Source organism: Orcinus orca, chromosome 1 (assembly GCF_937001465.1).
Source record: "Orcinus orca chromosome 1, mOrcOrc1.1, whole genome shotgun sequence".
In the NCBI taxonomy this organism is placed as follows: Eukaryota; Metazoa; Chordata; class Mammalia; order Artiodactyla; family Delphinidae; genus Orcinus; species Orcinus orca.
This window is the reverse complement of record NC_064559.1, coordinates 45425857-46365834: the sequence shown is the minus strand read 5'-3', so window position 1 is coordinate 46365834 and position 939978 is coordinate 45425857. Positions and strand designations below refer to the sequence as shown.

Here is a 939978-nt window from a genome sequence, read left to right as displayed (position 1 = left end):
ATATCAGTCATTTTATTTGTTTATTGTGGACAGTAAGAAATCAGTTTTTACTTTGAAATTAAAGACACTCACTTTTGTCTTTAAATTTTTTAAATTATATTGCTTATTTTTTTGATAATGTCTTAGGCTAACTTGGCAATTTCTAGAGTTTTATTAATGAAAAATTATTAGATTTACTGCCTCTCTCCTGTTGGGTATAAAAGGAATGGTATCTAATTATACTCTAATTTCCCACTTTTTTTTTACTTTTAATTGTTTATTTTTTCCATTCAAAAATTGAGCTATAACTCACATAGGCTTAACCCTTTTAAAGTGTACAATTCAGTAGTTTTTAGTATACTAACTTTCTTTTTAGATAGCATCTAGGGTCACCTTTTTAAAGGGCAGATTTCTACACTGCAGTTCTTCCAGTTTACAAATGAATGGCTTTTCTGTTCTTGAAGCACAGAGCCCAGCACAGTGCCTGGCAATTTATTGGTCCTCAACAGACATTTACTGAGTGAATGAAAGAATTGAAATGTCTGCCTTTGGTTACTGAGCTGCCCTTGAACAAGCTTAGAAATGAAAAGCTTTGAAGGATTTCAACATCCCCTTGAACATCATGATTGGCTGCTGCGGATTCTTCATCTTGCCCGCTTTTTGCGAACCACACTGGCAAACAGAGCACAGAATAAGGTTACTACCCTCACTCAAGTGACATTCAAATCTGGGTGTTGAAAAGGTCCTAGAGTTAAATGGCACGGATGTCACTCATGTTTCTTTAGTCATATTTCTATTATACATCTCTTTACAGGCTTTAAAGAATTTATTTGCCATTAAAGATATATCTGATCATGGAACTTGAGCCTGAAGAAAAGCCAGGCAACTTTCAGTGTAGGGTCTACCAATCCACTTTGAGAATGTGTATGTGCATATGCAGTTGCTTGCTTCTTCCTCTCCCGGGAGCTCTCTTGAGACAGAGCCCTGGGACAATGGGGTCTTCAGTGTTTGCTGAAGATAGATCAAGGCCTATGGAATTCAGTTTATAGTGTATAATGCATGAGGAATACAGCTGCCCTGAAAGAAGAAAATATTTTGTATTTTGAATAGTTTTGATATGTTGGATTTATTTATTTATTTATTTATGGCTGCATTGGGTCTTCGCTGCTGCACGCGGGCTTTCTCTAGTTGCGGCGAGCTGGGGCTACTCTTCATTGTGGTGCGCAGGCTTCTCATTGCGGTGGCTTCTCTTGTTGCGGAGCACGGGCTCTAAGTTCGCGGGCTTCAGTAGTTTTGTGGAATGTGGGCTCAGTAGTTGTGGCTCGCGGGCTTAGTTGCTCCACGGCATGTGGGATCTTCCCAGATCAGGGCTCCAACCTGTGTCCCCGGTATTGGTAGGCAGATTCTTCTTCTTCTTTTTTTTTTTTTTTGTGGTATGCGGGCCTCTCACTGTTGTGGCCTCTCCCCTTGCGGAGCACAGGCTCTGGACGCGCAGGCTCAGCGGACATGGCTCACGGGCCCAGCCACTCCACGGCATGTGGGATCCTCCCGGACCGGGGCACGAACCCGTGTCCCCTACATCGGCAGGCGGACTCCCAACCACTGAGCCACCAGGGAAGCCCCGGCAGGCAGATTCTTAACCACTGTGTCACCATGGAAGTCCCCGTTGGATTTATTTTTTTTGTTTGTTTTCATCAGCTTACTTTTAAAGCCAAATCATGAGTCTATATTGAAAATTTGTGTGGTTTAAAAAGCGTTTCCTGAAGGAAAGCTGTATCAACTATCGATAGGGACTTTCCGTTTTCTTATTCATGTCAAGTTCAACACAGTAAACAAGTTCTACTGAAGCGAAGATGCACATAGAACTTTCCTCTTACAGATAAGTCCCTTTAGGACAGCCTAGCAGGGTGTTAGCTCTTCACTCCCTCTGCAGGGGTAAGTGTTCTGTGAGCTACTGCAGCCCCCAGCTGAGCCACAGCAGATGTTGGGGCCCCTCATGAATCAAAGCACACAGGTATAATCCTGACCCTGAGGGAGCAGTACCTCTATAGGAAATCATTATGCTTCTAATCAATTCAAATTAATTGATTCAATTTTACAGTTTAAAATTTGCATTTATACTAGTCAAGCAAAGGATCCTTTATGAAACACTAATTCTAGGGCTTCCTCACCTCTTGCCTGGCTTGTCATTGTGTCCTAACTGGTGTATCTGCCTCTTTTCTCAGAGCAGTTGAATACTGATTAGAATTGCCAGATAAAATACAGAATGCCAAATTAAATGTAAATTCCAGAAAAACAAAAGAAATTGTTAGTATAAATTTGTCCCAAAATATTTAGTATATTTTGCCCCCAAATATTACATAGGATGACTGTAATATATGATGGAATGACTTATCATGCAATCTTCAAAAAATTCTTTCCACCTATCAGTGCTGACCACTTCCAAATCTCAGTACCCAGCCTCATCATGTGCTCTAAACCAGCAGTTCCCAACCTTTTCGGACCCAGGGACCGGTTTCGTGGAAGACAATTTTTCCATGGATGGTGGGTGGGGCATGGTTCAGGCAGTAATGCGAGCGATGGGGGAGCGGCAGATGAAGCTTCGCTCGCCCGCTGCTCACCTCCTGCTACCAGCCGGGGACTGGTACCGGTCCGTGGCCCGAGAGTTGGGGACCCCTGCTCTAAACTGAGTATCTTCATTGTGATGGCTTGCAGACAAGTTGAAATCTAAACTCATTATCTTCCCTATCCATGTTCTCAATTTCAACAGTGTTGCCACCATCCATCTAGCTCCTAAACTGCCCTGGACCATTCCCTTTGCTCCAGTCACACTGGCCTCCTGGTTACTCCTCTAGGTTGGCCAAGTTCTCTCCTATCTCAGGATGTTTGCACTTGCTAGTTTCTGTACCTGGAACACCTCCCACCTCCAATATTTACATGGCACTCTCATTTCTACCAATTTTATCAAATGACACCTTATCAGTGAGACCTTCTCTGATCACCTTATTTAAAATTGCGTCCCCAACTCTGACAATCCTTATTTTCTTCTCTGCTTTATATTAATTAATTTTGCTTATCTATCTCTCTCTACTAGGAGGTAAGCTTTTTATGATAGGGATTTTTTTCACTGCTAAATTCCCAGCACCTGCAATAGTGCTTGGTTTGTAGCAGGTGCTCAATAAATTTATTTGCTAAATAAATGAATAAGTCAATACATACATCTATATATCCACTTTCAAACCTCATTGTCTTCTTGCAGGAGAAGATGCCTGTTCTGTGCATCAGTGTACCCACCTTATTGCCTGGCACATAGTAGAGATTCAAAAAGTGATTTTTTTAAATTAAGTTCATTTAAGTTGGGAGTGGTAACAATGGAGAGGGAATAGTGTGTGTCACTTTAAGAATATTTATGTTTTCATTCATCGTGTTTATAACCCTGACATTACTACTGTGTACACAATCCTTAAAAGAGAAAACTACCAGTCATTGTATTCACTTGTTTACTGGAACGAAAGTTTGGCTTACACTGTTTGTAAACACTAAAAAATTGGAGGGACATATATGGGAGCATTGTGGGAAAAGAATTTTGTTGGTTTCAAAGTAGTGACACTTTCCTGCACACAGTTCCCATTTTTGCTTTAATCATAATCAAATAGAATATAGGTCCACAGTTCTTTATTGAAAACCTTTAGGAAGCTGGGTTCAGGATTCAGACTTTTCACCCCAGGTTTTAGAAGGTAGAATGTGCTTCCTTATTCATTACATAGTCAGCAGTCTCGGGCAGACTTGACCAACCATGTCAATACTTCTGCAGAGAGAAGTCTGAATAATCACGCTGGGTAGGATATGGACCATTAACAGCCCACATAAGTTCCATTCAGGTTTTTCCACAATAATAAGTTTGACGCCCAAAGCATGGGAAAAGTTGGTTTTCAGAGATTTTGAGTTGTTCTCCTCGCCTGGGGGTGTTATTGTTGCTGGGTGGTAACACTCAAGTGTTGCATGACCCAGAAGGCTTTTGACTTTAGGAAAGTTCCTGTTCCTGTTCCGAGTTCCAACCCCAATGACGGAACAAATGATACATGATTCTGATTGAATGACAACTCAGTGTCACCCAATAAATCGATCATTTAATTTTGAATGATTTAAAATATAAATAATTCAAGCAAATAGATGCAAGAAGGAAAATGTCCTTTTCTATTCAATATCCCAGAACCATGACTAAAAGAACATGGTCACATCATTAGTTGTGCAGAAATCAGCGTTTTCATTTATTGCTTCTAGTTTGAAGTCCTTAAGGCAGAGTTTCTCAAAGTTTAAGTGTTTAGACTCTACAGCAGGGGTCGGCAAACTTTTTCCTGCTAAAGGGACAGATAACAGATATTTTCGACTTTGCACATCGCATGTCTTGTCCGCATGTGAGTGTGTTATTTTCTATACCTCCCCTGCCCCACCACCTCCATTTTCTGCCCAGAGAAAACTGCCTGACCCTGGAATTGTCAACATGTTAGGATAAAGCCGTCAAAGAAAAATCTTGTTGGCATTTGGCATTTGGATTTATATTTTGTAGGAGTTACCCTTGATCACATAACCACTCTTTTCACTCTAATGGATGACAACCAAATCATTTCTTGCTGTCAGAAAACAGCTTCTCAATGAAAAGGCACTCCTGGGAAGAGGTTCACCTCCAGAAGGAGATGGCCCCGATAAAGACCGTGCCGTCAGCAAGGGGCTGGGTGATGTCATATCCTGCCTCCTGGGTTCTAGATGTCCTTCTCTAGGACACTGTTTAGGTATCCCTTGTTGGATCCATAGCATCTAACGAAACAAAATTCTGATTTTTCACTTATTCAAAGTTAACTGCCAGCCTGGGATATTTCTGTTAAAGGGTACTTTTAAAAATAGGGAATATTTCTGTTAAATAAATAAAATACTACTTAGAGTAGCTAACATTGTGCTATCCACTGTATTAAAGCACTTTACATCAGTTCTTCAGGGTAATCCTCACCACAACCTTGTGAAACAAGTATTATTAAGAAACCAAGGCTTAGAGCAAATGACTTCTCCAAGGTCACCCAGTTAGTGTCAACTGAGCTTCTAACCCAGATCTTATAGAGTCAACCTTATACACTTAAGTATTATAGAATATGGCCTCATAAATATATATAATTTTTTGCATGAGAAGAAGAAAGGCCTATTGGTTATGCCTTGATTTTTTTTTGTAGATGATCTTACCATGAGGAATATTTAAAAACTGGCTTTGCAATATAGTGCAATTGATGCCATTCTTTTTGTCTGAGGAATGATGGATGCCATGACCTTTTCCTTTTTTAAGGATACTGACTCTTCTTTGTAGCATAATCTTCTAGCAGGTTGTTGTTGATTTTTTTTAAATGTGGCTTCTAAAAAATTAGCTTGAATTTTTGTCACAAAGATTTTGTTTCTAAGAGAAAGTTAAAACCTTTCTGACATTTTTTCTATCCTAAGCCATTAAGACAGTTTTAATAAGGTTTGAACCGTCCGTAATATTCATGAAAAGTGGTGAAGAAATAGAAAACAATTAAGTTGTTAATTTAGTACCTATGATTAAAGGCTTTACATTTCTTTTTTTAAAAATTTATTTATATTATTTATTTTATTTTTGACTGGGTTGGGTTTTTGTTGCTGCATGCAGGCTTTGTCTAGGTGCGGCGAGCGGGGGCTACTCTTTGTTGCGGTGCGCGGGCTTCTCATTGCGGTGTCTCCTCTTGTTGCGGAGCACGGGCTCTAGGCGCGTGGGCTTCAGTAGTTGTGGCTCGAGGGCTCTAGAGCATAGACTCAGTAGTTGTGGCGCATGGGCTTATGTGGGATCTTCCCTGACCAGGGCTCAAACCCGTATCTCCTGCATTGGCAGGTGGATTCTTAACCACTGCGCCACCAGGGAAGCCCTGGCTTTACATTTCTTTTCCCCTAGGTTTTCTGTAGCTAAAGTAGAGAAGCGACAATAGTACTAATTATTTTAAGCTCATTGAAATCTTTAAGAGCCTATATTTTATCGTTAGTGCATGGGCTAAAGGCTGTTTTTCTCATTATAGGGTTGAAGACTGACTGACCCTAGAATAGAAAAGTAATAAACATCCCCTTGGAGACTTTCTCCCGAGAGAGGAGGTAAGAAGCTGCCTTGTAAAGGTAATACCCTTTATTTTCTCCAATAAATACCCTGTTGGAGAAAGTAATGAAAGAGAAAGAAAGAACAACTATGCTCCTTTTGCCTTTTGTACCTAATACAGGGGATTCCAGGTATCAGAACCAACAGAAAGTATTTTCCAGACAAGCTTCCTTTTGCAGAGGCAACTATTTTAAGTTCTGCTGCTAATTTCTGTTTCTTGATTTACCAGTTCTGGGCCATATGTACTGACTTCTTGCTGTAAAGGATGAGAAGAATTCTCATAGAACCTTCTGTCTAAATTACTGTCTTTTGTCTCCTGATATTTGTTACCTCTAGCATCATATTCAGTTCTAGAGGTTGCCTGTAATGACTAGACAATATAGATGGCCTCTGTTTTCTGACTGACTTTTAGATATACCTATTGACTCCTTTCCTATGAAAGTTGAGGAAATTAGCACAGGTATTCATTTTCTACTTTTTTCCTCCCAATTTTCCTTAGTTATGTTTTTATTTTTAAATGGCTATGGTTTATAACTTGCTTCATTGCCTTATCAGCCCCTGATTGCCCTCAGGATAAAGTCCTAATTCTCTACTATAGTGAATAAAATCCTTAACCACCTGGTCCCATCCTATCTCCTAATCTGCAGTACAGGAGTTCTCACTGTCCTCAAGGTACCATAGCTTTTTCTCTCTCTGGGACTTTGCACATTTTATTAACTCTATCTCTGGAATTCCAACTCCTTTTCTTTCTGGCAAATTTCTGCTCATGCTTCAAGGGTCCCATGGACCCTTTCATAGAAGCCTTCCTGCCTCCCGTTTTCTGGGGTGGTCAATCCCATGGGTCCCCATAGCTCTCTTCCTATCTCCATTCCAGCACTTTTATATTGAACTATGCTTTTGGGTGTATGCATCTGCTTCCTCTTCTTGAATATGAACATTAGATGTGTGCATTCCATTTCTGTGTCTCTGGCCTCCAGTGTAGTTTCCTCACACAGAATGAATGAATGAATACACAGAAAAGAAAACGTTTTAACCCCAAAACAAATACATTTGGGATATTTTTTCTTTCCTAAACCAATTTGATTCAGCAAAGTTTTCAGTGGTCCTTTCCTGGTCTGGTTTATATTTTTCTTTACTTTGAATACCTTGTCTACCTCCTTGGGGTGGGAATAATTGAAGGAGAAAATAATTTCTGCCTGTATTGCTGGTAAATGCATTGCTATGCTGAGCTCAAAAGTGAGGAAGGAAAAGAGAAACATACACCAGAACATGACTTTTTATCAACATATACCATTTTAGAAATTTAAGTCACAGAACAAAGGGAGGATAAAATTACTTTGAAAGGATGTTTGTTATCAAGGGCTCTAAATAAAAATAATTTGTCTTTCATTCTTACTTTTTTTCTTATACTAAGTCAGTTGAAAAAAAAATCACTCAATATGCATTTGAGAAGAGAATCAATTCCCAAAAGTGTTATTTATTTAAAACAATCCCTTAGAAACTACTACAAATGCATGATCTATTTTGAGTAAACACAGAATGTGGCCACAGGTTCAGTTGAATTGGCACAATTTCAGTTCTCTGTTGACTAAAATCAGGCCACATGTTGATCCTCATACACTTGTTAGATTTCTGTTATGCTCTTAACTCTTACTGATGTAAAACCGATTAAGGCCAGTGGTGAAAAGATGCTAATGAACTGAGTACCCAGATATAATTGTAGTTCTCTGTGTCCTGAAACAGTGTGATTTATTTTTTAAAGAAAGGTATTTAAGCAATACATGAACATACACCAGTAAATTATAACACAGATAATTCTGGGAGCCTGTCTTCCATCATTCTGATGCCACACTCATACACCTACTTTTCTTTTTTTGCTAAATTTATTACTTTTACTTGTGTTAAATAGATTTTCTGTTTCAGTAATATAAAATATATTATTACTATACAATATTTACAACTCCCAGGATATCAGATTAGCATTTACAGTAGCTCTCGTCAATTAAAGTTCAATAATGAGTTTTGGTTCTTCAGTATCTAATTTATTAATCAATACTTTAGGTTTTAAAAAATCTATTTAGAATATGTAAAATCCTGAAGTTGGTTGGGGGATTCCAGTGTAATTAATTCACTAAGGAATACTTCATCTAAGTCACACTGCAGTGGAAAAGGAGAAATAAACATGATTTCTCAATGTGAATATTCACTAACAATTTAGATAATTTTATACCCAATTTATAAGAATCACAATACTAAAGGTATAATGGGATGAGTACAGCCAGAACCCGGGACTCATCCACGTCCCAGTTTGCCACACCTCACTGGTTAGAACTTGGAAATACTAGTGTTTGCACTCACACATCAAGGCTTGTTCTAGGGAAAGAAATGAACACCATGTTTCAGATTAATCTGATTTTACCAACTTTTATACATTTGAACAAAACAATCAAATCAGGAGTCAGGGAAACTGAAAGAAGCTGAGTTGAGGAGAAATAAACCAGGAACAGAGCTGAGAGTCCTGACTTGGAGTCTCTTCTCTACTCTGAAGCTGATGAAAATGAATGACTTGCCTGGGTCATGGTTTTCACTTCTAAAGAATCAGGAAATAGTCAGAAAATCTTTATGGTTCTTCACTGTTCAAATACCCTATGCTCCAGTGAGTCTACAATGATCAGGAAAGCAGACTAAGATATCAAGAGAAATTAGAAACAGAAGATCGACCGCAAACTCAGGCAAGAGGAGAAGAACCCTTGTTTTAAAGATTAGGTTTATACTTAGGCCATTTAAGGGAAACTGGCCTATAAATTCACTTAGGAACAAATACTGGTCTGTCCTTTGGGCATTTTTTAAACTGCAGGCCTATTATGAAGGTAAGTTATGACCAGCTAAGTGTGCCTATATAATCAAATCATCTTTGTATAAGTAAGGATGAAGGAGATGCCAGTTTATTACATCATGAGTCATTAAGTAAGTGACTTAAGCTATGTCAATAGCTTGTGTAACAAGAAAAAAATCCACCGTTATTAAATAATAGGGAAAGATTTGTATCACATAATTTAAAAGTCAGGATCAAACTTTGTTGTGGCACATAGTATAGACTACCGGCTCATTACTTCATGATCACATCTCACTGTAATAAGATTATTAGCAATATTTTTTCCTTTTATTTTTATTTCTAGTATATATTAAGTCTTCATGTTTGGGGCAGTTCTTAAATCTAGACCAGTCTAAAACATAGTAAAAAGTTCCATTCTGTCAAGCTAGTCATTATTCATTCTCCAACTGAATCTTAAAAGAAATCTATCTTTTAACTTCATCCTCAGTAACCAGGGTAAGGAGGTTAATCATATAAAAGATGTAAGGTCAAATCACTTGTTTTTTCAGAATCACCAAGTGAAATCCATCCCTGAATGGATGCATCAAGTTGTAGCTTGCATTTACCAAAATGTTGAAAGAGTACCTCTTCATATTTGTTGAAAGAGTGCCTCTTCATATTGAAGAGTACCTCTTCAATCATTTATTCAATTTGTACTATGTTCCAATTGTACCAAACATTTACATAAATTATCCTATTTAACCCTCACAATAATTTAGGGGGTAAATATCATTATCCACATTTTACAGATGAGGGAACTATGTTTAAGGAAATTGGATGTCAAAGTGGCAAAGCCAGGCTTTGAAGTCACTTCTCTTAACCTCTCTGGAAGTGGAAGGGTGACAGATGGAAGGTGAGTAGTTATTAAATTCAGAAGAATAAGAACTTGCTTGTTCTAGTAAAATCAGGAAAAGTGAAATTCTACTTACTTGGTGACGCTTTGGAATATCCATCAGGCACTCAGTAAAACATAGTGTTCGACAACTGATGCCAATCCTGGCATTCAACAGGATTATTATCAAAGATGAGAAGAGTTTGGTTGTGATAGCAATTGTGTTAAGTAAGCAGAAAAAGTGTTATTATCCTTGTTTTACAAAGGAGCAAACAGAAGCTCAATGGGTAAATAATTTACAGAAGGTCATGCAGCCAGTAAGGAATGAAGCCCAGACATATAGCTCTTCCAGAACTAAATGCAGTATTCTTTCCACAGTGCCACACAACCTTCCCAAGATGGTGCTCTGTTTAATTCAGGGAGGGCTTTACCCCCTTTACTTGTGGCTTACCACGACTGTCTTGGACTTTCCCCCAATCCCAAATATTCTGTTAAGTTATATATTTGTGACCTTGAATATAGCCTTGAACTAGATGCAGCACCACTCTACTGCCTGGAGGAGATGAGCTGAACACTCTGACCCACAGAACCTGGAAATAACGAAGTGTTTAGACACGGTGAGGTAGTGATGTTATTAGTGCTTCAATATGACAGAGGGAAATGATCACTCACAGTGAGCCCTTGAGCCTAGAACAGGCTTGGCATTTGGAAAGAACACTGTAAGTGTTTGCTTAATAAGTGATTGCATAAACACAACCATAGGGACCACTGCTTGTTTAGCTGCTGGTCTCCAGGTTAGGGAGTATGAATCCCAAAGGATATACCATATGATCCACTAGGATATGGGATGAAAATATTAAAATTTATACAAAAAGTTTTTATATCATCTTTTAAAAATTTTCTATTTTGTTTTATAATGTATAGGATATTTAGCATCATGGTACATGTAAATAATTTATGAATAAAAGTATAAATATACAAACATTAGGATTACATTATACAATAGGTTTTATTGATGGGGTACATAATTTTTTAAAAGTTGGAAACTTCTGGTTAAGATCAATTCAGCTGCTTTGCCTTCTGTGAGCTCCATAAGGGTTTCAAAACATCTTTTGCTGTGATTCTCAAATTTTAGGGGGCATAGGAATCACTTGGGCTGCTTGTTTAAAAAGCACACTACATGGTTCCAGACCCCGATATACTGACTCAGTAGATCTGTGGCAGGATCCAAGAATCTGAATTTTTTACAAACAACCAAGTAATTCTGCTGCAAGTGGTCTCAGGGGAAACACTCCCTCACAAGGCTGCAGTAAACTGGAGCATCTCCCCCTTCTCCCACCATCACTTTTCAGATACCTTGATTCAGTTTTGAGAACCAAAGGCATAAAGGTTCTCCTAGGTTCTCCTAGCCTATTGGTTATGAGCTTAATGCCTTGAAGAAAAAATATGATGGTCATAATAATAATTTTAAAATCAGCTACCATTTATTGAACACCCACTTAGTATAGACTTTTTCTAATTATCACAGTAATCCTATAGGGTTGCTATCATCAGCCTCATGATAGAAGAGGAAATGGGTCTTAGCAAGGTTAAATAAGTTACCCAAGATTTTCCATTAATTTTTCTGAGGCTCAGAAGAAGAAACTTTCTGTATAATTTCCCAACAATCCATTGTCCCACTCATGTGTGGGAGGATTAGGTTTATAATCTTGATCTCTTTCTGCATTCAGATTCACATGACTCAAAGGTTGCTAAGAATCATATTTCTGGTTACCTTGTTGCCAGCCACTACCTTGTCTTTGTTCACAATGAGCTTGGAAAGTCCAGAGGTGGCTTATCTATACTCTACTGTAATAATCTACCCACAAACAAAGGTTAATTAAAGATAGACGACTCTTTTAAATACAAATACTCTGAAATATTTACGTAAAATTACCCTTCTCATGCCCTCAACTGCCATCTTTGAAATGGAAGGTTTGGGCCAAACACATGCTCAAATCCTTCTATCCCAAATGTTAAAAAAGGATAATTTACCACTGCTTTCAGCAATGTGTAACAGTCATTTATTTAAGACTTCTCCTGGTTTCAGTGCCAGAGCTATCTCCCACCTTCCACATCTTCCGACATGGACTCATCTGCTTCCCACGTTAAAGCAAGTTAGTCACTCTTGTGAAGTCCACACTACTGCCAACTATAGTGGCTGTTACAGGCATGAAGAAACGAAGCAACTTAGTAGTACCAAGACTGTATAAACTCAAAAACCCATTTCCAAAAGCCACGTTAATTACAGTCCTACTTCCTCTCTTAGACCACTTACTTTGAGAGAAGCTATCTGTCTTGTCATGTCACTCAAGCAGGCCCACAGACAGGTTGAAGGCAAAATGGAAGGAACTGAGGCCTCCAGCCAGTTGCCATGTGAATGAGCCATCTTGAGCCAATGGTGCACCATCTTGGAAGTAGACCCTTGAGCCCCAGTCAAGCCTTAAGGTGACTGCAGTCCTGGCAGACACTTTGACTGCAAGCTAATGAGAGACCATAGGAGAAAACCACCCAGCTAAGCCACTTCCAGATTCCTGACCCTCAGAAATTATGTATGATAATAAATATTTTTTTTAAGCTTAAACACACACACACACACACACACACACACACACACAGACAGCAGCAACACTCCTAGGACGTGCCTCTGAAATAGAGTGCCTAGATCACCCCCTTAGAGATTTATCCTGGAAGGGAGTCTGGCCTGAACACCAAAACAATGTTTTATAATTGTGTTTTGTTGATTCCTCTTCCTATATCGTCAACCTCCAAATGGTTATCAAGAATTAACATACCCCTCCCTTCTCACTGCATTCCTGGATCTAATCAGGAGGGGAGTGGTAAGTGTTGGGCCAGCTGTGGGTCTGGTCATGAACCATAAACTCATCAAGTGTTGGCCTGTCACTCTGACCAGGATCATTCTGACCTTGAACTATTCACCAAGCTTATGCTTAAGTGGGCTACAGCTACATGCACTCTACCCACAATAAAGACATTGTGACCACTGACCTCCGGGCTGTAGGAGCTTCTTAGAGTCTGCAAGAAACACTGGCCTTGTGGTCTTTTGGTGTGACATTCAAGCTACTGGGCCATTGTCTGTATTCTACTCTGTGAGATTCCTAGGAATTAATACAAACAAGTGTCAGAGATGAACTGTGTATTTCATATGGTCTCAAAAAGAAACGAGGGGGATTCTACTTATTCAAGCAAGGAATTTGTGAATCTTTGGACCCTATTGATACCTCTTCGTGACCGTAAATAAGACCAGTAAGTTCTTTGGCTGGGGCAGCATGCCAATGTAATAAGATAAAGATCAGCCTTGTTTCTACTTGCTCATATGGGCCTGGGGGCATATCCTCACCACAGAGTTCATTCTCCCACTTCAAAGAGAATTCTTTTGTGATGAAGTGATGCATTTAGAACTTAATGAAACTAAACTATGCCAGTATATAAGGATGGTTGGAAAGACTGTTTTTAAACTTCCTTGTCTGTTTTGCAAATCATAGGTTTTTAGTTTGAAATGTATACTGTGCGCATGAAATGGCCCAGATACAATATAGTAGTCTTTTTGATGGAGAATTCTTTTTCTATTTTACTGTCCTTCATTTTATGCAATTTGCATTGAGTTTCAACAATATGAGCATTTAGTGATTCATTATCTTTTAATTTCATAAACAAAAGTCAGAGTTTGAAATAACATCTGTTGTTTTTAGATTTTAATGGTTATTTTTCTTTTTGCCATAAAACTTTCTTAATTGCTAGAACTGGATCTTAGAGGAGCCGTGCTGCCTTCCCTTATCACATCATTGACACCCATCTACGCCATTCCAAACAGGTGCATTCTGCCACTAGCTAGCTATGGGATACTGGGCCTCAATTTCCCCAACTTTATATTGGAAGCCCTGGACTACATGGTGTTAAAGTTGCTTTCCCATGATAATATTGTGTAAATCAAAACAAAAATTTTTTAAGAAAAACTTGTGACAAATTAACCTTTATTTTTAGTTATAAAATTTAGGTAGAATAAAAATAGTCTGGCCCAAGATACTTCCCAATACACTTCCAACATTTTCTTTGATTATTTGTATCTTTTCAGAGAAGTCAGCCTTTTCTTTTACCCTCCGGATCTCCCTCTCTCTAAGTATGTTCCTTGGTTGAACAAATTTTGGATAAGCAGTTGAAAAAAAAGAACACTATAGCACTGCAATCAGTTTACTACAGTAGTTTCTAACCTGACTGTGGCCATCAGATGTGGACTGTGGGGAGAGCAGAAGTGAGTAATTGGATATACATAGTCATTCTCTGTTCATCAAATATCTTCCCCCTCCTTTGAAAATGTGACATTGTGAATCCTATTCTAGTTTGCTGTCCTAATCATCAGCGGTTACAAACAGACCACCTACAGACTTTCTGTGGCTTAGAGAGATATCTCCCTTATCCTCCACATTCTAGAAGGGCCAACCATCTCAGTTTTCCTGGGACTCTCTCTGTTTTAGCACTGAAAGACCCATGCCCTAGGAAACACCTTGGTCCTGGACCAACCAAGGATGATTGATCACCCTATTAAAAATGTTGATGCAAGAGTTTTTTGTTCTTTTTGTGTTTTTTTTTGTTTGTTTGTTTTGTTTTGTTTTTGTGGTACACGGGCCTCTCACCACCGTGGCCGCGGAGCACAGGCTCCGGACGCGCAGGCTCAGTGGCCATGGCTCACGGGCCCAGCCGCTCCGCGGCACGCGGGATCCTCCCGGACCGGGGCACGAACCCGCGTCCCCTGCATCGGCAGGCGGACTCCCAACCACTGCGCCACAAGGGAAGCCCTTTTGTTCTTTTTTTGAAATTTTTGAATTAGTTGTCAAGATTTAAATATCAGATGATTTCACAGAAAAATCCTGATTTCTGGCTTCTCTTTAAAAAATGAAATATCTGGCACTACTGGGCCCTCTTTCACAGCAACAATCAGCAGGAGCGGAAATAACTGCTGCCCCAATAGACAAGGCATGTTATTTGCAGGGTCCCACAGGCCCTGCCACTCCATAGGACTCCCCCAGAGTGAGGGTGAACACCAGATACTCATCAATGCCCTCAGGCTGTTGTTTTTCCTATGGTAAAGTGGAAAGTGAAATAGTTCCTATATCTATATCTCTATCAGAAGGGGCAAAAAATGAAAGATCTACCAATAGGAGAAAACATATTTTTGGGTGTGAATATTCCTATCTGTTAATAGACCTGACCCTCCACACCTGGTACACAGCCCACTGGCCCCTCCAGGCATTGAAGTCCTGGTACACATAACGGGTTCTGTCATTTATAGTGGATGGCTGGTTAGTACCTTGACTCAGGAATTTGGCAGTGTTGGCCAATGTGCCAAAACTACTAGTATCCCAAAACATTATTAAACTATGTCTTAAATGCTTGATCCTTCCTGACAGGAGCTCAATTTCTGTCATTGCTTCTGCCTTATGTAAAAATCAGATAACCCTTATTTTCCTCTCCAGGGATTTCTTGAGTTTCAGCCTCTCTAATTAACTTCTGGGCTTCATTAATCTTGAAGTCATCAAGGACGCTAAGCAAACACATGTAACCTAGGGCAGGTAGTCAATTTTAATATTCTCTCACATGGGAATATTTATAAAATGGCCATCTCCGACATTTAAAAAAAAATGGCAATCTTCACATTCTTGTCTGTGTTTGCAGGAAGTTAATCCTCATCTATAAATCCTGAATAAGCAACCAGCTGGAGGATGTAGAGATTCTCAGCTCCATACAGGCAGGGATGGTGCCCTTTTTTTGGACTCATTATTTTAATTCCAGAAAACAGTACACGCCTAGCCCATAGGGAGTCCTTGAGTAGCGTTAACTGAATAAATGAATGAATGAGTGAGTGAATAACTAAATGTTACAGGAGAAAGAGTAAGCTCTGAAGTTGAGAGGACTTGAGGTCAAATCCCAATTTCTAACCCCAGCTCTGCCTCTTACGAGCCATTTCTCTGAGCTTCAGAGAATACCTGTACCTCATAGGGAAGCTATGAGGCTTAAAAGAGAGAATGTTCCATGTCTAGCACACAGAAGGTACTCAAAAAAGAGTAGCTATTTAAAAAGTCCTTTGCAAAGGATATTGGAGAGAAAGAATGGAAGAAATCCTTAAGCTATTTTAAGCATGAAGTACTTAAAAGGAAGAATTTAAAAGTTGTAGAGAGTTTTGCATTTCCTAAATTTGATAAAATCGCATTCTTAAAAGTACATTCTAATATTTTGTTTTTCTCTATCTCTATATTTTTAGTTGAGCAGGGGCTCCCCGATTATTTCATATCGATTCTATTTAAAGTTAGATTTTAAGTGTGTAAAACAGATAAACCAACAGCATCTATAATTGCAATGAACTTTTTAAATATTGAAAAGCATGCAAATGTAAGGTTAAGAATAAAAAGACTGAATTTTATCCTTGCAAAAAATGAATTAAGTAAAATACATATACACACTGCATTATGTGACCTGATGTAAGTGTAGACAGTATATTTTATGAAAATAGATTCATTCAAATAAATAACCTTTCATAGATTTCAAATAATAAAAATGAAATCTAGTAATGAATTTCTTTCTTACCAGTACAAATCTGAGATTCTGTCCAATTTAAGCCTTTCCAAAGACTTGAGTTTGAACACTGCCCTAAGTTGGAAATAAATGTACATGGCCAGCTATGAACAACGGTGCTCAGGCTGACGGATCTTACACTTTTCTTGTAGGGCTATAGGGGATAAACAGTTCCACTATGCAGGAGAGCTCAGCTCATGGCTTTATTGAGCTTAGTTTGCTGGGACTGATCTTTAGGAGTGGTGACAACTATTCATCATATGCTGTTGCATCTCTGAGAAAAAGTAATCATTTCCTGAAATTGTATGAATGCTACCCATCAGTACTGTGTATAAGAGACTCTTGACTACTTGATTTGTATTTGGGGCAAACATTTTGCCTTGCAGATATGACGTTGAAGATTCATTTGGTTTTTTTTTAATCTCTTATCTCTCCATCCTGTCTTACCATCACACTTGCATATGGTAAACTGGCCCTCCACATTCATTCTAATCTCCTTCCAATATGCCTGCCTGTGCTGCAGAGACTGGAAAGCTAAAAGCCACATCTTCCCAGAAGCCTTTTTTTTTTTTTTTTTTTTTTGCCGGTACGCGGGCCTCCAACTGTTGTGGCCTCTCCCGTTGCGGAGCACAGGCTCCGGACGCGCAGGCTCAGCGGCCATGGCTCACGGGGCCCAGCCGCTCCGCGGCACGTGGGATCTTCCCGGACCGGGGCGCGAACCCGTGTCCCCTGTATCGGCAGGCGGACTCTCAACCACTGCGCCACCAGGGAAGCCCCCACTGTTTTCATTTGAATTTGTTCCATTAATCAGAAGTACTGCCACGAGAGCTGGAAGATCAAGCTCGCTGGAGGGCAAGCTTCGCTGTTTTGCTCTTGTTTGCCGGCCAACACTGGCACGGTGGTATCTGGTTTTCCTGGGGGTGGTTTTCTGGTCTTGACAGCTCCTGAAGAGTGCTGACCTCCTTCTCACGCTAGCTTCCTGATCCTGATGGCAGTGGTCTGGTCTCAGAGCCAGCAGCTGGAACCTCAGCTTCCGGTTCAGCTAGAGGTTTCCTGATTGAAGAGCATTCTCTCCCTTGGTGGGACAGTCAATGTGTGGCTTTCAAAGTGGTCCATGAGAGCTCAATGTGGAGGCCTTCTTCAGCCTTCTCAATGATTCTGTGAGCCACACAATTAATGCTGTAATTAAGCCCTTTCAGCTTGAACTAGCTAAAGTGGATTCTCTTCTTTGCAACCGAACCTTGACAGACACAACCTTTAATTCCTAACCATTGAAATCTCTTCCACTCTGAAATCGACTAGGAGGTAGGCTTATTTGTTCAATCAGTACACAAACTTGGGCCTGGAACTGTTCTAGACAGTGGGGTTGCCATGATAAATAAACATATAATGTCAAGCGCTCAGAGAACATTCATTTAAGAGGGCAAGACAGAAACTCGCCATGGAAACAAATAAGCTCATGTCAGAGACGGATGTAATGAAGAAACGAAATCAGAGTAAATGATAGAGAGTAACTCTGGCAGGCAGGGAGGGCCATGTTGGATAGTGTGATCAGGGAGGAAGGCCTCTTCGAACAAGTGACATGTAGTGACCTGAGTAAAAAGCTGGGATCTGCCATGTGATGACCTGTGGTTAGAACTTTACAGGAGCGGGGGCTAAAAGAAAGAGGCGGAAAGGTGAGAATGAGCTCAGGATGTACAAGAGGCAGAAAAAAGGCCTGTGTGACTAGAGCGTAATGAGCTCAGAGGAACAAAGGTAGGAGTCCATTTCATTTATTCACTCATTAAATATTTCTTGAGCACTTACTATGCACCAGGCTCTGTTCTGGGTGCTTGCACTACAGCAGTGAATGATAGAGACAAAAAATTCCTGTTCTCCTGGAGGATATACGCTGGTGGTGGGGAAGAGAGGAACAATAAATAAATAAATAGGTAAAACACATATTAGATCATGGTTCTAGGGGATGACTTTGGCCCTCAGGGGACATTTGGCAGTGTCTGGAGCTATTTTTGGTTGTCACACTGGGGAGGAGGAGGTGGGTTTTTAGTATTTAGAGTGTAGAAGGTAGCAACATCCCTACATTGCTAAACATCCTGCACTGCCCAGGGCAATCCCTGCAAACAAAGAAATATCCCCAAATGTCAATCATGCCAAAGTCAAGAAACCCTGTATTAGATGATAAAAGTTATAGAGAAAAAGAAGAGAAAGATGATAGGGAATACCAGGGGCGGGGCATAGGAGGGCAGGAAGCTGTTTAGGGAAGAACGCAGTAGGAATATGACATTTGAACAAAAACCAGAAGGAGGCAGGGAATGAGTCATGTGGATATCTACCGGAAGAACATTGTAGGACAGGGAATAGCAAATGCAAAGGCCTCAGGAATGAGCATGTTTGGCAAGACCCAGGAGAGCAAGATCAATGTGGCAAGGGCAGAGTGAGCAAAAGGGAGAGGAGCAGAGATAAAAATGACAAGGTTACAAGGGCCCTGAGTTTTGGCTTGCGCTCTGAGTGATCAGGAATCAATTACTAACTCAGATCAATTACGGAGGTTTGGTCAGACATAATTTCTGACTTCATTTTTTTTTTTTTTTTTTTGCGGTACACGGGCCGCTCACCGTTGTGGCCTTTCCCGTTGCGGAGCACAGGCTCCGGACGCGCAGGCTCAGTGGCCATGGCTCACGGGCCCAGCCGCTCCGCGGCATATGGGATCTTCCCGGACCGGGGCACGAACCTGTGTCCCTTGCATCGGCAGGCGAACTCTCAACCACTGCGCCACCAGGGAAGCCCTGACTTCATTTTTAAAGGGACCACTCTGGCTGTTGTTTGGGAAATGAGTCATTAAAGAATGAGGACAGAAAGCAGGGAGACTAATTAGGTGGCATTGAGTGGATGGTGAGAGCAAGAGAGGCAGTGAGGATGACAACCAAGCTTCTGGCGTGAGCAAGTGGAAGGTCTGAGTTGCGCTGCACGGAGATGGGGAGAACAATGGGGGAAGCAGTTTGGAAGGCAGTGGAGATCAGGCATTCCATGTTGGACCTGCTGAGTTTGAGACATCTACTAGAAATCCAAATGGAGATGTCACAGACTGCAGAATATGAGTCTGGGGTTTAGGAGAGAAGTCTGGGCTAAATATATAAATTCATTAAAGTCAGCAGTAGGTGGTATCAGGACTTCCCTGGTGGCACAGTGGTTAAGAATCCACCTGCCAATGCAGGGAACACGGGTTCGAACCCTGGCCCGGGAAGATCCCACATGCCACGGAGCAACTAAGCCCGTGTGCCACAACTACTGAAGCCTGCGCACTCTAGGGCCCGCGTGCCGCAGCTACTGAGGCCGTGTGCTGCAACTACTGAAGCCTGAGTGCCTGGAGCCTGTGGTCCGCAACAAGAGAAGCCACCGCAATGAGAAGCCCACGCAACGCAACGAAGAGTAGCCCCCGCTCACTGCAACTAGAGAAAGCCTGTGCGCAGCAACGAAGACCCAACGCAGACAAAAAATAAATAAAATTTTTTTTAAAATCTGAAAATTAAAAAAAAAACACAACAGATGATATCTAAAGCCACAGGTGTAAAACTCACTAAGAAGTGTGTCTCAGGACTCGAAAGCTAAGCAGGGTAGGTCCAGAATGTGTAGAATATTTATCAAACTGCTGAAAATATATAGCCAAATACTTTGCTAGAAAAGACCAGTTATAATTATAAATCGGAAACCTGCTTATAAAATGTATTACTGCTGTTTAACCTTCATATGTTCATCTTTCACATTAATTCTCAAGAGTTGATAATTATTACTACAAATTCCTTAAGGAAAGGCTAAAAATAAGGTATTTAAAGTAATGGTATCATGGATTACTGGGATTGTTTAAAGAATTCCATAATTGGACCATAAACATCATCTAATCTGAATCCAAGATATTAGAGATGACAAAATTGAGGCCCCACATGGCCAGGGCATAGACTAGTGGGACTTCAGTGTCATTTGCCCAAAGTCACATGGCAAATCAGGGGCGTAGCCAGAATAGGAAGCTTAATCTTTTATTTCTTATGTTGATGCTCTTTCCACTTTATCACGCTGAGAAATCAACTCAAAACAAAAAACTCTTCTGAGATAATGATTTCAGTTGGGGGAGAATTTTGATTTGTTTACAAATATTTGATATCCACAAAACTCATCCTATAGACAGCCTGTAGCATAAAGCAATGCACCTCTGTATCTGCAGAAGAATAAGAATCCATCCTGTGCACTAAATGCAAGGATGAAACACCAAGGGAAGGTAAAATAAGCAACTGACCCTGGTGCTCTAGCAGCTAGGAGGAAGGTAAGCAAGTGAGTCAACGTGGTGATGTAACTTGGTTAGCCCAAGATTTTGTTCTTACCCTGTAATAAACAAGCCAACGTTGAAAAAAGCCGCTATTTATCCCTGATGAAATATCCCATGGGTATTGTTGGTGCAACAGTAATAGGAGGGAAAGTGATTCTGTGCTTTGCCTGCAGGGAACAAGAACTAATCTCTTTTGATCCCTGTCTCAAAGCACACCCGCAAATATACTTGTTTATTTCTGTGGAATGAAGAAAGGTGCTGAGGATTGCCAGGGCTGCACTATACACAAAGGAACAGAAACATCAGAAGGGGAAGTGAGCTGGCCCTGTCATCTTGTGAGTCAGTGGTGGAAGAGGCTGCATTCTATCCTGTGGTTTAGCCACTGGACTATATGCCTCCTCTGTGCGTGGTAAGCAAACCTGGAGAGACAGAGCAGATCTGGGTCTGGTCGAGCCCAGGGTAGGGGGAGAGGAACAAGAGAGCTTACATTCAGGCAGGGAGTGACACGTATGGCACAACCAGGAAATGCAAATCAAAAAATCTCAGACCTCAGACCTCTGCTGTTCCCGTATGCCAAGGTTTTCCCTCTTAGAGAGCATTTGTGTTCTATATGACAAAGTCTGGGTTGCTTGCCTTTTTGCTTATTCCTTTTTAAAATGTTCTGAATAAAAGTACCTTTAACAATATCTCCTTTGGATATTTTTTTCAAAGTGGATATGGTTTAAGATTGCTTTCTGGAACTCTATTTACTTCCTTTCTTCTGTTCAGTATAAGATTACTCCAGGGACAGGAAATATGGTTTAGTAGGAATGTTCTGTTGAAACAGAGAACTACTAACATCATCTTTGAAAAATCAAAGAGTACAATAATCTAAATTCCCAAAGCAAGTCCTTTAATGGAAAGTTCCCCACTGTTGCCTTCTGGGAAGTAGGGTCCTTAAGCAAGAGACCTGAATCTTATTGAATTATTTTCCCATGTGGTAGAACTTTGCTTATATTCTAGGCCATTCTGGAAAAGTCTTTCCAAATTCTACTCACAACTTAAGGCCAAGCTCACAAACAATCTCTTTGCTTAAAGTTCCCTGATTATTCCTCCCAGGCAGTGTGTGTGTGTGTGTGTGTGTGTGTGTGTGTGTGTGTGTGTGTTGTGTTTACATTCCTCCCTTAGACTGAAATATCCTTAAGGCTAACCCAGGGGCTTCCTTGGTGGTGCACTGGTTGAGAGTCCGCCTGCCGATGCAGGGGACACGGGTTCGTGCCCCGGTCTGGGAAGATCCCACGTGCCGTGGAACAGCTGGGCCTGTGAGCCATGGCCGCTGAGCCTGCGCATCCGGAGCCTGTGCTCCGCAGCGGGAGAGGCCACGACAGTGAGAGGTCCGCATACTGCAAAATAAAAAAAAAAAAAAAAAGCTAACCCAGGATTCTAGTCTGTATCACTCAATCCTATACTCTCTCTATAGTACCCAACAGAGCACTTTTGTATAAAAATAGAGGAATCTCAAATAATTATAGCTAGAAATAAACGGTTACTTGGCTACCACGTTGAAGGGAATGTTCCTAGAAGATTATAGATAAGTGCGGGGCTATGTAAAAAGTCCTAGAAAGGTTACTACGTAAATGTGTATTTAAGTGCATTCCATGTCATTGCAGGTGTGTAGGCAGAAAGTGGATAATAAAACTTAAGAGATGCTGTAGAGGAATTTATATAGCAGGTAAGGAGGTAAATCAGATGACCTCTAAAACTTTTTCCAACTGTAAATTTCAAAATGACTTTTTAGAAGGTTTTGCCTTAGGTGAATAATCTTGTTGCACTGTTGCCCCCAAGGACACTGCCCCTATAGCAGGCAACTCTAGAAGCTGTTTTTCCAAACCACCTGATTAAAACACCTCAGTTTACAGCTTCTAAGGAATGCATCATAGAGGCCTCCTAACCTTGATGTAATCCCACCTTCACTTTACTTAGGGATCATGGAGGCCCATGGTTCAGGAAGTCCACAGAGCAGTTAGAACCTGGACTCTTAACTCTCAACCCCAGATTCAGAAGTTCAAGTTTGAGTGCCCGTTTTGTACTCACTTGTTCTGTGTGTTTGATCTCTCCAAGCCTAAGCCAGATCCAGAAGAGAGTCTGAGAATGATTATTCGAATAGTCATCATTGTTGCTCTTTCTTCTCTGTGTCATCAGTGGGGAACACTGAATGGACTTCGGGGTACTGCCATTCTTTCCCAATAATTTTAAGTGCCAGATTAATGCCACAGAAAAAAAAAAGTGTCAGAAAAGTTGAAAACATGCCCCTTGAACATGCCATACTTCCTGATCATTGATGTTCCTCGAGGTAGCATCATCACTCTCTGAAGCACAGGAACAAAACACTGCTGAAGCAGACTATGCCTAACACTATCTAGAGTAAGTGGGATTTCAGGCACCACTGGGTTTGGAGACTAAGTTGGGAAGAATGTTTCATTGTTGTCTGTCCGTCTCTCTGCCTGCCTATGTATGTATGTATGTATGTATCTATCATGTATCTATCTTCTAATCACAAAATATATCATAATAATGCTAGTTCCTATGTGTTGTAAATGCAAATTTATGTAGAGCAAACAGTTGAAGGGATGAAAATTAACCAGGACCTAAAGACAACTATGTTATAATATGGTAAGCTGTTTCTCTATTCTAATTGTTCTACTATCGATACTTTAAAAGAAAGATGGATAAAGCAAAAAATACCATAACAGACCTGTCACATGTTTCTTTTTTACCAATCTGCTTCACAAAATAAATCTTTTTGTGCGATTAATACAACTTTCCCAAGCTAGAGACTATTCTTATCAATATAAGGGTAAATACCCGTATATTAAACTCTAAAGTATCACAAATTACTTAAAGTAATTCCACCTAATTGAAAAACAAGTTCTCCATTTTAAAATGATCTGTGATGTTTTCAAGAGCTTCTTTGCCCTCCCTGAGGAAATATGGGCTGTCTGGGGATCTGTGGAAGTATCAATATTTACAATGCAAAATAATCAAACCATCTCCTACGGTAAACAACCCAACAAATGACAGCAAAACCATTACTGCTTCAGCTTCTAAAAAGACTTCTCCATGGTATCACTGTCAGGCTCAGGAAGATAGTGTGTTGATTCATTGCTTGTATATGAATATATTGGATAATGTATATCCTAACAGTGTTGTAATGAATCCAGTAAAAAGGCTCAAACCTCTGTTTTAAGGACTAAAAATATTTATTTATTTGTTTGTTTACTACATATTTCCAAATCCTTCCTGATTTCCTTGTAAATATCACATTTAGGTTTCTGTAGCCTAGCGCATGTCGGTTACACATTAAATAGTTGTTAGATTGAATTAAATCAAATGCCCACCAAATCTGGTTAATCAAACACTGAATTCACTCTTCTGCTGACCAGAAAAGAAAGAATTGAGGCATCTCACCCCAGCTGCTATAAATCTGGTGTGTTTATACAGGGACAAGTGTTCAGAATCAGATTAGTTACAGGGAGCGCCATAATTTATTGTGAGGCTATAAACAAGGAATCATATCCCTTCCTTTTCCTGCTGAAAATCACTGACCAGGGTATGGAAAAATCCCAAGCCCAGCACCTCTGCTTTTTTTTTTTTTTTTAAATCAGTCCTGCTGGCGTCTTGGCAGACCAATTTGGAAACCATGATTAATCCCCTGGTAAACAGAAAATAAGCTCTGGAGCCAGGAGAAGCCAAACCTGAGTCACTCTCTGGAGACTCTACCCTCAGCCAATCTAACTCTACCACCTCCTCCCTCCAGGAGCTGGCGATTTTCAGCAAACAGAAAGGCCTTTCTGTGGTGACAGAGGAGCCCAGCGAAGCCGAGACTAAAACGTCACTGTAAGTGACTGACCACAAGCTGGTGTAACCCAGATACATGCAGGGGTTACCGTGTCCTAGATTATTCAAATGAAATTGGCTAGACCCCCAGGCTACATGAAACGGAAAACTCAATATCCTTCGCTATTTCTCCAGGGATTGGGGGGAAGGAAGACAATGTACCTAGATTTTTCTTTGTCACCTACGGCTCTTAGTTTGGTCTGTGATCATCTTGCCAGTGCATGAAAGCTACCCTTGCTGTTGCCCCTTGTTGGACATAGCCCTGCTCTCTGCACTCATTTTATGTACTTCCCCAAATACCCCTGACTCAAGACTCTGGGTGTTAACTACTTTTATGGAAGAGTCAAGGCAATGGAGAAAATTTACCTGGAAGCACCAAATATAAGAAGATGTGGTACATATATACAATAGAATGTTACTCAGCCATTAAAAAGGGTGAAATAATGACATTTGCAGCAATGTGGATGGACTCGGAGATGATCATACTAAGTGAAGTAAGTCAGACAGAGAAAGACAAATATCATATGATATCACTTATATGTGGAATCTAAAAAAATGTTACAGGGACTTCCCCGGTGGTCCAGTGGTTAATACTTCACACTTCCACTGCAGGGGGCACAGGTTTGATCTCTGGTCCAGGAACTAAGATTCCACATGCCGTGTGGCGTGACCAAAACAATAAAATAAAATAATAAATAAATAAACAATAAAACAAATGAACTTATTTACCAAAAAAAAAAAAAGGAAAAATTAAATATCCTTGTTCTTAAAAGCCTTCCTCCATCCTGTGGCCCCAGAAATTTCTTACCCATTGTCCTTTCCTCAAGCACTGGCCTCCTCTGGCTCTGCCCTCCCCTATTTCTCCAGCTAAGCCCCTCTCCCAAATTCCTGCCACTTTATCATGTAAATGTTGCTTTGATTTCCCTGTTTCCTTGCAAACAGTAGCCTCACCTTATACTCTCAAAATATTTTCCTAAACAAACACACCCCTTTTCCTAAGAGGAACTTTATGCCAGGTGTTCATATAGTACATTTACACACACCTACACTCATAGATGAGCACATGCGCGCGCACACACACACACACCTATGACTGTCAGAAAACACTTGCACAGACAGAGCTGTAAGTTCTCAGGAGCTGTGTCCATAGGACTGGAACAGAAAAATTGGAGAGAATGGGAGGATTTTCAAGTTGTGGGTTTTTTGTTTTTGTTTTTTTTTTAACATATGAGTACTGCTTCTCCCTTACTTTTCTAGGGTACAGTGGTCACTAGAAATATTAAAGATTCTCACTGCTGTTTAACTGTCTGAAACCAGGTGGCACCAAGAAGCCCAGCTTCTATTCCTCAGGACACATCCATGGTGCTTCTGGTAGCTCAGGTGATCCCTTTCTCCCCGTGGGTTTCACAGGCTGCTTCAGTCTCTACTCTCTGGTTCATTCTCTCTGCACGGCACACCACCACACACACCCTTTGCCACCTAGAATGCTCTGAACCAGATCTATTCTTCCAAGTTGATTTTGTATGAAGTCACCCAGATTGTGGCATTTGATCTTATTCTTTTCTTCTCCTTACTCATTTCATTTACGTAGACATTTCCTCCCTAATAGAGACGTAAATTCTCTTGAGTGCAAGGACTGTGTCTGGCCCTTTCTTTGTGTTCCCCACATTGACTAGCACAGTTCAAGACATGCGATAGATGCTCAGCAACTGCCTACTGGGTTGAATTAAACAGATCACAGGACCTCTGAACCCCAGTGCAATTATCCATAGCATAATTAACCACACACACTAATACACCTTCTTGAGGGCAGCTAAGAAAACTTGGATCCCTGGAAATGACGTCGTACAGCAGATTTGGGTAGTTTCTAATCTCAAATCCAATATCTACCTTTTTTGTAACCTTGGGCCAGTCATTTAACTTTTCTAAGCATCATTTTTTAAATCTTTAAAATAAGAAAAATAAAAACACCTACCCTGCTCAGCTCACATAGCAGTTGTAAGGATTAAATGGGAATATATACATATGAAAGTGATCTGAGAAGCACTGTGCACAAGACAAATTATTATGACTATTAAGATGTCCCAGATATCTTAAAAAGAGCTTGAATATTTTAGCAAGTAGCATAGATTATCGATTAAAAGTCTTCTCATATTTATTATGAAGCATTTTCCTATAAATAAACGCCACTATTATTTTCCAAGAACATTTTCTTATCCATAAAGGAAGATGTATGACAGCTCTCTAACCTATGCAAATCTTAGCCATAAGCAAAGTATCTCTCATTTTTTCTCTTCTACGCAAGATAATTTGTTTCATTTCCTGCAGGATTAGCTATCATAGGAAAATCAAGGTATATAAAAGCCACCTTTGATGCTAATATTATGAAAATGATTACACTTTAACACTCAATGGTAAACTATGTTAGGAAAATGCTTTTAGATGTGGCAAATTTTACTTAGCACAAAAGACTATTTTTAGAGTTAAATAATAGCAGGCATATTTTTTTATTATAACAATCTAATGAATTTTTAGGTGCTTTAGCCTATAATTCTTCTTTATTTCAGTGTATATTAGTTTCCTGTGGCAGCTCTAACAAATTACCACAAACTTGACGACTTAAAACAACAGTTGCAGAGAACAGATGTTTGAAATCAGTTTCATTGGGCTGAAATCAAGGTATCAGCCAGGCCACCCTGCACTCCTTCCACCGGTTCTGAGGGAGAATCCATTCCTTGCCTCTTCCAGCTTCTGTGTAGTTGTCAGCACTCCCTGGCTCAAGGCTGCATCACTTGAATCTCTGCCTCGTGGTCATGTTTCTCCTCCTATTCTGGGTTCCAGGGATTAGAACAAGAATATCTTTGGGTGATATTTTCGGCCTACCACGTGGTAGTGCTCAATCATTTATCAGAATCACCTGGGAGGTTTGTTAAACCACAGAGTGCTGGCGCCCACTCCCAGAGTTTCTGATTCAGTAAGTCTGGAGTGGGATCCAAGATTTTGAACTATTAGCAAATGCCCAGGTGATGCTGGTGCTGCTGGTGTCAAGCTCACATTTTAAGAACCACTAACTTACGTTATCCAATGCTTTAAAAATTACATTCATGTCACTTTTCCCACCTCAATGTTTTTATCAACTTTTTTTTTTTTTTTTTTTTTTCTGTACGCGGGCCTCTCACTGTTGTGGCCTCTCCCGTTGCGGAGCACAGGCTCCGGACGCGCAGGCTCAGCGGCCATGGCTCACGGGCCCAGCTGCTCTGCGGCATGTGGGATCCTCCCGGACCCGGGCACGAACCCGTATCCCCTGAATCGGCAGGCGGACTCTCAACCACTGCGCCACCAGGGAAGCCCCTTTATCAACTTTTTATATGTCTTTTGTGCATGTTGACAGAAACAGTGCAACTGACACTTTTTTCTCCTGTAGATTCTGCCGTGCTTTCTTCTCTGTATTAGAGCTCTGCAGTTAGACATTTCTAGAGATCAAAATGTTTCTTCTATGGACTCATTTGATGCTCCCGTTGGTTTCAGCAAGAGAAAGTATAGGTTTTATTTTAGCCTGGCATTCAAGGGCCTCCAAAATATGACTTTAAATCATGCCTACAGTCCACAGCCAGATTCTTTGCAGCTCCCCAAACACCCTCTGAACATTTGTCCCAAGTAGGAGACTTCCACACTCTGTGGTTCCTGCCTTTCTGGCAGTTTCATTATATGAGCTTATATGGTTGCCATTTTTGCCTACTCTGCTTCAAGTCAGATTCTGTCTCCTGTAGTCAAGAGTCCCGACTAATAACCTACGTGAAGGGTATGACTCATAATCCTTTAGTAACTCTTGTAAGAAAAGTGGCACCTCCATTGTCCTGATGAGAATTTCTAACCCCCTGTGTATATTAGACCATGCACTTGAAGACATGGGTATAATGGAAAATTATATATAACTCATTGTTATGAACCCAAGGCAGTAGAAAAAGAAAAACAGAAGAATCCAACTCTTTCTCTTCAGGAGAAATTTTCACAGGAATCTTGGTGTGGGAGTCCAATCTTCTTAGTAGTACTTTTGATAGTTCAAAAAGGTAAAGCCCAGAAAGGTCAAATTGCTCACTTCTCTCATTAAAAATAGCTAATGGAAGGGGAAGGACATGTAAATAAATTAAAAATAAAATGTATGGGTACAGTGGTAGAAGTATACACACAATACGCCAGTGGGGCACAAAGAAGGAGTGGGTATTTCTACCTAGAAGCAAGAGAGAGAAAGGACTCGAAAATGACTTTAGGGAGGTGGCAACTCTTGAACCCAGCTCCCCGGGACAAAGAGTGCCTTACAATGTCTGCTGTTTCTAGTCTTCTACTCATTTGCATAAAAATCATACAGCATTAGGTCAACAAGGATTTGTAAGATACCTATATATATGAGGTGCAAGTTAAATAAGGTAAGGATTCTTTTCTCAAGAAGCTCACAGAATGACACAAAAATCTCCTCCACTTTTAAAGTACAACATGGTTAGAAGATAAAATGATATGCTGCTTAGGATATTTTTCCAAAAAAAAAAAGTGGGGGACAGGAAGTGGGTGGAGGAATAGATGAAACAAGTCTTGCCATGGGATAGAAATGGTTGAAATTAGGTATGATTGCTTTGCAGTGTGATGACTTGGCTAGGCTTAGCTACATTTCCCAGAATTCTATTCCCTCTATATTTCCGGTTAGGGTGGGCCATAAGAGACCTTCTTGTTTGGAATTTGGGGACTGGAAGTAAAGCTGCAGCCATTTTTTTTTTTTTTTTTTTAGCGGTACGCGGGCCTCTCACTGTTGTGGCCCCTCCCGCTGCGGAGCACAGGTTCCCGAAGTGCAGGCTCAGCGGCCATGGCTCACGGGCCCAGCCGCTCCGCGGCATGTGGGATCTTCCCAGACCGGGGCACGAACCCGTGTCCCCCTCATCGGCAGGCGGACTCTCAACCACTGCGCCACCAGGGAAGCCCTGCAGCCATTTTTATAACCATGCATATTGTCTTTATCTGTTGGTTCACCAGATTGGCATGAGACAGGCCTGAAACTGCTCCACCTACTTCTGGAACTTGCTTCAGCCTCTCCAACTCCACAGCAAGGTAAGTGTGCCTAGCACTGTGATGGAGGGCCCTGACTTCTGTAAGACAGCCACAAACCAGGGTCTAAGGCAAGATGAATTTCAGTCTGTCCTCGAAGTTGCCAACTCCAGCATGTTCTTCCTGTCTCCCACTTTATACTCATCTTCCCCTCCTGACTGCCTGCCCTGTGCACTTCAAATTCCATCAATCGATTCAAGGGCAACAGCCTTACAGCGACTGTTAAACCAAGTTCCACAAAGGCACAATTGTATACGTACAAGCATACACACATATATGTATATTTAGACACACACACACACATTCACACATGTCCTAGTAGTTCCACTTAACTTTTTGAACACTGACTGATACAGTGGGTGATGGGTACATTGTACTCTTTATATTATTTTCAATTTTTTGGATATGTTTGAAATTTTTCCCATTAGTACTTTATTTTAAATTCACTATGGAAGAGTTTGGCAATAGAGTCTGTATAAGATGCTATGGAATCACCTGAGGGGAGCCATCTCCAGCATATGAGGGAGGAGCAGAAGTTTCCTCCTCACAGCCAATCTCTCCCTTTGCTTCCCCACCTCCCTTTTGTGCTCCTTCCTCCTAAATGCAGGTCACTTTAATCCTCTTAATCCTTCTTCCTAAGCATCCGCCCCCAAATTTCAACCAGGCTACGGCATAATCCTTCTTTTTGTTTGTTTTTTTCGGTACGCGGGGCTGTCACTGTTGTGGCCCCTCCCGCTGCGGAGCACAGGCTCCGGACGCGCAGACTCAGCGGCCATGGCTCACGGGCCCAGCCGCTCCGCGGCATGTGGGATCCTCCTGGACCGGGGCACAAACCCGTGTCCTCTGCATCGGCAGGCGGACTCTCAACCACTGCGCCACCAGGGAAGCCCCATAATTCTTAATTCTCTATAAATATATCTGTCCTGTTTCTGGATTTCCAAACTCTTGTTTCCACCTACATGTTAGATGTCTCCTTATTCATGGACAACCAACATCTAAACAGTAACATTACTTTTCAAAACTAAAAGCTAATCCTTCCAACTTCCAATTTCTCTTGGTGATTCATTCCTCGTCCCTGAGCCCCAAATCCAGGGTTATCTTGGACACCACCTCTCTTCCACCCAATCTTTCGCCATATCCTGTCAATTTACTTCCACAGATCTGCATTCTAGGGCATCACAAAAGTTTCTCTTCTCTTTATTATCTTATCCATCTGGTCATTCTTGTATTCATTCCACAATGGTTTTCCAAGCATCTTTTAATATAGAAAATCTTGAGATGGATTGAAGGAAGAAATACATCCTTATCCTTTATCATTGCTTAAAAACTTACAGCCTCTCCCATTACTTACAGAATAAAACCCATGCTGTTAGTCTTTAAGGTCATCTAAAATCTGGCCCTGTGTGTGGGAGATGTGACTGCTGCTGGGGTGATGAAACTTTCAAAGAGGCTTTGGGGAAGGACTGTTTTCAGAGTAAGAGCCTCCTTAGAAGTCAGGCTAGGAGAATCTCTGTCTTCCCGTGCCTTTCTTTCTTTTTTCTTTTTTTAAATAATTTATATTTTTGGTTGTGTTGGGTCTTCATTGCTGCGCACGGGCTTTCTCTAGTTGTGGCAAGTGGGGGTTCATTGCGGCGCGCGGGCTTCTCATTGCGGTGGCTTCTCTTGTTGCGGAGCACGGGCTCTAGGTGTGCAGGCTTGAGTAGTTGTGGCACGCGGGCTTCAGTAGTTGTGGCTCACGGTCTTAGTTGCTCCACGGTATGTGGGAACTTCCCGGCCCAGGGCTCGAACCCATGTCCCCTGCATTGGCAGGCGGGTTCTTAACCACTGTGCCACCAAGGAAGCCCCTTCCAGCGCCATTCTGAATCTGGCTGGGAGTTAAGAGAGCACAGCTTTTAATTTCTTCCTATGTTAAAAAAACAAAACAAAACAAACAAAAACCTGTGATTATACAAATGATATGTGTTCTTTTTTTTTCTAATTTCAAAACTACAGAGAAGCAAAAAGAATAAAATAACAATGACCTCTAATACCACCACCCAGAAACACCTAACCACTTTTCATATTTTGGTGTGCCTTCTTAAAGAATATTTTAGTTTTAATTTATAAACTTTGGATAACACTGTACATACTGTTTTCTAATCTTCATATTTCATTTAACAATATATTGTGAGCAACTTTCCATGTCAATAAATAAATTTCTGCATCTATCATTTTTGAAGGCAGTACGCTATTATCTTGTATGGATATAACAATTTATGTACACGCTTCCCTTTTTGGGGACATTTAGGTTATTTCTAATCTTTCTCTACAACAAAAAAATTTGCAATAAGTATCCTTATAGATGAATCTTTTTCTGCATCCTCATTGTTCTCTTTAGAACAAACTCCCAAAAGTAAAATTCCTGAGTCAAAGGGAATGTATATTTTTAAGGGTTTTGATATAAGACCATATATTTTTCTGAGGATCATTGGGAAAACTTGTATAGGATTTCAGCAATATGCCAATGGTATGAGTCTAAATGTGGCAGAACTACACCTAAAGTTGCCCTTAATCACCCACCTTCTGAGGATATTAGAACTCTGGGGTGCTAGTAGGTTAATTACTTTTTTAGTACAATATATATTAACCTGATAGTTTGAAAGACAACAGTTTAATTTATATGTAGATAATGTACATTAGAAGAATTTATTCATCATTTTATAGTATTATTTAATTTGCTCCAGGGTTTGTTTCTTTGGATAGACATTTGGGTTGCTATTGTTATTTTTCAATATAGACATTTTCTGTTTTAGCACAAGACAGTAATGAGTTTGTTAATGAGATGGCATGACAGAAAACTTCCACTCTACCCTTCTATAACAATAGAACTCAGCCACCCACCTAAGAGCTATGTTTCCCACTTTTCTTGCACCTAGGTGTGGCCATGTGACAAGTTTTTGGCCAATGATAAGTAAGCTGAAGGGATGTACGCCCTCCCCTCTACCCTCCTCAACTTCCCACTGGTTGGAATGCAGACATGGCAGTAGCTGCTGCAGGAGCAGTCATATTAGACCACTAGATGGAAACTTCACGTTGAGGGTGGCGGAGCAGCTAGATAGAAAAACCTAGTCCCTCGCAGCGTGAAACTGCTAAGTCTGCCGCAGTCTACTTAAGCTTGACTATTCTGTGAGAAAGAAAGAAACTTCTATCTCATTTAAGACTGTTATTTTGACCTTTGTTTCAGGAGCTAACACAGAGGGAAGATTTGGGGAGCTTGGCCATTTATTTTCACTGGCCACTAATAAAATAGTCCCAGTGGCAGATTAAAATTGTAACAGAGACTTTTTTAGGTTAAAGGACAAAGAATATGTTGACAGTCAAGTAAATCGAAGCCAAGATATGTTACCATAGAAATATGTGCAAACTCTTTCAACATCTAATGAGCTTTTTCTTTGAGTCAAAAGTCCAGTTACGTAGGGCTTCCCTGGTGGCGCAGTGGTTGGGAGTCTGCCTGCCGATGCAGGGGACACGGGTTCGTGCCCCGGTCTGGGAGGATCCCATTTCCCGCGGAGCGGCTGGGCCCGTGAGCCACGGCCGCTGAGCCTGCGCGTCCAGAGCCTGTGCTCTGCAACGGGAGAGGCCACAGCAGTGAGAGGCCCGCGTACCGCTAAAACAACAACAACAACAGCAACAAAAATCCAGTTACGTAAAAGGAATGATTAGGCTTATTGTCTTTTGGTCTTGCTTCCACACTATATAAAAAGTTAGACTCAATGACTTTGCTTTAATTTTTTTTTTTTAACCTTTGTGATTATATAGATTTCTTCCTTGATGTTCAGGGATTTTATAAAGATGAAAAAAAAGATGAATAAAGCTTCAAATTATAAAAATTAACTCCATGTAAATTGCATATAAATACATGCGAACACCACTGTTTTATAAATTATAACTGTACTTACATATTACCTTCCTAAAATGATCTAGATATCACCAAGTAAACAATAAATTTTACATTACCTAGTAAATACATGAAGTTGATTATTTCTATATCCACTTTAGAGGTAAGGAACATGAGAAGAAAGAAGCAATTATGTCACAGACGAGTTTCGTGAAGACCCAAGAGACTTACTGTAAGTCTTATACTGTGTATGTGTGTGTGTATCCATATATACGTCTCCAGTACCCATTTCTTTCTTCCGAGTAGCACCCAGATTTCCTCTTGTGCAAAAGCTCACTGAGCAGTGACCATCCTATAAATCCGGATGCGTGCCTCCATGGAAGTTGAGAAGACCAGATCCTTCCTGGCCCCTCCGCTCACCCCAGCCAAGGGGCAGGCACATGAAGAATCAGCCAGACAGTTGCTTTCCCATGGGTTTTTGAAACTTGAGTGACACAAGGAAACAGCAATGGCTCTGACCACAGGAAGTTTTCCAGCCTGTTTCCAAGCCCTGCTCTGCAATACCACATCAGTTCTGAGCACACCATCAGCACCACCAAACCCTTTGCTCCAATAAATACGCTTTAGCTTCACTTGGCCAGGTCACTTTTTGTTAGCAGCATCCAAGGGACTCTCACTGCCACAGAATCTCTTACCACCATAGGACCTAACCTCTCTTTCCCTAGCGAATAAGCTTTGTTTAAAACCTAAATGGACAAAGCAAATCTATGTAAAATCATGTTTCAAAGTTTTACAGGGTACAAACGTAGTTTTTTGTTGGCTACAACTTGAGAATTCAGCATATGGGTTTTAGCGTTCTCCCTTTTCATTCTAAGATGTAAATATTTTCTATCTGAAAATTTAACCATATACTTCAAAACTTAGGTAATTTTTTAATATCCTTGAATTATTCCGTTTTTATATACTAATTTACATCTTGTGAATTAATCTGTTCCTTAAAAATAATTAGTAAATACCATGATAGAGCTTCTGTCTCATATTTTATCTGTTCCACACAGAGAACCATAAACTAAGTTGGTAGCCAACTTAGTTGTTAAAACAAGTAACTCATCACTCCTAATGGACACAATTATTTGCCTCTGCTTTGCACAACTTTCCATTTTAAGCATCAGACAAGCAGAAAAGACTGGTGGCTAAGCAACAGCTTTCCTGTCAACGACCAGAAATAGAATATATAGAAGGCTAATTTATAACATATTATATACATATGTAATATATAAAATTAAAGAGAAACCCAGCCCCACAGTCTGGCTGTTCACCCAGAATGCTTGTCTTGAGTATTGAATTCATAATGACAGCGTGTGAATTCCGAATACATTTGATCCATGAATTCTAAAGTAACTATATCATCTTGTGTCTTCCTCATTACTGAAAAACCAGCAAGTAATATAGAAACCAGAGTTTTGAAGCAGATTTCCTTAGAAGAACTATTGGTGGAGTGTACACTTAGGTTTTGTTGAACCAAGTCATTGCTAATGTAGCATTCACATTTCTGTTGCAGTACTGCTCTCTTGGTTAAAACCACACATTTGATGCCCTAGGAGGACATACCCCAAGTAGTTAGTAGTGAACACCATGGGGAAATGACCGTTTGCTTTTTCCTCTGTATTCCTTACATTGAAAATTAAAATTGCTAGTAGTTGCTGGACGTTTATGAGGTGCTGGACACTGTTCTAAGATCATGTGTGTTTAGTCACATTAGCATTCTCCACTTGGCAGATAAGGAAAGAATCTCAGAGAAGTTGTGTAACTTGCTCAGAGTTATGCATACAGAGAGCAACAGAGAGCTGGGATTTGAACCCAAGCAGTGAAGCTCCAGGTCTTCACTACTTCACTAGTTTTCCTTTTATAAGTGTGTTTATAAATATACAAAGAAATAATCCCAGAACCAAATATGCATTATTATATATTAGGGAGCAGTGTGAAGTGTGAGGAATCTTAGATTTGTAGAAAAATGTAGATTGTATCCACTTCCTTATTTCCTTAGTCTCTGTGCTTAAGTTTCTTCTCCACCATTCTGCTGAAACTGCTTTCAGGAAAGTCTCCAATGAATTACAATTTGCCACATTTCCTTTCTCAAGGAATATGATATTTGACACTATTGTCTACTTCCTCCTGGACCTTCTCTTCTTTTTAGCTTCCATGATGTTGCCATTGAAAAGTTTTCTGCTGCTCCTCCCCTTTCTTCACCTGTTCCTTAAATATTGATATCCAATATTCCATACTTAGTCCTTTTTCCTTTTAGTACTATAAGAAATTATGATTTGGTTATAAATAGGAACCAAATCATGCATGCCCATAGCAGACATTGCTATTTGATTTGGGCAGTTTTCTCTGATCCCCGATGCTATCTTAGAATTCTCAAAAATGCTTCAGGCAACAATCAAATGATCAGAGTTTGCAGATGAGAAGAAACTTTTTTCCCACACCTGTTTTACATCCCCATCTTGGAAGAGCTCATCTGTAATCATGACTTTAAATTCCAAAAATCCTGGGGCTTATTCATTAGTGTTTTCAGAACCTTGCATAGTGCCTGCAGAGCATGGTTTAGGTTGGATAAATATTTGAAGCACAGATGTTAAAATGTTTGATGAACTAATGATATCTAAGTATGTCCTGACATGTCTTGGGTGCTTGAATATAATTAAAATTGAAATGTAGTGGTCTTAGAGTATATACAACATAGTGACAATATTACAATGAGGTATGTACATTTTTTAAAAAAATTATTTATTTATTTTTGGCTGCGTTGGGTCTTCGTTTCTGTGCGAGGGCTTTCTCTAGTTGCGGCGAGCAGGGGCCACTCTTCATCGCGGTGCGCGGGCCTCTCACTATCGCGGCCTTTCTTGTTGCGGAGCACAGGCTCCAGACGCGCAGGCTCAGTAGTTGGGGCTCACGGGCCTACTTGCTCCGCGGCATGTGGGATCCTCCCAGACCAGGGCTCGGACCCGTGTCCCCTGAATTAGCAGGCAGATTCTCAACCACCGCGCCGCCAGGGAAGCCCCGAGGTATGTACATTTTGAGAAATTTTATTTCTGGACAAAACTTACTTTCGGTACGCGGGCCTCTCACTGTTGTGGCCCCTCCCGCTGCGGAGCACAGGCTCCGGAAGCGCAGGCTCAGCGGCCGTGGCTCACGGGCCCAGCCGCTCCGCGGCATGTGGGATCTTCCCGGACTGGAGTACGAACCCGTGTCCCCAGCATCGGCAGGCGTACTCTCAACCACTGCGCCACCAGGGAAGCCCCAAAACTTACTTTTTATATAAGACTTTATAATTATTTTCACATAAGTAAACTTAACATCTGCTCAATAATAAGAAACACCCAAGGGAACTGTGGAAGTTTCATTTGGGGTTTGAGGAGTTGGTAGCAAGCTAATCCAGTGGGATATTGTCCTCAAAATTATAAAATGCAATTCAACGGCCAGTGAGAATAAAATGCGTTTTCTGTTTATTCCTAGCCAAGGTTAAAGTGGTAGCGTATAATTCTGCAGTGTACTTTGTAACCTTTTGAAAGAATTATACATCCTCAGTAATCAGGGTTGCAGCCTGATATTTTTTCCGAAAATTAATAAAGTAAATAAATCTCTAAAATGTTTACTACAATGATGCTTCCAATAAAACATGTTTATAGAAGTAGAATAAAGTGTTGTAAACTTTGAGCCTGATTTTTCTCCTTCCTCATTGTTTCATGTTTAGATTGATCTACAAAGGAGAATTATTATACAACTGGGAAGTATTTTCGACTGAGGTAATACTGCCTAAAATTTATTTATTTATATACCACTTTTGCCATTTTTTCTGTATTCTTATAAAAGCACAATAGTACCTAGCATATAGTGCTAAATAAATGTTAGCAGTTATAATTGTGTATTATCAAAGATGCTTGGCTTATGTTGAGGGTGAGAAGTGTACATTTTTCAAGGCATGTAATAATGTGGTTCAAAGTGTGACCTATCAGCTCATATAGCATTTATACTAGTGCACATTCAATTTCAGGGTGTAACCAGAAAACAGCAGCACAGAGGTGGTGTAGAGCCCAGGACAGGAGGGCCAGCTTGTTTATAATGTATCAATTTTCTCATGCAGGTATTGGCAAACTTTTTCTGTAACAGGCCCTTTGGTAAACATTTGGGGCTTTTTGGCCATATGGTTTTTGTTGCAACTGCTCAACTTTGCTGTTGCAATGCAAAAGCAACCACAGATAATACATAAATGAATGGATGTACCTGTGTGCCAGTAAAATTTTTTTTAAAAAGTGGTGTGCTGGATTTGTCCCAGGGATCATAGTTTGTAGACCCCCTACGCCAGTGGTGTGGTTTTCGTGCTCAATTAGTTTTCTTAACTCTGCAAATTCTTTTTTCATTGTTTCATCCACTGTGTGTGTGTGCGTGTGTGTGTTTGTGTGTGTGTGTGTGTGTTTGCCATTGCTATGTGTTTCATTTTTATGTCGCTCATTTTTAATGTGGACTGAACTTCAATTTGCTCTGTTGCAGGTAAATTCTTCTGGACACTTTCCACCTTATCTGAGATTTGTTTCTCTTCCATTCAGTATGTAGTATAGGCTACATATTGAGATGGGAGCTACATGCAGTCTTTACTGGAAGACCTGAGCTCTGTACTTTGATCTGAGATTACGTTAAATATTCTATAACAAAGAGCAATCAAACTAGTTGGGAGTATATTTTATTTTTGGACAGATTCTCTCAGGCTTTTGTTCATTTTTCCATTCTTCATGAAGCCCTGGAAAATGGTAAAGTCTGGAGTATTAACTCCTCCTGACATTGCCAATGCACTCCTTTATTTCACTTATCTCCAATTTATTTTTTGGGGGTGGTGGTGTTAGTAATTTTCTGGATTTGTTTGACTCAAAATGTTAATTCAATATTGTTTCTGATAAGTGGGAATAGGATTAATAGATATTCTCAATCTCTTTTATTTATTTCTTATTTTTTTAGATGCCTCTTTTCAAAGTTTATGGCATTAAGCTTAGACTCTTTCCTTGAATGGTAACTAAGGACTTTTTTTTCTTCATCCTATTCACATTGCTTGTTTGCCTGTTTTGTCTGTGAGCAGAATAGTATGGTGGTTAAAGATACAAGCTCTGGGTTTAGACTGCTTGGGACCATATCTGAGGCCTACCAATTACTAGTTAAAACCTGTGCTTCAGTTTCTACATCTGTAAAATGGGATAATAATAGTATTTTTTCATAAATGCATTATACTATTGAATGAGGTATTATGTATAAAGTTCTAAGAATAATGCCTGGCACATATTAAATACTATTCAAATTGTAAATATTATTGATATATGTTTTTGATTTTTGTTTTCTCAGATATTGGGATAGGTGATTTTGCTATTTGGTTCATTCTGCCATGTTGACCTTCAGCTGTACTATTTTTGAAGCTCTATAGTCATTCTTTATTAGAAATTAAACCTAAAAACTTACAACAAACTCTATTATAATCACTTATGGACAGTTTAAGAAGAAAGAAAAGGGGGCATTTAATATGCTTAATAAATAAGTAAATATGAAAGAGTTAGCCTTGCAGCTCTGTTTACAAATGAAATTGATTCATTTTCAGCTTCGTGTAGACTTGATTTATTCTGCCAGCCTGGCTCATATATGACTTGACTCACTTCAGAGCATACACTTTCTACTTTGTTTTGTCTGGTTGTCTCAAAGCAAGCCTCTTCCAAATCCCCTTTCCTGACCTTATCTTTTGGCCACAAATGCCTTTTCTTATCTCCTGCCACCTGGAATGATGTTGGTTCCACTCTTTCCATTATTTCCCCGTAAAGGAATCTTTTGTACTCCTGGCTCTAAATGGCAGAGACATTGGTTATTGCTTGCTTATGTTTTCACCCAGAGTTTTAGGTACAGACTTTGTCCTTCATTTAATTTGAATGTGGGGTTTAGGGTGAAAGGATTCTATCCAAATCCAGGATACTGGTTCCTTAGAAATCTCTTAACTTATAAAAATTAATGGAATTTTTTCAACTGATTGCACTGGGACTCAGGTATAGATAGGCCTAGTTTTGTATAGCTTCTTTACAATTCCTACCACCATGTCCTCTTACAGTATGAGTTTTTCAAATCTTGGAATTATATTGTAGCAAAATGGAAATAAACAATTATGTTCAATAAAAGCAGCATCACTGGATGGGATGCACAGTTAAATTAATTTTTTGATAAAGTGAAGATCAGCTAGAAACCCATTTTATCTCTATCTTTCTCTCCAACCTTAATATTGAACATGCAAAGATTAGCTTGACTTGGCGCTGACCCTAGGACTTAATCTGAAAATCAAAGTATACCTTTGATAATAGTTTGTTTTTGTTTTCTTCTAAAAATAGATGTTTTTCCATGAAAGAAAGTTTGTTTCTTGAGTTCTGGTTAATTGAGGGTTTGATATTTTTCTCTTAGCTCTTGTTTATATGCTACCATAGAACGAGGTGTGACCATAATATTTGGTCAGTCTGAGTTACTGTGGCTCATGACGTCAGTTACATAAGTCCAGGTCTAATATTTCCAAGTTTCTGTGTAGCCAGTCTACATGAGAACCACATGATGAACCAGATCTTTTAGTCATGTCTAGTTCTACCATATTCATATGAATATGACAAGAAAGGAAAGAATGGTAGCATACTTCTTCAAACCAATTAGGCAACATTTCAAGTATTCAGATTAATTCTGAAAATAATATAACAGACCCCTGGGTTACTGCTGTCCATTGAGGACTTCTAAATCCTCAAAAAAGTAAGTGTAAAAGGTGAAGGTATCTCCCTCCCCTTCATACTCTTCCTTTCCCTCTCTCCTTAGAGGTCATTGTACTGAAGATGGCGTATGCATCCCTTATTTAATGCTGTGTAAAAAAATTACCCCTAAAACTTAGTGATGTAAAACAACAACCCGTTATTATTGCTCGTGAGTCTGCAGGTCAGCTGAATAGTTTTACTGATATAAGGTAGGCTGGGCTGATCCGACCTAGGATTGCTCATGTGTCTATGGTCAATTGGCAGGTCAACTGGGTTCTGGTTTGTCTTACTACAGCCTTACTCATCTGTCGAGTGGCTAGCTGATTGTAGGCTGGGGTAATGGGGTTGACTGGGCCATGTGGTGTTCATCACTCAGCAGACTAGCCCAGGCTTGTTCACTGGACACTAGCAGTGTTCTGAGAGGGAGAGGAGAATGGAAGTGTGTTCGGCCTCTGGCAAAACATTGCTTTCAGTGTATTCTGCGGGTGAAAATGAGCGTCACAAAGACATGAGATTCAAGGGGTGGGCAAATAGACTTCACTTCTTGGTGGAAGGAGTGGTAAAGTCACATTGTAAAAGAGTGGATTTCTAGGAGGGGTGGGAAATTATGGCCATTTTTGTGATCCACTGCAAATCATATGTATTTTTTCTATGTATGTAAATGTGTTTATATTTATAAATAATATTTCCTATTGTTATAAAATTAGCATAATTAATATCCTATTCAATATAGGGCTTTACACATTAAAAAAATTCATAATTATTATATGTTTTTGAAATTTACTGTATCGATGAATTTAATGCATCACAACTTATCTATACCTTCTCTTGTGGATGGACACAAATTATTTCCCATTATTTTTTGTAATCACAAGCAAAGCTGCAATGAACATGCTTGTACACAATTTAGTGTGCATATATGAGAGTTTCTCTAGGTTCATTTCTGGGAAATGGGTGGATTGGGTTGTGCAATACATACATTTTCAACTTTACTAGATATTGTCAAACTCTTGTCCAAAGTAGTTAGACCTGTTTACACACCCCATCAGGGAGTAGAACACCCCATCAGGGAGTAGTTTCATTTCTCCTACATTCTTATGAATTACACTTTGTGTTATTAGACTTATTTTTATATTTTGTGGAGCCAGTTGGAGAGTATTATCATTTAAATTGCATATTCAGTTAGCAAGGTTGAACATATTTCATATGTATACTGGCCAGATAAATTTCCTCTTCTGTGAATTAATTGTCTGCTCATATATTCCAACATTTAAATTTTATTTTAAATACTAAAAGTATTTCCATTGAGTTATTTGTCTTTTTTTATTATTTACAGTTAAAATGCATATTAATACTGGAAACCAGTCCTTTTTCAATTATATGTATCATCTTTTAGATTGTGGCACTTACTTTAACTTGGTTTATTGTGTCTTCTATTATACAGATGCTTTTGAATAGTAGTATAGTCAAATATTTCAATATTTTCATGGTTTATGGTTTTTTTAATCTTGTTTATAAAAACTTTTCCTACCAGGATGCCATAAGTATATTTTTCTGTATTTTCTTTTAAAGTTTAAAAGTTTTTCTTTTTGTTTAGTTTCTTAATCCCTCTGGAATCTACTTTATGCATGATGTAAAATAGGGATTTAATTTTATCTTTTTCCAAATAGAAAACCAGTTGTCCTGGCACAAGTTATTAAATACACAGTCTTTTCTTTCTCAATGATTTGTGTTGCTAATGTGTCATATCTCAAGTTCCTATGTAGACATAGATTTATTTCTGGGCCCTTTATTCTTTTCGGTTGGTCTTATTTTTCCATCTCTGTACCACTGATATGCCCTTTTAATGACTGTAGCTTTACAGTAAGTTTCATATTTGGTAGGGGTAATATCCTTTCTCATTCTCCTTCAAAACTGTTTGGCTCTTCATGGCCCTTTGCTCTTTCATATTAAGTTTAGGAGCAGCTTATCAAGTTAAAGGTGGAAAATTCCATGCAACAAAAAAAAAACAGAACAAGGTAAGGGAGATTGAGAGTGCAGGGGGAAATTTATACTGTTAATTAGGGTGATGAAGATAGGCCTCATTGAGAAAGAAGAGTTTGAGGGAAGACATATAGGAGATAAAGAATTTAGCCAGTTTTCTGGGGGAAGAGTCTTGCAGGCAGAAGGAACAGTCATTGCTAAGGTTCTGAGCCAAATATGTCTGAGAAAGAGGAAGGAGGCCAGTGAGACTGAAGCAGAGTGAACAAGGGGGAAAGTAGTAGAGTTAAGGCCAGAGTGCTTATGGGGGCCAGTAAGCCACTGTAAAGATATTGGCTTTTGTTTTGTGTGTGATGGGAAGTCATTGCAGGGTTTTGAGTAGAGTTGTGACATAGTCTGACTTAAATTTTAAAAGAATCACTCTGGCTCCTGTGTTGAGAATAGAATGCAGGGAGTAAGTATAAGAGTAGGAGACCAGCCTGCTTAAAGATGATGGAGGAATAAGACGTGGAGACCCCCTTCCTCCCCACAAATACATCAGAAATACATCTGCATGTGTAACAACTCCTACAGAACACCTACTGAACGCTGGCAGAAGACCTCAGACTTCCCAAAAGGCAAGAAACTCCCCACGTACCTAGGTAGCGCAAAAGAAAAAAGAAAAAACAGAGACAAAAGAATAGGGACGGGACCTGCACCTCTGGGAGGGAGCTGTGAAGGAAGAAAGGTTGCCACACACTAGGAAGCCCCTTCACGGGCGGAGACTGTGGGTGGCGGAGGGGGAAACTTCGGAGCCGCTGAGGAGAGCGCAGCAACAGGGGTGCGGAGGGCAAAGCGGAGAGATTCCCGCACAGAGGATCGGTGCCAACCAGCACTCACCAGCCCGAGAGGCTTGTCTGCTTACCCGCCGGTACGGGCAGGGGCTGGGAGCTGAGGCTCAGGCTTTGGTCGGATTGCAGGGAGAGGACTGGGGTTGGCGGCGTGAACACAGCCTGAAGGGGTTAATGCACCACGGCTAGCCGGGAGGGAGTCTGGGAAAAAGTCTGGACCTGCCTAAGAGGCAAAAGACCATTGTTTCGGGGAGCACTAGGAGAGGGGATTCAGAGCACCACCTAAAGGAGCTCCAGAGACGCAGCTATCAGCGCAGACCCCAGAGACGGGCATGAGACGCTAAGGCTGCCGCTGCCGCCACCCAGAAGCCTGTGTGCGAGCACAGGTCACTATCCACACCTCCCCTCCCGGGAGCCTGTGCAGCCCGCCACTGCCAGGGTCCCGGGATCCAGGGACAACTTCCCCGGGATAACACACGGCGCGCCTCAGGCTGGTGCAACATCACACTGGCCTCTGCCGTCACAGGCTCGCGCCACATCCGTACCCCTCTCTCCCCGCGGCCTGAGTGAGCCAGAGCCCCTGAATCAGCTGCCCCTTTAACCCCGTCCTGTCTGAGCGAAGAACAGACGCCTTCAGGCGACCTACACACAGAGGTGGGGCCAAATCCAAAGCTGAACCTCAGGAGCTGTGCGAACAAAGAAGAGAAAGGGAACTCTCTCCCAGCAGCCTCAGGAGCAGTGGATTAAATCTCCACAATCAACTTGATGTACCCTGCATCTGTGGAATACCCGAATAGACAACAAATCATCCCAAAATTGAGGCAGTGGACTTTGGGAGTAACTGTAGACTTAGGGTTTGCTTTCGGCATCTAATTTGTTTCTGGTTTTATGCTTATCTTAGTTTAGTATTTAGAGCTTATTATCATTGGTAGATTTGTTTATTGATTTGGTTGCGCTCTTCCTCCTTTTTAAAAAATATATATATATATTTCCCTTTTTCTCTTTTTGTGAATGTGTATGTGTATGCTTCTTTGTGTGATTTTTGTCTGTATAGCTTTGCTTTTAACATTTGTCCTAGGGTTCTGTCTGTCCTTTTTTTTTTTTTTAGTATAGTTTATAGCGCTTGTTATCATTGGTGGATTTGCTTTTTGGTTTGGTTGCTCTCTACTTTCTTTCTTTTTTTCTTTTTTAAAATTACTTTTTAATTTTTTTATTTTTAATAATTATTTTTTATTTTAATAACTTATATATTTTTCTTTCTTTCTTTCCTTTTTCTCCCTTTTCTTCTGAGCTAGGTGACTGACATGATCTTGGTGCTCTGGCCAGGGGTCAGGCCTGTGGCTCTGAGGTGGGAGAGCCAAATTCAGGACATTGATCCACCAGAGACCTCGTGGCTCCACGTAACATTAAGTGGCGAAAGCTCTTCCAGAGATGTCTGTCTCAATGCTAAGACCCAGCTCCACTCAATGACCAGCAAACTACAGTGCTGGACACCCTGTGCCAAACAACTAGCAAGACAGGAACACAACACCACCTATTAGCAGAGAGGCTGCCTAAAGTCATAATAAGGTCAGAGACACTCCAAAACACACCACTGGACGTGGCCCTGCCCACCAGAAAGACAAGATCCAGGCTCATCCACCAGAACACAGGCACCAGTCCCCTCCACCAGGAAGTTTACACAACCCACTGAACCAACCTTACCCCTGCAGACAGACACCAAAAACAACAGAAACTATGAACGTGCAGCCGGTGAAAAGGAGACCCCAAACACAGTAAGTTAAGCAAAATGAGAGGACAGAGAAACACACGGCAGATGAAGGAGCAACGTAAAAACGCACCAGACCAAACAAATGAAGAGGAAATAGGCAGTCTACCTGAAAAAGAATTCAGAGTAATGATAGTAAAGATGATCCAAAATCTTGGAAACAGAATGGAGAAAATGCAAACGTTAAACGTTTAACAAGGACCTAGAAGAACTAAAGAGCAAACAAACAATGATGAACAGCACAATAAATGAAATTAAAAACTCTTTACAAGGAATCAATAGCAGAATAACTGAGGCAGAAGAACAGTTAAGTGACCTGGAAGATAAAATAGTGGAAATAACTACTGCGGAGCAGAATAAAGAAAAAAGAATGAAAAGAATTGAGGACAGTCTCAGAGACCTCTGGGACAACATTAAATGCACCAACATTCAAATAATATGGGTCCCAGAAGATGAAGAGAAAAAGAAAGGACCTGAGAAAATATTTGAAGAGATTATAGTTGAAAGCTTCCCTAATATGGGAAAGGAAATAGTTAATCAAGTCCAGGAAGCACAGAGAGTCCCATACAGGATAAATCCAAGGAGAAACACGCCAAGACCATATTAATCAAACTATCAGAAATTAAATACAAAGAAAATATTAAAAGCAGCAAGAGAAAAACAACAAATAACGTACAAGGGAATCCCCATAAGTTACTGCTGAAAGATCAGACAACAGCTGATCTTTCACCAGTAACTCAGCACGCCAGAAGGGAGTGGCAGGACATTTAAAGTGATGAGGGCTTCCCTGGTGGTGCAGTGGTTGAGAGTCCGCCTGCCAATGCAGGGGACACGGGTTCATGCCCCGGTCTGGGAAGATCCCACATGCCGCGGAGCAGCTGGGCCCGTGAGCCATGGCCGCTAAGCCTGTGTGTCTGGAGCCTGTGCTCCGCAACGGGAGAGGCCACTACAGTGAGAGGCCCGTGTACCACAAAAAAAAAAAAAAAAAAAAAAAAAAAAATCTATAAAGTGATGAAAGGGAAAAACCTACAACCAAGATTACTCTACCCAGCAAGGATCTCATTCAGATTTGACAGAGAAATTAAAACCTTTACAGAGAAGCAAAAGCTAAGAGAATTCAACACCACCAAACCAGCTTTACAACAAATGCTAAAGGACCTTCTCTAGGTAGAAAACACAAGAGAAGGAAAAGACCTACAGTAACAAACCCAAAACAATTAAGAAAATGGTAATAGGAACATACATATTGATAATTACCTTAAATGTAAATGGATTAAATACTCCAACCAAAAGACACAGACTGGCTGAATGGATACAAACACAAATCACGTATATATGCTGTCTACAAGGGACCCACTTCAGACCTAGGGACACATACAGACTGAAAGCGAGGGTCTGGAAAAAGACATTCCATGCAAATGGAAATCAAAAGAAAGCTGGAGTAGCAATTCTTGTATCAGACAAAATAGACTTTAAAATAAAGACTACTACAAGAGACAAAGAAGGACACTACATAATGATCAAGGGATCAATCCAAGAAGAAGATATAACAATTGTAAATATTTATGCACCCAACATAGGAGCACCTGCATACATAAGGCAAATGCTAACAGCCATAAAAGGGGAAATCAACAGTAACACAATCATAGTAGGGGACTTTAACATCCCACTTTCACCAATGGACTGATCATCCAAAATAAAAATAAATAAGGAAACACAAGCTTTAAATGATACATTAAACAAGATGGACTTAATTGATATTTATAGGACAGTCCATCCAAAAACAACAGAATACACTTTCTTCTCAAGTGCCCATGGAACATTCTCCAGGATAGATCATATCTTGGGTCACAAATCAAGCCTTGGTAAATTTAAGAAAATTGAAATCATTATCAAGTATCTTTTCTGACCACAACGCTATGAGATTAGGTATCAATTACAGGAAAAAAATCTGTAAAAAATACAAACACATGGAGGCTAAATAATACACTACTTAATAACCAAGAGATCACTGAAAAAATCAAAGAGGAAATCAAAAAAATACCTAGAAACAAATGACAGTGAAAACACGATGACCCAAACCTATGGGATGCAGTAAAAGCAGTTCTAAGAAGGGAGTTTATAGCAATATACCTACCTCAAGAAACAAGAAACATCTCAAGTAAACAACCTAACTTTACACCTAAAGCAATTACAGAAAGAGGAACCAAAAACCCCCAGAGTTAGCAGAAGGAAAGAAATCATAAAGATCAGATCAGAAATAAATGAAAAAGAAATGAAGGAAACAATAGCAAAGATCAATAAAACTAAAAGCTGGTTCTTTGAGAAGTTAAACAAAATTGATAAACCATTAGCCAGACTCTTTAAGAAAAAAAGGGAGAAGACTCAAATCAATAGAATTAGAAATGAAAAAGGAGAAGTAACAACTGACACTGCAGAAATACAAAGGATCATGAGAGACTACTACAAGCAACTGTATGCCAATAAAATGGACAACATGGAAGAAATGGACAAATTCTTGGAAAAGCACAACCTTCCGAGACTGAACCAGAAAGAAATAGAAAATATAAACAGACCAATCACAAGCACTGAAATTGAGACTGTGATTAAAAATCTTCCAACAAACGAAATCCCAGGACCAGATGGCTTCACAGGCGAACTCTATCAAACATTTAGAGAAGAGCTAATGCCTATCCTTCTCAAACTCTTCCAAAATATAGCAGAGGGAGGAACACTCCCAAACTCATTCTATGAGGCCATCATTTTCACAAAGAAAGAAAGCTACAGGCCAATATCACTGATGAACATAGATGCAAAAATCCTCAACAAAATAATAGCAAACAGAATCCAACAGCATGTTAAAAGGATCATACGCCATGATCAAGTGGGGTTTATCCCAGGAATGCAAGGATTATTCAGTATATGCAAATCAATCAATGTGATACACCATATTAACAAATTGAAGGAGAAAAACCATATGATCATCTCAATAGATGCAGAAAAAGCTTTCGACAAAATTCAACACCCATTTAGGATAAAAACCCTCCAGAAAATAGGCATAGAGGGAACTTACCTCAACATAATAAAGGTCATATATGACAAACCCACAGCCAACATCATTCTCAATGGTGAAAAACTGAAAGCATTTCCACTAAGATCAGGAACAGGACAAGGCTGCCCACTCTCACCACTATTATTCAACATAGTTTTGGAAGTTTTAGCCACAGCAATCAGAGAAGAAAAAGAAATAGAAAGAATCCAAATCGGAAAAGAAGTAAAGCTGTCACTGTTTACAGATGACATGATACTATACATAGAGGACCCTGAAGGTGCTACCAGAAAACTACTAGAGCTAATCAATGAATTTGGTAAAGTAGCAGGATACAAAATTAATGCACAAAATCTCTTGCATTCATATATGCTAATGATGAAAAATCTGAAAGAAAAATTAATGCAACCCTCCCATTTACCATTGCAACAAAAAGAATAAAATACGTAGCAATAAACTTACCTAAGGAGACAAAAGACCTGTATGCAGAAAACTATCAGACACTGATGAAAGAAATTAAAGATGATACAAACAGTTGGAGAGATTACCATGTTCTTGGATTGGAAAAATCAACATTTTGAAAATGACTATACTACCCAAAGCAATCTACAGATTCAATACAATCTCTATCAAACTACCAATGGCATTTTTCACAGAACTGGAACAAAAAATTTCATAATTTGTATGGAAACACAAAAGACCCCAAATAGCCAAAGCAATCTTGAGAAAGAAAAATGGAGCTGGAGGAATCAGGCTCCCAGACTTCAGACTATACTACAAAGCTACAGTAATCAAGACAGTCTGGTACTGGCACAGAAACAGAAATATAGATCAATGAAACAGGATAGAAAGCCCAGAGATAAACCCATGCACATATGGCCACCTTATTTTTGATAAAGGAGGCAAGAATATACAATGGAGAAAAGACAGCCTCTTCAAAAAGTGGTGCTGGGAAAACTGGACAGCTACATGTAAAAGAATGAAATTAGAACACTCCCTAACACCATACACAAAAATAAACTTAAAATGGATTGAAGACCTAAATGTAAGGCCAGACACTATAAAACTCTTAGTGGAAAACATTGGCAGAACACTCTATGACATAAATCACAGCAAGATCCTTTTTGACCCACCTCATAGAGAATTGGAAATAAAAACAAAGGTAAATGGGACCTAATGCAACTTAAAAGTTTTTGAACAGCAAAGGAAACACAAACAAGATGGAAAGACAAGCCTCAGAATGGGAGAAAATATTTGCAAATGAAGTAACTGTCAAAGGATTAATCTCCAAAATTACAAGCAACTCATGCAGCTCAATAACAAAAAAACAAACAACCCAATCCATAAATGGGCAGAAGCCGTCAATAGACATTTCTCCAAAGAAGATATACAGATTGCCAACAAACACATGAAAGAATGCTCAACATCACTAATCATTAGAGAAATGCAAATCAAAACTACAATGAGGTATCACCTCACACCCGTCAGAATGGTTGTCATCAAAAAATCTAGAAACAATAAATGCTGGAAAGGGTGTGGAGAAAAGGGAACCCTCTTGCACTGTTGGAGGGAATGTAAATTGATATAGCCACTATGGAGAACAGTATGGAGGTTCCTTAAAAATCTAAAAATAGAATTACCATACGACCCAGCAATCCCACTACTGGGCATATACCCTGAGAAAACCATAATTCAAAAATCAGGTACCACAATGTTCGCTGCAGCTCTATTTACAATAGCCAGCACATGGAAGCAACCTAAGTGTCCATCGACAGATGAATGGAAAAAGAAGATGTGGCACATATATACAATGGCATATTACTCAGCCATAAAAAGAAAGGAAATTGAGTTATTTGTCGTGAGGTGGATGGACCTAGAGTCTGTCATACAGAGTGAAGTAAGTCAGAAAGAGAGAAACGAATACCGTATGCTAACACAGATATATGGAATCTTAAAAAAAAAAGTGGTTCTGAAGAACCTCAGGGCAGGACAGGAATAAAGATGCAGATGTAGAGAATGGACTTGAGGACACAGGGAAGGGGAAGGGGAAGGGGAAGCTGGGACGAAGTTAGAGAGTGGCATGGACATATATACACTACCAAATGTAAAATCGATAGCTAGTGGGAAGCAGCCGCATAGCACAGGGAGATCAGCTCAGTGCTTTGTGACCACCTAGAGGGGTGGGATAGGGAGGGTGGGAGGGAGACGCAAGAGGGAGGAGATAAGGGGATGTATGTATATGTATAGCTGATTCAGTTTTTTATAAAGCAGAAACTAACACACCATTGTAAAGCAATTATACTCCAATAAAGATGTTAAGAAAAATATAAAAAATTGGGAGACCAGTAATGGGGTTATTGCAGTAATCCCGGTGAGAGATGTTGTGGCTTGGACCCAGGTAGTAGCAGTATAGGTATGAGAAATAGCTGGATTCTGGATCTATTTTACAGGTAGAGTCAACAGGATTTCTTGATGGATTGGGTGTTCGGGTGTAAAGACAGATAGGAGTCAAGGATGACTCCAGGGGTTTTGACTTGAGCAACTGGAATAAAGAATTGCTATTAACTGGTCAGGGAAGACTGTGGGAGGCGCAATTTTAGGGGAAGATCAAAAATCGGTTTGGGGCATGCTGAGTTTGGGATGTCTATCAGACGTCTAGGAGGAGATGAGTCTGGAGTTCAGGGGAGAGGTTCAGGGTGGGGATATAGATTTGGGAAAAATTAGTATATGTCTGGTATTTAAAATGTGGAGACCAGATGAGATCATCTAGGAAGTGAGTATAAAGACAAGTGGTTCAAAGACTGAGCTCCTTGCTAAGTCAAAGAAACACATACAAGGGACCTTTTGGGGGAAATGGAAATGTTCTAAAACTGTATTGCAATGGTGTGGTCGCGTGACTTTGTAAATTTACTAAAAATCATTGAACCGTACACTTAAAACATGAAGTTTGTGGTATGTTCCTTATGCCTCAGTTTAACAGCCTTATTCATATACATTTAAAAAAAGAACTCAAAGAGATGAGAAGGCACTAGTAAAGGCTATTTGAGGAGTGACCAATGTTAAGGGAAAAAAGCCAGGAAATTACGGGGTTCTGGCAAACAACTCAGTATGACTTTCATTCTTTCTGTTTGTCCTTCCTTGTATCATTTCTCTACTGTATTTTTCACAGCTAAAGTTGGATAAAAGAAGTGGAAAGTGGTGTTACTTGCATTTGCTTGAATATATTCTTAATATATTAATATATTATTAATCCAGGTTCACGTCCCTGTTCTGCCAGCTTGAATTCTCCCAGACTAAAGGAACTGATAAATATTGGAGAATAGGGGTAATGAGAAGGGGAAAAGGTGACTTCACACAGAAGAATCTTTGCTTAGGTGAGCTCTGCAGGTATATAAACAACAGTGGAGAAAGGGGTCATCCGGATGGGAGTCCTGGAGCCCTGGGCATCCTCCATAGTGGTGGTGGCATCTTTGTAAACAGAGAAGCAAAGTTCATAACAGTTTAAAATGACATTAAACAAATGTCGAAAATTCTGTGGCAATGGCTTTTCCTGCTTTTATATGAAGCCTAAGACATGTGGGTCATGCTTTGTGGCTTTGGGAACTGATAGAGTAAGAGACACTGGCAGATGCCTATCTTCTCATATAAGGGCTCCGGTAGCATTATGCAAAGTAGTGTAGGGTTTAGTCATCATCCCATGGAACACTTTGCTTTATTTAAAGGGTGTGATGTGTTGCAAGATGCATGAAGTCACTTCTTAGAGGTGTACTTAATACGGGAGGATTAAAGAGAAGCAAATACAGTTCTGAGGATCAGAAGAATAACTTGTGAGCAAGCACATATTTTAATTTTTTTCTCCATGCTCAGAATTTGTGTAAAATTTTGTAAAAGTTTTCAGAAATTATGTAAAAATCTAAGGCCCAAATAGGGAAACTGAAAAATGAACTCAGTATATTGAAATATAAAAATTAGGAGGTGAGGAAGTAACCTATCATAGGTGGCAAATTAAATCGGAACAAATTCATGCCAGACTTTTACTTTTATTTTTACATCTTTATTGGAGTATAATTGCTTTACAATAGTGTGCTAGTTTCTGCTTTCTAACAAAGTGAATCAGTTATACATATACATATGTTCCCATATCTCTTCCCTCTTGCATCTCCCTCCCTCCAACCCTCCCTATCCCACCCCTCCAGGCGGGTACAAAGCACTGAGCTGATCTCCCTGTGCTATGCGGCTGCTTCCCACTAGCTATCTACCTTACGTTTGGTAGTGTATATATGTCCATGCCTCTCTCTCGCTTTGTCACAGCTTACCCTTCTACCTCCCCATATCCTCAAGTCCATTCTCTAGTAGGTCTGTGTCTTTATTCCTGTCTTACCCCTAGGTTCTTCATGACATTTTTTTTTCTTAAATTCCATATATATGTGTTAGCATAGGGTATTTGTCTTTCTCTTTCTGACTTACTTCACTCTGTATGACAGACTCTAGGTCTTATCCACCTCATTACAAATAGCTCAATTTCGTTTCTTTTTATGGCTGAGTAATATTCCATTGTATATATGTGCCACATCTTCTTTATCCATTCATCCGATGATGGACACTTAGGTTGTTTCCATCTCTGGCATGCCAGCCTTTTATATCTTCTAGATAATGTGAATCAATATGTTTCTTGAGGATGAAAATAAATGAGCTAAAGATCTCGAGTGAGATACTTGTATTTTGATAGATTGGAGTTTGGAGCATTTCACTTTCACTGCTCCATTAGCATGGGAGATAATACTTGTTTTAGCACATCTCATCCAAGAAGCTCAAGACTAATATAAGTGGATTATTTTGGTTAGAAAGAAACCATTTTTTTCCGCTAATAAACAATGGTTTATTAGATGTGGCTAATCCACAAATCACAGAAACCTTTTAAAATTACTTTGAACATATTGCCATTTCATTTCAACTGGTGAAGGGGACCTGCCCTCCGGAAGGAGGAGGAAAGCTGGTCCATTGGCCTCTCAGGCAGGGTCTGCTAGGGCTGGGGGTGGGCAGAAAGGAGCTGGAGGGATTAAAATGCTCGTTTCTGATAGCATGGTGGTAGTTGAAGAGAGCGGGCTCCCTCTGAAGCATGGTGATTGCGCTCCTGTTCCTGCAGCCATGGGAGAAGGAACAAAGTGGCCTCCGGGAGATGTGGCTGCTTTGTTTCCTGAAGGAACAGTGCTTCTAGTGGCACTTGACTCATAAGTGAATTTCTCTTCTATGCCAAGCCGTAGGGACAATAAATAAACTGTCCTGTTGAGTAGGCGCCTCCTGACCACGGGTGAGTCGCCTGAGACGGTCAGTGGGATCAGGCAGCATGGAGTAGCCGGGTGGATGCAGGTAGCCATTTGCTCACCCATCCATTTAAAATGTAAAATCAGGGCTTCCCTGGTGGCGCAGTGGTTGAGAGTCCGCCTGCGCATGCCGGGGACACGGGTTCGTGCCCCGGTCCGGGAGGATCCCACATGCCGCGGAGCGGCTGGGCCCGTGAGCCATGGCCGCTGAGCCTGCGCGTCCGGAGCCTGTGCTCCGCAACGGGAGAGGCCACAACAGTGAGAGGCCCGCGTACCGCAAAAAAAAAAAAAGTTCCATTGAGCATCATCTAGGTGCCAGGAATGGTAGTATGGTAGTAGGTGCTAAAATATAATAATGAGCTAAGTAGACATGGATCCTGCCTCTGTTAGTTTAGTAAACTAGTATAGAATTAGAACCTGCGCTAAGTACACTGTAAAGAAAAGGCAGGGGAGTCTGCGAGAGAGCACGATGGGGTGTGGGGAGGCAGGAGCTGAGGTAGTAGGGTGGTCAGGGGTATGAAAGGGAAGAGAAAGGGGGCAGCGAAATGGCCTTGTGGCCTTGCCCAGTTTTCCAGGAGGTGTGAGGCCTGCCCTGAAGGAGCGAGAGGCCAAGCGGAAGGGCCACTTCTGAGAGTGGAAGCTCACCTGGGTGAGCAGCAGAAGGAGCGTGGGGGTGGGGGTGGGGTGATGGTGGCAGGGATGGGGGTGAAACAAGGTCTTCAGAACAAAGCTAAGGCACAAATGCATCATGCACGGGGGAGGAGGGAGTGCTGCCTTCCGTGCAGCCTAGTGCATGTTAAAAAAAGAAAAAAAGCAGTTACCTGCTTATTTGTAGGCAAAAAACCCTTAACACAGTGCAGCAGTCCCACCTTGTCCACGGTTTTGCTTTCTGCACTTTCAGTTGCCCACGGTCAACTTCGGCCCAAAAATATTACGTGGAAAATTCCAGAAATAAACAATTCATAAGTTGTAAATTGCACACTGTTGTGAGTAGCGCAATGAACTTTCTCACTGTTTTCTTCATCCCACCCAGGATGTGAATCGTCCCTTTGTCCAGCGTATCCCACCCGTTTAGTTACCTAGTAGCTGTCTCTGTTTTCAGATCGACTGTCTCCATAGAACAGTGCTTGTGTTCAAGTAACCTTCATTTTACTTAACAATGGCCCCAAAGCACAAGTGATGCTGACAGTTTGGATACGCCAAAGAGAAACTGTAAAGTGCTTCCTTCAAGTGAAAAAATGAAAGTCCAGCTAGAAATGAATCCCAGTGTCTCTCTCCCTGGGCAGGGCTGGGTGAACCCAGATACGCTCTTATTCTTGTGCTATCATCTTCTTTAAGTCGTCACGAACCACCATCCTTCAGTTAGCCAGTTTACATTTACCATCAAAACAACCAAATACTTGGCATCATGGCTCTGTCAGGAAGTTTTAAAAGGTCAAAAGTGAGCCATGACTTGAAATCATTTAAGGAAGAGGAATAAAAAGTTAATGAACGAGAAAGACCCCAGAAGGACATCCTCCATATTCATGATGGTCTTACTTTTTGTTCCTCATTTAATTCCACATGTTTTTATTTCTGAAACAAACTTCTAAGATTTTCTTAACATTGTCTTTTTTACTTTAACTATCCACCCCCTTTTTAAACTTCCTTCCCAATTTTAATTGACTGCTATTTTTATTTATGCCTTTGGACTGCAAAACTCAATTGGGATGTTTTCTTCTTTATTATTTGAATATTGTACTGTGCTTCCATGTGTGTCTTATATTTTCTCTCCTATTTTTCATGATTTGCCTCAAATCCCCTTGATACCTCAAGCCATTCAGGACCCTCACTCACACACTTTTCTTCCTTTTTACTTTTTGAATTACCGAATGACGTTTCACCACCTACTCCTTCTCCCTCCTCCACAGGTGGTTGTGATACCAGAGTAGAGCTCTCCATTATGGACTTCGAAGACTTCATCAGTGCTTGAGTGGCTGCTCTCCTGAGGGGCAGTGGCCATCTTGTGCACTTCTCTTATTACTAAGAGACAGGGTGAGGCCACAGTCTTCTTCATATTTTATTGACAGATAAATTGAAGTGATAAAGGTTAAATAGCTTTCCCAGGAACAAACAATGGGTCAATGATAAATGTTTTGCCAATTATCTCTCCATTAGAAGTTGGTCCATTTACAATATTCTTCTTCCATAATACGTCTCATATAAACATAATAAATACTCTTCTAAACAGAAATGACAGCTTTGTAAAGATCCAAATGCAGGCTCTTGGAAGGGTTCCCTGTTTCTCTGCCCTCTAGTCTTCCGAAGCACCCTCTTTTTCTCAACCGGCTCAGATGTTCAACCCAACTGCTATCCAGCCCAATCTTCCTTCTAAGCTGAGATCCTGTGACCTACTTCTCCTCCCCTTTAACAAAGCAAGTATCAGAGGTTAGAGTTTTCCAAAGATTACTGAGCACTTAATTTGTTCCTACATGCTTTGCTTAAGGTCTCTGCTATTATCTCCAGTTTACACACGTTTAATACCATATATTTAAGGCCTGATTCAATCCCTGGAACTGTATCTCTTGGTTCTCCATGTTCAAACGTACAGAATCTCATAGAATATGTCTTTCAGTTAACGTGTTTCCAGTTTAGATGTCTTGACTGTTCTGATGGTGAAATCAGTGTGGTTCTATCTGGACACTGGGTATTTATGTGTGGCAAGATGGGAGTGTTGCCTAAGGATTGGATGAGGCCTTCTCTCCAAACATCTCTGGATGGTTCATTGCAGTAAATCATCTTCCTTTCACCCCAGGAAGGATCACAAAGAAATTTCCCTTCTGTGTTCACAACACTGGATCTATTTCTGCTGCATGGCATGAGGTGGTTTTACAAACTTAAAAATAGCTTCTTCTGTTTTTTCCCATTCTTCTGTTACTCCACCCCTCTGCTCTTCTTATCCTTGTTTCTTCTCTTAGCAAGTTATTGTATTTGCTGAAGGATATAGAAGTCCCATGATGGGTGAGGGGAAGGAGATGGGACTGTAAATGGGAAACACAGCTGCAAAATAGAGGGAGGTGAGGACAATGCTTTTCTCTAATTAGAAAAACAAAACTGTTTCAAGTTTTCAGTGATCATATGGCCGTGCTTATTAGTCATCATCACAACACAAATAATAGTTAACAAAGTGCCATGTACTTTTACATGTGTTAAATCCTATACGATATTTAAGACATGTTCTTCCTTTTTTTTTACGTTCACTTTACAGGTGAAAAAAAGGTTTAGAGTTTGTACAGGTTGCCCAAGGCTACACAGGCAATAAATAGTGCAGCAAGTTTCAAACCCAGGTCAGGATGACACCCAAGCCCACATTGTGCTGCTTCTCTGCATTCAAAGGTAGTGTGAGAGGTCCATTGGGAAGAACTGGTTGCTATAAAATAAAACGTATATAATAAAATCACAAAATCTGGGCAACCTGATATGTTGCTGTATAAATGTAAATGGAAGCACACACAAATGGTTCTAATTAGTATCACTCTTATGCAGTCAAATCAATTTTTTACTGTTTCTTCCCTCATTTTGCTAGTTTTCACAGATCTCCAACCACTTTTCCCAGATGCCTGGAAGGTCATTTCCTATCTTCCAGTGATATGCATGTAATGACGACATCAAAGGCTGTCTCTGTTTGGGAGGTCCCGGGTGTTGCCAGGTAGTTCCTAGTTCATCTTTTCCAAGATCAAACTGTAAATAACTATTATCTCAATCCGAATGTATTAGTTTTTCATGCTACCAGAATTTTATAGTGCAGTGATGCAGTGATTGAGAGGTTGAGATTTGGCATTTCATAGGCCATTGTTTGCAGTTCTCTCTCTGCCATTTCTCTAGTTCTGTGACCTTGACTATATGCTTTCTAAATTTCAGTTTTTCTCTCTTTAAAAGGGATATAACAAGAGTACTTAATGTGGTTATTAGGATTAAATGAGCCAAAGCTGAAAAGCGCCTAGTACAATCCTTGATGTAATAAACACCCAAAAAATGTTAGCTGTTACTATTAAGAGTAAAATACTAGTCTCATACTTTATTATGCAGTGAGAGAAGGCAAGAAATGCCTGAATGAATCCTCTGAATTGTGTAATATTAATTTAGATTTTTTTTCAGGGGCAATATTATGTTCTCTAAATCCTATAATGTAATAGGAAGTATCCATTTTGAATGGATCCTTCTGAATTAGGAGATTGAAAATATTAGTGAACAGCTTTCAGATGGATTCAGTTCGTTTTGTTTTCCCTCATTTCTTTTAAATTTTATTTCTATTTATTTTTCCCAGTTTTATTGATGCATAATTGACAAATAAAATAGTATATATTTAAAGTATACAACATGATTTTTTATAACTGTATATTCACTTTATTTTTTTTCAGGTTAAGATTTAGTTGACAAATAAAATTGTAAGATATTTAAAGTGCACATCAGGATTATCTGATATACATTGTGAAATAATTACCACAATCAGGTTTATTAACACCTCGTCACGTCACATAGTTACCATTTTTTTGTGTGTGTAATGAGAATGCTTAAGATTTATTCTCTTAGCAAATTTCAAGTACACAATACAGTATTATTAACTATAGTCACCATGCTGTACGTTACATCCCCAGAATTTATTCACCTTATAACTGAAGGCTTGTACCCTTTGACAGCATCTTTCCATTTTCCCCACCCCTCTGGTAACTAATGTTCTACTCTCTGTTTCTATGAGTTCAAAAAAAAATTTTTTTTTAGAGTGCACATATAAGTGAGAGCATACGGTATTTGACTTTCTCTGTCTTATTTCGCTTAGCATAATGTCCCCTAGGTGTATCCATGTTATTGCAAATGACAAGATTTCTTACTTTCTTATGGCTGAGTAATATTACATCTTATGTATATATGTTTGTATATAGAGATAAATCTCTCTATATACATGTATATCACATTTTCTTTAGCTGTTCGTCTTTTGATGGACATTTAGGTTGTTTCCATATGTTGTCTGTTGTGAATAGTGCTGCAGTGACTGTCTGAGTGCAGGTATTTCTTTGAGATGCTGATTTTATTTCCTTTGGATGTATACCAGAGATGGAATTGCTGGATCGTATGGTAGTTTTTATATTTTTAATTTGTTGAGGAACTGTCCTACTGTTTTCCATAATGACTGTACCAATTTGCATTCTCATAAACAGAGCACAATTTTTTGGTGTGTGTGTCAAGTATTTTCATGTGAATGTAAGAGGATTTCAAACTCAGTTTTTAAATCTGACTGAGCACTGCTGTTTCTTCCCAGAGTTTAGGGTTAACATGAGGAGAAACTGTATTTTCTATTCTGGATAGTTTTTTTTTTTTTGGAGATGTTTCCAGGACTTGTTTCTGTGTTTCAGAGACAGCCACAAATGTTGTCTTTGTACCCTTACAAACCAGCAGACGTCATTTCCCAGGCCATCTCTAAACAGGGACCTGGTGGACAATTTTGATGAACAGCTAAGCTCAAGTTATTTATGAGGCATGTGGAAATATGCATGAAGCTTTAAGGATGCTGCAGAAGGCACTTAAAACACAAGACTTGAATGTCTAATGCAATGAGAAGGCTGTGCTTTAAGCAGAAAAGGGAAATCTCTCTTCAAAATTGCACTAATTATTTTCAGTGTTCTTTTAATTTTACTATCCCAGACACTTAAAGTCTGTAAGCTCTGCCAGTCTCATACCTGAAAAGAGTTGCTATAGGGATATTTGTGTCTGGTAAAAGATCATAGGCATATCTTGAGATTAATTGGCAGCAGGGCATAACTCATGATAAATTCTTTTGAGATGTTCGTTCAGAATTGCATTGATTATCTTAAAGTTGTTTTTTTACAGGAACATGGGCAAAAGTACTCTGTAAACTGTAAAGTTATGAATAACTCTTACAATAAACAATATGAGGGCCTTTTAGCCTTAAATAAATGATTAAACTTATTCTGAATAATCTTAAGGAGAGTGCATAAGACTAATGAGAGAGAAAACCTAGCATGGCAGAGAGAGGAACTCTAATTATCAGAGATGTTTTGGGGGAGCCGTGGGCTTTCTTGGGAACTAGTGAGTTTGCAATCACTGAGCATGTTCAAGTGTAACCTGTGTCTCTACTTGTCACGGGTGTTACAGAGAATGTTGACGAGACCAGCGACTTTCATTCTTACTCTCTTACAAGGGTATAGTGGAGTTCTCCAGAAGCTACAAGATCTGCAATTTCACAAGTGATTAAATGCAGAAGTAGATATAAGAATCCAGCTGTCTTCCACTAAAGTAGACATAAAAAAGATTTGTAAAGTTGTAAAATGATGCCATTCTTCTAACTAAACAATTTTTGTTTGGGAAAATTGTTATTTTTCCCAAAAATGTTATTTATGTTAACATGTATTATATTTATTAACGTTATTTTTAATGAATTAATACACAACTATTTTTAACACTTCTCACTTTTTATTTCTAATAAGGTAAATATAAAGAGTTATAATTCATATACACACCCGTTGTCTGAGATCCTCATACTTGTTATCTGTTGCCATGTTACAGATCATCCCCAAACTTAATGGCTTAAAAACAACAAATATTGATTGTCTCACAGTTTCTGTTGGTCTGGAATTCAGGAGCAGCTCAGCTGGGGAATTCTGAGTCTCACGAGGTTGCAGGCAAGACCACAGCTGCCGTCATTGGAAGGCTTAACTGGGGCTGGAGGATCTGCTCCCAGGAAGGCTCACTCACTGGCTGTGGGCAAGAGGCCTCAGTGCCTTTTGTTATGAATCCTCACAACATCATAGATGGCTTCCTCAGAATGATGGTCCAAGGTGGAGAGAATACAATGGAGGGCACGGTGTCTTTTGTGAGCCAGCCTCAGAAGTCAAACTTTATCATTTGCCACCTTCTCTTCATTAGAAATGATTAAGTACAGCCCACATCCAAGGGGAAGTGCATTAGGTTCCATTGATGGGATGAGTATCAGAGAATTTGTGGACATATTTTAAAACCAGAACTGTCCTCTTTAAGGACCCCTGGACTGGATGATCTTAAAGGGTATTTTTAACCCCAAGTTTCCCTGAGGAAGGGAAATGAGGTAAATGTTTAGGTCAGAATAAAGATCCAATCCAAGAGGCCCTCTTGAAAGGATTTCCCTTCTTACCTACCTGGCAAATTGCCATAATTCTTTAAAACTAAATTTGGAAATTACTTCCTTCTGAAAATACTTAGGCCTCTTTCTCTGTACTATCTCTGTGCCTATGTATATGTCTGATATTATGCTTTTCACACTGTACTGCAATTATGTTGTTTCTTATTCTCTTTTCTTATTGGACAGTGAGATTTGGAGGTCAGGGATGTTATCCTATTTCTTTCTTTCTCCAGTATCTAGCACTGTGTCATACTTACTCATCTTCTGAAGTCACATTTACTCTATGTTTGTTTATTTATTCTTTCCTAACTGTTCCATCTTCAGTGCCCTATACTGTGTTAGGCGTTGGGACAAGATTCCTGTTCTTATGGTATATTTTACTAGGAAGACAGACAATAAATAAGTAAACAAACAAACAAGATAGTTTCAGAAAGCGACCCATGCTATGAAGAAAATAAATGCAGACTTAACTATGTGGGTTGCATGGAACGGGGGTTACTTTAGGTGGGGTGGTCAGGGCACACTATAAGTCTACATGTCTGGCCTTCAGTGGCCCGGCCTTGTGTCTGAAACTGGGATGGACCCAAGTCCCCCAGCATGGGAAAGAAGTGGACAGACCTCAGAGTTCTGGGTGTAGGGCCTTAGGACATTCAGAAAATGTCAAATGCAAGGTTCCAATGTAAAAGCAAGAAACAGATCTGAGGTGAAGAATCTGTAGGGTTAGTGTGGCCAGAAGGGGCACATCTGTCACTTGCCTCTGGGCATACCTACAGACTGAGAGAGAGTAAGCAAGGTTGCCTGGGCAGAAATGTGAACACTGTGGAGGCTGCAAATCATCCGGGGTCACATAGAGCCCACAGTAAGTAGTGGAGTTGAGCCTCAAACCCAGGCCATGGGCTCAATACAATTACATTCTTGCTGTCTCCACTAAACTCCGGGAACTTAATGGAGGGCTATGAGACTTGCCTATGTTAGAGGATCAGAGAGTACAGGTGGTGGTGTCATTGCAGTGTGTGTGGGACATGGAAATGCAAGGCAAGGCGATGAGTATGGGAGTGCAGAGCTCACTCTAGCCTTTTGTGCTCGCACTAGTCCCATCCCTTCAGGCCAGGTACCCTCGTGTTCTTTTCCTCCCCTGTCCAAACCTGCTCTCAGGGAAAATTCCCTAGTCCAGGAAATGTTCAGCTGGTGCATAATACAGGTGTGGTCCAGCAGGTTTCTGCACAGCAGACATGCTCAGTTCCCAGAATCTCCTGGGGGAAAGATTCTGAAGATTTCTCGTGACTTTGAAAATATTTTCAAAATGAAGTGTTAATATCCTAGAAACAAGCAATTAACAAAGTAACAAACAAAAAACCCTCCAAATCCTCAAATGTTGGCTCTTCCGTGAAACCTCCCCTGGGTGGTCAACTTTCTCTCCTTTTTGTGGCCATAGCATTTTGTATGTGCCTCTTTTCAAGCCCTTCTCGTATTTTAAGCAATTAATTGTTTACAGGTCTGTCTCTTTTGAGGGCAGGGACTGCCATTTATTCACTTTTGGTATATTTTACTTGGGTAAATAAAGGAAAAGGGGAAAAAGGAATCTAAAGCCATGCGCACAAAGGTGCCATGGGCTGGTGTCTGCTTGAGACATTGCCCCTTCCCCCAGACGATATCAGTGTACTGCCACAGGAGGCCGGTTAGCTGAATGATGGCATATCTTTCTTACAAAGAATCCCTAATAAGGGAAATGCTTATGTTATAATGTTAAGTAATAATAGAGCCAATTGAATTGAATGTTATGTATAATAATGCGTAGGAGGAAGATCTGGAAGGAAATGATCCAAAATGTTGAAATCATAATCGCTAATTGGTAGCATTGTTTATGATTTTATTTTCACCTCTCTAATTTTATGTGTTATCTGAAGTTTCTAGAATAAGTATGTATTAATATATGTGAGATAAGGAAATTTGGTCTCCCCCCGCAAATATCTCTCAGGAAAGAGGGAGTCTCTTTACATCCTAGTCCTTCCAGTGTCCTTTGCATTATGGAATGCTCTCTCTGACATTTTTTGATCCACAAAGTACTATCTGGGGAAGACACATTAGTTTTAAATGACCTCAAGAAATCATAAAATTTTAGATGATTATGGTGACCTTCTAAATAAAAAAAAAGAGAGCAAAGACACTTAACATGAATTTAATGAATTCTTCCCTAGGGATAAGATCCCTAAATTGCAAGCCTTGGATGTCACTGTAAGTCAGCTTTCTGGAGGTCCCTTTACAAAGCAATAATGTAAGTGATTACACTGTTAAGATTATGAATATACACTTGTAGGATAAATGGAAAAACAACTGTCAGTATTTTGTGAATAGGTACTTGTGGCTTGATATAAAAATTCCAATGGCAGCATCATAGTTAAAAAACACACACACGGGCTTCCCTGGTGGCGCAGAGGTTGAGAGTCCGCCTGCCGATGCAGGGGACGCGGGTTTGTGCCCCGGTCCGGGAAGATCCCACATGCCGCAGAGCGGCTGGGCCCGTGAGCCATGGCCGCTGAGCCTGCGCGTCCGGAGCCTGTGCTCCGCAACGGGAGAGGCCACAACAGTGAGAGGCCCGCGTACCGCAAAACAAAACAAACCAAAAAAAATACACACACATACACAACAGATTAGATGAAAGAGAAGATTATGTCTGGAAAACTGTCAGTTGACTCACAAGTATCTCTCATGATATGGAGGACACTTGCCACTAAAGACACATATAGCAACTTTGAATCAAATACCTTAATGGATGGAAGAGTAGGAGAAAAAATACTTCTAAATTGAATGTTATTTTATATAATATGATTTTAAATATGTACACTTAATTATATTAATAAGTTGAACATTGAAATTAGATATATAACTATTTCATCTATATCCCTAAAGGCTTATATTCAAGTTAGTCAAAACCATTAAACTTTTTTTTTCTCTTTGGGAAAGTGACCTTATGTTAGGGCCACTTTCTATTCCTGTATACTTTTTAATAAGAGAAAAATCAAGAGCACAAACTTGTTATCCCTTCCAGGGACTCGTAAAAGTTAACAGGCATTTATGCTCTTATGTAAGTAGTTAAACTTTAACGGTGAGATCCCAGTCATTAGCTGGTGGATGGGGAAGATATTTAGGGGAGGCAGATGGGTCTCACTGCCCTCAGAATTGCACAAGGCAGGACATTGACTTGAACCTGAGTGAGGCTGGCTTTGCAGGGGAAGTTTCCACCAGGAGAAACTTCTTGGAGGAGTGACTTTGGAGCTCACTCTACGAGTAGATGGAGGACATATTAGGAAGAAAGGAATATAAAGGTATGTGTTAGTGATCTACTGCTGCATTACCAACCCCCCCAAAACCTAAGTGCCTAAAACAACACCCATTTATTTATCACTGTTCTTTGGCTTGGCAATCTGGGCAGAGCTCAGCTGGGACCGCTCAGCTCTATCTGTTGGCACCTGTTGGTGGTTTAGTTGGTCATGGAGGGCCTCATTCTCAGCTCACAGTCTGGGGCCTGGGTAAATGATCCTGTAATGGCTGGACTGCTGGGTCTCTTTCCCCGTGTGGTCTTTTTCATCCTCACAGATGGTCTTGTTCACATGGCAGCAGTGTCCAAAGAGCATGAAAGCAGAGGCTTCAGGGCTTCTAGAAGCCAAGGCTTGGAAGTCATAGGATTTCACTTGTGCCACAAACTATTCGTCAGAGCAAGTCACAAAGTCAGCTCAGATTCAAGGCAGTGGGGAAATAGTTTCCACTATTTAGTTTTGATGGGAGTTGCTGTAAAGAATTTGTGGCCATATTTAACTTATTGTAGGGCATCATATGGGGAGAGAACAGCTTCTAGAAGGGAATAGAGGCTGGTTGGACCCCTCATAGTTTTGGTGGTACAACATATAGTAAGGGAGATCTTTAACCACAGGTACATTAAAAAAATAATCTGTACTAATCTGAGTCAAATTAATGCCTCCCAGACCATTTTATTTGGAATTTATCCTTGGTTGTATTCATGTTTTTCACATATCTACAAATGAATAACCTTATTGACTCAATAAATAGAAAGCATCATAGTCACATATAAAGGGGCTCAACTGAGATTTTAGAAGACTTCAAACTCAAGCTTAATGTCAGTGAAACATAAACCATTTGATAGATTATGGAACTAGGTTCAGCAGAAAAATAGGCAAGGTTCTGGCTTCATTTCTGTTCCAGGAAAGGGCATAGTACCTAGTTGTGGATGGATCTTGGTCCCAAACTGGAGGTCACAGCCAGAGAAAAGTGTTCCACATCATCCTGATTATTTCATTCAGAGCGTCTAGAGAAGGAACAAGAAAGAGCCTGGCCTCTGCACTCTATTTCACTATCATTTAACTTTCCGAGGCTCTACTTGGAAGCATATATCCACCACTCCTCGTCTCTTTCTCCCACTCCTGATTCACCTTTGTAATGCTTCTTTAAACCATTTCCCAGAAAATAGTTGAATCAGTTACACTGTTTTACATCATATGCTTTAATTATAATCCAAAAAGCAGGAAATGGAAAGTATTGGCATACAGCTAATTATCAGATAAAAAGGAATGTTTCTTCAAATGTGGTGAGTAGAATAGCATGTCATCTCCTGTCAATTAACTATGAATGTGCCCATTCCAGCACTTTTGAAAAGAATCCCTCAAGAAAACTGAGAAATACATTTTTAATGGAGTCACCTGTGCCTCTAGGCCTTGAGAACTTTAACAAGGATCACTCCATGAAAAAGTTGCTATAGGCATGTATAATAAATTAAACATGAATTTTAAATTATTCACTGAGTCTTCCTAAGGGATTGAGATGCTGTAGGGATAATGAGAATGCAATGTTAATAAGCAATCAGTAGTAGATTTTAAAAGGGGCTGAAAAAGAAGGGTCCATCTAAATTTCACCTTTGCTGAAAAATGAGCTCAAAGGATAACTTCAAATTAGTAGTACTGATTAATGTAAACTTGCAATGCAAGGCATTACTATTTTTAAGTACTAGTGCAATTTCATTGGTTCATATTTTTACATGTTTAATCATGTAAAACAATGTAGCAATAGAGCTGAGGGAGAAAATAATAAATAATAATAATAATGATAGATGCTACTTATGAGTTACTTTGATTGGACTTTTTTGTAAATTATCCCCAGGTTGTATAGGAGACAACTGAGTATAGAGAGATTAAATAGCTTGCCGATGGTCATTGAACTAGGATTTGAACACTGGCTTTTGTGACTGTTCCTTGTGTTTCCTTCCAACTACGCTATTCTACCCAAATCCTATTGCCTCCTGAAGGTGGATTGATGAAGAGAAGTAGCTAAGGGCTCTGGTGTCAGAGTTCTTAGTTCAACTACCATCTCTTCCTCTTACTAGCTGTGTGACCTTGGATAGTTTCTTCCTATTTAAAATAGAGAAAATAATGTAAGGGTTAAGTGGGAAAATGTATACAAAGCAATTAACCCAATGCCTGCTATTCAGTAAGAGTTCAATATGGGGTATTGTTACTGTTACTGAAAGTAAACAAAAGGGAAAAAGAATGGTGTGGTTGCCTTTGATGACAAACAGCCCCAAAGCAGTGCCATATGTTCTTGTTGGGTGTGGGAGAGCAGCAGACTGCTCACTCTGTTGACTCGTCAAGCCTGGGTGATCCCAGCCTGTCTCACTCATGGTTTACTGTCCAAAGTCCCCTAATGCATCTGACTGGATGGTGCTCGCTCCCATCCTGCACCATCTGGTGACAACGAAGGAGATGCCTCAGCTCCCTTTGGGTAGTGCATGCAAGTTCATGGTCAGGATAGTTTCTTTTTCTTTTCTTTTTTATCTCAGGTCCTCCTCCTGGAGCTGAGCCAGCAGGGAACTCTCCAACAGGTTTCTCCTTTTTGAAACATCTCTTCCATCCCTGAGCTGCTAGGGCTTTTCCCTTTAAAGGAAACCTGATTTAACATTCCTAGCTAAATTGAAGAACATTCTGTGGCTTTTTGAAATTTCTTTCTGAAGATGGGAGGAGAGTGTGATGGGTTGAACTGTGTGCTTTCAAAATTCATATATTGAAGCCCTAACCTCAAAATGTAACTGTATTTGGATAAAGAGCCTTTAAAGAGGTAATTAAGGCAAAATGAAGTCATATGAGTGAGCCCTAATGCAATATGACTGGTGTTTTTATAAGAAGAGGAAGTTAGGATGGAGAGATGACCATGTGAGGACACAATGAGAAGGTGACTATCTGTAAGCCAAGATCTCAAGAAAACAAACCTGCCAAGTGTTGGACTTCCAGCTCCCAGAATTGTGAGAGAATTAATTTCTGTGTAAGTCACCCAGGCTGTGGTGTTCTGCAATACAGCTCTGGCAGATGAATACAGGTAGAATGGTCTTCAGGTGGTCCTGAAGCAGGATATACTGCCTCAAGTGCTCTCTGGTGAAGCCTGAGTTAGAGGAAGAGCCTTCACTGACAAGTCACTGAGGGTCTCAGTTTGTGAGGGGCAGTGGTGGAGGGATAAGAGTGCTGGGAACTTTGAAGTCACCCTCTTGAGAGGGTCTTCCATCTTAAATAGCTTTCTCCACAGATCTGAACTTATTAGCAATTTATATGGAAGTCTCTTTTTTCATATCTTAAAATTTTATTTGTCAATTATAATTCAATAAATCTGGGGAAAAAAAGAATTACATTTACAAAAGGAAAGAACTAGTAAGGCAAGCAGATCTAAAAACTCGGATTGCCTCATGGCTGGCATGCAGTCCTGGGGCCAGGTGTCCTTGTCCCAGGGTCAGGCACGTCTTATTTTTTTCTTTTTGGCTGCATTGCATCTTTGTTGCACGCAGGCTTTCTCTAGTTGTGGCAAGTGGGGGCTACTCTTCGTTGCGGTGCGCAGGCTTCTCATTGCGGTGGCTTCTCTTGTTGCAGAGCACGGGCTCTAGGCGCATGGGCTTCAGTAGTTGCAGCATGCGGGCTCAGTAGTTGCGGCATGTGGGCCGTAGAGCACTCAGGCTTCAGTAGTTGCAGCATGTGGGCTCAGTATTTGTGGCTCGCAGGCTCTAGAGCACAGGCTTAGTAGTTGTGGTGCATGGGCTTAGTTGCTCCGCAGCTTATGGGATCTTCCTGGACCAGGGCTCAAACCTGTATCCCCTGCAATGGCAGGCAGATTCTTAACCACTGCAACACCAGGGAAGTCCCAGGGTCAGGCAAGTCTTGAAGCCCTTTTTTTTAGTTCAGCAAGCTCATGATAAAATAAGAATGCAATAGATCACTGGGATACTATTGATAGACTATGGATGAGGGATGTGGATTTTGGAGAAGGGTTCCAGGAAAGGGGTAGTGAAGGAGAAGATGCAAAGGCACAGATCATCAAGTCCTTTCCCTCCCAGCTCTGCCCAGAGCTAACCCTTCTGACTGGGTTTACAGAAAGAACGGTGGAGTTTTGTTTCTTCCTTGGTACATCATTCCAGGATAGTGAGGCTCTCTGGGCTGGGGGCACAAGGCTGTGGTGATTGCTTCATGGTCAATGGTTGAGATGGCTGTCCTTCAAGAACCTTCTTTTGACCTTGTAGATGCTGCAACATTTTGATCAGAAATTTCTGCTTTAAGTGTAAGGGATGTAGTACAATTGAGGAAAGAAGTATGGAGAACAATCAAAACAAAACACTCTGGCCCCAGTTCAGTAAAGCAGAACACATTCCTTCCTCCTGCCCTCCACCAAAGTGTTTAACTTTTCCCTTTTTGTTCTTACTTCTGATTCTAGTGTGGTATAGTTTATAACTTTGATATTTTTATTTGTCATCATTTTGCCTTAAACATGGACACAAAGAAGACTTCAACAGCAGTAAACAGTAGTTTGTGGAAATGCTTTTGTGTTTGAAGTTTGATTAAATTTGTCCTTCAATAAGATTTCTGCTCCTACCCACACTCTCTCTCCTTCCTTCCCTGAAATCTTCCCCCCAACACTGCAGCCCATCCTCACACCCTCAGGATGTTAGCAGGTTTAAAGGAAAAGGATTTACTTTTTTAATGAGACTGCTGAAGACTGAAAAAAGCCTTTAAGACTCTGCAAAATGAATTACTAAGTATATAATTTCTGACCACTAGGGCAAATTTTGTGAGGCAGGAGACCATTCCAAAGTTTCCAGTAGGTTAGTCTCTATACTTAATGAGAGTTTTGTGTGTGAGATGTAAAATTATGAGCTGTTACTTGTCTTTTTTTTTGCATATTTTAAATTGTATACCATGAATAATCAGTTTCCTAACATGTATATTCACACTCAACCTTATAGCAAAAACAAAAAACAAAAAACCAATCCTGTACCTATTAGAAAGAAAATTATCTCTTTGAGTATTTATAGCATTATTTAAAATGGATGTATATTATTTCATTTTATATACCATACTTTATTTAACCAACCCCCATTTCTGGACATTTCAGTTGCCCTCATTGTCTTTGCCATTATGCTTGTAGCACCCACAGCTGTGACTTCATGGGGTGTTAGCTTCATTCAGGTAAAGGGGAAAAGCATGAGTCTAGTTTACAGATGGCTCTGCTGACGCCAGCTGGACATGGAGTGCTGAGGTGCCAGCAGAGCCACATGCCCTGGAGGTTGGAGGTGGGAAATCCTCCCCACGGGCAGCACTTTGAGCAGTCCACCTTGTGATCTATTTTGTCTGGAAGGAGAGAAGACCTGAGGACTGACGGCAAGGAGGTTTAGGAAGAGTCAGGTGGATGATGCTCTTGAACTTGTGCCCCACATGAATGCTGTCCAAAGAGGATCTACTCCAAAGGCGACTCTCCATAAAAGGGTGGACATGGTGAGCTGCTCTATGGATGTCACTCAGCCTTGTCTCCAGCTATACCTGTGCTTGCCCAGTGTTTTGTGAACAAAGTCAGAGTAAGAGCTGGAGGCTGTGAATACCTGCAACAACAAAATTTCGCCTTACAAAGACTGACTTGGTCATTGGCCCCTTTGAGTGTCAGGTTTTCTAAGCAATGTCCAATCCGGAACATTTCATATGGTGCCATAGGCTAAGTGAGGCATGGAGGGATTAACCACCTGTTTGGGTCATTTCTGACCTAGCAGCACCAGTTGTGGAATACTGAACTACCAGGACCTGTATCACTTTTTGGAAACAATATCAGGGCTCAGTGAATGGGGTGGCTTGGCTTTCTACAAGGATTTATCTGTTGTCCTGATTAACTCTGCTCCAGAGAGCCATCCTCAAAGCACTAGAGCACTCTGAAGAATCCATGGGGGGTTCCAACACCATTCTGTAGGTATTCTGCACTAAGTGAACTGGTGACAACCTTTGACTGGTAGGACTAAGAGATGAGTTTTCACCATCATTTCGTGTGGGTTTGTATTCACTCTTATCTAGATCCAGCCTTGTAGGAATGACCATGTCTTGCTATAGAGCATGGGAGACTGACTGTAATAATGTCTTAGGGTTTGCATATGCTTTTCTTCAAAGAGCAGGCTTGGAGGGCAGAGAATCAGTTGGTTCCTATGGAAGGCTTTGCTTGTTTTCTAATACACCCGGTACAATACTGGTTCCCTTGCACAATACTGACTTGTTAATCCAGGAGATGGTTACATATTCTGTGGCTTAAATTTTTTATTGTAGTAAAATACATATACCATAAAATTTACCATTTTAACAATTTCTAAGTGTACAGTTCTGTGGCATTAAGTCCATGGCTTTTTGCCTCTAAACTTGAGCCCACCTTTCCTTTCTATGGAAGCTTCATTCTCTCCAATGCCATGACCATGTTTCCTTTATGCCAAGATGCCATTAATTGTAAAACAAGCCACTATATTAATACCAACATTTCATTAAAAATTATTCCTGGAAAGTTTCCTTGAATGTCAGTTATAAACCACATTCCTATTTCAGAAGAATTAATACGTATAAAATGCACATGACAGAATTGAGGAAAGGTGTAGGTTCTCTGTGTTCTGTGGCAATGACAGGAGTTAAAAAAAAAATGTTTCTGAGGGGAGAGACACTTTCTCTATGGCATCCATGAGGATCAAACTGGAAACCCATAGCTTACTGGGCAGTCACAGGAAAACCATGACACTGCCAGTGCAGGGGACCTCTGAAATAAAAGGAATGTTTAGGTTTGTGGAGAATAACAGGCTGTCATGACAATCTCAGAAAAAACTTTATTGAAGACTAAATAACCACTACCACAGGAAAGGTTTTCATACTTATTGAGCATCTACCTTCTGCCGAGAACTTTACATACATTTCTTACTTTACCCGCAGTGCAATCTTGGGAGGTAGGTTTGATATTTTACAGAGGAAGATAAGCAGGCTCAGACTGTTTAAATAATTTCCAAGATCTGATGCCTGGCAAGTGGTGGAACTGGGGTTTGACATTTGGATTGTATGACTCTAGTACCTGCGTCCCTCTCCTTCATACCAGTTACTTACTGGGCTCTAGCCACTCTGTAACATGATAGAAACAACGGAATTCCCTAGTCTCCTTCTAGGCTTGCGGTTTTAATATGATCTTCTGCTTTAAACCCCCATGGTGGCCATTCCTATAGAATCATTTGTTGACTGATCATGTGCTACTTTGTGATGGGTTTCTATTTTGACCCATATCTAAAACTTTGTTATTTATTTAACATTTTATATATTTTTGTCCTTTCTCTCTCATAGATTGTAAACCCTGAGAGGACACTGATTTGACTGTTGTATCTCCCACAGCATTTTACAAATATTGGTGGTCAGTTACTACCTATTGATTTGATTTTAATGAATATTAGGGAGACATTTTCTGATATAGTTGATCTGAAATAAACGTCATTGTCAAGATCATTTAAGGCATTAAGGTGTGGTTCATGGGACTTCTGACAATTCTTACACCCACAATGTCAGAGATTCAGGGAGATTGATGAGGGAATAAATGGAATTTTAAAATTTGAGAATAGCTTTTTTGTTAAGGATTTCTAGAAAATATTTGCACTACTTTCAATCTTTGCTGTTAAAATCCCTGTAGATTTTGATCAGCGTTTTCATTATATTCGTATTTTGTCCTCAATCAGATTATTGTCCACTTTCACCAGGGAAACTTCCCTTACCAAACAGGCAACCTTATTATTATTGTTTTACCTCTGAGCCTTACCTTTTTGAATATTTCAGAAAACTAATACTGAAAATTTTTCATGCTGAAATATCTATCAAGATCAAAGCAGGGCAGGAAAACATAAGCTAATTTTATTCAGAAGGTCCTATTCCCTCTTGGCCTTGCCGATTGTTTCCTGCTTAGGACACTTCCCCTGAGAGGGTGACACTGGACAGCAGCCTTGAGAGTCAGTGAGAATGGTCTCAATGAACAAGAGAAGAGATAAACAAACTCTCTTTCACTTCATGGTAGTACTTATTTTTCATTGGAAAATATGCATAATTCAAACTACTACAATTCCCATTCTTATGCCAAATGTAATCCTGGAGGAGACTACTGCTGGCATGAGGTCTGGAGTTTGTACTGCCTCAAAGCCAGTAGCTTGTTTTTCCATCTGGGCTAAGTACAGAGTTTGCAAGCTTTTTTTTCTGACTTATTCTCTGGTAAATTCCAGCCTTGGGCTACTATAGGATATATGCAAGGTTTTGCCCCAAGAGCTGGAAATGTACTATGGCCCTTGTTTAAAAATGTTTTGTTACTGGAAGTACAAGTAGTTCTTCTGAGGTTTGTGTGGCCACCTCAGGCTTGTGGGTTCAGTTCAGAGTTTCGATTTAGCTCTACAAGATTTTATGGCTTGGCTACCTGAGTGGCTGGCTGTCGCACTATTCCTTCCTCCAAGCTGGGAAGATCTGCTGGAGTACTTGTCTAAAGATTTCCACATTTTGCTGTGGAATAGTCATGGTGATGGCTCAAGTGTTCTTGGAGGGTGTTCATATCTGGAAGGCCCCTATCTGGTCTGACACTTCTCCAGTGGTTGGCTTTTCCTGATGGGGAGGTGTTTAAGTACTCCATCTTAAGAATGTACTATCAGTTGCACTGAATTGATTTATGTGGGTTTTCTCAAAGTTTGGAGCCTGTGTTTGTTTCCTGTTGCTGCAGCAACAAATTCCACAAGGGTAAAACTCTGAAAATTTATTTTCTGGTGTTCTAGAGTTCAGAAGATCAAAAGAAGTCTTAAGAGGCTAAAATCTAGGTGTTAGCAGTCCTGGTTCTTTCTGGAGGCTTCGGGGAGAATCTGTTCCTTATCACTTCCACTTCTAGAGTACCCAGGCAGTCCCTGGATGTATCACTTCAAATTCTGCTTTCAGGGTTACCCTGCCTTTTCCTCTACTGTAGACAAATTCTCTCTGCCTTCCTACTACAAGGACTCTGATTACATTTAGGGCCCACTGGTAATCCAGAATAATCTCTCCATCTCATGATCCTTAATCACATCTGCAAAGTTGCTTTTGCCATATATATATAATGCTCTGGGGAACTGGACGTGGACATCTTGGCGGAGGTGGGGGTGGGTGGAGGAGAGGGCACTAGTCAGCCTACCACAGAGCCTGATGCATCTGAATTTGAATCCTGGCTTGAACAATGTTAAACTTTCTAAAGCTTAGATTGCTAATGTCTAAATGTGATAATAATGCTTATCTCTTACTAGGTTGATGTAAGATTTTGATGAGTAAAGTAAGTAAAGCATCAAGGACCCCATAGGCTTTTGGTTAATGTTAGTTTTTTTTTTCCTGTCTCCTCTTATAATATCTGAAAAATTAAAGATTTCAGTTTGAAGGCAAATGAGTCTTTCAGCTTTATAATTATTGTAGCACAAATAAAAAATACTAAAAATACTTCTGCTGAAGTGATTGTCACACAGACAAAACACTGGTTAATACCCAGTTAGGGATCCAAGTCAGCATGAAACTATAATGTAATGCAACAGAGAATGTATTATTGTGTTTAGAGATGTACATATCATAATATGAATGGAATTAGAAGCTTTCAACTTAAATATCGAGGATTTTCTCCTTTCAATGTCTACTCTGCTTTCTTTCCACAAATCAGACCACTTTGTGTCTGGGGGAAGGGGAGTGAGAGGGGAAGGCATATCATTCTTCAAATGCTATTATGGTTTTTATTTTGGCATGGAATAAATCAAAGCAATGATAATTTGTTTAACAAATATTAATTGAGCATCTCTGTTAGACAGTGGTCAAGATGTTTGTAACATAAAGATGAAAAGCCATGATTTCTACCTTTAAATGGTTTATAATCTAATGGAGAGACAGAAAATAGATAACTCTAATAAATTAGAAAGAATTATAATTGGTAATAATGGAAGCACTGGGGATGAAGTACTTAAGTCTGCTGGAAGAATTGGGTAAGATGTGGAGGACAGGTGGTCATTCTTGAGCCAACTCTTGAGGGAGGGAAGGCATTTTCCAGATGAATATGGGGATAGAGTAATCTAGGCAATGGAAGCTGTATCTGAAAGTGTATGAAGGACCATAATAATACATGCTCACAGAACCGTCACTAGCTTAATGTGGTACGGGCAGATAGGTGTAGAAATTTATCTTGAGAAACAAATATCCCTGACATTGAATTCAAGGATGAATTCAGGTTCATTTTGTATAGGTAAACCTGGATAACCTAATATTCATTTACTCAACAAATATTTGTTGGGCAGCTACAGTATGTAGGAGAGAGTGCTCTGGGCATACAAATTTTAGAGGACTCCATTCTTGCCCTCCAAGTCCTTAGAGTCTAGTATAAGAGCTTGTGATCAATGTGTTCAAACTAGAAATTTGAAGAGTTTGCAGTTAAATGCAAGTGGATGTTTCTTGGGCTAAACCTTTATGAAAATTGAAAGCCTTGAAAACTGGAGTTAAAACAGAACTTAAAGCCCATTTATTTTATTATCCAATGGCAGTAGCGATGACTGGCTCTTTTGAACATTTTCATTCCCCTTTCAGAGTGAGGAGTAGTTACTGGGCGGTGGCTTCTTGGAAGTGACCAAGGACTGCATTTCCCAATTCTTCTTACATTTCAGTGGAGACATATGACTAGCTTTCACTATTGGAATCTGGCGCACATAACTTGTTGGCTGAGGTGGTTAAGAAGCAGGTGCTTTTTCCATCTTCTCTTTCCTCGCTCATCTCTGGCTGGATTTACAAAAACAAAAAACAAAAAAACATACAAAACAAAAAACGCTGTATGTTTCTGAGGATGGTGTTGGTAGAGACACAAGACAGAACTTGGTCCTTGAATCACCACTTCAAGGAAAGCTACCAGTTGACTAGAAACACTCTCATTGATTAATACAGGAGTGAGACATAATATTATATTGTTCAAAGCTACTAAAAGTTTGGTATTTATTTGTTTCAGCAACTTGTATTACCCAAGTTATCACAATAAGGGTTCTCTTATGCAACATACCACGATTCCTGGGATTGGGTCTTCATCGTATCATGGAGGGCCAATGATTTTATTTGACAAATCTAATTGTTAGACATAGCTCCCTTTTATTAAGATAAAATCTGATTAAATTCTGTCTTTTTAGCCATTATTTCTGTAGCAAGGCCAGGTAAGAAAATGTGCATGTGTTTGTGGTATGAAGGGGCTTCCTTATTCCATCATTGTAGAGGGAAGAGGCAAGTTTCAGAGGCCAAGTCTAGGTGGTAAGCATGTTAACTGGAAAGGGATTTAAGAAAAAAAATCCAGCTGAAGACAGTGTGGTCAGAGGCAGAGATGGTCTTGAGAAGGGCTATCTAGAAGCTCAAAGTGAGCCTATGAGCCTGTGAAGGTCAAGAAGACCCTCTCGTGATAAACACCATGAGGACTGAGAGTTCAGAATCTAAATCCAATCTTAGGCGTGAGGGGCTAGATGTATCTTTCCATGGATGGTGGTGGGGAGCTTGTTCCCTAAAGGAATAAGAGTAGATGAGACAGGAGCAAGAGAAAATAATTTACCCTTCTCTTTATGTCCTTCATGAGTTTTATCTTTTCCAACCTAAGCAAACTCTTCTTTCTCATGTTTTTCTTATAGACTTTATAAAATTATTTTAACTTTCTTCTGGATTTATTTTACGTATGTGCAGAATTAAATACTGTACTTCACATGTAGCCAGTTTATTGCAGAGGTCAGTGAGAAGATTATTCTAATATCTGAATGTTATGTGCATGGTAGAGTGTTAGGAGGCTGGGCTTTGAAATGAAATAAGTTGGGTTTGACTTCCCAGTTTGACTTACAAACTTGATGCTTTTGGGTAAAATACTTCTTTGAGCCTCAATTTTTGCATTTATAAAAGAAAAAATAATACTGTATCATATGACTATTGCCATGTTAACAAACCACTCAAAACTTAATGTCTAAAACAATAACCACATATTATTTCTCAAGAGACCATGGGAGGGTTGGTTGAACTTGGCTGGACTCTCTTATATATCTGGACTCAGTAGATTGACTGATCTAGAATGACTTCAGCTGTGATGACTTAAATGGTCTCTTATTTTCTAGCAAGCTGGTCTACACTTGCTCATATGGTGACTAGCAGGGTTCCAAGATGAGGAGAATGGCAGCACACAAGGCCTTGTGAGACCTGGTTCAGAGCTGGCATGATGTTACTTTGGTTGCATTCTTCTGGCCAAAGAAAATCCAGCAAAAATTCGGGGGGTGAAGATTCCATTGCTTGATGGGGCAGAGAGGGAATGGGAAAGGAAGGAAGAGGTACAAAGTGACATTGCGATGGATGTGGATAGAGGGAAGCCACTGAAGCCAATAATGCAACCAATCTACCACAAATACCTTCCTCCAAGAGATTTAATCAAGGGTAAACAAAATATACGTATAAACTACCTAGCACCAAGTAGACAATCAATAAATTCTAGTTTTTCCCCTTTTATTCCTCTCCTTTACTTCTTTTCTGTTAATGAAGTCTGAAAGTTTATTAGTCTTCTTAGCTGCTACGTTATTATTCTGGGACTTGAAATAAATCCCAAACTAATTTTTTTGGGTATGAATCTGTCTCTCACCTTCTATATTTATATAACATGTTATATTTTCTGGTCCTTAATTTAAGGTTTAAAACTTATCTTTAAGTAAATTAAAATTTATTATGTGCATGGTAATGGTCCATATATTGTGCAAAGTGTTGTACATAATAGTGTGGTGATTAGGGGCACCCACTCAGGAAACAGACTTCCTGGTCTTGAATCCTGGCTGTGCCACTCAGTAGCTCTCTGACCTTGGGCAAGTTAACTAACCTATTTGTTGTAGAGTGGGAATAATAATAGTATATTTTATCATATAATTGTGAGAATAAAATGATTTGATATTTTTGAAGCTCTTAGAATGGTGCTTGGCACATAGGAAACTCTATATGAGTAAATAGTTAAATAAATGAGTGAATAAACCAATCTCTTCTTTCACCTTCAGTTTATCACAGTTTAACACTGTGAGATCACAGTTTAGTGTGATCTCAACTCTACAGCTCAAGACATTGTTGAGTGATTTTAGCACTTCCCCACTGAACACATAGGAAACTTATATAAATAGTTATTAAATAAATGAATAAAAAATCCCTAACTTCCAAGATATTGCAGCAATACACTGTGTTGAAGGCATATGACCACAAGATATTGCTGACTGATTCAAGGCTCTTCTCCCCAAGCCCTGTGTGCCTTTAGAATTCCTCTCAATACAGTATTCCAACAGCTTTTACAAATTATTCCAAGCAGATACCCAAGAAGCAAACTATTTTTCCTACTTTGTCTTCTGGGTTGCTCTGACCCTGCATTCTAACTTGTCAAGATGCTTTTGAGTCTTGATTCCTTTGTTTTTTCCTATTATCTCCCGGTCTGATTCATCCACAGATTTGAAAATTGTGTTATCTTATTTTTTGGTAAAAATATTTAAAGATTACCATTAAACAAACTTTGTTGCACCCAGTGAGGAACCACTTTCCATGTTGGCACAATTGTGTCTTAACTATCTTGGGTGTTTGGATTATCCAGCAAATTTATAATCCACACATGTTAACTTTCATCATTTTATCTACACGGATATTATGAGAAACTCCAGCTGTTTGCAGAAATCTGTTTACATGGTGTCCATTGCACTTTTTAGCTCACCAACCTAGCAGTTCTATCAATAAAAACAGTGAAGTTGGTTTGAAATCACCTAATTAATAGTAAAATTTTCTATTAATTATTAGTAATCACAGTCCAGTTTTTCACAAAAACATGTTTAAGATTTTTCTCTACATGTTTGTCAGGGAGTGGTCTATATTTTACAGACTAATCTTTTTCTTCTAGTTATTCTTTTTCAATTGATTAGAATATTTGGACAGTATATTTTTCCTTTAAAATAGCTTCAAAATTACTATAGTTATACATATGCATTGTAATAAATACAGATAATATTAAGAGGCAAAACAAAACTTAAAAATATCACTATATATAATGGAATATTATTATATATAATATTTATAATAATATATAATATTATATATATATATTTGAATATTATTCAGCCATTAAAAGAAGGAAATCCTGCCATTTGTGACGACATGGATGAACCTTGAGGGTATTATGCTAAGTGAAGTAAGTTAGACAGAGAAAGAAAAGTACTGTACGATCTCACTTATATGTAGAATCTAATAAAACCAAACTTATAGAAACAGAAGATTGGTGGTTGCCAGGGACTGGGGGGTGGGGGATACAGGGAGATGTTTGTCAAAGGGTACAAACTTTTAGTTATAAGATGAATAAGTCCTGAGGATGTAATGTACAGCATGGTGACTATAGTTAATAATACTGTATTGTGTACTTGAAAGTTGTTAAGAGAGTAGAGCTTAAATGTTCTCAACACACACACACACACACACACGTAACTATGTGAGGTGATGGGTATGTTAACTAACCTTTTTGTGATACTCGTTTTACAATGTATATTTGTATAAGATCATCACCTTGTATACCTTAAACTTACATGATGTTCTATGTCAAATATATTTCAATAAAGCTAGGGAAAAAAATCACCCAAATTTCTACTATCCCGAGTAAACTGCTATTAATATAATGGTGTTTCCTCTTCCCTTCCCTTCCCTTCCCCTCCCTTCCCTTCTCTTCCCTTCCCTTCCTCCTTTTATGGAAAAATGCTATCCATACGGTTTCTTAGCTTTTTTTTCACTTAACAATCAATTATTAACATATTCCTATGTTATTAAATATTCTTCCACAGCATCATTTTTGATGGTTGCATACAGCTTTGTTGTATGAAAGTAACATAATTTAATTAGCAATCCTCTATTTTGGGGCACTTGTTTTCAATATTTTATATTATAAATATTGTCATTTTGAACATTTTTGTGGATAAAATTTTGTGTACAATCATGATTATTTTATTAGAATATATTACAAAAAGTAGATTTGTTGAGTCAAAGGATTCATCATTTTTAGCTTTTTAATAAATTTGTCAAACTCCCCTCTCCCTCCCAAAATATTGTTGCTGTTTGTATCACACTGTTGTCTGTTCTGGGCATTAACATTAACATTTTATTTAGTGATTTTGATAGGTACAAAGTTATCTAAGTGCTTTAATTTGCACTTATTTGAGTAATAGTGAGGTTTGACTTAAAAAATAACTATTGGCCCTTTAAATTTTCTCTTTTGTGAATTTCCTACTTATTTCCTTTGTCTGCTTTTCCATTACTGTAATCAGTTTTTCCTATTTATTTGTACGTGTGCTTTATATTTTAGTGTCAGTGACTCCTTGTCTGTCATGCATGTTACCAAGCTTTTGTTCAGTTTGCCATTTGTCTTTAATTTTGATTTTGTTGATATACGTACAATTTAAAATTGTATGTAGCCAAATCTTGCTACAACTTGAAAAAATTGTCTTTGGTATTATCTTCCAGTAATTTTGTATTGATATAATTAGATATTTAAACCTTCCAGAACTGATTTTTTGTGTATTACTGAAGCCAAGACCTCACTGGATTGGTTTCTTATTCCCGTCCTTCCACATTTATGTCAGTGAGAGCAGTCACGCTCAGGGCCAGGAGGCTGAGTTGGAAATACCATCGTTCTAACTAGTGTGGCATCCACAGTGTACATATCAGTGAAGCCAGAGGAACATTCTGATAGAATTTGTGTTTGCTCTGATCTCATCTTATTTTCTTCTGCATTTTCATCATCATTGTTTATTTTTTCAGTTGAGATAACCACTTCCTTCCCTTTTTTCGGAAGTTCACTTTAGTGAGCTCAATGGGTGCTACAAACTGGCTAAATCTAGTTAAAAAAATCTAGCTGGGCCCACAGGCATTCTTTTCTATTATAAAGGCCTTTATATTTTTATTATTTTAGCTCAACAGCATTTTTTTTTTTGCTTATTAATATTAGTTTATGGGAAATAGGCAATTACACAAAATACAGGATTGGAACCAAAATTTGTTTTCAAAATGTGAGTTTTGAGACTTGGAGGATTTCATTCGAAACTCTTATTTATATAATTACAAAAAAATTCATGTTTCAGGAAAACATACTTAATTTTAACATTATCACAAAGTTAGACAGTCAAGTATTTCAAGGGGAAACAAAACAGAAGCAGTGTTTACAAATTTAGACTACATGAGACATTGTGGAGACTCTTTTGTTAGTCAACAACACAATACATAATTTTACACACTACACTTCAAAAATGATGCATCTGTGAACAATATGATAAAGGTCATAATGTTGAAGACTTTAAATTCAAGGTTGGTAGAGTTGAAGACTAAATTCAAGGTCAAAGTCATACTAACAGACTTTAAATTCAAGGTTGTTGTGATGAAAACTCTAAATTCAAGGACAGATTGTCTAAGAAAGGACAAACAACTAGCATTCAAGCTATTTAGTCAGTTAGTTCCCTGTGAGTACAAAATATATAGGAATCACTAAATGCATTAGCCTAATTACAAATTCTGTTCATTTCTAAATAACTTATAAGTCTTTTCACAGAATCATTGTCACATATTTTCTATCCTTGTGTAGGTATTTCTGCCTCATTTTAAATCTTTATTCAAAACAATTCTCTCCCATTTCCATATCTGTATAAGTATAAAATATTTTTAAACAAAGAAATGTCTGTTCTAGAAATTTCTAGAGAACTATTTTCCCACTAGAGAAAAAAAAGATTCCCATTTCCTCCTCTACCTCAAAAACACAAAGCAAACCCAAACAATCCAATTCCTAAAGTAGTATCTCATAGAACCCAGGGCCTGGCACGATATTTCATGCTAGTTTTCCTGCTATAAGCTGAGAACAATTTGATTATTTACATTATTGAGAAATTTGTTCAACAGGCTGGATTCATCCCAGGGCTTCCATCAGCAGAGGCTTGCTTAAAAAAAGGCGAGAGCAGTGGCATCTTTGAATGGGAGCATCAAAGACTCTCCTCCGTCTCTCCTCCTAGTATTCTTCATCAGATTCATCCCTATCTGCCAAATGGTCATAATCGTCTACTTCCTCCTCCTCCTCTTCTTTCTCTTGCATCTCTTCATGTTTATTAGGACCCATTTCCAATCGAGCTATAGACACCCTGAGTGTCGGAAAAGGTGACATTAAAGATCTTGTCTTTAAAGTAAAAAAAAAAAAAAAACAAAGGAAGATATAATATCCTTCCATACAGCGTGATGTTATATATGAATATACAACTTGTGTATTCATATACCCAGCCTGGACTGATGATTGGCAATTTACCAACAACTCCAGGTCCTTGAACTTCTTCCTCATTACCTTTATTTTTAAATTTTTTTTTTAAAGATTTTTTTGATGTGGGCCATTTTTAAAGTCTTTATTGAATTTGTTACACTACTGCTTCTGTTTTATGTTTTTGGTTTTTTGGCTGCAAGGCATATGGGATCCTAGCTCCCTGACCGGGGTTCGAACCTGCACCCCCTGCACTGGAAGGCGAAGTCTTAACCACTGGACTGCCAGGAAAGTCCCTTCACATTACCTTTAGCATTTGTTATTCTCCGGTAGCGACTGTCTAACTGACAAGCCTTCTCAGGAAGTGCGTCTTTTGACATTTCAGTCCTGATTTGGTATGTGAAGAAATAGTGGGGTGGGTATACAGAGCTGAGTTCCTGCAGAAACGATGTGGAAACTGAAACTGTCATTGCTACACACTCCGGATCATACACATATCTGAAAATTTGGTCTCTGATGATAGGGAAGCCACCTGATACAACATTGTTGACATAAGAAGTAAACCAGTCAGTAAAAGTAGCACCTATGATAAACATGTCAGTAGCAGCTGGACTCTGAGCCGTTTGGTCAGACATTTGGTAGTGAGGTAGGAGATAGATGGGCCCTTGGGCTGGACAGCTGGTGTTTGTCAAGTGGAGTAAAACTGAAGCTTTGTTCTCACGCAGACGCTCCAAGGACAAAGCTAGTGGCAGAAGCTGAGCTCTGCTGAAGTAAAGAGATAAGATGACCACTCCTGAGATCAAGGAAAACTTCCCTGTCTGCACGTGAGCAGGAAGCCTCCTTGGGGGTCAAAAAGGGAGGGGATGCCACCCCATAATAAGTGTGGACATACCCCCCCACAGGCCTCTGGGGTGGGATCCATCTTAGCAAAAAGTTGTGCATGCATGTTGGGGAGGGTCCTAGGGCAGGTCAGGTGTGAAGATAGAAATAAGAAAATTGGCCAAAGGTAAACAAAAACCCGGAAGGGCTGTCCCATATAAGTGATTTAAATCACCTCTTTATTGTGCTACTCATTTAGGATGCCCATACTCTTTCTCTCTGGGTGTGTATTTCTGCCTTGCTTCTGACTTAAATAAGCAAACTGCTTCTCTGTGTGCTCACCCACATATTATGCTGTATCTCTAATAATAAACTTTGTACCTGTTTTTACAATTTTTGCCTCCTTGAAATATTCTTGCTTTCAAACAGGGGAAAGAGCCAGGGCCACTTTGCTGCTAGCCTCTAGTGCCTGGTGGTCTAGCGGCTAGGATTCCTGGTTTTCAACTCAGGCGACCCACGTTCAATTCCTGGGCAGAGAACTAAGATCTCTCTTCAGGACCACTCATTGCTCTCTCTCCAAGATCAGTAGAAAACTTCATTTTTGTTTCAGCCCTTCCACTGCTATGTACCGACTCAAACCAGTATGTATGCAAAAAGTTAAAGGGAGAAAATATTTCAGTCCCTGTCTCTGCTGGAAGCCTCCAGCAGCTGTATAGATGTCTAACAAATCCTCAGAAAGATAGGATTAGACAGCACCATGCTTCCCAACAACCCAGGAACCACTAACTTCTGCCCATTGTGGATATGATAGTAACATCGATAATCATCTGGAAGTTTGAAGCCCATCTGAGCTTCTGCAGCATCTAGGTCTTCCTCTTAAGCACTCTCTTTCAGAGAGAAAACCATCTGGACATCTGGGTTACAAATATTTCTTGAGATCATCCCAGGCCTTTGTAATAGCAGCATAATGGTCACTATGTCTTCCTATATCAGAAAAGTATCTGTGAAGAGGGATTTCCAACACTGGTTCTTCTGTGTTTTCTCTTCCTCAGGTATCAGCCAGTAGTTTTTGCAATGTCTTCTCCACAGCGACTCATGACTTGATAGCTGACTAAGTCTTTAACTGACATAGCAACAATTGGTTAGGTCTCGGTAGTCCAAGAAGGATAAGATGAGGAGCAGGGGATCGGTGGGCAGTGATTCCAGGGTCAGGGGTGCTGACTGGTCTCCATGGCCGCCATCTTGCCCGGCCCCTTGCAGGCCTGGCTCCACGCCCCCGCCCCAGACCCCGCAGCCACCACCCGCCTCCACGGCATTTGTAAGCTGTGCATTCTATCCATGATGGGTATCAGATGGAGGTAGCTCGTCATTAGCTCCAAAGCCCTAGAAATCTTTTTGTCTCTAAAGAGGCAACATATAAGTGAATACTGTTGTGAATACCCAAGTGAATCCGTAAGCAATTGTGATATGATGGAATCTGCCACTGATTCCTGATATAAAATTATGCAAGGGAAAGGAACTAACATTTATTGGGAACCAGATACTGTATGTACATTTACATAATTAAGTCCAAACTACAGTTTTGCCGAGGTTACATATTAGCAATCTGATTTTCAGAAGAAAAAATTGAAGCTAAGGGATTAATCAATTTGCCTAGAGTCACGTAGCTGGTACAAGGTGGAGCTGACATTGAAATAGAGCTCTTAAAACATTTAGGCCACTGAGGATCATGCCTGCCTTTATCGGTAATCAACTGAACTCTTGGCTCAAGCATATACCTTAAATGCCAAGATCAAGTAGCAAATAGATGTGGTATTGAATAATCTACGTCTATGTCCTCTGAGGTACCCAAAGTTAGAACATAGTTATTTTGTGGTCCCTTCCTCTGTACCTAGTTCAATGATGGTCAGTAAGTCTCAGGAATCTGACTGCTCCCATACTTCTTTCTTATGTAGTCTCAGAATTTCTGATAAAAAGGAGTTAATACTTACTAGCCACAGATTTATAGTTCCAGAACCACTGACTTAGATCATCTAGTAATCTTTTAATTTTTAACACACATACTACTCTAGTGGGAAAAAAAATTGACCTTACCAAAATTCATTGCAAGACATACTTCTTAGACAAGACAGTAATGAGGCAATGTCTGGTTCCTGTTAAAAGTGAAAAATAAATGATTCATAACCCAAACAAAAGTACAGACTTTATCGTAAACATCATTACCCAATGCATTGTCAGTAGAACATGCTATGAGAAATATGAAATGAGACCTTTCTTTATACCTTAATTTAATTTAGTCGTCACTTGAATCCTTCCTGACAGTTTAGAATCCAACCTATTTTAAAGTGGCTAGAGAAGGAGAGATACATACTCACAACTGGAAAGAGTTGCCATATTTAACCAAAGTTCACACCAGGAAGGGACCAGTGTGTTGTTTGTTTTGTTCATAGTTATATAGTTTTGTCTCCATAGACGTTTGAATTTCATGCTCAGAATTAAAAGTAGTAAAGTGCCAACAAACATCAGTGTTTCTGAGAAGGCTATGTAAGATTTCAAATCTAAATGTTGCAAACATTATTCCTTTCTTCCTTGTCTGCCTTAATCTGTTTTCCCTTCCTGTGGAAACTAGCTTTTGTTTTGAAATCTGACATACCCATAGATTGTTGCAAAGGAAAACAGGAGAAAACAAATATTGTTTTAAAATATTGCTTATATGCCTGAGTATAATGTGTTTATTATTTTTAAGCCAAGCATTTGTTTTACTTGTTTGGAAAAATAAACTCTGTGCCACAGTGCATTGCCTGCTAGTATTTTATAGAGCCGTGTATGGCTGGTCAGTTATTTTGGGGGGTGATGGGTGGAGGATAAGAATCTCTTGGAAAAAACATATATAGGGTAGCATAAAATGAAATTTACTTATCAGTAAGAGTCTGAGGGGCAGCCTGACGTAATGGAAAAAATCCTGGATTCAGACAGAGTCAGAAGATCTGTGTAAATGAGAGGTGGTTGTGTTGGATTTCACTTTGAAATATTCTGTGACAGGAAATGGACTTGGGAGAGGAAGGAAGAGGGACTTCCGGAACTTCAGAGTGGGACCGTGAACATTAAACGGAAAGGATAGCTCTGGACAAGCCTGTGTGATGTCCTGTCCTGTGGAAAGACTATTACTTGGGGAGAACTGGGCATGTGAATGAACCTGAGGATGTGACCTTGGAACCCTGTCTGGTTTTGGTGGGGAGTATGCTTGGTTAAGTGCAACCTAATTTCTTCCTAGAATCATCCTTGCTTGTCTCTTTAAAGCTATGAGGCCAGTCAGGGATCTATACTCTGCTGGTGGAAGTGACTGGAACCAGAGACTCAGGTGACATCACCTGGGAAATAAATGTAGGTTGAGAAAAGGAGAAAATCCAAGTTTTCTCCTGAAATCCAAAGTTCAGAGATTAAGTAGAAACAGAGGAGCTCAAGAGTGAAAAAAAAAAAGTCCGGTGAGGTAAGAAGAAAATTAGGAGAGTGGGTGACACTAAGGCCAAGAGAGGAAAGTGTTTCAGGAAGTAGGAGTTGGTCAATAAAGCTACATGTTGCTAAAAGTCTCAGTAAGATGGAGGCTCAGGTGTGTCCATTAGGTTTGGCAACATCAGGTTATCGGTGACCTGACTAGAAAATGGAAGAATCAGAAGCTTGACTGGAGTGATCAAGCTGAGATTGGGAGGTAAGAAAGTGGAGACAGGAGGTATAGTTACTCTTCTGAGGTTTTTGCTGTATAGAGAAAGAAAGAAATGTGGTGAAAATTAGAGGGTACTTTGGGTCAAGGGAGGGTGATTTTTAAGACCAGGTAAACTAGATCAGATGAGACGGATTCAGAGGAGTGGAAAAAATGGATGATGCAGGAGAGAGAAGGCAAAACTGCAAGGTAATGAGAAGATGTGGATCAGGAGATCCCAGTGGAGCAGGTGGGCTTTTTTCTTTTAGAAGAATAGACACAACTAAGTAATGTCAGGAAGGAAGGTAGAAAGAATAGGTACAGAAGGAAGTAGGTAAACAGAAAGTCAAGGGAACACCATTTAAATTGCTTCTTATTTCTCAGGAAAATATGAGGTAGGGTCAAGGGCTAAGGTGATGTTTGAAGAGAGAGGAGGAAGTATGTAATAGTTGTCTACGAGAGTTGGAAAGCAATGTACTGGGGAAGTGTAAGTAGAGTACATGTCGGGAAGTATCAGGTACCCATTTGTGACTCTGAGTCATGAATTTATTTTGGAACTAATTAGGGGTATTAAATAGTTTTCTTTTCTTTTTTTTGTGTGTGTGTTAGTTTCTGCTTTATAACAAAGCGAATTAGCTATACATATACGTATATCCCCATATCTCTTGCATCTCCCTCCCTCCCACCCTCCCTATCCCACCCCTGTAGGTGATCACAAAGCATGGAGCTGATCTCCCTGTGCTATGCAGCTGCTTCCCACTAGCTATTGATTTTACATTTAGTAGTGTATATATGTCCATGCCACTCTCTCACTTTGTCCCAGCTTACCCTTCCCCCTCCCCCTGTCCTCAAGTCCATTCTCTAGTAGATCTGCATCTTTATTCCTGTCCTGCCCCTAGGTTCTTCATAACCTTTTTTTCTTTTTTAGATTCCATATATATGTGTTAGCATACGGTATTTGTTTCTCTCTTTCTGACTTACTTCACTCTGTATGAAGGACTCTAGGTCCATCCACTTCACTACAAATAACTCAATTTCATTTCTTTTTATGGCTGAGTAATATGCCATTGTATATATGTGCCACATCTTCTTTATCCATTCATCTGTCGATGGACACTTAGGTTGCTTCCATGTCCTGGCTATTGTAAATAGAGCTGCAATGAACATTGGGGTACATGAGTGTTTTTGAATTATGGTTTTCTCAGGGTATATGCCCAGTAGTGGGATTGCTGGGTGGTAAGGTAGTTCTATTTTTAGCTTTTTAAGGAACCTCCATACTGTTCTCCATAGTGGCTGTATCAATTTACATTCCCTCCAACAGTGCAAGAGGGTTCCCTTTTCTCCACACCCTCTCCAATGGCATTTTTCACAGAACTAGAACAAAAAATTTCACAATTTGTATGGAAACACAAAAGACCCCAAATAGCCAAAGCAATCTTGAGAAAGAAAAACGGAGCTGGAGGAATCAGGCTCCCTGACTTCAGACTATACTACAAAGCTACAGTAATCTAGATAGTCTGGTACTGGCACAAAAACAGAAATATAGATCAATGGAACAGGATAGAAAGCCCAGAGATAAACCCATGCACATATGGTCACCTTATTTTTGATAAAGGAGGCAAGAATATACAATGGAGAAAAGACAGCCTCTTCAGTAAATGGTGCTGGGAAAACTGGACAGCTACATGTAAAAGAATGAAATTAGAACACTCCCTAACACCATACACATAAATGGTTTTCTCTATCAAACTTCAGTTTCTAGAATATGGCCAGAGTTGAGTTGAAGCAGATTTGATGTTCCAAGCAAGTAAGAAGGAAGGAGAGGGGGGAGAGTGATTTTCTGGGCATGGAAGATAATGAGGACATGAAGGGTGATGAGCTGAGAAAAAAGTCATTGGTAAGTGGGGGAGTGATCAGGACATTGATATATGTGCTCTCTAAGGAAGTGGAAGTGAGCGAATTGTAGGCCTATGGTATGGGCTTCAAACAAGCTGGGTATTTTTTTTTTTTCTTTTTTGCGGTATGCGGGCCTCTCACTGTTGTGGCCTCTCCCGTTGCGGAGCACAGGCTCCGGAAGCGCAGGCTCAGCGGCCATGGCTCACGGGCCCAGCCGCTCCGCGGCATGTGGGATCTTCCCAGACCGGGGCACAAACCCGTGTCCCCTGCATCGGCAGGCGGACTCTCAACCACTGCGCCACCAGGGAAGCCCACAAGCTGGGTATTTTAAAGAAAAAAAGGGCAAATGAAAGCTTTGAAAGTAGCACTGGGAGCTAGGAGGACACCAACCAGCATCTGAAGTTCATGGGCTGTAAAGAAAAAAGCAAACTCTGCTTTTGTCCTTAGGAAGAATAAGATTTCAATTAGAGAAAGAAGGTGAAGGAACCATTCAGAGAAAGGGAAGACAGACAGGGGGTTCCATATGGCCCAGTGAAGAAGAGGGTAGAGAAGAATGGAGAGGGTGGACATAGGACTATGGGATCCAGACTGGAGGGCAATGGGTGGATGAATGATAGGACATTAGAGTTCTGAGAGTGGTTGAACAGAAAGTGATATAAGGCATGAGAGTTTAGTCTTGATGGCCTCTTAATGGAAGGCCCAGCAGTTCAGATCTGTCTCATAATATAACCATAAGGAACAGGGAACTGTGGACAAAAGATACTGTACAGGCTTCCTTGGGTTTCTGGACTCTCTTGGGGTTATTACTACTAACTAGCTGCATGCTCTAGTTTTGCATGGGCAAGTTCTTGTCTGGCTCTCACTTTATTCATGTACAAAGTGAGTCACTTCCCAGGACTCATGTGCTGTTTTCATTTCCTGAAATGGCCCTTACTTTGTTGCCAGGCTGTTGAAATCCTAACCGTTCTTTAAGAATCCTCTCAGAAGCCATCTCTACCATTAGGCTTTTCTCAGTTTCATCACCCATTTCAACCAGATGTGAGCTTTATGTTCTCAGAATCACCGTAACACTGTCTGAACCATCCCAATGGCAGATATCAGTCTTCCAAATAATACAGTTATTTGTGTTTATCTCTCATCCTTGTCAAAAACTCCATGAGATAGGAAATGCAATACATTCTTTTTGCTCAAGTAGATGCTCAGTAAGTGACTTTCGAATGTAGTCACTTACTGAGTCAGTAAAGCATACTTCTGGAGGACACAACAGTATTGAAGTAACAGAGACTGTTAGAAAGAAAAAGTCAAAAATACCTTGTATGATACTTCAAATTTGCATGGGACATTTCGGTAAGTAGAAAATGCAAATTTACTAGGTCTAAGAGTTGTTTGTATGCCTCTTGCACAAACTTGAAGCAATTACAGATACAGTAAAGCTATTAATAGAGGCTTAAGGAATCCTGTCATGTTAAATGGAAAATAACAGAGGAAGAAAGGAGGAGGTGAAAATTCATATATTTAAAGACTATTGGAAATACAAGGAAAGCTAACTGAAAGAAATAATATAATTCCTAGGCTTTAAAAAATGCCAAGGTAGAATTTGTACTAATACAAATTAGTGAAGAATTTCTCTAGGCTACTGGTTGCCTAAAAATGTATCTGTATTGGGAAGCGTATTAGTTATTGGTCTGTGAAATTGCATGAAATGATTTGGAATGTGATGTTGCTTTGTCTGTTAAGCAGAGTATTTTTTAAAAAAATATTTACAGGCTACATTCTAAAAATTGAAATATAATTGACAGTTAAAAATAGTATATGTGGGCTTCCCTGGTGGCGCAGTGGTTGAGAGTCCGCCTGCGGATGCAGGGGACACGGGTTCGTGCCCTGGGCCGGGAAGATCCCACATGCCGCAGAGCGGCTGGGCCGGTGAACCATGGCCGCTGAGCCTGCGCGTCCGGAGCCTGTGCTCCGCAACGGGAGAGGCCAGACCCGCGTACCGCAAAAAAAAAAAAAAAAAAAAAAAAATAGTATATGTTTAAGGCATACAGTTTGATGATTTAATGTACATCGCTAAATAATCACTGTAATCAAGCTAATAACATGTCCACTGATACAGGCTACCTTTGAACCAAGGCCAAATCTATCCTGTTTTGGGGGGCTGGGTGTGGAATTCATTAGACTTAATACTGACAAAAATAGGGTGGGACTATGTAATTTTTTATACAATTTTTAAAGGTTACACTCCATTTACAGTTATTACAAAATAGTGTAAATGGATTATTTTAGTAGCTGTATTTTTTGAATCCAGAGTTGAGTCACATGATCTGACAAAAAAAAGAATGTACTTATTGGGACTAATGGGACATAATGTTGGAAACTGGACATGTTGGGAAATTCCAGAAGTTTATGTTGTGTAACAATTCCACCACCATCACTACCACCACCACCACCACCACCACCACCAAAAATAGTAACAAAAATTTTCTGAGCCCTTACTGTGTGTCAGTCTCTATTCTTCTTTACATGTTGTACCAGTTACAGTTCAACCAGAGACACAGAACTAATAGGAGATATAATATATATTAAGAGATTTATTTTGAGGAATTGCCATATGCGATCATGGGGGGTCCATAGGCTGGGTTGTTAGGAAGGACAGACAAGCTGGAACTCTTGGGTGTGAGCTGAAGCTGCATTCTACAAACAGAATTTCCTCCTTCTCCGAGGTGACGCAGGTCTGCTGGTAAGGCCTTTCAACTGATTAAATCCGGCCCATTCAGATAATCGAGGATAATCTCCCTTTCTTAAAATTACTTGGTTATGGACTTTCATCACATCTACAAAATGACCTTCAGAGTAACATTTAGATTAATGTTTGCTTGAATAACTGGACACTGTAGCCCAGCTAAATTGATAGATAAAACATGTATTATCTGATTTAACCCTCAAAAGAATTCCTCTGAAGCAATTCACACGAATGACAAATCTTGGAGCAAGGGTTTGAACCCAGGGATTGATATAGGGCCCGGGGATTATACACCATGCTGGAGTGCATTGTGGGAGAGAAGCTAAAGCCATACATAGTTTCTCCTCTGAAACATCTCTTGGGACAGGCCCCTTGTATTTCCTAGAGAGCAATCAATCCCTTTTAACTAGGATTGGTGACTGCTGTCAGGCTGTCACATGGAGGATATTATTCAACACCCAAGTTATAGTAATAAAAAGAACTTAAACTCATTAGCTCCCTGGAAAATTGCTTCGTTCCCTTAGTTTCGTTCAAAGGGTACAAGGGAAACCAAGCAGTTTGTCTTTGTCATCCTGTTTGCCCCTCGATACATTTTACTAAGACCACGAATGTAAAAATTGGTATTGAGACGGGTATTAAGCTTAAGTTAAAATTTAGGTGATGACTATAGAGGGTTTATTTTAATCTAAATCTTTCTTAGCTATAATAAGAAAGAGCAGACCATCTGGTAGAAAGAGTAGAATGAGATGGAAATGCAACAGAACTGTGAACAGAAAGGGCAATCCAGTAACTGAACTGTAGATGGGGGTGGATCGGCATGTTGTGGTGACTGTCTCTGCTTGAGCCTCTGGGGGTCCTGGTGGAGAGGCTAAGATTGGCTGGTGTCAGGGTGGACCCTTCAAAACCCATAGGTAGGTTTTGGAAAGTACTGTTGGTTTCCAGCCCAGTGTCCTGCTGAGGCTGGGATCTATGATCCCTGGGCTTTCCTGTGACCACACTCTTTCTCTCTTCCAGATTCCCTACTGATTGGATTTTACCTCTCAGGAAGTGCATTCTCCTTCAGGGCCTCAGTTAGATGCTCTGACAAACAACAAGGGCAACAAAAACACAAACACTTTGCTCCTGTGTCTGTGACAGACTCTGCATGCCTTACTTTGATTGCAAGCTTTCTTGAACACTGCTCTTCCTAAAAGGGAAGAACTATGTGAGTAGGCAGAATATTGACCCCCAAAGATAGCAGATCCTAACCTCTGGAACCTGTAAATGTTACCATAGATGGAAAAAGGGTCTTTGAAGATGTGATTAAATAAAAGATCTTGAAATGTGAGATTATTCTGTATTATCTAGCTGGGCCTTAACTCCAATCAGAAGTGTCCTTATAAGAGAGAAGGAGATGTGGCACAGAGAAGGAGAGGGTAGTGTGAACACAGAAATGCACGGGAGTGATGCAGCCACAAGCCAAGGAATGCCAGCAGCCACGGGGAGCTGGACAGGCAAGAACAGATTCTCCTCTAGAATCTCTGGAGGGCTCTAGGGAAGATTGTGCTCAAGCGATACTAATTTTGGACTTCTGGCCTCCAGAACTGTGAGAGACTAAGTTTCTGTTGTTTTAAACTGCCAAGCTTGTGGTATTTTGTTACAGCAACCACAGGAAACTAATACAGCATCCTAACTTTTCCTTCAGATGACTCCTAATATCTCATCATCTCCATTAAGTCCTCTGTGAAAAAATAAAGAATCCTAATAACGATTCTACACCTCATCCAGTGCTCTATTTACTTGATCTTCAGGAGAAAACTCAAATGTTTATTGGTTTGTTGTATTTATTCTTGGTTTGTTATAAGCTAAAGAATGGAAGGGAATTTTTCATTCACTTTGTGAAATAGCCAACATAATGCTCTATAGACACTGTTTTAATGATAAGAACATGTAGACGACTTTAAAAGAGAAAGAATTATGAGAATAATGATGTTTGGCCTTCAAATCAATACCTGGAAAAGGCCATCTGTCTCTTTCTTTTCTTATTGTTGCTACTGATTCCTGGCTGTGTTACTTATGCTGATGGAAAGGCTTCTATTGTTCATCAATTATTACAGCTCTTTTAGCTTAATGGCTTACTTAGTATTACAATTCTCTGTATTAAATGCCTTGAATCAGTTTTTAGGCCAGTGACCCAATGGTAATAACAATAGTAACAACAACAATGATAATGTAAAAGCGGGCTTTATACTATTTTATGTCACTTACCACAATAACCCATAAAGGAAGTAGATGAGAAAACTGAGGTTCAAAGCATTTAAGTGACTTATCCAAGGTCAGAGCTAGTTAAGGGCAGAGCTGTATGCTTAACAATGACATGATGCAGCTTTTTAATCTTAAATCGTTCAGTCTCATTCAATAATGATCACAAATCAGTATCCCAGATACAGCTCAGGCACTTCAACTCACTCCACCTTGGACAATGGTCCCCCCAGCCCCTCTTTCCACTCCCCACTTTCCAGAAAGGCTGGGACAGCCATCTCTGAGACCTAAATCAGGTTCCAGGCATGAGGTCTAGGGAGTCTTGGGAATATGATATAATTTGTAGCAACTGGTCCAGTCCTCTCCTCACCCTCCTTTTCTCAACTCTGCTTAAGCCTCTTTCCCTGAGGATTTGCATGTATCAGTGTACATTATGATCCCGCTTGGATTATTGTACAGCAGAATTAAGAGCTAGAAGTTCTTAAAAATATTTAGTTCAACCACCTCCTTTGACAGATGAGAAAAACCACATTAAAAAAAATACAGAAGACTTTAAGAGAAACGAATTATGAGAATAAAAAGTTAAAAAATAAAAAGACAACTCTCCTCTTTCATTAGAATGGATTTCGGATTAGAATGGCCTGCTTGTCCAGTTGCTAAAGTAAGTTAAAGTGGCAAATGTAAAGTAAGCAAGGTTATTCTATGACATTCAGAGTTTTCTGATTATCGTACAATCTTTTTTTTGCAGATCAATGCGTTTTAGCATTTTATTACAACATTTACAGTGTACTTAGATCCTTTAATTATCCAGCTTATCTTAAACTCTTAGACATGCTTTAAGGATACAGATCTTTGGAACAGCTAATCTGAATACCAATGATTTGGTTAGGGTCTTAATTCCTAGAGAAGATAGGTTCATTTGAATTTCCAATTTAGGATATAATTTCATCTTGTTTTGTTTAAAATGTCTTAATTGGTAAAATTTGTGATAATTTGGCTTTTCTGTACTCCCAAATTAAAGAATTTATAAGAGAAGGAAAAGTCAAAGAGATGTGTTCAATATATGAGACAATATTAAAACTCAGTTCATTTTAACAGCAACATTGAGAATTTATAGTATCAGCAAATAACACTTTATTTTTCTCAAATCTGGATTTGATAGATGACGTGGCCACATCTGTTACCCTGCATGAGCACCCCTAACATCAATTCTGTCTTACAGGAAGGGGGCCACAGATTTACTGTACATTTAGAGTGGCTTTATTATGTGTACAGAAAGTTTTACGTAAAAGGATGTTTTACGTCCTTTATAAAGGATGTTTATTTCCTGCAAATGCTAGGAAATTGCCCAAGTGCTCATTAATAAGGGACTGGTTAATATAATATGAATCTATAAAATGGAACATTCCATTAAAAATGCAGTAGCTATATATATGTATATATGTATCTGTGTATATATATGTATATATATATTATACATATAGGTGGTGTAATCCTCAAGACATATTTTTAAGTGAGAAATGAAAGAGAAAAGTCTATACAGAACACTGCTATTTGTGTTTTTAATTAAAAATTTACTTTTCATTTTGAAATAATTTTATATTTACGAACAGTTGCAAAAATGACATGAGAATTCCTTTTTAATCCTTCACCTAGTTTACCCCAAAGTTAACACCTTACATGACTGTGGTACAATGATCAAAACTAGGAAATGATCGCTGATGCAATTCTATTAACGAATCTGCAGACTTTTTGCAATTTTTTTCATTTCTTCCACTACTGTCCTTTAGGGTACTTTGATCTGGGGCAGCATCTCCAGTTCATCAGTCTTTGCCTTTCATGACCTTGATCCTTTTGAAGAGCATTCATCACATATTTTGTAGAGTGTTCCTCGGATGGGTCTTTCTAATGTTTTCTTGTGATTTGACTCAGGTTACAATTTTTTTTTGGCCAGAGTATTGTAGAAGTGGTGTTGTGTACTTCACTGTTCATATCTGGAGACACCTCTCATTGCTGGAGATGTCAACTTGATCACTTGGTTAAGGTGGTGTCTTCCAGAGTTCTCCATGGTCAAATTATTATATTTTCCTCTTTTATTAATAAGTATCTTATGGGGAGTTAATTGGAGACTGTGTGAATATCCTGTTATTTATCATACTTTTTGTCTACTAATTTGCCCAGCCATTAATGATTTTTGCCTGAAACAATTGTTACTGTGATGTTTCCATTTGTGTTTTTAAAAGTGACATACACACCTACGCCTGTGTCTACATAAAATATCTTGGGAACGATATATCAGAAACTGCAAAAAGTGATTAGCTTTGGGGAAGAGGGCAGCTAGACAGCCAACTCAGGGAGATGTTTCACCATGGAACCTTTTATGCAGTGTGAATTTACCAGGTTCATATCTTATGATTTGGGGAGGGATAGTGGTAGGATCAAATTTGTTGATTTAAAAAGTAAAATTATCTTTTCTAGTGACACAAGAATACTGTTTGCTATCAAATTAATTTATGATAAAAATTACTGGGAGAGAAGAGAAGTGAAATTCTACTTAACAAAAAGGATTTTGCTATTTTCTTAAATACAAATTAGAGACTGTTTCCTAATGTTATCTGAAATCATAACTACTTGGGTTTGTGATCCAGAACTGTAGCTAGCTGGTAAATTTTATCCCTAAAATATAAACAGCATTAACATTTCACTTATTGAAACCTGTGATAGATTTTTAAACTAGGTCTGTATTGTATAATCGTCTTTTGGTATAAATATTAATTCTAAAGAAACATCAGTTCAGCAACAGAATATGGCACTCCTACTATTGAGAGAAGCCATGCTGAGCAAGCGTATTAGAATTTTATTTGTAACGCTCTGATATTTTTCTTTTCACAAATAAGAAAAAAATGCTTTAAAAATTCCACGTCTTACATTAACTATGATTTCTTATCACAATCATTATTCTAAGAGAAGTTTTGGAACCGTTCAGAAAATTTTAGAAACACTGACTCTTCTTGAACTTTGCTGGTCAAATACGCGATGTCTATGCTACTTGTATAACTGATGGAATACCAGCCTTCCCAGTTTGTGAGCAAAATGGGTCACATTTATCTTTGTAACATGGATGTCTATGCCTCTCTTCAACAGAGGGCTCCTCCTCCTTTTTTTTTTTTTTTTTTTTTGCGGTACGTGGGCCTCTCACTGTTGTGGCCCCTCCCGCTGCGGAGCACAGGCTCCGGACGCGCAGGCTCGGCGGCCATGGCTCACGGGCCCAGCCGCTCCGCGGCATGTGGGATCTTCCCGGACCGGGGCACAAACCCGTGTCCCCTGCGTCGGCAGGCGGACTCTCAACCACTGCGCCACCAGGGAAGCCCGAGGGCTCCTCCTTTAACATGTGAAAGTAAGTAGGAGGCTTGGTCTTACATATTTCTTGAGTTATCCGCACAGAAGTCTTTTCAATGCCTTATGTGATTTCCCACCATTCCAAGTTCCTCCATGATCCCCAATGGTGATACTGTTGACTCTTGTTCTGTTCTGTTTCTCTCTTGTCATCCCTGGCTGTGATGATGCTCATCTCACTAAAACCACTAGAGAGCCATGAGGGGAAAGTGTGTGTGTGTGTGGGGGGGAAAGTGTGTGAGTGTGTGTGTGTGTGCGCGCACAGTTACTTTGTTTCTTTAACCTTCCTGAGACTTGTGTAATCGTTAAAACAGCACTGTCAAATAGCTGTTTCTGCAGTGATGGGTATGTTCTATACAACTGGCACTGCCTGATACGGTAGTCACTAACCATGTGTGACTAATGAACACTTGAACTGTAGCTAGTGCAACTGGGAAAATAAAATTTTAACTTCGTTTAATTTTATTAAGATTTAAGTGGTCGCACGTGACTAGTGGTTACTGTAGTGGACAGCACAAATTGAAAGCATGGTTTCTGCAATCTGATTGTTGCCAGCTGTGTGATCTTGGGTCAGCCTAATTTTTCTCAGCTGTTGGATGGAGGTAATTATGTACCTACTTCATAGGCTTGGTCTGAGGATTAAATGGTACGTGTGGAGCACAATGCTTGCTTTATGAAAAGAGATCAATAATACTTAGCTGCTGTTTATTATACAGATTACCATGGCTCCAATCCTTATTTGCAGGAGTGTTTCATCTTTTTTGAAGATTACCTGCTCTAAGTACTTGTAAGGTTCCCTTTGATGCACAGCGTGGCCAGGAATTAATGCTTTTAATGCTTCTTCGCTACCACCTTGCCGCTGGGGTTGGGAAAGGAAGTTAGTGAATGTTTCTTAGTGAACTGACACACCTGCAGGTCGTGAAACCTCATTTGCTTCCATGGTTCCCTCTGACCCTAATGTGTCCATGGTGAGAAAAAGGTCATATTCCCCTTCAATATTAGGCCCAGTCAGAAGAATCCCCAAACAAGGGTATTGGGGCCCCAAATGAGCACTTTAATACAACAGCTCTTTCAGTTTATACAGAGACACTTTTCTCCTCTATATAAGATATAGAGGACAACTTTTGACAAGTTCTGGTAGCGGATGCATACTGTGTCCATGCCACTATGCCCAAGGACTAGGAAACCCTCAACCACCATGGTGAATTTACACTTGGGATGTCTGTTCTTCTGTCTTCACACTGATGCCCTAACATCCCTGGGGGTAAGCCCTGTGACTTTCAACGGAGTGAATATGGGTCCTAGGCTTTTTACTCCCATGAGACTTCTCATCTCTCAGTAATTTAGAGCAAAATGGATTAAGTGGGAGGAGAGACTGCACCTAACTCTACCTGGTAGCATCTGAGGCCCAAATGCAAATGGCTCTACTGGGGAAAGATGATGAGCCTCAGAGCCTTCACGTCCTCTAATGTTTGACCTTTCCTGTCTTAGTCCCTGAGAAACTTAGCCCCATTCTTTTGTGATTCCTTCCACTAAGCAGTGAACTTTCCTAAACAGTTACCAAAATAGGAGGGTATTCATCTCACAGTAAATTCTTCTTAACTTAGGGGTTTATTGATATCTGAATAGATTTTAAGGCAGTCCTAGAGAGAGTATTTGCTTTACAGGATAATTGTGAAATATTAAATATGAATTCACTGTGCTAGCAATAGGAATTCTGTCTGTTCAAAAGAGGGAGGTATATGTTTCAGTCACTTTTTAAAAAAAGTGGTGGTGGTATGTTTCCACCTATTGGTTTTTGAGGCTTTTCTCTCCAAATGCTTGCTTGAACAAAGAAATAATCAGTAGCTATTCTTGTGTATAGAAGGATAAAAAAGTCAATCCTTTGTGATATGCAATAGGGAGAAGTATTTTGAAAATGCATTTTATCTATAACACAATGAATATATAATGACAGTGATTCCCTGATTTTAAGCCTATGGGTTATGTGTGCATTAAACACTATTTCAACAATAAAGTAAGAAGTTCAAGAAAATTCTGTTTGTAAAAGACCCATAATAATACAAAAGTGAGGGCTGCTGAAGGAAAAATAATATAAAACATCCTTTCACACTCATTTACTTTGTAATTATTAGTTAATGATCCCATATTTCTTGGATTGACTTTCTTTTTTCGGGGGGGGGAGTTAAAAGAAATTTTATTTATTTTTTAATTAATGTTTATTGTGGTATGGTTGCTTTACAATGTTGTGTTAGCCTCCACTGCACAACAAAATGAATCAGCCATACACATACAGATATCCCCTCCCTTTTGGACTTCCCTCCCATTTAGGTTACCACAGTGCATTAGGTAGAGTTCCCTGTGCTATAAAGTATGTTCCCATCAGTTGTCTATATTATACATAGTATCAATAATGTATATGTGTCAATCCCAGTCTCCCAATTCCTCCCTCCCTACCCTTTTCCCCCTTTGTATCCCTTGGTATATTCTGTGTCTCTGTTTCTCCTTTGCAAATAAGATAATCTATACCATTTTTCTAGATTCCACATATATGCGTTATTATACGATATTTGCTTTTCTCTTTCTGATTTACTTCACTCTGTTTGATAGTCTCTAGGTCCATACACGTTTCTACAAATGGCCTAATTTTGTTCCTTTTTATGGCTGAGTAATATTCCATTGTATATATGTACCACATCTTCTTTATCTATTACCCTGTTGATGGACCTTTAGGTTGCTTCCCTGTCCTGGCTATTGTAAATAGTGCTGCTGTGAACATGGGGGTGCATGTTTCTTTTTGAATTATGGTATTCTCTGGGTATATGCCCAGTAGTGGGATGGTTGGGTCATACAGTAGTTCTATTTTTAGATTTTTAAGGAACCTCCATATTGTTCTCCATAGTGGCTGTATCAATTTACATTCCCACCAACAGTGTATGAGTGTTCCCTTTTCTTCACACCCTGTCCAGCATTTATTGTTTGTAGATTTTTTGATGATGGCCATTTGGACTGGGTGAGGTGATACCTCATTGTAGTTTTGATTTGCATTTCTCTAATAATTAGTGATGTTGAGCATCTTTTCATGTGTTCGTTGGCCATCAGTATGTCTTCTTTGGAGAAATGTCTATTTAGATCTTCTGCCCATTTTTTGATTGGGTTGTTTGTTTTTTAGATATTGAGCTGCATGAGCTGCTTGTATATTTTGGAGATTAGTCCTTTGTCAGTTGCTTTGTTTGCAAATATTTTCAACCATTCTGAGGGTTGTCTTTTCGTCTTGCTTATGGTTTCCTTTGTTGTGCAAAAGCTTCTAAGTTTAATTAGGTCCCATTTGTTTATTTTTATTTTCATTACTCTAGGAGGTCAATCAAAAAAGATATTTCTGAGATTTATGTCAAAGAGTGATTGGCCTATGTTTTCCTCTGAGAGTTTTATAGTGTCTGGTCTTACATTTAGGTCTTTAATCCATTTGGGGTTTATTTTTGCGTATGGTGTTAGGGAATGTTCTAATATCATTCTTTTACATGTAGCTGTCCAGTTTTCCTATCTCCACTTATTGAAGAGGCTGTCTTTTCTCCATTGTGTATTCTTGTTGTTTTTGTTGTTGTTGTTTTGAGGTATGCGGGCCTCTCACTGTTGTGGCCTCTCCCGTTGCGGAGCACAGGCTCCGGACGCACAGGCTCAGCGGCCATGGTTCACAGGCCCAGCCGCTCCGCGGCATGTGGGATCTTCCCGGACCGGGGCACGAACCCGTGTCCCCTGCATCGGCAGGTGGTTTCTCAACCACTGTGCCACCAGGGAAGCCCCCATTGTATATTCTTGCCTCCTTTGTCATAGATTAGGTGACCATAGGTGCATGGGTTTGGATTGACTTTCTTTTGAAATTTCCTTTATGTATTTTTTATGTTTTGATTTCATGTGTAGTATTCATAATTCTTGGGTATATGAGGAGGACATTTTATGAATAAAAGTTAATAGTACTGTTTCAAGTGAGAAGAACTATTAAAATTTTTTAAAACTATTAAAACAATATTGTTGAATCAAAAAGTGCCTTTAATTACAGAGGAATATATGGTCAAAGCCAGAATATGGATGGTAGAATATTTACTTTTACAAACCTACTGAAACCTGGGGATTATTATTTTTTTCTCTACTTCTATTCTAGGACTCCAATTAATATATATTTTACATATCTCTATATTCTTCCACAGGTTACTGAGGTTCTGTTCATTCATTCTTTCTTTTTTTTTAAGGCTGTTTATTTATTTAGTAATCAGGAGATTATCGAACAAAAGTTTAATAACATGTGTACATGGGAGAGACCCCGGAAAAGCCCTCCCCTTAAATAGAAGCCCTCACCTGAAATACCGTCCTCAGCTAAAGACATAAGAGGATGTTGAGGGTAGGGAGTCAGTTATGGAAGGCTACCAGGAAAAGCACAGTAATTATGATTAGCTGACATAACATTCAGAAAGTTGAAGCCCCTGACGTATGACAACATTGTGTTCATTGTATTGCAAAGACACTGGTCTTCGTTGCAGTAGTTGTCAAGCTCAAAAGCAAAATTAGCAATATCAATTTTGTCTGCTATTCTAATGGAATATATGGTTCCATGTGAGTGAATTTTCTATGTAAGTGAAGCACTGATATTTTCTTTAATGAGATTATAAGCTCCTTGAGGACAGAGACCAAGAATTATTTATTTAAAGTATATTTCCTAATGTAAGAACTACAGTATTAGGCACAAGCACTTAAAGAATACATCTTTTGATTTCTACATAATTTAGTTTTCACAGCCTCATTGAAAGGAGCAGGGTGGGTCGGAGGAATCCTCCATGCACGCTCTGGAACACTTATTTGTTTAGGTGCTTTCATCCTCTCCCAGACACTTAGCCTTCTGTTTAGCTCACCTCCGTATCCTTGACAACGATCATGCGCCAGGTCAGTGACCCCCCACGGTGTCAAATAGCTTGACCTGATGACTTTGGAGTTACATTCTCTGAGTCTGTGTTTTCACTTTGCTAATTGCTAGTTGACTGACCTTTTGCTAATTATTTTCCTTGAGTCTCAGTTTCTTCATCTGTAAAGCTGGGAAACTGATGCAAAGTTGTTATGAGACTTGCATAGAGAGATTCATGTATGTGCACTTAACCCAGTGTCTGACATACAATAGGCACCAATAAATGTCTCCTCCCTTCCCTTCCCCTTCCCTTCCCTTCCCTTCCCTTCCCTCCCCTCCCCTCCCCTCCCCTCCCCTCCCCTCCCCTCCCCTATTTCTCTGCAGGGTGGATATTCTTTTCCCTTGTTTTATAGATGAAGTAATTGAGGTATAAAGAAAGATATGTGACTTACCAAAGTTCACTTTTATATTTAGGAAAAGCACCAGAATTAGACTCTAGCTCCCGATCTCCTAGTCATGTTTCTGCTATTAGATCATGCCGCCTTGTGTTTGTTTAACAAAGTCCATAGATTGGATTTGGGGGCTCAAGACCACATGAAGAAATAGATAACAAATTTCAAACAAAAAGACAATGAGAATTTTATTAACTTATAGCAATGTTTCTTCATTGTAGACTCAGTAAAAGGCTCTAAGTTTAGTCTTATGTCAGGTTTGAGTTGAATGTGGCAAAGTTACTGCCTTAAGAAATCTACAGGTGGTAGAAATAAAAAGACAGGAATCCAAAGGATGATAATCCAATGCAATGCATCATAAGAGCCTCATGAGCCCTGTATAGCACTAAGGGAATTCAGAGAGGTGGGAAGGGTCTTCTAGAAGGTAGCATGTTTGGGCAAGTGTAATGATCCCCTCTCCATCATCGTGGGTGGGGTTGAAGAGGACTCCAGTACTACTCATTTTCAAGTTCTTCTGCCAGTGCTACTTATTCCATGTTTTACATACTGTCATCATAGAAAACACCTGGATTTGGGTTCAAAGAACCCAGAACTCCTTATAAAAGCAGTTGTGCAAATATTTTTGTTGCCTTATCTCTATGTGGAACAGCTGTCCTGGAAAGTATTGCATTTGCTTCCCACATTTAATTAGTCACTAATGACCAATATGGGCTATAAATGAGTTCTTGGCCTTTGTTGATGATTCAGGTCAAGCATGGCAGATGGTTCCTTATGCTGAATTCTCCAACAAGCATCTATTACAAGAAGGTGGATGCCTCAAGTTCAATAGAACAGCCAAGAGAAAACAGTTTGCAGATGGCCAGCATTCCTGGCATGGGGGTATTTCACCACAAAGTTCAGCCTTCCTTTCAAAGCTGGCCTTCCTTTCTGCTTTCTTCCTACTCCTTCCTTCCTTGCTGCCTCCTTCCTTCCTTCTTTTTCGTTGATTTTTTTCTTTATTTCTTGTGTTCCTACCCAAGAGGAGTATACCAAAGAAACAGAGACTATGGTTTCACACCAGGTGGAATTGACAATAAATTTAAGGAGGCAAAAACCTGAAACATAAAATGATTTGTGGATAGAGATAAGTGTAGGGTGAGGAAGCCCAACCCATATTCTTAAAGGCGGAGAGAACTCACAGTAAGTAAGTGATCCATTTGAGGCGGGGTTTGCCAGGAAAGTTTCTTGAAGCCAGTTTGCTTACTTTCTTTCCTACTTGCTCTAAAGCAAGTCATTTCAGGTTCTAGTCATTTGATTCCACATGCATTTAGTTCTTTATCCACATCATCAGCATATCTACATTTGGGGGGCTTATCATCCAACCCAAGCTGACGGATGCCTAGTGTTCTTATCTCGTTTCCTGCTGTTTATATAGTGTTCAAACTTAAGGCCAATTTATGATCAGTCTTTTTATTCTCCATATATTCTTACATGGGTCTGACTACAGCTTCCCGTGGGATTACAATAGTGATGTACAGGTGACGGTGATAACAAGAGGGCTTGTTTTGAGCACGATTTGATTCCATACTCCAAATTAAAACTTCCTATTGGCTAAACATTGCCAGGGAAATCTTTGGTGGTACAAAGGCAAAGAACAAATGTTTGCTGAGGACATGCTATGCTAGATATGGTGCTGTGTATTTTAGACAAATCCATTCAATTATTACTCACAATAACTTCAGTTTACAAAGGAAGGAACTGAGGTTTACAGAGATAAGTCTACTTGCTTAAGATCGTACAACTCGTATATGTTGGAGCTAGAATTCAAACTTAGGTCTCTCTCACTCCCAAATCCATACCTTTTGCACTATGCTAAAAAGCTTCCCTAATATAGGGCTTGTAAAGGGTTCCCAGATACTTGGGAATGCAACAGAATCCCAGATATGCCACTGCCTCCAAAGCCACTGTCACTGCCCTGGTGGGAAGAACTGGAATCAAGGGCTCGTGGGTGCTCCAGGAAATGCTGTGGAAACTGAGTGATGTGAGTGAAGATGGCTAGGGAGAGGAAGATGACTAGTGTAAAAGATGTTCCTCTATCATCAGTTTTATGTTCAGCTGTGAACACTCTGCCGTAAAGAAGGTCTGTGTTTCCAATGTTACGGCTCTGTAGTTCCACTCACCCTGCCTACTGTTCATAGCTTTTTGGGGAGAGTACCAGTGTTGCCTCTATAGGGTCTAGGTGGTGTCATTCACCTTATAGATCCAGAACCAATGTCCCCTCTGATTGTCTTAGGGCAGGGACCAGTCATCTGATTCAGTCTCAGTCAACTATTTATGGTGTCTTATTCCTTCAAGGATCTCATTGCCTTTTTTGGCATCCCACCTTGGACAAAGCCAATGCAGTCTGTCCCATTAGCTTTTATAACTTTAAATCTCTGTGGAAATACTTAGTAATTTTAGTTCCTTTTCCTCAGGAGGCTTTGGGTTCTTTATATAAATTGTACACGTAATTTCCAGAAACCTCCATACCCACTTCTCAATGGTATAAGAGAGGGGTGGCTCGCCCTCATCTGTTAAGTATTGGAGCTTGGTCTTTAGTTCACTCAAAATGTGATTTCTGTTTAATCTCATAAGGAGAGTAACCAAATACATGCTCCTTTCTAAATGAGACGACAGTACTCTCTGTGGCCTGGTACTTCTCAAGCTCAGCCCCAGTTTGATATGGCCTAACTTCCTCATTCTGTTACCATCCATGAACCAAAGCTGACTGGAGGTCAAAGAAAGGCAATAGCAGGAAAGCCTATCTAGAACAAGACACAGACATACAGGGACTGAAGGAGGGAAGTGCATGAGTGGTGGATGGGGGAAGGGAAGTGAGGGAGTGAATTTTTAATAGAGAAGGGTTTTGACTTTGAGGCAGCTTCTTCCTTGTGACAGGGACAGATTTGAAGTGAATGAAGCTTAAACTTCAAGCCTCTCACTTGCATGAGACTCTTCCAAGGCCCTGGGAGAGATTCTATAAATTTTTGTCTATAATTTTATGCTTTTTTTTTAAAAAAAGGAAATTCCCTTCCCTCACATTGTATAAGCTTCAGACTCCACAAAGCCTGGTTTCGTTCCTGCTCTTTTAGAACGGTTCTGGCTAACACAGAGACCAATCCTAGCTTGACTAGTCGAGAATTAAGACTGCATTGGTAATTATACACCCTGGCTGAAGGGGCTGCTTAGCGGGAAGAGGTAAGTTGGAACTTCTGGCAGCCCATTTTGTTTGGGCCAGGGATGCTAAGTAAGTTTCATTTCAAGTGTCAACCTCAGTCACAGTCATGGTAGTGGTTCTGTTGAGAAGGGTTCTGAAGCCAGGTTCATGAGAGGCAAGAAGTGATGGCCACTATGGAGACCTACCCAGTACTAGCCCTGATGTGGGTTGGACTCCATCTCCCTGGTCCAAGTGGGAAGCTGCAGTGTTACAAATATGGCTGGAAAAAATACAGAGCAAAGGGATGTCTTTTTCTGTGGTGTCTTTCAGAAAACACAAAACAATTCTTTTTATCTGGCTTCATGAATCATACAAAATGTTAGGACACCTGGCAAAGAAAGAGTCTTCCTAAGACATGTACTGAGCCTGGCTAATGGCTGTCCCTTGAAAGCAGAGCCGGATGCTGAACAGAAAGTGGGCTAGTGCCTCCGAGTATTTTCTCTGTCATGAGTCTGCACATCACACAGAGACTTAGTGGTCATTTTCCATATGTGGAGTGAGGATGTCAAATGCTGTATTCTGGGCTTAACACATTCAAAGCATCAAAAATCATGGTTCATTAAACAGTTAATAGGTTACAGCAGATTTATACCATGCACTTTTCCTAAATAGTGTGTGTCATGGGTTGAATCATGTACCCTTCCCCCCAGCCCCCACCATCCATTCAATATCTCAGACTATGACTGTGTTTGGAGAGATGGGCTTTAGAGAATTAATTAAATAAAAATGAGGTCATTAGGGTGGGCCCCAATCCAATATGACTGGTGTCCTTATAAAAAGAGAAGATTAGGACACATATACGCATAGAGGAAGAGTGCCATGTGAACATGAAGATGGCCCTCTACAAGCCAAGGAGAGAGGCCTCAGAAGAAATCAAACCTGCACCCTGATCTGAGATTCCTAGCCTCCAGAGCAATTAGAAGTAAATTTGTGTTGCTTAAGTCACCCAATCTCTGATACTTCGTTGTAGCAGCCCTAGACAACTATCACGGTGTGTTTGCAACGTTCCTTTGGGATTTTGTTCTTTTCCATATACTGTGAAATTTCACATATTTTTATGTTTTCTGTTGTATTCATGTTTATTGAAAAGTTCTCTCCTCATTTTTTCCTTTTTTTTTTTTTTCTTTGACCATGCAAGCTCTGGGCAGAACATTTAACAGTGGTGATTTTTGCCACAAGCTAGACTGACTTGATGATATTTCTATTTAGACTGCCAGCAAGATTTATTGAGAAGCTGGTGAAAAGGAGGACAATTCACATTAATTTCACTGAAATGTACTGGAAGATGTAAATAACCCTTGGTTTGAAAATCTGGTTAGCAGTCCTGCCAGTCCAGAAAAATGTTGCTGGAGAGAAAATAGCAGAGAAGATTATAAAAGTACAGGCTTATCACAAAAGAGGCTGTTTTGATCTATATTTTGAATAACATGGTTGAGGTTAGTAATATGTTTATTTCAGAAACAAGATGATGAATTTCTATAATCAAGATTATGAATTTCTGTAATTATTTGGTGTGTATCATAATCACCTGTAGAGTCAGCAAATGATGTGCACTGTAGCCCTCAAAGGCTGAGATCACAGGGAAAAAAACACATCTTGATTTGCCATAATTCATTAACCAGAGTTCATTTGCAGTCTGCTCTTAGGAGAAAAATGTGCAACAAAAAACAAACATGCAAGGCATTTGAAAACAAATAATCAAATTTCTAGAGTGTAGAAATTCAGGCCAATCATATATCATGTACATCTATATCTAAATGTTTATTTAATATGAATTATTGGCTATTGGCAAGAATTAGGTAGAATACTGAAGTAATGCAAATCTTCAGTCATCGAAAACTGAGTTAATTTATTTTTGTTCATTTTACAGCATTTACTAAGGCAAGGAAGTAAGCTGGTTATATTAAGAAGGCATTTTCCATAGCAAGGGTAAAAACAAATGAGCTTTCCTATTTACTTGTCATCTAAGCAAGAACTTCAAAGAATAAACATCAGCCTTTAGAAACAGAGGTATATTGTGTTTCCAGTTTCACTAGCAAGAGCCCTTTCATACTAGTCACTCACATATAAATGTTGACTTGTTGGCTTTCAAAACTTTCTGATATTTTTTATTAAAGACAATAGATTTTTTTAAAAAGGGTTTTCTAAGGAAATTTGACTGTCAACCCCTGGCACTCATCTGCCAGAACTGCTAGGTGGGCAGCCATCTGCAAGGAGTCTTTCACCGCGGATGCTGTAAACCCCTGGTATGAGCCTCCATCCTCTCTTGCCTGGACCACTGCAGTAGCTTCCTATGGAGTCTACCGCACCTTAATCCTCTGTAGTCTGTGCTCAACACAACAACCAGTGTGATAATTTAAAATATGTGTGTCACAAATGCTGGAGAGGGTGTGGAGAAAAGGGAACCCTCTTGCACTGTTGGTGGGAATGTAAATTGATACAGCCACTATGGAGAACAGTATGGAGGTTCCTTAACAAACTAAAAATAGAATTACCATATGATCCAGCAATCCCACTCCTGGGCATATACCCAGAGAAAACCATAATTCAAAAAGACACATGCACCCCAGTGTTCATTGCAGCACTATTTACAATAGCCAGGTCATGGAAGCAACCTAAATGCCCATCGACAGACGAATGGATAAAGAAGATGTGGTACATATATACAATGGAATATAACTCAACCATAAAAAGGAACGAAATTGGGTCATTTGTAAAGACGTGGATAGATCTAGAGACTATTGTACAGAGTGAAGTAAGTCAGAAAGAGAAAAGCAAATGTCGTATATTAACGAATATATGTGGAATCTAGAAAAATGGCACAGATGGACCAGTTTGCAAGGCATAAATAGAGACACAGATGTAGAGAACAAACATATGGACACCAAGGGGGTAAAGTGGAGGGGGTGGTGGTGGTGGTGTAATGAATTGGGAGATTGGGATTGACACGTACACACTGATGTGTATAAAATGGATGACTAATAAGAACCTGCTGTATAAAAACTAATAAATTAATTTTAAAAAATAAAATAAAATATGTGTGTCATTTCATGGTTCTCCTTAGTTCAAACCCTCTATGACTTTTGATCTGTTTCAGAGTAAAAACCAAAGTCCTGACAATGGCCTCTATGGCCCTCCATGATTTGCCCTGTCCCTCTGTCCCTTCTGTCACTGGCTTGACTTGTCCTGCTTATCCCCTCTGCTCTAGCGGTGCTGACCTCTTTGCTATTTCTTAATCCTGCCAAGCCCATTCCCTCTGTCTGGAATGTTCTTTCTGCAGTTGTTTACATGACTCCTTCCTCCACACCTTTGGGTTTTTGCTCATGTCACTCTCTCAGAGAGACTTTTCTCTTGCTTTAAAACTGCCAGCCCTCCACAGCAGCACTTCCCATTCCCTGGCCCTGATTTGTTTTTCTCTATCAGTCTTATCACCTATGATTTAGTCTCTACTTGTTTGTTTTATTGTCCTTCTTCCTCCACTAGGATAAAAACTCTGTGAAGGCAAGGATTTTAGTCTGTTTTGTTCACTGCCTAGAATCCTGTTTGGCCCATAGGAGAGCCAATAAATATTAGTTTAAGGAATGAATGACTGATGAGGACTTTCCCCAGTAACTTATTTACTTATTTGTCAAAGGCGCCAGCAAGAGAACTCAGAAAGAAACTAAATGAAATTCTAACAGTGGGTTAGGGCTCAATGAAATGGAATGAAATAGAGGGAAATAGCAAAGCATTTTGTCTAGTGCCATCTTGCATTCTGCGGGATTTGACAATAACATAAAAAAGCAAAAAGAGATAGACTGATATTTCCATAATAACATCTCTTTCTATATACTAAGACCATAAAAGAAACAAGTAGGCTCCAAAACATTCTCTTTCAAGATAATAATATTTCTTTCATTCTTTCTTCCTATTTGTTTTTTGTTTGTTTGCCTAATCACATAAATTATAAAAATTAATGACAGAGATGGGCCATTTTCCAGAGGTTTGACAAGTGAAAAATCCACTGATGCATTTTTTCTTGTTGCCGTTGAACAGATTTTCAAATGAAGAAGTTTAACTACTTGAGTTTTATCATGCAGGCATCTGCTAATTACAGCTGTTCCTACGAACTGGATTGGAATATACTTTTTTCCTTTCTCCTCAAATTAAAACCTGACATAAAAATAGCCATTGCTAATTTGAGGATGATAATTTCAGCATTTTGGCTCCCAGTTATTTAGCATCTTACAGAAAAGCACTTGCTGACTGCTCACTGGCAAAGATAAGTGAAGCCTTTAACCAATGTAAAATGATGGGATAAGATGTACATGTGCTCTCAAAGTAGTAACCTACTTCCTGGGTGAGGACAACTTTCAAAATAGATGTTAAGTACCAAAATATATGATTTCCCCTTCAGATAGTGATATAGAAGTCCTGTGTTTCCTCATAGTGTATATCCTACCAGTTCTAGCATCTATCAAAAGCCTGGCTTGGAGAAGTAATGTTTAAAGACATCTAGGGGAAAGGAAGTAAAAGGCAGTGAGTATCTGTGCATTAATAATTTTTTCTCCATGACACAAAACACAATTTCTTACCAGTTGTGTTTCCCTTTTTGCTATGGCTGCCAGGAAGCTCCAAGTCATGTTTATTAATAATTTTAGTAACAAAGTGAGCACTTGGGGCTAGCATATTTGCTTCTTCCAGGTATTCATGGCCTCCAGATATTTGTGCTTTTTCATTTACCTTGCATTATTGTGTATGCCTATGGTGAGCACCTTCACATTGATTTGTAAAATATATGGATTATAAAAGAAACAGAACCTTATTTTAGTCCTAAATGGCTTCTTTGTCCTCCTTTCCCCTTTCTTCCTACCCCAATGCCAGCAGCCTGATAAAAAGTTGACATAATGAAAAATAATAAATTACTTTGTTTAGATTGCATTATGGTCTAGGCCTATGTAACTAACAGCACTGACAATATCTAGAGGCCTTCTATTAATAACTGAATTGTTGTATTGGTTTACTTAATTATGATGAAACAACCAAACTGAAGTTTCTGCAGTCTGGAGGGAATTATTAAAACATAAATAAGAATTATTAAAACATAAATAAAACAATGTCAGCAAATTGCAGTGTGACTATGATCCTGTGTTCTCATGTCTGTGAATAAGAGGATCAAATGCTGGGAAGTGAGCTCAATGGGCTTGTTAGAGGGGCTTGTCTGTTTTAGCAAGTTTATCCCCAGTGTCTGAAACATAGTACAGGCTCAAGGAATATTTGTTGAATGACATTGAATGAATATAATTTACCATATATGATGTTATAGAAACTGTACGTATGAGATGAAGCCTCATTCAGTTGTATTTCTAAGTGGAACATAGCCTGAGTGGTGATGGGAGGGAGGAAATAATGGAGAAATTTCTCCCTAGAACCCACATAGTTACAATTTTGGTGTTCTTCTTGCCTTGGATAGATCTAGATTTCCATTTGGTGTTATTTTTCCTCTGCCCAAAGGATTTCCTTTAACATTTCTTGTAGGGAAGTTTTGCTGTAGATAAATTCTTTCAGCTTTTGTATGTCTCAATAAATCTTCATTTCTGAAGGCTATTTTTACTGAATATAGAATTCTAGGTTGACAGATTTTTGTCTTTCAGTGCTTTTTAGATGTTGCCCCATTGTCTCTTGGTTTTGCTGTTTACAACAAGAAGTCTGCTGTCATTTTTATCTTTGGTCCTCTGTACTTAATGTCTTTTCACTGGTTTCTTTGAAAGATTTTCTCTTTATCATTGGTTTTAGGCGATTTGATAATGATGTGACTTGGCGTAGTTTTATTTATACTTCTTGTACTTGGAGTTTTTTTGAGCTTCTGGATATTTTTGTATTTCTATAAATATTCTTGAGATTTGTTCTGGGATTCAGTTAAGTTACTTGGAAACAGTTTGATCCTTTTAGTCTTGTTTTTGGGTTTTGCTAGGTGGGAGCAGAACAGTCTTTTGTCTAGGGCAGATTTTGCACCACTACACAGGACAAATTCTTCTGATCACTCAGTCCGATGTCTCATTAATTATGTGTTTTTCCACTCTAGCTGGTGGGAACAGGAACTATTTCTGGCTCTGTCTGAGCTCTGGGAATTATTCTTTCTAATCCTTTTGGGCAGTTGTTTCCCAAACCTTCGATAGTTTTCTCACACACGTGCTGATCATTACTCAGCTGAAGACTCAAGGGTGACCCTTTGCAGATCAGAGCTCTCTCTGGTATATTACCCTGCAAATTCTAGCTTCTTTAGCCTTCCTAAACTCCCAGCTCCAGCTCTTTAACTCAGGCAAATTGTGGGTCCCAGCTGGAAGGGTCTAATCCTCCTCCATGTGTTTCTCACATCCACTCATCAGGCTAACCTGAGCATGATCTCATGGTTAAGGCCAAGGAGCATGGTTGGAAAGAGAGCAAGCTAACTGGACAAAGAAAATTACATGAGTGAGCCCAGAATCAAGAGATGAAAAACTGAAGGACTGTTACTGCAATGAGTCTGCATAACCAGCTTTATGGCCCTTGATGCATGTTGTCAACTTATTCTTTAGAGAGAATATACAATGTTACCAGCAATTATATGTATATCTGTTTTTATATGGTCTATTCATCTTTGAGTTTTACATATTGATTTATCTTTTCAGTTCTTGGTCATATACTTGATTTTTCTTCTTGAGGAAACTGGTTATGAGTCATTTACATCATATGACTCTTCTCTTGTTTATGAATATATATATAGTATAATTTCTTTATTGATTAGCCTTGCAAATAATCATCTAAACTCCAGAAATATTGATTAATGTAAATTTTTTCTCTCTCAGTCAATGGAATTATATGAACACTTTAGGAGATATAACCAATACTAGCCTTTATTTTGATGGGAAATTTCCATAAGAACAGTTTACTTAGAGACGAGTGTGACTGAGAAACAATATGGAAGTTAGAAATGGATTTAAAAGCAAAGACGTTTAGAAATGCAAGGACTAGATGTTATCTAGTACAATGTCCTCTTTATAAAGATATGTACAAATAAGAAAACTGGGGCATAGAGCAGTTTAGTTACTTGTCCAAAATGAAAAACCTATTAGTGATGCAGGGTCTGGTACACAACAGGTATGTAATAAGAATTTTTTGAGTGAATAAATAAAATACAAGACTGGAATTTATGTCTCCTGTGTTTGGTACTCTTAATTATATGATCAATGTCTCTAGGATTGAAAACTCGCCTCAGCTACAGGACAGAGAGAAGCAAACTGGATCCATTTAGGGAAGCACAAACTTTCAGGGTATTAAAAAAAATTTCCTCAGTAAGAGATTGTGATGGCTTTCTACAAACATCCAAGTAGTAGATGTCTTACTGTTCTCCAGAGGTGTGTGGGCCAATGAGTGAAGATGTGAATGAGGGAGGATGTCACACCCTCATGTTAGCAAAGGTGATACCAATGAGGCAGCTCCCCAAAGCCTTGGGAATGTGGAGACTTAGACTAGATTAGGGGAAAATAGTCTAAGACAGTGGTACAGTTCAGGTCTGATAAATTCAGCTGTGTGAATAATGAATAGATAGAATGCAAAAAAAGTATATCCATTCCCAATGTCAGGATGTAAGTATCGTATGGAATTTGGTCTATTTTAACTTTATGTTGCTTTTAATGCCTAGGATGTCAGCTCATCAGGAATGTCTAGTAAAGTTTATCTTTTTGTAAATTACCTCTTTATCAAGTGAAGTATTAGAACTTTTACTAAATGACTAATCTGGTACCAGGTACAAGCCTGAGGGTATTAACAGTGTTTCAACATAAAGCAATGAAAAAGACAATCCTCAGTTGTTAACTACTGGTTTCCCACAGATCAAGAAAGCTAATAACTCAGCACAGCCATTTAGGCTCCTGGGGACAGGATGAGATAGGGTGAGGGACTGGACAGGTGGTGGTTATGCAGGAATGAATGGCCCAGCCCCCCAAGAACTAGACTAAATCTCCCGCAGTCTTGTTTAGTAAGAATTTTATGGTCGACTGACTTGAAAAATGTTTTCCATGGTCTGTTGGTGTTAATTATCAACAGGTATTGCTGGGTATTTGCAGCTGGCCCTGGCAGGAGTGCTCCGGAGAGAACTAAGACGCAACAGGCCTGGAAATTTGGCAACTGTGGTGATAAGGGAGATAGAAACTCATAGATGTGATTTGCATTTTTTAGTCCACAACAATTAAGATTGACAGGATTTTTGTATAAAGTTTATAAAGTCATGAAGAAGCATACACAATGGTGAGCTCTCCAAGGGCAGGAGTGCCTTGGTCTTTTTTCCACCTGAAGACTTTGCATTCAGTATTTCCTCTGCCTGGAATGTGCATGCTTGCCTCTCGGTATTCAGGTCTTAGCTAAATGCCACCTTCTCAGAGAGGCCTTCCTTGATAACCCAGTCTAAACTAATTTCCCCTATACCCATCCACTTCACTTTCTCACACATCATTCTGCCTGCTTGTCTTCACGGTATTCATCATTATCTGCAATTAAATGCTTTTGTGTTGATTGTATGTCCTATGCTGGTGTTTAAGTACCAGGAGAGAAATAATACTGTCTGTCTTGGTTGCCGTGATATCCCAGAGCTCACTAAATGTTTGTTGAGTAATTGAATGGAGCAAGCATAGCTTATTCAGTGAGTCATAAAATCACGTCAGAAGTAGAGTATATATCCATCAACAACCCAATCAAAAAATGGGCAGAAGACCTAAGTTGACTCTTCTCCAAAGAAGATATACAGATGGCCAAGAGGCACATGAAAAGCTGCTCAACATCACTAATTATTAGAGAAATGCAAATCAAAACTACAATGAGGTATCCCCTCACACCAGTTAGAATGGGCACCATCAGAAAATCTACAAGCAACAACTGCTGGAGAGGGTGTAGAGAAAAGGGAACCCTTTTGCACTGTTGTGGGAATGTAATTTGATACAGCCACTATGGAGAACAGTATGGAGGTTCCTTAAAAAACTAAAATAGAATTACCATATGACCCAGCAATCCCACTACTGGGCATATACCCTGAGAAAACCATAATTCAAAAAGACACATGCACCCCAATGTTCATTGCAGCACTGTTTACAATAACCAGGACATGGAAGCAACCTGAATGTCCATCAACAGACAAGTGGATAAAGGAGATGTGGTACATATATACAATGGAATATTACTCAGCCATAAAAAGGAATGTAATTGGGTCAGTTTTACAGACGTGGACAGACCTAGAGACTGTCATACAGAGTGAAGTAAATCAGAAAGAGAAAAACAAATATCGTATATTAATGCATATATGTGGAATCTGGAAAAATGGTACAGATGAACCTGTTTGCAAGGCAGAAATAGAGACACAGATATAGAGAACAAATGTATGGACACCAATGGGGGAAAGTGGGGGTTATGATGAATTGGGAGATTGGGATTGACATATATACACTAATATGTATAAAATAGATAACTAATAAGAACCTGCTGTTTAGTACAGGAAACTCCACTTTGCTGTACAGTAGAAACTAACACAGCATTGTAAAATAACTATACCCTAATTAAAGAGAAAAAAAAAGAACTTTGGGTACAAAAAGTCAATGTTTTTTGATGATGGTAATAGGTAGGATTGACTATATAATTTATCATCAACCAGCAAAGCTTTGAAAATTGAACAGGTTTTAAAAATATAATATGACTATGAAATTTAAAAAAAAGTAGAGGGTATGTCTGGACACTAAAAGTGAGTTTTCATGTTCATTAGAGATATTATAGAACATCTATAAGAGTTTCTACCTTGGTAATATTAGTTGGTTCACAAAGGCATGAAATATTAGTGAATGATAGATCCAGTAAAGTTCATTAAAAGACGGTAAGGATTGTGGCATGCAGCTGTAGATGGTTTTTTTAAAACATATCTTTATTTATTTATTTTTGGCCACACCATACAGCTTGCAGGATCTTAGTTCCCCAGCCAGGGATCAAACCCATGCCCCCTGCAGTGGAAGTACAGAGTCCTAACCACTGGACTACCAGGGAATTCCCTGTAGATGTCTTTTACAAAATGTCCTTTGTTTTTTCCTGTCAGAAAGCAGAATACTGTACAGAGTGGTTTGTGGTATGATCCAGAATAATGTTTTTAAATTTTTCTGTATCACATCTTTATTGGAGACCCCAGAGAGAGAGCACGTCTCTCAGTTAGAGATGGGATAAGGCAGGAGGAGACTTTGGGATATGACATGGAGGGATTTCTTTTCTACCTGAGAATCTACCTAATTGTGGTGACGCCTTGGGGCTCTGATCAAGCAACATTTATATGACATTAGACAATGTAAAGAAGAGAAAGAGGAGGGGGAGAAGGAGAAGAAAACAGGCTGTGATTTCACAAGGGTTAATTTCACCTGAAAACACACTTTGTACAAAACCGAAAATAGACACTCTATGTGGTCTGAGGTTTGAGCAAAGAATCAAGGAAATTTGACAAGTGCTGACTTTTGGACCCATACACTGCCCGAATTTGAACCCTGACTCATAACCTTTCTGAGCCTCAGTTTCCTCACCTGTAAAATGGGGATAGTAATAGTAGCCACCTTCTAATTTTGTCATGAATGTTAAATGAGTCAATACAGTGGAAGTGCTTAGAATGGAATGGGGCCTGACACATAAATGTTAGTGTTTTGCTTTTTTACATAGAAGGAGCCAAGTAGCCAGTTACATAGGAATTGGTGGTAGAGGAGTCAAGTGTTTAATGGCACAGAAAAGGGTATTAGGAAAGAGAGTTAAGGGGAAAACAGAATAGGACTAGAGTTATTGTTCAAGAAGCCTGAGGAAGCTAACAGAGGAGGCTGAAAAACAGGTCAATTTTCAGACTGTGGAACCGCAGTTTTGGGTGGTTGGAAGCTAAAAAGCCTTTGTGCATGAGATTATCATGGACCCAGGAGAGCCACATGGACCTGAGTACTGGAAGTGGGATTGTAGAATGCCTACTTGGCAATACACAGTGGTTTATCCAAGCTTAGCTAAAGCTTTTATCCTCTCAAGCATCTATGTGCTTCCCTGTTTAGGACACCATGTTGGTATTTAAGACTCAGAGTCAACAGCACTGAGCTATAGGATCAGATAGGCATCAAACACTTGGAGGCAGATAAAAACACACGTTCTGGCAGTACCTGGATTATTTGCCTCAAAGCCAAATGAAGTTGCAAGCAGCTTTACTAATTACAGGGTGGGAAACTCTAGAAGTTTTCTAAAGAGCAGGGAGTGGTAAATGGAAAATAATACCACAGTAGTCATAATGACTAATTATAAGGTCTAAATGTCATTGAAATGACATTGAATGTCATACTTTTTATTTAGCAAGTTGGATTATGGCTTCATTTTACTGTATTTAAAACAGTTCAGGTTTAATGGTGTTCTCAGTTCCCTAATTTTGTTTCCTCTATAATGTCTGAAGTTTCTCAACTGCAGATTTTCTTACCATAGAGGCATTCAGAGACTGGGGCAGCACTACTATGCTACAGTAGAGATGGATACTCAGTGGGTAAGCTGAGAGGATTCTCAGAATAGCAGGGATTTAAGTTGGGTCTTAAGAAAGAAAAGAAACTAGCATTTATTGCATGCTAAGTGCTTAACACCTAAGCATACCAGGAACTTTATACATATCTCAGCCCTCACAATAACACTATGTATTAGGGGGGATTATCCTCATTTTACAGTGGAGAAACTGGGGGTCAGAGATATTAAGTGACTTAATAAGGTGATATTGTCAGCGTTTGAATCAGAGATGTCTAATTCCAGAATCCGTGTTCTTCCTTCTGTACATCTCCCTTCTGTTACTTTCACGAATGAATACGATGAGAGGGGTGGGCAGAGATTTGTGGTGGGAGAGGAAGGAAAGGGAGACATGGAAACAGCAATCGACATAGAACAATTTGATTAAATGAATAGAAGTAGAAAAACTCATTCCTTCACAAATCTAAGTGAACTCTTATATTATGTGCGAGACACTTGTGTAAAAAAGTTAGTTGATTAATGAGCTAGAGAACATCTGGGGGACATTGGCTGTATGGCTAGAGGGCAACCCGTGAGAGGATGGGAGACTGTTTAGGTAACTGTGGCCTGGAAAGGTAGGGGAGAAGGAAAACTTGGAGGGCTTTGGGAGTGCAAAGAACTTAGCTGTGTCCTGGGTTGCTTTTGGAATTGACTTGGTCTTCTCTTGCTTTTCTGATCATAGGCAACCAGGGGTCACATGAGCTTCTCTGGGTTATTGTGGGTAATCTTGAACCCTGTAAATTTAAACTAGGATTGACCCGTACTTTGAAGGTAGATGGGTAGGTGAGTGGGAGTTGATGAAGTTCGGAGTTGACAGAGTTTGTGATTCTCTCTCTCTGTCTCTTTTTTTTAAATCATTTTGGGTCTTATGACCAACTGAATTACTCACTAAGTTCTTGATAGAAAAATAAGTGGTTTTAAAATGGTTTTCAGGAGAGCAGTTGAAGAATGGTAGTAACCTCATTATTTTGCTGTAAGCACTGTGGATGTCCCTTTTAACAGTCTAATGTTAGATGATAGATATTCTTCTTTGCTTCTCCTGAATCTACTGTACTCTTCCTACTTTTATTATAGCAATCATCACAGTTTAGCAAAATTATTACATATTTGTCTTCACCACTAGATTGAGATTGTTAGTGTGTAAAGGCAAGGTGAGTTTAATTGCCTCTGTCCCAGTTCAGTGCTTGGAAGCTAGTAGGTGCTTAATATGAGTTTGTTGAGTTAATTTAAAAAATTACAAACTTCTCAGAGACAGTTTGGTGATAATAGTGAGTAGTGCAGGACTGCCTAAGCTTCCACTATAAGTAAGTCCGCTGTAAATCCTAAGTGGCAAGATGTGCACCTTGTTGTATCAGGCAAACGCGAATTATCACCTGTGGTACCCTGATTGTGCTAGATAGTCCCCAAATGTGGAAAGGTGTTTGAGGCTTATCTTTTAATCAGTACTAGCATGCTGGTATGATAGTATCATTTTTCATTTTTAGTGGAATTTTCCACTTAATGAAAGGACACCTATGAGCCTTGGAATGGGTGTTCTCACCACTGGGCAGCTCACACAGGGAACTGGCACTTGTCTTGAGCTATATGCACCCACAGCTTTGTAAACCACTGAACTGAATAAATGCACAAAATCCTCTGATGCTGCCTTAGGAACATAATCTTTCTCAAAGTTCAGGTTGTTTTTGTTTCTGTCTCAAAAATCTTATCTAAGGGAGTCAGCTACATGTATCCTTTTATTATAAAATATACTAGAAATTTTGCTTCTAATTTCTGGACAAAAGTCTTTTGGAAACGTACTGCCCCTTACCCCAAGTATGCCTTTCTTTTCAACTGGTAATTGAAAAGAATCCTCCTTTCTTCTGTGGAAATTTAGGGGTACTGGAGATTTAGGTGTTAGCAGCGTCTCAGCAAAGAGGATAAATATTTGACCCAAAGTCGGAATCATTATTGACGTAAAAATGGTTTTAGTGTCATGCTGACCCAACTATTTTGACTCGTAGACCAAAGTTATTGTGTTGATAGAGTAGAAACCACTTAGGTAATTTCTCATCATAGTGGACCGCTACATAGATCCATTGGAAGTGACACTAAAAAAATTGAGTCTTTTCCATCTCCCCCTTTTGAGAATAGTCAAGAACTTCGATGACTAGGTAGCTTTGGGTGGTGACTTTGTTCTTCTTTGCTTACTTAAACCATGTTACTAAACAATAAATAGCAAGCACTGGCTCTTGTCAAGTACTGTGCCAGGAAGAAAGACACAGACCATCAGAAGCTGCTTGTAAGGAACCACTTGCAATCTAGCTGAGGAGAAAGGGCATTCGAAACAGTACACATATTACAAGCATTGCCAAGGCACATAAGGGATGTTCGAAAACAGGAAAGAGCTATGTAAATGTAAGCTTTTAAGGCAAGACATGATGAATTGCCAAGTTGTGCTTTGAAGGATGAGGTGGACGAAGGACAGGGTAGGAAGGATATTCCCATGTGGCCTTTGGTGAGGAGACAGAAAAGCACAGTGTGACTGTGCTTAGAAAAGTGGTCAGTTTTCCTGTTTTACATAAAGCAAAGGTCTTATACAGAGAAATGTCCTCCGAATATTAATCTGTCAGCTCAGGGACTTCACATATGCAGTCACCTCTCCTTTAGAGCCATCCCCTTACCTTTTCCCATGTTTCCATCTGGCTAGACTTTCTCATCTTCGGATTCCATCTTAGACCTCACTTTCTCTCACCAGTATTCTTGAACTGTAAACCAACACTACCTCCCTTTAAATTTCAAACATCTTTTCTCCTCAACTAGACTGTAACTTCCAGTGTTAGGCCATGTGTCCCCAGAGCCCTGAATATAAGTCTCTTTGCATTATAATTGACTGTTTACTCGTCTCAGTGCTCACGAAGGCTCTAAGCAGACTGAGGGCGACATCAAGTGTATGTTCTTGACTGTTTATGGTCCTAGACTAAGCACAGAGTCTCACACCGGCTAAGGGCCCATAACTTGCTGTCAAGTACATTCAGTGAAGAACAAAGAATTCAACAGACTCAGCACACTGAAGGGGTAAATATTACCAGTATAAAGAGAATGAAAGGTCTTTCTCTCTTCAGAAACTTTGAGAAAATGTTTGTCAAGGGCCTGGGGATTAGGGGAATGTGGGGTAGGAGAACAGGGAAGAGAAGTGATTAGAAGGTAAGAGTGTGAGGGTCAGGAAGGAGAAAGGATATTGTGTTATAACCTGGTTCCTAGTCACTTACCTTCTTAACAGTTTCATTCGGATGATAGCTCATTTTGTATCAGTCATCTCCCAGCCATCAGTTGCCTTGATTTAAATTATATTGAATGTCTAATACTCAAAGCATATTTATATCTTGTTATTTCTTGCAGTTGAATTTCCTTCCCTCTCTTCCTTTCATCCATTGACTCTCATTCACTGGTTAACTCATCTGAAGAATATTTGAGGAGGTACTTTATGCTAAGCTCATAAAAACTTTGGTAACTGGATATATCTTGTGAAACACAGTAATCCAAGTTTACATGCTTAATTTTTTTTCTCTTTGCAATTTAAGCCCAAGCAATTGTTTTCATCCGTTTGGGTTTTCTTACCAGGATGTAAGGATTTAGATGGAAAATCCTGGCTGCCGTGACTATATTAGTAATGTAATCTGAGTCAGGCCCTTCAAAGTTTTCTATACAAGGTTACAGGGTAATTTTTTTTTCATTTTGGTCAAATTCTCCCCTACCCCTATCTTCTTCAGCTGTTACCAGGGAGTAAATGGCTGAGAACTCCAAGTACAAAAGATAGCTTTCACACTGCACTAATCCTTAACAATCTTTAAACAGGAAGAGTAAAGGCAAAGTGAAAAAAGGAACTTTTTCTTACCCTCGTCATTTTCCAGTTCTATCTTAGATAGAGACAAGAAAAGATTTTTACTCTGAAATCTCAGCCATCTCAGAGGCTTCCCTTAGCATTCAGTGATATACAGCGAGTGTGTAGGGCTGCCGCCAAACCCCCTGGGTGTCTGAGTTGGTGTTACGTGCAAGGCTGAACAACCATTCCCAATTCAGTGTCTGTAATGGTATCAGTTTGCTCTTTCCTGTGTCCACTGATAAACCTCAATAAATGATACTAAAGGTTATAATAGTGATGGACCTTGTTGTAGAACTGTATTATAATCTGGGACCTAGGAAGCCACTGGCAAAATCCAGTTAGTGACTACTGGGTGGTAGTCAGTGTTTCAAATTACCAGAAAAATCAAGTTGGCACAATTCAAAATAGTGGATTACCTGTTAAGTACAAGCACATTTTAATGGAAAGAAACCTGGAGAGAGATGTTTAAGACGATCAAGACATGCTTAATATATTTCCCATGGTCCTTCCTGATCTGGCCCTGGAACACTCTCTCTCATTTTGTTCCGGCTAGTTCCACTGTCTTTAGGTCTCAGTTTATGAACAATTTCTGCTGAGAAGTCTTCCCTGACTCTCTTGTGTATAGGTTCACTGCTTGTCATGCTCACGTCTACTATAATACTAAATGCATTCCTTCTCTCTTCCCTCCCTCCCTCTCTTCCCTTCCCTTCCCTTCCTCTCTCCCTTCCTTCCTTCCTTGCTTCTTTCCTTTTCCTCTTTTACCTCCTTCTTTTCTCCTTCCTTATAGAATCATCCATCCTGTTGAGAAGAATCTATTAACCTGGTTCTGGTTAGGACGATACTGGTGAGAGCAGTCATGCCAATTAATTTTTTCCTACTCCTTCTAGAGGAACTCAGGATCCACTGGGATTCTTTGCTATACTTTCTGAAATATGTTAATACATGATTCTCTTGGCCATTTAAGAAATATTGTACAAAAAAGTTTTTTGAGTATGTACAGATTTCATAAATCAATAAAGTATAAATATACTATTGCTCTAAATATAATATGAATGCATATTAATCTAGTTTTCTTCTTTTAACTCCTGCTGGAGAAAACCTTCTAATGGCCAAGTAAATTGGCCTTTTTTAAGGTATTCATCCCATTTGACCACTTCGTGGTAGTCTTTGGTCTCAAGTTGACCTTCCTATCTAGTCTGCTTTCCTGGTTCTCTTATTAATTCTAACAACAGTAGTTTGTTTGTTTCCTTCATTGCCCCTCTTCTTCCATCCACACTTTGAATGCTATATCAGCTAGGATTGTGTTTGGCTGTACATACTGAAAAACCTTACAACAGTGCTTAAATTGATTCAAATTTATTTGTTATCAAGTGATAATACATGGGAATTTATTTGCTATTAATACATCCTGGGGCAGCTCTTTTCCATCTGCTTTAATTTTTTAAACCTCTCACAAATATAACATATAGAGAAAAGTGTATAAAATATAAATATGCCTGTTATCAAATCATACAATGAACACCTGTGTAACATCACCAAAGTCAAGAAATAAAACGTTGTCAGTATCCCCCAGAGACATCCCATGTAACCCATTCCAATTCCTACCCCCTTTCTCCACCCCAAAGATCAACTCTCTCCTAATTTTTGTGGTAGGTGCTTCCTTATATTTCCTTACAGTTCTACAGTGCTAAAACGGTATTATTTCTAAGTATACCAACTATAGTTGAGCTTTGCCCATTTCTGGCTCTTTTATATAAAAGCCATACAAAAATGTGTTTTTGTGAGTTTGGTTTCTTTTGTTCAACATTTAGTTGTAAAATTCATTCATATTGTTATATGTGGTATTCATTGCTAGATGAATTCTATTGCATGAGTATGCCCAAACTGATTAGTCTGCTTTTGATGAATATTTGGGTAGTTTCTTATTGTTGAGTATTATGAGTAGAGCTGATATGAATGTTCTCATCTGTCTCCCAAGGTGCATTTCTTTAGATATGCACAGAGGAGTTGAATTGTTGGGCTTCATTTTTTTTGGAAATAGAAGTTCTCTTCAGTGATGTGACAGAACCGGGTAGAGCTCACTCAGCACGACCCACAGAGTCACCTCCCAAATGGATTTTGTCTCAGAGCAGAAGAGTCAAAGTGAGGCTGACCCACATGTAGGTGGGGTTGCAGTTGTCTGGCTCATTTAGTTGTTGAGAAAAGCAGCTGATCAGGAAGTGAGGGAGGGGGGTTAGTTAGATGCTAGTGAAGGAATCCCTCTATCTCTCGGGCATGTTGGGGATTGAAGGAGAGGCTCAGGATCGGCTCTATTTGGAGACCTCTTAGTGGTTTACCCAGGACTACGTAAGCCTCGGTGGTATATTAGAATCAGAAATTTGGGCAGGTGGTCCTGGAAAACTTTTCTCAGAAGGTGACATTTGAAGAGAAACCTTAATCATTTTGGGGAAGAACATTCCAGTGAGAGAAGAGCATTTACAAGGCCCTGAAGAGAGGACACTGTTGGAGATGTTAAGGAAACACAAGATGGCCCGTGAGGCTGGAGCACAGTGGGCAGGAGGGAAGAGGGGCAAGGCTGGAGCAAGATGGGGGAGGTAGACCAGAGGCAGGGCTTGTAGGACTGTGGCCCGCACAAGGGAGTTAGTGGACCTCAGTGTGAGGGAAGGAGTATTAAGTTGGGCAGTGAACCAATCTGATTCATCTTTCAAAGAGATTACTCTGGCTGGATTGCAGCGTTGGCAGGAGTGGCAGCTGGGAAACCCGTGGGAGGCTATTTCTCAGGGAGAGATGAAAGTGGCTTGAACTAGAGGGTAGTGGTGAAGGGATGGGTTAGAGCTGGAAAAACTGAAGGCAGAAAAGTTGACTGTGTTTCTGTGGCTTGAACAATCAAGTGGAAGACAGTATCATGAACTGAGACAGGGAGGGCAAGGCTAGGAATCATTTGGGGCAAGGGGAAGGGGAGGCAGTTGTAGCAAAAAAAAGTTCTGTATTGACTGTGTCAAGTTTGAGAGGCCTGTTAGGTATTTCAAGGAAGCATTCAGATACATGAATTCGGAGCTGAGACGAGTGTTCCTTACAAACTGTGAGCAAATCTTTATACCTTTGGGCCCTATCACATGGCCTGGTACATGGTAGGCACTCAATACATGTTCAGTGAATGAATTTATTTAAAAAATATACATGGAACCCTTACCCTGGGCCAGGCACTGTTCTAGGAGCTGAGAATATAGCAGTGAACAAAAATTCCTATCTCCCTAGAACTTAAAATGAATAAATGCATGCATGCATGCACACACGAATAAATAAATGAATGAATAAATGAATGAAATGTATATCCAGGTAATAAAGTGTTTCTTATTTGATTTTTTATCTCTGTCTTAAAAACATCTTTGAAAATATTAATTAAGAATGGAACTCTCCAGCAGGATTAATTATAAGCATCATGTCTAGAGAGACTCACTGATAATAACCTGTTTTGCTTTCTCTTTCTCTTTTTAACGTGGTTTTCTCTACCTTTATGTGCCTGAGACCTGTGTATCGGTCGGTGGTACAGTAATTGTGGTAGATGGGTGTTATTTACAGTTGCTTCGGAGTCGATTTCTAATTTTCCCTTGAAAAATGTTATTTACAGGCACCCTGTTTTTGCTTGCAGGTGTGAAATGGCTCTGTGACACATGAAGCAGAAGCAAAACGTCACTTCCGAGGTTTGTGATAAAATTTCTTGTTAGATTCTTCAGGTAGAGCGAGAGGCCTTTCTCATGGCTGTGACACCCTGTGCTGCCGAGGCAGAGAAGCTGAAGGGAAAACTCGGGTGCTTTCGTGGGGAGTGCCTGTGGTCTCACCACTGTGCTAAATAGAGTTCCAAGAAGTTTGGTGTTAGTTAATATTTTGTAAATGGACTTAGCGTCTTCTGAGCTTTCGGGAGTTTGTAACTTAGAACAACCTGCAGTGATTCTTTTTGCCCAGTGAGGTATTCATTAAATAATACAAGTAATTAATTCCCATAAAACATCTTTATATATTTGGATTCTTATATATTAAATATCATGTTAATTCCCAGAACGGATTATTCAGTTTTCTACACTAAGCCCTACTCTACATGATGTCAAAAACTGTTTGTTTGTTTGTTTTGGACCCTGGTTTTCATTGATAACAAAGGAATATAAGTAGCAGGTGAGGTTTTGCCTCATCAACAAAGTGGATATTTCTTAGAAAGTTCATTTTCAATCAGGATTTCCCTTTTTGATTGCCTTAATCAAGGAAAAGATAGCCTCTCTAAATGAAATACCCCAATCTCACCAGAATTAGAAAAGGCAAATACCTAAAATTAAATTTCCAAAGGGCTGAACTTAAAGAGTGTTGAAACATTTACATATTAAGGGATGTGTTCCTTCTTCTATATTATGTGCTTGCAAGAGAATTGATAGTTGCTGATTTGGGAGAGCTTGAAAAGAACCTTCATGAATGTATGTTTTATGATTTAATATATGCTCTCTGCTTTTTTTGCTTCCTGTCCAGTGTATTCCCTTTTGAATCTTGGGACTCCCCATACCAAGTCTTCTCCAGATTAAGATTAGGAAGCTGGTTCAGAGGCATCAGAGTCTACAGAGAGAACTCTGCTGGTGCAGCGAGCATCCTTGCCTTCTTCCAGTGCACTACACAGTGGACAGGAAAAGATGAGCTTTCAAACGTGGGTAGGTTATGAAGCGCATGTAGTCCATGCTAAAGATTTTGATTCACTTCCTGTAGGTGATGGCAAGTAGTCGGAGGATTTTAGTGGAGGAAGAAGAGAATCATGTTCGTCTTTTAGAATGTGACTGGTGGCGGTGGGGAATATGATGGTGAATGGCATGAATCTGGGAGCAGGAAACCCATTAGGAAGCCACTGCAGGGGATGGCTATTTTCCACTTCCGCCCCAGCTTTGTGTTGAGTGTTCTCTGGACATAGGCCTAAGCCTAAGCCTCTGGTTCTAGCCACTAGTTTGGAGTGCAGAGAAGCTGCAACAGTTGGCAGAAATAAAGATTATTCATCATCTGCCCTCTTTCCTGCAGCCCTGGTCCCATTTCCCCTCATGGATAGTACGAAGAAAATCTTCACTGGTGTTGCCTTTCTCTGTATTCTTTCTACGATTGGTTATCTTCCACCATTACAAAGTTTCGAGCCTTAAAAAAAAAATCAGCAGAATTGGAAAATCTCACTTTGGGAGACGGCCTGGTCCTTCACAACTTGTTCCTCCAAGCAAACTTGATTTGTTTGTTAAAATAGGCGTGAAGAAACTCTTCTGTGAAGCTGCCTTTGCAATCTGACGTGTACTAAAAGCTGTGTGTTTCAGGAACTTGGCTGTGATCCTCCAACAGGTGAAACTCCCCAATCCCCGCCCCCCCCCCCCCCGCCCCCCGCCCCACCTTGCGCTGGCTCTTGGTGCCATCGCGGCTTCCTGGGGAGGGCTTTGAGGGGCGGGGTCGGTACGTGAGGTGTTGAGTCTTCCCTGGGGTCAGCTGGCTCTTTCCTCGGGTTGAAAAAGAAATGAAATTCTTGGTGTGTGCATTTCTTAAGCATATGCATTTCTTAAGCATGTCTCTATCACTGGGGATTTGTCTTCCTATTTTAGGACTGAGTCTCATTTCAGTGTAAGTGTGAGGCAGGAGAGAATATTTCAAGCCAGATTTCCTCCCTAATTGTTGCTTCAAGTAAAAGGAAAATTGGGCTGGGTGTCTAGAGAGCTAAGTTTTAAATGTACTCCATTACTAATTTAAATAAAAATGAAATAACATTTTGTAGTACATAATTTTTTCTGCTAATTCTTGCAGCTGACTTCATTTATTTGATTTCTCCTTTGATTTTAATATAGAGATGTATCTCAGAAAATCTTCCCATCAGCCTATCCATATCCGTCTACTTTTCTTTCCACACTATGTCTCTAGCTTGAATGTCCTCAAGCTTTCGTTGACTAATTAAAAGAAAATGGCTTGAGATCCCATCTCATCCACTGAAAAGAACTCCAGAACTGTTCCACATCTCTGAGAGGACGGAAGGTGGGTATATTAGTGAGTCTACCTTACAGCCAATAGTCTACATAAATGATGTAATGGAGAATGCTCCCGAATTTGGATGCAGATTGCCTTGGATTGAATCCCAATTCTGCTGCTTCCTCTGTGACTTTGGTCAAGTTACTTAACTTCTCTGCTCCTCAGTTTCCTCACCTTAAAAATAAAATAGTTATTGTCTCCACCTCATGGGTTTGTTTTGAGGGTTAAATGAGTCAATAACTTATAGGGTTGTTAGGAAGACTGAGTAAATTAATATATATAAAATACTTAGCACGGTGCCTGACCCATAGTGAGCATTATACAGCTGTTTATTATTATTTCATGGCTCATTTTTCCTTTGCTCACTGGCTGCTACCCACATGCTATTGCTGCCATGCCCTTTTGCACACAGTTTTGCCTCATGCCAGGCACCAGCCTTCTTCCTTCACTCTTCTGAAGGCATTGCACGAATAAGGCTGCCGTGAGTAATACTAACACTTAATAATCATAGCTAACACTTACTGAGTGTTCACCTATGCCAGCACTCTTATTAGAACTTAACATCTACTAGCTCATTTAATTCTCATACCAACTCTGTGAGATAAATGTGATCATTTCCCTCAATTTACAGATGAGGAAATTGAGGCACTAATCAGTTAAATAACTTGTCCAAGGTTACACAGTTGGTAAAGAGTGAAGCTAGATTTTCGGACATCATTTACTTACCATTCTCCTGGCCCTTGTATATATAGGGAAGTATCTGGTTTTTTTCTTCTTCTTCTTGTGAATGATATCCTTAGAGTGTACTCCTTTGACAGGTCAAATTCCTCATCAGCAATAAATGGGGGGGGGGGTGGGTTGCAGGAGGAGAGGGAGGGAGTCTCAGTATGTAATGGTGAGCCTAAGGAAATATCTGGAGTATACTGAGAACCAAGTGTGTGCTGCCGTTGTATGAAGCCCTCGACATCATTTTCTTAGGGAATTCTCATGGCCACACTCACTTTCTATTATGGTCATTTACATAGTTTTAGGAAGGCAGGGACTTGCCTTCAGGTTACACATTGCTCATGAGTTGTTAAGACAAATTTGAACCCAGGTCTCTCTGGCCCCAGAACATCACAGGGCATCTTTTCACCGTACCATCCTACCTTCCTCAGAGTTGACCAGAGCGTTTATGCCTTCAAGCATTTGATGCTGTGTGACTTTTCTTTTGGCAGTCCTCTTCCCCTCTTTTTTAAATCTCGCTGATTTAGCTTTTCTTTTCAACAGCTCAATCATATGAACAAATATTTGAGTGTCTATGTCGTTAACATTAAGTAGGAGTAGTTAAATGGATTAAGGATGCTTTTTGAAATATTTAACCTTATCACCCCAAGGAGCTATAAATGTAATGCCAGTAAGTATCATTAAGCTTTGTTCATCTCAGTAACAGCTGGTGTTATAGTATTATGAAATGTTAAAGCACAGTTTCTGCCCTTGAGATGGTCACCTTGGGTGGGAGGAGTGTATGTGTGTGTGTTGCGTGCAAGTACCATTTCTCATGAAGTTCTCCCATCAGGACCCTCTCTAGGTCTACTCAAAGCAGCCACCCTGTCGAACTGCTTTGCCTGCTGTCCTAGATTATTCTGGGAATGTGTTTTAAGGATTTGTGTCAGACAATTAAGACAGTCCAGTAGGCTTGAATTTTTTTGTTTTTGCCTGGCTGAACAGCTTAATTGCAAGGCAGTCATCGGATGCATGTTCATATCACTGGTGGTGGGATGTTACTGGAGAACTCTGGATTGGCTACCGTTAAGCCATGTACACTCACCTGTTGGGTTTCTAGAACTTGCTGGTTGACAAAATGGTCAGCTTCCAGAAAATGATGGATTATAGTCAAGACTTCCATGTTAATGTGCTCTAAAGGTGACTTTCTTTAAGCTTTTTGATTAATATACTGAAAAACAGTGTCCAGATAAAGCACTGTGTAACAAATTACTGCAGAATTTGTGGCTTAAAAAATCTCCATTTATTATCTTGGTGCTGCAGTTCAGAAGTCTGAGCAGGCTTGACTGGGTTCTGAGCTCAGTGTCTCACAAGGCTGAAATCAAGGTATCATGAGAGATTGTACATGAGAAATATTTTCGATTCTCTGAGCTGCAGATTATATGACCATTTTAAGGACTATCTCATATGACTTGATACTTACACCAGACAATTAACTATAGAGATTTGAGAGGGTGAACATTTTAGTATTCCATTTAATTTGGTACAACCGGGCTTCAGTATTTTTTTAAATTGCAGTATAGTTGAGTTACAATGCTGTGACAATCTCTGCGGTACAGCAAAGTGACTCAGTTATACACATACAGACATTCTTTTTTTATATTCTTTTCCATTATGGTTTATCACAGGATGTTGAATGTAGTTCCCTGTGCTATACATTAGGACCTTGTTGTTTATCCATTCTAAATGTAATAGTTTGCATCTACCAGCTCCAAACTCCCAGTCCGTCCTCCCCACCTGCCCCCTGGCAACCACAAGTCTGTTCTCTATGTCTATGAGTCTGTTTCTGTTTTGTAGGTAGGTTCATTTTTGCCATATTTTAGATTCCACATATAAGTGATATCATATGTTATTTGTCTTTCTCTTTCTGACTTACTTCACTTAGTATGATAATCTCTAGCTGCATCCATGTTGCTGCAAATGGCATTATTTTGTTCTTTTTTATGGCTGAGTAGTATTCCATTGTATATACGTACCACATCTTCTTTATCCATTAATCTGTCGATGGACATTTAGGTTGTTTCTATGTTTTGGTTATTGTGAATAGTGCTGCTATGAACATAGGGGTACATGTATCTTTTAGAATGATAGTTTTGTCTGGGTATATTGGGCTTCAGTATTTATTCAAGCAACATAACTTTTTCTCTTAATCAACCATTGACCATCTTTTTCCCTGACTAAAACACTGTATCGGCAGTCAGCATATCCAAGTTAGGCTTTTAGTTGTGCCACTTGAACAAATCATTTTTCTGTCTCTATTTCTTCCTCCTAAGATGATATTAATGCTACTGTTTACTCCTTAAGTATATTTCATCTTGCAAAACCTGTGATCAGCAGATGCCCAGCAGGAGGTATACAGCTTCTTGATCCCACTTTCTGCTGAAGCCAGTGTTCATCTCAGATGTTCATACTGGGAGAAGTAACCTCTTTGTGAGATGGCTGCACATGCTTCATCCCTCTGTCCCATTAGTCCCTTGGTTACCTGGTGCAAGAACATGTAACATTTGTATTGTACTTTACAGTTCACAAGGAGGACATGACCCGTTCCGTATCTGCAATGGACTGAATGTTTATGTCTGTCCCAAATTTATGTGTTGAAATCTAATCCCCAAGGCGATGGTATCAGGTGGAGGGGGCCTTTGGGAGGTGATTAGATCATGAGAGAGAACCCTCATGAATGGGATTAGTGCCATTATAAACGAGACCTCAGAGAGATCCCTAGCCCCTTCCAGTGTATGAGGTTACAGTGAGAAGGCAGCCGTCAATGAGAAAACAGGTTCTCACCAGACACAAATCTGCCGGAGACACGGTCTTGGACTTCCCAGTCTCCAGAATTGTGAGGAATTCTGTGAGCCACCCTGTCTGTGGTATCCTGTTATAGAAGCCCAAATGAAATGAGTGTCTTATTTGATTCTTTCCATAATTCTGTGAGGTAGATATTATTATGACTTCTGTTTTACAGGTGGAGTGAGTAAGGTTCAGGAAATTAAATGACTTATTCAACTTCACATAAGAAACAGAGCCAGGACTGGCACTTAAGTTTCTGACTTCAAATCCAGTGCTATTTCCACCTCACCTCAGCTTAGCAATGAGAGCTGCATGTAAAAAACTTTCAGATATGAGGAATGACTTCAATATTTGGTCGTTCTTTATTTCTTGTGCTGTTTCAACTCTAATTTTTGGCTCTTTTGATTTTTTTTCTCAAAAGTATTTTCCCAGAATCCAAATCAGCATATTGGCGTCGTCCTGCATGACTATTAGTATCGTCCTGGGGCACAGCCACGCGTGGTATGGAAGAAAGTAACTGAGAACAAAGGATTATTTATAATGTTGCCTCAAGGTCAAAAGGAGTTGTACCGTTTCCATATTGGCCTCAAATGTTTATAATTTACATGTTTTAATTCAAGTCTAAAAGGGTGGGTATTTTATTGTAGGAGATTCTCAGGTATATGGAGATCTCTAAGATTTATGTCTTTGAGACTCTGAGAATCCCCTTCACAGAACAATTAACATAAGAACTTATATACAAAATTTTCTGTACAAATCAAGAAATTTATTCATCCTTAGCATTGTTTCTTAATCCCATTCCTAATGCAATTATTCATGTATCCATTAATTCTAGAGATAGTCAATTGAGTAGCAATGTGTAATAGTGGATAGGAGGTAGGATTCTGAGGTCAGGCTGTCTGCGTTGAAACCCAAATGCTGCCATTTATTTGCTGGGTGACCTTGGCTATTAACTTAATCTCTCTGTGCCTTATCTATAAAATGGGCATGTAATAGAACCTACCACTTAGGGTTGCTGTGAAGATTGATGAATTATTAAAGGTAAAACACTTGGAACCATGACTGCCTGTGCAGGTAGGACTTCTCAAAGAGCCCTCAAAGATGTCCTGCCCTAATCCCCAGAGCCTGTGACCATGATGAAGCATCGCTGCCACAATCGTGTTATCCAGGCACCATTGACCTTAGACAGGAAGATGATCTGGTGGACCTAATCTAATCACACAGGCCCCTTCAAAAGCAGAGAGCTTTCTCCAGCTGATGGCAGAAGAGGAAGTCGGGGAGATTCCAAGTGTGAGGAGAACTTAATGTGCCATTGGCAACATTGACAACGGAGCAGCCCAACTGAGAAGGAATGTGGGCATCCTTAAGGAGTTAATAGAGACCCTGGGCTGACAGCCAGCAAGAAACTGGGGACCTCAGTCCTGCAGCTGCAGAGACTAAGTTCAGCCAACAACAGGAATGAGCTTAGAAGTGGATTCTTCCCAGAACCTCCCAATAAGAGCTCAGCTGACTGATATCTTGACCTCAGCCTTATGAGATGCTATGCGGAGAACCCAGTCAAGCACGCCTGGACTTCTGAACTACAGAACTGTGAGATAATGGACGGGTGCTTTTAGCCACTAGGCTTGTGGTAGATGGTTATGCAACAATAGAAAACTAATAGAGTTACATAGAAGTGCTTAATAAATATTAGCTCTCATTATTACATTTATTATTAGACATCTTCAGTGAAGGATGGGAAAACAATGTTGAACAAGAGATGGTGCAGGTCCTCAAGGAGTTTATAGTCAAGAAGATAAACCATTTCATTTTTTTCTGACACCCAGGCTCTTTGAAGATCAATCGCTATTGCATCTTGTACATATTTCTTCTTACTTTCCTTGCTTTGGTTCACTTTTATCATATTCATTTTTTTAGTTTTTTTCATTTTTAGCCAGTAGCTAGACTATGTTTAGCCACCAGCAGCAACTGTTTGCCGTGAGGGAATTGGGACCAGGATTTATTGTTGTCTCCTGTGCATAACCATTAGGGGGTCTGGGAAGCTCCTAGGCTTGTGCTCAAATATTGTAAGTCATACCACGGGGACAGCTGTTTCTAACAAAGGATCTATATAATCCTTTATCTCTAGAATCTACCACCTGGTGTTCTCATCAGCCCTGAGCACAGAACAATTCCCAGTTTAATCAAACTGGAATACAAAAGGAGCAGTGGGGGCCACACTGTGAGATCCCCTTGAAGTTGTTCCAAGGGAAAGGGACCTTTTGTTACAGAGACACCTCATTTTAGAGTTCAGTGACCTGTGACACTTCCCCAGCTGGCAGCTCAGTAGGGACCCTCTGATACCTTCCTGCACTCAAAAGCCACTTTTGGTGGGCAGAACAATGAAAGGATCATTAAGGGCTACTTGGTGGGAGGGCGGTGGGGGAAGAATGAGAACAATAATGGAACAGTGGTATTAAGGAATATGCCTGCAGTGATTTTATGATTTTTATTCAAATGTGAGCTGTCTTCAGTTTCTGAGTCTTTGCTTTATGATAAGTTTGGTGGGTGTTTGTGTATATTTACTACAGGTAACGAGGATAGTATCATTGGACTTTTTTTTAACACTCATTTTAAAGGTCTTTGAATTGGAGCTAGGGTGGAAAGGGCGAACCCATTTGCTGCGTGGACTAATTTTGAAGCACCCAGTCCCCTTCCTGAACTGGAATCTTGTTCCTTCCTACTGAGGTTTTTCAGAAAAAAGACATGAACAATTCCCAGAGCCATTTCGATATCAAAATACATTTTATAGAAACCTCAAGTTGTAAAGCTGGGAAGCATCTGAGTCATTTGGTCTCACCCAGCCAATGCAGGCGGGAGTCCCCATGACCACATCCCCAGGGGAGATCATGCAAGTGTTTGAACAGCAAGGCAGTCTGAAGAACAGGAGCTTGGGGGCAGGCAGAGCTGTTTCATTCTATTACTTCGTGGCTCTGTGATCCTGAGCCAGATATTTGGCTTCCCTAAGCCTCAGTTTTCTTATCGATAAGGGGGATAATCGTATTTAACCTTCAGCCTAATTGTGGTGATAAAAATAAACAATGTAAAGCAACTCCTAGTAATTTCCGTCTAACAATAGTTTTAAAATTTCCATGGTTTAAGTTATTACAGGAAGTGACTTTGGCAAACCTAGGTCTAGTCTGGAGAGGCTGGAGGTTAGGGAAGAGGGAGGGGGTGTTAGGTGAAGTCCCTGAACTCCAGACCCTTATGTCCAACTACCTTTTTGATATTTCCTGACAGGGCTCTAATAGGCTTTTCAGACTTAATATATTCAAAACCAAGATCCTATTCTTTTTTTTCCTCACACTTCCTCCTTGTCTTTACATCTCAATAAATGGCAACTCCATCTCTCCTTCTAGCAGTAGTGATCAAAAACTTTGATGACATCCTTGATTCCCTCTCTTTCTCTTGCCCATTCAATCTGTCAGGAAATTCTATTGACTCTACCTTCAAAATATGTCTAGAATCCAACTACTTTACATGACCTCCACTGTTTCTGAATTTGGTCCAAGTCATCAGCATTTTTCAACGCAGGAGTCAGAGTGATTCTGCAAAAATGTGTCAGACTAAATCACTCTTTGGCTCAGAACTCTCCGACGGGCTCCCCTGTCGTTAACTAAAAGTCAAAGACATTATAATGGCCTACAGCACCTGTGTGTGTCTGTCAACTGTCACTAGTCCATGAGGAGATTAGGAGGTTGTGCCAGAGTGTAAACCAACTATGTCCCTGTTTAATTGGTTTTGGGATTCTCTTTTGAGAGAGTCTTTTAAGACCCCTGTCTTGTTCTGTTCTTAGTTATGCTGGTCTACTTATTGTTAGACCCTAACTCATAACTCAATGTGTAAGGCTGAAGGAAGCTCTGATGTCCCTGGCAGGCAGAGAGCATGCAGTGCTGGAGGGGTGAGCTCCTACACTCCCTTATCTCTAGTTGTTTCTCTTTGATTCCTCCTTTTCTATAAAGAAGAATCCTGCACTCAGATCCCAATTGTCTAGAAAAATTTCTCTGAAATATGTTTACTAATCTTGTTACCATGTGTCAGGCACTGTGGTAATAGCTGGGTACACCCTCATGAACAAGATGGCCTTGACCTCATGGAGCTTAAGGTCTACCGCAGCACAGCCCAATAGAGATATAATGTGTGCACATGTTGTGACTTACAATTGTCTAATAGCTACATTAAAAAAGATAAAAAGCAGGTAAAATAAATTTTAAAAATATATTTCACTTAGCTCAATGTATCTAAAATACCATCATGCCAACATAACCAACATAAAAATTATTCATGTGATAGTTTACATTTTTTTTTATTGTACTAAGTCTTCAAAACTTGCTATGTATTTTATGCTTACAGCACATCTCAATTTAGACTCACCACATGTTAAATGCTCAGCAGCCTCATATGGCTGGTGGCTACTGGACTGGGCAATGCGGGTTTACTGACACCAGATACATAATCACACAAGTAAATATTTGGATTACAGTGGTAATACGCACTTGGGAAGAGCTTGGGAATGCTAAAGGTGAGACTTGAGGGATGAGTTGGAGTTAGCCAGGTGTGAAGGAAGATAAGAGTACTCCAGGCAAAGGCAATGGTCTGTGTGACAACTTTGAGTTGAGTGAACAGGAGGCCAGCATTCTGAAATTTGTGAGTGAGGGGGGAAATGATGGCACGAAGAACAGAAAGAGAGAAATCATCCAGAAGAAATCTATTTTTAGAGAAAAGATAAATGTGATTTTAAGATGTTGACTTTTGGGTGAAAAAAATAGAGATGTGGGATAGGAAAATGGGAGAAAGGAAAGACCAGAGATTTAGCCTTTAGAGTTGGTGGAGCTGGCAAGTTACCTCTTTTGTCAAAGTCCTAATGTCTGGACTTCTTTTCTGGGGCCGCTTGTAGGTGGGCTGGAGACCACAGCCGGGAGGGAGTGGGGTAAGTTGGTGAAATAGATCAGGAGGGGGAAGAGAGAGAGAATGAACATGAAGTGTATCCTAGAGAGGGCCAAAGGTCATGAAGGGAGATTAACTCAGTGATGAAGTCTTAGGGCCAATGGGAAAAGGAATGAAAGTTTAAATCAAAGGGATGAATGCCTGGGAGAGGTGGAATGGAATGGGGGAGCAGAAATAAGAAGAGGGGGGTTAAGTCAGCTGGTAAAAAGTGATTGGTGGACAGTCGCTCTCTTCAGGTGGCGGCCAGCAGCTTAAATGGGTGGTGGGTGAGCCAGGTTTAAAAGAGAGGTAAAAGGTCCGGTACACACTTTAAACAACTATCATGTTACCAATACTTCTGCACACTGCCAGTTGCAGAGGAAGTGACCCAGAGTCTGAAGACAGGCCCTGGAAAATGGGCTGATCCTTCTAAGGGCCATAGCAAGCTTCTATGCCTGGAGAGAAAGCTTACTTGTTTGGGCGCTGTGGAAACCTGCCCCAACTGTTACCTCCCATGCTCTTATAATCTGGCAAGCAAGGTGTGGTGCTCTCAGCAAATCTGAAAGAGATGGCAGTGCTGAAAACTGGTGCTTATCTCTCAGATGGTGAAGCCTCTCTTCCACCCATCACCAGGAGAGGAGGCAGGGCATTCCTACATCACTAGGCCTTGGGTCAAAACCCACACATTTTAAAGCTCGAACTCCATCATGATTCGCTCAAAGCTTGCTGCATCTGTGCTGAGATCACCCGAAGAAGTCTGATTCCTAGGCTCCCGGAGTTTGTGTTTTCCACCCTGTCACCTGGAATGCTGAAACAGTAAAGAGTTCTCTTGGCTGCGTGAGAGAATGCAACATTTGGTAAGATGGGCAATGAGCCTGTTTGAAGACCCAGTCATGAGCTGGGCACCGACTGCAAATGCTGCAATTAAAAACAAAACAGAATAAAACCATCCTACGGACCAGATGCCTTTTAGCAGGAAAAAACTGTGCTCTGTTAAAATAATGTGATGATGCTCGTCTTTGGAGGTGATCCTGGCTTTCAAGGACAGACGTTTTCTCAATGATGTTTGTGGAAATGTTACTGTCTACTCTCTAGGTCTTAGCTCTGACAGTATTCTCTCCTCATGATTCCTCAAAGTTAAGGATGATAGGTGCATGAATATGAAGGGTAGCAATGTATGGGATAGAGATCATTTCCAAGACTGGGAGAGCCATTTTTAATCTAGGCTTGTCAAAATAACTGTGTGTCTATATTTACTGATCATGCTGATTAAATAATGATTAAGGGCTGTGTTAAATCATTCTGGAACCATACAGACCTCAACAATTTTGAGTAAATTAAAAGAAAACATGCCTAGGTCTTTGATTATAAGCCATTCTCTTGGATGACAGTGCATTCAGGTCTTTTGTGGAGGAGAAGAGGGAAAGAAAGGATAGGTGGCTGAGGAGGTGAGGGGCTGAATGGGACCAGATGGCTCAGGGCTTGGAGGTCATGACAAGGAGTTTGGGTTTTATTCTAAGAGTAATAAGAAGCTAGGGGAGTGTTTCACACAAGGAATATTCACAAGATCTGATTTGTGTTTTTAGAAGCTTACACTGGCTTCCTTGGGGTGCAGCCATATTGGATCTAGGGGGAGAGTGAAGTTCCCATTCTAATTCTGCTCATGTAGCTGCTGAAAGGCCTGATTCCCAAGGGATGTGGCAACAAAGAGAAACAACTCAGAGGCAGGAAAAGAGCAGGCCATGCAGAGGGGAGATGCACAGCTCATCTTTGTCGGCTGATTTTAGTGAAAATTTCCTTTATTACCGAGGGACATTTCAGGGTACGTACAGATTACATGCCAACCTTCTTATCCTCCTTTGTTTGGAGTCAGTTAACAATTAAGAAGCCCCTCGTTTTGCCCCTCTGCCTTGGCTAAAGGAAGCCAGGGCATACTCTGGTAACCCCTCTGCATAAGTCTGTGTAACTGAATTCTTCTGTTTCATCCTGACTCTCGCCCTCCAGAGCTGGACTGGACTTATTCAGCTGATGTCTTTCTCTCTCTTTGCTTCTGAGGTTTCTGGAGAAGCAAAGTCCGTTTCAGTCTGGGGGCAGACTTATCTCTGTAGTTGCTGTCTGGGGTGGCTTTTCTTGAAGCTGCATGAATCCCCAGGCAGTGAGCAATCTCTGGATTTTGTCCTTGGCCCTTGCCAGGCACCCTCCCCACTTTTTTTTTTCCACAGGCCCCTGGCTCCCTGGCCTGCTCTGCTCAGCTGAGACTTCTGTCTCTATCCACACAATCTCTTCTCTAGTGAAGCCTTGGCTCCTGGATCCAGTCTGCTTTCCTCAGACACAGGTTAGCATGCCCCTTCCCGTCATTTTTCACATCTTGAGCCCTGGCTCCTGATAAATGTGGAACAAACCTGTTTTCATGTCATATCCCAGGCCTCTATGCAATAAATTTTACAACACTAATATTTTGAAAATTCAACTCAGTTATTTTAAAGGTCGTTTCCGTGGAGTCTTATTAACCAGATTTCTTTTAAAGTTTTTTTGTTATATTTTTATTTCAAAAAATTTACCCTCCATATACAATTTTCTAAGCATCTAAACCCCTCAAATTGTTTAATCTCTCTCTCTAAATATCTACTGTTTTTCTTAATGAATATTGTGATATATATATATGTACATATATCTAAGATCAAATGGCTTTTATAAAAAGCACTCAGAATATTCTTAAGTGTACATTTTGAACTTTAAATTGAAATGTGTCAGATCTTTTTACTTTAGTAATTACAGTTAAAAGTAATTTTAGCTCTAATATTTAAAGAAGTAGACCCTAATAATTACATCCCTTTGTACATTAGTAAAAACTGATATTCCCATTACAGAACAAAGGTTCATTGGAATTGCCTCTTTGCCCAGCATTCTGGCTGGTTGCAAGTACATGAGGAAGGATTAAGGTAGTGAGGTGAGGTCTGTTCCTTAAGTTTTCCACGAACGCAGACTTAATGGGCTGGTAGGGGAAGAAACCGCATTTGCCTTGGAAATTGTTTGGGTCAAGCTTTTGGGAACTATAAGGCCTTCTCAGAACTTAGTGAGGGTAATTCAATGATCATTCTTGGATCTTTTGTTTTTCCAGTTATAAATTCTCTTGTGGCTTAATTATATATGAAAATGTAAACAGAGAAGGGTCATTAAGCAGCCTATAATGAGGTCAAAGTGCCTGTGGATTCTCCACCTGCCTTTTGTTGGATTACATATTAATATTTCCTGGTAATGGACAATAAACTAGGTGTTCGTAACCGTTTAGGACTCAAACAGAAAAGTGTTTGCATAAAATCCAATATTCATTGGCTTCAAAGTGGGCTCATATGAACATCTCCCTCCTGTCTTCCCTGACTTAGAAAAGCAGGTGCCTTTACAGTGGTCCAACCCAGAGTCTTTGTGGAATTCTACGTCTGCACTCTTTGCTTCACCTTGACCTATGGCTTTTTACAATTTATGCATCAATGGAGCTTATTATGGGAGTCTTTTCTTTTTAAAAAATTGAGAACAAAGGGAATACAGTTTAGAGATATAATCCTTTTTTCTCTCTATTAATATTCCTCCCATCTGTCACTGTTTCCATCAAGATGATTTTTTCAAATTATAGGAGCATTCCACGTTCACTGTGAAACATTAGAAAATACAGACTAGCGAAAGGAAAAAAGAGTTACCTCAAATTCTACCATGCAGAGGTGACCAGTTTGGTTTATAACAATGTCCTCATTAGGGGTGCATTGGGGTGCACACCTGTTTCCATGAACTGTTCATGGGGGTGCTGTCTACTGTGGATCTATGTATGAAAGTTACTATTACTAGAACCAGGAGAGACAAACTGTTCTTGAGACTAAGTATAACAGGATAATGAGGAAGTGGTAATACTACAGCGTCATGTGCAACCAGAGCCAAAGAAAGGTGGCATTGATTGCATGTTTGCCATCCTGTGGAACCACTTGCCTGTGTGAGGACAGAAGAGGTCCCTGTCAGGGCAGTAAATGGTTTATAGCTCAGACAGACTCGGACTGATTGCAGCATGATACACTGAATAACATGGGACTACTCTGGCGTTGCTTTTCTTCTTTAAAAAGTCTTTGAATTCTTTTAAGCAACTGACTTCATTTATATAAAAAAATATCAATTGAAACAACTCTGAGCTCTACTACTACTTATTAAATTAGCAAAAAATTAGTAACAATGGCAAAATCCAGTGCTAGTGGAAGAATACGGTTGTATGTTGCTAGTGACATTTCAAGTGCTCCAGGGATTCTGGAGTACATTATCTTCAATTATCATAAGAGCAATAAAACTGATTTTGTGCCCTTTCACTCAGTTATCACCCGTGTTATGAGATAGAGGTCAAGGAAATAATAATAAAAAAAGGAAGCCATTTATATAAAAAATGTTATAGGTTAAATTATGGGTAATCAGGAAAATCATTGTCAAGAGACTCTCCTATTTGTATCATTTTCAGAAATGTGTTTCATCCATTTAGGGGAGCTCTTCTAAGTATTGTAGTCTTTGAGTGGTGACTGAGCCCAGGGCTGTAGGAGAGAAACTTCTCGATTAAGTGGAAGGACACAATTGGTGACTTTCTGCACAGAAAAGCCTGCTTGTGGATTCCCTTTACTCCTGCCAAATTTTCCCAATATATACACTAATGTTGATTGCTAACGTAACAGAATGCAGAATTAACAGGGATCTTAGAGGACATCTTATTTAACTCATTAACTGAGACAAGTACCTCCTCTAAGTACATGGGCAGATGTCTGCTCATTGTTTCAACTCACTACGTCTTGGGACAATTTGTTGGAAGCTCTATTATTTAGGAAGTTCTTCCTTATGTTGAAACAAAATCAACCTACTTGCAACTTCTACCTGTTAATTCCACTTCAGTCTTCTAAAGACATGTAGAATAAATCCGATTTCCTTTTAAGTCTTTTTTTTTTTTTCTCCCCATGCTGAAAATAGTTGTTTTAGACTTTGCTCAGATGTTCAACATATGGTTATTTTTCTCTGGAAAGATACCAATTTGTTGATGTTCTCCTTAAAGCACTGCAGAAGGAAATGACTGCAATACCCTGTGTGTAGTCTAAACATTGCAGAGAAGGCCTAGTAGGATTGTTCATTCTTGACACCACATTTTTATGAATATTAAGACCTCATTAACTTTTACTCATGCATTTACCCATATTCTGTGTGTATACAGCTAAAAGCTATTAATATCTTCATTTATGTGGTTGTTTGGGATCTCCTCTATTCTGTAGAATTGCTTACTTGAATCTAAGTGCAGTTCTTCATCAAAATATATATATATATATATATTTTTAAAGAAGATGTTGGAGGTAGGAGTTTATTAATTAATTAATTAATTTTTGCTGTGTTGGGTCTTCGTTTCTGTGCGAGGGCTTTCTCTAGTTGCGGCGAGCGGGGGCCACTCTTCATCGCAGTGTGTGGGCCTCTCACTATCACGGCCTCTCTTGTTGCGGAGCACAGGCTCCAGATCCGCAGGCTCAGTAGTGTGGCTCACGGGCCTAGTTGCTCCGCGGCATGTGGGATCTTCCCAGACCAGGGCTCGAACCTGTGTCCCCTGCATTGGCAGGCAGACTCTCAACCACTGCGCCAACAGGGAAGCCCAAAATATATAAATATTTTGATGAGGAGTAATTTAGAGACAGTAACAAGCACTAATCTGCATTTTTGCCTATATAAATGCCCATCTAACCACCACCCAGAACAACATATAGAAATTCTCCAGCACCTCAGAAGAGTCTCTCATGGCCCCTCACAGTCAACAGCTCCCCACATGTAACCATTATTCTGACCTCTGTAACTGTAGATTAATTTTGCCTGTTTGAACTTCATATAAATGGAATTGCGGGATTCCAGTTCTCACACTGGTGTCTGTGAGATTTATTCATATTGTTGAGTAAAGCTGAAATTTACTCTTTTTTTATTGCTACGTTGCATTCTGTAGTATGAATTATACCACAATTTATGTATCTATTCAACAGTTTGTCTTTTTTGAATAAAGCAACCATGACAATTCTAGTACATGTCTTTTGGAAGATACAAGTACTCACATCTGTTGGTTATATATTCAGGTGTAGAATTGATGAGTCATGGGGTATATATACGTTTTGCTTAGTATATGCTAAGTTTTGTTTGGTATACACTGACAAACAATTTCCAAAATGGTTGTACTGGTTTATATTCTCACTAGTAATGTATACAGTTTCAGTTCTTCATGTCTTTTCCAGCACTCATTATTGCAAGTTCTTTTAATTTTAGCCATTTTAAAGAGGTGGATGGTGTTATCTAATTGTTGTTTTATTTTGCATTTCCCTGACGACTGGTTATCTGTATAATTTTCATGTAAAATTAATTGCATGATTCAGCTCGCTTGAATTCATTTTGGATTGCTATTTCATTATCCCAGAAATTCGCTATTCCACCTAGCTTCTTGTTATCCACTCATTTTAGTTATGTCATTTATCCTCCAAGTCCCCATAATACAGCGATGTGTACAGAATATGGCATCGAACCCCTCTAAGTTGATATCAATGTTTTGACTGGTATCCTCGGGTAGGCCCTTCAACCAATTATGAAATCAGCCTAACTGTATGATTATCAGCCAACATTTCACCATGTTCTCAATAAAATTATCTAGAAATATTGAAATTCAGATCCTCTTATGCCTATAGAATTCTTCTTATCTATCAGTCTAGTTGGTATTCCTATTGAAACATGAAGTAAGTTTAAGTTGGTATTCTTTGTGAATCCAGAATGGCTCCTATTAATCATTTCGTCCCTCTCTGTGAGCTTACAAATTATCCTGTTGATTTCCTAATGATATATCTTCCACTTCATAAATGTAAGACAGCATTTTCAACTTCTTACTTAAAACAAAAGTATGGTTCATGATGGTCTCCTTGTTTCATTCAATTGCCATGTTTAAGTTGAGTTTCTTTTTTATAAATTGAATCCTGCCTTAATGATTTTAAGATAGCTCATTAGTTGACAAGTACATAATCAGTACGTTTTTCTTGGAGGATGGGAATTAAGAAGTATTTCACAAAGTAAGTAATCATTCATTAATTTATCTCTAAACTTGAATTTCTAATTATCTGATTTTCCTAATCCCGTATATACTAAAGTACTGCTTTACTTTTGCAAATGGGCAGAATGATAGAAAAGATGGATAGTGGGAAAGATTTTTTTTAGGAAAGAAGATAATTCAAAACTTAAAACCACTTTAGATCATTTAATGAAATTATCTTGGTCTATTAACTGGATCTCAGTGAGATTAAAGAGATCGTCAACTTTTAAAGTGAGAATCTGGTCTAGCCTTGAGAAATATAGAAGCAATAATAGAAATAACCAATTTATATTATAGGGCTACATTTGCTTGTTATATTTCTTTGTGATTTAAGCAAGGAAAGTAAAGATTTAATGGAAAATATTCAATTAGCTAGAGCAGATGCCTTAATTGATTAGAGAGTTCTTGGCCACTACAACCCCCAATTAGCTTTGTCTTTTATGCTTCTCACTATATTGTAATAAAATGAATCAAAGAGAAAATAGAGGTTATCTAGTTCAGTGTTTAAAATTTACCCATGAGGAAAGTAAGACCCAATGAAACTAAATGATTTGCTTAAATTTTACCACTCAAGTAGTGGTTGAAGAAGCAGATGGACAATGTTTCTGCTCTCACGAAGATCACATTTTAGTTGGAAGGGGACCTGGAAGAAGCAAAACACAAACACTAGAACAGAGTGGATGGTGGTAAGTTTTAGACAGAGAGACTGGGATACATCACATTGTGTGGCCAGATCTTTCTCAATTTAGTTCTCTTTCTGCTTTACCAAAATTCTTCTTGAATGACTGTTTCAAAGAAATAGAAGAGATAAATGACACAGTACTTTGCATGTGTATTGAAAGTCAAAAATACAAATTTATTTTCTTTCGATTAACATATCCCCATTTGTGTGGGTTTTTTTGCACGGGGGAGTCTTATTATTGTTATTGAAGTATAGTTGTTTGCAATATTGTTAGTTTCAGGTGTACAGCACAGTGATTCAGTTTTTTTTTTTTGTAGATTATATTCCATTTTAGGTTATTACAGGATATTGGGTATAATTCCCTGTTCTACACAGTAAATCCTTGTTGCTCCCCTTGTTTTTTAAGAAATACAAATTCAGAAAATATTTCCAGAATGAAGATATATGTAAATGAAAAATATACTCAAGGAGCTCAGAAAGTCCAGCAGTGTTTCTTAGGGCAAATGAATCATATAGTTTCATCTTTGAAACTATTTTTTCCAACATATTGATTAAAATCTTCCCAGAGGGGTTTGATGAAATGGTATGACTAATGACTAATCTAGAAATTATTCCAATAGCTTTTCTAAGGAAGATTCGAAAAATACTCTTAGAGGCCTCCTCAAATCCTAGTCAGTGTATACTTTATCTAATTTGGCTGTCCTTCAGCTTTCCTGCTAACAAACAGGGAAGACATTTAGCGTCAAGAGCTACATTAAACTTCAGGGAGATTTTTAAAAAATATCTGAGATAGGATCCTAGCCCTCAGGGCTGCCATACTCTAATTAAAGAGATAACAGTACCAGGTGGTTAGTGTGTTGAGCAAGTGGTACAGATAAGAGGTTTGATGGATATGCAGAGGAGGGAGAAATGCCTTTCTGCAGGAGGAAGGCTTCCTGGGAGAAGTTATGAGTTGGAATGGACTTTGAAGGATGCATGCTTTGAAAAAGAGAATGCTGTAATTATAGCAGCACTTGTGAAAGCTTTCCCAAATAAAGCTTCTGCAGGGACTGGGGCAGGGATTATTGTTGTTCCCCAGTGACATAGATCAAAAAAGTCCATTTGTGATGAACAAGGCTGGGTGGTTGGAAGAGGTGAATAGGGTAGGGTAGAGCAAAGGAGGAGGTGAAGGATGACTTTGCAGTCTGAGTCTGGGTGACAGATGGCTTCATTCATATGACTGAGAAGTTCTGAAGGGAGAGCAGGTTTGGAGGTAAGGTCATATTTAATGTTAGCAGCAAATCTGACTCAAAATGTCTGTCAGATAGTAGGAGTGAAGGACTGGGCTAAGAGTAAGGTGCTGGTAGTGTTGAGGAATCACCTATGTGAGTACTGGTCAATGAGAAGGGGGGATGTGGGCACTCTAAAGTGAAACATTGACCAAGAGCCATTGATGCCTTCCACTGGGGCATTTCTGATTGATCTCCTAGAGTTAAATGATTCCTTGGAAGCTTAAGGGAGCTGACAGTTATTGACCCAGTACTCACCTCACTCAATACTCGATGTTAATGACAGCAAATGGGGCAATCTATATTAGTACCCACATAGTCCTACTCCTGCTTATTGATAGAATGAAATATATATGCTATATGCCAAGTATCTATCTCATATCCTTTGTGATCTAGACCAGGGCGTATTGAAGGTGGAAGGAGGCACAATTCAGTCATGCCAGGACAACACGTGTAAACCAGGACTGCCCCAGGCAAAGCAGTAAGTACGGGCAGCCTACATACTGAGGAATTATAGCATAATTACAAAAAAGCATAAGGTAAAAAAGAGCAATTTTTAATGTTTTATTAGCTAAGTAACCCTGAATAACCACTCAACCACTCTAAACCTTCGTTTTCTCATCTGTAAAATTTAAAATACAGTAAGTCCCCTACATAAGAAAGAGTTCTGTTCCAAGAGCTCATTCCTAAGTCCAATCTGTTTGTAAGTCCAACAAAGTTAGCCTACGTACCCAACTAACACAATCAGCTGTATAGTACTGTAATAGGTTCATAACACTTTTCACACAAATAACACATAAACAAACACAAAAAATAAAGAAAGCATTTTTAATCTTGCAGTACAGTACCTTGAAAAGTACAGTAGTACCAGCTACATCACCACTGCTTTTATGCTTGCTTCCAGACATTCTGGGTTTGAAATAAAGACACTGAACTACTGTACTCTATATGGTATAGTGCACAAAGGCACAACCACTTGTAGAGGATGCACGCACCTGATAATGTACGCAGACACTTGAACTAACATGATTGGACTTGCGAACACATGTTCGCATCTTTGAAAGTTCGCAACTTGAAGGTTCTTATGTAGGGGACTTACTTAATACCCTTGTCCCTCTACAGTTCTTTTCAACACAGCATGCAGGGTGATCCTTCCAATACGTACACTAGTTCTGAGTACATGGATGAAAGCAGAGAGACCAGTTAGAAAACTGTTGCAATAATCCAGGTCAGAGGTGATTTTAGTTTGGACTGGAATGGTAGTAATGAAAGTTGTGAGAAGAGGTTAGATTCCAGATATAACTTGAAGAAAGAACCTACAAGAATTTTTGCTGAGAGAATGAGGGATGTTAAGGAAGAATATAAGTTTTTTGGCCTAAGTAACTGAAAGAATAAAATTACTATTCATGAGGCTGGGAAAACTGTGAGTGGAATAGATTTTGGAGGAAGATCAAGAGTTCAACTTTGGAAATTTTAAGTTTGAGATGTCAATTAAATATCCAAATAGAGGCGTTGAGTAGGATATTGAAGTCTGTAGTCTAGGAGAGAGTTTGAGCTGGAGATATACATTTGGAAGTCACAAGATGACATACACAAGTATATGATGGTCCAAGAGAAGGTCCAAGGTCTGAGCCCTGCGCATTCTGACTAAAAGAGAAGGTAAAAGAGAAGGAAGGAAATACCAAAGCATGTTGAAAAGGAGCAGCCAGAGTGGTAGGAGGAAAACCAAACAAACATGTCTTGGGAGAAATCAGAGGAATATTTGTTAATGGGAAGGGGATTATCAGCTCATATGAGCAGTCATCTGCTGATAGATCAAGTCAGATGAGGACTTAAAATTGATCATTGGATTTAGCAACATGGAGGTCATTGGGGAGTGGTGGGGTCAAAAGCCTGAAGTGGAAGGGTTTAAGAGAGGAAGGGAGGAAAGAAATTGGAGACAACAAACCTAGACAACTCTTTTAAGAAGATTTTCTCTAACAGCGAGAAGAGAAATGATGTAATAGTCGGAAGGGAAAGGGAAAGGAAGAGCACTTTTTCTGCCAAGACGGACAATGATCAAGTAGAAAGAAAAATGGAAAATATATCAGTGAGGAATGAAATTTGTGGAAAATAGAGTTAGTATGCAAATGGAAGGGGATGGTCTTTGCTTGTCTAGTAATAAGAGCACATGGCAGCAGATAGATGTGGGGTTGATGTGGAAAGAGGTCAAGTCCCTGGTTTGTTCTGAGTGTGAGTCTGGTCATTCCTCAAGTGAGCTAATGTCTGCCCCGTGGCTTTGTGGGAGAGAGTTGTGTGTCCACTGTGGACCTTTGAATAAGGCTCACTAAAGTGTAGTATATTAATATGAGTTTGGTGCTTTCAGTGTGTGAGACATTGGAAGTCTAGGGTTTTATCTCAGTTCCATGTGAATTTCCCAAAGTGAAGTTATTTCTCTGAACTTCATTTTCTTCATCTGAAGGGGAGAGAGAGAGAGAGAGAGAGAGAGAGCGAACGCAGGAGGGAGGGAGGGAGGCAGAGAGCACTTTTCTTCTTCTCTTTCTTTGTTCAGAAGCATTTATTACTTCTTAATCCTATGCTTCCCTCATTCTGCTTCATTAAATTCTCCCACCCTCTCTCTTTAAATTCCCCTTGTTCAGAAGGCAAAGTTAAACCACTCTTGAAAAATTTCCTTTTTGTTTGGTGGCAATGTACTTTTGTTACTGTCCAATGACACTTTGCATTGGAGTAGCATTTTTATGGCTCACAAGTACTGTCTTATAAGTTATATCATGTTTATGGTCAAGAAAGTATCTGTTTAACATTTAACATATTGTGATTTGGGGAAACAGGTTAATTGACTAGCTAGTAAGTGGTAGACCTGGGCCAGAAATCAAGGTATTTCTCTAATAGTAAAGTGACTACCTCTCACAGTATTAAATTGCAATGTTAGAATGGACGCTTATACTTGAATGTAAAATACAAAGAAACTAAATAAAGAAAATATTCAAAATATATTCCACCATTTCTTTCTTGTTAAAAAAATTAACTTTCTTTTTTTAAAATTAATTTTTATTGGAGTATAGTTGATGTACAATGTTGTGTTAGTTTCTGCTGTACAGCAAAGTGAATCAGTTATACATATACATATATCCACTCTTTTTAAGATTCTATTCCCATATAGGTCATTACAGAGTATTGAGTAGAGTTCCCTGTGCTATACAGTAGTTTCTCATTAGTTACCTATTTTATTTATAGTAGCATCTATATGTGAATCCCAATCTCCCAATTTATCCCTCCTCCTCTTTCCCCCTTGGTAACCGTAAATTTGTTTTCTACATCTGTGACTCTATTTCTGTTTTGTAAATAGGTTCGTTTGTATCCTTTTTTTAGATTCCACATATAAGCGATATCATATGATGTTTATCTTTCTCTGTCTGACCTACTTCACTGAGTAGGACAAGGTCTAGGTCCATCCATGTTGCTGCAAATGGCAACAAATTATTTTCTTTATACAAATAATAGAAGCGTATATCCTTGTTTTAAAGAATTCTGACAGTACAGACAAAGCAAGTCCCCATTTACTTACCCCAGTCTCACTGCCCTTCATGGAGGTGACTACTGTTAGTTTGTATGTATCTCTCTCTTTTAAAAAGTGGCCTCTGGTGTTGTTTTATCTGGTTTGAAAAGTAGTATGTTATTATAAGAAAAAAGAAGAAAAAAAATCAACAACTCATTATCTCACTAAACAGAGATAAATATTTTAGTGTATTTCCTACTAGTTTTTTATCTATGCAAATATTTATAGTCATGCATATTTTACATAATTGTAATTTTAGTGCATGTACAGTTGCCCCGCTTTTAAAAAGTTTTAACATTATAAAATGGACATTTTCCCATATTGCTAATAATTTTTTGGAAACATCTCGTTTTGTTTTTTTTTTAATCTTATTTATTTATTTATTTTTGGCTGTGTTGGGTCTTCATTGCTGTGCATGGGCTTTCTCTAGTTATGTCGAGCGGGGGCTACTCTTCGTTGCTGTGCGCAGGCTTCTCATTGCGGTGGCTTCTCTTGTTGCGGAGCACAGGCTCTAGGCATGCACGGGCTTCAGTAGTTGTGGCGCACGGGCTTAGTTGCTCCGTGGCATGTGGGATCTTCCCGGACCAGGGATTGAACCCGTGTCTCCTGCATTGGCAGGCTGATTCTTAACCACTGCGCCACCAGGGAAGTCCCAAACACCTAGTTTTTAATGGCAGCATATTTCTTTAGTTAGGTGTGGTCCCATAATTTAACTATTTACTATAATATTGGAAGTTTCCAATATTTTTGCAATTATAAATACTGTTGAGATAAATTATCTCCTTTATAAGGTGAGAATGTTTCTTTTTCTCCCTAATAATATGCATCTTCATTTATGGTCCCTACTGAGTGTTTTTGTAGGAAGAGAGACCAGGTACCATGGTAATTATTGATTCTCATTGTCTGGGTAAGTGCCTCACATCTACTGAGGCACTTATATCAAAACAATAATAGTGGGGACAATAATAATGAACATGCATCTTTGGTTACTCATTAATGCCATCTGCTCAGTAAACCATTAATGAGCTTACACTTTGACTTGTGAAAAGTGTTTTTAATTACACTTTTTTTTTTTTCTCTTTCTGCTGTTTGATTCTACCAGACTGCTGGATCCTTTGAACATGCTGTCTATTGTTTGGAGTAACAGATGAGCTCTCTGGTTTTACGCTGACATAAACATGATGGTAGAAAAACGACGATTAAAAACAAATATCCCTCTAAGCTTTGGATGTTGCACTGAATATAGGATGAGTGTTTGGGGTTAGAAGTTCCTACAGTCTATTTGATTAATAAACAAAGCACAAAACTTTTCAGTAATAATCACTCGATGATTACAAATAACACAAAAACATAAAAATGATGAACCTAAATAGTAATCAAATAAATTAACTACAAAAATTAGATAACCTTTTAAACCTATGAAATTAGCAAAGATTATTTATTTATTTATTTTTGGCTGCGTTGGGTCTTCGTTGCTGTGCGAGAGCTTTCTCTAGTTGCGGCGAGCGGGGGCCACTCTTCATCGCGGTGCGCGGGCCTCTCACTATCGCGGCCTCTCTCGTTGCGGAGCACAGGCTCCAGATGCGCAGGCTCAGTAGTTGTGGCTCACGGGCCCGCTCGCTCTGCGGCATGTGGGATCTTCCCAGACCAGGGCTCGAACCCGTGTCCCCTGCATTGGCAGGCAGATTCTCAACCACTGCACCACCAGGGAAGCCCGGCAAAGATTTTTTAAATGAAACATCCAATTTTGTCGGGATATAGAGGAATAAGCATTCGTGGAAAGCTTTTTGGCCAGTGAGGATGTAGATTGATTCCATTTGGTCAATTTGGAAATAAATATTAATGCCTTAAAATATGTATTCTATTTGAGCCAGTGTTTATACTTACAGAAATGTATCCTAAAGAAATAATTATTACTGTGGGATTCTGGTAAAGATTAGTGACAAAAAATGTTCAGCAAGTTTTATACTAAGAAATAAAGAGAAACAGTCTCAACATTAATTTATTCAGTCAATATGTATTTATTGAATCCTGTTATCTGCCAAATTCCATCATTCCTCAGAATCTTTGGGTTCAGTGGTGAACAAGGCATGGTTTCTCTTATCAAATACCTGTAACTCAGTAGGCACATCCATTCAATGAAATGCTAGGCACCCATTTAAAAATTATGCTGTAGACGTTTGCTTCAGTGAAGATGGAGTAACAGGGTTTAGATTTACCGTACTGTGTTAAACAACAAAATACGAGAGAAATTATACAAAGTAATGATATTCAGGCATTGGACAACAGACAGTGTAGGACTGTAATCTCTGAGAAAAAGGAAGTTTTTAAAAAAGAATACTAAGATTGCATCAGATTACTACCTAGAGGAGGTTTAGGGGAGGTGGATGTCTCTGCTAGCCTTGCTTAATTGAAGAGACAGAGATCAGAGTTTAGGGAAATCAAGGCTGCTAGAATTTTCAGAGTGGAGTACTCAGGAGGAAGAACTCCATAAAGAGAGAGCTTCTTAGATTTCTAGAGGGATCCCCTTGAGTCTTTGACTGAGTGCTGATCTGTACACATGTGAAAGGAAGTTATCTGGACCTAAGGAAATAACTGCTAGAAGGAATGGGTAGAAAATATCTGGATCAGACAAAGTTAGGAAATATTCATGTTTCCAATAGCCAGAGTACAAAGATTTTATGGAGTACAATCCTTAGAAAGTAATCACTTTATTAGTGCAAATGAATTGGCCTTAGACTAAAGGCTACTCTGGATCTGCCCTAACAAAGCTTAAAAGCAAGACTCAAAACATACAGCTGATTGCTAATAACTTCACTGCACACCAGAACAAAATCCACTGCGGTTTACAGAGTTCAACAACCAACGATGTAAAATTCACTCTTTCTGGCCATCAATCAAAAATTATCAGGTGTGCAAAGAAGTAGGAACATATAACCCGTAGTCAGGAGAAAAATCAGTCAATAGAAAGAGAATCAAAAATGACAGAGATGTAGAAAGTAGCAAGAAAAGGACATCGAAACAGGTATTATAAATGTATTTGACATGTTCAAAAAGGTAGAGGAAAACATGATGATGATCGACATCGAAGATATAGAGAAAGACCTAAATGGGACTTTCAGAGCTGGAAAATAAGATATCAGAAACAAGTACATTGGGTGAGATTAACAGCAGATTAGATACTGCCAAAGAAGAGATCAATTTGAAGATATAGCAATAGAAGCATTCCAAAATGGAGCAAAGATATTAAAATTTTTTTAAAGGAACAGAGCATCAGTGATGTGTGAACCAATATAATGCAGTCTATCACATGTGTTATTAGAAACATAGGTCCTAAAAAAAGAGGTGGACAGAACAGAAAAAAGAATTTCTGGAAACAATGGGCAAAATTTGGGGAGTTGATTGTTTGCAAAGGGAAAGAAGGTAATTTTTTGGATGATGGAAATATTTTATATCATAATTTTGGTGGTGGTTACACAATTTTATTCCTATTTCAAAACTCATTAAATTATACTTAAAATTGGTAAATTTTACTGCAAATCTATCTTTCTAAAAATCATGGTCCTCTTCCCAGAAATGACGTGGAGAATCATGAAATGATGATGGAAGAGGTAGTAAGGTTAAGAAAAAAGCTTATAAGTTTACATTACATTTTGTTTTTGAAAAAATGCAGAAAAAGGCTGAAGAGATATATAACAAAATATTAGCCCTACAGTTTGCTGTGTAATAGGAAAACTTTTTTAAGTAAATTATTTTTTCTTCTTTTTACTCATGTTTAGTTTCAATTTTTAATTTTTTCCCAATCAAGAACATGTATTATTAATGTACAAAAAAAGAAATTGCCAGTTTTTTGAGTTCAAGAAACCTGGGAGTTTGGGCAATGGTCAGAACAGGCACCTGCCAATGACTCCTGGGAGAAAGGAAAATATAAATAGTGTCCTTCCGAAATGTAAAAGACAGCAGCGTCTTTGTAGTACATCTATTCCACAAATTAGTTGAGTATGATAATCCTGCATATGGCTGTATAAAAGAATGCTTTTTTGTAATGTGTTTTAGAAAAACAATTCGACCAGTGAAATCTGAAAAGAGAATTTATTGGCTCTTATAACTGAAAAAGCTGGATCTAGGTTTTCAAGTATCAAGGCTTTTCTTCTATCTCCACAGCTTTTAGCTGTTTTCTTTTTTGATGACTTTATTCTTTAGCTTCCAGATAGCCTTGATAGGTATAAGTTCATATTGTTGAGTCCATGTACAGTTTTCATTTCTGCCGACATTGCTACATTGCTCATGAACTTTATCAGCAAACACTGGAGTGGCAGTTGGAGGACAGTGTGGCCTGTCATCTGGTGCAGTCCCTCCGTGGGGTCTTTTGGTGGCCATTCATATGAGCCACAGATATTCTCACAATCTGAGTCCATTCAGAGAGTTACATACCTTTCTCCAAACCTCACCTTCAATCCTGCAATGTCATTCCTTCCAAAAATTTGAACATCTGACATTAGCGCATTCCAATAAATCTGTATAGATTTATCCTCAAGCCATCAGTATTTATAGGCATACCGGACTAAGAGACCTCAAGTTTCTACTCACAGTGGGGTTTCGTTTCTTCGTTGTCCCTCAGGGGCAATGCCTCTAGAACAGCAAGTACAGTTAGAGATGCTTCTTGATTAAGCTTAGGGTAATCCACAGTTATTCTGTAAGACCCATCTTCCTGATACACTGATCAAAAGGTAAGGTAAATGGAGATGTGATAAGAATCACGACCTCTGCATCTTTCAAGTCTTTGATGGTGGAACTAGCCTTTGTGATAGCAGTGGGAGTTCAAAGAGTTTTTACTTGTCCGTTTCTATCGTAATACTCCACAGTTCAAGAGACTAATGTGTAGATTCTGCGCAATTCTGGGTATACCTACTCAAGCTACACACTCAGAACTGGGGATATGATCACATAGTAGGTTTATGGCCACCCTGGGCCTGTGAATAGGTGGGTTTATCTGTATGATGATCTCTAACTATAAATGGTGTACCACAGGATGGGTCTCCGGGAATTAGCACATTTTGAAGCCAATGTCAATAAAGATTCAAAGGACCGGGTATTTCCCTCTCCAATGCATAGTTATCTTGTCAAATGATCATGCTTCCCACAGTTTTCATAGGAAAAGTTAGAAGGGGGATGTATAATACCTGCTTTCATGTGCTTGTAGGTTTCTTCCTCAAAAGTGCCTTGCTTTCCTTCCAGGTCTATGAAATGACTCCAATCAGAGAACTGGATGAGGAGAGTGGCTGTTATAGTAGCTCAAATCAGCCCTTTGTTAGCCAGACCTAAAGATTTTAGTTATATAAACCAAGTAGGACCTTAGTGGGCTACCCACTGTTTCAACCTGAGGGGACCCACAATTAACTAGCCACCAAAAAGGGTCATAATTGAATGTCAGACAGTTCTGCCCATTAGGTTATCTTGCATTTGTGTACCTTGCATTTAATCATTAAATACCAATACTCAGCCTCTGTGACCCCAGAATCCTGGTATTTTTCAATAAAATCAGTGGAGCCCATTTCCAATGCCACATTTCTAGCTCATAGACAATAACTAGGTGAGGTCATATGAGACCTTCAAGCAAGGCAAGGACAGTTTTATTAAAAGGAGGATTTGAGGCTTTTCCCACTGGTAATAGACTACTCAGCTCAATGTAGGCAGTCATCTGAATCTTCCCATATGTCCTTATTTCAAATCTTGGGGCTCTAGTCTTTTATTATTGCTGCCCTTAGTTTCACCTAAGATATTTGCCTAGGCTGTAAATTATACTTAACGAACATTGTAAATTGGCAACAGCTAAGATCAATCTTTAAGTTTGTTTTGGGGCTATTACAGGCCTGCAGGAGCAAGAGGGAGGAGACTCATATAGGACCATTGTAGAAATCCCCTGATTATTGGTCTGTATTTTTAGCTTTGAAAATTTTAGCTTCTCTTTCTTTAAGCTATCAAATGTCCTTGCATTTCTTCAGTCCTTTTATACAGTGGTTATATGCTATTGGGTCTCCCCAAACCTGGCTTCAATGAGTTCTTCATTCCAGCTGACCACCATTTGCCCTTGGCTGCCATGGGCTACCAGAGTTTCAGCCATTTACACCAACTGTGTTTTTATTCTTTTTAGCTACAATCAGGTCAGATGATAGGTTCCAGATTGCCCCTGTTTCATTAGGCATCTGTTGCTTGTACCTCATACCTGATACAGATACCTGCTCATTTAAATTCCGTGATAGGCAGAACAGTGCCTCCAAAGATGCCCCTGTCCTAATGCCTGGAACCTGTGAATGTGTTAAGTTACATGGCAAAGAAGAATTAAGGGTGCAGATGGAATTAATGTTGAAAATCGGCTGAATTTAAAATAGGGAGACTAGCCTGGATTATCCAGGTGGACCCAATGTAATCACAAGGGTCTTTAAAAGTGGAAGAGGGCGGTAGAAGAAGGGAGAGTCAGAGGAAGACGTGTCAAGGGAAGAATAGTCAGAGAGATGCAATGTTGCTGGCTTTAAAAGTGGAAGAAAGATGCCTCTGAAAGCTGGGAAAAGCAGAGAAATGGGCTCTTCTCTGGAGCCTCCGGAAAGAAATGCAGCCCTGCTGATACCTTGATTTTAGGACTTCTGACTTCTAGAACTGTAAGAGAATAATTTTGTGTTAAACTACAAAGTTTGTGGTACCTTATTGTAGTAGCACTAGAAAACTAAAGCAGATTCTTAGTTTCAAGCACAAGAAACTAAATGGCTTTTAAGTAGAAGAGATTTATTGAAAGAGTTTTATCAGACAGCTCTCAGAATCTCCGGGAAGGGCTGGAGCACAAGCTGCAGAGGCTCCCTGTCCGAAGCCATACCACAGTCTTCCCGAGGACATGATTCACTGAACTGTTGCAGTCGCCTTAGGGGCATAGCCAGTGAGCTTGCACTGTTGATAGAAACGCAGGACGCTAGGTATCAAACGCTGTTGCTAGAACTTCAGCCTCTCTCTGGAAACTGAATGTATGAGTAGATGCTATTATGCATCATCCTCTCTAGAGGATATAGGTTTTGTGCAGTCTCCACTTTGGGTTATTAACGTCGAATCAGAACCTGGAATCTAGATGTATGACTGGCTTGGCTTGGCTTTTATGCTGGCACCATAGCTGCAAGGGATTTTGAGAAAGTGAATATCTGGCATAGTTGACGTTTCTGCTCTGCTTCCAAGGTGGTGGATTCCTCACATAAGAAGGCGATTCAGCTGCTGGTTACCCTAAAGAATGACTAATGTCTACCACAGCATTTACAATCCTAGAAGAGGAGAGATTTTGTCTCCCAGGGTCTGTTTCAATCTCTGAGAAAGATTGTGATTGGCCTTGCTTGGGTCCTTTGCTGACCCCTGTAACAAATTATTGTTTAAGATGAGTAGGAGGTTCACTGATAAGCTGGTTTTGGTGGGGATCCTTGACTGACAGCCCTTTATGGAAAGATGTAGGTACCCAAAGGAAAAGTGGTTCAGTTATCAGACGAAAGGAAAAAGGAAAAAAACATTGTGATAAAAAGAGCTTATGACTGTAGCTAGACCCATTTGAGTTAAATCCCAGCTATACTGCTTGCTGGTTTGCAAAGTCCAATTTACTCAAATGTACCTGCATTCTACCAGAGGAGTTGAGTCCTGATTCTGGTGCCAGGTTGCCTGGTGTGTGTCCAGGCTCTGTCACTGCTAACTGGGTGATTTTTGTGTTTCAACGTCCTCATTTTTAGAATGGGTATAAGAATAGTACTTCATAGAATAGTTGTGATTAATACATGAGTTAATAAATGAGCTTAGAATAGTGCCTGGTACATAATAATTGCCATTATTTATTATTATTATATTTTAGGACAACTCAGACACACAAAGAAAGGAACTTAAAATTATTTTTATATAACTAATCTAGTTTTCAAACTGTTATTTCTGCTAATGGGGGTGGGGTGTGGGTGTGGAGGGGAACTGAAAATTGCTGTTAAGAGGTAATTTAAATAGCATCTTTTAGATACAAAAGCAATAAGTTTAAAACTCAAACTCCTTATGAAACTGTCTCCCTTCTCTCATGGGGTCTCACCCCCCTCTCCTTTCCTTCCCTAATGTGAACTGGGTGCAGGAAGAAAATGTAGATCATCATGGCACTCGGGCGGTCTCCTGTATCTTCTCAGATGCCCATCTGACTGGTGTGGCTGGTCAGATCTTGTCCCTGGAATCTTGAGCTGGTGGCCATTGAAGTTTGGCTGGCCCTGCCTTGTTTTTGACATCAAACTGTTATCTTCCCCCGAAGAATTTGGGTCCTGCCATAGCCTCCGTATACAAAGTCCCTGCTCATTGTGGCCTTTCTTCCAGACTGTAGGCTGCTTGGCTTCAATTTTCCTGGAATGCCCAGAATTTCCATCTGTTTTATCTCTAAATGTTATGGTACGAGTTATCACCCTCTACCATTCCTACACTGTTAACCCTGCACCCTGTTGAAAATAACATGTAAAATGCTAGTCTTCTTTAAGGAGTTTGCTTTTTTTTTTTTAGGCTATTCTTTTGAGAAATGAGGATTAAGTTCTTCTGTACTTGGATTAATTGGGTGTTTCTATTCCCACTTGCATCTCCTCCCCACGATTTTGACTCTTAGAGGATAGTCAGGATGCCTGAATCTGAACTTCTTCCTTTTTTTTTTTTCCTCACTCTCTCCTGTCATCTCCAGCTCCCCCAATGACAAAGATTTCTTTTTCTCCTTCTTCTGAGCGTTGTATCATATCCTGAGTGCTTTCTGGCTTTGTTTCCCTGCTTTATCTTTCAGGTCTGGTTCTTAGGATTTCAAGGAATGCCTTTTGAGTTTGCAAAATCCCACTTCTTCTCAACAGAACCTAGTGATCAAAACTAAAAATGGAACTAGAAAAGTATAATTTGCAAGTTGAAACTGAACAATAACTTTATTTCTCCTGCGAAAGTGTTAACTGCTCTTGATTTTACTGGGTAAGGAGCAACAAGGAAATATACCAGTTTAATATTTAAAAAATATTATCCTTGTTCCACCAGCTATGATAACAAGCTATTCTTATTTTATGTAAATAGACTTGTTTAAATGAAGCCAGGAAATAATGCTTACCTTTATGCCTAAGTATTGGAGTTGCTTAGCAATATGCTGAAGCTCTATACCATTCATTCATTCATTCACTCAACAAATATAGATTGATAGCCTATTATATGCCAGGACTTGCTTTAAGTGTTCCACAATTTCCTTTTTAGAGTTTAGGCCAAATAAGTGACATTGCTTTTAACAGTGAAATTTTCTACAAAGCACCCCCAGATTCTTCAGTAAGTTGGGTATGGCCCAAGATGGATCACGTATATACCAAATCCACCAGTTAACAAATAATAATTTTTCAGTATAGTGTCCCAGTTCAATGAGGTTAAATTGCTTCTTTTGTTTTTTTTTTTTTTGCGATACACGGGCCTCTCACTGCTGTGGCCTCTCCCGTTGTGGAGCGCAGGCTCCGGACGTGCAGGCTCAGCGGCCATGGCTCACGGGCCCAGCCGCTCCGCGGCATATGGGATCTTCCCGGACCGGGGCACGAACCCGTGTCCCCTGCATTGGCAGGCGGACTCTCAACCACTGCGCCACCAGGGAAGCCCTAAATTGCTTCTTTTGACCCCACTCAGTATTAGCTAAGTATGGGATGAATGATCAAGTTGTTGGGAGTGGCACTGCAGATCTTTCTGTCTGACCAAACCCAGCCCAGCGCTATTGCCAGGTTCATGGATCTCCTGTTGGTTTCCTTCTTCTTTTCACCCAACCCTGGCCCTGAGCTCTGACATTGGCCATGGCAGCAGAGGAGGGTTAATGGCAGTGATGAGTTATACTGAATCCAAGGAGAAGGCCCTTAGCTCACTGAATCTTTGGAATGGGAAGCCTGTGGTAAAATTGATGTCTATTACTGAGGAGCAAAAGGCAGTGTTGCAAGTAGCAGAGTCCTGACTATGTCTTTTTGACCCTCTGTTTTCTATTTTTATGTAAACATGGTATGATTAGACTTTAAATCGTGAGAAGCTCATGGAGAAAGCAGGTAATTGGAAACATTTTGGTTATACTGTACGTATCATGTATAGATTATATTTACCATACCTAGTTAATGAGATAATAGGTAAAGCTATAGGTAAGTTTACTATAAAAGTAAACTTCTATAACTTTATACCAGTTCTCAGTAATGATAAAAATATAACCAATTTTCCAGAGATCATTTGACTCTTTTTGTACATGTCAAGTATATTTTAAAGTGTTTTGCTATAAGTGAAATGGCAATTTTTCATGTGCAAAAGCAGCTTTTAGAAAGATAGGAATAGATATGTCAAGATAAAACTGAAGCTGCTTGCCCATGCAGGAAAATGTCATATGTAGTCAGATTGGCTTGTAAGTGCAAAAGCTTCTTATAACTCTTGAATCCTCTGAAACGTGTTTTTTCCCCGTGTGCTAAGGAAACTCACGTAGGTAGCTCACCAGTTGTGATATGCCTACTATGAGGACTATTTCCTTGGAAAATGATCTCAAGTTACCTATGCTTCTGGGACTAAGTCAAATGCCTGAGAAATTTTTTGGAACCAAGACTGAGATATTTTCCAGTCTTTGAGCTGATTCTGTGTAGCATATGTGTTCCTAAAAAGCTGCCTTAAACTATGTATTTGTCAATAATTTCACTGCACTAAGGAATCTTATTATTTAGAGGAACTCCCAAGCAAGTATCCAGAACAAAAATCATCTTGTGCTCTAATCACAACCTAATCTAGCTGTTTTATGACTTTTTTAAAAAGCAGGACATACCTGGTTTATATTTCACATATTTAAAATAAGGTTTTGAAAATACTAGATTTGTATTTATTAATGTATAAAGTACACGGATGTTAACAGTACAGTTTGATGGGTTTTGACAGATGTACGCACCTAGGTGACGAACATCCCAATAAAGATGTAGAACATTTCCACAACTTGTAAAATTTCCTTATGTGCCTTTGCAGTCAATCTCCTTCCTCCCTCCCAACCATTGTTCTAATTTTTATTACCTCAGTTTAGTTTAGCTTCCTCTTGAACTTTCTATAAATGGAATACTCTCCTGCATCTGGATTCTTTTGCTCAAAATGTTTTTGAGATTTATTCATGTTGTTATGGGTATTAGTAGTTCATTCTTTTTTATTGCTCTGGAGCATTCCAGTTAGTGATTATGCCACAATTTGTTTAACCATACTTCTATTGATGGCCATTTTAGTGTCCAGTTTTCAGCTTATGAATAAAGCTGCTATGAACATTCTTAAAAAGTCTTTGTGTGGAAATGTTTTCATTGGTCCTGGGTAAATTCTTAGGAGTGGAATTATTGGGTCATAGAGTAGGGATATGTATAATTTACAAAGAACTGAAAACTGATTTTCTGAGGTGGTTGTTGCATTTTTCTCTCCCACCAGTAATGTGAGAGTTCCAATTGTTTCACATCCTTTTAAATATTTATATTGTCAGTTTTTTGCTGTTTGCGTGGTAGTTCTCATTGTGATTCTAATTCGAATTTCCCTGATGACTAATGATGAATATTTTTTCATGTGATTCTTGGCCATTTATGTCTTGTGTTTCCTCTTTTTTATAAGTATATTTTCAAGTTTTACCTATTTAAAAAAATTGGATCATCTTTATTATTAATTTGTGGTAGTTCTTTATATATTTTGGATATAGGTTCTTTATCAGATACATGGGTCACAAATATTGTCTCCGTTTCTGCATTTTTTATTCACTTTCTTAATATGCTTTTGGGACACATAATATGTTTTTAATTTTGATGAAGTCCAATTGATTGCTTTTTATTTATGGTTAGAACTTTAAAAAATCTTATCGACAAATTCTTTTTCCATCCAAGATCATAAAGATAGTCTCTTAAATTTTCTTCTGGAAGCTTTATAGTTTTAAGTTTTATGACCAATCTCTAATTTTTTGTATGGCCTGAAATGGAAGTTCAGACTATGACTTTCTGTGCATGGATATATATTTTTTTCTGGCACCATTTGTTGAAAAGACATTCTTCCCCCATTCAATTGCATTGACACCTTTTGTCAACAGTTTTCCATTTAGCATGGATCTATTTTTGGACTCTATTCTACTCCTCTGATCTATTTGAATATCTGTACATTAATATTATACCACCTTAGTTACTGTAACTTATAGTAAATCTTGAAATTGGGTAGCGTATGTACTTTAATTTTGTTTTTCTTTTTAAAGATTGTTTTGACTATGTTCAGTCGTTCTCATTTTCATATAAACTTTTAGAAATAGTCTTTTAATTTCTATTTTTAAAAAGCCTTGTAGGGTTTTTAAGGTGATTACTTTATTTACTTTTTATTTATTTTCTTTTTTTATTGAGTTATAGTAGATTTACAATGTTGTGTTAATTTCTGCTGTACAGCAAAGTGATTCAGTTATACATATATATATATATATATATATATACACATTCTTTTTTAATATTCTTTTCCATAATGGTTTATCATAGGATAGTTCCCTGTGCTATACAGTAGGACCTTGTTGTTATCCAATCTATATATAAAAGCTTACATCTGCTAACCCCATCCTCCCACTCCATCCCTCCCCCAACCCCCTCCCCTTAGCAATCACCAGTCTATTCTCTATGTCCATGATTCTGTTTCTGTTTCATAGATAGGTTCATTTGTGTCATATTTTAGATTCCACGTATAAGTGATATCATATGGTATTTGTCTTTCCGACTTACTTCACTTAGTGTGATAATCTCTAGTTGCATCCATGTTGCTGCAAATGACATTATTTTGTTCCTTTTTATGGCTGAGTAGTATTCCATTGTATATATGTACCACATCTTCTTTACTGACTGTTATTACTTTAAATCCAGAGATAAATTTGGGAAAAAAATGCCATATTAACAAACTCGAGTCTTACAAACACATGAACATTACGTATCTCTTTTTATTTAGGTCTTTAAGTTCTCTCAGCAATATTTTAGTTATCACTATAGAAGTCTTTCACATCTTTACTAAATTTACTCCTAAATTATTTTATGATATTATAAATGGCAGTAAAATTTTTAAATTTTTGTTTGCTTCTAGTACATAGAAATAACTGATTTTGTTACATGGGCCTTGTATCCTGAAATCTTGCAAAACCGTTTATTGGTTATATTAGCTTCTTTATAGATTTCTTAGGATTTTCTATGTACAAAATCATATCATCTACAAATAAAGACAATTATAAATTTTCTTTTCTGACATTTATGCCTTTAATTTTTTTCTTGCCATATTGCACTAAGACTTCCAGTTCAAAGTTAAATAGAAGAGCCATTATTAGGAGAAATTGTTTCTGATCTTAGGACAAGTATGTTAGTCTTTCACCACTAAGTATAATGCTAGCTGTGTTTTTTATAGATGCCCTGCAAAATAATATTATATTATCTGCCACCAATTCCACACACAAAACTCTTAAAACCCTTGTAATCTCCTGAGTTATAGGGATGATGGAAACATCTTTTGTTCTAATATTTGCTCTTTGACACCGGTTCCTGACACGGAGTTCCTAAATCCCTTGGAATTTCCTGGATGATAGGAGCTTCTTTTGCTCTAATTAAGTGACGCTTGGTGGGCTCATTATCATCTGGATAATCATCCAGGTAACTTCAGGATGTGTCACCAGAAAGACCAAGCCATGATTAGAAGCTTGGAACTTTTAGGCCTCCCCTCCAATCCTCTGAGAAGGGGAGAGGGGTTAGAGATTGAATTAATAATCCATTATGCCTACATGATGAAGCCTTTACAAAAATAAAGTGCAGTGTTTGGAGAACTTCCACATGCCAGGAGAGTGGTACATCCCAACTCCACAGGGACAGATTACTCTGAGGAAGTTTCTAGACCTCACCCTATTTACCTGTTCATCTGTATACTTTATCATATCCTTTATTATATGAACTGGTAAATGTTAGTGAGTGTTTCTCTGAGGTTTGTGAGCCATTCTAGAAAATCAGTCCTGAGGAGGAGGTCATGGGAACCCCCACTTTAGAGCTGGTCAATTAAAGGTACAGGAGTTCTGGAAGTTGCATTTGGCATTTGAAGTGAGTGCAGTCTGTGAGGCTGAGACCTTACTTGTGGGATCTAACATTAACTCCAGGTAGATAGTATCAGAATTGAATTGTAGGACACCTAACTGGTATCAGAGAATTGGTCAGTGTGGGAGAAAAACTCCACACATTTGGTGTCAGGGTGTTGGTGAGGGCAGAGGAAAGAAAATAGTAGTTTACTTCTATGCCCTTTATTAGATTTAGGACACCGCCTTTCTATTCCTAGCTTTCCAAATTAACGAATTTGAATTTTGTCATATGTTTATGCTTTTACTGAGATGCTGTTATGGTGAACTACACTGAATGACTAATCTAGCATTCACAAGAAAGCCTATTGGTTATGATACATTATACTCTTTATATATTACTAGATTTGATTTACTAATATTTTGCTAAGAATTTTTGGGGAATTTCCTGGAGGTCCAGTGGTCAGGGTTCAGTGCTTTCACTGCCGGGGCCAGGTTCAGGCCCTGATCAGGGCACTAAGATCTTTCAAGCTGCACAGCATGACACCACCGCGCCCCCCAAAAAAGAATTTTTGCGTTTATATTCAAAAGTTATTAGTATGTACTTGTCAGGTCTTAGTATCAGGTTTATTCTGGCCTCAAAAAACACATTGGGGGCTTCCCTGGTGGCGCAGTGGTTGAGAGTCCGCCTGCCGATGCAGGGGATACGGGTTCGTGCCCCGGTCCGGGAAAATCCCACATGCCGCGGAGCGGCTGGGCCCGTGAGCCATGGCCGCTGAGCCTGCGCGTCCGGAGCCTGTGCTCCGCAACGGGAGAGGCCACAACAGTGAGAGGCCCGCGTACCGCAAAAAAAAAAAAAAAAAAAAAACACATTGGCATATTTCTTACTCTTTTATTTTCTGAGTTTGTATAAAATTAGTAGTAGTTCTTCCTTAAATGTTTGATAGAAATCACCAATGAAACCATCTAAGCCTTGAGGTTTCTTTTTGGGAAAGTTTAAATGTTCCCACGCACAAAGTTAAATGTCTTGAAGAGGTATAGGACTATTCAAATTATTTCTATTGGTATCAGTTTTCGTAATTTGTGTTTTCAATCAATTTTTTTCATGTCATCTAAGTTGGAAAATTTATTGGCATAAAGTTTTTCATGATTTTCCCTTATTAATCTCTTAAGGTCTATAAAGTCTGTATCAATGTCCTTATTCCATTCCTGATATGGTATTTTGTGGGGTTTATTTCCTGGTCAGTCTTCACAGGATTTATCACTTAAAAAAAAAATCTTTTCAAAGATCTAGCTTTTGACTTTAAAATTTTATCTATTGCTTATCATTTCATTATTTTACATTCTTTTATATTTTCTTTTTGCTACTTTGAGTTTAATTACCTTGTTTTTTCCAGCTTCTTTAAGTAGAAGCTTACATCATTATTTTAAAATGTTTTTTCTTTTCTAATATAAGCATTCAAAGCTAGAAATTTCCCTCTAAGAACAATATAGCTACATCTCACAAATTTTGACTTCATAAATGTTTTGCTTGAGATATTTTCTAATTTACCTTTAAATCGCATCTTTGACTTATGGATTATTTTTAGACATAGTTTTGGTAATTTCCAGATTCTGTGGTTTTTCTACTGATAACTGATTTCTAATTTAATTCTGTTGCAGTCAGAGAAATACTGACTAAATTCTTTGAAATTTTTGAGATTTGATTTATGCCCCATCATATAGGCCCTCTAGACATTTGTTCCATGTGCATTTGAAAAAATATTTTGTGCAGTTGTTGTTGTGTTTTATAAAAATCAAGTAGAACTAGTTGGTTGATAGCGTTGGTTAAATCTTCAATATCCTTATTGATCTTCCCTATTTGATAGGGATCTTCCCGGACCGGGGCATGAACCCGTGTCCCCTGCATCGGCAGGCAGACTCTCAACCACTGCGCCACCAGGGAAGCCCCTGGAAACATTTTTGATCTTTGTCTCCAGCAAGCTAGAAGAGGTATTATTTTACCTGAAAGAGATTAAAACTGAAAAAGTATTTTCAGGTGGTGTCAGCTTGCTAAGAATTGTAGAGTTTATTTTTCTTCCATTGTCTTTATTTTCAATATTTTTACACAGTAGAGGAATTCTATGGCATTTTGATTTGGAAAGTTTAAGATTCACTGGTCTGGGATTCTAGCCTGGGAGTCAGGAGGATGGTATTTTTTTGTTTGAAATTCCAAATATCTGACTTAAGGCAAGTCTTCTAAAAGCTATCCCTGCCTCTTCCTGCCAAAACAAAGGTAGTGTTGCTTATCATAACCTAAAACTCATGGAATTTTGTAATTGGATATGACCTTAGAGATTACCTGCTCCTACCTGGTAATTTTATGTATGAGGAGACTGGGACTTTGAGAGGCTGAGTGATTTACCTAAACAACATTCAACATTCAGCATGTTCATAGAAGAGCTGGAATTTGAACCTTAGACTCCTGTTACCAGTCTAGTGTGTTTTTTACTCAAATGCGGTGACTTTAGAGAATATTTAGAAAGACTCCAAGATTCCAAAATAATGAGTCTATACAAAATTTGACTAATAAGAGTTAAAGGATTTAAAATATTTTAAAAATGCTGTTACCTGAATTTCAAAGAGCAGTGTTTATCTTCCATAGCTGAGTTCAAATTTAAGCAATCATGTCAGAAGAGCCCCATAAATCCTTGTCAAGTACCAAATAATCTGATTTAAAGGAGGTATCATTTTCCTCTTTATTTTTGGCATAATATCAATTTGTATAGCTTTTAAAGATTACAAATGTTTCATTTGATCCTCACAAATAGCACTATAAAAATAATAGCTAGTATTTACTGATTGCTTACTATGTGCCAGGAACTCTTCTAAGAGCTTTATATCTATTAACTTTGTCCTTAAAACAGCCCTAGTGGGCTTCCCTGGTGGCGCAGTGGTTGAGAGTCCACCTGCCGATGCAGGGGACACGGGTTTGTGCCCCGGTCCGGGAAGATCCCACATGCCGCCGAGCGGCTGGGCCCGTGAGCCATGGCCGCTGAGCCTACGCGTCCGGAGACTGTGCTCCGCAAAGGGAGAGGCCACAGTAGTGAGAGGCAGGCGTACCGCAAAAAAAAAAAAAAAAGAAAAAAATGGTACAGCCACTTTGGAAGACAATTTGACATTTTCTTACAGAACTAAATATACTCTTACCATACAACCCACCAGTTGCATTCCTTGGTATTTATCCAAAGGAGATGAAAACTTACGTCCACACAAAAACCTGCGTGTTATAGCACCTTTATTCACAATTGCTAAAACTTGGAAGTAACCAAGATGTCTTTCAGTAGGTGAATGGATAAATAAACTGAGGTACACCCAGACAATAGAATATTATTCCGTGCTAAAAGAAATATGCTATCAAGCCATGAAAAGGCAAGGAAGAAACTTAAATGCATATTACTAAGTGAAAGAAGCCGATCTGAAAAGGCTACATACTGTATGATTCCAACAATATGACATTCTGGAAAAGACAAAACTATGGACACAGGAAAAAGATCAGTGGTTCCTAGGGGAAGGGCTGAATAGGTGAAGCACAGAGGATTTTTAGGGCAGTGAAAATACTTTGTATGATACTGTAATTATGGATACATGTCATCATACATTTGTCCAAACATGTAGAATGTGCAGCAACAAAGAGAACTGTAATGTAAACTATGGACTTTGGGTGATTATGGTGTGTCAATGTAGGTTCATCAGTTGTAACAAATGTACCACTCTAGTGGTGGATATTGATGATGGGAGAGGCTGTGCATGTGAGGGGAAAGGCAGTGTATGGGAAATCTCCCTACCTTCCTCTCAACTTTGCTGAAAATCTAAAATTGCTCCAGAAAGCCTAAAAAAATACCAGTTATAAGTGGAACTAAATGACCCATTGGATGTAATATAGATGGAAAAAAATGAGTCTGGGGGATGGAACTAGGTGAAAGAGATTTGCAGGTGGAGATAATGAGTTCAGTTTTGTATTTTATACTATTTATTTATTGAGCACTTACCATGAGCCAGGTACTGATTTTTCCCATCCTATAGATGTGAAACTGAAGCTTAGATAAGAGTCTGCAACCAAAGTCTTATTACAAGCAAGAGACAGAGCTGGGACTTGAATCCAGCTCAATTTCTTATCATCCTGCCATACTGCCTGTGAGATGCTTGTGAGACCATCCAGCATAAAATAAGTCTGGAATCCAGGATTAGGTATGAATGTGGCCATTGAGTTGATGAACTGAAAAGAAGACAAAGGAGATGACTTGCCACTTTGGGTGAATTTAGGTGAGAGAGACACTTCATGACAGAGAAGGCAAGAGGCAAGGAAGTATGCCAACAAAATTGGTGTACAGGCCCAGGAATGTGTTAGTCATCTGTTATGGGTGAGTTGTTATCCATCTCTAATCAGGTGACCCACACTGACACAAGAGTAATGGATAGGAATGTCTTATTTATAGTTGCCCATAGATAGCAGCTGCCTTATACATGTTGAACCTTTCATCGTCCTCCAAACCATCTTCTTTTTTGCGGATAATGCTGTAGAAAAATACTTGAATCTGGACAAGTACTCACTGTGCACCAGTGCTGTATGGAAAAAACAACATCAGAGTTCTGGTCTGCTGAAAGCTCAGACCCTAACCCCAGCTGGGACCAGGGCTCTGTAGCCTTGACCTTAAGATGAATAAAATAAAATGTGAAAATAAAGAATGCATCTTTTATCTGGTTATGTTCTGTTACTTTAAAATAGTTTAGTCTTGAATGTCAGTGAAGCCCCATGACTTTTTCAGCCTCCCACCTCCCATTAAACTAACCCAAAGATAGTTTTCTTCATTTCTCTGTGCTGTTGTCATCTTATACAGAGTTTCAAGACAGTCAGAAGCAGCATCCAAATCATATGTTTTCATCTATCCTATTTTTAAAGAAAATTTTTATATCCAAAAGCATGTGAATTTTATTTCCAAGAAACAACCTGAAATGATAACTTCAACCTTCTTTCTGCTTTTCTTCTTGAGAAGAGCTGCCTTGGATCAGAGAGTCCTAGGTTTCATTGTAGTTCTGTCAGGGAATAGCAGTGTAACAATGGCCAAGATATTCAGATACACTGATCCTTAATTTCCTCATCTGTGAAGTGAGGATAGCACCAATGCTTTAGACTGAAGATGCAATGAGATGTATCTTCCATGTCTAGCATGTTTCCTGGTCTACAGTAGGCATCCAATACATGCTTGTCTCTCTTGTCTTTTCTCCCTCTCTTTATAACTTATACTTCTCTTTCTTTTCCTCCTGCTGAAAGGGAGAGAACTGGGGACAGTCATTTTGTGTCTGGATAGGTCTTCAGTAGAGCGTGGGAAAATTTTCCTTTGATTCTGCCTCTTACATATTTTCTTTGCGCTCCATTGCAGCCTGCCCTGGCCTCAAGCCTCCTGGTTTGAGGTTGTGCTCTACTGGGCCATTTGCTTATTTCTCTCAAATCCTCCTTTCGTTGCTTCACCATTCCCCTACTTTTTAGAGCAGCCTCAAGGGTTAGTACATCTAAGAAGGTAAAAACAATAAATAAGGACAGATAAAGGGGTGGGATAAAATTGTCCTTTGAAACCCTCTACCGCAATTCTGCATATGTCTAGAATCTAGGAGGTACACGGGTATATCGCAGTCTTTGCCTGGCAAAGTAGTTCTGTAGAATGGAAATCTTCAGCCTTTTCTGTGCTGAGGCAAACACCTGAATGACATTCTCGTGCTTGACATACTTCACCTTGGAGGCAGAGGTGAGATGGGTTGCAGGTTATGGACAACTCTTAGAGCCTCTCACTGTATTTTTCCGTATGCGCCTCAGTTTCTCTCCCGTAGAAGAAATGCAAGTGAATTTGAGAGGATTATGGACACAGCCTTTAATCAATCCTTGTGTATAAAAAAAGTGAATCAAATCCTCTTCACTGTTTAGTACTTTTTATTAAAAAGTTTACTGGCCCCTCATTCACAACTGATTGTACCCTGGGCCTCAAAACTGCAGTTGGTTGGTTGCAAATTGCTGCCTTAGAAAGATCTGTTAATCATCTATAAAATCAGATGGTCCAGTCTGGTGGTTTCTGAGGTTGCTTTGAGCTTTAACATTTTATGTTTTGCTCACATTGTGCCACAAAGTCCCAGATCTTACTGGTAATAGATGGCAAGGGTGCTTCTGAAAGACCTGGTGCTGTGGGTTGAGTTGTGTCCCCCAGAATATATGTTCAAGTCCCCAGGTACATGTGAATGTAATCTTACTTAGAAATAGTGTTTTTTCAGATGTAGCCAAGTTAAGATGAGGTCATACAGGGTTGGGGTAGAAGCTAATTCAGTGCCTGGTGTCCTTGTAAGAAGAGGGAAACTTGGACTTGGACACAGACAGGGAGAGAACATCATATGATAGTGGGAGCAGGGATTGGAGTGAGGCAGCTGCAATCCAAGGAGGACCAAGCGTTGCTGGTCACCTCCAGAAGCTAGGAGAGAGGCCTAGAACAGATTCTCTCTCAGAGCCTCCAGAAGGAACCAACCCTACTGACACCTTAATTTCAGACTTCGAGCTCCCAGAGCAGTGAGGCAATACATCTCTGCTGTTTAGGCCACCCAGTTTGTTGTAATTTGTTATGACAGCTCCAGGAAACGGATACACCTGACAAACTTCAGCTTTGGCCGATCCTGACCAATGTTTAAAGTTTGGCATTCTGTCGTCCCTGTCACGTGCCCTGTGACTGGACACATCTCCAGCGGGCACGTGCACGAGGCGTGCAAGTGGACTGTGGACCTGCTTCTCCTGGCCTCTCCCCACAGGGAGCCTGCAGTCTGTCTGGTCTTTCTAAGGTATTTGTTTTTCAGTTTACCCTGGATTCTCTTGACCAGCTCCTGCCTCCTTCTGAGAGGGTGACTTCAAACCTAGACTAGAACTGAGAAGAGATTTTAGAAAGCAATTCTTGGCTTCCGTTAGCTGATGTAATTTTAATTTATACTTTTCATGTCAGGGTGATCACCAGGAAATTTTTTTAAAAAAGGCATTATCTGATAATCTCATGACAGTGTCATTTTATGCTGATGGGGTAATTTGTCCCTTTAGAGAGAGCTATTTCTTGAGTAATTATTTTGGGTACCAAGTGACAGGCTCAGACTATTTTAGGCCTCTGTGGCCTTGTCTCATGACATGCACTTACCTTGAGGATAACGCGGGTGGCAGGTCTTACCCGTGACTCACTCCTCATCCAGCAGTTCGCTGCACTATTCATGTCTTTAGCAGATAGAAGCATATGACAAGGAAGCCTTGGAAGATTTGCTGCCAATGCGATTTTTATGTAAGACTGGCATGAAAGATTGTTCTTGTGCCTTACTAAGCATCTTTTCACTCAGACTAGACTTCTTGGTGACAGCCCAGGAAATTCACTAGATGTGAAGAAATGTGTGATAGCCAAGTACTACATTTGATAGTTTTATAAAAGTTTTCCAATTTGAAGCTGCCTCACTTACACTAATATGGGTTTATATAAAGTTATCTTCATTTATGCTTCCTAAAATGTATGCTTAACTAGCTATATTAACTTGTACTCAAAAGAGTAAAGAGATATAGACTATTTCAATTTATTTTTAAATATTTAGAAAAACCCTTCCAACACTTACAAAATACAACACATTTCAGGGTGATGACATATGCATTAAAAAAATGTTCAAATCTGCCAACTGCTACCTTGTCCCCTCCTTCACCTAAAGTGACCAACATTAAAGAGTCTTTGTGTATCCCGTCTCACCTTTCCATGGCCTGGGTTGTCATTACAGCTTTTCCACAGATTCTCTGTTTCAGATCCACAGCTAAAGTGCCAAGGTTTTTCAGTGCTTAAGAGATGGAAATGCTATTTTAGTAATATTGCTTTTTGAACATACAAAGCTCTGTGAAGATGAGGGTGAAATGTCCATTGCCTATTGTGCCCAAAAAGGGTATGAATATTCAGACTTATAATTCTTATTATTTACCTTTTGTATATGAAGAAACTGAGATTCGGATAGGGTCAACGACTTGCTCTCAAATATTTAAAATGACAGCAAAACAGGAAGATCTCCCTGTTACAAAGGCCCACTGATTTCATATCAAGAGTTTTAGAATCTGCTCTTACAAAAATACTGAGACAAAATCATAGAGTGTAATGCAATCCTACTAATTAAAGGATTTAAAATTTTGGGGCCTATCTACAATTTAATTACTTTACTGGCTATGAGCTACAAACCTTTTAGCTCCTTAGTGGTTTTTAAAATGTGAAGAAAACCTCAAGTCAAAGAGCCCAAAGCAAAACACACTGTTTTTTCCTGATAATGACATTTTCCAGACGTGATTTTTCCTGCTGTCAGAGTGTGATAAAAGGCTTGGGTTTATAACTTGACCTAAGCCTTACCTTGGTCTTGCCCAGCAGAAATATGTGTTTCACTAAATTAACAACGGATCTTAAGGCAAAAAGTCAAGCTAATCCCCAAAGTCAGTATTTTGTCCCTATAATCTGCAGATGTATAAGGACCACAGAAATCAGTTTAACGTAATTTTCCCATTTTTCTCTGTTCAGCTTCTGAGATGCCAACTGTTATTTTCAGTTTGTCTCGGGATTTCATCTTTCAGAACTGTCAAGAATTTTAGTGGCTACAAGGAGAGACCCTGAAGATACAGTTTATTGATTTATTACTGCATTCATATAAAACACTAGTGGACTTTTGAATACCAGGAAATATAAGAATGATCTTTCTTACATTCAAAAAATGAGAATTTGTGTATGATGAAAATAGTACCAAATATTAATATGGTACTTTTCAGCTCAAACAGTGCTTTCATTTCATTCCTGCAGTAACCCTATATATCAGATAGCTGAGTTGTTGAGCTACAGTGACACCCAACACACACGCTTACACACACACACAAACATATATACACACAGACATACACATATATGTTCGGTTTTCTCTCACATAAAAAATACCCCAACACTACCATCTCCTCAAACTGTAACCCCCACCTCACAGTTGATTAATTTCTAAAATTCTTGAAAAGGTAAAAAATATTCCCATGACTGTCTTCAACTCCCTACTACTACTCCATTAAGTCTATTTAATCTTTACCATTATAGAAAGCTTTTAGTTGTGAATGACTTTCTTAGTGCCAAATCCAGTGGATTTTTCTCTGTATTTATCATCCAAAGCTCTCTGTAGTTTTGCATTCTATTGATCAACTCCATGTTTTCTCTGTCTAGGCTTTTAAGTGTTCCTCACCATGGCTTCTGTTACAATGCCGTTTTCTTCCCAATTCTATGGCCAGGCCCTCTCTGAGGTCTTTGCTGGTTCCTCTTTCTTTTCTTCTGGAAAATGTGTACATTCCCTAAGGTTGTGCCTGTGACCCTCTTTTCTTTCAGGCTCTCCCCTCTCAGCCTCAGGCCCCCCTGAGCAATGATTTTACCTGTTTCTGTTCATCGTCCTCCCCCACTTTCTACAACAGCCATCGTGTTGCACCCTGACCCCTTCCCTCTCAGCTGATGGTCATGACCCTCCTATAATGAGAGAGCAGGGCTGGGAAAGCTGGATGTGAATCCCTTTGGCTTTCTGTCCGCAGCAAGCTGACCTCCACATGTATGCACGCTTACATCCTCTCCTCCAGCTTATGAGGAAGAGATTGCCTCTTCCTGCTCAAGACCAATCCTTACTCACAATCCTACCCGCTCTGTCCTTTCTGGGAACAGAATCTTGTTCTATGGATTATTTCCTCTCTCTCTCTGTCTCTGACATTTTCAACCTCTTCCTCTTTATGTTTGGAGCCCATACACATGTTCATGTCTCTCCAGTCCTTAGAAGTGCCTGCCTTGACCCAGGGCCCTCTCTAACTACCAACCTATCTTTCTCTCTCCCAGCAGGGCCAAGCATCAATGAGTAGAGTCTAGATGTCCCTCTCTTTCCGCTCCTTTAACTCTTTCTTCAATTCAGTGTTTAATGTCAGCCCTCTGCTTTTACCGAGGTTTTCAGGGACATTTAATTGGCTCATGTCACCAGGGTAACTTAATTTCTCAGCAGCAGTTGACACTGCCCACTACACCCCCCTTTTCAACACTTTGCCCTCTTGGTTTCCATGAAGCCACTCTCTCCTGTTCTTTGATTATTCTTTGTTTCTTCTGAGCTCTCCTTCTTCTTTCTTATTCTTCAAATTGTTTCTCTTTTCCTTTTCCACCGCCTTTGGTCTTCCTCCTCCCCCCTTTTTTTCTTTTCCCCCATTGATGCTCTCCTTTGGGCTACAAGTTTAAGTCCCATTTTTACTCCGTGGTACAAATGACAGACATCATTCACATGCCGGACACTTCCGATCGGAGTGTCTGTGTCACTGGCCTCAATGTCTTCTTTCCTGCTCATCAGTAACACATGTTAGAAGGCAGGTGAATGAGAGTGGTTATCAAGATCACCTTGCATCCATTTTAATTTCTGGGGGAAGAAAAAGTAAATAATTTGCAAACTTCAGTACTTTAACCTTTACTAGTGATAGATTACTGGAAACACACCTCACAATTCATTGGAACACATTAGTGTATCATGACAACTTGATTGGGAAAGGCTGCTACGTTAGGTGTTCAAATGATTGTTGAATTGATTTGGATTTAATATTAATGATCTTAGAGTTACTTCCTGGAGAATTTGAAACCAAAAAAATTATTTCCCCCCAAAAGACTCATTAACTTATCTACCTATTTATCTTACCAAAAGGTAAAATTCTTATTCTGGGAGCATACTGGATTGGAGCAGCCCTGTTCTCAAATTCTTCAAATTGAGCAGTGAGAAAAAATCATTCTGGGGGGTCTTAATGGTTTTATGTATTCAAGAGTCCTATATTACAAAGAACAGTTTCTAAGGGAACTAAGATATCATTCAGGTATTAAAGAGACCCCTTTTTCTGGAACCTGCAAAGAATGAACTGAATGGAATGGCACATATTACCTTGAGGTGCTCTGATAAGTTACAATATCTGAAAACTTGGATAGGAAAAGATTAGAGATGGATGTGAATCAGGGCAGCTTAAGTCCTGAAATACTACATATCTTCTCAGAGTGGCTTTAAAGATAACTTTGTACTTCATGACTTCAGTGATTCTAAAATCTGAATGGAGAGATAATATTCTCTAGATATTTATAGCAAGCATATTTTTTATGTTTATTTTTATAATAATTTGAAGTAAATACTCCAGTCACAGTGGGCTATTAAATCTGCTTTGCTGTTAATAATTAAGGCTCTGAAGGCCAAAACTTAACCTAAAAATTTACATTGACCCAGTTCATGTTTACTAATATTACCTTTTTTCCCTCTAGCTGTCCCTACCTACTTCTATTTTTAGCTTATTTCGGTAGAAGTATGCAACAACCCTCCTATAGCAAGCCCACCAATTTACTTCAACAACATTAGATTAGAAGCTTTGTAAAAGGTGGGAACCATGCCTTATACTTCTATTCAAGCGCTTTATACACAATTGACATGTAATAATTTTAAAAAGTTTTGTCATATCAGTAAGTAAAACGTTTGTAGGAAATATAGATTTCTTTGAAAGAAAAATCATTTATTATCCCATGAAGCAGAGATAATTACTATCAACAGTTTAAGTGTGAACCAAAGGGTGGCAAACTTGTTGTATAAACAAATAGTAAATATTTGAGGCACATTGGACCTTGCATTCTCTATCCCAACCACTCAACTCTGCTGTTGTGGCGTGAAAGCAGAGGTAGGCAATAGAAGACAAGAAAATCCATAGACAGTGTTTGTAACTGTGTTCCTATAAAACTTTATTTGCAGAAACAGGCTGGTTGGATTTGGCCTGCAGGCTATAGTTTGCTGACCTCTGTATACACTATCCTTTAAGCCCATATATATGTAATATGTATAATAATGTATATGTAACATATAACATATATATATGTATGTATATGGTGGTTTTTAAAAATGACATCATAAAGAGATGACTAGATATCCTTTCAAATCTTGGAGCCTCTGGGGATTGTCTGTCCTATAGAGCATGGATATTAATTGCCCCAAAGGGGGAAAATATTGGTTCTTTAGGGGTGGGAAAAAAACCCTTAGCTCTTACGATATTTGTGGCTCTCCAAAGTTCAACTCTACCCAACAAAATCTTATTTTTTAATATTTAATTTGGGGGAGGAGAGAGTTAGGTAAAAATGTCTAAAAAGTCTCCTTAGGAAGATAACAATGAAAAAAAAGTATTGAGCGACATTGTTATATGAATCTTTGTCTTTGATTAGGATATTTTTCAAGTCTATAGTTTTTAAGATAACTGACAAATTATTACAAATGCAAATAATTCTTGTCTATAGACTTGCAAATGAGTTTTGTACAGTGGAGAGACCATTCCCACTACTCATCACTAGGAAAAAGCCAGTTTTGTGTCCATTTGTAAATTTATCTCCATGTTCATTCACCCTATGTAAATTTGTGGTTCTCTAATTTCTCCTTTGAATTGGTTGAAACACTTGCCTAGTTCCCTCATTTTATAATAATGAGTTAAATAAAAATCTTTGACAAGTGTATATTTTATATCTTATGAGAGTCATGGTTTCACCTTTTCAAAAAGATACAATTAACAATTTCCATTGGTTTGTAACAGTTCTTTTGCACTTGACAGTATATAAAAAATCTTTCCATATCATTACATATTTTAAAGATTGTCAATATTCAATTAAATGAGCATGTTTTAAAAATGATCTTTTATTGTTGGAAAACAATGAATTATCACTTTATGAACAAGCATAGCTTCCTCTCATAAACATGCAGAATATGGAAAGTCATAAAGTGTGTCAAAAGCCTGTTGTTTAATTTTTTGGGCATACTGCTTGTTTGCTTTCAGTTCCATGTTGACTTTTTCGAGGACGTGGGCCAGTGGACATAGAGGCCAAGCTATTTTCATGGCTCTATTTGTTGACAGAAGGTTGCATGTGTCGCTCCTATGAATCTCAGATCATTCTGGGGAAAGCACTGTGCCCTGGCCCTGTCAGAGGTACACACGAGATGCAGGACACTGAGTACGCTCCGATGCTTTACTTGGCTCAAAGTACCTAGTCAAGATTCTGGTTTGGCTTGCAATTTATTTCAGGAACATGGAAAGGCCACTGTTTTTCTGGGCTTTATGTTACATTGCCAACTCTGAACCTCTTTACCCTCTTACTGCACAGACCCTAATTTCTAGCTCCCATATAAATTTTTATATTCTTTAAAAAGTTTAAAATTTAATCCAAAATTGTAGAAATGGATCTTCTCAGATTTTTATCTATCCTGTTTAACTCTTGTTAAGGTTGCCTCCCTCGGACCCTCCCTCTCTCTCTCTCCCTCAGCTTCTCTCCCTCTTTACAGTTGCCAGGTGAGTGGGTAGCAAGTGCCAATTCTCAGAATAATGTTTTTAACTTCCTTTTAGGAAACCAAATAAATAAATGTTTTAAACACAGAGGGGAAGGCAAAGATAAGATAAAGTCAATTTTACGAAGTGGATACTAGTTACACGATCGGAGTAGTGAGATGGAGGTCACCTCATCCAACATCCTATAAAACAAGCCACTGTTATACATCTGCAGCAGTGGTATAGCTAATCTATTAATGTTGTTTTATCATTGCTAGAAAAAATATAAAATGCAGCACTTTCAAGATCAACCAGCACTTTATAAAATGGTGCCAAATTATATCAAGGCAAGAAAGATGATCTCTGATTTTTAAACTGAGGATCTCTGATTTTAAAACTTCTAAGTTTTGCCTTTTGGTAAAATCCATTTAACATTTCAGGATGCAGTCCTTTGGTAAATGTCTGCAATTCCTTTAGTAATCTTTCTGCCTACAACAACATCTAAATTAAGGACTTACTCTTTTTATATGATAATGGGTTTTATCTTTATTATATAATTGCATCTTGAAAATTCATAACAAAATGGTGGCAATTTCAATTAAAAAATGAGCAAAAGAACTAACCACCCTAAAGTCAAAATGCATATTACAAGAATATGCAACCTCACTAACAACACAACTGCCAATTAAAATGTGGGCGTGTGTTTTAACACCTTAACCATTTTTAGGTGTACAGTTCAGTGGCATAAAATACCTTCACATTATTGTGCAACCATCACTATCATCCGTCTCCAGAAGTTTTCATTGTGTCCTCAGCCCCTGGCAATCACCATTCTACTTTCTGTCTCAATGAATTTGACTACTCTAGGTAATTCATATGAGTGAAATCATACATATTTGTCCTTTTGTGACAGGAATATTTTACTTAGCATTATGGTCTTAAGGTTCATCTGTGTGGTAGTATGTGTCAGAATTTCCCTCCTTTTTAAGACTGAATACTATTCCATTGTATGTACTACCTTTTGCTTATTCATTCATCTGTTGATAAACACCTGAGTTACTTTCACCCTTTGGCTGTTGTGAATAATACTGCTATAAACATGGGTGTACAAAAACTTATTCAAGTCACTGATTTCAATTGTTTTGAATATATACTCAAAAGTGGAATTTCTGGATGATATGGTAATTCTACTTCCAATTTTTTGATGAACTGCTGTGCTGTTTCCTGTACTGGCTGCACCATTTTACGTTCTCACTAAGAGCACATTGAGTTCCAGTTTCTCTACATCCTTGCCAACACTCGCTATTTTCTATTTTTTGGATAGTAGCTGTCTTAATGGGCGTAAGGTGGTATCTCAATGTGGTTTTAATTTGCATTTCCCTAATGATTAATGATGTAGAGCATCTTCCCATGCACTTATTGGGCATTTGAATCTCTTCTTTCTATTCAAGTCCTTGGCCATTTTTAAATCAGATTGCTTGACTTTCTGTTGTTGAGTTTAAGCACTTGCATTTGTATGTACATGTGGAAGATTAAGTTCAAAGAACTGAATTTTTTTCACACAATAGCCAGATAAATCCTTGGGATAGTTTAGAGAATTACCCAGTTGATGACTGGGAGAACTCCCTTGAAGATATAAAAATAATACATGTTTTTTGTTCAAAGATAAGATTCATTTATTTCCAGTGAGATCACCCATCTATAAAATTCATCTATCATCAACCAAAACAAGATCAGCCACTTAAAAATATATAGGTTAATTTATAACACTTTTATGAATATGACTAGGTAATAGTTGACTGAAATAATTCTGAAACACATCAGGTAAGTATCACCAGATGTCAAATGAAAGGCTAGTCCTTGAGTGTTAAAGGGATGAGACCTCTCAGTAATTTCAGCAAAGAGTCTTTCTGAGGATGGTTTGTTAGTGTCCAAGTGAGGAATGCTAAAAGTGCCGGCTTCTCCTTAAGTTGCGGAAAAGAAGTTTGAGGATGGGGTACCAGGAATCTGAGCAGGCTTCACGGTGACCCTAGAGGCCAAACAGTTTGGCTTTAAGCACAGGAGCTTAACTCATTGCTTTAAATCGAAGCTCCTCTCCATCATTCAAAGTCCACTATATTCTGGTCTCACCTTGCTCACCCAGCCTAATTTCTCATTCTCTTTCCAACGTATTCTCCCCAAGCAGGCTAGCCTCCTCTTCATCCCAAACACCGTCTTGTGGCAGGTGTTTATCTCAGGGCACGAGGTCTGCAAATAATGTGACTGTTTTTCTAACAGCTTGACTTCCATTTCAAGCCATTTTTCTGAAGGGCTATGAAAACTCATTTTCATTAAAATCATAGTTTTCCGGGTTTCCCTGGTGGCGCAGTGGTTGACAGTCCGCCTGCCAATGCAGGGGATGCGGGTTCGTGCCCTGGTCCGGGAAAATCCCACATGCCGCGGAGCGGCTGGGCCCGTGAGCCATGGCCACTGAGCCTGCGCGTCCGGAGCCTGTGCTCCGCAACGGGAGAGGCCACAACAGTGAGAGGCCCGCGTACCAAAAAAAAAAAAAAATCATAGTTTTCCTCTATAAAAATCCGAGGGGCTTAAGGTGAGCCAAGGTATCAAGTAGGGAGCCTATATTTCCTTGGAGTCCTTGGACCAGTATTTCTTTGTCTCCCTCCCTCCTCTGAGCCCAGAGAATAATTTTCTGGATCTACGGTGGAGACAATTTGCTCTCACTCATTCCAGTTCTTTTCTCCCTGGCCTAGTCCCTTCTCTATTAAGAGCTTAAACTTTTTTTTTTTTAAACATCTTTATTGGAGTATAATTGCTCTACAATGGTGTGTTAGTTTCTGCTTTATAACAAAGTGAATCAGCCATACATACACATACATCCCAATATCTCATCCCTCTTGCGTCTTCCTCCCACCCTCCCTATCCCACCCCTCTAGGTGGTCACAAATCACCGAGCTGATCTCCCTGTGCTATGTGGCTGCTTCCCACTAGCGATCTATTTTACATTTGGTAGTGTATATATGTCCATGCCACTTTCTCACTTCGTCCCAGCTTACCCTTCCCCCTCCCTGTGTCCTCAAGTCCATTCTCTAGTAGGTCTGCATCTTTATTCCTGCCCTGCCCCTAGGTTCTTCAGAATCTTTTCTTTTTTTTAGATTCCATATATATGTGTTAGCATATGGTATTTGTTTTTCTCTTTCTGACTTACTTCACTTTGTATGACAGTCTCTATCTAGGTCCATCCATCTCACTACAAATAACTCAATTTTGTTTCTTTTTATGGCTGAGTAATATTCCATTTGTATATATGTACCACATCTTCTTTATCCATTCATCTGTCAATGGACCCTTAGGTTGCTTCCATGTCCTGGCTATTGTAAATAGAGAAGAGCCTGAACTTTTGAAAGTCAAAAAACCAGAAGGAAACTCCTTTCTCTTTGTTGCTACATACTTTTCCCAAGGCAAGGCACATAGAGCAGCCCTGCTGACTGTATGGGGGAAAAGATGAAGAGAGTGGGGGGAATGAAACACTGGGGGAAAAATAATCAGTTAATATACAAAAATTTATCTCACTATACTAACTTAAACGCTTTTACGTTTGCTCAGGTGGTTCTTGCTTAGAACATTCTTCCCTCCTCCTTTATCCCTCTCCTGCTGTACTTTTCCCTCAAGCTTTGGCTTAAGTCTTCCCTCTTCAATGTATTCTCCTTTACCACTGCTCTTATAATTTATGTCGCATGAATTAATATTGAATGTCTTATAATTGCTGTAGGACTGAAAGAAAAGTCACCTAGTCCAAGCCCTCATTTCAGGCTAGAATTTCTAAGATATCCAAGTGTTTGTTTAAGCCAGTAGTTCTCAATGTGATTCCCCTGACCAGCAGCATCAAGTGAGAACTTGTTAAAAATGCAAATTCTCAAGCCTCTTTGTAGATCTACTGAATCAAACCCTGAGGTCAGGTCCAGAATCTGTGTTTTAACAAGCCATCCAGAGGATTCTGTTACTTACTCTGGTTTGAGAAGCACTGATTTAACCTATGTTAGCCGGTGGAAGGAGACACTTGTTAGTAGAAGCGATTTCAATATTTGAATGCCTATTGAATGTACTTGAATACCTCTAATGGGTGGTATTGATGGGGCACTCATAACTTATAAAGCATCTTTGGAAAACTGATTTACGTTGGTCTGAAATCTAAATCTGATGTCTTATACCCATCGCTCAGATTTAGCTTCCTGGAGTCGCAGGGAAGAAATCAAATCTCCCTTCCACGTGACAGTCTTTAAAATATCTCAGTATTGCTATCATTTGCCTCTCTCTGCTCCTCTCTTATCCAGTGGCATGACTTTTGAGTCCTTTACTGTCTTGCTTGCACACAGCTGAACACAGTCTTATTTGTTTACCGTCATCTTCGATGAGCTCTGCACAGAGCTGAACCCTGCTGTTCAAGGTCAGACAAGCTAGAGGAGAGTGGCTGTCAGTTTCTCGCTTCTAGGAATTATACTCACATTAATGTGAGCTAATACGGCCTTAGCTGGTTTTTTGGTGGCCACAGTGTTAATTCGTACAAAGCATATTGTTAACTGAAATTCTTTGCTGTTCTTCACTTCTTCTTTTAGAATTGCTTCCAGACCCCACTTTATGAATCACACAAAAGAAACTCATTTTATAATGGTGGCAACACTTTTTTTTTTTTAATCCAAATTGGAATTCTTCCTGTTGATACCCATCTGAGCCCCTAGGTACATATTCCAAATACCTTTTGGTTGTATATACATATACTCTCACTGAAGGTAGTACTTGGCAGAAATTCCAGTAAAGACTTTTCAAAGAGCTTTCCAACAATGGCAATGTCCTTGGGAGGTACAGGTAACACGTAATTGGACATATACATTTGTCTGTTTGCTTCTTATGGTGACTTTGCCTCACATGTTTGTTGCATCAAATATCCACCCTAATGTAAGAAAGCACAAAAAGAGATTTGACCTCATAAAACGGAACCCAGATGTTTGTAGATCAAAGTAATGACACTCCTTAAAATGTTAGTAAGTAAAATATATTCAGTAAATAGTGTAAAATGTACTCAAATTGACAAGACTAACAATTCAGCCATTAAGTGAGAAGGGCATGAGCTTATTTATTCAACAAAATATATAGAGCTCCTTATGTATAATGCGTAGGAAGAACCGATATATATTCGACTCCTGGAATATACCAGTCATTTTATGTGGAATCCCCATGAAGTAGAACGTGATTATCCGGTTTTACAGTAGAGAACTGAGACTCTGAGGGGATAAGTTGTCCAAGGTCACAAAACAAGTAGCAAAACAGGTACTTGAACCCAGGCCTTCAGGATCCAAATCCTGCTCCCTTTCTACTATATTATACGAGGAATATGAAGAACCAAAAGATATAGTTTCTGTACCCAAGAAGCTCAAGGTACTTCATAGAAAAATAAGTAAATATGGATTTTTAATTCTCTTTACAAATCAAAGAAAGCTAAGTTAAAATTTAAAATTAGTTAATTGAATAAAAAATAATTTTAAAACGGCAATGTTTAATTTTGGCAAGAGCTGAGTAAAATCAAAACTTTTCCTACAACTTGGTTAAAATTTACTTTGAAAGAAATTTAGCAATCTAGATCAAGAACGATAAAAGTATGTATACCCTCTTTTATACCCTTTATTATTAATCCATTTCTGGGACTTTAGTCTAAGACAGTATTCTAAATGTTGAAAAATGGCACAAAGTTATTACTGGCGGAGTTGGAAAGAACACTTCTGTGTTTCCCCTTTACCCTCACACTGCTACCATGTGCACAATACTTCACTTCTGACACCGGGTGTGTGGGTTTTCCACACATCAAGTAATTCTCCATGACACCAACTGGATTGCCTAAGATTCCCTTTAATTCTGACTCTATTTGCCTGGAGTTAGTGTCCGATCCCACAAGTTAAAGACTCAGGCCCCCAAGACTGCCCCCAACTTCAGATGCCAATCGCAAGTCCCAGGCTGTCATGCATACTTTTCATCAATTAGCTATAAATCAGGGTTTCCACAACCCTCTTCTCTTGGGTTTGATAGTTTACTTAGCATGGCTCACAGAACTCAGGGAAACATGTTTACTGGTTTATTTTAAAGGATATAATACAGGATATGAGTGAGCAGCCAGATGAAGAGATACATAGGACAGGGTTTGGAAGGGTTCGGAGGCCAGGATACTCTGTCCCCATGGAGTTGAGGCGTGCCACCCTCCCAACATGTAGATGTATTCACCCAGAAGTTCTCTGAACTCCACACTTTGGGGATTTTTATCGAGGATTCATCACCTAAGCGTGATAGATCATTAACTCTATCTCCAGTCCCTCTCCATTATCTGCAGAGGGGGTGGGGCTGAAAGTTCCAAGCTTCTAATCATGGCTTGGTCTTTCTGGTGATCAGTCCCCATTCTGAAACCATCCAGGAACCCACCAAGAGTCATCTCATTAGAACAAAAACACTCCTGTCACCCGGGAAATTCCAGGCAATTAGGAGCTTCGTGTCAGGAATCAGGGTCAAAGACCAAATATTGGAACACCGAGATTCTTTTAGTGCTCATGTCACTTAGGAAATTACAAGGGTTTTAGGAGTTCTGTGCCAAAAATTGGGGGCAGGGATGATTATATGTACTTTATCTATATTACATTAGCAGCAGTAATTTTAAAAACAGGAAAAAATAGAAACAACCTATATATCCAATTTATTACCTAAATGTTTGGGTTAAACAGTTTGGTCTGTCTGTGGAATATTATGCAACCATTAAAATAATGATTATAAAGACTATGTAGCATTATAAAAGCATGCCAATACTAAACAAATACACATTTGGGTATACAGTATATCAAATACTTATGATTTATGTTATAAGAAAGATATAGCATAAAGATGAAGAAAATACATGAAATACTGATGTATTGCAGTGGAATAGTTTTAAAATGTTCTTTTGTTTCAAATTTTTTATTAATTTTATGATGAAGGGAAAAAAATCTCCAAACTTTCCTGGCATTGTCTGCTGTTGCAAGACAAAATACACTCTTTTTTTTTTTTTTAACTTGTGCTTTAGTTCCAGTAGAACTAAGTTTTTGGAAACTAGCTTTGTTTATTAAATTGTAATCAGATATTCCTAGCTCAATCTTCAATAGTTCTAATAAGGGAAATACAACACATTTGACACTTAAGTGTAACTGTCACAACTTCTCCATTCATTGTGAATCTGTACAATTAAAAATTTGAAGACATTATGGCTCCTAGGATTAGTGGTTGAGATTGGGGGTGCAAGGTCAGTCTCTTGGCTTCCAAGGAAAGTACTTCCTTTCATTGTGCCCTGAGTGTGTCTACACTGTGAGATGGAGAAGAGGATTTAGAGCTTGCTATCGAGATATGAATTCTCGTTGGCTCTGGCAAGGCTGTTGGGGCTTCCTTACATATTTCTGAAAGAAATATTTTGAAAGGGGAATGGTTCCTTAGTTCTGCTGCGGCCTCAGCTTGGGACTTGGTGACTCTCTGGCTGTCACAGCAAGGGGGGGAGGTGAGCCAGCACAGATAGCTGGACAAGAGTTGGAGCTCACATCAGATGTAGGCAGGCATGAGCCCAAGGCCTAGGGAAGGAATAAGTAGGATGTGGGGTTGGTGGGGGATTGGGTACTGGGAATAGTATAGGGAGGAGCTGGGAACGAAGGCAAGGCCAGGGTAGAGTTCCATCCAGAGATGGAGCTGGCTCACAGCAAGAGTCAGTGCTCATGGGACCAAAGGGTGGACATAGGCTTGAACATTCAGCCTTAACAAAGAAAGCAAAGGCAAGAAACAGGAGCCACAGAAGAAGCTGGGCTGAAGCCAGAAGGAATCTGGTGTTGTAAATGGGAGCAAGGAAAGGGTGGAATTCTGGGGGAGACTCTTTCCAACTCCAGCTGCCTGTTATTATGGCTCACACGTTCCAGGCACAGAGAATTCAGCGTCCAGAGTGCCCTGAAGGAACTCGACAGCTTATAACCAAATGCCATGCAGGTTTCTGGATAAGGTGTCCCAACTAGCATCCTCCTTAAGACACCACCACTGCTCCAGTGTCTGTAGCCTGGACTCAAAAGATCATTTGACTGCTGGGAAGCCCTTTCTCTCAAGAACTATGGCTTACTGAGAAAACAGGATCTCTGCCATAACTGCCCAGATAAGCAATACAGAGTTCAAATACTTCTAATGCTATTGGTAAAGTATTTGCCATTTCAAACTATCAGGGATAGATTCTCCAATCTTTACAGATGATTTTTAATCCTGGAGGATATATGTGCACAGACACACATCTCATTCCTCATTTAGATATTTACAATATGTATACAGTTGACCCTTGAACAATGTGGTGGTTAGGAGTGCCAACCCTCCGTGCAGCTGAAAATTCATGTATAACTTTTTTTTTTGTTACTTACAAGTATTTTATTTGAGTAAAACCATTATAATGGCCATTAAAATGATGTGAAATACAGTGATCACTCTGAAAGGAAGTTACAGCATCACTGGATTTACAGAAGAGGAAGCAGCAAAGGTGCACATTTGGAGGTGAACATAACATTGTAAAATCAACCCACATTAAATACCATAAAAGTAACTACAAAATGCAGCATTATTTACATATGATTGAAAAGGAAGGGAACATTTCAGAGTTAAACTTTTGTATAATGCATGAATTTTGACCTGGTATGTTTAAGTTAGCAAAAAACCTTAGAGTTTGTATAAAATTATTGTGTGCCTTAATCCCACCTACCACTAGATCAAGACATTGAAACTGAGAATGATTCCTTCCTGATTTTACAGCTTTATTCTTGATATCCCTCTAAAAAGAGACCAGAACGATTGTGAAGAAGATTCATACCTACAGAGTAATTACAAAGTACCACAGTCACATAATAACAAAAGCCAAACGAAATATACTACAACTGTTTTCCTTTCAACTACTACTATGTCACAAGTAAGCACAGTTGTGCATTTAGGAGTTGATTGTACTACTTCTGTAAAATATTAGGAATGAGCACATCTGAGTATAGGGATACTTACTTACCTTACAAAGTAAAAGCAAGCATTTTCTATGTAAAATCTTTATTTCTGTGTAAAACAAAGAACTCCTGAAAGTCAAACAAGGAAAAAATTCACAACATTCAAAGCACTATTAACTCATGAAATAAAGAAGAATCTGAGGTAGAAGTCAAGCGATATAATCCACAACCTTTTTAGGGGAGTATTTATTGATATTTCCAGCAGCCATCATATCTCTCCAGTAAGATCTAATTTTAAAAATGTCTCAAGTTCCAAAAAGTCAGTCCACTCTCTACAATCAGATGTAAAACTATGACCAACAGAAAACACAACATAAACTTTTGTCATATTAACAGAGTAAATGGTTTTACTAAAAACTGCTGACATCTCTATCAGTAGTAGCCATAGGGAGGCCGTTGGTTGTGACCATAGTGTCCATATTGATGGGGGTAGTAAGGTTCTTGTCTGTGCTGCGGGTAATTGTTACCCCAGGATCGTCCATGCCACTGATTGGATCGATTGTCGCTTGGCCACCCCCGTCTGCTATCCCTACCTCTGAACTGTCTGTTATCTTGCAACCGATTGCCTCTCTTTCTTTGGTTCCCACCAGCTCTGCTATTCCATTCCTCAACAATTGGAGGGGACTCAGGAGGGCGTTTCAGGTATTCCTGGTACTCTTTGTCATCTGTGAATCTACTGACAAACATCTCTTCAAAATTTGGAACAGCTTCAGAAGTGTCAGTCATTCTGAAATTCCCAGGGATCTGAGGCAGCTGTACTATTTAATGTTTAGATTGTTTAGATCTCCGGCCCAGAGCACCATCACAGGATCTCCAGACCCCTTCAGCTCTCCAAGGTAACAGGGCCACTTTCATGTATAACTTTAATGTCAGCCCTCTGTATCTGCGGTCAGCATCTGCACATTCAACCAACCAGGGATCATGTAGTACTGTAGTACATATTTATTGAAAATATAAGTGGACCTATGTGGTTCAAACCCATGCTGTTCAAGGGTAAACTGTTTGTATATATGTTTGTATAAATATATTTATATATCTATATCTACATATATATGTATACACACATATATTTATATTGCCTATCTTCTTTTTTGGTTTGAAAAAGTATTTTATTTTTTATTGAAATATATTTGACAGATAACATTGTGCACATTTAAGGTGTACAAGATGTTGATATGATACATTTGTATATTCTTATATGATGGCCACTGTAGAGATAGTTAGCACCTCTATCATGTCACATAATTATGATTTTTTTTTGTGGTGGGAATAATTAAGATCTAGTCTCCTAGTGAGTTTGCTGATTATAATACAATAGTGTCTATATTCACTATACTCTGCATTAGATCTCTATGACTTATTTATCTACTAGTTGCAAGTTTGTCCCTTTGATCAACACCTCTTCTATTCCCGCCACACCCCAGCCCCTGGCAATCACCATTCTACTCTCTTTTTCTATAAGTTCAGCTTTTCTACATTGCACATGTCAGTGATATTGTACAGTTTTTATCTTTCTCTAACTTTTCTCACTTAGCATAATGTCGTCAGGTTCCATTCATGTTGTTGCAAATGGTAGGATCTCCTTCTTTCTCATGGCTGAATTTTCTGCCTATCTATCTATCTCGAATCTTCTTTAACCACTCGCCTACCTTTTTCTCTTAAAATTTGCTTATAAAATATGACGCCTCTGGATTAAGGTCACCTTGACAATTTTTCTACTCTATACGTGTCTTTCAGCTTGTCACTGGATTTAACATAGACTAGAACATGGCGTGTCTCATGGAAAGTTTTCATAGGCTCTGCCATTCTATGGTCTCAGCCAATACTGTACTGAACTGTTGGTGGGAAAACAAAGCAAGGTGTCTAACAATCCAGGCAACCAAACAGCTCATAGACAGTGGCAAGTGGGGCCCATTACGTGTGACTTTCTGCTCTAAGTCCTCTCTGCCACTAAGAAGTTCTTGAGCTTCAGAGTCACTGACTGAGTCTTGACAAAGGCTCTCCTTGACCAAACCTTAGTTAGGCTCCTTTGAACCCTTTAGGCCTTGACCTTGGTGTCTGTCCTTTTTGGGCCAGCATCAATCAGTCACAGCAAGAATCTTGCTAAGTTGGTTTAAAGAGGGCCCCCTACCCTTGATATCTGGTCATCCTCAATATAGAAAAGTCCACATTCCCCAGCATCCCCCAGGTGATATATGATCACCTTGGCTTGCCTTCAGCAAGAGTTCTATCAAGTCGCTTTAGGCAGAAATCCCCCTCACCCTTGTAGATAATGTAAGTAATCCTTTCCGTAATTTTCCACCCCCTGACCTCCACCCTTGACTAGAAATCCCCACTTGTGCATGCTGTTTTGGAATTGAGCCCAGTTCTATACTGAGATCTCTTTCCCCCTATTGTAACTGTTTCTGAAAAAAATATAATTTTACCACTACAATTACCATCTAGCTCCGACTCTAACAGTCTTAGGTTTAAAAATTTCTGCCACAGTTGCCTTTTAAGCCCCTTGGTTGACATTTTGTTTGTGCAGAATTCTGTAAATTAAGACGATATAGGCATGAGTTACAGAATCACATAGACCTGTTTTGAATCACAGCCCTTTCATCTGCTAGCTGAGTGACATTTTGCAGAATACTTTATCCACTGCACCTCAATTTTCTTATTTGAAAAGTGGGCATAACCATACTGATCTAATAAGATCATGAGGAATAAATGAAGTAACACTTGCAAAAATGCTTAGGACAGAATAGTAACAAAATAAATGATATTATTATCATTGTGGTGGGATTACCCAATGAGAAGAAACATTGGAATGTTTTATAGCAAGAATAACTGCTATTTAAAAGTGTTCCTTTTTTCATATTCTTTTCCATTATGGTTTATTACAGGATATTAAATATAGTTCCTTGTGCTATACAATATAGTTTATCCATTCTATATATAATACTTTGCATCTGCTAGTCCCCAAAAAAGTGTGTTTCTGGTTTTGGAAATATCAGGTCAGCTTGGACCAGACCTTCTTTTTCTGGAAAGAACCACTTAATGGCTTTTCTCTGAATTGTGGATATTTAGTAACAAGCTTACTTGTTTATGTAGCAATATGAAAATGCTTACCTTATTATCAACAAAAAAAATATACAATTGAGTATACAGTAGAACCAAATACTTATGATTCATGTTATAGGAAAGACATAGTATAAAGATGAAGCAAATATATGAAATGCAGATGTATTACAGTGGTGGAATAGGATTTTATTTGGTCAGACAATGTCAACCCCTCTCTGTGTTCTTGGTAGATAGGGATTGCTGGTTGGTGTATGTGGGGTGGGAAGAGGGAAGGCATATTTACATGGGGTGCCAAGAAACTTTTAGAAATCAAAGGGATTGAGATCCTCATCTCTTCCCTTTTGAGGTTCAATATTGTTAGGACATCTCTGACCTCATGGACCGAGGTGTTTCCAGTTGAAGTCATTGACCAGGAAAGGAGACCAGGTTTCTTCTGCCCAAGAAGGAAGTCGCTATGAAGAAGGGGAGGGTTTAGGCTTGTAACACATGTCCCAAATAAGGTCCTAGATGGTGATGGGGAAGACTGGGTTGGTGTTGCTCATCTAACCCTCAGAAAAACTCTACAAGGCGGGACGTGGTGTTTATCCCTGTTTTTCATTACAAAACTTAGAGACGTTAAGAAATTTGCCCAAAGTAAGAGTGCCAGGAGGTAACTAAGAGCTGAGACTTGAACTTGTCTGTCTCTAGGATTCTTGCATCTCACCACTATACTCTGTGTCCTATCTGAGACCTTTATATGGTTTTTCTCCTCCTCAGTTGACAAAACAAAGAAATGCTAGTTGGAGTTGAGGATTAAGACAAATACTCCAGTGAGAAAGGTACTGGTAATTAGAGAAAGAGAACCCAAAAGGGCTTTGAGGTTTCCTGGCCTCCTGCAAGAGGGTAATGATTATGTGATGTAATCCACATTCTTGCCTGACTTCTGGAAATAAGAAAAACAAGAATTTTCAAGATGATTGCCTAAGATTGAAGGTCATTCTGTGGCCATATTTAGTTGTTGGTTTTTTTCCTATGAAAACTTGATCTTTCCGGACCTTAATGATCTCATCAGTAAAATAAGAGGGTTGTACTAAGTCATTGTTTAAGGTACTTTTCATGCTTTAATGTTTGTGAGTGCCCGAATTTATAAGCTTTTTCTGGTATTTAACCTTTGGCCTTAGCCTCTTTAGCACTATGATCAAAACTGATAGACTCAAAGTTTATGTGACAGGTAAGGAAGCCAGGACAAAGGACTTAAGGAAGGTTATGAAGCAGGGAGTCTGGCAGCAAAAGGTTTCACAGCTATGTATTAAATGGAGTTGAAAGGAAAGAATTCAGGATCTCAGAAACTAGTGGATAAAGCAGAAAAGGTTGAAGTTCAGGAAAGGCTTTCAGAGGGATTACATAGAGAAATGGATAAGATTTGGTTGTGCCTTAGATGTTAGCAGGCTGCAATTAGATTGGCCAGTGTGAGTTAGAGGAAAGGATTAGCCATCACAGGGGTGTGAGTAACAGATTGCTGTGCAGCTTCCCTATCTCACAGCTCCAGCCCCAATCTCTTGGAAGATGGCGTAGCTACTGACAACATCACCAATAACTCTACTCGCAACTACACAAAGCTTTCTTAGTCTTAGTTCAGGTGAACCAAAGAATAGATACCAACTGAGTAAATGAAATGTTAAAAAAAAAAGTCATGAAACCACAGTTGGGAGCAGTCTTGCTCTGATCTGTTTGAGAGAGTAACCACTTTCTTGTCCTCCTCTTCCTTCCTTCTTTCTTCTCATCTTCCTTCTTTTGCCTCATCTATCCACTTCTTTCTCCTTCCTTTCTCTGCAGCTCCTTTCCCTCACCTCTTATTCTTTCCTCCCCCACTCCCAGCACTTACAACACCATGTTTAAAAGTCCATGCTGGGCATTGTGGCCAACGCAAGATAAAGGAGACATAGTTCCATTTTCTCACGTTGCTCTCAAGCAACAAGAGAGACAGACACAGACAAAGAATGCAGTAAACCAAATTTGTAAAAATCATCTCTTGGGTTTCTTTCCCTCACCTCGACCTTGTCTGTACAGACCCATTCCAAATCTGCTAAAGTTCTCTCCATCCTCCTCCCTTCTAAAGCTTGTTCTAAGGATTAGATGACTAATGGCTAATGATTTCCCCTAAGCTAGGAGACAAAATTCTCCTAAGGTTCATTGTGTCGTTTCAAGCAAATTCCAGACACATGACCAGTCACTAGCTGGGGCTTCTTTCTCTTTTTATTAAAACAGATACACAGAGTGTTTTAAAAAATAAGTTTCAGCATTTGGTCTTTTTATTGAGTAATGGTAGTATTTCCAGGACTTTACTGAATGCTTACCATGTGCTAGGTACTTAACATTATTTCTAATCCTTGTATTATCACTCCGCTGCTAACATCAATTCATAGATGGATAACTCAGAGAGGTTAAGTGACTAGTCTGATGTAAAACAGATGGAAGTGGAATTAGAACATAAATCTAACTCGAAAACCCAAGCTCTTTTCACTACCTCTGTGCTTTAATGACAAAGGGGGTTGCATACAATCTTTTTACTCCTCTTCAGAAGAATTCTGCTTTCAAGTACTGTTTTTTGTTTATTTTGTTTTTGTCTTATTTCTTAAACTTACTCATGAGGTAAGGCATGTGTTAAAGTTAGGCTACTAGCTTTGAAATACAATTGGATTCCTTCTAGGTTATACGAGTATCTGATCTGTTTTTGTTATCAATTGTAGACTCTACTATGATATTCAATTAAAATTTTTAATAGTTAGAAAAAGTACCAGAGTGGCATAATTTTTTAAAGTTAAGACTCTAAAAGTCTTATTTCTCCAAAGAAGATATACAGATTGCCAACAAACACATGAAAGGATGCTCAACATCACTAATCATTAGAGAAATGCAAATCAAAACTACATTGAGGTATCACCTCACACCAGTCAGAATGGCCATCATCAAAAAATCTACAAACAGTAAATGCTGGAGAGTGTGTGGAGAAAAGGAAACCCTCTTGCACTATTGGTGGGAATGTGAATTGATACAATCACTATGGAGAACAGTATGGAGGTTCCTCAAAAAATTAAAAATAAAACTACCATATGACCCAGCAATCCCTCTACTGGGCATATACCCTGAGAAAACTATAATTCAAAAAGAGTCATGTACCACAATGTTCATTGCAGCACTATTTACAATAGCCAGGACATTGAAGTTTCCACACTTAGGACAACCTAAATGTCCACTGACAGATGAATGGATAAAGAAGATGTGGTACATATATACAATGGAATATTACTCAGCCATGAAAAGAAATGAAATTGAGTTATTTGTAGCAAGGTGGATGGACCTAGAGACTGTCATACAGAGTGAAGTAAGTCAGAAAGAGAAAAACAAATACCGTATGCTAACACATATATATGGAATCTAAAAAAAATGGTTCTGAAGAACCTAGGGGCAGGACAGGAATAAAGACAAAGACCTACTAGAGAATGGACTTGAGGACCTGGGGAGGGGGAAGGGTAAGCTGGGACAAAGTGAGAGTGGCATGGACATATATACACTACCAAATGTAAAATAGCTAGTGGGAAGCAGCCGCATAACACAGGGAGATCAGCTCGGTGCTTTGTGACCATCTAGAGGGGTGGGATAGGGAGGGTGGGAGGGAGATGCAAGAGAGAGGAGATACGGAGATGTATGTATATGTATAGCTGATTCACTTTGTTATATAGCAGAAACTAACACACCATTGTAAAGCAATTATACTACAATAAAGATGTTAAAGAAAAAGACTTTAAAAGTCTTAAATTTAATGCTTATTTATAAAAACACATGTAGTTTTATACATTAATGTTCGTTATGCAAAACACATGTGGACTTACAGGCATTAACAAAAGCCGAAGGAAATCGTAAGTCTTCTTACTGCTTGTGTCATATACAACTTTAATGTATATTCACTTGATTTATAGAAGTTGCCAGAAAAAAAATCTCACTTTGATATTGTACAGCTTAAAAATAACATTATGAATTCTATAACAAATTTAGTTCAAAAGACTGTAAGAGAAACCTAATGGATTATTAATTTTTTGTATCTTGGCATTGATTATATCATTCCTACTGTATTAATATTAATTTTCATTGAGAATATTTTGCCAGTACGCTTCTGTTACAACATAATAATCAATAGGGGAAAATGTAGCATTGATCTGAGATCAGTTGTAATAGATTGTGACATTAATTTGTGCTCATCCTATCATGAATTTGTATCAAATTGAACTGATGCTGGTCATGTCCATAATACAATAGAATTTCATGCCATGTCTATATGCTGCCTAGATAATAGAGGCAGTGTTTAAACAGCAGTTCCTTTAACCCCTCTGGGTGTCAATGCTTTCATCTGTAGGTACAGATTATATTGCATCAAAAGAGTGAATGGCACATTGCTAACATTTCGTGTGGGTTTACTATTATAACCTATGAACCCTATTTTAGGAGTGAGAATGCTATTAGTAATGTTGCCTGTAACAACTGTTAAAGCTTGAAGCTAAACAACCTGAAGCTAAACCCACCAGTAGTCAGAGATATTAAACTCGTTTAAATGTGGACCTAATACAGCTTACAATCCATGAGAGAGGTTTGGAGAGGACTTTGACCATGTTTGAGGGGTGGGATCTTCTAACAGGGGAGAGCAGGGAACAACATTCTGATGTCAGTCATCAGTTAAGCTCTTAATTTTCCGGGTTTTCCGAACTGTGCGTCCAGGGCATGGTCCAGAAGAAGCTTCAGTGCCCCATCCAAATAAGCTTTAAAAATATTGCATAACCTACTCTCTTCTTGGAGATTCACAGTATTCATTTACGTAGCAAAGGCTTAGAGGTATGCAAAAATGAATCCTGTTTTTACTTAATTCCACCTCACTTTTCTCAAACTAATTTGTTAATGGAACCCTTTAAAAACATACCACCTTTAAATAGTCTGTATAATTAGTCCTCCATGGAATACATCTAGAGAAATGCTGATTCATAGAAAACTCAAAACTCGGCTGCTTTTCCCTTTTTAAAATTTAGGAGTTTAAGGGACTTCCCTGGTGGCGCAGTGGTTAAGGATCCGCCTGCCAGTGCAGGGGACAGGGGTTCGAGCCCTGGTCCCGGAAGATCCCACATGTTGTGGAGCACCTAATCCCATGCACTACAACTACTGAGCCTGCATTCTAGAGCCTGCGAGCCACAACTACTGAGCCCACGTGCCACAACTACAGAAGCCTGTGTGCCTAGAGCCTGTGCTTTGCAACAAGAGAAGCCAACACAATGAGAAGTCTGAGCACCACAACGAAGACTAGCCCCCACTTGCTGCAACTAGAGAAAGCCCATGCACAGTAGAGAAGACCCAACGCAGCCAAAAAAAAAAAAATTAATTAAAAAAATAAATAAAATTCATGCATTTAAGACAAATTGTGCTGACAAATAGCTTCTCCAGTTTACCTTTTCATACATATTTAGTTGTAACAAAAACTTCACCATGTGGTAGGTAGTGAATTCATAAAACCCAGGTGAGGAGATCAGAAGCCATGTATCTATACATGCCAGATGGGTCTCTATTTAATTACTTTTTTTATTTTTTGGTGACTTCCTTCTTCCTTCCCTCCCTCCTTCCCTCTTTCTTTCTTTCCTTCCTTCCTCCCCTCCTTTCTTCTCTCTCTCTCTTTCTTTCTTTTCTTTCAGTTTATTGAGATATAATTGACATACAGCCCTGTATATGTTTAAGGTGTACAGCGTAATGATTTGACTTACATACATCATGAAATGAATATCACGATAAGTTTAGTGAACATCTATCATCTCGTATAAATACAAAATTAAAGAAATAGAAAAAATTTTTTTCCTTGTGATGAGAACTCAGGATTTACTCTCTTAACAACTTTCAAATATAACATACAGCAGTGTTCATTGTATTTATTATGTTGTACATCACATCCCTAGTACTTATTTATCTTATAACTGGGTGTTTGTACCTTTCATGCAGTTCCCCCTCTCCTGACCCCCTGCCTCTGGTAACCACAAATCTGATCTCTTTTTCTCTGAGTTTTCTTGTTTGTTTTGAAGTATACTTGACCTACAATGCTATCTTAGTTCCTGTTATACAACATAGTGATTCAATATTTCTATACATTACAAAATGATCACTGTGATCATTCTAGTTACCATCTGTCACCATACAATGTTTTTTTCATTATTGACTATATTCCCCATGCTGTACATTTCATCCCTGTGGGTCATGTGTTTTAAAACTGGAAGTTTGTACCTCAATCTCTGTCACCTATTTCTTCCCTCCCCCCACTCCCTTCTCCTCTGGCAACCATCTGTTGTTTTTTGGTTTTGTTTTGTTTTTTTCCTGTAGCTACAACTCTGTTTCTGTTGTGTTGTTTATTCACTTGTTTTTTAGATTCCACATATAAGTGAAATCATACAGTATTTGTCTTTCTTTGTCTGACTTATTTCATTTAATATGATACCCTCTGGGTCTAGCCATGTTGTCACAAATGGCAAGATTTCATTATTTTTTATGGTTGAGTAATATTACATTCTATAGATATACCACATATTCTTTATCCATTCGTCTATTAGTGGGGGCAATTAGGTTGCTTCCATATCTTGGCTATTGTAAATAATGCTGCAATGAACATTGGGGTGCATATACCTTTTCCAACTAGTGTTTTTGTCTTTTTTCAGATAAATACCCAGGAGTAGAATTGCTAGTAGTTCTATTTTAACTTTTTGAGGCATATCCATACTATTTTCCATAGATGCTGCACCAATTTACATTCCCACCAACAGTGCACAAGGATTCCCTTTTCTCCACATCCTTGCCATCGCTTGCTATTTGCTGTCTTTTTATTAATAGCCATTCTGACAGGTGTGAGGTGATATCTCATTGTGGTTTTGATTTTCATTTCCCTGATGATTAGTGATGTTGAACGTCTTTTTGTATGCCTGTTGGCCATCTGTATGTTTTCCTTGGAAAAATGTCTATTCACATCCTCTGCCCATTTTTAATTGGGTTGGTATTTTTTTGTTGTTCTTTTTGTTTGTTTGTTTTGTTTTTTGTTGATGTTGAGTTGTATGAATTCTTTCTGTATTTTTGATATTAACCCCTTATTGAACATATTGTTTGCAAATATCTTCTCCCATTCAGTAGACAGGCTTTCTGTTTCATTGAGTTTCCTTTTCTGTGCAAAGCTTTTTAGTTTGACGTAGTCCCATTTGTTTTTTTTTTTTTGTTTTTTGCTTTTGTTTCCCTTGCCTGAAGAGACAGATCCAAAAAATTATTACTAACACTGATGTCAAAGACCTTACTGCCTATGTTTTCTTCTAGCAGTTTTATAGTTTCAGGTCTTAAATTCAAAATGGATTAAAGACTTAAATGTATTTTTGTGCATAGTGTGAGAGAACAGTCCAGTTTGATTCTTTTGAAAGTAGTTGTCTGGTTTTCCCAACATCATTTAGTGAAGAGGCTGTCTTTTTCCCATTGTATATTCTTGTCTCCTTTTTCATAGATTAATTTCCCATATAAGTTTGGGTTTATTTCTGGGCTCTCTAATCTGTTCTGTTGATCTATTTATCTGTTTTTGTGCCAATACCATGCTGTTTTGATACTGTACCTTTGTAGTATAATTTTAAATCAGGGAATGTGACACCTCCATTTTTGTTCTTCTTTCTCAAGATTGTTTTGGCTATTCATGCTTTTTTGTGGTTCCATACACATTTTAGAATTATTTGTTCTAGTTCTGTGAAAAATGCCGTTAGTATTTTGGTAGGGATTGCTTTGAATTTGTAGATTGCCTTGGGTAGCATGGTCTTTTTAACAATATTAATTCTTCCGATCCATGAACATGGAATATCTTTCCATCTCTTTGTGCCATCTTCAATTTCTTTCATCAGTGTCTAAGAGTTTTCTGAGTACAGATATTTACCTCCTTAGTTAGATTTATTTCTATGTATTTTATTCTTTTTGATGTGATGGTAAATAGGATTGTTTTCTTAATTTCTCTTTCTGATAATTTGTTGTTAGTGTATAGAAATGCAAGATTTCTGTATGTTAATTTTGTATCCTGCAACTTTACAGAATTCATTAATGAGCTCTAGTGGGGTTTTTTTTTTTGGTGACATCTTTAGGATTTTCTATGTATAGTATCATGTCATCTGCAAATAGTGACAGTTTTACTCCTTCCTCTCCCATTTGGATTCCTTTTATTTCTTTTCCTTGTCTGATTGCTATGGCTAGGATTTCCAATACTATACTGAATAAAAGTGGCAAGAGTGATCATCCTTGTCTTGTTTCTGATCTTAGAAGAAATGCTTCAGCTTTTCACCTTTGAGTGTGATGTTAGTCATGGGATTGTCATATATAGCCTTTGTTATGTTGAAGTATATTCCCTCTATACCCATATATATATATATATATATATATAAAGTATATATATATATAAATATATATGTTAATATATATATGTATGTTAAGTTTATCTGGTCTAGTATGTCATTTAAGGTTAGTGTTTTCTTATTGATTTTCTGTCTGGATGATCTATCCATTGATTTAAGTGGGCTGTTAAAGTCCCCTACTATTATTGTGTTACTGTCAATTTCTCCCTTTATGTCTATTAATCTTTGCTTTATGTATTTAGGCACTTCTATGTTGGGTGCATATATATTTACAATTGTTGTAACTTCTTCTTGGATTGATCCTTTGATCATTATGTAATGTCCTTCTTTGTCTTTTGTTACAATCTATGTTTTAAAGTCTATTTTGTCTGATATAAGTATTGCTAACCTGGCTTTCTTTTCATTTCCATTTACATGGAATAACTTTTTCCATCCCTTCACTTTCAGTTTGTTTGTGTCTTTAGATCTGATGTGAGTCTCTTGTAGAGTCATGTGTGTGTGTGTGTGTGTGTGTGTGTGTGTGTATAGTTATTTTAAGTTACTGATCTCTTAGGTTCAAACACATTTTAACAACTCTGCATTCCCCCCAACGCACATTTCCTGTTTTTAACATCATATTTTACATCTTTTTGTTTGTGTATCCCTTAACTACTTCTTGTGGTTATATATAGTTTTACTACTTTTGTCTTTTAACCTTTCTACTAGCTTTATATGTGGTTGATTTACTACCTTTACTGTATATTTGCCTTTACTAATGAGTTTTTCCCTTAATAATTTTTATATTTCTAGTTGTGGCCTTTCCTTTTTTCTTAGGAAGTCCATTTAACATTTCTTGTAAAGCTGGTTTAGTGATCCTGAACTCTTTTATCAATAGCTTTTGCTTGTCTGTGAAATTTTTGTTCTTTCCATCAAGTATGAGTGAAAGACTGCCAGGTAGTCTTTGTTGTGGGTTCTTCCCGTTCATCACTTTAAATATATAGTACCACTCCCTTATGAACTGCAAAGTTTTTGCAGAAATGTCAGCTAATAGCTTTATAGGAGTTCCTTGTATGTAACTTGTTGCTTTTCCCTTTCTGCTTTTAAGCGTCTCTCCTTATCTTTATTTTTTTCCATTTTAATTACAGTGTGTCTTGATGTGGTCCTCTTTCAGTTGATCCTGTTTAGGACTATTCCAGCTCATGGATCCATTCTTCTATATTGTCTTATCTCCTGTTGATTCCTTCTAGTGTATATTCTCTTTCCATTATTGCATTCTTCATCTCTGTTTGTAACTTCTTTATATTTTCTAACTCTTTGTTAAAAACTTCTAACTTCTCACTCTGTTCTTTCAATCTTCTCCTGAGTTCTCTGAGCATCTTTACCTTGAACTCTTTATTGGGTCAATCACTTATGTGCACTTCACTTAGTTCTGGGATTTTATCTTGTTCCTTTGTTTGGAATATATTCTCCTGTTAACTCATTTCACCTAATTTGCTATTTTTATTTCTATGTATTTGGTAGGTTGGTTATGTTTCCCAGCCTTGGAGATATATCTCCCAGGAGATATCCTATGCATCCCAGCAGTGCACTACTTTCTGGCCAGCAGAGCTACATGCTCTAGGGATGCCCCCTATGTGGGCAGTGTGGGTCCTTCTTTTGTGGTGGACTGAGTACTATGGGTGGTCTGGTAGGTGTGACTGGCTCCCGGTCCGTTTGGTTGCCAGGCCTTGTCTTGTGCAGAGTCTTTTGGCCACCGGTGGGTAGGGCCAGGTCACTAGGCTGTTGGCTGCAGAGCTCTGGGGGCCCCAGGGATAGTGCTGGCTCACTGGTGGGTGGACCCAGGTTCCAGGGTAGGTGGTTTCAGGACTGGGATTCCTGGATCTAGTGTCACCTTACATGTGAGTGGAGCCAGTTCCTGACATGGCTGGCTGTGTGGTCCAGGGTGTCTTCCTACTGGTGATTGGGACCAAATCCCAGGGCAGCTGACTGAGGAGCTTAAGGTGTTCCAGAGCTGGTGCTGGCTTACTGGTGGGTGGGCTGAGTCCTAACATGACAGGCTACAAGGCCCAGGGGATTCTGAGGCTGATGCCCACCCACCGGTGGCTGAGGCTGCTCTTGGGGTAGTGCTAACCCACTGGGGGCTAAGCTGGGTCTTATGGTTTCTGGGTGCAGAGCTCTGGGATTCCCAAGGCTATTGCCAGTGCACTGGTGTGCAGCGCCAGATCCTGGGCCCTCTGGGGAACAAGGTTGTGTCCCAGGGTGGCAGTGGGCTCAGGTAGTCTAAGGCAGCTAGCCTGCTGGTGTGTGGGGGGCTGTGTCCCTGACTGGCTAGTTGCTTGGCCTGAGGCATACAAGTCCTGGTGTCAATAGGCTGGTGGATAGGACTGGGTTCAGTGCTAATAGGCTAGAGGGAGGATTCCAAGATTGTGCTAGCCAGCACCAGTGTCCTCATGGTAAAACCAGCTCCCCCCACATGGCTACCACCAGTGTCTCTGTTCCCAGAGTGAGTGCCAGGTGCCTCCTGCTTCCCTGAGAGGCTCTCCAAGATCAGCAGATCATTCTGACCCAGACTCCTTTCAAATTACTGCTTCTGTCCTGGGTCCTGGAGTGTGTGAGATTTTGTGTGCACCCTTTAAGAGTGGAGTCTCTATTTCCCAAATCCCTCTGGTTCTCCCAAAAGTAAGCCCTGCTGGCCAAACAGAGCCAAACATTCTGGGGAGCTCATCTTCCCCATGCAGGCTGTCTTGGCTGGGGAGCCCGATGCGGGGCTCAGACCTCTCACTTCTTGTGGAGAACCTCTGCAGTTGTAATTATCCTCCCATATGTTGGCTGCCCACCTGGGGGTATGTGTCTTGACTATACCTCCTCTCCGCCCTTACACTTGTCTTACTGTGGTTCCTTCTTTATATCTTTAGTTGTAAGAGATCTTTTCTGCTAGTCTTCTCATCTTTCTCATCAATAGTTGTTCTATAAATAGTTGTAATTTTGGTGTATCTATGGGAGGAGGTGATCTCAGGGTCTTTCTACTCCACCATCTTGGCCACTCACCACTAACTGATTTTTCAGAAAAACATTTTAAGACCCTATAACTATGTTTATATCCTCATTCCAATTTCTTGAGGACAATAGAGACGAATCTGGGGAAAATTACCACAGGGGAAAAAACACATGTTACACCTGGACAAATTTGTATCCAGTAATCTAGGCTTTGGTGTTACTAAGTCGTGTTCAATAATTATTTAGCACTTTGTGCTCACAGTGGTAGGTATGCTCTGGAAACACATAACTGTCATGCACTTTATAATGTATGTTTTAAAAGTAATTCTTCTGGGCTTCCCTGGTGGCACAGTGGTTGAGAGTCCACCTGCCAATGCAGGGGACGCGGGTTCGTGCCCCGGTCCGGGAAGATCCCACATGCCGCGGAGCGGCTGGGCCCGTGAGCCATGGCCGCTGAGCCTGCGCGTCCCACAACGGGAGAGGCCACAACAGTGAGAGACCTGCGTACCACAAAAAAAAAGTAATTCTTTTTCCATATTATATTAGTTATCTATTGCTGCATAATAAATTACCCCCAAATTTAGCACCAGAAACAACAACCACTTATTATCCTTACATTGTGGGGGTCTAGGCTGCAGCCCAGGTGCTGACAGGAACTGCAGTTATCTTGAGGCTCGACAAGGGGAGAATCTGCTTTCAAGCTCACCCATGTGGTTGTTGTCAGGATTTAGTTCTTTGTGAGCTGCTGGACTGAAGGCCTCTGTTGCTGACTGGATGTTAGCTGGAGGTCTCCCTCTGTCCATTGCCACATGTGCCTTTCCATAGGGCAACTCACAGTATAGTAGCTGGCTTTCATCAGCTGAGCAAGTAAAAGAACAAGAGAGGGTGTGCAAGATAGAAGCCAGAGTCCTTTTGAAACTTCATCTCAGAAGTGACATCCTATCACTTTTGTCACATTTTGTTTGTTAGAAGCACGTCACTAGATCCAGTCCACACTCAGGGGAGGGAATTATATCAGGACATGAATACCAGGAAGTGGGGATCATTAAGAGCCATTTTAGAAGCTGTCTATCACACACATTAAAAATTTGTGGCATGAGGGTGTTGTTCCACTAAATGGTTCTGGTACTTAAGGATATGTTGATGTTAGTCTGATTCAGAGATTATAGGTTCATGCATTAAAATCCAATAAAATATTGAATGATGAGATGGAGAAATTTGTACTTACCTCAATTCCCTTCCAGATAAATACAGAACACTGTATTTACTTGGAAAGAATGTCTTGGTAATCTCTGGTTAGGTGGAAAAAGAGGTCTGGAAGGCAAGGATCAGTACTTTGTGTCAGGTTGACGCCACAGAGTGGAGTTCAGAGTTCACAGCTGTGGAACTGACTGGGCTCTGAGCAGAGTCAATTAGATCTAGACATCTGAAAGACAGATGCTGACGCTGACATCTGAGTTACACTTGTTTGCAATGTGGAGAGTTAAAAATAACCTTGGAACTTTAGGTTTTTATTTAGACCTGTTGATTAAAGTACAAACTTGAATTACTTATCTATTGCTGAGAAACAAATTGCCCCCAAATCTAGCAGCTTAAAACAACAAACGTTTTAACCCATAGTATCTGTGGGTCTGAATTTGAGAGTGACTTAGCTAGATGGCTCTGGCTCAGGGTGTCTCATGAGGTTTGACTCAAGATGTCCGCAGGAGCTGCAGTCATCTGAAGGCATGACTGGGACTGGAGGATCTTCCAGGATGGCTTGCTTACACGACTGTTGGCAGGAGTTCCTCACCAAGTAGACCTCTCCACAGCACTGCTTGAGTATCCTCATGACATGTCATCTGGCTTCTCCCAGAATGAGTGACCCAAGGCAAAGAAAAAGGAGGAAGCCACAACATCTTTTATGATCTAGTTGAGGAAAATATACACTGTCACTTTTGCTATATGCTGTGCACTAGATGTGAGTCATTAACTCCAGTCCACACTCAAGGGGATGGAAATTAAGCTTTCCTTCTTAAAGAAAGGAGTATCAAAGAATTTGTGGACATATTTTAAAACCATCACAATACTCTAGATGTTTTTCTTAGCAAAACAAACCATCAAAAACAAGGCAAAACCAAATGAACTTCCTAAATATAAATAGCCCTTGTTATTCATTAGACGAATGCATTTAAGAAAAAATTTACCTATGTCTCCTTTCATTAACAAATTATTCACAAATATTCAAAATGAATACATGTCTGAGAGTCTGAATTTCAGGATATTATATTTGAAAGTCGTTTATCCAAAGAACAAACTTTACCTTACCAACTCTGAAAAAATTGAGGAAAGGACACTAAGATAAAACTTCTAATTCAGCAGTGTTTATAACAAATAGTTAGCTTTTAAGAATTAAATGAATCCGGGCTTCCCTGGTGGCACAGTTAAGAATCTGCCTGCCAATGCAGGGGACACAGTTTTGAGCCCTGGCCCGGGCAGATCCCACATACCGCAGAGCAACTAAGCCTGTGCTCTAGAGCCCGTGAGCCACAACTACTGAAGCCCGCACACCTAGAGACCGTGCTCTGCAACAAGAGAAGCCACCGCAGTGAGAAGCCTGAGCAGTGCAACGAAGAGTAGCCCCCGCTCGCTGTAACTAGAGAAAGCCTGTGCGCAACAACGAAGACCCAGCGCAGCCAAAAATAAATTAAATAAATAAATTTAATTTAAAAAAGAATTAAATGAATCAAAGTGACTTACAATATGATATCTTAGCGGTCTAGATCCCAAAACTTTTTTTCAATTGCAAAGCATCACTCTTTTGCCACAGAGTATGTAAGAATCGCTACAAATAAACAGACGTAGCAAAAAAAGCAAATACAAATCCCAAACAGAATTTACAGTAATCTACTATCCCACTGTTTTTCAGGAGTTCCTAGCCTGGAGGTTGATCTTTTTGCCCTTTCTCTCAATTCCTAAGATGGAGCACAAAGGCCGAATGAATAAGGAACGCTAGGAAATGCTAAATAACTTTGGCATTAAGACGCTTCCTTTCTTATAGGGTCAACCTCTGTTAGGACTGCTTCTGAATTCCTAGGTTGTCTTAAATTTGGGACACCTTCCCAGATGGGGGAGTGCGTATCTTGCACAGAAAGCTTCTTTTCTTCATCCAAGCACTTTTGAAGACATCTCCTACCCCCAGAGAGATTTGGAAATGTGGAGAGATGTTTTTGGTTATCACCATTGACTAGGAGCTGTTCTTGGCTTTTAGTGGTAATATGTTCCTTACCATTAAAGGATAATCTCACAGCACAAATAATTGTCTGGCCTCAAGTGCCAATAGTGCCTCCAGTTAGGAAACATTTCCTTCTCCTCCCTCGAGTTCTACATCTAGTTTAGGTTGTAAACTCTGGGAAAGAAGGGATGTGGACCCTGTTCATCGCCCTAACCTCAGTGCCTAAAAGAGTACTTTACATGTAGTAAGTGCTCAATAAATATTTGTTGAATGATGTGCCACCCATGATTGATTGATGGACAATAAGACAGTTATAACAAAAACCTGCTGACCAAAGTTCAATTTCCTTAGGCCTTAAATTGAATGACCTGGTGTTGGGATCCTGGAAACACCTGCTTTTCAAGTAAAGTTCTTTTAGAGCTTTGTGTATGTCAGCTTGGAGTATGTCATTTTGGGGGATGGTTACCCTGTGTGCCATAGTTTACTGGGAATCTGTCCATCCATGTTGCTGCAAATGGCATTATTTCACTATTTTTTATGGCTGAGTACTATTCCATTGTGTAATGGAATAATCTCAGAGGGCTGTGAGGAATCATGGATTTAATTTTATTTTGAGCCTCTGTATTTACGGGAAGTTGAAATACAATGCATACTTTATTTGGTAACAGTTTAACACCAAATTTATGAAGATATTAACTTGAAATCATGGTTCCCTAGATTTCCTGGAAAAGTTGGGAAATCTTTTAATTAAGCTTTCTAGTGATGGGGTGTTTTCAGTCTGTAAAGTGTGATATTCAAGGTTAAAAGGGGTAAAACAGGTTGTGAGGCTTTGGGTAGGTATAACTCTTCCTTCCAGTAAGACTTTCCAAAAAGCAAATTGGCTGTAAATGTTGGACTATGTTTCCTAAAAATAAACAAAAATTTATCAATTATCAGAAATATTGTTTACATGTAATTTATATTGTATAGAAACTACATTAAAAGATTTTCTCCTCAATATTTCAAAGAAAAAATTTCCTGTTTACTTCATTTGTCCTTTCTCTTCTTTTTTCTCAATGTTAATTTTCATACTATATGAAAATTGCTCCCTTGATTAGCATTTAAATTCTCTTCTCTGGGGATGTCTTCGTTTTGCATTTCTAGCTATTTATACCATCAAGGAACAACTTTTTTTTTTTAAAAAAAAGCATTAACTTTATCGCAGAAGAAATATTTACAAATTATTTGTTCTTGTGGCATTTAGTGTTTGTTTCACCTTCACCTCCTTCTGTATTTATAGTATATTCACGCATTGAGTATTTAACATTCCTTCATGATTCCACAACAGAACTTCTTTCCCCCCAGACATCTAATTACTGTTTTCTGTCACAACAGCATATTTTTTTGTGGCATAAAATTGCATCCTTTTTTTTGTACTGAAAGCAGTGTTTTAACTGGGGGGAGTTGACAGACTCTGTGGACCTATCGTCAAGGCTGGGTTCAGAGCAGCTATTTCCATAACAGTCCCTGATGAATTCTAGCTTCTGATTTCTTTTTATATATAATAACAAGACCCTTGGAAAATAATGATAGCCAAATAAAGAAAACCACTCCTCTACAGAATCACTGGTGTCCTGGGAGTGATTGCCATAGGCTGATATTTGTCTGGTTAAATTGCTTTTACCAGTGCACACAGCAGCAAATCTCATCAGAATCTGTTCTCCTAGGCATTGCTCCTCCCTCTTGATTTGTAGAATTGTTCCCTTTCAGTAACTATTTTGATGTTCTGAAGCAAGCTCGATTAACAGTGCTTTAGTTTTGAGTTGGGGATAGTTGAGGCGTGTTAACACAGGTGTGTGTGGTTGCGTTGTTCTGCCCTTTCCTTTCCTCTGAAACCACCTTTTGGAAGTAAATCTTACATGGGGAGAGGATTCGGAGGAGGAAGGTGCATTCACAGTGTATTTATGTTTTAACCAAAAAAATGTTTCAAGGCAGAACCTGTGGTGGGATAACAGAGGATGATTCTGAGAAATGGCTTGTGGGACAGCCTTGAGTTGGAAGATGTTCTTGCTGAGATGGCCATGGTGTATCTGTGCAATACTTTCTTTTTTTAATTGAAGTATAGTTGATTTACAATGTATTAATTTCTGGTGTACAGGAAAGTGATTCAGGTTTTTTTGTTGTTTTTTTTGTTTTGTTTTGTTTTTGTGGTACGCAGGCCTCTCACTGTTGTGGCCTCTCCCGTTGCGGAGCACAGGGCTCCAGACGCACAGGCTCAGTGGCCATGGCTCACGGGCCCAGCCGCTCCGTGGCATGTGGGATCTTCCCGGACCGGGGCACGAACCTGCGTCCCCTGCATTGGCAGGTGGACTCTCAACCACTGCGCCACCAGGGAAGCCCTGGACCTTGTTTTTTTTATCGATTTCATATATGGTAGTTAGTATCTGCTAATCCCAAACTTCTAATTTATCCCTCCCCCACCCCCTTTTCCCCTTTGGTAACCATAAGTTTGTTTTCTATGTCTATAATTCTGTTTCCGTTTTGTAAATAAGTTCATTTGTATCATATTTTAGATTCCACGTATAAGTGATATCATATGGTATTTGTCTTTCTGGCTACTTCACTTAGTATGATAATCTCTAGGTCCATCCATGTTGCTGCAAATGGCATTATTTCACTATTTTTTATGGCTGAGTACTATTCCATTGTGTAAATATACCACATCTTCTTTATCCATTCATCTGTCGATGGACATTTAGGTTGCTCCCATGTGTTACTGTAAATTGTGCTGCTATGAGTGCTGGGTGCATGTATATTTTCAACTTATATTTTTCTCTGGATATATGCCCAGAAGTGGGATTACTGGATCATATGGCAACTCTATTTTTAGTTTGAGGAACCCCCATACTGTTTTCCATAGTGGTTGCACCAGCCTACATTCCCACCAACAGTGTAGATGGGTTCCCTTTTCTCCACACCCTCTCCAGCATTTATCTGTAGACTTTTTAATGACGGCCATTTTGACAGGAGTGAGGTAATACCTCATTGTAGTTTTGATTTGCATTTCTCTAATAATCAGTGATGTCAGACATCTTTTCATGTGCCTATTGGCCATTTGTATGTCTTCTTTGAATAAATATCTATTTAAGTCTTCTTCCCATTTTTTGAATGGGTTGTTTTTTTTTATTATTGAGTTGTATCAGCTGTTTGCATATTTTGGAAATTAAGCCCTGTCAGTCACATCATTTGCAAATATTTTCTCCCAGTCTGTAGGTTGTCTTTTCATTTTGTTTATGGTTTCCTTTGCTGTGCAAAAGCTTATAAGTTTGATTAGGTCCCATTTGTTTATTTTTGCTTTTATTTGTATTACCTTGGGAGACTGACCTAAGAAAACATTGTTATGATTTATGTCAGAGAATCATTTGCCTATGTTCTCATCTAGGAGTTTTATGGTGTCATGTCTTATATTTAAGTCTTTAAGCCATTTTGAGTTTATTTTTGTGTCTAGTATGAGGGAGTGTTCTAACTTCATCGATTTACATGTAGCTGTCCAGCTTTCCCAACACCACTTGCTGAAGAGATGGTTTTTTCCTCCATTGTCTAGTCTTGCCTCCTTTGTTGAAGATTAACTGACTGTAGGCGAGTGGTTTATTTCTGGGCTCTATATTCTGTTCATTGATCCATATGTCTGTTTTTGTGCCAAGCTGTCTTCATTACTGTGGCTTTGCAGTATTGTCTGAGGTGTGGGAGGGTTATGCCTCCAACTTTGTTCTTTTTCCTTAGGACTGCTTTGACAATCCTGCGTCTTTCATGGTTCTGTATAAATTTTAGGACTAGGTGTTCTAGTTCTGTGAAAAGTGTCATGGGTAAATTGATAGGGATTAAACCTGTAGATTGCTTTGGCTAGTATGGCCATTTTAACCACATTAATTCTTCCAATCACAGAGCATGGGATATCTTTCCATTTCTTTAAATCATCTTCAGTTTCCTTTATCAATGTTTTATAGGTCTCAGTGTATAAGCCTTTCACCTCCTTGGTCAGGTTTCTTCCTAAGTATTTTCTTATTTTGATGTGATTTTAAAAGGGATTTTTTTTTTTTACTTTCCCTTTCTGATATTTCATTGTTAGTATAAAGAAATGCAACAGATTTTTTTGTATCCTGCTACCTGTGTGCAATTCTTGATAAAGGCTTTTTCTGATTTTATAGGAGAAAAAACAGCACTAAGCAAAATTAAACATCTAGATTCCTATCCCTTCCTATCACTGAGGCTTGGGAAATGGGAAATATGGGAGTTGTTCTAATTTTTTTCTCTTAGAGTTATTTCAGAAACAAAGATTAGAGTGAACTCCTCTCTTGCCTGCTCTCTGAGTGGCTTTGGGTACAAAGTTTCAGTTATGCAAGATGAATAAGTCCTAGAGATCTACTGTACAGCACTGTGTCTATAGTTAACAATACTGTATTGTACACATAAAAATTTGCTAAGAGGGTCGATTTTGTATTAATTGTTCTTATCCACACATATAAAACATAACAAATAAGATGTTGGGAGGAAACTTTTGGAGGTGATGGATAGGTTTCTGGCATAGATTGTAGTTATGGTTTCATGGTTTTGTATTTATCTCTAAACACACCAACTTGTATACATTAAATATGTACAGCTTTTTGTGTGTCAATCATACCTCAATAAAATGGTTAAAGAAAAAGAAGTGGGCGTGGGATTTGAATTTGGACCTTCTGTGTGTTTGCTGGTCTTTTTGCTATCCCCAGCTACCCCTCTTATCGTGGCTAATTCACTAGGAGTGAAACGGCAGAGAAGGTGTCCCTCTGTTACAGGAATTTTTTAGAAAAGACAAGTCCTGATCTATCTTATACCTTCAAGTATGTCAGGTATAGCAGGTGAGTCTTCTGAGATTTATGGAGGGTGGGTGTGCCAGGGTTCTAACGGTTCAGGGTGGGAGGGAAGGGAGCCTTAATTCTCTCACAGTACTGCATAAACATGGATATTGTCTTGATCATATTAGTATTCTAACCAGTTACTAAAAGCCCTCCTGAGGCTTTGGTGGCTTTGAGTGAGGGTTCTTTTTGTCCTGTACCAAGGAAGACATACCTCTCTGTAGAAATTTGGGTCAAAGTTCTAGTTCTCAAATCATGGCTTCTGGATAGGTGCTTCAGGGGTCCTGTGAACATTTGATTCATTTATTATTTCCATATTTACCCTAACCATTATATTAGTAAGAGTAAATAACGCTAGCTGCCGTAACAACGTTCCAAACCTTACTTGCCTAACAGTTAAAGTTTATTACTTGCTATTCCAAATCTAGTAAAATGTCCCTGGTCTGCAAGTGGCCTTCTACATGGTCCTCAAGGAGCCCAGCCTCCTTCCACTTTGGGGCCTCATCCTCTTCTCTGGACCCTCAGAGTCCTTTCTAGCCAGCAGGCTGCTGAGGAAAGGGTTGGAGGGTTGCCTGTGGCAAGTTTGCAGGGGCGGGGTCTGGGAGTGGTGTGGATCAGCTCCGTTCACATTTCACTAGGTAGATCTCACAGAAATGGCTCCAGAGGAGGCTGGCAAATGTGGTTGTGCTGTATACCCAGAAAGAGAAGGAAGAAGAGATGACTTTTGCTAAGAACACACCATAATCATTAAGAAAAAAATCTTTTAGGGCTTCCCTTGTGGCGCAGTGGTTGAGAGTCCGCCTGCCGATGCAGGGGACACGCGTTCGTGCCCCGGTCCGGGAAGATCCCACATGCCGCGGAGCAGCTGGGCCCGTGAGCCATGGCCGCTGAGCCTACACGTTCGGAGCCTGTGCTCCGCAATGGGAGAGGCCACAGCAGTGAGAGGCCCGCGTACCGCAAAAAAAAAAAAAACAAAAAACTTTTAACTCTTTGGAGACCACAGCTTCTTAAAACATTGCCAGTGTTAACTTGTTTTAGTGAAGACTTTGAGAGGAAACTTCATTTGCTCTGTTTAATGATAGAATGCCCTAAAGTTGCCAAAAAAATAAAAGAAAAAAGAAAAAAAGCTGTTACAAAAACATCCTCACCATCGGCAGCAATTTATCTGTGGGAGTCACTGTCATCACTCTCAAAAGTAGATACAAAGAAATACGAAAAAAAATTAGATTCTAGAACTGATATGTCTGCAAGTCATCTCTAAATCCAGATCACGTTCGCCCAGAAAACTTCCTTGCTCTTAGTGACTAAATTTATAGCGTTGGAGAGAAATGTGATCTTATAAATTTATGTCAGTGAAATATTTCTCTCATCTGTTCTAGGTATATTGAGGTTGTATGAAAGAGTTATCTTTTTAAAAAGGGTTCCTTTGCTTAACAAATTAAAGACAGTGCTGTGTAGTCTCTTCCAGCTCTAACATTTATACTGTCTATTTTTATATGCCATTGAAAGGAAGACTAACTCTTGATTGTATATAAATGGTTCAATGCAAATTACTAAAGTTGTTTTCCTTAATAGGAAAGTTAAGTTACACTAGAGAAACTCTCACACAGTGTGCTTCCCCAACTTGTCTTAAATCAACTATTTCTAGAAAATCCTAGTGGCTTGAAATCTCCAGAGGTACCTACCAGCTAATAGTTGCCACCATTTATTTGAAATTTTACAACTGAAATAGGCTTTTGCTTGTTGAGAACCACCCTCACCTCTCTTGCCTTGACTGTAATGTCAAGTCAGGGATCTGTTAAATTAAAGAGCCACAGACCTGCCAAACACCAGCATTGCTTCTCTCTGCCCTTAGATTTCTTCTGGATTAGGTTTGGATATCTGCTTTGGGACTTCTGGCCCTCCCACTGCCCCTTTAGTGGAGTAGCCCTCTGCCTACCTCACTCAGGGGCTGCCCTGGGTCTGAAATATACAGGCAGGCAACTCAGCCGTAAATTAGATGTTGCTGAGGCTGGTGGTGCTGTGGCTTTTGTTTTCAGGGTTGCAGTTTGAGGCGAAGGTCGTAATTCCTGTTCCCATGACGGCTGGCAGCAGCCACAGTGTTGCTAAGGGAGCAGCCACAGACCAGACTGAGATGGGAGAAATGAACTCAGGTGACCCTGCCTGCCTGACACAGATGAAGCCGTTTGGAGCTGTGCCTCCACTGGGGAGTCCTTGCAGAGGGCCAGGCTCTCCTAGATCTACTGTTCCCCTCTGCTGGACAGGCATAGGCGTCCTAGATGCATAGCGAGGACTTTTGAAGAACAGAGCGTTAGCCTTACAGAACTGAGCTCTGAGGAGGTCGAGACCACACAACTTATTCCCAATTTCACCTGCATGCAATTAGCCAGTGACTGTGATTTGCTCGGCTTGACTCCTGCTTGTACTGAAACTGGTCGCATCTGTAAAATCTGCTAGGTTTGGATTGCACTTGATCTGGTACACTTGCAAAAATTACCACTTTGGGTTTGAAAGCAGATGTGTTTAGATGAGAGACAAGAGAAGACAAAGTGGTTTCTGGATGCTGAAAAGGGCCTTGGCAGCTCTGAAATGATGTTTCCATTCAGGGCTGGCTGTGTATGTCAAAGCAGATGCAGGAAAGTCCCTTAAAATTTCCCTTAAAATTACTATTATTTCAATAACATTAAACAAATAAATGAAATGCAAAAAAATTACTATTATTTCTATTACTATTAGTCTTTAATGAGCATAACAGTGTGGAGCTGGGACAGTGACCCTCAGACGCCTGTCTTCTTTAGCCACCAAGTGTGTCCTTTATATCCCCTGCATCACTCCACAGGTTAGCCTTTCCATAATTTCTCATTTTCCCTCCTGTTTATTTTCGGTCTTTTTTTTGACCCACACGTCTGGAAAGAATGACAAACTTGAAATGCCACAGGAGAAAAAGAAACATAAAGCTATGGAATACATGTTTTATATACTCCTTGGAGAAAATATAGAAAATTCAGATAAGAAAAAAAGGAAAATTAAACCACCCTGTTTGTTTCTCTAGATCTATCCTTCTCCATGCTGCGGTGTGCCTGGGTGGCTGACCTGCATCCAAAGGCCCCCCTTGCTTTCTGACTTCCCCTTGGGTTTTGCCAGTGTGAGTGAGGTTGGGTTATTTATTTCCTCCCTGTGGGGTTGCTAACTTTATTTATGATCCTGTGTATGGGCAACAGATTTAGTATAATTCTGTATATGCAGCTTTATATCTCTTTCCCCCCATAATTACTTATGAGAGTGATCCCCTACTAGTAAAATCTTCCATACCCTAAATCATGATTTTTATTGGCTATATTTTTTTCCACTGTATGGGTATAACTTGAATTTATTTTAGAATTCCAGAGCAGTTTTATGATCTATCTTCTTTTTATTCCCTCAAACTTAGTCACTCCCTATTTCTTATGTGTGTTCATTTCACAGTTTCACTTACCAAAATAGAAGATTTGACTAGATCAGTGTGTCACCACCATTTCAAGGACACCCTTTTCAGGCACAATCTTAAGCCAAGTTTCCTCATGGATAATTAAGCCTATTTCTGTTCAATCTTCACTCACCTCAGTGGTTAAGTGACTTCTCCAAGGTCGCATTCTAGTCAATTGCAGAGCTGCAACCTGAACCCATGACTGCTGTCTCTAAATCCAGGGCTTACCTACTCCACTATGTTATGTTTACCAATTTATAAAACGCAAACTCTACCTCTAACCGTGGACATCACAGTTATAAGTTAAGGAAGAAAGCTCAATTAAAAAAAAAAATGTGTGGTTCTAAAGAAATGAGCTATCAAGCCATGCAAAGACATGGAGGAATCTTAAATGCATATTTCTAAGTGAAAGAAGCCAATCTGCAAAGGCTACACACTGTATGATTCCAGCTATATGACATTTTGGGGGAAGGCAAAACTGTGGAGACAGTAAAAGGATCAGTGGTTGCCAGGGGTTGGGAGAGATGAATAGGTGGACAGGGGATTTTAGAGCAGTGAAACTCTTCTGTATGATACTACAGTGGTACATACGTATCATTATACATTTGTCCAAACCCATAGAACGTATACCACCAAGAGTGAACTGTATGTAAACTATGGACATTGGGTGATGATGCTGTGTCAGTTCAGGTCCATCAGTGGTAACGTATGTATCACTCTGTTGTTATCACTCTGTTGTTAGATGGTGATGGCAAATGCGTATGTGTAGGGGGAAGGGGTATAGGGAAATCTCTCTCTCTTTTTTTCCTCTAAAAACCTAAAACTGCTCTAAAAAGTAAAGTCTATTTTTAAAAATGTGTTGTTCTTTTAAAATAGGCATAGTATTAGGTTTTAGTGTCAACAGATTTGCCGTGTCTGACTCGTTTTCCTTTAAGGAAAACGACCAGATTTCCCCTTTTATCACAAATGTCTGCAGTAAATTGACGTTCCTATCTCTGGGGCTTTCCCCACTGGCAACCAGTTTTCCTATTGTTATTTTAAAGCAGTTTCAGCACTGGTGTCCTATATTCAGGTAATGTGGACACACGATCAATTATAAAATATATCTAGTTTTAAGGATGTTTTCCTGCTGGGGAGTTTCATACCCGAGTCTTATAGTGAAGATATAAGAGATCATTTTTATCTAAAGCCTTGGAGATTTAGAGGAATAAACTAGAAGCTTAACTTGGGACTTTCAAAATCCTAAAGTCTATTCAGGCATCCATCAGACATGACAGGATGATTATATTACCTCCAGAATTAGATGTAGGACTATATGTATGTTGGATGGAATTAATCTGACTCTCAATTCCAATGTACACTAAGTATATCTTTTCTCCAATATATCAACAAGTATGCAAACTTAAAAAAGTCAGAACTCTGAAATGCTTATGCATTAATTTCTCTTTGTTGAAACAGTTTAAGGAAATATTCTTTGTTAGAAAGGATCATAATGAACATATGTGGATAGGTTGCCCTGTTGGTTGCTTAAAAACTCACAATTGAGACCATAATGTAAACAAGAGTCTCTATGTGCACATTTTCTGAGACTGGGTGTGTTAAGAAATGCATAAAGGATCAGTGACTAATTTGCAAGGTGTGAGTCCTATTGTGTATATTGACTATTTGTACTTCTAGAGTCCCCTTTCTGTTGATCAGGGATTATGGCAATTATGTTTTGGAAATTTGATCACCTCCTGGTTTTAAAATCAGGTTTCCCTGGGCACAGAGTTTTGTTTTTTCCCTTCGTCTTTTGAGATAGATTCATAGGCAGCTCTTGTATTTACATGAAAGGGGGAGGAGAGAGATGAAGATGTGATCAAATTGAATTATCCGAAAATCATTTCTATTTGGATTTAGAATTCATTGTTTTTTTATTTTTAATAAAGTTATTTATTTATATTTGGCTACATTGGGTCTTCATTGCTGCATGTGGGCTTTCTCTAGTTGCAGCGAGTGGGGGCTTCTCATTGCAGTTTCTTCTCTTGCTGTGGAGCAGGGGCTCTAGGTGAGCAGACTTCAGTAGTTGTGGCTCTTGGGCTCAGTAGTTGTGGCTCGCGGGCCTAGAGAGCAGGCTCAGTAGTTGTGGCACATGGGCTTAGTTGCTCCGCAGCATGTGGGATCTTCCCGGACCAGGGATCGAACCCGTGTCCCTTGCATTGGCAGGCGGATTCTTAACCACTGCGCCACCAGGGAAGTCCAAGAATTCATTGTTTATTTTTAGATAGAAGATATACTGTCTTACCTCATTTTCCTTGGGCCAATTTAAGAATTATATTACATAAGCATACAGTGGTAAAAGGCAGCAGAGGCATTTTTGAAGCATGCAGGGTGAGGAGAATGAGATTTAAATGTTATGGCTATTGCCATATTGCTCATACATGCTTAGATAATTCAGTTCTGTAATTTTTGCTCACAGTGCTGTCTTTTTTACCAGTCGTATATTAGATAAGGAATAAAATAAACAAGATTCCATTTCTGCCATCAATTTCCTATGTGCTCAGTGTAGACTGGGAGTGACCAACTATACTTGTTTGCCTGGGACTGAGAGGTTTCCAAGGATGTAAGGTTTTCAGTTTTAAAACTAGGAAAAGTCATTCACTTTAGCTCAAGGGAGTAACTGTGGATAGGGGGTGGATGCGTTCTCCCGGTGACCTAGGCCAGGTGTATAGTGCGAGGTAGAGAACGCTGGGGACAGTGAGCAAAAATAGTGGTTAAGGAAGGGACTAGAGCAGAGTTAAGTAGAGAGGCTGAAGTTAACAGCCAAGCCAAAGTTTTAGGGAGTGAGGGGCGTCCTTGTGTAGAGCCAAAAGAAATGAGAACAAGCTACGCCCATTCTAGGTGCGTAATGAGGATTGCTCCCCCCAGGAATTACAGCGGAGCTGGCTTCTATCCCGGTCTTCTCATTTGATTCCTTCTGCTGCAGGGATGGGCGTGTCCAGACACTTAACAAAGCCAGCAGAGGAAGCCAGCACTGTCCTTTAGGGCAGTAGGCTGTCTCCATCCTATCCAAGGGATAAAGTAAATATTTCATCCTAATAATGAACTCTAGTTTCTTATTTTCATTTTTAAAAAGTGCTGAGTATTTTATGATTGTACAGGAGAACTGAGTGGTATTATGTGACACTCCAAAATGCATTCCCTAAAAGTTAACCTCCCATGGATGAGGTGGTCTGGCTGATGATGGTGGCCTGTGATTTTGCTGTACTCTTTCTCCATGAGGAGAAGAGAGGCTCAGACTCCTTTCTGGGTCTGCATGGGTAGGATTCCTGTCCAGCCCCAATGTAGTGCGCTTGCCTCTTTCCATCTGTGGGGAGGAGATGTGTTGCCCTAACCCGTGGTACTTTTTCTCAGCATACTATATTAACGAATTCAGAAACTTTAAAAGTGGGAATATTTGAATGCAGAGAAAATAGGAGGAGGGAAAGAATGATGAGTCCAGGAGTGACTCCACAAAAATATATGCTGCGAGGTTCTGCGTGATGGACAAACAAAGGCCACAAGTCTCTGTGCCCAGAGAGAAATACAGTCTATTATATGAGTCAGTGTTCATAAAAAATGAAGAGAAGTACAACACTTGTTTGTACCAAAGCAAGAGGGCATTTTTTTCCAGGGGCTCTTCTTAGGGAGAACACTTTGAAATATAATGGATAACATTCTCAATAGTATCTTGATAGGAATTTCATAGATGTGTTTCCCATAGTGTTCCTCAAATAAAGGCTAATGGTGTCATTCCACAGTTCAATTTAACAAAATTCCTATCTTAAATTTTTTTACAGAACAAAGTGAACTGTAGATATATATGCATTTTAAACCTAAAATAAATAAAATTCATCAAAATAGGGAAAGAACTAAATGAGACCATCTAGATATGAAGATCTCTACTGGCTTGGATCACTCCAAAGATAGATTTTAGAGTGTGCAGAGGAATGTCTGGATTTTCTATCCTTCAGGCAGTGCTCCATAATGATGTTTCCCGAGCAAGCATTTGAGGTACTGAAAGCAATGAGTTTGATGAGATTCTGCCTGACAAATACCTCCTGGAATGCACACTCCTCTGTGGCCAATTATGTCTAGAACCCATCAAACAGAATTCCTCAGGCAAATGTTGAGAATTCATATATGGATGCCACCTGAGTAGACGCCTTTTATGGGCCAAGGAGGGGTTGTGACAGTGCCAAAGCTCTCCTTACAATTCTGGTTCTGTTCCAACACATGGCTGAATGGAAGGGCTCTAACATTCTATATCTGTAGAGCAGTATGTTAAGAATGTAAGTATGTAAGAACGTTTATGTAAGCTCTCAGTCATGGAGAACTGAGGTCCTTTTATGGGTAGGCCTCAGATAAATCTCTTTGGCTTCATTTTGACACTGTTCTCAAAACTGTCTTAGAATGGTACCTGGAATCTCTGCTTTTCAGAACTCTCTCTTTCTTTTCTTTTTTTTCCTCCCTCCTTTCTTATCTCCCTCCCTGTCTCCTTCCCTCCATCCATTCTTCCTTCCTGCCTCCCCAACCCCTTCTCCTTAATTCATATCTAAATCCAAAGACTCAGAGCTTGAAAGCAAAATTCTATTTGTCTTCTCCACCTGCTTCTCAGCCTGTCAGGGGACCCACAGCTCCAATTTCTCAAAGAGTTTCCACTACTTTCCTTAGGGAAATTTTTTTTTAATTTATTTATTTAATTTATTTACTTTTGGCTGCATTGGGCCTTCGTTGCTGAACGCAGGCTTTCTCTAGTTGTGGCGAGCGGGGGCTACTCTTTGTTGTGGTGCGCGGGCTTCTCACTGCCGTGGCTTCTCTTGTTGCAGAGCATGGGATCTAGGCGTGCAGGCTTCAGTAGTTGTGGCACGCGGGCTTAGTTGCTCCGTGATGTGGGATCTTCCCAGACCAGGGCTCGAACCCTTGTCCCCTGCATTGGCAGGTGGATTCTTAACCACTGCGCCACCAGGGAAGTCCTCCTTAGTTAAATTTTGACCCATATTTTCACACAGTTGTTTCTTAATAAACACGTAGGAACACAAACATAACTGTTTATATAATTTATTTCAGTCCAGTTACTCTGATTCTAGATAGCCTGAAGACATCCCCAAATTCAGAATGGTTTGGGAGTGAAGTAAACTGTGTTATTATATTCTGTCTTTGACAGGTTTCAGAAGGAGAATTGGACAGTATAGGAGTTATATGCTCTTGTTAGTAACTTTATGTCGGGATGCTAATCACATTGTATGCAATCTCCTATTGATTTTTCTAATGTTTTTTATAATCCTTACAAGCTGTATATTTCCATTTTATTGGTGAAAAATTGATATATGGGAAAATATTTTTAGTTTGGGAGTTTTCCAGAGTTAGAGATTTTTTTAATCTTATGAGCTATGAGACATTTTCTTTACATTGCAATTTTTCAGTAACTGTTTTAGTGATACTCCCTATTCTGTGTCTAAATTTGTTAAGAGACATACTCTTAAGAGCACTGTTGACCAGATTTCTGGCGTTCTACTGATAACCTTGAAGCTGACCTCTTTTCTGTTACAGAATTTCCATTTGGCAGTTAATACAGCCGAAATGTCATTTTCCATATCAACAGAGTCTTTCACTTCTTTGGCATTTCTAGCTACTATTTTTTTTTAAATGATGTCTTTGGGGTAGATCCATTTATTCTGGATCTTAAATATCAAGGTTTCAACATTTGTCCTTTTAGAGACTGTGTCACGAGGCTGAACTCTAATACTTGAAAACGGTTAGCGTTAAATACTTTACAACTGTTTGGATAGTTTATCACCTGCTCTGCTTCCAGCTGGTTCTAAACATTCAGGTATTTAGTACCTGACTCTGCATCAAAATGTTCTGAAATATTTTAGTAACTAAACAAACCGTGCAATGAGGCAGAGGTTCAAACAACTAGCTTGTGTTATGGTTGTCAAGGAAACCATTTCCTTATATAATGTTTGACAGCAGCCCTGTTTTTTTGTTTTTTGGTTTTTTTGTTGTTGTTGTTTTGTTTTGTTTTAATACTATAAAATCAAAACTTATCTAGTAGTGTGGAGAAGTAAGTGTACAATGAAATGAGCCACAAGCCAACTGGAAGTGACAAGAATGTACTAGATGCAAAATGCTAGATATTAATTGATATATTGTTTGTTTGATAATATAACTATGAAATTCAAGAGGGATAATATGTTGAAAGTGTGGTAGAAGGGGAGTGGGAGTAAAATGTCCTCGTTGAAAGAAGTTCAAGGTCCCACTATGTTCTCAAAATATACTGTGTGCATTTTTAGGGGAAGCGTTTCATTTAATGAACAGGTGATCCCATCTTTGCCAAACACAAATTCAAGGGATGGAATTTTAAACAGATTTGATTACATAATTAGTTGGAGATTTGAATGCATTGCTCAGGGATAGACTAGACTGCTAGAGGCTACAGGGGCTGCAGGAAATGGAGAGCCTATATTGGGGATTTGTCCAGTTTATGCTGGGTTTTGCTTTAAAGGGAAAGAGAGAGTTGTGGAACACAGTGATGCTAAAACTCCTTATAGGAAAAAAAAAGATCCTAGAATGTTGATAATGGATGAAGTATATTTTTAAAGCCTTGTCTCAAGACCTATACATGTAAAACAAGACCCTAAAGGGAAGAAGATGGTGCTGGTTTGGACACTGTAGTTTTTGATTCTGCAATGTTGGGTTCGCATGTATAAATTGTCAGCATAAAGTGTGACAAGATGATAAGAAAGGTGAATTGTAAAGTGAATGACTTTACAGAGACAAGGAGTACGTTGAGCCTCATTTGAAGCTATTCAACCTATGAAAAGGAGTATATTATTTAAGAGATATCTGATTTGAAATGTTGAGAGTCAGATGAAAGTCCAATTGGAAGAGACAATTTCTGAATAGATTCTGATGTCTAGAAGAAATTGTTTCTTGATTGAGCAATGTCTTTCCTTATTTTATAAGCTAATTATACTATGTATGTACATTTAAAAATTAATTTATACCTCTCCCCTCCTTTATCTTTGATGTATAAAAGTAACTGCAGCATATGATACAGTAAAACACTCACTCTTTTTTCTTTGCAACTTGCCACAAAGGAAATGTTTGGATGACTTAAGATGTCCAAAGATAAAGCTGGCTCATAATTGCTTGTGGCCTCACATTTAAGTATATTTTATTTCTAAAAGACTGTGAAATACTTATCTCACTGCCCAACACACTGTTTTCATAAGTCGTTTCGTACAAAAGAATAGGAAAAGAAAACAATGAATATATTTTAAGGACATGATAACTGACCTAATAAAGGAGAATGCTTAGAAGCAAGTTAATGGTAATGAACTGGAGGAGGAGAATAAGGTGTCATGGAATTAGCTTCAGATCCCTGTGGCATTTTAGTTTGTATAAAAAGGTCCTAACCTAGTGCTTAACATGTAGGTGATTAATATTTCCTCTACTATTACCATACCTCCTAGCACGGCCAACCATAATTTTCAGATTTCTTGTCTTTCATATTCTCTTAGAGTTTCCATTTTTCAATTAGTCAATCTAGAAGCATGAGTATGGGGAAAAATGGTGAAATGTATGAAAATCATATATGAACTTCAGTTAAAAGGAAAGGAGGGCATGCATTTAAAGGGCTATCACATAGAAGGAGAATTTAACCTATTCTCTGTGGCTTTCATAGACGGAACTAGGATCAGTGGGCAGAAGATATATCAAAGTAGACATTAAGTTCTCAGAGTTGCTAAAAATGGACTAGGCTGCTTTAATATGCGGAGGACTCACCATTATTGGAGGAATACTTTACTTATTACCTACCCTGTCTTTGGGTCTCACTTTGTGGGGGGGGCCCTTGAGGGTTTTCACTATGTCAACTATCTCCTTTCTCTCGAATAGCTTTTCCCCTTAGACTAGAATTTCTTATGTCTCTCCCTTTACCAGGCTCTTCTCCTAATTTCCTTACCATCCATTCATTCCATCTAAGTGAGAAACAGGTATCCAATCCTATTGGTTTGATGTCCTCACTGTCTCTGAGTCTGCCCTCTTCTTTCTATTCCACTCTCCCTCCATCATAGATCCTGTCTCCCCCTTGAGATGTGAGCTCCTTGAGGGCATGTGTTGCCTTTTATTTTTTTGTCCCTCGTTAGTGAGCATAAGAGCTGGGTGCTCAGTAAATGTACACTGAATGAATACATGACTGTCAGTAACTTACTTTGAAGCCACTTTTGCTTTGAGTGGCACATTGGCCTATTTATTCAGTAAATATTTTTGAGCATCAGCTATGTGCATTGGTGATATATGAATGAATAAGACATAGTAATTTTCCCTGAAAAGATCATGGTCCAGTTGGGAGGAAGGTATGTGAACAAAACTTGATTTTGCTCAGGCAATGTTATAAAAAGAAATATATACCCGATCAACTTAATTGGATCTCCAGAATATCAGATTCCTACCACTTTGCAGGGACCCCACAGCTAGCTTAGGCAGGTGATTTTTGAGAAGCCGGGGTCAGGGTTTGGGTTTCATGGGGCTGAAGATAGCTCCTCCCAGAGGTAACAGAGGACATCGATATTTTAGAGGCTGAACTAAGCAAGTTTAGGAGGGCAAGCCATTGTTCCATAGTTTTGACTCTACCAGTCTCTTCTTGCTAGGGACTATCTTCCCTTAGGCTAAAGATTCTCATGTTTTTAGTTTTCTTCTTGGGCCTCATCTGCTCCACATCAAACCCTGTTCCACATTGGTTAACCATCAAACTGGTCACTTCTTAGAATTAGAGTGCACATATAGTTACAGAGCTTTTGAGTTTTCAGTCTGCAATTGTTTAAAGTTCAGGCTTTCTGCTTGGCTTCACCGTTATGGTCCGCCAGTCATTTATTTTCCTATTTACAATTTTACGAATCCAAGCAAATGTACGAAATGTTAGACATGGGAGGCTCCTCCAATGTTATATATTCTGTTAACCGGTTCATTGGAAATGCTTGTAAATGCCTACTCCTTCCCTCTACCAAAAATGCTAGTCAAAGTTTTTTCTGAAGCTTTAATGAGAGTGGTTTTATAGACATCCTGGATTTAAGAAGGAAAAGAAAACACATTCTTGGCTGAAGTGTATCTTGGAAGACTTTCCCTTATTACTGCGATACCCTTCTCTCTCTACTTATTCTGGTCTCTAACTTCTAAATATTCTCAGGCGATAGTCCTCCTGCAACAAAATGTGATTTTGTTATCTTATCTGTTTCATGCTCCTCCCACATAAATAGGATGGATATTACGATTTTAATACCAGAAGAGGAGAAATATAGGAACCGTGTATATGTGCATATACATATGTGCACATACATATATAAATATGCATACATATGTGTGTATACACGTGAAACAGAAAAGTCAAGGGATAAATGTCAGAAGAGCAAATAAAACAAATAGAGAAATAAACTTGGTCTTCATTTGTGACCTCAGGTTTTCCCTTCCTTTCTTTTTGTCTCCAATTTCCCTCCGTTTAATCTTTACTTGTCCTGACATTTGGAATGGCAGATATCTGAAATGAGCTTTGTCTCATGAACCCTGATTCCCAGCTCTGCAGTCTGTGACCAACGCCGTGTGGGCAGCTGGCGACCTGTGACACACCTAAGCCATGTGATGCTATCACATCACAGTCAACTGAGGAACAGGTGAAGTCTAAAGTCTGTGACTGGAATCATGAAAGACACCCTCAGGTTACTTTCCAAAAGCATTTGACTTTTCAAGAAATGTCTGTATTCTGATTTTATGATCTAGCCAGTTACTCATTCACCAAAAATGTTATATGCCGGTGAGGCAAAACTTACTTTATCAAGTTATTCCACTGCTGCCTCATAATGATGGAGGGTAGGGTGGGGTGGTATGAGAAACCACAAAATAACATGTGTTCAACTCTTTCCAGCTCATTTAAAAGTTCCAATTAGTCTAAGAGGCATTTGTTTTGGTTCTTACTTTCCAACTCTTAAAATCTTCTATCCAGTGCCTATACTAATTTGGTGTTTCTCTTCCATCTTTCCCTTTCAATCAGAATTAAACAATTAAATTCTATCATTTATTGTTCATCCTCTGCATATCAGCCTCATTATCTCTAGTGCTTTCTGGATTCACAGGAACGGATGTGCCCTTGAGAAAACACCACCTTCAAACCTTGGGTTCATGAAAGGCTTAAATCCAGAACTTATTTAGACCTCTCTGGCTTAAGATCACATGGATTTTTCCTCAGTAGTTCATTCCAGAGTTGGATAGTAAAGAATTACATGCTTTAGACAATGTAATATGGCCAACTCCAGATTATTAAGAAAAAAGATTTTGGCATAGATAATCTCAAATTTAAAATATGTCAACTTGTATAATGAAAATTAGGCAGAACATTTAAGTCAGGCACAAACTAATCATCTTTCTAAGCTTATCCAGCGCTCTCTGCCAACTCTTGATTATGTTGAAGTTGCTGATCTGTTTTTCAGATTCTCTCGGGGGGTCTCTTAAGGTCGTGGTCTGTTCTAGGATTCAGGTTTCTATGCTTCAACAGAACGCCCAATTCCAGGCTGCTACTTCTAAAGAGGGTAAGGAAGAAGATCCCCCCCCAGTCCCCCGAATCGTGAGAACCTGGTGTAGGCTAGCTCTACCTTGGGTCAGATTAAGTGGCAGCTAAACTACCTGTTTTTGGAAACCTCCCTGAAAGCACCACCTTCCCTTGGTCTGAAAATCTTCTCTACTGTATTCTATGAGAAGACTACTGTCTCCAGAAGACCATTGTGAAAACAGCTGAAGGAGGACCAGGGCTTATCATTGATATATGATATATACTGAGTTCCTGGCTCAGGGCTTGTATATATTTGTCCAATGGATGGATATTCCTTGTAGGAGAGGAAAGGTCCTCACTAAGTTTATCTGATTAGCTAAGTAATGTGTATAGATAGTGTTTGTGACCAAAGAGAGTATGACTAGAGGAAGACATTCATGATAGGCACATGGTAATGAGATGGAGGGGTTGTGCTGCACATCTGCATACAGATGCTGAGAACCCCACTAGGAATACTGAATCAGGATTTCTGGAGAATAGGGCCTAGGAATATGCATTCCCCCACCCTCCCACCCCCAGACTCCACAGAATATTTAGACACAGCCACCGTTGGGAATTATTCCAGCAAAAGTAAGTTTCCTAGAACAGGCTTGAATGTAGTGCTCTTGGGGTATGTGGAGAGACAATGAATGCTTATTGACTGACGGGTTGAATGAATGAATTAATCAGGGACTACCTAGAACTTGAGTTCTTAATTATAGTTACAGCCTTGCTGCCCCCATCGCATTCAAGCCCGGATGCCAGGTCCTCAGCTGTGAGCTGGAGCATCAGGAGAAGACAGGAAGAGCAAGGAGGAGACAAGCAGAAGATGTCAACTGAAATAGCATCTTGGGATGTTTTGGGTTCCCCCTCCTCCCAAAAAAGAGGCAGATTGACATCCCATCTCCCCAGCTGGCTGATGGCATGTGCATAACTGAAAGTGATTAACGGCTTCTTACCAGGATCAGCCTCAGAGCAGGAAAGCTGATGATAAAATGGTGCATGTGACAGAAATGTGTCCTTGCAGGACCCCCAGAGGAGCTCCAAATCAGATCAGCTGTCCTTCACTAATCAAAAGTTGACGGTAGCTCACTCCTCTATTTGGAATGAGTCTAGCCTTCCATCATTACGGCTGAACGGCAGGTTCATGAATAAGGTTTTAGCATGAAACTGAGTTACACGCTTGTTATTGTAATCTCAGCCTGTGAAATGCAATGTCTTAAAGGCTGAATCAAGCTCATGGTCTGCAGTCCCACATTTAGAGTGTGTTAGCGCCTTCTCCTTTATTCTTGGATTGCTTTCCTCTTTCTTCCAATGCAGAATGTGACTGGTGCCCAGTGAGTGTGCCCTTATGCGTTCAGCTGGAATCTCCAACGATAAGCCAGGACTGGGAATGGTCCTCAAGGAAGAAGCACTGGCAGAGGGGAGAACTTGAGATCCGTGCCATTTAGTTGAGCACTGTGGAAGCGCTCTGCTGCACAGAAATTCATGGAGACATATTATTAACCCCACTTTACAGATGAAGAAACTGAGATTCCAAGATGCTGAGAAAGTTGCCTAAATTTACATAGGCAATAATGTAGGGGAGTAATCAGTAGAGGGTGAGAGGTAGAGGAGCAGAGGGGAAGGCACAAAAGAAGAGAGGGTGCGAAAGGTCAGTCATAAAGCAAGGGATGTTGAAAAGAATGAGGAGAAGAAGGGTTAAATGGGTGCAGGGGTTTTTTGGTTTCATTTTGGGGTTTTTGGGGGGTGTTTTTTGTTTGTTTGTTTTACTCTACCCTATTCACCTGGAGTTCAGTTATAAATCATCTGAAGTTTTGATCAGTTACCTCTACACTCATTGCTGGTTTACAGTCTTGTCTCTAAATAACACAGCCCCAGAAGCCCAGTAGGGGAAATTCTTTAGGTAGAGCTAGCTAAGGTCTGTGCCACATCAAACACACGTAGAATGAGATCCGACCAGGGGACCAGACATTCTCTACTGCTGGTATCAAGTCAACGTGCACTCAGTCTGGATAAAGCTGTTCCCTGACCCAGCACCTCCCTCTTATACGCTCACCAGTCAAGAATCACGCACATTCCAGGAACCATGTGTCTGTGACCTCCTCAGCCTGTCATTGCCCTGTGTCCCTTGCTTCTCACTGCAGCAAGTTGGACCCTGAGTCACATCACGTGAGGCAGTCAGAAAAAATGTTCTGTTTGACAAACGTTCCTGCCACATACTCTGCATGCTCTGCTATAGATAAAAGAAATGTGACAGGAAAGTACTCAAAATAGAAATGATCTATTTCTTCCTGGATTTTCTTGTACAGGTTGAACACTAAAAGTAACTTTAAAATAGCTGCACTTCTTATACACCTGGACTGAGATTTACTACCTATTAAATAATCTTCAGCCATTAAGAATGTGGTGCTACACCTGTGAAATTTTAAAACTGAACAAGTCTAATAATTTCAGAAGACTAATAGTTATGCAAACATTAGAGGGGATTAGAGTTTGTTTCTGGTACCTTTACAACTCCCCGGAAAGTAAATATTAAAACTGTGTTTTCAAGTAGGGACCTTGTTTTCACTAACCAGGTCCTTAAAGAGAGCATCAGGGAGCTGACTGTACATTTAATGAAAGTCTGTGAATTGCCATAGCTTGTATTTCTAGAGAAATGTTTGTCATCTGGGACCACAATCATGACAAGAGACCAATATGTGTCTTAAGGTCCCAACCTTTGAATTTAACTGCATTATGATTATATTTTTTCTTTGGCAGTAGGGAAGAAAGACTCAGAAATATCTCTTCTAAGAATGACAGTTTGTATTGTGCTTTTTAAAAAAATCATGCTCGTATTGTTGTTCATAACAATGTTCTCTGCCTATCTTCTCAAAGCTGTCATCAACCCTGGAAGCTACCTGCTTTGATGAACACCAGTTAAGAGGGAAACTAGGTCAGAATTTAGACTGGGGATTGTGAAAAGCACAGCAAAAGCTGTGTAACTCGAGAAACGCTAAATAAAATTAATCCTCTATAAATAATGGCTTGCAAATATACCTGGTAGTGAAATACTATAGTTGCTCTATGAGAGCATTTGAAATAGACTTTTTTTTTTTATCTTCCTGGTCTCTAGCCCTTTATCCTTCTGAATTATTAGTGTCACTTGAAACCTTACTAGAATGTCTGTCTGCTCTCTGTAGGAATTGGTTCTCCAAAGTAATCAAATAAACTCTCTTAACTAGAAGAAGCTGGTTAACCATTATGTGGATAGAACATTGTAACCAAAATGGGACAGCTCCTACCTGTCCACCAATGTCTGCCACCAGTAGGCCTCTGCCTTTTGACTACGACTTCCTATCCATAAATGGAGTTAGATTTCCGTTTCACAAGGATTACCTTGGCTGCAGTGTAGAGAATAGAGGCAAGACTGAAGGAAGGAGGACCACTTGATCGTCATAGTCTTGACAAAGGACAGAGGTGACCTGGACAGTGCAGCAGTAGTAGGGAATGGAGAGATGTAGGGAGGCCAATAACAGGATTTAGTGGCAGACACTATGTGGGTGATCAGGGACGAGATAAATCCTTATGATGCTGAGCCCAGATTCTCACGGGAAAAGATGTGAGAAGCATGAAGTGCAGGGATTTTCTGGAGCTTGGAACCAATTGTCACTTGAATTCTGTGTTTGATCTTTTCTTTTTTGGACTTGAAACTCCAGGAGGATAGAAATCATGCAGTGTACTTTCTCCCTACCCAATTGGTATCATGAAAGAAATCACAGAAAAACTGGGTTTGAGTCACAGTTTTGCAATTCAGTAAATTTGAGATATCAGGCAAAATACTTAATGTCTAATCAGAGCCCACTTCAGGCCCCAGGAAGACAACAGTGAACAAGAATGAAATCTTTTACTTTTATGAGCTCTAGCTGAGAAGACAGACAATAAGCAAATAAATAGAAAACTAGATAATTACAAATTGTGATAAGTGCTATGAAGGAAATAAAAAAGGATCCTGAGATAGAGCTAAAGAATGAGAATTGGTCAGTCACTAAAGGGCTGGCGGAAAGGCATTACAAGCAGAAGGGACACGAGTGCAAAGCCTGCCAATTGGAAAGAGCTTGGTGGGTCAAGTAACAGGCAGTCACGGAGGCAGGCCTTGTAGGCTAAGAGGAGATTACATTTTATTCTAAGAGCGAGAGAAACCATTAGTGCATTTTAAGCAAGGCAATCAACATGTCCAGATTTACATTTTTATAGTGTCATTCTGGCTGCTAAGTGGAGAATGAGTTGGAGAGGGAGAAAGTAAAGAGATCAGCTAGGAGACTATTACAGTTGTCCAGGAAGGATAAAAGTAGCTCAAATAATAATAAGTAATGGGTCTATAGCACTTACACTCTTTTTAGAAATTTTTTTCATAGATGATTTTGGGTAAGTTTTGGATAAAAAAACACTGAAAATATTTTACTTAATTTATAAATTTCCATCACTTTATTATAAAAATACAGAAAACATGAAAAAAAATTACAGAGTGTTACACTATATACCTACCTCAAAGATTCTAGGGCTTCCCTGGTGGCACTGGTTGAGAGTCCGCCTGCCGATGCAGGGGACGCGGGTTCATGCCCCGGTCTGGGAAGATCCCACATGCCGCAGAGCAGCTGGGCCCGTGAGCCATGGCCGCTGAGCCTGCGCGTCCGGAGCCTGTGCTCCGCAACGGGAGACACCACAACAGTGAGAGGCCCGCGTATCGCAAAAAAAATAATAATAATAAGATTCTAAAATAACCATTTACTATTCTCGCTTTGTCACATGTCTGTTCCTCTAATCATCCCTCTATCAGGCCATCTTATTTTTTTGATGCATTTCAAAGTAAGTGCAGGTATCAATACACAACCCATAAACACTGCAGCATGAATAAGCTTAACTAGGAATCTAAATTTTTTATGATTCTTTTTTTCTTTTGTGATGAAACATACATATTTGTAATGCACAAATATAAATGTACTATTCGACACATTTGCCAAATACATATAGCAGTGTATGCCCTATTTTCTCTCCTTTTGGCATCTCAGTGACACTTTATGAGACTTTTGATATTATTCCACAGGTCCCTGAGGCTCTGTAAACTTTTTTCAATCGTTTTTCTCTCTGTTATTCAGGTTGGATAACCTATTGATCTATCTTCAAATGCACTTTGCTTTGTCATCTTCAATCTGCTATTAATCTCATTCAGTGATTTTAAAATTTTTTTAGCGTTTTATTTTTCAGTTCAAGAACTCTTTTGATATTTTGTTACGGTTTATGTTTCTCTGCCAAATTTTCCTGCTCTTTTATTCATTATGTATTTTTCTTTGTAATATTATGCATAATTGTAATAGCTGCTTCAAAATCCTTGTCTACTAATTTGAACATCTGCATCATTTTAGGGTTATTCTCCATTGATTGCCTTTCCTTTTGAATTTGGTTTGTATTTTTCCGTTTCTTTGTATGTAAAGTAATTTTGGATTGTCTCCTGGACATTTGGTTAATATTTTGTGTAGTCTCTGGATTCTGTTAATTTCTTCGGAAGAGTGTTGATTTTTTTTCAACTTAAGTAAAATAAAAACAAGTGCTACCTGGTCCTAACCTAAAAACTCCAGTTTCTTTTGTAAGCAGTCTACATATGTTGACTGATTAATTTTCACAACCTACCAATCCTATAAGATAGGCCATTTTGTAGATGAGGAACCTGAGGCACAGAGAAGTTAGGTAACTTGCCCTTACAACTAGTAAGTGGAGGAGCTCCAGAGTCTGACCTTCCAATACTTCTTAAAGTGGGGTGGTAGCAATGGATACAGAAATAGGTGCACAGATCTGAAAATTATTAAGAAGTTAGAGGACTTCCCTGGTGGCTCTGTGGTTAAGAATCCATCTGCCAATGCAGGGGACATGGGTTCAAGCCCTGGTCCAGGAAGATCCCACATGCCGCAGAGCAACTAAGCCCATGCGCCCCAACTACTGAGCCTGCTCTCTAGAGATCTGCGAGCCACAACTACTGAGCCCACACTCAGCAATGAAAACCCAATGCAACCAAATAAATTTAAAAAAAGAAAAAAAGGGCTTCCCTGGTGGCGCAGTGGTTGAGAGTCTGCCTGCCGATGCAGGGGACACGGGTTCGTGCCCCGGTCCAGGAGGATCCCGCATGCCGCGGAGCGGCTGGGCCCGCGAGCCATGGCCGCTGAGCCTGTGCATCCGGGGCCTGTGCTCCGCAGCGGGAGGGGCCACAACAGTGAGAGACCCGCGTACTGCAAAAAAAAAAAAAAAGAAAAAAAAAAAGAAGTTAGAGTCTCTCCAAGACTTGGAGAGATTAGGTATGAGAGAGTGATGGAAAGAGAAGAATCTAAGAGCGTTCTGGACTTTTGGCTTGAGCAATGGATAAATGGTGATAAAACTTACTGATGTAATGAAAACTGGAGGAATACCTAGATTCCATTGTTGTTGTGAGGGGTATAGTATTTTAGATTTGTTGAGTTTGAAATTTTATTAGACATTCCAATAGAGTTGTCTAGTAGGCATTTGAGAATATGAGTCTGGAGTTTGGGAGTGGGTTGATTAGGGCTGTAGATACAACTTTGGTAATTGTCAGCACATGGGTATCCTTTAAAGTCACTGGACTGGGCTTCCCTGGTGGCGCAGTGGTTGAGAGTCCGCCTGCCGATGCAGGGGACACGGGTTCGTGCCCCGGTCCAGGAAGATCCCACATGCTGCGGAGCGGCTGGGCCCGTGAACCATGGCCGCTGAGCCTGCGCGTCCGGAGCCTGTGCTCCGCAACAGGAGAGGCCACAACAGTGAGAGGCCCGCGTACCGCAAAAAAATAATAATAATAAAAAAAAAAAATAAATAAATAAATAAAGTCACTGGACTGAATGAGGTAAATAAGGCAAAAGTATAGCTAGAGAAGAGAAGATGGCTGGGGGAAAATTCCCAAGGCACTTAAACACTAAGAAACTGGGAAGAATTTGGCAAAAGAAACTAAGAAAGAGGAGCTAGTAATTCTGAAGGAAATCCAGGAGAACGTAGTGTCCTGGAAGCCAGGAGAAGAGAAAGTTTTCAGAAGAAAGATGTGGTAACATGCATGAAGTACTGCTGGAATGTTTAGAAAAGATGAGGACAGAGAAGTGTCTATTGGATTTATCAAAATGGAGGTCAATAGAGTAAAAAGGTCGGACATATTGGAGTGGGTTGAAGAGTCAATAGTTGAATGAGAAAGTGGAGATAGCAAGTTCTGAATCATTAGTTAATAGGTTTGTAGTGAGTCGAGATCAGGGGAATGAGGCAGAATATTTTATGTAGGCGGGACTGATACAGTAGACCCAGAGACATTTATCAACATTAATCATTAACCAAATACCTGATTTAGCCAATTCACTGGATTGTTTTGAAAATCAGATGATTTCTGCAGAACTCCTCTGTAGACTGTGAACTACTTCAAGAAAATTTTTAGGAGTATTTTTTTTAGGCTTTGTAATTTCTGTGGGTTTTCTTTTTATCTTATATAGCACGTACCTGTTGATCAAGGTCCACATTGATTTAACTTCTTTTGTGTTGTGTTACATAAAAATTGATGTTTAATGAATGCCTTTTCTAAACCATTCCCTTTGAAGCTTTGACTAGTTATTTTATTCCTCTGGATTTCAGTTTTCCCATTTTGAAAAATAGATGATAAACGATGAAGAAATATATTCCTTGTCAGAGATGTCTGAACATATTGCTGAGTGGAATAAGGGTTCAAAAAATAACATATAGTGTATAATTCTGTTTTTGAAAAACTATATACATACATCAATGTATTTATCTCATCAATTAATTTATTTCATATATCAATGTCTGGAAATATTTTTAACAGAATAACAAAATGGAATTGTGTTTATCAAAATTTAACAATATGAAATAGTAAAATGAAGAGAGTAAAGAAAACAGAACTGTGCAAACATAGATAATAATATTTTATTTCATAAGGTAGGACAAATTTTATCATTTGTAAAGGGATAAGTATCAAAATCAAGATGGCTTATATGGAGTGAAATCCAGCTCAGTTTATTTGAGCCTGAGTACATCAAGGACCATATTAATTCTGAACTTTCTACTGTTCCTATGTGAAGAAAAGAATCAGCCTGAATCCAGGTGTCTTTTGATCCTTCCTGAAACTTTCCCGTTTTCTATATGCCCATCCTTCAAAAGAACCTGCCTTCATCTATGTTTGCTAATAGTACCAGCTCCGCTTCCTGACCCATTTCTATCAGTGACTTCTCTCAGTTCCGGCTTTGAATATTTTGTCAGCTGAATCCTACAGCCTTCCTTTTATTCTGTGCTTTATCGAGAGTATGCTGAGTCCCAGCTCAGTGTCAGTTTTGGAACACAGACTTCCTGCCTGGCTCTGTAGGACAAATGCTACTGTGCCAGGTTTTTTTGTTTTGTTTTGTCTTTTGTGGCTTTCTTCCATTGTATCTGCAGTGGCCAATGGTAAGCATCATGTTCTGGTGCCCCCTGATGCAGTCTGCCACTTGCCCAACTGTACCTTGGCTTACATCCCTGTGTTCCAATGTTTTTGTGATTGTTCTTTTTGGATTAGAAGTACCTTATAGAAAATTGGTAACTCTGTTTATTTTTGACTACTGGGAAAAGAGTCATAAGAGCCTCAATCCAAAAAAAAAAATACATCTTGTAATTTTTTCAGTGGTTTTCTTTGTTTTTAAAGGTTATCTGAAGGTGAAGAAGTTGAAGGACATTTTCTTGGGCTGTTTACTCTGCCTTAGGTGCCTTTTCTTCTCCTTTCCCCTCATCTAGTGCAGTTCTAACTTCAAGGTCCAGTTGCAATCTCAGCCACTCCATGAAGACTCACCACCCCTGCCTGAGGGATCTGCCCTTTCTCTGTGTTCTGGTAACACACACTGTCTACACTAGTGTTTACAGACTTAACGTGTGCTGCCTGTCTGTCAAGTATAAGCTTTGTCTTCCCAATTAGACTATCAGCTTTGTCTTTCCCTCGCTGATTCTAAGTACAGGCTCTGGAGTAAGAGTGCCTGGACTCCTGGCTGCATCACTGGTTAGCGGTATGACCTTGTTCAAACCATTTACCATCTCTATGCCTTGGGTGCCTTCATTGTTCAATGTGTTAATAGTATCTATCTTTTAAGGTTGTTGGGAGAGTTAAATGAAATTATACATGTAACATGTTTATATAGTGCTTGGCACATAGCTAGTCTTCAATAATTGTTATATTTGTATGGTTTTTGTTATTTAACTCCTGAGATTAAAAGAACTGGAGAAACAGTTGTGAAAGAGGCATTATTCTACAGAAATGGTTTCTGCCATAGTCGAGGTTAAATTCTAAACCTTAGTAACTAATTACTCAATTATTTATTTAAATACTTACTCTTTTAATAAGTACAGGGTGCTCTGAGCACCCTGGAGGGTTTGGGAAAGTTCCCCTGAGGAAGTGATAAATGAATTTAGATATGGAAAAGGAATAAGTGTGAACCAGGTGAATGTAAGGAAGAATATTCCAGGCAAAAGGAACAGCATGTGTGGGGACTCTGAACTGGAGGAAAGCATGGAGTATGTGAAGAACTGAAAGAAGGCCAGCGCGGCTAGAACACAGTGGTCGAATGAGGAACTGGCTTTTATGTCTTGTCATTTTCCTGGTATCTTGTGCCTATATACTGAAGAGCTCAATTAATACTTGTTAATGGCATAGTCTACATGGGTAAAGCTGGTTCATCTAATTCTTTTAAGCATCACATGAAAGTGGTTTTCTGGGTAAGTGGTGCATCAGTAAGGGTCCAGTCAGGAAAATAGAAACCACATTAGACATTTCAGCAGTGAGAATTTAAAAGATGAGTTGGTTACACAGGCACTGGAGAAATGAGTAGGACGAGGGAACACCAGAGTAAGAGAGGGAGTGACTATAAGAAGCCACTACATCTCCAGACCAGAATCTTAAACTTCATCTTTATTGCCTCTCTCTCCCACATCCAGCCTCTCACAAAGTCCTATCTTTATAGCCCAGAGGAGCTAGAACTCAGAACCACGTGTGTGAGGGGGTGAGGGTGGAGGCAGAGGGGCTCTCTGGGTGCTGTCAGCAGGTGCTGGTACCTTCAGGCGCTTGGAAAAGCTAGGAAGACTTCTCAGTTGGTGCTGGTACCTATACCTCTAAGAATGAATCGTTCACGTTAGTTCTAAGATTACTGAGATAAAGCAGGACACTGAGGCCATATGCCCATCCCAGGGTGGAGCGCCATTGCTAAGACAACAGTGATAGAACAGGAAGAGAGCAGAAAGGAGCTTACCTTCTAGGCTCCCTCTAGCGGCCACTATTGGTGGAAAATGATAGGGGATCAGCAGGCAAAGCAGAAATGTGATTTGCAGAATCCTAGACCCAGCATCAAATAGCGTAGTGTAGAAGGGTGGATGTCAATTTTTATCTAGATAAGAACAAAGGAGGTGAGCATTGATAATCGGACATCAAGGGTGACATGGTTTTGCTTTGGATAGCATCTGAATCTCTAATTTCTGACCTTTAGCATATAGCAAGTTATTTTGAAAGACTGAAGAAAAAAATATTCCATTAACTCTTTCTTTGGAAGTAATGAAGATGAATTCCTCTGCTAATGCAGAAACATAGAGAAAACATCTTTTAACTTTATGCCTTCAGTCTCTGAAGAGGAAATGTATGTGTATATGTATGCATATATATGTATACATATGTATATCTATACATATACATATGTATGTAATACATATACACACATTCATATTTAAGTATATGACATTTAAGTGTATTTTTTAAATTATTGAAAAAGAACAAGATCTCATTTCGGGGCTTAAAGCTATTGGAAACTAGCACACACCTTCATTAAAATACTGAAGGTGGGGCTTCCCTGGTGGTGCAGTGGTTGAGAGTCCACCTGCCAATGCAGGGGACACGGGTTCGTGCCCTGGTCCGGGAAGATCCCACATGGCACGGAGCGGCCAGGCCCGTGAGCCATGGCCGCTGAGCCTGCGCGTCCGGAGCCTGTGCTCCGCAATGGGAGAGGCCACAGCAGTGAGAGGCCCGTGTACCACAAAAAAAAAAAAAAAAAAAAAAAATACTGAAGGTGATTACACAGGTTGGTTTCAGATACCAAAAGGTCTTGCCATCTATCAGATCTCTTGCTTATGTACTCTGGGGAAATCTCTGCTTCCCCACTTTTCCCTTGGTGGTTGATTGTAGAATCCCTGGGATTTGGAGAATCACATGTGCCTTTTCTCCCAGTCTCTGACCTAGGCTTAATTAAAACAGTTAGGCTGATGAAGCTGAGCAGGTACCACCTAGAGACCTTTTTATTACTCCCCCTACCCCGAGCCCCATGGTGTGGAATATTTTGTCACCTAAACCACGAACAATAGGTTAGCAGTAATTTCTCAATATTTGTGAATAACAATATTCTTAAAAGTTAACCACTGTTTTGATACTAAGTTGACTGAATTCAACTTAGCAAATGGATGTTTTAGTCATCCCAAGCAGTTCTAACAAAGACTAAAAGGTGATGTTCATTGGATACTTTGGAATATTAAAAATAATGATTCGATTGCCCAATACTACTTTGAAGTACCTTAAAATGCACAGTTTCAGGTATAATTAATTTTTTTCATGTGTCCTGTATTAAAAGATGTGTTTGCATGGAAGGTCTATTTAATGCAAAAGTGTGACTTTTGATCAATTCCTCTTGGTCAATGACAATAATTGAATTCAGTACTCTAGTTCCTTTATTTCAACTCCTATATTTCTGTAGAGTTAGTGAAATAAGTACTTAAACTGGTGTGGAAAGAATGAGCTTTCCACTTAAAAGGGGCATTGAAATGATATTTATCATTCAAATTGACTCATCCATCTCAAACATTCATTTCCTGAAAATAATCCCTTGGTGTTGTTTGTATGATAACTGAAACCTTATTATTTTATTTCACATACTTTCCCTGTTCTGATTTTCAGCATTAGAAAGCAATAATAACCTTGGTGAAAGATAATTCCTGTAGATCATTATTCCATGGCCAGTTTTAGCTGGACATTCATCCCTCAGTAATGCCACATACTTTGATTTTGTTGCTTAAATCAACACAAACCAGAATTACTGGCAGTCACAGAGATCTGATAATTCAGTGTTCAACTGTAAAACAAAATGCAGCTTTTATCAGAAACACAAAATACAATAAACAGATAAATATATTTATTTCTCAAAAATATGGTCTTGTTATAGGTTCCTGAAAAATTTCCCAGATATCAATTTTTTAAAATAAGGTATGCATTATTTATATGTTTGTTTCTCTGCTGGTAACAATATTTATGCGAGAAACAGGAAAAAAACCCATGGTGCAAACATAACATAAATCTTTGATGGGGTTTAGACCTCTTTCCATCTTTAATCTGCATGACATTTGCTGCCTCTTTACAGGATCAATTATGGGTTTGAAAGACCAGTCATCAAAAGTTACCTCATTTATTCTGGATGCTTTGCTTTCTGTTAGAATATATGGCCAAAAAGTGCTGGCTAGTGCCTTATGTTATACAGTTGCATACTTTGATATTAGTGTGTAAAAATGTAACTTATTAACGTAGTGAAGTATGAACATTGGCCTGAATTATGAAACATCATTATTATTTTTAAAGTAAGTACCAAATTGAAAACCACTTTAAAGTATGTTAATAAAAACCTAGGTACATTTCTGTACCTTTGTTGATGATCCTTAGCTGTTGTCCATCCAACCTCAGCTCTAGTCTATTTCTAGTCTAGGAAGGAGCTGCTCCTCCTTAACTTGGCCAAAGACCTTTCTGGGGCTTTCCCACTGTACTGAGCTTTTTAGTAGCTTCACTGGCTTCACTTATATTTCTGCTACAAGATTTAACTTCCTTACAGATGCAGTCTTCCGTTTGTCTTTAGCTTCCTCACTTAACACTACTTAGTTTTCTTTTTATCTAATTCCATGTATCAGTCTCTTACTTTCTCCTTAATGGGGTAGAAAATTGTCCTCCAGATTTACAAGGCTATTGTTGATGGAGAGAAATTACAGATATGATGTACCTTTCCCAGGCAGCAGCACACCTAAGTTGACAATCACATTTCTCCCCTCAGCTACATGAAGACTTACTAGTTTCATTTGCCTCTTTTTTTAATCATTTATTAAGTGCTTATTAGTGTATTAAATATTTACATGCATCATCTTATTTAATTCTCCAGTAATCTGTTTCAGTTGGTATCATTGTTATCCCCATTTTATAGGTGAGGAGGCAGAGGCTTACCTACTACTAGCAGATATATCTCAACCTATTCTTTTTCTTTTCTTTAACATCTTTATTGGAGTATAATTGCTTTACAATGGTGTGTTAGTTTCTGCTTTATAACAAAGTGAATCAGCTGTACATATACATATATCCCCATATCTCTTCCCTCTTGCATCTCCCTCCCTCCCACCCTCCCTATCCCACCCCTCTAGGTGGTCACAAAGCACCGAGCTGATCTCCCTGTGCTACGTGGCTGCTTCCCACTAGCTATCTATTTTACATTTGGTAGTGTATATATGTCCTGGGGCAAAGTGAGAGAGTGACATGGACATATATACATTTGCCTCTTCTTAAAGAAAACTACTCTGAGCTTCCTTTCTCCTTTCTTGATAAATTGCTTAGTTGAGTGTCTGTAAAATGAAATGTACATCACATCAATCCCATAGCAACCCTCATACACAAGATTTAATATGTTTTCCTTCTGGTCTTACTGAGACCATATATTCTAAGTTAACTAGCTAAGTAATATCAGAGTGTAACTTTTAAAACCACTTTGAAACTCTTCCAGAGAGCCAACAAAAGATACAAAGTGGTTTTAAGACAAACTCAAATATTGGGGAAAATATAACTATGTGTAATGGTAGTCTTGGTGGCTAGATTAAGGCAGCTCCTCCCAATAGTCCTTGGTAGGCAGAGTTGATCTTTGGGGAAGAGGTAGGAATATTTGCATAGGAGCCAAGGAAATTTATGGGACCAAAGAATCAAGAACCTGACCCCCTCTCTTCTGAGTTTCAATGTTATTAGAATATCTTCAGTAGACAGAGTTGATGCTAACTGAACTCTGCCAGCAGGAAGGACTCCAAACGTTCCTAAGAAATGTGCAAAAAATTGTGGTGTTCCAATTTTAACACCAAGGTTGCATGTTGGTGGCGCATATCCACAAAATGTACAAAATGTGGATATGGTAGAAGCTACTCTTAGCCAAGCCAGAAACATGCTAGGGGTTGTATTTAGATGCAATGACTGAAAATTTGATTATGAACTAAAAGAACTGCAGCAAGAGCCAGCAAAGAAATCATTACAAGTGGACAAGCATCCTGTGGGCATCCAGTTCTCAGTAGTTAAGTGATGGGGCTGGTACTGAACAATTACACTAGTGGTTTTGTTAGACCTCCTCGTTCTCTCCATGTGATATTTGGAAGTAGGACTAGCCACTTTGGGCTAAATAAGTAAACTGAGTAAGTAAACTTGGGTAGTTCAGAACTAGTAGTGCTTCCTAAAGGGAAATACTGGGATTCTTGCTGATGAAATAATTAGTTGGTATTATAAAGGAGATATATTTACCTTTGCATTCCAAGCTTGGAAAAGAAGGTCGTATTAGTAATGTATATTTGAAATGTTAAGATAGTCAAAATTTATTCTGAACTTCAAAAGAATTTGTCCTACATTATGAAATTTTTCATATTTGTTATAGTAAACATATTTTTGCAAAGGTATTGTCTCTCCCTTCAAAATTTGTTTATTAATGGCCCTGATTTATCTTTATCTCAACTCTTGCTTCACCTCCCATGGAGTACGGCAAAGTGCCTCATGCAAAATAGGTACTAAATTACCCAACTCAATATTAAATTATAGAATGAAAGAAGACATTTGGAACACCCAGAATATTTTAAATACTGAAAGGTTCACACATATTTAAGAGCAATATTTGTTTTATTCAAGAAAATAAATTTTGGGCCCTGAACCAAGATGGCGGAGTAGAAGGACATGCTCTCACTCCCTCTTGCGAGAACACCAGAATCATGGCTAGCTGCTGGACAGTCATCGACAGGAAGACACTGGAACTTACCAAAAAAGATACCCCACATCCAAAGACAAAGGAGAAGCAAAAATGAGATGGTAGGAGGGGTGCAATCACAGTAAAATCAAATCCCATAACTGCTGGGTGGGTGACTCACAGACTGGAGAACGCTTATACCATAGAAGTCCACCCACTGGAGTGAAGGTTCTGAGCCCCATGTCAGGCTTCCCAACCTGGGGGTCTGGCAACGGGAGGAGGAATTCCTAGAGAATCAGACTTTGAAGCCTAGTGGGATTTGATTGCAGGACTTCGACAGGACTGGGGGAAAGAGAGACTCCACTCTTGGAGGGCACACACAAAGTAGTGTGCACATGGGGACCCAGGGTAAGGAGCAGTGACCCCAGGGGAGACTGAACCAGACCTACCTGCTAGGGTTGGAGGGTCTCCTGCAGAGGCAGGGGGTGGCTGTGACTCACCGTGGGGACAAGGACGCTGGCAGCAGAAGTTCTGGGAAGTACTCCTTGGCGTGAGCCCTCCCAGAGTCCACCGTTAGCCCCAAGAAAGAGCCTGGGTAGGCTCCAGTGTTGGGTTGCTTCAGGCCAAACAACCAACAGGGAGGGAACCCAGCCACACCCATCAGCAGTCAAGTGGATTAAAGTTTTACTGAGCTCTGCCCACCAGAGCAAAACACAGCTCTACCCACCAGCAGTCCCTCCCATCAGGAAACTTGCACAAGCCTCTTAGATAGCCTCATCCACAAGAGGCCAGACAGCAGAAGCAAGAAGAACTACAATCCTGAAGCCTGTGGAACAAAAACCACATTCACACAAAGAGAGAGAAGATGAAAAGGCAGAGAGCTATGTACCAGATGAAGGAACAAGATAAAACCCCAGAAAAACAATGAAATGAAGTGGAGATAGGCAACCTTCCAGAAAAAGAAGTCAGAGTAATGATAGTGAAGATGATCCAGGACCTCTGAAAAAGAATGGAGACAAAGATCGAGAAGATGCAAGAAATGTTTAACAAAGACCTAGAAGAATTAAAGAACAAACAAACAGAGATGAACAATACAGTAACTAAAATGAAAACTACACTAGAAGGAATCCATAGCAGAATAACTGAGTCAGAAGAACGGATAAGTGACCTGGAAGACAGAATGGTGGAATTCACTGCTGCAGAACAGAAGAAAGAAAAAAGAAAAGAAATGAAGACAGCCTAAGAGACCTCTGGGACAACATTAAACACAACAACATTCACATAATAGGGGTCCCAGAAGGAGAAGAAAGAAAGAACCAGACAAAATATTTGAAGAGATTATAGTCAAAAACTTCCCTAACATGGGAAAGGAAATAGTCACCTAAGTCCAGGAAGCTCAGAGAGTCCCATACAGGATAAACCCAAGGAGAAACATGCAGAGACACATAGTAATCAAATTGGCAAAAATTAAAGACAAAGAAAAATTAGTGAAAGCAGCAAGGGAAAAACGACAGATAACATAAAAAGGAACTCCCATAAGGTTAACAGCTGATTTCTCAGCAGAAACTCTACAAGCCAGAAGGGAGTGACATGATATACTTAAAGTGATGAAAGGGAAGAACCTACAAGCAAAATTACTCTACCCAGCAAGGATCTCATTCAGATTCAATGGAGAAATCAGAAGCTTTACAGACACACAAAAGCCAAGAGAATTCAGCACCACCAAACCAGTTCTACAACAAATGTTAAATGAACTTTTCTAAGTGGGAAACACAACAGAAGAAGGGACCTAAAAAAACAAACCCAAAACAATTAAGAAAGTGGTCATAGGAACATACATATCGATAATTACCTTAAACATGAATGGATTAAACGCTCCAAACAAAAGACACAGGCTAGCTGAATGGATACAAAAACAAGACCCATATATATGCTGTCTACAGGAGACCCATTTCAGACCTAGGGACACATACAGACTGAAGGTGGGAGGATGGAAATAGATATTCCATGCAAATGGAAATCAAAAGAAAGCTGGAGTAGCTATAGTCATATCAGAAAAAATAGACTTTAAAATAAAGAATGTTACAAGAGACAAGGAAGGACACTACATAATGATTAAGGGATCAATCCAAGAAGAAGATATAACAATTATAAATATATATGCACCCAACATAGGAGCACCTCAATACATAAGGCAACTGCTAACAGCTATAAAAGAGGAAATCAACAGTAAGACAATAATAGTGGGGGACTTTAGCACCTCACTTACACCAATGGACAAATCATCCAAAATAAAAATAAATAAGGAACAGAAGCTTTACGTGACACAATAGACAGATAGATGTCATTGATATTTTTAGGACATTCCATCCAAAAACAGCAGATTACACTTACTTCTCAATTGCTCATGGAACATTCTCCAGGAGAGATCATATCTTGGGTCACAAATCAAGCCTTGGTAAATTTAAGAAAATTGAAATCATATCAAGTATCTTTTTGACTACAATGCTATGAGAGTAGATTACTCTCAATTACTGGAAAAAAAATCTTTAAAAAACAAACACATGGAGGCTAAATGATGCACTACTAAATAACGAAGAGATCACTGAAAAAATCAAAGAGAAACAGATGACAATGAAAACACAATGACCCAAAACCTATGGGATGAAGCAAAAGCAGTTCTAAGAGGGAAGTTTATAGCAATAAAATCCTACCTCAAGAAACAAGAAACATCTCAAATAAACAATCTAACCTTAAACCTAAAGGAAAGAGAAAGAAGAACAAACAAAACCCAAAGTTAGCAGAAGGAAAGAAATCATAAAGATCAGAGGTGAAATAAATGAAATAGAAACAAAGAAAACAATAGCAAAGATCAATAAAACTAAAAGCTGGTTCTTTGAGAAGATAAGTAAAATTGATAAGCCATTAGCCAGACTCATCAAGAAAAAGAGGGAGAGGACTCAAATAAATAAAATTAGAAATGAAAAAGGAAAAGTTACAACAGACACCGCAGAAATACAAAGCATCCTAAGAGACTACTACAAGCAACTCTATGCCAATAAAATGAACAACGTGGAAGAAATGGACAAATTCTTAGAAAGGTATCACATTCCAAGACTGAACCAGGAAGAAACAGAAAATATGAACAGACCAATCACAAGTAATGAAATTGAAACTGTGATTAAAAATATTCTGACAAACAAAAGTCCAGGACCAGATGGCTTCACAGGTGAAGTCTATCAAACATTTAGAGAAGAGATAACACCCATCCTTCTCAAACTCTTCCAAAAAATTGCAGAGGAAGGAACACTCCCAAACTCATTCTATGAGGCCACCATCACCCTGATACCAAGACCACACAGAGTTACTACAAAAGAAGAAAATTACAGGCCAATATCACTGATGAATATAGATGCAACAATCCTCAACAAAATACAAACAGAATCCAACAACACATTAAAAGGATCATACACCCTGATCAAGTGGGATTTATCCCAGGGATGCAAGGATTCTTCAATATATGCAAATCAATCAATGTGATACACCATATTAACAAATTGAAGAATAAAAGCCATATGATCATCTCAATAGATGCAGAAAAAGCTTTTGACAAAATTCAACACCTATTTATGATAAAAACTCTCCAGAAAGTGGGCATAGAGGGAACCTACCTCAACAAAATAAAGGCTATATATGACAAAACCACAGTAAACATCATTCTCAATGGTGAAAAACTGAAAGCATTTCCTCGAAGATCAGGAATAAGACAAGGATGTCCACTCTCGCCACTATTATTCAACATAGTTTTGGAAGTTCTAGCCATGGCAATCAGAGAAGAAAAAGAAATAAAAGGCATACAAATTGGAAAAGAAGAAGTAAAACTGTCACTGTTTGCAGATGACATGATACTATACATAGAGAATCCTGAAGATGCCACCAGAAAACTGCTAGAGCTAATCAGTGAATTTGGTAAAGTTGCAGGATACAAAATTAATGCACAGAAATCTCTTGCATTCCTATACACTAATGATGAAAAATCTGAAAGAGTAATTACGGAAACACTCCCATTTACCATTGCAACAAAAAGAATAAAATACCTAGGAAGAAACCTACCTAGGGAGACAAAAGACCTGTATGCAGAAAACTATAAGACACTGATGAAAGAAATTAAAGATGATACCAACAGATGGAGAGATATACCATTTTCTTGGATTGGAAGAATCAACATTGTGAAAATGACTATACTACCCAAAGCCATCTACAGATTCAATGCAATCCCTATCAAATTACCAATGGCATTTTTTACTGAACTAAGGCAAAAAATCTTAAAATTTGTATGGAGACACAAAAGACCCCAAAGAGCCAAAGCAGTCTTGAGGGAAAAAAAACGGAGCTGGAGGAATCAGGCTGCCTGACTTCAGACTATACTACAAAGCTACAGTAATGAAGACAAAATGGTACTGGCACAAAAACAGAAATATAGATCAATGGAACAGGATAGACAGCCCAGAGATAAACCCACACACCTATGGTCAACTAATCTATGACAAAGGAGGCAAGGATGTACAATGGAGAAAAGACAGTCTCTTCAATAAGTGGTGCTGGGAAAACTGGACAGCTACATGTAAAAGAATGAAATTACAAGTGATATTTTATAGTGGGAACAGAATAAAGAAAATGTAGCTCCCTAACACCATACACAAAAATAAACTCAAAATGATTAGAGACCTAAATTCAAGACCAGACACTATAAAACTCTTAGAGGAAAACATAGGAAGAGCACTGTTTGACATAAATCACAGCAAGATCTTTTTTGATCCACCTCCTAGAGTAATGGAAATAAAAACAAAAATAAACAAATGGGACCTAATGAAACTTCAGAGCTTTTGCACAGGAAAGGAAACCATAAACAATATGAAAAGTCAACCCTCAGAATGGGAGAAAATATCTGCAAACAATTCAATGGACAAAGGATTAATCTCCAAAATATATAAAGAGCTCATGCTGCTCAATATTAAAAAAACAAAAACCCAATCCAAAAATGGGCAGAAGACCTAAATCGACATTTCTCCAAAGAAGACATACAGATGGCCAAGAAGTACGTGAAAAGCTGCTCAACATCACTAATTATTAGAGAAATGCAAATCAAAACTACAATGAAGTATCACCTCACACCAGTTAGAATGGGCGTCATTAGAAAATCTACAAACAACAAATGCTGGAGATGGTGTGGAGAAAAGGGAACCCTCTTGCAGTGTTGGTGGGAATGTATATTGATAGAGCCACTATGGAGACCAGTATGGAGGTTCCTTAAAAAACTAAAAATAGAATTACCATATGATCCAGCAATCCCACTACTGGGCATATACCCAGAGAAACCATAATTCAAAAATACACATGCACCCCAATGTTCATTGCAGGAATATATAAAATAGCCAGGTTCTGGAAGCAAGCTAAATGCCCATCGACAGACGAATGGATAAAGAAGATGTGGTACATATATACAATGGAATATTACTCAGCCATAAAAAGGAATGAAATTGGGTCATTTTGGGGACGTGGATGGATCTAGAGACTGTCATACAGAGTGAAGTAAGTCACAAAGAGAAAAACAAATATCGTATATTAATGCATGTATGTGGAACCTAGAAAAATGGTACAGATGAACCGGTTTGCAGGGCAGAAATTAAGACACAGACATAGAGAACAAATGTGTGGACACCAAGGGGGGAAAGCAGCAGGGGAGTGGTGGTGGTGGTGTGATGAATTGGGCGATTGGGATTGACATTTACGCACTGATGTCTATAAAATTGATGACTAATTATAATCTGTATAAAAAAATAAAATAAAATTCAAAAAAAAGAAAATAAATTTTTTATAATTAAAGTTTAAAATAATGGTTATGATGTTCTAATATACAGAGAAATTATTTGAGGATATATGTCTAAGTGAAAAGAAGAATTAGCTCTCAGCTGTGTAGCCAGAAATTCTGATTTATGTTTGGAGTTTGTTGTTATATGTTTGGGGGAAGTCTTTTTATCTCAGTTCTTTAATTTTTTTGTCAGTTCTGTGTGTCTTTATATATTTATATGTGTATTAAGTATATACAATAGATTTATTCTCAATATTTGACTTTTAAAAGTTTACATGCTGGGCTTCCCCAGTGGCTCAGTGGTTGAGAGTCCACTTGCCGATGCAGGGGATGCGGGTTCGTGCCCTGGTCCGGGAATATCCCACATGCCGCCGAGCGGCTGGGCCCGTGAGCCATGGCCGCTGAGCCTGAGCGTCCAGAGCCTGTTCTCCACAACGGGAGAGGCCACAACAGTGAAAAGCCCACGTACCACAAAAAAAAAAAAGTTTACATGCCATGCCACTCTCTTAAAAAGTCCGTATCCTGTTTGTAATGATTAATTTTATGTGGCAACTTAGCTAGGTCATAGTACCCAGATATTTAGCCAAATATTATTGTGGATATTTCTGTGAGGCTGTTTTTGGATGAGATTAACATCTAAATTGGTGGGATTTGACTGAAGTAGATTGTCTTTCATAGTGGTCATCTATGAACGATGAAGCGGGTTCCCGCTAGCCACTGAATCTGCTGGCAACCTGATCTTGGACTTCCAGCCACCAGAACTGTGAGTAATGAATTTCTGTTATTTAAATGTTACCCAGTCTATGGTATTCTGTTATAGCAGCCCAAGTAGACTATGATAGTATGTAAGTGAAAATGTGAAACTTCCAGCAAGTGTACATAAAAGGTGGGGTCACATCCTTCTTCCCTTCTCTTTCTAAAAATGGTTGGAGACTTCTTGGACAAAGAGGTGAATTTGGGAATGAAAGCCTAGTTCTTGACATTGTAGAGCTCCAAACCAGCCCTGAACTATCTATCTCTGGATTTTTACATAAAGAAGAAATAATCTCTTAATTTTTTGATGCCACTGTTTTTATTGGGTGTTCTATTTCTTGCAGTGCAATATAATCCAAGTTGATACATGATTATTAGGGATTTGGATGTTGATGTTCGTATTTTGCTCTCAAAGTGATATTATACTTAATTTTGTAATTTGGGATTCTCTCTTGAAGATCTCAGCCTTTAGAGTGGGACACACTGTTCTAGCCGATGGAACAGAAAGTTAATGTGTAGTATTGGCTAAATTTCTAATCTTGTTATTTAAGTTTCTTCATCCACACTGTAAGAAAATAGAAACAGGTATGAAAGAGTTGGTAATTATTTGACTTACCACTTCTGAACAAAAGTAAGTTTCCTTTCAAATTATATCTGTCCCATACCATCTTTCAGATTGAAGAGTTTCTCTGGCTCATTTAGATTTTGTGTTTTCACTCTCCTGGGGAGATATAATATTGGTTTCACTTGGATTCAGTTAGAGTTAAATTTAAACTCACTGTGCCTAAAGTCTTTCTTTGGGGCCATTTTTTTTGAAGCAGACTAGGACATATTTATTTAGTGCATAGGTAGAGGGGAAGTGTAAGTAACAAATGGTTGTATCCTCTACTTCTTTTTCTTAATTAATTTTTATTGGAGTACAGTTGCTTTACAATGTTGTGATAGTTTCTGCTGTACAGCAAAGTGAATCAGCTATATGTATACATATATCCCCTCTTTTTTTGGATTTCCTTCCCATTTTGGTCACCAAACAGCATTGAGTAGAGTTCTCTGTGCTATACAGTAGGTTCTCATTAGTTATCTATTTTATACTCAGTAGTGTATATATGTCAAACCCAATCTCTCATTTCATCCCACCACCCTCTTCCCCCCCCTTGGTATCCATGTTTGTTCTCTACATCTGTGTCTCTATTTCTGGTTTGCAAATAAGTTCATCTGTATCATATTCCTAGATTCCACATATAAGAGATATTATATATTTCTTTTTCTCTTTCTGACTTACTTCACTCTGTATGACAGTCTCTAGATCCATCCGCATCTCAACAAATGACCCAATATCGTTCCTTTTTATGGCTGAGTAGTATTCCATTGTATATATATGCCACATCTTCTTTATCCATTTCTCTGTCAGTGGACACTTAGGTTGCTTCCATGTCATGGCTATTGTAAATAAAGCTGCAGTGAACATTGTGGTGTGTGTGTCTTTTTGAATTATGGTTTTCTCAGAGTATATGCCCAATAGTGGGATTGCTGGGTCATACGGTAGTTCTATTTTTAGTTTTTTGAGGAACCTCCATACTCTTCTCCATAGTGGCTCTATCAATATACATTCCCACCAACAGTGCAAGAGGGTTCCCTTTTCTCCATACCCTCTCCAGCCTTTACTGTTTGTAGATTTTTTGATGATGGCCATTCTGACCAGTGTTAAGTGATATTTCACTGTAGTTTTGATTTGCATTTCTCTAATAATTAATGATATTGAGCAACTTTTTATGTGTTTGTTAGCCATCTGTATGTCTTCTTTGGAGAAATGTCTATTTAGGACTTCTGCCCATTTTTTGATTGGGCTGTTTGTCTTTTCTGATATTGAGCTGCATTAGCTGTTCTTATATTTTGGAGATTAATCCCTTGTCAGCTGTTTTGTTTGCAAATATTATCTCCCATTCTGAGGGTTGTCTAGTCTTGTTTATGCTTTCCTTTGCTGTGCAAAAGCTTTTAAGTTTCATTAGGTCCCATTTGTTTATTTTTATTTTCATTATTCTAGGAGGTAGGTTAAAAAAGATCTTGCTGTGATTTATGTCAAAGAATGTTCTGCCTATGTCTTCCTCTAAGAATTTTATAGTGTCTGGCCTTACATTTAGAGTCTTTAATCCATTTTGAGTTTATTTCTGTGTATGGCATCAGGGAGTGTTCTAATTTCATTCTTTTACATGTAGTGTCCAGTTTTCCCATCACCACTTATTGAAGAGACTATCTTTTCTCCATTGTATTTTCTTGCCTCCTTTGTCATGGATTAGGTGACTGTAGGTGCATGGGTTTATCTCTGGGCTTTCTATTCTGTTCCATTGATCTGTATTTCTGTTTTTGTGCCAGTACCATACTGTCTTGATTACTGTAGCTTTGTAGTATAGTCTGAAGTCAGGCAGCCTGATTCCTCATTTCAAGAAGGAAGGAAGGAAGGAATCTTCCTTCTCAAGATTGCTTTGGCTATACAGGGTCTTGTGTGTTTCCATACAAATTGTGAAATTTTATTGTTCTAGTTCTGTGAAAAATGCCATTGGTAGTTTGATAGGGATTGCATTGAATCTGTAGATTGCTTTGGGTAGTATAGTCATTTTCACAATGTTGATTCTTCCTATCCAAAACATGGTATATCTCTCCATCTGTTTGTATCATCTTTAATTTCTTTATCAGTGTCTTATACTTTTCTGCATACAGGTCTTTTGTCTCCCTAGGTAGGTTTCTTCCTAGGTATTTTATTCTTTTCGTTGCAGTGGTAAATGGGAGTGTTTCCTTAATTGCTCTTTCAGATTTTTCATCATTAGTGTATAGGAATGCAAGAGATTTCTGTGCATTAATTTTGTATCCTGCAACTTTACCAGATTCATTGATTAGCTCTAGTAGTTTTCTGGTGGCATCTTTAGGATTCTCTGTGTATGGTATCATGTCATCTGCAAACAGTGACAGTTTTACTTCTTCTTTTCCAATTTGTATTCCTTTTATTTCTTTTTCTTCTCTGATTGCCATGGCTAGGACTTCCAGAACTATGTTGAATAATAGTGGCGAGAGTGGACATCCTTGTCTTGTTCCTGATCTTCGAGGAAATGCTTTCAGTTTTTCACCATTGAGAATTATGTTTGCTGTGGGTTTGTTGTATGTGACCTTTAATATGTTGAGGTAGGTTCCCTCTATGCCCACTTTCTGGAGAGTTTGTAGCATAGATGGGTGTTGAATTTTGCCAAAAGCTTTTTCTGCATCTATTGAGTTGATCATATGGTTTTTATTCTCAGTTTGTTAATATGGTGTATCACAGTGATTGATTTGCATATATTGAAGAATTATTGCATCCCTGTGATAAATCCCACTTGATCATGGGGTATGATCCTTTTAATATTTTTTGGATTCTGTTTGCTAGTATTTTTTGAGGGTTTTTGTATCTATGTTCATCAGTGATATTGTCCTGTAATTTTCTTTTTTTGTGATATCTTTGCCTGTTTTTGGTATCAGGGTGATGGTGGCCTCATAGAATGAGCCTGGGAGTATTCCTCCCTTTGCAATTTTTGGAAAGAGTTTGAGAAGGATAGGTTTTAGCTCTTCTCTAAATGTTTGATTAGAATTCACCTGTGAAGCCATGTGGTCCCGGACTTTTGTTTGTCGGAATATTTTTAATCACTGTTTCACTTTTATTACTTGTGATTGTTCTGTTCATATTTTCTATTTCTTCCTGGTTCAGTCTTGGAAGTTGTACTTTTCTAAGAATTTGTCCATATCTCTCAGGTTGTCCATTTTATTGGCATAGAGTTGTTTGTAGTAGTCTCTTATGATGCTTTGTATTTCTGTGGGGTTCATTGTAGCTTCTCCTTCTTCATTTCTAATTTTATTGATTTGAGTCCTCTCTATTTCTTGATGAGTCTGGCTAAAGTTTTGTCAATTTTGTTCATCTTCTCAAAGAATCAGCTTGTAGTTTCATTGATCTTTGCTATTGTTTTCTGAGTTTCTATTTCATTTATTTCTGCTCTGATCTTTATGATTTCTTTCCTTCTACTAACCTTGGGTTTTGTTTGTTCTTCTTTCTCTAGTTGCTTTAGCTGTAAAGTTAGGTTGTTTGAGATTTTTCTTGTTTCTTGAAGTAGGATTATATTTCTATAAACTTCCCTCTTAGAACTTCTTTTGCTGCCTGCCATAGGTTTTGTGTCATCGTGTTTTCATTGGCATTTGTTTCTAGGTATTTTTTTACTTTCTCTGTGATTTCTTCAGTGGTGCATTGGTTGTTTAGTAGCATATTGTTTAGCCTCCATGTGTTTGTGTTTTTTACAGTTTTCTTCCTGTAATTGATTTCTATTCTCATAGCGCTGTGGTCAGAAAAGATGCTTGGTATGATTTCAATACTCTTAAATTTACCAAGGCTTGATTTGTGCCCAAGATGTGATCTATCCTGAAGAATGTTCTGTGTGCACTTGAGAAAAAGTGTATTCTGCTGCTTTCAGGTGGACTGTCCTATAAATATCAATTAAGTCTCTCTGGTCTAATGTATCATTTAAGGCTTGTGTTTCCTTATTAATTTTCTGTCTGGATAATCTGTCCATTGGTATAAGTGGAGTGTTAAAGTCCCCCACTATTATTGTGTTACTTTCGATTTCTCCTTTTATAGCTGTTAGTATTTGACTTATATATTGAGGTGCTCCTATGTTGGGTGCATAAATATTTATAATTGTGATATCTTCTTCTTGGATTGATCCCTTGATCATCATGTAGTGTCACTCTTTGTCTCTTGTAATTGTATTTTCTTTAATAAATTTATTTATTATTTATTTATTTATCTTGGCTGCATTGCTTCTTTGTTGCTATGCGTAAGCTTTCTCTAGTTGCAGCGAGCAGGGGCTAGTCTTCATTGTGGTGCACAGGGGCCATTCTTCGTTGTGGCCCGCAGGTTCCTCATAGTGGTGCCTTCTCTTGTTGTGGAGTATGGGCTCTAGGCACATGGGCTTCAGTAGTTGTGGCACATAGGCTCAGTAGTTGTGGCTTATGGGCTCTAGAGCGCAGGCTCATTAGTTGTAGCACACGGGATTAGTTGCTCCGCGGCATGCGGGATCTTCCCAGACCAGGGATTGAACCTGTGTCTCCTGCTTGGCAGGCAGATTCCCAACCACTGTGCCACCAGGGAAGTCCCTGTAATAGTCTTTATTTTAAAGTCTATTTTGTCTGGTATGAGTATTTCTACTCCAGCTTTCTTTTGATTTCCATTTGCATGGAATATCTTTTTCCATCCCCTCACTTTCAGTCTGTATGTGTCCCTAGCTCTGAAGTGGGTCTCTTGCAGACAGCATATGTACGGATCTTGTTCTTGTATCCATTCAGCCAGTCTGTGTCTTTGGTCGGAGCATTTAATCCATTTACATTTAAGGTAATTATCGATATGTATGTTCCTATTACCATCTTCTTAATTGTTTTGGATTTGTTTTTGTAGGTCTTTTTCTTCTTTTGTGTTTTCCACCTCGAGAAGTTCCTTTAGCATTTGTTGTAAAGCTGGTTTGATGGTGCTGAATTCTCTTAGCTTTTGCTTGTCTGGAAAGCTTTTGATTTCTCCATTGTATCTAAATGAGATCCTTGCTGGGTAGAGTAATCTTGGTTGTAGGTTTTTTCCTTTCATCACTTTAAAGATATCCTGCCACTCCCTTCTGGCCTGCAGAGTTTCTGCTGAAAAGTCTTTTGATAACCTTATGGAGATTCCCTTGTATGTTATTTGTTGCTTTTCCCTTGCTACTTTTAATATTTTTTCTTTGTATTTAATTTTTGTTAGTTTGATTAATATGTGTCTCAGCATGTTTCTCCTTGGGTTTACCCTGTATGGGACTCTCTGTGCTCCCTGAACTTGGATGACTGTTTCCTTTCCCATATTAGGGAAGTTTTTGACTATACTCTCTTCAAATATTTTCTCAGACCCTTTCTTTTTGTCTTCTTCTTCTGGGACCCCTATAATTTGAATGTTGGTGTGTTTAATGTTGTCCCAGAAGTCTCTGAGACTATCCTAATTTCTTGTCATTCTTTTTTCTCTATTCTGCTCCACAGCAGTTATTTCCACCATTCTATCTTCCAGCTCACTTATCCGTTCTTCTGCCTCAATTATTCTGCTATTGATTCCTTCTAGTGTATTTTTCATTTCAGTTATTGTGTTGTTCATCACTGTTTGTTTGTTCTTTAGTTCTTCCAGATCCTTGTTAAACAGTTCTTGTATCTTCTCGATCCATGCCTCCATTCTATTTTCGAGATCTTGGATCATCTTTACTATCATTACTCTGAATTTTTTTCAGGTAGAGTGCCTTTTTCCTCTTCATTTATTTGGTCTGTAGGTTTTTACCTTGCTCCTTCATCTACAACATATTTCTCTGTCTTCTTATTTTGTCTAACTTACTGTGTTTGTGGTCAACTTTCTGCAGGCTGCAGGGTCATAGTTCCTCTTGGTTCTGGTGTCTGCCCCCTGGTGGATTAGGTTGGTGGATTAGGTTGGATTAGGAGCTTGTGTAGGCTTCCTGGTGGGAGGGACTGGTGCCTGCACTCTGGTGGGTGGAGCTGAGTCTTGTCCCTCTGATGGGCAGGGACACGTCAGGTGGTGTGTTTTGGGGTGTCTGTGAGCTTAGAACAACTTTAGGCAGACTGTCTGCTGACAGGTGGGGCTGTGTTCCTGTCTTGCTGGTTGTTTGGCAGGAGGCATACAGCACTGGAGCCTGTAGGTAGTTGAGTGGAGCCAGGTCCTGGTGTTGAGATGGAGACCTCTGGGAGAGCTCATGCTGCTAAATATTCCCTGGGCCTGGGATTTCTCTGGTGGTCCAGAGAATTCTAGTCCTGGACTTGGCACTGCCACCCCGGAAGCTCAGGCCTGACCCCAGGCTGGGAACTAAAACTCTGCAAGCTGGGTGACATGGTAAAAAAAAAAAAAAAAGGAAAAAAAAGGGAAAGAAAACAGACAAAACCCAAGACAAATAGCAAAAACAGAAACAAACAAACAGAAAGAGAAAAGAAAACAAAGAAAACCCAAGACAAATGGTGAAAGCAAAACCAAACAAAAACAGTGACAGACAAAAAGAAACAAACAAAACAAAAAACAAGAGAACAGCCAAACAACCAAAAGAACACCAAAATGAAAACAAACAATAAAAACAAAACTTAATAAAAACAAAACAAAGCAAAAAGCAGAAAGCAAACTAAAGAAAAGCAAACAGAACATAAAACAAACACACAAAAACTATCAAAAATATATGAAAACAAAACAAAGAATAAAAACAAAAGCAAGAAAAAAAACAACAAAATAGTAAAGTAAAAATAGAAAAATTAAAAGTACATTAGGGCTTCCCTGGTGGCACAGTGGTTGAGAGTCCACCTGCCAATGCAGGGGACACAGGTTTGTGCCCCGGTCCAGGAGGATCCCACGTGCCGCAGAGCGGCTGGGCCCGTGAGCCATGGCCATTGATCCTGCATGTCCAGAGCCTGTGCTCCACAACGGGAGAGGCCAGAACAGTGAGAGGCCCGCATACCACACACACACAAAAAAAGTATATTAAAAAATTTAAAGAAAAAAATAAATTAAAAATTAAAAAAATAAAAACAACAGAACAAAACAAAACCAAAAAATAATAGTAATAACAATTTTTTCCTGGGGCCACAGCTATCAGTGTCTTTGCCCACACAGTGAGACACAGCCAACACCTGCCTCCCCTGGAGGCCCTCCAATACCTCTAGGTGGGTCTCTGCACCTGCTGTGGGCACTGCGGGGGCAGTTCAGACTCTGACCTGGCCCAACTCCTGCATGCACTTGCCTCCAAAGTCCACAGCTGCTAAAGCTAGACCAGTCTCCGTTGTGAGAGTACTCATTGTCTATTCAGATATTCCACAGATGCAGAGTTTAACCAAGCCATCATGCGGATTTAAACCGAGGCTTGTGCAGCTTCATGAAGAGATTTCCCTTTCTCTTCCTTATTCGCACTGCCCCTGGTGCTCAGCTTTGGTTTTGGCCCCAACTCTGCATGTGGGCCACCCTCAGGCATCTGTTCCCCACCCAGGTGGGAGGGGGTGAAAGCAGCAGCTGATTGGGGCACCCTTATTTACTCAGGCCAGGGAGGGATAAGGCAGCCATAGCTGGGACATGTGCAAAGTGCCTGCAGCAGCAGAGACCAGCAGGAATTTGCAACAGACCGGGTGCGCTGTGCGCTCTCCCAGGGACATTGGCCCCAGATCGTGGGACCCTTGGCAGTGGCAGGCCACACAGGCCCCTGGGAAGGTGGGGGCAGTGATCTGTGCTTGCTCACAGGACCCTCCGTGGCAGTGGTGGCAGCAGTGGCAGCAGTAATGATCTGCACGTGCCTCTGGGGTCTGAGATAGTAGTCGTGGCTCATGCCTGCCCCTGGAGCTCGTGTAGGTGGTGCCCTGCTGCCTGTGAGCGCACAGAGAAAGAAGTTCCTATGGTGGGCCTGCCCCTCTCCTTGCCCACCTCCCACCAATGGTCCCTTGCCTCTTTGGCAGGTCCAGGCTTCTTCCCAGACTCCCTCAGGTGTGGTGCACTACACCCTAGCTCCCTCAGGCTGTCTTCACGCAGCCAATCCTGGTCCTCTCCCCAGCATCTCATCTCCAAAGCCCAAGCCTCAGTACCCAGCCCCCACCTGCCCTAGCGGGTGAGAGGACAAGTGTCTTAGACTGGGGTGTGCCTGTCGGCACCGACCCTCTGTGCAGGTCTCTCTCCACTTTGCCCTCTGCACACCTGTTGCTGTACTCTCCTCTGGGGCTCTGAAGCTCCCCCTCTGTCCCCACCAGTGGGGGGACTTCCCAGTGTGCAGAAACATTTCCTGCTTCACAGCTCCTTCCCTGAGGTGCAGGTCCCCTCCCGATTCCTTTCTCTCTCTTTTTTTCTTTTATCTTTTGCCCTACCTAGTTACATGGAGATTTTCTTGCCCTTTTGCAAGTCTGAGATCTTCTGCCAAAGTTCAATAGATGTTCTGTGAGAGTCGTTCCATATGTAGATGTATTTTTGATGTATCTGTGGGGAGAAGGTGAGCTCCACGTCCGACTCCTCTGCCATCTTGATCTCCTGACGTTTCTTCTTTTTCTTTTTTTTTTCTTTTTTTTTTGCAATTTTCCCCCCAAACATCCATGAGCCTGGTAACCAAACAGTAAAGGCTAGATGTGGATTGGATGCCCCAAAGTTGCTTGAGTTAATTGCTTCAGATGCTTTCTGCTTGTTTCTGGCATACTTTGGCTCTTACTGGACTTAAGCATTGTCTTTACAACTTTGGTACTGCCACTGGCCCTTTGGATTAGATGTCCATAATTGATTTTTATGTCATTTAATTATTAATTTACCCTAGATAATATTTAGCTTATTTTTACTTTCTACCATTCATATTCTGAGTTGACTTGACTAAAAATTTCCCCTCCCCTGGTTGTTCATGAAGCAGGAATAGCCAATCTGGGAAGCAGGGAGGAAGTTGGAAATATGGGGAAGGTTGGCCATTTTGTCACAAGTTTCATCTTTTCCTTTGAGAGAAGATTCATAGCTTTCATCAGATGAGGGGACATTGAAAGATAAATACGACTTTGGTGTCTATTTGGGGGATGGAATTGAAGAGGCAGTATTTCAGAGAGTAATAATGGTTAAGTGGTAATTATAACAGACTGGATGAGAGATAATAAAAGCCTAAATTTAAGCACTAGCAATGATGATGGAGAGAAAATAAATTTAAAGGACTATTCAGGGCATACAGATAAAAAAATTAGAGATCAGATGTATTGTGAAGGGAACATCAAAAAATCTAGAATGACACCCCCCCCCCGCATTTGTAGCTTGAGAAACCACTGTGTGATGGTCCATTTCCTGAAATGACAGAAGAGATGAACAAGAGTAAATTTGGAGGAAGGTGATAAATTTATCTTGGGAGCCTCTTAGTTTGAGAGCCTCTGAGCCATCTAGATGGAAATGCCTGGCAGGCATTTGAAAATACCAACCAGCAGATCAAGACAGAAATAGGGATGGTAGAGATGGAAGTGGAAACCCCCAGCTGCTGAAGCCAGGAAAATGGACAAGATCACTGAGGGAGAACACAGGCCGAGAAGAGATGAATTCTTAATCAAGGATGGAGTCACAGAGAACACCGAATCATGAAGAAACAGAAGAGAGTTCTGAAAGAAAAAGTGAGAAAGAGTGGTGAGAAGGGATGGAAAAATTACAAAGGAAAAAAAGAAACTGTTGTAATTTACTATCATTTCAGGAAAATAGGTTAAGCAACTGTGGCAGACACACTGCTCTGTGTTCAAAAATCTGTTCCCACCCCGCCACACCCTAGGTTCCAGGAAGACTACATTTTCCAGTCCCCCACTGCATCCAAGTGAGACCAAGAGATTGAACACTGGCCAATGAAAAGAAGGTAGAGGCGGAAGGAACGACGTAGTCTACTTCCAAGCCAGGTCCCTAAGACATTGCAGGTGGTCTGTGTGCATCTCTCTCTTACCTATCCATGTGAGCAGATGGAGGAGTCATACGAGAGAGCTTCCTGATCAGAAATATTTATATCAGACTTTGCTTGAATGGGAAATAGACCTTTATTGTGTTAACCTATTAAGATTTTGAGGTTATTTATTATAGCACTCAACACACTTTGATTGATAAGACAATTTAAAAAATATTTTAAATAAAGGTATGTCATTTTAAGTTATACTTTTGGTATTGCTGACACACTTTAAAAACACAGCCATCCTAACAATATGCATTTTTCAAGATACTTTATTTACTGTCTTTTAGCAAGAATATAAGTTTCAGGATCATTGGAATGGCATCACATCTTAAATTTATGTTTAAAACAGACTAATAACAGATGGAGGAGCAAAAGGTTAATACGTGCATACACTCAACCATCTTGTCCTGATCATGTTATAGCCTGTTGAGAACACAAGCAAGCCTTTTCTCAACCACCCTCCTGGGGCTATCCAAACCCTTAGAGGGTAGGGCCTAAAATCCCAAATGTCAGGGACTCATGACATTCCATGTGATTTCTGTAGATGGAATGTCTAAGCAATGGTTTACTACCATAGCAGAAGCCTCCTGGTCCCAGGATTATGATAATATGTACCTGAGTGGAGAAAGTAACAAGAGCATACAAGGAACCTCTTCCAAGTCAGTCTTCTGAACTAATAGAAAAGGCCTCAAAGGCAGCCTGAGGAACTATGAGCTCCTCAGGGATTGTGTTCAAGAAAATGAATTCAACCACAAAAAAAAAATGTAGACAACAAAATTAATAACTTCCGGATTATAACCCAAAGTATAAAATGGGTCCATACTCGTATAAAAAATTAAAAAAATGGGAGGAAGAGACAAATCTCCCATAACAAGAATTCCAAATAATTTATGTAGGTACTACCCCTTCAAGGAGGAGGAGTAGAACTCTCCACCCCTTAAGTGCGGACTGCGCTTAGTGGCTTGCTCGCAAAGAGTACAGAAAGGAAAGGGGAAAATAACTCTACAGTGGAGAAACCTGGCAAACACTGCCTTCGCCAGGTGAGTAACACCATCAGCACTGAGTCATGTCGACAGCCTGTACCCTTGATGTGATGTGATAAGAATGACACTTTACCTCTGTGGTCTTCCTTCCCAAACCGGTAACCCCAAGGAAATCTTGAGAAAAACATCAGACAAAACCAAAGTGATAGATATTCTACAAGATATCTGAGCAATACTCAAAACTGTCAAGGTCATCAAAAACAAGGAAAGTCTGAGAAACTGTCACAGCCAAGAGGAGCCTAAGGAGACATGACAACTAAATGCAATGTATCCTGCATGGGATCCTGGAACAGGTGAAGGCCATCGCAGAAAAACTAGTGACATTCTAATAAAGCATGGTTTAGTTAATAATGATGTATCCGTATTGGTTCATCAGTTGTGATGAATATATCACAGCGATCTAAGATGTTAAAAGGGGAAACGGGATGTGGGTTACGTGCACACTCTCTGTACTATTTTGTAACTATTCTATAAAGCTAAAACTATTCTAACATAAAAAGTGTTTTTTTTAAAGGAATCTAGAAATAAATTATTTATTTCTTTTTTTAACTTTTTATTTTATCTTGGAGTATAGTTGATTAACAATGTTGTGTTAGTTTCAGGTGTACAGCAAAATGATTCAGTTATACATATACATGTATCTATTCGTTTTCAAATTCTTTTCCCATTTAGGTTGTTACATAATACTGAGCAGAGTTCCCTGTGCTATACAGTAGGTCCTTGTTGGTTATCCATTTTAAATACAGCAGTGTGTACATGTCAATTCCAAACTCCCTGACTATCCCTTCCCCCCGACCCTACCCCCTGGTAACCATAAGTTCATTCTCTAAGTCTATGAGTCTGTTTCTGTTTTGTAAATAAGTTCATTTGTATCGTTTCTTTTTAGATTCCACATATAAGTGATATCATACAATCTTTCTTTGTCTGATTTACTTCACTCACTATGACAATCTCTAGGTCCATCCATGATTCAAATGGTGTTAGAAATAAATCATTTATTTCTTGAAGAAGAAATCTAAACATACAATTCACAGCAAAATTGACCACAACCTTCTCTACTTCTCCAGCTCTCTGAAACTCACTGATGGACACTCTCCCCGAATCTATATTCATCCCTCATCTCCATCTGTCTCCCTGGTCACTTTCCTGCTTATAATTCCTTCTTTAAGCTCCATCTTCCTTAATACAAGATATTCCTTATCAGACAGAGCCCAGTGGAAATTTAGTTTGTCCTGTTACTACTCTTGGAGAAATTAGGTGATCTGGCTCTTGTCCTCTGCACTCCTTCTCGTCTTTGCTTCAGTTCTGGTAGAGGGCTGGGGTGAGCTATGGTCGTCTTGATCATTCTCATTCCCATTATATGCACAGCTGACATTAATAAATTAGCAAATTAAGGGGGGAAAGGCAAGTCTCTGTTTTAGAAAAGCTACTGCAAAGTTACTGAAGGAGGAAGTAAAATGGACCCTTAACTACCATGCTTTTCATATTTACCCCCCCAATATCATATATTTAATAAGAGTCACTGACTATTAAACTTCAAGGGAATTCAGTAAATATCCAATTCTATATTCTCAAGTTGCAAATTAGAAAAATAAGGGCCAGATGGCCTCAGTGGCCACCTCAGCATAATACAGTTAATGACCAGAGGATCCATGACTATTCATCTCTTCTTCCTTGCTTCTTTCATGTTCTTCAAACGCCAAGTTCAAATTTTTGTCACAATGCAGGAGAGCTACAGGCTTTGATATGGTAATTCTTCTTTCTTCTCAAGCAAGAAACATGGAAAGAAATAAAATAGCAAATGAATATACTAAAAGGATCAGACTAACCAAATACTATGTTATACTCTCTTTGATTTAAGGACATATCTAGAGATATGTGTCCAATAAAAGAGTTTGAATGAGGAGCAGGTCAACCTGTTTGATCAGCCAGCTGCCACTGCCTTCTAGCTCTTGGTGTTCAGACGCGTGGGGCTTCTCAGCCCCATCTCTTAGGTACGTTCCTCATTAAATACACGGCAACCATTGTTCTCCTTAAACCTTTGAGAGCTTCAGAAAGCTAACAACTTGTTTAATTACTCCTGTCTTTATCATTTTCTTCAGTAGTCATTCACTCATTTGTTCTGGTATGTGTTTGTTCATCTCCAAGTTTCCAGACACTGAGCAAGGTGCTAGAAATACAAACACAAAAAGGCATCATCCCTGAAGTCCAGGTGCATAGTATCTACTAATTTAAGTGTTGGTGAAAAGAGTCAGACAGTGTTTCACATCAAATCTACAGAATTTTTAATTTGCTATGCTCATTAATTAGTGAACATTATTTCATGACATATTAGGTAAAGACGTGAATGGTGTCTGTAGTAAAAACAAGCAAAGAAATTCTTAAAAACCAAAGGGTTCAAGAAAAGAAATCTAAATTGTACACTGTTTCTTTATTTTTATTTTAAGTGTGAATGTGTATACATATATATGTGTACACAACATATTTCAATTTCTATACATCAATCAACAAAAATTCAATATTGGAATGATGTTGAAACATTATTCTGCCAATAATTATAAGTGTATCAAATCCTCTGTTTCTCTAGCTCTCTGACATCCATATTATCCAATAATGCTTTCAATACTTTGTATGTTCTTTATGCAACCATAGGATACCAGGGCTATCTCAAGGGCTAAATCAAGCACAAACAATTTAGCCCCTATTTACAATAGAAATCAAGACATATTTTCTCACTCAGTTACACAAAAGTATGGGATTGAGTACACAGCCCAGGTTGTAGAAGGAGTTATTAAAGAATGAAGTTATTTTACTAACTTTACTTATGCAGAGTATAACTGTAATGCCTTGTCATAGATGCTCTCTCAAAACTCATTTCTTTAGTTTACTACCTATTGACTTTTCTCTGAAAATCCGGTGTCACTGCAGGAATTATAAATAGTAGCTCTGTTTGGCACAGTCTCTGAGACTAAATATTTTTATTGTCCCACAAAATAAGAAATACTTCAAAATAATATTACATAATTCCCACAGCTAATCAGTTGGTCCTGATGCCACACTCTGTTCACGGTTGCTTTCGAAAATTACAATTTCTTGCATAGTCTTTTGTGCTAATGATTCAGTCAAGGCATAATGACAACTAGTTTATTTATTATCAGTCACTATTCAGAGGAAGAGGCAGAAAAAAATGCTGCAGCAGCTTTCCAAACGAGCTCATTGCCTGAGATCTAAGACACATTCTATGAGAAACTCTTCACAAGAATAAAAATAACAATAGCTTTAAGAGTAGCTAACACTATGACATTTACTTTTCAAGCATCATCTTTTCTCAGCCTCAAAAAAAACCTATGAAGCAAATATAATTATAATCCTCATTTTATAGATGAGGATTTTGAAGGTCTGCGAGAGAACTTGCTTAAGCTCACACACCTTATAAATGGTGGGGCTGAAATTAAACCCAAAACATGCTGCTCTTGGAGTAACTTTTAATAATTTTATCTTTCAAAAAGTATTGTGTAAACAAAAAAACAAAAGATACTGTTTAGTTTTGGAGCAAGTGTCTAGATTAGTCATACTTCCAAAGATGAGTTACAGATTAGAGCTACTCGTTGACATATGCCCTAAGTTCTATTTTCAATTCTGCCATTGATCATGATATATGTAACATATGTGCACATACACATACATATCACATCATTTACCAAGCTTTTATCTTAATATTTTAAGTTTCAAGCTGTGACTCTTCTATGTGCTAAGCTTTCCTGTTTTCCTGATTTTGTTCAGGATCTTCTCTTTACTTGGAACATTTTTTTCTTCCTTCTTTACCTAGTTAATGCCTTCTAAAACCTCCAGGTTTGATCAGTTACCTCACCTGATCCCCATAAGCAGTATTTCAAACTTTCACCACTGTCTACTGAACCCTCAGCCTTTGTTAGTTTCTAATTGCTGCTACAACAAATTACCACAAACTCGGTGACTTAAAACAACACAAATGCAATATCTTGCAGTTCTGGAGGTCAGAAGTCTAAAAATAAGTCTTACTTGGTTAAAATCAAGGTATCAACAAGGTTGTATTTCTTCTGGAGGTTCTAGGGGAGAATATGCCTCTTTGCCTTTTCCAACTTCCAGAGACCACCTACATTCCTTGGCTTGTGTCCCTTCCTTCATTTTCAAAGCTAACAGTATAGCATCTTCAAATCTCTCTGTGATTCTGACCCTCCTGCCTCCCTCGTATAAGGACCCTGTGACTTCATTGAGCACACCTAGGTAATCCACGATAATCTCTCCATTTTAGTCAGCTGATTAACAACCTTAATTCTATATGCTGTCTTAATTCCTCCTTGCCTTGTAAAATAACATTTTCATAGGTTTTAGGGATTAAGACATGGGTATTTTTTTATCTCAAGGTCATATCTGTACTCTAATGTTCAGAGCAGCATTATTCGCAATAGCCATGGTATGGAAACAACCTAAGTGTCACTAATGGGTGAATGGATAAAGAATAGATAATGAATACCATTAGCTTTAAAAGAGAAGAAAATCATGTCATTTGTGACAACATGGAGGAAACTGGGAGGTATTATACTAAGCAAAATAAGCCAGACAGAGAAAAAAAATACTGCATGGTATCACTTAGTGCAGAATGTTAAAAAAAAAAAAAAGTCAAACACGTAGAAACAGAGTAAAAAAGTGGTTGCAAGAAGCTGGAGGGTGGGGGAAATAGGGAGAGGCTGGTAAAAAGAGTACAAACTTTCAGTTACAAGATGAATAAGGTCTGAGGATCTAATGCATAACATGGTGACTATAGTTGATAATCTGTACTGTACAACTGAAATTTGCTAAGAGAGTAGATCTTAAATGTTCTCATTTAAAAAAAGTAAATAATGAATGTGTTAATTAATTCAATGGTGGAAATTCTTTCACAATATATGCATATATCAAATCATCACATTGTGCACTTTAAATATCTTAATTGTATTTGTCATTTATACCTCCATAAATCTGGGGGCGGGGGGGGTGGGGAAGAAAAGAAACCTCCGTTGATCCTATGACCTTCTCCAGTCACTGTCCTGTCATTCCCTTCTCGAAAGACAGTTAACATTTAGGCTTCATTTGATCGTAAATAGTCTATTTTAGGACTCTCTATTCTGTTCCATTAATATATATATGTCTATTCTTACACCAATATCATACTCTCTTTATCATTACACCCTTAGAATAAGTCCTGAAGTCAGGTAGTGAAATCCTCTAACATTTTCCTGTGTAAAATTGCTTTAGCTGTTTTATATTTTCTATCCTTTGCATTTAAATATAAATTCTAGAGTCATCTTGTCAATTTCTGCCCCAAAAAACACACAAAAAGCAAAAAAAAAACCAAAAACCTGAGATTTTGATTAGGATTGCAATGAATCTGCAGATAAATTTGGAAAGAATTGACATCTTAACGATATTTAGTCTTCTAACCCATAAACATGGTAGCCTTCATTTATGTAGTCTTTAAATTTCTCTCAGCAATGTTTTATAATGTTAAATATACAGTCCTTGCATATATTTTGTTAAATTAATCCCTAAATATTTCATATTTTAGATGTTTTGCAAACGGTACTACATTTAATATTAATTTCCAATAGTTTCTAATATATAGATATGTTTGATTTTTGTATACTTACCTTGAGTACAGTGACCTTGCTAAACTCAGTTATTGTTTCTAGTATCTACTTTTGTAGATTCTTTAGGATTTTTCACATTGTTCCTGCTAGCTGCTGTTAGACAGTTATACTTCTTTCTTTCCAAGCTGTATGGCTTTTCTTTTTCTTGCATTATTATATTAAGAATTCTAGTACAATGCTATATAAAAGTGAAAAAGGGGACATCTTTGTCTTGTTCTCAAACTTAGGCAGAAAGCATTTAGTCTTTCACCAGTAAGTATAATGTTGTTCTTCACAGTGCAGTTTGTTCCATAATGTTAAGTGTTTCCACAGATACCCTTTATTAGATTGAAGAAATTCCTTCCTGTTCCTAGTTTGCTGAGATTAAAAAATATCGAACAGGTATGAAATTGTTCAGATGCTTTTACTACATCTATTGAGATAATCATATATTTTTAATTTTAGTTTATTAATATGGTAGGTTGAATTATTTTTGAATATTAAATCAACCTTAGACTTCTGGTAAAACCCATGTAGTCATGACATATTACCTTTTTATGTATTTCTTAATTCAATTTGTTAAAATATTAATCATGAAGGATATTGGTCTTTTAATTTTCTTTTCTTGTAACATGTATCTGGTTTTGGTATCAGAGTAATGTTAGCCTCATAAAATGAGTAAGAAAGTGCTCCCTCCTTTTCTGTTTCAAGAAGAGTTTGTATATTGTTTGTATTATTTCTTCTTTAAATTTTTTATGACGTTCACCAGTGAATCCAACTAGCTCTTGTATTTTTAACTATGAATTTCATTTCCTTATTACATAAAGGACTATTCAGAGTAAATATTTTTGTTATTGTTGTTAAATGAGTGTTGGTAATTTGTGCCTTTTAAGGAATTTGGTCATTTGGTCTAATTTGTAGATTTTTTGTGCATAAAATTATTTATGATATTTCCTTATTGCTCTTTAATGTGTGTAGGAGTTGTAGTGATGACCCTTTCATTCCTGATGTTCCTCATTTATATCATCTCCCTTCTTTTCCTGCTTGGTCTGGCTAGAAGTTTATCAGTTGTATATCCGTACAGTTCTTAAAGGTCATTTATTTTCTTTATTGTTTTGCTTTCTAGTTAATTGAATTCTTTTTTATTATTTATTCCTTATTTTAGGTTTAATTTGATTTTTTTAACTGTTCTTTTAGAGTGGAAGTTTAGATAATTAATTTTGGAACTTCTTTTCTAATTCAAACATTTAAGGCTATAAATTTCCCTTTAAGAACTATTTTACCCGTATTCTACAGGTTTTGACATGTATTTTCATTTTTAGTCAAATCAAACCATTTTATAATTTCTGTTGTGATTTTTCCTCTATCATTGGGTTATGTAGTAAGTGTTGTTTAATTTTCCAGTATTTGGGGGATATCCTAGCCATATGTTTGTTGCTGATTTCAAACGTGATCAAGGAAAAAATTTTTATGTATTTTCTCTTTAACTTATTTGGACTTGGTCAATATTGGTGAATGTTCTGTGTACATTTAAAAAGAATATGTATTCTGTGGTTATTGCTTTCTTAATATTTTGACTCATTTTATCTCTTCACGTATCATTTTGCATATTTTCTGTTGCTTTTCCCTCTAGTTTACTAATATTTTCTTTTTCAGAATTCAATCTGCTGCTGATCTCATCCAGTATATATTATTTTCAGATATTGTATTTTTTCATCTCTAGGTGTTCATTTGAGACTTTCAGTAATTTATTTCATTTGTCTTCTCATCATGTCGAGTTTTCCTCTATCTTCTTAAGCAAATTGAATATATCTATAATAGCCTTTTAAACATCCTTGTCTGCTAATTCCATCATCTGTCATTTCTGGGTCTATTTCTATGAAGTGAGTTTTCTCCTGATTATAGGTCATATATTTCTGCTGCTTTGTATGCCAGGTAATTTTTGTTTAGATGCTAGACATAGTTCATTTTAAGGAGTTGGTTACTAGATTTTGTTGTATTCCTTTAAATAGTGTCAGATTTTATTCTCACATGCAGTAAAGTTAGTTTTAAATAATTAGAACTTTTCAGCACTTTCTTTTAAGGTTTGTTAGGGTACTGACAGAATAACCTGTGGTCTAGGGCTAATTTAGCTTCACTAGTGAGACAATACCCTTCTGAGGACTCTATTAAATGCCCTGTGTATTACAAAGTTTTTCCACTTTGGACTGTGGAACATAAACTATTTCCAGCCTTTACGAGTTCTGGGAATTGTTCAGTCTATTGCTTTCTGAAACATCTTTCCTTTGCCTTGTGTATTTTCCTCTAATGCAGAGTTTCTTATCTGTGGCACTATTGACATTTTAGACATGATTATTTCTTGTTGTTGGGGATGTCTTGTACATTGCAGGAAGTTTTTCAGCATTCCTGGCCTCTACCTACTAGGTGCCAATATCATTCCCCCAGTTATAAAAATCAAAATCGTCTCTAGACATTGCCAAATTTCCCCTGGGAGACAAAATTGTCCCCCGTTGAGAACCACTGCTCTAGCATATTCACAAATCATTCCTTAGCCAAATACTCTCTGCAATTAACCAGAGTTCTTTTCTCATGTAACTCCCTCCTTTCTCATAATCTGCCCTATAAATTTTAACTACTTTTGTCTCCCCAGATTCAGGTCTCTCGCTCCTCAACTCAAAAAACTCTCTGGGTCTATTTGACTTCTCTCTCTCTCTCTCTCTCTGGAAAGCCACTGAAAGACAGAGTGAAGCTTTTTTGTAGTTCTGTGTGACAACAATTAGAGTTTGGAGCCATAAGGAATATACCAGGTACCCAGGTGAAAAACCTAGAGGATGTGGGTAATAGTAGAATGAGCTTAAATACAGCTTTGAGTTGGCATAGTTTCTAGTTGGATTATGATCAGTACCACTCTATTAGCCTAGTAGAGAGAAAGTGAAATGTTTCTGGAAGAAGATGATATCATCTGGAACAGTCATAATTTTCACATAAAAAGTTCAGTATTCAATCCAAAAATACTAGACACATCAAAAGACAAAACCACATGACTAAAATTCAAGAGAAAAATTAAAAATCTAAACATATCTACATGTGATTCAGATGTTAAAGTTAGCTGACCTGTACTTTAAATAACTATTATTAATATATAAAAATATAGATTTAATGTTAGAGAATAATACAAAATGATTGAAATCCATCAAAAATAAAGTGGAAATTATAAAATTGAAAAGTACAGTATCTGAAATTAATAACTAATTTCATGGGTTTTAAAGGAAGCTAGACCAGTAGCAGACAAATCAATAGTAAATATTCAAACTAATGACCACAGACAGGATAAAAAATACAGACCTCCAGATTCAGTGGGACTCAGTGAAAATGTCTAAAATTTTATAATCTATGTGTAATTGGAGTCCCAGAAGAAGGGGAGAGAGAATTAGGCAAAAACAGTATTTAAAGAGATCGTGACTGAGAATTATCTCATATTGGTGAAAGAAATTAAAGCACAGATTTAAAAAAGTCAAAATAGACTTTAAAGAAAGAAACATCAGGGCTTCCCTGGTGGCGCAGCGGTTGGGAATCTGCCTGCCAGTGCAGGGGACATGGGTTCAAGCCCTGGTCCGGGAAGATTCCACATGCCCCGGAGCAACTAAGCCCGGGTGCCACAACTACTGAGCCTGCGCTCTAGAGCTTGCGAGCCACAACTACTGAGTCCACGAGCCACAACTACTGCAGCCCGCGCGCCTAGAACCATGCTCCACAACAAGAGAAGCCATAGCAATGAGAAGCCCACGCACCGCAACGAAGAGTAGCCCCCGCTTGCCAACGAAGAGAAAGCCCGCACACAGCAATAAAGACCCAACACAGCCAAATATAAAAAAAAAATAATAAATAAATAAATAAATTTAAAAAAAAAAAAAAAAGAAAGAAACATCATTAAGGATAAAGAGGATAATTACATAAAGACAAAAGGTTTAATTTAGCACTTGTGAAACTTGTATACACCTAATAAAATGGCCTCAAAACACATAAAGTGAAAATTGTCAGAACTGTAGAAAGAAATTAACAAAATAGATCGTCATGTGAAAGATCTTAACATATCTCTTAGGAATTTGTAGACTGAGTAGACCAAATGATCAGAATATATACACATATAAGATTTGAACAACATGAATTAATAAGTGCAACCAAATAACATAGAAAAGTGTACCCCAGAATTAGAGAATATATACTCTTCTCAAGCACACAAAAATATTTAGGAAAATTGACCACACACTAGGTCATAAAGCAATTCTTCCTTTCTTTCCTCTTTCCTTCTTTATTTCTTTATTTTTTAGTTGAAGAATAATTGACCTACAACACTGTTAGTTTCAGGTGCACAGCACAGTGATTCGATATTTCTATACATTGCAAAATGATCATAATGCTAAGTATAGTAACCATCTGTCACTGTACAAGGTAATTACAATGTTATTGACTATATTCCCCATGCTGTACATTTCATTCCCATGATTCATTTATTTTGTAACTGGAAGTTTGTACCTATTAATCTCCCTCACCTATTTCACTCAGCCTTCTAATCCCTTCTGACAACCATCTGTTTGTTCTCTGTATCTATGACTCTGTTTCTGTTTTGTTATGTTTGCTCATTTGTTTTGTTTTTTAGATTTCACATACAAGTGAAATCATATGGTATTTGTGTTTCTCTAACTATTTCACTTAGTATAATACCCTCTAGTTCCATCCATCTTGTAACAAATTACAAGATTTTATTCCTTTTTATGACTGAGTAATATGCCATTGCACAAGATCTTTATGGAGAATGTTTTAAAACTCTATTAAAAGATATAAAGGAAAATGTTACTAAATAGAATAGATCATGTTCATTTCTGGAGAGATACAAGATTTTAAAGATGCCAACTGCCATCAATTAGGTATATAATCAATGTATTTTTCATAAATTTTCTGATAGGATTTTTGGCACCTTTGACAAATTGCTTTAAAATTATATGGAAAAATAAAGGTATGTGAAAAGATAAATTTGTAAAAAAAAAGAGAAAAGAGGGAGATACTTTCTTTATCAGATATGAGCAATCAATAATAAAAAGTGAGGTCTGTCACAGGAACATTAACTATGCCAATGAAAGAGAAAGGGAATTAAGAACATCTCATTTATGACTGAGAAATTGGCATATGCTAGAGGTGGTCTCTCCGAAACATGGAAAAGGAGATGAATTATTAGTAGATGGAATTGGGAAAAATTATTTCACTGGGTAGAGAAAAATAAATATGGAGCCCTAATTCATACTCTACATAAAAATAAAGTTTGAATGGACTGAAGACCTAAAAAGTGAGAGGTAATGTTATAAAATTTATAAAGAAAATATAGAAGATATCTTTGTGACTTAGGGTTGAAATGTCTTATCTCAACCAGATAAAAAGGGAAAAACATGAATTTGCCTATAGCACAATTAGGATTTCTGTTCTGCAAAATTGAGATAGGTGACTGACTGGGGACAATTGCAATGTCTAAGAATGATAAAGGATTATTATCTAGAGTTTATAAGGAATAACTGCAAACCAAAGGGGAAGAGACAGACACACAGTAGAAAAGGGGGAAAAGAATATGAATTAGCAAGTCTCAGAAGAGGAAACGCCAGTGGTTAACAAGTCAGTGTCAGTAGTAATTAGATAAATGAGAATTACAATTAAAAATTCCTAATTTATATACATCAAATTGGCAAAAAGTAGAAGGTTAGATGATGCCAAATGTTGGTGAGAATAGAAACACTTAAAACTCCCCAAGGAAGTATAGATTGACATGGCCATTGGAAAAGCAATCTGGCAGCACGGAGGGAGATTTGATTCATATATATTATTTGAGCCAAAATTTATGTTTCTATGTATTTACTCCATAGAAACCTATTAAGGGTTATATGTTAGAATATTCACCTCATCCTTGATTGTGTTAGCAGGCTGCCAATAGTCTGTTACTAGAACATAGATAAAGGATCCATTGGAAGCATACACTGGAGCACTCCACTGCACTGCAGTCAGAATTAATGACTTAGATATACATACAGCCACATGGATACATCTAGAAGCTCAACGTGAAGTGAAAAAAAGGAAGAAACAGAATTTAAGCTATGGCATATTACCATTTATATAAATTAAAATACATAGAGACACAAAATTATATTATGATTATATAAGCCAACTCTGATTGTCATAACAAAATACCACAGAATGCATGACTTAAATAATAGAAATACATTTTCTCAGAGTTTTAGAGACTGCAAGTCTACGATCAGGGTGCCAGCATGGTTGGGTTCTGGTGAGAGCTCTCTTGCTGGCTTGCAGATGGCTGCTGTCTCACATGGGAGGGAGTGAGGAAGCGGGGGAGGGAGGGGGAGAGAGAGAGACAGAGACAGAGAGGGACAGAGAGAGAGGATATCTTCCTCTTATAAGGCTACAGTCCTATTGGATCAGGGCTCCACACTAATAACTTCATTCATCCTTAATTACTTCCTAAAGACGCTATCTCCAGATACAGTCACATTTGGAATTAGGCCTTCAACATATGAATTTGGGGAGGGACATAATTCATTCCACAGCATTCCACCATAAGCCCCCCCTAAATTCATGTCCTTATCCATGCAAAACACAGTTATTCCACCCTAATAGCCCCCAAAGTCTTAACTCATTCAAGCATCGACTCTAAACTCGAAAGTTTTATCTAAATGTCATTGAAGTCAGGTATGTTTGAGATTTGAAGTATGATTCATCCTGAGACAAAATTCCCTCCAGCTGTGAACTGTAAAACCAGACATGTTATGTGCTTCCAAAATACAATGGTAGGCAGGTATAGGATGGATATTCCTGTTCCAAAAGGAAGACATCAGAAGGAAGGAAGGGATGAGAGATCTCAAGCAAGTCCAAAACCTAGCAAGGCAAATACTCTTTGATCTTAATTCTCAAAAATAATCCTCTTTCATTCAATACTTTGCGAGGTCCCCACCTCTGAGGCATAAATGGGGTCATGTTGACCCCCTGAACCTGGAAAGATGGTCCTACTCTTTGAAATGGAGGAAACAGTCTTGCCCCTGAACCTGTGGTAGGAGTGACAGTGACACAATTTGGTACACAGCAATGATTTTTTAGAGATACATACGTAACTGACACATATTAAACAAAGTAGAGTGGGTGTCTGTATAACAGGCAGGAAAATGAGGATGTGAATAGGGGATGAAGAGAAACAAATGTTAAACGAGGATGAGACCTTTCATGAAGCTGTGATAGTAGCATGCAATGAACAGAGAAATAGGATTACTCCATCTTTGTGCACTTGAGAGACAAAGAGGAAAAAATGAATCTAGCTTCCCTCTTTTTCACCTTGTACCTGAATAAGTAGTTACAGCTCATAAGAATTCTCCTTGTTTGACCTTCTGCCATGGAAACTGAGAAAACAACTCCTATGAAATGTTGATGACTTGGCTGGATTTTGACTTTTCCAGATGAGCCTCAGAAACAAGTAAATTTATTTATGGTAAGAAAGAACATCAAAATGTTGATTATTCCAAAAGGAAAAAGAGGCAAAGGGGAGATTCTGGCAACAACTCATTTGGTTATTTGGCAGGAAGTGGTAAAAGCAGTGGGGAAGGGAGAGTAGGGTTTCCATCTGTTGACTGGTTCCTTAGGGTTCTTCTTGCTCTGCATTAAGTCTGTCAGAGGCATATTTAGGTTCTAGTCTCATTGCCGGCCAGGGGTGTCTTATCCTGCCTTACAGTCCTGAGCCTTGGAATGTATCAGTACCACATTAAGCGCTCAGGCGACAACTGACCAGAGCAATTTTCCAAGAAGCCTTAGCCCTGCCAGAAAATACTACAGCTGCAGCATCTGAGCCAGTGTGGGTGGCCTCTAGGATGCCAGAAGACAAGTTTGAATACTCTAGTTTCAAAATAAATGGCCATCTCTGTTGAATTCTAGGCTGGCATCTAGAGTGTATAAATTCTTCTAAAAACAACGAAAAATATCTGTGCTTCTGTTGGCTGGATGGAATTATGTGTGAAAAGTTCTCAGCACAATAATAAAAACTTTTCATACTTTTTTTTTTCCAGATGTAAGGTTCTAATCTTTTATTAATGCTTGGACTTCTAATTTTAGCATTCTAGACTAAGCTCACCATATTTGGGGATTCAGTCTTTTCAATGGCTCTCCTACAATGTGAAAATCTCTTCTTTGTTGGGTCTGAGGAATAAGTTGTATCTTTGTTTCTCATTCTGAGATTAGGACATACTGATTTATTTCTGTGGCTCACAGGGGATTTAGTGTTTATTTCTTTTTTTAATTGCCAGTAAGAGACTAAGCATAAACTGTTTGTTAACTTCTAACAAGAACCATAATGAAGAAGCATTAAACAAGAAGTTTAATAGCATGATATTACTTAGCAGCCATACTTATTTGTGTTTGGGGGCATATAAATGAATGTAAATATTGTTTGCTGAGAAATAAACAATGATACAGAAAAAATAATGAAGTTCCGGACAAGGCACTTTTTCTCCAAAAATCAAATTATAAATTTTCCATGCAGTTTTCTTCGCAGACTGAGAATCATGTGCCAGCCTTTTAGATTTGTGAGCTAACTCTTTAATCTCCTTGCTCCTGAAAAGGAGTTAGAAAACTGTGTGGTAACTGAACCAAGGGTTTGGATGCAACTTGAGCTTCCAATTTTTGCTTGGATTTGAGAATTACAGCAAATTCAGAAAATAAAATGGAGACAATAGAACTGGTTTCAGAAGGAATATGATATGTTTGATTTGGGGCACGTGTAGCTTAAGATGCCTGTAGAATCTTTAGGTGTCATTGTAACTGAGCCAGAGCAACTGGCTGAACAGGATAGAAATGTCGGATAGAATTTCTATTTGGGGAGTCATTGATATTGAGCTATTATTATATGTCAAAGAGTACTGCACATTTATTCATTCATTTTACAGGTGAGGAAACCAACGTCAGAAAGGTTGAATAAACTGAGGTTCCAGAGCTAAGTAAAAGGCAAGCTGGGATTCAAACCCAAACAGTTATTGAGATGTTGTATGGTTATCAATGACCTTGTTGGAACAAAAGAAATCCTAGAGGGACGGAACATATAGAAAGGACTGAATGTTTTTTAGAGTCTACCAACTTATACTTTCTATGGGTATGGAAGCAGTTAATAAGTTTGGAGCCATGGTATGACACGGTTTCAGTTGAAGAGGTATTTTATTGAGCTACTAGAAGAACAAATCTGACTAGTTAAGAAGTATAAGGGCTCCAATATGAATTCCATGCAGTGGGTAATCTTGAAATGCATTATTGGAGAAATTTCCTAAATCAGATTGCTGGGATGATGAAGGTAATTCTGCAACATGAACAATAATGCTTTCTCCATGCTGTTGATAACATTTGTGAGAAATGCACCTTCAACAATCTCACGGGTTCATCAAATTTCCGGATTTAGGTGAATCAGTTTTGGGGCCACACCAGCCCTTTAAATACCTTGGACAAATGGATCCTTCTGTGACAGGTCAACAAATGTCACTTTTCCCATTGCCAGATTTTAGTAGAAATATTTTAAATACCTTGGAGTCTGATATCTCACTTCTACCTCTATATCTTGCAGACCTCCTTCTGCCCACACTAGGGACAGGAAACAAACCTCTGCTCCTCAGACTTTCAGTGTTGTTATTTTAGTTTCCCATTCCTTGGCACCCATGCCAATTCATTTTATGAGAACTGGCTGTACAGTGTCAGTGAGAACTTGATGAGGACCTATATTTGAGCCAATAAATTTTCAAGAGCACTGAAGTTTAGTATTCTCCATTTTGCTTGTTTTCAGATGGGATAGAGACCTCTCACCATCTGAATCCTAGGCAGCAGCCTGGGCAATATTGAGCATTTCAGTGCCAAGCTAAATAAACAAAAGATCTATTTAGATACTATATCTGTTCCAGTTTTAGGAGGAATTGTTACCAATTGTTTTCAATGGTTCTTTATGTTTCTATTGCTGGTAATTATTACTTTTTGCTTACAGACATCTTAATCGTTTCTGCCAGGGATTTGAGAATGAATAGGTCTTCTTAATAATATTTCTTAATGAAATGATACATAAGTAAAAGCCCAATTTAAATCACTGACACGTACAGTAATAGAAACTAAAACTATCAAGATAATAACAGAAATCAAAAGGCACAAAAGCCCCTGGCCTATGTAGCTGAAAAACTCTAGTTTAGTAGTTTCTAATGGATTCACGGTTCTTCAAGTTTATGCTTTTTTTGACCTCATGTTTAATATTTCTACTTCAGTTTTTAATTAAAACAAAAGAATACATACAAAATAAAAAAGCATATTTTAAAGTGGAATAGGAAGAGGTGACTTCTGAAGTGGAATCGGTATTTATCAATTAAGGGCTACGTGGGAAATTCAAGAGTTGGGAATTTAGTAGAGAAATGTACTGTATTCTTGCCAAAATTATGAAGTAGTGATATTGTCTCACTTGCATTCCCTGTAGTTCCTCAAGACAGGTATCCATCCATCCATCCATCCATCCATCCATTATTTTCCAAAACACAGTTATTGTGGGCCTAGTGTATTTCAGGTACTGTTTGAGTGCTGAGAATACAAAGACACAGATTCTTCCCTGCAGGGGGAAGGCAACTGAACCAAAAATTACAGAACAGTATTCTTTAGCTGCCCAGAGTCCCTTGTTTCAAGGTCAGATCCAGGTCTGACTCCCCAGGATAGTAAACCAGGACCTGGATCTTTCCTTTTTGTTCCTATTAACGCTATTTATAAAAGATAAATGATTTTTCTCTCATACGGAACATAAAACTCATTATCTCAAGAGGTGTCACAAGCTAAAAATATAAACAAACTACCCAAAACAAAAAGATTAAAATAAATTCTTGGCTGATAGCTACAATTGACTCCAAATGGAAACTAGGATACCTCTAACTTCTGAAAGTGATGACAAGAACAACCATGTTCTTCCATGTTCCTTTGGAACCACTGTCACCAAGAAAATATGGGGTAGTATGGAAAGGGATGAGAGAAAGAAATAAATGAAGAGTTTCAAGTATAGTTCAACATGCTGGGCTTCCATACTGGGAAACTTAATTGACTTTTTTTTCCAGTTGCGATCTGGGGGCACTTTGAAATTACCATGTCCTTTTTTCTGGAGAGAAAATTATACAAAAAAGAAAATAACAATTTTGAGAAAAATTGGAAGATGGCCTAACTATTGTCTGAATGATACATAGACTTGAGTAATCTCTTAATTAGAGTCTTTATTGCCTCAAGGAAGGGAAACAAAATCTGAACTAAAGGATGAACAAAGGCATGTATTTTAACTGATAAATCTAAATGCAAAATGATAACAACAACATAACCTTTAAAAGATTGCTTCCTTTTAAGGCCGTAAGCTTCATAGTTGGTTGAATATGTGTCCTCTGTTGGTGTACAGCTATGCCATCTTTCCCAGACACATAGACCTCCCAGCACCAGGGTGTACATTCCATCTGACTAGATTGAAAGTGCTAATGGAGGGCTTCCCTGGTGGTGCAGTGGTTGAGAGTCCGCCTGCTGATGCAGGGGACACGGGTTCGTGCCCTGGTCCGGGAAGATCCCACATGCCGCGGAGCGGCTGGGCCTGTGAGCCATGGCCGCTGGGCCTGCGCGTCCGGAGCCTGTGCTCCGCAACGGGAGAGGCCACAACAGTGAGAGGCCCGCGTACCACACACACACAAAAAAAATTAAATTAAATAAATAAAGTGCTAATGGATAAAGCTTCTGGATTTTGGACCTGGCAGGCTATTTTTCATGTTTCCTGATAAAACATTGAAAAACACCTCCAAAGTCTTCCAAAATAGGACATGTGGTAGATGCATTCAATTTTCCACTACACTGCAACCACGATATAATATGATTAGCCATGGCACTGGAGATTGGTTTAATACCATCCCATCCTCTAGCCAATGATATTTTAAAAAAATAAACTTTATGTCCAAACAATTATAAAACTCATGACATGAGACCTATGGATATGATAGTGAAGTCCCAGTGAATTAAGAGTCACTGTGTAATTCCTAAGATTTAAAAAGGGAACTTTTTCCTCTGTGGAGTATAAGAGTACACAATTTGTGGATATGGGCAAACTAATGGATTTAGCAGTTTGCCTTTTTTCCCTTGGTCAAAAATTACTCAAGTTCTGAGTGGAAATAAGAGGCGTCAGCTGTCTCGAGTCCCTGAAACACTGCACATGGCAGCTTCATAACCAGCATAATATATGCATAGCATAGTAGCTTAATGAGCTATCCTGGTTTCCAAATGTTATGTGGGATGCTCAGATAACAAAATACTGTCCAAAATACTGTCCTTTTGGCTTTAATATTTTCTGGACCAGATAAATGTCAGGGTGAACAGGAGAATCAGAATGAAACAAACTTGCATTTCTGCCAAATAGTGAATCAATAATTGTTTGGAAAGAAACCTTTGAAGGCTATTGATTAAAGAGCCAGTAGGGGAACAATGATGTACCACTCATTACACAAATATTTTACCAAACTCTTAAGGGGGCTTCTCAGCCCAGATTCTTCTCCTTTCAGACAAGGCCACCATTTGGGCTTCATTGCACAGTGTTTAATCTCTGTCCTTGAAGTTCACAAATTAACTTGCTCTGTGAATTCCTCCCTGTGACAGCCTCTGGCTGTGTTTTTACTGCCTCAACAGCCACTGGCAGGCAGCTTGTCTCCCACATTCACTACAAAGTAAACAGGAATTTGGTCCCAGGGTAATCAGCTGCTCTCAGCTTAAGAATGTGAGTTATTCATGAGCACAGTGGGCTTGCTTCTGCTTCACCTAGACTGTTTTCACGAGGGAGCACAAGGACAAAAAGAGCTGTGAAGGTTCTGAATCTTGAGGATTATTCTTTGCAAACATGTGATAACCTGTGTTTATTTTCCCCAACATTTGCTAAGCTTCCCCCACCTCTTCTACCATCTTTCATCTCATGGCGATTACCAGAAATTTACCAAGAAAAAGGCCATGAAATGACATATTTCTTTCAGAAATGTAACTGACGCAATAACCACATCTGGGTGTGTTGTTATTTTGGAGAAACAATTTGTTTACACAACTTTTAAAATTAAATCTTCATGAGAACATTGGGGTGAATGCCACCTGAATTTGTGAGCACCTAGATTAATGATAATTCAAAAAAACTAAGAAAGCAATGTAGAAAAAACTTACGGTTTCAAGGATAGGTGTATATATCCTTTGAAATTTGAGTTGGTGAATACTAGACTTAAAGTCTACCCAAAATTAAGAGATTTAAACAAAATTTAAAAAGACAAAAAGAGTTACTCATTTATCACAGTTGGAAGAAGGTAAGAGTTCTAGACTCCTCTAAGATAAGGCCCTTAAAAAGCTTTATTATCTTATCTGAAAGGTGCATACTTTAACACTGGATACCATGCTTTCTAAATTCCGCCATGAATGACACTACAAACAAGACTCTAGTATTTGATATTATAGCCCTAAAGTCTGCTTAGCAGAGACACTAACAATTGTTTGAGGAAAAAGAAAATTTTTAATTCCTTCAGTTTACTCAGAGTCATGCAATGAATGTACAAAAAACAGAATATTAAATATATTATGCACCCTGATTTATTTAAATATTCATTATTATTTGCTGAAAACTTGAATGGAAAGATTTTGTGGTTTTGGAATGTAATTTATAAGAGTATCAATTCCTTCATATTTCAGTTCCCTATCACTGTGTGGTACCATTTCTGTCTTTCTTGGTGATGAGTCTGCCTTTTGATGAGCACTTGCAAATCGTGCAGAAACTTCTGAAACAGACACATGTAGATTTGCAAAGATCTATTTTTATTAGATGTGTGAGATATAATATTAGTTAACTTCAGCATGCCACCTGTAGCTTTTAAACCCAGTATATTCCAAAGATCAAACACTTGCATTCCAGGCACTGGAGCTGTAAAGTTGAATGACGTATGATTTTTGCCCTTAAGGAGTCTTCAGTCCAGCGGAGAATCTCAAAACACAAGCATTAATGATAAAATATAAGTGTAATAAAGAGGAATGTGATCAACTGCCATGGAAATACTGATGAAAAAGCAGTTCATCCTGAAAGGGAGATTGGTGAAGGCGAGTCTTGCAGAGACAGTGATATCTGAGCTTGGCCTTGAAGCGTGTATTGGAGAAGGTGGAGGAGAGACTGGGGAGGGTGCTTCAGGAAGGGGTGCAGCATGGACAGAGGTGTGCAGTGTGAACTTCCGGGTAACGGTGAGAGGAGAGTGGCTGAGGCAAGAGGTCTCCTGTGTGAAGGGTGTCTGTGTACACATGATATAGTTTCAACGTCCTTCTGTAGGCAGGAATCTTCGAAGTCAGTAGCAATAATCAGGTCCAGATGCCATCTGGGGTTTTACATGTGAAGAATCTAAGCATTTGTTAAATGCTTATAAAGCATATACCCATCTGATTTGTATATTTGGATGTGGACTATTGCCACAGTGTTACCAATCTTATTCCTTAAAGATTGAGAAAATTCTTTGTAACTAAAACACTCTGCCTTGGGATATATGGAGAGCAGGAAAAAGCTAACCAGGCTTACAATGTATTTCACTACTACCAGCTTGAGTAAGATTCACCTTCTCTCTTCAGAGCAGCTGCAGGGGCATCAGAAGACCCAGATGTGAGTTCCAGGGTCTTATTGCAGCTGCCAAGCCAGCTATGCTCTCTTTGGCAAACGACTTGACTTCTTTAAGTCTCAATTGCTTTATCTATAAAATGGCAGCGTGGGCGGGGGGAGGGAGATGATTATACCTACTTTTCCCAGAGCCTTATGAAATTAAATGAAATTAAATGATCTAATAGAAGCAAATTTTTTTGAAACCATGAAGTATCACAAAAGTTATGGGGTTATAGTTATACTATCAAAAGCAGAAGTCCTACTGATTATAATCGTACCAGTAATGACAATTATTTAGTAAGGATTTGTTTTGTGCCAGTATTGTTCTAGTTTCTTTACCTGTGTGATCTCATTTAATCCTTATAGCCATCCTATAAGGGAGGTTTTCAGAGAGAAGGAAACTGGTTTTGGCGAGGTTAAGAATTGGTGAGCAATAGAGCCAGAAGCCAGACCCATGCCTTCCTGACTACAAGCCTAGACTCTGTTTTTTGTTTTTTGTTTTTTGTTTGCGGTACGCGGGCCTCTCACTGTTGTGGCCTCTCCCGTTGCAGAGCACAGGCTCCGGACGCGCAGGCTCAGCGGCCATGGCTCACGGGCCCAGCCGCTCCGCGGCATGTGGGATCTTCCCGGACCGGGGCACGAACCCGTGTCCCCTGCATCGGCAGGCAGACTCCCAAACACTGTGCCACCAGGGAAGCCCAAGCCTAGACTCCTCCGTCAGTCTTTGCAAAATTTTTGCTTCTTCCTTTAAAGTCTAGGCAACTGACAAGAGATCAGCAACAAATGATAATTTCAGAGTTACTAGGCTAAAGTTTATCAGTGTTTCTTCTTACTATCTGAATTAGAAATCTAGAGATGGAAATAAAAAATGTGATCCCTTGCCCTTTATTCCAGATAAGAACACGAGCTCTTATTGTTGACTACAAACATAATATGCTGTGAGTTTTTGTTGCCAAAATACAACTCAAGGAAGAATATAACATGGGAGTCAAGTTTTCAGGGAGGCAAAAACATACAAGTTTTAAAGTTATGTTCTCCATTTTTTTTTTTGGTCCTTTAAAGACAACGTTGCTCAAGAATAGTGGAGCACACAGAGAACCTGGGATGCTCTTTCCAATCCCCTATAGCAAAATCTGAAGATCCATCTTCCCTTAAAGAGTGAGTAAAAAGTTTGTCACTTTCAGATCCATGAGGAAACTAAAAAAGGTACAGCTATCATTCCACAATGTTGCTGAGCATTCAAAGATGTTATATAGATTGAGTTTTTACTCCAAGAGTGGTGAAGCTTTAAAAAGGGCTGGAATATAATGTTATATATTTGATATAGATACATTAGAAACCCTGGCTTGGTTTAATTAGCAGGGTTCAGTGAAACCCAGTATCTGTTCTTTGTTGATGCAAGGCTTGTTGCATCTCCTGGACATTATCTCAGTGGCTTCTAACTCATCTTTCTCTAAATGGGTGTTGGTACTCTAGCAATGACCCTGGGGACTGGAACAGACTCAGGTCTCAACCGTCCATGGTCTCTGCTCCTGGCAGTAGATGGCAGAATTGAGCTTGGCTTTTGTGATTCTTTCTTACATGTCCTCATTGGTGAAGTTGAAGTCGTCTCAAGCTACTCCCTAAAATAACTTTATTTTTTAATCAAAAGAAATTCAATTTGTCTCTTTTAGTCTACTGGAATCTCATATATCGCATACTGTATAATGCCTTTAAAAAAAAGCTTATAGTAACTCTGGGGCATCTCTACCTCATTGAGAGTTTATCTACTCTAAAAGGGATACCACCTTCATTGCTGTCCTTTTTCTTCTATCTAATTTAATCAAAATTTTCTATTTACTTCCCATTCTTTTAGTAAATCTTAAAATCAACATTATATTATTTTCTTCATGTCCTTCAAGTCACTCAAACAACTCGACCAGTCTTAAGACTCTAAGAACTTCTGCCTCCATAGCATGTGAGAACTAAAGCATACTCTATCAAAGGAAGCAGAATCCTCTTTGGATGTAAGTGTGGGTTTTGAGAAAGCTAGTGTTGCAAAGAACTGATGACTTGAAGCCAAGGAGAGACCCTGAGGACAAACTATAGGAGTTGAGTGAGGAAGAATAAATGGAACTTTGTGAAAACAGGAATCTGAAAGCAGGACATTATGGTCAAGGGTGAGAGTGCCACGGAAAAAGCCAGAAGTCATTTGACTCAATTTTGTTAGGAAAGGCTGGAATGCAGAAAATAAATATTTTAGAAAATCTTCCTTTGGGGTAGTAGAGGGAAGTGACCAAAAACTGTGTGTCCTGCAAGAGCAAAAACCAGCTGAAAGAATACCTCCATGAGAACTTCTTGAGACCACAAGGGGTTTTGCTGGGCTTAATAATCAATGTAAATTCTAGAGAGACTGTGTAAGAGGATACTTACTATTTACTTTAACAATTAGTAGAATTAACAGAAGGCTCTTAAATTGGTGTAGGGGTAAAACAATGGGTAGAAATAAACTGCAAAAGACCTATCTTGAATCAAACTAAAATAAACAGTCAATTGGTTTAGTTATACCTATATAGGTAATATACACCCTATATTTCTTCATGCCAGTAGAAAATATGAGCTTTGCCGTTTATCTGTCTGATGAAACATTATATGGAAAACCCCATGTGGGAAGGGTACTTGGGGAAGCAAATAGGTGTAAGGCCCAGGTATCAAGGTGGGGATAGTCAAAGAACTAGAAAACTTTTGTTATAAGACTGTGCAAGGCCTATTTCTTCACAAAACTTAATATGACAAAATCCAAGATTATCACTTGGATTATTCCATTGCCTTCCTTCTCTTCCTTTCTTCCTTCCTCTCTCTCTTTCTTTCTCTAACAAAAAAAAAAAGAAAGGAAGGAAAAAAGAGAATAAAGGCTGTGAGAAAGAGAATGTTAGGTCCATGAACACTATTTTAAATGCCATTTCTTAGTATCAGTTTCCCATGTTAATTGACTAGCCTGTCATTGGCAAGGGAATAATAGTCATTTTCCTAAACCTAAATTTAACAATACCTGATAACTCAGTACTTGCTGACAGGAACCAAAGTAAACAAGAGATGCCCATAGCTCTGTTGCTATTTCTACCCTACTGAATTCATTCGGATATGGAGGAAGAATGTGATGTGATTGGAAAAGAATTTGTTCCTCAATGAGAGGTTAATCCATGATCTGTGATTTTTAATCCTCTGAATAAAGCCTATAAAATAATTTGGAAATAATAAATGTTAGAAAAGGAAAAAATTGATCTAAGTTAAGGGGTACCCCACTATTTCTTTTAGAGAGAGAAAAATCAGTACAGATATGTTTTCTTGGAGCCCTGAAAAATTAGTTCAGGGTTCTCAATCTTTGCTGCCCATTAGAGTTACCTGGAAAGTTTTTAAAAGATATTGATGCATGGGCATATTTAATCCATCCAGGGGAAGGCCTAGGCAGTACATTTTTCTGAGCTCCGAAAGTGATTCTGAGTTGGGAGTCATTTGTGGCTGGAGTGAAGGATACTTGTTAAAGTATGGCACAAGATGAGATTGGAGAGAAACTTGTGCATCAGGTTAGGAAATCTGTATTTATCCTACAGATAATGGGCAGTGATTGAGGGTACTATAGGCAGAGAATAGCCGTAGTTTTGTGAGTTTCTGAAGATCGTTACCCTTTTGGTGGTGTGGATAATGAATGGATTGGCATTGGGAGCACTGGGGAGCAGGCTTCAAGGGTTGCCCTCATATTCTATGATCTTGAGATTTGCATGTTTGCCCTCATTCCAGCAAATTTTTAAAATTTAATTTAATTTTTAAAAAATTTTTATTAGAGTAGAGTTGATTTACAATGTTGTGTTAGTTTCAGGTGTACAGCAAACTGTTATCAGTTATACATATACCTATATCCACTCTTTTTTAGATTCTTTTCCCATGTAGGTCATTGCAGAGTATTGAGTAGAGGTCCCTGTGCTATACAGTAGGTCATTATTAGTTACCTATTTTGTATATATTAGTATGTATTTGTCAATCCCAATCTCCCAATTATTCCCCCTCCCCCTACTTTCCCCTGGTAACCATGTTTGTTTTCTATATCTGTGACTCTATTTCTGTTTTGTAAATAAATTCATTTATACTATTTTTTAGAATCCACATATAACTGATATCACATGATATTCGTCTATACCCCGTCTGACTTATTTCACTCAGTATGACAATCTCTAGGTCCATCCATGTTGCTGCAAATGACATTATTTTGTTCTTTTTTTCTTTTTTTTTTTTTTTTGCGGTACGCGGGCCTCTCACTGTTGTGGCCTCTCCTGTTGTGGAGCACAGGCTCCGGACGTGCAGGCTCAGCAGCCATGAGAGATGCCCATAGCTCTGTTGCTATTTCTACCGCTCTGCGGCACGTGGGATCTTCCCAGACCGGGGCACGAACCCGTGTCCCCTGCATCGGCAGGCGGACTCTCAACCACTGTGCCACCAGGGACGCCCTATTTTGTTCTTTTTATGGCTGAGTAATATTCCATTGTATATGTATATATATATATACCACATGTTTTTAAATTTTTGATTCTGTTTTCTTTTTCAAATTCAGTCAGTCTTGTTAACATGCCCTCATGTGGTAGCTCCTTGGATGATGCTTTTGTTCTAGTCAAGACTTTCTCCAGATTATGCTTTTAAAGTTGTTCCCTAAAAATCAACAATTGTTAGATAATAAACTTAAAGGCTTAAGTCTCTAAGCGTTTTTAGTTTTGAATATATAGACTTAGGTTACTCCTTTGGAAACATGTTTCTCTTTCAAACAGCCTGGAATTGTGGATTCCTCTTGAGAAAAAAAGACATAATTTTCATTTTACTATTAGGAAATTTATGGCTCATAAATTGGAGAATCAAACAGCATTGATTTGAACAAACACAAGTTGAAATGAGAATCACCTTTAAAAAAATTATTATTTTCCATTTTCTTAATTTAAGCCTCAAGAGACTCTTCATTGTCTGGACCAGGGACTTCCTTAAGGAGTACTGATTTAGTAGTGGTTTAATGCATATGCCAAAAAAAATTATAAAAGCCTTTGAAGTGTGCAAAAATATTACTAGGTATTTTTTTCAATAGAATGCTGTGCTTTGTCTTAGTGTATGCTCCAGAGTTATCTGATTCTTTAAGGGTCTGTGTCTTTCCTTGTCTTTGACTTTTTTACAACTCCGTAATTGGAAGAAAGCTGATAGCAATGTGAATAATTTCCATCTGCCCTGTAAAAGAGTCATGTTTGGAATCTATAATGTATTTCAGCAGTCCTAATCACCTATTGTGTCAGACATCCCCAAAACCACTCTCAGGCTTGGTGATTCACTAGAAGGACTTACAGGACCCAGAAAAAAACCCTTATATTCATGGTTATGGTTTGTTATAGTGAATGACTACAGATGAGAATCAGCAAAAGGAAAGAGTGGATAGGGCAGAGTCCAGGACAAACTAGGCACAAACTTCTAGGGCTTTCAACCTGGGAAGCTCAGCTAAGCCTTAGAGTCCAGGATTTTTACTGAGGATCAGTTATGTAGGCATGTAGTATGCAAGTGACTGATATTAGCTACACCATCTCCATGCCCCAGAGTTCAGACTAATGCAGTGCGGTCCAAAGCCTCAGACGGGAAAAACCATTCTTAGCAGGCAGGATATTCCAAGGACTCAGAGGTCATCTCCCAGGTGTCAGCAGAAAACCAGTCCTTTCTTTGGAATGTGCGGGGTTAAGTAACCAAACCTGCTGAGTCAATCCTTTCCTGGTCATACCACACATACATACTAAAGAAACGTGTGTGTGTGTTATGTGTGTGTGTGTGTTCTTTAGATTCCCCATTGAACTGGCTGTTGTTGTTGACTTCACCTTACTAGTTAGTTCCCTCATTAGTGGGCTAAATAAAGTCTGTGATGCATTTATGTTTACATTAATTGTCGTAATTTTACCCTTTAAAATTAATCCTTTAACAAATACGTGAGCATAAAAATCACTAATGTTTTTGTTTTTGCTTGCATGTTTTGTCTTCCTCCCTCCCTCCCTCCCTTCCTTCCTTTCTTCCCTCCTTCTTTCCTTCCATTCATCCTTCCATCCTCCTTCCTTCCTCTTCCTTTCTTTTCCCCTCTTCCTCTTTCTCCATAAATGTACGTATATATGCCAGTAGGAACATATGGAAACACTGAAACTTAGTATAAGCCCTATTTCACATTTTCCTGACCAACATGAGAAGTTACCTGTCACTAATCAATCACTCTGCACATCTATACTGAATTATAGTTTAGAGAGGACCTTCATAGATGCTGCCTCATCTGTCTTTCCCTCCATCCTATTGTGGCAGGCAGGTATTAGGTCTCATTTTTCAGAAAATGAGACTGAGCTCAGAGTTACAAGGTGACTTGTCCAAAGTTTCATTACTGATAAATGGCTTGACTTTTGCTTACAGATCTAGAATCACGTACATAACAGCCCACTGGTTTCTACTTGAATGTGTTGCAGGCAACACAGACTTAATGTGCAGAACTGAAACTTTCATCTTACTCTGTTCCCTTCCTCAATTTCTTCCTGCTCCAGTTTTGAATCATTCAGTAAATCCAAGCCTGGTAGCATTCCTGACTCCCCCTTCCTTTTTTCTCATGTCTCGTATCCAACTTATCACCAAATCCTCTGGATTATGACTTTAAAACATATCTCCAATCTATCCTTTTCTTTCCATCTCTACTGTGTCCACTCTAGTTTGACACCAGGTCCTCTTGCCTTTAATCCTATTTCCACATGCCATCCAGAGTGATCATTCATTAAAAATAACTTTCATGGGCTTCCCTGGTTGAGAGTCCGCCTGCAGATGCAGGGGACACGGGTTCGTGCCCCGGTCCGGGAAGATCCCACATGCCCCGGAGCGGCTGGGCCCGTGAGCCAGGGCCACTGAGCCTCCGCGTCCGGAGCCTGTGCTCCGCAACGGGAGAGGCCACAACAGAGGCCCGCGTACCGAAAAAAAAAAAAAAAAAAAAAAAACTTTCATTATTGTACTTAAAATCCTTCAATGCCACAATAACTTACTTTCTAGCATGTCCACAAGTCTCTGTATGATCTGGACCTGTTTGCTTCTCCAGCCTCCATGCTGCTTCTTGCCAACCACGTTCTAGCCCCATGAACCTCTCTGTGGCTCAGACATGCCAAACTTGTTCTGCTTTAGAGCGTTCACTATGTTGTTTTCTCTGATACCCTTCCCCCAGCTCTTTATTGCTCAGTTGCCTGGCTAACTCACGCACATCCTTTAGTTTAAATGTCACGTGCTCCAGAGAAGCTTTCCCTAAACCCTCCAATTCAGTGTATGTAAGTCCTCCTGCATTTTCTAATTATACCCTGTTCTTTTCCTTCTGGTACTTATCATAATTGTAATAAATATGGTTTTTCATGTCCTGCTAGCTCACAAAGGCAATGATTATGTCTGTTTCACTATACCCCAGCAACTACAGAGTCAGAAAAGGGTTTGGCATACAGTAGGCACTTAATACATGTTTTGTGACAGAACGAAAGCAAAGCAAATCCCAGAACCAAAGCTTCTAATTCTGAATCAGGGACTTTTCCCTGATGCTACATTGCCTCTGTTGGGAGCCCTCTTCACATTTTTACAATATCCTTTTCAGTTTCACGCCTACAAATTTATTTTTTCATTACCCAAGTAAAACATGATTAATTCTTTTATTATTAATTTTTTAAATTAATTTTTATTGGAGTATAGTTGCTTTACAATGTTGTGTTAGTTTCTACTGTACAGCAAAATGAATCAGCTATACTTACACATTTATCCCCTCTTTTTGGATTTCCTTCCCTTTTAGGTTATCACAGTGCATGAGTTCACTGTGCTATACAGCATGTTCTCATTAGTTGTCTATTGTATACAGAGTATCAATAGTGTATATGTGTCAATCCCAATCTCCCACTTCCTCCCACCCACCCCCCCTTCCCCCTTGGTATCCATACATTTGTTCTCTATGTCTGTATATCGTTAGTTTTTTTCAAGTGTTGCATTAAAGGTTTGAAAATACTGTGCCCTGAGGGGTGGTTAAGTCAGTGAAAGGAATCTGAGGCTCTTATTCTTAAGGCATTAAATCCTACTCCATATTGGCCATTTCTATTCTCCATATCAGCTCCCCAGCTCATTCTGTTTGCTTCTTTTATTGCCTCAATCAAGTCTATACTTTTCAAAGACCTGCCAGTTGGCCTTTCCACCAGGATCCACACAACTCAACTTTCTTCTTTTCAAATTACTTTTGAGGTTGAAGGGAACTATTTTTTTCCTCTAACCCATGTTGCATTACATAATTTAGAAACATGAGTGATGCAGAGAGTAGCTCACCATGTGGAGAAGCCACTCGGTAGTAGTCAGAGCTACACTTACTGAAGCGAGGCTGTGGAGCACATGAGGCACACACCATTTCCAACCCTCACAATAGCCTTGGAATAGAGGTACTATTCTTTCCATTTGTGTTAGTTATCTATTGCTGTGTAACACCCCCCCCAAAAAAAAACCTGTAGAAGCTTAAAACAACACATGTTTATTTAATCCATAGTTTCTGTGGGTCAGAGATGCAGGCTTAGCTCGGCCCTATGCTTCAGGGTCCCTCACAAAGCTGCGCTCAAGGAGTTGGCTGACGTTGTAGCCATCCAAGGATCAGCCAGGGGAGGGTGTACTCCCACACTTCCAGGAGATCGTGTTTCTACCTCACATGGCTGTTGACAGGCCTCAGATCTTCACTGGCTATTGATCCTAACAGAGGGAGAAAGGAGAGAGGAAGACGGAATATGAATATGGGAGCACCTAACCTTGCAACTGATATCTGATCGCTTTTGCTATATGCTATATTCTAGTCATTAGATGCAATACACTAGGTTCAACCAACCCATAAAGGGAGGGGACTACACAAGGGTGTGAATACCAGGAGGCCATCACTGGGAGCTATCTTAGAGCCTGCCTATCGTACCATTGTACAGAAAGAAAGAAAAGAGACACAGATAAATTAATTAATGATGCGACTGGGATTCACACCCAAGTCTGTCTGATTCTGAATCCACATTCTTTCCACCACATTTTGTAGTTTTATGATGTTCAACAAATGATTGTTGCTGAAATGATTCTAACATCACAAACCGGTGCCCTAAAATAACGAGGTATTTTCCACACCCATAGACTAAACTACTAATCTTGGCCATTCCTTTAACAATAGCCTACAATTGTTCTGAAAAATGTCTGATTAGATCATCAGTATAGTAGAAAATCATGTGCAGCAATGCAGAGAGTGCAACCTAAAAGCACTGGGCTGTGACATGCCTGAAAGACATATCTAATTACTACTGTAAAATCATAGGAATGTTGGTGCGGCTTCTATCTAGATAAATGGTAATTTAGTGAAAGAGTTATTGGCCCAAGTATTCAAGTAGCTAATGATTCCACAAGTTCCTGCTTGGTGGGAGATAAATCTACTAGAGAATGTCTCCTAGAAGATTATTTCTTTTATTTCCATTTTCTTCTGTTCAATTTTTGAGTACTCTTCATTGTGCATTTTCTGTACCCCAAGTTTGGAGATAACTAATAAAGAAAACTCACTCTTGCATAATTCCTTCTTACTTTAAAAAAAAATCTTTATTAGATTCACTCAGGTAGACAAAAGGTCAATTTGGGGGGACTTCCCTGGTGGTGCAGTGGTTAAGACTCCATGCTCCCAATGCAGGGGGTCTGGGTTCAATCCCTGGTCGGGGAACTAAGATCCCACGTCCTGCAACTAAACCCATGTGCCGCAACTACTGAGCTCATGTGTCGTAGAGCCCACCACAACTAGAGAAGCCCTCGTGCCACAATGAAGAACCAGTGCAGCCAAAATAAAAATAAATAAGTAAATAAATTTATAAAAAAATAAAACTATGTGCATGTATACCTTACACATATATACATAAATATTAGACAAAGGTCAGAAAGAATAAAGTAGTAAGGGTGATTATCTAAAAATACATGAATCAATAAAAGCTTTTGGGTGCTGACCACCAGAGGGAACATGGAATGACAGGCAACCTTATCACCACCCCTCCTCTGTCCTGAACTTTTGTTTCTCTAACATTCTGCCTCTACACTCCCAGAGGCTCTGAGATGCAGGAGTTGCCAGGCTCTTCTTCCCAGAAGTATTTATGGCTTGAACTCCAGATATTAATAGACTTTAAATCTTGGGCGTTTCCTGGTGGTCCAGTGGTTAGGACTTGGTGCTTTCACTGCTGTGGCCCAGGTTCAATTCCTAGTCAGTCAGGGAACTAAGATACTGCAAGCTGCATGGCCAAAAAAAAAAAGACTTTAAATCCTAACTGTAAAGGTTATTCTTCATATCATAAAGCTAGTCCATAGCTGTAGATTTATGCCTGGCTATAAGAAGGACTTGCTGAAACAAAATGGACATGATATTGTTTAATGTCAACTACATGGTCTCTAATTGTCTTGTAAATTTAAGCATTTTTTCATTTTTTAGGATCTAGGGATAAGAATCTTAGTAAATTGACATTTTGTATGTATACTTTTTCCTAACTCTTTTAGAATAAAAATGCAGCTTGGTCCTCATAATAACCCTTCAAAATTCTCCTCTCAGTGTCAAACTGCAAAGAACTAGCTCTTATCAGATCCACTGAATGGTCTCTAGATTATAGAAAGAGAAGAAAGGGCAAGGATTCCATGCTAATCTCCTATTCAGATCTCATCTGGAAGAGATAGCTTAAGTGTAAGTGAAAAGAAAATTAGTGCCTTTTTTTCTGATAAGTGTCAAAGTACATGAACTCTTTGTTAGCAATAAAGACCAGGGAAACAAGATAACCATCACCAGCTTGATGGCAGGTAACAGCCCTGTGTAATTTGGCTTTCTTTGAATTTTCTTTTTACCTAACCGCTTTAAAAAGCACTCCGGCAACTGTGCAACTGAATTGCCAGTGCCTTTTTATCTTGGATGAGAATGACTTCGTCTGATTCACGTGACAGTCAGGAATAATGAAGGAACACGCTAAGCATACTTAACTCCCATGAGAGCACTTTACCAAATAGCTCTACAGGTCATGATTAAGTTGGGGCAAGAGAACATCTTTTCTTTCTCTGCTCAGTGATACATTCAGTGGTATATGAGGTACGGTTGTATTATGGGCAGTGGGGCTTGTAGAATTCTCAGTATTGGCCCTAATATAATTTAATCACCAAAAGTACAGAACTCCCTTACTGACTAGAGTTCTTAAAAGACCCAAGCAATTCTGGAAGAACTGGTGTCTGGTCTATCCATCTGAAGGCACACATACATGTTGATGAGTGAATGAGAAGCACAGGTATTGTGTTAGTATTATGTTTACATCCCTCACTGAAACTACCCTAATGGCATCAAAGAATTTTAGAACCGGAAGGGAGTTTAGACATATAGTCAAAAATGGTCATGTTCATAAATAGATCATCTAATTAATCCCAGAGTGTTTAGGTGAGCCTGTCAGTCTGCTGATTAATGGTAGAGCCCAGTTGGACTCAGTAGGATTCTTAGTTACTGGTAGTGAAGCAAACTTTGAATGATTTAGGCAGAAAAGAAATTTATCTAGAAGATATTGAGTGGTTCACAACATCTCCAGGAAGGCTGGAGAACCAGAATCAGAAGAGGTTGGGAGGAGGGGATGCTGGGCAGTGGACAGTATCACATTTCCCAAGCAGCCCTGCAAGGTTGTGCCGCAGCTGTGGCTGACCTCTGGACCTGCGTGGTATATCATGCTGGTGGCACTGCCTCCCTTGGAAACTGGATTTCAGTTGGGGTTCATCTGCCACCAACATGGTAGAACCTCCAGGGTCTCAACTTGTCAGGGTCACAGCTCGTCAGGGTCATGATGTCCCAGTTTGAAATGTGATTGGGGGATTGTGTTTACCAGGGGCTTGGGGAAGTGAGTATCTAGCTTTATACAAAGGGACTCATATAAAGCTTTAAATATATGAGGGAGGTTTAGACGATTGGAGACCAAAAAACTGACAATGTCCACTATATCAGATGTCTTGTGTTACAGTTCACCAGAGCATATTAAGGTCCACTCCATAGTCTTATAATAGTTAATTCAGTACAATTTATGGAACAGTTAGAGTGTCCTGAGCCTACAACCATGAATTAGGCAATTTCTGTCTTTCAGGGTTTCACAGGTAGTCAGACCTGTACGGTCATAAATTACAGTGTAGTAGGAAGAATATATTAATGCAGTGTCTTAGTCTGTTCCAGTTGCTATAACAGAATACCCTAAACTGGGTGGCTTGTACAACAAACATTTATTCTTCACAGTTCTTAAGGCTGGGAAATCCAAGATCAAGATGCAGGGTCTGCTTCCATGTTCATAGACAGCATCTTCTCACTGTGTCCTCACAAGGCAGGAGGGGACTAGGAACTCTGGAGTCTCTTTTGTAAGGGCAATAATCCCATTCATGAAGGCTCCACTCAATATCTCCCAAAGGCTCTACCTCCTAAAATCATCATATTGGGGGTTAGAATTTAACAGATGTATTTGGCAGGGGACACACGCATTCAGTCTATAGCATACAGGTATGAGCAAAATGTCTCAAGAAAAGAACTTCTCCCTAATCTAGTAAATAGACAATATTCTTCCTTTTATCCAAGAAATTAAGTAATTCTAAATAATTTTGCAGGTTAAAATAAATTATATATATCTGCTATAATTATATTTGTCTGCTTGGTGGTAGTTTAGAAGTTCTTCTGACTAAAAGCACTCAGAGAGACAGATTATGTTGTATCCTTATTGGAAGTAAATTTCTTATTTTTTCTCTACACAGAACAAACTTCACTACTTTTTTTTTTCTCTTCTTGTCCAATGAACATTTAAAAAATCAAAATACTGGCTTGTACTGAATTTTAATTGGTTTCAAAATATTATAAATTTCACTTTATTTTCATTTTGAAATTCAATAATAAAGCTCAAAAGCAAATTTTATTTCTTTGCTTTTCTATACAAAAAGGTATACGTAATAAAGTTTTCATCAGTTGTGGTCTTTGCTCAGACATTCTTATTCGAAACAGTTTAGAAATAAGATCAGATGTGTTTTTAATACACAGAAAGGAAAACCATTTTATTTACTCAAGACTGACACATGAGAAAATTGTGAAGGGAAGTTTGTTTTCAGGGTCACTGCTCCTGTCCCCGCCATCCCCATGCCCTTGGAAAGCTTTTTTCTCCCACCAGTGCTTCTCCCCAGTGCCCTGTGTCCTGAACTTGACCACGGTTCCAGGGGTTTCTCTCCTACACAGAGGTCGCTGCTGTTGCTACCTTTTTTTTTTTTTTAACATCTTTATTGGAGTATAACTGCTTTACAATGGTGTGTCAGTTTCTGCTTTATAACAAAGTGAATCAGCTATATGTATACATATATCCCCATATCTCTTCCCACTTGCATCTCCCTCCCACCCTCCCTATCCCACCCCTCTAGGTGGTCACAAAGCACCGAGCTGATCTCCCTGTGCTATGTGGCTGCTTCCCACTAACTAGCTATTTTACATTTGGTAGTGTATATATGTCCATGCTACTATTTGTAGTGAGGTGGATGGACCTAGAGTCTGTCATACAGAGTGAAGTAAGTCAGAAAGAGAAAAACAAATACCGTATGCTAACACATATATATGGAATCTAAAAAAAAAAAATGGTTCTGATGAACCTAGTTTCAGGACCAGTATAAAGACGCAGACAGAGAATGGGCTTGAGGACACGGGGAGGGGGAAGGGTAAGCCACTACCATTGTTTTTACTTAACAAATTCCATATTTTCTGTTCTGAATTGGGCTTAAGGTGGTATTTTGCTGAGCTGATTAAACATACTAATTTTGTAATGAATGGAAAGCGTGGCAGAGGGGCACTTCTTAAAGTAATTACGCTCAATATTCTTTCTTCTGCCTTCTGATAATAACAGTTACCGCTTACTGAATGTTTTTGACAGACTGCCAGAACCTTTAAAAATTCTTACACCAACCTCTATGGAAAAATAGTATCATTGTGTTGCCATTGTACAGAATCATGAATGTTACATGACTCCTTTAAAATCACACTGTTGTTGCTGGGTTTTCAGTCTAGATCAGTATGAAATCAAAGCAATATATTTCCTTTAAAGGGTAATATTCTGAGAACTGTTTTGCTTTTCCTCAAATTCAAGGTTATTTATAATAAACTTTTCAATGTCTGTATATTCTTTTTTCTTTCCTTGAGTTTTAAGTATCCCCTGTTTCATTTTTTTTCAGTAGAACTCTTTCTATTCAGTTGCTTCTTGTCTGTAATTCCTTCCCTAGTTATATGTAATAGTAAATGATGAGCCAAATTTGAAGTAGCCATTGGCAGATCAATCTAGTTTTTGTAAATATACAGGGGCCCACGTGTCTGGGATGCCAAAAAAATCCCCCAAACAGCAAAAAAATCCTGGCCTTTGCAATAAGTACTAAGAAGGTAGGCTGTGTATCAGTTTCCCAGGGCTGCCGTAACAAATTACTACGAACTGGGTGGCTTAGAACAACAGATATTAATTCTCTCAGAATTCTGGAGGCTAGAGGTTTGAAATCGAGATGTCCCCAGGGCTGTGCTCCCTCTGAGGGCTCTAGGGGAGAATCCTTCCTTGCTTCTTCCTAGCTTCTGGGGGGTGCAGGCAATCCTTGGTCTTCCTTGGCTTGCAGGTACATCACTGCAATCTCTGCCTCCATTGTCGCATAGCCCTGTGTGGGTCTGTCATTGTGTCTCTTCTCCTTATAAGGACATGAGTCACATTGGATTAAGGGCCCACCCTACTCTAGTAGGACCTCTTTTATTTTTTTAAATAAATTTATTTATTTATTTATTTTTGGCTGCGTTGGGTCTTTGCTGCTGTGCACGGGCTTTCTCTAGTTGCGGCGAGTGGGGGCTACTTTTCATTGTGCTGCGCAGGCTTCTCATTGCTGTGGCTTCTCTTGTTGCAGAGCACGGGCTCTAGGCGTGTGGGCTTCAGTAGTTGTGGCTCGTGGACTCTAGAGCGCAGGCTCAGTAGTTGTGGCACACGGGCTTAGTTGCTCCACGGCATGTGGGATCTTCCCAGGCCAGGGATCAAACCTGTGTCCCCTGCATTGGCAGGCGGATTCTTAACCACTGCGCCACCAGGGACGTCCCTAGGACCTCATTTTAACTTAACTAATTACATCTGCAATGACATATGTTTTCAAATAAGTTCTGAGGTTCTGGAGGTAACAATTTCACTGTCTTTTGAGAAGGACACAAGTCAGCCCGTACCAGGCTGTAACATTTAAGCTAACATTAATTTTCCTTCTCATTATTTCTTAGGGGTTTGAGTTTGTGCTGCCATTACTTAAAAAAAAAAAAGCCATAAAATATAATTATCTTTATATTGGAAGAAATAAGCAAACACTTGAAAAAATATTTCATTAGCATCTACTTGTGCCTGGAGCTAGGTATTGTGGAGGAAGATACAAGAGAAAAAAATTGTTTCAATATCACATAACAACTGGTTAGAGATGCAGATTCTCAGGGTCCACCCCGGACCTAAAGAATCAGAATCTGCATTTTAGCAAGTGTCCCAGGCTGCAACAAAGATCAAAACCACCAGAGCGTTGACTCCAGAGCAATGATTCTTAAACTTGGTTGCACAGTAGAATCATCTGGGAATCTTCAGAAAAATCCCTATGCCCAGGATACACCCCATACAAATTGAATAGAGATTTCTGGGACTGAGATCTAGGTGACAGCAGTAAAAATAAAAACAAGTCCATGTGATTCCAGTGTACAGCCATAATGTTGCTTCTCAAACTCTCAAGCACATACAAAGCACCTGGGGCTCTGGCTAAAATGCAGATTCTGATTCATTAGGGCTGAGGTGGAGCCTGAGAATCTGCATTTCCAGTCAGTTCCCAGGTGATGTTGACGTAATTTTATATCTCTTGTATCTTCTGCAATGTTTAGCTCCAGGCACAAGTAGATGCTAATTAAACAAATAAATTCTTTGAAAGGCAAAATTGTCCAAATATAGAATTAGTAAATATTTCAGATATGAAGGAAGAAAGAGTCTTCAGCAATGTTTAATTTGTAAGTACTTCAAAGGGATTTTTTTTCCCCCCTCAAACTTGAAGAAGGCAAAAACACTTCAAACAAGATGTCTTTTGTTTTCTCAGGATTCTCTATGAGAAAATAGTCTCAGTAAGAGATAACAGCTTGGGTTGTTTTCCTGTTCCTCTTACACAGTTGCTTCAAGTTTCATTATTAGGTTCCCTGGGTACAACACTGAGATATCTTTCCCAGAGTGTATTAAGTTCCTGTGGAGTGATTATTTCATTTTGACCCATGTACACAGACCAGTGGTTTGATAAATAATAGATCACCCAAAACTCTTTATTAAGGTTCATGCCACTAACGGATTTTTTTCTGTTGCATAGGAAATACATCCCAGATTTGTCAGAGAGAGATTTTTGGGGTTAAAAGCTGTATGATTTCTCAGTTCCTGATCAAAGTTTAAAGCATTTGACTCAATTAAAAACAATACTTCTCTAAAACAGAATCCATTGCAAGATAATCTCAGACTTTGGTGTGATAAATTTGTTTTTAGATATTCTAGAAATGAGTATAAAACTATAAAGCTCTGTAGATATGATTCATTCTTGCTTCCCTCCTTCTCACTGCTTCAAACCTCTAGTCTCTTCTTCTTCTTGTCTTTTTTTTATCCTCTTTTTAAAGGTGCTTCTTTACCTCTGCCTTAAATCAAGGATTGTGTGATTCATATAGTTTCACAGGAGATTCAAACTACACACAATAATAATCTACTCAGCCCCGTGTGCTCAAATTCACTTCCTGCTTAGCACTTGGTTCAGTGCTTCCTCCCTCTCCCGCCTCCATCTATGCCCCGCTTCATCCCACAGGCATTCCTCCAAATTATTCTGTTTGTCTAGGTACTGACGTTCTATCTGTTCTAGGTGCTGAGCATAGGGCTAAGGATACTGTGATGAATAAATCACACCATTCCCTGAAACCTTTCTGATTTTTTCCTTTTGCTGAATTCCTCATGTACTTTAAGTACAATGTCATTTCGGATTAAATTGTTCTGTAATTTTTTTTCCTGTGAGTTATTTTTGAATTGCTAAGTAGATCAAAGGCTTGTTGAAGGTTTTGCATTGTTAATATTCACAAAGAAAATGCATACCTGGACGGCTGAAGAGTCTCTGGAAAATGATAGGAGATACCCGTCCTAACTTTTAGGGTCATGGAAAGCTAATTGGAGGAGACAACATTTAAAGCTGAGTAGGATGAGAGGTAGCTCAGCCTATGTCTCTCACATACAGGGGCTAATACAAAATAGCATCATTACCTGTCAAATTGTGCTATAGTCACAAAATTCTATAAAGTAAGAGTTGGCTGGTCTTCCCAAAGACTTTACAGGCTAACAAAGTGCTACGAGATAGATGAGAGATGGGTGAGAATTGGAGCGGTATCTATGGCAGAGATGGCCTTAAATTGTGGGCTGACTTAGAGAGCCAGAGAGGAGGGTAGTAACGCTTCAGGCTGGGAATGCAGCCTGAACAAAGGTCCAGTGGTTGGTAGTCGTGCTCTATGGGCCTGATGAGAATAGGGATTTCTTCTCAAAGGTAAAGGGGAGGCAAATTTGCCCAATGATACATTGGGATGGCTGAAACAGGACCACAAACCAACTATCCATTTCCTAGAACACAAAATTAGTTATTATGCCCAAATATCCATTTTCTTGCATCACTGAAAATGCTTTCTTCACCTTTTCATTATTTCTTATTAATAATCACGCAGCACTGACATCATTTATATTCAAATTTGCAGCTTAATAGACCAAGTAAGTTGTACAGAGAACAATGAAGTGATATACTGAAATAACAGTGATCTTATCTTTATCTACCTCATCATCTATTTGGGTCTCAGAAATGTTATAAATCATGAACATTTTATTACTCTTATTCTTTCTTTTATCTACTATTTAAGTTCTTTTTATGTTTCAAGCACCGTGGTGATTTACAGATTGTAAGATAAAATGGATTTCTTAATGTCTAGCATCCCTTCCCTCTTCTTCCAAAAATCATTATTTTTTTCTGTTTGGAAACCAACCTTTCCTCGTTCTAACTCCTTGCATCCACACCACTGCCCGTAGGCTTTGTGGTGGTAGTGGTCATGGCCTGGCTGAGCCCATGGTGACTGGTTACAAGTGGGCATGGATCCCAAGGTGGACTGAGCCATGCCAGGACCTAAGCTTTTACTGGAGTTTTTAGGAAGAGCTGCTCTCCTTCTGGTGGGGTCATTAGGTGTAAGCGCCATTTAACCTGGAACTGACCAGGAGCACCTGCTACAATGAGAAGAGCCCCTACCTGACATGACAGTGAGGTTAACACACATGAAAGCAGACCCAAGAGGTGAAGAGGGAGCAACAGCATCCTCAAGACATGAAATTCTGAAGCCTGCCATTCCTGAAGGGAGTATTCTGTTGGGCCTCTCTATTCCGTGGCCCAAGAAATTCCTATTTGTCCTTATTAAGCTAGTTTGAGTTGGGCTTTTGTTCTTGGCCACCGGAACAGGCACAGACCTTACAATTTTTTTTCTTTTTTATTAAAAAATCTCCTGTTCTTAAACACCAATATCTCCAAGGATGCGTGCTGGTGAAATAACGTGAGTAAATTTAAAATAGAATCGCTTGGGCTTCCCTGGTGGCGCAGTGGTTGAGAGTCCGCCTGCCGATGCAGGGGACACGGGTTCGTGCCCCGGTCCGGGAGGATCCCACATGCCGCGGAGCGGCTGGGCCCGTGAGCCATGGCCGCTGGGGCTGTGCGTCCGGAGCCTGTGCTCCGCAACGGGAGAGGCCACAGCAGTGAGAAGCCCACATATCGCAAAAGAAAAAAAAAAAAAAAAAATAGAATCGCTCTCTACCTGCCCCCATATTTTGGGAGCCTCCCTTTAAAGAAAAATATATTTAGTATGGCAACTTAGCAAAGTGTTAGATTGTCCACGGGAAAGCGAGTCCATGAGAGTGCTTACTTTGTTTTGAATAAGGCCTGTAATAGGACAAGAACAGCTGTGGGGTGTTGGAGAGCTGTTTGGGGGTGCCCTGCCTGGCTGCCAGAATTCTCCCAGTCTTCACAGGGGGGATCACAGGCTTTAGGCACTCTCCCAACCCAAGCTGCAACCAACAAAGCATCCTGGCTCTTCTCATTTGCAGCTGGTAAGCAAGTTCTTTTCACCGCCAGGTGGGAAGCCTTCTGGTACAAAAAAGAGTTTTGCTTAATTATAGTCAGGCTTGAACTTGATGAAATGGCCCCCTCCGGTGGTTAGAGAAGCTGCTGTATGCTCCTCCTTCAAGAAGCTGCCTTCAGGTAGGAGACATAAAATGAACCTTAGAGGACTTACGTGTAGAGTCCGCTGTCCCCTCATATTTACTGTGTTGGTAAAAACTGTACAGACTAGCCTGCAGTGATAACAGTACAACTTAGAGGGCATCGTTTAAGAAATCACAGTTTGAATGACTTCTAAATACTAGGATGGAGCTTCTTATATTCTGGAAGGGTTAATTTCACACTCCTTTGCAAGGGGAGGCTCATGAAATAAGTTTTTTCAGGAGTATATATTAAATTAAAAAAAAAACCCTAACATGGTAGATTAATTTATCTATGTTTAGTCTCTGTCCTTTAGAAGGGTAAGATTAAAATGGAGGTACTATATTAGAAGATCCAAAGAAATGCAGGCTTCTTGTAGTCCTTGAACATTTGGTCTAAATACTTCCTGGCTTGTTTTTAAATCAGCTGATATGAATGACAGGTTATAAATAATCAGAGAAACAGAGTGCCCTGCACTAGAGAGAGATGACCTTTGTGTTCCCTGAACATCTGTTCTAGTGTTCTCTAGGGAATGCCACCTGAAATTAGAAAGAATAGAGCTTATTATGATATTAAGAATAATTCTGCTTTTCTTTCTTAAATTTCATGGGACTTAAAGTGATTCTACAGTTATTAAAATGAACCTTTTAAATATTTTCAGAAATATTTTAACTTTTCATTTTGCTGTTGGATTGGTAGGCCCAACTCCTATAAAATTACTTATTTAGTTTGAAAAATAACTTTGTAGATGTCACTGCAATGTTGAACTCTTGATCTTTAAATCCCTTTCTGGTTCTAAAATTTTGATAAACATGTATTGTTAATGGGAGAGAGACCACTCACACCAAATAGGTAATGATGATTCCTCTTTTTGAAATGTTCCTGATTCCCCTTGTATTTCTGTCCCCTCTTTTTCTGCTGCCTCTTCATCTTTAGCAAGTGCCTTAAACATTGTTCACCTTAGTGCCCTGCCTGTCCTTGATTCTCTTCTTAATATATTCACCTTCTCCCTGGACAATTTCATCCAACCTCATGGCTCTACTTAACTACCCACACATTACGGTTTCCTAAATTAGTATTGCTATCAAAACTCCGGAACTCAGCCCTGACCTCCGGACTTATGCATAATACGGACTGCCAAACATCTACCTGAATGTCCCATAGGGACTCAAATTTAATATATATAGTAATTTAATATAGTAAAACTGAACTTAATCTAGTTCCTCCCAGAACCTAGTTTGAGTTCATTTCATGGCACCAAAACCTGGGAAACATGGCAGAATCTCTTCTGTCCCTCTCTTTCCTCAACCAATCATTTACCTTATGCTAGATTATCTACTTCTTTGATGTCTCTGGTATTTGTCTTCTCCTTACTACTCCCACTGATGTTGCTCATTTAGGCACTTGCCATCTCTTACCTGAACTATTGTAAGAGATTCCACTTTCAACTCAACCTATGCATTGTAGCTAGAGTTACTTTTCCAAAATGCAAACTAAGTCATGTTTCTCTCCTTTGAACACCCTTCAGGGGTTTCCATTTCATAAGCATAAACTTAAATTCCTCAGAGTAACATACATGATCCTCCACATCTGGCTAAGGACTACCTTTCTGTATCTGTTGTCTATTGCCACAACAATGCTATGTAACAAACAACCGCAAAATCTCAGAAACATACTTAGGAAACTTTTATTGCTATCTTGTCAGGGCTGGTATGCTGGGTAGCTCTCTTGATTTTGGCTGGAATTGCTCTTGTGTCTGGGGGTTGGCTGGCCTTGGCTGGTCTAGGACAGACTTAGCTGGAGAAACTGGGACAGCTTGGCTGGGACTGTGTCCCTCATCCTCCGGCAGGCTAGCCTGGGCATGGTTTATGGGGACCACAGAGGTGCAAAAGAAAGCGTAATCAGAAACAAACAAGGTTTTTTGAGGTCTAGGCTCAGAATCGGTATGCTCTCATATCTGCTAAATTTTATTGACCAACGGAGGTCATAAGACTGGCCCAGATCAGGGTTCGGGAAACAGATTCCATCTGTTTAATGAGAGGAATTACAAAGTCATTTGGTAACAGGCTTGAATACAGGGTGGGGGGAGGTGAAGAGGGGAGAATCGGAGCTTTCATTGTATTCTCCATCTTTATCTTCACTAGTCTATATCTCTACTCTGGCTGTGCTGTAGAGAATGGATGACAGTCTCCTAAATATGTTCAGCTCTTTGCACTTCTGTTTTGTTTAGCTCCTGCATATATTAAAAAAAAAACAACAGAGCACAGTGAAAAAAAGAAAAATTAAAAGAACATAAAATTTTAAAAAGGATGTCAAAATAAAGAAATCAGTGGAAAAGTTGGAAGATAAAATTGAGGCTTATCCTGGAATGGAGAATAAAGAGAGAAAAATAAAAAGGGACAATAGGAAAAGAATTATAAGAAGATCAGAGTCAATCTAGAATATTCAATATCTGATTAACAAGGGATCCAAATAAGAGAAGGACATTATCAAAAGTATGAGAAAATGCAGATGCCCAGTGTTTATCACTGGAAAGCTCTGATTCAGAAGGTCAGTAGGTTGGATTAATGAATTAATTTTGTACCTTTCTTCCAGCTCCTTTGAAGCACTAGGTATGAACCACAGACAAAGCAGAATTCTAGAACTGATGAATTATTAGCAGTTGTTTAATTTGAAAATGTGGAGGCTGATTGTGGGAAGATGCCATAAGGATGGGGATAACTATGATTAAAACTTATTTTGAAAGTAGAAAATAGCTACACATTAGTGTTCGGTGATTACAGGAAGTGGAAACAATGCAGCTGCTAAATGAGTCCCTTAAATATTGACATGATTGATTCTGGTGTGACTTGTTTAGTAGGAAGTGGGAGGGGAAGCAAAAATAGACCAAAGCAAACATTTGCTCAAGATAAATGAAGAGAAATACATCCTCTCTGTGCTCCTCCACCCCTGTGAAAACATGGCCATAAGCTTATGACAAGTTTTTTCCTTACGTTTCTATTGTTATCATTTATAACAATATAGTAATTTATATACTGTATTTATATACTAATATACTAATTATATTATTTCTAAGTCATGGTTGTGATGTAGCACATTCTAATGACTTATTTGTGCTTGTCTGTCTGACCAAATGCTAGATAAATACTTTATGTTTACATTGTCACAACTCTTCAGGGATGAAGGTTACTGCTTTCCTTCATCAGAGACTGGAGAGAAGTATTCAACAGTAGAGTCTTTTTTAAGATTATTTTTAAAATGCAATTTCAAGGGATCTCATATTTTTTTAAATCTCATCTACTTTGTAAAAAAATTTTATTGAAGTATAGTTGATTTACAATGTTGTGTTTAATTTCTGGTGTACAGCAAAGTGATTCAGTTATATATATATACTTTTTCATATTCTTTTCCATTATGGTTTATCACAGGATATTGAATACAGTTCATCCCAAACTCCCAATTCTTCCCTCCCCACCATTCTCCCCCTTGGCAACCACAAGTCTGTTCTCTATATTTGTGAGTCTGTTTTTATTTTGTAGATATGTTCATTCGTGTTGTATTTTAGATTCCACATATAAATGATATGATATGGTATTTGTCTTTCTCTTTCTGACTTACTTCACTTAGTATGATAATCTCTAGTTACAACCATGTTGCTGCAAATGGCATTATTTCATTCTTTTTTATGGCTGAGTAATATTCCACTGTATATAGGTACCAAACCTTCTGTATCCATTCATCTGTTGATGGACATTTTGGTTGTTTCCATGTCTTGGCTATTGTAAATAGTGCTTCTGTGAACATAGGGGTGCATGTATCTTTTCGAATTATAGTTTTGTCTGGGTGTATGGCCAGGAGTGGGATTACTGGGTCATATGGTAATTCTATTTTTATCTTTTTAAGGAAACTCTATACTGTTTTCCACAGTGGCTGCACCAATTTACATTCCCACCAACAGGGTTCAAGGTATCCCATTTTAAAGGTTATGGAACTATGTACAGATTACTACAAAGTTAGTGGAAGAAACTGAGGCAACCACTTAGGTGATTCTGAACAGATATTGTTTTTCTGAAATTTCAGATTATTGAGGCAAATTCAGCAAAATCTGACATAGTTGGATGATGGCTTAGTTCTCCACTGTGCCTTTATGTGTAATGCAGGCACCTGGAGAATTTAAATCCCCTGCAGAGACATCTCAAAACAAAGGAATGGAGAGCATACAAAAGAAGTTTCTTTTGTCTCTCTTTTAATGAATGAGAAAAATGTGCTACAACAATTAACTCACTCAGGCTATATGGAGTGTTAAGCAAAAGATTTTTCCATGTAAAGTAAATTAATTCATTATATCCCATCTCTACTGATTGAGAAAACATTTCTAGAGACAGGTGGAATTGGTATAAGTATGTTGAGAAAGGTCTATTCTTATTGTATTTGTCTATCCTTACTGTGCTGAATAGATGCATTTAGAATTAGATTGATTTTTTTCAAAAAATTAAAATTATAGGCATTTATTGAGTGAAATAAAAATTCTTATTCTCTATTTGACCTTCTATTTTATTCTTTATTTAGACTGCACTTTTCATTTAAAACTATGTACCTAAAAATGAACTATGTATTGGTGGTAGTGTTAATACTTCTATCAAAGTTTACAGTGGTAAGAAAATATATTCTATAATAAATATATTGAGTAATAAATTTTGAGAATATATTGGAAATGCTGTCCTAATATAAATCCTGAAACTTAAGCAAAATTTCTTGCAAGCAATTGCTGTAGTAAAGCAAAATATTAATTGCCCATGTCATAAAGTTGTACTCTAGGTCATCAGAAAACTTCTTCAGGTAGATTTATTTAGCAACATCCTACCATAGCTATTCAAATGTGAAAGATTACTATGCTCTTCCAAAGATTCTTCTCATGTTTATTAACAATAACAGTTATATGAATTAAGCCTGGACCAATAATAAGCCAATTACAGAAAGAGCCCACCAGTAGAATTCAGCAAGAACTCTGCTATGCAAGTGTACTTGAACATATTTTTATTTTTTTAGAGCCTATTTAAAAATTTTTTAAGTATTATGAATTCTGATTAACTTTGACAAGTCATAGTCCCCATATCTTTCTAAATAGATTTAATACAATACTCTTGAGCAATAAACTTGAAGCAAAAAGATAAGGAATAATAGTTCTTTGGGATAATAGAGACCAGCATATATGTATTCCCTGGATTTCAGAAATCATCAAAGACAGGCTAACATTTCTTTTTACTCCTTAACTTCTTTCCCTACAAGATCTGTAAAAACAAATAAAATGAATGATTTTTTATTCTGTATAAATTTTAATAATTGTGCATTTTTAAGGCTCTATTTTTTCCTACCATCACCATACTTTCTTACCTTTTCCTTCTGCTTTACTATAGTCCGAAATTGCAATGAAAAACCTGTCTCAATGAAAAACACCAATTCCAAAAATACCACAATTCCAATACATGGTATTGGAAGCCATGTGGCAGAAGCAGAAAGAGAGTGAGGTTTATTAACATATTAACAAATATATTATCCACATATGGTTAGTAACTTTAAAAACATTGTCTGATTTAATCTTTGCAACCGACCTATGAGGAAAGAGTGAATTTCTCCATTTCATAGATGAGAAAACTGAGACTCAAAGACTTTACATAAATTTCCCAACATTACATTGCAAGTAAGCAACAGAATTGTCACTGGGAGCCCAAATTGCATGATTCCAAAGTCCATGCTCTTTTTATTCTACCACCTAGACCTTGGGGTCAAAACAAAATAATGCCAAACCAAGTCAGTTAGAGCAGTGTTGCTCATAGCCTGTCTGTGAACTGTTTGTACCCATCTGCAGTGAGGTAAGGAGTTTGCACCAGAATGTAAATCTACACACTGCTTCCTTCGTCAAGAAACTCTTGCCTTGACAGCAAATGTCAGCTGAACTAAATAATGTGCTTAATGAGGTAGTTGATTTGTTTTCTGGAACAAGCCCCTTATCACAGACCCATAACACATAGTTTGGGAGCGGCAGGACTACACTTTGAGTAACACATCTCAAAGAAGAAACCGTGACTGCAGTGAACTAACCAGGGTCACCACTGAGCCCCTTTGAGGGTGGAATCAATTCGGTTGCATGACTTGCACCTACCTAGTTTATTACATTGTTATCCATAGCAGAAATCAAAGTACATACGCTAAAGAAGTTCAACATTTCCTATGCAAGGAGAGGGAAATGGTTCTGACATATAGACAGAATCCTGGCTTAAACCCTGGCACTTTCTGGAGCTGTGGTCTGAAGGAAAAAGCAGAGTTCATGTTTGAATTACTGGAACTTTGGCAATTGGATGGACTGGGGAAGGTGTGTCATAGTGAGGTTAATAGCATAGGCCTAGAAACTAGACAAATTTGGTTTGAATTTTAAAAGGGTCTACTTTAAAGGGCTGCTGTGAATAATGAAGAATGCTTACCACAGCCTGGCATGCAGTGCTCAATAAATGGCACCTCTATTATTACGGTCAGCTTTCCAAGGAAGATACGTAAGTGAAGTAATTTGAGCATCTTATTCACAGTACATGAAATGCCATCTTAAATTGTAATTTCTTCACATCTTAAAGCCTTTTAATCTTCCAAAAGCAAATTTAAAATGCAAATATTCTAGACATCTTATTATCTTTGGCTAGTAGGAATAGAGGTCAGTTTAATTTTCTACTATGTATTTGGCAAATATTCAAAATGACATTCATAATATCTTTCTGGAAAGGACACATCTTAGGTAAACTCTTAGGAATTAGCTTCTGTCACAGTGTTTCCCAAATTGTGTTTTTTAAAAAAATATAAATTTATTTATTTATTTTTGGCTGTGTTGTGCCTTCGTTGCTGCACACGGGCTTTTCTCTAGTTGTGGCAAGTGGGAGCTACCCTTCGTTGCGGTGCGCAGGCTTCTCACTGTGGTGGCTTCTCTTGTTGTGGAGCACAGGCTCTAAGCTCACGGGCTTCAGTAGTTGTGGCTCGTGGGCTCAGTAACTGTGGCTCACAGGCTCTAGAGTGCAGGCTCAGTAGTTGTGACTCATGGGCTTAGTTGCTCCGAGGCATGTGGGATTCTCCCAGACCAGGGATCAAACCCATGTCCCCTGAATTGGCAGGTGGATTCTTAACCACTGTACCAGCAGGGAAGTCCCCCAAATTGTGTTTTATTTTATTATAGTGTCTGTGACATATACTTTGTTTTAGAAAACAACAAAAATGATGTATTAAAGTTGGGATATGAATATCTGGAGATAATAAAGGCTGGGAAAAGTTTATTTAACCTAGAACTTCCAAACCTAATTTGATCAGAGACCACTTTGGTAAGGCAACATCTATTCCTATGCCATGGAACACATTTTGGTTTAAGACCACATAGTGGCTTAAGAGATTTTCTTTCCAAACAATAGTTAACTGGGAAATCCAGACTTTTTAGGAACAGGACATAGCCTAGGCACTTGGAACAAGGGGACATGAGCGGGGGTCCTAAAAGGAGAGGTGGGAGGATGACAGTGACCTCTGTCCTACAGGCAAAGAGCAGAGAAGAGAGATTCATGAGATTTTTGTCTATCTCTAGTTTATTCACATATTAGCCACTGACCCATGCTTATTACCTCTAAGTCGGTTAACTTATCTGGTGTTTAATTTTCTTTCAGGAACTCTAGACTATCCCAAAGGTCAATAAAAATATTTGATAAAAAGCACTTTAGTAATTTTTCTATAGTTCGAAGATTGTTACTTATAGTTCAAAGTCTCTGTCTAGTCTCTGAATTAATGTTAAATTTTTTTTAAATAATGGGGGTTATTTTAGATGGACAGATCAATTCATGATTTCATTGCCTCCTCTCTTATGCCCACTCATTCAAACTGAATGACTCTCTAAACAATGGAAGAACTAGAGGATGCCTTATGCTCAGTGGCTAACTGGAATTACTCCATAAACCAACAATTGTATTTCACTAATGTGCTCACTGTTGACTCAGGTTATCATGGTCTTAGGGAGGGATTAACGTATTTTCACAAAACTAGGCCTGGATGTCAGGTGGTCAACTTTTGTTACGAGATGAGCTGTAGAGGATTCAGAAGCTTATGGACTTAATAGTCATAAAGTGAGTTGGCTGACAAAGGTGGAGAAGAAAAAGAGAGCTCTAGAGGGCATTACTAACCTCTGAATAATAGGTATGCGTATCACTGGACTTTTAGAAGTAGCAGGTGGTCATGAGTCACTGTGTTTAAACTTGCCCACTTTTCTGTTACATAAGGGAGATGTTTTGGTAAAGTACATGTTATATTGAAAAATAGCTCTTCATCCATTATAGCAATTCCGATGATACTGCTTTGGATATAAATTATATCGATATTGTTTGTAGGCAAATTTAATACTGGTACTATAGCAATTGTATTTCCACTTAACAACTTGGGTTTTATCCCTCCTTTTAATTCCTGGGGATGAAAAACACTTTCTATAAAATTAAAGTCTTTTTTCTTCTTCAGACAGCATGATTATACAGAACATGAGGTCTCTTTTATACCAAGTAGGAAGTGCTTTAAGCTTGTTGGATGATGACATGTCAGCAGTTATTTTTTATGAACTTCTCAAGAATTTTAAATAGATTTGAATTAAAATTCTTTAATAATTTTCATTTAATATTTATTATTTGGAACTGCAGTCAGCCTGGAGAAATAAAATCTTCACTCTGATAATTTCATCTTTCTAATTTAATACATATTTGTTATCTTCAGATCTCCAAGAGAATGACCATACCTTTCCTTGGTAAAATGTCATAGGGATTAGATACCTTAATGGTAGAGTTTAGAGAAGGTGGTAGCTATTATTCAGTGCTAAAAGGTGTATAGTTCACAATCAGAGAATTCAGATTCCCTATGATTTTCTAAGAAGTACTGCTCAATTTAGCAAAATTGTCACAGCTTTCCAATTATAATTCTTTTCTTGTTAGGTGTTAAACTGTATTTAGACTTTTATGGCTGAACAAGACAATGATTTCAAGTGGCAAAGAGGTAAGTGATGAACACACTTACTTAGTTAAATGAAAACAAAGATGTTTAAAAATGGAAAATCCAACTACCTAAGACAAAATAAGGTCTGAGGAAGCTCTAAGGTCTCGGAAGCAAAGGAAATCTCCATCTTTTAAAAAATTCCAAAGACTTGCTTTTAAGCTAAGCTTTTAAGTTAAGAATAAAGGCCAAATGCAAAACTGAAAACAAAAAGCCTATTTTGAAATGTTTAAGAAAATATGTGGAAAAATATCTTTCAATCTGCATACTGGTTTGGAATTTTAATGTGAAACATGTATTTCTAAATATGCAGTTTTGGAAGGGAGGACGTGCAGTGGACTAGAATTTTCTAGAGCACAGACTTGGACTTTGAGGAATGGAAGGCCTGTATTCTTGTCCTGGTTTTCCCTCCATGAATTTTGTCACTATGTACACATCATGTCAACTGTGTGGCCTTGGCTTCTTCACTTGTAAAGTGACAGGATGGTATTGACTATTTCATTCATCTTTAAGACCATTTTCACTCTATTATTTAAAAATTCTATGGGAATTTTTCTTTTGGCTAGTTTTTCTCTAGATACTATTTTTCTCTAGATACTATTTTTCTGATCATAGCTCCTTGGAGATCTAATATTTTTGCACTTAAAAATAATATATGGGGGCTTCCCTGGTGGCGCAGTGGTTGAGAGTCCGCCTGCCGATGCAGGGGACACAGGTTCATGCCCCGGTCCAGGAAGATCCCACATGCCACAGAGCGGCTAGGCCCGTGAGCCATGGCCGCTGAGCCTGCGCGTCCGGAGCCTGTGCTCCGCAACGGGAGAGGCCACAGCAGTGAGAGGCCTGCGTACCGCAAAAAAAAAAAAAAAATAATAATAATAATAATATATGGTATCCTTTCAATTGTCTGAAGAAACATAAAGGTTTATTGCAACTTTAGGAAGCCTCATTTTTTTTTTTTTTTTTTTTGTGATACGAGGGCCTCTCACTGCTGTGGCCTCTCCCGTTGCGGAGCACAGGCTCCGGACGCGCAGGCTCAGCAGCCATGGCTCACGGGCCCAGCCGCTCCGCGGCATGTGGGATCTTCCTGGACCGGGGCACGAACCGGTGTCCCCTGCATCGGCAGGCGGACTCTCAACCACTGCGCCACCAGGGAAGTCCCCTCATTTTTAATAATGCTGAAAATTTGAGGAATTGAATATCAGGCTAGATCATGAACTGGAGCTTTCCAACATTTTGCTCTTTGGAAAGTTGTATCACTAAAGCATTTGTGTGATGACATTTCAGGCAACATGCCTAAAATCCTTAGAGAATAACAGAAGTGAAAAGGAATAAAGTAACTTCAAATCCCCACCATCCATCCCAATAAACATCTTATATTTCCAGAGGTTCCCACAAACTGTTTCATAGATACAGGCCTTGATCTCATCATCATTCCAGGAAAAAACAAAATGTACGTGAAATAGCTTTGCGACTTAATCATGACTCCTGAGTTGGTGCTTGCGTTAGGGAAGCCCAAGTGTGAAAAGACAATGAGGATTTCCTTCTATTCAGCAGGACAAATCAGTTTATAGAGTCAATCCATTGACGGGGAAGAGAAAACAAGCCTCCTTGACCCTGATTGAACTTCCTCAGACGTCTCCCCTCTAGGGGTGAGGGGCATCTAGCTGACAGATTCCCAGCAACACAGCCAGGGACGGAAGCGGCAGCTCCACGAGCCCAGTGGAACAGCTCCGGGAAGGACCACGTGCACACACCCAAGTTGGCAAGGCGACGAGTGGGAAGATCATACGTGCTGCCGAGCATCAAGTGACCTTGCCGTCCCTCTAGGCTTCCTCCTCTATTGCATAACATCCTAACAAGGCTTCAACAAGAACCAAACAGCACTTATTTAGCTGTGAACTGTAAAACCACTGCAGCAATTTCTCCACTGGCAAAAGGAAATGATGGTTAGTCAATTTTTACTCGGCCTGTGGTACAGAGAGAATTATTACACAGCCAGATGAAAATCGCAGTTGATTGTTTCTGAATCAGGTCTTTTGCTATGACTTCCCTGAAAGTATCCAACTTGATTGCTCAGCTTCATTCCCTTTCTTTTTTGGTTTATAACATTCAAAAAGATTTTTATGTTCGGGGAGAGTCAGGAGGAACAGGAGGGGAAATAGGGTAATAGAAAGAAGAAAAGGAGCTAGATTATCTATAAACTGGCCAACCAGGACAGAAGTTGATAAGAATTACTGGTTTAAAAAAGTACTCCTCATGGATCAGACCAATTAAGTCAGTGTTAAAAGCAAGACAGTCATATTTATTACGTTACTCAGCAAATGTTTATTGAATGCTGTTTGTTTGCTACAACCTGGAGGGGAAATTGTGTCCAAGACCCTTTCCCTCTTTTCTGAACAGGTCCAACACCTCACTTGGCCTCCCCTTGGGTTCAGCCACCAGAAAGACTCCCTGTCCCTGCCACACACTCTCCCCATGTCCTGCTGCCTCTGTACATCTTCCCAGGCTGGTGTCCTAAACTCCACTGGCTCTTCTTTTCAGTTCACTGACCCTTTGCTCCTGACTCTGGTTTTGGGTCCCATTCTTGTCTTCCATAATTTCCTTAAACTTGATGACTAGATTAACAACCCTGAAATACATTCTTCTTAAAACCCTGTTTTTCCTTTCTGTAACATTCTCTCACTTGTACTCATGAAGGATCTTCTCTACCACGAATGTAATAGCACCCTGGCTGCTATGGACTGAATTCTGTTTCCCAAAATTCATCTGTTGAAGCTCTAATCCCTCGGTGTGATAGTATTTGAAGAGGGGACCTTTGGGTAAATAGGTTTAGATGAGGTCATGAGGGTGGGGCCCTCATTATGGAATTAGTACCTTTATAAAAAGAGACAAGAGAGCTTTTTCTCCCCCCACCCTGACCGGCATACACTGAGGAAAGACCATGTGAAGGCACAGCAAGAGGGTAGCCATCTACAACCCAAGGAGAGAGATCTCACCAGACACCAACCCTGCTGGAACATTGATCTTGGAATTCCATCTCCAGATCTGTGAGAAATAAATTCCTGTTGTTTAAGCCACCCAATCTGTGGTATTTTGCTTTGGCAGCCCAAGCTGAATAAGACACTGGCACAGTGCTTGTCACACATTAGACACTTAATGTATATTTGTTGAATAAATTAATGAGTACTATTCCTGGGTCCTGAGCCATAGATTCAATTACCCTCTGCTTTCACCCTGCAGCAACCGGCTCACTCCCAGACTTATTTGCCACACCCTCCTAACTGTGGAATTCTAGCTGAACCAAGGCCCTGTCTCCTCTTACTTAAGAGAGGAGGTCAGACCTCTGCTCTCCCAATAGCATAAACAGAACATTCCTGACTTACTGCCATCACTTGGCTCTGTTAAATAGCTTAATATTCCCCATGTATCAGAATCAGGTAAATGTTAGCCTCTGACCACCAATATTTGTGGCAATCATTCTGGACCCTCTTCCACTTTCTAACCTACACTCATTTCTGTCTTTCCTCCATTTTCCACATAGCAGTTCCATCTCCAGGTACCATTTTAATCTGATCCCTTGATTCTAGGGCATTTCTGATCTCTGATTCCTGATTTATGGCTCCCTCTTGTGGATGTTGGCTTGGGTTTGCCCCATCAGTTTTATCTAGCCAGAACTGGCTCTTATCCACCCCATTCCTGAGAGGAGGAGTTCAAATAACGACAATATTATAACATATGAATATGCTGTAATAGAAATATGACTAAGGTACATTAGACATTAGGAAGGCCTAAGTCTGTCTGGGAGAGTCAGTTTAGGCTACACAGAATTATGAATTGTGAAGGAAAAGTAGGACTTTTCCAAGCAGACAAGAGGAAATGATGGTTAGATCATAGGCACAATACACTTTGGTAATCAGGCAGATGGGACTAGGAAAAAGGGAGAGTCCAAGATAGAGTTCAAGCCAGGTTTCTGGCATCAGCACCTGCGTGCCATCCTCCATATTGGAGAATTAATTGGTGGGCATTTCTCTTGGTTTAATAAAATATTTCTTCATAGATAATGGAAATTGATGTTATAATTACTATGCTGAAATATTTTAAACACATACTAGAATATATAAAGGTATTTATATTTGGATAATTAGTCAAAACATATTTTTGGCTATCATTATTAAAGGAGTTTCTCTAAAGTCTTTTATCTGGATACAACTTTGGTACGTTCTTAGACTAATAACCATATGTATGTATATTCTTCTATAACATAGGCTTTTACTATTCGACTCTGCTTCATTACTCCAAACTGATGAGATTCATTCACCTACTCATTCAATAAGAATGCATTCAGCTTCCTTGGGGTGCGTGCCCTGTGTGATCCTATGATAGTGAAGATCGCAATACATTGGCTACAGGTGTACCGGAAATTTTGCAACAGCAGTCCTAGCTTATGTTTTGTTATACCCCATGGCTCATTAATAGCTCTTGCAAAATATATTTTATCTTAAATTGATGGAATTAAATGTGTGGAAGACTATTTCTAGCTGTCAGACTGAGCCACCACTGAGCAAGATTTTCACAGGTTCTGAAATATTGACACACTTCAAGCACTAAACAAAGTTAAGGTAAAAGAATAAAGTGAGTTAAGTATATATTCCTTGAGAATTACGCTTTATGTGATGTGAATTTTTCTTGACAGATGATTTGGTTTTACTCAAAGAAGGGTAAGTAACCTCCCAAGGAGAGAGGACGATCTCAAAACTAGAGTGATTTATCCATCTTACCTTATCATAAAGTGGATTTTATTATTTATATTTAATTTGGGATTGGGAGAGATTGAGTAGAGACTCATATCACCTACCCCTTACTGAAATCTGTTGGGGCTTAGCAAGTTTCATATTATTAGTAGAATAAATAACATACATATATATTTTGTCTTTTAATTATTTTAGGAAGGAAATAAACCCTGGGGGAAAGACCAAAGTTGTTTTTATCCTTAGCTAACTTATCTTTATTAAAGAGGACTAGAAACTATTTTAAATAACAAAGCATCTTATATTGTTTATCAATATGGTACATAAAATGAGCAAACAGAAATGCTAATTATTGCTATAGGGATACTAAGGTTTTTTTTGTTTCAACTAGACCCCGGCGAAAGGACCAACAATGAGAAAATAATTATGTGCGCATGCATGCACACATATGCACAGACACCCCTGCATCTTCCCCCAGTCTTTCATGGAGACCCCAAAGGAAAACAATCAATAATAGGGAGTATATGGTCCCCAGCACCATGTCTCTCACACAATGGGGGACTCAATAAATGTGTGTTGAGTCAATGGAATCACATATGCCAGATAATTTTACTTAGGACAGAAGACAGCTACCAAGTTTTGGTTCCTTAAAACCAGTGTCACGTGCATTGAAATCTGATTTTTATTCTTTGGTTTTTCACTTGCAGAGATGATGTCTAGTGTCTATTTTTTCTGCCAGGCCTGTAATTGAAGCTGATGAAAGAATGACTAGACAGACACAGACAATCCTTGCCCTCAAGCAGCTGACTGTCTTGGGGAGGGGGATGCAGATAGTCATAAAATGGTGTAATGATGAGGTGAGCTAAGGGGCTAGGAGAGCAAAAGGGGTCCTTGGGTTTCAGGAGTGGAGCTGGGATTGGGACTCCAGGGAAGGCTTGTTGGAGGACAGGAAGTCCAATATACCCTTACTTTTTTTTCTTCCTTTTAAAGAATCTTTGTATAATGTAAATTTTCAAACCTATACAAATGTAGGGAGATAATTTAACAGTTATCTACAAATGGCCAGTTTTTTAATATTCATACTCTCTTCACTCCTTCTAATCCCTCACTGGACCACTTTGAATCCAGTTTCAGACCTCATATTGCTTTATTTGTAAGTATTTTAGCATGTATTTTTAAAAGATAAGGATTCTTCAATATAGTGAAAATGACTATACTACCCAAAGCAGTATACAGATTCAATGCGATCCCTATCAAATTACCAATGGCATTTTTCACAGAACTAGAACACACACACAAAAAAAATCTTAAAATTTGTATGGAGACACAAAAGACCCTGAATAGCCAAAACAATCTTGAGAAGGAAAAACGGAACTGAAGGAATCAGTTTCCCTGACTTCAGACTATACTACAAAGCTACAGTCATCAAAACAGTATGGTACTGGCACAAAAATAGAAATATAGATCAATGGAACAGGATAGAAAGCCCAGAAATAAACCCACACATCTATGGTCAATTAATCTAAGACAAAGCAGGCAAGACTATACAATGGAGAAAAGACAATTTCTTCAATAAATGGTGCTGGGAAAACTGGACAGCTACCTGTAAAAAAATGAAATTAGAGCATTCTTTAACACCATACACAAAAATAAACTCAGAATGGATTAAAGACCTAAATGTAAGACTGGATACTATAAAACTCTTAGAGGAAAACATAGGCAGAATACTCTTTGTCATAAATCGCAACAATATCTTTTCAATCCATCTCCTAGAGTAATGGAAATAAAAACAAAAATAAACAAATGGGACTGAAAAGCTTTTGCACAGCAAAGGAAACCATAAACAAAACAAAAAGACAATCCACAGAATGGGAGAAAATATTTGCAAACAATGCAACAAACAGGGATTAATCTCCGAAATTTACTAACAGCTCGTGCAGCTCGATATAAAAAAAAAAATCCAATCAAAAAATGGGCGGAAGATCTAAATAGACATTTCTCCAAAGAAGACACACAGAGGGCCAAAAAGCACATGAAAAGATGCTGAACATCACTAAATATTAGAGAAATGCAAATCAAAACTACAATGAGGTATTGCCGCACACGAGTCAGAATGGCCATAATCAAACAAAAATGTATAAACAATAAATGCTGGAGAGGGTGTGGAGAAAAGTGTACCCTCCTACACTCTTGGTAGGAATGTAAATTGGTGCAGCCACTATGAAGAACATTATGGAGATTCCTTAAGAAACTAAAAATAGAACTACCATATGATCCAGCAATCCCACTCCTGGGCATATATCTGGAGAAAAACATGGTTCGAAAGGATACATGCAACTCAGTGTTCACTGCAGCACTGTTTACAATAGCCAAAACATGGAAGCAACCTAAATGTCCATTGATAGATGAATGAATAAAGAAGATGTGGTCCATATATACAATGGAATATTACTCAGTCATTAAAAAGAATGAAATAGAGACTTCCCTGGTGGCACAGTGGTTAAAACTCTGTGCTCCCAATGCAAGGGGCCGGGGTTCAATCCCTGGTCAGGGAACTAGATCCCACATGCATGCCGCAACTAAGAGTTCACATGTCACAACTAAGAAGCCCCTCATGCCGCAACCAAGGAGCCCAAGTGCCGCAACTAAGAAGCTGGCAAGCCATAACTAAGAAGCTGGCAATCCACAACTAAGGAGCACGCCTGCTAACCAAGGAGCCCAAGAGCCACAACTAAGAAGCCGGCAAGCTGCAACTAAGAAGCCTGCCTGCCACAACTAAGGAGCCCACCTGCCGCAACTAAGGAGCCCACCTGCAGCAACTAAGGAGCCTACTTGCAGCAACTAAGGAGCCCACCTGCTGCAACTAAGACACGGTGCAACCAAATTAATTAATATATTTTTTAAAAAAGAATGAAATTATGCCATTTGCAGCAACATGGTTGGACCTGGGGATCCATACTAAGTGAAGTAAGTCACACAAAGAAAGACAGATATCACATGATTTTGCTTATATGCGGAATCTAAAAAAATGATACAAATGAACTTATTCACAAAACATAAACAGACTCACAGTCTTAGAGAACAAACTTATGGTTACAGGTGGGGTGGGGATGGATTGGGAGTTTGGGATTAACATGTACACACTGCTATATTTAAAACAGATAACCAAGAAGGACCTACTGTATAGCACAGGGAACTCTGCTCAATATTCTGTAATAACCTAAATGGGAAAAGAATTTGAAAAAGAATAGATACATATATAACTGAATCGCTTTGCTGTACACCTGAAAGTAACGCAACGTTAATCAACTATACTCCAATATAAAACAAAAATTTTTAAAAATTTATAGTGCACCTTGGAAACAGTATATATGATTTCTATAAGAGCATAAAGAGCTTGTAAGGACTTGAGATGGTATATACAAAAGAACATTTCTCTATATGGGATCCCTGGAACAGTGCAGAATTTTTCTCTATTTCAAGGGGAAAATATTAGTGAAATTTATATTTGCAGATATAAGAAAAAAATTAAACACATCAATAGCACAGAAGGATGATATTCAAAGTGTGTATACTGATACAGAGGCAGCATTTACCAACTAACTACCACATGTATGCTCTTTTCAATAAGTGGGTTTTGCTATATATCTTGTCATAATTTCAAATTTTTCTGTAATGATATTTAATATTTCTAAGTTTTTAAACAGTTTAAGATATATGTGTATCTATTGCCAAAAAATAAGTGTGTACATTTAATTTGCTTTATTATGCAGGAAAATACTATTAAATGATAAATGAAAAACAAAACAAAAAAGATAAGGATTCTTATTTTATTAAAAAAACAAAATGACAATGCTATTATCTCACCTAAAAATTAATAATAATTATATTTTCAAATGTCCAGTCAGTTTCAAATTTCCTCTATTGTCTCATGATTTTTTAAGATGGCATGCTTGATGAAACTAAGAGCTGGTTCTTTAAAAGATATACAAAATTGATAAACCTTTAGCTAGAGTCACCAAAAAAAAAGAAAAAGAGAAAGGTCTCAAATAAAATCAGAAAGGAAAAAGGAGATGTTACAACAATACCACAGAAATACAAAGGATCATAAGAGACTACAATGGACAATTATATGCCAACAAATTGGAAAGCCTATAAGAAATTGATAAATTCCTAGAAGCATACAACTTACCAAGACTGAATCATAATGAAATAGAAAGTCTTAAGAGACTGATTACTAGCAAGGAAATTGAATCAGTAATCAAAAAACTTCCAACAAATACAAGTCCAGGACCAGGTGGCTTCAATGGTGAATTATACCAAACATTTAAATAAGAATTAATACCAATCCTTTTCAAATTCTTTCAAAAAATAGATGGGGGGAGGGACTCTTCCAAACACATTATAGGAGGCCAGCAAATCCAGAGAAGGACACTGCAAGAAAAAAAATTATAGGTCAAGATCACTGATGAACATAGATGCAAAAATCCTCAGGAAAATATTAACAAACTGTATTCAACAACACATTAAAAGGATCATACATTGTGATCAAGTGGGATTTATTCCAGGGATACAAGGATAGTTCAATATCCACAAATCAGTCTATGTGATATACCACAATAACAAAATGAAGAATAAAAATCATATAACCATCTCAATAGATGCAGAAAAACCTTTTGACAAAATTCAACATCCACTTATGGTAAAAACTCCAAACAAAACAGGTATAGAGGTAATGTACTGCAACATAAGAAAGGCCGTAGATGACAAGCCCACAGCTAACATTATGCTCAATGATGGATCTGACATCAAAAGCATAGGCAACAAAAGCAAAATTAAACAAGTGGGACTATAGCACTGATAAGGGGCTAATATTCAAAATACAGAAAGAACTCATATAACTCAATAGCTGAAAAACAAACAATCTGATTTAAAATGATCTGAATAGACATTTTTCCAAAGAAGACATATAGATAGCCACAGATATATAAAACATGCTCGACTTCGTTAATCATCAGGGAAATGCAAATCAAAACCACAGTGAGATATCACTGCACACCTGTCAGAATGGCTGTTATCAAAAAGACAAGCAATAACAAGTGTTGTTGGAGAAAAGGGAACCCTTGTGCGCTCTTGGTGGGAATGTAAATTGGAGCAGCTACTATGGAAAACAGAGGTTCCTCAAAAAGTTAAAAATAGAATTACCATATGATCCAGCAATTCCACTCCTCTATATGTATCTGAAGAAAACAAAAACAATAACTTGAAAAGATATATGTGCCCGTGTTCACTACAGCGTTGTTTACAATAGCCAAAATATGGAATCAACCTAAATGTCCATCAATAGATGAATAAATAAAGAAAATGTATATATATACACAATGGAATATTATTCAGCCATTAAAAAAATGAAATCTTGACATTTCCAACAACCTGAATGGACATTGAGGACATTATTGTAAGTGAAATAAGTCAGAGAAAAACAAATACCATTGGATCTCGCTTGCATGTGGCATCTGAAAACAACAATGACAACAACAACAGCAGCAACAAATGAATAAACAAAAACCAAGCTCATAGACAAAGAGAACAGGTTGGTAGTTGCCAGAGGCGGGGAGTGAGGGGTGGGAGAAATGGATGAACTATTATTTTTAGTTTAAATACATTATATAAAAAACAAAACAGAACAAAGATGGCATGCTTGAAACAAGATTCAAATGGGATCCACACACTGTGTTGTGTTGAGTTCGGAGTGTGTTTGAATGGCATAAAGAAGTAGCCAAGATAATATGTGACTTATGCAGGACTTTTCTGTGTGCTTTGTTCACTGTTTTGTAATCGTTCTTGTAGTTGTTCACCGTTTTGGTCACTCTGTGCCTAGAACAGTGCTTACCCATAATAGCTTCTCAACAAATATTTATTGTATAAGTGGACGAATGAAAGAATGGGTAGGGAAGCATTTCAAGCTGAGGGAGCAGCAATGAGTGTGAAGGTCTGAAGCCCTGTGAGATCACAGTGCATGTGGGGAACTATCCATTTTATGTATGGCTGGAGCTTAGAATTGGGGTAACGATAGGAAATGTGGCTGAACCAAAGTAGGGGCCGGATCATGCAGTGCTAAGCAGAGTGGTTAGAAACTTTTGGAGGACTTTCAGGAGGGGAGGGGCATGATCAGATTTGCATTTTGGAAAGGTTGTGATTTCCAGCTCTGCCTGAGGGATCAGTAGATAGATCCTTCCAGATGGTGTCACATTCAAGACCACACCAATCTAGCAATGAAAATTATTTAAAGGGAACCTAATATTTATTGCAATGTCCCAAGAAAATTTCCTGGGGAGATTCATCATAGGGAATCTCTTCAAATGTTCTCTCCTAAGTCTCTCTCCTGCTAAAATTTCTCTCATGCCCTGCGTTCACACAGGCTGTCTTCGATCTTTCATCTCTTAGCCTTTTCTCATCTATTTTGCTTTCCCATCCTCTAATATAAATCCAGGTGGACGCCAGGCCTCTCCTGTTCCCCCCGAGCCCAGCAGGCCAGATGGACATATCCTCAGCCGGATGGGAGCAGAGAGACGGTTATACAGTAATGTCTTTTCTCTGTCATTCTTACATGACACAAACTTTTCTAGGTTCTTCAACACCTATTTGGGTGACGATGAGACTCTGACTAATGCTTATTTCCCAAAAGACTGAAAATCCTAATTATTATATATAAAATTGTTCTCTCCTGTTTCACCAGAACACAGCTCTGCCACATAATAGAATATTCCAACATCAGTGCCTTCAAGTGTGTACAGTTACTTGGAATGTCGCTGTTCAAGTCTCAGAATTTTGCCTGGATGCCCCCCATGTGGTGAGAGGCACCCTAGGGCTCTTTCTTGAAGGAAGCTGCTCAGCAGGAGGGGTGGCAGGCTGGGGAGGCGTCAGGCAGGAAGCTATGAGCAGACTCCCAAGAAGCTGTTTTCTGGGAGGATTCAGATTTTAGAAATGCGTAAAAGTGCATCCTCCTAGTATCAAACTTGTTTCTGGGGACTGGATTGTTTTGGATAAAATTTAGAGTTGTTAGCGGCAAAATAGCGATTATCTATTCTGGGCCAGTTACTTTATATTTGTGTAAGTATTTTATAGTCTCCTAATTTGTGTAGTAGGAATGAAACCTTGATACTTATTTTAGAGTAAGTATTTTAGAGTTTAGTTTAGAGTTTATTTAGAGTAAGTATTTTAGAGTATTTTAGAGTTTTATTTAAGCAACATGGGCTTCTTAGAAGAAATTTTTATAGATCAATTATGAGGTTTTTTTTTTTCTTTTCTATGCAGCTGCTGCCATCTTTGCTTTTATTGGATTTCTTTTAAAAGCCTATTTTGAAACATGCTTATTTTGAAAACCTTTGGGAGAACTCACGTATTTTAAAATTCTTAATATCACTGTGAAAGACACCAAAAATATCCTCTGATGAACTGCTACAAGGAAGGTTTCCTTACATTTTGAATTAGCACGAACTTGAATCGCTTCAATAGGATATATTATCAAAACAACTATTTGCAAACTTACTGAAATTTAATGGATTTTTCTCACACAAATATTCAAAGAAACAGATGGGTAAAGTACCAAACTTAGAGTTTTAAAAATGGTTACATTCCAATAAAATAAAAGAGATCATGAGTTTTACTGCTTGCTTTCCACTATGAAAAAAGTCCTTTTTCCTCTTTAAAAAGATATCAGTGCTCAAACTATTCTTAGCGATTGCTTCTTAAATTTAGGTTAATCCATGACACAATTCATAAGGAAAGAATAAGAGGTGAAACAGACCAATCATAAGCCCTGTTGACATGTTTAGCAATTCTGACAACGAAGTAGAAATTCAAGTGCGTTAATAAATTGTTAGCCTCACTATTGATTTCAGCTATTGTGTAGTTTCTCTCACAGTTTCACAGAGGATGAAAAGTACCCTGTATGAAGTTAGTGGCAAAATGGATGCTAGAACATCACGCCCTCCATCTCTCAGAGCAGTGCTTTCTCTTTCTTTTTTATATTATGTTTCCACGTGCTCTTCCTTGTTTTTGAAACGAGTACTTAAAATATATATGGATTTTTTAGTTTTGAAAGGGTCAGATAATGAAGGGACTTGTAGGACATGTTAAAGGAAGTTGTATCTTAAAGGTGTTGGGGAATTACTGATCACATTTGAATTTTAGAAAGTTTTATCTTCCAAACCTAATTATTCTTCACTTGCATAATTTATGCCATCTCTCAATAACTATATCTCCTTACTTGTATATTATGTAGTAAATATATTTTTCTATTATCTAGTAATATAAGTGATAGGCTTGTTAATTATATCATGTGGAAATTGGTTCAGAGGTTCCTACACTTAGATTTTAGACATACTTGTAGCATATGTGTATACTTATGTCTTTGAAGTTCTTTCTTCCACCGAGAAGGAAATAAATCGCAGAATGGTATATAGCTTCTGGCAAGAATACCATTTCAACTGCACTCTTTTGTGTGTGTGTATACAAGAATCTTTTTTCCTGAATCTGGTATAAATTGTGATTCCTTACAATGGGATTTATTTTTATAGAAAGCTCAACTTGTCTTGGAAACTACCATTAACAGCAATAAAAGCTAAGGCCAAATACTGATGCACAGTATTTCAATGGCAAGCACTCTATCTTCCCAGCTTTCAGTAAAATTCTACATAATCTGTTGAATAATGTTGTTACTGAAGATGATGGGAAGATGATGGAGAATCGTGGTCAGATACTGGACTTTCCTGAGTAATTAAGAGGTTTCACATGGACCTTATAAGTTAACAATAGGTCATATCAGCCTTCTTCCATCTTTTCCACTTTGGATTGTGTTCAAATTGGCAAGCCCTAGGGAAAGATGATCTTATTAATTAATCCTTAATCACTTGTTTGATCTGATCAAATCAATGTAAATCTGAAACTCCTAGAGCTACCTAGAATAAAACCAGCAATGTGCTGAGGACTTTATGTACACGCTCTTCAGTGACATAGAAACACATATATTGTATTCAATGCATGGGACAAAGAGAAGATTCTATAGCAAATATTAAACATTGGATCCATGTTCATTATACGGGCATCAAAACTGAAGGATTCTTCACCTGGGATATTACTGGCATTTGGGCAGCACAATTCTTTGTTGTGTGGGAGGCCCCCCAAAGGCAAGAGATTTAGCATCTCTGGCCCCAGACCACAAAATGTCCATAACACCCATGGGTCAACAATGTGACCTTCCCACCTACATTCCCAAATGCCCGGTAGAGGGGTGGTTCCATCCCATGTGGAGACAAGATTATAACCATCCTCCCTGTACTCAAACCTAACTGTAAAAAGAATTCCAGAGGAAAGATCACAACCTTTTTGTCAGAGGCAAAATTCCTGATCAACCTACTTGACTGACCTCATGAATGGAGCTCTTCAGGCCACTGAACGGGTGAGGAAGGCTGAGGGTTATGTGCAATCTACTCCTTTCCCTCCCATTAGCTAGAGACTCAGCAGTGCATCCATATAGGGTGGTAACATAGCTGCCGTAGAGCAGTGGTTCCTAAACTGTAGCAAGCTAGGAATCACCTGGAGTGTTTATTACAGTGTAGATTTAGATCTAGTACATTTGAGCCAGGGTTCAGGACCTGAATTTTACAGAATCACTGCATATAAATGTGGTACAAGTTGCTACCTTTTCTTTTCTTTTCTTTCTTTCTTTATCTATTTTTAAGCTTTTATTGAAGTATAGTTGATTTACAGTCCATGATGTGTTAGTTTCTGGTGTATAGCAAAGTAATTCATATATATATATATATATATATATATATATATATAGTAGGACCTTGCTGTTTATCTATTTTATATATAGTAGTTTGTATCTGTTAATCCCAAACTCCTAATTTATCCCTCCCCCACCCCCTTTCCCCTTTGTTAATCATAAATTTGTTTTCTATGTCTGCGAGTCTGTTTGTTTTGTAAATAAGTTCATTTGTATCATATTTTACCCTTCACATATAAGTGATATAATATGGTATTTGTCTTTCTGGCTTACTTCACTTAATATGATAATCTCTAGGTTCACCCATGTTGCTGCATATGGCATTATTTCATTCCTTTTTATGGCTGAGTAGTATTCCATCATTCATATATATATATATATATATATATATATATATATATATATTCCACATCTTCTGTATCCATTCTCTCTACGCTTTTTATATATACTTCCTTAGAAGATTTCAACTCCAGGAAGAATCTTACAGACCAACTGGCAATAAAACTCCCTATAATAACAGCATGTAGGGGATGGGAAAGGTTCTTAGTAGAGGTTGAGGGCTATATTAGAGGAAGAGAAAGCGGTAGTCTTGACTTTCACATGTAAGTCAAGTGGGTCAGGGCGCAGACTTATCTGAAGGGAGAAGAAATAAACAGCCTGGTCCCATGGGAGTGGCCACTTTATGAGCCCTCTGTATCACCCTCACCAGAGAGGAACCATGTAGAAATTTATGAGGTTGCCTTCAGCACACACATGGATGGAAATGGAGAAGTAGTGACCTCCTGAGCTATGGTGGACAGGAAGGCTATGTTCATGGACATATCCCTCTGCCTTTACTGGGATCATTTCCAATAATAAAGGGTCTGATTAGAAAATGTGTTACTGGGATTTATCTTCACTCTTGACTGTTATTCTATAGGGGGAAGATATTGTGTAAAACCAGTTTAAAATGGCAGCCTACTACCTGTGGCAACCTCCCATAGCTTCTCATTTACAAGGCTGGCCCCAGGCAAACTTGAGGAAGGAGGTAAAGTTTGTCCCTAGTGTCCCATCCCCTCTTTCCCAACCTACTTCAGCACCCCTTCCTCTTTCGCCATCTCAGGTCTACTAAAGCAGACCCTTGGTCCTGTTTTTCCAGAGGCTCACCCTCAGCTAGTTGCTATCTAATCCTCACTGGTCGCTTAACCAGAAAACAAATTAAAATTGTGCATTCAAGTAGTTCCTGAAAAATGATAAGTCTTTAACCACACGAAAGATGAAATGCAAATGGTGAGGTCAGGCACCAAGGTGATGGGCCTTTTGGGCAATCTATTGAATAGCCCTGAAATACAATGGAATATCACTCATAAGGCTGGTTACGTGACAGTGTGAATTAGAACTTCACTATATCATGTCAGAGTATTAGAAGGGATTTTGAACAATCATGGGGTCCCTCCATAAGCTTTTAGGCACATCTATACTTTGACCCCCAGGAGAAAGGACATTTTTTTCTTCTTTGCGCAAATTTCCACTAAAGAAGGTTATAGTGAATACTTTCTCACCACGAAGTCCAATCTACCATCACTTCTCTCACTGGACTGTAACTGCCCTAAACATCACTGACTCCTGCCGCAGCTACCCCTTTGCCATCTGTTCCCCCCTCCTCATCCTATCCCCACATAGCTGGTAATCTGTTTGGTACACGGAAGCCCAAGTGACCTTTTAAAAATGCTAATTAGATCATGCCAATTCCCTGCTTAAAACCGTTTTGTGGCTTCCCTCTGTTGCTAGGATGAAGACCTGCATGGCCTACAAGGCCCTTCATAATCGTGACTTACTCTGTCTCTCGTCCTAACTCTCACCTCCAGCCTCTCTAGTCTCCTTTCGTATCTCCTTGCACAGGCTGTAATAGCTCCTGTAGGCTTTCATCTGTGCTTCCCCAGCCCCACTGTCACTGTGTTATTTTAACTCATATTTATGGTCCATTGCAGCTATCACTGTTTCTCTTTATTAATATATTGTGTGCTTATTTGATTATTGTCCGTTTTCCCAACTGGACTATAAGCTCCATGGGACGAGGACTTGGGTCTCTTTTACTCATAAGTACATTCCCAGATATTCCCACAGAGAGAGACCATAGTTAGTTCACAATGAATATATGCCTAATAGATGAATGAACTATTTCTTTTGTCTACCAACCAGCTCATGCTTTGGATTGAACCCATTTTTAATCATTGGAAGAGATGGAGAACTGCTGATCATTTTCCTCTAGTTCTCCCTTTGTTTTGGGATGTAATAGACTATTACTCTGGTGGAAATGCACAGATGCCTCATTAAGATGGAGACTAGGCAGTACAAATTAATTCTAATGTCACTAGAGTGGTTTATTAACATATGTTGTTAATTTCCTTCATTTTCTTCAATTTGTTAATTATCCCCTTGTGTTCAAACTCTAATTTGGTAACTGGAGAGGGTTAACTCCACTACTTAAGAGTTTAGGGCTCCCAGACATTTTCCATATTAGAAAAAAAATTCTTTTTGGGCGGGGGAGGTGTAAACAGCAGGGTAGAGAAATACAGCAGCAAGAGACAGAATAAAAAAGTAAATGGCAGAATGAGTTTTAAGATGGCAATAAGAAATGAGAATTAAAAATAGGTTTCCAGAACGAACCAGGGATCTTATGAGAGATTTTATTTGAAAGGAGAAATGTTTTTCTTCAGATTATATCAATCTCTTTTTATTTAATCTGAATCCAAAACAAACACATATTGTATCCTGACCAAAGTTTCCCCTGTATTAGATCTCAGAGATTATTGCCTACAAGTGAACTGTTTTTTTGTTTGTTTTTACTAATTGTGTCTAACTTTTAAAATAAAAATAACCGTTTATAGAGTACTATGTGCCAGACACCTTACATACAGTATCTCATTTGGTTCTCAGAGGCAGATATGATTATTAAACCTCATTTTACAGATAAGGAACGTATGGGTCAGGGAGGTTAAGCAATTTGCCTGCACTCACAGTTTTGGACAGATTCCAGATTCAAATCCCAAGTGTGACTGGTTCTAAACTCTGTGCTCCTGTTTTGTCTCACTTCCTCTTCAAAATGAGATCTCAACATTTGCTAAGGTTTAAGTTTTCCCCATTTGTCACAGGTAAAATCACTCAGAGCAGTGGTTTTCCAAGCGGGATCCTCAGATCAGAAGAATCAGAGTCACCTGGTTAGAAGTGCAAATTCTCTGACCCCATCCCAGGCCTACTGAATCAGTGACTGGGATGGGGATGGGATGAACCTAGTGATTTGCATGTTAACCAGCCCTTCATGCGACTCTGTTGCACACGATGGTTGAGAACCAGTGCCTGGAGGAATTAAGAACTGAGCAGCCCTTTGAGCTCGCTAAGGTTATAACTGATCATAAACATTATAGCCCACACATCACACTCCCTTCCCAGACACCACTGCTGGAGAATGTTTCTCACTCTTTCAGGTTGCCCAGGGAAGCAGCCAAAGCTGAAAACCTACAGATTTTGTTTGGGTTTGAAATGGTGTCACATAAACTTACACTTGGTTAAGTAAACAGGCAACATTTGAACAAAATTTTACTTGAATGTTGTGGTGGATTGCAAAAGGTCATTGTTCTTTTCGGTTAACATGTTCATGTTTCTGCATTTCTGCATTCCTTCAGAACAGGAAGCGGAAGTTCTAAATACTACCATGAAACCTGCTCTTGGTATTTCCGGACTGGCTGAGACCAGAAAGTAGCGGAAGAGACAAACCTTTCTTGTTAGAGTTCCAATTTGATTTCCAAATCAAGGTGCACAGGATCAAAGGCCTTTTAAGTACAGATCAGCATTCCAAACTTTGATGCTTATCTAAATAAACAGCTTGGGACTCTGTGCTACTAGTTGTAACATAGGTGACTGAGATAAAGAGATAAATCAGCCCTAAGGAATGAGGGGGAAATTCCTCGAGCTTGTGGTTGCCTTCCTTATTAATTTTTTAAGTGTAGGTGATCAAAACCTATAATAAATTGAAGAGTAAAAGTCTTAGAACCTGAGTGAACTAGGAGGAAAAACAATTTCCACAAATTGGTTCTTTCATTATGATAAAAAGTGGCAGAAGATCTTTAAGGAGCTACCCTGCCAAGAATTTTAGCTGCTGTTGAGACTGGTTAATTTACTTCTGTTATATAATCTCTAACATAAGTTAAGGCATATGGAAGTAGAAGGAACAGAGTAAAAAAGATCATACCATGTTTTCTATTTATTATTTAGCTTAGATTTTTGCTTTTAGTCTTTTGTTTGTTTGTTTTTATAGGGAAGAATAATTGTTCATACTGCAAGAAACCAAAGGAAATTTAGATTATTTTTAAAATAATGAGACTTCTAGATGAGTAAACTTGGAAGATAATCTCTGAATCAAACAAGTGCATTTGGTGTATAATTTTGGAAACTGATAAAACCCACTCATCTAAAAAGAAGGTGAGGGGCTTCCCTGGTGGCTCAGTGGTTAAGAATCTGCCTGCCAATGCAGAGGACACGGGTTTGAGCCCCAGTCTGGGAAGATCCCACATGCCATGGAGCAACTAAGCCCAGGCACCACAGCTACTGAGCCTGCGCTACAGAGCCCATGAGCCACAACTACTGAGCCCATGAACCACAACTACTGAAGCCCGTGCCCCTAGAGCCTGTGTTCTGCCACAAAAAGAAGCCAGTGCAATGAGAAGCCTATGCACCTCAACAAAGGGTAGCCCCCGCTCACCGCAACTAGAGAAAGCCCGTGCACAGCAACAAAGACCCAACGCAGCCAAAAATAAATAAATAAAAATAAATAAATTTATTTAAAAAATAAAAAGAAGCTGAGGGTTTTCTGCTGTCACCAGGGCTTCACTTGGTAAGTCGGTCCCACTACCACATGAAAATGAAATAAAACTAGAGGGATCTTTGAGTCATACTCTTGGTTTAGAATCTTCAGAATCATTCGTCTAGCACTGCTATCTGTCAAGGTAAAGGGATTTCGTTATTCAATACCAGCCATAAAATGTCTGGACTAAAATAATCACATTAACCCCTTGTTATATGTGCTCATGATCAAGTGATAAAACAATGGTGTTCTCCCTACTTTAGACCTAAACTTGACATTTCTAAACAATATCTCCACTTTGCCACCTGAAATTGTGTTGCTTAGAGCTTCCTGAAATACTTGCATGCCATGTATATTTCCAATCTATACAAAACAACAGTGAAACATAAGCAATGTTTTCCTTTAGCTTAAAATATTTTAAGTCAATTTCTGACAGAATCTGAGAACACGCACCACTCTGATCTTAGGTGAGAAATTCTGGATTCTAAGCTGAACCCTGCTGTGAACACTAATCTTTGCTTTAGATCTCCACCTTGTGGTTAGATGTTTAAAATGTAAATCCCTTTGGATTTTATGATCCTGGTTTACAGATTCTTTTTAAAAGGAAGTCAGAAAGGACGTTGTCTGAAGATAAGCTAAATGAGATGACATTGTCTGAAAATAACTGAGACTTATGATTGGGTATTTAGAAATTTATAATTCAGATTTAGTTTACTCCAGCATGAGTTTTTCCTCTGAAGGACATATTTGTCTCTTCTGGTTCAACTACCTTGAGAAATTAATTTTAAGTTGAAGAGACATTCAGAGATCAGTTTTTGTGTTGGGGCTGGTAGAGAAGGAACCCATAAGAGACACCTCATTATTAGTATCTTCCTTTGCCTTCAATAAACTCCAATGGGTAGATTATAACAGTTCCAGAGTTTACAACCTCCGAATTCTGGGGGAAAATGTACAAAATACTCAAACGTGGTTTAACGTGGTCCGAGAAAGCAGACAAGTGACAACTAGGAATACTGTGATATCATTTTCTAGGTTTCTTCGTTACCATTACAGAAAAGCTGTATGGCTTTCACCTGCTGTACAGCATGGCTCTGTGCAGCTTACAGACCAGGGAGTTCCAGCATGAAGTCCTGCTAAGGGTAGACCTGATGTGCTGGGATCAAGATTAGAGCTCTTTGGATTTCCATGAGATTTGACTTACAGAATGTGATTAACAAGATACAATATTTTACGATACTTATTTGTTTATATATCATCCTTGACTCCTATCTTTTTGTCAGAATCTAATAGCAAATGGTGACTCTACCTGAAAATCATATCCAGAATCTAATAACCTTTCATTACTTCCATTGTTCATTGCAACCAGACATCCTATTAGAACATAAGTCAAATTCCCATCACGCCTCTGCTTAGAATCCTTCCATGACTCCCTTTCACTCAGAGGAAAAGCCCCAGTCCTCACAGTGGCCTTCAGGACTCACACTACCTGGCTGGTGTTACCTCTCCAACCTCACGTCCTCTGACTGTCACCTGCCATCCTTCTGCTGCAGCTACACAGTGGCCTCCTCGGCGGTCTGGGCACAGAAAAGGCTTTGCATTACTGCCCTGTCTGCCTGGAGTGCTCTCCCTCCAGACACCCACGAGGTGTGCTCCCTCCCTCTTCAGCATTACTTAAAATTCATGTTTCTTTCCTGGCTACCCTATTTAAAATTGCAACACTCCCCATGCATCTCCAATCCCACTTCACTGCTTTATTTTACTTTCTTAGTCTTATTATGTATTGTACTTATTTATCTCATGTATTGTCCATCTCCTCCACTAGAATGTAAGCACCATGAGTAGAGATTCTGATTATTTTGTCAGCTTTTGTATTCCCGGTGCTCACAACAGTTACTGGATCCAGGGGGGTAACAGTAGGTATTTCCCGAATGAATGGCTGTCTCACCCATTGGTCTTTAGTTCCTTGGGTCCGCATCTTGTTTGTTTGCATCCTGGCACCCAGCACAGTGCCCAGCACTTCGATTTTTAATGCCTGTTTGGTGGGTAAATGAATGACTGTTGAGGTAACTTCCTGAGAGCTCTCAACTTATTGAACATATAAACATGGAATGATTGTATTTTTTCTTATTACTGATTCCAAATGATCTCTGTTGCACTGCCCCTTAAAAACATCTTGGCCAATTTCCTATTATTCTTGTCGATCTAATTATTGGGTCAGTCTTTGAGTAACTACAACTGTTCTTTTGAAAACTTCATTTTTAAAACTTTAAAGTTTTTCTCCTCCCCTTTCCCTGACACTGTTTACCTGCTGAAAACCAAGCTATGTGGACTGTCTTACATACTTTCTTCTTTCTCTTCCCTTTGGAACTTCCTTCTCGCTTCTCATCAGACCCTGGACTCCCACAGGTGCCCACTGCAGAAACTTAGCAGGAAGGGAGCGGAAGCTTTGCTACCCTGATTGGTGACAGATTCATGGTTTACAGCACTGTTACTCAGACTTTCACATGTAGATTTAACTCCTACTGGTCTTGATAAAAAGCAGATCCTGATTCAGAAAGTTGAGCGTGGGGCCTGAGACTCTGCATTGCTAATAACTCCCAGGTGATACTCAGACTGTCTATCAGAAGTCACATGTATTATGTATGACTGATTCACTTTGTTATAAAGCAGAAACTAGCACACCATTGTGAAGCGGTTATACCCCAATAAGGATGTTAAAAAAAAAAAAAAAAAAAGTCACATGTAAGTAGCAAGGCATAGAGGAGTCCTCTGCTCATTCCACTTTACCTTGTTTCTGCCTAATGCTGGAAGCCTCTGTTGATATGGTGGTCTCTGCATAGGGACTATTGGTGGCTTTTAGGGGTCACAGTTTAGCTTCTTTTGGGCCCCTTCATTGCTGCCAGGAGGAAAAGTTCTAAACTCTTTTCTACATTGGGCTGCCTAGGCAGGTCCCAGGGCTTCTACCCCTTTGCTAATCTCTGGGTACCTTCTTACGGAGCCAAGGAATGAGAGGGGTGATAGTACATATCCTCTAAGGGCCCTGGGGAACTGGGATTGGGTAGGGGTCACCCCATCTTCCTCCTAGACATGTCACAGAAGAGTCCCATCAAACCTTGCAGATGTAGCCTCCTTCTGGGATCTCCTAACATGGGAACAGATGTTAAGCGACCCTTCCTTCATGCCCAGATTGAGGAGACTGTAAAGGCAGACATGGTACAGGGGCCACTTCTCTGACAATGCGTTGCCTCCATCCTGAGGATAGTCTCACCAAGCTTGGCTCCTGTGCTGAGATGCATGTGGACCCGTGGACTCTGTAGCCCAGTGTGGATCCAGCCAGGAAATGATGCCCCTTTCTGCAGGCACCTGCTGTCCTTTAGGGATTTTCTCAGTGCTTTCCTCATTTGCCTTCTGGAAGAAAAACCTCCCTCTACCTCCCCACTGGAAAGTGGGGGAATAGTCCCCTTCCCCCAGACGCTTGACCCTCAGAACCATGGGCAATGGCCTCTTCTCTCAGTCTTCTTCTTATAGGACCTGGCAAGGCCCCATCCTATGGACTTTGCCTCCATTTGGGGCCCTTCCTTTTCTCCTTATTTCTCTCTGGCTTCAGCCTGGGCTCAAAATGTTAAACTTGGGAAGATGATAAAGGGCCCTTCCCAAGCAAGGAGCCAGGGATGGGTAGGAGTGATGGTCCATCCTCCTTGGTCCCTGCTCCAGGGATGAAGCAACACTCCCCCCGCCCCCACCTCTCACAAAGTGGGCTTTTCCTCTTCTTTCTCCACACCAGAGATGTGAGTTCTGCCCTTCTATCTCCAACTCAGTCTCACCTGACAAAGACCCCCCCCTGCCCTGGCTCAAATTCAAATCTTGACCACCACCATCATCCCATATTCATCATTTCTGCATCTCTCCAGCCGGGCTCCCCATCTGCAGTCTCACCCCCAAGATTTTGCACAGGTCAAGGCCAGTTATGTTCTATTCTTAAACCTTCCCCTTACCCAAATTTAAAATCAAGCCTAGACTTCAAACCTGCTTGTAGGGCTGTGCATGTCCTAGTCTACCCTCTCTCCCTTTGGGGCCTCCACGACACTCTATCAACAGAAGGCTCTGCACAAGAGAAAACTGAATATATAGATGAATTTTAAAAATTATGATGGAGTTTGATAGTGGTAGGGCTGACCCTAGATGCTGGCAGTTCTAGGAACTTGAAATGTGGAAGTGTGAAGTGCCTTTTACCCTCAGCTCTGGACTTGAGACTTAAATTCTATTGTGGGGTGATGGGAAAAACAACATTCCATATCCTAGTACAGTTGAATGAATGAATTGAAACAACCCAAGTCTCTCTCCTTCCATTTCCCCTCCTCTCCCAGGGGTGAGCCAGTAGATACAGCTTGTATAGGTAGGAAGCTAGGGTAGAAATGAAGATGAGAGGCTCCAGAGCTTTATGGTAATCTGTTAACGAGGAATGTGATGTGGTGGAGAAAGCACAAACTTGAGGTCAAAAATACGTGCAGCCCTGTCATTTGAGGGCTCTGCAACTGTGGGCAAGTCACTGAACTTCCTTGACCTTGTTTCCTGGTCTGATAAATTAGGGAAATAATGTTTACTTTTGTGGTTGTTAAATTATATATATAAATATTAAATTCAATGCTCATATACTCAATAATCTCAGATCCATAGTGAAGACTCAATAAGAGGTAGATATTCAATGGACTGTAATACTACTGTTTTCACCCTGTTTTTATGACTTTGAAGGCTTATTTTATCCTCAAAATCTAAGTGTCCTTTGGACACAATGCATTGAAGAGAGATGTTTTTCCCCTTCCAAACAGTAATAAGCTCTATACTAGTTGAAGAGTGGTAAATTGGAGGGAGGTATGTTATTACATAGAAATTAGTGTACAGTAACTAAAGCTGAAATGTTACCAGTGTTAACCTTAGAATAATTTACTACTTTAGATGATGGTCACAACAAACTTTTATAAATGAATCTGTAAAATTTGGCAGTTAAAGTGAATTTCATGTTTTTTGAAATGTTAGGCATGATGCTTAAAATTTAAAAGTTGAAGCTCAAATTGACTTCTAAAAGTCCATACTGTTCATATTTTTCAGGGCTTATGAACAGTAACATACCATTTGAATTAATATTCATACTGACATTGTAGAGACATTTTAGAGGCTATTTCAGATGAAGAGACTTTACAGTTTGCTAAGGAAACTTCCTTCAACAACTGTAGTTTAATCGTAATCCTCTGTAATTGTCATTCTGTCTTATTGTTGATGAAAATATTTTTACTACTTTTAATACAATAAAAAGCCTTGGACAGAGATGTAGTATTTTCCATTTGGAGGGTAATAAAATATTACAATTATTACTAATCTTTACACACTCATGAGAGAATTATTGTGAAATCCAAAATTTAATTTCAGTTATAGACAGGATATCTTGATGTTACAAGTGAGTTACTCTGAATCAAAAAGGGCATACACAGCTTTGAAGATAAATTTTTAAAAATAATTATGCAAAATTTTTCCTTCAGCTATGAAGGCTTACCAAATCATGGCTGCAACAGTAAAAATAAATGCTACTCATCGAGTAAAACTGCATAGTAGTTACTGTATCAGGCATTTTAAATACACTTAGCCACTTAGCCTTCAAAATATATGCTCTAAGTAGTATCTGTGTCCCAATTTTACAGATAAGGAAACTGAGGCTTTGCGAGTTTACGTGATTCGCCCAAAGTTACACAACTTGTGAGCATCAAAGCTAGGATTCATGCCCCTAAAGCCTCTTTGTAGGGCCAATAAATGAAAAATGTAGGTTTGATCTAGCTACCCTTGCAACTAGCTAGATATCTGTAAATTGGGTGGATAATGAAAAGTAGTGCTGGAAGAAAGATCTGGTCTGCGTCCTCATTTTACAGAGGCAAAGTGACATGCCCAAGGCCAGACAACTAGTTCTTGGCAAAGCTCTGATTGGAACCCTTAAAACTTGCTTCTTTTGGTGTTCTTTTCCACTCCGTTTCCTTAGACAAAACAAGATAGCAGCGTGAGTAGATCCATTAGAGGACACTGTCCTTTTCTCCTTAAGTGAGCTGAGGCTATGCAAGTTTTCTGGCGATTACTTTCCTCAAATTACTTTAGGAATGTCTTATGTAATGTGTCCTCTTGAAAGTTGTCTGTAAGTCACGAAATGAATTTGGATGGAGTCTTAAAATTCCATTAGGCCCACTCATTCATCCTTGGATAAGGAAATCCTATCCAAGTGAGATGAATAGGTTCCTCTAAGGTCACACACCGCCAGTAGTACCAAGGCGTTGCTCATTCTACAGCACTGCTTTAAGCATTTGTATTGAGAAAGAGAGAAAAAATAAAGGAAGGAAGAAAAAGAAAAGTTTAGAGTCCTGGGGAGTTTTGCTCCTAAAAGGTCTTATTATGAATTGTTTTGTACAGTGGAGAATCCTTCTGTGAAGAGAATAATTCTCCCCATTTGTATCTTTTCTGTTTTTCTTATTTTAAGTTTATTGAATTCACTGTATACCTCAACTTTTGTCCATGGAAACATGGATCGTTAGACTCAATTATTCATACAAATTTAAATTCAAGTCTGGATCGTCCACATCTTTCTTTCTTCTAAACCTTGGGTATGTGAACCTATGATAATTTACATGGCTTAAAGTAGTCATAAACTGAGGAGAAAGTTGGCTCCAAGTTTTGCCAAATGGTTTCTGTGTTGATGAACGTTACATATTAACAAGGTGCAAAACAGCTTAAACCAACAAGCCCACTCCTTCACAGTCTGGCGTGGTTCGTTCTCTTCCTTTGGCAGGAAAACTGGAATGAAACTGTATTTTGTATGTGCGAAGCTGGCCAGACATTGTGAGTATGTGGTAACATGAGCCTTATCTTTCAGACCATTACTAAAGATTGGAATAAGCAAGAAAGGGAAGCCAATCGCAATTGCTACAGTGATCTTGAATTCATTGCAAATACAGTTGTATGAGACCTTAGAACCTCTGCCAGCTTATGTTGCTGTGGCGAGTGGCTGCCCTGCTTGATCATGCCAATGGCCTGAACACAGGAATGCCCAGCTATAGGAAAATATGCAGAAAAACTCTGAATTGATTTAACAGATGAACTAGAAAATGATAATTCACGTTGCCAAATAATCTCTCATTATGTAAAAGATGATGGTAATTACTTTCCTAATAAGCTTTCTTGAGGCTGCTAACATAATTTTTAGAAAATTAAAGCCATGACTCACATGCAAATATAAAATGAATGCATGTCAAAGATTTAATTTACTCATTTATTAATGAGGGAATTGGGAAGATGTTAAGACTCGTTCAAAGAGCAGTTGAGGACTTAGATTCTTACAGGCAATTTAATAAAAGAATGTTAGGATATGATTGCTGGATACCCAAAAAACTGGTTAATATCCTACTGGGCAATAACCATGACCTTTGGGATTATTTGTTCCACATAACAGACATTATTTGCATCTTTACCAGACAAAAATCTGTAAGTTTCATAGTAACATCACTAAGTCTAGGACCTTTAATCAGTAAATAGTAAATTAAACAATGACATCCCCTAGATATCGCTGGGTGGGTCTTCAACAAAAATGATCCTGACAAGACTTACCATCTACTTTTTTTCCCTTTTTCCAGTGTTGGATACTTTTCCTTAACAAGGCATTTAATTTTAAACAATCAATTGTATATTTTTAGTAATATAGACATTATATAAATATGTGTATAACTATGTGGGAAAGTACTTTGAGGAAGCCTTGAGATGGGGCAGCATAGACTGTAGGCCCCCTTGGATTTACTACTAACTATCAAATCCTTACTGTGTACCAGGTATCACATTAGGTGTTTTATTAGAACCATGTCTAATTCTCAGATAATGACCCTAAAAAATAACTCTTTTATAATATTAAATAACTTACTTGAGGTTACACAGTTAGTGAATACGACTCATAGTCTAAACCCTCAGTTATTGGGCTCCAATAAAGCTTGTGCTTTAGGGAGGTTACCCTATACTCTGCCACTTCTCACCGTATCATTATGGGTGTAAGGATCTTGAAATTTTACACATTTAATTTTAAGCACAAATATGGACTCTCAATCCTTTCCTCAGTATGAAACCTAGAACTGATATTTAATGGAGATTTATTGATTGCTAGCCAGGGTGCAAGTGCTTTGCCCTGGTTGTCTAATTATCCCAACAGCTCCATGAGGGTAATTAAAAAGTACCCTTACTTTACAGTTCAAGGCAAAACACAATGATATTTAATTAACTCACCATTTGCTCTAGTTTTACAATCTCCAGTTGTCTTATGGCATAATGTAGCTGTAAAATAGAGCCTCTTTCCCTCTCAGAGTGTATAATCCAGGAGATACTGTGTAAATGTAAGAAAATATTCGGCTTCCCTGGTGGCACAGTGGTTGAGAGGTCCGCCTGCCAATGCAGGGGACACAGGTTCGTGCCCCGGTCCGGGAGGATCCCACATGCCGCGGAGCAGCTAGGCCCGTGAGCCATGGCCACTGAGCCTGCGCGTCCGGGGCCTGTGCTCCGCAATGGGAGAGGCCACAACAGTGAGAGGCCCGCGTACCGCAAAAACAAAAACAAAGTACTGACATTTATAAAACTGCAAATACTGAACAGAAACATAGATTAAACAGAGATATAAATCATGTGCCATTAGTAGCTTTCCTAAAGCTCTGTGAACATTTCATAGAGAAAAATATGTCAGTGGTACCTTCTACCTTTTGGAAAATCATGAGCTTGCTCTATTATGGTGGTACAGAGACTAGTTCAATAATTTGGACTTTCTTACTCCTGGTCCTCAATTCAGAAAGTAGAGTTATATACCCTGACATTCTTTCTTTATATTTCTTTATTTCAAAAAAATCTCAAGGCAGGAGATTTCTTGGCAGGACACAAGGTTTGAGAAGCACAAATTTGTCGTATCCATATTTTATTTTTTACTTTTATTGTAGCTAATAATCCCAAATGGCTTTCATGGGGTTAACTTATTACGATTCCCTTCTTATCCCTCGTCAGAAGAGAATGTTGGAACTGATGGGTAGAGATATGTGGACACCTATGGTATTTTGGGAAGCTGAGCACATCTGATTTTAAATCTATGGGTTTTAAACGAATTCACGTGTTAAATAGTTTGACCTTTCTAACCCCTTAACTGCATGAAAATTTTGCTGGATGGATACATTGAGAATCTCAAAATCAGGAGAGATCTTTCAAGATCATCACGTCCAAATTCTCTTTCAATGAAGATATCTGTTTCACAACATCCTTGCCGTATAATTGTCTAATAATAGGGAATTGTCTGTACCTCCTTGGGCTCTCAGTGATTCATCATGTATTAGATTTCTAGGGCTGCCATAACAAATTACCACAAACTAGGTGGCTTAAAACAATAGAAATTTATTCTCTCACAGTTCTGGAGGTTACAAGTCTGAAATCAAGGTATCGGCAAAGCCATGTTCCCTCCAAAACCTTTAGGGGAGGATCCTTCCTTGTTTCTTCCCACTTCTAGTAGCTCCAGATGTTTCTTATTGTGGCAGCATAACTCCAGTCTCTGCCTGTCTGTATCAGTCTCTTCACATGGCTGTCTTCCCCTCTTATAAGGACACCAGTCATATTGGATTAAGGGCCCACCCTCATGACCTCAACTTAATTTTGTTACATGTGCAAAGACCCTATTTCCAAATAGGTTTAGGACTTCAATGTATTTTTGGCAGGGGTGGGGGTAGGGTTGGGGGGAGGGTGTTATATTTCAATCCATAATCCATAGTGTATCTGAAAGAGCTAAATGAGTACCCTGGGTAGGTCCCATTACTTGTGCTTCTGTTCTTGGCTTCTTGGCTAAGAATCTTCCACATCTATTCAGTCCTGAAGCCTAGCCCATCATTCTTTCCTTGTGACCACCTACCTGCCTGACCTGGCTCTTCAGAAAGATTCCAGACCGTCACGGATCAGACTCACCCCTGAACCAGTCTTAACTCAGCCATTCCAGGAAGCTTGTTCTATTTTTGTATAGGTTAAATTGTTAAGAGTTCTTTTTTATATTTGGTCCTAATTCTTTTCTTTTTTCTGTAGTAACACACAAAACAATATATCTATTTGAAAAAATAATGCCATGTTTTACAATGAGAAGTCTGCAACCTGGAAGAAGGCCGTCACCTGACGGTGCTGGCACCCTGATCTCAGACGTCCAGCCTCCAGAACTGTGAACCGTAAATTTCTGTTGTCTATTTTAAAAAGTCATAATTTTATATCACTGTAATTTACAAAGAGATTTTATGTTATCACATTAAACCTCAAGAAGAATTTCTTAGAGATTAACAAAATGAGTTGTCCATGGTCACACAACCTTTGAGCTGCAAAACTTGGACTCCCCTGAAAGTCATCTGACTCCAGGGCTAGTTCGTTATATTGTGCCTTAATTATTGTAGTCCTCTTCCTTACAATGCTCTTTTAAATATTTGACCAAAAATTTACATCTCCTACTTTCAGGTAATCCCATTCTCACTTATATTCCCCAGACCAACCTTTGTAAAAATTCTCCAGGAGACATATGAGAATGTTCTTGGCAGCACTATTCACAATAGCAAAAACCTGGGACAGCCTAACAGCCCCACTGACAGGAAAGTGGATGATCAACTTTGTATATTCATTCAATGGAATATTATTTAGCAGTAGAAATTATTGAACAGGAACAATAAGGATGGATATTACAAATGTAATATTAAGTGAAAAAGTTCTAAAAGAATATATTAAATATGATATCTTTTTTATAAAGTAAAAATCAATTAAAATTAAAAATATATTTTAAGCTTACTTGCAGATGAGATCTAATTAATATAAAATGAAAAGAAGGGATGCATAAACACAGGGTACAGATGGTGGTTACTTTGAGTGTGACAGGGAAATGCAGTGATGGTGACCACATTCTGGTATCCAGTTACTGTTGCTGAGTAACAAACAACACAAAAGTTAGTGTCACAAAACTACCATTTAATAATGTTCACAGATTCTATAGATCAGCAACTTGAATAAGAAACAATGGGGATATCTTGTGTTTGCTCCATGATGTCTGAGCCTCAACTGAGAAGATTGAAGGATGGGACTGACTTTCTTGGCAGTTGGGAGCTGGAATTATCTGGTGATGTCTAGCTGTTGATGCTGGCTAATGGCTGGACCACATATATGTGGTCACTCCACATGGATTCTCAGTGTGGACTAATTGAGCTTCTTCACAGCATGTTGACTGGATCCCCGGAGCAAGCATCCTAAGGGAGAAAACAGAAGTGCGTGATAGTTTTATGATTTATGCTAGTTGCATAGTGTCACATTTGCCAGACTTTACTGGTCAAGGTCATTACAGTGGTCCTACCAGGTTCAAGAGGAAGGTATGGGGGCTATCTATGTGGCCATCTGCCAGAGATATATCCTTGTGGCCTCCGTCAGATGTGGAAGTAACTTATTGCTAAGGTTCTTATTTTCTTTTGGGGCAGTGATTCATGGGATCGTGCTACATTATTAAAAGTAGGCAAGGAAACAATGAAACATAAAAATAAATCATTAAGAACCTTCATGGACTGGTGATGAGAATGTGTCTTAAAGTATTATGGTTACCATACTTTGGTGCACTGCAGTCCAGTAAAACAGATGCAAACAAACCTGAAGGCTACTATTTATCTACCTCATTTGGATGCCCCAATTTTCTTAGATTTTTCCCATCTGATGTGTCTTTAGAGCTTCTCACCATCTTGGTCATTCTCTTCTCAATGCTCTCCAGTTAGTCGGCATTTCTCTTAAAGTGTCACACCAGAGGGCAAACCTGGCTTCTGTCTAATGCAGGATACAGTGGACTATTCGCTCTTATGTTCTGTATAGAAGACTTCTATTATTACTCAATTTTACATTAACTTTTTAGTAGCCATCTCACATCATTGGCTCATACTGATCCGTGGTCATTTGAAACCTTTGTTATTATGTTTTCATACCATAACTACCATACCATATTTTTCTTACCGTTGAGTCCAGACTCCCTCCTCTTACATGTTAAAATTGTTTTCGTGAATCTAAAAAGTCATTTACATTTCTCTTTGTTAAAATTTCAAACAGATGGATTTCAGTCCATTTTTCAGATCTTTGAGATAAAGTAGAATCACCATTCTGTTATCTAGTTTATTAACTTTCCTCATTCATTTTGTAATGTTCACAAATTTGATTAGCATGCTGATTATGTTTTTTTTTTTTTTTTTTTTTTTTTTTTTTTTTTGCGGTACGCGGGCCTCTCACTGTTGTGGCCTCTCCCGTTGCGGAGCACAGGTTCCGGACGCGCAGGCTCAGCGGCCATGGCTCACGGGCCCAGCCGCTCCGCGGCATGTGGGATCCTCCCGGACCGGGGCACGAACCTGTGTCCCCTGCATCGGCAGGCGGACTCTCAAGCACTGAGCCACCAGGGAAGCCCGCTGATTATGTTTTGATCCAAGTTGATCAGGACATGGCAAAGAATAAGATCCTGGTGGATTTAGCCTGGCATGATTTGTTTTTAGTGAATCGAGGCTCTCTTTCTAAGGGGTCACAATTCATCTACATATATCTCACTTCAAGAGGAGGTAGATGTTATATTTGCCAGCCTGTGGTTTTCAGAATCTGTTTGAGTTTGCCATTCATTCATTCATTCATTCGTTCATTCATTCATGTATTCTTTCATGTTACAGATGCTGTACTAGGTGCTGACAATAAAAAAGTAAATAAGATGTAGCCTTTCACTTCAAAGACCTTATACGTTTGTTTCTCCTGTTCCCCATTCCTTTGAAAATCAGGGATTTGCCTATCTTTGGTCCTCTGGCACAGCTCCATCATTTCTTTAAAAGTGCTGACTGTGGGATCAGATTTATGAACGTTATATTAAAACAAGGATAGGATAAGAGGGCAGGAAATTGCTACCTTACTCAGGCAAGTCTTTGTGGAGGAGGTAGGATTTCAGGAAGTCTTAAAACAGTTGATGACTTTTGTTTGCATATTGACTTAATTTTGTTAGATTGACATAATATAGAAATATAGTCGAACTCAGGACTAATTATTAACTTGTCCTGAACCAGATTGTAAATATGAACATTTTTTACTACTGTTGGAATAAATCTTAGAGTGTGAGGACTAGCATGCATCTCACACTAAAACTAGTTTTCTTTTTAAAAAAGTTACATTATTAAGTTTCCCACTTAGAGTTTTATTTTGGTATTCTGTATGTGCATATGCGGGCTAGGCTAAAAATCTTCTGGAAACAGTACCCCGGGCACCGAAGAAACAAAGTTTACAATTTAATGTAGAATCAGCTTTTTCTCTTCAAAGTAGTAACTTTTTACTGCCTGGTTGTACTCCATTATTGTGCTAATAAATCTATAGAGTTAAGAAATTGAGATTTTACTAGAAGTGAGCCAAGTATAACTTTCCCCCGAAACTATGTGCTAGAATTGTCACTTCATTACTAACATGGACTTCATCTTACCATTCAATTATTCTTTTCAACGAAAAGTTTGACCATTATGCTGTGTTTATGTGTGTGCATTTTGCTGCTGTTTCCTTACTTGTCCATTCTTTTCCTGTACCGAACAGTTTCTTTTTTCAGAGAGGAAGAGGGGAAAAACAATAAAGATTTTCTCAGTTCCCTTTTTTTAGTGCTATTCTTTCTCTTCTCAAAGACTCAAATTTTGGCCAAATTGAAGGTGGTGAGAAACATTGGATTTGAGATGGCTTTAGTGACAGAGTGGTTTTTTTTAGGGCTTCTTAAAAGCAATCAATATTGAGAGAAAGGCAACAGAAGTAACTTAAAGAAGGTGGAAATGGCAAGGCGGTAGAAATCGTTGTCACATATTCAAGGATATTTGTTCAATTATTATGTCAGTCAGTCCTGGGCTGACTCCTCTGCCCCCAGAGAAAGTCTACTCTTAATGTCATTTTTTCCCTGTTTTGGGGGGGAAAGAGGGTGAGGGGAAGTGGGCAGCGGAAGCAGGGCCAGGGAGGAATGTTGAAGAAAGATGGGGAAAGAATAGCGGTGTGGGTGGGATGCCTCGTATATCAGTAGGAACTTAAATGAGATTTCTTATTGGATTCCGAGTTTGAAGGCAACTGGGGGAATACATGTTTGGCCAATACCGTATCATGTTTTGGTGTTGGGCATACTTAGGCAAATTCAGAACTTCTGTGATCTTTTCTATTCTATGATAGAGAAGCAAGATGGACGATGACTTTGGACTGGCTGCTTCAGTTGACAAATGGGAAAGTAAGCAGAGGAAAACGGTGAATATTGGCAAATTATAATCTGTTGATTTATAAATGATTATTTATTAAAATTGGTTATGTACTTTCTTTCCGGATGTAGCATGAGCTTGTAAACCTGAAAGATGACCTTTGCCTTCCAGAAATCCTCTTCCAGAAGTTTTTACATACACTTCTTGTTAATATGTTGACTAAGGTAAAATTATGGTAGAAAAGTTTCTATTTTATAACCTACTCTTTACAAGTAATTCATCATCTATTGCCTATTAACAAATAACTATTTGTACTTAAATTTCCTTTCCTATGTTTGTCCCTACTTTATTTAGTCTTTAGCTTACCCCCAGAAGTCTCCCATTGCTGATTGAAGTTTTAAGATGAGAAAGAAGTATTATTTTATTTCCACTGAAAATTAATATAAAGGGGTACCTCTCTACAGTCAATCTTCTTTATTCCTTTTCTGAATAACAGATCCATCTGAAAATCTGTTGAAAGTATGAGCTTTCTCTTCATCAAAATATGCAAATCCAAATTTGTATACAGTTTTAGGGGGATCCAATTCCCTTAAAGGTACAGGTATCCCAGTTGAATATACTTTGTTTGGGATGTAGGACAGCAAGGGTAAGAATGAATTATACTGTTGAGGTCTAGGCATGGAGATAGGTTTGATACAGGAAAAGTGGCAGGAAGGTGTTACACATCTTTACACAGAATATTTCTTGATGGTGTGGGACCGTCTTTAATTAAAATACTATGAGAACAGCTGGCCACCAGCTAGCACTGGCAACACAAGAATGTCAATAAATCCATCATAGAAGAAAACTGAAGGCACAGCTGTTTCAAATGGAGACTCTGAGTCTGTAGCCCTACAGACAAGAGCTTCAACTTTTCCATTCTGCTCACACTTGCTGTAGCATCTTTAATGTTGAAAATAAGCTGAGAACTTCCCCAGAATTTTTAAAAAATACCACCAACGGCATTTAGCCTTTGTAAAACGCTGGAAAAGTAGTTAATTCCAAACAACTCACCACATATCTTGTTGTGAGTTACCAAGAAAACAAAAACAAACAAACAAACAAAAAAATGAGCTCCAGGACTCATGATTCGGGTGTCTCCCTTAACTAGGAGATCACAGTCCCACTGGCAGCTGGAAAAGGCTGGGTTCCAGGATGCAATGCCCAAAGTGGAGGGCAGGGAGCGCTGGCGAGCATGTAATGGCAACTGCTCGGGAGTTGCAGTCGAGTCAGAACATGAAGCAGTGCATCCCAGGTGGGTCAGGAATGATCCCTGAACAAGTCAGAACACATGGTTTCTGGTTTTATTCCCCATATTTGGCAGCCCCCTTTTTTCTCCTCCCAGTTTCCTTAGCTTTAAAACGGAGACTAATGTGAAACTGAAGTGCGAGAGTATAGATTAAAGTGTTTTGGAATCTGTAATTTTCTCTACTTTTACTTAATTGGAAAATGACGGTAAGTAAAATAAATTTCCTTAGTGCCTTTTCCAATGTAGGTAGCCTCTTTTGATGTTGGTAGAAGCCCTAAAGCAGGCAAAACATGGGAGATTATGTATACATCTTATTGCTGGTGGGGAAAAGAAAGGTTTGCAAATTAAATAGTGTAACTATAGCACATTTTCTTTCTTCTCTTCTCAAGATGTATCTGAGCTAAATGTTCTGTGATACTGATTAAAAAGAAAAAAAATGACAATTTATCTAAAAGGAAAAGGAAGAGAGCTACGTTTTTGAATGCTCATTATGTGCCAGATACTTTACATACTTTATCTCATCTAATCTCTAAAGCAGCGCAAGAAGAAATATGTTTCTTATTTACAGATGAGAAAGCTGCAGCACAGAGAAGTTAGGTGAATTTCCTACCACACAGCTGAGTATCAAAGCTAGGATTTAAATCCAAGCGTGTTCAACTCCAAAGCATGTGTTCTTCCTACACACCATACCGGATTCTACCCGAAGCATATTGTTGAGAAACAAGGCTTAATTTGATTAAACGTAATAAATGTAATTGACCAATTCACTTATCTATTCAACAAGCCTGCCTTAAATATGTATTAACTATAGGACACTGTGATAAGTACTAGAAATACAGAGATGAAATTGAGTGCTTGCTCACAACCAAAGCTTCTTGTATCCAACTATACTCACTAAAAAAGAGAAATTCATTGAAAATGTTGGAATCAACTTCCAAGTATGATTCAAATCTTTTTCACTAACAAGGAGCTTCTATGTCATAATGCCTCTCAACTTATTAACATAGGATCATCTAAAACTGAGAGTTGATACAAATATCTTGAGATAGTTACGTCCCCAGATCTCATGCTGCATCTGAAGGAGCGAATTCATACACCTCGATGGTGAAAAGAGAGGCATAATTGTCTGTCACGTGGACTGACAAAGCCTTCTCAAATGTCAGAGCTACCTAAGTTCTCAGGAAACTGGAGAGTCTTTGCTTATTAGGTTCAGGTTCAATAAGATGAGATGAAGATATCCCTGAACCGCTATGCTGTGAGATAATGTCTTCACATGATGTGGATAGCACTATATTTTTTAAAGTATTTATTTTGGTTGGTGCTGACTATGCTTATCATCATTGCCTAGACATTTTGGACTTTGTTTCAGAAGGAATTCCAAGCATTACTTATAAGAAGCAAACTCTAATCTTTTAATGTCAAAATGTATCCCCAAAGAGTGAGGAATAAGGTAAAATGGCAAAACAAACACAATTCTTTTTACTTGAGGAATCTGCCAGCAGAGGGCAATATTAGTTTTCACACTTTCCTAATGCCTCTACTGATCCTAAACCATTAAGTATAAAATAGCTATTTAGTAGAAATCTTAGGCAAATAAGGCTAGTAACGTACTAGTAGCAAAGATCAGGCAACTGTTAATTATCAAAATCTTAACATCTCTGATAAGAGTTAAGTTTATTTATCTTGCCATGAAAACTCTAGATATTGGCTGATTATAATGTGGCTGGAGGGTTGCCATCTCTTTATGGTATTTCTCTAGTGTCTAGCATATAGAAGTTTCTCAATGACTATACATACTATACATTGAATGACTTATGAATAGATAATGCTGACCAAATATATCCATGTGTGGGTTAGGGTAGAGACTGAGGGTAGGGTGAAAACTTCCCACACTGCCTTCTCATTGAGAATGTAATCTTTTTTTTTTTTTTGAGAATGTAATCATTTTTGTGCATGGTTTCTCTAAATGTTTCTGGTAGCACCTTGGAAAGTAGTTTCTGGCCATTTTGAAAATTTTAGGGTAACCTTAAATCAACTAGCTCTGCGTTAGTAGAAGACAAACACAGTTGCTGAATTTTCCATGGAAGCGTTCTGAGTTTTACTTTATTGGTAAAGATATTTGGCTAGATTGGATTTGTGAAGAGCAAGCTTTGGAAATTAAACTATTGTTGATCAATTTCTGGTTGAACTAAATGAGCAGCTTCATAAGAACTAAAGTCAGAAAGAGTGAAACTGTGACTTTTTTTAGGATGAATTTAGTTGAGAGATACAAATTGTAAGTCATATGTTTGCTGGATATGTTTGTATCTTATTTTGTCAATTTTGGTGTGCAGTTATTTTATTATTATTATTTTGTTCTTTATATAAGTTGATAGCAGCAATGTTGGTAGTTTGAATTAGTTGGAGTAACACCATTTTTTTTTCAACATCTCTTAAATATGGTTCTAATTTTATACTCAGTTTCGGCATATAGCTAAATATTTAGCATTAAAGAATGCTCTTTGGGGATGACTGAATGAGTTTTCATGCTTCTAATAACTCATTGTACATTTGTGTTTAGAAAATCAACCCTAAGCCGTAAACTACAAGCCCAGTGGGAAGAAACCCTTGTCTGTACAATCTTAATGTTCAGTTCCTTGGCCAGCCTGTAAGTCACAGCAAAAGAAAATGTTTTAAATGTAGTACAGAAAATCCTCTATCAAGATATCTGGGATTAGCTGCAGTGTGAGTGGAAGGATTTTGCTGAAATTTGTCCATCAAATCTCAGCAGAGTTCTCCCACTAGAGTCATTTATGGTAGAACTTGCTTTGCCTTTGCACAGGTTCTTTCCCAGGTTAACGCAGGTCAGGTTCTATAGATAGTAACATACCTGATCTATCATTAATAAGGCATTCGTTTAAGCAGTTTTTCCAGGGAAGGGTTTAGGTTTATGCTGATCTAGGCGCACTCTTGTCTCACATTGACTAATGACTGTAAGGCAACAAGCTTGTATGGGGCTAGAGCTTGTCACCAAATATCGTCAAACTAAATGATACACATGCTAATGACTTTGGATTCATTAGCAAGCTGTTCTGATTGAAATAGCAGTTGCAATTTCTTATAGATAGGATTTTTTTTTTCTGAAGAAAAGATAATCATGAATGTCTTCCACCCTTAATGTTTCAGTAACTAACACTATAGCCTTGCTTAAGTGGCAGTGATTTGCCATATGGCAATGAGCAACGGAAGTATTTTTGCTTTAGGGTACATTTTTCAATGCTTATTTATGCTATATAATGCCTTTAGTCTGATTTCCAATAGGCCCAGTAGAATTTCTTTCAGATGTTCTGTCTTTTAAGTGCAAGGCAGTATTCTGCTTGATAAAATACACTCATGAATTACCATGAGTTATTTAATTCACTTCATTGTATGGACGACAAACGACTAATAAAAATTACTTGTATTTTTTGATGCTATCATATTCATGCCTCATTAAAAATGGTTTTGGGGCTACTTTTGCTATTTATTTATTTATTTTATTTTATAAATAACCTTTTATTTTACAACAGTTTTAGATTTATAGAAAAGTTGTGAAGGTAGAACAGAAAGTTTCCATAAACCCCATATCCAGTTTCCCCTATTGTTAATATCTTTCATGGGTATGGTACATTTGTTGCAACCAGTGAATCAATATTAACTAAATATTAATTAAACTCCACCATACTGTATTCATATTTGCTAGGTTTTTTAACCTAATGCTCCTTGTTTGTTCCAGGATCCCATCCAGGATACCAAATTGCACATTAGACTTCTCTAGTCTATAACAAGAAGTCTTGGGGGGATTCTTGGAAGGAAAATGACAGATGCTATTCTCATCACATCATATCAAGAATACATACTGTCAACACGATTTATCATTGTTGATGTTAATTAACCTTGATCACCTGGTGGAGTTAATGTTGGCTAGATTTCTCCTCTGTAAAATTATTTTCCCCCTTTCTTTACTTTATTTTTGAGGAGTAAGTTACCACATTTAAGGGGTGGGTATTTATCTTCCATCTCCTTGAGGCTGGCGTTTCTACATGTATTATTTGGAATTCTTCTGCATGGGAGAAGAATCCCTTATTTATTTATTTATCCAATCATTTGTATCCTCCTAGACTGAAGGATATTTATTTTATACTTTGGGTTATAATTTAATATTATGTTTTGTTGTTCAAATTGTTCCAGCTTAGACACTGGGAGTTTTTTCAGTTGGCTTCTGTGTCCCTCTGACATATCCTGTTTGTGTGTGTGTGTGTGTGTGTGTGTGTGTGTGTGTGTGTGTGTGTGTACCTTTTTTGTTTTGTCTTGCATTGCCTTCATTTATGGCCCAATAAGATGCTCTAAGCTCATCTTATATATTTCCTGTTCCAGCCTTAGAATCAGCCATTTCTCCAAGGAGCTCTGGTTCCTTTTACTGGAAATTGCCACTAGAAACCAAGATTTAGGCACTAAGTGTGTTCATTGCTATTGGTATATCATTGCTTTTAGGTCTTCTCAGCTGACAGAGCAAGGAAATGCATGTGTGTATATTAACACCTGTGTGAGATACATGTGTGTATATACACATCTCTATAAATATTTTTATGTGTATCTATCTGCATCTGTATGAAGTCAAACTGTGATTCATTTTGATGTCTCCAACTCTAATCTGTCACCACAGTATCACTTTAGCCTTGTTTTTAATTAAAACTTTTCAAAAAAAATATTGATTTTAAACTAAGTGTAGGCTGGAAATAAAAAGGAAAGAGAGAAGATTAATTCTTATGATATATTTCCTTATTTCTTCAGAGGAACCTGGAATTATTTATCATATTTTGATTAATATGATTTGAATAGGATTAAGGTATTAAAAAAAAGTAAAGGCAGAAAACCTGGATCTGGGTAATTATTATTGAAGCCAACACCTTTACGCTTTCATGACTTTACAGAGAGAAAAAAATATTTGGAAGGCTGTGACCAGCTGTAGTACTTCTGAAAACAGAACAAGAAGAAAGAGGCTTAACTTATATTAGAAGAAATGTAAGGAGAAATATTCTGATAAAGAGAGTTACTGAATGTTGGAATGTAAGATAAGAAGTTAGAATTTCTTCCTCTGTTTGAAATTAGGACAGATTCCCAGCTGTCTAAAATAGTAGGTGTTTTCTGATTTTCATAGCTCTTTTCCTCCCTGAATTCTAGGACTCTTTACATCCATAATCAAAGCCTTAGCCTAGGAAAATCCCTATTTTGGAGACATGGAAGGGAGGTCTGCAAGAAGAGAAGAAAGGATGTTTCATCCCTAAAAATATATCATAGTTAGAATAAAAGTGAAAACAGAAAATGGGTTATATCTACCATCTGAACTGTATTCTAATACCTTTTCATATTCTTTCAGTATCAGGTAAATCCATGTTAGAACATTGATCTTTCCCTTTCCATAAAAATAGATGTTTTATGGATGTTTCTAATAAACAGATACGTAGCTAAATAAAATATTCACAGCTTCATACTATTCCTTTTTTTTTCTCCAAAGCTACATCCTGCTAAATTGTCCTCACTTCTGCAACTCTTTGATTAGGTATCTAGAGTTAAGTAAAGATAGATTCACGTAAGCAAGATGAATTAAATAAATATTTTGGCCTTAAAATGAATAACTTTCTCTGCAGAACACTTATTTTTCCTAGAAATGTCAGGTTCAGGCTAATAATGAAATTATTTTGCATGGTGGTAATGGAGTGTATTGGAAAGAGTCCTAAAAGATCAGGGTTTAACTCCTATCTGTACCATGTACAACCAATGTGATCTTGGGCAAATTGCGTGCCATTCTTAGTTTAGTTTGAATATCTCTGAAATGGTTATAGAAATATTTATCTTAATGCTGAAGGGGGTGTGGAGAAAAGGGAACCCTCTTGCACTGTTGGTGGGAATGTAAATTGATACAGCCACTATGGAGAACAGTATGGAGGTTCCTTAAAAAACTAAAAATAGAATTACCATACGACCCAGCAATCTCACTACTGGGCATATACCCTGAGAAAACCATAATTCAAAAAGAGTCATGTACCAAAATGTTCATAGCAGCTCTATTTGCAATAGCCAGGACATGGAAGCAACCTAAGTGTCCATCATCGGATGAATGGATAAAGAAGATGTGGCACATATATACAATGGAATATTACTCAGCCATAAAAAGAAATGAAATTGAGATATTTGTAGTGAGGTGGATGGACCTAGAGTCTGTCATACAGAGTGAAGTAAGTCAGAAAGAGAAAAACAAATACAGTATGCTAACACATATATATGGAATCTAAGGGGGAAAAAAAGGTCATGAAGAACCTAGGGGTGAAATGGGAATGAAGACACAGACCTACTAGAGAATGGACTTGAGGATATGGGGAGGGGGAAGGGTAAGCTGTGACAAAGTGAGAGAGTGGCATGGACATATATACACTACCAAACGTAAAATAGATGGCTAGTGGGAAGCAGCCACATAGCACAGGGAGATCAGCTTGGTGGTTTGTGACCGCCTAGAGGGGTGGGATAGGGAGGGTGGGAGGGAGGGAGACGCAAGAGGGAAGAGATATGGGGACATATGTATATGCATAACTGATTCACTTTGTTTTAAAGCAGAAACTAACACACCATTGTAAAGTAATTATACTCCAATAGAGATGTTAAAAAACAAAAAAAAGAAATATTTATCTTACAAGATTATTGTGAATATTGAATGTATTCATTTTACCTATGTGCCAGGAACATGGTTAAATTACCCCTTAAATGGCAGTGGTTATTATTACTGCTGTCATTATTATTAATCATTATGAATTTAGCAATTCATTAAAGAAACATTATTGAATTTCTACTGCATGTTGGGCACAATGTGTTTATAAAATTGACTCAAATACAGCCCTTATTCTCAAGGAATTCATGGCATCATGGGAAAAATATAAAATTAGTTTGAATTGATAAATCATGAGAGAGAAAGCTCAAAAGTAGGCTTAGGGGTAGGAAAAGCTCCTTCAAAGACAGAGACTGCTTCGTGGATAGTAGACAAAGCAAAAGAAATCAAGACTGTAGTATCTTTTTTTTTCTCTGAAAAGGCCAATATAGTATGTTTATTATATTATTAATAAAACTTTGAAATATACTATAAAGTAATTATATACTTCAAAGTTCGGTTATTAAAATTTTCAATTTTACTGTAAAATAATAGGGAAAATGTGGACTGAAGGCAAAAGGAAGAGAATAAAAGTGAAGAGAAGGATGAGCTGTGAGAACCAGGTCAGATGACCTAACCTCTTTGTGTGAATTTCATCTTCAATTTCCTCTTCTGTGAAATGGGGATCATTATGTTAGCTACCTCACAGTTTTGGAATGAGAATTGAAGATGATTAACTGGGTTCATACATAAAAAATAGTTAAAATAGTGCCTGGTAAGTCCTCAATAAATATTAGCTAGTACATTTGGTGAGATAGAAAAAAGTGATAATTACAGGTCCAAAATATACTTCCAACCTTACTTCAAAATTTTGTAAGACCTTGGACAAGTCACTGTCTGGGACTCAGTTTTCTCTCTGTAAACTGAAGGCCCTGGAGTAGAAAAATGATCTCTAAAATCTTTTCCAGCATTTGAATTGGGATAAAGGAGCGGAAAAGACTGGGTGTGTGAATATTGCCCTGACTTTACGGGGACAGCATCCACCTGTGAAAGAGGATGGAGGTTTGAGAAGACATCTGGAGAGAGGTCATTGAGGCTAAATGTTAATTTCTTCCATTCTTTTCAGAAAGGGAAGCTGAGGCATTCTTTGTTCAAGCCTCTCTTCTCCATTAAGCATTCACTTAAGCTTTCAAAACTTCCCCCCAAGTAGTCTGAGGATAGCTTGTAGGTCTCTTGGTCTTTATTTTAGGAGGGGGTGGGTAGCTGTGGTCCTTATGAAGAGCTCACAATTGAAATGCAAACCAGAATCATGAGTCCTAGAGAGCTAGGGCAGCGGCTGAGCCAAAAGTGGGGCTCCCTTTGGATGACACGTGTTCTTTCTTCCTCAGGCAGCGTACTTCCCATTCCATTACAGACAACAGGAGTTTTGCCTATATAAGGAATAGAAGACTTGGCCCCCGTGCTTTTCCCTCTTCTGGCTGTCTCCTTGGCTGACCACAGGCTTTGTGGCTCCATTAAAAAAGTTAGAGTGTTCCATTCTCCAAAGCACACCATGACAGAGTTATTCTGTTCTTTCTTCTCTCGACATTCGTACCAAAGGAGAATAAGAATGTAAACATCTGTTTTATATAAGCCAATTCCTGACTTATAACTTGATTAGTATAAGAGAATATTTGATGTGATTAATTTTCCAGTTACAACATGATGGCTTTCTGTCCTTTTATTGCCTTCTTAAGAGAGACAAGAAAAAATAATCAAACTTTTATTTTTTTTTAAGTTTCATAGCGGTGCCAAGTACAACCATTATGGTCGGTGTAGAAGTACTCTACTTTTAATTTAGTTGTAATAGCACGTTACTTACCCTGTAGAAATGTGCTAAGTAAACATAAAATAATCCTGGGCCTCATTACATAGAGAACTAGACATTTTAGGAAAGATCATTGAGGATAATGTCAAACCATCTAGTGATTTGCAGGAGGCATTTTACAATAAAGCAGTGTATGGACACACTACTTACAGCAATCGTCTTGAGAACTCACTCTTTTCAGGCAATGTTTTTCTGAGCTAGGCTTTATCAGGCCTAGTGTGATAAATGCTTCCAATTAGGTGATTTCTTGAAATACTTAACCAGTGAGCAGTGTCTGATCTTCTCGAGGGCAGGTCAAAGAATTTCAAGGGAGAAAACTGAATTGAAGAGAAGATTTTAGTGTTGACGTTGCTGTAAATGTGCTAGACTACTTTTTAAAACACATCACCTTTTCATATTCTCCCCCTAAAATATAACAAAGATGAGAATCTATGTAACGAGACTTTTGAGAGCTAATTTGGTGATTGTTAGCATGAAACTGGAGATGTTCTGTAAACTACTACATGTCACTGCAAAGCCTGCATTGTGTATTAATTTCCAAGAGGAGCTACTCCCTTCTCTACTCCTATTCCCTACCTCCTAGGATCTTCTAGGACATCCTGGAGGTTATCTAGGATAGTGTCTAGGGTAGACCAAGGAAGGATGGGTATCAGCTACCATTAAACTTACTGTTTTCCTCTCATCCTTTTCTCTGTCCATAGAGAATTTAAAGGGTGTTTCTGACTTGTGCTTGTTTGGAATAACCTATGCAGATCTTTTACAAAAAGCAATAGAAAATTACCACATGCTTTTTTTTTTTTAATTAATTAATTTATTTTTGGCTACGTTGGGTCTTCGTTGCTGCACGCAGACTTTCTCTAGTTGCGGCCAGCGGGGGCTACTCTTCATTTGCAGTGCACGGGCTTCTCATTGTGGTGGCTTCTCTTGTTGAGGAGCACGGGCTCTAGGCACGCGGGCTCAGTAGTTGTGGCTCGCAGGCTCAGTAGTTGTGGCTCGCAGCCTCTAGCGCACAGGCTCAGTAGTTGTGGTGCACAGGCTTCATTGCTCCGCGGCCTGTGGGATCTTCCCGGACCAGGGCTCGAACCCTTGTCCCTTGCATTGGCAGGCGGATTCTTAACCACTGTGCCACCAGGGAAGTCCCTACCACATACTTTTGATAATTTTTTTTGAAAAGTAAAACTGTCTTTATTTGCAAACAACATAATCATATATATAGGAAGTCCTAAGAATCTGCCTGAAAAACCACATCTTATTAAACTAATAACAAATTCAACAAGATCATAGTATTCAAAGTCAATATATTAAAAAGCAATGGCATTTAAAAAAGTTTATTTTATATTGGAGTATAGTTGATTTACAATGTTGTGTTAGTTTCAGGTATACAGCAAAGTGGTTCAGTTATACATATGCATATATCTATTCTTTTTCAGATTCTTTTCCCATTTAGTTATTATAGAATATTGAGTAGAGCTCCCTGCGCTATACAGTAGGTCCTTGTTGATTATCTATTTTATATATAGTAGTGTGTATATGTTAATCCCAGACTCCTAACGTATTAACAGTTTCTCCTTGTCTTATCCATTGCTATTATTTTAGTTTGTAACTTGGAGCCTGGGGGCAGCAGTGCAAAGCAGTGAAGAGCATGGGCTTGGGAATCAGCTTGCCTGGGTCCAAATCCTGATCCTGCTGCTCGCTAGTAATGACCTTAGGCAAACTGCATAAACGTGCCAAGTCTCAGTTTTGCTAGATGAAGGATGTTGTTAATATTATGACTGCAGCCTACTCCTATTTTTGTCTTTTTCCCCAACTTACTTCCCTTATTCCACTCATTGATTTTGCTGAAGTATTCATCTTCTTGCTCTTCAGCTTACATTCCTTCAGTGTCTTTTCTTGTCTTCAGGATATAATCAAGCTCCAACCAACTTCACGCAGGTGCAACCCGACAGCCTCTTGAGCATCTTGTCTCAGGTGTCTCGTGTGCCTCTCTTGTCTCTGTCCTGGGCTTTTCTATTGACACCTTGGGGCAGGATGCCAAGGAAACCAGATCAGCGCCCATATAAGTGGGACCCAAAAGTTTGGGGTGTTTTTAGCCTTTTGGGGTAAGCCTTTGACCAATGAGGATGCTTGCCGATAGTAGGTACTTTGCCCTTTTACCTCATTCACTGCTCTTTCGCCTTCACAGTCTTGAGGCACCTAACATAAGGGTTTTCAGTCAGTTCCACAGGACCCAGTAACTAGTAGCTCACAGCAGAGGCCAACTTGATAATGCACTTTTATACTGCCTCCCCCTTCTCGGCTGCTTCATTCCCCTTATCCGTCATGCCTGCACCCTGGAATCACACCCCAGCCCTTCATTTCTGGCTCTGCTTTCTGGGGAACTTCAGCTAAGACCATCAGAGAATGTTACAGCTGGAACAAATTTTAGAAATTGTTTAGTATGACCTGCTGTGAGTGACAGAACTGAAACAATTAGTGGCTGAGGAGACTAGATTCATAAACTAGTCTTCCTTCCAACATCATAGAGACTGTTTTTAATAACACAAGCAGGAAAAAGGCTGGGATATATTGTTATTTCTGGGCAGTACTTTGACTTAAGCGTCAACGTCTTTTTTGCCCAACCCTTCCTACCCCTGTCCTGGGCCATGCCCTCTTCCTAACCCAATTACTTTCTCCCATTTTACATTCTTGGTGTTCTCAGCTGACTGCCTGCCAAAATCTACTTTCAGGGACTCATTTATTTTAAAGTGTAAATAAGATTTCTGTCCACAGGGCTACTCTGTCCCCAGAGATCTGCATTTCAACAAAGATCAAATTTTATTGAAAAGGAGTGGGAGAGCCCATGTATGTCTCTCACGTGTTCCAAATCATAGTTATCAATTATATGAGACTGAAGTGGAGAGATGCACTGGGATTACGGAAGTTAATGTGTATTTCTACATATATATATATGTAAGTAGAAACGCCTTTTGAGACATTAAATATTCCTTTTCTTTGTCACCCGTCTTTCCCTGTCATGGTACCTTCCGGACCTTAAACATTAAGTTCTTAAGTGTTACCACCCACTTAGATATCAGGATGTTAGTGAAGCTACAAAAGATCTTCTATAAATAAACAAAAAGCCTCCCTAGTTATCTGTCCCTTCCAAAGCATTGTGTCCTCAATGCATATACACATAGCTTCAAACTTTCAATGCTGTAACTTCAAATAAATATGATGGTAATAATAATACCAAACTTTACTGAGTATTTATTGTGCCACGTGCATTGTAAGCATGTTTTTCATTTTACTCTCAGGCAAAAAAGGACAATGATTCCACAGAGATGGGAAACAAATGAAGCAAGTCCTATAACTGTCCCAGTTTACCATCTTCAGAGAGATTTTGCAGGCCATGGTGTGTGGAGGTGGAACCAAGGTGGAGGGGGTCCCCCTTGTATATTCAGCTGAGTACTGACCAGCATGTGCTTGTGAGGAAAGAGCCACTTGAAGGAATAAAGGTGACAGTGCCCACACTCACACAGGGATGGGGATAGGTCTGTCCCCACCTGCCGGATTGGAAAACCTCATGATCAAAGAGCATTGGGTAGAGTACTCAGAAGGGTTTTTTTCCCAGCAATGGGGAATTCGTTCTAGACTGAATACTGTTTTGGTCTGACCTAATAAATTTTAAAAGTGAGTCTCAAAAGGATCAAACTCTTTCCAAATAACTTTACTCTGTCCCAGAACAGAGCTCAAGAATATTTATAAAAATACAAAAATATCTAGTATAAATTCATAATGTAAAGGCAAAATTCATAATGTCTGACATCCAATCAAAGAATATGAAGCCTGAAAGGAAGCAAGAAAATATAACCTATAATAAGGAGAAACACTGATTAATTGAAGCTGTAATAGAACTGGTACAGATGTCAGAATTACCAGTCAAGGACATAAAAAGTTATTATAACTGTCTTCTAGATATTCATGCACTTAAAATGAGACAGGGGAGATATTAAAAAAAAAAAAAGAGATCCAAATAGAAATTCTAGAGATAAAAACTGCAATGTCTGAGATTTAGAGTACACTGGATGGGACAATTGGCAGAATAAACAGTGGAGAAGAAAAGATTAGTGAACTTGAAGAAATAACTATGAAAACTATCAAAAAATGAAACACAATGAGAAAAGAAAATACTAATTTAAAAAACTGAGCAGAGCATCAGTTGACTATGCAACAATTTGAAGTGGCCTCATATGTGTGAATTGGGGTCTGCAAAGGAAAGGAGGTAAATATATTTGAAGAAATAATGGCCAAAAATGTACAAATTTGATGAAAACCATACACTTACAGATGCAAGAATCTTGACAATCTGCAAGCACAAGAAATATGAGGGGAACCACATCAAGGCACACCATAATCAAATGGTTCGAAATCAGTGATAATGAGAAAACTATTAAAAGCATCAAGAGACAAAAAATGTGGTTCATATAAAAGGACAAAAATAAATATGAGAGACATTTCTCAACTGGAAGCAATGCAAGCAAGAAGACAGTGGAGTGACATCTTTAAGGTACTGAAAGGAAAATGAAAACCTGCCAACCTAGAATCCTCTATCCAACAAAACAAACAAACAGACAAACAACCCCAAAGCCCAAACAAAACAAAACCCAAAAACCTTCAGAAACAAAGGTGAAATAAAGAATTTTTTGAACACACAAAAGTGAAAGAACTCATCACCAGCAGAACTGCACTACAGGAAGTATTAAAGCAAATCCTTCAGAGAGAAGGAAAATGACATCAGATGAAAACCTGGGTTTACACAAAGAGATGAACAGCATCAGAAATGGTAACTACCTGGGTAAATATATTAATTTTAGAATTAATTAAATCTTTTAAAAAGATAATTGACTACTTTAAAAATTACATTAATATAGTGTGGGATTTAAAATACAGTAATGTAAAATAAAATGGATGACTAACCAAAAATGTTGGGAGGAAAGTAATGGAAGTATATTATTCTGAGGTTAAGTGGTATAATATTACTTGAAGGAAGACTGTGATAAAGATATATACTATAAACACTATAGCAACCACTAAAATAAAATAAGAGTTATAGCTAATAAGCTAGCAATAAATATAAAATGGAATCATAAAAAATATTCAGTACACCTAAAAGAAGTCAGAAAAACAGGAAAAAAGAAACAAAGAAGAGATGGGACATAAAGAAAACAAATAGCTAGATGGTACATTTCAACCCAACCATATCCATAATCACATTCAATGTAAATAGTCTAATAGCCCAATAAAAGGCTGAGATTGTTTGCATGAAAAAAGCAAGACCTAATTGTAAGGTGACTACAAGAAGCACACTTTAATATAAACACACAAATAGTTTAAAAGTGACGGGATGGAAAATGATATATCATGCTAACGCTAATCAAAAGAAAGCTGGAGTGCTATATTAATATCAGACAAAGCATATTCCACAGCAAATAATATTACCAGGGATAATGAATGTAACTTCATAATGATAAAAATGTCAGTCAAGAGGACATAATAATCCTAAGTGTTTATGCCTCTAATTACAGGCTTCAAAATGCATGAAGCAAAACCTCATAGAACTACAAGAAGAAATAGACAAATCCACAATTATAGTCATAGATTTAAATTCCACTCACAGTAACTGATAGAACAAGAAGGCAGAAATCAGTAAGGATACAGAATGTTCTATCAACACTATGAAACTTGACCTCATTGACATTTATGGAGCATTCCACCAAATAACATTCTTTTCAAGTATGCACGGAACAATTACCAAGATAGATCATTGAATCCTTATTAGGTAGGTACTGTCATTATTTCCATTTACAGCTGAATCAACGAAGGCATAAAGAAATAGGTAACTTGCTGAAGATACACAGTTATTAAGTGTCACAGCTGGGTGCTGAATGCAGATTATCTGACCCAGAAGCCTTAATCACCAGGCTCTACCACCTCCCTTGAACACCTGGAACAGCTCAGGTCTCAGTGAAATCTCCAGGATTTAGAATGCAATCCCTCTTAGATAAACAAAGGAGTAGGTTACTCAAATAGCATTTTCTAAATACTATTTAGAAAGGAAGAACGTTCCCCCTTTCCTCTCATATTCCCACTCATTCCAAATGGCCAGGCTGCTTCCTTTAAATGACGTGACTTATAGGTATCATACACTCAGGGTCCAGAGTCCCTGGGTCTGAAAGAGAAGACAGTTGCAGACTATAAAAGGCTCAGGGGAGCTGGCTTTTCCTCAGGCGACCTCCGTGTTGGATGGGTGGTCTAACACACATTCCAACTCAGATCAAGATGCCTGCTGGCCCCTCTTTAAATGCCAGGATCCAGACCACAGCTCCTTTTGCAGGATGTGAATATGTTTTTATTAAAAAGAGGCAAGGAATCCTTAGCTTATGGTTGACTTTCTTTGTCCCCCTTCTTATCTCTGTTATTAGTACCAAAATGTGTATAATAATTACAACACGGAAAAACTTTGTAATGTTTTACAGGGCGAGGTTTCCTTACTTATTAGCGAGAAAACGCCATAGAAGGGAACACCTTTTCAATGGATCTTTGGCTGAGACTTGGCACATGGGTGTTCTATGGAAGGAAGTGTGAAATGAGGATATTATTCTGCCTCATTATGCTGAGGGGAGGGTTCATATTGCTCAGCAAACATGAATCTTGATAGTGAAATTTAAAAAAATTAACTTTTCTCTTCAGTATGATCTCTCTCCCCCTCCCCCCCGCACCCCCTTCCTTTCCCTCTCTCCCTCTTCATCCTTTGCACTGAGCTGCCACCCTGTATTCCACATCCAGCTGCTTTCCCTTCTACCATCTTTCCTAACTACAATCAGTGACTACCCAGTTCCAGCTGTCTTTCTCTCATTTCCCTCAACAGCCCTTTTCCCCTTCCTCCCGTTTCTGGCCCATCCAGCTCTGTCCTCCCTCCCTTCCCCAAAGCTCTACAGTCCCTGAGGAGATCAAAGAGTGAGAATGTGGCTTCGGCCCAGCCGGGAGAACTTTCCAGCTCCCCCTCCCGGCTGGGCTGAGTTGCGGGCTGAGAGCGGGAGGCTGGGCTGGGGAGGGGGGGAGGTCTTGGCTTCTTGGTGGGGGAGGGGAATTATGATAGAGGTGTCTGAAGCAGCGTTGTGCATCGTAGAAAAATACAATTCCCTTAGTGCTGGTTAGCGTGGTGTCCCTCGGTTCGGGTTCTTGCCACACATTCTTGAAAGCCATTGTTTACCTTGGGGTTTGGGAAGTGAGAAACAACGAGGGCGGGTGCGGAGGGGATACTGGGAGCGCTTCCCAGGTACTGAATTGACCCGAGAATCAGTGGAGAGAAGTCGTCCTCCAGCAGCTGGGGGCGCCCAAGAGCAAAGGAGGCGGGGGGCGTCCACCGGCCAATCAGGAGGCGAGGCCGAGCCCGGCTTCCCTTCCCCTCCCAGCTCCCGGGCTGGAGGCGCGCAGTGGAAAGTTGGGAGCCGCGACGGCTGGCCCGGCGGAGCGCGGCGCGGCGGCGGCGGCGGCGGCGGCGGCGGCAACGGCAACGGCGGCGGCGGCGGCAAGGGCAGCGGACTCTGTGCGGCGCCGCTGGCTCGGAACGGCCCCCGGGGCATGGGCCGGGCGCGCCGCCCGCACTCAGCCACACGCCGCCCGGGCCGCGGGCACTCGGCTGTCCCGGAGGAGGCTGCGTCTGGAGAAAAGCTGCCGCATCTCTGCCCGCCCGGCCCCTGCAGGGTTTCGGGTTTGGTGCTTGTCCCCATTTGATTCTCAGCGCCCAGTTTTTTGCGAGTTCAAAGAGGTTTCGGGAGTCGAATGAATTGCCCCGAGAAGAAACCCGCTGCCTGTTGTTGAGGAGGACTCAGCACAGTGCTTAGGCACTCAGGAAAAAAAAAAAAGGAAAGAAAGACAAAATGATTTCCTGGGATATTGTCCGCACAGTATTCCTGTTCACTCTTCTTTATACTTCCCAGGCTCAGGAAGCAAGACCCCAGTCAGAGATCAGGGCTGAGGAAATTCCCGAGGGGGCCTCCACGTTGGCTTTTGTGTTTGATGTGACGGGTTCCATGTATGATGATTTAGTTCAGGTTATCGAGGGGGCTTCCAAAATTTTGGAGACGTCTTTGAAAAGACCTAAGAGACCTCTTTTCAACTTTGCTTTGGTGCCTTTCCATGATCCAGGTAAGGGAAATATTTATTCTTTGTTATTCCTTACGATTACATTGTTTCTTATGCTGTGAAATTTTGTGTGAGTTTCAGAACAATTTTTAAAAAATGTGTAGCTGAATACAGTTGTAACAAAGAATTGCTCGCCTGTATCTGGGTTTGCTTTCTGATACCTAAAGTCTCAGCCATGGAGGTGGCTTGTTTAGGGTGATTGTACGGTGGTACCCAAACCTGGAAATGTGGAATTATGAAAATCAGAACCAGAGCAACGACATCAAAAGCAGTTAATTAACTTAAAAATTAACTTAAAAATTTTAGAACTCAAGTGTTTAATTAAGGCAGATTGGGACATGGGTATTCAGCAGCAATACTTTAAGAGCTAACATCCAGCTTGAGAGCGTACTCAAGATAACTCTCAAGTAGGGGGGAGAAAAACCTGTAGTGTGAGACACAAGGAAGCTTGTTAAGCAGTGATTACTAATGAACTGAAGAGATGAAAATAAGAAGAAGCCATTCATTTCTTAATTGAATCTATTCAAATTCTTTGCACCAGATCATCCTTAGTTAGGTTCACAGATGGTAATAAATGTTATGTCCGTGTCTCATCCAGTAGAAATGCTTGAAATTTGGTATGGCGGTGCTCTTTAAAGGTAGTTGAAGCACAATCACTTTACTTTTTGCCCTAAAGCCATGGGTTTCAGCTGCTCCACTGGAATTTGATCCTCTTTACTTTTTTGTTTCTCTTTAAAGTGGCACCTTTCTACGAGGCTCATAGGAGCCTTCATTGTCATTGCTGAGGGTAGCACTGCCGGGGGAGCCCTGGGGTTGGCTGTCTATAACATCCACCTGAGTTTCATTAGCACAAGTGGCTGCCCAGTTGAAGAAATAAAGCAGTGGTTTCTTAAAAGTCCTCCCCCACTGTTCTCCCACATTTCTATTGAAATCTGTCTCTGCACTGGAAGACCTTGACACAACCTCTTCACAATGAGAGTTTGATACTGAGAATCTCAGATTCTTTCCTCGTGCATTTGACAAGCATATATGAGTTCAAATCATTGCTGGGTATTAAATGTGGCAGGTTTCAGCTATTAAAAAAATTGGCAGGGGGAGGAATTTAGAGGGAAATAGAACTCTGGGATTTTTGTTTGTTGTTGTTCTTTAAGTGATGAAAACCATAACCTATCCTAGTCTTCCGGGATATACATATATCTTAGTAATTTCTACGTTGATCAAACGTGATATGTTCTTTATATTTGAATGAAGAATTGAACGATCATTTACTGTGTTAGCTGCCTCCGTGAGATACCTCGTGTGTTATAATGTTTTAATTTATTAAATGTCAAGATGCCAATTGTGATGTGGTCCAAGACTTTTGCTATTTTGGAATAGGCTAAATATGTTTCTTCTATAGGGATGAATCTGAAATAAGCTAAAAAAAAGTAAAAAATCTTTTCTCTAACACCACAATTTGCTTTCCTCCAAAAAACTGTTACGAAATGATGTTGCTGTAAGCAGAAGACAAAAATTGCCTCTAGTCATAAATGGAAACTAGATCACCATCATATTTTGATACGATATGAAAAATTATTGTAATAAATTGTAGTGTGCCGCCTTCCAGTTGTTACCAAATGGGCAAGTTTGTTGTAGTTGACTTTCCTATACTTTGGCAATCATGATTCAAAGTAGGGAAAGGTGGTATGCTAATAACAAATGGCTAAGAAATTATAGCTATTTTGAGTTAAATAATATGAGAAAATGATTAACTTAAATTGGTTCCATAAAATTAATTGTATGTATAATTCAGCAAAAATGATTAATTCTAGTTCCATTGTGATTCAAAGTAGAGAGGCTAAGACCAAAGTGTTTTTGAAGATAAAGAGGGAAATAAAACATACTAATAACCTTTAATTAAGTTCACTAACTCACTGTAGTGGATTGTAATATTATCTTTGTGTGTCATTTTCTGTTTGTGTGTGTGTACAGTCATCAAGAGTTTCTGATTCCCTTGTACTTCTGGTTGGTTATCAGCTTGTGCTCGCCAGTGGACAGAAAGGGCCTTGAATGGAGTTTTGCTGGCTTACTGAGTGACATTAGAAAAGTCTATCTACCTTTTTGTATCTGTTATCTCAACTATAAAATGGCAGAATTGAATCTGAACATCGCTAAGGTCATGTCCAACTGTAACGTTTTACGACTGTTTTACGTGTGGTGGTTTTTCACAGTCCCTGACACAACTGACAGGCAAAGAAAAGGTGTGTGTAATTTAATGTAATTATATGAATCACCTCGACTACTTATAGCTTTTCAAAATCCTTGGACATCTGCTTTTGCATTTAGCTAGATGAAATAATGGGTAAGATCTGGGCTGTAGTCTCAGGCATTTGACAAAGACCTTCAAGCCTTTACAGATGATTGTTTGGACCTCTGCGTTATGGTTTGGAGCAAGGTGTGTGTTTTCAGGTGGGGGTAAAAATGAAAATACATGGAAAATACAGACATACAAGAGCAATAAGTCTAACAAGTTGACAAGGAGGTGATAAAATCATTCAGAAAATGTGTATGTAGGAAGCTATTGTTAGAGGGGCAGCAGCATAACCCATGGTAGGAGGAAGTACCAGAGAGGACCAGGGTCATGGCAAGCCAAGTCAACTTTTTGATGCTACCTCTGCTTAAGATGGGTTTTTCACTTCTAGAATCACATTTAATCATTAATTTTTAACAGCTTTATTGAGATATAATTCCCTTACCATACAATCATTCATTTAAAATGTACAATTCTGTGGTTTATAGTATATTCAGAGATATATACATGCAACCATCACCTCAGTCAAGTTTGGAACATTTTCCTCACTGCACAGAGAAGCCCTGTGCCTTTTAGTTATCAGTCCTCTACCCCTCCCCTCCGCCGCCACGTGTCATCCTCCTCCCAGCCTTAAGCAACTACTAATTTACTTCTTGTCTCTGTGGATTTTCCTCTTCTGGACTTTCATATGAATGGAATCATATGAATCGTATAATATGTGGTCTTTTTTGACTGGCTTCTTTAACTTTAGCATAATGTTTTTAAGGTTCATCCATGTTGTAGCATAAATCAGTACTTTATTAATTTTTATGGCCAAATAATATTCCATTTTATAGATATACCACATTTTGTTTATCTTTTAATCTATGATGTATATTTGGGTTGTTTCCACTTTCTGGCTAGTATGAATAATGCTTCTATTAATATAAACATTTGTGTGCATTTTTCTGTGTGAACATATGTGATATTGTGATTTGTAATATGAAATAAATATTTGGGCTTTGTCACCTTTTCTGGCAAGGAGCTCTTAAAACCCTTGAAATTTCCTAAGTGATGAGATCCGTAAAGGTATCTTCTGTTATGTTAATGAGGTAACTTTTGAACCCCACTGAAGAATGGGGGCTCATTGCCAGGAGACTCATCCCTGTGATTAGAGCATTGGAACTTTCAGTCCCACCCCTAACCTCTGGAGAATGTTCTGTGTGTACTTAAAAAGAATGTGTATTTTGCTGTTTTGGGATAGAATGTTCTATAATAGTCTATTATATCCATCTGGTCTAATGTGTCATTTAAGGCCAACTTTTTCTTATTGATTTTCTGTCTGGATGATCTATTTATTGACGCAAGTGGTATGTTTCAGTCCCCTAATATTATTGTATTACTGTCAATTTGTCCCTTTATATCTGTTAATATTTATGTATTTAGGTATGCCTGTGTTGGGTGCATACTACAAGTATTATAATCCTCTTATTGGATTGATCCCTTTGTCATTATGTAATACTCTTCTTTGTTTCCTGTTAGTCTTTGTTTTAAAGCTATTTTGTCTGATATGCATATTGCTACTCCAACAATTCTTTTTGTTTCTTTTTGCATGGAATGTCTTTTTTAATTCCTTTACTTTTAGTATGTGTGTTTTAGACCTGAAGTGAGTGAGTCTCTTGCAGGCAGTGTATATATAGGTCTTTTTTAATTAAAATCCATTCAGCTGCCCTGTGTCTTTTGATTGGAGCATTTAGTCCATTTACATTTAGAATAATTATTCATAGGAATAATTATAATTCATAGAATAATAATTATTATTATTGCAGTTTTGTTAATTGTTTTCTGGTTGTTTTTGTAGTTGTCCTCTGTTCCTTTCTTTTGTTCTCTTCCCTTGTGATTTGATGACTTGTTTTTAGTGCTGTGTTTGTATTTCTTTCTCTTTATTTTTTGTGTATTTGGTATAGGTTTTGTGTTTGTCATTACCATGAGGTTCATGTATAACAACCTACGTATATAGGAGGCTATTTTAAGTTGATGGTCATTTAAGTTCAAGTACATTCTAAAAGCACTACATTTTTACTTCCCCACCCTCAATGTTTTATGCTTTTGATGTCATATTTACATCTTTTTATTTTGTGTATTGCTTAACTGATTATTTTAGATATCAATGATTTTACTATTTTTGTCTTTTAACCTTCATGCTAGTTTTATAGGTGGTTGAACCACTACCTTTGGTATGTTTGCCTTTACAAGTGAGATTTTCTGTTTCATAATTTGTTTGGTTTGGTTTAGTTTGGTTATGGGCTTTTCTTTTCTATTTAAAGAGGTCCCTTTAATACTTTTTTTTTGTAAGGCCAGTTTAGTGGTGATGAACTCCTTTAGCTTTTTCTTTTATGGGAAACTCTTTATATCTCCTTCATTTATGAGTGATAACCTTACCAGGTAGAGTATTCTTGGTTGTAAGCTTTTTCTTTCAGCACTTTTAATATATTGTGCCAGTTTCTTCTGGCCTGTACAGTTTCTGCTGAAAATTAGCTGATGGTCTTATGGGGGTTCCCTAGTATGTAACTAAGTGTTTTTCTCTTGCTGCTTTTAAGATTCTCTCTTTAACCTTTGATTCTCTCTCTAACCTTTAACCTTTAACCTTAAGGTTAACCGTTAACCTTAAGATTCTCTCTTTAACCTTCAACCTTTGTTGAAGCTTTGTTGAAGCTCACTGAGTTCATCCATTCTTCTTCCAAGTTCGTTAAGCTTATTTATGGCTATTACTTACTTTAAACTATTTATCTGGTAAGTTGCTATCTCTGTTTTGTTTAGTTCTTTTCTGAGATTTTTATCTCATTCTTTTATTTGGAAGGTATCCCTTTGTCTTCTCCTTTTGCCTAACTCTTTGTGTTTGTTTCTATATATGAAGTATATCAGCTGTGTCTCCTGGTCTTGAAAGAGTGGCCTTATATTAGAAGGTGTCTTGTGGGACGCAGTGGCACAGTCTCCCTGGTCATCAGAGCCAGGTGCAGAAGAGGATGGTATATCTTGGGTAAAGTTGGTAGTTGGAAGTTTTGAGAAATAGTTGGATTCTATGTATATTTTGGAGATTCAACCAAAAGGATTTAATGACGAACTAGATGTGAGAGAAAAGTAACAGAAGATAAGAGAGATTCTGAGGATTTGTCTTGAGTGAGTAGAAGCATAGCATAGCGATTTACTGAGATGGAGAACAAGCATGAAGTAGGTTTGAGAAAGAGTGGGAGACTGAGGCTATTATTTTGGGGTATGTTTAAGTTTGAGATGCCTTTGTTACCCAAGTGGAGATATTACAAAGGCAGTTAGATATATAAGATTAGAATTCAAGGGGACAGGTCTGGGTCAGATACATAAATTTGGGATCCAGAGGCACATATAGGATGGTAATCAGGGCTCTGAGGCTAGGTAGGACCACTAAAGGACCGATTTAATGAAGAATTAATAAAGGTCTAAGGACTCAGCCTTGGAATACTCCAATGTTTAGCAGTCAGAGATGATGATAAAAGAACAGAGTAGCCTGAGAAACTGAAGATTGAAGAGTATAACTAGAAATCAAGAGAGGAAAGCTTTCCAAGGAAGAAGCACTAATTGGTTAGTTAAGAAGAGGACCGAGAATTGGCTAATCTATTTAGCAACGTGGAAATCATTGATGTCTCAACAAGAAACGATGGGAGTGAAAGCCTGTTTGGAGAGAATTTAAAATAGAATGGGAGTAGAGGAATTGGAAATCTTTGGAATTATATTGCTGTTTCCAGCTACTGGAAAGGTTGTTTTGTTCATGAAGCTAATAGAACAAATATAAAATAGAACAAAATAGAAACTAGTTTTGATAAATGATTCAACCAGTATTTTACAAAATGCCCATGTGATGTAGTAGAAAGAATGTCCAATTTGGAACAAATTTGTGTTCTCTTCCTTATTCTTGTCATTTAAGCAAATCGTTTAACCTTGCCAGACTTGTTTCTTTATCTATAAAATCAGTGCATTGGTAGATTATTACTGAAGTCCATGGTTTTAATGATCATAATATAGTGAAAGATAAGGGACTGCAAAGAGACTCAAAGTGACAAGGACTTGATTCACTGGGAGAAATAGCAGCATTACATGTCTCTGCGCTTAAAAGTTTCATTGTAATAAAACTTCTGAGCCCTCAGTGACTTTGTATGTTTCTCCAGGACCTACAAAGTGTTAAAAAAAACCTCTAGGACTTCTTTTATGAAAAGATTCTCTTAGAATATTTTTCTGAGCAATAGAATAGAAAGATTTTTACTAGGAAAGTATTGCACATTCAGACCTTGAAAACCTATACCAATTTATATGAACTAAACTTCAAGTTGAATGTTTTCAGTTTCAGTATATATAGAAAAAGGAGCCAAGAAGCTATTAGTCTCCCTTTGCCTCTGGCACATCCTACAGGAAAAGGGTTTTCATGAGGAAATGGACTGGTCTTTTAAGTCAAAGAGAAATCTAACTAAAAGAAATGAACTAAAATTTAAGAGTGAGAGATTTTGGTTAGACAATGATAATGATAACTTTGTTTCCTAGGATGATAGACTATTTTAACCTGAGAGTGTAGATCCCATGTCACTGGTTGTTTTCTGAGGATATGGAGACGTTTTGCTCTGCACAATGAAAACTTCAAAGTGTAGGAATCAAATTTTTTTTTTTTTTAATGGGAGGAGGAGCCAATGTAATGGCTAGTTTTTATGGGAAAGAAGAAACTTTACATCACATTTTGAGTGAGTTAGTGCAGGGGCTCAGTGGGCCAGCTGGTAGGGCACCAGCTTGTAATGGGTTCCACTGGGCCTCGCCTTTGTGCAGCCAGAACCAGATGACAGACAGCACTGTTGCCTTCTTCACGGATGCAGCCCACTATCTGCTTATTGGTGATGGAGGGGACTCAATTAGGGTCTTCCTTGGTACCTGAGGCTGCCTTTGGGGCGAGCATATTGTACGGGTCCAGTCCCTTGTGTGAAGCCGGCATGACCTCCCTCTCCAGCCCAGATGCCTGCTCATCATCAGTAGGAACACCACCTCCAGATGCCATAGAGGGCACCATGGAGACTCCGTTGGGACCGCGGGCCGTCAGGGCCTGCATGGCCAGCGCTTCAGCTCTGCGGAGTAAACTTGAAGCCATCGCGCCAGCTACCAGCATTTGGAATCGAATTTTGATATATCAAATATGTTAAGTTTGTTAGGGATGCTTCTATTTTGAAAAATCGTCTATGACTCCCACAGGATGAAGGTTTTTTTTTTTTCCCCTATTAGGTTGAGGACAGCCTTTTAATTGATGGATAGTAAATCAGAATTTGGTTTTGCTTATAGCTTGTCTCTTACCAGGCAAATAATAACCATTCTCAAGGATGTTTATGACTGCTTATCTCTATTTATAGGTAATAAACTCCCTGTTTGTCAAGGACTGTGCTAGGTGCTTTTGATTCAAAGATAATGAGGTATAGCTTACAAGAAGTTAACAGTCTTTGGGGAGAAAGGCAAGAGAAATAACAGTATTATATGCTGTGAAACATTTTATAGTGGGGAAAACAGCATGGGGAATTGTGTGAGCTGAGAGCATGTCCCTGATCCCGAATTCAGGAGGGTGATGGTCAGCAAAGGTTTTCTGGAAGAAGTGTTACCTGGAGAAAGTGCATGAGTAAAAGCAGTTTAATCAAAAATATTAAGGAGTTTGGATTTCATCCTGAAAGCTTTTGGGAGGCTGAAAGGATTGTAAGTGAAAAGTGACATGATTGGGTTTTCATTTTAGATCTTTATGTCTTGGATGGATTGGAGTAAGGCAGTCCTGAGAGCTGAGAGCTGAAATCTGAGGCCATCATAGCAATTCAGGGAGGAAAATTGAGGGGACTTGGGCATAGGAAGAAGGGTATGGATTTCTGAGCTATTAATAAAGTCCAAAAGACTGGACTTGGCCCTTAGAACATGGAAAAAAGGGAAATATGATTGCCTTCTGTAGATTAAAATATGAAATTGGCATACAATGAAAGAAAAGATATGTAAAGTTAGCTTTAAGATGCACTGTTACTCTCAGGGTGGCAGTCTTTGTTATAAGTTCCTTATACATTAACTTGTCCAAAATAAAGTCTCAACCAAAAGTATGAGAGGTCAGCAATGAAAAAAGAGTCACAGAAACAGACTTAGACATTGTACAACCAAGTTCCTTTTAAAAAGAATTGTGGCATAATTGACATATAATATTAGTTTCAGGTGTACAACATAACGATTTGGTATTTGTCTGTGTTGTGATATGGTCACCACGATAAGTCAAGATCTGTGATCATACATGTTAGAAACTTTTTTTCTGTGATGAGAACTTTTAAGATTTAATCTCTTAGCCTCGCTCAAATATACAGTACAGTATTGACTGTAGTCACTATGCTCTACAGTACAATCCCATGACTTACTTATTTTATAATTGGAAGTTTGTACCTTTTGACCCTCTTCTCTCATTTTGCCCACCCCACCCTTTGCCCCGACAACCATCAGTCTTTTCTCTGTATCTATTAGTTTTTTTGTTTGTTTGTTTTATTTTATTTATTTTTGGCTGTGTTGGGGCTACATTGCTGCCCGTGGGCTTTCTCTAGTTGCGGTGTGCGAGGGCTGCTCTTCGTTGCTGTGCGTGGGCTTCTCACTGCAGTGGCTTCTCTTGTTGCGGAGCACATGCTGTAGGCAGGCGGGCTCAGTAGCTGTGACATGCGGGCTCAATAGCATGGGCTCAGTAGTTGTGCCTTGCGGGCTCTAGAGAGCAGGCTCAGTAGTTGTGGCGCATGGCCTTAGTTGCTCTGCAGCATGTGGGATCTTCCCGGACCAGGGCTCAAAGCCATGTCTCCTGCATTGGCAGACAGATTCTTAACCACTGTGCCACCAGGGAAGCCCTGTATCCATTAGTTTTTAAAAAAATTTTTTTAGACTCCACATATAAGTGAGAACATACTGTATTTGTCTTTCTCTATCTGATTTATTTCACTTAGCATAAAACCCTCAAGGTCCATCCATGTTGTAGCAAATGGCAAGATTTCCATTTTTTTTATGACTGAATAATATTCCTCTGTGTGTGTGTGTGTGTATGTGTGTGTGTGTGTGTGTGTGTGTGTATATGTATGCATGCCACATTTTCTTTTTCCATTCATCCATTAACAGACACTTAGGTTGCTTCCATATCTTGGCTATTGTAAATAATGCTGCAGTGAACATGGGGGTTCATATATCTTTCTGTGTTGGTGTTTTTGTTTTCTTTTGATAAATACCCAGAAGTGGGATTGCTGGATCATATATATGGTAGCTTTAGTTTTAATTTTTTGAGGAACCTCCATACTGTTCTCCATAGTGACTGCACCCATTTATATTCCCACCAACAGTGCACAAAGGTTCCCTTTCTCCATATCCTCACCAACGCTTCTTATTTCTTGCCTTTTTGATAGTAGACATTCTGACAGGTGTGAAGTGATATCTCATTGTGGGTTTGATTTGCATTTCCCTGGTGATTAGTGATGTTGAGTACTTTTCATTTACCTGTTGACCATCTGCATGTCTTTGAAAAGATGTCTCTTCAGATCCTCTGCCCATTTTTAAATCAGATATATATATTTTTGCCAAGTTCTATCTGCGGTTTGGAGTGTTAGTTCATTCTACACTTAAATAACTAGTCCATCATGAGCAATGTTCCAACTGTGGTGATAGACTGTTTATCTTTATAAATATGTAATGATGTTATTACATATTTGGATCATACTATTAACTCTCCTTATTTTGGTTCCATTCTCACCAAACAGCCTCCAAATAATTTAACCTCATGAACTTTACTTATGGTGAGAGAATGCTCTGGTCAGACTGGCATATACCTCAGATTCACAGACAGTTATATTCCTCGTTGGTAACTCACATTTTGGCATACCAGTTTTATACATCTGCCTCTGTTGTTTAAAGTATTCTGACAGTGTCAAGTTAAAGTTTCTGAGTTTGCAAGTCTGAGAGCCAGATCTTGGTTGATGGTAAATTTATGAAAGTAAATGTCTCCCTGTGTGAATCTGTTTGGCTGGCCTGTCAGTCTCCAGGTTCCACCCCTCAGCATTTCCAGCTGTCACTGTTAGTGTGAATAGTGCCAGGTAACTGTCCTCTCCACTTGAAACTTATATAGGTGATAGCTGAAGCCATCGGAATGAACGAGATCATCTAAAGAGAGTATGTAGACTGAGAAAAGAAGGAAGACGGGCAAGAACTATGGTGAACACAAGCATTTAAAAGAAGGGACATGCATAAAAGATTCTGCAAAGGAGAGTCCAGGTAAATAGGAAGAGAAACAGGAAGGAGCAGGGTTTGGAAATCTAAAAAGTTGTTAGTTTAAAGCAGGAGAAGTTGTCAACTCTATCCATTTAAAAAGTTACTGAAAATAAAGGCTTTTAACCAAAAGATTAAAATAAAATAGACAGTTTCATTGGAGTTGTGGAGTCAGGAGGCTGAAATGACAGGTAAGAAAATGGAGCTAATGAATGCAGTGTGGTTCTGTCATGAAACATAACATTGTGGTTTAAAGCATAGGCTCTGGAGTCTGATGCCTGGGTTGGAAGACTGGCTCCACCAATTACTTGTTGTGTGATTGTAACTTCTTTGTGCTTCACTTTCAGTAATTGGGGATAGTATTACTACTCTATAAGGTTGATGTGAGGAGTGAAATACTAGATGTCCAAAACTTAGCACAATCCCTTTCACACAGTAAATTCTCAATAATCATTAGTAATTGGGATTTAGAGTTGAGAAAGGACATTTTTTAAGGTGGGAGAGAGGATAAATATTTAAATGCTGCTAGAAAAGTCAGTAGAATAGAAGAGATAAAATATGCCAAAGGGAGAACAGATACTTTATAAAACCAGGACTTTGAGGAAGTAAGAGGAGATAGAATGCAAAGTAGAAGGATTGGCTGTTGGCACGAGAAGACCTTTGGTTGAGTGTAATAGGAGAGAAGCAGACCATTGATAGGTATAGTCATGGACAAGGTGGTAGTTGAGGATGCAGGATGTTGGGTGACTTCCTGTCTGATGGACTCTTTTTCTCAAACAGAAAGGAGGGTCCTTTGTTGAGAGGAGGGAAGTGGCAGAACGGTAAGTAAGGGATTGTAGAAAAATGGTGGAGTTTTGGAGGTAGAAGTTACCTGTGGACACAGAGACAGTTTTCCAGGATGAGTTGTGGTTCAGAAGATGAATTTGTGATGCTTGAATACTGCCTACCTTTGTGATTTTCTCCAGTAGCTCTCGGCAGCCTGGGTATAATTGCTGAGTTTAATCACTTGTTTGACCTAGGACTGGGATTTCGTTGAGCAGTTGTGGCTAAAGAACTAAGATATGGTTGAGAAGAATGTTGATAAGAGAGAGACTGAAGTGACAGATCATAGAGTCAAATCTGGATGTGCTGGACTGACAAGAGTTGAGATTTTGCATGTGAAGGACAATATAACAAAGAATTTGGGATTCATTGGTAAGAATGGCCAGAGTGATTGATCATAGAATTCAGCTTGAGTAGAAATGAAGATTGTGGGATTGAAATCAAGGAACTTGAGTCTGCAGTGTTGAACATGTGTGTTAAAGTAACCTGGATAATAACAGCTTAAAATGCTGAGGAAGCCAGTGAGTCAGGCATCACATTTTTATTTAATAAGGATTCATTGAGATGTCTTCAGATGGGAGATGACAATGATGAAGAAGGTTAGAGGGTGTCAGGTGGCACACACCTCAGAATGGCATGTTGAAGAATGAGCAGACTCCACTGGGGAGGGCTGTAGGGGAGGTGGCGTCATCTATGGAGAACCTTGTTTCAGCTAAAGTGGGGATTAGATGTGGAATGCCTGTGAGAAGATAGTTTGGAAGGCCACAGGATTTGTGAGGAGATAGGATGTGAATGAATGGGTCAGGAGAGAGGAAACAGGATGAGAGGAAAAGGGAAGAGGAATGATTTGCATTTGCGGCAGTGATCGCACATGATGGTGATGTAAAGCGGGGCAGGATATGCTGTTTGCAAAGTCTGAGACTTGGCTATAAATTTAAGATACCAGTTCAGGCCCTGGGAGAGTTGGAGCCTGATGAAGTCATCTGTTGCAGACAGCATGGCTGGAAGGGACTCCTGAGGGAACACTTCAGCTCACACATCTTAGTGACACAGGCTTAGTAGCATCATTTTTATTTCTAATAATAACAGCTACCATTTTATTTTTTTGAGTCATTACTATGGACCGACACGGAACTAGGTACATTGTGTGGCTCACAAAAAACCTAACTGGTCGATGTTAAATTTATTTTATGTAGGAGGCAACTGAGGCTTATATGAACTCTCACATTATGTACAAAATTTCCTGAAAAAGAATAGCTTTCTACAGGTTATTTTTTGGCACCTTCTTCTGTTTTGAGAAATGTGTGAAATTGAGAAGATGTGCCCAGGAAGGCATGGCAACGGGAACACCGTGTTAGTTTGTGAGGGCTGCCATAACAAAGTCCCACACACTGGGTAGCTTAAACAACAGAAATTTATTGTCTCACAGTTCTGGGGGCTAGAAAGCTGAAATCAAGAAGTTGGCAGGGCTGTTTCCTTCTGAGGGCTGTAGGGGAGAATCTGTTTCATGCCTCTCTCCTGGCTTCTGGTGCTTTGCTCACGATCATTGGTGTTCCTTGGCTTGTACAGGCGCAGATCTCTGTCTTCATGTTCACAGGGTGGTCTCCCTGTGTGCTGTGTCAGTTTTTCCTTTTTGATAAGGACACCAGTCATATTGAATTATTAGCTCACCCAACCCCAGTATCTTAACCTCATCTTAACTAACTATATCTGAAACATCCTAATTTCTAAAAAAAAAAAAAAGGTCACATTCCAGGGTGCTGGGAGATAGGACTTTAATGTATGAATTTTAGGGAGGACACAATTCAGCCCATATTAAGACCATCCAGTGATTAACACCGAATAAAACAAAACTCTTTTAACTCTTTTGCTATAGACTCAGTTCATGCTGTAAGTTTCTAATAAAAATGTTTGCATCAGGGAGTATCATGGGCTCTAAGCTCTGAGCTCTCTTTGGATAGGAACAGGGTTCCCAGTGGGAGTTACAGAGAGAGGTATTAATATGTTTAGGATGCTATTTAAGTCCTTGAAATAATTTGACTTAAAAAAATGATGAATTTTACTCTTAAATCACTTAATACTTTAGAGCATTTACTCTTAAAACTTTTTTTTTTGCTCTTAAAACATTTAATAAAGCTTTATTTGATTTTTTTTCTTTTGGAGATATTGAGACATTTTTTTGAAATGGGGGAAATTATACAGAAGCTAGGAATTCTGGGAATTATGTGTGTGTTCCAAAATATTTTGGGTTTGTATACCTATGGATTTCTTTTCTAGGAAACTTCAAAGACACAAATTGGAGCAATTTTTCCATTAGCACTAAATCTCTGAGAGGTTCCCTTTAAGCATTGTTTTATTCTTAGGTGGGAGGAATTCCTGGAAGTTCCCAGGCTGGAAGTCACTCTGTTTGTCATCGAAAATGCTTCAGGGCAACTCAGTAGCTGTTCTGGCCTAGATCAACTGGGAGAGGCTGGTTAAATGAGACTGATGGTTGATGGGGAAGAGGTAAATACATGAGATGAATATTTAATATTTCTCTTTCTTTCTTTTTCTTTTTTACCAAGTAGAAGGTCCAGAAAATACATAATTTCATTAAGCAGTAGAGAACAAAATTCTAAAAAGATACTGTACTACTTGGAATATTAATTTTTTAGATTCAAAGTGAAACCTGTTTTGCTTTTTGTTTAGTTCATTATTTCCACTTCAGAGTCCTTTGCTGGAGCACACAGAAAACCTCATTTCTATTGTTTCATATTCCCCAGAGGGTCTTCCGTGCTTTTCTTAGGTGAACTTGTTCACTAAGCCCTTGGGTCAGGTGATCCCGCTTGTGCCTTGAAGTTTTCTCCTAAGCCACACCCTATGTTGGAGTGTCTCTCTGTGTGCCAGACATTTTCTCTTCTGTAATTAAAAGATTTTTTCAAAATTTCACCTCTTCCAAGGAATTTTTCTGGAGTATTGGAAAAGTGTCATTCAATATGCAACCTATCAACTGTACCTTATATGGACTTAATTTGTTCCTTTGATAACTTCACTTGTTTTTTTCCCCCTTCTACCTTATAACAGATATCAAGATATTTTTTTCCATTCTTTCTTAAATTATTTACCCTCTTTAGTAGTTTTCTTCAGGAATTGTATATAAGTAGGTGTTGGTTCACAACCTCAGGAGTTCCCAGGAGAAATTTGAACCCCCCGGTATATACAGAGGGCAAGGAGAGACCAAAGAAGGAGGAAGACCACTCTAGATTCATAAGTGGCAGTTTTAATAAGAAAAGGCACTTACATACGAGACTTGTCTTGGGTAGCTACAAGATGAGTTGATTTCTACATCCACCAACTGGAGTTTATGTGGAGCCCTTAACGGGGTTCAGTCATGTATACAGTACAGAATGATCTCAAAAACACATTAGTCTCTCAAGGCTTTGCCCCTGAAGTAGCTCCTAATTTGGTAACAGTGGTCTGAACAAACATACATTCTAAGGAGAGAAGGGGGTGAGGAGTCTCCAGCTCAAGGTCTCGTCCTCTCAGTGACCTCCTCCAATAATAGGAAATCCTTTTGGTCTTTTTTATTTTTTTTTGAGGGTCTATAGCAACTTAATTTTTGATTAGTAGGTAGGTAGAATTCTGTACCTAACTTAGCCCATTGAAGATATTTTATTGTTTTCTGACTTGTTGATGAGAAGTCTTCTCTCGGTTTGTCATTCCTTTTTAGGTAAGCTGTCTTTTCTTTCTGGTTATTTTAAGATTGATCTCTTTTGCCTTTCTGTTTCTGCAGTTCTTTATTGTCTAAGCTTGGATTTGCTATTATTTTTCCTGCTTGGAACCTGGTTTGCCACCCCAACCTGAGGACTTTAGTTTGTATTCATTTCTGGACAGTTCTTATCTTTCAAATATTTCTCTCTTTATTCTGTAATATCCCCTTCAAAAAAATCTTATTAAGTACATTTTGGATCTTCTCATTTGATTCTCCAAGCCTCTTTATCTTTCTTTCTTTCATAGTTTCCTTTTTTTTCTCTCGTTGCTACATTCTGTATAATTTTCTCAAATCTTTCGTAAGTTCTCTTCAACTCTTTCTAATCTACTCTTTTTTTTTTTTTTTTTTGCGGTACGCGGGCCTCTCACTGTTGTGGCCTCTCCCGTTGTGGAGCACAGGCTCCGGACGCGCAGGCTCAGTGGCCATGGCTTATGGGCCCGGCTGCTCTGCGGCATGTGGGATCTTCCCGGACCGGGGCACGAACCCATGTCCCCTGCATCGGCAGGCGGACTCTCAACCACTGCGTCACCAGGGAAGCTCCTAATCTACTCTTTAAGTCAGCATTGAGTTTTCAACTTCAATAACCATAGTTGTTTTTTTTTTTCCAGAAGTTTCATTTGGTTCTTTTTCAAATCTGCCTATTTTGTGTTGTATGCTCTTCAATATTACAGTCTCTTTAATATTGTTGTATTATTTCTACCTCTTAGAGTGGTGCAGATTCTTCCAACTGTTTGGTCTGCTGACTCTCCCTCATTGTGGTTTGTTTCCTTGTGTGGTTGCTGATTGTTGACTGTGAGTGCATCCTTAGCAGGGAGTCTAGCGTACCCTGGATTGTGTACTTACTAGTGTTTCTACAGAGTGGTTTTGCATTTGGTTTTGTTGAGGTGCTAAAATTAGCTTGTGGGCAGATTTTCTTTGGCTTTGGGTTCCTGCACTATGCAGTTAGTACAATTCCTACTAAACCCTTCTATGTTTCTTGCTTAGGGTTTCAATTTAGCCTCAGAAGATTTATTTCCCAATTATATACCTGAATAGATAGTAAACTTTCTTGCCAATTTTCTAGGTTAGTGTGAGGAATTTTTCCTGATCACTGTTTCACTGATAGGACTTGGCTTTAAATAGGGTACTCTGAAAACTGTACTCAGTGGGCATTAAAATCTTAGCAGCCAAGCCCTGTATCAGGATCTGACACCCTCTTTTGCTGACATGGTGACAACTGAAGCTTACTTCTGGTTTGAGTTCCTTTTTTATTTTAGGTACTTGGGAGATTTCCCTTTATTTTTATTATTTGAGCTTGGCTTTTTATTACAAAGGAAATTTTATGTTTTATCCAGCACTTCTGTTTTGTAGGGTGAGTGTCTTCCTCGTCAACTCAGTCTGCCATGTTGTTGAAAGGTCACTTCTCATATCTTCATACTTTTCCTTCTGTATTCTTTTCCTGTATCCAATTTTCTCCCATTAAAAAAGTTTCATTTATAGTAAAATATCTGCCTACAAGGAAAACTCTAGGCCCAGGTGATTGCTCAGAGAGCTTTATCAGGTATTCAAGGAAAAATAATCACAATTCTACGAAACCACTTCATGGAAAAAAAAAAAAAAGGGAACACTTTCCTTGAGGCTGGCATAACCCTGGTACCAATATCTGATAAGGCTAATACAAGAAAGAAAAATTATAGGTCAGGGCTTCCCTGGTGGCGCAGTGGTTGAGAGTCCGCCTGCCGATGCAGGGGACGTGGGTTCGTGCCCCAGGCCGGGAAGATCCCACATGCCGCGGAGCGGCTGGGCCCGTGAGCCATGGCCACTGAGCCTGCGTGTCCGGAGGCTGTGCTCGGCAATGGGAGAGGCCACAACAGTGAGAGGCCTGCATACCGCAAAAAAAAAAAAAAAAAAAAAAATTATAGGTCAACTTCCCTCATAAATCCAGATGCAAAAATTAATATTAACAAATCCATCCAGCAATATATAAAGAGGGACATATGTAATGACCAGGTTGTTTTAATCCCAAGGCTAAGAAGATTAGTTGAACACTAGAAAATAAATAGTAATTTATCATATTAGTAAAAGGAGAAAAATAATATGATCATCTCAGTAGATGCATTCAATATAATTATATATCCATTATCAAATAAGGAAACAAACAACTCTTAGAAAACTAGGAATATACAATAACTCCTTTAATCTAAAAGAAAAATAATCCTCTTCAGAATACACTAAAGTTATCATCATGTTTGATGATTAAACTAAAATTTTTCCCATTGAAATTGCAACCAAGATAAAGATGGCAGTAAAGGAAGTTTAACTCTAGTGTATCCATACCAATGACTCAGTTTTTATTTCCAGTGTTATTTCTTTGTGCCCTCTCTTTCTTCATGATCAGTTTGTCTGTTTCAAGAAAATGGCCTCTGGTTTTTTGATCATCTCTATTTTTTTGTTTTCTACTTTATTAATTTGTTGCCCTATTTTTATTGTTTCTTAGCTTCCACTTTCCTTAGTTTTGTTCTGTTGTTTCTTTTTAACTTTGAAATTTATATGTTTATTTTTACCTATCTTATTCATAATACAGACATTTAAGGCTTTTAACTTTAATTCATACTTTTTTTCTATTTAAAAAATTGTAAAGACTGCTTTTGTGAATGAGCCAGTTTGGTCAGTTATTATTTTCTAAATATTTTGAGTGTGTTTGAAAAACAGTATTCTCTGCTTATTGGATATGTGATTCTTTATATATAATTTAGATAAGTTTGTTAATTGTATTATTTAGAGAGACAGTATAACATAGTGGTTAAGAACATAGGTTCTGGGGTAGACTGCCTGGGTTTCAAGCCTGGCTCTGCTACTTATTAGCTCTGTGAACTTGGGCATAACCTCTCTATGTTCAGTTTCTTCATCTGTAAAATATGCATAATAATAGTACCCTTTCATAGAATTATTTTCAGGGTTAAATTAATTAATATGTAAAGTGTTTATAATAGTGCCTGGCACATATTAAGTGCTACAGAATATGTCTAAGATCCTGTTGTTCAAATCTGTACTTCTAATTATTTTTATTTGCTTGCCCTATACATTTGTGATAGCGGTATATGGAAATCACACACTATCATCTGTTTTTTTCTTCTTGTACTTTGGCCAGTCTTTACTCTCTTTGTTGTAATGTTATAATGTTGTGTGCATATAAAATTATTTACCTGGTGGATTTATCCATTTTGTTATTACATAGTAGTATCCTTCTTAATCCAGGACCTCTACCTGATCTAGTTCCCTCTGTGGAGATTAGAAAAAGCCACATCCTGTGGGTCAGGTAGCTTGGCCGAAGGCTAACTCAGCAGGTTGTCCAGGGTGGTTTGGAGATGTGTAGGCCAAACAGCATCAGGATTGGCCAAAACCTGGAAGGCTGTCTTTCACTGGTTTTCCAGTGGAGGCTGCTGCTAAGCCTCAGGGTGCAGTGCTAGGGGAAGGCTCTAGAACTTACCCTTGGCCACTGTGAGACCATCATGTGCTGCTTGGACATTCCTGTATGAGGCTGGGAAACCTAGAGTGAAAAGTCTCAAGTGTCACCTTATCAGCTGGCTGAGGAGATCACAGCTGCTCTGTAAACCATGTCTGGGGTTCAGGAACGGGCTGAGGACTGGCAGGCCGGGGCAGCCATACCTGATGAGAATCACAGGAGACTGGGAACCCCATTATTCTCTCTGGGGCTGGTGAGGTTCCAGAGAGATGGGAATAGGAGCAAAGGGGCTCCCCATGAGTGGAGCAGAGGAGAACCAAATTTCTTGTCTCCTGTGCAGCACTCAGAAAACCTGGGCTCTTCTAGAAAATCACATCCATAGGATGGACAGAAAATGCTCACAAATGGAGTTTTGGCAGTGGAAGTCAGTAAGTGTGGATGGCTGGGGAGGTGGAGCTGGAGAGATGCTTTAAGCCGAGAGTTTTACAGGACATCATGGTGAAATTCTGGGAGAAGAGAGAGTTGTTAAAGGCTGTAACCAGTTCAGTTTCTTACTATTCCCCTGTGAACATTCTCCAGTCACACTGAGGAACACTGATGTTTCCTGTGCATACCTTTACTTACCTTGTGTCTTTACTGATGCCTTTTCACAGCCCCAGAGAGATACTAGGTCAAAAAAGGACACAGGTTTTGAGTCAGATGGACCTGGATTTGAAACTGTTCTCTGCTAGTCATGGGACCTTGGACAATTTACCTAACATATTTCTCCCTTAATTTTATCTCAGAAAAAAAAAGGGAGGGGTTATAATATCTACCTCTGCAATTGTTGTGAGCATTAAATGAAGTAATTGATATAAAGTGCCTAGACATAGCAGATGACCAATAAACATGAATTCCTTTCCACTTTTCTTTCTCTACCTTTTTCTCTACCAGCATTCTAAATGGTCAAGTCAGTCAATTTTACACACCACACACACACACACACACACACACACACACACACACACACACACACACACACACACACACACTCTTATTCAACATGTTTTGCTCTAACTTCAAAATACAGCCTGGACCTGTCCATTTCTCTCAGTCGCCACTACTGTCAACTGTTACCAGCATCTCTCTTAACTTTGTAATAGCTTTCCACCTGGTCTCCGTGCTGTCAGTCTTGCCTCCATCCACACAAAAGCCATGGTAGTCTTTTTAACAATGGAAATAAATCACATTTCAACAGCTTCCTACAGATTTTAAGTAAAATGTAAATTCCTTCTGGTAAATTCCTTCACCTAGGAAGCCCTATGTGATCTGCCACCTGAGTACCTCTCTGCACTCTTTTTCAATTTCTTTCTTACGAATGCTCTGTCATGCTCAGCCCATTCTCATTTCAAGGCCTTTACACTTCCTATTCTTTCTGCCAAGAATATTTTCTTTTCTTTTCTTTTTTTTTAATAAATGTATTTATTTATTTTTGGCTGCGTTGGGTCTTTGTTGCTGCATGCGGGCTTTCTCTGGCTGTGGCGAGCGGGGGCTACTCTTTGTTGCGGTGTGCGTGCTTTTCATTTGCAGTGGCTTCTCTTGTTGCAGAGCACCAGCTCTAGGCATGCGGGCTTCAGTGGTTGTGACTCGCGGGCTCTAGAGTGCAGCCTCAGTAGTTGTGGACACGGGCTTAGTTGCTCCACGGCATGTGGGATCTTCCCGGACCAGGGCTTGAACCTGTGTCCCCTGAATTGGCAGGCGGATTCTTAACCACTGCGCCACCAGGGAAGTCCCTGCCAAGAATATTTTTAATTCTCAGCTCAAATGCTAAAAATTCAGAGAGATTTTTATTGACTACATTACCCGAAGTTGCCTCCTATTGCCTGAAATTGCTTTCCATCAGACTACCCTATTTCAATATTCAAAAACAATTGTCATTGTCTAAACTTATTTATATATGTATAAATCTGTATGCATGTTTATTATTTTCTTCTTTGAAAGTTTGTTTCATCTGTCTCGATGACGGATGTGTTTCTTGACTCCTTAAAATAGTATCAGGTATATGGGAAAATGCCACAATGTATTTGCTTAATGCATAATGAATGAATTAATATCATTTCCTTCATGAAGCCTTTTCAGACTACTCCCACCAAAGGTAATTCTTTCTTCGTTTGAGTCTTTATTATATTTCATTTGCATTTCTCACTATATTTATCACAAATTCTGTATTTTGGTTATTTGTGGATGTTATCCTGTATCCTCTACTAGACCATAGAGTGCTGGAGGGCAGAACTGGAGGGAAAGCATTCAATAAATATTGGTTGAATTGATGAATCAATTACAAACAAATCATCCTTATTTAAAATACTGATAGAAGAGGCAGTCCTGAAAATGGCTATAGCCTCTCTCACTACCACTTCTCAATATTCTTTGACAACTGTGGCATTTGGACTGTAACTAGGCTTGTTGGAAGATATATAGTTCACCCTTGAATAACTGCGGGGGTTAATCCACTTATAATTTATGGTTAGCCCTGGCCTTCATTATCTGCAGTTCCTCTTCATCCCCGGATTCAGCCAACCATGGGCAGTGTAGTACTGTAGTATTTACTATTGAAAAATATCAGCGGATAAGTGGACTTGCACAGTTCAAACCAGCATTGTTCAAGGGTCAACTGTATACATTGTCTAGGAATGCTCTATACATGCCTCTGCCTTTTCTCAGCCCTATTAGGTTGGTACAATTCATTCATTCTTTATTCACTGATACACAGCATTTCAAGCAAACCACCAGTTTATGGCTTTATTTCCTGTTTTTCTTTTAATTTTATAGCTGTTCTGCTTTTGAAGCCAGTGGGTTATGGTTTCCATACTTGATGACATGATTTAAAAAACTTTTCCATTGTCTTCCTCCTCCTCCTTTTTCTTTTTCTCCTCCTCTTCCTGTTACTTCCCCCTGACTTATTCTTTTTTTTTTTTCCCTCCTGGCTTCATTGTCTTACTCCTTCTCCTTTTTTAAAAATTAATTTTTGACTGAACAGTTAGAGAACCAACATTTGTTAGGCATCTTCATATGTTATTTATGAAGTAGCTGTTATTTCTGTCATTGTGTAAGTGAAGATCAGAGAGGTTAAAGAGCTTGATCAAGATGTCCTCAAGTAGTGGGGGAGGGATTCAAATCCAGGTATTTCTACTTCCAAAGTCAGGACTGTAGACTAACCCAAAAGTGTTCCTTGGAAGTGTATTAATAGGCAAAAGAGAACGGAAACATTAGTGAAGGCCATGGTTGGAGGTTTAAGAGCGCAAATTACATCTATTCCTGACAGGCTACAGCTCTATTGGAAGAAAAATGCATACATTTAAACAGAGCTTGACCAGAGCCTGCTTTTTGTACTGTCTATGATTATAAACACTTGAGAGTGTTGTCCTTTCCCCTTATTTCCTTCCTGCTGTATGAACACATTTTTACTGTTTTAACGTAGCAGAAATGTGAGTGTGCTGTACAGACGAGGAGAATTGTGGAGGGAGCAGGTCTATGGCTGTTGAACTTTGATTCCCTCTCTGCCTTTCCTGGGATGTTCCTTGAATATTAAGACCAGAGCGTTATAATGCATTTGTTATTCTATTAGACTCTATACTGACCGAAAAATGAAGGGTCATAAGGAGAGACAGTCCTTTTAGATCTGTTCTACATATATTTAGAAAGATTTAATAGAAATAATACACTTCAAAAGAGGTGATTTTAGCAGCTGTCCTTCAAGATCATGATGGTACCGTTTTTGTTGGTGAAGAGCAAAACTGGAAACTGCTTTAATTTCAAATGCTTCAGTATTGTTTTAACCTAAATTTAAATCGACTAATTTATGAACTTTTAAAGGCATAGAATATGATTTATCCATCTTTACATCTCTATCCTTTATTTTAATACACAACAGTATAGTAGGAATTCAATACATGTTTTTGAATGAACAGATGAAATACCATTGTTTTAGTGCCCTTGATATGGACTTGTATATAACCTTGTAGTATTGTCCCATGATTTTGTTAGCATGAAACATTTTCTGTTACATGTCACGGACAATAGGATGGTGTTATGAATTTGGAAGATCTTAAACATTACAACTAATAAAACACAGAAGAGTAAACTGATACTGAATGTATTGGGTCAAGTCATTATTAACACCTATTGTCATTGTACCATAATAATGAGAAAGTAACAAATAATAGAATTCCAACTGATATTAGAACAGATAATTTTTCCTTTTTTTTTTTTTTTTTTTTTGCGGTACGCGGACCTCTCACTGTTGTGGCCTCTCCCGTTGTGGAGCACAGGCTCCGGACGCGCAGGCTCAGCGGCCATGGCTCACAGGCCCAGCCGCTTCGCGGCATGTGGGATCCTCCCGGACCAGGGCACAAACCCGTGTCCCCTGCATCGGCAGGCGGACTCCCAACCACTGCGCCACCAGGGAAGCCCAATTTTTCTTCTCTTTAAAGCCACCTAGTTAGTGAACAAAGTTACAGTTGTGGGTGTTATATTGTCAATTTCCTCAGTTCCTGGTGGGGATAGGATATAGACTAAATGTGAGGAAATGCTCCTTCAGGTGGTGACCCAGAGCAGGGTATTTCTTATGCACAGCTAGGATACCAAGTCCTGTAAATAGTCCAGGAAACAAACCAAGTGCAAACACTCAGCAAGTCTAAGGATCAACTAGTGTAGTCCAGATTCCAAAACATCAAGTTAGAGTATTCCAACGGTCAGTCCAATGGCTGACCCAAGTCCAAAAGCCTCAAAGGTAATGCACAGTGGAACTTGGTGTGAGAGAAGTTGAGAAGTCATTCTAGAGCAGTTGAACCCCTCTAGTTTGTTAGTGGGGGACATGGGCTTGTAGGGATACAGTGACAGTTCCCTAAATGGAAGATTGGACTCATGACTTGGAGATAGAGTCACTGTCTGACAATAATTCACTTATTCGTTGAATCATTAAATGTTTTTGAGTGCCTATTCTATGCCTTATACAATAGTTAGTGCTTAGAATGCAATAAATGAGTCAGACAAGATCCTTTCTCTTACAGAGCTTATAATGTTTGGAAGATCATGCTGTAAGAATAAGAATTATAATAATATAATTACATATAATATAATAACATATTATAATTATAATATATTGTAATTATATCACAATATATTATAATATACAATTACAATATAATATATATAATATATATTATATATATTATATATATATTATATATATATTATATATAATAGGATGTGGGAAATCCAGATTTTGTGGCAGTAACACTCATGGCTAATGCTTACTGAATAGTTACTGTGCATCAGGTACTGTTCTTAGTGCTTTACATGCGTTGACAGATTTAATCCTCACAAAATAACGATATTGTTTATATTTCGTGTATGAGGAAACAGAGGCCCAGAGAAGTGATGTTTTCCTGCCCTGGGCCTCATAACTAGTAAATGGTAGATCTGAGATTTGAAATCCACGATTCATCTCCAGGATCCAAGCTCCTAGTACGTATACTCTCCTACCCCCCCGCCCCCCCCCCACGGCCTATTCATTTTTCCAGTCTTCAGTGGAAGGTGGTGGGACTGGGACAAGGAACCAGGAGACGTTCCCCCAGTCTGGGACATTGCAGTTAGACTTGGCTGAAGGGTTGGAGATATAGCTGGGGAGAAAGGCTGATGGCACAGGGCAGAGGGGAAGCATGTTCAAGACTCAGAGGCGAAAAGGAGATGGTGAAATTGGAGAGCAGTCAGTCAGTCAAGGTGAGTGGTAGAGCTGTTCTTGTTGGCTGATGTGTGAGCTTCAACATGAAGTTAGTAGGTTCATGGGGAGAGACTTTTGACTGTAGACACATAAAAACTAAGGAAGAACATGACCGGGAGAGTAAGATGGTCAAGTGAAGTCTTAGGAGAGAGATACTTGACTATTAATAAGATCATAAGTCTTACATAATTAATCTTAAAAATGCTAAATTTAAGTGTTAGCATGAGAGAAAAAATAGTGATAAATATGAAGGCATGTCTTAAAACAATATCCACCTTTACAATTGACTGTGTACAAAGGATAATTTCCTGGCCTGGTACCCTATTTAAACAGGCTCATAATAGGTGTTTCAGTTTTACCAGTTTTAGGGGACCAGAAGAACTTCCATGTAGAATACTCTGCCTGATTTGTACTCTAGGAAAAAAAGAGGGGAAGAGTATTTTAGAACAACGATTTCCTTTTTCTAGGGGAAGACTTAACATTCTACCCTGCATTGCAATTCTGTTTGGAAAGGAATAACTGACATTATTATTTTTTCGAAGGGGGTTTCCGTGAGCAGTTTTATATGTCTCTGCACTTTAAAACAAATTATTGGGTTTTTTTTTTTATAATGAAGTTCCAGTTTCTCCAGGAAAGATTTGCAGATGTTATGTAGGACTTTATTTACAGACGGCTGAGCACACGTGGCGTTTCTGAGCGCACATCTTCTGGGTACTTGTAACTTGTGTTAAGGTGCTCATATTTAGCTTGGACGCTGCGGTTATTAAAGCAAAGTGAATGAAGTTTTTGCTTGTTTTTTTTTAGGTTAATCCTGAAACTTTAGTTCCCATAGTCATGGTTCCTAGCAAATAAGAAAACTGGGGAAGCTACAAGTTGTATCAGTCTGTCATTCACTCATCAGAGGAGAAGTATATTTTATCCCTCCTAGTGATGAAATCAGGCAGAGAGACTAACAGGACAGGACAGATGGATTTCAGCAGAATTGACCGTAGCATAAGATAGGTAATGAAATGAATTCATTTTGACACTAGTTCTGATAATAAAAGTGTCAACAATAACTTAAAGGAAAAACGCCCCAAGGACCTGAATTGAAAGCTTTTAGTGTAGAAGAGATTTGATGTTGGTTAAGACCACTAGATCCCAGTTGTTTGAATACTGGGGATGTTTATGCAAAACTTTTAAAGACTTTTACAGTGGTTTTTGTTTTTCCACCTGTTATTGTCCACCTCCTTCTTGTCTTCCTCAAATGATGCAAGTTTCTTCTTTGGTTAACTTATTTTTATCCCTTTATTTATGCTTAAAGCTGTTATAGCCCAAAGGTTAAGGAACAGGGCTAGGGGCATGAGAAGAACAGAGGAGATCTGTCCTCTGGGGAGGTTATCTAGAAAAGGGTAGCATTGAGACTGGAAGTACCTAGGCCCCCAAAACCCAGGGACACTGGTAAATTGATCATGCCTGGAGCGATTCCATGTTCTGCAACAAAATGTGAGGGAGAGCTGATACCAGACATGGTATCAGAAACCTGAGAACTAGTACTGGGACAGCTAGAAACAGGCCGACAACCACAGAGATGAACTTAGGCCTGAGGGAAAATTCCAAGGGTGAAGTGTGGAGTCAAGAGTTGGCTGGAATTACAGAGACACAAAGGCACATTCCCAAAATGAGGATTTAGCTGCTGAAAGGATCCATTTGAGGGAGGATCAGAACAATCTAGCTGAACGTAGAGACACAAAAAAGATTTTGTATAAAATGATACCCTTTACTGTTGCTCTCTCCTCCCCTGGCTGGAACCTGGCTCTTTATGTTAATTAACTTTTGGAACAAGCTAGTGGCTGCTCTTCAAGGAACTTTATAGTATCTCTTCCTAAATGCTCAATAAAAATAAAGAGCAGCATCACATTTTAATGCAGGCTCTGTCTTCTATTATATACTGTAGAAGAAAAGGAAAGGAACTTACATTTCATGATAAATACTCTGCCAAGTGCTCACATGCATTGTCTCATTGAACTCTCACAATTTTGGCTTGATGTAAGTTCTTTGTATTTTACAATTTTACATTTTACAGATGAGAAGGGTAAAGCTATGAGAGATTACTTAATTCACCTGGTCACCTGTTCTCTCTGTTGGACAATTAGTCATGCTCTAAGTTTTATGTGCTGTAATGTTTGTAACATTTTTTATTTTATAATTTAGAGTTCAAATGATATGACAGTCTCACACAATTGAGGAATACCTGAACAAAAATGTTTATGCAAGTCGTTTATTCAGGTCAGGAAGAGAAAATATATTCTAGGACCCAGGAGCTGGATGCTAACCCTGTGATGGGGTCCATGAGAAAAGGTCCAGTCAGTTTCCTAAATGGAGAACAAATGTATATCATTAAGAATGGCTCACAACTCTTAACTTCTTGAAACAGCTGGTGGAATCCCATAAAATGAATTCAAGAAAGATAAGTATATACGAACATATATACCGTATATATGTACATATAATGTGTTAGTGGACGTTTTGAGGTGAGAAACCTACATTTTCTGCTTTGCATGGTGAAGTGGAGAATGAGGGAGAATAAAAGTGTACATGTAACGTTTCAACATTTCAAATAGGTTCAGTGAAGATTTTCATAATAAACTCATAGATGATGGATCCACAACCAGTATTTCTGTAAGAAGTTAGGGCTGTTATGGTTAATATTTCAAGATGGTGTTTTTAAAGGAACTCCCACAGTTTGTATAGAATTATTATCTGATGCCATTTCTAGAAAGAGTTGCAATGTTGTTTTCATCCTTATTAATGTTTGCTGTGCTCTTCATGTTTGTCTTATGGATTTTCTTTTGAATATCACTCTCTCAGGCAGTCTTCAAAAATTATCCCTTTTATCATATTTCCTGACTGATGGATCTAATAGTAATATCAAAGCAGATAGTGTAAATATACACTTAGTAGAACTTCACCCCTGTCATGGGGTCAGTTTTTTCCTATTCCCATTCATGAAGGTCCTGCTATACTTATTGCTGACGGCCTCCAATGTTCTTAACATGTGTGAAGCACATGACATGAGAGCTCAGATATATCTGAATAGGGTCTGTATAAAAAGAGAAATTATTGGATATAATGGAATTTAATCACAGTATTTAATTTTAATGAGAACAAATTGAGCAAAAACATCAAATGTTTTTAAGCTTACAGTGGTATTTAGACATGGTGTGTGCTTCATTTCCAGGCCTTTCTTAGTGCATCTTCCCCATTCATAGTCACTGCTTTGGAGATAGCCCTCTGCAGCCTCATTTTATTCCGCTCACCCTCTCATTGTGCTGCACCGCAGCTGATTGGACCAGGGAGGGTGACCTGGTCCAACGGCAGCAAGTTCATGGATTGTGATGTGGCATGGCGGCAAATGATAATTTGACTAGTCAGATTCTCTCTTGGGAATTTAAACTGGGAAAAATGGACAGAATTAAGTATGTAATTAAGTATAATTAAGAGCTAAGTATACAGTAGTCATTAATAAACTCAAAAGATTGGCAATAGAGAAGTCATAAAGTAGACAGTCATGAAGGGGGATAGTGACTACTAGTCTGTGAGTGTCATGTAAACTAAAGTTGCAAGGAAACTATGCTAGAATATTTTTAAAGACATGCAGGAGGGAGGGAGTCGGGAGCAAGAGCAACTTCACAAAAGAAAATAAGATTGGACATAGGTAAAAAAGAGAATAAAGACTGAAATATGATGTAATTAAAATAGGTGAGTGTTGGGACTTCCCTGGTGGTGCAGTGGTTGAGAGTCCACCTGCCGATGCAGGGGACGCGGGTTCGTGCCCCAGTCCGGGAGGATCCCACATGCCGCGGAGCGTCTGGGCCGGTGAGCCATGGCCGCTGAGCCTGTGCGTCCGGAGCCTGTGCTCCGTAACGGGAGAGGCCACAACAGTGAGAGGCCCGGGTACTGCAAAAAAAAAAAAAAATAGGTAAGTGTTAATGATATTAGTAATAGCTGATATTACCAAGTGCTTGCTAAATACTGGCACTATTCTAAGCATTTTACATCCTTCGTTTCATTTAATCTTCTCAACAAACCCTTTGAGGTAAGTACTACCAGTTTCCTTATTACAGGTGAGGAATCTTAGTCACCGAGACAGGAAACAAGCGTGGAGAAGGTGAGAAAATATGTCTAAATTCACAGGTGTAGTAGAGGGGCAACTAGGATTGGGATCTAAGCAGTGAAGCTCCAGAGCTTTCCTGCAATAGGGTTGTGAAAGGGTGGTCTCTGGACTAGCAACATCAGCGTCACCTAGGAATTCAGTAGAAATGCAAATTCTCAGGCCCTACTTCAGAATCCCTGCAGGTGGGACACAGCAATCTGTGTTCTTAACAACCTTCCAGGCAATTCTGAGTCTTTCTAAAGTTTGAGAACCTCTGACTCGGAGTGAAGGCTCACAGTCTCCTACTGTTTTCAGTTCTTCCCATCTCGACACATCGTAAAAAGCTTCTCTTTCTGTGGTTTGGATTGTTCAGTTACTCCTGGGGTCCTATGCACCGGTATCCTTATATAAGATATATATATATACACACACACACACTTCAGACACGTAGAATACGTTTGCTTTAATGGGGCTTATTAAATCTAGGGAGGGTTCTATTTCTGGAAACATAGTGGGCTAGGATACTCAGACCAATGCTTCCACTGAAAACAGTTAAAAAACCTGGGATGAACACATATATAATTTTAAAAGCATCAGAAAGCTAAAAAATAGTAAGGAATTACCTGGCTAAAATCTTAGAGGAAAATGACAACCCAGAAAGGTAAGTGGAACACTGAAGCCACTTCTGCTTGAGGACATGGGCAGGGATTATTCTAGGTTGCAAAACCTGGTCGCTTTGAGCCCAGCGCCCACCTGTGATAGGGAGTCAAAGGGGAAACCTCTCTGCATAAAGCTGAGATCCCAAGGCTATCCCCTCAGGATAAGGGTGAGCCAGAGGTCAAGACTCCCTGCCCCCCCACCTTTAGTGCTGAGTAGAAGATGGCACAAAAATCAAACCAAAATGAAATAAATCATCGAGAAGTTACAGCCAAACCCTTATGTTCTCAAGGATGTGCTGCTTAAATACACCTCACCTAGGAATTTTCAAGAATGCTAGGTGTGGATTTGGTTTAAGGTGGTCCTGAACTGGTTGTGCCCTGTGTGTACCTGGTAGAAGCAAATGAAGCTCCTAGGCTCCCAGGAATTCCCAGACATATTGGGTCGGCCAAAAAGTTCGTTTGGGTTTTTCTGTAAGATGTTGTGGAAAACCCGAATGAACTTTTGGCCAACCCAATAGTTCCATGAGTGAAATGGGAAAATCACAGTAAAATTTAATCAAGCACTCATGGAAGCCAGGCATCAAGGATAAGAACAAGCAGGAACAACCAGCTGCCAAAACAGACACACAAGAATGTAAGGTTTTCGAATTGTCAGAGTATAAGACACAGTCCTATCTTTAAAGCAGTAAGATGAACTTGAAAATATTTTAAGGAAATAGGAAACTGCAAGCCTAGCAGATTTGAGGGGAAAAAATAGAATTTAGAGAAAAGAAAAGAATGGTAAAAAGAAAATTAAACCAAGGGACTGATAACAAAGGATTAAACTACACTATTTTATACTCTGAATAACCTTCTATATTTTTGATAAGAGTAGATTTTGTGAGATCTTATATTTTATGTGGTTAACTTTTGATTTAAATTTATTTGAAATTAATGAATAAATGACATTTTTAATGTTTAAATTCTAACTCATCAATACATAAAGATAATTCAAAGTGCATTAAACTTACATTAAATCTGTATTTCAGTTTCTACATTCAACTGAAGTATAGATAATGATATAGATGTATGAGTGACCTCTCCAATACATTAAACAATGGCCTAAATTGGTCTTAATTATCTGAATATATCATGAACACTTGTGGATTCTGAGACCAAATATTTAAGTTAAATGGTGTCAGTCTCCATTTTATTTAACAACTTGAGTATAAATAACTTTGGAAGAAAGGCAGATATGACTATAGGGTCAGTATATAAGCATGCAAGTGGAAAGTTTCTGGGTTCCACTAGCATGCAAGTGATTCAGCAGTTAACACAATCTGTGTTCCCCAGAGAATAATTTCAATTTTCAGGACTGGTAAAACTTATAATTGAGGCTTAGTGTATGGAAAGGATAGAACCACCATTTTCTAACTGTGAGTAAATGTATCTACAAATGTTGGATGTGTAATATCCAATTCATCCCTAGAGATGCTAATTATTCTTTAATAATGTAATGAGGTGAAACATACTGTGTGCCAGCAGGCGTAATAGATCATGTTTCATATCACTCATTTAAATCAGAGCATTAATTTTCATTGCAAGATAGAGTCAGTGATAGAAACTGAGGCAAACTATGGGGAAAATAAAGTTTAGCAAGTACAAACAATAAGCCACACAATTGGCTCTTAAAATCCTGATCTCATTTACTTGCAGCCAGACTTGTTGAAAGATGGCTATCAGAAGAAAAACAAAAATCCCCTCTGTGGTGCAATAGTAATGTTAATAGCTCTTAGCAAGGAAAAAACATAAAGTTCAAGTTAAATGCCATAAAAGATAATTCTTTTGAATGCAACATGAAGCCAGTGGGGAGGGGGGCCATAGTTTCCACTTTGGTATTATTATTCCTCAACTTTCATTTACTGAACACCCGTCATGTCAAGATATAAAGGAAGAAGTAGACTTTGTCCAGAAAGCTTACAATATGTATAACCCAGAGCCAGGGATGAATCTCATAGGTGAGAGTAAGTTGGCATCTTACATTTAATGAATGTTTTGATTTGTATTCCATCTTTCTCCTCCTCTGTCTACCTCAGTCACAGATTAGAAGAGAGGCTGGAAAAAGTAAGACCTTTCAGAGGAGATGGCTGATTTTTTTTTTGACAGGAAAGCACATGTAGAAATGAGTAGATGAAAGTGGCTTAGTCCACTGTCACGACCTCTGAGAAGAGAAAAAGCAGGAAAGTAGGTAGGTCAATGCTGAGAATGGTGGGATCAAGAGTGCACCATTCTTAGGCTGCATCTGCCGTTTGAATGAATGAGTAAACAAACAAAGTAAAGGCTTTGGGTTTTAGTTCTATAAATTGACACAAAATTTAGTATATCTAAGTCTTTTAAGAAATTAGGACATTAATCATATACTCTCAAGGTGAAAATAGCCAGTATGGTTTAATGAAAAAAGCATAGGCTCTGGAATCAGAAGGACATGAAGACATGAATTAACCAGTTTTCTCATAGAAAAGATGAAAGGAGATATAATTTGTAAAATATCTGGCACACAGCAGGTTATAATCCTAAAAGGATTAGAAAAGGATTTGTTTCTATATTAGATGACATTTGTATGAACTAGGATAATTTTTTTTGCAGATCCAAGTATCTATTCTTTTTTGATTCTTTCCCATTTAGGTTGTTAGAGTAGGATAATCTTACATATTTGATTCTTGAGGGAAATTTTTACATAATACTTCCTGTGATATCATTGTGGCTAAGAACACCCTGTCCAAATACTTTGGGAATGAGGAGAATTTTTGCATTGAACTATAGGAATTTATAATATGTGCTAGATGAAAGGATATCATAATTGAAGAGAACTGAAGAGAAACCTTTACCCTATCCTCTAAATAGAAAAGTAGCAAGGTAAAGAAGAGGAGGCTTGGTTGTTAAGGAATGGACGAGCAGCTGTATTAGTTAGCTTTTGCTGTGTGACAAATTATCCCCAAACTTAAATGATTTTTAAACAATAATCATTTACTAAAGTTCACAGTTCTGTGGGCCAGCAGTTTTGGCTGAACTCAGCTGGGTAGTTCTTCTGTTCTTGGCTGGCTTCATTGATGTATTTTTGATAAGCTGCTTAGTCCGCTAGGGCCTGGATGATTTCCAGGTTCTAGGATGATTTCAGCTGGGATGGTTTGCTCTGCTCCTTGTGGTCTTCCATCATCCAGGATGCTAGCTTAGGGTTCATCCAAGGGAATGAGGGGTTCCAGGAGACTGAGGGGAAGTGTGCAAAGTCTACTGTTTGAACTGGCACACCATTACTTCTACCATATTCTATTGGCCCAAAGCAAATAACAAAGCCAGTCTAGATTAGGGGTGGGGGAAATAGACACTGCCTTCTGGTGGGAGGTACAGTCACATTGCAGAGGGCATGCATGTAGATAGTTGTGGCCAGTTTTGCAAACTGCTACAGCAGGGAAGTGAGTTCTAGTAGATTTTATGATGAGAACAAAAGATCTTGAGGAGGACCTATAAGAGACTGATTTCACGAAACCCAACAATTTTCCCAACAGTGGTGGTTAGAAAGGCCTAGAAGGGTGATGCAGAACTTGATGGGAACTCTGGGAAGGATACTGAAGAGAGGTGCAAATGGGGATTTAAATTTTTTCAGAGAGAATATATGTTTAACGTGTTCTATAGATAAAAGAAATTCACTTCAGAGAGAAAAGAAATTATTCATGTTAAACTTTAAGTTAGAGAAAATGTTGAAGTCAGTGGTTGGGTAATTGCAATATAGAGACAGTCAGGTGGAGTGTATCAGAGTTAAAAAAGAAGAGAAAGGGAACACAGAAAAAAAAATCCAGATCCTATCCAAAAATATAAATATGACATACAGCTATCTATGATTTTTTTTCCTGTAGAAATGTGGTACTTTTGTTTTATAAGGCAATAAGTTCCATTTTAGGATACCCAGATGCAAACAGGAATTTCTGAGAAATCTGATCTTTTTACCCTTGTAAACAGGATGAGTGAGGGTGGAGTGCGGAGAAGTGGTGTCTCTTCAGCCCTACAAACTGCCTCTAGTTCTGGCAGTGGGGGAACACCCTTTTTCAGAATTTATACTCTCTATGTGCCCATCACTAATATGCAGTTGCTTCCACCATGGAGCAGTCATTTAGCAGTAACTCTCACTCTATTCTAGCTGATTAAGCAGGAAACAAAAATACAAGGGACATTTAAGGGCAGGGACCTTATTAAGGCAGTGTTTATGGTCACCAGACTGTTAGTTAAAGACAATAGGATCATGCCACACCCAGCCCAGCGCAGGCCATCTTATTAGCTCTTGCCTCTATCTTGGTGCCTGTGGCAGTTTTATATTATTAGGGACAAGAGCTGGATCCTGGGCTATTCCTGACAAACAGGGTTAAATAGAAATTTAAGGGACAGAGAGAACAGGGCCACATTATAGCATTATTTTACAAATCTCACTTGGAATGTAAGATGAACTGCCGTATTTGAGAATTCTGACTCCTGGGCACCATGGTCCACAGGCTAACACAGTTAAGGTTCTCTGCAGAGAAGAGAAGCAGTCAGTAAGGTTTGGCAGATAATCACAGGTGCTTCCTCACCCTGACCAGGCAGGGTAGGTGTCCAGGCTGGGGCTTTCATCAGGGTGCCAGAGCGGCTAATTTTAGATTTTTTTTGTGAAACCTCATAAACTTCTGTCCGCTAATTCATATTCTTTGCGACACTGCTGATGAAGCTTATGACTGCAGTTCTGAGTTGAATTCCAAGCTCTTGGGACTTTCCAAGAAGTGAGATCAAACTGGCCAGGGCCTCCAACAGGCTATGTAGATCTTTCTCAGTGGCATTCCACCCAAATTGCGTTGGCCTTTCTGAACATGGGTGTTCTGTGCTGCTTGTGCTTGAAGGTGTGTGTAAGTGGATGAAATTTATTTGTGACACAGCCTCTGTGGTTCTCTTGCCGACTTGAAATTAAACTTTTGAAAAGTAACATAACCACAGTATAGAAAGCTTAGAAGATAATGAAAATATAAAGTTTAGAAATTGCTACATTCTGGTATAGCCATTGTCTTTTCTGATATATTTAGGTAGAGCCTTTACACACATGATTTTTTTATCAATATAATTGTGACTGGGACATAAGTATCAGGTGTCTTAAGCACTTCCTCATGTTTTCACATAGATGCTACATAGTCTTCAGAGCTAATTTAATTGAAAGAATGTAAAAAGATGTAATCAGTCTTTTACGGGGGATGTGTAGGTCACTTCTGTTTTTTCTTTTTTATAAACAAAGGTGCTTACAGACTTCCTTCTGGGTTTTTTATTATTTGCCTGGCAAAGATTCCCAAAGCAGAACCTCTGTGACAAAGAGAAGTCACATCTTTATGACTCGACACATATTGCCCCATTGCTTTTCCCGTCTATAGGCCTTTATAAATTCTGTTCTTGTTATTTATCTTCTACTCAGGCATCTTGCGTACTAAGAAACATAACAACAGACCAAAAGCAGTGATGCCTCTCTTAGTGACTCTCCCCAGATAGTCTCTGTTTACCCTGACTCCTTTGCTTTGTTCTCAGTTTCTACTTTGGTTTGGATTAAAAACACCAACAGCAACAATAACAAAACTCAAAAAAAAACTTCCTTATCTTTTGGAAATGTGGCTTTTGCTTAATTTCTTTAGTTCAGCATCTCTTGGGGCCCAAGGACACTTGTATTCGAGCCCCTGTTCTCAGAGACCCCATTCAGACCCTGTTCATCATTGAGGGTGAAGTATGAGAAGGGATTTGGGTAGTCTGTGGGAATGCACACGTGTAGAAGACTCTCTGAATCATGCAAAGACTTGGAAATTATCATCCCTCTTAACACTTCAATGATTTTATAGGTGATTTTGCCGTATTTTTATTTGTCACACTGATTTTCACTTTTTGACTTGTTATTTAATTATTTAACAGGTATTTATTAGCATTTTATATGGTATATATGTTTTTCAGATTATTTGGCTTACTATTAGAGAAAACGTATTTCAACTGACTGGTTAGACTTAGTCCCTGAGACTTATAATAACTTTGGGCAAATACATTGAAGTCAGTTCATTTGAGTTCCTTCATTTCAAAATCTCTGCATTTAGACCTGTTTCGTTACGTTCTAGGCACTGTGCCAGAAATTGTTGTTATAAATAGAGATAATACCTCACCTTTAGTAGCCCTGATCTAGCTGGGCAGATGAATAAAGCTATAATATGATGTGTTAAGTGCTCAATCAGAATTATATTTTTAATAAGTACTATGGGGATACAGCTGCGAGAGTAATTAATTTTCTCATGGGGAGAGTAGAAGTTACCAAAAAAGAAATAATGCATGAGAATTGTGAAGGACTTGAAGACAGATTAGGAAGTGAGGGTGGAGAGGTCATTCCAGACAGAAGGACTGACACAAACAAATCACTGATATATCAAATGTCTGGTTTGAGGAACACTACATAATCTGGAGTGGTACAGAATAAGGTAAGTGGAGGTGCTGGAGTTGAGACTGCAGCACTGGGCAATGGATAAATCATTGCGGGCCTTGTATAATAGGCTAAAGACTTTCAATTTGGTTTTGTGGGTAATGAGGAAGAGTCATCAAATGGTTTTAAGTTGAAGGTTGATTTGACCAGATTTATCCTTTAGATGATAACTATCAAAGCTGTAGGAAAGCCTAGGAGGCAGGAAACCTAGTAAGGAGGTGACCACTGAGATATGTAGGTGACATGGAGAAATGAGAACAGATCCACAAGAAGCTTCATCATCAGTATTGATAAGAACTGTTAACCACTGGATATGGGAAATAAGGAAGGTATAAAGATGATGCTAGAGTTCTTAGTTTGGGCCGTTGTTCTCATTTTGGGCCATTGAGTATCTAGATAGTGGTATGTTAATCAGTATCAGAAATTCAGGAGGAGAAATATATTTTGGACATGAGAAGTAGAAAACAAGTTTGTTTTTGGACATTGCAGTGGCCACTATTGGTTGCCTAGTCAACTTTAATTTCCTATCTCCTTTCTTAAGAGATGACCCTTCCAGTACTTGTGTTCTAAGGATATATCATGGTTAGTCTAAGCCAGGAGTTCTCAGACAGTGGTTATTTTGCCTCCCAGGGGATATTTGGCAATGTCTGAAGACATTTTTGGTTGTCAAGAGTGGCAAATTCTATTGGCATGTAGTGGGTAGAGGCCATGGATGCTGCTAAACATTCTACAATGCATAGAATAGCCCCCTACAGGAAAGAATTATCTGGCCCTAAATGTCAATAGTTCCAAGGTTGAGAAACCCTGGTCTAAACTAAGTATGGTACTCTCATTCCATTTGCCAGTGATTGGTTTAGAAATAAACATGGATCTCTTTCAGTGGGACTTTTGTAATGTTTTTCTCTTAGGGAAGTGAAACGCTTCATTTGTGGATGATGTTATGTTTGAATATTACACCTAGAATTGTTGCATTCATCTTGCCATCAGCTTGAGGATAAAGCCAATGCAGAGGAGGGCAGGGCCAAAAAAAAAAAAGGGCAGAGAAAAGGATTCAGAGCCTTGATGTATATCTCAGCAGTACCTGTAGCCTGCTCTACCTCATGGGGCTGTAAATTTGCTTATGGTCTAAGATAGAATGAGTAGAAGTTTCCTACTACCTGTAAGCTAAAGCATCCTGATACTGCCATGTTGGGTTGCTTGTGGATGATTCAGAATGGTAGTGTTAAAATGTGATATTAGAGTTAGGGAAAAGGTTAAGCCTGGAGTTAGAGCTGTGAAAGATTTCACATAAGGGTGATAGGCACAGTCATGGAGCTGATACTCGAATCCAAGCAGGGCTTGGAGAGCAAGAAGGAAAGCCAATAAGGGTAGAATCTTAAATTGTGAGTCTGAGAGGAGGAAGATTTAGTAAAAGAGTTGCTGAAAGGAGTCAGGAAAGCTAAGTGCCAAACCTAATGAGAGATACAGTGTTATAGAGACCACTTGACATTTTCTGAAAAGTTGTGCTTTTTGTTCCATACTGTGGAAGAATTACTGGGATGCAGGTGCTCAGCCAGAAACTACATTTCCCAGACCCCTCTAACCTCAAGAAAGTCCAATGGGAGAGAATTTGTTATTCACAGTTTGGGGGAGTTTTGAGTGCATATCCCAGGCAGGTGAGAAAAAAGGCTATGGAGTGGAAGCAAAACACTGATAAAAGAAATGGAAGATGTGATTGATAGCTTTGGAAGAGATGTGAAAAGTTGCATGTGAGTTCACTTGAAGGAGTGTATACCTTTGGAAAAGAAGCATCACTAACAGTAGTTGGTCTCCTGCAGGAGGGAAGGTGGGAAGAATGGATACAATGTAAATCAAAGGGAGGGCAATTGAGGGGGTTCTTGGCTAAAGTCATAGATTTTTTTTTTTTTTTTTTTTTTCTGACAGTTGTCCACTGGGAATGAGGAGGGCAGAAGCAGGGAGTCTAGTGCTTGAAGTGAGTGATAAAGATTTGGAATAGCTACTTGTAGGCAGCAGAAAACGGAGCAGAGGAGAAATAAATTAATGGATTGTTGAGCAGCTGAAGTTGAATCTAATAAATTTGTGATGGATCCAATTAGCATATTTATGTGATTCCCCTTGGCAATGCTCAGTGACTCTTGAAAGGAAACAGTTGTATTAATCCAAACCTGGAGATTGGAAGGAGGGGTAGAATAGAAGGTAAAATGGCAAAGTAATAATTGTAAATGCTGGTAGGAAAGTTGCTGGTATTATTGAGCATCAATCACATTGTCAGTAGAAACACATTCAGATAAATTCTGATTCTTAGGGTATTAAAGAACACAGTGGGAATTATGAATGGTTAGAATGCATCATTAGGCATCAAGTGATCTCTCAGGGATGAGGTTTCGGGGGTGGTTGTAGGGCTTGAACATTTATTTAAAATGACAACAGGATAAAGTGTAATTGAAGGCAACAGATCATGTCTTGGATGTCCTGTTTCACAAATTAATAACGTTTTAAAATAGAAATGGATTTACCAAAATTCACCCACTTTGTAGATAAAGAATGTGAGCTTCAGAGATGCCAAGGGCAGATGCCCAAGGTCAGGTAGCTTTTAATGACTAAACAGATTATAACCTGGATACCTTTGTTTTCAGCTGAATATGCTCTTCCGGGAGCAGTTCTGGAGTAGATAAAAGAAAGATACTTTTCTTCAGTATCTTTCAGATTCTTCAGTTGAACAAATATTCCAAATGCCTCAGTTGCTCTGCAGAATTGTTTTGAAAACATTTCTCTGCCATACTGTAGAAGTTCTAGAAGGCTAGTCACATCTCTAGAGGCTGGCTCCCATGGTCTGGGAAGGGTAAGCTTTGCAGGGAATCTGGATGAAAGCCAGGTGAGGCATTTGCTTAGGAGTCAAGTAACAGGGTGGCAAAAAGTCACTGGAGGGAAACAAAAGGGGATTTGATGTAACTAATTGATTAGGAATGTAGCCTGAAGCATGTGAATTGGGGGAGACCTTCACAGTCCACTGGCGAAGTATGTGCTTTCTAATCAAGAGGTTAGTGTTCATGTGAGTCCTGTTTCTCTTTTGAAAGGGGTTTATTCATTGGAGAAGTTATTGGGAACATGTGTTTATTAGGCTGGGCTGGTGAAAGCCTTAACATTGTTGAAAGAGATCAGCTGTGTTCCTCAACCTCTGCTGTGCCCTACAGTAATTGACAAGCTTGTAGGAACAGGATGGAGAGAGAAGGTGTGTTTTTCCTGCAGGTTTTATTGACTGCTCTATATGTTGAAATGCAATGCTGTAAAGTTGGGGTTTGTTTTTTAAAGTGACCCAAATCACGGCTCAGAGCATATGGTTTACTAAGTGATCAGCCATTGGTATTTCCTGTTTATATTTATTATTAGGTCTAGTTTATTTTCATATTTAAATTCTTTGTAAACTCTAATTTTCTTTTTAGAGTTGTTTATGAACCTTAAAATGGTCTCTTTTGTGTATTTAATAATTGGAGAGCTGAGCTGTCTTTCTGCATTTTAATTAGATAGTTTGTTTTTAGGGGCCATATGCTTTCTTCACTATTTCAGTGGAATGAATGTCTGTTGTTGTCATTGAATTTTCCCACATTTGGGCAAGTGAGGAACATGCCCTTGAGGAGGTGATTAACTTTCAGTATCAGTAATAATTGTATGTTTTTCTCTCTGTTTCTCCCTCCCTCTCTCCCTCCCTCCCTCCCTCCCTCTCTCTCGCGCTCTCTCTCTCTCTCTCTCTCCCCCCCTTTTTCCCTCCTTGCCTCAACTCCTTCCTTTCTTCCTTCCTTCCTCACTCAGTGAACATAGCCATGCTATAATGTGGAGTAAATACAAGTAAATACAAATCTCTTTTTAAACAATTACATTCTCATAGCTTCCTTTTTCTCTGATTAAAAAAATCTCACTAAGGATGAAGCTCATTTCATTAGGTCTCTGCCGGGGGTAAATAGTTTTGAAAGCTTGGTAAAATAAATAAGATTATTTTGAGAGTGAGAAAAATACATAAGCTTTTAGCATCCACAAATACTTCACTTATTCTAGGATGACAGTGTGATTACATCAAAATGCTTAATATGAATGGCACGTCTTCTGGTTGCCTATTTAGAATGCTTGCTTTTCTTTTATCTTGTTCCAGGTGGAATACTCACTTTTTGTAAGACTTTACAGATTTTATTTCAGTAATTTCTGTTTTCATTTGGTGAACCCCACTTTGTTGTATTATTGTTTATTGTCAAAAATAGGGTCTGCACTGCCTTTGAAAGTATGGTTTGTGCATAGCCAGTTAAAAAATAAGTACAAGAGAGAATGCAGTCATACTGCTTGTTTACTCTTTTGACTTACCATTCAAGTGTAAATATGAAATCAGTAGGTCAATACAGGAAAATATTATTATAGCCTTATTTTGCATAATTTTCAGTACTCAGGAATTGCTTTAAGTTCCAGTGCCTTTTCCCATCCCTCATTTCTACTTTTTCCCGTTGGATAGATAAGGGCGTAGAGAGGTGGGGATGAAGAGAAGAGTATACAGGTTGGTTTCTTGCTGTCTCCTCTCCTGCCTCTGTTCTACGACATCAACTCAGAGCAATTCATCTTCTGATATCTCAAAGTAGGCAGGAGACTATTGGTTGTGTTCAATAACTTACTCTATAATCTTATAGTTATATTATAAAAGCTTATTCAAATTCAGATGTTTGACACAGTGTTAAAGTGGGATTCCAGTATACACAATTCTGGTGTAATATGCCATTTACAACTTATTCATGTTAGATGCAGGCAACTCCATCAGCCTCTAATTGATTGTGATATGGCCTTGTTCAATTCTCTTGTCTTCACCCTATTTGAGGCCTGTTTGTCATGCCCTTTACTACTCTTCTGGGACTGGATACATTGAGTCTTCAATATGCTTTTCTTTAACAGCGTGAGGATGGAGGATAGTAGAACTTGCAAGGGACTGGCTGGCTATGGTGATTGGTGGACCAATCTCTGTTTGCCTAAAGGCCAATGAAAATACATGGGCTAGAGTTTCCTCCACCTATTTGGGAGAACTTTTTTATTTTGGGGGGTTTCAGACCTTTCTCCAGTTCGTGAAGCGACAACTCTGGGTTTTGGCCATAGCCTGTTAATTCAGAGAGGTGTCAGGACTTCTATAGGGACCTCTGTGTGTTTCTTTCTGAAGCATCTCCCGTCCCCTCAGAAAATCATCTTATTTTCCCTTTTATTTTTCCTTCTGCCAATCCCTCTTTACTGATGGAAATTTAGTGGGTTGGTTTTGATAGTTCTCATTGGACAACTCAGTGGAAATTTCTGAACCTGTGAGACCCTGTGGTGGTAGGGAGGCTTTGTTCATTGTGAGGGGTTTTCTATATCTTTTTCCTGGGCTGTCTACCTATCCCCTCAGCAGCTGCTTTTATTCATTTATTTTGGATTAAAAAAACAATTATAGTATAATTTACATACAGTAAAATGTACACATCTTAAGATTATGGTTTGATGAGTTTGACGGATGTTTACACCATGTAACCTTTAGGGCAATCAAGGTAGTGAACTTTTCCATTTCCCCAGAATGTTCCCTTATGCTCCTCTGCCAGCCATCCTACCATTTTTCTCATAACTGTCGTCATGGATTAGTTTTGCATATAAGTGAAGTCAAAAGAATATGTATTCATTTGTGACTGACTTCTTGCACTCAATTTAGTGTTTTTCATGATTCAGTTTCTTTTTGCATGTATGAATTCCTTTTTCATGACTAAGTAATATTCAGTTATATGATTATACCACAATTTATTTATTCATTCTTATGTTGATGGACATTTGGGTTGCTTCTAGTTTTTGAGTATTATGAATATTTTTGTATAAGTCCTTTTGTGGACATATGTTTTCATTTCTCTTGAATAAGTATCTGGAAATGCATTGTTTGGTCTAGGATTGCTTAAGCTGCTTCTTTAAAAAAAATAATTGGAGATATTAGTGGAAAACTTGGGAATTTGTCACTGCTTACTGCTCTGGTGTATGTAGAATGTGGTTTAGGATGACTAAGCTACTTTCTAGAATCTTTACTTTTTCTCTCCTCTGGCAATGTTTCCTTTTTAAAATTTTTTTTTAAATTGAAGTACAGTTGAATTACAATGTTGTGTTAGTTTCTGCTGTACAGCAAAGTGATTCAGTTATACATATATATATTCTTTTTCATATTCTTTTCCATTATGGTTTATCACAGGATATTGAATATAGCTCCCTGTGCTATACAGTAAGACCTTGTTGTTTATCCATCCTATATATAATAGTTTGCATCTGCTAATCCCAAACTCCCAATCCTTCCCTTCCCCACCCTCCTCCCCCTTGGCAACCACAAGTCTGTTCTCCATATCTGTGAGTCTGTTTCTGTTTCATAGATATGTTCATTTGTGTTGTATTTTAGATTCCACATACAAGTGATTTCATATGGTGTTTGTCTTTCTCTTTCTGACTTAGTTCACTTAGTATGATAATCTCTAGGTCCATCCATGTAGCTGCAAATGGCATTATTTCATTCTTTTTTATGACTGACTAATATTCCATTGTATATATGTACCACATTTTCTTTATCCATTCATCTGTTGATGGACATTTAGGTTGTTTCCATGTCTTGGCTATTGTAAATAGTGCTGCTATGAATGTAGAATTTTAGTTTTGTCTGGATATATGCCCAGGAGTGGGATTGCTGGATAATACAGCAACTCTATTTTTAGTTTTTTGAGGAACCTCCATACTATTTTCCATAGTGACTGCACCAATTTACATTCCCATCAACAGTGTACGAGGGTTCCTTTTTCTCCACATCCTTGCCAACATTTGTTGTTTGTGTTCTTTTTGATGATAGCCATTCTGACAGGTGTGAGGTGATATCTCACTGTGGTTTTGATTTGCATTTCTCTGTTAATTAGCGATGATTAATATCTTTTCATGTGCCTATTGGCCATCTGTATGTCTTCTTTGGAGAAAGTCTATTTAGGTCTTCTGCCCTTTTTTTTTTTTGCGGTACGCAGGCCTCTCACTGCTGCAGCCTCTCCCTTTGCAGAGCACAGGCTCCGGACGCGCAGGCCCAGCAGCCTTGGCTCACAGGCCCAGCAGCTCCACGGCATGTGGGATCCTCCCGGACTGGGGCACGAACCCGTGTCCCCTGCATCGGCAGGTGGACTCCCAACCACTGCGCCACTAGGGAAGCCCTGTGAGCTGTTTTTATACTTTGGAAATTAAGCCCTTGTCGGCTGCATCATTTGCAAATATTTCCTCTCAGTCCATAGGTTGTCTTTTCCTTTTGTTTATGGTTTCTTTTGGTGTGCAAAAGCTTTTAAGTTTCATTAGGTCCCATTTGTTTATTTTTGCTTTTATTTCTATTGCCTTGGGAGACTGACCTAAGAAAACATTGGCTGGACATGCTTCTTAAAAAGAAAGTGGCATTAAGATTGTGCCTCCTACTTTATTTGATTGCTGTGATAAATTTCTTGGTTAGTTTTAGCCTATTTTTTTTCTTTCATTTATTAGGCTTGTGGGAAGGATGATTCTGTGATCTGGCTTCAAACTGCTAGTTTTCCTTAGAAGTCCAATGTATAGCAGACAAAATATTGAAAATTGCTCAACTAATTCAGAGTTCTCCTTTCCATGCATTATATATATTTCTCAAAGCAGATATATATATTTTAAAAGTGAATTTGACTTTATTCTTCCATCTCCCCTCAGAAGTCCAGTAAATCCATTTTGATGGCCAAATAGGGAAAATAGTTTTTCAGCAACAACAAATGTAATGGGATTCAGTTTGTGGCTGATAGGAGACTTTCTGTCCTTAAAAATCAAACACTTCATTAACATGAACAAATCCGAGGACAATTCTGAGAAAGATTCATCTTCTTCAGTGGGATGTTTTAAAACACATGGGTAATTCTCTTCACTTGCAGGATTTTAAGTCATTCTATTGTGAATGTACTTGCCTTTGAAATAGCATTGCCTCTTGGATAGATGACTGTTCTATACACTGGATGACCTTGTGCCTAGTCCTGTCTCCACTTATCAGCTGTTGTTGGCAAGTGACAGTTTTTTCTGTGATTGAAATCCTCCATCAGTAAAATGCTATGTGTGTATCTCAGGGAGTCCCATGCCAATAAACACAGAGATGTCTGTAAGACATTTTGAGATATTTTCGAAGAAAAATGCGTTTGTGACAATGTTGTTATTTATCTGGCTCCGAGGAGGCCTCTTCTGGTTTTCAAATTGAAGGCCCAGAAATCATTTTCCCTAACATGAGGTTTTCCATGGAAATGCAGAAAACCGTTATTTGGAACTTGAATTTATGTGATACGTATTCTTCCATGTTCTCTCTGCATGCCTGTTACTTTGTATTTAGCCTGATTTTTTCCCTATTAACATTGATTATCCTTTTTTTTTTTCTGTCATTTATTTCTTTGTAGGGCACTCACTGTTTGGCCAATAAGAAGTAATCCTAATTTTGTTTTAAGATGAAAATGCACATAGGCAAAGGGAGGCTGGGCTTTGTATTAAAAGTGGTGTCTTGGCTCCCTTTGCCTCATCTGGGATTCTCTTGCATCTTGGCTTTCTTTGACTTCCTTGGAAATCTGTTCTACCACTCAGTCTGATTCCAGCAGTTGTGATGTAGCGTTGTGCAAATCTTTGCTAGCTGTAAATACCCTCTTAAAGATGTATTCAACCACAGGTTTTGATCTGCAAATTATTAATGCTAAAACTATTTGAAGAAGGACACATTTCCAGATACCAAGCCAACATGAAGCTTTCATATAAATCAAATATGGCAGAACCAAATTAAAACTATTGAATTTTTCCCAGTCTCTAGGTTTGGGTCATTGTGATGGCCTAATTTCCCATTTGTGGTTAGCATCAGTGTATCCTATACTATGTGTCACCCCAATGCTGCATCTGGCCAACGTGCATAGGGAGCCCTTTTTCCTCCAGGCTTGGCTTGTTGTAAGTTAAACATGGAATGAAGGGACATGCTTTTTTGACTTGCCTCTGGCAATATGAGATGACTTTGCTTTTCAGTGTTTTCTCTTTCTCTTCCTCTTCCTCTTTTTAATGTAATTTCACAAGTTAAAATACACTTCTTTAAAGTTGAACCTATGCGGTGAATGTGTGCATGTGTGTGTGGTTGGGTGTCATATGTAAGTTTTCTTGATAACAGATTTGCCTAGGAGGCAGATAGAAAAGATATACTTTCTGAGGTACCCCCTCTATCAGATATGAGAGGAATTAGGTTAAGAGTAGGCTTGAAGGTAGCAAGAGAATGCCCTTTTCAGAAGCTGCTGTAAACTTCACCTTGGTTTGGTTTCTTACTCTGGGCTGGAAGGGTGGGAATCAGCAGGCATGTGCGTGCCACACCGGATTAGAGTCTGGAGAGACTGGCAGAAGCACGCCCAGGGCCCAGGGACACCGCTTGACCAAAGCACATGGTATGCTAATATTGTAAGATCAGCTGCCATGTAAAGCCTCAGAAATCCCGAACACTTCCATTGCCATTTTTCAGCTCTCCTTGGCAAGTCCTTTTCTCTCTGTGACTGAAATCCTTAGCAAAATGGTAGAATATATTTTATCTGCATATCTCAGGGCAGAAGGAACAAATGCTGGAGAAGAGATAAGGAAGGAAACTAACACCCATTGGGCTAACATGCCTTTTCTCTTTTAATTCTATGAGATTGTTTGTTTCTTTATACCAAATTACAGGTTAATAAGGCAAAGCTCTGAGAAGCCAGGTGACTTATTGAAGGCCAGATAGTAGGTAAATGGTAGCTAGAATTCAGGCCCAAGTATTTGGATTCAGAGTGTATGTTTGGACTAATATATACTAAACCTTTCTCCCCCTTGCTCACCCCCAAGTACTGATATCCAAAGTAGCAAGTCTGTCCATATTAAACATCAGCTTAGCTTGCTCTCTCCTAAAGGCCATAACCCAGTGAATTACATTAAATTAAGTTTAGGCTGACGGTTTGGTAGGTTTGAAATGTATGATATTGCCTTTTATTTTGATTTTTTTGTTCTTGATAGACTTTATGGACTATTGCAAAGTTTTGGCATTTCTCTAATGCCAACAGACAGAAAGAGGACATAGCTTCATCTATGCATTTACTCAAATGCCATGATAAAATACCCATTTCAACACATCTGTACATACATATGTAAGGCACTGTGCCCAGCCTTCCCCTCCCCTTTCTCCTTCTCCAAAAAAAAAAAGAAAAGAAAAGGAAAAAGAAAAAAAGAGAGAGACAGTGTAAATGTAAATTAATATTACATTAGAATACATGATAGTTTCTTTTTATTTTTGTGGAACATGTAAAACATGGGAAACCTAAAAGAAAAGATTTAGTATTGACAGATAAATGCACAGATCAGCTTTTTAAATAATAGATGTTTTAGCTTATGCTAGTGGTTTGGTTGGAGTTATGCATATTGTTTAAATTAGTCCCATAGCCTAGGAGGGGGCTTTTGCAGGAAGCCATTGTAATTTTCATCCCTTTAGACACTGGTATTTTCATGAGCTGAAGTTAAGTGTCTCAAGGGATAATGGAATATCAGTAAAACATTTCCTGAGCTCTCTTGAATTGTACATTGGTATGCCCAAGTCTCCTCTCAGAAGAACAGAGCTTTTGTTTCGTTTTGTGAAAAAATGTTGCCCCCAGATGCAGTTCTTTTAATGGATATTAAAAAATATATTCAGAAAAAAAATAGTTCAAGTAATGTAGTCAGTAAAAATGTTCCATACTTAGTTTTAAGAAATCATGGGGATTTGATTATTTATTATTTGCCTTTTTATACCTACATAATAAAGCAACAAATTCAAAGTATTTGCTTAACCTAAGGTTTTCTGAAATATTATGAAATAAAGCTTTATAGGCATTTTGAGATAGAGAAATAAAACCCTTTAACTACACTTGTTTTTATTAGAAATTCCCAAAGACTTGTAAGTTACTTTTATAAAATTAAAATTCACGTATAGTATTTGATATGAATAAAGCAATAAAAAGCCATCAGAAACACTGGCACCTTACTGGATATTAATGTGACTTGAAAGGCATTTATTTTATGTTCTTAGCTTCAGCAGCTGGGTGGATGGGTTTTCTGTTAGTTAACAGAATGAACAAGGGTGTGTGAGAAAAGAGTTAGCTCTTTGGGTCTTAAGTTTGACGTGGTTTGTGGTGCCCTCTCTAGTAATCACAGAGACACTGGCAATAGCTACAGGGAGGGTTAACAGGACATGGCATCCAGACCTCAGCATAGGTCAGGTTGCGTTTTGAAATCATCGTACTCTCACTATGACATGATAAAGCATGCCTGATTACATTAATTAGGAAGCATGTCATATACGCTGATTACTTTGTGCAACAGAAATACTGTAAATGTTACACACCACAGAAATATTGTAAATTTTAACTCAATTATGCCGCCAATTGTGGTGGCAATCTAAAGAATGGCATATGACCTGGCTGTTTTCTCTACCATGTTTCTGAGTGGAGACCATTTCTATGATTGTGGCCTTGTGATTATACTCGATGTACCTCGTGATGTTCTTTTAATATTTTCTATGACTTTGTCCTGGCTATTGGTGGAGGCAATTTTATTTGCTATCTCTTAGCTCCTGTGGGCTCAGGAAGAGTCTCTGTTCCAGGGTCAGAGATAATCTCTGAGTTTACAGCTTGCTGGTATAGTCTTTAATGCTATGTTTTTTCTTTTTCTTTTTTTTTTGGTCCCATCTCTAGGCTCTACCTGCTAAGAACTATAGAATCTGCCTGAGTCTTTCTGTTTGAGAGATCTTCAATACTTGAATATTTGTCAGATCTATATTTCCTAGAAAAATATCTGTTCTAGTTCCATTCCTCTGAGACACTGTTCTTCAGTCAGTTTTGATGGGCTCTTGCAAACAGTTTCTCCTATCATTTGTGAAACACACACACACGCACACCATATCCTAGTCTCCTGATCAAAACAACAATAAGAACAAAAATTTGCAGCTACAGTGCAACAGCGCTCTCAAACTGCTACTTTAATATCATGCATTCCTTCATTGTCACATTTATTGAAAGCACATTTTAAATCTACTTGAAACTTCCACTTCCTAATCACCCCTTCCTGTATTCCTTGTAAAAAAAAGCTACTATTCTCCAGCGGTCGCCAACAACATGCTTGCTGCCAAAGCAAACAGTGATTTGGTCAGTCTCGTTCTCCTTGCCTTTTTTGTAGACTGTGATGCTACTGACCGTCAGTCCTTTCTAACACACTGCCTTTTGTGCTTGGCTTTCAAACCACAGCTTTATCCTGACTCGTGGAAGGAGCAGGGCTTTGTGATCGGGTAGACTTGGTGGGAACCTCAGACTTGGTGTGATCCCCATTGTGCTAACCAAAAAATGCCCCACACTTTTCCAAATCTCTTCTGCAGAGGTGATACTGCCCTGGGTTGAGGGGAAATGGGAGGTTATGGTTAGCTTTTTCTTCAGAGAGTCCTTCACATTGCACACGAGCCCTTACTCACTTATTTCTTTTGAGAGACTAGCGTGGTATGTAAGGTCCAGTGTCATTTATTTCTATTACCTCTGTCACAAAATGTGCACTTATCATCCTATTCATACTTTTCCAAACTTATTTTTTTCTTCACTTCCAAGCCTCTATCTTTTTTTTTTTTTTTTTTTTTTTGCGGTACGCGGACCTCTCACTGTTGTGGCCTCTCCCGTTGCGGGGGTCCGGACGCGCAGGCTCAGCGGCCATGGCTCACGGGCCCAGCCGCTCCGCGGCATGTGGGATCTTCCCGGACTGGGGCACGAACCCGTGTCCCCTGCATCGGCAGGCGGACTCTCAACCGCTGCACCACCAGGGAAGCCCCAAGCCTTTATCTTAATTAATGTGAAATTGTTGTGCTTGAGAAGCTCCTACTCATACTTTGGAATCATGCTACTCATACCAAGACCTAACCTCCTTGACCTGTAGATATAGGAGCTGCCTCCTGTGAGCGCCCTTTACCACCTGCAGAGCATTTGTCCTACTGAAATCCACAGCCTGTTTTCACGTCCATCTCTCTCAATACACTCAAGGACAGAGACTTTATCTTGTTCATGCCTAGTATACTCTCTGGCATATTGTAGACCCCCAGTAAATATTTACTGTTATGTGAATAAAACAAAAAGAAAAGTATAATGAGATTCAGAAAAATTTTTAGGTGGAAAGAGCTTATATTAACTGGTTATTAACATTGTAGAGTGAGATGGGCTATGTTAAAACTTGGAATGTGGAGGGAAATTTTAATGCTCTTATCGTGACAATGAGAGTGAGTTAACAAAGAATAAACAGACTTTGAAGTAGCATCTGCTCCCATCTGAGCTTAGAAAGAATGTCTTTATGGTAAACTTATTTTTATTCAAGTCATTTTCAAAAACCCCAGTGCAAGACTGAAAAAACTATAAAGCTGAAATCAGAAACATGAAGGATTGTGATTATTCAGAAAGATTTCAAAAGATCAGAGTTGGGAAAGGAAGAAGAGTTAGGGTCCCTCATAACAAGAGTAAGTTAAAAAAAAGCAATGAGCTGTACCTCTTTAATGTACCGTGTCCCCTGCATCGGCAGGCGGACTCTCAACCACTGCGCCACCAGGGAAGCCCCTTCAACACCTTTTTTAATGGTTTTGTCTAGATAAGTTCAGGTTGTCACAAGTTAGCAATTTATGTCAGTTCTAGCATGGCTCTGATAGATTTTACAATTCTTGACATAGCGGTACTGTATGAGTTTCCTATTGTTGCTGTAACAGATTACCACAAATTTAGTGGCTTAAAACAATACTTATTATGTTACAGTTCTGGAGGACAGAAATCCAAATATCAAGGTAACAGCAGGGCTGTGTTTATTCTGGAGGTTCTATGGGAGAATCCATTTCCTCGTCTTTTCCAGCTTTTAGAGGCCACTTGCCCCTTGCCTCACTCCAACTTTCCTTCCATAGTCATATCTCCTCCTTTGACTCTGACCTCCTTGCCTCCCTCTTGTAAGAGCTCTGGGGAATACATAGGGCCTACCTGAAAAATCTAGGATAATCTCCCCATCTCTAGATCCTTAATCATGTCTGCAAAGTCCCTTTTGCCATGCAAGGTAACATATTTTCAGGTTCTGAGGATTAGGATATGGACATCTTTAGGGGACCGTTATTCTATCACAGATGCCTTAAAATAAAAGTGTCTAAATCATTAAGAATTATTTTAACTAACATTTAAAATGCTGAGTAATATCAGAAGATGATTGATATCAAATATTGAAACTGGAAATTTTCAAAACAGGGAATGGTGAAGCATTTTAAGAATCATTTCGGTTTTAGAGGGGGCATTTTTCAAATAATATGTGCCTCTAAGAAGATTCTTATGTACTCCACATGGAGGTTAAGGGTTGCATTCCCTTACCCTCCCCTCCGTTAAGAATCACTACGTGTAATGAGAGATACTACTAATTGGAGTGTCTTGTGCAGATGAACCGTATACTGACCTCAAAAATGGTTCAGAACCAGTTAATTCAATTTTTAGGAACTATCAGAAGATTGAGCCATTAACTGTATTTAGGTAAGTAATATCCATGTATTCCAAATGCTAATAATTTCTGACTTTAATGGTGTTAATTTACCACCGCCAATGTTGTTATTTGATTTCTGTAAAACTTCTTAATAAGTAGACAGCCCCGGGGAATGTTATGATTGCCTTAATTATTCCAGGGTTTAGTCTTTGTTTGATAGATCCTCCTGCCATTTTTGGTTTCTCTTTCTAAAAGGAGAAAACTTTAAAAAATCTTGTTGAAAATAGTAGGGGTATTCTAACAAGTCTGAAATGCAGCCACAGTCTCAGGCCCAAATTACGTATTTAGCTATGTCTTAACGGAATGTATGGGGGCATTAATTTTTAAAAAGTGTTGTAATAACAATGCCAAGATAATGACTTTTGTAAGTAAAATGGAAGTCATGTCACTATATTTAGAGTAGGAATTGTTAGATTAGAGCCTTAGCTTTTGGAGTATTAATCAGTTTGGAAATTGTTTCCATTCTCCATTGAGATTCACTGTCTATTTCTGGAAGCAGCTAGAAATCTTTGCTTACTATTGAAGGAACAATGTATGTGTGTGTTGCATTAGAAAGAAGTGAGTATACCTTAATAGTATACGACACACTGGACTTTACAAAAAAGTCACACAGCTGAGTGTCAAATAGTAGGGTTTTAAAGGTAGGAGGGGTCATAGTTGAACTTGTGAAATTTCTTTCCCATAGTTATTGGCCACAAGCTGACAGAAGCTATAGGGCCTTTGACTTACTTAGAACATTTGGTTGCCAACCCAAATATTTCAGTCTCTTAACTGTCCAAGAAATGTACATTTTTATCTTGTTACTTCATATAATCACTGAATTCTAAAATAATAAGTTACAGAATCGTTTCAAAATATTTTCCCAAGAGAAACCCTCTTATCCCCTGAGGAGCTGCATGTTGAGTTGGTTGTATTACAAATAATCAATTTCTGACTGTTGAAATAACCTTGTAGTAACATAAGGTAAAGTAAAAGTAAATAAGGTAAAGTAAAAGTAAAATAAGGTAAAGTAAAAGTAAAATAACCTTGTAGTACTAAATTTGGTGCCCTCATGCCAAAGACTCAGCTCGTGAAAGCCGTGACAAGCATTTGGGTGACAAATTCTACTTTACGGTTCTTCGCAGGAATTTATTGAGTGTGAGGATCTTGCCTCGTTGCTTAAAGTTCTCAGAAAAAGATGAGATCTCTGTTTACATTGATAAGGTCATGAAGAGGAGCATGTCCAGCATATGAAAAATAAGAATTTTCTCACCTCTTTAATCCTAGAAAACAGCTCCTTAAAGAACCAAGGTCTTGGAGTCTCCCTTTTAAATTGCAACACTGATTTCTTTTTCTTCTGATTTTAAAAGATACAGTTATTAGCTCCGGTGAGGGTGAAGGACTGTGTCTTGTTTCTTGTGGTATCCCGAGGTCTTGCACCCAATAAGCACTCGCTAGATATCTGTTGATTGACTAAGAGAATAATGTTAGTGGTGTTTCCATAGTTATGTCAGCTTATTTTTAACTACGTGTTAGAAATCATCCAATCATCTGTTTGGTCTTTAACATTTTCAAGCTCCTTCTCTGTTAAGTATGACTTTATGTTATGTTATATTATATTAATTTTACAGGTTGTTTTGAAGATTAGTGATAAGCACCTAATACATAGTAGATACTTATTAAATGGTAGGAAATATTATTATAAATAATTATAAATGGAATAAGTGCAACTTTGTTTCATGATTATATTGTGTTGCAGATGAATTAGATCTTCAGTAAAAATTTCCATGCCTCAAAATAATTGAATTAACCATATCTAATTTATGAATTGTTATACTGCTTATGAATTGTTTATGTTAAAGAGAAAATAAATGCCTACTATTGAAAATATGTTAGGCCATGTATGAGACGTATCTGATAATATCTCTTCTATTTTTGTGAAAAATAAAGCATTTAAAAAATATATAGATTGATATGGCAGGACTTCCCTGGTGGTTAAGAATCTGCCTGCCAATGCAGGGGACACGGGTTTGACCCCTGGTCTGGGAAGATCCCACATGCCGTGGAGCAACTGGCCCGTGCGCCACAACTACTGAGCCTGCGCTCTAGAGCCCGTGAGCCACAAGTACTGAACTTGTGCACCTAGAGTCCGTGCTCCGCAACAAGAGAAGCCACCGCAGTGAGAAGCCCGGGTACCACAGCAAAGAGTAGCCCCCGCTCACCACAACTAGAGAAAGCCCACATGTAGCAATGAAGACCCAACACAGCCAAAAATTAAAAACAAAAAAAAAAGATTTATATGGCAGCTAAGGAAGTAAACTACATTACACAAAGCAAAAGATGAGCTGGTTTCAGCACATTTAAAAATAAAACAGAGCAACAACTACATGAAAACAAACAAGCACAGTAGCATAGCACATGGTGTAATACCAGTTACACAGGAAACACTTATTGTTTTCAGTTGAATTGAGTAGAACAACAATTCCTTCCTGAACAAAAATCATATACTGCAATTATGAAAATCCTGCCTGGTTAGAGTTTGGTCAGTAATTCAGAATGATTCATGTTAGTGATGAGTGCTGAAACAGAAAAAAGTCAATTGGCTAAGATATAATCACTTGTGTGCTAAGAAAAAGAAATGTTCTGGAAAAGTAACAGCCAAAATGACTGGATACATTTGTCTTCCATTTCTTGCTGATCTCCAACAACTGCAGGTTGTTCTGATGGTTCAGTGCTGTGAGGTTCTAGTTTGGTCACGTATTCTTTTATTCAACAAATATTCTTTCCACAATGTCTTAGGCACTCACTTGGCACTGGGATGGTTGAGAAACAAAAAACCAGATGCAGCCCTTTCCTCCTTTGGCTAACAGTCTTGTGGAATGATAGAAATTGATTAAATAGTCAAATTAAGCAGCTGAAAATGCAACTTGGAGAGTATGATGTAGTTGGGGGATTCAGGCAAGGCTTCCCCGAGGTAAGGAAGACAGAAATAAATGCCAAGGAGGAATAGGAGTTAACCAGAGAAAAGGGTAGAGGGAAGAACGCTCTAGGGTAGGGACACAGAGGGAAGGTCCTATGGAATAAGAGTGAGCAGGTGAGTAAGAAAATAAAAAGTGTGGAGAGGATTAGGGATTGTTGGAGGAATAGGTGGAAGCCAGTCCATGCCGGGACAACAAAGTCCACGTTTAGGGATTGCAACTTTATCCTATGAGCCGTAGGAGGTCATTGGAAAGGTTTAATTGGTAGATGATATAATTAGATTTATGTCTCAGAAAAATCACTATGGCTCCCTATGAGGAACGGATGAGAGAGAAGTTCATAGCGAATTATGAAAGCACCGGTCAGGGCTCTTTCTATAGTCTAGGTCCTCTAAGAGATAAAAGATGGTAGAGCTAGGACTAAGGTTGTGGTTGAGGAGATTTGGAAAAGTCGAAAGATTCAAGAGGTATTTAGTAGGTAAAATGGTCAGGGTTTGGTGATGGTTTAGGTAATGGAGGAGTGAGGCTGGGGGGATGAGTAATGATAAATCCGAAGGTTTTATTGTGCAACTGGATGAACGTAGGTACTTTTCTGGAAGAGGACCAGATGGGAGGGTAGAGATAAAATGGTAAGTTTTTCTTTTATATATTGAACTATATGTAACTTAAAGACATTTTAGTTAAATGTACATTTGTGAGTCACTGTTGGCCTAGGTTTTAATTGGAGTCACTGGCACGGATGAGATCGTCTAGGGAAAAGTATCGATGAGATGGCCTATGAATGAGACCTTAGGAACTGCAAAATCGTTATTGGCCAGGTGAGGAAGAATGAACGTGCAGCTGAGAGACCCAGAATCAATGATAAAAGAGGAGGGAGAAAATCAGGACAGTGTGATGTCAGGGTCACCAAGGATAGAGAGTATTTCAAGCATTGCCAAATGCCGTTGAGAGATCTTGCAAGATATGGACTGAGAAGTGCTTATTTGGTTGTGAGGAGAGCCACTGGTAACTTCACCCAGAGCTGTTTTGGTGACGTGCTGGAGGAAGAAGCTGAATTTGGCTAAAGTTGAGGCTTCAGAGGGAGGTGAAGAAATGGTGAGCATAGACAAATACTTTGATAAATTTGCCTACAGAAGGGAAGAGGAATATAGGGTGGCAGTGGAGGAGAATGAGGGGAACAGGAGGTGCTTTTTTGGTTTAAATTGGAGAATTTGAAAGTTCAAAAGCTAATGGGAAAGAGGGATGGCTTAGATATATACAGCAGAAAATCTAATAATCCAAAAAATAAGACTCCTACTGCATATTTACAATTAGTTTTTTCCCTTATTAATCAGAATCTGATTGCTTATTTGCACCAGAAAAGCTGTCCTTTTTGTTAAATGCCTCCACTAAAATTAGCAGAACCAAACCAAGAAAACAAGGAGGAAATGCCTTTGAGGAGTAAAAATGGTGAGATAAGAAAGAAAAGGAAAGATAAATTCCTCTAAACTTACTTTAACCTTCATAAAAACCTTTAAATATGTCTACTTTAACCTTTTTATAATTATAAATTAGTTTTATTATAAACACTCACCATAGTAACTTAAGTCGATAAATGTTTATCTGTGGAATTCAGGCAATATCTGGTCATTTAAGCTGAAAGATCCATCTTTTTTTTTCAATAGCCATTTTTTTCCAGTCAGTTTTACCTTCCAGAAGGAGATGAAAAACAAATCTCTAACAGCACATGTTCTCCCAACATTTAAAGAATAAGACAAAAAAAAATGAGGTGAAAAAGTTACTTTTGATAGTTGGTACCTGCTTAGAAAGAAGGAAGTAGAGTTAAGTATAATTCTAGTTGTTTTAAAATTTCCTTATACTTCAGACATTGCTTTTCATGCCAAATTTAAAAAAAATTATGTTAAAACCTTCTTATTTTCTCCTATAGTGCCCTTTAACTAGTTGTGTAAACTTAGGTAAGTCCCTTTAATTTTGTCATCTCTAAAACAAAAGGATTGGAAGAGAAGACATCCAAGTTTCCTTCCTGATCCAGGATTCCAGGATTCAGTAAACTTTAGTCACTGCTTTTTGGCTGTCACTTGTTTTCCTCAGAATAAGTCTTCTTGGATCCTTTAGTTATCTGTCAACAAAAATAAATTCTTTATTTCTGAAATAGCCCTCTTAAAGCTCCAGATGTGTAAATTGGCACAGAAAACGGAGGGCATTTTTATCCATCGCTCACCACACTTCCTATATCAGCTGGTTTACAGAGTGTTTACAAGTCAGTGTGTTTTTTATGTTCATTTGAAAATTGAGAGAAATGGCTGAAGAGTGCACAACGTATACTCCATGCTTTCAAGATAAATTTTTGGTAATCAAAGAATGATTGTGGTCATTTCAAAAGGGAGTAACAATAATTATACATAGAGCATCACAAAAATAGCACTAACAAACCCTTTTTTGGTATAACATCTGCTTACTGAAATATTGACTACTTTGCACATTTTAACTGCAGTCTTCATGGTTTTGGTGTCTATTGAGTGGTTGTCTGTTTGCTTGACAGTCTTCTGGAATGCATATTACCTAAATGCAAATGATTAGACCTTTTTCTTCTAAATACAGTATCTCGAGAGTGCTTCACTGAGTAATTAAAGAAAAAGAAAGCCCAGTTTACCTCAAACTTATAGTATAACTTCACCTCTTGCAAAATCTCAGGATTGGCCATGGAACCCCACAACCCAAAGTCCTTATGAAATTTTGTTGTACTTGTGCATTAAAAAAAAAAAAAAACTTTTATGACTTTCAACTCAAAGCTTTCATGTACTTGAAGATGGGTTCTTTTACCACCAAACAGATCTCCTATCCCCACTTCTACCCATTACCTCATTATTTGTTATTCTTACCTCTGGGACATGTCAAATGTGTCCTCACTTTGACCTGATTCTGCGGAAATTCTTATTTATGTCTTAATTGTTTCCTGTCCTGACTGTAGCAGTTCCTCTTCCTAAATCCTTGCTCTCTAAACTTCAGAGGGGTCTTAGAATGTTATGACAAGACTAAAGATTCCTGCTTTTGGAAAAAATGTGCATTTTATTGAAATAATGTCTGTTGACCTAATGATTTAAAAAAATTTTTTTTAATACTATTGACCTGCTTTGATTATTTGGTTAGAAAATGGATGAGACTGGCATTTGGAAGGAAGAGCATATCTGACACATTCTATTGGAAACTGTATCCTGAATCATTTCAATTAGATTTTTAGTGGAGAAAAATGATTATGATGGTAGATTTTTCCTTAAATTTGTGGTAGACTTTTATTCAAAGTTTACTTACCTAGCCTTAGACTGGGAGGATGAGAAAAGTATGAGAAAAACAATTCACATTTCTTCCATTCCAAACACATTAAATATATAGACACAAAAGTTATAACTATAGTAGAATTTGTAGTATTTTGTCTTATATATCCAAAGTATTTTTATTTATTTTTGAATTTATCTTCTTATACAGCAGGTTCTTATTAGTCATTCACTTTATACACGTCAGTGTATACATGTCAATCCCAACCTCCCATTTCATCACACCACCATTCCCACCCCTCCCCTGCCACTTTCCCCCCTTGGTGTCCATACGTTTGTGCTCTACATCTGTGTCTCAATTTCGGCCCTGCAAACCGGGTCATCTGTACCATTTTTCTAGGTTCCACATATATGTGTTAATATGTAATATTTGTTTTGCTCTTTCTGACTTACTACACTCTGTATGACAGTCGGTAGATCCATCCACGTCTCTACAGATGACCCAGTTTCGTTCCTTTTTATGGCTGAGTAATATTCCATTGCATATATGTACCGCATCTTCTTTATCCATTCATCTGTCGATGGGCATTTAGGTTGCTTCCATGACCTGGCTATTGTAAATAGTGCTGCAATGAACATTGGGCTGCATGTGTCTTTTTCAATTATGGTTTTCTCTGGGTATATGCCCAGTAGTGGGATTGCTGGGTCGTTTGTTAATTCTATTTTAGTTTTTTAAGGAACCTCCATACTGTTCTCCATAGTGGCTGTATCAATTTACATTCCCACCAACAGTGCAAGAGGGTTCCCTTTTCTCCACACCCTCTCCAGCATTTGTTGCTTGTAGATTTTCTGATGATGCCCATTCTAACTGGTGTGAGGGGATACCTCATTGTAGTTTTGATCTGCATTTCTCTCATAATTAGTGATGTTGAGCAGCTTTTCATGTGCTTCTTGGCCATCTGTATGTCCTCTTTGGAGAAATGTCTATTTAGGTCTCCCACCCATTTTTGGATTGGGTTGTTTGTTTTTTTAATATTGAGCTGCATGAGCTGTTTATATATTTTAGAGATTAATCCTTTGTCCATTGATTTGTTTGCAAATATTTTTTCCCATTCTGAGGGTTGTCTTTTCATCTTGTTTGTAGTATCCTTTGCTTTGCAAAAGCTTTTAAGTTTCATTAAGTCCCATTTGTTTATTTTTGTTTTTATTTCCATTACTCTAGGAGGTGGATCATAAAAGATCGTGCTGTGATTTTTGTCAAAGAGTGTTCTTCCTATGTTTTCCTCTAAGGGTTTTATAGTGTCTTACATTTAGGTCTCGAATCCATTTTGAGTATATTTTTGTGTATGGTGTTAGGGAATGTTCTAATTTCATTCTTTTACATGTAGCTGTCCAGTTTTCCCAGCACCACTTATTGAAGAGACTGTCTTTCCTCCACTGTATATCCTTGCCTCCTTTGTCATAGATTAGTTGACCATAGGTGCGTGGGTTTATCTCTGGGCTTTCTATCCTTTTCCATTGATCTGTATTTCTGTTTTTGTGCCAGTACCATATTGTCTTGATTACTATAGCTTTGTAGTATAGTCAGAAGTCAGGAAGTCTGATTCCTCCAGCTCTGTTTTTTCCCTCAAGACTGCTTTGGCTATTTGGCGTCTTTTGCATCTCCATACAAATTTTAAGAGTTTTTGTTCTAGTTCTGTAAAAAACGACATTGGTAATTTGATAGGAATTACATTGAATATGTAGATTGCTTTGGGTAGTATAGTCATTTTCACAATATTGATTCTTCCAATCCAAGAACGTGGTATATCTCTCCATATATTGGTATCATCTTTAAGTTCTTTCATCAGTGTCTTATAGTTTTCTGCATACAGGTCTTTTGTCTCCCTTGGTAGGTTTATTCCTAGGTATTTTATTCTTTTTGTTGCAGTGGTAAATGGGAGTGTTTCCTTAATTTCTCTTTCACATTTTTCATCATTAGTGTATAGGAATGCAAGAGATTTCTGTGCATTAATTTTGTATCCTGCAACTTTACCAAATTCATTGATTAGCTCTAGTAGTTTTCTGGTGGCATCTTTAGGATTCTCTATGTATAGTATCATGTCATCTGCAAACAGTGACAGTTTTACTTCTTCTTTTCCAATTTGTATTCCTTTTATTTCTTTTTCTTCTCTGATTGTCGTGACTAGGACTTCCAAAACTATGTTGAGTAATAGTGGTGAGAGTGGACATCCTTGTCTTTTTCCTGATGTTAGAGGAAATGCTTTCAGTTTTTCACCATTGGGAATGATGTTTGCTGTGGGTTTGTCATATATGACCCTTACTATGTTGAGGTAGGTTCCCTCTGTGCCCACTTTCTGGAGAGTTTTTATCATAGGTGGGTGTTGAATTTTGTCAGAAGCTTTTTCTGCATTTATTGAGATGATCATATGGTTTTTATTCTTCAATTTGTTAATATGGTGTATCACATTGATTGATTTGCATATATTGAAGAATCCTTGCATCCCTGGGATAAATCCCACTTGATCAGGGTGTATGGTCCTTTTAATGTGTTGTTGGATTCTGTTTGCTAGTATTTTGTTGAGGATTTTTGCATCTATGTTCATCAGTGATATTGGTCTGTAATTTTCTTTTTTTGTAGTATCTTTGTATGGTTTTGGTATCAGAGTGATGGTGCCCTCATAGAATAAGTTTGGGAATGTTCCTTCCTCTGCAGTTTTTTAGAAGAGTTTGAGTGGGATAGGTGTTAGCTCTTCTCTAAATGTTTGATAGAATTCACCTGTGAAGCCATCTGGTTCTGGACTTTTGTTCGTTGGAAGATTTTTAATCACAGTTTCAACTTCCTTACTTGTGATTTGTCTGTTCATATTTTCTGTTTCTTCCTGGTTCAGTCTTGGAAGGTTATACCTTTCTAAGAACTTGTCCATTTCTCCAGGTTGTCCATTTTATTGGCATAGAGTTGCTTGTAGTAGTCGCTTAGTATGCTTTGTATTTCTGCAGTGTCTGTTCTAACTTCTGCTTTTTCGTTTCTAATTTTATTGATTTGAGTCCTCTCCCTCTTTTTCTTGATGAGTCTGTGTAATGGTTTATCAATTTTGTTTATCTTCTCAAAGAACCAGCTTTTAGTTTTATTGATCTTTGCTATTGTTTTCTTTGTTTCTATTTCATTTATTTCTGCTCTGATCTTTTTGATTTCTTTCCTTCTGCTAACTTTGGGTTTTGTTTGTTCTTCTTTCTCTAGTTCCTTTAGGTGTAAGGTTAGATTGTTTATTTGAGATTTTTCTTGTTTCTTGAGGTAGGATTGTATAGCTATAAATTTCCCTCTTAGAACCGCTTTTGCTGCATCCTATAGGTTTTGGATCATCGTGTTTTCATTGTCATTTGTCTCTGGGTATTTTTTGATTTCCTCTTTGATTTCTTCAGTGATCTCTTGGTTATTTAGTAACTTATTGTTTAGCCTCCATGTGTTTGTGTTTTTTACATTTTTTCCCCTGTAATTCATTTCTAATCTCATAGTGTTGTGGTCAGAAAAGATGCTTGATATGATTTCAGTTTTCCTAAATTTGCTGAGGGTTGATTTGTGACCCAAGATGTGATCTATCCTGGAGCATGTTTCATGCACACTTGAGAAGAAAGTGTAATCTGCTGTTTTTGGATGTTATGTCCTATAAATATCAATTAAATCTATCTGGTCTATTGTGTGATTTAACACTTCTGTTTCCTTATTTATTTTCATTTTGGATGATCTGTCCATTGGCGTAACTGAGGTGTTGAAGTCCCCCACTATTATTGTGTTACTGTCGATTTCCTCTTTTAGAGCTGTTAGCAGTTGCCTTATGTATTTAGGTGCTCCTATGTTGGGTGCATGTATATTTATAATTGTTATATCTTCTTCTTGGATTGATCTCTCGATCATTATATAACGTCCTTCCTTGTCTCTTGTAACATTCTTTATTTTAAAGTCTATTTTATCTGATATGAGTATTGCTACTCCAGCTTTCTTTTGATTTCCATTTGTGTGGAATATCTTTTTCCATCTGCTCACTTTCAGTCTTTATGTGTCCCTAAGTCTGAAGTGGGTCTCTTGTAGACACCATGTATATGGGTCTTGTTTTTGTATCCATTCAGCAAGCCTGTGTCTTTTGGTTGGAGCATTTAATCCATTCACGTTTAAGGTAATTATCGATATGTATGTTCCTATGACCATTTTCTTAATTGTTTTGGGTTTGGTTTTGTAGGTCCTTTTCTTCTCTTGTGTTTCCCAGTTAGAGAAGTTCCTTTAGCATTTGTTGTGGAGCTGGTTTGGTGGTGCTGAACTCTCTTAGCTTTTGCTTGTCTGTAAAGCTTTTGATTTCTCCGTCGAATCTGAATGAGATCCTTGCCGGGTAGAGTAATCTTGGTTCTGGTTCTTCCCTCTCATCACTGTAAGTATATCATGCCACTCCCTTCTGGCTTGTAGATTTTCTGCTGAGAAATCAGCTGTTAACCTTGTGAGAGTTCCCTTGTATGTTATTTGTCATTTTTCCCTTGCTGCTTTCAATAATTTTTCTTTGTCTTTAATTTTTGCCAATATCATTACTGTGTGTCTTGGCATGTTTCTCCTTAGGTTTATCCTGTATGGGACTCTCCGCATTCCTGGACTTTGGTGGCTATTTCCTTTCCCATGTTAGGGAAGTTGTTGACTATAATCTCTTCAAATATTTTCTCGGGTCCTTTCTCTCTCTCTTTACCTTCTGGGACCTCTATAATGCGAATGTTGTTGCTTTTAATGTTGTCCCAGAGTTCTTTTAGGTGATCTTCATTTCTTTTCATTCTTTTTTCTTTATTCTGTTCCACAGCAGTGAATTCCATCATTCTGTCTTCCAGGTCACTTATCCGTTCTTCTGCCTCAGTTATTCTGCTATTGATTCCTTCTAGTGTATTTTTCATTTCAGTGATTGTGTTGTTTATCTCTGTTTGTTTGTTAATTGTTCTAGGTCTTTGTTAAACGTTTCTTGCATCTTCTTGATCTTTGCCTCCATTGTTTTTCCGAGGTCCTGGATCATCTTCACTATCATTATTCTGAATTCTTTTTCTGGAACGTTGCCTGCCTCCCCTTCATTTAGTTGTTTTTCTGGGCTTTTTTCTTGTTCCTTCATCTGGTACATAGCCCTTTGCCTTTTCATCTTGTCTGTCTTTTCGTGAATATGGTTTTTGTTCCACAGGCTGCAGGATTGTAGTTCTTCTTGCTTCTCCCTCTGTCCTCTGGTGGATGAGGCTATGTAAGAGGCTTGTGCAAGTTTCCTGATGGGAGGGACTGGTGGTGGGTAGAGCTGGCTGTTGCTCTGGTGGGCAGAGCTCAGTAAAGCTTTAATCCACTTGACTGCTGATGAGTGGGGCTGGGTTCCCTCCCTGTTGGTTGTTTGGCCTGAGGCGACCCAACACTGGAGTGTACCTGGGCTCTTTGTTGGGGTTAATGGCAGTCTCTGGGAGGGCTCACACCAAGGAGTACTTCCCAATACTTATGCTGCCAGTGTCGTTGTCCCCAGGGTGAGCCACAGCCACCCCCCACCTCTGCAGGAGACCCTCCAACACCAGCGGGTAGGTCTATTCAGTCTCCTTTGGGGTCACTGCTGTTTCCCTTGGGTCCTGATGCAGACACTGCTTTGTGTGTGCCCTCCAAGATTGGAGTCTTTGTTTCCCCCAGTCCTATCGAAGTCCTGCAATCCAGTCCTACCAGCGCTCCAAGTCTGATTCTCTGGGAATTCCTCCTCCCGTTGCTGGACCCCCAGATTGGGAAGCCTGACCTGGGGTTCAGAACCCTCACTCCAGTGGGTGGACTTCTGTGGTATAATTGTTCTCCAGTTTGTAAGTCACCCACCCAGCAGTATGGCATTTGATTTTATTGTGATTGCGCCCCTCCTACCATCTCATTGTGGCTTCTGTTTTGTCTTTGGATGTGGGGTATCTTTTTTGGTGAGTTCCAGTGTCTTCCTGTCGATGATTGTTCAGCAGTTAGTTGCGATTCTGGTGTTCTTGCAAGAGGGAGTGAGAGCACGTCCTTCTACTCCGCCATCTTGAACCAATCTCCAGTATTTTTAAAATTCGTAATCCGACCCCTCACATATGCCTATAAAGTGGAGAACTAAGAGTTTTGTACTCCCCCATTCCACAATGATCAAGTGGAGAGGCTAATGTTAAATTGTTTACTTCTGGAATAGTAAAAATATCATGGATATCTAATAACATCTAGTTAAAATTGTTAGTTTTTGTGTGTGTGAAATGAAAGTAAATATCAAATTTGATTGACTCTTCCTAACTTTAGTGAGAGTTATTGTTGAGTTTTTGTCACACGTCATTATTAATAAAGATCAAAAAAGGAACGTGAGTATTTTATCTTTAGTGAAACTTATTTTTGTAAAAAAAATATTTAAACCTTTTGATCTTTTGGTGAAATTATTCTGGGAAAGCAGGATTTTGCTGTGGCACATGTGGTATTTCTTTCTTTCTCTCCCTTTCTTTGTTTCAATCTCTGTCTCTGTCTCTTTAGCACATACGGCTAACTCTCATCCATGGAGTACAAAATTACTTCTGAAGATTTTTGTCGGCTCTGCCTTCTTCCCGAAATGCTACAGTGTTTGTACAGCCAGCTCTTTAGTTGATCTTGGTGCAGGCAAATATATGCTTTACGAATTACGACTGGGTGCCACATTCATGATTGTGTCATGGCTCATTTAACATGAAAAAAATTTATTGCTGAAAAAATGAAGAGCTGACTGTAGAGTGAATCTAAGCATAAACAAACTTAACATAATGATAATAATAGGTAAATTTTGTGTGAGCTTGGCACATACTAATGATCACTCTTGTAAATGCTTTCATTTATTAACTCATTTCAATGTACAATGATTCTACAGAGTAGTTTTATTATTTGGCAGGTAAGGAAACTGGCACTAAGAGGTTAAATGCTTGGTAAGCTAAGAAGAGACAGAAATGAGTTTTGAACACTGTCTAACTGTAGAGTCCACATTCTTAAACATTTGGCTTTACCACCTCTGATAACTTGAGAGTGCTTTTCTCAGATGTACATACTATGTTTCTGAGGCCTAACAGAAGTTTCGTTCGGCAATAGTTACCAAGCATCTCTCATGTCCATTGGCATTGCTTCTTGCTTCATTTACCTATACAAACTGTCTTGCTTCTTAGAGCGTTTTAAAGTTTCAGAGTTTGAAAATTAAGTATAATCCACTACGAAGATTTGTATTCATGATCACTGTGTTTTGGTTGTGTTTATGCTATTTGACATGGCTTAATGCAGGCAATCTGTTGAGAAGGTTGAATTAATTAGTCTTGTTATGAGAGGCCTTCCCTTCTTATTTCCTGTCTTGTAAATTTTTCCCGTAACATTTCATTGATGAAACAGTTGGGGTTTTTCCTCACTGAATGAAAATACTTAAAATTATGCATTTGACTTTGAAATAACTTTAATTTCACTAGAATTTATAACAGCAGTTAGTAAGAGGATGGATGTTTGTTTGAGCTACTTATATGTTGAAGATTGTAAAATAAATGAAACAGGTTTTCTGTTAAAGTCCTTGTCCCAACTACCTAGGAACATTCAAAAACCTTGAATGATATGAAAAATTTTAATACTTTAGTGTGATTGTTTCCTGTGGAAGATTATACAGTCCCTGCAAAATAAACAGTGGCATTTTGGTACTGAAGAATCAATGTTCAGACTTTTTTCCACCTTCCCAATCCTCTACCCAGTAGTTGCATGCAATATTATGGCTTGTACACATTCTGCACAGTTCACAAACAAGAAAATAGATTGCTTCTTAAAACATGAAGAATAAATATGGTTGAGAGCAGCAAATTAGCACATTAGCATGCACTTGCATGCAAACATGCACAAACATGTTCATGCATATGCACACATGCTTATGTACACTCACATACACACTCACACACAGATTCAAACACATGCTCATGCACACTCAAATACATATGTACAGTAACATACAAATACACGCATACATGTGCATACACACATATGCCTGTGCATGCTCATATATACACTCACAAATATACACATGTGCACATAGATACTCACATACACACATATGTACTCATGCTCATATACACACATATTTGAAAGTAAGACTAGTTGTGGCCAAAGGGCTGTTCTTGGATGACTGTGTTTTGGTATAAGGATTCAAAAACTCCCTTAAAATAAGCTTTCCAACATTATTTATAATTTGTGAGAATGAGCCTTGCATTCCTGTCTTTAGTATCACTTCCTTCATATTTATGAATTTTATATTTCTTTACATTGGATTCTTTCTGCAAAGATTCTTTTATGACAAGAAGTCTTCTTTTTTTCTCTTGTAGTTGAAAGATAAGAGATAACAAATTAGATTGTACAACTCTTCCAGTTTTCTAAAGAGTAAACATCTTGAAACGTTATTATGTTCAGAAACAATTGACAGAAAATTTCTCCTTTAGAAATATTTAAGACATGGACTTTTCTGATCTAATTTTTGGGTGTAGAGAGACAGTTCTGGTTTATATTGAAATTTCCAAATAACTGAATAATTACTTAAAACCCATCAAATTATCTCTAATTTGCCTTTGTTATTGCATGTGGTATGGACTACTTATTAAATTTTTGAATGGGTTATGATGCTTTCTACAAGATTTTGTGGGAATAAGCCTACAGCTGCATTTCATATTTCAATCTTTGCAACTTGATCAACTGTGTGAAATAATGGAATCCTTCAAAGTACCTTCTACTTTCTCTACTTCTCAGGCATCTGAATGACATAAGAGGTTAACTGTTCCATTTTTCTTGGCAGATCAGTATTTCTGTCTTTGACTGTTAATGATGTGATGGCATCCAACATGGATCTTTGGGCAACTCTTACAAGAGTCAAGAGTATTCAGAAGGGAAATAGCAACAGGCAGTACGTAATAGATTAGCTCTTTGGAATGGAAAGCTATTAATTTATTCCAGACCACTTGTTCAAGGTTACTTTACCCACCCTCCTATTTTCTGATCCAGAGCCAAAGGTTTCAAATGGTAATTACCTTTTTGTCAAATTACATTTTGACTTACCTTATGATAGCCCTTGGTATAGAATTTTTCTCCCAAAGGCCATATAAGCACTGTATTAACATCTCCTTCATTCCTAACATATGTCTAAAAATAAGATAGATGCCAAGTTTATTCCTTCACAGTAGTAAAAACCCCATTTTACAGACAGGGCTGGACCATAAGGCCATTTTCTGGAACATAGACTTTGGCAGTTTTCTCTAAGAATTTTAATTTTGAAATACTTTCTTTTAATAAGCTTTATTAATAAGAATATTTGAGATACTCATGATTAATAAAATATGTTCTTACTCCATTAACAATTGTATATATACACACACACACAATCATATGTATGTACATATTTGCACATGTGATTATATATATATATCACTAGAAATTCCTAGTGTGTACACACACACACACACACACATACACACACACACACACACACACACACACACACACACAGTGTCAGGTATTCCTGAAATGCCTACTATGCATCTTGTACTTGGTTGATGAACATAGGAAGATAATGTTGATGAAAAGGTGATCCTTGCCCTGGTAGAGTTAACATTTCTGGAAATAATATTAAGTAGGATCTTGACACACTTCCTGATATATGGATGTTGGGATCAGCCAGGTATGAAGTACTCCAAAAGCATTTAGATCTTGTCTATACTTATCAGATTTAGTAAACTACTTTCAGTCATTAATCACCACTTTGAAAGGCTTAAGATACTTTCCAAAGCAATTCAAACTCCTACCACTACCCACTAGAAACTTCAAAATGTTTGTTGCAGAATGTAGCCTGTCTTTATAGTATTATTTTCCTCCTTGGTATAAATTTTTATTTTGTATTCTGGAATTCCTTTGGCCCTAGTTATCGTAAGTCTTATCTAGTGAGGAGATTGGAGGTGAGGAAATAAATTCTTGAAGAGGCAAGGCAAGCTCATCACGGAAGCTCTTTTTTAGGGATTATTGGTAATTGCAAAGTAATCTTTTGACACTTGGGTTGTAGCATTGCAAAGCACAGGAGAGTCAGACTCCTTCGAGTTTTCATCACACTCTTAAGTGGAATGAAGGGGAAGACATATTTTGCAGTTAAATTATTCAACTTAGTTCACTTTAATCTGTCATTTTTTCCATTGATTAATAAGCTCTTAGGATCTCAGTAGGGGAACTGCATTATAACTGAATTTAGAAAGTTTTCCTTAATGATTGGGGCAATTTTGCACACAGAGTTTGGGAAGAGATAGACAAGTGAAACTTATTCAATATAATCAGTGACTATTTTAAGTCTAAAAGGAAAAAACAAATATTTGACCTGATAAAAAGATTCAGGGGCATCACAGTAATGACTGAAAGTAAAACTCGAGTGTAAGAAAACCTGCATCAGTGTTTTACTTGTTGAGTATTTTTTTCTGATTTGACAGTGAGTACTTAAATACAGGTAGTTTTGCATGTTATATAAATGTGAACCCAAACTGCTGTGTGTAGTAAAATGAAATATTTCATCCCACAATCTATTTATGAACAACTTTCAGTATGTTCCTAGAGAGTGACACTTGAATAAATACTTAGTGTGTTTGTGTGTATCTGTATGTGTGTGCGTACAACATGGGAAGACCATGAATTCTTCTCATAATTGATTAAAATTTATAAAGTGCATGGAGAATAAGTTAAAGTTGAACAAAGAAATATTGATCAGAAAATACCAAATGTATAATCTCAGTAATGGCAAATTGATAAATTCCGTTTTTCAAAGTTTAGCTGGGTGGTGGTTTAAGAAAAAAATATTCAGACATTTCAACATTGTTTGCTTATGGAAAACATTTGCAATTCTGTTAGCAAAGAAGAGTGTCAAAAATCTAAACGTTTTTCCCTCAACATCTGCATTTGCTTATTAAAAAACACCCCACACCCCCAATCTCTCAAACAAGTTAAGTTTGTCACAAAATGTTTTTAAATGTCATGAAAGTCAGTCTCACATTTTTTGTGCATCTGTGAGTTTTAGTTTATTTGCTTATTTCATTTGAGTTTTTGTTTATTTCATTTCCATGTATTCTTACATTTAGGACTTACAATAGAATTTTGAAAAAAATGCTTAAAGAAAGTAATCATTTGGGGTCTAGGTCTGAGGGACAGGGTAGATTCTCTTATATGGGCTCCACAAAGAACTATGTATGTCCCCCTCCAAGGTGCTTCATCAACTGAATTCCACACATTTACGGAGGGCCATGAATATGCCATTCTCCACATATCAGTCTGCTTAAAACAGGGAAATAGGATTTTGGTAGAAACGTGTGAGTGTCTGTTGATATAACTTATTTTTCTCATGGATCTGATTTTTAAGCTAGGGGACTAAAAAGAAAGGCAATGTGATCTCACTCACTCTGAAAAAAATAAATGTATATATGAACACGTATGCAGATGCCTTCATTGAATTGTTTTAACTAAAAGATTGAAAGAAAATACTGAACATACTAAACTAACCTATTAGAACTTCCTTCTTGACATTATTTTTCCATACTTTTCTTTTAAATACTTGCTCGATATTTTAAGATTGCCTCAGTTAATGAGATGAAGTAGTTTCTAGGGCATTTCCTTAAGAATTGTGATGTTAGAGAAAACTAGAGACACATTTAATAACGTTTACAAAGGTCATTTATTTTCAATTTAAGGTAGCTCCTGTCAGAGCTCTAGAATACTCAGCTTTTGGTAACCCATCAGCTAATCTCTAGGTAGTATACAGTTGTTTCAGATAGTCAACTTTAAAAAATTTATATCTGCTTAATAGTATGTTGGTATTTTTAGGGCAAGATAGAAGCGATGATATCAAGGAGTAGTTGGTGGGTCGGCTGATTGCAGCTGTGTCCTCTCAAATTATTTGGCTGATTTTTTCTCAGTCAATATCTTTCCACTGAAATATTGATTTTAGTATTATATTTGACTGAAAAACATACACTCACACACTCAAACCAATGGAAAACACTTATAGAAGAAATTGGATCATCATAAGAGCTAGCTGACCTGGACAAATGAATCTAATTTTGACAAAAAAAAAAAAAAAAAAAAAAAAAAACTGCGTTGCCATATTCAGCTCCCAGAAAAATTAAAGTGATTTTTTATTTGAAATGCCTTTTAGCTTTTTCACATTCTCTGGTTATCTATGGGTGTTAACAACATATAATATTGAAATCTAAGAAATGAAAATTATACTTATGATCTGCTTCCCATCACAGAGCCCACTTTGTGAATTTTTAAAGGTAAATATTTAGTGCAGACATTAGGCTTTTGAAATAGTTTTTATATTTGTACATAAAGTAAGAAGAATTGAGGGAAAGTATTGAAAATGTTTTTTGGCAATTTTGTTATTCGCGAAATTGCTTCCTAGCTCTTAATTATCCCAATATGAACACTTTCATGTACATACACACACATGCCTTCATTGTGCATCATGCTAAATGAGATGGGACTGAGTCCTAAGTTTTTTTTAATCTAAGAGGAAATATATAGCACAAAATTATAAGATTTCCAAATTTTCAATACTGTACTTTCACAGAGATAACAATTATGAGTTTTCTCTACACAGTGTGCATGGGTACACTTTTGACATGCTTTCCTCATGAGAGCATTTTGTGATGATTTCCTCACTGCATCTGATTGAAGTGATAGCGACAACCTGAACTACACCATAAAGTCCAGGTCTGCCTTGTTTCTTCCTGCTTCCCAGAATCTAATGTGGAGCTTGGCTCTTTATATGTAGATGCTCAATTAATATTTGTGAGTGAATGAATCAATGGATACTTAATTATGTAACTTTTGTTCATTTATTAAAATTGAAACTTGGGTACATGGAAACAGGGTAAAAGTTTAATTACTGAGATTTTATTTGACCACCTAGTTAAAATGTGAAAATATAAGCCAGAACAGAAACTTAGTACAGGAGCAGAGTAATTTCTATTTAATTTTACTTTTGGACACATTTTAAGCAAATCAAATCCTAATTATTCTTGTAAGATGTACTACTGTAGGAGGGTTTAGGCCAGTTTTGAATAAACGTAAATTTAGGTAGATTAGTCTACAATAGTTTTTTAACTTGGATCTAAAAGTACCTGTAGGTGGCTCTGTATTCCAGTGCTGAATAACAAACAGACCCTTCTAGACTCATGTGGTAGGACCAGAATCCTGGTCAATAATTTTATAAGGGATTATGTATATCATGGTTTGATGTGCACATCTTAAATTCTATATATATATATATATATATATATATATATATATATATATATGATAATTTGGAGTTTAATAGAAAAATGTTTTTACTCCTTTTCATTGTTGGATTTGAACCATGAGTTTGCTATCATGAAAGCAGTCATAATTTTGCTATATTACATTTGATCTATCTTCAATGTATACTAACAAAATACACATACCAGAAGTAACTGCAAAGCCAAGTATGGACTGATCATGAAGAAAGATGAGTGATAGAGAAGCTATAGTGGAGTTTTAGATGTTAGTTCATGTAAGCATGTTTGGCTTACATCACTTCTACGTTTATGGCATCTTGTTATTCACTGCTTAAGGCACTGCATATTTTTTTTTCTGAATGACAAACTGGAATTCTAAAAAGTAAAACAGAACAGTCAAGTTTAACCTCTAACTGGGAGAGAAATAGAACCTGACAACTTGAAAATGGAAAAGGCCTTCCTTCAAATTTGAGTCTTGTTTTCTTCCCTTAAACCAGTAATTGTATAAGCTGTCTTTTTGAAGCAGTTGTTGATAAGTCTCTGACTTAAACGTTTATTCTTCTGCCTTAAATACATGATGTTTTTCTGGAACACTTACATACTATAAAATTGAAAATTAGTGCTACAAACAAGGATGAGGGAATATTTCCCAATGTGTACTGGTTTTCACAATACAGTGAATTTTAATAGACAGTTAAAGTTGGTTTCTGAGAAATTACTCTCAGTCCTACCTGGGTATAGTTGAAGATGAACATCTGTTTTTATGCTTCTTTTTTTATTTAAACAATCTATTCAATAGAAGGCAAATTTGGTGCTTGACGATATTTAATCAGTTAGCTCCTGGGGACTCACTTAGCAGCGAAGGCATCTATTTTATCTTTCGTACTCATTGTTTCTCAGGAGGTTATCTTTTAACTATATTGTTATACTTAGTATTTTTTGAATATTATTGTATAATTAGCATAATTTAGGGGTTGTGGAGGGTAAAAAAATCAGGATCTTTTGAAAAAGATCTTGGTAAAAAAGAGAAAAGTGAACAATGTCATTAGTTTGTCAAGAAAAACATGCTTAAAACCAATGGCAAATGCAGAAGCTTTATATCTGAGTAATTTTACATTTATAATGATAGTTGGATTACTCAGAAATACTAACTAGGTAATTTGAAGCACAGTATCCTAAGAATGATCTAATTAACTTTTGAAACATTGTTCAACATGGACCGTAAGGAAATTAAGTAGGATGATAAATTTGTCAAGTCCTAAGTTTGAGATTTTCTAAGTAAAAAGTGGGTGTGTCAGTTGTTTCCAAACTGAATAAGTTATTCTTAAGTGCCTATAGTCAACTAGTTTTCTTATAAATGGGTACCGTGTTTTATCATCCATACTTCCGAGAGCTGTGCTTACACATTGAAGGTACTCCAGGAAGATTAGTGAATGAAAGAATGTGTTTATTCTAAATAGGAATTTGCAAATCTTTGCTTTCATTATTTAGATTATTTGGTGTGGAGGTAATTTTGCTATAGTGTTAAAAGCATCAAATCAAGCAGTTTAGTGTGCTCGGTAGCAAGTTAGTAACAATGTCATGCAAGTATTTGTTTCCTCTGACTTTGAAAATGCATGTACACTAATCCATGAAAGTAAATATAACTGATAGTAATGCCATTAGGCTTCATCAACCTGGTTGTCTATGAAAACAACCCTTCAGTTTTGAGACTATTGCTGTTTTCACAGATTGTCACTTCTCACATTTGGCCACCTAAGACTTGCAGATGGTTGGAATTCCTTGCTAAAAGATTTACTGTTTTATATTGCTGAACACCATTTTGGTTTGTTTATTATAATTTCAGATGCTGCTGTATACTCCATTTCTTGGTGATAATGCTATTTTTTTAGGAATATTTTACCCATGAGACTATGTAATGAATGTACTCAGGGGTCAGAATCCAGGCAAGAATTCATGGACTAAGTTTGACATGTGGAAAAATTGGGACCGGTAGAGTGGAAAGTCTTTTGCCTTAACCAAAAAAATTCCATTTTGTTTCCCTTTTAAGGAAGGGCATCTAGCATGGTTATGGGATGGTGTCACTGTCTAGTCAGACTGGAAGGTTAAGGGACCCAAAAAATAATAAATTATAGGCAGTTACTAACTCAGATTCATCAATCCATGTGCTAAGCTGACTTTGTAAAGTGGTCAGTAATATCTCCTTCTACCACTTTAATGTTTGAAAAGCAGTCTTGTATATTGACGGATGCTTGTAGTATGTTTAATGGATAGGGGTTTCCCAGAATCTTAGAACCATAGCTTGATCGCAGCTTTTAAATCTCTTAAACAGTGCTCATCCCACTGTGACTTCCCAATATACATTCAGCTTATTGGTTGTAGGAAAAGAGATCGAAACAATTTATCTCTACTATGCCCATAGCAGAGGAAGTTTTAGATAACAATGGATGATGTTTGTATGATAATGTCAGCTGTATCTGATTAGCAATAAAGGCACATTGGAACATAACATGGAAAACCCCGTGGTCAGTATTGGGTAACATTCTAGCAGCGAGAGTGACTCAGTACCAATGCCCCAGTGTTGGGGATGAGGCATTTAAGTACATCTTGTCTTAAGATTTTAGGAATGTCAGATGTTGCTAGGGTTAGTGCCTGGAATCGGATACATCCATGGGTCTAGCTGAGGGGAAGCCAGGAGACAGAGAGAAGTAGAAGGTGGCAAGGGCCTCATCTTTGACTCTCATATGGCTTGATGGCTGACTGCAGGATGTCCTTTTTTTTTTAGAATATATCTTTATTGCAGGATGTTCTTGATGCTGTGGCCTGGACCTCTTTCTAGTCTACTGCTTAGACCTCCCTCTATCCGCCAATGGAAGCTCCATGAGGGCAGGGGTTGCAGATTGTTTATTTTTCCCCTCCCACCTATGTATCTTCAGTGTCTAGAACAGAGCCTGGTACACAGTAGGAGCTCAGTAAATATTTGTGAAAATATCGAATAAGAGAGTTTGCCAAGAGACGACTCTGTGCAAAGTGATTTCGTAGGTGTGACAGGAGAAATAAAGATGAATGAAAAACTCTGCCTTTCTCAGCCAGCCCAGAGCCTAGCAGGGAAGACATGTGCATATAAGACAACACAGAATATCCCTGAGGGTTCACAGTGGTGAGTGAAGTCTCTGGAACTTCAGGAGTAGAACTGCAGGGCTCCCCGGGAGTAAGAGACATTCTGCTTGGTCCTCAGAGATAGGTTGGCAGCAAGAGGCAGCAGTGGAAAGGGTGCACCCAGGCTGATGGCACAGTTGGAGCAAAGACGGGTGGAAGCATCAGAGCATGATTGCAGAGCAATAAGCAGAGAGGTTGGACCCAGGGTAGGACAAGTAAGAGGACAAGGTAGGAGAGAAAGCTGAAGGGGAAGGCCGGGGCCAGATGATGGAGGGCTGGCAAAGCTATGATAAAGAAGTTCACACTTTAGGCAGTGAAGATTTTACTTAGAATTAGAGAATGTAAGGGTAAGGGTCAGTTCTCAAATCCTGAAGGTCACTAGCCACAGTTTATACCTCTTGGCATATTACACAGTTTCAGAAAATTGTTTAGATTGTTTCAGATTTAAATTCACTAAAGCCTATGCATTATATCTAATATAATCATTGTAAAGTGGCCCAAGAAGTAAGTCTACATCCAGATTTGAAACATAGGGAAGGAAGATTGAGAAAAGCCTGAAAATCATCGCTCTGTGTGGAGCACAAAAAGCTCTTTTGGCTCATAAAAGCTCGGGAGTTAGAAGACAATGGAACCAAGCTTAAATACTTTTAGTCCCTTGCAGCTACTATTTTTTCTCTAATATTAGTGGTTTTACCTGTGTTGTTTTCTTTGGTCCTCTTGCCACCACCAGTCCGTCTCCTGCATGTGGCTAAACCCAACCCTTTCATCAAAACTCGGATCATTTGTTATTTCTTCTGTGCTTCTCCCGAAACCTTCCTTCAGCTTACCCACATCTATGAGGCAAATGGACCCACGTCTGCACCTGAATGTATCCTCTCCTCATATTTCTTTCACTGCACAGTAATCATCTTTGATTTCAAGAATGGATCAATTAATCATTCTCTCATTCCAAGCCTTGAAGTTGATCCCTGAAGTTGATTTGATCCTTGAGGTTGATTATCTAAATTGCCCTTAAGTATTTCGAATGACTGATTGAAATATCATCTTATACCAGTTTTAGTTACAGGCATACCTTGGTGATATTGTGGGTTCAGTTCCAGACCACCGCAATAAAGCAAGTGACGTGAATTTTTTGGTTTCCCAGTGCATATAAAAGTTATGTTTACACTGTACTGTAGTCTATTAAGTGTGCAGTAGCATTATGACTAAAAATGTACATACCTTAATCAAAAAATACGTCATTGCTAAAAAACGCTAACCGTGATTTGAGCCTTCAGTGAGTCAGTCTTTTTGCTGGTGGAGGATCTTGCCTCAGTGTTGATTAGGATGGTGGATGCTGAACGTTGAAGGTAGCTGTGGCAATTTTTAAAAATAAGACAATAATAAAGTTTGCTGCATCAATTGACTCTTCCTTTCACTTGAACTCTTAGAGGCCCTTGTAAGGTTATTAATTGACCTAATTTAAATATCGTGTCTCAGGGAATAGGGAGGCCTGAGGAGAGGGAGAGAGACAGGGTAACGGCCGGTCAGTGGAGCAGTCAGAACACACAACATCACTGAGCCTGGTTTGTGGCACCCCCAAAGCAATTACAATAGTAACATCAAAGATCACTGATCACAGATCACCATGACAAATATAATAATAATGAAAAAGTTTGAAATATTGTGAGAATTACCAAAATGTGACACAGAGACACAAAGTGAGTAAGTGCTGTTGGGTAAATGGCATCAATAGACTTGCTGGACCCAGGTTGCCACAGACCTTCAATTTGTAAAAAAAAACACAGTATCTGTGAAGTGCAATAAAGTGAAGCGCAATAAACCGAGGTATGCACATACTAGAAAATTCCTCATTATATTGCGCTGTTTATCTGTTTCTATTACTGTTGATTTAAATTCTTTTCATTCTAAATGACATGGCTATAAGAGTTTGAAGATGATTTTCCTGTTACTAAATATTTATATGAAATGGTTTCCAGATTAAGACGTCTTGTAACCTTATAGCCCTTCTCTGGATATACTTTAATTGGTCACTTTCCTGTCTTAAAATATGGAGTGGCATACAGTTCTCCAAAGGTGAATTGGGTAGAACTGAGTGCAGTGAATTCTTACCTTCCTTGATATTATACAACACCTTTATTAACCCTAAGATTTTTAGCTTTTTTGTTAGTGATTTCACATTCTTGAATGATACAAAGCTTGCAACTGGCTAAAGTCTAAATATATTTTTCATAACAATTGAAATGGTATGTGCCCAATAACTGTGGTTTTGGATGAGTAAATGAATGGCACCAGCTAACACCATTCTGTACTTTGAAAACACATGTATTGATAGAATGTAAAACTCATCCTAACTAAATCCCATCTTTAAAAACCTTCCATACACCTGAAACTAATACGATGTTTTATGTCAATTACATCTCAATTTAAAAAATAAAAACCCAAAGCAAAACCTTTCACTTGGGCTGAAATTGCCATCCCATTGAACATGAATAATTTAAGAAATTTTACCAGTTTTTTTTTTTTTTTTTTCCTGAAATCAAGCTGTGTTATGCAGTTCCTTGATCTATCACTACGGAAACCATGTTTTAAAAAGGAACTGCTGCTAGTTTGATATATTTTGGTTTTTATTCACATGCAGCTACATCTTTTTCTAAGTATTCATGGCCATTTTAGACATTTTCTTGAATTTAAAATTAAATTTACCAGTCCATATATGCTTCTCAGTATTTGTCATTCTTCTGAAAAAACAATTTTTCCTATTTGTCATTTTCTGTTACATTTTCTTATGTCCATGAATTCTGAGTTATTACATCAATCTGCACCCTTGTGTATGGCCTTTAAGAAACTAAAATGTAGTTTAGTCAGAAATTGGAGAAAAATATCTTATTTAAATTGATTGATTATTCTCTTTCTGTCTTCTCAGTGATTTCGTATGTACTTCTCTGATTACAATGGCTTTACAAAAATACCTCCATATAATCATTCTTCTTAAATATTTTATTTAAAAAAATATTCTTTTGTTGTTTGGAAAGAATTGGAGAAAGAAGCAATCTTATAAGAAATTGCCCCAAATATTTAAAAACAAGAGAAATCCAGAATAGATCAAGGAAGTATATTGAACCACTGATGTTTTCTCAATGGACATACTCAATAAAACAATTCAATATTATGAACCCCAACCAAGATTCTGAAATGTAGTTTTATTTTCCTTTTACTAACAATGTATCATGCCATATAGCCTGTTAAACATATGTAGTAAAGCACAAGACAAGAAAATAAAAACTCAGAGAAGGAGCAGGAAGTAGGTAAAGGAAGTAGCAGAAAGGAAAAATGCACAATGAAGTATGATAAAAGGGTACAAGCTGCAGCCCATTAGCCAAATGTATTTGAGTCATCAGAGGTACTTTGTGGGAAGTATTGATAGAATATATAATACTTCAGTGCTTTATAGCAATATTTTCTGGTTGTGAAGTGCTTGTGATAAACTATAGGTGAAATGGATTGTCTATTGCCTTGAGCTGGGTAAAGATTCTTGCTCAGGTAGAGATTAGCACACTGATTTTTATATATAGATTTTTTTATATAGACATTTTCCTTTTCTAGTTCTGATCATCAGCTTTCAAACTTTTAAAAACAAGCATCCTTACTGATAAAAATGTTGAGTATATAACTGTAATAATATACATATTAATTTATAAACCACATGCATGTACTATTGTTCTTATAAATTATGTTAACTGAAAAACACTCCAGAAAATATAAATGTTTGAGATAATTAAACATAAGCAGAGATTTCTTGCATACAGATATTCTTATGCACCCTTTGGGATATGTGTACCTCACTGTAGAGACCACCAGTGTAAAGGATTGCATTCTCTGGCATAATTTAACTGAAGATAAGTACATTGAGAGGCATTCTGAGGTTAGCTTCAAGTTTCATTTTCTCTCTTTTAAATTTATAGTAACTGTATGTCATTAGGTATTTGACATATGTTTGATCTAAGAGAAATGAATTTTCTTATGGCCAGAAAGGTGTAGGAAACTCATATTCTGTCATGTATTAGTAAAAAATGAATAGTTGTAATAAACAAGCTTAAGGGTAGCATACTGTAATCCCTACTGAGTTGCAGACAGCGGTGGGCAATTTGTCTCCCCAGAGTCGATATATGTAATTCTTGCAACCAAACCAACTTTTTAGAATGTAATTCATTTATCAGTTTTGTAAGAGTCTGGTGACAATCATATTCTGTGTGTGTGTGTGTGTGCGTGTGCGTGCGCCTGACAAGTAAGTTTCAGCCCTGGTGTGGCTCAGCATTTTCAGCTTTTCTGAGAGCTGTGAGGCCAGTCTGATTGTATCTTATTTTCTGAGCCTAGGAAGATGCTTAGCAGGGCCTGCCCATGGTCCCCTTCTGCTTGGCCAAATTGGGGAGGGCTCAGGAAAGCCAAGGAGGAGGCTAGGCAACTGGGGAGTAGTTGAGCAGGCAGAGATGATTCTGTGGGGATGAGGGATAGTATGTCCTGGCTTGGGATATGAAATTATTACCTGCTGATTGCTTTGCTGTATATTAAGCTTTATGTTTTTTTCTCCATGTGCCAGGAAAGTAGAGCTTCAAACATATCAGAACTAGTATTCTAGCTTCTGCTTGCTTGGTCAGCATTTTCTTATTAACCTGAAGGACTTGATAGTGTTCAGTGTAAATTAAATCAAACCCTTCCTTACACAACTGCATTAACGTACTTGATTAAGTCCATTAGAATATCTAGGAGTGCTTTCCTGCAGCCAATAAGTGTTTTAAACTAAAGGGTTAGGTTCAAAAAAAAAAATCTATCTTAGGTTAACGTTAGAAATTAGCCTGTTGGCGAATCTGTTCCAGTGGCAAAGATTCAATGGTATATTGGTTGCCCGGCAAGAGTTAATACATCTAAAATAAATAACATTTTAACTGAAGATATGGGCTTCCTCATTTATGATTTCATAATTTTAAGAATTGGTAGTGTTTTTCTTGATGGAAAATGTCCGTGTAGTGGGCAGGAATTATCCCATTTAGCAGGTAATACTTCAGATTCAAGATTTTTCATTTGTTTGCTTATGAAACTAAATATGTTCCTTATAGAAAAGTTGGAGACTATAAAAGTATAGAGAACAACAAAATCAGCAAAATTCTAACAATCTCACTGTTAAAATTTGGCATATTTCATTTGTCTCCTGTCTTTCTCTCCCCTCCCTTCACTGTTCTCTTTCCTTTTTGTTTCAGTTGGAGAGTATATGGGATATTTATTTTGTATTGTACTTTCCCCTCCGCAACACATACACGATGAGTATTTCCAGAAGGAATTAACATTACTCTAAAACATTATTTAAAATATTACATATGGATCATCACTTATTTCATTATCTTCTGTTGGACATTAAAATATTTTTTCTCCTTAAAAAACGAGTGATTAGAAAAATTTTTTGGAAACAATCTGTTCTTGTGTTGAGACATTTTATGGGAAAAGGTAGTTCATTTTCTTTTATTCCATAGTCAATATCAAAATTAAAAATCTTCATATTGACATTTTCACAAGCTTCCTGTCATATCTAAGGCAAACATGGATAGTATGAAAGAGTGGGCAACAAAAAAATGCTCTTAGAAATTTAAAGTGTAAATGATGTTTAATGCTAATTTCATAGCTCTAAGTATTGATAGGTATTTTTGTTGTTGTTGTTGCTTCAGTTGACTACAACTTTGATGTTGCCTCATTTTACTACAGATTTCTGGCAAAGGTGCTTATTTTTTAGGTTAAAGTTAGTCATGAACTTCCCAGGTGCCATCTCTTGGCTTTGTGGTTTTGGCAAAATCCAACTCAGGTCTGTCTAGCAGTTCACAGGACTGAATGCCAGAAGATTAGAATTGAAGTAAAATATCCCATTCTAGAAAAATAAACTACCTAAAGGACCTGTGTGTGTTTCCTTAAGTCTTTTTATTTCTAAATTAAGAATTGAAATTTAAACAAGAAGCAGCATTTTCAATTTAGAATTAAAGCAATCTAGACTCCTAGAAACAAGTAATTAAATTACCTCGTTGATAGTGCAGTCAAGTATGTTATTGTATTTTTATTGCTTTATAATATCTTACTTCGTCTATTTTTTTTATTACAAACATATGTGAGCTAGAACTAACAGCAAGTAGGTTTTTGTTTGTTTATTTAAATCACCATAAACAACATTCTATGGGGGAACTGACAGCATATCTTTGATAGAAATGGAAGGAGATGTAAAACTTTCCTGTCCTCAGCTGTGTGACTTAGATGATGACAGTGATATTATCATTAACTCATGGGTCCTGAGTGCTGGGCCTTATGCTTTGGTGTGTTTTATCCTCTCAACAACCCCAATTCTAAAGATGAGGAATCTGAGGCTAAAGGAGTTTAAGTAAATTGCTCAAGGTCATGCAGCTAGTAAGTGGTTGAGCAGGATTAGAGCACAGGCTGTCTCTCCTTCAAACTCCACGTGCGTAACTGCTAGGCTTATTGACCCAGGTGAAAGAGATACTCTCTAGACTCCTGTGGCTTTGTTTGCACTAAACTTATCTTACACAGTCTTATTTGCACTTACTTGGTTCATTTTTTTCTTCCTACTAAATTGTAGACTTTTCAGGATCAGGGGTTGAAAAAACTGAGAATACTCAAATTGTATAACCCAATAAAATTTACCCTCTCTGCAGGGTACACAGTGCCTTCCAATAGAATGGCTTTTTAATAAGCCATGCTAATAGGTGTGAGGTGATATCTCATTGTGTTTTGATTTGCATTTCCCTGATGATTAGTGATGTTGAGCGTCTTTTCATGTGTCTGTTGGCCATCTGTATGTCTTCTTCAGAAAGTGTCTATTCAGATATTCTTCCCAGTTTTTAATAATTGCTTTTTTTTTTTTTTTGCTATTGAGTTGTATGAGTTCTTTCTATATTTTGAATATTAGCTCTGTATCAGATATTTATTTTTGCTTTTGGTATCAGATCCAAAAAATCATTGCCAAGAATTATGTCAAGGAGATTATCATCTTTGCTTTCTTCTAGGAATTGTGGTTTCAGGTCTTATGTTCAAGTCTTTGTTTTAAATTAGTTTTTGTATACAGTGTAAGATAGTGGTCCAGTTTCATTTTATTTGTATGTGGTTGTCCAGTTTTCTCAACGTCATTTATTGAAGAGACTCTCCCCTTTCCATTGTATATTCTTGGCTCCTTTGTTGTAAATTACTTGACCATATAAGCATAGGTTTATTTCTGGGTTCTCTCTTCCATTGATCTATATGTCTGTTTTTGTGCCAGTATCATACTGTTTTATTTATTTCTTTAAAAAATTTTTTTCAAGCAGATCTTTTTTTTTAAAGATTTTTTTTGACATGGACCATTCTTTTAAAGTCTTCATTGAACTTCTTACAATATTGCTTCTGTTTTATGTTTTGGTTTTTTGGCCGCAAGGCATGTGGGATCTTAGCTCCCTGACCAGGGATCAAACCTGCACCTCCTGCATTGGAAGGCAAAGTTTTAATCACTGGACTGCCAGGGAAGTCCCACCGTACTGTTTTAATTACTATAGCTTTGTAATATGACTTGAAGTCAAGGAGTGTGATGTCTCCAGCTTTCTTCTTCTTCTTCAGATTGCTTTGGCTGTTTATGTTTTTTGTGTGTATCCATACAAATTATAGGATTGTTTGTTCTATTTCAGTGAATGACACTGGAATTTTATTAGGGATTTGCATTGAATCTGTATATTACTTTGGGTAGTATGGACATTTTAACAGTATCAGTATTTCTGATCCATGAGCACAAAATACCTTTCTGTTTATTTTTGTCATCTCCAATTTCTTTCATTACTATCTGGTAGTTTTCAATCTACAAGTCTTTCATCTCCTTGGTTAAATTTATTCCTAAGTATTTTATCTCTTTGATGCAATTGTAAATGAGATTTAAAAACAATTTCTCTTCTGATAATTTGTTATTAGTGTAAATAAGAAACACAACAGATTTTTTGCAAGTTGATTTTGTATCCTGCAACTTCACTGATTTGTTTATGAGTTCCAGCAGGTTTTTGATAGAGTCTTTAGGGTTTTCTGTATATAATATAATGTCATCTGCAAATAATGAAAGCTTTACTTCTTCCTTTCCATTTTGGATACCTTTTATTTCCTTTTCTTGCCTAATTACTCTGCCTGGAACTTTCATTACTATGTTGAATAAAAGTGGTGGGAGTGGGCATCCTTGTCTTGTTCCTGATTTTAGAGGAAAAGCTTTCAGCTTCTCACCATTGAGTATGATGTTAGTTGTGGACTCGTCATAAATGGCCTTTATTATGTTGAGGTACGTTCCTCTATACCCGCTTTGTTGAGCGCTTTTAGTTATAAATAGCTGTTGAATTTTGTCAAATGCTTTTTCTGTATCTATTGTGGTGATTACGTGACTATGTGATTATTATCCTTCATTTTGTTAATGTGGTATATCATACTGACTGATTTGCAGGTGTTGAATCATCCTTGCATCTCTAAAATAAATACCACTTGATCATGGTGTATAATCCTTTTAATGTATTGTTTAATTTGTTTTGCTAACATTTTGTTGAGATTTTTGCATCTGTGTTCAACAGAGATACTGGCCTGTAATTTTCTTTTTTGTGTCATTCTTGTCTGGCTAGGGAATTAGGGTAATGCTGGCCTTGTAAAATGTGTTTGGAAGAGTTTCCTCCTCTTCTGTTTTTTGGAAGAATTTGAGAAGGATTGGTATTTATTTTTCTTTGAATGTTTGGTAGAAGTCACCAGTGAAGCTGTCTGGTCCTGGACTTTTGTTTGTTGGGAGGTTTTTGATTACTGATTCAATCTCTTTGCTGGTAATCAGTCTGTTAAGATTTTCTATTTCATCATGATTCAGTCTTGATAGGTTGTATGTTTCCAGGAATTTATCCATTTCTTCTAGGTTGCCCAGTGCATTGGCATATAATTGTTTGTAATTGTCTTTTATGATCCTTTGTAGTTGCATGATACCAATTGTAATATCTCCTCTTTCATTTCTGATTTTATTTGAGTCCTCACACTTTTTTCTTAGTCTACCTAAATAAACACTTATCAATTTTGTTTTTTTTTTGTTTCAAAGAACCAACTCTTAGTTTAATTGATCTTTTCTATGTTCTTTTAAGTCTTTATTTCTTTTATTTCTGCTCTAATCTTTGTTATTTCCTTCCTTCTACTAACTTTGGGCTTTGTTGTTTTTGTAGTGCCTTGAGTTGTAAAGTTAGGCTGTTTATTTGAAATTTTTCTTGTTTCTTGAGGTGACATTTATTGCCATGAACTTCTCTCTTAGAGCTGCTTTTACTGTAACCCGTAAATTTTGGTATGTTACATTTCCATTTTCATTCTTTTTAAGGCATTTTTTTGATTTCGTTTTTGATTTCTTCTTTGACCCATTGGTTGTTTATTAGCATGTTGTTTTATCTCCACATATTTGTGAATTTTCCAGTTTTCCTCAAGTAATTAATTTCTAGTTTCATACCATTGATATGATTTCAATCCTCTTAAGAATCTTAAGACTTGTTTTGTGACCTAGCATGTGATCTGTTTTGGAAAATGTTCTATGTGCACTTGAGAAGGAAGTGGATTCTGTTGCGTTTGGATGGTATGTTTTGTAGATATCTGTTAATTTCATCTGGTCTAACATGTCATTTAAGGCTGATGTTTCTTTATTGATTTTTGTCTCAAAAATCTACCCATTGATGTAAGCAGGCTATTAAAGTTCTCTACAGTTATTGTATTTACAAATGTTACAGCTTTTTCTTGGATTGGCTCCTTTATCATTATGTAACACCTGTTTTTGTCTCTTATTACAGTCTTTGTTTTAAGGTTTATTTTGTCTGATAAAAGTATAGATATTCCAGCTTTCTCTTGGTGTCCATTTGCATGGAATATCTTTTTTATCCCTTCACTTTTTACCTTTGTAGGTCCTTACAGCTAAAGTGTGTCTCTTGTAGGCAGCATATGGATGAGTCAACTTGGGTCTGTAACAGTCTATTTTTTTTTTTTTTTTTTACAGTTTCTTTTTTTTTTTTTTCATTTTAACATCTTTATTGGAGTATAATTGCTTTACAATGGTATGTTAGTTTCAGCTTCACAACAAAGTGAATCAGTTATATATATACATATGTTCCCATATCTCTTCCCTCTTGCGTCTCCCTCCCTCCCACCCTCCCTATCCCACCCCTCCAGGCGGTCACAAAGCACCGAGCTGATCTCCCTGTGCTATGCGGCTGCTTCCCACTAGCTATCTACCTTACGTTTGGTAGTGTATATATGTCCATGCCTCTCTCTCGCTTTGTCACTGTAACAGTCTATTTTAAGTTGATAGCAACTTAAGTTTGTTATCATTCATTGTAATATCATAATATGATGATATATAATTATTATTATATTAGATCAGTGCAGCAGAATGGAGAAACAAGAACTTGTTCATAATGTTATTCAGATTCAGTAAATACTTATTGACAATCTACTATGTGTTAGAAACTATGCTAGCCAGTTTACACAGGTATTAGCCACACAGGAACACCGAGGAGAGGTATTTCCAAGTCTATTTTATACACACAGGCACTGAAGTTTAGAGGTTAAGTAACTTGCCCAGATTCACACCATTAATAGTGTAGAACTGGTATAAAAACTCAAGTCTTTTGTTTTTTGTTTCTTTTTGCGGTAAGCGGGCCTCTCACTGTTGGGGTCTCTCCCGTTGTGGAGCACAAGCTCCGGACGCGCAGGCTCAGTGGCCATGGCTTACGGGCCTAGCCACTCCGCGGCATGTGGGATCTTCCTGGACCGGGGCACGAACCCATGTCCCCTGCATCAGCAGGCGGACTCTCAGCCACTGTGCCACCAGGGAAGCCCCAAAAACTCAAGTCTTAATTTGAAACACAGTGCTCTTCTATTGTGTCTTCTTCAGTGCTATATTTAGAGGATATCAATGAAAAATTTTAAATAAAACATTATTTTGAAAGAAGGGAAGATTTGTGCAGTACTTTCTTTGTTTTGAATGGCAAGAAAAGTATGGTAGCAATTGCTAATTTCTGTCTGTAACTGTTTGAAATAGTGAATGTGTCTGTAGTTTTCATACGTGTAGCAAGTTTAAAACGTTCATGAAGTAATTTTATCAATTATGTCCAAAATGAAGCATTTGTAATTTACTCTCAAATTGTCACCTGAATGCTCGCCTGTTTATTATTTATGTTTATTCAAAGTTTACTTTTTAGGTAGGGGTATATCAACATTCTTAATCTTTGTCAAATCCATTGGCAGGCACTTTTATAGTAGTGTTTGGTCAGTTGCTTAGGGGACAAAACCAAACAGCATATTGGTTGTGTTATGTTGGGCTTTGTGGTTTTACAGTTTAGGAAGTCCAGTCCTTGTTCAATAGCATGCAACCATTTACGTTCTAAAATTTTTCCTCCTATATGTAACCAGTGGTTTAAAAAAGTATTTGGAGGAGACTAAAGAAATTTAATTTCCAGAACAAGGAAATAATGCCATAATCTAATCAATCTGAACTCCTTTGTTTCCACAACAATTAAACATGTAAAAATTATCTTTAGAGAAAAAGAATTTATTTGTGTGTGGTTTGGAGTAAAGAATGTGGGCTTTAGAGTCAGATAGATCCAGGTTGAAATCTGGGCTCCGCTATTCATTTGTAAAATGAAGATAATAATACCTCATTTGCAGGGCTGTTTTAAGGACTACAGAATAAAATAAATATATGTGTATGCCCAGTGCCAGATACAAAGCAGATGGCTATTATTATTTCTTAGTACTTCTGACTCAATTCCTAACCATATAAAATGGGTGGATTTTGAGAATGTTCAATTTTTTTTTAAATTTTTATTTATTTATTTTTGGCTGCATTGGGTCTTTGTTGCTGCATGTGGGCTTTCTCTAGTTGTGGCGAGTGGGGGCTGCTCTTCGTTGCAGTGCACGGGCTTCTCATTGCGGTGGCTTCTCTTGTTGCAGAGCACAGGCTCTAGGTGCACAGGCTTCAGTAGTTGTGTCACATGGGCTCAGTAGTTGTGACTCTCGGGCTCTAGAGCACAGGCTCAGTAGTTGTGACGCAGGGGCTTAGTTGCTCTGCAGCCCGTGGGATCTTCCTGGACTAAGGCTCGAACCCGTGTCCCCTGCATTGGCAGGCGGATTCTTAACCACTGTGCCACCAGGGAAGTCCAAGAATGTTCAATTGTTAAGACTAAAAATTAAAGAATTTAGGATTGGACCTCTGATTTGAATGTGGTAGTTTACAATCACATTATTCCATCCTCTTCGCAGAAATTATCCAAAACCAGAAGGTGAAAGAGAAACAAAAATGTAAAGAACCATTTTTGGTGAAACTAGGAGACTACTAAAACCCCAGATACCCCCCAAAATGAATTTCTACCCAAAGCTATGGACACTGTACAGTAGGATGTGGAAATGGAACAGAATGGAGACAGAATGCAGCCGATGATCTGGAAGAGGACCATTTTTGAAGAAGGGGGACACATACTGAGGTGCAACGCTTGACCTCCGTTTTTATAACAGCGCATATGGGGTGAACCAGCAGATAGCAAGGGCTTTCTCAGACCCTTTGGTTTGGTTTGGTTCTCAGCAGTGAAGATGGGTTAATCATAAGAAAATACAGGGAATAGTTCAGCAAACAGGCAGTTTCTGTTGCAATGGAGAAAAGAATGCTGAGTTAAGAAAACTGCCATGTCCATTGGCTGAGGAAATGTAAAGAGCAAATAAATATACAAACAAAATCCTTTATCAGGAGAGAAAGTGCTATTATCCTGGAACATGTCCCTGGTTCCTTCCCTACATGAATCTCCAGCAAACAGCTGGTACAGAAAAAAAGTACCAGTGTTACTACTATGATACAAAAAAGAACCAGCCCAAGATTTTTTTTAAAGAAAATCACAAGGAAGATATGAGGAAGTGAAGAGGAAAACCAAAAGCTAGATAAGGAAAGATCATGAGAAAACAAAACCAAAGAAAACAATGTAGCCATGAAAGAGACAAAAATTGTTCTTGAACATTGTGCCATAAATTTAAAAATAAAGCAAAACAAAACCTTAAGGAAATAAATGTCTCTCTGTAGGGTTAGTGCTACTGAAAAATACAAGAACTCAGAAAAGAGATGGTAGGTGAATAGTGAGGAGGCTCAAGAAAGAAATAGAAGAGTGAAATAAAACCATCACAGAAATAAAGGTAAAGTTGGCAGGAAAATAAGAACACTGCTGAAACATAGCAAAAATCTAGAGGATGGATGTGAGAAAAGTGAGCAAGAGGAAACAAATATAAAAAGAGTTCAAAAAGATTAGAGATAAAATGATAGCTATAGAATACAGGCAAAGGAAGTCAATCATGCATATTACTGGAGTTGCTAATAAATAAAACAGAAATTATGTGACAAAATAAAAGATATAAATTAAATGAACTTCCATAAATTAAAAGAGACTTGCATTTACATGTTAAAAAACATTATCAAGCCCAATGGAAGTTGCCCCAGAGCCATCCATGTAAAAACATCCACATTAAATTGCTTAACATTGAAGATAGTGAAAGAATCCTTTGGGTGGCCAAGAAAAAAGTCACTTGTAGAAGGAAAAGATTAATGTGACCTTAAGCTGTTCTATAACACGTTCAGTGCTAGAGAGTGGAGCAACATCTACAGAATCTTCAGATAAAGAGTGTGACTCAAGAATTTTATAGCCAGCCAAATTGTTGTTAAAGTACAAAAGCAATAGTAAACAATTTTGAACATGCGCAACTCAGGGAATATTGTTCCCATGAAATGTCTTCAGGAATTTTTAAGATGTCTGAAAAAAACTACAGCAAAAGTACTAGCCAGGAGCACTAGATCCACGTAACTCTTTAACAGTAGAGCAAATATGGGGATTAGAGCAACAAAATAGACTATAATGTTAGTTGTGCTGACAGTAGAAATAATAAACCTTACAAAAGTGGGACAGTAGAGGGAAAGAGAATGGCAGGTAAAATAAGTACGTGTATTTCAAATGCAAATTAAAAGCTAGCTAGGGTCATGATCTGGACGATATAAGGAAAGTTTTACTTTAAGTCAAATTAACCTAAAATGAAATAAAAAGAACACTCTATAATGTTAAACAAGATAAAATAATACTTTATAAAGGGTTGAAGCATTCATAGTGAAGATATAACAGTGAAATATATCTATGTACCATTCATAAAACAAAGTAATGTTAAGGGAAGAAATATAAGCAGTTTAGAATGAGGAGCCTTGATTTTCTTCCATAGTTCATGACAGACCAAGTGGCCCAAACTATGTAAATCTATAAGACCTAGTTAATATAATTAATAAGATGGATCTAATTGATGTATAAAACTATGTTTTCTTAAAACAGAGAATATGTCTTCTTCCCAAGTGAGCATGGAATGTTAACAAAAATGAAACATTTGCAGTACTACAAGGAAAATTGCACTAATAATAATACAATAAAACTAGAAATTAATAAGAGAATAAAATTTAAAACAATTCATCAAATTAGAAAATCTTTGTCTCAAAGTCATGTCAAAAAGGAAATCCAGGGCTTCCCTGGTGGCGCAGTGGTTGAGAGTCCGCCTGCCGATGCAGGGGATGCGGGTTCGTGCCCCGGTCCGGGAAGATCCCACATGCCGCGGAACGGCTGGGCCTGTGAGCCATGGCCGCTGAGCCTGTGTGTCCCGAGCCTGTGTCCACAACGGGAGAGGCCACAACAGTGAGAGGCCCGCGTACCACCAAAAAAAAAAAAAAAAGGAAATCCAAACTAAAATTGTTAAAATATAGAAAATAAGTATAATAAAAATGCAGCCTATCAGTATCTATGATATATAGATAAATAACTCCCAGAAGAAAAAGTATACATTTGCTACTTTGAGTAGTAAGTTAGGAAGCTGGAAGAAAACAACAAAATCAATCTATGCAAAGTAAGATGATACAATTAAAAAACATAAAAGCAGAAATAAATGAATTAGATAAGAGATGAATAGAAGTAGATTTTCTTTGGGAAAACTAAAATATTAGCTAATGAAATTACTAAAAATGTAGAGGGCAAAAATACATAATGTAAGAAAGGATAATAGGGAAAATACCTCAAAATGCAGCAAATTTAAGCCTTAAGAGATTTTGTTTTCTAAACTCTAGATGAGTAATTTGAAAAACTGCATAAAGTGGTTAAAGTGGTTAAATTATCTCAAGATAGATAATTTACTAAAAGACTCCAAAATATGTAGAAAATAAAGACAGACATATTAAGTTGGGGGGGGTGAGGAGGATGGAGAAATATATAGTACCCCCATCAACAAAAGCACTAGATCCTGATGATTTCACAAGGGAATTCTACCAAACCCTTTAAAACCTAATGTCAGTGATATTTAAACTATTTCAGGGAACAGGAAAAGGAAATTTATCAATTTTTAAAATAATATGAGCATGATATTCACATTAAAATTTAATAAAGGTTCCAATTAAAAGAAAACTTTACATCATTGGTATTCATGCAAATAACTACACAAAAATCCTAAATAAAATGTTAACAGAATCTAGCACACATTAAAAGAATAAAACATCCTGATTAAGGGGGTTTATTTCAGGGATATAATAATGGTTCAATAAAAGGAAATCTATTAACATTACATTTAAGGAGAAAAGCACATGATTATATTCATACACATGAAAGCAACAAAATTTAATGTTTATAATTAACACCAAAAAGAAAAATCTCTAATGTAATTGTGACTAGATAATATTTTCTTAATATGATAACATATGTATATTTAATCCCAAATCCAGTATCATACATAATGTGGAAAGACTAGAAATATTTTTGCTAATTTTAATTTTTTTTTTTTTTTTTTTTTTTGCGGTACGCGGGCCCCTCACTGCTGTGGCCTCCCCCGCCGCGGAGCCCAGGCTCCGGACACGCAGGCTCAGTGGCCACGGCTCACGGGCCCAGCCGCTCCGCGGCACGCCGGATCCTCCCAGACCGGGGCACGAACCCACGCCCCGGTAGGCGGACTCCCAACCACTGCACCACCAGGGAAGCCCTCTTGCTAATTTTAGAAACGGACAATGATGTTCCTTATCACAGCTATTATTTAACATTGTTCTGGAGTACTAACCAATTCAATTGGAGGAAGAAATTAGAGATATAAAAATAGAAAATCATTTGCAGCTTATATGATTGTATATCTGGAAAACCAAAAGAATCAGCTGAAAATTCTTACAAAGAGTAAAAAAAGATCTAAACAGTGGTAAAAAATAAATTAATATACAAAATTAGTAGCTTTTCGATATGCAAAGTTACAGACATTTAGAAGAGGTAATGGAAGGAAGACCCCTGATTTTCGACATCAAAGAGAATACATGAAATAGCAATAAACTTAAGAAATATGCAAACTTCTGTATGGAAAAAACCCTATAAAAAGCTTCTAATATTCCCAAAAGAATACTTTAATAATTGGAATAATACACCATGGAAAATCTCAGCATCTTGTCAGTTTCTCCTAATTCATTCTATAAATTTATGTGACATACACAAAAATACCTACAGGATGTTTTTGGACCTAGATAGGCTGATCTTAAATTGTTATAGAAAATATATAAGCACCAATAGCTAGGAAAATTCAGCAAAAGGAGAGTGATGATGTGGAAATTAGCCCCACCTGAGATTAAAACATATTATGCCTCAGTTTGTAAGACAATTTGGTTCTGGGCATGAAGCAAAAGATCAATGGGAAAAAACGTAGAATACATACATGAATTGTAGTGGCATGTAATATCAGTAGGGAAAAATTGATTTTTCAATAAATAATGATGAGCCAACAGGGTAGCCATCTGGAAGAGAAGTGGATCCATACTTCATAGCTTACACCCGCAGAAACTTCAAATGGACCATAGATGTAAATCTAAAACATAAACCTTAAAAGGACTAGAAGACATCATGGGAGACCTCTATATAACTTCAGCATGAAGAAAGTTTTCCCAACTATGATAAAAACCAAGAACCATAGGGAAAAGAGTAGTAAATTTTATTACTACATAAAAGAAAACTATTTCTACATGACCAAAATTGCCACACGAGACATCAAGGTAGAAAAAACTTCACAACTCTTGTCACAGACAAAACCTAATTTACTTAATATAAACACCTTTCATAGATTGACACAAAAAGAGCAACAGCCCAGTATAAAAATGGACAAAGATTATGGACATTCGTTTTGCACAAAGGAAATGAAAGAGGTCTTCCTTGATGCTGTACTATTAAGCAGCCCCTCTGCCCATTATTTGTCCCATAGCCTGCTTATTTCCATCACAACACTTATTCCAACCTGTTGCTATTTTTTTTCCTCTTTGCTTGTTTACTTGTTTTATTGTCCATTTTCTCTCTCATACTGTGAAATCCACGGGGAAGGAGATCACGTCTGTGTCCTCCACAGTTGGTTCCCTTGCACTAAGAATAGTGCACTTCACAATTCTGTTCTATGCTAGTCTGTTGTATTCCATCTCAGAAATATGCCTTCTAAACTTTCTTCCTTATGACCTGTGCCAAACATATTCCGCTTTTTTACAGTAAACTTGATAGGTGAGTTGAGATTTACAGAATTAAAACATCACAAATTCACAAAGCAATTGGGCTGCAATATGAACTGTTTTACCAGGCTTCCGGTGGTCAGCTTCAGGCATGGGGTATGATTACCTAGTAGGGACTGAAAGATGATTTATTGAATTAAAAAGTTTTGGAAGAAGAGTGTTTGCCAGAAGAGAGCTTAAATTTTTGTCCATTTATTCTTGTCAGAGTGTATGCTTTATTAATAACTTCTTTAGAGTCTTGAATTCAATTTCAATTTCTTTGAATTTTCTTTGCTTAATTCATCCACCTAACTTTATTGCTTTAATGATCATGATGAAATTCATAGGCACCATTAGAGATAATGTATGAATGACATCGTTTCTATTAATGTTCACTATTTCTTTAATTTTTAGGATTAAATGCCATAGTTTTAAGAGATTTTGTAATGCTTAGTATTTTTTTCTTAAATATTTTTCAGATAGCCATACTGTTTTCTGATTTTCCAGATATCACACTTTTCATTTCCTTAATTATTACTTCTTTGCCTCTTGTAAATTTGGTCATTTATTATCTGTTTCTATTGTGGGCATTTACTTATTATAAACACATGCATATATACATACATATGTTTATATTTTCTCTGTTTTGCAAATTAAATTACAGATTTCTGAAGATACTGCAATTTATAGTGACTTTTAAAGTAATACTTGTATATATTGTTCAAAATTGTTGTCTAAGTCTTTCTGTAACTTTACCATCGTCACACAGTGAAGGTCACTGTCCAAATGATGGAGATTCAAAATATCACAGTTGCTGTCATCAGAGAAGTTATAATCTAGCTATGGAGACTGAATATGGAGTTAAATGAATCTATTGCTGCATGGAAAATTATTCCAAATCTTAGTGTTGTAACATAACAAACAGTTATTAAATCATACTTTTTGGGAGTCAGGAATCCCAGTAAAATGTAGCTGGGTCCCCTGATTCAGGGTCTCCCACAAGTCTACAATTAAGGTACTGAGTCTGTGGTCATTGCATGGCTTGACTGGAGAAGGTCCACTTTGTTACTCACATGGCTGTTGTCAGGATTGAGTTACTTGCTGGCTGTTGGCCAGGGGATGCCCTCTGTCCTTGCCACGTGAACCCCTCCATAGGATAATAGGGAAGCTTATATGGGTAATTTCCATCAGAGAGCAAGAGAGTACATGCAAGACAGAAGCCATAGTCTCTTTGCAACCTAATCCCAGTGGTGGGTGACATCCCATCACTTCTGCCCTGTTCTTTTCATTAGAAGCAAGTTATTAGGTTCACCCATTCTTAAGGAGAGGCGATTACACAAGGGTGTGAGTATCAGGTAGTGGGGGTCATTGGAGGCCATTTTAGAGGACATTTACCACATTGGGTAAATACTTAACAGTTGAGATATGTCATTAAAAGAATTCAGAGGAGTGACCTCTAAGGATTGAAACACTCAGGAATTTGTTCCAAAAAAGTTGGGACCTGAATTAAATCTTAAAGAAAAGTTTGATGAGGGAGAGAACAGTCTCTTATATAGAAAAAATATAAACAAAGGTGTAGAGGTGGACATTTTTCTACATTACTTTGGGAAGAGTGAATAGAAAATAGAACTTGACAGTAGTATTTTCTTATATTAATTAGCAACCCTAAATCAGATACCTGTTTTCTCTTTTTGATAAATGCTGTTCTTATCTCAGTCCTGTTTGGGGATTAATATTTTTAAGTATCAGAGAAGTGGAAATTAAAGATCAAACATATTTTTGAAATTCTTGATCATGTAACTTCAGATTCTGAGATCTGATTTAATGACAAGTATGAGAAATGTTGTTTTGTTATCTCCAAAGGCCAGCAAGAGTTTTATTTGTCTAAAAGTTTGACATTTTTCATCTGATGCAAGGTAAAAATAAGATTTTTTTAGGAGGCATGGCTTGATAAGAATGTACCTTACTTAAAAAAAAAACAACACACCTTACTTAACTAATGCGATTTGAGTTGGAAATTCAAATTCATTAAATCATCTTAAGCAGTGATAAGCACAAGAAAAGTATCATGTTTTTCTAAACTCCAAGACTGAATTTGTTCCTTATATTATAGTAGATTTTTATATAACCAATCATAGTACATAACATAATGTATTTTACATTGTCATGAAAGTTACTGGCAGTAGCAGCAGTAGCAATAGCAGAGTTAGCGTGTTTAATCCATTCCAAGCATTGCATCATGCATGCTATCCTGATTAAACTCTCACGACAACACAGTGGTGTAGCTATGATTATTTCCCCCACTTTATAGATGGGGAAACTGAAAGTCATTGAGATTTAGGAACTGGATAAAAATTAAAAACAAAACCAAAAAACTATTATGTGGCAGAGCCTTGCTTCTAACCCAGGTAGTTTTGATTCCAGTGCCTGAGCTCTTAAGAAAGACAACCGACTGACTCTTAGGTCAAACATTTAGTAAATGAGGGCCATGTGAGTGGACAGTTTCCCAAATCCAATGTCACTTTTCATCTAGACTATGTAGATTTTCTGGTGGTGTCTGGATCAGCACCCATCTAAGCACTATTATTAATCAGTTTGGTTGGGAATTTCACTTGGCCAAATCTCCCTCTCAGTGTCTCTGCTAATTTTTATTAATGGATATCTGTAAAACATATTAATTATTTTGGTTTGAGGAATGTAGTACAAAAAGGAAACAACTCCTGCCTTTTGCAGTTCAAGTTTTAAAGAGAAGGCTTGATATAATTGGTTAATAGGAATGTTCTTCAGAGTAAAATAGGGAAGCATGGGAGCTTGGAGCAGAGGTATTGAAACCCTGAATGGTAAGAAAGGACTGATCACTGTGATACAAGAGAAATGCCACAGAGTGTCTCTTGTCCTTGATGTGGATATGTGCCACAGCCTCTTGGTATCTATGGGGACATCCCTCTCCTTGCTAATGCAGTAGTGCGCTGGTGATGTGGGAGGAGAAGTGAGGTGGCTCCTATGTGGATGCTTTCCTCTTACCAGGTACGGGCACGATGCACGGGTTTGTCTTGAGTTGAAAATGCCTTTGGAGTCTATTCACAATGGCACATAGTAAATTAACTTCATTCCTTTAGACTATAGTAACTTCCAAATCTGGGATGCTTTTAGTTACCAACTAAGATGAATACTCTGGGGGCTTCCCTGGTGGCGCAGTGGTTGAGAGTCCGCCTGCCGATGCAGGGGATACGGGCTCGTGACCCGGTCCGGGAAGATCCCACATGCCGCGGAGTGGCTGGGCCAGTGAGCCATGGCCGCTGGGCCTGCGCGTCCGGAACCTGTGCTCCGCAGCGGGAGAGGCCACAACAGTGAGAGGCCCGTGTACCGCAAAAAGAAAAAAAAAAAAAAGATGAATACTCTGAACTTCTTCCCAGCAGGAGAGGTATTTAAATTTAAAATGCATATTCACAGTGATGATTTGGTTTCATGTTCAATATTTACAATTATACTGGGTATTTCCTATTTCCCATATTTTTTCTATGAAGAGAAAAAAAGCAAAACAGAAGACACACATGTGTATATGAACACACGTCATTGCAAGAGTGTGTAGAGAAAAAAGTCAGTAATAAGCAGAAGAGAAACAAAATGTGACTGTGATTGAGCTTCCGTGTTACAAGTGTGGAGAGTGTTTTATTTCATCCAATCAAAAGGAATTCTTTGTATATTCAATAAAGACTAACAGTAGGAAGATGACATTGTCAAGAGTTGGGCATTTGAAGAAAGCTGGAAGCTGGAAGTGAGAAGATTAGAAAAGAATACCATATCCAGACAATGACTGTTCTGGTTAGATTCTAAATAGTTAAAATATTTTGCCTCACAACATTAACAGATAATGTCTCAAATCAATGCTTTTCTTGTTATGTTGCCCGATGCTGAAAAATATTTTTGCCTCTTTTCTCCAGTGACCAATTTAAACCAATTAAGAACCACAGTCAGCCAGAATTTATGAACAAAACCTCATACTTGTCTGTGATCAAGTGAAATTCTTCTCTTTCTCCTTAAATTACAAGTACAAATAATTTGAAAAATTTGAAGAAAGAAAAAAAGTAATCATCACTCCACTTATTCCAAGAATCAATTTTTACTGTGGTGTGACCTTTCAGAATTTGTTTTTATGCGTATGTGTCTTTGTAGATGGTTGCAGTCAAGGTACCTATAATTCTATGTTTTGCTTTTTAATGTTGTAAGATGAACATTCACTTGTGTTTCTACATGGAACAGTAGTTTAATTGCTGCCTAATATTATTTAGAGAATCATGTTTATAATCATTTCTCTATTTTGACATTATTGATATCCTAGTAATATCAGTATCTATTTTCAGCGGATTATAACAAAGCGGGAAATGACTTTATCACAAGATACTTTTAAGACTTATCATACCTATAATCATATCATACACATAACTACAGTGAATTTCACAAAAGTTACAGCTACTTATAATCTTAACAACCGTACCAGTATTGCAGGTTTACTATGATACTGGTTTGAGTGAAAATATTAAACAAAATCATTTTCTTTCTTACAAGATACTTCAGATTTGCTGCAGTTCACTCTCTTTTGCTATAACTAAATATGAGCGTTTGTTTCTGGTCTTTTTTTTGTTGTTGTTATCCTTCTTTTAATGAATTTTCCTTTCATTTAGTGATTGGTACTTTATTATTTTTTTTGTAAAAATTTGATCTCTTCAGATAGTATAGGTTTTAATTTATTTTAATTGATGACATAAATGTTGGCAAATCTGGCTTTATATCTTTTTTAGATTTTAATTTTTACTTGATTTTTATATATTCATATCTGTCAGTATTTCCCCTTGTGATTTCTTCTATTACTTTGAAAAGGAGAATGTTATTTTTCTATATATATCTGATATATATTCTAATTTATATTCAGTTGAAATAATTACAATGGTTATATTGAACCATTTAACCCTTTGGAGCTCATTTTTACTAGATACTGTAAAATATGAATTAGAGATAAATAGTTTTAAAATAAATAATCTTACTTTATGCATCTTGTCTTCAGATGCTAGTTTGTATATAATTATTAATTCTTTTCTACTTATTACATATTTATTTGTATGTCAACACTTCTGTCCTCTTAGTTATTCATGCTTAAGATGTCCTGTTTATAGTTTTTTTGGCCAGCTTTCATTGATATGATTGCCCATGTGCTGTTCAGAATAAATTTAGGAATATTGTTGCTAAGTATTCTAAAACATAAGCCAAAAAATATTGTTTTTGAGATTTTTAATGTATTAAATCCATAAATTAACTTGGCAGAATAACATTTTAATATTTAGCTTTCTTTTATGTAACCGTGGTCTTTTTTCATTTAAAAATTCCTTTATGTTTTTCAATAAAGAGTACTATTTAATTCAATGTCATGATAAACCTGGAACATTCATCCTGTTGCTGGGATTATAAATGAATGGTTCCTCCTTCAACCTTCCCAAATCTGACTTGTGTGTCTCTTCTGGAAAGCTGGAGGCACCATCTGGTATCAGCCGTGAAATACAAATTGTATAATTTGGGTTAATCTACATAATAGTCAAATGCTCTGATATTTGCATCTGATATTGACATTGCACAAAATATAGATGGATGGTAAAATTCGCTTAGTGGTTTAAGCTAGGCTACAGAGGGTTGCAAGGAGGAAGAGAAGATCCTCCTGGCATGGCACCTGCGAAGGGAGCACCCCTGGGTAGCAGGATACCTGTGGTTCAAGTGCAGACCCACACTGGCCCCTCTGGTCCCTGAGGTCCCACCTAGGGATGAAGGCTGTCAGATTCCCCCTCCTGCCATTGGGACCCAAGCACTGTGCTCAAGCTGGAAGCAGGGTCTGGTGAAGTTGAGCCAGATATCTCCTCCGTCTCTGGCCCCATTGCCTCAACTCTTGGCAGACAGATGACCCCCAGAGATCTTTAAACCTTGGTGCTGGGAAGTGCCTGGCATATGGATTGGGAGTTCATTAAAAGGCTTGTCCCAGCTGAGAGGCTAAGACTTGGCCTCTAACCTTGGCCAGCACTTGAGTGCCCTCATCCTAACCCTCCCAATCCTCACATCCAGGTCCTCACTGGGGCAGATGGCAGAAGCAGGGACTGGGGTGCTGAGTATGGCTGGGGGCATATGAGGGTGGGTGAACAGGTGGCTGAGAACCTGTCCCCAGAAGGTGATAGGGGCAGGACCATGTATGAGATGAGGCTAAAAACTTGGAGTACATGTTAACATCTTCCCATTGAAGTTTGCTTTACGAAACATAAATTCAGACATAAAATTATTTCAAGACAGTGACTGCAAAGCATTAAACCCCAAAGCAGGGGTTCTTTTGAGAGTAGGGCCTGGTACAACTGTACCGGTCACAAGTCCATTCAGCCACCTCTTTGTTTATAAGATACACCCAGATACTTCTGACTCTCTTATACTCAAGACCCCACTCTTTAAATGTATTTGCTTTCTCCTGCCTATTTGAACCAAGCTTAAGGATAGAGTGCCTGTTTGTTGAATGAATGAATGAATGCAAGTATTTAGGGAAAAGCATACACATATTATAACATATATACAGACACATGAAAATCATCTATATTTTGCCATGCCTCTGATTCTCATTGTTTGCAAATAAAGTGTTTACTTCGTAAATATGGTTTTGGACCACTGAATTGTATTTTCCCTGAAAACATGATCAAAGGACTGCATGTATTTGTTTAGTTGTGGAAACAATCAGGGCTGAAGTTAAGTGTGTTTTCCTAACATGTGGAAATTTCAGCAATATTAATGATTCTTTTCTAAGGATTTTCAAGCATATTATTTTCTTTTTCAAAAACATTTTACTGCTCCTTTTATAGTTTTTCTTTTCTTTATTCCCCCCAATGTTTACTTTTATTTGGAAGACTATTAATGCTAAAGAATTGTCTAAGAGAACAATTAAAACTTTGAAATGATTTCTAATATTTTTCATTTTAAAGTTTTAAACACAGTCTCCTATAAGAATATCATATCTAAATTTAAAAATGTTCTGGAAAATAGTATTAATTTTCTTCTTGTTTGCTTTCAGAGTATCTTGATCACATTGGAAAGCTTGTTAGTTAAATTTGATTAAATAGCATGACTTAAAATATTATATGTTTTATTATCTGAGTATACCTTGTCAATGCTTGGATATATTTTGATGTTAAAATGCCATTTTAGTGTTTGGTGTTAGGTAGTGTTCTAATTTCATTCTTCTACATGTAGCTGTCCAGTTTTCCCAGCACCACTTATTGAAGAGGCTGTCTTTTGTCCATTGTATGTTCTTGCCTCCTTTGTCGTAAATTAGGTGCCCATATGTGCAGGGGTTTATCTCTGGGCAGTGTATGCTGTACCACTGATCTGTATTTCTGTTTTTGTGCCAGTACCATACTGTCTTGATTACTGTAGCTTTGTGGTAAAGTTTGAAGTCTGGGAGTCTGATTCCTCCAACTCCGTTTTTCTTTCTCAAGATTGCTGTGGCTATTTGGGGTCTTTTGTGTTTCCATATGAATTGTAAGATTTTTTGTTCTAATTCTGTGAAGAATGCCATTGATAGTTTGATAGGGATTTCATTGAATCTGTAGATTGCTTTGGGCAGTATAGTCATTTTCAGAATATTGATTCTTCCAGTCCAAGAACATGGTATATTTCTCCATCTGTTTATGTCATCTTTGATTTCTTTCATCAGTGTTTTATAGTTTTCTGAGTACAAGTCTTTCACCTCCTTAGGCAGGTTTATTCCTAAGTATTTTATTCTTTTTGTTGCAGTGGTGAATGGGAGTGTTTCCTTAATTTCTCTTTCTGATTTTTCGTTGTTGGTGTATAGGAATGTCAGAGATTTCTGTACATTAATTTTGTATGCTGCAACCTTACCAGATTCATTGATTAGTTCTATTAGTTTTCTGGTGGCATCTTCAGGATTTTCTATGTATAGTATCATGTCACCTGCAAACGGTGACAGTTTTACTTCTTTTCCAATTTGTATTCCGTTTATTTCTTCTCTGTCATGGCTAGGACTTACAAAACTATGTTGAATAAGAGTGGCAAGAGTGGACATCCTTGTCTTGTTCCTGATCCTAGTGGAAGTGCTTTCAGCTTTTCACTATTGAATATGATGCTTGCTGTGGGTTTGTCATTTATGGCCTTTATTATGTTGAGGTAGGTTCCCTTTATGCCCATTTTCTGGAGAGTTTTATCATAAATGGTGTTGAATTTTGTCGAAAGCTTTTTCTGCATCTATTGAGATGATCATATGGTTTTTATTCTTCAATTTGTTAATGTGGTGTATCACATTGATTGATTTGCTTATACTGAAGAATTCTTGCATCCCTGGGATAAACCCCACTTGATCATGGTGTATGATCCTTTTAATGTGCTGTTGGATTCTGTTTGCTAGTGTTTTGCTCAGGATTTTTGCATCTATGTTCATCAGTGATACTGGTCTATAATTTTCTTTTTTTGTGATATCTTTTTCTGGAGTTTATCTTAAACTCCAAATGGATTAAAGACTTAAATGTAAGACCAGACGCTATAAAACTGTTAGAGGAAAACGTAGGAAAAACACTCTTTGACATAAACCACAGCAAGATCATTTTTGACCCATCTCCTAGAGTAACAGAAATAAGAACAAAAATAAACAAATGGGACTTAATTAAACTTAAAAGCTTTTGCCCAGCAGAGGAAACCATAAAAAAGACAAAAAGACAACCCTCAGAATGGGAGAAAATATTTGCAAATGAAACAACAGACAAAGGATTAATCTCCAAAATATACAAACAGCTCATGGAGCTCAATATCAAAAAAACAAACAATCCAGTTAAAAAATGGGCGGAAGACCTATATAGACATTTCTCCAAAGAAGACATACAGATGGCCAAGAAACACATGAAAAGCTGCTCAACATCACTAAATATTAGAGAAATGCAAGTCAAAACTACAATGAGGTTATTACCTCATGCCGGTCAGAATGGCCATTATCAAAAACGCTAGAAACAATAAATGCTGGAAAGGGTGTGGTGAAAAGGGAACCCTCTTGCAGTGTTGGTGGGAATGTAAATTGATACAACCACTATGGAAAACAGTATGGAGGTTCCTTAAAAAACTAAAAATAGAAATACCATATGACCCAGCAATCCCACTACTGGGCATATACCCTGAGAAAACCTTAATTCAAAAATAGACATGCACCACAATGTTCACGGCAGCACTGTTTACAATAGCGAGGACATGGAACCAACCTAAATGTCCATCGACAGACGAATGGATAAAGAAGATGTGGCACATATATACAATGGAATATTAGTCATAAAAAGAAACGAAATTGAGTTATTTGTAGTGAGGTGGATGGACCTAGAGACTGTCACACAGAGTGACGTAAGTCAGAAAGAGAAAAACAAATACCGTATGCTAATACATATATATGGAATCTAAAAAAAAAGAATGGTACTGATGAACCTAGTTGCAGGGCAGGAATAAAGAGGTAGACATAGAGAATGGAATTCTTGACATGGGGTGGGAGGGCGAAGCTGGGGCGAAGTGAGAGTAGCATCGACATATATACACTACCGAATGTAAAATAGTTGGCTGGTGGGAAGCAGCAGCAGAGCACCGGGAGATCGGCTCGGTGCTTCGCGATGACCTAGAGGGGTGGGATAGGGCGGGTGGGAGGGGGAGGCTCAAGAGGGAGGGGATAAGGGGACATGTGTGTGCATATGGCTGATTTGCTTTGTTTTGCAACAGAAACTAACAGTATGGTGAAGCAGTTGTACTCCAATAAAGATGTATTTAAAAAAGAATTTGTTATCTTGGAGTTTTCATTTTCAGATCCGTATAATCAGCAACATCTTTGCTCAAAAAACGAAAAATGCCATTTTTAGTATTACAGGTGAAACTGAGCATCTGAATTTTGTTGGCCATTAAAAATCCCACGGCTGTTGTTGTAAGAATGCTTGCTGGAGCCCTGGCCAAAGTCCAGTCTAAGCAATAACATCCTACTCAGTATACCTCACAGTCCTGTGAGGACTGTCAATTATTAAGGCATTCTTCTTTGCTTCCTCCTCTAAACAGCTGTGAAACATTACGGAATTCATGTTCATGACTTTTTCTATATCCTGTTCAGTCCAAGTGAAATGAGCCTTTCATTATACATATATTATCTGCAGTGTTGCTAAGTGCATACGTTTAAGGTTATACAACTCACTGTTAAATGAATAATCTTTTTGGAAATTAAATCAGAATGCTATGTAATCAGTATTAGATAACATGCTGTACATGAATTCATCTTTGACTCAGATTTTATAAAACACACCAAGTACATCACTTCATGTCAAAATAATCATTAAGGGCCTTTAAGTGGTCTTGAAAATTACCTCTTCTAATGTGAGTAGGCATGTGCTCAATTAAATGAGGCCTGAAATATACTTGGCATTGGCTCAGCTCAAAGTCAGGAAACAGTTCTGTTTTTGTGGCTTAGATGCAAATCATTTAAAAATGGTGCTGGACAGCAACATTATAATTAAGTGAGGAGAGAGAAATCTGGAAAGAGTGTATCGTAGATTCAACTGAAAACAGTGAAAGTAAATATAGTTATTAATCTGATTTTCTGTACCGTCCCAAGGCAAGAAACATAATTTATTAATTTTCATGTAAACAATATTAATATTTTGAATATGTATATATTTATATTGGCAACTTTGCACATGGAAGACATCATTGATTTGTGTAAAATTATTGACTAAGAGTGGAATTTTTACAAAGTGGAATGTGTTGAGATTCAGCTCATGGAAGGCGTTTTGAATAGGCCATATCACAGTGCCTGGAATTTCTTTGCTCTGACGTCACCCTCTGTGTCCAGTGTTCTCTTCAAGTGCCGTACCACATCTTCTCCCTGATACCTTCACTGTATATTTCCCTAGAGCTCGGGGGTCTTTCTCTGGACACTGAAGAAATTTGCTGTCCCTCTGTATCTATATCACTTGCGCTTCTCTGATGCTAGATTAAACTGTTTAATTTTTCATACCTTGCTGTTTTTTTAAGTTTTCAACTATATTTAAATTTCCATTATGGCAAGCCCTGTAATTTATATATTTCTTTTGTTCTTTTACATTGCTTTGCAAATATTAATTTATAATGCAGCTTAGGGGTTTTCATTTTAACTTTTCACATATTTATGTATAACTATAAATATAAAGCCAAGAACTACATAATTTTTTTCAAAAAAGCAAGGAAATTGTGAACATCGTTATCAAATCATTCACAGACAGTATTGAGACCCCAGCAAGCAGCAGTAAATATTCCTCTTATTATCAAGGAGCCACTTTGAGTAAAGAAAAACTATAAGGATCAGAAATCTGTTAGTAGAAAGGAAAAAGGAAGTGAGGAACTGGATATCGATCTTGCCAAGTGAAGCAGTGAAAGAAAATATTACACTGTGAACTTCTTTCCACTATTTTCTCAAATTCAATCCAGCAACTCGGGTTAAGAGAACAATGGCTGAGATGTTGGAAATAAATCCAACCCATCTGATAAATCCCTAGGAAACAGGAAGTAACACAATTAATGAGAAGAGGAAAGGCTTTTTTAAGAGTCTCAGTTATTTTTTTAAATCAAAAGTAGTCTTCTGAAGCGTGACATACTCCTTATATTTTTAATAACATGTTACCTTAATGTTCTTTTGCTTTTTAAGATAAGCTGTATGTGGAAAATTGTATCTATTGATTATCTGCATCAAGAACTTGATTAAAGAGCAAAACATTTGGTTAAAAGAGTAAACTGAAGACTTTCTCAGTTGACTAGTCAGTGTCATCATGCTGATCATGTAGCGTGGTCTTAGCTATAGCGTGGAGGCTCCATGGTAAAATGAAAAGAGCACAAAATAAAGGGTCTGAAGGCCTGGGCTTAACCTTTATTCTTTTTTTTCCCTTCTCTCCCTTCTTCCCGTCTTCAGACATTTACTGAGACTCCTGAGACAATTCATCTCCTTGGGCTGACAGTCAAGTGAGGGAGACAAAAAAGCAATGGCAGCCATAGTATTATCTGGTAGATGCCATCATGTCGCAGGCACACAGTATTGTGGTAGCCTTCAAAGGGACTGGTTGGCTTTGGCTTATCATCCAACCTTCAGTTTTTTGTATAATTGTATGTATTTTAACTTCTTCATGAGGTTGTTGTGAGGCTCAAAGGAAGCCACTATATGTTACAAAGTATTGTGAATTGTACTTGCAAATATCGATAGTTATAGGTAATAGTAATTTGATAAAATACAGGGCTGTCGTGAAAACTTGATATATAGAATTTTAAAAGAAATTAGTTTTAATAAAGAACGTTTTTGTTTTCTCTAATACGAAATCCTAAATTTTCATTTCCTTTTTGAAATCCCCATGGTTCATTCTGAAAAAAATTTTTTTCTATGTTAATTAGTACTCCCACACTACCTTTTCCATACTTCTCTTTATGCATTTATTGTATTGTACTGTAATTACATATTAGTTTTATTTTCTCCACTAGATCCATCAGGACTTTGAAGGCAGGGTTCACATTTGGTCGTCCTTATGCTACCGGTGGCAACCATATATAGTCCATGATCAATGTGTGTTTGTTAAATAGATTAGAGAAGGAATTTTCTAGTGAGGTTTCTTTGTGTTTTTAGTTATAATATCTACTAGGCAAGAGAGATAATTTTCTTTGTTCTATTAAAGATAATATCCAGGCATGTGACAATAAAGAATTCTAGATATTGTGTGCATCGAATTAGGCACTCCTAACATGGCCTGTCTTGCCTATGGTCCAGAGGAAAGAAGAAAGTTAATAGTGATGTAATCATTGACAGAATGGAGATCTTGGAAAAGAGGAAATGTTAGTGAGGTGTGGAGGTTGCTCAGTGTAGAAAATATTTCTAGATATCTTAACCTCTTTCTTCACTACCAAAATCTTTCAGGGTCATCTTCTCTGAACCTCAAGTTTTCTTGTCTGTAGATAAGAGAATTGAACCAAATGATCTTTAATGCCCCATCTAGCTTGAGGATTCTGTTTGGAGATTGATGGTTGAATAAAATAGGATATTGTCCCTGCATTCTGTTAAATGTTATTCACCTTCATTCTTCCCATGTCTTTATTATACAGACATCAAACAACATTAAAGCATATTGAAGAAAAGGCAAAACATTCAAGAAGATAGGACTTGAATCAGGCTTTAAAGAATAAGAGGTGTATGGGCAGATGGCCATGGACATGGTGATGGCCATGGATGAGGAAGAGCAGTAGCTTCATGCTAAGGGGTGTGATGAAATTGGAAGATTAGATAAATAGAAGAGAGGGCCTGAAATGCCTTGGAGGGTTCCCATTTAATTTTATAAGCAATAGAGGACCATGTTCAGGAAGGAAGAGAAGACAAAGTTGTACCTGTTGAATGTCATCAAAGGCTTGACAGGGGATGAAACCAACGTGAGAAAAAAGGAAGAGAAGAGGAAATTGCTCATGACACAGCTGGCATAAGGCTCTGTTAAATGAAGAGAAAGACCGGAATGGACACAGGTCCTGAGAGGGAGGAGGGCTGATTTTGCCAAATGGTTATATCATTCAATTCAAAAGAGTTTGAAAAGATGCTTACACCTGGAGGGATGTGGCAGCTCGGTGGGCCTTTACCTCTCCTGAGTATTGCTCATAACTGATAGAAGTTTTACCTCAGCTGTCCAGTGTGATTTGCAAAAATGTACATTAATGAGCTTCAGGAGATATTTCCTATCTTTGTTGAAAACAAGTGGATATTTGAATCTCTCAATAACTAAATGAAGGCGAATCAGTCCTCCTATTTTAATAGCATCCCTTAATCTCCACTATTGAAGAACAGACATATATCAGGGTTATTTTAAAAATTATTATTATAGGGAATGTTCTGGCATGTCTGTACTTTTTATTTTCATATAATTAATTTTTTTTCTAGTATTCTTTGTATTTCTTTCTACTTCTTGAGTTTTGAATTCTAGAATTACTTCAGTATTATACCATGTAGGAACATAGAAGCTTGGCTTGACAGTGCTGCTGACAATTTATATGTCAGGGTGTAACTGCCTAACATATTCTTTGCTGTTTTGCATTCCTTTGCAAAGTATGCCTTTGTTTAATCTTGAGGGAGTGGGCTTCTCTGATTTTCCATATACTCAGGACATGACTTTTACACAGCCAGTGACTGTTCTGCTCTGTATAGAATGCAGATGTTTGTATTTTCACACAGTTTCTTCAATCGCCTCTCCATTCCTTTTGCATACTGCAAGGTGTCTAATCTGGTGAAGGATGGTGACATTTTTTTCATGTAATTTCTAAGAAAAATTACATGCCTTATGACAGGCATATCGTGCTTCCTTTCCAATTTACCTCATTTATTTCTAAAATTCTAAAAGTCTGTTTTTATATCACATTTAGCACATTATAGAAGGCCTGGCTAATTAATTATTAGCCTTTGAAGTTGTAAAGTCCTTTTCTAGCAGTAAGCATTTGAAGCTAGATAATGTCTTATAAAAACTAAATGTTAAGTACTTTTATAATTTTGTATTGTTATCTTCATTAGATAAAATAGAAAAATTTTCATCCACCCTGGGAATTTAAGGTGATATGTCTGTACACATGATACTTGGATGCATTTTAATACTATTACTTAAATATATGAATGTTTCCTGGGGGAAGTAATTGATACCTGTAAAGGCCAGTTTCTGGTTGTCTATTTTAAAGGTTGATTTTCTGTTTTTAGAAAATGGTCTTGGCACATTAAAATGTTTATTATAAACCTGCTGTATATATCTATATCTATATATTTATATCTTTCTCACTATTGTTCTATCAATCAATCAATCAATTTAACCCACACTGGTATCTGGGCTCTTTCTCTTCACCTGACTTAGATCTTGGTGTTCCAAGGAATGCAGTGGTCCCCTCACCTGTTTCCACTTGAAACAATGGTTTGTGCAGTACATTAAGGCAGTTATGAGGGTGTCAGTGACCCCAAAGATAATTATGGTGGTCAAAGCCAGCTTAGGAGAATGGTGATAGTGATGGACAGCAACACCAGCCATGGTGAAGGAAGCAATAGGGACTGTTTTCTGAACTTTTAATATCCTCATATCTTTGCTTCTACAAGTTCTTAAAAACCCTGTGGGATAGACAGGGAAGGGTCATTTGTTTTTTGTTTAGTATTAAATTTTTTATTTGCAGACAAATTTACAATTTATAGTTGAGAAAGAAGAATTAAAAGATGAATAAGTGATTCATTTAGACTTCAACAACAAAGTAGGTGCCCAATTAGTATCACTGACTGGTGAGAGTAAAAAGAGACTGAAACTGGGGTCTCCTGACTCTTTGTCCTGTGACCTTTTTCACTCTCTCTTTGCATTTTCTGAGGCTAAAAATCCACTTTTTAAGGTATGCATAATTTACAGCAAATTTTAAGGTATTCTTTGGTTGCTATAAATTGAGAAGTGGTCTTTGTTGTTTTGCTGACTGTTGCTAATTGTTAAATAACCATGTAGTGCATAGTGAAAAGACATTTACAGACATAGTACATTAAAGTCTTTAACGCTATTGATCACTATTTTTGACCTATGTCATTTTTATCTCCACAGAAATTGGCCCAGTAACAGTTACCACAGATCCCAAGAAATTTCAGTATGAACTCAGAGAACTCTATGTTCAGGTGAGTTCTTGCATTCAATTTTATTTCTTTTAAGGGAAAGGAAAATAATGAACTTCTGGCTGATTTTCTTTAGTTTTAAGTCTGAAAGCAGTGGTTATTGGTTTTTAAATTCTAATACCACTTTTTCTGACTTAATTTGAATGACAGATATGGTAGTGGGATAGATTGGGTTCAAAATATCACCTTCATTTATGCATTGTCTATGGCCGCTTCCATGCAACAATGGCAGAATTCCATAGTTGTGACAGACTGGCCCACAAAGCCTGAAGTGTTTACTGTATGATGCTTTAGAGAAAAAGTTTACTGACTCTTGTTCCAGATGACTCCTTTCCCTGAGAATCATAAGGAGCAGTTAATTCTTTCCCTGTAATAGTAGTGGTATAATTACAGTAATTTTCATATTCTTTGCTATAAGTCATCTTTACAAAATTTTTGACTGTAAGTATAATTTTGTTAGTAGAGAAGATGAATAATTGGTTTAAATGTTATTCTGAAAACAGAACTTGGAGATAGGGTTGATATGCACCATCTCCTCATTGCTGCTTTGAGGTCATTATTCCCAAATCCATTAGTCAAGAAAGAATTGCTTCTTTGAGGCTGTTTTACTGTCCTATCCTCCATGGATGGTCTCTGCTGCAATCACCTACAGATCTTTTGGCCAATCCTCATCATTCATTTAAGCTATTGATACCTGTATCATTGGCTGCCTTTCCCCTTTCGGGCTGCCGTCATTCCGGTGCACTTCAGCATTGATGGGGATGACCTGTCAGAACCTTCTCTTCTCAGTTCTTTGACGTGCTATTTGTCTTCAATGACCTTTTCAGTACTCCATCTCAGTCTTCTATTCTCACACACACCCTCTGGATCTTATGACCACCTCAATCTGTTCCGTCTCTCAGATCACTAATTCAAGCAGGTCCACAAGCTTGTTTTTGCAGCTATTTACACTGCATCTACTCCTTCACCCTCATCAAGCACTCTAGTCCATTGACCCCTATCCTGTCTCCAAGACCATGAGATCTCTCCTTTTTCACTTTCTTCCAATCTAGCTCAGAGCTCTGTCATTTCAAAAACACTCCTTTTTCTTTCTTGTCCATTGCTTTTCTGTTCAAAAGGCAAAACCTCATTCCTGAATGACTGCAATTATGTCCACCGATGGCCAAGTGCTGTTGAAACCTCACAGCACGGCAGGTTGCTTCCGTTGTAAATACATAGCCACCTATTTTCACTGGACTCTTAGTACTTCCATGATCTTACTATGTTTCTTTGGTCAATTATATCTCCCATTCCTCTCAATGACAGTTGCAAATCTTATCTATTCTTCTTAAACCTCTATCCCATTACCCTTTTACTACTGGCTATTTCAGCTAACGATCTAGTCTGAGCAAGCTGTCTCACTTACTGTTTCACACACAGGCATATATAAATGGAAGCCCTCTGCTTCCTCATACCTAGCATGTAATCCACCTACATCTAGCATCCATCCCATCCTCATTCCCTACTTAATCACAACTCCTTGGCTTTCTCAGGATCTTAACCTATCAAACTGTATTTTTCTTTTTTTTTTCAACTGCTTAAGGGTTCCCATTTACTTTTAAATATGTTTCAGTCTCCCCCCAAAACAAACGGATCCCAACAAATCAAACCATTATAAGCAAAACAAAATAAACAACAAATCTCTGTTTTTCTCACATCCTCTTAAAAATAACTTATCTCTCTCAGTTCCTTCAGTGTCAAGAATATTGTCTGTATTGACCGCCATCTTTTCTTCACATCCCTTCCCCATCTACTCCTCAGTCTGTTTCGATCTAGTTGCCACACCCCTGCTCTGTCAAAGTAGCTCTAGTTGGTGATATATGATTTGTATTTTGCTATATGCAGTGGTAGCATTTCACTTGTCAGCACATTAGATTAACATCTGTGTAATTCTCGGCAATACTGGCCTCTCCCTTCTTCTTGAGACATTCTCTTCCCTTACGTGTGCTCTCATTTTGTTTCCCACTTTTCCTCAGCTTCCTAGGCAGCTCATTTCTGTCCAATTGACCATTAAATGTTTAGGATCCTAGGAGGTTTTGAAAGTGGCCCTATATTTTCTCTCATTTTTATTTCTTCTCTTTAGGGGAAATCGTCCATACCCACATAAATATGTTTCTAGCCTAGGCCTCTCCTCTGAGAAATAGACCCTTATGTCAGGCTCTTGGATGTCACAGTGGCCCTCCAAAGTGAAACTCACAAATGTTCTCTTTCCACTGCCCCAAATCTGGTCCTAAATCCTTGCTCTTTGTTCTGTATTTGTTACCTTTGTGAATGATGCCTACAATATTCTGGTTATACTACCAAAGATCTGAGTTATCCTTACTATATCCATTCCCTGCCTCTCTCCCCCCTCCCCACCCCAATATACAAACTATGAATCAAGTCTTGGTTTTTAACTTTCTAAATAATTTTGATATCAATTGACTTTTCTCCTTTTCTATTGGCACTGTCCTAGTCCCAGTTACTGTATCTTTAGGCTAAATGAATGCAAAAAAGCTTCTAAGTGATTTTCCTGCATTTACTCTTCTTTTTATTTTTCCAGGCCTTTCTCTACTCTGACAGGCAGACAAAATAATTTCAAAATACATCTCTGAACATTTCTCCCTAATACCCTGTCCACTCACCTCCTACCCGCATCTCATCAAAGTCTTCCCAAGTTCATGAGTGACCTGAGGCCTGTCAACCTAGAGCCCTTCCTAGAGCCGCTCTCTCCCTTGGACCCTGAGCTCTGCCACAGGGGCCTTGCATAGAGCCTCCCCCTGTCTGTATCCCCACCTGTCTCCCCACAGGACCTTTGCACATGCTGTTCTCCTTGCATAGGAAGTTCTTGTTCTTCATCCTGCCCTCACGTCCATGCTCCTTTAACCTAGTTTAAAATCCCATATTCAAAATCTCATCTGGAATACCACTTCCTCAGAAAATCCTGCCCTATCCTCCAGGCTCGGTCATATCTCACTGCCTCTCTCCGTCACAAACTAGTTGGCGTTTCACAGTGAAGAACTATGTCTGATTTAGCTCATCAGTGAATCCCTTAGTAAAATGCCTGGCATATAGAATGTGCTGAATTTTTGATGAATGCAAGAATGAATGAACAAACGAACAAACGAACCATTATGTACAAATTAACAGAGTCCAAATTAGAGTTTGAAGTTTAATACTTTATTGGTTCACTGTAGGGTGCATGACTTGATTTGGAACTATATATGGTATGAGCATAGTTGGGGCATAGGATGAAAAAACTCAAAAGTTTGGCATTCCAAATATGTATTCCATCGTGATTCTTTTATTGTGACTGTCTTTATTTTTAAATTGCATACTAAATTGAATTATGTTTCATAAATATCTAAATAGGTGTATATATAGTTATCCCTTGACTGTTTTTCTCTTTTATTCAATTTCTTCTGATAATCTTTTTCATTAATCCTCCATTTCCTTTCTCTTATACCATGTCATTCTTTTTCAGTCATTATCTTGATACTTACTGACAATTTACTTTTCTATCCCTTGATATAGCAACTTCTTTGCCGCTTTGGGTGTCCACATTCTTTGAAAAAAAATTTTACAGAAAAATTTCTATCCTGTACATGGATCATAGGAACTAGAAATTGTACTGCCCTAATTGTTTAAACTTTTTATGTTCTGGTATTTTATCATGAGCTCCTGAGGGCAAGAGCCTCGTAGCTCTCATTGAGCCTCTGGTCCACTGTGGGATGAACAAGTGTCTGCAGTAGAGTGGACTTAAATAGCTATAAATGAATGTCATACATGGGTGGCTTCTTTTAAAAATGTGTATTTAACAGTTAAACTATATCAAATATAATACAAACTTTACTTTGATGGTACAAAAGATACTTAAAAACCTAATCATCAGTTTTCATTATATAAAGATTCAGAAGGACCAAGTAATGGAGATTTCTAGCTGATAGAATGTTAGGAAGAGATTTACTGTATTCATTTTTTTTCTCTTCAAAAAAGAATTCAGCTGGGATATATTCTTGGAAATCTGGCCAGAATGAAAATGCCTACATTCTCAATGAGACCTGGCGCTGGCATTTCCTGATTTCCTGCCTCTCCCCTTCTTTTGTTCTGACGGATCTTCAGGGAGTACCCTTATCCTCCTTGCTCCATTTGTCTCCAGGGTGAAGGCTTGTGATTCTTAATCATACTCCATTGATTCTCTCCCCAGCCAATATCTGGAATTGAACTTGATACAGACACTCTATAGGGTCATATGACATCTCTGTTCAAGAAAATAATCTTTCTTTCTCCCCTGGAATGAAAGCTCGTGTCCATTTCTCTGGAGATTTCCTCTGTACTGGCTGCATCTTATGGAATTTATTTTTGAATTGTCTTGGGATCCAAGGGGATGCTTAATTAGAACAACCAGCCAGGGAAGAAATCAAATATTTACTTTTTCTCTTCATTCAAAATCGGGCATTGTTATAGGCATTGGGAATACCAAGGAAGTGTTTTTACTTTCAAAGTTTCTAGTGAATTATTCCTTTTTTAATCAATGGCAAAAAATGTCACCAAGTAAGGGTCAAATATGACAAGACACTAGGCTACATTATCGCTTAACATCTAACCTAAAGAATATATTTTGTTTTCTCTTCAGTGTTTCGTAGAGAATATTTTATTTCATAAATAAATAAATTTATTTCATAAATCACTCTGTGAAACTAAAATTTACAAATTTCATAAAATTTTAGAATAATACTAAATTCTTCAGTTGCCCTTCTACCATTTTTAGTAACTCCTCCCAAATCACTGATATAAAGAGCAACAAGGATTGCTATCTTGTTAAAATTAACTTGGATTTCCTAAAAAAGAAAACTTTAAAAATATTCCTTTCCTACTTTAATCGTTTTGAAAACAAGAAAAGTAAATTCAGTTGGAAGTAAATTAAATAATTGCCCATTAACTTTTTACTAGGTTCAGCTATTTTTCCTGTAGAGATATGGAATTAACTTGGGGAAAAGCAATTTAAAAATTTCCAAGAAAAACGTAACAAAAATCGCTAAACTTAAATCATTAAATTTATAACATTAATTTCATTTTCCTTCATCTTCTTTCATCTGGAATGCAGAGAAGTAACTTGAAAAGTATCTGAGCTTTCTCTCTGGGGAAAAGAAGGGAAGACAAATGACAGCAATGGTATTCAAATCACACAGAGCTTTGGGAATTAATATCCTTGTGAATGTGCAGTGCGAAGTCCTGCCTCAGGTCACAGTCTTTATAAGAAACTATAAAGCTTGTTGATTTTTAGAAAATGGTATTGGCAATGATATGCTTTCAAGCCTTTTATCCAAACATTTTAAAGAACAAAAAGCATATTAGTCAAACATTTGAAGTGTAGAGAAGGAAGATATTTCTACAGTAATGGAATTATAATTTTTTCATATAGATGGTTGATCCCCAGACCTGAAAAATTTCACACATAATTTAGTTTTTCTTTGAGAAGTGTTTTGATAAAATTGACCTTAATAAAAGCAAGAATAAGAGTAAAAATATGTAGAACAGCATCATGACATAGCAACAAGATAGAGTTATGAAGATTAGGGTAAGATCCAATTATTGTCATTCTTTAACTGAAACAGGAGAAAAAATAGACAAACTGATGTTAAGGGGGAAAAATGTTCTGCTGTAGTATAAGAACAGTTGATGTTAGAATTAACTGCCAACAGAGAATATGAAAAACTGTGGCCAGATAGGCAAAGACTGTTAAAACAGAGGATAATGTTGATTTATGATATCAATTCAGTATACATTTTATTTAATTTCAAGTATTCTAAATCATGCTACTGTGCAAAAGTGTCCTTTTTATTTCTATATTTATAGAAGTCTTCTATATGAATTTAAAAAACAAAACTGAGATATAACCAAAAAAATTAAGAAAGTAAAATTGACTAGAACAAGAAAAGGGAAAGGATTATATGTTAGGATAAATATAATGTAGAGCTATAAGAGATGTGATTTTCATGTTTGGTATTGGACATGATTCAACTGAAGAAAGCAGTTTTCATTTCCATTTAAGTTTTCTTAATATGCATTTGACTTACAAATATGCATTTAACTTACAAATGCATATATATCAGCATATACATATACACACTTTTACAGGAGGAATGGCATGTATTTAATTTAGGGAAGAAAGTGAGATAGAGTCCAATACATACAACTCATAATACGTGTGAAAGCTACAAGAATAGTAGAACCAGCATCTGACCCAAAATAAGGACTTGATAGATGTTAGCTATTGTTACTGCTATTACTACTATCTCTAGTACTCCGAGGTTCTTTTAGCAGAAATAATCACCAAATAATTATACCATAAATGAACAACTATGGAACTTGTGCCTTGTGAAAGATTTTGCATGTATTTTAAAGTCATCCTCTCATTTCAAACCTACACAAATATTAATCTTCCTTTTTGCAAATGAGGAGACTCAAGCTTTGAGATCTTAGGTAACATCTTCCTCAGGTCACCAAACTGGCAAGAAGCAAGGCTAGTCTCAAAAGTGGAGGTATTTAATGTCAAAGCCAGTGTCCTTTTTCACTTGGCTGCTTTTCTTCTAAAGAGTGGTTTAAGTAACCTTATTAAGCTAATCAAATTAACGTTTATTTATATAATTTCTCTTTGTATTTTACTTCAAAGTAGGAAAGTAGAGAATTAAAGACAGATGTAGGTCTAGGGCTGGTCTCATCCTCAACGAAACAAATTTATTTCTTAAAGATTTCGACTTCCTCTTCTACCTCCAGTCACTTTGGGTTATCGGCTCACCTAAAGTTACTGAGCGGCTAATGAGAATGATAACTGTACATTGAAAATTACTCCCTTTGCTCAGCATGTGTTCTTGCTACTTAGCGCGCTAAGCTTATTTAAGTGTAACCTCACAGTCACCTTGGAGAGACACGAGAACAAGATGCATTTTAAGAGATTGAAAGGTAGTGTTTATACTGCAGTTGTATTTGTAGGCGGTTTTGATTATTTTTATTGTTGAAATTTCTTGGTGCCTGAATGAAGCATCTATTCAAACTTTAGTTTGCTGCTGGAGTTCTCTACTAGAGGGACAAACAATCCTATATCCCCGGGAAGTGAGGGATGGGGACTAAGATAAGTAACTGGAGGGCACTGAGAATGATTGGCTCCTTTCTAGCTATCCATCCTGGTATCCCTATCCAGAAGCAAATAGTTGGCTGATTTCTTAATGACCTTTTGTGTGCACTTCGAAGGACAAAGAGTATAGAAGGGTATTCTGACCGTTGCATTGCTTTTTCAAAGCAGAATACACAGACATTTAGAATGGGGTGGGTGTGGATTATGTTGGGACATTTCTTGATTTTCTTTCAAAGTGTGGATGTGTGGGGATGTTCTTAAGGGTACATACATAAGTCATTGTGGAGTAAATATTGCAAATATATGTGACAGAATAACATTTAGGAAGAGGACTCCTTTGACCTATGATGCCTGGATTTATTCCATTCATGGTATTAAGTCAATCAAGGGATTGCTCTGTTCCCCGCAATAAGTACTATACCTGATTTTGTCAGGTTTTAGGTGATGGTGAGGATGGAGGTCAAAATGTTTTTCTTGGGAGAATATTTCTTGATCTAAAGCCATGACTCCTAGAAAAAACCTATAAACCTCACTTTCAACAAAATGGAAAATTAAAGAGTTTCTTTAAGGGAAATTAAAGAGTTTCTTCTCAATCCAAATTGATCTGAAGCAGTTCTCAAGAAGCCATCTTTTTTTCTTCTTAGGCCTTGAAAAAGTCTCAAGAAGACTAGTAGAGTCTTGGTTTTGGTATTGACTTTGAGTAGTATTTGTTCAGTTATCCCTTCAGATGTTCGGATCCCTTCCAGAAACTTATCAGTACCCCAGGCATGAACTGGCATCAGTTAGAGATTTGATAGCACTGGCCTTCCTCAGCAGATGATACCTGGGGCTCCTGTGGAGCAATATCTGGGAGCCTCTGTTGATGTTCAAGGCTGATACAGGCTTTCTTGGGCAGGAATATCCCATTATTGAATACTGGTCCAGTCACCAGCTAAGTCCCTCAGGTTTCCTTATGCAAACTTTAAACCGGGTCTCCATTCTTCTATATTCATGTTGATTTTAAAAACTCCTCATTTATCTACTCTCTCTATATATTAGTCTCCTCCTTTGAGATGACCTAGATCTTAGTTCACCAATTTTGTTTAATGACTACCTACTTGTTCTTAAAAAAAAAAAAAAAAACAAAACTTATCTATCTCCAACTTCTACATAAATGTAACATTCACAAATTATAATGATTTTATTAGTAAAAATACATTGTTAATTTTTTTCATCAAGACCTATTATAACCTACATAATATAAATATATTTTTATCACTTTAAATAAAAAGAATCACAACATTACAGCTTCTTCAATTAGTAACAAAGATTATGCCAAATGTGCTGGAAAGCATGTAAATTCCATACGTGAATGTTGGAACAGAAAGGAAGAGAAAGTGGGCAGGTAGAGTCTGAGGTAGTACAGAGGAAAGGTAGAGAAGGGTCATAGCAGAGAGAAGACAGGGAGAAAGAAAGCCTTCCCAGAGGAAGTGCAAGCAGGGTGAATGCCTAGTCCTTGAATAAGCAAATGATGATTGGCTACAAGGGCCTCCTTAGACCATGCCCCTGCCCTCTTCTGGCTCCTTCTCACTGAGCAAACAAGAGAGACATTTGAATCTCTCTCAAAGAGACATTTGGAGACCAGGAGTCCTTTCCAACCAGAGACCAAGGCAGTGTCTTAATTTGATGGGAAAAGAAAAGGTCCCAATAAAAAGGTACAGAATCCTTGAAGGAGGAGGGAATTCTCTAAGTAGCAGAGAAGAGGAGAATTACTGAAGTGGATACTGAGAATTCCAAGATATCATTTTGCAGTTTCCCATTTTTGCCTAGAGTTAACCCTGCACACTTCTATATGTCTCCTGATCACGAGAAGGTATTCGGTGGTGTTTTTGTTACTGCTTGGTTGCTTCCACGCTCTTTCCCTCTTGAAAGGACCATGGTCTATTATAATTCATGTAAATTATGAAGCTTTTGAAATATTTTAAGGTATAAAGGCACATTATTTTCTGATTTATGAATCAAGATATTGAGCGTCTGGTACATAGTCTCTTCTTTATGATTATTTAAATGGAAGTGAACTGCATATCCTCGTAAGGCTCAACATAAAATAAGTTCCAGTAACTGGAAAGATCAATTTCTGAAGCGTTAGACTCCTACTACTGACAGGTGATAACCTGAAAGCCTGGAAAGGGTTGTCCTTGTTAACCTTTAATGTTCCTGGGATCGAGATCAGCAGTTCTTTGATGCCTTGATTTGTATTCCACCTTCTTCAGACTAGTAAAGGGCGGCATGGTGGACTGCCTGGGATGCATCCTTTTCTTTTTTTGATTATGGAGATTTGAAGTTTGGACTCTGAAATATTCTGCCCCTCAGTACATCCCTGCTGTATTTTCTACAAGTGATGAATACCAAATGTCACTGATGCATTAGGATCCTACAGTCATTTTGATTTACTTTGTACTTGATTGGGAGCAACGTTTAATTAAATTCAATGTAATTTAATGGTTTCCACATGTACATTCTGTTTTCTGGGTTATAGAATCGCACAGCTGTATTTTTAGAAAGAGAACTGAGGGTTGTAAACTTTTGTTCAGCTTGCAACTGAGTTTCATTTCTAAATTTTATATGTAAAGGGAAAATGATGCAAATAAGACATCCGAAACAATGGGTGTTCCATGTGAAAGGAAAATACAGTCTGACTCTGAAACTAGGCTTAGTAGGTTGTAGTCATGTTAGAATAAGGGTAAATATTGTAATGCCAGTAGACGTTCTTTTGGACTCAGGCATGAGCCTACCAACAATGTTTCATTTTTTGATGGCTTAGAGTTAGGCATAACTGGAAAACAACTGGTATAAACACTAATTCATTGAAAATGGCTGATGAGAATAGAAGAATTGAAATGGGTTGGAAGAAATAATAAGGCATGGCAAGGGCCTGCTTTGAGATTAGCCTTCTTCCTTCTCTGATCTCTTGTTTGATGAGTGTTTTCCCATCAGGTTTTGGACAGAGACCTCATTTTTCTCCAACTCCTCTCAGGGTTTAAAGGTTCAGTTTCTTCCAGTACCGCTCCCACACTGTCTTGTATTTAGAAAAGACAGCATGGTAATCTGTTTTATTACTCCCTTGACTGATAGCATTTCTATTCATTCTTATTTAATCTTGTTGACAGGAATTTATTTTCTGAACATAATTATCACTGTAATTCTGAGGTTACCATTTTTTTCCCTTTAATTTCAAGAGCAGTGTTTCCTGTGAAAGGGCACATCTGTTTTTTCGTAAACATTTTTTTCTATCTGAAGTGTCTTTGGCAACTTGGTAAGTTGTCGCAATCAGTAGAATTATAAAGACAAAATGATGAATGAAACTACTGATACAAATTAGTTATATTTCAGAATTTAAATAAAAACTCTAAGTTAACAAAGTCAGGCCCTTCTTATATACCTTTAGGGAATTATGCAGTTCAATGCATTATGCAACTTTATCTCCTTCACAGCTTTCATTTTCATGTATCTGTGCAGGTTGATGTGGTTTCGGGGGATGCATATACATTGCTGTGTTTGTTTTCTGTTAAATATAAAAATTGACCTCATGATGCGGGGAAGGGGGAGGGAGGTGGGGAGGGAGAAAGAGAGAGAGAGATAAGAGGGAAGAAGAGGGAGGAGGGGGAGAGGGGAGACATGGGGGGAGTTAGTTTTATATATATACACTCACATGCACACACACACACACACACACAAATATATATATTCATATATGTATTGCTTACTTAAAGAACAACTTTTGGCACTTGTATTTTCAGGAGACTTAGCTCTGGAATTTTACTACTTGAAATGAGATGGTCCAGGCTTGAGCAAAGCTAAGACTTAATACAGCAAGTGTGTCTAGATTGTGTCAGGATTGCTTTGCACAGTCTCATTCACCCATTTACCCACTATTCATTCATTTACCCATTCATTCATCAAACAACAATGGAACACTTACTAAGTTCCCCAAGGAACAATGATCTAGTGGGAGGAAGCAGGTAAGTTATACGTACAAGTCAGCGAATGCTATAATAGAATGAACAATATTCTGTGGGCATCCAGAAGAAGGAGAATCTTTCTTCTGCTGCTTCTACAGTGTCCCTGACAAGCTGCTTGCAGCCACAGAAGTAGATGAGGAAATAAAATGCCACACTGCTGTTTGCGTGACGCCAGGCAGGATTGAGTTCCTAATCCCTGCTCTTTCACATACTGGTTGTGTCATCCTGGGAAAGGGGTTTTCAAGATTTAGTGCTCTGTCAATAAAATATGCTAAAAATGATACCTCCCCCATCAATTGATGTAAAGTGTAAATAGCGGAGCATGTGTGACAATACCGTCTCAGTGCTTGGTGCACAATTGATATCCATTGAGTTAATACAAGTAGAGTGTCATCACCAACAAAGTATCAGTTAAATAAATGAGACATTTCATAGATTCACGTTCATTTATTCTAAATTTCTTCATCATAGGTGTTTTATAGAATATTATTTTACTTTTCCATTTGGTATTCAGGTCAAAACAGAAAATGTTAAGACTTTTAACGGACTACTTTTTTTTTTAAGTTTGGAACTAAAAACTTAAAACAGTTTGTTTTTATAATTTCAGTCACCATCCCATTGCACTAATTTTATAATCTGTACATGAGTTTGACCCAAATTAACCTAAAGTATCCGACTTTGTTAGGCTTATTTATGAGCATGGACGTTTTGACAGTGGTTCTCAGTCCTGTTCTGACAAATTCACCTTTTAGCTAAATTTAATGATCAGAAGATCAGTTAATGATTTGGGAAACACTGTTAGCCAACCTGTGAGTTAAGTTTCTAAGATATTTTATATGTTTATGTAAATATATAAAAACTTTATTTATAAACTTTGTGTGTGTGTGTATGTTTAAACAAAGTAAGTGATTTATAGATTTTTGGAGTAGATTTTAGCTTGATTCCTAAACGTTAGTAAATGAAAACAACTTGAAATTTTGTTTCTAATAACTTCTTCCAGGAAGCAAAGTTCACGGAAGACTTTTAGAGCAAATCAACAGCTTTACAAATAATAGTCTAGAATGAAGCCTACATAACTAAACCAAACATATCATTCTAAAGCAGTGCTGTCCAATGAAAGTAGAATGTGAGCCACATATGTAATCTTAAAAAACAGTTGAACTTAATTTAAATAATCTAACCCATTATATCTAAAATATTATCAATTTAACATGTCCTCAGGATAAAAATCAGTACTTCAGTTTTCAATTTTAAAATAAAATAAAACATTCATTTCCTCAGTTTCAAGTGTTTTGTAGCCACATAGGGCTAGTTAGTGGCTACTATAGTAGATAGCACATATCTGAAGTCTTCCCTTTATAGATCATTTTAATGGTTATTTATGATTTAAAATGATTAGAAAATTAAACTCAAGTATCAGAGAGGGACCTTTATAAGGCTATAACATTATATGTTAACTTCTTTTGGAAAAAAGAAACTTATTTTTCTTTTCAAGAACCTACGTGTACAATGAGATAGGCAAACTTCCAAGGATTCTAGTGGTCTTTAGAATCTACTCCTGGATGATGTGGAGGGATGAGCATCCCGAGGTTCTCTTAGAGTAAATTTGAATGCGAGTCAAGTGGCTCAAAGATTGTTCTCCACTCAGTAACTGGACAAGATTTATCATTCTTGCCATTCCTAACAAGTATCTCTGAAGATGACTTAGCTGTTCTGATTTTTGGCCCACAGACAGATGACTTCTCCTAGCCCCTTGATACTAGGTGACAATGAGCAAAAAGCAATTCATCTCTCCAGAGAGTTATTTACCACAGAGCATTATTGTGTACTTGGCCATTTAACAAATGCTGTGGAATGGATAACTTATATTGTGATTCCACTCAGGTGCACAATGTCAAGTGCAGGTGAGAAATTGTTTTTTTGCTTAAGCTTCTGAAAATACAGTAGGAATCTAATACATTTTTGAGCAGTCCAGAGTATTCATTACAGATATGCAGAGTTGGCTACAAGTAACAATTATTCCTATACAACATACTAAAGTTACCAATGTGCCCAGTAGCTATTTCCCACTTTCCTAGCCCACAAATGCTCACTCAGGGGCATTTGCTGCACACGGTAATCCCTCCAAATAACTGTTATGCCAAGGAAAATACGTTTCATTATTAAAGAATAAAGCAAATTAGAGTATATCTGAAGAGTGAGGAAGTATATCTGAATGGGAGTAAAGAGAACGTTTTAAAGAGGGGAAGGCATATTGTCTCAACCTTGGAAGGAAAATAATTCAATTTGACAAATATTTACTCAATAATTACTGTATGTCAGCAAATGCTATGAACTGAGTTCTCAAGGACTTAGCATACAGTTCCTGCCATCAAATAGCTTATAGAAAATGGGAGATTTTAGACATGCATACATCGGTAAGGAATGTTTTATGGTGGAGATGCAGCAGTAGAAAGATTACTTGAATGAAAGTACTAAAGGAATTAAGATGTGAAGCAAGGGGCATAGTTAAAGAACAGGAAATAGCCTCAGATTAAAGGAAGCAATTTTTTTCTTCGAGTTTTATTGAGATATAATTGACATACATCACTGTATTAAGTTTAAGGTGTACAGCATGATGATTTGACTTACATACATCATGAAATGATTATTGCAATAAGTTTAGTAAGCAGTCATCATCCGATATAGATATAAAACCAAAGAAATAGAATAAAAATTTTCCCCTGTGATGAGAACTCTTAAAGTTTACTCTCTTAACCACCTTCATATATAACACACAGCAGTGTTCATTATATTTATCATGTAGTACAATGCATCCCTAGTACTTCTCTTACTTTTAACTGCAAGTTTGTACCTTTTGACTGCCTTCAGCCAATTCCCCCTCCCCTTGCCTCTGGTAACCAAAATCTGATTTCTTTTTCTGTGAGTTTGTTTTCGAAGTATTATTGACCTACAACACAGTTCCTGTTACACAACATATTAATTCAATATTTCTGTACATTTCACAATGATCACCAAGGTAAGTCTAATTACCAAGGAAGCAATTTTTGAAGAGGGAGCATCAGGAGATAGAAAGCCAGAAAGATAATTTGATCCAACACAGTGGTTAGTGAAAGATTTTAACTAGGAACGTGATATAGACAGCTCTTTACTGCAGGAAATATAAAGTTTGGTGGTAGGAAGAGCAGATTAGATAGGAGGCTATACTTATAATAAAATTAATGATAAGAAGAGTGAATTGTAGGAAGTAAAGAGGAAGGGAAGGGACAGATTCATGATGGGTGTAGAAGGAAAATGGTTTGACCACTGATTAGGTGAAGAAAGAGGGAGGAGTCAAAGATGACTCAGGTTTTGAACTGAACATCTAGGCAGATGGTACCATTAACAAAAATAGGGAAGATATGGTTGGGGAAAATACAGTGAGTTCCATAGTAGATGCACTGAACTGTAGACACCTGTAAAACGTCTAGGAGTAGATGTCTAACAAGCACTTGTAAATAGAAAATTGGAATTTGGGAGGTAAGTACAGTCTGAGGATACAAGTATACAAGTTTTTGAGAACAGTATTATCTGTTAAGCTAGATCCTGTGAAAATGTACATAAGTAAAAGAGGATAGGAGATATTTACTGAAAAAATAGAAGGAACTGCTAACTCAATAAAATTTCTGGGAGTCGATAACTGTTATCTTCTCGAAAGTTACTGCAGTGTCCAGCCCTCTACTATTAAGAAAGTGGCATAATATTTAATGGGTGTCTCAGTTTTAGAAGTAATTTGTAACAGTTGGTGCTCAGTTCCAACTCATTGAATAAATGATGTTTAAAGGCTGTAAGTACTGAGTGGCATCCAGTGCAAGAAAAGATTCTTCAGGTGGTCTAGGCTAAAGTGTAAACAATTCTAGTGCTTGGTTCTTATGACCCTGATTAGATCTGTGGTGCTCAGGGTATCTGTATCAGAATCAGATTGTTTGGAGCCTAGGGAAAGCCCCAATAGGATAATCAAGTAGAATCTTCAGAGTTTAAAGGTAAAACCTTATCCCTTTCATCAAGTAATTATTTTCTTTTTGAGAAAGAGCTCTTACTCACTGGGTTCTAGTGGACTGTGGAACCACGAGGCCCCCCAGGATCCCATGCTGCCCTGCTTTTTTATTTGATTGTCTTTTCTAGGCATGAGTTCCTTAAGGACAATATACTTTGGCTTATTCATCTTTGTGTACCTAAATCCTTGCAGGGTGTTTAGCAGTTATTCATTGCTGAAAACATATTGGTTGAAAGTCCATTTCCTTGGCCCTGTAGTTATTGACATTTGCTAATGAGAAAAAAATACTATATTATATATATTATAAATATAAGCATATTTATAATAGATTTGTATTTATTTATAACAGGAAAATTTGAAAGAGAATTAATATTTAACAATAGAGAAATGCCTGACTAAATTATGGGATAGAGACAGAATATTATACAATCACTAAAACCTGTGATTTTGAAGAACATTGATGACATGATAACATAAGCAGGATATAGCTCTAAATTTAAAATATAATGTATAAAATGGTAATTACAGCATGCTTACAGTTTTATCTATCAATTCACATGTGTTGGAAGGAAATAAGTGTGACAAGAATTCCTCTTAGGGTGAGGGCTATTTTTGTTTAGGAAGGTATATTGAGCCTAATTGAGTAGAAAATAAAACACAGAGATCATGTGTTAATAGTAATAATGAAGCAGAGTGAAAAGAGTGACAGAGGGAGTGTATTTTATATAAGGTGGTCACGGAAGGCTTCTCTGATAAGTCACATTTGGGCAGAAACTTGGGTATAGGAGATGAACCAGTGTGTTTGTTTGCTGGTGGGAATGATTCAGTAAAGACAGAATGTTTGACAATGGAGTGGGGAGAAGGGACAGCCATAGGAGCCATGTCCTTGACTAGGCCCAGGTGAGAAGTTAGCCTAAGCTGTGGGTGTAAATGATTCCTTCACTATGAAGGCAGGGCATGTGCCTGCTGTTGCTGGACGTTAATAGGTATCGGTGCGGGAGTTTACGAAAGTTCTCTTCTGATTGCTTCTGTCTTCTCAGTACAACAGAAGAAAAGTCATCAAATAAGAGTGAGAAGGGATAAGAAAAGAGGGGATGTATAAAATGTCATGTATGAGAGTGGGAGTCAATCAATATTAGTTAAAAAGCATATAACAATTTCTATTTTCTGTATTTTTGGTGAATTTTTATTATTTTTTTTCTTTTCCTGACTCTTTTAAGTTTAGTTTATTTACTTATTTTTATTGAAATACAGTTGATTTACAATGTCGTGTTAGTTTCAGGTGTACAGCAAAGTGTACTTAGATAATCTCGAGTTAGATAATCTTCACTTAGATAATCTCGAGTTTGATCCATGTCGCTGCAAATGGCATTATTTCATTCTTTTTTACGGTCAATATTCCATTGTATATACATACACACCACGTCTTCTTTATCCATTCATCTGTCGATGGACATTTAGGTTGCTTCCATGTCTTGGCTATTGTAAATAGTGGTGCAGTGAACATCGGGGTGCATGTATCTTTTTGAATTATGGTTTTCTTCGGATATGTGCCTAGGAGTGGGATTGTAGGATCATATGGGTGAATTTTTAATTTATGCATAAGTACAGTTTTTTCTAACTCTGCATCACTTTATATCTTTTCCATCTCCTTGTAACCAAAGTGGTTAATCCAGTGGCAAACTGACAGAAAATAAAAGTGAAGACAACCACTCAGTTCTAGAGCTCCTAGAGCAACTTGTAATAACTAAGGTATCTCTTTTCTGCTAATGAAATAATTGACTTTTTTCTCACTGCTCCTCAACAGGGTGGTGGCGATTGTCCAGAAATGAGTATTGGAGCTATAAAAATTGCCTTGGAGATTTCTCTTCCTGGTTCTTTCATCTATGTTTTCACTGATGCACGGTCCAAGGATTATCGGCTCACTCATGAGGTGCTGCAGCTTATCCAACAGAAACAGTCACAAGTGAGTAGGAATCAACTCCCCACCACTGAATTTTCCATCTGAACACAGCTGTAAGAAATACAAGAGATTGCCTCCCCTCCCTGACTATACTATGTGTGACAGATGTCAATAATTACAACTATTGATCCATATATATGGACTCCAATATGTATGTGTCATTTAATCTAAACATGTTAAATGGATATGTGATATTTGTATATAGCATATGAATGCCTTGTTTCATAATATGGAGAAGAAATGATTAGGGTTTAATTAAGATGCTTGTTACCATCTTATCCTTATAACTGACAAAAACATAGCCCTGACAGAAAAGGCCTGTATTTCAAATATCGCCTCCTGTGTGGAATCTTGTCTGAGTCAGTTACTCATTGTATCAGTTAGCTATTGCTGCATAACAAGCTGTTCTCTCAGTGACTTAAAACAATAATCATTTATTTCTCACATGTTTGCAGGTTTCAGTTTTGCTAGACTATGCTTGCTCACTTGTGTATCTGGGCATAGTTTGGGTTTGGCTTATCTAGGTGATCTTAGGGTGACTTGGCTCTGCCTTTCAGGTTTCTCAGCCTCTTTCTGAGACCAGGAAGCTAGTTTAGGCATGTTCTTCTCATGACCAATGCAGAAACACTAGAGAGCAAGTGGAAATACCCAAGGCCTCTTGAGTTCAGGCTTAGAACCAGTAGAATGCATATCTATATCTATATATCTTCCACTTGCTTGGTAGTATGTAAATACATAGTAAGTGCTCAATAAGTATATATTGATTTCTGAGAACCCTTTAAACTATCTTCTTTTTTCAAAAATCATAGGTGGTATTTGTGCTCACTGGAGATTGTGATGACAGGGGCCATATTGGATATAGAGTCTATGAAGAAATTGCCTCTACAAGTTCTGGTCAAGTGTTCCATCTGGACAAAAAACAAGTTAATGAGGTCAGTTTAATAAAGTGGGTCTACTTTATTACCAGCTACCTTACCAACATCAGTTAGGCAAACCTAATTGTGTCAGTTTTGATTTCAAAAACAATTCAAACAAAAACACATTTTCCCCCATTCCCCACAGGTCAATAGAGTCATTAAAACAATGTGGAGAAACATAGATTTATCTGGTATTAATTTCTAGACTGTATTATGCTATACTGATAAATTATTTAGATTTAAGCATACATTTATTTAAAATTCATTTAGTGGAACTTGAAAATGTTTGTAGTTGTTGTTTAGTAAGGTCAGTTTGTATTTCTGATGTACAGCTTTTGGATAGCTGGTAAAATGAGGCTTGATTTGACTTTTACTTGACTCATTTTACATTCGTTTACTGAAGTAGAATATAAAAAAGTGAGTTATTAAGCCAAATTCTAAAGAAGTTTGATCTCTAAGATTAAAAGTAAAAAACTATAACTCAGTAACTATATACTTATCTAAAAATTTTTATGATAATAAAATCTATAACTTATATGCTAAGAAAATCTTGGTACTTCTAAAGAAGTGTTTGAGATATACTTAACTGTCATGATTATTTCTTTCTTTTTGTTACCTTTCCTTGACCTTACTTGTGATGATAAAATATTGTTTACTTATTTATTTGGCTCCCACTTAAGTTTCTAGGAACATGCCAGAACAAAGATAAAATTTTACGTGGGTATAATTCACATTTGATTTGATGTGGTCATTGTATCGAAAAAATTCTATAGTTTTTTGTTTGTCATTACTGCAATTAGTATTATTTAAAATTTTTCTTAACGAACAATTTTTCAACTATTGGTTGAAAGATAACAAGCATGATTGACTGTATATATATATATATTCACAGATACTTAACACACATATATCTATATATAGGCACATATATGTAGATATATGTTTGTGTGTGTATATTTTCTTTTTTCCTCTTTCTTTTTTTTTTTTCTTGGCGGTACACGGGGCTCTCACTGCCGTGGCCTCTCCCGTTGCGGAGCACAGGCTCCGGACACGCAGGCTCAGCGGCCATGGCTCACAGGCCCAGCCGCTTCGTGGCATGTGGGATCTTCCCAGACCGGGGCACGAACCCGTGTCCCCTGCATTGGTAGGCAGACTCTCAACCACTGCGCCACCAGGGAAGCCCTTTTTTTCCTCTTTCTTTGTGATCTAATATGTGGTAAATATTTAAGTTTCTGATGTGAGCTAAAAGTATGGGTTTCTCTTTGTAGGACAGGATTTTATATATATATGTATAAATATATGTATACATATATATAAAACCTGGAGAGTGTTATGCTTAGTAAAATAAGACAGAGAAAAACAAATACTGTATATTTTCACTTACATGTGGAATCTAAAAAAAATAAAACAAACAGATGTAACAAAACAGAAATAGACTCACAGATACAGAGAACAAATCATTGGTCACCAGAGGGGAATGGGTGGGGGAGGGGGCAAAATAGATGAAGGGGTTTAAAAGGTACAAACTACTAAGTGTAAAAAAAATAAGTTTTAAGGATATAATGGACAGCACAGGGAATATAGTCAATATACAGGTTCTATGAATTTCATGACAAACTTCCTTGTCTTGAAAGAAGTGGTTCAGTAGTCCTCTTATAACTAAAGAGTTCCTATTACATCAGGGTGGAACTAATAGGACATTGCGTATTTCTAGAATAAACATTTTAGCAAAAATATTTTTTATTAATATGTGATATACAAACCTGGGAGGTTACTTTAGTCCAAATGTTTTCTCTTCTTGCAAGAAACAGCCTTAGAGTGATATGTGGCTTGAGTCCATATTGTGTCCACTGTAGTGATCCAGAAATGCCTGGGCAGGTCTGACAACTACTGAACTACTGAGCCCTTAGCAGTTATTTGAGTAAACATCTGCATGAGAATTTGGGAGCCTGGGAAGAGAAGAGTTGGAGAAGAGTGCAGGACCGTCTCAGGAACTGGGTTTCTTGTCCCATCCCATACACTGTGCTTGACCCTAATGACCTCACACTGGCCAGAATGGACATCGTCAAAAAATCTACAAACAATAAATGCTGGAGAGGGTGTGGAGAAAAGGGAACCCTCTGGCACTGTTGGTGGGAATGTAAATTGGTACAGCCACTATGGAGAACAGTATGGAGGTTCCTTAAAAAACTAAAAATAGAACTGCATATGACCCAGCAATCCCCCTATTGGGCATATACCCTGAGAAAACTGTAATTCAAAAAAGACACATGTACCACAATGTTTATTGCAGCACTATTTACAGTAGCCAGGACATGGAAATAACTTAAATGTCCAACAATAGATAAATGGATAAAGAAGATGTGGTACATATATACAATGGAATATTACTCAGCCATAAAAAGGAACAAAATTGGGTCATTTGTAGTGATGTGGATGGACCTAGAGAGTGTCATACAGAGTGAAGTAAGTCAGAAAGAGAAAAACAAATATCATACATTAACACATATATTGGAATCTAGAAAAGTAGTACAGATGAACCTACTTGTAGGGCAGGAATCAAGACGTAGATGTAGAGAATGGACATGTGGACACGGTGGGGAAGGAGAGGATGGGACGAATTGGAAGATTAGGTTTGACATAAATACACTACCATGTGTAAAATAGATAGCTAGTGAGAACCTGCTGTATGGCACATGGGCTCGGCTCAGTGCTCTGTGATGGCCTAGATTGGTGGGATGGAGGGGAGGGAGGTCCAAGAGGAAGGCGATACAGGTATACATATAGCTGATTCACTTCATTGTACAGCAGAAACTAACACAACATTGTAAAGCAATTTTACTCCAATTAAAAAAAAAAGAAAGGCCACTATTTGGAGTTGCTTTTTAACCTGGAATTATGTAAGACTCTGGGGTACAGTCAGTATCATCAGCACAAAGTAGGGCATAAGTGAGGAAAAGCAACATTCTCTCTTGTATCAATGGGGATACCATCTGCTTAGGGGGTTGTGAGGCTTTTGGGAGAAGTGGCAGTGGTGTTCAATGTAGACAGATGGGACATTGCTGCCAGCAGAGGATACCCAGTAGACAGGGTGGTTCTCAGCAGAAGGTACTAGAGAAGAGGTGAGAAGAGACATGGCCGTGGTCAGCACCTAGAGCATTCGAAAGAACAGTTGCTTGAACCTGCTGTGAGCAGTCAGGCATAACTTGGAAGTCTCAAAACAAACTGGGTAAACTTTTAGGGGGAACCATAGGGCTTTTTTAGGAGTTGGGCCATAGAGCTAGAATATAACCTCGTCTGTCCCATAAATGTAACTCTATATTCATATACTCAGAGAAAATTGATTTATGCAAACTTGAAAATACTGTTGTTAGGACTTCCGTGGTGGTCCAGTGGTTAAGAATCTGCCTGCCAATGCAAGGTACACGGGTTCGAGCCCTGGTTCGGGAAGATCCCACATGCTGCAGAGCAATTAAACCCATGCGCCACACCTACTGAAGCCTGCACACCTAGAGCCCATGCTTTGCAACAAGAGAAGCCACCACAACGAGAAGCCCGTGCACTGCAACGAAGAGTAGCCCCTGCTCGCCACAACTAGAGAAAGCCCGCGCACAGTAACAAAGACCCAATGCAGCCAAAAATAAATAAATAAATAATAAAAATAAATTAATTAAAAAAAACAAACAGAAGCAGTATTGTAACAAATTCAATAAAGACTTGAAAAGGAAAATGGTCCACATCAAAAGAAAATCTTTAAAAAGAAAAGAAAATACTGTTGTCTTAAATGGAGAATATGAGCCCTACAGAGGTACAGGCTTACTTATTAAGAAATGGGGTAATGCATATTTTTTATAGTCCTAATAATTCTGACAATTACCAAGTAATTTATAGGAACAATTTAAAAAATTTGGTGTGAATTACAGAAAATTTTATAGATATATATATATATAACATAAATTTAACCCACTGGAATCTTAATAGTGTTTTTCTCCCAGATCATCAACTGATATTTTGATCTTTAACTTTAGCTAGGCAGAAAAGGGCTAGCAAAAAGCATTGCTAAAATCGTCCGTTTTTATAAGCTGGAGTTTGATGCCAACAGGGACGGGCTTTAATTCATATGTCAACCATAGCATTTCCAATCCGCCTTCCAGGTTGTTCAGGAAAGGTCATCTCATATACTTTGTGCCACTGAAATGCAGGGAAATTTAGCTAAGGGTATCTTGGAAAAGTTGTCTTCTAGATATTGTCCTGCATGGATGTGAATTCCAGATCTGGTACAGGCATCTTCATACAAGTCTGAGGATGAAACAAATACAAGGGGGAGGAAAGAGCTAAGAAAATCCAGAGCCTTTGGCTTAAGTCAACACTCAGACCATCCTACCTCTAAGCCTCTGAATCAGGGAAGTGATCTTTTTGTTTAAGCCAGTTAGAGTTGAGTATTAAGTTACCTAAAGATAAATGTATTCTAACTGATAAGAATTCTATATTTCTTTGTGGCATGGTCTCTGTAAGTCCCAGTTTCCTTGTTTGTAAAATGAGGATAATAGAATTATACACTTCAGGAAGTTGTTATAAGATTAAATGAGATAATGCATGTAAAATGTTCTACACAGGTCTGATACAGGGTAAGTGCCCCATAAATGTTAACTGGTATTGTTACAATCCTCATAATGTTGTTATTTTGCTTTCAAAGTGGGGAAATTGTGCCACTGTGTTTGTTAGAAACCAGGTGGCAAGTTGTCGGTTGCTGGGAGGTAAATTTGAGTGGGAGAGTCTAGGAAAAGGCTGGAGAGATGGTTCTTTTTTGATGTGTGTGAAAAAAGATACTGTGAGGGGTTACTGGAATTGTATGAGCCAATATGTGCTTCAAAGCCACCAAAGTAAAAGCTTTTGTTAGCAAAAAGCAGAGTGACAGTGTTAAAATCGGATTTGCAAAATTTTTAGCAGATAATTTAGCCATTTTTCTTTTCTCATTGTTCCAGATTCTCCTATTATAGAAATATTTTAAACTCTAGAGAATATAGATGCTTTAATGATAACTGCACATTTAATAGATTTAAGAACTGCAGTGAAGCCATGCCCGTACTGAGTCCTTTCATTTTATTAGAGCGATTTTTCATCTACTGTTTCTAAAGGAATCTGTAGAGTATTATGCTTTTACTCTCCTAACCTTGTTCACCGATTTCCTAACCTAGTGGGATATATTTTGTATCAACTCTCTCTTGAGATAACTTGTAGTTTTTTTCTTTCTTCCTGTTCTTTTTTTAAGGAAGGTCTAGGTATCTTTCATCTTTTTTTTTAACATAAAAGAGAAACCAAAGTAAAGAAATTATTTGGCTGAACATCAGAGGCACGTAAATCATTGTATGGTGTTACAGTTTGGAAATACAAGTTAAGACACATCTAAAGGATGTACTTAAACCGTTCACCTTTGAAGATGGAAAGGAACTAAACAGTCTAACTCTTTCATTTCTTTGTAAACTGGGTGATTGTCAATGATCTAATTAATGCCTCCTAGGTTTAAGCAAAGTCCAAGTTTGAAATCTCAGAGTTACCCACAGATGTTATACTCTTGTGTCCAAGAACCTAACACAGAAAAATCCACTATCAAATGGATAATTCACTTGTTCTGAGTTTCCCCATCCTTTCTCTCCACCTCTCCCAACTCGTGTCTTCAAACATCTCCCCTTCCAATCCCCCCACCCCCCAAAAAACCTCTCCCTGCACGTCCCAGACTTGTGGATTGGTTTTATTTCCCACTTCTAAGTAATGCTGGCTAGCTGGCTATGTTATATCAGAAGGAAATTTTATCAAATAAAGAAATAATTGTCAAGAAATTTATAGTTTTTGAAGGAGATCAATGATGATATTTAGAAGTCCCATGAGAATGTATCTTAATGACTATCCTATCATATAACTTGCAGGTCTTTGGTGTAGGATGTTTTAGTTCCAGCGTTCCTTTTTAACACCTAGTGCTTTCTTCTGGAGTGGTTCCCTGTGCTACTCTGTTTGGCACGGGCATACTCCTCTCGACTGTCACTCTCTGTTAGACGTGAAAGACTCCCACGACTCTTTCCTTTCTTTGGTGATTGCCCTGTGATCAAGAAAGTAATACCAGATCAGAATGATTGTGTGCTTGTTATCGCCGTTCAACAAGAGTTGAATTTTATTTCACTTCATTTCATTTCATTTCACTTAATCCTTACCACAGCCTATAAGGAAGACACCATGATCATCACCCTCTTTTCACAGATGAGGGAAATGAAGCATAGGGAGGCAAAGCGTCTTGCTCAGGGTTAAACTGCTGCTAGCTGCTGAGTGTCTGAACATAGGGGGCGTATGCATTCTTTCTCCCGAGACTGCACCCTCAACCACTGTGAGTCCTGCCTCTGATTTTGTCTTTTGTTTTCATCAGAGGATGCAGTTTTAACAATACAGTGACACATCAGAGAGTCCATCCCCATTCATTTGTTCAGCAGATGTTTGGTCTACTTGATGCTAGTCACCACACTAAACACCATGGGAAAGCAAAGACTAACAGATGCTGTCCTGATTTTCAAGGAGCCTAGAGGAGGAAAGGGGATGTAATTACACTACAGGGTGATAATAGCTGATGGATACCATCCCAGCTCCTCAACCAGCCAGAGACTTCACTCTAGAAGGACCGTGGGTCTCATTGAAGACCAGGGCACACACTCTGTTCCTCAGGGTCCTAACTGCTGCATTGGCCAATGGAGTGAACAGGGGGCATCTAATGCCAGATTCTCTGGATTTGAATCTTAGCTCCACCACTTACTAGATTCATGACCCTTAGTTATCTACCTACTCTGTGCTTCAATTTCTTCATTAATAGATAGGATACATATAATACCAACCACATAAGATTAAGCAAATAGGGAAATTTCAGTAGTACCCAGCATATAATAAGCCTTTGAAAACATTTTATGTTTATTTTTTAATGTTTGTTTTCAAGTAGCAAAACTGCAGACCCTATTCCCCCCATCCTTTCTATCTCTTAAAAATAGACTTGGGCATCTGATCTAAATTTACTACCCTCTACCTTATAAGTGGCTGGAAAGGCACTGAAAGGCTGTCTACTTTTCTCTGAATATGTGGCAGGGTAGTAAAAGTCCAGGACATTAGGAATCTCCATTCTAAGTTCTCCTCCCTCCTAGGCAAGACCAACTGCTGCTAAAGTCAACATGCTCTGGGAATTTACCATCAATTTTCTTACAACAGCAAGGAGAGAGGAGAGGTCATCCCAGAATTTTTCTCTAAGAATGATTAAAGAAGCAGGATATCAGTAATCATCTGGGCAGAAAACAGATGGCTCGCTCAACAGGGGCAAAAGAGAGTTTACTGAATAGCAGATTACCGAGGTGTGGGTAGGCCTAAGGGCAGCCAACAGGGAATGGTGAAGCACTAAGAGTCCAGCAACAATAGAGGAGAGAGAGCTTGGACCAGCACCCAGGGAGATCAAGGCTAAGGACCTCTGATAGGCAAACTGCAGCCCTGGAGGATGGAACCAGGGGAATAAATACCCAACTCCTCTTTATCCCTTTCATTTCACCCAATCTAATTGGAAGCTGGGTCACTGATCTTGGGTGCCCTCAGCCTGAAGCGATCTGAAGCAGGATTTCGGTTCCCGACCGGAGATTGAAGTCAGGCCGTGGCAGTGAGAGAGCTGAATCCTAGCCACTAGACCAGTGACAAGGCCCTGGCCTGTACAGCTTTGCAGAAAATGAATTTCCGCAAAGAAACGGAAAGTAGTGAAACAAGTCAAGTGTTTGTAAGAAGGAAAAAGAATACCTGTGGATAGACACACAGGCGGACTCAGAGAAAGAGTCGTACCCTCTTGGTAGTTTGAATCACTCCTTTGGGACCTTTCTTCCAGGTTTCCTTTGGCCAATCATCTTGCTTTGTCTGGTTCCGAGTCTGTATTTGGTTAATCTCTGGGTCCTCCCACGTGTGCGTGCGCATCTCTTAGCCAAGATGGATTCTAGCGAAGAGGCCTATGAGTAGGTTGACATCACTCCCTTTCTGACCTCCAAGGAGCCTCTCTGCTCATGTATAGTCGGGAAGGTTTTCCTTGACCTCGAGAATGAGAAACATGTGGTCTCTATGGGCAGGGCTTAGCTCCTCCCCCTCTTCATCTTGGAGTATCTGTCCACAGGGAACAAGCTGCTAAGCCTGGGGCCCATCTATCTCCTGCCTCAAGACCAAGGAGCCCCTAGTGAGGCGGTCCATAAAGATCAGTATCCCTGGACACAGAGCCTAATGGAGAAAGGCAGAGAATGGATCTGGAGGGGCAAAATGAAAGTATCCAGCACAAGCAGTATTGTGCAGTAAAGACTCCAGGCTCTGGGACTGTGGCTCATATCCCAGCCACGTGACATTAGATAAGTTACGTAGTTTTTCTGTCTCAGTTTCCTCATCTGAAAATGGGGAGAATGATGGTACCTACCTCATAAGGTTATTGTATTTAGAACATACCAATAAATATTAAATGTTTTTATTTAGTGGTACATGTTAGTCAAAACATTCCACCAACATTTGTATAATTTTTCCTAAAACAAAGAAATACATATTTACTGTCCATCTGTGTTGAGATGGCCAAAGGCAGCACGCTGTGATGGGGCTTTAGAATCGGGGAGATCGGGGTTGGAATGACTTCTCTGTCTTTAAATAGTTGGACAACTTTATGTAACTTTATATAACGTCTCTGAGACTGTTTCTTCATGTAAAAAATGGCATACTAATTAACTCACAGGATTGTTCTGAAGCTTAAATAAAATAAGGAATACGTATAATAAGCTGAATAGAGTCTCAGGAAAATGGAAATCAGTGAGCCTGGAGGTCCTCTGATGCCAGAGAGGACCTATGGTTTTGCTTTGATTGTAGGTCCTGGATGACCTTATTCTGTGGAGGGCTCAGTGAGCCCCACATTTACAAATAAATACCTAAGGGAGAATGGACTCAGAACTACTAAAGACTGTAAGATGCTCAAACATTTACATTTCCCTGTATTTGTCATGTTTCCTTATTTTCACGTTGCAGTAAAGCCGTTTAAAGGTAAAGGGTTTAACTCCTTATTTTGGGAATAATAATAACATTGATTATAGTCATAATAATATAGGTCAGCCTTACAGAGTGCTTATTTTATTGCAGGCACTATGCTGAGTGCATTCCTTTAATCATCACAGACATATGGACAATAGATAATGTTTTGAACAATAAATTATGTGGTTTTTTCCCTAAACAGATGGAAACAAAGTACACATGGCTTCATTTACCCATATCAGTGACCTATAAAACACTAGTAATAATAATAACATGATAAGCACTCTACAAGAAGCCCCAAGCAGAATAAATCCCACTCCCCTGGGAGTCTTCCTGGAGTCAGCATGTGTAGTTGCAGTGTCCTGCATGGTAAGATGAGGGGTGATTGGCTGGGAGTAGTATCCTGGAGCTGAGAAATAGGTCCATGGAGTTCTTCTAGAGGAAGACAGAGCAGATGATCATCTTTCTGTCTGTAACATGAATTGAGACTCTAAGATAAAGAAAACATCTTTATTTTTTTCCACTAAGGAATTTCCAATGGGAAGGGAAGAGTTGAACTCACTAGATATTTCAGAGGAAGTAACTAAAGCGGAGGAAAATGAAATGACAATCTTGTAACTGATTGGTGCAAAATACCAACAACCTGGCAACAAAAATCCTCATTGATTAGAAATTACTGGATGTGTTTCTCTTGCTAGTTTCATGCTCCTTTTCATAGGGGTCAGTATTGATATTAGAAAAACTGTATGGAGGCTGATGTTAACACTGCATACACGCCCCATTCATTTGTAGGCAACTTTGTGAAATAAAAGCAAGCCTAAGTTGGTTTTGATTGTCAGTGTAGCAATATCAATAAAAAATAAAATCTGTAGAATTGTATTGATCGATTCCTAAAAATCAAGTACTAATTACCTTAAAACCAGTGAGAATAGAGTAGCATGTACAAATTTAAAAGCAGCTGTGACTCTGTCCATTCCCACATCTTCATGGAAATTAAATGCAGTGCATCTCCCCCTGCCCAAAAAAAAAGAAAGAAAAAGAAAAACTGTAAGCTTTGCTGGAGTATGAATTCAGCACAGCCGCTTCCTGCAATTTTGGCTAAAGCCTACTTGTGACTAGAATTCAGACCAAGAGTTTTCTGTATATGGGCTTAATGATGAGACTCTGAAACTCAGGGTTTTGAACAGTTAGTGCTCTGAAGTGAGGCATCTGCCATTTTGTTTTCCTCTATTTCAAGTTTCACTCCAGACATTATTTCAAAAACATCACCTTATTGCTGACCTTGAAAATAAGTAGAAATGAGTGTTTCCTCTGAAATTTGAAAATGTATCAGAGACAATTATAACATCTAGAAAGCTTCAGGAAATGTATGAAAACAAGGCATAAGTGTTTCCACTTATCCCTTCTTTGAATTCACCTAATTAAATGTTGCAAATGAAGTGGAGAGCTCAGACCTCGTACTTTAAAATAATACAGATGTCTCTACATCCACAAAAATACCAAAAAAGGAATACGTACCTTAGTGCCAGTGGAATGATTTCTTCCTCTATCACTATGCTAAGATTGACATGTCATGAGTGTGTGCTGGGAACTAATGCTCCTGTAGTTATCACTCCAGGGCACCTGGGAGTGCTTTATAGGTCGCCAATATGTTTAAATGAAGCCATGTGTACTGTATGGTTCCATTTGTTTAGAAAAAACCAAAACATAACATAATTTACGGTTTAAAAAACTATTTATTGCTCATAGACCTCTGAGAAAGTGAACAGTTTTTCAAAATGACATTTAAAGTATACATAATACATAATATTCCTTGCAAGTGGAAAAAAAAAAGACTGTTCTCAATAGAATCTTATTTAGGCAAAATATACCGAGTCAAATGGAGCCCTTCTGCAATGTGAAATAGTGGGGAATAGCGAGTGTTTAAAAGGATACACTCTGTAAAAAAATGGGAATTCCATCTTTCACTTCATGGTTTCATGTATATAGTGGCTCTGGGAACTATTTGAAGTACTAGTTACAGACTGTGGCAGTACATTCCATAAGGGCCGTGGGAGTCATATCCACAAAACAAAACTCACTGCCTATGAAATGTGAGTTTCAATATGAAAGTGTTCCAAAGACAGTCATGATATTTGACCCCTGGTATTACTTGTCTACAAAACTCAGAACAGAATGGATACGACTCACTAAAGCGTCTTTCTAAAATACCAGAAAAGCAAAGAGAAAGGAGAATGCCTGAAAAAATATTTCTCTCTCTCTCTCTTTTTTTTTTTTGTAAATTTATTTATTTATTTATGGCTATGTGGGTCTTCGTTGCTGTGCGCGGGCTTTCTCTAGTTGCGGTGAGCGGGGTCTACTCTTCGTTGTGGTGCGTGGGCTTTTCGTTGCAGTGGCTTCTCTTGTTGCGGAGCACGGGCTCTAGGTGTGCAGGCTTCAGTAGATGTGGCACGTGGGCTCAGTAGTTGTGGCTTGATGGCTCTAGAGCTCAGGCTCAGTCGTTGTGGTTCATGGGCTTAGTTGCTCCGTGGCATGTGGGATCTTCCCAGGCCAGGGCTCGAACCCGTGTCCCTTGAATTGGCAGGCAGATTCTTAACCACTGCGCCCTCAGGGAAGCCCTGAAAAAAATATTTCTTAAAAAAAAATGTTATTTAAGAGCAAATGTTAGCCAATAGGTTACGTGCATTCAACAGGACCAAAATAAATAGAAAAAGAAATAAAACTGTTTACTTAGCTGACTCTATTTTGATTAGAAGCTGAAATAAAATATTAATTTTGACTATGAGATGTCAGTTTTAACTAATCAATCAATTACTTGTATAGCTAACTCTGGATTTGCGAGAGTCTTAACTATCAAAAAGTTACAGTGTCAGACTCAAAGTCTTTGAAAAATTTATTCAGATCCGCACTGACTTGAAAGAAATGATCTTTTATCTCCATTTAGAAGGCTTGGTCTTTATTTTTATTGGAGTTGTGATGGAAACTAAAGGTTTGAGTTGAGAAAAAAAATGTCCCAAGTGCTTGACATTTAAAAGTGAAATCACTAATTAGCCTTTAAAGTCATCGACCATGATGATCTCTTGACGAGTTCCTGCTGGGAACCACAAAGGAGCACAAGAAAACATGAAGAAAATCTGCAGTGTTGAAGCAAATAAAATTCTATTGAGGCATTTTCAGAGAGCCTCAACAACTTGGATGTTTCCTTTCATGTTTTATCTATTTAAATTTTAAAGGTTCCTTTTAAAGTTTTTTGTTTAGAGAAGGCATATGTCTGTGGTAAAATAGTAGGCATGATTTCTCTCTTTACAGACACACACCAGAGTATATCTGATCTTATATTAATTCAGAAAGAACAAGAGATTTAACACATTTAAGAGTTTATATACCTGTTGTTTCCAAAAATATTGTATTTATGTATTGTAAAGTTTTTATATCGTTGTGAAGAAAGCAATTACAGAACAAGAAGGATTTACTGTATAATAGCACAGGGAACTATATTCAATATCTTGTAATAACCTATAATGGAAAAGAATCTGAAAAAGAATATATATATATTTATATTTATATATATGTTTATATATATAACTGCATCACTATGTTGTATACCTGAAATAACACATTATGAATCAACCATAGTTCAATTTTAAAAATTAATGGAAAAAAAGAAAGCAATTATCATTTAATCATCCGATCTAGGAATTATTAAAGGCAGCAAGTTTGTTGTGTTTTTTTTTTGGTGGAAATTGAGTGAAATCATGTGCCCAGATTATTTTGAAAAGGACCTAATCTTGAATCTTGGGAAGAAGAATTTTGGAATCTTAGTCCTTTATTTCCCAGAAGGCTTCTGAATGTGTAGGCCAAGTGCTCCATCTGACCAAGAAATCTGTGTGACCAGGATACCAAAAGTCAGTCTTTAGTTGATCATAGAAGGGGGGAAATAAAAAGGTCTGGGTACTACATATATTGTCCAGGTCAAGAGGTACCTACTGCTAGTATTTTCCTTTAATAATGATAATTAAATAATTTGGCCCAAGGTAATTGACTGTTGCTAATCTCTAGACATAGAAGAGTTTATATAATCTTCTAATTTTCTTTTTTTAATTACCTATCCAGAAGTCCTGTTATATAATTACTATTGATCTGAAAGAAAAAAGTCGTAACTTGTGGACTAAACACATTAGATAAATATTATTTTACAGTTGCAAGAAAAGACTTGGTTAGTACCTTTGGCAGAAATAATTGTATCAATTAAAAGTAACTTAATACCTCTGGAGAAAACATATGAATTTGCTTCTTTGAAAGGCAGTTTAAAGGATTTCATGTACAAAGAATGAAGAAAACCCATGATTTTACTTCTAATATTTCTATTTAATAATAAACCAACAGACAACTTTGAAATCAGTAGGCTTATTTAGTGAAGTGGTAAGAAGTTCCATGAAGATATTAGGTTGCAAATGCTCTGTAAATGCCAAATATATATATCATGATTTATCCTTATTTGCACTTGTTTCAGCATAAATTAGAAACATTCGTCAGGGGGAATCTAATTTTTGCTTCTCTTCTGCCGTAGCAAAGAGGAGATGAAAGAGTTAAGAGTCAAAGCAGAGGAAGTTTTATATAAGAAATTTCCTTATGATCTAGGGTAGATAAATGGAAACAGAGTCCATGCTTCATATATTTTCCAGGTTTCCTTATGCATCCCTGGAATGAGCCAACTGTAATAGGGTTATAAAAGCAAAATCTTTGAGAGATGGTATGAGCTACTTTTGAGAGCTCCCTTGTTACATCTTGGACGTGATTTGGCTTTGTGGCAAAAATTACAAATAGCTTTTCTCTTTCTTGCTAAAGGCCCCAGAAGAAAACTGTATTTTAAGGTCATTTACCATACAATTTAAACAGCTGTGGTGTGAAGGAAAAAAATTTTCAAAATCCTTGATTATAATTTTAAATAGGTACAAATAATTAATTTACTTTTAAAATATCATTGTTGGGATATTTTACCACCTTTAACAATTATGAACTTAGGAAAAAACACATAGTCTGGTTAAACCATTTAAAATTTGAAAATTTCTTCTGGGAATAGGAAGTCCTTGGCATTAGTGAACCCATTTGTGAACCTTTGCCCATTGTTCAAATAATATTTATTAAATTAATATATTAACTCAATAATTTGATAATGAATTTTAAAATTTAATAAAAACAAGTAATTTAAATTATTGTTACTTCAAATGATCATTAAAATTTTATATCTGTTAGATTACAGTTTTAAAAATACATTAATCATTTACATATATATGCATATTTCTAGAAAAATTGGAAAGGTCATACCCAAATATGTTGATGGCAATTATGGGACAGGTAATTTTAATATTTTTTTGCTTTATGTGCTTTCTTGATTTTTAAAATAATGAGTATGTATTATTTTAAAAATAAAAGCAGTGAAGGCATTTTCACTCAAAAAAGAAAATTTCAAATGCACTCAATATACTTACAGACCAGGTTTATAGACAAGGCTCTATGCTGCGAGCTATGGGGATGCAAGGATGAATCACACATAGACCTAGTGTCTAAAGATGCCAGATTCTGGAATCTAAGAGGAGAGAGATCAAGTCTTGCTTATCCAAAAGCAAAATCAAGACCCAAACTTCACCTTCTAAATTTTGCTTCTTTGTTCTTCACCAAACTTCTTGAGGGATAATTACTTCTTTTGTCCCCTCCTACCTATTTATTCTGGCATCTAATTTTCACTCTCTGTACCCAGTTAGAACTGTTCTTTTCATGTAATCCAAGACTGTAGCCTCTGTCCTCATTCTTCTTTGTAAAAGGTGACACTGCTGATCGTTTTTGCTTTTTTGCAACCCTCTTGCCCTGAGCATCCATGATATGATTGATGTTCTTTCCCAGTGGATCTCTGTTCCTTCTCTGTCTCCTTTACTGGTACTTCTTCCTCCTGTTATTCTAAGTGTCTGTGTTCCAACCTTGCCTAGCCTCTGAACATACTCTTTCTCTTGTTTGTTTTTTTTTTTTGTGGTACGTGGGCCTCACACTCACTGTTGTGGCCTCGCCCATTGTGGAGCACAGGCTCCGGACACGCAGGCTCAGCGGCCATGGCTCACGGGCCCAGCCGCTCCGTGGCATGTGGGATCTTCCTGGACCGGGGCACGAACCCGTGTCCCCTGCATCGGCAGGCGGACTCTCAACCACTGTGCCACCAGGGAAGCCCTCTCTTGATATTTTAATTCAGTCTTTTCTTTCCTTTTCTGAATCACACTTTTCCTTAGTTCATGTAGATCTCTACTTAAGTGTATCTTTCTCCTGAAAGTATTATTTAAAATAACACTCCATTTTCTGTTCTAGTTCCCATTATTCTACTTCATTTCTTATAGCATTTCTCTCTGCTAGAATTATATTGCATACCCACTGTTTATGCCTAAAATAGTTTTGACTCATAGTGTGTGCTCAATTAATAGTTATTAAATGAATGCTTTGAATGAACAAATCTCACTGATTTTTCTTTTACTCTGTGCAGATGCTAAGTCCACATGTTCAGCCCTGACAGCTTCCCCAGCTCTCGTCCTGTATTCCAACTGCCCTTTGGTCATCTTAACCTGACTCTGCTGTCCACAGCTCTAAGTTAGAATCTCACCATTAGGCATGCTCATTTTTAGAGCTCCCCTTTGCTCTTGATATTACCACACTTCTTTTTTTTTTTTTTTTGCGGTACGCGGGCCTCTCACTGTTGTGGCCTCTCCCATTGCGGGGCACAGGCTCCGGCCACGCAGGCTCAGCAGCCATGGTTCACGGGCCCAGCCGCTCTGCGGCATGTGGGATCTTCCCGGACCGGGGCACGAACCCATGTCCCCTGCTTCGGAAGGGGAACTCTCAACCACTGCGCCACCAGGGAAGCCCTACCACACTTCTTGCAGTCATCCCAGCCCAGGTGGCCTGAGTCATCCTTGACACTTTCCCTTCCTTTGCTGTTCACATTCAGTCAGTTATTAAAATGTTTCCATTCTATTTTCATACTAGCCTTCCCAGTCAGTGCATGCTTTCCTCACCTCATGGCTCATTTAGTCTGTGGCCATGGGTCATTTTTACTCGTCTCTCTGTCATTCTCTTATTTATTTATATCTTCATTCTTTGCTTTATTCACTTCACTCATTTATTCATTCAACAAACAGTGTTGAGGCCTACCTACTATATGTTAGGCTTTAAGGATTCAATTTTAAGCGAAAATAGATGTAGTACACATTCTCATGGTGCAAAATGGTTTTAGAGAGAGCAACTAGGTATAGAGACTGAAGGATTTAGAGCCTGTGGTGAGGAAGTAAGATGTCTGGAGCTGCCCTAGTTGATAGCCAGTCCCAAGATGTGGCTCTGGGGGTTTGTGGCTGAAATGAAGTGGTGATGTGGTTATAGGAGACCAGGAGTCAGCAGGGGACAAGTCATCTGTGTGAATGTGGAAATCACTGTGGTGACAAGGCTTGGGATAGAGAGAAAGACAGCAGGCCAGGTGCCAAAGTCTTCAATAAATGAGGACCAGCAGCAACAGAGCAATAAAGATGGATTGATGTAGGTTTCAAAGGAGCAGGGCTTTATTCAGGGTGGGGAAATCAGTAGTGAGGAAAGAGAAAGCTGCCTCAGGTCTCTAAAATGTATGGGGTACAGGAGAATGAACAGCCTTCATTAAAGAAAGTTATTGGAGAAGAAACTAGCCTAAGTGACATATTTCCTTTGAGGTTAGGAAGTACCTTGAATTTTTGGTGAAGACTGGAAGTAAGGGAGTCCATAAGTGAAATGGAGTTTTTAGAAATCAGAGTGGAAGCTTTGGGCTAGAAAGATGAGTGAAAAGTTAATGGGAAGAAAGCATAGAACAGAATGAGGGTAACAGAACAAAAAGAGACTGATAATTGAGGGGACTTCAGTCCTAGAGGATGACTAGGTTTAATGTAGAGTGAGCCATGTGGGTTCAGTTACAATGTACTTCTTCCTATTTTTAATTGAAGTATTGTTGATGTACAGCATTGTACAGGTGTACAGTGTAGTGATTCACCATTTTTAAAGGTTACACTGCATTGACAGTTATTATAAAACATCAGCTGTATTCCCCATGTTGTACAATGTATTCTTGTAGCTCATTTTATACATAATAGTTTGTACCCCTTAATCCTCTCCTCCTATCTTGCCCCTCCCCTGTGCCCTCTCCCTACTCGTAGCCACTCTGTTTGTTCTCTACATCTGTGATTCTGCTTCTTTTTTGTTATATTCACTAGTTTATTGTTTTTTAAGATTCCATATAGAAGTGATATCATACAATATTTGTCTTTCTCTGTCTGACTTATGTCACTTAGCGTAATATCCTCCAAGTCCATACATGTTGCTGCAAATGGCAAGATTTCATTCTTTTTTATGGCTCAGTAGTATTCCATTGTGTGTGTGTGTGTGTGTGTGTGTGTGTGTGTGTGTGTATACACACCACATCTTCTTTATCCATTCATCTATTGATGGACACTTAGGTTGCTTCCATATCTTGGCAATTGTAAATAATGCTGCTATGAACATTGGGGTGTATGTATCTTTTTGAATTAGTGTTTTTGCTTTTTTCAGATATATACCCAGGAGTGGAATTGCTGGGTCATATGGTAGTTTTATTTTTAGTTTTTTGAAAAGCCTCCATCTCATTTCCACAGTGGCTGCACCAATTTACATTCCCACCAACAGTGTACGAGGGTTCCTTTTTCTCCACATCCTTGCCGACATTTGTTGTTTGTGTTCTTTTTGATGATAGCCATTCTGACAGGTGTGAGGTGATATCTCACTGTGGTTTTGATTTGCATTTCTCTGATGATTAGCGTCATTGAGCATCTTTTCACATGCCTGTTGGCCATCTACATTTCCTCTTTGGAAAAATGTCTATTCAGATCTTCTGGCCATCTTTTAATTGGGGTTTTCTGATGTTGAGTTGTGTGAGCTGTTTATATATGTTGGATACTAATTCCTTTTCGGTCATATCATTTGCAATATTTTCTATTCAGTAGGTTGTCTTTTTGTTTTGTTGATGGTTTCCTTTGCAGTGCAAAAGCTTTTAAGTTTAATTAGGTCCCATTTGTTTATTTTTGCTTTTATTTCCTTTTCTTTAGGAGACAGATCCAAAAAAATATTGCTACGATTTTTGTCAAAGATTGTTCTGCATATGTTTTCCTCTAGGAGTTTTATTGTTTCCGGTCTTACATTTAGGTCTTTAATCCATTTTGAGTTTATTTTTGTATATGGTGTTAGAGAATATTCTAATTTGATTCTTTTACATGTAGCTATCCAGTTTTCCCAGCACCACTTATTGAAGAGACTGTCTTTTATCCATTTTATATTCTTGCCTCCTTCGTTGAAATTAATTTCCCATAAGTGTGTGGGTTTATTTCTGGGCTCTCTATTCTTTTCCATTGATCTATGTGTCTGTTTCTGTGCCAGTACCATACTGTTTTGATTAGAGAATATACTTGTTTTAGTTTCTCTGATGCATTTTGTTTTGTCATCTGAGACTTTGGACGGGCTGTTCTTTCCTCCCAGAAAACTTTCCAGACTCTGTACCCATAGCCATCAATCCCTCATCCTCCCTTAACCTGGCTAATTCCCATTCATCCTTCAATCTCGTGTTAGAAGTGATTTCCCTCAGTGGACCTCCCTGAATCCCCAAATTTGGGCTAGGTGCCTGTCCTTTGTCCCTCTCTTACTGTATCATCATGTTGTATTATTATAACAGTGTATCTACTGTAATAGACTATAAGCTTCACATGAGCAAGAACTGCTTTTGTTTTTATATTTCTGCTGCCTGCCAGAGTGCCAAGCATATAGTAAACTAGCAGAAACTTAATATCAGCAGATATTAAAATATCTGTTGACTGAATGAATGAAGAATTAAAATGGTGGAATTACATTGAGATTTGGACTAGAAGAAATCCCCAGTGATTTCCACATTTACATAAAATCTCAGGTCTTCTACTCTATGCTACAGAAAATTGAAGAAGAAAGGAATTGTTTGGCTAATAGTTTCACTGCACACAGGGAGAACCTGTATCTAAATTTAGTCACATCTCATGTAAGCAGGGATGCTGATTCTAAGTCAGAGGATGATGTCGAACCCAGGTACTCTGACTTAGTGTCCAGGGCTCTCTCTATTATTCCTTTCTGCCAAAAACCTGGAACTTACTTCAGTGGGATCTTGGAGGTGAGGAGAGGGAAACATAAATTTTCCTCTACCCTTCTATGCCTCAGCTGAACCTTGTAACAAAAGACAATTTAACAAGAGAAAAACAAATCGAAGTTTATTAACATGTATACCTTATGTACACATGGGAGATACCCAGGGGAAAAATTAGTTGCTCTCCAAGATGGCTTAGAACTCAGGCCTAAATACTATTTTCAGGATAAGTCAAAAGAAGGAAAAGCTGGGGAGGCAGTTTTGGGCAGGTGACCAGGAAAAGCAAGGTTAACAAAGGTAAGGTTTGTTATGCAGATTTAAGTCAGAGGAATTTCTTGTGACTTAGAGTCATCTTTGTCTTCCTGATACGGAGAGGGAGACACCCTTACAAATGGAGATTTCCTTTATAAATGTAAATTTCCCTTATAAAAGGGTAGCCTCTACTCTGTTTTCAGAGCCTCTTCTGTGGCTGCTGTTTCTCAAAATAATCAGCTCAAAATAATCCTGTGCCAAAGAAGCATATGTGGAGGTACCATATTCTGCCACCCTTCAGAAGCCCTTCTGAACCCTTCCTTAATTCTTCTGAATCAACCTGTCCATCAGTTGATGTTGTTTTCTTTGTACATCACAGATTCAGTTGTTCAGATTGTTCTTGCCAGTGAATATACTTTTCCCTCTGCTTTGGGCTTCTCTTTTCCTGATAGGATAACCAACGCTAAAGAGTATAGCATTAAAAAAGTAAATATGCAGAGATATCCATAGTGCTGTTAGAATTTGTTACATGGATGTACTTTATATGAGGTAATTGATATATGACAAAGATGAACTTTTCGTAGCAATATGTACATTAGCATAGTCTGTTGTGGTGGAGAAAGTCATCGGTAATACCTAACACTTTACTGTTTTTAATGACATAATACTGTCTTACACAATATATTTAAGAAAATTACAGATAGGGAAATATCAGACAAAAAGACCAATTCGATTGTTAGTCAATTTAATTCACTTTCGTATCTTCTTTAGGAAATAAATAACTTGTTCTGAATTTCCATTATTTTGTAGTAGAAGAATTATCACAAGAATAGGTATTCTGATCCTGGCTTCCTGGATTTTTTGGGTTTTGTTTTTGCTTTTTTTTGCAATGTTCTTCACTTTTTATTAGAAATGTGTTATAAAACAATACTCAGTATGTGGATTTAGACAAATGTCATTTATGAATTCAGGGTGCAATATCAAACAAAAAAGCTCATTTACAGAAGAGGTTTCCAAAGTAAACACAATAGAAACAGTCAGTTTTTATGAAATAAAAACCAGTTTGTAATTTTTCCAAACTTACCCTGAATACTTTTGCAGCTTCGAAAATATTTGCATAAGTTTTATAGTATTTGTTCATTTCACTCATTCCTTATACTTCCTCTTTTAGCTGGGGCCTGGAAGTTGAAGTTCAGAATTTCACAAAAGAACTGTTCTTTTAGAAATTTCCAGCCTAAACAGATGTAGAAAAGACTAGGACCCTAATGGAAAACCGCTCACTACATATTTGAAGGTTTGTCAGACTGAATAACTTCGAGAGGTTTAAACTTACTTTTTCTTTAGACTATAAGTATTTAAGTGTTATTTTAAAGGGCACATAAGCATGCTTGGCTAGCTCTATTGACCATAGAAGACTTTCCAAGTGTACATTGATTTTTGCAGTTGTGGAACGAAGCAAAGCTGACTCCCACGTGGAGAGACTCTGAGCCTCCCTTCATTGAATAAACTCTAATGGGGCATCCACAGCTTATTATTCCCTACCTGGAAGAATAATAAGGAAATTAATGTTTTTGTGCCTGTATCAAATAAATGAATGAGTTGTTTTTTCGTTATAATTTTATTCTATGATTATGCAGCAAAGAAGTTTTAAACTGTGCTTCTTTTTTTTTCTTTGCAGAAAATAGTAGAAAAGGGAGATATCCCAATTCATTTAATAAAATCAGAATTACTGTGATATCAAAACAAGGCAAAAACATTACGAGAAAGGAAAATTACAAAGAAACATTTTCTATGACATAGACAAAAATATCTTAACAAATTGTAGCAAAATGAATCCAGCAATATACGAGACGGTACTACATTATGATTACGTGTGATTTATCCCAGAAATGCCAGATTGACTTAACATTAAAAAAAAATCAGTGTAGCTCAACATATTAACAGAATAAAAAGTAGAAAACATACGATCATCTCAATACATTTTAAAAAAGCATTTGATAAGATTTAACATATATTCATGATAACTCAGCAAATTAGAAATAGAAGAAACTTTCACAATTGATAAAGGCCATCTGTGAAAAAAATTAAATCTTGTATCATATTTAAAAAACTTTTATTATATTTTATTTTTTAAAATTTTTATTGGAGTATAGTTGATTTACAGTGTTGTGTTACTTTCTGCTGTACAGCAAAGTGAATCAGTTATACATATACATATATCCACTGTTTTTTAGATTCTTTTCTCATAAACTGTGCTTCTTGGAGCTTGTTTGGGGTAGATCTTGGGGGCTCTGCAGTGGACTGCACTCTAGTTTCTACTGGAACAGTTGTGCCTTTACCTGTTTTCTGTGTTTTTTCTGCATAAGGCTTGATTTGACAAATAAGGCTGTTTTAAAAAAAAAAATTGAGGAGCATTGATACGGTTGTCAGTTGCCACTAAAACTGAAATTATTTGGGATTCATTCATGGAAAACCACAAGTCTGGGAGCCACTTCTTCCCACTTCAGAAATTAGAATATAAAGAATGGTAAAAATAACATTTAGCTTTGGAGATTGAAATATCAAATGATGTTGATTTTATGAATGTTTTTTTCTCTGATGTCTATGTCAATGCTAGCATCAGCTTGAGTCTTCAACTACAAGAAATAGTTATTTATAGTGTCCACTCTTCAGTGGTTATCAAAAGAAAATTTGTGCTCATATTTGGCAAAATCAAGGGCTAAAAAACTCTATGTTTTATAGTTGATGAGGGAGACCATTTATAAAAAGTTGAGTTCTCTTTCTCCGTAGCTGCCTTTTGAATCCTTGGGCCCACTTGAATTAATCTTTCCATTCCTCATACTCTCCTGTTTCTCTCATCTCTATTATGGTGCCAGATGGTGAGCCCCTGAGGGCAGGGGTTTTGTCTTAAACACTTTGAGCATCTTATCCTACTGTGAACTTCAATCACATGCTTTCTGAACAATGAATTAGAGAATGAATCACAGTATACCCACATACAGTTATATACATATATATGCATATATATTTACTACTTTACCCCATATGAACACAAAGCATGCTTATAACATATATATATCTTTGCATTCTTATGACACTAACCGTATTTCTATACATGCTGTATATTCACATAATATGTTTTAGCCAATATTACTGAGGTAGAGTTTGCATAAACTAAAGTGCAACCATATTTAGGGTACCTTTTGTTGAATTTTGGCAAATTTATACACTTGTGTAACCACCACCACAATCATGTTATAGAACATTTCCATCACCCTTAAAACTTCCCTTATGCCCCATCCCAGTCAATTTTGTTCTTTGCCTTTCAGCCTGTCAACCACTGATTCGCTTTCTGTCACCTGATTGGCTTAGTCTTCTCTAATATTTCATGTAGATGGAAACTTTTGTGTCTAGTTTTTTCACTTAATTTAATGTTTTTTAGATTCATCTATGCTTTTGTGTGTAACATTAGTTCATTCTTTTTTATTTAGTGCATTCTATTTCATGAATAGACCACAATTTATCCATTTCTCTGTTGTCAGACTGTTGGGTGCTTCCATTGTTTATTTTGGTTAAAGCACCTTTTGTCTGATCAGTCTGGGAACCTAGATCATTATTTTACTTTGAGACCTTTTTGACATTTTTTTAAGGTAAGCATTTAATGCTATAATGTTTCTGAAAGCACTGTTTTAGTGACTCCCCAGGAATTAGAATCTATTGTGTTTTCATTTGTACTGTTTAAAACATTTTCTAATTTCTTTTGTGCCTTCTTCTTTGATCCATGATTTCCTGGGTAGTATCTTGTTTAATTTTCAAATATCCGTACTTGGATCTTTGCACTTGAGATTGTGTATTTTTCTGTTTGTAGGTTGAGTGTTCTATAAATGTCAATTATGTTTAATTGTTTGGTAGTGTCTTTCAAATTTATATACTTACTGATTTTGTGTCCACTTGTTCTATCAGTTATCAAAAGAGAAATGCTAAAATCTAATAGTATATTTGTCTTCTAAGTTATGTTAGGTCTTGCTTCATGTATTTTGAGGCTCTGTTATTGGGTGCATATTTATATAGAATTGTCATGTGTTCTTGATGAGTTGACCCTGTATCATGTTGAACACTCTCTTTTATTTCTGGAAATGTTTTTTATTCTGAAATCTAGTTTTTCTTATTTTAATAAAATGATTTCAGGTTTCTTATGTTTAATGTTTATACGATAAATCTTTATTGTCATTCTTTTGCACTTCATCCACCAGTGTCTTCATATTTAAAGTGTGTTTCTTGTAGACAGCAAATGATTGCATCTTGCTTCTTGTATCATGAGTAATACTCTCTTTTTAAAAACTGGAGTGTTTGGACCATACATGTTTAATATAATTATCAATATGCATGGGCTTATATATATCAGCTCATTATCTGTTTTTGTTTTTGTTCCATGTGTTCTTTGCTACATTAAAACCTTTTTTTCTGTTTTCCTTTGCATTAATTGAACATATTTTTATTGCTCCTTTAACTTCCACTGTTGGCTTATTAACTACAGCTCAATGTTTTATATTTTTAGTGGTTGATTTAATGTTTAATATCAACTTTAACTTATCATAATATACCTTCAGTAATATTACTTCACATATTATAAAATAATGTTTACAATAGTATATTTTCATTTCTCTCCTTTCATCTATTGAGCTATTTTTGTCATTAATTTTTTTTGCATATTTAATGAAACCCATAATATATTGCTACTAATGTACAATGTTTTAAATTGCTAATTATCTTTTAAATAAGTTTTAAAAATAGTGTTTTATAATTACCTTTAGATATGGCATCTTTGGCTCTCTTTATTTCTTTGAGTAGGTCCACGTTTCAACCAGGTATTTTTTTTCCTAGTGCCCAAAGTACTTCCCTTAATATTTCTTGTGCTGCAGGTTTGCTGGTGACAAAGTATCTCAGCTTTTCTTCCTTCCTTCCTTCCTTCCTTCCTTCCTTCCTCCCTTCCTTCCTCCCTTCCTTCCTTCCTCCCTTCCTCCCTCCCTCCCTTCCTCCCTCCCTCCCTCCCTTCCTTTCTTCCTTCCTTCCTTCCTTCCTTCCTCTTTCTTTCTACAGAGAAGTGTTATTTTTGCCTTTCCTATTTTTACTGTATATGGAATTCTAAGTTGACTGCTTTTTTCCATCTAACACTGACTTGCTTAGTTTTTGCTGAGAAGTCTGCACTCATGCTTAGGTTTCTTTCTCTGTAGGTAATGTTCCCCTTTCTCTGGTTGCTAATATTTTCTCTTTATCACCTGTTTTCATCAGTTTATTTATGTAGTTCTTTTGGTGTTTATCTTGCTTGTGTTTTGTTGAACCTTTTGGATATACTTTTCTGTTCTTGTTCTCCTTTTGGGACTTCAATTACATATATTTTAGACCATTTGATATTAACCCACAGAATACTGAAGTTTTGTTTGTATTATTTAATAGTTTTTCTCTCTGTGTTTCATTTTGAATAGATTCTACTGCTATTTCTTTAGGTTCTCTTTACTTCTACAGTGTCTAATCCTTTGTTAATTGCATATAGTGTATTTTTCATTTCAGATATTGTATTTTTCATTTTTTAGAAGTTTCATTTAGTTCTTGTTTATATTTTTCATTTCTCTTCTCATTATGTTCATGTTTTCCTTTGTATCCTTCAGCATATGGAGTATATTTGTAGCTTCTGTTTTAACATCATTGTGTGCTAGTTTTATGATTTCTGTCATTTCTGGGTCTGTTTCAGTTGACCAGTTATGATTTTTGTTTTCCTGCTTCTTTGTATGTTTAGTGATTTTGGACTATAGGCTAGACATTGTTAATTTTATATCATTAAGTGTTGGATATTGTTGTTTTCATTTAAGAATTATTGGACTTTATATGACGGGAGTTGCGCTGCTTATGGATTAGGTTGATCCTTGAGGCTTGTATTTAAGCTCTAATAGAGTGAGTGAAAAATGCCATTATTCTAGGGGTAATTTAGTCCTACATATAAGGGATGGCCCTTCTATTGTCTGTACTGATTTCACCATGAATTCAACAAGGTCTCTCTGCTCTGGCAAAAAAGAACTCATATAATTACCGGTCCTGTGTGATCTCTAGGAATTTTTATCTTACTTATCCCAAGAAGATTTTCTTTTGTGAGAAGTGGTTCTGTCTTGTCCTCATGTGGTTTACCCACGCATGCACAGATTGTTACTCAGACAAGACTCAAGAGGCCTCCTATGCAAATATCTGGATCTTTTTGTTTTCAAAACTCTCTCTTCTCTAGAATTCTTTTCTTAAAATTCTAGTTGTTTCAGCCTCTCCAAACTCAGATCTCTGTGTCCTCAATTCAATTTCATTTTCAGGGCAGAAATTGCCTCCAGCTAGTAATCCTAGGCTTCTCTCATTTGTCATCTTTTAAGAATCACAATCCTTTGCTATTGTTGGATTATGTTTTCTAAAAAGTTATTCTCTCTATTGTCTAGTAGTCTTAGTTGTTTTGGAGAGGGTAATCTCTAGCTTGGTACTCCCTGATGAAACAAAATTGATTTGAAAGTGTCTGAAACAGGTTACTAAGCGAATCAATAAAACATTGTATCGGCTTTGGAAAGCACGTACTACTTTGCAGGGAATTTTTTATAGAAGGCTCATGGAGACCAAATGGAGGAAACTGCAAAGGGCATGATACCTCAGAATCAGATAAAGCTGTTTTACTTCATCATGTTGTATAATGGTCATTTTGCAAAAAATGGCATTTGTTGTTTTAAAAGATTCAACAATAGTGATTTTGCTGAGGCAGATGCAAACTACTACATATTAAGTGGTAAAATAGGCGATTTATAAATGACAGAAAACCTAAAATTTTAAAATGTTGTAAAGTTCAGCATTAATGGTTAAGTAATATACACTAGTAAATCTTAAGGAATGGTTTATAAGAAACAATGGAAAAATGCCATCCTTGAATAAGCCTATATTTTCTATTTTGTGTGATAGTAATCCTTGTTCATCAGAAGAACTGTGAAAAACTTGAGGAATTCCAGAGAAGCAAAAGTTACTGAAGGAATTATAAATTCACTATATTAGAAAATATTCATTATGCTTAAGAATGTAGTTACATTACTAAGTGACTTCATAAATATATAGAGAATATAGAGAAAAGGGTAGATAATATCTCAACAAATTCATACAGGGAAGAATGAGAATAACCATAGTTTACTTTCAAAAATGCATGCAGACATAAAGACCACAATTATACAGTTTTTAAAAATCATTAAGCAACATTTACCACCATCTCTCTTGATAGTTTGAGACGTAATTGAAGCAGACAACTAGATAATCTGATTCCATCCTTTTCTGAAATTATGATGTTCCATAGGTAAACAGTAAGTCTTTTATCATTAGCTATGTTAAAAACTACCTTTTTACTTTGAAGTTGTGACCAAAGTATTTATTTTTTTCTAAATTGCCAGCATGATTATACTACATGTCACTACAGTAAAAGACTGTGTTCCTATATTCTGTCCTTTCAATTAGGTCTCTTAAGGTATAGGCTTTGCTCCTATTGCTCTTTTATTAAGATTTATAAACACAAATACATGCCTATAACTAAATGAATCAGAAGATTTTTTTTTTTTTTTTGGGTTTTTTTACATAAACAACAGCGTTTATTTTATTAATGAAAGTTGCGTGTGTTTAAGTTGCACAACACTGATGATTTTATACGTATGTACATAGTGAAATAATTACTACAGTCAAGGTAATTAACATAGGTACCTTTCTGTGTGTGATGAGAGCATCTGAGATCTACTCTCTCAGTAAATTTCCAGCATTCAATACAATATTATTGACTATAATCACCATGGTGTACATTAGATCTCTAGACTTATTCATCCTACATAACTGCCAATTTCTTTTTTTTTTTTTTTTTTTTTTAGACTCTCTCTTTTATTTTCTTCCAGTTCTATTGCGATATAACTGATATACAGCACTTGTATAAGTTCAAGGTATACAGGATAATGATTTGACTTACATACATCATGAATTGATTATCACTAAGTTTAGTGAACATACATCACCTCATATAGATATAAAAGAAAATATATATTTTTTCCTTGTGATGAGAACTCTTAGGATTTACTCTCTTAACAAATTTCATATATAACATACAACAGTGTCAGTTATATTTATGATGTATATTACATCCCTAGTACTCACTTATCTTATAATTGGAGGTTTGTGCCTTTTTTTTTTTTTAATGTATATAATTTAATGTGTTTAGAAATATACACACACCTGTGATACCATCACCACAGTCAAGATAACAAACATATCAGTCACCTCCAAGTTTCCCTGTGTCCCTTTGCTTTCTTCTTCTGTGATGAGAACATTTAACTTGATATCTACCTTCTTAACAAATTTTAGGTACACAATACCATACTATTAACTATAAGCACTATATTTTACAGCAGATCTCTAGAAATAATTCATCTTGTATAGCTGTAACTTTACACCCATTGAACAATAGCTCCCATTTTCCCTACCCCCATCCACTGGCAACCACCATTTAATTTTCTGCATCTACACTTTTGACTGTTTTAGATACCTCCTGTAAGTGGAATTATGCAGTATTTGTCCTACTGTGACTGACTTATCCCACTTAATGTTTTCAGATCCATCCATGTTGTTGAAAATGATGAGATTTCCTTCTTTTTAAAGGCTGAATAATATTCCATTGTATGTGTATACCACATTTTCTTTATTGACGTGCTTGTCAGTGGATGTTTTAGCTGTTTTCATACTTGGCTACTTTTTTTTTTTTTTTTTTTTAAAGCTTGTGTTTCCTTATTTATTCTCATTTTGGATGATCTGTCCATTGGTGAAAGTGGGGTGTTAAAGTCCCCTACTATGAATGTGTTACTGTCGATTTCCCCTTTTATGGTTGTCAGTATTTGCCTTATGTATTGAGGTGCACCTATGTTGGGTGCATAAATATTTACAATTGTTATATCTTCCTCTTGGATCGATCCCTTGATCATTATGTAGTGTCCTTCTTTGTCTCTTCTAATAGTCTTTGTTTTAAAGTCTATTTTGTCTGATATGAGAATTGCTACTCCAGCTTTCTTTTGGTTTCCATTTGCATGAAATACCTTTTTCCATCCCCTTACTTTCAGTCTGTATGTGTCTCTAGGTCTGAAGTGGGTCTCTTGTAGACAGCAAATATATGGGTCTTGTTTTTGTATCCATTCAGCCAATCTGTGTCTTTTGGTGGGAGCATTTAGTCCATTTACATTTAAGGTAATTATCGATATGTGTGTTCCCATTCCCATTTTCTTAATTGTTTTGGGTTTGTTATTGTAGGTCTTTTCCTTCTTTTGTGTTTCTTGCCTAGAGAAGTTCCTTTAGCAGTTGTTGTAGAGCTGGTTTGGTGGTGCTGAACTCTCTCAGCTTTTGCTTGTCTGTAAAGGTTTTAATTTCTCCATCAAATCTGAATGAGATCCTTGCTGGGTAGAGTAATCTTGGTTGCAGGTTTTTCTCCTTCAACACTTTCAATATGTCCTTCCACTCCCTTCTGGCTTGCAGAGTTTCTGCTGAAAGATCAGCTGTTAACCTTATGGGGATTCCTTTGTGTGTTATTTGTTGTTTTTCCCTTGCTGCTTTTAATATGTTTTCTTTGTATTTAATTTTTGACAGTTTGATTAATATGTGTCTTGGCGTATTTCTCCTTGGATTTATCCTGTATGGGACTCTCTGTGCTTCCTGGACTTGATTAACTATTTCCTTTCCCATATTAGGGAAGTTTTCAACTATACTCTCTTCAAATATTTTCTCAGTCCCTTTCTTTTTCTCTTCTTCTTCTGGAACCCCTATAATTCGAATGTTGGTACGTTTAATGTTGTCCCAGAGGTCTCTGAGACTGTCCTCAGTTCTTTTCATTCTTTTTTCTTTATTCTGCTCTGCAGTAGTTATTTCCACTATTTTATCTTCCAGGTCACTTATCCGTTCTTCTGCCTCAGTTATTCTGCTATTGATCCCATCTAGAGTACTTTTAATTTCATTTATTGTGTTGTTCATCGTTGCTTGTTTCATCTTTAGTTCTTCTAGGTCCTTGTTAACTGATTCTTGCATTTTGTCCATTCTATTGTCCATTCTATCTCCAAGATTTCGGATCAACCTTACTATCATTATTCTGAATTCTTTTTCAGGTAGACTGCCTATTTCCTCTTCATTTGTTAGGTCTGATGGGTTTTTATCTTGCTCCTTCATCTGCGGTGTGTTTTTCTGTCTTTTCATTTTGCTTATCTTACTGTGTTTGGGGTCTCCTTTTTTGCAGGCTGAAGGTTCGTAGTTCCTGTTGTTTTTTGTGTCTGTCCCCAGTGGCTAAGGTTGGTTCAGTGGGTTGTGTAGGCTTCCTAGTGGAGGGTACTAGTGCCTGTGTTCTGGTGGATGAGGCTAGATCTTGTCTTTCTGGTGGGCAGGTCCACGTCTGGTGGTGTGTTTTGGGGTGTCTGTAGACTTGTTATGATTTTAGGCAGCCTCTCTGCTAATGGGTGGGGTTGTGTTCCTGTCTTGCTAGTTGTTTGGCATAGGATGTCCAGCACTGTAGCTTGCTGGTCGTTGAGGGAAGCTGGGTGCTGGCGTTGAGATGGAGATCTCTCGGAGATTTTTGCTGTTTGATATTATGTGCAGCTGGGAGGTCTCTTGTGGATCAGTGTCCTGAAGTTGGCTCTCCCACCTCAGAGGCACAGCACTGACTCCTGGCTGCAGCACCAAGCGCCTTTCATCCACAGGGCTCCTTAATTTGGGATGATTCGTTGTCTATTCAGGTATTCCACAGATGCAGGGTATATCAAGTTGATTGTGGAGCTTTAATCCGCTGCTTCTGAGGCTGCTGGGAGAGATTTCCCTTTCTCTTCTTTGTTCTCACAGTTCCCAGGGGCTCAGCTTTGGATTTAGCCCCGCCTGTGCGTGTAGGTCGCCGGAGGGCGTCTGTTCTTTACTCAGACAGGACGGGGTTAAAGGAGCCGCTGATTCGGAGGCTCTGGCTCACTCAGGCCCGGGGGTAGGGAGGGGCACGGAGTGTGGGGCGGGCCTGCGGCGGCAGAGGCCGGCGAGAAGTTGCAGCCTGAGGCGCGCCTGTGCGTTCTCCCGGGGGAGTTGTCCCTGGATCCCGGGACCCTGGCAGTGGCGGGCTGCACAGGCTCCCCGGAAAGGCGTGTGGCTAGTGACCTGTGTTCGCACACAGGCCTCCCGGTGGCGGCAGCAGCGGCCCTAGCGTCTCATGTCTGTCTCTGGGCTCCGCACTCTTAGCCGCGGCTCGCGCCCGTCCCTGGAGCTCTCTCAAGCAGCGTTCTTAATCCCCTCTCCTCGTGCACCAGGAAACAAAGAAGGACGTAAAAGTCTCTTGCCTCTTCGGCAGTTCCAGACTTCTCCCCGGACTCTCTCCCGGCCAGCCGCGGTGCACTAACGCCCTGCAGGCTGTGTTCACGCCGCCAACCTCAGTCCTCTCCCGGCGCTCCGACAAAAGCCGGAGCCTCAGCTCCCAGTCCCGCCCGCCCCGGCGGGCGAGCAGACAAGCCTCTCGGCTGGCGAGTTCCGGTCGGCCCGATCCTCTGCGCTGGAATCTGTCCGCTTTGCCCTCCGCACCCCTGTTGCTGTGCTCTCCTCCGCGGCTCCCAAGCTCCCCCACTCCGCCTCCCGAAGTCTCCACCCGCGAAGGGGCTTCCTAGTGTGTGGACACTTTTCCTCCTTCACAGCTCTCTCCCGCTGGTGCAGGACCCGTCCCTGTCCTTTTGTCTCTGTTTAGTTTTTTCTTTTGCCCTACCCAGGTACGTGGGGGGTTTCTTGCCTTTTGGGAGGTCTGAGGTCTTCTGCCAGCGTTCAGTAGATGCTCTGTAGGAGTTGTTCCACGCGTAGATGTATTTCTGGTGTATCTGTGGGGAGGAACGTGATCTCCGCGTCTTACTCTTCCGCCATCTTCCCGGAAGTCCAGAAGATTTTGAATGAGTAGATATGAAATTCTACTTCCCAATTCCAGACACACTATCCCCTTTAATTAAATCTACTCTGAGTAAAGGAGGGGTAGCAGCCAATCTTCTACCCTGCAATCCATAAAACTTGTAAGAGAAAAATTGATTCCACTTGTCTCTCTTGCTGTGTTGGTAATACTGTGCTTTTCATAGCATTATGGGTGAAGTGAATGATTACACCAAATTTAATCTAAAAATAGTCTCTTGACAGTTTTGTAATTATTCTATAATGATTCACCAATTGGAAATCTACCTTTTTAAGTTAAAAAAGTGCCCAAATGCTTATTGTGTACCTAAGATCCTGTCTAAAGACAGATAATCATTATTTGCATAACTCAGTGAAGAAGACCACACAGATTTTTCCCTGTTTCATTGAGCAAAGAACTTTACTAAACATTCTAAGTCTTACTATTAGTATAAGGATTATAAACACTTGAGAGCCTGTGCTATGCAGGTTCTGTTGGAAGAAAAGTAGCTAGAGGAGAAAAAGGGATCAAGATAGAGAGAGAGAGCGAGAAAGAGAAATCCAGTTATGCAGTTATTAAATAGCTAATAGTCATTCATGATCTAAATGCAGTAAGCATCCACCATATGTAGTTAAGTAGGTAAATACCCAATAGTTTGTTTAGTTAGGTGTTTAGAAATTTCAGGTCTTAAAAAGATGAAGCTTGAATGAATCTCCTTTGAGAAGGTTGGGAATATATATTTCTCATTTTAACTCTTTCATTCATCTCTTTTACTTGAACAAAATATAAAACTCATGTTCAAATTTCTAATCATAAGTCAAATGTCTTATAAAAAAGAAAAGCATGTAGTTTACTTTTAGGAAGTTGTACTCACTACAACATCAAACTTAGTTTTACATATGGAATGCATCATAAAGTTACACTGTGGAAATTTTTGTTTAATGCATTTTCTAATGTCAGCACTCTAGTCCAAGTGTTCATCACTTCACACCTGTATTACTGCAATAATTTCTTCTTTCTCTACTTCTAGTTTCCCCCACCCAATCCAGTAAGATAAGCTTCCTCAGATATCACTTTAATCACATCTGGTCATTGCTGTAAAAACCGACAGTTACTGCCAGTTGAATGGTATCCAAACAGTTTTTGTTGGAATTCCAACCTACTATAATCTGGCCTCACCTTGCCATCCAAATATATCTACAGATATTTCCTAATACTGCATTCCCTACTCTAATTAGGCTATCTCTTCTCTAACTCCACACAAAGTTGGGTACTTTGCTGCCTCTGCACTTCTTCTTCTAAAGCTTCCTTAACCTGGAATAACCTCACCTTCCAGCTCTTAACTTCTTTCCTCTCTACCCTTCAAAGACCATTTTTTTTTTTTGTCCCAATTAATAGATAACCCCTTCCCAGAGGATACCTGCCGTGTGGAGCCTTTCCTAGTCTGAGTACCCACAGTTATTACTATTTGTTTATGGTACACTTCTTATCCATTATAAGAGACACTTAAAAAAACTTAATGTTTTTAATGGAATTTATTTTATAATCAGTGGCATGTCACAGATCGATTACAAGTGTTTTACCTTTCTAATTGGCACATAACATAGCAGTGCATCTTATAATTTATGGTATTTTAAGAGTTGAAAAATCAGTGTATATTTTATTTATTGTTTTCCCATGTATCTGATGTGTTATCCAATATTATTGTAAATTTTTGTCGTCTCGTGAATACCGTTTAGTTTTATGTGTATAGTTGAATTTCTTGAAATTAATTAGTGAAACTTTATTTCAGTTAAATTAAACTTAATAAATAAAAGCATGTGCTTGGTTAGAAAAGGGCTTTTGTGAATCATTATTAATTTTTCTTTTATTATAAACTTCACTGAAGCATTACATACATGCAGAAAAGTACACATAAACCTGCAGCTTAATACATTTTCACAACCTCAACACATCCTAGGTAACCAACACCCAGATTGAGAGGCAGTACATTGCCAGGACCCCAGAAACCCTCTTCAGGCCACCTTCCAGTTACAAGGGGTACCCTTATATCCTGGCCTCGAAAAACATAGATTAGTTTGGCACATTTCTGTCCTTTACATAAATGCAGTCACACCCTGCACACTTTAACGTCTGGATTCTTTTGTTCAGCATTGTTATTTGTGAGATGCAGCCACATTGTTACCCATAGTTGTAAATCATTCATCCTCATTCATGTGTTGAGTTCAGTTTTATGAATATATCACAGTCTATCCATTCCCTTATTGATATATATTTGGGTAATTTCCAGTTTTGATCTAATACAAATAGTACTGCTCTGAACATTCTAGGATGTTCATTTGTTGTACATATGTATTAATTTCTCTTGGTTAAATATCTAGGAGAAAGAATGTTCTGTCACAGAGTATAAATTCACCTTCAGTAGATGCCACCTGTTTTGAAAGTTGGTTCAACTTATATTCTCATCAGTAGTATGTAAGAATCCTGACTGTTCCACATTTTCACCAACACTTGGTGTTTGTCTTTTTCAGTTGAGCCATTATGATGGATGTGTATGGTATCATCATCATCATCTTTTTTTTGTACAGATAAGAAAATGCTTACAGCAGAATTTTTGGATTTTCCTTCAGAAATGTGACAGTTATTGAATATAATCACTTTGGGTTGAGTTTAGGGATTCACATGAAAATAATTACTAAAGCTGTTACCATTACTCACTTTGGATATTTGCTTGGCTATGGTGCAATGCCTGTGTCACTTGTAAACACTGTATTGGGAGCTGTTTCTAGTGATGTCTTTCTGGTGACATTTAACTGTAATCATTTTTGTCTTTGTGAAAATTTACTGAGCATTTCATATATCTCTAGAGTTATCTATTTGGCTCTCCTAACTCTTGAGTTTAGAATTAGTTATGCTAATTCCTAGGAGCTGGGGACAACTTAATTAACATTTTGTTGATTACCTCTTTAGATTAATATCATTTGTTATTTTCTTTTGTTTATAAATATCTCTAATTAATACCAGCATTGTTTACTGGGTAGGTAAAGTTAGTAATAAAATGTTGAGCCCCATTGATACTATAACTATTATCTACTGTGATTGTATGTTGCAAGTGAAAGCCGTAGTTTCAAATCTGTGCATTAAATCTCTAATGAACTGATATTTCTCATTGATTTTTCATGTGCTCCAAAATATTTTACGTGCTTGAAGTACTAGGTAATTAGCCTGTAATTCCATTTCTTTACCCTGTGATTGCTGAGAGAAACACTGTGGTCATTTTTCTTGTCAATATTCTTTCCTGTTCATTTTCCAGCTAAGACATCTTGTTTCTTACTGAATCATAAAGCTATATTTTTTAATTGTTTTGAAATCAAAGATGCTGACTTCAGTATATTTCACCCCAGAGGTTTGTACAGATTGTGTGACTAATTACTGTAAAAATTAATTATGTCTCAGAAATGAGAAAGGTGTACTCACTCTATCACACTGTCCTATTTACAAAACAAGCCTTTAAAAAATAACCAAAGATCAGTGCAGTAGTTTTATGAAACCATGGTTAATTTGCAACTATTTCTTTAGTGGTCTAGAAATTCAGAGTGCTAAGTTCAACCAGTCTGTAATGGATTGCATGTTAAGAGCCTCTTACTGAATGAGCGTATGTAAGATCTTTCTTACATTGTCATTGGGTGAAGAATATCTAGTTTTAGGATTGCCTTTTTCACTGGGAGGCTGGACACTGATTAATTCATCTCCTGCAAATTACTGCCTTTAGTTTGTCTCCTGACTCCAACCTTAAGTTTCTTATTACAATCTAATTTAATACCTTAAAAATCTGCTTCCGGCCATGAACTCTAATTTCTTTTGTATTCCCAAATGTTTACCTGATGGGCGAGTACAGAGTAAGTGTTTATAAATATGTATTGAAATAAGAAAACTAAATGTGTGATGTAGAGAACAAATGTACGGACACCAGGGGGGGAAAGTGGTGGTGGTGGTGGTATGAATTGGGAGATTGGAATTGACACATATACACTGATGTGTATAAAATAGATAACTAATAAGAACCTGCTGTATAAAAATATAAATAAAATTCAAAATAAAAAGAAAACTAAATGTCTAATAATCCTAATTATGTAAATAAGTCTGTGTATAAGCACACACACAAATGCACAAATACAGAAGGAAATATCAAAATACTGAACAGTGACTATTTACAGGTAGTACAATAGTGAATATTATTGATAGAGATTACATTGAATCTGTATACTACTTTGAATAATATGGATGTTTTACAATATTAATTCTTAAAATTCATGAACATAAATGTTCCTTTTTTTATTTTTAGAATTTTATTTATTTTTTATACAGCAGGTTCTTATTAGTTATCCATTTTACACACATTAGTGTATACATGTCAATCCTGATCTCCCAATTCATCCAACCCCCACGCCCACCCCCCACCACTTTCCCCCCTTGGTGTCCATACATTTGTTCTCTACATCTGTGTCTCTATTTCTGCTCTGCAAACCAGTTCATCTGTACCATTTTTCTAGGTTCCACATATATGCGTTAATATACGGTATTTGTTTTTCACTTTCTGACTTACTTCACTCTGTATGACAGTCTCTAGATCCATCCACATCTCTACAAATGAACCAGTTTCATTCCTTTATATGGCTGAGTAATATTCCATTGTATATATGTACCACATCTTTTTTTTTTTTTTTTCCCACATCTTCTTTATCCATCATCTGTCGATGGGCATTTAGGTTGCTTCCATGACCTGGCTATTGTAAATAGTGCTGCAATGAACATTGGGGTGCATGTGTCTTTTTGAATTATGGTTTTCTCTGGGTATATACCCAGTAGTGGGATTGCTGGATCATATGGTAATTCTATTTTTAGTTTTTTAAGGAACCTCCATACTGTTCTCCATAGTGGCTGTATCAATTTACATTCCCACCAAGAGTGCAAGAGGGTTCCCTTTTCTCCACACCCTCTCCAGCATTTGTTGTTTGTAGATTTTCTGATGATGCCCATTCTAACTGGTGCGAGGGGATACTTCATTGTAGTTTTGATGTGCATTTCTCTAATAATTAGTGATGTTGAGCAGCTTTTCATGTACTGCTTGCCCATCTGTATGTCTTTTTTGGAGAAATGTCTATTTAGGTCTTCTGCCCATTTTTGGATTGGGTTGTTTGTTTTCTTAATATTGAGCTGCATGAGCTGTTCATATATTTTGGAGATTAATCCTTTGTTTGTTGACTCGTTTGCAAATATTTTCTCCCATTCTGAGGGTTGTCTTTTTGTCTTGTTTGTAGTTTCCTTTCTTTTAAGTTTCATTAGGTCCCATTTGTTTATTTTTGTTTTTATTTCCATTACTCTAGGATGTGGGTCACAAAAGATATTGCTGTGATTTATGTCAGAGAGTGTTCTTCCTATGTTTTCCTCTAAGAGTTTTATAGTGTCCAGTCTTACATTTAGGTCTCTAATCCATTTTGAATTTATTTTTGTGTATGGTGTTAGGGAGGGTTCTAATTTCATTCTTTTACATGTAGCTGTCCAGTTTTCCCAGCACCACTTATTGAAGACACTGTCTTTTCTCCATTGTACATCCTTGCCTCCTTTGTCATAGATTAGCTGACCATAGGTGCGTGGGTTTATCTCTGGGCTTTCTGTCCTGTTCCATTGAGCTATATTTCTGTTTTTGTGCCAGTACCATATTGTCTTGATTACTGTAGCTTTGTAGTATAGTCTGAAGTCAGACAGGGAGTCTGATTCCTCCAGCTGTGTTTTTTCCCTCAAGACTGCTTTGGCTATTAGGGGTCTTTTGTGTCTCCATACAAATTTTAAGATTTTTTTTGTTCTAGTTCTGTAAAAAATGCCATTGGTAATTTGATAGGGATTGCATTGAATCTGTAGATTGCTTTGGGTAGTATAGTCATTTTCACAATATTGATTCTTCCAATCCAAGAACATGGTATATCTCTCCATCTGTTTGTATCATCTTTAATTTCTTTCATCAGTGTCTTATACTTTTCTGCATACAGGTCTTCTGTGTCCCTTGGTAGGTTTATTCCTAGGTATTTTATTCTTTCTGTTGCAGTGGTAAATGGGAGTGTTTCCTTAATTTCTCTTTCACATTTTTCATCATTAGTATATAGGAATGCAAGAGATTTCTGTGCATTAATTTTGTATCCTGCAACTTTACCAAAATTCATTGATTAGCTCTAGTAGTTTCCTGGTGGCATCTTTAGGATTCTCTATGTATAGTATCATGAGTCATTCCAGACTTTCCTTCTTTTTCATGTCCACATTAAATTACCACTGAGGTTATATTGAATCTAAGATATCTTTGACTTCTATTTCTTCTTCCTTCCCAGCATCATTGGTGCGTCATTATTTTTAGCCTGGTTTATTTTAACTGCCACATTGCTGATCTCTCAGGAGAATGCTGCATGTCTAGCTTAGTTCATCTTAGAAATTTCGTAGAACCTAATGGCAATTACTTAAAATGGTCCCTGATCATTTAGTCAATAATCAGTCCAAGACTGTGATATAATTGCAATGTATAGCAATATTTACCAAGCAAGGAAATAGTGAAACTCACTCTTGACTGGTCTTCAGGCAGCTAAAATAAATAAATAAATAAATAAATAAAAATTTGACATTGATGGTTGCCATTTGAGTGGTGAAGTAAATGGGCAAGGAAGTTGCAATTAATGAATCCTCCAAAAATGGGAGTGGAGGCAGGATTACATTGACAGTAACAAAATTTAAATTCAGGCACTTTCTTTATTTGAATCCCTTCCAAGCCTCTGGGAAATGAACTGAAACATGTTCAGAGAGTTAAAAATTGAGGGGGAATGTTTGCAAAGGTAAGATATTTTTAAACCATGATTGATTAAGACCACTGTCTCCTTCAACTTCAGCTTCCCCTCTGACACATGTGCCCTTGTGTCCAGTGACACTGGGGTAATTTTGGCTGTTTTTATGGGATGCATAGCTCTAGCAATACTTCAAACACCAAATACATCATGTATGAAGTCAAAATTCTTAAAGCATCCCAGATAATAAAATTTTTTTATTAAATTATATTAAAGACTTTCTATTTTCTCTACATAAAATATTACATTTTTTTTTGTCATGGGAGCAGACATTCAAAGAGTATGAAGTCAAATATGCAAGGGGTAAAATATAATAGCCTCTTGTCAGTTAACAATAGCAACTTTCTTTTAATTATTTCTAGATTTTGTGGGATTTACAGTATTTGTCAGCTTTTAATAATTTGAAATGCATTTGAACTATTTTCTTATTACAGGTGACTGTTTTTGTACCTACTTTCATAGCTGTGAATTTGTATTTCTCTTAAAGAGGGCCCTCAAATTGTATCAGCTTCAGGCCCACAGAACCTGTGTCTGTCCCTCAATAGAAGGTATTTGGGAAAACATTTATGATGTATTATCTTTTGCTGAGGCATCTCTCACTGCTCTTAGTCAGAGACCCAGAACTGTCCCCCTGCTCAAAAAACATGAATTTACTAGGGGTGAAACAGAGAGGATATGTTATCCTAGTTTATAATAGCAAATGCCAAATGCCTGTACTTTAGTTATTCACATCTGGCTTTGTAAACTATTATAGGCAGGGAACATACCTTTTCCCTTATGGATTTAGTGCAGCACCTAGTATTTGATAAAATGACTGTACTTAAATGTTTATCAACTTAGTATAAAATCTATTTTCAGGCCATTAATCACTGTCATTTTTTCTTTGGTTGTTAATAAACTGTGATAATTCGATTTAAAATAAATATTATATAAATAGTATGTACTCTAAAGACCTTAATAGATTATTCATTGGATGCTTTTTCTTTTTTACTTCCTCCTTCACTACCCCCACCGTGTTGAAAATGTCTTCCTGCCTCTGTATCACCTTTACTTTCCAATCTCTTCTTTTTCAGACATCTAGATTACCTTTTGGTATGCTGATTTCTCTTTCTTAATCCATCACTTTCATTTACTTCCCAAATTTAGACTCTTGCTTTACTTTTTCTCTTTCCCCCTTGGGAGCTGCTAAGATTTGTACAGTTGTTTCCAACTACCGTCTCTGGAGTGATGATTTAGTTGTGGGGCTAATAAAGTTTCACTGTAATTTCAAAGGGAGACTGAAGATGCTTGGCAAGTACTGAATATTCACCTATATTATTTCAAGTGTTACCAGTAAAACCCAGGCTGTTATAGAAATTTAAGGTCCTTACTAAAGATTACAGGGAATCTGGAAAGAGTTAGTGTTACTGAGATTTTTGTGCATGGTGCCAGATTTTAAAACTGTATAATATTGAAGTTTTACCACTCCTGTAAAGCGTTTCCCAATAATTTTAGTCCACACCGATGGCTCTTCTTCTTGACTGTCTTAGGCACACATTGTTACTAGCATTTGTACCTTGTGGAACCTCTGAAATAACTGGATCTTTAAATCTTCCAATTTATCTCCCCACTAAATGCACTTAAAGCTATATTGTATGACATTTGAATATATACTTCCTAAAGCTTCTTGTTTTTGAGTACATTATTAGTTCTTAGGAGGCTATTTGGAAATATGGAAAGTATGATGAGATCTTGAGAACTTCACTTTAAAACCAACACGTAATCAGAGCAGAGATATACAAAAGACTCCTTTTAGTGACTGAATGGTCTGGGGGTCAGTGAAACGTGCTTGTAACTTGACTGAATGTGTTAAAATATCTAAATGATGTGTCAGAATGGGTACAAATGAACACGCTAAGTCATTAAGATAAATGTTTGCAGTGCCCATCCACATTCTGTCTAAAAGTGAGGGAGCCTCCATCAGCTGAGTTAGGGTCTGTTTGGTCTTATATGGTTCCGATTAGTGATGAAAGAGTTGTAGTCTATGGACTGTGAGATTTTCCCATCTCACTGATAAGAGCAGATCTATTGTGAGATTAACTTAATCAACCAAATGCTATTGGTGTTTAATGCATCTGAATCACTTCCTCTGTCTTATTGCCAAACTCAACAAGCACATGACAGTACGGTAGATTTACATATTAAGTGTGTGTAAGGGTGCATCTTAGACCAGGACATAATTCGAACTTTGCATATAATCAAAATTATGCCTGAAATCTTTTTTTTTTTTTTTTTTTTGCGGTACGCGGGCCTTCCACTGCTGTGGCCTCTCCCGTTGCGGAGCACAGGCTCCGAACGCACAGGCTCAGCGGCCATGGCTCACGGGCCCAGCCGCTTCGTGGCATGTGGGATCTTCCCGGACCGGGTCACAAACCCGTGTCCCCTGCATCAGCAGGCAGACTCTCAACCACTGCGTACCAGGGAAGGCCCCTGAAATCTTTTGAATCACTTTTAAATTCCTAGGACTTAGGCTGAGAAGCTCAAAATCTAATTTATTTCTTTACCTTCCTCCCGTCCCTCCTTCCCTCCCTTCCTCCCTTTTCTCTCTTTCTCCCCCCCACTCTCTCCCCCTCCCCTTCCTTCCCTTTTTCTCTCCCTTCTCCTCAGCCCCCTCTCTATTTCTCTTTTTTTTTTTTTGTCCTGGTCCAGTTGGAATCTGAGATTTCTTTCAAAGGTAGGAATGTGGGGCAATGGGCACCCAAACAACTTTATCCTATATTACATTACAGTGGTTGAGAGCATGTGATTTGGAGTCCTATGCTTTTTTTGGAATCTTATATCTTATACTTACTAGCAGTGTGTTACTATAAAATTTAAATACTTTCAGGATATAGGAAAAATTAAATGAGGTAAAATTTGTAAAGTTCTTAACGTGGGGCTTCGCATGTAAGTGCTATTTAAATGGCAGCCATCAAAATAACCATTCAATTATGACTTGGAATCCGGAATAAGTAAGTCTGCATCTTGAAGCCAGTGGAGCAGTCTTGTGGCCATAATTGTTCTGATTCCTCCTCCTTGTCAATGTATGACTTGACATTATCAATTCTGGAGATTCAGTGTATATGTGTCTGCCCCAGAGGAATAAATTCTCCACCTCAAATTATTCTATATTTAAGAGCCAGATCATGCCCCTTAGTAAATTCTTCTTGGGAACAAAGTCTGTTTTGAGGTTTTTGGGGAAAGATCTTGCTAATTTTCATTACATGTATGCTGTAAGGGACTGATAGGATTTTTACATGTCAAGTATAAACCAGACAATCTTGTATTTTAGCTTTGTTCTGGAAGAAAGGGGATGGAGGGCAGATCAGGACACATAAATACCTACTTTTCTTAGTCACTGTAAATTAAAATTTGTTTTCATAGTCCGGAATACTTTAGCTCATAGATACTTCTTTTAATTATTTAAAGACTATATATAAACACTTGAAAAGAGCCTGTAGTTCAGTTATGAAGTGAGGAATTCCTTCACAGTATGAATTATTTCATGCTCTAATTTATCTGTTTTAAGTGAGATGTTCAGATACTTTAAAAGAAACATTTTGTTTAGTAATATAAATGATTGTTCTAAAGAAGAGATGGTACCTCTGCAAAGTTGTTTTTCAAAACCCCCCTCCTATGTACTTTTGAGAATCTGGCCAACTATGAATCTGCCTCCCATGTACTATGCCCACATAATTATATAATTTTGGAAATAAATTTTGCTAAGAAAGCTTATTTTAAGAGTACTCAAGTAACTTCTTAACTATGGGTTATTTTGTTACTCAGAAAGAGCCTGAGTAAATTTTGGACTTTTACCTGCTTTTACTGTAGCCAGGAGTAAGACCTGAATGAGTCTACATATTTTTGCATGTATGTGTATATGTATGTAGGTATATGAATGTATGTATTTATATACTCAGGTGTTTTTATAATTTCTTTTCCTTTCATAACTAGGAAGAATTTTAATGGAACAATTGAATTCACTGAGATTTTTCTATTCTAAAATAGAAAGGTAGTTAGTAGAGGGGAAAAAAATGAAAAAAAAAAAAAACAAACGAAAAAACCCAAGCAAACAGTAAAGGATTCAATGGGAGATATGAATGAAAAAGTCAATAGTTTGCGCCGCAGGCTCAACCTGCATCTGTACCCCTCCCTCCCCACGGCCTGAGTGAGCCAGAGCTCCCAAATCAGCTGCTCCCTTAACCCTATCCTGTCTGAGAGAAGAACAGACGCCCTCAGGCGACCTACAGGCAGAGGGGGTCCAGATCCCAAGCTGACCCCGGGAGCTGTGTGAACAAAGAAGAGAAAGGGAAATCTCTCCCAGCAGCCTCAGAAGCAGCGGATTAAAGTTCCACAATCAACTTGATGTACCCTGCATCTGTGGAATACGTGAATAGACAATGAATCATCCCAAATTGAGGAGGTGGACTTCGGGAGCAAAGATATATATATATATTTTTTTCCCCTTTTTCTCTTTTTGTGAGTGCGTATGTGTATGCTTCTGTGTGTGATTTTGTCTTTATAGCTTTACTTTTACCATCTGTCCTAGGGTTCTGTCAGTCTGTTTTTTTTTTCTATTACTTGAAAAAATTTTTTTCTTAATAATTATTTTTTATTTTAATAACTTTATTTTATTCTACTTTATTTTATTTTATCTTATTTCTTTCTCTCTCTTTCTTTCTTTCTTATCTCTCTCTCTCTCTCTCCCTCTCTCCCCCTCCCTCCCTCCCTCCCTTCCTTCCTTCCTTTCTTTCTTCCTTTCTTGTTTTTTCTCCCTTTTATTCTGAGCCGTGTGGATGAAAGGCTCTTGGTGCTCTAGCCAGGCATCAGGGAGATGCCTCTGAGGTGGGAGAGACAAGTTCAGGACACTGGTCCACAAGAGACCTCCCAGCTCCACGTAATATCAAATGGCGAAAATCTCCCAGAGATCTCCATCTCAACGCCAAGACCCAGCTTCATTAAACAACCAGCAAGCTACAGTGCTGGACACCCTGTGCCAAACAACTAGCAAGACAGGGACACAACGCCATCCATTAGCAGAGAGGCTACGTAAAATCATAATAAGGCCACAGACACCCCAAAGCACACCACCAGACATGGACCTGCCCACCAAAAAGAAAACATCCAGCCTCATCCACCAGAACACAGGCGCTAGTCCCCTCCACCAGGAAGCCTACACAACCCACTGAAACAACTTTAGCCACTGGGGACAGACAACAAAAACAACAGGAAATACGAACCTGCAGCCTGCAAAAGGGGGACCCCAAACACAGTAAGATAAGCAAAATGAGAAGACAGAAGAACACACAGCAGATGAAGAAGCAAAGCAAAAACCCACCAGACCTAACAAATGAAGAGGAAATAGGCAGTGTACCTGAAAAAGAATTCAGAATAATGATAGTAAAGATGATCCAAAATCTTGGAAATAGAATAGAGAAAATACAAGAAACGTTTAACAAGGACCTAGAAGAACTAAAGAGCAAACAAACAGTGATGAACAGCACAATAAATGAAATTAAAGATTCTTTGGAAGGGATCAATAGCAGAATAACTGAGGCAGAAGAACGGATAAGTGACCTGGAAGATAAAATAGTGGAAATAACCACTGCAGAGCAGAATAAAGAAAAAAGAATGAAAGGAATTGAGGACAGTCTCAGAGACCTCTGGGACAACATTAAATGCACCAATATTCGAATTATACGGGTCCCAGAAGAAGAAGAGAAAAAGAAAGGCACTGAGAAAATATTTGAAGAGATTATAGTTGAAAACTTCCCTAATATGTGAAAAGAAACAGTTCATCAAGTCCAGGAAGCACAGAGAGTCCCATACAGGAAAAATCCAAGGAGAAACACACCAAGACACATATTAATCAAACTATCAAAAACTAAATACAAAGAAAAAAAATTAAAAGCAGCAAGGAAAAAACAATAAAAAACACACAAGGGAATCCCCATAAGGTTAACAGCTGATCCTTCAGCAGAAACCCTGCAAGCCAGAAGGGAGTGGCAGGACATATTTAAAGTGATGAAGGGGAAATACCTACAACCAAGATTACTCTACCCAGCAAGGATCTCATTCAGATTTGATGGAGAAGTTAAAACCTTTACAGAGAAGCAAAAGCTAAGAGAATTCAGCACCACCAAACCAGCTTTACAACAAATGCTAAACGAACTTCTCTAGGCAGGAAACACAAGAGAAGGAAAAGACCTACAATAACAAACCCAAAACAATTAAGAAAATGGTAATAGGAACATACATATCGATAATAACATTAAATGTAAAAAGATTAAATGCTCCAACCAAAAGACATAGACTGGCTGAATGGATATAAAAACAAGACCCATATAATATGCTGTCTACAAGAGACCCATTTCAGACCTAGGGACACATACAGACTGAAAGTGAGGGGATGGAAAAAGACATTCCATGCAAATGGAGATCACAGGAAAGCTGGAATAGCAATTCTCATATCAGACAAAATAGACTTTAAAATAAAGACTGAGGCAAGGGAGGCAAGGACACTACATAATGATCAAGGGATCGATCCAAAAAGAAGACAAAACAGTTGTAAATATTTATGCACCCAACACAGGAGCACCTCAATACATAAGGCAAATACTAACAGCCATAAAAGGGGAAATCAACAGTAACACAATCATAGTACGGGACTTTAACACCCCACTTTCACCAATGAGGCTGGGTGGTTAGGAAAACAGGGACAGATTGGTAAAAGGATACCAGCTATTAGCTATACGATGAATAAAGTCTGAGGATCTAATGTATAAAAGTCAATCCTTTATATTTTTATTATTTTAAATAATCTGGCAAGATAAATTTCCTCAGTCCTTTGTAGTGCATTGAGCTTTGACATGTAAGAATTTTATGAAGATAAATTAGTGAAATATACTTTGACACTTTATAACAGCAGGAATGATTTCACCGTTCAGAAATGTCTGAAGTGTGCTTTTATTTTTTCAGCTGCTTTGCATTAGAGAACTTTCATCATGTTGAAGGTGTAGTAGTTTTACACAAGTTTTAGGTGTTCATAGAGTTGAAGTTGATTGTCATTTTTGTCATCAATCCTCTGTAGTGTCCCTGTTGAACCCAAATTTTCTAATGCTCTTCCAATTTCTAAGCCCTCCCCCAACCCGTATTCTCTATATTGAACTCAGTAAAATTTTGTTCCACCAGAAAGCCTTTTCTTGACAAAAACCTTATAACACATAAATTATTTCTTATTTTGCCTACCTTCAAGCATGAGCATTTATGGTCTGTTCCATGAATTACCAACCTCACTTGTTTTGGGGCACTTACTGCTGGAAAAGCTCACTCTGGAATTTTCCAAATTAAATAGGTATAAGGTACACAGAGGGTAATAAAAATGGATATTATCAGCAGAAGACCTTCTTTTTTTTTTTTTCGGTACGTGGGCCTCTCACTGTTGTGGCTTCTCCCGTTGCGGAGCACAGGCTCCGGACACGCAGGCTCAGCAGCCATGGCTCACGGCCCAGCTGCTCCGTGGCATGTGGGATCTTCGCAGACCAGGGTACGAACCCACCTCCCCTGCATCTGCAGGTGGACCCTCAACCACTGCGTCACCAGGGAAGCCCAAAAGACCTTCTTAAGAGACCTCAAAATGTGACATTTCTGTGGTGGATTTGCTAAGATTGCAAACTAATGGAACTGGGTTTGTCAGCACTCCAAAAGTGGACCCATCCTCCTCAGGAACAGACACTCATTAGACAAACTCACAACAGTGTTGTATAAGATTAGAATGCTACTCATTAATCTATGATGAGAAATCTCATTGCCATAAGTCTACAACACTTGTATTGGCATGACTAGTGCATTCACTCCCTACAGACTCATATACAATGTGGGGGTTACCTTGTCATCTGAAGGGTGCCTGGAGTCAGAACAAGGGGAGACTTGTTCCAAGGCTTTCTTCTGGGCCATTGTTTATTAACGTCTAAGTTTATTTTTCACAGGATGGTGTACTTCCCCCTTTGTGTAAGTTGTTGGTGGGGAGGGGCTGCGAGGAGAGCTTCATGATTTTAAATTCCATTATATCTCCAATCTGGACCGCCTAACTGAACTTCTGATCCATATATCTGACTGCCTGCTTCTTTCTTCCACCTGGTGTCTAATAGACGTCTCAATTTGGCATGCCCAAGCTGAGAGCCTACATTCTTCTCCTCAGTCCATCACCCCTTTAAATCAACTTCCTGTGGTCTTCACTGTCTCAGTTAATGGCAACTGAGGTATCATCCTCAGGCTCCACTTCTGGTCTTCAGTAAACCCTGCCAACTCTGGCTTCAGTAAACATCCCAAACTGGCCACTTCTTTCTGCCCCACTATTACAACCCTGGTCTGGGTCACTATCATCTTCCACCTGGATTAATGCAGTGGCTTTATATCTGATCTCCTTGCTTCTGACCTTTCATCCCCTACAGTCTAATTTCAACACAGAGCCTAGAGTGATCCTTTTAACACATGTCATATCATGTAACTCCTGACCTATGAAGGTATAGCTTGGATCTACTGTCTAAATACAGGAAAATGTAGGATCACAGTACTACATATACTCTTGAAATGAAAGTGAGTAACAGAGTTAGCATGACCATGTATGTGGTATATAACTGGGAGTTCTCTGAATTAATGTCTATGCAGAATATGATGTTTCTTAAAGGGAAAGTAATAAAAATGTGCTAATTTGAAGCTTACATGTATTATTAAAACTCAGCGGTAATAACAGCAGTTGCTTAGACTTTAGACAAACAATTTTTTTTAAGGGGGAATTGGTTAGAATTACTAGGACATGATATTAGAAAGTAGAGCAACTTTTAGTCCGTTTTTTTTTTTTTTATTTTTAAGTTTTCCACAGACAGTGCACCCCTTTATTATCTGCATCCACGGTAGACTACTCCCATTGCCAGCCCTCAGTATACTCCTGGCTTGGGCTTCATTCTGAATGTAACAGGGAATCATTAAAATTTTTGAGTAGAAAAGTGCATCCCAGTTTAGGACTATAAATTGATCATTTATAATATAAAATTGAGACTATAAATCTGATCTTTTTAATTTATTACTGGAAGGTAAGAGCTAGTTAATTTGTTTTCATTGTCTTTGTCTCATTTCTCCAACTAGATTGTCATGTCTTATAAGGCAGGGAGTGTGTTTCTATTTCTTTGGTATTCTCTATAATATCATGTACTATCCTTTATATTCAATAGATGCTCAATAAATGCTTAGTGACTTCTATGCAGATTCTGAATTATGGGTTCTGTGCTATACTGCAGGGTAAAAATGAACTTGAACCTAGGGGGAAAGGCTCTCCTGATTACCCAGAGGAGTGTCTCTCTCTCTTAGCCAGATCAGAGTGGAGTGAAGCCTGCCTCTGCTATCATGTAGGGTTTATCACAAAATGGTTGTCTTGGAAATGTGGTAAGTCATTCTCACATCAAATTCAATATAGATTTAAAGGCTTTAATATTTTTATGTAAGTTAATTCTTGACAATTTACTGTTCAAGTAGTGATAATACTATACAGATAATCAAATCACTGTTTTGCAAGCCACTTCTCATTTAAAACACCTGCATTGATTTTTTTCACTAACTATTATTTCTGATTCACTCTTGAAAACTGTGATTTTTCCTTATGATAAATTTAGAAAATAGACAAGATTATTGAAATCAAAAGGCCAGCCCTGCCTTCTTACTGGTTGTGTGACTTATGAACTTTGAGAATGTGCTTTAGGTTTTCCGTATGTAAGATGGAGGTAACCATTCCTGTGTCGAAGAGCTATTGTGAAGTTCACTGTAAAGCTCTTAAAAGTATCTGGCATGTAATAAACACTATAAAAGTGCTTTCTGTTATTAATAGTAATATTACATGGATGGTTTTCTGGGTAGGCTCTGATTATTAGGTGGGTGCACTTATGCCTAACCCAGCCTTTTAAACTACTTTTGCTTTGTTGCATTCATTTACTGAACAACTTTCTACCACTACTGAGATTGAAAAATCTTCATCCAGTGCTACTGAAAAGCATACACTGGCATTTTTTTAAAAATGGACTTAATTCTAGAGATATCTCCACTGCATTTTTAAATCCCGAGTTAGCTAACCAAATAAATCAAAACTAATTAGAGCCTGATGCTCACGTTTAAGACCACACCTGCAAGTTTGTGCCCTATTCAGCTCAGTGTTGAAAATTTAGTGCTGAGAGAGGGCTTGTCACAAATGAACACAGGGCCCAAATGTTACCTTTTCACATACTCTTAACTCTGAGGGTAAAGATCTGATATACAATTTCTCTCTCTTTCCTCCCTCTTTCCTCTTTTCCCTCCTCATATATATTTATTAGGAATTTACTATATCTGTATCTCATGCATTGTGTTAGGTTGAGGGGATATAGTAGTGAACATGTCATCCATAGCTTCTGTTCTGTCTCATGGGACAGTTTAGTAGAGATGACAGATGATAAACAGCAACAACAAAGATACAGATATATGCATAATTACAAGTTGTATCTAACACTTTACCATATTTCCATTTTCCCACCAAAAGGACAAAAGATGTTCTGGAGAAATTCATTTGGATATAATTTTTTACATTAAAAACGTCCTTCCACATGGTATCAAAACAAATAAAATACTTAATACCTAAAATACTTCAGAAAAATATTTAACCAAGGAGGTTAAAGCTGTATACTAAAGACTATAAGACATTGATGAAATAAATTACAAATAAGTGGAAAGGTATTCCCTACTCATGGATTGGAAGAATTAATATTGTTAAAATGTCCATACTACCCAAAGCAATCCATAGATTCAATACAATCCCTGTCAAAATTCCAATGGCATTTTCCACAGAACTAGAACAAACAATCATAAAGTCTGTATGGAACCACAAAAGACGTCAAATAGCCAAAGCAGTCTTGAGAAAGAACAAAGCTGGAGGCATCATGCTGCCTGATTTAAAACTATATTACAAAGCTATAGCAATCAAAACAGTTATGGTATGGCTGCGAAAATAGACACATAGATCAATGGAACAAAATAGAGCCCAGAAATAAACCCACACATATATGGTCAGTTAATTTATGACAAAGGAGCCAAGAATATACAATGGCGAAAGGGAAGTCTATTCAATAAATACTGTTGAGAGAACTGGAGAGCTTCATGCAAAACAGTGAAACTGGACCACTATATTACGCCGTTCACAAAAACTAACTCAAAATGGATTAAAAACTAGAATGTGAGATCTGAAACTATAAAACTCCTAGAAGAAAACGTGAGTGATAAACTTCTTGACATAGGTCTTGGTGATGATTTTTTGGATTTGACACTAAAAGCAAAGGCAACAAAAGCGAAAATAAGTGGGACTACAACAAACTAAGAGGCTTCTGCACGGTAAAGGGAACCATCAACAAAATGAAAAGGCAGCCTATTGAATGGCAGAAAGTAGTTTCAAATCATATATTTGATAAGGGGTTAATATTGAAAACATAAAAAACTCATACAACTCAATAGCAAAAAACCCCAAACAATCAATTAAAAAGTGGGCAAAAGATCTGAAAAAACATTTTTCCAAAGAAGACATACAGGGCTTCCCTGGTGGCGCAGTGGTTGAGAGTCTGCCTGCCGATGCAGGGGACGTGGGTTCGTGCCCGGGTCTGGGAGGATTCCATATGCCACGGAGCGGCTGGGCCCGTGAGCCATAGCCGCTGAGCCTGCGCGTCCGGAGCCTGTGCTCCGCAACAGGAGAGGCCACAACAGTGAGAGGCCCGCGTACCGCAAAAAAAAAAAAAAAAAAAAAAAAGAAGACTTACAAATGGCCAACAAGTACATGAAAAGGTGTTCAACGTCACTAATCATCAGGGAATTGCAAATCAAAACCATGATGAAATATCACCTCACACTGGTTAGAATGGCTATTACCAAAAAGACAAGAAATGACAAGTGTTGGTAAGGATGTGGAGCAAAGGGAACCCTTGTGCACTGTTGGTGGGAATGTAAATTGGTACAGCCACTATGAAAAACAGTATGGAGGTTATCCCCCAAATTAAAAATGATCTTATAATCAAGAAATTCCACTTCTGGTATTTATCTGAATAAAATGAAAACATTAACTCAAAAATATATTCATTCTGTGTTCTTTGCAGCACTGTTTACAGTAGCCAAGACATAGATGCAACCTAAGTGCCCACCTACAGATGAATGGATGAAGAAAATGTGGCATATATACATACACATACTGAGATATTATTCAGCCATAAAAAGAAGGAAGTCTTGTCATTTTTGACAGCAGGGATGGACATTGAGGGCATTATGCTAAGTGAAATGTCAGACTAAAGAAGACAAATAACATATGATTTCACTTATATGTGGAATCTAAAACAAAAACAAAACAACTCATAAGATACAGAGAACAGATTGGTGGTTGCCAGAAGCGGGGGTTTGGTGGGATAGGCGAAATGGGTAAAGGGATCAAAAGGCACAGACTTATAGTTATTAAATAAGTAAGTCTTGGGGATGTAATGTACAGCCTGGTAGCTATAGTTAATACTATTGTGTTGTATATTTGAAGGATGCTTAGTAAATCTTAAAAGTTCTCATCACAAGAGAAAGAAAATTGTAACTACGTGTGGTGATGGGTGTTATTTAGATTTATCGTGGTGATCATTTTGCGATATGTACAGATACCGAGTCATTATATTGTATACCTGAAATGAATGTAATGTTACATATCAACCATATATTGATTAAAAAAAGAAAAAAGAAAAAAATCCTTCCAAACAAAGTTTTCTTCAAATTCTATTCTTGAAGATGTATGCAAAATTTATTTTACTTCCATTTCTACTTAATACTGTGCATTGTATTTCATAACACATAATAATGTAGGCTAGTTTTGTGTTTTGCAATAATATTTGCATTTCCTTCCTGAGTTGAATAGAAATATGAACTTATTTTTAAATATTGATTATTACATAGGATGCAAAATATTTAAACTAAGAGAGTGTATTCAGGAACAAAGGGGCTTATGTAAAAAATAACTACTGAGCCAGAATCAGTCTGGTTAGGTGTTTAAAAGGTACAAGAACTCTTTCAAATATCAGTTTCCCTCATTTATAAAATAAAAGAGCTGGGTTAGATGTTCTCAAAGGCCCTTTGAGGTTTAAGCTGCTACAAATCATGAGAGACTATTTTTACATTAAAACTTAATGTACAATTAATGGTTCCCTAGTGAGTTGAAACAGTTTTTATGTTAGTGAAAAGGTACTGATTCAAAGGATCTCACATTATTCTAGTTCACTTCTTTTTGTCATTATAATATCAGTATAAGATCATTTCCAATCTCATGAGAACATTTCTCATGGTTAGACAGAGTTGTTTTTTTTTTCTTGTATGTGGCAACATGAGAGGCCAGAAACCTCACTTATGGTGATCTGTGGCTTGCAGGGATCTACTTTTACTCACATGTAGGTAATATCCGTATTTTCTAACAAAGTGAGTTGCATCTGTTTTCAATTTGATTTTTTTCTGTAAGTGGATAAAAAAAGTATCATGAGTGTCTTTCCCAACAAGTAGTATCATGATACATGGTAATCCCTTTGTGAAAGCCCCATAAATGTTGATGAATTGGAAACAGTATTAAGAATAAACCAAAAGCCTGCTTACATTTCCTACCATTTAAACACAATTGTCTTATGAAAATGCAACTAAATAGTTTTCCATTTTCATAAGAATGCCTAGAACTTAATGCTTTCCATCCATAACTAACAGACAACAGGATAGATTTCCAGTGATATATCATAACCTTTCTACATTGGGTTTGAAGGAGAGGTATGTTTGAGGAGTCACCCAGAATACACTATACATTTAAGTAAAGGTGTATAAAAAATTGATTTCACTTTTTTTCCTACTTAACACTACTGCATTTCATTGTTGAACTTGAGATTCTATACTATCCTTGTTTTCTAATTCTTTTCTTCCCTTACATTGAGAATTATTTATGGCCACATTTTGTGTCTTGTCCTTAAATGTTCTATTTATCTGATTTCTCTTGTCCTTTGCCTTCTTTAGTCTCTAAATCAGACATTATCCTCAAACTTATTTATCCCCAGTCAAATTTATCAAGTGCTTTCTCAGACAGTAAGTCAGTTCTTTGCATTTCCTTGAGTTACGCAGTCATATTCTATGTTTAAGACATAAGAATGTCAACACTCTGATTATTAAAACATGTGTTCTATTTAAGATCAAATATTAGTGATAATCAGTCTGGTTTCTGCAGCCGTATGGATAGATTTGATGAGCAGAATGATTCATACCTTTCTGTTCAAGCATGATAGGTCACTCAGAACCCATTTTTCAAAATATGGCATCTGCTTCTTTAGACAATTATCTTGATACGTGCTTTATTTCATACATAAAATTCCAGGTGCTTTATAAGGTTAAACTTTGAGGAAATATATCATTTGATTTATGGAGTAATTAAATGTAATAGATTTTTTTGTGCTCAGTTAGTTGATGATACCACTACAGGTGTTTCTTTGTAAAATACCACATTCAATGTATTACTCCTCTGCATAAAGTCCTTCAGGAATTTTTCATTTGGGTCTTTAGGATAAAATCCGATTGTCATAGCTTTACTTTGTGACCATACATAGTCTGCCCCTGACACGAGCTTCCAACCTCATCTTCCACTTCTCCCTTTTCTGAGCACTTAACTGTAGGCAGTTGGATGCACTCATGTTCCTAACATATATGAGTACTTCTGTCTCTCTGTGTTTCTTCAGAACTTCTCTTCTACCTGGAATGACTTTGTGTCTCTTTTTCATTTACAGAAATCTTATCTGACTTTCATGGATAAGTGTTTTCACTTTGCCCATGAAGTCATTATTGAAATATTCAATTAGGGGAAGAGAAGGGAATTTAGTTGGAGATGGAGGAAAACATCTGAATATCCACTATGGGGCAAGTACTGTGATGGGCACCTTACATACATTATTTCAACAAGGGCTCCCTGTTTCATGAATTCCCATAACAGTCTTTTATTTAAGAAGACATCGTTATTATCATCATTATGACCAACTTCATGGACATTAGTACATATCCCACCTTTATTATGTGTAGAGCGGGTCGCTTGGTTCAGGGTATACAATGATAAAGGAGCTGGGGTTCTTGACCTTGGAGGAAAGGTAAGAAGATTTATTAAAAACGAATAATGCAGACTACAAAATAATGCAAAAAGATACTAGTTCAGAGAAGAAGTGTGATTACTAAATATTGACTAAAAATATGTTCATCAACACTCAGTACCTGGAAGAGTACTTTGAATGATAAACCTTTATTTAATGAATGAACATAATTGCCTCACACTGTTAATTTTATGATAATATGTCTTAGCCACTTTCCTCATCCTTGAGGACAAAAAAAAAAAAAATGGGAGGATCCTTTTTACAGAGAATTCAGTTATTGCACAATACTTGTTTGATTAATTGATTTGTGGCTACTACTATTGAAATTTCAAGTATGTTTTTGTTTATTTTGAGTAGCTTGGCTGTAGCTTAATATCCAGCACTGTTCAGTGTTTTATGCATAATTACAAGGGATATAGTCTTAAAGGATATATGAGCCAGAGAAAGATCTGAGATGGAATAAAGCTTAGTATGATTTAGAAGTAATTGGGTAAGTTTAACTAAGCAGTACCTGTCCAGTCATGACCTCTTTGTTTAATGAGGAATTGTGTTTGTTGTTGCAGAACATTTCTGTGGACTGGAAGGTTTCCTTGTTCACAGTGAGTTATTAATACCCTATTATAACCCAGTTTCTTAATATTTTCCCAAAACCTAGTTTTCAAGGACACACCACTTAAATTGGTGGTGAAATATTTTTCCATTTTAAAAAAATACAGTGGTTACTTTTCCCATTATTTTCTACTTATTTATTTTATCATAAAAATGAATATTTTGCTGGCATGGCAATTATTTTTCAATAATTAATATACTACAATATATATTATAATATACAATATATAATTATAGTATACTCTATTACAATAATTCAATACCCAATATATTGAAATTGGATTTGATAATTTGCGAATTATCTTTTATAAATTGGACCTTGAAAGAAATCCAGAAAGAAAGAATGGAGGGAAAAAGAATCTCAGTATCGCCATTACCATGTTTTTTATAGGTTCTTTTCATTTCTCTTGAGAAATAGAACTGTCTGTAATACCTCTGCAAGTAATATCTCTGCACAACTGGTTTTTGGACACTGTAATCTCATTTTGAATATATTATTCCAAGATATAAAAATTGAAATTTGTGCATGAGTTAAACTAGCATTTTATTCTGAACCTACTATAATAAGTGGATGTAGGGAAAGTTTGTCTTTTTTTTCTTTTTTTTATACAGCAGTGTGTACATGTCAGTCCCAAACTCCCAATCTATCCCTCCCTCACTCCCTTCCCCCCGGTAACCACAAGTTCATTCTCTAAGTCTGTGAGTCTGTTTCTGTTTTGTAAATAAGTTAATTTGTATCATTTTTTAAAAAAAATTTTAAACAAAATTCACATTTTATTTAGGTTGAAATAAACTCTACAACATTGATTTTCTTCACCAAAAATAACAGCAATATCTTCTGTATTATTCCTAGATAAACCACAAAACACTTATTTTTGTAGGTTTTCTAGGTTTTGCTTGTAGATCAAGATGAGGCAGTAGATACAGTCATGGAAAAAGAAGAAAACAGACAAATCAGTTGTCAGTATCCATGCTCTCTGATCCTGTCTTGAGCATGAAACAAGTGTTCAACATATACCTGCCAAAAAGATTATGAAGATGTAGGCTCAATAAAGGAATGCACACAGCAACAACCAGTTATGGAGCAACAATGGCAGGCTCTTCCATTCAAACTTTATAACTTGTTCCTTTAACTTCATTTGATAAAGACAAAATCTACACTGAAATCCTTTTTTGGCAAGCTCACACATTTCTCTTACAGTCTGATAATTTTCTTAACTGTCCCTTACAGATTTTTAACAGCATACTTAAAACTCCTACTATTCAAAGGTCATTCATGAGCTTCCTTGTAACATTTTATAAAATGTATTCCTTCCTCCCATACCTCCTTAAAATTTATTTCTTCAAAGTTGATAATCTGCCTGTATCATTTTTTAGATTCCACATATAAGCGATATCATATGATATTTGTCTTTCTCTGACTTCCTTCACTTAGTATGATAATCTCTATGTCCATCCATGTTGCTGCAAATGGCATTATTTCATTCTTTTTTATGGCCGAGTAGTATTCCATTGTGTATATACCACATCTGAGTAGTATTCCATTGTATATATATCTCCATACAGTTCTCCATAGTGGCTCTACCAATTTACATTCCCACCAACAGTGTAGGAGGGTTCCCTTGCTCCACACCCTCTGTAGCATTAATTGTAGATTTTTTGATGATGGCCATTCTGGCTCGTGTGAGGTGATATCTTATTGTAGTTTTGATTTGCATTTCTTTAATAATTAGCAAAGTTGAGCATGTTTTCATGTGCCTCTTGGCCATCTGTATGTCTTCTTTGGAGAAATGTCTATTTAGATCTTCTGCCCATTTTTCCATTGTTTGTTTTTTTGATATTGAGCTGCATGAGCTGTTTGTAAATTTTGGAGAATAAACCCTTGTTGGTCTTATCGTCTGTGAATATTTCCTCCCATTCTGAGGGTTGGGAAAGTTTGTCTTAACTGTGATGGAAATAAACCTCACACCAGTACAGAAAGTGACGGAGTCGTGTAATTAAGCACAGTCAACTACTGCACCAGGAATTCGAGGTAGTATAAAGCTGTAAATGTTTTGATATTACTCATGCTTCTTTTTTTCTCTTATAGGTGTTAAAATGGGTAGAGGAAGCGGTTCAGGCTTCCAAAGTTCACCTCTTGTCAACAGATCATTTGGAACAGGCTGTAAACACTTGGAAAATTCCTTTTGATCCCAGTCTAAAAGAGGTTACTGTGTCTCTGAGTGGCCCTTCTCCAATGATTGAAATTCGCAATCCTTTAGGTGAGATATATGGGACATTCATATAATAAAATAGAAAAACCATGAAAGGTAAAAGATTTTTTTGTACACTTACTTGTTCAAATTAATGCTAACTTTATGAATAAATTCAATAAATCCAAAAGTGACTAGGGAAGATGTTTAAAAATTAAAACTGAATGTTTTTAGTGATAAGTATTATTGACTTAACATGAGATTCAAAAAGCTAAAACTCCTAATAATTTAAACAGATCACATGTACTAACTTAATTGTAGGTAAAGTATCCAAAATAAAAAATATTTTAATTGAACCTGAAATCATATTTTCCTCATCTTTATGTGGGGAAATACTTCACAATAACTTATTCTGTAAAATTCAGTATTTTATGTTATTTTTAAGTGAATCACATGAAAAAACTCCTCTTAAAACCATTGATTAATTTTTTTACTGTATCATTTTCTAGATACATTTTAATTTTATAGGAGACAATCATTAAAAAACAAATTCATGTTCTCATTAGAATGATGTTTTAATTTACTTTGCTTCCTCAGTAATTGTATAGTAGAACCCTAAGTTTTGGCTTGATTCCATTGCCAGCTGAATATTACAATAAGACTTAATGTTGAATAGTAATCTAATAAAAACAGAAACCTCATTTTTCTTAATATTTGCATTTAGAAAAATTTTTTAAACCTATTGATGTTTGCAAAATATTTTTATTCCCATTGTAGCTTTAGTATGTGCTACATTTTTTTAACCTATTTGTGAATATTTGTAAATGGGGAGGGAGTAACTATCTTTCTTACTTATTTGAGTCTTAGAAAATAACTAATACCTTAAAGAAAATAGCGTATGAAATTGTCCTCAAAGGCTTCATCCACACTAACAATCAAATTGAAATTTACAAGCAAGCAAAATCTGTTTTTCAAGACTTCTACAGGTTTGGTCTTAAAAATGGATTTGTCTTTAGAAATGGATTTGTCTTTTTAGGTAGCATTCTTCTAATACCATCTATGCTACCTGTCCAGGAAAGATTTGTGTTTTTCATCATCTGGATACTTAAAAGTACCTGTAACCATTGCCTTAAGTTTCTGCTACTTTAAAAAGTCATTGATATTGATATTTTAAAAGTCATTTACAGTGATTGTAAAGCTTTTGATGCAAACATAGAATTCTTATAATTAATTTGTTTATATAACTGCAGAAGTAGTCCATAGGAGAGCCAAGAGTGAAGTGAATAAGTAAACTATGGCTTAATTCCAAATTGGCTTTTCTTCCTAAGTTCCACCTATCATGCTACTTCATTACACTGCCTCCTTTAACTATTCCTATGACAAGTAAAAGCCTTCAAGCTGTGCTTCGTGGAAAACTGAAGTTGTACACTTTATGCAAAGATATGCCCAGGGCTCTTATGTTAGTAATACCCTGAGTGATCTTCCAAAAGACATTTATTCTGTTTTACTGTTTTTGCCATCTATCAAGTGTAAATGTCTCTGAGGACTCCACATAACTGCTTGGTAGCCATAATAGTTACCTAGGCTGGCTTTGGAAATATGATTACAGCCTGTCATTTGTTACTCTCTTTATAAGATCAAATCAGCATAGCAAATAGGAATGTTACTTCAATTCCAATGTCCAGAAATGCTAAAGTTGAGTATATTTTAGATATAAATAATGTTTTGAGCTAGAGGCACAAATGTCCATCAGGTAATTTGTACTGGAAATGTATACAGCTAATATACATAGCTGAAAGAAAGATTATGCTTGTTACCATTATGTCTGTCTTGCAGGGAAGCTGATAAAAAAGGGATTTGGCCTGAATGAACTATTAAATATTCATAACTCTGCCAAGGTGGTGAATGTTAAAGAGCCAGAGGCTGGAATATGGACAGTGAAGGTATTTTATAGTCTATTTGTTATTTTATTTTGGTGTTGGCATGTTTTATAGAGTGTATACAATATTTATATCTTCTCTAGCAATCATAGAGAACGCTTTTACTAAAAAGCAATATACATGGTGTATTTGTAGGAGGTGTCTTGATCACATGAATGGATAGTGTTAAGTTTTGATGACCACTAAAGGCATCAATACCACTATAAATAGACTTAAAATTCTTGGATAGTTTTCCTATCATCAAATCTGCAGATTGATCGTGTTAGCCACTGTCTGCTTCCAAAACAATCAGAGGTGGAGCCAGTAGAGAATGATGGTTGGGGCATAGGCCCCAGTATGGAACTGCCCTGGGTTTGAATCTCAACACCGCCACTTAAAAGCTGCATTACATCAGAACTATAACTTCTCTGTGCCTTGCTTTCCACCTCTGTAGTGTAGGATGGCAATAATAGTCCTTTCCTTCATAGAATTGTGCTGAGAATTAAATTAAGATGGTACAAATGAAGTACTTCGCATAGTTCCTGCTACAGAATAAGCTCTCAAGCACTGCTGGTTATTGGTATTTGGTGGATGCACATTCATTGTGTACTTTAACACAGAATGGTATTTGTATCCTAGAATTAAATTAAGTAGTATATATTCACTCTAAGAATGCACTGTATTTTGGCAGTATGGAGGAAAGAACATACCCTCAAAATTCAGGATGCCATAAATCTGAGATCTAGTTCTGTTGCACATTATACGTGGGACCCACTGTAGTACGTGGTCTGAGTGGCTTGCCCATATTTCTCAAAATTTTCAGTGTGCTCTGGCCTATTTCCAACTCAGGTACCCGTGTTTCTGTGTCTGAGAGGCTTTTTTTTTGTTTAACCTGAACAGGAGAAGGCTGTTCTTCCGGAGGATGAAGCCCCTCAAAAGCAGCTTTCAGCCCCTGCAGGAATAAGCTCCAGTGAGAGCAGGCTTAAAAGCACACCCTTTATGGGCTGCATTCTTTTTCCTGTGTTACCTGCTCTTTGCTTATTAGCATCCGTCATACCTCCCAAATGAACAACTTACTCTAGAATCCTTCCGGGACAATTCAAATGAAGATACCCCTTACATCATTTACTCTTTCATTGTCTCAGCATCCCTCCATAAAAAAAATGGGATCAATGGGCTCATAGTTCAAATTATTTAGCTTCTGTGAAAGTATGCGGAGGTGTTACACTGTAGAGATTCAAGGTGCTATTTTTGCATGCCAGTTTTTTTTAAGGAATACTTATATTAACTTTACCAATCTAAAGAATGAAAGTTTTCATTGTAACTCCATTTAAATCCTAGAATATCAATTTTTTATTCTCAGAACTCTCAGCCTTATAAGGAAAATAGAAAGTGTAATATGGATTTTTAAACATGGATAATATGGGATAAGGGTGTAAGTAAAAAGGCAATGTGAGATAAAATTAGTAATTTTTTATTGAATAGATCAGAAATGGTCCCATCTGCCTGTTTTATTCACCCAGTTCCTTGCACATAGTAGTTGCTCAATAGTTATTGAGTGCATCAGATTGTCAACAATGAAGTGTTTTGCTGTTATATTTTAAATAAATGTGGCCAAATTTGATGTTATAGTTATTTTGACCAACTTGCCCAAAATATGACTAGATTGAGTCTGACTTTCTGTGACCACAGTAAGAAGGAGTATAAGAAGTTCTGAGTCTCTTTATCCGTCAAACACTTTAATTTAAGCATGACCTAAGCCAGCAGTGTCCTGAGCTAGCAAGTTCACTAAGGTAATTCATTCTTGCTCTCTGAATAGTGACATTAAGTTGTTTATCATTGATTTTGAAATATGTACAAGTGATGACACTCTTCCGTATTATTAGCAACTTATTGTAAAGTATTTGAATCCATTTTGCAGGTGATTTGGATTGCTAGCAGTGGTATTTCCTCTAGTAAAACTCTTGCCTAGAAGAGGGATATTTTATATGTCTGTTTTTCCTTGTGCCTAACACACCTATTCATTCAGTCTCCATTCAGTAAACATTTACTGAGCATCTGCTTTTGGCCATGTTCCGTGATACTTAATGGGCACTGAGTACATCTTAATTGATAATTAGAACAGAGAAGCACTGAGGATTAGTCTGTGAGTGAGGAGAGAGAGGATAAGATGGTGGGAACACTGTAGACAAGTTTCTAAGCTCGGTCTCCTATAATTAAGAAAACAATAAAAAGACACAGTACCTATTATCATATTACCTTAAATTTATATCTAGTCATCACCAAAAAGCTTCTGGTCCTGATGTTACACAATTTCTAGAGTACAATTCGTGGTAACTAAACAAAGGATAAGCATTACAATGCAAGTAAAGATGATAAACTTATTTTGCTCCTAAACGAAATGCCAAAATAATGTATTGGGTTGGTGCAAAGGAATTTGAGCTGAATCTACTGACATAAATATGGCTGTTGACTTTGGATCTCCCTTTTGAATGGCTAATGAATGATAACGTTTTACACGTGTGCTTTCTCAAGCGGAGAAATGTCTGAGATAAGATAGCACATCCCTGGTGCCGTCTCCTGTGCACTCTGCTATCTGGCAGGTGTCTGCTCCATCAATGGAATTACTAATGGCTTTTTGAATGTTTCACATAACAGTTTTAATCTCAAGTATGGAGCACAGGCTATCCCTTAATTGACCTTAGCCTGGTATTCAAGGACCACCTAATTGAGCCTCAACCAATCTTTCTGGTTATCTTCTATCACGTGCCTTTCCACTCTAATATGCTTTTGCAGTGTCTCTCACCCTCTCTCTTACCACATTCTCATGGTCCATGCTCTGTCTCAAGCTGTTGCTTCTTTCTAGAATGCTCTTCTTACTTTATGTCTGATAGATAACTACCCACTAATGCTCAGCTCAAATGGCAACACTTTCATCAAGATTTTTCTGACTTTTTTCATCCAGAACATTCTCTTTTCCCTCTGGCTTTCTATTGCAATTTTCCTGCACCTCCCTTTTGCATTATTTTTCCCCTTTATGTCATATTTATTTCTGTACAGATTTTGTCCTTCAATTTTGCTATAGACCAGACTGTGTCACCAATATATGCCATAGTGCCTGGGAAAGAACTGTATAAATATTCATGAATAAAAATTAATACACTTATTCTGATGATACCCAGGGAAGCAGGCAGAAGCATTGGTTTAGTTCACCCACAGTTGATATACTGACACAGAACACTTTATTATGTCCATGATTTGAAATGCTATGAGAGTGGCGATTTCTTTTCTTTTGTGGTTCTCCTCTGAAACCCTGGTAATTTCTTTCTGTGATTTAGTAGGACATTTTCACTAAACATAGACAATGAGTCAACTCATCAGTACAGTTCATATAAATGACTTGGATGTTTTAGGTTGCCTGTGATGCAGGGGAAAACATGCCAAAAAGAAGTCACTGAAGTGAACTGCAAGTGTTATTAAAAACAAAGAGAAGGTTGTTTTATGCCCCTAAATTTTCATTTGTAGGGAAGCTACAAATCCTGAATCTAATTTCTGAGAAAAAATATAAATTTTCCATTCGGGCAGCTGTATCTGTGTATAGAGTATTTGAACATAACCACGGAAACTCTCAGGCCAAACTGTGTGCTCTGCCCTTTAAGGGAAACTTCCTGCAAAGACATTAAATAACTGTCAGCACCCATTAGGTTTAGGTGGTACAGACTTTCTATTAGTCTAGGATTATCAATGTGATCATGTAATTTAGCACATGCCCTGGGGTGTTTCCATTAAGTAAATTTGGCTAAACTGTCCTTATATAATCTCCTAAGGAGAGAAGGGAATGTACCCAACCACATGATTATATTGAGATTCTGAGACTAGTAGAAATATTCTGTTTGTAGGTAGTTATTTTGGTTGCCAGAGCTTACTAATGCATTTTCTATAGGATAAGGATGTTTTAGAAATCATACTCAAGTGACACAAACTTGCTAAGGAATCATAATTAAATAAGCCTCATGTCTACAAAGGACTGCACAAGTAGAATATTATGCTGGCCTCCAATTATTCTCACCTGGTGCCTCTTTTGAATAAGCCTTCAGACTACACCAGGTGGGTTATTTAAATGGATTAGATATGGCATTAATTCACTGTTTAGGAATGCTGTATAGTAGATTTTTTCCTGGAATATTTCCCAGTTATTTTGGTCTGCCAATATCAGATTGTCAACCAAATGGAATGTTTCCTTTAAAGACATATCTGTACTCTTGTGTTTTTGTATAAATGTGTAGAGGTGTGTGTGTGTGTGTGTGAACGTATACAGAATTTACTCTTTGTTTTGGGTACATTTCTCTCCTTGTATCACATTTCTTTAAACATATAATACCTAATAAAATGATAGTATTTAAATCTAGCTGGCTTTATTATATCTTTATGGCTGGCACAATGCCTAGCCCACAGTAGATTCTCAATAAATATTTGATTAAAACCATAATATTCTTTAATTTGTAAAGAACAGTATGTCATATAAGAGTAAAAACTTTAAAAAGAGATGGATGTCTATTTTAATTCAAGATACACTACTTAGTATCTTTTTGACCTTGAAGAAATTACCTAAACCTCTCCAAGTCTGAGAAAAATGGGGGAAAATAATACCTACTTAATATTGTCATGATTAATTTAGATGTTGGTAAAATGTTTAAATGGTTTCTGACACATGAATGGTAAAATAAGTTAAATCTGTTATTCTTATTCTCCTGAATGTGTATAAATTGTACCTATATTTTCTATCAATTCAGATACACATAAAGGTTTTATTTTTTACTTGGTTTATTTATTATTTTATAAAACATTGAAACTCCTTAGGAGAGAGAAGTTAAAGCCAAGTCTATCAGTCACACTTTAATTCAGTTTATAACGGGGCACGACTCACATTTAGTACCAGGAGGAATTCTCCCGGCTTAATACAAGAAAGTTCATTCCTCACTGATGTCACATGTCCTGTGAGGGCTTCACATGGTCACTCAGGAACCCAAGCTGATGGAGGTGCCATCATATTTTGAACACGTGGCTTCTCTTAGTGGGGAAAAGACTAGACCATGTGCATTGAATAGAAAAAAGGAAGGGATTGTGTCACTTCTCTGATGAGAATTTTTTCTGAGTGACAGACACGCTTTACTTCCTTTATAACCCATTGGCCAGAACTATTGTCATGGCCTAATGGTCTGCTGGAGCTGGCTCACAAATGGCTCGTGTAGAGTCAGTTATGCACTTTCTCTTCCCAGCTCTGTGTTCAGTGACATCCTGTTGAGAGCTTGAAGTCAGCCACTGTGGTAGTATTTACATCACAGAAATTGGCAAATACCCCAAATTAGGGCTTTCTCTTTTCAGAGAGAATTTTACCAACACTCCACTAACCTGACCCCTCCTAAATGAGAGTGTATTTAGAAATTTAGAATGGCAAATGAATAGTTGCGTGGTATTATTGTTTTCTATGCCATAGCGTCCAAATCAACTCAGAGATTATGTTATCCTAAAATGCTATGCATAGACCTAGAAAGAGTATTGAGCTTGGAGTAATTGCCGTTTAACTTCCTGTCTAAACCTAAGCAAGTAATCATTTCTTTGAGCCCCAGTTTCTTTATGGTGCTATAAAATCATTTTTGGATGTAACAGGATTTTGTGAGATAATGTGTGAGCACACTTAGCATAATGTGTCTAGAAAAATCCAATGAATTCTTGATGACTCTGGCATTAGTTGGTCCTAGGGGAATCTAAGGAAAAGTGCCGACATTAAGCATTTGGATGACGTAGTATCATTTATTAAACCTACATATATTAAGTGCCTATTGAGTAAGATTTTATAGGTGATATATATGATATAATTATTGACTTCAGGGGCTTTCAATGTAGAGAGGGCTTTCAATATTTAATAAGCCTTTATCCTTAAACTGAAAGTAGATCCATCTGCAATAGAACTGACCAGGAAGCTATCAGAGGAGCAACTAATTTTCCCTGGAGCTCTCCATGGTCCTTGCTTCATGGTACTTCAGCCTGTCCTGCTTTTTCATTCCTCATAGACTCACTCCAGTTCAGAAGCCTACACTCTGGTCCACTCTGCTCCTTCTTTCCTCTTACTGCTTTGTGGATCATGGCTACCTATTTACAAATTATAGAATGCCAGTGGGTATCTAGTCTAACCTCATCTTTGCCTCAGGTCTGCTCATACTACAGCAGCCCCTGTATTCCTGATTCAGATTCTTCTGCAACTTGATCAACATGACATTCTAACTCAGGATAGTAGTGTAACTCATTATGAACCTTTATAAATGGTATGAATAAATATACTCTTTAAAATACAACTCTCAGAATTTCAAGCCAATACAAACCCAGTTCAGTGTCTAGTGCCTAGGAAATTTCCTGTTATGTTTGGAACCATTATGTTCCAAGCATAAGATTTCCCTCTTCTTAACTACGGAAAGCATGAGGTGAGGATGGCTCTGTGCCAGAGTGATGCTTCTAGATATTCTGTGGTGGAGAGATGCTTTTTGGAGCCAAATTCTAATTTTATTATAACCCACAGTTTAAATCTACATGATATAAAGAGCAAATAGAAAAACATTAAATCAGTAATTTTTGTCTTACTAATTTAATTATATATAGAGAAAATGGTGCTAAATAATTCAGAAGGGAAGAGAGGAATAAGAAATACACAGCTGGACTTCCCCTCTGTTTAACTTCGTTACGGAATTAGCTGAATTTTCTTCACCCCTCCGAGACCTTCTTATCATTTATTTCTCCTCCAACACCACTCTGTCCATAACATGTGAGAATCCAAAGCCTTCTAATGCTTCTGGAGTTTCCTGAAGACTTACTTTCTTTTGGTCTCCTTGCCTCCTGATTATTTGTGTGTTGATTCTAATCTTTTGTACTTCGATGGAGGGTAAAGCTCAGCCCTTCAAAAATTTCGTAGGAAATCCACTAACAAGAATCTTTTGTGAGTTTAGTAGATTTGCCTATAGATTTGGGGACATATCTTGAAGTGAGTTGTGTCCTTTTGCTCTCTCCTTGCCCCCCCCATCCTTCTTTCTCCCCATTTTGTTTCTGCTTCTCTCCTGTGGATAGACTCAGAAATTCCATATTACTCTTCTATTATGTAGAGCAGTTGGGTATATTTCAGCTTATAGCTCGAAACCAGCATAATCCAGTTCACTGAGATGATCATGAGAAATGCGTGGGGTAGCAGTAGAGGTCAGTTTCTGGAGCCTCACTGAGTTTACATCCCAGGTCTGCTACCCACTGTTTATCTGTGACTTTGAGCAAGTCACTTTACCCTTCTGATCTGTGAAATGAAGATAATTATAGTATTATCTCACAGAGACTTTTGTGAGGATTAAATGTGATAATTTACATAAAAGATTTGCCTGCTGTACAGAATGCATTTTGTATATGTTGGTACTTTTCTCCTTCATCCATTTACTTGTTTGTTTAACCATCATTATACATAAAATCTTTTTGTTCCTATGTCAGTAATACTTGAAAAAAGGGAACTCAGCTAAGAAACAGACTAAAATAATAGCTTACTTTAAGAAAACAGATTAAAATAATAAATTATTGGCAATTTCTCGTGATATATCGTGTTCCTAAAATAATGTCCAAGCATTGTTGTAATTCTTTTAAGAGAATGATTCGAGAATGATAAATGCAGGCATGAGTATTAGAGGTAATTTTAAAATAAGTTAGCTTAAAATTTTTCTTTGCATTTTATTTTTAAACTATAATTTTGGTTTATTTGTGATGTCCCTTGTTTCCATTACTCTGATTAACCCAGAGTTGGATGTCATTGTGCATAAAAACTGATTCGCTTGGAAATATCTTTTACTTACAAACCCTTTTAAATTCTATGCAGACATTCCTACCATTTACAGTATAATATATAAATAAATTAAGATTTTCTTAACTAATTACGCTTCCTATTAGCATTTCTCAGAGAATAGTAAAACTATGTCCTTATCTCCACCTACTTTTTTGCTATGCTATTTGGATCAAAATTAATTTATTTTCCAATAATTTTATAGAGATTGTAAAGGACTCCCTCTTCATCAACTCAGCTTTATTTTTAATGTATTATTTAGCAACAGGATAGCATATTTTCCAACACTTAGGTAATTTTTAAGTTTCTCACTTAGCTATTAAGCAACTTTTTTTTTTTGTTTGTTTTGTTTTGCGGTACGCGGGCCTCTCACTGTTGCGGCCCCTCCCGTTGTGGAGCACAGGCTCCGGACGGGCAGGCTCAGCGGCCATGGCTCACCGGCCCAGCCGCTCCGCGGCATGCGGGATCTTCCCGGACCGGGGCACGAACCCGTGCCCTCTGCGTCGGCAGGCGGACTCCCAACCACTGCGCCACCAGGGAAGCCCCTAAGCAACATTTTTTAAATGGACTCGTTATCAGTTGATTTGTGCACAGACACTTGGTAGATGATTAGCACTTAACAACAGTCATTAGGCGGATTGCGTGTTATATTTACCCTTGGTAGCCTCAAGAGCTGTTTTATCATAAGGGACTTTCTGAGCAACAAGACAACTAACAGCAATAGATGATGTCAGTGAAAAAATCTAAATCAACTCATAATATTGACCATTTCATTTCTCTTTTACAAGAAACCAGTAGACAATAGTGTCTTCACTATAGCTCTACATTATCTAAAGCAGTTGAAAGTAGACTTAGCAAGGTTTTGTATAGCCTTGTAGGAAATCCTCGACTTAAAATTGGTTTATGATTGTAGTTTTTTTTTCTTGTCTGTTATGTGAAATTCAGATCACATTTTCCTTTAGAAATAATGCAATAAGTGGTGGTACTGAGACTCCTACACTTACACTTAGAATCCTTTGTTACCTCTATGAAAATGAGCGATAGTAATAAGCGGCATCGTTTATACTAAGAATACAACAATGTTTTCATGAAGATGTGTTTTTTTTCTTTTTCCTCACCTTCATTTTCCTTTCCTCTGAGTTCCTGCAAGTTCTGCTCAATGAGGAACATGATTGGTAGCAACAGGGACATATCTCCTCACCCTTTCTGTCCTCGTTGCCAAATAATGAGTCACAGTGATGTAGGGAAAACTGTGTGGTTTGCTGAGCCTTGGAGCTGGCTTATCTTTAGCAATGCTGTGGCTTAATCTAGCTGTTCACTATATTAAAATCATATATATATATCTATCTTTTTAGCACCTTCTGTCATGCTGTGATAACTAAATATGTGTTTCTCAGTGTTGAGATGGAGAGCCATGTTGGCATACTGGTGTTATCATGTGAATGCTTTCTCTTACTCCTATATTCTGCTTCTACCTAAATGCTGCTATCATATAATCATTTTATTTTGAGACAGAATCTCAGTGATCAATGTCATAAAATAATGGTGAACTCTTGTTCATAAGCCTTTAGATGGTTTTGGAAATACATGTTCCTAAACTCCACTGACTAGAGATTCTGATTCAGTAAATCTTGGCTGGAGCTCAGAGTCCATATTTTTACAAACAACCAAAGTGATTTTGTGTAGGTGTAGATATAGGTGGTCCTTAAACCATATTTAGAGAGATATTGATGTGGAGGCTAACTCTGACTTACCTTGCCCTTGGGAGACAATGTAGCATGGTGGGGAAGAGCCCAGAGCCTGACTTTTGGATTAAAACCCCACCTCTGCAAGTTAGGAAACCTTGTGAACTTGGACAAGCTGTTGAATAGCTTTGGTGCCTCAACCTCCTTATCTGTGCAGTGGGGATAATGACGATACCTACCTTATAGGGTTGTAATAAGGATTAAATAAGCCAACGTATTCAAAGAGTCTGGGCACAGAGGAAGTGCCCAATAAATGTTAGTGTTTTATCCTGTGACCCTAATCCAAATTATCAATATTTATTATTTATGCACATATGGGTAACTTCAGTGCTTAGCTATTCAATATCTTGTTCATCTCCCTTAGGAGGTGTTAACTGAACTACAGGCTAGTCTGTGCTTTTATATATGTGCCTTTTCTGTAATTCTGTCACTGCATTTACTGCATCCTCTTGAAGATTTCGCTTTCTCCATCTGACCGTCTCACTGGCCATAGACCCTTACAGGGTCAGGACCTTCTTTTCACTCATATTTGTATCTTGAGCACTGAGTGCCTTGGCTGGACACTGCTGAGCTGAGGATGCCGTTTGGCTAAAAGTTGGAGAATGGTCGGCTCTTGTGTTTGTCCTGGCTGTCTCTTCCCAGAGGCAAAGAGAAGGGAAATATTTTCATAATAGAACCTGGATGGTGTTTAGGGGAGAAGATTTAGTCATTCGTTCATTTCACAAATATTTCCTGAACATTCACCATGTGAACCAAGTCCATTCACTATGACTACACCCCTCTATCTTTTACCACTGGTCAGGCAATATAAAACTCAGCTGTACTTTAGTCCCCTGGGATATGTATTACAAAACTTGCATTGAAGTTACAGAATCACAGTTTAGTTCAAAACACCCAGATCAAAAACCTCAGTGATCGGACATCAATCCTAGTTAAACACTCTGCAGTTTCCCATACTGGTTAGTGTCTAGTGTGACCTGCATCCTGGATCAACTGCTGATAGAGTTTGTCATTAAACATTTTTCAGACGTCTAGCAGTGGAAGGCACTCTGTTCGCATCACCGGCCTCAGTACTATTGATTTTCGAGCTGGTTTTTCCCGAAAGCCCACCCTGGACTTCAAAAACACAGTCAGCAGACCGGTGCAAGGTTTGTATGTTCTCATTACTTCAGTTGGCATAGTAGATATTGAAGTGCAAAAGAGTTCTCAGACTGTCGGTGATTTTATAATTTTGTGGTATTCAATAAAATTGGGAAACATAGCATCTTTATTTTAAATATGATTGCACTCTTGACCTAGTAACTGTTTCTCAAAGTGTGGTCCCGAGGCCAGTGATATTGAAATCACTCAGGGAGCTTATCAAAAATTAAGATTCCTGGGGCCCACCCCAGATCTCCTGAATGAGAATCACAGAAGGTAGGGCCCAGGAATATGCACTTTAACAAGCACCTCATTGATTCCTACACTTACTAAACTTTGAAAACTGATGACCTAGATCTTGAGACTTTTTCCTTACTAGCATCTTACTTGCCTGTTGTCAAGGTGAAAATGCTGCGTGTGTGTGTGTGTGTGTGTGTGTGTGTGTGTGTGTGTGTGTGTGTGTGGTTAAAACATTAAAGATACCATATAGCATTATATGTTCCAAGGTGAAATTATTGTTGATTTGAAAGGTGCTTATGTTCCAAGGTGAAATTATTGTTGATTTGAAAGGTGCTTCTTCCTCTTGTTTTATTCATGCAACAAGATTTATAGTTAAAAAGAAGGCTCAACTCTACTGTGACTTTAAATTTCTTTTTTCTGATAGTTCTTTTATTTTTATTGCTGCAGTTACTGGAAGGATACAGAATAGTGAATCTTTAAAAGTATTCATATAACAAATATCATATAACACAATATTCATAATTCTGTTCTTTCTACATATAAACATGATTAAATACCATGAAAATAATTACTTAGGGTTTCCTAAGTTTCTCTGGTCATGAATAAACTGTCTTTTATGTAGAGAAGATTCTACAACTGGGCCACAATTTATGGCACAGTCTGTAGTACTCATATGTATGTCCTTATTACCTGTTATTATAAATACAAAACTTATTTGATAGATAACCTCAGGTGCATGTTACTTGCAAATGATGACAGTTCCTTTCTCTTGTAGGAATACCTACCTATGTGCTGCTGAATACTTCTGGAATTTCCATCCCAGCTAGAGTAGATCGTCTTGAACTTCTGAGTATCTCAGGCACCTCTCTTAAGACAATTCCTATTAAATATTATCCAGATAGAAAACCTTATGGCATATGGAATATTTCTGACTTTACACCACCAAATGAAGCTTTCTTTCTCAAAGTAACAGGCTATGATAAGGATGATTATCTCTTCCAGAGAGTATCAAGTGTTTCCTTCTCTAGTATCGTCCCAGGTAAGGTATCACTTTATTCAACACTGGAGTATTGATAGTTTAAGGGGCTGATATGGTCCTATGAGTAAAGAATGGACTCTAGAGAATTCCCTGGCAGTCCAGTGGTTAGGATTCTGGGCTTTCACTGCCAGGGGCCCCTGGTTCGATCCCTGGTCAAGGAACTAAGATCCCTCAAGCTGCACAGTGTGGCCAAAAAAAAGAAAAATAAGAAGAATGGACTCTAAAGTCAAAAATAACATCCTCACATTATTACTGGGTCACCATGTAGAAGAGCATTTACACTTAGTAACACAAGTTTTCCTAACCATAAAATAGCACATTCAAAGTTTCATGTTAAGTCTCACTGATCGTAGATCTGAGAATTTTGATTACTTCAGTCAGTGTGAGAATTTGAACTGGGAAGTTCTCATGCTCTTACTCCCCCTGCATATGTGTTTAATATTTGATTAGCTATCTGATTTGGCTAAATGTTTATATACAATTGTCAGAAACCTTTCTACTTTGAACAGTAGTTCCCTGCAAATAACTGGTGATGATTTTGCCTTTTTTGGTTAGTTAGTTAATAAGTAAGCTAGTTACTTATATATTTGCTATTATTTCTCAAGGCTGATGACTGGATTCTGACCAAAACTTTAGAACTGTATGTAACTTGAACCATGGACTGACAAGGATACAGAAGGATTGTTTCTAATATTGTACTTTTGGGTGGAGGGATAACAGTTTATCATTTATACATAAGGTTATGATTTGGGAAATTCAGGAACCACTCTGTAGCTATTGGTTAATAGCTGTAGAAAAGAAATAATAGAACCAACCTCAGTATTTCCTTATATGCAGTATTCAAAGTTAGTTGTGTTAGCCCCTGAATTGAATGCTTAAAAAAGCTATTGGATTCTTAAAAATCAATTTTTTCGTTCCTTTTTGGAAGCAGTTACCCTATGAATTCAATTCTAGGATATGTGTGTTGTTTTCATAGTTTTACATTTTTGAAATTGAACTATGTTCTACAATTGATGATGTATTGTAACTTATCTGGTAGCTTTGTTTTCTATCTTGGTGGTACAAAAAGTGTTATGTCTTAAGGTCAGTGGAGTCTTAGATTCAATGAGTACCTTAGTAAAGGGTCCATGGAGATAATCCAGAAATTAATAACCTTTGAACAAAGAAAGATAAAGTGATTTTTCATGATTTAGATTAACCGGAATGCAGAGAATTTACTGGAATAATTTAAGTATGAAGCTTTTGAATGGATTAACAGGAAGTACCAAATATTATTGTGACCTTCTTGCCCATGTTCTTTTTTTCCCAGATGCTCCCAAAGTTACAATGCCTGAGAAAACCCCGGGATACTACCTGCAGCCGGGCCAAATTCACTGCTCTGTTGAGAGTCTTTTGCCCTTTACCTTGAGCTTTGCCAGAAATGGAGTTACACTTGGAGTAGACCAGTACTTAAAGTGTGTAAATGTTTCCATTAGTAATAATTTATAGCACTAAATATCTAAATACAAATAGATACTTATTTTAATGTACTTTTTTCATTAGACATTCTTATTTATTTGCTTCATAGTCTTGGAATGTAGCAGTGAGCAAAATAGACACAATTCTGAACCTTTGTGGAGCTTATATTGTAAAGGAGGAAGACAAACAGATGATAAATATAATATGATAATATAATAAATGCTAGAATACATTTAAGAGTTGATTCAGGTTTTATAGAATCTGAATTTTACACAGTTTAAGGGTCCATGGATAAGACAAAGAATACAAAATTACGAATACAAAGTTAGGTCCTGAATTTTGCAAGAGTCCTTGCAAATGAAACTTAAGCTTTAGTGGCTTGAGTATAAACATGTCTCTGAATCTGATTTAAACTGTTATGGCAAAAAGTAGAGCAGGTTAATTAGGGCAAGTACTACTGGTTGGTGGAGTACATGTGGTTTTGGCCAAGTTGCAATTTTAAAATTCAGAGTAGGGGCATTTGAGCAAGGACTTGAACATGGTGAGATATCCAGGTCACACAGATATCCAGGGAAGAGCATTCACACACCAGGAACAGGCAATGCAAATGCACTAAGGCCAGAGTCCACCAGGCACGTGGGAAAGAAAGACGGGAAGGAAGCCAGTGTAGCTGTAGCCCAGGGAGCCAGGAGGAGAAGAGTAGAAATGAGGTGTGTGCTGGGGGTGTGGGCCAGATGGAGCAGAAGCGTGTGTGGTCACTACCGCAGCCAACAGTGAAGGGAAGTGGGCTAGAGGGCACCAACTTCCGTTGTGAAGATGGGTGAATTTTCTAGACAAGTTTAAGGAATCTAATGATAAAAATTAAGTAGGCCTTGAAAACTAGAGGATGATTTCTGGCAAACTTTTTTTTTAAACTTACTATGAAACTACATTTGGGGGAAAAACTCTAAGAATCATTTTACAAAGCTTTTACACTGGTAATTCAATATTCACGTAAATAATTTGTGTAACATGTTAAATATTTGACAGTCTTAGCTTATACAATCTCCTTATGGGGTCATTTTAAGCAGAAACTATGGCAAGAATGTTCATTATAACTTGAGAAAATTTTCCATTGTTTAAACATTGGACTCTATTATTTCCTGCTATTTGCTTAACATACATCTTGATGATTTCCTTAGCTGCATATTTAATAACCAGCAACATAACTGACCAAGATATCAAATGATGAAGTTACAAAACTGAATGATGAAATCAAACAATTCTGCTTCGTGTTTAAATAGTAACAATTTTCAAAGACACTTGAGATTCTTTATAAGCATTAATTTATTAATTCCACACAATTCCTCTGAGGTAAACCACAAGGATTCTTTCTTTCATTTTTCCAGCCCTGTGGCCCAGAGATGTGACATGCCTTGCTGACATTTGTTAAGTTCTTTGGATGTAAGAGGCTAAAGACATAATTGGGCATGGGTGATGATGGATTGATTCTCTAATCCCAATTCACTTGCACATCTCTGCCCTAGATTTCCTAATAACTCCAGCTGCATGACTGGATCTTTGTTATGTGAGTCACTATGGTCTCTAGGGGATGTAGGAGAGAATTAGTTTCCATCAGTAACAAGACACATTTCTATCTGACGTGTTCCTTCCCCTGTTCCAAGAGTCATCCCTTCAAAACTTTTTATCGTGGCCATAATAATCTTAATGCTAACTGATAAGGGTACATGAAAAAGAGAATTGTTTTCATGTAATATTTCATAAATAAGAGAGGAACAAGTATAACTGTAAAGAATATTCTGTAAGCACTCCATATAGTAGTTTTGTGCCTTTGAATAAATTACTTGTCCTTCTTCCTCAACTTTCTAGTTTTTAAATAAAGGGCCTTAAGACTAGAAGAATTGTCATTTTCTGTTCTAAAATTTCTGCATGTCTCAGTTTTTGATGAATCCTAAAATATGCTTGGCTCTGAAGTAGGCACTGCAGAAGACATGAAAGACGTGTGTATTTCAGACTCCTACCTTCCTGGAACTTAACCAGTACCTCGTAGACAATGGCATTTGTAAATTTGGGCTTAGCCTACTGCTCTTAAGCATTCATGATACATCTTAGGTGATCAATGCAGCATAGAATAAGCATACTCCGTTTTCTTCTGAACGTGACAGTAAGGACCACTGACACCTAATGCAGATGCAAGTGAAAGGAAACAGTATTAAGTGAATATTCTCAGTTACTAAAATATATGGAAGGATCACCTTGCTTATTTTCTCGCTTTCCTAATGACAGGAACCTGTGTCTTGACTTTCTCTTACAAACTCTAGGTTAGTGGTAAATGTACATTAAGAGTTCAGTGAATTCTTCATAGTGGTTTGGTGATGGGTGTGGTTCATTCGGATGGGGAGAGATCTGGAGTTATTACTGTGAGGTATCACATCTTGTACCACTTTCAGCTTCAGTGGAAGGTGTCTTGACTACAGTGGGCTTTTCATCTCATCTGTATCTTGAATGTTTAGAAAGTTTATAAGTAGCTATGGTTGATTATAAGAAAAAATTATGAAAATATTTATGACATTGCAATCATATTTTAAAACAATATAATGCTTGTTTTATAGATTATTTTAATGTTTTAAATAAGGATTAAATAGCTATTACTAAGACATTTCCAAAAAATGAGAAACAATTTGAAGAGTGTTAGAGGACAAAGTATAGATATTTATTAAATGAATGAATATGTAATATAGCAAAGGGATTTATTTTACCTAAATGACAACTTTGACTGTAAAACTGATAATCTTTTTCTTTACTCATTATATACATAGATTGAACCAGTTATGGTATATAGCCTTATGTAGAGCTTATATATAAGAAAGTTAAAGAGGTTTTATCTTTTGGGAACCAAAATGTTTGTTTTCTACCTTCACACTTGTAAATTACTAGTTGAGTTGCTTTGGCTAGAACCTCACTGAACATGACCAAAACCTGGAAATGAGAGGGGAAGGAGAGAGGATTTAAAGAGTGTTTCTGTGCCAACTTTGTATCTTATGTTTTGACGTAGCCAGAGAAGGTCTCCTAAAGAAATTTCCAGTGACCCTAACTGGACACAGGCACAGGCTATAGTTCTCAACAGCAAAGTTACAGGCCTGTTCAAAAAAGAAAAAAAAGAAAGACATATGACTGTGAAAATGTGGGAAAAAAAAAAAGTGGTAAAATGATCATTAGTTTGAATTAAATGAGTTTTGAGGGAAGATTAAAGATGTCTCCCTGATATTTTCTCAGTAAAAAAAAGTCCCACTCTTCTATCCTCTGCCTCTTTAAAGTTTTTCTCACATTTGGAAGTCAATTCTTTTGTTAGAGCCTACGAAGATCAATAGAAAACAAAACAAAACAAAACTTACTGTCTTTATGTTTTTTGCTCAGAGTACAAAGCTTAACTTTCTAATTAAAATACAAAAGGTGTATAATTTTAAGCTGTGAAGAACTCTGCATAATTTTATCAATAAAATTATGATAATTATGATAATAAAAGAACTCTGTATAATTTTAAGCTAAAATAACTTTTTTTAAGCTGTTTTTTTGTTGTTTTGTTTTGTTTTTGTGGTACGCAGGCCTCTCACCGCTGTGGCCTCTCCCGCTGCGGAGCATAGGCTCCGGACGTGCAGGCCCAGCGGCCAATGGCTCACGGGCCCAGCCGCTCCGCGGCATGTGGGATCTTCCCGGACCGGGGCACAAACCCGCGTCCCCTGCATCGGCAGGCGGACTCCCAACCACTGCGCCACCAGGGAAGCCCTAAGCTGTTCTCTTGAATGCATAAAACAAATACTGGAATCACTGTTTTCAATTAGGTCTTGTTTTTGTAGTAACTAAACATGCTTCTATTTTCTTACCCCAGAGAATCGGCCAGTGTGACCTGGGATATTGAACAGGTCACTTTGTCTGATGAAGGCTCCTATGAGTGCATTGCCATCAGCAGTGCAGGGACTGGACGGGCAGAGACGTTCTTTGACGTGTCAGGTAATTATCCCTAATTGCTTTGCAGTTGCCTAAGTATTAATGTAGCTATGGAAATGGGATGTTTGTTAATCCAGGCTTCACTGCATATTAACTGTGTGACCTGCCTTGGGCCAATTACCTAAGAACTCAGTGCCTTGGATCCCCTAACTATAAAATGATGACAATAAGAGTAACAGTCTCTATCTCATGGAGAAACTGAGGATTAAATGAGACAGTGTATGTCAGGCACTTAGAAGAGAGTCTGGCACATAGAAACACCTAATAGACATTAGCTGTTTTTATTATTGTTGTTGTTATTATCATTATTATTATTATGGGGGCTCAATAAATATTTTTTGATCTCCATATAATATTTTCCATTGAAAAAATAAAATATCAGAAAAGGGAGAGATCCATTCTGATTATAGCAACGTTCAACTTTCCCTTTCCCTCTCCCATATTTATAATGAGCAGAGTGCTTTTGTGAATGGATTCTGACATCTAAGTTGCAGACAATAAGGAAAGTATCACATTCAAAAAACATAGGACCTGAGTGGCTACAATATTGGTATTGAGAAGGGCAGAAGTCATGCTAATTAAGTTACATTTAAATAGTGTGTTTCCTATGAATAAATGGGCAAGGCTCAGATTACTTTACAAGGTAGAATATATTTTAGTGAAAAAAATTCATTTTTTCCTCTAATCTCCCAGATTAGAAACCCAAAAGACTACCATTATCAATTAGAAACCAAACAGACTACCATATATTATCATTGATCAGGACTTAAGCCACTTACTCAGCATATATCTAGAATTTATTGGAAACTTTGTTTTGACTCAGTTATTTTCTACCTGCCTCCTAGCCTAGGGTTGCTGTGTGTTTAATAGTAAGCCTGTTCTGACTTAAATGTGCCTGTTGAGTTTATAACAATGTCTGAATTGTCAATTTAGTATTGATGTGCATTTTCTTTGGAAAATTTAAGACAAAAGTAGCCTTATAACTGTAGGGCTGTTTAGAAGCCTAGGATTTATGTTTGTTATCATTAAGTCCAAGCTGAACTTTAAAACAGAGGCGTGCAAGCCTGTTCTTCTTGCAGTAAATTATTCATTTTCTCTTATTCTTAGAAAAATAAAGTTCGTCTTCTGAAACAATTTAGCAAGTTGACATGCATCATAAACTATTCATTTTTTTCATCTCCAGTAATTATGAAAAACATTGGAATCGTTGTCAACATTCCTCAGCTTCTGGGGAAACTAACACTTGAGCACTTGAGGGTTTTTTTCCCAGCAGTATTAATTAAGGGAAGGACAATAGGGAAAGAGGTTTGAGTGAGTTGATTCAGACATCTTGCATAAATAACTGGAAAGTACCAGAAAGAACTCCTGAACTGACTGCTAAGAATTTGGCCCTGTGGTATCAGTAACTGCCAAATATACACTCTACATGTGCCCTTCTAGTATTAATCTGTGCCAGCCGAGCCATGGTATTGCTAGGAAGTTTTACTGTACCAAAGCCACTTTTCAGGAATTGTGTCCCACTGGTTAATTATGAAAGAAGGGCAGAAGCGTGGATTGTATGACAATGACTGTAACAGCAGAAGTAGCAAGCAAGTGTCCCTTTGGACTTGAAAGCGTGGACATTTCTTTCTGGGCTAACTTTTGTTTAATCTTCCAGCCTCAAACCTCCACCCAGGTCCTGGCTCAGCCACCCTACTGTCACTACTAACCAGCACACCAGAATCAGATTTGAATTCACAGGATAATTAGATCTCATACTTTGGACAGGAGTGTTGGGAAAGCACGGCATGATGGAATGGTGATGTTTTTGTATCACTGTGGGTGAACATTTATAAAGTCAAATAGCACCCAAGAACTGTTTCAAGAAAAGTTAAAGTTCTAGCAATATGTTACTTCATTTTTTTTTTTCAGCATTTCCTTCTAGACAACATTTTTAAGGATTTTTGGTTCATTGGAGATATTGGTTATTGATATATCGGTTTTAAATGCAAAATGGGTGTAAAAAGAATTATACCTCTTTATTGCATATAAACATATAGGAAACAATGAACAGAACTGCAGAAGCAGGAAAAAATTCTTTACAAATGATATTTTGTACTTTACTTTATATTAATTTTCTCTACTGAATTTATTTTTTTAGCATAATGTCCCCCACCTGCAATGCACACATACATACAATACCAACATTTTGGCTTTAAGTAAAATTGAAAAGAGAAAACTTGTCAAGGGCATGTCAGTGACATTTAAAAAAAATTTAATTAAAATTAAATTTTAATTTCAGGATATTCTTTTAGAACAGGGTAAGACTTGGAAATAATATTATACCACCTCATCATTTTATAGCTAAAGAAACTGAAGCCCAGAGCAGGCAGGTGCCCCATTTCTGATCAGATGGGTAGGTAGTGAGAAGTAGATTCTTAGCCTCCTGACTCTCAGTTCAGTGATCTTTACCTAATGTCACAAGGCCTATGCTTATCATTCTTTCTCAGTTTTGAGGTTTCATCTCTGGTCCCCTAATCCTAGCCTCAGCCATTCTTTCACTTAAGAATGACTGCCCCTCATCCTCCCAGGACCAGGCTGTTTCCGGTAACTTGTTATCTTGGCCTCTTTTGCAAACTGCTGTAATTCTCCATCGTCTCCTCCATCACCACCAAATTTATTGATGTATGCATAAATATTTCAGTGCATATACTATTATCTGTAGATATTTATGCAGTGATGGTATTGTATGTCATATTTAAAATCTCCTCTCCTCCTGGATATTAGCAGAAAGTTGACATTTTACGTATTTGAATTTATATTTGAAGAGGAAATAGACTCTGAGGCAGATTTTGCACGCAAGAGGGTTATTGCTGAGTTTCCTAGGAAAGAACACCTGTAAGGGAGTGGAAGAAGTTAAACTGTGATATAATCACAACAGGGGCCTCAGCTGATCCTACAGGGAGTTCTGGAGCTGGGGTGACCCTGAATTGAGGCAAGAGAGCTGCATCTTTTTCCTTCATTAAGTGGTCCCTGGAAGTGGGCTGCACTGGAAAGGGGGTCTAACCCGAGCATGTTAGCTCCCTTGGCCATGAGCTCAGTAGCCAAAAAGCAGAGCAGCTAGGGAAATGAGTGCCTAGGTCCTTGAGAAGGATCTAGGTGTGCACCCAGCCTCCCCTGTATGCCCATAATATGGGATTTTACATTTTCTAAAATTCCCTAGTCTAGTTGAAGAAGTTTGTTTAAAAAGAACAAAAAAAGAAACCCACACAAAATGTTTTGTGGTCTTCAAAAAGATTTTGATACAGTGTCAACACGTGTTCACAAATACTCGCCTCCGGATCTTTGATGGTCCATACCATCTTGTATGTTAGCATCACAGAGCCTTAGTGCTAGAAGGGGTCTTTCAGATTACCTAATTTAATCATCTCATTTTTCAAATAGGGAAACAAACATTGTGAATAAATTGGCTTATCTAAGGTCATACAGCTAGTTAGGGATAAAGCTAGGCAGCCTATGTTTGCCAGACTCAGCAAATAAAAGCATAAGACGCCCAGTTAAATGTGTCTCTAATATTTCACGAGTCATACTTATACTAAAATGTTATTTGATATTTATCTAAAATTCAGATTTAGCAAACCATCCCGTATTTTATCTGTCAAGCCTAACCAGACTTCAGTCAGACCTTCCTTTCTCCTGTACTCTTTCCAATCGATTCATTAGCTCTTTTCATAAGAGATTTTAAAAACATAGCAGAATTGTAAAAATTAAGGATTTTTAAAATGATTTAGAATAACATATACTCTTCTAAAAATGTTTGGAAAACAAAGATAAATATAAAGGAAAATATGAAACATATACACAGTTCTCTCTCTCAGCGATGACCACTATGGTTTTGGCGTATTACTTCTAGGTTTTATTATAGGCTTATGTTATCCATCTGCACGTATATATAGTTTTGAATAAAGAAGTATAAAGTTGGATCTTGAATATCTGATACTCTTTCACATTTAAACTGAAACAGACACATGGGTTTCCAGCTAGTTTTTATTGCTATATTATTGCTCAATAATGGCTTGCTATGGCAGGTTATTTTAAAGCATTTGGGCAGAGTGAGCTTTACAGGGGCATTTGGATTTACAGTATTCTCAAACCTAACTAGAGCAATATGTGATTTTCTCTAGAAATGTAGTTAAATATTTAATTAGTAAGTGCCTTTTGACCACATCTGAAATGCGCATGCATTACTCAATGCCTTTTGTGTACATGGTCCTATGTGTATAATTTTTTTAAAAGTTTATGCCTTACTGTTAACTTGCCTTTCTTAAATCCAACATTCCTCATCTTCACTGGGAGAAATTCATCTTACTCTAATGTACTGTGTCTTAATGAGCTTATAATCCCCTTAAAGCTGATACCATTGTATCTTTTCCATATCTACCATACTTCATGCGCTGTTTTCTTTAAAACACGAAGTAAATGGTTTTAAAATTTTAAAAATCCATAAATGCTACTTTCTTCAAAATTCAAATCAAAATTTGACTCATTCTGCAATCCTGAATCAGTCTAGTCATATCATTTTGCCATGCCTCTTTGATCCTCGTATCTATAATTTACAGATTTGGACTTGAGTGTACTTTGGTATGTAAACATGCACTCCTACTGAAAGCATTTTTCAACTAGATGATAATTTTCTTGGGGTGACAGACATACGTATTAATGAATACGTTCCGCTGTACTGCATCTTTCCTACTAGATATTCAACACATGCTCATTAAATTTTTAAACCACCTCTATGAGTGAGCAAAATGACTTCTGGGTCTTTCAATTTGAATCTTTTCATTTCACACAGAGCCCCCGCCAGTCATCCAAGTGCCTAATAATGTTACAGTCGCTCCTGGAGAAAGAACACTTTTGACCTGTCTTGTCATCAGTGCAGTGGATTACAATCTAACCTGGCGGAGGAATGACAGAGATGTCAGGCTGGCAGATCCAGTAGGAATGAGGGTCTTGGCCAACCTTTCCCTGGAGCTGAGGAGTGTGAAATTCAGCGATGCCGGAGAATATCACTGTGTGGTTTCCAGTGAAGGAGGATTATCGGCTGCATCGGTTTTCCTCACAGTGCAAGGTACTGTGCTTATGGTAACTTCTGAATTGTGGCGTCCTTCTGTCTTCCTTCTTTGATCTCTATTCCCTTAAGTTGTCTGTCTGAGGGTATCTACGCAAACAGTTACAGTTTTGAAAGATAGAATGCTTGTGGACCTTGAGGTGACTCCACAAGCTGACTAAACTGGAAACTAAAACATCACTAACAAATAGGTGACTTTAAAACAAACACAGCTAATCCTCGTAGTTGAAGACCTTTATTTTAAGCAAATAGAAATAGAAATTGTCTCTGGATGATTTAATGGTTTTAAATTCTCTCATTTATCCTGTGAACTTTAAAAAAAAACTAATTGTTAATAATTGATAAAAAACTTTTTTTCCCAATGTGAGTGCATTATTTGCATATTTAATTTACTTTTATGGTTTAATTAAGTTTTAAGATGTTTCTCATCTAGGTGAAATTTTATTGAAACTAGCAGAGCTGTTTTTACCTTATTTATGTTAGACACACACACACGCACGCACGCACGCACGGTACTTACTGAAGGTAAGCTAATGGTAAGCCAAACTTGAATTGTCTATATAGACTAAATGATAGTTTCAGATAGCTGAAAACAAGGCATTAACAATGTGGTCTACTCGCTACCATCAAATGAAGATCAGAAACTATTCCTAAGTATCTCTTTCAGTAGAATCATAATTGGCTTCTAAATGTCTCTAGAGTCTTAGTGTAATGAGCAACTTACTCTTGGCAGTTCTACACAGTTTAGCTGAAAGATTCGGTTGCTGCCTTAGCAGAATATTTCATTTCAAATCCTTGATGTGGGAGACTGATTGCTTTGGAATCGGGTCTGGCTCCTTGGTTGTGCTACTAGCAACAACTTTATAACATGCCTCAAGTAACACTGTCAGATGGTTTTTTAACATGGTGATCTAAGAGAGTGACCACTGAGTTTTGGAGGCTAGCTCTTGGAATGTTATTAATGGCAAAAAAGTGAAACTGCCATGAGACTTAATAAAATGGTTGACATCTGATTCTGGTTTTCTCGCTGGTAGTTGAGATATATTCTGCAATCCGACTGTATGGCTGTGTGTCTTTTGTTAGTTGATCTGCTGAAACCTCTGGGGGAACATTACTTTTGTAAATGATTGACTGCATTTCTACGTGGTAAACTACCTAGATCATTTGAGTCAATACAAGTAGTAACTTGAGTTACTAGAGTTTTGGAAGTATTTTTACCAAACTGATTGTTTCAGATAGGATAAATGCTCATGGATTTCTGAAATGTGACCTTGGTTCTTTCCCTGGAGTCCCTTAGAATGGGATTGTAAAATAAAATCAGAGCCTTCCTTGTTTCCCCAGATTAACTTTTAATCCTTTAGTATTGTTTAGTCAATTTGAGTAGTGATTCTCAGACTTTCATGAATAAAGAATTATCCAAGGAACTTTTGAAAAAGCAGAAATTCTAACCCCACACCCAGAGATTCTGATTTCACAGGCCTGGTATAGGGCCTGGGGATCTGCATTTATAACAGACCTCTCAGGTGGTTTCAGGGACAACATTTTCCAAAACAGCACTTGAATCTATTCCAAAGTATGAATCCTATGATGTAGAAATGCATACTTTTAAAGGAAACCCTAAACTCTCTTCTTTCTGGTAAAATAGACTCATTATTATCTAATGATTTAAGTTCTGAGGTAAGATGTTACATAATGTACAAAATACAAATACAAAAAACACATGTCATTACATGATTACTGGCTAGCCTGTATAATCTCTAGTGGTGTAAATCTGTTTAGAGGCATTGTTTTATGGCCTGTCTAGTTGGTCTTGAGTTTGAGGGAACAATTTTGATGAAAAATTTGTTTTAAAAATCTAACAAAAATATGTTCTAGAATTGATGGCACTGTTTAATAAAAAATAAGAGATTCTAGTTAACTGTAGCCATCTGATTATCTTATGGTTATACATTATTGAAAAGCAGTGGGTATTTGATGAAATAAACTGCGGTACCTAGGATTATAATTCCTGCGAATATGTTTGCTAACTATTGACATTGAATCATAAATTGTATATGAATTTCATTTTTATGCAGTTAAATGTTTTAAAAAATAAAAAATAGTTCAAGAAAGCTTAAAAGAGACAATAGTTACTTGGATTGAATATGCACTTTAAGAATATTTTTCTTGCTTACAGGGGAATCAGTAGCTTAATTTATAACCTCATTTATGTTATTCTGCCTCCACAGATCTGTTTGGAAACTGTTTCTATCTGGAATACTTCTTTTAAAAAAATTATTTATTTATTTTTGGCTGCATTGGGGCTTCGTTGCTGTACGCGGGCTTTCTCTAGTTGCGGCGAGCAGGGGCTACTTGTTGTTGCAGTACATGGGCTTCTCCCTGCGGTGGCTTCTCTTGTTGTGGAGCATGGGCTCTAGGCGTGAGGGCTTCAGTAGCTGTGGCACACAGGCTCAGTAGTTGTGGCTCACAGGCTCTAGAGCGGAGGCTCAGTAGTCCTGGCACATGGGCTTAGTTGTTCCAGGGCATGTGGGATCTTCCTGGACCAGGGCTCGAACCCGTGTCCCCTGCATTGGCAGGCAGATTCTTAACCACTGTGCCACCAGGGAAGTCCTGGAATACTTTTAAAAATTAAGCATCCAGATTTTACAAATTTTGGTAGTAGTTAGCAAGGATTTTCTGGTTAAAAATAGTATGTCTAGCTACTGCAACCTCTTCTCAATAACAGTAGAATATCTGTAAAGATCTCAAAAAGACAAAACTGAACAATACTAAAAACCAGTTGCAATATACAGTGGCAAAAATTTGGGGAGGAATTTTATAGGTTATATATAAAGATTCTTATTTGTATAAATAAGTATATAATTTTCACTTATATTTTAAGTTCAATGGAATGAAAATTTCAATCAGTGGTCCATCTTTTCTTATGTTCACATGAAAGCAGGGAGGATGTATCTCTGTTCCTTCATTTCATAGTTTGCTTCAGAAAGAAAATGTTACTCTTTAGGGAGCCAGCATGCTATCTCCTTAAACCTATCAATAGCTATAACCATCTAGTTAGGAAAACAGTAGGACAAGAAGTGGACAGGCAACCTGGCACCATGTAAAAAATTGGAACCTGAGATATGTTTCTCACCAAGTGAAAATATTTGGAAGCAAGAGAAACATTGATGGGTATGTCAGAAGGGATTTTAGAGACAAATGGTAGCAGAGGGGAGCATCCCATCTCAGCCAGAAGGGCATCATGGGTGAGAATCAGGTAAGGAGCTATGCACATCAGATTCTTAGCCACAGAGCTGCAAAGAGGGTTCAACTAGAACAAAAGTAGATGGAGAATGAAGTTAGGTCCATTCAAACACTTTGTTGACTGACACTGAGTTTGGGGAGATGCCACATCATTTGGGGATTAATAAACAGAAGACTGTCAAAACAGATGCTTGCAGAACAGGAAAAAATAAAGCATAAGACCTAAGAAAAAAATACTGGGGAATAAAACAAGGCGGGGAAAGACTTAGAAGAAATTGATGCTTTGAAAGTAGTAGTTTATTCTAAAGACTGGAAAAAAAAATGTTTAGTGTCACCAGTCTTTCAGAAAGACCTATCCTCCTTTAAGTGGGAGTATATATTTATAAAGGAAGAACTGGCTAAGATGAAAGGACAATAGCAAGTGCGATGGAAGAAATAAAAAGGGATTTGATGTTAAAAATGCAATATTATAATTCAGTCTGAATCAGAAATACTGAAGAACAGAATTTGTACTACATATAATAAAATCAGGGATGTGCTGCATAAACTTGAGAAGTTCTTTCAGAATATTGAGGCAAAGGACTAAGACTCGAATAATATGATTTTTTAAGTGGAAATAAAAACAAAGAATGGAACTGTAAGGTTTATAGGTATATAACGTATATAGGTACACAGCAAAGACAACTGAAACTAAAGAAATAGTCAAAGATATAATTGAAGAAAAGTGCACTAGGGAGGAAAAAAAAATTGTCCTGAGTGAGCAAATCAAGCAAGGTCAGTGAAGGGAGAACTTGATCTAGACACATCCTGGCTGAAATTTCAAATTACTATTATGAGGGGCAAAACTCCACAGTATACAGACTAAACCAGTACATTGTAAACAGAGTGATAAAATCAGACTGGTGTCAAACTTCTCAGATATGCTCAAGCCTGGAAAGTAATTAAAGTGGATATCTGTCATATTTTGGCTCTTAGGGTCTGAACATGTTCTGTAATTTGAAGAGGAATTATTTACTATCTTGGAAAACAAACTTACGGTTACCGGCGGGAAGGGGGGGCGATAAATTGGGAGATTGGGTTTGACATATACACACTACTAAATATAAAATACATAACTAATAAAGACCTACTGTACAGCACAGGGAACTCTACTCAATACTCTGTAATGACCTATATGGGAAAAGAATCTAAAAAAGAGTGGCTATATGTATCTGTGTAACTGATTCACTTTGCTGTACAGCAGAAAGTAACACAACATTGTAAATCAACTATACTTCAATAAAAAAAAAAAAGAAGGTGGAAAGCATACGAGATCAGATAATTACCTTTCCCTAAACCCTTGCAGGTTACATTACCTAGAGTCAGCCACTCAGATGTTCCTGTGGGATTTTAGTTCTTACTAAGTCCATGGACATTTAAAAGACTTCAATTTTGGCAGCATCATGGAATTTTGAGTCCAGCAGCAGCAGAAGCAAACGTCCCAGTGGCCTTTTTCCATCACTCTAATTTCCCTCAGTGACTAATAGGCTCATTATCAATTTATCAGAAGAGCCTTGAAAAGAAATGCTGATCGCAGAAACTGTGGCTGTTCAGTCAGTCTCACTAATGAGCATGGGAGTATGTGAATGGGTTGATACGCTTATTTCATTATGAGAATTCCTTATTGTGGAAATCAAGGTATAACTAGACACAGGAAACTTTTCAGAAAACTCTGCTTACCTCAAGCAGGGTTTACCACAAGACTCAGAAGTACAGCTATGCAAACAAAATAACAATCAAATAAAAACCACACACAGTTCTGCTAGGAGGAAAAAAAAACTAGATTGGTATATACAAAAATGTGATTGTTGGTGGCAATGGACCTATAAGTGAATTTTTACTTATGCTTTTCTGTACTTGAAAAAAGTATTCAATAGAAATGAATTATCTTAAACTTTTGTGTAAATAGGACTTTAAAAGTTTTGAAAATGCTGACATTAATTTTATTGGGGAGATCAAATTATGTGTGGGTATATGTTTTCTTTCTTTGCTAAATATTCTATAAATTTGCTTTATCGCTTTTATATTTAAAATAATTACGATATAATTAAAGTAAATAGGAGATAATTAAAAAATAAGGAATAATTAAGAAAAATTCGGAAATAATGCCTCTCAAAAAGTGTCAAGTGAGAAATTTTGACGCTACAAAAAATCATATTTGAAAGCTTAAAGGTCTGGAATTTTATAGGATTATATCACAGAGTAATCTGTTTTAAATCATTTCTGAGCCCAAGTGAGGTAAGAGAAAAAGGAGAAATGCAGAATATTAATTGATAATTACATTAGATTTTCTTATAACTAATAGTCCAGTAAGAGAATCATGAAAATCCCCTTAACTTTCCCCTTTGCAAGATTTTCACAGGAATAAATTTTGACTTATAGAAGTCTGTATCTATGTTTGAATAATAAAAATTGAATTTAATTAGCTCATCTATTTTCCTAGACATTTTAATACATTGAAGTCTTGGTAGTTAAGCTTTTTATTTTTGGAGGTTGACCTGAGACATGTATATGTCTGTTTCAGATACTAGTGCCATCTTTGTGGATTTCATTTAGATGAGATGAAATCATATACTTAAAACTCCTAAATTGTTACTTGTTGTCAAAAGTTAATTTTATTCACTGCTTTGGTTCTTTGCTGTCTCAGTGTGAATCAGCACAAATGAATAAGATGCTCTGTTAAAATACTGGGTTTTGTTGTCTATGGAATCCTAGGGATCTAATAAGGAGTGAGTTGGAGGCTTTTAGCTTTGAAGGAAAATATTCTAGTGAAATTTTACATCAAGTATATCCTGCAGTGATATCCACGAAATGTGTAGTTTTCCTACAGAAATGTTTGCTTTCCTACTTCTTTCCAGGCTGACTGTAAACTTTATGAAGAGAAAAGTTTAATATTCACTTACTTTATCTGACGAACCTACTCTGCTGACTCCATGGTTAGGGGCAAGCTTCTGTTATAATATGATTCAATTCCATGCAGTAAAATGTATAAATAAATATTATGCATTTCATTCTTTTGTCTTTCATGCAAGGCATCTATGTGGTATATAGATCTTAGACCACTTTATTTGTAGATAGAAAGAATCATATTTCTCTAAAGCTTGGAAGACAGAAACATTATTAAAATGTCTTTAAATAGAAGTTATAAGGAAGGGTAAAGAATTAGAGTTATTTACATTGTAAAAAGAAAAAAGGGATGAGATGGCCTAATAAATACTTCCAAGTATATGAGAAATTGTTATAAAGAAGCTTTCCAGCAAGGACATTTTAATTTCCAGCAAAAATGGACCATTAGAAAAATGTGTATTAAGCCAAGCCTGATGGATTTAAGTGAGCTAGAAAGATGTCCAGATGTTGGAGAGGTTAAATGATGGACTGTGATAACTTTCACAGTTCAGGGACTGCTGGGAAGAGATAGAACAGACGAGGAATCAGCAAGCACTTCAATCCACTAAGTTATCCAGATGAAGCACTTCAATCCACTAAGTTATCCAAATCCAAATGAAGCACTTCAATCCACTGTTATCCATTTAAAAACTTTTGAGAATTCGTGACATACATTATGCCGTCTAACCCTCACAAATTGTGTGTATTTGTATCTGCGGGGTTAGTGGCTTGCCCTAGGTTACAAAGCCAGCAAGTGGCAAAGCCCAGATCTGGACTAGGTCTTTCCATCATTCTAAATAGTGTACAGAAATGCCTACACATGCTATGAACAGGTCTAAGGTACAGGTGGGTAGAAGAAAGTATAAAAAGAGAAAATAAATAAAGGGTCCTTGGGCTTCCCTGGTGGCGCAGTGGTTGAGAGTCCGCCTGCCAATGCAGGGGACACGGGTTCGTGCCCCGGTCCGGGAGGATCCCACATGCCGCGGAGTGGCTGGGCCCGTGAGCCATGGCTGCTGAGCCTGCGCGTCCGGAGCCTGTGCTCCGCAACGGGAGAGGCCACAACAGTGAGAGGCCCGCGTACCGCAAATAAAATAAATAGATTAAAAAAAAAAAGGGTCCTTGAGTATGAATAGGAAAGTGAGAGTACTGAAATAAATTTTTTTTTAAATAGAAAAGATACAAAGTGTCTGCAAGTTCCTGGCACATGGGTAAAGAATAGCTGGAAATCTAAATCTAAATAAATAAATAAAAAGTTTGGTGAATCCTTTGACCTAAGTTCTGATAGAGCAGCTGGTAAGGAACAGCCTAGAGGAAAGAGAGAACTGGGAATATGCACACAGAGACCATGTAAGATGACTAGACTAAGCTACATTAGGGCAGGACCCAGTTTTCTTCAGTTTGGGGTCTTTAGTGCCTGACATAATATCTAGCACTTAGTTTTGTGTGCATGAATGTCTGTGGGAAGACTGAATGAAAAGCAGAGTGCTTAGCTAGGCAAAGGAACTATTGCCAAGTCTGAAAAATCTGTGTCAGAACATGTAGTAAAAATTGACTTGATTCAGATTCCCTTGAAATGTTAATTAATGTTTCTTTGAGTTACTGTTTTATAAATTAATGACGCAGCTAAAAAGCAAATTCTGTTTCTGAAGATTAGATATTTGTAATACAGGAAAAACGTAATGGCTTACTATTTTTATACATGAGGAAGGAGCTTTGATGTTTGACTATTATGAATAAGAATTGAATTAGAGCTAATACCCAAAATAGGAGTGCTTATGGCTGCATCTGCAGAAGGGTAGGATATGTGAGGAACATTTGATTATTGAGACTGCAAAGCTGATAGATAGCTGTTATGTTGATGAGATCTTCATTGATGCTATTTCCCACAGCACTATCTAAATCATACTATGTCAGGTATATATTTTTTCCATAATAATGAAACCAATCCTGAAATGTATGAAGTGCCTTGACTTAAAACACATTTTTACAAAAGGTCAGAGGTGGTATCTTGTTTGTCCATTTGTTTATACATTTATTCATTCACTCATGTATTCACCAAAAATTTAAATGTCAGACATTGTGCTCCTTGCTGAGGATATAAATGAGAAGAAAACAGCATCCTTCCCCTCAGTAAGTCCATAGTAAAAAAAAAAAAAAAAAAGAGGACATAACTAAATTTAAAAAATAAATAACTATTACCCAATGGGATAGGAACTTAACCAAGGTACTATAGGAGCCTTGAATACTGTCTCAGTAATGAGTGGAGATTGAGAAGGGCTTCACACAGGAGATGGTGTCTGAGGTATCCACTGGAATGTGAGTCAGCATTTGCCAGATAGAAGTCAGGAAAGTCTTTCTAGGTGGAGAACCCTACACGTGCAAAGCCATGGAAAAATGAGGGCACAGAAATGTGAGCTTGCCCAGAGTAGAGGGTCTGACTGAGTTGGGAGCTTTGTCCTCACGAAGGTGTGATTTTCTTTTTCCTGTGCTGTCTTCAGTAATCTTTTCAAAATATACATAGAAGGATCATATAGGTTTGTGGTTTTGTGATGTTGGTTCAGCAAAAGACAAGGTAATCGGGGGAAAAAAAGTGTTTGTAGTGACGCCCCATGGAGTTTAGGCTGGATAAAGAAAGAAGAGAGGGTTAAAGGCATGGTCTGATGGATTGGAATAAAAATGAAGGTTCAAAGGAGTTGAGGCCATGATGAACTTGGAGAAGGGAAGTATGGGAGTCAGGAAGTGACAGCTGGAAGAATGGGAGGTTGTGACTCAAACTGGACTCCCAAGACTAAATAGTCTTCCAATCCCATTGTGGGTTGCTTCCCTGATAAGATAACTAAGGTAGCAGGTGAATTTGTCTAGCAAGATAAATTAATTACCAGATATAAAAATCTTTCCTTCAAGAAGTGCTAGTTAGATCCAGTTTCATATACTTTTGATTCTATGCCTGTTGCATGATAATTTGTAAAAATAATCCCTGTTTTGTAAAATGTGCGGCCACATTTTAAAAAATATTTATTGTTTTTTTCAGAGCAGCTGTAGATTCACAACAAAATTAAAACAAAGGTACAGAGATTTCCCATGTGCCCCCTGCCCCAACACATGTATAATCTCTCCCATTATCAACATCTCCCACCAGAGTGGTACATTTGTTACAAGTGATGAACGTGCATTGACACATCATAATCACCCAAAGTCCATAGTTTACATTAGAATTCATTTTTGGTGTTGTACAGTCTATGGGTTTGGACAAATGTATAATAACATGTATCATAGTAACCATACAGAGTATTTTCACTGCCTTAAAAATCCTCTCTTCTCTGCCTGTTCATCTGTTTTTCCCACCTTCCCAACCGCTGGAACCCTCTTATCTTATTACTATCTCCATAGTTTTGCCTTTCCCAAAATGTCATATCCTTGGAATCATTCAATAACTAGCCATTTCAGATAAAATTCCTCCATGTCTTTTCATGGCTTGATAGCTCATTTCTTTTTAGCACTGAATAATATTCTGTTGTCTGAATGAACATAATCAGCTTTTTATAGTCAAAAGATATTCTTGCTATAATTGATTCTGAATCAGGAGATGCAAGTAGATATATGTAAAGCTTTAATAGTATCCTGCTAATATGCCAAGAAGTAATAATGGTAATTTGAGACTTTTCTCCAAGTCAAATGAGAATGTTAAGTCTAAGCTTTGGCCTTCCTCTTTAGTTTGGAAATTCTCTGATTTTGGAAAATTGTTATAAAGAGGACCCACTAAAAAAAGGCAATGTAATAGGCAATGTTAGTCATCATTTACTTGAAGATTTTCTTTTTAAAAAACTTTTATTGGAGGTACTTGATTTACAAGATTTTCTAAGTAAGAAAAAACTAAACTTTAAAAATTCTTTCCTCTGATCAACCATATTTATTGTCTTAATCTGTTTTAGCTAATCATCCAAAGAAACTCCTGAATTCATGGCTTCTTGTTAAGGAAAGAAAGTATATAGCATTAAATAGAAAAAATGTTAATGTATAAATAATTTTACATTAGGAATTACTTAAAATGGGTATAAAGGCAGCAAACATTTGATACATTTACATATTCTTATATCTTATATTGGAAAAATAAAAGTAAATTTTGAAGAAAAGAAATCTTGATGCATATTTGCCATTAAGATTTTGTCATTAAAATAGAATGTAGCCTAAATTTAGTCTCTGAAATTATTGCCTTTCTCTTATTAACTGAATTTTATAACCACACTGGAATTTGGGTGTGGAATTTTTTTGCAAATCTAGCATGTAACTGTCAATATTTAGTCTTTGCCTGTGTGTTCTATTGCCACTGTACCCACTTACTGGTCAGTCAAAGAATTAGCGACCTTCTCTCTTGCTCTCTAGTCCAGCACTGTCCAGTAAAACTTTATATAATGATGGAAATGTTGTGTATCTGTGCTGTCCCACATAACAGCTACTAGCTGTGTGTGTCAACTTAGCACCTGAAATATGGCTAATGCACCTAAGGAGCTTGTTTTGAAATTTGACTTATTTTTGGAAATTTTAAATTTGAATTTAAATAGGCATGTAGCTAGTGGAGACAGCTCCAGTTTTTCTGGAGAAAAAAGAAAGGCAGAAAAAGCAAGAACCGAAGTCTTAGGAAACTTATTTCTACTGCCCTGTAGACTAACCATTATCGTAATTCATTTGAATTATTGCCATTCAGGAATCATTCTACCGTTTTGGGAAAGTTGTAGCCAGGTCTTCATATTTTCATTGATGAGATTTCATTTGGAAATGTTGCATTTGATTCCATATCTTTGGAATTTCAGTGGCCCTTGCCTCTTTCCCAGGCCATTGATACCTGTTTTCATTGGTTTTGATCATTTGGCTGATAGGTTAGTTTTAAGTTTTCCTCCTTTGCTGTTTGGAAAGACTCCCTGGCCACTTATGCAAACTGTCTAGTAGTCCCGGAAAAACTTAAAAATATTAAAATATATTCCATTGCCATTTCTTTTTTTTTAACATCTTTATTACAGTATAATTGCTTTAAAATGGTGTGTTAGTTTCTGCTTTATAACAAAGTGAATCAGTTATACATATACATATGTTCCCATATCTCTTCCCTCTTGTGTCTCCCTCCCTCCCACCCTCCCTATCCCACCCCTTCAGGCGGTCACAAAGCACCGAGCTGATCTCCCTGTGCTATGCGGCTGCTTCCCACTAGCTATCTACCTTACGTTTGGTAGTGTATATATGTCCATGCCTCTCTCTCGCTTTGTCACACCTTACTCTTCTCCCTCCCCATATCCTCAAGTCCATTCTTTAGTAGGTCTAGTAGGACACAGTCTTTATTCCTGTCTTACCCCTAGGTTCTTCATGACCTTTTTTTTTTTCTTAAATTCCATATATATGTATTAGCATATGGTATTTGTCTCTCTCTTTCTGACTTACTTCACTCTGTATGACAGACTCTAGGTCTATCCACCTCATTACAAATAGGTCAATTTCGTTTCATTTTATGGCTGAGTAATATTCCATTGTATATATGTGCCATATCTTCTTTATCCATTCAACCGATGATGGACACTTAGGTTGTTTCAATCTCCTGGCTATTGTAAATAGAGCTGCAGTGAACATATTGGTACATGACTCTTTTTGAAATCTGGTTTTCTCAGGATATATGCCCAGTAGTGGGATTGCTGGGTCATATGGTAATTCTATTTTTAGTTTTTTAAAGAACCTCCATACTGTTCTCCATAGTGGCTGTATAAATTTACATTCCCATCAACAGTGCAGGAGGGTTCCCTTTTCTCCACGCCCTCTCCAGCATTTATTGTTTGTAGATTTTTTGATGATGGCCATTCTGACTGGTGTGAGATGATATCTCATTGTAGTTTTGATTTGCATTTTCTCTAATGATTAGTGATGTTGAGCATTCTTTCATGTGTTTGTTGGCATTTCTACTGATTGAAGATTCAGGAAAAATTAAGTGAGCAAGCACATCTATCCATTGTAAATCATTCTTAGTGAAATTTTGTTACTCTCATTATGCAAGCTTCACACTTAAAAGTTAGTTACCATCAGAACTAGCTAGAGTTACCTTCCTAATCAGAAACTGAAGTAATGCATTTTAGAACAATGCCAATACGTTTTAAATAAGCTTATTGAGGTAAATCAGTAGGTACACATCTGTTAAAACAGGACACAGCAACTACTAATTACAATTCTCAGCAGGCTCAGTAATAGTTATTATGTAACCTTTTGAAGTTAGCTTTTTCTATAGTAAATACAGATATTTAGAAGGGTCAGAGATTCTGTAAAATACATTTTCAGGCTGTAGGATTCAATGGAACCTAGGTTCAGTAATTAAATACTAATTACTTTCCAGTTTCTCATGTAGCATGGCTTGATGTTAGACCATGCAACATTTTAAGGGAATATATTATCCGCAATGAAAAATATTTTGGGGAACAGTTGTAAAACAGTTCTAATATGTTTTCAGAAATATAAGTCAATTAGGTGGTTGGGCTGAAAGTAGGTTTAAACCGTCTCCAAAATGAGGATTTTTACTTAGCTTTTATGGAGAGAACTCAAGTAAGAAAGGAAACTTAATACTAAAAACTAGTTAATGGAGTATCTTTCTTCTCATCAGAGTCTTAATTCTTCATGACATAAAGTTTATCATTAGGAACATTTAGAAGCCTGGGAATCTTATATCACAGAGATCTATTGATAGCCTTGAAATACTTTTTGTCCAGAATGTAATTTAATGCCTATTTAAACAACAGCAATTGATAATCAGTTGTTCCACTAGGTTCCTTTTGGGCGCAAATCCTTTTGGAGTTGGGAAATAAAAGGTTCTAAAACTTTGTAACCCTATTTCTTTTGCACACAAAAAGGTTTTGAGATAAAAATCCTTTCATGGTTGATTCTGTTAATCTAATTTGCTTTTTGGGGTAACAAAAGCTCTAGACCAGGAAGTAGGGTACTTGAGATCTATTTTCAGGAATCATGCCTTATTTCTCTCTCTCTCTTTCTCTCTGTCTCTCTCTGTCTCTCTGTTCTTTACCCCCAGGCCACACAAACACAGTGCATCAGTTTTTAAAATTGAATTTCCCACATCCTTTTTATTTATGGACACCTATATGGGACACATTTTCTATGTGACACTGATGCTGGAATCAGCGGATGATTGGCTATGCTAATAGGGATCAGAGTGAATGATCTAATGGGAAATCTAGAGTTCAAATGGAATTATCCCAGTTGTAATGATATTTTTCGGCTGAGGCGCCTCTCACTTTCCCTATGCGTGGGTTAGTTCACTTCTTCACTGCCTCTCACATCACTCCCTTTCTTGTTATCTCCATTGGCACCACCCTCCTCCCCCTCCTGATTCACATGCCTAAACTAAATCCATAAAAATCCTCTTTTTAGGGGCTTCCTTTCTTCTGATTTTGTTGCCCCACTCTACTCTATAGTACCATCAGGTGAAATTTCCCTAAATATCGCTTTGTATCCTCTAGTCAAACCCTTTTTGTGGTTTCCTAATTACCCCAGAATAAAATTTACACCCCTCAGTCCTCCACAAGCTGACCCTTTCATAATACTTTCAACATTTGATCTTCACCCTTTATCCACATAAAACCATGTATGGACAAGCAAAAAGGAATAAAAATGTTTCCTTTCAATACATGAAAACTGTTTACCTTAAAATAATTAGATATTCATATATTTATCCATCATTCATGTTTCCTTAATATGGATAACTGAATACTTGAACTTGCTGTTAAGGCTTCACTTCTAATTATTGATTAAAAGTAGAGAAACTGGTAGGTAATTCTTTTGTCCATAAAATATTACTGATGCTGCTGCATTTTATATGTCAGAGTAGTATCAGGTAAATAATTTTTGGTGTCATATATGAGGTTTGAATTTTCTTTGTATTAAATTTCTCAAAAAGATGGATAGGTACTACACTTATCCTGTCTTCTGTCTCCAGAATTGAGTCTTTGATGGCCACTGAATGTTTTCTGTCAAGCTCCATATGTTCATTGTACCTGCAGTGAATTTCTGTTTCCTAGTGCTTCAACTCTAGCCCCTGCCCTGTTATTTTCCGTCCCTCCATAATTTACCGCAGCTCCACTTCTCATACTTGAGTCACAGGGGTGTTCTGACTGCCTCCAAACTACTTCATTCTCATTCTAGTTCTGTGACTTAGCTCATAGAGTTGTTTGACTTTAATGTCCCCTACCTATATCCTCCTTATAATGCTAAGCCCCTCTCATAAAACACCTCCTTTCTGAAAATTGTTGGCTTTTTTTTTTTCTGGTATCCTGTAGAACTTTTATTTAATTTTTTACCACACAAGTCTGCACTCAGTCATGATCAATTTCATATGTCTAGTTGTTTTTCCCCAATCATATTATACGCACTGTGTGATACTTATTGCCCTTTTTTAAAAAAAAAATAATGCCTTGCACAGGGAGAAAAACACAATTGTACCCAATGGATGTGTGCTCCTTAATTGCTGAATGGACCTCAAAGTAACAATAGCAGACTATAAGGAAAACTGGGGTCACCGACCTTATCTTTCATGTTTCCATGTTAACTTCAGTGGCTTATTTGAATCACATCAACAATTTTAGATTTCATTATGTAAGTACTTTATTTTCCTGTTATAGCACAGGACAGCATATGACTGCTTACACTTAAAACCATATTTTACGACAAAATCTGATAATTACCTGGTGAAAATATTTATACAGATATTATTTTTGAAGTAGTGTTTAAACTAGTTCACCCTAATTTAAGAATTCTGTCAGGTGACTTTTGCAAAACTTTGTGAAATCGGCCAGAACGGTTTATCACTTTTAAGGTGGCACAGTGGCCGCTAAATTTCCAAATGCTTGTATTGGTCAGGCTTAGGAATAAAAATCAGAATAAGTGTAGTGGTATTTATGTATATGATGTGACCTTAAATTTTGTTTAAAACAGACTGTCTTCTGTTGATTCCATTGACTGCTCCTTTATGAGGATGATTTTTGAAGCTGAAGACGAACACAGGTGTCCTGGTTAAATTTGAGTGTATTCAGTGTAGAGCTGACATTTCTTCCATAATCACATGCTGCCACATGGAACGCAAAGGGCCAGACAATGCCTCCTTTCCTCCTTCTGTGTCTGTATGAACATGAGAAGTATTAATTTGTCTTCTGTGGTGTCAGGAAAGGGTAGATGTCTGTCACTAATTAGTCTAGGTCACTAGAGAGAATTTAGCAACAAAAAAGGAAATAGTTTTCAAACTGATTGATGAAGTAAGTCCCTAATGACCAGAATTACTTCACTAAGAATGAAATTGATATTATCATAACCATATGTTCATTACATCATCATAACTCTTTTTTAACATGTGCCAGGTGACATAGGTATTGGTGAGTTTTTTTTTCCATCAGTAAAACTAAATTTATCTATTTTTATTGAAATTTCTAATACATTTTGAGTGTCTAGAAACATCTCAAATTTCAGAAGAATAGAATAATATATAATAAGTATTATTTATTACTAGGATGTGTAACCTAAATACTGTATGCAAGTGTGAGAATTGTGATCAAGTTTCATGTGTAAATGTCTAGATAATACATTTGTACACATATATTGTAAATACTGTATACTTATTTTATCATTCTTTGTCATACTTTACCATATAATGGAATATAATAGCAAAAATTACATAGTGCCTACTATGTGTCAGGAATTTTTTAAGTGTTTTATGTATTAGTTTAGCTAATCCACAATGACCCTATGAGTTAGATACCATTATTATTATTTTTTTACACAAAGGTAAAAACACTCATCTTGATTTTTTTTTGAATTTTATTTTATTTTTTTTTATACAGCAGGTTCTTAATAGTTATCTATTTTATACATATTAGTGTATAGATACCATTATTATCTTCATTGAAGTATAAACCAGATACCATGGATTATTTAACCATTTTGAGCCTTAGTTTTTTTATCTGTAAAATGGCAGTAATATTTCATAGGGTTATTGAGAAAAATAAGTGATGGGTCTAGAGTTAGATTCTTGGCACATAGATACTCATTAACTTCTGCCCACCTTTCTATTTCAATGAACTGACTACTAGAAAGAGATTTAGTTCCTAATTGTACATAATATGTCTTTGTATACGATATTCTGTGAGATCTTTGAGGTCATAAAGTGTCAGAAATACAGTAGGTACTCAATGAATGTTTGTTTTGTGAAAGAATGAAAGCCCAAAGAAGTTTGCCCAAGTACTGTAAATATACCAGTGTTGAAAAATATTTTAAATTATTGCTTAAGTAATTCAAATCATTACCATTGTCGGATTAATTTGTTGATGGGAATTAAATCACCTTGAAGAAAAAGGCCTTAGGTCTTGTCTTTGAGAGTTTCCTACCAGAGGCATAGCAGCAACAAATCAGACCCAATTGACCTGAGTAACAGGAAATATGCGTCTTGCGTATGAAGGTGATGTTGGAGATTTTCAAGTTAGGTGAGATTTTTTTTTTTTTAACATCTTTATTGGAGTATAATTGCTTTACAATGGTGTGTTAGTTTCTGCTTTATAACAAAGTGAATCAGTTATACATATACATATGTTCCCATATCTCTTCCCTCTTGCGTCTCCCTCCCTCCCACCCTCCCTATCCCACCCCTCTAGGTGGTCACAAACCACCAAGCTGATCTCCCAGTGCTATGCAGCTGCTTCCCACTAGCTATGTATTTTACATTTGGTAGTGTATATATGTCCATGCCACTCTCTCACTTTGTCACAGCTTACCCTTCCCCCTCCCCGTATCCTCAAGTCCATTCTCTAGTAGGTCTGTGTCTTTATTCCTGTCTTACCCCTAGGTTCTTCATGACCTTTTTTTTTTTCTCTTAGATTCCATATATATGTGTTAGCATATGGTATTTATTTTTCTGTTTCTGACTTACTTCACTCTGTATGACAGACTCTAGGTCCATCCACCTCACAACAAATAACTCAATTTCATTTCTTTTTATGGCTGAGTAATATTCCATTGTATATATGTGCCACATCTTCTTTATCCATTCATCTGTTGATGGACACTTAGGTTGCTTCCATCTCCTGGCTATTGTAAATAGAGCTGCAGTGAACATATTGGTACATGACTCTTTTTGAATTCTGGCTTTCTCAGGGTATATGCCCAGTAGTGGGATTGCTGGGTCGTATGGTAGTTCTATTTTTAGTTTTTTAAGGAACCTCCATACTGTTCTCCATAGTGGCTGTATCAATTTACATTCCCACCAACAGTGCAAGAGGGTTCCCTTTTCTCCACACCCTCTCCAGCATTTATTGTTTCTAAATTTTTTGATCATGGCCATTCTGACCGGTGTGAGATGATATCTCATTGTAGTTTTGATTTGCATTTCTCTTTTATCTTCCTTGGTCTTTGTAGTCAGAGCAATGGCTGTTTTCATGCTCTCTTATAATGCATTTTGCAACCTGAGCATTAATGCTATGTAAAGACACCTAAGTCTTAAAGTAGTATTTTTTATTCTTAGTATCCTAATTTATGTTTAACATTTTAAAATCATTGGTGATGAATTATAAAAACTCACATATTTTTCTTTCGTTATGGTTCAAATATAAAGAATGAATTAATGCCTTAATACCTAATAGAGTGCCATGTTCCCATTGCTTTGGCTAATGAACAGCAAGTTGTTATTTACGATGGTGGTGCAGATGGTTAGTGTTGGTGATGATAATGGTGATGATTGTGATGCTGAAATGAGACTGAAAACCAACTGAGAATGGATTACTTCTCCTTAAAGCCTAAAATTGGACTCTGGACTTTGATGGAGTTGAACTATGGTTCTTCAATACCTTGTCCTTGCTCTATTACAACTACTTTTTAAAAACAAGTTGAGCTTTTTTCTAGGGGTTAAAAGAAATCTAACAGTTGAAATAATTATAGTGAGGTCTATTATATCCTTATTTAACGTAATCAGGTAAAGCCTGAATCATTCTGATCATCTTTATTCAACTGTTATTTGGTTGAAATCCCATTATGCTTCCCTGTGTTTGTTCATGTCCTTTCTAATTTTATTATCAGGAGAAATATTCTTTCCAGAGCAGTGGTAAATTTCTCACCTTCTGTGGGATGATGTCATCCCATCTGTATGTTGCACACAGACTTATTTCATGACCCTGAGCAGCACCCTATACCCAGGCATTATTTGAGAAATGACCTCTTAGCTCTCTACATCCTGGCTTGGGTAACTGACATTTATTTTCACTTTAATATGTGAACTACAGAGCCTACCAGTGGGATTCTCGCTGGGAGATATGCCAAACCAATTCTGGCAGACGGCATTGGAAGGCATCATGTTTAGACAGAATTCCCAAGAGCTGCCGAGTCTTTGCAGCAATCCTATGTCAAAATGAGGTAGACATGAAAAACCTTTTATTTTAGGAAGGTGGGAATAAATGTGGGTATTCAAAAAATTCCAAAGAAAAACAACTGTTCATTTTTTTCCACCTCTTCCCCTAAAGATTGTCTGCAGCATCCCCACATGTGTAGTACTTCAGCATTTCAGAATTGATGGACTCCAGATGCAATCACAATTTGAACTTACTGGCCATGGCCAGTCTGCCCTTGGCCTCACATGTTTCTTTAGCCCTATGTTCACCAAGAAGAAACCATGGAATAATGAGTCTGTCAACCAAGTCCACTGGCTGGAAAAATCCTTCAAACATTAACTTCAAAGGCAAACATTATTTGAAAAACACAGCGTAAACAGGAGAAAAAAGAAGGGCGATTATAAGCTGCTAGCAATTAGGCACTAATTTGGTTTGTTCCATTCTTTAGCTGCCCAGTTCAGCAGCATCATTTGTATCTCTTTCAAATGTTTGGGGATTCCTCTTAGTGAAACCAAACCACAGTTTGCAGACTGACTTATAATAAAGGTACATCATAAATATATCCAGATCTAACTGACTAACTGAATTCTCAATTTCCTTTATAGTAAAAACCCAATTGAATGGAAAGCTGACACCATGTCTGTTTGGCTCATCAGTGTATCCCTGTAAGTTAGCACAGAGCCTGGAACATAATAATTGTGCAAAAAGCACATTATTGAATTAATTTATTTTTGTTAATACTCATGACATCTGTTTCAAAAATTGTGGAAATGAATTTATTTCTAGCTGATTGAGTGGGGGATATGTACACTAAGTAAATTATTTAAACTACCAGTTATAAAATACATAAGTCACAGGTATATAATGTACAGCACAGGGAATATGATCAATATTATAACAATTTTGTATGGTGCCTAATCTATATAAATAACTAATCACTATGTTATACACCTGAAGTTATTATAATATTATGAGTAAATTATACTTCAATAAAATAAAAAAATAAATAGGCTTTAAAGAGAAAGAAAATGATTAAATATTTCTTTGATGGTACCTTCTTTGATGATTAATTCTTACTCTGTAGTAGTATAGATGTAAAACATATAATTGATTAGACCAGATATATCAGCATCCCAGCTACCCCAGAGAATTCTTGTATTCTTTTTGACAATGAATTTCTGATTTAATATATCATTTTCAAAAGTCTTTTTTCTGCCATAGAAGTGGAATGCAATAGGCACTTTGATATTTTCTAAGTTGAGGTCTTATGAATCCATGGGCATGAGGCAAATGATCAGTATAGCAGGATCTCCAGAGGCCGGCAGGCATAAAAATTCTCAGAGCCAAGTTACATTTTAGGAATGACCTGTATTCCATCAATGGCTTTAAGTGTCTTTCATTTACAAGTCACTGCATAACATGAAAGAGATGTTATGTACTGTGGAATATATTGGAAATGGAATAATAAGAAAGACATGGTCTCGACCTCAGCAAACTTACAATCAAACAAATAAAAAGGGAAAGAGCAACTCAAAACAGGCAGCAGTCAGGACAAGATTGGCTCCAAACCTATGTTCACTAGATAGAAAGTAGCAAAAGGCCCAGTATAGAGACTTTGCCTGAAAACAGGTTTATACTGAAGTTCCAGATGAGCAGACGGAAACCAGTAGTCAGCTAGTGGGAGCAAAGTAGCAAGGGGCCCCATAGTAACCAGTGGAGATGCAGAAACACAGCACTGGGATCAGATTCATTTTACTCTCAAAAGCGATTTACCTCCCGTGCTTTCATTACTTTTGGTTTCTCTCTTGCACTGATTGGACCAGATCTCTGATATGGGTTATCCAAAGAGCTCCTCCTCTCCAGCCAGAGCCCAAGGAGGGAGCCTGAGACCAGTGCCATCGAGGCTCCAAGGGGGCCACCATACATGCACGATCCCAGCGCGGCCTTGGCCATGGAACTCTGGCCGTGGCTGACTGCACACTGCTGCAGCTGCTGCTCCTGTTGCTGCTTGTGCAGCTGAGCTGCACGGCCAAGTTCTAAGCCAAGATCACCCTGTACTGCATGCACTGCTTTATCGTCGTCACCGTGGCCGTGGTCACCTGCCTGCTGTGTCACCGTGGCCAGATAGTGGAGAATGTGAGCATCATCAGTTGGCGCATCCAGTCCTTCAAGTGCATATACTGCATTGACTTTGAGATTAAGGGCCGCCAGAAGCTGGAGGTGGATCACCCCTGTGTCATCGTCTCTATCCAGAGCATCCTGGGCATAGTGGTCTCGTGGAGGCCCTTCCTGAATGCAGATTGCCAAGCAGGAGCCGTTCTTCATGGGATGCATGGGCCTGATCTTGTGTACCTTGGGGCATCTTCATTGCCAATGTAAATAATCAGTAAACAGTCTATAATAGGAATAGAAAAGAGTTTTATTTAAGCCAAACTGAGGACTGTAGCCCTGGAGACACAGATTCAAGAAGCACTTGAATTGTGTTCTGCCTGACCACAAAATGAGGGAGGCTTATATAGGCAAAACCCACAAAGTTGCTTAAGTTGTTTGTCAAGAATTAGGATTAGAACCAGCAAGAAGAAAGGGTGCTTGTTAAGCAAGGATTGTTTGGGGACTGAATGGTTGCATAGTTACAAGGGGAGACCTTGAGACCATAAGGTTGCAGCAGGCAACTGCTAGCAGATGTTGTTTTGAGAATAGTTGGTGGTGTCCTTGAGTTTGATACCGTTCAGAAAATTCAAGTTCTCAGTGATGCAGGAGCGTGTCTGAAACCACACCCACAATGGCCACCTGGCTCCATTTTGAGTGTTTGAACCACAGTTACTCCATTTTTATTTTTTAAATACATTCTTTAATGGTTAAAGCCCATGTACAATGCATGCTTGACAGTACATAGACAGGCTGTTCTAACTAGCATAAAGTTCAAGCCAAATCATGTATAAACTAGGATGAATTCCCCATACTTTAATTTGTGAAAATTTCTTCTGTCATCAACTAACAAAGTACCAGGACCATGATGGCACACGTGGGCTTGGGCATGGTCAGAGAGAACCTTGAAGTGTGACTCTACCCTGAGGGCATGTGGAACGACAACAGGACCTGCTGCTTTTCAAGAGAGGAGCCTTCTACCTGGTGGTCTGAGTCTGGTTGCCCCTCACCTCTGTGTTATACTCTACCTTCTCCTTCTACAACCCCAAGAGGAAGCTCTTCACCTCAGGAATGGTCAAGATGAAGGTGCTGGATGCCATCCCCACCAGCAGCCACCCTGTGGCTGGATGTTCCCAAGCTCATGGACACCAGCTGCCATGAGCTTGGGAACATCCAAGTCCCAAGGACCACCTTCTCCCACATGTCCAAGATACCCCAGAAAAATGGGGCCACTGCAGGTCCTGGTGCCCAGCCAGCCCAGTCGCTAAGGCCATGGGTGGGTCAGGAGCTGAGGGAAGGACCTGGCTAGAGAATGGACAGAGGGACCCCAGCCCTGGCTGCCGAATAATACTATGTCATAGTCCTGCTTCTCTCCCCCTTGCATTCAGGCCCCAGAAAGCGGAAGCCTCTGTCATTGGCCTCAGACCCAGGCCCCTGATGTCCCCTCAAAGGAGAGTGTGCCAGACCCTCACCAAGCTCTGAAGGCAAAGCCTTGCCCACTGTCATGCCTCCAAGATCCAAGAGCAGGAGCAGGCCTGGGGCTCCAGATGGGCTGACAGGGCTGGGCTGGGCTGCAAGGCCTTGGGTTGAATGGCCAGAGATGAGACCCTCTGTGGTCCTGCCTGGGCCTGTGGGGTGCAGAGTCACGCTTTGGGGGCCCAGCCACAGTCTGCATCGGTCTTTCAGGGAGAGGAGGAGCTCTGGGGGGCTGGAAGGAGCAGACACCAGTTTTGTACAGTCTTGAAAGTGCAAAATAAATAAACAAATAATTTTTTAAAAGTAAAGGTGTGGCAGTGAGAAGCCTGCAAATCTGCTAACATCATTGACATTTCACTCTGTGTGTTTCCTTTGCAGAACCGCCCAAAGTCACTGTTATGCCCAAGAATCAGTCGTTTACAGGTGGATCTGAGGTCTCCATCATGTGTTCTGCAACAGGTTATCCCAAACCAAAGATCACCTGGACCATGAATGATATGTTTATTGTGGGTTCACACAGGTACTGGGTTTGTATCATGTTCTTTGTTTTTACTGAGTGAGAGAAGTTGGTGAAAGTTCTGGACAGTATTAATCTGACCAAATCCCTAAGGTTAAGGGAGATTTGACCCAAATCCACAGCTTTAGATTTTCTCAATAGGCCAGGGAATGTCAGTAAAATAATAAATGACGAATGTATAGAGTCTGAGGTTCTTAAGTCTTGAATTCAATAGCTGGGACTAAGTGCTTCCTAATACTTTGCTTTGCAAACATAACACTGTAACAGTTGGTTTACCTTGAATAATTGAAATGGGGATAATAAACTTTCTGTGGGTAAAGTAATGTGTAGTTTTAACCCATCTACTAGAGGTTTGGTCCTGAGATTTAACAGAAGAGAGAGGGAGAGACAAAGGACAGAAGAGTAGCTCTAATTAAAGTGTATGCAGACATTCTTTGTAACTCCTGCTTGCTGCTGCCATACTACCGTACACTGAGAGGTATTTTATTCTGCTGGATGCTTTTAAAAGAAAATGAATCCTCTTATGCTCAAAGAGGGTACTGAACACGAGGGGCATAAGCAATGAAGTTTCCAGCTTCCATTACTCTGGGTTTGGCAGGGGGAGAAGGGCTTAGCTATGAGCCAGATTCTATTCCTGGTCTCTTCACAGACTCACTTGAGATGTGAGGCATTGCATCTCTCAGGTTTTCATTTTGAGGAACTGTTTGGCTTAGAAGTTCACACAGAGCAAGATTGCCTGGGTGCAAATTCCACTTCCTCCCTTTACTAACCCTGACTCCGGGCAAGGTGTATAACCTCTTTGCTCATCTGTATAACAGAGATAATAGTATCTAACTCATTGGGTTGTTAGGAAGATTTAAAACATTGATAAATGTAAAGGTACTAGAGCAGTCCTGATACATGGCAAGTACTAGATATGTGGGACCTATTGTTATTATCATTATAACATTTCTGCTTATAAAATGATGATGTTAATCATTTCTGCAATCAGCACCAAACATAACTCTAAAATATTTGAAAGGAAGGTGCTATAGTTCCTTGATACTATTATTAGAGTATTTTCAATTTTATTTTCTTTTTGTCTGTAGGTATAGGATGACCTCAGAAGGTATCTTATTTATCAAAAATGCAGTTCCCAAAGATGCAGGGATCTATGGTTGCCTGGCAAGTAATTCAGCTGGGATGGATAAACAGACTTCTACCCTCAGATACACTGGCAAGTATAATCAGTTTAACAGGCAGTACAAATAGTACGAATATCATATCAAGCAACGTAAAAGTACTTTTTTGAAAATTAATATTAGGAATGAGTTATACCCAGTTGTATAATTTATTGTTCGTTTCACACATTGATTAAAGCAAATAGTGTAACTAATTGAAGTTAAAAGTTCAGGGAGTGAATAGCTTCAGTAATCAACAGAAATCAAGGAAGCTTCCAGATTATGGAAGAGTTCCAGAATGTCCACAGAGTTCTATCCTTCCATGATTCATCTGTTCTTTGTAATATTTTACTTACAAATTAATAAATTCTGTATCCTTCCGAGTTTACCTCAACTTTCTTTTTTTTTTTAACATCTTTACTGGAGTATAATTGCTATACAATGATGTGTTAGTTTCTGCTTTATAACAAAGTGAATCAGTTATACATATACATATGTTCCCATCTCTCTTCCCTCTTGCGTCTCCCTCCCTCCCACCCTCCCTATCCCACCCCTCCAGGCGGTCACAAAGAACCGAGCTGATCTCCCTGTGCTATGCGGCTGCTTCCCACTAGCTATCTACCTTACTTTTGGTAGTGTATATATGTCCATGCCTCTCTCTCGCTTTGTCACAGCTTACCCTTCCCACTCCCCGTATCCTCAAGTCCATTCTCTAGTAGGTCTGTGTCTTTATTCCCGTCTTACCCCTAGGTTCTTCATGACATTTTTTTATTCTTAGATTCCATATATATGTGTTAGCATACAGTATTTATCTTTCTCTTTCTGACTTACTTCACTCTGTATGACAGACTCTAGGTCCATCCACCTCACTGCAAATAACTCAATTTTGTTTCTTTTTATGGCTGAGTAATATTCATTGTATATATGTGCCACATCTTCTTTATCCATTCATCCGATGATGGACACTTATGTTGCTTCCATCTCCTGGCTCTTGTAAATAGAGCTGCAATGAACATTTTGGTACATGACACTTTTTGAATTATAGTTTTCTCAAGCTATATGCCAGTATTGGGATTGCTGGGTCATATGGTAGCTCTATTTTTACTATTTTAAGGAACCTCCATACTGTTCTCCATAGTGGCTGTATTAATTTACATTCCCACCAACAGTGCAAGAGGGTTCTCTTTTCTCCACACACTCTCCAGCATTTATTGTTTCTAGATTTTTTGATGATGGCCATTCTGACAGGTGTGAGATGATATCTCATTGTAGTTTTGATCTGCATTTCTTTAATGATTAATGATGTTGAGCATTCTTTCATGTGTTTGTTGGAAATCTGTATATCTTCTTTGGAGAAATGTCTATTTAGGTCTTCGGCCCATTTTTGGATTGGATTGTTTTGTTTTTTTGTTATTGAGCTACATGAGCTGCTTGTAAATTTTGGAGATTAATCCTTTGTCAGTTGCTTCATTTGCAAATATTTTCTCCCATTCTGAGGGTTGTCTTTTGGTCTTGTTTATGGTTTCCTTTGTTGTGCAAAAGCTTCTAAGTTTCATTAGGTCCCATTTGTTTATTTTTGTTTTTATTTCCATTTCTCTAGGAGGTGGGTCAAAAAGGATCTTGCTGTGATTTATGTCATAGAGTGTTCTGCCTATGTTTTCCTCTAAGAGTTTGATAGTTTCTGGCCTTACAGTTAGCTCTTTAATCCATTTTGAGCTTATTTTTGTGTATGGTGTTAGGGAGTGATCTAATCTCATACTTTTACATGTACCTGTCCAGTTCTCCCAGCACCACTTATTGAAGAGGCTGTCTTTTCGCCACTGTATATTCTTTCCTCCTTTATCAAAGATAAGGTGACCATATGTCTGTGGGTTTATCTCTGGGCTTTCTATCCTGTTGCATTGATCTATATTTCTGTTTTTGTGCCAGTACCATACTGTCTTGATTACTGTAGCTTTCTAGTATAGTTTGAAGTCAGGGAGCCTGATTCCTCCAGCTTTGTTTTTCGTTCTCAAGATTGCTTTGGCAATTCGGGGTCTTCTGTGTTTCCATACAAATTGTGAAATTTTTTGTTCTAGTTCTGTGAAAAATGCGAGTGGTAGTTTGATAGGGATTGCATTGAATCTGTAGATTGCTTTGGGTAGTAGAGTCATTTTCACAATGTTGATTCTTCCAATCCAAGAACATGGTATATCTGTCCATCTATTTGTATCACCTTTAATTTCTTTCATCAGTGTCTTATAATTTTCTGCATGCAGGTCTTTTGTCTCCTTAGGTAGATTTATTCCTAGATATTTTATTCTTTTTGTTGCAATGGTAAATGGGAGATTTTTGGTAAATTTCAGATTTTTCATCATTAATGTATAGGAATGCCAGAGATTTCTGTGCATTAATTTTGTATCCTGCTACTTTACCAAATTCATTGATTAGCTCTAGTAGTTTTCTGGTAGCATCTTTAGGACTCTCTATGTAAAGTATCCTGTCGTCTGCACACAGTGACAGCTTTATTTCTTCTTTTCCAATTTGGATTCCTTTTATTTCCTTTTCTTCTCTGCTTGCTGTGGCTAAAACTTCCAAAACTATGTTGAATAATAGTGGTGAGAGTGGGCAACCTTGTCTTGTTGCTGATCTTAGTGGAAATGGTTTCAGTTTTTCACCATTGAAGATGGTGTTGGCTACGGGTTTGTCATATATGGCCTTTATTATGTTGAGGAAAGTTCCCTCTATGCCTGCTTTCTGCAGGGTTTTTATCGTAAATGGGTGTTGAATTTTGTCGAAAGCTTTCTCTGCATCTATTGAGATGATATGATTTTTCTCCTTCAATTTGTTAATATGGTGTATCACATTGATTTACTTGCGTATATTGAAGAATCCTTGCATTCCTGGAATAAACCCCACTTGATCATGTTGTTTGATCCTTTTAATGTGCTGTTGGATTCTGTTTGCTAGTATTTTGTTGAGAGTTTTTGCATATATGTTCATCAACGATATTGGCCTGTAGTTTTCTTTCTTTGTGACATCTTTGTCTGGTTTTGGTATCAGGGTGATGGTGGCCTAGTAGAATGAGTTAGGGAGTGTTCCTCCCTCTGCTATATTTTGGAAGAGTTTGAGAAGGACAGGTGTTAGCTCTTCTCTAAATGTTTGATAGAATTCGCCTGCGAAGTTATCTGGTCCTGGGCTTTTGTTTGTTGGAAGATTTTTTTTTTTTTTTTGCGGTACGCGGGCCTCTCAATGTTGTGGCTTCTCCTGTTGCGGAGCACAGGCTCCGGACGCGCAGACTCAGCAGCCATGGCTCACGGGCCCAGCCGGTCCGCGGCATGTGGGATCTTCCTGGATCGGGGCACGAACCCGTGTCCCCTGCATCGGCAGACGAACTCTCAACCACTGCACCACCAGGGAAGCCCTTGTTGGAAGATTTTTAATCACAGTTTCAAGTTCACTGCTTGTGATTGGTCTGTTCATATTTTCTATTTCTTCATGATTCAGTCTTGGTAGGTTGTGCATTTCTAAGAATTTGTCCATTTCTTCCAGGTTGTCCATTTTGTTGGCATAGAGTTGCTTGTAGTAATCTCTCATGATCATTTGTATTGCTGCAGTGTCAGTTGTTACTTCTCCTTTTTCATTTCTAATTCTGTTGATTTGAGTCTTCTCCCTTTTTTTCTTGAGGAGTCTGGCTAATGGTTTATCAATTTTGTTTATCTTCTCAAAGAACCAGCTTTTAGTTTTATTGATCTTTGCTATCGTTTCCTTCATTTCTTTTTCATTTATTTCTGATCTGACTTTTATGATTTCTTTCCTTTTGCTAAATTTGGGGTTTCTTTGTTCTTCTTTATCTAATTGCTTTAGGTGCAAGTTAGGTTGTTTATTCGAGGTGTTTCCTGTTTCTTAAGGTAGGATTGTATTGCTATATACTTCCCTCTTAGAAGTGCTTATGCTGCATCCCATAGGTTGTGGGTCATCGTGTTTCCATTGTCATTTGTTTCTAGGTATTTTTTGATTTCCTCTGATTTCTTCAGTGCTCACTTCGTTTTTAAGTAGTGTATTGTTTAGCCTCCATGTGTTTGTATTTTTTACAGATCTTTTCCTGTAATTGATATCTAGTCTCATAGCATTGTGGTCGGAAAAGATACTTGATAGAATTTCAATTTTCTTAAATTTACCATGGCTTGATTTGTGACCCAAGATATGATCTGTCCTGGAGAATGTTCCATGAGCACTTGAGAAAAATGTGTATTCTGTTGTTTTTGGTTGGAATGTCCTATAAATATCAATTAAGTCCATCTTGTTTAATGTATCATTTAAAGCTTGTTTCCTTATTTATTTTCGTTTTGGATAATCAGTCCATTGGTGAAAATGGGGTGTTAAAGTCCCCTACTATGAATGTGTTACTGTCGATATCCCCTTTTATGGCTGTTAGTATTTCCCTTATGTATTGAGGTGCTCCTGTGTTGGGTGCATAAATATTTACAATTGTTATATCTTCTTCTTGGATCGATCCCTGGATCATTATGTAGTGTCCTTCTTTGTCTCTTGTAATAGTCTTTATTTTAAAGTCTATTTTGTCTGCTATGAGAATTGCTACTCCAGCTTTCTTTTGATTTCCATTTGCACGGAATATCTTTTTCCATCCCCTCACTTTTAGTCTCTATGTGTCCCTAGGTCTGAAGTGGGTCTCTTCTAGACAGCATATATATGGGTCTTGTTTCTGTATCCATTCAGCCAGTCTGTGTCTTATGGTGGGAGCATTTAATCCATTTACATTTAAGGTAATTATCGATATGTATGTTCCTATTCCCATTTTCTGAATTGTTTTGGGTTCGTTATTGTAGGTCTTTTCCTTCTCTTGTGTTTCTTGCCTAGAGAAGTTCATTTAGCATTTGTTGTAAAGCTGGTTTGGTGGTGCTGAACTCTCTCAGCTTTTGCTTGTCTGTAAAGGTTTTAATTTCTCCATCAAATCTGAATGAGATCCTTGCTGGGTAGAGTAATCTTGGTTGCAGGTTTTTCATCTTCATCACTTTAAATATGTCCTGCCACTCCCTTCTCACTTGCAGAGTTTCTGCTGAAAGATCAGCTGTTAACCTTATGGGGATTCCCTTGTGTGTTTTTTGTTGTTTTTCCCTTCCTGCTTTTAATATGCTTTGTCTGTATTTAATTTTTGACAGTTTGATTAATATGTGTCTTGGCGTATTTCTCCTTGGATTTATCCTGTATGGGACTCTCTGTGCTTCCTGGGCTTGATTAACTATTTCCTTTCCCTTATTAGGGTAGTTTTCAACTATAATCTCTTCAAATATTTTCTCAGTCCCTTTCTTTTTCTCTTCTTCTTCTGGGACCCCTATAATTCGAATGTTGGTGCGTTTAATGTTGTTCCAGAGGTCTCTGAGACTGTCCTCAGTTCTTTTCATTCTTTTTTCTTTATTCTGCTCTGCAGTAGTTATTTCCACTATTTTATCTTCCTGGTCACTTATCCGTTCTTCTGCCTCAGTCTTCTAGTGATCCCTTTTAGAGTATTTTTAATTTCATTTGTTGTGCTGTTCATCATTGCTTGCTTTCTCCTTAGTTCTTCTAGGTCCTTGTTAAATGTTTCTTGCATTGTCTCTATTCTATTTCCAAGATTTTGGATCACCTTTACTATCATTATTCTGAATTCTTTTTCAGGTACACTGCCTATTTCCTCTTCATTTGTTAGGTCTGGTGGGTTTTTATCTTGCTCCTTTATCTGCTGTGTGTTTTTCTGTCTTCTCATTTTGCTTATCTTACTGTGTTTGGGGTCTCCTGTTTGCAGGCTGCAGGTTCGTAGTTCCTGTTGTTTTTGGTGTCTGTCCCCAGTGGCTAAGGTTGGTTCAGTGGGTTGTGTAGGCTTCCTGGTGGAGGGGACTAGTGCCTGTGTTCTGGTGGATGAAGATGGATGTTTTTTTTCTGATGGGCAGGTCCACGTCTGGTGGTGTGTTTTGGGGTGTCTGTGGCCTTACTATGATTTTAGGCAGCCTCTGTGCTAATGGGTGGGGCTGTGTTCCTGTCTTACCAGTTGTTTGGCATAGGGTGTCCAGCACTGTAGCTTGCTGGTCGTTGAGTGAAGCTGGGTCTTGCTATTGAGAAGGAGATCTCTGGGAGAGTTTTGCTATTGGATATTACATGGAGCTGGGAGGTCACTTGTGGACCAGTGTCCTGAAGTTGGCTCTCTCACCTCAGAGGCACAGCACTGACTCCTTGCTGGAGCACCAAGAGCGTTTCATCCACATGGCTCAGAATAAAAGGGAGAAAAAGTAGAAAGAAAGAACGAAAGAAAGAGGATAAAATAAAGTAAAGTAAGATAAAAAAAAATAAAGTTATTAAAATAAAAAATAATTATTAAGAAAAAAAAATTTCTTTTAAAGTAAAAAAAAACAACAACAAAAATCGGACAGACAGAACCCCAGGACAAATGGTGAAAGCAAAGCTCTACAGACAAAATCTCACACAGAAGCATACACATACACACTCACAAAAAGAGGAAAAGGGGAAAAAATAATATATCTTGTTCTCAGAGTCCACCTCCTCAATTTGGGATGATTCGTTGTCTATTCAGGTATTCCACAGATGCAGGGTACATCAAGTTGATTGTGGAGCTTTAATCCGCTGCTCCTGAGGCTGCTGGGAGAGATTTCCCTTTCTCCTCATTGTTCATACAGCTCCCGGGGTTCAGCTTTGGATTTGGCCCCGCTTATACGTGTAGGTCGCCGGAGGGCGTCTGTTCTTTGCTCAGACAGGAGGGGGTTAAAGGAGCCACTGATTCGGGGGCTCTGGCTCACTCAGGCCGGGTGGGAGGGAGGGGCACGGAGTGCGGGGTGGGCCTTCGGCAGCAGAGGCCAGCGTGACGTTTGCACCAGCCTGAGGCGCGCCGTGCGTTCTCCCAGGAACGTTGTCACTGGATCACAGGACCCTGGCAGTGGCGGGCTGCACAGGGTCCCGGGAGGGGAGGTGTGGATAGTGACCTGTGCTCGCACACAGGCTTCTTGGTGGCGGCAGCAGCAGCCTTAGCGTCTCATGCCCGTCTCTGGGGTCTGCGCTGTTAGCCATGGCTTGCGCCCGTCTCTGGAGCTCCTTTAAGCGGCGCTCTTAATCCTCTCTCCTCGTGCACCAGGAAACAAAGAGGGAAGAAAAAGTCTTTTGCCTCTTCAGCAGCTGGAGACTTTTTCCCGGACTCCCTCCCGGCTAGCTGTGGTGCACGAACCCCTTCAGGCTGTGTTCACGCCACCAACCCCAGTCCTCTCCCTACGATCCGACTGAAGCCCGAGCCTCAGCTCCCAGCCCCCGCCCACCCCAGCGGGTGAGCAGACAAGACTCTTGGGCTGGTGAGTGCCGGTCGGCACCGATCCTCTGTGCGGCAATCTCTCCGCTTTGCCCTCCGCACCCCTGTTGCTGTGCTCTCCTCCGCGGCTCCGAAGCTTACCCCCTCCGCCACCCGCAGTCTGCGCCCGCGAAGGGCCTTCCTAGTGTGTGGTAACCTTTCCTCCTTCACCGCTCCCTTCCACTGGTGCAGGTCCCATCCCTATTCTTTTGTCTCTGTTTTTCCTTTTTTCTTTTGCCCTACTCAGGTATGTGGGGAGTTTCTTGCCTTTTGGGAGGTCTGAGGTCTTCTGCCAGCGTTCAGTAGGTGTTCTATAGGAGCAGTTCCACATGTAGATGTATTTCTGATGTGTCGGTGGGGAGGAAGTTGATCTGCGCATCTTACTCTTCCGCCATCTTCCTCCTCTCCACCTCAACTTTCACTTTACATTTTCCACTTATGTTCATATATATATATGAATTTATATATATATATGTATAAATATATTTATTCATATGAAACGTTATAATATTTCTGTTATAATTAAATATTTACAACATTTCTGTCACTTCTCTAGGTATTACGTTTTGCTTTTCATCTTCAGTTTTTCCCCTCCAAACTGAAGCATTTATTGAAGATATACTTTATGACAACTTATTCTGTACTACAATATTCCATAATATAGAATATAATACATTCTAACATATATATAGTATAATCAAATCTATTATAATACATAATCATATATTTCTAATAATATGTAATATAGAATACAATATTTCCTTTTTTTTTTTTGTCGTTTGCGGGCCTCTCACTGTTGTGGCCTCTCCCGTTGCGGAGCACAGGCTCCGGACACGCAGGCTCAGCGGCCACGGCTCACGGGCCCAGCCGCTCCGTGGCCTGTGGGATCTTCCCGGACCGGGGCACGAATCCGTGTCCCCTGCATCTGCAGGTGGACTCCCAACCACTGCGCCACCAGGGAAGCCCCAATATTTCTTTTACTTTGGTCTTTCTTAGACAAATAAAGGAGAAGGGTTATATGCTCAGTGTCATTTTGTAAACTGTGAATAATTAATGACTAGCAATCCACCCTTTCTCTCATTTTTCTTCATCATTCATAGTAAGGTAGTAAAATTGGCAGTGGCGAGGAAGGAGTGTACAAGAGCCACAATAAAGATTGAGAATTGATGTAAGAGGGAAGAGATATGGGAACATATGTATATGTATAACTGATTCACTCTGTTATAAAGCAGAAACTAACACACCATTGTAAAGCAATTATACTCCAATAAAGATGTTAAAAAAAAGATTGAGAATTGTAGATGGTGTGTATAGATGAAGGAGGTAACAAAAATGTCACAAATACTGGACCTAAAAGCCTGGGAAGAAGTTTCATTTATAGAAATGAGGAAGGCACGTGGTGAATAAGTTTAGAAGGGAAGATGGGCTCAGATTTAGAGATGACAATTAAAAACATTCATAGAACAGCCATGTGGAGAGGGAACCAACAGTTGGGAATGGGGATTGAAACAGATTCTCCATTGCAGAAATGAATTTGGGTTCATTCACAAAGAAACCAAAATATTCCACCCATTTATTTAACTTAGTAATCACCCAAATTATGTAAAATGCTGTGCTAGAGACTGTGGAATGTAGAATAAAAAATGTATGTCATGAGATCCTTACTTTTCAAGAGTGTGAATAATGGGAGTGGATATATGTAAATAAATATAAGGCAGACAAAAAAGTGCAAAAGTAGAAGGTTGGTGGAGGGGAAGATTAATTCTGACTGGGGAATTTGCAAACACTTCTTAAAGGAGATAGGATTTAAGCTCAGCCTGGAAGAATGAGTGGGATTTGAAAAGTTGTGGCAAAGGGCATTTCAGGCAGAGGAAAAAACTTTAGCAAAAGCAGGAAGATGGGAGGGAATAGGGCATGTTTTGGACTACCAGTGGAGCTCCATACCTTGTGATAAGTAAGGAGGTGTAATGGAGCGTGAAGTTCCAAAGAAAGCCACACACCAGTTTATGATTTTTGAAAGCCGAACTAGGGAATTATGAAATGCAATCACCAAAGTTTTCTAGCCAAGGAGTAACATGATCTTTGAGAAATTAACTCTTGGCTTTGTTTAAAACTACCTCAGTTGAAGTTAGGAAGTCCTAAAATGTTCAGTTAAGAGAAAAATATGTGCATGAACTAAAGCATTAGGCAAAGGCGTGAATCAGAGCTAAGGAAAGAAACTTACAGAATGTCTGTGTTTAACATCAAAGGGAAAAATAGAGTTAAAAGTGGGAGACTCTACTTTTTATAGATGCAAATTTTAGCCTTAGACTACAATTGTCTCTCTGTAGATAGACATGAATATCCTTAAAGTCACGTAGAAAATGTGCATCGATTAATTGAAATGTGCATTACCTAGAAAATGTGCATCAATTAATTTCCTAAATTTTTGGACACTGTTTCATCAGAATTACTTTTTCCTAATATTCTTTTGGCCTTATAGATGATCTTTTCATCACACACATCTGTGTGCATATACATCATAAGAGTTCATTTCTGTTTGTAAAAACTGAGATAGCCACAAGCACGTAAATAATAATAGTTTTTTTTTTTTATTATTGGTTCATTTAGTAAACAGAAACAAGATGTAAGTGGCAGTGTGCAAGACATTAATTATTTGCATGTTTATTGTTTTCAGAAGCCCCGAAGTTGATGGTAATTCAGAGTGAGCTCTTGGTTGCCCTTGGGGATACAACAGTTATGGAATGTAAAACGTCTGGTGTTCCTCCACCTCAGGTTAAATGGTTCAAAGGTACATTTCTTAAGTATGTTCATGTCTGGTTCATTTAGTATTGTTTTCTCTTTTAGATAAAGATAATTTGTTAAAAATTTGTTTTGGTGTGTGACTTAGCAGCTCCATAAAATGTGCTTATGGTCTCACTAGAGACGATAGCTCGAAATTCTGTACTCTGAATTTCAGCATTTGACATCTGGTGTGGATTATAGGACTGTGAAAATCAAAGCAGGAAAACTTCGCCTGTGCTAATCCAGCTGAACGTTCTCTTTATTAGTTTAGGATTGTTTCCTGTAGAAAATTGTCCAAGAATACTCAGTTAATGTTTAAAATAGCTTCACTTATTTCAGTTCACTTTGCTTAGGCTCTCACAATTAGGAAGTTTTCTAGATTCTCCAGGACACTTTCTATAAAGAGCTCAAATAAAGACATACCTCGAAAATTACAGCTGAATGACATTTGACTGAAAGACAAACGTATTTTATGGTCAGCTTCATCATGCATGGTAGCTGTTTATATCAAGTATAGAAATTATCTGCCTCTATTTGTGATATAAAGCTTCTACCTCTGTGATTCTGTAATAAAATAACAGTAATGTGCTGCTTGTCCTTGGTGAGAATGCCCTTGGGTCCTGGTCTCCGCTCAAATGCTGACAGTAGATATCTGTCTAAAATGTCTTGCTTCTGTTTTTCTCTTAGTTTTTCCAATCTATGAGAAAGAAAAATCCCCATAAACAGCCTAAGAGGGAGGTTGCTAGGATTATTGAGATGCTGTTTGCAAAATACTCTTTAATCTTCAGATGAAAAATGCTAAATAGTACAAAGCACTATTGTTATGATTCTGTTTGTTAAATCACAGACATTCCCATAGCAACAGGTTGATGTCATAATTACAAAATTGTGAATTCACCTCGGGTTCAAACTCTTAGGGAACACGAGGTGAAAAGGAAAGGCTTTATGTAGAAAACAAATACTTTTCAATAATACAAATCAAAAAAAGGGAGGGAAACTAGGAGATAACATCATTTTCATAGTTTTCCATGTTAAATGATTTAGTCTTCATGTTTTCTCTGAAAAGAAGGCATTTCTCGATTTGCTTCTTAATTAGGTTTCGGTCAACAACAACTAATTTTCCTTATTTGAAAAACTTAAATCTTTAACTTACAAATGAAGAAGATAAAAGTTTCAAACTCACATCTTAATTAAATAAATCCAGAAAAATATCAATCAGTAGTTTATGTTAATAATAAAAAAAATCTTTAAAGTAATGGAACCTGCTGATTTCTCTGCCTGTAAATAGCTGAGTCACAGAGAGAAAGTCTTTTATTCTCCCAAGCAGGTGCTACTCTCCTGAGTAGTCTGTATGTCAGCTTTGGTCCCACAAATGGCTTTTGGGAGGTGAATGAGGAGTTAGGGAGCTCTGCAGCCACCACGTGGAAGATTCTAGAATTGACTGCCTAGTAGTTTCTTTTCTCAACCAGAGACATTGGAGTGCAGTGCGCCTAGTAAATCATATCCCATTTCTCTGTTCGAGTTATGCACCAACAGAGCTAGCATGTGGGCATTAAGCACTGACAGATCATGTTGGAGGACCGGCTTCAATTGATGTTCATCTCCAATATGCAGAGCTGCCCTGAACCCCAGTATCACTTCTTCTCCCAGTCCCAGGCAGGCAATTTATTCCATAAGCAGAATCTGGATCATAAAGAGAAAAGCCAGGGGACAAACTCTTCTACATGCAAACTGGCTCCAAAAAGAAAGGGACGAGGAGGCAGCTGGACCTTTCTTTGCCATCTCTGCTGGGGATGAGACAGCAGCAAGGTTAGGAAGATCCTACCTTATGGAAACCACAGGGGGAAAGAATAGTTCTTTCCCTAACCATAAGAATAACTTTTTGTTCATAGCTTTTTTTTCAGGCAGTTCTTATTGAATAAAGTAGGTGGTCATTTGTTTATTTTTTATTTATGGTAAGAACACATGAGCTCTACCCTCTTAACAAATTTTTAAGCATACAGTACACTATTGTTACCTCTAGGTACTGTTGTACAGCAGATCTCTAGAACTTACTCATCTTGTATGATTGAAACTTTATGCCTGTTGAACAGCAGCTCCCCATTTCCCCTGTCCTGCAGCCTTTGGCAACCATCATTCATTAATAAATTGTATTTCATTCAGACCATTTGAGAAAAGGAATTTCGTACATACAAATGCCCCCCCAAATTTTAGATTTTAGAAAGGAGCAACGTAAAGTGGGTTCAGAGAAGAATCAGGGACACTATTAAAATGTCGTATAAAGAATATTTCTGGTCAAATAGTAAATTGAATTTGTTTCTTTAGATCTGTTGTTGCTAAAGTGTAGTTGGGAATCCCTGGAGGTTCCCCACAGTTCTTTTCAGGGAATCCATGAGATCAAAATTATTTTCCTGATGATGCTAAGATGTTATTTGGCTTTTTTCACACTCATCTCAGCTGCATGATATGTGATATCCAAAAAAGTGAATACAGAAGCAAAAATGAACACTCAGCTCTCTTCTATGAAGCTAGACATTCTGGAGATTTGCAAAAATGTGAAACAGTGCCACTTATCTCACTAAGTTTCTCTTGTTCAGGGAAATTTTTTTATATAAAATACATTTATGTTAAAATGTCATGAGTTATTAGAAAACAAATACTTATGTTTTAAAATTTTTCAGTTTCCTTTCTAAAATGCGAAGTACAAATAAATATAATCCACATAAAAATTCATTAAAGTCCCCAATAATTTTTAAGAGTATAAAAAGGTCTTGAGACAAACATTTTTGAGAACCACTAAAGAACCTTCAACAATTTACAGGGTCTTATGTCAGGGATAATGATCTCTCTGTTAGTCTTTGCATCCACAGAGGCCAGAATTGAATTTAAACTGAAGCAGAAAGAATCCTCCTTAATGGTAATGATTGTTCAATCCTAGAATAGATTGTCAGCAAAGTTCATATATTTTACTATGTGTGTAAACATTCTTCTAATCTTATCTAATATTAAAAGTATATACTTCCTCATTTTCATCTCAAAGTTCTGTATTTCTCTATGGCTTCTCAATAATTTGATCACTAATTTTTCAGTAGAAATCAAGAGAGATGACCAAAATGTGATCAAAATGCAAACTTGATATAGCCAGTGTTTTCCAATTTATGTTTTGTTTCATTACTGCTATTCCTTAAACACTTTTATTTAAAAAAAAAAAAGCTACTAGCAAAAAGTAGCTTTTTGGTCTTTATTTCATCCTGTATGTGCTCTGACATATACAGAAGAAGTAAAGGAGAAGTAAAATCCAAAAATCTAAATGCATTTTAGTCCAAACATTTTAATGCTTGATGAACAGCTTGGTCACATTGCATCCTCCCCTAGAGGGAGGAAAGTTTATGTCAACATCATCTGCTTTTAGTTATGAAAGTTTCCCAGAGGCACATAGACAAGCCTTTAGTTGCTTCTCTCATTCTCGCGTGGTATCCAGTAGCAAGCTTAAAAGGATGATTGGGGTTTTAAATGTTGGAATGCTGAAAAATACTTTATTTTTGGCACTGACAGTTGCTAATGTAATTTTTTTGTTTTTAAATTTATGGCTCCTTTGACCTCTTCTCCTCCCCAAATTATGAAAACAAAAGGAGAATTGTTTGTTGCTCTGAGTCTGTGGTGGATGCTTTATGTAGTGTCCTAGAGAATTACTAGCTCTGGCGCTTTAGCCTGTTAAAAGCTAAGGGAGTTACTTCCACAGTCCTTAGTCCCAGGGCACATGGCTAAGCTAGTATATGGCATTTTGGAGAGTACCTCTTCAGACTTGACATCTGGGCATGCTGTGAGACCCGAAGGCAATGGCCCTTAAACCTCCTGGAATTTTTTAGGATCCCCACCAAGAGTTTGACATCACCCTTTACAAAAACAAACAAAAAAGATATGGACGCTAAGCTGCCACTTAAACATCAGTACTAGGTAATTTTTTATGATATTTGTCATCCTGGTGAAATTCATTCTTCCATGAGGGGAAACCTTGGAGGAAGGGAAGCCTAAGGAAAGGCTAACCCAACTTAGAGATTTGTTGAGGCATTGCCTGCCTTCAAATAGAAATGGTTCTCAGGAGATCTGAGGCACTGCAGGGACAGGTAACCCAGAAATAACTCATCTTTCTTGGGTCATTCTACCCTCATACCGAGGTCAAATTCGATATCAGGTTCCATCCTCCACTCATTTATCCCCTGCCTGCTTCTTCCAAAAAAACCTCTAACTCCAACTTAAAGAACTTTGATGCCTAATACAGGTTTAGTAGAGGTATCCTGGGAGATTTATATAACAGTACTCCTCTCTGGCCATTGTCAAGAGTTCCTCATCCATTCTTTCTCTTTTCTCAGCAAGCTCTTCCCTACCCTCTCTAGCCAGCTGTGGTTCCTACTTCCCGAGCCATTCTTAGAATCCTCTCAGGCAGCTCATACCTTTCACAAGACAAAATCTGACTGAGAACATTCAGCAAACCAGAAACCTGGTCATTAGCCAAACTAAGAACACCCATAGTCTCCGGAGCATTTCCTGGGTAATTGAAATTCATCCTGCCACAAAGATGGTAGAAACCTCATTTCAACCTTCATCTTCCCATTCCCTTCTTACCTAACACAGCCACAGTGACAGCTGCCACTCTTTCCCAGTCCCCCAACATAGCTTCAAAGAGTTTGTTCTCATTTAGGTACATATATGGTAGGAAATATTTGTACATAATTCATTTAGGACCTGATTTTTGACTCTAGATTAGCCTGTGGAATTATACAGACTAATAAGTCAGCTCATTACCAAGAAACAGTTCATTCTTTCATTGCATAAACATTGTTTAAGTGTCTGCACTGTGCAAGACACTTGTATTTAAAAACTTTACAATCGTTTTCTTCAGAAGTTGTGCAATCAAACCAATAGCAAACTATGTAAACATCTAACTGTTTAACGTTCTCTGCTTTGTTTTGACTTAGGGGATCTTGAGTTGAGGCCCTCACCATTTCTCATCATTGACCCTCTCTTGGGACTTTTGAAGATTCAAGAAACTCAAGATCTGGATGCTGGTGATTATACGTGTGTTGCTGTCAATGATGCCGGAAGAGCAACTGGCAAGATAACTCTGGATGTTGGCTGTAAGCATCCCGTCTCTGATAGAGAAGTTTGTATTGAAATTGACCTGGTATTTTTTGACACTAATAACTTTGAAGCAGTTGGTGGAAATATTTGTTAGAATGGCAAAATTAGAGTTAGCATTTCAGATTATTAATATAATAATGGTAGTTAGCCTGTACCAAGTTTTTTTCTATTTACCATGCACTGTGCTAAGAACTTGTATATGCATTGTATCATTAAACCCTCATAACAATCTTAAGAAGAAGATACTATAATTTTCTCTGTTATATAGGTAAGGAAACGGAAGCTTAAAAAGGCTAAGCTACTTGACCAGGGTCAAGAGCTATGGAGGGACAGAGCCTAGATATTTGAATCTAGGTTGTTTGATTTCAGAAACTGTAGGCTTCACTGGTCTATCATCTGTTGCCAAACATTTTCCTATCAGGAGTCATCCATTTGGACACCAAATTCCTAAGTATTAACATCTGGAGGCCAAAACTTAGACTTTGGCCCTAGACCATAATTTGGAGATGTTGATGACAGCAAGGTAGCAGATTGTTATCTTACTTTTTTAAAAAAATTCACTAGCAATGACTCCTCTATGTATAAAACAAAATACAAACTACAAATAAATGTCAATCACAATGTGAATGATACAGCATGTGCATGACAACTTTAGTCGGATTACTCAAGAAGTTTGGCCCTCCCTCCTTCATCTCTCCATCTCATGTTTCTTGAAAAATAAAATTACACAGTTTGGTAACACATGAAATAAAACAGAGCTTGTTTCATGTGGAAAAGAACCTGGCAGCTTAATTCTAACAGATAAGTCAAATGTTTGCATCACTTAAATTTATAAAATATGACATTTCATTAAATTGTATTTTCATTTATGCATGATGATTTTCATGCCAAAGCTGTTTTTTTTGAACAAAAGTTAAGAACTATAAAGAAAATGCATTTTTTATTTAGAATAAAGTTAACACAAAACATTTTAGTTCTACTATCTTTGCTCTTTAAATGAAAATCATGACCCTCTAAGCTTCGTATTTTATTTCATATAAACGAAAATTTTTTTCCAGCTGGGATCTTTTATGATCCCCATGCCCCTAGGCTGTCTGGTGAACACTCTGCATTCTTGGTGATTATGCCCTTGGGGTAGAATCAACAAAGCTGAAAATGGCCACAAAGACCACTGTAGAATCTGTCTAGGGCACAGCAAGATGTGTTTGAACCATGACTAAACTCTGTGGTTATTAAGAGAAGTGCCTTGGAATTAAGATTGGAATCTCTGGGTGGAGGGTCTCTGAGTTTACCAGCAGAGTATGAAATACAAGAAATGCTTTTAGAAATATAAGGCCCAAATGAAGAGGGTGATTAGATACAGAATTCTTGTTTTCAAGAAATATACAAAGTTTCACTTCTCAACATTTTCCAGTTTTGCTTCTCTCTCTTTTCTGCACAGATATTTTCTGTTCACCCAATGTTCTTGTAGCGTTGTCTAGCTCTAGAAGGAAGAGTGAAATAGCCCAGCAAAAAGGGAATGACACCCTCAACCCCTCCAAGATTGTAGAAAATCTAAACATCTTACATGTTTCTTTGCTTACTTACTGTCTTCTTGAAAATCTTTTTAGCTTCTGAACTTTCCAGGTTCTCTCTTCGGATTAGTGACAAACCATATAAGGGTTAGGTCTGTCTGTGCTGGAGTGACTTGGAGTAGATAGGACACATCCTAACAAAAGTTTTATATTTATCCCTTATTCCTTGAACTGAATTTTGTTTTATCTCCACTCATATTCAAGATCTTCACTCTCAACAACCCTTTCTAAAACAATGGCTTCCTTAACTTTTATTCCAGTGATTGTCCTGATGGAACTACTACATGTTTGCTTACTGTAACCTTGATCATTGTTAAAAGTTGCCAAATAACTTAATATTAACGTCAGTACCATTCATGTTTCTGCTGTGCCTTAACTATTTCCTTATTCACCATTAGAATTCTGATCATTGTAGCTTACAGAGTTTGACTAGACCTTTTCTGTCCACATAAAACTATTGTTACATATCCTAGCAGATGGAGGATGTAACTGCCAAGCACCGTGCAAATCACAGTCACAGTGATAGTTGTGATTATTGCTATTAGGTTTAAAAGCAAACAAACAAAAGAACAAGTTTTCCCTAGAATTTATATAGTGTTTAAGAGAATGAGCTCTAGAAAGGGACTGGGTTTTCTACCTGACTTTTAACAGTACCTACCTGATAGGTTGGTTGTAAAGATGAAACGAGGTATTATCGTCTATGTGCATTCAGCATGTCAGCGGTTACTGCTTTTCCTCCAAAGCTGCTTCATGGACGTGTATCAAATAGGTGAATAGTAACTTTACAAACTGAATGGTCACTTTGATTCTTTGAGTCTTGAAAAATAATATAGAAATGCATATATAATAGTGGTATAGCGTTTAAGATTAAGCATTGTGCTTTTAATACGATAGTCACTGTTTCAACTTGATTTTTTTTTTTAAAAAAGGGCTTGAGACAATTTAAGTCCTACTGTTAGTGGTGCATCAAATTATTCATTTGAGTTCCAAAACTACTGGGCATAAATTTCAGTAGATTATGACTTAAGAAGAAAAACTTGCTTTTCTCCGTATCATGTAAATAGTTAGACTTTCAGTTTGTTTTTGTGGGCCTATTATTTCACATAAACAATACTAGATCAAAAAATAATCATAAAAAGATCATTTGATGTTATTCATGAGTTCTGGCTTCTTGTAGTGAGTCTCCGTTATGGACATTTCAGGTCAATGTTCAGGGAATGTTACCAATGCTTTTCATCCTTTTTTAAAAGGGTGTCAATTGGAAGAGAAGAAGATTGGCTACATCAAACAAAAAGTTGGCCTGGCAGTGACTTTATTTGCAGCATTCCACACCACAGAGGGTGATGTTTTAGACTTAGACTGTGGTTTCATGTTTTGTGGTTTGGTAGAACCAAAGCAGTATGTTCAGCCATTTTAGGAAAGAAAATCTCAGTTTGACTAATCTAATGCAAGAGTCGCCATGGTGGGGATAGATTTAATTATCACTAAAGGAACTAGAATAATTTTATAGAATAGGTGTCAGAGCAAGATGGTCAATCTGTTTGTAACTTTTATATTTTCAAAATAATGTGTGCACACAGCCATATCCACCTGTAAGTGACAACAGAGCTGTACCGTGCTTTAACCCTGTGCAGTCCTCAAAGTGCTTGCACACAAATATTTAGGGGATCACAGAAGATCCAGCATAATAAATCCAACAGACTGTATGCAGAAGCCCAAATTGAAACTAACATTAGATACATTAAACTCCAGAACTATGATTTAATAAATTAACTATACAATATTTATGATCATTGATAGTTTATAGTTGGGTGATTACTACACGTTAAATGATTAATAATGATTCTCTCTTTTAACAGCGTGAGATAGGATATGTTATCACCCTTTTGTTCATGGGGAAATTTAAACTGGGGCAGGTAAAATAATTTTCCAAGGTTATAGACTAAGAAATAGTGGAGCTGCGATTTGAAACCACCTGGTGGGCTGTACCTTCCCTAAGCTACTTCTCTAAGCAGCTCCTCTGTACAAGTTCCATATTTTGTACTATAATCACTTCTGCTTCCTTTCCCACTGGTTTTGTTAATCTGTTTACCATCCACCCAATGTTAATTCACTTGGAGTCCGAATTGGCCACACTCAGGAGTCGGAAATACTTAAAAGGCTTCTTGGCTTGAGGAGGAGCTGCTTCATTTTGATGTTTGCTTGTCATCGATGCTGTCCTGGCTGCTTACCCAGTGCCTGGTACTCTCATTTGCCTTGTTTTCTGGTACCAGTACATTTATTCCCTGACCTTGTGCTTGTCTCGTGCCTGACACTCTTCCCAAAGCTTCTTCACCACTGGTGACTTCTCTCATCTTAAGTGAGTTTTACGGGCACAACTTGAGCTTCACTTACCCTTTTTTTTTTTGCGGTACGCGGGCCTCTCACTGTTGTGGCCTCTCCTGTTATGGAGCACAGGCTCCAGACGTGCAGGCTCAGCAGCCATGGCTCACGGGCCCAGCCGCTCCACGGCATGTGGGATCTTCCCGGACCGGGACACGAACCCGTGTGCCCCACATCAGCAGGCGGACTGTCAACCACTGCGCCACCAGGGAAGCCCTAACCTTTTTATTTTTTAAATAGATCTTTACTGGAGTATAATTGCTTCACAATACTGTGTTAGTTTCTGTTGTACAACAAAGTGAATCAGCTATATGTATACATATATCCCCATATCCCCTCCCTCTTGAGCCTCCCTCCCATCCTCCCTATCCCACCCCTCTAGGTCATTGCAAAGCACCCAGCTGATCTCCCTCCCTGTGCTATGCTGCTGCTTCCCACTAGCTAACTATTTTACATTCGGTAGTGTATATATCTCGATGCTACTCTCACTTTGCCCCAGCTTCCCCCTCCCACCCCCTGTCCACAAGTCCATTCTCTATGTCTGCATCTTTATTCCTGCCCTGCAACTAGATTGATCAGTACCATTTTTTTTTAAGATTCCATATATATATCTATATGTTAACATACGGTATTTGTATTTCTCTTTCTGACTTCACTCTGTATGATAGACTCTAGGTCTAACAACCTCACTACAAATAACTCAATTTTGTTTCTTTTTATGGCTGAGTACTATTCTGTTGTATATATGTGCCACATCTTCTTTATCCATTTATCTGTTGATGGACATTTAGGTTGGTTCCATGTCCTGGCTATTGTAAATAGAGCTGCAATGAACATTGTAGTACATGTCTCTTTTTGAATTATGGTTTTCTCAGGGTATATGCCCAATAGTGGTATTGCTGGGTCATATGGTAATCCTATTTTTAGTTTTTTAAGGAACTTCCATACTGTTTTCCATAGTGGTTGTATCAATTTACATTCCCACCAACAGCGCAGGAGGGTTCCCTTTTCACCACACCCTTTCCAGCATTTATTGTTTCTCAATGTTTTCATAATGGCCATTCTGACCAGCATGAGGTAATACCTCATTGTAGTTTTCATTTGCGTTTCTCTAATAATTAGTGATGTTGAGCATCTTTTCATGTGCCTCTTGGCCATCTGTATGTCTTCCTTGGTGAAATGTCTACTTAGGTCTTCCGCCCATTTTTTAACTGGATGGTTTGTTTTTTTGATATTGAGCTCCATGAGCTGTTTGTAAATTTTGGAGATTAATCATTTGTCTGTTGTTGCATTTGTAAATATTTTTTCCCATTCTAAGGGTCGTCTTTTTGTCTTGTTTATGGTTTCCTCTGCTGTGCAAAAGCTTTTAAGTTTAATTAAATCCCACTTGTTTATTTTTGTTTTTATTTCCGTTACTCTAGGAGGTGGGTCAAAAAAGATCTTACTGTGGTTTATGTCAAAGAGTATTTTTCCTCTGTTTTCCTCTAAGAGTTTTATAGTGTCTGATCTTACATTTAACTCTGATCCATTTGGAGTTTATTTTTGTGTATGGTGTTAAGAAGTGTTCTAATTTCATTCTTTTACATGTAGCTGTCCAGTTTTCCCAGCACCCCTCACTGAAGAGGCTGTCTTTTCTCCGTTGTATGTTTTTGTCTCCTTTGTTGTAAATTAGGTGCCCATATGTGCGTGGGTTTATCTCTGGGCATTCTATCTTGTACCTGATAGATCTATCAGGTGCAAGATATTGATCTATATTTCTGTTTTTGTGCCAGTACCATACTGTCTTGATTACTGTAGCTTTGTGGTATAGTGTGAAGTCAGGAAGCCTGATTCCTCCAACTCCATTTTTCTTTCTCAAGATTGCTGTGGCTATTTGGGGTCTTTTGTGTTTCCATACGAATTGTAAAAATTTTTGTTCTAATTCTGTGAAGAATGCCATTGGTAGTTTGATAGGGATTGCACAGAATCTGTAGATTGCTTTGGGTAGTATAGTCATTTTTACAATATTGATTCTTCCAATCCAGGAACATGGTATATCTCTCCATCTGTTGGTATCATCTTTAATTTCTTTCATCAGTGTCTTATAGTTTTCTGCATATAGGTCTTTTGTCTCCCTAGGTAGGTTTATTCCTAGGTATTTTTTTTCTTTTTGTTGCAGTGGTAAATGGGAGTGTTTCCTTAATTTCTCTTTCAGATTTTTCATCATTAATGTACAGTAATGCAAGAGATTTCTGTGCATTAATTTTGTATCCTGCAACTTCACCAAATTCATTGATTAGCTCTAGCAGTTTTCTGGTGGCATCTTTAGGATTCTTTATGTGTAGTATCATGTCATCTGCAAACAGTGACAGTTTTACTTCTTCTTTTCCAATTTGTGTTCCTTTAATTTCTTTTTCTTCTCTGATTGCTGTGGCTATGGCTTCCAACTATGTTGAATAAAAGTGGCAAGAGTGGACATCCTTGTCTTTTTCCTGATCTTAGTGGAAATGCTTTCAGTTTTTCACCATTGAGTATGATGCTTACTGTGAGTTTGTCATATATGACCTTTATTATGTTGCAGTGGGTTCCCTGTATGCCCATTTTCTGGAGAGTTTTTATCATAAATGAGTGCTGAATTTTGTCAAAAGCTTTTTCTGCATCTATTGAGATGATCATATGGTTTTTATTCCTTAATTTGTTAATGTGGTATATCACATTGATTGGTTTGTATATATTGAAGAATCCTTGCATCCCTGGGATAAATCCCACTTGATCATGGTGTGTGATCCTTTTAATGTGTTGTTGGATTCTGTTTGGTAGTATTTTGTTCAGGATTTTTGTATCCATTTTCATCAGTGATATTGGTCGGCAATTTTCTTTTTTTGTGATATCTTTTTCTGGTTTTGATATCAGGGTGATGGTGGCTTCGCAGAATGAATTTGGGAGTGTTTCTCCCTCTGCAAGTTTTTGGAAGAGTTTGAGAAGGATCAGTGTTAGCTGTTCTCTGAGTGCTTGATACAATTCACCTGTGAAGCCATCTGGTCCTGGACCCTTGTTTGTTGGAAGATTTTTAATTATGGTTTCAATTTCATTAGTTGTGACAGGTATGTTTATATCTTCTAATTCTTCATGGTTCAGTTTTGGAAAAATTGTACCTTTCCAAGAATTTGTCCATTTCTTCGTGGTTGTCCATTTTATTGGCATATAGTTGTTCGTAGTAGTCTTTTATAATCTTTTGTATTTCTGTGGTGTGAGTTGTGATTTCTCATTTTTCATTTCTAATTTTATTGATTTGCATCCTCTCCGTTTTTTTCTTGATGAGTCTGGCTAAGAGTTTACCAATTTTGTTTATCTTCTCAAACAAACCCCTTTTAGTTTTATTGATCTTTGCTATTGTTTTCTTAGTTTCTATTTCATTTATTTCTGCTCTGATTTTTATGAGTTCTTTCCTTCTACTGACTTTGGGTTTTCTTTGTTCTTCTTTCTGTAGTTTTAAGTATAGGGTTATATTGTTTATTTGAGGTTTTTCTTGTTTCTTGAGGTGAGACTGAATTGCTATCAGCTTCTCTCTTAGAACTGCTTTTGCTGCGTCCCATAGTTTTTGGGTCATCATGTTTTTATTGTCATTTGTTTCTATGTATTTTTTTAATTTCTTCTTTGATTTCTTCAGTGATCTCTTGGTTATTTAGTAATGTACTGTTTAACCTCCATGTATTTATGGTTTTTACAGTTTTTTTTCCTGTAATTGGTTTCCATCTCATAGCATTGTGGTCAGAAAAGATGCTTGATATGATTTCAATTTTCTTAAATTTACCAGTGCTTGATTTTTGACCCAAGATGTGATCCTGGAGAAGATGTGTTCTGGCTGCACTTGAGAAGAAAGTGTATTCTGCCACTTTTGCGTGGAACGTTCTATAAATATCAATTAAACCTATCTGGTCTATTGTGTCATTTAAAGCTTGTGTTTCCTTATTTATTTTCTGTTTGGATGATCTGTCCATTGGTGTAAGTGGGCTATTAAAGTCCCATACTATTATCGTGTTACTGTCGATTTCTCCTTTCATGGTTATTAGCATTTGCCTTATGTATTGAGGTGCTCCTATGTTGGGTGCATAAACATTTATAGTTGTTATATCTTCTTGGATTGATTCTTGATCATTATGTAGTGTCCCTCCTTATCTCTTAAAACAGTCTTTATTTTAAAGTCTATTTTATCTGATATGAGTATTACTACTCCAGCTTTCTTTTGATTTCCATTTGCATGGAATATCTTTTTCCATCCCTTCACTTTCAGTCTGTACGTGTCCCTAGGTCTGAAGTGGGTCTCCAGCAGACAGCATATATATAGGTCTTTTTTGGTATGCATTCTGCCAGTGTGTGTCTTCTGATTGGGACATTTAATCCATTTACATTCAAGGTTATTATCAATATGTATATTCCTATTACCATTTTCTTAATTGTTTGGGGTTTGTTTTTGTGGGTCTTTTTCTTCTCTTGTGTTTCCCGCCTAGAGAAGTTTCTTTAGCATTTGTCGTAAACCTGGTTTGGTGGTGCTGAATTCTCTTAGCTTTCGCTTGTCTGAAAAGCTTTTGATTTCTCCATTGAATCGGAATGAGATCCTTGCTGGGGAGAGTAATCTTGGTTGTAGGTTTTTCTCTTTCATCACTTTACGTATATCCTTCCACTGCCTTCTGCAGAGTTTCTGCTGAAAAATCAGCTGATAACCTTATGGGGACTCCTTTGTATGTTATTTTTTGTTTTTTCCCTTGCTGTTTTTAATATTTTTTCTTTGATTTAATTTTTATTAGTTTGATTAATATGTGTCTTGATGTGTTTTTCCTAGGGTTTATCTTGTATGGGACTCTCTGTGCTTCCTGGACTGGGGTGACTATTTCCTTTCCCGTGTTAGGGAAGTTTTCAACTGTAATCTCTTCAAATATTTTCTCACACCCTTTCTTTTTCTCTTCTTCTTCTGGGACCCCTATAATTCGAATGTTGGTGAATTTAGTGTCGTCCCAGAGGTCTCCAAGGTTGTCTTCAGTTCTTTTCATTCTTTTTTCTTTATTCTACTCCTCGGCAGTTATTTCAGCCATCTTGTCTTCAGCTCACTTATTCGTTCTTCTGCCTCAGTTATTCTGTTATCGATTCCTTCCAGTGTTTTTTTCATTTCAGTTATTGTGTTGTTCATCTCTGTTTGTTTGTTCATTAGTTCTTCTAGATCTTTGTTAAACATTTCTTGTATTTTCTCAGTCTGTGCCTTCATTCTATTTCTGAGATTCTGGTACATCTTTACTATCATTACTCTGAATTCTTTTCCAGTTAGATTGCCTATTTCCTCTTCATTTATTTGGTCTTGTAGGTTTTTACCTTGCTCCTTCAGCTGTGACACATTTTTTGCCATCTCATGTTTTTTTTTTTTTTTTTTTTTTTAAAATGGGTGGGATTGTGTTCCTGTCTTACTGGTTGTTTGGCCTGAGGCTTCCAACACTGGAGTTTGTGGGCTGTTGGGTAGAGCTGGTTCTTGGTGCTGAGATGAGAACCTCTGTGAGACCTCACTCCAATGAATATTCCCTCGGGTCTGAGGGAATACCCCTATTCTCTGTTAGTCCAGTGGTTCAGACTCGGAGTTCACACTGCAGGAGCTTCAGCCCAACCCCTGGCTCGTGAACCAACATCTCACAAGCTGCATGGGGTGGCAAAATAAAATAAAATAAAATAAAGAAATAAAAAAAGAGAGAACAGTAACAAAGTGAAAAATAAAATTAGGCTAGGAAATAACAGATATGTTAGAAAGAATATAAAAATCTAGATGAATCAACAAGTGGAAGGTACATCAGTACCACAATAGTGAAAAAGAGGAGGGAAAGGGAAAAAAAAAAAAAAGAAAGAAAGAAAGAAAAAAAGGGGGGGTAAAGGCCTTGGCTGTGGAGGGCAGGACCTAAGCAAGGGTGAGGTTTGGGCGGTGGGCAGCGCCTATGCTTAGGACCCACAGGGCTGGAATAGGCCCTGGGGGCTGTCGGGGCCTGGGGCTTAGGCTCAAGGAACAGAAGTGGCCCAGGCCTGCCCCCCATCCCTGGTCTCAGAGGGTGGGGAACCTCACCTGGGAGCCCAGCAGGCTTCCTGGACTCAAGTGGGCAGGGCAAATGCCCTCCTCTCTTCTCCTGCTCCTCCCGGAGGGCCCCTCCCACCTGCCTCTCCTGATCTCCCCAGCCTCAGGGGTGCCAATCCTGTCTGGCCTCTACTTCTTCTCCCCCCTCAGTCCCCCCATGTCCTATTGGTTCACTTGGGGGTTCTTCCCATCTCCTTAGGTGTCAGGGTCCTTCACCAGCCACCGGCAGGCACCCTAGTTGTGGGGAGATGCTAACTCGATGTCTTTCCACACGCCATCTTGACTCTGCCCCCTATCCTTTTTAAATCTAGTTGTTCTTGGCTTTCTTACATCTGAACATTCTCATTTTGTCTCCATTTTCACTGATGGCCATGTTCTTTATGTCAGTAAGCTTGGTTTCCTCCCCAGCACTTGAACAATCCCAGACTTCTGCATATCTTTTTGCTCTTCTGGAATTTATTTTCTGTCTAATCTCCATATTCACCTGTTCACACTCTGAGCCTAACATATTCTGGGATGTTTATACCTCTCTGTTTCAGACAAGCAGCTGGCTCTGGAATAAATGACTAGTATCACTCCAGAGAAAAGTAACTAGTCCTTACACACGTAAGATAAGCACAGAGTCAGCTGCTTTCTAAACTATTTTTTAAATATGTTTATTTTACCTATTATTTTTTATTAGTCAAATTCCCATATATATGTAAGAGAAATCTAAACACAGGTACATAACTTCTTTTTAAAAACATATTGCTCAGCTGTAGTATTTAACTTAATTTTATGTAGTTTCAAAAAACAAACAATTACACTTCTGAAATTGCCATGTTTCTTCAAAACTGCAAGTTCAAATGTACTGGATCAATGTTATCATCATATACACTTAATGCACACACACACGCGCACGGTTATTGTTGAAGTGTTTTAGTATTGATTCAATCATTCACAAATATCTAGCAGCCATGTATAATACACAAAGTACCATGTTAGTTGCTGTAAAAGGTAAAAATGTGGTTACAAATATAAATTCTCTGGGGGAAGTCAAGCATATAGTCTAGTAAGAGGCTGAATCTAGCCATTGCCATGAGAGTGGTGTAGAGTGAGTTCTGTGAAAGCTCAGAGAGGGAAGAAATCATATCCCTTTAGGATGGTAAGAGATGGCATTGAGGAAGGGCCTTTTGAACTGCCTTCAAGAATTGTCAGTATTTCAGTAGCCAGAGATCAACAGCAGACATTGCATTTGAAAGGGGTGGTGGTAACACAGTTGCTGATTTCGGAAAGGTCCATCCTTGACTGGAGACGAGTAAGTTCTGATTGTCCAGAGAATAAGATTTGTATGGAGAAATAATCGAAAATGTGGCTGTAAAGTTAAAGGAGGTCGTTTGGCCCAGGCTAATAAAGCACTAATGCTACTTGGGAGATAGCTGTACATCCAAGTCCCAGAATTCCTGTTGAGAAGGAGAGAAGTGATCTCTACACCCATTCTTACTAGCCTGAAAAACAGCTTGAGTATGGGCAGTTATAAGAACCCATGGAAAAGGGGAGGCTGATAAAATGATAAAGAATTGTGACTTTGGAGTCGGATCAACCTGGTTTTCAATCCTAGTTCCACTGTTCAACTCCATGTGACACTTAGCAAATTATCTCTGTCTCAGTTTTATAAAATTGGGGTAATAACAGTACCTACCTCATAGGGATGTTTTGAAGATCAAATGAGGTAATTAATGAAGAGGACTTAACAGAGTCTCTGGCTCTATAAGTGATAGTTGTTGTAGTTCCTAACCATTGTTTAATCTTGACATTATCAAGGAGACATCCCTAGGGTACTTCCTCTTAGAGTCCTACAAGGGCAGGTTTCATCTGTTACCTCTAATCTTATGTATTTCTCCTTGCCTGATACCTCAAACATTATTACTCATAAGTTCCGTGGGACATACTGAGAGCCTCATCTATTTGGGCCTTCTGACAGCATCCTCCCTATATTGCATTCCTCTGTTTTCCAGGGTATGCCTGTTACCTCTGATTTTTTCCCCCTGACTTCTGTGGTTACCTAAATTATGTAGATAAGTGTAGACTTCTTACTTATAATTTTATAATTTCTGAATCATTTCTTAGCTCTAACATTAAGCACTCCATATTCTCCATTTATCAAATGCTATTCTGTTACTTTAATTTGAATTATTGATTCTCAAGCTTCAATTTCTTTAACTCAAAAATGCAAAAAAAAATGTGAAAGATATTGAGAAACAAGAATGTGATATACACCAAGAATATAATTTAAGATTAAATACTGTTACCTTGTTATATGGTGATCTATTGAAGAATGAACTCTGATATAATTAGTTTATTTAAAAATTCAGCCTAAAGAAGTAAGTTTTGGAAAGTGTCAAAAATATTTCATTGCAAGGCAGACTTATTTGTAAGAAAATTTTAAGTTTTGAGGAGTATGGCATAAACTAAAATTGAAAACAAATTCCAAAAATGAAAGATTCCCTTTAGTTAAGGAAATCTTGATTTAAATTCCCACCCTTTCCATCTTATCACTTTAAGGAAATAGTTGAACTTCTTTGTTGCTCTATTCATTTATTTAAAAAATCTATTTCAATAGCAGACAGGAATACTTAAAGCATATATTTATAATATTATATGAACCATGATTTGATTTGAATTCAATCTGTTGATAGTTTAATAATTAATTTATATTTAATGCACATGTATACTATACCAATGACCACTTTTTTTCATTTTAAATATCTTCTAGCACCTCCAGTTTTTATACAAGAACCTGCTGATGTGTCTATGGAAATTGGCTCAAATGTGACATTACCTTGCTATGTCCAGGGTTATCCAGAACCAAAGGTTAAATGGCGAAGATTAGACAACATGCCCATCTACTCAAGACCTTTTTCAGTGAGTTCCATCAGCCAGCTAAGAACAGGAGCTCTCTTTATTTCAAGTAGGTTAAAGAAATATATTTTATACAAATATATACATATAAATTATACATTTTTTATACATAGGTGTTGCTATGTTTAAAATAGTGAATTAATCGTGCCAATATATTTTGTTTGTTGCATTTCATTTTAAAATAATACTGAACTCATATCTAGGAATTGTCATAAATGAATAACATTTTATTCAATTTTATGTCATTACTATATCATATAGATTTATGAAGCAATATGACTTTCTTCATATCTCACTGTTTCTTATTGCAAATAGAGTCTCCTGGGCCTGTAGGTGGATAAGTAATCACATTTTATTGACTCTTGTACCACCTGTTGTATAGAAAGGTAAAATATTACTAGTAGTTAGTTAATGTTAATTTTGGGCCAAGAATACATAACCACATCATAGGGACACTATACACTATCAAAAATTTTTGATTAAAAGCGATATCTATCTGGAGCAAAACATTTTTTAAAAAGTCAAATATGCCATCATCCCAAACTTTTACCTGTAAGCTATTAAGCATTCAGATATTTGTAAACCCTTAGTACTTTTTCAAATATTGTTAAGAATAGTTGGATACTGGCACCAGAGGAGTAAAAACATTTAGATGATTAATTGATTTTTTTTAATAAAATTGCATTTTTAGGGTATTTTGTAGAAAGCCCCCAATAAGTGATTTTCGTGTTTATTAACAATATTAAATGTGCATTAGCCACTTAAACTTTCAATACAAATTAAACTGTCTAATTACAAGTGCTTACAGCTCTGTGCTAGGTGAAGACAGAAGTCAAATATGGGGTTCCTCACTCAGGCATTTTACAATCTACTGTCTGAGTGGATGGTCACAAAAGTACCTACCAGAATTACTCATTAGATTGGGTCAGATTGTGCAGGAACTGAAATGTGCAGGTGAAGAAATGTAGTTGGTGAGGTAGAAAATAGACCCCCAAGCTTCATAGGCACGAAAAGGCATGTGAAAGTACTGTTTCAGAACAGCTCCCCTGCAGGATATGAGGAGACAGGAGCGGGAGGGAAGAATGGGGAGGATCATGTAGGTAGGATGATGGTGGTGATGAGAAACAACCCAGAGGGAAACAAATGAGACCTGAAAACAAATCAGTTAGCAGAAATGAAAGAAAAGTAAGAATAAAGGAGGGCAGTGTATTCACCGATGGTTGCCCAGTTGTTCAAACTAAATCATCTAAAAGGAAACTAGTGATGAGAAACTTAGCTCTCACTGGTATTTTGTATTTCTACAGAAATTAGCCTGAGTTGATAATATGGAGACTATCTTGGTTAGAAACAATGTATAACTTATTAACTAGGTGATTTGCTGAGCTTTCCTTGGCAAATGAATGTTTGCTAATTTTGAGAGTGAACACTGTGCTTACCAGATGCAGTTCTGCAGTTATATGCATGTGGTTAACAGAGTAGAAACTTGGTCACTGCTCTTTATTTGGGATAGTATGGAACTATTCATAATGGAAAGCTGTGTTTTTCTCTGCCAATGTCTTATCAATAGATTAAACTGTGCCTGTTTTAGTTAAGATAGTTGCAAAGGTGACGATCAATCCCCTATTTAAAAATCTTCTCTTGACTCCCCAGTTGCTCATAAGGTAAAACTTTGCTGTTTTATAAGGCACCAGGCTACCTCTTCATCTTCAGGCTCCTGACTGTGCCCACACGGCCTGTAACCCAGCGATACTCATCCTAGTCCCCTAACACACTCTTTAATTTTAAATATTTTATAAATATCCTTTTTATTATTCTTAAAATTCTATGTATTTGATCAACATACATAATAAAAAGTATTTTAACATGCAAAATATAGTACAAAGGAAAACAAAGTAATTTTTATTAAAATAATATGTATTTAAATAGATAATACTCTGGCAATGCTCATACAATATGTATACATGTTATGTATATCACCATGAATTTAAGAGCTAAAATGTAGACTGATACAGAAATATGGGATTGATGACTCAAAAACTCCAGGCTGGTGAAGTGATTTTCTGAAATGGCGGGCAATTCTTGCAAGAGTTCTTTCTTTCTTCCACTTATACAGAATTAGGTTGTAGGTTCAAATAATTATAAACAAAGTCATCACATCCATGAATTTCCAGTGGGGCCTTCAAAAGTCTTGGTGAACCTGGGATATTGTTCCTTTCGTGAATCCCCCCCATGCATTGTCTCCCTAGTTTTTGCCAGTAGACTCCCCTGATCATTGGACCAATGAAAGCAGTCTCCCCTGCAAACCTCCAAACGCCCCCAGGGTGGTACTGCAGCTTTCCATTCTCTGAACAGACCACGATTTTTCAAGTCATGCTCTTGCCTTTGCAGCCCATTAGGTTTGGACTGCCCTTCCTCTGTTCTGCCTACTGTTTCAGGTACAGCTTAGGTATTACCTCCTATGTGAATCCTTCCCGAACTCCTCGTTGTGCCATCAGTCACTTCTGTCTCTGTGCCCCCATAGCTCCTTGTCTGAAGCTCAAATTAGAGCAGTCATCACACTGTGGTACGATTGTTGCTTTCAAGGTATGTCTCCTCCCCTAGAATGGGAACTACCAGATCACAAGCACGGTGCCTGGCACATAGTTAATGCTCCACAGATGATGTTGAATGAGTAAATAATCTCTTCTTTTTAGACTTATGGGCAAGTGATAAAGGAACATATATTTGTGAAGCTGAAAACCAGTTTGGAAAGATCCAGTCCCAGGCAACAGTAACAGTGACAGGACTTGGTAAGATCAATTAAGTACTTAGACACCACACTTTTTGAAAACATCAGACTCCTCTTAGTACGTCATCTCTTGCCTGTACCATTAAAAACAAACAAAAAAAAACCCAGGTAAACATCTGATTACTACATTAGCCTTCCTTCTCCCCACCCTATTTCATATTTCATGATGTTAGAACTGGAAATAGAGATCATCCTCTTCAAGCTCCTTATCTTTCCTTTGAAGAAATGAAGGTCAATTGAATAAATTCATTTAAGTCTTAAGTATGAGTACACACACACACACACACACACACAACACACACATGTTGTGGTGGTGTGCTTTTCTAGTTCTTTTCTTTACACTTATTATTTTAGTCCACATGGAATTATTTCTGTGTATGATATGAAGTAAGAATATAATATCCATTATTTCCAAGTAGTAAGACTTGGAAATTAATATTTTTATTGCATGTTCTCTTCCCACTGAGTAAAATACCCATTTGGTCACATGCTAAATTTATAATCTTATGTCTATTCCTTGGAATTCTATTTATGCACTAGTCCTACATTGTTTAAATTATTACACCATTTATTGTGATTTTTAAATCTCATTAATACACTTCTATAAAATTTTCTTTATGTATCTCCCTTAATTCATCTACGTATATTTAAATTTTCCAAGAAGACTCTCTTAGAGATTTTGCTTTGATTTATGTAGAATTACTTCTCTGATTTCCATCTAAGAGTCCACCTCATTTTATTTGCCTGAGCAGTTATGACAGCCTCCTCACTAATCTCATCCCTTCCACTTTTCCCTTGTCCGGTAAGTTCTCAGATTGATATTTCCTGAAAATGGTTCTGATGATTCCACTCTTCTATTTATCCATGCTTTCAGTCACTCTCCATTTGAATACATTGCAAATTTCTTGGCTTGACTTTTCTGCCCTTTCATGCCATAGACTTATTCTTTTTTACTTTCTCTACTTCTTTGCTATTACCTGTCCTCTTGCCATTCCCTCTGCTTAGAAGGGTCCTTTATCTCTATCTTCCAATTCATACCCATGTACATTTAAAAATCTTGTTCTTGAAAATTCCATTTCTAATAGCATAATTAGTAGTCATCTTTGCCTATAAAAGAGTTTGCTTTCCTTTGGATGAAATAGCATCGACGGTGCCTGTGTTCTCTCTCTGATTTAGTTGCTCCACTCATCGGAATCAGCCCTTCAGTGACCAGTGTAATTGAAGGACAGCAGCTGACTTTGCCTTGTGTTCTATTGGCTGGAAATCCCATTCCAGAACGTCGGTGGATTAAGAACTCAGCCATGGTAAGAACATTTTAAATCCATGCATTCATATTCCTCTTGTGTAATATGAATTCATATTCATATATTGCCTCTTGTGTAAGAGGCAATGTATTCCAAACATTGAAATTTTAATGTAATAAATATACAAACATATATTTTTTAAGTGTACCAAAACTTTTCTTCAGTATTAACATGTTTATGCAGTTCATATTATTTTGAAATTAATATGATGGAGAAATAGTCAATGGTGTAATTTTTATAATTTTGTAACTAGTAAACTCTCTTCAGAATATGTAATAACTGAAGCAAGTATGAAGTTTTTTTCCATAGGATTTAAATATTTTATATACTTCTTTGCAGGACATAATAAAATGTTAATATTCTCATAACATTCTTTCATTTTATATATTAATCTTTATTGTTATCGTCAAACATTCTTTTATTGTGAACTGTTTTAAAATGTGGATCTACCTTGTGTCGTTTTTCAATGCATAACTTTTGATTATGAAGGAATGCGAAAAATTTTCACAGTTGTAAGGAATTATTCTGTAAACATGCTATCTATAGCAATAAATTTTCACCTAGTCCAGAGCATTTTTCCTTCCATTTTCCAGAGTATTTAGACTTACTCCCTTATTGAAGTACCAATTAAAAGTGAATTGATTCCATGGGATAAGATGTAAAATTGTTTGTATTTGCATAAAAACCTGAGAAAAATGAGTGCACCTCACTCAATAATAAATGCCCTTATAACATAGGATGATACTGTTTGAGCACTAAAGTACCCTGTGATTGAACAAAATGTGTAAATGTTACAGAGTTAGAGGTGATGATTCTTAACGGAAACCGTTGTCAGCCTTCTCTCATGCAGTTCCTATATCATACATTGCCCTCTAATATTATTTGTATCTGTCACTGAAAAGGGTGCATGTTGAGATTAAGTCACATTCTCTCAGCTTGAATGATGCCTGTTTGCCAGAATGAAAGTGTCAGATGGCTTGGAAGTGGTAGTAAAGCCTTCTTGAAAAAGAACAAATTAAGCCAAAAGTAAAAGTGAAATTTGGGTCCTTCGTGATAACAAAAATTACAGAAACAGGGAATTCGTGTTGTTTCTATTTCTTTCCCTTTCCAATATGTGCATAATTCTGACAGATGTTAGTGGATAGGATTTTTGGTGGTATATCACAGTGACATACAATTGATGCTACTCTTGGTAACATTTTATTCTCATCATTTTTCACTTAAGGGTGTTAAAATATTTTGTTATTTTATAACACATTTAATAACCCAGTTGGAGAAGAAAGCAGATCTGTTTTGGGCTTACACAATATTGCCTGTTTAATTAAAAATGACTTTTTTTTTCCTTCAAGTTGGTCCAAAATCCTTACATCACTGTACGCAGTGACGGGAGTCTCCATGTTGAAAGAGCTCGGCTGCAGGACGAGGGCGAGTATACTTGTGTGGCCAGTAATGTTGCTGGAACCATTAGCAAAACTACCACTGTGGACGTGCATGGTGAGAGGCGCACCCATCATAATTCTTTCCAAACCATGTTCAAAGCTGGGTTCATATCTTTAAATCAAATAACTCTGTTCTTCTAGTTTTAAGAAGCAGATATCTTTCCTAATTGTTATTCTTAACAAAAAGCCTTATTTCTTGAACAATATTTACATTGTTAAGCCTGTTTCCAGATTTCCCTTTTCTGTATATACAAAAGGACATTATTGGGAGTCACTTGCTGAGTCTCTCCAGGGGCTTTTGTAAGTGGTTTCTTAATTGATAAAAGTGAACTCAGCTCTCAAAGAGTTATGTTTAAAAGTACATTTTAATTTCAGGAAAGCTGAACTTACTGTGCCATCCAAATTGCCTCTTCTTCTCGGATTGTGCCACAAGCATTTTCTTACTAATGACCCCTTTGTGTGTTTGCTAGAAATGACCTAAACTTTTCTAAAGGCCACTTCATGTGCTCCAAACAATCTTTTTGCGTGTTAAATAACTTAAAGGTCACAAATAAAAAAATCCAGAAACCATCTTTTTTCCATTCGTGAGTAACCGTTACCAACTTTTTACATCTCAATAAATAACAGCTTCATAGCTTAAGAAATTGTTGTAACTTCTTTTGTATATCTCCTTTAAAGACTTTGCTTTTTAAAGCGTTGTATTAAAAACTAGCTCTGTGTACAGGGATAAAAGTAGAATAGAACATTTATTTTTAGTAGTTGATTCAGTCTTTTTTAGGACCTGGATTGGAGAATCCAGTAATTTCCAAGTTTTGCTTGTTCTGTTGAAATTTTCAGTGGATACAGGACATCTTTTTAATGTGTGCTTCTCATTGTAAATAGCGTCTTCTACCTCTTTCAGTCCTATACCAATCTTGTACCAATCTCCACCAACATTATGTGAGATATTCTTGAAGAAATACCAAAGTAACATTAAATGAGTTGAGTAAATACATAATGTCAAATTTGGTATAGCTGTGTTTAACCATTTTTTAAAGAAGATCAGTCCATACATTTTGCGGAGGGTGCTTATGGACCAGTTTGAGAATCTACGGTAGAAATGCATTCATGTCATCTCCCTTTGGCATCTAGCAACTGCCTAGAATATTGTGTTGAGAAGAATTCTGATATCAATTTTCACTTGGGTGAAAGAGTGACATGATTAGTTGTGATGTCTGCCAGATCCGAGGAGTATGGAGAAGATAGACGAACCAGTGATGTGGTTTATCAAGATGCAAAAAATTTTAACAGTTAAAAGTATAAAAGGTCATTTCACGACATCGTTTCATCCATCTTAGGCCAAAATGAGTAACTGATTTAGTTAATAAGATTAAGAAAAATTAACCCAGCATTTGACATGAACTAAACCAAACAGCTGTTTAGAGGACAGATTTGCCTTTGAGTTGGATGTGATCCAGTATCACAAATTCTGTATACCTCTGTGTTTATGTTAATTTCATCACTCTGCCTCTCCACTTTTAAGAGTATTTATTATATCCTGAGATAAACCATAATGGAAAAGAATATTAAAAAAAGAATGTATATATATATATATATATATATGTATAACTGGGTCACTTTGCTGTACAGTAGAAATTAACACCACATTGTAAATCAAAGGCTCTCAAAGAATTCTTAGAAGAATTGAATTAACGAATGCCCATATAAATATGTGCAAATTAAAATGACAAACTATTTAATTGTCATGTTGATTTACATAGATTGACAATCTGGAAAGAAAAGCTCTTCCATACTCAAATGTCATCAGATTTGAAAACCGTTGCCTAAATTTGCCACTTGCCTTTATAGCTGTCGAACTGAATATGTATTTAAGAAAATGGCTTATTCCATGTTGCCATAAAATGACAGCAAAGTTGAAAGTTGACTATTCCATGATGATTCTGGAAATTAAATTTCTCACTTTAGAGAGTAGCCTGACATTCTTGTCTATGGCTGGGAATTTATTGCCAATTCTTTAAGAAGATATGATCTAAAGAATAATCCGAGCCTTAGGAAAATACAAGGATGTAGCAAAGCTCATCTAAGCCTTTCAAAAGGAAGCTTTTGCACTGAGGTCTCTGGTTTCTCTTGTTCTGGCAAACTTCTACTCCAGGGTAGCTGGGATAATTCTAGAGAAATTTGACTTGAAAACAAGAGCCACAGTGAGTGCTTGAGCTCTAGGGAACAGCTCCAGTCTCATCTTTTTGGGGGAAGGAAAGGAAATTCCTGGTATATATTGGGCTTTCATTACGTTCCTTGCGCTATGTTAGGTACTTTCACGTATGGGAGCTTTTTTTTTTAAGATTTATTATTTATTTATTTAATTAATTTATTTATCTTTTTTGGCTGCGTCGGGTCTTAGTTGCAGCATGCGGGATCCTCGTTGAGGCATGCGGGATCTTTTGTTGCAGCGCACAGGCTCTTCGTTGTGGAGCGCGGGCTTCTCTCTAGCTGTGGTGTGCAGGTTTTCTCTTCTCTAGTTGTGGTGCGTGGGTTCCAGGATGCATGGGCTCTGTAGTTTGTGGCACACAGGCTTCTCTCTAGTTGAGGCACCCGGGCTCAGTAGTTGTGGCACGTGGGCTTAGTTGCCCTGTGGCATGTGGGATCTTAGTTCCCTGATCAGGGATGGAACCCGTGTCCCCTGCATTGGAAGGCAGATTCTTTAACATTGGACCACCAGGGAAGTCCCTGGGAGCTTCTTTAATCAAATTCTTTATTCTGAGAACATTGAGTATTGATAATTTTTTGTATGCAAGTTGGTTATGATGAACAGATATATACAGAATAGAATGATGAAGTCTTCCCTTTCCTTTTGCTTCCAATCATATAATGTCAATTCTTTAGTTGCTTTCTAAAGTCAAAAGATATGCATTCTTAGTGAAAAATATTGACTGGGCTTCCCTGGTGGCACAGTGGTTGAGAGTCTGCCTGCCGATTCAGAGGACGCGGGTTCGTGCCCCGGTCCGGGAAGATCCCACATGCCGCAGAGCGGCTGGGCCCGTGAGCCATGGCCGCTGAGCCTGTGCGTCTGGAGCCTGTGTTCCGTAACGGGAGAGGCCACAACAGTGAGAGGCCCGTGTACCGCAAAAAAATATATATATATATAGACTTAAAATCTTGTATTTTAGACTTTTAAATGTAAACTCCTGAGGCCTTTCAAGCTTTACTTTTGAATTCCTTTCACGAAAATAGATTCTATTTTCGAGGTTAAATTTAGTAGCTTGCTAAGTGATTCTTGTGTATAGACAGGTATTTAATCTGTAGTGGTTAAACAGTCCATTTCTCTGGAGGTGAGGTTAAGTCAGCTCACTGCAGCTTAATGGGGTAATGGAGAATGGTGTAAGATATGTTAAGTGTGTAACTCTGTAGTTCTAGCTTGAATTTCCTGAAAATACGATTTCCTTCAGTTCTCTCTTATTTTTGTTAGGAAAATCAACTTAATTTACTACTTGATTTTAAATTCTTCAGATTGCAACTATTTTATTTACTTTATTACACTCCCTTACAAATTGCCATACGTTTCTAACAGAAAAGGTTGCCTTTGCTAGTTTTTAGAAATATTCGTATATCCTGAAAATGTTCAACTTTAAACTTGTGAGGCTAAATGGAAGGACGGGTGCTCAGATTCTGCATATTGCTTCCTTTTCCAGTTCTGCCAACCATTCAGCATGGACAGCAGGTACTCAGTACCATTGAAGGCATTCCAGTAACTTTACCATGCAAGGCAAGTGGAATCCCCAAACCATCTATCATCTGGTCCAAGGTAAATGACGTATCTAGTGATGTTTGTTAATAATATGTGTTGCTACAACAATATTTGAATATTTTCATACATGGAACTTGTCACTGTACCATAGAACCTTACAGAAAGGAAAACCCATAGTCATACGTCTTAGAAGGGACCTTAAAATGTCCTTAGTTCATTCAACTACTTGATGCTTAAATAGTATTAACACAACAGTGAACACTAATGCAGCACATTCTTTGCGCCGGGGACTTTTCTAAGCACTTCACATGTTGTAGCAGATCCTTTTTTACTCCTTGCCACATCCCCTAAACCCTTTTGACTTAAGCTCAGCTCTGGTGGACTGCTCCATGCTCTCTGCCAGGGTCACTCTTCATGCATGTACCTCTCTAGTTTGGGGACTCAGGGCTTTCTCCAAAACCCCACAAGGCCCCTTAGCCTGCTGAGTGGTCAGGGAGTACAAGAACATTAAATCCTGGGAGAGGGAGGTGTCCCATATAAATGTCCCACTTCTCATCTATCAGAAAAATCCTTCTGGGGTACATTGCATCTACATAGTTTCTCAGAGGGCCCCGAGCACACTGAGCTTATAAGCCCAGCCACGGAGGAAACCAGGGCAGTGAAACCCTTTATTAGCTTTCCTTCCTTCTTGCCTCACTTTCCAACTGTCCTCTTCAAGCCCCTGGGAATCACTTTCCAAGTAAACTTCCTGACTCCACATCTTTATCTTGGACTCTGCTCTTCTGGAAGCCGAAATAAGACACATAGATGAACTCATTTATCCCCCTCAGTATCCCTGTCGTGAAGTTCTCTGGCTTTTCCTTATGTTCTTGCAGTGAGGAAAGAAGGACTTCCTTCTTCCATTTTCTGAGGAAGTCCTTTCCATCTTTCAACAGCCATGAAGGTGGCATATTTTCTGTAGATTAAATCTGGTAGAGAGAAAGTAATATAAAATGGTGGCATAATAATGAAATATGGCGTTTGTATATTTAGGGTCACAACCAAAGTATTTTGTCATAACATCTAATTTTATACTTCTAAAAATCTCTGAAATATAGAGAAGTTGGTTTTGACATCCGTAAATTAAACTGAAAGATTAAGATTTCTGCATCCTGGGCACAAAAATATGGTGCTGAACCTGATCCCCCAAACTGCACAGTCTCTGGTACTGAGTAGAAGTTTAATGCATTTTAGGGAAATGTAAAAATGAAATCTTCTTTACAGGATGGCCTTTGAGCTGGGATCATGCACAGAAGTTAAGAGTTTAGGCCCCCAAGCCTGCCTGCCTGGGTTCAAGTTCCAGTTCTACCACTGACTAACTGTTTGGCCCTGGGCAAGTTACTCTGCCAAGCCCCCAGATTTAATGCTGTCATCTGTAAAACAGGGGTTGTAGTAGTTCCTACTCATAAGATTGTTGTGAGCATTAACATAATTCATGTGAAGTGCTCAGAACGGTACCTGGCTTAGCATAAACACTCATCCCATCTGCTGCTACCTCATCCTCTCCACTTTTTTTTTTTTTTTTTTTTTTTTAATAGCGGTACACGGGCCTCTCACTGTTGTGGCCTCTCCCGTTGCGGAGCACAGGCTCCGGACGCGCAGGTTCAGCGGCCACGGCTCACGGGCCCAGCCGCTCCGCGGCATGTGGGATCTTCCCGGAGCGGGGCATGAACCCGTGTCCCCTGCATCGGCAGGCGGACTCTCAACCACTGCGCCACCAGAGAAACCCCATCCCCTCCACTTTTAAGTAGCTTTGGAATGAAGGGGATCTAGTTTGGTATGAAGAAATGTCACCTTTGCATTGTTTGTTTAATTTTTCTTACAAAGAGCTTTCTTCAAATTAGCATTCTTTCAATCTAGTATTTTCCCCTTTAGAGATTTTTTTTCTTCTTCTCTTTTCTTCCAGACATTAAGTCACTCCTTTATTATCTTAAAAAACACTTTTTGCTCTGTGTTGTTTTGCAGAAGGGCGAGCGGATTTCCACCAGCAGTGCTAAGTTTTCCGCAGGGGCTGACGGAAGTCTATATGTGGTGTCCCCTGGAGGTGAGGAGAGCGGGGAGTACGTCTGCACCGCCACCAATGCAGCCGGCTACGCCAAAAGGAAAGTGCAGCTGACTGTCTATGGTGAGAGCCCTCGGGGAGGAATGTTTTTCTTTGACGCTGTCTGTCTGCCAAAACTCACATTTCTCTCCCAAATAATGTTACTAGAGGGCTGTACCCCTAAAGTGAACTGCTTTTCCAAGTTTATAGTTTTGTACAAAAAATGCATTTTTCCTGCCAACCAACATCTCCTCTACTTAGATTCTGATTTAAAGGGAGAGGAATTGTATAGCCCTTCGGAAAAATTTTATGGTGTTTTCCCAAGGAGTACGCTTATGTCACCCAACCCTCTTTAGAAACACCACTTAGTTAAAACTTAGTTAAAACAAAGCCAAACCTCAGCTATATCTTGGTTAGTGCTCTGCCTTGAGGGGTTGCTTTTACAGATGCTAGATTCCAAAAGGGCATTTCAGCTGACCTCTGCATTGTGTTCTGAAAGAAGGAGCTAAAAAGGAAAACTTTCTAGTCCTTTTCCTTTAAGCTCTCACGATGTGTGTTCATGGAAAGCTTTAGATACGTCCTGAGACTTTGGAACAAATAGCATCTTTTTGCAAATTACTGAAGAATTATAGTAGTCCCCATTTTAGTGTGAATTAAAGTGTGCTTTGTTTTCAATGTACTGTTTCCCTTTCAAAACTTGTGTTTATTTTAGTAAGGCCCAGAGTGTTTGGAGATCAACGAGGACTGTCCCAGGATAAGCCTGTTGAGATCTCAGTCCTTGCAGGGGTAGAGGTGACACTTCCATGTGAAGTGAAGAGCCTACCCCCACCCATAATTACCTGGGCCAAAGAAACCCAGCTCATCTCGCCATTCTCTCCAAGGTAGGGGACCTGGGATGAATCGAAACATGTGAAACATAATCTCTTGGGACAGGTGACTGTACTTGTTCAGGTTTTCAAATGTCTCAAAAAAAAAAAAAAACCTTTTAAATTTGAGATAATTTACACGTACATTCGAGCCTACAGAAAATATATATACCTTCTAAGTCATTCTTTAATAGCAGAAGTGCTAACACCCAGCTTTGACATAATTTCCCACTGGTGCATTCTACAAGGTAGTTATGAAAATGGAGTGGATTTGTATGTAGATCCTGGTTAGCACAAAGTGCATAGTATAAAATTCCAGTAATCCCAGATGAGCAATAAAACACAATACATTCTCTAATATCTAGGATTTGACTTTCATTAGATGACTGTGTAAAAATCTTCTTGATTGAACTTAAACCCTTATACAAATAAAGGCCCACTGAAACAATATATTTGATAGGCTAAGTGACGTGGAAAGCAGAATGCCAGAGCCCTTAAGAGCGCAACCTTTGTTGCCATGCTGATGTGAGTTTTAATTTACCTCCACCACTTAAAGCTTACCTGAAACTTAGGCAGTTTTTTTCAGTGGGCCTCTTTGAACCTCAGATTTCTTGTTTATAAAATGGGTATAATACCTGAAAGGATGATATAAGATAATGTACATTCCATATCCCGTCTCTGGTTCTCAAAGAATGGTAGCAATTACTGTTTTAACTCAACATCATGCCAGAAGTTACTGGCGGAATAAGAATTACAGTCTCTAGCTATTGTCTGTTAGACTTGTTGATGTATGGTTATGAAGCTATAAATTCATGCCACAGTAGTTTCCCTACCACTGGTGAGAAAAAAAGTAAACAATTAAGAACTGCTTTACTATTTGTTTGAAAAAATATTTGCCTCGAATATTTTTGAATAGAAGAAATACCACATTTCAGATAAAGTTGAAGTTTCATTGTTCCCCTCCTCAGTCATAATCTCTTTTCTCCCTTCCCAGGGGCACAAACACTGACACAGACTTGGTGTATATCCTATGCATACATCCTTAAATAGGATAGAATATTGTTTTCTCTATTTTTAATTTTGTTTTGTGTACTTGTTTTCAATTTACCATTGTAACATGTTCTATATTATTATTCTACTGCTTGCTTTATTGAGTCAACATTTAGCCATTTTATACATATATTCAGTTTATTCATTTTAACTACCATATACATATTCTACATTTTATTTATACATTTCCCTGTGTATGGACATTCATGTTCTTGTTTGTTTTGTCTTTCTACATTTTCTTCTTTTCTTTTTCTTGGTTTTAGAAACGGCTTTTCAGGGAATATCTTTTTTTTTTTTTTTTTTTTGCGGTACGCGGGCCCCTCCCCGCTGTGGCCTCTCCCGTTGCGGAGCTGTGGCCTCTCCCGTTGCGGAGCACAGGCTCCGGACGTGCAGGCTCAGCGGCCATGGCTCACGGGCCCAGCCGCTCAGCGGCATGTGGGATCCTCCTGGACCAGGGCACGAACCCGTGTCCCCTGCAAAGGCAGGCGGACTCTCAACCACTGTGCCACCAAGGAAGCCCATCAGGGAATATCTTTTTATATCTCTCTTTGTATGCATATGCATGTTTCTTTGCGACTTGTACCTAGAACCCCAATTTCTAGTTAGAATGAATTACTATTTTCACCTTTATAGACTCTGCTTAACTGCCTTCTGAAGGGACAATCCTGATTTACCTTCCATCAACAGAATATAAGTGTACCTTTTGCCACATTATAATCACTGCATGGTGTTGACTGACTTAAAATTTTTTGCCATTCGTCTGGATGTGAAATGGTGTCTTGCAACTGTCTTACTTTTCACATGACTGAATTCTAGTGAGCCTGGAATGTTTTCCCTTGTTTGTTGGCCATTTGTGTTATCTGTGAATTGCCTCTTTAAACCTGCTGCAATGTACTGGTGACTTGTTTCTCTTTTTCTTATTGAATGTAGAAATTTGGTTTTTGTTCTCAATAACAATCCTTTGTTTGTTGTACGTGTTGAAAATATCTTCTCTCAGTCTACTCCTAGCCTTTCACGTTTATGTATGGTGTCTGGTTGTACAGAATTTAAAAATTTCTATGTAGCTCAAGGTGTTAATCTATTATTTTTTTAGATTTCTGCTTTAGGAAGATCATAAACAGAACTCCAATGTTTTATTGCAATTTTTAAGTTTGTTTTCACATTTTGGATTTTAATACATCTGAATTTTTATTTTGTGTGTGGTATTAGGTAGTGCTCTAATTTTATTTATTTATTTTTCCCATGTGGAGAGCCACTTGCCCAACACCATTTTGGAATAGTCAGTCCTTTCCTGACTTTTTGTAACACCATCTCTGATAGTGCATATTACATGTTGAGTTCTCATACATGCTTAAGTCTTTTTTTTGAAGGGGGGGGTCCCATCTTTAACTGTTTATCTATTTGTCTGTCTCTGGGCCCATAGCACACTTTATTTGTCTTAGCTTACGAGAAATCTTGATAGTAAGTAGGTCTATTTGACCCCCTCCCTGTTAAAGCTATTTTAGCACAATTAACATAATAACATTTTTATATGTAGATCTGGTTTACCTAACTATATAAGAGGAATATATTCAGTATATATCTGAGAATGGCATATGTACCTTTTTCTGCCTTTATTTTAGGATGCTAAACTTTTAAATGAAGCATTGTAGAAAAAAGCAATAATGTGTTCAGAGTATATTTAAAGTTTATTAAACTATACATTTGCTTTGTAAAGTTGCAACTTAGCAAAGCAGAGAGATGGACAATTATTTGACGATGTCAGGCCCTTACATTAGATTTAAATGTAAAAGAAAACTGATTTGGTATTTGTAAGAACATCATACAGAATACACAAGACAATTTTGATAATTATGAAAATTCCTGACTTTTAAGGTGTATAGAAATGACATTATAGATGGGAGAATGGTTTGAAAAAGAGCTTGCAGAGTAGTAATTTCACATTGAATTGTAGCTGCATAGGGGATATTTAAATCCTCATACTTTATGGTCTACTCTCTGGTTTCTTTCTTTTAGACACACGTTCCTTCCTTCTGGTTCAATGAAGATCACTGAGACCCGCGTTTCAGATAGTGGGATGTATCTTTGCGTTGCCACAAATATTGCTGGGAACGTGACTCAGTCTGTTAAATTAAATGTCCATGGTGAGTTTTGAAATGAAGGCATATGCTATGGCATATACTGGCCACAGGGAAACCTATTGTCCCAGTTTCTTTGATAATTAACCTCAAATTGTATAGAGAGTAATTACAGAAAAATTTTCTAAAATCTGAGACTTGTGATTTTCTTTCAGTTACTCTGAAATCTTTATCTGCCCTCTGTAAACAACTCTCCCCTTTTTCCTCAGATGCACAGTATTAAAATTTTGGATCTCAATTTTACTAGATGTCTACAGTCACTTCTGACTATTGTTGATACACCATAAAAAAAGAAAATGTGTTTAGACCGGTGGCTTCTTGTTGAAGTGAATGTGAATGCCCAAGGAAGAACTTAATAGCATATAAATGGTCATTTTCAATGTTTGTAGAGCTCAGCCACTGAAAACATTCTGCTCCTGGGATTCTTTAACTACTTTAAAACTCTCTAGGTAGCCTGCTTTCTTCTCTCAATTTGCCATAGTCTATCTATTGATAATTACTCATTCATTCAACACATGCTTAGTGAGCGCATACTGTAAGCCACACATTCAAATATCAGAAGAAATTTTCTCAAATAGTTTTGACCTGATTTCACTCTCAGATCAGTCACTGCAGTAGCGTCCTCTTGACTGTGGGATATGAAATCCAATGAGAGTTCTGTCATTTACTAGCATTAGGCATATTACCTCCCCTCTTCTATATTTAATTTTCTCTTTCATAAAATGATGATAATAATACAGGCATATCTTGGAGATATTACTGTTTTAGTTCCAGACCATCTCAATAAGGCAAATATGGCAATAAAGTCAGTCACACAAATTTTTTGGTTGCCCAGTGCCTATAAAAGTTATGCTTACACTGTACTGTAGTCCATTAAGTGTGCAATAGCATTCTGTCTTTTAAAATAATGTACATACCTTAATTTAAAAATACTTTATAGCTAAAAAATGCTAACCGTCATTTGACAATGCAGGGTTGCCGTAAAACTTCAATTTGTAAAAATTGCAATATCTGTGAAGTGCAATGAACCAAAGCACAATAAAATAAAATAAAGTATGCCTGTACTATCAAACTTAAAAGTTTGTTATAAGGGAAAACCTTTAGAATATACTGGTTAAATATTAAGTTTTAACAAAAGGACAGAGGAATGGGGTTTGTTAGGGAAGTAAAATACATAAATTCTAATCATATTCTTATGAGTCAACTTGATTATAGTTCATAATGCTTGTATGTGGAACGCAATACTACTTGCCAGTGTTTTGATAAATTATCTCATTTAAATTTCTGAAGGAATGTAGATAAAGGGAAATAATAGAGGCTTTATCTTGATTTTCTTCTCTGAAATTAACAAAAGCTTTTATTAGAAATATTTCATACTGTCTGGCTAAACCTTCCACAAAGAGAACAAAAACTAAGAATACATGGAGAGAAATGCTTTTTGTTTTGCTCACTTAGATGATAGAAATTAACTGGATTGCCATTTAAGAGGGCTTTAAACCTTAAGTTATTTACATATTATAAGAAAGCTGACATCATTAAATGCTTACTTTTCCTCGAGTTTGGAATGAGGAGTTTTATATTCATTATTTCCCATAACCGTTGCAGTGTATTGGTATTGAAGAGGTTATTTTGCCTAGATTATCAAGGAAACAGGCCTCAGGAAATTCACTGAATTGCCCTAGATCACACAGCTAGTTAAGTGGCCTGAGCCTGGATCCAAATGCTGAGATTATTCCACTTTCTTATGCTGCCTCTTGGTAAGGAGTTCTCATTTAAAGTGAGAAAAGGAGGAATTTTTTAAAACTTGGATTATTAATACTCAGTTGCTGTTTCCAGTGCCTCCAAAGATACAGCGTGGCCCTACAGTTATGAAGGTCCAAGTTGGTCAAAGAGTGGACATTCCATGCAGTGCTCAAGGGACACCTCTTCCTGTAATCACCTGGTTTACAGGTGGAAGCGCCATTTTGGTTGATGGACTGCAGCATATTAGTCATCCAGATGGAACATTCAGCATCGACCAAGCTGTGCTGTCCGATGCTGGCATATATACATGTGTCGCTACTAACATAGCAGGCAGTGATGAGACGGAGATAACGCTACATGTCCAAGGTGATTTTTGGCCTAGGAAAATATTTGTACAGTGGGCGAAAAACCCTGGAGTCTATACAGAATATATAGTCTTGGATGGTCTTGGATCACTTTCAGAAGATTTCTATATAACTTTTATGACTCTCTAGTTAACTTTGAAAGGAGAATGATTCCAGAAAGAAATGAAACTATACATTACAAAACTGTTTACCTTTGAAAATGGAGTTGCCCTGGATGATGTAGACAGTGGAAACAATCCTAGATAAGTGCCCCACCCCCTATTATTGGTTTGGAAGAAATTGTGGGCAGAGTGGGTTGGAGTAGGATTTACCTCACAGTGGTAATTTGCACTCAATATTAATCCCTAGAAATCGAGGTCCACTGTTCCCTGTAATGATGTAGGCCTTATTTTGAGGGTTTAAATATTAATCCTTGGGGACTTCCCTGGCGGTCCAGTGGTTAGGGCTCCAAGCTTCCACTGCAGGGGGGCATGGGTTTGATCTCTGGTCAAGGAACTAAGAACCTACAGGCCACGTGTCACGGCCAGAAAAAAAAAAAAAAAAAGATGAATCTTTATTCCTTCAAGCAACAGGTGTTTATCAAGTTCCTGACAGGCATCTGTCATGATCTGGGCAGTGAGGAGGAAATAGTGACAAAGGTAAAACACCTGCTCTCGTGAGCGGTTCTGTAAGTAGGCAGAAAGCAAGCAAGCAAGAAATACAGATCGTGAGACGTGCTGTGTAGAAAATTAAAATAGGGTGATGCTCCCAGCAGTTGGCTACTTTAGATTGAATTGTTGTGTAGGACTTCTCTGAGGAGATGATGTTTATAGTGAAATCTTGTTGACTGGCGGGAACCAGCCATGTCCAATCAGGAGGAGAAGCACTCCTGTCAGAGAGGATACCATTGCCAAGGTAGGAATAGAGAAGCAGGTGTCATACTTAGCCTCAGAAGAGTTCGATATTGCCCAAGGAAAGCCTGTGATAATGCATTTCTTTTTCTAACAGAACCACCTACGCTGGAAGATCTAGAGCCTCCGTATAACACTCCATTCCAAGAAAGAGTGGCCAGTCAACGCATTGCATTTCCATGTCCTGCAAAAGGTGTGGAATACTCGGACACATGGGCATTGGCATAATGTTGTATTCTTCCAGAATTCTATATTGAACCCCAAACATCATAAAATTCTACATGTCAGTCCTCATTATAACATTTGGGCATAATGGAAACTAATCCCTCTTTCAAATAACAACTAGGTTGAATAGGTATTTTTCCCTCCCAGGTGTTTTATTTCCTTCACTGGAAATACCTTCTGTTTTTTCAAACTTGCCTTATCTAGCATGTTTTCCAGGTCGTTCATGCTTTTCCTGTTACTTCTTGTAGTTCATTGTATTTTTGACAAGAATTCTCTTTAAAATGTGACAGATAGGGCTATTCAAACTTTGCATATTTATCTCAGTCAGGGGTATAAATTAGGGCAATCCCCTTGTTTGTTCTAGATACTTCTTTTCTAAAAACCTCTTTCTAGATTTATCCTCTACTGGTAATTCTGGAGCCAGGTTGTAACTTGGCTCTCTGCTTGTCCAGACTCCTTCTCTCCCTGAATTTCTGGGTTTTCTATCCCACCATGTTTCCTGGCAGGAGATTGTTATTCTCTCTCCTTTAGAGGATGTGAAAAAGGCACTGTCACTATCACCTTACTCTGGATGCCCAATAGATGGTTAAGAACATCCTTTCTTTCGCATATGCGTTCATCTGCAATGACTCAAATGAGTCTGTAACAGTTCTGGCAAAGACCAAGCAGTATTCTTTCCGTGACCTCCTGGAGGGCTCCATGCCACTGGTAGCATTAGTGCTCCCACATGTAACTCTTAGCTCTCTTGTCCCTGGAGACAGTGGCAGTTGAAGGTCCTTAAGGCTGTCTCTGTTACTGTAGCAAGATTTTGCATCTCTTAGCAGCATTAAAAGAAGGATAACTTTAACAAGATTTTCAGATACCTAAAGAATTGTCAGTAACTATTCCTGGAGCCAGTGGGGAGGGAGGCAAGGCCTGGAGAAGGATCCTTGAGAAAGGTTTAAGTTCAGCTGAGTTCTGTGGGTGCTTACTACTGATGGAGCCCTGCCAGTGGCACTATTGCTCAGTACTCTCCGCTGAATCCCTGACTCCCAAGCTGGCTTGGACTTCCCTTTTCCATTTTGAAATACCACCTCTTCCTAGTACTCTATTCTCACCAGGGATAGAATTCTTGAGTTCATTTAAAATAGCTAGATGCCTTTTCATTTTATTTGCCATGAATTTCATCTTGACCATGGTTGTTCTACCATTTAGAAATAAAATAGAACACAGTTTCTTTCTTTTGCTTGTTCATTTACTTTTTCATTTATTAACTTAAATATTAATTGAGAAGTTTGAGAACCACATAAAAGAATGAGTAAGATGTAAGGAAATGATTATAACCCCCTTTTTTCCTTGACAACATGAACAACTGCAGTCCATCAGTTTTCTCTTCTCTTCCTCATCAGTCAGCATCTTACTATGAGGATGATGAAATAGGTGAATATTTTTGTTTTATTTTTTCCCATAAGTATAGTCATTTTATTAGTTCATAGTCATTCATAGTCAATCACAGTCATTTTTATAATTCCTTAACTCAATTTGAGTTTAACCTAAACGACACATTCTATGTATTCCTGCCATTCTCTTGTACTTACATATATGACCATTCTTTAATATTTTTATTATGCTTTAATATAAGATTATTAGCCATGTCTTATACAATTATATTAATTTTATTGAATGTGCTTTTTTGATTTTTATAGAGATTAAGTAAAATGTGAAAGTATTTAGAATAGTACCTGGCACATTGTTTGCTAAATAAATACATTCTTATTATAGAGTTTACTGTTTGTCTATTTCAAGTACGTCCTTTTGGCTCCATTATGCATTTTAAGATGGTTTTTATCACTTTCCTTCATGAGTTATGTAACTTCCATTCACTCTCTTGGTCATAAATAAATTGAGGAAAGCAGTTCTGCTCACTGCTTTCTCAGCTTTCTTTTCAGTATAAAAAGTCAAGAAATAATCTATTGCCCTCTGTTTAACAGAATGGAATCCCCAGAAGATGTGTGGATAGTAGACGTTCCTCATCTCTGCTCTATCAGGCCTGTTTAAAATGTGACTTATGAAGCATCATTTCTGTACATCATTTATGTACTCTGAGCAATCTTCATATATATTCCTCTGATAGCATCTTGTTTTTGCTCTTCCTTTATTTTCATCCAAAAACTCTCCCCATTTCTAGTCCATTTAATTAATATAGCTTTTTTCCCCCACTAGCAGCATAAACTCACTCAAGAAAATGTTTTGCTTTGCTTACTGTCATCTGAATGTCTTGATAAAAACAACTTTAATCAAATTCTACACTACAAACCATACATCTTTTAACACTGATCAGGAATTAGAGGCATTAAATACCATAATCTCGTCAAAATCCCATGCCAGGAGCAATATCTTCAAAGAAGCATAGTACCTAAGGGTACATGTTATAATCATAACAAATTTTATTTCTCCTCAAGATACTTGCTATTTAATAGTGACTTCTAATTTTGTTGTAAAATATCACAAAGCTTTAATTTCTTATTTAGGTACCCCCAAACCAACCATCAAATGGTTGTGGAATGGTAGAGAGCTGACAGCCAGAGATCCTGGTATTTCTATATTAGAAGATGGTACATTGTTGGTTATTGCTTCTGTTACACCATATGACAATGGGGAGTACATTTGTGTGGCAGTCAATGAAGCGGGAACCACAGAAAGAAAATATAACCTCAAAGTCCATGGTAAATACAGATAGAAATGCTAAAATCGTGTAACTGAATATGTGACATTTTCAGATTCTTTTATATATGTTATTCTTTCAGTCTAGTGTTATTTAATATTTATGTGAATAGACGTGTTATCGACCAGAAAAGTAGTGGTCTAACTGCATTTATTGATTTATTTTTTATCACTGAAAGTTCAAATGGTAGAAAAAGATACAAAGTCAGAAGTCCCCTGGACCTGAGCTAAGCCATCTACTTATCCTCCCTATGGGCAGGGAAGGTTGTTAGGTATATGTGTGTATGGATGTATCTTCCCAGAGATATTTTTATGCAAAAATGAAGAAATATGAATATATATTTCACCCTTTTTTTTTTTACATACAAAAAGCATTTATAGTAGACCATTATATACATTACTCCACACCTGGCCTATTTCATTAAACACTCTATCCTGGGGATTAGTCAATCTTCCTAACTCTTATTTATGCCTGCCTAGCATCCCACCATACCATGATTTACTTAACTTTCTTCTAGTAGTGATGAGCATTTGGTTTGGTACCATTTGTTTACTATTCTAAGTAATGCTTCAATGAAATCATGTATATACAGCACTTTGCACGTCAAAGGATATGTGCATTTTGAAATTTGATGGATATTGGCTTCTAGAAACACTGGGCAATATTCATTCTCATCAGCAAAGTAGTCTCACATAACTTGAGACTCTAGCAGTTTGCATTTTGAGTGGTATGTGAAATAAATAGGATCTCCCTTAAATTTATCCTTAATTCAAAACTCTAAAATAATAATTAAAGTAAAAATTCAATGAGTTACTTATAAATATAGTGGTCAAGACTCTTCATGTCATAATAAAAGCTGTCTTAAGTATGACCAGCCTTTCTAGCTATCAAGTATCTCAGAATTTGCTTTCTAAAGTCCTTTGGAAAGAAACTTTGTATATAATATTTATTTAAAACTAGCTAACTACAACTTCTCACTTTTTGCAGTTCCTCCAGTAATTAAAGATAAAGAACAAGTAACAAATGTGTCCGTGTTGGTCAACCAGCTGACCAGTCTCATTTGTGAAGTTGAAGGTACTCCATCTCCCATCATTATGTGGTATAAAGATGATGTCCAGGTAAATGGAGACATCCAAGTATGCATAGGTCCTTGCCTCTCCCTCTGAAGTAAATCATTCAAATGTGACTTTCTTATTAATAGTATAAAAATTTTACTTCAAATTTTAATTATGCATTTTTATTAGGATTGGAAATAACACTGACCCTTTTGGCCTTAAAAGGTGACTGAAAGCAGCACTATTCAGATTGTGAGCAATGGGAAGATATTAAAGCTCTTCAGAGCCACTCCAGAGGATGCAGGAAGATATTCCTGCAAAGCAGTTAATACTGCAGGCACTTCTCAAAAGTATTTTAACATCGATGTGCTAGGTAAGGAAAACATTCTTTTAAAAAACTGCAGTTCAGATGCATTTCTTATATAGGACAGCATTAACTGTATTAAAGAGTAAAGAGGTGAAAAATAAATTGATAGGAGAAATATCATTCATTTTATTCTATTATTATTTTTGTCTTTAATATTGGTTAATCAGAACCATGTGATATAGAAAGTGTATAGGTATTTGTTATTATCATTATAGCGATGTCTATGGGTACTTGGTACTGTCTTGTACAGAAAATACTAAATTACTGCTCTTGTTAGTTTCTCTAATGATGTGGTCAGGAAATTCGTTGGGAAGTAACTATACAGGATGATGCACAGTAAAATTCATTCATGTTGCCAACATCTCCTAAAGCTGCTAGGTTGTACTTGAACTGAGGAAGGTAGTAAATTCGCCCTCCCCTGCATTCTAATTAATTCCTATAACTAAACAATCTCAGCCCTGATTCTAATTAAGTGGGGAGAATGCTGAGAATGGGTAGCAGCTGTAATAAATTGGGATTTAAAACATTTAAAATGTTTTAATCATAATCATAAAATTTCTATAAGTTTAGTTTGTGAGATTATATTTGCTTATTAAAATTTACTTTGTGATAAAATGACTTCCTTCCTTTTCAATGTTTTGCTCATCGAAAGGGCATATGATTTGTAAGTCTGGAGTGGAAGTGAGGTCTGGGAATGATGCTGCATTAGAATTACCGTTCGTAAACTGCTAAAACATAAAAGTTCTCTCTCTCATAAGTCTTCTCAAAGCCTGAGGTACTTTGAATTTCCTCTGCTAAAATTACCATTATTGTATTTAAGTATAGGTTATAAAAACAAAGTGATCTTTTCTATCATTAGTCTCATTGGCATTATTTCTCTTGGCACTCATTTACTCTCATTCATGACTTTGACTGCTGTCTGTACACTGATGACTCCCACATTTTTATCTCCAACTCACACTTCTTCCCTGAGCTCTCAGGTGATATATCTGCTCTCCTCTACAATATCTTGGCTTGAATATCTCAGTGGCATAGAAAACTGAAAGGCCTCAGTAAATGCCTGTTCTGGTCGCCTTCAGTGACCCCCATCATAGTGACCAGCACCTCCATCCATCCACTTGCTTCTGACATAACCTGGTGCTCATTCTTCCTACCTCCCTCTCCCTGACTCTGTAAATCTGTCTACATCCTGTTAAATCTGCTTCTTAATTCCATGTTAATTACAATTTATAAGCTGAATTAATGTAATAGCCTCCTAACTACTCCCCTTCATCCAGTATTTGCCACTGGAATCCGATCTTCATTCAGAAGCCCGTGTGGTCTTAAAACAAATTTGATCACAGCCCTCCCTTATTGAAACCCTTTAATGGCTGATCATTGCTCTGAAGATTAAGATCAAGCACCGTAGTGTGATATAAAGGGGGAGGATTCAAAGATCAGGGAAGTTTATGGGAGCTCTTTAATATGCTTTATAATTCCGAGAATAAAAACTAGTACAATCTTTTCACATTATATCTCATTTACAATTTTAGCATAGGAGCCCTTTAAAAGAGACAAGGGTAATATATGTCAATCAGCACTATGGTAGAATTTAAACATTATAAGATTGTCATTGACTATGTCATTCATTATCTAAAACGTATAGCAGTAGTAAATTTCATTATATGAGCTTGACTGCTCATTTATATTCTAAACTCCTTTTGTACATTGATTTAATACTCCTCAAAATGAGTTCTTTACTACTATAATTCTTCCAAGTAATTGTCTTGCTATCAAATCTTTCATGAACGTGTTCCTATGTTTAAATTTGACATTTGGGTCTGCAGATGTGATATGAAAGGGATTATTTTATGGTATTTTACTTTTAACATTAAGATCTTGTTGAAATATTATAGAAATCATTATCTTCTCTCACTCCCCACTCTTTTTGCTAAGTCATAGATTTTCATGATAAAATGTCTTTGTTCAAGTCCCACCCACCATAATAGGTACCAGCTCCCCAAGTGAAGTCTCAGTTGTCCTCAACCAGGATACCACCCTTGAATGCCAAGTCAAAGGCACTCCCTTTCCCATTATTCACTGGTTCAAAGATGGCAAGTGAGTACCTCTTCTGTATTTGTTACAAGGATCCAATTGTTTGGAAATAGATGTGGATTTTCCCCCTCTTAATTATCTTACCACATAGAATATTATTAAATGAACATGAAGGAAAAACAATATTGTTCAAAAATGGTCTCAAATTTATGAATTTATGAATTGTAGGACTTCATAAATGCTGGGAATTTATTTTAGAGACACAGAGGAACTCACATTTATTATACACTAAATATACACTAAGGGCTAAGAATGAAAAATGCAAGATCCAAGTACAGAGATAATCTTGTCTTTACATGGAATTGTTTGAATTATTAAAAAGGAAAACTGGCTTATGACAGCAAGATGCATGCTTAAGCTAGTTTAATATATGGTCAAAAAGGAACAACCACAAAAGAGCAATTAGATGTTTCTCTTGGCCCTTGTGTATTATTATAATTTCTGAAAGCAGCTGTCTAAGACCTAAATAGCAAAGAGTAAAGGTTTTCAGTGTATAAAATAAAGGATTGTGTAAAACCTTTTTATATGTCAATAAGAAAGACAAATAACATAGAAAAATGTGTGGAGGGTATAAACAGGCAATTAAGAAGTTATATAGTTAATCAATAAATATATTAAAAGATGCTTACCTTCAATAATTTGGAGAAGGTAAGCAAAATAATATGATTTTGTTTTTCATAGGTTAGTTTGGCAAGAAAAAGTAGAGGTTCGAAAAATATCAAGTGTTGGCTTAGAGTATGGGAAATCAGGATATAGGACTCTGATGGGACAATGTAAATTAGTACTCTGAAAGGCAATTTGTTGATATCTATTAAAATTTAAATGCTCATATGCTATAATGTAGCAATGACACTTCTGGTGTCTAGGACAGGGAAGCCGGTCATCTGTTCTGCAGGAAGGCTTGACTCCCTGAATACTCCCTGAAACACTGTGAAAGCAGAAAAGTGAAAACTGCTTAAAGCTTGACATTGGGAGAGAGGATAGATGACGTATGGCATTGTCTTATTATGAAACACTGGACAGCAATTCAAAAGAGTAAGATCAGGCTATATGTACCAAAACTATCTCCATAGCTATTGTCAAGTGAAAAGTAGAACAATAATACAATACCATTTATGTATAACAACTTTAGATTCCTCTAGCAATACATTTATGGGTGAAAAATGTTTAGAAAAACATGTGGAAGAACACAAACTAAACTGACAATCGTAAGAAGTCTAGAGAAAAGACTCACATTAGGGATAATAAAACAAGGAGACCTTTTCTTATAATGTTTTTTTCTTTGTTTCAATTTTTGTGTTACTTGCATAATTAACAATCAGTGAAAGTTTTAAAGTTACTTCAATTTGAGTAGCATTATCAAGTATTCCACTTCTTTAAACAGTTAAAATGCATTAAAATAAGGTACTTTATTCTCTTAGCTTTAGAGAACTTAAAAGAGTCATACCAAGGAATAGTATGGGATGCTACCACAGAAAATTAAATGTGTTTCCATTTAACCTTGTAGTCTGATTGGTGGCTTATTAATATAGCAGTGCATCTATTTATCATGGGGCTAGTTCACTGCAGCTTTTTAAAAACTGGCTATGGGTCTTCCTGAAAGAAGATCAATGGATTTTAAAGGCATGACTCTTAGGATATCATAGACTTTAATTACCATGATGTTTTAAGTATTAAATAAAGCTGCTGCCAAACATAAAGTAAGCATTTTATAGTAGTTAGTAAATGACTCCGTATAGTAGAAGAAGACTTCCTTGACAAATATATGTGAGCTGCCTTTGGGGTAAATATCTTTCAGTATTTATGATTATAAAAGCATTTATATTTATTACAATATCTACTTTTTAGGAAAATTGGCATGATCATTGTCTTTAGTAAGTAATAACCATTCATTCTATTGTAAATATTTTTCCAGCTGTTATAATATTAGTTTACAAATAATATTGCTTAGCTTGAAGCTCCTGTACACTTAGTTTTTCTTTTCTGAATGATGGTAGAAATTTTGGCTTTGTAAACCAAAAAAAAAAAGGGGGGGGGATGAATGAAAGAAATAAAGTTTTGTATTAATATTATTCAACAATTTAAGTTTGAAATGAAGTTCAATTTAATAATTTAATATTATTCATTTAATTTAAGGTTAAGTGAAGTTTTGTCTCAGAGTGATAATTATCTACTTTCATTAGTAAAGTGGTTTAATAATTCTGTTCTTCTGAACAGAAGTACTTAATCATATCATTGTATTTTTTTTAGATTCATACTAAAAAACTCAACTTTGATTCATATTTTAAATTCACATGATTTAATGATTTTTGTTGTGATTAATAAAAGAGAAAACATTTAGGATAACAAAAATGGGCCCATGGAATAAAATTTTACTTTTTCTAGGCCTTTATTTTTGGGAGACTCTAATATTGAAATTCTAGACAAAGGACAAATTTTACATTTAAAGAATGCACGAAGAAGTGACAAGGGACGCTACCAGTGTACTGTGTCTAATGCAGCTGGCAAACAAGCCAAGGATACAAAACTGACTATCTATAGTAAGTGTGACGTTCTTATGCTTTTTACTGTTATTACCAGTTCTCATTATACATGAAAATCAGGGTTCGCTCTACTGTTAACTGCTCTTTGATTCAATACAAGTAATTTGGAATGCTACTTACTTTAAAAGAAAAAGCCTATTTTCTTGTGTTTTAGGCTAGAACATTGCATCCAATTTTAATGTATTTTATCATTAAGTATGGATTTCTTCAAGGGGTCTAGTGATTTTCATATGACCTCACTTAAGAGGTCAAGTATGCCCTGATTTTTTAGTGTAACATAAATCAAATGTCTGTATCCCTAAAGGAGTTTTTAAAAAGCTCTAAAAAGAGTAGAGATGCATGAAATACAATGAAGATGATGGTATGAGAACAACTCAATTATTCTATTTTCATTGCATCTTGGCCTTTATTCAGACCACATGGTAATATTTTAAATGTTTTAGGCTGTGCTGCTATTTTCTCTCAGTTAAGTCCCCATCAGAGGTATGTAGCCCTCATTTCACTAAAATTCTCAATATCCCCTGAGGAAGGTGACTGCCAAAGTCATTTATTTTTTATGCCAGGAGCCATAGGAAGGCACTTGAACATTATGTTGCAGGCACAAAGAATTGCATGATAGAAAGGAATAGGACTCATTAGGCCAGTCATGCTTATTGTGGCTCTACTTCCTGCACTATCTTCTGCTTTGTATAGCGTTTGACACTCAAGGAAAGTTTAGATACCTCAGGAATGTCACTTCCTTGTAGGATCTTCCCAAACCAAACCAATCACGTCATCACTCTCTATTACGTTGTCCTAGTTTTCTTTATAGCACGGATCACTGTCTGATAGTTTAGTTGCTTACTGATGGGTTTATTTACTTATTTGCTATTTCTCTCAAAGGAAGCTAAACTTCATAAAAGCAGGGCCTTGTTTTGCATGTTCTCCACTTTAATGTCTGATACACAGTAGCTCTCAAGAAATACTTGCTCAGTGAATGAATTGTCTAGTGATACACTGTTCAGTATGGTAGGCACCAGCCACACATGACTGTTGAGCATTGGAAATGTGGCTAGTCCAAATTGAGACAAGCTGTAAGTATAAAATACACACCAGATATCAAAGACTTAATATGGAAATATAATGTAAGATACCTAAGTAATAATTTTACATTGATTACATCTGAAATGAGGATATTTTAGATATATTGGACTAAGTAAAATGTATTATTTTCCTACTTTTTAATGTGGCTACTAGAAAATTTTAAATCATATATGTGGTCTTAATTATAATTCTGTTGGACGGTGATGGTTTGAGTCATGGATGTAGAAAACAAACTTATGGTTACCAGAGGTTAGGTGGGGAGGCGGCGGGAGGATAAATTGGGAGACCGGGACTGACACATACACGCTACTATGTATAAAATAGATAACTAATGAGACCCCGCTGTATAGCACAGGGAACTTTACTCAGTACTCTGTAATGGCCTATATGGGAAAAGAATCTAAAAAAAAAAACAAAACAGAAAGAGTGGATGTATGTATAACAGATTCACTTTGCTGTACACCTGAAACTAACACAACATTGTAAATCAACTATACCCCAATAAAAATTAAAAAAAACAAAAGGAACTTGGACTTCTGAGGTAAGTGGACTTGGGTTCAGACCCAGCTTCTGCCACTTACTAACTTTGCAACTTTGGACAAATTGCCTGACCCCTCTGAGCTTCGGTCTCATCTATAAAATGGGGATAATAATAGTACCTACTTAATAATATTATTGTGAGGATCAATTGCTAGATACTTTATATTTCCCAGCTTACAGTAAAAGTTCAATGAATATTATTCATTTATTATTATCTACTTAGTGATTGTATTGTCTTGCAACTTGAAATATATGTGGAATCTGGCTTGATTTCTATATAACTTCACTGAATTGCAAATTTCCCTTTTTTAATGTTAGTTGTCTTTATATAAAGTTCAAATAGCTTTCTTGAATCAAAGAAATTTTATTTAATGCAGGCTTTTAAATCATTTCTTTCTACAAATAGAAGCCTGTGGAAGAAATCAGTCGTGAACAGACATGTATTCCAAAAAACAGTAATGTTACTGAAAGATTAGCTGTACAGGCATCCAAGTTAAACAAAAGTGGTATTGCTACCATTGGCCTCCTACCAGAACCAACCTTTTGAACAATAGGTGCAATATTTCCCCTAAGCTGTTGAATAGTTTTCTCTACATTGTTGTATTGTTGCCAAAGAATGTGATGAATACGTTTTGGTGATTCAATAAGACTCCTATTTCCATAGGAGTTGAGTTCTTTCATTTCAGATTTTCCTGTTCATTTGGTATGATGCCCTAAGGCACCGAGAAGAGAGGGCTTTGTAATGACTAAACCTTCTTAGATTGTCTGAGATGAAAGGCACTGTAACACTGTGAAGTTTTAAGTATTCAGTAATTCAGGAAATAATGCCACTTCCTCTCTAGCAAGCTTGTGTGCACCTCTGAGTGGGTAATCTTAAGCTTATTTTATTTCACTTGTGAAAATGCTTTTATTCCTAAGAATAAATGAAACAGATGCCATACTTGGGCTAACTGTGAGAACTATTTATGTAGATTTCAGGTTGAGAATGTGGTTCATAATGCAGTTTATTCATTCATTTTCTTTATTTACATACTAACGTGAGGAAAAAGAAGGTGGGTCCGATGCATCTGAAAGGCAGAAATGCACATTGTGCCTGAATTAGGGAAGAAATGGAGACAAAATATGATGAAAAATAAAAGAGATGGAGGGGAAATGGGGGGTGGGGAATGAATGTGAAAAAAAAGGAAATAAAGAGCTTTTAATAACCTATGGGGAGACTACAGATTCATAGCCAGTAGTTCTGAAGCAAAGATTTTTAACCTGCAGTCCGTGCGTAAGTTTCAGAGGTCTGAGAGTTTCCCCAAATGGTGTAAAAGTCTTTGAGTGTATATACACGGTACATTTTAATGTGCAGTGGGTTCATAACATTTACCTGTAACACCCTTCCTCAAACAGAAGTACAGGTCTCATAAAAGTATACGTGAATGAAATTGAAACAGGAAGAAATATTTATCTGGAAGATTTAAACAGTAGATGGTTTATTGTTCTGCTTTCAGCTGGAAATGTTCTTTGAGTAATTTTTTCCTCAATTTCATAAATACAAACTTTTAAAATGAACTCTTTTCAATACAAGTGATATTCCTTTGTAAAGCATTCATGGAGGGTAAGGGGTTGTTTGAACCTATGTTCTTGACTTCATTTTTTTAATTTAATTTGTTTATTTTTATTAGTTTTTATTGGAGTATGGTTGTTTTACAATGTTGTGTTAGCCTCCACTGCACAACAAAATGAATCAGCCACACATATACAGATTCCCCTCCCTTCTGGACTTCCCTCCCATTTAGGTTACCACAGTGCATTAAGTAGAGTTCCCATCTGTTTTTGACTTCATTAATGTATCATCCAACTAATTAGGCTAGCCAGTTTGTTTAGACAATTTCAGCTAAAAATTTGATGTATGTTTCCAGATTCCATCAGTAGGCTCAAATCAAAATTAAAATTTAAAGTCTGAGGGCTTCCCTGGTGGCACAGTGGTTGAGAGTCCGCCTGCCGATGCAGGGGACCACGGGTTCATGCCCCGGTCCGGGAAGATCCCACATGCCACAGAGCAGCTAGGCCCGTGAGCTATGGCCGCTGAGCCTGCGCATCTGGAGCCTGTGCTCTGCAACGGGAGAGGCCACAACAGTGAGAGGCCCACGTACTGCAAAAAAAAAAAATTAAAGTCTGAGTAAAATGTTCTTTCTTAAGATTTCAAAATGGTGGCTTGAATTGAAATTAATTATCTATAGCAGGACTTGACAAACCTTTTTTATAAAGGGCAAGTTGGTAAATATTTTAGGCTTTGCAGACTGTGAGGCAAAATCAAGGACATTATGTAGGTACTTACATAACAAAATAGAAAGAAATGTCTACCAATTGTTTATTCATGATATTCTATTTTTCTGGTAATTTTAAAAATTGTAAAATTTGTTGTAATACAAGTCTGCTAATGAGAATGGATTTCTTTTGGAGTGATAACATTTTACTTAGAGTTCAAAGTTAATGATTCCTGTCACCAAAATTAAATGCAGATGTTCATCTGTTAATACTGGTATGTAGTGAGATTTTATGTATTTCATTTTTGAAAATGTCTTTTCATTCAGATACTGTAGATACTGTCAAATACTAATATCATTTCACAAACATAAGATTTTAATTGATCATATTCATTACTTGAAAGGCATTTGCAGAATTCTGTTATATTCTCTTGATATTTGACTTTTGGCCTGCCATTCTACTCCCAATTAATCAATTCCAATTGAAGGTTAGATGGAAGGCCCTCGTTTTCAGAGGTAAAAGAACTTAAAATGTGGAAATTTCATTTGCATTTGCATCAAAGTTTGACAAACATTGTTGAAACTGAAAGTTGAGCTCAAAATATATTCACTGCAAATTTGTAGGGGAATCGAGATCTGAGTTTTGTTTGACAGCATGGAAAATGTGTAGAGGAGCTTGACATTACTTGTGATTCAAACAACAGAATGAGTACTAACAGTATAGATTTTGCATTCAAGTGCTGGTTTTATCTGGTAAGTTTAGGTTGAACTTATTAAGAAACATTGTCAAGTTTATGGCAAAACTAAATTCCAAAATCATTCAGTACTCAATAATAGTGTTTGAGGACAATTCTCATTCAGAAAAAATTCAGTCTCAGTCCTAAGCTCCAAAAATTAAAATGTAACTTTACCACCATTAAGACATTAAGCTGCTATAAGGTAGAACAAGTCATTATATTCACCTTCTACTTCTGACAAAAATTCATGGAACTGATGATATTTAAGTCCATAAGAGCAAGTAAAATACCCCATGGACAGTTCTCTTTCAATAACGCATGAATATTTTACACAAGTGCTGATGAATAGTACAAGGAATAACGATAGACTTTTAGAATTTTACATTTTAATAAATTTAAAATGTAAAATTTGTAAATTTCTCTAAACCTTTTTCTGCCCCACACGTATTTTTATCACCATCAGTTGTAGCACATCTTAGCAGATTCCACTTCAGGTTGTAATAAATTAGTGCTTTTTCAACTTCTTTGAAAATATTTTTGTCTGTAGTTGTTCCATGCAGACTATTCTTAGAGACTAATTCTTCAGTTTCTTCACCGTGGCATTGACTCCTCAAATAAAAGACAGCTAAGCAGTATCAGTAACATGTCAATTTGTCAAGAGCCAAGACTACTGTTCAGAAAAGTTGCCTTTAAAAAAAAAAAGACTATTGATATTGTCAGTTTTCTCAACTCTTCAAGCAGTTTTTCTTATGGAAAGGCTAATCATCTTAAACAAATTGATTAGTTTAGGCATAATTGTTTGCTAATGCAATCATTCTTGATTTAATTAAATCACTGTTGGTAAATGGCTCTCCTTCCTTGGCTAACAAATGAGCCACTCAGAAACTTAGATGGTAGCCTCATTTTGACTTTTTATCTTTGTGAAGAAATTCTGCCTAATGAGACATTCCATTTTATATTAATTTATCGGTTGTTTTTCTTTGAATGGGATATATTGTGATGAGTGCTTAGGCTAATAGAGTTAGTGTACACTGTATTTTTTCAAAACAGCTATAGTGTTATTAAAAAATAAACTCAGTGCTTTGCCATTGAACCTAATAACAAAATAATCCACACTGTTCTGTGCTTTAAAAATGGCACGTTTTAAAGCTTACTTTTCTTTCTTTTGTGTGTTTTGACATGGAGAGTATGCACTGGTAATAAAAGTAAAGTAAAATATCACGGTATGGTCATATTTATGGCACTTGAAATGCTGTTGGCTTATAATTGTGTCACTGAAATTTATGGTGAGCTGAGCAACAGTGAGAAGCAATGAGAACACCACATTTGGTATTTATTGCAACAATTTAACTCTGCCATTGTAGAAGTGAAAGTAGCCATAGACAGTACATAAACAAATGAGCATGACCATATTCCAATAAAACTTAATAGGTGCTGAAGTTTGAATTTCATATAATTTTTACATGTCACAAAATATTATCATTATTTTGATTTTTTCCAGTCATTTAAAAATGCAAAAACTGTGCTTAGTTCAGCATCTTGATGCCTGGCCTGTGGGCCATAATTGGCTGCCCTGATTTATATAGTAAACCACCTTATAGAAAAATTATTCCACCATCAAATTTACCTCACAATACACGCATACCTCTGAGATATTGCAGGTTCTGTTCCAGATCACCACAATAAAGCAAATATTGCAATAAAGCGAGTCACACAAATTTTTTTTGGTTTCCCAGTGCAAATAAAAGTTATGTTTACAGTATACTATAGTCTATTAAATGTACAAAAGCATTATGTCTAAAAAAGTACACACCTTAATTTAAAAATACTTTATCGCTAAAAAATACTAACCATCATCTGAGCCTTTAGCAAGTCATAGTAGTAACATTAAAATCTCTGATCAGATATACAGATTGCCAACAAACACATGAAAGAATGCTCAACATCATTAATCATTAGAGAAATGCAGATCAAAACTACAATGAGATATCATCTCACACCAGTCAGAATGGCCATCATCAAAAAATCTACAAACAATAAATGTTGGAGAGGGTGTGGAGAAAAGAGAACCCTCTTGCACTGTTGGTGGGAATGTAAATTGATACAGCCACTATGGAGAACAGTATGGAGGTTCCTTAAAATACTAAAAATAGAACTACCATATGACCCAGCAATCCCACTACTGGGCATATAGCCTGAGAAAACCATAATTCAAAAAAGAGTCATGTACCACAATGTTCATTGCAGCTCTATTTACAATAGCCAGAACATGGAAGCAACCTAAGTGCCCATCAACAGATGAATGGATACATAGGATGTGGCACATATATACAATGGAATATTACTCAGCCATAAAAAGAAACAAAATTGAGTTATTTGCAGTGAGGTGGATGGACCTAGAGTCTGTCATACAGAGTGAAGTAAGTCAGAAAGAGAAAAACAAATACTGTATGCTAACACATATATATGGAATCTGAAAAAAAAAAAAAGGTGATGAAGAACCTAGGGGCAAGATGGGAATAAAGACGCAGACCTCCCAGAGAATGGACTTGAGGACATGGGCAGGGGGAAGGGTAAGCTGAGACAAAGTGAGAGAGTGGCATGGACATATATACACATCAAATGTAAAATAGATAGCTAGTGGGAAGCAGCTGCATAGCACAGGGAGATCAGCTCGGTGCTTTGTGACCACCTAGAGGGGTGGGATAGAGAGGGTGGGAGGGAGGGAGACATAAGAGGGAAGAGATATGGGGATATATGTATATGTATAGCTGATTTCCTTTGTTATAAAGCAGAAACTAATACACTATTGTACAGCAATTATACTCCAATAAAGATGTTAAAAAAAGATATTTTTATTAAAGAATCCATCATGATCACTAAAATATAAAATAAAATCTCTGATCATAGATCTCCACAACAAATATAATAATAATGAAAAAGTTTGAAATATTGATAGAAATACCAAAATGTGACAAAGACAGGAGGTGAGCCAATGCTGTTGGAAAATAGTGCCAATAGACTTGCTCAGTGCAGACCTGCCTGCCACAGACCTTCAGTTTGTGAAAAATACAGTGTCGGCAAAGCACGGTAAAAGGAAGTATGCCTGTATGGTAGATCTTGCCTTCATTTATGTGTGAGGAAAAAAATATGTATATCAATGTTTGTCACTGTGAACTAGTTCTAAGAACAGTTATCAGAAAACATTAAGGAATTCCACTCAGATCTAGATACTATTTTCTAATATTCTTTTCCACTAAAAAGAACCAGAGCTTCTAGGAGAAATAGTTAATTCTAAGGCTGGGGCAGAGAGTATAAAGATGAGCCTGGAGCATGTAGTAGGGCCAGAAAATAAGAAAATACTAAAATAATATGATGTGAGTATGTCAAAGGGACATAGGACCGGTTGGAATAGCTCCCAAAGGCCATAACTGGAACAATTTGAACAATAAAATAAATAATGTAGTATTGGATTATACCCAAAGTATAAAATGAATCTCCATGAGTGCATATTGATATAAAGAAATAAATTGGGGAAGAGAGACTAATCTCTCATACAGAAGAATTCCAGATGATAAATTATGTAGGTATTCCCCTCTCAAGGAAGTAGAATAGCTCTCCCCCTCATATATATGGGCTGGGAAGAGTGATTCTTTTCAAAAGGGCAAAAGAGAGTAACTTTACAGTGGAGGAACCTAGCAAAATCTACCTCAACCAGGTGGTCAAGGTCAACATCATCAGTGATAAGCTGTGTTGATAGTGTGTACCCTTGATATGACTGATGAGAATGGTACTCCGTGATCGTGCTTCCAAAACCCATAACCCTAGTCCAAACATAAGAAAAACATTCTCTTCTAAAATAAAAGTTTATTTTAAAAAATTAAAGCACTCAAATTCAGGCACATGCCATTTAATTTATTTTAAGTTATTGCAGTGATAGCACAATCCTGGAATGATCGTGTTCAGAGTATGTAGCAGAGCTTGAGTCAGTGGTGTTGTTTTTCCAGCAGCAGAGTCCTCATGTGGTGTGAGAGGCCAGACATGTGGTTACTGAATTATGAAAGATACACATGTAGCCAATTAGATGAGTATAATTGAGTGAATGAACTCTCTGTGGCGGTTCCAAAAAAAAAAAAAAAGTAAGAAGAAGCAAAAGTTAAAGACTCCACAGCTATTACCAGTAGCTGGATCTGAAAGCACTTAGGCCTTTTGTATTTCCTGGGGAAAGGGCATGCAGTTGTACCTCATCTGACATTTTTGCTCCCTTGGCCTCATTTCAAACTTATTGTATTTACTTTAAGTGGGATTTATTTTGTTTTGCTTTGTTTGTCAAACACGACTTTCTTAGTTACTGTAATATGATCTATTGGGCTTAAATGAACCCCTGAAATGAAAACTGACTTTCTGCTTTTACTGAAATCTGAAACCCAAAAGGACAGTGATGAAGATTGTTTTGACAAAACAGGCAACTAATTATCAATAGGTAAATCACAGACTTCCTAATTGTCTTTAATTCATATTTACTTTAATGCATTTAAATATCTATAGCGTTTGAGACTTTGATGCAGATGCTAAAACTTAGAAGACTTGTTTCTGTTCTGGAATCCTTTGTAGTTCCACCTAGTATTAAAGGAGGGAATGTCACCACAGAAATATCAGCACTGATCAACAGCATAATTAAACTGGAATGTGAAACACGGGGACTTCCAATGCCTGCTATTACTTGGTATAAAGACGGCCAACCAATCATATCCAGCTCACAAGCACTTTATATTGATAAAGGACAATTTCTTCATATCCCTCGAGCACAGGTCTCTGATTCAGCAACATATAAGTGTCAAGTAACCAATGTTGCTGGGACTGCTGAAAAATCATTCCATGTGGATGTCTATGGTAAGGAAAAAAATATATGTTTTAATTATGTACTTTTCTGCCTATGCTTTCTAATATGGCAACATGCAATTTGTTCACTAATAAATCCCTGTTGGGTTGGGTTGTCTTCGATATGCATACATTGGAATTAGAAGAATTTGTCTCATGATTTGGAAAAATATTTTAAAAAGCTAAGGTTAGCAAGAAGTGGCCCATTCATTCAGTCAACCATCTGCCTATGGCACTAGGGAATCTAGACCATTTGATTTTTACGGAGAAGGTGAAGTAGTTCTTAGCACTAAGCTCATTCTCTCCAATTTGTCCTTTTTAAGCCAGACACAGTATAGCGTATCCGACAATATTTAGACTAATTGCAGAAAAGCTGAACCAAGAAATTCTTTCCTCAGTAGCTTAGGGGGAGATGGACATATAGGTAGTTTCTGCAGTCAAACTACGTGAGTTAAAAATGAAAAGAATCCCCTTTATTTCATGAGGATTTTAAAGAATTGCCTGAAATATTACTCTTCTCTACGTAGTTCCTCCAATGATTGAAGGTGACTTGGCTGCGCCTCTCAATAAGCAAGTGGTTATTGCTCATTCGTTGACACTGGAATGTAAAGCTGCTGGCAACCCTCCTCCAGTTCTCACCTGGTTGAAAGACGGTGTACCTGTGAAAGCGAGTAACAACATCCGCATAGAAGCTGGTGGGAAGAAACTAGAAATCATGGGTGCCCTAGAAGTCGATAGGGGACAGTATACATGTGTGGCTACCAGTGTGGCAGGAGAAAAGGAAATCAAATACGAAGTTGACGTCCTAGGTAAATGAGGATGCTGCCACCTGTATTCTCATATTCATAGCAAAACCTGACTAGTTTATTAAATGCTTTTGTGTTCATGGAATAATAAAACAATCTTAGAGAAGGTTTAGTGATCTGTTCAACTCTGGACTACACATTACTGAGTGGTGAATTGATCACCAGAGTCCCAAGATCTAAAAACCCACATAAATCTTCCACTTGCCCTGATAGGTACACTTTGTAAGTAGGTAGATGCCTTTTTACATTTGTGACAATATTTGATTGTAGTGAGTGACAGCATGGTCTCTTGTCATGAGCACTGTGTTAAACAATAGGAAACTTAGTCTGTGGCACTTGGAAAGTCATCTTGTAACCTTACATCTCTATTTCTTTATAAATTGAAGGCTTTCAATGCAGGCCCAATTTTTGAGGTTCCCTTATCTTATTCTTATGAAAATAAGCAACATAAAATATGAATCAACTTTATGTTTTGATGGCATCATCAGCCCCATAGTGCTAGATTAACAGAAAAATTCACAGTGTGTCGAAAGTATATTTATTGATCGTGGCAGATGTGTATTGTAAAAGGTATTTTACAATACATTTCTGAAGTCTCCTTCATGTACCAAATGACTATGATACTTATCAGCCTTCTAAGTGCAACTTAGTATTGCTTAAAGTGATGCTATATTTTTTCTTGTAAACATTTCTTTGTATGTTACATCCTTGCTGTTTTCTAGTGCCACCAGCTATAGAAGGAGGAGACGAAATGTCTTACTTCATTGTGATGGTTAATAACTTACTGGAGCTAGATTGTCAAGTGACAGGCTCTCCTCCACCAACTATCATGTAAGGGTTTTGGTATGTCTTCTAAATATCTCCCACTTCTTTATTTGAGTGTTTTAGAGCTATCTTGAAAGAGGTTCTGTGTCATTCAAAAGTGATTTATAAAATTATACTAATTATATCCCTCTTTTAAAAGACGTACTCTATATTCAAGGCAACTTTTATCCGATACTCACAGGGCCCATAAATCTCAATTAGAAGACTTCGTTATATGCTCTTAAAAATTACATTTTCAGTTCATAGAGACAGACTATTAAGCAGTATCTGTCAGATCTTCCTGAAGCACTGAAATGTTAAATGAACAACGGAATTTAAAACAGTATGCCAGACATATTAAGGAATAGTGGAAGTTAACATGAATATATGATTACCAATACTTTTTTCTCATTCCTTCATTCACAAAGTATTTCTTCAATACTTATCTTTCATTTCCAAAGTGCTATGGGATATGTAAAGGAACAGATACTCAGCTAACTTTTGGGCTAAAATATGTTCACACATGATTATAAAACTAAATGGAAAGTGATAATTCATAATAAATTAAAAATTATAATGCTATATGATTTTAGGATTTTATTTTACAGATGTTTTAAGATTATGTGTGTTTTGTTGGTTAATATTATTTAAACATTTGAAGTGAGTGATATGTAGGGGCATTTGCCTCTTTCTGTAGCCCAGCATTAATAGAAGAATGAAGAACTGTACACATAGTTCTTGGGTTCCAATAATATGCCAGCTTCTTTGTTAAACTAGGTTTCCTTTTTCTTTTCCCTATTTACAGTTTATTTTATTAGAGTGAGCAGATGGGAAATTAGGCAAGTACATAATTGAGAATACATATATATAAATGTATCATATATACATATATACACATATACATACATATATATAAGTATATAAGTCGAATATATGAATAAATGTAGTTCCTCCGAGATAGATAGATTGCTTTAGAAACATAGTTATTTAAGATATAGTTAGGAACATAGTTATTTAAAATATGTCTCCAGACTTCTTTTTGCCTTATTTCTGTAGGTGGCTGAAGGATGGCCAGCTAATTGATGAAAGGGATGGATTCAAGATCTTACTAAATGGACACAAACTGGTTATTGCCCAGGCTCAAGTGTCAGACACAGGCCTTTATCGGTGTGTAGCAACAAACACTGCTGGGGACCACAAGAAGGAATTTGAAGTGACTGTTCATGGTATGCTGAAGAAGGAGCATTTCACTGAAAATTCATTTATGCATTGTTTCAGTATCTAATTCAGAACTTAGCTCAGTAATCTGGATAAATCTTGAGTTGTGGAAAGTAGTGCTAATTTGAGTGAGAATTTGGATCAAATTTGAATTAGATATTGGAAAATTTTAAGGCACTTTACTAACACAGAAGATTTAACCAAGAGGTATCATGTGAATGAACTGAGACCAAATTTAAATGGTAAGAGGTATATTCTGCATAGAATGTGAGGGTCTGAGGAATGAGATCAAAGAAGATAGAAGAGGCAGGCAGCAAATTTCAAATAAAGGGGGGATACGAGTGTTCAAAGATTCAGCCAAAACAGGAGGGAGTGTGAATAAAGTCATTTCCAGAAATGGAGGCTGAGGGTGTTATGCAGGATCCAGGGCACATAAGTGCACTCAAGGAACTGGCACAATAGGGTTAGAACCATTAGTCTAATGACAGAAGCAACCCTCTGCCAGGGTATTAGGTATCTCACTTGCCAGCAGACCTTGGGAAGGGAGGGACTGGAATGAGAAACTGGAGAGTGTTTGGAAGCCACAAGTAGAGGTTTCTATGAACATCAACTTCATTATTCCCAGGCGGACTGGTTTTTTTCCTGCATTTTGATGGAATACAGCTAATGCTGTTTCTCAGTCTCAATTCCAATTCTTGAGGGAGGGAATCTGGCAGGCCCAGCTTAAATCAAGTTACTATCCTGGATTTAATCAGCCTTACTGGGGACAGAGTCATGTGGTATAAATATGGGTGCTGGAAACCCACCCCAATTTAATGAGGCAGTTCTAGAGAAAGGGCAGGTCATAGTAGATTGGGAAAACACACCAAGAGGTTGTAAACCAAACATACATGTGGATTGCAGTTGGCTGTAAATACACTTCACTTATTCTCTGGAGAATTAGAGACCCATAGTTAAGAAATAAGTAATCTCTAAAATTGCTAAAAGTTATAAGTGAAATGCATGGAATGAAATTATTCTGTTTGTTAAAATAGGCCTCTGCCCTTTTCTAAATTTTGAAGTTTCAGGTTCTTGGATACAGACTTTTAAGTGTTTGATCCCACTGATTATAGTTTTCGCTCCCTCCCTCACTTCCTTTTTTCTTCCTTCTTTCCTTTCTTCTCCTCTCTTTTTGTTAAATCTAGTTCCTCCAACAATCAAATCCTCAGGGCTTTCTGAGAGAGCTGTAGTAAGGTATAAGCCCATCACCTTGCAGTGCATAGCCAATGGCATTCCAAAGCCATCCATTACATGGTTAAAAGATGGCCAACCTGTCAACACTGCCCAAGGAAACCTCAAAGTAAGTATGAATATTATTTTGTCCAAGATGAGAAAGCTATATATGGAGCTATCATATTCTCCTTTCTTAATTATAGATTTTCCTGTTGGATAGATTTTGCAGGAAACGTACTAAAACAATATATGTTTTCCTTAGGATTTTTCAGAATTTAACTTAATATTTTGATTTGAAAAATGGAATTAATTAAAGACTAATAACAATGATGTTAATTTTAACATAGTGGTTGGTATTTTTATTATTTCAATTTATGCCTGTTTTAATTATTTAAAAACTAGTATCTTATGGATGAATAGTTCATCAGTACTAAGTAAGTCAGAGTATCCTCAGTATATTCACCATTGACCAGGATTAAGGTAGAATTATATCTATTGGTACATAAACCTAAGTGAAATGGTTTCTTGAAAAACATAGTTTAGTTTATAAACATCATGATGGCAGAGACTCAGTCTCTATGAATAAGTTCACTTGTGTATCTTTCATATTGAGTATAGTCCTGGGCATATAACTATATCTCAGTACATATTTGTTGAATTAATAGATAGGTAGATTGCAAACCTGAGTAATCTACATGATACAATTAAAATAATTAATAGATTTTGCTACTAAGATCAAGTTAATTGACTAACGTGGATTTGAGCTTTGCTTGAGGTAGGTTTCAGTAACAAGGGATGTGCCAAGTTCTTCTCCCAGCAGAAGTGATGGATATCTGTTCATTTATCATTCCTATTGCAAATTCAGTGGAACTAATCTCACATATTTGCGCTAACAAAAGATTTAATATGTAGCCTTCTAACACAGAGCAGGTAAACAACTGTTTACCTGGGAGACAGATTATTTATCATACAATCGTACAAAAGTATAATTGCAAACTGTGATGAGTAATTTTAGGAGACAGTATAGAGAGGTATAAGAACAGATAATGAGGAAAGCCTTTGAGCGTGTGTTGGTTTGCAACCCCTGGAGCTTCCCGGGTGTCATCTGAAATCGGCCCCCTATTCAGAGAGAGCAGAGAGAGATCTAAGAAAGAGGCACAGCACTCCAGATTGGTAGGGGGCAGGTTTAATAAGCAAGGGAACTTACTTACCAGGCTTGTCTTGGATGACTGCAAGATGAGTAGATCTCCTCACGTGCCCACCAAATCTTAAAAGTTTATATAGAGGTCTTAACTGGGTTCAGTCATATATCCTGTCCAGATGGTCTCAACATCACACTACTATCTCAAGGCTGCGTCCTTGGGCAGTTTCTAGCACTGGGAAAGAAGATGGAATGCACATTCCAAAAATGGGGAGAGGATGAGGAGCCTCCAAATGCCTGAGTCCAGCTCACAGGTCATCCCTGCGGTCACATCCTCTCAGTGACCTCCTCCAGCAGGGTGAGGGAGGGTAATTTATGGAGAAAGTCTTTAAGCGGAGATCTGAAGAACATATGGAGTTAAGTGGGCAAATTAATAGAAGAGAGGTGAGTAGAATCTTTCAGAGAAGATGTGCATGGGCAAACAACCTAAAGTAAAGGGGAGCATGACACCTCTTGAGAACGTGAAAGCAAGCCATTGGATTAGGGAACCAAGAGCAAGGGAGAAATGGTATTAGAGGAGACCAGAGGACAGGTAGGAGGCATTTAAGTAATGTTAATGATTTTATTTTCACTTTGCGAATTTCACAGTGTGAAATTTTTGAACAGTTTTAAGAGAAGAGTGACATGATCAGGCTTATATTTTCAGTAGTTACCTAGGCCCGTTTGGAGAATGAATTGTAGGAGTCAAGAGTAGATATGTGGAAATCAATTACTTATTTGCATTTGTCTAAGAGAGAAAAGATAGAAATTTGGACTCACATGCTGGCCATAGAGATGAGGATACATGGATATATTTGAGAGTTATTTATTGGTTAAATCATTAGGGCTTGATTATAGATTGTTGATGAAAGGTGAGGGAGTGGAGAATATCAAGAAAAATTAGTAGGAAGCTAATCTACACAAGTACATAAATAGTGATGCCATCCAGTGAGAAAGGACACTTTGGAGGAAGATAAGTTTGAGGGGGAATAACTGTGATTTGAGTTTTAGACTTCTGGGTGTTGAGTTGACCTTGAAAAAAACTAGTGGAGTTGCCAGGTAGACCATTGAATATATGGTCTTGGAGCTCAAAAGATAGTTCTGGCTGGGGATATTGGCACACAGATCATATTTGAAACGCATGGACGTAGATGAGTTAATCCGAGGGCAGAATAAAGAGTAAGAAGAAATAGAAAAAAAATGATCTAGTTCAGAATCTTAAGAAATTACTGCACTTAAAGGCCGTATGCAAAAGTCTAGAAGTGAATATAAGTATATGAATGTGCTGCTTAACGTGTTTAGTACAGTATGGATGAAGAATAAGTTACGTGGGAGTTTATGTGGGAGTGTATGGAGAGAAGATCTTATGGGGTCAGAATGCGGTAAGCCTGGAAGGCTTTGCTGAGTTCGGATTTCATTCTGGGCGAAGTGGGGAGCCATGAATGAGCTTTGAAGGGGGACTGGTAAAAGGATCAAATTTGCATTTTAGATAAATTATTCTGGCAACAGTATGCAAGGCAGATTAACAGTTCGGGAGGTTGGAAACACTGGAATATAAATTAAGGAGCCATTATAATCCCACAGTGGCTGTGAGAATGGAGACAGGGGGTCTGAGAAACACAGAGTGGTATAATTACTAAGAGAGTCAAAGTGGGCTCTGAAACCCAGATGACTGGTGTCATTAAACAAGATTGGAAACACGCAATGAGAATTTGGTTTAGAAATACAGGAAAACAGCTTTGTTTTGGATTGTTCAATTTCATGTGCTAACCTGTCCAGCAGATAGCTGGAAGCTCAGGAGAAAAGTTGAGGCCAATGCTGTAAATTTAGGAGTCTGCATGGGATTCTTCATCACAGCCATGGGTTTGGATGAAAACTATCAGAAAGCTAAGTTTCCTGTTTATGGAACAGGGAGAGGAAGCAGATTCCATAAAGTAATCTACTAAGAAAGTCAGAGAATGAGAACTGAGGGAATGCTGTACCTTCAGCTCCCAGAGGGCAGAGTGACTGAAGGAGCAGGAAGTCAACAACGCCAAATGCTGTAGATGGTGAAGGAGAGTATGAGCTCACTGCCTAGGCTGCTGCATGCTGTGATTAGAAGTTAACTGGTAACCTCTGAATAATCATTTTCAAAAAATAACCACTGAATCACCAGTTCCAAAATGGTAGAGGCTAGCTGTAATGCGTTTAAGAGGGAAATAAGGAAAACCAGTCAAGGAAATTTATCTGCATTTCCATTACTCATATTTTATAATTTTTATTGTTTTTCTGGCCCCCATGACCATTTAATCAAAAAAGATTGTTTTAAAACTATTTATGAAGTGTTACATAAATGTAACCATGTTTTTTTCAAATAGCTTAAATTTTCATCACATACCTCATAGTTGCAGTGCTAAAGTCTTTTATTCAGTGGAGTTTTATGACTGTACCAGCAGGCTTGCCTTAGGTAACACTGTTTTGTGTTTTCCAATGACTAAGAAAAGCTTTTCAATCAAAATAGTCTATTTTCTTGTGCATGATGAAGTGATCTGGCTCTAATCTATCAAAAGATAATTAAGATACTGGCATAAAAATATAACTAGATATTATAAATTTAAATGAGTTTGTCTATTCAGCAGATGTTTTCAAGTCCAAGTATAAAGTACAAAATGCTGCCATACTTTCTGATCCCAATTAGATACAGTCTTCTGGTCGAGTTCTACAAATTGCCAAAGCCCTCATGGAAGATGCTGGCAGATACACATGTGTGGCTACCAATGCAGCTGGAGAAACACAACAGCACATTCAACTGCATGTGCATGGTAATGGCATCTTCACGTCTTAACAAGAGTATTTCTGTGGCTTTTTTAAAACATAGTGGGCCCATTTTTATTGAATTGTAGTGTAAAAGAAGCAAGTGTTTATTTTAATCTGTATAAAAAAAGTATATAGTTTTTTTTACATTATTTTCATTATAATTGCTCATATTAAGATCTTCAGTTTTCAGGTTGTCAAACAGGAAGTGCTGGAGCTCATAAGTAAATAAATGCACTACCCTGTGTTTTAATTATTTGAATTCTGTCAACTGATAACTTTGTACAGATAACGTCTGTTAAAAAAAAAACCAGAAGTTGCAGGGTTTTTCCTTAGCGTTGTCTGTGATTATCCTGCTTGCCTATAAGATGGATTTTGTGAGTAGAAGCTATTCTTGACTCAGGATCTTCTCTCATGTGCTTTAATAAAAAGTCGGGTTGGCTGTGGAACACTTCATGAATACTGTAGCTTCACAGGTAAACTTGAAAGATTACCTGACCTTGAGTGTAAGACTTCACATCTCTAGAGGCTCATCAGAAAGGGCCAAGAATTGTAGGCTTGAGCTTTCCTAACTCAGCCAAGGATATTTGCAGAGAGCTAGCCAAGCTCTCATTGTACATGTTGTTCATTTTCTCTAATTCACGTGATTGCTTGTTAAACTTTTATTCATTCATTCATTCTGTCCATCCATTCATTCATATATTTACTCTACATTTTCTGAGCAATCTTAACCTAGAAGAACACTCCAGCACTTAGTTTAATTCCAGGTATATAGCAGGCAGTCAATAAATATTTAACAAATGAAACAGTAAATAGTAAGTGAATGAAAAAATTTAGTTTGAACGTGGAATTCTAATCTGTTTCTTTACATATTTTCTTTTATTTAAATCACCCAGTTAAAAGATTTATATCATCAGTTCTCTAAACGTTTCCAATAAACCAGCTTATTCTTTCCCCGGTTCTTCCAGTATGAACACCTAACTTATGGATGTCATACACACAAACCGTGTTCCTTAAGAGGACCTTTATTTTTTCATTGAATAATTAACCTAAAGACCAATATCTGAGTGTAACCATCTTGGAACAGTCTCACTATAATTGAGGGTTGGGGGACAGGCTGACCCTGCTCTCCCGTAAGTTGCCTTGAATTTACCTTGTTCCTCATAGGGCCTTGTATATCTTTCTAGTGTTCTTTGGCAGCTGTCTCCAGCATATACTCAGACCTCCACTTCCATCTAAGAGTGTGCTGGGGGTGGGCTTGTTCTCCTTCCCCATTTTTCTGCTCTGAGTCTCCTTCTCTCCTCCTTATACAGGCTATTTGTTCCCTCCCTTCCAACAGCTTCAATCCTTATCTGATCTCCATTGTTGGCTAAAGGAAATAGTTGAGTGGGATAGCATGATGTGTTGTAGTCATCTCAGGCACTGGAGTCATGCCGACTTTAGTTTAAATTCTATGCTAAACATGATCTGCGTAACCTTGAGGGAACGATTTAACCTCTCTGAGTATCTGACTTGCAGAGTGCTTTTGAGGTCTAGAGGTATTAGACGTAAAATATTTCCCACTTTTACTCTTTCAGGAGTTATCAAAAAGAAAGATTTGGTTTTGTTCTCTAGACTGGTTTAAATTACTTAAATGAAGACTCTGTAATGACGAACAGAATATATGTCTCCAGAACTGGGAAGAACCAAACTTCAGTGTTTGAGGCTCTCCAACTTGTGTTCATAAAAATCATAGGTATTGCTTGTTAAAAGTACAGCTTCCTGGGCCCATTCCCACATCTCCTGAAACAGCATCTCTGATGCAAGTAGTCTGTGCCATTACGTGGAGGTACGTTGACTCAGACTGTAAAGACTGGCCTAGAGACTTGCCAGTGTAGTCAAGAATGACTGAAAACTAGAATCCATAAAAGAAATCAAGTATCCCATCAACTAGCTAGCAACAACAGAAAAGAATAAACAGATTCACTACCTAAGAAAACACAAGTCTATAAATATGCTGTCTGAATATGGTAACACAATGTATGTTAGCAGGAGATGCAATTAGTGTACATACTGACATGGAAAATCATCAGAGACAGGGGATGCAGGCTAGAAGATGTCTGAGTTAATGTGAAAAGAAAGAGAAATAGAAGGTTAATCATTGTAAGGATTTATTAAAAACTACCAAATTATGGTTTTCTCAGGGTATATGCCCAGCAGTGGGATTGCTGGGTCATATGGTAGTTCTACTTTTAGTATTTTAAGGAACCTCCATACTGTTCTCCATAGTAGCTGTATCAATTTACATTCCCACCAACAGTGTAGGAAGGTTCCCTTTTCTCCACACCCTCTCCAGCATTTACTGTTTGTAGATTTTTTGATGATGGCCATTCTGACCGGTGTGAGGTGATACCTCATTGTAGTTTTGATTTGCATTTCTCTAATAATTAGTGATGTTGAGCATCTTTTCGTGTGCCTCTTGGCCATCTGTATGTCTTCCTTGGAGAAATGTCTATTTAGGTCTTCCACCCATTTTTTGATTGGGTTGTTTGTTTTTTTGATATTGAGTTGCATGAGCTGTTTGTACATTTTGGAGATTAATCCCTTGTCAGTTGCTTCATTTGCAAATATTTTCTCCCATTCTGAGGGTTGTCTTTTCACCTTGTTTATGGGTCCAAAAAAGAGGGGATATGTGTATACATATAACTGATTTGCTTTGCTGTACAGCAGAAACTAACACAACATTGTAAAGCAACTATGCCCCCCCCCAAAAAAACTACCAAATTAGATGGAGAATATAAAACAATCTTCTTCATACAAATCACCAATAGGATAGAGGTAAGATATATTAGTAGCTGAAAATGTTTCATCTAATACAATCTTGACTTGTCTGGATACCATTTCATCAACCTGAAGGGAGAATAAATGATGAAGTGAATTCCTAATCTAATACAGATAATGGTCAACTTGGAGGAAGTAGTTGGCTAAGAGCATGTGATAGGAATCTGAACAGAAAGTTGGTGTATCATCTTGGCACTCATGATGGCAGTGTCACGTTGGATGAAAATGGCTCCAAACTTGATTCTGTCCTCTTCAATACTTGTATTAATAATTTCGGTGAGAACTGGAGTTGTTAAGGTGTAGGAATTTCTAAGGGTTGATAGATTTCAAAAAGACCTCAGAGGTTAAAATGACAAGTTAACCTGACATGAAAAATTGCATAAGAATAGAGATAGAATGGCTTAAAGATACCACACATTGAAATACTTGAGGTATTAATGGCTCTCTCCAATTACTGTAGATTTGATCATTCAATTTCATAATAAAGCTAATCAACCTTAGAAGTCAGTAATAGAAGCTTATAGTAGCCCTCTTATATTCTTGCTCTCTGAATGCTTCCAAAGTGTTGTATCTAATTCTGGTGCTATATATTGAGGGACAGTGAGAAATCTATAGGGAAGCAACTCTTATTTAATTTAGTTCATTTATCAATTTATTTAATCAAAGAAACTCAGCTTTCAGATTGTTTAGTATTTTGCTTTCCTATAAAAAAGATTGTAGAAGCTTCCATTCTTCTCAAACATGGAAAAAAGTGTTTCCAAAAGGTGGAGTAAGGGTGCATGGTCTCCTGGACTAGAAGATGAAGTCATGATCATGAGAAGGGGAATAGTCTCATGATCCCCTGTGTCTTCCAGGCGGAGTTCTGTCAATTATAAAAGGCTGAGGCTCTCAGTAGGTGGTCCTTTTGATGATCAAAGTTTCATAATTCTGGAAGTTCTAATTCTCTAGACCAAACTATGAAATTATATGTAAACCTCAGATATTTGCCAAGTGAGACAGATGTTTCCACAAACAAATGATTATTTGGGGTCGAATGGCTCAAGCATTCATTTCATCTGCACTTAATTATTTCCTAGCTAAAAGCAACCAAGTGAAGTGAAGTAGAATGTTGTGGTTAAAAGCTCTGGATTTAGGCTCCTATACCCTGAAGTAATATCTGGAGGACAGTGGGCTTAGATGTTAACTTTTTAAAAGCCCCATTTTCTCATCTGTAAAATGGGAAGGATGAAGATAATACCATAATCAGGGAAGTTGTTCTGAGGACTAAATGCAAGACTAGACATGAAAAATTTAGCCTGGTGTCTGGTTTCTAGTCATCATCTGTAAGTAGTAGCTTAATGACTGTTTCAGCCAAACACATATTTGGCTTCTGGCACTTCTCACTGTACCAACATCTTAACAAATATGTCTAAAGTCCTGCTGTCTTTACTGTTGGCCAGGAACCATCTTGAGTCTGTATTAGCTGTCTGGTTAAAACATTAGTAGAGCACCCTTAATTTAATTTTATTATTTTAAAGTATTTGCTTGGCTAACATCTGCTAACACCCACTTAAAAAAAGGTTTCTATATCATTTCTGTGATTTGCTTAATAGCTCACTTGTGGCTCAAAGGAGACTTGAGAATATTATAGGGAATTTTTTTTCTTTTTTAAAGGATAACTTCAGTTCTGGGCGCTACTATACTATTTTCTCGGTATGGATGAATTTATTATTTACCAAATTATAATTTTGGTGATTAAGGTGTATTATCTCACCCAAATCACTTTTAGATCAGTTGTGTATTAATTCAAATTTAACCAGAGTTTGAAAAAATGAATTTATGCCTCTGAATGATTAAAATAATAGGCAAAATTTAGACCCACAATATGTCCAGAAGAAGGTATTTTGTTTTTGGCATGATATACGCCTAGAACTTTTAGAAGAAAGGAAAAAACTAGTTAAGTTGAATGGAATTCAATCTTCTGCTTGGAGTATGCAGACATCTTCTTACTGTTAACATAAGATATTATTACCTTACTAATTATTCTTCTAGAACAGCATTCACCTAAATTCAGATTTCCAAGACCATCTCTTTAATGCTAGAAGGGAATAATAGCATTTATATTTGTATTTACTTTTTAACCTAAAAATGAACCAGCACCATTTATAGAAAAGACTAATCTTTCCCCATTGAATGGCTTGGCAGTCTTTTTGAAAATCATTTGACTGTAGATGTAAGGGTATGTTTCTCTAATCTCAATTCTATTCCATTGCCTAAGTGTGTATCCTTATGCCAGTACAACTCTGTCTTTTTTATTCCTTTTTGTCTCCCAGCTTTATTGAGATATAATTGATAAACAAAACTGTATATGTTTAAAGTATACAATGTGATGATTTGATACATGTATACTTTGTGAAATGATTACTACAATCAGGTTACTTAACACATCCATCACTTCACATAGTTACCATTTTTGTGAGTGTGTAGTGAGAACACTTAATATCTACTCTCTTAGCAATACAGTATTAGTAATAGAATAGTCACCAAGCTGTACTTTAGATTCCCAGAACTTATTCATCTTATAAATGAAGGCTTGTATCCTTTGACCAGCAACTCCCCATTTCCCCCACCCCGCAGCCCCTGGTAATCACCATTCCACCAGTTTCTGAGAGTTCAACTCTTTTTAAATTCCACATATAAGAGATCATATAGTATTTGTCTTTCTCTGTCTGGCTTATTTCACTTAGCAAAATGTCCTATAGATTCTCTCAGGTTGCTTCAAGCAGCAGAATTTCCTACTTTCTCATGGCTGAAAAATATTCCATTATGTGTGTGTGTGTGTATACACACACCATATATATGTATATATACAACATACATCATATGTATATGTTGTATGATAATACATATAATACACACACACACACATGAGAGGGGGAGAGAGAGAGAGGAAGAAAGGTAACATCTTCATTATCCTTTCATCTGTCTACGGACATTTAGGTTGTTTCCATGTCTTAACTATGGTGAATAATGCTACAATGAACATAGGAGTGCAGATATGTCTTTGAGATACTGATTTTACTTCCTTCAGATATATAACCAGAAATGGGATTGCTGGATCATATGGTAGTTCTATTTTTAATTTTCTGAGGAAACTTCATACTGTTTTCTATTTTCTTGTTGATTTTTGTCTAATTGTTCTATTCATTATTGCAAGTGGAATATTGATATCTCCAGGCTTTATTGTTGAATTGTCTTTCTCCCTTTGATTCTGCATAGTTTAGTTCCATGTATCTTGAGACTCTGTTGTTTTGTGAATATATGAGACTCTGTTGTTTTCTCATGTTTTTTGATAAATTGATACTTTGTATCATTCTAAAATGTCCTACTTTGTTGCTAGTGACAGTTTTTCTTTCAAAATCTACTTTGTTTGATATTGGTATAGAGTCTCCATTCTTATTTGGTTACTGTTTGCATGGTATATCTTTTCCATCCTTTTACTTTCAACCTATTTGTGTCTTTGAATTTAAAGTTTGTCACTTGTAGACAACATATAGTCAGGTCGTGTTTTTATTGTCGTATTGCTTCTTAAATCCATTCTGCTAGTCTCTTCTGCCTTTTGCTTAGAGTGTTTTAATACATTTACATTTAATGTAATTACTGAGATGACAGGATTTATGTCTACCATTTATATGTGTTTTTATATGTATTATGTCATTGTTGTTTTTATGTTCCTCCATTACTACCTTTTTGTGTTAGATATTTTCTTTTTTTACTATATTTTTGAGTTCATTTTTAGTGGTTGCCCTGAGTATTACAATTAGCGTCTTAATTAATAATGTTATAATTTGGATTAATACTAATTTAATTTCAATAGCATAAAAAACTTTGCTACTATATAGGTCCCTTCCCTTTCCCCTCCTTTAAAAGTTACACCTTTACTCATCATGTGCCTATCAATACATATTTATAATTGCTTTATGCTATTGTATTTCAATTCAGAGGGGAGGAAAAAATGTTATATGCAAAATATATAGTTTTACTATCTTTACCATTAGTTACCTCTACCAGTGCTCTTTTTTTAAAAGTAATTAATTAATTTATTTATTTATTTATTTTGGATGTGTTGGGTCTTAGTCGCTGCGTGCGAGCTTTATCTAGGTGTGATGAACGAGGGCTACTCTTCATTGCGGTGCACGGGCTTCTCGTTGCAGTGGCTTCTGTTGTTGCAGAGCATGGGTTATAGGTGTGCGGGCTTCAGTAGTTGTGGCACTCAGGCTCAGTAGTTGTGGCTCGTGGGTTCCAGAGTGCAGGCTTAGTAGTTGTGGCTCACGGGCTTAGTTGCTCTGCGGCATGCGGGATCTTCCTGGACCAGGGCTCAAACCTGTGTCCCCTGAATTGACAGGCGGATTCTTAACCACTGTGCTACCAGGGAAGTCCCTACCCATGCTCTTTTTTTTTTTTTTTGAGTTTTATTTCTTTATTTTTTATATGGCAGGTTCTTATTAGTTATCTATTTTATACATATTAGTGTATATATGTCAAATGCAATTGCCCAACTTATCCCACCACCCATCCCTGCTTTCACTCCTTGGTGTCCATAAGTTTGTTCCCTACATCTGTGTCTCTATTTCTGCTTTATAATCTGGTTCATCTGTAACTTCTTTTTAGATTCCATGTATATGCATTAATATATGATATTTGTTTTTCTTTATCTGACTTACTTCACTCTGTATGACACCCTCTGGGTCCATCCACATCTCTACAAATGACCCAATTTCGTTCCTCTTTATGGCTGAGTAATATCCCATTGTATATATGTACCACATCTTCTTTATCCATTTGTCTGTCGATGGGCATTTAGGTTGCTGCCATGACCTGGCTATTGTAAATAGTGCTGCAATGAACATTGGGGTTCATGTGTCTTTTTGAATTATAGCTTTCTTTGAGTATATGCCCAGTAGTGGGATTGCTGGGTCACATGGTAATTCCATTTTTAGTTTTTAAAGGAAAGTCCATACTGTTCTCCATAGTAGCTGTATCAATTTACATTCCCTCTAACAGTGTAAGAGGGTTTCCTTTTCTCCACAACCTGTCCAGCACTTTTTGTTTGTAGATTTTCTGATGATGCCCATTCTAACCAGTGTGAGGTGATCCCTCACTGTACTTTTGATTTGCATTTCTCTAATAATTAGTGATGTTGAGCAGCTTTTCATATGCCTCTTGGCCATCTGTATGTTTCCTTTGGAGAAATGTCTATTTAGGTCTTCTGCCCATTTTTGGATTGGGTTATTTGTTTTTTTAATATTGAGCTGCATGAGCTGTTTATATATTTTGGAGATTAATCCTTTGTCTGTTGACTCATTTGCAAATATTTTCTCCCATTCTGAGGGTTGTCTTTTCATCTTGTTTCTAGTTTCCTTTGCTGTGCAAAAGCTTTTAACTTTCATTAGGTCCCATTTGTTTATTTTTGCTTTTATTTCAGTTACTCTAGGAGGTGGGTCAAAAAAGATCTTGCTGTGGTTGATGTCAAAGTGTGTTTTTCTGTAGTTTTCTGGTAGCATCTTTAGGATTTTGTATGGAGAGTATCATGTCATCTGCAAACAGTGACAGCTTTACTTCTTCTTTTCTGATTTGGATTCATTTATTTCTTTTTCTTCTCTGATTGCGGTGGCTAAAACTTCCAAAACTATGTTGAATAATAGTGGTGAAAGTGGGCATTATTGTCTTGCTCCTGATTTAAGAGGAAATGGTTTCAGTTTTTCACCATCGAGAATGATGTTGGCTGTGGGTTTGTCATGTATGGCCTTTATTATGTTGAGGTAAGTTCTCTCTATGCCTACTTTTTGGAGAGTTTTTATCATAAATCGGTATTGAATTTTGTCAAAAGCTTTTTCTGCACCTATTGAGATGATCATATGGTTTTTCTTCTTCATTTTGTTAATATGGTGTATCACATTGATGTGCGTATATTGAAGAATCCTTGCATTCCTGGAATAAACCCCACTTGATCATGGTGTATGATCCTTTTAATATGCTGTTGGATTCTGTTTGCTAGTATTTTGTTGAGGATTTTTGCATCTATGTTCATCAGTGATATTGGCCTGTAGTTTTCTTTTTTTGTGACATCTTTAGTTTTGGTATCAGGGTGATGGTGGCCTTGTAGAATGAGGTTGGGAGTGTTCCTCCCTCTGCTATATTTTGGAAGAGTTTGAGAAGGATGGGTGTTAGCTCTTCTCTAAATGTTTGATAGAATTTGCCTGTGAAGCCATCTGGTTCTGGACGTCTGTTTGTTGGAAGATTGTTAATCACACTCTCAATTTCTGTGCTGTGATTGGTCTGTTTATATTTTCTATTTCTTCCTAGTTCAATCTTGGAAGGTTGCGCTTTTCTAAGAATGTGTCCCTTTCTTCCAGGTTGTCCATTTTATCGGCATATAGTTGCTGTAGTAACCTCTCATGATCCTTTGTGTTTCTGCAGTGTCAGTTGTTACTTCTTTTTCATTTCTAATTCTGTTGATTTGAGTTTTCTCCCTTTTCCTTTTGGTGAGTCTAGCTAATGGTTTATCAGTTTTGTTTATCTTCTCAAAGAACCAGCTTTTAGTTTTATTGATCTTTGCTATCATTTCCTTTTCTTTTTCATTTATTTCTGATCTGATCCTTATGATTTCTTTCCTTCTGCTAACTTTGGGGTTTTTCTGTTCTTCTTTCTTTAATTGCTTTAGGTGTAAAGTTAGGTTCTTTATTTGAGATTTTTCTTGTTTCTTGTGGTAGGATTGTATTGCTATAAAGTTCCCTCTTAGAACTTCTTTTGCTGCATCCCATAGGTTTTGGGTCATCGTGTTTTCATGTCATTTGTTTCTATGTATTTTTTGATTTCTTCTTTGATTTCTTCAGTGATCTCTTTGTTATTTAGGAGGACATTCTTTAGCCTCCTTATGTTTGTATTTTATACAGTTTTTTCCTGTAATTGGTACTTACTCTCATAGCATTTTGGTCAGTAAAGATAATTAATATGATTTCAATTTTCTTAAATTTACCAAGGCTTGATTTGTGACCCAAGATATGATCTATCCTGGAAAATGTTCCATGAGCACTTGAGAAGAAAGTGTATTCAGTTGTTTTTGGATGGAATGTCCTATAAATATCAATTAAGTCCATCTTGTTTAATGTGTCATTTAAAGCTTGTTTCCTTATTTATTTTCATTTTGGATGATCTGTCCATTGGTGAAAGTATGGTGTTAAAGTCTCCTACTATTATTGTGTTACTGTCGATTTCGCCTTTTATGGATGTTAGCATTTGCCTTATGTACTGAGGTGCTCCTATGTCAGGTGCATAAATATTTACAATTGTTATATCTTCTTCTTGGATTGATCCCTTGATCATTATGTAGTGTCCTTCTTTGTCTCTTGTAATAGTCTTTATTTTTAAAGTGTATTGTCTGGTATGAGAATTGCTACTCCAGCTTTCTTTTGATTTCCTTTTGCATGGAATATCTTTTTCCATCCCCTCCCTTTCAGTCTGTATGTGTCCCTAGGTCTGAAGTGGGTCTCTTGTAGACAACATATATACGTTTTGTTTTTGTATCCATTCAGCCAGTCTTTGTCTTTTGGTTGGAGCATTTAATCCATTTACATTTATGGTAATTATTGATATGTATGTTCCTATTACCATTTTCTTAATTGTTTAGGGTTTGCTTTTATAGGTCTTTTCCTTCTCTTGTGTTTCCTGCCTAGAGAAGTTCATTTAGCATGTGTTGTATAGCTGGTTTGGTGGTGCTGAATTCTCTTAGCTTTTGCTTGTCTGTAGAGGTTTTAATTTCTCCATCAAATCTGAATGAGATCCTTGCTGGGTAGAGTAATCTTGGTTGTAGGTTTTTCCCTTTCATCACTTTAAATATGTCCTGCCACTCCCTTCTGGCTTTCAGCGTTTCTGCTGAAAGATCAGCTGTTAACCTTATGGGGATTCCCTTGTATATTATTTGTTGCTTTTCCCTTGCTGCTTTTAATATTTTTTCTTTGTATTTATTTTTTATTAGTTTGATTAATATGTGTCTTGGCATGTTTCTCCTTAGGTTTATCCTGTATGGGACTCTCTGTGCTTCCTGGACTTGATTAACTATTTCCTTTCCCATGTTAGGGAATTTTTCAACTATAATCTCTTCAAATATTTTCTCAGTCCTTTTCTTTTTCTCTTCTTCTTCTCAGACCCCTATAATTCGAATGTTGGTGTGTTTAATGTTGTCCCAGAGGTCTCTGAGCCTGTCCTCAGTTCTTTTCATTGTTTTTTCTTTATTCTGCTCTGCAGTAGGTATTTCCTCTATTTTATCTTCCAGGTTACTTATCTGTTCTTCTGCCTTTTGTTCTGCTATTGATTCCTTCTAGAGAATTTTAAATTTCATTTATTGTGTTGTTCATCATTGTTTGTTTGCTCTTTATTCTTCTAGGTCCTTGTTAAACGTTTCTTGTCTTATCTCCATTCTATTTCCAAGATTTTGGATCATCTTTACTCTCATTACTCTGAATTCTTTTTCAGGTAGACTGCCTATTTCCTCTTCATTTGTTTGGACTAGTGGGTTTTTACCTTGCTCCTTTATCTGCTGCTTATTTCTCTGTCTTCTCATTTTGCTTAACTTACTGTGTTTGTGGTCTCCTTTTCGCAGGCTGCAGGGTCCTAGTTCCCGTTGTTTTTGGTGTCTGTCCCCAGTTAGTTTGGTACGTTTTGTAGGCTTCCTTGGTGGAGGGGATTGGTTCCTGTGTTCTGTTGGATGAGGCTGGATCTTGTCTTTCTCGTGAGTAGGACTGCATCCAGTGGTGTGTTTTGGGGTGTCTGTGAGCTTATTATGATTTTAGGCAGCCTCTCTGCTAATGGCTGGGGTTATGTTCCTGTCTTGCTAGTTGTTTGGCATAGGGTGTCCAGCACTGGAGCTTGCTGGTCATTGAGTGGAGCTGGGTCTTAGCATTGAGACGGAGATCTCTGGAAGACCTCTCACTGATTGATATTATGTGGGGCTGGGAGGTCTCTGGTGGTCCAATGTCCTGAACTCAGCTCTCCCACCTTAGAGGCTCAGGCCTGACACCCAGCTGGAGCACCAAGACTGTCAGCCACACAGCCATGTACGTGGTGAGTTTCTTGCCTTTTGGGAAGTCTGAGGGCTTCTGCCAGCGTTCAGGAAGTGTTCTGTAGGAGTTAGTCCACATGTAGGTGTATTTTTGATGTATTTGTGGGGAGGAAGTTGATCTCCACGTCCTACTCCTCGGCCCTCTTGAAGCTCCTTCCAGGAACCCAAACGCATTCTACTATCCACTTTCTACTTGGCTGCTTTTTTCACTGTGGTTGCAGAGCTCTTTGCTTTCAGCCTTACTGCTGAGGTAGGGAGAGAGTGATGGGAATAGAGTGAGGTAAAATGTCATAAACCTCACTGTTCTTAATTAGATTTTGCTGTTTTTCTTGAATAATCATTTTTTTAATTATTGCAAGCCTTTGTTTAATTTCCAGAGTTGTGAAAAAGTTGGTTTTGATAATTTTTCCAGTGTTCTTTTTTGTTTTTTAATGGAGACATGTATTTTCAGTCTTTACTCTGCCATTCTTGCTGACATCTAATCTTTTTTTCTTTCAGTCCTTTAGTGGAATGAAAAATAGCCAGCCCACTCCACAGCTCTTTTATTTCTTATTCTTACCATGTTGTTTTATTGCAGCTGCTACGTAGTCTGTCAAAGCCTTCAGTGATCACTTTCGTCCAGAAGGCTTCAAGTTAGTATTTAAATAACTGTTTTGAAAGAAGGCGCCATGGACTAATTATTTTTCCTTTCCAGTTGGAAAAGTCAGATAGCCATATTTAAAGGTCTTTTGTCCTTAAATACCATATCATAAATCAGAATTTAGTGCAGAAAACAGAAACATTCTAGGCATTTCAAGCAGGAGGGGTTAATACATTGCATTAGATGGATACAAAGGAACTACAGGTATGAAGGAGGAGTGGAGTCTAGGCTTTGTCTTTAGGAACAACTTCCAAGAAAATAAATATGACTCACAAGAACATCTACTTTTGAGGACAGATTTTATTTTAAACTTGTCAGAAAGCAGCTTTGAGTTTTATTGTCTTCTTTTGTTATTTCTTTTGCTTGTTTGTTTTCTTTGGTGTAGTCTTCTGCTTTTATTTTTATTATTTCTTTATTCCTGACTTCTTTGGCTTATTTTATTGGTCTTTTTCTGGAATCTGAGTTGAATGATTGGAACATTTATTTTCATTATTTCTTAGTTTTTAATATATTAATTAGGGCTTTAAGATTTTTTTTGAGTACTTACTGTTTAGTGACATTCCATAGGTTTTAGTTTTTAATCAATCTCATTCTAATTTATTTTTTCTACTTCTATACTTCTGTCTTGATTTCCTTTTTAATAAATTTTTTCTCCATGTAGAGAACTTTATATTGTATTACTGAGTTCTGTTTTTTTTATTATGGTTTTATTAAATTATGGTTATAAATGCTTTATTGACTTTTTTATGGCCTAATATATAGTCTGTTTTGAAAATATTCTGTTGGCATTTGAAAATAATATGTATTCTTTGTTAACCATAAATACACAAATACATATGTGTATGTGTATATTATATGTATTATATATACACACATACAGTATGGATGGGTAATTTTAGTTCTCAAATTATTTGTAACTTTATGTTTTGTTTCACTGCATAGTCAATTTCTAAGAAAGGTGTACTAAAATATAGTACTTTTCAGTTTTTCAAATTTTCTCTGCTATTTAACGATTTTTGCTTTTTTATTCAGTGCATAAAGCATTATCATTATAGTGGATTCTTTCTGAATTGTAACAGTTCAGTCAATAGAAAGCATTATTTTTGTCTTGTATAACAGTATGTCAGAAATTGATATCACACTTGTTGTTCTGGTATACCTTTGTCCAGCTCTTTATTGTCAGTATTTTTGCAATTGTTTTGCTTGTGCTTTTTAATTTTAAAAAATACTGTTAACCCTCAAATAGTGTTAAATCTTTCTCTATTGACCAAGAAAATGAACTAATTCACATTTATGCTCTTGATTTATATATTTGATTTTATTTCTGCCATCTTGTTTAGTTCTTGTAATTTTTCTTGTTCCCTTTTCTCCTTTCCCCTTTCTCTGTTTTTGCTAGATTAATGGGTCAATTGTTTAATTGTATATGAGGCAGAGGTCAGGGGCTCTCATGCATTGGATAAGTTAAATTTAGCAAATCTTTAAAATGTATTTTTATATAAACCTTAAAGCTAACATATCTGTAGCATCTTTTCCAAGTAAGGTAAGATCTCTAGTTTACTTGTAATTTTGTTTTTCTCCTGGCATCCCTCCTACACTCCTTGAGACAGAAGATGTAGAGCATTGCTGTTCCAAGTTGTCATTACTTTTACACTATGCCTTTTAGACTTTCTGAATTCCTACTTTATAAATACATTAAAAATAGAGCAGCATTATCTGTGATTATTTAAAGTTGAAAATGTAGTTTTCTGTTTTATTTTACTAACAATTTAATTGTAACTTTCATATCAAAAGAAAAAACTCTAATAAACAAACAAAAAATGATTTTAATCCCTCTGAAATGGTTTACGATAGTACTGTACTAAGGTAAAGTCAGATATTTTGAGGAATACCCATGTCCTTCCCTGAAAGAGTTCAAATGTGTTAGATTACTTCTTGGTAAAGGCAATTCATCATTAGACCAGTCAGATTTATTGGAATTAAAAAAAATACTCCTTTAGCTTTCTTTTACTTCTCTACTAATCTACAGTTCTAAGGCTTTTCCTGTCTAGGCATAGAGAAATGGATGATCCAGAAAACCTATTAACATCTTTTTCCATCCTGTTCTTCAGTACTACTTAATAGTCTACTTTAGTTTTATTCCAAATATATCATTGTATATAAGTGAAAGAAAGAAAGAAATGACAATTCCCAGTGAGCAAACAATTTCAGTTTAAATATTCTATTTGTGTTTGCTAATTATCTGTTTGGGCTTCTTGCAGAACCACCCAGTCTGGAGGATGCAGGGAAGATGCTGAATGAGACCGTGGTAGTGAACAACCCCATACAGCTGGAGTGTAAGGCAACTGGAAATCCCTCACCTGGTAGGTGTGTTTGTGGACTCTGTAGCTTATTAACATTTTAAGATTTCTGCGAATTGCTAAATCTGTTTATAAGCATAATATAGTAATTACTAATAAGGGAAATATTATAGAATATATTTCAAGGGTAAAATATTGTTAAGGATATCATTAGGTGGATGATATTTTTGAATTTTCATTGCTTTTAACTACATGAAATAATTTACTCATTTAAACAATGTAGAAATATGTGAATAATTATCTTACTGTCCTTATTATGACCACAGAACCCACAATGGTATTGTATTTAAATTTTTGTTGAAAAATATATTTTTATCTAGTCTCAATTGATTATCTTTATAAATCATTCATTTGATGAGACTATTATTTTGTTGATTTTCATCACCAGTAAGTTATTCATACTAATCAATAATAATATAAAAATTTTGAGGCTAATAGTATGTATAGTGTTTGGTTTTGATTAGATGCATAAACAAAATTTTATAGATGAGAGGAATGTATACTACACCAAAAGAAATAGAATCGGTTAAAAGTTTGCTATCAAACAAATACTGATATTGGATTGGCCAAAAAATTCGTTCAGGTTTTTCTGTAAGATTGTATGGAAAAACCCAAATGAACTTTTTGGCCAACCTAATACATTAGAGATAATGTAAAGAATATTATTTTTATAAGTTCACTTCAGGACTCTTATATTGGCTTGGCTATTCATGTTTTTCTAAAGTTTACCTCCTCCTAAAAATCAACCCTAAAGAGATAATTAAACAGATTAAACTAAGATGATAAGCATAAGAATAAAGCAATTGTTACTGTTGTAGTTAAGCTTCGATTTAGTGTGTGTATTGAGCTTTTAAATGAAAAGTTTTAAAAAGATGGGTTTCTGTCCTCTTCCCCTTGCAGCTATTACATGGTACAAAGATAATCGTCCACTATTAGGTTCCAGTAGCATGACTTTCTTGAACAGAGGACAGATCATCAATATCGAAAGCACCCAAATCACAGATGCTGGCATATATAAATGTGTGGCCATCAACTCAGCTGGAGCTACAGAGTTATTTTATAGTCTACAGGTCCATGGTTAGTGCTACTTCTCCTAGATTCATCCTGGAGTGAAGAAGCATTCAAAATGATTAAGTGCATCTATAAAATTCTAGTGTAAATATTTAACAGAATGTGTTATTGTCATCTTTACTTAAGAATGCAGTATTCTAAAACTGATAAGCGTTTATATTTTCTGATTCCCATTAAATGCTCTATTTTCACATGCTATTGAACTTAAGTTTTCTTTAGATGAATTGCTGCAAATAGTCATCAACAATCTTATCAGCTAGTGACGTTGGCCCTGTTTGTAAATATTGTCTGTCAGAATCATAGGTTTTAGTTCAAGAAATGTTTCCAAGTTATTATCTCTAATAATGCTTTTAAGAGGAGTTCATAGTTAACATACTAGAGTAGATACAGTGTAAGGAAACACACACAGATACACACAAAGCCTGGAAATCAAGAAATAAAAATGTAAAACATTACTGTGGACACAACATATAGTTTTATTATTTTGAGATGTAATATTCCATGATGTTAACATATCTTAATTTTATTTATTTTTTTATTCCTTTTCAGTGCCCCCATCAATTTCTGGCAGCAATAACATGGTGGCAGTGGTAGTTAATAACCTGGTGAGGTTAGAATGTGAAGCCAGAGGTATCCCTGCCCCAAGTCTGACCTGGTTGAAAGATGGGAGCCCTGTCGCTAGTTTCACTAATGGGATACAGGTACTCTCTGTCATTCCTTAAGTGAAATCTACCATCTAAGTATTCAGTACAGGAAGTATAAACAAGTAAAACTCTTAAAGGGATTTGGAGAGCAAGGATTCACAAATGTTATCCAAACATGTACACATGTACATCCATAAATACCATGGGCACACAGTTGTGATTTCTAAACAATTCATTAAAAGCTCAGTATATCTAAGAGTTCCCTTATCTCATATGTAGTGCTATATTTTGACCATTGTTTTATATACTTTCTACTTCCCCCCCAACTCTCTGCCACCACCATAAAAGATACCCTATGCAAAGAAATGTTCATCAACAATAAAAACAGGAATTTTTTGGTAGACATTTAAATGTCTGGAAATAATCAGAATATTTACTTCAGAGTAAATATTTACACAGAGTATATTTACTTCTACTAAAACATCATATAAAGAAAAATTATAAAGGCAACATTATGAGAAGTGAAATTTGAGTCTGACAAAAAAATTTAAGTACATTGCACTGACTCAAAATTTAAAATACGGAAATACATATATCTCATTGAAAGTGTACTTCAATTTTGCTTTGCTTAGCAGAGAGCATAGTTACTCCACCATTCTACTTCTTGAACTTTTCTTGAAAATCCATTGCTTGCAGAATTTGGGATCATAGACTATCCAGAGTCCATGTCAATATTAAAGGTACAACTACATCAGTGGGATAAAAGGACAAATGAATGTGACTAATTAATTTATTTGACTGCTACCATGCTGTTAATTTTACCTTCTTACTTCTTCTCTCAAAGAAAAATTAAGAGGAGGATTAGCTCCTCTTATTCCCACTTCTTCTTATCTTTCTCCCCTGGTGGCTTTTTCTCTTTCTGTAGTAAGTATTGATAAAGTTGGATCTTCACTTGATCCTGTATGTAGAGAGTTGTGTTCAGTGGTTATTACCAAGTTTGGTTCTAGCCTCTGTCGTCCTCCACAGATAAGATGAGAAGGGAATTAAATGATGCTTGCCTTCTTTAAAACATCCAAGTAGAAATCCTTCTAGAGGAAAATGTTCAGTTGATCAATCTCAGAAAATAATTGAAAAAGTATGTTTACACCTACAATTCTCAGGAGATATGTTGGTTATTTAGCTTTCTATTCATCAACAGGTTCTGTCTGGGGGCCGCATCCTAGCCTTGACCAGCGCGCAAATCAGTGATACGGGGAGATACACCTGTGTGGCAGTAAATGCTGCTGGGGAGAAACAAAGGGACATTGACCTTAGAGTATATGGTGAGACATTTTAATAATTACTTCTGCTCTGATATAGCTGTGTTTAAGTTCTAATGTCATTGAGGAAGTTAAGAAAGTTTTTGACAATAAAGAGCTGTGAACAATAGAAATTATCAAAATATTACAAGGTTAATTAAATCAGAGTCACCCTTTCTGCCTTATATTTGACTTTGATTTTCCTTTATTGAAGTTCTGAGAAATAAAGATGCATACATCCAGCATGTAGGGTGTTGTTTTTATGGAGCACTCTGAAGAACATGACTATGGAGAGATCTTTGCAGTTTGGAAGACATTCTTCTCCCTAAAGCAAGGCTCTGTTCAAGTAGCTCTCTTGATCTGTTCTACTCGAAGCCTGGATTTTCTTACTTTTCAATTATATGTTTAATCAGCATATTTTATAGTCAGTACTATGTCTATGAATTAAAGGATATTTGAGAAGCAAAAGTTAAACTAAACATAAACTTAGGCAAAATTCAAGTATTTTTTCTTCCTACCTATGATGCAGCTGTAAGGTACAAAAGGAAAGGTCTGATTCCATCACACCAAGAGGCCCCTGGAACAAAGTTGGGGCCTCAATGGCCTCCATTCATAGATTACACTTGTCATTCCACATTTTAGTATACCTTTGCATTTAGAACTTTTTCAGGGTTTTACTTGCATTATATTCTTGGTTCCTGGAATAATGGATGTGTTCTGTAGTCCTCAAAGAGTATCTGTTTAATGCAAGCCTCCTCTTCTAAGTCCTACCTCACTTCCAAATAATTTACTCCTGTTCAAAATATATTACTTTTTTTTTTTTTTTTTTACCTCCAGGCCATGTGGATTGACTTCCCTTTTTGAGTTTGCCAAAACAAATGTAATCATCACAAATAACTTACATAATAAGTCCAAATTTTTTAATAAAAAGGCCCCTTGTTTCAACATGGATGCCATGCATCTCTAATTAAGCTAAAAAATCCCAGTTGGCATCAATAAATTACCCAAGGCTCGTTATGCATCCCTCTTTTTTGTTGCTTCTGCAGTTGGCATGGGTCTGTATCTAGCCTCCAGCTGGTGCTCTGTGTCTGAGATAACAGAGGGTCTAAAGTACCCAACTGCAAGGAATCTAACTCCTTCCCTTAATGGGTCACTTTTATGCTTTATGAAGAACTGGAATGTTTCCAATCTAAACTGTCCTTAGAGAATGATGCATCAATCTAAGTATGTGACACAACAGCTCCTTCAATCATGAACAAGCAAGCAGATGAGCAAGCAAACATCGGTATTCACTGGGTTTTAGTCTGCCCTGAAAATCTGGGATTGGCTGCTTCCATTTCTGCACTGGTTAGTGTCAAAAGTGGACCTGGGAGGTGATAGAGAGTTGATATTTTTCAGGAGTTATGAAGATGTGCGTCACTACTTTTTATCATTTATTAAGTACCCCCATACTACCTTTTTAGTCTGAAAACCAGAATCTTCCCTCTGTTATAAAAGTCAAGTGGCTAGCCAGCCCATGCGTATGTTTTAGAATGTGCGTATGTGTTTAGTAGCCAGCCCATGCGTATGTTTTAGAATGTGCGTATGTGTTTAGTAGCCAGCCCATGCGTATGTTTTAGAAGGTGCGTATGTGTTTAGTAGCCAGCCCATGCGTATGTTTTAGAAGGTGCGTATGTGTTTAGTAGCCAGCCCATGCGTATGTTTTAGAAGGTGCGTATGTGTTTAGTAGCCAGCCCATGCGTATGTTTTAGAAGGTGCGTATGTGTTTAGTAGCCAGCCCATGCGTATGTTTTAGAAGGTGCGTATGTGTTTAGTAGCCAGCCCATGCGTATGTTTTAGAAGGTGCGTATGTGTTTAGTAGCCAGCCCATGCGTATGTTTTAGAAGGTGCGTATGTGTTTAGTAGCCAGCCCATGCGTATGTTTTAGAATGTGCGTATGTGTTTAGTAACTTGCTGTGTGTATATATTTTGAATGTCAAAGAAGTGCCAGATTAAAACAGGTTTTTAATGTGAAATTAGCTTCCGGTCTATGCTCTACTATTCGTATTATGTCCCTATATTATATTCCTAAATTTGTGATAGTAACCTTGGCAATCTTGGATCTATTTGGTGCGTGATGATTCTGCAGCCTCAGAGGTAAGTCCCCGTCAGATTTACATTGTAGAGTGTGGTGGTGTAGGAGGAGCAGACACTGTGTAACATAGCTTTCCCTACAATTACAAGAGTAGTTCATTAAAACTGTTTCTCCCTGGTATCAATTTGGAGTATGCATCACCATACTCTTAGGTGCTGAAACATGAGGATAGAGTTTTTAAATGCTTTGGATTCCTGTAGTACCTTATCTTTAAACTGAAGCCCTGAGAACTTTCTTAGAGATCACACACTGCCCAGTGTTTTAACAGGCATAACCCTGTGGCAATTCTGACTTGTGTAATTACATTTCACAAGTATAATACGTAGGATGAGAAACAGACACAACACACCCCTTCCTAAGCAACATGACTGCAAAGCAGAATGGGGATAACATCTAAGGAAGCTGAGGATCTAAACGGCAGAAGCTTGTTCTCTTCTCAGACTAAACAAAAAGTTGGAAATGAAAGACAGGGCAGAAAAAAATAGTTGTGCTGAGGTAATATATATCCTTGACTGTAATTAGATTTGCTTTAATTTATGTTCTTTAAGAAACAAATACTCTTTTTTTTTTTCTTTCTTTTTTTTTTTGCGGTACGCGGGCCTCTCACTGCTGTGGACTCTCCCGTTGCGGAGCACAGGCTCCAGATGCACAGGCTCAGTGGCCATGGCTCACGGGCCCAGCCGCTCCGCGGCATGTGGGATCTTCCCGGACCGGGGCACGAACCCGCGTCCCCTGCATCGGCAGGCGGACTCTCAACCACTGCGCCACCAGGGAAGCCCTACTCTACTGTTTTTGTATTTTTCCTCTCAATTGAAAAAAATTGAGCTTGATTCAACTCATTTAGCTTAAAGAAAAGTAATTGAAGGAAAAATATTTGGAAATAAATTAGCATTCTGCTTTCTTGAATTGTTTCTGACTTTTACGTCTACAAGCAGTCATAAAGAATCCATGCTCTTTTGTAAATTCTACAAATAATCTGAGATAAACATATTTTATATAGTTGTGGTACATTTTTATCCACAGAGGACAGACTTAACCTGAAATTATTTCCAACTGTGAAGTTGTATTTAGGACTCTCTATGCTAAGACTGGTGAATATATCTTTTCTTCATAATATCTTAGAAGATGGCACTCATTGTGCTGATTTTGCTGAGATTATAGAAGTTTTCATCTCAAACAGACTAGTTGTATATCTTTTATCTGTTGTCTCACATGTTAAAAACAATCCCACTCTTTTCTGTCACCCGTAGATTACTTTAGGCTTTTGGAAAGCCACATGTCTGTGTGCTGTTAAATTTAGCAGGACGGGCATCACAGATCTCTGCCCAAAAGTTCCACTGATCTGTTCCAACCATTGTGCATGGAGTTTCTTTTGTTAGCCTCATTTCCTTTGGGTTTAACACAAGTCCTGCATCCAGAAACAGCATAAGAAATACCCTCTAGTTCAAATGCCTTTCCCTGTGTAAAAGACATGGTAGCAGAGAAACCTCCTGGTTATAGAACACGATTATATAACCTCCTGGTTATAGCCCCTTAAGCTATAGGGACTAGCTTAAGTACCCTGCGTTCATTGTCATTTTGCCACATGCAACAGTACCAAGCTGGAAACAATGGCCAATGGACTATCATAATGTTCCTTACCACAAAAATCTTATTTCTACCAAAGCATTTGGAAAATCCTTTAGGATTCATTTCAATGAAACTTAACCTTTCTTGTAAAAAAAAAAACAAAACCAAAAAAACTACAAATATGGTATGTTTCCTACAATCCTAAATAGTTATGGGATTTAGCGAGAAATGGCTGAGGAAATTCCCCTCTGTGCTTTTTTGGAGTGGCCCTTTTATAACAGGCCTGATTTTATCATTAGTTCATGATTTTGAATTATTATAAATATAAGCCTGAAAGAGTCCTTGAGAGCTTATGGAGCCCACCGTCTAATTCTTGGCAGGGCTGTACCTCGACCATCTGAGACAAATGATTGTTTACTCTATTTTTTAATACACCCAAGGGAATGCGGTTCCTTAAACTTCTCCAAGAACATATTTCACGATCTGACAAGCCTTATAGCCAGGGAATTCTAATTTTAATCTCATCAAAATTTCAACTCATTTCTTCTTTTTATGTAGTTGTATGCTGTACAGCTGGTCACTGTTTTCGTTTGGTCTTTAATGTATCATTTATCCCACATGGTCTTTATTCCATAGAAAACTGACAAGGCACCGTGAAAAACCAAAATGAGCTCTAAACTGCAAGTCAGAAGACTCCTAGTTTTGTCACCAGTTAGTCACGTTATTTCAAATAAGCTCTTATCTGTCACCCATCTTATGTTTTGCAAACTGTGAGGTGGGACAGGATGATCTCTTTCAACTCTATATTTTTATTTTGCCTCTGTATTTATGAAATTTATTTTCTTTTGCAAAAATAAACATCAAAAATGTGTTTGCTTTTAATTCATTGTTATTTCCAAAATATTTCATGAGTGAAAATCTTTAGTGGTGACATCTAGTTCAAGAAGTTTCTTAAGTGGGCACTTGGTGAGAACTTCCAGTTCTAAAATTTTTTACATGAAAAGTTAGTGAAAAAACTATTTCTGTTCAACAAGAACACATTAATCAGTGATTTATGAACACTTGATTCTGAATGAAATGATGTGCAGAGGGTATGTTAGAATTACTGTGATCTTACATCTTAAAAGGACTAATAAAGTTATTCAGTATATGTCCTGATGATTAATAAAGATAAGCAGTATGCTGGCCTCTTTTATCCTGAGGGAAAACCCATCTTTCACTTAGTTGCACCAAATATTATGGGAGAAGAACAGAACGTCTCTATCCTCATTAGCCAAGCTGTGGAGTTACTATGTCAAAGTGATGCAATTCCCCCACCGACTCTGACCTGGTTAAAAGACGGCCACCCCTTGCTGAAGAAACCAGGCCTCAGTGTCACTGAAAATGGAAGTGTGTTAAAGGTAAGCCTATAGATTCATTTATTGCTTCTTATATTATTCCTAAGCTCATGGCTTTGGTATTACCACTATCAAAATAGTACCCCTATTAAACTTTACAAGTATTCTACTAATTTTATCTTATAAAATTCTAGGAACCCTTTTATTAATGAGGTTTGTAATATTTTTCAGTTTTATGCTTAGTAAGGTTTAAATATTATACTTAACTGTCAATTCATGTTTGTAGCCAGAAGCCATTCAAAAATACTTCTAGGAAAATATTATAGAAATATTCTAAGGAGTGCATCATCTTCAGTCATTCAGCCAATCAGCGAATACCCATTCTAGGTGCTCTGCATAAGGATGCAAAAAAGTATGACACATTTATGCAAAATGTCTTCCAATTTTGCATAAATATATGAAAATTTAACAGCTCATGAAAAATTCAATGAGTGCTCCAAGTCTCTAAGTTAATTACCAAGTGGATGATATAGACAGTACATTTGGGAAAGATAGCAAAACGTGAGGCTGTGGTTGTCCAGAATAGTCTTGGAAAGCTACTTGGCTTTTTATGGGTAGATAGGACAAAAGGCCTGATTACGGGAAGCAAGTAAGCTAGTGTGACTGAAACAATTTAACAAAGTGAATTTTGGAAATAAGGTGGACTACGTTGATTTAAGCGAAATAAGAGCTAACATTGAAAGCCAACTTAAGGAATTAGGATTCAGGAAGCCAACAGGCCATTGGAGTATTTATAAAATCCTCAATAACCGTATTTAGAATTGAAAGAATGGCTAAGTAATCTGCCTACGGTTACTAAGAGGCAGAAATGGGATTTGAATACAGGAGTATAGCTTCAGAATCCATGCTGCTAACCACTACACCACATAGTTTCTTGGTAAAGGAATATTATTACTGTCAAACAAGGAGAGTCTTGGGAAATGGATAATGATTTTCAACACAAAGGAAACTAAGACGCTTACACAAGGAGGATAGAAGTATAGGAGAGAGTGAGAGGGAGGTGAAAGTGTAAATTGGAGGCAAGAGGATGGAGTCGTTCGGAATTATGATCCTGTAACGATGGAGCCGGTGAGGAAGGAAAGGCCGGAGTCACTGATGGAGGAAAGAGTCAATTGGGCTATATAGGGGGAAAAAAAGCAAAAAAAAAAAGCAAAAAGCACTGCCCCTTCTCAGAGGCAGACCCCAGAGTTCAAGAAAGCAGCTGGTAGAATTCTCAAACCTCAGCTCTGACTGAATGATAGAGGGAGACGATTGTACAAACCGCAGGTCCCAGCACTGCTAGGGGAGAGCTATACGTGATTAGAACTCTCCTAGCAAATTTTAGTGAGTAGAGAAGTTCATTTCTTCAGAGCACGGATCCCAATAGAGTTGGGAAGCCAGGAGAGAGGTGATGGTGAAGAAATCCTAGGATCCACTGAGGCTAGCCAGGCACCCTGGAATGTGTGGGTCCATAGGAAGGAACATAGGGTGAAGACCTCATGGAAATGAAAACTTCTAGTGTACCCCTGCTGTACTAAATACTTTTAATGATAACTCCAACTCCAATGATTCTCTTTTGAATGTTTTAGCAATTGATTTCAAAGCTTTCAGCAATTATATACTGTTTGTTGTACCTCTTAGATTATCTTATATTCTTATTTATACCTTGTTTATTATTAAACTCTTTTTTTATGTTCACATACATTATATTCTCAACTAGATTGAAAACTGAAGTCAGAAACCATATATCACACCATACTTCTTTGTATCTTTTACCTATAGTACCTGGTACAAGATTCTCAATAACTGCTGAAAGGTCTATGAATAAATGATAAATGAGTATTAATGTATGTTGCAGATAAATATATGGAAAGTATTTACTGGTATTCAGTTATCTACCAAGCACCAAACTGGGTATTAGGAGATTGAGACTAATTGAGTATAATACCTGGCTTGAAGAAGCTTACAAACCCAATATAGGAGAAGACATAATAAATTAATAGTATGGGTATTATTTTACTGAACAAGGACCTGGGCATGGAAAGATTGTATATTTAAAGCCCTGAATAACATATTCAGAAATTAATTGTGACTTTTTTGTTATTTTATCTGAATCATATTTAAAAGGCCTTTCTAGACCTTCAACCAGTAAAATTAATGAGATTCAAATAAGGTATGACATAAAAGAATTGCTGAATCTTGATAAGTGTTGAATGTGGGTGATGGGCATATAGCCATCCATTTTACTGTTCCCTCTATGTTTTATATGTTTGAAAACCTTCAGAACACAAATGAAAAATCAGAGATCACAAATAACATTAATAGAAAAGCCCCAATTACTTACAAAATAGAAACTGTGGTTTCAAAGCATGATTTTGTTTTCAGATTGAAGATGCTCAGGTTCAAGATAGTGGTCGTTACACTTGTGAGGCAACAAATGTTGCTGGAAAAACTGAGAAAAACTATAATGTCAACATTTGGGGTAAGTGGGATCAGCCCCTGATTGTAAAGCAAATGATACAGCTTGTGGTTTAATCTTTGATTCTTTGTGTCAGTTCTTAAAATAACCAACCACGTAACTAAAATTGATCATAATACAGACATGGACACTAATTAATATGTTTAAATGATGCTGAACTGTCCTGAATATCAGCTTATATAATTAATTCAAGAGCAACTAGACAGATTTCTTGAACCTAAACATGTTGGTCACTGTAACTTTGATGTAGAACAGTTCTGCTCTCCTGCCTGATTAATATGCCTTTTAGCTTCTACAACTGAGATCCTCTAATGATTGAGTGTTCTCCGTGAACAGAGAGTGTGTTGGTCAATTGAAAATAAGTCAAAAGGCTAAATTGTGTATGTGAATTATATTTGTGTGAGAGAAAGAGGACACATGCACTTGTGGGTGGGAGATGGGATTACTCCGCTGACGAATGTGCAAAGCTATTCTTGCTTGAAGTTTTACTATTACTAATCAAGATAATTCTTAGGAATAGTCACAACTTTTATATCACTGTAGTTGTTACACTATGTTCAAAAGTGTTCCCATTTCCTACATATTCACCTTTATTTTAAGTACTTCTTTAAATTCATTTATAACGTATTAAGCTCTCTTAATTTTGATTGTATTTGTTTAAACTTTTTAATTTTTGAGATAATAACCTGAAATTTACCTTTGATTATAAAAGTTAATTCAAAAACACATTTTAAAATAAAAATAGGTAGAGGAAGTAATCTAATTCCAATAAAGAATAAATATTTTATGTATAAAATGACTTGTTATAAATCATTATTATCATTTTTTAAAATCTTGAGGAAAATTGTAAGAAGTATTATCATTCACCTGTAAAAGGATTTACTTTTAAACGACAGAGTTTACTATGCAGTACATTTATATTTACTACATATTTGTTATGTATCATTCACTTCTGTTCCTACCTCCTTCCATCCTTTTTCTCCCTTCATATTTCCTTTCTTTCCTTTCTCTTCTCATTTCTTTCAAATGGGGAAAATATTCGTATAACTCCCAATATGGACAACAGTGAGCTAAGTCTTATCAAGTAAAGGTTGAAAAAAAAAAAAAGAAAAGAAAAAGAAAAATTTGGAGTGATCAATTAGAAAGTGAGGTGAAGAATTCATTTTTAAAATGCTGTATTAGAGATACCTGTAGACTATTCATGTGAAGCTGTCCTCTATGCCATCAGAATTATGAGCCTATAGCTCAGGAGAAAGAGATAACAGCTAAAAATGTGAGGTTAGAGACATGAGTGTATACGTAGTAGTTGAGATCCCTTAGCGAGAATAAGAAGAATGTGTACAAAAGAGTACTGTATAGAATGACCCTCACATATCACATAAGAAGGGAGACAGAAAAAGAGACCCCCAAATGGGAAACTGAGAAGGAACAGTCAAAGAGGGAGGAGGAAAACTGGGTAAAGCTTGTGTCATGGAAACTAAGGGACAGTGGTGTTCCCAGAAGAAGAACACGGACAGCAAATAGGTTGGACGTGGTTAGATAGATGAGTAAATGAATGAATGAATAATGGCACACATTGCAGAGAAGCCAAATGAGACATAAAATACAAAGTGTACTTTACAACTATGAGTAGACCAATGCCTCTTAAAGAGGAAAGCAGATCGCAGTCAATGTAAGAATGAATGATAGGGAAGTGAAAGTCGAGACCTCAAAAATCATTTATAGAGTGACTCTGTGTTCTAGGTACTATGCCACATGTAGGCACAGAGAGCTTAAGAAGAAAGACAATGACACTGGTTACTGAGTTCAGTTTGGGGCAAGTTGAGTTTGACAGTGCCTCAAAGGCATCCAAGATGAGATGTTAAGTAGTCAGATATAAAAGTCCAGATCTCAGAGAGTATCTGCATTACAGGTACAGATTTGCAAGTATTTGTATTAATGGAAGCCATGGAAGTAGAGGAGGTGGAGTTTGGGCTGGAGATCATGAATTTATAGTGGTGGCAATTTGTGTAGTTGTCATTTTCTTCCGTAGAATTTTCATCTGTGGGATAGGTGATGACAGAGTGAACTATAGGGTTCATCCCAAGTTAAGGGTATTGCCAAATAGGAAGAGCAATGGTGCCGGGCAGTTGAAAATATTGGCAGAGGACTAGCTGAAATTACTGATCATGAAATCTAAGTTGGATAGTGAAGTTGGTAAATAAAAGAGTAAGCAGCAAGGTTGGGAGGCTTCTGAGAGGTTTAAGGACTTGAGATTCAATTAGGTCATTGAACTGAGAATTGGGAATAGTTGAGTGAAAGAGCTATAAGGATAGAGCCGTTGTCAGAAAGTGGCCTAAATTTATAAATTAATAGGAGAAATGTTCTAGATGGTGAAAAGGGTATGGCCTCTGATGGAGAACAGGATGAGCAGATCAAGGAACTGAGTAGCCAGGTGTTTAGGCGTGTGGATATTGAGTTCATACAGAATGTGGCAGGTCTTCATATAAAGAGAAAGGATAAAAACAAGTACCAAATTGTTCAGTGAATGGAAAAAGAATGACAGGTTCACAGATGGTGATAAGAAAAAAAGAAGTAAATGGGTGACATGAGCCTCAAAAGAATAGAGACTTTCATGGGGGTGCTTGAACAATGGCTGGAAGCAGCATTGGCGGTGAGGAGGATTCTCCCACTCCTCAACTCCCAGAAGCTTGGGAGAATAAGCATCTATCACGTGATAATACTGCAGCCAGAAAAGTGTCCCAAGGGAGAGTTCAACCAGCAAATGCAGACTCAGCCTCTTTGAGTAAAGTGTGGGTAGTCAGAATTCACTTTGAGAGTTCCAAGCAGAAGCTGGAGATCAGTGGGGGGATGCAGACTGTGCAATCTAGGATAGGTAGCATGTCTGTTTCTCAGATCACATTCCTTACCTCTGTTCTTTACTATATGTTATATGCCTGATGTCTTTCTATTCTGTTCAACATCTGAGATATCAAAGCTGGAGAGGCACAATGACTGGGTTAAATTTAAATTTGCTAAGTGTCTTCATTTCTTTTGGTGCAAGATGTCTAAATATCTAGACTGTATCTCCTTTTCATATCACTCTGAGTATTTTGATAATTAAGTTTCTATGTGTGAAAATGGGAAGTCTGCTATTAGGTATTTATTCTAGGTCTTACAGTTGACTTAATGTGGTGTTGATAGGTCAACCTCAAGTGCTAAATTATTTACATGTACCATTTGAGTGGGAACCTTTTTTATTTTTACATGCAAAGTGTTAGGGAAATTTTATTTTTGAGTGTAAAATAGTATTTTTCCTTTTTTTAATCTTTCAGTACCACCGAATATTTATGGTTCTGATGAACTTGCTCAACTTACAGTCATTGAAGGGCATCTTATTAGTCTATTGTGTGAATCAAGTGGTATTCCACCCCCAAATCTCATTTGGAAGAAGAAAGGTCAGTTTTCATCCTTTGACATTTATAAAATTAAATATAAATATTAAGTCAATTTATATTTTGTTTGAGAAACATGCCAACATACTTTCTTAAGGTTTGCACGCAAAAATACCAGACAGCAGAATTGCTTTGTGTTAAATGCGCCATATGCGATATTTCTACAGTATCAACCTGAAAACTGTCAGTTTTGAGACTCACTGCTCCCAAGAAGAAATTAATTTTCTCCATTAATTCTTTTTTAATCAAATGCATTGTAGGGCAGCTATAATGATCAAGAATCCACCATTCAATGAACTATTTCTTTCTTCTTTTAAAATAGGTTTAAAATTTTTCTTGTTTTTTAAAGCAAACATTTTTGCTGTATTTGTGACAGTTTTGTAATGTACGTTAAGATTGAATTCTGCAGTTGAACCGATTTTTAGTTATTCATCAACAAATATCTGTTTCCATTAAGTATCAGATCATCTAAATTTTTAGCTGATCTAAAAAATAATTCTTGTTTTACTTAAAGATTTTATTTTGTTTGTTTTACTAAGTATGTTTTCTTTTAAATGCAATATTGATTGAAAGAAAAATTTGCAGAAGATAGTCTTCTCTTCATCTTCCTCCTCCTCCTTTTTGCATAGATTATTATACAGTGTCCTCTGCCTTTTAAGTATGTGAACTAGGAAGTAAATATATATGTATATATACTCATTAGAGTATATACACAAAACACCTTACATTTATGCTTCACATTCTGCCACTTGGTTTTCTTTGCAGGTTCCCCAGTGCTGGCTGATTCTGCAGGGCGGGTCAGAACTTTATCTGGAGGCAGGCAGTTGCAGATTTCAGTTGCAGAAGAATCTGATGCAGGGCTCTATACATGTGTGGCATCGAATGTTGCTGGAGCAGCAAAGAAAGACTACAATCTGCAAGTTTACAGTAAGTTATTAGTTAGCCGGGCTTTGGCACAATTTTTTTTAAAAAACCTCTCCATCCTTCCCTTTTACTTTTTCTTCATATCTTTAAGAGTCATTCAAAGTAGTATGGTTATAGTATGGAATTGGCCGTCCATATCCACAGATCCTGCATCCATGGATTCAACCAACTGCAGATTGAAAACTATTTTTAAAAAATCCAAAAAGTTACAAAAAGCAAAAATTGAATTTCCACGCACCAGGCAACTGTTTACATAGCATTTACATTGTATTTACAACTGTTTACACAGTATTTACATTGTATTAAGTATTATAACTAATCTAGTGATGATTTAAAGTATAAGGGAGGATGTACATAGCTTATAGGCAAATACTATGCCATTTTATATAGAATGGACTTGAGCATTTGGGTATTTTAGGGTGTCCTGGAACCAGTCCCCTATGGATACCCAGGGACAACTATACCTTTCATAAGACCCACAAATTTTAATTGTGCTGATATAATAAAGAGTAATGACTTCTTTCTAGCTATTATTTATTCAGCAATATAGCTGAACATCTGCCTCAGCTTGCTGCTGGCAGGTATATCAACGTGGCTGTAACTTTTGAGGGGCAGGATAGTGTATGTGCAGGATGGAGAAGATGGCATTATACCATAGGGTACATTTACAGTATGTAAAAATATCTCATTGTAAAGAATATTTAATTTATATAAGATTTGAAAGTATTTGAAATATTTACATTACCTCATTTAATCTTTGCATAGCTGTGGTATGAGACGAAAATATTGCCTCCAAAATGTATGTGGAGGGCTTCCCTGGTGGCGCAGTGGTTGAGAGTCCGCCTGCCGATGCAGGGGACATGGGTTCGTGCCCCGGTCCGGGAAGATCCCACATGCCGCGGAGCAGCTGGGCCCGTGAGCCATGGCCGCTGAGCCTGCGCTCCACAATGGGAGAGGCCACAACAGTGAGAGGCCCGCGTACCGCAAAAAAAAAAAAAAAAAAAAAAAAAAAAAAAGTATGTGGAAACTTAAGCCCAGAGAAGTTTCCGTGACCAGCTGAGGTCACATGGCTTGTATGTGACAGGATTGGCCCTGGAACACAGGATTACTAACACTGGTCCATTTTCTTTCCCACACACATGTGTATTTGAGTTGGTTTAATCTTCTTTCTTGGAATCAGTATCCACTAGGTGAATTTAGCTATGAAGTTACAGAATCACTGGCCATCAGTGGCTTAAACAAATAGAGGTTTATTTTCTCACATAATGAGAAGCCTGAGGCCGGCAGTCACTGGAGTTGGTCAGCACCTTACTCTTACCAGGACAGGAGATCTAGGATCCTCCTGGTCCTTCCTTTGTTATCTGAAGATGGTTGCTGGATTTGTAGTATCAAGTCCACACTGAAGGCAGTGTGGGAAGGGAAAGGAATGGTATCTTTCTCTTTTGGCAGGAGAGCAAAAAATTTCCCAAACCCACCCCCTCACCTGACCCCTGCCAGCAGACTTCCATTTAGACTTTTTAGGTCTACAGTGATTCCTGGGGTCACCTCAATTTCCGAAGAAGGCTGAGAAAGTCTCAGCTTTTCCAACTCCTCTAGTGAAGGGAAGAAAGGAATTGGTAACAGACATTAGGTCATGAGCTAGGCTATCATATCTACTTTAAAATTAGTACTAGAAGACTTCCCTGGGTTAGAGCTACAAATGATAATTCAAATAGTTGTATAACTTCTCAAAGGCAGGGAAAGTAGCTAATGCAGTATTCTTTCCTTACTATATTGATAGCTTTATTTTAGTTATAAACCCATTTAGGTACATTGGAGAATTCTACCTCTCAGTACAGCAATGCCATGTCTATTAGTCCTGGGTCTTTTCTTTAGTAGCTAATTTTTTGACATCAAAAATGAATTTAGTATGTTTTGTCATATTATTCCTAGATATTTGTTTTTATGTTATTGTGCTTAGTAGGTTTTCTTAAATTTCATTTTGTAATGGTTGGTTTCATGAAGACCTAAATGTTTTCAGTGGGTATATTCAATTATAGCATGGTGAGTGAGCTTTATACTTTTCTGAATTTTGTGATTTTTGTTTTGCTGTAAATTTGTACTGCTTGTATGACCACAAGAAACAATAAAGCATTTTCTTTCAAAAAAAAAAAAGAATTTAACTTTGCGTGATGAAAATTCTTATATAAGACTTAAGGCAAACATTTCCTATTCTTTTCTTTTTTTTTCCCCAGTTCGACCAACTATAGCCAACAGTGGCAGCCACCCTACTGAAATCATCGTAACTCGAGGGAAGAGCATTTCCTTAGAGTGTGAGGTGGAGGGTATTCCTCAACCGACAGTGACGTGGATGAAAGATGGCCGCCCTTTGACTAAGGGAAGGGGAATGGAAGTAACGGATGAAGGTCATATCCTTCAACTGAAGAATGTCCATGTGTCTGACACAGGCCGTTATGTGTGTGTTGCTGTGAATATAGCAGGAATGACTGACAGAAAATATGACTTAAGTGTACACAGTAAGTATAAACAGGCTCAATAGGTCCATTCACTGGCTGATATAATCTATAGCCTCCTGGATGGGAGATACAGACCTCAAGTGTTGAGTCTTTTATTTATAGTCGATTATTTTCTACATTTGTACCACTTTTAGATCAGTCTCATCACTCCTCCTACTATGCCTGACCTTCCATATCTTACCTTGCTGAAATAAGCATATATTGGATATTCTTTTAGGAAAGCACATAGTAAAGTAGATAATCATCTTCTTCAAGTACTTTTGATCCAGTGCTATCCCAAGTAACATTCTATAATTCTGTGTTTTCCACATTAGCTGACTTGGCTAGTGTAAGTCTAGGTTCCTTAGAGCTTACTGACTGAGCATCAGATGGGCATAAGTTGTACTGAAGTCAGCTTTAAAATTCTAAGTAATGAGCAGTAAATGTCCATAGGAATGGACCAAACATACATGTACTCAGGGACTCCTATTTGTATGCATATAATTTGAATTGCATTTTTAGAATCTATAGAAATGGTAAATCTAATAGACATGGTCTTGTAACTTAAATCCAGTTAGAACATGCACGAAGTCCAGTATTAATATCTCGTAGTTTGCAGCCAATGGGTAAACCAAAGCTAGGGACTGAAAAGGAATCAGGCCTATGTATCATTTTGTTAGATTGTGGTTTTTTTCATTCTTTTTAACAGGTGCTTACTATTTCATTATTTGAATGTTTCATACTTTATTTGATCAGTTCTCTAGGGAGGGACATTTAGGTCAGTTGTATTAACAAGAATTTCTGTCATAAAATTTCCTAGGCAAGACTGATGTTGAGAAATCAAGATCTCAGATTATGCTAAATTCCAGTTGGCTCAATCTTCCATGTACTTCAATTCTACAAGACCATTGAAAGTGGAGGGTGTCACTGGCCCTTCTCTGTGCAGAAGGAAAACATGATGGAGGGGTAACTTTCCATGGGGCTAATGAGGGACATAGAGGAACTCAAGGCCTCTATGTAGCCTTGTTTTATCTATGTTCCAGTGCTGGCTTAATTGGGTTTTAACACTGGTTCTCCTCTGACCCAGCCCTTGCACTTGTCCAGGCCTGTTGGGTCAATGTGACTTGTCACTCTATCCTCAGACTATCCTGATTCTACTCTGCTCATTGCACAAACCCGTCTTCTCAACCCACTTTGTGTGTCTCACATTTTTGCATTCACAAGGCATATTTGACCTCGAGGAGCTGGTCACTCATGTCTTTTCTAGGCTTCTGGAACTGCCCCACCCCTGCCCCTCTTGGTTGGTCTCTAACTCTCAGGCAACTCCTTCCTCTCAACCTCTCTTATTGTTTCCCCCTACTCTTCCAGACTGTAGTGTTAGAATGCCCCAAGGCTCTGAAATGGGCAATACCTGCTTCTCTATCCACACTCTCTCATGGGTGATTGTGCCAATCCCACCCCCTAATGTGATTGAGCAAGGGAAAGACCTAGGAATCATCCTCGACTCCTCTTTTTCTCATATCTGGTGTCACTAAGTCCCATCAACTCTACTGCTCCTATTCTAGTTGAAACCACATTTGTCTCCATGAGCTGGATTGGGGTGAAAATAAGGAAAAAACCAGCAAGGAAACAACTAGCCCAAGGAACAAAAATGTGGTTAGTATAGATAACATGAAAGCTGGTGTGTTTCACGAGGTTTTGAGCTTCTAATTTGTTCGATTGTTTTTATTTATTTATTTATTTATTTATTTATTTTTGCGGTACGTGGGCCTCTCACCGCTGTGGCCTCTCCCGTTGCGGAGCACAGGCTCCGGACGCGCAGGCCCAGCGGCCATGGCCCACGGGCCCAGCCGCTCTGCGGCATGCGGGATCCTCCCAGACCAGGGCACGAACCTGTGTCTCCTGCATCAGCAGGCAGACCTCTCAACCACTGTGCCACCAGGGAAGCCCTGTTTTTAATTTTTAATACTAGAATTATTTGTTAGAAAATTCGGCCTATAAGAAAGTCATGAATCCATATTACCAGAAAAGATGAGTGACTCACAGAAAATCATTCACCACTATTAGAATAACAATATGAAAGTCATTTGGGGACTTCCCTGGTGGTTCAGTGGTAAAGAATCCACCTTCCGATGCAGCAGATGCAGGTTTGATCCCTGGTCAGGGAACTAAGATCCCACATGCCATGGGGCAACTAAGCCCACGCACCACAACTACTGAGCCCGGGCACCTCAACTAGAGAAGCCCACATGCCGCAAACTACAGAGCCCATGCGCTCTGGAACCTGCGCACCACAACTACAGAGCCCACATAACCTGGAGCCCTTGCACCACAACTAGAGAGAGAAATCCCACACGCCACAACTCGAGAGAAGCTCGCATGCTGCAACGAAGAGCCCAAGTGCTGCAACTAAGACCCAATGCAGCCAAGAATAAATAAATAAAATAAACAAAATTTTTTTTTTTAAAGTCATATGTTGCTATTAGTGAGGAAGAAGGGACATTTTTACTTCCAGGAGTGTTGTCCTCGTCGTCGTCATCATCGTCGTCGTCGTCATCATCATCGTCATCATCATCTTGTGATTGCTTATTTTGCTTACTGTTGACTAGAAAATGGAAGCTTATTTTTAAGAATAAGCTGTTTAGAATTTGGTGTTTGTTACATACTAACCACCCTCCTTTCCATTTCTTGTTTGTTTTGTTTTGTCTTACAGCCCCTCCAAGCATCATAGGAAACCACAGGACACCTGAAAATATCAGTGTGGTGGAAAAAAACTCAGTGTCCCTAACTTGTGAAGCTTCAGGAATTCCCCTGCCTTCAATTACCTGGCTTAAAGATGGGTGTCCTGTCAACTTCAGCAGTTCTCTGAGAATTCTCTCAGGTATTAGAAATTCTTGTAGCCTGGTAACCTGATTAGCTTTCTGTGGCCACAGTTTCTCCTTAATTTCTCATAACTCCACGTCTTCTTTTTTTCTTTATGATCTAGCTGCTTACTATAATCCCCACTGATCATATTAAGAAAAAATTTTAGGACATCAGAAGCTATATGACAATGGGGAAAATCTCTAAATATCTCTATATCCTTTTGACAAAGAAATCTTTGCACTCGCTTATTACTTAAATCATGGGGATGTCAGAGCATTCATGCTGGAATGAGTACCAGCCAATCTGAAAAGTGAAAAATGAAAAGAAATACTTGAAGCCAGAGCCTAGACTGACTAATGTTATATAACAATTTCTATAACCACGAGTTTAAATTTTTTCACAACTCTAATCTGAGTGAGATTTATATTTCCAAGATGGAATAGTTTTAAGTGAGCTAAGATTTTATCATGATTGTAAAAAAGATATTCCTCTTATTCCTTATCTAATTATGTAGGAAAATCTATTAGCTTATTCTTTATGGATCAGTGTAAGTGTCGAGAGAGGTGTCTTGGGGCATACCACAGGAATCTGCACTTGGCCCCTTTCAGTCATAATTTGGGTACAGACTAAGAAAATAATCTTGCCAAGTTTATGAGTAATAAAAAGCTTGGATATTTAGAAGAATACCTAATGTGTTGAATGAAGGCATCCGAATTCAAACACACCTCACTCTGGAACTTTTGAATTGAACCTAACAAAATGAAAGTTAAGTAAACTCCTGCACTCACATTCAGAAACCAATGGTGAAAATTAGGGTGAAATATAGCTTCAGAATTCTTCATATGAAAAGATCTCTGAATTGCTTTGGGTATTGAGTATGCATTAACAGTATAATGTGTTTATCATGAAAACAGATGCAGTGTTTTGCCACATGAATAAAATATATTTTCACCAATAAAACAAGTAAGACACCAGTTGTATTGTGGATTTAACTTACTCATTAGGAAGACTAGAAGAAGGATTTATTGACAGTATTTTCGAAGGAGGATAACCATGATGGCAAATGATTGCAAAGTAAACTATACGTCCAATTCTATTTAACCTGAAAAAATAAACCTTGTGTAACTCATGACAACGTAGTGAAAATCACATTTAAATACTTGAAGAGCCATGGCTTAGAAAAGATGATGTTGGTTCCGTCTAGTGCCGAGTAATACCAGTGTATGGAAAATTCTAGGGACAGATTGCAGTCTGAATACAAACAACTTTAAAAAATATTTGTATTGTTGAAAGTCAAGATGAGCTATTTTAGGAGGTAACAAGCTCCTTGCCCCTAAATTTGTTCAACGTTTAAATTCTCACTTTTGAAGGCTTTTTCAGGAAAGATACTTTCCTAGTATTTGAATTAGGTCTAAGTAGCCTAAGGTCCTTCTGTTTCTTCAAGATCTTGGTCTATAAATGATAGGGGCTTAATGAGGAATATACATTGCTATAATTATTATATCTATTGCCTATAATACTAGATTTATAACCTCAGGCAAGTTTCTTAACTTTGCTAACTTCAGTTCTTCACTTGTAAAGTGAGGATACTAGTGGCATTTGCCTCTTAGGGGGTTTTGTAAAGATGAGTTAATATGTGTAAAGCAGCTAACACAGTGCCTGCTTATATCCTAAGCATCCAATACATGTTTGTTATTATTTGCCATAGACAACCTGGTAAAAGATTTGGGTTTCCCTATCCTAGGAGACTTCCCTATGTCCTATAATGCTGTCATTTTTGAAGGACTGCCTAGCCTCTGTTGATCTTAAGGAATGCATACTGATGGCAAAGATTTCATTGCAGTTTGGTTACCAAAAACCTGAACACATTATCTTCTTCTCTTATAGTCATCCTTATATTATTGTTTTTTTTTAACTCTCAATTGCTGAAAAAGTAGGAACTCTTTTTAAATATAATAACTACATCAGCGTTCCTGGAAATGAAAAAGGCAAGATAAAATTAGGTACTCTGGCTTATTATAGATCCACAGGGGTAGTGTTTTGGTTTTATTGTATAGCTTTGTTTTGTTTGACTAGCAGCTGGAGATCCCTGAGCAAACACATTAAATGTACTTCACCTTGTGGCGCTGCCAGAAGAGTCATTCAGTTTTACAGTCTGAACATGTGTGTTGTGCAATCGATGACTGAGAATCAGATGAATGGCGTATGACTCGCTTGTTCCTTGATCGGCTGCACATTTCTGTTTCATTAAGATTAGTCCTCCTGAGACATTAAGTCAGGCTTTTCTGAAAGAAGTACTTTGTTGCAGGTCCTATCATTGTTATGAAGTTATCTGCCAAGAACAGATAGCTGCTATAAAAATTTAATGGGTACGAGAAATGTCTCCATCTAAGTATAATTTACTGTCCAACCCTTTTTTGTCTTTCACTGCAATAAGGGAGAGGACCAGGAAACAAAGAGAAAGGAAAGATCATGAGATTTATGAGGTTGAGGTTTGCAGAGCCAGCAATGACTCATAAACGTTGTATTTTTTTAATATCTCTCAACTGGAATCATATTATGGTCTCACTAATCTGAAGTAGCAGTGAGTGCTTTTGAATGCTTTCCTAATTAACATAAGTTTTTTGACATGTTTAGGGAATTTCTGTATTCAACTTTGCTTACTTAAATTCAACTGGGGAAAAAGACTGAGTTTAGATAATCAGTTTTGTCTGTCTAAATAAGATATTACTAAGTTCACCTTTCATTGGTTTGAGGATGAGTAGGTTGCTTATAGGAAAAGGTCAATGAGGGCTTGTGTTTATAAAAACATAAAGCAGATGGAAACTCCTGATAAATTCAGATCCAGGTGAATATTTACATGAAAATTTTATGTTTAACCATTTCAATGTTTTTAGTTCAAATTCAAGGTACTAAGCAAAAATACACCGAGTGGAAAATTATTACAAAACCTAAGAAATGATTTACACTTTTTTTTAAACATCTTTATTAGAGTATAATTGCTTTACAATGGTGTGTTAGTTTCTGCTGTATAACAAAGTGAATCAGCTATACATATATATATATATATATATATATATATATATATATATATATCTCCCCATATGCCCTCCCTCTTGTGTCTCCCACCCTCCCTATCCCACCCTCTAGGTGGACACAAAGCACACAAAGTGTATATATGTCCATGCCACTCTCTCACTTCGTCCCACCTTACCCTTCCCCCTCCCCGTGTCCTCAAGGACTCTACTCTCTCAGTGTGTCACTTTGTTCTCTGCCAGCTTTGTTTCAGTCTCATCTGCTGGATCCTCTTCCTTGGTCCTTAACAGGAGTTTTCCTCCAAATTACACCCTTCAGCATATCAGTTTCATTCCCAGTCTACCAGAATCTTTCTTCATTACATAGAAGTTCAAAATATAAAGAGGAACAAAATCAGAGTTGCGCTAATGAACAAAGTGACCCTCATAAACTTTGATATAAATAGTTCTAGAATTCCATGAAACTCAATTGAAAACTGGTAGTCAGTCTTCATGGTTTCATTCATCCCTTGTATATTGATGTCATCCCAATCTGGGTAGTTGGTGTGGTCCTCTTTCTAACGTTCCCATTTCATGTGTTCCACTGCAAACTGGGAATCTTTTCGTAAACATCCTGTCACGGTTGTTTTTCTAAAGCACGAATCAGAGCATGACTTTTTTGTTTATGTACTTCCATAGCCTTTAGTGAACACAATAAAGTCTAAATTCCTCAGCATAGCATTCGAAGGCCCACAGAATCTGGTCATACTCCAACTAGTCTCATCTCTCACTGTTTTCTCCGCCTGTTCTGTTTTAGGTGCCACACCTCTCATCTACTTTCTACCTCTAGATCCTCATTCATACTCTACCTACAGCGGTGTCTCTTAACTCCTCTCTGTGTTAAAGAATACTTACCTTTCAAGATTATGTTCAAACAGTACCTCTGTGAAACTCCATTTCTTACTTGCTGTCACCTAGGTTTGTATTAACTTTTTTTATCCATTAAATCAGACATTTCTTCTGAATTATCTATTCTGCTTCATATAGCCTTAAAACATGTGATATTTTTTAAAAGCTTGACATAAATGCATTTTAAAGGCCTTTGAAGTGAATTGATTACATTTTCCCAAAATTCAGCACTACACGGCTAACTTGTAAAGTTACAGATTTCTTTTTGCGTCATCTGGTGGTTTGCTTCTCCAGGAGGAAGGACTCTGCGGTTGATGCAGACCAGAAAGGAAGATGCTGGCCAGTATACTTGTGTTGTAAGGAATGCAGCTGGTGAAGAAAGAAAAACCTTTGGGCTTTCAGTATTAGGTATTTATATAACTTATAATATCTAGACAAAATAAAATGGTCTTAAATACATTCTGGAAGCAGAGTTAAAATTTATCTGTAGCTTGAACTTACATTTGTGTATTCTTTGGCCCCTGGACTGTCACTCTTGGCAAGAATTCAATGTTAGAATGGTTTGTACGTAATCAGTTGGATTAAAATGGCTGAAATGCCATGTCTTATCAGTTCACCATTGTTCAACAATGTTCTAAGACTCTGATAACTTGTTTAATGTGAGTGCTTATCAGAGTTATAGAGGGAGAAATGTGTCTAATAGATTTTGTTACTCTTTGACTTGTTGACATTTATGATTTACATACAATAAAATTCATTATAATTGAATTTATGACATATAACTTTACAGTATATCTTAGAATTGATCAAACAATATAACATTCTAGTAAACAAATAGTAATGAGAATTTGGAGGGATTGTTTTAAAGGGTACAGCCTAATAAAAAATATGAAAATAGATGCCTATAAATAACCATTCTGCTGTTAGAACTGTTACTTTTTCTGTCTTTTTTTTTTTTTAGTACCACCTCACATTGTGGGTGAAAATACATTTGAAGATGTGAAGGTAAAAGAGAAACAGAGTGTTGCACTGACTTGTGAAGTGACAGGTAAGGGGCTCAGCTCTTGCATTTCTGCTCAACTCACTGGTTATTCATTGCCTCCACTTATCTCTTGGTTGAGAAAAATCAAGCATTTGACCTTGAATTCTAGCCCAATATAGATGGTAGAAGTATAGGAGGAAACCTTTCAGATTCTGTGGAGATAAAAAGGAAATTCCTACACTGAAAAAAGGAAGGAAGGAAGGAGAGAGGGAGTAGGGGAGGAAGGAAAGCAAGGAAGAGAGAGAGACAGAAAAAGACACATTAGTCTTTTCTTTCAACTCAATAAATGATTCTTTTTTTAATCCTGTTCCTACTTGTGGGTAAGATTTCCTGTCTCACCTCCTCTTATTTTTTCTTTCCTTCCCTCTGTTTGTACCTTCCTTTCCTTTTTATTGTTTTCTTAAATTTTATTTCAAAGAAATAGGAATTTTGGTGAAAGTCTAGCATCACTGATAGTGGGAATTACCCAAGATCAACACTGTCACCTTTTGTAAGCATGTTTGCATATTACCAAGGAAATGGAGAAGAGTAAAAATAAAAATGAAAATTCTAAACCCAATTTCACCGGCTTTACCAGTGAATCATTGTGTTGCATGTAATAAAAATCAACAGATCTCTAAGAGAATGTGTTCAAGACTGTCTTTTTAGTAAAGGCACAGCCTTGCAGTTTTAATGGAACGACTAGAGCAGTCCATACTTTTTATAGAAAGCAAGTGTTTTAAGGAAGATTCAATTAATTTCTTATTTCGTTGTTTACATGCCTTGCATGAGCAATACATTTAAGTAAGCAAGGAAATATTTTCATCTTAGGAAAGACAGATATAAAAAGTGTCACATATACTATTACTTAACCTGTTTTCTTTTTTTCTTGCAATGATGTGGTAACAACTATTGCATAGAGAACAGCTGCCTAAATTTTGTAGTATCCCATCTTGAGCCTTCCAGTTTGTTTTTTTTAACGTTGACATTTGGTTTTTTAAGATATTTCTTTTTTATTCTTTCTTTCAGTTTCATTGAGATATAATTGACATATAATATTGCATAAGTTTAAGGTGATTATACACACATACACACACACTCACACACACACACAAAATGATCACCACAATGTTTAGCTAACATCCATCACTGCACATAGCTACACAACTTTTTTTCTTGTAATTAGAACTTTTAAGATCTACTCTCTTAGCAGCTTTCAGTTATACAATATGGTATTGTTAACTGTAATCACAATTATCATCTTATAACTGGAACTTTGTGCCTTCCGACCACCGTCACTCATTGCCCCACCTCTAACCTCCTACCTTTATAACCACTAATGGGTTCTCAGTTTCTATGAGTTTGGTTTTATTAGATTTCACATATAAGTGAGAACATACAGTATGTCTTTCTCTGTCTGACTTATTTCCCTTAGTATAATGTCCTCGAGGTTTATCTGTGTTGTCAAAAATGATAGGATTTCCTTCTTTTTTCATGGCTGGATAATATTAAATTATATATATATAGTAAATAATATTAGTATTATATATTGTATAGTAATATTTAGTATTTAACAATAATACTAAATTATATGTATAATTTTGTATATGTCACATTTTCTTTATCCAGTTATCTATCTATGGACACATAGGCTGTTTCCATGTCTTGGCTATTGTGAATAATGCTGCAATGAACGTGGGAGTGCAGATGTCTCTTTGAGACAGTGATTTCGTTTTCTTCGGATATATGCCTAGAAGTAGAATTGCTACACATATGATAGTTCTAGTTTTAGTTTTTTGAGCAACCTTGATACTGTTTTCCATAGGGGCTATACCAATTTACATTCCCTCCAAAGGTGCACAAGGGTTCCCTTTTTTCCACATCCTCATCAACACTTGTCATTTCCTGTATTTTTGAAAATAGCTGTTCTAACAGGTGTAAGGTGATATCTCATTGTGGTTTTGATTTGCATTTCCTGGATGATTAGTGGTGCTGAACAGCTTGTCTTGTACCTGTCAGCCATTGAATATCTTCTTTGGAAAAATGTCTATTCAGGTCCTTTGCCATTTTTTTAATTGAATCCTGTGTGTGTGTGTGTGTTTCCTATTGAGTTATATGCATTCCTTACATATTTTGGATATTAACCCCCTTATCAGATAGTGCTTTGAAAATATTTTTTCCCACTTTGTAGGTTGCCATTTAATTTTGTTGGTGTCTTCTTTTGCTGTATAGAGCTTTTTAGTTGATGTAGGCCCATTTGTTTTTGCTTTTGTTGCATATGCTTTTGGTGTCATATCACAGAAATCATTGCCAAGACCAATGTCAAGGAGCTGTGTACCTATGTTTTCTTTTTTAATTTCAGCTGCTTTTTAAAAAAATTTTATTATTTTATTTATTTTTTAATGTTTATTTATTTTTAATTTGTTTTTATTTTTTAATTTTATTTTTGGTTGCATTGGGTCTTCATTTCTGTGTGCAGGCTTTCTCTAGTTGTGTCGAGTGGGAGCTTCTCTTGTTGCAGAGCACAGGCTCTAGGTGCTCAGGCTTCAGTAGTTGTGGCATGCAGGCTCAGTAGTTGTGGCTCATGGGCTCTAGAACGCTGGCTCAGTAGTTGTGGCTCACGAGCTTAGCAGCTCTGCAGCATGTAGGATCTTCCCGGACCAGGGATCGAACCCATGTCCCCTGCATTGGCAGGCGGATTCTTAACCACTGCGTCACCAGGGAAGTCCCTGTCCCTCTGTTTTCTTTCAGGAGTTTTATGGTTTCAGGTCTTACATTTAAGCCTTTGATACATTTCAAGTTAATTTTTATGAGTGGTGTAAGACGCGGGTCTAGTTTCCTTCTTTTGCATGTGAATATCCAGTTTTCCCACTGCCATTTACTGAAGAGACTCTTTTTCCAATGAGTATTCTTGACCCTCTTTACTAATATTAGTTGATCGTATATGCATGGCTTTATTTCTGTGCTTATGATTCTGTTCCATTGGTATATGTGTCTATTTTATGGCAGTACCTTACTGTTTTGATTACTGTAGCTTTGTAATGTAGTTTGAAGTCAGGATGTATGATGCCCCCAGCTCTTCTTTCTCAGGATTACCTTGGCTATTCAGTGTCTTTTGTGATTCCACACAAATTTTAAGATTTTTTTTTCCATTTCTGTAAAAAATGCCATTGGAATCTTCATAGAGATTGCACTGAACCTATAAATAGCTTTGGGTAATATGGACATTTTAACAATATTAATTCTTTCAATCCATGAACACAAGATGTCTTTCTGTTTATTTGTGTCTTCTTTTATTTATTTCATCAATGTTTTATAGTTTTCAATGTAGAGATCTTTCACCTCCTTGGTTAGATTTATTCCTAAGTTTTTGTTTTTGTTTTTGATGCTATCGTAAATGAGATGTTTCTTTAATTTCTTTTTCAGATCATTTGTTGTTAGTGTATAAAAATGTAGTGATTTTTTTAATGTTGATTTTGTATCTGAAACTTTATTGAATTTGTTGATTAAAGCAAACAGTTTTTGGGTGGAGTCTTTAGGACTTTATATAAATAATCATATCATCTACAAATAGAACTTTACTTCTTCCTTTCCAATTCTGATGCCTTTTATTTCTTTTTCTTGCCTGATTGGCTAGGACTTCCAATAAAGTGTTGAATAGAAATGATGAGAGTGGGCACCCTCATCTTGTTCTTGATCTTAAAAAACTTTCAGTCTTTCAGTACTCAGTATGATGTTAGCTGCAGATTTGTCATAGGGCCTTTATTATGTTGAGGAATGTTCCTTCTATATACAATTTGTTGAGATTTTTTATCATAAATAGATGTTGAATTTGGTCAGCTGCTTCTCTGCATCTATTGAGATGAGCATATGATTTTTATCTTTCATTCTATTGATATAATGTATTATATTGATTTGTGTATCTTGAACCATCCTTGCATCCCAGAGATGAATACCATTTGATCATGGTGTATGATCCTTTTAATTTGATGCTGAATTCAGTTTTCTAGTATTTTCTGAGAATTTTATATTTATATTCATCAGGGATGTTGGCCTGTAGTTTTCTTTTCTTGTGGTGTCCTTACCTAACTTGGGTGTCAGGGTAATGCTGGCCTTGTAAAATGCGTTTGGGAATGTTCCCTCATCAGTTTTTTGAAAGAGTTTGAGAAGACTTGATATTAATTCTTTTTTAAACATTTGGTAAAATTTATCACTGAAACCATCTGGTCCTAGATTTTCCTTGTTGGGAGGTTTTGACTTCTGGTTTAATCTACTTACTAGTAATTGGTCTGTTCAGATTTTCTTTTTCTTCATGATGTAGTCTTGACAGGTTGTATATTTCTAGGAATTTACCCATTTCTCCTAGGCTGTAGTTGTTGAGCGTAGTCTCTTATGATTCTTTGTATTTCTGTGGTATGAGTTGTAATGTCTCCTCTTTCATTTATAATCTTATTTATTTGGGTCCTCTCTTTTTTTTTTCCTTAGTCTAATGTTTTGTCAATTTTATCTTTTCAAAGAACCAATACTTAGTTTCATTAATCTTTTCTATTGTTTCCTTGTACCCTATTTCATTTATTTCTGCTGTAATTTTTATTATTCTCTTCCTTCTGCTAATTTTGGACTTAGTCTGTTTTATTCCTAGTTCCTTGAGGTGTACTGTTAGATTTTTTTTTAGAGACCTTATTTCTTCTGTGATGTATGCATTTATCAGTATAAGTGTTCCTCTTAAAACTGCCTATGCTCTATCCCTTAAGTTTTGGTGTGTTGTGTTTCCATTTTCATTTGTCTCAAGAAATTTTTTTTTCCCTTTTGATATCTTCTTTGATACATTGGTTGTTCAACAGTATGTTGTTTAATTTCCATTCATTTGTGTATTTTCCAGCTTTCTTCCTGTTATTGATTTCTCATTTCATATCATTGTGGTCATAAAAGACATTTGATATGATTTCAGTCACTTTAGATTTACTGAGATTTGTTTTGTGGTCTAACATATGAGCTATGCTAGAAAGTGTTCTATGTGTGCTTGAAAAGAATGTGTATTCTACTTTTGTTGTACAGAATGCTCTGTATGTGTCTGTTAGGTATATTGGGTCTATGGTAATTTTCAAATCTCTGATTTGTTATTGATTCTCTGACTGGATGATCTATCCATTGTTGAGAGTGGGGTATTAAAGTCCCCAACTATTTTGTGTGTGTGTGTGTATGGTACGCGGGCCTCTCACTGTTGTGGACTCTCCCATTGCAGAGCACAGGCTCCGGACACGCAGGCTTAGCGGCCATGGCTCATGGGCCCAGCTGCTCCACAGCATGTGGGATCTTCCTGGACCAGGAACCCATGTCCCCTGCATCGGCAGGTGGACTCTCAACCACTGCGCCATTAGGGAAGCCCCCCCCGCAACTATTATTTTATTGCTGCTTATTTCTCCTTTTATCTCTGTTAGTATTTGCTTTATATATTTAGGTGCTCCAATATTGGGTGCATAAATATTTACAGTTATTATGTCTTTCTGATGGCTTGACCCCTTTTTCATTGTCTCTTGCCTCTTTTGACCAATTTTAGCTTAAAGTCTAGGCTGATATAAGTATAGCTGCCCCAGCTTTCTATTGGTTACCATGTTCTTGACATATCTTTTTATATCCTTCTACTCTCAGTTCACATGTACCTTTAAAGCTAAAGTGAGTCTCTTGTAGGCAACATACTGTTGGATCTTGATTTTTTTTCTTCATTTAGCTATTCTATGTCTTTTGATTGGAGAATTTAATCTATTACATCTAAAGTAATTATTGATAGGTAAGGACTTACTATCTCCATTTTATTGGGGGTTTTTAATTGTTTTGTAGATCCTTTCTTCCTTGCTTCTTATCCTTCTCTTCTTCTGTCATTTGATGACTTTCTTAGCAATATGCTTTGAGTGCTTTATCATAACTTTTTGTGTAGCTATTAAAGATTCTTTTCCTTTGTGGTTAACAGAGGCTTACATGAAATATATGTAGAACATCCTATTTTAAACTAATAATCACTTAACTTTGATAGCATACATAAACTTTACTTTTACTTCTCTTCCTCTCACATCTTAGGTTATTAATGTTACAATTTACATGTTTTTTATTTTGTGTATCTAATAACAAATTATAGATACAGCTATTTTTTAAATGTTTGTTTTTTAAATTTTAAAAGTGAGTTACGTGTCACCATTACAGTATTAGAGAATATGACTTTGACTACATATTTACCATTACCAGTGAGTTTTGCACATACATTTATGTGGTTTTACGATGATAATTAGCATCCTTTTATTTCTACTTGAGAATGCCATTTTGAATTTCTTGTAAGACAGGTCTGGTGTGTTTTTTCATTTTTGTTTGTTTCCCTCAGCTATTACTTGTCTGGGAAAATCTTTATCTGTCATTTCATATTTTGGCAGCTATAGTATTCTTGGTGGACAGGCTTTTTTTTCAATATTTAGAACGTTTTATGCCATTCTCTCCTAGCCTTCTAAGTTTCTTATGAGAAATCTGCCTATACTTTTATGGGGGGTTCCCTTGTATGTGATGTGTTGCTTTCTTCTTACTACATTCAAAATTTAGTTATAATGTGTTTCAGTGTAGCCCTTTTTTAGTTCAATCTATTTGGGATCTTTTGTGCCTCATGAGTCTGGATGTCCGTTTGGGGAGTTTTCAGACATTATCACTTTAAATATGCTTTCTGTTCCTTTCTCATTCTCCTCTCCTGGGATTTCCATAATGTGTATATTGTTTTTGTAATGGTATCTCATAACTCCTGTAGGCTTTCTTCACTTTTCATTCTTTTTTCATTTTGATCCTCTGACTGGATAATTTCAAATGAACTATATTCTAGTTTACTGATTTCTTTCTTTTGCTCGGTCAGCTCTGAAGTTGAAGCTCTCTTTTGAATTCTTTAGTTCAGTCATTCTATTCTTTAGCTCTAGTATTCATTTGTTTGATTGTGGTTTTTTTATGATTTCTGTTTCTTTGTTGAACTTCTCATTTTGTTCATGCATTGTTTTCTTCACTTTGTTTACAAAACTTGATTAAGAGGATTATTCTGATTTCACAGTTCATAGATCTCCATTTTTTAGGGTCAGTTATTGAGTTACTGGAGCTTTATTAGTTTCCTGTGAGGTGTCATGTTTACCTGATTCCTTGTATTGGTATCTGCACACTTGAGTAAAGGGTCTCTGATTCCAGACTTTACAGGTTTGCTTCAGCAGAGATTGTCCTTCACCGTTCAACTCAACTTGGGATTCTGGATGGGTCAGCTGGTAGCATCCTTGGGCAGGTGGGGTTTTCTCTCAGGGACTCTATTTGGGTGAGGCCACTGCCTCTGCCTTAGATGTGAGGTCGGGACGGAGGCTGCCATTGGCTGGGAACAGTTGGTTAGGACTAATGATTTGGTTTCCTGCCCAAGTGCAACTGTAGAATAGGCCTGAGTTACCTGGATTCTCTGGTCATACTTCCTAGTTGGATAGGACTGTGTGCTATACTCAGCAGTTGGATAGGCCTGTGAATTTGCTTTCCTGCCCAGGCAGGGCCATAGAACAAGCTCCATGGCCAATACAGTTGTGCCTTAATATGATATCATCCTAATCTTCTTTCCTAACAGAACGTGTTTTTATAGTTTTAAATTTTCAAAAACAAAATGTTTGAGCAATTTAAAACTTAATATTTAACAAAAGTCCCATGAAAAATATGAAAGATCTTTATTCTCTAGGCTATAAATATTAAAGGAATAATTAATAGATATTTCTATCTTTCTACCTATCTATATATATCTGTGCTAGAATCCTGGCATACATATCTGCTTGTTGAATTGTTTAATTAAAGTTTTTTTTTCCTTTTTATACAGCTTTCCCTCAAAAATAAAAATCTTCTTTAAAAATTTAATATGAATGCAAAGGTATTCATGAGTAATAATTTTAGTAAACATGTATACTCCATTATTTTTTAAGTGTATTTTACTATGAAAATATTTAATTGTAATAGCCTAAGGTATGGTATAAATTTAGTTAAACACAGAGACTAACATAACTCTTTCACTTATAGATTTTTTAAATCATAGCATGATTATTATTATAAATTCAGTTATGTTTGCAAATATATTTTAAAATGCATGGCTACTGCATTGTTTCAGAAGTGGAATATTTTAAAAGGGAAATGAATAAAAATGCATCCTTTTAGTTACCAACTGTAGACATGTGATTATTAGCCAACTCTCAGAAATGACTTTTTGTTATAGGGAATCCAGTGCCAGAAATTACATGGCAGAAAGATGGGCAGTTCCTCAAAGAAGATGACACCCATCATCTTATGTCTGGTGGCCGTTTTCTTCAGATTACCAATGCCCAAGTGTCACACACTGGAAGATATACATGTTTGGCTTCTAATACAGCTGGTGACAAGAGCAGAAGTTTCAGTCTTAATGTGTTGGGTAGGTATAAGCATTGCTGCAAATCTTGAAGAATCAGCCATGGCAATAGGCCAAATTCTCTTCTTTTTCTGTTTACTTAATATTTCTACCATAGAATTTCATTATTTCAGAAGGACCAGTGCTTGTGTACATTTGCTGGTTTTCTTTTATTAATTCATACATTCATTCATTGCATTTGGCATACCTACTGTATTCCAGGTACTGTGTTTTGTGTGAAGTACAACTATGAACAAGATAGATATTAAATAAGCAGTAGTAAAGGAAAAATAAATACTGGTCAAAAAGAAGCAGGTCAACAGTGAAAGAGGATCACCGTGAGATGTTTTATCATTTCTTTGTGGGACTCTGCCATTATTGGTAATTGCCCATACTGAAATCTCTGTTGGTAACTATGATGAAGGAGAGGAGATGCAGACAAGCACACCAAAACTGTATGCTTGCTCATGAGCGATAGCGAATTAACACAGTCCCTTGGGAGGTTGAAGGGGTCAAACAAAACAAAACATCATTAAAATGATTTTATTTTAGAAGTGTGCTTTCCTCTGTCTTAAAACACATTTCCCCTCCTTCCCGTTGCCAACTTATGTAGCAGTATTGTGAGCAGAACATCTGCTCCTGCTGGGGTGAGCAACTACCATAGATTTTCTTTTTCTTAACATAATATGCTGCTCATCTGTCTTTATGTGTGTTTATCTGTGTCATTTGCTAACTCACTAATCCCTAAAAAATCTTAAAGGAAGAAAGTTGACAGGTATTGCTGTGCAGTAAATTACCTGGACATTGCAAATTTAGATATTTTGCCATTTAATTAATAGTTATTTTTCCCAGATAAATCCCCTCCCCTTGAAATTAATATATAATGTGTAAATTCTATATTGTCAGTGATAAGCTGTGAAGATTCCTAGATTAAAATGTAGACTGCAACTACAAGTGTAGGTTTTACATCTCACATGGTTTCCTTCTGATTTAATACAGATTAGCTTGTACATTTGAATATCAAGCCCTTTGAGAGCAATAAAAACTACACCATGAAAAAATATGGAGTAGGAATGATGAAATAACTACACATTCAGTTTCTGCAGCATTAAAGTTATACTTATGTCTTGGAAATGATATTAAAATAGATTCCTAATTTCTGCTCACGTTAGAAATTTAAAATGCACCACCTAAATGTATTGTATTTGATTACTAATATCAAAACACATTTCATTCTACTTAAATAAACTGACCTATAATTGAAGATGCGAATTTTTGCAATTTTTTATTTGTTTGTATGTTTTGATAGTTATTGGCTAGACTGGGGGAATATGTAGTCCCATACATAGAAACTCCCGCACAGGACACAGTCCTCAGGCAGCTTACAGTCTAATTGAGTAGAAGAGATATATAGGCCAGAAATGTTAAGTCAGAATACTGGATAATGTATTAATAAGTGTCAAATAAATAGTATATATAAGTAATAATTACATAAAACTATAAACTCCCTAGGACATAACCCTTTTTATCTTGAAAAGGATATAGCCCCAGCACCTAACATAGCAGTGAATAACAGATGGGTGGATAAGTAAGAATGAGAGTTCATGAGCCAGTTGTCTCCTAACACACCCATCTTCCCTGCATGCCCATCAGCGAATGAAAGGCAAATGCCCTGCCCTGGATTTCTTCTCCTCTCCTGTAGCCCATTGCTTCTCTTAGAGCTCCATGTTCCTCATGCCTCCTTCCTCCTACCACTGACTCACCTCCCAGTACTGGCTCATGTCCACATCCTATCCCTGTCCTCTGGAAACCTGATTTAAAACTCTTCCTGGTTCCTTTCAGTAACTGAAATCTGACTTCCCAAGAGACATTAGCTCCCTGGGGACTCTCTACAGTGGAGATCACTTATTCTTTACCCCAGGCATCTCAAGTCATGCTCTCTGACTACAGTCCTTTCTCTGCCTCCTACCCGCTTCCTAGTTATTTCTTATCATTTTCCCTCATTCATTGAAGATGAGGGATCTGAATTCAAGTCTTCTTTTCACAAACTTCATATAAAGTTGAGGCTGTTCAGGTGTGTGCACTGGCAATTTCCAGTCTCCCAGCCATAATTCAGTGTCTTTAACCTTTCTTTTCCCAGAGGGTGTTATCCTTTTTGTTCACAGTTACTGCTTCTGCTTATGCCCTTGATCCTATATCTTCCCCCCTTCTTTGGTCTGCCAGTCATGCCCACCATCTGCCTTACCTTCAGCTTTACCTTCTACTGTCTCCATCACTTCATATAGTCACTACTCCCTGTCTATACTTGTCCCACTACATATGGGCTTCTGCCCACACCATTCTTGACACTGCTGTGGTGAAGACTACCCTGTTGTTAGATCCAGCAAACATTGTTCAGTCCTTATCTTAATGTTTGGATATTATGTATCACTTTCTCCTGGACACTGCTCTTCCCCAGTTATCCTTGCACCCCTTTGGTTGCTCCCTTTCTCCCTCCTTTATGGACTCATACTTAATCTGTCTCTTAAACATTAGGTCCCCTCATGTTTTGTCCTTACTTCAGCGTTCATTTTACTCTAGATATTCTCATCAAGTAACAAAAACTTAATTCCCAGAGGTTTAATGATCATCTCTTATCAACTGGAGACTTTTTAAAATCCATACCTGCAACCCTGATCCTTCTCCCAAGGTTCAGATTTCTATATACAGTTGCTTGTTGGACATTTCTACCTGGAATTCTCACAGGCACTTAAAATTCAAGATATTCAGACTGAACAAATCATCTTCCCCTCCTAAGTGAGCAAATCTTTCCATATTTTCTATTTATTTTGCTTCGTTGAAGTTTACCTAGATTCGTTCCCAAGCAATAAAACTGGAAGTTATATTTGACGTTGGTTTCTTTACCCCTTAAATTCTATCATCAGATCCTGCCAATTGATGTCCTAAATTTTTCTTTAGTCGCTCCCCCCTCTTTATGCCTTTCTTCACTGCTCTAGTTCAGTCCCTCACTATCTTTTATGGAACAAGTGTACTTGTCTGTCTTTCCCCTGCTTCCAGCATTGACCCCCTTGAATCCGTCCTCTATATATTTCCTGCTTGCCCCTCATTGTTTACACTACGCTGCTCCCAATATGCTCCCTCCTCGTAGTAGTCTCCCTTCTTTCACCTTCTGACCACCACCCGTCCTTTGAGGCTCAGTTTGAAATCTGCTCCATTAGGAGATCTCCCCTGATGAGAGTCCACACACCACCCCACACCTCAGATTGGATTGGATGCCATGCCCCCATATATCCTGCACCAAAATTCCCAGTATTGCCCATACTACCTTGTGTTATGATTCCTTTTTATGTGTCATCTCCTCCATTACTCTGTGAGCTTTTTGAGGTTCTCACTGCTTTTGTGTAGAATGAGGACACTAATCAATTGTTTCTGTAATTGTTAGGGAATGGAATTACACAAATAAGTACTATGGAAACTTAGAAATGTACAAATAAAGAAATTTCTGAATATATTTCTTTGATCAAGTTTTAAATCTTTTTCAGTATCTCCTACAATTGCTGGTGTTGATAGCGATGGCATCCCTGAAGATGTCACTGTTATCCTTAACAGCCCCACATCTTTGGTCTGTGAAGCTTATTCATATCCCCCAGCCACCATCACCTGGTTTAAGAATGGAACTCCTTTAGAATCCAACCGAAATATCCGTATTCTTCCAGGTAATTAGCTCACTTCAGATGCCCAAGTTGCATTTGTGCCATTTACTTTTACAGAAGAACAGAATCATTGACTATTTTTATAAAAATACTTAATGTTGTTGCTGGTATTGTACTATTGCTATCTTACTTTTTAGTATTTTGTATGTATGTTGTAATCTAAGTTATCTAAAATTACTTTTTGAAAGACCAGTAAAGTAAATAAAAGGCAAGTAAATAAATACTACAGTGTAATTAATTGCTCAAATATAATGTAGAATGCCAAAAAGAGTAGAAATTCACTTTTTGTTGAATTGACCCTTGAAGGTTAGTATCTAGATTGACAGAGTTTATTTATTCCTCTTTAATACCTGACAATATGTATGAAAACAGAAAGAATTTCAAAGTGTGATCACTGGCTGTAAGAAATGTATAGAGATAATACATGTGAAAGTTAATTAACAACAGGAATCCATGAATAATCATGGGTTCTGAATAGTCATAGGTTATGATAAATGGGATAGTGACAAGTTTTATAAGAATTCAAAAGAAGGAATGGCCACCGTGGGCTGAAGCAGTCAGGAAATGCTTTGTCATAGACAGAACTTGAACCAAACCTTAAAGAAAGTTATACAATTTTGTTAGTTAGAAATGAGTTAGGAGAGATTTCAGATCCTTCAGGATGTCTAGTGTGGGAAGGTACGAAGGAGAATGGCATATCTATGTGCAAGTAATAATAAACAGACTCCTCACCTCCTTCTTGAGTGGAGACATTGTGTGTACATGTGGGTATGGCAGGGAAGGGGGCAGGTAGGAGATAAGATCAGGAAGGAATATTGGAGTCATGTTTTATATACCTGGATTTGAGAGTTTTGACTTTATACTTTAGTCAGTTGAGAACCACTGAAGATTTTTAGGAAGAAAGATACCATAATAAAAATGGTATTTTACCAAGATCAATCTCTACTGATACGCCAGGTAGATGAGAGGAAGATGATGACAAAGACAGAAGACCTATTTGTGAAGAGAGTAAAATAAGAACCTTAATTACAGTATGTGCAGAGAGGTAGGGGAGGGTCAGAGTGAGCACGAGAGTCATTACCACGGAGGACCATCGTGGACTTAGTGAATGTCTCCATCCAGCAAGTAATGCCCATCTGTATTGTAGTTTGCCTGTGTCAAATGTCTCTTACAGAATTGTCATAGAGAAGAAGAAATGTGTTAATAGTAAGAACTAAAACCTGGTGGTTTGTGCAAACCCTGCTGCCACTGTGACTTCAGAGATTCTTTGGTGTTCCACTGCTTTTCAGGAGGTAGGACTCTGCAGATCCTAAATGCACAGGAGGACAGTGCTGGGAGATACTCTTGTGTAGCCACTAATGAGGCCGGAGAGATGATAAAGTACTATGAAGTGAAGGTCTACAGTAAGTCCCGAAAGAACACTATGTTCCTAGTTTTCTCCAGGTTTTCTAACTTTTTTAATTCTATTTTTCATTATGGGTTCATAATTATTTATATTCATCATTAAAGTTTATCGTGTATCCAGCTTGCTTCATTAAGATGGAAATTGAATTAAGCAATGTGCCCATGACTTCAGTTGCTTACAGATGTGAAAGCCCACTGAAACTGCTCTCTTCAGCTTTTTGGAGAACTTGTCAGTGGCGCTTCCTTAAGTTTCTCTCTTTTTGTCTCATGAATTACCCTCTTCTGAATTCTGCTGCATATAAGTACCTGCATGCACAAAACTCTTCCTTAAACATATATGCCGTATTCAACAGCCTACGATGAGTTTGTCATTGACTTTGGGCTAATCCACTGTACATTGACCTATTAAAAAAAAAGTATGCTACCACTGATAGGCAATAAATTTCAGAATTTTATTTTTAAAAAGGAAGAGCATCTTTTTTATTGTCTTTTGTTCTTTGAATCATTCCCCTTAGTGACTAATAAAATGCATTCTATGGGTCATACTCAGACTGTGTCTGGGGACCTGGAACAACCTAAACTAACTGTTCTGTGAAAGACATTAACCTCATTGGCAGTATTACAATGATGAGGAGAGAAAGGTAGTTTTCTTCACATTCTGTATATGAACACTGCCATTTCATAAGATGCTAACTTGGGTCCTTGATGAAAGGAGAGCATAGAAGATGCCTAAGTTATTTCCTTGTTTTCTTATTAAGTGATCCTCACTGTGTTCCATGTCATTCCATTTAAAAGAACTAATGTTTAATACTTTAATATTCGTGTTTATGCAGTTCCACCCATAATCAGTAAAAGAGACCTCCTGGGGCCAGGTGTTTCCCCCAAAGAAGTGAAGATCAAAGTAAACAACACCCTGACCTTGGAATGTGAAGCCTATGCAATCCCTTCTGCCTCTCTCAGCTGGTACAAGGATGGACAGGCCAGTCAAGTTTTTTCATTTGCTGATTTTTTTTATAGACTAAAATGGCCAGTTAAATTAAAAAACAAAACACCCAGACACAGATAACTCAGAGACTCAATGTGACCTTAAAATTAGCACAATCCCATGCTCCTAGAGTATAAAACTGCAAAAAAATTGAACCGTGTTCAACAATTTTAGTATTATTTCATCACTCTAAAGTTTGAAGGACTGTTTTAATACACGTTAGCAATTGTCTTGGAAAATCCAGCCACCTTCCCACTGGGGAATGGTTTTTGTGCTCTGTGGTTTTTCAGAGTAAGTAAACTTTGTGGAGAAGAAACGCAAAGACAGTGCTGAGCCAGATTAGAATGATAGGTATAACACAGGTGCTAAGTTTATTCAGAACTTTCTCTAAACACCTTTAACTCTTTTACAAAGGGTAACATTTTTAATGTTCCAAGATGAAAAAAATAAGCTCAATGTGATGATTAAGTGCTCAATACAATTAATTGGGGGCAATGAAGAACTTTCAATAAAAGACACATCCTTCAGTTATGTAATCTGGCTTTCAGACCACACGCCCTTATTTCTCATTCAACTTATTTTCTAACATGCATGTTTTAAAAACATATGTGCTGGTGTTTTAAGACCAAAATAGATTTTTTTTTAGCTGCTGTTAACACTATGCTTAATACAGATGTGACATAGCTAAGCTGATGTTTATCCTGTTTTACACATAATCAACCAAATGGTCAGTCAAATTCCAGTTGTAGACGTTCAGGTCAGAGTCATGATTTAAGATGCAGAAAGATATAACTTTATTATTTCAGATCACAGATGGATTTTGCAATCCTGGCAGCCAGGAAAAAAAATATCTCATAAAATAAGCAAATTTCATCTGGAAGCCATTGCAAAAGGAAAAACATGGAACTCCCACCATGTTCTGTTTACAGTTTCTTTTCTGACTACAAGCATACTTCATGGTACAATATCAACTCTATATGAGTTTGCATGGAAACAATTCCTTTCACCTTTCAAATTTTAATATTTTATTTTTAATTTTACCTAAAACCTTTTCATTCCTTGCATTTTATACCCGTGCACACATATACACAAGCACATACACACATAAAAGTTGGGTAAAGTCTAGATTTGTACTAGGAATTAGGGCTGTTTTTTTAAAATTTCATAATGAGTAGTTAAATTAGTTTCACATCCAGACTGAAATTGATCCAATTATGATGCTTTAGTTAAATTGCTGAATTTTTCAAGATTTGGGATTGGTCCCCTAAAATGTGTACAAAAAATACTGGGTTTTGTTTATTTCCCATATCCTTTCTTCTGCTAGCTCATTTCTCAGATAAGCAACACTACTTGAGTGAAACAGTGTTTTTGAGAAAAGCCACCAAAAATATTGGCAGCATTAACCACAATAAGTTTTGATAGAATCTATGTGTTTTGCTTATTCATGCTCTGAAGTTTTTCTTTGACATGGAAAGTTTAAATTATACTATCTTTATATGTGATATAATGTTAATAATGATACATTGTGTCCCAAATTATTTATTGAGCACATAGTATTTGCCAAACACTATTTTAGGTGCAGGTGATACAGCTATGAAGGAAACAGACAAAAATCTCTGCTCATACGGAGTTTTAGGGGGAGGGGAAAACTAAACAAACAAGTAAAGCATACAGTGTGCCAGATAAGGTAAATGTTATGAAGAAAATTCAGTCAGGAAGAATAGAGAGTGTGAAGGGTGTGATCTCTTACAATAGGGAATGCCTCACTGATAAGGTGATATTTGAGCAGAAACTCACAGAAACTGAAGGAAGCAGACATAAGATATCTGAGAGGAAAATATTCTAGAGAGACTAGCAAGGGGCAAAGGCCCTGAGGCATTTGGCTGGAGTGCAGTGATCAGTGGGAACACAGAGAAAGGTGAGAGCTAGGGTTAAATCATACTGCTTGTAGATCAGTTGGCCTTATTCTGATGGAAAGCTTCTGGAAAATTTTGAACACAGGAGTGATGTGATCTGACTTAAGGCTTTAAAAAGATTATATTGGCTTCTTTACTAGTTGCAGAAGAAATGAATTTATTGCCATGGTCCAGGAGATAGATGGTGATTGCTTGGATGAAGGTGGTAGCAGGATGTGAGGGAAAGAGATGAGTCAAAGATGAGTCCAAGGTTTTGCATGAGATCACTAGAAGAGTGAGTTTAGGTAGAAAGAGAAGAGGTCCAAGGATCAAGCCCTGGGGTACTCCTACATTTAGAGGTTGTGGGGCAGAGAGCGATGTGTCCTAAAAGAAGGAAAAATAAGTTTTCAAAATAAAGACCAGTTAAACCGTGTTAAATCCCGCTGATCAGGTAAAATAAAGACTGAGAATTGATCAGTAAATTTAGCAACATGGATGTCACTTGTCACGTGACCTTGACAACATCATTTTGGTCAAGTAGAGATGGTGAAAGCCTTATTGGAGGATTCAAGAAAAGATGGAAGGAAATGGAGACAGCAAAGGTAGAAAACTTTTCAAAGTCGCTGCCTATAAAGCAGAATAGAAGAATGTGGAGTTAGGCTGCAGTGTAATGAGATTTTTTTTTTAATGCGGAAATTATACTGTTGTATACACATTGAAATCATCCAGTGGAAAGAAAGCAATCGATGATGACTCACATGAGAGAGGACACAGTTGCTGGAGGAATGTTCTTGAGTAGATCAGGGGATGTTCAGAATGGACAGAAACTGGTATTAACCAGTTTTTCCAGGGGAATAAAATAAAGGGAGAGGGGGCAAAAGAGTTGATTTTTTAATAGACGTTTGTACAAGGAGTGATTGCCATAATAGACCTTCTCTGGGTCAGGAGGAGAGTGAGTGATAGGGAAAAGATTGCAAGTTCAGTGAATTTTGGGTTCTCCCATGGGATCAAAAAATAATGGGAGTTGGGATTCTAGAGGAAGAGAGTAAGTTAAGAGGTGATGGTCAGAAGGTGAGAACTTGAAACTGAGATTCTGAAGAGATGTGATTATTGGTAATTATAAGTTCTAGGTATGACTCTCCTATTGAGTGGCTGAGAGAGTGTTGGGGCAAAAAAAAAATAGAAAGGAGGTCAAGGAGCTGAGAGCACAAAGCATTGGTGACTGTCTATGTGGGTATTGAAATCACCAAGAATTATGAGAAGAGTGTCATTGGAAGGAGTAACAGTGAGCCAGGAACTAAAATTTTCAAGGAATAAGAGGGAATTTAGTATATTCGGAAATGTTTAGAAGATGAGAAATGTCCCATTAAATGTCGGTAATGTTTTCAATAAAACATCGTAATATAAATATATCTAGGTTAAATTTTCTCATTTATGAAGTAATGATGTTTCTGAATGAGCAGTAGTGATTTTTAAATCAGACTATGCTAATGCCTTCAATCTTTCATTATAAAACTCTAGCATTTGCTACAAAATAGTAAGAAAAGATACACTTTTTTACTACGATGTGGGATCAGCTGAAGTTATTTTTCTCCAACGTGGATAAATAGATATGGCACCTAAGAACATTTTTCATCATAAATAATTTATAAATGCACCACTCAGAAACACCGGGCATAGATGTAAACTATAGGAATTACAATTGTCAATAAATAAAGACATGATTACTCAAAAACAGCTTATTCAAAGTAAATTGTTATTGTCTTGAGTATTTCACTTAAATTTTTATTTTTACTTATTAAAGAATCATAAAACTCTCAACTGCATGGTGCCCTAGAGGATTTACTGGAGTACTTTTTTTTTTTTTTTTTTTTTTTGCACATTATTATTTATTTCCTTACATAAAGAAAACTGTTCTCTGGCTCAATTTCACTTTATCACAAACTACAGAAATAGGGTAAGTTTATAGGACTCAGTTATACATTTAACTCCTAGAGGATTATACTTTTTTTTTTAAAGCTGGTTTAATCTCAGGAGATCAAGTATAAATAATATAGAGGACCCCCAACCTGCTTATTCTTCCTAATATTGGGGTCCTATCTGGTATTATACTCCACATGATATATGTGGCAAATATCTGTTACCATTGAAAGCAAAGATAGCAGCTAATTGATTTAGATACTTCATTCTGCTGCAAAATGAGCTTTGAATCCAGATTTTTTTTTAAATTGAAGTATAGTTGATTTACAATATCATGTTAATTTCAGGTGTACAGCACAGTGATTCAGTTTATCTATCATCTATCTATCTATCATCTATCTATCTATCTATCTATATCTAATTTTTTCAGATTCTTTTCCCTTATAGGTTGTTACAAAATATTGAGTATAGGTCCCTGTGCTATATAGTAGGTCCTTGTTGGTTATCTGTTTTATATAGTAGTGTGTATATGTTAATCCCAACCTTCTAATTTATCCTTCCCTTCTCTTTCCCTTTTGGTTCCAGTTTTTAAAATAATGAGTATTCCAGAATGAACATTGTATCTCCTATCAGACTGAAAATTTTAAAATTTAAAAATCCACACCATAAGCTGTTTGTTTTTTTTTTCTTATATACATATGTAGTTCTTTTCTCACTCCCTTTAGAGGCTTATTACTGGAGTACTTAATGATAACATTATTATAATTGAATCACAGCCCCTTAAAGCAGATGATCATGTTACTATTGCTGCCAGTGGACACACACTTCAAATCAGGGAGGCTCAAATATCAGACACTGGACGATACACGTGTATAGCATCTAATATCGCAGGTGAAGATGAGCTGGATTTTGATGTGAATATACAAGGTAATACTAATATGTTTATTGTATGTAATTTAATTTATATGATCTGGCAAAGCAATGAAAAAGAGATTTGACTTGGTTTATTTTAATGTTTTTTTTCTGTTGACAATAATATAAATTCATTATTGAAAACTTGGACTCAAGAAATTAACAAAGAAGAAAATAATCCCATCATTCAGGATTACCTCAGTTATTTTTATGTGTTTCCTTCTGATATATTTTTGTAAATGTATACTTCATTTATAAATTGGGATCACACGATACATACTTCTCTGTTACGTTAGCTTTCCCCTAACAATTTACCACGAAGTTTATCAGAAAGCTAATGTAACATTATATCAGAATTTAAAGTAGTCACACTTGGAACTGAATGATGATTTAGGCTCCTTCAAGCTTTGTGACTTGGGCAAGTTACCTAAATATTTTAAAACCCATTTTCTCACTTTTAGAATTAATGCCTTGTAGAATTGTGGTGAGTACTAAATTAGATAAAGTATATAAAACTCTTAGCAAAATGCTTAAGAAATGATATTTGCTATTATTGTTGATATTATTACTTTCAACATGATTTTTAATAACTATACCTGTTTTATCAGTTGAGTATCCAAATCTTTATTTAACCAGACTCCTATTGTTGAATGTGTGGGTGTGTCCAAGCTTTTACTACTCATATATAATGCTTCATTGAACATCTTTATACCTAAAACTCTTACACAGTTTTTATTTTTCATAAGTTGTTAATGATGGAAATTTTAGGTCAAATGTTATACACTTTTGCAGTGCTTTTGATGTACAGGCAAATTGCCTTCTAGAAAGTTCATACTTGTCACCCAGAAAACTTTGAGTATGTCCCATTATATTTTTTAATAGACTTATTAATCTTGGCTGCATAACTTCTTTAGTTTTCTGAATAAGACAAATCATTGGGAAATGCTCAATTGAGCCAGTATTTTTTAATGATTTCTCAAAATTAGTTTTCCCTGCTATGATCATATTCTTTAGCCATGTTTATCATAGTAGGTCCTTCCTGAGAGCAGGACATTTTATCTTCTAAATGCTAGAGCCTTTGAACAGAAATGGAGAGCAAAGCATGAGCACAACATTCTGAGCTCCATACTTCTTGCTTTTCCACTGGAGAACCAGCTCTGACTTCTGTCTATTACTTTTTTTAGCTAAGGGCTAAGTTGGTAGGTGTGTAAGTACTTGACAATATTTTCACATTGTCTAATTTATTACATGTACAAATCACTCTTGTGAAAATACAGCCAAGATCTTTCTTTAACGGATTGACACTGTCATTTACATGAGTCCAAAATTTCATGTCTTTTCTCCATAGTTCCTCCAAGTTTTCACAAGCTCTGGGAAATAGGAAACATGCTGGATACTGGCAGGAGTGGTGAAGCCAAGGATGTGATCATCAACAATCCCATCTCTCTTTACTGTGAGACAAACGCTGCTCCTCCTCCTACACTGACATGGTATAAAGATGGTCACCCTCTGACCTCAAGTGATAGAGTATTGATTTTACCAGGTAAAGATTGCTAGGAACAGGGTGAAAATCTGAATCTCTGTCAGATGTGTTTCTTCTCATTTATTAGACCAGTCAAATTGATTGACTTTTTGGCCTTGTGATTTAACTGACACAGGATACTGAATGCCACTGGTATCTATGTAGCTTCAAGCTAGGAGAGTCTAGGCTGAGAATTTGACATAGGCTAGAATACCTAGTTAATTTTCATATCTACTATGGGATCATTCTATCAACTTAAGAAAGTCCTTTGGCTCCCTTGTGCCTCCATTTTTCTAAATAGTGTGAGGAAATAATCAGTTTTGTTTCTGTACATTATTAATGATAAATTCTAGAATATATTTGCAAATAGTTATTACTCAGTTTATTAAATGCATTTCTCATAAATCAATAGTAAAGATTTTAGTTTCAAATATTTTAGTTATTACATGTTTATCGATGGAAAAGGAGATCTTTAAATTGTGGAAAAATAATATTTTCAAGGCTTCTATTTACTTTTAGCAAACATTCAAATAGGCTTGTCAAAATTTATCAGATTGTACACTTAAAGCCCAGTGCCTTCCAATGTATGTAAATTTCATCTCAATTAAATAAAAAAAATATCTTGGCAAAAAAAGAAAAGAGACTAGATAGAAATGACAACTACATGTGATCCTAAATTGGATCTGGGCTTAAGGAAAAATAGCTATTAAAGACAATATTGTAATAATAGTGAAATTTGAATATGGACTATGGTTCAGTCGTACTTTTTTCACAGATTTTACATTTTCTGATTTTGATCATTATACCTTCTTTTAATGAAATACATATTTATGAATATTTAGGGGTGAAGGGACATCATGTCTCCAATATACTCTCAATCTTTTTCTGAATCATTTGAGAGTATTACTCATTTATATATATAAATAAAGTTAATATGTACATTTTTATGACAGAGATCAAACAATTGGATTGAAATACAAATTATTGATAAACACAGGTAAAATTTTTAATATAATTATTGAGACTTTTCTCTAAGTTTGATATTACATCAACATGAAAAGTTAAAAAATACAGTTATTCTTTCAAGATCATATGTATAAAGGTATACTTTATACCTTTTATATCCTTGGCTATTATTTTCTCAAATCAGTACTTGCCTCCAACAGTGTAAACTTCTTTTACATGTGTTCAAAACTGTAAAAGCAAGAAGTCACCACATAACAACATTCCACATGGAATGTGAGAGGGACATGGAGCAACATTCCTCCCTTGCTCTATACAAGCTATTTAGTTCTCAGGAGGTCTCATTCATATGCTGGGTCACTTTTCAATAATGCAGTGTTTGTCCTAAATGTGGTATGTGGGATTAACACTGAAACACTGGATGAAGTAAGAGCCTTAAAAGGAAATGTAAAGAAGTCATTAGACCTGAAAAATTATATCTCTGTTTATGATCACTTTCACTCTAAGATTTAGAGAAGTAAAAATATGTATTGGGATATATTTTCAGGAGGGCGAGTGTTACAGATTCCCCGGGCTAAAGTGGAAGATGCTGGGAGATATATGTGTGTGGCTGTGAATGAGGCTGGAGAAGATTCCCTTCAGTATGATGTCCGTGTACTCTGTGAGTTTTTCGTTCGTTTTTTTGTTTATTATGCATTCTTTCGCGCAAAAGTTTTTTGAGGAACTAATGTTTGCATGATGTTGCACTAGCATTTTAGAGACATAAAGATAATCAGAAACTGATAGCTTTCCCAGGGAGCTGTCTTATACAAATTGAAAGCACATTAGTTAGGACTCCTGAAGTATCAAATAACAAACTAGCTTAAAAAAAAAAAAGAGAGAGAGAGAGAATCACTGATTCATGAACCTGAAAAGTCCCAGAGTACAGCTGGCTATAGTCATATCTGACTTCTATGGCTCAAAAGAGGTCCACCAAACTTTACCTTTCTCTTTCTCTTGGCTTTTTTTTTTCTCTGTTAGCATCACTCTCAGGTGGGGAATCCCTTTGGATAGCAAGTGGGCCCCCGGAAACTCTATAATCTTACATCTTCTTAGTTTCACATCCAAAGTGAAAGCTCTTCTTATCCAGTATTTACAACTGAAGTCCCAGAATTGTATTTCCATGGCTTTAACTGGCCAAGCATGACTCACATATCCATTTCTGAACCAATTACAGAGGCCAAGAGGCCTAATTGATAAGGCGTAATAACTATGTCCACCCTTGGATCACAGTCATATTATGAATGCAGGGACTGAGAGTAGAAGAAGTATTGCACCTTTAAGGGCAAAGAAAGGTGATGCTACTAGAAGCAGGAACAAACAGATGCTTCCATGAGAAGGAGTTGAGCTAGAGAAGTAACAGTAGGAATGTATAGGAAGCAGTTGGTATGAAAGGTTTTACAGAGGAAGTGATTAAGTAATATGAAGCATTAGGCACTTATCTGAGAGTATCAGATGACACTGAGATTTTTATCCTGGGTGATTAAGAAAATTATAGCAAGGGCAATAAAAATAGAAGATTTGGGAAAACAACATAACTTGGGAAGAAGGAAGTCAATTTTGTTTTGGACGTATTGAATTGGCATGATACCAAGATACTTAGGAAGATGTTGAATGAGACATTGAAAATAAGGAACTACAACACAGGAGAGAGAATTGAACTAAGAATAAAGAGTTGAGAGTTATCCACAAACAGGTGATATTCAAAGGCATGAGATTTCCAACAGAAAGGGTTGTAGATAGCTTAGGAGAAGATAAAAAAAATAAAAGATCATTGTGGGATCATTTACAAGTAGGAGACAGGAAAAAGAAAATAGAGGAGAAACAATCTGAGGAGTTAATGAAAAGTAGTAAACTACCATATCACCTATTCAAGGCATAGAAAAGGTTATCAAGAAGTGGGTTTAGTATGGAATGCTAAAGTAAGTTTAAGAGAATAAAAACTGGGGGGAAAGGCCATTTTGAACTAAGAAATCATTAGTGAAATTCCGAAGATCAATTTATGTATAGTATGGTGCGATACAAAGCCACAGAACAAAAGGATAAATATCGAGCAAATAATCAGAAAGAAAAGGAAACAAATATAGAGTACTCTTAAGACATTTTGAAGAGGCAGGAAGAGGTGAAATAGAGTTTTAGGAAGAGAGCTTCTTTGAAAAAACATATTTAAGAGAGATTTGAATTTGCTTATAGACCAAGGAAAATGATCCAACAGAAAGAGACAAGTTAAAGTTTCAAGTATGTGTGTTGATGGGAGGAGGGGGCAAGGATTGATGGAGCAAGTTCTAGAACAGGAGAAAAATGCAATCAAGAAACCGAGAGGGGTCAACTAGCCTTTCATGGTAGTGAATTGCCATACCTTGGAATGGTAAGAAGGGATATGTGGGAATGTATATCAAATGTATTTAGTCCTTTCCTTAAGTATGAGAACAAGAAAGACAGTGGTAGGGCTGGTATTCGGGCCTGTGGAAAACAGAGAACCTTAGAGATTGCCACTATGGGGGGTGTGATCGTCAAACACTGAAGTTGGAGCTATTTGGCTTAGTCATGACTTTCTGCACCCACCCTCATTAACCCGGGATCAGAGGTAGAAAAAACAGATGATGTGACCTAAGGGTGGGGAGAGGGGAGCCATGGAGGCAGTGCCACAAGGTAACAAAGGTACACTTTGTGGAAGCACTGGAGGGTAAGGGACATAGCATGTGCAGTGAGACAGAGCATCGCTGAAATGACCCACTCTGAGACCTAGGCAGAAGAAGAGGAAAAATGAGCGTGCAGGAAGGCTGATAGATTGATTGTAAGGGGGAGGAGTGGAAGGGCTAGAGTTTTCAGCGCAAACAAAAAGCCAGCTTATGAAGGAAGCCTGAAAAGACGTGAAATAGAGAAAACCCAAGAATTCAAAATTCATTTATTTGACAAATATCTATTGATCGCTTACGTGTGCCAGGTACTATGCCAGGCACTGAGGATACAGCAGTGAATACCATAGACATCAGACCTTCTTCAAGGAGCTTATGAACTTGCAAAGGGCAGAAGTGTTTATGTTGAATGGTCCAAGGTATGACAGTCTGTGGCTGGCTGAAGTGGGGTAGAGGTGAAACTAGGGTGGGATGGGTCATCAACATAGATTTTAAAGTCTACAAGGTAGTGATAAGAAGACAATTAAAATCAGTGATAACATCATCAAGAGCAGTGAAGGAATATCTTAGACCACCTGGCTTAATTTGACCTAAGTTTGGAAGGAATTTAGTTTAGGACTGAGTGGAAGGATCTGATAAAGTAGCAAGATATTATAGGTTGGGAAGAACTGGAATTTGGTTAAATTGAAATGGAATTTAGGGATTGATTGTCAAAGGGAGATGTTCATGTCTTCAGTCTGTTATTTTTAATTAGGAGGAAGTTGGAAAGCATGTTGGAGATGAGTTTAGAGGAGTACGAACAAAGCAAAAAAAAAGAGCCCACAAAGTCTGTCTAAATTAGGAATACTTCACAGTGTTTGATGCTTACCTCCTAAGTGCCACTAAGAACAATTCTGAGAGGTGTAATCCAGCTGGAGGGCAGGTCAGAGCAAAGAGCTTTGGTGGAGGCCTCTACAGGTCAGACCTTGGGCCTGTAGTGTGTCTCCTGGTAGCTCCTAATGATTCAGCTCCAGAAACATTGAAATATTTCAAGAAAACATTGAATCTTTATGTACCAACATTTCATTTGATCAGTTTTCATGGTGTGGAGGTACTGATAGCCTCATTTAATCTGAAATTCAAGTTTATTATTTACTAATCTGCAGTTCAACCTATATATTCTGTGTTATCTAAAGTACAGCAAAAAATCATATAATTTTGACTGTGAAAGTTTGCATTCAAAATAACACTGAAATTTTATTATGGGGCCTTGTAACCTTGATTATTTGCCTTATAGACTTTCAATTTAGTTTTGGAGAGACCCAAATACTACAAGAAGGCATCTCCATTAAACATATATTCTTTACTGATTGATAAAGATATGGCACATTTTAAGAGAGTAAAACAAAATACCTAAGCTTTCAAAACAAAACAAAGTGATTATTCGTTTTGAAAATGAATGTCTACATTTACAAAAGCAGCCAACACATGCATTCCTGGTTTAACATTTCCATTTTTTAAAAAATTCTACAGATAGTATGTGTTTTTTCATAACTGACTAGTCTAACATCAGGTGGGCATGAACCTGGATTGATTCTATATTATTGTTTTAAATGAGAATGAATATATGTAGAAAGATCTAGAGCATGGCTTCCCAAACTCTAGCATGCATAAGGATCACGTGGAGACCTTGTTAAAACACAAACTTCTTTGGCTCTCCTAGGGATGCCAACTAAAGAAGGCTCAGTCAGACCCCCAAATCCGCATTTCTAGCCAAGCTCCCAGGTGATGCTTATCGTGATACCACTGATGCCGAGGCTGGGGAAACACAGTTTGAGTAGCCCAGACAATTCCCTTGCAAATGAGACCAAACCTGTACATTTCAAATACACTTTAAAGATTTACCTGGCTTGTCTAGATGACCAAGTAGACTTAACTGTTAATTTGTGCAGATGCCACTTGCATGTGTGCTTGCAAACCCAGAGGGCCCGTGGAAGGGGCTGAGAGAGAAACTAGACAAGATGTATTGGGGAAGAATTGGGATTAACCTAAATGCAAAGGAAACTATGGGAGGGGTTAGCCCAGGATAGGTAAAGAAAGGGAAGAGAATAAACCCAAATTCACACAGATTTATCACCCCCCTGAATTTATTAGTGTAAAGTGTTACTTCAGAATCATGGATTCCTCTTCAACTTTTGTCCCTCTATTATCCCAAACTTTTTAAAATTGTCAGAAAACTAGAATAATTTAGAAAAGACCTTGTTTCCTGTCATTATCTCTCTGTTGCAATCACTTATTAGTGCCGCCAGTTATCCAGGGAGCAGACAGTGATCTGCCTGAAGAAGTCACCGTGCTGGTGAACAAGAGCATGCTGGTGGAGTGTTTATCCAGTGGCAGCCCCACCCCAAGAAATTCTTGGCAAAAAGATGGGCAGTTCTTGCTAGAAGATGAGCATCATAAATTTCTATCTAATGGAAGAATTCTGCAGGTAAAAGTAAAAAATCTAATTAAAAATAGCTATTTGACTTTGTATTTTATAATAATTGTCTTTTTGCTTTTAAAAATAATTTGTCTTGGTTTATAAATATTGGCAAAAATAACTAATCATAAAAAGGATATATAAAATAAAATTCTTCTTACTCATTCTTTTCTCACTATCAGAGGTAACCACCATTAACGGTTTTGTGTGAATTCTTCCAGAGGTTATCTGTACATTCAGCACACCACACACACACACACACACACACACACACACCCCTAAATTTACTACAATATGGCCTCTGTGATAAAAACCAAATTATTATAATTCTTTCCATTGCAGATTTCTGATGATTAAATTCTAGGTGGTTTAAGATTCCCTATAGATTAAAATTTGTCCTCTATTGGCAAAGAATTGATGATAAAGAATAATGGAAACCACATAAATATCCTGAGTTGTTGTTCACTAATGGGCATGTCTATATTTTTCTTTTCAAGGGTCTTAAAAGGAAGATAGGCACTTGTAAAAATAACACCAACTCTTTTGTTAGGATGCAACTTAAGAAATTATTTCCCAAACATATTAATGATGTTGTATAGGCCCAAGAATCTAAGCATCAGTGTATCCAACACAGGACCTATCCCATGGAGTTCTTTATTAAAAAAAAAAAAAGTATGAGTTTCACTGCTTGTAAATAACCTTTAATTCTCAAAGTATCTTCTGAACACCATGACTATTTCTTTTTGATGCTCATACAACCTCTAGCTAAATACTTAAATATTTCTGTTGGCTAGAGCCAAAAGATATATAGATGGACAGAAATTTCTGTATAATAAAAAAAAGAAAATATAACTGCTATATTAACTAACTCTTGCTACATAAAACAAACCACTCCAAACAACTTAAAACAATAAGCATTTATTTAGCTCACAAGCTTTCTGGTTGGCTGGGTGATTCTTCTGGTCTTGGCAAGGCTAACTCGAGTGTCTGCATGCTGTGGATTGAATCCGTGGCTCTGCTGATCTTGCCTGGGCTCTTGTACGTATCTGGGACCTCAGCTGCAATAACGAGGCTGACTCTTCCCACATGATCTCTCGCCCTCCAGCAGGTTAGTCCTGGTTTCCTCACATAGTGGTGGCAGGGTGCACATGGTCTAGGTTTGAAATGGAAGACTGTCACATCCATCACGCTCTATTGATCAAAGCCGGTCACAAGGCCAACACAAATTCTCCATCTTTACTCCACTCCCTGATGGGAGAAGCTTCACAGTCACACCACCAGGGATGTAGATAGGAAAGTGGGAGAATGATTTGAGACTTTTCATAGCCAATATACAAGTATGTATAAATTTGCCTTTTCTGATTAGGAATCTTTATAAATATTTATTTGATTGACCTGACTAATAAAAACCAGCATCAGCACTATTATGTACAAAATTTTTTTCCTATGCTTATCTGGTATTAGCTAGAAAGAGTATGTATTGTTTATTCTCAAAAATTGACAAGTTGCTTTATAAAAAAATTTCAGTTGGAATTTCTTCATTTTTTTCCTTAGATTCTAAACACTCAAATAACAGATATCGGCAGGTATGTGTGTATTGCTGAGAACACAGCTGGAAGTGCCAAAAAATATTTTAACCTCAATGTTCATGGTAAGAGCTGAGTTCCAAAAACATCTGTTAGAGTACGCTTGAAAAAGCAGGAAAACTGTACTTTAGATTATGTATGCTTATTTTGCATTTTTTAACTTGAACAGTGTGTGGAGCCTGCATTCATTCAACCTTTCCCCTTCTTTCTTTCTACCACAGCTTGTGCGATTTATAAAGTACAAATCTTTTAGGGAGTCTGTTTTTATATTATTTCAGTCCCTTAAGAAAAAATAGTTACTCCTACATATTTGAAAGTAAAAAAAGAAAAAAAATCACAATTTGAAATCCCAAAGATTACAAGTTTATATGAAGTTAGAACCAAATATAGCTCTTCTACCCATAAAAATGTACCCACTGGGCCTTGTTGGAACCAGTTTCTGTCCTCAATTGTAGAATTCATGTTGAGTTACACCCTCCGGTATGTAATATACTTCCTGAAGAAGAAAAAGTAACTTTATAGAGTTAAATAATTCCTGAAAACCATCAGTACACCTAATTTATTTATTAGATTCTAAGTTCTCAATAAATGCTAGACACTCCATAAATACTAACTTTTTGCTAAAAAAGCAGTTAGGTGTCAGCCATAAATAATTAGTTTTATTTTCATCATGCACAGCTGCTTCCAGAATATTAAATTGGAAATGCTGATTAATTATTATAAAAGATTTTCTTTAAACATGTGATTCATATGCAAAATTCTAGCTCATTTTGGAAATAGCTGAAATTTGACATTACTGAAAAATTTCTTCCTTCAAAAGACTTTTATTTAGCATAATGGATTTTTTTTTTTTGGTGCGATATATAGGGAGTATTGATGTCTAGCAATGTTTGGTGTTTCTGTAACAGATATTTGAAGCACTCTTACCTTTTTTTATTCCCAGTGCTTAGCAAGTTTTTTTTGAGTAAATCTGACCAAAATAGAAGATATGTGTTATGAATTCCCCGGAAGAATAAATTAAGCAAATATAATCATTGTGAAAGTATACTGTACTAATCTAAGTAATCTAAAGTAATCTGTAATCTAATTTGTATTCTAATCTGTAAAGTACAGTAGGATAAATGTTGAAAAATAAAAATGTTGATCATTTTTCCTGATTCCCCAAGGCAGAATTAATTTTTCCTCCTTTATGTGGTCAAAAGCGTCTTGTAAATACCCCAGTTTTAGCAGTTACATGTTCTACCTTTTTATCTTTATACATCTGTATCTTCACGTCTATCCCATAACTTTATTATAAATGCTGTAGGCAAATGGTCATCTCTTACGGACCTTGGTCTTCCTAAACCTTGTCTAAAGTCATGGTAGTTGCTAAATAAATATTTGTTGTTCCTTTATTATATTTCCTTCATATCCATTTCCTCTTTGTAATGCATAGGAAAAACACCTGAAGTAGGAGCCTTGCCTGACTTGAGAGGCAGAAGCCACTCGTGTTTACTATTGAGAATTGGAGTTCAGGAGGGGGGGTTTCCTCTTTTACTGGTTAACAGTGTCTTGAGCTCCTGCCTGCAGTCAGGAACCCATACTTAAATATTGGAAAATTCATGTGGGAGAGAAACAGTTTAAATTGTTTTCACTTAAAACCATACCATTTGTTATCTCCCTGTACAATATCGCTTGCTTCTTTTGGACTCTAACCTTCAGTCTGTTGACCTCCCAGTTATTTTTCAACCCTCTGTGTCTTTACCTTCCTTCACATCCAGTCTAACTTTCATGGACCAGCATATCAATCACTTCTCTTAGCCCACGCCTTCTCAGCACTCCTGCTCAATAAAGGCTCAACTCTGCATGTAACAATGCAACACACTGACTGCTTGATACCTACCAGGTGCTGTGCCAGGTGTTTTATATATGATATTTTATTTAATTATCTCAATAACCCCAGGTGGTTGGTACTATTTTATACCTCTTTTACAGATTAAAAAGCTGAGGCTCAGTGAGACTAAGTAACACGCCCAAAGTTACACACCTGGCAAATAGGATTTTAGCTTAGGTAGTCTGATTCCAGAGGCTTTAAACTTACCTGCTTTTCTGTATTACCTCTCACTGAATTCCATACCTGCACCTAGGTAGCTAACTATGGCTAGAGAAACTCTTGGTGTCAGGACTATTGGTGGTATTATAAATTCATAGATACTGCTTGAAATGAGCCCTTTATACTGCCTCTTCATGGCTCTACTCCACAGTGACTCATACCTTCTTGAATGTCAGATGGCCCCTGTCTTAGCTCAGGCAGCCATTAAGAAAATACCAGAGACTGCATGGCTTAAACAATAGTTTATTTTCTCACCATTCTGGAGGCTGGAAAGTCCAAGATAAGGTTCCAGCAGGGTTCAGTTTCTGGTGAAGGCTCTTTCTCACTTGAAGATGGCCACTTTGTCCTCACAAGGCCTTTCCACTGAGCACACATGGACAGAGAAAGCAAGGAATCTCTCAGGTGTCTCTTTTTATAAAGACAATAATCCTATAGGATGAGTGCCCCATCTTTATGACCACATTTATCTTTCGTTCCTTCCTTAAAGGCCCCATCTTCAAATACAACCACACTGAGAGGGCTTTAGTATATGAATTTCGGGGGGACACAAACATTCAATCACAGTCGCCTCTCACCTTCGCTCAGTCAGTGCCCTTACCTCCTGTTTTACAGGGAAAAGAGAAGGCATATGGCTGAAACCACTTCAAATTCCTACCATCAAAATGAGAATATTAGCTGCATGTGATGCTGCCATTTCTTCCTTCTGTTACAACACAAGATGGGAGCATTCCTCTACCTTCTAAAGACTGACTTGACTCTATATCCCTGGTGACCGCCTGGTCAAAAATCTCACAGTCTCCTCTCTTCCTCTCCAGTATTGAAATTCACACTTTTACTGGCTCCTTCCCAAGAGCATTTAAATTTACTCATCTCTTGCCTCTTAAAAAAAAAACCGAAAACCAAAAACACAAACAAAAAAAACCCAAAACAACTCTCCCTTAGACCTAGTATTTCTCTTCAGAGGCGTCCTTCTCTTTTTCCCCATTTCAAGGCAACCTTCTCTAATAGCTGTATATATTTACTGTCTCCTTTTCCTCACTCCTCCCACCATTGCTCATCGGATTTCACCCCAACTCCAATGAAACTGCTCACTGAATTCATGAAATGACATCAGAAGTCCAACAGGCATTTTCAGGCTTCATCTTTCTTACTTCTGAGCATTCAACATCCTTGAACATTTGACTATCTTTTTCAACAATTCTCTTCCTTTGGCTTTTGTGATGCCCACACCCCTTATTGATAATCTTGCCTTCCCAGTCTCGCATTCCCAGTCGTCTTTGCTAGTTCCTCCTTCTCTACTTGACTATTACACTTTCGTTTTCCAAGCGCTAGACTTTATTCTTCCCACTCTTTTCTTACGTGATCTCATGAATTCCCAAATTTCAGACACCATCTATGTGCAAAATAGTTTGCAAATTTTTATTTTCAGCCAGGGCCGCCTCAGGAACTCTAGACGCTTCTGTTCAAATATGTACTTCTTATTGACACAAATGCCTAATAGTCACCCTAAGACCATGTGTATATAACTGATCTCATTACCTTTTCCCAGAAATGTGTTCCTCCTCCAGGGATCTCTGTCTCAGTAAACGGAATCACCATCTTCGCATTGTTTGAGCCAGTTAAATGAATGTCATCCTGGATTCCTCCTCCTCCTTAAACCTCACCCCCAAAGCATTGAATCCTAAATATTCTACCTACATAATATTCTGGATCCACTCACTTTTCTATCCTTTCTGACACCATCCTAGGCATAGCACTATCATCTTCTGCACTCATTACAGCAATAGTCTCCTAACTGGTCTTTCTGAGTCCCTTCTAGCCTTCTCACCAGTTCCCGCCACTGTGGCCAGATTGATAACTTTTAAGCTAATTTTTGAGTAGACCACTCCTCTGCTTTCCTCTCCTTAGGCTGTTATTTCAGCATTCTAATGATGCCCAGAAGACCCTCTAGAATTTTATACTATTTAGTCGTTTAATCTTTGCCTTCTCCACCTTACTCCCCAGCAGCCTTGCTCTTCAGACTCTGGTCATGTCAGCCTTCTGGTGCCATGTTCTTTTCCCCATTTGCGCCTTTGTATGTGCCATGCCTTCTTTCTGAAAGACCCGTCCATTATCTGTCTTCCGCTAGCTTATTCCTGGTCATACTTCAGCATCTTTTTAAATGTCACTTCTTCCTCCTGATCCCCAAACTAGGTTATTTCCCTGTTGTCACCCTACTCTTCTGATGGACACTCACACTCATCACACTTGTAATTATTAGGCAGTATCGGACAGCGGCTAAGAACAGGGCTCTAGAGCCAGACAGCAGTCTTCCAGTTTCTTCCAGTATCTAACTGTGAAACCTTAGGCAGGATGCTAACCTCTCTCTGTCTCAGCTTGCTCATCTATAATAAATAAGAGGATAAGAACTGTATCTAACACATAAGGTTTCTGAGCCTCCAATGGTATACATGAAGTGTTTAGTTCAGTGCCTGGCACAGCATAACCACTCAAAAAAATGTTAGCTGTTACTTTTTGTTCAATGTCTGTCACTATCACCAAATTATTAATTCTTTATAGATATTATCTATTATATTTTTCATACTGTATCAGCACTTAGCACATCTGAAATACAGTACGTATTTAATAAATATTTGATAAATGAGTAGATGAATGAATATGAAAATTGGTGGATAAAAAAACATGTATAGTAAAATTTAAAAAGCAATTTTGCCTTTTGATCTTTTGTTTTTGATGCTATTTTAAGACCTCAGTCTTAATATAAAAGAGTATAGTATAACATAGAGAGTATAATATAGAGAGAGTATAATATAATAATAGAGTGTTACATTAGTTGTGTTCTTTATTTCATGTCTTACTATCTTCATTGGCCTGAGCAAAACCCACCTCTGCCTTTATTTATTAATGTATTCACTCATTTTTATGCTCATTTCTCGCTCCTATTCCCACCCCCCACATAGAAACCATTCAAATATGTATGATGTTATTCCTTCCACGTGCATGTGTTCTTGTAAAAAATCTATTATTCCATCTGTGTGTGTTTTAACATGCATAATTGGCATTGCATTATAAATCTTATGCTTTTTTACTCTACTTTTTCTCTGTACTGCTTCTGCTTTTGGAATTCTTTTTAGGTTTTGAACAATAAGCCATTGTATTGCTTATTTCTTAAATCTTCTGCTTATCTTGAAAGTCAGTGATTTACATTGTTGAAATAACCTGTATAATTTATTGATAGATACCCTAAAATAACAGGTCTACTCTATTATTTCTATAAGCAAGAAAATAAAAACTTTAAGGATATAATATTAAAAACAAGAATATTCACATGTATTTAATAAAAAGTAGTATTAGGTCTGTGTACATTGACAAAACCATCTCAGGAACTGGCAACTACATTTTACAAATAAAATGCAGAATAATTCTGTCTGAAAATTCTAGTATTCTGTTTCAGTTGGGAAAAACAAAACTGATGGACATGAGTTTGATGAAGGCATTAGGGAATTCTAAGAAGAAAGGTAAATAATTAACAGTATCATTAACTCAGTGCTTTAGCAGAGTACAGTAGTTGGGATTATATTAATAAATTGGAATATGTATTACTGATAATATCACTTTTCACATTTAATATGTTTACTATTAATACCAATATATTTCACTTTTAATATATTTACTATTATAGTTCCTCCAAGTGTCATTGGTCCTAACCCTGAAAATCTCACTGTTGTGGTGAACCATTTCATCTCTTTGACCTGTGAGGTCTCCGGTTTTCCACCTCCTGATCTCAGCTGGCTCAAGAATGAACAGCCTATCAAGCTAAACACAAATGCTCTCATTGTGCCCGGTAAGGAACTTAGAACTCTTTATGAAGTGGGCAACACTTTCTCATTTTTCTTTATTTAATACAAATGGCATTTCAACTTAGTCTCTTTCCAAACTTTTGTCTTGCTGCATTTATTTGTTCACATTAAATGCCTCTCTTCAGCCATTTGGGGCCATTAGGATAAGACTGTAAAGACTTTATGATTTCAGTGGGAATGTACAGTAACAAGGTCTACTTCAAGAAATTATGAAATTTAGAAACAGAACTGCTTAGCAATTACTTGGGGGTGATAGACTAGCAAATAGTGCTTTCATTGGATAAAATCACTGGTTGTTTTCAATCGATCCTAAAGCTCCTTGAAGATAGATCAATATCAGTAGATAGACTAACAGACGGACAGCCACTTCTGCACTGTGGGAGATTTAAACCCAGAAATACTTGTTGACATATACTGACTCTAGTACAATTATGGTTTGCTCACTAGAATCTATATGAAACAGTTCTATTATCCATGTTTGGTTACTGGAGAGAAAATTTTATTAATTTCTTCTTTTATAAGGAAGTAGAATCAATAGTACTGAAAGGATCAAAGGAAACTGATTAAATTCTTTCATTTTATATATGAAATGCTTCTATATGCTTCTATCTATGCTTAGATTTTTCCTCTAAGGGAAAGAATATATTTTGCTATTTATCTTATTGATAAGGTTGTTATTACAACAACCTCTGTACCAAACTTCAGTTTGCATTATATTTGCCCACAGGTGGTCGAACTTTACAAATTATCCGGGCCAAGGTATCTGATGGTGGTGAATACACTTGTATAGCCATCAACCAAGCTGGTGAAAGCAAGAAAAAAGTTGCCCTGACTGTTTACGGTTTGCTTCTACTTTTTTCATAAGATTTTTTCATTCTTAAACTGGTATTAGATATTCTCTATCTGAGCATTCTATGAAAAAAAAAATCCTCTGTTCTTATTTTCTTCCTTCAGTGCCCCCAAGCATTAAAGATCATGGCAGCGAATCTCTTTCTGTAGTTAATGTAAGAGAGGGCACCTCAGTGTCATTGGAGTGTGAATCGAATGCTGTCCCACCTCCAGTCATCACCTGGTATAAGAATGGGCGGATGCTAACAGAGTCTACTCAGTGGGAGATTTTGGCCGATGGACAAATGCTGCACATCACGAAAGCTGAGGTGCATCTTTTATTCTTGTTTGTGTGTCATGACTCCTTGGCGGGATTATGGAAGGGAGAATTGGAAGTTGCATATTCCCCTTACTACAGTGAAAAATTATTTTCATTTTAAAAATAACATCATCAATGCCATTATCCTCATTTAAAAAAAAGCAGGATTGTAGAAGGCAATTAGGACTGGGGCATTTAAGCATAAAGATGACTGATGATTTAATCTACACTCGAACGGTGTGATTGGTCATCTATAACTTAATGGAGCACATACAATAGTATCTTTTTCTTTTAGGTATCTGACACAGGCCAGTATGTATGTAGAGCTATAAATGTAGCAGGACGGGATGATAAAAATTTCCACCTCAATGTATATGGTGAGCATCTGCCTCTAATATAAGTCTTTTTCCCCCAGATATGCAAATGCCAGAAAGTATCCTGAATTAACTTAATGAGGACACATGATTTTCTTCTGTCTTTTTACAGTGCCACCCAGTATTGAAGGGCCTGAAAAAGAAGTCATTGTGGAGACAATCAGCAATCCTGTGACTTTAACATGTGATGCCACTGGAATCCCACCTCCCATGATAGCATGGTTAAAGAACCACAAACCCATAGGTAATGTAGCTGTGCAGTTTTTTATGATTGTTTTCTTTTGCTCTTGATTCACTAGGTTAATAAACTAGCACATTTTCAGTATTACGCACATAGCTGTGTTTAGTTCATAAAGCCTAATGTACTGTAATATAAACTTACAAAAGGATTCTTTTTTTTTTTTAATTTATTTTTATTTTTGGCTGCGTTGGGTCTTTGTTGCTGCGTGCGGGCTTTCTCTAGTTGCGGCTAGCAGGGGCTACTCTTTCTTGCGGTGTGCGGGTTTCTCAGTGTGCTGGCTTCTCTTGTTGCGGAGCACAGGCTCTAGGTGCGCGGGCTTCAGTAGGTGTAGCTCACGGGCTCTAGAGAGCAGGCTCAGTAGTTGTGGCTCACGGGTTTAGTTGCTCCGCGGCCTGTGGGATCTTCCCGGACCAGGGCTTAAACCCGTGTCCCCTGCATTGGCAGGCGGATTCTTAACCACTGTGCCACCAGGGAAGCCCTACAAAAGGATTCTTCACTTTACAGAGATTTTTCTCCTTTCCATTTTACTGGAGAGGAAATTTTATTAATTTCTTCTTTTATAAGGAAGTAGAATAAATAGTAATGAAAGGATCAAAGGACAAGGGGAAAACTTAAAAAAATACATTTGTCACATAAAGACATTTTTACAGTGACTTGTAGAGATGTTAAAATAAAAGCTTTTTTATGTTTTGTTTGGCTTTGTTTCTACCTCTAGAAAATTCTGACTCACTTGAAGTTCATATTTTGTCGGGAGGTAGCAAACTCCAAATTGCCCGGTCTCAGCATTCAGACAGTGGAAACTATACATGCATTGCATCAAATATGGAGGGCAAAGCGCAGAAAAATTACATTCTTTCAATTCAAGGTATGTGTGGTACACTCTGATCTGTCTTCAGTTTCTTTATTACATTCTCTCTGTAGTACAAAATAAGTGTACATCTAAATAGATCATTTATAATTGATTCAAAATATCTCTTTTTTGCATGTTTTGGATATTTTATTTCTTTTCCAATTTATTGAGATATAAGTGATATAAAGAACTGTATAATTTTAGGGTGCACAGCATAATGATTTGACTTACAAAATATCATTAGATAAACAAAAAATTTTCTGTCCTACATTTGCCAGTAGATAGTATTTTCATGAAAATGGACACAAATGTGGAGAAAAGAATAGAAATTTCAAAATCTCTTTTTTTTCATGTTTCCTGAAATGTTTACCTTCCTATAGTATATATTCTATTGAATTACTTGTTTATTTAAAACTGGAATAACTTATTTTGATGCTAAGCCTATAGGTCTCTTCCTATTGATATAGATAAGATTTATCTCATGAAGATATTAAATATGTTCTAATTACTGGCCAAGGATTAGGTGAGCTTAAATAATCATGAATCTTATACTATTTTGGTTTGAGAGTAAGGAGCATTGATTCATCCAAGAAATATTTAATTAACACTTACTATGTTCCAGCATAGAATTGAGCACTGCAGGGAGAACTTGCATCCTTTTGATTTTCAGCAAACCTTTGGGGTATTACTTTTGGTCTAATGTTTAAATTGAAATGGAACTCTAACTTGAAACTAAGTTGAAATGCTTGCTTTTTCCAATTTTATTATAGTTACTGAAAAGAATTTCTCATAAGTTATAAATGCAGTTGTGAATATGTATTATCTACCTGTTGCATGCTCTGTTAAAGCTAACTCCAGAAAATTGAAATTTTTTTCCAGTTTTATTGAGATATAATTGACATATAACACTATAAGTTTAAGGTGTGCAACATAATGATTTGATATATGTATATATTGCAAAGTGATCACAATAAGATTAGTTAAAACCCATCACCTAAAAACTGAAATTAAAGAAAAATTAAGATGTTTATGAGTAATAGTGGTTTCTCCTATTAGTGATGCTTTAAGATTTCAGAAGTAAAAAGGGAAAAACTGCTATTCAGAGATTCAGTGTCAGAAATTGCATGTTTAATTATGTTTAATGCCCTAATAATAATAGATGCCAATCATGGGGTATGTGGTATGACCAAACATTTTGCCAGACTTTTTATATATGTTATTATGTCTTAGGACATAGAAATTGTATATAGACATAGGGCCTAGTCTGCACTTTTCCTATATTATATACTTGTTATAGGATGTCTCATTTACATTCTTATTGATTCAACTTCTAAATTGTACAAATTTGATATAATTATTATCATCTTCTGGACAACTAAAATGAGCTTTGGAGATATTATATAGCAATGTGTTGGTAAACGTTTAACAGTTGACTCTGCAGACAAAAAGGTCTTGATTTGTAACCAATCGTTTGTCAGTTTCTGTGGTGTAAGTATTCCCACAGTGGCCCATTTCAAGGTACGGATATTATGGCACCAAACATGGAGCAGGAAAGATGTGCAAAATTGGCTCTTGCAAGCTGGAATGAGCTGCCTCCAGCACACCACTATAATTATTTAGAAAGAATTAAAATGTATTTCTGTCTTATACTACTGTCAATATTTTATTACACATTATTTCTTTTTTTTAATCAATATTTCTTTTTGTGAAGTATAGTTGATTTACAATGTTGTGTTAATTTCTGCTCTACAGCAAAGTGATTCAGGTATACATCTATATACATTCATTATTTTAAAATATTCTTTTCCATTATGGTTTATCATAGGATATTGAATATAGTTCTCTGTGCTATACAGTAGGACCTTATTGTTTATCCATTCTATAATATATATAAAAGCTTACATCTGCTAACCCCAGCATGCCACTCCATCCCTCCCCCAACCCCCCCTCCTCCTTGGCAACCACCAGTCTGTTCTCTATGTCTGTGATTCTGTTTCATAGATAGGTTCATTTGTGTCATATTTTAGCTTCCACATATAAGTGATATCATATGGTATTTGTCTTTCTGACTTACTTCACTTAGTATGATAATCTCTGGTTGCATCCATGTTGCTGCAAATGGCATATTTCATTCTTTTTTATGGCTGAGTAGTATTCCATTGTATATATGTACCACATCTTCTTTAGGTTGTTTCCATGTCTTGGCTATTGTGAATTGTGCTGCTATGAACATAGGGGTGCATGTATCTTTTTTTAAAATATATATATATATTTTTTAAAATTTTTGGTTGCATTGGGTCTTCATTGCTGCACGCGGGCTTTCTCAACTTGTGACAAGCATGGGCTACTCTTCATTGTGGTGCTCAGGCTTCTCATTGCAGTGCCTTCTCTTGTTGCAGAGCATGGGCTCTAGGCACGTGGGCTTCAGTAGTTGTAGCACGCAGGCTCAGTGGTTGTGGTGCACAGGCTCAACAGTCATGGCTTGCGGGCTCTAGAGTGCAGGCTCAGTAGTTGTGGTGCATGGGCTTAGTTGCTCTGCGGCATGTGGGATCTTCCCGGACCAGGAATCGAACCCATGTTCCCTGCATTGGCAGGCAGATTCTTAACCACTGCGCCACCAGGGAAGTCCTGCATGTACTTTTCTGAATTATAGCTTTGTCTAGGTATATGCCCAGTAGTGGGATTTCTGGATCATATGGTAATTGTATTTGTAGTTTTCTGAGGAACCTCCTTACTGTTCTCCATAGTGGCTTTACCAATTTACATTTCCATCAACAGTGTAGGAGGGTTCTCTTTTCTACACACCCTCTCTAGCATTTGTTATTTGTAGACTTTTTGATGATGGCCATTCTGACTGGTGTGAGGTGATACCTCATCGTAGTTTTGATTTGCATTTCTCTAATAATTAGTGATGTTGAATATCTGTTCATATGCCTGTTGGCCATCTGTATGTCTTCTTTGGAGAAATGTCTGTTTAGGTCTTCTGCCCATTTTTCAATTGGGTTGTTTGTTTTTTTGTTGTTGAGTTGTATGTACATGTTATTTCTTTTTTTTTAATTAATTTTTTATTGGAGTATAGTTGCTTTACAATACTGTGTTATTTTTTACTGTACGGCAAAGTAAATCAGCTATATGTATACATATATCCCCTCTTTTTTGGATTTCCTTACCATTTAGGTCACCACAGAGCACTGAGTAGAGTTCCCTGAGCTATACAGTAGGTTCTCATTAGTTATCTATTTTATACATAGTATCAGTAGTGTATGTATGTCAATCCCAATCTCCCAATTCATCCCACCCCCCCTCTTGCCCCCCTTGGTATCCATACATTCTCTATGTCTGTGTCTCTATTTCTGCTTTGCAAGTAAGATAATCTCTACCATTTTTTTGGATTCCACATATATGCGTTATATACAATATTTGTTTTTCTCTTTCTGACTTACTTCACTCTGTATAATAGTCTCTAGGTCCATCCACATCTCTATAAATGACCCAATTTCATTCCTTTTCATGGCTGAGTAATATTCCATTGTATATATGTGCCACATCTTCTTTATCCATTCCTCTGTTGATGGACATTTAGTTGCTTCCATGACCTGGCTATTGTAAATAGTGCTGCAATGAACATTGGGGTGCATGTGTCATGTGTCTTTTTGAATTATGGTTTTCTCTGGGTATATGCCCAGTAGTGGGATTGCTGGGTCATATGGTAGTTCTATTTTTAGTTTTTTAAGGAACCTCCATACTGTTCTCCATAGTGGCTGCACCAATTTACATTTCCACCAACAGTGCAAGAGGGTTCCCTTTTCTCCATGCCCTTTTCAGCATTTGTTGTTTGTAGATTTTTTAAAAAAAACTTTATTGGAGTATAATTGCTTAACAATGGTGTGCTACTTTCTGCTGTATAACAAAGTTGTAGATTTTTTAATGATGGCCATTCTGACTGGTGTGAGGTGATATGTCACTGTAGTTTTGATTTGCATTTCTCTAATAATTAGTGATGTTGAGCATCTTTTCATGTGTTTGTTAGCCATCTGTATGTCTTCTTTGGAGAGATGTCTATTTAGGTCTTCCGCCCATTATTTGACTGGATTTTTTTTTTTTTTGATACTGAGCTCCCTGAGCTGTTTGTGTATTTTGGAGATTAATCCTTTGTTAGTTGCTTTGTTCGCAAATATTTTCACTTCTTCTGAGGGTTGTCTTTTCATCTTGTTTATGGTTTCCTTTTCTGTGCAAAAGCTTTTAAGTACACACTATTTCTTAAATGAATCATTAAGGTGAAAAACAAAGATGGCTAGAAAAAGGGAATAGAAATGATTAAATCTTGAAACCAATAATAAACCTATCGTTCAGAATAAATAATATTTAAATAGAGAAAGAATTAACCAACTTAGATACTTTTCTCAGATGTTTATGCCAAAATTTTATAAAACAGATTCCCCTGAACTGTATTAATTCTCAGCTATCTATTGAGGATTTAATCTAAGAGCGATTCTGTTTGGCCAGGAGGGGTGCCCATGAGATAGATATGTCACCAACCACCATGAGCAAATAATTATACCAACTTACAATATAACAGGAATATTGAAGTGATTCCTCTACCTATTCCTCATTTAAAAATAATTTATGGCAATAACAAGAGTTTGATCTTGAACCACAATCTAGAAAGAATGTGAAATAAAAATGGCATATTGTTCTATGATTCTGTTGCATTCATTAGAATTTATATTCTTGTGCCTTGTTAATGAAAGTCAATTTTTTCTCCAAAGTTCCTCCAAATGTTGCTGGTGCTGAGATTCCAAGTGAAGTCAGTGTCCTTCTTGGGGAAAATGTTGAGCTGGTCTGCAATGCAAATGGCATTCCTACCCCTCTTATTCAGTGGCTTAGAGATGGAAAGCCCATAACTAACAGTGAAACAGAAAGAATTCGGTATGTGTGAAAAGAATTTCTGCATCATTAATTGTAATGTGTTCTACAGTTTTAGAGAGTTGGACACAGATATTCTCCTTGGAGAATCACTCAAAAGTATTTGTCTGTGTGTGTATGTGTTCCTTATTTATCAATTCTGTGTTATAAAATCTCCTCACATGTTCATTCCTGCAAGTGTTAGTTAACTGTTGTAGATTTTATTCCTCTAATTTCAGAACGTTTATACCAAAGTCCACATCATAAAATAATTCTTTCTTGCTAACATCAAACCAATTTCATCCTACAAAAGATTCATCAGTCATCCCTTAGATATAATTTTGTGTCCTGAAATCACCAAACCACCAGACATGCCATAGTGCTTGGCTCATTTTGAGAAAAGGTACTATCATCATAACCTGGTTCATCTCCTATAGTGATTTGTCCAAATCCCGTTTTCAGCTGACACTTCACGCCGCAAACCACATAGAGATGGAATGATAATGTGGTAAGGCATTCCTGCTACTTTCAACAACAAATGCCTTTTGAAGGACACTGCAGAATTCTACACTCTACTATATTATTTCATCACAAAGCCCTATAATATACACATACCAGAATAATTATAATTACTCAAAGAATTATATATACCTCAGAAGGCATTAATTAAATGTATTGCAAACTTTATCATTTTGAACCAGTATTTTAAATTTAAGGGTTTGCAGTATATTTTCTAATCAATGAATTGAATATACATAATTTAAAGAAAAATAAATGTTATTTTCTTTGAAATCGTTTTATGTTAAAACTTAGACATTTGTCCCCTTTACAAGATTAGGTAAATTGCCAAACAATGTTTTAGCTTAGAGGTACATTTTGAGTTTCAATTCTCTGGTGTGGACATTTCTGAATAGTTAAATATTTAGTTATTTATTAAATCAGCTGATATCAACCCTATTCTAAACCAAGTACTAGATAGTTGGTGGGACCTCAAGATCTATAAGATAATATTTGTACCGAGGAATCTGGGATCTATTACTTCTCCTCTCACATTAAGAGCCCACATATACTTATTCTTATATCCACTTTATTATTTGTTCCCAGCTACACAATATGTGTAGATTTGTAAATGGGCCAATTTGTCAGTCAAATACAGTATTTTTCCAAAGTCAGCTTACTACTTTCCTTTGGTCATGGCAACTTGCTTTTTGTTTATTCATATGGTTAAACTCATGGAATTTTAAAATTCATAGTTTGAAAAAGAAAAAATAAAATAGACCCAGATAATAAGATTGTAATTCTCAATAATTATATTTAATAACATGATATTAGTAGAAATGGAGTATTTACTTTGGACACTGGGAGAATCTAATAAAATCACTATTGTAAGAATGACTGTAGATAGCAATTTAATCTCTTTGTAAAACACAGGAAGTTTTATTTGATAATTAATGGTGTGTGAAGAGAATCAATAATGCAATAATCTTAATTTAGATATCATTGATAACCTAGTTGTATAGTTAGTATACAGTATTATGCAAATAAAAGGAAAAGCTTTAGCAATTAGAAAAATTTTTGCAAACTATACCCATACATAAATACTAAGTTGTTGTCAGTGTTTAAATAAATTATTCTATCCTGCTCCTTCTCATTGAGTATTAGTAAGTTGTTTATAGCCAGATTTTTCACTTTAATTTATCACTGTAACATTCTTCAATTTTTATACCACAGTTTTTATAATTTTCATTTAATTCCAGCCTTATATTGATAACTAAGGACAAAACATTCTATCTCTGAGAAAAACATGTCTTTGCCCATGATTCGGATAGACAAGTTCCTAACCTGATTTTGTTCACTTCCTTTTTTCTCATAAGGAGGCAGTGGATATATGAGATCCATTACTGTAGCAGTTTAGCTGGTTGCTTGAAATCTCTGCCAGTTTCACTAGCTCTGACTTTAACAGGCTTCCATGTACTTAGTGGAAAAGATTTAAACCATTATATCCAAGATGAAGATGCATTTTAGGGTGATTTTTTTTAAAGAATATAATAATCTGGAATGAGTTTTCCAGAAATAGCTCCATATATATCATCTCAGTGCCTCTGATATAATCTTTTCTATAGGGTGACTGCAGATGGCAGCACATTAAACATTTACGAAGCCCTCCCATCTGACATGGGGAAATACACGTGTGTTGCTACTAATCCTGCTGGAGAAGAAGACCGAATTTTTAACTTGAACGTCTATGGTAAATACGAAATTTCACCCTCTTTTGACTATGCTGCCTTAGGAATCGATCAGAAGAAATGAAGGTCCAGCAGTAGGTGTCTGAAGCATTTAGTTCTAAAATGTGATGTCCTTGTTGTTTCCTTTTGGGATACAAGGCAGAAATATAGGTAAATGTAGTTGAAATGATTGGAACTGGTAATACACACCCCACTCCACCCCACCCCCTTCTCTCTCATTTTCTATATGATGTAGTTCCACCTGCAATTAGGGGTAATAAAGAAGCAGCAGAGAAACTAATGGCTTTGGTGGATACTTCAATAAATATTGAATGCAGAGCCACAGGGATGCCTCCACCACAGATAAACTGGCTAAAGAATGGACTTCCTCTGCCTCTCTCCTCCCATGTCCGGTTGCTGTCTGGAGGACAAGTTGTCAGGTCAGCTTTTATTGTGTATGATTTGCTAGACAAAGTTACTGTGATTGTAACTTTAACTTCACCTAAATAATGTTTTTAAAATGTCTTTCCCTAAGCTTTTACTTTTGTTTCCCTTTCAGTAATTTTTTAGAAGAGGGGGGATAGCAAATATAAGTTTGGCATGGTTTATTATTCTTATTTAAATGCTCATGTTTTAGTAAGTTTGTATAAAATAGGTCTTTCATAGACATACATGTATCATATATTTTTTCAAGAACTACTATTATAGCTAAAACTGTATGGCAAAATGATAGGAAGATGCTTACTACAATCGTGATTTTCATGATTTTCATCATTCTCTATTAATATGTATTTGAAAAATATTCACCTCTCATATTGTGTTATATTTTCAGTGGCTCTGTCGAATAAATGGCATTGGAGGCATCTATATTTTGTGATGGATGGTTATAAGCTTTATAAGTAAAATTTCCCAAAATAAATCCCCTTCCTTAATCTTTGTATTATCACAAATGTTTTATTTGTATATGTTGAATGGGATCAAATTACGAAGCGTTGGGTCAAACTGTTTTTCAGGATTGTGAGAGCTCAGGTGTCTGATGATGCTGTGTATACTTGTGTGGCCTCCAACAGAGCTGGGGTGGATAATAAACATTACAGTCTTCAAGTCTTTGGTATGTCACCAGAAACAATCCTAGTACTATACTATGTGTCCAATGTTAAACAACAGCCTTAATTTAACTATTGACGTATCAGGAAGGAGTGGTAAAAGAGGATCTTAACTAGGGCTTCTAGAATGCCTGCTCTCCCCAGGGGTCCATATATATTGGAGCATACTGTCTGTCAAAATACTTTTCTAACCTGGAATTTTGCATTCAGTGAAATCTAAATTTTTTAAAATAGTATTTCAATCCAGACACAAGACCAGTCTTTTCATACAAAGAGAAAGTTAAGACTGTTTTCTAATAATGTTAGTGTCTCACTGAGAGTATTTAAAGTATGAATGGATGTGTGCATATATACTAAATATCTCTGTGTGTATGTTAGGTAGAGATAGAACTCAAAACATTCAATTTCTGAATTATTAAGATTTGCTAGACCAGAGTTCACGATCCCCAAGAATTTCTCAGAACAGTTAAGTAACTATTTACTATAGCCTACAAATGATTTATGTTGGATTATATACAATTTACTCTGGAACTTATTTTATTTATTCCACATAAAGTAGCTGGAAGTATACTTCTGTAATAATATAAATTATAACAATTTAAAAGGAAAAACCTAAGATGTTGAAAAATGGCCAAATTTTAAAACACATTTAGTTTGTATGTTCTACAAGGAAACAGTATTGAGGTCTTATTGCTAATATTTTGGAAGGTTAAAAACTAGCCTACATAACACATGCTTTTATAGTAAAGTCATAGACTAATTAGATGGTATTTTAAATTCTATATTTTTATAGATCATAGAAATACTATAGAACTAATTGAACCATTTAAATTTTTTAATCTAAATTGCTCTCAAATTATAATAGATACATAATTTTGTTTTGTTTTCTATACAGTACCACCAAAACTGGACAATGGGATGGGAACAGAGGAAATCACAATTGTCAAGGGTAGTTCCACCTCCATGCCATGTTTTACCGATGGAACCCCAACTCCCAGGATGTCCTGGCTTAGAGATGGCCAGCCTCTGGGGCTTGATGCCCATCTGTCAATAAGCTCTCAAGAAATGGTCCTTCAGCTCATCAAAGCAGAAACTGAAGATTCAGGAAGGTACACCTGCATTGCCTCAAATGAAGCAGGAGAAATCAGTAAACACTTTATCCTGAAGGTCCTAGGTAAGTAAAATAATTGGGAAATAAGTGATAATAAAGACAATAAGTAAGTATAATTCTTAGAATCATTGGCTATAGGACAAAATTTGTAAAAACTTCATTGTACTTCATATTTCTGTTCTGTAATTCACCTAGGTTTACTTTTAGTATCTGAAGCATGTTAAGTTATTGTGTTTCTTATCTGTGTAAAAGGATGAACACTCCCACTTGTAAAACATTATTCATTAACAATGCCATACAACCAAGTAGCTTTTTAACTTTTTCGAAGAACTGAAATCACTTCTGATGCTAGTAATTTAATGGAAAAGCATGATATTTATACTATTATGTTATTCCAAACAATCTTTAAACGATCCAGTCTGTAGATTATAGTTGTAATGGTCATTTCAAATAGTCTAGTTCTATTTACTCTTTTGTGCATTAAAATAAGTATTTTAAATAGGTATTCCAGTGTTCTACATGCAAATAAATAGTATAAAGGGAAAACATATCTTTTCCTTGAAGTAAAACAGTTTGACTTCGGAAGAGAAATGAAAATGAATGAAATGAATTATTTCAATAATCAGTAATTTTTTGGAGTTTTTTTTTTCACGATGATTGAGGTAAAACCTCAGGCTCTTTACATTTTTTCTAACAAAATGCACCCCACAAGGAAAAATAAGAATTTTGGCAAGAGTCTAGCCAAATGTTTTCAGGACATCCTATAATCCTTCTTGTAGCACCTATTACAATTTTAATTATTTGTGTAACCTTAAAAGTCTGTTTCATCCTTAGTTAAACTCTGTGATGATCAGTACCCTTTTTACTTATTGCTGTATTCCCAAGGCTTAGCATGGCAGTTGACACATAATATTTATCTGTTGGCTTGAACTGAATGGAACTAGGTACTTATCAGGTGGATTGAAGTGAGTTTTAACTGTAGCAGGAGACAGAACAATATCTAAATAAACAAACAGAAATACTGTGGTGTAGACGAGTATTCCATAGAATGAAAGGTAGTAGTGGAGGCAGTACACCAGAATATTTAGAGACAAAAGGCAGGAGAAAGCATGTGTTTGTAAGGAAGGATGGAATAACAAATTCCCATATACCAATTCACAGAATATGAGGAATATCAAGAGATGACATCTTGTACATTAATTATTCACCTATTAATTGTTAATTATTGACTATACATTATGTGCCAGGCATGTTTCTAGTCAACATGTAACAAATAATTATTGGACACCTACTATGTGACATATGGTATGACAAGTACTTGACTGCATCACTGAATAGGAAGGATGTGGTCTCAGCCCTCAAGTTCCTGCATTGGCGGGGAACATAGATATTGAAAAAGTAATTACTTATGAGTGTGATAAGGATGATATGGTGAAAATTAAATTCTGTGGGAAGGTTCAAAGAAGGTCTCTTCAAGGATACATCTAAGCCTTAAAAAGTAAGACTATAGAGATGAGTGAGGAGATGCCTACATCTTTTACCTAGAAATGATAAACCTTGAGTTGTCTATCTGTGCTTACTGAAGCTGAGTGTAACAGCAAGAGTAGAAGACAAGACTGGAAATATAACTGGACAGAAGCCATACTGTGAAGAGCCTCAGTTAGAGAATTTGGGCCTCATTACGAAGGCAGTAGAAGAAGCTTAAGCAGGAATATGTTACAGTCAGATTTCACTTCCAAAAAATTCCCTCTAATGACAGAGTGAAGAATGAATCGAAGAGTCTGTTATACTTACACAGGCCTAAAAATACAGGGGCCTGGTGTAGCATGTGGCAGTGGAGGAAAAAAGAAGGAAGACTTCTGCAGGAATTCTAGAACCCAGGAGCAGAATCATGGCCCAGTACATTTCTGGATGTAGAACACAAAAAGAGAAAAATAACACCAATGTTGTTAGAGTCACATACAAAGAACCACCTTCCCACGTGCGGGGTTTACAAGGATATTCTCTTAAAACAGATTTGAAAACTGGCTTAACAGAAGGATGAGCAGTTTTAGCATTTCAGCATCTGTTGAAACCTAATTCCATTAAAACCTGAAAAACTTCACTCTGATCTATATTACAATAGAAATGTGAATTTAAGTGTCCTAATTTGGTGAAGCACTAATCTCAACTTAATTCTATCCACCTGCTGGGAGGTGTCATGGTGTATTAGTGGTTCTGAAAGTCCACTATGGGTAAAATACTAAAAACAAGAGAGAAGATCATGCAAAATAAAGGTAGTGGGTACGGGAGTTGACAGGGTTCAGGCTATGAAGGGACTGTTGACCACATTAAGGATTTTGTGTTTTGTCCTAGAACAATGGGAAACCATTAAAAGTTCTAACAAGTGGAATGCCATGAGTAGAGTTGCAGTTTGGAATGACCACTCTGTGATTGCAAAGTGGAGAGCGGCTTGGAGTGGGTTCTGAGAGACAGTGTGTTATTAGGAATTGTGTCTGGCTGTGATTAACAGAGAGTCTAAACATGGTGACTTAAAGAACTTTTGTTTTTCTCACTGAATGAGGTGTCTGGAGGTGGGCAGTAGTTGCACTGGTTCTGCAGTTCAGATCTTAACAGTTCTCCTGGCCTTTGGCCTTTATATCATAGTCAGACCGTGATCATGCACTGGCTGCTCACCCCCAGCATCACTATAGGCAACAATAGAGCAGAAAAAATGGGAAAGGCAAAGAACTGCCCCTTTCAGTATTTTCTTAGAATCTCCACAAAACTACCTCTACTTATATCTCATTGGTCAGAATCTTCACGTGCCACTCCATCTACCATCTACTAAAGAGGCTAGGAAATGTAGTTTTTAGCACATTGACAGCCCTAACAAAATTGAGGTCTGTTAATAAGAAAGAAACAAGTAAATATTGGGTAGGCAGCTACAGCCAGGAAGGAGGAGATATTAGTCCAAGTAAACGGTATTATAGCTCAGAATAGTGATGCAAGTGAGAGGAAAAGATGTATTCTAGAACTAGTTGCAGGTAGAAGTATTAAGACTTGGTGGTGGATTTGGCCATATGAGAGTGATGACAAGGAAGAAGATATCGAGGATGCCTCCCAGCTTCTGGTTTATGTGACTGAACAGTTGGTGGGTTTCATCACGTAAATGCAGGGAATGCTGGAAAAAGACCAGATTTTGAGGGAAAAGGTAACAGGTTCAGTCTGAATACATGATGAGTTTGAAGTTGTTTTCAAACAACCCACTGAAGATGCTTATGTGATAATTACATATATGGATCTAGAGCCCAGGAGAGAGATCTAGGCTAGAAATATAAGTTTTGGAGTCATCAAAGTATGGACAACTCCTATTCTGCTCAAAGTACAAGACATATGGATAAGATACAGAGTAAAATGGTTCACAATCACTTAACACGTGTAAGATCTGATGACTGGTATTTGAACCAGTTGGGTACATGTTGTTATTTTAAATCTAGTACTATAAGCTTTTGAGATTAAGGGCGTGCTTAAATAATCTTTGTATCCACAGTGACAGACACATAGTAAATAACCAATAAGCGAGAGGAATAAAGAATTGACTGTAGTCAAATGGAGAATCAGATAAGTGCTTTTCCATCCAGTGTGCTATGGAAATTAAAAGGGATAGAAATTTTATAGTTTGTTGAGAGAATCAAGAAAGGACTTATGGTTTTTACAAATGAACATAATGATACTAAAGTGACCTTGACAGTACTTGAACATGCTCAGTTAGGGGATGGTGGGACTATTGGAGATATTCCAGTAGAAGGAATAGCATTAGTAAAGTCACAGAGCAAGAAGGGACTGAACTTGTTGAGGGAGAAAAGTAGTCTAGTTTGAAGTCTAGGTTACATAAAGTGTTTTAAAAGTAAATAGTGTTATAAAGAGAGATTGAGGCTATGTTGTGGAAGCCTTGGAAGCCATGATGAGGAGTTTGTATTTAATTCAATGAGCAACATGGAGACACTGACATCTTTTAACCAAGAAATCTTGGATTGATCTAAAATGCACTTAAGAAAATGTATTTTGACAGCAAAACGTAATAAGATGCATGAAAGTGAAAAAGAGTAGTCATGTGGGACCATAGTTAAGAAACTCTGACTTCTTAATTATAATGTATTAAATATATTATCTTTTTCCAGTAAGGAAAACGAGGACCAAAGATAGAAATTTTTAGGAGGCAGTTTTTAATAATAACACCAACAGATGTAGTAGACTTAGTAGTAGTTATAACTTTCTTAAAACCTTTAATTATAAAATAAAACAGATTCAGAAACACAAAAGAAATGTAGTTTATAGATTATTTCATTGAATCCTCACAATTCTACTAGTTAAATAATAGTACTATACTTATTTTAGGGATTTGCCCAAATCCACTAACCTAATAATTGTTGGAGCTAAGATCCAAATTCAGGCTATTTGATTCCAGATCCTCTGCTGTGAACCTCTGCTCTAAAGTATGTGCCTGACTTTTAAACACACACGTGCGCGTGCGCGCACACACGCGCACACACACACACACACACACACACACAGCTAATCCTTGGAGCTGTCCAACAGCTATTTTTGCTGCCTTGTGAAATACTAAGCTGGAAACGTTAACAGAAAATTTGAATGATCTATGTAAGGGAAATCTGTTTTAAAGTGATTCCTAAACTTAGGAATAGTTGGACTAAGAAACTTTACTGTTTGCTCCAAGTGTTTAGATTCCGTAACATCCTCTTGAGAAAGGTAATTTAGAAGTATAAATAACAAAAAAAGAAGTTATTTCTGCCCAGACATAACAAATGTGATTTATGCAGAAATGGTCTCCAAATGTAACTCTTTTTTCTTCTGCTTAGTCATTGTTTCCTCTTAAAGTTCTGCACGGAAAAAATGATTGCAAAATTCCATAGCATTTGCCCATTGCTTTTGTAGAACCAATAGATATTTAAAAGGTGCAAAAATACACTACTATATTTAAGTAACTCTCTTTTAAAAATAGTACAAGATTAGTTTAGTTTTTATAGTTTTCAAATCTTTACAGTTAAGTAAGACTGCTCTAATTATCTGAATCCCAATTGCTGAGCTATAATTACCTTAAATAGCTTGCCATTTACTTCATGATCTATTACAGGCATGATCCATCTCTTTTAAAATAGTGCCAGTAGGGACTTCCCTGGTGGCACAGTGGTTAAGAATCTGCCTGCCAGTGCAGGGAACCCGGGTTCGAGCCCTGGTCTGGGAAGATCCCACATGCCATGGAGCAACTAAGCCCATGTACCACAACTACTGAGCCCACAAGCCACAACTACAGAGCCCACAGGCCACAACTACTGAAGCCCTTGCACCTAGAGCCCGTGCTCCGCAACAAGAGAAGCCACTGCAATGATAAGACCGTGCACCGCAACGAAGAGTAGCCTCCGCTCACCACAACTAGAGAAAACCAGCGTGCAGCAACGATGACCCAACACAGCCAAAAATAAATAAGTAAATAAATCTATTAAAAAAAAATAGTGCCAGTGAAAAGATAATGCACAAAGACTTACATAGTGCTGGCATTTAATAAATTGTCCCTCAATAAATTGCAAAAAAATAAAATAGTTCCAGTGACAAATGATAACAACATCTAGGAATTATTTTGGTATCCTTGTTCAAATCAATTTGCATTGTACGAACATATTTGTATTGAATTTTAAAGTTTTTCTGATCTGCAGTATTTTATCAAACAGCAAGTTTATTTTGTTGTTGTTTTTCATTCCTTTTAAATAGAACCACCTCATATCAATGGATCTGAAGAACCTGTAGAGATGTCAGTAATTGTTAATAATCCACTTGAACTTACCTGCATTGCTTCTGGAATCCCAGCTCCTAAAATTACCTGGATGAAAGACGGACGGCCCCTTCCACAGGTGGATCAGATGCAAACTCTTGGAGGAGGAGAGGTTCTTCGAATATCTAATGCTCAGGTAAGTTCAGAGTTCATACAATTATTTTCCAGGTTAAACTTCTTACTTGCTAATCTGTGAGAAATGTTGGAGAAGTTGTCTTGGAGTCAGTATATCACAGATCTCTGTGACGTTAGCAAGGGGAGGTTGGTTCTATGACATGCATGATTGGGTAGACACTTAAAAAGTAACATGCCTAGAAGGAAGAAGTGAAATTATCATATTAAACACAGAAGAAAGCAAGTTACCTTCACATTAATTTTTGCAAGTTTTCACAGTTCTATAAGTGATAACAGATTTCCCGAAGCCCTCAATTTATGCCATGTAGCCCTTTACAGAAATGGCAAAAAGCAATCCAACATACGTATATGTGAGGCTTCAGAGAGCACTTTTGATCTCTAGAAAGAAATCTCAGACATGAAAATCTGAAGAGACACAATTTTTCAAAAAATGATCAATTCAATAAAATTGTTCTTTTAGTTTGTGTTTAAGGAAATTAATCTGAAATGTAAATATATTAAAGATAAGTGTGTCTGGGATGTCTTACTGTAACAATATACTGTTCTACAAACAAAGGCAAACCTTATATTACAAATATCCATGTGTTCCTTAACGCCCTCATCTGTAAACTGGGGATAAAAACAGTAATAATACTGAACATATATACTTGGGGTTTTAGAGACAGTCTAACTTGATGTGCTTAGACTGGTGCCACGGGCATGAAGTGATGCTAAAACGGAGTTAGAATGATTGCTGTTGTTGCTGATTTTATTGTTATTATAATCATCATTTCTTTAAAAGTAGAATAATACATTATTTAATCATATTTCATGTACATTTTCACTGAGGAAACAAAAGAAAGGGAGCTGGAAAAGAGAGCTAAGGGTTGTAAATCGTGTCAGTCTTATGTTCAGCTATGGGCGCTATCACACCCGTGACCATCATGACAACTCTGTGAGGCAGTGTCTTTATCCCCTTTCCACAAATCCAGAAACAGACACAGAAAGATTAAGTATTCACCTGCCAAATACTTAACCACTGCTCGGTGATGGAGCTGGTCTCAATCCTGGGTGTGGTTCAAAAGCGTAGCCAAAGCACGGGTCCGGCGGAGCGCGGCAGAGCGTGGAGACTGCGAGGCGCCCCGCCCCCCACCGCCACCCGGGAGCGGCGGGGCCCCCGGAAGCGCACCCCTTGGCCAGGGCCGGGAGCCGCCCCAGTCGGTGCCCCAAGCCGAGGGCGGTCTGCCTCCCTCCCAGCGATCAGCCATCCGGAGTGCGACCAGAGGGCATGCCAGATCCACCAGGGCCGCCGCCGCCTGCGCTCGCAGGCCGCGGGTGTGGAAGAAAGCATGGCCTCGCTCGGCCCCGAGCGAGGAAATGGCAGCTGCCGAGCCCAGCGGGACCCTCACCCGCATTAATGAGAAGCACGATCTTCAAGTTATCCCGCAAGAGGGCTGTAGTGAACCAATGGTCCAAGACCTGGCCCAGGTTTTTGCAGAGGCCACAGGGGTCCCGCTGCCTTTTCAGAAACCCATATTTAAGGGAAAATCTCTGAAGGAAATGGAGACGCCGGTGTCAGCACCTGGAATACGAAATGGTTGCCGGGTCATGTTACTTGGGAAAAAGAACAGTCCAGAGGAAGAAGTTGAACTAAAGAAGTTGAAAGATTTGGAGAAGTCTGTGGAGAAGATAGCTGACCAACTGGAAGAGTGGAATAAAGAGCTTTCCGGAATCCAGCAGGGTTTTCTAGCCAAGGATTTGCAAGCTGAAGCTCTCTGCAAACTCGATAGGAGAGTAAAAGCCACAATCGAGCAGTTTATGAAGATCTTGGAAGAGATCGACACACTAATGCTGCCAGAAAATTGCAAAGACAGTAGAATGAAAAGGAAGGGTTTGGTGAAAAGGATTCAGGCGTTCCCAGCCGAGTGTGACACAGTGGGGCAGAGCGTCCCAGGAGACGGAGCGACTGCAGGCCACAGACTTGGCCCCGGCTGACTGAGGTGAGGCGGAGAAGGCTGTGCTGCCCTGAAGAACAGCTCCACCAGCTGTGGTCTCTCTGGAACAGAAGTTCCTTCCATGCTCTCCCCGGGGCAGCTGGGGACAACTGGCCGATTGCCAGTTTTCCTCCCCTTATTCCCCCACACACACACCGCCAATGAACAAGTATTGTCTGTACAATCTAGCGCTCCTGTCAGTTTCTCGTTTTGTCTGTGTATATCTGTGCTGTCCAGCAGCCCACCTTGTCTGGAGAGGGCCTCCCCTGCCCAAGTCTTCCCAGCTTTTTTGACCTTTGGGCTGGTGAGAGCTCTCATTTGTCCTGGAGTAGTTCCGGCTTTATCAGCTATCCTGGTCTTCAGATACGTGAGGCCGTTTTGCCGTTATGATCCCATAGTCCCATCTGTGTAAACCAGAATCATCAGGAGGCTGCATCTGGTCAGGAATGTTGGGAATGGCTCAGGACAGGTGTTTGGCACACAGGGACTCCAAGTATCTCTCATTGTGACCTAATTCTGGAACAGCTGGCTGGGTTGTGGGTTCACAGACCCTGACTTCACCCCCCAGTGACCCTGACCAGCCACAGGCCGTGAGGTCTCAGGGGGCCATTCCTGCAGTGGAGCCTGTGGTTGATACATGGACTTCCTTGTCCCCAAGCAAATCTCTAGGAGGTTAGAACCCAGAGTTGACTAAGTCTCTGCTCGAAACTGGATCAGAACCATGGCTTAGGAGGGGCAGAGAGGGGAGACAGAATGAGTAAAGCAGGCAGGTAGTGAGGGCCACCATAAACTTCTCAGGAGTTCCTTCAAAGGCATTTCTGTCAACCATACCCTTCTGAGATCTACGTTTCCTTCGAGTTCCTTCGAGGCTATTTTTCTCTGTTTCGTGGCCTTTTTCCCCTTCATCGTTATTTAAAAAATAAAACAGTTTATATATACGTCAGCAAGCAGAAGAGTGTTTAGACTTTTTTTTCCTTTTGGTAGATGAAGTAAGGGAAGCAAAAGCCTTCTGAGGTTCTAGTCCAGTTATATTATAAAGTTGAGCATGGCCCTGCGTGCCAGAAGTCTTAAACGGGTCAGCTGCTGTCACCCCATTTTTTCACACAGTGCCCAGGAGACAGGCTCCCAACAGACCACTCTGAGGCCAACCTTCTTTGGCAGAGAGGGAGTCTGTGAAGTCCCAGGCATTTAGGGCTGCGTGGGTGGGACTAGGACAAGGTGGTGGTTAGGGGTGGACAAGTGGACGAGGCTCGGGGCCCGGCCCGCCCACCCCCAGCTTTAATCAGAGCAGTCCAGTATTTCTCTGTTTCTAGTAGTAGCTGTGTGGCCTTGGGCCACAGCACGTTCCTGTGTGCCAGATACCGTTCTGAGTTCTTGAGGTGTATTTGTCATTTAATCCTCACACCATCTAGGACATAGGCAGATACTATCCCTGTTTTAGAGATGAGCTTAGGTAATTTGTTCCAGATCATAGAGTAAGTAACAAAGTCAGGACACAAACTGGGCAGCTTGATTCCGAGCCCATGTTCTTAATCTCTACCGGTTTGCCTCCTGACTGACATGGGGTTGCTCACACCCTCTCATTTTCTCTTTTCCTTCTATTTATCTCCCATGTTGGCCTCTGCACTTCCCCTCTGGCCCTCTCCAGTTCATTCTCCACAGAGTGGCTGAGTGATCATGAAGTACACATCTTATCATGTCAGTTCCCTGCTTAAAAACCTCAATAGCCCCTATTTCTCTTGGGATAAAGGCCAAGGTCCTTACCCTGCTCCCTCCTCATCTCGGGCCACTCTCCTGTTTGCTCTCTGCTGTCAGCCACTCTGGTCTAGTTCAGGCCCTCAGGTGCTCTGTACCCTCTCCCGCCCTGGGGTCTTTGCACACGCTGTTCCTCTGCTTGGACAGTTCCACGCCATCCTTCCCCTACCCCTACCCCTACCCCTACCCCTACTCCTGTCCTAGGCGACTCCTGTTCATGCTTCAGAACGTAAATGTCTCTTCCATGGAGAAACCTCACCTACTACTGTCTGAGAACATCAAGCCCTCGGGTGATATCCTGTCACAACTTGTCATGACTTTTTACAATAAACAGCATTTATCATGATCTATGATGATTTATTTGTGGGATTATTTGATTAATATTTGCCTTTAGGCTAGACTGTGAGTTCCTTGGGTTAAGGAGCTTCTTCATCTTGTTAACAGTATATTTCAAGCACCTTGTCTGGTTTATATTAGGTGCTCAATAAATATTTGGAGAATGAAGAAAAAAAAAAAGCATAGCCAGTAGAACTCAGCCCAGTTCTTGTTTCTAACATCAAGGAGAACACACCTTCCATTCCCCTCTTCCCTCTGTCAAGCACTTCAATAACCCAGAGAAAACTCAGGTCCAACTGCCAAACCACATACTGAATCAAAACCCTTGAATGTTATAATTTCAACAGACCAAAAAGGAAGCAAAAGAATTTTGTAACATAGGGAATAGCATGGAGACAGGGAAGTGTGTGCACTAGAACCATAAGTATAAAGGAATCATGGTAAATAAAGCTTTAGAGGGAAATTAAGGCCACATTACACTAGGTCTTAAATGTAAGAATGAAAAGTTATGTTATAACAAAACAAGACAAAGGTTCCATAGAGTGTTAAATGGTGACCCACACATTCTAGCTTTTGTGGAGAATACAAATCTAATACATAAGACGTTTCTCAGCCTTCAAGGAATTTCCAATTTTCTAAGAAAAATAAAACTACATAGGACCAAATTAGGAAAACAATAAGAAAAACATTATAGAATTGAAAAATTAAATATTATCAAGTCTCAGGACTGCTCTTGGTTCCTCTGGTCCTCTGTGTTTTCACATTTGGTACATCTCTCTGTTAAAGCACTTATTACTAAATTATATCTTAGTTACCTGTGTCTTTTTGTGTATGTATCTATAGCATGTAGTTATGCCTACTACCTAATGGATGCTTTGCAAATTCCAAACTGTGTGGTAAAGACAAGAGTTTGCTAACACATTTTCCATCAAACCCTCATTCTGTAATTTATTCCAAAGGGAGAAAAATTCTGTGATTAAGTAGATCTGAAAAACTCTATATACTGTACCTTCCTCTCCTTTGTGAGCCATAATGCATGTCAACAACTCTGCAAACACTTACTCCAAAGAAACCTAACTATAATTTTTTAAACACCCTATTAACAGAACACTCTTTAGGAAATGTAGCTACTAATAGTAACTGTCAAGACTCAGAAGGGTGTAAGTTGTCAGGAAATGTTTCTTGGAGAAGGCAAGATCTCAAAACAGTCATGAATGATAGTGCAAGTTTGGCTAAGTCACGACAAGTGGAGAGGGCAATATGATTTGGGAATAAACTGAATTGGTGGAGTAAGAGTTGACTTTTAGAGGTTTGAAAGATATGATGAGAAATTTAGAAATTATTCTCTAGGCAGTAGTGCATCACTTCCAATTCTTAATTGAAGGACGATGAGACAGTCATTCTTCTAAAGTCATATTTAATTTTCCAAACATACTAGCCTTAAATTTTTTCAGTGGACTTTTTGCAGCCTACCAAAACGTTTTTCCATAAACTATAAAGTCAGTTTTGAATGTAAGAAGTTTAAAATTCCCAGTGTTCTAGGAGTATTCAAGTAATAAAATAAATGAAAACAGGATTTTCTACTTTTCAAAAATATATTTTTCACAGTAGTAAGATCATCTGTTTTTCAGTGTATCCTTTACACATACATAAGACATCCTCTACACAATGTCAAATATGAATGAAGACTAACACTTCCAGTGGAAACTATGTATGGAGATTTTTAAAGAAATGTTTCTGGGTTTTGTCAAAAAATAGTAGATTTTGCTGTCAGCCTGACCTATTTACAGCCAAATTACATAATATAGCTATTTTGTTTCACCATGTATATCAAAGGTAGACTAAAAATGTGGTATTAATGTGCTTTATTAAAATAACCTGATATTTTATTTACTTTTTTGGTTGGTTAATGTATTTTATTTTCTTCAGGAAGACTCCAGTAGAATTTTCAGTCTGCAATTTAAATTTATAAATACTTATTTCTTCAATAAATACTGTAGTATCTAGTCTGTCATGTATGGTGGTAGGCCTTATATGTATCTGCCCTTTCTGAGATCATTAAATATACCTAATATGCAAACATTCTGAGATCAAATACCAAAACCCTGTTAAATCTATGTCAAATACATAGATTTACATGTAACAGATGTCAAGCCATGCTCAGTATCAGTATCAAATGTAACTGATACACTTAACTGATTAAATGTATAAGTTACATTTAATCACAAATGTTAAAACCATTTATTAAATTTTATTACTGTACTCTTAATGATATCTTGCTTTGTGTGAGACTTCTGTATTCATCCTAATAGATATTTATTCTCATCACCAAAACCAGCATATTAACATTGTGTCATTCACTTATTCGAATTTTATAGGTGGAAGATACAGGAAGATATACGTGTCTGGCATCCAGTTCTGCAGGAGATGATGATAAAGAATATTTAGTGAGAGTGCATGGTAAAGTTGGCAAAATGTCCTGCAGTCCATCATACATTAATACCTAATTAAAAGGCATAATTTAAGGAACATAGAGCAACTGTCTAACATATCATAAAACTATATTTATATATTAGGAAAAATGTATTTTGCAAATCTGATTTTTATATTTGATCACAGTAGTCCATTAAACTATTATTGGGAATAGTTTAATGGATTTTTTGAGTTATTTGTTTTGTCCCTGCACAAATAATTCATATTCATTGGTTTTAAATCATAGAGTATAAATTATATAAATCAATCATAATCTCATCACACAAAGATAAGACCTTTTTACGTATAAATATTGTCACAGAAATGTGATCATACAGCATATAGTATTTAACTTTTTTATCTTATTTAGTGGTATGGTGAACATGTTTTCATGTCAAAAAATGTATTTTTATAACATTACTTTCTAGTGATTCCATGATGTCCCATTTTATGAATATGCCATTATTTATTTAATACATTCCTTATTTTTGGATATTTAAGCTGTTTTGTATTTTTAACCAATATAAGCCACACTATTATAGACATCTTTGTACATGTGTGTTGGCCTCTTCCTTTAATTATTTTGTTTTGATAAATTTCTGTAGGTATATTTACTTGATTATATGCAAGTACACACACATGCATGTACACACACACACACACACACACACACACACACACACACACACACACACACACACACCATTTAAGGCCAAATTACCTTCTAGAAAAGTTGGGCAAATTAGACTGTGGCCGATACTATTTTGACATAGAAATGGGAATTACTCTTCATGGAGAGGTGATTGAAAATTTGTATAAATTATACTCCATTTAAAGTTATTATAAAATAGTGACTGTATTCCCTTTACAATATATCCTTGTAGCTTATTTATTTTATACATAGTAGTTTGTACCTCTTAATTCCTTAACCCTATTTTGCCCCTCCCCCTTTCTGCATATTAAGAAAAATGTACATATTTCTGTATATTGTAATGGGCAGACCCTAATTTAGAAGTTTTAAAATGTGATGTTCAGAGAAAATTATTACCAAGTGTAGAGCTAGACAAGGAATCCCTTCTTTGTACTTAGACTGTGATTATATTACTTATCCTGTCATTTACGTGGCCATTGGAAGAATTCCATTACTTGATGTATGTGAAAGTACTGAGAAAGGTAAAAAAATTTTCACTATTTGTAATCATTGTACTATAAATTGAATGAGTAATGTTTTAAGTTTATGCTTTTGATTTCATACAGCAGAAGCAACATTCGTTGAACACCTCAGATAATCCAGATCATTTTATATCCTGTTTATTAAAAGCCTTTGGTGTATTTGTTCTCATGCCCAGTCCCCCCTAATATTGCTGGAACTGATGAGCCCCAGGATTTCACTGTGTTACGGAACAGACAAGTGACACTGGAATGCAAATCGGATGCAGTGCCCCCACCTGTAATCACCTGGCTTAAAAATGGAGAACGGTTACAGGTAAATCTTGCTAAATTCCACAGATTCATTGTGAGACCAAAAAATCAGCAAGAGAGTCCTTGCTAGGGCGATAAAACCAAACAGTGTCAGACTACTAGTTATTCAACATTACAGGGGTGGGCACAGGGTCCTTTAAGCAGCCTTTTTCTCAGCCTTCTTGGAGTAGTTAGTAGCTAGTTATGAGGCAAAAGACAGGTATTTTGATTCATATACTCTATAAATTGTCCCAAGTATATATCTCCTGGAGCCCGTGGATTAAAGTTGAATTAAAACACTCAGCTATGTCTTTTTTTTTTTATTGGAGTATAGTTGCTTTACAATGTTGTGTTAGTTTCTGCTGTACAGTGAAGTGAATCAGCCATATATATACATATATCCCCTCCTCTTGGACCTCCCTCCCCCCAACATCCCACCCATCTAGGTCATCACAGAGCACTGAGCTGAGCTCCCTGTGCTATACAGCAGGTTCCCACTAGCTATCTGTTTTACACATGGTAGTGTATTTATGTCAAACCTAATCTCCCAATTTATCCCACCCTCCCCTTCCCCCACTGTGTCCACATGTCCATTCTCGACATCTGCCTTTCTATTCCTGCTCTGCAAATAGGTTCATCTGTACCATTTGTCTTTACTTGAGAGGGAAGAAACCATCAGAGTCTCAAAAGACCTGACCTGTCCTGCCAACTTCCTAGGGCAAACCTATTACTGAATTTCCCTAGTCTAAACTTGGTCCTCAGGAGTGACCCCAAGGATCTGTGCAACACCAGAAATATGGACTGGAATCTTTGAAAACACAGTTACTGGCTCTTTAAAGGTTCCCATGCTCAGGTGGTATCTGTCTGCTGCCCTATAGTGTCACAGCCCAGGATCCTAAGTAGGCTTTTAGGGTTGGCTCAAAGCTGTGACTTTGAATGCTCTGATTGTCCTTATCCTAGTACTTACTTATCCTTTCGTTTCTCCTTCCTCATCCTGTTAGTATAACCTATTGTGGTACACTGTGCCTAGATAAAAGGAAATTGTGTCCCTAATGCATAAGGCAGAAAGACTTTCACCATCATCAAATCACACAAATGCCAAACACAGAGAGACTGGGTGCTGAGAGTTGCTTCCTTGTTAAATCATCATGCATATCACTTAACAGTCCTGTGCCTCAGTTTCTCTATTTATTGTGTGCCTATTATAATGCTAGGCACTATGATTGCCCCTGAGAATAATCTTGATCCTCAAGGAGCTCACAGACTATCTGAAAATATACAGAAGGATATCAAAGATTGTAGAAAATTGATACTGCTGATATTCAATAAACAAGATCTTAGAGGGATATACAGCATTTTATGGAAACACAGGGGAGAAGCAAGTAATCCAGACTGAAGGGTAAGGAATAGCCCAGGGGAGCCTCTTGGAAAGGGTGAGTTCAGTTTAAATGTTGGGTAGATGTTGGGTGAGAAAGAAGAAGGGGATTCCAAACATAAGTGATAGCATGTACAAAGACATTACAGGAGAAGGAATGCTGCTGTCCCAGGAACTGCAGGTAGCTTGGTATGGTTGAAGTAGACCTTGATTAAAATCCTTTGATGATTCTCCATAGATTTCAGGATTCGGGTTAAACTGCCCAGCTTAGCCCACAAAGCCCTTCATGCTCTGACTTTTCCTCCATAGTCTTATCTCCCATGTGTGCATTTCACTCTAGACCATTAGGTGTTCAGATAGGGACTGAGTGAATGTTGATGATACAGAAATTCAGGCTAATCTCATATATGACCAAGTGATGTCAGTACTGGGACAGACTGATTTCAACAGTTATGGGGAAAAAAATGAGTCCAGTTTTAGATATTTTGAGTTTGAATTACCTATATATTATCTAAGTGGAGCTTCTAAGAAGCACTAAGACATATGGGTCCATATTTCATCAAAAACATCTTTGATTTGGTGGTCCTCAATGGTGTAACCTGTTGCTGAAGCCATCAGTTTGTATGAGGTCAGCCAGAAAGCACACAGTGTGAGAAGACCTGTAAATGAGAATAAAGCCTAAGGCAACATTGACAATTAAAAGGTGAGCAAAGGAAGAAGAGAAGAATGGGACTGAGAATGAGGACTCAGAGAAATAAGATTAAATATAGGAGACATTGGTGTACTGAAAGCCAAGGAAGAGAGTGGGGGTGGTTAACAGAGTCCATGTTAAGATACAAATTAAGTTGTATTCACTGGCTTTGGCAATACATAGACTCGATTAAAGATCTGAACAATGGTTCTTCAATACAGTGATCAAAGTAGAAGACAGGTTACAGCTGTCTGGGGGAGTTAAAGAAGAGGAAGTGGAAATGATTGTGGACTGTTACTTAAATACAAAAGAGACTTGTATATGCTTATTTACTGAAAGAGATGGAAGATACAGGACTAAGTGTGTCGAGTGGGGAAGGGTTGGGACCCTGGTGACAGGTGAAGACATAAATTAGCCTTGGACAGAAGCGTTGACCTTTTTCCAGAGATGGAAAAATAGGAAGGAAGGTTGCATTCATATGCAAGAGATGAGAGGGAGAAATTGCAGGCACCTGGCTTTGATTTTCTCAATGAAGTAGGAATTAAGGTCATCAGCTGAGAATGATGTTCTATCTGAGGAAAGAAATCAAATTTGGAAGAATCACTGGCAGTAAATGAGAAGAGAACCAGAGAAAATTGTAGTGAGACTGAATAAGTTGGCAGAACTTACTGATGTTCATGGAAGAAAGACATGAGAATCAACTCAGAATTTTTTTATTAGCCTAAAATCCTGCTATACCCATATCAAAATTAAAATGTTGCGTAGAACTTACCATGTATGTTTAAGAAATCACTTATTCTCATCAGAAGTAATAAAAGTTTACCATTAATAGCCCCTGTAGCAAGGAAAGGCCTAGAAAAAATGTGTGGACTTTCAAGATAAATTGACCTGAACTGTCTATGTTAGTGTGAACAACTTTTTTCATTAGAAATATATGTTTATCTGGGACAGAACCCATATGGTAGAAAAATCTTATTTGGGCTCTTCCTGAAGTAGTTCCACTTAGGCACAATCAGAAAATACCAGTCTTTGATGTTACCTGGCATTTTTGAAAGTCTATGAACAATCCCCAATTGGACATTATAGCAGAGATTAGATTTCATTATATTTCAGTATTTCATTTCAAAATAGGTCTCTGCATTTTCGTAATTCTTGGTCCCATGCCTGGACGCAAAATAAGTGCTTAATAAATATTTGTAGACTAAAATCATTTATTATGTTAAATATGTTGAAGGATAATTACTTCCTATAAGTTAACCAAAGTTAATTTATTAGTCAGGAAACTTTCAGCTTTAAGTGACAATTCAAACTCAAAATAATTTAAATGGAAAAAAAAGATATTTATTAGCTATAGTAATTGGTGAACTTTAAGCTTTAGGCATTACTAGATCCAGAGGCTCTAACCATGTAGTCAAGCATCTCTGTCCTTTCTCTGAATCCCAACTCTGCTTATGTCTTAGATTCAGAGCAAGCTGTCCCCACATGGTGGTAAGACTGCCACCAAGCTATGTCATCCTCACTACCAGTGATTCCAGTAAAAATATGCCTTATTCCAACACTTCCAGCAGTATCTTTCTGGGGAGCTCAAATGGGCCCAACTTGAGACACCTTTTTATCCTTGAGAGGTTCATTGTGGCCGTCACTGTGAAGAACTGGAGACACTGATTGTGCTCTTGCTTTAACTACACTCATAGAAATATTTCCCAAGAGTTTTTGATACCAGGATAGCAGTAGGGGGAGCAGAAAAAGATACTGGGAGACAGGTGCACTACAGTTCACTATAGTTATTTTTGATGATTAATATTTTATTTTATTTGTCTGATATTTTAATGGTAAATTTTACTTACTGAATCCAGGCAACACCTCGAGTAAGAATCCTATCTGGAGGGAGATACTTGCAAATTAATAATGCAGATCTAGGTGATACAGCCAATTATACGTGTGTTGCCAGCAACATTGCAGGAAAGACTACAAGAGAATTTATTCTCACTGTAAATGGTAAGAAAAATTAATCACTATTTCACAATTTAAAAATTTAGATAAGGGCATTTAAAGAGATGATAACATTTTTATTTTTTATGAGCATACTAAACAAATTCTTGTGCTTATCTTATTTCTTTTCATAAAGACAACACATGATATTTGTACTATCACTATATTCAAACTAACTCAATTTCAAAAGAAAAAGATACATTTCTCTTAGAGGACAATATATGTCCAATTGTTATCAGCATATCCTGATGTTTTGCGTCATTCAGATCAGAGCCATTGGAGAAGTTAATACACTAAATCTCTGGATGACAAGTAGCCAATTATTTAGTCACCTTTGTTGATGTTGGTGTTTGATTATATATGTGCTAGACAGGGACTGCCATGGGACTGTAATCTTCTCAAATATAAAATCTAAACACTAAGATCTGCCAAATTTCAAGAATATGAAGACTTTTTCAAAACCGTCCCTTTGGATTTTTAATATACGAAACTTTACAAGTTGAGTGACCCAGGCAGCTAATATCTCTAACACTAAAATTAAAATTCAAGTTTTCTATTCCCATATGAACTCAATGATTAATAAAATACACACTCTGAGACTTGCATAATTAATCACAGATGTGCTTTGTTATAACACCCCACTTTCTAGCCTTTATTTAAAGTGAAGTTGTTACAGTATTAACATTCTCTGACCATTATTTGGCCAAAGAGAGATAAGAAATATCATCTTTAATTTGTATCATACCAGAGATGACTTTTATTCTATTCAAGCCTCTTTCATTAGAAAGCCAGATTTCATACACCATATCAGGGATTTAAAGCTTCCCCACCCATTTACTCTTCATTTTTAAGTAAATTTTTAAATAAAATCTTACCTTGAATAAGACTAAACCCCAATTCTATTTATACTAACCTGAATTAGCTGTAGGCAAAGCCATACATTTAACTCAAATCTCACTTTGTATTACCTCTTAAGAGTCTTAGTTCAGGCTATGTTATTGATATAAAGGAAGTTTTCCACATGCATCTCTTGTGCAGTTCCTCCAAGCATAAAGAGTGGCCCCCAGAGTCTTGTCATTCACTTAAATAAGTCAACTGTATTGGAATGCTTTGCGGAAGGTGTGCCAACCCCAAGGATAACATGGAGAAAGGATGGAGCTGTTCTATCTGAGAATCATGCAAGGTAACAATTCTGGAAAAGGATAAAAAATACTGTAAGAACTGAAATATAAGTTTTAAAATCTTTGATCCGATGCATTATTTGGGTCTTTTCATTCTAAAATGAGTCTCTTCATCTTAAATGAGGATCAGAATATAGTATTTTAAAAGCATAATTCTTAAGGCTTATGTTCAAAATGTAATGATTATAATCTATCCAAGATCACAAGCCCATCTGCTATGCACCTTTGCAGAATATCCTTTTTTTTCCACCAAGGGTATTATAAATTTCTGAAGTAGGAAAAGGACTAAAAATGGATTTAACTGGGTATTTTATAATGTTCTCAGTCAAAATGTGCATAATCAGAAAGGCTGATCTGGAGGAACTCACTTGTGATATTTCTTATAGATACTCCGTCTTGGAAAATGGATTCCTTCACATCCAGTCAGCACATGTTACTGATAGTGGGAGATATTTGTGTATGGCTACCAATGCTGCTGGAACAGATCGCAGGCGAATAGATTTACAAGTCCATGGTAAATGTACTTTTATGAACAACGTCCAATCTTTGGGTCAGATATTCTTTGGTAGCCTAAACCAGTGAGGTCATAACATAAAGACCTTCATATCTAGTGCTATTTAAATATATTACACTATATTATAAGCATCATCACAACACTGTGTAAATTCACAGAACCTTATTGTGTTCATGACTATAAAGCAAGTTAGCAATGATTAATTTCAGTTTGGCAGAGATACTTCGAATGGCATACTATTTACTGAACGTGTTTCTTACTTGGTGACTTCGTTTTAGTTCCTCCATCTATTGCTCTGGGTCCTACCAACATAACTGTAACAGTAAATGTTCAAACCACTCTGGCTTGTGAGGCTACTGGGATACCAAAACCATCAATCAACTGGAGAAAAAATGGGCATCTTCTTAATGTGGATCAAAATCAGAATTCATACCGGTAAGGAATAATTTAACTGGAAAATCCCACCTATTATTTAGAAACATAATTTTTAAAAGAATTAACATTTAAACTCTATCAATGGGGAGAGCAAATATATAAAGTATGAAGAATTAGCTAGTATGTAGAGAGCATATTATTTTTTCTTAATGTAGAATTAGTTTTTCAACCTAAAATCTTATTTCTGAATTATAGGTGCAACTTCTGTATTCATAAGTCCTGTAGATACCTGTCTGAGCTCTAAAAAATTAGATTTCCATTCTGCTTTTTTTTTCTTAGTATCTTTTGGAATTTTATAAAGACAAAAGATAAAAACATCATTTGGTATAAAAGAAAAACTATTCTGTAGAAATAATACAAGTTTTAGTTGCAGAATAAAAATCAAATTTTATACCTTGAAATACAGCATAGGTATTTGGCAGCATGTGGAGGGAGGAAGAACAGCATCTTCTCCCAGTTTTTTGTATTCTTCCAGCTTGACTACCATTGCTCTTAATATGATATCATACTTTTTAAAGACTAACCTTTAAAAAAGAAACTAGGAATTTCTGATACTTTAGATAAGCATCATTTCTTGTATCTCAAGTTAATAGATATCTTGCAAAAGGTTTGCCATAGTACTGAAAGCAAATGTTCTCATAGACCTACCTTAACAAAAATCAGTTCTGATATATCAGGAAATATGAAACTAGGAGTGTTTCACTTGAAACTCTGTTGCTTCTCCCTCTTTCTCACCCTCTTAATCTTTTGGCATTGGGCGTTTAGTGACTTGAAAGCATATACTATGGGGAAAATGTACAATGCCCTTGAATAAAAAAGCAGGTCAAATATGTTTCCATTGAATCAAATCATTTCCATTCATCATTGCACAGTTTGAAGTAAGAATACAGATATTCTTATTTAGATTATTTTAATTTTTTTAGTGTGTTCAACCACTAGAAATTTTAAAGATTTATTGATTTTTCATTTTGATACATATTTTCTTTAATTTTTATTTTATATTGGAGCATAGTTGATTAACAATGTTATGTTGGTTTCAGCTCTACAGCAAAGTGATTCATTAGGTTACTTTAAATAATGTATGTGTATTTACTCAACCTTCTGAACATTTGAAGTGATTCAGATCACTTTAGTTTTGAGTTGATTCAAAGTTAAGGAAAAGACTCTTTGATTTATGTACTATGCATCTCCAAGGTATCCACCACATGTAAGGAGACGTGTGAAGTAGGGAAAGGTGCAAGACAGACAGACTTGTAGTTACCCATCTGTCAGTAGAAATAATCAAATACCAATCTGCAAAGTTATTGTGAAATTTAGAGATGATTAATGTGAAGCATTTGAGATGGTGCCGGGAATGTGTTCAATGGCCAATAAACAATGGCTATCATCAATGTGCTCATTTCACTGTATTTCACCTGGGAGAACATGGTTGATTATGCCATAAGCATTCAGAAAATTCAAGATTCCCTCTTAACACAATCATTCCACACCACTGCTTCCTGCAGATGTCAAGGTTGAGGTCCTATTAACCCACTGCCATATAAACTTAAAGTCTGATGCATAAAATGATGCTCATTTTAACAGGAGGAAAGAGTTCCGTTTCCCTCAATTCACAAGATAGTACCACGTTGAACCAACTAGAAACATGTATGAAAATTGATATATAGCACCTCATTACTTTGAAATCTCTCTTCTAGGCTCCTTTCTTCAGGTTCACTAGTAATTATTTCCCCTTCTGTGGATGACACTGCAACCTATGAGTGCACTGTGACAAGTGATGCCGGAGAGGATAAGAGAACTGTGGATCTCACTGTCCAAGGTAGAACTGGCTTAGTATGTGGACTGAAAGTTATTATAATGATATCATTCCATCATTCCTCTACTTCACAAGAGAGCTTCCTTTTCCACTGACCAAGCATTCACTTTCAGTGTAGAAAGAGAAGGATATATGAGAAGGCTTTGGAAATCTGTAAGGGTTGGGAACATGTAGTTTTCTTTCTTTTTGTTGTTTTTCTTTTAGTTCCACCTTCCATAGCTGATGAGCCTACTGACTTCCTAGTAACCACACACGCCCCCACCGTGATCACCTGCACAGCTTCAGGAGTTCCATTTCCCTCAATTCACTGGGCGAAAAATGGTATAAGACTGCTTCCCAGAGGAGAGGGCTATAGAATTCTGTCCTCAGGTAAGACCCAGCTCAGTGATTACACAGCTATTGATTGGATTCGTTTTTACTGGATGGCCTTACTTGGACTTCTGTTGCACCAAAATAAAAGAATAAAGTACATCTGTATTCCTGGGCTTAGGCATCTGGGAAAAAATGCACTTAAGAGTGGGGAGGGGGAACTTGGGAAAGGGATAGAAAAAAAGTCTAAAAACAAAATAACAAATAATATCTAGGACTGATATGAATATATTAAGCATGACCACTGGGATTTTATGTGCATATTTACTAAACCTAAGGCTTAACAAATTTACTGGTTGCCTTTGAGTGAACCACACTTCTTTTATTGGCCAAATAGAATGTCCATTCATTCAACAAACATTTAGTACCTAAAATAGGCTAAATACTCCACTGAGTTTCTGAGGATATAAAACTAAGACAAGGTTCTTGCTTTTAAGGTTTCAATAATTTAGCAAGTAGGGCTGGGTGTTAAGTGCTATGATATGGACAATTTTTGAGGGTGGTAGTAACCATCATTTATAGAATTTAAGTATTGAAAATTTTATAATATTAAAGAGAAAAAAATTCACCTAAATGGAAGTATAAGTGATTCACATTTGTGTTTCTGGAAATTCATCCTGCATTGGGGAGGTACACTGGAGATTAAAGTAGCAACTAACATCCTGAGGGTTTATGAGTGTGGGCATATTATTCAAAGAGAATTTGTTTATTTCTTCAGTAGAAGGGAAATAATGAAAGATTTGTTCTCAGGATAGAACTTGGCTTTCAAAGCATTTGTAGTATTTTGGCTATCTCAGAAATCTGCATAAATGGGTAGCAAGTAAAATCATAAAATATAAATTAACTACTCTTGGGCTTCCCTGGCAGCGCAGTGGTTGAGAGTCCGCCTGCCGATGCAGGGCACACGGGTTCGTGCCCCGGTCCGGGAAGATCCCACATGCTGTGGAGCGGCTGGGCCCGTGAGCCATGGCCGTTGAGCCTGCGCGCCCGGAGCCTGTGCTCCGCAATGGGAGAAGCCACAACAGTAAGAGGCCCACATACCAAAAAAAAAAAAAAAAAAAAAATTAACTATTCTTCAGCACAAAGTACTGTGCTAAGAAAACAGTTTAGAACTTTTCTCAAAATGTTAAACAGTTACCATATGACCCAGCAACTCCATTCCTAGGTCCCTACCTAGAGAAATGAAAGCATATGTCCACCCAAAGACTTATATGCAAATGTTCATACAGCATCATTCACAACAGCCAAAAACATAGAAACAATGTAAATGTCCATCAACTGGTGACTGGATAAACAAAATGTGGATAATTCATAGGATGGAATTCTATTTAGCAATAAAATGGAACAAAAATATTGACACCTGCTGCAGCAGATGAAACTCAAAAACTATGCTCACAGTAGAAGTCAGACACAAAAGCCTTCTGTATGATCCCATCTATATGAAATTTCCAGAAAAGGCCAATATATATAGAAATTAGATTACTGATTGCTTACACTTGGGGTTGAGAGTGAGGCAGGACTCTAAGTGGAGTGAGATTTCTTTGGGCGTAATGGAAATTTTCTAAAATTAAATTATAATTGCACAACTCTGGAAATATACTAAAAATCATTGTATTGTACATTTAAGTCAGTGAATTTTATGGTCTGTTATTTTTGCCTAAATAAAGCTGTTAATAGTGATTTTTTAAAAAATACTGTGGTAGGTAAGCACAGGGGGTACAAGTATGAGTACAAGCCACGCACTATGCTAGGGGGCAGACTCACACAAAATCAAAGAGACATGGTTTATCAAACCAGAAAAACAGGGATGCACTGTGCATGAAAAATTTTTCCTTTTTAGGAGCAATTGAAATATTTGCCACTCAATTAAGCCATGCTGGAAGATATACTTGTGTTGCCAGGAATGCAGCTGGCTCTGCACATCGACATGTGAGCCTTTATGTCCAAGGTATGAAAGGTTATTTATTCATTAAAATTTTGCTGTTGTACTTTTCTAAGTCATGTTTATTCTTGACAGGTGGTACCATCTAGAGTCATAAACCACAGTAATATTTTGGGGATATGAAAGCCTGATAGATGTTCTTCAATAGACTAAAGAAAACATACAGATGACAAACCACACAAAACAACCCCTAAATTATTTGTCTTCTTGAATTTTTATGATCTGTTTCTGATTTTAGTCTTTTCTGTAGAGTTCTTCTAATGGAAACTGGCTATAGTAACAAGACTCAAAAAATGTGATATGACCTCTATTTGCTTTTCCCTGGGACAATGAAATCACTAATATTTTGGAATTTTGAATTCGGTCATGTTTAACCTCATGGCTACTACAGACATTTATGCTACTAACTAGAGCCTTTGCTTATTTCTGCTGATTGGTTCTTATAGAGCCTCCAGTCATTCGGCCTCAGCCAAGTGAACTAGCCGTCATTCTAAACAATCCCATTTTATTACCATGTGAAGCAACAGGGACTCCCAGTCCTTTCATCACTTGGCAAAAGGAAGGTATCAATGTCATCACTTCAGGTACCGTTTCAATCAAGAAAATAATGGCAATTCCGTTTTATAATTCAGAAGTCGGTATGATTTTTTAATGAAAATAAAAATTCTTCTCACTCTGCTTTTGTAACTATGATGTAGGTAGAAGCCATGCAGTTCTTCCTCGTGGTGGCTTGCAGATCTCCAGAGCTGTCAGAGAGGATGCTGGTACTTACATGTGTGTGGCTCAGAATCCAGCTGGTACAGCCTTGGGCAAAATCAAGTTAAATGTCCAAGGTACCTAAATAATGAATCTCTATGTCTTCATTGCAAAGATGCTTATAATAGTGTATATCAAAATTCATATATCTAAAGTAATGATGCCACCATAGTTCTTAATTAACATTCTTAGTTTATATTATCCTATATGTTTTTCTATTAACCTCTTGAAGGAAAAAATTTAGTGCTTGGGTGTTTTGGGGCATTATTTATATAAGAAAACTGAGGCATCTCATGATATTTTGAATTTCTGTGAACCTCTATTTGGTACTTTCATTGTAGCACATATTTAAGGTGATTTTTGAAACTATTCTCTCTATAATACTACTTTGTATACATTACAAAATACTGGATTGTAATATCCACTTAAAAAACATCGTAAATTTTTTAAATTTTAAAGAATCACCAATAAGAGTCATGAAACAAAAAAATAAATCATAATTGCAATTAAACCAGCTTGATGGAAAAAAATATTCTGAAGACAGTGGGGTTTTTCACATTTAACTTATATTTTCTTGATGTAATATTCATATCTTACATGCATTGTTTTTGTGGATCAAGACGTGACCTAGAGATGGGTTCCGAGCTGCTCAGTTTGCATGGCTGATTTGAATTTCCTTGTAGTGTGATTTTCTTGTGGTGAATTAATAACTGTAGTAAAGCTCACTTACCTGCAGATTGTAAATCTAATTTATTTGTATTTTTCAACACTTCTTTAACAAGTGTTTATTGGGATAATAAGTAGAAATACATTGACCATTATAGATATGATCCTTTCCTTATAGTGTGGAGAAGGAAAAAAATGAAACTACCAAATAAATGAAATTATGATAAATTCTGACATATGCTATGCAGAGGGAAAACAAAAGGCTGAGATGGAGACTAGTGGGAAAATGTGGGGACCACTTTACACTAGTGGTTAAAGTAGGCTTTAACCTACTGATGGGGGTACCATTGGAGCTGAGGGGGGTTACCATTGGAGCTGAGACCTGAATGATGAGCTAGGATGAGCCATGTAAAGGTAGCAGAGTGTCCAAGGAAGAGCGGGCAGCACGTGCAATGGCCCCAAGGCAGGAAAGGGATGTGCCAGTGTGGCTGACAGTAATGAACCTGGGAAGGCTGGCAAAATGTGAAGGAGGTCAGAAGAGAAAGTGGGACCAGTGCACAGAGTGCCCAAAGGACCAGAGGAGGGGTAAGATTTCCTTCTGTGTGCAATGTTGAAGCCTTTTAATGATTTAACCAAGACTCTTGTTTGGTTTTAGGAAGACCTCTTTTGCTGGTATGTAGATAATGATTTCGAGAAAGCACAAGACTAGAGCTGGAAGAACTAGTAAAGTGCTCTAGGCATCATGTGATACGGTCTGGCTGGGAGTGCGAGCGGGTGTGTGAGTTGCAGGGGAAAATGAACAAGAAGTGGTGGATTCAAGAGCTCTTTGGAGATGTAATTGCCAGGATTGCTGATTAATCAGATTGGGAGGTTAGGAAAAGAGAAGAGTTAACGATGTTTCCTGGGCTTTGGGCCTGAGCTAGAGATGGGAGATAGTGCTGTGAGGGATGCAAGGGGAGGAACTGGTTTGGGAGGAAGGAAAGCGTGACTTCTGTTTAATCATGTTAGATGTGGGAAACTATTAGAAATCCTAGCAGAGATGTCAAAAAGTGTTGAATATTTATGAATTCAGAACTCAAGGGAGAAGTATAGTCTAAGATATAAATTTGGAAGTAATCAGGGTATTTCAGTCTATAAGACTGGATGAGAATTTGGACCAAAAATATCTTAAGGACAAAGCCCCAGGACTCTGCATTGTTAAGAGGTCTGAGAAAAGAGAGAACACTGGAAAAGAATACAAAGGAGAGGGAAGAGATGACAGAGGAAAACTAGATGGAGGCTAGGAGAGGACAGTGTTTCAAGAAGGGAGTAGACAGCTTTTTTAATGCAAGCGAAAGGTCAGTTAGGATGATGACCAAGAAATATTCATTGGTTTTGGCAACACTGAGGGTCATAGAAAAGAATTAGTGAGGGTTTTTCCCTTCACTAATTGATTAAAACTATTGATATGAAAAAAAGAAACACTTTTTTTCAAAAAAGAAAAACTTTGAACAATTAACAGCATTTCAATATTCCAAAATGGGAAAATGTGGGGACCACTTTACACTAGTGGTTAAAGTAAGCTTTAACAACTGCTTGGTGTGGGGGGGGATACTATTGGAGCTGAGGTGGGTACCACTGGAGCTGAGACCTGAATGATGAGCTAGGATGAGCCATGTAAAAGTAGCAGAGTGTCCAAGGAAGAGAGGGCAGCATGTGCAATAGCCCCAAGGCAGGAAAGGGTAAGAAAAGCTCAGTAGAATATCCTTAGTGTAATCTATTGTAAACACTAGGAATCTGTTGTAGACACTAGGAAGAGAAATTCTAATCATAAGCCCTTCCACCATTTTCTGAAGAAGTGCAAAGAGTTCTATCTCTATACCATCAACCCTTGACCAACACGGTTTGAACCGTGCAGGTCCACTTATACATGGATTTTTTTTCAGTAGTAAATACTACATTACTGTACAATCCAAGGTTGGTTGAATCTGCAGATGCAAAAACCACAGATACAGAGGAGACAAGGATACAGAGGGCCAACTATAAGTTATATTCAGATTTTCGGTAGCACACAGGGTCATCATCCCTAACCCCTGCATTGTTCAAGGGTTAATTGTAATTCTTTTCCATATTCTACTTCTTTATTCCTTTATTCATTAACAAAATACCTTGTTAAATATGGCCACTGTATATGAGATCATAAGCACTGTAGGAAACGCATGAATAAAAGGATCTTTGAGCAGGTGAACAATTTCCAAACCTTGAAGGCATCTATTTTGGAAGTTTTAAGTAGCTGATGAATCACAATACATGTATGTTAAAGAAAATACCTCTGTCAACACAGTCTAAGTTTTCTGGACATGAAATCCCTCATGAGTACATGTTTATATCCTTATTTAAAATTGATTATCATTTATATTTGTTAACTAGATAGAGAATAATTTTCTACAATGGGTTCAATGAATTTTCTTTTCCAACGCAAACAAGCTATAGCAATCCTTTGGTGATGATGTGGTAAAGTCAGGGCTTTGTTTCTTGTCAATGTGACTTCACTTTGCTAGAGTAATACTGTAGTGTGTAAATGGTACATTCCTGCTTTTAAGGTAACATTCAAACCTTGTATCTTTTAGTTCCTCCAGTCATTAGCCCCCATCCTAAGGAATATATCATTGCTGTGGATAAGCCCATCATGCTACCCTGTGAGGCAGATGGCCTCCCACCACCTGACATTACGTGGCATAAAGATGGGCATGTAATTATGGAATCAATCCGCCAGCATATCCTCAGCTCTGGAGCTCTGCAAATAGCATTTGCTCAGCCTGGTGATGCTGGCCAGTACACGTGCACAGCAGCTAATGTGGCAGGATCAAGCAGCACGAGCACCAAGCTCACTGTCCATGGTAGGTTGTTTAGCATAAATCATTTTTAGTGTGCTACATGACCATGGCAAAGAAAAAAAACACCAGGAAAAAAATACGATGAAAATCAAAACAATGTAAAACAGTAATGAAGAGTGGAGTGTGTGTGTTCATGTGGTATGTCGGTACACTTGCCCTTCAAATATGTTTTTGGTAGGCTATGTTTATTCGTGTGTGCACATATGTGTGTGACAAAGAGAGATTTTATTAATAAAGCCAGGATAATTAATGTGTTGCCAATCCCCTCATAATGTGATTATTGGGATCTTTAATTTCGCTTATGAGGAGTCCATTTGTTTTGTTATTCTTATGCTTTACTTTTCAAGTTGCAAGTCATCTTGGCTCAAAACTAATCACCATGTGACTTACATTATAAATGTAATGTGAATCTAATGAGAATTGGAGATCTATTTGATTCATTATTTTAAAGTATGTAGCAAGATATTTACAGGTATATTTGAATAATAGAAAAAATACCATTTTTTCCTTTGCATTCAGACAACTAACAAAATACCTAAAGATCAGCATTGAAATATTTTAGTTGTTATTTTGTTATTTTTTTAATTGTATACTTTTAAGACTAAAGGTAGAATACCTATTAATATCAGTGGTAAGAAACAATAAGTAAATTAAACTATTTCCAACTACTATTTTCAGAGGTAACTCTTGTTTTAATGATGAGTTTCTACTTTTTCCCTTTTTAAAAAATTTGTGAAAGCTGTTTTTTATCTTTCAGGTGTATTTGAATTTTCTACAGTTTTATACCTGCTCTCAGTTAATATAATTGAACTAATTAATACACATTAGTCCTTTAGTTTCAAGTAAATAATATTCCTTCTTTCAAGTGTTCATAGAAAATTTACCAAAATTGACCATATACTAAACAACAAAGAAATTGTTAATAATAATTTAAAAGTATAGGCCACAATTCCTGCCCACAATGCAATAAAGCTAGAAATGTGTAATGAACTTTTAATGCCAAAACCCCAACCCCAGCCATATTAAAAAAGACCATTCTAGTCAACAAGTAGGTCAAAGAATATGGTTTTATTTTCAGATTATTTAGAAAATAATAAGGACACCACATATCAAAATGTATGGTGTGTGGCCAAACTATAATCAAATATAAAGTCACAGCCTTAAAATTTTCGTTTTGAAAAAGAATGAATTTAAGTAAATGTACTAATGCTGCAACTTTGTAACCATTAGAAGAGTTGAAGTATAAACTCCAAGGAAACCAGGATAAAGGAGATAATAAAAATATAGCATACATTAATGAAAAATGAATATTTGTGACATACCATTCAGCAAAATACATTTTTGATTTTCCATATTATCTATTGTTTATGCATATAATCATTCACATAATCTTTGTATATTTACTCATGATAAAAAAATAATTTTTGCTGAAACCAATTGTTCTAAAAAATGTCATTAAGATTGATCCATTTCTCAGCAATGTATTTCCAAAATTTATTGTTTTGTGGGAAGTGTATTTTTACTTTTTTGTTTTTTTCTTATTAGTCATCCATTTTATACACATCAGTGTATACATGTCAATCCCAATCGCCCAATTCATCACACCACCACCCCGCAGGTTTCCTCCCTTGATGTCCATACGATTTTTTTCTCTACTTCTGTGTCTCAATTTCTGCTCTGCAAACTGGTTCATCTGTTCCATTTTCTAGGTTCCACATATATGCGTTAATATACGATATTTGTTTTTCTCTTTCTGACTTACTTCACTCTATATGACAGTCTCTAGATGCATCCACGTCTCTACAAATGACCCAATTTTGTTCCTTTTTATGGCTGAGTAATATCCCATTGTATATATATACCACATCTTGTTTATCCATTCATCTGTCGATGGGCATTTAGATTGCTTCTATGACCTGGCTATTGTAAATAGTGCTGCAATGAACATTGGGGTGCATGTGTCTTTTTCAATTATGGTTTTCTCTGGGTATATGCCCAGTAGTGGGATTGCTGGGTCATGCGGTAATTCTACTTTTAGTTCTTTAAGGAACCTCCATACTGTTCTCCATAGTGGCTGTATGAATTTACATTCCCACCAAGAGTGCAAGAGGGTTCCCTTTTCTCCACACCCTCTCCATCATTCGTTGTTTGTAGATTTTTTGATGATGCCCATTCTAACTTGTGTGAGGGGGTGCCTCACTGTAGTTTTGATTTGCATTTCTCTAATAATTAGTGATGTTGAGCAGCTTTTCATGTGTTTCTTGGCCATCTGTATGTCTTCTTTAGAGAAATGTCTATTTAGGTCTTCTGCCCATTTTTGTTTTGGGTTGTTTGTATTTTTAATATTGAGCTGCATGAGCTGTTTATATATTTTGGAGATTAATCCTTTGTCCGATGATTCATTTACAAATATTTTTGTCCCCTACTGAGGGTTGTCGTTTCATCTTGTTTATGGTTTCCTTTGCTGTGCAAAAGCTTTGAAGTTTCATTGGGTCCCATTTGTTTATTTTTGTTTTTATTTCCATTACTCTAGGAGTTGGATCAAAAAATATCTTGCTGTGATTTATGTCAAAGAGTGTTCTTCCTATGTTTTCCTCAAAGAGTTTTATAGTGTCCGGTGTTACATTTAGGTCTCTAATCCACTTTGAGTTTATTTTTGTGTATGGTGTTACGGAGTGTTCTAATTTCATTCTTTTATATTAGCTGTCCAGTTTTCCCAGCACCACTTATTGAAGGGACCGTCTCTTCTCCATTGTGTATCCTTGCCTCCTTTGTGATAGGTTAGTTGACCATAGGTGCGTGGGTTTATTTCTGGGCTTTCTATCCTGTTCCATTGATCTATATTTCTGTTTTTGTGCCAGTACCATACTGTCTAGATTACTGTAGCTTTGTAGTATAGTCTGAAGTCAGGGAGTCTGATTCCTCCAGCTCCGTTTTTTTCCCTCAAATCTGCTTTGGCTATTTGCAGTCTTTTGTGTCTCCATACAGATTTAAAGATTTTTTTGTTGTACTTCTGTAAAAAATGCCATTGGTAATTTGATAGGGATTGCATTGAATCTGTAGTTTGCTTTTGGTAATACATTCATTTTCACAATATTGATTCTTCCAATCCAAGAACATGGTATATCTCTCCATCTGTTGGTATCATCTTTAATTTCTTTCATCAGTGTCTTATAGTTTTCTGCATACAGGTCTTTTGTCTCCCTAGGTAGGTTTCTTCCTAGGTATTTTATTCTTTTGGTTGCAATGGTAAATAGGAGTGTTACCTTAATATCTCTTTCAGATTTTTCATCATTAGTGTATAAGAATGCAAGAGATTTCTGTGCATTAATTTTGTATCGTGCAACTTTACCAAATTCATTGATTAGCTCTAGTAGTTTTCTGGTGGCACCTTTAGGATTCTGTATGTATAGTATCATGTCATCTGCAAACAGTGACAATTTTGCTTCTTCTTTTACAGCTTGTATTCCTTTTATTTCTTTTTCTTCTCTGATTGCCATAGCTATCCAAAACTATACTGAATAATAGTGGTGAGAGTGGACATCCTTGTCTTATTCCTGATCTTAGATGCAATGCTTTCAGTTTTTCACCATTGAGAATGATGTTTGCTCTGGGTTTGTTGTATATGGCCTTTATTATGTTGAAGTAGGTTCCCTCTATGCCCACTTTCTGGAGAGTTTTTATCATAAATCGGTGTTGAATTTTGTCAAAAGCTTTTTCTGCATCTATTGAGATGATCATATGGTTTTTATTCTTCAATTTGTTAATATGGTGTATCACATTGATTGATTTGCATATATTGAAGAATCACTGCATCTCTCGGATAATCTCACTTAATCATGGTGTATGATCCTTTTAATGTGTTGTTGGATTCTGTTTGCTAGTATTTTGTTGAGGATTTTTGCATTTATGTTCATCAGTGATATTGGTCTGTAATTTTCTATTTTGTAGTGTCTTTGTTTGGTTTTGGTATCAGTGTGATGGTGGCCTCACAGAATGAGTTTGGGAGTGTTCCTTCCTCTGCAATGTTTTGGAAGAGTTTGAGAAGGATGGGTGTTAGCTCTTCTCTAAATGTTTGATAGAATTCACCTGTGAAGCCATCTGATCCTGGACTTTTGTTTCTTGGAAGAATTTTAATCACAGTTTCAATTTCATTACTTGTGGTTGGTCTGTTCATATTTTCTATTTCTTCCTGATTCAGTCTTGGACGTTATACCTTTCTAAGAATTTGTCCATTTCTTCCAGGTTGTCCATTTTATTGGCATAGAGTTGCTTGTAGTAGTCTCTTAGTATGCTTTGTATTTCTGTGGTGTCTGTTGTAACTTCTCCTTTTTCATTTCTAATTTTATTGATTTGAGTCCTCTCCCTCTTTTTCTTGATGAGTCTGGGTAATGGTTTATCAATTTTGTTTATCTTCTCAAAGAACCAGCTTTTAGTTTTATTGATCTTTGCTATTGTTTTCTTTGCTTCTATTTCATTTATTTCTGATCTGATCTTTATGATTTCTTTCCTTCTGCTAACTTTGGGTTTTGTTTGTTCTTCTTTCTCTAGGTCCTTTAGGTGTAAGGTTACATTGTTTATTTGAGACGTTTCTCGTTTCTTGAGGTAGGCTTGTATAGCTATAAACTTCCCTCTTAGAACTGCTTTTGCTGCATCTCATAGGTTTTGGATCGTCATGTTTTCACTGTCGTTTGTCTGTAGGCATTTTTTGATTTCCTCTTTGATTTCTTCAGTGATCTCTTGGTTATTTAGTAACATATTGTTTAGCCTCCATGTGTTTCTGTTTTTTACATTTTTTTTCCCTTTAATTGATTTCAAATCTCATAGTGTTGTGGTCAGAAGAGATACTTGATATGATTTCAATTTTCTTAAATTTACTGAGGCTTTATTTGTGACCCAAGATGTGATCTATCCTGGAGAATATTCTATGCGCACTTGAGAAGAAAGTGTAATCTACTGTTTTTGGATGGAAAGTCCTATGAATATCAATTAAATCTATCTGGTCTGTTGTGTCATTTAAAGCTTCTGTTTCCTTATTAATTATCTGTTCAGATGATCTGTCCATTGGTGTAAATGTAAAAAGTGTAAAAAAGTGTAAAAAATGTAAAAAGTCCCCCACTGTTATTGTGTTACTGTTGATATCCTTTTTTAGAGCTGTTTGCATTTGCCTTATGTATTGAGGTGCTCCTGTGTTGGGTGCATATATATTTATAATTGTTATATCTTCTTCTTGGATTGATCCCTCGATCATTACGTAGTGTCCTTCCTTGTCTCTTGTAACATTCTTTATTTTAAAGTCTATTTTATCTGATATGAGAATTGCTACTCCAGCTTTCTTTTGATTTCCATTTGCATGGAATATCTTTTTCCATCCCCTCACTTTCAGTCTGTATGTGTCCCTAGGTCTGAAGTGCGTCTCTTGTAGACAGCATATATATGGGTCTTGTTTTTGTATCCATTCAGCAAGCCTGTGTCTTTTGGTTGGAGCACTTAATCCATTCACTTTTAAGGAAATTATTGATATGTATGTTCCTATTGCCATTTTTTTAATTGTTTTGGGTTTGTGTTTGTAGATCCTTTTCTTCTCTTGTGTTTCCCACTTAGAGAGGTTCCTTTAGCATTTGTTGTAGAGCTGGTTTGGTGGTGCTGAATTCTCTTAGTTCTTGCTTGTCTGTAAAGCTTTTGATTTCTCCATCGAATCTAAATGAGATCCTTGCCGGGTAGAATAATCTTGGTTCTGGTTCTTCCCTTTCATCACTTTAAGTATATCATGCCAGCCCCTTCTGGCTTGTAGAGTTTCTGCTGAGAAATCAGCTGTTAACTTTATGGGAGTTCCCTTGTATGTTATTTGTCGTTTTTCCCTTGCTGCTTTCAATAATTTTTCTTTGTCTTTAATTTTTGCCAATTTGATTACTATGTGTCTCAGCGTATTTCTCCTTGGGTTTATCCTGTGTGGCACTCTCTGCGCTTCCTGGACTTGGGTGGCTATTTCCTTTCCCATGTTGGGGAAATTTTCAACTATAATCTCTTGAAATATTTTCTCGGGTCCTTTCTCTTTCTCTTCTCCTTTTGGGACCCTATAATGCGAATGTTGTTGCGTTTAATGTTGTCCCAGAGGTCTCTTAGGCTGTCTTTAGTTGTTTTCATTCTTTTTTCTTTACTGTGTTCAGCAGCAGTGAATTCCACCATTCTGTCTTCCAGGTCACTTATCCGTTCTTCTGCCTCAGTTATTCTGCTATTGATTCCTTCTAGTATAGTTTTCATTTCAGTTATTGTATTGTTCATCTGTGTTTGTTCGTTCTTTAATTCTTCTAGGTCTTTGTTAAACATTTCTTTCATCTTCTCGATCTTTGCCTCCATTCTTTTTCCAAGGTCCTGGATCATCTCCACTATCATTATTCTGAATTCTTTTTCTGGAAGATTGCCTGTCTCCATTTCAGTTAGTTGTTTTTCTGTGGTTTTATCTTGTTCCTTCATCTGGTACATAGCCGTCTGTCTTTCTGTGAATGTGGGTTTTGTCCCACCGGCTGCAGGATTGTAATTCTTCTTGCTTCTGCTGTCTGCCCTCTTGTGGATGAGGCTATCTAAGAGGCTTGTGGAAGTTTCCTGATGGGAGGGACTGGTGGTTGATAGAGCTCAATAAATCTTTAATCTGCTTGTCTGCTGATGGGTGGGGCTGGGTTCCCTCCCTGTTGGTTGTTTGGTCTGAGACGACCCAACACTGGAGCCTACCTGGGCTCTTTGGTGGGGCTTATGGCAGACTCTGGGAGGGCTCACGCCAAGGAATACTTCCCACAACTTCTGCTGCCAGTGTCCTTGTCCCTTGGTGAGCCACAGCTGCCCCCCACCTCTACAGGAGACCCTCCACCCCTAGCAGGTAGGTCTGGTTCAGTCTCCTATGGGGCCACTGCTCCTTCCCCTGGGTCCCGATGCACACACTACTTTGTGTGTGCCCTCCAAGAGTGGAGTCTCTGTTTCCCCCCAGTCCTGTCAAAGTCCTGCAATCAAATCTCACTAGCCTTCACAGTCTGATTCTCTAGAAATTCCTCCTCCCGTTGCCGGACCCCCAGGTTGGTAAGCCTGACATGGGACTCAGAACCTTCACTCCAGTAGGTGGACTTCTGTGGTATAGTTGTTCTCCAGTTTGTGAGTCACCCACCCAGCGGTTATGGAATTTGAATTTATTGTGATAGCGCCCTGCCTGCCGTCTCACTTCAGCTTCTCCTTTGTCTTTGCATGTGGGGTATCTTTTTTGGTGAGTTCCCATGTCTTCCTGTCAGTGATTGTTCAGCAATTAGTTGTGATTCCAGTGCTCTTGCAAGAGGGAGTGAGCACACGTCCTTCTACTTTGCCGTCTTGAACCAATCTCTATTTTTACTTTTTGAGCCAAGTATTCTTAATATTTTTATGCCTTTCTTTTAGAAGTGAATATCTTAGTTCCAAGTTCACTAAAGTATTTGTTAGTACCCTGAAATAGTCAATTGTCCTTTCTATATTGCCTAAATTCTATTTCAAAAAAATTTGAGGCAAAGGCAGTATTTGCACAGAATTATGAAATCACTGTAAGAATTTCTCTGTGACAGTATAAAAACTGAATTAAATGTCTTTTCTGGTTTTACTTGCATTTGTTGTAACACATGTGAAATATTGCAATAAGTAGTTTTTTCTTTAGCACTTTGTGATATTTAATATGGGGTGAGTATTTTACAGTGTTTTTAACTAGGGACTTTTATTAGTCTATCCTCACAATATCTCTGTGATACAAATCTAGCAATTATACAACTATAGAAGCATTTTTGGTTTTAGTTGCTCTTGTTTATTTTACCTTACTGCAATAAGCAAAAGAAACTCAAGTAAGGAAAAGTCAGGAAGTCAAATAAAATCTAAATATTTCTCACCAGTTCTGTCATTTTTTCAGAAATTGATATTCAACAAGTACAGATGCATTAGAATTCTTGCTAGCATCAAAAATATGGATTGCTTTCATAGTAAGAAACAAGTAAACAGCTTGATAAATTTTGTTAGTATTTCTAGCAAGTTACCCTCAAGAAAGTCTATTGTGTGTTAATTTTCAGTGTGAATAAAGATATTATTGAATTCAACATCCTGAATACCTATCATTTTTAAACTCTTCATAGTACCACCTAGAATTCAAAGTACAGAAGTACATTACACCGTCAATGAGAATTCACAAGCCGTTCTTCCATGCGTGGCTGATGGAATCCCCACACCAGCGATTAACTGGAAAAAAGACAATGTTCTTTTGGCTAACTTGTTAGGAAAACACACTGTCGAACCCTATGGGGAGCTCATTCTGGAAAATGTTGTGGTAAGTTTAATAGATACGAATAGATACATTAAGCCAGATTATTAATTCACCTTTTTACATTTAGTGACTTAGCTCGGAAATGTATATTTTAATAATGAAAGGAAAGAAAGTACTCTTATAAATTCAGGTCAAAGAATTAATTTTACACATATTTCATTTTATGTCCCCGAGAATAGTATTTAGCAGATCGTGAGAACTCATAAGTGGCCTCCTTCTAAAATTATTTTTGTGGAAATCTGTGTTTATCAGGAAAAATTCTAAGCCTCTGTTATATTCCATGTTTGTAACGATGCATGAGGATGGTTAGAAGAGTAGAGATGTAAGAATGTCTGATGTATTATTAAGCAAATACAAAAAGCAGGCTTTTTGCTCTTTTCAGGTTTTTAAATAACTCTTAGTCTTAGGGATCAGTGCAAGCTGGGGTTTTTGAATATACTTAGGTGGTACGTCGCCAGTCTGCAAAATTGTAGCTATGGGAAGCATCTCAGTTTTTCAGTGTGCGCCCACTTGAAGAGGAATCTGTATCTATGCATACCACATGACTTTTTAAAAAAAGTGGTTTGAGAGTATCAACACTTGGTACTAAATATTAAACATGATTAAAATGTGAATCACTTTCAGAGCTTTTGTGCCTATCTTATTCCTTTTCATTACCCTTCAAAGTGCCTAAATTTCATTACAAAGTCTTCATAGAATTAAATTTGAACAAATTAAAATGATAAATTGATCACATTCACTTCACAGTATAATTTCAGCCTTTAGCCAGACTCCTGGAATTACCAGATAAATAGCTCTAGTGATAGGTTAACTCTGTCTCATGTGCTAGTAGAAAGTGTATTTATTCAAATCTAAGTTTCCATCAATTCTAAGATGCACCAATATTTTATGTGCTACTAAGACAAAAATATATAGTCAAGTAAACTAGAGAAGATCATCAATTTTTAAGTTGTATCCCAAATTCAGAGATATTAAAAGTTAAAACTATGAATTTTAGAATTGATAAAATAAGGATAAATTTGTTTGTTTGTTTAAGCTGGTAAATATCTCCAGTAGGGATTACTCCCAGGTTCAAGAATGTTGAATTAGGCCCCTTAATCACTCTTAGACCTGAAGAAATTAAGTAAGAAAAGTTTAGACTTTTAGTGAGACAGTGACTCAGATACATTAAGAAATATATCAACAATAAGGTAGCTTATAAAAACTGGATGAAGGACACAAATGATAAGAAGTCTATTTGTGAATAATATGTGCAATCCAGATTTTCAAAAGCTTTACTTCCATAAAATCCTTGATTTTAAACTTAAGTTGTTATAACCTGGGAATTTTAAGAATAGCTAAGTGGTGTCAGAGTGGGGAGACCTTTACATGGAATATGACTTATTCCTGTTTGCCTTTAAAAAAATGAGTATACAACCAACCAAATTTAGATTATATCTATAATGAGTAATTACAGTTTTTATGCTGCATTTCCAATCAGTTTTTTGATGCTTCAATGCAAAAATATATATTCTTAAACTTTTTGAAAAGAAGAAAAAGTCTGTAATATGGACCTTAACGCAGTCAGAAGCATTCAGTCATTAATTCAACAAATATTTATTTATCAGTGTGATCAACACTGATTTAGGCACTGGGAATAAATACATCAGGGAACAAAAGAATCAAAGATCCTTGCCCTCGTGGAGTTTATTTCTAGAGGAGAGAGATAGACAATAACAAATAAAAAAGAAAAGAAAACAAACTGAAAAGAAAGAAAACAACTGGTATGAAAAATAAAAGAAGAGCAGGGTAAAGGGGATCAGAAGTTGGAGGAGTACAGGTTACTTTTTTTTTTTTTTTTTTTTTTTGCGGTACGCGGGCCTCTCACTGTTGTGGCCTCTCCCATTGTGGAGCCGCACAGGCTCAGCAGCCATGGCTCACGGGCTGAGCTGCTCCACAGCATGTGGGATCTTCCCCGACCGGGGCACGAACCCGTGTCCCCTGCATCGGCAGGCGGACTCTCAACCACTGCGCCGCCAGGGAAGCCCCAGGTTACATTTTTAAATAGCATAGTCAGGGTAAATGTCCTTTGGGAAGGAGACATTTTGAGCAAAATTTGAAGGAAGTGAGTTAGCTAAGCAAATATCTGGAAGAGAAGCATCCCAGGCAGAGAAAACTGGGATGCTCCTCCCACAGATTTTGGGGGCAAAGAAATTAAGGTGGGTGCAAAGAACACAAGAATGTAAGGTAGGAACATGTCTGATGTATTTGAGAAACAGAAGGCCAGTGAAAGCAAAGAAGAAAAAGAATGAAAAGAGAGAGAAAGAAGTCAGAGAAAAATGAAAGCCAGATACATGTAGTGTCCTGCAGGTCATAACAATTTTGCATTTTACTCTGAGTAAAATCAGAATCCATTACAGGTTTTGAGCAGGGGAACAATGTGGTCTGCCTTATGTTTTTGCAACATTGCATTGGCTCCTCCTCCCCCTTCCCTCCCCCCACCCCTCTTCCTCCTCCTCCTATTCCATGAGAATATACAGTAGGGAGGCAAGGATAGAAAGAGAAAAGACCAGTTGGGAAGATGGTCTGGAGGCAGAGGAGAGATTATAGGACTCAAAGCTGAACATTAGGTCAATCCACGTCTCTGACCCAATTTCATTCCTTTTTATGGCTGATTAATATTCCATTGTATATATGTACCACATCTTCTTTATCCAGATACTGTGTGTAAAATGGACAACTGATGGGAACATACTGTACAGCACAGGGAACACACCTAGTGCACTGTGGTAACCTAAATGGGAGGGAGGTCCAAAAGGGAGGGGATATCTGTATGCATATGGCTGATTCATTTTGTTGTGCAGTTGAAGCTAACGCAGAATTGTAAAGTAACCATCCTCCAATAAAAATTAATTTAAAAAAAGAAGCTGAACATTAGCAGAGAAGGGGTGAGAGGTGATTGGATTTTGCACATACTTTGAAGCTAGGATTTCCTAGCTAGATTGCAAGTAGAGTCTGAAAAAGAAAAGAATAAAGGATAACTCAAATGTCTAAGAACAAAGGCATGAACAACTGGAAGAACAAAGTAGCCATCAACTGAGATGGTGTGAAGGCTGCAGATAGAACAGGAAGGGGAAATGGGGAGTTCAGTTTTGGACATGAGTGTGAGACGTCTTTTAGACATCTAAGCAGAGAGTTGGAATGAAAAGTTTAGTTGGAATTTGGAAGGAAGATCTGGGCTGGACATCCTGTTACTCATCAGTAGATAGATGATATTTAAAGCCATAAGACTGGATGAGATCACCAAAGAGGTGAGTGCAGATACAGAAGAAAAGAGAACTAAGACTGAGCCCTCTCACATACCAACATAAAGACATTAATGTGGAGGGGAAGCCAGCAAAAGGAGTTGGAAAAGGAGCAACCAGTGAAGTAGGAAGGAAACTAGGGGAATGAGGTGTCCTGGAAGCCAAGTGAAGACATGGTTTTAAAAAGAAGGAAGCCAGAATTGTGTCAAATGCTGCCAATACATCTAATAAAGTGAGTGTCAAGAGCTGGATTTAGCAGGTGAAATTTTGGAATTGCGGGTGTTATCGCCCTTACTCTTGCCATTTCCTTTGATAATTTTGGTGGACTTTGGTGCCACATTACCCAGAGAGCCAACTATGCTGTCAAGATTCTAACAGCCTTTGGGACTATTTGCTCTTTATTTGTACATTGCAGTACAGCAGTTGATGTTTAATAAACTTTAAAGTTTTCTGAGATCTTATTATTATAAATTCTATAGTTCTATAAGGTATGGGCTTTTGTTTAAATTCTTATACATTTTAAATTATGTTATTTAAAAGCTAGCCAGATGGTTCAGACTACAAGATGGAAATTTAAACTGTCTTTAAAGAGTGCTCCTTTGGGAACCAAGCTATGTAACTTTATGTATTATATGTAGTATAATGTAAGATTATGTAATTTTAAGCCGTATGGTTTTTCTTTCTTTAAGCCAGAGGATTCTGGCACCTATACCTGCGTTGCTAACAATGCTGCAGGTGAAGACACACACACCGTCAGCCTGACTGTGCATGTTCTCCCCACTTTTACTGAACTTCCTGGAGATGTGTCATTAAATAAAGGAGAACAGCTACGATTAAACTGTAAAGCAACTGGTATTCCATTGCCCAAGTTAACATGGACCTTCAATAACAATATTATCCCAGGTTGGTAATTTAATTCTTAAGAAGTGAATGGTACACCCATAGAGAACTCAAAAACAATCTCCATTTTTTTTTAAAGCCCAGGAGCCCTCATCCCTGGGAGGACAAGTGTCTCTATTTGTTAGACTTTATGACCAGCATAAAAATATTGTCTGTAAAGAGAAAGTGTTGCATCCCAAAATTGAGTTCTGAAGTACTGCATTTACAAATGCCTTGCTGGAAAATTAGTAATAAGCTTGAGTTTTCTCTGCTATGAAGATTTATGTTAATCACTAGAATTCACCAACTGTATCACCTTAACAATAATAGTATATCTTACTAAAGAAAAATAAACTCTAAAAACTTAATCAGTACTCTTTTCTGAAGGCGTAGTACTAACTTAGCTATTTAAATTTTTAAAGCTTAATTTTCCACATAATATTCAGCAGTATGAAACTTTATAATTTGAATGGGAGAGAACATGCAAGGTAAACATACTTAACATAATCAGATATTGGCTGGTCTAATCAAAATCTTATTTAGTATTGATTATTTTAGGATTAGGATGTTTATCTTATACTCTATTCCAAGTATTGTAAATACCTTTGTAAATATTTATATCATCATCACCTATGGAGAAGTTCAAATTATTACAAAATTAATCTTGTTGTTATTATTTATTACCTAACTAGCGTACATTTTCATGATTTCCCCTCTGAGCTGCCAGGTCAGTTGAATTATGTTTTGATGTAAATTGTTTGGGAGGAAAAGTGGTGTGAGAAATGAAATGGAAAATGTCATATTTCTGAATGAAAGATTTTTTGAAACCCAGAGAGACTGTGAGCCAGCTTTAGGCAACCCTTTGAGATGAAAGGTGTACTTCAAATCGAAAATTAATTTTGAAAGATGTTTGTTTTCATTCTCTTCTCCTGTTCCTTCTTTTTTTTTCATTCTTCAAACAAGTGTCTAGAGACACAGCAAATAGCTCAGGAAGAAATCCCTGGAAAAGGCTCTCTCCTCCAATGTCATAATGAGATCTCTTTGGTTCAGTTGCTAACCAATTCATAAATCTAACCTGCAAAATATTGAGCTGTACTGATTATTTTCCTAGGTTACTGAGAGGCATTTATGTTGCTTTCTACCTTGTTTCCTTCAGCCCACTTTGACAGTGTAAATGGACACAGTGAACTTGTTATTGAAAGGATGTCAAAAGAAGATTCGGGTACTTATGTGTGCACTGCAGAGAACAGCGTTGGTTTTGTGAAGGCAATTGGATTTGTTTATGTGAAAGGTAGATAAAAAGTCTTCTATTTTAAATTTATTTATGATGAATGGTTTGTGTTTTGCCTCCTTATTGTATAGTAATACAATATAACTTCAATTTATTAATCCATTTAGTCTTATTTCACAGATATACAAATTCATGACATAAAAAAATTATGAACATTCAACTCAAAAGTAGGTAAGCAGTATGTAAAGAGATCATTTGGCACAAAATGGAATCATCCACTTAGGTTACTGAAATGGACAAAATTATCTCATTGATTAGCATGAGCAATTAATTCTGGAAGATCCATGGGGCTCAAAAGTGGCTTTTCCCCTCTTCACTAAATTATCTTTTAAATAGATCAAAATCACAAAGAAATTATTGGAGCTTCCTTTTTCTTATACTCATCTTTTGTTATTTCCCCAGAACCTCCAGTCTTCAAAGGTGATTACCCTTCTAACTGGATTGAACCACTTGGTGGTAATGCAATCCTGAATTGTGAGGTGAAAGGTGATCCCGCCCCAACTATCCAGTGGAACAGAAGGGGGATGGATATTGAAATTAGCCACAGAATTCGGCAACTTGGAAACGGCTCCCTGGCCATTTATGGCACTATAGTAAGTCACACTGGAATTGTCAGTATGCACTTTAACTGTCACAATCAATGCCTCTCTATAGGTGCCATGGATGGGAAAAGTTTCTCATGCATTCCTATTTTAATCATAAAATCTGAGTCAATGGGTTCTCTTTTAAAAAACTGAAACAATGGTTCAAATTGATTTTTAGCCCTTCAAAGAAGTACAAGCAATAAAATAATTTTGCTGCTTTGTTCTCCATCATTGACCTATTGTTCAACATCAGTAGATAACTTCCTCAAATCTGTTTTAGAATGCGGAAATTGAAGAATTACAACATTGTAAATTACAAATAAATGTTAGAGTTCATCACCAAGTCGATAACTATATTAGGCTGTCCAAAAGTTTCAGTAATTCGGACAGTGATTAGTACTTTAAGTTATTCTAATTTGGGGGTCAAGTGAATGAGATACTTTATCTGAAAAATTCTTAACTAGACTAAATGAGGGTAATTTGTTAACCTACTGTTGAATTAGTTAATTAGTATATACTATCTAATCACCTGCTCCAATGGGCCACTCTCAGTCTTTTCTTCTCCTTGGCTTTATTTCAACCTTAGATGTTATTGATCGTCCCTTCAATTTTGAGATGATTTCTACCTCTAGCTACACGAATGAGTCTCAGGCTTCTTCATTACTGCTTTACCTCCCTTTTCCTCTACACAAACATTACTACTTTTGAAGTCCTTGGTACTTCTTCTAATATCAATATTAATACTAATACTAATTTTTTTCCACCATACAATTTCAGATTCCTAACCCTGTACCTTCAACCCTGAAACTCTTTCAGGTTCCATTTACAGTTTCCTACTAGAAATCTCTATTTGGATAATGCATTGATACCCTGATTAAACACCTAAATCATCTGTCTCTCTCCTCCCACCCTCCTCCACTTGCTTCAATTCAGTTCCTCTTAACTGACTTACTCTATTAACAAGACCAAAATTCTTCTGTTCACAAGACCTTAGCAAAATCTGTGTCTCTAGTCATCAAATCTAAACTCATGTGGTCCTTATTTTCTATAATATTTATGTATAAATTTGTGACTTACATTCTGTGATTTGTCATCATTAATAATTAGTTCCTCACTTTCTTTCATACATTTCAAGCTTTCTAAATGGAGGCTAAGCTTAATGTTTTTTTTTAACAACCCCCATAAGAAAGAACTAGATATTCGTTGATTTGTTCTGATTATTTAATGCTTTTTAAGCTATCTATAAGAATAGTGTTGGCATTTTTCTTTAATGAGATAATTTTGGATAAATGATTGTAAAAAATGTGATTTTCTGCTTAGGTTTCCTGCCAGTTATTGTTCCCTGAGAGCAATGATACGTTGTTCAGAAAAAAATTAAGCTAGGAATTTCTTTCTCTTCTTTTCTTTAAAAAAAAAAATCTATGTGGTTAAATATAGGTAAGTTTTTCTATTTCCATTGAAATACCGTCTCAAAAACAAAATTGCATATAAACAAGCATCATGGTAATAAAAAGTGATTTGCGCTGTTCTATAGGCACATATTTTTATAAAACACTGCTTATTTCCGTAGAATGAAGATGCCGGTGACTATACATGTGTAGCTACCAATGAAGCTGGGGTGGTGGAGCGCAGCATGAGTCTGACTCTGCAGAGTAAGCTGCTTAATCAAACTCTAATTAAACTCTTAATCAAACTCTAATTAATTGTTTTAAGAAATGTCCATTTAATTGTTCATTTAACTTCCTGGCAAGTACATTAATGGTAGCTTTCAGAGTCTGTCTAATTTACTTTTCTGCTGCTGATGGAGCAGCTGTTACCAAGCATAAGACTGATATAATTTTGCAATATATTTTATCTAACACATGCAGCTCACACTTGCAATTGCTCGGTAGCAGAGCCTTTTGTGTTGTTTGCAATATATTCAATCGAGTACCCTTCGTATAGCTCCTCACGGTTGTTGTAATGAACTTACAAAAATATCATTTTCTGGCACTTGAAAAATAAGTGTTGAAAATAAAGACTAATGTAAGTGAACTCAAGAGTGCTCCAGCTTGGGGCTTCCCTGGTGGCGCAGTGGTTGGGAGTCCACCTGCCGATGCAGGGGACACGGGTTCGTGCCCCGGTCTGGGAAGATCCCACATGCCGCGGAGCGGCTGGGCCCGTGAGCCATGGCCGCTGAGCCTGCACGTCCGGAGCCTGTGCTCCGCAACGGGAGAGGCCACAACAGTGAGAGGCCCACGTACCGCAAAAAAAAAAGAGTGCTCCAGCTCGATTGCTGTCAATCTGCCGTGAAATAACTATGTGCTCCGAGCAGGATTATCATGTTCATGATGAAGGCCCTCAGTATAAACCATTGGAAGACAGGTTTTCATAATTAGAAAAACATGAAAGACTCCAATGGCTCCCTGGACAGTCCCCAGAACCACTTCAGGGGCTGACCCGAGAACAATGTTATTCGGTTGACAATTTAAGGAAATCAGCTTATTTTGAGACTAGGCTCAGTAATTAACAGGGTGAATTTATTTACATTTTCTTTATTCACTATTGAGAGATGCTGTAGACTAGCATTTACTAACAGCTGTTTGCCAAACTAACAGCTGTTTGCCAAACTACTATATATATACCATATTTTCTTTATCCATTCATCCATTGAAAGACACACTCAGGTTGTTTGTATGTCTTGCTAAGACAATGTTTTATTAAAATACATATCTACCAAATGATAACTTTGTGGGGTGTCATTAGGAAAAAAGAGTGCCATGATTGAATAAGTCTGAGAAAAAAATAGATTAAACAAGGTTTATTCATTTATTAAATATATAAAGAGCACCTAGTATATGCCAAGCCCTGCTTAGGTGCACCAATTTCTTTACTGCAGATATTTCCAGAAATGTTAATATGCAGATGTGAGTTAGTTATAACTCAACAAGAGGAAAATATAATATTCTACATTTCCCCCAAAAAATGTTATTTCCGTGAAACCTTCCTCACCCCTTTGTTGGGTGAGTGTAGGTAGGTCATCTCATGATTAATCTCTCCTGGAAGAGTGTTCCACTGACAGTTTAAGAAAAGCTGCATTAGATTAGATTAGCTCATCTACATACTGACAATAAATTCATTGTAATAAATGAGGGATATAAAAAAGCCAAAAATATAATTTGTTTAAAATTAAGATTAAAGCACCAGAAGGAATGTCTTCATTTAGATAAAATGCTCGTATTTAACTGATCATTATGTGACTGATAGAATTAATTCAACTTTGAAAGATGTACATATGGAATTTTATTGTTGAATTAATTTATAGCCTTATGTGCAGTTGGAAATGTTCAAATGTGCAATCTAAATTAAGATTCTAAGTTTTATTTAACACTTTCTTTGGCCATAATAATATGAACAGACAAGCTCATCTATTCATTTTGTTGTTATTTAGTGTTACGTGATTAGTCTGAGGCATTTACTTTATTCAGCAACAGTTTATTGAACACATTATGTAATCTCATCACTGGGAGAGAAGGAAAAGCACCAGCCCTGAAAGTTCCTAGAGTGACGTTAATGTAAACATCAAGTAAGAAGGCAATTGTATAGGATGATGTGGGCATATATATGAATAATACATTAATAACACTCACTGAGGGATTCAAACCTCATATGAAATAATTACTTTTGTAAAAGACATGTCAGTGGTACCTTTACATAAAATACTAGCATAGTAATATCACAATAAAACACATTTTACTTCTATTTTTGTTTTATGTTCCATCATTCCAGATACATTTCCTGGTCTATAATGTGCAGCCACTGCCTTGAATTATATGATTGCATTAACTCTCACTGAGCAAATCATTCCACCATTCAGTTCAGTCTCACTAAAACACCACTGTCATCCCAACATACTCTATCAAGAATAAGCACAATCCCCTTTGCTTACCTATTCAAACATAAACCCTTCTGATTTTCTTATAAGATTTTAACCAAATGTTTAAAACCTGCATGCTACTGCTCTCCTGGATGAATCATCCTTTCAAAACTAAACCCATCTCTATGCTATTTCCTTCTCTCCAGGGAGCCTCCTTTCTGCTATATGTAATCTTACTCATTTTTAAAAATCCAGTCCAAGCTTCTTCTCCATGAAGTCTTTCCTATTCTATCCTGACACTGTAGACCAGTATAAAGATAAACATTCTGTCAGCAGTTTTTTGCAATTCCTTTTACATTCTTTCCAACAACTTTATTTGAATAGCTATCATCCAGTATAGATACTGTTAACCTCTTCCTCCTTCTTGAAACTCCCTTTGGTTGCCAGATACCCTTTTCTCCTGAGTTTCTTCAAGGAAGAAACTCAATTACAGGCTCATTTTCTGTCCATTTCTTAAATAATGATGTTGTAATAGTTTATGTCTTTGGATCTCTTCCTCTGATTTTAGACTCACTTCTGAAGCAATCTTATCCACTCATGAAAGACTCACAAATCTATATTTCTAGCCCATATCTCTATTCTGAGCTCTGGATATGAATATCCAACTGTGGTGTAGACATCTCCATTTGAATGTCCTACAGATGTCTCAAGCTCAGCAGTTCTAAATGGATGCAAATTATCATTCCTTACTCCCTCCCAACAAATCTGTTCTATCTCCTATGTTCTGCTGGATTGCCCAAAGATATACTATATTGCCCAAATCAAAACCCTGTAGTCATCAATTCCTCCCTTTATTCCATACCAGTCAATGGCTAAGTTCTATCACTCCCACCTTCTTAACAATTCTTGAATATTTTCCTTTTCCTCTTCATTTCCAGTGACATGCTTTTGTATGATCTGTTGAGTCACTATTGTTTATGCTCCCAGATTACCACAATTTTACCTATTGTATACTAAATTCTATTCTACCTATTCTGTTACCAAATTCTACAGGTAAATTATAGCACAGCTCAATAATGGGTTATTTGTCTGTCTTATAAGTGGACTGTTAGCTCCTTGAGGCTAGAAATTATATCTGTGCCCCCAGCATCTAGCACAATGCCTGGCAAAAAGTAGGTTCTTCATATATGTTTATTAAAGAATGATGACCACTGGTGAAAGAATAAGTTGATAATGAATCCCTACCTCAAAAATAATGTAAGGGAAAGAACTGAATGTTCACCATGTAAAACACAGACAAAAGCAATGATAGTAACAGCAACAGTACTAATAATATTGTGTGCTTACCTTGTTAACAATAACAATAGTCCTAATAATATTGTGTGCTTACCTTGTTGAAGAGCTGTGCTTACATCATCTTAGTCGAGTCAAACAAGAGCCTGTGAACTAGGGACCATTTTTAAGGACACAATGATTCAAAAAGGTAGTAAAGAGCAGAGACAAAATTTGAATCCAGAAAAGCATGACTGCAGAGCCCATGCTCTAGGCTAGACTGCTTGGGAATTTTAAATTTTTGCCATTTACTAAATAAAACATTCTCTCAATAGCCATTACAACCTTAATAGTTGAGAAGCTACAGTGTATTAAAAAATCAGCCTAACTTTTTTCAAAATAATGTTACTATATAATATGGCTTAAAATGTTAATATGATTCCACAAAAGCTAAGAAATACTATGTGCTTTTTTCCATAGGTCCTCCTGTTATCACTCTTGAGCCAATAGAAACTATTATTAATGCTGGTGGCAAAGTCGTCTTGAATTGTCAGGCAACTGGAGAGCCTCATCCAACCATTACATGGTCCCGTCAGGGGCACTCTATCCCCTGGGATGAGCGAATTAATGTGTTGTCCAACAACTCATTATATATCACTGCCGCTCAGAAAGAAGATACATCCGAATATGAATGTGTTGCTCGAAACTTGATGGGTTCTGTCCTTGTCAGAGTGCCAGTAATAGTCCAGGGTGAGTGTGATTCATTCACCCTGGGATATTCATGTTAAACAGCACCTGGAGTGATCGAAATCATAAAAATCGTTAAGCATCTTAGTCCAAGTCTCCTCTACCTTTAAGATACTTCTAGATTATAGGGCTAGGACAAAAATCACATCACAAACTGAAAGGACTGAAACAATACCGATGAGAGCTGCAGAATACCAAGTTAATAATTCAAAATTCCGAACTGAATTTTGTATTCAAAACTAGGTTAAATTTATTCTCAAAAATCAATGCATATTTTTGCTTTAAAGAATGACTTATTTCCAAACGGTAAATAGCATATAAATTTCTTGGTCACTGACTCTTTCAACAGCCATGTCCAGATGAGTCAGGACTGGAGCTGGGAAGAAACTCTAGTTAGCAGTTTGAAGTTCTTCTCTCTTGCTTAGGTTTTAATTTTACAGTAAAGAAGAGCTTCCATAAGCAATCTCTCAGCCTTCATAGATTCAGCGCTAGACCCAGTGCATATCTTAAATGAAATCTGACTTAACAATTTTTTTACTTACAAAAACAGAGACCAAGTACAATGTTTTACTTGCAGTTCATGGTGGCTTTTCCCAGTGGTCAACCTGGAGATCCTGCAGTGTCACCTGTGGGAAAGGCATCCAAAAGAGGAGTCGTGTGTGCAACAACCCCTCTCCAGCCAATGGTGGGAAGCCTTGCCAGGGATCGGATTCAGAAATGCGGAACTGTCAACATAAGCTGTGTCCAGGTAAACCTCTTTGTTCACCGGACAGGCACGTGTTCAGTAGATACTCATTTCTGTTCCCTAACTATGGCTTGTCTCACTATTAGTTCTTTCAACTGAAATATATCTAATGGTGTAATGTGTCACCTTTGGATAGTGGACGGTAACTGGTCAGAGTGGAGCCCTTGGGAAGAATGCACAAGGAGCTGCGGACATGGCAACCGAACCAGGACCAGAACTTGCAATAATCCATCAGCTCAGCATGGTGGACAGCCATGTGAAGGGAATGCTGTGGAAATCATCATGTGCAACATTAGACCTTGCCCAGGTGAGAATCCACCAGTAAGCAAAACTTGCATCTTTCTAACTCCTACAAAGGAGTTATAATTACCTTTTCTTCTTTATTGTGAAGAGATGTTATGGCCTCAACCCTTGAACATATTCATTTTCTGTGTCCTTAGTCCTGTCTCATGGATGAACTTGTGAAGGTATGACATTAATCAGTGTTACATCAAATACCTGATATAACTGAACATGATAAAAGGCTCTAAACTGTGGTGTATTTTTAATCATGTAGATTTAATCAAATTAATGGAATTTTAGAGATAATGAGGACCTTAGATAACAGCTAATCCAGTCATTCGTTTTCACATGAAATAAATGAAGCCTAGAGAGGTTAAAGACCTGCCCAGAAACACACAGCTGGTGAGGAGTAAAATAATATTAGCTACCATTCACTAAATATGTGTCATGTGCTAGGAACCATGCTCAGTACTTTATCTACATGTTGTTTTTGACTTTGTGAAACAACACTACAACATAGGTATTTTAGGGTTCTAGGTATCTTCACTGTAAGAACCTTTGCTGCAGGCAGTTTTGCTGCACAACTAAACAGACCGTAAGACAATTTTGTTGTAGAAGATAAAATAGTAAAGATAAAATAAAAGAGGAACATTTAAAAGGATATAATTAAGATGAAAAATTAAAAACAAAATTTTTAAAACATTTTGTCATGAAAAATGAAAATAGAGAAAATATTTGAATACATTTAAAATGTGTGTAAATTCATGTTATAGTTGTATTGGGGTATGTCTTAGAAAACGATGATACTTCCTTTCTCAGAGTTGATCATTAAGGATTCAGGATCTTTTGTTGGACATAAATTCTTTTTGATATACAAAAAATCTGCTGTAAGTCTTTTCAGATATCCCTGAATGTGGAATGAACAGACGAGGGATGCTATTTCTTATCAATATATGTAACATACATAACTGGTCCTACATATCTGGACTACATTTAAATGTTCCATCACAATTTCAGTCCTTATATTTCACCAAATCATCTAAGCCAGATTCTGTCCCAAATACCAAAATTCTGGCTACATAGTGTTCTCCACTATCAAATAGCAAAAAATTTCACCATTTTCAAGAAACTTACCGGGAAGCATGTAACCGTTTCCTTTTGCGGCAATAAGAGGAGCTTGATTCTTTTGCCTCCAACTTCTAATATTGTGTGATAGATTTTATAAAGACAGCTTGGAGAGCAATCTGTAGTATCTGAATTAGCTAAAGAATCGATAATTAATGCTCTTGAAGACCGTTATGAATTACTAGCCGCCCCTTTTATATTTGCCATAGCTTGGTAAACTTTTGCTTTTGACAGGTGAGAGGGATGACTGTGCTCACCAAAGGATTTGCAAACTTATATATTATCATTTTAGTATAGTATGCGATCTGGCTTTACACTCTCTCATTTCACATTTCCAGTAAGTTTTCTTATCACCGTATTTTCTATCAAGTCATTATACATAGTTGTTATCATCCACTATTTTAAGACCCTCACATCTGCTCGTCACTGTAGTGACCAATTATGAGGCCTAAGATGTATATAATATAAAAATGGGAGCACTGAGTCAATGGAGAAATGAAACCACTGTCAACTAGTTGAAACCAAACTGTCGAACCTGTTGATCATTGTTTTATCTTTCACAGCAAAATTGCCTTACAGCCAATTAGTTGGTGGCAAAACTGTTTGGGGCAAATATTCTTACAGTGAATATACTAGGTGTGGTATATTAGGGCTCTTTCAGGTTAAAGTGACAGAAATCAAACTTAAATACGTAGCTTACATAGAAAATTCTACTTTCAGGTATGATTGAATCCAGGGATTTGGCTAATGTTTTTACTAGCATGTTTTCACTAGCATGTTTTCCATCTCTCATCTCTGCTTTCCTTTCTCTGCCTTTATTTCTCCATTAAACTCTTTCCATGTGGTGGGAAATATGACTTCCGGCAGCTGGCTCATAGCGGCCTTATAATCTAAGGCCTCAGAGGAAAAAAGTTCCTCTCTCTCTCTCATAATTTGTATCAGCCTCTGCGAAAGAACCCTCTTTGATTTTGTTTGGGTCCCAGGCTCACCTCTGAACTCAGGTAGTCCAGGAGAAGGATACTGCTCTGAGAGCCAGCTTGGGCTACTTGCCCACCTTGTATCAAGAGGGGCAAGGTTTCTTGTTTGACAGCCTGAAAGAAATCATATGGAATAGAAGAGTGGCTGTTAATTCATTCTTTTAATCATTCATTCATCCAACAGATACTTATTGAGCACCATTCTAACTGCTGTAATTAGAATATCATTCAGATATTGATAAGCATACAGGACAAACTCAAAGAGTTGAAGTGATAGAGCAAAACTGGGAGAGCCACCTTAGCTGAGATGGTCTAAAAAAGGGATATTGACAAACAAAAATGAGTAGTAGTTACCTCTGCATTGGATATTGCATTCTATTGTACAGAAAAGGAAACTAAGATTCAGAAAATATATGATAATTAATTCATTGAGGTTACACACCTACTAAAAGTGAATTAAGGATTTGAACCCAGGTCTGTCTGATTCCCAAGCCAATTTGCTTAGATCCTGGGTATCTTGATTTGCAGTTCAGAACTTCTATTACGTTACAAAAATTAAAACTGTTATGAAATCTTAAACCAAAAGCCAAGTTTTTTTAATCTTGAAAAATTAGAAATCTAATTATAATAGAATAATATATCAAAGCAAAAAGAACCAGAAATACTGGATTAGAGCAACCTTTGTACAGTTTGTCAGCTATGATATCTAATGTCTATATAATGAAAAGCTAAATGATATTAGTAAATGTCATAAAACAAAAGTCAGGATTTTTTTTCTCTTCATGTTGAGTAACTATTGGCTTACTGCTGTTTTGCTCACTTTTCTGTTGGTTTACTGTTCTTCTGTCTTTCTTTGGTTATCTCCCAGCCTCTATATTGATTGAATTTAGCTGTTATTTTGGCATACTGTCAGTGGTGTTCTGGATCTTGCCACTGAGAGCATGTATCTCTTCCCACTGAGAGTTTAGTGACATCATATTAGTAGGTAGATATTGACCACAGTGGAAGTGTTTGGCACCACAAAAATTGCAGATGCTATAACTCAGAGTTTCCCTCTCTACTCCCAGAGAGCTGGTTAAACATTTATCAGTATACCACTGCAAAATGGGCAAATAGCCAAAGATAGTCTTTTTCATCCAGGGGGTATGTCAGCACCTTAGGGACTGAAGAGATTTTCTTTTTATACATGGTTGGATTCAACTTGCTAATATTTTGTTGAGAATTTTTACATCTACGTTCATGAGAGATATTGGCCTGTAGTTTCCTTTTCTTATAATGTCTTTGTCTGGTTTTGGTATTAGGGTAACGCTGGTCTCATAGAATGAGTTAGGAAGTAGTCTCTCTGCTTCTGTCCTCTGAAAGAAAGGTAGAGAATTGGTATAATTTTTTCCACAAACATTTGGTAAAGTTCAGCAGGGAACCCATCTGGTACTGGTGTTTTCTGTTTTGGAAGGTTATTAATTATTGGTTCAATTTCTTTAATAGATCCCCCCTCTTATATTTCTGATATTAATAATTTGTATTCTCTCTCTCTTTTTTTCTTGGCTAGCCTGGCTAGAGGCTTATTGATTTTATGATCTTTTCAAAGAACCAGCTTTGGGTTTCATTGATTTTTATCTATTGATTTCCTACTTTCATTTTCACTGATTTCTGCTCTAATTGTTACTATTTCTTTTCATCTTACTTTGGATTTAATTTGCTCTTCTTTTTTAGTTTCCTAACGTAGAAATGTAGATAATTTATTTTGATCTTCTTTTCTAATATATGCATTCAATGCTATGAACTTCCCTCTAAGCATTACTTTTGCTGCATCCCACAAATTTTGATAACTTATGTTTTCATTTTCATTTAATTCAAAATATTTTTAATATCTCTTTAGATTTCTTCTTTGACCTAGGTATTATTTAGTAGTGTGTTGTTTAGTCTCCACATATTTGGGGATTTTGCAGCTATCTTTCTGTTATTGATTTCTAGCTGGATTCCATTGTGATCTGAGAGCAGACATTATATGATTTCTATTCTTTTAAATTTGTTAAAGTGTATTTTATGGCTCAGAATGTGTTCTACCTTGGTGAATGTTCCATGTGAGCCTGAGAAGAATGTTTATTCTGCTGTTGTTGGATGAAATAGTATATAGATGTCAACTACATCCAGTTGATTGATGTTGTTCTTGAGTTCAGTCATTTCCTTACTGATTTTCTGCCTGCTGGATCTGTCTATTTCTGATAGAAGAGTATTGGAGTCTCTGTCTGTTATGGTGGATTCATCCATTTCTCTTTGCAGTTCTGTTAGTTTTTGCCTCACATGGTTTAATGAGATTTTCTTTTAGTAAAAATTTGTGCTTAATCAAACTTACAGAAAAGTTGCAAGAATTGTACAAGGAACTTCTGTATACCCCTACCCAGATTCACCTATTGTGTATATTTCCTAAAACAAGAACATTCTCTTTTATGAACAGTTATCAAAATCAAGAAATTTAACATTCATACAATACTAATTAAGTCTTATTACCTAATCCACAGTTCACATTAAAATTTTATTAGTTGTCCCAGTCATATATGCTTCATAACTCTTTTTCCCACTGCAAGATCTAGTCCAGGATCACACTTGTGTTTATGTGTCAAGTCTCTTTAGTCCCTTTCAACTGGAACAATTCCTTAGTCACTTTTTACCTTTTATGGCCTTGCTATTTTTTAAGTATACAGGCTAATCATTTTGTAAAAGAGTTTCCATTTAGATGTGTCTGATATTTCTTCATGATTAGATTCAGGTTTTGCATTTTGGCAGAAACATCACAGAAATGGTTTTGTGTCCTTCTCAGTGCATCATATGAGATAGTGTATGATGTCAGAATTTGTCCCAAGCTGGTGATGTTAACTTTGTTCACTTGTTTAAAGTGGTGTCTTCCACTGTGTCGTTACTATTTTTACCTTTGTAACTAATAAGTATTTTGTAGGGAAACTTTAAGACTTCATAAACATCTTGTTTCTTATCAATCTTTTATCTACTAGTTTTAGCATCTACTTATGATTTATTTTTGTTTTAAATCAGCTATTGCTATGATCTTACAAAACATTTATAACTCCATCATATCTTCTACATCTATTATTGGCTGTCTTTTTTTTTTTTTAATTGCATTTTTTGTTTGTTTTTTTTGCTCTTTGGCCATGCCGTGTACCATGTGGGATCATAGTTCCCAATCAGGGATTGAACCCACACCCTCTGCATTGGAAGCACAGAATCTTAACCACTCGAACGCCAGGGAAGTCCCCTACTGGCTTTCTATTGTAAGAAAGAATTTTCTTTCTCTTTCTCCTTTTTTTTCAGTTATATCAGTAAGAACTCAAATATCATTTCATTCAGTGGTTTATAATGCACTACTGTCTTCATTTATTGTGATGCACAAATTGTCCTAGATTTGGTTAGTGGAGATCCCTTGAGGGATCCTAGCTTCAGTGTCCTCTTGATATGTCCCCATCATTTCACGAACGCTTCGACTTTCTGGTACGAATTGATATTTTAGGCCTATCTTGTCCTCCCCCAGTTAGAAGATATTTCTAAACTGACAATCCTCCCTCTAAAAAAGATGGGTATCTTCTGGGGTAGGGCATCCTGCTGCCATTTGAGTCAATCATAAAAAATATATTGTTACAGATAAAGAATGAGCTTTTTTTAAGTGTTATTCTGAAAATCGTTGAGAACTTTGAGTGAAGAATAGCAGTACTAGCTCAGAGCTCACACTCATGTAATACTGTGTGTCTTACACTGCTCAAGGACTTTTCATCTATCAGCTCATTATTCCTCATGCCCATCCTAATAAGGTAGGTTCTTTGCTTATCCATATATGGCAGATGGTGAAACTAGGCGCACAGAAGCCAAGTAACTTGTCAAGGATCGTACAGCTAGTAAGGGCAGAGTGGTTATTCAGGCCCAGGGCATCTGCTCCAGAATCCCTGCTCATAAGCTCTCCTACCTTTCCAGAATCACAACTGCAACATAGTATAACAACCAACTCGTCTATTATATTTTACTTTTTTTTTCAATGTACTAATTCCTCCATAGCTGTTTTCTTTTGTATTATATTATTTAGATACCATGATGTTTTATGCCTTCTCTGGTTTATATTGTCTTTCCTCTTTTTTCTTGCTATCGTTCCACTCACATCAAAGAAACATTTCAACTCTACCGCATTTTATGCCATGAAATTTAATTTTGGTTAGGGTTTTCTGTATTGATTTTAAAAAATTAAAGGATCTTAAGCTGGAAACCTCTATTCATATTAATAGAAACTACACAGATAATAAATGAACAAATGTCACCTAATTGTGGTCCTCCAAAAAATGCATGTATCATAAGTCTTTATATTGTAAGAGATAAAGACTTTTGTTAACCAACAGCCTTGGAAATAGAACATATTAAAATGATTGGAATGGCAGAATTTTGAAATCCCATAGTCCATATATAAGAACCATGAGCATCAATAATCTGAATTAATAAAGAAGTAGTCTTGAGTAATATTTGCCATTTAATTAAAGGCCTTCTTTCCTTTTATGTTTAGTCAAATAACTTTTAGTGCAGATTCTTGTCAGCTGAAATAAATTTGTGTGACTGTGTCTAAAAAGTATAAGAATATGTAGTCAATTCAACTAGAAAACAGTTAATTAAAAGAAAATTCAAGATGTGTTTTAAAATATTTTCTAAACAAAGCAACCAAATGATAATTCCATTCCTTGTTTTTCAACTTATTCTTATAGACTGGGTTAAGAGAATATTTAGACAAGAACTTACAGCCCTATGGTTCATATCTTGGTTAAACTGGGTGACCACAACAACAAACTTTTTGAGCCCTACATCTAGAAAATACCCCTCAACAAAACTATGACCTGATACTGACTTATACATAAGAGAAACCATAATGTTGATTCTCAGCCCCTGCACCTGGTAGGAAACATAATGTTGTTTCAGTCTTGTGGTCAGATGGTGTAATATGTTAGTTACCAAAAGGAAGGCCTTAATATCATTCCTTGGAAACTCCCGGTCAATTTTTACTGTTGTTTAGAGAGCAGGTGAGTGTGTTATTTAGAACTCTTAATTCATGAATATTATGTAATGGGGAAAATTTTTCAAAGAGTTACAACTGTGCAAATCATCATGTTGTTGAAAACTCCAAGTACATTTTAAATATGAAGGTGAATCAGGCTTAAAGATGTGGCCTTGCAGTCTGGGGTCCAGCTTATCATTATGGAGACATTTGTATTGTCCATAACCATATCTAGACTGTTATACAGCTTTGCTTCTTAGCTTCTGGTCCCTTCCACATTCTCCAGAGCTTAGAGTACAAATACTTAGCTAGGGGTAAAAGCTCAGATTTTATTTACATATAGTAGTTTGATTAAATTAAATTAAATTTTTTTTTGGGGGGGTGCTCTTTTTTTTACATCTTTATTGGAGTATAATTGCTTTAAAATGGTGTGTTAGTTTCTGCTTTATAACAAAGTGAATCAGTTATACATATACGTACGTTCCCATATCTCTTCCCTCGTGCGTCTCCCTCCCTCCCACCCTCCCTATCCCACCCCTCCAGGCGGTCACAAAGAACCGAGCTGATCTCCCTGTGCTATGCGGTTGCTTCCCACTAGCTATCTACCTTACGTTTGATAGTGTATATATGTCCATGCCTCTCTCTCGCTTTGTCCCCCTCCTCATATCCTCAAGTCCATTCTCTAGTAGGTCTGTGTCTTTATTCCTGTCTTACCCCTAGGTTCTTCATGACATTTTTTTTTCTTAAATTCCATATATATGTGTTAGCATACGGTATTTGTCTTTCTCTTTCTGACTTACTTCACTCTGTATGACAGACTCTAGGTCTATCCACCTCATTACAAATAGCTCAATTTCATTTCTTTTTATGGCTGAGTAATATGCCATTGTATATATGTGCCACATCTTCTTTATCCGTTCATCCGATGGTGGACACTTAGGTTGTTTCCATCTCCGGGCTATTGTAAATAGAGCTGCAATGAACATTTTGGTACATGACTCTTTTTGAATTATGGTTTTCTCAGGGTATATGCCCAGTCGTGGGATTGCTGGGTCATATGGTAGTTCTACCTTTAGTGTTTTAAGGAACTTCCATACTGTTTTCCATAGTGGCTGTATCAATTTACATTCCCACCAACAGTGCAAGAGGGTTCCCTTTTCTCCACACCCTCTCCAGCATTTATTGTTTATAGATTTTTTGATGATGGCCATTCTGACCAGTGTGAGGAGATACCTCACTGTAGTTTTGATTTGCATTTCTCTAATGATTAATGATGTTAAGCATTCTTTCATGTGTTTGTTGGCAGTCTGTATATCTTCTTTGAAGAAATGTCTATTTAGGTCTTCTGCCCATTTTTGGATTGGGTTGTTTGTTTTTTTGTTATTGAGCTGCATGAGCTGCTTGTACATTTTGGAGATGAATCCTTTGTCAGTTGCTTCATTTGCAAATATTTTCTCCCATTCTGAGGGTTGTCTTTTGGTTTTGTTTATGGTTTCCTTTCCTGTGCAAAAGCTTTGAAGTTTCATTAGGTCCCATTTGTTTATTTTTGTTTTTATTTCCATTTCTCTGGGAGGTGGGTCAAAAAGGATCTTTCTCTGATTTATGTCATAGAGTGTCCTGCCTATGTTTTCCTCTAAGAGTTTGATAGTTACTGGCCTTACATTTAGGTCTTTAATCCATTTTGAGCTTATTTTTGTGTATGATGTTAGGAAGTGATCTAATCTCATACTTTTACATGTACCTGTCCAGTTTTCCCAGTAAGACTTATTGAAGAGGCTGTCCTTTCTTCACTGTACATTCCTGCCTCCTTTATCAAAGATAAGGTAAACATATGTGCGTGGGTTTATCTCTGGGATTTCTATCCTGTTCCATTGATCTATCTTTCTGTTTTTGTGCCAGTACCATACTGTCTTGATTACTGTAGCTTTGTAATATAGTCTGCAGTCAGGGAGCCTGATTCCTCCAGCTCCATTTTTCGTTCTCAAGATTGCTTTGGCTTTTTGGGGTCTTCTTTGTTTCCATACAAATTGTGAAATTTTTTGTTCTAGCTCTGTGAAAAATGCCACTGGTAGTTTGATAGGGATTGCATTGAATCTGTAGATTGCTTTGGGTAGTATAGTCATTTTCACAATGTTCATTCTTCCAATCCAAGAACATGGTATATCTCTCCATCTATTTGTATCATCTTTAATTTCTTTCATCAGTGTCTTATAATTTTCTGCATACAGGTCTTTTGTCTCCTTAGGTAGGTTTATTCCTAGATATTTTATTCTTTTTGTTGCAATAGTAAATGGGAGTGTTTTCTTGATTTTACTTTCAGATTTTTCATCATTAGTGTATAGGAATGCCAGAGATTTCTGTGCATTAATTTTGTATCCTGCTATTTTACCAAATTCATTGATTAGCTCTAGTAGTTTTCCGGTAGCATCTTTAGGATTCTCTATGTACAGTATCATGTCATCTGCAAACAGTGACAACTTTATTTCTTCTTTTCCGAGTTGGATTCCTTTTATTTCCTTTTCTTTTCTGATTGATGTGGCTAAAACTTCCAAAACTATGTTGAATAAGAGTGGTGAGAGTGGGCAACCTTGTCTTGTTCCTCATCTTAGTGGAAATGCTTTCAGTTTTTCACCATTGAGGACGATGTTGGCTGTGGGTTTGTCATATATGGACTTTATTATGTTGAGGAAAGTTCCCTTTACGCCTACTTTCTGGAGGGTTTCTGTCATAAATGGGTGTTGAATTTTGTCGAAAGCATTCTCTGCATCTATTGAGATGATCATATGGTTTTTCTCCTTCAATTTCTTAATATGGTGTATCACGTTGATTGATTTGCGTATATTGAAGAATGCTTGCATTCCTGGAATAAACCCCACTTGATCATGGTGTATGATCCTTTTAATGTTCTGTTGGATTCTGTTTGCTAGTATTTTGTTGAGGATTTTTGCATCTATGTTCATCAGTGATATTGGCCTGTAGTTTTCTTTAATTGTGACATCCTTGTCTGGTTTTGGTATCAAGGTGATGCTTGCCTCGTAGACTGAGTTTGGGAGTGTTCCTCCCTTTGCTATATTTTGGAAGACTTTGAGAAGGATAGGTGTTAGCGCTTCTCTAAATGTTTGATAGAATTCACCTGTGAAGCGATCTGGTCCTGGGCGTTTGCTTGTTGGAAGATTTTTAATCACCGTTTCAATTTCACTGCTTGTGATTGGTCTCTTCTTATTTTCTATTTCTTCCTGATTCAGTCTTGGCAGGTTGTGCATTTCTAAGAATTTGTCCATTTCTTCCAGGTTGTCCATTTTATTGGCATAGAGTTGCTTGTAGTAATCTCTCATGATCTTTTGTATTTCTGCAGTGTCAGTTGTTACTTCTCCTTTTTCATTTCTAATGCTATTGATTTGAGTCTTCTCCCTTTTTTTCTTGATGAGTCTAACTAATGGTTTATCAATTTTGTTTATCTTCTCAAAGAACCAGCTTTTAGTTTTATTGATCTTTGCTATCGTTTCCTTCATTTCTTTTTCATTTATTTCTGATCTGATCTTTATGATTTCTTTCCCTCTGCTAACTTTGGGGTATTTTTGTTCTTCTTTCTCTAATTGCTTTAGGTGCAAGGTTATGTTGTTTATTCGAGATGTTTCCTGTTTCTTAAGGTAGGATTGTATTGCTATAAACTTCCCTCTTAGAACTGCTTCTTCTGCATCCCATAGGTTTTGGGTCGTCGTGTCTCCATTGTCATTTGTTTCTACATATTTTTTTATTTCCTCTTTGATTTCTTCAGTGATCACTTCGTTATTAAGTAGTGTATTGTTTAGCTCCATGTGTTTGTATTTTTTACAGATCTTTTCCTGTAATTGATATATAGTCTCATAGCATTGTGGTCAGAAAAGATATTGGATACAATTTCAGTTTTCTTAAATTTACCAAGGCTTGATTTATGACCCAAGATATGATCGTCCTTGAGAATGTTCCATGAGCACTTGAGAAAAATGTGTATTCTGTTGTTTTTGGATGGAATGTCCTATACATATCAGTTAAGTCCATCTTGTTTAATGTATCATTTAAAGCTTGTGTTTCCTTATTTATTTTCATTTTGGATAATCTGTCCATTGGTGAAAATGGGGTGTTAAAGTCCCCTACTATGAATGTGTTACTGTCGATTTCTCCTTTTATGGCTGTTAGTATTTGCCTTATGTATTGAGGTGCTCCTATGTTGGGTGCATAAATATTTACAATTGTTATATCTTCTTCTTGGATCGATCCCTTGATCATTATGTAGTGTCCTTCTTTGTCTCTTCTAATAGTCTTTATTGTAAAGTCTATTTTGTCTGATATGAGAATTGCTACTCCAGCTTTCTTTTGGTTTCCATTTGCATGAAATATCTTTTTCCATCCCCTTACTTTCAGTCTGTATGTGTCTCTAGGTCTGAAGTAGGTCTCTTGTAGACAACATATATATGGGTCTTGTTTTTGTATCCATTCAGCCAGTCTGTGTCTTTTGGTGGGAGTATTTAGTCATTTTACATTTAAGGTTATTATCGATATGTATGTTCCTATTCCCATTTTCTTAATGGTTTTGGGTTTGTTATTGTAGGTCTTTTCCTTCTCTTGTGTTTCTTGCCTAGAGAAGTTCCTTTAGCCTTTGTTGTAAAGCTGGTTTCATGGTGCTGAACTCTCTCAGCTTTTGCTTGTCTGTAAAGGTTTTAATTTCTCCATTAAATCTGAATGAGATCCTTGCTGGGTACAGTAATCTTGGTTGCTGGTGTTTCTCCTTCATCACTTTAAATATGTCCTGCCAGTTCCTTCTGGCTTGCAGAGTTTCTGCTGAAAGATCAGCGGTTAACCTTATGGGGATTCCCTTGTGTGTTATTTGTTGTTTTTCCTTGCTGATTTTAATATGCTTTCTTTGTATTTAATTTTTGACAGTTTGATTAATATGTGTCTTGGCGTATTTCTCCTTGGATTTATCCTGTATGGGACTCTCTGTGCTTCCTGGACTTGATTAACTATTTCCTTTCCCATATTAGGGAAGTTTTCAACTATAATCTCTTCAAGTATTTTCTCAGTCCCTTTCTTTTTCTCTTCTTCTTCTGGAACCCCTATAATTCGAATGTTGGTGCGTTTAATGTTGTCCCAGAGGTCCCTGAGACTGTCCTCAGTTCTTTTCATTCTTTTTTCTTTATTCTGCTCTGCAGTAGTTATTTCCACTATTTTATCCTCCAGGTCACTTATCCATTCTTCTACCTCAGTTATTCTGCTATTGATCCCTTGTAGAGTATTTTTAATTTCATTTACTGTGTTGTTCATCATTGCTTGTGTCATCTTTAGTTCCTCTAGGTCCCTGTTAAATGTTTCTTGCATTTTGTCTATTCTATTGCCAAGATTTTGGATCATCTTTACTATCATTATTCTGAATTCTTTTTCAGGTAGACTGCCTATTTCCTCTTCATTTGTTAGGTCTGGTGGCTTTTTATCTTGCTCCTTCGTCTGCGGTGTGTTTTTCTGTCTTCTCATTTTGCTTATCTTCCTGTGTTTGGGGTCTCCTTTTTGCAGGCTGCAGATTCATGGTTCCCGTTGATTTTGGTGTCTGTCCCCAGTGGCTAAGGTTGGTTCAGTGGGTTGTGTAGGCTTCCTGGTGGAGGGGACTAGTGCCTGTGTTCTGGTGGATGAGGCTGGATCTTGTCTTTCTGGTGGGCAGGTCCACGTCTGGTGGTGTGTTTTGGGGTGTCTGTGGACTTATTATGATTTTAGGCAGCCTCTCTGCTAATGCGAGGGGTTGTGTTCCTGTCTTGCTAGTTGTTTGGCATAGGGTGTCCAGCACTGTAGCTTGCTGGTTGTTTAATGAAGCTGGGTCTTGGCGTTGAGATGGAGATCTCTGGGAGATTTTCACCATTTGATATTACGTGGAGCTGGGAGGTCTCTTGTGGACCAGTGTCCTGAAGTTGGCTCTCACACCTCAGAGGCACAACACTGACTCCTGGCTGCAGCACCAAGAGCCTTTCATCCACATGGCTCAGAATAAAAGGGAGAAAAAGTAGAAAGAAAGAATTACTAGAAGAAAGAAAGAAAGAAAGGAAGGAAGGAAGGAAATAAGAAAGAAGATAAAGTAAAATTAGATAAAGATAAAATGTTATTAAAATAAAAAATTATTAAGAAAACAAATTTAAAAAAACGGACGGATAGAACCCTAGGACAAATGGTGGAAGCAAAGCTATACAGACAAAATCTCACACAGAAGCATACACATACACACTCACAAAAAGAGGAAAAGGGGGAAAAAATCATAAATCTTGCTCTCAAAGTCCACCTCCTCTATTTGGGATGATTCGTTTTCTATTCATGTATTCCATAGATGCAGGGTACATCAAGTTGATTGTGGAGATTTAATCTGCTCCTTCTGAGGCTGCTGGGAGAGAGTTCCCTTTCTCTTCTTTGTTCGCACAGCTCCGGGGGTTCAGCTTTGGATTTGGCCCCACCCCTGCGTGTAGGTCTCTGGAGGGCGTTTGTTCTTCGCTCAGACAGGACGGGGTTAAAGCAGCAGCTGATTAGGGGGCTCTGGCTCACTCAGGCCGGGGGGGAGAGAGGGGCACGCAGTGCGGGGCGGGCCTGCGGCAGCAGAGGCCAGCATGACGTTGCACCAGCCTGCGGCGCGCCGTGCGTTCTCCCGGGGAAGTTGTCCCTGGATCCCAGGACTCTGGCAGTGGTGGCTGCACAGGCTCCCCGGAAGGGGGGTGTGGATAGTGACCTGTGCTCGCACACAGGCTTCTTGGTGGCGGCAGCAGCAGCCTTAGCGTCTCATGCCTTTCTCTGGGGTCCGCACTTTTAGCCGCAGCTTGCACCCGTCTCTGGAGCTCCTTTAAGCAGCGCTCTTAATTCCCTCTCCTCACGCACCAGGAAACCAAGAGGGAAGAAAAAGTCTCTTGCCTCTTCAGCAAGTCCAGACTTTTCCCCGGACTCCCTCCCGGCTAGCCGTGGTGCACTAACCCCTTCAGGCTGTGCTCACGCCGCCAACCCCAGTCCTCTTCCGGCGCTCCGACCGAAGCCCGAGCTTCAACTCCCAGCCCCGCCCGCCCCGGCGGGTGAGCAGACAAGCCTCTTGGGCTGGTGAGTGCCGGTCGGCACCTATCCTCTGTGTGGGCATCTCTCTGCTTTGCCCTCCGCACCCCTGTTGCTGCGCTCACCGCCACGGCTCCGAAGCTTTCCCCCTCCGCCACCCGTAGTCTCTGCCCACGAAGGGGCTCCTCGTGTGTGTAAACCTTTCCTCCTTCACGGCTCCCTCCCACTGGTGCAGATCCCGTTCCTATCCTTTTGTCTCTGTTTTTTCTTTTGCCCTACCCAGGTACGGCGGGAGTTTCTTGCCTTTTGGGAGGTCTGAGGTCTTCTGCCAGCATTCAGTAGGTGTCTGTAGGAGTTGTTCCACGTGTAGATGTATTTCTGGTGTATCTGTGGGGAGGAAGGTAATCTCCGCGTCTTACTCTTCCACCATCTTCCCCTTGTCTCACCTTAATTTTAATAAAATAGCCCCTTTGGGCTTCCCTGGTGTTCCAGTGTTTTCAGAGTCCGCCTGCCGATGCAGGGGACGCGGGGTTCGTGCCCCGGTGCGGGAAGATCCCACATGCCGCGGAGCGGCTGGGCCCGTGAGCCATGGCCACTGAGCCTGCACGTCCGGAGCCTGTGCTCCGCAACGGGAGAGGCCACAACAGTGAGAGGCCCGCGTACCACAAAAAAAAAAAAAAAAAAAGAAAGCCCCTTTGAATAATTTAAAGCATTTATTTTGGCTCTAGGTATCCTTCTGAATTTCCTGATAGACACTAATTCTTATGAAAATCTAACCAGATGGGAAAGGAAGAACATCATTTGTTACTTTTCCTTTGGTTCAATTTCAATTATTTTAGATTCTGGGCTAATTTAACTCATTACTGAGTTATTCATTTGTATAATTTTGTTTCTTTTAACAAACATGGTTCTGTGACTTGAAACTCTGTCTCTTGGGATGTTTGCAGTTCATGGAGCATGGAGTACTTGGCAGCCTTGGGGTACATGCAGCATAAGTTGTGGGAAGGGTACCCAAACAAGAACAAGACTGTGCAATAACCCACCACCATCGTTTGACGGATCCTACTGTAATGGAGCAGAAACACAGATGCAAGTTTGCCATGAAAGACACTGTCCAGGTAAGATAAATACAATGTTTGTACCCTTAATAAAATAACATCTATCTCTGATCTAGGGAATATTTCAATAAGAATCATTGTCAATAAGAATATCACTCAACCTATCAATGCCGAGTTTAACTTGATCATTTTTAAGTAGTAACAGAGCACATACGTTTTTCTTTAACCCAGTTGATGGCAAGTGGGCCGCTTGGACCAGTTGGAGTACCTGCACTGTGTCCTGTGGAGGAGGCGCCAGACAACGAACAAGGGACTGCTCTGATCCTGTTCCCCAGTATGGAGGCAACAAGTGTGAAGGGAGTGATGTGCAGAGTGATTTTTGCAATAGTGACTCTTGTCCAAGTGAGTGTTGGAAATAGTGAGTCAGCATTATACTTTCTTAAGTTTCATTATGGACTCAAGTCCGTAAAGTTATAATATAGTCTGTTACTTGATTTGTCTTTCTCTGGTTTAGGATATCAAAATGTTGCATGGTTGCTGTTTTGTCTAATACCATAGATGCCACTGATTTTTATGGGCAGGGGCTATGTCCTGTTTCACATGCTCTACAGGACCAGCTGCAGAGGGCAGGGACTAGGGCACCCTTCCACGCTAACTGGTAATGATGTTGACTCTTTTATGGAGGCAGACAGGTGGCTCTCTGCCTTAATTTAGTCACCAAGCTAGAATTTTAGACCATAGCAGTATTTGAATTCACTGTATCCTTAATGTTATAGCTGGACTCCTCAGAGATCTTTTCTCATTCCTATCCTCCAGCTCCTGGAAAACTCTAACGCTCAGTAAATGTAGGTTAAATGGAATTGCACAGTCACTGGAATGTATTCTGTTTCTAGTCAAACCAACAACCAAACCCCCTGCCTTTGGAATTTGCTTATTTATAGATTTGTGTGTTTCTTTTCAGTTCCTGGAGAGAGTCTTTCCATATTTTTTGGATGAATGTCATTCTTTAGCACTTCTCCAATGGTTCTGTGTTGTAGCTCATGGTAACTGGAGTCCTTGGAGTGGCTGGGGAATGTGCAGCCGGACGTGTAATGGGGGGCAGATGCGGCGGTACCGCACATGTGATAACCCTCGTCCCTCCAATGGAGGAAGAGCTTGTGGGGGCCCAGACTCCCAGATCCAGAGATGCAACACTGACATATGTCCTGGTGAGCTTCCCGACTCCTGGCAGTAGAACAAGTAAAGCATTTCTTTAGTGCCCATTGTAGTAGCCCATCATTTCAGATCTTAAAATGGAAGTTGTATAGGCAGAGTTACCCTAGGTGTAGGTTTTAAAACCTATTTGTTAATATCGACCATTCTATTCTTGTTCATAGTGGATGGAAGTTGGGGAAACTGGCATAGTTGGAGCTGGTGTTCTACCTCTTGTGGAGGAGGTGAAAAGACTCGAAAACGACAGTGTAACAATCCAGTACCATCCAAAAGTGGTCGCCCCTGCCTAGGAGATGCTACTCAGGTATCCAGGTGCAATATACAAGCATGCCCAGGTAAGCATCTAAGTTAGACTTTGGCAGGACCACATTTACAGACTTTCCACAAATTGAAGAAAGGTGTCACTCTGAGCCCTCAAATTACAAAATAGCACCAACTCTGGGAGGAAGAAATAGGAAAAGTGTGCTTTTTTCCCCCTCGTTGGTGCAGCTCTACACCAAAGTTCATGCTGGATTTTAGTCTCTGATTGCCATCTTCCAGGCTCCCTTGTAAAAGGAAATAGTCTGCACAGCCGTATAGTAGTCCTGGGCTTGAGGGGTAAAGGGGCATGGAAGAGTGGGAAAGCCAGGCTGAGATTCCAAGCAGAAAAATGACGGTGGGGTAGAAACTGAATATCTAATAGAAATACACAATTGGAGGCTGTTCTTTCACAGATGGAAATATGGAGAACATGAGTGTAGACAGTAAAATAGGGCAAATTCAGCTCAAGAAAAAAGATTAGGGGGAGTTCAACTACCATAATTCAAGTCAGTCATGAAATATGGCTAGATATTCTAAGTGATGCAAAAATTCAGAAGGAACAAAGTCAGAATTCTAGAACTCATGGACCTTAAAAAGAGTTTCTTGGAGGGCTTCCCTGGTGGCGCAGTGGTTGAGAGTCCGCCTGCCAATGCAGGGGACACGGGTTCGTGTCCCGGTCCGGGAAGATCCCACATGCTGCAGAGCGGCTGGGCCCGTAAGCCATGGCCGCTGGGCCTGCACGTCCGGAGCCTGTGCTCCTCAACGGGAGAGGTCACAACACTGAGAGGCCCGCGTACTGCAAAAAAAAAGAGTTTATTGGAGTCCCAAGAAATGGTGGATAATACTAAGGGTACTTATCTCAAAGGATAGGCTTCCTAAGTGCTATAAGAAGACCAAAAAGAATATTTTCACATTGTTGAAATATTGAGATACCATTGGACTTTCCAAAGGTTTAAGGTTGCCTTAGAAATAAAATATCCCTGAAAATCAAGAAGGCCCATTTGGCAGAGTGAGAGAAAGGAATTACATGAAAAGATTTATAGGATGTAGGCATGCTGAAAGGGCAAATATCTATCAGTCAGATGTAACCATATCTTTTTTTTTTGTATAAAAATACAATGAAGTTTTTAACTGATATTGTATCCTGAAATCTTGCTGAATTTGTCAGTTTATTTTTTAGTGGATTCCATGGAATTGTTTATATATATAAGATCATGTCATCTTCAAATAGAGATAATTTTACTTCTTTTTCTTCCCAATGGATATGCCTTTTATTTGTTTTTCTTGCCTAATTGCCCTGGCTGGAAGTTCTCTTATAATGATGGATAGAGGTAATGAGAACAAATATCCTTATTTTTTCCTGATTAAGGAAGACAGCATCCTTTCTTTTACCATTAAGTATGATGTTAGATGTGGGTTTTTTCATAGATGTTCTTTCACATATGGAGGAAGTTCCTTTCAATTCATAGTTTGATGAATGATTTTATGATGAAAAGTGTTGATCTTGCCAAATGCTTTTTCTGTGTCTAATGAGGTGAGCATATGCTTTTCACTTACTAATTTCTGATATGATGTATTACATTAATTAATTTTTGGATGTTGAACCAACCTTGCATTCATGGAATAAATCCCACTTGGTCATGGTGATATTTTTTTTTATATGTTGATGGATAGCAGTTGCTACAATTTTATTGAGGGTTTTTACACCCACATTTGTAGGAGATATTGGTCTGTTGTTATCTTGTGATTTTCTTGGTTTTAGTATCACAGTAATGCTGGCTTTATAAAATGAGTTGGGAAGTGTCTTTTTTTTTTTAACATCTTTATTGGAGTACAACTGCTTCACAATGGTGTGTTAGTTTCTGCTTTATAACAAAGTGAATCAGTTATACATATACATATGTTCCCATATCTCTTCCCTCTTGCGTCTCCCACCCTCCCACCCTCCCTATCCCACCCCTGTAGGTGGTCACAAAGCACCAGGCTGATCTCCCTGTGCTCTGTGGCTGCTTCCCACTAGCTATCAATTTTACGTTTGGTAGTGTATATATCTCCATGCCACTCTCTCACTTTGTCACAGCTTACCCTTCCCCCTCCCCATATCCTCAAGTCCATGCTCTAGTAGGTCTGTGTCTTTATTCCCATCTAACCCCTAGGTACTTCATGACCTTTTTTTTTTCTTAAGATTCCATACATATATGTGTGCATACAGTATTTGTTTTTCTCTTTCTGACTTACTTCATTCCGTATGACAGACTCTAGGTCCATCTACCGCACTACAAATAACTCAATTTCATTTCTTTTTATGGCTGAGTAATATTCCATTCTATATATATGCCACATCTTCTTTATCCATTCATCTGTTGATGGACACTTAGGTTGCTTCCATGTCCTGGTTATTGTAAATAGACCTGCAATGAACATTTTGGTACATGACTTTTTGAATTATGGTTTTCTCAGGGTATATGCCCAGTAGTGGGATTGCTGGGTCATATGGTAGTTCTATTTGTAGTTTTTTAAGGAACCTCCATACTGTTCTCCACAGTAGCTGTATCAATTTACATTCCCACCAACAGTGCAAGAGTGTTCCCTTTTCTCCACACCATCTCCAGCATTTATTGTTTCTAGATTTTTTGATGATGGCCATTCTGACTGTTGTGAGATGATATCTCATTGTAGTTTTGATTTGCATTTCTCTAATGATTAATGATGTTGAGCATTCTTTCATGTGTTTGTTGGCACTCTGTATATCTTCTTTGGAGAAATGTCTATTTAGGTCTTCTGCCCATTTTTGGATTGGGTTGTTTTTTTTTTTGTTATTGAGCTGCATGAGCTGCTTGTAAACTTTGGAGATGAATCCTTTGTCAGTTGCTTCATTTGCAAATATTTTCTCCCATTCTGAGGGTTATCTTTTAGTCTTCTTTATGGTTTCCTTTGCTGAGCAAAAGCTTTGAAGTTTCATTAGGTCCCATTTGTTTATTTTTGTTTTTATTTCCATTTCTCTAGGAGGTGGGTCAAAAAGGATCTTGCTGTGATTTATGTCATAGAGCGTTCTGCGTATGTTTTCCTCTAAGAGTTTGAAAGTGTCCGGCCTTACATGTAGGTCTTTAATCCATTTTGAGTTTATTTTTGTGTATGGTGTTAGGGAGTGTTCTAATTTCATACTTTTACATGTACCTGTCCAGTTTTCCCAGCACCACTTATTGAAGAGGCTGTCTTGTCTGCACTATATATTCTTGCCTCCTTTATCAAAGATGAGGTGACCATATGTGCGTGGGTTTATCTCTGGGTTCTCTATCCTGTTCCATCGATCTATAGTTCTGTTTTTGTGCCAGTACCATACTGTCTTGATTACTGTAGCTTTGTAGTATAGTTTGAAGTCTGGGAGCCTGATTCCTCCAGCTCCATTTTTCATTCTCAAGATTGCTTTGGCTATTCGGGGTCTTTTATGTTTCCATACAAATTGTGAAATTGTTCTAGTTCTGTGAAAAATGCCAGTGGTAGTTTGATACGGATTGCATTGAATCTGTAGATTGTTTTGGGTAGTAGAGTCATTTTCACAATGTTGATTCTTCCAATCCAAGAACATGGTACATCTCTCCATCTATTTGTATCATCTTTAATTTCTTTCATCAGTGTCTTATAATTTTCTGCATACAGGTCTTTTGTCTCCTTAGGTAGGTTTATTCCTAGATATTTTATTTTTATGTTGCAGTGGTAAATGGGAGTGTTTTCTTGATTTCACTTTCAGATTATTCATCATTAGTGTATAGGAATGCCAGAGATTTCTGTGCATTAATTTTGTATCCTGCTAGTTTACCAAATTCATTGATTCGCTCAAGTAGTTTTCTGGAGGCATCTTTAGGATTTTGTATGGAGAGTATCATGTCATCTGCAAACAGTGACAGCTTTACTTCTTCTTTTCCGATTTGGATTCCTTTTATTTCTTTTTCTTCTCTGATTCCTGTGGCTAAAACTTCCAAAACTATGTTGCATAAGAGTGGTGAGAGTGGGCAACCTTGCCTTGTTCCTGATCTTAGTGGAAATGGTTTCAGTTTTTCACCATTCAGGACGATGTTGTCTGTGGGTTTGTCATATATGGCCTTTATTATGTGGAGGAAAGTTTCCTTTACGCCTACTTTCTGCAGTGTTTTTATCATAAGTAGGTGTTGAATTTTGTCGAAAGCTTTCTCTGCATCTATTGAGATGATCATATGGTTTTTCTCCTTCAATTTGTTAATATGGTGTATCACGTTCATTTGTGTATATTGAAGAATCCTTGCATTCCTGGGATAAACCCCACTTGATCATGGTGTATGATCCTTTTAATGTGCTATTGGATTATGTTTGCTAGTATTTTGTCGAGGATTTTTGCCTCTATGTTCATCAGTGATATTGGCCTGTAGTTTTCTTTCCTTGTGACATCTTTGTCTGGTTTTGGTATCAGGGTGATGGTGGCTTCATAGAATGAATTTGGGAGTGTTCCTCCCTCTGCTATATTTTGGAAGAGTTTGAGAAGGATAGGTGTTAGCGCTTCTCTAAATGTTTGATAGAATTCACCTGTGAAGCGATCTGGTCCTGGGCGTTTGCTTGTTGGAAGATTTTTAATCACCGTTTCAATTTCACTGCTTGTGATTGGTCTGTTCATATTTTCTATTTCTTCCTGGTTCACTCTTGGCAGATTGTACATTTCTAAGAATTTGTGCATTTCTTCCAGGTTGTCCATTTTATTGGCATAGAGTTGCTTGCAGTAATCTCTCATGATCCTTTGTATTTCTGCAGTGTCAGTTGTTACTTCTTCTTTTTCATTTCTAATTCTACTGATTTGAGTCTTCTCCCTTTTTTTCTTGATGAGTCTGGCTAATGGATTATCAATTTTGTTTAGCTTCTCAAAAAACCAGCTTTTAGTTTTATTGATCTTTGCTATCATTGCTTTCATTTCTTTTTCATTTATTTCTGATCTGATCTTTATGATTTCTTTCCTTCTGCTAACTTTAGGGTTTTTCTTTTCTTTCTCTAATTGGTTTAGGTGCAAGATTAGGTTGTTTATTTGAGATGTTTCCTGTTTCTTATGGTAGGATTGTATTGCTATAAATTTCCCTCTTAGAACTGCTTTTGCTGCATCCCATAGGTTGTGGGTCGTCATGTCTCCGATGTCATTTGTTTCTAGGTATTTTTTTATTTCCTCTTTGATTTCTTCAGTGATCACTTCGTTATTAAGTAGTGTATTGTTTAGCCTCCATGTGTTTGTTTGTATTTTTTACAGATCTTTTCCTGGAATTGATATCTAATCTTACAGCGTTGTGGTCAGAAAAGATAGTTGATACAATTTCAATTTTCTTAAATTTACCAAGGCTTGATTTGTGACCCAAGATATGATCTATCCTGGAGGTAGTTCCATGAGCACTTGAGAAAAATGTGTATTCTGTTGTTTTTGGTTGGAATGTCCTATAAATATCAATTAAGTCCATCTTGTTTAATGTATCACTTAAAGCTTGTGTTTCCCTATTTATTTTCATTTTGGATGATCTTTCCATTGGTGAAAGTGAGGTGTTAATGTCCCGTACTATGAATGTGTTACTGTCGATTCCCCTTTTATGGCTGTTAGTATTTGTCTTATGTATTGAGGTGCTCCTGTGTTGGGTGCATAAATATTTACAATTGTTATGTCTTCTTGCTTCCATCCCTTGATCATTATGTAGTGTCCTTGTCTCTTGTAACAGTCTTTATTTTAAAGTCTATTTTATCTGATATGAGAATTGCTACTCCAGCTTTCTTTTGATTTCCATTTGAATGGAATGTCTTTTTCCATCCCCTCACTTTCAGTCTGTATGTGTCCCTAGGTCTGAAGTGGGTCTCTTGTAGACAGCATATATACAGGTCTTGTTTTTGTATCCATTCAGCCAGTCTGTGACTTCTGGTGGGAGCATTTAATCCATTTACATTTAAGGTAATTATCGATATGTATGTTCCTATTCCCATTTTCTAAATTGTTTTGGGTTTGTTATTGTAGGTCTTTTCCTTCTCTTGTGTTTCTTGCCTAGAGAAGTTCCTTTATCATTTGTTGTAAATCTATTTTGGTGGTGCTGAACTCTCTCAGCTTTTGCTTGTCTGTAAAGGTTTTAATTTCTCCATCAAGTCTGAATGAGATCCTTGCTGGGTACAGTAATCTTAGTTGTAGGTTTTTCCTCCTTCATCACTTTAAATATGTCCTGCCATTCCCTTCTGGCTTGCAGAGTTTCTGCTGAAAGATCAGCTGTTAACCTTATGGGGATTCCCTTGTGTGTTATTTGTTGTTTTTCCATTGCTGATTTTAATACGTTTTCTTTTTATTTAATTTTTGACAGTTTGACTAATATGTGTCTTAGTGTGTTTCTCCTTGGATTTATCCTGTATGGGACTCTCTGTGCTTCCTGGACTTGATTATTTCCTTTCCCGTATTAGGGAAGTTTTCAACTATAATCTCTTCAAATATTTTCTCAGTCCCTTTCTTTTTCTCTTCTTCTTCAGGGACCCCTATAATTCGAATGTTGGTGCGTTTAATGTTGTCCCAGAGGTCTCTGAGACTGTCCTCAGTTCTTTTCATTCTTTTTTCTTTATTCTGCTCTGCAGTAGTTATTTCTACTATTTTATCCTCCAGGTCACTTATCCATTCTTCTACCTCGGTTATTCTGCTATTCATCCCTTCTAGAGTATTTTTAATTACATTTATTGTGGTGTTCATCGTTGTTTGTTTCCTCTTTAGTTCTTCTAGGTCCTTGTTAAATGTTTCTTGCATTTTCTGTAATCTATTTCCAAGATTTTGGATCACCTTTACTATCATTATTCTGAATTCTTTTTCAGGTAGTTGCCTATTTCCTCTTCATTTGTTAGGTCTGGTGGGTTTTTACCTTGCATCCTTCATCTGCTGTGTGTTTTTCTGTCTTCTCATTTTGCTTATCTTACTGTGTTTGGGGGTCTCCTTTTTGCAGGCTGCAGGTTCGTAGTTCCCGTTGTTTTTGGTGTCTGTCCCCAGTGGCTAAGGTTGGTTCAGTGGGTTGTGTAGGCTTCCTGGTGGAGGGGACTAGTGCCTGTGTTCTGGTGGATGAGGCTGGATCTTGTCTTTCTGGTGGGCAGGTCCACGTCTGGTGGTGTGTTTTGGTGTGTCTGTGGCCTTATTATGAATTTAGGCAGCCTCTCTGCTAATGGAGGTTCCTCTGTGAGACTAGAGAGGCCATGCTCCTTAGTAATGATCCACAGAACTAAGTAAATTTAGTAATCCTTCTACCCTTCTCTCGCCCTGCTTAGGACTAAGGATAAGAACAAATGGAGCCGACCAGGTCCTGACTGGCCCTCCTGTGTACTTTCCTGCATCATCTTGCTGCATGTTTCCCATCACTCACTAAGCTCGCTACTCTTGGCTTCTCAGATGTGACAAGCCACCACCTCCCAAAAGGATGACACATGCTGTTTCCTCTACAAGGAAAGCCCTTTTCCTGCCTTCCTTGACTGAGCTAAGACCTTAACTTTCTTCAGATCTTCAAACTATTTTTACCTCCTTTTCAGACTTCCCTGAGTAGTAGATATCCTATTCATTAAGATATACATTTCATTTTTACATTTATTTGTGGAATTCTAATTAACGTTTATCTCCCCTATTCAGACATAAGTGCTATGAAGGCAGGCTTCATGTCTTTTTTATTTTCTTTCTTACCATTCTATCCTCAGTACTTGATGAACAAATGAATATAATCCAGAACATGAAGGGTGAATCAATGTGAAAAAAATGTTTTCTCTCACTAGTAAAATAATGCAAATTAAAATGGTGAAACACTTTACTTATTGACTTTTCTCAGACTGAATACAATTGTATTTCTCCCCAGTATATAATACATGATAACAATATCTGAACCACCTAGCGATTGTTTTAAAATATATTCAATTAAAAGGCATTAAATAATGAATATTTTAAAATTTAACTGTTAGCCTCTTCCCAGTACGTTTCCCTCTCTTGTCAAAGCATGTACTCCTTAACCACCAGTTCTGTGTTAGTAACCAATAATTTTGTTGAACAATGGAAAGAAGGCATAAAATTACTGTAGAGTTACTTTTAAAAGATTGTATGATTGTTTTTCAACATAACTGTCTTGGTATGAATTTTGCAACAATGTTAAAAGTACAATATTCTTCTCAAATTTTTCTCAAGTTAAACATTTTCCAATATATTTGTAATATGAAGAGCTTGGTAAGCCCTTGATCTGAAACTCAAGACGAACAATAACCCTTAGATACTTCACATTTATGTTGACAGTGACCTGTCACAAGACTTTGGAGCTGTTTTGTTGGCGATCCCTCCTTTCCCCTCCGTGTTCTCTTGAAGGAGGCAATAGATGAAAGAATATGTGTTTTGATGACAAGCAGATCTGTGTTCATATCCTCACTCTACTGCCTCTTAGCTGGGTAATCATGGGAAAAGTCACTTGATTTCTCTGAACTTTATTTTCCTAGTCTGCAAACTGTGGCTGTTTAAAACTACCTTATAGGATGTTTGCTAGAATTTAAAGAGTTAATGCATATTAAGTGCTTACTGTAGCACGCATGACATGCTCAGTAAACTCTCATTATTATCATGATTTCATCACCATCACCAAATACATACTTTACTTTGGCTTTGGGACTGGGTGCCGAATGAATTCTTTGGATTGTGAATTAATACTATGATGTACGTAGATTGGAAGGACCCTAGATTTATATGGGTTGATGAGTGTTACATGAGAGTAGAATGTTTTGAAATCTTATGTATTTCACTCTTAAATTCAGATGTCATATGATCTTTTAAATGTTTGAGAGAAGACTTGGAGCATCTTTGAATACTGGCTTTCTTTTCTCCCATGTAATGTTGATAAAATTGTTCCCTTATCCAAGAATGTTTTTTCTTCCCGCAATAGGTGGGCCCCAGCGAGCCAGAGGAAGTGTTATTGGAAGTATTAATGATGTCGAATTTGGAATTGCTTTCCTTAACGCCACGGTAACAGATAGCCCAAACTCTGATACCAAAATAATACATGCCAGAATTACCAATGTACCTCGCAGTCTCGGTAAGTCTCTGCTTACAAAAGTTGTTAATAAGCCTCTTTTTAAAAACATATATTTTTCTTTTTCATCTATTATTAAAATTTCTAGAGGATGCTACTACTACATGATGAGTATAATAGTCCTTAGTTTTATCCCAGTGGTAAACACTTAAAGACACATGAGATACTGATATTTATTTTGTTATTCAAGTTTATTTAGGATTCATCCTTTTGAATAACATGCTATGAATAATAATAATGGACTGTAAATATTTTGCTCTATCCCTTTTTCTCTAGGTCCAGCAATGAGAAAGATAATTTCCATTCTAAATCCCATTTATTGGACAACAGCAAAGGAAATAGGAGAAGCAGTCAATGGCTTTACCCTCACCAATGCAGTCTTCAAGAGAGAAACCCAAGTGGAATTTGCAACTGGTTAGTACCAGCTGAACTTATTATTCTATTACTATTTAAAAATATGATTGCTTGAAATGTTGATGGTTAAGAAAAATACATTATATGTTCCCACAGAGAATAATTTCAAAGTTTTGTTGCCATCTTAGCATAAATGATATAAAAGCAAGTTTATATTTTCCTATAAACTTTTACTGACGTGGGTCTATAAGAGGCCATGTGTTTTCAAATAGTATAGTGATTTTTATAGTCTGAAAGCTTTTTTTTCATCATCTTTCCTGTATCTGTTCTCTTTAAATCCTTAGAGAGGGTTTTGAAGGCCAAACAGCAGGAAGATGAGCCATTGCTAATATTAATTAAAGGCTTTTGTCTATGAAACTGAGAGTCAATTAGGATATCTTATAGAGATTCTTTAATCAAAAAAATGGAAATTAAAACAAGCAAATCTAAACACTTTTCGCTTTATCCTTAGTCTTAATGAATACTTATTAGCAATTCATGGCCCTTTCCAAGGGTCTACAGCTTTTTATAGACCTCCATTTCTAACATCTTTGAAGGTGGTCAGCTCAGCAGCAGTGATCTTTGAGAAAGAAGGGCTGAGGGAGGGCATAGCTTTAATAAGCCCAGAAGACATGTGGGTCTCTGTATGGCAATCCACTTACAAAGATGCCCCTTTGCTACTTCTTATTTTTCTTTAAGCATTTTTAAAATATTTATTTATTTGGCTGCGCCAGGTCTTAGTTGTGGCACATGGGATATCCTGCACGGGGCAGTGAAGATCCCCTTTGCAACTTCTTAAAGCATCAGAAAGAACAAAGCCCTGGGGCCAGACTTGTGGCTATTGCCAGTCTGCCTGGTCAAGCTTTCTATCCCTTCTCACAGACAAGCGGTGGCTATTGCCAGTCTGCCTGGTCAAGCTTTCTATCCCTTCTCACAGACAAGCGATCCGTTTTTGTAGAACTGCCTTTCTCTTGCTTGTGAGTTAAAAGTGTGGAATCCTTCACCTAATCATAGGCTACATTTTTGCCACAAAAAAAGAGATTTTAGAATCAACTTAATTCAATCAACCTAAGTCTTTAATTTGGGGACGAAGTGCTAATTTAATTCTCTTATGATCTGTGTTTAATCAAGTTTGAAGTACAATAACAAAGCTGAACTGGTATATAAAGTAAATCCACTCTGTGCTTACACAAACCATATATATATATTACTATTGAAATGAACGAATTCTAATTCCTAGGAGAAATCTTGCGGATGACTCACATTGCCCGGGGCTTGGATTCCGATGGAGCTCTGCTGGTAGATATCGTTGTGAGTGGCTATGTCCTGCAGCTGCAGTCACCTGCTGAAGTCACTGTGAAGGTAAAATGCTAGGATAACTTGCCTTCGCTGTTTATTGGAGTAACAATAAGAGTAGGAGTAAAAGAGTGCAGAAAACTTGTGTAGTTTCCCTTGTTCATTTTGGGGAGTAAATGTCTAAACCACTGAAGTTAGGAATGGCTATCTGGTCTTTGTTTAAAAATCTTTACGGACAAGTCTTTATAAGCTCTTAGTAGTTTTATTACCCTGCTTATCAGGACCAAGATCACAGCTTTGTTGATTTAAGCCATTTGTTTAACTTTCTGTAGACAAAGAGAGTACTAATTCTTGCATTAAAGTTTTTGTAGACCATCCTTAGAAGTATTCCAGAAATTAAAGAATGGTAACAATCACCCTTTCACATTTTTTTTTGACCTACAACTGAGTCCCTTATTAAACTATAACTTATGACACTAAAATTATGAAACTAAGGTATTTACAATTAAAAGGTTCAAATTTTAGTTCCTGAACACTACTGTACAATTACAGTTTTATTTAGAATTATATATTTTTATCCCCTAAGCCTTTTTTTTTTTTAATCTCATTCTACATCTCATAGTACCCTCAAGAAAAAAAAATAGGATGAGCCATGCTAATCCTCAAATCTGTACTGTCTTTCTTAGGATTACACAGAGGACTACATTCAAACAGGTCCTGGGCAGCTGTATGCCTACTCAACCCGGCTGTTCACCATTGATGGCATCAGCGTCCCATACACATGGAACCACACTGTTTTCTATGATAAGGCACAGGGAAGAATGCCTTTCTTGGTAGAAACACTTCATGCATCCTCTGTGGAATCTGACTACAACCAGTTAGAAGAGACACTGGGTTTTAAAATCCATGCTTCAATTTCCAAAGGTAATTTGGTTAAAGGAAAGTACAGCTCTTTAAGCTATGCAGTTCTTTCTAAATGGGTAAAAGAATCGCATTGATGCCATTCAAAATAAGGATATTAAGGTATAGACTGAACACGATAACATGTTTTTCATGTGTGTTGCCCATGTTTCGTAGGTGAAGTCCTGTGGTAAGGCCAATCCCATTGGCATTCTAGTACATTTAGTTTACTAATAGGCATCTTCAGATGGCATAGTGGAGTTGTTACTGTTCTAGCCTATATACACAGAGAGGTTTAAAAATATATCCTCTGTCAACGATTTTTCTTTGGGTAATAAAGTCCATTTGTTCTTGTTCTGAATCTTATATTTGACAGAATTTTTTTAATTCCTGAAGCATGATGTAAAGGTGTATCTTAACCTAAACTAGCCAAAAAAAAGTTTCCATATTTTAAAAGCAGCTTTTAAAACCCGGGAGGCAGTCATTTCAGCTGTCATTTATTGTTCTTGGAAATTATAACTTTTGAACTGCTTTCCCTTGATCTCAGCAGTCTCCCTATGCTGTGTGGTGCTTTGATGTGTCTATACTCTGAGATTTCCTTTTCAGTTGTAAGAGGCAACACGACAATTAGCATTCCATATCCTGCGGGGTTTTGATGCTAGGAGATACTTGCATGTGGTTATGTTATAGGCACTAACTGTTTGAATGACTTTAGCTTTGAACTTTAGGCTCCCATGAGACACTTCAAATGATTCAGAGTGGCCTGGTGAATGTATGTGTTTTGCTTTGTGCTGGCTTTCCTAAAATAGATGCAAGTAGATTTTAACCATCATTTTGCTTATCATGCTCAGCACATACATTTAAAATTCATTTTCACTGTTTACTCTTGCTTTCATCAGTTGTGCATGTGACTGTTTTCTTCTTCAGCATCTATCAGAACTGCTTCGTCAAATTTAAGGTCATAGTAATGTAGGAGTATATTCACATTTTTTTGAGCTAATCACAGATTCACGAAGCCTCATAGCCAGTAGAACCCGTAGCCCTACACCTACTCCAACCACATGTCACCACCACCTCATTTTACTATTGTCATGCGTGTTAAGGTAACTTGGACAAAAGAAAAGAGCCACTGGAATGAAGAATTATGTTTTCTTTTCCCCAGTAATACTTACTTTTCAAAGTTAACCTCTGTTTCTACTTTTTCCAGTACTCCATATAATTTTTTAAAAGATAACTTAGCACAAGACTTTAGTTAAAAATGAATTTAGACTTCCGGGAAGATGGCGGAAGAGTAAGACGCGGAGATCACGTTCCTCCCCACAGATACACCAGAAATACATCTACGCGTGGAACAACTCCTACAGAGCATCTACTGAACGCTGGCAGAAGACCTCAGACCTCCCAAAAGGCAAGAAACCCCCCACGTACCTGGGTAGGGCAAAAGAAAAAACTAAACAGAGACAAAAGGACAGGGACGGGTCCTGCACCAGCGGGAGAGAGCTGTGAAGGAGGAAAAGTGTCCACACACTAGGAAGCCCCTTCGCGGGTGGAGACTTCGGGAGGCGGAGTGGGGGAGCTTGGGAGCCGCGGAGGAGAGCACAGCAACAGGGGTGCGGAGGGCAAAGCGGACAGATTCCAGCGCAGAGGATCGGGCCGACCGGAACTCGCCAGCCGAGAGGCTTGTCTGCTCGCCCGCCGGGGCGGGCGGGACTGGGAGCTGAAGCTCCGGCTTTTGTCGGAGCGCCGGGAGAGGACTGAGGTTGGCGGCGTGAACACAGCCTGCAGGGCGTTAGTGCACCGCGGCTGGCCGGGAGAGAGTCTGGGGAGAAGTCTGGAACTGCCGAAGAGGCAAGAGACTTTTATGTCCCTCTTTGTTTCCTGGTGCACGAGGAGAGGGGATTAAGAACGCTGCTTGAGAGAGCTCCAGGGACGGGCGCGAGCCGCGGCTAAAAGTGCGGAGCCCAGAGACAGACATGAGACGCTAGGGCCGCTGCTGCCGCCACCGGGAGGCCTGTGTGCGAACACAGGTCACTAGCCACACGCCCTTCCGGGGAGGCTGTGCAGCCCGCCACTGCCAGGGTCCCGGGATCCAGGGACAACTCCCCCGGGAGAACGCACAGGCGCGCCTCAGGCTGCAACGTCTCGCCGGCCTCTGCCGCGCAGGCCCACCCCACACTCCGTGCCCCTCCCTACCCCCGGGCCTGAGTGAGCCAGAGCCTCCGAATCAGCGGCTCCTTTAACCCCGTCCTGTCTGAGCAAAGAACAGACGCCCTCCGGCGACCTACACGCACAGGCGGGGCTAAATCCAAAGCTGAGCCCCTGGGAACTGTGAGAACAAAGAAGAGAAAGGGAAATCTCTCCCAGCAGCCTCAGAAGCAGCGGATTAAAGCTCCACAATCAACTTGATATACCCTGCATATGTGGAATACCTGAATAGACAACGAATCATCCCAAATTAAGGAGCCCTGTGGATGAAAGGCGCTTGGTGCTGCAGCCAGGAGTCAGTGCTGTGCCTCTGAGGTGGGAGAGCCAACTTCAGGACACTGATCCACAAGAGACCTCCCAGCTGCACATAATATCAAACAGCAAAAATCTCCGAGAGATCTCCATCTCAACACCAGCACCCAGCTCCACTCAACGACCAGCAAGCTACAGTGCTGGACATCCTATGCCAAACAACTAGCAAGACAGGAACACAACCCCACCCATTAGCAGAGAGGCGGCCCAAAATCATAATAAGTCTACAGACACCCCAAAACACACCACCAGACGTGGACCTGCCCACCAGAAAGACAAGATCTATCCTCATCCACCAGAACACAGGCACTAGTACCCTCCACCAGGAAGCCTACACAACCCACTGAACCAACCTTAGCCACTGGGGACAGACACAAAAAACAACAGGAACTACGAACCTTCAGCCTGCAAAAAAGGAGACCCCAAACACAGTAAGATAAGCAAAATGAAAAGACAGAAAAACACACCGCAGATGAAGGAGCAAGATAAAAACCCATCAGACCTAACAAATGAAGAGGAAATAGGCAGTCTACCTGAAAAAGAATTCAGAATAATGATAGTAAAGTTGATCCGAAATCTTGGAGATAGATAGAATGGACAATAGAATGGAAAAATGCAAGAATCAGTAAACAAGGACCTAGAAGAACTAAAGATGAAACAAGCAACGATGAACAACACAATAAATGAAATTAAAAGTACTCTAGATGGGATCAATAGCAGAATAACTGAGGCAGAAGAACGGATAAGTGACCTGGAAGATAAAATAGTGGAAATAACTACTGCAGAGCAGAATAAAGAAAAAAGAATGAAAAGAACTGAGGACAGTCTCAGAGACCTCTGGGACAACATTAAACGTACCAACATTCGAATTATAGGGGTTCCAGAAGAAGAAGAGAAAAAGAAAGGGACTGAGAAAATATTTGAAGAGATTATAGTTGAAAACTTCCCTAATATGGGAAAGGAAATAGTTAATCAAGTCCAGGAAGCACAGAGAGTCCCATACAGGATAAATCCAAGGAGAAATACGCCAAGACACATATTAATCAAACTGTCAAAAATTAAATACAAAGAAAACATATTAAAAGCAGCAAGGGAAAAACAACAAATAACACACAAAGGAATCCCCATAAGGTTAACAGCTGATCTTTCAGCAGAAACTCTGCAAGCCAGAAGGGAGTGGAAGGACATATTGAAAGTGTTGAAGGAGAAAAACCTGCAACCAAGATTACTCTACCCAGCAAGGATCTCATTCAGATTTGATGGAGAAATTAAAACCTTTACAGACAAGCAAAAGCTGAGAGAGTTCAGCACCACCAAACCAGCTCTACAACAACTGCTAAAGGAACTTCTCTAGGCAAGAAACACAAAAGAAGGAAAAGACCTACAATAACAAACCCAAAACAATTAAGAAAATGGGAATGGGAACACACATATCGATAATTACCTTAAATGTAAATGGACTAAATGTTCCCACCAAAAGACACAGATTGGCTGAATGGATACAAAAACAAGACCCATATATTTGCTGTCTACAAGAGACCCACTTCAGACCTAGAGACACATACAGACTGAAAGTAAGGGGATGGAAAAAGGTATTTCATGCAAATGGAAACCAAAAGAAAGCTGGAGTAGCAATTCTCATATCAGACAAAATAGACTTTAAAACAAAGACTATTAGAAGAGACAAAGAAGGACACTACATAATGATCAAGGGATCGATCCAAGAAGAAGATATAACAATTGTAAATATTTATGCACCCAACATAGGTGCACCTCAATACATAAGGCAAATACTGACAACCATAAAAGGGGAAATCGACAGTAACACATTCATAGTAGGGAACTTTAACACCCCACTTTCACCAATGGACAGATCATCCAAAATGAAAATAAATAAGGAAACACAAGCTTTAAATGATACATTAAATGAGATGGAGTTAATTGATATTTATAGGACATTCCATCCAAAAACAACAGAATACACGTTTTTCTCAAGTGCTCATGGAACATTCTCCAGGATAGATCATATCTTGGGTCACAAATCAAGCCTTGGTAAATTTAAGAAAATTGAAATTGTATCAAGTATCTTTTCCGACCACAACGCTATGAGACTCGATATCAATCACAGGAGAAGATCTGTAAAAAATACAAACACATGGAGGCTAAACAATACACTACTTAATAACGAAGTGATCACTGAAGAAATCAAAGGGGAAATCAAAAAATACCTAGAAACAAATGACAATGGAGACACGATGACCCAAAACCTATGGGATGCAGCAAAAGCAGTTCTAAGAGGGAAGTTTATAGCAATACAATCTTACCTTAAGAAACAGGAAACATCTCGAATAAACAACCTAACCTTGCACCTAAAGCAATTAGAGAAAGAAGAACAAAAAAACCCCAAAGTTAGCAGGAGGAAAGAAATCATAAAAATCAGATCAGAAATAAATGAAAAAGAAATGAAGGAAACGATAGCAAAGATCAATAAAACTAAAAGCTGGTTCTTTGAAAGGATAAACAAAATTGATAAACCATTAGCCAGACTCATCAAGAAAAAAAGGGAGAAGACTCAAATCAATAGAATTAGAAATGAAAAAGGAGAAGTAACAACTGACACTGCAGAAATACAAAAGATCATGAGAGATTACTACAAGCAACTCTATGCCAATAAAATGGACAACCTGGAAGAAATGGACAAATTCTTAGAAAGGCACAACCTGCCAAGACTGAATCAGGAAGAAATAGAAAATATGAACAGACCAATCACAAGCACTGAAATTGAAACTGTGATTAAAAATCTTCCAACAAGCAAAAGCCCAGGACCAGATGGCTTCACAGGCGAATTCTATCAAACATTTAGAGAAGAGCTATCACCTATCCTTCTCAGACTCTTCCAAAATATAGCAGAGGGAGGAACACTCCCAAAGTCATTCTACGAGGCCACCATCACCCTGATACCAAACCCAGACAATGATGTCACAAAGAAAGAAAACTACAGGCCAATATCACTGATGAACATAGATGCAAAGATCCTCAACAAAATACTAGCAAACAGAATCCAACAGCACATTAAACGGATCATACACCATGATCAAGTGGGGTTTATTCCAGGAATGCAAGGATTCTTCAATATACGCAAATCAATCAACGTGATACACCATATTAACAAATTGAAGGAGAAAAACCATATGATCATCTCAATAGATGCAGAGAAAGCTTTTGACAAAATTCAACACCCATTTATGATAAAAACCCTGCAGAAAGTAGGCATAGAGGGAACTTTCCTCAACATAATAAAGGCCATATATAACAAACCCACAGCCAACATCGTCCTCAATGGTGAAAAACTGAAAGCATTTCCACTAAGATCAGGAACAAGACAAGGTTGCCCACTCTCACCACTCTTATTCAACATAGTTTTGGAAGTTTTAGCCACAGCAATCAGAGAAGAAAAGGAAATAAAAGGAATCCAAATCGGAAAAGAAGAAGTAAAGCTGTCACTGTTTGCAGATGACATGATACTATACATACAGAATCCTAAAGATGCTACCAGAAAACTACTAGAGCTAATCAATGAATTTGGTAAAGTAGCAGGATACAAAATTAATGCACAGAAATCTCTGGCATTCCTATACACTAAGGATGAAAAATCTGAAAGTGAAATCAAGAAAACACTCCCATTTACCATTGCAACAAAAAGAATAAAATACCTAGGAATAAACCTACCTAAGGAGACAAAAGACCTGTATGCAGAAAATTATAAGACACTGATGAAAGAAATTAAAAATGATACAAATAGATGGAGAGATATACCATGTTCTTGGATTGGAAGAATCAACATTGTGAAAATGACTCTACTACCCAAAGCAATCTACAGATTCAATGCAATCCCTATGAAACTACCACTGGCATTTTTCACAGAACTAGAACAAAAAATCTCACAATTTGTATGGAAACACAAAAGACCCCGAATAGCCAAAGCAATCTTGAGAACGAAAAATGGAGCTGGAGGAATCGGGCTTCCTGACTTCAGACTATACTACAAAGCTACAGTAATCAAGACAGTATGGTACTGGCACAAAAACAGAAATATAGATCAATGGAACAGGATAGAAAGCCCAGAGATAAACCCACGCACATATGGTCACCTTATCTTTGACAAAGGAGGCAGAAATGTACAGTGGAGAAAGGACAGCCTATTCAATAAGTGGTGCTGGGAAAACTGGACAGCTACATGTAAAAGTATGAGATTAGATCACTCCCTAACACCATACACAAAAATAAGCTCAAAATGGATTAAAGACCTAAATGTAAGGCCAGAAACTATCAAACTCTTAGAGGAAAACATAGGCAGAACACTCTATGACATAAATCACAGCAAGATCCTTTTTGACCCACCTCCTAGAGAAATGGAAATAAAAACAAAAGTAAACAAATGGGACCTAATGAAACTTAAAAGCTTTTGCGCAGCAAAGGAAACCATAAAGAAGACCAAAAGACAACCCTCAGAATGGGAGAAAATATTTGCAAATGAAGCAACTGACAAAGGATTAATCTCCAAAATTTATAAGCAGCTCATGCAGCTTAATAACAAAAGAACAAACAACCCAATCCAAAAATGGGCAGAAGACCTAAATAGACATTTCTCCAAAGAAGATATACAGAGTGCCAACAAACACATGAAAGAATGCTCAACATCACTAATCATTAGAGAAATGCAAATCAAAACTACAATGAGATATCATCTCACACCAGTCAGAATGGCCATCATCAAAAAATCTAGAAACAATAAATGCTGGAGAGGGTGTGGAGAAAAGGGAACCCTCTTACACTGTTGGTGGGAATGTAAATTGATACAGCCACTGTGGAGAACAGTATGGAGGTTCCTTAAAAAGCTACAAATAGAACTACCATATGACCCAGCAATCCCACTACTGGGCATATACCCTGAGAAAACCATAATTCAAAAAGAGTCATGTACCAAAATGTTCATTGCAGCTCTATTTTCAATAGCCCAGAGATGGAAACAACCTAAGTGTCCATCATCGGATGAATGGATAAAGAAGATGTGGCACATATATACAATGGAATATTACTCAGCCATAAAAAGAGACGAAATTGAGCTATTTGTAATGAGGTGGATAGACCTAGAGTCTGTCATACAGAGTGAAGTAAGTCAGAAAGAGAAAGACAAATACCGTATGCTAACACATATATATGGAATTTAAGAAAAAAAAATGTCATGAAAAACCTAGGGGTGAAACAGGAATAAAGTCACAGACTTACTAGAGAATGGACTTGAGGCTATGGGGAGGGGGAAGGGTAAACGGTGACAAAGCAATAAAGAGGCATGGACATGTATACACTACCAAACGTAAGGTAGATAGCTAGTGGGAAGCAGCCGCATAGCACAGGGAGATCAGCTCGGTGCTTTGTGACCGCCTGGAGGGGTGGGATAGGGAGGGTGGGAGGGAGGGTGACGCAAGCAGGAAGAGATATGGGAACATATGTATATATATAACTGATTCATTTTGTTGTGAAGCTGAAACTAACATACCATTGTAAAGCAATTATGCTCCAATAAAGATGTTTAAAAAAAAAAAAATGAATTTATATCATCTGGGACCAGAGACATTAAAGTGATTTTTGAAAAGTCATGTACACTTTCTACCCAGTCGTGCTTGAAGGTCTTTATGGTTTAAGACCTTCCTTGGGACTTGGGTCCCACAATAGAAGGAAACATTATAGGACATTTAAAACCCCTTACTATCCTTGGATGCTATGATTCTATGAATTACATCTGATGTAGGTGCCCATTTGTTGTTGATATTGTTCCTGTGAGTTGCAAGAATTGTGTACCTGCAATTTCTTTGACCACCAGGGAGCAAGCTTGCATTCTTAGCTGCTTGACCAGCATGTTCTTTCTCTTTGTTGGGTCTAGACTAAACCTATGGTTACAATGCAATTGGAATTGCAGAGAGCTTGAAAAAAGTTCAGATTTCTAGGTACAGAGATTTTAGTTTAGCTAGTCTAAGGTAGGGCCTTGGAGTCTGTATTTTTAACACAGCCCCTAAATGATTCTATTGTTACCGGTCTTTACTCTGGCATTGGAAACTACTAGTCAGGACAATTCACAAATATAGAAATTTTTTAAAATTATATCAATTCATATCTTTAAAATTAAATGATTCTATTGTAAGCGGTCTTTACTCTGGCATTTGGAAACTACTAGTCAAGACAATTCACAAATATAGAAATATTTAAAAATTATATGAATTTATATCTTTAAAATTAAATGATTCTATTGTAAGCGGTCTTTACTCTGGCATTTGGAAACTACTAGTCAAGACAATTCACAAATATAGAAATTTTAAAAAATTATATGAATTCATATCTTTAAAATTAAATTATTTCCAAAATATAGTTATAAAAAATATTTATAGTTTTGCAAATTAATCAGAAGGAGATAAAAGAAATTTAACTACAAATAAAATTTTTAAAGCTTCCTCATTGGAGAAAAACAAAATATATAGTTTTTCTTTGTGTATATTTAAACTTATTTGCATTACATATTATGGACAACTATGATTACCCTTAATATATATAAGAACCTTAAAAATCAATAAGAAAAAGGCAAATACCCCAATAGAAAAATACATAATCTGTGAACAGGAAATTCACAAAGGAAGAAATAATAATGACAAAATAAATGTGAAAAACTGTACCTCATTAATAAGCAAAGAAATGTAAATTAAAACAATGAGGTTCCGTTTTCCAGTTATCATTGTCAGAGATTAAAATATAGGCTAACCACTCAGTAGTGGAGAGGTATAGGAAACAAATACCCTCCTACACTGCCAGCAGAGATTGTAGATTTGACATTTCTGGAAAACAGTATGTATCAGTAGCCTCTCAAATGTTCACATCTTTTTAGTTATCTCATTCTAGGAGTCTGCCCTAAGAAAATCACAGAAATGGCCAAGAATAAATGTCCTGAAAGAGGTAAATATGTAAATGATGGCACAGATGTATGATAAACTCTTAAACTAAATATTCCTTCAAAAGTATTCTAATGGTTGCTTATTTATTCATTTAAAAATATTTATTGAGTACCTACTGTATACCAGATACTGCTCTAGGTACTGACAATATAGCTATAAACAAGTGACAAAGGAGAATGTACATGACATAACAATCATTGAAAAATAGTACACAATATGATCCAAACCTGGGTTGCCCACATCACAGTGATTGTAAGGAAACCTTTATACTGGTTAAAAACACAGATTCCCAGGCTTCTTCCTTGGCAATTCTGACTGGGGTAGGACCAGAGGGATCTATATTTTTAATAAGCTCTCCAAGAGATTTTACAATCAGTAAAGTTTGGCAACTGTTAGTCTGTAAAGGATCCTAACTTAATTTTTTGAAGTATATACTGATGGAAGTGACTGCAGGGAAAAGCACCAAAATCTTGGCAGTAGTTTGTTCCAAGTGACAAGGTTACAGGGAATTTTATACTTTTTAAAGTTTCTACAATTATACATTACTGTAACACAAACAAATATTTTGTATTGTCTCCCTACTATGTCAAAAAGTAAATCATAATATAATTCAAAATAACATGATTTAATTACAACAGAAAGAATAAATAAAAGGAAAATAGTTGATAACAAAATATTATGTATTTCAATATGAAAAATCTTTAGACATTACTACACTGGAAGTTAAGAGAGAAGTATTTACATGGCTAAACCAATATTTAGAGGCCCAGTGTGATTTTTTTAAAAAACATTGAGTAATTCTTGGTAATGTTCTGAATAAAACAATGTACAATCAACCACCCATTTATATGACAGCTGCATTTCTGGAAAGTTCATTGTATATTTTAATCACACAAAGAAACCGTTTAATATATGGAAGATGGGTTCTAGCCTTAGATAATTACAAACAGCTTTCTCGCTTCCACGACAATTTTTCAGGGCAAGGGACACATCTTCATCTTGCATCGTTATCCCACACATTGCAATACTTAAAACCTTCCCCAGGGTCTTCCCCACTCCCTAAATTTAAATAGGCTTCCCTATTAAATCATGTCATTATAATGACAACCCAAGTCTCTCCCAAAAACCTTTCCAGATGCCACTCCATGGAAGATATCTCCCCATTTAGAACCAGAAATCTAAAGCTTCTATCAGATAATAATTCATGTTTACGTTACACATTTTTCCACAACTACGTCCCCAACACAGTGCTGTACACAACATACTGGCTTCATTAAGGAATGTTTGAATAGTAAATAAAAAGGAAGCATGAATTATAATCACCACCTGAATTGTATTCTTGAGTTCAGTGGTTGAAAGTCCCACAGACTTGCATCTAAATCCTTGCTCCAGATTATATTAGCACTTTGACTTTAAGCAGTTTACATGTCCTCAGTCTCAGATTCTTCATCTGAAAATTGGTTATGATGGGAGTAGGGCAGTTCTGAGGTTTCATTCGAAATACAGCACATGAAGCTCACAGTACTGTATGACACTCAACAATCATTTGGCAACATGCTCCGGACGTTTCTATCCCATCCATCCTGTCCCCATTCCCTTGAAGGTGCAGGAAGGCTTGGATGCTCTCAGGGTCATGTTTACACTCAGGGTGGAAATGGATCATGAACCTCTCTGCTTTCGCTTCATGGTTTATAGCAATTTGATTGCCTAGAAATAGCAAGTAGGGCTCTAGCTTTCTAGTCAAGGAAATATTTTCATTGGAGCATGTTTCTTCCACCCTCCAAATATATAAATGTACAGAAGAGTTTTGAACAGTTTCATGTTCTCAGCAGGGCTTAAATAATATTGTAATTGAGACTCTCCAAAGTCGAATGAATCTGAAAAATTAATGAATGCCCAGACTCCCTCTATGAAGAGCACCTAAAACAATAGTAAAAATAAACAGTTTCATGCATTTAGAATTGAAGGAAAATCTAAGATAATTTCTAAGAGATTGAATATGAACTGAACATAAAATTTCCCTTGAGAGAAATCTGCTATACCTGTTATATCAATGATTGTCTTTTAAGGTATGTGTGTGTGTGTGTGTGTGTGAGATTACTTTGTTAACTTGAAAAATGTTTCATTTAAGTTTTTGCATCTCAATAACGTTTGAAAAATATTTGCTAAACGGCTTAACACCAGTCAAAACAGAGTTACTTTCCAAGGAGATTCCCTAACCTATTTATTCTTGTTAATAGTTTTTTTTCTGACATCTAACTTAAATCTATTCTATTGCTATAATGATATGCCTGTTTCTTCTTGCTTTGACTACCAGGAAGGAAAACACTTGGTTACACCTAGGAGGACTTAGACCCAGATTCTTCACAGTACAAATGGAGGAGATCTACAAAAGGAGAGGGTTTCTTCACTAGAGTTTGTTTTTCACTGGCATAAGTTATTTTAAGTGGCTTCAAAATAGCAATCCTACTTCTAGAACAAACAGAATAAGTAAATGGCTGGAAGAATAGGACTTTGCCTGTGGTTATGCCTGGCATTCATATTGATTTGGATCCTTTTTCATTATCAAAGAGTAATTAATTTTCTTTTGATTAATGTAAACAACTTAAACAGAAAATCTGCTTCCAGTGGCTGGCTGCTTGCCAACAATCTCTGTATTGTGATTCACTTAGTTCTTGGTTGAGAAACAGTAAAACTTTTCCATTCTGCTTGTTTTCACCTATTGCATTTGCTGTGTCATGTGTTCCATCCTTGGCATATGTTCCCAGAGAAGATGGTCCTGGGGAGAAACAAGATGCTAATGTTCTAACAAGCCAGTTAATTTTGCTTTTCTCTCTATGGTAGGAGATCGCAGTAATCAGTGCCCCTCTGGGTTTGCCTTAGATTCAGTTGGACCCTTTTGTGCTGGTAAGTATGGAAATAAATTATTCATTTTTATTTTTTATTAAGCTGTTAATGCTACCATTTAATAGACATTTACTGTCATTTTGCTAGGTATTTAAGAATCACAACAGTCCTATAAATGTCCCATTTTACAGGTGAAGAAATTGAGATGTGAAGAAGTTAACTGCCTAAGATCACTCAGCTATCTAGTGGCAGAGCTAGATTTGAATTTAAGATAGATACAAAGCCCTTGCTCTTCCGATTAGTCCACAATCAAGTGTGTCAAGGATCATGATCAAGTAAAGGGGTAGAGGGAACACAGGGACAAAACACTGGACTTCGTCTGGCCACCTGATTGCCATGAATGTGGAACAGCAGTAATTCAACTCTAAGTCACCTAACCTGAGAATTGCTTAATCGTAGGATAGGGCTGGATTGTGGGTGGAGGACTAATGACTAAACCAGCCTTGTGCCATCCAAGTACCTGTGCAAGAGGGTCACGGATAAGTAAATAGCTAAGTAAATGACTTGAGGAGCTCAAGTTAGCATACATAGTGCCTTGCTTTTCTTTTTTTTTTTAATAAATTTATTTATTTTATTTTTGGCTGCGTTGGGTCTTTGTTGCCGCACATGGGCTTTCTCTAGTTGCAGCAAGTGGGGGCTACTCTTTGTTGCGGTGCACGGGCTTCTCATTGTGGTGGCTTCTCTTGTTGCAGAGCACGGGCTCTAGGCATGTGGGCTTCAGTAGTTGTGGCTCATGGGCTCTAGAGTGCAGTCTCAGTAGTTGTGGCACACGGGCTTAGTTGCTCTGCAGCATGTGGGATCTTCTGGATCAGGGCTCAAACCCCTGTCCCCTGCACTGGCAGGCAGATTCTTAACCACTGAGCCACCAGGGAAGCCCCATAGTGTCTTTCTTTTTGCTGATAGGCAATGTAATGTAGTATAGTGGTAAAAAGGTGGTCTTTAGAAACTACACTGCCCAGGTTCAGATCCCAGCTCTGCAAATAATGACCTATGTGACCTTGAGCAATTTACTTAACCTCTTCTGCCCAGGTTCAAATCCCAGCTCTTCGAATAATAACCTATGTGACCTTGAGCAATTTACTTAACCTTTGTTCCTCAGTTTTATCATGCAAATGAAGATAGGAATAAAAATACTTAGCTCCTAGGAATGTTGAGGAATGAGTTAATGTAGGTAAAAAGCATTTAGATCACAATAAATTATTATATCTTAGCTGTCATCATTGTTGTTTTAGAATTAATCTAACCATTTATTCACTCTCAGATAATTTGAGGACCCCAAATTAATTTTTATTTTGTGTTTCCATCCTGTGGCACTTAGAGCATTTCCTGTTACATTTGATTCATTCATTGGCCTCTATAAGCAACTCTTTTCACCAACTTTAATAACTCCTTGAAAGTAGGGCTTCTTCATACTAATTGGGTCTTTTTGTTTCTTCTTTCAGATGAAGATGAATGTGCAGCAGGGAATCCCTGCTCCCATATCTGTCACAATGCCATGGGAACTTATTATTGCTCCTGCCCAAAAGGCCTCACTATAGCTGTGGATGGAAGAACTTGTCAAGGTAGTCACAAAGCTAAGTCTAATCAACACATTTAAGCAGTGGACATGGCAGTCTCTGACCTAGGAAAAGCGTGGTAGACCAGTGCTCTTCTTTCCTACTCTTTCTACCCCCACCTTCATTAAGTTGAAAAAGTAAGGAAGAGGGAATACTGCTCACACACTGCCTTCATATGGGGTGCTCTGTGGGCAGGAATGCCTGTAGTGACTCACTCAATCCCCACAACGCAATGAGAAGAGGCAGGCAGGACTATTACCATACTCCTTTTACAGGGATAAAAGTAGGAAGGAAGAGGTTATAAAGAAATTTAGTAAATTGCACAATCATGGTACGTTAAAGAAAAATGCACTTTTCTATCAGATTCCAGGTATGCTTCAAAGTTAGAACTTGTATAAAAGCCTAGTTGTATAATAAACTAAAAATGATGAAAAGAAGGAAGGATTTCTCCCTCTATGCCCAAGGAGACCCCCTTCTAAATGCTAAAGGGAGAGAGAGCAGGGGCATAGGAGTAACTTTTATGGAATGTCCAGTATGGACTGGGCACCTCATAAACATTATTTAATTTTCAAAGCAATGCTGAGAGGTGGGTATTATTATCCTGATTTTACAGATGAAAAAACTGAGATGTCAGAAAGGAGAAGTACCTTTTTTCAGCCACCTAATTTATAAGTGGTCTGTTGGATGGCTTGGTCTGTGAAGACATCACACTGTCCTGCTATGAGCTTGTCAGCTACTCAACCCACCTGAAATGACACACTCCCAAAATTCGCCATTTTTGCTCTTGTATATTTCAAGTGTCATTCATTGCTTTTCCTATCCCTGTTTCACAACAGGTTCTTTGGTTGGTTTTCTTCAGTTCCCCCTAGTTGAATGACTCACTTTGTTGCAGATATTGATGAGTGTGCTTTGAGTGGACACACTTGCCATGCTGGTCAGGATTGTGACAATACCATTGGATCCTATCACTGTGTGGTCCGCTGTGGAATTGGCTTTCGAAGAACCAATGATGGGCTGAGTTGTCAAGGTATACAAATGGAGGCCCTTGCTTATCTTCATTGTATTACAGATTAAAACCCCTGCCTGTTGAATCACTTAGAGTAAACTCTCTTTGATAGATTGAGCTTCTTAGTAAAATGTTTAAATGTAGTATGCCATGGCTATTTTAAATATTTGTAACAAAGTGGTTTTGAATAAAACTTGCCTGTAATATTTGAGAGAAGAGATCATACAGCATGATCTTAATAGAATCTATTTAATAAAACTCATTTCATAAGACTGAATATTTACTGCAGGACTTTTTTAATAGAACTTATTATTTTAGAGCAGTTTTAGATTCACAGCAAATTTGAGTAGAACGTAAAGAGATTTTCCATATTCTCCCTGCCCCAACTCATGCATAGCCTCCCCTGCTACCAACATCCTGCACCAGACTGGTACTTTTTTTTTTTTTTTTAACCAGGGATAAACCTACATTAACACATAATTAGCACCCAAAGTCCATTGTTTACATTAGGATTCACTCCTGGTGTTGTTTATTCTATGGGTTTAGACAAATGAATAACGTCATATATCCTCCATTATAGTATCATACACAATAGTTTCCTTGCCCTAAAAATCTTCTGTGTTCCACCTAGTCATCCTTTCCTCCCCCAACCTCCAGAAACCACTCATCTTTATATATATATATATATATAAATTTATTTATTTTTTGGCTGCGCCAGGCTTTCTCTAGTTGCAGCAAATGGAGGCTACTCTTTGTTGCAGTGCAGTGGCTTCTGTTTGTTTCAGAGCTTGGGCTCCAGGCACGCAGGCTTCAGTAGTTGTAGTGTGCAGGCTCAGTAGTTGTGGCACACGGGCTTAGTTGCTTCACAGCATGTGGGATCTTCCCGGACCAGGGCTCACACCCATGTCCCCTGCACTGGCAGGTGGATTCTTAACAACTGTGCCACCAGGGAAGCCCGTCATCTTTTTATTGTCTCTCTAGCTTTACCTTTTCCAGAATGTCATGTAGTTGGAATGATGCAGTACGTAGCCTTTTCAGATTGGCGTCTTTCACTTAGTAATGTACATTTAAGATTCTTCTATGTCTTTTCATGGCTTGATAGCTTATTTCTTTTTAGTGCTGAAAAATAATCCATTGTATGAATGTACCACAGTTTATGTATCCATTCTACTGAAGGACATCTTGGCACTTACGAATTTTAGCAATTATGAATAAAGCTGCTATCAGGATTTTCCAGAGGAAGAAACACTGGATGCAAAATGAAATTCTTAATAGTAGAAAGAATGAATGAATTATGGTACATCTATACCATGAACCACTATGCTGCCATTAAAAAGAATGGAATGAAGCTCAACTGTTTGGCTTAGACAAATAGCCAACAACTGTTTGGCTTAGAATTTCCATGAGGCGTTGTTGAGTGAGAACACAAAGATATGAAAGAGTGTATGCAACTTGTGTAGAAAAGATTATGTGACTGGAAAACAAACAATAACCAAAGAAAAAGGAAATGGATTTATATATCTAGGAAGAGATATAGGTTTATATAAAAGAGATATGTTATTATTTGTATTAGATTGTTAATGTAAGTTGGCTTTGGAGGACAAGGGAAGCCAAGTGAAAGAAGAAGAAAAAACTGCACTAAGAAAATCTTTTAAAAGTATATGATCAGGGCTTCCCTGGTGGCGCAGTGGTTGAGAATCTGCCTGCCAATGCAGGGGACACGGGTTCAAACCCTGGTCTGGGAGGATCCCACATGCCGCGGAGCAACTGGGCCCATGAGCCACAACTACTGAGCCTGCGCATCTGGCGCCTGTGCTCCACAACAAGAGAGGCCGCGATAGTGAGAGGCCTGCGCACCGCGATGAAGAGTGGCCCCCATTTGCCGCAACTAGAGAGAGCCCTCGCACAGAAACGAAGACCCAACACAGTCATAAATAAATAAATAAATAAATTTTTTTAAAAAAAGTATGTGATCACAGATCAGGGAGGAGACAAGATGGCAGAGTGGAAGGACTTGAGCTCACCTCCTCTCGTGAAAACACCAAAATCATGACTACCTGCTGAAGAAACATCGACAAAAATGACCTACCAAAAGAACCTACCAAAAAAGATATTCTACATCCAAAGACAAAGAAGAAGCCACAACAGGATGATAGAAGGGGTGCTTCCATGATATAATCAAACCCCATACCCACTGAGTGGGTGACTCACAAACTGGAAAATAATTATATCACAGAGGTTCTCCCACAGGAGTGATAGTTCTGAGCTCCCCATCAGGCTCCCCAGCCTGGGGGTCTGGCATTGGGAGGAGTAGCCCCCAGAACATTTGGCTTTGAACACCTTTGGGGCTTGAGTGCAGGAGCTCCACAGGACTGAGGGAAACAGAGATTCCACTCTTGAAGGGTGCACATAAGGTTTCACATGCACTGGGACCCAGGGCAAAGCAGTGACTACATAGGACCCTGAGCCAGACCTACCTGCAGGTCTTGGAGGATCTCCCAGGGAGGTGGGGGTCAGCTGTGGCTCACTGTGGGGGCAAGGACACTGGAGGCAAAGACCCCAGGGAATATTCATCAATGCGAGTTCTCCCAGAGGACTTGGCAGCAAGAACTGGCCCCACCTAACAGCCTGTAGGCTCCAGTGCTGGGACACCTCAGGCCAAACAACCAGCAAGACAGGAACACAGCCCCACCCATCAGCAGACAGAAAGGCTGCCTAAAGTCATCCTGAATCCACAGCCACCTTTAAACACACCCCTTGACATGGCCCTGCCCAGAAGGACAAGACCCAGCTCCACCACCAGTGGGCAGGCACCAGTCCCTCCCATTAGGAAGCCTGCACAAGCCTCTGGACCAACCTCACCCACCAAGGAGCAGACACCAGAAGCAAGAAGAACTACAGTACTGAAGCCTGAGAAAAGGAGACCACAAACTCAGAAAGTTAGACAAAATGAGGTGGAACAGAAATATATTCCAGACACAGGAGCAAGATAAAACCCCAGAAGAACAACTAAGTGAAGTGGAGATAGGCAATCTGCCTGAAAAGACTTCAGAGTAATGAGAGTAAAGATTATCCAAGATCTCAGAAAAACAATGGAGGCACAGACTGAGATACAAGAAATGTTTAGCAAAGAGCTAGAAGATTTAAAGTCAAACAGAGTTGAACAATACAATAACTGAAATGAAAAATACACTGGAAGGAATCAATAGCAGAATAAATGAGGCAGAAGAACGAATAAGTGAGCTGGAAGAGAGATTAGTGGAAATCACTGCTGCAGAACATAATAAAGAAAAAAGAATGAAAAGAAATGAGGACAGTTTAAGAGACCTCTGGGACAACACTAAACACACCAACATTCGCATGAAAGGGGTCCCAGAAGGAGAAGAGAGAGAAAGGGCCTGGGAAAATATTTGAAGAAATAATAGCCAAAAACTTCACTAACATGGGAAAGGAAACACTCACTCAAGTCCAGGAAGCACAGAGTCCCATACAAGATAAACCCAAGGAGGAACACACCAAGACACATATTAATCAACTTGACAAAAATTAAACACAAAGAGAAAATATTAAAAGCAACAAATAACATACAAGGGAATCCCCATACAGTTATCAGCTGATGTTTTAGCAGAAACTCTGCAAGCCAGAAGGGAGTGGCACGATATATTTAAAGTAATGAAAGGGAAAAACCTACAGCCAAGAATACTCTACCCAGCAAGGCTCTTGTTCAGATTCAACGGAGAAATCAGAAGCTTTACAGACAAGCAAAAGTTAAGAGAATTTAGCACCGCCAAACCAGCTTTACAACAAATGCTAAAGGAACTTCTTTAGGCAGAAAAGAAAAGGCCACAACTAGAAACAAAAGAATTATGAATGGGAAAGCTCACCAGTAAAGGCAAACATTCTGTAAAGGTAGCAAATCATCTACACACAAATATGACATCAAAACCAGCAATCGTGAGGAGAGTACAAATGCAGTACATTAGAAATGCATTTGAAATTCAGAGACCAGCAACTTAAAATAATCTTATAGAGAGAGAGAGAGAGAAAGAGAGAGAGAGATTGCTATATCAAAACCTCATGGTAACCACAAACCAAAAATCTACAATAGATACACATACAAAAAAGAAAAAGCAATCCAAACACAACTCTAAGATAGTCATCAAATCACAACAGAAGAGAACAAAAGAGAAATGAAGGAAAATGACATATAAAAACAAATCCAAAACAATTAACAAAATGGCAATAAGAACATTAATATCGATAATTACCTTAAATGTAAATGTATTAAATGCTCCAACCAAAACACATAGATTGGCTTAATGGATACAAAAGCAAGACCCATACATATGCTGTCTACAAGAAACCCACTTCAGACTAAGGGACATGTACAGACTGAAAGTGAGAGGTTGGAAAAAGGTATTCCAGGCAAACAGAAATCAAAAGAAAACTAGAGCAGCAAAACTCATATCAGACAAAATAGACTTTAAAATAAACACTGTTATAAGAGACAAAGAAGGACACTACATAATGATGAAGGAATCAATACAAGAAGAAGATATAACAATTGTAAATATATATGCACCCAACATAGGAGCACCTCAATATGTAAGACAGATGCTAACAGCTATAAAAGGAGAAATCGACAGTAGCACAATAGTAGTGGGGGACTCTAACACCCCCCTTGCCTCAACGGACAGATCACTCAGATAGAAAATCAATAAGGAAACACAGCCCTTAAATAACACATTAGACAAGATGGACTTAATATTTAAGCACTCCATCCAAAAGCAGCAGAATACACATTCTTTTCAAGTTCACATGGAACATACTCCACAACAGATCACATGCTGTGCCAGAAAGCAAACCTCAGTAAATTTAAGAAAACTGAAATTAAGCATCTTTAACAACCACAATGCTATGAGATTAGACATCAACTACAAGAAAAAAAACTGCAAAAAACAGAAACACCTGGAGGCTAGATAATATGTTACTAAACAACCAATGGATCACTGAAGAAATCAAAGAGGAAATCAAAAAATACCTAGAGACAAATGAAAACAGAAACACAACAATCCAGCAACTTTGGGATGCAGCAAAAGCAGTTTACGAGGGAAGTTCATAGCAATACAATGTTACCTCAAGAGACAAAAATCTCAAAAAATCAACCTAACCTTACACCTAAAGCACCTAGAAAAAGAAGAACAAACAAAAGCCAAAGTTAGTAAAAGAAAAGAAATCATAAAGATCAGAGCAGAAATACATGAAATAGAGATGAAGAAAACAATAGAAAAGATCAAAGAAACTAAAAGCTGGTTCTTTGAAAAGATGAACAAAATTGATAAAACTTTAGACAGACTCATCAAGAAAAAAAAGGGAAAGGGCCCAAATCAATAAAATTAGAAATGAAAAAGGAGAAGTTACAATGGGCACCACAGAAATACAAAGGATCCTGAGACTACTACAAGCAACTAGATGCCAATAAAATGGACAACCTAGAAGAAACAGACGAATTCGTAGGAAGGTACCATCTCCCAAGACTGAATCAGGAAGAAATAGGAAATATGAACAGACCAATCACAAGTACTGAAGTTGAAACTGTGATGTAAAAACTTCCAACAAACAGAAGTCCAGAACCAGATGGCTTCAGAAGCAAATTCTGTCAAACATTTAGAGAAGAGTTAACACATATCCTTTGGAAACTGTTTCAAAAAATTGCAGAAGAAGTAACACTCCCAAACTCATTCTACAAGTCCAGCATCACCCTGATACCAAAACCAGATAAAGATACTACAAAAAAAGAAAATTACAGGCCGATATCACTGATGTACATAGACGCAAAAATCCTCAACAAAACACTAGCAGACTGAATTCAACAATACATTAAAAGGATCATACACCATGATCAACTGGGATTTATCCTAGGGATACAAGGATTTTTCAGTATGCACAAATCAATCAGTATGATACACCACAGTAATAAATTGAAGAATAAAAGCCATACGATTATCTCCATAGATGCAGAAAAACTTTTGACAAAATTCAACACACCTTTATGATAAAAATGCTCCATCCAGAAAGGGGGCATAGAGAGAACCTACCTCAACGTAGAAAGGCCATATATGACAAACCCACAGCTAACATTGTACTCAGTGGTAAAACTGAAAGCATTCCTCTAAGGTCAGGAACAAGACAAGGATGTCCACTCTCACCACTTTTATCCAATATACTTTTAGAAGTCCTAGCCATGGCAATCAGAGAATAAAAAGAAGTAAAAGGAATCCAAATTGGAAATCCAAAGAGTAAAAAAATCCAAAAAGTAAAACTGTTACTGTTTGCAGGTAAAGTGATACTATACATAGAAAATCCTAAAGATTTTGCTACCAGAAAACTACTAGAGCTCAATGAATTTGGTAAAGTTGCAGGATACAAAATTAATACACAGAAATCTGTTGCATTTCTATACACTAACAATGAAAGATCAGAAAGAGAAATTAAGGAAACAGTCTCATTTACCATCGCATCAAAAAGAATTAAATACCTATGAATAAGCATACCGAAGGAGGCAAAAGACCTGTACTCTGAAAACTAAAATGCTGATAAAAGAAATTGAAGATGGCACAAACAGATGGAAAGATATACTGTGGTCTTGGATTGGAAGAATCAATACTGTCAAAATGACTATACTACTCAGAGCTATCTACAGACTCAGTGCAATCCCTACCAAATTACCAATGGCATTTTTCCCAGAAGTAGAGCAAAAAAAATTTTTAATTTGTATGGAAACACAAAAGTCCCTGAATAGCCAAAGCAATCCTGAGAAACAAAAACAGAGCTGGAGGAATCAGGCTCCCTAACTTCAAACTATACTACAAAGCTACCGTAATCAAAACAGTATAGTACTGGCACAAAAACAGAAATATGGGTCAGTGGAACAGGATAGAAAGCCCAGAAATAAACCCACACAACCTATGGTCAATTAATCTGTGAAAAGGAGGCAAGACTATGCAATGGAAAAAAGACAGTCTCTTCAATAAGTAGAGCTGGGAAAACTGGACAGCTACATGTAAAAGAATGAAATTAAAACATTCTCTAACACCATACACAAAAATGAACTCAAAATGAATTCAAGACCTAAATGTAGGACGAGATACTGTAAAACTCTTAAGAGGAAAACATAGGAAGAACACTCTTTGACACAGATCACAGCAACATCTTTTTGGATCCACCTCCTAGAGTAATGAAAATAAAAGCAAAAATAAACAAATAGGACCTAATTAAACTTAAAAGTTTTGCACAGCAAAGGAAATCATAAACAAAATGAAAACACAACGCACAGAATGGGAGAAAATATTTACAAACAAAGTGACCAACAAGGGATAAACCTCAAAATATACAAACAGCTCATGCAGCTCAATATGAAAAAACTAACAACCTAATCAAAAAATGGGCAGAAGATCTAAATATACATTTCTCTAATGAAGACATAAAGATGGCCAAAAAGCACATGAAAAGATGCTAAATATCACTAATTATTAGAGTAATGCAAACCAAAACTCCAATGAGGTATCACCTCACACCAGTCAGAATGGCCATCATTAAAAAGTCTACAAATAATAAATGCTAGAGAGGATGTGGAGAAAAGGGAACCCTCCTACACTGTTGGTAGGAATGTAAACTGGTACAACCACTATGGAAAACTGTATGGAGAAACCATACATATATCCAGAGAAAACCATACTTCGAAAAGATGCATGCACCCCAATGTTCATTGCAGCACTATTTACGATAGCCAAAATATGGAATGGCTAAATGTCCATTGACAGAGGAATGGGTAAAGAAGATGTGGCACGTATATACAATGGAATATTACTCAGCCATAAAAAAGAATGCAATAATGCCATTTGCAGCAACATGGATGGACCTAGAGATTATCATACTAAGTGAAGTAAGTCAGAAAGAGAAAGATAAATAGTATATGGTATCATTTATAACGTGGAATCTAAAAAGATGATACAAATGAACTTATTTGCAGAATAAACAGACTCACAGACTTCAAAAACAAACTTATGGTTACCAAAGGGGAGAGGTGGTGGGGGGAGGGATATATTAGAAGTTTGGGATTAACATATACACACTAATATATATAAAATAGGTAATTGTAAAAGACCTACTGTATAGCACATGGAACTCTACTCAATAATCTGTAATAACCTATATGGGAAAAGAATCTGAAAAAGAATGGATATATGTATATGTGCAACTGAACCACTTGGCTGTACAGCTGAAACTAACACAACATTGTAAATCAACTGTAGCCCAATATAAAATAAACATTAAACTTAAAAAACATGTTATCACATTTGTGCATTTATGTGACATGTACAGATTTTGAAAGATTAAGTTAGAAAATCTGAAATAGAAAACAAGAACAAAATAAGACATTGGAAATCTCGAACTTGGGAATGTAAGATTAGAACATGAAGAGCCTAAAATATGGTGAGATTGTTCTTTTGACGGTTTGTAATAGAACAATAGAAAAGTGGCAGGAGCTTGAGGTGAGTAGAAACCTGAGAGAGGAATTTTGTTGGGATAGGAAAGATTTGATTATGTCTACAGGGTTGTGGGAAAGATGACAGTAAGGAGAAGGGCATTAAAAATACAGAAGAGGAGGGCATGATCAGTGGACCACAGTCATCGTGATGAAGAAGGAGGAGATGGGCTGCAGAGATCAAAAACTCAAATAGAGGAACTCTTCTTAAATGGAAGGAGTGGTCTCCCTTTTTCTGGAATGAAAGGAAGGAAAGGGGAGAAGTTACAAAATACAGGCAGGTGCACACAAGTTTGGGAAATTCATGCCTGCAGGGTTTTTTTTCCATTGCACTATGACCCAGATGGTGTTCAGGAAGATTAATTTGGCAGTGACTACAAATGAGGAGAAAAGCTAAAGTTGCTGCAGTCATTTGAGTGCAAGGTAATAAACACCTGCATCAGACTAATAGCAGCAAAAATTGGGAAGAAGGGTCAAATTGCAAAAGTTCTTGCAGAAGACTTAACTTTATTATTTTTTTTTTTCTACCTTCAGTACTCCAGTCTGTCCACAACATTCCAGGGCTAAAAGTTCCTAGAAACTGGAATGGGAGCCATATGGTAAATAAAATAGTTAAAATAGAGAAGTTTTGCATCAACATAGTTCTGAATCACTAGCAAACTTCTACCTTGGAGTAGTGTTGAAGAGAATAACCCTCTCCAGCAGTTAATTCTATCAATTATCTAGCAGATCCTTTGAGAGCACTTCAATTGGATTCTTTTTAGGGAAGATCTTAAACATCATGATCACTAAAATATTTAACATTTGGGATAAATTAAGCCAAGTTTTCTAACAGCATGTAAAGCAAGTTTTGTTTTCTTTAACAGATATTAATGAATGTCAAGAATCCAGCCCCTGTCACCACCACTGTTTCAATGCCATAGGAAGTTTTCACTGTGGATGTGAACCTGGGTATCAACTCAAAGGCAGAAAATGTGTGGGTAAGAAGAGGGCTATGAATTCAAAGCAGTAACATCTTTGTAACTTCTTTTTTTTTAATTTAACTTTATTTATTTTTTTATACAGCAGGTTCTTATTAGTCATCAGTTTTATACACATCAGTGTATACATGTCAATCCCAATCACCCAATTCAGCAAACCACCATCCCCACCCCCCCACCGCTTTCCCCCCTTGGTGTCCATACATTTGTTCTCTACATCTGTGTCTCTATTTCTGCCCTGCAAACCGGTTCATCTGTACCATTTTTCTAGGTTCCACATATGTACGTTAATACATGATTTTTTTTTTCTCTTTCTGACTTACTTCACTCTGTATGACAGTCTCTAGATCCATCCACGTCTCAACAAATGACTCAGTTTCGTTCCTTTTTATGGCTGACTAATATTCCACTGTATATATGTACCACATCTTCTTTATCCATTCAACTGTCGATGGGCATTTAGGTTGCTTCCATGAACTGGCTATTGTAAATAGTGCTGCAGGGAACATTGGGCTGCATGTATCTTTTTGAATTATGGTTTTCTCTGGGTATATGCCCAGTAGTGGGATTGCTGGATCATATGGTAATTCTATTTTTACTTTTTTAAGGAACCTCCATACTGTCCTCCATAGTGGCTATATCAATTTACATTCCCACCAACAGTGCAAGACGGTTCCCTTTTCTGCACACCCTCTCCAGTATTTGTTGTTTGTAGATATTCAGATGATGTCTATTCTAACAGGTGGGAGGTGATCTCTCATTGTAGTTTTGATTTGCATTTCTTTAATAATTAGTGATGTTGAGCAGCTTTTCATGTGCTTCTTGGCCATCTGTATGTCTTCTTTGAAGAAATGTCTATTTAGGTCTTCTGCCCATTTTTGGATTGGGTTGTTTCTTTTTTCAATATTGAGATGCATGAGCTCTTTATATATTTTGGAGATTAATCCTTTGTCCAGTGATTCGTTTGCAAATATTTTCTCCCATTCTGAAGGTTCTCTTTTCATCTTATGGTTTCCTTTGCTGTGCAAAAGCTTTGAAGTTTCATTAGGTCCCATTTGTTTATTTTTGTTTTTATTTCCATTACTCTAAGAGGTGGATCAGAAAAGATCTTGCCATGATTTATGTCAAAGAGTGTTCTTCCTATGTTTTCCTCTAAGACTTTGATAGTGTCCAGTCTTACATTTAGGTCTCTAATCCATTTTGAGTTTATTTTTGTGTATGGTGTTAGGGAGTGTTCTAATTTCATTCTTTTACATGTAGCTGTACAGTTTTCCCAGCACCACTTATTGAAGACACTGTCTTTTCTCCATTGTATATCCTTGCATCCTTTGTCATAGATTAGTTGACCATAGGTGTGTGGATTTATCTCTGGGCTTTCTATCTTGTGTCATTGATCTATGTTTCTGGTTTTGTGCCAGTACCATATTGTCTTGATTACTGTAGCTTTATACTACAGTCTGAAGTCATGGAGTCTGACTCCTCCAGCTCTGTTTTTTTCCCTCAAGACTGCTTTGGCTATTCAGAGTCCTTTGTGTCTCCATACAAATTTTAAGAGTTTTTGTTCTAGTTCTGGAAAAAATGCAATTGGTAATTTGATAGGGATTGCACTGAATCTCTAGATTGTTTGCGGTAGTACAGTCATTTACACAATATTGATTCTTCCAATCCAAGAACATAGTATATCTCTCCATCTGTTGGTATCATCTTTATCTTTCATGAGTGTCTTATACTTCTCTGCATACAGGTCTTTTGTCTCCCTAGGTAGGTTTATTCCTAGGTATTTTATTCTTTATGTTGCAGTGGTAAATGGGAGTGTTTCCTTAATTTCTGTTTCAGATTTTTCATCATTTGTATATAGGAATGCAAGAGATTTTCTGTGTATTAATTTTGTATCCTGCAACTTTACCAAATTCGTTGATTAGCTCTAGTAGTTTTCTGGTAGCATCTTTAGGATTCTCTATGTATAGTATCATGTCATCTGCAGACTGTGACAATTTTACTTCTTCTTTTCCAATTTGTATTCCTTTTATTTCTTTTTCTTCTCTGATTGCAATGGCTAGGACTTCCAAAACTATGTTGAATAATAGTGGTGAGAGTGGACATCCTTGCCTTGTTCCTGATCTCAGAGGAAATGCTTTCACTTTTTCACCATTGAGAATGATGTTTGCTGTGGGTTTGTTGTATATGACTTTTATTATGTTGAGGTAGGTTCCCTCTATGCCCACTCTCTGGAGAGTTTTTATCATAAATGGGTGTTGAATTTTGTCAAAGGCTTTTTCTGCATCTATTGAGATGATCATATGGTTTTTATTCTTCAGTTTGTTAATATGGTGTATCACGTTGATTGATTTGCATATATTGAAGAATCCTAGCATCCCTGGGATAAATCCCTCTTGATCATAGTATATGATCCTTTTAATGTGTTGTTGCATTCTGTTTGCTAGTATTTTGCTGAGGATTTTTGCATCTATATTCATCAGTGATATTGGTCTGTAACTTTTTTTTTTTTGGAGTATCTTTGTCTGGTTTTGGTATCAGGGTGATGGTGGCCTCATAGAATGAGTTTGGGAGTCTTCCTTCCTCCGCAATTTTTGGAAGAGGTTGAGAAGGATGGGTGTTAGCTGTTCTCTAAATGTTTCATAGAATTGACCTGTGACGCCATCTGATCCTGGGCTTTTGTTTGTTGGAAGATATTTAATCACAGTTTGAATTTCATTACTTGTGATTGGTCTGTTCATATTTTCTGTTTCTTCCTGGTTCAGTCTCGGAAGGTTATACCTTTCTAAGAATTTGTCCATTTCTTCCAGGTTGTACATTTTATTGGCATAGAGTTGCTTGTAGTAGTCTCTTAAGATGTTTGGTATTTCTGCGGTGTCTGTTGTAACTTCTCCTTTTTCATTTCTAATTTTATTGATTTGAGTCCTCTCCCTCTTTTTCTTGATGAGTCTGGCTAATGGTTTATCAATTTTCTTTATCTTCTCAAAGAACCAGCTTTTAGTTTTATTGATCTTTGCTATTGTTTTCTTTGTTTCTATTTCATTTATTTCTGCTCTGATATTTATGATTTCTTTCCTTCTTCTAACTTTAGGTTTTGTTTGTTCTTCTTTCTCTAGTTCCTTTAGGTGTAGGTTTAGATTGTTTGAGATTTTTCTTGTTTCTTGAGGTAGGATTGTATAGCTATAAACTTCCCTCTTAGAACTGCTTTTGCTGTATCCCACTGGTTTTGGATCACCATGTTTTCATTGTCATTTGTCTCTAGGTATTTTTTCATTTCCTCTTTGATTTCTTCAGTGATCTCTTGGTTATTTAGTAACATATTGTTTAGCATCCATTTGTTTGTGTTTTCTACTTTTTTTTGCCTGTAATTGATTTCTAATCTCATAGCATTGTGGTCAGAAAAGATGTTTGATATGATTTCAATTTTCTTAAGTTTACTGAAGCTTGATTTGTCAACCAAGATGTGATCTATCCTGGAGAATGTTCCATGTGCACTTTAGAAGAAAGTGTAATCTGCTGTTTCGGATGGAATGTCCTATAAATATCAATTAAATCTATCTGGTCTATTGTGTCATTTAAAGCTTCTGTTTCCTTATTTATTTTCATTTTAATGATCTGTCCATTGGTGTAAGTGAGGTGTTAAACTCCCCCACTATTACTTTGTTACTGTCAATTTCCTCTTTTATAGCTGATAGCAGTTGCGTTATGTATTGAAGTGCTCCTATATTGGGTGCATATATAATTGTTATATCTTCTTCTTGGATTCATCCCTTGATCATTATGTAGTGTCCTTCCTTGTCTCTTGTAACATTCTTTATTTTAAAGTCTATTTTATCTGATATGAGTATTGCTACTCCAGCTTTCTTTTGATTTCCATTTGCATGGAGTATCTTTTTCCATCCCCTCACTTTCAGTCTGAATGTGTCCCTAGGTCTGAAGTGCGTCTCTTGTAGACAGCATATATAAGCGTCTTGTTTTTGTATCCATTCAGCAAGCCTGTGTCTTTTGGTTGGAGCATTTAATCCATTCACGTTGAACTTAATTATCAATGTGTATGTTCCTATGACCCTTTTCTGAATTGTTTTGAGTTTGTTTTTGTAGGCCCTTTTCTTCTCTTGTGTTTCCCACTGAGAGAAGTTCCTTTAACATTTGTTGTAGAGCTGGTTTGGTGGTGCTGAATAATTTAGCTTTTGTTTGTCTGTAAAGCTTTTGATTTCACCATCGAATCTGAATGAGATCCTTGCCTGGTAGAGTTATCTTGGTTGTAGGTTCTTCCCTTTCATCACTTTAAGTATATCATGCCACTCCCTTCTGGCTTGTACAGTTTCTGCTGAGAAATCAGCTGTTAACCTTATGGGAGTTCCCTTGTATGTTATTTGTCATTTTTCCCTTGCTGCTTTCAATAATTTTTCTTTGTCTTTAACTTTTGCCAATTTGATTATTATATGTCTCGGAGTGTTTCTCCTTGCATTTATCCTGTATGGGACTCTCTGTGCTTCCTGGACTTGGGTGGCTATTTCCTTTCCCATGTTAGGGAAGTTTTCGACTATAATCTCCTCAAATATTTTCTCGGGTCCTTTCTCTGTTCTCCTTCTGGGACCCCTATAATGCAAATGTTGTTGCGTTTAATGTTGTTCCAGAGGTCTCTTAGGCTGTCTTGATTTCTTTTCATTCTTTTTTCTTTATTGTGTTCCGCAGCAGTGAATTCCACCATTCTGTCTTCCAGGTCACTTATCCATTCTTCTGCCTCAGTTATTCTGCTATTGATTCCTTCTAGTATAGCTTTCATTTCAGTTATTGTATTGTTCATCTGTGTTGGTTTGTTCTTTAATTCTTCTAGATCTTTGTTAAACATTTCCTGCATCTTCTCAATCTTTGCCTCCATTCTTTTTCCAGGTCCTGGATCATCTTTACTATCATTATTCTGAATTCTTTTTCTGGAAGGTTGCCTATCTCCACTTCATTTAGATGTTTTTCTGGGTTTTATCTTGTTCCTTCATCTGGTACATAACCCTCTGCCTTTTCATCTTGTCTATCTTTCTGTGAATGTGGTTTTTATTCCACAGGGTGCAGAATTGTAGTTCTTCTTGCTTCTGCTGTCTGTCCTCTGGTGGATGAGGCTATCTAAGAGGCTTGTGGAAGTTTCCTGATGGGAGGGACTGGTGGTGGGTAGAGCTGACTGTTGCTCTGGTGGGCAGAGCTCAGTGAAACTTTAATCCACTTGACTGCTGATGGGTGGGGCTGAGTTCCCTCCCTGTTGGTTGTTTGGCCTGAGGCAACCCAACACTGGAGCCTACCTGGGCTCTTTGGTGGAGCTAATGGGAGCCTCTGGGAGGGCTCATGCCAAGGAATACTTCCCAGAACTTCTGCTGCCAGGTTCCTTGTCCCCACGGTGAGCCACAGCCACCCCCCGCCTCTGCAGGATACCTCCCAAAACTAGCAGGTAGGTCTGATTCATTCTCCCCTGTGGTCACTGCTCCTTCCCCTGGGTCCTGATGTGCACACTACTTTGTGTGTGTCCTCCAAGAGTGGAGTCTCTGTTTCCCCCAGTTCTGTCGAAGTCCTGCAATCAAATCCCAGTAGCCTTCAAAGTCTGATTCTCTAGGAATTCCTCCTCCCGTTGCCGGACCCCCAGGTTGGGAAGCCTGACGTGGGGCTCAGAACCTTCACTCCAGTGGGTGGACTTCTGTGGTATAAGTGTTCTCCAGTGTGTGACTTACCCACCCAGCAGTTATGGGATTTGGTTTTACTGTAATTGCGCCCCTCCTACCGTCTCATGTCTCATTGTGGCTTCTCCTTTGTCTTTGGATGTGGGGTATCTTTTTTGGTGAGTTCCAGTGTCTTACTGTCGATGATTATCCAGCAGCAAGTTGTGATTCTGGTGTTCTCACAAGAGGCAGTGAGAGCACGTCCTTCTACTTCGCCATCTTGGTTCCACTCTCCCTTTGTAACTTCTTAATGGTGCCTTATCTAATCCATGTGCCATGTCCTGGGCCGGATTGTAATACCATGCATCATGTATGTGATCCATGCAAAAACAAAGTGGAAGCAAATGCTCTACATTACAGATTTCATCTTCTTATTACATAACCATTTTTTTTTAACATTTCCCCTATTTTGTTACCAATTTTTTCACAAAATCATAATTTATATGTATATATATATATACTTATATATAATGTGTAAATATATAATTTTTCTTTTTCTAGGAGGAGGAAGTGGTTGGTATGGCTACCAGCTATGTGAAGTAATATTTTATTTTTCTTTATCATAACGTTTTAAAATAAAGTGCGTTACATAACTTGATTTAAACACTTTAACCTTACACCATGATTATATAATCATCTGTATTAGTTTATGATATCCTTAAAATCTGAAGGTATAATTTTTATGCAAAGGCAGAAGAAATCACTTTCTCAATCTGCATTACCTTTGTTCTTTCATCAAGATGTAAATGAGTGTAGACAGAATGTATGCAGACCAGATCAGCACTGCAAGAACACCCGCGGTGGCTATAAATGCATTGATCTTTGCCCAAACGGAATGACCAAGGCAGAAAACGGAACCTGCATTGGTGAGTGTCTGGCTGTCTCAGCTACTGTGATCCATTTACCATCAACAAGCCAAGTAAGGCATTCATTCTTAAAATAAATGATTAGAATAAATATAATCTAACAAGGAAATATCTTTTTCTATAGGTTTTTTACTCCCAACTTCTAGTTTTGTTGAGCTCTGGGGTCCCAGGGTCATGGCTATAAAAGGAAATGAAAGCGCACCAGGGAGATTTAGCCCATTTTGAACTCCCATCAGTTACACAATTGGTTTATATAGTTTCATATCCACATACATTAATATTATGTCATATAATTTCTAATATGAAATTTAGCATATATATTAAGAATTTTGTTGGAAGGGTTAAGAAAAAAATTATGTTTGTAGGATTTATTAAAAATTCAAAATAGAAAAAACAGCAATCACATCCTCCCCACGACCTCCTCCAAAAGCCGGAACAATAGGTTCTTTGAAGACAGCCCAGCTCAGGGACATCTGTGTCTGAAAGCACTGGAAACCTTCACTGAATCACTCAGAGACTTCCTGGTTCAACATCTCACAGCGTTGCTGTAACGTCAATGAACTATATACCAGTCTGAGCCGTGTGGATTAAAGGCTCTTGGTGCTGCAGCCAGGAGTCAGTGCTGTGCCTCTGAGGAGGGAGAGCCAACTTCAGGACACTGGTCCACAAGAGACCTCCCAGCTCCACATAATATCAAACGGCGAAACTCGCCCAGAGATCTCCATCTCAACACCAGCACCCAGCTTCACTCAATGACCAGCAAGTTACAGTGCTGGACACCCTATGCCAAACAACTAGCAAAACAAGAACACAACCCCACCCATTAGCAGAGAGGCTGCCTAAAACCATAATAAGTCCACAGACACCCCAAAATACACCACCAGACATGGACCTGCCCACCAGAAAGACAAGATCCAGCCTCATCCACCAGAACACAGGCACTAGTCCCCTCCACCAGGAAGCCTACACAACCACTGAACCAACCTTAGCCACTGGGGACAGACACCAAAAACAACGGGAACTACGAACCTGCAGCCTGCAAAAAGGAGACCCCCAAACACAGTAAGATAAGCAAAATGAGAAGACAGAAAAACACACAGCAGATGAAGGAGCAAGATAAAAACACACCAGACCTAACAAATGAAGAGGAAATAGGCAACTACCTGAAAAAGAATTCAGAATAATGATCGTAAAGATGATCCAAAATCTTAGAAATAGAATAGACAAAATGCAAGAAACATTTAACAAGGACCTAGAAGAACTAAAGATGAAACAAACAATGATGAACAACACAATAAATGAAATGAAAAATACTCTAGAAGGGATCAATAGCAGAATAACTGAGGCAGAAGAACAGATAAGTGACCTGGAAGATAAAATAGTGGAAATAACTACTGCAGAGCAGAATAAAGAAAAAAGAATGAAAAGAACTGAGGACAGTCTCAGAGACCTCTGGGACAACATTAAACGCAGCAACATTTGAATTATAGGGCTTCCAGAAGAAGAAGAGAAAAAGAAACGGACTGAGAAAATATTTGAAGAGATTATAGTTGAAAACTTCCCTAATATGAGAAAGTAAATAGTTAATCAAGTCCAGGAAGCACAGAGAGTCCCATACAGGATAAATCCAAGGAGAAATACACCAAGACACATATTAATCAAACTGTCAAAAATTAAATACAAAGAAAACATATTAAAAGCAGCAAGGGAAAAACAACAAATAACACACAAGGGAATCCCCATAAGGTTAACAGCTGATCTCTCAGCAGAAACTCTGCAAGCCAGAAGGGAGTGGCAGGATATATTGAAAGTGATGAAGGAGAAAAACCTGCAACCAAGAAACTCTACCCAGCAAGGATCTAATTCAGATTTGATGGAGAGATAAAAACCTTTACAGACAAGCAAAAGCTGAGAGAGTTCAGCACCACCAAACCAACTTTACAACAAACACTAAAGGAACTTCTCTAGACAATAAACACAAGAGAAGGAAAAGACCTACAATAACGAACCCAAAACAATTTAGAAAATGGTAATAGGAACATACATATCGATAATAACCTTAAATGTAAATGGACTAAATGCTCCCACCAAAAGACACAGATGGGCTGAATGGATACAAAAACAAGACCCATATATATGCTGTCTACAAGAGACCCACCTCAGACCTAGAGACACATATAGACTGAAAGTAAGGGGATGGAAAAAGATATTCCATTCAAATGGAAACCAAAAGAAAGCTGGAGTAGCAATTCTCATAGCAGACAAAATAGACTTTAAAATAAAGACTATTAGAACAGACAAAGAAGGACACTATATAATGATCAAGGGATCGATTCAAGAAGAAGATATAACAATTGTAAATATTTATGCACCCAACATACGAGCACCTCAATACATAAGGCAAATACTAACAGCCATAAAAGGGGAAATTGACAGTAACACATTCAGAGTAGGGGACTTTAACACCCCACTTTCACCAATGGACAGATCATCCAAAATGAAAATAAATAAGGAAGCAAGAGTTTTAAATGATACATTAAACAAGATGGACTTAATTGATATTTATAGGACATTCCATGCAAAAACAACAGAATACACATTTTTCTCAAGTGCTCATGGAACATTCTCCAGTATAGATCATATCTTGGGTCACAAATCAAGCCTTGGTAAATTTAAGAAAACTGAAATTGTATCAAGTATCTTTTCCAACCACAACATTATGAGACTAGATATCAATTACAGGAAGAGATCTGTAAAAAATACAAACACATGGAGCTAAACAATATACTACTTAATAACGAAGTGATCACTGAAGAAATCAAAGAGGAAATAAAAAAATACTTAGAAACAAATGACAATGGAGACACGACGACCCAAAACCTATCGGATGCAGCAAAAGCAGTTCTAAGAGGGAAGTTTATAGCAATACAATCCTACCTTAAGAAACAGGAAACATCTCGAATAAACAACCTAACCTTGCACCTAAAGCAATTAGAGAAAGAAGAACAAAAAAACCCAAAGTTAGCAGAAGGAAAGAAATCATAAAAATCAGATCAGAAATAAATGAAAAAGAAATGAAGGAAACGATAGCAAAGATCAATAAAACTAAAAGCTGGTTCTATGAGAAGATAAGCAAAACTGATAATCCATTAGCCAGACTCATCAAGAAAAAAAGGGAGAAGACTCAAATCAGTAGAATTAGAAATGAAAAAGAAGAAGTAACAACTGACACTGCAGAAATACAAAAGATCAGGAGGGATTACTACAAGCAACTCTATGCCAATAAAATGGACAACCTGGAAGAAATGGACAAATTCTTAGAAATGCACAACCTGCCAAGACTGAACCAGGAAGAAATAGAAAATATGAACAGACCAATCACAAGCACTGAAATTGAAACTGTGATTAAAAATCTTCCAACAAACAAAAGCCCAGGACCAGATGGCTTCACAGGCGAATTCTATCAAACATTTAGAGAAGAGCTAACACCTATCCTTCTCAAACTCTTCCAAAATATAGCAGAGGGAGGAACACTCCCAAATTCATTCTACGAGGCCACCATCACCTTGATACCAAAACCAGACGAGGATGTCACAAAGAAAGAAAACTACAGGCCAATATCACTGATGAACATAGATGCAAAAATCCTCAACAAAATACTAGCAAACAGAATCCAACAGCACATTAAAAGGGTCATACACCATGATCAAGTGGGGTTTATCCCAGGAATGCAAGGATTCTTCAATATACGCAAATAAATCACTGTGATAAACCATATTAACATATAGAAGGATAAAAACCATATGATTATCTCAATAGATGCAGAGAAAGCTTTCAACATAATTCAACACCCATTTATGATAATACCCTGCAGAAAGTAGGCAAAGAGGGAACTTTCCTCAACATAATAAAGGCCATATATGACAAACCCACAGCCAACAGCATCCTCAATGGTGAAAAACTGAAAGCATTTCCATCAAGATCAGGAACAAGGCAAGGCTGCCCACTGTCACCACTCTTATTCAATATAGTTTTGGAAGTTTTAGCCACAGCAATCAGAGAAGAAAAGGAAATAAAAGGAATCCAAATCGGAAAAGAAGTAGTAAAGCTGTCACTGTTTGCAGATGACATGATACTCTACATAGTGAATCCCAAAGATGCTACCAGAAAACTACTAGAGCTAATCAATGAATTTGGTAAAGTTGCAGATACAAAATTAATGCACAGAAATCTCTGGCATTACTATACACTAATGATGAAAAATCTGAAAGTGAAATCAAGAAAACACTCCCATTTACCATTGCAACAAAAAGAATAAAATATCTAGGAATAAACCTACCTAAGGAGACAAAAGACCTGTATGCAGAAAATTATAAGACACTGATGAAAGCAATTAAAGATGATACAAATAGATGGAGAGATATACCATGTTCTTGGATTGGAAGAATCAACATTGTGAAAATGACTCTACTACCCAAAGCAATCTACAGATTCAATGCAATCCTTATCAAACTACCACTGGCATTTTTCACAGAACTAGAACAAAAAATTTCACAATTTGTATGAAAACACAAAAGACTCCGAATAGCTAAAGCAATCTTGAGAATGAAAAACGGAGCTGGAGGAATCAGGCTCCCTGACTTAAGACTATACTACAAAGCTACAGTAATCAAGACAGTATGGTACTGGCACAAAAACAGAAAGATCAATGGAACAGGATAGAAAGCCCAGAGATAAATCCACGCACATATGGTCACCTTATCTTTGATAAAGGAGGCAGGAATGTACAGTGGAGAAAGGACAGCCTCTTCGATAAGTCGTGCTGGGAAAACTGGACGGGCCCATATAAAAGTATGAGATTAGATCACTTCCTAATACCATACACAAAAATAAACTCAAAATGGATTAAAGACCTAAATGTAAGACCAGAAACTATTAAACTCTTAGAGGTAAACATAGGCAGAACACTCTATGACATATATCACAGTAAGATCCTTTTTGACCCACCTCCTAGAGAAATGGAAATAAAAAGAAATATAAACAAATGGGACCTAATGAAACTTCAAAGCTTTTGCACAGCAAAGGAAACCATAAACAAGACCAAAAGACAACCCTCAGAATGGGAGAAAATATTTGCAAATGAAGCAACTGACAAAGGATTTGCAAAATTTACAAGCAGCTCATGCAGCTCAATAACAAAAAAACAAACAACCCCATCCAAAAATGGGCAGAAAACCTAAATAGACATTTCTCCAAAGAAGATATACAGACTGCCAACAAACACATGAAAGAATGCTCAACATCATTTGTCATTAGAGAAATACAAATCAAAACTACAATGAGATATCATCTCATACCAGTCAGAATGGCCATCATCAAAAAATCTAGAAACAATAAATGCTGGAGAGGGTGTGGAGAAAAGGGAACACTCTTGCACTGCTGGTGGGAATGTGAATTGGTATAGCCACTATGGAGAACACTATGGATGTTCCTTAAAAAACTACAAATAGAACTACCATATGACCCAGCAACCCCACTACTGGGCATATACCCTGAGAAAACCATAATTCAAAAAGATTCATGTACCAAAATGTTCATTGCAGCTCTATTTAAAATAGCCCGGAGATGGATACAACCTAAGTGCCCATCATCAGATGAATGGATAGAGAAGAGGTGGCACATATATACAATGGAATATTACTCAGCCATAAAAAGAAACAAAATTGAGCTATTTGTAATGAGGTGGATAGACCTAGAGTCTGTCATACAGAGTGAAGTAAGTCAGAAAGAGAGAGACAAATACCATATGCTAACACATATATATGGAATTTAAGAAAAATAATGTCATGACGAACCTAGGGGTAAGACAGGAATAAAGACACAGACCTACTGGACAACGGACTTGAGGATATGGGGAGGGGGAAGGGTGATCTGTGACAAAGCGAGAGAGAGGCATGGACATATATACACTACCAAGCGTAAGGTAGATAACTAGTGAGAAGCAGCCGCATAGCACAGGGATATCAGCTTGGTGCTTTGTGACAGCCTGGAGGGGTGGGATAGGGAGGGTGGGAGGGAGGGAGACGCAAGAGGGTAGAGATATGGGAACATATGTATATGTATAACTGCTTCACTGTGTTATAAAGCAGAAACTAACACACCATTGTAGAGCAATTATACCCCAATAAAGATGTTAAAAAAAAAGTTCAAAATATAATTATTTTAAAACCAAATATTTTTTAAATGTCAAATCAATAACCAGGCAATAAAGTAAATTATATTTCTCCCTAAGTTTGTTCTTTGTGTGCCTATTCTGTACCAGTCAGCCATAGTTAGCAGAACTATGAGCTGCACAATATACAAAACTGAAACTGATAGCATTCCTGCTCTCATGTACTTCAACAATCAACTGGGACAGATCGGGCAACTCCACTCCCCTCACCAAAAAAAAAAAAAAACTATTATGCAAGTTGGGATGAAATATCATAAAAGAGGTACAAATAAAATTGTACCGGAGTACTCAAAAGAATGATCATATCTAATAGGAGTGACTATCAGCAGTGTCATAGAAGTGATCACATTTAAATATAGTCTTGAATGGAATGTTAACAGATGGAGGTGGTAGACAAAGGAAAGAAAAATAGCCCTGTATGAGGGGGAAAGAGCTGGACTTAGAGAAAACATGTTAAAATTCTTCCTCCCTTCTTGACAGCTATCTGACCTTGAACAAGTCTTAAGATGACACAGAAATTTGAGTGTAAGTTTCTCATTTTAAAAAATGGGACATTTTAAGAATTTCATACTGAAGTATTTATTAATAAAGTTAAAATCTGTCTTGGATTTGTTTCAAAATAATATAAGATTGGGGGAGGGTGTAGATATAAATGAGGGAGTATTGACCACTTGTTGATACTAGTTGAGGTAAATGGAAGTTTAGTATACTTAAAAAAAACATGGGGGGGTGTGGACTATCAGATTTCAAAGACTCCTCAGCAATATGGATATAGGTAAATATTTTTCTTAATTCCTAAGAATAGTAGCCAACTCATAGCATCATATGCAGTTATGTGTAACTAAGTATTTTTAAGGATATTGATTCTGTAATTATGTATAAGATTAATTAGAAATGAGAGAAGCTGAAATATCAAAAGATGTTTAAGAAGCTACAGCAAAAATATAGCTAAATGAGGAAATGGAAAGTGGGGATATATGGGTTTGTTTGAAGAAAGTAGAATTACCCAATCTTGGAAACAGAGAATAGGTTTAAAGATAACTCTGAGGTTCGCAGCCAGGTTGACTGGGGATAAAAGAATACTGTTATTATAAATAAGGGAGTAGTGATAAGATACTGGAGACATGCTGAGTTTGAAGTACTAGTAAAACATGGCGATGGAGATGAGCAGCCAGCAGCTAGAAATATGGGACTGTGGATAAGTAGCAATGTGGAAATGTTGCTGTAAGTCCACATCACCAAGCTCACTAGAGTCACTAGTATAAATAGGATGGCCAAAAAAGGAGGGATATAGCGAAGGGGGGAAAGCTGAGAAGAAAACTCTTCATGTAGTGGGGCGCAAGAAGACGAAAAGGGGCCCGTTAACAAGTGGCAGAGCTGGGACTTGAACCCAGGTTTTCTGACTCCAGGTCTCAACCACGTGGTGAGAAATGCAACGTTCTAAGCAATTAAAATGTTCATTTTAAATATAATGACTTGCCGCATAGCACAGGGAGATCAGCTCAGTGCTTTGTGACCACCTGGAGGGGTGGGATAGGGAGGGTTGGGAGGGAGATGCAAGAGGGCAGGGACATGGGGATATACGTATATGTATAGCTGATTCACTTTGTTATAAAGCAGAAACTAACAACATTGTAAAGCAATTATACTCCAATAAAGATGTTAATAAATAAATAAATATGACTTTAGGTTTTGAAATAGGAAATGTTATTGCTTTTTATTGCCCTCCATGTCTCTAGATATTGATGAGTGTAGAGATGGGACCCATCAGTGCAGATATAACCAGATATGTGAGAATACGAGAGGCAGCTATCGTTGTGTATGTCCAAGAGGTTACCGGTCTCAAGGAATTGGAAGACCCTGTATGGGTAAGTTAACAGGAACTCTTATTGAGTAATAAAGGCTGGGTAACTATTTTACCAGCTTGGTTAGAACCACTCTATCCTCAAATACTTTCTTGCTACAATTAGATTTGTAAGTTGGTTTAAGTAGTCCATTACATAAGTTGAATTACTTCTTAGAGACTTCCTATTGAGCTCAATTTACACTGACTTTCAAGTGATAATAATAACTACTTACAGAGTGCTTACTATGCACTATACATATCAAAGTGAGGCTGTGGTATAATTATCACGACAACTTAATTATGAAGATTAGCTCATTGATTATCTCTCTATGCATGTGATGTAAATGTTTGCATAGATACATTTTATTTGAATATGAAGTATATCTGTATGTACTACGAAGGTTTAGTTATGAAGGATTAAAATGTGAACACACATTTTAAGTGAATTGATAATTATTACTTTATCTACCATGTTTAGTGCATACTATATGCCATTCCCTGTGCTAAGAATCTCATTTAATTCTCCCAATTACCTATTTGTTTCCATCTTAGTTATAGTTGAATGTAAAGTAAGGCAGGTAACGATAGTAGAAGATGTCTATAAGAAGGTAACCATATGCTTTTTTTTTAATTAATACATTTACAATCAAGAAACTGATGTCTAAAATTATATTTCACCTCAGAATATTTACATTTATATGCAGAAAAAAAATTGTGTGAGCTTTTAAATACTAGCTTTTGGTTTGCATGCTATTATATCAATATTTTTAAAATTGGATGCCTTGGTTGTCTATTTAATTCTTTATAGCAAATTCTTCCATAAAGACTTAGTTCTGTCTTTATGTAGTCCCTAGCATAGTACTTTGCACATAGAAAATGTTTAATGTAGTATCATTATTATGAATGGTTTTAAAATAAATACTTTTTAATAGCAGGAATATATATCATGCTAGTCTTCTATTTAGATATTGTAATTTGTATATAATTTAACATTTTGATCAGTCATTACAGTGACCTAGCAGAATGAAATGTGTTTATTTGTTCACTAGTTTGACTTGAAGCTGAATGTCAGAAATTGGGCTGGGGGATAAATCAGTGAAGAAGGTAGGGCCATTGCCTTAAAGAGATTTAAAACGTTAATTTTAACTTTTGCCTACTAAAATAATTTTTAAAGCACAATTTACTACTTTTATTCTACTTATTCATATTGTTTTCTTTCATGCCACTGTGGTAATGAATTAAGGAATTTGGTTTTGATCTCTGGTCTTTATTCACTTTTTCAATTTACAAGAAGAGTTAGGAATACATACTCTGTGTTGACCTAGGAATAGAAAGAAAAATAACTTTAATTTTTGAACTTTGAGTTTATCTTAGGAAGAATGATTCTGTATCTTCATTTCCTTCTTTTTAATTTTTTTAAGAAAATGTGCTTGATATGATTATTCATTAATAATTATTGATGCAAAAGAAACAAAGGAAAATAAAACTGTAGGTGTACATTCTACATTCTTGCATCTGAAACTTGTAATTATATGAAAGATTAGAAGCACTAGTGATCAATATTGTAATTAAATGCAAACTAGAGATCTGACTGCATTCTTCACTCCACCAACAAAATTAAGATCTATATGTTTGCTTTGAACTCTAGTTTTTCTGGATTCAAAACCACATTTTCCATTATGACCCTATATGATTCTACTGTCCATGTAAAACAATCTTCAGGGACAGTCATAGAATCTTTCTATATATTCATAGCTGAATGATGAAAGCTTTTTCAAAAGTTCACAACAGCTGAGAAATTACTGTATTCCCTGCTTTGGAGGGTAACATGATGTCTTCAGTTTGTTTCACAGACTGATTCTTTATTCCTGTGTTTTCTGTGTGTATATGTGTGTATGTTTTTTTTTTCTCTTTTTTATGTATCATGGCTCACGAGCAGACATTAATGAATGTGAACAAGTGCCTAAGCCTTGTGCATATCAGTGCTCCAACACCCCCGGCAGCTTCAAGTGTATCTGTCCACCAGGACAACATTTATTAGGGGACGGGAAATCTTGCGCTGGATTGGAGAGGCTGCCAAATTATGGCACTCAGTACAATAGCTATAACCTTGCACGGTTCTCCCCCTTGAGAAACAACTATCAACCTCAACAGCATTACAGACAGTACTCACATCTCTACAGCTCCTACTCAGAGTATAGGAACAGCAGAACGTCTCTCTCCAGGACTAGAAGGACTATTAGAAAAACTTGCCCTGAAGGCTCTGAGGCGAGCCATGACACATGTATAGGTAAATGTCAGCCATATTCCATTTCCTTTCTGTGGGCTCACTTAACAGACCAGAGTCTAAGCATATATACAGCACCTGTGAGAGTTTGGGTGTAGTGAACTACATCTGATCTCAAATCTGGGATGACCCCAGTTTCAAGACATTTACTCTGGCACCTAAAACTATTACCAGTTTTATCAAGTGATGTATTTACATGTGTACATTCTGATAATTTATTGTTTTGTTGGCAGTTTCTCTTTTTTGATCACCCCTGAAAGTGTTACTAAATTTAATGCTATATAGAAATAAAATTCAGTGGCATCCAGAATATGGTTCTTAAAAAAAGAATATGCATATTGCCACCATAATATAATACTATCAGATTATGGCTTTATCTGATGGATGCCAAAGCAGTGGGTTAAAAGTGAAACTCTCAGCTACTGTGTCGACTGCTTGTTCTGTCTGCAACCAGCACTGCCCTGACTGTTGTTACACACTCCCCATGGAACCTCTCAGTTCAATTATTTTGTATGTATGTAAGTCACTGAAAAGACAATGTAAGCCAGGACAAAACTAACTTGTTTCCATTGTTCTAACATATGTGCTTTCAGTATCTTTACCTAAACTCAAGTCTGTAATTTAATTTGTTTGCAAAAGTGAAGTGTAATTTCCAACTCAAGAATTGAGACCTTGTCTTCAGTTAAGTTGCAAACAATTCCATCTGTCATTCATTTAATTCAATTTTCTGTGAGTAGCCACAGTTTGCATGTCACTGAGCTATGCACAAGGGGAATTAGCAAACACAAATTAGCCCCACAGTTTGTTAGAAGAAATGAGAAAGCAAAGAAAGGGAGGAGGGAGGCAAGAGGGGAGGGAAGAAGGAAATTCTGTTTAAATTTGAAGACCTATGCTAACCTCACGTTCTTGAATTTTTCTTAAGCATTCCACACATTGCTTATTCTCTCCCAGATATGCTCTCTGTTAAACATTTTTTAGATATTTAAAAGAAATATCTTCTGACTTCAGTTTTTGTCATATCTTTTTCTACCCTTCTCCAAGCTCTGTTCCTGCATCGTTATCTTCTTAGACATGATTCCTTAGTCGCTCTTAGGCGGACTCAGCTTCTCACATTATCTCCACTCAGCTGGACCTTCAAACCCTCTGGATTCTTACTCTTTAACCTTTAGTCTCTAGGCCCAGATGTTCCCAGAACTTTTCTGTCTGGCTGTCTTGAAGTACCTAAAGCGTAATATGATGCACATGGAATCTCCTCCCTGTGACCAGCTTCCTAGAACTGTGGACAGTGCTAGTTTCTTTTATTCCTTGAACTTGAAACATTCATGGGTTCATTAACAACTCTCAACATTTTGCCCCATATGGTCAAACACTACTTAATTACTAAACCTGTGGACTCCACTGTCCTTGGGAGTATGTCAAACATTGCTCTCAGCCTGCTCCAAACTATTCTTATTGTTTTTTTTCCATTGGTAATTTTGGTAATTTTTCATGCCCATTTTTACCTCTGTTAGTGAAACTTTTCACTATTTTATTGACAGAATTAACATCTGACATTTTGTCTTTCAATGTTTCTTCTAAATGGTCATTCCCACTGAAGGGTTTTCATATCCTATTAACATTCCATTCTCTGCCTTCGTCTTAGACAACTCTTCTCTTCTACCTTTACTCCCCTGCTCCAAAAATCCTTGTTTATGCTCTGATAAATGAGTGAAACGGTATTTCCCATACCATATACCATCTAGTTGACTTCTAGATCATCTGAAGGTCCAAGCCATTTGAAGAAAGAGTCCCTGATTAATAACCAGTTCTCCATTTCTTTATCACAATCTGTGCCCTGTAGTTTCATCACAGTAGAGTCTTATGAATGTTTTATGTGCCTTTGTGTTTATATTACACTAATATGTTTATACGAATTACCTTCCCAAAACCATCTACTATGTGAGGCACCTACTATTTCAGAGTGAGGACCAATCTTGGAGAGTCTAAAGTAAATTTCTATAACTAGTCTATGACTGGATATTTAAGTTTTATTTGGGGGCAATAAATAGACTAAGACATTTAGAAATATTTCTTAAAATATGGTGAGTATTTTCTGGCGTTGGTACTAATAAAGAAATTTACACTAAGACTGCAGACAGCTTTGGAATTATGTAACAAGCAACCTGCAGTAAACACCAAATGCCTTTAATTAACCATCTAGGATAGACAGTTTACAAAGGATTCAGATTAACACCATGGAATTTTGTTAGACTTGGGCTAAGATTTAGCTTTTTAGGGAATTGATTCCAAAGCTTAATAGGGAAAACAAACGTTGCATTGCTTCTGAACACCAAAATCACACTTGGGGCCACTTTAAAATTCATACTCTGGAAAGTGTGATGTCTACTACTTGGAGTTCAATGTCATTTACATTTCTGTTGTTATCTTAGGTTAAAGCCGATTATAAAGGGAAAAAGTAAAAATATATCAGAAGTTCTGCAGTGAGTGCTTTGGTTAACCAAACTGGGGCAAAAACAATGACAAATATTTGATGAGCGTTTGTCATTAACAGATTTTGAGTCATTGCAATTATCATCTGAGCATATGCACAATGAACAGGTCCTTTTGCTGAGCCATCTCCAGGGTTTCACTTTGTCTTCCCTTTACTTCCAGCCCTCAGCACTCCTGCTTCCATTTCATACCACATTCTCTTCCTTCTAACACTGGTTGGCACATTTTAGTATTAGGCAAAACACAACTGAGACAAGAAATCTGAGGCCTCTCAAATCCCATCCCTGATTCTGAAAGCAAATATCAATTAATTTTTTTACTATCTATTCCCACTCTTTTTATTGCTGTTTTCTTGACTTTGTTTAGTAATAGCAGGTAGCTTAGCTCTTTATAATTTATAAAATGTTTTTCATATATTACATGTTTGAACCTTCCAACAAGCCTGTGAAGTAGGGAGATTGTATCAGTGACTCCTGTTGGCAGAAGAATCAACTGAGATCCTGAGAAGTTAAGTGGCTGGCCCAAAGTAACATAGCAACTATATGTATATCTAGTTGCCATTAGTACTTTACAGTTGTATGAAGTTGGATGAATATTCCTATCACAAAGATAAAACCGCCTCCACTTAATGATATCTGCATATGGGAAAGCTACAGACATGGCTGTTGGAGAGAGAGAGGCTGCTAAACTTTAAACAAAATAGAAACGAGTATTTTCCCAATTAATCTCAATAGAAACTTTATCTTTTAGGTAAATTCTACTGTGTTCTGTCAAGAGTTTAGTACCTTGGTGGTTTAGGATCCTGTACAGGTCTGTTTCATCTGTCATTCCAATATTAATTACTTAACTAATATTGCAATTGGCCAGTTTGGGGCTTCAGCTCCTATGTGCTTATACACAGAAGAGATGTTCATATTTTATAATACAGGACAGTTTATATTGTACTCCATTAAAAATATACTGATATGAAACAGCACTGAACGTTTTTAAGCACAAGTATAAAATCAAGTTTTCTGTTGTATGTCAACAACTTGTTTATAGTTGATTCTGCCACAGTTTCTGCCTTTGTTTCACATGGTTATACACACTGCTTTTTTTCTGCACAGATATTGATGAATGTGAAAATAGAGACACCTGCCAGCATGAGTGTAAAAATACCTTTGGGAGCTATCAGTGTATCTGCCCGCCTGGCTATCAACTCACGCTCAATGGAAAAACATGTCAAGGTGAGAAAACGTTGGGACATTTATTGCTACAACTTAACGTAAAATGAATATAGTGTGAGAAATGTCTTTTTTTTTGAATAATTTTTCTTCTAGTTGCTTCCTCTCCTCTCACATTCCCATGGGTCAGACTTAATCTATAATCCTTGCTTTTGCAAGCAGGAGAAAGCAATTAAGCAAAGGAAGAGTTGAGAAACACTTTTGGTATGGTCTTACCAGAAGGAGCAAGAATGCCTAAGCCACTTCATATCATATATATATATATATATATATATATATTTAAAACTAAATGGAAATAGACCTCTTCAAACATGTTTTCACAGTTCAGCTAAGAAGAAAGGAGAAATGAGAAGAGTGCTCAGTAAATGTACCTCAGTATTAGGCATTATTTTATACTTTGTCTTAGTGATCAGTGGGTAACTGATTAATCCACTCATTCTTTGAGTCAAATGATGAGTAACAATCATGTGACAGAGTTGCAGGATGCAGGAGGTTAAAACAGATGAATAATGTACACTCTCTTCCCTTTATGATCTTAGAGTCTAGTGGAGACTTATTATGCAAATAAGTGCATAATCAACATACAAGGCTGTAGGTGTTATAACTGTTTTAGATAATGTGTAGTGATGGTAGAAAGAAAATCAATCTCAATAGCAAAATTGTTAAACAAAAATGTGAAAGGAGCATTGTATATTGATGAGGTTTAGTATGTTGTAACGTGTCCTTGATCAAAAGAATATGAACTTGTATAAATCGTTAAAATCTTCTAAGAAACCACCTCAATTTCATGGACAAAATCTAAGAATATTATATAGGTCTTAATAAGCCTCTGAATTTTATTAGTTTCTGTCATGTATAAAAGACTTCCCTTCACAAAAGACTTGCTAGGATGCAGCTCATGGAAATGTGTTCCAGAAGCCAAGACCAGGATGCACAATGGCTTCACCCGAGTTACCATGAGCTTCCACACGCTTACTCAACCCATTCACCCATCACACTCCCTAAGAGTCCCCACTAATCCTGTGGGCTGGAGAAGGAAAATGAACTCAATAATAACCTTTACTCCCAGCCATCACTCAAACATTTATGAAGAACTTACCCTGTGAGGAACATCTTACTAAGTTTTGAAATACTGGAAGAACATACATACATTATAGTTTTATGTTTTTCCAAAACAACTGTTATCTCATTTTAATCAGCAGTATAGTTTTGTCAAGAACAATAATTTGTACCCATTCTACAGATGATAAAACTAATTCTCAGAGTGGTTATGTGAGTCTCAATGTCCTAGAACCATCAAGAGCAAGGGTAGGACTTGATCACAGATCTCACAATGTCAGAAATGGTCCTTTATCTCTCCTGTGATGCTGTGAACACCAGGGTCATTGTATTGTGGGAGCAGACAGAGGTTAGAGCACTTACGTTGTCCATATTTTATAACTTCTCCAGCTCTTCAACCCAAGAATCCTTCTGAAAAGGTGGCAGTGCACAACACTAACATTACACTCCCAACAGGTACACCAGGCACCAAGGAAGGAAGGGGGTAGATACTAAGCATTTGGAATAACCAGCCAGACTGAAAACTCCTTAGCCAGATTTATATATATATACATATAAATTTATTTATTTTATTTATTTATTTTTGGCTGCATTGGGTCTTCGTTGCTGCGCGCGGGCTTTCTCTAGTTGCAGCAGGTGGGGGCGACTCTTCATTGTGGTGCATGGGCTTCTCATTGCAGTGGCTTCTCTTCTTACGGAGCACGGGCTCTTGGCATGTGGGCTTCAGTAGTTGTGGCACACGGGCTCAGTAGTTGTGGCACACAGGCTTATTTGCTCCGTGGCATGTGGGATCTTCCCGGACTGGGGCTCGAACCCATGTCCCCTGCATTGGCAGGTGGATTCCTAACCACTGTGCCACGAGGGAAGCCCCTTTAGCCAGATTTTTAAGGGTTATATTATGTCATATTCTCATTAGAGGATTTTTTCTTCTGTTATTCCAGTTTGTTTTTTTTAGTTGCCCTTGTCACTCCTTCACTTCAAAACATTTTTCAGCTTTCACTTTTACTCCAGAGAGTGGAAAATAATGTGCACAAATCAGAAACAGGTATCATTTAAAATGTTTGCAATTTAAATGAGTTATATATTTTTGTGGTTTTAAAAAAAGACATGAGGGACTTCCCTGGTGGCACAGTGGTTAAGAATCCACCTGCCAATGCAGGGGATATGGGTTCGATCCCTGGTCCAGGAGGATCCCACATGCTGTGGAGCAACTAAGCCCGTGTGCCACAACTACTGAGCCTGCGCTCTACAGCCCGAGAGCCACAGCTGCTGAGGCCACGTGCCACACCTACTGAAGCCCGCGCGCCTAGAGCCCGTGCTCTGTGACAAGAGAAGCCACTGCAATGAGAAGCCCGTGCACCACAATGAAGAGTAGCCCCCACTCGCCGCAACTAGAGAAAGCCCGTGCGCAGCAACGAAGACCCAATGCAGCCAATAATTAATTAATTAATTAATTTTTTTTTAAGTTGTCTAAGAAAAGACATGAGAGACAACAATTATGACCTTTAAAGAAGTCTTTACTCTAAAGAATAACTTGGAGTCTTTATAGCTTTAGAAAGTGTTTGAGGCATTTATGAGGAACAAAATGCTACTTTTCATTCACAGATAAATTTTTGAATCTTTATACATTAGTGATAGAAACATCAGTAATAAAAGGGATATTAAAGTGAATTTGACACTGAATGAGGACAAAGACTAGTCTAAAGTGGAAGTCACCAGACTAAAAAATGAAAAACAAAAACATGACCAATTATAATTTGCCCCAGAAGCAGAGAGGAGAAACTAAAAAATCCGTATGCTAATTTTAAGCACCATTAATCTAATTCTAAAACTGTAAGAACACTACATGTTGGCATTGCATTCGAAATGAGTGTTCTAATCTATCCAAGTTTTTAAGAAGCAATTCATAATGTTTGTCAAGAATCTGAATTACTCTACACCCTCTATAAGACAAATGTTTCAAGTATGCTTATCCTAAACTACTTTTTTAATGTATCCAGAGCACTTGGTTAAATGCATTCATATGTTCTAAAGCTATTATTGTGAAAGTTTTTCAGCTCATCTTGTAGCAATAATATTTATGTTATGAAATCCCTATACTTTAATTTTTATCATAATAATTTTCTAATAATATTTTATAAAAACCAGACATCACCACACTGTCAGTCAACAGAAGACAGTCTGATTTCTCCATCTTTTCTAGCTTCTTTTTTTAAGACCAATGAGTAAAGTGAATGAACAGAGTGACTAGAGTGAATGCCTACAGGATACTTACTCCTGAGGAGATAGCAGTAGACAGAAGACAAAGGAGGGCTACCTTCCCCAAAGCTCAAATACTTTATGAAAGCTCTTTTATAGGAAGTGTACATTATTATGGAGCTAGAGACAAACACTGTGTATATTAGATTCTCATATCTCTGATAGATTTATTTGCAGCCAATGAAAATCTGTGATAAGGTAGCTGTTCTTATTATGCCTGGACGTGTGTCCAGATTCTGGCCTCCAATCACCATTTTCATGGACCCTAGCAGCCCACTGGCCTCCATGTTTCTGCATGAGTTCACTCTAAAAATTAAAGCTAAAATGAAATTTGGAGTATGGATGGGCAGGGAATTTTTTTTACGGAGAGAAAAGAAGATAAGATTAATTGAATTTCTTTCACATTTTCCTAAAGGGCTTTTCACTTCATTCTGAGACAATCTCATTTTGTCAAGGAGATGGAGCACTGCTGGCAGATAAAATCATAATTAGAAATTGGTTTACAGAGATAAAAGGCAAGATTTAACTGAAATAAAACATGTTTCACTCTGTTCCATTCCTGGAGGAAAACTAGTCCTAATATAAAACAAGTAATAGAAAGCACATTATGTCATTATCAGCACATCTAAGTAACTAAAAAGTCAAGTAAGTGATTTACTCCATATAATTCTAGCTTTAATATCTTTTGACTTTGTACAGACTACTGTTAAGTTTAAAGAAACTAGTTACATTGTATGTCATTTCCTTAAGAAATGGAAATATATTTGGAACCAAATCTAAAAATAATCATTTTTGACACAGAAATGCAAATGGCATTTCTGGACAAGATGGTGGAGTAGATGGATCTTGAGCTCACATCCTCTCAAAAGCACAACATTTATTCTTCACGATTTATATACTGTCTCTTGGAATATCTTCTCGCTTTTTTATAGTAATATTCCAAGTTATTTACGAGTTCACGAAAAACTTCACAAATTTAACCCAAGATCAATATAAATACCATCATGCAGATACCGAGTACTATGAAATGACATAATAGTTACACATACCCATTGGTTGTGGCACCAATTCCATGACTGAAGTACGTTTGACCTTTAGAACCTACCTCTCCAAAAAACTGATTTGGGTCCAATTATACATCAGAATCTATGTTTATTCAAATACTAAAGAAGAAAATGTTACAAGTGGCTCTGTGCAGCCCATTGACTTAAACTTTCTCTAAAATTAGTCTTCATATTTTTTGTTTACCTACTCCAAAAAGAAATTTGAAAACCTTCACTCATACTTGTAAAAATCAACCTCCAAAGTTTCTTACCATGTTTAAATAGTTACAGAGAATGTGAGTTCTGGCATTGTTGTTTGGTGTTTACATGCTTTCAATGTATTTTCATCAAAACTTTGGAACTGCACACTTAACTCAGTTACTGGAGGATGACCACCATATAATTTAAAAGTGTGTACTCATTGTAAAACCAACCAGACTGTCAGAAAAATGTCTAAAGTCATTTTTCTGTTCAAGTAAAAGTGTTAGTAGGTGTTCCTATGACAGCTAGCTCACTTCTGAAATCTAATTTAAAATGGAGAACTAAGACCATTGATTTGTAGCCATGATGAAATAAGGCCTGCCACTATCAATATATGCCACCAATTTTCTTACCCTTCCTATGTGCCTGGAAGCATTTTATACCCTATATCATAAAGAAATTTGCAATTAGTGGAAACATTTTTTTGTAAAGCAGAAGGATGTAAGAGGGAAGAGTTTGGGAAAGGAGAACTCCAGGCCATAGGAAATTCTCAAGCAGATTGATTTTAGGAAGGAGAACTTCGGAGGGAAAATCAAAATCTGAATGGAGAGCAGGACAAGATGGTGGAGTAGCTGGATCTTGAGCTCACATCCTCTCAAAAGCACAACAAAATCACAACTAACTGCTCAACAACCACTGATTTAAAAAAAGACTGGAACCTACCAAAAAAGATAGTCTACATCCAAAGACATTACAAGTAGAACTACCATACGACCCAGCAATCCCACTACTGGGCATATACCCTGAGAAAACCATAATTCAAAAAGAGTCATGTACCAAAATGTTCATTGCAGCTCTATTTACAATAGCCAGGACATGGAAGCAACCTAAGTGTCCATCAACAGATGAATGGATAAAGAAGATGTGGCACATATATACAATGGAATATTACTCAGCCATAAAAAGAAACAAAATTGAGTTATTTGTGGTGAGGTGGATGGACCTAGAGTCTGTCATACAGAGTGAAGTAAGTCAGAAAGAGAAAAACAAATACTGTATGCTAACACATATATATGGAATCTAAGAATAAAAAAAAGGTCATGAAGAACCTAGGGGTAAGACGGGAATAAAGACACAGACCTACTAGAGCATGGACTTGAGGATATGGGGAGGGGGAGGAGTAGGTTGTGACGAGGTGAGAGAGAGGCATGGACATATATACACTACCAAGCATAAAGTGGATAGCTAGTAGGAAGCAGCTGCGTAGCACAGGGAGATCAGTTAGGTGGTTTGTGACTGCCTAGAGGGGTGGGATAGGGAGGGTGGGAGGGAGGGAGATGCAGGAGGGAAGAGAAATGGGAACATGTGTATATGTATAACTGATTCACTTTGTTATAAGGCAGAAACTAACACACCATTGTAAAGCAATTATACTCCAATAAAGATGTCAAAAAAAAATAAAAGAAGAAACCCAACGAGATGGTACAAGGGGCTCACTCGCAATATAATCAAACCCTATGACCCCCAGGTGGGCAACCCACAAACTGGAGAACAGTTATATCACAGAAGTTCTCCCACAGGAGTGAGTTCTGAACCCCATGTCAGGCTCCCAGCCTGGGGTTCTGGCATTGGGGGAAGGAGCCCCCAGAGCACTTGATGTTGAAGGCCAGCAGGGCTTGAGTCCAGGAGCTCCACAGGAGTAGGGGAAACAGAGACCCACTCTTGGAGGGTGCATAGAAGGTCTTGTGTACACCATGACCCAGGGCAAAAGCAGTGACTTCATTAGGAGCCTGGGCCAGACCTACCTGCTGGTCCTGGAGGATTTCCTGAGGAGGTGGGGGGCAGCTGTGGCTCACTGTGGGGACAAGGACACCACTGGCAGAGGTACGGGAGATTATTTATTAGCATGAGCTCCCCTAGAGGCTGCCATCTTGGTACCATGATCTGGCCCCACCCAACAGCCTGTAGGCCCCAATGCTGGACACCTCAGGCCAAACAAGCAACAGGGCAGGAACACAGCCCCACACATCAGCAGACAGGCTGCATAAGGACTTCCTGAGCCCACAGCCACCTCTAGACATGCCCTTTGACATGGCCCTACCCACCACAGGGTCAAGACCCAGCTTCACCCACCAGAAGCAAGAAAACTACAGTCTGGCAGCCTGCAGAACTGAGTCCACAGACACAGATAAGAACCTACCCCAGGACTAGCTGGTCCCTGGCCCTTGGTGACAAGAAGGGAGTGTACTTCTGGGACACATAGGACATCCCCTACAGGGAGCCACTTCTCCAAGGTCAAGAAACATAACTAACCTTCCACATACATAAAAATACAAATAGAAATCTAGACAAAATGAGGGAGAGGGGAGTATGTTCCAGACCAAGGAACAAGATAAAACCCCAGAAGAACAACTAAGTGACGTGGAGAGAGACAATGTACCTGAGAAAGAGTTCAGAGTAATGATCATAAAGATGATCCAAGAACTCAGGAAAACAATGGATGCACAGAGCAAGAAGTTACAAAAAGTTTTTAACTAAGAGGTAGAAAATATAAAGAACAACCAAACAGTTGAATACAATAACTGAAGTGCAAAACACACTAGAAGGAATCAGTAGCAGAGTAAGTGAGGCAGAGAATGGATAAGTGAGCTGGAAGACAGAGTGGTGGAAATCACTGCCACATAACAGAATAAAGAAAAAAATGAAAAGAAATGAGGATAGTTTAGGAGACCTCTGGGACAACATCAAATGTACCAACATTCACATAATAGAGGTCCCAGAAGGAGGCGAGAGGGGGAAAGGGCCTGAGGAGATATAAAGAGATAACAGCCAAAAATTCCCTAACATGGAAAAGGAAGCAGTAACCCATGTCCAGGAAGTGGAGAGAGTACCATATAGGATCAACCAAAGGAGGAACATGCCAAGGCACATAGTAATCAAACTGACAAAGAGAAAATATTAAAAGCAACAAGGGAAAAGCAACAAATAACCTCATGGGGCTTCCCTTGTATGTTATCAGCTGATTTTTCAGCAGAAAATCTGGCCAGAGGAGAGTGGTACAATATAAATAAGGTGATGAAAGGGAAAACCCCACAACCTAGGATTCTCTACCCAGCAAGGCTCTCATTCAGATTTTGATGGAGAAATCAAAAGCTTTACAGACAAGCAAAAGCCAAAAGAATTCAGTACCACCAAACCAGCTTTACAACAAATGCTTAGGGAACGTCTATAGGTGAAAAAGAAAAGACCACAACTAGAAACAAGAAGATTACAAAATGGGAAAGCTCACTGGTAAAGGCAAACCTACAGTAAGGTAGGAAATCATCCATATTCAAATATGATATCTAACCCAGTAATCGTGAGAAGACAGTAAAAATGCAGGATACTTGAAGTGCACTTGAAATTAAGAGATCAGCAACTTAAAACAATCATGTATATATATAGACAGCTATATGAAAACCTAATGGCAAATGCAAACCAAAAATCTATAATAGATATACACACACACACACACACACACACACACACACACACAAAGTGGAATCCAAACACAATTCTAAAGATAGTCATCAAATCACAAGAGAAGAGAACAAAAGAGGAACGGAAGAAAAAACACCTATAAAAACAAATCCAAAAGGATTAACAAAATGGCAGTAAGAACATACCTATAAATAATTATCTTAAATGTAAATGGATTAAATGCTCTAACCAAAAGACATGTTTACAAACAGATAAATTGATAGAAAAACAAGACTGGTATATATATAGTCTACAAGAGACCACTTCAGATATAGGGACACATACAGACTGAAAGTGAGGGAATGGAAAAAGGTATTCCATGCAAATGGAAATCAAAAGAAAGCTGCAGTAGCAATACTCATATCAGACAAAAGAGACTTTAAAATAAAGACTGCTAAAAGAGACAAAGAAGAACACTACATAATGATCAAGGAATCAATCTAAGAAGAAGAGAACAATTGTAACTATATTGGGTTGGCCAAAAGTTCTTTCAGGTTTTTCCTTAAGATGTTACAGAAAAACCCAAACGAACTTATTGGCCAACCCAATATATGCACCCAACATAGGAGCACCATAATATGTGAGGCAATTATTAACGGACATAAAAGGAGAAATTTGACAGTAGCATAGTAATAGTGGGGGACTTTAACACCCCATTTATATCAATGGACAGATCATCCAGACAGAAAATCAGTAAGGAAACACAGCACTTAAGTGACACATTAGACCAGATGGACTTAATTGATGTTTATAGAGCATTCCATCCAAAAACAGCAGAATACACATTCAAGTTCAAATGGAACATACTCCAGGACTGATCACATTCTGGGCCACAAAGCAAGCTTCAGTAAATTTAAGAAAATTGAAATCATAATCAAGCATCTTCTCTGACCACAATGCTATGAGATTAGGAATCAACTACAAGAAAAAAACTGCAAAAAACACAAACACGTGGAGGCTAAACAGTATGCTACTAAACAAACAGATCACTGAAGAAAGCAGAGGAAATCAAAAAATACCTAGAGACAAATGAAAACAAAAACATGACGATCCAAAACCTATGGGACACAGAAAAAGCAGTTCTAAGAGAGAAGTTTATAGCTGTACAAGCTTACCTCAGGAAACAAGAAAAGTCTCAAACAACCTAACCTTACACCTAAAGCAATTACAGAAAGAAGAATAAATAAAACCCAAAGTTAGTAGAAGTAAAGAAATCATAAAGATCAGAGTAGAAATAAATGAAATAGAGATGAAGAGAAAACAGTAGAAAATATCAGTAAAACTGAAATCTGGTTCTTTAAAAAAGAATGAACCTATGTATATATATAACTGAATTACTGTGCTATACACCTGAAACTAACATAACATTGTAAATCAATTATACTCCAATAAAATTTTTTTAAATAAAATAAAGTCAGAGTATTAAAGTGAAAATAAAAGCCAGTTCTTTGAAAAGATAAACAAAATTGATAAACCTTCAGACTCATCAAGAAAAAAAGTGAGAGGCCCAAATCAATAAAATCAGAAACGAACAAGGAGGTGTTACAACTGAAACTACAGAAATACAAAGGACCATACTAAAAGCAACTATATGCCAATAACATGGACAGCCTAGAAAAAAATGGACAAATTCTTAGGAAGGTACAATCTCCCAAGACTGAATCAGGAAGAAATAGGAAATATGAACAGAATAATCACAAGTACTGAAAGTGAAACTGATTAAAATATTTCAAACAAACAAAAGCCCAGGACCAGATGGCCTCACAGGCAAGTTCTATCAAACATTTAGAAAAGAGTTAACACCTATCCTTCTGAAGCTGTTCCAAAAACTTGCAGAGGAAGGAACACTTCCAAACTCATTCAATGAGGCCACCATCACTCTGATACCAAAGCCAGGCAAAGATACCACAAAAAAAGAAAAAACACAGGCCAATATCACTGATGAACATAGGTGCAAAACTCCTCAAAATACTAGCAAACTAAATCCAACAATACATTAAAAGTATCATACACCATGATCAAGTGGGATTTACCCCAGGGATGCAAGGATTTTTCAATATCCACAAATCAATCAGTGTGATATACCACAGTAACAAATTGAAGAATAAAAACCATATGATCATCTCAATAGATGCAGAAAAAGCTTTTGATAAAATTCAACATCCATTTATGATAAAAAAAAAAAAACCCTCTCCAGACAGTGGGCATAGAGGGAACCTACCTCAACATCATAAAGGCCATATATAACAAACCCACAGCTAAAATTATATTCAATGGCGAAAAGCTGAAAGCATTTCCTCTAAGATCAGGAACAAGACAAGGATATCCACACTCCACTTTTATTCAACATTATTTTGGAAGTCCTAGCTATGGCATTCAGAGAAGAAAAAGAAATAAAAGGAAGCCAGATTGGCAAAGAAGAAGTAAAACTGTCACTATTTGCAGATGACATGATACTATACATAGAAAATCCTAAAGATGCAATGAAAAACTACTAGACCTTAATAAATTCAGTAAAGTTGCTGGATACAAAATACACTGAAATCTTTTGCATTTCTATACCCTAACAATGAAAGATCAGAAAGAGAAATTAAGGAAACAATCCCATTTACCATTGCATCAAAAAGAATGAAATACCTAGGAATAAACCTACCTAAGGAAAAAAAAAAAACACAAAACTTACCTAAGGAGAAAAAAGACCTATACTCTGAAAATTATAAGATGCTGATGAAAGAAATCAAAGATAACAAACAGATGGAAAGATATACCATGTTCTTGGATTGGAACAATCAATACTGTCAACATGACTATACTACCCGAGGCAAACTGCAGATTTAATGCAGTCCCTATCAAATTACCAATGGCATTTTTCACAGAACCAGAACAAATAATTCTAAAATTTGTATGGAAACACAAAAGACCCCAAATAGCCAAAGCAATCTTGAGACAGAAGAAAAGCTAGAGGAATCAGCCTCCCCTACTTCAGACTATACTACGAAGCTACAGTAATCAAAACAGTATGGTACTGGCACAAAAACAAACATAGATCAATGGAACAGGATAGAAAGCCAGGAAATAAACCCACACACCTATGGTAAAGTAATCTACAACAAAGGAGGCAAGACTATGCAATAGAGAAAAGACAGCCTGTTCAGTAAGTAATGCTGGGAAAGGACAGCTACGTGTAAGAGAATGAAATTAGAACATTCTCTAACACCATGCACAAAAATAAACTCAGAATGGGTTAAAGACCTAAATGTAAAGCCAGATACTATAAAACTCCTAAAGGAAAACATAGGCAGGATACTCTTTGACATACATCATAGCAATATCTTTTTGAATCTGTCTCCTGAGTAATGGAAATAAAAATAAAATAGGAACAAATGGGACCTCATGAAACTTAAAAGCTTTTGCAGAGCAAAGGAAACCATAAACAAAATGAAAAGACAACCTACAAAATGGGAGAAAATATTTGTGAATGCTGCTGACAGGGATTAATCTCCAAAACATACAAACAGCTCATGACCAAAAGAAAACAACCCAATCAATAAATGGGCAGAAGCTCTAAATAGACACTTTTCCAAAGAAGACATACAGATGGGCAAAAGGCACATGAAAAGATGCTCATGCCTAATGGTTAGAGAAATGCAAATCAAAACTACAATGAGGTATCATCTCACACTGATCAGAATGGACCTCATCAAAAAGTCTCAAAATAATAAATGCTGGAGAGGGTATGGATAAAACAGAACCCTTCTACACTGTTGGTTGGAATGTAATTTGATACAGCCATTATGGAGAACAGCACAGAGGTACCTTAAGAAGCTAAAAGTAGAGCTACCATATGATCCTGCTACTTTACTCCTGGGCATATATCCAGAGGAAACCATAATTTGAAAATATACATGCACCCCAATGTTCACTGCAGCACTATTTACAATAGCCAAGGCATGGAAGCAATCTAAATGTCCATCGTCAGAGGAATGAATAAGGACAATGTGGTATATATATACAATGGAATGTTAGCCATAAAAAGAATGAACTGATGCCATTTGCAGCAACATAGATGGACCTAGAGATTTTCATACTAAATGAAGTCAGAGAATGACAAATATCATATGATATCATTTACATGTGGAATCTTAAAAAAAAATTGAAGTATACAAAACAGAAATAGACTAATAGACACAGAAAAAAAACTTATGGTTACCAAAGGGGAAAAGGGGGGAGGGCTAAATTAGGAGTTTGGGATTAACATATACACACTACTATATATAAAATAGATAACCAACAAGGAACTACTGTATAGCACAGGGAATTATACTCAGTATTTTGTAATAACCTATAAGGGAGAAGAATCTGAAAAAGAATATATATACATATATATGTATAATTGAATCACTTTGCTGTACATCTGAAACTAACACAACATTGTAAATCAACTGTACTTTACTAAAAATTTTTTTTTAAATCTGAATGGAAATTGATTCCCGAAATATTTGCCTGCTCTCATACTGCTGGGAATTTTCATGCACTACCAGGGGAATACACATAGCACAGTTTGAAACTATTGCTCTAAAATACGATTCTTAACTTTGGGGTCTTAATCCTTTAAATTGTGTTGAACTCTATGACTGATAAATTTTCTGGAAGGAGGGTCCAATCTTAGCCTTGCTTTATCTCTCTTGCTTACTCATGCATGTGTACCTACACACTCACGCACAGAAACGTTTTCATTCACAGATCTCCTGATGCTCAAATATGGACCTCAAGTTAAGAATCATGGCTTAAAAACACTCATTTTTAGAAAGCTCAAAAATAAGTTTCTTTTAGCTTCATCTTGATGCTTCTTAATTTTGGTGATTTAAGAGTGTTTTTATTTAACAACTTTGTATAGAAAACAAAATAAAGAGCATTTCATTTGCATGTCCCCCCAATATCCTAGGAGAGATACTTTAGGGAGAGCATCCCACCTGAAACAACTGAGGCTGGCTCCTACACAGTTCAGATTTGATCAAACTTGATTATGGTTCTTGATCCTGTTTTTTTTTTCTTTATTCGATTTCTCTCCACAAGATCTGAATGAACTGTACAGTCTCCCCTAAATTTATAACTTATTTAATTTCCACTACACTACTTCCCACTCAACAATTTGAACTTACAAAAGAAAATACTAGGGGAGGATCAAGGATCACTCATGTTTTGTTTTGTTTTGTTTTGTTGCGGTACGCGAGGCTCTCACTGTTGTGGCCTCTCCCATTGCGGAGCACAGGCTCCGGACACGCAGGCCCAGCGGCTATGGCTCACGGGCCCAGCCACTCCGCTGCATGTGGGATCCTCCCGGACCGGGGCACGAACCCGCGTCCCCTGCATCGGCAGGTGGACTCTCAACCACTGCACCACCAGGGAAGCCCGATCACTCACGTTTTAAAGAGATTCTTCACTTTACAGAAAGATTCACAAGTGCCCTTTAAATTTTTAGCTTGTTTTTAGTGAACTTAAAGTATTATTAGCTTTACAAAACTCAAATGCATTCTGTTTCTAAATATAAAGAACAGGTTTCTTAGTAGCTTCCCTTCTACTTTTATAGCTCTTATTTTTCAATGTCTTTCACATATGTTTAAAAATAAATAGAGTGCTCACTTCGGCAGCACATATACTAAAATTGGAACAATACAGAGAAGATTAGCATGGCTGCTGCACAAAGACGACACACAAATTCGTGAAGTGTTCCATATTTTTCTGTCTACAAGAGACCAACTTCAGACCTAGAGACACATACAGACTAAAAGTAAGGGGATGGAAAAAGATATTTCATGCAAATGGAAACCAAAAGAAAGCTGGAGTAGCAATTCTCATAGCAGACAAAATAGACTTTAAAATAAAGACTATTAGAAGAGACAAGGACACTACATAATGATCAAGGGATCATTGATATAAAAAGATATAACAATTGTAAATATTTATGCACCCAACATAGGAGCACCTCAATACATAAGGCAAATACTAACAGCCATAAAAGGGGAAATGGACAGTAACACATTCAGAGTAGGGGACTTTAACACCCCACTTTCACAAATGGACAGATCATCCAAAATGAAACTAAATAAGGAAACACAAGCTTTAAATGATACATTAAACAAGATGGACTTAATTGACATTTATAAGACATTCCATCCAAAAACAACAGAATACACATTTTTCTCAAGTGCTCATGGAACATTCTCCAGGATAGATCATATCTTGGGTCACAAATCAAGCCTTGGTAAATTTAAGAAAATTGAAATTATCTCAAGTATCTTTTCCGACCACAACGCTATGAGACTAGATATCAATTACAGGAAAAGATCTGTAAAAAATACAAACACATGGAGGCTAAACAATACACTACTTAATAACGAAGTGATCACTGAAGAAATCAAAGAGAAAATAAAAAAATACCTAGAAACAAATGACAATGGAGACACAACGACCCAAAATCTATGGGATGCAGCAAAAGCAGTTCTAAGAGGGAACTTTATAGCAATACAATCCTACCTTAAGAAACAGGAAACATCTCGAATAAACAACCTAACCTTGCACCTAAAGCAATTAGAGAAAGAAGAACAAAAAAACCCAAAGTTAGCAGAAGGAAAGAAATCATAAAAATCAGATCAGAAATAAATGAAAAAGAAATGAAGGAAACAATAGCAAAGATCAATAAAACTAAAAGCTGGTTCTTTGAGAAGATAAAACAAAATTGATAAACCATTAGCCAGACTCAAGAAAAAAAGGAAGAAGACTCAAATCAATAGAATTAGAAATGAAAAAGGAGAAGTAACAACTGACACTGCAGAAATACAAAAGATCATGAGGGATTACTACAAGCAACTCTATGCCAATAAAATAGACAACCTGGAAGAAATGGACAAATTCTTAGAAAGGCACAACCTGCCAACAGTGAACCAGGTAGAAACAGAAAATATGAACAACCAATCACAAGCACTGAAATTGAAACTGTGATTAAAAATCTTCCAGCAAACCAAAGCCCAGGACCAGATAACTTCACAGGTGAATTCTATCAAACATTTAGGGAAGAGCTAACACTGATCCTTCTCAGACTCTTCCAAAATATAGCAGAGGGAGGAACACACCCAAACTCATTCTACGAGGCAACTATCACCTTGATACCAAAACCAGACAATGATGTCACAAAGAAAGAAAACTACAGGCCAATATCATTGATGAACATAGATGCAAAAATCCTCAACAAAATACTAGCAAACAGAATCCAACAGCACATTAAACAGATCATACACCATGATCAAGTGGGGTTTATTCCAGGAATGCAAGGATTCTTCAATATACACAAATCAATCAACGTGATACACTATATTAAACTGAAGAAGAAAAACCATATGATCATCTCAATAGATGCAGAGAAAGCTTTTGACAAAATTCAACACCCATTTATGATAAAAACCTTGCAGAAAGTAGGCATAGAGGGAACTTTCCTCAACATAATAAAGGCCATATATGACAATCCCACAGCCAACATCGTCCTCAATGGTGAAAACTGAAACCATTTCCACTAAGATCAGGAACAAGACAAGGTTGCCCACTCTCACCACTCTTATTCAACATAGATTTGGAAGTTTTAGCCACAGCAAGCAGAGAAGAAAAGGAAATAAAAGGAATCCAAATTGGGAAAGAAGAAGTAAAGCTGTCACTGTTTGCAGGTGACATGATACTATACATAGAGAATCCTAAACATGCTACCAGAAAACTACTAGAGCTAATCAATGAATTTGGTAAAGCAGCAGGATACAAAATTAATGCACAGAAATCTCTGGCATTCCTATACACTAATGATGAAAAATCTGAAAGTGGAATCAAGAAAACACTTCCATTTACCATTGCAACAAAAAGAATAAAATATCTAGGAATAAACCTACCTAAGGAAACAAAAAACCTGTATGCTGAAAATTATAAGACACTGATGAAAGAAATTAAAGCTGATACAAATAGATGGATGTTCCATGTTCTCGGATTGGAAGAATCAACACTGTGAAAATGACTGTACCACCCAAAGGAATCTACAGATTCAGTGCAATCCCTATCAAACTACCACTGGCATTTTTCACAGAACTAGAACAAAAGATTTCACAATTTGTATGGAAACACAAAAGACCCCGAATAGCCAAAGCAATCCTGAGAACGAAAAACGAATCTGGAGGAATCAGGCTCCCTGACTTCAGACTATACTACAAAGCTACAGTAATCAAGACAGTATGGTACTGGCACAAAAACAGAAAGATAGATCAATGGAACAGGATAGAAAGCCCAGAGATAAATCCACGCACATATGGTCACCTTATCTTTGATAAAGGAGGCAGGAATGTACAGTGGAGAAGGGACAGCCTCTTCAATAAGTGGTGCTGGGCAAACTGGACAGTACATGTAAAAGTATGAGATTAGATCATTCCCTAACACCATACACAAAAATAAGCTCAAAATGGATTAAAGACCTAAATGTAAGGCCAGAAACTATCAAACTCTTAAAGGAAAACATAGGCAGGACACTCTATGACATAAATCACAGCAAGATCCTTTTTGACCCACATCCTAGAGAAATGGAAATAAAAACAAAAATAAACAAATGGGACCTAATGAAACTTCAAAGCTTTTGCACAGTAAAGGAAACCATAAACAAGACCAAAAGACAACCCTCAGAATGGGAGAAAATATTTGCAAATGAAGCAACTGACAAAGGATTAATTTGCAAAATTTACAAGCAGCTCATGCAGCTCAATAACAAAAAAACAAACAACCCAATCCAAAAATGGGCAGAAGACCTAAATAGACATTTCTCCAAAGAAGATATACAGAGTGTCAACAAACACATGAAAGAATGCTCAACATCATTAATCATTAGAGAAATGCAAATCAAAACTACAATGAGATATCATCTCACACCAGTCAGAATGGTCATCATCAAAAAATCTAGAAACAATAAATGCTGGAGAGGGTGTGGAGAAAAGGGAGCCCTCTTGCACTGCTGGTGGGAATGTAAATTGATACAGCCACTGTGGAGAACACTGTGGAGGTTCCTTAAAAACTACAAATAGAACTTCCATATGACCCAGCAATCCCACTACTGGGCATATACCCTGAGAAAACCATAATTCAAAGAGTCATGTAACAAAATATTCATTGCAGCTCTATTTACAATAGCCCAGAGATGGAAACAACGTAAGTGTCCATCATCGGATGAATGGATAAAGAAGATGTGGCACATATATACAATGGAATATTACTCAGCCATAAAAAGAAATGAAATTGAGCTATTTGTAATGAGGTGGATAGACCTAGAGTCTGTCATACAGAGTGAAGTAAGTCAGAAAGAGAGAGACAAATACCATATGCTAACACATATATATGGAATTTAAGAAAAAAAATGTCATGAAGAACCTAGGGGTAAGACAGGAATACAGACACAGACCTACTAGAGAATGGACTTGAGGATATGGGGAGTGGGAAGGGTAAGCTGTGACAAAGCGAGAGAGAGACATGGACATATATACACTACCAAACGTAAGGTAGATAGCTAGTGAGAAGCAGCCGCATAGCACAGGGAGATCAGCTCGGTTCTTTGTGACCGCCTGGAGGGGTGGGTTAGGGAGGGTCAGAGGGAGGGAGACGCAAGAGGGAAGAGATATGGGAACATATGTCTATATATAACTGATTCATTTTGTCTTAAAGCAGAAACTAACACACCATTGTAAAGCAATTATATTCCAATAAAGATGTTAACAGAAAAAAAAGAACTTAGAGGAGTCTGGGAAATAGCACACCAGGAATCAGGATCCCCACTTGGTGGGTGAAGAAGCTTAAGTGCAGCTACCAAGTTCATTCATGGCGAGGAGAAAGCTAGCGCTCAACGTTCCAGTCCAGTATCCACAATGCCTGCCCTGATGGTGTGTTCTGACCCGAGTTGCTGATGGTGCATGTTCCTTGTGCTATTGTAGATGTTGATGAGTGTCTGGAGCAGAATGTGCACTGTGGGCCAAATCGCATGTGCTTCAATATGAGAGGAAGTTACCAGTGCATCCAGACGCCCTGTCCACCCGACTACCAACGGGATCCTGTGTCAGGGTATGTCTTGCCTTCTCTTCCCAGACATGCTTTTGAAAATCCTTCTTCCTCTCTCTCCTTGACCAACAACCCCTGTCTGCAGTCATGTTTCACTCACAGGAAGTCAATAGCCCCCCAGGGATAGAGAGTTACGATGTGTTCCTTCTTCAGTGAACTGGCAAAAAATGAGCTCATCCTGCAGCAGCCACTGCAGCTGAAACCATCACTTTGAGCGGCAGGGTTTCTTGGAGCAAGTCTCCCCAGCATGTAATCCACCGGACAACATCTAGAATTCTGCCTCAGCAGGAAGCATTTTATAGGGTGATAGAGCCTGCTTTTCTTTGAAATTGTCTCATTTCCGTTGGTGTTGCCTCAGGGTTTTCAGGGCTCTCAGCCGTTAGAGCGCTCCAAGAAGTATCATGGCTGTTATGGGGATGAGTCAACATGACTCCATGAGAGCGTGGAGGAGAGCAGAGATGAGTCAGTGGTCTGTCCATTCACATCTCATCTTGCTTACGTATCCTGCTGTCTGAAACGCTGTCTTTTCTGGGTTCTGAATAAACCACTCTTCTATTTTCTCCCTCCCCTTACAGAAATGTTGTATTCTGTTTAGGTACCAAATTAGTGGGGTGCTTGGAAAATGAGATAATAGCCATAATGAATAGGACCCACTAATAAGGTGGTTCTGAAACCAAATGCTGGTTGGATCTCACACTTTGTTTTCCTCTCAGCGGTGACTACCATGTTACTGTAACATGGTCAAGTGTGGACTGGCCAGGATCCATCAAAAACCTATTTGTAATCTGTCTGAGGGTAATAGGAAGGAAAGGGAAAAAATTAAAAGTGCAGACTTAGGATACTTTTAAAAATACTATGACTGAAGAATCCCTATCTTCAGAACATGGTCCTTTGTACTTTTTTTTTTTTAGTTTTACTCTTTATTACCAGTGATTTCTGGCAGACAATTTAAAAGTCATGATGACTCAAAAACAACCACTGTGGGCCCTGGAAAAAGAAAGTGTAGTATTTTTAATCTAAAATCATGTGGAAGGCAAATACAGAAGGAAGTTTTTTTTCAGGAGTCCTAATTGACCTTTCATTATTTTTAGAAAAGTAAACCAAATATCAATATATTCTATTTCCGCTTTCAAATAGTCTTAGGATAGATGTTAAAATTTTTAAATCATTTACATTCCTCTCTTTAAGAAGTCCTTGTTTCCAATATATGTGCAGATGCTTCTCTTTCCAAAACTGACTTTTCATTTTAAAGGCAATCTTGTGGTACTCATACTTTTTTCAATGGTTCAAAAGCTTCTGATTTTAATAGAGCTGAGAGAGAGATACATGACTCTAGACCAGCACACTCTAATCACCATCTGGCATCTGGTTTCCGTTAATGACACAGAACGTGGGGTGAGCCTTAGTGCTTTGCAGTCAGACTGTCTCCTGCCTTTAATGGCCAAAAGTTGTCATGGATCACGATCACCTGCATCATGCTTTCTCCTGCTTCCAAGCCAAGATAACTGTATACATTTCATGTGTTTGTTGTCCTTAGGTTCTGCCTCAAGAACTGTCCACCCAATGATTTGGAATGTGCCTTGAGCCCGTATGCCTTGGAATACAAACTTGTCTCCCTCCCATTTGGAATAGACGCCAATCAGGATTTGATCCGGCTGGTTGCATACACACAGGATGGAGTGATGCATCCCAGGACAACTTTCCTCATGATAGATGAGGAACAGACTGTTCCTTTTGCCTTAAGGGATGAAAACCTTAAAGGAGTGGTGTACACAACACGACCTCTACGAGAACCAGAGACCTACCGCATGAGGGTTCAAGCCTTATCCTACAGTGCCAACGGGACCATTGACTATCAGACCACATTCATAGTTTATATAGCTGTGTCTGCCTATCCGTACTAAGCAGCTCTCCAAAGCCTAATCCACATAATTAAACTGCATATATCATGGGAATCAAGTTCTCTTCCAGATTACTGTCTCCTGAGCAGTTGCAATCTTGGCAACTTGAAAATGGTGCTATGCTTTTTTGTGTGCCTTCCTTGGTACTGCTGAGGTATTTTCATGATCCCACCATGGTCATATCTTTTGGTAAGGTCTAGAAAAGTCCCTTAGTATTTTCTTTATTTATTACACTGGAGCAGTTACTTCGCAAAGATTATCCTGAACATCTAACAGGACCCATCAGTGGTGTGTTATAGTAACATAGTAGCTAAGATAATTTCCTGTAAAAAAAAAAGAAAAAAAAAAGCCAAGTGGATTTGAGCATTTAACCATTTTTAGAATAATAAAACTGGTTGCTATGTGTTTTGATCAAAGCTTACCGAGTAACTTATGAAGATGCTTTTTTTATGTATTAATACTTTATAATACGACTTACATACTTATGTTCACTTAGGAAAGAAAGAAATACCACTCATTGTAGAAATATAGTACAGCTTCTAGAAAGTTTTGATACCAAATGATGCTCACCTTGACTGAACATCCAAAATAAGATTATTTTCAGTGACTTTGTGGAACCAGCTGAACCAGTTAGGATAATAGGAAAAAAATATTTTTGTCCTCAGTGATTATTTATGGCATGGATCTTTGCTCTAACATTTTTGACATGGACTTCCATTCAGTTAGTGCCATAACTTTTTTTTTTTAAGTCTTTATTGAATTTGTTACAATACTGCTTCTGTTTTATGTCTTGGTTTTTGGCCATGAGACATGTGGGATCTTAGCTCCCCAACCAGGGATTGAACCCACACCCCCTGCATTGGAAGGCAAAGTCCTAACCACTGGACTGCCAGGGAAGTCCCATCTCCATAACTTTTACGTTCTAGACTTTTTAAATTTTCCTGTCAATTGGAAACAATTTTTTTTAAATACAGGTGGGACAGTTTTGTTTTTCTTGAAAATCTTGTATGTTCAAATTAGCATAAACGTTAAACATCAACACACTGTAAATGGTGGTAACAGACTCTGGAAGCAATTACCAGGATGTATTCTATTTTTATGAAGTGTACATATATTTCCTTCGTGTGTATTTTCTATATAATATCTTGATGGACTCTTTTATAAAGTTATTTTATAAAAAAATAACATTGTTACAGTAAAACCTGCCTAAATAAAATTTTCACATCCTTTTTCTTAACGTTTTTGAAAACCTAAAATGTTTCCTTATAGCTAAAGTATTAAAGTTTATAGACGCACATACATATATGTGTATGTCATACACATCATAATTTAATCATCACAGCTCTTGAGATAGTATTATTCACATTTTATATGTCAAGGTCCTAGGATTCAGATAACTTATGTAGCTTCCTTAAGACAACACAGCTAATTAGTCACAAAAATGTCATACCTTCTACCTCCCATGACTCCACATTAAAGAGTATCTCCATTTCATGACAGTTTTCTCACCTAGGTAACAGTTTTGTATCACACGATGTGACTTCATCTACCTGTGATAGGTAATAAGCTAGCAAAGGTCTGATCATGGCCTGTGATTGAAGAATGTTTACCTAGCTCACATTATTCAAAGAAACCTGGAAAAATCATCTAGTCCACAGCCAGGCAGTCAGGAGGGTGATTATCTAAATCAATGTTTGCCAAAGAATATTCTACAGAACAATAGCCCAGGTAAGGTACTTTGAGTCAACTGAGTTCCAATATCAAGAAGTTTGTGAAACACTATATATCATGTCCTCCTATTAAATATTTACTATGAGTACTGATACTTAAATAATCTTAGAAATTCAGTAGTAAACAAATTTAAATTGTTCAAGTCCACAATTACCAAAATATTTAATCACAAACATTTGCCCCCAATATATTGTAATATATCACTGAACATTTGGAGAATGCTGGTTTAATATAATCAAGATATCTGCTCAACTTCTTAGTCCCTAGAAAGGATACTTTACAGCCTACTTTGGTAAACAATTCCAGCACATGACTTTGACCATTGAGCTTCTTCTTAATTGAACCACACTGACTTTAACACCCCACTTACGTCAATGGAGAGATCATCCAGACAGAAGATCAATAAGGAAACACAGGCCTTAAATGATACATTAGATCAGATGGACTTGATATTTATAGAGCATCCATGGAAAAGCAGAATACACATTTTTTTCAAGTGCACATGGAACATTCCCCAGGATAGATCACATGCTAGGCCAGAAAGCAAACCTCCGTAAAGTTAAGAAAATTGATATCTTATCAAGCATCTTTTCCGACCACAACGCTATTAGACATCAACTACAGTAAGTCCCCTACATGCAAATGAGTTCCATTCCAAAACCGTGTCCGCAAGTCCAATTTGTTCGTAAGTCCAACAAAGATAGCCTAGGTACCCAACTAACACAATCAGCTATATAGTAATGTACTGTAACAGGTTTATAATACTTTTCTTACAAATAATACATAAAAAAACACAAAAAACAAAACACTTTTAATCTTCCAGTACCTTTAAAACTACAGTAATACAACAGATGGCATACAGGGGCCAGCATCGAGTGAACAGGCAAGAAGAGTTACTGACTGGAGGCAGGAGAGGAGGTGGGAAATGGTAGAGCTGAAGGATCACCAGCAATAGATGGAGAGCAAGAGCAAGCTGCAATTTCACTCAAGCCTGACATCGATGGTACAGGTTTTGGTTCCTTGCTGGATTCAATTTACCCTCTTGAAAAAAACCATCCAGTGATGTCTGGGTAGTAGCTCTTTTTTTCTCATCACAGATGACATGGTAGCCCTGGTTTGCATTCTGGATGGCTGCTGCAACCTTCATGTATTATTCTACATCCGGGTCCTGTGCCTCAAAAACTAACAGTGCCTCCTCAAATAAAGAAAACTCCCTTGCCATTTTCTGCATCGTGAATCTCTTCAGTTACTTCTTTCTCTTGTCTCTCTTCATCCTTTCTCCAGGCTTCCAATTCCTGGCACTTCTTAGCAGGACCAGCTACATCACCACTGCTTTTACGCTTGCTTCTGGACATCCCGGGCTTGAAATAAAGATACTGTGCTACTGTACTCTATACAGCACTGTACAGTAAAGTACACAAAACTACAACCACTTGTAGAGGAAGCATGCACATGACAATGTACACAAGACGTGAACTAACTTACATGACTGGACATACAAATGCACGTTCACATCTTTGAAAGTTCACAACTTAGGCTTCCGGAAGATGGCAGAAGAGTAAGATGCAGAGATCACCTTCCTCCCCACAGATACACCAGAAATACATCTACACGTGGAACAACTCCTACAGAATACCTACTGAACGCTGGCAGAAGAACTCAGACCTCCCAAAACGTAAGAAACTCCCCACATACATGGGTAGGGCAAAAGAAAAAAGAATAAACAGAGACAAAAGGACAGGGAGGACCTGCACCAGTGGGAGGGAGCTGTGAAGGAGGAAAGGTTTCCACACACTAGGAAGCCCCTTCGCAGGCGGAGACTGCGGGTGGCAGAGGGGGAAAGCTTCGGAGCTGCGGAGGAAAGCAAGAAACAGGGGTGCGGAGGGCAAAGCAGAGAGATTCCCGCACACAAGATCAGGGCCGACCGGCACTCACCAGTCCGAGAGGCTTGTCTGCTCACCCGCTGGGGTGGGCGGGGCTGGGAGCTGAGGCTGGGGCTTCAGTCGGAGAGCAGGGAGAGGACTGGGGTTGGCGGGGTAAACACAGCCTGGAGGGGGCTAGTGCACCACAGCTAATCGGGAGGGAGTCTGGGGAAAAGTCTGGACCTGCCGAAGAGGCAAGAGACTTTTTCTTCCCTCTTTGTTTCCTGGTGCGCGAGGAAAGGGGATTAAGAGCCCTGCTTAAAGGAGCTCCAGAGACGGGCGCGAGCTGCGGCTAAAAGCGCGGGCCCCAGAGACAGGCATGAGACACTAAGGCTGCTGCTGCCGCCACCAAGAAGCCTGTGTGCGAGCACAGGTCACTATCCACACCTCCCTTCCGGGGAGCCTGTGAAGCCCGCCACTGCAAGAGTCCTGGGATCCAGGGACAACTTCCCCAGAAGAACGCACGGCGTGCCTCAGGCTGGTGCAACGTCCCGCCGGTCTCTGCCGCCGTAGGCTCGCCCCGAACTCCGTACCCCTCCCTCCCCGCGGCCTCAGTGAGCCAGAGTCCCCAAAGCACCTGCTCCGTTAACCCCGTCCTGTCTGAGCAAAGAACAGATGCCCTCCGGCAACACACATGCAGAGGCGGGGCCAAATCCAAAGCTGAGCCTGGGAGCTGTGAGAACAAAGAAGAGAAAAGGAAATCTCTCCCAGCAGCCTCAGAAGCAGCAGATTAAAGCTTCACAATCAATTTGATGTACCTGCATCTATGGAATACATGAATAGACAACAAATCATCGAAATTGAGGAGGTGGACTTCGAGAGCAAGATTTATGATTTTTTCCCCTTTTCCTCTTTTTGTGTGCATGTGTATGCGTCTGTGTGAGATTTTGTCTGTATAGCTTTGCTTCCACCATTTGTGCTAGGGTTCTATCCATCCGTTTCTTTTTTTAATTTTTCTTTCTTAATAATTATTTTTTATTTTACCTTACTTTATTTTATTTTACCTTTCTTATTTCCTTCTTTCCCTCCTTCCTTCCCTCCTTCCTTCCTCCCTCCTTTCTTTCTTTTCTTTCTTTCTACTTCTACTAATTCTTTCTTTCTAATTTTTCTCCCTTTTATTCTGAGCCGTGTGGATGAAAGGCTCTTGGTGCTGCAGCCAGGAGTCAGTGCTGTGCCTCTGAGGTGGAAGAGCCAACTTCAGGACACTGGTCCACAAGAGACCTCCCAGCTCCACATAATATCAAACAGCGAAAATCTCCCAGAAATCTCCATCTCAACACTAGCAGCCAGCTTCACTCAACGACCAGCAAGCTACAGTGCTGGATATCCTATGCCAAACAACTAGCAAGACAGGAACACAACCCCACCCATTAGCAGAGAGCCTGCCTAAAATCATAATAAGTCCACAGACACCCCAAAACACACCACCAGACATAGACTTGCCCACCAGAAAGACAAGATCCAGCCTCATCCACCAGAACGCAGGCACTAGTCTCCTCCACCAGGAAGCCTACACAACCCACTGAACCAACCTTAGCCACTGGGGACAGATACCAAAAACAACAGGAACTGAGAACCTGTAGCCTGCAAAAAGGAGACCCCAAACAGTAAGATAAGCAAAGCAAGAAGACAGAAAAACACACAGCAGTTGAAGGAGAAAGATAAAAACCCACCAGATCTAACAAATGAAGAGGAAATAGGCAGTCTACCTGAAAAAGACTTCAGAATAATGATAGTAAAGATGACCCAAAATCTTAGAAATAGAATAGACAAAATGCAAGAAACATTTAACAAGGACCTAGAAGAACTAAAGATGAATAAGCAACAATGAACAACACAATAAATGAAATTAAAAATACTCTACATGGGATCAATAGCAGAATAATTGAGGCAGAAGAACGGATAAGTGACCTGGAAGATAAAATAGTGGAAATAACTACTGCAGCGCAGAATAAAGAAAAAAGAATGAAAAGAACTGAGGATAGTCTCAGAAACCTCTGAGACAACATTAAACGCACCAACATTCCAATTATAGGGGTTCCAGAAGAAGAAGAGAAAAAGAAAGGGACTGAGAAAATATTTGAAGAGATGATAGTTGAAAACTTCCCTAATATGGGAAAGGAAAGAGCTAATCAAGTCCAGGAAGCACAGAGAGTCCCATACAGGATAAATCCAAGGAGAAATACGCCATGACACATATTAATCAAACTGTCAAAAATTAAATACAAAGAAAACATATTAAAAGCAGCAAGGGAAAAACAACAAATAACACACAAGGGAATCCCCATAAGGTTAACCACTGATCTTTAAGCAGAAACTCTACAAGCCAGAAGGGACTGGAAGAACATATTTAAAGTGATGAAGGAGAAAAACCTGCAACCAAGATTACTCTACCCAGCAAGGATCTCATTCAGATTTGATGGAGAAATTAAAACCTTTACAGACAAGCAAAAGCTGAGAGAGTTCAGCACCACCAAAGCAGCTTTACAACAAATGCTAAAGGAACTTCTCTAGGCAAGAAACACAAGAAAAGGAAAAGACCTACAATAACGAACCCAAAACAACTAAGAAAATGGGAATAGGAACATACATATTGATAATTACCTTAAATGTAAATGCTCCCACTAAAAGACACAGATTGACTGAATGGATACAAAAATGAGACCCATATATACACTGTCTACAAGAGACCCACCTCAGACCTAGAGACACATACAAACTGAAAGTAAGGGGATGGAAAAAGATATTCCATGCAAATGGAAACCAAAACAAAGCTGGAGTAGCAATTCTCATAGACAAAATAGACTTTAAAATAAAGACTATTACAACAAAGAAGGACACTACATAATGATCAAGGGATCGATTCAAGAAGAAGATATAACAATTGTAAATATTTATGCACCCAACATAGGAGCACCTCAAAACATAAGGCAAATACTAACATCCATAAGAGAGGAAATCGACAGTAACACATTCATAGTAGGTGACTTTAACACCCTACTTTCACCAATGGAAAGATCATGCAAAATGAAAATAAATAAGGAAACACAAGCTTTAAATGATATATTAAACAAGATGGACTTAATTGATATTTATAGGACATTCCATCCAAAAACAACAATACACATTTTTCTCAAGTGCTCATGGAACATTCTCCAGGATAGATCATATCTTGGGTCACAAATCAAGCCTTGGTAAATTTAAGAAAATTGAAATGGTATCAGTATCTTTTCTGACCACAATGCTATGAGACTAGATAACACTTACAGGAAAAGATCTGTAAAAATACAAACACATGGAGGCTAAACAATACACTACTTAATAATGAAGTGATCACTGAAGAAATCAAAGAGGAAATTAAAAAATACCTAGAAACAAATGACAATGGAGACACAACGACCCAAAACCTATGGGATGCAGCAAAAGCAGTTCTAAGAGGGAACTTTATAGCAATACAATCCTACCTTAAGAAACAGGAAACATCTCGAATAAACAACCTAACCTTGCACCTAAAGCAATTAGAGAAAGAAGAACAAAAAATCCCCAAAGTTAGAAGGAAAGAAATCATAAAAATCAGATCAGAAATAAATGAAAAAGAAATGAAGGAAACAATAGCAAAGATCAATAAAACTAAGGCTGGTTCTTTGAGAAGATAAACAAAATTGATAAACCATTAGCCAGACTCATCAAGAAAAAAAGGAAGAAGACTCAAATCAAAATAATTAGAAATGAAAAAGGAGAAGTAACAACTGACACTGCAGAAATACAAAACATCATGAGGGATTACTACAAGCAACTCTATGCCAATAAAATGGACAGCCTGGAAGAAATGGACAAGTTCTTAGAAATGCACAACCTGCCAAGACTGAACCAGGAAGAAATAGAAAATATGAACAGACCAATCACAAGCACTGAAATTGAAACAGTGATTAAAAATCTTCCAACAAACAAAAGCCCAGGACCAGATGGCTTCACAGGTGAATTGTAACAAACATTTAGGGAAGAGCTAACACTGATCCTTCTCAAACAGTTCCAAAATATAGCAGAGGGAGGAACACACCCAAACTCATTCTACGAGGCAACTATCACCTTGATACCAAAACCAGACAATGATGTCACAAAGAAAGAAAACTACAGGCCAATATCACTGATGAACATAGATGCAAAAATCCTCAACAAAATACTAGCAAACAGAATCCAACAGAACATTAAAAGGATCATACACCATGATCAAGTGGGGTTTATTCCAAGAATGCAAGGATTCTTCAATATACGTAAATCAATCAATGTGATACACCATAATAACAAATTGAAGGAGAAAAGCCATATGATCATCTCAATAGATGCAGAGAAAGCTTTTAACAAAATTCAACACCCATTTATGATAAAAACACTGCAGAAAGTAGGCATAGATGGAACTTTCCTCAACATAATAAAGGCCATATATGACAAACCCACAGCCAACATCGTCCTCAATGGTGAAAAACTGAAAGCATTTCCACTAAGATCAGGAATAGACAAGGTTGCTCACTCTCACCACTCTTATTCAACATAGTTTTGGAAGTTTTAGCCACAGCAAGCAGAGAAGAAAAGGAAATAAAAGGAATCCAAATTGGAAAAGAAGAAGTAAAGCTGTCACTGTTTGCAGGTGACATGATACTCTACATAGAGAATCCTAAAGATGCTACCAGAAAACTACTAGAGCTAATCAATGAATTTCGTAAAGTAGCAGGATACAAAATTAATGCACAGAAATCTCTGGCATTCCTATACACTAATGATGAAAAATCTGAAAGTGAAATCAAGAAAACACTCCCACTTACCACTGCAACAAAAAGAATAAAATATCTAGGAATAAACCTACCTAAGGAGACAAAAGACCTGTATGCAGAAAATTATAAGACACTGATGAAAGAAATTAAAGATGATACAAATAGATGGACAGATATACCATGTTCTTGGATTGGAAGAATCAACATTGTGAAAATGACTCTACTACCCAAAGCAATCTATAGATTCAATGCAATCCCTATCAAACTACCACTGGCATTTTTCACAGAACTAGAACAAAAAATTTCGCAAGTTGTATGGAAACGCAAAAGACCCTGAATAGCCAAAGCAATCTTGAGAACGAAAAATGGAGCTGGAGCAATCAGGCTCCCTGACTTCAGACTATACTACAAAGCTACAGTAATCAAGACAGTATGGTACTGGCACAAAAACAGAAAGATAGATCAATGGAACAGGATAGAAAGCCCAGAGATAAACCCACGCACATTTGGACACCTTATCTTTTAAAAAGGTGGCAGAAATGTACAGTGTAGAAAGGACAGCCTCTTCAGTAAGTGGTGCTGGGCAAACTGGACAGATACATGTAAAAGTATGAGATTAGATCACTCCCTAACACCATACACAAAAATAAGCTCAAAATGGATTAAAGACCTAAATGTAAGCCCAGAAACTATCAAACTCTTAGAGGAAAACATAGGCAGAACACTCTGTGACATAAATCACAGTAATATCCTTTCTGACCCACCTCCTAGAGAAATGGAAATAGAAACAAAAATAAACAAATGGGACCTAATGAAACTTCAAAGCTTTCGCACAGCAAAGGAAACCATAAACAAGACCAAAAGACAACCCTCAGAATGGGACAAAATATTTGCAAATGAAGCAACTGACAAAGGATTCATCTCCAAAATTTACAAGCAGCTCATGCAGCTCAATAACAAAAAAACAAACAACCCAATCCAAAAATGGGCAGAAGACCTAAATAGACATTTCTCCAAAGAAGATATACAGACTGTCAACAAACACATGAAATAATGCTCAACATCATTAATCATTAGAGAAATGCAAATCAAAACTACAATGAGATATCATCTCACACCAGTCAGAATGGCCATCATCAAAAAATCTAGAAACAATAAATGCTGGAGAGGGTGTGAAGAAAAGGGAACACTCTTGCACTGCTGGTGGGAATGTGAATTGGTTCAGCCACTATGGAGAACAGTATGGAGTTTCCTTAAAAAACTACAAATAGAACTACCATATGACCCAGCAATCCCACTACCAGGCATATACCCTGAGAAAATCAGAATTCAAAAAGAGTCATGTACCAAAATGTTCATTGCAGCTCTATTTACAATAGCCAGGAGATGGAAACAACCTATGTGCCCATCATCGGATGAATGGATAAAGAAGATGTGGCACATATATACAATGGAATATTACTCAGCCATAAAAAGAAATGAAATTGAGCTATTTGTTATAAGGTGGATAGACCTAGAGTCTGTCATACAGAGTGAAGTATGTCAGAAAGAGAAAGACAAATACCGTATGCTAACACTTATATATGGAATTTAAGGGGAAAAAATGTCATGAAGAACATAGGGGTAAGACAGGAATAAAGACACAGACCTACTAGAGAATGGACTTGAGGATATGGGGAGTGGGAATGGTAAGTTGTGACAAAGCGAGAGAGAGGCATGGACATATACACTACCAAACGTAAGGTAGATAGCTAGTGGGAAGCAGCCGCATAGCACAGGGATATCAGCTCGGTGCTTTGTGACCGCCTGGAGGGGTGGGATAGGGAGGGTGGGAGGGAGGGAGACACAAGAGGGAAGAGATATGTGAATCAATGTATATGTATAACTGATTTACTTTGTTATAAAGCAGAAAGTAACACACCATTGTAAAGCAATTATACTCCAATAAAGATGTAAAAAAAAAAAAGAAATTTCACAACTTGAAGGTTCATATATAGGGGACTTACAGTACAAGAGAAAAAATTGCAAAAAACACAAACACATGGAGGCTAAACAATGTGCTACTGAACAACCAATTGATCACTGAATAAATCAACAGGAAATGAAAAAATACCTAGAGACGAATGAAAATGAAGACAATGATCCAAAATCCTGTGGGACACAGCAAAAGTGGTTCTAAGAGAGAGATTTATAGTGATACAAGCTTACCCCAGGAAACAAGAAAAATCTCAAACAACCTGACTTTACATCTAAATCAACTAGAGTTAGTAGAAGGAAAGAAATCATAAAGATCAGAGCAGAAATAAGTGAAAGAGAGACTAAAAAACAATAGAAAAGAGCAATGAAACTAAAAGCTGGTTCTTTGTAAAGATAAACAAAATTGATAAAACTTTAGCCAAACTCATCAAGAAAAAAGGAGATGGCCTAAATCAGTAAAATCAGAATTGAAAAAGGAGAAGTTAGAACCAACACCACAGAAATACAAAGGACCATAAGAGACGACTACAAGCAACTAAATGCCAATAAAATGGACAAGCTAGAAGAAATGGACAAATTCTTAGGAAGGTACAATCTCCAAGACTGAATTAGGAAAAAATAGGAAATATGAACAGACCAATCACAAGTACTGAAGTTGAAACTGTGATTTTAAAACTTCCAACAACTGGGGCTTCCTTAATGGAAGCCTACCTACCTAAGAATCTGCCTACCAATGAAGGGGACATGGGTTCAAGCCCTGGTCCAGGAAGATCCCACATGCCGCGGAGTAACTAAGCCCATGCACCACAACTATTGAGCCTGCACATCTAGAGCCCATGCTCCTCAACAAGAGAAGCCACCGCAATGAGAAGCCCGCACACCACAATGAAGAGTAGCCCCCGCTCGCCACAACTAGAGAAAGCCCGCGCACAGCAACAAAGACCCAATGCAGCCAAATAAATAAACAAAAATAATTTTTAAAAATAAAATAAAAACTTCCAACAAACAAAAGTCCAGGACCAGATGGCTTCACAAGTGAATTCTATCAACAATTAGATGAGAGTTGACACCCAACCTTCTCAAACTGTTACAAAAAATTGCAGAGGAAAGAACATCTCCAAATTCATTCTATGAGGCCATCATCACCCTGATAACCAGACAAAGATACCACAAAATAGAAAATTACAGGCCAACATCATTGATGAACACAGATGCAAAAATCCTCAACATGATACTAGCAAACCAAATCCAACAATACATTAAAAGAATCATACACCATGATCAAGTGGGATTTATCCCAGGGATGCAAGGATTTTTTAATATCTGCAAATCAGTGTGATATACCACAATAATAAATTGAAGAATAAAAGCCATATGATGCAGAAAAAGCTTTTGATAAAATTCAGCATCCACTTATGATTAAAAAAAACTCTCCAGAAAGTGAGCATAGAGGAAACCTACCTCAACATAAAGACCATATATGACAAACCCACAGCTAACATCGTATGCAATGGTGAAAAGCTGAAAACGTTTCCTCTAAGGTCAGGAACAAGACAAGGATGTCCACTCTCACCACTTTTATTCAACATAGTTTTGGAAATCCTAGCCACAGCAATCAGAGAAGAAAAAGAAATAAAAGGAATACAAATTGGAAAAGAAGAAGTAAAACTGCCATTGTTTGCAGATGACATGATACTATACATAGAAAATCCCAAAGATACTACCAAAAAACTACTAGAGCTCTTCAATGAATTTGGTAAAATTTCAGGAGACAAAATTAATACACAGAAATCTGTTGCATTTCTATACACTAACAATGAAAGATCAGAAAGAGAAATTAAGGAAACAGTCCCATTTACCATCACATCAAAAAGAATAAAATACCTAGGAATAAACTTACCTAAGGAGGCAAAAAACCTATACTCCAAAAACTATAAGATGCTGATGAAAGAAATCAAAGATGATACAAACAAATCAAAAGATATACTGTGTTCTCAGATTGGATCACTACTGTCAAGATGACTACACTACCCAAAATAATCTACAGATTCAATGCAATCCCTATCAAATTACCAATGGCATTTATCACAGAACTAGAACAAATATAATTTATAAAATTTGTATGGAAACACAAAAGGCCCCAAATAGCCAAAACAATCTTGAGACAGAAAAACAGCTGGAGGAATCAGGTTGCCTTACTTTAGACTATACTACAAAGCTACAGTCATCAAACAGTATGGTACTGGCACAAAAACAGAAATATAAATTAATGGAACAGGATGGAAAGCCCAGAAATAAACCCATGCACCTATAGTTAATCTATGACAAAGGAGGCAAGAAAGAATATTCAGTGGAGAAAAGACAGTCTCTTCAATAATTGGTGCTGGAAATACTGGACAGCCACATGTAAAAGAATAAAATTAGAATATTCTCTAACACCATACTCAAAAATAAACTCAAAATGGAATAAAGACCTAAATGTGAAACTGGATAATATAAAACTCCTAGAGGAAAACATAGGCAGAACACACTTTGATATAAATCGCAGCAATATCTTTTTGGATCCATCTCCTAGAGTAATGGAAATAAAAACAAAAGTAAACAAATGGGACCAGCTAAACTTAAAAGCTATTCCACAGCAAAGAAAGCAAACAAAATGAAAAGACAACTTACAGAATGGGAGAAAATATTTGCAAATGCTGCGACCAACAAGGGATTAGTCTCCAAAATATACAGACAGCTTGTACAGCTCAGTATGGGAACAACCCAATCAAAAAATGGGCAGAAGATCTAAATATACATTTCTCTAAAGAAGACATACAGATGGCCAAAAAGCACATGAAAAGATGCTAAATATCACTAATTATTAGAGTAACGCAAACCAAAACTCCAATGACATATCACCTCACACCAGTCCCAATGGCCATCTTCAACAAATCTACAAGTAATAGAAGCTGGAGAGGGTGTGGAGAAGAAGGAACCCTCCTACACTGTTGGTGGGAATGTAAATTGGTGCAGCCACTATGGAAAACAGTGTGGAGGTTCCTTAAAAAACTACAAATAGAGCTACCATATGATTCACCAATCCCACTCCTGGACATATATCCAGAGAAAACCATAATTCTAAAAGACTCATGCACCCCAATGTTCATTGCAGCACTGTTTCCAATAGTCAAGAAATGGAAGCAACCTAAATGTCCATCGACAGATGAATGGATAAAAAGGATGTGGGGTGTGTGTGTGTGTGTGTATATATATGTGTGTGTGTATATATATATATATATATATATATATGGAATATTAATCAGTCTTGAAAAAGAATAAAATAATGCCATTTGCAGCAACATGAATGAACCTAGAGATTATCATACAAAGTAAGCCAGAGAGAGAAAGACAAATATCATATGAGATTGCTTACATGCGGCATCTAAAAAAATGATACAAATGAACTTATATACAAATAGACCCACAGACATAGAAAAACTTACGGCTTCCAAAGGGGAAAGGGAGGAGGAATAAATTGGGAGGTTGGGGTTAACATATACACACCACTATATATAAAACAGATAATTGACAAGGACCTACTGTAGAGCACAGGGGACTCTACTCAATACTCTGTAATAACCTATAGGGGAAAAGAATCTGAAAAAGAATGGATATATGTATATGTGCAACTGAGCCACTTTGTCATACACCTGAAACTAACGCATTGTAAATCAACTATACTTCAATTAACAAATGAATAGTGCAGTGAGCCCCAAAAAACAAAACAGTTAAGTGACTCCATGTGGCCGTGGTGGGGGGCAGGCCTAGTATTCCTTGTGTTCCTCACTATCACGCACTTATTCTATTGCTTTTCAGAACCCCCTCCCCCTGATAAACATTTGCCCCTGCTGGGTCTGGAAAAAAATACGTAATATGATGTCAAAAGCCATGATACTCCTAGTAGGACTTCTGATGATGGTCGCAGTTCAGAGAGAATGGAAAATCATGCTTCAGTAAACACCTAAAATAGTGCCCCAGGGAGAAAAACTAGTTAATTGACAGGTCTGCCATAAAAATCCCGGCTAACAACAATCTTTACAGGTACAAATATGTTCATACAACGAGTTTTATCAATTCAAACACAGGGAAAATCCCCCTCTCCACCAATTCGAGCACAGTGGGCAATACCCCCGTCAGGCCCAATACCTTGCCTATGTGTGACTCCTTTTAAAAGGGTTTCATACCTTTTGCATTAATCATGGCTACTTTTGTTATTCAGAAAACCAGTCATGCTTCCAATGCCACTACACCTCTAATGGATCTCTTGGGTATGGTGAGCCTCTCTGGAACAACCCCTGGCCACCAGATGCTAATACCACCAGTGTTTTGGAACCCAGACCAAAACTGCATTCCCACAAATACCTCTACTCTGTGTGCTTATAATGAAGACCAGAACCTAGGTGCCTACTGGATAGGGATGGAATGGACTAAAAGTTGGGCTAGAAATTGTCAGGCTCCATGGCAACAATGGGTGAAATCCTCTTGCTTCACCACCTCATCTAAGCCGAGGGCATGGAGTACACCCAGACTTCATGATTTTTAATATACTAATGGGCCCTTGTCTCCACACTGTGTTCATAACTTGCCCCTTCCATGGATCCGGATGGCTGCTTCCTTGTTAAATTCTTCTATTCCCGTATCTCTTACTGAACCTTCAGGATATATCTGGTTATGCAGCACTCCCTAGAATGAGGGCCCAAAGACAAGGGCACGCCAGTGAATATTTGGCCCCTATTGTAACTGCTTATCCTTATATCAATAATGTGTGGCACAAGGACGTTTGTACATTAGGACATTTGGTCCCATTCACAGTCACAATACGTAATAGTCAACACCATCCTAGGGGGGCCATCAGATTAATATCGGCAGGAATAGGACTGGCAGGGGAACTGGCAGCTCCACGGGGAAGCTTTGCCTACCATGAGGTAACCCTAGAAAACCTAATCAACACTTGGGAGAGCCTAGCCCTGACCCCTGAAAATGCCCTAAATAGACTCAGCTTCTTTAAGCTCACTGGCCAATGTAGTTAGGAGAATAGATTGGCCTTGGATTACTTGCTGACTGAGCAGGGTGGTGTTTGTGCGGTCATAAACAAAACCTGCTGTACCCATGTTAATAATTTGGTCCAGATTGAGATGACATCAAAAAGATTTATGAACAAGCATCATGGTTACACCACTACAACCAGGGGTCAGGCCCTAACGCCATGTGGTCCATGATTAAGAGCACCCTCCCTAGGCTTACTTGGTTCCTGCCCCTCCTGGACCCAATAAGGGTCATACTCTTCCTCCTCCCCTTTGGACCCTTCATCTTTAACCTCTTGGTTAAGTTCATGTCTTCCAGGTTACAACAGTTCCACGTCAAAACGATGTGAGGATTCCAACCCCTAAAATCCTGACTTAAAACAAGAAACTGTCCTGCCCCTGGGATCCCAGACCAGGCATCCAGAGATTTTCACTCCCTGACAGGCAGGGTCAACACCACCGCCCAGCCCTGAAGCAACTACTGAAGATGCACCATTGCCTCTCTGCTTCCCATAAGAATAGGAGTAAAATCTTCAAGGGAGGAATGCGTCAGGAGGGAAAGGGGCAGGACACAAACACTAGATATTGAAGAAGGGGTGCAGCCATTAGGAAGCAGTAAAGCCTGGCTGGAACCAGCTGAAACCAAGGGGGCTTTGAGAATAGTCCACGCAGGGAGAGGAGTTGAGGAAGATGGTGGAAGAGTAAGACGCGGAGATCACCTTCCATCCCAGAGATACATCACAAATACATCTACACGTGGAACTGCTCCTATATAACACCCACTGAACAATAGCAGAGAATAGTCCAGGCATTGACATTTAGCTCATTATAAACCTTCATTGTAATACTAAAAATCACTACCCCTTACACAATGACAGTTCTGGGGAAGACCAAAAAAGGCCAAAAAGTGGGCAGTGGCCCAATTCCTGGGAAATCCCCACCCTACCCCAAAATAGCAAGAATATTCCTCCCACTATGAAATTACTTAGCCCATAAAAACCTATGACCCCATACCCTGGGGCCGCTCTCACTTTGGGGCGGCCTGCATTCTGCCTATGGAATGTGTATCTCTCTAAATAAACTTGCTTTCCCTTTACTCTTGCTTGCTCTTGAATTCCTTCCTGCTCAGATCCAAGAACCCTCACTTGGTGGTCCGTCCTAAGGACTCCTGCAGGTCCCAGAATGTGACATTTCCCTCTCCTGCAACAGCATCTCTCCCGTAATGGGTACTACTATGAATGTGCTGCAGCATGGTGTCTGAGAACGCCTTAGGAATCAAAACAATACTGCACTACATTTCCAGCCCAGCGAGGTGTGATCCAAGTCAGACCCCACTCTGGCCCTCTCTCTGGCCTTTGCTGAATACACTGGCTGGTATTCTGACAAGTCAATCTGTCGGAGAAGTGTTCGTCTTGACTCAGAGGATACAGTTTTAGATTAGGTGCCCCAGCATTCCTTTTTAATGGGATTCCTATTGGCCATGTGTTTCTGGCCTTCCCTGGGGTGCAGTTAGCACACACTCTGGTCTTACCTTTTCCTAGTCCTTTGGGGGAAAGAGCTGTGTCTCCTTTCCCGGGGTTTTCATTATGGCCATCTGTAGGCTTAAAGTGTGTTCTGGTGGGAATCTGATATCAAGCTATTCTGGTGAAAAACTTCAGGGTTGTAAGGCCAACTGGCCCGAAGCAGGAGAACGCAATCAGACTCACAGGTTGCATCAGACCTTAACTTTCCGGACCACCCAGTTCCAGAAACTGACCTGGGGACTTTCCAGACCACCCAGTTCCAGGAACTGACATGGGGACTTTCCACCCGGCCCAGCCTTCCCGCCTTTCAAGGGGCGGGACTAACGGTCCCTCACGATACCCGAAAAGACCACCAAATAAGGAATACCCTGCGCCCTCCCGGATTCACCACACCCCCTTTCCCTTCTTCCCCTATAAATTCTGCCCAAACCCTCTCCCGGGCGCGACTTCTCTGGCCCCTTTCTCTTGGACCAGTGAACCTCGCCCGGGAGCGCTCCCTAATAAAGCTCACTTGAAGCCTTCCTCTGTTTCGCGGTGCCGTTTGTTAAGATCCGACCTTACATTTGGTGCCGAAACCCGGGAGGGGTACCAAGCCCCGCGTGTTACCGCGCGGGCCGCTCCTCCCCTCCCCCAGGAAACAACCAGGGAACCTCTACTCATCCACCCGATCCGGCAGAAAACGGGGTAAGTCCCCCTCCCTTCTTCCCTCCGACCCCCAGAGTCCCTGCCCACCGGACTCCCTGTCCCTAATCGCGGCCGCGTCAGGGACTCCTCCGTCCTCTCTCCGGGCCTCGGGCAACTTTGGAGACGTCCCAATTGCCTGACCGCCCTCCGACCTGCCGTGAATTGGAGACTGAGACCTAGGGACGCCTCTCTCCCTCTCCATTCACGCAGGGACAGACCGGGGGTCATGGGAACCTCACAATTGAAACCAGATCCTAAGACGCCCCTGGGGTGTCTCCTAGCCAATTTTACAGCCCTCGGTTTCTCTCAAGATCTCCGTCGCCGACGGCTCATTTTCAATTCCACTGTGGCCTGGCCACAATATCCTCTAGACAATCCAAATGGCCTCCTGAAGGGACTTTCGATTTTAACGTCCTCCGTGATCTAGATAATTACTGCCGCAGGATGGGCAAATGGTCCGAGGTCCCCTACGTCCAGGCCTTCTGGTGTTTACGCTCCCGCCCTTCCCTCTGCGTCGATTGTTCCACTTCCCAGATCCTTCTTGCCACATCTACATCCAAGCCCCTAACTTCCTTTGACGATGATCCCTCTCCACTAGCCGACCCACCCGAATCTCTCGCCTCTCCTCCCTCCAGAGCTCCTCTCCAACCTCCACCCTACCCTGAAGCGGTCCCTCCTCCTCCCGAACCCGCTGCCCCACCTCCCTCAACGGTTTCTCCTCCCACGCCCCTTGCTTCGCCAATTAGTGCACGTACACGCTCTCATGACTCCCAAGATCCAAATCTCCGCTGCTCTCCGAGGGAGGTAGCAGGAGCGGAAGGATTAGTTAGAGTTCATGTTCCCTTTTCCCTCCAAGATCTCTCCTTTTCTGCCGACTCTTCCCGCTACATCAAAGAATTTCACTACCTCTCTCAAGCTTACGATCTAACCTGGCACGATATTTTTGTGATCCTATCTTCTACTCTGACCCCTGACGAGAGGGAAAGAATTCAAACTGCTGCCCAAAACCATGCAGATCAGGTTCACCTTACTGACAACTCCATGCCTGTCGGAGCGACTGCCGTACCTGACACCAATCCAGGCTGGACTTATCAGGATGACCAAGATGGCCATCGTAAACGCGACCTCATGATCCAATGCCTCCTGGCTGGCACGCAGGCTGCCGCTCATAAGGTAGTCAATTTTGAAAAACTAAAAGAGATAACCCAAGAACCTAACAAAAATCCAGCTATCTTTCTCAATCGCCTTACAGAGGACTTAACTCTCTACACCCAGCTGGATCCCGACACCCTGGCAGGGGCAACGATACTAGCCACCCATTTTATTACCCAATCAGGCCTGGACATCTGAAAGAAATTAAAACGGGCAGAAGACGGCCCTCAGACCCTATTCGAGATCTGGTAAAGATGGCCTTTAAAGTCTATATGGCCGTGAGGATTTGGCAGAATCCAGCCGACAGGCTCGGATGCACCAGAAGGTGGCCCTCCAAACTCAAGCTGTTGTAGCCGCCCTGCGGCCGGCCATCTCCCATGGATCACAGCACCCACGGGGTCCGCAAAAGGCAACCCTGCCAGGGACCTGCTTCAAATGCAGAAAAGAAGGCCACTGGGCTCGCCAATGTCCCAATCCCCGACCTCCTAAGCCCTGTCCCAGCTGCGGGCTAACAGGCCACTGGAAGAGTGACTGCCCTACGACTGGCCCTCCCTTAGCGTCTCCATGCGGGGGGCAGGCCGACCCAACGGCATTACCACTCGAACTGCTGGCATTGGCTGACGACTGACGGCGCCCGGACTCGAAGACCCCCATCACCCTCACCGAGCCCAGGGTAACGCTACAGGTAGCGGGTAAGTCCACCTCATTTCTGGTGGACACGGGGGCTACCTATTCGGTCCTGCCTACCTATTCCGGGCCAGTTTCTCCTTCCCAGATCTCGGTCATGGGTATTGATGGCAAACCATCCTTCCCACTCCAGACCGGTCCACTCCCATGTCTTCTCGAAGGACTCCCTTTTACGCATTCTTTCTTAGTCATACCATCCTGCCCAGTTCCCTTGCTAGGCCGAGATGTCCTTTTCCACTTAGGGACCTCCCTCCAGCTGGTTAGACTTGACCCTAAGGTCCCCTCCTCCCAACTCCTGCTTCCTCTTCTCGGCCTGTCTCTAGAACCCTCCCCCTCCTATTCCCCTCTTCCAATCACACCGAACCCAATCAATCCCCAAGTTTGGGATACTTCTAAGCCCATAATAGACTCCTTATCCCCACCGACTCTCCCTGCAACACCCCCATCCTGCCTGTCCACAAGGCCTCTGGGGATTATCGCCTGGTCCAGGACCTCCGACTAATCAATGAGGCCATAATTTCTCTCCACCCAGTAGTACCAAACCCATACCCCTTGCTCTCCCATATTCCCCCCATCCGCAACCCACTTTATGGTTCTGGATCTCAAAGATGCCTTTTTCACTATCGCCCTACATCCCGACTCCTATTTCCTCTTCACCTTTCCCTGGACGGAGCCGGATACTCATACTTCCAGTCAGCTCACCTGGACAGTTCTTCCCCAGGGCTTCCGCGACAGTCCTCACCTCTTCGGTCAGGCGCTGGTACGGGACCTCACTTCCTGCTCCCTTACCCCCAGCACACTCCTTCAATATGCAGATGACCTCCTCCTTTGTAGCCCGTCTCTCAGCCTCTCAAAACAACACACTGCAGATCTCCTCAATTACCTTGGCTCTCGCGGTTATCGGGTCTCCCCAAACAAGGCTCAGTTATCTGTATCTTCTGTAACCTACCTGGGGCTCCACTTTACCCCTACCACAAAAGGTCTAACAGCCGACCGCACCCGGATTATCTGTGAACTCCAGCCTCCGGAAACAGCGGAACAAATTCTCTCCTTTTTGGGCCTTATAGGATTTTTCCGACACTGGATGCCTAACTTTGCTCTCCTCGCTAAACCCTTATATCTAGCCGCTAAAGAAACCCCTCAAAGACCCCTCACCTCTCCTTCCACCGTTCGACAGGCCTTTCTCACCCTCCGTAACGCTCTGATATCTTCTCCTCCCCTTTCTCTGCCCAACCCAAACCGACCTTTTCACCTTTTTGTGCATGAACAGGCCGGAATAGCCACTGGACTCCTTGCCCAGCCTGTAGGGCCCTCCTACCGCCCCGTGGCTTACCTCTCCAAACAGCTAGACCCAACCATTCGGGGATGGCAACCATGCCTTCGGACCCTAGCAACGGCAGCCAAAATGACCAAACACTCAAACTGACTCTGGCCCACCCACTAACCGTGTTTCCCTCCCACCGGCTGGTCGACCTCCTAGGCCACAAGTCTCTCTCCATTTGGGCCCCTCCCGCATCCAGGAGTTCCACCTACTGTTCATTGAAATCCCTTCTATCTCCCTCGACCTACCCCCCCCCCACCAAACCCGGCCTCCCTGTTGCCTATCTCCGATACCGGGACCTCCCCTTCCCACTCCTGCCCCCAAGTCGTAGAGGCCCTCAGCCCGCCGAAAGAGGGTCTCTTTGACACCCCTCTTTCAAACCCAGACCGCACCCTCTTCGTAGCATGCTTGCTCCCTGTTTTCTTAGGTTCCTTTGCAGGCGCATGGAGGAAGTCTCTCGGGTGGCCACAAACCAAATGCTCCTCGGCCCTTACACTTTGCTTCCTACAGGACCCCCCACTGGTCTCCCTTAAGCCTCGGACCTCTGGTCGCCCGACTCCCCTTTCGACGCCCCCATTCAGCAAGAAGTAGCCAGAGATCAGAACGCCGCCCCATTACACCAAAGATGTCGGGATGTAAGGCCAACTGGCCTGAGGCAGGGGAACGCAATCAGACTCACAGGTTGCATCAGACCTTAACTTTCCGGACCACCCAGTTCCAGGAACTGACCTGGAGACTTTCCGGACCACCCAGTTCCAGGAACTGACCTGGGAACTTTGCACCCCGCCCAGCCTTCCCGCCTTTCAAGGGGCGGGACTAACGGTCCCTCACGATAACCCGAAAAGACCACCAAATAAGGAATACCCTGCGCCCTCCCGGATTCACCACACCTCTTTCCCTCTTCCCCTATAAATTCTGCCCAAACCCTCTCCCGGGCGCGACTTCTCTGGCCCCTTTCTCTTGGACCAGTGAACCTCGCCCGGGAGCGTTCCCAAATAAAGCTTGTTTAAGCTCTCCTCCGTCTTTGGTGCCGTTCCTTACAAGGGTGAGCTCTATTAGACCGTTCATCAGCTCATTCCTCACTGTTAGTTTCACCTGGGGCTCCTGTGGGGAATTAGGTGCCTCAAGTTAAAGGGAGCCCAGGGCCACTTCATTCATCAGAGTGACCCTCTCTTTCTACCATATGAGAGGCTCTCATCTCGGTTTTTTTCCTCATGTTTTAGTGCAGGGCAATGTTTTCCAATGTTCTTCCTCCTATGGTAGCACATTGTACCTTCCCCAGTAGTGGCTTTCCTCTCTTGGGACAATGCCAAGGCCAAAAGAGTGGCATTCCATTTCGTTTTGCATCTTCCTTCTTCTGTTGTTGTTCCCTGTTCAACACTTTAAAAGCAACATCTACCCACTGAGAAGGGTTCATTCCAAATGCATCATCTGCTCTTTGCAACTTTCTCCTGATATCTGAGGCACTTTGCCCCCCAAAAGTTCAAGCTTACCATTCTAATAGTTTCAGGGGCCTCGGGATCTGCGTTAGTATAATGTCTGTAGGCCTGATAAATGTTTTCCAAAATTTTTCTCTGAATGTTTGGAAGGGTCTTCATTGGGTTTTGTGCTGATTTTCTTGAATTTTGCTCAAACTCTCTGCTTTGGTTCCCCTTTTCAGGGGAACTTTTTCAGGGAAAGCCCTGCCAAGATACACCGATAAGCAGCGCCCTAATAAGGGTGTTCCTCCCTCATTGGCGTCCCAATTTGGTTCAGCTGTGGGTACTGCCTAGTGGGCTTCATGTGTAGAGGATCCTCCTTATAAAGGAGGGTTGCAATCTTTCCAGTTAAACAAGTCTGAGAAACCCAGCTGGTTGGTCATTTGCATTTAGCCCCCCTATGAGATAAGGGCATAAGGGAAATTTCCCTGCCCTGGGAGTGACTCCTGGCCCAAGATGGGTGCCCTGTCAGGTCTTAGAATGGCGATACCAGACCAAGTCTCTGTGCCCCAGAAACTAACACAGGATTTCTAAGTGGTCCCTATAAGGAGGGGCAGTCCTGAGCCCCAGCGTGGGGAACTGGGGTTGAATAGAAGCAGATGGTGGGGGAGGGGTGGATATACTGGAGCAGCTGAGACAGCTAGCCCAGGTGGAGGAGTCAAGGTTTGACGCAATCTATTCTCACTCTCTTCCTTATTTCCCCTGACGTAATAGCACAAATGCTTGCATATTAGAGAATTCCATCATTCTCCTCCGCTTCTTCAAGAAGGGCCACCATAAAACCATAGATAGCAATTGATCACGTCCAGCCATTAGAAGGATGCCTCTTTGCCTTGACATCAACCAACTGAGCTGAATTCTGGCCTGGGGCTTTTGGTGATTTTAGGAACCGAGTGAAACCTTTCTCTTCTCCCTGTAAATATCCCACAGACAGGTCTTTTTTAAAATTCTTTTCCTCTATCTGACACCTGTAAAAGTTTTAAACATCAGAAAACTGATTTGGCTGTAAATGGAGAAAGAGTACCCAACAAAATGAAATGAACAACCCAAAGGTCAAACAGAAAATCCTAAATAAACCCTCAAGTTTGGTCTTGGGTTTTACATATACCAATGACACAGGAGACCACAAAGGACATAATTAACACAGCAAGGGCAGCAGTACATGGTGCACAGGGTCCCAAGATAACCCTGCCTAAACCCCTTGTGGAGATCCTAACAGGTACTGTGACCACACGTTGTTACAATAAAAGAGCATCTTCTCACTCATGACTTCATGGCTGGAATCAAATCACTTATCCAAAAGTCACCTCAGAGAACTTTCTTTAGCAATAGTTGAGACATTCCCCATTTTTATAGACAGAAATTCAAGACAAACAAAACACAAATGGCACACACAAATGTAGCATCCATAGAAACATGACCCAGGCCACAAATCAGGTAAAAGTCCAACAACTCTTTTCTCTCTCCAGCGGGGTACCCCACTCAAATACAAAACAAATTGGCTCATTCCAGGGGGAAAAAAGCCCCAGACAGAGAAGAAATAAAGTTTCTGGCTGTACACACCAGAGCAACTTACCCTAACGTATGGAGGCCGTTGGGTCCCAAATACTGATTCCTTGATCCAACTTCCAAGCCCTGGGGCAGCTGGTGCTCCTTTGGGGAATTTCGAAGGGCAGGTCCTCAGGACAAGTGGTCCTGGCAGCTGCTGGGGCCTGACCTGAGAATTCCCCAACAGGCTGGCTGGCCACGAGCAGCACGGTCCTGGCTGGCTCCACACAATTTGTTACCAAGTCCAAGCTCATACTGCTTGACGCACAACAGGCCAAAAAGTTGAAAGATGAGTTTCTGGGGCAAGGAATAGCGACTTTATTCAGAAAGCCAGCGGACCAAGAAGGTGGTAGACTAGCGTCCCATAGAACCATCTTGCCTGCGTTAGAATACAGGCTTCTTTTATACTAAAAGGGGAGGGAGTAAAGCCAAACATTTCCTGGTTCCCGTCAGCCTCCGGAGGGGATGTGTTAATTTCAGCCTGCCTGCAGTCATGCACAGGTGGGCCTGGTCCTGTGAGCTAAACAAAGGCATTTTCGCTTAATGCTCATTACCTGGGAGGCAGGGTTCTCAGACATAGGCCATTATGTATAATTTAAGCTTATAGGCAACATCCCCTTAGTGATTAACTTGTAATAGAGTACAAAGTTTCTTCCCTATTACAACCTTAGTGGTTGAGCAGAGTTTGACAGTGATATCAATTATCAAGCTTGAATATTTCCTTAGGATGACAGGACAGGGTGTTGAAGCCCTCCATGGCATCTAGCAAAGATGTAAAGAGCAAGTCCACATCTTGTATGTTGCTGTTACAGTCATAATAGCATAAAAGGGAAGGTCTCCAAGGGCAGGAAACCCAGGGACAAGTGAGAAATCTAATAGGTAATAGTAGACTCACATGTTTACAATTCCTTATATGTCATAGGAAGTCCACCTACGATATAATTAAGTAATCTGATGTTAACATACAAAGAAGTATGACCTACACCAGTGGTCAGCAAACTTCTTCTGTAAAGGGAATGATAGTTAATATTTTAGGCTCTGTTGGCCATATGGTTTCTCTTGCTACTAGTCAACTCTGCTGTTTTGTCACAAAAGCAGCCACAGATAGTATGTATACATGTGTTCCACTATCACTTTATTTACAAAATCAGGCTGGGTTTGGCCTGTGGGACATAGTTGAACCTATGCTCTACACAATGAGTATAATTCTTTTTATCATTCAGCCTAATCCAAGCTCAAAGTATAGGCAATGGCTCTGATCAAGTTTTGTAACAGGAGTCTGCATGTGCAATCCTACCGCATCTCTCTAACCCATTCTCAATCTTTACATTATCCCAGGCCATAGACTTAGCTGTTAAGTTAGCAATCACGTTCAAGCCTCACACTCCCTTCATAAACACAGCCATGCCCAGAGGAACATGCTTTGCAGGGCTAGATAACAGCACACTCGCCAGAACTTATTTTACATTTCAGTCCGTCTGGGTGAACAAGGTAGGGAGGAGATATGACACTCCCTTCCAAGACCCTTTGTCAGACTGACTACTTGCTATTGTCTCCTGATCAACTCAAATTTATAATCCAACATATGGTTAACCCAAACCCTGTCCACATATTCCCTGTTCCCTAGCAACATTCGAGTTACGACAGTGGTCATGTGACTCCATTCTGTCCAATAAAATGTAAGCAGAAGTCACTTGGTGGGATTTTGGGGAAATTGCTTTAAAAGGGAGGGTCTTGGGGGCTTCCCTGGTGGCGCAGTGGTTGAGAATCTGCCTGCTAATGCAGGGGACACGGTTCGGGCCCTGGTCTGGGAGGATCCCATGTGCCGCGGAGCAACTGGGCCCGTGAGCCACAACTACTGAGCCTGCGCGTCTGGAGCCTGTGCTCTGCAACAGGAGAGGCCGCGATAGTCAGAGGCCCGCGCACCGCGATGAAGAATGGTCCCCGCTTGCCACAACTAGAGAAAGCCCTCGCACAGAAACGAAGACCTAACACAGCAAACATAAATAAATAAATTACTAAACTCCTACCCCCAACATCTTCTTAAAAAAAAAAAAAAAAAGGGAGGGTCTTGTTAATCACAAACTCCTAATTTAGGATAAATTACGAGTTAAACACACTACTATATATAAAATTGATAACCAACAAGGACCTACTGTATAGCACAGGGAACTATACTCAATATTTTGTAATAATCTATAAGGGAAAAGAATCTGAAAAAATATATATAACCAAATCACTTCGCTGTACCTGAAACTAACACAACATTGTAAATCAATCATACTTCCATTTAAATAATTAATTAAAAAGAGAAAAAGAAGCAAAAGAAGCCAGGCACACCTAAAAAAAGACACCTCTACCCCTCCAAAACAAAACAAATAAAAGGAAAGTTTTGGTGGCATGCTAGTTTGGCTTTTTGCCATTTTCCATCTTTCCATGCTCAGAACGTGGAGAGAAATGTAGCAGCCAGTTTGCAACAACGAGGCAACAACTCTGAGGATGAAGATCTACATACTAAGGGTGGAGAAAGAAGGAAAGAGCTGAGACATTGTGACATTGTTGAACCACCCTATAAGCACTGGAATAACTTCTGGTTATATGAGGGCGATAAACCCCTTGCTTATTCAATCCCTTGTTGGTTGCATTGTCTATACATTCATGCCTAGGGCATGACCCTCCAAATCTTATCCTTCCCTAGTCTTTCCCAACTAAGTTAATGGTACTACAATTCAACCAGTTACTCCAGCTGAAACCCTGGGATTCACTCATAATGTCTCACTCACCCAAACTCCCCAAATTCAATTCATGAAATGATACCTCTCCACCTCTACTACTATTACCCTAGGTGCTATAGACTGAATGTTTGTATCTCCCCCAAATTCATATGTTGAAACCTAACCCCAATGTGATGGTATTTGCAGGAGGGGACTTTGGGAGATGATTACGTTCTGAGGACTCCACCTCATGAATAGAATTTGTGCCCTTATAAAAGAGACCCCCGGGAGATCCCTAGCCCCTTCTACCATGTGAGGACACAGCAAAATCACAGCCATCTCTAAACCAGAAAGCAGGCCCTCAGCAGACACCTAATCTGCCAATGCCTTGACCTCGGGCTTCCCAGACTCTAGAACTGTGAGAAATAAAGTTCTGTTTATAAGCCACCCAGGCTGTGATATTCTGTTAAAGCAGCCAGAACTGACTAAGACACTAAGCAAGACCACCATCATCTCACACAATACACTCCTTACCGGTTCATTCTCCACTTCTCTGCTATACTCCATTTTCTACCAGACTGATCTTTTAAAAACATCAGACCATGTCATTCCATCAATGACTTTCCATTCTTTTCTTTCATGGCTAAAACTCATATATGATCTGGTTCCTCCCTAATGTGTCAGCTTAGATAAGCTGGAACTACATATCCTTTCTCTGCACAGTTCAGAGTGTGTCCACAAGAGACATTTCTCACAAGACTTGGGAGGCAGAAGTGAAGATACAGTCAGTGCAGGGGTCCCAGGTACTGTGGCAACTCATGTACATTGTCACTAGAGTCTGGCTCCCCTTGCTGGTGTGAGACAGTCATTGGTGCAGGTCAGCTATTCTACCTCTCAATGGATCTCCTTCTAAAACCTCTGGGTCACATAAGTATTTATCTCTGTGTCAAAGAGCCCCATCTCTTCCTGCAAGAGACCCACACCATCAAAGCCAGAAGATTGGAAATGAGAGACTAACACCGTTTCCAGTCTGTCCTCATGGGTTCCAACTCATATTCATGGATTTCAGTTTTGCCTTGCTCTCCCTTGCACATCCATCTTCCCAAGTGCCTGCTCTGCTGACATCAAACTCCCACCCCAGAGGCAATGTTTTATAGGGCCTCTATAGTGACATTAATTCATACTCCAATTGCAAAAGCTCAAACACACACACACACACACACACACAATCTCCTAGTGATTAAGTCTCTGTGACAGAACCTGATACAAACTTTTTTCTTAATATCTGTATTGGAGTATAATTACTTTACAATGCTGTGTTAGTTTCTGCTGTAGAACAGGGTGAATCAGCTATATGTATACATATATCCCCATATCCCCTCCCTCTTGAGCCTCCCTCCCACCCTCCATATCCCACACCTCTAGGTCATCACAAAGCATGGAGCTGATCTTCCTGTGCTATGCAGCTGCTTCCCACTAGCCATCCATTTTACATTTGGTAGTGTACATATGTCAGTGCTATTCTCACTTTGTCCCAGCTTCCCCTTCCCCACCCCATGTCCTCAAGTCTGTTCTCTACATCTGCATCTTTATTCCTGCCCTGCCACTAGGTTCATCAGTACTGTTTTTTTAGATTCCATATGTATGCATTAGCATACAGAATTTGTTTTTCTCTTTCTGACTTACTTAACTCTGTATGACAGACTTGAGGTCCAGCCACCTCATAAATAACTTGATTTCATTCCTTTTTATGGCTGAGTAATATTCCATTGTATATATGTGCCACATCTTCTTTATCCACTCATCTGTCGAAACTTCCTGCCCTGTTGGTGGGAATGTAAATTGATAAAGCCACGGTAGAGAACAGTATGGAGTTTCCTTTAAAAATGAAAAATAGAACTACCATATGACCCAGCAATCCCACTACTGGGCATATACCTTGAGAAAACCATAATTCAAAAACAGACATGTACCACAATATTCATTGCAGCACTATTTATAATAGCCAGGACATGGAAGCAACCTAAGTGTCCACGGACAGATGAATGGATAAAGATGATACAGACTTTAAATGGATTCTCTGAATTGGTTCTGAGTTAACTTGAATTGGTTGTGTGATGTAGTCAGATTTAATAGCATTAATAAGCTGCCTCAAGTGGTACAGAAGACACTGATAGTTCATGGGAGGCAGTGCCAAAATGGTGCTCAAATTGTCTCCAATGGACATTTCTATCAAGTGTTTATGGAAGGCAAGGCTTTGAACAGTCAAGTATTTACTCCCACGGATCATTTTGGTGAAAATGGAAAGTATGCTGCTTGCTTGCTTCTTAGTGCACTGGAGAATGAGGAGAAAGAAAATAGTGAGTTCAGGGCTTTAAATACCCACCTAAAGTTCTGCAAAATGATATAAAATTGAATGATGAGGGCTTCCCTGCTGGTGCAGTGGTTAAGAATCTGCCTGCCAATGCAGGGGACACAGCTTCGAGCCCTGGTCCGGGAAGATCCCACATGCCACGGAGCAACTAAGCCTGTGCACCACAATTACTGAGCCTGCGCTCTAAGCCCATGAGCCACAACTACTGAGCCCGTGTGCCACAACTACTGAAACGCACGTGCCTAGAGCCTGTGCTCCACAACAAGAATAGCCACCACAATGAGAAGCCCACGCACCACAACGAAGAGTAGCCCTCACTCGCCGCAACTAGAGAAAGCCCGCGCGCAGCAACAAAGACCCAACACAGCCAAAAATAAAATAAAAATTTTAAAAAAACTTTATTAAAAAAAAAAATTGAATGATGACCAAAAAGAAACCTTAATGTCCTATAACTGCAGAGCCAATTTCTCCAAAAACCAAAACAAAGGTCTAGCTCTGAGAGGGCTTAGATTACAGTACAAACTTAACTCCCAATCTCTTATGTTAAAGTTAGAGAGCTGATTGAAAAAGAAGTGTGATCCTAAAACTTGGGATAGAAGCGTACGAGCAGATTTTGATGAAGCTAGAAAACTCGAACCCCAAATCTGATGTGTCTTTTCCACCAATAGAGACAGTGCTTCCTCTGAGGAAATTACTCTTCTTTGTCTAAATAGCCCGTAATGGCCTCTCCTAAGGCCCTTACAAGAGACTCTGAGCTTCCTCAGATATTTTGATGCAGAGTTAAGGGTTTACAGGCTTTGAAGAGAGGAGAAACATTGTCAAACTCAACGAATGTTTGATGTGTGGAGTGATAATTGGCATTACAAATGGATACATCATTGTCATTATGAAGACAAGAAGTTAAGAGTTCATACTAGACAGCCTCTGCTTTTTCTGTGAAAGAGATGTTAAAATAGAGGAACTGGGGGTTTGAGAAGAAGAGTCAAGCTGTGGAATAGCAGCCAAGAAGAATCAGAATCACAGGGACCTGCACTAAAATTGGCGAATGTTGTTAAGAGCATAACAGAGATCATCAGAAAACTTGAATATTTATGGACAACAGTACAGATAATGCTGTGTCAGCAGCTGAAACGGAGGGAAGAATGTAGATGATTCAATTTGTCCACAATCTGAGCTTTTCTGACCAGGTAAAGTGCAGGAAAGTTGGGGCAATGGAGTTGATGGTGCTACTGAGAGCGATGTCTAAAGAAACGGATGATGGATTGTAGGCCAGAGAGAAAAAAAATGTGGAACCAAGAAATAAATAATAGACCAAAAGAGCAAGGAAAAGTTAAAGGCATGAAGATTTATTAATTTGCTCATTTGAAAACTATTTCTCTTTTCAACAGCTTTATTGGAAGTATAATTTATAAACCATAAATTTTACCCACTGTAAGTGTAAAATTTAATCATGTTTAATAAATTTACAGAGTTGTGCAACTATCATGACAATCTAATTTTAGAATGTTTCCATCACTCCAAAAAGATCCCTCATATCCATTTGCAGATATTCCCTAATTTTACCTCTAACACTATACAACCCAGTAATTCATTTTCTGTCTCTATAAATTTGCCTTTTCTAGACATTTCATATGAATGGAATTCTACAGTATGTTGTCTTTTGCATCTGGCTCATTCTACTTTGCACAACATTACTGAGTTCATCCATACTGTCAGTATCTCATTCCTTTTTATTGTTGAATAGTGTTCCATTGTGTGAATATGCCACTTTTATTTATCTGTGACTCAGTTTCCTGATGTTGGCTATTATGAATAATACTGCCATGAAAATTCACACGTAAGTCTTTGTGCAGACATATGTTTTCATTTCTCTTGCATAGATACCTTGGATACCCAAGAACCTAACAATTTTACTCCTGGGTATCTATGCAAGAGATGTCTACACAAAGACTTAACACGTAAATTTATGTTTACGTTTCTAAGAAATTGTCAACCTGTTTTTCAAAGTGGCTGCAACACTTATATTCTGATCAGTAATATATGAAGATTCTAGTTTCGCCACATCCACATCAACACTAGTTATTATCTGTTCTAGTGGGTATGGAGTGGTATCTCCGATAGTGTGATTTATAAGAAATATATATTTGATCATTCAGGTCATTCTCATATATATTTGGTCTTTGTCCACAGTTCCTGGCTCAAAGCTTCCCACACCCTTGGAATTTCCTAAGTGCTGAGAGTCATAAAAGTGTCTTTTGTTATGTGAATGAGGTGACTTTTGGAAGCACCTAAGGATGGAGGCTGTTTGCCAGGAGCATTAACCTTGTGATTAGAAGGTTGGAACTTTCGGTCCCACTCCCTCATTTCCAGGGAGGGGAGAGAAGCTTGAGGTTGAATTAATCACCATTGGTCAATGATTTGCTCAACTAAGACTAAATGAGACCTCCATAAAAACCCCCAAAAGACAGCTTCTTGGCCTCTTTTAGAGAGTTTTCACGTTGGGGAACCAGAAAGCCTCCGCATGCCACCACATTCTATGAGGAACAGAGCTCCTTTGTTCAGAACCTTGCTCTGTGTATCTCTTCATCTGACTGTTGTTTTGCATTCTTTATTATTCTTTTATAATAAATTGATAATCTAGTGAATAAATGAGTTTTTCTGAGTTCTGTGAGCCATGATAACAAATTAATCGAACCCAAGGATGGGGTTGTGGGAACGTCTGATACCCAAATTGTCAGAAGCACGGGTAACAACCTGGGCTTGCAACTGGCATCTAAAGTGGAGCGTGGTCTTGTGGGACTGAGCCCTTTAACTGTGGAATCTGATTCTATCTGCAGGTATATAGAACTTTTTTTTTAGTTGTCTATTTTACACATATTAGTGTATATATGTCAATCCCAATCTCCCAATTCATCCCACCACCACACACCCCCACTTTCTCCACTTGGTGTCCATATGTTTGTTCTCTACCTCTGTGTCTCTATTTCTGCCTTGCACACCGGTTCATCTGTAAAATTTTTCTAGATTCCACATATATGCATTAATACACAATATTTGTTTTTCTCTTTCTGACTTACTTCACTATGTATGACAGTCTCTAGATCCATCCAAGTCTCTACAAATGACCCAATTTCATTAATTTTTATGGCTGAGTAATATTCCATTGTGTATATGTACCACAACTTCTTTATCCATTCATTTGCCAATGAACACTGAACTTGCTTCCATGACCTAGCTATTGTAAATAGTGCTGCAATGAACATTGGGGTACGTGTGTCTTTTTGAATTATGGTTTTCTCTGGGTATGTGCCCAGTAGTGGGATTGCTGGATCATATGGTAATTCTACTTTTAGATTTTTAAGGACCATCCATACTGTTCTCCATAGTGGCTGTATCAATTTACATTCCCACCAAACAGGGCAAGAGGGTTCCCTTTTCTCCACACCCTCTCCACCATTTGTGGTTTGTAGATTTTCTGATGATTCCCATTCTAACTGGTGTGAGGTGATACCTCTTTGTAGTTTTCATTTGCATTTTAGTGATGTTGAGCAGCTTTTCATCTGCTTCTAGGCCATCTGTATGTCTTCTTTGGAGAAATGTCTGTTTAGATCTTCTGGCCATTTTTGGATTGGGTTGTTTGTTTTTTTAATATGGAGCTGCATGAGCTGTTTATATATTTTGGAGATTAATCCTTTGTTGATTTGTTGGCAAATATTTCCTCCCATTCTGAGGGTTGTCTTTACATCTTGTTTATAGTTTCCTTTGCTGTGCAAAAGCTTCTAAGTTTCATTAGGTCCCATTTGCTTATTCTTGTTTTTATTTCCATTACACTAGGAAGTGGGTCGAAAAAGATCTTTATGTCATTTATGTCAAAGAGTGATTTATGTCAAAGGGTGTTCTTCCTATGTTTTCCTCTAAGAGTTTTGTAGTGCTCGGTCTTACATTTAGGTCTCTAATCCATTTTGAGTTTATTTTTGTGTATGATGCCTGGGAGTGTTCTAAGTTCATTCTTTTACAAGTAGCTGTCCAGTTTTCCCAGCACCATTTATTAAAGAGACGGTCTTTTCTCCATTGTATATCCTTGCCTCCTTTGTCATAGATTAGTTAACCACAGGTGCATGGGTTTATCTCTGGGCTTTCTACCCTGTTCCACTGACCTATATTTCTGTTTTTGTGCCAGTACCATATTGTCTTGATTACTGTAGCTTTGTAGTATAGTCTGAAGTCACGGAGTCTGATTCCTCCAGCTCCGTTTTTTTCCCCTCAAGATTGCTTTGGCTATTTGGGGTCTTTTATGTCTCCATACAAATTTTAAGATTTTTTTGTTCCAGTTCTGTAAAAAAATGTCATTTGTTATTTGATAGGGATTGCATTGAATCTGTAGATTGCTTTGGGTAGTAGAGTCATTTTCACAATATTGATTCTTCCAATCCAAGAGCATGGTATATCTCTCCATCTGTTTGTGTCATCTTTGATTTCTTTCATCAGTGTCTTATAGTTTTCTGAGTATAGGACTTTTACCTCCTTAGGTAGGTTTATTCCTAGGTATTTTATTCTTTTTGTTGCAATCGTGAATGGGATTGTTTCCTTAATTTCTCTTTCTGATCTTTCATTATTAGTGCATAGGAATGCAAGAGATTTCTGAGTATTAATTTTGTATCCTGCAACTTTACCAAATTCATTGATTAGCTCTAGTAGTTTTCTGGTGGCATCTTTAGGATTATTTATGTAAAGTATCATGTCATCTGCAGACAGTGACAGTTTTACTTCTTTTCCAATTTGTATTCCTTTTATTTCTTTTTCTTCTCTGATTGCCGTGGCTAGGACTTCCAAAACTATGTTGAATAATAGTGGTGAGAGTGGACATCCTTGCCTTGTTCCTGATCTCAGAAGAAATGCTTTCAGTTTTTCACCATTGAGAATGATGTTTGCTGTGGGTTTGTCATATATGGCCTTTATTAGGTTGAGGTAGGTTCCCTCTATGCCCACTTTCTGGAGAGTTTTTATCATAAATGGTGTTGAATTTTGTCAAAAGCTTTTTCTGCATCTATTGAGATGATCATATGGTTTTTATTCTTCAATTTGTTAATACGGTGTATCACATTGATTGATCTGCATATACTGAAGAATCCTTGTATTCCTGGGATAAATCCCACTTGATCAGGGTGTATGATCCTTTTAATGTGCTGCTGGATTCTGTTTGCTAGTATTTTGTTGAGGATTTTTGCATCTATCGTCATCAGAGATATTGGTCTATAATTTTCTTTTTTTGTAGTACCTTTGTCTGGTTTTGGTATCACGGTGATGGTGGCCTTGTAGCATGAGTTTGGGAGTGTTCCTTCCTCTGCAATTTTTTGGAAGAGTTTGAGAAGGATGGGTGTTAGCTCTTCTCTAAATGTTTGATAGAATTCACCTGTGAAGCCATCTGGTCCTGGACTTCTATCTGTTAGAACATTTTTAATCACAGTTTCAATTTCATTACTTGTGATTGGTCTGTTCATATTTTCTATTTCTTCCTGGTTCAGCCTTGGAAGGTTATACCTATCTAAGAATTTGTCCATTTCTTCCAGGTTGTCCATTTTATTGGCAAAGAGTTGCTTGTAGTAGTCTCTTATGATGCTTTGTATTTTTTTGGTGTCCGTTTTAACTTCTTTATATTTCTTTTTTTTTAATTAAAAAAATTTTTTTTGGCTGCAGTGGTCTTCATTGCTGTGTGAGGGCTTTCTCTAGTTGCAGCACATGGGGGCTAATCTTTGTTGTGGTGCGTGGGCTACTCATTGAGGTGGCTTCTCTTGTTTCAGAGCACAGGCTCTAGGCCTGTGGGCTTCGGTAGTTGTGGCACACAGGCTTAACGGTTGTGGCTCACAGGCTACAGAGCACAGGCTCATTAGTTATGGCGCAAGGGCTTAGTTGCTCTGTGGCATGTGGGATCTTCCCGGACCAGGGATTGAACCTGTGTCCCCAGCATTGGCAGGCAAACTCTTAACCACTGTGCCACCAGGGTTTTATTTATTTGAGTCCTCTCACTCTTTTTCTTGATGAGTCTGGCTAAAGGTTTATCAATTTTGTTTATCTTCTCAAAGAACCAGCTTTTAGTTTTACTGACCTTTGCTATTGTTCTCTTTGTTTCTATGTCTTTCATTTATGCTCTGATCTTTATGATTTCTTTCCTTCTGCTAACTTTGTGTTTTCTTTGTTCTTCTTTCTCTAGTTCCTTCAGGTGTAAGGTTAGATTGTTTACTTGAGATTTTTCTTGTTTCTTGAGGTAAGATTGTATTGCTATAAACTTCCCTCTTAGAACTGCTTTTTCTGCATCCCATAGGTTTTGGATCATCGTGTTTTCATTGTCATTTGTCTCTAGGTAATTTTTGATTTCCTCTTTAATTTCTTCAGTGACCTCTTGGTTATTAGGTAACGTATTGTTTAGCCTCCACGTGTTTGTGTTTTTTATGTTTTTTTCCCTGTAATTGATTTCTAATCTCATAGCGCTGTGGTCAGAAAAGATGCTTGATATGATTTCAATTTTCTTAAATTTACTGAGACTTTATTTCTGACCCAAGATGTGATCTATCCTGGAGAATGCTCCATGTGCACGTGAGAAGGAAGTGTAATCTGCTGTTTTCAGATGGAATGTCCTATAAATATCAATTAAATCTATCTGGTCTATTGTGCCATTTAAAGCTTCTGTTTCCTTATTAATTATCTGTTCAGATAATCTATCCATTGGTGTAAATGAGGTGTTAAAGTCCCCCACTGTTATTGTGTTACTGTTGATATTCTTTTTTAGAGCTGTTTGCATTTGCCTTATGTATTGAGGTGCTCCTATGTTGGGTGCATATATATTTATAATTGTTATATATTCTTCTTGGATTGATCCCTTGATCATTACGTAGTGTCCTTCCTTGTCTCTTGTAACATTCTTTATTTTAAAATCTATTTTATCTGATATGAGTATTGTTACCCCAGCTTTCTTTTGATTTGCATTTGCATGGAATATCTTTTTCCATCCCCTCGCTTTCTGTCTGTATGTGTCCCTAGATCTGAAGTGGGTTTCTTGTAGACAGCATATATATGGGTCTTGTTTTTGCATCCATTCAGCAAGCCTGTGTCTTTTGGTTGGAGCATTTAATCCATTCACATTTAAGGCGATTATTGATATTTATGTTCCTATGACCTTTTTCTTAATTGTTTTAGGCTTGTTTTTGTAGGTCCTTTTCTTCTCTTGTGTTTCCCACTTAGAGAAGTTCCTTCAGCATTTGTTCTAGAGCTGGTTAGGTGGTGCTGTATTCTCTTAGTTTCCTCTTTTCTGTAAAGTTTTTGATTTCTCCGTCGAATGTGAATATCATTGCTGGGTAGAGCAATCTTGGTTGTAGTTTCTTCCCTTTCATCACTTTAAATATAATGTGCAACTCGCTTCTGGCTTGTAGAGTTCTGCTGAGAAATAAGCTGTTAACCTTATGGGAGTTCCCTTGTATGTTGTTTGTTGTTTTTCCCTTATTGCTTTTAGTAATTTTTCTGTCTTTAATTCTTGTCAATTTGATTACTACGTGTCTCAGAGTGTTTCTCCTTGGGTTTATCCTGTATGGGTCTCTACACTTCCTGAACTTGGGTGACTATTTCCTTTCCCATGTTAGGGAAGTTTTTGACTAAAATCTCTTCAAATATTTTCTTGGGTAATTTCTCTCTCTATACTCCTTCTGGGACCACTATAATGTGAATGTTGGTGCATTTAATATTGTTCCAGAGGTCTCTTAGGCTGTTTTCACTTCTTTTCATTCTTTTTTCTTTATTCTGTTCCATGCCAGTGATTTCCACCATTCTGTCGTCCAGGTCACTTACCGTTCTTCTGCCTCAGTTATCCTGCTATTGATTTCTTCTAGTGTATTTTTAATTTCAGTTATTGTATTGTTCATATTTGTTTGTTTGTTCTTTAATTCTTCTAGGTGTTTGTTCTTTAATTCTTCTGGGTCTTTTATAAACGTTTCTTGCATCTTCTCAGTTTTGTCCCCATTCTTTTTCTGAGTCCTGGATCATCTTCACTATCATTATTCTGAATTCTTTTTCTGGAAGGTTGCCTATCTCCACTTCATTTAGTTGTTTTTCTCGGGTTTTATCTTGTTCCTTCATCTGGTACATAGTCCTGTGCCTTTTCATTTTGTCTATCTTTCTGTAAATGTGATTTTCATTCCACAGGCTGCAGGATTGTAGTTCTTTTTGCTTCTGCTGTCTGTCCTCTGGTGGATGAGGTTATCTAAGAGGCGTGTGCAAGCTTCCTGATGGGAGGGACTGGTGGTGGCTAGAGCTGGGTGTTGCTCTGGTGGGAAGACCCCAGTAAAACTTTAATAGCTTGTCTGCTGATGGGTGGGACTGAGTTCCCACCCTGTTGGTTGTTTGGTCTGAGGCGACTCAGCACTGGAGCCTAGAGACTCTTTGGTGGGGCTAATGGTGGACTCCAGGAGCGCTCACGCCAAGGAGTACTTCCCAGAACTTCTGCTGCCAGTGTCCTTGTCCCCACGGTGAGCCACAGCCACCCCCCGCCTCTGCAGGAGACCTTCCAGCACTAGCACGTAGGTCTGCTTCAGTCTCCCCTGGGGTCACTGCTCCTTCCCCTGGGTCCTGGTGCACACAGTAATTTGTGAGTGCCCTCCTGGGTCCTGGTGCACACAGTAATTTGTGAGTGCCCTGGTGCACACAGTAATTTGTGAGTGCCCTCCAGTAATTTGTGAGTGGAGTCTCTGTTTCCCCCAGTCCTGTTGAAGTCCTGCAATCAAATCCTCCTAGCCTTCAAAGTCTGATTCTCTGGGAATTCTTCCTCCCGTTGCCAGACTCCCAGGTTGGGAAGCCTGATTTGGGGCTCAGAACCTTCACTCCAGTGGGTGGAGTTCTGTGGTATAACTGTTCTCCAATTTGTGAGTCACCCACTCAGCAGTTATGGGATTTGATTTTATTGTGATTGCACCCCTCCTACTGTTTCAGTGTGGCTTCTCCTTTGTCTTTGGATGTTGGATTTCTTTTTTGGTGAGTTCCAGTGTCTTCCTGTCAATAATTGTTCAGCAGTTAGTTGTGATTCTGTTGCTGTCACAAGAGGCAGTGAGCACACGTCCTTCTACTCCACCATCTTGAACCAATACCCCAGGTATATAGAATTGAATTGAATTCTCAGACACCCTGCTGGAGTCCAAGTATTGCTTGCTGGTGTAGGGATGCCTCCATGAACATATCTTGGAAATGGGTCCAGAAATCCTTTTGTAGTATCTCATTTTAATTTGCCTTTCCCTACGAATTATGAGCATTTTTTGTCATGTGCTTATTGGTTACTTGGATATCTTCTTTGGCAAGATATCTATTCAAATATTTTGCCCATTTTAAATTGGGTTGTCTAATTACTGTATTGTAGGAGTTCTTTATATATATTAGATATCTGATTTGGAAATATTTTTCCCAGTCTGTCGCTTACCTTTTCATTTTTTAAATAGTGTCTTTTGAAGTTCAAAAATGTTATTTTTTGTGAAGTCCATATTATTAATTGTTTTCATAATGGATCATGAATTTACTGCTGTAGCTGAGAAATCTTTTTCTAAACTAAGGTCTCAAAAATTTTCTCCTATGTTTTCTTCTGAAACTTCAGATTTTTAGATTTTACATGTATGTTTAGGATACAGTGATTTAATTTTGTGTATGCTATGAGGTAAAGATCTAAATTCATCTTGTTGTCTAAGGATATCCAGTTGTCCCAGCACCATTTTCTAATAAGCTACTCTTTCCCATTGAATTGCCCTGGTATTATTGTCAAAAATCAATTGACCAAAAATTGATTACTGTCACTTTATAGTAAGTTTTGTAAACATGAAGTGCAAGTCCTCTAATATTTTGTTCCTTTTCAAGAATATTTTAGCTATATTGGGTCCCTTGCATTTGCACATAAATTTTAGGATTAGCTTGTCAATTTCTGCAAAAGAACCTGTGAGATTTTGGTAGATTATATTAAAGCTATAGATAAATTTGGGAGATTAAAACTATTCCTGAATCATAGAAAAATGGTTGCAAATAGATACTGGAGTCAGATGACCTGAATTCACCTCTAGTTCTATTTCCCACAGTATAATCTTGGACAAGTTTATGTCTCTAAACTTCAATTTCCTCATCTTTAAAATGGGGGTATTAATAATACCTGCTTCAAAATAGCCTCATACACCAGAGGGCAGAGATCAGAAGCAAGAAGAACTACAATCCTGCAACCTGTGGAACAAAAACCACATTCACAGAAAGATACACAAGATGAAAATGCAGAGGGCTATGTACCAGATGAAGGAAGATAAAACCCCAGAAAAACAACTAAATGAAGTGGAGATAGGCAATCTTCCAGAAAAAGAATTTAGAATACTGATAGTGAAGATGATCCAGGACCTCGGAAAAACAATGAAGGCAAAGATTGAGAAGATGCAAGAAATGTTTAACAAAGACCTAGAAGAATTAAAGAACAAACAAACAGAGAAGAACAACACAACAACTGAAATGAAAACTATACTAGAAGGAATCAATAGCAGAAAGGCAGAAAAACGGATAAACGACCTGTAAGACAGGATGGTGGAATTCACTGCCGCTAAACAGAATAAAGAAAAAAGAATGAAAAGAAATGAAGACAGCTTAAGAGACCTCTGGGACAACATTAAACGCAACAACATTCGCATTACAGGGGTCCCAGAAGGAAAAGAGAGAAAGGACCAGAGAAAATATTTGAAGAGATTATAGTTGAAAACTTCCCTAATATGGGAAAGGAAATAGCCACCCAAGTCCAGGAAGTGCAGCAAGTCCCATACAGGATAAACCCAAGGAGAAACATGCTAAGACACATAGTAATCAAATTGGCAAAAATTAAAGACAAAGAAAAATTACTGAAAGCAGCAAGGGAAAAATGACAAATAATATAAAAGGGAACTCTCATAAGGTTAACAGCTGATTTCTCAGCAGAAACTCTACAAGCCAGAAGGGACTGGCATGATATACTTAAAGTGATAAAAGGGAAGAACCTACAACAAGATTACTCTACCCGGCAAGGATTTCATTCAGATTCAAAGGAGAAATCCAAAGATTTACAGACAAGCAAAAGCTAAGAGAATTCAGCACCACCAAACCAGCTCTAGAACAAATGCAAAAGGAACTTCTCTAAGTGGGAAACACAAGAGAAGAAAAGGACCTACAAAAACAAACCCAAAACATTAAGAAAATGGTAATAGGAACATACATATCGATAATTACCTTAAATGTGAATGGATTAAATACTCCAACCAAAAGACACAGGCTTGCTGAATGGATACAAAAACAAGACCCATATATATGCTGTCTACAAGAGACCCACTTCAGACCTAGGGACACATACAGAATGAAAGTGAGGGGATGGAAAAAGATATTCCATGCAAATGCAAATCAAAAGAAAGCTGGAGTAGCTATGCTCATATCAGATAAAATAGACTTTAAAATAAACAATGTTACAAGAAACAAGGAAGGACACTACATAATGATCAAGGGATCAATCCAAGAGGAAGATATAAGAGTTATAAATATATATGCACCCAACATAGGAGCACCTCAGTACATAAGGCAACTGCTAACAGCTATAAAAGAGGAAATTGACAGTAACACAGTAATAGTCGGGGATTTTAACACCTCACTTACACCAATGGACACATCATCCAAAATGAAAATAAATAAGGAAACAGAAGCTTTAAATGACACAACAGACCACATAGATTTAATTCACATTTATAAGACATTCCATCCAAAAACAGCAGATTACACTTTCTTCTCAAGTGTGCACGGAACATTCTCCAGGATAGATCACATCTTGGGTCACAAATCAAGCCTCAGTAAATTTAAGAATATTGAAATTATATCAAGCATCTTTTCTGACAACAACTCTATGAGATTAGAAATGAATTACAGGGAAAAAAACGTAAAAAACACAAACACATGGAGGCTAAACAATACATCACTAAATAACCAAGAGATCACTGAAGAAATCAAAGAGGAAATCAAAAAATACCTACAGACAAATGACAATGAAAACACGATGATCCAAAACATATGGGATGCAGAAAAAGCAACAGTTCTAAGAGGGAAGTTTACAGCTATACAAGCCTACCTCAAGAAACAAGAAAAATCTCAGGTAAACAATCTAACCTTACACCTAAAGGAACTAGAGAAAAGGAACGAAGAAAACACAAAGTTAGCAGAAGGAAAGAAATCATAAGGATCAGAGCAGAAATAAATGAAATAGAAACAAAAAAAAACAATAGCAGAGATCAATAAAACTAAAAACTGGTTCTTTGAAAAGATAAACAAAATTGATAAACCATTAGCCAGACTCATCAAGAAAAAGAGGACTCAAATCAATAAAATTAGAAAGGAAAAAGGAGAAGTTACAACAGACACCGTAGAAACACAAAGCATCCTAAGAGACTACTACAAGCAACACTATGCCAATAAAATGGACAGCCTGGAAGAAATGGACAAATTCTTAGATAGATATAACCTTCCAAGACTGCACCAGGAAGAAACAGAAAATACGAACAGACCAATCACAAGTAATGAAATTGAAACTGTGATTAAAATTGTTCCAACAAACAAATGTTCAGGACCAGATGGCTTCACAGGTGATTTCTATCAAACACTTAGAGAAGAGCTAACACCCATCCTTCTCAAACTCTTCCAAAAAATTGCAGAGGAAGGAACACTCCCAAACTTATTCTATGAGGCCACCATCACCCTGATACCAAAACCAGACAAAGATACTACAAAAAAAGAAAAGTACAGACCGATATCACTCATGAATATAAATGCAAAAATCCTCAATAAAATACTAGCAACCAGAATCCAATAACACATTAAAAGGATCATACACCCTGATCAAGTGGGATTTAGCACAGTGATGCAAGGATTTTTCAATATACGCAAATCAATCAATGTGATACACCGTATTAACAAATTGAAGAATAAAAACCATATGATCATCTCAATAGATGCAGAAAAAGCTTTTGACAAAATTTAACACCCATTTATGATAAAAACCCTGCAGAAAGTAGACATAGAGGGAACTTTCCTCAACATAATAAAGGCCATATATGACAAACCCACAGCCAACATCGTCCTCAATGGTGAAAAACTGAAAGCATTTCCTCGAAGATCAGGAACAAAACAACAATGTCCACTCTCATCACTATTATTCAACATAGTTTTGGAAGTCCTAGCCACTCAATCAGAGAAGAAAAAGAAATAAAAGGAATACAAAATGGAAAAGAAGATGTAAAACTGTCACCATTTGCAGATGACATGATACTATATAGAGTGAATCCTAAAAATGTCACCGGAAAACTACTAGAGCTAATTAATGAATTTGGTCAAGTTGCAGGATACAAAATTAATGCACAGAAATCTCTTGCACTCCTATACATTAACGATGAAAAATGTGAAAGAGAAATTAAGGAAACACTCCCATTTACCATTGCAACAAAAAGAATAAAATACCTAGGAATAAACCTACCTAGGGAGACAAAAGACCTGTATGCAGAAAACTATAAGAGACTGATGTAAGAAATTAAAGATGATACCAACAGATGGAGAGATATACCATATTCTTGGATTGGAAGAATCAACTTTTTGAAAATGGTTATACTTCCCAAAGCAATCTACAGATTCAATGAAATCCCTGTCAAATTTCCAATGGCATTTTTTAAGGAACTAGAACAAAAAAATCTTAAAATTTGTATGGAGACACCAAAGACTCCAAATAGCCAAAGCAGTCTTGAGGGAAAAAAATGGAGGTGGATGAATCAGACTTCCTGACTTCAGACTATACTACAAAGCTACAGTAATCAAGACAATATGGTACTGTCACAAAAACAGAAACATAGGTCAATGGAACAAGACAGAAATCCCAGAGATAAACCCACGCACCTATGGTCAACTAATCTATGACAAAGCAGGCAAGGATATCCAATGGAGAAAAGACAGTCTCTTCAATAAGTGGTGCTGGGAAAACTGGACAGCTACATGTAGAAGAATGAAATTAGAACACTCCCTAACACCATACACAAAAATAAACTCAAAATGGATTCGAAATCTAAATGTAAGACTGGACACTATAAAACTCTTAGAGGAAAACATAGGAAGAGCACTCTTTGACATAAATCACAGCAAGATCTTTTTTGATCCACCTCCTAGAGTAATGGAAATAAAAATGAACAAATGGGACCTAATGAAACTTCAAAGCTTTTGCACAGCAAAGGAAACCATAAACAAGATGAAAAGACAACCCTCAGAATGGGAGAAAATATTTGCAAATGAATCAATGGACAAAGGATTAATCTCCAAAATATATAAACATCTCATGCAGCTCAATATTAAAGAAACAAACAACCCAATCCAAAAATGGGCAGAAAATCTAAACAGACATTTCTCCAAAGAAGACATACAGATGGCCTAGAAGCAGATGAAAAGCTGCTCAACATCACTAATTATTAGAGAAATGCAAATCAAAACTACAATGAGGGATCACCTCACACCAGTTAGAATGGGCATCATCAGAAAATCTACAAACAACAAATGTTGGAGAGGGTGTGGAGAAAAGGGAACCCTCTTGCACTGTTGGTGGGAATGTAAATTGATACAGCCACTATGGAGAACAGTATGAAGGTTCCTTAAAAAACTGAAAATAGAATTACCATATGATCCAGCAATCCCACTACTGGGCATATACCCAGAGAAAACCATAATTCAAAAATACACATGCACCCCAATATTCCTGCAGCAGTGTTTACAATAGCCAGTCATGGAAGCAACTTAAATGCCCATTGACAGATGAATGGATAAAGAAGTGGTACATATATACAATGGAATATTACTCAGCCATGAAAAGGAACGAAACTGAGTCATTTGTTGAGGTGTGGATGGATCTAGAGACTGTCATACAGAGTGAAGTAAGTCAGAAAGAGAAAAACAAATATCATATATTAACGCATGTATGTGGAACCTAGAAAAATGGTACAGATGAACTGGTTTCCAGGGCAGAAGTTGAGACACAGATATAGATAACAAAAGTATGGACACCAAGGGGGGAAAATCATGGGGGGGTGGAGATGGTGGTGTGCTTAATTAGACGATTGGGATTGACATATATACACTGATGTGTATAAAATTGATGATGAATAAGAACCTGCTGTATAAAAAATAAAATTCAAAAATTAAACTAATAATAATAATACCTGCTTCTACTTTTTCAGATCCAAAGATACATTTACTATTAAGCCCATAGCACAGTGTTTCTTTTTAGCTATGATTGTCATATTGGCACTTATTATTCTATGCCCGGAACTATGTAGGCAACTAAAGATAAAAAGAGTTCCAGGTTGAAGACGTCTTTCTGCAAGAGAATGAGATTGCCTGGGATCCTCTGCTTTTGTTGCTTTGAGTGGGTAGATAATAAGGTAGTATGGGTGTTGATGGGGAACAGGGAGGATGAAGCCTAGTAGGAAGACTGTGAAAAGGAAGAAGTATTGACTCCACCAGCTGCCTTTAAAACGTAAGACTTCCCATGATTTTACATTCATTCAACCAACACCCAAACTACCTACTCACTATTCTCATGGAAAAAATGGCCAAGAAGGCATTTTGTTTTATCTCCCTCTCCTGTTGAGACTTGTTTTTCTTATTAAGACTAATGACCATTCTTACTCGATTTCATAGAGTAATAATGTGCCAATAGGTGGATGTATTTGTGTTAGAGGAGGGGTGTTATTTGGCTCAAGCCCAAGGAGAAGCCCTGTGTTTTTGCCACTCTAAGAATGTTCCCAATGATAATAGTGGACTTTGATCTAATGGGACCAAGTCTACATGATTTTCTGGTGCTAGGAGGCTACGCTTGCACCCTGAGCCACTTTGTCCTATCGTATTCATTTTCAGCTCCCAGACGGCCTGATTTCAAGCTTGTAATCCACACTGTGCTGATGTTCCCAGTTTCCTCCACCTCCGAGACAGACAGCAGGATGGAGCTCATTGTGCTCTGGCCCAGGCTACCCAGTAAAGCGGTTCCATGTGTGGAGACAATGCCTGACATGCCCCGTTGGCTGCAGGTTGTTCCAACTCTGTAGGGACACTGAAAGAATGTATCAACAGGCTTGCCCAGGTATCTAAAACACATTTGCAAAATGTCAAGTGACCCTTGATGACCAGTCTGTTGATTAACCGCAGCATCAGGGGTCCTTGGAGGGGAGAAGCTGAAGCCAAGTTTTCAGTGTGTATTCACCTCTCCACTGAGTCAGAAAGCTCACTGCCAAGCTGGAGCAGCAGTAGAACATGTAACTGGTCAGAACAAATGCAGTTTCCCAATCACAGTCTTCTGCCAAGATTCTGTTTCAAATTCTCTATTCTCAGAGGAACAGCCTGGGAATTTGGAAGTTCTTCACAGAAGTTTCTGGACGAGCTCCTCCCTCCTCATTTCTACCACCTCAAGCCTCATGCTGGCCATGAGACCTCTTAGTTGCATCAGCTTACTTCCATCTTTGTAGGTTCTCCCTCCTTTCACATCAGTCTGCACTCGGTAGCAGAATCACCTCTACTAGGATTTGTCTCCCACCTTGGAACCTGCAGTAATACTTGCTCGTGATGTAGAGTTGGTATTAAGCCAACAAGCAGGATTCTCAACCATTTGCCACCCAATTACAGTCAGTTTACATGGAGAGATATACAAAGTTAAGATCACACTATAGGCCCTTCTTGCACTGGAACACTTGTTTACACTATGAGTAGGTCCAAGGACCTCACCAAAATCAGACTGAGGGATATTTTGGGCTTCTTTTTCCTGGGCATTTCTAGGAAAGGGGTAGCTCCCATAGATGCATGGGAGATAGACTATAGAATTCAAGAGAGATTGTGAATCCCAAGGGAGAAAATTGAAAGAAAGAAAGAGAACACACCAAATAGAAGCCCAAGCTTTTAACCCTTCTGTTCCTTTCATTAAATGTGTCACTCCTTAACTCCACCATGGAGGTCCAGCATAATCACTGACAAGGTGGCTGTTTTTTGTCATTAGACAAAAGAATTGTCTTTACAATAAAGTACTTCCGAAGCGATAAATGAGAAATTGTACATGAAGCAAGTTTAACAAATATTCTGTAAAAGAAAAAAAAAGAAATATAGAAAATTTGGATGGCCACTTGTATCTCTTAATTCATGTATCTTGGTCAGCTTCTCCACTAGTTTACCTAATTGTTTATATACTTTATATATCTTATAGTATACATTTATAAATGTGAAAAAAGTCATTGACATCCTGGCTTCTTCACGTGGTTATTGTTCTGTGCACACATGCCCTGGTGTTTCTGTGTGTTCAAAATGCGTCTTATAAGGACACCAGTCAGACTGGATTAAGGTCTGCTCTATTGGCCTCATTTTAACTCAATCACCTTTTTAAAGGCCCTCTCAGACCTTCCCTGGTGGCACAGTGGTTAAGAATCCGCCTGACAATGCAGGGGACACGGGTTTGAGCCCTGGTCTGGGAAGATCCCACATGCTGCGGAGCAACTAAGCCCATGAGCCACAACTACTGAGCCTGCACTCTAGAGCCTGAAAGCCACAATTACTGAGCCCACGTGCCACAACTACTGAAGCCCATGTGCCTTGAGCCAGTGCTTCACAACAAGAGAAGCCACCGCTGTTAGAAGCCTGTACAACACAACGAAGAGTAGCGCCCGCTCACCACAACTAAGAAAGCCAGCATGCAGCAGTGAACATCCAACGCAGCCAAAAATAAATAAATTAATTTATTTAAAACATCAAATAAAAAAATAAAGGCCCTCTCTCCAAGTACAGTCACACTCTGAGGTATTGGGGGTTAGGACTTTGATAAATGAATATGAGGGAACATAATTCAGTCCCTAATGATACTATATGGTAATTATCTGTTTACACAATTCTTGTAAGTGCATACTAATGCCTTTTTTAATAAATATATCTCCTGCACTCAGCACAGCATATAGTAGGATTGATGAACTTTTGATAAATGTATGGGTGAATGTACATATGCCTAACCCCATTGTGGTCAGTAAGGAAAGTTTTTGTTTTGTTTTGTTTTTTTAATTTTTATTTATTTATTTTTGGCTGTGTTGGGTCTTTGTTGCGGTGTACAGGTTTTCTCTAGATGCAGCGAGCAGGGGCTACTCTTTGTTGCAGTGCACGGGCTTCTCACTGTGGTGGCTTCTCTTGTTGTGGAGCATGGGCTCTAGGTGCACGGGCTTCAGTAGTTGTGGCATGTGGGCTCAGTAGTTGTGGCACATGTGCTTCGTTGCTCTGTGGCATGTTGGATCTTCCTGGACCAGGGCTCAAACCCGTGTCCCCTGCATTGGCAGGCAGATTCTTAACCACTGTGCCACCAGGGAAGCCCAGTAAGGAAAGTTTATTGATTTGCCTGGTTTTAGGTGGAAGGAAAAAACCTATATTAAGCATTAACTTAAAGAGCCTTGAAAGTTGTTCAGAAACTCTTTAGGATGGCATCTTTGTCTCCAAAATCAAAGATCCCTGAAGTTATGGCTAATGGGATGAAAGCTGCCTATCTTCTGCCATGTCATATTATATTCACTTCATGCTTCACACTTACTTCCATGTAGATTACAGTATCAGAACTGTTTAAAGAGTTAACAATTAAGTGGAACAGGCAGGAGCTGGGGAGTCCAGAGTAAGACCAAATGAAGTATTTAGTGAGAGGTTGGAGAAGAGTGGTTACTAAATGGATCAGCTGTCTTGATGTCAAGGAGACCAAATGAGATGAAAGAAATTGGCCAGAACATAGAACCATCTGGATGGCAAATGAAAAATCAGTCATTTTCCCAGATGTTTGGTCTACACAAAACCTCACTCCCCAATATCTGAAAGCATTCAGAAGGGTGGATGAATGCTTCATCGTTCTCCTGGGTTTCTCTTGTGGGATGAGGCAGTCAAGCCTCAGACCCCCAGTAAGCACAGGGCTGGAAAAACAGTGATTTCCTAATGCCAAATGTTCACAGCTGCCAACAGGCCATATCCTATGGCATTTCCAGGATATGAACAATAGCCTTAGAAGCAGTAGTAAAAGATGTGTGATGAGCCATATGTGCCTGCCTGTGTACTACATACACCTGAATATGTATCATCAAGTGTGATGTAGGACTGGAAATAGATCCATGACAGAGGTTGAACTCCGCAAAGCAGCCTATCCTTTTGGGATACAGAAACTTGGTAAAAAAGAGTATGTCACGTTCCAAGGAAATAAAACAGCTTCCTGGACTCACTGTTGAGAATGAGCATGTGAAAGAAGTTCTGAGGACCCAGTAGGAAAGGAACAGGATGTTTCACAGATATGCCTTTCATCTTGCCCTCCTTTGAAAGCAAAACTTTTTATGTGGTATCTTTGAAGGTTAGTGGTTTGGGAATTTAAGGAGCATTCCTTTAAGTGACTTGACTATTGAATACAGGAGAGAGTAAAAAGAGATGAAGTATAATTACTCTGTGGTGACAGTATTAAATACCACACATAGGACTGTGCTACCTCATCTCAGCATAGATGTCTTTCCCACATTAAAATACTGCATGATAAGTGATATGAAAGCGATAATCACAGAAAACAATTAGGGCGCATGCAGGGTCATTAAACCAGGACAAAGTGGTCCCCGAAGACTGTAACAGCTAGGCGAAAATCTGAATCACAGTAGCATTAGCTAACTCTTATTAAGCCAGACACAGTTCTACATGAGTTACATATATTACCTAAATTGGTTAATGAATACTTTAATAATCCCTTGAGGTAGGGACTGTAATTTATTCCTAGATTATAGTGAGTCAGTGGATAAAGGCCATTTTCTAAAGAGATCATCGGTTTTGTAGAGGCTCAGAGGTGAGTGAGTAGTTGAGTGTGGCTAAAAGGCTGGAGAATTAAGCAGATGCTAAAATATTGGTCCCATAAAGCCTTTTAAGGAGTTTTGACTTTATTTCCAGAGTAATGTTAAAGAGAATGTTTTGAGAGACCCAGAAAGGCTAGACTCAATGAGACCCACCCTGGGAAGTTGGTCCTTGTCCCAAACTGAGGCATGTTAACAAGAGGAAATTTAGGAATGGATTGTTTCATCCTTTGCTAAAGTTCATTTATTTTCCATAAAGCAAGAGTGAATGCCCTTATTCTAGGTGGTGAAGTCGAACGAGTTTTAGTCTCATCTTTCTTAAATGAGATGTACCAGATACTTAGCAAGGGGGCCGGGAAGCCAAAGGTGGAATTACTGGCACCAGAAGACCAGTACTCTCTGTCTTAGAAATGGGGTTCCCTCGGGCTTCCCTGGTGGCACAGTGGTTGGGAGTCCACCTGCCGATGCAGGGGACACGGGTTCGTGCCCCGGTCCAGGAGGATCCCGCATGCCGCGGAGCGGCTGGGCCCATGGGCCATGGCCACTGGGCCTGCGCGTCCAGAGCCTGTGCTCCGCAACAGGAGAGGCCGCAACAGTGAGAGGCCCACGTACTGGAGAAAAAAAAAAAAAAGAAATGGGGTTCCCTCAAAATTTTGAGGTTGCCCAACCACTGCTTCCCTGGAAAAGCCTGAATCTGGTCATTAAAAGGTAAACAGCGTCCTTGCTGCAGCTGATACATGGGGTGTTTGTCTTCATGATAATTCTTATCCCTGGTGTGAGGTCAAAGGTACTAACAATTGTGGAAAATTACAGAAGGAAATAGAGCACTTCGGCAGCATTTGGAAAGCCATTACAATAGGCAGGCCAAATTCCTAAGTACTTGTTATCAAGTAAGATTAAAAGCAAGGATAAAATTTATTAAATTGACATTATCAAGCTAAGTAGTGTTCCATCCTGTTTGCAGTTTTTAACTGTGAAGTAAACCACAACTCAAAATATCTGATTGCACTCTAGGAAAATGGTTCTCCAAAAAAGTAGAAGTATACATGGAGTGGTGGGAAGGAGAGAGAGACAGAGAGAGCGAGAGGGAGGGAGGGAGGGAGGGAGGGAGGGAGAGAGAGAGGGAGGGGGGGGAATATATTGAGAGACAGAGAGAATGCTTTATTGCCTCGTAGCACAAAAACTATCTTTCATTCAAAACAGATGAGAATGAACAAGAAGTAACGCTTCTATCGATCCACTCAGCTTCCTGCCTTCAGGGTATTATTGCACAGACAAAAGGTAAAAAACTGGAGACACTTTCATCTTTCTCACACCTCAGGAGCTTCGTTTCTATACACTGACTTTTGAGTACCAATGGCTACATCTGGTTTCTGAGCAAATGAAGCTGAGCTTCCTTAGCCTCCAGTTAGAACAGGCACACGCATCTGTCCTCAATTGACACACACTCAGCTAAAATGTTGCAGCACTGGCTGGCCTTTTGTCATTGTTCTCTTGACAGCAAAATCACTATCATCTGGCTCTGTTCGATCAAAGAAGGACACGCGTTTGATATAAGGGCTGTTGCTTCACAGCATCACACTTCGTTATTATTACCTCTTTGGCAACATGGCATGGAGATGAAAAATAGACGTATTTGATATGCAACAGAAACAATGACCAGACCTACAGACTGAACTTGACTGTTTGCCTGGTAGGTTCTTTCAAACTGCTGCTTTCACAGTTCCTCCATTCTGTTGCAGGTTGCTTCAGATGTTGGTTTTGAGGAAACCTCGAGGTGTGAGCCAAAAACAACAAGAGAACGATTGTTGATACGTCTGCTCCAATAGAGAAATGAGGATGTACCAAATAAGGAGGCAGTTTATCTGCAGATCCCAGTATGCCAAAGAGTAGGGCTTGTTTCAGGCTGTCCTAATCTCTGTCCCTAATCAAAGACCTCTGTTTCAGAAATGTTGGCTACCATAGTTTGTTCACACATACTATTACTTTTCAAGCTGGCAAGTTTAGAGGTCATTTTACAACATGAGAAAGCTGAGGGCAGAAAGGATGACTGCTATGGGTAAGGTCAAGTTGTTTAGGTCCTACCTTAAGCTGGATGCCACTCAATAGGGCACTTCCCAATCTTTTCATTTTTGGTTACACTTGTAAGTCAAAATTTGCCTTAGTCACCTGAGTATGGAAAAATGAAAATAATCCTAATAAAAATAAATATGGGAAAGAGTTTGGAGGTAGTAGGAGTTGTGGGTGTGGACATATAGAATAAGAAATAGACTATAAAATATGGAGCAGAATAAAGTAAGAAAGAGATAAAGAAAAAGAAGAAATAGGGTGCTTGTTGCAGATTGAATTTTGTCCCTCCAAAAATATAATGTTGAAGTCCTAACTCTTTGTACCTGTGAAAGTGACCTTATTTGAAAGGAGGGGTTTTGCAGATGCAATCAAGTTAAAATGAGGTCATTAGGGTGGGCTCTAATCTGGTGACTGGTGTTTTTATAAGAAGAGGAAAGCGCCATGTGAAGAGACAGACACACAGGGAGAAGGTCAAAGGATGACAGAGGCAGAGATTGGAGTGATACAGCTGCAAGTCAATGAGCAAAAAGGACTGGCAGCCACCAACAGTAGCCAGGAAGAGGCAAGGAAATGTCCTCCCCTACAGGTTTTAGAGCCCTTTCGACACCTGGATTTGGGACTGCAAGCCTCCAGAACTGTGAAAGAATGAATTCCTGTTGTTTTGTCACCCAGTTTGTGGTCCTTTCTTTTAGCAGCCCTGGGAGACTAATACGGGGCACACGAGGAGAAGCCTGCACCTGACGTCATCCAACTGTACCCTGATGTGAAGTAGAATTAAGGAGTTTCAGCCCTCAGCTCAAAGGCCTAACATGGTCAGTATCTCTACCCTTTGGAAAATCAAAACAATCTTTGCTTATGTTCAGCTTTTCAGCATCTCTCTACTTCTTCACAGTGGGACAGAGATCTCTGAAGCCAACCTGATGATTTCATTTGCCAGTTGTGTCAGGAGCCTAGGATTTAATCTTCCAGTTCTAGAGACTGGAACTCATTGAAGGCAGCCAGGTGAATCTCAACCCACGCTCACACTGTAGTGTCATCCTGACAATGTTCTATCTTCTTCAACCTGAAGTTTAATCGTATCAATAGACAGAGCCAAAACCAATTAGGTCTGGAGAAGTTCCATTTCCCCAAGCTAACCATGTGGACTTGTGTCTGTTTTTTGCCGAAAACACACCTCTGCCTATCTGGTGGGGTATCTTGCATTGTATGTAGTACTGCTGGTACACACAGTACCTTATTCAGTCCTTGCCCCAAAAGACAAAGTAAAAAGGACTCACCTCTTGCCATTCTCCTATCTGGGACTTTACATAAGGCACAAGTGACACAAAGCAACCCAGTGGGGAAGGGATGGTTGGATTTTTTGAGGCAACTTTGCATTTATGCTTTGTCAACCGCTACATCCTGCTGCTTTTTTCTGCTAAGGTGTGATTACTATACCTCTTCCTTCTTGCTTCTGATTTTTCTTCATCATAAATAGTTGTTTCTTTTACATACTTCTAAAGTATATCTCTGTCACCTAAGAATGATTTCTATAAGTGGAATTGCTGTGTCAAAAATCATGATAACGCCTGAGGTTTCAGAGAAAATCTCCAAATTGTTCTGAGAACAAATTATACCAATTTACACTCCCAGGTGGAAAATATTTGATTTTGTCAACTTTGAAATACATTTTTACTCTTATAAAATTATAAGCTGTATATTTTATGGTAAACTTACCTATTTGTAAATCTACCTATAAACTATAAACCAGACAAGGATAATTTTACAGCCAATGTGTTTCTTCAACTCTAATTCTTATTAGAGTTCTCTTTTAAGATCTTGTGGTTTTTTCTATTTGCCAGTGTACCTCAGCATCTGTCTAACAGGTAACACATAGTTACGTGCATAATAAAAATTTAAATAAATGAATTTAAATAAATGAATTTAAATAAATGAATGAGAGACCAGTTTGAGGAAAAGAAATAAGAAACATTGCAGAGAACATTATCAGTGTTTTTTTTTCACAACAGAAATGTCCTTAGTAAGTAACAGGACAAACAATTCAAAAGAAGAAAGAGTACACTATGAAAATTTTGCCAAATATTATTCTTCTTTAATCTTTACTTTTGAATGAGTGATTTGTTCGCATTATCAACAAAGTACAAACAAAACCACAAACAACAGATACAGTGAAAAGTAAGTTTTCTTCCCATGTCTATGCCTGAATCTCCTACTTCCCTTCCCAGAGGCAACTATGATTACAGCCAAACAACATTTTTAAGTGCTATTAATTAACTAAGAGGCATTCCCCAAATTCCATCCATCAATGGACACCATTCCTATAGATAAAAGCATGCTTTGCAAAGCATTCCACAATTTTTGTTTTTACCCTTGGATGAAGACACAGTGTGGAGAGCTCTGTTATGATGAGTGACATCTGGAGACCAACATTACTTCTCACATGACCCTGGGAAAAGAAGCAAACATCTGTGGACTGTCTGCCTTGCCTTCCCAAAGAGGGTC

At 37.9% G+C, this 939978-nt stretch overlaps 3 protein-coding genes, 1 non-coding gene and 3 pseudogenes across 4 annotated transcripts; 4 read left to right on the top strand and 3 right to left on the bottom strand.

The window, feature by feature from the left end:
- Positions 1-80855: 80855 nt before the first annotated feature.
- Positions 80856-83272, bottom strand: LOC101286898 (F-box only protein 3-like; annotated as a pseudogene).
- Positions 83273-183910: 100638 nt separating this feature from the next.
- On the bottom strand, positions 183911-184599 carry LOC101289087 (RNA guanine-N7 methyltransferase activating subunit-like). The gene has a single exon (XM_033438102.2). The coding sequence runs from the start codon at positions 184477-184479 to the stop codon at positions 184126-184128; it is 354 nt and encodes a 117-aa protein (XP_033293993.1). The 5' UTR covers positions 184480-184599; the 3' UTR covers positions 183911-184125.
- A 168825-nt stretch (positions 184600-353424) lies between these two features.
- On the top strand, positions 353425-887766 carry HMCN1 (hemicentin 1). The gene is made up of 107 exons (XM_004275232.3): positions 353425-354131; positions 460407-460477; positions 477475-477633; positions 478440-478562; positions 534847-535018; positions 536786-536892; positions 547508-547628; positions 548636-548899; positions 550209-550353; positions 554247-554368; positions 559197-559472; positions 582050-582191; positions 583277-583404; positions 593356-593469; positions 598442-598600; positions 611404-611598; positions 614243-614338; positions 615514-615641; positions 616991-617135; positions 620770-620882; positions 622830-622989; positions 623618-623786; positions 626838-626965; positions 628796-629068; positions 630055-630150; positions 632693-632887; positions 633874-634004; positions 634167-634314; positions 636279-636405; positions 638788-638942; positions 648175-648453; positions 648969-649250; positions 649970-650078; positions 651108-651277; positions 652454-652608; positions 656339-656462; positions 671273-671374; positions 672272-672448; positions 672992-673143; positions 674285-674408; positions 679312-679487; positions 681849-681945; positions 685257-685379; positions 686142-686303; positions 688535-688816; positions 691509-691676; positions 695878-695991; positions 696545-696631; positions 704862-705053; positions 708572-708745; positions 710032-710145; positions 710980-711125; positions 715723-715873; positions 717207-717401; positions 718891-719004; positions 723301-723488; positions 725034-725130; positions 730840-731001; positions 731745-731858; positions 731972-732174; positions 732460-732541; positions 732651-732782; positions 733495-733644; positions 738399-738558; positions 740658-740782; positions 741016-741199; positions 741773-741870; positions 742761-743039; positions 748749-748945; positions 755387-755468; positions 756830-756966; positions 760864-761005; positions 762038-762182; positions 762567-762694; positions 762973-763129; positions 764827-764948; positions 765150-765314; positions 767155-767262; positions 767703-767840; positions 767955-768089; positions 771288-771557; positions 779693-779883; positions 783854-784067; positions 785200-785334; positions 785737-785927; positions 787489-787570; positions 791527-791796; positions 792371-792541; positions 792675-792845; positions 807964-808134; positions 808306-808476; positions 809112-809282; positions 809451-809621; positions 818514-818663; positions 818937-819074; positions 820294-820415; positions 821036-821273; positions 833615-833677; positions 835120-835239; positions 836126-836260; positions 845654-845767; positions 852213-852338; positions 860310-860438; positions 862356-862706; positions 866300-866419; positions 884505-884631; positions 886166-887766. Exons 1-107 carry the CDS (start codon positions 353864-353866, stop codon positions 886530-886532), a joined length of 16908 nt encoding a protein of 5635 aa, XP_004275280.1. The 5' UTR covers positions 353425-353863; the 3' UTR covers positions 886533-887766.
- Positions 361167-361576, bottom strand: LOC101289571 (cytochrome c oxidase subunit 5B, mitochondrial-like; annotated as a pseudogene).
- LOC117203461 (1-acyl-sn-glycerol-3-phosphate acyltransferase beta-like) lies at positions 579999-581751 on the top strand (annotated as a pseudogene).
- On the top strand, positions 750246-750948 carry LOC105748258 (BAG family molecular chaperone regulator 1-like). Its single transcript, XM_033437988.2, has one exon. The coding sequence runs from the start codon at positions 750301-750303 to the stop codon at positions 750916-750918; it is 618 nt and encodes a 205-aa protein (XP_033293879.1). The 5' UTR covers positions 750246-750300; the 3' UTR covers positions 750919-750948.
- Positions 880133-880239, top strand: LOC117203473 (U6 spliceosomal RNA). Its single transcript, XR_004486242.1, has one exon. It is a non-coding gene; the product is annotated as a U6 spliceosomal RNA (small nuclear RNA).
- Positions 887767-939978: the final 52212 nt, after the last annotated feature.

What these genes read in the sequence shown, in the direction of transcription:
- LOC101289087 (XM_033438102.2), bottom strand. Translation starts at nt 184,479, where the DNA reads ATGACTGACACTTCTGAAGCTGTTCCAAATTTTGAAGAGATGTTTGTC.
- HMCN1 (XM_004275232.3), top strand. Translation starts at nt 353,864, where the DNA reads ATGATTTCCTGGGATATTGTCCGCACAGTATTCCTGTTCACTCTTCTT. An exon ending in GGTTTTCCTCACAGTGCAAG is followed by an intron (nt 559,473 to 582,049) that starts GTACTGTGCTTA and finishes TTTCCTTTGCAG; the next exon opens with AACCGCCCAAAGTCACTGTT. An exon ending in ATTTATTCTCACTGTAAATG is followed by an intron (nt 761,006 to 762,037) that starts GTAAGAAAAATT and finishes TCTCTTGTGCAG; the next exon opens with TTCCTCCAAGCATAAAGAGT.
- LOC105748258 (XM_033437988.2), top strand. Translation starts at nt 750,301, where the DNA reads ATGGCAGCTGCCGAGCCCAGCGGGACCCTCACCCGCATTAATGAGAAG.